The sequence below is a fragment of the Ursus arctos genome, unplaced genomic scaffold (assembly GCF_023065955.2).
Source record: "Ursus arctos isolate Adak ecotype North America unplaced genomic scaffold, UrsArc2.0 scaffold_16, whole genome shotgun sequence".
Classification (NCBI taxonomy): domain Eukaryota; kingdom Metazoa; phylum Chordata; class Mammalia; order Carnivora; family Ursidae; genus Ursus; species Ursus arctos.
In genome coordinates this window covers 1,448,194-2,574,087 of record NW_026622830.1, presented here as the reverse complement: position 1 = coordinate 2,574,087, position 1,125,894 = coordinate 1,448,194, and the positions used below count along the sequence as shown (strand labels likewise).

The following is a 1,125,894-nucleotide window of genomic DNA, read 5'->3' as shown; positions in this document are numbered from 1 at the left end:
CTGATCAGTTAAACCAGTCCTCTTGACAATGATCGGTGTAGGTGTTCCTGAAACAATTGGCATGCGACCCCACCAATCAGGATTGAGGCATGAAGGGCAGTCAGCTGAGTGGCTCCTGGAGAATGTTTCCTTCCTCTTAAAAGGAGGCACAAAACTGTTCTCTCTTTCTGGGGTGATATAGAAGGATGAGATGTTTGGTGCAGTAGCAACCACCTTGTGACCGTGAGGGGCAGATCTGGGAACCAAAGCCAACAGGATGGTCAAACAGAAAGATGCAAGAGAGCCTTGTCCGTAAGCACACCATTGATCCCTACATCAGTCATCCTGAAACCTCTGGAATGTTTCATTTTGTTTCAGGTTACTAAGTCAGTGTTTCTGTGACTTAGGGGTGAAATCTTCACTGATTTGTAAAACTGTTACCATTTTCTAGGCTCCAAAGAAAGGGCAGCAGAAAATAAAGAGAAAAGCACAGTCTGGTTAATTAGATATCCCAAATGGCCTGGTTCTGGTTAATCGTAATTTCATTTTATATTTTTAACTTTTTTTTAAATTTTATAGGGAAATTTTGCAACCCTGGTTTCTAACCTGCAGGAACCCACCCACACTGCCGTGGGCATCTATCTCTCTCAGCCTGTTTTCCTCATCCCAAGAACCTTCATTCTGAAAGGCTCATCGTATTACCTCACGGCTGCACCCTTACCAGCGCATGAGTCCGCCCGGACCTCTGCTTTCATCGCGGATGGTCACTGCTAAGTGTGAACATCTGAACAGCCTCAGGGCTGCTGGACAGCCTAGCGGGATGGTTACGCCCGTGCACAGGGACACTCCTACCCAAGCGTGGACGTCTGTACTGGTCACTCCGCTTAAATGGAAGGGGTTGGAAATCTAACAAACCACAAGAAACAGTTCTTTTCCCATTGTTCTCTAGTTTAACTTTTTAAAATTTGCATACAGCAAAATTCACACTTTTAGGCGTACAATTCGATGGCTTCTCCACATGCGTGGGTTCGGCAGCGGCCCCCACGGTCTGATCAGAGGGCGATCCCAGCCCTCTCCACGCCCGAGTGCGTCCATCAACGGCAATCACAGACCCACATTCTGCCTTAGTAAGAAAGCCGCATACGTGGTATTACACGTATGGAGCCTTTGTGCCTGGCCTCTTTCTCTCACCGTCGCAGCCGAGAGGCACCCGTGCCGTTGCACGTGCATCAGGAGTTCAAGCCTTGCTATTGCTGAGTACCGCTCCCTTGTGTGGACGAACCACCGTGGGTGCTTCCGGCTGGTGCTCGTTGAAGAATCTTTGGGCTGTTTCTAGGTTTCTAGTTTAAGCTGATGGTGAAGAACACTGCCATACACATTCACGGGCAGGCTTTACACCAATGAGAGTTTTTGTTGGTCGAGGGCAATTCCAAGAAGAAGGAGTCCTGGATGATCTGGTCATTGTCTGTGTCACTTTTTTTTGAAACTGCCAGACTGCTTTCCAGAGCAGCTGCAGCATCCTGCGTCCCGCCAGCGACAAATGGGTGTTCCTGGTGCTCCGCACCCTCGTCAGCACTTGGTGTTGTCAGTATTTTTCATTTTGTCCATTCTAACAGCTGTTTGTAATGAGGCCCTGTTACGGCTTTGACTTGCTTTCCCCTCCTGGCTCATAATTCCGAGCGTCTCGTCACAGGCGTTCATCTATGGATCTCTGCCGACGTGTCTGCTCAAACGGCCTGCAGAAATGAGGACCCGCTCGTCATTCTTGCACACCCCTCATGACCTCGCCTGGAACGGAAGCCCCGCCGGTGATCTGAATTCTCCCTGATGCCAGCGTAGAGCCTCGGGTTTTGCCAAACGCTCGCGGAGGACTTCTGTAATTTTCCCATCATCCGCTCGATGGTTGGGTGCCAGAGATGACACGGGTCGATCGGAATGACAAACTCTGGTTCAGTGGGAAAGATCTCTGGACATTTCTACCTGGCCATGTTAGGTGCTGCAAATGGGAAGACGGCAGGAGAACACAGGAGGGGACAAGCTCACGATGACACCAGACACTGTCAAAGGCAGACATACCCAAATTTGGGAGGAAGGTTCTGTGGGCAACCTCGCCCTCCTGACGACGCACCCACCGCTGGTCATGGCCGATGGGATTGAGGTTGTCATAGCAACGGGAAGACCTATCCTGCGGGGCCACTGTGAAAAGGTTGCTGTGGGAGAAGGTTTGTTGTTTTTTTCTTTTTTTTTTTTTTTTCAACCTTCGTAGGCTTTTGCCAAATCGCTTTGGCTTGAGGAAAGCTTATTCCCTACACGATGGGGGAAAATGCAATTTCAAAAAAAAAATAAAAAAACTGATTACATCTGCTTATTCATTTTAGAAAGTGGATGAATTAATCTCCACTGTAGATGTTTTTAATTTAGGAAATGTTGTAAATGGACCTTTTAGTGATGAAAGGAAAAGGCCTAGGACTCTCTCAGTGGAAAGGCTGAGACAAACGGGCGTCCTGCTGTTCCTAAAAGGCTGTCAAGGGTCAGGGCCTCTTTGCTACTGACAAGGAGCATGTGTGTCCTGGAACCCAAGAGAAAGCAAAGGCAGGAGGAAGGTCTTGATGGGCAGAGGCCCAGCAACACGGGCCGGAGGAGGCTGGAGAGAGGCAGGTGGGGGGTGCCCTGGGCCGGAGTCAAGGCCCAGGAAGTGTGGTGGCAGGAATGTGGTGTGCGGAGTCCACGTGCCACGATGAGGGCTGCAGGCTCCCAAGCTCCCAAGCTGACCGCAATGAGCCGGCTCTGCTTATGGGGTTTCAAGAACGATGTGCTTGAGCTTGGGTAGAAGTGTGGTGGTGACAGGGGCTCGGGGCAGGAGTGCAGGTGGGAAAGGGGTCTAGGCATGAGCAGAGGTCAGGGGCATGACAACTAGCCAGCCTTGGGTAGAATTCTCCACCACGCTGCACTGCCTGGCAGGTAGGGGACAGGTGGGGGGCAGGAAGGGGGCATGTAGGGGGACAGGTAGGGGGCAGGTAGGGGGCAGGTAGGGGGCAGGTAGGGGGCAGGAAGGGGGACAGGTGGGGGCAGGAAGGGGGCAGGTAGGGGGACAGGTGGGGGGCAGGAAGGGGGCAGGTAGGAGGCAGGAAGGGGGACAGGTGGGGGGCAGGAAGGGGGCAGGTAGGAGGCAGGAAGGGGGGCAGGAAGGGGAACAGGTGGGGGGCAGGAAGGGGGCTGGAGTGTGTCCCAGGCATTAGAACAGAGGGCAGCTGTAGAGGGCAGGGGCTCAGGCACATCACCACGGCAATGGGCACCGTACCCTGTGGTATCCCCTCCGAGTCTTTGAACCAGTCTTGTCCTCTCCACAGCCCAGGCCCCTCTGCGAGACACTGACTTTTCCCAAACAGGACTCTCATGTGAACGAGAAACGACGCACAACCCAGGCCCACTCCAGAAAGCACCTCCTTCCCAGGCAGCGTGGCACTCATGCCACCACTAAAGACACTTGCCCGTGGGCCCTTTCTGAAGCCGTCACAGGCGCTGGGCAGCCACAGGGCCCTGAGCACCATATCACACGTGACAAGCCAGGGGCAGGGAGATTAGGCCCTTGTCCACCTCACAGACCGAAGAGGCCATGCCAGGATGCCAGGTGAGGTGGCCTGGCTCCATGTTCCTTGTTCTCTTCATGGTGCCAGGAGGACACTGGCTGGGACTGTGGAGGGGGCCCAGGGCTCAGGGGAAGGCACTGGGAGACCAAGAGCTCATGGATCTGTCCTGGAGCCCAAACACATTTTGTATTGTCCTTTACATGCACTGACCACACTGTCACCCCCAACACACACACACACAGCCTCGCACATATGCACACACACGTACACACATGGAGACATGCACACACATCTGCGCACGTGCACTGCCACACACAGGTGCACACCATCTCACGCATGTGAACACACATGCACACACATGAAGACATGCACGTGTCTGTGCACACACGGACACACACAGGTACACACAGTCTCACACATGTGCACACCCATGCACACAGATGAAGGCATGCACACACGTCTGTGCATGTGCACGGCCACACACAGGTGCACATACAGTCTCACACATATGCACACACATGCACACACACGAAGGCATGCACACATGTCCGTGCACACACATGTGTACACTGTCACACATGTGCACACACATGCACACACATGAAGACATGAACACATGTCTGTGCACATGCACGGCCACACCCCGGTGCTATGCTTCCATCTGAACGGGGTGGAGGCCGCGTCTGTCTGCAGCCGTGCACAGCCTTGCAGACCCACATGATTTATGGCGCGTGCCAGCACGACGTCTGCGTGCATCGCTGGAGGGAACTGAGCTGATGAGGGAATTGTCAGAAATCATTCCGGATATGTTGTGGGGTGTGCTTTAGAGGCAGATCAAATGGGAAAGAAGCATTTCTTTGAAATAAAATGCTCTCGCATTGGAATTTGTGCTATTTCCCCCAGAAATAATCTCTCTAATTTTTCCAGCTGAGGTTTTGGAAATCAATCTCAGTTAGGTGACCAGGCAGCTCGCAGCAAGTAAGATATATAAAGGGTACACGTTACTCATATCTGAAGACAAGAATGCAATTTGAAATCTCCCCAGGGGCAGCCCCCCAAGTCCTAGTTTTCGGAGGACATGTTTGTAAGGGACCCCATCATGCACCACGGGGTTGATCTGGTGATCGGGGCTGGGACTGGGGCCCCTGGGGACAGACGGCCTCAGAGCCACCGTCCGACATTCACAAGGACAAGGCAAGGCTGCAAAGACTCTGCCCGAGGCTCCTGGGTGACCCTGAGCAGTCAGTGGCCTTCCTCATGTTCAGATAAGTGGGATTGACGGGAGGCGCCGTCAGTCTGCAGGCGGTGGTGGGGCGGTGGTGGGGCAGGGGGCTCCACAGGAGGAGAGGAGCATCCGGACTAAGGAAGCCCTTTTCCCCCGAAGCAGGACCCCAGGCATAGGCCACTCTGCATAGGAGGGGTTTTGTCGGGCTCCCTGCACCCACACTGTGGCTGTGCAACTGTCCCAGAGATCTGACACAAATCGGACATCGGGCAGCCTTCCTGATAACCCCCAGATCTCCTGTCTCCCAGGCCCATGAAGGGTGGACTTCTCAGAGCCCACCAAGCCTGCTGTTGCTCATACATGTGCAGGGAAGGACAGCCTGTCACCCCAAGTCTGCCGCTGGTCACACCTGCCCCGTTCCTGATGTCTCGCGTCCATGCTCCTGGGGCCCTGGGTACAGCTCCCGTCGTTGTCCGCACACCTTCCCTCCCCTCGCCCCAGCCCCAAGAGGGGGCTTCTGTCGCCATCCTGCAAGGAACTGCAGACCTTACTGAACAGACACTTGGCACCCTGGCCTCAGAATGTGTCCCTGCATCAACCAGCTGCCCCCAAAGAGCGAGGAGCGCCGGTGGCAATGGTGATGCCATCACAGTGACACAGGACATCACGCCTCATGGCACAAATGTCTCAGAAAATGGCAAGAAGCACACAGCAATATTCCTAAGGAATGATGGTACTAGTTTGCCAAAATCTCTACCCCAGACACCAAATCCTGCAGCCCAGAAAGCAGGGACGGAGGTTCATGGAGCCAGTAAGACCCCAAGCTCATGGGTCATAGACACTCCCGGGCTCCCGAGGATCCAGCTCCTCAGGCTGCACAGGCATACACCCTGACACCAGGCTCCACGTGGCTCGAACCCCACGGACCTCGCCTGAAACATTGGGGTCCACTCTCACTCACCACACATGAAAATCCAGACCTCCGGGCCTGGACAGCCTCCAAGCCTCTCCAGCTCAGCTCAGAGCTTGGTAGACTCAGCCGCCTCAGGAACGATCCCACTGCCGGCGACAAGAACACACACCAGCTGGCTTATGTTAAAAACAAGAGGGCAGGTGGGGACTGTTGGCTCCGGTCACAGTGGGGTTCTGAGGGACCGCTTGCCAGCTCAGCTCCAGCAGCCGATCTCGGGCTCAGAGATGCCAACGGGCCTGGGCGTCCCAGCTCCACAAAGGTGGGCTCCCTCCTCGGCACACCTGGCGGCTCACTGGCCCCAGGTAAATCCACCTATGAAAGCAAACCAAACACAAAAGCAGGTGCAACTCGTTCTGGGATCCAAGTAAAACTCAGTGTCTCTGTGCGGCTGGCTGGCTCAGATGAGGTCACATAGTCACCCTGACGGGTCGCAGTGTCCAGGGGCCGTGAGGATCACCTGTGGCCACCATCACGGGAGAGGGTGGGGTCGGGACCGCAACCAGGAGTGGCCGTCCAGCCCCTGGGCATTTACTCCAGGCGGCCCAGCCCCGCTGTCGGTCTCAGGGCTGCGGCTCCAGACGAGCCGGGGACCCCCACGCCCGCAGTCCTGTCTGCACCGAGGCACTCCCTCCTGGGCCAGTGCTGGCTCCGGAGAAGCACGGTCCTTGGATCTCGGTGAAGGGCTCATTCACATGCACATAGTAATGCGGTGTTTTGCGAGTGTGGCTAATCCATGGATATTAAAAATAGAATATGTTTGGTCAATGAGGAATGTGTTTGCAGCAAGAGTGCTGGGTTCAGCCAGACCAGCTCTCACAGCTTAATTACTGTCATCCGAGTGTGGTTTCACGAAGGGTATGGGTATTTGACACCCATCCATCTGCCGTCACGGTCACAGGCATTCAGAGATGGATATCCGCCGTCCCCTTTCCAGGCTGTATCGGGAACACGTCAGCCCATCGACTCGAAACCACCCGGCATTGATAAGCCGGTGAGCTAAAAATGCCGGTGATGGCATGATGGGTCATTGCATACTAACTAAGATTCTTAGAAAAGGGAAATATGAGGCCTCCGTGGGCTCCCGCAGTGCTCGGTTTAAGCATCTATCCTCGTGTCCCTTGTGTTTCTGCTTTCTCGGGGCCCGTTTTTTTGTCCTCAATTAATTACAGTCGATTAAATGATAAACAAAATGACCTTCCCGGTGTGCCTGAGTAGGTCTCCTCTTGGGGGGAGCTATTTCCCTGCAAAATCACAGCAGGTTAGGCTGCAAGCCTTCACTTCTGCTACAGAGACCTCGGGGTACGGTAGAGGAGCCAGGAGACGCGGTGCACCTTTCCCCCGGGAATCCGACTTGCGGAGAGAGAGCTCCCCCATGGAGCCATCGACTCTGGTTTCTGGAGGGGCGACCTGAACACACTTGGCCTTTGCCAAGCAGGAAAGCTCCTGTAGCGGGCTCCCTGCTCGTGGGACAGGGTTTCCCGGGCTCAGGAGGAGGAACCAGAGCCAAACTCTCCATGGCTGGGAAGGCAGAGGGTGAGGGAGGCCTGAGTGTCAAGGCATCAGATCTCCCCACATCAGTTTTGTTCGGTTGTGTAACCTATGTTATGTCTCCACGTAGCTCTGTGGTACGTCCTCTGAATACTCCTTTGAAACGAAACGGGGAAATCCACTGAAACCTCATTAGGATTTATTCTTTCAGGAAGCACTTACTGAGCACCTGCTGTATGCACAGAGCTATGCAGGAGCCACAGGGAATGCGGATGGGGAAGGACCCAGGGGACATGTTCAATTGACCGGGCAGTAGATACAGAGCAGTCTGGAACCAACTCACTGTCCTTGCACATGGGCAGGGCAGCCAAGCCTCAGTTTGTTCATCTGGGAGATGGGGGTAGGGCTGTTTTGTGCCTCTCATGGTTGGGTGGACTCCACAGGGTCATCTCACACATGGAAAGCCCAGAACAGCACCTCGCCCACAGTGGGTGCCCTGTCAGTGCCGGCTGCCGAAGTTAACGGGAGAGCACGGGGCTTACAAGCGACCACAGCACGGAGCAGGAATGCACGCAAGCCGCGAAGAGGGGTTCTGATAACACGGCTCTCAAGGATGACCAGCAGCTAGAAATGCAGATTCCCGGGCCCCAGTCAACAGCGGGTTCAGAAACTCTGCAGCAGGCCCAGATCCTATGTTTTCACAGCCTTGGGGGGCAGGGAGTGGGTCTGACGCACACCCACGCTTGGCCCCTCTGTGATCACGGGCCGCCGGGGTGAAGCAAGGAGCCAGAAGCCGTGGCAGGGAAACCACAGGAAAGGGGGCCTGGAGGTTCAGAGAGAGAATTACACCAGGTTTGCGTCTGAGTTTGTCATGTTTCGGGCAGGAACCCCGAGGGGAAAGTGTGTGTGATCACCACAGCCTTCTGAACTCAGCAGAGCCACACCTGTCTCTCTTGCCTGCGGACCTGGGCCACTGGGGACAGAGTCCCGGACCGTATCTGCTCCCCACAGCTGCTGTAACCAGGACGCTCCAGCTGGAGGCTCTGGGATGGGGCTGGGGGTCCGTTCCCTTTCCAGTTTAGAAGCCGTCTTCCTGTCAGAGCCCCAGCGTTGGTTGGTCTCATGGTGCCTTTCTCCGTGGACACATCTCCCTGACTTCCTCTCAACTGACCTTCCTGTCTCTCTCCTCCCTTCTGGGGGCGCTCAGGATGCCATTGGGTGCACCCTGAAAATCCAGGACCCCCTCTCCATCTCAAGGTCAGCAGATCAGCAGCCTTCCCCTTTGCCATGTAATGGAGCGTGCTCACAGGTTCCGGCACTGGGACGTGGACATCTTTGGGGAGCCGTCATTCTGACCACCACAGGGAGCCACAGGGCAGTCTGTTCCTCTCCGTCTGTCCCCCCGGCACCCCACAGCATAGGATGGTGGTTAAGAGCATCAGAAAGACCCGGGTTCAGTTCCTGGCTCTCCTGCTCTCTTTGCTGTGTGACCCGGGGCAAGTTCCTGAATCTCTCTGGGATTCCACGGGCTCCTCTGGAAACTCACCAGTGGGAACAGCACCTGTAGTACAGAGTGGTTTGTGCCAAAAGCCTTGCACGCCTGTCCCTGTCCCCACACTACAGTCACAGCATCACAAATGTAGCCGCTGAGGTCACTGTAACGTTGGAAGGACCATGAGGGCCCGTCTGCTCTGAGCCTGCTTGCTGTGCCGTCACTCCCTTGTCTCTAGCTGACAGTGACGTGGTGTGGCCCTCCAGCTACGCCACCCACACTTCCCTGGGAAACCAGCCTGTCAGCTGTGGTGCTGTGACGGACCATATGCTGAGCTCCGAGGCAGGCCTTGGCCAAGGAGCACTGATCAGCAGACCCCAGACCGCTGACCGTGTGACCGTCCCAGATGGGATCACGTCCATCCCCGGAGCCCAGGAAGCATAGGAGGTATTCGGGAGCGCTTGCTGGAGATGGACTCTGGTCTTGGACTTCCAGCCTCCAGAATGTGAGAAATAAACGTCTGTTGTTTATAAGACCCCCCGTCTGCGGGACCTTGTTGTAGCAGCCCAGACGGACCGGCCGATCTACTGCTCCAGCATTCCTTTAAAACTGTGAAGTCCTCAACAGCTTGGCTCTGGGGTGTGAGCCTGCCTCCAGGTGGCCTCACGAAGCGAACACAGTGACAGTCTGTGGCTTGGACGGCAAGTCCTGTGGACATCCGGCTATGTCTGGGTGTGAAGCCATGGCTCTGAGGTTAAGGGATGCTGGGCTGGGGGGTTGCACCCTAGTAAAGAGGGCTCTGAACTTGCCACTTTGTATGACGCAATTTCCTACTGAAGACTCTGGGACCACAGGTGAGCCACGGGTGAGCCACTACCAGGGGCAGGCAGGCGCTGTATAATCACATCCTTTCTTATGGGCCACCCGTGGCAGTGACCAGACTGCTGAGTTAACAGAGTGGTTGATCAGCAAGATACCAGCCTGGGTTTCTCAAAGTGAGGCCCCCTCACCACCCTGCCACTGGCCACGCGGGCCCAGTGCCACCAGCTGAGCGTCCCTTGGGCCTACCTCACATTGTGCAGGACAGAGCTCACAACACCTGCCTGGGAAGGCCGGGATTCTCTCCAAGCATACCTTCTTTTTTTTTTTTTTATTTTCAAAATTTTATTTAAATTCTAGTTAGTTAACATATAGTATAATACTGTTTTCAGGAGTAGCATTTAGCGATTCATCACTTACATATAACATCCAGTGCTCAACATGACAAGTGCCCTCCTTTTTTTTTCCGCTTAGAGCCTCCACTCTGGCACCAGTAACGCAGGGTGAACATAGCCGTCTCGCGGCCTGCCGTGGTCAGGACGAAATGGGACTTTACACATATATGCATTGTCCGGCCCAAGGACAAGTAAAGGTTACTTCCAACCCAGCCCCTTCTTTCTTGAAATAGTGAGGGGAAACTGCTGACAAAGTTGGGGACGGGGTTTTTCCAGATTTCTTTTAAAGGGGCTCTTTTTGTCGTTTTTATCTGAATAAGTAATGCCCATGAGCTGAAGGGTGATAATTTCAGACCCAAGTCTGGGTGGCTCCCCAGGCCTGTTCCTGATCACCGCACCACAGCCACTTCTGGAAATAAAGGGACTGAGGCAGGTGGCGGACACAGCTTAAATCCCAGCAGTCCCCAGCCAGGCTCCTTTGCCTGTGAGGGGCTCAGAGCAGCTGGAACAACCGTGGGGTCAGACGGCACTGAATAGTGGGTTGTAGTTCTTCGAACGTTCCCCCCTTTCCCTCGGACCAGCATGGTGCCTGGCCCCGCTGCAGCTGGGCCTGGGCATGCAGCTTGTCTAGGCTGAAGGGACATAAGCAGAGACAATGTGGCATCCCGAGCCAAGCCTTGAGGTATCAGGCACTTCCTCGCGTTCTGGGGCCCCAATGACTGCTAGTTCAAGGACGGCAAGGGGCCAGAAAACAGAACTCAACCGAGCTGCAGCCTGGAACAAGGTGCCAGGGGCTGGCAGATGAGGTCACCTTCACCCCTGCAAGGAGCCATGCTACCCATCTGTTGGCTCAGTGAGAAAGAAACTTCTTGCTCCAGGCCCTGCGTTTGGGGGAGGCTTGTTACTCAGCATCATTACAGAGCTGCTGACTGACACAGGTCTCAACTTGTGTGGTTAACAAGTATGGATATAACTCAAGTATAACGTGAAGGAAACGTTGTCTGATCCGGAAGGAGAGAATAACAGGAAATCCCAAATAGATGGCTCCGTGCCAACTGGACATCAACACTCAAGCCAGCTCTTCACAGTTTACAGAGAAATTGGAATTTGAGATCATTTTGAAGATGAAACAGAGTCTTCCGTGTGGCTCGTGGCACCAGGATGAACACAGACGCCCTTACTTTTGACTTTACGTAACTTGTAAAAGGCTTCATTTATGCCCAATACTTGACTGAGGTTAGATCCTTCATATCACTTAATAATCGGATACGGTCAATGAAGCGTATTCCACTTCCCTGCAAATCGGCTCGCACACACGGCGTTTCTGTCCCAGGCGGTCTCCGCGGAAAACTTTCTTTCCAAATCTAGTTTCATGTGCAGATTGATTTTGTTTGGGGATGACAGCTGATCTGCTTTCTCCTTGTAATACAATCATTAAAATATTCTCTGCTTTTCCAGTAGCATTTTTTCCAGGGTAATCCTTTCATTAAAAGCAATTTAATGTTTTCCTGCTCTGTTATCCTGCTATATTTCAACTTTTGCATTCTCTCTGCTTTTCTGTCATGTTTCTCATTAAATTTCCCCTTTTTGTGCTTTCGTTACAATGGCTGACTTTTTTCCCCCTTAACACAAGCTTTGAACTTAAAAACCTGAAAACTCTGTTATTTGGAACAAAAGCATCTGTAGTGTCGCACATTTGTTGGCTCGTGTCTTACTTCTTATTTGCTTTAATTTTTCAGAACAACTGTTTATGAACGAGCCTTCTGTTCCTTCGAGGATGGGTTGGTCTCTGGGTCCACTCTTCACGGGAAGTGATAATTCTCTGATAACAGTCATCGCACGGCACCCGGAGACAACATCACAAACTAGAGAATGACTTCCAGGACCCGGATTTGCTGCTTCTACCCGATTCTCGAGCCCCGGCACCTCTGTTGGTCCCACCGCGTAGCATCGTCGGAGAGGTGCGGGAGGGCTGCGTGATGCGCTCCTGGGCCGAGAGCAAGGTGTCGGGAAACATCATGGTGAAATCCAAACCTGACATTGCTCCGAGCATCCGGCATGAGCCCGAAGCGAATGGACTGCTTCTTGGTTGTGTTGTGCGGCGTGTTGCTGTGCTGTCCTCCCCACCCTCACCCCACACGAGGAGCGGTGTTTAAAACACAGGTGAGCATTTCTCAGGTGACGGGCAGGCTGGCTTAGTGATCTGCGCAAAGCTGGGAAGAGCTGACGGACCAACCGGGCTGCTCCGGGGGTGAGGGAAACGGCACTGCCCGGCCAGGCTCAGCGGACCGTGGTGTGGGATGAGAGTCTGCTGGAGAGCCCCAGCTCTGGCATTTGACCAGCTGGGTCTCAACCTCTGTGTTGACCTTGGAGAAGTTATTTAACCAGCTAGAGCCGCAACTTTGGCTGGTAAAGGAAAGATTGTACATTATTGCCTTTTTGTTCCAACTGAAACACTCAGCATACTCAGGAGGCCAGCGAAGGGAGCCCCAGGCGGGGAAGTTGGTGTGGGGCAACGTTGATGGACATTTATGCTCATGAAGGCCATAGACACCCTCGTGTTCTCAGGGTCCCTATCTGGGTCTTCCAGGCATGCCCGGCAGGGTAGGAGGGGCAACTGCCCATTTCGCGGATGCCGAAACTGAGGCTTAAGGAGTTTCCACGAAGCTCCAGGTCACTCAGCTAGAAGCAGCAGGGTCAGGGCTCAGACCCAGGCCTCCCGACACAAGCCCTGCGCCCTGCTCTCGGCGCCCTAGCCGGAGCATCCACTGACCTCGACAGACGGTGCAGCTGGGCGGGGGCAGGAAGGGCCGATCCTGGAAGGCTCACTGGCCAAAGAAGGAGGGAACCAGGAGGGCGACCCCTTTCTGCTCACCCCCCCCCCGGTAGCATGGAAGATCCCCTTCCACCCCCAGGGTCCCTCTTTCCTGTTTGCAGGGGTCCCGGCTGTGGAGACTGCGGGCCGTCTACATGGCAGGCTTGCATTACCCCCCGCCCACAGCCACTGCGGGGCACTAACTCTCCCGGCTCTGCGCAGAATTCAAGGACGATCATTGGGTCTGCTTCAAGACAGTAATCCCCACAGCCTCAAAGCATGCAAAATAAAAACAAATTAATCACCCCCATCAGCATTTCACGGTACGTGTATAATTTTTTATTTAAATGCTTAATATCATAAAACAAGCTTGGCAGGCAGAGGAAAGTGTTGATTTCATCAGAAGAAATGTCTCTCTTTTAAGTGAAAGTAAATACTAATTAGGGTATCCCCAGAGAGGAAATTAAGATGAAGGAAGCAGGTCCCAAGTTGGCCAAACCAGGCAATTATTCTCTCAAAGGCGGCAACGCGTCACAGCGAAGCCTAACGATTCCCCAAGTGATCTGTAGGGCTGATTTATGGGCCAAAGCAAACACACTGTGCCCCCCCCCCCAAAATGGCCTGCAGGTTAGAGACGCCCGGGAGTGGGGAGGAGAGAGGACAGATGCGGGGGAGCCCCCTCCTTGGATCGCACTCCTCCTAACTCCCACCTCCAAGCGTCCGTCCCTGAGCCGCGTTCCCTCCTCAGCCACTCGCAGCAAGGGAGGGACGGGCTGCCCGCGAAGACCCATTGTTCAGACTCTGAAATGAGGGAAAGTGAAGTGATTAACACCTTGGCAGTGGGCAGAATCAACCACGCGTGACCATTTTTATTTAACTTCTCCCCCAAATGCAAGACTGAAAGACATTTATGAGTTCACACAAAGGACATCTCTGAACAGCAAACATTCAATTATTTCAATGTTTACTGTTGCGAAAACTGCAAAAGAAAATGTGCATTCAGCAGACACACTCCGAAAGGTCTTATAAAAATGAGGCTTTTCTGCCATTTTGAAGGCATGTCCTATCATTCTGTTTGTTAATCACAGCAATCCGGTAGATGCAATATTAGATTTTTGTTTGTCGCTGCAGACTTTCCCCCGTAGGTCCTGGCCGTCTGGTCTGGGCAATTATCCTCAAGTCAACGTTGCAACATCTCACCACCACTGCCCCCAAATTAGGTCGCAAAACACCTCAGATCAGGATGAGGAGAAACGACAAAGGGAATTTGTAGGATATCTTCCAATTCGGAGTCCTTTTCCCAAGAATACATGGTCACACGGTTGTCTTCACAGCCCATGTGGTGGCCTCCCTGTGCCCCGTCCCATCCTCCACCCCACACATGGTTTCCTACCAACTTACTCGGGGCCTGGTGACTTGCTTTGGCCAGGGAGATGTTAGCAATGTGACTCAAACCAAAACTTGAGAAGTTTCAAGCATTTTCCTTCAATCTTTGACCCTTGTCACCACCTTGAGTAGATAGTCAAGGTCGCCTACCAGGGAAAAAATGTGAGAGACGCTAGGGAGCTTGGAGGCTAGCCAGCAGGCAGGCCCCCCACAGCTGACTGCAGACAGGAGCCCCCCAGCTGAGACATCTGAGTCGGCCTCAATCAGCATCGAAGCCCAACAACTCACACACTCATTATGCACATTAGTTCCCTCCAGCCCTTAGGCATTGGGACAGTTTGTTACATGGTGTCAAGGCTGCAGGTAGCTGATACAAACATGACACATTGACTGGTCACTAGGCACCTGTTGTTTGTTGGCCATGGTGCCTGGGTCTTTACTGGCTCAGCTCTGCTCTGCCCAATGATGCCAAGATGCAGGAGCCCTTACTCCTACTTTCATAGCTAAGGGTGTATGCCTTCCACAGTAGAACTCATGAACAGGAGAAGCGGGGTTGGAACCCAGAGCAGCCTGTCCCCGAAATCTCTCCTGCAAGCCACCAGCCTCCACACAGCCAGGCACTCCCTCTAAGCACAAACGGGTCAGCCGGTGTCCACCCATTCAACTCCACAGGCTCCAAACCATGCCCTGAATCATTGCCATGTCATGCCCTGGACACGTTCCCTGGAAAAGCTCTAGAAACAAAATGCACCTTGAGCGTCTAAAAGCAGACATGTGGGCTAGGCTACTCATAGCTGCCCACCCGTGTTTTATCATCTTGGCTCATCCTCCCATTACACCATGTAATGGGATCTCTCCAAACAACCCCACGCATCAGATACCAAATCCCCCCCACGCCTCTCATCCTTCAGGATTATAGGATCTCTGTCTCTGGGGGAGTGGCTGTCACCCTCCATTGTGAGTCTCCGAGCTGAAATCACTCACCTTGAGGCGTACGCAGAATGTGCTTGTGATGGGTCAGATTCACCCAATTCCTTTTGTTCTAACTAGCTTCCCAGGCAGAAGCTGGCCACGGAGCTGAGCGTGAAGGTGGCTGCTTCTGCCAAGTTGCCCGACGTGAGGATGGCCTGGAAGCCACGCCAGGGCCGGCAGCTGGGCAGTCTCCTCTGGTACCATATCGTGCATGGTAATAAACACAGTAAGTAAATATCTGTTGATGAATGAATAAAAACATGTACATACAGGGAGATTTTCAAGCACACACTGATTTATCAGTGCTTCCCCACTTCGGCCGCATATTAGAACCATCTGGGGTGTTCAGAAACATACAGACGACCAGGCTGAATCCTGGACCAACTAAGCAGAGGGGGGGAAGTCTGGGTGAACTGAACGCGTAGCCAGCCTTGGCACCCTTCCCCCCATGATCTCAGTTTCAACAGGGAGCTTCGGCAAGCTCTTTCCGGACACCCGTAATGGGATGTCATCTCCCCAGGGACGTCTTGTTTCGTGTCTCCACAAGAGAGTCCAGGAAACATCCGGTGAGTGAAAGAAAACCCCTCCACACCTGCCAACCGCCCAGGGAAATCTTGTTTTCCCTGCAGCTGTTCACACAGGTAAGCATGTTCAGGTGACACATGAGCTGGAAACACTTAGACATGGCGTGAGGAAAGGGCTTCCCAGCCCACCTCTCATCTGGAGACTATTCTCCCATGGGTCACACATTAACGTGGCTTCTCGCCAGCCCCAAAGCGCACCTGGAGGTGCTGGCTTGTGGACTCCCCAGCACAAGGGCCGCCAACCATGCCCAGCCGACCTCAGCAAGCTTGCAGGACCGTGAATCTCCCAGCAGAGCTCCAGCCGGCAGGACGCATCCGCCCCTGACAGCACGTAGACTGTGAACGTTGTCCCTTTCAGCCCAGTTAATGAAGCATCCGCATCATGCCAGCTTTCATCTGTTAGATAAACACAGCAAGCGGGGTAGAGAGGCCAAGCCAGACCCTGCTTTGAAGCATGAATGTCATGTAAATCAGGAAACAAGAACTGGGGCTTTCTCTAGCACAGACTCATAATAGGACATCAGTGGACACTTGGCCTGAGCCTTGGGGCCACTCGCATCAAATCAGAGGTAGATATATGGCTGTGTCCCCAACCAAGAGTCCGAGACATCTGCAGACACTGGGTGGCTGACCCCACCTGAGCCCAGGTAATCTGCTGATAGTCTCCCATACCACGTGAACCAGCCAACAAGCAGCCACGTTAAACCACTAAAACAGCAATTTCCTATGTTTTCACCTAAATAGGAGAAAGGATTGTCTGTTTTGCTGGAAATATTTTCCTCTGTTGGGGGCCAAGGGACCCAGCTTCTAGGCCCAACTTTGCCACGAACTTCCTCTGGGACCATTTGGCCACTGAAAATCCATGTCACGTTAGCCATCTGACCCAGTCCCTCATCTGGGAAAAGAGGGCATTGGGCTACGAACAACCCACATCTTTGAGTATTTACCATGTTTGGTACCAAGTGCCAAGTGCTTGGTTGTTTAAAAGACATTTTGTGGGTAGAAACAATTACCAACGCTTCCCAACTCCAGGAGGTGGAGACTACCATTACCCCATTTATCAGATGAGGACACTGAGCTCAGAGGAATGAACTATGTAATGAACAAGTGGATTCCAGGTCCAAAAGGATTGTTCGTGACTCCGTCATTCCGCCTCCTTCCAAAAACAGAAGACTCCTTCCAGCAGCTGACTCTGCTGTGGACAATCTGTCATTTTACAACCTGCTCACTGTAGATGGCTCCTCGTCAGTGGCATTTGTAGAATGCACACAGCCCGCAGAGGGCTGCCTGCCACCAGGCGAGCATGTAGGGACTAGGCTTGCTTCATTATATCCAGGATCCTCCTTGTTTCACTGCGTGTTTTTTTAATTTCCTCTTGCCGGCTGCATATGGTCAATTGGCTCTTAGCATCTATTCGCTCCTCCTTCTTGAGCGCCTCCTGTCCTGCCGAGGTTGACAAGCTGAAAGCTACGTTTCTCAGCACCCGTGGTGCGGGGAGCTGATGCTTAGGTGTCCTCCGAGGATCCCTTGAGGGCGCAACGGCCTAGAGGAATGAATTCCTCCGACAATGAAGGAAGTTGGAAGCAGATCCCTCCCCAGGTAAGCTTGCAGATGAGACCCAGGCCCTGGCCAGGAACCCAGCCAAGCCCACCTGGAGGGACCCCTGCCCCCAGGAGCTGTGTGGTACTTTGTCAAACAACAACAGAGAACGAATTCACCTCGCACCAGAGTTGCAGGTGAGATTCGGTTCTGCTGATGGGACGCGCTCATGGAGGTGTGGAAGACAGAAGGCAGGGCGTCTTCCTCTGGCCGGCTTCAGCCAGTGCCTGTTAGGTCGCTGGCCTGCCATGCAGCAATGCTAGTGTTCAGGACACGGTCCGAGCATCCTCCTAGTTAGGACAGTGTCAGCAGATTCCTGAGCCCCGATACCCAACCAAGAGTTCACAGTCCCCATGTGTTGTTGGGATCGACAGTTCCGTGGTGGTCTCCTGATTTCCCGCCTTCTTGACGGTAGAAGAGGTGGGAGCTGCCTGGCAGCTCATTTCTGCAGAAAATGCTCTGCCGTCTGTGCGCGCTGGCAGCTCTGCGAATCTCTAGCGCCCACCCCCCCACCCACCCAGAGCCTTCACGAGACCCGATTCCCCCTCTCCGGTCACTTTCTGCTTTCACTGCCTGAGGGGTTTCTGTTTCCTGCACTGAGCCCTAACAGATCCACTTGGCATCTGGATGATTTCCTGGAAAGGGAGGGAGCCCTTCAACGTTCTTACCATGTCCCTGGATGCTTTTCCTCCATGTGGATTCAAGATACTTTGAATCTTGGCCAAACACAAATTAGACAACATAATCCTGCCTCAAGTACATACGGAGCCTGGTAGTTTACCGAGCTGTGCGAGAGAAATCACTTCCTTTGCACGTCACAGCAGCTCCCTGAGATGGGTGGAACCCCACCACCACCCCACCGCATGTTGGAGACAAGGAAACCGACAATCGGAGGCAGTGCCCGCACTGGCCAGAGTCAAAAGTAGCGGAGCCAGGGCTCCATCCAGTCTCGGCACCAATGTTAGTCCTTTCTTCCAAATGATGGCATTCCCCATGATTTATCATTCTTGAGACTTGCTGAATTAGGTCACACTTAAAGCCTCCAGTTTCTACAAACACAGACTGCAAGGTGAAAATGTCCATTAGAGGATTCTCTCAAATCCATTCCCACAGTGCTTGCATGGTTGCCCAGTAGGCAAAACCCTGATGTGAGAACTAGCTCATCCATTTGCTAATTTCCAAAACATGAGTGCCTATTATTGGCAAGTTCAGGGACAATCCAAAGGCCCTGACCAGTGGGGAGAATGGGAGTTGAAAGATATCCACACTCTCTTGCTTACCTCCTTTCTTTGCACAAAAATGTCATCCGTTAGCTCAGCCTTGAACTCATGGGTCTGTGCTCACCCAGAAGAAGCACCTGTCTCCATTCATCCAGATGGATGTTTTTCTCTACTTTGTAACCAAGGCTACTGTATCAACCAGTGACAGCCCTGTCCAAGCTGGGGATACAGGTGTGAACAGGATCTTTTGGAGGCCCTAGAGATATGTGACTGGCAACAAGAAGGCTTCCCATGGTCATGGAAGGTCAAGGTCAAATGAAGGTAATAAACCCAAACACACTGGCTCTGGTAGAGAGTTTATTCATAACCCGAGTGTTGCAGAGACCAGAGTTTGGAGCAATGAGTGGAATCGTCTGGCAGTCGGATAATGGGGCATTATTCAAGCCCTCTGCGAAGTCCCTTCTCTAAAATTAATAGGACCCCTGTCTCTGGAGGTGACCAGGTGACCTGGACCACCTGACATTTCCATAGGGAGCAGCTGTGATCTCTGTAGGAAGCAGAATCTTCGCATTGAGGTCATGGGATCCTTCTAAGCTCCTCCTCCTTGACCCCTAGGACCATTTTCAGTGAAGTCCCAGTGACCACTGGTGGAGCAGACTTTCTGGAATAGTCTTCCTCACTTCCTCCCATTCCACTGCGGAAGCATACAGCGTGATGTACTAAAGCTGAGCTCCTAGGCCAACGACGCCACCTTCCAGCTGATCTGTGCTGCGAGACAGGTAGGTCCAGAGACGTCTTTTTTTACAACCAAGCAAATGTGAATAGCGAAGATGGACAGAGATTCATTTTCAAAGTAAATGGCAATAAGCCACATAGGAACATACCATGAACATTTTGGAAGCTGGTAGAAAGAATGTAATTGGGTTTTCTAAACACCTCGGCATCCCATCTGCCTCCGACTTGGAGCGACAATGCGAAGGACTTGAAACTCAACCCAGTTGCACCCCAGAGCCCAAGCCGAGTGCAAGGAACGCGGCTAATTACCTGCCGAAGCTAATTGCTCCCATTCGAGCTGGCTGCCGGAATGCGCCACAAAGGGCTTGGGAAAGAGACGCATCAGAGAGTTACCGGCCAGAGCCCGCGAAGGCAAGATGCTCTCACAGACGCGGTGCGCAGGCAAGAAGCCTTTGTAAGTGACTTCTCTTTGAGCTGCTCCAAACGAGGCAGCCAGAGCGAGAGGGCTGCTTCCTCTGAAGGTGCTCGGAACAGCTCAGAATCTCGCTCAGGGCGGCAGAGGAGAGCAGGCCTGGATAACATGATGAGCGCACAGGCTTTGATCTCAATCAAGGCGCCCGGCAAGGAGCGCCCCGGTGTCAATGCTCCCGAGAAGCTGACGCCAGGAAAGACAACCCCCGCCCTCCTCCTCCCTGCAGACGCTGCCCAGAACTGCTGTCAAAAGGGCCACATCCACACTTCAGCAGCATCCAGGGCTCACGGTCTGTATCCCCAAGGGACACCTTGAATTGTGACAGCTCCTCTTAGAAACGTGAGCCGGCCTCCCTGCCTCTCGGTCTCCTGCCTCTTTGCTTGGTTCCGGTCTCAGGAGATCTCACTCTGCCCAGGGAGAGCTGTGTTCGGCAGGGTTTGGCATGTGAGGCGCTTGATGCTGGATGAAAGGAAATGGGTCCCTGCTGCACAGCAAATCTCCCCAAGTCAGCACTGTCTCAGCACAATTCTCTTTCTCCACGCTCACCTCCAACTTAGCAGCCAATCTGCTCAGCCCTGTCTGTGAAATACATGGAGAATCCGAGCCTTTCTCCCCACTTACACCACCACTTCCCGAGCCCAGGCCCCCATCACCCTTGGCCAGGTCAACTGCAGCCAGGGGTGCAGGAAGTCTTCATGGGCTTTAATCAATCATGCATGCCTTTATGGGCCGTCCTTCCATTCTATCTATCTATCTATCTATCTATCTATCATCTATCCATCCATCAATCCATTCATCCTTGCTTCCATCCATCCATCCTTCCATCCATCTATCCATCCTTCCATCCATCCATCCATCCATCCATCCATCCATTTATCTATCCATCCAACCATCCATCTATCCATCCATCCTTCCTTTCTTCCACGTATCTATAATCTACCTACCTATCTACCAATAAAAATGGTTGTGCGCCTGGGTGGCTCAGTCATTAAGCAGCTGCCTTCAGCTCGGGTCATGATCTCAGGGTCCTGGGATCGAGTCCCACTTCGGGCTCCCTGCTCAGAGGGAAGCCTGCTTCTCCCTCACCCTCTGCCCATCCACCCCACTCATGTTCTCTCTCGCTATCTCTCTCTCTCAGATAAATATATAAAATCTTTTTTAAATAATGGTTGTTAAAATGTTTACATATATAGATACACATCATAATCTATGTTATATTTGTAATAGTCACTAAAATATTTTATATATATGATATATTTTATATATTACATAAAAACTCAGTCATTAAAATTTTAGCATATATAAATATATAAAAATTTACATATATATGTATATATGTGTGTGTGTGTGTGTATTGTGTTGGTACAAAGACAAATAAAACCATGCCGGCATAAAGAAAGAACATTCAGGGCACCTGGGTGGCTCCGTTGGTTAAGTGTCCAACCCTTGATTTCAGCTCAGGTCTTGATCTCAAGGTCATGACATCTAGTCCTGCATCAGGCTCCCTGCTCAGCGGGGAGTCTGCTTCTCCCTCTCTCTCTGCTCCTCCCCCTGCTTACACTCTCTCTCTCTCTCTCTGTTTCCCTCTAAAATAAATAAATAAATAAATAAATATATATATATATATATATATATATATATATATATATAAGCTTTTAAAAAAATAAGAAGGAATAACTACTGAGAAATAAAGGAGAGTTATCCCTAAACTCCCAAAACTGACACCAGTGCTGAGCAGGAAGTAGATCCCATCTCCTAGGACCTTCAGGGTGCAGACGTTCTAGTCAGAGCCACAGCGCTGAGAGGGGACAGCTGGGGTGAGGAAACCCTACTGACTGACTGACTTGGGGGACGGTGAAGGGAGATTCCGCTGGGTCAAGGTCCCCAGTGGTGGATTCTCTGCTGGGCTTGGATCGCAGCTTTAGGTCCGCCATGTGCAGAGGCCTCCAGGGAGTCCCAGGGCAGGACTGCTCCCTGGCTTCTGATGGCAAGGCTGACGCACACAGCTTTCCCAGTGGAGATGCCTGTGCCCCCGCCCCGGCCATCATTCTGCCCGGACACGTCCCACAGTGCTGCCCGGAATCGTCTGTGCGCTCAGGCACGTTTAACCCCATGGCCTCCCTCGCCCTCACATCACACCTGCTCCCAGCCAGCGGGGCAGGTGACATCACGTGGCACTTTCAGGCAGGCAGGGCCGCTCTGGCTGGGGGGTCTCTGCGCCAGCCACTCCTGGATTCTCTGCGCTCTGGACCGCATGGTTGCTTGGTAACAATTTTCACAGTTGCATTAGAAGGAGAGTTCTGAACAGAGGATTGCTTAAAACCTGACGGCAGTCATAGGGAAGCCAGACCATTGCTTTCATTTCGGAAACCAACACTCACTGGCCTCCCATTCAGTTAGGAGTTCTGTTATTACTTAAGTGGCTTCCCACTCCACTCAACGCGGCCGTGCGTCAAAGCTGATTCCACAGCCCGCCCTTCCGAGCATCGTCATAGAAGGAATGGCAGCCACTGGAGAGAGAGGGTCCCGTCCAACTGGGTTTTTTGACTTACTCTTGGCTTCAGAGCTCATGTGAGCAGGAAGCAGCCATCCCGCACACAGATCACAGCTCCGTGCAGGGACCACCGCAGACCCGCCTTCTCCCAAGGCCTCGCCCCAGCCCTTTCCCCTCTGCTCTTAGCTACCGACAGTCACCCACTGACCTGCTGATGGGCTGTGGCCCACATGTGAATGTCCCAGGCTAATCGTGACTCGTTAAAGGCAATAATAGGGGGGTAATTACCTCTCCACGAAGCCCCATGAAGTCCTGGGCCCATAAACTATCCTCAGTAAGAGCTCCCTCTGTTCATGGCAAGCTGGTTTTTACGCATAGAGGTGGGTCATAGCTTTGGTTCATCTCAACCTGTCCAACGGGATGTCCTGATGACAGTCAAGCTCGCAGAAAGATGTGGGCATGCCCGGTTTGATATCAGGAACTCCCCCACCCCATTCCCACACTCATTTGTCTGCTCAGACTGCACACAATAAGGCTAGAGAATGCTGCTGCAGCCCGTGCCTCTAACGGCATGCATGTGTGTGTGTGTGTGTGCACACCTGTGCGTGTGTGCGCGCCTGTGCGTGTGTGCGCGTGCCTGTGCGTGTGTGTGTGCACGCGTGTGTGTGCGCGCCTATGCGTGTGTGTGTGCGCGCCTGTGTGTGTGTGTGCGCGCCTGTGGGTGCACACGTGTGCATGCGTGTTGTGGTCTACACGAAGTGTGTGTCCTGCAGGAATCTGTATCCTGAGTTAGTCAGTAGACTACCTGGAGATCTACCCACACTGCTTTGCCCACGTCAGCTGTGGTCCCTAGTCCAGACTGCGTTCCCTCCCCAGGGACGAATACTTCGTGTTCCCCATGATTTCCCTCCCCACCGACAAAGCCGCTGTGGACAGACAGACAGCCTCAGCCACTCTCCAGGTGGACAGGCACAAGGGCCTCTGTAGGGTGGGAGTCTGGAGTGGAAATGCCAGGTACAGACTCGAGTTTCCGTTCTCCTAGGTGTCCTCGAGCCTCAAATTCTTCCAAGGACTAAGCGCCCCGCCCACTGTGACTTCTGGCCACACCCCTGCCTTCACCCGGACCTCTCAGACTTGCTCTTTTTTTTTTTTTTGCTTTTTTTGCATTTTGCAAGTCTGATTGGTATGAAATGGTGCTCCGTTTCCGCTTATGTGGTCTTTCCCCAGGTTCCTGTGCAACAGGGTGTTCCTTTGTTTGTTTGCTGGCCTCTGAATACTGACGGTGTCCCCCTGGGGAGGGCTGCTGTCCCTCCCCCCTCCCCCAAAGCCTCCAAAACACGCACTTGACAACTGGGGCAAGGGTGCCTGGTGACCGCTTTGGCTTTGTTCCCCCAGCACAATCCTCGAAGAGGATAAAACAATCGTCACCGACCGATACTGTACATGTTAATCTTTGTGTTTGGTGCCAGGTTAATTTACAAAGATACGAGGCTGAAAGTCGAAGAAATCCGTTACTGCCGGGTACTCACTGACAGTTTGGTTTCCTGCTCCTTTATGGAGCAAAGGAAAGTAACAAACCATCAGAGTTGTGTGTGTGTGTGTGTGTTTAAGGAGTAAAGAAAGAAAAAATGAACAAAAGAAAGGAGAAGAAAAGGCAAGAAGTAAGTCACTCTCTCCCACTGGTGCCCGACGCCCGGCTTCCCGCATCACCTCCCAGAACGCCCCTGCGGCCTGCCGGCGAAGCAGCACGGACCCGGCATTGATTGGCGAGTCATCAAACACCAGGCGGGGCCTTTCTTCTTCTGTTTTCATTCCCTCCATCTCCCGCAGGGCCCAACTATTCCTTATGTAACTGAAGGCCGCCTGTCATCCTCTGCTGGTCCTCCCTCCTGGGTCATCACGTGCCCACCGTCCCCCAGGGGACAGTTCATCAGGGCCCCAGGGGAGGGGGACACAGAGCACAGGGTCCCAGCCTCAGCCAGCACCCGAATCGCCAGGAGGGCTTCTAGAAACACAGATGCTAGCGGGCCCGTCCCAGAGTTTCTGATGCAGGAGGTGCAGTGTGGGGTCTGATAATTTGCATTTTCTAAGAAATTCCTTGGCAATGCCAGCCCACACTTGGAGAACCAGGATGAGCATCTTAAAGGTTTCTCTGCCTCTTGGAGACTGAGAGGGGTTTGAATCCAGGTAAGGGCGAGAGCTGTGTCTTCTGTCCCCACGCTCCCCAGGACCAACCTCCATTCCTGCAGCACCGGCTTCACACACCTCCCACAGCTCCTGTGTGTTTGAGACGCAGGGAAACAATAATTCATAAGAACGGTAACACCCAACAGTGACGGAGGGCTCACTACCCGTGAAGAACTGGAATGCACCACTAACAAGCATAGTAATAGTAACATAAATAATAGTAGTGATCCAAACCTTATATCCTGCACCACCTTTGGGCCAACACCGAGCTCAGCAGGATTGGCGTGTCTTCTGATCCATTCTCACAAAGCCCCAGGTGGCTTCCCCTTGTTTATCAGAAGGGAGGAAGGAACCAGCCAAGGGCCACCCTTCAGCTGACACCCAGAGGTGAAATTCTAGTCTGGGGCTCTCTGAAGGCAGAAGCAGAGCACCAAGGGACCACCCTGGCCACTGCAGGGGGCCGGGGCCCTGCTGCAGGCTCCAACCAGCACCAAGGCCATCCTCCTTCCCCTTCGCCCCAGAGACCAGCAGACGCAGGAGATCCCAGGCCGAGACACTCGTGCTGCTTCAGCCTCCCCAAGTCCCACCCCATTTTCCTCTTGTGCCTAATGCCCCACAAAATCTCACTTACCACTGAGCACCCAGGATTTCGAGCCAGCAGAGAAACGGAAGATAAAACACAGTCCGTCCGCCTCATAGCAGTGGGCAGCTGGGGGGTGCGCAACGCACGGAGAGAAGGTACCCAACCAAACGGACTCCTTCTGTCCCTCTCGGCAGAGAGGAGCCCACTTGTGGGGCACTGACGGAGGCCTTCGGCTCCTGCTCCCTTCCATCTCTTGGTGGGGTGAGAGACAAGGAGCCCCCGATCTCAGGCAATACTCCGGCAACAGGATAAATGAACTCCCTCGTGGACTTGTCCAAGCTGTTTACTGTGAGCTACTCAGCCCATCAGAACCCCCCTGGGCCACTCAGCTGGGACTTGCAGCCTTGTGTGTCTGCAGGAAAGTTCCGGAAACTCTCCCATTGGGCTTCTCTCGTCCTCTTTGCTTACCTTGAAAGGAATATGTTTCTCCCCAGAAATTGGCAATACTTGTTAAAATATAATGACTCCTTGATTTGGGGTCCAGTTACGAGCAGTGCATTCTAGAACTTGAGGACCAGGGACAGATGCCTGGAGTGGTCCTAGGTCTGTATCAAGGGAGACCCAGGGCCCAAAGCTTATGGAGGCGCTCACAAAATGGCCCGAGCGCAGGTGGCCCTCAGAAGCACGTCTCCCGACCCGGAGCTGGAGAGGCGGCAGGGTGACAAAGCTGAGACAATGTGGGTGCAGAGCTCAGCACCGGCTGTGAGTCTGCAGGGACCTGGGCTGATCCATGGGGGCAGGGTCAGTTCATCCAACGTGGGTGCAAACCTGCCTGGCCCCGGGCACTGGGGAGCCATGTGGACCCTGGCTCCAAACCTGGGCAGGGCAGGTGCAGGAAACCAAGTCCGAAGAAAACCCTGGTGAGTCCTGCAAACGTGGAGAAATGCTGAGCGGGGCTGAATGCCCAGCATCATTTTCCCTCAAATTATTTTTAACAGCTTCTTTGGGGTATAAGTTACCATGTGATTCACCCATCCTGAGTGTGTGACCCCATGACTTTCGTTAAACACGCAGATCTGCACAGCCATCATCCCAGCCCAACCTGAGAGCATTTCCATCCACCCCGGGAAGAGCCTTTCTCAATGATTCCCCATTCCTGTCCCCAAACCCAAGCATCTCCTCAAATTCTTGAAATGGGGAAATCACAGTTCATATGTGCATACTTGGGGAAGGGCAGATCGCACCTAGTTTTTTATGCCCAACCAGGAATTGCTGCCGTTTCTTAGACAAGGGACAATAACGGTCTGTTTTTCTTCAAATCGACCTACCCGCATTCAAGAAGGGACAATATGCCTGGCCTCCCCTTTTCCTTTCTGGTACCATTACCATCCCTAGAGAAGCGGGGTGCCTATGGACCTGGGAAGGTGAAACTCTGAGGGCGCTCACTTGCACGGGCCACTTCCAGGGCCCCACGAGGAACCTTAGCAACACGTTCGTACACTCAAATTTTTTTGTAGAATTTACAACAATGAGATATTTTGACTGGAGGTGGTAAAGACTTTTCTTTCCCTGTGGTTAAATCACCACCAGCCATTCCAGGTATAGGGTGTCTTTCGGGACTGTTTCTGTCCTTCCCCATTCAACTCATCCAACATTTTGACACAATGTGGCAGATTCAGAAGTGACATTGTGACCTAAACAAGCGCTCTGGCCCTAGACAGCTGAAGCCCGGGGACCGTGGAGGAGGACGTGGAGGAGCCCGACGCTAGGCGGTGGAAAGGTCTTCCAAATCTATGAAATACACTCGACGGAGTACTTCCCCAATCTGGAAACGATCCAAAATTGGTAAATGACATTCATAAGAACATTCTGTGCTGTGAAGAGAGGCTTCCTAGCTATTAATACCAGACTATCGAGTTTTGACTGATGACCACAGATTAAAGGCTGAATTACTTTCAGCCCCTGATCCAATCCTCGCCTCTAGGACGAGCTCCTTCCCTGCCTGCGGGTGCCTCGAAGACTGGATGGCCCCATGTCAATGAAAGTTGTTATCACCCTCATCATCATTATTAACAACCCGAAATAATACTCGTTAACTTCCAGTTTCTGGACCATTATGATCACCCCCCTGACGGTGGAAATTACTTAACTCAGCATGAGTTGCAGATGTAGCTGTGAGTGGGAAGGTTTATCGATTAAGAAAGTGCTGTCTTTTTCTTCCCTTGTCTTTCTTCCGTGTGTACGACTTCCCGTTATGTTCCGCGGACCTCATTCCTCCCCTAGAATCGTGCTGGCACTTCCTGGGTCCCACCCAGTCACACAGGCTTCCAGGCAGAGGTCGCCTCCCAGGACCAGCCCTGGACACCTGTCAGTTGCCCCATCGGCTTCCTTAGGAACAGAAAGTTGGGGAGACACATCTGCATTTGGGGCCCTCCCACCGTCCCAATAAATGCCCTCCCTAAGCTGAACATAGATGGCAAACATTGTCTCTCTGTTGTAGTTTATCTGTCCACCCATCCTTCCCATGGCTCGGCGCTTTTCTGTTGCAGAGAATTAATTATCTGGACTTGCCAGAAATAGCCTTAGACCTCACAGTAGTTACTCCCACCCATTAGTGAGAAAGTGGCTGCAGCCTTCCTCTCTGGAATTATTTGTGCAAAGAGGTCAAGGATGGCAAGAGAAATGAAAAGCCATTTGCTTTAGCACCTTTAGTGTACTTTGTAGGTAATTATACAATGTTTCAAGTATTCCTGGGGATTCACTTCAACTGCCCAATCTTATGAGTGAACTTTGACAACAGAAAATTGTGGGTAATTTCTGTTTGTTTGAGTACCGTTTCTATAGTAATAAAAGTAATTATTAATAAAGGGAGAAAGTTGTGCTATGGATTTCAGTCAATAAATAGCCTTAATTTTTTTTCTTATTTAGAAAGGGTTCACAATAGAGATCTAAAGCAGAAAGAAACAAGTAAAGGGCATCTAATAGTCTGTCTCTCTCTTTGTCTCTCTCTCTCTCTCTCTCTCTCTCTTTTTTCTTTTCTGGCTTATCCTGCAGGTGAGATGTTCTCAATTTAATTAAAGTCACAGGGAATAACTACACGGCTATGTTTCTAACAGCAATCCCAAATGCAAAGGAGCTTGTGAATTTCTCTAGCAAAAGAAGGGGAAAGATCACCCATGCATTTTAAAGACAAGTGTCTACGTTTGCCCCCATCCATTTCTACCAGTTTGTAAGTCCCGTGAAAGGCTCAGCACATCACAGACGGTCGTGAGGGAAGAGACTATCTGCAGTTTCTCCAACAGTCAAACAGGCGCATTTGTGCCCCCAAGCCAGTGGACCCCACAGGACAACCAACATCTTTCCATTCTCTGGTTGGCTGAACAATGATGTGAGTGAGCCTGCCTGCCCTCAGCCACTGTGTATTTTACCGAAGCTTTGCCCTGTGCCAGCTCACACGCGCTAGACAGAGGATGCAATCACTAACGTGGTAGGCGAGACCCTCCGAGGAGCCCTGGCAGAGCCCACCCACCCAGTGAAGATTAGTGCAGGAACTATAACAGCATGATAGGGGACTCTGCTTTCATTTAGGTTCCCTGCAAACAGAGCCTGAAGCAAGGATTCAAGTGTAAGAAGTTTATTTAGGAGGGAAGCCCAAGGAAGCCCAGCAGGGGAGTGGAAAGTGAGACAGGGAAGGGAGGAAGACAATAAAGAAGAGACATAAGCCAGCTGCCACTTGGGACAGTGGAGCTCATCCCACAGGGACACCCCCCCCTCAAAGAGCCATCAGAAAGCATGCACCTCGGAGCCATACCACCCGAGGGAATATTTCTGAATGGTCTCCCAAGACGGATTGACCGTGTTGCTGGGCAGCACTAATTCTCCAGCTGTCTGGGTCTGCCAGGTGCAGAGGCCTGAGGAGTTTCCAGGCACAGAGACGCAGGTCCTCATGCAGGCAGATTGGGCTCCTGGCATGGAGGAGGGGCAGATGCAGTGCCAACAGCGTCCATTCCAGTTTCTAAGCGGGACCGGGAGCTGGGGCGCCATGGGGACAGAGCAGGGAAGGTTTCCCAGAGAAGGGAAGGGACGTCTGAGCTGATCCTGGGAAGGTAGGTGGGCGCTCTCCAGGAGGGAGGGCTGCGTTTGCACGGGCCCACGACAGTGAGGTCAGGAGCTCACAGGGAGTGAAGTCTCACCAGGGCCACGGTTGGAGGGGGGAGGCAGGGAGATGATGCAGAGAGCTGTGCCGAGGTCCCAATACGGGAGGGTCCTGTGACCAACAGGCACTGGGGAGGAATTTTAAGAAAGGGAGTGACGGGGCCCAAATGGATGCTTTGAAGGAACCTCTGACCAACAGACACATGAAAAAGTGCTCCATGTCACTCGGCATAGTGGAAACACGAACCAAAACCACCATGAGATCCCACCCCACACCGGTCAGAACGGATAAAATTAACAAGTCAGGAAATGACAGATGTTGGGAGGATGTGGAGAAAGGGGAGTCCTCTTGCACTGTTGGTGGGAGTGCAAGATGGTGCAGCCACATGGAAAACAGCATGGAGGGTCCTCAGAAAGTTAAAATTAGAGCTACCCTACGACACAGTAATTTCACTACTAGGTATTTATCCCAAAGATACAGGTAATGAACCAAAGGGGCCCCTGCACCCCAATGGTTATAGCAGCAATGTCCACAGTAGCCCAACTGTGGAAGGAGCCCAGATGTCCATCGACAGGTGAACAGATAAAGACGGTGTGGTCTACAGATACGATGGAATATTACGCAGCCATCAGAAAGGATGACATCTTGCCATTTGCAATGACATGGCTGGAACTAGAGGGTATTATGCTAAAATAAGTCAGTCAGAGAAGACAATTATATAATTTCACTCCTATGTGGAATTTAAGAAACAAAACAGATGAACATAGGGGAAGGGAAGGAAAAATAAAATCAGATAAAAACAGAGAAAGAGACAAACCATAAGAGACTCTAAAGTCTAGGGAACAAAGGGAGGGCTGCTGGAGGGGAGATGGGTGGGGGATGGGGCAACTGGGTGACGGACATTAAGGAGGGTGGGTGATGTGATGAGTACTGGGTCTTATCAGCAACTGATGAATTATTGAACTCCACCTCTGAAACTAATAATGCAGTATATGTTAATTAATTGATTTTAAATGTTAAAAAAAAAGGGAAAAGAGAAAGAACCTCTGTATGTCGCGTGAAGGGCAACTTGGAGTCAAGGAGGCCACATGGGAGCTGTGGCAGTGGCTCTGGAGAGAGCGGGGCGGGGGCCGCAGGTGGGCTCGGAGAGAAGAGCCATCACTGTGAGTGCCATTGTCCGTGTCATTAGCTGAGTCTGGAAAGATGACGTCCCAGCACCATTTAGGGAAGATGAGGGACAAGGCCCACCAACCAAGGTGATGGGTTTGGCCGTGGAGTGGGGCACCTGGCTTCCGAGGGCCCAGGCTGCTCTGGAAGAGGGAGCCGAGCTGACACCACAGATAAGACAGAAAAGCTCCACTTTCACACCTTCCTTAAAAAACAGCCATGTGACGCTGAGGCTTAGCTGTTACTCCGTCTTCCCTGCATGTTCTCTGACTCTCGAAGCCAGCTGCCAGCTTGGTCTCAGCCAAACTCACCTCCAGACACCGATTTTATTTTTAAAATGACAGTTGGAGTAGGATCCGGCCTAGCGACTTTGTTCCGAACACCATGTTGCTTCTTTCCCCCTTCTTCTCTGCAGAAGTTCACCCACCAGTGCTTCTGCGAAACAAGTCCAACTAGACATCTTCGTTCCTATCCACGCAACTATCAGAGAAACAGCCCACGCGCTCCCCCAAAGCGCTTGGGCCAGAAACGAGCACGGAGCTTACAAGGTGCACGAACAGAGCCCTGAACTGGCCAGTGGGAAACAGCGGGTGCCCCTCCCCGGTCGGCCCCCCTGGAGACCCCACAGCCTACATAGCACGGAAGTAACACTGCGGGGTTCAGCTTCTGCTGGCAGACACAGCATTCAGGAGGCTATGAGTTCCTTAGTCACTTCTAAGATCTTCTCCTGCTCCTGATAACGCCTATTCCAGGTCCCTCCTGTGGGAGAATCAGGTGAACAAGTCTTATGTGCTTAGTGCAGCTTGAGTGAAGGATCTACGACCTGGTCCCCCATTCTGGGTGGGGCTCTCCCGGCATCACGCAAACCACAGAAGCGAAAGCTACCAGCTGTTGTCCAAACACGCGGGAAGAGGGCTGGGGTGTAGCAAGGGGCTCTGTGCTGACTTGGAAAGTGAGCCGAAGGGAAAAGCCCACAACCAGGTCCCCGCACAGAACCCCGAGCAGAGCTGGGACCTAGAGGCGGAACCAGTGGATGGCCGGGTGTTTCTGCATCCCACCTGCAGGGGAGACGCGGTACGTACACCTGCAGAGAGAATTACCCTACGCGAGCTTCTTCCGGGGTCTCCAGACAGCACCCCACCCCATTCCAGCCTCCCTCGGTGTCCTGCTTGCTTTCTCGTCCTCAGGGCCCAGAATAGAGCCTAGCACAGCACAGGCCCTGAGCCCAGATTTGCTGAATAAATGTTTGAAAAAGTCCCAGTCAACAGGACTTTCAGCATCACTGATTTTGGTGTTTGGTGCAAGGGCAGAAGACGTTTCAAGAAAAAAATGATTTGTAAGTCCTTTGTTTTCATTCACAATGAAAAACAAAATAGAAACTTTATTGAATTCCACAGATGCAACATATACTTTCAAATCCGGGTTACCTACATTTGTGTCTAAAGAAGGTTTGGGTGATTCATGGCCCACTGGCAGAATTTGGCTGCCCTGTGTTTTTGCAAATTATAAGTTTTTGTTGGCACGTGACCACCGTGCTGTTGACAGCTCAGGCTGCTTTCACACCAGGATGGGGTGGAACCGTTGTGACACGGGCCTACGGGCCTCCTAACGGAACAGATTCACCATCTGGCCCTTTACGGGCAAAGTCCGCCAGAGGTGGCCGTCAGGAGGCAATGGACAGTGATAGCGGACGAAGCTACAAATTCTAGCGTCCGAAGGGTGTGAGGTCCATGCACAGGGTGGGGAGGTAGGGCTGGAGATCGCCCTCAGGCTGGAGTGGACAGCCCTCTGCGGGCTCAGTTCCTCCCCAGGCCCGTGAGGGGACACCCAGCTCTACCAGCCAGGCCTTCGTTCTAACCCTGGATCCTCATAGCGGCAACCCAAGCAGATCACCAACTTCGTCGGGGCCTCAGTTTCCCCATCTGAAAAATCAAGACATTCATATCTGCCTCTCGGCCTGCAGCCATTGTGGGGATTAAAGGTAACAATCCGTGAGAAGCAAGCACGGTCCCTGCCTGTAGGAGGAACCCTGAGTATTAGTTTCACGTGTCATTACACCCCTAAAATCCATGGTATGCTGGCAAATGTTCAGTGACGAGTTTTCTGGGGGGCGGGGGGTAAGCTCTGATTTGTAGCTTTTGCCCATTGCCGTGGTGTCGGTGCCCCTGGACGTCACGCCAGGACGTTGCGCAGCCAGAGGAGAAGAGAGGCTGACCATCAGGCTGTGCGAGTGAACTCAGCCAGCCCCCACACGTCCCTGCAGGTCACATCTGGCAGGTTCCTGAGACTTAGGGAATTTTGCTGGTGTCTCAGTGTTTGGAGGCGATGACCCCCACGTTTCCTGGGGTTCCCCCGCTGGCTCCATATGACGCCATCCCTGGAGGGCAGCTTGTGGGTTCTGTGCATCTTTCCCCCAGTTTAACAGACCGGAGTCTGGACATCGCAGCCTGACTCGGGACGCCTGTGCCCTCAGAAGGAAAATGTCCACGTTCTCTGCTCAAGGAGGCCAACACATGGGCTGGCTACAGATCTCCTCGCAAGTTATGCGAAACTTTGGGGTGTCAGAGTACATTCAATATGGGTTCAAGGCACTATGAGCTCAGGGGCTGCTCTTCTGTGCACCCTGTTCAGAGGTCACTCCCAGGGGACTGCCGTCCGGGGAGCAGAGCCGCAGGTGGCTGTCCTGGCTGGCTGGAAGTCAAGCTTCCTTGCCTCCTGTTAGAACCACCTGCTGCCTGGGGGGCCACACTGAGCCAAAGAACTGGCTCCTTTGTGGACATGTGGCCTTGACTTTAAAACCCATAGAAAGAAGGACACCTTTTCCACCTTCTCCCGCCCAGGGTAAGAGAACAGGGGCCCCAGCTCTATACATTCAGTCCAACGTGGGACTCTGGGGACAGGCTCTGCGGATAACTGCCTTTGGGCCCCATCGCAGCCGGGACCTCATCGCCTGCATTTCTGGGCTGGACTTGGCTTCTTTTCTGCAGGCTTGGAAAGAGAGAACATGAAGAAGTAATTTATTCCATAAATATTTCACATAATTCCAGCTCCGTGGCCTCGGCTTCTGGTTTGGGGCATTCTGTCCCCCATCTCGCACTCAGCCTGTTTGGCACCAGCGCCCTCCTTCCTGGTCAGTCCCGGGGCGCCGGGCGCCATCTCAGGCTGCTGTGATCCCCGGTATTTTCCAGGGAAGCCGAGGACGGCATCTCTGTGGAGCTCATTCCAGATGACAATACGCTACCTCTGTGAATCAGGGACGGATAATGTACAGTTGATTTTAATTTTTTTAAGGAATAATAATACCGGTAGGATATAAATTACACTGTTCTTTTCCCCCCTCTACAATCTGCATTTACAGCATTTTTCATCAATTCAAAGAATTCAAATAAAGATCATCCAGCATACCCGGGATAATTATGTCTATCAAAGAACGCTCGCCAGCGTACAGAGCCCGGGGAGCACTACACTGACTCTTTGTCTTGAAGTGCGAGGAAGGGAAGGGCTATGTGCAATACCGGCACGCAGGAGTTCGAACACCGCCGTACTTCCCGATAATGGGCCATTAATGACATAGCAGTTTGATTTTCAATCACGCTTAATGATACCTTTTGTGCAACCAACACCCTCCTCCTCTCTCTCATGCCCACCAGGCCAGCGTGTTCCAATAGGCCATTAGAAGTGGAGGGGCAAAGGCGGGGAGGGCTGACGGGGCTGGGGGGACCCCATCTCTGGGCAGGGTTTGGAGAGAAGCAGCAACATCTCGTGGTGACCGCCGTCACAGGAAGGGCAGGTAGCCTCGCAGCTGGTGTTTCAGGTCTGCTCCACGGGTTTTGAAACCAGGATCATTTATGGACCTCACTTTCCACTCTTTCCGTCGGGCACCAGGGAGGGGAGGCACACCTTGGTAGACCAAGGTCGGCACGCCAGCCTCTCGGTGCCGATGAGACCTGCGGGGTGTACAGGTCTCCAGGGTTGGAGCAGAGCATGCGGGGTCCCGTCTGCGGTCCTGGCTTAGGACGTGGAATCACAGGGTTCCCCCTTCCAAGCTGAGCCCAGTGGCGTGTCCCTCTACAGAACTTGTCCCTGAGACCGAGAAAGGAGCCCAGCCCTGCCAGTGGCTCAATCTGATGGCAGGTAACGAGAAGAGCCCTGAGGAAGTCGTGCTGGCCCCTCAGGAGAAGCACAGCGGCTGAGAGACAGGAGGGGGGGCAGCCTGGGTCCCCGTGAGCCCCCTCCCAGCTGCACCCCATGAGACGTTGCAGTTCCTATGCTTGGGCTCCACACTGTCTTCCGGGGTCTTATCGTGAATCCACCTTCTTCCCTGAGCTGCTGATAACAATGGACCCCGACCTGAGAGACTGTCCTTGTGACGTCAGCCATCCATCCTGGGGAAGCACCTTCAAAATTCAGTCCCAGGAAACACACCTTCTAACCAAGACCCTCTGCCCTGGGCTCTGGGTCGCGTCTGACCGGAGCAGCTGCTGTTCCTCTAGCAGGTCTGGCGGGCCTGGGACCCCGGCGTCCGGCGTGGCTGAGCCTGGTGGCCCCGTGGGGCTTGTGGCTCGGCAGCGCTAAGAGCCTTCCTTTTTGTGCCGGATTTTAAGTGATTTTGCGGAGGCTTTCCTGACACTCTGTCCTGAAATCTCTCAGTCCAATCAGTAGGACACACCATGAAGCTGGAGGAGAAAACTAGCATTTTGAATAGTACAGGTATTATTTTGGGTCATTTTCTTTGCTCTCAATTAGAAATGGATGGTGCCATTCCTAAACTGTCCTGTCCGGTTTTACCTTTCTGAAAACCCCTCCACGGAAGCTAGCACGGCCCACATCTTGCTGAGATCATCTGAAACCAGAGGCAGGCGTGAACCATTCAGAAATCCCTCCTTTCCACCCCACCCCATCTGTGGGCTAAGCCACGGTGCCCCCTGCATCCAGGAGTGAGACCCCACTCAGGAGGGGGGTGGCATCTGCCGAAGCAGGGAGTTCAGGCAGCGTCCCCCAGAGCCCGGTGGCTGAGTCCAGAGGCACGGCCAAAGTCCCTCCATCCAAAAACATCAATAGATTTTCTCAAAGGACTCGGCCAGAGACGTATGTACACGGACATGCATTACAGCAGGGTTAATTACAGCGGAAAATTCCACAGCCACAATGTTCTATAGTAAGAAACCAGTTGTAAAAAAATGTATGCAACAGCCACAGGATGGACTAGGAAACAATTAACAAATTCCTCCTCAACAATTATATTGAGAACATGGGAAATGCTCCTGCTATGTGAATGCAAAGAAAAAAGCCAGACAGAAATTTGTGAATAAAGGATTATCTCTCACACACAGACACACATGAGCGACCCTAACAGTGGGAGCCGTTGAAAGGAGGCATGCAGGAAGGCTGGGATTGCCAGAGACTCTAATTTTCTTCTGAAGAATTCCCTGTATTTTCTAAAACATATAGACAACTGTGTATTTCTTTTGGAATTAGAAAAAAAGTCATATTTTTATAAGTAAATAAAAAATAGGAAACCCAGCATGGAAGGCCACGCTGTCAAGGGACTTGGACATGCTTTGGGGTTACCATGAAGAGCTCAGCGCAGACGCCTGCAAGGTACCAAAATCACGTCTTGGAAATCCAACTGCAGCACTAACAGGTTTCAAACTCAAATGAACCTTCGATCAGTGATCATTCCCCAAACATGCTTCTCTTTCCCGCTGCACATGGCCCCCTGTTCCCCGGGACGGCATTCATCCACCAGGAGGGTGGGCTCCAGGTGTCCCCCCTGCAGGTCTCTGGAGGAGGGGCCCAGGGGCCTCATGCTCCCCACCCCCAGGGGAGGTCAAGGGTAAGAGCACCTCCAGCACAGTGTGGGGGACCGCGCTCCGTGGCCACGACCCATCACATGCATGCCCTCCGCCAGACCAGCCACCCTGGGGACGAGGGCCTCCCCGGTGGACAGAATCGAGCAGAGGGTCACATATTCTAAGCTAATGCTGTTTCTGCCATTTTCCTCCAGCACACAGTGCTTCCTTGTTATGCCAAACTGAGCAATAAATGAAAACCAAGAAGGGGGTGAGTTTGGGGAAAACATTTTTAAAAATGTAATATCGCCACAATTTAAAATGTTTCTCTGACTCCGACTTAAGAGACACATTTATTTCTTTTTTCTTACGAGTTCTGGTACTCCTTAATGGAGAGACCGTCTCACACAAAATTGGGTTCTCCTTGGATTAATATCTTTGAAAATTAAGTTGATTTATAACCAATTTTCTCCTCATTTAAACAGCGACCCCCAAGGGTTCCTCTGGGGAACCCACAGGATCCGAGAAATGATGGGCTGCCAGGAAAGCTCAGCGGAGCAGAATCTTAGCAGACATGTACATATGGCGGTGGGCGCTTAAGGGAGCACAATAATGTATTTCCGTGTTTTACAGTCCTGCCTCAATCTTGGAGTTACACACACGCTTTGCTGGGGATGGGGAAACACTAACTGGATAATTATAAAACAACCCCGTCTGATGCCCCATTTTCAGAAGAAACCGTTTGCGTTTCACCCCATCCTCAGGGCACACGAACCGTGTGGGACGTGGGTCGGCATCTTTGGAACTTTGGGCAGAGACTCTCCGTCCAGATCAGAGGAGCCCGAGACACGTCTCCACCACCCGGAGCTTTGGAAGGACGCGGGGGTCCTTCTCTGTGGTCAAGGTTGACAGGTGGGATATATTTGGGATGGCCGGCCAGATGCTACCCACAGATGCAAGAAACACAAAGATTGGGGGAGTGGTACACCGTCCCTTCTGCTGGGAAAACACCGCTTTATTATTTCACCATCCCTGGGGTGCAGTGCACTGTGTGTGTGCACGCACGCGCGCGCGTGTGTGTGTGTGTGTGTGCCGTAAGGTGCAGGGACGAAACACGGGTGGGTGATAAGCAGGTGGGGCGGAGGATGGGCGTGTGCTGTGCGGCAGGCCCTGGCCAGGTGTGTGCCATCCCGCTGACCCCTACCGCAGTCCCCAATGCTGTTACTGCATCCCCCTCCCCCAGGTCTGTAGATTAGGGAGTGGGGCCTCAGAGGAGGAGCTGCCCAAAGGATCAGCTGAGCGGCTCCCGGGTTGCTTTTCTCTTTCCGCAGGAGCACCGTTGTTAAAGCCCCTGACATAATCTGTATTTTATTATTTGCTCAGTTCATCATCCCCAAGTCCTGTTAAGGGGCGTGCGTTTCTCTGGTTGTGCACGGGGTGTCAGAGTCCCAAGCACAGAGCGGTGCTCCATAAATTCCTGCTGAATGAAAGAAAGCGCGCGCGCTCTCTCGACCATCACATGCCGCCCACAGCACATCATTCCAGCTCTGCGGACTCTCCCCAAACCAAGAAATGACGTTCCAGAAGTATTTTAACCTTGGCTGCCAAGCTTCCGTGGCTCTGTTTCCCGCAGTCAGCCATACTGTGCTCCAATTTCCTGCCTCTCAGAGTCTGCTGGACCGCTCAGGCCCCCCGGGCCACTGTGGGCAGGGCCGCCCTGGGCAGCCACGGAGCGCCACTCTGCAAGCCATCGTGAGGGCTGCTAATTGCCCTGGGGTCTCCAGAGAAGCATCGTTGATGGCCGATGGCCGAGAGCAGCTCTGGCGGGTGTGGCTTGGCCCAAGAGCAGCCTGGAGCCAGACGGCTCGGACCCGAGGCTATTGATGAACATTTTAGAGGGATGAGCTGTCCCCACAAATTCCTCCAGGGTCATCTCCCAGCTCCAGGTTGATAATCAAAAGGAAAGAGCACTTTGAAAATACTTTTGATCCATGGTAATGGCGTTGTTCTGGTGGTGAGATGGGAAGGACTTCTCCACCCAGACGACACAGGTCCGGTGATGGGAGCTAAAGCCTGTATTTTTGGCACAGAGAAGACCAGTGCCTAGTCCTCGGGACTCAGGGGTGAGTGCCGACCCCGACGCCAGGCAGTCCCTGAAGAGCTTTCAGTGGAAAGGGCCAGTCCATTCCTGCCTGGGCAGAGCCGTGCGTCCCCGAGACCATCCCACTGGGCAGAGCTGCCTTGGAGCCAGGCCTGGCCCCTCTGCTTCCCTAGGACTGACCCGCACCCCCAGCTCAGGCCAGGAGGACTCGGGCATAAGGACAGACAGCCGGGCCACCCACGTTTCTTCCACAAAACCCAGCCGCCTCTTCAAATCAAAATGCACCTGTCTACCAAAACCACAGCATCTTCCACATACCCTGGGGCCTCCAGCTTGCACTGATGTAGAGGACCGTTGGCCACTGAGGATGCAGGGTCTGTCCTGCCGGATGACCATCGAGGACCCCGAGCTCAGCAGGGGCATTTCCAGGGACCCACATCTGAGAGCAAAGCCCTCCCCAGCCTCCCCTGCACCCTCTTTCAGGTGCTTCGGGAAGGCCCCACCATACCGTGCCTATTTCTGAATGACAGAGGGGTCAGGGCTGTCCCCGGGCCATAGTGGGCTTGTCCATGACCCTTTTACTGGGTGGTCACAGAACAGCACCTTTCTGACCATGGTGGAGAGAAAGCCTGCTGGGCACAAGGCCCTCGGCACCCAGGGCCTCGTGCTCAGCTAGGCATGAGATCCCAGACCGTGAGCGGGACCACACAGGGAAGCCGTCTTCTCAGGGCTCTGCACCCAGACAGCTCCATTCGGGTCCCCACATCACCACGTACCGTCTGTACAACCCCTGGGCCCTTCTGAGCCGCAGGGTCCTCCCTGAGGGCAGAGAGAAAGGAGTGGCATCCCATCTGCAACCCCACAGAGCTGCCGTGGGAGTCCGGGAGACAGAGAGCGCCGCAGTGTTTAATGAGGTCTGAGGCACCGTCCACAGGTAGGGAGATCGAGAGCCAGAAAAGTAGGTGGAGGACCCCAAAAGTGAGCTCAGTCTACACCAGAGTTTCTTCATCAGACACTCCCCTACTCTTCAAGACCATGTCACTGACTCAGACAGCCCCAAATCAAACCAACTCCAAGATGAAGGGCACCTGCTTCCTGATCAAGACATTTCTTTCACCCCCTACTTGAATGCCTCCACAGACCTGGAACTCACTACCTACCAGAGCATGCAGTCCCATCTGCAGCAAGCTCTTCTTTGTGTCAAGTTGACACCTATGCATTCTGTGGTGACACATAGGAAAAAGAAGCATAGTTGGGGTTGAAGCCTTGAAGCAGTAGCCTGTGAGTTTGAACTTGTGCCAGCTAGCTGGAATTTGGAGAACACATTTGACCTCTCTCAGTTTCCATCTCCTCACTGTAAAGTGGAGAAGTTTTGATGCTGTTAAGTGTCACATGAGTTTAGATACTTTGTATTAAGTGAAACAAAGGCAAGGTCTTGGCTTACAGGGGTGGATCTAATTTCAGGTCTGGTTTCATCCAGGGCACAAACAATGCTCCAGGGCTCTGCCTCTGTTTCCTGCATCCCCCAGCCCCATGTCCACCTGTGCACTGGCCATATCCTCCAGCTGGTGTCCACATCTGGCAGAAAAATGACCACAGCCCACTCACATCTCACATCTATGAACCCCTCCTGTCCCAGCATGCACATTTTCTAACTATTCCTGTGTCCTTGGGGCTGGAGTGCGCTTATCAGGACCTACTCTTGAAACAATTTTAGAGCCAGTTAGACCCACCACTGGCCGAGCATCAAAGAGGGGCATCCCCAGGAAGAATCAGGACCTGAGGAAAGAACAGACAATTCTGCTATGGTTGAGCGCGAGGCACTAAATGGCCCTCGGAAATGAGCATTACCACACCTTCTCACCATTTCCTAATCATTTTACAACTAGATCCAGACTGCTGCCCGTGGGAATTTAGAACAGCCCCCACCACGCTCTACGCTGTCGCTAGGGAGAGTGTAGACACCGCTTCTGTGACGCACCACCACCACGCCCAGGGCAGGCTGCTGTCTCTCGAGTCCCCACCCAGGCCTGCCGTGCATCCTGAGTGACAGCCCTGGGAGACTCCAAAAGGCCCAGTCATCACCAAATGCCTGAAATGATTTAAATTGTGCGAAGGGCCACGGAGATCCTGTGAACTAACCACAGCAATTCACGCCGGGGAAACCTGGCATTGCTACCAGGGGTGATAATGGACAGCTGAGCGAACACCCTTGATGAAAATGTTTAGGTTGTCGGGTTCAGCCTGGGCACCCCTAGGACAACACATCCTGTTGTGCTGAGCTGTGGAAGGAAAACATGGGGAGAAGGGGTGGGCAGGAGCCCGGCTTCCCAGGTGGAGGGGCGGGGGGAGAGGGCACAGGGGACGTTTCACTCGGTTCATTTTATTTCTCTTTGATCTACATGCAAGCAACATTACTGACCCGATATGGCCAAGAGTCTGGCTCTCCTTGGAGACTTACAAGATGCTGTCTCTCCATCGACAAATATTCAGAGAGCGATTGCTATGTGCTCGGCAGATATGCACAGGGCAGAGCTGGGAGGGTCACTCTGCAGCCAACAGACCAAGTCTTTGCTCCTACAGAGTGTCCATGCTTCTGGGAAGCCCAGCACAAAGGCCTAGCCTGTCTCGTGGCCAAATGTCCAGCCAGGAACAGTAAGGCCAGATGGGGACAAAGAAGGATGCTGTCAGACAGGATGGCCACTCGCCACGGCTCTGCTCCCTGCGGTCTGCCTCCTCGCCGGGAGCCCCTCATCATCCCCATGGTGCCGTGGAGGAAGGTGGGAGAGGAGGGCTGGAGAGAATGTATGTTGCACACGCCGTTCTCCCCGCTGACCGCATCCATCTCCCAGGGCTGCTGCTAGCAATGACCACAAACGTAGGGCCTCGGACCACACAAACTTACGCTCTCCCAGCTCTGGGGGCCAGAAGCACAAAGTCGGGGAGTTGGCAAGGCTGTGTGCTGTTGGAGGCTCCAGAGAAGAGTCCAAGCCTCTTCCAGCTTCCAGGGCTGCCACCCGCCTTGGTTCACAAGCACCCCATGTTCAAAGCCGCGCAGAGCGCCTTCCCATGTCCCTGTGACTCCCCCCTCCTGCTGGCCTCTCCTGACGTCCATGATGGTGTCACGTCTGCCAGGGGCCCAGGGACGTCTCCTACTTCAAGGGCCTTCGCTCCATCCCATCTGCAAAATCTCTTTGGGAGGTGACAGAGGCTCAGGTTCCAGGGATTAGGAAGTGGACGCCTTCGGGGGTCGACTCAGCCGACCACACACCGGAGAGAATCCTCTCTCTGGCTAACTGAGATTTCACATCTGGAAATATCATGATGTGTACACATTTCCACTCCCCCTGCGGCAGGAAGAAACATTATTCACTGAGCCTGTTGTTCACCTTGCTAAACAGTTTTTTAAAAAATGCAGCGGCTTAAGATTTGCTTGTTTTCACAACAGGGACAATGGATACCTTAAAGTGGTTGCGCTTAGCTTTTGGGTTTTTCGAAGTTGGTGAATCCTTTTGGGTTTAGAACTTTCTAGAGCCTTCTCTCCAAGAAGGTTTCTGAGACAGATTGCTTAGACAAGGGCCACCTGCACGGGTCGGGGGAGGACGGATGCGCGTTGCTCTGCGTGCGTCATTATTGATCAAGAGAGATCACTAGGAAAGCCTGCCTTGTTTACACTGTCTCCATGGGAACAGCCTGCACAATGGTGGCTTGGACTCTCGGGAATGTGAAACATTTTCACAAAGCATCGTTAACCTGTTCACAATTTGATGTGCTGCTGTGAGCGGAAAAACAGCAGCTGCTGGGTTGCAGGGGTAGGAGAAGGGAGGCAGGGGGGTGGGCAAGGGGGACAACTATCTCTGATGGAAGCGGATTTCGGGAGCTGGCTAAGAAAGGAAAGGAGCACCTTGGACAGGCCCCCAGGGCGCCCATCTGTCCTTCATAGGTCACTCCAGCCCAGGTGCCCCAAGGGACAAGTTTTGGGAGAAAAAAACCCCACAGAGGCCAGATGGGCCACGGTGGCACCGTGTCCAACCAGCACCTTGTCGGAGGGGCCGTCCCTGGCCGTAGCAGGCATTGTGTTCAGTGGATACAGAGCAGAGTCCGTCTGGAACACACCTGATGAGGCAGAGACCTCAGGAGCCCCCAAGCACTGAGCAACAGGTCCAGGCCGGTTTGGAGGACACTAGGCTGAGCCTCCCTAGCCCCGGGGGCTGACACAGGGTGCCGACCGGCAAAGCTGAGCTTCCTGTCTCGTGCTGGTCAGCCGGGATGCTCCAGCCACGATGCATTGGACGCAAGAGGCCACAGGGCTCTGAGTGGAAAGGTGACCTGCGGTGCTACGGGAAACCAGGGAATAACAGCCACGAACCCACAGTGAACTCCGGCTCCATGGCCCCTGCAGCAAGCATCACAGCCGGGGTGGAGACAGCAGCTCAGGCTGCTGTAACAGGACCACAGACCAGACACTGCAATCCCAGCGCGGGTTCTCTCCCAGTCTGGAGGCTGCAAGTCGGAGATCGAGGCCCCACGCACAGCACGTGCCTCCCGAGGACCCAGGCACAGGATCCGTGCCAGCCTCTCCCGCTGGATTCTGGGGGCGTCTTCACTGCGACCCGCACGTGCACAACCTGCTCTCCACTTCCCGGGGCGCTCTCCCTGCGTGCCTGTCTGCGTCCACATCCCCCTTTCCACAAGGACACACTGGGTTAGGACCCACCGTAGTGACCCCAGCTTAAGTGGATCACCTCTGTAAAGCCCCCACCTCCAAATAACATCACATTCTTGGTGCCAGGGGTCAGGGCTCCAACATATGGAATGGGGCGGCGGGGGGGACAAAATTCAACTCATAACGATAACAAACAAAATCGTACTTAATCCTCCAAGCCGGATAGTATCATTTTCTCCAATTTACAAATGTTGAAGTAAGGCTTCAAAAGATGAAATAATTCGCCCAGGGCCACGTGTCTTGCAAACAGTGGAACCAGGCCTCAGCCCCAGCCAGCTCAGAGCCCACATGTTCCCAAACACTCCCTCGGTTCCCCTTCATGAGAACGCAGGGTCAGAGTCAACCTGCATTCCTGAAGAAGAGCCGCGCATCCTTCCTTGGTGAGCAGAGGCTTGTGCGCCCCACCTGGGGGCTGTGCGGGCCAGCCTGAGAGAGGAGGGCCAGGTGACTGGACATGTCAGCGCGTGCCCTGGCTGTCCCGCAGCCCTGAAGCTTAGCACCAGCGCAGCTGCGTGGCCAGGAGTTGAGACTCAGAAAATGGTTGAAAACAGAGACTCCAAATACCGAAGTCTTCGGGGAGCACACAGACGACGTCAGGAATGGAAGGGGTTAATTAAGATGTTTTAGGGGTTGCAAGAAGTGGAGAGGAACCTGATGTAGCGTGAGCCAGAAGAGGGAGGCTCGTCATGAGGGTCCTGGGTCTCCTGGGGCCCAGGTCAGAAGTGCACGCAAACCCAGGGAGGGCTGAGGCTGGACCGCGCCACACCCCGACCGCTCTGGGCTTGGGTGAACCACACTGTGCCCCCTGCATGCTTTCTGCTGCCCACAGCAATGGCAGGGCGTTCAGCTGACATCTTGCTGCATTGGAGAGACACACAAGAATCTCCCAGGTCCAGATTCCCAGGACACGGATTCTGAAGGCCCAACTCGGGACAAGGGTCCATCCACATCACGGCGCATCCAACCACGTCCAGGTGTGAGGTCGTGAGGTGCAGAGTGGGCAGCCAGGTCCAGCCAGAGTGCGAGGGAAGGGTGGCTGGAGAGGGCTGTGTGCAATGAGCACAGCCCCCCGCCCCCTGCACCCAGAAAGCCTTCCTTCCCATGGACCAGCGCAACGAAGTCTGGGCTTGGTTGTCATGTGTTTTCATGGACTGGCTTTAGAAACAAGGGGACCACGATAAGACGTTGTAGACATCTTCTTTGTTTAAACAAAAAGCTGGGTGTGGGGAGAAGGAGCTCTGCTCTCCACGAATCAAGCATTGCAAACCCCACGGAGTGCGGCGTTTCCTTGGTCGGCTCTAAATGGGGGCGCCTGCCTCTGTACCGGTTTCTTAGCAACTAAATACCTGACTAATATTCAATTTTTGCAGGGCTTTAAGAGCTGCAAGATATTAATTCCCAACAAGACATCTAAATTGTTACTCTGGAAACTTGCGTACGCAGCCCTTCATAGATTAGATGATGAAATGCCACATTAGAAATACCCTTGATCATTTCACGAGCTTCCCCCTAAGTGGGGTCGTAAGTCCCTGTCCCAGGTCTGCCTTGCTGGCCACTGGCAGCTGGGCATCCCCCACGCCGCTCCACGTGGCCACTGCAGGGAGGGGGACAGTCAGGGGTCTTCTGCTTAGGCTGTGAATTCGTGGAGAGCCTGGTTGCAGCCCCAGGTGACCTTGAAGAGTCCAGAAGCTTCTCTGAGGCTCAGCGTGCTCCGCTGGAAACTGGGGGGAAGACTGTGGTGCGTTCACATGGAGCAGAGACAGAGCCTCGGGAGGGTCAGAGATTGACGAGGACAGTTACTCGCAACGCACGGTAACTGGCAAAGGGAACACGGCCCCATCAGGACGTGGGATTTGTCCACGTGGGCCCGCAGTCAAGCATGCAGTTTCACGTGCATTTATTGGGGAAAATAATTTAAACCAACGGGCTTGCCGAGTTCTGATTCCACATGTAAGGAGATTGGAAGTTGCCACACCCACCTAACAAGTGAAAAGCTGAACAGACTGAGAAAATCAGCAATTCTTCTTGGCTTCACAAGAGGGGGTGGGGCACCTGGGTGGCTCCGTCAGTGAAGTGTCGGCCTTCGGCTCAGGTCATGATCTCAGGGTCCTGGGATTGAGCCCCATGTCGGGCTCCCTGCTCAGCGGGGAATCTGCTTCTCTCTCTACCCACACCCCTTCCTCCTGCTCGTGCTCTCTCTCTCTCTCATAAATAAATAATATCTTAAAAAACAAAAAACAAAAGAGGGGCACATAGGGCAAGCCACGGCTCCCAAGACTGGAGGCAGACAGGCAGGCAGACAAGGGAGGAGAGGAAAGAATTAGGGTCGTGTTGTTATTAGAAGGTACTCACACTATGCAGTAGGCTAGTATTATTTAAAAGTGGACCTAAATTAGGGACGCTTGGGTGGCTCAGTCGTTAAGCGTCTGCCTTCGGCTCAGGGCGTGATCCCCGCGTTCTGGGATCGAGCCCCACATCAGGCTCCTCCACTGGGAGCCTGCTTCTTCCTCTCCCACTCCCCCACTTGTGTTCCTCTCTCACTGGCTGTCTCTATCTCTGACAAATAAATAAATAAAATCTTTTAAAAAGTAGACCTAAATTAGTCGACTTGATATGGTCAGGATGGAAGTTCCTCCCAACTTGACCTATGGATTCACTGCAGTCCCAGTCAAACTCCCAGAAAGTTATTTTATAAATATTGACAAACCACTCCAAAAGTTCACATGGAGAGGAGGCAAAAGACCCAGGGCAGCCAACGCAGTACAGAAGAACAGAGGTGAAGGGTGCCTACCCGACGTCGAGACTTCCTGCAAAGCCATAGCAATCACGCCAGTGTATCCTGCAGAAGAAGAGACAGACAGACCAGTGGGGTAGAACAGAGCCCCGAAACAGGCCCCATGAATAGTCAACTGATGTTTTGTTTTTAGGTTTTATTTATTTATTTGAGAGAGAGAGCACAAGCAGGGAGAGGGGTAGAGGGAGAGAAGAGAGAGACAGTTGACTCCTGCTGAGCATAGAGCCTGACATGGGGCTCGATCCCAGGACCCTGAGATCGTGACCTGAGCCAAAATCAAGAGTCAGATGCTCAACCGACTGGGCCATCCAGGCGCCCAAAAAACATCTGATAAAGGACTGTCATCCAAAACACAGAAAGAACTCTGAAGACACAGCAACAAAGACACAAACAACCCAGTTAAAAAACGGGCCAAAGACCTGAACGGGCCCCTGAACACACGCTCCTCACGCCGTGTCATCAGGGAAACGACAACGACAGTGAGACACCCTCACACCCCTCAGAAGGGCGCAAACCCACAACGCCGACGACACCAAACGCGGGCCGGGACGTGGGGCAGCAGGCGCTCTCACGCGTGGCTGGCGGGAACGCGACACGGCGCGGCCTCCGCGAAAGGCAGTCTGGAAGGCAACGTGTACAAGGTTCAACATCCTCACACCGTACGATCCGCAACCACGCCCCGTGGTCTTCATCTGAAAGAGCGGAGATCTCACGTCCACGTGGATTTTAAAGCAGCTTTATTCATAACTGATCAAGTCTGGAAGCCGCCCAGGCGTCCTTCAGCAGGCGAGGGATAAGTACACCGTGGTCCGTCCAGACGGTGGGAGAGGATTCAGGGCTGACGAGAAACGCGCTCTCGAGCCACGAGAAGACAGGGAGGAAGCTAGACGCGCACCACTCAGCGAAGGAGACCCATCTGAGAAGGCCTCACGCCGTGGGATTCCAGCTCTGGGGCCTTCCGGAAGAGGCACGAGGACGGAGACGTAAAGAGACCAGTGGTCCTTGGGGCGGCGGGAGGTGGGCTGAGGGCACAGGGATTTTCAGGGCAGGGAGACCACTCTGCGTGACGTACAAAGCTGGATGCAGGTCACGATGCGTCTGTCCACACCCGCAGAGCGCAAGGCGCCCGGAGTGACCCGAGGGGCAACCACGGACTTGGGTGATGACGGCGTGTCCATGTGGGCTCATCCTTGTACCACATACACCATTCCGGCGAGGGATGTGGACGACGGGGAGGCCGTGTGTGCGTGTGTGTGTGCGTGTGTGTGTGTGTGTGTGCTTGGGGGGCTCGGGGGGCATTAGAGAATCTCTGTGCCTCCCTCTTCATTTTGTTGTCAACCTTAAACTGTGCTAAAATATAAAGTATTTTTAAAGCAAAAATTAAGCTTTTAACTCAAAAAATGAGGGAAAACTCAAGCCTTAAATGCTTCCTGTTCTCACTCGCTGCCAGACATGTCAGGTGTGGTTTCTTGCAGTCCTCACGATGACTGTTTGAGCTCGGGGCTCGTCACCCTCATTTCCAGCCACGGGAAGCAGGGCTCAGGGTCACAGGTGACCTGCCCGGGGCCCCTCGGCCTGAGTGAGGGAGCAGGGGGTGCAGCGGGCAGCATGCCCGGGGCCCGTCTCCACAACCTCGCTCAGGATTCCTCGCCGGCAGAGCGCCAGGCAAAACCCAAAGGATGTGGAAGAAGTCACAACTGCAAAAGAACAGAAATAGTGAAACAGAGAAGCAGAAGTCAGAGTTGACCGGTACAATCACAGCTTATGTTGGGAGGGGCGTGTGCGCTCTGAAGGCCCCTTCCCTTCCTTGCGCTAGTCCACACGTGGCCACTCGAACCCGGCCCCTGCCCGGCCCTCACTCCCGCTCCCCTGGCACAGCCCGTCTTCTCGGTCCCAGGTCGCCAGTGATGTCCTTACGGAGAATTTGGGGAGAATGGGCCCCATCCCAGCCTGGGAAGAAATCATGCAAAGAAATAATGAAATAGGATCACAAAAATTAGGCTTGTTCTCTAAAATCACAAAATGTTTGTTTCTTAAAATACAAAATAAAAAAGAGAAATGTGAGGAAAGGAGGACACAGGGAAATGAAGGTTCTCAATTCCCTATTCAGGACCTTAGCTGAGAACACCGCGGGCGGGAGAAACAGCTGGTGGGCTCCCCGTCACCGTGACCAGTGAGGGGCCCCGGCGACCTCACAGGGGGGTTGGGGTTTAGGGGCTGCCCGTGGGGGGCCGGTCCCCGGAGCACGGAGCCAGCAGGTGGAGACGCGGTGTTATACACGTTCACCACACGCCACTCCGCTCACTCTGCCTCGACTTAACGTCAGCACGGACCCTGAAGGTTTATGGTCGGGGCAGGTTGGGAGGTGGGGCGCTGGGGAGCCAGCTTGCCTCCCATTGGAGAAACCGCACAGGGGGCTGGGGACCAGAGCCCCCCACGCCCACCTGGGCTGAGGGTAAGAGCTGGCTTCTCCTCCTGAACTCAGGCAAGCCCCCACCTCCTGCGTCTCTAGAAAATGGGAACAGTGTGAGCGCATCGTCGGCTGGCTCACAGGAAGTGCTAGTGAGTGCTAGCTGACGCTGACACGTGATGTCGTCTTATCATGACCCCTGCCATGTCTGGTGCGAAACTGAGGCCCGGGGAAGGTGGATGTTTGCCCTGAGGCCCCCAAGCAGAGTTTGTGGCCAGCCCGCAGCAGGGAGCCGCTCCTGGATTTTTGTCCAATGATCCTTCTGGTGGAAATCGGGAGTCACGCGCCTTTCAGGGTGGCCCAGCGCTGAGTCCGGTGAAATCTTACTGTGGCGTTTCGTCCCCTGGAAATGCTTATTAACTAGCGATCGTACCATACAGTGATAATTAATATTCACAAGCACTTCACTGAAATTAAGTTTAAAGTAGCGTTCGTGTTAAGTGTTTTTTATTCTAATTCCTTGAAAATTGGCCATTCGCGTGCCGTAGATGGGGTGACAAGAAACTTTGCTTACTAAAACCACTCGGCTCTGACCCTCCCAGATGCATTGCTCCCGGCGGAAGAAGAGGGACTCAGCCTGGCAGGGTCAGTGCCCGCGTATCACCCCACAGCCTGCCCCACGTGCCCACTTCCAGACTCCTCCACGGCAGGACCTGGCACTGCTCCCCTTACACACCACATCACCACAGCCAGCAGCTCCCACCCAGCTTAGGGGCCGAGAGTGGCCGCCCCAAAAATATGTCCAAATCCTAACCCAGAATCTGTGAATGTGACTTTATTTGAAAGTACGGTCTTTGCAGATGTGGTCAAAGCAAGGATGTTAACGTGAGATCGTGCTGGATTAGGGCCACCCTAAATAATGAGTAAGAAGAGGGGTCACAGAGAGACACTCAGGTCAGGAGAGGCCACGTGAAGACAGAGGCAGAGGGTGAGGGATGCGGCCACAAGCCCGCAGGCGCGGGGAACCCCCGGAAGCTGGGAGAGGCAGGGAAGACCCCCCCCCCGCCGGAGCCACTGGAGGGAGGAGAGCGCCGCCCGCCACGGCCACCCCGGGCTTCAGACTTCCATCCGGAACTGAGACAACACGTTGCTGACAAGCCACAGTGTGCAGAGCTGTGCTGTAGCAGGCGGGAGACGGACCCAGGCTCCATGCCCAGCCATCCTGCAGCTTCAGGGTGGACGCCACAGTCGGGTCTGAGTTGGCTGGTGGCCCGCTGCATGGCTCCCTGCACCACCGTTCACTCCTTCGTTCTCGGTCCATTCAATCATTCAGAGCCCTTGGGACCTACGTGCAGGGTCACACGTTGGGCCAGGCTCCGGGTGCGTGTTGTGAACACAGCAGGGTAGACTCAGGCCCCTGAGGACCCTTCTGGATGGAGCTCCTGATGGGGACAGACCACAGCAGCCCCGAGTGTTGGAGGACCGAGGAGGGACATGGGAGAGTCCACTCCACCACACCTGAGCGCCTCATCAGGGGACCTCCCACAGGTGTGTTGGGGGACAGCAGGGGCCGGGGTGCTTGAAGGCTGCCTTGGTGCACGCATGAGCAAAGTCCACAATGCAGGGCAGACCAGCACCCACCATGGTCCCAGGCCACCAGCAGGAATCCACCTCCCCTTTGCCCTTCCTCCAGACCCTGACAACATCGTGGGATCCGAGGAATTCAGACACGGCTGTCAGTGATGAGCCCTACAGTTTTAGAAACGCACATGTGAAAATGAGACCACGTTTCAGCCACCACACAGATCCCAACCAAAACCATAGCCCAGAAGAACAGCCTCTCCATGACCTTCAAAGTTTAGCAGAAGCTAGCAGCAGAGGTCCCAAAATGTGCAAAAGGAAAGCAGCCCCAGGCATCTCTTCCCCACCCCGCTCCTGCCTCCCAGCCCACGGCCCCGTCACCCCAAGGTCCCACCCTGCGGGATCAACGTGGCCTCACTGAGGATGGTGCAAACAGATCCCGAACCAGCCAGTCTAATTATCTTGGAAGCACATGTGGAAACTCAATTTGCATACTGAAAATACGGCAGGGCAGGAAGGGAACGTGTTGGCATTTCTCAACTCTGCCAGCGTCCTCTTCCGACGGCATCATAAGACACTCTCCTAATGAAGTAATAAAAACAGTGTGAAATTTAAAACCACCCAAGGACATCTTTAAATGACACCATCCCCTCTGTCTGCCGTGAAATTACAGAAATGGCTCAGAAAATGCAGACCACAGAGTGTCCCCTGGGGACCCTCCCCCCACAATCCAAATATTCAGTTACCGCCCGACCACCAGCCCAGATGGAACCTGGAACGTTCTCTGTGATGGTAGCTTCCGCATCCTCACCACTTGGTTACCCGGTAAAGTCCTAGAAACTTCTAGCTGCCCAAGTGAATGTGCGGAGGACTGATACAAAATCTGCTGTGTGCTCATTTTATCTTCAAAAAAATGTTTTACTAAAATATACACAACTGTGAAGACAGCCAGGTGCTGGAGGGAGGCTTTCCTCAAGCAAGGATGCATCCTCCAGCTAGCACTCTGTTCACTGCGTCCGTGTGTGTGTGTGTGTGTGTGTGTGCGCGGACGCCACATGGCGCGCTCTGCGGGCAGCAGCACTGAGTCTAAAGAAAGTGCACGGGTGAGGAAACCAGCTCGCAGGACTTAGCAAAGCCAAGGCCACTGCTCACAACTGTCCCTCCGGGAAAGAGGACAGTCCTTGAGGTTGGCCCCGGGGCAGCACTGGCTGTGCCTCCTACCCCGTGGGCAGTGTCCCCGGTCCACCTGGGTGCCGTGGGCTGCCATCCCTCTGTAGTACTCACCTGCTCTTAGTTCCAGTCTCGGGGCACTGCTAGGGGCAGATTGGATGACACGAAGTCACCCCTAAGAAGCAAATGCAACCTGGGAAGGGAGAGGCTTTGCGGTGGTTTCCCGCTGTGTCCACACACAAATCTTGCCTTAAGCCTTAAGTAAATGCTTGGGCCCTGCAGGGTCCGCCTTACCTAGCTTTGGAACCTCCCTGGCTCCTCTTCTTTCCTGTCTCACTGTGGTTTTTCACAGCTAGGCTCCCGTCAGCTGGAGACGCATCCCGTGATCAGTGCCCCCAGAGACGTCTCCCAGAGTCACCTGACTCTCAGAGCCAAGGGCACTGGGGTCGGCTTCATTTTGTTCCTTTGTTTCTGTTTTGTCCGCAGAACTGCTCTGAGTCTCCTTTGTCGGGTGCTGCGTGTATTGTCCGCCTAGACCCCTTGCCAACACCGCCATGTGAGGTCTGCACGGTGAGGACTATGAAGCCCCCTCCGAGCCCCTCCTCCCAGCACAGCGCTCAGCACATGGAGAGCCCCCTGAGTAGGTTCCAAATGAGCCAATGACCATGCCGACATAGTGGGAACCTGAACGGGAAAAAGGGGGCACCCTCGGGAACTGTGCCCTTGCAAGGAGGGCCCTGGTCCCGTCTCCCGTGGCCGGCATCAGCCGTGGTCGATTCATTGCCTTAGAGCAGGCTGCAGGTCCCAGGCCCCCCTAAGGTATGCTGACCCAGAGACCAAGGCTTAGGTGGTCAAAAGCTGCTCTGTTCTCCGGTCTATACGCGTGCCCCACAGGCTTCCTGAGAGCATCATTATTTTAGAGGGTGGCATGATTCCCCCAAGTGATGAACAGCAGGCTGGGAATGCCCCGTGGAGGCCAAATGCGTAGCGTGGAAAATTCGTAACAATCTTGGTGGTGAAGCCAGAAGACCTTGGATGGCGTTGCCAAGCATGCAGCTGACGGCAGGAATGCACAAACATCGACCGAGCTCTCATTGTATGCTGGCCCTTTGGCTCAGGGTCCCCCTTCATTCCTAGGATAATCCGATGAAATATGCACGGGCCTTCCAACTGTGCAGCGTTTTCCCAGGCTCGGTTTCCAGTGCTGCAAGTCAACCCTCTCTCGTCCCTTCTAAGAATCAAATCCATGAATTAAGAGGAGCTGGAAAGTCCAGGGAAGAACGCACTGGGAGGGGGAATGCACACAGCCGTTCACAATGTGTGCATTCATGGTACGCCCCACGCCTAAAACTCAAAATACTCAGGATGTTGTTATTTTCCCCAATCATTTAGAACTATCCTCAAAGGCTGTTGAAACCAGTAGCAACTAGGATTGCTACACATGTTATTAGCACTTAATATAAACACATTTTTAGCACATAGGTAATTCACCCAATTGATACATTTGCAAATTGATTTTAGTGAGTTGAATTATGTTAGATTTCAGGAATTGGATTCTGCAGCAAAGCGTTCCTTCGGTGAATTGACTGACCATGCGTCCGTTCTGCCGACCGACATTTTAGGGCCAAAGCTTATCTTTGGGCTCAGCCGCAGACCCTCTCGGCCATATGGCTCTTCTGCAAGGAGCTTGCTTTCTGCTGTCTGCACACACGTAAAGTTCTCTTCTGAGCCTCATTTCATTGCTTTGACTTTACCAGTCTGTGGGCTGCCCACGTGAATGACTGCTAAGCATTGTTTCCAACACTCCAGGGTTTAGAAAGATGTGGTCAAGGAGTCAGGGCTTCCTTCTTTCCTGATGAGATGTGAAATGCGCTGGTCTGCCCTCCCCCTCTTCACGCCACCGTGAGATTCACCATCAGACGCGGTTTTTCATACCGCGCTGTATAAACTTGGATCCGTGTTTGGCTGCTGACAGCTGTTTTTCCACCAGAGTTCACAGCCCATCCACCCTCTGTGCCCGTGCAGATGTGATTTAGGGCATCGTGAATCAATCACTTTTGGAATTCTAGCTAACAGATGTCCTCTTTAGAGATTCTAATGCAAAATGTTAACCCACAGATTTCTTTGGCTTTTATTTTCTTTTTAAAGACGTGCCAGTTGTCTGTGAAGATGCCAAATGGCATGAACATTATTTGGACATTGGACTCACAGACAGGGCTCCCTTGGATAAAATAAGTGCGTCTTACGGAACAGCGAGGGTGGGGGCGCGGCAGGCCTCGGATTCCAGCTCGAGCCGGGCACATCGGGCGGCCGCAGATGCTCCGCAGAGCATCCGAAATTAATCACTGCTCTTGGCACTTTAATAAACAGCTGCTTTTGAGAATGTTTCCGAATGAGCACCGTCGTGACCACCAGATTTCCCTGAAAGAGGCCGGGGGTTATAAAGCTGCCTGCTGCGTAAGCCAGGAGAGAAGGAGCTTGAAGGTCATTGTCAAGCAGCCTCCTTCGGGCGTGAGCGCCTGGGTCGTGGCAGAGAAGCAGGAAGCGTGTGGGATGGAACCCCATGGCCGCACGGATTGGCACTGTGATCTCGAGGGCGTGCCCTGCCCTGCTGGGGTTGTTTCCTGTTTCCTCTTCCAGGACATGGGGGTGCAGCATGCCCCGCCTTCTGGGCTTCTGCAAAGCGAGGAGTTTGTGGGTGAGGCTGTCCTCTGCGTGGCTAGGGAGGCCCCAGTGTCAGCTAGCACCGTGCCCGCCCATCCACATCCTCCAGAAGGGAGGGAAGCCGCTCCCACGGCGGAGTAAAGGGAAATCTAGCAGAAGTAAACCCGTCTCTGTGCCCGCTTACCTGGGATAAACTCCCAGCGCTCCTTGCCAAATTCCCATGGTGATAAATCGGAGGTTGGAAGTGAGTCAGTGCAGCACAAAGATCTGATAGTCTGCCTTCCGTGTGCTTCCTCTGTGCTGAGAAAGCATCCGAGTGGACGCCCAGGGCAGAGCCGGAGCGCACGCCCACGTTCCTTCTCCGTGGCTCTGCTTCCACCAGACGCATCTCCCCCTTTAAATACCTGTTTCTGCCCCTTGAGGCTGCCGCAGTTCCCCACAGACAGGACTGCAAGGAAAACACTCACCCAGACGGACACACAGTCCCTGCACAACCCCCTCCCGGGTCCAAACAAGAAGACCTGGGCCGGAAAATGGGGCTTCGGGTGTGGGGGAGCCCTGCACGCTCCAAGTGAGGGAGGCCAGCCAGGCTGTCACGCGGGGGCCCAGGCCCACCGTCTCTGCTGGGGCCCAAGTCGGAGGTCACTCCTCCCCTCTGTGCTGCGGAGGGGCTTGGCAGTGGCGGCCTGCGGGTGAGTCCGTGGCAGACGCTCGCATCACTCAGGAACAGTGGAGAGACACTCTGAACGCTCGTGGCCGCCACTGGAAACCTGCATGCCCGGAACTCCCTGTGTGCCGCCCCTCGCTGGGGCTGGACCGAGCCCATGGCAAACTTTCCCTCTGGGTCTGGGGCAGGTCGCGCCTTGGTGGCTTTGGCTCATCACACAGGGACAGAGAGGCCACCATGTCCATCCACGGCACCTGTTACCCCCTCAGAGGCTGAAAGCATTGCAGGCCTTGCTGGAGACACAGTGGACCTCTGCCCGACCTTCACTCGACCTCTATCTTACCTCTGCCTGCTTTCTGCCTGACCTCTGCCCGACTTCTGCCTGACCTCTGCCCGGCCTCTGCCCCAACGTGCCGGTGTCAGAGGATGGCAGACGTGGATGGGACGTACGCACCGCTGGAAGGACAGAGCCCGTTACCAGGAGGGAACAGTCGACTGATTCACGGAGGCTCGGTCTAGACGTGTGAACGTCACGGAATCTGCTTCCCCTCATCAGCCCGCTGTCCCTACAGAGCAACTAAACAGGCTGCCCAGAGGGAAAATAAGCCAGTACGTATCAATTGCCTTAACTCTAAGTTCTAAACTATAATGTGAGCACATTGAATTCAAAAGTTCACAGGCCAGAAAGGAAATAATATCTCAGAGGCTAAAATGTTGATATTTGTAAAAGTCAAGACAAGATCCAGGGTCTGACATTTGCTTTCCAGGATCTAGAGAGGGAGGGCTGGAGGAGGAGGGGAGCGAGGAGACGGCGGGTGTCCGTGATTTCTGAATCTGGGGGACGCGTGTCCCCGTTCTCTCTATTTGTGTGTATGCTAGAAACGTTTGATAATCTAAGGGGTTTTTTTCCTTAATCATGCAGGTACCTCACCCTTAGCTTTTCATGTTAGGTGTTAAAGAACAATTTAAGAACCCGTGCAATGACTAAGAGGACAGTAACAGGGAACCTGGCCACAGCTTCCAGAACCACCCTCCATTATGGCTGAGACAAACTTCCGGCTGACCGAGTTCTCAGAGCAGGGCTCCTGCCTCACCGCCAGGACAGAGGGTGAAGACGGCCTCTCTGTCCCTCCCTTGGGGCTCACGAGGCAGCGACGCCCTCTCTCTCTGTCCCTCTCAGTGCCTTGTGACCTGGGAAGCGTGGGGCCCTCCCTTCCCCAGTTTCAAGTGACCTGAATCCACCTGCCTCAGGCCATGCACCTGCACCATGACTGGTCAGGGTGGGGCTCATGACCTTGAGCCCTTGGGGGGGGGCAGGAGGGACTTGATTACTAATTAACACAGGATGGTCCCATTATTCCAGCTGGAGGGCCCATGAGCCAGAAGGGTGGGAGTGGGGCAGTGGCTGGTGCTGTGGCAGCAATCTTGAGTCCAGGAGGGGAGCTCGTGGAGGAGAGACCAGCCAGCAGCCCAGCCCAGGGGAGCCCACCCAGAGGCCTCCTTCAGTCCCGCCGACTCCTGAGTCCTCCGCTGGCTGCAGCCCGCTCCCCCACCTCTCCAGGCCCCCACCCCTGACTTGGCAGTTTCTCGCTCTCTGTGTGATCTGGAAGTCGCCTTGCACACGTCTCCAGGACGGGGGCGTCACTTCGCCTCTTGTTGCTAATTCTCCTCCTGGAGAGCATTTTCCCCTCAGGGACACAGTTAAGCCCTGTAAGTCCCCCCGCGAGTCCCAGGAATCTGTTCCATGAGTGTCGGCTTTGTCGCTCAAGCACCTGTGGGTGTCCAGGTTGGCCACCACCTCTCACAGTCGTCCTCGTGTCCCCAAGGCACTCCCCATGGATGCCAACGCCAAGCCCCCGCATGGAGCACTCAGGGACCGTGTGACCAGATCAGCGTTTCCACTGTCAGGACTCAGGCGCAGATGCTGTGGCTCTTGTTTACAAAGCACGCTGCTCCAGAACATAAGGAGCCGCGCCGTGAAGGGAGAGGGCTCTCCGCTCCCCCTCATGCTGGACACGGTGCATCCGGCTACGCCCCCGAGCTTGGAGGGGGCGGCGTGGCCTCGGGGTGAGACCACTGCGGGTGTGGACCAAGGGCTCGGTCAACCCACACATCATGACCGGGCGAGCAAGCTGACGGCTCTACACCTGACGCTGCTTGTCCACGAGGGACGCACTCACACCCGACGCGAAGCGTAGCTGTTTGTCCCGGAGCCTGTCCTCACCAAGGAAAGAAAGCTAGACGCGGCTTCCCGCATGGGAAGGGCAGTCCACTGGCTGGGTGCGGCCGCAAAGGTGGCTTCTGACTCCCTACCAGGAGGCTGTGCAAGGTCCCTTTCTCTCCGAGATCTTCGCCTTGCCCAAGAGCCCCGTGCGGCCCCTCGCGGGTTTCATCACCCACCTTAGGAAAGCGCCTGTGGCCGCTTTTGTTAGTGCTCGGACATTCACAGCCCGTAACAGAGCGCTCCACAGAAGGCGGGGTGCGGGCGCTCGCGCCGAGCCCCGTGATTAACACAGCCGTGCCGTGCCATCAAAGGTGTAATTCAGCGCTGCCTTGGATGAAAAGGAATTTCAAAGGCAGCTTTTTCTCGCTGACTTCTTTGAATCCGCTTATAAAAAAAATCAGAACTTGATTCCAAGCTTGTTCTCGGGGACGGTGAATTAATGAACTGTCCTCGTGTCTCTAAAGACTTAGCTCAGAACTCAGGTTACCAGGCGGGCTGGCTTTTATTAGTCACCGTATTCTGGGCTCTTTGCAATTCCTGCCTTTTATTGTTGTGCCGGGGGTGTTGTATGAGGCTGATGAGTGCTTGCTGCGGAAAGCCTAAGTCGAATCAGAGATTCGGTGGCTGGTTCCTCCCCATCCCACTCCCCTTCTTCCACCATCAAAGGAATCCAGGAGGCAGAATTCAAGTGAAAACCAAGTGCTGCATAATTCTTAAATGCGACAGTTAAATGCCCATAATAAGTACGGCAGCGATTAGACCAGTGCTTTTCACAAAAGGATCAGATGCTTGTCTGTCTTTGAAAGGGATCTGCTCCTTGAAACCTGACTTAGGGGATATTCAATCAACATGAATATCTCCCAGTTACGTCCGCCGTAAGATAGCTGTCAACTCTTCGGAACAAAGCACGCCGTTTACAATATATTTACACGGGAGTCCACGTGGAGAGGGCTTGAATATGTTCATTGTGTTCCCTTCAAAGTGGAGTGATGAGGAATCAGAAGACGTTTTATAAAACGGGAAGAAGGCAATCTTGTCTTCATGTGACACCTTTCAGGCTCAAAGAATCCCAACAGAGAGATACTTAGGACGTGTAAGAGCTCCCGGAGGCCGGCGGTGAGCAGGAGTGAGGCTGGGGAGGGAAGAAACCTCACACCCGGCCGAGTGCCAGCCCCCCGACCCTTGGACCCCTCGGCCGGGCCGGGTGGTGGAGAGCCCAGCGAGAGGCGGCCGCTGGGATGAGCGTGAGCTGTTCCAGTAGTCCAGGCGGCCCGGAGCTGCTCTGGTTCACGATCGCCCTGCGGCCGCCGGCTGCCTCGGACGCCCCGTCCGGCTCCTTGTTTTCATGTGCTCGAGTGTCTCTTTTCTTTTCCTCTACTTACGTTTAACACGTATACCTCAAACAAAATTGAGACAATATTAACTTGTTCTGTTCATTTCTGGTGGCTGACAATTTCACTGCTCCTTTCCTCTTGGGGTTCCCTTTCGATCCTAATTTGTAAGGATCCATAATAATTATACTCAGGCACATCGCCGGCCCAGGTAGGATTCCGTGTTCTGCTCCCTCACTTGGCCCCGTTGGGTCAGTTCCCCCTCCTGCCTCCAGCTGGGGAGCGGCAGGGGCTCTGCGGAGGCCGGTGTCATGACCCAGTCTTGTGGCCGCTGTGTGGACTACAGACAATGGGGCATCTCCCCATTTTTGTCAGTCATGCAACTTCTTCTTCCTTGGGGGAGATTCCAGAAAGCTAAATTTATTGTAGCTAAGGTTGTTTGTATTTTTGTGCTTATTTTAATAGAGAGGAAAATTTTCACAAGGAACTACACCTGTTTATACTGCCCTCAGCCACGTGGAGTTACAGCACATGACGGACCCAACAGGGCTAGTGATCATGGATTTCTTACTATGTCAATTTAACAGATTTTTTTAAGATCTATTAATTTATTTCAGAGAGAGAGAGAGAGAGAGAGCACATGAGTGGGGGGAGGGGCAGAGGGAGAGGGAGAATCTCAAGCAGGCTCCCCGCTGAACGCAGAGCCCGACGTGGGGCTCCATCCCAGGACCCATGAGATCACGACCTGAGCCAAACCAAGAGTTGGATGCTTAACTGACCGAGCCACCCAGGCGCCCCTTAATTTAACAGATTGTAACACCACTCCTCATTATTACTTTGCTCAGCCTTAGGGAGGCCGAACACTGTTCTATCCTTACCCACACGATGGAGGTGCGTGACTCAGCCATTCATATTCTTGTCCGTCTCCCTGAACGACCGTCAGCTCATTTCTTTAAGAGAGGGTGGTCCGATGGAGCCTGTGAAAATGTGAAAATACCAGGCACCCAGTTAAATTGGAAACTCATATAAACAGCAAATAAATTTTTAGCTTAGTGTGTCTTGTGCAATATTTGGGACATACTTCTACTAAAAAGTTATTTGTTTTTCAGAAATTCCAATTCACTGGGCTTTCTATATTTTGCTTGGCAACCCCAACTTAAAAGAGTAACTAGGACAGATTTTCCACGTCCCAGACGCTGTCCCAGGTCCCAGGTACACAACAACGTGCCACCCCATTGACGTTCTCAGTCATTTGACAAACGCCATCGGCGCTGTGGTTTTTCACTGACCACCCTTCATGTGTCCTCCGATGCCCTCCAGGATGCTACTTTACCTTCTCTTTGTTATTTCTTATTGTACATGAAGTTTTAACTTGTGATTGATTTTTTTCCACTTAGTTTCTCTTATCTTTTATTTCGAAGTTAGTAAGGCACAGCACCTCACACAAAGGGACTCTCAGAAGTCCTGTCTGTGGGTCTGGTGACACTTGCAAGGGTGTTCACTGGACCGCACACTCAACTCTCCCTACGATTCCCAGTTCTAAGCCGCACAGGCTGTCAGACAGACTGACGTCCTTCAGACTAAGAACGCTTCCTCTGAAAACCCATTCTCATCTCCACACATCATCCAGTTTCCAGTAGAGCAACTGAGACAGGAAAGCTTGAGCCCCTTGGTTGAGCTCACACCGAGGACCAACACTGTGGACAGCACTTCCCGGGAACCGATGGCCATCCCCATCCCACGCCGCTCAGTGGCCCCACAAAGGAGGAGTTACAGATGCGTCACAGGAGGCTCAGACAGGTCACAAAACTGAAAGAAAAGCAAAAGTGAAACTCTGTCCATGGTAGGCCAGGCTCGGTGGGGAGGGCCCTGCGTTTGGAGCTGGACTTCACAGCTGCCGTGAGATGCCCTGGACGTGATCACAGTGAATGAACCCCCCCACACCCACGACCACTGTCCCAACTACAGCACCCAGACTGATGTGAGTTAAGGGAATGAAGATGTACGTGAAACCTAGGAAGCTTTTTCAGCAGCACATGTGGTCACCTTGTGCTTTGTCGGCAGGGACATGTGGTCAGTACTTAGTCAAGAAGCCTGTGTGGATGAACGGAGGTTTGAAACTCCTTTTTGAAAGGCCGGTGGTACAGAACCAGGTGATCTGTAATGTGTGTGCTTACACCACAACCATCTGAAACTATTATTCCAGTTCTCCATCATCCACTGACACTTCCGTAGAAAATCTGACCACAGTAAAACTCTTTCTTTAAATTAAAGGATGTGTGTACAAAGGAGAAAGCTGGGTCTGAGGTTAACTTTCATGACAGTGCAATGCGTACCCAGATTGTGGATCTCAATAAGACATGTGGACAGGAAGAGGGTGACACAAGGGTGTTAGGCCATTGGAAACAGGATCTGGTCATTTCACTTTGTCTGCTACCCATAAAATGGCTGCTTAATTGTAGTGAAAATAAATATTGTTGCGAAAGTACACATTACACCTTCAACAAATGGCTGGATGTCCATGTGCAGGAGAGTGAAGTCAAACCCCTACCACACACCATATACAATAATTCACCCAAAATGGATCAAAGTTCTAAACACAAGAGCTAAAAACCATGAAACTCTTAGATGAATACGTAGAGATAAATCTTGAAATCCTGGGATTTGGCATTGGTATCTTTAATACGACACCAAAAACGAGCCACAAAAGAAAAAATAAATAAATTGGATTTAATCAAAATTAAAAATCTTGTGCATCAAAGGACAGTATCAAGAATGTGAAATGACATCCCACGGAATGGGAGAAAATATTTGCAAGTCATATGTCTGACGTGAGTCCTGTATCCAGAACGGATAAAGAGCTCCCACACTTTAACGGCAACAACAACAGCACCAACAAACCCAAATTACCCCATCGGAGAACGGGCAAAGGACTGGAACAGACACGTATCCGACGTCTAACAAGCACCTGGAAAGGTGCTCGGCACCTTGAGTCTTTCGGCAAATGCGAGTCAGAACACAACACAGTGAGGGGTCGCTGCACACCCACTAGCATGGCTAGAATTTTTAAAAATTGGAAAATAACAAGTGGTGACAGACATGTGGAAAAGCCCGAACCTTTGTGCATTGCTGGTGGGAACGTGACGTGGTACAGCCAAGGGCGGAAAACGATTTGGTGATTCCTCAAAAAAGTTACATGTGCCATTACCATGTGATCCAGAAGTTCTGCTCCAAGATAGATGTCCCCAGGAACGGGAAACAAGGGTTCAAACAAACACATGAACAGGCATCATCAGAGCAGCACTATCCATGGCGGCCAAGAAGTAGAAACAGCCCAAACGTCCCCAGCAGACGATGGAGCATGGCATACGATGGCCTGTTGCCATGATACCCAGCGCGACGCTCATGACACGCAAACACGTCACGGTGGATGAGAGAAGCCAGACACAGAAGATCCTATGTTGCATGATTCCGTTTGTAAGAAATGCCCCAAACCGGTCAAGCCACAGGACAGAAGGCAGATTGGCCATTGGTGGGGCTGAGGGGGACAGAGAGAAGCTCAGGAATGGGTATGAAGACTCCTTTGGGACGATGGAAATGTTTTGGAGCTAGATGGGAGGTGTGGCCACACAGCACTGTGAATATACTGCTGCCCCTGAATTATTCACATAAAAACGGCTAATCCCATGTGAATTTGCCTGAATTTGTAGAAGTACATAGCCCACTCAACAAGTGACAAATTGTTTGAGGAAGAATGATCCCAAAAATCGCATTCAATTTACATCTAACTTTGCATTCTTTGTTCATTTTTTTAAAATGTGTTTAAAATATTCAAGAAAGAGTAATGTTAAAGGAACAGGACAGAATCCCATGGAAATCGGTGAGCACCGAACGAGCACAGATGCCCAGGTAATCCTCCTCAGGCCACCATCTCCTCGCGTGGACCAGATCCACCTCTCTCCCTGAGGCCACAGTTGTTCACCTGGAAAGCGAAGGGGACGACGCAGTGGCCGTGCCTCCGTGAGCGTGGCCACCTCCCCCTGCAGTGTTAGGAGGCAGCCTCCCCACGCTCCCATCACACGCACAGACACCTCCCCATCCACCGCGCCTGGGGAGGTCACTGATGGGGACTTTTCTGAAACGCTGTAGCCTTAACTAGGCCTTACCCTTGCAATCCACGCGCTTCCTAAAACCTTGAACTTCCATCCCGTGGGTCTGTGTCCATTCAACAACTACCTTGTCCACCTCGGTGCGCCAGGAGAGCGGCTGTCCTCTGGGGGTTTCCCCGCGAGCACTGAAATCAGGACGCACCCATTCTGGGAAGAAGAAAATCAGATCAATAAGAGAACTGCTGGCGGTGGTGTGCGTTCTGCAGAGTTTAGCGGGGGGGGGGGGGGGGGGGGAGCTGCCCTGGGTCGCAGGGGCTCTGCTGGGCGGGGCTGGGCGAGAGCCGCTTCTCCGACAGGAGGGACCCGGGTTGGGGAGGGTGGGCGGCAGCCCGTGAGGCTGGTCCCAGAGGCAGGGCGGAGTCCCACAGGGCAGCAGAGATGACGGGGAGTCCCTCAGATTTCAGTTCAAGAGCAATGGGTTTAAATACCTAAAACTGTCTAAACAAAGGAGAGCTAGGATCGGATAGATACTCAAAGTGAAAAGTTGATGGGTGTGTAATGTCACCAGCAGTCGACCAGATTTAAATGAAAAGGAGACCCTTTGTGTTTCCTCACCCTTCACCTTGTCAAATATCCAATAATTGACCGTATCTGTTTAGGAAGAAACAAGAGAAACGGACATTTTCTGGCACTGGTCTCAAGAGGGTAATTCAGTAAAGACTTCTAGAAGGAATTTGTCAGCGTGGATATAAATACTTAAAAATATTTAAAATTTCTGAAGCGCTTCTGGGAATTTATTCACAAGAAACAATCGAGAGAGTCACACAAACACTTGTTTCTGAGGAAATCCATCACAGCATTACCTGTAATTGCAAAATACCTTAAATAATTTAAATATTAAAATTTGGTTACGGGAAGTGTGGTGCATTGATAGGAGAGTATAACATCCAGCCATCTAAAATGCACAGTTTCAGAGAGCATTTCATGATAGGACGAGACTGTGATGAATGACCGGCAGGCTACGATAACACCGTATGTATTATGGATAATACCAATGCTGTAAAAAACGAGGTAAAGACATTACGGCTCGGTAGCAATTCCCAAAAGCACGGTTGTGATCAGTCAGCATAGCCCAGCCTCTGTCTGACGTGCTCGGTTGAACAGTGGGGACCCTTCCCTGGAAAGGAGGCAGAAACCCACATGGAGCTACAGGGCTGGGAAGGAAGAACTCAGGGCATGGAGGGGGGAGGTGGTGTGGACCGTGGGGTGTCCCAGAGCCTGGCTCCCTGCACCCCAGCTCGGTGTGGGGCTGTCTGCCCTTGGAGCCACTCAGCCTGCGTATTCTGTTAGACCAGCCAGAACAAAATGCAGCTTCTCTTTTAAGCAAACTTTTATGTTTTGTTTTGTTCTGTTTTTAACTGAAGCCCATCAGTGGGTGAGTAGATGCTGATGGAGCGCATACACCGGGACCCAGGCTCCTGCCATGGCTGGAACCCATGGCACACCGGGTGGCGGGCACAATGCCCTGCTTGCCGGCCATCTGCTGTCCTCACGAATGGTTGGAGGAAACGTTTAGGTGTTGGCACATAAAGAAAACTTCTCCGATAACGTCACCTCCAAAGCCCGTCCGTGACTAGAAGGTAAGTACATTTCCCGACTCGGCCTGTTTGACGAGGTCAAGCCGATCCCACGGCCCCAGTGCTTTGCTGGGGAAAGCAGCTCTCCCCAGAATGGAGCCCAGCGGTGCCCGTGCTACGCTCACATCGCCCACGTCCCGCGCCTGTCAAGCGCCCCTTGTTCTCAGCAAGTCAAAATGTGTCCTCACCCCATCCGACCCCTGCCTCCAGCCGGTCAGAGCCTGGGGCTCTGCTGCTCCCCTGGGGGTCCACGGGCCCAGCATCCCTGGGGGTCGAGCGGTGGCCCCGTGGAGCCAGGCCAAGAATCCAGGATGTTGGGGCCGGTCTGGTCCTCATCACTCAGACGCACTGGCCTCCCCCGTGGGTGTGCGTCCAGGAAGGGGAGCGTCAGGCGGGTACCTGGGGCTGTGCTCCTTCCAGCTGGCCCTCAGTTCTGCAAAGTGAAAACGTCTTGAGGGGAGGAGCCTAGGGAATCATATAAAAACCAGTTCTAAGATCTGGCTGCTCATCTGGGTTTCCAATCTAAAAGAAAGATTGGATTCTGGTTCTTCCTTATTAAGTGGTTGTGTGTGCGTGCGTGTGTGTGTGCGTGTGCGCGTGTGCGTGTTAATCTACATTTTTAAAGAATCATCTTCCATGGCCAGAATAAAGTGTTATCATGATGCACAAGGCCAGTCTTCCCAAGTGCCTTTTCTGAGAATCTGCGTGAAAATCCTGGGCCTTGGCGTCCTCTCTTGTTGAGGGAAACTGGGGTTACCAGGAGCCCACGGACTCCTCCAGCTGGATCCCAGCCCCCCGCTCCATTGATAGTGCCCTTGGCAATTCTAGACCCCACTGTATTCTTAATTCTCAGTGCCGTTTCAGAGGGGAGCAACTTCCCTCAGACTTCCAGGCTGAAAAAGCTCCCTAGGGCTCGCACCCCTCCCCATCCCACTGGGAGCCTCTCAGAGCACAGTCCCGAGCACGTGCCAGACCTGCCTGGGCTTGGCTGGGCCACGGTGGCAACGGTGAGCACACAGGGGCCAAGCGTCCTGGGCACTCACAGATGCCAGGTGGTCTGGCTGCATCCCGAGAACCTGGAGCAGCAGAGGGTGCTGATGATGGGGTCACCTACGTCTTTGAACAGACGACTGTGTGAGTGGCTGGGGGAGGGGCTGGTGCATGCAGACCCTTAGGAGCTGTTCCAACTGTCCCGCTGAGCAACAGAGGTGAGCACATTACACAAAGAGAAGACATCCGTGCCCATCAGGGCTCAGCGATCGGGGTGCCCGGCACAGCAAGAGAAGAACACCTGGAGATGTCCGTCCACACCTTGCGTGGCTGGAGGAATACAGGGCTCCATCCTGTGTCCACACATCTCCCAGGCTGAAGCGCTTGGACTCTATTCCAAAGGTGGTGGGAATCCATTACCAGATTATAGCAGACAGTTGACATGATCAGATTTAACTCTTGGAGACTTCACCCTCTAGGCTGTGGGGGGTGAGCTGGCAGGTTTCTCCAGGCTTCTATAAAAATGAATGTGTCAAATCAGTTTCTTCATCTTTAAAATGATGTTAAAAATAACTCATTTGGGGCTTGGGGAGCATATAAAATACCTACCGTAATATCTATCATTCACAGCTTGCTTAGGCACCATGCCAAAGGCTTCATCTACAAAATCTCGTTTAATTTAATCTTCAAAACAACCTGCAAGATAGGTGTGATTGCCTGCCTTCCACGGGCGAGAACACTGAGTGTCAGTATTTGAACATTTGCCTAAGACCATCCAGCTGTTAGGGCAGAGCGGGGTTCCGAACCCTCTGCAACCCCTCACATCCCACTACACGTGCAGACAGCAACGTGCGAGAGCAGGCAGGGTCCCTTCACGTTTCACAGATGAGGGGCTGGGACTCAGAAATTCAGCCGTTTTCCCAGCCCCGGAGAGCTGCTCTTAGCTCCAAATGTGTATAAACCCAAAGGTGAGACACAGGCGATTCTTAGGGCATCATCGCCTGCAACATACCAGGTCCCCTGGGTTTCTTCAACCCCCGGTGCTGCTGAAAGGCTTCGGGTCAGCAAGGGTGCTGGAGGCGGCCACACCCTGTGCCTCCACCCATGGCTCTGAGACGTGAGTCTCCCCAGACAGCTGCCCTCCCGCTGGCCTCCTTGTTCTTGCCATTGGGCTGACATCTGCATTTCCAGAAAAGCTAAAGCAATTTATTGGGGAGACGAATCCAAAACTTTGAACGCACCACATGGAGAGCAGAAATGCGATGGCTAAGGGCGTCCCTACGTCTGGGGCTCTGGCAGTTGCCACGGGCCAGGGGATGGAGCCCCAACCTTTGCAACCAGACCCCCTGCGGCCGTTCACCCGCCCCTCTCCTGCAGGGTGGGGCAACAGGAGCTCCTGGTCTCCCTAGAAACAACAGACCCCAGCTGCTTCCTGCCTTCCCCTGCAAGCTCCCACTGGGGGAGCTGCTGGCTGCACCCCCTGTCCCAGCCCCGGGCTGACCCGGTCGCAGTGAGGACGCTTTCCCACTATTGTGCTTAACTACTGGGGTGACAGTAACTGCTCCATTCCTCCTCAGCCATTTGCCACCAAGCACTGCGAACAAGACGTTGTAAATTCAAAACGACCTCCGGGGGAGGGGCGCTGTATTTATTACACATTTTTACTTTTATGACACAGCCCAATTTCAGGAAAACATAAAAAAGAAAAATGTGGATCTTTGAATCAAGCCTAAGGAATTTGCCTGAAAGAGCATTGCTTCAACATTTTTCATTAACGCCTTGGAGAGATCCTTAAATAAAGCCTCTTCTTGAGTTTCACCTTAATTTGGCTGCGGAAAACTTTTCGAGGTGGGAGGAGGCGAGGAGGCGGGTCTCAGGCACTGGGCGCGGGAAGGCGCAGCTCAGCTCAGCTCAGCCAGCGTGTAGCCCCGCCCGACCCCGCAAAGCCGCTCTTCCCTCCGGGGTCTCTCTCCCAGATCATCACACCCAAACCACAAGCAAATCCACGTCGAAGGCAGTGGAGAACATTGTAGCGTCGAGTGTATTCTGTTCCGTGTGTTTTCTATGCCTGGCTGCCTGACTCATTTCAACTTAATGCGTGTCTTAGGATCTCATCCCATGAGCTACAGTTGCTGCCAGTGCTTCAGCGTTGGGTCCTCACAAAGTTGTTCATCCCACAAATGTTAGTCAGTTGCTGTGTTTCAAGGTGCTGGGGTGTGGGGGGCCACAATCACGTAAGCCAGCCTTGGCCCCATGGGAACGTCAGGCCAGTGGGAAGACCAGACATTCAGGGAAACAGGCAGAACTTCACAAGGGTAGATGGCAAACAAGGGAGTGGTTCTGAGAGCTGCCCTGGGCTGGAACTCGGAGGAGGGGCAGCCAGTGTGGACACGAGAGGCCAGTGTGGACACGAGAGGCCAGGGACGGCCGCCATGGAGGGAAACAGTCTGGGCCCCGTCATAAAAGACAGGAGACAGAGGGAAAGCTAAGGCCCTCCAGAAGGAGAACATGACGGGAAAGCCCCAGAGATGAGAATCGGGCTGATCTCTTCCGGGCACAGAGCAGACGCTGCGGGGATGCTCGATGACCACGGAAGATGATTTTGGCTAAACTGGGCAGGGCTGGATTTTGAACATTCTGCACCCAACAGTATGTGTTAGGACTTCGCCCTGTAATGAGCGAAAAACTATGGGAGGATTTGAGAGAGGGAAGTGATATGACGGTGGATAATCCGGCACCCTAAGGCGTGGTTGGAGTGGAACTCCTCAGAGAACAAACGAGAGGCTGGCCGGGGGAGCGGGGGCCCTGGGCGGACAGCAGGTGTGGGGTGAGAGGGCACAGGTGTGCGAGCCACTCCGGGAGGTGTGCAGGCTGGGCTCCCCAACGGAAGTGGGCTGAGGATGCCGCGGGAAGACAGATGGGCTCAAGGACAGACCTGGCCAGAGATGGGTCGAGTCTTGACTTCACTGCTCACTGGCTGAGCGTCCTCAGTTTCCCCACTGATAACAGGAGACACTGGAAGTGGGTGAGAACAGCAGGTGCAGGCGGGAGCTCTGCATGCGAGACGTCAGAGCCTTCTTTGTACAGAGTGTCCGGTAAACGGGCAGCATCACTGAGGGTGCTCACCCCAACACCCCCAGGTGCACATCAAGCAAGGGGACTCACCTTCTAGAACCTGTGTCACCGCTGACAAGCTTAGTGGTTGGTGGAGCTCTAGAAAACAGTGGAGAGATCCCCTAACATCAGATTTAAGAGTGACACCAAAAAGACGAAACTGATGCGTGTAAGGGGTGAAGAGTTATGTGAAGCTACGTAAAGCTTTCAAGACAAAACTGGAAGACGCAGTGATTCTTAGAAGAAAACACAGCCTAGTAAGAAAGGAGACCTTCTAGAATCGACCAGCCCCATGGAGCAGCCGGCCGGAGGAGACACCAGCTGGCACAGCTCAGCCCAGGCTGCGCTCGCCTTGGGAAGGCCAGTGGTCCTTTGCCCAAGGATCCCGTGCTGACAGCCCAGATCCCGGGCCCCCCACAGCCCCTCCACCCCCTCGGCGAGGAGGTGGGGCCACAACCCCAGAGGAAGATGACCCACGTCATGGGGGAGGCACTCTGAGCGAGGGGTAGAGGTTGATGCCCTGATGGGTTTTGGAAAGCGGTGAATTTGCATTTCGTTTCATTTTTAAGTGTTCAAAATGTTTAGGTGAATCTAAATAACTAAGGTAGTAGGAGGATCTGGCTTATAATCTCTCAGTTTAATAAATTAGGCATTAATGGAAGCTCATGTGCCTGCCCTCCCATGCTCTGGGCCCCCCTGAGACATTTAAAATCCTAATAAATGACCATTTCATTTCCGCCGTGGCTCAGCCACCCGTCTTCATCTCCAAGAGTCCAGGCTTCTCCTTCCCTGTTTCTCCCAGAAACTACCTCAAGCTTTTAAGGAACTTGGTGCAGGGGCACGACCTGCAGAAGTCACTGACCCTCTCGCCATGGGCGTACCAGCTGCTGTTCGGTCATTTCTGCCCTGCACACCCGGGGGAGTGTGGCTCTGCCTCTTCCTCTGGCTGGCCACTCTGTGTCCACCTGCTCTCCCCACCAGGTCACTCTGCTCTGCCAGCTGCTCAGCTACTCTGGTGCCCCAGCCGGCTGTGGGGTAGGACCCCCCCCCCAGGCTCCATGCGCCTCCACCCAGCCTAACGCCGATAGGAATTCAGGGGGCTGCCCTCCTCCCGCCTCCCTTAACACACCCTGCTGGCTAACAGCAGCTGGATGGGACCCAAAGCTCTGGGTGGGAAGCAGGACCCCGCCCTTCACTCTCCATCCCCAAACTGCTGGAATATTCCGCCAGGCTCCACACAGGGCAGGGTACAGGACCTCTCTTGGGGGAGCCCTTCCGGCATCGTACCGCTTTCCTCTCAGACACTCTCCACCCCCAAGTGTAGAGAGAGGGTTTGTCTAGTCTGGGCAAATGGGGGAAACTCGTTTTAACCAATCGATCATGCATTTCTCTGTGTCCATTTGTCAACCCAGAACACCTCTTCTTGGATTCAAGACGGCTTTTCTGCCAGCCTCGGAGCTCTGTGGGTTTCCAAGGTCTGCTCTGAAACTCATCTACCCAGTTTTGACCTCTTTCTTGTGGTCTACATGGCTACGGTAAAAGCCTATCCCGGGGCCACTGCTTGGGAGCGGGGCCAGCCAGGAGCAGTGAGCGCTGGGCAGCCCGTCCAGGGAGAAGCGCACTCATTCGCCTTCCCCGCAGCACGGCGTGCACACAGACGCCAATTCCGTGCCCATCTGCAGCCCTGCCCGGGTGTGGTTCCAGCTGGGCAGGTCACAAACGGAAGCATCATCTCCACGGATGAGAGCCGTGGTTTCCAAACCATTGTCCGAAGACAAAAACTGAAGTGTCCGCACTGTAATCACCTTGGGAATGTTTTTAAAACATGATATCCAGGACTCTGTCCCAGAGAGGCTGACGGGGGCCAGGAGGAAAGGGGACTCCCGATGCTCGGACAAGAGATTCTGATGTTCAACAGGGTCGAGAGGCTGTCAGAGAAAGTTTAATTTTCCAAAAAATAACCCTCTTAGCTTTGAGAGAAAATCACAGTTTCCACAGTTTTTGCAAATAACTTACTGACACGGCCAGGGTAGGAAAAAGCGTCTAATGAGATTGTGGGTAGGAAAACATTTCAACTTTCGTTAATTTATTAAGTTGAAAGTTCCAGACTGTTTTGTCAAAGATGAATGTTATGTCCGCTTCCGCACTGGTTGGTTTCCCGTGAAGACGAATAGGCTGGTCCTATTCTTGTACTTGACGTTGTGGTTGATAGGATCTTAAGATCTGCAATAGAAGTAACACAAAATGCAAAAGTAACACAGAGGTAGGAAGTGTGGAAAGTGGAAGAGAACCAACAGAAGAAGACTAAGTCACTGGTACTCTCAGCCAGCATGAGCCCTGTTCACGTCCCGGCATTTACACTTCCAGTGTTTTTCTCTGTTAATACTTACGTGCACACCACCCACCCACACACACACACACACGGAGCATTTGTGTCCCCACGCCCACAAAGGGGACCGTTCCAAGCACCATAACCAGCCAGCTCCTCAAGAAGCTTGGTTACAAAAAGCAAAGAGCAGGGGCGCCGGGACGGCTCAGTTGGTGGGGTGTCTGACTCTTGATTCTGCTCAGGTCATGGTATCAGAGTTGTGGGATCGAGCCCTGCGTCGGGCTCCCTGCCAGGTGTGGAGTCTGCTTAAGGTTCTCCTCTCTCTCTCTCTCTCTCCCCCTGCCTCTTCCCCTGCTCTCGCTCTCTCTCTTAAAAAAGAAAAAGAAAAGAAAAAACAAAGAACTTCCAGTCTTCTAGTTAACTTGGGCAGAAAAGGCATTGGGGTGGACAGAATCCTTGCTCCCTGAAGATGTCCCTGTTCTAATGCCCATAACTTATGAATGTATCATTTTACACCGTGAACAGATGGGATTACATCAGGGATTTTCAGATGGGAGATAATCCTAGATCACAAAGGTCCCCGTAGGAGGGAAGCGGGAGGTCAGAGTCCGAGAAGGTGAGTTGAGGACAGAGGTGGAGGTTGGGGCCAGTGAATGCAGGTGGCCCTAGAAGGAGGAAAGGCCAGGAGGACCTCCAGAAGGAACCAGCCCTGTCCATACCTTGACTTGAGGGCATAAAACCCATTTTGGACTTCTGACCTCCAGAGCCATAAGAGGACACATTTATGTCGCGTTTAGGCCCTGCATTGTGACAATTTCTTAGAGCAGAATAGAAAACTAATGCAGGTGACTTGTGAAGGGGCTCCAAAGTCAGCTGGAGAACCAGGCTTTGCACAAAGAAGGAAAGCAAGATATATCTGGACAAGTGTCCCTGACCTTGTCGCTGGAACTGCCACCCCAGGACCCTCACTCCGGGGGCCTCTGTCCCCCCAACACCTGACTACAGTCCTTTGACTCTGGACTTTCATCCTCCCGGCAGCTGCCCCAGGTAACCTCTGGCTGACCAGTGCCATCGTGGTCCCTGCCAGCAGTCTGCACCCTGTCCAGAAGCATCTCACAGCCTCTTCTCCAGCCCCAGGCTCAGCTCGTTCAGCCAGGCAGGGGTAAAAGTCTGTCTCCTCTCTCCTCTGCAGGGCTGAGGCCCCTGCCATCCACCCGCTCGGGATTCCAAAATTAGGAAGGTCCTCTCCATGCTTACAAGTCAAAATAGCAGTTTCAGGAGCCAGGTTTCACTTCCCAGTCTCCCCACATCATGAAGTATTTTTCTACAATGTAATTTTTCGTAAGTTTCTCGGTGCAGATGAAACATTGACGTTGTTTCTGCTTTCTCTGTTGTTATTTTAGTCAACACTACAATGAACATCTGTCTAGTTAAATCTTTGGGCACATCTGTGATTGTTTCTTTCAGATAAAATTCTCACAATTAAATTTCTGGAGCCATGGCGTTGCAAAAGCTTAAAGGCTTTTTCGTTCTGTGCTGCAGACCCCGCGGGGCGGACCTGCAGACGCCACCCAGGGTTCTTGTAGCCAAGACGCATCCACAGGAAGAGTATACACTTACCATTTCATGTGCGGCAGCAAAAGTTAAAATAAAACCCTGATTTATTCAACATAGTGTTTCCCCTGGCTACACGGTGGCATCCGTGGTTCTGTCTCTGTCTTTATTCCAGAGACACAGAGCACAGGAGGTTGAGATAGCAATTTCCCACTCCAGCGTTGGTATCAAGAAGGGTTATTATTCCCACGATAAATACTAAATGTTCAAGCGTTTCTTACACGTAGCACATGCATCTGCCTGTTCTTGAATGGGTCTTAGAGTCGGTCTTGGAAGCACGTGGTCAAGGCAGAAGGTGTCACATTGTTTGTTCACCTTCCGTGGCGGGACAGTTCAGTCTGAACGTTGTCCTTGACGCACAGACCCATGTATAGGAACAGATTAAAGTTTCAAGTGCACACATTTCCACTTAAAATATTTCACATCAATAACACCACGTGGGACAGAGGGAAGTCCCATGCCCACCTTACAGATGTCGGAAGTGCCAAGTGTTCGTGCAATGTCTTCGTTGAAGACAAATTCTTTTCCTTGGTCCGTGTGTATGGTCTGGTTGCTCATGGATCACATCTCTTTCCTTTCTGCTTGACTTTTCAACTCTTACCCAGGCGAGTTTCCTAGTTAATAAGAGGGCAAGGAGCGATACGGCTAAGACACGGGGACCTCAAAGGCGGAGGTTTTGTAATCGATTAAAAAACTCGACCTGAATTAGTATTAGATTTTTCCTTATGTTTAATTAAGTCTAATTAAACAACGCTGACATCTTCTTGGCACCTGTGGTGCGATTATGTTAAATATTTAATGCTTGTGAAGGATTAGGCTGTTCTTCTAATCTATAGCTAACAATCTGTTCCCTCTCTGGAGTATTTTTTATTTAGTTCTGCTTTTGTATAATGAGTTACATTTCAAAGGAAATTGTGGAACGCTCCGGCACGGCCGAGCCATGGCGGTGCCAGGCCAATGGGAGAGCGAGGCGCCCGTCCCATGACTTCCGTGGCCGCCCCTGGCTTGGCTGGACCACACCAGGACTTCCCAAGAAGACAGGAGAAGGTGAAAGGTGCCAGGAGGCTTCTGGACAGTCTTTCGGCCCCACGCCACCCAGAGTTAAGGACCAGAGGACTCGGAATGTAAGGACGCCAAGTTCACAGAGAAACACCCCAGATGCTCTGCATGGGTCACACCTGCATGCTCCCCTCCCCCACTTCCCACACGGCTGTCAGGTGTGCAGGGAAAAATAGATTTGGATGTTACCCCTTCTTGCCCCACCACCCCCCAGAACACACACCTCCATCATCCTGTGGAAATACAGCCACTCTGCAGAGCTGAGCACTCATTTCAGAGAAAAGGCCATGGTTATTTTTGGAAGCAAAACCGTAAATGCTGAGTAAGGGTGTTTGTGGAATGTCATGCTTCTCCTCCAAAGGGAAACCAGTCCCTCATTATTCATCTTGGCCTGAAACGCTTCTCCTAGAAGAAATCCAGTGCTCTTTGCATGTGTGATAATTGGTACAGACTCTTGGAACTTGAAGCTCCATTTCATTTCCCGAATGATTCCTGATATTTTTAACATATTTAGGAACAAAAGACAGATTTATGTAATTAGTTTTCAACTGGCTGAATCTGTGTCATCAATTTCTCAGGGTTTTTAAGATTCTCCCCCCTCAGCAGAGAATGGCTGCAAATGGGTACTCCTCACTTACACGTGGAAAAGAAGATCCGGGAATGCCATTTGTTAAAGCAAGTGGACTTAAAAAAAAAAATTAAATGAGCACAGATGATCTAAGCTTTGGTTGTGAACAAATTGCATTCCACATTTTGGGGCAGAGATGAAAATCCACTCCACTCCTCACAGCTCAAGGTCCAAGGCTTCTGAAAGAGACCCAGAGCACGACTCACAGAAAGGACAGCTGCCCCTCAAGACCCGCTCCCCGCACCCCAGCATCCCTCCTAAGGCGGGAGGAGAGGGGCGGAGACAGCAGAAAGCCAGACAGGTGCTCGATCAGCAAGCGAGCTTTCTCCAAGGACCAAGAGATGCTGGTTCGGCCACACGTCGTGGTCGAGGTGCGGAAGCTGTTGGGATCTTCAGGTCAGTCCATAGAGACCCGACACACTGAAGTGGACTCTGTTCTGGAGTGGGCAGGCACGCGTGCATTTCACGTGTCCCTGCGTGGAGAACCTCCACTCTTACGAAAACACCCCCCAAATGGAAGCACAGGGCGCCCTGGGCAGCAGTGACAAGGGTTAGGAGACGGCTCCGTGCCACCTGTCGGGGAGGCCAAATCATGTCTACTCAGGAGCGCCACTGGATTTTCAAAAGTAACGTTGCTCTTATGTAAAATTAATAGGCTGTTCATTATAAAATCCACAACACATCTTATTAACACTTCTTGTCACTGGAAGCAGAAGGTGGAGATTCCTTAAGCTGGGGTTCTGTTGCCCTCTAGTGAAAGAGGTCAGCATTATGCATGCAAAATTGTTGTGATCGCTGCATAATTAATGCTTCCTGGAGTAGGAAAAGGACGATCAAGCCCCAGCCGGCCTGGGAGTGCTAAGTGTCTGTGTATATACGCTCGTGCGTGCGTGCGTGCGTGTGTGTGTGAGCGTGTGTGTGTGTGTGTTTCCCCACCCCCCCCAAACAACCCCCCACCCTCAACTCGACTCAGTGAGCATATGGAAGCCATTTCTCCTTTCCTGCCACTTTTATTTTTTGGCATGGAAGTTTAGTTTTATATGGCTATCAACAGGCAAAGATCCAAGCATAAAGAATAAATCAACAGAGCTGATCTGAGACCCAGAGCTTTAATGCATAAGTATATATTTAATGTGTCTGCTGAAAGAATGTCTAATTACCCTGTCATTGAACAAAGCACATGTTCAACTGTGATAAATTATGCCATCCTTCACTTCTGCACAACATATTGAGATGCGGGAAAGCTGCAGCAAAACCACTCAGCCACCTACCCAACGGAACGAGCCAGTGCCCAGACCGCCATGGCCGCGGAGGACGGAGCCGGGAGGGGAGCGGGCGGCGTCCCAAGCCCTGGATCCTAAACCTGGGCTTTGGCGAGAAGCAAGCCCTGTCCAAGTGCTGTCTCCTTGACTGCCTGCTGCTCCTTTGTTGGCCCCCTCCTGTCACCACACCACTGTGTCTATATCCTGCCATTCTGAATTCCATTTTGCCAGAGGCTGGATTCCAACATCCAAAGAGAAATCAAGTGTACAGTTCAGAAAAAGGAAATGGGTAGCTTCACGCCTGGCACCTCAGCCTCTTCCCATGTGTGGCTAGGAGGGTAATCCACATAAGACGGAGACATGCCCCTTTGAACCACACCAGGTAGATTAATTGGGGGAAAGGATAAAGTGGGGAGTAATTGTGGGTTGTAAGACAAGAAGTGAAGAGCCACTCCCTGATGCATCTATCCCATCGTGTGCAGGGATGAGGGCAAGGACGTAACACCTGAGGACTGTGCTAGAAACCCGTGATTCAGCAGCTGTCCTGGGGCGGACGTCGAGCAGGTGCTTACTACTAGTATTCATCCCATATGGGTTCATTTCCCTCAGTAGGTCGCCACCTATGCACGCCTGCCATCGCCCCCCACCTCCCACCGCTCTCCCTCTGCAAGTCTTGGCACTGCCGCCTTCTCCCCTGAGGTGCTGGTCCTCACGGTCCCCGGATGCCCCGAGAGCCCGGGAGGGAGTTCCGGCCGAGAGTCCCAGCAGTCAGCATGTTTACCATGCAGCGGCCGAGCAGAAACCACGCTCTGCTCTGAGATTTGCGCTGCACTCGGTCCCGCGGACACAGAAGCGCTGGGTTTCTATTTATGTCGTCAAGAGACCTAACAAACCAGGGAGAGAAAAATATAATTCATCCTGTGCTGGTACTGTTCTTTCCTAAGAGAGCGCCCAGAGTGGCAGCCTGTTTCCTCAATGGCGATTATATTTATTTCTTTGATTACCTCTTGTAATAGTGTTCTTTTATTTACCAACATACAAGAGAAGGCTTTACCGCGACGTCTTCATCACGGGTAAAATATAGAGCCTGTAACATCGGTCCTTTTATTTGCTTTCCTGAATTGTGATCTGTAGACTGAAGGGCACATGAAAAATAGAGATAAAAAATCTATTTCTGATACATTATTGGCTCTAAAATGTCAAAGTTTTCTTTATTGCTTTAGGAGATTTGTATCCTTATTTATCTCTCTTGGTTTGTTTTCAAAGGCTGCCGTCTCTGCACTGTAGGACTGGATGCTGTTTTCACGTACAATCAGGGCACTCCCTTGCTGCTTCCCCGAGGTTCATTGAGGCTTCCGATGGCAGCCGAGAAATAGGAGCCAGCGGACCCGGCCAGCTGGGGATGGCAGGTGGGAGTCGTGGGCTTGCCGCACAGCCAGGGGCCGCGTGCTCGCCGGGGAAGCTCGCTTTAGGAATTAGTGGGAACCTGACGGGCACCTGGAATCTGAGAACATTGAAAAAGGGGCAGACACGCCAACTACATCCTGGTGAAGGAACCTTTAGAGTCTGGGCTGAGTCGCCGGGCTTGAGTGACCCAAGCCGTGTTCCCCGCCATGACACAGCGGAAGAAGCCAACCCCCAGGCTTGGAGTCAGAGTGGGTGCCCGCCACAGCAGCCGTGTCACCGTGGGTGCGTTGGCCACATCTCGGGTCCTCAGATCCCACGTGAGAAAATGTGGCTGATGGTAACTGTACGTACGTCTCAGAAGTGGGACTTGGGACCCAACGGATCTAACACGTGTTTACACCTGCCCAGGTGTTTCACTCCCGTGGACCTGGTCCTCCTCTCTGCATCTGCTCCAGCCCCCGATGTCCGAGCTGTGACATCAGACCAAGGGTTCCAAGCTTGTAAACCATGTTCCTGGCTCTTGCCGCCAGCCATTTCTGGGAGCACCCAGGAACAGGGCTCGGGTTGCACCCTCCCTTGCAGGGACGCGTCATGAGTCCTAGGCAACCCGCGGACATGAGGACCGTCTGCTGCGCGGCCGGCACGGGACTTCATGACCCACAGCCGAAACAGGGCACTGCAGCCCAGACTTCTTTCTTCTAAAATCTTTATTCTTGTGCAAAATGCACCAGCTCCAGCTGGCTCATCTCGCCAATTTCATGATAATTTGCTGACAGAGTAGCTGCCGCTGCTGCAGAAACGTCCTGGAGCCGTATCCTCGCATCAAAGGGAACAGCAGCCCGGGGTGGGGGACCCACGTGCATTGGCAATGATAGCATAACGCAAGTCACCGCACAGGTGAGCGCCTTGGTGACGACGGAGCTTGGGTGAGGTGCCCAACATCTTATTATAATCTGTGCCACCTTCGCGACCATTTGCCCTGCCAACCCATTCAGCCCAGGAATCTTCACCTTCCGTGGGCAGTCGGGTACACAGGTACAGCCCTTCCCTGACCACTGCCAGAAACAGGGATGTCACACAGATTCAAGTCCCTAGCAACCAGGCTATGGATAGAACAACTGGACGGGATTTCAGCGTCGAATTATCACAATGAACTACCCTTGGCATTTTTCTCTCATTGAGTAATATTCATGGGATCACATTTACATTTTCTGGGTAATAAATCAAAAGCAAGATACCACTGTTTCTAATTTATCTTGTAGACTGCTCTAGTGGTATCTTGCCTCTGAGAATATTGCTAATATTTCTTTAAAAATCATAAGATAAACGGGTTCTGAATGTTGAATGTGGCAGTTACCTTCATGCCCTAAAACTTTATTTCAAGAGGGGTGCGTTCTTTACTTTTCAGTTTCTAAAAAAAGTAATAAACAAATAATGTCAAGCAAGCATTAACTGTCAACATTAAAATATTGACTTTGCTCAAGCCCTGTCTTACGAAGAGAAAACATTAACAATTGAGATCATAGACCTAGCACACCAAGCATATGAATTATGAATCAAAAGATGAAAATGTGGGGTTTTTTTCCTTTCTGCACAGATATAGAACAGGATATTATAAGCCTAAGGGAAAATAAATGTGTGCGCTCTTCGAGCATTTTACCTGTTTATTCAGCAAAATGAATGTCCCCCCACTTGCTCTTCCTCTGAGTAGCACGCGAAACAGAGCCAGCAAACACCGACTGACTGGTTGAGTGATAATGACTCTAATTGGAGGAAATTGTCATTGATTTGGACTCTGCTACCTTAGGACTGTGATGCAGGCAGGCTTTGGCTTAAAAGATACCTTTATAATCTTTATGAAAAAATCCTATTTAGTAGACAAGGCTTCGTACAAATACGGTTACTAGGGACACACATACCCCACTTAAGAGCACATACTATTTCTAGGCCGGTTTGGGACATGTGTTTCCCTGTGAATTCTTATTGTATGCTAATTATAAACCATATTAACCTGGGTTTAATTTCTGTCATGAAATAATATGGCTTCGTAGACTAAGAACCTAGCTCCAAACTACGTAAAATAAAACGTGAAATGTTCTTGCGTTGTGCTTCACGGCTTTACGCTGTGTCCACCTGTTTTTAATAAGTGGATTCCGATGGGCACTTTCCTGCTGTCTGAACTCAAACGGAGGTCAACTAGGAAGTAACGCAGCTGTTTTAAAATAAGTGGCCATTAATTCAGAGCCTCGGATACAATGGGAGGCTGGTGGCCCACCTGGCCGTGCTCTTCCCTGGAGCCCTCCTGCATTTTAGCGACGTCACGGGAATAATGCAGTCTGGAGAAAGGACAGGATTCAGGAGATCGTGCTCTGCCTTCTTCCTGCCTCCCGAGAATGTCTGTATGCCCCTCACCCGAAAGGCAAGGCCAAGTGAAGGAGCAGCCCGGAGAGCGCCTGAAGCCGGGAGTGAGGAGAGCCTGGGTCACTGAGGAACCTCTGAGGGGATGAGAAAGACGGGATGCCTTTGAAGTGGGGAAACTGAGGCAGCCCGAGGGAATGGGGAGACCCACTTTGGGAAGGATGGATACCTGCAGATTCTTGAGTCGTCAGGGGGATCTGGGCCCTGCCCTCACATGAGTCACGGCCACAGTGATGCTCCTGGGAGGTTGGGACCCAGAAAATGGGGACCCAGTGTCAGCAAAGATGCACATATCTGAGCTTGGGGAGGAAGTTCAGAGAGCCTCCCTTCCAAGGCCCATGGTCTCTGGACAAGGGTGCCTCTCCAGTGACTGAGGAAGGCAATGTCGGGAGGCGGCTCCCACGTTGAACCCCACAAACGTCCACACACACCTTATCAGTGACTTGGCACGTAGGTGGAGCCTCTGTAATGACGCCATGGAATTTCCCATCATGGGGGCTTTGTTCTCATGATTCTCTAGAGAAATGGAACCAATGGGATAGAGTAAGAAAGAGAGAGCAATGTATTCCAGGGAACTGGCTCACATGGTAAGGGAGGCTGAGACGTCCCAATATCTACAGTGGGCAAGCTGCAGACGGGTGATGCTTCAGTTCAAGTCCAGAAGCAGGAAAACCAGGGTCGCAGCTCCACAGTCATGGAGCAGGCATGCCTTCAACTCAGCCCTTCTGTTCTTTCAGGCCTTCAACTGCTTGGATGAGGCCCACCCCCACTGGGGAGATAACCGGCTTTCCTCAGTCTGCCAACTTAAATGGTCATCTCACTCAGGAGTCCTCACTGACACAGCAGGAATCATGTTTTTGCAAGTGTCTGGGCGTCCCATGGCCCAGCAAGTGGACGCATAAAATGAACCAGCCCAGAGCTCACTAACAATTTCCTGTGTCTCGGTAAAGGGTAAGCTATATTTCACTTGCCTTTGCTTGTGGAGGAGGGTAAGTCTTTCCCAGCAGTGAGCAGGTGTGCAGGGACGTGCCCAGCTTCCTTGCACGTCACCAAATGTGGCATCTGTGCCATGCCTTCCTCCTGCATGCACCTGTCCCCTCCCGCTCCGGTCTGCCCTTCGCACAGTCCGCTCCCTGGGATCTGCTTTGCTGTAGGAGATGACCACGTAACAAAAACAGCCTGTGCTCTGCGAACCACCAAGCCCGGGATGCTGGGGGAGTTTTTAGCCCACAGCGAGATAAAATTCTGACGATAAATCATTTGCTCTTTGTAAGAGTCATAAGCATAACACAGGGCTGCTTGTGGACTGAGCCGGAGCTGCCTGCCAGAGTTCTAGATCACTGTTCACTGATGACGCTGAGCCAGCCTGACGGATGGCCAGAGGCCTCTCTTTCATTTTCAGACGCTCTCTGCAGGGCTCAAGAGCACATCCAGGAAGGAGGGGACCAAGGAGCCATGTGCCACCTAGCCCACCCACCCGCTAATTAAATCATTTGCTTATTCAGTGATTATTTGCTAATAGACGTGCTCCTAGACATGCCTGGCACCAGGCAAGTTGAACAAAATGTCTTTGTCCCTGAGAGTTAATGGCGGCGGACCCGGCATTCTGTCCCTTTCCCATTGCCCCTCGATCCAGCCCGAGCTCCCCCAAGTCCAGATGTTGGAGTCCAGTCCTGCTTCCCTGCAACACTGGGGTCCCCCCGCCCGGATGCATCTCGAAGCCCCCAGGGCCTGGCATGTGCTCACAGGACTCATGTAAGTAGGAGCAGAGGGCTCTCCACAACGCCCTCTGGACTGAAGCGTCTTCCAAAGCGGGGGCCCTGGTCCGCAGTTGGAATTCTGGACAATCCAGACATAGTGGGGCCAGTGCCTATGGGGACTGTGGGGCCCCCGCCTGCTCCGACCTGGGGCTGAGGGTCCTGTACTAGCATGTGTGACAGATGCTGGACCCCACAGGATCTTCAGGCCTTCTCCCTGTGTGCTGAGCCCAGGAAAGGCAGCCCTGCCCACGACCCAGGCCCCCAAAGCACAGACAGTCTGGGATCCGTACCTGCTGCCAGAAGGGTCTGGTCGTATCTGATCCTGACTGTTGGCCAGCCAGCCCCGCACTGGGCCTGTGCAACGTGTGAGGCAGAGTGACCACTGGCTTTCATCTTTCTGCCTCCTGCTTCTTCTGCCTGGGGGCCTCCCCGTCCTTGCAGGAGACTGGCCTTGGGTCAGTCCACACGACCCCTTTCGGGAACCGGGAGCCCCGAGAAGGACTTGGGGGTGGCCCTTCCCAGCCTGTGCACAGGATCAGTTTTGCAAGATGAAGGCTCCTCCGAAGAGACCACGGGTGTCCTAACAACCGCGTACAGCCGCGGCCTCACCAGGAAGTCCCGAAGCCTGGGGACCACCAGACCCGCTCTGAGCGCTAAGTACCTGTTGTCACACCCTCAGGGCCACGTGCCTGGGGACGCTTCAAACGCATCCATCTGTGCAAGAAAATGCCTACGTTAACGGCCGTTCTCTTCAAAGCCAGCTCAGCTCATGGGCAAAACTGTGCGGGGTGAAGTTTGGGGGCAGAATGGGGTCAAAGGGAATCAGGCCACCCCTCAATACACGCTTCTTTCTGAGCCCCCTTCAGGCAAGCCCGGGGCCAGGCTGCAGGTGGCTGGGGATACGGGTTTTCCCCGTTGGGGGGGAACAGGCCGAAGAGCGGAGTGTGGACAGATCTAGCCTTTCACGGGACCCAGGAAATCCACTGCACTCTCCTTCAGAGAACAGCAGTTCCCGGCTTCCGCGTGGGACGCCCGTGCTCTGAGCACAGAACTCTGCGTCTGCTGGGGGGAGGGAGCGAAGTTGTCTCCTTCATCAACATTGTCTCCTCCGTAATTAAAATGAAGAAGTGGCCCGGCTGCCTGTCAGGCCGGGCTGTCGGCGGAGGGCTAAGCACCACGCTGAGGCAAGGCCGCGGATGGCCAATAAATCACCCCAGGGCCGATGATTACCGTGATTAAAGAAAAGGGACCCTAATTAAAGTGTGCACTTTGGCTGGACCAACGTCCTAAGCGTCCTAAAATACCCTGCATCTCGATGACACAGACGCGCTCGTGCTGCCATTCGGAGGTGGGGAGGGGGCGTGCGACAACGCCCCCTGTGCACGCGGCCGGTGATGCCGCCACCTCCAGGGGGGCGGGGGAGGGGCAGAAGCTGGCTCTCGGGTCTCAAGTTCCTGGATAGCATGTACCTTTGGGAGCCAAGGGTGGGTCCATCCAGGAGGGAAGTTGTTGGACTGAAACACCTCCAGGCCGTGAGGTCCCTCACTCTCCACGGGCGTTCGCGTCCCACGTGGCTCCCTCTTGGGATGGCGGCACCTGGTCCTCCTTCCGAAAACCACGTTCCCCTTTCTCCCTGTCTTTGGCATAAAACAACAGAGAATTCATTCTCTCACAGTCTAGATGCTGGAAATCTGAATCAAGGTGTTGGCAGGCCACACTCCATCCAGAGGCTCTGGAAGAATCCGCTCCTTCCTGGCCTCCCCATGCAGCTCTGGAGGCTGCTGGGGCTTCCATCTCCACCCCTGAGGTCACACGGCCTCCTCCTCGTCCATTGGACCTCCCTGCTTCCCTCCCAGGAGGCACTTGCTGTTGGATTTAGGGTCCCCCTGGGTAATCCAGGATGACCCCTCATCTGCCAAGACCCTTGTCCCAGTAAGGTCACAGCCACGGGTTCCAGGGATGGGGACGTGGGCACGGATATCAGGAGGCACCAATATTTCCACCCGCCAGCATGACTTTGCAGGAAGCCCCTCTTTATCTTTCTTGTTTCCATTTTTTGTTCTGGCTTTGCTTTGGAAGAGCCAAGGACAACGATGGAAGTGGCTTCTCCGCCTCTGGGCTGCAAAGAACTTGCACACATATACACATATGTGTGTAAATTGTGGTATATGTTACATGCGTGTTATACATCCTGTGCGTGTCTGCAAGGACTCCGCACACGTACACACGCACGGATGACATCACGTGTTAGGACATAGATTAAATAGATGCTGTACTGATACGTGTAGTGGTAAAGTACAGGCAACATGAAACTTACCATTTGGGCGATTTCTGAAGTGCCCGATTCAGCGACGTCACATACGCTCGCGACGTGGCGTCACCGCCACCCCTTCCGAGATGTCCCTCGGTCTTCAGCCTTCTACTCCTCCTCGACTTGAGGTCTTGGTGGAAATGACCCTTCCTAAAGCTCCCCCCTCACCCTGGTCCCTCTGTCCGTCTGTCCCATGTCACGGACTGAACACTCAGAGCCACCCAGCATGTCTGCGTACCTGAGCGTTGACGCTGTGTCGGCCGCGGCGGCGCACACTCCCCAGGCCGGGCTCCCCCGTGCCCAGTACAGCGGCTGGCCTCACTCGGAGCCCGAACAGGGGCTCAGGATTGGGTCTGCAGGGAGCTGATTGGCGTCAGGATCTCAGTGCCGCGCTCGGCGCCCCGCAAGGATGCGGTACCATCTCTTCATCACTGCGAGGCTCTTGAACACGTCCTGTTTTGGTTTTGCTTTTTGGTGGAGAGCAACAGAGACCCCACTCACGTCCACTGGGGTGGAGGGTCTCCGTGGGGAAATTGCACAGAAAGCCACACGAGGAATCCCAAGGACACGGAGGTGCCAAGGCCACGGGGCCAGCTCTCTCGGGAGCTCTCAGGTTGTCAGCCTTGAACCTGGATGGCTCGTCCCCACATGCAGCCCCAGAAGCCGCTCAGCTGCAGGCCGGCCCCCGGCTCTTCCCACGGCACCCACACTAGCAGATCTGTTCCGCGCTTCTGGCTCAAATGTGTAAGCAGAAGCCTCTCTGCTCTGTGCGTGTCTAAGCCAGACCACATGGGGCTCGCGTCTGGCTCAACCAAGGATCGGGTGCCCCGGCGTCAGGGGCCCACCCTGGACCAGTCAGCATGGCCGGGAGAGGCAGGGTCAGGGGCATCAATGTCCCTGCTGTCCCCTCGGCTCGGTGTGGGCAGGCCAGCACTGCCAGCTCTCCTTTAAACAGAGAGCCGGGACGACTGCTCACTGGTGTGCCGGCTTCCTCGTAAGCGGCATGCTCGGTGCTGGGCTGGAGCAGAGATACGCTGTGTTTCCAGGACAGGAGAGCCAGGTCCCCCCCTTCCAGGGCCCAAGGTCCCAGGGGGATCCTGTTCTCCCTGAGGCAGGCGAGGCAATCGCGGGGCCCTGGGGGCACTGACGGAGGAGTAGGGCTTGTGCGGGCGGAGCTCAGCCCTCCAGGCCGTCCCGGCGGCCAGCAGAGCCGAGCTTGCCGCTGCAGACCCAGAGGACAACACTACTTGGCTTACAAATGCGTTGACTCTGTGAAACAAAGAGAAGCCGTAGGTGTCAGGGAGCGGCGACATCTGGGCCTGGGTGGTGTGTGCCGGAAACCCAAGCGCTGCCGGCTGCCTCCCCCCTGCTCCCCAGCAGGTGGGTTGGAGCACTGAGGTCGAGCAAGATGACTTCTGTGACCACAGGCACCCCCCCCCTGTTGGCAGGAGCACCTCCAAACTCAGAGGAGGCTGCATAGACAGGCCCAGGTGGCAGGGGGTCACCCCAGAAAGGGGTGCGCTGACATGTCAGTGCTCTCTGGGACCTCCCTGGAGAGGCCTCCAGATTTACGACACCTTTGGAAAGGTCAACAGATTTCCACAGTCCGAACTGTCCACTGATTTCGACCTTCAGTGTCCTCCATCCCCACACTCCGAGAGGATTTGAGACCTGGCCCCGTGAGGTCCAGTTCAAGCTTCTGGGCCACATGGACACGTGCCCATGCTTTGTTAACTGTGCAGGGCGGCCTCACTCACCAGAACCCTGGGGAGAAGTTCCCTGTGGCAGGAGCCGTCACCGGGGAGCACAGGGTCAGGCCCTCGTCGGCCGCACACGGTGCAGGCAAGGTGCGCCAGGCTCGCTGGAGAAACTGAGGTCATGGTGCACACTGGTATTCACTTCATGGACTCTGTCGAGAAAAGTAAATTGAGGCCGTTATCCTGAAGATAAATCAGCGTGGTGCCGAGGGCCGGGGTGTATGTTCTAGAAACACAAGAGGTGGCCGTGGCCGCCAGGAGCTGCAGGGAAGCCAGATGCTCTGTGAACCTTGTTACCCCAGGGGCTCGTCCACATGGAAGGTCCAGCTGCAGTCACCACATTTACAACAACGCTGGTGGCATCACTTCCCCAGGTTCATTGAAGAGAAAGTGACCCCGTTAAGAGCTGAAAGGCGTCTCCCCTTCCATAGAGCGGTTCTGCTCTTCCGTTCCCATTTTTGGGGGTTCAGAGGGCAGGTGCACGAGGCAGCCCTTGGAGGGGTGTGCACAGCAGGGGTCATGGAATTAGCAAAAACGTTCAAAGTGAAGTTAAATTCTACTCCTCCGTCTATACCCAAAGGAATTGCAAACAGGAGCCCAGACACCTGTACACAAACGTTCGTGTAGCACCATTCGCATCAGCCACACCTTGGCAACGACCCAAAGTCCATCAGCCGGTGAGCGGATAAACATGGGGTCTGTCCACACGCTGCGCTGACGCGGCCACAGAAAGCCACGGGTCCTGCCACCCGCCTTCTCATGGCTGAAGGACGTGCCGAGTGACAGGAAGCAGACGGGGACGAACGCCGTGTGACTGCACTCACGGGACTGCCTGCCAGAGGAAATGCAGAGACAAGCGGAGGAGCGGCTGCCGGGACGGGGGCTGGGGTGCGGAGTGGGGCGTTATTGTCTACGGGCAGGCAGCTTACGTCTGTGATGAGCGAGTCCTGGAAATAGTGTGCTGGTCGCCCACGCTGCGAGTGTGCCTCACACACCGGCGGTGCCCTCGCCGTGGGGACAGCGGCAAGTCGCGTGACAGGCTTCACCACAATCAGCAAGAGGAGCTCAGAACAGCCCCGAATGTCCGCCAGGAGGGAATGCGTTGGTAAGTTCTGCAACATCTAGACAGGGAGTCTGCACATGCTTTCTGTAAAGGGCCGAATAATAGACACGTTAGGTGTCGTGGGCCCTTCGGTTTTGGTCTCCTACTCTTCTTGTATTTGTTTTTACAACCATTTAAAATGGAAACACCATTCTCAGCTCCCAGGCTGTGCAGGAACGGGCCATGGGCCAAGTTTGGCCTTTGGGCTGCCGTTTGCCAAACCCCTGGTCTACACTACAGAAAACTACATAGATTACAAAGAATTCAGTACTTTCATTTCAGTGCTTTTATTAATACTGAGAGCCTTCGAAATGTATTACAATGAAAACAATCTGCAAGTGTGATTTGATTCTATTTACAGAAAAACAAAACCACGTGTTTCTGGACGTGCGGCCCTGCTTGTAGGAACACAGAAGTCTGGAGAGATGAAAGCCGTCGACCTGAGTGACCTCTGAAGCGAGTGTGGGGGAAAGTCAAGAAAACTTTGCATGACCTTTTATTTTGAAAATTTTTTAATAAGCCAATATTGTGAAATTCAAATTTCACAAATAATACCAAAGAAGGGATTGAAATATTTCCCACACCCCAAATTCACGTTGTAATCTTCCTTCTCTGCTTGAGAAACTCCATACGTGTCTGAATATGGCCAACACCCTCCCAGGACAAATCTCCCCGCCCCCCAAGGGAAATGGGGTGCCCGGGGAAGTGACACCATCGATGGTTCTAAGACCTTAAGAAATCCCTGCACAGCCCAGCTCCACCTCCTTTTCTCAGAAATAAAATGGAGATGTGTGGAGACAGCATGGGGCATTGTCCCTGTGCCCTGGGACGCCCATGGGGGCTGCCAGGGCTCAGCCCTGCAGGTCCCCAGCACACACCCGTGCCCTGGAAATTCTCCACAGAGAGCTGTCACGCACACAGCACAAGACAGTAAGCCTGGAGAACCAGTGGCTCGAGGGCCCAGACCCCTGTCTGAGCCACGTCCAAGTAGGGGTTCTGTGCCAGTCACCAGGAGACTCAGGGAGTAATCTCCACAAACATGGCCTTCCACAGAGTCCAGCATCTTCATGCTTGATGCTCAACTCCTCGAGACTGACCAGGGGCCCAAGACGAGTATCACTGCCCCACTCAACGGAGCAGGAAATGAAGGCTGGGCATTTATGTGCCTGGCCCGAAGCCACGGAGGGGCAGAGCCTGGCCCCAGGGTCAGGTTTTCCTTTCCTGAGCTCCTTCTTACAGAAGGCAGAGAGAGACCATTGCAGGTGCACCCATCTCCAGAATGATCTACAAATGAGCCACTTTTCATGAACAAGTCTGTGCTGCTGGGCTCTGTGTTTCCACTCATAAATTCCTAATAATAATATCTCCCTCCAACTGTTGTTTTGAAGACTTAGTGAGATAATACTCGGTGAGTACTTCCGAAAGACCCGTGGCCCTTGTTAAGGAGATGATAGTTATTATTACAATTATTATCACAGAGCCTAAATTCCTGTCACCTTTTTGCAAACTAAAGGACATTTAGGAGTCGTGCCCAGCCTGTTTTCTGAATTGGTTTCTATGCCTGCAGATCGTCGCGCATGTAGGAATGTCATTGCCCAAGGGAGCCTGGCAAAACACTGCCACTCCTTCCAGAAAGAGCCCACAGCAGTCCTCCGGGGGAGCGTGGCCAGGCACCTCACCACGGAACCGGATATAATGGTTACTGTCAAGGTCCTTGCTTTCCCTCATAGATTTTGCCTCCATTCCAGGATGACCATGCACTTTCTTTTTCCTGATGTTACAGGATTCCGTTGTTTGCCCTTATTACAAAGTAACCCACGTCAGCTGTGATAAATGCAGACAATATAGAGTATGTAAGGTCAAAACCCCACCTGCCTGGAGTACTAGCTACAGCAATAATAGCAGAAAATTGATGCGCGTGTGGTCTTCTGGGCATAGCAGGCACACACATGCACACAGAATCATACATGCACACACATGTGCAGAGAAACATATACACACATGCACGGAGACATATACACACGCGACACACGAGTGCACACAAAATCATACCTGCACACAGATATGCAGAGAGACATATCTACAGAAATAATAGCAGAAAATTGATGCACGTGTGGTCTTCTGGGCATATTCTGATGCAGGCACCCACATGCACACAGAATCAGACATGCACACACATGTGCAGAGAAACATATACACATGTGCACACATGAGTGCACAGAATCAGACATGCACACACGTGCACAGAGCAACACATACACATGTGTACACACGAGTGCACAGAATCATACATGCACACACGTATGCACAGAGAGACACATACACACGTGCACACATGAGTGCATGGAGTCGTGCACACATATGCACACATGCATGAACGAGTACACAGAGTCATATGTGCACACATATGCATTCTCACATGTGCACAAACATAAGCACAGAGAGGCATAAATACACATGCACATGTATACACACAGAGAAACACACACATACACCAACACACACACACATACTTACATACACATTTCCACACAGAGAGAGGCACACACCCTCACACACACATAGGAAATTAGGTTTTCATATTGTGGGGTTTTTTTTAACAAAATTCGGATTCTACAATCACATCATCCCACAGTTTGCATTCCATACTTAATATACCCGGGCCCTTCCCACGTCAGGACAGAGGAACAGCCACATCCTTCCCAGGGCTGCATTCTACTCCGCTCCCAAATGCACCACCCAGGACCTCCGCTCCGGCACATGGAGATGGTGCCTCTCGGTGATTTCCTAGTGCCGGCGACGCCACAGGGAACCTTCTTTCATACACGGCATTGCACACTCATGCTGCCATTTCTGCAGGATGGAACTGATCTCCGAATGTAAGGAATGGCTCCAACGATAAGAATGAACGTTGGAAACTTCTACCATGGCAGAAACAAAGTGTTCTCGTCACTCTACACTAAATTCTTCCAAAGAAAGGGGCACGGGCTGCCAGGCCCTGCTGCTCCTCCCAGGGCCGCGTGTCCCTGCGATATTCTCACCGGCTGTCGCCAGTCATCATACTCAAAGGATAATTGTTTGACAAGCCACATGTTGCCATCGCCTCCTCCATACTTTGGGAGGAGGAGGTGACATAATACTGTGACAATGCCCTGTAACACTTATGCAACCTTAATAACCTGTGCACGGCGAAGGTCATGAATTCCCTGCCAAGCCGGAGCCCCGCAGCGGCCGCGTCTCTCCCGGAGACAGATCACCCGTCCTCGGGTGCAGCTGCCGTCTGAAGGAAGACACTAAATCACGTTACTTCCCACCTTGTCGCGTTTGTGAACAGGATGACGTGTCTTACCTTTGAAATATCCAATTAGAAAGATAGAGAGAGGGGGATTAGAGCTGGATTTCCCAAAAGCTAGATGATTTCCCCTCCTCTCTTTAAGGAATACAATATTCCAATGAAGACGTGGGAACTAAAGAGCACTGCCTAAGGACCCGTGCACGAGCTCACCCTTTACAGCAACAAAATGTGCCCTGACCCTTAGCGGCGAGCCTTGCTCGAACCCTCAAAGACAGGGGTGCGCTTTTTTCCTTCCAACCCGTGAGACACGGGATCCACGCACTGGAAGCTTGATATATTTTGCAAAGTGTGTGTCATCCACAGCCTGGAGTGTTTAAAAATCACTCATTCCATTTAATTAGATCTTCAGTAGCTCTGAAAATTAATATCACACCAATCGTGACGCTAACGAGCTCTGTGATCTTGGGAGTGATGGAGACAGGGTCTTTGCAGGCACTTTGGGATCTGGACATTCATGTGGTTTCGGAATACAGCTTTGTCTCAGCCTCATTTCTGCGACTTAATTCGGGAACAAGTAGCCCATTTTACCAAGACCACACGGCGTCCACGTGCATGGTTATTCAGCCTGCTCCGTGGGAGAAGAAAAAGGAAAAAATATATAACCAGCCGTGATTTAACAGAACTGACATGCCATTTTTTTCAACTTTTTTCAAAACCCCATTTTTGCGGTATCGACCTCATTAAAAAGCCTCTAAGCAGGATGAGGATCTGGGTCCTGTATATATTAATAAAATCATCGATTTTCCCTGAGCCAACTTTTCACTGACATCGGGATGCCTAACAACACTGCAAAAACGTTGCTCATGTCAATTTCTAGTGTACCACTGTTAATATCCAATTTCAAGAGCACATCTTTTATTTGTAAAAGCAAATTGCCAGAAAAAGCAATTGCCACTGGCATCCCGTGTTTCTAGCTCCAGCACGTACCTTCATGGAAAATTTATAGGAAATAGTTTCTAAATTTCTCCATATCCTATATAGTGCGGGTGTTTATCATACATTTAGATACCTATGTGGCTTGATTATTTTTTTAAATGATAACCCATATGAATTTAAAATGAGGTTACTTTAGGTGCAAAGATTAGGTAACTTGCACTGAAGGATTACAAATAAGAGGCAGAAAGAGGAGAAGCTATGCAATCACTGAAAAGCCCAAGCTTAGATCATCTCCAGCATTTTGAACAGGTCCCAGTCACAACCGACAGAAGCCTTAAGGTTGCAACCTCACTGGATAGGGGAGTTAATACACATGACTCTGGGAATTACAGCAAGGTAATTAAGGGCATTTGTGAGAGAGCTCAGGGAAACCAATTGTTCTCTGGCATTATTGATTGAGTGATAAGTCAAGTAATGTTAGCATCAAGTAGAGACCAGGCCAGACCAGTAAATAAAAGAGTGATACATTTTAAATGCAATTGTTGCAAAGGGCACTAAGCAATCACTCTATTAAATAAATTGCTTGGTGCTGAATGCATTTGAAGTTCCCAATATGTCTCTGTGTATGGGTAGAGTAGAGCAAAACAGAAAAAAAAAAAACTGAGTAGAATAATAACGTGAGCTATAAACTGACATTGCCTGTCTAATCAGGCTGCTGATAGGAACATGTGGCTGACAACAGACCACAAAGCAAAGCCATAAACTGGGTAACTAGACATATTAATAAAAACATGAGGAAAATGTGGGGACATGTAAGCCGTGATGTCCAGCACAGGCACTCAGAGAAATTAGCCCATCAAGGACACAGCTTAAGGCAGGGCATAGACCCAACCTGACCTTAGGATGGAGGGCGCCCTTTGCCAGTGCATGTGGGTTGCCCATTTGTTTCACTTGGCTTTTGCATTGCCTTTTATTTTGCCTTTGGAATGAACTGCCAATACTTAAGACTTGGGAAATTTCACATAAAAAGTCTGATTCCTGGCATTTTGTGAAAGATTAAGACCTGACAGCCCTGTGGCCACCTTTGCACATGATGGGAATTTGCTCTACCTGCAGGGAGGGAGGGAGGGAGTGCCCCTCTCCACTCCGCACGCAGCATGACTTACTGATGCACACGGCCTCCCAGGTCCCGGGCACGTGTGGTCTTGTCACTCACAAATACGAGCTACATCTTCTTCCCTAACAGACCAAGCAGAACGTCCAATACCATTTGGTTCAGGGGTTGGAGAACACAGACTTCCCTGGCCATCGTGAGTTTATATGCAGCTGTAGCCTTCTTCATATATCACTGTAGAGATCATATAAAGATTATAAGAGTCCATGTGTTCCATGCTATACAGGGAGAAAATCAATTTCTCATTCCTCCTAAAAGCTCACAATGCGACTGGAATTTTACCTGAACCAAGTAAACAGAATTGTCATCTAACGTGAATGGGGGGAGAAAGGTGTTAGAAAAAGACTTTATCGTTCTATTTTCAACCCTCCTATTATTATTGAGGTTCGACTGATTTTTTCCAGGGATGGGATTGTTATGGGGCGATGTTACGATGAACTCTGCAGAAACCATGCTTCGGGCTTTATAATAGAAACATTTTAAAATTTAAATCACCAGTGAAAGATTGAAGCCTTACGGCTGGGAAGATGTGATTTTTTTTTTTTTTTTGGCCATTTATTTTCCTGGAGAAGTACAGCCGGACTCAGCGTCTCTGCTCCTTAGTCCAACTGTCTTTATTGCAGGTGGGTGAAGCAATTGAGAAACAAATGAGTGACCTTGGACTTGCCAAGGTCATGGTAACAAGCCTTCTGTCCCCCTGGATATAGACCTAGGGCAGAATACAGAAGATGCTCCCGGGAGGGAGGCACAAACTCCTTCCATCTGAGGCTGAGGACAGCGTTGCAAGGTGGCCTGGAGCCTGTCCCTGCTACAGTGAGAGCCCTCAGCGGGCTCATCTACATCTGAGAGTAAACAGGCTTCAGAAACCACCTGTGCAGCCATGATCACTCTAGGTCATTGATGTGCAATGGATACGACACGCCCAAGTCATCCTGAGCTTTCAGGTGTGGGGGCAACACACACAACGTTCTGAACACAGTGCCTGGCACAGAGCAAATGACGGATGCACGCTGGCTCTTGGTGCTGAGAGGCTGGGGTATCAGCTAACAATTAAGGGGTGAGGAGTCCAAATCCTGGTGTCCCCTTTTGTTGCGGGGAAAGTTATTTGATTGTTAATCCTCATCTATAAAATTAGAATAATAACTCCTACTTCGTAAGAATCCCACAAGGTAACATGAAAACTGTAGCTCAGGGCAAGCAAATACATCACAAATGATACTGTACATGACCTGTGCTTTTCCCAGAACCCATGTTTCAGCAGTAGATTGGACATGGCCAGATGAATTGGACAGCTATTGGAACTTTCACCAATATCTGAGAATGACATTTCTCAGACGATATAGGAAATGAGTGCGTGCAAAGTAGTGTCCATTGCCTATCCGCTGCATCACCCGATCCTAAATTTCCGCTTGAGTGTGCTTGCATAGGAGCACAAAACCCAGTCCTTTTACCAATGTGTACCCACCATGATCTTAGGAGACCAATGGCTCATTACACATGCTTAGTTCATGTGCTCTTTGCACCTGGCGAGTGAAGCGTTTCATGATTCGTGCAGTATCGTAAACTTTCATTTTCTTCACACAGACCTAGCTATTATGATCATTCTTACTCTTGAGGAAGGAAATACGAATTTAACTAAGTTAGTAGAGACAGCAAAGTAATAAGCCTGCTGTGCCCCTGGGTACAGACCTAGGGCAGAATACAGAAGATGTTCCCAGGAGGGAGGCGTGACTCCATCAACGTCACGAGGATGAAGTGAAGGCGTGTGGTTTTTTTGTTTTTGTTTTTGTTTTTTGGTATTTCCCATCAAGACCCACAGTTGTCACAGCTTGGAGTCATTGTGCCTAGTTGACAACATTGTCGTGAACTTGCACACCATTTTGGGCAGGACAACAACCAACTGCAACCACCGCTGCAGCTGTTGGGGTTTCCTTTGCAACGAACTACAGGCCATTAGCAAGAATCTCAGGCACACCAAATAATCTGAATGTCAGGGAGGCTCCAGGGCCGCTGAGCAGTGGAGGGGCATGCATGGGGGCTCAGGGCTCACTCTGGAGACGGGAACAAGCTGTGGCTTTCTGTTTGGGATTCAAGGCATACACCATCCAGAGGGAAGTGGAGATCCGTCTCTTATTAAATGACATCCTTGTCCTCTGAGCACCCCAGTTGTATATTCCAAATACATCAAACATGGTGAGAAGCCAGCCTTCATCTTACAGAGCAACAAGCCTGTGGGACTCACCGCTTGCATATCCAAGCACACAGCCACCCACCCAAGCTTGGCGCGCTCGACAGGGGGCATTTTGCCCTTGAAGCTCTCTGTCTCCTCAACAGGTCTTGAGGACTCCACTGGTCGCCTGCTGCAATGAGGTTTTGATCCGATTTTCCAGCTGATGACTTCATTCTTCCAGAGTGAACACTAACTGCTTTGAGCTTTTCTGGAAGTTGCTTCAAGTGGAAAGTGAGAACGTGTATGTTAGAGCAACAAAAGCTCATGTCATGAGTTATTGCTTCCTCAGTGTATTTGAGAAATAACCTTTCATTCCAAGTCCAGAATTGTTCTCCTCATCAGCAAAGAGTTGGCGTCAGGCCTCTGGGTGAACGGCGCCCTGCTAAGCCAGATGCTCCGAGGCCGCCCCCCCTCCAAGCTCTTCTGTGACTTTTCCTTATTTTTACAAAGACACACCATCTGCTTCCAGACGGTCCAAAGGGATAGTCTTGTGGGGTGTTGATCATATGTTAGCCGCTTCTGTGAGTGCAGAAGTCCTTTGGAAGCTGCCAAGTCTACCTTCCTCATTCTGCATGTATGAAAAATTCATCGAAGCTGCTATTTGTCAAGAGACCGCAAGAGTTTCCTCTGATTCATCTCAATTCATGCTTGAATTCCAACACCCATCTCGGAAAACTATAGTCTCCGTTGCTTTAAGCCCTGTGTCCTTCTTCCCTTTCTTCTCAAAACTACACTGTCTACCATTTATTTTCTAAGAATAGAAAAGATGTCACTGCATTGGCTCTCAGTCCATACAGAGGATCGTGTAACTTATGGGAGGGGCCGTAATCTTGCCAGTGGAACTTTACTGCAGCACTTCTAGCTATGATCGCGGAAGGATAAAAGGCAGTCCGCTACTCGGGATGCTGTCTATGTCTTCGGAAAAAGCATTTGGACGTGCAATCGTGACGGTGGTAGCGCACGGTCTTCCCTGCGCAGTCCACCCGGGGCAGTATCTGAAGACGCACGTCACTCCGCCCGTGTGGCAAAGAGTCACTTCTCATAGCCAAACTTAAAATCCATGTTTTTTTCTGTTTTTTTCCCCTCTCTCTTTAAGAATTTTGGTTTTTTAAAATCATTATTCGTTGTCATTTTGCTTCTCCACTGGCTAGAAAGTTCTGTCTTCAGGTCCATAATAATTGTCTTAAATCCTCCCTCTCTGGGAGGAGAGATGGAGAATCTCGCAGCAAGCAGGCAGGCGTCAGAATAGCTTCTTCCCGGAGAGCTGGAAGTCTCCTTGTCATTGAAATCTCAAACTCTATCACCGTAAAAAAGTAAAATAAAAAGGAACTGGCATATCCATTTCCATCTGTTTTACCCGTTCATTATACCTTGTTATTGAAAGGGAGCATGATCAAGCCGCGTGACTCGTCCCTGACAGTTGAAATGGCGCACGTTAAGCCCCTCGCAGACACCTTGAGGAGCGAAGATCATTCCTGGTAAGGTATCACGTTGTATCCACAGACCCGCATGGTTCTAATGTCACCGACAGAGGTAAGGGAGTGCTTAAGGGGTTAAGCAGGACCCGCCCTGTTAGTGACACAGTCAGCCAGCAGGAAGGAGCCGGGGCCAGGGGAGGGGCCCCTTTCCTCCCAGGTCAGGCCACCCCTGTCTGTCAGACAAATACAATAGGAATTACTTAATTTAACACCGTTTCAGTTCTAATTGAATTCCATTTTCTAAATCCTGAATAAATACATTACAACTGCCGCTTCGGTCAAACGGAGAGAAAGAGCCATCTTTTAATGACTCCCCTGTGGGTTTAATGCCTATTCTATCCTGAGAATAATGACTCCGACAGCCCTGGAATACATTGAAAGGATAATGGTTATTTAAACATGTCAAGTCTTTACAGAGCAGATAAGTATTTTAATTTGCATTTATGAAAATCAAAAAGTAAGCACGGGAAACAGGTGCCGGTTTGTCTACTCCCTAAGCCATGGAAAACACAGAGCTGCAGAATCAGAACGTGAGAGGGGAGGAGAAGCTTCGCACCATCAGCCCCACTTCCGTTCTTTCCTGAGAGGACCGGCCACCAGCCTGTGTCCCCCATACAGCGCTCTGGTGAGGGGTCTTTGAAACAGCACGTCTGGTCACACACCTGCCTGGCTTTCCAGCTTCAGCTCTGCCATCAAGACCAACAGCCATGGCCCTGCTGGGCCTGTGCGGCTCTGCACAGCCACGTCCTTGGCGTTCTTCAATTTCCAGTCCCACCTACTCACTGCTTCCTCACACCTCAGGACCTTTGCACATGCTGTACTCTGTAAACCTCACACTCACACACACCATAATTTGTAATTATCTAATTATTTATGTCATCACTGGATTAATGTGTGTCTCCAGATAGGCAGTAAATTAGCGGTCTTATCGAATTTGTTCAATATCATAACCCAAGCACATTTTGCTGAGCACAATATACGCTCTCCATAAAGTTTCTGATTGAATAAAGGAGTGAATCAATCAATTGATGTTTTACTTTGCAAATTCTGTGGAGCCTAAAAATAAATAAGCAATTTAGTCAAGCTGTCTGTTGATTACTCCCATAATCCGATACTTCCTAGGTTCCGAGTTATTTCATGTTCATTAATTTCCATATTCTTTCCTCTAATCTCCTTTTATTCCATCCCTTAAAATTTTCAAATGGGCTACACCATCACAGTGTACCCAGGAGACATCGGACTCCTCTCCCCAGTACTTGGGCCGACGCCCCGTCATTTTCTGGGTATGTGTTTCCTTCCTGGGGCTGCTTTGAAAGTGGTGCAGCTACATCTCCCTGTCAGGTGCTGCACAGCCCAGGCAGGGCTAGCAGTCCAGATGCACCTCTCTGTACGTGCACCTCATTCGCCCCTGCTTACCCCTGCCCACGCTCTCTGAGAATGTGGCCATGGATGACCCCCACCCACCTGAGCACAAATAGACACATAGAGGGACCACCCACCTGGTCTGAACTGGAAGCCCAGGCTCCTCCTGTGCTTGGTGGAGACTTCAGGGGCAGAGAGAGCCAGCAGCTGTTCAGCAACCAGCCTTCAGGGGGAAGGGTGGGAAGGTCCTGATTTGTAGCACCTGCCCATTTCCCTGGTGTAACTACTCTCCGTGCAGTTGACTGCAAGTCACCAGTGTGACCACAAGAATGAAGCTGGGGGCCCAAGATCTACAAAGAATTTTTCAAGCTCAATACACAAGAAACAAATAAACAAATCATAAAATGGGCAGAAGATATGAACAGACACTTTTCCAATGAAGACATACAAATGGCTAACAGACACATGAAAGAATGCTCAAAATCATTAGCCATCAGGGAAATTCAAATCAAAACCACACTAAGATACCACCAGTTAGAATGCCAAAATTGACAAGGCAAGAAACAACAATTGCTGGAGAGGATGTGGAGAAAGGGGATCCCTCCTACATTGTTGGTGGGAATGCAAGTTGGTAAAGCCACTTTGGAAAACAGTGTGGAGGTCCCTTAAAAAGTTAAAAATTGAGCTACCCTATGATCCAGCAATTGCACTACTGGGTATTTACCCTGAAGATACAGACGTAGTGAAGAGAAGGGCCATATGCGCCCCAATGTTCATAGCAGCATTGTCCACAATAGCTAAATCGTGGAAGGAGCCGAGATGCCCTTCAACAGATGACTGGATTAAGAAGATGTGGTCCATATATACAATGGAATATTACTCAGCTATCAGAAAGAATGATTTCTCAACATTTGCTGCAACATGGAAAGCACTGGAGGAGATAATGCTAAGTGAAATAAGTCAAGCAGAGAAAGACAATTATCATATGGTTTCGCTCATCTATGGAACATAAGAACTAGGAAGATCGGTAGGAAAAGAAAGGGATAGAGAAAGGGGGGTAATCAGAAGGGGGAATGAACCATGAGAGACTGTGGATTCAGAAACAAACTGAGGGCTTCAGAGGGGAGGGGGGTGGGGGAATGGGATAGGCTGGTGATGGGTAGTAAGGAGGGCACGTATTGCATGGTGCACTGGGTGTTATACGCAACTAATGAATCATCAAACTTTACATTAAAAACCAGGGATGTACTGTATGGTGACTAACATAATATAATAAAAAATATTATTATAAAAAATAAATAAATAAATTGTAAATATGTTAAACGGAGAAAAACAAAGAATGAAGCTGGCGGGAGGTGAGCTTAAAGAAGACTGGGCTTGCTACCCAACACCGTGTGCTTGCTTAATAGCTTTGTCCTTACTTCCTCCTTCCGTGGAAGACGGTCTATCTCCACCTGCCAGCACCTGTGAGAGGGACAGGAATGAGCCTCTTTTCCAAGTGCTCATGAGCCTATGTTCTTCCCAGGGATCTTTGTCAGTATTCAGAAATGCCTAACCAACTTCCTACTAAAAAGGATTTTAAAGGCCCGCACACCTACTTCAGATATTTTTTGGAAGACATCCCTGCAGCTTTAAAAACTTCAATTCAAAACATAAGCAAAATTCTAGAATATCTGCTTGAAAATAATTTCCTCAAATAAGAATAATGGTAAAATGAACAAATGTAGAAGAGAGGTATAAACACATGAGAAACCCCGAGTCTCAAGTGTTTGCTGCCGTTTACCTTGGGGCCTTGCAAAGCCTGACTCCTCCCCCTTCAAGCACAGGGAGCCAGCTCGGCCATTTGCCTTGGGTTTTGCCTTGAAGAGCAGAACCAGAGGGCTTGGCTGATGGTGGAAGGGAGAGGATCTTGTGTTTTGTTATGGGGATGTATGCATGTCAGACAGGAGAGGGGAGAGAGAGAACAGAAGGGGGAGAAAGGGAGAGAGAGTCCTGGTTATGGGTGGGGAAGAACACCAGCGTTTGTCTGATGAGTTATAAGCAGGAGCAGAGCTCAGAGCGCCACTGCTTCTACAATCTACATCTCAGAAGTTTGAGTCAGGGGTCAGGTAGAGCCAGCAGAATCACGCACAGCAAGGACACAGCAGCTCCTTACCGAGACCCCTCCCAACCAAGCATCTCCATCCACCATCACCTCTGACACTCGGTTCCCTGGCGCCCACGTGCACGCTGCTGGAGCAGATGTGAGACCCCCGCCCGGCCGTGTGTGCAGTGGTCTGGAAATAGAACTCTCCTTGACAGTGATAATTCCTACCTGTCCCTTTACAAATTGAGCTACTTTTTAAATGCATGATATCGCCACCTTCCCCTTCTCTGCATGGATCCCTTAGGACGTGTCCACACAGCAGCTTGCCCCAAACATTGCTCTTAAGAGGATAGGTCAGAAATAGTGGGGTTGTCAGCCCTGCTATCTAATTGCAGTGTTGCCGAGGGTATGGGGAAAAGAGCCCTCTCGCTGACTGTTGATGAGAGAGTATATCTATGGAACATCTTTATGTTGTTTTTTATTCATTTAGTTTTTTTTTTAATTTTGGAGGGCAGTTGGACAGTATCATTTAGAAATTAAATGTGCATAACCATTGACCCAATTTCATTTCTAAATCTATCTGTAAAAATAATAGCACAAATGAACAAAGATGCACATATATGGATAATCATCACGAATAACAGTGGAAAATTAGGAACAACCTAAACAATTAACTCGAGTGGTCTGTTAATTTGGGGGCATCCATATAATAGCATACACTGTGAGTCTCTCTAGACCCCAATATTCTTATAAGCTTGGCACGTATGAAATTACTCAGTTAGAAACAGTGTTGAGCACATGGCAGTGTTGACTACCATAATTTCTCTCTCAATTCTGATCCCCTTTTCCACAATATAAAACGCCATTCATTCACTTATATGACCAATATCTACTATGTGCCTACTATACACTGATGGCATGACCTCAGCGAGTTGTAATGAACAGAGCAGACTTGAGTCAGGGAGCAGAGAGAGGTGTAATGTGGAGGGGCAGACACCACAGAGCACTCACCAAGGAAACCGCCCAGGAATGGTGAGGGAACCCCAAAGGATGGGAAGCCAGCAACAACTTGGAGCCATGGCGAGCCCCGACTCCATTCCAAAAACAGCATTCAGCAGAAGCATGGAGACCGGCTGGAGGCAGCAGGTCACAGGTGGCCCACAGTTCAAGCAAAAGGATGATGGTAGTTTTGGAAGGAAGGGTAGTCACTCAGGAGACAGCAAGGAAGGTAAGTTTTAGAGATGAACTGAACTTGAGGGTGGAGGAGAAAGCAGCACCGGGAATAGTCCCTATGTTTTGAGCTTCAGTATCTGGGCAGGTGGTGGAGTCACGGTATGTTGTGTGGGACACTGGACAAAGAACAGTTGTGCCTTGTGGGAAGGGGTGATGAAGATGTGGCCATTCTGGGATGAGAGGGGATTTGGTCTTTCATGGATGCCCACCAAAGAATCTTTCCTGAAGAAACAAATGGCTTGAGGCTTTTATTGAGTTATTCAAATACTGATTATTTAATAGAAGTAACTGGACAAGGTAAAGCAAAATGGTGGCTGTGTGGCTCGTCAGGTATCTGAAAGGAGTGACACATAACTGCACATCGTGGTCACCCCTCTTCAAGAAGACCTAGCAAGATTGAGAATATTGACTTTTTTACTTTCGATCCAACCCGAAATGGCGACACATGAATTTGAACCCAGGTCTGCCTGGTTCTGGGAGTTTTTGCCATTCTAAGGGCACGTTGCAAGATTCCTGAGAATTTTTCTGTGGAGATTAAAAAAGAGAAATTTTGAAAGTAATGAAAATGTGAGATAACACCTTGCAGATTTCCAGTGTGAGATACAACTGGCAGGTGTTCACGAGCCTTGGCAGGCACTCAGATGGTGTCTTAGAAGATGTACCAGCCAGATAGCCAGATAAGATCAAGTTTCTATAATGGAATTTTTGTACACTGAGAGAGAATGAAATACAATTTAAGCAAAGTGGAGTCAAAAACTTCAGATTTACTTCAGTGATGGAGAGTCCTGGAGAGATTACTGCTTTCCACCTTTACAACAAGTAAAGAACCAAACTGCAAGCCACTGACTTTTCTTGAACCCACCAAAGAACCAAGGTTGCAGAGCAAACAAAAAGAAAAAAAAAGAAAGAAAGAAAAGAAAAAGAAAAGAAAAAACCCAAAAACCCACACCTGGGGAGAAACAGATGCTTGCAGGGGAAAAGAAGACCCAAGCATTTGCTTACACAGGGCAGATGTAGCCTGATCATGCATGCACTGGTAGGAACTTTCATCTGTAAAGTGTTAACTAGCTGATGAAGGCCACGTGAGGGCAAGCAGGAGGGTCAAGTGCATGGGGACTACCACCCAGGTAGGGGGTGTGCCTCCCCTCCAAACGCACCAGGTGTTGTGTGTGGATAGCAGATGTGCCAGTGGAATATATATCCACCATAGCACCAAGGAGGGGAGGGGAATGAGGAACATATTCGTCAGCCCCTTACACTACATACGAGGTGGTATGATATATTATTGGAAGGTGAACTTAGATTCTTTTTTTAAGTGTAAGTTGTTAATACTAAGGAAACACTTAAAAAATTAAGAGGTATAAATTATTGATAGATGAAATAAAGTAGACTCATAAAATGGTCATTTATACCTAGAGAAAGCAGAATAGAAAAAGGCAGAATTTTTAGAAAAATAAATAGAAAACAACTAACAAAGTGATGACTTTTAACCCAGTTACATCAATAATCATTTTAAACGTGAATGGCCTCAATACAACAGTTAAAAGACAGAGATCGTCAGGTTGGGTTCAGAAAGAGGAAGACTCGGCTATATGTGGTTTAAGGAAATTAATTTTAAATATGAAGACATACATGCATTAAAAGTAAAAGGATGGTGGGGCGCCTGGCGCAGTCGTTAAGCGCCTGCCTTTGGCTCAGGGTGTGATCCCGGCGTTCTAGGATCGAGCCCCACATCAGGCTCCTCCGCTGGAAGCCTGCTTCTTCTTCTCCCACTCCCCCTGCTTGTGTTCCCTCTCTCGCTGGCTGTCTCTATCTCTGTCAAATAAATAAATAAAATCTTTTTTAAAAAAATTAAAAAAAAAAATAAAAGTAAAAGGATGGTGAATGCTATACCATGCAAAGACAGACCGATAGAGAGCTGGAAGAAGTATACCAATTTTATACAAAGCAGAATTTGGAACAAGGAGTATTATCAGAGATAAAGAGGGATATCGCATAATGATAAATCCATCAATTTTCCAAGAAGAGGTAGTGCTCTTAAATATATATGCAACCAACACCACGGCTTCAAAACACTTGAAACAGAAGAACTGATTGATTGGAAGGCAGACAGAAAAATGTACAATTATAGCTAGAAACTTCAATGCTTCTCAGTCAGTCACAAGTAGGTAGAAATCAGGACACAGACAACCTAAACACCATTGTCAACCATTTGACCTGATTGACATTCCTAGAACACCCCACCCAACAACGGCAAGATATCTATTTTCTTCTAAGTTGTGCATGCAATATTCACCAGCAGACACCATGTTCTCTCCCATAAAACAAACCTTCACAAATTTAAAAGAACAGAAATCACATAAAGTATTTTGTTGGACAAAGAATTAAACTAGAAAATCAATAATAAATATATCTGGAAAATCTCTACATATTTAGAAATTAAGTAATATACTTTTCAATAAGACGGGGGCAGGAAGGAATTCTTTGAGGGAATTAAAACAATTCTGAGCTGAATGACAATAAAAATACAACATATCAAAATGTGTGGGACGCAGGTAAAGCAGAGGTTAGAAGACAATTCGTGATATGACATGATGATGATAATAATAATAATCAGCAGAAGAAGAAGATTTAGAATCAATAACCCAAGTTTCCACTTTGAGAAATTAGACCAGGAATACCAGTTAACCCCAAGGCAAGCAGAAGGAAGGAAATAATAAAATTTAGGATGGAAATCAATAAAATTGAAAGCAGAAAAACAATAGACAAAATCAGAAATCGAAACCTGGTTCTTACAGAAGATCAGTAAAATTCATAAACCTATAACCAAGGAAGACCCAGAAAAAAAGAGTGTGTCACAATTTATCAGCATCAATAATGACGGTGTCATCACTCCTGGTCCCCCAGATACTGAGGGCAGTGAGGAAATTATACGCACATCATGATGCTGATAAAATCAACAACTTAAATGAGAAGCACCAAGTCCTTGAAAGACACGAGCTCAGGAAACGTACTCAGGAAGTAGATAGCCCGAGTGGTCTCACGTATATTAAACAGATTAAACTAGTTAAAAACCTTCCAGAAGAGAAACCTCCAGGTCCAGGTAACTTCACTGGCAAATTTTATGAAACATATAAGGAAGAAACAATAGAAAATCTACATGATACCTTCTAGAAAATCTGGACAAGAGAAGACTTCTCAATTTATGTAATGAGGTCAGGTTTAATATCAATACCAAACAAAGACATTAGAAAAGGAAGGAAGGAAGGAAGGAAGGAAGGAAGGAAGGAAGGAAGGAAGGAAGGAAGGAAGGAAGGAAGGAAAGGAGGAAGGAAGGAAGGAAGGAAGGAAGGAAGGAAGGAAGGAAGGAAGGAAGGAAAGGAGGAAGGAAGGAAGGTAGGAAGGAAGGAAGGAAGGAAGGAAGGAAGGAAAGGAGGGAGGAAGGAAGGAAGGAAGGAAGGAAGGAAGGAAAGGAGGGAGGAAGGAAGGAAGGAAGGAAAGGAGGGAGGGAGGAAGGAAAGAAGAAAAGACCAGACCGCTATTTCTTATAAACATAAATGCAAAAATTCTCAACAAAATAAAGCAATCTGAATCCAGCAATGTGTGAGAAAGATAACCCATCATGATTAAATAGGGTTTATCGAAGGAATGCAAGTCTGGTTCAACGAAGTAAAATAATATAATTCACCATATTAATAATATAAATAAAAAACTAAGGACCTTTTAATAGATACAGAACAATTAATCAGACAAAATCTAACAGTGATTCATGATAACAGGTGCTGGCAAACTAGGACGCCGAAGGGAGCATCTTCGAATAAGGAGCAACAAGTAAGAAAGCACGACTCACCGCTAACGGCACACCGAACCACGAGAGGCTTGGTGCTATTCCCCTAAGACTGGGAACAAGGCAAAGCCGCCCCAGCCACCACTCCTGTCCACCCCATGCTGGAAGGCCTGCCGGGGACATCAGGGAGTAAAAAAGTACAAAGTTTAGAGGTGTGCGGTTTAAAAAGGAACAAATGAAACTCTATCTGCAGGTGGCAGGATTTTTACTTGGAAAACCCCAACCATCCACAGGAAAGGTTCCGGAACTGTGGCCCTGTGGCAGGAGCCTCACCCGGACCACGGCCCCCCCGATGCACGTGGTCTCTCACTCTCCCTCACAAAGGCCAAGCACGAACAGCAACGTTCCCCAACACATGCTCACACACGAACTCGCACCTGTTCCGGCACACACACGCACATTCACTCACACATCCGCACTCACATACACACACACTACTCACACACACCTGCTGACACACCCACTCGTGTGCACACACGCTCCCACACTGACACACTTACATCCCGTCCCCGGGGCCCGGCACGGTGCCTAGCACAGGGCAGGGACCTGGCAAACACCTGTGTTGAACAGGGGAGCATCGAGGATGGAGGGAAGAAGAAGAGGGAGGAGGGGCTGGAGGAGGGAACCCGGCCGTCACCCTCTGACTGAGCTCCGCGACTCTCTTGTCCCGGGTGCGGGGCCACGGGCTCCCGGGGCCACCTTGCTGAGACGAAGCTCCACAGCTTTGCGGCGCTAGACAGAACACACACCTGACCTCCCCCAAGTTACTGCCTCGGTAACGAGCCACCATGCCTCCTGCTCATGAGTTCAGAATGTGTTTCCATGGTGACCCTCGGGTAATTAACTCCCTGGAAGGTATCCAAGGTAGGCCAGCATCCTCCAGCATTCGGCACCTCCAGGGGTCCTTCCCGCCCAGAGCCACTCGTTCTGGAAAATTAGCTGCGTGTTCAAGTTGTGGGAAGGGACATTTGTTGCCTTTTAACCTGGAGGAGCTCGCTCGGCCCTCGACAGATGCCATCAACTCTCCTCCATCACGGGGAGGACGCTCTGGTCCAGCGGGTCCCCTGAGAGCTGATCGGTGCCCTCGGATCTACTCTCAGAGCCGGGAAGGACCCAGACAGAAAGATGAGGTGGGACAGTGTCTAAACTTTGGTCAGTGCGGGCCTGGCTTTGGAAACGACAGACAAGTCCCTCCAACACGCGGTGGCAGGGAGCCTGAGGGCCCCGCGAAGCAGGGCAGACAGACAGACTGTTTTCCGTATCGTACGCTCTTGATGGTGTTTCTTGCCAACATTTTGAAGTTCATTGTTTAGACTCTTTATACTCGCCGTAAAACACTTAAGAGGAGACACTGATCACGCGTTGTTGAAACAATGGTGATAAATTCTAAATAGATATAATTACCCCGTGGCCTGAAAGCAAACTGTGCACAATTAATACCGAAATTTGGCAAGTGCACGATCTGAAGAAACATGTAATTTATCAGGTGCGGAAATTTCAGGGACGCCCCCTCCCGTAGCGCTGCACACCACGTCTTCTGGACGGAAACGGAATCCCGCTGCTGGTAAAGCGCCTCATGTGCGGCCCCCACCTCGCCTCCCCGGTTCTGGGAATCCTGCACACCCCACCGGGATCCCGCTGGGAAAGTGTGTGCTCCAGGAGACCGGCCTGGATGCAGCACCCAGAGCTAAGGGAATTGAGCTGTCCGGAGGCTCTGGTACACACGGCTTTTACCTGGAGAGAACCCAGCACGCCGAGCAAGTTAACTGACATACAGGGAGCAGCCGCAAAACTTGGAGACGTTGGCAGTGTGAGCAAACCCCCACCAGCTCTGCACACTTCAGGGGAGGTGATCAGACCGCCAGGGAGCCTAGGGGTTAGGAATATGGCTCCAAATCCGACCCTCCCACTCCACCCCTCCTCTGCTGCTGACTGGCTCTGAATCCTAAGGAGTTTTGTGACCTTCCTGCGCTCTGCTCTCCTCGCCCCTGTAACACGGATCACTCACTTCTGGGCTGAAGGTGAAGTGCCCGGCAGCTACGTGGGTGCCCAGTGAAAATCAGCTCGGACTCTCCGCGGGACATTTGATGCCTAGATGCTCAGATCCCATCAAGCATTCAGGCCCTTCTGGAACAAAGCAAAGTAAAACAAACAGTTCACCTGCGATCACACTCGTGTACACGCAGGGGCGCAGCCTTCCGGGGTCGCGCTAAGAAGTGCCCAGCAGTTCCAGCCCCCGGGATCGTGCTAAGAAATGCCCAGCAGTCCCAGCCCCCGGGGTTGCGCTCCCAGCAGGAGCATCTGAAGGAAACTCAAGGCTTCTTACAGGAAAGCCGTCAGCGCTTACACTTGTACATAAAACCCCCAGGAAAATCAATTCCCCTGAGCCAGTCGTCTCATTGGGGGGTGGGGGGGGGCTCTGCAGCCGGGCAGCTCCGCGTACCCCCCGGAGCGAGGGCAGGGCGTCTGGGTCCCCGGCCTTGCTGAGCACCTGAGCTCACTCCGCTCCTCTCCGGTCTGCTGCCACTACGCCAACTCATTCCAGGAGGCAACTCCGCCCTCCCCCATTAAAAGCAGCTGTTTTATTTCTGATTGACTCTCTTTTGAGCAAATCCTCCAGAATCAAGTTGCTTGAAGGGTAATTGTTCCCGACAAACATCTTGTTCCTTTCTCTCCACAGCTGTGGCTCTTCAATTGCTAGAATACCATCTATTGACTGGCGTATTTATGGCTTGACTTTTTCTCTCCTTCCATTGTGGTCCTGTGTTGTTTGGTTCTCTTAGTTTTTTTTGGGGGGGGGGGGCGTTGTGCTCTTTAGGCTTTGAGGGGAGTTATTTTTTGCTTTATGTATTCCTAACAAATAGTATAAGAAATTTCTGTTTTAAAATTTTTTATTTTTATTTTATTTTTTAAGTAGGCTCCACTCCCGGCATGGGGCTCAAACTCATGACCCTGAGATCATGACCTGAGCTGAAGTCAAGAGTCGGATGTTTAACGGATTGAGCCACCCAGGTGCCCCGTTTTTAAATTATTTTAAAATGAAATGTCTCAGTGAAACATCCTAAAGAGTTGACGTGAGTCCACTCACTGACGAGCATCCATGTTTTGAAGAGCAGTGTCCAATGTTTGAAGATCACCTGTGAAGGCTCTGCAGCCATGTGCCAATCAGTTCCATGGAATCCCAGGGATACGCTGCAAACTCATGCATGTATTTAGTCCATCACCAAAACTGTCTAGGAGACAGCTACTGTCCTCTTGAAGATGTCTAGGGACAGAATTCCTATCATCTGACTCGAGTCACGACGGCTTCCCTCTGGATCCCCTGGCTTCTAAACACCCGTGTGGGGGAACAGCGCCCTCTGAAGGGAAAGGTCCCTGCGTGGAGCCTGACAGAACCAGGAACCTCCACCAGGCTGAGGCATGAATGGGGCGGGAGGCAGAGGGAAAAGCCCCGGCGGTCTTCCCGAACAGCGTGACTGCAGACCTCCACGACTGACAGGGTCATTCTGGAGATGCCAAAATCAGTCCCATCAGACGCTGTTCCTATTCAACCCCGAAGGGCCCCCGCATAACACTGGACCTCACGCCCACCGTAGGTGATGGGACCGGGGCTTCAGAAAGCGGTACCTGTGTGGGTGGGAGTGAGTCTCAGGGGCACTGAGGAATGGCGCGTTCCCTATTTCTGCTCGGAGCCGGGATCCAGCCACACGCCGCTTATGTGCTGCTCACTGTTCACGGTCAGCACTTTTTCTGTGTCCCCCTCTGAATCCCAAACTCTGCAAAGCCGAGTCTGTGTCTGTCTTGTTCCGTGTTTGTTCCCAGGACGCAGCTCCACGCCTGGAGCAAAGGGCTTCCGGAAGAAGCAATGAGTGAGCTTTGGGTTGAGAAGGGAGTAGACCAGGTCAACAAGGTGACCACAGCACAGTGGCCAAAGGCCCATGTAAGAATTGTAATTACAGTTATAGGGAATGTGTAAGCAAACACATTAAAGGCAAAAAAGAAAAAAATCTGTTAACATTAGAATATAACATGTCTAAGAGATGTGATTATTAAAACTAGTGATGTGATTATTGAATTGTGAACTCATGTTTTAAACAATAGGTCCTTTCCCCATGCTGTCACCAAGGAGCCATCGGGATTCACGCGGGGCACCCTGACACATCCAGGTTTTGATCTTGAAAACTAGTCTTCCATAAGAGGAATTGGAGCTCCTCGGAGAGGAGTTGATTTGATGTCCAGGGAAGAACGAAGTGAAGATGATCCTGGAACATCTTATTGCCAGAAAGTGAGAATCCTTTCTAAAAATGTGGGGGAATAGTATCAAAAGGACCAAAAAAAAAAAAAAAAAAGCTAATCAAAGTGGCTCCTGATAGACACTGTGACACTGTCACCATCACCAAGAAAGTGATAATTATAGGTAATAGGAACTAGTCGATTCAATGAAAAACCACTGGCCCATAATGACACTCAAAATGGGGAGAGTTGACATGAAGTCTTCAAAGCCTTCTGTGAAAGACTGATGAGGTTTTGAAGACGTGTTGGCGCCAGACTGCAACCCACAGACTACTTGCTGGTTAACAGGACAAAATGTAATTACACATTGGGAGGATCTAACAGGCCCCACTGTAACCCAATGATAACACCTGTCATCACCGACGTCATGTGAAGTCCATGGCGTCACTACCAGCTCCCAGAACTCAGCCCCTCATTCAGACTTCTCAGTTATGAACCAATGTATTCCCTTTATTGTTTAACCCAACTTGAGTTGATTTTTAGTGCGAATCAGATAAGAAGCAGCAAGTAACTAAAGAGCCAAGAACATAACTGGGACTCCAGAGAAAGCTCATCCTTCCATCTTCCTGGTCAGTGAGGAAACTCTGAGAACCTCCATCTCTTGGGACAGTGGTCAAAATCCACCTGAGGAAGCCAGATTGTCTGTGCCTTTAGCAAACATGGAGTTACTTCTCCAATCGGCTTTACCCACCAAGATAGGAAACTGGTCAGAGTGCCGCCATTTTGGTCCAGGGCAGGATCGCCCAGGAAGGGACACTGTTGGCCATTGGGTCTTCCTTTTGTCTTGGCTGATCTTCCAGGCGGGATTCCCATTCTTTGAAATTCCTCAGGGATGTGTCTAGGATCTGAGCTTCTAAATTCTCAGTGCATCCTTCTCCACCTCCCCTTGACTGCAGGGTGTCACCTCACTTCTCAAACCTTAAAATGGCTGGCACAAAGTCATGCATCATTTGGAATGGAATGATTTGCAGGACCAGTGGCATTTGTCATCATCTTGGGAACATGGGTGATGAATTCTACTGGACTTCCATTGCGACTGTTGGTGGAAATCATGGCATCATGTATCTGAATGATGACAAAGTTTTATCTACTAAGAGGGAGTGAGGAGGTTAGTTCATTACTCTCCAAACCTGCATCTTGGTGTGCGATGCTAGATTGGCCGAGACCGGACAGGCAGGCTGGCACCCCAGTTTTCTGCCCTGGTGACTTGGCACCCCTCTTCCTCTTGTACTGGAGCTCCTTGCTCAGTGTTCCTCAAAAGCCCAGTTTAACAAAGATTTCTTTCCACAACCTCCACAGTATTCAAGGGATGGGGACAGGCATGTCAAGTATTTAAAGCCATTTGCAAAAACGTGGAGATTTCCTAATGTGAAACTAGCAGAGTGAGGCTGTGGATGGCAAAATTACCCGTTGCATACAGCCTTTTGGTGCTTGTCTATCACCCATGTGAGACACAGCGGAGGGGAGGACTGGCTGATTGAGCTGCTCAACGGACGCATCCAAAAATACGGCTTGGAATTAGTATTTATTTTCCATAGCAAAGAACAACGGCACTGTTTCCTGCTGGGAAATTTACTATGCCTTTATTCTGTTTAACCAATAATACCTTATGGGCTCTTGAAAATTATATACACTTAAAGATCAAGCAGCCATTTTCATCTGTCCTGACGGGAAAGTGTAAATTGCAGTCGGGTCCACGAAGCTCAGGTTCAGTCAGCGATTTGCTGAAATAACAATAGTACAACCCCAGCCACTACCGTCACGCTGGCCTTTGTCGGGTCTGGCGCTGCCACTCTGTCCTGGCCACGCCCTCACGCAGGAAGCCATTCCTGCAAACTCTGTTCTTTCCTCAATGACCAGTCTTGCTCGTCTCCATGAATTTCTTTCCAGACGCACGTCTGCACTGATCTCCCTCTCCCTGGAGAACTCCATGCCCGTAGACCAGTTGGCCCTCCCTCCCACCTCTCCCAACTCTCCCAAATCCATGTCCTTGTCGTGTGGCTTTTTGGCTCCTCTCCCAAGCAAAGAGGCTCCTGGCACGCCGCAAGGCTGCATGTGTGGGCAGGTTATTCCAGACACTGGGATGTGAGCAGGGGGACCGTGTGCTAGTGTCCGGCCGCGGACAGTAGTTCAAAGTTGCCAAGCAAAGCCCACGTGTGACCCACAAACCCGCCCAGTCCACACACGCACGTGAGAAATAAATGCTTATTCTATATGCAACGGAGATTTTGTGGTCTAATGTAGCAACACCTGAGGATACAACCTCCTACCGCATTTTTTCATGTAGCAAAATGAGTGTGGCGGGTATGAAACTCAGCCAACTGATACATGGAGTTCACACAAAATTTTCTTCATTTATTTATTTATTTATTTATTTATTTTTAAAGATTTTATTTATTTATTTGAAAGAGAGAGAGAGACAGCCAGTGAGAGAGGGAACACAAGCAGGGGGAGTGGGAGAGGGAGAAACAGGCTCCCAGCGGAGAAGCCTGATGTGGGGCTCGATCCCAGGACTCTGGGATCACGCCCTGAGCCGAAGGCAGACGCTTAATGACTGAGCCATCCAGGCGCCCCTTCTTCATTTATTTAAAACTTAGCCTCATCCCCCAGCTCCACTGAACCAGCGGGGTGGGGGGGGGCGGGATTCAACCTCAGCCTGTTTAACTGTGAACACCTCCTTTCCCCTGTGGATGTAGCCACGTTCTACAAGTTGACACAGTCAGAGGACAGAGAGAAGGCAAAGGTCCACATGCTTCTCAAAGCGAGGCTGACAGCCTGCTACTGAGATGTACCTTGTCACAGCCCCTGAGGCCACCTGCAGACACCCCCCACACATGGCCGTACCTCACATGGGCTGCTCTACAGTTCAGGTCACAGCCAAAGTCCCCTTGGACCTTTTCTCACTCCCGGAGCACCTGCATTCTTCCTAAGCCATCCCCAGAAGAAAGACATTGTTTCTCTTTTCTGAGACCCAACAAGCTTCTCCAGGTTTGGCTTCCTTTCCTGGTGCTAGGTTCTGGAAGCGGAGCCCATGCACAGTGCCAGCTAGTGACTGTCCCCTCAGACTATTCACCTCCCCACCCAAGGATGCCCATCTCGTCTGAGGGCAGCAGAGTCTGTCCTTGGTTTCCCCCCCAAATTTACCAACTATTCACAAATCTTTTGTGTGCCTAGAGACCTACACTTTTGAAATTCGAAAGCTAGGAAGAGATTCTGTGTTTCTGTATGTTCTGATGTCCTTTTTCTCCTTTTGGTCAAAAACCACAGACACCCTTAAAAAGTGCCTGTTGATTTCAAGGCAGTATCACATTTTGGAGAAGGGCGAAAGAATCAGTACGTGTCTGTTTGCTGGTTCACAGAGCTTATGATTCAGTTCAACAACAACAGGAAGACACATAAGCAATTAATTAATTGCACAGAAAGACTTTAATATAGTTATTTAACTATATTTCATGTGTTCGAAACATTATGTAGAGATGTGGAAAATCTAAAAGTGACCTGGAAGCTTTTGAAAATGCCACCCTGAACAACTAAATCAGAATCTCCAGGAACGGACCCACATATAAGCAGAGTTTTGAAAGCTACCCTGGGGCGTCTAGTTGGGAAACACTGTTTCACAAAACCCTAACATGCCCAAAAGACTCTCAGCTTTGCAAAACCTCTCATTTCCCTCCAGGAAGCCCCAGCACACGTCCAGTTACGAATCCATTAGCCAAGATCCCTCTGAAGGAGAAAGGGGGACACGTGGACCATATGAATTGTCCCCACACAGTGCCCTGACACATGATAGGAAGAATAGTTCGCAAAATGACAGCCCGAGCCACCGCAAAATAAAGCAAATAACAAAGCCCAGGTTCTGGATAAATGCGCGTGGTGACTGTGGTCTGTTTCTGTGATGCGTGAACACGGAGTAATTTCCATACAACCCGATAGTGTTCCAGGTTTCCAAACATCCACAAAAGCCATCTCTCTTCATCTCTTGCTGGAGAGTACTCATTCTCTCACCCCGCTGAGCACCTGGTGGGACTCGGAGCTGTTTCCAGCAGACACTTCAGAAACACTTGCTGGATGGATGTAAAATGGGTAATACACGGCAAGCTCTCTTGTAAACAGACCTGGTTTCAATCACGATCACAAACATACACAAATTACAGGCACCGGAGGGAACGTAGAGGGTCTCCCCAGCACGGAGCTCTGCAGACACCCCAGTGCTTGGATGCCACTCACACCAGTGAAACTGGGATGCCTGGGAATGGCCTCAAGGCACAGGTATTTTTTAGAAATACTCCAAGTGGTTTCGGCAGGCAGCTAAAGGTGGCACAAGGGCTAATTCTGGTTCTCCAGGTGTGGGGGTGTTAAATAACAATGGATTTCTTTCTTTTTTTTTTTTAAGATGTATTTATTTGAGGCGGGGGAGGGAGGGGTAGAAGGACAGGGAGAGAGAGACTCTCCAGCAGACGCCCCACTGAGCATGGAGCCCGATGTAGGGCTCGATCTCGTGACCCTGAGATCAAGACCCGAGCCGAAACAAAGAGCTGGATGTTTAACCGACTGAGCCACCCAGGCGCCTCTAACTAACAGGATTTCATTCAGTCCTTTGACTACGCGGGGAGAAAGCCGCCTTCAGTATTGGTAGGTGGTGTTGATCTGAGCCTTCGACATGTGGAGCCCAGCTCGAGCCTGGAAGGACAGTGGTGTCTTCTCCAAATTTAATAATGTTTTCCTGGTTCCCTCAGGCTCCTGGAGGCTCCCTGACCCACAAAGTTGGAAGCGGCAGGACTAAGATTCAAGCCTTGGTCTGTCTGGCTCCAACGACATTATCACACACGTAAAAAATGATCTAATGGTGTCACTCGCAGGGAGTGCGATACACATTGTTGGCCCGGAGACGTAAGGAAGGTTTCACAGAAGAGACATATTGGAGGTGAATCTCGATGATGGAACCTTGGGGACAGGGGACATATCTTTCAAGCAGAAAAATCAGAAAGTAAGATGTCAGTGTTAGGACTTGGCAGGGGTGGAATGCAGAGTAGAGCGTGGGTGCTAGCAAGAGGTGGCATGGATGACTCTACTTACGCACCGTGTGACGTGTCAAGGACTGGTATTTATCCAGAGAGGAAGGGGTGCCAGAGGAAGATTTTATGAGAAGTGATCGTTTTAGGATTTACCAGAGAAACAGAACCAATAGGGTGTATAGACACATAGAAAGAGATTTATTACAAGAGCAGGCAGGCTCAAAACCCAGGAGAGGCAGTGGGGCAGATGGGGACACCTGCTGCAGAATGTTTCTCTTACTTGGGAGAGGGTCAGTCTTTTTGTTCTTCACAGACCGTCAACTGATTGGATGAGGCCCACCCACATCAGGGAGAGCCATCTCCTTTTCTCTACCAATTAAAATGTTAGCCTCTTCCAAAAACAGAAACCCTTAGGGCTCCTGGGTGGCACAGCGGTTAAGCGCCTGCCTTTGGCTCAGGGCGTGATCCTGGCGTTATGGGATCGAGCCCCACATCAGGCTCTTCCGCTATGAGCCTGCTTCTTCCTCTCCCACTCCCCCTGCTTGTGTTCCCTCTCTCGCTGGCTGTCTCTCTCTCTGTCGAATAAATAAATAAAATCTTTTAAAAAAAAAAGAAAAACAGAAACCCTCATAGAAACACCCAGAAAAATGTTTGAGCAAATATCTGGGCACCTGTGGCCCGCCAAGTTGACACGTAAAATTAACCTTCACAGGGGTGTTCTGATCAGATGGTCATCGTGGCAAGAAGTTTCTGGACGCTGTTAGAGAATGGATTTCAAGAGGGTCTACAGGCATCTACAAAATGTTATTTGCAACCTGAGTGTGTTGTGTAAAGAATCACAAAACAGCAAGTGCCCAGGTCCCAGCAGCAGTTTAAGAAAAAAAAATCCTATTAACTTTGAAGACACTGGAGACCCCCCTCCATTCTCCCAGCTCCCCCGCCAGCACCCTCTCCCCCAGCTCTTTCTCCTCAGAAGTAACCACTAATTTGTGCTCTTGTTTTCTTGCATAAATATTTCTATCTCCAAGGAATATTCTCATCTTTCTTGTGTTTTCAGTTTTCCACTTCTTAAACATTAGAGAAACCAAACACACCATGCAGTGTTTTTCGATAGCTCGTTTTCCCACTGAACAATATGTTCCCGGCATTACCTGCTTGGTTGCCTGCAGCTGTGCGTCTTCCTTTTCGATGCTGCGTGATAGTCTGTCTGAGGAACACACCGTCCGTGGTTTCGCCACCCCACTCTCAGTGCATCTGGGTGGTTTTCACCTCCCCCCCCATTACACACGACGCCTCTGTGAACACGCTTGTCTACACCTCCTGCAACTGTGGGTGGAGAGCTTCTCTGGGACAAGCACCTGCGTGGGGTCTTCGGGCCCAGAGGGGACGTGCATCCCCAGCATTGCTGAAGAATAGGCTACTTTCCCAGAGCGCTAGTGCCCGTTTACGCGGCCTCCGCCGGCTGTGTCGTTCCACGCCCTCGTGTCACCGCTCGCCGTCGGGTCCTCGCTGGAGTTTTTGTGCGATGGGTTACAGTTCACAACTCCCAACGTGTTCCTCGTACTTCCTGGCCATTCAGAATGCTTCTCTTGCGATGTCTTTTCAAGTTGCGGTGTCTGCTTTTTATTGCATCACCTTTAGTTTACTGAAAAAGTGCTGTGGGCGTTATTTACATATTTTAAATACCTGAGTTTTCAGTCGGATGTGTTGTGAATACCGTCTCCCACGCTGAGCCTGGTTTAGGGGGTTTCGTTATGATCGGGTTTCCCGACACTTTCCACACCCCCGACCATGGGCGAAACCATTTCACGCAGGTGCCATGTGCCTCCCTGGCGCACCACGTTCAAGAGTCACAGGCACGCGAGAGTCACCGAACATTTGTACAAAGCGATCACGAACTGGGCCAGTTAAAGGTATTTCACGTTGAAATAAGTTGAGGGCACATCCTTAGTGTATTTCAGGATGACTGCTCTACAGATCAAATCATCTGTAATTAAAATGGAAATCGGTTATTTTTAAAAGATAACTAAAAATTTCATATGCTTAGATATTTTTGAAAATATATAATTCACTGATGGGACGAAGAATAAATCATGCTAAAAATTAAAAAGCGTTTCGAACCAAATAGTGGCAAGAATCCTGCGTGTCAAAACCTGTGAGGTGCAGCACGGGAACATTTAGAGGAAAATCTGCAGCCTCGAGTTGTCATGCTAGAAGAGAAGGCAGGTTGAGAATAAATGAACTATCGTGCACATTATCAAGAGATTACAGATTCAAGCAAAATTCAGTAGAGGGAAGGAAGAAGGAACACATAAGAGCAGCAATTGATGAACTAAATAAAATAGGAAACTATCTTATAGCAGAAAGAACATGAAAAGAAATAATATATACGAAAGGTTTGAAAACAAACAAAACTATCAATAATTGTGAATAAAATTTCCAGATAAATTATTTGAAATCATAAGACAGTTTATTAAGAGATCCAGAAAAAAATGTACTTCTACAAAATTAATTTCATATCACTATACCAGCAGCAAACAGAAATGAAAATCAAAAGCACATTAATTACAAAGGCACCCAAAAGCTAAAACCCAGGAATAATCTAACAAGAGCTCTGCAACACCTATGTGAGATAAAATTATTAAATTTTACTGATGCACAAAGAAAACTTAAGTAAATAAGAAGACATGATATTAATGGGTCTGAAGATTCACTATTTTAAAATACATCAATTCTCTCCAGACTGATGGATGGATTCAGTGCAATTGTACTGAATATATTGTACCCCAATATAGCAAAAGTGTGTGTATAACGTGACAAGATCCTTAGCCATTTATTTTTTTTTTAAAGATTTTATTTATTTATTCGACAGAGATAGAGATAGCCAGCGAGAGAGGGAACACAAGCAGGGGGAGTGGGAGAGGAAGAAGCAGGCTCCCAGCAGAGGAGCCTGATGTGGGGCTTGATCCCACAACGCCGGGATCACGCCCTGAGCCGAAGGCAGACGCTTAACCGCTGTGCCACCCAGGCGCCCCGATCCTTAGCCATTTAAATAGTCATACAAAAGGACAAGAACCAAATCATGGGGGAAGAAGTGAGGAGGGAGAGCTTTTCCTACAATCATTAAGAGCACCTAGAATCATCCAGTAAACCTATATGAAACGGGAGAGAACCAGGACCAGAACCAGATGTCCCTGGAAGCGTCATCTGTGACCCAGCTGGCACGGTGGAGCGGAGGAGGGGAGGGTCATGAGGTTCTCAATAAATGGTGATGAACAGCTGGGTTTTCCTGCAGGAAAAAAAATTATACGTTTAACTCACATCCTATGCAACAACCACTGTTTGTGGATTAAAGAAATAGATGTGAGGGGCACCTGGTGGCTCAGTCGGTTGAGCAACCAGCTCTTGGTTTCGACTCAGGTCGTGATCTCAGGGTCGTGAGATCAAGTCCTGTGTCGGGCTCCGTGCTCAGAGGGGAGTCTGCTTGGGATTCTCTCCCTCCCTCTCCCTCCACCCCTCCCCTCTGGGCGCTCTCTCTCTCTCTCTCTAAAATAAATAAATTGTTTAAAAAAAAGAAAGAAAAGAATGTGAGAGGCACTTCCTTTTGTACATTGTAGGAAACTGTGGAAGAGACTGTGTATCGTCACCGTTGACAAGCCAATTAATTGCCTAATTGTCATAAACTGGTGAGCTAACCCTCTTCTTGCAGTTGCTTGAAGACTGTGTCTTAGTTTTTGCTTCCGGCAGTTTCACCAAAATGTGTCTAGATGTGTGAATTTGCTTGGGGCAGGCAGCTTATTTATTTACTTATTTACTTATTTATTTATTTATATTCTGCTTAAGAATCTCACCATCAACTGTCTCTCACTATCTCACTATCAACAAAGATGTAGGGACTTCCCCAATCTGTGAACTGGAGTCTTTCATCAGTTCTGGAAAATTCTGGTCTTAGTACGGATGTGTCCTTGAGAGCTCACCACTTTTGACTGAACTGCTATTTACCTGGAGCTTCATCTACGGGAAGTCCTACGATCTTTGTTGATAGTGAGATCATTTCCTTTTGCTTCCGCAGGTTTCCAAGAACATTACAGACAAGGACTGGTTTAAACTCTGTTTCAGGTTTTGCAGACTAGGTCGTTATGTAAATTCAGGCCACAACTCTGAATTTTCGGGTTATCAATTTCAGGGTAGATCTTCCGTCTCAAATCTGCCTCGAGGTCTGAGAGGACGGCATCCGTGCAGCCCCTGAGGCTGGATTTGCTTCCACTTCTCCTTCTATGGGGGAGCAGCCCTTTGGGGCCCCGCTTTAAGGGGGAGGAACCCTGGCCGACTTGGCACCTTGGACAGGTCATGAACTTTGCTTTGTCTCTCTGCACCTGCAGGCTGTAAGACTGAGCTCAGACACATTTGGCTGTCAGATGCCCTCAAGGGAGAACCAGCTTCCCTGCTCTTATCACCTCTCTGGGTTCCCAGTAATAATCAATTGCTGGCCTCCAAGTATAATGTACTTTCTTGCCAGCACATCATGCATTTTAAAGGTGTTTTTTTTTTTTTTAATCCAGCATTTTTGGTTGGTGTCAGTGGGGGAGTTTGTCGTATCTATCCCACCACTCTGCCAGAAGGCATTCTTTTTAATAGTTGCATAAAATTCCACTTTATAAATGTCCCACTTTTTAATCATTAATGGATGGAGAGTCAGGTTCTGAATTTGTTGTTTATTTCTGATGCAAAGAGTCTTTCAGCGTCCACCTTTATGAGTGTGCTCTCAGCTATGCAGGGCGGGATCAAGGTAGCAGAATGGCCATGTCTGTATGTGTGTGTGTTTCTAGATACATAGATTGATGGATCCACGAACAAACTTGCATAGTCTCATAGTGGTCACATTTGCCTCTTCTTTTTTCCCAACTTTTTATTTTGAAAAATAAATAGCTGCAAGACCAGTGCAGTGAGCAGTGCACGCACACACAGGCGGACGGTGAGCCATACGCTTCGGTAAGCACTGTTTTATTGAAACGTTTGAATCATTCAGCCATCGGGACACTGCATTACTAAATGTATCAACATGTGTTTCCTCAAACAGCAACATTCTGCTACAGAACTACAATATCGTTGTCATACACAGGAAGTGCAACATTGATATAATTTTATTATCTAAAATATTGTTCGCATTCATGTTTCTCCAGTTGTCCCGACAACACCTTCGACAGTTGCTTTATTTTTTAATCCAGAAAAAAAAATCCAGAATCAATTAAGAATCACAAATTGCCTTTAGTTGCAAAATTCCCTTAATCCCTTTTTAATCTGGAACGGTCCCCCTGACTTTATTTTGTTTTTGTCTTCCATGGCTTTGATCTTTCTGATGAGTCCGGGGCAGTCATTTTGCAAAGCATCCCTCAGACGTATGTAACTGAACATCCCGTCGTGGTTTGGTTCCGGATCATCACTTTGGGTCAGAATGTTCCACCGGAAATGGGTCCTTCCTGGCGCATCACGGGGGGGGGGGGGGGGGGCGCATGGGATCACTTCTTCCCGTCATTCACCGTAATAAGTTTGAGCTTTTGGTTAAGACGTGTCAGCGAGCTTCTCTCGTGTGAAGTTGTCATTTGCCCAGAGAGATAAACAAGCACTTTGGGCTCCTAGACTTTGAGACAACGTGGGCACCCTCTTTACTCACAGCCCCTCGTCCCATGCTTTCGGCAGCCGGTGATGATTCTCGCCTGACTCAGTCATTATCACAGTGACTGTAAAGTGATGATTCCCTGTCTCATTCCTCTACATTTAATTACAGACATTTCTCTGTAAAGAAGAGCTTTCTCGTGTCCCCTAACTTCTAAAACATTCATTCATTCCTTCATCTATATGAGTGTGGATTCACGGGTTCTTATTTTTTCTCCTATTTGATGTGCTGAAGCCCGTTCTTGTCATTTCTATTTTGATACTGAGGTTTTCCTGGGCCTGGCCAGTGGGAGCCCCTCAAGCCACAGGGGTTTTTTGTTTGTTTGTTTGTTTTTCTTAAGTTTTTATTTATTTATTTGACAGAGAGAGAGACAGCCAGCAAGAGAGGGAACACAAGCAGGGGGAGTGGGAGAGGAAGAAGCAGGCTCCCAGCGGAGCAGGGACCCCGATGAGGGGCTCAATCCCAGGACTCCGGGATCACGCCCTGAGCCGAAGGCAGACACTTAACGACTGAGCCACCCAGGTGCCCCCACAGGGGCTCTTTTACTCCATCTCCAGCAATGACACTTAGTGTGGGCACAAGAGGACGTTCCCTTCTCCTCCTTCTGGCCCAGCTGTCCGGTCCACGGGGTCCCATGAGGCTGGTTTTATTTAGCGGGATGTGATCTAGAAGCCAATAAATAGCCTGCCCTTACTCTCTGAAACTCTCTATCCCCTTGACTTCCTGCCCCATTTCCCCCTCCCCCGCTCTGCTCCTGCCTCTGAGCTTACCTTGAATTCATCTCCGTGTTGTCGGTCCTTCCCATGACGCCAACACAATTCTCTTCCAGTCTCTCCGTGGATGACTTCACCCGCTCCCCAGGCTCTGGTGATCATTCATCCTCTGTCAATCCCACGCCGCCGCCACCCCATGCTGGCTTGTCTCCCGAGCTCCTGCCCGCCGTTTACAACTGCAGACAGGCCACCACCTCAGTGCCCTGTGGGCATTTCAAACCCACTCACTTCACTTCCACTTAAAGACAGCAGCACCACCCGTCTCCCAGACTCAAACATGCCACCTTCTTTCTCAGTCACCCAGTTTATCCAGCCACCACATTCCACCACATTGACCCCAGAGATGTCTTGCACCCTGCACTCTCCCCTCCGCCCTCACTGCTGTGTAAATATCGACGCTCGCTGAGCTGACTGTCCTGTGCTCTGTAACTCTTCCCACTTGTCTGACTTCCTTCACCAGAATTACTCCCCAAAGCGGACGAGGTGGCCTGTGCGGCACTCATTCTTCAGCAATCCCCCTCTTCCTTCCCAGGGAAAACCCGATGTTTGTGAGCACACGTAGACCCCGGCCACCTGGCTGTGTTCTCTCTAAGGAGACTAGCAATGGTGTGAAGTGGACTTTGATGCAAGCCGGTGCCCGAGTGCTTTCCTTCTCCTCCAGCCTCCAGCTCAGTCTGAGGGCTGCTGCTCCAGCGTCACCCTGGAGCATGAGTGGATCTGGAGGATGAAAACCTCGTGCCGGCTTGATGGGCAGAAAGACGGGAGCCAGAGTCCCAGATGACCCGAAGGAACTGTTTCGACCATATGCTGAATACCTCCCTCCAAGGTTCTACCTGTGAGACATCAACTTGATCTTTTTTGAACCACTGCTTCCGGGTCAGGGGAGGACATTTCTCCAGCAGCCACCTCTAATCCCAGCTGACAACATACAGTAGAGCCGTGAAGCACCTCGCCTTGGGAATTAGCCTCCAGCTGCCCTTAGGATTGGGTGCAAGGCCTCCATCAAGTTACATAACTGCCTTAAGGTTCAGTTTCTCCTCCACCAACCATGCCCCCTTCTAACCTTCTTTGGTGGCCAGTTTCCACCACGCTTCAGTCTGGGTGCTGGTCACGTTCTGCATCTGGACGCAGATAAGGTTGTAAACATACATTCATTGGAAAACATCAGATCTTTAGGGTCTATATGCTTTGATATCTATTTACGTGCATACGGATAATGGAGATAGAAAAGGAGGTGTAGGTACGGGTGTGGGTGTGGATGTAAGGAAAGAAGTAGAAGTAGACGTAGATGTCGATGTGGGATGGGTATATGTGGGTGTGGGTTTCCGTGTAGGTTACGTGCAGGTGCAGCTGTGCGTGTGGGTGCAGGTATGTACATGCAGGTGCCAGTGCAGGTGGAGGGATAAGTGCAGGTGCAGGTCTACGTGCGGGTGTAGGTGCTGGTGTATGTGCAGGTGTCAGTGCAGGTGCAGGTGCAGGTGTCGGTGCAGGGGCAGGTGCAGGTATAAGTGCTGGTGTAGGTGTCGGTGCAGGTGCAGGTGCCGATGCAGGTGTAGATGCAGGTGTAGATGCAGGTGTAGATGCAGGTGCAGGTGCAGGTGTTGTATGGGTGTAGAGGTGTGTGACTGGTATAGAAATAGATGTAGAAGTAATCACAGCCCTCAAGCATCTCAGGCAGAATCCGCACCTTGTTCATATCCCTGGTGTTTTTCACCTTCCTTACTTACCTGGAACTTACCAGCCTCCCCACAGGCCAGTAAGCACCTGCAGCTGCAGGTCCAGCCACACGGGGATACACGTGAAGTACTCAACGAACGTTCATAAACACACTAGTGAATTGGAATTCTTTACGCACACGTGTATTTTGGGCCCTTAAGAAATGACTTCCACATGCCTAATTCCCAATGCATACAATCATACTTCCTTTATTTAGTCTAAGACAATTTTCTGAGATTGCACAAAAATACCTCCTGAATTTGGGGACTGGGATTTTGAAAACAAACTCTTCTTTCTCCTTCCTCTTCATTCCCTTCATGACTGAATACAGTTAATTCACGTCCCCTTGACATTTCCATTTGGAAAATGACTCATCCTTTGGGCCTGTATTCTGTAGCAGTCCCTCTCTCTGCTCCTTTTCAGAGTGAACACTTCATGGATTCCCTGAGCCGTGTGGGCCAGGCCTGCAGACGGCTTCCAGGTGTGGAGACCACTCTCTTCCCGGACACTAGGGAAGGAAAGAAAACAAAGACTCAATGTGTGTAACAGTAAAATGTGTTGGTCTTATGTAGTGATTATAGGAAGTTTGGCAGGTTTAGCAAAAAACAAACAGACAAAAAACACCCAAAACCTAGTTATTTTGAATATAATCAGATAATCAAGTCAGTTAATCAAATGAGTTTTTGGTATATGTATGTCTTATGTAATAAATAATCTCTTAGTATGTTGCACACATTATAGGAAACATACTTGTATTAGAAAATCATTCATTGTTTATCTGAAATTCAAAGTTAATCGAGTGCTTTGTGTTTATGGGGCAACCAGAGAGCATAGTGCATTTTGCCTAAATTGTGTCCTGCAGTGAAAAATGCTGTCCCGGACAACAATATCCTCCTTACTGCTCACAAGAGCCCACTGAGGTAGGCAGAGCAAGTGTCACTAGCTGCATTGAAATGAAGATATTTTTTTAAAAATCACAATATCAGGTGGTGAAACTTTAACGACATTTTGCCTTCTGGCTTCTTTTTACCCGTCAAGGTTTTATCGGGGGTATAGGTGGCCCTTCCCACAGAAGAAGGGGACTCCTGCCTGTTTTCCTTAGCTTATGATCAGGGCACCACTTGTCCTTGGGGGAGGCAGCTTGCGCAATCTGGAGTCTATGTGTTTAGGTGAGACCGATCCCAGACCCAGGCAGGGATAATCTGCAGAGCCCATCCCTTTGGCCATATTAGCTTCTTGCACACACCTAGGACAGACCCATGAGACACAATCACAGGACTTCAGCTGGAAATTAATTACTAGGGAAGAGGACTCTCCTTTGGGTGGGCTGCAACTTGGTAAGCCATCATAAAGGAAAGAAAAAAGAGAGAGAAAGTGAATCCTGAAAAGTAATTCGAGCACCTGGATCGCTGTGCCCAAAGACTAAGGGCCCTAGACTTCGCACCTGCATAGGAGTCAATGCATTTCCTTTTCCGCCCAACCCAGGTTTAGTTGGATCTCTGCCACTTGCCAACAAAGGGGTCCCAAACACCTACTTTCACGTTTAAATTTCAGTCTTTTGAGATCTGTTCCAGACAGAAATCTGGCAGTTGCTTACTGAGCACTTGCTGTATTCCAGCAGTCCGACAAGCGCAGAGACCCATCGCGGACAAAGCAAACATGCCCTCTGCTCTCACAGAGCTGATTTTAATGGTCAAATCCTCAAGCTGCCATGGGCATCCTGTGCTGCTCAGTCCGAGGGAAAGTTCACGAAGCTGCACTCTGGTCCAGGTGTGCTCCTCCCAATGTCTGAATCCCAAAGAGCCAGTCCTTCAGGTGGCCTCAGTGAGTGTCTCTTCGGAGAGCGGGGCTCACAGCCACGTGATCTGTTGGAAAGAATCCTGCCATGTTCCCCTGTGCACCTGTTAGCGCTCACACCACCCTCCAGCATCACGCACGGATCTGCCCATTCTTCAGCTGCCTGCTCAATGAATAAGCCGTCTTGTTCAAAGGCAAGTGCCAGTACTAAGACCCCAGAAGGCAGTGACTCCCACCTATTCCCAAGATTTACATTCTGAGTGCGAAAGTCAATAACAACTAATTAGATGTTTACCTCATTTCCTTGGTAATGACCCTTACATGGCACTGATTCTTGAACTGAATCCAAACGCGGGCTCTACCTCTATTGGGGTCAGAGCTGATTTCTGCATACACCAAGAAACATCACTGCGGTTATTTATACCTGGGGCCGGGATGTTCTGTGCAGATGCTCATCAGCTCATTTCCATAGGAGGAGGAGCTGAAGCCAAGATTTTAGCGCACCGAGCAGGGAATTAGGTATGCAACAACCATTAACAATAATGAGAGTTATGCACCTAATTCCCCAGCATCGTTTTAAAATTTGTTTTATTAAATAATGCTGTAATGTTATGGTAAGTAATGCAATGTTAAGTAACATTGACTTCAGCCTCATTAAATCATCTCCTTAACTATCATACTGGAAAACGAGTATCATTAAACAAATGTGGTTTGTCATCGGCCATGATGTAATTGTTGCAGAAGGTTCTGTGCAAAGGAATTAATTAATAAACAAGGCGCCACATATATAGTGCCATGAAAGGGCGCAAAGTCGAAAGTGAACAGGTCTGGAACATACCTTAGGAGAGAGAATTCGTAACCCAAGTAAAGCAGAAAGAGGAGAAACCCATAACCGCTGTGCTTGGGTCTTTCTCCTTCATGCCTGGAGGAGGGACATGAACTCAGGGAGAGGCATTACCCTGATGTGCTGTTGCGGAAAGAAGATGGAAGAGAAGAAACGAGACTCTAGAGGTTTACCAGTTGACCTTCCACAGAAGAACGCACAAGGGAGCATCTCAACATTTCTGCCTGTCTGTGTCAGGACTCTCCATTTAACAAGGAAAGCCGCAGCCCCGTAAGGGGAAACACTGAGATTTTTGTGTGTGTTTTGCTATGCTAGTCTCAGCGGTGGTCTGCAGAAGGCTGACCCACGTCTGATGCCCAAGCCCGTGAACATGTGAGACTGCACAGCCCTGGGAAACTAAGGTCACAGACGCAATCAAGCTGGTTAATCAGCTGACCCTAAGATAAGGGGCTTGCCCTGGATGTTCCGGGTGGCCCTAGTGTCATCACAGTGATCTTGGTAGAGGAAGGAGGAGGCAGAAGGGGAGGTTGGAGTCAGAGAAAAAGAGTAAGGTGCAGAGTGAGTTCCCAGGTCCTCCCATAGACCAGCTCTCTCTCCTCACCCAGCTTGATGTTGAGGAAGGTTTTGCTGGACTTTAGAGCTGAGGAAATGGGTCCTTAGCTGGTTAGATCCAGGCTCCAAACCCTTCTTAGTGAGAACCCTCAAGAGCAGGATGTGAAGCCAAAGCCACATGCTGCCCACTGTCCCACAGTGCCTAGAGTCCCAGACTGCCAGTAAGCCGGCGTCACTTCGAGGTGACCGGAAGATCAGTCTTCTGTATGGGAAACGCCTCTCCTGACTTGTGGTTTGCTTCTTGCATTATTCCTGTTAATGGGTCTTACCAAAGAGACCTTGAATTTATATAAAAAATCAATTTCTAGGGACAGAAAAATAAACACGAGGTCACTATCACTTTGGCAGGCTCATGGGTGTGAAGGGTTACCAATGATGTAAAGCTGAGAGGCGCTCTCCGTCGTTAAACCAGACATTCCCATGCAAATGATATGCAAGCCACTAATTACCCAGTGACCCACAGCGTTCAGCTCCCCGGGAGTCCTCGGCCACATCCTGAGTATATGCTTGTGTGCATTCTAGAACGAAAGGCAACAGCGGTATTTACATAGGAGAAATTCTCCCCTGTGTCGGCAATTACCCATTTTCTTACACTTGTGGAAGAAGAAAGTGCAAAGATTCAGAGAGAAGATAAAAGGGCATGACTGGGGCGTTAGCTCTCACTGTCCTGCTGGCAATGTACCCGCTCTGTCCCATATGGCAGCCTCTAGCAAGGCCACTGAGCACTGCTAGTGTGGCTGCTGCAGCTGGCCATCTGAATATTTAAGTTTAGTTCATTTAAATAAGTTTAAACGTAGGGGTGCCTGGGTGGCACAGCGGTTAAGCGTCTGCCTTCGGCTCAGGGCGTGATCCCGGCGTTATGGGATCGAGCCCCACATCAGGCTCTTCTGCTGTGAGCCTGCTTCTTCCTCTCCCACTCCCCCTGCTTGTGTTCCCTCTCTCGCTGGCTGTCTCTGTCTCTGTTATTTATTTATTTATATATATTATATATATTTATTTATTATAAATAAATAAAATCTTTAAAAAAAAGATTTAAATAAGTTTAAATGTAAATACCCACATCTGGGTCGTGGCTCTTGTCTTGCGATGGCATAGAATTGAAGGAGCATTTGTGTCTATGACACTCCAGTAGCCATTGGCCTTGGAATGGTCAGCTGTGTGGACAGGTGCAACCCAGCCTCCAGGATCTAGAAATATAATCCTTCCGTGAAAAGCCATGCTCACTCATCCATCATCCTGCCATTTTTTAGAAAGACCTTTAGTCTGCGTGTCTTGTAGCTATTTCTTTGGTTGCTGCACCCGTCACTTTACGTTACACATCACCCCTCAACAGGAATGCATGCGCTGGGGTGGCCCACTCTTGGTGCTTTTTTATTACACATGCAGAATTCATAAAGGACTAATTATAGCCATCAATTAAAGATGGAGCTCGTAATAGAAAATACCCTTGAACTTTTTGGAGTTAACAAAAGTTAACTTAGGCAGATGTCGTGCTGAGGAAGGACCGCCCTGGGCGTGCTGGCCAGACTCTCACAGCTCACTCTCAGGACCCCGTGCAGAAAGGGCCACACAGCCTAGCCACTTGGGCCTGAAGAAGACCATTCGAGACTCACATTTTCCGACCTCCCTTCCGCGCTCACAGACGTCTCCCGATGCCTCAGAACACCCAGACCGTCACCCGGACTGCACGGCACTGTTAAATGAGGAAAACAAGATTTATAGATGTACTTGACAGTTTCGGTGCTTTGATCCTCACACTAAGACCTGTGCATTTGACAAGTGTTATTTAGCCCCGCCTGATGGGGCTTCCAGGGAAAATGACAGCCACGATCCCCCTCCCCAGCTACGGGATCCCCGATGTCCCCAGGCTCACCCGGTCCACCTCACAGGAGAACCCTGCCTTTTCTCCCGAGAGCCCAGATGCTGGTCCACACGTGTGCTATGAAGTTACGCTATTGATCCCCGGGGATTGGAGGTCCTGTGGAAATGTGAGCTCTCAAGGCAAGCCCCTGCACACGCCCCGTAGGCAGCTCTGAAATATTTGCTCGGCTAAGGCCGCCTCTGCTCTTAAAGCCAGAGAAAGGGCACGGGTCACACCGCGGCCTGTCCCACAGGCTCCCAGAGAACGCGCAAGTCAACCAGGGGCTCTGCACAAGGACAGGAGGCCTCTCCCTGAGAATCATGGCCATGAGGAAGTCAACATTTATCACTCCCAAGGGAAAACAGAAACAAAACGAATTCTCGCTTACATTCCCCTCCGACACTGGTTCCCGGTGTGTGTTCCTGGGCACACTGCCCTAGGGTTCTTCGTTCACGAGTCAGCAGATGATGATTCCAACCACATTCAAGAAAAGATGGGGGAGGGGGGATTTCAACCCTGGCTATATATTAGAATCATCTTGGAAATTTTGTTAAAAATTCCAAAGCCCAGATCACATGATTCAGTTAAATAATACTTTCTGGGGGTGGGGTTGTGGGAAAAAGGCTTTTTTTTTTTTTTAATGATTTTTTATTATATTATGTTAGTCACCATACAGTACATCCCCGGTTTCCAATGTAAAGCTCGATGATTCATTAGTTGCGTATAACACCCAGTGAACCATGCAATACGTGCCCTCCTTACTACCCATCACCAGCCTATCCCATTCCCCCACCCCCTCCCCTCTGAAGCCCTCAGTTTGTTTCTCAGAGTCCATAGTCTCTCATGCTTCATTCCCCCTTCTGATTACCCCCCTTTCTTTATCCCTTTCTTCCCCTACCGATCATCCTAGTTCTTATGTTCCATAGATGAGAGAAATCATATGATAATTGTCTTTCTCCGCTTGACTTATTTCACTTAGCATTATCTCCTCCAGTGCCGTCCATGTTGCAGCAAATGTTGAGAATTCGTTCTTTCTGATAGCTGAGTAATATTCCATTGTATTTATGGACCACATCTTCTTAATCCAGTCATCTGTTGAAGGGCATCTCAGCTCCTTCCACGATTTAGCTATTGTGGACAATGCTGCTATGAACATTGGGGTGCGTATGGCCCTCCTCTTCATTACGTCTGTATCTTTGGGGAAAAAGGCTTTTTTAAAAATCTCCCCAGAGGACTTTGACATGCAACAGGGTTGGACACCACTGCCTGGGGGGTCTAGAAAGTTCCCAGCCGGAGGTGGCTGGAGGAGCCACTCAGACAAGGAAGCCCGACAGCCACGGGGATGAAGAGACACCACAGTGTCTGCCACCCGCAGGCCACAGGCTTGAAGGTCAGCGTTCCTAGAGAGCTGGGCTGACTGTGCTGGGGGCGGCCAGGCCCCCCAGCAGCCCTGCTCAGGGTGGAGAACGGAGGCAGCCGCCCTCCTCCGCCCAGGTCCCTGAAGGAGCAGGCACTGGCTCCTCCCCCCCCCCCACTGCTCCTCGGAGGGAAGGCTAGCTCCCCAGAAGGAAGCCCGAGGAAGGACCCAAGATGGCCCCAACCACTGGCTTCTCTGGGTAGCAATAGGTGTGTGCTGTGGGGTGGAAATAATTCGTACTGCTCAAAAGTCTACAGGGAAGAAAAAGATGCAACCTTCTCGAAAGCAGAAGAAGAGATGCTTCATTTTTCCGAAGTATTTTTGGTCACCACAAGGCCATTGTCCCCATCATGTTTTTTTTTTTTTTTTAATTTACCGGTTTAATCATTTCTAAAACCACAACTCGGAAGCATCCAGTACATCAGGCTGTTTTGCGACACCACCTCCATCCAATCCCAGAACACGCCGGTGACCCAGAGGGAAATCCCCGCACTCCGTAAGCAGCTGCTGCCTGTCCCCAGCCCCTGGCCCCCGCCACGACTAGTCTGCCTGTGTCCCTGTGGACTGGCCTGTCCTGCATGCTCCCTATAGCGAGAGAAGCCACAACACCTGGCCTGTGAGTGGCTTTTCTCACTCAGCCTCACGTTTTCGCCATGGGCCACGTAGCCGAGGACTGTGCTCCATCCCCTGTACAGATAAACGAGCCTTCCTTGTCCATACGATGGACTAGAACCTATTTTCTTAAGAGGGGCACCTTGCAGGAGTTACGTCTCCAAAGCTGGGGACAGGAGAACAGACCAAGCCCACCGCAAATGACTATCTGCAGAGGCTGGGGCCGTGCTCCCCTCGTCCCTGCAGCCCCGAGTGTCACTAGCAGTTCCTTGTGGTCAGCCTGCGGGCCTGGCGTCAGGGGATCCTCGGCCCCACACCATCTGGGAATGAGTGAGGGCTAGTTTCCCAAAGGAACCCCTGTGTGGTGCCCGGAGAAAAAGCCGCGGATGTGGGTCCGGCACAGGCAGAGATGGTCTGCCGATAAAACTGCCCCCACTGGGGCTCGGAGACCTCGGGGCTTTTGTCTACGGCTGGTGGCCTGATACTTCGGGAACGGTGACAATAACAAAGCACTTGCTTACTACGTCCCGGGTGCCAGACACTCTTCAGAGCACCTCCTTGGCCTCATTCAAGCCTTATGGGAAAAGAGAGAGACGCATCTCAAGGTGGCCTGCCTCAACGCCAGTGCAGATCAGGAAAGTATCTCTGCCCGTCCTGCACGGAGACTCGGGCCGCACGGAGCAGGTGAGCTGATCTGAACCAAGCTGGGCTGGGAGGGTACGATACACACCAGTTCAAGGCTTTACGTGAGTAAAGGGACAGGAAAAGCCTACTTGATAGGATTTGTATTGATTATGTATTGCAATGACAATAATTTGGATATATATCATTAAGGAATATCAAAAAGAAAATTATAAATCTTACACGCGGCTCTGTGGCTCCGGGCGCCTGGGGGGCTCAGTTGGTTGAACATCTGCCTTCGGCTCAGGTCATGATCCCAGAGCCCTGGGATCGAGTCCCACATCCAGCTCCTTGCTCAGCAGGGAGCCTGCTTCTCCCTCTGCCTGCCGCTCCCCCTGCCTGTGCTCTCTCTGTCTCTCTGGCCAATATATAAATAAAATCTTTTTAAAAATAAATAAAATAAATTAAAAGGGGAGTATGCAGACAAGGTGAGCAGAGCGGCATATAGCTGAGAGGTGGGGTCGGCGCTCAGCCTTGGGTCCTGCCCGCCTTTGCCACTTGCACACTGTGCAACCTGAGACAGATCGTTTAATTCCTCTGGGCTTCATTTTCCTCCCCTTTAAATGGGATGATAATACCTACCAGCACTGTGGTGTGATGGGACAGTCCACGTCTGCAGGGACGGAGCCCAGGGACCCGTACCTGCCCGTTGCTGCTACTTCTGTTACACTACCCTTCCTTCCAGGCACAGAAGAGGCGGGTGTGAAAGGCAGAGAGAAATAAAAGCTGCTTAATGTCCCTTCCCAGAATCCCAATCTCTCCATCACCAGCAAACTACACATCTCAGTCATTCGATCATTATTTACAGAATGTGTGTCGTAGCCCAGCCATGCGCCAGACCCCAGGAGAGCCGACCCCAGGAGGGCGCACATCACAGAGCATCCTCCCATTTTCCCGGGGTTGCTCCCAGGACAGCAGCCTTTCCTACCTGGGCTCCATTGCCTCGAACTTGTTGAGTGACCTTGTTTAACTTTAGAAGTCATGGCTTCATATTTGGGTACGGCCAAGGTCAGGGTAGGATGTGGGGCCGTTCATGTGCCCGGTGATGAGCTTATGGGGGAGACGAGGAATGAGTCTGGCTGACCTGGGTTCTAGTCCTCTTCACACACCTGCTGTCTGGGCACAGACAAATCGCATCCCCCCCTCACAGGCTGGCTGGGGAGGTTAATTAAGTTAATGAACAGACAAGGTGCCAGGAGGTGAACATATGTGTCCGTTCTGATTGCCCACACGTCCCTCAGCCTAACGCGAGGTCTAGCGATCGAACAAGTACTAAGGAGATGTGTGAAAACACTAAGCTGAATTGCTTCCATTGTTGCAAAGAATACCTTTGTCCTTCTTTTTCTGCAAAATGTTACGGCATTAGAGCTAAAACAATTCATGAAGGACAGTGTGTCTGTGTGTCTGCATGTGTCTGTGCATGGGTGCGTGTGTCTGTGCAGGGGAGAGAGGATTCATTACTATGTGTGGTTGTGCAAGCACGAAAGAGAGAGGACCCTCCCCTGTGTCTCCTCTGCCTCTCTCTCTCTGCAGCCCTCCGCCTTCCTGCGCCCAGAGCCCGGGGTGCTGCCGGCATGACCGGGCACAGGGCAGGTGCGTGTGGAATTCAGCATCATTGCCGGCTGGCGGAAGGTGCTGAGCATGGACCTGACCTGGAGGGGAAGGCCATCTGGTCCGTCTCCCTGCGCAGAACCACCTGGGTGCCCTGCCCCAGCCAGAAGCCATGCCCCTGGAGGTGAGGCCCAGGGATCTGCATCCCTAGCAAAGGCTTCCGCTGGGGACGTTCCACGTGGACTGCCTGCCACCTGCACTTCAGTGCCCACCTTCCAAGGGGATTACCGGGTCTCGGCTGAAGTGGGCTCATTTTCACGTCATCGTGGGCCCCTGCCCACCACTCACAGGCCGTGCTGTTTACCCAGAGCACACTCAGGACCCACACACCACTTTCTGATTAAAAATCTATCTCACACACACTCAGAGCAAATTAAATCAGATCAAGCAGAAATTGCCTTAAAGGGCGTTAGTATTGTGCCTAACTTCCTGCTTCAAGTAGCCGCGCGAACCAGTTCCGCCACACGTGACCCGTCATCGAGGTCGGATCGGGGAGCAAGCCGGTGGCCCCATGGGTGTCTTTTGGGAACTGACCCTGGGAAGTCCCGCTCACCTTATAGTTCTGGATTTCAACTCGTGGTAGTGATAAGGTTGTGGGATACAGGTGACATTCAGTGGGGTGGAGTCTGGAGCCTACGACCAAGAAAGAATTCTTGAGATGTCTTTAGTGCAAAATTGGTGGTTTATGAAAGCACGGGGACAGGAGCCGCGGGCAGAATGAGCTGCTGCCCCTGGGTGGTGAGGGGGCTGATTATATACCATGGGGTTGGGGGAGATAAGGAAAAAGGGAGGTTGAGAAAGTACTTTCATATGTTAAAGAGGACACTGGAGGCCTTGCCATTGTCAAGTTAAGGTTGTTGACCCCTCTAGAAGTCATTAACAGTAAGATAGTTGGAAGCTTCCCGGGAGAATGTTACTTTCCTTCTATCATATGTCCTTATCAATGGGCTGCAGGTTTAAAAGAAATTCTATTTTATTTACATTCCCTTCTGCCTCCGCCTCCCTCAATTTTATGGAGGGGATGGTAATGTTAGGGCTTCAGGAAACTGAATTATGGGTCTCTGGAAGTTAGGCTATTGATAAGAAGGCTTCTTCCTTGTACATCACTAGGACACGTGTAAACTGACGGAGACTCAGGTCTTGCAGGATTGTGATCTCTGTTAGTTAACCATTTGTTTTTCTTTTCCTTAGCTTTTGGGCAGCCAGGAGTGCCCGGGGAATGTCACGTACATCCCATGGGGGGGGGGGGGGGGTTGCGCAGTGTCAGTTTCTGCCTTGTCTTCAGCTCGCCTTCTGTTCCCTCATCAGTGGAGGTTAGCGTCTCACCAAAACAAGGCGAGAACAGCAGGAGTCTTTGGACGGGTAGATGGATGGGTTTAGGAGATCGATTGCTCAGAATGGGAAAATGCATACAGTGTTTGGGGAGCGTTTGAAATGGAGGCAACTATTTTTGTAGCTAGAAATTGGAAGATGCTCAGAAGCCCCTGGGAGGGGGTGAGGGGCACGTGGGGCAACGTGGAAACGAAGTGAAGCTGCCCTTGGAAAGGGTGGTGTGGGGCTTGTGCCGACAAGACAGGGCAGCTACGGGCGGGCTCTTGTGGCCAGTAGGATAACGCGCCCAGCGCGCCTACCTCCAATGCCCCAAACCTGGGAACCCGTGACTTCCCACGGCAAAAGGGACTTCGCCGCTATGATTATGGTGATGAACCCCGAGAGCAGAGGTTTTCCCAGGTTCTCTGGGTGAGGCCAATTTAATCACGTGAGTCCTTAAAAGCAGAGAGCCTTTCCCAGCTATGGTCAGAGACAGGCACGCAAAGATGGGGGCTTGTCAGAGAGACAGACCTGAGAAGACAACCGGCTCCCTGGCTTTGAGGACGGAGGGAGGGGCATGGACGGAGCAGCGGGGGCACCTCCAGGGGCTCCAAAATGCACGAAAGGGATTCTCCCCTGGAGTCTCCAAAGGGAATACAGCCCTGTGGAGCCCAGTGAGACCCAGTTCAGACTTCCGACCTCCAGAACTGTGAGGTGATACATTGGTTCCTATTGTTTAAGCCGCTAAGTCTGTGCTGACTTGCTCCAGCAGCCCCAGCCGGCTCACAGGCTGCCTGCCCGCGTTTACTCCCGAGCCCCAGGCTACCTGTGCCAAGCGGGAACGTCAGTGTATTCACTCCACACAATTGTTTGGGGGGCTAAATGAGGTCTTGCATGGAGAAGGGCTTGCCCCTTGCCAGGACTCAAATGTCCTAAGCCATGGTTAGAATAAAAAAAAGGAAGGGGCCCTGAGCCACAAACTGCAAACTGTAGAACTCGTGAGGATGGCAAAGGATGTATCGTGATCATGGAGCTGGTAGGCTTGCTGCAGAATATTTTAACGGTCACGGAGAGCCGTCCTGCCTGTAAGTGGATAGGATGACCTCGGGTGTCTCTCTCACGCACCCGTAGCTCCGTAAGCCTGCGGAGCCCCCGACACTGCCCCGGCTTGAACCCGGGGAGACGCAGCTTGCCCACTTACATGCAGTTCACTGGTGGGGGTTCGGCTGACGGAGGAGACACTAAGTACAGAGGAACCGAATGAGAAAACAGTCTTGGGCCTCTGCCCCCACTTAGCCCGTTGCCGTCTCCTGACGATGCTGGAAATCATGGCATTGTTCTGTAACGCCAACAGGAAAGATGCTCACCCCCTCACGCCTGTGATTTCTGAAAGGTGAACTGTTCTATCTTCTTCTTACTTCCCAGAGAGAAAACCGAAGGCTTTTTACTCATGCCGCACCGTCCCAGTACCGCTTCTGCAAGTAAACTCCTGCCTCCTTCCCGATCCCGGGCAGCCCCCTGCCTTGTGCATCTCACAGCGGCTTCTTTTCCTTCGGGAGTGCATTCCCCGCCCTCCGTGCTGGCCTGGTGTGGCCTGGCAAGGACCAGATCAATTACCACGGGTCCCAAGTAAGTGCCTGAACCTCTCACCCCCCAGGCCAGGCGTGGCTGCCCCTCCAAGCCCCACCAGCAGGAAGCCGGGCTGCACACAGCGCCACTTAGTGGCTGTGAGTCGCAGGTGCGCCCTGCTGGGAGTCTGCTGGAGTTTGGGTGAAAGGAAAAACGGGGTTTTACAAAAGTCATCTTTTCACTCTGTCCCTAGAGCTCTCTGGGGATCTGAGAGCTCTGTTGGAACTTGCAGACAGTAGCGAACTATAAATGAAAGGGAATTAAAGACTGCGTACGTGCGTATCGATGAATTCAGCAGAACCACAGCACATGGCGAAACGGTCTGGTGTTAAACCTAGTATTTGTGCATGGAGACCTGGGGACAAAAGTGAGATCTAATCATCACCTATCTATCTTCTATGCACCTACCTATTGTCTGTCATCTGCCTGTCTGTCTACCTCTATCTGTAGTCACACGGACACACACACCACGGAAATGTGGATTACGTATTCAAGAGCAAGCAATAGAACTGTACTCTCCAGATCTTAGGGAGAAAGCACTGGGCACGGGATCCCAGACCCGCTGTTGTACTGAGAGCCTAGTGACCTGACTTTCTCCATTCAGGATGCTTTTGCAACGTGTGCGCTGAAAGCCTGAATGTGTGAGGACAAGCCAAGGCCTTGGAGGGGATGGGGGCGGGGAGCATCCCTTTGCTGTGGGGACGGGGGCCGGATGGACCTGGAAGGGTCAGTTGTGAGCGTGGGGCACCGTCTAACGAGGCGCTGACCGCTGTCTTTGCTTCAGCACTAGATTTGAGCATCACCCCCGCTCTTCTCGTCTCTCATCAGAGTTGGCCCCTGCCCTCTCTGGTTCCTTCCTGGCCACCCCTGGTCCAGACAGGGCAGACTGACTGCCACATGCCCAGCACGTGTCCTGCTGGTTTCCCAGCCACTGGCCACTGACTCTGGCTCTTCTAGACCCTACAGGAGATGGTGACAGCTGCTTCTGGCCAATGGGAATGTCCCTGCAGGTCACATGGCCAAGGAAGTTGGCCCCCATCGTCTCACCGGGCTGGTGCAGGCCTTGGCCCTGGGCACTCCTTGTGCCCAAATGCTCTGAGCCTCTTTCCCCACCCCTTGGTGAGGACCGCGCCCTAGAGTCCCGTCCTCTCTGCTCTCCCCGTGCAGCTCCACTGCACACTGTCAGGGGTGTGTGTCCAGGATCTGCACATGTGTCCTCCACAGGGATGGGAGCCCCCTGGGAGCCTCCCCCCCCCCGGGTCATCTGCTGTTTCCCTGTGTGCCGGGCGCGTTGTAGGCACGAGTGAGGTCTTCCAAACTGGGGAAGGAGGGCTCTTGGAGAATGTGGTCCTCACTGCCAAATGCCTGGAGGGACAGGTGGGAAGGACCGCTTCCTCTGGGCTGGACATGTCCCATCACCCTGGCTCTTAGCTGGAGGGAGGAAGCTACACCAATTCCAACACTGCTGCCCACCGTGGGTGACGCCCGCATGCGTGCTATTGACTGGCACTTCCCAAGCTCCCTGCTTTGGCAGCCCAGTGAGTCTCCCTAGTGGGGCTGGCCTGGGGACCGGAGGATGTTCAACAGCACCCCTAGCCTCTACCCACAAGCCACCAGTAGCATTGCCAACCATCCCCACTGCCACCCCGGTTCTGACACCAGAAGTACCCCCACACATTGCCAAATGTCCCTGGGGCAAACTCACCACTGCCTTATATATATAAAGTTCTCCATTCCTCACCATCTGCCTGCAAGGGGGCCATCATCCTTTCTTTACAGAACAGGAAGCTGAGCTCAGAGAGGTTAACACACTTGCTCAAGGTCACACAGCCAGTAAGCCAAGGAGCAGAACATTGAACTCATGCTTTAGCCTTTCTGGAAGTCTCCAGACTGGCATCTGCTGTCCTCCACCCCTGTGGAAAACACTGTCACTGAGGCCCTCAGTGTCTCAACCACAGGCACTGAGATGACTCCCACCCAGTCGGGAGGAACCAGATGGAAAGTTACCTTGATGCTCAGAGTAGCTGTGGCATTATGGGCTCAGATCAGCCAGCAAGCGGGTGAGCACATGGGTCTCTGGTAAGTGGGGTTAGAGCCTGGCCCTTGCCCACTAGGAACCTCCTTCTCACCTCATGCGAGGAGGAGGTAGCTGCACAGCCCAACGGGCTCATCATGCCTCACTAGTTTGAGGCAGATGTTAGCTGGTCCAGGACTAGGGTAGGCCAGGCCAGGACCTAAGGATGCTCACCCTCTCAGGGCTGACCCGTACTTGCCCGGTCTTGAGAGCAAAGTTGGGTGCCTCCTGTGCCCTGGGTGCCTCCTGTGTCCCTCCCCACCACACCCCCCCACCACCTCTGCACCCCTTCCACCCCCTGCCAGCACCTCCTGTGTCCCAGCTGGTCCAGTCCTGGCTCTTAGTCTTGCCCTCACGGCCCTTAGATTGATATTTATCCCAGTGGCCATGCTGGACCCCTCCACAAGTCCCATGCCCACCCCAAAGCTCTTCCAGTGTGATCAGAGAAGCGTGTGTAGCCCACGGCAACCCTTCCAACAAGAAAGGCTCATCTTCCAAGACACTTTGTCAAGGGAGGCTGGCCTCGGGTGAGCAGTCAAACTCAGGCCAAAGCAGGCCAAACCCAGGCCAGCCCAGGTCAATAGAGAGCTACTGGGGCAACCCAAGGGCAACCCGGCCCAACCCAGACCACGCCCAGGCCAGGGCTCTCTGCCGTCAGGGAAACAGGTGGCTGAGATCCAAACACAGAGGAAGCTGAAGGTCGGCCCAGTTCTATCCTGTGTCAGGGTCTCTGAATGCTTGCAAAAGGCACATCTCTCCCAACTGGACACTGCCTACTAAAAAGCCTGGCAGACATTGGGGTCCGGGGCTGCCCAGGCCGGCACGAAGCTCAGCTGTCTGATAGCACGCAGTGGCGCCCAGCGTAGCGCTCCCGGCTACTTGGCATCACGTTCAAACCACTGCTTTATTCCAATAATTACAAAGCTTCCTGGCCCCTGACAAATAAACAGCAAGCCTTCCATGTGCCGGCAGAGCCAGGAAAGGAAACGGCATCAGAGCCGGGCCTCGCTCTCCCCTGTGGGTTCCGTTGCTCCTCATTCGTGTTTGCCCAGAGCAATGGGAAACCCAGAGGCTGGCAGGCCTGTTACTCACTTGCCACCCCCGTCAATCTCGGTGAGGTTTACCATTATTGGATATGAGTTTGGGGTGAATTATTCAGGTTTCATATTTTGATGAATGGGGGAAAAATGCCTGTAGAGAACACAGAACTGTGCATGTGTGTGTTTCAAGAAAACAGACATCACCTTTGCCAACCCCCCCACCCCCACCGTGTCCATCCTATAAAGACTTTCTCGCACGTGCTCTGGGCCTGGGGACGCAGCGCCAGAGGTGGGAGCCCTGTCCGCGCCAGCCCCCGGGGGACGCTCGCTCTCTCTCCAAGCGTCATTTCTGTTGTCTGTGTCGGTTATGGTAACAATGACACGCACTGCCCGGAGCGCAGGGCGGGGAGATAGCTGCGTGCAGACCACAGTGCACCATTCAGTCCGTCGGGGGCCTGCACCAACCGCGCACGGCCTGGGGGCACACAGCACCCCGAGAGGCCCCGAGCCACCCCCATGACTCCCTCACCAGCCGCCCCGGGGCCCGCTGTGTGGTGATTTCCATGTGGGAGCCAAGGATCACCAAACCGAGCTGCCCCACGGCCGCCTCTGGTAAACTGGGAGATTTGCCTAATGACCCCGCGTCTCGGCGTCTACCTGTAAATAAGAGGCAGCCTCCTGGTTCCGCGAGAGCCTCCTGGGCAAGAAGGCTGGACGTGGAGAACCTCAAAAGCACTGTCACGGAGGGATGTGATTCTGTGTTAGGACTCCCCGTCCGCCTGGATTTAGCTGCTAGCTAACCACCTGTGCCAGACTGTGCCTTTTCTCCCTGTTTAGATAACCCACGGGGTGTCCGGGTCAATCGGCCGCCGCAGTCGGTCGGAAAGCCTCCCTCGCATGAGCCGGTCTCCGGTCTCCGAGCCTAGCTGGCTTCGGTGAGTGTTATCACTACGCCTCCTCCACCTCATAGTATTAATTTCATTTATAGCAGAACCAATAACTCATACATTCAAGGCAGTTTGTCATGCATACCTGTAAATAGATTGAAAGTTTACTGAAGCATGCTGGGTAAACATGCATCTGGTGTCTGCGCGTCTCCTGGACCCGCGCCAAGTCCTCTAGCTTCGGGCAGTATTTTTTATAATGCATATGAATTTATGCCACAAAGACAGCCTCGCCACCCCCAGCCCCTGCCACCGTCACCCCTGAAATCCCATTTAGTTCCAATTTTACTGCTCCAAGCCGGCTCTGTCGGAGCTAACCCTCTGAAGGTGACCTGTCACTGCGTCATTGTCCCATTGATTTACAGGAGCCGCCCGGGCTCCTGCCGGTCCTGCTCGGCCACAGGAGCAGGACCCCCTCGCCCCGCACAAGGTGAGTGCACAGAGGCAGGGCTCCCCCAGAAGAGGGCTGAATGCCCCCCCACGCTGCCCCCCCGAAGTGGCCTGGAGTCACTGACGGGTCCCCCAGAGTAGGCCGGGTGACTAATTAAAGAGGCAAGCTGCTTGCACAGAGCAAACCTCCTACTTCTCGTTAAGGCCGCATGTAAGGACAGTAAAATGGAATCTAAGAACATTACAGATCTATGGACCTTTTGACAATAGCCCCATTTTCCGAAATTTACCTCTAGGGCTCCGGGCATGCGCACTAACAGACGACATACATCCAAGGGAAGGAGTGCCCTGCGCTCTGAAGGCTGGACCCCAGGTCCGGATGGAGAGCTGGGCTCAGTTTTACTCTTTTCAGGGAGCTCTGTGGTTCTGCCTTCCCAGCATCCACCCCCGCCCCTTCTCCTGCTAACAGACCCTCAACAGCTCCTCAGCAGCAAGAGGCAGGTGGATTGACTCCACCCCCTGCGTGGTCATGTGACCCACACACGGCCAATCAGAGCACTGAAGCATCCCGGCACAGTGACCAGTTCAGAAGGCTCCAAAGACCAGGTTGGTGGAATGAGGCTCCTTCCAGAACCTGTACTCAGATGACTGGTCAGGTCAGGTCTCCTGTCGCTTGTGTTATTGACAAGGGTATAAAAGGGCTGCTAGTGTCCATCTTGCTAGCAGCAGGAGAACGCTAATTCAAACTGAAGCTAGTATGTGCAGTCCAGAAGGGGGAAAAGAAATCTATTTAGCCCCTAGATCCAGCCATGCCTGAAGACAAAGTATGTCTTGGCTTTTGGGTTACCTGAGCCAATGTATATTATTCTATTTTATTTTAACATAAGCCGGTATGAGGCGGAATTTACTCTCTTCTAACTGGAAAACAATATCCTGATAATACGACTGAGACCCCAGATACTGAGAGCCAGAGTCTCCCCATCCCTCCTGCAATTGTTTGACTGTCCTTGCAGCCACAAGAGTCTGGTTCTGAGTTAATGGTAGTCTTTGAATTCCTTCAAGTGCTATCCTTTGTAAAAGCAATCTCTCAGGTTGTCAGAGTGCGAAGTGATCCGATTGTATGGAGGAAATGTATCATTTTAAAATGAAAACGGAAAGGCGGGTTTTCTCTAAGGTCTTTTCTTTGAAATCGAGTGTCACCTCTTCCAGCATTTTCAGTGCCCCCCCCCCATGTGTTATTGCTTTAGAGGCAACCAGATATTCCTCCAGCATCCAGCCAACCTTTCTTCCCAGCTATGTCAACTGCTGCCCTCGGATTCAGACACGGGGCGCATGGCTGAGCCCTTTGCCCAGCTGGCTGCCACCGGCTCCCCTCTCCCAGTGGCCATGAATAATATGTGTGAATACACTTGACTTAGGTTGAACTATTAATTTTACTTTACTTTACATAGCTGGAGTCAATGGCATTTTGCACACAACAGGACAATCTATGTAAATGAACACACACAATTATGTAGATGGCTGTGCAGACATGTGCCCCTGGATGTGGCCGGGCTGCCACTGAATCGTGCAGCATGGGAGGCCTGATTCTGACTTCCTTCTAGACCTCAGGGAAACAGCCAAAGCTCAGACAATACTTGGGTTTCTGATTACAATGGAAAACACTGTCTGGGTTGGAGACCCTGCGTCTCCCTTTGCATGGGAGCTTTCCCTGATTCTGATGACGCTGGAAGGCAAAAAACCCAATGTCAGCTGCAGGGTTTGAAACAAGGGCTTGGTTTCTGACTTTATGTCAATGTGGTTCAAACTCTCTGCCTGCCTTCTGCCCAAATGCCGTGCTTCTGGTGACTTTCAGGGCAGACAGCACACAGAGTTTTCCAGAGTCTATTGGTGTAGTTGTGCCAGACTCGGGGTCAGTCTCTCCTGACGCAGGGGTGCTTCTGGGAGGAGGTCCCGTCTGAAAATCCACTGGGTCCTCTGGCCTCGGGTGGGTTTACTGAAAGGAGAGCCTGTGACAGACCTGGGCTGCACACAGTTTACTTAAGGATAGCTCCACTGATTTCTGCACGTGGATTTGTTATCCTGAGACTTCTGCTTGTGTGTGTGTGGTGGGGGGAGTCCCTAGTTTTCTACATATAAGACCGTGTCATCTGCAAACATAATTTTACTTCTCTTCCAGTTTGGATGATTTTAGCTCCTTGTTTTGCCTCGGTGCGCTGTCTCAGAGCCCTGGTGCCATGCTGAGCAGGAGCGGAGGGGACGGGCATCCTGGCCTTGTTCCCGATCTTAAGGGAAAAGCTCTCAGTCTTCCACCGAGTGTGATGTGAGCAGTGGATTTGGGATGTGTGGCCTTGGTTGTGTCGAGGGACATTTCTTTCTATTTCTAGTCTGTGGAGCGTTTTCTCTGATGAAGGGACTTGAATTTTGTCAAATGCTTTTTCCAAACTTATTGGGATGGCCATGTGATTTTTACCCTCTGTTCTGTTCATGTGGTGACGCAGTGCTTGATGTTTGTGCTAAACCGTCCTTGCATCCCAGCAACAAACCCCACTTGCTCTCGGTGTCCTGTCCCATCTTTTCAATGTGCTGTTGTATTCAGTTTGCTAATCCGTATTTGTCAAGGATGTTGTCTGATGAAAATAACTTTCTTGTGTCTCTTCCTGGGTTTGATGTCAGGGTAACACTGGCCTCAAAAAATGAGTTTAGAAATGTTCCAATCTCTTCAATTTTTTGGACAGATTTGAGAAGGATCGGAGCTGATTTTCCTTTAACTGTTTCCTAGAATTCACCAGTAAACCCATCTCGTCCCAGGTTTTTCTTTGTTGGGAGATTTTATATTGATTAATCTCCTTAGTCATCATGGATCTGCTCAGATTTTCTCTTTCTTCCTGATCGGTCTCAGTGGGTTGTATGTTTCTAGGAATCTATCCATTTCTTCTAGGTTGTCCTATTTGTTGGCATAAAATTGTTCATAGTCTTGGCGCCTGGGTGGGTCAGTGGGTTAAACTTCTGCCTTCAGCTCAGGTCATGATCTCAGAGACCTGGGATTGAGTCCCGTGTCAGGTTCCCTGCTCGGTGGGGAATCTGCTTCTCCCTCTGCCCTTCCCCCATGCTCGTGCTCGCTCTCTCTCTCTCTCTCTCTCTCTCTCCCACATGCACTCATTCTCTCTCTCTCAAATAAATAATAAAATCTTTTAAAAAGTTTGTTCATTATCTCTAATTATCTTTGGTTTCTTGTGGAATCTACTGTCATGTCTCCTCTTTCTAATCTTGAGTCTTTTTTTCTTAGATTGTTCTTAGTCTAGCTAAAGTTTTGTCAATTTTGTTTATATTTGAAAAATGACTCCGTTTTGTTGATTTTTTTCTATTTTTCAAAACTTTTCTTATTTCATTTATTTCTGCTCTCATCTTTACTACGTCCTTCCATCTGCTCACTTGGGGCTTAGTTTGTTCCTCTTTTAGCTCCTGGAGGTGTAGTCAGGTTGTTTGAGATCGTTCTTCCTTTCTCTGGTAGGCATTTATCACCCTGAACTTCTCTCTCGGCACTGCTTTTGCTGCATCCTATACATTTTATGTTGTGTTTTTGCTTTTATTTGTCTCAAGACATTTTCTAAAATCCCTTTTGATTTCTTTCTTGACCTATTGGTTGTCCAAGAGTGTGTATTTGTGAATTTTCTCCTATTTCTTCTGCTATTTTATTTGCAGTTTTCATTCATTCTCATTGTGATGAGAAAAGATTCTTGTTATGATCTCAATCATCTTAAATTTGTTAAGACTAGTTTTGTGACCTAATATGTGATCTATCTTAGGGAATGCTCTACGTGAACTTGAAAAGAATGTACACACACTCCCGTCTTCATTGCAGCGTTATTCACAGAAACCAAGAGGTGGGGAAGAAACCTCAATGTCCATCGATGGGTGGATGGATAAAGAAAATGTGGGGTATGCAAACAACAGAAGTTTATTCAGCTTTAAGAAGAAGGAAAAACTGCCATTTGGAACAACACAGATGAACCCAGAGGACATTATGCTGAGTGAATAAGCCAGACACAGAAGGACAAGAAATGGGTAATTCTAGTAATGCGAAGTAACTAAAATAGTCAGACTCATAGAAACAGAGAGTAGAATGGTGGTTTCCAAGGGCTGGGGAGTGGGGAGCTGTCCTTCAGTGGGTGTGAAGTTTGAGTAAGTTCTAGGGGTAAGCAATACAACTTAGTGCCCACAGGTGACAATATCGTTCTGTGCACCTGCGAGTTTGTAAGAAGGGCGTATCTCCTGTGAACTGTTCTCACCACAGTAAAAGAATAAAGGAACGAATGAATGCTCACTCGAGAAAAAGTAAAGATGCTCTCAGGAGGAGGGAGACAGGGAGGGTGGAGGCTGGCTTATTGGCTGGTCCCTGACCAGACACCTGGAGCTCTGCCCAGAAAGTCACTTCTCAACGATCAATTCCTGCCATACAGTTGGGCCGCTTCGCACTCTGACAGCCTGAGAGATTGATTTTACCAAGGATAGGAGCTGGGGTCCTCATCCACCAACTCCCCCCCACCCTGGGTCACAGGCTGACCCCAGTGAATGATCTGTGCCTCTGACCTCCCTGCGCACACACACACCCCTTGGGTTCAGCCTGTGCAGGGATGAAGGGTGCCTGAGAGGCAGAAGGAGGTACCTCCAGGGCTTGAGGTAGGCAGCCACCTGGGCACTCGGTGCATATTAGAGGTGTGACCTAGCTGGGGCCCCAGCTTCAGTGCAGAGCCTGCCCTGGGGCCACCAGGTCACCCTGGCGTGGACTGTAGAGGTGTCCCAGCTCTTCCAGGGTCCGGGGCTGCATGTAGTGCCCTGCACACCCCGAGTGTCATTTGCGAGGTGAGCTTGTGGAGCTCAGTCTGGGAAGAGCGTCCCGCCTGCTGCTTGTAGGACACGTCAGCTCCTCCAAGTCGATGTGGAAGGTTCGTTCTGTCCTCGGCTGTGCATTACCCCTCACTCTCCCTTGCTCTGCGGGCTCCTCATTGCAGAGGCCACCCCGCCCATACGGCGTCACACAGCAGAGGCCCAGGGCCGGAGTCATCGTGTCTGGCCTCTGATGTCGGTGGGACAGGGAGTCGTGGAATAACAGAAGTACATCCCACATTTACCATCTTAGAGGCCGTTTATATCCATTTCCCCCACCTCTCCCTCCCGGGGAGCTCCGTCCATGCACGGTGCAGTGCAGGCTGCACATGTCCCCGGTGTGCTTTGTGTCATCACCAAGAACCTAACGGACACACAGCTGCCCGCATCTGATAGGAACCCTCCAGCCGCAGCCTGGGCCGCTCAGCCTGAGGAAGGACATGTAACCTGTGTTTAGTCTCTGGAAATGCATTGTTTTGCTCTTTTTGTTTTGTTTTGTCTTTCCCCTTCCCCTGCCTCCTTCTGGTGTCGGAGAAAACATGAGTTGAGATGCACAGTTCCTGTCTTACTTTCCCCCCTGCAAACTGCAGTGTGAGCAGAATAACACATTCCATGTGTGAAGGGAGGGTGTGGAAGGGGCTTGTGTGCTGAGCCGGGGCCTCCTGGGGCTGCTACTTCCTTCCAGCTGCATGAGAGAAGCAAGCCTATTAGGACGGGGTTGGGATTTTCAGCTCCAAGTTCTGTGTTTAAGGCTGGAATCAAGCGGATGTTGGGCCACATCTGCTGGCTCGGATTGGCTGTTCCCCATGGGCACCTAGAGGAACACACGCCTCCCCCAGCCCGACAAGACCGAAGGGCTGCCTGGGACAGCTCACCAGCCTCAAAGGCACCACGGACATGAGAACAGGTTTCCTTCCTGTGTCTGAACCGTGACTGGCCAGGTGAGCAGGTTTTGGGAACAGCTGCGTGGGTCTGAGTCCACACCCCCTCTTGTGCTGGGCAATGTCACAGTCAGTTATCTATTGCTGTGTAACAAAATGTCCCATAACTAAGGTCATAAAACCCTCACTTCCAATTATGTCTCACAGGTTTATGTGTCAGGAATTTGGACAGGGCTTGGCTGGGTGGTTCTTCCACAACGTCAGGGAAGGTGACTCGGTGGTACTCAGTGGTGGGCAGGCTGGTCTGGAGAGTCCTGGAGAGCTTCACTCACAAGGTGGGCACGTGGCGATGACCACGCCAGGCACCGTGCACCTGGCCACCCCAGCATGGTGGCCAGACTGTGCACATGGCAGCTCAGGGACCCAGCGAGGGAGCTGCAAGAGGCCTCCAGGGGGGGCTTCCTGTGACCTCGTCTCAGAGGACCCAAACTCCGTTCTATCACATTTGGCCAACCGAGTCATGAAGGCAAGCGTGCATTCTGGGGAGGGCAGCGAGCCTCACCTTTCAGTGGGAAGAGCAGCAAAGAATCTGCTGCCGTTCTTCTGTGACCCCAGGCCAAGCTGCGGCTTCGTGCACAAGTCTGGATTCTTCCTGAGTGAATGATGACAGTAGCGAGCTCCACTTTGGAAACGGAGCATGGCAAAATAGTGGAATCATGCACAAAACCTCACTGTCTTTGGCCTTGAATAGGGCCCGTGGGGAAGGTGGCTCTTCCTTCCTGGTTTCCACCTGGAGGGAAGCTTCCGACCGCATGCACCAGGGCCACCTGCCGGTGACGCCAGCCCTCGGTCTGCCAGCGGCACTCTCTCCCTGGCACTTCGACTGCATTCCTCCCAACCCTGCTCGCAAGTGCAATAAACAGGCTTCTGCACGGGGAAGGCTGTGGCACTTGCGGAAGATCATTATCTCTTAAGAGCGGTGAGTATTCGTTGAGAATGTGCCTTCCCCAGCAATAATTTATAAATGAAAGAGAGAACAATCATAATAGCCAATGATATCCCAAAAAGAAGGAGACTATTTATAAATGCAGAGTGCTTCATCCTTGCCAATTCCCGAATCTTAAGTACCTAAGTGGGAGAGAGTCAGGGCAACTTTGTTAATTGGCATCTAAAAATCTGTGTTGTGAAAGGTGCTCACTAGGCCTGGGAAGAGATGGGAACGCGGCCAGCAGGCTCCAGGGCAGCGGCGCTCACCCCAGGCCGCGGGGGCTGTGGGCACAGAGGCGGCAATGGTGGGAGGGAAATGCCGGGGAGCAACAGCCCCAGGCCCACTGCCAGCTCATGGCCAGAGGCTGGGGGAGGTCACCCAACCCACCTGATGGGGCCTGGGCTGGAGGCTCCGAGGCTGGGATCCTGGGCACCGAGGACCACAGAAGTCAAGAGAGAAGCCGTGGACTTACCTGAAACTCACTTAAGGGAAGAGCCTGTAGTCATCACTGTTTAAAAACCCAGGGATATTGGGAAGCCAACATGAGGTCCTTAAGTAGGTGATTGGACAAAAAAAATGTGGTACATCTGGACCGTGGAACATTTATTAGGGGTAAACAGACATGAGGAACCATCAGTGCACATTGCTAGGGGAGAGAAGCCCGGCTGAGAAAGCTACACACTGTGTGGTTCCAACCACGTGACGTTCCGGAAAAGGCAGAACTATGGAGACAGTAAAAGACCAGTGGTTGCAGGGCGGGGGGGAGGTTCTGGGGGCAGCAAGGATGGGCAGGCAGAGCACCGGGGAATTTTAGGGCCGTGCAAGCATCCGTATGACAGTGTGACAGTGGACGCACAGTTGGCCTCATCCCGGACCAACAGCCCCTAGGACCCTGACTGCAGGGTCTCTGGGAGGAGAATGGCGCCTGAGCTGAACACGTTTGCTTTTTCTCACCTATAAATTACAGCGGATGCTGCCAGTGCCGCTTCTGGAGCGGGGAGGTGGTAAGGACGGGCTGAAACCCCAGGCGTACAAGTGTGAGATGCGGCTGCTGTGCACGCCTGCTGGACCCTCCCATCCCTGGCCCGGTACTGCTGTTTTAGGTCTAATCTCGGCACCGGCCGCTGAGAACTGTGGGGACAGGGGCGTGGCCCCTGGAACACAGCACAGCCCTTGCTCAGAGCGGGAGCCCCGAATGGATCCATGAATGTGGACACAGGAGCCCAGGCTCGCTAGGCAGAGACGCCGGCTGCTGGATCAAACAGGCCTTCCTCACCTTTGGTTCAGGAGATGGCTAGCTGTGGTCCTGGGGGACCACTCTTACTGTCTCTGGAAAACAGCTGTGATCTGGATCAGACCTCCCGTTTTTTCTTTTCTCCTTCCTCAGTTTGAATGCTCCAGAAGACTGCTTTCTATGGAGCTTCTAACTGGGCACTAAAATGCCCCCCAGGGAGAGCCGGGGCTGCTGACTGACCTGTGCTCATCTCCCTAGTCTGCTTTGAATGAGCTGCACCACTCAGTGAAGCCGTGTGCCTCTCCGAGCCTCGGGGAAATAGGGCTGCAGCAGATGAGGTGGTGCCCGAGACAAGAGTGCTGCCCAAACGTCCCCGCGATTCACCCAGCACGCAGCTCCAAGCTGCTGTACGGCACTCAGCCTTCAGCTGCAGACCTTCCATGGGGACCTGGGGACTGTCTTTTCTGCAGCTTTGGGGGCAGAGCAGGCTCTTGCACACGCTGGGTTATTTTGTGCCCTCTCATGGCCTCCTCGATGCCCCAGCACCTGCCTGCACCCCTCCACCCAGGACTTGCCTCTTTTGCAGCCGGAGACCAGGTCTGGGCCATTCGCTCCTAGGAATCAATGCTACGAGTTTGAGCTTGACAGCCGGATCGCCTGCTGAGTAGACTGGACGGCCATGCACCATCCCCACTTTCTTCCTTCAGGGCTCTCCTGCCCCCACGCAGTGCCCAGCAGCCTTGAGGCCCCTGCCAGCTGTCCCGAGAACCCCACTCTCATACCCCACCCAGACAGGGGAGATCCTTGCCACTCCGACCACCTGCGACACATCCCTCCATCAAACCAGACATTTGTTTGCCCAACTCATGTTAGCCCCCCTCCTGGAGAGATATCAAAACTTAAGTCACAACAGGACGTCCAAGATGGAAGTGTTTGGAAGTGATGTAACGCCTTAACCAGTGGTGTGCATTCGAAGTCACCGGGAACGCTGAGAACACACTTGCTCAGGCCCTGAGATTTGCGGAGCGTGAATCTAAGCAGCTGGGCTGGGTTCCATGCACCCATGTTTTGAAGATGCTTGTCAGGTGGTCCTGTTGCACAACTGAAGTTTGAGAATCCCTGTCCTATCCCGAAGAAGGGAATCTCTAACCGGGGCGGGGGGGCGGGGAGCAGGGGGCGTCATGATTTTAGGCAGGTGGCTTCATCCATCTGCCTCTGAGTCTTCTTTCCCAGTAGAGCTTCAGTCACAGACTCGAAGCAGAAGAAGGCGCACTTGCTCCTTGAAGACAGGCCCGCGTCTCTGGTCCCTGTGACTCCGGCCCCCGGGACTGCGGCCCCCGCTCTCAGCAGAATGCCACGCTTCGGCCTCCACTGCACATTCACCCCTGCACCTGAGCAGCACGCAGGGGGCTGGGAACTCTGGCCACTCCCCGAGGAATCCAGCCACCTCCCAGCGGCCCTGGGACTCGCATCCTGGAGAAGGTGATGGGCACTAATCCCCCAAAGTTCGATAACAACACTAGACAGGACCCAGCCAGCCCCTCAGCAGGTAGAAGCCAACTCCCTGGGGACGTCTGGGGGGCTGAAGTCCAGTGCGGTGTCCCCAGCCGCAGATGGCGGTTTGACACGTAAAGCACACGCTCACCTGCTTCCTGTTCTCCTGGTCTCTGCTGTGTTTCATGGCTGCTCTTGGTCTGCTTAGATTTCCAACGTCCCCCCTCCCCGCTCTCCCTCCCTCAAATCTAATATTCACTATTTTACTATTTAACTGCTCTCCTCTCCGCAGACTTCTGTTCTCATCACCCTCCTTGCAGCCCCCTCCCCGCCTTCCGAAAGTCCTGTCGTCGGCTTGTTCCCCCTACAGCGGCCTCCTCTGGCTTCAGTTCTCCTGCTCCCGCCCTGGAGTTTGCGAGCAAAGAGAAGAAAAGCCGCTGCTTTGCGGGACCCTCCTTACTCCTCCAAGGTTGAGTTTTGGGAGACCGTCCACCCCACTTTCCTGCTCATCTGTTTGGTGCTGGGCCTGGTGCCAGGAGGGAGAGAGCCGTGGGTCAGGCGGAGCTGCTCCTGCCCCCCGCAGACATGAGAGGAGACGAGAAGCAGAGCGACAGGTGAGAAAGGTCCTGGCTGAGTGGGAGGTGCGAGAGCAGCCTTGCAGTGGGTCTGGCTGGGCCTCTCTCCGCAGAAGCCTGCATGCTGAGCCGCAGTCAGCCATGCGAAGACCTGGGGACAGAATGTTCTGACAGCAAGTGCAGAGACCCAGGAGCAAGGCCCATGGGGGTGGGGGTGGAGTCGCGGTGGGGGCCAGATGGCATAGGTCCTTGTGGGCCATGGAGACATCATTGGTGGTGCAGGAGGGTCCAACTGAGGGCTTGAAGCAGGGGCGTGCTGTGACATTCTCTGATTTACGTTTCCAATGGGGCCCTGCAGGGCCTGGTTTGCAGGGAGAGTGGAGGGGAAGAGGTGGCTGTAGGGGTCCTGGTGAGAGATGATGGGCCTTGGGGCCCAGGGGGAGGGAAGCAGATGCTTGTGCAATGTGCTTTGGGAGAAGAAACAACAGAAAAAAGAAAACAGCAAAGTAAATGAATTTTAAAAAGTCACTTCTCTGCTCCCTTCCTGATGCTACGGGGACACAGGGCACCTGAGATATAGATGGACGCAGCGCCATCCCAGATAAGGAGGTCCCAGGGAGCAGGGGTGCGGGGCAGTGCCATGCTCCTGGGGCCCGGTGCCCGTGCCACCCTGGGGACACACTAACAGGGTGCACGGCACTCTCTCGCTGACATGACATTTCCTAGTCCACCCGCATCAGCTGAGGTCAGCCTGACCTCCTTCCTCCTTCTGTCAGCTGCTTCTAAGAACCAGGCAACGATGGGTCGGACACCACGCAAGGTCGTGAGTGAGCACTCTGTTACTGGCGTCAGTGTGACATGGGTCCCTGCTCCCAACGCTGGCGCTCCCCCCTTCTTGTAAAGCAGACAGGAAACAAATGAGCAAAACAGCACTACAGAACGAAAACCCTCTGGGATCCTGAGGCGGCCCTTCTCCTCCTTCTGTTGCCAGGATGGGTCTCCGTTCTCCAGCAGGTCCCAGGCCATGGGTCGTTGCTCCGTGGGACTCTGCTGTCCCGATCCTTCTGAGCTGCATCTCCTGCTTTATAGGAGATTCCAGAGTGTCAAGGGCCCTGCCCCCACCCAGTCCCAGAGGAGCAGCGGCCCCTGAGAAAGGTATCCACCGGAGACGCGGATTCCTCCAAACACAGTGGGCATCACCAGGCTCCTTGGGGCACCGGCTCAGGTGAGGGTGTGGGTCTGGACTCAGGCAGCCCTGGGTTCCGGGTCAAGCTCCTCGGTTTTCTGCCCTGGATCTGGGAGGAGTGTGGGGTGCAGCCCAGAGGGGGGCACGAGAGGTGCCCGAGAGCCATCACCGTGGCCCCCTCTCTGCCCATCCATCCACCAGATGCCGGCTCTGCGGAGAGGGACGAATACACTGTGCCCCCACCCACGAGGCTCTCAGAGTGTCCAGGGGGAGGCGGGCGGTAAACAGCTCCAGCGCGGCGTGCAGGTGTGAAGACAGATGTGCAGGAAGAGTCCTAGGGCCACCAAAGCCAGGCTGCGGCCCCCGAAGAAAGGGAGGTATGAGTGACAGAAGAGCCACGTCCCACGCAAAGGCAGCAGGTGTCCTGGCAGAGGGTGGGCAGGGCAAACACACAGGAGCCGGGAGGGATACCTTACACCTGGTGTATCAGAGGTCGGGCTCCCCCGGGGCTGGGTGTGGGGTGCTGGCCTGACCCCTGGGTCTCTGCGCCAGAGCCTGGCGGTGGTCCCCTAGGTCCTCAGTCACGCCGCCTAGCACTCGGCATCGCCACTCCCGTCTTCTGTCCCCAGGAAGCACTACCTTCTGTGTAGGTGGGCATGACTCGAGATAAGGATTCGAAGACCTTTAAGGCAGGGCCTGGCACACGGTAAATATCAGTAAATGTTAAAAGGGAACGATGATATTGTTGAAAACAAATCCATTGCTCAGTGTCGTGGCTGAGTGTCGTCAGAACTGACGGCAGAGAAGGACTTGTGCTGGCCTCTCTCTCGCTTTTTCCTTTAAGATTGTTCTCTGTTCCACGTGGGGAGGCGTTCTTGAGCTGGGTGTCAGGATGATTTCGTCCACTTCCACTGTGCCTTGAATAGCTTCGACTTGCCACAAAGATTCCGCTATATTCCAGGAACACACCTTTTACTAACATCTCCCTGCTTTCTTTACAAGACAGCTTTTATCTACCATGGAAGTGTCTAAACCATAATGATGAGTGGGGAAAGCAAATTAACATCAGATGAAAAGGCAGGGAAACGGAGCCCCGATACAAGTATTTGATTTGCTTCGAGAGACGAGCCCCTTCCCAGGCTCAGCTCCACAAGTGGGAGAAGGAAAAAGTCTACCGCGCTTAGCGAGCATCTGTGGACCAATTACAGTCAACAGTTTACAGGTGGCGAGAGGGAACCTTCACTCACATGCTACCCTCCCAAAAGAGTTGTCTTAATCTCTCTTAGAAACAAAAGCACACTTTTCTCTAGGGCTCTTTAGCCAGCAGGCGGAGATCACAGCTCCTTCTCCAGGCAGGCTGGAGCCCCCGGAGGCTGGCCAGAGCAGGGCTGGCTGGGGTCCTCCCTCAGGGCCCCTCAGACAAACTGTCGGAGTTTGTCCAGCTTCGTCATGCTGATTCCCAGGCTCTGCCCCCAGAGGTCCAGATTCAGTAGGTCTGAAGCAGGGCCCAGGAAGTAGCATTCTGGGGGGCTCCCAGGAGCTGTTTATGACCTGTGGGATAAGCCAATCGTTCTCCAAGGCTGGCATCTACCCAAGAGGTTGTTAAGGGGCCAGGTCCTGGGGCCCATGCCCCGAGGCCCCACGTCAGCAGGTCTCAGGTGGAGCCCCGGACTCCGAATTTCCTGGGAGCCTCTCTAGGAAGCTGAAGCCGATGATCTGAGGACAGGTAGAGTGCATTCACACGCAGATTCCCGCACTGTACGTCTGGGGTGTGGCCCAAGGTTCTGCATTTTAAACACACTCCCAAGGAGTGTGGATGCTGCTGGTCTGGGGGTCCCACGTCAAGGGGCCTAGCCACAGACCATCTTTTGCACTCCACAGCCATGTCTTCTAGACCATATTTTTGCTTCCTTTCTAACTGCGTCCTCCCTGCTTCGTTCACAGCAAGCGTGATAAACCAATGCTCTCTACTGGACTTGCCTCAGTTACTGCAGTGCTTTGAAACCATATTCCTGAAAATGTGGGTTCCCATAAGACATCAGACACTGTGTAAAGGGCTTCCTCCAGCAAATGAGTTTGGGAAGTGCTACCCGCCGGGGTTGCAGGGCCTGGGTGAGAGGTGGGCTCTGCAGGCCGAGCCCGGGGCTACCGTCTCCATACCTCCCCTCGCCCCGCTGTGCGATGGGGATGCTAACTGAGCCCACTTATGGAGTGAGGACAACTCTGCAAGTTAATTTACCCAAAGCTCCCGCATCTCTGCCTAACTCAAGTCTAGATGTTCTCGGAATGCACATACCCTGCTTGGAAGGCACGGTGCCCTTCCATAGCATCAAGACTCTGAGGCACTCCGCAGACCGAGACAGGGAGATGTGTCATCCAGGGTTTGGGCCCCAGGACCCCCTCCCAACGTCACCATTTCTGCTGCTCAAGTTGCCGTGCCTGTTTGCACTCCAGTGGGTGACAGAGCGCGGTAGAGCACCTGCTAACTTCTGGAGCACATGCCCCAGGAACAGTTTGCATTATGCTCTGGCCTTCTGAAGACAGAGGCGGGTCCCTGCAATGGACATTTCAGGACCGCCTGTGTGAGCTCTGCAGGCAGTGATGAAGTACACTGAGTCGGGGGGAAGCAGCGGGGGTCTTTCAGAGATGTGAGCTCATGGCTGAGGAATGCAATTTCCCCCAGTGTGGATTTCGGGTGGACTTGTCCACGGAACCTCACTGGCAGCGCAGAGCCTCTGCACGTGTGAACATGATGAGGCCGGCGCATTGGGCCATGTAAAGCTGTCACCCTGTTACTCCCCTACCAGGTCAGGAATGTTCTGAGATGCAGGGCAGGGTGTGGCAGGCTGGGACAGATGTGCTGTTCTGTTTATTAGTCCCACACGCTTGCTTAGGGGACCAGATACTGCATGAAAGCTCAGGGGTTTGCACGTAGGTCTTGCCCCACTCCTCCTGGCTTAATCGATAACCTGAAGTCTAAAGCAGCGGGGGAGCTAACCAGCAGCCCACACTGCCCAGGTGGGAGGGTCCTGGGGGAGAGGGAAAGGCCCCTTTGCAGCTCCTCTGCTCTCCTGCCCAAGTTGATTCTGACCTTGGAGCTCAACACTTGCCCTCAATCCTCTCCCCCCTCCTTGGCAGTGCATTTCTTAAACCAGAGCTAACTATTCTGGACGCAGAACTCCTCCAAACCAAGACAAAGACATTTCAAATATCTGAGCACACAGAATCACTTTTCCTAAATCTCCAAGCTGAAAGGAAACGTGCAAAAAACATCTACTCACTTTCCAAGCTGTACATATCTTTCAATTGATGATCCCTTAAAGAAGTGTGCCCCCAGTTCAGAAATCACCCAAGCAGAGCCAATGGAGTCGGCCTGGCCAGCCAGCGCTGACACTCCTGACAGCTCTTCTGTCGGAAAATTTCTTCCTTTTCTTTCCCGGGGCCTCCAATTTCTTTCTTGGCTTCTCAGGCCTAACAGTGCGTTTTGACGCACAAACAGGAATTAGTCCCGTCCCCAGTCCTTAGGGACACACCGCAGCAGGGGCTCCGACTTTGAGCTCTGCACTGCGCTGGAGGGTCTCAGCCTGCAGCCGGTCTACCGCCTATCTCCTTTCTGAGCTTTTCGGATGGGCTGGTCTCTCAGGGCTGACTCCCGACCGCCCAACGTGGGCGCAAGGCCTCTGGCGAGGTGGGCCTGGGCTGGGGAAGTCAGTGTGAAGACCCCCTAAACGTAGAGAACACAAGGGGAGCGCCCTCCCACCGTGGGCCGGGCAGGAAGTTGGCCTAAGCAGCAGGGGCTCCCCATCCAGAGGGGGCGCCCAGGGTATGTGGCGGGGCTCCCGAGAGCCTTCATCAGTCTTCAGGTCCCCGCCCTTTCCCAACAGTACGAAGAGAGGGTCGGGGCCCCTTGGCCCACCCGGCCTCCGGCGCCCGGCCGCGCTGGGCGGGGGCGCAAGGAGGAGGCGCCAGGAGCAGCGCGCGGGGCGCGGGCGCGGGCGCGGCGCGGGGGGCGCGGCGCCTTTAAGGCCCGCGTCAGGCCGAGCGAGCGCAGGGGCCGGGCTCGGGGCGGGGCCTCGGCGGGGCGGCCGCGCGGCTTCACCTGCAGTTCGGAGCGCGCGGAACAGAGGCGCGGGCGGCTGCGAGGCCGGCGGACGCACCGGCCCGAGGGAGCGCGCCGCCGGCCGACTTGGCCTGGCTCCCGGAGCCGGGCAGCTACAGCGGCGGCGCGGCCGGGCTGGAGGCGCGGGGCCGGATCGAGCGGCGGCAGCGGCGGCGGCGGCCATCGGAGCTGCGCGATCCGGGCGGCGGCCGGGAGCGGGCTCCGGGCGCCGGGCTCCGGGCGGGCGCCGGGGCGCGGCGCGGCGGGAAGATGACCGCGGGCTCCGGCGTGCTCCTCGTGCTGCTCTCGCTCTCCGGCGCGCTCCGGGTAAGTTGCCGCCTGGCGTCCCGGCCGTTCGGAAGCCGCGGGCACCGCGGGGCCGCCCCCGTAGCCGCCGGGGCGCGCACTCGCCCGGAGGGGCTCTCCCGGGCGCCTCCGCCGCGAGCACCGCTGCATCCAGAGGCTCCCGCGCTCCGCGAAGCCGCCCGCGGTCGGCAGGAACGGGGAGCCGCCGGGGCAGCGGCGAGCCGTGGTGCGAAGCGGGGTGGGATGTGGGTGGGTGGAGGGCCCAGAGAGCTCTGCCTGAAGCGGGACCCGCCAAGCATCCCTCGGCCGCCCCAGGTCCGCGGCCGCTGCTCGGAGCTCGGCTCTCCCGCGCCTGGGCAGGCTGCCCGCTGGCGGAGCCGGCGCGCCCTCCATCGCCCGGGAGCCGCGAGCCTCCGGAGTTGGCGAGCCCAGCCCGGGCCGGGACTGCGGGCGGGAGAGCTGGCGACAGCAGGCAGGGAACCAGGGGTGCTGGGGACAACCTCTCTGGCCGCCCTGCCCGGGGCCCGGGTCTCGCGGCGCGGCGCCGCCTCCGCGCTCGTCTTCCGGGTGCTGACAGGGACCTTGGCTGAGGGTGGGCAGCGGATGTGGACCGCGGGGCACCCTCGCCGCCGAGCCCCCGAGGCGCGGCTGGAGCCCGTGTCCGGCGGGGCTCTCGCCGCTGGGAGCGAAGCCGGGGAGCCAGGCGCCAGGCGGGCGCAGGGTGAGGGAGCCCGGGAGCGCGGTCCGGGCGCCCGCCTCCTTTCCGCGGAGCCCGGGAGCCCGGCCCCCAGACCGGCTGTGCTCGGCGGGTGCAGGCCCCGGGGGCGGCATGCGGGGCTGCGCGGGTGGCGCCCCTGGGGAGGCGGCGGGGCCGCGGGAGTTGCAGGAACCCCCTCTCGTGGCCGATCGGCCTCGCTGCTCCTCCGGGCAGCGCAGTTGTAACCTCCGAGATAAACAAGTGCGGCGCCCCCAGGCCGCTCCGAGGCTGCGGGGCGCTCCGGCTGCGCTCGCCACTCGCCCGGGCGGGGCGAAACTTTCCTGGGCGAGTTCGCCTCCGGGGCTCCGGTCCTCTGTGGAGCTCCGTTCCCGAGAAGTGGAGTCGCGGTTTGGAGCTTTCCCAAGGAATGAACTCGCGCCCCTCGCCCTCCCCATGGCGCTGTTGCGGGAGGGCGCCCGCGCCCGGGCGGGCGTCAGAGTGTGGGAGCCGAGGCCGGGCGGGCGGCGGCCCCGCGAAGGCACGACCGCGGGCTGCGCCCCTGCTGCTGGTGTGCGCTGCCCGGGGAACCGGCCGCTGAGCTCCGTCGTCTCAGCCCCCGCGTCCCTGCTGCGCGGGCAATCTCTTCGACGGTTCCCCACCCCTCGAGGATGACCTGGAGCTGCCACTCCCCTCAGCCGGGCTGGGGCCCCTTGCCAGCCCCCAGCCCCTTCTGTTGGGCAGGGTCCCGGGCGCTCCCAGCACAGGCGGACACCCACCCTTTCATTCAGTTAGAGGAGCTGTCTCGCCTGGTTGGGCTAGAGATGGGGGCTCCAAGGGCGGACCGGTGTTCAGCCCACTGGAGGTGGAGGGTGGAGCCCGGTCTTTGGGAAGCCTCCTCCCTGCCGGGCGCTGAGCCGCCTCTAGGAGGACCTCCTTTTTTGCTCTGCCCCCTCGTCCCCCCCTGGTGACCCGGGGAGAAGACATAAGCCTGCAGGCCCTCTGCACCCAGAGCTCAGCTCCAGGGCCACGAGGGTGCCCTGGCCATCAGGGCTGCCGTTGGCGGCACCTTCCTCTCTGTGGCTTCCTGGGCTGCCTTCAGATGCCTCTCTGATGTTGCCCTCTGTGGGGCCAGAGAGACTGCAGCCGGCCCACCTCCCCACCCAGCACCCCTGACCCCAGGCCAATCCAGCAGGGCCCCCTCATCGGTGCTGGACTTCCGCCTGCCCCGTGTGGGAAGCAGAGGAGCCTTCCCCTGAGGCCCGGGGTCAGAAGGTCAGGTGCACCCTCCTGCTGCGTCTCCGCCCGCTTCATGGCACTTCATCCCACCATCACAGGAGAGTGAGCACAGGACACAGGAGGAGAAGGTGTTTTCAGAGCCAGAGGCCACATTCACACCACTCTGATCGCCTCACATCGGGACAGCTGTCTCGTGTCATCGGTGGTTACGGACACTCCCTGGCTGTGCCCGGTTCATCACTGACACCTGACCGCGGGTGCGGCGTGTGGAGGGGAGCATGCGGTGCGTGCAGACTGTGGCTCTGCCCCGGCTGCGGGCGGCCACAGGGTCTGGGGGGCTGCTGAACCAGGTGAGTCCCTGAGAAAACAGAAGCAGAAGAGCGTTGGGTCAGGGTGGAGGCTGTGGCTTCTTCGTTTCTGTCATAGCCGGAGGCGAGACCCAGCCAGCAGCAGCCCCTCGTAAACATGGGCTTTGCATTAAATTTCTGTCAACTTCACATTTGTTCCAACCTCTTCTTTTTTCTGTGCTCAGGCCCACAATGGAGATCTTACAGCCAGGGAGACCTGCAAGGCTGGATTCTCTGAAGAAGACTACACGGCATTAATCTCGGAAAATATTCTGGAAGGAGAGAGGCTACTCAAAGGTAGGGGGCATGGGGGTGGGAAGAACTTGCACGTCGTGCTCTGGACGGGGGAGACATTTCCAGGAACAGGCAAGGCCAGGCTGTCTTTGAGGCAGGCTCTTTGCAAAATGTTGTCCGTGAGGTCAGTGAGAGGGGGATTCTGGGGACCTCGAAGGCATTTTGCATCACAGGTGAATGATTCAGAATGCCTGTCATTTTTGAGTGAGGTGAATCATTTCCTGGGCAACAAATTGGAATTCGGATGTAACGTCACCCAAATAATGTGCAGGGAGAGACTTTCTTGCTAAGTATTTTTATGTATGAAATTCTGGATTCTTAAATTATCCCTGCTTTGAAATGCATGATAAAGCAGACGATGTTGTTGGAGATGCGGTAAATAAGCCCACAGACGTTCTGTTCACAAATGTGGCATTCATTTTCATTACTGCCCCACTGACAACACGAAAACACACATGCAGGAGGGAACTACCAATTAGCTTTATCGTAATTGTAGGATTATATCCACACTTGTGATGGGAACGTCAGAGGCAGCTTCAGAAGTCAAGTGACAGTGGATCATTCTGCGTGTTGATCTGTTTCCCTTTCGAGACAAACTAATTAAACTTTCCATTTGCATGGGAGGGGAAATAAATCAGTTCTTCCTTCTGAGGATTCCAAATCCTACCACGAACACCGTGGCTGTGCGCCTTCCCAGAAGTAGCAGCTTTTAGCTGATTTCAGAGGGATGGAGGGAGCAGACTTTGGATAAAGCCTCAGAGCTAAATTTCGGTGCTCATGACCAAAGAATCCTCATACTGCTGACTTTCTCTCCGGTTTTGTGTTTTAGGGAATCTAGGATTTTCCCTTAAGAGCTGACAGCAGCTTCTTTGGGTGGGGAGGGGGTGGGAACACACACATATCGGGAGGTGATATTTCAGATCTTCTTCCTTGGAGACGGAGCTGGTTGACTTTCCTTGTTTGTGCTTGGTTGTATGAATCGGGATTTTTACTTGCTACCAAGTCCAACTTTTCTTATTTGTTGTCAACTGCATTGACTGCTAAGGGTATGATACTATTGAATCTTTCATTGATTACCAAAAAAAAAAAAAAAAAAAAAAGAAAGAAATTGCCAGCAACTGAGCAGAAGCAGAATGGGTGTGTTGCACGAGGAGGCGTGTATTGGGAAGAGTTTTTAGGTGACGCTCTGTGAATTGCACGGTGCATGTCATTTTAGAGTTACAGAGGGTGGGCCATCTTTCAGGATGTATTAGCCTACTGAGCTTCCCTGTGTGCGCTCAGGGAAGGCCCGGAAGATTCTTCCACACTCAGTGTGCTGTACTGTGGCTCAGGCAGGGGACACGCTGCAGTACCCCTGTTTGCTTGTCTGGAAGCTGGCATCCTGGGCCTCTCTGGGTATGAAGCTACACTTGATGAGATCTTAGACTATCACTTTTACTCTGGAATATAAGAAAAAGTGCCTCTCTTTTGGTAAGGCCACGTGCCACCTACTGTGGAAGAGAATGGCAGATTCTCATACCTTTTATGTTGAAATATGGGGTTTCTAACAGATATCTGGTCTCCTTCCTGGCTGCTTTGTGGGTCCAGGCTGAACTGGCCACTCGGCTCAGTGTTGTGGGGAAGTCTTGATTGCTGGCTGAACGTTGGCCTGCCGCCTGAGCCCAGACGGTTTTCACCCAGCGTGGGATGGAGAAGGTGAACTTGGACCAGCCTACAGGCTTTGGGGATGCATGACCTATTTTCGGGGCACTTACGTCTTCCAGAGATGAGGCCCAGCCCCACCCAGGTTGAGGGGAGAATTGCAGGTGTCTCATGGGCGTTGGGACACTTCCCATCCGTGGGGCAGGCTAGAGCCCTATTGCTTCTCCTGCACCTGTGTGCTCCCCCTTCCCCCCGCTGTTCTCAGGGACAAAGATTTTTCATATCTTAGAAGTAATTTTACACATATGGAGGCAAAAGCTGACGCAGACACACACTCAAATCAGGGCAGATAAAAATTTCTCTTTTTGTGTATGCACTCTGCAAACCACAAGACCACAGTGAAGACGTGTGCATCCAAAATAAAACAAAACCACGCTATTTCTGTTATTCTGGTAGGAATCCCGTTAAATAGATAATGACTACTTATAATTGAGTTATTCCAACAGAGAGAGCTTAACCTTAATTTGACAATTGAAGCCTCACAGAGTCACCGTTTTATTGTAAGTACCCCGAAAGCCGTTAACGGCTGCTTGGTGGCCCCTTCCCTTTGCCTGCGTCAGCTTACCAGCAGCCCCAAACACCCAGATTCCAGAAGGAGCGATTTGTTACACAGTAATTAACTTATTTATGATAAATGGATGGAAGAAATGTCGTGGCATTTTGTTTTATGTCTAAATGAAAAGCATTTGCATTCTAAAAATTTCATGCTAATTAGGCTTAAAATAGTTTTCCCCAATAGGGTAGCAAATACTATGGTATTGTGAACCTTGTGAGCGCGGAGCCTCTGTGTACAGCCAGGCAGGGCGTCTGTGGGGCTGATTTGTAGCGTTCCCAGATCCCCTACGAGTTGTGTTTCTGTGCGTGCTTTTTCTGGCCAGCTTGTGAACGTAGCCACACACTGTTAGCTCTAGTGTTGTTGTCAGGCTCATTCACTACGGCCACGATCACTGGTGCGTGGTAATATCTAAAGTAGGGTGGTGAAGCCGTTTTCCTTAGGCCGAAATGGAACGTTCTGTGAGCCATAGTTTCGTGTGGGGCAGTTGCTGAGCTGCTGTCTTTTTCTCGGCTTTGTTAGTAATTAACGGTCAGCCCAGCAGCTGATGCAGTGACCTGCATTGCTCTCTTGTGGTGGGCAGAGTTCTGGAAAACCCAGACCTGCTTCGCGGCAAAACCCCCCAAGGATGAGAGGGTGATAGGCTGTATGGCAGGCACCCTGGACGCATGGGTCCTAGCTCCCCTGGGTCCTGGACAGGAGGCGGCATGTGAGTAGAAATGTCTGCTGGGGGCGGGAGGGAGTGGGGTCTGGACATTAACCTGAGGAGGTGACTCAAATAATACAGAGAAGAGAGGAGCGCTGTTTCTGAGGACTTCCTCAGAAAAGCCTTTGTGGATCACCTTAGGGCCGTTGTTTGCTCCCCCAAACACACTCAGCTTCCTCCTCGGAGAACTTCTGTTCTCTGGGTGGGCATCTCTTTTATTAAAACGATAAGGTTCACGAGGGCAGCAGCTCTGTCACTCTGCTGGACTATTTTAGATCATGGCAGAATGTGTTTCAGCTAACAGGATAAACCCCATTACCAGAATCTTAAATGAAGGGGGGTTCATTTTTCTCACATGACAATGAAGAGAGAGACGGTCGGGGGCTGGGACAGCTTGCGAGCACCATTGTCACTTGCCTGATCTTTATTCTACCATCTTTAGATTGTCAGCTCAGTTTGTTGCCTCATCATTGTAAACTAGCTGCTGTGGCTCCGGCCATTGCATTTGAGTTTGGAGCAGGATAAAGGAGGGAGTAGTGGCACCATTTGCATCCCTTCCCTGTATCAGGAAAGCAAGCACTTTCTCAAGATGCTTACAGTTCTCCTTGGCTAGAACTAGGTCACATGCCGCTCCCAGCAGAAAGGGGCGGGGAGGCTGGGAAGCAGAGAATTGCGTTGTCGTATTTGGGTTAGAGCTATTATGATCCACCACCTGGTAGATCCATCTCCTTGGAGCAAGTAAGATTCTGTTTTAGGAAGGAAGGAGGGAGGAATGGATACCGAGGAGACAAGCATGGGTGTCTGCCCTTTAAGGCTTCCGCTTCCAGCGCCCTCCCTGAATGCATTGTGGAATGAATGACTCATTTGCGTACCGAGGCCCAGAGAGGGAGGGATGGTGGAAGAGAGTCCATGTGCAGGTGTCCAGAGTCCGCGTATGAGAATTGGGCACACGTAATCGGCAGGGCCAGAAGCACTGTTATCTTATCTTGACAGGTATACTGAACATAGCCTCTTTGCCCATGCGGTTTGGCTTGACCCACCCCTGTGCAGACAGGTCACTCTTGCCAGGGCAGAAGGCGTCACCAGATGTGGGGCAAGAGGCTGGGCCAGTCCTGCTGCCGACCCACACCCCACATCGTGCCTAATTCGTGGTGTGGTGGCCGTGCAGCGACAGTCTCAAATAAAGTCATGAACGAGCCCGAGAACGCTGACCCTGGGACGCGCCTGGGCCTCCTCGGTTCCCTCACTGGGGAGTGGGAGCTGCTGGGGATGCTCAGATGGTGGTGCTGGTGAGAAACCAACCTCGTGCTTCGAAGTAGTAGACACTGCAGGCTGCCTGTCCCGTGTCCCTTCTCACCCTCTTCCTCACTGACGCCTCTTCTGTACAGACCCGTTTGGCATACATGGGTGCTGTTGAAGATGCTCACACGTCAGGTAGACTCTTATGCCAAGGTGGCAATATGGCCCCATTCTGGTTAGTAGGACCTAATTAGGTTATTCTGTTAGACGAGGCTTCCAGGAAAGGTGTCTTTTCTTCCTTTCTTTCCTCCTGGTAGAGAGGAACCTCTTCAGCTGGCCATGCCTTCTGCCTTTTGCCCTTACCTCTTCCTGCCTGGAAGACAGACGTGATGTCTGAGGCAGAGCAGCCATCTTGTGACTGTGAGGATGGTGGAGCAGGAACTGGATCCTAGGTGGCATGCTTGAACCACATCCAGATAACCTCTGGGCTCACTGTCCCCCTAAGAGGTGAGAAAAACAAAGCTAAAATACCACAGTTGAGTTTTTTGTCCTTTGTAGCCCAGGCAGTCCCGGATTAGGGAAGCCAGCACTGTGCACAGCAGCAAGTACCTGTCCTTCCCTCTGGACGTTTGGAACACATTTCATCCTCTGACTTGAGCCCAGGTTTGGGGGGTGGGGAGGCCCTTCTACCCATCCTTTGTTCCTTGGGCCTTGGCCTTATTCTTGCTTTATTGGCCTCTGCTCCCCGTGGACTAGAATCCACATCCAGCACCCTGGATCGCAGAGAGCACACAGTGGGCACTCAGTAAGTATTTGCCGAGCAGATGAATTGAACAGTCAACGACATTAGCGTCTGGGCCAGGATGTGGATGAATCATTAAACGTATGAAGCCAGGCTGCCTGTCTGTGCCACCCATCAGGGAATGTGCAGTCTCCGCTGGATCTCGTAGCTGTCGTCCTCCGGGAAGCCAGGAAAACAGGTGTTGGGACTTTGTGCGCAGTGTTGACTAGCTCCGGGGAACCTCAGTCTGCACGAGAGGTGGAGGTGAGGGGCGGCTGCGCAGGACTGCGTCCTGACCTGTGGGCTCCACTAGCCTCACACTAGCACGTTCCTTGCTCTGAAAGCTGGAGGAATGCTCCTCTTGGAGCACCGAGACCTCCACGGCCTCTTTTGGCAGCTGCCTCAGGGGTCCCCGAGAAGGAGCATCCAGAACCCACCACGTAGACCTCGCTGGAGACGGTGATGCCCCACTGGCTGTCTTTGGGGCCAGCCTTGCCTTTTCAGTGTCACTTTGAGTTCTCAGCAGCCTTTCCCCCGCTAACTTTGCCTGGTGGCAGAGGTAGGAGGATGAGAGAGGGGAGTTTACATCCACAGACAGTGGCTTCAGTCAGAGGCAGGGTCAGCCTGGGAAGGCACAGCTGCCAGTGTCGTCCCCGAGCCAGAGCTCAGGCCCGGAGGGTCCCGGCGGCCAGGAGGCAAACCGCCATGGCCTTGCACTCTGCAGCCGCGTGGCCCGTGTGGCCCGAGGGGTGCTGGTGGCAGCTGCACACTAGGTCCCTAAGGCATGCCTCAGGAGCCCCCCAGCCCCGTATCTTCCAGCTTCTGGCCTGTGTGTGCATAATCACTGTCTCCAGCTAAAAACCCTCGCTGGAGAAAGCTCACGCCGCAGTTAGACATGAGGACGACAGACTCCTCCCTGCCCCGGCTGGAAGATGAAGACGTCTGCATTTCAGAACCACACGTTTTCATGGCATCTCAAGATGCGGGAATGCGAGGCCTTGTGATTGTCCTTTAGGAGCCCTGGGTTCTGGCCACACGGCACGCCAGCCCTCCGCAGACACCCCCCGTGGGATCCTCTCGAAAGCTTTGCCAGGGTAAAACTGGTCCTGGTTTAGGGGTCAGAGGCCGATTGATCGGTGAGGGAAGTTGAGAGAGTGGTCAGAGTGCGTGGATTTGCTCTGCTCTCCCTGTGTGTCCAGCCCCGTGCTCGGAGCTCATTTATATCTCCCGCGTACCGTGAGCAGAGATGGTTTCCGAGCGCTGAGATCACATGTACACACTGCCCCAGATGTTCAGGGCACCATCATAAAATTAGCAGTTATCAAGCATTCGGATGTGCTAATTGTTTCTCGTCTTGGACATTTGCAACACACAGAGGCCCAGTGGGTCAAGAGGTGCTCGATGGCCATCAGTGATGCGTGAGGGCTCGTCTGAAGTGGGTCCAAACTCCGTGGACACCTTGGGTTTGCGGAACTGGCCCTGAGATCACAAGAGCCGGGATTCTGTAATGCCAACAGGAGTTTTCAATTCTGGGCATGAAGCACACAGCCCAGAGTGGGTGCTCTCTCGGCTCTCAGGATCTGCCAGTGCTGGGGGAAGCCGAGAGTGTCCCTGGTGAGGACGCCTGTGGTCTGGAAGCTGGGACATGGATGATACGAGCACCGGGGACAGAAAGGAGGCCTCCAGTCATGGACCACAAGAGGAGCCAGCGACTGCCTGGAGGACGCTCCTGGAGCCCTCTCACAGTGGGACATGCGTGAGCCATGTGTGTGCCCTCCATCTGCCCCGGGTCTGGGAGCCTCCTGTGGTAGGTTTCCAGGCCTGCCCCCTCGCTCCCTGCCCCACTCCCTCCCTCTCTGCATCTTTGAAGCATACTGAAGTAGATGCCATAACTAATCGCGAACACGGGAATGAGCAGGCATTCGTCTTTCCAAAGAATGTGCTGATTATTCTGACTTTATGAAGAGCAAGTGTGGCTTTGAGTGAATTTCGCCACGAAAAAATACTGTACTGTGAGTTCCTGTGCATCGAAGGTGGTGAAGCTCCCTGCCCCCCACCCCCCGTGTGTTCTTGCGAACCCCCTCCTGGCACGTGCTCCTTGCTTTCAGTCCTCGGAGGGGGCTGTGGCATGTTGCAGGCTGGTCTGGTAAAATCCTTTGCTTTGGTCAGAAGGCTCAGAATTTGGGTGACTTTTTGCCCTGGCTCTCGGCTGCCCTCTCCTGGTGTTTCAGGCTGGCTCCCTGACTCTCCTGCTTCAACAAAAGAGAACACAACAAAGCAAACCTACTTTATTATCTTTGGCCAGTGTGTTCTTTCTTCCAAAGCCCATTTCCCTCTCGACCTCCATCACAGCAAGCTGGTGTGTGTCAAGGACTCCCAGGCACTAATACACCTGCCCCCTGGACGCCTTCAAGATGCCTGCGGGCTCGGGGCATTTGCAGGTCATACCCCAGCCCCGTGAGTTCTGGGCGGAGCTCTCCGTGACTGCACATCCCCTGCCCGCCTTTCCAGGGAGTTGTTGACTTGGGTCAGGGGTCATGTTAGTTTCCTAGGCTAGTCCAGCGGCCCATGTAGTTAGTGGCTTGAAAGACACAAAAGTATCTTCTTGCTGATCTGGACACCAGAAATCCAGCATGGGCGGGTCCTCCAGGCTGCCGTCAAGCCGTGGGCAGGGCTGATTCCTCCTGGGGGCCCCAGGGCAGAGTCCGTGTCCTTGCCTGCTCTGCTTCACAGGGCACCATGCTTTCCTTGGCTCTCGGCCAGCGCTCCATTCCCACGGCCACACCAGTGCTTCCGCCTGTGCCCCCTACCTCGTGCTCGCATCGCCACCTCTGACCCTGCTGCCTCCCCCTTCCACTTACGAGGACCCTCGTGATGGCACGGGGCTCACTGCGATGACCCGGCCGTCCTTAATCTCCGGGTCCTTGCCTTGGTCACTTGCGCAGAGGCCTGTGTGCATGGTAGGGGCCACTCGCAGGCATCCTGGGACCTCCCTCAAGCCTGTGTTTCCGGCCCCCATGCCCTGAGGCCGTGCTGTGGCTCGTGCACCTTGCTGTGTTCTTCATTCAGTTCCTGGGGGTCCTCAGCAGTTCACATGGACACCCCCCTTCACTGTGGGGGAAACAGGCTCAGAGTGATTGAGGAACCGGGCGCGATTCGGGGTCAGGAAATGCCAGTGCTCAGATGCCCCGTGCCACTCATCCAGTCCCGCCTCATTCCCGGAGCCCCCCCCCCCCCCCCCCCATGTCCTGAGTCTGCAGTGGGGACTCTGGCCGGCAGCTTCTCTGTGACTCCTGAGATGCGATTTGCCCCTTGAGAGCCTGCAGGGTGAACGAAGGCTGTAGAGCCCACAGCAGCTCGCCATCTGGCGGCTTCGAACGCTGCCTTGTTTGGCTTCACTGTTTTCTTGCTGACAGTGTGCGGGGATTTAGGAAGGATTAAGGTAAGCCTTCAGAGGCAGATAAATATCCGTGGGCACAAGAGTGCCTCCCCCTGCCTCGTTTACGGGAGGATGGTCCTCGGGGAGGATGGGAGCATCCCTGCCCAGGGCTGTGGCACCGGGAGAAGCCACAGGTGCGGAGGGAGTCCTTCTTGGCCTGGAACGGGTGCATTTTCCGTTTGGCATCCGGTTTCATTAAGTTCCAGGCCCCCCGGGGGGGGGGGTGCAGACCCATGTCTGTCTGGGAAGGATCCCTTTCGCTGTCTTTGAACAGGAGGGAGGAGGGCGACTCACCTCTGGGTCTTCCCTTTGGAGTGTGTGCCCACGTCTGTCCACCCGACTTGGAAAATGTTGGATTTTTGTCTTGTGTTGGTTTTGCTGCCAAATCTAAGTGTGAGCACTGTTGACATTGATCTGCCTCGAAACCTGAGGGAGAGCCCTCAGGGGACGTGTTTGCTCAGCCCGCGGTCCCAGGCACCTGCTGCCTGCAAGGCTGAGGGAGAAGTGCGGCGTCACCGGCGTTCTTGGGACGAGGTCCCGGCTGGGCGGCCCTCCTTTCTGCGGGCGTCAGTGTCCTTATCGGGAGAGCAGAGGCATAGCACGTCCAAGTGGGGGTGGGGAGCTGCCTGCCTGCGGGACACTTGTGAGACCGGGCAGGCCCCTGGGTCCCTCCCCAGACCTACCGTAGGGGTCGAATGGTGGGCCTCAAAAGATCCACCTACCTGGAGCCTGTGACCGGAGCTTTGTTGGGAGAAGGGGTCTTGCAGGCATAACTAAGTAAGGCTATTGAGATGAGATTATCCTGGATGATCCAGGTGGACCTTAAATCCAAGGACAGGTGTCCTGAGAAGGGACAGAAGAGACACAGACACAGGGGAGAAGCCACGGGAAGGGAGGCAGAGGGAGGGAGGCAGCCACTACCTCAGGGCGGCTGGAGACACCAGAAGCTGGAGGAGGCAGGAAGGACCCTGCCTGGAGCCTCCCGGGGGCAGCACAGCCCTGCCCCCAGCTTGACTTGAGGCTCCGGCTTCTAGAGCATCAAGAGAATAAGTTCTTGTTATTTTCAGCCACCGAGTTTGCAGTCGTTGTGGCAGGTGCCCCGGGACACCCAGACACCCAGTGCATCAGAAATCCTGGGGCTGTGCCCTGGGATGCTGCCTGATTGATCGGCCTCCCCGGGGCTGGTGCTCCTTCAAGCCTGAGGACCTCAGGTCCAGCGGGATTTTAGCCTCAGAATCGCAGGGTCAGCGTCCCTCGTGAGAAACCGCGTTATTCCTGAGGGTGTGTGCCGGGTGGTAGCCGGCATCTGAGCACGCAGCTCGGGCGGGCGGCTGACACGATGCTCTGAGTGTCCACGAGGCCCCTCACGGCAGAAATCCAGTCTTCTATCTTCGAAAGCGTGACACGGAACAGTGCCATCGGCACTAAAGCGTACGTGGAACGTTTGCTCTCCTCCCATTATCTTCCCTTGTCAATGCTTTCTTCACAAGCATTATAGCTCAGCTCATATCGCGTGGCTACACTGTAAATATTTGGTGAATCTAAAGGTCTGCGTTTGGGCTTGGCTCACAGAACCGCTGCCCCTAGAGGAGGACAGGCTCGCTCCCCCTGCTGCCCAGACGTGGAGGCGCGGGAAGGCGCGGGGCGGGAAGGCGCGGGGCGCTCCGGTACGGAAGCATTTATAGAACGTGCCTCTTCTCTCCCCAAAACTGCTTTGCCGTGCAAATGCAAAAAGGCATTATTTCTGGCTCCGCGTGTCAAGTTTCTTGTGTTTTGAGCGGCTGCGTTTTTGCTGCCTGGCTGCTCAGCTCCTCCGAAAGCAGAGGTTAGCAGCTGCTCCACTGTTCCCAGGGCCCATCCCTGTGGCCGTCACTCCTTTACCGCTGTGTTGGGGGCCGCCTCACGTATCCCTGGGGACCGGCGCTACCCTGTGGATGTGCAGTTGCGGGGAGCCCCGGGTACCCCGTGGGGAGTCAGCTGCTGCTGCGTCCCACAGCCCTGCCGTCCTCACTCTTCTGGCGTCTGGATGGGCAACCCCGTCCCTGCCAGAGAAGGACTGTTGCAGTAGGACTCGGGATGTCTCGGGTCCCCAAGCACTGCTCCAGCTGGACCCTCGGGCTGCGTTTTCCGTTCCCCACGAGTGCCTCTGGCAGCAGGGGCCGAGCGGAAAGGGCCGTCGTTGGAACTGCCAGGTAAGCTGTTTCTTTGCTCGGTCCTGAGGCTCAGGCTTGTTTGCACCCCGTGGGGATTTCAAGGAGAAAGACACCTTTTTCCTTTGTTTCTTTTTTTTCTTCAATGTGATACTGACAGAGGGGAGCCTTGGCTGGCTCGTCGGAGGGCACACCTGTGGGCGTTTGGTTAATGAACGCCGGGAATTAGGATGAGCCGCACGTGCAGCCACCTTTGGCGAGCACGGGAAGCCCACGGGGAGCCCACGGGAAGCCCCGTGCTGGTCCCGGCGGCCGGCCCTAATCCAGGAGTCGGTAGGACCCTCGCTGCCGTCTGTTGATTGAGGCTCTTCTGTGCTGGCCACTGCGCTGCGTGCCTCACCGGTGCCGCCCGGACGGACCTGCCCAACCACCCTGTGAGGTAGGCGCGTTGCTCACCCCCTTTACCCGGCAGGGGTGCTGATGCGTGACGCGTTGCGGCCCCTTGTTCACGCTCCTGCATGGTGCTGGAGGAGCCTGGGTTTACACGGCGGCCTGTCGCCTGAGGCCATGCCCCTGCCCTGTGCACCACAGCCTCGGATGTTCCCGGTGGACACGGGGCACCCTGAGGTCCAGGCCCGAGCAGCCTCCAGGGGTCCAGACCCAGGGCACAGTCATAAAGCTGTGCGACAGCTGGTGCATGTCCTGCGTGACCTTCTGTGGCAGCCTGGTAGGAGGAGGTGAGGGCTCTGATTGCAGGGGTGGGTCTGGAGGGCCAGCAGACGATGCACATGAGGTAGTACCCGGCCTGTTGAACGATGAATGCCGGGTCCGTGGCCGCTGCTGCTCAGCTAAGTGGAGCCCGGGGCTGCAGCATCTCTGCTTTCCGGAGGCTTTGGGGAAGGGAGGCCCACATCCAGGCCCCAGCTGGGAGCAGACTCTCAGGGAAAACGCTGCATCCCTGATGTATGACCGGGACACCCGTGGCCGCGGGCACCTCTCTTTTCCACGCGGCCCCAGTTGTTGGTGGCTGAGCTCAGCCGCTCTTGAGAGTCTGTTCCCGAGATGCGGGAGCCGGCCCTGGATGCAGTCACTTTTCTGTTAGATGGCAGTCCATTCGATAGGTTTTATGGTTGTGTTTGGGAACTTTCCCCTTCTTGGCCTTTCCTTTCTTTTGTGTGACCAGAGACATTTTGGCAAAAGGCGTGTTTTTAAAATTGAATAAATAAATTATGGAATGGCTTTAAAGCTCCATAGGCTCGTGGAGGGCACAGATGAACCTAAGTTATTCGCTAGGGGTATTTATTAATAGGGCTCTGGTATGCCTGGATTATGTCGTGGTATATTTAATGCTGGGGCGGGGAAACACCAGGGGGGTCGGAAGCTGGCCAAGCAAGGTGTCCGTGCTGCAGGGCCTCCCCTCTGTAAAGCTGGGCGATTGTTTCTTAAACTACCTCACTCTTCCCCACCTTTCCGCAGTACAAAGAAGGGATCATTCCGCTTGTCTCCTCTAGTCCTTAATATTTTAAAGATAAAAACAGATTACCAGGAAGGGCTGAAGGTGATGAGATTGTGATCAAAAGTCTGTAAAATTATAGAATCTGTGTCTTCTTGAGAACAGGGAGGCTCTGCGTTGCTTTTTTTTTTCCCCCTTAAAGGAGCTGGACAGCTTAAGGATTGATCTGCAGAGAACTGTAAGATATAGTTCCGTGTGGGGAAAAAAATACATGCTTGAAAGGTTAATGGCTGGTAAACGTCAATTTTCTACAATCCTGGCTAATAAAAATACCTTATAAGACATAAAATGTCATGCTGCCAAAATTACAGGGGCCTTTGAAATCCATTTGAAGTCTCGGATTCTTTGAAAATGACGGGGGGTGGGGGGTGCAGTGTGAGCTTCGAGTCTTTTCCTTCGTGGTTGAGTGATGGTGCCTTTGCAGGAAGGCTTGAACATCTCCAAAGAGGCGGAGTCTTCCTCCCGGGGATTTTTGGGTGAAACACTGAAGAAGTGCCCTGATTCCTAGGCCTAGACACTGCAGGTGGCTCTTGGCCTCAGTAGCTCTGTCCACCCCAATACACCTGCCCGGTGCGTGTGGGTCATTGAGGTGGCCCTGCTCCAGGGATTTGCATTCAAAACACTGTAAGCACGGTATTCCCTAAAAACCTCTGTTTTTTTTTAAACATGATGACAGCGACAGCCTTTCGTGGCAGCCCCTAAAATTAGAATGGGCTTGTCTCTGCTCTTTGGGTAGGAATTCCAGGGCACAGAGATTCTGGAACTTTCTAGTCTCCTGGGGATCACCTGGGGGCTGGAAAATAAGGGCCTCCTCGTCTTAGCCTCTCCACCTCCCCCATCTTGCTTGCTTTCCTTGGATGCGAGTTGGGGTGTGCAGACCAGATGCCTGAGCACCTAGAGAAAACCAGCGGTGCAGCCTGGAAAGGAAGTGCTCGTGGTGTGTGACTGTCCCGGGGTCCTTCGGGTCCCGTATCTTCTGCTGGATTAAATCGAGCCCCTCGACAAGGGGGCCCCTTCTTCCTAAGCGAGGAAGGCAGCCCTCATGTCCAGCCTGGCCGAATCAGCATGATGGAGGGGCCTGCAGGCTGCCTTCCTGATTTCTTTGTGAACAGGATTACTTTCCCTTTCGGGCTGGCGCGGGTCCGCGGGCTCGGCTCCAGCATCTCCTGAGGCTGCAGCCAAGAGGCTCCCGTGTCTGCGGTTGGGATTCTGGAAGTCTCCCGTGCTCACTTGATGCTGCACGGGTGCCCCTCACCTGGAGGCCTCTCACGGTGCGTGAGGCCAGAGGAACCTAAAATAGGAATTCGGTTTTCCAGCAGGGTGAGCCCAGAGAGGTCGTACCTACCCCCAGGGACGTTAGAGAAGGTGCCACTCACGGGATGGGTCTGTCCCAACGTAAGAGAATCTTTTGCCTTTTCCTAGTGGAAACATGAAAATAGAGAGTAGCTGGGGTCTCACACCAACACGGACAGGTTGGGACTCTTGGGACCCACCCAGTTGGGTTCACGTGGGCTGACTGGGGGCCGAGGGGCAGCAGCCCAAGAGCACAGGAACTTGGGAGCAGGGCGCCAGCTCATACACGGTTGTCTCCTTTCTCTTGGAATTCGGTCATGAGTGGTGTTTCCTCCCTTTACAAAAGAGGCAGCGAGAAGAGAGTTCTTTCTAAGCCAGGCCTCCGTCCTCGCGGGAGCCCTGGCGCGGTGCTCGGACTGCTGGAGACATGCCCCATTGTTGGGCTCTAAAAGGAGGATTCTGGAAGGATATCATTCTGTGACGTGCCCATCAAAGTCTCCCAGGGGCTTCCCTAGGTTGCCGCTTCAAGGAGGCACTAATTAATCACTTCCTGCAACCGCAGGGGAGGAGGGGCCGCTCCGGAGACCAGGAGGCTGCAGTCCGCCCTCTGTCTGCTCCTCCGAGCGGGCAGAAAATCACCTTGTTTCCTCGCTTTGAAAGGTGGTTATTCCATCAGGAAGCCACCCCTCCCCGCGGTTATCTAGCAATTGCCTTATTGCATTTCTCCGTTACCGGTTTTGAAATAATATTATTTCCTTCTTGCTTAAATGCCATGCGGTTTCAAACTTCTTCTTGTTGGAAATGGGACCACGGAGGATGGCCTTGTTCATTGCCGGAGTTCCCGGTCACTCTCGAAGAGGCCAGATATGACGGGAAGGCCGCGCGCCACTCCGGACGCTTGTCTGTGTCTTGCTGCGAGAGTCCCGAGTTCCGAGTGTCAAGCAGGAGCTGTGCAGGCAAATGCTTATCTCTTTATTTCTGAACATATTGTGCCGTTAATCTGCACTCTCCGTCTCCCAGTGCAACTGCTCTTCCTGAGACTGTAGCCTCTCTCCAGAAAGGTATTTGATTTTTGATGTAGGGAAAGGATTAATGCCTTTGGATTTTGATAAGGCTGGCCGTCTAGTGTGGCACAGACACGCTCATCCTGCCAGTATCGCTGACGGTTGGTTCGTTACGCGGGAGCACTGCAGAGCGGCGATACGGGGCGTGCAGAGATAATTGTAGTTTTGCTATTTAAAAAATAAGTCTAGTGCTTTACCATGTTAAAATGATAACCTGTTTAGGGAAACTCTCGGTGCCTGTCTTTTGGCACAGAAAAACCTCTTCTAGTGGCTTGATTTGGATCCTATTAATCTATTTTTATTTTCCTGAGCATAAATTAAAGCCTCATTTCTACTTGAACTCTTAAGCTAGAACGTGGGGCCAGAAGTACGTGTCTGCAGCGTCGAAATAAACCGATTTCCAGGACTCAACACCAATGATGAGCTTATGTCTTTACCTTTAAATGATCTCCGGTGCTGAGATTAGATGTACTTGGTTAAACTCGGCCTAAGTAGCTTGATCAGTGGGGATGTTCCTGATCCAGGTGCTGATCGGGTGACTTACCTGGGATTGGAGGAGAGAGGATTAGAGGCCGCGTTTGCGCCGTGCGTCAGTGTGGTCCCATATTCCTGCTGCCCCGTCTCCCCGGCAGGACAGTGGCGGGGCTGGCGTTCACAGCCGCTCGCTCACACTACTGTTTCCGTTGTGGCCATGCCTGGTGTTTGGATGGGATGGACGTCCATGGAGGCCCAGGATGGTGGTTAAGGGATGCTGGATAATGGAGACGGGGCCTGTTATTCTCACGGTGGCTCTGAGAAGGCCACAGGTTCAAAGGCTGTTGGACAGAGAAAGGCATGGGGTCCCTAGATGCCGCACTTCATTAATACACCGCGTTGTGTATTTTGCCGCTGGCGGTGAGGCCTTGCTTCAGAAATGCGTGTGGATCTTTGGATCCCCAGATACCAGCGCAGCCGCATCACTCTTTGGCCCATTAGCCACGGTCCCAGAGGGTCTGAGGCCCCCCAGGCCACGGTCCCAAGGCCCTTTTCCCTTCTTCCTCACACCACGCCCACCCCCTCTGGGGGCCAGCATCGAGCCACCTGCTGAAGCAGCTGGAACTTGCCAGCCCTTCCTTCTCTGCTCTGCTTCTTTGTTTTGGCTGCCCCCCCCCCCCAGATGCCCTTTGGTCCGTGGGAACCTTCCAGAGCCTCCTGTCTCTTCCATTTCTCCATGGAGCCCCCTTCTACTGCCTTCTCCCGTCCCTCTGCCTGAGCTAAGTGAGATTAATTACTTCCACTTCCATTGTCTCATAGCTTTATTAAAGTACGTGATGATGTGGTGTTTATTGTGTTCTCCTCCACGTCTGTCCAAACTGTGGTCATGCCGTGAGTGTGTGTGTGTGTGTGCATGTGCGCACGCAAGAGGCGTTAGAGCTAGAGAGGTGCAGGAGGACGTGTGCTGGGGAGCTGGAGAGCAAGGCCAATTCCCCAGGTCACCTACGGAGCCTCCCTCGCAGGGAGGAATCTTTGCAGGAAAAGGAGATGAGCTTTCTCCCACCTCTTGGAGGGGCGGAGGCTGGAACTGATAAGCAAGAAAATGTGAAAGCGTGATAATTAGAGAAGGGTGGGCATAAAGTGGGAAAGCCCAAGCATCTCTCATTCTGCACCTCTGCGTTAGGGCTTGCTCACCGTATTTATTAAGCCATTATCAAAGCAAAGCAAGACAAGTGGGTCTTCGTCTAATGAAATTGCCCCTCTGTGGGCTGTGTTAGCTTCAGGTGTCCAGAGCGTAATTGGATAACAGTGGTGATTATTGCAGGAGTCTTTGGGCTGGACAGCCCCTCCCTTTGTCCGCACAGCACAGCTCAGGGGGCTCCTGGTGGGGGAGGGGCAGGGCTGACTTCCCCAGCTCCGGTTCCGACGGGGAACCGCAGGGTAGGTGCCGGCCAAGCCTGATAGAGTCTTCGCATTTCAGCCCCTGGTGCCTTTCTCCGACTGGGGGCCTGGGTTACAACCCTGCTGAAAAGCACGTGGGCTGCCGTTTGGTAAACTTCACCTGCCGGGTTATTTGGCTGGTTTGGGCATCGGCAAGGCAGGCAGTTCCTCATCCAGGGGTCAGGGTGCCAAGGAGGCCCACCCATTGATCTCTGCTTTATTTTTGTAGTTATCTGACTTTTCGTGCTGCCTGCCACCACCGCGTGCCCTGTCTGCGGGTATCACTTCTCTGCCGAGGATTCGGTAGTTCTGCAGAGTTATGTTGATGTCAGAGAATGGAGCTCTGGAGACGCCTGTGTGTCTGAATGTGCAGGAGTCAAGCCGCTCGGCTGATCATGTTTTATTGATTGATCTCCTCTCCCAGCCTCGCCGAGCCGGAGGCCTCCCCAGATGAGGTGGCGATGTTTTGGTGCTGTGGGTGTTCTCATTCTAGATGTTGACCATGTTCCTCGTGCACCAAGGATGTGTTTGCTGTCACTGTCTGCAGTTACTCCGGGCGGTGGCTGCTGGGCTGGGGCGGCTTCCCGCCCGGTGCTCAGCCCTCAGGGAGACACCCGGAGCTTCCTCATGGCTCCCAGAGGACAAGCTCAGCATGCACGAGAGACAGGCGACGTGGAGGGGAGTGGGAGCGCCACGAAGCATGTTCTGTCTCCTGCAGAAGACGGAGTCCAGGCTTTGCTGGGTCTCTGATGATGGGCCTGTGGGGTCCCAGAGGCCTGCGAGGAGGGACGTTGCCCTGGGCTCTCACAGTCAGTGATCGATGCTGATTTGATGAACTTCACTTCCCAGGTGGGGGTTGGCTTCAGATCCCAGCGGCAGGGACCGTTCCTTACTGGTGGAGGTTCGAGATGGACGGTCACGGCCTCTGCCGCAGCAGAAACGGAGTGACGTACGAGAGCCGAGGGCAGAGGCCAGGGCAGGGATCTCTGTGCTGGCCCCCTGCCTCCCTCCGAGGGCCGCCCCACATTCCTTTACCTCTAGGGTGAGAAGCCACGTGGCCGTGACTGCCCTTCCCAAGAGCTGTCCCTCTAAAGTGGAGACAGCAGCCAGGAACACATCCAGGAACATTCTAGAAGGTGGACCGGGGCTGGCACAGGAGGACACGTCCTCCTGGCTGATGGCGGGCTCCTCACAGCATCTTGCTGCCTGTCGGCTCTTGCTCTCCAATGCAACCTTTGCTGAAATGCCAGAATGAGCTTCGGAGGCAGAGCTGGAGGGGGTCCCAGTGCCTTGCAGCCACCACAGGGCCCCACGCGCTCCTCACCCTGCTCACCAGACCCTCTGCAAACCGAGCACCCAGTGCTCTCCTGTTTCCTGCTTCATCCAGTGCTGTGGCCTCTGCTGGGGCCTCTTCCTCAGCCAGGTACCCTCTGGCTCTGCCCAGAGCTGGGCTGCCCTCCCTCTGCTCCCCCTGCCTCTGCTCAGAGCTGGGCTGCCCTCCCTCTGCTCCCCCTGCCTCTGCTCAGAGCTGGGCTGCCCTCCCTCTGCTCCCCCTGCCTCTGCTCAGAGCTGGGCTGCCGTCTGCCCCTCTGCTCCCCTTGCCTGTGCTGCAGGCCTGCTGTTCAGAGCGGCCGGCCGTGGGCCACTCCCTTCACTGCGACGTGGGCTCCCAGAGCACACACACCTGCTTCTTGCTGCCCCCGGTGTGGAGCAGGCTGGGCCCACAGGGACGCCCCATCAGGGCTGACCGCCGAGCAGGTGATGGGGCGTATGCTCCGCAGCCGGATCTGTGTGACTGTCGCAGGTTCCTGGACGCCCTCACGCCCTCTCGGCTGCTCGGCCCTTCATCCCTTTTCTCTGCTCCTCGCCGGGTAGTTCCCACCTCTCAGCTCGGGTGGCAAGTCTTCTCCAGAGCCCTGGCCCCACCCGCAGCTAGGACCCCTTCCCCACGCCCGGGGAGAGGGCGTCTCTGCTGTGGTGGGGCTGCCATGGGACTCAGCCTGGGCTGGTCAGTGGCCGGCTCCTCCTACTCCCCCCCCACCTGAGCACCTGCAGGGGCCAGTCACCCACAGATGGAGGGAGACAGCGGGAGTGGTCTGAGAACTGAGGGTGCCCTCACCCAAGCCCCCTGGGAACGCAGAGTGGCCTGCATGCCTAGCGCCCAAGAAACATGGACAGTGCGAACCCTGATGTGAAAATCTCTAATCTTATGACGTTCTGTGAGTCGCACACAGCAGGTCGCTGGACCAATTTCCAGGCCTCTGTGCATGATTGTGGGTTCAACTCTGTTTCAAATAACAGGGCGGCTGTGTGGAGGCCAGTGCCCAAGGGAGGCTCTGACACTGGTCTTGAAGACGGGTAATTGGAAAGAAGGGGACATCTTAGGGCCCATGGTTGCAAGGAAGAAACCGTCCTGCAGGGGTAAAGGCCAGGCCTGGGTCATAGAATAGACCTCCATGCTGATCAGTAGCCACCAGCCATGCCCTGGGCCTGTGAGGCCTTCTGGGGCTGTCCCCACCCTCCCACCAGCCGTGAGCCTTGACCGCTGGGGCTGGGTGGGCTGGGTGGCTGTTGCCTGGGGCTGGGCCTGAGAAGGGGGTGAGGGGAGAAGCCTGGTGCAGGAAGAGCAGGGCCAGGGTGCAGGTGAGCAGTGCGAGAAGGAATCTTATTTTGGTGTGGAATTGCTAGGAAGGCGGGAAAGTAGGTTCTAAATGCACTTTGCTCAACCCCAGGCTGTCAGCCCCTAAAGACCCCCAGAGCATCAGGCTGTGCGCTGCTTCCTGACCTGTGGGGCCTGCGGCACATCTGGAGGACTGTCGGGGTGCCCATGGCACACAGAGTGCTGGGGACGGGGGTCCTACAGTGACAGAGACCCCTGTCTTCTCTCCCGGCATCAAGGCCTCAGGACGGCACCAGGATGTCCTGATTCTTGCAAATCTTGATTTTTCACAGAGAAAGCAAGCTCTAGGTGTGAAGCAAAAATATAGTGACATCATTTTTCTTTTGCTGTACTTATTTATAAGCAGAGGGTTAGGCATTGATATGCGTTTCTCTGTTAAATGCATGTACTTCCCTAAGATGGAGTCCGTTAAAACAGAAAGAGGACTGACTTGGGAGGGGGACGTGGGGAGACCACAGGGCGTGGGTCCGTATGTGAAGTGTGTGCTTGCCGCCCTGCCTGGGGTTTGGAGCCCGAATGACCTTCCCAGGGATCTGACCTTGCTTCTCTCCCTCTTCCCCGAAGCGAGGGGTGAGCAGGCTGGGGTCTCCTAGCGCGGTCCTGTCTCCGTGCTCTTGATGGTAAGCACCACTGGCTGATTTTCCGTGGTGATGAAGTGTTTCCCATGCAAGTCACAAGTTTTAAAGAAAACAGGAGGGATAATGGTACCGAGGGTCTGCAGACGGGGCAGAGCCTCGGCTGGGATCCAAGACGCATGCTGTCCTCTCCCCTCAGACACGTGGCTCAGAGCTGTCCATATGCCCTGACCCAGAGTCTGTGGTGGGCAGGCTCCCCTTTGCATCCCAGGTTCCAGGCAGCGGCATGCGGACTTGTGTGCACCTGTCACCCCCTCCAGGACGGCACCATGAATCATGGCAGAGTTTCCATGCAGCCACCACCACAGCCGAAGGGGACACGTGCTTGTAACCCACGTCAGGGGACAGACCCCAAACCTGTGCGTTCATCACGGGGGCCCCAGTTGACTCTGCCAGCCTGACCGCCCACGCGATAAACATGGGAGAACACACGGCATCAGCAGATCGCGCAGGTTCTGTCCGCACTTCCGATCTATTTGAACATCTCTTTGAAAACCCGGCTGCTCTGGAGAGAGGCACTGCAGCAGGAGGGGCACTTGGTGGAGAGGCCAGTCAGGAGCAGGATGAATGAGGGAAGAAAGCGAGAATTAACCTAACACACTTTGGAGAAGATGCTTTCTTCAAAAAGTGTAGCTTTCATCTGTCCCCCTTGTATTAATGGAACAGTTTGTATTTTTAAAATGCCAAAAATACAGAGAAAATTCAGTGTAATTTTATCTCCCTCCCGTGAAGAAACCACCTTTACTCATTTGGTGTGTTGTCTGGGTGCACGTGTGCGTTTGTGCGTGTACACAGGCTTGCAGAGGGGGGATGTGTTATAGCTGCACGTGTGTGCTGTATGCATGTGATGTGTGTGTCCATGTGTCTACATGTGTGAGCACAGACACGCACACAGGTGTTTTGTGCATGGGTGTGCGTGTGTGGTGTGGACGTGGGTTTGGTCGTGTTCGTGTGTGTGTGAGGGTGTGGGCACTGTGTGCACGAGCACGTGGACGTGTGGTGTGGTTGAGTGTGTGCACACATGGATCGCCACACGCACGTGAGGCATGCATGTGGTGGGACAGGGTATTCCCAGGGCTCTGCTGCTGGAAACGATGCCGTGTCGAAAATCTTTGCCAGCCCCTCTTACGGTACCGCTCTCAGTATTTCTTCATGATGGACCATTAGGGGCAGAAGTTAGAATTTCTGGTTCATAGGTTGTGTTTGTTACACAGTCCTGGACCCACTTGTCTAAAGGATGTTTCAGAGACGTGTTGCTGATTTACGTCCTGGGGAGGCCGCTGGGGATGCGCGTGGCCCTCCGTCACGTGGCCCTCCACCTCGTGGCCCGCAGGCCCTGACGTGGCCATTCTTTTAAAACTGTTCTGGTGTGACAGCGGGGAGATGGCGTCATCGGACTGCATTTATTCAATCAGTGGAGAGGCTGGGCATTTAAAAAGGCTGTTTTTCCCTCCTCGTTTTTTCTTTTGCAAAATGGTGTGTCCGAGTTTGTGTTTCTCCTGGGGGTGAAGGGCGTGGCCGACACAAACTTAGAGATTCATTTGGGGAAAGCTGGCGCTTGTGTGTCATTTGGGGAAAGCCGCTTGTGTTTCTGTGAGCCCAGTTGCCACTGAAATCCCTCAGGGAGGTTTCGTGATCTCTTCCTTGGGTAGTTTTGGTGCATTCTTAAGAGTCTGTGCCTAAGCGCTTAGCATGTGCCAATGTGTGCGTAATATGTACCCAGCACGGAGGTGCCGGAGAGGTGATTGATGGAATCTATGTTATCCAGGGACCATTTGTTTATATTAATAAGCAAGCAAAACCATCCAAATTGGCTGAAGCCCTAACAGGGGTTCTGAAAGGCGGTGGAGCTCTCTACGGCCCGGAGCTGAGGGTTTGAACAGCCACGGGACCAGGGTGGCCCGAGTGTTCTGTAGGGGGCCTGACAATCATTATTTCAGGCTCTGTAGTCCAGATGTTGGCGGGACCCACTCGACGGCTCTCGTAGCACGAAGTAAGCCATGGACAGGTGGTAAGGAAGGGGCGGCTCTGCCAGGAAGGCTTCATCCACTGCTCCAGGCGGGGGCCGGGTTGGATGCCACACAGAGTCCCCCCTTCCTACTTCTCTGCCAGGTCCTCCTGTTTTCGCTTTCCCTTTTTTCTGGGTGAGGAGGAGAACGGCCCCTGGTAGGGAACTCATGCCCTGAATGCATCATTCTGTGGTCTTCGTAACAAACATCTGGAGCTTGGTGTTCTTAGTCCCATTTCACAGATGAGGAAGCGGAGACCAAACTGGGAGGACGCAGCCAAGGTCATGAGGAACCCATAGCAGCCCATGGAAAGTGCAGCTCAGAGCGGGGTCTGGCGTTGGGGCCAGAGGACATGGCCTGTGCCCCCGAGGCCCGAGCGGGCTGGAGGGGCAGCCGAGGACACGAGGACACGGAGCCTCCGTGAGCCCAGCCTGGCCCCTCCAGCCCCGCCAGCCCCGCCACGAGCGCTTTGTGCCGGGCAGATGATAATGACACCCATAACGGCGGCCGTAACAGTGAGAGGGAGAGGAAGTGGAACATTATTAACCGCTGATGGACAGTGTATTCAGTTTTCAATTTAATGATCTGCAACTGCAAATCTAGGGTTAAGAATGAACCAATTTCTCACTTCCTTTTTGCTCTGTTCATCCCAGATAAGGAAATGAAAGGATTACTCTACAGATGTGCAATCCAAATGTCAGTGTTCTGCCTCATTAGAGAAACGGGTGTGACTCCCCCTGAAAGCCCGCACCGTGGGGGTGATGTCGCACAGCTCACCTGCTGGCGGGGGGGCGCTCTTGGGGCGCGTGCGTCTTCACGGGGAGGTTGTCCCCCGGCTCTGGAAGCCGTTTCCTCTCCAGTGTCCTCGCCGCTTCTCTCCGCTCCGCCTTCCCAAGGCCGTGCATCATGTCCATCCCGGCCAGCAGGGTCGCGTGGGCCCAGCAGCGGGGTGGGGGCGGCCGTCTAGAGCCCGTGGAGGCCGTTTCTCGCGGCGGGTGTTGGCGCCGCTCATTCCCGCCCTCCTGGCAGGTGCTGAGATGAGGAGACGGGGGTTCAAGTTGACCAAATTGCGTGCGGCTTGGTTGTCTCCTTCATGGAAGGGTTTGCACGGAGAGCGGAGGGGGGGAAGCCGCCTGGGCTCAGTTCCACCAGGCAGCTCAGGGCGGGTGCCCTCCTCCAAAACGAGGCCTCCCTGTGCTGCAGGGGTGGGGGCTGGGGACACTGCACCCACACCCTAGTGCCACATGCTCTGCCCACGGCAGGACTTTATGAAGCCAGCTTTTTCAGCCATTCTGCACAGGACTTGTTAGAACGTTCCAGATCAAGTGGCTGAGGCCGGCGTGTTCTTTTCACATGACTTGAGATGGCGGGCGGGGGGCTGCTGGTTACAGTTCAGAAGCCAAGAGTGTTTGGTAGCTAATGCTTTTACTCAAGGAGAGAAATTATGAGCAAACACTTCTGCTCGGCAACTTTGTGAAAACAAACATATGACAGCATAAACGCTTCTTAACAGCCCTGCATATTGGTCTGGTTCACAAGACACTGAAAACTGAAAATAAAACAATGAGAAAGGATGTGTGTGCCAGCTTGCAGGGAAGGATCCCCGAATAGCTGACGGGTTCGTTTCCGCTGGTTTATGGGCAGATCTCAGAGCTGCATCTGTTACTTCTGCGGGAACTCTCAGACGTCCTCTGGCCTTGCTTCCTGGGACGCTCTGGGACTGACATATGCCCCAGAGTCATGGTCAGGTGGCCAGGTTCGGGGGATGGAAGCGTTAGCGCCTGAATAGCCACCCCGCCTGGTTTTAAACACGTCTGACGTCACACTTCTTCCCAGTGCTGCTTGAAGCATCGGGTTTGTGGTAAAACGGTCATTCCAGATGGGGTGCCGAACCCCCACCTGGGCCGTGGACGTGGGGCCCCGCTCCCCACTCCGTGGCCCTGATGCTGAATTCCCTCCGCAAGTCTGCTTTCTCAGAGTCACAGCGGCCTCAGTGTCCAGAAGTGAGAGGCATGTGTGCTCATGTGCCCATGCCCATGACCTTGCCGTGCACCTGGTGGCAGGTGGTCATCACTCAGCCCACGGGAGCTCTTCTTGAAAATGAAGACAATGACGGGCACTGATGGCACGGTGAGCCCTGAGCCCTGTTCCTTTTCCACCACGGCGTGACGTCACAGGGATGCCCAGGACACTCCTGCCCCCTTTTGGGGCATCCAGCGAGTGTCAGAGCTGGGAGTCTGGTGGACATCGCGGGCTTGATTCCCAGGCTGCTGGAGAAGCTGCCCTGCCTGCACGTCCTCCCCAGCAGCTGCTGGAACCGTGCGTCGGGGACCTGGCCTGCCTCTGCGCCTGCAGGTCCGTGTCCTTGTGGCCCGGGGCTGGATCCCCGGCGGGTGAGGCTTGTTGGGTAAACCCCCGTCGTAGCAGCCCACAAGGGAAGCGTGACCGCCATGCGGGCTCTGGTTTCCGGGGCTGCTCACAAGGATGGTCCAGAAGCAGAGATGCCGAGGCCCAGGTGCCCAGGTAGACAGGTGACCTGGCGCCGAGCCACGTCTGTCGGGAAACGCATACATGTTTGCTCCTCGGCTATGGTGGAACTCTGTTCCGGAGCCACAGGTTTTCAGTGACATTGAGTTTCACGGGATGAGAGAAAATCGCAGCCAATAGGATTTGGGAGGGCAGTGATCAGCCTTTAAAAAAAATCTATTTATCCAAATCCATTTGTTGAAAAAAGCCTCGGGCATATTTTCATTCTCATGATTTTGTTTTTCCCAAATAGAATGCATTCCTCAGTGGAGTTCTGTGTTACACGTTCCCAGAACAATCCCCTCACATGGAATGGCCAGAGTACCTGGCTGATGCATGAAAATGGGATTTTCCGATCTTTGGTTCAAGCCCCCAAAGTTGAACTGTGTAACGTGTTTTAGTGGAAAATAGCGCATTTGTCCGTCTTGACTGACAGCCTCGTTCTCTTGCCCACGAGCGTCTGAGGTTGCGGCCGTGCACTGTGGGGTCACCAGGCTGACCTGCAGGCAGTTAGGCAGGGCTCACGGGGCCAGGGCTGGGGGAGGCGGGCCAGCGGGGGCTGGCTCGCTGATCACATCCTGGGCCCAGCGCGGCAGCAGTGAGCCCCTGCCAAGGGGGCGGACGCTGAGCGGCTGCTAATTAATGATCCGGCTTGTCCAGCAGGCCCCTGCTGCCCGCGGCAGGGCCGGCGGGCGGAGCTATGGTTGCCATGGGCCCGGGCGGCAGGGAGAGGTGACACTGTTGTAGGAAGCACGGCTCGGAGGCGGCGGTGGCCGCGGCAGACCGAGCTGCAGATGAAGGCGCCAGAGCCTGGAGCACGCCCGCCCGGCGCTGACCGTCCGGGGGCCGCCCGGCATGGGAGGCTCGGGGGCCCAGCAACACCAGTATAAGCAGCTTTGGCTGTTATCTGTGTCGGAGGTTCAAGGGTATTCATTGTCTTCAGGCGGTAATAAAATCGCCAGTGTTCTGAGGCGAGGGTCATAGACTCGGGCTTCTTGCAAGTAAACTGGGGCTTAAAAGGAAAATGGCTTATCCAGATCATATTAAGAGAGGACAAAAACATTTAAAAAGCCAGGAACTCATTCTTTCTCTCCAGCGGTTGTAACGGAAAAGTGGTTTATGGAACACGCTCCCTTGGAGAGGGTGGGGGTTGTGTTTGCTCCTGGGCCAAATGGAGAATTCACAGATGCTCTAGCGTGCAGTGTTGGGGTGATTGGGGGGAGGGAGAAGGAGGGGTGGCTCCCTGTGTCCTGCCCTGCTTGGCCACCCAGTCCAGTCCTGGCAGTGGCTGGTCCTAGTGGTGGCCTGAGCGTACTGAGCAGTGAGCATGCCAAGGGCCGCCTTCTCCTTGCCCCTGCACAGCTCAGGGCGCTGCGGCTGGGGACTCCACTCCAGGGGGTGACTCTGGCTGTGCGCTCCATCCCCTGCAGGACAGGCTGGTTCTGAGCCTCTTTGCCTACTTTTCTGCCCATGCACTCCCACAGTACAGGGCACAGGAGTCTCACCAGCTAACAGCGCTTTGGGGTGCTGGGGGGGGGGGCGGGGGGGCCTGGAGAGGAACCAGTGTGTTCCCTGCCTTTGCCTTCAACAGACAGCTGAGGCCTGCTTGGTGATGTCCCATGAAATAGGAAGTGACGCTAGAATGTCCCTGTAGCCAGCAGGGCCCCACATGGCCCTGTTCTTTCCACAGCCTGCTTGGCCCATCTTTCTATGTGCTCCTTGGGGCATCACTGCCCTTATTCCCATTAGCTGTCTGCTGCACCCCTTTTGTGAGTGGGTGAGGTGGTTTGGAGAGGCTGCAGAACTTTCCCAAAGTCCCCCAGCCCAGGGAGGGAAAAACCCTACTTTGGGGGTGGACCACATGTACACACCCTAGATGCTCTCTACTCCCTGGACCACTGCACATGGAAGGACGTTTCAGGTTAAGTCAGGTGGAAGGATGAGTGGATGAAATGAATGGATGGTAGGTGGGTGGGTGGATGGATGGGTATATGAAATGTATGGTAGATAGATAGATTGAGGAGAGAAGGGTGGGGAGGTGGAGGGATGGGGGGATGGATGGATAGATAGGGGTAGGGGGATGGGTGGATGATGCATGGCTAGATGGGTAGATGGATGGGTGGATAGATAGGGACATAGATGGGTAGACAGATGAACGGACGGATAGATGGATGGGTAGATGGGGGATAGATGGATGGATGGAGGTAGGGGGATGGGTGGATGATGGATGGGGAGGTGGGGGGATGGATAGATGGAGAAAGGATGGGTGAGGAGGTGGGGGGATGGTTAGAGGGAAGGAGGGCAGAATGGATGAATTTGAGTTTCTTCATAATGGTTAGTACTCAGCAGATTTTTCTGGAGCTGCTGGGAGTGACAGGCTGGGGCACCGAATTACGTGAGCAGGACTAGAAAGCCCACTGGAGTTTCAGTTGGGGCATCTTTCTGTCTTTTCACACAGCGTATACGATGGGGTTTCTCGTGAGGGTCTTTCTCTTTCAAAACTCATGGAAAAGCACTGGCCTCGTATCGTAAAGAATGTCCTGTGTTGTGTACAGAATAACTCCGTGGATGGAGGTCTTGCTCACCGTGAAGCATCACTCACAGGGTGATTTTCGGTGGTCAGGTCGGGGCATTGAGCAGGTGCACGTCATCCCACCGACAGGCCAGCCCCCTGAGGGCAGGGGTTGGTCTGGCTTGGGTCACTGGCGTTCCCAGTGCCAAGGTCAGTGCCTGGTGCAGGGCAGACACCCGAGCCTCTTCACTCCCCGTGGAGGCCAGATTCCGGAAGCCCTTCGGCACGTTTTCCGTTTATTCTTTCTTGCGAGTGGTAGAGACATGAGTGCGCGACAGACCCTTTACCGGGGCTTCCCCATTGTTTCCGCATGTTCCTTTAATCTAGTAGGTACGCGCCCTGGGCTGAACTTTCCGGAGTCTGTGGGGAGACTGGAGAATGTGTTGCCGTGCTGTGGTTTGAATGACAATCGGGAGGTGCTTCTCGTGGCTGCGCAGGCTCTTGGCCGTGGTAGAGTGCTCCGCATCCTGCTGGGTTTTGGGGTGTCGGGCCAGCTGTAGGGGCACATTATCCCGCCTCAGAGACGCCTGTGCAGGAGTCCCAGCAAGGCTCTGGCTCTCCCAAGGTGGCTCCTGTGCAGAGATTCCGGTCACTCTGGTCCTCCCTGGAGCACCCTCCGCTGGTGCCCGGAGAGGTGGAAGAAGGTGGCGTGGCAGCAGGGTGGTCTGTCTGGGAATCCTGCTCCCGGCCCCTGTTGGGTGCCCGGTGCAGCAGTGTCGCAGCCCTGGACCGGTGCAGGCCTCCCCGCTGCCGGATCGGAATGGGCAGGGAAATCGATGGAGCGGACTGTGTGTGAGTTACAAGGATTAGATTGAAGCCCACGGCGTCATCGATCAGTCGCCCTAGACAGTCAGCACTCCCCCGGGAGAACCACGGAACCACAGTCCAGCCCGAGGCCGGCTCACCTCTCTCCCTCGCCCCTTCCCCGCAGACTTCCCCCTCCCCTCACCCCTGCACTTCTTTCCAGAACATTCTCATCCACCCGGCCCTCTGCAGCCCTCACGAATCTCGCACGATGACGCGCCCCGTCCGCAGTTACCGGAGACCGTCTGAGGATCCCGGTCCTGCTGCTTGCTGCTTCTCTGTGGAAAAATAACTTTTATTTATGGCAGATACCGTGAGCCTCTGGCAACCACATTGCCCTCGAATCCTGCAGTAATCATCACCCCTTTCCCTTGCCAAAAAAAAAAAAAAAAAAAAAAAAAAAAAAATCCCAATTAATTAAAAATACATTTAAAAGTACGTGTACTAAAGGAAATCGTTAACAAGTGAAGCTCGGAGGAGTCAGAAATGCAGAGCTGGTGACTCTCCTGTGTTCATGGTAACGACAGGAAGTGCGGTTGCGTGGCTGTGTGTGCGCTAAACAGAACAGCCTGCCTAAATCCTGGAACTGACAAGTGCTCAGAAAGAGCTGAGTTGGTTCTGACAACGGCGGACTTGCAGCCCTGGCGGCGAAAACTGGAACGAGCACATCACTGCGTGTAATGGGGTGAACAGAGTCTCCCACAAAGATGTGTTACCGTCTTCACCGCCTGCGAGTGTCCCTTTATTTGGGGGGGGGGGGAAGGGCCTTTGCAAAGTTATTTAAGGTAAGATGAGGTCCTGCTGGATTAGGATGGGCCCTGCACCCATGAGTGGCGTTCCCATGAGAGAGGACGGTGACACGTGATCTGGCTGGACGGAGACCCACAGGGGCATGGCGGTCACAGTGGATGCCGAGATCGGAGTGACCGTCTGCAAACCGGGGAGCAGCAGGTGCCCTCGAAGGGGTGGGTGGGACCCCTGCTGCAGGCGTCGGAGGGAACGTGGCCTGGTATGACTTGCGGCCTCCGGAGCTGGGAGAGGACACGTTTCTGCTGCTTTAAGCCGCTGTGTCTGTGGTGGTGCTTCGGTCACGGACACACTGAGGGATGGGGCGGTGCTGGAAAGCTGAGAATGGGAACGAAGGTTGGTCCTAATGTGTGCTTCTGACTTGCCATCTCAGTAAGTGCCGGCAGGGGCTTTTTGAAGCAGACCGTGTGCTCTGGGGCGTGTCCTGTTGCCCGTTGGCTCTGAGATGGAGTGGCTGCCCAGGCCAGGGTGCAGGCTTAGTGTGCACGTCTGCTTGTGGGTTTCCTGGCGGCTCCATGAGAGGCACACGATTCCCGAAAGCCCCCGGCCACTCACAGCACCCCATCCTCATCTCCTTGCTTTTGTTCCTTCTTGCCCTGTCTGGCAGGACATTCATAAAACCGTGTTCTGTGAGCGAGGACTGAAGCCCCAAACAGCACCCTATGAAAAGTGTCAGCGGCCCTTTGAAATCCGCCGTAAAACCAGCCAGCATCGTCCCGTTGGGGCTTGACTTGTAGCAAACATCCGGACCTGGGTGTTTGGCCCATGTGGATATTTGACAGGAAGTTTTAGAAGGAGGACCAGGTTTGGGATTGGTTCTTTGAAAGCGACAGTATTAAGAGTGATTTTGTTTAGGGAAGCACGTGTGTGTTCGTTCGCCGACCCAGCGTGGCCTGTTGTAGGTACTGGCAGCCGGTGCCCAGACAGGGATGCCTGTTCCTGCCTGCCTGGAGCTTATGTCGGGTGGGGAAGGGAGGGCCGACTGTCTCACGAATCAGTGAGATCCACACCATCCTTGCAAGTGAAATGAGTTACAGAACATACACACACTTGCCCTAATAATAATAATATCTCAATGTGGAAAAAAGAAAGAAAACAAACTCCAGGGAGAGGGTCTGGTGCTCCAAAGCCAGACAATGGGTGAAGCTGGAGGTTGGGGGCACCTGTCAGGTAAAGCGACATTAGGGGGACACCTGAGTGATGAGGAGGAGAGGAGCCAACCATGTGAGCATCTAAGTGGAGAGTGTCCTGGGCAGAAAGAATAGCACGTGCAAGGGTCCTGAGGCAGGCCTGAGATGGGCATGTTCCAGGAACAGAAGGAAGCCCTGAGGGGTGGGGACAGGCAGAGCCTCTTACTGCGGAATGGGAATGGCTGAAACCAGGGCTTCCTCTGCCCAGACCCAGCTCTCCTCTAGTCCGTAGTTGGGAGCCCTTAGTGTATTCCTGAGAGTAGGTGGGTCTGGGGGCTGAATGGGTTGCAGCTGGGTTCCGGCCCCCGCTGGTTCTCTTTGCAGCAATGCCTACCTGGGTGGGGAGAATGCCCAGTTCTCAGCCTGGTCTGGGGCTCCTGCCCTCCCCCACAACCACGGATCCCCTGCAGGGGGCGAGGCAGGCTTTCTTCCAGTGCCCAGACACCATTTCCTTTAGGTGGAAAAGCCCTGGTTTCCTGGCAGGACCTCCAGGAGGACAGGTACCCAGGGAAACAAACTTCCCCTTCGCGTCCTTATTCTAGAACGTTTTCTGGCTGACGGATGGCAGGGCCCTCCCACCTGCGCTCATAAACCTCTTAGAAGCCACAGACTTCCTCCAGCTCTTAACCGTTAGCCTTCCTGGAAGGTCTCCACAGTGAGGAGGAAGACCACCACCGTGGCCTTGTCGTGGCCATGGTTTGTGCCAAGGGCTGTGTTTGTAGTGTTTCACTGAAGGGTCCCAAGCCCACCACTGCCAGCCCACCGCACAGACGGGGGAGCCCAGACTAGAATGGGAAGGCACAAGACAGAGCCTGCCTGTCTCTGCTGGTGAGCCCATAGATGCTTTTGGGTCACTGTCTGTCCTACAGGAATTGAAGAGAAAGCGGTGCCTTTGCAGATGTTCAAGGTCACCGGTGTCAACGCACTTGGAACACAATGACCCCCCCACTTGGGAGAACAGTGGCGCAGTCTGGAAACACATGTCGGTTTAATTCAAGTGGGGCTGCTGGGGCTCTCTGCCCGTGTGTGCGCGCACTGCCGATGCCGGGGCAGACCCGGCTGCCGGATCCGTGTGGCTCCGGACGCCCCTCACCTCGGGCAGCCGACCCCCAGAGAGTGCTGCTGCCTCTTTACTTCTCTCCGGGATTATTCTCAGACAATAAAACTCATCTCTAAAAATAGGTCACATAAAAGGCTTGAGTATTTTTCTAATTAGTGTGAGAATTTATTGAATATACATCACACGTATAGCTCACAATATTATTAAAATTACTATTAAGACTTTACACATCAAAATATTTCAGGCGGCGGGGACACTGAAAGCCTGATGCTCCCTGAGAATCATATCTGCATTAGCAAGATAAAGGACAATTTAGGACGATTACAAAAGCAATGATTTAGCGTACAACGTAAAACTCTGCTGAGAACTCGCGCCTAATGCCAGCTGTTGCTAAGCTGCTTAATCTTTATCTGGTTCAATTAAAATCTGAATGTTTGGGATTTCATTAACAACCAGGGGTTTGGAAATTACATGTGCTTTTACGCCGGATTCCGTTGCCGATGCCCAGTGTTGGAAGTCTCCCAAAACGTCTTCAGGTAGATTCAGGTATAATTAAAACTTACCTACTTAAAGGATAATGCGGAGGTGAGAGAAGATTAGTTTAGCTTTTCAGTCAGATCCAGTCGACACAAGCAGAACCCCACCCAAGTCAGCGCAGGGCGGCCGCTGGCGGGGCTGCCCACCCCCGAGAGCCCCGGCCACAGGACGGGCTTGGGTGCGAGGAACAGGGACTCGCCCGGGCGGCTTCTGAGCGCTCACGCGGGTCACGCCGGTCTCGCTGGAGTGCAGATGTTTGCTGTCAGTTCTCGATGCGTCGTCCCGATTCTGCAAGCAGGTCTTTCTAAAATTACCCAGCCGGAGTAATGGACCAGCTTTATGTGTGACTTCAGATTCAAACTACAAGGGAAGGAGGCTTCGTGGGCGTGTCTTCCCCTGACCTGGGCGTCCAGGTCGCTGGCACCCACTGTGTTCTCCCCAGAGTGGGAGGGTCCTCGGGAGCTGTGACTGAGCGTGGGGCGGGCGGGGATCTGCGGTACGTGGGCTCCCACGTCAGGCCTCTTGCACCCTGAGGGGGACACGCCTGCGTCTGCGCTCAACCTGGGTACCTGTGTACGGGAGGCTGAACGATGGGCCCAAGGGCGTGCACGTCCTGATCCCCAGAGCCTGGGATGAGGTCAGCTCACACTGGGCGGACGGGGCTCGGTCATGGACACACAGGTGGGACACTGAGGGAGGAGGGTCCAGCAGCAGCAGAGGCTGGATTATGGAGGCGGGGCCACAGGCCGGGGGGTGCGCACACCTCCGCAAGCTGGAAGGGGCGAGGAGCAGCTTCTCCCCAGGAGCGCCCAGATGGACAGGCCAGTGCGTGAGTGACAGCAGTCACGGGGGCCCGATGAGCTGCGTGGCCTTGAGCAAGCCGCTGTGCCTCTCTGAGACCCTGGTCCTCGCCCATGAGCTGGGTTGGGGAAGCAGGGGCAGACGAGGAGGGAGTGTTTCCCAGGAGCCAGGAGGCGTCTCCCACACAGGCTCACATCAGCATGTCTGGCTGCCCCTTTTCCTCCCTTCTCTGCCTGTCACCTCACCCTGCAGCTTCTCCCTGTGTCCCCGGGAGACGCCTGGAGTCGGGGGCAGGAAAGAACCCCAGCCAGTCGTCCTGTAATTGGGGTCAGTCCTCTCTTTCCTGGCACTCTGGGTAGCTGTGGGGATGGCCGAGCCCACGCAGCAAGGCGGTGGCTACCTGATGTCCTTCACATTTCCTCGTCAGTGTCCCCTCTACCCCCGCTGCCCCTGCCCTCCTCGCTTCGGTGCCGCTCCCTAGGGGGGGCCGAGGTTCTCAGGGGAACAGCACTGTGCTCCCAGGACACGGAGGCCCCAGGAGGGAAGTGACGGGTGTTCGGGGGGCCACCCGGAGGAGGACTTCAGAGGGAGTCCAGATGGACTCTGTTTTGTTAACGTGGGCAGCGGATTACCCTGCCCTTCGGGAACAAAGAGGTCACTGAGGAACTGAGCCGACTCGGTGCGCTTTCCGGATTCTGAGAGAACGCCGGCTCCGCACGGATACGGTGGCAGCACCCTGGAGCGGCCTCGCCCTCTGCTCTGTGTGTTTGAGCCTGGGGGCGGCCCATCATCGTAGGGGCCGCTCGGGGAGCTCCTGTCCTGCAGGAAATAGAAACCAAGGTGCTCGCTTTCTCAGCAGCAGGTGCAGAAACTCTCTGACCAGCCCCCCTCCCCTGCACTTCATTTAAGACTCGTGTTGTGTTTTACTTCGTCCCCCAGTAACCCTCTGGCCCCATCTCTTAGAAGCAGGTATTTTGGATGGAACAGAGGAAACAGCTCCGTCTCTTCAGTGAGGGTGCGCGCGGGCTAACTTCCCTAGGTCCTAATCGAACTGTTCAGTGTTCGTCACTTTAAATCATTCTGAAACTGGTTTTCCGTGACATTTTATTATTTTGGATTTACATCTTGCTGCTTCCCTGTGTTCTCTTGAAACCCGGAGTTCCCGGAGGGCCGGAGACGTGCGTGTGCGTTGCACGTGCAGGGGTGTGCGTGTGATACGGGTGTGTTTGTATGTGCGTGTTTCCCAGCAACCTCTGGTGTGGAGCCTGACAATCTCTGAGTACGTGTTGCATGTTTTACATGTAAACTTGTCTTTTCATTTGTGATGTTTCCCTTCCTCTCAGGGGAGAGAGAAGCTCTGTATCTCTAGCAGGTGTCACAGTGCTGGGTGTAGCTTGGACGTCTGTTGCCACATCTTAATTTCTGTCGTGTCCACAAATCCCCTTAGAATCCAGTTAAAATGCTGACTCTGACTCAGAGGGTCTGGGGTCTGCACCACCCGCTGCTGCTGGACTGGGGACCACACCGTAGGGCCCAGGGGTCTTGAAGGTGCCACCCCCACGTGTGAACCTCCTGGCATCGTTCCAAGCCCCTGCGCCAATTCCTGTGAGACTGCAGATACACCCCTGACTCCTTCTGTTCTCCTGCTTTCTGTTGATAAGCTTTTCTCTTCCCCTCAGTGTGAGGAAATTTACCTGTTCTTCAGATGGCCATCTGCTTGCTCACAACCAACGATGTGGCTGGTGTTACATCGGGATTAGAATGAGGGACGCCTCGGTGGCTCAGTGTCTTCGGCTCAGGTCATGATCCCAGGGTCCCGGGGTCAAGCCCCACATCCAGGTCCCTGCTCAGCGGGGAGCCTGCTTCTCCCTCTCCCTCTGCTCCTCCCCTCACCCCAATCATGCTCTCGCTCTCTCTCTCTCTCTGTGTCAAATAAATAAAATCTTTTTAAAAAAGAATTAGAGCAGGCCACCATGATTTGGTATTGTCATGTCCACTTGTCAAGAAGACTGGTGATGGGTAGTAAGGAGGGCATGTATTGCATGGAGCACTGGGTGTTATACGCAAGTAATGAATCATGGAACTTTACATCAAAAACTAGGGATGTACTGTATGGTGACTAACATAGTATAATAAAAAAATATTATTATAAAAAAAAAAAAAAGAAGACAGGAATCAGTGAAGGATGTGTCCACGTCCCAAGCAGGCTTGGGGCCCATCTCAGTAGGGAGGCCTCTGGGAGCTCAGAGCTGAAGGTGTGTATCTGCATCCGGCTTCAAGTGTGGAAACAGGCCCCAGACTGATCCCACAGGGCGATAAATAGACAGGCCTGCAGTCACTCCTGAGCCCGTCAGGCCTCTAACGGCACCCCTTCTGCTCTTCTCCAGCCAGTGCATGGTGTAAGGGCGCGGCCGGCCACTCTGATAGCACTCCAAGTCCAGGGTGGGGGGAAGCGTGCGTCTGCTTCGTCCCTCGCTGTCACCCTTCAAAGTTTGAGAGCTTCTGGCCTTTGGTTCATTGCGTAGGTTTCATTTCACCCGTTGATCCTACGAGTCTTTCAGTTTGTTGGGAAGGGTGATTGTGACTCTGGCCTCAACAAGTTGCCTTAGAACATCGTCGGAAAAACACCCCAGGTTCTTTTGAAATGTCCATTTACAGGACGTGGGTGATCAGCTCTGTGGCCGTGATTTCATGAAGTTTTGAAAACTTTTGATTGATGTAATCTGCAACAAACGGGGGGGGGGGGGGCATGAGTCTTGAGTGTCCAGGTGACAAGATCTCTCCAGCCGAGCACGCCGGGCAACCAGTACGGACGTATCAAGGAGCAGAGTGGGACCCGCCCTTCTCAGGAGTGTCCCCTCCTAGAGGGTCTGCTCCACCTGCCTGTTGCCCGATTTTGGACTTCAGGTCACTGGAGCCCTGTGGCCTCTACTGTCCTGCATCCGGTCTCGCTCCGGGTCCTTGAGACGGTGGCTTCTGCGTGCTCCGGATTCCCTCCCGTCTTGTGGAGCCTGCCTTCCTGCAGAGACACCACGCTCATCGGTCTGCCCCGTCTACACGGACGGTGCCATGGCAGGTGACAGCACGTGGGGCCCACTGCACAGCCTCGTGCCACGCCTCGGCCATGGCCTTTGGGAACCCATTCCCTGTGTTAATGGAATGGCCAGAGTTTTGGGAGCAGAGCGCAAGTTGAAACCATAACCGTGGGGTGTGTCAGGGCTGAGCCTCGGTGTCCGGGGAAGACACACACACATTCTGCGTCTATTAGTTGGGGCCACGTGAGCCTCTTGGTTTCAAGTGTATGCAGTGTATTTTTCCCCAGGTTTGGACCACGCTGGGGGCGTGTGGTTTCCAAGGGTTCTGCAGGTGCGTTCTTTAATATTAAACACTATACGCATACACACACTTAACCAAACCTGTCACAAAACTGCCCTGAGCCGCAAGATTGGGAGGGTGGGACTGGTTTTGTGGAGACTGAATTAGTGGGATCCAGTGTCCTTTGTGGGGAGGCTGAAGGGGAGTGGTGGCCTCTCTGACACCCTCCTTCCTGCCCCATTATGCCAGAAAGCTGCGCAATTAATCTTTGTCCACCTGCAAATCCTGGCAAAAGTCAGACACGCCAGCAGCGTCTGAGATTTCACTGCTGCTTTTGTTCATTGGAATAATTGCCTGAGCCGGGGGCTGGGCGGCGGTGGGGAGAGCCAGGGCTCACCATTTGGCACAAGCCAGACAAACTGTGCAGCGCGTCCAGTTACCCGGTGCCTGGCTTGCATTGCCTAACGGGAACCCGTTTGGGCAGCTCCCCAAGGTCTTGCCTTAAAAGTGCATTTGATGATTGCCGGTGGAGGAGGGGCTGGCGCTCTGACTTCTGGAGGTTAGACTTTGCTGCCAGAAACCCGTCCCTGTGCCCAAAATAGCCCCTCTGCACATCTGAAGCTTCTCAGAACCTGATCAGAGGCTGGGCCATGGGAGCAGGCCCGTAGCCTGCGGTTGGCAGGAGACTTGATCCCTGCTGGATCTGGATTCCAGCAGCGAGCAGGTGCCCAGATGGCTCCCATCGGACAGCCCGTGGCTGGGGCAGGATCGGTGGCAAACTAGTGGGCCTGGTGATAAATTTGCGGTCCCTAGTTATGGAATGATGGGGAGTTTTAAGATGGCAGAGCCTTGAGCCAAGCACAGTGCAGAGGGCCGCACACCCTGAGCCTGGCCGTGTGCAGGCCGGCAGGGGCCCAGGAGACCCTGTGCTCTCCTTGGATCTTCTGGCTGGGTGCTGGGGTGCAGGGGAGCTCAGGGGCAGGCATCCGCCAGCACTTCACCTGAACCCCGAGAAATGGGTGTGGGGCTCCCAGCACTGGCCACACGGGGCAGGGCCATCCTCTCTCCTCTCCAGCTGCGCTGGGGGTGGGTACCACCTCACTCTCCTCTGGACCTTTGTTTGAGGGGCTTTGGGGAGGGGTGGGAGGGCTGTCATGAACAAGACAGCACTTTGGAGGCCACATAAAGCAAACAGACAAATGTAACAGAGAGGAAAGGAAGGGGAACGGTTCGTAGACACCACAGAACATTCAGAACCATTTCCCCAAAGGGTCACACCTTTCATGCTACTAGTTGGAAGGGAACACGTGACCTTAATGATGCTATTTGGAAGATGCAGATAGTAGAAGGATTATTTGTAGATTGCCTCGTTCATTCATTCCACAGATATTCCCCCAGCACGTGCTGAGAGCCAGGCCTGAGTATGGCGGTGAACAAAGCAAAGCCTGAGAAAGATCTTTAGTCAGGATGCGTGCATTATGGGGGAATCTCAGGGTTGAATGTGGCTCACTGCAGACCGGCTTTTCAGAGTCCCTCAGGAAGAAGAGAGCAGGACTAATTCGTGGAAGGGACATCCCGAGAGCGGCTGGCTCCGTGTGGCTGCAGCCAGCTCCGCCTCTCGGCCTCCCAGCCGCCCTGGCTGCACCGGCCCCTTCCAGGAGACTTTGTCTCCAAGGCCTCTTGGTCACAGAGATGGCCGGCGTCACGGTCCAGGGCCAGCCCTGCAAAGGTCTCGAGGCTCATGCCAGTAGGGTGGCTCAGGTCACAGGCCATCTCCCTGTGTGCGTGGAGTACAGCCTGCAGGACCATTCCGGCCTCGAACCAGCAGGGCCCCGAGCGGGGGGGGGGGGGGGGGGGGGGGCAGTCCCGAGCCTGCAGCCAGTCAGAGCTGGAGCTCTTTGCTAGGGACACAGGTTCACCTCCTACAAGCCAGGTGGGCGTCTGCGCGGGCTGCCGGAACAAGGACCACAGACCAGGGGCTTACACAACACACATTTTTTCTTTCTCAGTCTGGAGGCTAGAAGTCTACAACCAAAGAGAGGGCAGGGCTGGTTTCTCCTGAGGCCTCTCTCCCTGGTGTGTAGACGGCTGTCTTCTCCTTATGTCTTCATGTGGTCGTCCCTCTCTGTGTGTCTATGTCCTGATCTCTTCTTACAAGGACACCTGTCATATTGGATTAAGGCCCATTTCTGTGACCTCATTTGATCTAAATTACTTTTTTAAAGGTCTATTTCTAAATATAGTCACAGGTGCTGAGGGTTAAGACTTCAATGATTTTTTTCGGGGGAGGGACAATTCAGCTCATAATGGCTCTCCTGACACCCACCAGGGGATGAGAAAGAGCCTCCCCACTTCACAGCTGGGGGCTGGGCCGGTGTCCCTCAGACTCCCAGCTAAGCGACCCTGTGGTGGCTCAGGGCTGAATGGTCGGGGTCGGGTGAATATTTAGTTGAATTGTAAATGGGTCATCAGACACTTAGAGGTAGCCCATTAAAAAAACAAACCCCAGAAAATAGGAGGGGTGCGTGTTTGTCTGGATCCTGAATAGGGAGGGGAAGAGCTTGCTGAATAGAAAAGCCTGGGTGAAATCAGAAAGGAAAAGATGGTTGGATCTGAAAGAAAAAAAAAATAAAGATTAAAAAAAACCTTTTGATTAAAGAAATGTTTTCACATTGATAGGGAAACAGATTGGGAAAAGGAATTGTGTAAATATGACAGAGAATTTCTCACCTTTAAGCACAAGGTGATGTCGGTTAGTGAGAAGAGGGTCCAGAACAGGAAAGGAAACTTACAGAACAGCACATATTGACTGAAAGGGGGAATGTGCAGTTTTACCGTGACCAAGGGAATGACCTGAAAATGGTAATTTTCCACTTTTGTCCTGCCAGTGAAACAAACTTCTTCCCCTTGTAAGTGACCTGACCTACCCCTGGCCCAGCACCTGCTGAGTTGGCATTTTTGCTGAGTTGGTCTGGAGACAATGTCAGGTTGACATATGACGGAAACTGACAAAGTACGTCAAGCGCCAGAAAGGGTTCTGCGCTTTCTCTCAGGGATTCCAGATCCAGCCCATCCCAAACAGAGAAATGGGGAGTGTGGGTGGGATTGTGCGGGTTGCACAGAGGGCAGGGCAGTGGCCTCTGCGCCCGCCTGCAACCTCCCCTGCACCCCAGCCGGGCCAGGCCGGTACCTGGTGGTCTCTCCCGCCAGCTTGCTTGCCCCTCTGTGCTCCCATCCCCCCTCCAACCACACTGAGCGCAGGACTGAAGCAGGGCCCGTGCAGGACGGACACGACTCTAACCAAGTGAGGAGGAAAGCCATCTTACAGTGTGGCCCTACTCAGGATGACTTTCGTGTTCTGGCTTATCGAGGCCCAGACGTGTTTAAAGTCTGTTTATTTCATCCTTCTTAATCCCATGTACTGCACGGGGCCTGGCTCAGCCCGAGTGTCAGATAAGGGACCTGCTAAGGCATCATCGTGCCTGGTGCTTAGCGGTGACTCTCCCGCCACCCGGAGCGGCAGGGGCCCAGGGCCGGGAGCCTGGGGCCGGGCTGGGGAGTGGGCGTAAGGGAGAGCCCCAGGTGGCCGGCAGGAGCGCTGCCCAGGCCGCTGCGTGGTCACCTTCATCGAGGGGCATCCTTCCCTCTGATGTGTTAGCTTGCCCCTGGAGTGCCCTCGGTACGGTATTTTCAGTGTAGACAGACCCTGCTGGGAAGCTCCCAGTCACTTCTCACAGTGCATAAACCTCTATGTGATTATGCTTTTAGAACCAGACGGAGGGAGCTGTTAATTTCATGTGCAAATTAAGGGAGTGCTGGTTGCAGCCACGTGAGATGAGCCAGGACTGTCCACCCGCCAGGGCTGCGGGATATCCGGGAGGTGGTTTTGTCTATTTTCTTTTTTAAATAGATGAGTCTTTTTCTTCCTGACATAAGAAGTGATGAGTGGCAGCTGGCCACCTGTGTGTGGGAGGAGGGCCTTTGTGCCAGGAGCCCGAGAAGACTCTCTTGCAAACATAATAGTCTCTGGTTTTCTCTGCCGACTAGAAAGACCACAGAGAGAGGGAACCAAGAGGTATCAATGCCGGGGATATAGTGGCCATGCCCCTGGGAGAGCAATGAATGTACCTCTTGGGCCCCAAGGAATTTGAGCCCCTACTTGGGAACCAGGAGTTCATTCATTCCTCGCCCATTTGCCAATCTTTGGTCCCAGAGCCTCGACTTGTGTCTGAGGAAAGCCCCCACTCACAGCCCGTGTGCTCCGTGGGGGGTCCCCCTAGCTCAGGTGCTCATGGGGCCTATGGGGTGCCGTCTGGTCTAGCAGCGCCTGTCTTTCTGGGGCTACAGGGATTGCATGGGGGCAGGCCTGTGATCAGACAGGGCTGTGAGGAGCTCCAGCTTCCAGATGCCTGGGCAGAAGCTCTTCCTAGGTACCAGCCAGAGTTTGGCCCCAGAAGTGGTGTATTCAGGGAGCACAGAGCTCAGAGCTGAGAGAGAAAGCTGGTCCTGGAGACAGGTGGTCACCGCAGTCAGAAGCCAGCCTGACTTCAGTTCCCAGAAGCACACCATGTTGGCTGAAGCTAGCCAGAGTCTGGTTTTCCATCTTGTGCTGCAGAAACAGATGCAAGGGGGTGAGCAGTTGAGGATACCAACAACATCCAGGGCCAGGCAGTGGGAGACGCCCGAAGGAGCCCTGTCCTGGGCCTGTTATCGAGGATGCCGTGGTCAGTCCTTGGTGAAGGCTGAGAGCTTCTGCAGAAGGGTGCTCTTCCAGCGGCCTCGGACAGCGAGGGGTTCTCGCAGGTGGAGGGGGGCACACTGCTTCTCTCCTTCCCGGGTGCCGGCCGTCTTCTGCAGGTGGGGACGGGCACGTGGCAGGGAAGCCATGAGACAAGAAACGGAAGCCCAGCTTCCAAAAGGAGGGGTGTTTGCAGATAGGCTTTTTGATGCATCTGCATTTTTTCAAAATCCATTCCATCAGGAGAGGTTAAGAAAAGGAAAATCTAATTTTCTGGAACATCGGAGATGGAAAAGACCCTGCTCCTCGCAGATGGAGACCGTGCTTCACTAAGTTTATAATCTGAAGGCTCTACGGAGTTTGAAAAAATCCACTTGTCCCCCTAAATCAGGTTCAGGCAGCAAAACAAATGTGTTGTTCCAGCGGGCATGGAATAAACCTTTGGCTGGAGGGGGGAATAAAGCCATCAGCTCGGCCTTATCAGGTTTCCGCGGCTCACCCGCGCCCATCCACCATATGCCACGTCTTCTGAGCAGGGATCGTGTTGTCTGTTAAAGGAAAAGTGGATGCTTTTCAGCGCAATTAATTTAGTAGGCCACAAATGTTGCTGACTGCTGGGAGTGGGGTTTGATCAAACAGATTGGTTAATTGGTGCCGAGCGCACGTTGACCGCGAGCCACGGGATGAAAGAGAAGCTGTCACCGAGCGCCCTTGCTCGGCTCGGTGTGGGCGGGGCTCTGCAAGCTCTGCTGGACACGGGTTGCCTGGCTCTCTCACAGCCACTGCTCAGGGTGGTGGTCACAGCGGCCGCCCCAGGCCTGGACGTGGGTCCTCGGGGCCCCCTCAGTGGGCACGGCGCCTCACTGGCACGTTCACAGTGCCTTTAAAGAACAGCTGGAGGTCTTTTGTGGACCCCGTTATTTCTAGAACTGGGTGCCCACCCAGCCAAGTCTCCAGGCACCTGTGCTGTGAGTTCTGTCAAATCGTGCTTCAACTGCGTGTTTATTAGCAAGGCCGGACCCCAATGCCTGATGGGAAGGGGGCTGCAGCCACAGTGCCTTCTGCTAGCCCACCCGCCCAGCCAAAGCCCCCTCTGTCTTTGCTACAGACCGGGTTTCTCAACCTGCGGGAACTGGAGGATTCTGGCTTCGGGGTGTGTCCCGATAGGATACCCTGCAGCATCCCTGGCCTCTGCTCCCTCCATGCTGGTGGCAGCCCCTTCCCTAATGGTCACAACCAAACATGACTCCAGACATCGCCCAGGGTCCCCTGGGGGTAGGAATTCCCCTGGCTGAGAACCACGGCTCTACATAGGGCCTTTGTTGGTTCGGAAACCGGCCCCATCCACGGAAAGCAAGGAAAGCATGGGTAGGTGGCAGGGTAAATAAGCAAGGGGACTTCCTTGTGAGGCCCGGCCTGGGCGGCCGGAAGACGAGGAAGTACTGACCCTGCCTGTGGAACCTCGAGTTTACAGAGAGGCCTCAACAGGGCTCGGTCACTACTGGGCCCTCATCGTCTCAAGTCCACACGCCCTGTCAAGGCCGAGTCCTGGGAAAGGCCCCTGGAGGGGAAGGGTGGGCAGAGCCCCTCCCAAGACAGGGGTGGGGTGAGGATTCCCTGGGTGCGGGCGTCAGACGGCGGCAACGCCTCTGTGACCCCCTCGTAGCAGCTGTCCAGGGAGGAGCATGTTCCGTGTCCACTGGTGGGTGTCCTCCAGCCAGGCAAGGGTGAGTTTGCTTGCTTTCTGTGAGGGGATCGGTCTGAAAGTGGCATATAAGTGGAATGCCCCATGGCATTTGGGGGAACAAGATAGAATGTTCCAGCCGTTCTCGCAAGGGGTGGCGTTGTGAGCGCTTTGCTGGTTGGTTGGTTCCCAGCAAGTCTGAAAGGACTGGGGCTGCCCCGAGGGAGTCCCGCCCTCTGAGCGGTAGATGGTTTGTCTAGACTTCGCATGCGAGGTGAGGGCTTCTCCATCCTTCACTCTGTGTCTGCACAATGTCTTCAGAAAACCGGCCTGGCTGCCCTAATGACAGTTAAAATACCAGCTCCTGTCCAGACGGTGGTTCTCCTTCGTTCGATGTCCGCCTTCACGTGCGTCCCTCGCCATCGGGTGAAGCTCCAGGACCAGCTCTGGGATGACCAGCGGTCCCCGCGGCGGAAGCAGCCTTGCCCCGTGCTTGGTTCTGCCCAGATTTACTGCTGTGAACGATAAAAACCTAAGCGTGTGAAAATTACTCGAATTCCCCTTCCCCTTCGCCCACTTGCTTATCTCTTGGGATTGATGTTGACTCTGCCCTGAGGAAGCCTGTACAGCCAGTATTACTGCTGGGCGGCGAATCGGTCGGTGGGTGTGGATGGGCACGATGGGAGGCACTGTGTTCAGGGTCCAATAGGACGGGAGAGGGGCCTCCAGCCCAGGAGGATGGGCATCCGTGATGATGAAGTTAGGGTACCCACTCGGGGCGTAGCAGCTGCCTAGGAAACCGTGAGCTCCGTAAGGTCCAGAAATGGGTCCAACCTGGGTTCCTTTAGAGCATCAATTACTAGTGTGCATTTGGGATAAGGAAGCACTGGATGGTCACTGAATCGAATCGAATTTACCGCATGCAATGTTTCCTGTCATTCATGTATTCACTCAGCAAACGTCTGCTTGTTCTGTGCTCGCTCCTGGAAGTGGGTGGTGGGGGTGAGGGGCTGAGCAAAAGCCCCCTTCTTGGCTGCTGTCATTGGCCTTAGCCTCTGCTGGCCCTGCCTATGGGTGTGGACACATGTTAGGGGCAACAAGACGCATGGACATTTCTCACGCTTCCCAAGTTGGACAGTTCGGCTCTTAGAGGTTTCTTCCCTCTCCCAGCCAGGAGGTAGGGCTAGATCGCATTTTCAATATTGTGTCACTGCGGCTGACTTAAAATCACACTTGCCATTCACCCATCAACAGACACTGGGGTTGTTTTCGGGTCTTGGCTGTTGTGAATAATGCTGCAGTGGGCGTGGGAGTGCAGATGTCTTTTGAGATCCTGATTTCAGTTCTTTTGGATAAATACCCAGAAGTGGGATGGCTGGATCCTATGGTCGGTGGTTGCAGGGGGCTGGGGGCAGGGGGAGTGTGGAGGTGCTGTCCACGGGAGCGGAGGTACTGTTGTGCAGGACGACTGTGTTCCAGCGCTCTGCCACACAGCCTTGTGCCTGTTGTCAGCACTGCTGTGCACTTGGAACTTGGTGGCAGAGTAGATCTCGTGCTAAATATTCTTACTGCAATTAAAAAATGCTATTTTTGCAGTGCCTCGGGGTGGGGCGAGGTGGATGCCTGGATTGATGCGGGACCCCTGGGTAGCTGATGCGGCAGCACCTGAGGTTTGCAGAAGGGCCTTGAGTGAGCTCCTGAGCCTCTCGGGGGCTGGGCGTGTGTGTCCTTCTGATTCCTTGTTTGCTGTTGTTGTTTGGTTTTATGGTCATTCATATATTCATTCAGCCAGAATTTTGAGCTTCTACGAGTCAGGCTGTGCTCGTCACAGGGACTCACGTGGTAGTTCTTGTCCGGGGAGCTCACAGCCCAGGGGCTGGATGAGCACTGATCACCCACCACCAGTGAAGGGAGAGCTTGAGCTTGGCGAGTGGACCACGGAGACCTCAGGGCTGGGACAGACGGGAGAAGGAGTCAACTTGGAGGCTGTAGCCTCTTCCAAGGGCCTGGGGGGACACTTGGCAACACCTGGAGTCAGACTGGGAGAGGGTGCTGTGAGCCTCTTGTGGGTGGAGGCCAGGGATGCTGGGAAACATCTTGCAGCACCAGGATGCCCCTCAACACAGAATTTTACAGCTCAATATGTTCATAGTGCTGAGGTTCAGAAAGCCTGGCTTTCGCTGAGATCCAAAAGACAAATAGGAGACAACCAAGTGAAGAGGCAAGCAAGTATCCTGTGCAAAGGTCCTGTGGTGGGGGGGGGCATAGCAGAACAGGAACTGGAAAAACGGCCAGGTGGCTGGAGGAAGGGGCAGCACTGTGGTTTGAGAAAGGCGCATAGCGGTGGGGGGGACTTGTGTTCCTGCCTGGCTTTGGGGAAGTGGCCTCTGGTCTGGCCAGCGTGCTTGCTTTGTCTGCCCCCTGCTTCTTAGCCACCAATTCCTCCAAGGTCCCTGACACCAGCATCCTCCATGGGGCAGTGTGACCCGACTGGTTACCTCTGGCAAGTGGTCAAAAACTAAAACAGCCCCACTGCATATTTCCAGAGAGAGGGGTGGGGGTGGGGGGCTCCATGGTCTCAGTAGTGGTTGATTGAGGTCAGGGAGCTCGGACATTTATTTAGCTTTGCAAATTAGACCTGTTAGTTTCCTGGGAAATGAATATAGTCTCTCGTTGATCTAGGGAACTGCAGCTTCCCCGAAGAGCACGGAGAGGGAGAAAAGCTGATACTGAGAGTTCTGATGGTGGTCGCCTGTTGGCCAAAACACACGATCATCATTGCCTTTTTGTTTTCTTTTTCCTGTGTCTTCTAAAATGTGGGCTTTGAAATGCTAATGCTGCTGAGATTCTCTTAGCAGATTTAAGACATACATGTGTGTGCAGGCGTGTAGGTACGTGCGTGCGCATATGTGTGAGTGTGTGTGCATGTGTGTTCGCATACGTACCTGTATGTGTGTGCAGGCGTGTAGGTGTGTGCGTGCATGCGTGTGAATGTGTACATGTGCATGTATGTGCATGTGCATGTGTGTGTGTGAATGCGGGGGTTTTTACCCAAAGGCGAGTAGATTTGGGAGACGCTGTGTGACTTCATCTCTCTCCTGGGCACTTACCGTGCTGCGGACCAGCCGCACCCAAGAAGGCTGTGCAGTGAGCAAAGGACCCTTGGCTTTGTTGCATCCGACCATTGCCATTATTGGAGGGCAGAGCCCCCCACTGGTGTCCCTTGGCAGGTGCTGGTCCACGGTAACATCACGTGGTGACTGGGTGTGCCAGTGACGTGATAATGGTGCTAACACGTAACAGCCACGGAGGGCTCGCTCCGTGGCGGCACAGACGCTCCCGTGTGTTACTCGCGCAGTCCTCCTGGTGTCCTGGTGGGGGTGTGTGAGCAGCAGCAGCAGTACGTTCCCCGTTTGACAGATGGGGAAACTGAGGCACGGAGCAGTCACGTCACTGGCTTAAGGTTCCATGGCCGGTCAGAGGTTCTGGGTCCTTGACGCTCCTCCCTCTGTGGGGTGGTTATTTGTTCATCCCAGGCACACGGAGGTAGCACCTTCAGTCCTTCCGCTCCCAGGCCTGGGGCCTTAGCTTTCCCATTGCACTGATAAAGAAAACACACAGGAGAGAGAAGGGCTGGGATGTCTACTACCCGTGGGAGGTCTCCTCCAGCTCCGTGCGTGCGCGGTGTGGCGCTCACCCCGCTTTACAGCAACCCTGGGAGGCTGGGGGCGTCTGCACCCGCAGCCCAGAGCTGAGGCTGAGGGAGCAGACACCTGGCTCCCCACTGTGTTCCCCCTCCTCCTCTTCCCTCTCCCTTCCCCCCTCCTTCTGTCCCCCTCCTGCCCCTCCCCCTTTTCCATCTTCCTTCTCCCACCCTTTCCTACCCCCCTTTTTTCTCCTCCCCTTCTCTTCTCCCCTTCCTCTCTTCTCCTTTCCCTTCCCTTCTCTCCATTCCCCCTCCTTTGCCTGGATGGAAAGAGGGAGGATCCCTCTGCTCCTTCACAGGCTCAGGATGAGTTCTGGGGTGCATGCTGGGCCCCTCCTCCATACTTGGGCCCCCTCCTGTGGATCCCTGCAAGTAGGTAAGATCCTGATGTGTGCTGAGGCAGGACACAGCTGTGCACAGAATAGCTCTGGTCCCCAGAGTCCCACACCCCTTCCAGACAGGACGGTGGGCCAGCCACACAGTGTGCTGCCTTCCCCCTGCAGCTACCCAGGGTAGGGTTCCAGAACAGAGCACTCACCTGCAGAGCAAGACGGGACAGCACAAGGAGGGGTCCCCCCAGGGGTGTTTCCAGTGGGGAGAGGAGGCTGGGGAGGCTGTAGGCAGGCAAGAGGGCGAGGCCCAGCGAGGCTGTCAGGAGGTCTGATCATCGAGCTGTGGCCCTTGGGGAGACTGAGCTCCAGAGCGTTTGGGGCCCTTGTGGCCATCCTGTGAGGGCAGCGTGTGGGTTAGAGCCCGCCTGGGGAGCCCCGCTTATCTGCCACACCCACTGCCCAGCATGCCCATCGCCTCCCCGAATTCGAATGTTAATAATGATTGATAGAGGCAAGTGGGTGCCAGGAGTGGGCAAAGGTTCTCTGCTATGTTGGGCCGTGTGAGAATGGACTGGAATTCCCCAGGTCTCCTGCGGGTCTTCCTTGGGACTGATCCCTGGCATGGGTCTGGGGCCCTGGGTAGATAGTGGGGTCAGTCCCCCTCCTCGGCTTGGCCTCCACTTGAATTCATCAGCATTCTCGTGAGTTAGTCTGACACAGTGGAGGTTTGGAGGCTCCTCGTGGAGTGACAGCCTCGAGTGCCCGTGCCTCGAGTGCTCTTGCGGACTGGGGTGGAAGACCTGTCCAGAGACCTGAGTCCAAGCACCAGGAGCAATGACACATAGAACACAGAATACTGCAACATGCCTGGGTCTGAGCCAGTGATGCTTGGCTCCTGTTGACATCGTCGCGTCTCCCGGGGCCTGACATCCCCTGTGCCCAGTGGTGGTAATTTCCTGAACCAACCAGTGTGCACGTGGGTTGAGCCGCCAACTCCATCAAGCAATCTGAGCTCATTCTGGATTCCTGAGCTGATACCGTGGATCACGTGGACGGTGGCTGCATTGGGTCCTGGTCCCCAAAGGAGGCTCTGGGGGAGAGGAGTGGCCTGTCCATCACATAAGTAGCAGAACATCGTGACTTTGGTACATGCAGACCGAGTTTGTCGTAGATCTTTGGAGCGTTTCAAAGAGGCTTATTGCAATTAATTCCTCCCTGTTGGGGAAATAATGAACTCAAGGTGTTGAGGCAGAGAGAGGAGTTTATAGTGTGACCTGCCCCCAGACGAGGCCTTCGTTCCTGAGATTATGGGACGATATTCGCTCTGCTGTCAGCTCATGGAGGGGAAATCACAGAAGCGTTTCCTGAAGCTGGGGCTTGACCTAGCATCTGTTCACTAACCTTTGCAGGAAAATCCGTCTGTCTGTCCTCACCAGCTGCCAGGTGCCTATGAGAACGTGCAAGGCTCCAGATAGGGTTCAGGATATCCAGATGTTCCCCAGGCCTGCAGGTGCCAGTCCCTGGGGATGGATTTGGAGGGGCCATTGTGCCCTGAGGCTTGTGGGGGATGGGATGGGGGCTCTGTCTGTGCCGTAAGCCCGAGGCCTTCCTGGAGGAGTTGGGATGCTAAGTTGGGACTGACTGCATGAGTATCCTCGGGCTGCCATAACAAATTACCATGAACTGGGGGCTTCGATGACAGACGTGTTCTGTCTCACAGCTCCGCAGGCCAGACGTCAGAAACCCAGGTGTGGGCAGGGCCGTGTGCCTCTGGAACCTGGGGGGAGGATACTTCCTGCCCCTCCCAGCTTCGGGTGCTGCCGGAGGCCCTGGCACTCCTCGGCCCGCTGACTATCACTCCGGTCCCTGCCTCCCTCAGCACATGACTTCTTCCCAGGTCTGAGAGGACGCTGTGTCCAGATTTTCCTCTTCTCACGGGGACAGAGGTCACTGGATTAGGGCCCACCCTAACCTGCTGCGGCCTCGTCTTCATGCAGCTACATCTTCAAGGACTGTATTTGCAGAGGAGGGACGTCCTGAGTTTCCAGGCAGACGTGAATTTGGGGGGACGTTGTTAACCCAGTGCCTGACCCTCCCTCCGTGCGTGTGAACGGGAGAGGGAGAGTGGCTGGCACCCAGAGAGGGTGCACCCGTTCGTTCTCAAGCCCAGCAGCCACAAAGAACCAGGACAACACAGTGGCCTTAACGCCTGCGGGAGGAGCTCTGGGACGTGGAACTCTCTGGAAGGCCATCAAACAGGGAGATGCAGGACCACCACTGAGCTTTTCTCTTCAACTTGGAGGAAGCACTGTGGTGGGGCCGGGTTGGAGCCCGCCAGGGCCTCGGCTCAGCCGCGGGAGCACCGTGTCCCCCCACCCCGGGCTTCTGTGCAAGTTAAAGGAGCCAGGCGTGGCAGGTGCTTCACCCAGTGCCTGGCAGAGAGTCAGCTGTTAGGAAAGAGGACTGTGGGTTTGGGGGGCTTTTTGGCTTCTGTAACATCACCCCTCACTGTCCTGTGTGGGTCATAAATAAGCGGTCGCTGAAAACAGAAGCCTCGGCTTTCATGCTCCTTCACGTAGAAAGTCCCTTGAAGACGATCAGGGGATCCCCACTTTCCCAGATTTTGCCTCCCGTCCTCATGAGGAAAATCCAAACGTACCCTTCCCGTCAAGCGTGACGTTGCTATTTTAAATTCCGTTAACGTTCCCTTACCTGTACATAGCAGGGCCTCGAAATTTCCCTTTTCTGACAAAAGGTGAAAGAGGAGTAAGAGTGGTATCTTTCCCGAGCAGTGTCAGAATGGGGGGCGTGCGTTTCGGGAGGGAGAGGAAGTTCCGGGCAGGGAGCGTCCTGTGGCTTCGGTCGGGTTGGGACAGAAGGAGCAGGTGTGGAGGGGTAGCTCGTGTGCTTGGAGTATCTGCAGAGGCCCGGGAGCGCCGGCTCAGGGTGGGGTGAGGGGCGCGTGCACAGGCAGGCGGGTAACGTGCTCTGTCCGCAGGCGGGCCACAGGTGCATGCAGAAACACAGGTGGTCGTCCCCTCTTCTCCCTGCGTTCTTTCCGTAAAGCGTTCCATGGCCGTGAGCTCTGTAGGGCCGCCTCCAGGAGTGTCCGCCGTCTTGGTCAGGAAATTACCGACAAACCTGGACAAGATCTTTGCTGCTGTCACAGCTGCTTCATCGAACGGGTTCAGCCTTCTCTTCCACCGAGTGTCCTGGTCAACACAGCGCCCCGTCCCCACACGCCCCACTGCCCCTATGCTGGTGGCATGGTTGCCAGCTCGTCGAGAGGTTGCCATTCTGAATATCCAGACAGACCCTGGAGAGACGCCAAGTGCAGGGGGACTTGGTGTAACGACACTATCCCCCAGACACTAACCTGAGGGGACAGATATAGTGAAGGGATGAGGTCACCCCTTTGCGTTCCTCTCTTAGACTCTTTATTTAGGCAGGTAATTAGTAGTCCCTTCCAGACGCCTCACTTAAGTGACTTGTTTTAGGAAGGGCTTCGCCCAAAGTTGAGCGTGTGGAAGGTTTCCATGAATATATATCGAAAGAATAAATGAATGAGTGACATGTTTTGAACTATATTGGCTCACTTGTATAAAATTGCATGCATAACAGGAAGCTAGCTGAAAAAAAAAGATTATTCTTATAAAATACACAATTATCTCTCCAACGTGCTATGTGGTTTCCGAGCCCTGTGGAAATGCAAGCCTATTTGTTGTCTGGGCCGGTTGGAGGGGGTGGGTGGGGGTCGAGCATGTCACAATATATAGAATAAATGACCGTCTTCCTACAATTCCTTAAAAGGCAATATAATTAGTATTAAAACACACTGTATATGAAACATGTCTCCTTGGTCCAGAAGGCTTCTGGGAATTCTAGAAGGTGCTGGGGCCGCCCGGAGGGGTAGGCTGCAGGCTCGGTGTGGCCGCGTATGGGGTGAGCAGATGTGCGTCCCGGAGCGTTTCGGGGTGAGATTCCACAGGACAGAGCCTTTTCTGTATTAAGTCACATGAATCGGTAGCAAAAACGAGTGGCTTTTCATTTCCCTGGGAGAAAAATTTATTTGGTGTTCAGTGGCGAGAAGGCACCGCTACACGCAAGACATGTTGCTTCTTACGACTTTTCGTCTCGGTAATCCGAGAGCATCTGAAGGACCGAGATATGGCTGGTGGTGATGGGCCTCGAGAAACACGACATAACCGTTCCTGCCGTCGCCTTCCTGCTCATTTCCAGACAACCGCTCTGTCGGCTACGGTTTTATCTGCTGGAAGGCTTAGGATTTACCTCCAGCAGGCGACCGTTGGGGTTGGGACGTCCTGCTCCTTCTCTTCCCCGAGAGGTCCCGCGGCAGAGGGGAGGGAAGGGGTGGCCCTGGGGCCCTGTGGGCACCGCCTGGCGTGGTCCACTGGAAGTCTCATATTTCATCTGAAAAATTCATGTGCCCAGAAGCCATGTGAGGAAAGACAGTTATGTTTGTGTAACAGTTGAAGTTTCCGACTGTGGAAAGCATCCCGTTTAAATTTTACAGAAAAAATAGACACCTGGGGAAAACATCTTTACTATATTTGACAGTTCTTTTAATAAGTAAAGAGCTTTTTGAAGTCAATGAGAGGAGACCAGGGGCTCCCATTGGTGCAGATGGAGGGCGGGGGGTTGGAGAAGCCGTGGCTAGGTTATGTGAACCCCAGTTAATGGGAAAGGATTGTAGATGCTTGAGCCACATTTCAAAAGGTGCTCACATTCACCACGACGCAGAAGAACACTGACTCCCCATTTCACTAATTATTAGGTTAGCGGGGACGAAAAGTGGTGCTGGGGTCTGGAGGTGGGGGGGGCAGCCCTCGCGCAGGGGGCTGGTGGGGGATTTATCGTCAATGTTTTGGAGGGTTATTTGACAGCACCCACTACGTGTAGTGGACACACCCCTTGATCCAGCAGTCCCCCCTCCAGATACTTACTCTGCAGCGTGCTCCCAGGCAGGTGTCTTCACCGAAGGGTTGTTGATAACGGGAACTGGAAACAAGACCACTCTTTGTCAGCCGGGAATGGTCTCAGCCAATGCGGAGCAGGAAACCAGGCAGCCTTCGGAAAGGGGTGGGTAGAATTCTATGAGCGGCCATGGAATTTCGACTAATTGTTAATCTTACATGGAAAAGCAAATTCGCAAGATAATGTATTTGTTGGGGACTCTATGGTTGATGATATTTGTGTTTATATATATTTATAGATTGTTTTTAGAAAGGTAGAAAGAGAAGCTGGCACATCCCTGTGGAGTGGGGGTGGGGAGCAGGGTGAGAAGGGGGTTTTTACTTCTTACTGTGGAATAGTTATGGTGGCCCCGAATTGCTTTTTAATAAAATTGCTAATTTAAACAACAGTTAGCTGAAGGAGGGAGTTAGCCTTTTCCATTAGGTGCCAACAATGGTCAGACCCGTTATACTCCGTAGGTAATAGGAATCGCTGCGCGCCTCACGCGTTCTAATTCACACCGTGTCCATGGGGGTCACGACGTGCTTGGTGGCCTCGAGCTTGGGGGGTGAGCGGGCGCCGTGCGTCCTGGCCCCCCGTGCACACGCAGCTGCTGTGGCCCTGGGACTGCGTGGAGGTGGCCGTGAGGGCGTCCTCCCCTTGCTCTTGGGTGCAGTGATGAGACGGGAGGACCCTCTCCTCTCCCACGTCCTCTGTCTCTCTCTCAGTGGGGGCTCCTCCTCCCGGAGACCATCCACTCACATCCACGCACCCTGGACTGTCACTTCTGACTGATTGTCGCCAGAGCAGCCCGAGCTTTGGCTGAACGAGCCCCGTGCTGCAGAGGTAGGACCCTTCAGGAAGAGCATCCCATCACTCAGCCCCACCTCCGTGCCCCTGGGCAGCACCACCTGCCTCCGGGGCTGGGGTCCGTGGCTGTGTGGTGGCCCCACGGTGCTGCTGGACAAACCCGTGTGTATATGGCACAAACTTGCCCCAGAAGGATGCCCCGTCCCCACGATCGGGGTCACACGTGCAACGCCTTGTGAGTTTGCTTTTTTCACTTAAGTTGAGTTATTGATCAAAGTTCACGGCCGTTCGTAGAAGACTGCCTTGTTCTCTCTGGTGGCGTCCGGGAGTCCTGCTCTGTGGGTGCTCTGTACTTGGCCCCAGCAGCTCCCCGTGGACAGGGGCTTGTTAGTCTGAGTTTCCTAGTGGAAACAGTCCTGTGCAGCGAGGAGCATAACCGCAGAATCAGTTCCCAGAATCGGAATGGCTGGGTCCAAGGATGTGTGTGTTTTCCATCTTGGTGGATGTCGTCAGTGGCCATTGAAAGCATTGCATGGTTTCCACTTGCAGCCCTTGCTGCGGGAGAGATCTCTGCCGGGGGGCCATGGGGAGAGCTCCGTGCCCCCATCCCTCCGTGCTCAGTCTGGGCTGCGTCCTGCTTTGGATGCTTGTAACCACCACCAGAGCCATCCTTCTCTTCAGCTTCTGCTCCCCTGGGACCATCACACACCCCTCAGCACATCCCTTCTGCACCCCGCCCCCCAGCCCATTGCCCACAGTGGTCCAAGGGCTCATTGAAAGAGCATGGATCTGTGAGAAACAAACTGAGGGCCTCGGGGGGGGGGGGAATGGGATAGACTGGTGATGGGCAGTAAGGAGGGCACGTATTGCATGGTGCACTGGGTGTTATACGCAACTAATGAATCATCGAGCCTTACATCGGAAACCGGGGATGTACTGTATGGTGACTAACATAATATAATAAAAAATCATTTAAAAAAAAAAAAAAAAAGAGCATGGATCACCTGCTGTTACGGCTCGGCCCAGCCCCACTGCGCTCGGCAAACACAGGTGCACTTTCACCATCTGGCCTGCAGGCTTCCCCACCGTCTCCGTGTGCCAGCCACCTGGTCCCGTCTATTCCTCACACTTGTCCAGCTCGTCCCCCAGAACTGGAACGTTCTCCCTGACTCCGGCAGTAGCTGGCTCTTGTCGTTTATATCTCAGCCCACGCCCCACCCCCAGGTGAGACCAGGTGTTGGCCCTCTTTTCACCTACTTTCATTTTTTTTAGTACTAATCTCTGCCTGAAACTGTCTGGCTTCATTATTTCTCTCTTCCCCCTGGACCGCAAGCCCTGGCTGTCGTCCTTGGCACTGAGCAGTGCCTGGCTCTAGGAGCCCTTGATAAGCGTTTGTTGAGGGCAGGAATGAACTCTTCCAAGACAGCAGAGATTGTAAGCCCCACGTGGGACGGTGATGTTCTCTGTCTGCTTTCCTGCTGTGTATCTGCAGCACCAATACTGGGGCCAGGCACAGGTTGGCCCCGAGAAGCTCTTTACGGATGGGCAGAGACCAGTCCTCGATGGTAACAACAGACACATATAGAAGTTATGCCATCCGCGCTAAACAGGGACAACACCTTTCCACCAGCCCTGTTTCCATAATTGTTCTGATCGCAGCAGAGCCTATTGGAACGTAGGCTTATATTAAGGCTTCCCTGGAGAGAAGCCTGGGGCATGCGATCCAAGGTCAGCGTGGTGGTGGAGGGAGACCCCACATTCCCAGGGCGGCGGTAAGTTTCCATCGTGGTTGTGGGTTCAGAGCTGCTAGGTCCAGCTGTGTGTGTAAAGATCCCAAACGCTCCCATGATGCCGGCCTACCAGGAAGGGTTCCTGATGTAGGGGATGAGTGCAGAGCCCCCAGACCACATGCGTGGGGTCAGACATCCCCATCGCACCCATACCACGGGCCCCCCCTGAGCCACGAGGTGCGTACCACCCCTGGGGTCTCTTTCCTGTCTCTGACTGCCAATGGCAGGGTTCCTGATGTGTCCCTGGGGCCAACAGTCGTCTGTGCGCCTCAGCGTCAGCTGCTGAGGCCGCGTACCCCCAGACTGGCTTCCCTCTGCACTGGGGACGGCCCAGGGCTCTGCTCAGCCCAGGCTCCATGCGTGGCTAACTTAGGCACTCTGACCTGCCGCCCCTCCCCGGGGTGGGAACAGCCTGGTTGATGCTCTTGGCTCTCCACTCGTGCGTCTTGTGGTAAGAGATTTGCTGTCTTGGGGGTGTTGCTCCCCCACCCTGCGGGTGGCCCCAGCCCTCCTGGGCACCACCCTGTGGTCTCAGACACCCGGCTATTTTGGGACAAGCCTGTGATCTCAGTGCTATTCGCCACACAGATCTGAAGCTCCTTCCCCTCCCCGGCCGTGATCCTGCCCAGCGTTATCCTGAAACAAAGCCTCTGCCTCTCCCTCCGCACACCACGGAGTCTTTATTTTTGGACCAGGCCAGACTTGTATTTGGAAAGGGCAGTGCCGTCCTAGGAAGCCTGCCTGGGGGAGACTGCTGGCAGGGATTTCGAGAGCAGGCATCATTTTTCGGGGCATTTCAGCAACTCTGATAAAGAGAAGAAACAAGAGCAGGTGTGACCACACACACAGTCTCTCTCTCTCACACACACACACACACACACACACGCACACACACGTGTTTGCACACGGAACGTTCGGCCAAGTCTAAGCTGTCGTCCCTCTGGGGGGACGTTGCAGGGGTGTGGCTGTACGGAGTGCTCATGGGGCTCGCGTAAGCAGCCCCCGCAGTGGCTTATTTACTACACAAGGGGCAGAAGGCTGGTTAAGGAAGGAGGTAAATGCGGTGCGGCACAGCCTGGGAAGCGGCTCTGTGCAGGGGCCGCCCCCGACCCATGTATGTGGCCCGCGTGTGGGTGGAGGCCTGCGGCCCCGGGGCCATGGTGGGAGAGGAGCGCGGAGCCGCTGCTCGGGGCGCCGTGAGCAGGGCTGCCTTCCGTGATTGCAAACGCCCTGCACGTCTGCCAAAGCCCCAGGCCGACACTTCACGCGAAGTGTGTAATAATGTCGAGTTTATTGCCCCTGTATCAGAGCGGCTCAGAATTAAAGTCTGTGCCTTGTGCACGGCCCGCTGTGAAAACAGACTCCGTGCGGCCCTACCACGAAGCTCCTGCTGCCCCCAAGGCCTGGGGACACTTGGCGACAGGGGCCAGGGGGCAGCGCGAGGTGGCTGGATGGCAGGGGACGTCCAGCTCGGTGAGGACAGCGGGGATGATGTGAGAGCCTGACCTTTTCAGACCAGGAAGGCGGCCCAGTCTGTCCTGACCCAGCCGTCCTTCTGCCCAACAGAATGGGGCTTCGGTTCACTTGGCCCAGCTTGGGGGGTGGAGGGGGGTGCCCTGCTAGGTGCTTGGGTGGCTTGGTCCAGTGTTTGAGTTTTGGGGATTACAAGGGGGCAGGCCTCCCACCTGTCCCTCACAGGTAGAACGTTCTTGCCTTTGCTCTCGTCAAACCTGCACTGTTCCTGTACTTCCTCCTTCTGGAAGGCCACCCACAACCATCTGCCCTCCCGCTGGCCCCTCCTCATCCCTGGACCCTTGCACCTGCAGGCAGGGCACCGGTCCTGGGCCCTAGAGCAGTCGCTATGGTTACCACTTCCTCTCCGGGGCCCTCTTCCCCTAGATGGTCAGTGCCAGGGATAGGCACCTTACCTGCTGTGTTCTGCGGGTGGTCCCAGAGCCTCGAGGCCGTGGGGCTGCTGTTCAGTAGTGAGTGGGTGGATGGCAGTGCTCCTCACTCCCCCAGGCTGAGGATGGGCAGACCTTCCCCCTCTGGAGGACACAGCCTGCCCGGCTTGGCCAAGGGTAGGAGCAGCCCGGCTGGAGGGTGGGCTGTGGCCACAGCTCAGGGCACAGGCGGGCTCCAGAGGGAGGGTAGAGGCAGGGGAAGCAGACGAGTCCCGGGGCCCCCCACCCCCAAGCGGCCCTGACCCTAGGACGTGCTCCAGGCTGAGCGTCCAGGGGCCCGTCTGATCCTTTCTCCAGCCAGCCCAGCCCAGGCTCCCTCCTGCTGCTGCCACTTCCTGAAACCACGTCCTGTTATAAAAGCTCGTCTGACCCGATGAGCCCTATCTGTCACGTGTAATCTTAGGTAAGTCTTGCCAACCTGAGCGATGGGCACAGCTGTCACCCTTACTCCGCAGGAGACGTTCAGGCTCAGGGAGGTCAGATCCCAGCCGGGGTCTCACAGTGGCAGGCGGTGGAGGCGCACGTGGGCCTGAGCCTGTGCTCCTCCCCTTACTTAGGTGAAGCACGGCACAGCCTTAACTGGCATGGACGTTCGCTCCTCGTCACCCCCCTTCCTCCCTCCAGCTCCAGGGAGGCCCCGGGACCAACATGCTTGGATTTGCTGAGAGGCGCCACTCCCCCGCCCTCATTCCCTTTAGGGGTTGAGTTTTCTGCCTAAAAGCAGGGCACCCAGCCTCCAGGGACGCTCCCGGAGTGCCAGCTCAGCACTGTCCAGCACAGGGTGCACTGTGTGGTGGGTGGAGGAGGCACTCTGGCTTTCAGGGCTCAGCATGAGGAGAGAGGGAACAGCATCCGCTAACCGCGTTTGTATAGAGTGCACATGTCAGCAATGCTATGTTGGCTGCATTGGGCTAAACAAAACATACGAGTAAAATACATCCCCCCTCTTTAGTTTTACAGTTTTTTAACTTGGCGCTAAAGCGTTTAAGATTGCACACAAGGCTGGTGCTGTCTTTGCTCTTTGCACCTGATGGGCCAGGTCTGGGGCCCCCGGCGGCTCCGTTCACGGGTAGGACCATGGGTCCCGTGGCTGGAAGGCCTAGCTCAGGTGATTGCAGATGTGATCCTCTCTCCCAGGGCCTCGGGACAGATGAGTCCGGTGGGAGCTCCCTTTTACTTCTGTCTCCCTCAGTTTCCCCCTTCTGTCTTTGGGTGCCCCCCCCCGTGCCTTTACACCTCCCCACCTGACGGTACCCCTGTGCTCCCCGAGCCTGATTCTGCAAGCCGAGGTTCAGCCATCATGTCCTAAATGTCCTGGGCTATTTAGGGAAAGGCTGGGCTGACCAGACAGCTCGTTCACCTGGCCCGTCACAGAGACAGACGGCGGTCTGGGGGCATGCCCTGGTCCCAGACCATCAGTTTCCTCACCTACAAGATGGCTTGTGGCTCCCATGCCGGGCTATGCTTGACCAGCCAACGACACAGACTCCAGGACCCTCGTAGACCTTCTGGGTCAGAACTCATCAGGGAGGGATCTGGGTGCGCACCTGTGTGTACGTGTGTGTGTGTGTGTTGTATGCACCTGTGTGTGTACGTGTGTCTGTGTGTATTATATGCACATGCAGAGGAGTGTGTGTGTGTGTATGTGTGTGCATGCATGAATTGTGTACATATGTACACACACACACACACCCTGAATCTCCCCCTGGAATTGCCGATCTGGGCTAGAGAGCCCGTGGGCAACACAGCCTCCAGGTCCCACCGGCTCACACGTAAGAACGTAGCTGTCGCATTGCCCTCACTTTCCCTCACCTCACGGCAGACTGCATCACTTCCGGAATGTGTTTGAGAGCCACACCCTTGGCCCCTTGTCATTCCAGACTGAGAGGTAGGCCTCTGAGCGGGGGTTTGCCCCCCGTGCATGATGCGGAGCTGGTCTCCACCAGCAGCCAGAGCTCCTAAGGCTCCCTAAGGGTAAATCAGAGGCACCCGAGACCCCGTGTGTACCCAAGAGTAGGAAGCCCGCATCCACACAGACTCGGACGCGGTGCTCCTAACAGCACAAGAGGAGACCACCCAAACGCTGTCAGCGGGTGAATGTGGTAAATCCACACAAGGGAGCGTCACTTGGTCATAAAAAGGAGTGAATCCTGACCCGCACTGCAGCACGGGGGACGCATGGAAACGTTACGCTCAGTGGAGTCAGGCCATCGGAGCAGACCCCGCAGTGTGGGCTCCCACTCCTATCAAAGGTCCGGAGCAGACGAGACAGAAGGAAGATCAGTGCTTGCCAGCACTGGGGTGTGGGGAGATGGGGGAATGTTCTGGAATTAAGTAGTGGTGATGGTGGCACAACTCTTTAAATGAACAAAAAAACCACTGTAGCATGTGCTTTTTTCTTTTTTTAAAGATTTATTTACTTATTTTAGAGAGAGAGAACACGGCCGGGAAGGGCAGAGGGAGAGGGAGAGAGAGTCTTAAGCAGACTCTGCCCTAAGCACAGACCCTGACACAGGGCTTGAACTCATGACCCTGAGAACAGGACCTGGGCTGAAATCAAGGGTCAGACCCTTACCACCTGTAGCACCCAGGCGCCCCTGTCATGTATGCTTTCAGAGGGTGAACTTTATGGTACATAAGTTATATTTCAACTAAGCTGTCGGGAAGAACGCCTGGTGTCCAGGTCCCCAGCTCCCCCTGCGTGGGAATGGGACCTGCATGCCCCTTCAAGTGCACAGCCCTGTCCGTCTCACTTCTGCTCCCCTCCCCTTGCGCCTGCAGTGAGTTGCCATGCCCAGTGACTGTATGGACCCTGCATGCTCTTCCCTGACCTCCCCGAGCTGATGTCCTCTCAGCTCTCAGCTCAGAAGCCACCTCTCCGGGTATCAGTTGTCTGAAGTGGTCACCCTGGGCCTGCCACCTGCTCTGCTCCCTGCACGGATGTTCCTCCTGAGGCTGCAGGGTGCTCACCAGCCTCTGGAACCATGCTCCTGTTGCTAGGTTTGCTTGTCGTCTGTTTGCCTCCCTGAGAGGGACGCTCTGTAGCAGAGAGGCACCTGCCTGCGTGCCGCTCTCTGCTCCGTGCCTGGCACAGAGCAGGCACCGAGGCCTTGCTGGATGCATAGGCCTTGAGTGACAGCATGATTCCCTGGGCTCGCCCCATCTTGTGTTGTCTGGGGACTCTGGAGCTCGAAATGATTGTGAGGGGGGTGCCACCCACAGGACACTTACCTTGGGGTGTGGGAAGGAGACAGGCCTTCCAGGTGCAAGGCAAAAGACTACACCCTGTCCAGGAGACCCTCCCCCGAGGACAACGAGGAGGGACCCCCAGACTGCCCTGCCTGCTTGAAGCAGGTGCACAAGCCGGCTGAGCCTTCCATCACCATTAAGTCTCAAAGACCTCTCAGTAGATGCAAGAGACGTTCCGCGTCTTATTAATAAGCATGGAAGCGGCGATAATGCCGCTACGGGAAGCTAATGAGATAAAGCGTATCCGACAATTCCCTCTCATGTTGGGGGTCTGTGGTTTAGCACAAGCACCTTCTCGAAGACCGAGAGCAGAGGCTGCATGGCTTTGGACAAATGTCAATGTGTTTATATCGATTCTCTCCCTAGCGGCCCAACCAGTTTGGGAAAACGGGCAGAGCGGAGTCAGCAATTTTGTCAGTGGTCCACGTAACTAGATAGAGTTGCTGTTATCTGGTCCAAGGGAGATCGAAGGTAATTATATTCACTTTGTTCAAAAACTTAGGAGTAAGCCGCATACAGAGCTCTTTAAGATTCCAGACAGATCGATTTGATATTTAAGAAATTTTAATTGGCCCTTTTCTGTGCTTCACAAGGTGTGATTTCTGGAGCACACAGGAGGTCTCACCTGAGCCTCGTCCTGGCCCGGGCACCAGAGGTTCACAGTGTATTCCTGGCAGTATTTGGGAGCAAGGTGTAAAGGGGTCTTGCCTCCGGTCTCGGCCGGTGTGGGCACGTACAGGGCCACTTTGATAGGAGCTGGTCGCCCGCTGCTGTCTCTACCTGCTGGGCCCTCCGTCTCTCCTCTAATCCGATTAGAGTCCTTCAGCTACATGCACGAGTTTGTTGACAAATGGCCCTGACTTTGTCTGTCTTCTGACGAAACCAGAAATCCCTCCCCCGCCACGGTTGCCTCTTAGCAACTTCCCTGCCTGGGATGGTCTCAGCCTTTTCCTCCTTATCTGGCCCAGTTCTTATGTCATCCTGGAAGGAACAGCTCTGTTGATGTCCCCTGCTGGGATGTCTCCTTTTTGGGGTGCCTTCCTCATCCATGCTTGTCTAAATCCCATGAGACCCAAACTGACCCCCCCTCCTGGCTGAGGTCCGGAGGACCAGTCAGCTCACTGAGCCTCGTCTTTCTTATCTATCCAGTGGGGGTCACTAGCAGCATCCCCCTCCCTCACGGTTTAGCTCGAGGATACAGTGTGATGATGTGTGTAAAGCATGGCACCGTGCCCAGCACATAGTAGGTGCGCTTCCTCCTCCACCATCAGCGGTGACGCTCTTGAATCCAGGTGTTTCAGTGGTTCTCCTCAGGGGCCTCTTATCCGCTGGCACCTGTTCCCCAGCACAGCACGTGATCTCTCTTTAGTCCCTTTGTCCCCTTCCAGGAAGGCCTTTTCATGGGCCTTTCCCAGTCTCCCGTGGTCAGTGCCAATCCCGTGTGCACAGTAGGTCCTCACTAGTATTGGAGGGGAGGAGGCCAGTGCCTCCAGGGATTCTGAACATGCAGAGACCAGCTTCTTTTTCACCCAAACCAGGGGAGGTTGTTGTTGTAGAACCTCCAGTCCTTCCTGCAGACGGCAGGTGGGCCCAGGGCATCGGCACGCAGCTGACTCTGAGGTCCCGGGACCTGTTTGCCCTGTGTTCGCTGTGGGACCTTATAGGTAAGGGTCTCTCTTGCCTTCCTGTCTCTCTTCCATGGCAGCAAAACCCCTTAGAGGTGAAGCCACTCACATGTGGAGCGGTGAGGACAGTCTGGGCGGTGCTGAGATTTTAGCCTCAGTCAGGCTGATAGGAAATAGCTGTGCTCCTTCTCTCTGTGAGGCTTGAGAAAATGGGTGAGAGGCGGAATCCTGGCTCGGCTCTGCTTGCCCTGGGTGAGCCACTGTTGCTCTCTGAGCGGCTGGGGCTTCACGGTGAATGGGGTAGTCCAGGCAAATACCTTCCAGGAATGCCTGAGAGCCTGATGAGTTGTCTTCTCGAGTATGGCTGGCGGAGGGCTTTGTCAGGTGATGGTGATGATGGCGATGGTATGATGGTGATGGTGATGGTGATGTTGATGATGGCGATGGTGGTGGTGATGATAATGATGATGGGGTGATGATGATAATGATGGTAGTGACGGTGGTGGTGATGATGGTGGTGATGGTGATGAAGATGGTGATGATGGTGATGAAGATGGTGATGATGATGATGGTGATGATGATGATGGTGATGATGACAGTGATGATAGTGATAATGATGGTGATGATGAAGATGGTGATGATGATGATGATGATGATAGTGATGATGGTGGTGATGATGATGATAGTGATGATGGTGATGATGGTGATGATGATGGTAGTGGTGGTGGTGGTGATGAAGATGATGGTGATGATTATGGTGATGATGATGATGATGGTGATGATGATGGTGATGATGAAGATGGTGATGATGATGATGATAGTGATGATGGTGGTGATGATGATGGTGATGACGGTGATGATGGTGATGATGATGACAGTGATGATGGTGGTGATGGTGATGATTATGGTGATGATGATGGTGATATTGATGATGATGGTGATGATGCTGATGGTGATGCTGATGGTGATGATGATGGTGATACCCCCTGGGTCTAGTCCTGAATTTCCTCCCATGTTTCAAGAGTCGAACATCTGTCTGTCCTCTAAGCCCCCCCCCCCCCACTCTTTGACACCATGTTGCCCTGTGCTCTCTGTTTGGGAGGTTTGACATCCCATTCTGCGACCTCTGTCATCTTTGGTATTTTTATTTCTTTAAGCTGTGATTTTTCCCTTACCATGTGTGCTTTTTCCTGCTCTCTAAACCCATGCTGTACCGATGATTTGCACTGCTGTGAAGATAGAAATGGCGCTTCCTTCCTTCCTTCCTCTGGTAATTTTGAAATGTGTGAGTTTCTGCCCCGGAGTTTTTAGTTTTCTCAAGCTGCAGGGGGCTAATTAGTTTGGTTATTTCACAATGGCCTTTACTGTTTTCTTATTAACTGGGCAGATAGCCAAGGACTCCTACTCCTCACTGGGGTCTTTTGCAAGGTTTCAGTCACAGGCTGGGCAGCAGAGTGACGGAGTTTGCAGAGAAGCGAGGGACAAGGAGAGATTTGATCGTTGGAATCACCTCTAGCTGTCCCCAAGAAAGCCACAGGGCTAGGTTTGCCTTTTTGGTTTGACCAAGGAGAGAAACACCAGTCATTTTGTAGAGCAGTTGTTCAACCCTTGCTTTTCTACACACTTTGCTTCAAAACTCTTTAAAAAGATACTTTAAGGAGGGACATTGGGACATGGTTGAGGAGAAGAAAATCAGAGGTTTAGAACCAGAAAAAAAGCCTTTTCCTGCACCTAGGACCTCAAAGGAGAACGTTCTGTCTTGGAAGATTGAGTGGTTGTCAATAAGACTTAGGCAAGAAAGGAAGTGGGAGGATGAGGAAGGTGTGTTTTCACCCTGTGAAGACGTGTTCTCCAGAAGAATGGGAACCAGAGGCTCGGCCAGGCCCCCACAGGCTCCAGGGCTGGGCTCTTGCTGTTTCGTTTGCCCCTTCCCCTTGGACCTGGTTTATCTGCTCTCTTCTCAGGAGTCATCCATGACCCCCGACACTCAGCTGCTCCCTCACTGACTATTGCTGTTAATTTTTAATAATAATTTCAAGACTTGTTCAATGCAGGAATTGAAGGGAGACTTTTTAATTACACTAATGGTTCTCTAAAAAGTGTTTATTTTTTCATTGTTACACCATGCTGAGGGCCAAGATAACATCATCGGGAGACTGAGAATCCTAGAGAAGTCCTTCATTTTATGTGTGTGGAAGTCCTAAAGTGAATTTGCTGTTTCTAGGTGTATCCCCTGGAGACATTCTTGCACATGTCCCTAAGGAGAACATATAGGATATTCACTGCCGTATTGTCCAAAATGGGGGACAAATTAAAAGCAAAAGAAAGAAAACCAAAATGTCCAACGATGGGAGAATAAATATGTAAATTGTGGTATAGTCCAACAGTGTGATTCTGTGATAAACCATATATCCATATCCCCGTGGATAAACGTCTAACGTAATGGTGTACAAAAATTGCAGAGTGATATTTACTAAATGGTACCATTTAGATGATGTTTCAAAATACTCTCAAATACTATATTTTGTTTATGTGTCCATGTGGAATGAAAGCAGGAAAATGGAGAGAGAAGACACATAAACCCATTCCCAAGAAGTGGTTTCTGCTGTGCAGGAGGAGGCCAGGATTGGGGGGGGGAGCAAGGGAGCCTCCACTGTGATGTGTGATGGGTCCTGAAGATCTGAAGCGGATACAGTGTGCGCCCTCTTTTGGGCAATGTTGGTGGCGTGTGTGTGTGTGTGTGTGTGTGTGTGTGTGTGTGTGTGTGTGATTATTCCTTGCACTTTTTTGTAGGCTTTGAAGTATTTCTTAGTTAAATGATGTGGACTTGATGAAAAGATTTTACATAATTATTCTTAAACAAGGGGTCCTCTCATAAGGGGTGGAATTTGGGGGTCTAGATGAAAACCGGGTCATGTTGAACTCTGCAAGAGAGATTGCGGGATTTCGTAAAGGATTCCAGAACAGATCAGAACGTATGTTCTGCCTGCTCCTTGCTCTTCCCCAGACCTATGACATGGGCATCCTGGTGTCTCTTCAAGCCAGACCCCCTCCCTCCGAGGCATAGCCGGGCGTCATACGGCTCAGAGTGATTCATCATCTGATGGAGCATTTGAGAAGGAATCCTCCCCACGCTGGGTCAGAGCGGTGAATTCAGTACCCCATATAGAGCAGCCAATTTAGATGTTTGAAGGGAAAAGCCCTCGGAATTAGTTACAACCTTTAAAGAGTTACTTGCTTGCAGATTTTAAATGCCATCTCGTTGCTACCAAGTTCATTTTATGAATATAAAGAGTATTACTGAGTTTAAGAAGATGAGTTAATTAAGAAATCATAATTCCCAGAAAGCCTATTTGACATAATTTAAAATCCCAGGTAAGTGTAATCCCATCATTAAAACCTGAAATTGAATGGGAGACTGGAAAATACTATGCGACTGCACAGTATAAGTAATCCCAACAAGAGGGTCCAGAGGTGGGGAAGAAGAGTGAGCAAGGGCAGGAGGCCAGCCGTCTGGAGAACAGCAGGTAGTTAAAGGAGGAGACTTGTTCTGGCCCCGAGATCATGGAAACCAGCATCTGACGTCCAGGAGATGGTTTTCTATGAACGTACGGACAAATCACTCACACCAGAGCCTTCCAGTGTGGGCCGGCAGCCAACGCCCGTTCACCACCTAAGGAAGTCGCCATCTTGGGTGAGTAAACCCAGGGGAGGTGCCATCTGTTGGGATATTACCAATGTGGTCTGTCCATGGGATGGCATGTTGGATTTTCCAGATCTGATTCTGTGATGACTTGTATTAAAATTACTCATCATAAAATCATTGCAGGGCCAAGAATTTAGAGTATGCCTTAAAACAAAGCATGGTTTCTTGCCCGTTTTGGTTATGTTTGCTGCCCCTTCCTTATAAAGCCCTGCACACTGAGTACAAATCATCCTGTCTCGTGTTTGGTCCAGTGAGGACTACACTGGCCAAAGCGCCACGATCAAGTGTAGACTGTGAACTCGAAGATGTTTCCTGTGTCTTCCATGGCACGACGGTTTCCCATTGGGCGGCAGCAGCAGGTGAGAGCAGCCCGATGAGGTCCCGTGATGAGGTGTGCCATAAAACCCCAGGTCCGTCCATCCCGTCCTCCCGAAAGGCAGGGTCCCTCGCTGCGCAGTTAGTGCCCTTGCGTGCTTGGGGTGATGAAGGGCAGGCCCCAGGCACGTGCGCTCCATCCAGCGGCTGGTGTCGCAGGCACCTCTCTGAAGCTTCCCACGTTTCCCAGGAGGAGACCTCGCTGGTGGAGCTGTTGCCCTTGGCAGTGATTCACAGAGAGGCGGGGACGGTGTTCAGCACGAAACAGGGCACATCGCTTGGCCCCCGTAAATGTCAGTTGTTGTTGTTATTTTTATTGAACTTTCACTTTGCTGAGGAAACTCAGAGCAGAAGTAAATGACTCCAGTGACAAAGAAAACAATCTTATGGCTTAATATTGACCCACTCGGGGAGCTGGGAAATAGCCAAAAGGTAGTGTTACCATTGTTTGCTGAGCTGCCAGGAGGTTTCATGCGCTTACGTGTGTACATATTTATTTAACATAAACTCAGGTTGAGGAAGGAGCTCGGATCGTGAATCTCAGCAGTCTGGGAAGCTGGCAAATGAGTACATTGGCAAATATATCATCCACAGCCGAAGCTCGTTCTCCGACGATGGTAAACAGCATTGTTGGTTAATTGCTGTGTGCTATTAATAGGAAGCTGAGTATTTGGAAGGGACTTGCAGAGGTCTTGTAAACCCAGCTGTTGGCTCCATTTTCATGACCGTTTTTGGTGCAGAACATCTTGAAGGCGAGAGGTGGAAGCCTGCAGGGTGACGGTCCGGAGACTGAATATGCAGGCCTCGGACAGGCCGACCTCACCCGAGCGGGCTCCAGGGCAAGTGTTTCCTAAGGACCAGTGGTGCCTTCTCTTGCCCAGGGCTCTAGTGGATGGCAGGGTGCATACTGAAGCCTGATTGTTTAATCCAAGGGTCTAGAGCTCATAAAATTTTTTAAAATGCATAGGCTGCAGTCTTGAGGCCTGCTGGCCACGATGACACTGTGGCAGGACTGTGGATTACTGGCAGCTCTGTGACTCGGGTCTGAGGACGGTGAGCTTCAGCTTCCTGAGAGCACAGATTGTAATGATTGGGCGTTAGGATTCAGACCGTTTGCTCTGCCGTGGTGGGAAGATAGATGGGGAAGCTGGACGGCCCCACACGACCACCCCTCTGGTCATCTCTGGACTTGAAAGTGCTTCCCTCAAAACCACCAGGCCTGCGGGCACCCGATTAGGGATGGCAGGTGAATTCATGAATGAAGAGTCCCTGTTTTACAGTTCTGCCTGGCAATCCTGGCCAGACACACAGGAGGCAGCTGAAGTGAAATTTACCCCATCGTACAGTTAGCCTTTTTTTTTTTTTTAAGGAATTGAAGAATCCTAAATATTTGAAATCATGCAGCCATGTCCTGTGCTGTCAAATTTCCGTCTTCTCTGACCCTCTCAAATGACCACATTAATCACTAAGAAAATGAAACGTGAAGAGTCGCCCACCCGCTTGCTGCGGGGGCCCAAATGTACTGGTCTGTGGTATCACCTGAGAGGCGGGGTGCCTTGCATGGGCTGTGGCCGCAGCACGAGCATTTATGTATTCCTCGCTTGGAATGTGCGTGTTCCTGACCGTGTTTTCACTCAGCATGTGTGACGTAGAGAAGTAGATGATATCCGTTCTAGGCCAGAACACGAGACACTAAACGGTTAAGAATTAAGGTAAAAGAAACTTCAGGTTAGTAGTCCCTGCCAAAAATAATTTCCATTCAGATTATATCAAGCGATTGTCTGGGAGCCAAGAACATAAAAAGAGCAATATTTAACTAGAACTCTTAACAGTCATGTGGGAAAACACGTGTGCAGGCCTGTGTGTGTATGTCGTGTATCTGTGTGAGAACCCAGACCAATCTCAATCAGCAGGTGGGATGTGTTCAAGGAACTAGCGTGTGTGTGTGTGTGTGTGTGTGTGTGTGTGTGTGAGATCCTACAGCAAGAACTTCCGTAATTATTCCCCAGTGTCCTTGCCTCCTGCACCCCCATTCCAGCGTAAAGACCTTCCACCGTTCTGATATCAGTCAGCATCAGTAAGTTACGGTTGCAGTAACAAATGACCCCAGACTCTCAGTGCTTATAAAAAGGTGTCTTGCTCACAAACATGTTATGGGCTGGCTTCATGTCATCTTTATTCTGGTGTCTTGGCTGAACATGTTAGTTTTTCTGGTAGCTGTGCCTTTCAAAGGATTGATTTTTTTTAAAGATTTATTTATTTATTTGAGAGAGAGAGAGAGAGAGCGCATGCTAGCACACGTGTGAGAAGGAGAGGAGCAGAGAGAGAGAATCTCTAGCGGACTCCCTGCTCAGCGCAGAGTCTGATGCGGGGCTCGATCTCACGGCCCTGAGATCATGACCTGAGATGAAACCAAGAGTGGGACACTCAGCTGACTGAGCGACAGAGGCGCCCTGTCGAAGGAGTGGTTTTTGATACACGTTCCTAGGCCCTATGCTCCAAGAAAGCACAGGCCATCGTGTGTGCCTTATGTGGCAGAGTGCCCGTCACAGCAAAGACAGTCACATCAGTTGGAAGTATCCTGGAGGCTAGACTCTGGAGGGACGCAGATGAAAACACCCCAACCACGAGAGGCTCCCTGAAACCCGGACCTGACTCTGATATAAAGTATCGTATCTGCGTGAGGGGGAAGAGAGCATAGTCCAGGCAGAGGAAGAAAAACTCTGGATGAAGCCATGGAGCTGTGACAGACCTTAGCGGGTACCAAGGACTTCCCAGAAGTTCTACGAGAGTGGCTAGTGGGAGGCAGAGGGAGGCCCGACGGAGGGAGAGGAGGCCATGCTGGCCTCATAGCACCGCTAGGACAGGTGGTGTGCCTTGCTCTTTGTGCGTATTTTCATGCTCTCTTCGAAGGTCCCGCTCTAAGGCTTCCCTCCCGCTAGGGTCACAGTGAGGGAGAATCCCATTGATTACGCCCTCAGTTTACACATTTGTCCTGGAATTGCTTCAGCTTTGGGAATTGCTTAGCTAGTCTGTTGGGTTTTCCATATTTGTTTGTCACTCTTCTTCTGTCTACATTCCAAAAGGGTGTGAGGTAATTTGCAGTAAAACACAGATGTACGTTAAGGTTGTTAAAATGGGAAGAGAGAGAGCGGCAACTCAGTGAAATTTTATGTCTGTTCTTTTCTTGTGAATGACCTCCAGTATTCTTGGGTTTAGGTTTGCCATTTTTCCACATGACAAGGTAGCCAGGGACCAAACAGCCAATTCATGAAGAAGGAAGTGGTTGCTTTTCCCTGTTGCTTGTTAATCTATAAAGTTCTATGCATTCTGACATTTCTTATAGTAAGTTTTCATTTTTTCATTTTTGGCTGAATCCTTGTTTCCTGGTGTCTTGTATTTGACATTGAAATTTTGATTTCTTGGTGATCTCTGTAATGCTAACACGAATTCATAGACACACTCCAAGGAAGGCTTTCCTACGTTTAGAATTGGTCATCTGAGGTCAAGGACAAAATCAGCAGCACTATGGAACATGTAATCACTGGATTTCGAGATGTAGGGTATGTCACCATTGAAACAAACTAATTTACCAGTAGAACTGGGGCCCAGCCTGAGTCTTGATGCTCCGTTCTGCCGGGTAACAAGAAGACTATCCTAGGAGTCTAGGGTAGAACTCCTTATGTTCAGTGATGTCGGGGCAGAAATCTCTCTGTCATTTTGAGTCCCCGCTATGTCTCGGTGAATGATCAAATTCTCCTAAGATTTAACATTCTCCTAATGAGAAACGTAAATAAATTTGTTTGTGCATTTTGTTCTGGTCCTAATTTGTCTCCCTTATTGTTGACGTATCAGTGGATGCCTTCTTCTGTCCACCTGATGTTTCTACCCCAGTGAAATGGACAACGGATGACATGCCATTCCCTTCTTTCTTACGCAGAGTAGCTTTGAAACCTCCTGATGCCACCTTGCACTTACTCACCTGATGAAACCCAAACTCTCCAGTCCTTAAGTGCAGTGTTAGCTCTGTAATTAACTAGTCGTGTTTCACTGGCAATGTAATTTCCTTGAACCGTCAGTGTTTAACTTTTACCCAGCGTAGCATAGTACGAGCTGAGAGAAGCCTTGTCGACGAGGAAGCCAGGCCTGCGTGGAGGATCTGGGCGTCGGGTCTCTAACCACAGCGTGAGGCGTCCTCATTGGGATGCCACAGGTGATTCTCGCATCTCGTTCAACTGAGAGCCCGCTCTGCCAGATCGACTTCACCTCTAACCACAACTACGAGAAGAGTTTGAGTAGTCGTCCGTACACTTTGTCAGACAGAGAGCAGGAAAGACAGCCATCAGGAGCATCAGGCATTGGTGTCTCATTGAGGTGGGGGTTAGCTCTGTGTGCAGGGATGGGGGGCGCCATGCTGGCGGAAAGGCCTGGGAGCTAAACGGGGTGCTGTCCCAGGTACCTGTTTCTTCAGGGTCACCATTGAGCATGCTTTGCTCTTCTATCTGACACATGTTTACTGAGCTCCTGTTTGGACTCAGTACATCCCTAGGCATTTCTGGTCATATTCTTTTCTCGTGGAGTCACATTCTAGGAGGAGAGGCAAAACCCTCAAGTAAATACATAGGCAAGATGATTTCCTGCAGGGAGCTCCGTGCAGAACTAAAGCAGGATGGCGTGATGGGGACTGCTTGCTGCTTCCACTCTGAGCTCACGACAGGTCTTGGGGGGCCAGGTCAGACTCTGAGGCTGAGCATTTCTGGCAGAGGGAACAGCATAGGCGAAGGGACTGAAATGAGGATGTACCAGAAGTCCTAGAGGGACTAGGCGGTCCCGGTGGCTGGGTGCAGTGAATCAGAGGAAGGAGGCTGTTTGCGGATAGAGAGATCAGCAAGGAATTCGGGTTCCATTCTTAGTGGGAAGGCTTTGGAAGGTCCTAAGCAGGAGCATGCCATTGATTGGGATTCATGATAACCCGTCTGCTGTGTACAGAGAATGGGTTGGAGTAACAGGAGTGAGCAGGGAGCCAGGCTTGCCGGCCATGTCTTGCCCAGTGGGAGACCATGGTGAACTGCGTCAGGATAAGATGTACGTCCTATTCATTCCGTAGCTGGGTGGCTGGCCAGGCTGTCCCCCTCATCTCCATCACATATCCCAGATAGAGTCATTCACCAGCTTTTCTTGTTTCCCCAAAGATGGGCACGTGCATCCAGTAAACCACATATCACATTGTCTCATACTTTTGTTTCAAGGTCAGGAGCCGTGTTTTCCTTATGTTTCATCTCCAGGACTCCGTTTAGGTTCTGACCTCACAGTAGGAACCCACAGCACCCCTGACTCTGGTTATTGGAACCTGACATTTGTGGGGTCAACGCCAAAACTTCATCCCCGGCATGGCCCCGACACCCTCCCCCGACAAACCGCTCTTGACCTGGCAGCGCGCTCGGTGAGCACACCTTCTGGGTGCCGATGGAGTTTGTGGGCGATGGCTTACCTTTTCTAGCAGTATACCCGTGACCAGGTGAGCAGCCTTCTCTTTTAGATTGTTCTCAATATTCTCACTTGGATTTTGCTTCAAGGCAAAAAAAAAAAAGAAAAAAAAAACCACCACCAAACTATCAACACATTTTTCCCTTTTCATACTTTACCAAAGAGGAAAAAAAATGTAACAGGATATCGACTCCCACGATTTTTCCTGTGGTGACTCAGTATAAATATCTATGACAAATCGCAGAAGGGATCCTTGATGGCAGCTGTCAGTGTTATTTAAAATGAGTTAGAGCTTTCCAGTTCCCTGTAATCATGAGCTCTCAGAGAGACACGGAAGGTGCTCCCACCGGTCACATATCTGGAGGTCCACCGCTCAGCTCCGCTGGGGATCACACACAGGTGCTCACGGAGTGCACTGCACCCAGCTCCGGTGTTGGTGACTCCCCTCGCTCCGTCTTAGCACAGTTGTGCATGTTGTGCAAACCCAGGCTGTGTTTCCTCGGTTTGGAGCAGGCCGTTGGTCTGGGCTGCAGCTGATGTGGCCGGTCAGGAGTCTGGACCCAGACATCAGGGGTGGGCAAACACGGGCATCACGTTGTAGGATCGTCGAATTATCCTGTAGCTCTCCCGTAATTTGAGATAACCCTCCACATGATTAAAGAGAAGTCTGGAAATGCAGGTGTGTGCTTATCATGGAAAACTCTCCACTGTGTACCACCGATCCTGTGGTATGATGTATGATGACTTCCCATTGGGCCGTTTTCCCGCCGTCGTGGTAAATATGTCTGCATTCGAAGTGAGTGACTCAGGAGAGAGCAGAAAACACGTTGTTCTCTCCACAAAGGAATTATTGCCAATAATTCTCCTTTGCAAAATGTAGGAAGATTGAATTCTGCCCAGACGGTCTCTAACCTTAAAACTGAATTTCCAGTGAGAACACCATTTTTGTTCACTTTAGCTTCCTTTTACTTCCTGTGTTTAAATCATCCAGAAGCCATTTACACTTAATGGTGTCCTTTGGTTAAATCTCTCCAAATGGCTTGGAGACTGGCCCCGCGAGCGGGGTAGACGAGTGTGGGAAGAGACTTCAGGAAGCACGGAAGTACTTGTCATTTCACAGGTGACTCCTTGGGGTTTGAAATAAGCGATCGGATGGCAGTAAGTGTTCTCATCTCTGGTATGGAAGAGAAAACCAGTTCGACTTTTTAATGTAATTGAAATAGGATCTTAAAAACCTGTTTTTTGCTTTTCCTGTTTGTTTTCAAACCACATTTTTGGGGAAAGGGCACAGGGATGCCCCACCTGCTTTCGCCTTTCTGGGAGAACATGGCCCCGGTCCTTTCCTGGCTGCCCAGGCCTTCTGTGAACGAGGAGGTGGGGAGGAGGGAGGGCCACACCTTACCAGTCTTTCCGTCAGGTGTTTGTTTTATGCTTTGTGGGCCTGGCATCCAGGATTTTGTGCACGGAAAGTCATACTCTGACATGGACAGAGCGCCCCTCCACACTGAACATGGACCAAAACTCCAGAACCGGCCTGGGTCTGGAGGGACAAACTGTTGTCATCATGAATAGGTCTTGGGGAGCCCACTGCTCCCACTGACAGTGCCCCGCCTGCCCCCGGACCAGTGGCTGCTCGGTAAGGGGCAGAGTTGGTGGTTCTAGGGAGAAAGAACGGAGCCCACATCCGTCCCACCTGTCCTTGGAGCAGGGCTGTGGCCAGTTCCCGCCGTGGCTGGGACGTACTGTGTCTACCGTGGTAGTTATCATCTTGAGCGCTGGCTAATGGTTGCTGTGAATTGAATCACAGGGAAGAAACACCCACTTGAGGTGCGAGCCAGTTAATTTACACAGTAGGTGAGGAAGAATCCCTCCAGGCCATGGGGAGGTTGAGCAGAGCAATTTCCTGCGGTGTCCCACCTCTCCATTGGCCGTGCCAGGATCTGCGCCGTTGGCTGGGTGCTGGGCTGGGAGCCGGTGTAGACTCGGGATGCAGACATGTCCACTGGGGGCTCGTGGGGTACAGAACTGTGGCTCTCCAGAGCTCCGTTCCGATTCAGCCTCTTGTCCCACAGTGAACGGGGAGCCCTGTTTTGAAGAATAACACAATTACCTTCATAACAGCTCCGTGGGGAAACTTGCCGGTTGGACCCTCCAGGATGAAGCATGTGCTAAAGGGGGGACTGCTTCATCAGGCCACTTGCGGGGGACGCAGCATGCACAGGGCAGGCAGGGCCCTCACCAGGCCCCAGGGGACAGCCCCAGTGCTGGGAGCTGTCCTGACCACCTCCCTGCCCCGTTTGGGGACCATCACCTAAGAGAGGAAAGGAGCCAGCCCCTCTGGGAGGAGACCTCTAACCCGGGACAGCCACGCCCCATCCTCTCCCCACTCGCGGTCAGCGGAGCCCCACCCCAGGCCACTGCCCTCAGCCTCTGCTGAGCTGCTCCCTTCATGTGGCCTCCAGACAGGCTCTGTCTTGAGCCAAGAAACCCGTGGTCCTCATTAGAGATGTGAAACTGGGGACCCGCCCATTGCCTTTCTTTATTTTCCAGAAATAACTATGGAAGGAAGTACTGTAGAGACTGGGGAGTGAGTCAGGAGGACAGAGAACGTGTTCCAGGCCAAGACGGGCCCAGCACAGGCCGTGTTCCCGTGGAAGACACCATGCTTGGACAGGGCCGGGCCTGCCGTGGTGGCCGCCGTGTCCTCCGTGGTGGCTGCCATGGGAGCCACGGTGGCGGCTCTGCTGGTGGAGGGGCTCCGGGGGCCAATGCAGGTCAGCGTGTCCTCTCCCTCCATCTTCGGGGCAGCCCCGCGGCGGCGGGGGGGGAGGTCAACAATCGCATGTGTTTCAGACAAAGGAGGGGCCAGGCCACATGAGGATGGCGTCTGAGATCAGGCCATTCTGTCTGCCCGCCACCCAGGTCACCGCGCCCTGCCCAGCCACATGGCGCGGCCTCAGCCTCTGGTCACCCTCCGGGGCACCAGGCTGTGTGTCCGCGCTGTAGATCACGCACAATTGCTTCAGACTCAGAAGAAGCAGACAGATGCGGAGCGGGGCCATCAGGAGCTTCTGGACGTTCTTAGAAATGACATCCCCATTTCATCGAACACGTGAATAAAATTTCTTTAAAAAGAAACAACCCACAATTTAGATGAGACCTGAGAAGGGTGTAGATCAGCCATTTGTGGCTTGAGTCTGGTGACACCTCCCTAGCTGGTGTCAGGGCACAGGATGTGTCCTTTCAGGGGTCCCCCGTCCTGGAATGACAACACGGGACCCCCCACGAGAGTATGACATACGGGACATTTCATAATTCCGTTCTCTCTCTCTCTCACCCCGTAAGTCACATGGGAATGCATTGTCACTGTCAGAAATCCAGTCAGGCAAACTCTGAGTGTCCCCATCGACCCCCCCCCCCCCGCTCCCCCTGGCAGAGACGGCCCCTAGTACCTTTTCCATGTGTTTCCATAGATACACGAACTTAGGTAAATATTTTAGCACAGATGAAATTGATTATACATATATTTTTGCAACTTGCTTTTTAAATCTCATATGCCTTGGAGTACATGCATTATTAGAACACACAGGCTTACTCACCGGAGAAAATCGCAGAGGACCCCATAGATGGGGCGTGCCACTAATTATTTAACTCGTTGATGACACGTATGTTGGTGCCTTTATTGTCCCTCATGACAACCGACGTTTCTTTACACCGTGCAGAACTCATCCCCAAATGGGAAAGACATTGTTAAATGGCCTTTGAAAAAGGCCTTCACTCATTTAAATGCCCCCCAGAGTGTGCTTATTCTGGGCAGCCCAGCCAGTACTTGCTGTTTTCAGCCCTTTCAGTTTCTGACCGCCTGGTAATTAGAGCATATTTTTAAAATTTTTATTTCCCTGATACCTACTAGGGTTGAACACGTCATGCTTTATGTGGACCATTTGTATTTCTGCATAGATAAATATATTCTTTGGGGTAGTTTGGCTTTTTCTTATTGATTCGTAGGAGCTCTTTATGTATGCTGGACATTAATTATTTGTTGCACATGCAATGTTCATCTTTCTGGCAGTCTGTTGCCTGAGGCTTTTTTTCTGCCCTTCCGAATTCTTCAGAACAGCTCAGCTAGTAACCTGACACCCTGTGAATGTGTGAAATGCCGAGGGCAAGAAAGGGGACCTGTTTTCCCCTCAGGCACAGAGGTCAGAGGACTCTGGAAACCTCCAAACTTCCAAACACAACATGCGAAGGAGACGAGTTTGTCCTGCTGGGCTGCCGGGGCCTCGGGCTGGAGTCGGGCCCCCGGGGTCCCCGACTGTGTTTTCTTGCTTTCCCACCACTTCAGGGATGGAGCACTGCCTTTCCTCACCCACCCCTGCCTCTCTCGGCTCCTGGCTTCTTAGCCTGCCCGAGTGTCTCTTGCCCCACCGCGCTCCACGTCTGGGCTTTGTTCTGTTCCTTGAGGCGTTTCTGCAGCAGGTCACGACACACTTGCTTCTTCCAGCCCTGGAGGCAAAGCTTGGTCAGCAGGGGGGTCGCACGGTTGTGGCTGTGGCGCCTGGGGTGTGAAGGCACCCAGGCCTGGACCACTCGGCCGCCAGGTCTCTGGGAAGCTACCATTGCTTCCTCCTCCGTTAAAATTAATTCTGGCCACTCTGGCGACGTGCCAAGTCATCACAGATTGCATAATGCCTGCGACTCTGGCCCGTAAATTTGTTTCTCCACCGTGAGTTAACTCCTCGCCTTTAAACAGCCCTCATATACTGAAGGCTCACGGACTGGTCTTCGCAGGAAGCCAGATTTTCTTCCCCAGCGGAGAGCGTGGACGCCATTCCAATCGGCCACTCCTCCTGCGGCCGGCCTGTCATTCAGGTTCATTGCACCTTCTTATCTTTCCTCTTCTTCTTTTCTCACTGTTTTCTTTCTGATTTGCCTCTAAAGGGGGGCGACCTGTCCTGGGTCGCCTTCCTGTGGACAGCAGCATGTGCACCAGACCCTGGGATGGGCCACTTTCAACACCTCTGAGAGATGCGCCTCAGAGGCCAGGAGCAGCGGGGCCTGGTCAAGCTCTGAGGGGTCAGCTGTGGAGGGTGTGGGAGGCTTCACCACCGGGAGCTGGCCCGGCTCCAGCATCCTGACTGCCGGCCTTTGAATGGGGAGTCTTCGCTGGTGACTGTCGCTTCAGCCCCTCTGGTGCGGCCGCGAGTCGGCGTTCTGAAATTGTTCGGTCATTGCAATGATCTCGATGGGGAGATGAGAAAATGCTTGAAGAATGAGGGGCCCTTCATTCACCTTTAAAATATGTCTATCGGGGTGCCTGGGTGGCTCAGTCGTGAAGCGTCTGCCTTCGGCTCAGGGCGTGATCCCGGCGTTCTGGGATCGAGCCCCACATCACGCTCCTCTGCTGGGAGCCTGCTTCTTCCTCTCCCACTCCCCCTGCTTGTGTTCCCTCTCTCACTGGCTGTCTCTCTCTGTCAAATAAATAAATAAAATCTTAAAAAAAAAAAAAAAAACCTCTGAGAGAGAAAAGTGTGTTTTAGCTGGGCTGCTTTAATGAAACTTGTCTTTGCGCACGACAGAGAGGAGTGATCTTTTCACCCCCTCAGCCCCGCCTGGTGTTGAGAGGCTTATTTTCACTTCCGAAGACTTGGTTTTCCTGCTTTCGCGTGTGGGGAGTGGAGCATTGTCAGCGATGGTGGGAACTCGAACAGCGAACAGTGCATGGCGCTGGTTTTCACCTGGGGCGATCGTGCCCTCAAGGGACACTTGGCAACGTCTGGGGATATTCTGGGTTGTCATGACTGGAGAGGGTGTTGCTAGCAGCTCGTGCACAGACCAGGTGCTGCTGACCATCTTCCAGGGCTCGGCACAGCCCCCCAGCCGAGGCCCCCGTCAGCAGGACCTGGGCTGTTCTCCAGGCTGTGGTGGGTGCGGGAGAGCAGAGCTTTGCAGGAGGGCGCTCCCCGGGACTTGGGTCCTTCGAATTCCCAGGCTTCCCTCTTCCTAGCACCTTCCTCTGTCCCAACCCGCTCCCTCGAGTGCTAACGAGGGAAGTACCCACCAACACGCGCCCAGTTCACAGTTGAGTTTAGCAGATACCTGCAGATGGCAGGTGCCCAGGGGGCAGTTTCTGCTGCTGCTGTTGCTCTAAATCCGAGATCAGAACCGGAGAAGAGACGGGGAGGCTTTCTGACCCACCCTGGGCCCCGACCCCAGATGTGACACGTCACCTGCCACATGCTGCTGCTCGTCCCCATCTGCCCCGGCCTAGACCTTCCTTTCTGGCCTGGCTGCAAGTGGGGGCTGCCAGCACAGCTGACCCGGGCCAGCTCACCATCGCGGCCTCGTTCCACGCTAGCGCCGGGGCTTCTTGGCCTCCATCAACCTGTCGTCTCCCGTTTGCCCACCACACTCCTGGTCTCAGTGAAGCCGGCCACGGGTGTGCTGGACGGAGGTGAAGAAGGTGTTTGAGAGGATGACACAGCCCCGGCCCCCCTCGCTGGCCGTCCACTCCTGGCTCCCATACCTAAGAGGTCCCTGTTAATTAGGCGTTGTTGGCCACACTGGGAGTCACGCATTAACATTTTACAGGCCATTTTCTCATAAAGAAAAGCAAAGCCGACGTAATTCTTGCTGGCTCTGGGGTTTTGGCTTCGCACTCAGCACATCTGATGCAACCACTGTGGGAATAAAATTCCTCCAATCATTGGCCGTATCGAGGAGCAAGGAAAATGCTCCATTTTAGTTCTTTGAGCAAAAAACCTGGAATCTTTTAATGTCCAGGCAATAAACGGTGAACGCATCTTCCCCGGAGGCCTGCAGACCCTGAACTGAGCTCTGAGTCGGGAGATCACCAGCAAAGCAGTAGTTTGGAAAGGCCGGAGCAGGACTACACTCGATTCTGCCTTTGCCAACATGAGGAGTGTGTGTTTGGATGGAAACATGCTATGGTCGGCCAACCAGGGGGCTTTCCATATCCTCGGGGCTCAGGAGGGGCCTCAGCAGGACCAAGGTGGGGTGGCGTGCACGTGGGTCTTCCTCTTGTAGGGACTTCCGGATCGAAGACAAACACCAAAAAATGGAGCGGAAGAACACACGCATCCAGAATGGGGACGAGGGAGTCCATCCTGAGCCTTGCATGGGCCTTGCCAACACTGTGCCGTTGCACACACTCTAGCCCCCTGGTCTGGTTGAAGAGAAGAATCGTGGAGACTGATCGAGACATGCCTACAGAGAACACTGAGGAATAGTAGCTAATAGCTAAGGGGAAAAGCATGTAGACATGCACATGTGTGTGTGAGCACATTCATGGTCTGCACATGTGTCTTCTATCTATGCATTATATGTGTATGTATGTATCTGTCTTCTCCTCTATCCATCCAACCATCCACCCATCCATCCGTCTACTTATCTCTCCACCCGTCCATCTATCTATTATCCACTCATTCATGCATCCATCCATCCATCCATCCATCCATGTATGCGTCAGTACATACACATACACACACATACACACAGCATCATAAGAACTGAAAAGCATCAGGAAGTTTGGAAAATCCCCTATGTTCTTCACCGCACATAAGGACATTGGCGTCCATGGAACAAGATGTTGATGGATTGTTCTGGAAATGATTGGGCTGTCGGGAGAGCATCCTGGTGTTTCGGAAGGAGTGAAGCTTATCATGCACTTGCTAAAAGTTTGTTTCCAAATTGAGTATACTCTTTTTTCTCTCCATATTTTGTACTTCAAGAATTTGTCTTTGTTTGCCTAGGCGCACTGCTGAGGGGCATTGATGAAATGCAGCAATGGCATTTATACGGCATCCATTGTGTGCCCAGTGGTGAGCTAAGACTTGCACGCATTCTCACACTGGGGTTCATCACTATTCCCACTGAATTGATGGGGAACCCACCTAGGTAGAGGGTTTAGCACTTTGCCCAGGGTTCTGCAGCTGGGAGGTGACACGTCTTCTGCTTTGTTAGGGCACCTACACTCTCCCACCTACCGGCACAGCGTTCCCTGAGCTGAGAGCCACTGTTGCCCAGGAGACCTGGGGAAATGAGGTCTTTGGCGTTAACCCCACCCCAGCTCAGCCAAGAGCTCTGCTAGTCTTTACGCCCAGTTGTTTATGAGTTCAGCCAAGCAGAGAAACACCATGCCCCCTACTTGCTTTAATCCCCTCGCCATTAATTGTCTGGCTGCATTTTCTTCAAGAGGTAACAAAGAGTAAAATCCATGCAGTTGCTTTTCTGTGTAGCTGGTTGTAAATATTCAGCCAGAATTTGACTGACAGTGCAATCTTATGTTCCCCAAAGCTTGTGCCGTATGTGAATATTTTAATTAGGATTGTAACAAGCTATTGAGAAAGTTTGAGCTAAATTGGTTCAGCTGTTTTTGCATTAGTGAAGCATGAAAAGAAATTTTGTTCATCTATTAGAAAATATCCCTTAAAAAAAAAAAAAACAGGAAAACAAGCCAAACCAACTGAAAATCAACCAGTTCGGGATGCTTCTTTAAAGTCAGCAGATTGGATCCCGGTTGGGATTAACTGTACACATTTGAAAAATGTGAAATTTAGTTCAAAAAGGTTGTTCGTGGTTTTGCCTCTTCCCCTTGGCAGCTGCGTGGAAGGGAGAGATGCTTCTGATGAGGACCACGTGTTTCTAAGGAAGGAAGGAAAGTGCTGGCAGGTCCACATTCCTCAAGCTGTCCCAGCTTAGGCTCTGCTGTGCAGGTGATGTGCGCCCTGCCCAGTGAGATGCTGGGACGCCTCTTCAGCACGTGACCCTTACATCCCCGGAACAGCTAGCTCCGCGGCGTGCACCTCCAGTGGCTGGAGGCATGGCCAAGGCCGCCATCTTGGACCACTCCGTTAGAAAGCCTCCCCGTGTTGAGTGGTGACCTGCCTTCCTGCCTCTTTCTGTCCCTGGAGCATCTCTCGGTTTTGTCTGAGAGCTTGAGGAAGTCAGGAAGACGGGACGTGACTCGCTAAGATCTAAGGCTGTACCCTGCATGTTGCCACCACACGGAACTGTTAGGAAACCCCTGGGCTTCTGTGATCCCCGCGGCCGTCCCTCCCCTCTGCGGGGCCTCACATGTGACGAGTTGTTATCCAGTCTGCTGGTGAGGACTCTTTGTGTCTCTTCTTATCCATTCGTCATGGTCCCATGTTCCCATTCCTGCAGGGACCAGACAGTCCCCCGGGGGGAACTGACAAACGGGCAGCTCCTGACCCAAGGTGGGGGCCAACACATGCTCATGGCGGCTCAGAGGGTAGGCCCAGTGCTGCCAGATCTTCATATTTTCCAGAAGAAACCAGAAATCTGGAATGAAACGTGCACCGTCCCATTTTCAAATATTGGCAGCTAATTCCGGTGTTTTCTTGACACACTACAGGTCACACACAGCAGATCCCTCTCCAACAAGGGACCGTAAACCAGTTAGTCATTTCTGACCTTGATCTTATAATCCCCAAGGGCAGGAACTATGGCTTCTTGTTGTTTCTTCCCCCCCCCCCCCCCCCGGGTCCTCCCTACAATACCTATGTAACTGACCAATTAGAAACCAGTTGTTCTAAATAATTTTTTTGAAAAAAAAGTGTGTTTGTTTTTGTTAGGCTCAAAATCTAGAACAATTTTACCTAGTGCTTGGTTTTTCCTAATGTATGTGCTTCAATTGCTTGTTCCAGTAAGATGCCTTAATGTTGAAAAATGTGACTTGTCCTCATTGTCCTCTGCTTGGATGAGAGAGACCCATGAGCCACGCTGGGAGGAGTGTTTCCCATGTGGAGGCGTCAAAACCGTGGCTGCAGGTCTCTCCTTGGACAATTAGTGGGATGATCCATGGTGTCTGCCTGTGTCTGCACAGCCCACCAAGCTGGGCTCAGCAGGGTCTTGATCCCGCTGCCCCCTTCCCTTCCCGGAGCACCAGGCCTGCGCCCAGCCCCCGGGGCGGGCACCAGTCAGGCTGTCCCCACAGCCCGCGGTTGTTTCCTGTCCACTCTGGGCTCCAGGAGGACAGCCTGAGCCCTGCGATTTCCCTGCCCCAGTGCCTCCCGAAAGGGCCTGGCAGAGCAAACACTGCAAACCCTGAGTGAACAAAGGCGGAATGAACAGTGGCTTTCCCAACAACTCCCTTCCAATTTCTTTGCCGCCTAAGCAAGGGCATTTTTAATGAGCAGCATTACGCTGTTAATTAGTACAACCTGAACCCAGCCCCTTGTGGACAGATGCCCCCGCATTCTCTCGGAGAGGGTCAGACCCACGGCCCTTCGCTGCTTTCTCCTTGCAGTCCTCGCCTGCACAGACTTGGACTTGACAACACATTTCCTGGGGTTTTGGAGGGCTGGGTGCTAGAGGCTTATGGCAACAGTGAGCCTGGCCTGGGGCCAAAGACAGTAATTCTTACCAAAGGGAACAATCCCATTAATGCAGGAGCTGAAGGAAAGGAAGACACATAAAACCATATAAAACCGTTCGCCCGGCAGGGAGTCGTCCTGCCAAATGCTCTCCATAAATCTCAGCTCAGGGTTGGTGGGAGGGAGACGGCTTCCTCCGTGGTGCACCCAGCTCTGGATGGCAGGACACCCCACGTTAGGACATGGGGGAGCATTTCTAATCAGAGTGGTCACCACGTTGACAGCCTTAAACCTGTCAAGGTCAGGAGGGGAAGCCAGGATGTGGAGGCGGTGGGACGGAGGTGCCCCGGAATCAGCAGGCGAGGAAGCATGCCCATATTTTACTCGCTGGCAGCCTGAGTTCATTAATTCCAAGGGAAGTTTCTGGGTCAGTGACTTCTCATCTTGGCTTTCTTTTCGTAAAGAAACAATGAACTCACACATCGCTACCATGGGAAGGGCCCTCTTAAGCCTGGTGAGTTACTCACTGTGTCTTGTGCGCACTTTCCTGTGGGGTAAGGGGACGCTCGTTGGGAGGGTCATTCCGGCACCTGCCCCCAGAACTGAGTGCGCTTGTGCATCCATGCGTCCGTGTGTCTGTCTGAGGGTCCATGTACCCCCCTCCCTTTCCTGGGAAAACCCACATCAAATGCACACAGGCCGAGTGCCAGTTTCATGCTAGAAACGTTGACCTCGAAGACCCCTAGTTCCCAGCGCACGGATGGCCCGTGAGCTGAGGCTGGTTGTTCTCGCCGCCCCAGGCTGGGTGCGAGGGGCTCCGGGGCCTGGCCCGGGTCTTTGTTCTGTCCCACAAAGTGGTAAATGAGGCATGCAGGCTGCGTGTCCGGCAGTGCAGACCCTCGATGCCCTTCTAGGGGGCGGGGGATTTAGAACCACCACGTCCTTTCCCACACACTTCGTCTTTGGGCTTTGGAGAGAAAGGCGAGTGGGAAGGAAGAATCCAAAGGCTTCGTTTTGCACTAACTGCTCCCGTCAGAGTCTGCGGCGCGTCTTGCTGAAAGCTGGGCTCTGATGGAGCCAAATCAAAAGAGGCAGACAGCGACTTCGCCCCCACGAGATGACACTTTAAAGGGAAAGGCCTGGGAAGGAAGTTCTTTATTGAGTAATTAGCCATAATAAGCTCAGATAAGACAACAGATCAAACAAATCCTCGGAAGGAAAGCGAACAGAGGCGACGACTTTCTGGAAGGAATAGCAAATAATATCCAAAAGCCGAAATCTGGGACTCCTGGCAAGATCCCGGTTCTAAATGGGAGTCGTTGCCACCGCTGCTTTCTCTTCTCATTGAACCCACGTTATAAGCAGAGTCGTTAAAGCCCGAGCCAGGCCTCCCGTGAGGCGGGCTCTCTGCGTGGCCGTCGCAGCAAGACGTATGGGCTCTGGTTTGCCAGGAAGAGTGGGGGAGGCTCACGTGCACCCTGAGTATGCAGAGGCCTGTGCTGGCACCCCCAGAGCTGTGCCGTAGGGAGCAGAGGAGTTCCTCACTGTTGAGGGGCTTTCAGAGACAAGGTGCCGGGGGGGGCGGCAGGAGAGACACCAGTGGGGCTGGCGTGGGGCCCCAGGGAGGGGGCTGGAGACAGAGCTGTGGCCAGGGTCTCCGGGCTTTCTCCCTCCTTCCGTCAGCCACTCATTCCCAATGGTTGCCATTTATTCCTATTCTCCACGTGCCAGGCAGAGGGCCCTGCCCAGGAGCTCATGGTCAATGGTGCTATGATTCCAAGCAGGGTGTTGGTGAACATGGCAATGGAGGTCCAGGCGGGATGCACAGGGGAGAAAAGGGGCTGCCTGGGGAAGGTTTTCTTTAGGGCCTGGTTGTGGACCAGATACTGGAGCCTGTGAATCATGAAAGTTTCTGCACTTAACATAAAACAGGAAAAAAAAAAAACTTTATAGACTCTGTTGACAAACAGCCAGAATGATCAAAGGTGTACAAGCCCAACTTTGGGAAGACGGCTCTGATCAGTACAGGTTGTGTGCACGTGAACCCATGTTCCAAGCCTCCTGCCCGGGAAGAATGTAGGCTGGCCGCTCCCATCTCAGCAGAGGTTCCAAGGGAAGGCGTGGCATTAAAACGCAGCAGGAGGAGTTTGGGAAAGACATGGGAGATCTCGGATCCCAGGAACGGGAGCTCTGCTCTAACGTCTCAGGTTGGAGACTCGGAAAACACGGGCTTGAGAAGCAGCTGGTCAGTTTTCAGGAGGCAGCAGTGTTGAGACCGGAGCTTTGCCTGGGAGCCCGGGGGGTGGGGGGGAGCCGTGTCCTGCTGATAAATTAGAGACTGGAGGCCACTGAGCACTTACATCTCCATCTGTGTGGAGTGGGGCTTGCCTGTGCTCTGGAGAACCTTCTAGACCCTTCTAGGCTCTTCCAGACACACATGTGGATGCCTCCCTTTGCCAAGACGTGTGCTCATGTGGTCTTATGAGTGATTGGGGCAGGAGAGGAGAGGAAGAGATCATTCCTTAGCTCTCATGACAATGTGTGTCAGGCAGATGAGAGAAGCAGCTGACTCCTTGGTGACCATGTGTGTACATTGTTGCAAGGGGGTGGTTTTCCGGGGGCAGGTGCATGCTGCTCCAGTGGTCACGGCAGATGAGTCAGACATGCTGCTTGGACCTTGTCCTTCTAATCTGCACAGCGTCTGTCATTCCAAGAAGGAAAATGCTCCCATTTTGATTTGGTTTTTGATGATCGTGTGTGCAGGAGGGGAGCTCTAATTCCTTCCGTGAACGGACATCTGCAAACAGCAGGTGACAGAGCCAGCACAGCATGGGGTGCAAGGAGACGAGCCAACGTCCAAGACAGGAAAGTGGTGCAGGAGCGAGGTCAGGGGACAGGGACGCTCATCCATCCGTTCTTCCACGTGCCGAGGTCCCCGGCACCCAGTGCTCCGGGCCAGTGCACAGGGCATACAGAGGGGCACCATAATGTGTCACTGGTGGTGTCTGCCCTTGGGAGGTCAGCCCGGCTTCTGGCTCCCCCTCCCAGCCCATATGCTGTGCCAGCTTACGGGATTCCAGCATGGCATGGGAGCAGGGCTCCGGCTTTCCCGGAGGTCACAGTCTGCAGGGCGCAGAGAGGTGACCAGCCATCAGTGTGTCACCAGTGGGAGCGGCTCAGAGCCCAGTAGGCAGAGGCTAGGGAAGCAAGTCAGCAAGGCTGCCTTCAGCCGGCAAGGTCGGCGAGGTCCTTCTAAGGAAGAGCCATTTGGGCCGAGCCCTGAGAGGCAAGAAGGAGCCAGGCAGGGAGAAGGGTGGCCTGGTCAAGGGCACAGACCATGGAGGGCCTGATGGGGACACGACTCGTGTGCCGGGCACGTGCGCTGTGAGAAGGTTTGAGGATGGCGCGAGGAAAGCTACCTGCAGGGAAGGGGACCCTGGCTGGGATAGGGCCGCAGAGATGGAGGGAGGGGTTCGGTGTGGGTCTGGACAGTGGAGCACAGGGGCCGAGGTTGGCGGGGTGCCTGGGACAACGCTCGGGGAGGAGGGGAGGGACCAGGAGGTCGTGTTGGCCCAAGGACGTGATGAAGCAGCCGCACCATGAGGGAGCTACAAAGAATGCGCACCGCCAGCCAACGGAGCAGACCCGACGGCCCCGCTCCTCATCTTTCAAAAATGTGGTCAGAAGGGCTTTTACTTACGTCACTCAACACGCGTCCTCCTGGGGGTCACACAGTAGATACGTGTCCTCGGTGAGTGGGGAAGTGGCTGGGGGTGTTGGTGGTCTCCTAGGGGGTGCGGGGCCCCCAATCCCTTCCAGCCCCAATGCTCTGCCCCTCCCTGAGCAGAACGCCTGTGCGTCAGGTCCTTCCTGGGGTCTTGGGCAGCCACTGCTCGAGCGGGTCTGACCTGCGTCTGTGAGCTGGCCATTTCCTCATCCCTGCACCCACTCACCCATTCATTAGCTCACGCATTCATTCATTCACCAGACAGGTCTCGCTGAGCTGAGCGTCTGGTGTTTGCCAAGTGCTGAGCTGGGTGATGGGGATGCAGCGGCCAACACGACAGATGGGCCCCTCCCCCGTGGGGTTTCAGTCTTTGGAGAAGCATCAGAGATCCCCTCTCTCACACACACGCACACACACACACACACACAGAAAATTCTGACAAAAGTTGTGAAGGGGTCCTGGGTCCTGGGCCCGCAGGTGGGTAGGAAGGGGCTTCTGGTCCAGCCTGGGTGGTCACGAGAGAGCTGGGGATGGAGGACAGGCAGAGCCCAAGGGCAGAGGAGCTCGGTGTTGGTGCCCGAGGCAGCTCCAGAGCAGGAGGACGTGGCTGGGGCTCGGAGCACGGCAGGAAGAGCGAGCAGAGGCCACCGTGCGAACATTTCTGTGGGCGAGTTATAGCAGATCTGAGTCACCCGTGGCCGGCATTTCCCCGTGTCTTTCACCATGAACAACCCAGCAGACCAGATCCCATCTGGAGCAGGGCCTTGGAAAGAAGGGGTTCTGCCTGTCCTCCCGCTGCCTGGTTCGCTGGGGTTTTCTGCCCAGGACCCCCTGAAGTGGCGCGGCGCAGGAAGCCACGTGGAAGCTCCCACAGACCCAGCCTGGGGCAGCAGGGCGCGGCGGCGGGGTCCCCGGAGCTGTTCCCGCCAGCTCCGCTGATGCCCCTGAGCGGCCTCCCTGAGGACCCTTCCCCCCCCTTTCCATGAGGCCCGTGACTCTTCGTGGCACCCCTGGAGCTCCAGGCACCTCGTGGCCTGGCGTCTGGGAGGCTGGTGTGGCAGCGTCTGCATTGGGGCGAGGTGGCGACGTACAATTCTGTTCTGTAGTCAGAAGGGCTTCCCCGGGGGCTTGGGGCCCACCTGTCCCCACTGCCCGGCTTGCGTGGTCATCCGAGTGGGATGCTTGCTATCCATGAACATGGCACGGACAGGAGAAGTGTTGCTTGTTTAAAATCCCAGGATGGAGACCCGGCCTGTGAGTGGACTTTGAATGAAGGACGCGTCTCTGGTTCAACCCCAGGCCGCAGGGAGGCTGTTTCCGTAAGAGATAATGAGGAGCAGCGAGGGTTCTATGATCCGCAGTGGTTCTCAAAGTGTGGCCCAAGACCACCGTCGTCGGCACCACCTGTGAGAAACCTGGATTCTTGGGTGGACCTCTGAATCAGGAACTTGTGGGGTGGGGACCGGAAGTGGGGTTTTAACAAGTGGGATTCTGATGCCCACGAAGGGTGAGGAGCCGCTGCCCTTGACTGACCGTGAACTTGTACCAGACCTGGACCTCGTCACCCTCAGCTAGGGTGCTTAGTAATGCACCTTCCGAGGCCGCAGCCCACGCAGATCGGGGACAGGCTGGCAGCCTTTTCTCCTTCGATCTCTTGTGTTCTGTATTTCTACTTTAGTTTTTTTTCCCCTGAGATAGTTTCTAAACAATATATGAAATATTAATAGAAACACATATGTTTTACAAAATAGATAAGCTCCCAACATCAAGACGGAACCTTCCCGGTGCAGTGGGTTCCGCGCCCCATCACAGACCCGCCTGCCACTCAGAGGTCCTGGCTCCGCTGCCCTGGTGTTTGTCATTTCCCATAACACATGGTTTTGTTTTGCTTGTTGATTGAGCTTTAGAGAAATGGAAAATCATACACTGTGCCCTCTGAACTGGCTTTTTTCACTCAGTACCGAGAGCCAGCCTAGATGAAGGGTTAACGAGGTGAACTCTGGAGCGAGCTCATGGGTTCCAGACCCAGCTTGGCCAGCGCGGTGGAGCAAGCCGGTGAAACTCCGTGCCCGAGCTTCCTCGCCTGTAAAACATACTTTCTTGGTATGTTCCCAGCGCGTTGAGCACGGGAACGAGCAGCTAGTTGTGCATGTGGTTTTTTACAGTGTGTGCGTGACGCATTCACGTTGCTGCTTTGAGCTGCGGTGTCTCCCTGGCCCACGTGCAGATGGTTCTGTTGTATGAATGTGGCGTCATCTACGCACCTGCTCTGGACGGACATTGACTTGTTTCCAGTTTTCTCCTTTCAGGAATGGTGCCTCTGTGAACTTGCTTATTCCGTGTTTCTGGGGTCGATGTGTAAGAGCTTCCCGAGTTCCCAGATCCACGTGACGTTGCTGGCGTGTGGAGTAGGACTGCGCTTTTCGCCGTTCATGGAAAACGACGTTGTGCTCCTTTGAAGTGACTGGGGAAATGGACATTCCCACCAGCGAAGTATAAGAATTCCTGCGGCTTCAAATACTTCTCAGGGGTTTGGGGCAGGTTTTTAAAAAGGGTTTTGCCTTGCTGTTGGGATTTTATTTCCAGTTCCAACATTCTTAATGAAGTTGGACATCTTTCATAGGTTTGCTTGCCGTTCTTCTATTTCTGTTGTTCAAGTTTAGTCTGTGTCTTTGACTCCTTTTCCTGCTAAGTTGTCATTTTCTCACTGAGCTATAAAAGTTACTTATATGCACCAGACACTAGTTCCTTCTTAGATTTCAACGTGGCGAAGATTTTCTCCCAACTAGGATCGTGTCCCACTTCCTTCATGCTGCCTTTGGTAAACACAGGTTGCTAACTGAGTGCTGGGAGGTGATCCACTGTTTTCTATGCATGTTGATTTTTACTGCGTCTCACGTAAGAAGTGCTGCCTTAACCAAGGTCACGTAAGTCCTCTGCCACCTGTGATTCTAAAATTCTCCTGGAAGTTCACAGTGAAGCCCTTCAGCCTTTGGGAACTGACTTTGTAAACAATGTGGGATGGAAATAGTTTCACGTCCTTTATCCTACGTGGAAATGAATGCGAGCCTTCAGGTGGTTCATTGGGTAGCTATCCCACTGCCCACCGATTCCCGAAACTAGCTCGTCATACAGAAATTTCTCACTTGTGTGGGTGTGTTTCCGGGTGTTCTGTTTGTCAGAACCTACAGCAGTGCCCTGCATCGATGTGACCTTCTTCTAAGTCTGGGGCGTAGGTCAGGCAGTTTCCCGCCTTGTTCCCACCAGGACTCTCTCACCCATTCTTGATCCCTTGTTCTTCTGTATAAAGTTGGGAACACCTTCCACAAAAACATTGTGAAATTTTGAGGAGAATTCTTTTGAACCTATTGCCCAATTAGGTGAGGACTGACATATTTACCCTAAAGATTTATTTCTTCATTAGGCAAATATTTAATGTTTTTCTGTAATATGTAGCTCTCTCCATAAACTTTTTGCACATTTCTTGTTAGAGTTACTTGTAGGTGCTTCATATTTTCTGTGTGATCAGAAATGTCATCTCCTATTAAATTACAGGTTCAGGACATTCTGGACTATTGAAGTGCAGTGGACATTTGTACATTTATCTTGTATCTAGCAATTTGTTCAGTTTCTCATTTCTAATGAGTTATAGACTCTTTGGGATTCTTCCATGTAGATAACCATGTCATCTATGAATAATGTTATTTTAAATTATTTCTTTGTACCTTGGGTTTCCTCTTTCTTGTTGATCATTGTTAAATAGAGATGTTAATAGCAGATAACTGTCTCGTTCCTGATTTAAAAGGCAGAGGCTCTAATGATTTGTCACTAAGTACAATGTTTGCTGTAGATTTAAAAGATATCCTTTATGAGGTTTAGAAAGTTCTCTTTCGTTCTTAGTTTGCTATGACTTTGTATTGCATTTTTTTTCTTCTGCTGAGACAATCTTATAATGTTTTCTCTTTAATCTGTTCACGTAGGAAATTGCATTAGTAAACAAACTTGCATTGCTGAATAGACTTTGCTGGGTCATGAGAGACAACCTTATTATGCCTTGCTGGATTTATTTGACCAGCTTTTAAAATTAGTAATTTTTATATCTTCAGAAGTAAGAGCACCTGTGATTTTCCTTATACTTGTCTGGCTTGGTTTTGGTATTAAGTTTACACTAGCTTCATAAAACCAAATGGGGGAGTGGTCTTTCTTTTTCTGTTCTCTGGGAGAAATTCACAAAATTAAAATCTCTTGACTTCTTGGTGGAATTTACCTGTACCTGTCTCCCAGGCCGTGTGTGTGTGTGTGTGTGTGTGTGTGTGTGTGTGTGTGTGCACATACATGTGTACATGTATGTATGACCATTATTGATGACCCTGATGTTTTCTTAGGTGATCAGAGAACCAGTACGGTGTCCTACTTATTATCAAGTTGATTTTGATAATTTATGTAGTTTTTTTAAAGAAAAATCTTTACTTTTCATACGCTCATCTGTATCACAGGGTAAGCTTCAATCTCTTTCCCTGGACATCTCCACTTCTTGGGTGATGTGTGTGATTTCAGCACCTCGATGATGCCCTTCTACCCAGTGACGGCAGGCCCCCTGCCCCATGCAGAAACAGTCTGTATGCGTGAGGCATTCACCTTGTCTGGGATGTGAATATGGCAAGGCGAGGGCTTGTGACTCAGGAACAACCTGGAGCTAAATCTTTCAGGATCAGCAGGAGTTCAGCTGTTGGTCCACTAGGACCTGTAACTCACTTATGGTCTGTGAGCAAGTGTAGGTTTCAGGGTGGTTTTTTTTTGGCCATTTTCAAGACCGTTAACCCCTGCAATGATCCGGGAAGATATTCTCACGTACCTTATTCAAGCTAAGGTCTCCTTAATTGTTACTTTTTTCTAGCAACTTAGGTAAACTCTGCTGAGCCACAGATATCAATTAGACTTGGGCAATGGCAGTCACCTTAACTGTCCACAGATTCTCCTTGCTCACTCACCAGCCTGAGGGATGTGAGAAAATGCAAACTAGGTCATGACAGCTCAAAGCCTTTCCTCTGAAGCCCGGGCTGGAGGGGAGCATGGCCTCTGCTGGGCACAGTCCACTAAATCTCAGCTTCACAGTCTTTTTAAACTTTTAAATCCATGGACCACTTTCCTGCCCCAGGACCTTTGCACATACAGTTTTGGCTGCCCAGGACATCGTCCTCTGTTTGCACACTTTCTCATCCCTCAGCTATGGTAAAAACGTCACTTCTTCGGACAGACCTGCACTGATCACCTGCTCGTGGTCGGTCCCCTACCTCGCCCACTAAGGTCTCTACTTCTGTGTTTTGCTTGTTTCCATCTGAGCACTGTCAAAGCCGATAAGTATTTCATTCCTTTGTCATCCCCACTAGAGCGTAGCTGTGCAGTAATGTGACTCACTGGCCTTGCTCACCGTGGCATCCCTCCCCAGTTCCGGCATACAGTAGGTGCTCAGTGAATGCTTTGGAGTGGCCAAGGAATGTCTTGGAGGCACTTATTCTGCTGCGTGTCCTCTTTCAGCTCTGCCAGCAGCCCCAGAAGCACGATGTCACCGGCCCAGCCCAGGTCTGGATGCGGCTTGTGAAGCAATGCCCCCAATGTGTTGCTCTCCTGCTAGACGCCCTTTCCCGCCCCTCCAGCCGGCAAGTCCCTTTCCTTCCCATGAGTGCAGTTGGGTCCCCTGGTGTCCAAAAAGGCAACAGAGTACTGGACTCAAGTCCTGGCATGGCCACATGTGGTCTCCAAGCTTCCTGTCTGCAGAGAGGGCTTAATACCATCCCCCACCTCCGGAGGGGCTGCTGGGGTAAAGTGGTCAGTGAGCACCAGGACATCCTCGGCACAGGGCCATTCGGGGCCCACCAGGGAACGTGGTGACAGCGGTTGTCACGGCTTTTGTTGGGGGCTGTGCCTCTGTCCTCCTCACCCACGCTGACTCCCTCAGCACGGCAGCGTCCTTCAGCCGGGGGGCTGTTTCTTCATCTCTGTGTCCTTTGGGCAGGGTTCACGGTTTTTCTATGGATTATCTCAAGTAATCCTCATCTCGTCTGGGTCCTTCACGGGGCTTGGTGTCTCTCTGTAACTTGCATGCTTCTGTTAGGAAGCCCTCAAGCACAGGGCGGTGGTGGGGCCAGTCAGATAGGGGACAGTCCCTGCCCGCAGGTCACTCCCGTTTGACAAGAGGCAGATGGTGATGAGCCCGACGATACGGAGAAGCAGAAGGGATCACGGGTTGCAGAGGACAGCACCCCCTCAACCCAGATGACCGGAAAGGCTTCCTGGCTGGGGTCGGGATGAGGGCAGGCTGGGACTGGGGGGGCACGAAGGGGCTGCAGCTGGAGACGGAAGCAGCGCCTGGACCCCGTGAGGGCCTGTGTGTCTGTGAAGGTGAGCTCCGCCCGATGCAGTGACACTCTAAGCGTTAGGGACACGGAGGCTCCTCGTCGTCTGTGCTGCATTGAGGGTGAGCCTGCATCCACTCTGGGGAGGACAGTTGCCAGGCTCCTGCGTGGGGCTTCTCAGAGCCATCAGATCAGAACTCAGCCTTCGGGATTTGCAGGCAGCATATCCCTGCTCGTCGGCTGCAAGGGCCCACCTGTCCTTGCATTTGGGGAGACGTGAGCCCCTTCTCTCCCCACTGCAAAGCTTCAGTAAAGCCTTTCTTACCATCTTGGACAAGTGCAGAATATTTTTTTTTTAATGTAATGGATCCAAGACAGGCCCCAAATAAGTAAGCAAGACAGGAGTTTTACTGAGCTGGGAGGGATTAGGATGCTGTGTTCTAATGGCTGTGCTTGCATGAGGGGGCATAAAACTGAAGCCAGCCAGCTGCCCTAATGCAGAACTCGTGTGGGCACGCAGGCACGAGCCCGGGTGTCAGAGATCCTGATGGAGGGTTTCTCACCGTTGCCGGCGCCCCGACACTGCAGCATGGAGGGTACACGTTGACTCCCTGTGGGGCGAGACCGTCTGAATGGAAGCACAGGCTTTGCTGAGAAAATGCTTGTCTCTGCACTTTGCCGTCTTCCAGGTTTGAAAGCTGAACCTCCAAAGAGATGTTTCTGAGCTCCTGCGTTTCGTTCGCTTCTAGCTGGTCTCTGCAGCAGGGGGGAGGGGGGCTCGTCCTAAGATGAGTTCCTGTCTTAGCTTAGAGTACCCTGAAAGTAGATCCTGCCAGGATGGGGTGCAAGCAGCTTATTTAGCAGATGACACTGCGAGATCTGAGGAGAGGCAACAGTGTAAGGAGGAAAACCAAGAAAAGGGCATGTTAGGGGGTCAAGGCCTTGGGCAACTGCCGCTCAGCCCCTTGGGGGACTCCCTGGGGGACCACGTAGAACCCACTGCAAGGAAGGGGGAGGCGGGCACGCTCCCACCAGAGCCCGCCCGTCCCTGGCTGGGGTTGACCGCACTGTGCATGTCGCCAGGGAGAGCCGCATACGCAGGAACTGCCCATCACAGTCGCCAGCCACACCCAGGACCCCAGAGCTGTGGGCAGGGCCGCGAAGGTTCCTTGGAACACCTGCTCCCTCGAGCTCACCGTGTCCTGACACATCTGATATTTGCTCTGGCTAAATGCTTTCTCTGCGCTGGACACTTTCTGGAGCTGAGGACACAGCAGTGATGAAGCTGACAGTGAGACGCGGTTTAGTAAGTAATCAGACGGGCCACGAGTAAGCCTCAGAATTCAAGCAAGTTCTAAGAGAAGCCGATTAGGGAAAGAACGGCGGTGAGGACAACGGGTGCCCAGCCACGATGGGGACGTGGCAGAGAGACACAGGGCCCAGCGTGACGGGCCCTATGGGCTCAGTCGGGAAATCTGAGACTCAGACATAAATACGACAGCGGTGGATCGTAGCCTGTGGGGTGAGGGGGTGCAGCCCACTTACAGCAGAATGGCGGCTGACGCTGGGGCATGAGCGACGAAGCCGGAGATGCGCCGTGTGACAAGCAGCGCTGACGGTGGTCGGTCGCGGCCGGGAGCATCCGCAGGTGCCGAATCCAGTCGGTAAACGTTAAGGAGCAATAGGATAGACAGACGGACAGACAGACTTAAAATACCTTCCTAAAGATTCTTAATAATTACCAAGGGGAAAATAAAGGGGAGTTTACCCATGGGGAGGGTGGCAAAGCCGCGGCACCTCGGGTAATGGGCGCGTGGATGCTGCGGAGGAGGGTGTGCCCGTCTTTAGATAATACCTAGTAGGGTTTTATTAGCAATCAAGCAAGTGGGGTTCAGGGAACCCACATGAAGGGAATGCAGGCATGATTTGTCATGTTCTGGAACTTTCTGTGAGTCTGGGATTATGTTAAATAAGAATAACCAAACAAGCGAGCAGTGCAAGAGCAAGAGAGACGACAGCCTGGGAGCGCTTTACTGAGCTCCGGTGGTCAGGGAAGACACCGAGGTGGGCGGGAGCAGAGGTGCGGGTGACCGCAGCAGCAAGCCTCCAGCATCGCGGGGAACAGTGAGGAAGGGGCAGGACTGAGAGCACATGCCCTGTGTGACGGGGCATCGTCTCTCTGGTGCTGACAGGAGGAGGGCTGCAGGGACAAAGAGCTGGGAGAGCAGTGCAGGGGGGAGCTGCCATCGCTGGGGGGAGCCTGCAGCAGGAGTGCGGGCGTGAAGGGGAGCGGCAGGCAGATATATTGTGGAGGCGGAGCAAGTGGGACCTGGAGGCTCAAAGGGGACCCTGTTCTTGAGCACCTGCGTAGCTGTGGGCGTCCTGACTTCCCGGCGGGTGGAGGGCTGAGCTGGACACCTCTCTGTGCCTTCAGGGAGCTCATGGCTTTGAGGGGGCACACCCGGGGCCTTTGCTGACGCCAGGGCACCCGGGTGGTTTCACACCCTCCATCGCTGTCTCCTCCCTCTGACTACCAGGCCTCTGGCTTCACGGGGGCCACTGTGTCCACCACGGCCAGGGATTTCCCCCTCGAAGGACAGACCATCATTTGGTTCTGAGTCCTGGAAAAGGATTCAGGAGGATGCTGCCAGCCAGGGCTTGGGACTGTCAGTGAGAGACAGATCGTTCCAGTGGGCGTTTAAGTACTGATTACGTCTCTTGCTTTGTAAATAACTCAATGGTAAATTTTTACAATATTGTTTTTACAGAGACTAATGAGAAGGCTGTTTCCTTCCCCCGTCACTTGGACATTAAGCTCTTTAATGGAAGTATACAAAGTGACTCCACAAAACTTGGTACAGAGCGGGCTGCAGGGGGCTCAGTGCTGTATTAAAGTACAGGGCTCCAGCCCCCGAGGGATAACCCTCCTGTCACCGTGGGCAGTCGGTAGTGCCCGAGGGACCGGTCCTTTCTCCCTATCCCGTGTCCAGGCCGTTCCTTGTGGGTGCGGGCGGTGGTCACCCAGAGGGCTTCTTGGGAATGGGCGGGAACGCAAAGCTTGGGGATTTTTTTTATCTGGGAGTCTGCCTACTTTTTAATTGGCCTTGGTATTAATGAATGGCTCGTTCTGTTTGGAGCGAGCAGGGCTGGGTGCTGGAGCGTGTAATCTGATTGCAGCTTGTGCTCTGAGCCCCGCGGAAGCCTCTGGAGCTTCCCTGATTGGTTTGGCCCCGGGCTGCACAGTGCTTGGCAGTGATGGGGCGGGAGAGGGTGGGAAAGTGGGAGAGAAGGCGGGTGCCCTCGGCACTGGAGGGCCTCCGCTCCGGGTTTGCGGTCATGGGAGCCATTTCTTACCCTGCAGCGTCTTCCAGCACACCACCTCGGGGCCCTGTGGTCCTGGGGGCAGATGGAGAGATGGGGACTCTTCCCAGGACAGGCCTGGTACCCAGTAGGCCTTGGGTAAAGCCTCCCTCCCCTCTCCTTAGGAACTGGGAGACACCGTGGAGGTATTTCATCCTGCAGGCCCTGTGCCAGGCGGGATGGGCTGTCAGGCTGGTGGTCACGTGGGCAGCCCACCTGGTTGTTCTCCAAACCACATGGTTCTTTCTGTGGCTCCCACCACTTGTTTCATTCTGCAAACAACAATACCCTCCCCCCCCACCACCGCCAGAGGCTGAGCAGACCTTTGTCATCCTTTACCCCAACTTTGTCACTGGATTCAGCCCTGGAGGGGGACTGCTGAGCTCTCGTCCTGCCCAGAGCAGCCCGGAGCAGGGCTGGGCTGCAGACTTGGAGAACAGGAAGCAGGCCCACCTGTAGCTCTGGGCCCGTCTTGGAGGCGGGTCTTGCTTCTGAAATCGGCTCCGTCAGTGAAGAGAGCACCCTCCCGCTCACACCCGTCCGCCCCTCGCCCTGGCCAAACATGTGTTGTTGTCATCTGGGGAGCTCATACCAAGCGCAGTCTCATGAAGATAACTCAGGAGTGGTGTTCTGCCAAGCGACAGGCAGCTCGAGTTTGCACACACGGGGTCCATTTCAGGTTCGAGAAATACTTTTGAAGTGAATTCACGTTTGGGGGATTGTGCCTTCGTGTTTGATTGCAACCCTTCTGCTCCACGTCTGTGAGCCTGTCTCTCCCTCTGCCCCTTCTTGCCAGGCGGGCATTTTGGCCCCAGAGTAAGCACATGACCATGTGGGATGCCCGACCATCCCCGGAGGGCCAAACGCCACCTCCTTCCCTGGCCTGTTGCTCACGTGTGACTTGGCCACTGGTCCCGAAGTCACACAGTGATGCCGTGGCCTGAGTCCCACGCAGACACAGGGGTGCTGCACAACTGCCGGGGGCCCCAGCCCTTCCTGCCCAGCGTTGTGTCCAGAGAAAAGCACCAACGCACGCATCTCCACACACACGCTTGGCTCGTGGTGCACACTCAGCGTGTCCATGCAGGGCTGCGGGGCGCCGAGCCGAGGCCTGTAGTTCACGATGTCTGTAGACACACCATGATGGCTGCACTAGGACCAGCAGTCCTTGTCCATCCAGGAGCTGCCCCCAAACCTGACCGGCCCTCTGGCACCTTGGGGGTGCCCATGAGTCCCTCCACACGTGAGATGGCAGCGGGGGGCTGCAGAGATGACACCCGGGGAACCCCGTGGGGCCGCCCCACCCCACCCACAAGCCAGCCAGGTGTTGGTTTTGCCTCAGGTGAGGAGGAACAGCTGCGTCTCCCGGGCTTCCGCTCACCTGGGTAGAAGGATGGCCAACTCAGTCGTCAGAGAACACGTTCACCCTCAGAACATTTTATTCCACATCGACGGGGAGGCCAGAGTGTGCGCCGGTGATGCTGGGGAATGAGACAGTTGAACATGCAGCCACGGGGGCGGTCATAAATGAGCCACAGGCCAGATCAGACTTATGTTTTTGCACTGAGATGTCAATGCCTGATCATATTTTTCATAAATATCGTGATTTCTGCCTTGTTTCCTAACCAACCGAAGGCTTCAGCTGCCCAGGGCCCGTTGCTGCCCATGTGTTCTCTGTGTCACGGCCGTTCCCGCCAGGGCCCCTGCACCCGTCTTTCCCGTCTGGCCCTGGAGCCCAAGGTAAAGTCGTGTCTTTCATGCACTTGACCACCAACAAACACCGTGGTGGTCCGTGCAGGGCCCAGGAGAGTTCCCAGCTCCCAGCCCACAGCCTCATGGATCCGCGAGCCGGGAGGCATGCTGGCCATCCCGCACGGGATGAGTGAAATGGGTATGCCTGCCAACTGCCGGCTTAGAGTTGCTGGTGACTCACCCAAGGCTGCTTTTATTGAAACAGCGTGATAGTCTCTGTTCATTGCAGAGAATGTGCTGGAGGTTGTCCTATTGCGTTTCTTGTAATGAATGCCATCCTGGGCCTCTGAGGGCCATTGGGCTTAATGGAGGGAAAGCGGCAGATAAAACCAGGGAAATCTCATGCTGCAACTGACCTCCCCAAAAACCGGGAGCAGGAACTGGGACCATAAGTTCTTACACCAGACTTACACCTGAACGGTCACGTGACCCTGGGCCAGTTGTGTGGGGTCCCTGGGGCTGTTTCGTCCATTGTGAATCACAATAACCGTTCTCCACTTCTGGACGCCGTTGGCTTAGTTGTTGAATATGCTGTAAAGTGACCTGGAAACATCGAGGGTCACAGAAATGCTAAGCGACTTGAAGAAACAGAAAGATGTGCGTAGGGGTGCCTGGGTGGCACAGCGGTTAAGCGTCTGCCTTCGGCTCAGGGCATGATCCCAGCGTTCTGGGTTCGAGCCCCACATCAGGCTCCTCTGCTATGAGCCTGCTTCTTCCTCTCCCACTCCCCTGCTTGTGTTCCCTCTCTCGCTGGCTGTCTCTATCTCTGTCAAATAAATAAATAAAATCTTTAAAAAAAAAAAAAGAAAGAAAGATGTGCGTAACCCTGTGAACTCTGGACTTGCTCACATTCAATGTCTAGGAAAATCTCTTCTCTTTAGAAATGATGGGAGAGCATGGGAGCTGCTATGCATGGAGCAGGAGGGATCCCCAGGCGTGGGGTGCAGGCGTGTGTGGGCTGGGGTACACGTGCGGCTTGGGGAGAGTTGACAGCAACAGAGAGCGCAGAGCTCCTTGACGGTAGTGAGTCAACAAGCTTTGACAGATCAGCCACTCCAAGTTTTTCAATATTTGTCAAACTCCCATCAGGGATCAGGCACGGAGCTTGGTGTGCTGGTGTGACGGCGGTAGAACATGGTCGCTGCTGAGGGGCTCACTGTCTCAGGAGGGGAGGGAGATGTAGGAACGTGAGCACACGCCTGTGACACTGACATGTGCCATCACCCATGCACGGAATCCGGGAAGGCTGCTCTGGGGAGGTGATGGCCAGGGTCGGGAGGGGGTGACCCAGGGGGTTGGCTGGGGCATCTCTTTGTGTATGGCATGTATGCATGGCATGCCTAGGGAGTTCCCAGGGAGTCCTGGGAGGGCTGTGGGGGAAACCTGGGGTGTGGTTAAGAGAGTTGACTCGACTCAGACTGCCTGGGCTTAGGTCCTGGCTCCTTTGTGTACTTTCCCTGTGGCCTCGGGCAAATTACTTAAGTTGTCTGGGCCTTAGCTTTCTTAGCTGTAAAATGGGGTCACAAAAGTACCTACTTCAGGGGGCTTTGTGGGGATAGTGCTTAGAAGAGTGCTAGGTACCCACTAAGTGCTCAGTAAAGTTAGATGGTGGTGGTGATGGCAGTGGTGATGGTGGTAGTATTGGTGGTGACAGTACTGGCTGTGGGATGGTGGTGGTCATAGTGTTGGTAGCCATAGTGATGGAGATGGATATGGTGGTGGTGATGATGGTGATGATGATGATGGTGTTGGTGGTGATGGTGGTGATGATGGTGATGATGGTGGTGACGATGGTAGTTGAGATGCTGGTACTGCTGCTGCTGCTGGTGGTGGTGATGGAGATGGCGATGGTGGTGGTTATGGTGATAAAGATGGTGGAGATGATAGCGGTGATGATGGTAGTTGACATGATCATGGGGGTTAAGGTGATGATGGTGGTGGTGGTGGTGGAAAATGCAGTAGCAATGATAGTAGTGATGGCGGCATCAGCAGTGACATCTACAGCATTGACGGTACAGAGTGTGGTGATGTCTGTCGTCTCTGTCCTTTGGTGTTGGCAAGATAAGCATGGATTATGTGACGTGAGAAAGTAGCCACAGAGTGAATCACCCAGGAATGCTGTGGCGTGGAATGTGATTGCTACAGAAGAGATCCCAGGAGAGGAAACATAGGGGTAGCTGGGATCCTGTTGGAGGAAGCCAGGCTTGGACAGCTTTCCCAGGTTGGAGAAATGGCAGCAGCATAGCAATGGAAGTAGGAGAAGCTGGGGGCGAGCCCAGAGCGTGAGAGCCTGGGGTTGGAGGGGATGCTTGCACATGGAACATTATGGTTCTGGAAGATTCCACCCAGAGCAGAGTTTAGATCAGCCCAGGAGGAAGGCCAGCCTTGGAATCTGCCACTTCCTCCTCGTTTTTCGCCGTGGCTCGTGGTTGGCAGGAGCGCCTCCTCCTGACCCCTTCTAGGGCTGCTGCCATTCTTACCATGCGTCTCAGCACAGACCCTCAGGAAAGCCCTGGAAAGGGCTGTTCATATTTCCATTTCACAGGTGAAGGACATGAGCTTGGGGATGTGGCAGGACCACTCCTAGTCACCCAGGTGAAGGCGCCAAAGCCAGGATCCCATGCAGCATGCGGCCCCACTCACACCGCCTCTCCTCACTGGCTGATCGCTGGGCAGGTATCCTGTCCACAGTCTGCCTAAGGTTCCGACACGTGGGGCATATCTCCCGGGCGAAAGCCCACTTTGTGTGCCTTTAGGGACACCTGCTTCACCCCGAGCAGTGAGCGGTAGCAAGGCAAGCTTGGAGCTGTGGGACAATCAAAATACAAATGTGCTCCCACCGCCGATAACGTGATGGGAGGCTGTGGTTCAGGTTTGCGTTGCCAAGGTAACAGGGGATTTGGAAGGGACAGCCCAGTGACACATTTTGCAAACAGTACTCTGCAGTTTTTGAAGACTGTGGCTCAGTCTAGAACGTGGAGGCTGGGAGCGTGAGGAGGCTCCAGGGAACATGGCCATCTTCATGGCGTAATGGGTGAGGAGCTCTGGCCCCGCGGACAGTGCCGCTCTGGGGACTCCTGGCCTGCGACACATCCAGAGGGTCCTCCGCCACGTCTGAGCATGAGCTGATGGCCAGCTGTTGTGCGGTTGCGTGGCCGAGGGTTTCTCGCCTCCTGGTCTCCACCCCTCCATCCCCTCTCCCACTTCTGTCCCTGGTCCCGGGGCAAAACCCTCCGTCGCCAAGACTGCCCCACATGGCCTGAATGAGAAATGTCGCTGAAACTAGAGTTTTGGGACCCTCTGCTGGCACTCGGCCGGGACCCCTCCCACCTCCACAGCAGCTGCCCGCCCTGCGGGCAAGGCACTCCGTGACCTGCACAGAGACCTCGTGCTTTTGCACTCTGGCACGTGTGGGGACGGACTCCATCCCACCCGAGAGCCCCGAGGCCCCGGGAGAGTTCGAGAAAACCTGGCATCACGTGGAGTCTAAGAGCGGTGGAACGCTTCCGTCTGGGATGAAGAGAAGCTGGTCTTCCTCTCAAGTCACACGTGAAACCGAAGTGCCCACGTGATGGCTCTCTGCTCCCCGCTAATCACGAGAGCTCAGAAGCACCCTCCGTGTCTTTAATGTGGGCCTGGGGGCGTGGACTGGGTGCCCAGGAAGAAATGGGTGTCAGGCTCAGGTCAGGTCCCTTTCGAGGCAAGAGCGTCCCAGGCTGCTACCACGTCAGGACCGCGTTCAAAGCGACCCTTCGGCGCCTCTCTCCAGCTGCCCCGTTTGACTGTGTAGGCTTTCTGGACCTGGCAAGGTCAGCTTCTCCGACTGGCTGAACAGCAGATGAATGTGGCCCTCGAGACGAGCGGACAAGCGGTTCCAGCACCTTTCACGCGTCCCCCACTTAGAAGGAACAACGTGGCCACTCTGTTCTTTTAAATTTCTTAATGTGCTGATTTTGCTTGATCTAAATAAACATACTCAGGAAAAGTGCTTCTAAAGGTGTCATTGGAACGCGGATTTGGTGCCTTTAAAAGTCCGAAAGTACAGCGTACTGGGGTCTTGTAGCTACTCTAACAGACTGGTCTGAAATCAAGGGTGTGTGTGGGGCCGTGCTCCCTCTGGAGGCTCTAAGAGAGGTGCCCTCCTGCCCCCTCCAGCTCCTGGGGCTGGCGGCTGTGTCCCTCCAGTCTCTGCCCACCACACCCCCGGCCTTCACATCACCTTCTCCTCTTCTCCCGGTGCTCTCCCCTTTTCTTCTGAGGACCCTGGTCATTGGATTGAGGGCCCAACCGGGATAATCCAGGATGATCTCTTTATCTCAAGATTCCTAATTACTTCTGCAAATAACTCTTTCTCCGAAGAGGCTGACATACACAGGTTCCAGGGATTTGGCATGGACTTATCTTTTTGGGGGTCACCATTCAACCTTCTTTGTATGGTTCTGTATGGCTTAGCATAATTTATAAACTTTTTGGTTCGAAACCTAGATTTACGGGGAGGTTGCGGAGATAATACAGAAACCCCGTCCCCTCCTGGTGTAACTCCAGTGCATGTCACACCTGCAAACTGACGTTGACGCAGTCCACAGATTTCAGGCATGATTTTCTTTTGAGGGTCTCATTCTAAGTCAGAGAGATGTGTGTGTATACCGCAGGCCCCCTTCATAGCTGTGTGACTTCAGGCAAAGCTTTTCACCATCCCGAGCCCAGGGCTCTGCCTTCCTCCGCGGAAAGGGGCGCTTGAGAGCCGCAGACGTAGCGGTCACGAAAATGGGTTGCTCGCACCCAGCATGTGCTGTGGCGGTTCTGCCCGCGTGGTGAGCTCTGCTCCTTGTAATAGGTTAAGCCGGGGCTTGGACACAGGATACACTTCCGGGTCTGCTCCTCGGAAGGGTCTGGAGATCAGACTCGGAACATGCACAGGCTTTGAAGCGAGCACCTTGGGGGGAGTCTTTGTGGGGTCCGGGCGGAGGTCTGCATGCACGGGCACTGAGGGCAAGCCCGCAGCAGCCTTCACAGGCAGTCAGCCGTGCAAAGTAGCCCTGTACTTCTCGCTGTAAATGCCAAGCGGACAGAATAGTTAGAGTCATGATTTTTGTAGTTATGGAAGTTAATCCAGCGTTTGAATTTGAGTAGGAAAACCTTGCACAAGTCGTTAAGGACATGTGGAGCCCCATCTTCCTGACTGAGGAGGCAGTGCTGGTGGGGCTTTGAGCATTGGTGCTTAAATCTCGAACCCGCTGCTCCCACTTTACAGGATAGCTATCACTTTTCGTAACCTAAAACGGAGGGGAGCGATGTCCCCACTCACGCACACACAGTTGGTGGGGCTTTTAGAATGCGTCCTTTAAACGCATGGAGTTGATTAAGCATTCTTTGAGGAACCACAGAAAAATCACGGTGACATCCCCTCCTGTTCCCAGTGTTTAACCAACTGTACCCACCGCCTCTGTGCTCACCCATCCTTTGTTTAAATTCCCATTGCGAGTTTGAGAAGTGGAATGTCAACTTCAGGAATGTGGAGCAAAAAGAAAAGTGACTTACAGTAAGTGACATCACTGGGACAGGGACAAACCAAAGAACATCAGATGGTAATTGGCCATGCAGGTAGGGATTGCGGAGATAAGTTTGTGGCGGACTTTTTTTTTTTTTTTTTTTATTACACAGACTAATTTGATATTGTCCTTGGGAGCCATCCCTTTGAATATTCAACAAAAGCAACAATGCACCGAGTGGATGATAATTTATGCTCAGTGACGGCTGTCCCCTGCTCCCCTTCATCACACGTTTACGGGGAGATGCTCGATGCTTCCAATCTCGTTAAGCTATTTATTTGTTGTAATGAATGATTTTAGTGTTCTGCGTTAAGGTTATGCCACGCTGAACTGTTTAGAAGATTCATCTTACTGTATACATGTTAATGCTCGCAGCTGAATTAATGCCTTTATTACCGCCTCCACGGTTGAATGGACACCGACTGTGGACTGACCGCACCTGCCTCCCTTTCCTTCCCGTCCCGGTCGCTTCTCGATCGAGTCGCCATCACCGCAGCGACGCAGCGTCCGTGCCCAGATGCACCCCCGTTTCACGTTGACACGTGTGGATCAGGTGCTGCTCTTCCCGGCCCCACCCCCCATTCTCCACCAGCAAGTGTGTGCTGCAGGCACGGCCCCCCGGGGCTGCCTCCCGCCCCTCCGTGTCCCTCCCCGGATCCTTCAAGAGGCTGTTGGCAAGTTGCGACGACAGGAAGATAATATCTTTCCTGAGGATGGAAGGCAGTTCTAATAAAAAGCTGTCATTCACGAATCCAGATACGCTGTCACACGATATGCATTTTAAAGACCATATGAACTGTTAAGTGGCTCAATATGGACGGCCCGCATGGTTATTACAGCTCGGAGATTGTTAGCGGTGAGAAAAGGGGATGTGGGGCCGATTACAGCTTTGGCAGAGGAAAAGTTTGGGGTCCTGCAAAGAAATACAGCACCTGGGCTCCGTTGCCTCCCAGTTGTCTGCCCTGCACCTGCTTGAGAAGCCTTCCCCGAGGAGGGAAGCCTGTAGGCATATGTGCACATGCAGTGACAACAGCGGACGGTCATCCTTAACCATCGAGCAAATACATGAAAACCGCAAGGCTCTCCGGGTGACAGTCACCGTCTGAAGGCAGCAGATGGGAATTCAGAACCGCACTTCGCAAGGGAAGGTTAGGTGGGGCTTGGCGCGCAGCATCTTAAATCTGGAGAGGAGGAGGAGGACGAGAGACCCGTTCACACTGGGGCTGGGATGAGGTCTGCCATGCCGACGCCCTCCCCAATCTGTCCATCCAAGAGGCCGCCAGCCTTCTGCCCCGAAAGATTTGTGATTGACGTTTGATTCTAGTGCCTGCTTATTTTACAGATGAGATCACCAGGGCCCAATCAGGAATGCAGGCTTTGAAATTTAAGGAAGAAAAATACGTTCTTTGGGAGAAAGCAAATGCAGAAAATTGTAGACAATTATTCTGGGCTTCTTTTAGACTGTGCGGAAATAATTAGCCCATCGCACTCAACCCAGCAGTTTACGATAAACGAAAACATCCACTTAGCGAGAATTTTTAGTTTTAGAAGAGAAGAAATAACGTGAGGAGAAAGTGTGCCACCCTTTCCCCCCACCTTTGTTTTGTTTCCCGAGAAACAAAGTGGCCAGAGATCATTCCCTCGGAGGGCACAGGTGGGCATCCCGTGGCCCCGAGCACACGCCGTGGCGCTCGAGGGTGGTGGCATCCTCCAGGAGGGTGGAGGCGGCGAGCCTCTCTGCCCTCTGCCTCGTTCTCAGTGCACAGAGCCTGGCTTCTCCACCTTGGTCGCCGGGGTGGCCTGTCCCAGACCCTCGTTGTCGCGGGGCCCCATCTGTGCCCCCGTGAGCACTTGTAAGCAGCTGTTTGTCCCCTTGAGAAAGCGAGCTTGCCTTTCTTATTCAGCACAGCATCTCTCCTACCTGATTCCAATGCCCAGCACATAGTAAGTGCTTCATAAATGTTCATGGAATGAATATCTGACTTGATTCGAGGAACATGTGGAAAGCACGTTGGCAGAGTGTCTCTGGTTACGTAGGTCAGGACTTCTCACCTGGGCCCAGGGGACCCTGAGCAGTGTCTGGAGACATTCTCGTCCCCACAGATTGGGGAGGGGGTTGCTGTTGGCATCTCCTGGGGGCCGGGGATGCTGCTGAACACAGGCTGGCCCCCATGGCAGACAGTGGTCCAGCCCAAAATGCTGGGCATGCCAACTTTGAGAAACCCCAGTCAAGATCATGAGATCTCAGGCCATTTGTCTTCCTTTTCATTGTATCAGTTTCCCAAATTCTCTGAAATAATTTTGTAATTAAAATTTACCTATTAGGGGCGCCTAGGTAGCGCAGTCGTTAAAGCATCTGCCTTCGGCTCAGGGCGTGATCCTGGCGTGCCGGGATCGAGTCCCACATCGGGCTCCTCCGCTGGGAGCCTGCTTCTTCCTCTCCCACTCCCCCTGCTGTGTTCCCGCTCTCGCTGGCTGTCTCTGTCAAATAAATAAATAAAATCTTAAAAAAAAAATTTACCTATTAAAGAGGGATTTTTAATTAGGACAAGCTGGAAATAAAGAAACAGGGGCTCTCAGGAGTGGCCTGGTCCCATCTCGTTGTTCCCACCTGTCTAGTTTGGGTCCCTGGGGAAATTTCTGATGCCAGTCCGAATATCTGCGCATGCCCTCAGGCCTCAGAATCCTTGGAAGCTCAGAGAATGTTCTAGATAACACCCTTGAGATATGCCCACTCTGTGATCTGCCAGGTAGGTGAGGCCAGGAAAGCAGCAATTTACCCAAACGGACAGATACAGCATCATTCAGGGATGAGGGGCCGAGCTGCTGTATTGCTGCATTGTGGGGCCTGGAAGCCCTTGGCTGGACTGGGCCAGGCCTGGGGTGTGAGCAGAACGCAGTGGACATGACCCTGGTAGCGGACAGAGGCCTGGGATGGCCAGTTCTCACTGGAGCCTTGTGATCCACTCCGATGAATTGGCTAAGTGACATGGTCTGGGCTGCAAGTGCGCCCCTCCCTCTGTAAATGCCATTCCTGCAGCCTTTCAGGGGAATCCCCATTTGGTGTGCAGGGCTCTGGGATTACCTGAGCAGAGGCTCTTTCTTGGACAGCAAAGAGGTGTTTCATACCCATCTGTGTTACTTCCTGGGGTGTTCCTGGTTTTGGACATTTGTGCTTGGGTAATAAGACTTTCTCCCTTAGGTGATATATGCAGAATGATCCTTAGGTAAAATAAAATAAAATAAAATAAAATAAAATAAAATAATAATAATAGTGGGATAATGGGAAACCATATTTCTGCATTGGCACATTGTCCTCTGAGGACACAGTGTGTCCCTAATTACCAGCCCTGCTTCCCATTTGCCCTGGCTGGGCAGCTTTCCTAAGGCATGCCCTTGGGTGCACCGCCCTGGCAGCCGGGGAAGCTGCCGCCTTTGGGGAATTTATTTCTGCCGGGCACCTTTCCCTCTCCCTGAGCCGAGCAGAGAGGAAATGATGAGCAAATGGAGGAAAACGGCTCTCGGTGACTGGTACAGTGGCAGCCTCAGTCAACAGGGAATCGGGAGAGCTGGTGGGGTCACCGTTTCCAGGCCTGGCAGGTGGGGAGTCGTTGTTAGAACTCTTCATGTGCACTAGAGCCCGAATGAGAGGTCAGGGCTGAGCACAGCTCTAAGCTTCATGGTGGGCTTTTGAAAAATGCCCATTTACTCGGGTGGTGAGCGACTCACGCGACAGGAGGTGGACGGGGGGACTGCCGTCTAAAAGCAGCCCTGTGTTCCCAAGGACCCCTCCCTTTGTTTGGTGTGGAGTCTGACGCCCACAGGCCGGGCCCGGCATGCTTCCTGTGGGCTGGTGGCCCACGTGCCCGAGCTGGTCCTCCAGAGTGCGGGCTGTGCCCCTGGGGCCACCCTGCGCGCAGGCAGGTGCTCTCCAACCACGCTGTGGTACGGGCGACGCTGGGACAGAACGTGCCTCTCTGACTGATGTTCCTTTCGAGGAGATGGAGCTCCTTGGATATGAAAATTAACCTTCTTTAATAGCAAAAATGATATAGTCTGTTGAAGTGGAGCTGGATTTATCTTATGACAGCGCTTGTCATGGCCTGGAGTATTTATTGAGCAGTTTTCAAAGTTCATTAACCACCAGAGATTAGAGGCTGCCCCGCGCGGTGCCCCATACAGGGGAAGTACGGCCCTGTTACTTGGTAAAATGTTTGCTCTCTTGTTAATTCAACTCCCCTGACTTCTCATCTTTGGACTCAAAAGACATTTTCCCGTGCTGTTAAATTTGACATTTTCAAAGGACCTGGGACTTGTTCACAGCACTCACCAGAAACCCACTACGGCACATTTATTTCATGGGGGAGGAACACTTGCCCCCCACGGTTCTCTAGAAATGTCAAATGCATTAGCCCTGCTTTCTCCCCACGCTGTTTTCCTGTGTCCCCGGACTCAGTAATAATCAACTGACCAACACAAAGCCCCCCCCCCCCAGTGCAGGAGGAAAGTGCAGGTGGGCCCCATGCTCCCTGGGAGCGGCCAGGGGGCCCCTGGCCCAGCATGTCCTCAGCACCCACCCCACGACCGACAGGGCAGGAGGCACGGGGACGGCGGCACATTCGCCACCTGCCGGGCCCGGTCTGTGATTAGTGCTGTTTATTTCACTTCTGATGTCCTCTGAGTCCGTTCCCATTGAATCTCTGTAGGAATATCCTTTTTATTACCTCATTTGACTGAGGGCCTTTGTTTGCTGAATTCTGCAGTGAAATCTTGGTGACACCGACCATACCGTCTCAGGGGTCCCCCCCTACTGTGGGCTTGGGGGGGACGGAGCCTATCTTCCCTTCCCCGTGAAGAAGTCTGAAGTGGGCCCCATGTTCCCGGAGAGAAAAGCAGGATGAGCCTCTGGTCTCCCATTGGTGCGGGCGGACCCGTGGGCGGCCTTCCTTACCGAGTGTTTGATGCCCAGATAATCAGCCACCAGCCCTCTGATTTGAGGACCCCTGGGCATTGGCACAGCTAAACCTGGAAGTTTTCACTGGCAGCAGGAAGGAACATCCTGAAACAAGGTGTTCTCACGAAAGGAATTCTGAATTCCCGCCCGGCCTGGAAGTCTCTGTGGAGCACGTCCTTCACTTAGAAGACGTTCCGTGAGCAGTTCCTGCAGCCGAGCCCCGTGTCAGTGCCGGCCGCCTCGCCGTGAGCCGCGAAGGCCCCCGGCACAGCCGAGCCAGTGCGGATGGCAGAGGGACTCCCTGGCCGTGTGCTCGGTCACTCCCGGCCTCAAACTCCCTCCGTCGTGCCAGGAGAGTAAGCGTGTGCAGCGTGTCGGGTTCTTCTGGGGATTAAATGAGATAATGCGTGTATTGAGCTGAGCATGATGCCAGGGATAAGTGCTCAATAATTAATAATAATGATCAGCACCACCAACGGCAAATGCCGATATTTATTAAATCCTTGCACGTCCTGGGCACGGATCCAAGCAACACTTCTCTGGTATCAGCACATACAATGTTCGGAGTATGGTAGATACGCCTACCCTATACACAATAGGAGAACGTTGGGCCCAGAGAGGTTAAGTAAGTTACCCAAGGTTACACAGCTAAGAGGCAGCTGGGCTCAGATTCAAAACTAGCCTGTCTAAACCTGGGGAGGGTGTGGCTGACCGTCACACCGCAGTGTCCGTGGCTTCCCGCGCCACCAGGACAGGCTCCACATTCACGGAGCCCAGTGGGCCTGTCATGCACCTGGTAGAGTCAGCCGCCATCATGCCCGTGAGCATCACCACGGTCATGATCATTCCTCCTGTTTCACTGTATTAGTATAATGTGCTGACCGTCCTGAGCGCGTGTCACATCCATAATATAAAATACGTACGTACGTTACCGCACTGTTGTCGTGCTGGATAACCGAGAACAGTGCCGGGTGTTTGACACACGTGAGGAAGGAGAGAGGTCATCTCGCCGGGAGGGACTCAGAGGTCATGTGGCTTTACATGTCTGATGGAGCCAGCCCTTCCTCCTCCTCTGACCCCAGTCCCCCTCCATCTTCAGAGGTGTCCTTCCTCCCTTGACAGCCTCTTTCTCCACATTAAGGCTCAGCTCTGAGCATTGACTCACCCCCGAAGGCTGTCCTGCCCCCGTCTGCTCTCTCGGGAGAGGGAAGGATGCAGCCAAGTTCTGGGAATGGCTTCACTTCCGTAAGGGAAGACTTTGTCCTGAGTCCTGGAGAAACGGGGCTTTCTTGACGTCTTCCGTGCCTGCACCTTGATAGAGACATGGAGATACAGAGGGACATCCTCTCCTCTGCTACCTCTGCTACACTACCTCAGGAAGGAGCCGGGTGCCTGGCAGCACCTGTCCGAGGGGAGTAGCAGGAAGGGGTGAGGAGCGTGGCAAAGTGGCGGGTGTGCCCCCCATCTCAGCGGCCAGGCCCTGCCCCTCCCAGCGGGTTGCTGAGCCAGACCTACCACGCCTGCCGGCTTCTCAAAAGGAGTCACATCCAAATTTTTATGGGAAATCTTCCCATTTTTAAATGTCGGAAGCTTCATATTAAAATACCAGGAAAGTTCCCCGCTGCCATATAGGCCAAATCAGACACTGTGTGGTTTGGATGTCTCTGCGTCTGCGGACATCTCCAGATGCCCTCACCCCCATCTCAGGCCTTCCTGCACACCCACCATGTTCTAGAACCTTTCGGGGCCCCGAGCCACCTGCCTGGCTTCCAGGCCATGGACCCCAAGCCCAGACGACAGACTGTCCAGAGAGTGAGGGACTGTATCCTCTAGATGCTGGCCTCTCCTCTCTGGCAGCTGGGGCTTTGGGGAGCCCCTCAACATCCTCCTTCCACTCTTAGGCCCTCGCCCCTTCTGAGGCCAGAAATCTCTAGGCTTCGTGATAGTTTCTGGGGAACCATCACTGGATCAGTGGTTCCAAACCCCAGAGAGAAAGATTTGACCACTTAATCCCCAAAGATGGACATTTGTTAGCCTATAAATTTTATATGGGAGCTACCATATTACTGTTACTTAGTAAAAACACACAATGGGTATGTGAACGGGTGAGAAAAAATAAACTTTTACTTAATTTATTAGCAGCACAAGAACACTTGTGCCCATATATATGGCAGTATTCATGCATATATGGTGTTATTAATAACGTTACGAATTCTAAACACTGAATTTGTAAAGATCTTGCTAACTCTGATACCATTATATCACGATCTCAAGGCACAGTAATCCCTTAGAATGGGCCGCATCACTAATGAGAGTATGGATAGATGCATATTTCACTTGTTCTTATTAATTTCAGATGTTTTGGATGATTTCATCAGCTACTTAACGTCCTCTGTGGTCTTTCACCTCATAATGTGTCTGAAGGACAGGCTGGGTTAGGACTAGAAGTAGGACTCCCATATCTGGCCCTCTGTTTGTTTTTGTAAATAAAGTTTTATTGGCACACAGCCACACCTGATCGTTAGGTAGCCTTTGTGGCTGCTTTCACATGCACGCAGAGTTGAGGAGTTGAGACAGAAACCATATGGCCCTCAAAGCCTAAGATATTTACTAGCTGGGCTTTCCCAGAAAAAGTAGTGTTTCCCAAACACAGGACGCCCCATCCAGAATGACCAGGGGCCTTTGCTGAAGATACAGATCCAGATCCCAACTCCTCCTTTGGAGATCTGGCAGGCAGCGACCCAGAGTCTGTACTTTAATGAGCTCTTTGGGTCATTGTTGTGGGCAAGAGTGAGCTTAAGAAGAATCTAGAAAATCTCGTCTCTCCATGACATCCTCCCCCCGCCCCCGACAGTAATAATAGCCAGTGAGCTCTCAGAACTGTGAGGCCAGGGCTGAGAGGCCGTTTCTCAAGCCCACCTGGCTAGTGTTCCTCCAGGTACACCTGTTCTTAGACCATCTTTGTAGGAGCAGCCCCCCCAACCTGCTGCAGAATGTGTTCCGTGTCTGAGCCACGGACAGTCTGTGTGGGAGTGTCCACACCACCCACAGACTTGGAACGACCTGCCTTCTTGCTGGTTCCCTCCGCAACCTCATCCCTCCCAAGTTTTCCAGGCTCAGAGCCCTGAGGTCTGCGTAGAGATACCTGTAACTCCGTGTCAGGCCTGGGACGGGTCTGGATGCCCCTGCGGCTCAGGAAGATGTGGCAGATGTCTGGTGGTTTTTGTGATACACTTTTTAACACTACTTAGATCTTTATGGGAAAATTATTTCAATGAAAATATTTCTTTAAATAAGGAATAAGTAGGAAGTCCACAAAAATGAGGCCTCTTCTGGGGTGTTTCCTTTGGGAGGCGGGAGGCAAAGGAGGGTCCTAGGAGGCTGCCGGGACCCTTCTCTCCATCCAGGTGGGGGTTTCAGTGGTGGGTTCTCTATGAAAAGCCATCCAGCTGTACACTTGTGACTTCTGAGCTTTTCTGCATGGATTATATGTTTTCCTAAACACATAGATTTTTAAGGACAGGTTTTCAAGGGCAGGCCCAAGGTGACCTAGAGTCACCCTGGAGGGCTGATGAGATGGAACTTGAAACCCGTGTCCCGTTCCTGGGTGAGGCCCCTGTGCTGTGAACTGGGACTTTTCATAAATCCTGCCACTCTCTTCAGGATGATGTAGTCACACTGGATTGTATTTGGGTTTTTGTTTTTTGTTTTTTGTTTTTTGCTTAAAGTGTTGGCGTAGAAGCATTTAAGTTATGTTAGTGTTTTTGTTAGAAAAATAAACAATTTCCTCCTGGGTGGGGACCCCACGTCTTCCTGGCGTCCGTGTCGTCCACGCCTAGCAAAGCACCTGCACGTGCCCTGGGAAGGGAAGGAGCTGTCGTGTGAACGGGGGGCTCACGTGTGTGCTGAAGAAGCTGGTGCTGAATGGTGAGCGTGGAAACCACATAGCAAGCTGTGCACACCGCGCACGCAAAGCTGAGGTAGGTCGTTGGGGCGCGAGCTTCCGGTGTTTACGCGGGACTCGCCTGATCTCACTCACGGAGACTTACACTCACAGTACCACCGGGTGAGCCCTGGAGAATGTCAGTCTTCGCTATTTCTCTTGAAACTGATGATGTCCCTTGAAAGATGTTGAGCTTTCAGTATTTACGGAGACCTGATTTTGATGAGGGTAGATTTGCATTCTGGATTTTTGCAACTTAGGAAGACAAGTGATGATGTTCTTAAGAGTGATATTTGCACACACAAAAGAAGAAGAACAAGACTAGAATAATGTGATCTGAGACTTACCACCTAGAAGGGTAATGGGAGAGGATGGACCTTGCGTTGGTTGTGGTTCCCCGGAGAAGCAGAAGCAATAGGTTTGTGAGCGATGGAGAGACGTGTTTTAAGGAAACAGCTCACACGCTCGTGGGGCTGGCAAGTCTGAAATCGGCAGAGCAGGAGGCAGACTGGAGACCCAGGGAAGAGTTGGAAGGCAGTCTGCTGGCAGAATTCTCTCTTCCTCGGGGTCCTTCAGTCTTTTTCTGTGAAGACTTCAAGTGATGAGATGTGGCCCACCCACATTATGGAAGGCAATCTCCTTTGCTCAGCGTCTACAAACTTAAATATTAACTTCATCCCCCAAATACCTCCAGCCACCTGTAGATTGGAGTTTAACCAAGTATCTGGGTTCCCCTGGGCTACGTGAGTTGACACGTAACAGTAACCTTCACAGACCCGGTGTCCTTTCGTGGCTTCATGGTCGGGCCCCACTGGGGGAACCACCTGCCTCTCGAGAGAAGCAGGCAGCGATGTTCTCCATTCTGTCTCCTGCAGCTTGACGTAGTAGAATGAATCTCACCCACTGGGTCGGGAGAGAGCTGCACCTACCATCCATTGCTGTTTGCCCTGCAGTTTCTCTGTGGAGAGTAAGTTGTGCGGATGTCCTTCCTCCTTGAGCCCTGCTTCCTCTTGGGACTGATGCACTTTGGGTGGACTGGCACTGAGGAGAGCCACCATGCCCCCAAGCGGTGACCCCGGCGGACTTCTCTGTACTCAGGAGAGACGTGTCCCCGCCGGAGCTGGACACCCATGCCTGGGCCAGCAGGATGCTGCTGAGTGGAGATTTACTTTGACATATTTCTTGGGCATTGTACATTCTGTCCTGATGTACTCAGACACAAGTTCCCGAAAAACAGTGCATTTGGACATGTTCCTGATTACCATTCCTGCCAGCTGACGTCCTGCTCTCGGACAGGTTTGGAAGCTGTCCATTTTCTGGTTTGCCTTTTTTCTCATGAACGTGTTGCACGCACTTTTGTTTGCAAGTGAGCCCTGGAGCTGTGGCCACGGCCTCTGAGCGGGGTGGTTTTGGTGGGTGAAGCCAACTCCTGTGAGTCACGCAGCGAGAACGTTCGAGACACTTTCTCGCTCACTCTGGGTCCTAACCAGTCCGCCTCCGCTCAGCCGTCGCCCCCTGAACCAGGAGGTGCAGGAGATGGGGTCCACCATTGGACTTTGAGCCGTAATCTCTTCCCCTTCCCTCCACCTGCTGGCCTTTTTCCTGAACAGGGGGGAGGGGCCACATTTGTGTGTCAGTGGTGTAGCCCTGTGCAGGCAGGGAAAGACCCTCCCCCCACTCCATGACTTCCTCATTTCTGGGAAAAGTATTTGACTGGCATTAGCCATTGGGTGTCCCTCCAGTCACTCCCACACTTGTGAGCCATGTGCCCGGAATGGAGCACACACCTGCGGACCCCAGCACAGAGCACACTCTCACACCGCGGCCGAGCAGGGCCCAGCCTGGCGTGGCGGCCTCCTGTAGGCCGCCGTGCACGTCCGTTCTGGAATTTCTAGCCTGCGCAGCCTCTTGTCGCGGGGCCATCCATCAGGCTTGACTGCCTTACGTGTGTTGTAAACTGACCCCCAAATCTTTATTCATACTAACTTCTTCAAAGACCAGACTCTTCAAACATGATCTTCAATTATTTAAAAGAAAAGAACGAGTCTTTTTTATTATTATTATTAGTGGAAAATTCCAAACATATTCACAAGCAGAGAGAACAGCATCCCCAACCCCCAGACTCCTCTCCTACCTTCTCTCCACCAACGTGGGTTCTTTCTCATCCATGCCCCAAACAGCCTGTCTTCCTTCCTAGAAGGAAGGGGCATCGCTGTGGGAACCGGTGGGGTGGTGGGGTCCAGCGTGCCCCTCACTCACATCTGACCTCGAGCGCTAAGCATCACCGGCTTGTAAGCAGGATTCTTAGCTGGTCTTTGGTTTAGGACCTGCTTGCATGTGTGATGTTGTGTTGGAGAGACTGCCCCTGCCCTCAGGGTGCATGGACGGGGGTGGCCTTCCAGGCAGGGGCTGAGGGCCAGGTTTGTGGGTGACCTGTCGTGTGGAGGCTCCTCTGGGAACCTCGCTGGACGGCTGCCTTCCGGATGTGAAGGGTGGAGTGGGGGTTTGCTGGGGCCCCTCTCACCTGTGCGGCTGGAAACCTCCCTGGCCACCCTCGTTACTTAGCTCTTTAGTGCAGAACGGATTTTTATCCTAATGAATATTTGCATAGAGCTTCAGTCTGAGAGCACCCGTTCGTCTTACCTGAAGTGTTAGACCCGTTTACAAATGAAAGAACAGGAGGGTTCAGCGATGTTCCCACAGCTCACCACAGTGGAATCTGTTGCAGAAAATCCTCCCCCCCCCTTCTTCCTTATTTACAGATCCACAGATTTACTGAGGACAAGTGATCTACCCAACGAAAGGCGTGTTTCCCAGGCTCCCTTGCAGCTAGCTGTCCCCACACAACTAATTTCTGACCCAGTGCATTTACATGGGATTATTGTGGGGGACTTCTGGAAAACTTTTTTTTGGTGCAAACTCTCCCTTCTGCCTCTCCCTCAACCTTCTTCCCTCCTCTTTTTTTCTGTGTGAACCATAGACGTGATGGCTGGAGGTCCAGCAGCTCCCTTGGACCACAAGGTGACCTTGAAGGTAGAAGCCACAGGTATACAGACCAGAAAAGTAGAAGTGGGCTGGGTCTGCACCATCCTGCTGACCACCATAATCCTTCTGGACTGCCAACCTGGGCTCCATTTATGTGACCAAATATCTTTGTGTGTGTGAGGGAGTGTCTGCATAAACAGTTCATCCTAAGCCTAATGAAGATTTTCACTTTGCATGACTTTTATTCTTTTTGGACATGATGCGTGTTGGCGGGGGGTGTACTGGCTCCCTGTTGCTGTCATCGGGGTGCTGTCATACTGCGAGGAGTGTGGCCACCTCCCCAGAAGTCAGGACACTCTGGAAAGTGACCACCTTGTGCCCCCACCTCCACGTGGGTGCCGTGCCTCCACACACATCCTCTCATGGGAGACAAGTAAGCTGGACTCAGAGAAAGGGAAGGGGTCCCCTTGCACCTCGCTTATTCATGCCCAACCCTCAGGGTGTGTCGTGCTCTGAGTTGTTCTCCCGGTGGCTGTGTGCCCACGTGGGCTGTGTTCACCACACACGTTCCCACGTCTGCCTCTTCCCACCAGCAGCTCATGCTTGTGCCCCTAATGTCTCATGGGACACGCCGTTTCTCTACACATACAGACCCTAAGTTTTCTTTATTCCTAAACCCAAAGGTCAGAACACCATCACTGACTCTGGAAAGCTCCCCCCTTTGTCTAAATACAACAGCAAAAAGTCTGGCAGGACGCAGATAATCAGGAAAACTCTAGAAACTGCCGTGTACGATTTCTAGCTCATGTAAATATCTCCACATGTTATTCTTAATTAATTATATTTTATTGAAGCAATTAGGTGACTGACAACCTCAGTTAAGTGGTAACAAGAAGACCATGTCTTTTCACATGCCACCGATCAGACGGTGCGTCTGTGCGCTCCGGGGGCTGGCGCCGGTCGAGGCGCCGGGGGCAGACAGGTCGGTGGAGCCAGCGGGCAGGGCCCTGGGCCATGCCCCCCGCCGCCCGCCACCTGTTCGCGCTCGGTGCCCCCCCTGCTGAGGAAAAGAGGCTCCTGCACCCACCCACCCCCATCCTCTGCTTCTCTTCTCTTTGTTTTAATTTCCAGAAACAGTGAGGACAGCTGCTCCAGTCCCAAGCATGGTGCTTCTCCGGGAAGTTGGGTTAATTTGTCTAATTTTACACCTTTCACTCTGTTCCATGTGGTCGAGTGCTTTCCGTCCGGGCGTCAGAGAAATTTCATGCTTCTTGCCTTTTCTGAAACAGCCAGTGGCGTTCAAAGCGGCCAGTGCACCTGGATCAGCCCTGGGGCTTCGGGACGTAATTGGGATTGTGACAGCAGGGGGTGGGTGTTCAGACCACACGCGGGCAGGGGGCTCGGGTGGAAATGGCACTGTTTTCCCTCAGTCAGATTTCCCCTTCATCAGAGCCATTTCTTCGGGAAAATGCCGAACGTCCAGGGGCTATTTTGTTCTTTCGAGGAAGAACATTGTTAAGAAAAGCACGCGTTATTGTTACTGATGTTGTTAATACCCCCGTCTCCACCTTTCCAGGCTGGTTTTGTGTGTGCGGCCTCGGGGTCACACTGCAAGCTGTCAGCCCCGCTGGCTTCTCACCCCTGCCCTCCCGCCTCTCAGCAGCCACGGCCAGCCTCCTCCCCCACCCGCCGGACCTCCCCTCGCCCTGTCCCGTGGGCTGCCGTGCCACTCCCACATCGTGCGTGCGCTGGGACACGCTCCAGAAACCACACGTCCCCATGGCACGCATGCTTCACAACACGGTGACGGCTCCTCGTCTATGAGGTGAACCCGATGCCCACTTGGGATCTCGGGGCTGGGGCGTCCCTCGTTGTAAAGAACAGGAGCAAGGGAACCGCTCATGGAGTCGACGTGGTAGAACCACACACGGTCCAGCCACGGCCCTGGTCCCCCGCGTTCACGTCCTTCCACTAGTCGGTGTCCTCACATCTGAAATAGGGGAAAATAAAGCCATGGCTGAAATAGGAATTTAATCCACGGGTCTCTGCCACAGATCTTCTCCATGATAAGTATTGGGACGAGACCCAGCAAAAAAGAAAGTTGCACACTGTTGACCACTTGTCACTTGTCCCTTAAACCCTGCCTTGGGTTTGCAGCAAATCTTCCAGATCTTCATCTGGAGAAAAGACCTTGCACTTTGCCTCTAGGGCTTCAAGTTCTCGGGAAGGATTTTAGGTGTTTCCAGAGCCTGGGATGTGGTTCCCTTGGTGGTGGGGAGTGCACGGGAGGTACATGGGTTCCTGGACTCGTGCAGGGGCTGATCTGGGGACCCTGCAGTGCCTCGGCTGAAGGGGGGCCTGCCCTGGGGGGAGCTGGCATCCTGGGGGGCCCACACCCTTTGTTTGCTGTCAGAAGACAAATGTCATGTATTGGGAGGGGCCCTGAGAACATTGACACAGAGGGGGTGTCATTGTGTGTTGGGGGGCCACAGCCGGCCTCTCTGATCCAGGGAGATCTGAGCTGAGACTGGACGCTGTCCAGGAGCCAGGCTGCAGGATACAGTGAAGGAACCTTCCAGAAAAGGGATGGGAAGGAGTGCTGAAGGCACAGCGTCGGCTCCCGCTGCTGCAAGGTGGGGCAGAGCGTGCAGCTTCAACACAGATGTTAACAGAGGCAGGACGTCCCAGATCAAGGTGTGAGCCAATGCGGTTCCTGGTGAGGACCAGTTCCCGACCTGTAACCAACCACCCTGGCTGTGTCCTCTCATGGAGTGGGTGGTGGTGTCTTCCTCTGTTTTTAGGGGCACTAGTCCCATCATGGGGCACCATATCCATGACCTCATCACACCCGAATTATCTCCCCAAGACCCCACCTCCTTTCCCATCACTGGGGCTTCAGCAGGTGAAGTGTGGGGGACATGAGCGTTCAGTCCTTAGCTGCCAGGCTCAAACACCTGTCTGGATTGCCAATAATGTCCTGTTTCTTCCCGGACCCCGTCCCCTCTGCCTGGATACACATGAGACAGACATGGTCCGCTGTACTCACTCGCAAAGGGGCACCCCAAACAGGCATCTGTGAGATTCTGTGAAGACGCCCGGAGCAAAAGGTAGTTGCCATCACCAACTACTTCTCCTTCTTTCTAGAAGGTTCTTCCCCCAGTTCCTCACATGGCTGGTTCTGGCTCGCTGTGTCAGGATGCCACTGGAAAGCCAGCTTCCTCGAAATGCCATCCCTGTGTGTCCACCTGGTGTGAATGCACCTCACCCCCCGCCACGCGCTCCGCCATGCGCCCACCTCCCTGTGCTCACCACCCCCCGCCTGTGCCCCGGTGTCCTTCACCCGGTTGCTGGCGGCCCCACAAGAGCAGGGGCCCAGCTGCCCTGGCTCAGCACAGGGAAGGTGAGAACGACTGAACTCTTCTTCGTGGCTCATGAATGGCGGTGGGATTGAGCACAACCGCTTTGGACAATAGTTTGCTATTTTTTCCCAAAGCTAAACATAAGCTTCTTTATGAAGTGTGTCCAGAAACTCTACCCCGGATATAGTCCCAAGAGAAACGAGTGCATATGTCACAATAAAAAATAATAAAAAAATGTGCAGAAAAGTTCATAGAAGCTTTATGCTTCCTGGCTCCAAATCAGAAGCCACCCGAGTGCACATACGTAGGAAAACGGGCCAAGAGGCCGCGGCATATTCCCGCAGGTAACACGGCACAGAGGCGGTGGGAAGGAGCCATCGTGATGCAGGTGACGGTCACAGACATTGTGCCGAGCGGAAGAGACCAGACTCGAAGGGTGCACGCCGTGGCAGTGCACTTACGGGAGGCTTGTGACTGGGCCGGGCTAATTGTATTGGTTTCTTACGGCTGCTGCAACGAATGCTCACACACTCAGTGGCTTAAACAACATACATGTGTTCTCTCGTAGTTCTGAAGGTGAGGTGTCTGCATGGGCCAGCAGGGTCCTGTCCCTCTGGGGGCCACGGGAGAGTCCGTTTCCTGGCCCGTCCCAGCTCCTGGGAATGCCCACACTCCTTGCCGTGGCCCCTCGTCACTCTGGCCTCTGCCGCCATCAGCACATGACTTCCTCTGACGCGGGCCCTGCTGCCTCCATCTTACAAGGGCCCTGTGATGACACGGGGCCCACCCAGAACCCCAGATCCCTTACCCCCTCCTCTAGCAGCCTCTGCAAAGCCCCTTTGTCAGGAAGCCACGTCTGTACAGATCGGGGGATCGGGACGTGGACATTGTGGGGGATCTTTATTCCGCCCCCACACTAACTGACGAGAGCAGAATGGTGGGCTTCCCGGGGGTGGCATGGCTTGTGACTGGACGTGGGGATTATTCCGGGGTACCGGCGTCCGTGTCGATCTGAATGTCAATACTGTTCACATGGCCGTGCGCGTACCCTTTGTACGCCGCGAGCCAGTGCCCTTCGCCGTGTATGTCCCACCTCCGTGCCAGTTTCAGTTCCTACCGATACGGCGCCTTCTGTGTGGAGCTCACACCCTGTGCTTGGCAGGGCGAACAAGAAAGTAACCACATTCTGGTGTTCGTTCGCGGCATGGTGATGTCTCGGCACCCTGCGGGAGCTTGAGGTCAGGGCACGGGGCGAGTGGCAAGACGGTGCAGAATGGCCCCTTGGGTTCCATTTCGGTCTGCGTGCAGTGTGCACGGAGGGAGCATGCTCTGGGAGAGAAGCATAACTTGCTGTGTTAATAAGGCCCCTGACAGTCTACAGAGCGGGCCTTCTATGCTGGTCTGGAACCAAAGGTCTTTGCAATCATCAGTACCCCAGGCCCTTGCTGGTCTTCAAGGACCCCAGCCAGTGGCCATCAGGGGGATGGATGGGTCCATGGGACTGGGGTTCCACACACAGGACCACGTTCTTTTGAAGACACTGACTCTTGTAGGCTTCTTCACTTGAAGGCTCTGGAAACTGAGCAGTTCAGAAAACTGCCAGTAATTCTGCCAAAAGGAAAGCACTGGCATTTCCGAGATGCTTTTGCCTTCTGAGGCCCAGCGTGGGCTGGCACAGATGTGGAGGACTGCTCAGCTCCATCCCGTGGCTTGGACCGGCACCATTGCTCCTACGGCAGTGGCAAGGTGGGCAGTGTCCCTGACCTTGAGCTTCTCCCTCATTCGGTACCAGAATCAGAACCACCAAATAAACATCGAAACAGCTGGGCCTCAGAGAGAGACACGCTACACCCCCGTAACACTCTTTAAATAACTACAACGTTAAAAGGGGTTCCCTCCCTCTCCAGAAGGAACTAAAATGTGTTCTTCGCAGATAAATATTTCAGACCAGACCAACTCGTCTGGAGCAAATGTTACCTTTTAAAGATGCAAATTGAAAATTAAACACCAAAACCCAAGGGTTCACTGGGCCCACCAGGAGCAGCTTGGATGCTCTTCAGAGCTGGTTCACATTAGAAATCCAGCCCACACCCCCTCCGGACCTGCAGTGAATCTGACTTTGTATTGTTGTTTCACTTCGTGTGTTTCAGGATTATTTTAAAGAGGAAATAGCATAAGAACTATCAAGCATGTCCTGAGCAGGTGAAAGCTACTGTATATGAGAGAAGTAAGTCCCCAAAATCATTCTAGAAGATTCTGGCACTGTTCTTTAACCCTGCAACTTCACTGTGGCCCTAAGATGTCGTTTAATGTCTAATATTCCCAGTTTGGAAACTTGAAAGGGGACCAGTCACAGCGACTGAAGATGTATCATTCAGTGACTAAGAGTACTCGATGTTTCAGAAAACTGATAATCATCATTAATCACAGGGGCTCACAGCACCAGACACCATCCTTGATCAGACCCTGTGGGGAGTGTAATTTTACCTCTTTTCCCAGATGAGAGCTAGGGAGCTCAGGGAAGGAAAGTGACTTGCTCAAAGGCACACAGCTCAGGGCTCAGTGGGGATCTGAACCAGCCCATCTACGTCCTGAACAGCCAGCTCTATCTCAGGAGTGTTGGCTTTTTATACTGAGACGGACAAGCTGGAGTTGTAGGAAAGCCCAGGGACACTTCAGTGCCTTTCCTGCAGGTTATTAGGAAAAAGAAGAATATCTTGTGACCATACATTCACCCATCCATCCATCCACTCACCATCCACTCATCCATCCATCCATCTGTCGAACCATCCATTTGTCCATCTGTCCATCCATCCATCCACCCATCATGGGTCCGTCTGTTCATTCGCCCACTCATCCATCTGTCCATCTACCTACCCATGCATGCAACCATCCGTCCTGCCTAGATATTGGGGATTCCAGGACCAACGAAGCTGATGAGGTCCCTGCTTTCATGGATCTGACGTTCTTCTTCACCATTCTACACTGTCATCAAAATGGGGGACCATGTCATGTCCTCATGAGGACCCCCGAGCACCCACCTTTGGCTCATGTAGTGAGTCTGATTTCAGAACTGCATTAATCATGCCCTCGTCCAAGGAAAGGCTGCATTTATAGACATGAAGACCTCAGCAGAGACCGTGTCTAGAAAATTGCCTGGCATAACCTCATGTGAGACCCTCTCGTCTTCTTTATTTTAGTTTTCAAATGGGCAGCGTTCCCAAAGGGCCAGATGGCCTGGCTTCAACATGGAGGCTCAGCTGCTGGCCGGGCTGCAGTGTGTCACCCGCTTCAAAGATGCCACCACGGCCGTGTCCTAGACGTGGCCCGCCATATGCTCACAACCACACTGAGCCGCCCATTTCATTGAGCTCTAGCTGGTACGGAGCAAGTCTGGAGCTCAAAAAAATAAAAATAAAAATGAGCAACGAGTGCCAGAAGGAGAGGAGCGTGTGCCTGTTGGGGGACGTGTGGGGATGGAGATGTGTCCGCACTGGGGGCGGAGCGCAGCAGGCAGCCCGCTGGTGTGGACAGGCTGGAGACAAGCCTCGCAGGCAACCCGCTGGTATGGACAGGCTGGAGACAAGCCTCGGTGCCCACAGGGTGTGCGGCTGTCAGCGTGCTCACTCCTCAGCACAGTCCTGCAGGGGGACTGGGAAGGGGGCCCATCTCAGTACGGGACCGTGGGTCCCTCTCTCCGCCTCTCTGAGCTCCCCGCCTCATCTAGAAAGAGGAGAATGCAGTCTCCCTGCCCTCAGAGCCGAGCGCCTGGCTATGGCAAACCCTTGGGGGGTTTCTCCTTTCACTCCACCCAACAGAGCAGATAAAGGATGCCTTGTGGTCACTGATATAATTCCCCCTGTCCCGCGGGCAGCAGCCATGTTCTCTTCCGGGGCTGCCCCACGTCTGGTTCATGGCTAAATCCTCGTGGGTAGATGAATGTCTCTGTCTTCACTGTAGTCTACACTGAAACAAACTGAGGGGAATCTCAGTGAGTGTTGGTAGGAAAATCTGGGCCCCCGGGCCTGACCCAGGATGGCCGGAGCTGGCTCCCTCCTGCTCCCCAGAGCCAACTGGGCAGTCTGTCCCCAGTGGTGTGGTCAGTAATGGGCATGCTGCACGGATGCCCCCAGTGGCATGTGGGGCTTGAGAGTGGCCACAGAAATTGGCAAATGCTGTACATTGGCCTCCTTCCCCAAGAGCCAAGTTTGGACATTTACCAGCACCCCACTGGCTTGCACTCCTAAAGTCTAGATTCCTTAGCTCGGCATTCAAGGCCCCTCCTGTTTTCCTAACTCAGCTCATGGTGACTTAAGAACAAGAAAGAGAAGAGGGCTGGGGGATATTTATTGGCTCACATACCTGGAGTTCCCATGACGTGGATATATCCAGGCACTCCGACTGTGTCCTCGGACTAGGCTGGCTCCGTCTCTCAGCCTTGTCTGCTCCAACATTGTCCGTGGCTTCAGCAAACCCAGGGAGATGGCTTTTCCTAGCCAGGGACTCCAGTAAGAGCTTTGGGCTGCATCTCGTTCGCTCAATCTACCTCTTCTTTTCCCCTTGAACCAGTCGATCTAGATGGAATGTTCTGGTTGGTCAGGCCTGGGCCCTGTAAGTGGCAGAGGCAAGCCCGCCAAATCTCAGGGGCCAGGGCAGAGGGAGGCTGGGGCCTGATTTTCGGGGACAGGGTGTGCGTGTTGGGTGGGCCAGACCGTGGGTCGGCTATGTGTCTCCCCCTGCGTCTTTCTCGTCCCTTCTCATTTCTGTGCTCCTGGCCGTTTGTGTCTACGTGACATCCATGCAGGCTGCCCTTCTGTGTTGGCCGTGGTTTTAAACTGCCATTCTCAAGCGCCTTCCCCACGCTTCCTTTGCCTCTGAGCCTCTGCCCCCTCCCTTCCTGCCTCACACCCCCACTCCCTGCACCCCTCACCCCCGCCTTCCCTGCCGGACTGCAAGCACCCACAGGGTAGTCGGACTTGCCCCGTGCCTCCCCCAGCTGCCCGCACAGGCCGTCATCCTGGGCGAGGGTGGGAGAGGGAGCATGGCACCCCCTCTCCGTGCTCCGAGGTGGAACCTGGGCCGGGAAGGAGATGGGCTCTCCTCACTCTCTGGGCCAGCGAGCTGGGTCTGTGGGGCACCTGTGTCCTCACCTGTAGGCGGGGGCAGATACCAGTGCCATGGTGGGGATCGGATGGAGCCCGACACGCACCTGCACAACAGCAGGGCCCGGGTCATGCCTGTCGCTGCCAAGGTGATGGGACGTGTGTGTGACCACGGCCTGGCACACAGTAGGTGATCAAATCGTCACTGAGGGACCACCTCCCCACCCCCAGGGATTGTCCGCCACGGGTTCTCACCGAGCTCACTCATTTGTGAAACGTGTTTCCTGGTCACACATCTCCACGTGAGCACCCCTGGCAGAGCTCGGCCCCAAAGCAGCTCTCAGTGGCTCTTCCCAGCAGCGCCTATGCTGGTCAGTCTGGCCGGGGTGACACGGAGCACAGATGGGGCAGCATCGACCACACACGTGGATTTCTTGTGGTCTAGAGGCTGGAGGACAGAGGTCAAGGTGTGGGCAGGTTGGTTTCTCCCTGTGTCCTCATGTGGTGGTCCCCCTGTGTGTCTCTGCCCTAATCTCTTCTTATAAAGACACCTGTCAGACTGGATAGAGGCCCACTCTGGGGACCTCATTTTAACTTAATCCCCTCCTTATTTTTTTTTAAGATTTTATTTAGTTATTTGGCAGAGAGACAGCCACTGAGAGAGAGAACACAAGCAGGGGGAGTGGGAGAGGAAGAAGCAGGCTCCCAGCAGAGCAGGGAGCCCAATGCGGGGCTCGATCCCAGGACCCTGGGCTCACGCCCTGAGCCGAAGGCAGACGCTTAATGACTAAGCCACCCAAGCGCCCCATTAATCCCCTTTAAATCCTCTCTCCAAATACAGTCCCATTCTGAATCCTGGGGGTGAGAAGTCCATCATAGGAAATTTGGGGAGACATGGCTCTGCTCATAACACTCCCCATCAGCCTGCCCGACTCAGACGTGTCACCTAGGGGTGAAGGCACCGTGCCACGGGAGTGGGCAGTCCTGGCGCCAGCAGGCAGTGGGCAACCAGAGGCCGGACCCGTGCGTTTCCCCCGCCCTTGGTCAGCTCGTGCTGCTGGCTGCTTCGGCTGGGCCATCTCAGGAGGGGCGGGGGCCCGTGGGTCCCTGGGTAGCCTGCGGCTCTGCGGAGGCCCGTGCTGTGTCTGGTCAGCAAGCTCTCAGGACAGGAGCCTTGCACCATTGTTCAGTTTGCCGGTTCTCCTCGCAGTGAAGTCAGTCACGGTCTCCTGGCCAGCGCGGAGTGAGTGGCAGAAGGGAGTGTCAGTTCTCGGAATTAGAATTCCGATTAGAGCCACAGTGGGGTAGTTTTCCTGGTGGGAGAGGAATTTGAAGCCCTTCAAACGCCCACTGCTGTCCTGCTGACGTCAGCTCGTCTCCTTGTGTAAATCAGATGCGCAGGCAGACTGGACACTCCGTCCCATTGGTGAAGGTCTCCCGGAGAGCGGCAGCGCCCACTGCCCCGTGCTCCCTGGTGCTCAGGTGTCTTTCAGCAGCCGGGCCGGTGGTGACTCATGTCCTGTGTCCCTCACAGCGGCTCCACCGGCTCCACCAGAGAGGCTGGGCACTCTGCCAACTGGAAGTCTCAGAACTTCCATCGGGAGATGGGGTCTACTCCTCACCCCTCCACAGTGGTTCTCAAAGCAGAGCCTCCAGGCCAGTGGCATCAGCATCTTCCCAGGAAATGTTGTCCCATTGTCAGCCCCATCCCAGACCTGTCGAATCAAAGTCTCTGGGGCACAAAGATGTGATACAGACCTACAGAGCTGTCCAGCCAAAAATGATGCCGGCCACAGGGATTTTTAATTTTCTGGTAGCCACATTGAAATGTACATAGAGGGGCACCTGGGTGGCTCAGTCAGTTGAGCGTCCGCCTCTGGGTTTCGGCTGAGGACCTGATCTCATGGGCCATGGGACTGAGCCCCGCATCGGGCTCGACGCTCAGCACGGAGTCTTCTTGGGGATTCTCTCCCTTGGTCCGTGCTCGGGCGCACTTTCACTCTCTCTGAAATAAATAATTTTTTATAAGTACAAAGAAAAAGCTGAAGTGATTTTTTAATGTAGTAAATATACATAAAATTTACATCTTAACCCTTTTCACGTGTACAGTTCTCTGGTGTCGATAACATTCACGATGTTGTGCAACCGTCCCCACCATTCACCTTCAGAACTCCTTCATCTTCCCAAATTGGAGCGATGTCCCCATTAAACACCAGTCCCTCCTTCCCTTCCCCCAGCCCCTGACAGCCACCATTCAACTTTCTGTCCCTGTGAATGTGAAGGCTGTATGTTCCTCATATAACTGGAGTGATGCAGTGTTTGTCCTTCTGTGACTGGCTTATTCCACTGCGTGTAATGTCCTCAAGGTTCATCCGTGTGGTAGCAGATGTCAGAACATCTTCCCCTTTTAAGGCTGAGTCATATTCAATCCTATGGCCGGACCACGTTTCCTTTACCCGTTCATGGGATGATGGACAGCCAGGTTCTTTCCATGTCTTGGCTGCAGTGAACATGGGAGTACAGATGTCTCTTTGAGATCTTGTTTTCATTCTTTTGGTTATATACCAAGAAGTGGGATTGCTGGACCATATGGTGTTTCTATTTTTAATTTTTTGAGGAACCTCCATATGGTTTTCCATAGTGGCTGCACCAATGGACCTCTCCCCACTACAGGGCACAGGATTCCCTTCTCTCCAAATCCTCACCAGCATTGGCTGTGTTGTCTTCGTGGTGATGGTCCTTCTGACGGGTGTGAGGTGACATCTCATTGTGCTTTTGATTTTCATGTCCCTGATGCCGAGCGATGTCGAGCATCTTCTCCCCTACCTGTTGTCCATCTGTGTGTCTTCCTTTGAAAAACGTCTGTTCAGATCCTCTGCCGATTTTTTAATTGGATTGTTTGGGGTTTTTGTTTGGTTGGTTGGTTGTTTGTTTTTTTTACTTTTGAGTTGTATGAGTTCTTTATATATTTTGGGTATCCCCCCTTATCCGGGAGATGGTTTGCAAATATTTTCTCTTATTCTGCAGGTTATCTTTTCATTCTGTGGATGGTTTCCTTTGCTGTGCAGAAACTTCTGGTTTGATGGGGTCCTACCTGTTTATTTTTGGTTTTGTTGACAAATCAAAAAAATCGTTGCCAAGGCTGATGTCAAGAAGCTTACCATCTGTGTTTTCTTCTAGGAATTTTTGTGTTTTCGAGTTTTATGTCCAAATCTTTAATCTCTTTTGAGATGACTTTTGTGGATGGTGTAAGACAGATGACCAGTTTCATTCTTTTGTATCCCGATCTCTCAACACCATCTATTCAAGAGACTCTCCTCTCCTCATTGAATACCCTTGGCTCCTTTGTCATAAAACAATTGGCCGTATGTGTGTGGGTGTATTTCTGGAGTCTCTGTTCTGTTCCCCCGTTCTGTGTGCTGTCTGTATGCCAGGCCCACACTACTTTGATTACTATAGCTTTGCATGTAGTTTGAAATCAGGACATGTGATACTTTCAGCTTGGTTCTTCTTTCTCAAGATTGCTTTGGCTATTTGGGGTCCTTTTTGGTTTCCTACAAATTTTAGGATTGCTTTTTCTGGTTCTGTGAAAAATGTCATTGGGCTCTGACAGGGATTGCCCTAATCCATAGATTGCTTTGTATAGTATGGACGATTTAACCATATTGATTCTTTCAACCCATGAGCTTGGAATGTCCTCCCATTCGTATGTGTCGTCTTCAGTCTCCCTCACCGATGTCTCATGATCCTCGCCTCCTTGGTTAACTGTATTACTGGGCATTTTATTCATTTTGATGCAGTTCGGAATGGGACTGTTGTCTTCATTTGTCTTTCTGATGATTTATCAGTGTAGAGAAACACAACAGATATTCTTGTGTATTGATTTTGCATCCTGCAACTTTACTGCATTTATTCTAAATTTTTCACAAAATCTTTAGGGTTTTTTATGTATAATTTCATGCTGTCTGCTAATAGACACAGCTTTACACCTTCCTTTCCAATTCGGATGGCTTTTGTTTCTTGCCTCCTTGCTCGGCTAGGACGCGGAGCACTGTGTGGAGTGTGAGTGGGGACACTGGACGTCTCGTCTTGTTACTGATCTTAGGAGACGGCCCCCCTCTTCCAGCATGGAGTGTGATGGCGCCGTGGCCTCTGTTACGGTCAGCTGCATCCTCTCTATGCCCAGTTTGTTGAGAGCGTTTATCGTGAATGGCTGTGGACACAGCGTTAACTGAGTGTGATTTAGGGACCGTGGGCATATGCATTTTGATAAAAGGCTGTTTTTCTGAGGTGGTAAAGTCTCTGGACAATTTTTTTCCTAACTCACTGACCTTGGGGAGCATTGGGCGTCTGTACACAGACATGGGGTGCATATTTTGGGGGTTGGCCCTGTTGTGGGGTGGACAGGACTTTAGACCCAAGGAGGGGCTGCACTGGGGAGGTGGTCGGAAACACTCAGAATACAGCAGGACTGGCCTGGCCTTAGTTCTCAGCAGAATAATGTGGCCCGTGGAGCTGACCAGAGTGCTTCAGATGAGACCCCGATTCTGTGGCCTGTTTCCTTCTTCTTAGGAAAAAGCCTCTGTTGGGGGCCACACAGTCCCGGTGTCCAGAGACTTTCTCTCTCTTAGTCTCATGTGTTCTTCTCCCTCTCCCCCTCCCCCATCTCTTCCCCTCCCTACCTCTCCCTCCCTATCTCCTTTGCCTCTCCTCCTCTCCCTCCCCTTCCTCCACCCTCTCCCCTCCTCATCTCCTCCCCTCCCCCTCCTTCCCTTTCCCTTCCTCTCCCCTTCTCCTCTCCCCCTCCCCTGCCCTTTCTCCACCCTTTCCCTTCCCTCCTCCCCTTTTTCCTCCCCTCCCCCACCTCTCCCTCTGCCCTCTCCCATCTCTTCCCCTTTCCGTCTCTTCCTCTCCTTCCCTCTCCCTTCCTCTCCCTCCCTCTACCTCTCTCCTCCCTATCTCTCCTTCTCCCCCTCCCCCCCCACCTGCAAACCTGCTGACATTGCTCTTCCACCCTGAGCCAGCTGTGGGATGTGGGACACACACCGAAGTGCCAGCTGTTACCTCTAAAAATATCACCAGTGTGCGCGAGCACCTTCAGGTGTAAGGAGTCAGGCCATCAGAACATTTCCCCTTCTGAGTTTGTTATTATCAACAACTATCAACACGGCCCCGCCCACTTCCACCGCAGGGCATTTATATATGGACCGCTAAGGCACTATCCGTTAGCACGGAGATTCTATTCCAGAGGCACTCTGGCTGTGTGCGTCTCAGAATGTCAGCTTTGCAGGCTGGAGATGTTGTGCTCCTGCTGGAGCAGCTCTGGGAGGGCGGGAGCCAGGTGCTGGGGGCAGCAGGACCGATCGGTGCACCTGCACACACCTGACCGGGTCCCGGAGGCCAATGCAGGTCAGAGGCAGAAAAGGCCTTTATACTCCAGGGCATGGCTGGGGAAGGAACACCGTTGCTCCGTCAGGTTTCTGTCTGGACACCCTCCCCCAGGGTTGTACGTGGCCCTTGAGAGGCTTGCGGCGGCCCGGGAACCGCGTCCGCTCACAGAGCACACCGAGAGTTGTCTTCCGTGCTGTTCAGCTGGTGACTAGGAAATGCTGATCAGGAAAGTGAGGGTGCCGTTGGCTTCTTACTGGCCCTTTGGTGTCAGGACGCAGAGTTGAGTGAGTGACGTGGTTCCAGATTAAACCCCTGCTATGTTTTTGTTTTGTTTTGTTTGTTTACTAAGTGAGGTTATTAGATAACCCAGTTCAGGTTCCCTGAACCTTTGATTTTCTGTCTGTAAAGTGGTCAAGAATAGCACGTGCGTTCCAGCCAAGTGAGATCACGCGTGGACGGGTTAGTCTCCCCTCTCTGTGTTAGGAAGTGCCACACCCTCGGGGGCCTTCGAACAGGGAACCTGGTTCCTCACAGTCTGGGAGCCTGGAGGGCGGAGCCAGGGTGGTGTCCCTGGGGCTGGGTCCTTCTGCAGGCCTTGAGGGAGATGGGGTAGGAGATGGGGAAGGAGATGGGAGGGAGACGTGGAGGGAGATGCCGACGCCCTGGGTGTCCCTTGCTCGTGGACGCGTGACTCCCATCTCTGCTCAGCCATCACGTGGCCTTCTCTGTGGGTCTTTGGACACCTTCTCCCCTTTTCTCCTGTCATTGCATTTAATCAAGGGCCCACATTCTTAATAACATCTGCAAAGACCATTTTTCCAAATAAGGTAGACCTGTCTTTTGGGGGGAACACCAGTGCTCGACAGTGAATCCACACTCTGTCAGTGGAGAAGGGCCTCACACGCAGCTTGGCGGGGCTGCTGGTCACAGTGAGGGCTCAGTACAGAAGTGCCTCAAGCTTGGACCCCTGTCCCACGTGGCAGGTACGGCTGATGCCACCTTGTGCCCAGGGGGCAGAATCTTTATGGGCAGTTTCTTTCTCTCTTTCTTTCTTTCTTTCTTTCTTTCTTTCTTTCTTTCTTTCTTTCTTTCTTTCTTTTTTAGATTTTTGAATTTATTTTAGAGAGTGAGAGAACGCACAAGTGGGAGGGGCAGAGGGAGAGAGAATCTCGAGCAGACTCAGTGCTGAGCCCAGTCGTACATGGGGCTGATCTCACGACCCTGAGATCATGACCTGATCGGAAACTAAGTCAGATGCTCAGCCAGCTGTGCTACCCAGGCGCCCCTACAGCCTGGCTCTTATCTCCACCTGTTACTGTCTGATTTCTCCTGTGCCCTGTTGATGACACATCCCTGACGGTTGTCACTGGGGCCCTTAGGGTCTCCTGCCTGGTAACCCGTACAGTCTAGGCTGCTCAACGATAGCTTGGAGCCAAACTGCGGGGGAGATGAAGACCCTGGCCCTTGGCAGTTCTAAAAGACACGTTGAGATCAAGGAGAAATCTCAAGGGCGTCTGGGTGGCGCAGTCATTAAGCGTCTGCCTTTGGCTCAGGGCGTGATCCCAGCGTTCTGGGATCGAGACCCACATCAGGCTCCTCCGCTGGGAGCCTGCTTCTTCCTCTCCCACTCCCCCTGCTTGTGTTCCCTCTCTCACTGGCTGTCTCTGTCAAATAAATAAATAAAATCTTAAAAAAAAAAAAAAAAGGAGAAATCTCAAACTTCACATCCTCCGATGTCTGTTTACGGGGCCGAGCACCGCGCTGAGGGAGGGGTGCCCTCAGCCCAGGGATACAGACCCTTTCCAGCCACACACCTGTGTCGACCCCTTGCTCCCCTCTCTGGCTGTCCTTGTTTCCACTTTGCTTGAGCGATCCTGGCGGTCTCTCCACTCCCAAGCCAAGGCCCATCCCCTCCGGGCCACGGCCATGCTATTCCTTCTGCCGTGGGAGCCCGTCCCACGGACCGTGACTGAAGCATCGCCCTGCAGAGGACTGCCCTGTACGCTATGCCTGATAAACGCCCTACCGTGTGTGCTCCGCATACGGTGCGTCATCCGGCTCTGAGTCACACCGTCCCCATGGTGAGGACATCGCTGTCCACAGCTTTGGACAAGCTGCGGACAAGCACCCAGCATGCAAGAGGCGCCTGCTGAAGGCACTGTTTGCAAAGCCTGTGCCGTGTGTTCCCGAATCTAACCATAACCCTCTGAGTAGGTGTCGGCGAGCCCCGTTTTACCAAAGCGCGTGGGCAGGTGAAGAGTTGTCCAGACCGACTACTGGGGAGAAGGTATCGGGCACAAACCCAGGAGTGTCTGATGCCGAATCCTGGAGCACCAGCCGCGGCAGCATGGGTCACAGGAATACAGGCGGCCGCGGGAATCCTTGTCTCTCAGGAGAAGCCTCCCTCTGCACATAGCCCCTCCCACTGCACAGGGACCTTTGGGGACCCAAGGGCCTCGCCGTGGCAGCGCAGGGTCAGGACCAGGCCGGGTGGGGACGAGAGCCAGAGGAGAGACAGTGACTATTTGCAGGTGCCCCTCATGCTGGAGGCATGAGGTCATCACCACACACCATGGAATGAGATGTCTCATCAGGGAGAGATGTCACCTCTGTCCCGACGGCACCAGAGGGTAGGGGAGCCGTCCCCACATGGGATGCGAGAAGGCTAGGAAGACCTCTTGGCTACTTCTATTTACAATAATACCTTTTTTTTTTTTTTTTTTTTTTGCCACCGAAAAGAAAATAAATGTCCCCAGTCATTTTGGAAGACCATGTGGCAGGACTTTTTTTTTTTTTTTTTTAAGATTTTATTTCTTTATTAGAGAGAGAGAGGCAGTGAGAGAGGGAACACAAGCAGAGGGAGTGGGAAAATGAGAAGCCGGCTTCCCACTGAGCAGGAAGCCCGATGCGGGGCTCGATCCCAGGACCTTGAGATCATGACCTGAGCTGAAGGCAGATGCTTAACGACTGAGCCACCCAGGCGCCCCATGGCAGGACTTTTAAAGCTGGACATCATGCATTCCCTGTGGCCCAGCTGCTCCTCTCATAAGATTATGCCCAATGGAAATGCACAATGTGTGTCAAAAGCCACGTTCTAGAAGGTTCGTGGAGGTGTAAAGTTGGGAACAAGCCGGATGTCCATCCATGGCGGGATGGGTAAAAGAGTTGGGGCACGTTCACGCACTGACGTGTACAAACAGCAGTGAAGGCTGTGCTGCCCCAGCCCGGGCCGTGGATGCTGTCAGACACGATGTTCCCGGGAGCTGCCAGCTGCAAGAGTACGTCCTCGTCCTCCTTCACCCCGTCATCGGGAGCTTGGAAAGGGGCAGAACCCAAGTCCACTGTGAGGGGCGTCATTGCACTCGATTTTGGGGAGGGCTGACAGGGGACACGGGGCTCCTGGGGTGCCCAAAACCTTCCCTCCTGGTCTGGCTGGTAGTTATGTGGGTTGTGTTTGAGGAGTGCGTCGTAAAGAGGCTGTTCTTTACTCCGAGTGTGTTCCACGCAGTTTCGGAGAATCACCGAGGAAATCACTTTATTTGATGCAACAACAGGAAAGACTCCACAATCCTAGACAAAATGGGAGCCAAGAGAGACCCAAAAGGGACGTAGATGAAGCGCTTAGATGTTCTTTTGATGCACGCAGCCAGATGCCTGAGGGAACATTCTGGGTGCTTCCACTGATGTGAAATACTGAACAAAGACGGAACTCGTCTACACCGTTAGAAGCCAAGGTAGTGGTTTCTCTGGGGTGGAGGGTGTTTCACGACGAAAGGGAATCAAGCAGAGTCTTTGTGATGCTGGTCACACGAGTCAGTGGTGCAAACCCATGAGGCCGCACACTCGTGACGCACAGACGTCCTCCGGAGAAGGAGCTGGAAAGAAGACAGTGGGCATGGCCGGTGTTTACTGTGGAGACTGAGGAGGCCCGTGTCCCCATACCTGGGTCCTGGGGAAGCGAGAGGCAGGGGCAGGGAGAGACCGGACTCGTTTGGGTGGCACGAGGTTAGGAGGACTTGTGAATTATTAACTGACTTTAACTCCGCCCACCTTCCCAAGACAGACAGATGGCTTTAAATATTCCTGCGGGGAAGCCCCAGTCTGGAGACAGTCCTCACCGCACAAGCATTACGTGAACAAAAATACTGCAGAGCCGACCCCTCCTGTACGTGGGCCAGGCCCTTTGCCAGCCCAAGTCAGAGGTCAGAAAGCCCAGACAAACAACACGAGGATCGAATGACGTCGCCGAGACGTCAAACACACATGCCGAGTGATCAGAGGACGTCTTGAATGTAAATCCATACACATCCTCGTAAGAGAGGACATCGCTCCCAGAGCAGGCTGTGCCCCTGCCTCCCCCGATGGCAGGGGACGCTTGCCAACGTGTGCGTGTCTGTGCAGTAAGGATGCGTGCCACACGGTCCTCCTGCCGAGCGGTGCTCACACCAAGTTCCGAGACCTCTCAGCGGGGAGCGCTTCCCAAGTCTGGCCGCACATCCTGAAAGGACTGCAGCTGCAGCCAGGGTGCCCGTGGGGGCGTCCGCCCACAGCAGACGCAGCAGATGCTATCCCCGGACCCCCCCACATCCCGCATGGGCCCCTGCTGCTGCCGGCCCGGACCCGGACCCAGACACGATGGGATCCATCCATCCTCGCTGAACCCGCCCATCGCGGAGCTCCCAGAGCGCCGAGCAGACACCAGGGTGGCAGAGAGCTGGTCTGTCTTTCTCTGATTTGGGAATGACTCGATGGCCTTAGCCTCTCTCTCTCTATCGTGTGCGCTGCTCTGAGAATTGCATTTGTGCAGCTGGAGATGTTGCCTGCTCACAACACATGTGGCGTCCCTTCTGTTACTCCGTGGGTACATTTGTCATCAGCTTTCTTTTTTTTCCATTTCAAGATAAACACCCTTAAACCCTCTGATTTCTACACCATTAATAGTGCTTTACTTGCTCCTAACGAAGCCTGTCCTACCTCTCTCTGCATCCAGGCAGCCATACGTGGATGGGCCTGTTGTAATTGGGGCCAGGCTTCCTCCGTATCTTCTCATGCCTTCCGCCCCCCAGCCTCTGCCTGCTTCCTCAGCCTTGTCCCTCCCTGCACACACGCACACACATTCGCACACACACGCTTGCACACATGAAAGTATAGGTGCATACACCCCCCACTCATCTCCATATGCACACAGCTGCATGTCTAAATGAACACGTGTGCATTCCTGTGCACATATCGCACGTGTCCACATGCATACATATATGTGCGAGCACATACAAACCACACCACGTGTGAATAGCCACATGCATGCACATGCCAGCCACACACACATACATGCACATGTATACCCAGCTCACCCTAAGACTCTCAGCTGTCGCCCCCTGTCGGTGTTCCCCACATGGGCTCCCCCCCCCCAAACCCCCTACAGCTGTTCCCAGTCCAGGGAGGCCCTCAGTCCACAGCTTTTCCTTCTGCACTTTGTGTCTGGCCAGCTCCACCTCCCCTTATCCTGGGTTTCAAAGGCAGGCCACCTCTCAGACCCTTCCCTGACTCCTGTTCTCCAGGGCGCAGGCCTGGCCACATCCTGATGCAGGCCCCAGGCATCTGTGTGCCACGAGTGCTCGGCTACTGGTGGCCCCCACCCAGGGAAAGCCCCAAGTCTGCCCTCGCTGATCTGGGCACAGGACCCTGCATGGCCTTACAGGTGTGCACGGGCACCTGCAGTCCGGTCCACCTGGGGCCAAGCTGAAACTCGACCCCCCACCTGAAGCCCAGGGAGCCCACTGCGGGAGAGGAGCCTGTGGCCTCAGTCTCACCTCTGCCGGTTCATCCGAGGAAGATCTGCGGCGAGGACACTCTGTGCCAGGCCCCAGGCACCAGAATCAGACGGCCCTGCAAGAGACAGAGACTCAGAGAGAGGCCCAAAGTAGGACAAGGCCATGCAGGGCTGGAGAACCACGCTGGCTCTGCGGGGCCTGGCGCAGAAGCCTGGAGGCCGGGGAGGCTTTGCAGGACGGACCTCCCCACCGCATCCTGAGGTCGGGGTTTGCCGGTGAGAGCTGGGCCACAGGAGACAGCAGCCCAGGTGGGGAGACAAAGGAGGTTGGGGTCAGGAAACTCCAAGGGTGGACCTGGATAGTCCCTCCCTCTTTGGGGGGTTCATGGCTGCCACTGCTCCACCGCCATGCAGGCGGGGCCCTCGCGCACCCAGCACACAGTTCAGCCTGGCACATGCGGCCCTTCCTCCCCCCCCGCCCCCACCCCGTGCTCCAGCAGGCGGCCCTGTTTTACCGTGAAGCCTGTGCCCGGCCAGAGTGCACAGCCTGGATACAGAGCTGAGCTCACACCAGCCTCCCTGGACGTGGGTGGACAGCACACCCTCACCCTTGAACGCAGTGCCCCTGCAGGCGGGTAGACGGGTGGGAGGAAGGCAGCTGGGAAGGCAGCCTCTTGCACTTCGGAGCCCCCCCAACCCTGCCGTGGGGACCGGGGTGGAACACCCAGGACGGGGCAGGGAGCTCAGGGAGCCTCAGGACAGGGGCTGGGGCTGCCTGTGTGAATATGGGGGAGGAAGCCGAGCCCGGGTCTGCAGCGGGCACCTGAGCAGGATGAGGTCGTTGAGGTCAAGCAAGGAGGGAGGGACCAGCTAGCCAGGGATGACACTGCGGTGGTTGCCTGGCAGGTGAGACAGGACTCCAGGCCGGCCGGAGATGCGTCCAGCTGGAGAGCAGAGGGAAGTGGTACAAAGCTGCAGGAAACCTCCCCGTTCAGGGCGCCTAGCACGAGGGGCACCGCCCAGGGCCGGACGTGAGCTGTGGTGGCCTCGGGCCACCCCTAAAACCAAGGCAGTGCACATCCCCTGTCTGCTAATGCAGGAAGATCACACCACAGATAATTAGCAACACGTCAGTCGGGAGAGAGGCCACAGGGGGATTTCACTCCGCACTCTCTGCTGTTCAGAAAGTGATGAGGAGGGTATTCGTTTTACGGGGAAAAAGCAATAAAATAAACAGGGCAGAGGAATGCATAACGTATTTAGTGGAGGTTGCTCATTTTGGTTTTGTTTTTTTTTTAATCTGACATTTGAAGGAATAATCGCATTTTTTGACAGAACGGTATTTTCATGGAGTTGACTGTGATAGCGGTTTTGCTTGGAAAATCCTCCAGCTTAATGGACTAAAGATGAGAAATACACGAAAATTAGAATGAGTGGCATCCCGTAACACGTTATCTGTGACTCGTGTGCACTGTCACGGGCGGAAGTTCCGCGTGTATACGTTCACCTGGCGCCGGCGGGACCGTGGGCGGCGTGGACTCTGCTGTTCTCGGCAGAGGATGGCGGAGTCCGCGCTGGCTCAGTTCCGAGCACCAAGGGCTGCAGGAGCTGTTTGCCTGTTGGCCAGCCCGTCCCGTGTCTCTGGCCTCCGTGTGAGTGATTCGTAGGCCCCCATGGCAGGCGGGGCCTCTGCACCATCCGAGACCGCAGCGGGGCCTCGCTGTCCAGCTGACCTGGGTCGTTGGCACCAGCGCGGGGGCGGAGGGCGGTTCCCGGAGAGGACTGAGGCCGAAGCCTGTTTCCGTCCGTGTGGTCTTTCGAGATTGTCTCAGGGTCACAGTGCGTATGCGGGGCTCTGTTCGCGTGGTCACGATTGCAAAATAAAGATACTCCTCTAATCAAGGACCTTGCTCATGACCTTTTATGTGAAGCCAGTGTGGAGTCTGGGCTAACTGTTGGTAACTTTTCTGGTATCGGTGACAGTGTTCCTGATAGGTGGTGTTTTCTTTCACGATGTTTGTGTCACTTACAAGTAAAGTGAGCAGTGTGTGTACGACAAGAACTCTGGGTCTAATTAAGGAGGAGAAAAGTCAGAAAGTGATTCACGGGCTGGCATCTTTGCAACAAGCAATTAAAAGCAGCCTTGAAGCCGAATGAGTGGCTTCCTGCCGCCTGTTTAAGATTGAGGCTGAAACGTGCGTGTTTGCTGAGCTCTTGTCTGTGGCTCTGTGTCCCCAGCGCTGCAGAGACCTCTGGCACTGAGCGTGTAAGGGGCGGGTTCTGAGTGGTGGCAGCTAACCCCGTTCTGCCGGGCTCCATCTGTTTCGTGCTGACGGGGCTTGGCGGTCTGTTTCTCGGTGGGCCAGGATGGGCGATGTGTTTTTCTTCCAGCACAAACATCCAAAGCCAAAGGCATGGGCAGTTTTCCCCCAGGGGTTTTAAGGTCTGTTGCATGAGCCTGGACCGCTGTCTTCTCCGATTCCCCATTTCCGGGCCACCCCACGTTCATCAGACTGTTCCTCTCCACCACAACACAGCAGCTCCTTCTGCTTTCCTGAGCAGGATCACGTAATTGGGGCCTCTGGGGGGTACAGCCCCTGCACTGTCTTCTGCCTGGAACGCCACCTCCAGACCCCCAATTTTCACGATGGTCATTATTCACATCTCTGCTGGCAGCTCTTCCCCACCCACCCCCCACACCAGGCTGTCAGTCCCCACACACCTACGGGGACCTCTAGTTCGCATATGGCAGAGTGGCTGGTGTCAGACTGACTCCCCAGGAATCAAAGGCTGCCTTAGACAGGAGGGAGGGAGGAGGGACAAGGGGAAACCAGAGGAAGAAGGAAAAGAGGAAGGAAAGAGTTGAAAGCATCTGAAAAGAACTAAGGCAGCTAGGACTTGAGGGGCCAAAATCCCAGAGAAAAGAGACCTATGGAGAACAGAGGCCACTGTCCTGGAGGCTACTGGCGTGGTCGCTGGAGTGGATGCTGACTTCTGGGCTGCACGTTCTTAGGCAAGACCAGACACCAGGCAGAAAGCACCTGCCCAGGAGCTGAGAAGTGGGGCAGAGCGGGAAGGCCTGTGGTCCATTGATTCTCAACATTGGGAAGACCGGCTATTTAAAGTCTGTCTAAAGGGGAAGCTTTGACGCTGCCACATCGGTGGAGATGAGCGGCCCCTGGGACCCTGACACACTGCTGGTGGGGGTGTCAGCTGGCCCGACCGTTAGGAAAACTGTTAGCGGCTATTGCCAAAGCTGAATGTGTGCATGTCCACGTCCCAGGAATTCCACCCTGAGATGGGTCCCTAACAGAGACGCATACCGACGGGCATTAGGAGACACACGCAGGAATATCTTAGCAACATCATCAGTTATGTCCCCCAACTAGAATCCATCCAAACATCCATGGATAATAGGATGGATAAGTAATCATGGGATATCCATACAATGGAATATTACGCAGCCTTCAAAAGAACGCACTATTACCTCCACAACAAGGATGACCGTCAGAGATAGGATGTCAATAGAAGACAGAGTAATGGCACCTTTGGAGGTGGGCACTGCGTTGGGGCATGAGGGAGGCTTCTCTGGTCCTGGTGATGTTCTCATCTCAATCTGGATACTGGTCACATGGGGGGGGTGTTCATTTTGAAAATCCATCAAGCTATACGTTTATGATTTGTACATATAGCCATATGTATACTTTATCTTTTTAAGATGTATTTATTTGTTTGAGAGAGAGTGGGGATACACAGGCGGAAGCAGGGGCAGAGGGAGAGGGAGAAGAGAATCTCAAGCAGACTTCCCACTGAGCTCAGAGCCCAAAGTGGGGCTCAATCTCATGACCCCAAGATCATGACCTGAGCTGAAACCAAGAGTCGGACACTCAGCTGACTGAGCCACCCAGGCACCCATCGCACAAACCGTGAAGTATACTTTAATATAAATCTTAGCTAAGTAGGTGGATGACAGGTGGGTGGGTAAGGTAGGTGGTGAGGGGAGCAGGGGAAGAGAATATGAATGAATGAAAATGATTGCTTACTATGTTCTAGGGACAATCTTAGACAGATCTATTTCTCCCATATTCTCAGCCTGTTTGTATTTTTCTACCCCTTCTAAAGAAATTATCTTATACTGTACTTGTTTGCATTTTCCAGACTGTGGATTTCTTGGTCTCAGGGGTGACAATAAAATTATGATAATAACGGCCGCTTATATTTGACTGCTCACTCTTTCCAGGTACTGGTCTCCATTTATTAACTCATTTAATCTTTACAAACAGCCCTCAAGGTAGAGACCATCACTACCTCTGTCTCACCGATCCAACATAATTGAGCCTTGGAGAGCCTATACAGCTTCCCGAAGTCACACAGCTGGGCTGTGGCGGAAGAGGTGTTCCCAGCCTCTAGCACCCACACATGCTCCAGCCACCAGGCTCTCTTCTTCTCCTGGTGATGCAGGTGTCCATTTGTTTAAGGCCAGCTATGTGCTAGATACATACAGAGCTCAGCAACCAATACAGTTTCTCATCCCTGTTTCCAGTGTGAGGCAGTGCCCAGTATCTGTTTGTTGGTTGGTTGGTTGGTTGGTTGGTTGGATGGATGGATGGATGGATGGATGGATGGATGGATGGATGGATGGGTAGGTGGGTGGGTGGGTGGATGGATGGATGGATGGATGAGTGATGAGTGAACGGATGGATGGATGAATGTGAGGATGGGTGGGTGGGTGGGTGGATGGATGGATGGATGGGTGGATGAATCGTTGAATAGATGGATGGATATGTGAATGGATGTGTGGGCGGATGGATGTGTGGGTGGGAGGGGAGATAAATGGGATTTTCAAAAAATATGCCCTCAGAAGACTCCCTCTGAGTCTGTCTGATGTCTGGTCTACAGGTAAGTGATTCCTGAGAAAAGCACCAAAGGCACAAGCATGCTTGAGTGGCCAGATTATGGCTTGGAGCTGGGCTTCGAACCTGGAGGTGGCCCATTAATACAGGTTCCTGGCCCCACCCGCAGAGATTGGGAGTCGGCAGGTCCCTGATAGCTGTTGGGACCCTGAATGACTAGCAGCCTCCCCGGACGTGCTCCACTGTGGGACAGTGGACCACAGTGGCGAGGCCAGGGCGTCAGGTGCTCTCCAGGGGCGTTTGTGCCATGTCTCCTGCAATGACACTTAATAATGTTTCCCTAAGCCCTGTTAATTGGACTAAGCAGACATAATGAGAGAATGATTTCTAGGGCATGTCTTCAGGGCTCTGCAGAGTGGGTGTGTGCGTGCGGGGAAGGGGGTGATAGGGCTTTCCGCAGCCTCCCCCGAACGTGAGTCTGCCCTCAGCTTTGAAGCCCCCTCATCAGTGTGCCAGGCGGCCTTCTGCCTCGAGGCCGTTCATAGTGCCGACGCTTGTGAAGCTAAAACAGTTTGCTGTGTAATTGCAGGAGGAAATGGGAAACCTGCTGAGCATGGCAGGATAGAGTGCCTTATCACCCTTTATGCACAGCGGCTGCTTGCCGGAATGCCAGCAGATCCGCACCATCGACAGAACCGTCACATTTTTCATGGGCCGCCGTGTTCTGAATCAACACTGCAATGGTGTGATTAGAGAAGGACGGGAAGGGAACAGTCGCCGCGGCCCTGGTGACAGATCAGTCGCGAGCCCTGCCTCCTCCTTATTACCTGCTGTCTGGTGTGATATGCAAAGCAGCTTCTCCAGACGCATTACACCTTCACATTACCTGAAAATTGAATTTTATTTGGTGGCCTGCATATAATTTATAGCACTCCTCCAATACACTTCAGTTCTCATTTAGCTGAAAGTATATTCTTTATTTCCTACTGGCCAAGAGACAGAGAAAGAAGCCTCAGTATTCATTTGTGCTCACGGTCCCCGCGGCCCCGGCTTCCCCGCCGAACGGGGTTTCTAAGCTGCCCTGGCCGCTCACTGGCGAGGGTCGCCCATGCTCCACGGTGCCCAAGATGCCTCCTTCTGAGAGGTGCCGCCCTCAGCATGGATGGAGGGGTGCCCTGGAGCTGTGTTCCCTTGCCCGGCTGGAGTGCGCCACTCCCGTGTCCTGAGGTCATGATGGACATGTGCTGGGGACCCCTGTTCCACGTGGAGCACGGCAGTAAGGGGTGGAGTGGATTTTAGCTTTAAGGTGTCGCCGAAATAGGTCTCTGAAACTCCCCTCGCCCCCTCCCATTTCAAATCATAAAAATTCTGCGGGGGAAGATCTGTTTGACAAATCTTGCCTTCTGAAATTCCCTCGTAGGAGAAAATCTTGCTTGGTCAAAATTGCTATTTTTTTAAGTCAAGTTTATTGGGGTAAAATGTGCATATAATAAACCGTACCCCCTTTAAAGTGTACATTTCCATGAGTTTTGACAGATGAATACACTCATGAAACCACCACCATAACAAGATTCAGAGCGTTCTGTCTCCCAGAGAAAGCTGTCTCTGCCTCTCTGCGGTCGACCCTGCTCCCCGCCGGCCCCTGGCAGCGGTCCCTGGCGATCGGCCTCCCATTCCCGTCACTGTGGATGACTCGGCACTTTCTAAGCTCTACAGAGACGGGATCGTGGGGTGCATGCTCTTTCCTGACTGGCTGCTTTGCCCCGCTGAATGACTCTGAGACCCGGCCACGTGACCGTGTGTATGTGTTGCCACTTTCTGTGGCTGTGTAATAGTCCACTGAACCAGACACACATCTTGTGTATGGCTCACCTGCTGATGGGCATTTCGGATCGTTCCTAGGTTTGCGTTGCTGTGAAAAAGCTGCCATAAACATGTGTGCCCACGTCCTGCGTGTCTCACCTGCCTGGGGTGAGCGGCTGGGAGAGGAATGGCTGTGTGGGAGGCAGGCGTTTAACTTCCTAAGACGTTGCCCGGCGGGTTTCCAGACCAGCTGGGTGAGAATTCCACGTCCTTTCCTGCAGGTGGTATGTCCAGCCCTTGGGATTATGGCCACTGGGGTGAGTGTGTCGTGGGACCTTACTGTGGCTTTTCCCTGCAGACTGACGGCGTTGGGTGGCTTTTCACGTTCTCACTGCTCATTTATGTGTGTTCTGTGAAGCGTCTGTTTAAATATTTTATTTGTTCTTAGATCATCTTGTTTATCTTATTACTGAGCTGTACGTGATCTTTATATGTCCTCCACGTAATTTTTTGCCAGACAGATATACTGAAAATGTTCTCTGCCAGCCAGTGGCTTGCCTGGTTGTCTTGGGACTATTTTTTCAAAGAGCAAATCCTAATTGCGATGGAATCCCGTTTGTCAGTTCTTCCTTCTGTGCGTCATACCTTCTCTTTCTGTCCACGGAGTCTGCTCTTACTCCAGAATCACGCAGTGTTCTCCCCGTGTCTCTGGCACATTGCAGAGTTTTCACTTCTGCGTTCGGATCTGGGATCTGTTCTGAGTCTGCCTCTGTGTATGGAGTGAGGTAAGGGTCAGTGTCTGTTTTCCATGTGAAAGTCCGGTTACTCCAGCACCGTTTGTTGGAAAGACTTTCCTCTCCCTGTTAAATTACCCCGGCAGTTCCATCAGATACCGATGGACCCTCCACGTGTGGCTCTCAGTTTTCCGTTCTGTGTGTCGCTCTAAAGGCAGAAGAGCCCATCCCGTCACAGGAAGTCTCAGACTCTGGTCACGTACATCATCCCACTTACTCCTTTCAGAATGACTTTGCCTCTTCAGAGATGTTGCATTTTCCTATAATTTTTTAAAAATCCTGCTGGAATTTTGATTGGGATTGTCAAAACCTTTCTCGAAAATCACTTAAACGGACTCTCACATGCAGCACACAAGCCCTTGGGTGTGTGGTTCTCGCGCCTACAGAAGCGCTTGGGCCGGGGCGATGGGGAGAGGAAGACTGTGGCGCCCGCGTGCAGACCCCGTCCGCCCCGAGGAGCGAGCAGCGGATGGAGGGGGCGCCGTGGCATTCCTGCAGGATGTGCAGCTCCGCCCGGCTGGTGGCCCTCGTCAACTTTGATAAGTGTAGGAAGAATCGTTTCTGGTTGTGAGGATTGAATGAAATATGGCGGCTCGAGTGTGAGCTACTGTGCTCGTGGATTTCCATCTCCATCTAGCTCTGTCAACACCACCCACCTGTCTGAGTTGCATTTCCGGCAGCGGCTTTCCTGTGTCCTGGCCATCACCGTCATGACCCGCGGGAGGTGTGGTGTCTTCTGGAGAGTGGATAGTACCCTCTGGAACATGCCACTCCGCGACTTCCATGCAGGAGCCCCATGCTACACAACTACTCTTTGGTGACTTCCGCCTGCGGGGTCAGGGGTTAGATCAGCGGGTAGCTCATGGGACCAACACACCAGTGACATTTGATCCCTGGATAACTGCCCAATTAAGAGTTGGCTGGCAGTTCATCGCCGCCCTGGTTCCATCGTTCTTCTGAATGATCCTCGTTAGGTTTTGCATGATCTAATTTAGCCCAGCTCCGTGAAAGCACTGTGCAAAGCCATCCCCTCTCTCTGCTATTTGAGAGAATAATAGATCCATGGGAGAATTCATTTGTAACTCTAAGCCCCGAGTTAAAGACGTCTCAGGGGATAAACGTGGGTGATTTGTGGAACATTGCGATGCATTTATGAGATAGACTGCACGTTCACTGCACACGGCGAGGCCAGATCAGGTTGCATTAGAGGCGTCAGACTCTTTCCTACCTAATCTGGCTCTCCTTTGGGGAGAGAATGCAAGCTTTCCTGAGTGCGAAGTATAAAAACCCGCAGTGGAAATGACTTCCGTGGCAGTGGTCCTGGGAGCAAGTACCTGATCTTTGCTCTTTTAAGCGCATCGGGGAACCTCATGAGGAATGAAGTGCTTCCCGTTGTGCTAAATTTCCAGGCCCCGCCCCGCCTTCTCCGCTGTCACATGGAGGTGCCCCGGGCATGGCGGGCTGGAGGGTGGTACCGGGCCAGTGGCAGCTTGTGGACACCCTGTGCCACGTGTGGTGGTGCCGCCCCCAGCTGCCCATCGCCCGTTTTGCCCTGGGGTCTTGTTTTCCGCTCCCTCCCACCCCTTTCTTCCTAATGCTCAATGGTTAGTGACTCTGGTACTTTATCCCCGCCGTGACTGAAGCAGACGAAACCCCTCGTTCTTTCCCTCTTCTCTGTTCCACGGTGCACGGATCTCGTGCAGCCTTACCCAGCCCTGCCCACATGTACGGAGCCGAATTAACCGGCTCTTCGCTCAAGCCAGGTTGTGTAGGCAACGTGGTTTTTCTTCTGAGGCCGTAAGCCACGGAACTCATGTCGAACGGTTGCATAGTGACTGTGGCTCGCTGCGTCTGCGTTCTGTGAGGCTGCAGAGAGCCTGGGGCTTGGATTCCATTTTGCACCCACTTGCTGGAGGCGGAGGCTATGAGGGGCAGCGTGACCTGCCCCGCACCCTGCCCCACGACAGGCGTCAGAGGCGGCGAAAGGAGGGTGGTCTCCTGCCCCAGCTGTTCCGAGGAAGACATTTGCGAGGGGTCGCTGGCGCCGCTGGCTCTCCGAGGATACTCGTCTGGCAGCCCCGCCTGGGTGCGCTGAGGGGTAAACAGGTGCAAGCCAGAAAGAGAATTTTCAAGACAGAGTGGAGAGGGGAGGTGAGACCCCAGGACCCGGGAGGAGGGAGGGGAAGGGAGAGCAGTTGCCTGCATCTGACACTGCGACAAGCCCTAAGCATGCCTGCCCGCTGAGCCCTCTCCCCTCCAGGAGGCCTGGGCTGCTCTTCTCTCCAGGCATCAGGTGTGAGGCCTGACCCCCACCCCCCCAGGTGACCTCCTGCAGTTCAGCTCACAGGACACAGGGCATCCATTACCCAGAGGCCTCCTCTGGTCTGTCTGTCTTGCTCTGAACCGGCCTGTTCCATTATGCTGGTGACTGATGGCTTTCTTGCCCCGGGCAGGGCCTGGCTGGTGAGCCGTCATTTAAATGGATCTGCCACTTTCCTTCTAGAGGCTTCCACCCAAGGGATGAGTTCACAGCCCTCAACAGCCACGGCGTGGTGCCATGGGAGGGGATGGCAGAACCCGCAGCTTTCTGATGAATCACAAGGACTCTGCAGGTTTTAATAGTGGGGATGAAAGCCCCAGATGTGATCATTTGGGTGTTGGGGGGGGGCCTTCTGGGGTGATGGTGCTGGTAAGGCAGCTCCCAGGGCTTGGGACCACAGCTCTTCCATGACCTCGAGGCCACCATGAGAAGGCCTCTCTGAGCTCTCTGCTCTCTGCCCACACTCAGCCTCACCACAGGGCCTTTGCACCTGCTGTTCCTCAGCCTGCAGTGCCCTTTCTTGGCCTCATAAGCCTTTCGACCTCGAGGAAGCCACCTCTGACCTCCCTGGCCATATCAGGGCCTCCTAGTCTCAACTTTGACTCTGTTCCTCTCTTAACCACGGTCAGAGTCCCTGTGTAATTCACACAGGTCAGTGTGGATTCCACTTCAACTCAACCCCATCCAACACCAGCCAGGGCTTCTGCAGTTCAACACTGGCTACCCAGTGTCAGCTCAGACCCCAGAGGTTAAGGGCAAATTCCTCCAAAATCCTGCCCCCACTTCAGACACCAGCCACAAGTCTCAGGGGTCCCCAGGCCACCATACCTCTGACCAAAGGGTTACAGATTCCAGATTTCCTGGGACCCCCTCAGATTCGGTATTTTGGGAGAAAGACCCACAGCACTCAGAAAGGCCAACGCTTCTGAGTACAGTTTTATTCTAGAGGTCGGGGAGGCAGGGTGGAGCTTCTGTCCCTCAGGGCATCAGGGTGGGACCCTCGGGGCGCATGCATGTGCCGCCAACCAGGAAGCTGCACTGTCCTTCCGCAGGCAGAGTTTTCTTGAGGGTTCGTCACTAGGCACGGTTGGTTACGGCACTGGCTGTGTGACTGCCCCTCCCGTCCCTGGCCCCTGGAGGTCAGGCAGGCCCAGTCCCTGAGTCTCTCGGCAGGCCGGCAGGCCTCCGCCTACATTTGCACCTGCTGTATCTTAGTGCCCAGCACCGGGCCTAGAACACGGGGTGGAGGGTCCCAAAATAGCAGCGTTTGAAGGAGGGAGTCCATCTGAGTGAGGGTGGGCTTGGGAGGAGGCAGCAGGAAAGCCCTGCACCAGCCTGTGCCCGGGGTGGGAGAACAGAGCACAGGCCAGGCCCCTGTGCCTCTCCCAGCCCCGCTCCGCCTCTGGCTCTGCTCACCTGCTTTCGTCAGGAGCAGCGGCTCTCAGGGTGCGTCCGAGGCTCACGGGAGGAATCTGTTTATTTACCTTGATGTGCTTTTCCTTTGCCTTATCGTGTGTGTTATCCTCTCTGGTCACATCCCGTTTTCAGCTGAGCAGTGCGTAAGACAATAGCACTCAGCTGCTGAAACGGCAGCTCGCTTGGGCTGCGGGGCACGGGAGGCACGCTGGCACTCCCTGCTCACTGGGCCGCACGTCGGGGTGCAGGTGCGGCTGGCGAAGTCAGGCCTGGGGTTCCGCTCCCTCCGCCCGCAGAGCGGCTGCTGTCAATCTGCTGCACGGACCACACGGCTGGGCCAGCTGTCGCGAATGGATGGTCTGTGTGTTCGGGGAACAAGGAAGTGAGGGCTTCGGCTCCCAAGTGTCACTGGTGGGGGCTTCCACCTTCAGATGCAGGTCCTCTGTGCTCCGTTTAAGATGAATAAGGTCACCGGGATCCTCCGAGCGCTGCTGTCCTGTCACTGGTCCATGGTGCTGACGCATCCCACGAGACTGCAGGAACGCCCACCAGGCCTGCACCCACCCCCTGAGACGGCGGAAGTTATCAGCAAGCAAGAATTCAGGTGCCTGCAAGGGTCCTTCTGCCTGGACTAAGAATCAGATTGACACGAGGCAGAGTAACAGGAGAAAATCAAAATTTTTTTTTTTGAAGATTTTATTTATTTATTCGACAGAGATAGAGACAGCCAGCGAGAGAGGGAACACAAGCAGGGGGAGTGGGAGAGGAAGAAGCAGGCTCATAGCGGAGGAGCCTGATGTGGGGCTCGATCCCATAACGCCGGGATCACGCCCTGAGCCAAAGGCAAACGCTTAACCGCTGTGCCACCCAGGCGCCCCAAGAAAATCAAATTTAATGGCACATGTGCCAGGAATCCACGCAGACAGAAATTCCGGACAGTCTGGCAAAATGAGGCAAATGGGACATCCAGAACGCAGGGGAAGGGGACGGGGGTCTGGGACTTGAGACGGAAGGATTGCAGTTCACAGGGCACTAAGAAGAGCAGGTGTTTGGTAACTAGATGTCTGCCCTGCTACACGGATGGATCGCTCAGATAAAAATTATCTCTGCTAATAATGCTCATTCTGGGAAAGACTCCCAACTTAGCTTCTTCTGTGGAGTCAGGGGAGGGGCAAGTCTCTCTTGAGCCCGCAGGGTGTCAGTTGGCTTCAGCTCAGAGTCATCTTCATGCCAAAGTGGCCATCTGGGGTGACCTGCCCTTGGCCTTACAAAGCCACACTGACAATCCCAAAGGGACCAGCCATTTTCAGCCAGTCCTGATGTCCCCACGTGCTCTGTTGAGCACCAGACACTGAATGTCCACAGCTCCGTGCTCCGGCCTTCACTGGACCTACCCCGCTCTGCCGTCAGAGCAGGAAGGATGCCATGATGAGCAGGCTGGACCCCAACCACGTGTCCTTCCCCAGACATGGGGCCACCCCTGGCCTGGGGGCAGTAGTGCGCCACCACCCGAGCTCATCCCCGTCCACAGCTCTGACTCAGAGTCCCAAGCCGGGCAGGATGTACCCCACATTTCCCTAATCCATGGATCAAATTTGACCAATTGTGCCTTGAATGAAAGGCCCAGCACTTGAGGAATTTTACTGTTTTTAAAAATTTATACTATCATAAAAATAACATACCCACCGGTAGGAAAATGCAGCCTCCATGAAGAATTCACATTAGGAAATATGAAAATCTGTACCCCATACCATTTGAGTGTGTTTTTTTTTCAAGAGAAGCCAAGAACCCTTTCTGTGAGCTTCAGTTTTATAGTGTGTGTTTTGTTCTCCTTGAGAGGACCTCATAAATCAATTGGACACGTTTTGCTATAAAAGAAATATTTTATGTGTGAAGTGCTTTCTTCAAGATTTTCTCTTTTATCAGGGATTTGTAAGAGTGCAAGATGACACGTGGGTATAATTGCTTGGCCATAGTCCTTAACTGTGGGCGTGATCTGTCTCTGCTTATGCAAAATTTATTTGAGTGTCAGAACTTTATTTAAGTGGATAAGGTGGGGAAAAGCTTCCCTGAAGATGTTGTATATGAAAAAAAGAAGATTCTGTGCTTTAAAAAACTTCTGGCAAAACTTTGCAGCCCTATACTGGTAGGATTCTACCCTCAGCGTCCTGAAGTATGTCCTTGACGGAAACCAAATCTCGCCATTTTATTAAGTCAGTAATATCCCCAGAAATCTCTGAGAAGAAGCCCAATTCATTTTCAGCGTCCCAAATAGTAAAAATTAGTAAAAAAGATTTAACTCACTTAAAAACATCAAAAAACCAAATTGCCATTGTTACGTTCGCCGTGAAAACACTGGGCGCCGTGTGTCAACGCTTCTTTTCTTTTTCCTCTCAGTGACGCATATGTCTGCTGTGTTGACTGTTCTGACTGAATATATTTTTAACTTTTAAAAGACTTGTCTCTTCACTGAAAAATACTTTGACTTTTTGTCAAAATGGTCAAAACAATCTCGGTGTTTAAAGTAGTGTTATTTGAAGATGTGGGCCTGTCTTTTAAAAGCCAGCCCCCAAGGAGAGTGTTGACATACATGTTTCAGTTGTCTGTGACTGCGTCAAACTCGCACGCTCAGAGAGATATGACACCAGCCTTGCCATCTCCTCGGTTCTGTGGACACATGGACAGGCTCAGCTGGACGGTTGGTCTTGGGGTTTCCCAAGCACCCGTGGTCAGGTGGGAGTTGGGGTTGGAGTCATCCCCAGCCATGAGGAGTCTGCATATCCAAGATGGTGCACCCACAAGGCTGACAGTAGATGCTGGCCATCAGCTGGGAGGTTGGCTGGGACTGCAGGTGGGACATGGTTCAGGCCTCTCATTGCTTAGGGACTAGGTTCTGAGGCATATGTCCCAAAAGAGAGCATTCCAAGGACCGAGGTGGAAGCCAGAGGGTTGGTGACCCACCACTGGGAGTCCCACAACATCTGTCCCACTGTGGTTGATTGGTCAGCGTGATCACTAGCCAGTCCACATTCAAGGGGAGGGGATTGGCATCTCCTCCAGTGGGAAGAGGAGCCTATAAGTACAGAGAAGGAAAGAATCCATGAGGCCATCATTGGAGATCACCCACTGCAGCCTGGGGGTGTCTTTTCCTGCTGTGGCTCTCTGTGCCCCCCCCAACTCTGTGGTTGTGCACACACCATATGCATGCAGTGAGTTCCCAGTGAAACCTACCTCTCTGCTCATTGCTTGGCCCATCTCTGCTGAACACCCCACAGCTTTTTAGATCACTCTTCGCTGATTGTCCAGCGTTGCAAATAGCCCATAATAAATCCCAAATGCAATGTAAAATGATGGCAAAGTGGAAGTGCAAATAATGCAGAAATATAGGATTTCATGAAGATGATGAGCGTCTTTCTGGAAAACTGCAGGAATCCCGCTCACGTTTCTTGACCAGCGAGGAGGCAGAGCTCAGACGGATAACCATCGGAGAGGCAAATATCAATGTTTCACCAATGATAATGTATGTTCATCTAAGAGAATTATTAAAACATTAAATAATTAAGAGAACAACTGGTAATTAGTGGAATTCTAGACTATTTTTTATAAAAATCACCATACAAAAGGGCTCTAAAAGTTGTTTGTGAAAGGGACATCCTGTAAGATCCGCCACATATTGTGTTAGCAAACCGTGCTGCGGGAGCACACTGCTCCAATCAGCCTTTCGCTCTGAAACTGGGGGTGCGGTTGCCATTAGAATTGTTATTTTATTAAGTATCAAACACAAGAAATGTATTTTCAATCAATTTTAGTTTTGTTTTTCATTATAAAGTGTTGATCAGATATTCAATTCGCATTATTCACCGTAAAATCTTAACTTCGGTTTTCAGCGGATTTACTTCGTGTGTCTCTGTGAGTTTGGACTGTCTCGTGTGGCAAGGATCTCCTGAGCTTCCAATCCAGGTGTCTGGGGTTGGGATTCCAGCTTTCCATTCGGTGAGGCTCTGGGGTGCACGCACCGTTGTCGGCACCCTCCGGCAGGGGCCCGAGTGTCCCTGCAGCCATGGTGTGCTGCTGACGCGGGGTGCGGAGTGGGAGAGGTCTGGTATCCGTGTCAGCGGGCTCGGCGCCGCTGCCAGCAAGGGTGTAGTTATCGGGAAGGGCGCGGGTGAGCAGGTCTGCAGGCGGGTGCCTGCGTGCTGGTGAGGGAGCAGTCAGCGCGGAGACGCGGCTCTGAGACAGAAGTTTCCGTTGAGTTCCGAGAGAACTTCAAAGACATCTCCTTCCTCTAGCTTCATTCTTAAGGTGACAGAGACGGAGTTCTTCACACGTTTCTGATTCAGAAGGGACTTCTTTGAGTTTGCAAGCCCGTGCTTTGTGCAAGCTCCCGCGGGGTTCTCACACGCTCTCAGACTCTGGTGCCGAGTCATTGTCCTGCCCGCTGCGGGAGCCGAAGGGCCCATTCTCTGGGACTCGTAAAAAGAGATAGGGCTAAGTTTTAGAAGGAAAGGAAGACCAAGGGACCCCCACACCAGCCTTGTGACTCTAGGGTAAGCACAAGGACAGAGGGGGCCAGGCCACGCAGCCAGCTGGGCCGAAGGCAGCGAGGTCCTGGGGCTGTGACTCTAGTCCACGGCACCAGCCATCCCCACTCAAGCTCGGAAGAAGGTCCCCCTCTTACCCCTGCTGCTCACCACCGATGGTCCACGAGAAAGAAGTCAGGTGGAACTGTTTGCTTTGCGGGGTGTGTTCATTCAAGTCCCCCTGGTGTCCTTCTTAACCGACAAAGCCCAAGCCCCGTGAAGTAGAAATTACTTCAAGATCTCAAAACCCGTGTTTGTTCTCTGTGTGTCCTCCCGGATGCTGAGAGCGAGCGTGAGTCTGACCCACAGCAAAGACCACTGAGAAGCAAGGGCAGCCCCAGCTTCCAGAACCCGGGCTGCCCTTGCCTTCACTGCGGACGGTTAGCAGGATGGGTGTCATAGGGCTCTGCTCAGCTGGGCAAGTCCGAGGCCTTGATCCCAGATGTGTTTACAGGGGTGTCAGTGCATCGTGCCCAGGGAAAGGTGGCGTGAACTGGCATCAAAAGCCAGCATGCATGCTGCTGAAAAGCTCCATCCCACCGACCGCGGTGGGGCCAGGCCTCCCCGACGGGACACCGTTGGGCACATCACCTTCGGAACATACTTGTAAACAAACATCGTGGTTTCCAGATCGATGAGACATCTCCATCCTTTATGCTTATCATCCTGCTGTGAAAATGTTGATGGCAAATAATAATAACAACAACAGATTTTGAGAACTCCAATAAAATTACTGCAGAACTACTCACCATTTTAAGTAAAAGCAGCATTTCTAACGGGCCGACTGGGGTGTGTCGGGCCTTCCCGTTGGCATTATACGTGACACTCCGCTGCAGGTGCCTGCGCTTGACAGCAGGTGCTTGCATTCTGGGGAATGAGATACAAAACGTAGACGTTGACCCGCGGTCGCTGGAGCCCCAGCCACGTGGCGACTTCCGGGCACAAGTCCGGGCAAGTCCGGGAAGACTCCAGGAGTCTGCAGGGGGAGCTCCTTAAATCAAATAAGTGACAAAGACGATTTTTAACTCTCTTTTTGCCGATTGAAAAAAAAATGTACATTTGTGAGTATACATTTCTTCAGCTTGAGCCCTGCTCCCCAGAAACAGTGCGGTTTCTAAACTCTGCCCTGTTGACATCGGGGCTGGTGGGTTCTCTGTGGTGGGGGCGCCCTGAACGCCGGGATGTCCAGCAGCAGCCCTGGCCACACCCCTAGATGCACCCTCCTTCCCCCACTGCTCCCCAGTTAGGACAATCAAAAGTGTCTCCAGACATTGCCAAATGTCTCCTGAAGACCCAACGGCCCCTGGTTGGGAACCACTGCCCCAGTAATACACCTTTTAAAAAAATGCGCTTTATGCCGTGAGCCGTGTCTAAAAGCACCTGGGTGCCAGGCACCTCAATTTACCTGGAAGGCTCTGTGCATCTAGATATCGGTGCCCGGGATTCTTCCCTGCCACCGGAGTTGGTAGTGCTGTTTAATTGGTACGGTAAATATTCCAGAGTCTTCCCTGTTCTGCCAGAGTCATTTGGAAACCGGCTTTGGAACGCGGCTGCTATTTTAGGGATCGTCACACATCATCTGCTGTTTGGTGTCAAACCCAGAGTCGCTGTTATTTAACACTGATTAATAAATGGCAGGTTGTCAGTACCGGATGTGAAGAGACTTCAAGGCACCATTGTTCTTTTAAATTAAAACATTTAAACATTTAAATCCAGGGCTGGTTCTGGTAGCTCATTTTAATTACTCCTTTTGTCTTAGCCTACCTTTTTTCTGATCACGCAGCTGTCACGCCAGCAGTACCTGGAGTCGGAGCACATGACAGCCTTTCCCTACTAACTGCCATTATTTTCATAAAGAAAGCTGGGAGCCACTGGAGCAGATATTAATTCTGAGAGAAGACTGCTGGCTAAGTTATTAAAATGAACGTATCTGAAAGCTACAACTCATTTCATTTATGTTATGGGCGAGCGGCAGGACTGGGCCGTGTGTGTGTGTGTGTGTGTGTGGCATTGGCACTGGAAATGCTTCTCCCCGCTCTCGTCCTGCCATCCCTTCTCTGCCCCTGACTGCAACATTCACAGCCCAACTCTGGCCAGCCCTAGCAAGCAAGAAGATATGCAGAGACCATCAGGGAGGCCCCGCTTGGATGGACAGTTGGACAACCGGTTGGGAAGCAAGAGGGCCCGTCCGGACCCTCACGTTGTGCCCCCCACCCTCCCACACAGGGACCAGCATCCATGTGCAAGACTCCGTCTCTGGAAGAAATGTCCAGTTGGCCAAGCCCAAGCTGAGCCCTGCCTGGTTGCCCCTGGGTCGAGCCCTTCAAAGTGGGCCACAAGAATACCCATACCAAGACTGAACATAATGAGGGATCCCTAGAAGGCAGACCAAGTGCTATCCAAAGAAAGGACAGAATTCAGGACACCAGATAACGGCCGCCCTCCTTTCCCTCTTCCTCCTCCTCTTTCGAGTCTGTGGGCTCAGGGACCATGGTAATGTTACTTTCCACGCTAGAGATGCGGTTTTCTCACCAACTTTACATCCACCTGGTTCATGTTATATTTAGCTGTGCTCTCAGTTATAAAGGGGGGGAGACATTGCAGAAATCAAACTCCTGCAAAATGCGGGATGTCTCCTTCCCTTGTAGTATTTATGTTCCCTGGGTCCTGCGTTAAAGCCACACGTTCCCAATTTGGAATGGGGGTGGGGTGACTAGCCCTGCCCCTGGTCCCCCTCGGAGGGCATCCTGGCAAACGCTGGCATCTTTCTCCTCCAGAAGAACCCTGACCCCGTGCATCTGGTCCCCACTGGTTCCCGCTGGCTCCGGTGACTGTTCATGACGCCACAGATGGGCACAAGACAGAAACCAGAGGGAACGTCAGCAGCTAATTTAGACGCGCTGGGTCCCAGGTCCACTCTCAGACCGTTAACTCCTTAAACATATGCAGGTATATTTGTCAGTTATTCCCAGTTGCTTCTCAAATCTTTTTAAATAAAAGGTAACAGAAATAATAAAACCAGTGAAATCCATGCGTCTAAATAAAATATAAACGAGACAATGAAACAGATACAGATAATACTGTTTTGACGTTGTCAAAACGTTGTAGATTCTGGATTCTAAAAAAGAAAGACCAGTCATAAAATGAAGTCTGACAAACTCTCAGACATTCGTAGTGATGCAGTTCATTTTCCCCACATAAAGATGATTACCAAGTGAGGTCTTTCAGATCGGGGAAGTAATTTTCACAGGCAAAGCAATTAATCAGACACTGACTTTCAGAACGCGAAAGTTTGCAATAGTAACCAGGCCCCAAAAGACCAGAAGGATGGGTGATCCTTGGGAAGGGCAAGTTTTACTGAGATTACCTTGAAACCCAGACTCCTGCAACCTGATGGGAAGAAGGAGAGAGATTGCCACACCCCAGGCACCGCCAGCCAAAGACGGTCATTTAAAATCCACTTCTTGGACCAAGCGGCCAACTGCGAGTTTTTTACAAAACTTGTAGAAAATAAATTTACCGAGGAGTCAATTATATATTTAAAAGGAAGTAGGAGCCCAAACTTTAATGTTATGCAAGCGTATGTTTGATTCATTGTTTGGCCTGTGAACGTTACCTTCCAATACAAAAAGACGCCACACTCCAAACGCAGCCGTCTTCCGTGGAAATAGCTTTACACCAAATCGGCGATCACGCTTCTGAACACTTCCCTGCCGCGCATCGCACACACGCTTCCCAGCCCTCAGACATTCGTGGCGACCTCAATATTCCATCATGGGGATGATTAGTTTCATCAGGATGCCTCGTGTTGAAAAGTCAGCTCGTGTCCCCTTCTCATTCCCGAAAATGGCTCTGAAATGGGCGCTCGCGTGCGTGTGTTCGCCTGCACTTCTGATCGTTGCCTTCAAGGCGAGTCAGAATTGAAGATTTAGAACATTTTTAAGGCTTTTTGACGCGCTGCTAAGCTGCCCTCCAGGACCCACCCCCCACTCCGCTGAGTTGTCTCTTCGTTCACGGCAGCAATCCGCACACGAGGCTGCCACCCCGTAACCCGGTGCAGGGCCAGAGGTGGGCTGGGGACGTCTGCGCTCGGGCACTAGTGACTACAGCGTGTTAGGGGGAAATCTGTACTTTGTTGTTTGCACCTGTATGTGTCATTGTCAGCGATGCTCAGCTTTTATTGCCCCTAATTTGTTGACCATTTGCTTTTTCTTTGTAAATGAGTTATCTTTGGGGGTTTACTTACTTGTTCGCATCCTTTTTTCCCGCTGAAATACTTATCTTTTCCGTTTGATTCGTAAGAACGCCTTGTGTGCCATTCATGAAGCTCCGTGGCGGCCACACTCTGCAGACACGCGCCCCCTGCTTTTCCTTGGCCTTCGGGTTACATCCGCGGTGTTTTCCAACTTGAGGAATTTGTGATCTGTTTTGTTACAATGTCTGTCTTTCCCCTGGTGCATTTGGTTATTTTCCCCCTGTGACTCGCTGCCTTTCTCTCTGACCCACTTTCTGCCTACTCTCCTTACTCTCTCTCGCGTGTTTCTCCGATTCGCCTCCCCCTTCCTGCTTCTTCCTCCCCTGTTTTGCGGACACGGGCAGAGGGACCTCACAGGCGACCCCGGGTTCCTGCTCGGGTCTGCTGTGACCCACCCCCTGCACTCCCCTCCCTAAGCAGTTTAGGGACAGACAGGAAGCATCTTTATCTTCTACGTGGGCTGGCCGCCGGTGTGCTGGCTGGGTCGCCAGGAGCTGACGCCCGGGCACGTTTGCACCTGGTCCTTCTGTGTCCCCAGCGTCGTGGGTCCTGAGCGACCGAGCTCACCTTCTGCTGACTGTAAAAAAGATGCTTTTATAGTTTCCATTAGAGACTTTTATTAAGCAAACCGGCATGCTGCCAGACCGGAAAGGTATTATGTGAACGTTTTATGAGCAGAATGTAGAAATTAATGGAGGAAAAAATATTAGAAATTGGGATTGTTCAGCGTTGTTTGCTGCCCGCACCTGCCGGAGTGTGGTTAATCGTACATCACATTGCAGGTTCCTCTAATCTCCTCCATAATGTGTTTTTTATTTCCATTTGTGTTGGGGGTTTTGTAAAATAAACACATATTGTGTTCTCTGGAGAGATAATGGGCCCCTCTAAACGGACAAAGACAGCCCTGATTCCGTGGGCTCCGGGCTGTGGTAGGCGCAGGACGGGCTTCATGTCCTGCGTTATCACGTCCTGCTGTAGGAAATAAATAGACCCAGCCTCAGAAACCACAATTGTGTCGACCCGCGTTGCGGTGAACTTCACCGTGCGTGGACACGGTCCCGTATAATGAATCTACAAATAGGCACCCCGCGCATGCTCACCCCCACATCCTCTCCAACATTTGTTTCTTTTTGATACTCTGAAAAAGCTATTCTGCCTTTTTTTTTTTTAGGCCAATCTTCGCGTTTAGTGATGGAGAAATAGCAGTAATAATAGCACACACAAAAAAACAAGATCAAAAGGCCCTGAAATATGTAAATTTCCATCAGGAGACAGCACGGTGATGTGACGATGTGCAGCGGGTCACGTCGCGGGAAGGGGCCGCTCGGGCTTCAGTGTTCAGTGTTTTTCTCTGCCATCTTTAAAACCTGGGCTCTCGTTAACGTCTGTCACTTCACACACGGTCCCCGGGACATGCTTAGGCCAGGGGTTGGGGTGTGTCTGCCTACCGTGGCATGCGCCATGTTGGCAGGGGGCACATTACTGCTCTGAGGACCCTGGTGCCGGCCAGGCCCTGGCTGTCCCGGGAGGCCCACAGGGGGAGGACCTGGCAGCAAGGGTCAGTGTGGATGGCCGGAAGGGGGGACATTCAAGCCATTCGTCCCATATTCCCCACCCCCCAGTTTTCTGCCATGCTCTGCAGAGCATTGGTCTTCATAAGACATGGGGGACGTGGTGTCTTGACTGTATGGCCCATCTTGCTGAAATGATCATTTTGCACTGTCCCCTAATAGGGGCAGAAGAAAGGACTTCAGCAACTTTTATTGCTTTCTTTTTTTTTTCTTTTTTTTTTATTAAGTTATGTTAGTCACCATACAGTACATCCCTGGTTTCTGATGTAAAGTTCGATGATTCATTAGTTGCGTATAACACCCAGTGCACCATGCAATACGTGCCCTCCTTACTACCCATCACCGGCCTATCCCATGCCCCTCCCCTCTGACGCCCTCACTTTGTTTCCCAGAGTCCATAGTCTCTTGTGGTTCATTTCCCGTTCTGTTTACCCCCCCTTCCTTTTTCCCTTTCTTCTCCTACCGATCTTCCTACTTCTTGTGTTCCATAAATGAGTGAAACCATATGATAATTGTCTTTCTCTGCTTGACTTATTTCGCTTAGCATAATCTCCTCCAGTGCCGTCCATGTTGCTGTGTATGTTGGGTAATCGTTCTTTCTTTCTTTTTTTTTTTTTTTAAAGATTTTATTTATTTATTTGACAGAGATAGAGACAGCCAGCGAGAGAGGGAACACAAGCAGGGGGAGTGGGAGAGGAAGAAGCAGGCTCACAGCGGAAGAGCCTGATGTGGGGCTCGATCCCACAACGCCGGGATCACGCCCTGAGCCGAAGGCAGACGCTTAACCGCTGTGCCACCCAGGCGCCCCAAGGGTAATCATTCTTTCTGATAGCTGAGTAATATTCCATTGTATATATGGACCACATCTTCTTTATCCAGTCATCTGTTGAAGGGCATCTCAGCTCCTTCCACAATTTAGCTATTGTGGACATTGCTGCTATGAACATTGGGGTGCATATGGCCCTTCTCTTCACTACATCTGTATCTTTGGGGTAAATACCCAGTAGTGCAATTGCTGGGTCATAGGGTAGCTCTATTTTTAACTTTTTGAGGCACCTTCACACTGTTTTCCAAAGTGGCTGCACCAGCTTGCATTCCCACCAACAATGTAAGAGGGATCCCCTTTCTCCACATCCTCTCCAACATTTGTTGTTCCCTGCCTTGTTAATTTTTGCCATTCTAACTGGCGTAAGGTGGTATCTCAATGTGGTTTTGATTTGAATTTCCCTGATGGCGAATGATGTTGAACATTCTTTCATGTGTCTGTTGGCCATTTGTATGTCTTCATTGGAAAAGTGTCTGTTCATATCTTCTGCCCATTTTTTGATTTGATTATTTGTTTCTCGTGTATTGAATTTGAGAAGTTCTTTCTAAAAATTATTTTAATGGTGTTTGTTAATGGTGGAAGATTTTCATGGAAATGGATAAAAATTAAGAACATAAAATTACCACTGTTAAGTGTTTTGATCTATAAATATCCCATCTAGCCTTTTTTGTTAAGCCTACAAAAGTGAAATCATGCTGAATAATTTCAGTCTGCCCCCACCGCACCCGCCTGCTGTGGCTCCTTTCAGTGTTGTATGTGGCTTTCTGCCCTGTTTCCAGAGTTCCCGTGATTCCGTAGTGCTCCATAATCATTGATACAGTGATTTTCACAGCAATTCAGAGTGCACTTTGTTTCAGTTTTCCTATCATTAAAGGGAAGACAGCTCCAGCAGGAGGCACGTAAGCTCTGTTTGAAGGGACTGGGGGCAGTTTGCAGCAGGGCTGGTCTCTGCACCTGTGGCTGACCCAGACCCTTACTCGGAGTGGAAAATGAGGGTGTTAATTTCTACAGTGTTGACAGCGACCGAGTGACAATCAAAGCTGTCTTGGGAATTCTTGGAAGTGTTCCTGGACGGTCCTCTGGGGGCCCTGTTTGGGGATGTTAACTCCATCGTGGGTCAGGGCTGTCTCTGGGTGAGCCCCCTTCCTGGGGACATCCCCCGGGACAGGGCCTTGGGGGGACCCAAACTGCAGGCTTCTGGACCAGCTGGGGATGCAGACTGATACCACCCGGGGGGCTAACGACCTGGAGGCAGGAGGCTCGCACGCATGCAGGGGTCCATGGACCCCAGACACCCTGGCAAAGGACCGAGGGCCGGGTCTTCTCCTAAACTGCCTTCAGTGCTCATTTATGTTGGTTTTCCCTAGAGTGGGAGGAGGAACGTGGACTGCATGGGCTCCTAACCTCTGGAATTTGATTCATGTCTACGAGCCTTGGGCTGGTCTTCACTGGACAGAGAATGTGCAGGGAGGGTTTCAGACACAAGGTCTACTTTCTACTGAAATATGGTTTCAAATGTGAAAATGTGTCAGGGAACACGAACAGCTATTACTGTTAATAGCTCTGCGCCTTTATCGTGGTCCCAAACCACGGTGGTGTCTGAGGGCGCTTCGCGGGAGGTCATTGGGCACTGTTGTCCTGAGCAGGGGCCTCTGGCTGCATGGACGCCTCCCTCCCTTCCTCCCTCTGTGAGACTGCAGGCATAAATGACTCCTCCTCTGGCTCAAGGGTGGGGGCCCACAGTGGGGTTCTCCCTGGCATCACCCCAGTGTCCTCACTGACCCCCAGCCACTGGGAAGGAATCCTGGCTCTGTGGGCGCGGCCCCTGAGAAGTGCTGGACAGCCCTGCGTCTATATTAAATCCTGCACAGCCGACTTAGGAGAGATGCCACATATTAGGGTCATAAGTTCCCGCAGAGAGGGGACAGTGACAAGAGACTTGGCGTGTCCTCCCTCCCTCCCTCTCTCCTCCCCCACCCCACCCCACCTGTCTTTCCTGCATCCTCGGCCACTCCATGTGGAGGGACCCTGTGCTCCATGCGGGGCAGGTATCGTGCATGGCCCCTGCCTTTGGAGGCCACAGGTTTGCAGGGCCAGAGCCGTGGAGAGGGCACCTCTGAGCCACATCAGAGCATCTCAACCGCCTGTCCCCCGGGCCATGGCTAAGATCCCAGTGGGACCACATAGTCAAAGCCAAACCACACAGTCCCTACAAAGCCCTGATCTCCTGATCTGCACAAAAGGTAATCACAGTTCCTGGGACGCGGGGATCTAACAGCTTCCATGAGCACACGCACCCGTGGTCGAGCCTGAAGCCACAGTGCTTCTCTCTCCCGCCCTCCCAGGGGGCTTCTGCTTGCTGGGAGGGAGGAGCTGGGGCCCCGGGTCCCCAGCTGGGTGTGGAGTCCAGGAGGGTCACCCTGAGTGCCGAGAGGCTGAGGGGGCTTCCTCGAGGAAGGATCCAGAAGGTGAGAGGGGTAGGATACCACCAAGGGGAGGGGAGGGGAGGGGAGGAGGCCGGGAGGGAGTGTCCAGGCAGAGAGGCCTGCCCGCCCTGCTGCCCCTTGGCAGTGACTGTCATCAGGGCTCCAGGTCCCTGAGCCCGGCACCTGGGAGCTTCATGGGCCGCCCGGCTCCTGGGACACCGTGCTGAGACAGTGTCAGCCGGAGGACAGCAGGGGGGCACAGGGCCCAGGCGGGAGCGTTAGGCAGCTCCTGGCTGCAAGACTGTTGTCATTGCTGCTCTTTGTTGCTGGTTATAAAGCAGCCCAATGTGGCTTCCCCACTTTCAGACGGAGTCAGAGTTCACTGAGGTCCCCGTCCCTGCGAGGCATGAGGCTGGGACCTGCCGCCGCCCCTGTCCCCATGCAAGTGGCTGTGGCAGGAGGCTCTCGAGGTTGGCTCAGGGCCCCGGCGGCTCTGGACGTGGTGGCACCTGGCCTGGACCTGGGGGACAGTTATGCATCATCTACCTGGACCTGTCCACCTAGCCAGGGAGGTGACAGGTGGAGACGAAGTGCGTGAGGCTGGGGAGGTAGGGGAGGAACCAGGAGCTGCCGGCAGGTTGGTTTTGCGCGGCTCCTGCAGCATCTGTAGAGACAAAGTGGGCTGCCCACCCTTAACCATCGTGAGGCTTCACGTTAACATCCGGGTACCCCCCACTCCTCAGAAGTTGGGGGGAGTCTGGGCTCTGGCGTAGCTGAGAAGCGAGTGCCCCTTGGAAGGTTGACAGCGGCACTGTGGCCACTGGGTTCTCACTGCTCCCCGATGCCCCCCGACCTGAGGCCTGCAGCATTGCGATTCCGAGACACCTACCCCCATGGCGCCTCACCCTTCCATCTGTCTCAGCCAGGCTCCCGCTCCAGGTCCAGTATGAGTTTGGCTGGGGGTGGGCAAGGGGTCAGGATGGGAAGACCCAGCGGACATGGCAGGGGGGCGGGCTCTTAGAGGAGCGAGTGCCCCTCGGCCCCTCGGCCCCTCTGCCCCCGGGCCAGACAGGAGGTGAGGCAGCCCTCTACACGAGGTTGCTCTGGTCTGTCAGTAAAACTAGCAAGAGCCCGGAATGAGTGCTTTCCATGGATACCCCAGTCCCTGTGCGGGGCCTAGGAGGCGGTGGTGTTCCCACTTGCAGTTTGCAGGCCGATAATGAGAGGGTCAGAGAGACAGACGGGACCCCTGCCCAAGACCCCGCAGCAAAACAAGGACACTACACAAGCAAGATCGGGCCCAGGGCCGCCCTTCCCCTGGAGAGCATGGTCTTCCCGCCAGCACTCGGCCGTGACAGCGCCCCCCCCAGGCCCGGCTGACCCGAGCCACCAGCGCTGGTCTGACCGAAAAGAAAGACGTTCACCTTTGTGGGTGTGACAGGGTTCTAGTGCACATGTGTCTGCAGACTAGGCTCGCCCATAGTAAATGGGCCCACGCGGCAGCTTGTTTCCCGAGACCAGCTCAGCCCAGACTCCCAGGGAAGTCGGGCTTCTCCCCCAGCTTCACCCTCCTTGTGGGCATTTAGGTGATTTAGGCAGAAACCATTTGAAAATTAATAATCCAGATAATTGCCTACCACTTAGGTTCACTTTAGAAAGAGCCAGCTTGACGGCCAGCCCTGCTTCTCTTGCTCCTCGGGGAAAGGGCTTCGGCCTCCGAACCCGCCGCTCGGGCCTCCCCTTCCCCGTGTTTGCTGGTCGCGGGGTCTGGGGCCGTCATGTGCCATCATGCTCCCGGTGTTGGGCCCGCAAATGGACGTCAGATTTACAGGTGGAGCTCCAGGCGGCCTCGGAGTCACTCTCCTGCGTCAGAAAATGATCCGAGATAAGGCCTGATGGTGGGGCCCTAACGGATCTTAGTCCTTCACGTAGAGATTTCCTCACCCCGCCTGATGGGGAAGCAGAGCCGATGTGAAGTGGCTCTGTACGTGCCATTTGATTTCTGCAAAGATTGCTAATCCCGGTGGGAATTTATGTAAAAGCATTCAGACCCCGCAGAACAGCCAGAGCTTCCATATTTATCAAGTGCCGCTCTTCTCGTGTGCATAATGCGTTCTGGGGCAGGCTCCGTCAAATGCCTTAGTTAATGAATTTCAAAGGTGGAGATGGTTGTTGAAACGTCTTATCTGCTGGGCTTACTGTTGGAGTTTTGTGATTTATTCAGTTTTTAAATTTCCGTGATTGTTGAATAGCTTTCCAACATTTTGTAAGACGTAAGGCAGGGGAAGCAAGAGATATGTTACTTGATTTTTTTCAGTTAATCCTCTGAATGCGTTCTTTGGTACAAGCAAAGGCCCCGTGGTGCACAAGTCCTGGGGGAGGGAACCCCGTGAGCAGGCAGCCCCCAGCAGCCGAGGCAGGTGTGGACTGAGGGGACCAGTGACGGTGATTGTGTCCCTAGCCTTTCTTCTCGCCCACCCGGCCACACCCTGACCGGAGCTCTTCCCAGTACACCTCTCAGTAACACCCGTTGGACAGTGTCGCTGACATTTCATTTAGTCTTGCACTTCCTGAAAGTCAGACTAAGGGCACGTGTCCTCCCCAAGCTTGCTGTGTAGTAAAAGGTTTTAAGAAGAAGCAAATGAAGAAACGAAAACCGAACTTCCGGGAGCTAATTATACCAGTTTAGAATAAGCCATAAGAACTTTGAAAGGAAGGGAAAAGAAAGCCAATGAGAGAATATATTGATGATATTAAATTACATCATTTTAATATCATCATTTGATATCTGGGAGCACGAGTAATTTACAGTTCTCCAGACTGTCACATGGAAGCATTTGTCTTCCTGCGGTGGGACGGACGAGGCTTGGTATCCACGTGCTCTAGGAGGGAGCTTGAATTTCCTTCTGGAAATGCAGGTGTGGGGGGGGACAGCGCCCAGCCGCAGGGTCACCTGTGGTCTCTGGGTCCATGCACGTCCCCTCCTGGCTCACCGCGAGGCCCTGGGCCAGTGGCTGGACCTCTGCTCGCCCGGGTCAGTGTGCTGTCCCTGCTTCGGGGAGGATGCTTGTAGCGCCAACACTCCAGGTCATCGGGAGCGTGTGGAACGTGGGCCAGATTGTGGGAGCTGCTCTGCACCGCAGAGAAAAGGTGGTGCGGGTAGCAGATTTGTTTTTATTTTTTTAAAACCCAAACCTTTTGCATGTCTTCCTTAATGGAATGACAGGGTACAATCTGGAACACCTAGTGTGCAGTCCCAGGACCTTAGCGGAGACCCCTGGAGGCAGAGCAGGGGCTGTGCGGCCTCATGCCTACCACGTGGGGAAGCCAAGGACATGTGTCCCTGCCCCACACAGGCCAGTGAGCTTTGCAGAAGGCGTCTGTCTTTGAGGCCACACACCCCCTCTGCAGGCCTGGCCCGTGGCAAGTGTGAGCTCAGGGCCTCAGCTCCCTGGAGACCCCACCCCCCGGGGGGTCAGACGCCTGTTCAGAATGTCCACCAAATGCGAATCAGCAGCACCCTCCTCCCAGGGACACTAGGATTTAAGCTCCCCCTTTATCCAGACGTGGGACTTCACCAGCGGGTGAGGGGCCCCCGCGTCACCACGGTCACCAGACGGTCCTCGGGCAAGAGGCTGTGTCTCCGCTGTGGGGCCCCCTGGCCCGACACACTGAGGGGGCAGAAGCAGAAGGCGGAGGGCCCCTCCGAGGCAACTGCTCTGTTGAACCTGGTCAGACGTACGGACACGTATCTACATCATCGGAGATGGCGGATCCAAGATGTGCTCAGAATATGCATCGTAGGCTCTCCTGTCACTCCCCCAGGGAGACTCTGCAGACAGCGGGGAGGCCATTTCCGGAGAGCGGCTGGGCCTGCGTGCAGCCCCTGACCTGCCCCGGTGTCCCCACGGCTCACTGCCAGGCCCTTGGCCCGAGCTGGCTGGCCTGCGTAATGGCCCTTCTTGCCCTCTTTGTCGGCAGACGCCCAATTGTCAGGCCCCAGGGTTGCACGGCTTCTCTAATGTTCTGTGACGCGTTGTCCATGGCCGCGGAGAGCACTCATCCCTCGCTCAAACGTGTGTCAAAGAGCATCCACCGAATGAGAACGTAGCGCTGGCCGGGGGCAGAGGAGGCAGGCCGCCCGTTCTCCCCGGAGCTCGCCGTCTTGCTGCGACGTGTTACCTTCTAGCGCGACGAGTGCACGAAGGAACCAGGCGTGGGGGCCGTGGGGCCATGGCGCAGAGCAGGAGGGCCCGCCGATCCCCCTGGGATGGGGTCTCCGTTCAGGATGGCACCCTCACACTCCCATGACACGGTTATCAGAGTATTTATCTCGTGTGATGCTTTCTACGTGTCTGGACGGTGAGCACCACGGGAACAGAGCACGCCCGCGGGACGTCCTCCGAAGGCTTTTGGCCAATACAGGGAGAAGGGCTGACCGAGATCTCACTGCCCCTCCGATGTGGTGTGGAGTGGCGGGGCTCGGGGCCGACGGCCAAGAAGGAACTCTTGAGCTGTTTTTGGTGCAAAAATGTGTTTTTATTAAAGCACGGGGATAGTACTTGTGGACAGAAAGTGCTGCCCTGGGGTTGTGAGGCGTGACTGGTTATATACTTTCAAGTTGGGGGGTGGGTACAGATAAAGGAAGTTTCCAAAGGCACGTTCATATGTTAAAGATTTCTAGGATACTGGTGGTCTGGCTGTTGTCAAGCCAAGGTTGTTTTTCCCTCTCAGAAAGCATTAACACAAAGACAATTGGGAGTTTCTGGAGGAATGTCAGACTCTGCCTGGCTCAAGGATTTGTCCATGGGCTACGGGTCACAAGGAAAATTTATCTTACCTACACTTGCTTCTTGCCTTTGTTCTCCACGTCACCTCCAGCCGATGAGAACACGCCCCTCTTTACAGGACCTGTTTGTAACACCCTCGCTGCCATCCTGCAGTGAAACCCATTGACGGTGTGATTACCTAGACAGACACTTCTTTGACTCCTTATCTTGCAGTGGTCACAGATTCCCAGAAAGTTGCAAAAGGCAATGTACAGAGAAGTTCTGTCCGCCCCCATCCGCTTCCTCCAGCGCTGACATCGTGGGGGAGTATCACAGCCAGCATGGCGTCAGTCAGCGGCGGGCCGCGCACCTGGGTGCACCTGCGTGTGGGTCCATGCGGTTTTTTAAGTGTTTGATCATTTATTTACCACAACTGGTAGCAACCAGTCTTCACTTAATTCCTAACAGCTCCGCGTCAGCCTGCGGGGACGTGCGGCGGCTGATCAGAAATACATTCAGTCAGCCACGCGACGAGTGGGCACCGAGCACTCCCCTTCCTTCCAGCCTCTCTGCTGGCGGCTGGGCACATAGAGATGACCAAGGTGGAGATGGTTCCTGTTCTCCTGGAGTGTGTGGCCTAAAGTGGGAATCAGCAATGGAAACAGGCAGTTACACCCAAAGGGTAGGCGGCGTGACGGGAGCACTGCCTGCGTGCGCACAGGAAGCGTGCAGGCCGGACGTGGTGGGTGTTAGTGGAGACTCCTTGGGCAGAGCAGGGGCTCTCCGGGCACAGGTGGAGGGAGGGGTGTCGAGGCTGCCCAGAGGTCAGAGGTCCATGGCACGGTCAAGAACCTGAACAAGGCTGGTTGGGTGATCCCCAGTGTGAGTGGGGGCAGTGGCTCAAGAGACGTCAGGAAGCCTATGAGCAAGGCAGGAAGTTGGACTTCGCTGGACTTGTAGCTGGGACCCGTTTACATATTCTGAACAGCTTTATCGAGATATAATTCACACACCATACAATTCACTCTTTTATTGAGGTTCATAGCGTTTAGTTTACTCAGACTTACACAGCCGTCACCACCACCCAAAAAAGTTCTTTTATCTCACGTAAATTTGTTTTACCACCACAATCAAAGTGCCAGATTGTTTCATCTTGATAAGCATACACTTAAAAAAAATCACTACACGGTGTCACTGTAACATCAAGGAAGGTGAGAAGGTTAGGATGTTCACACCCAGGCAGGACTGTGCTAGAAGACCTGGCCAGAGGCCCGTGGCTTGTTGGTGGGGCCTCTGGGAGGGTGGGAGCTGCTGCCTTAGACACAGGTTAGATTGTTGACTCGAGTGCCTCGGGCCAGCATTGCAGCTGGGGATGTAATTCTCCAAAATGGTGAAGAGCTCTTGCAGAGCAGTGAGCATTATGAAGGACGCACTTCTCTTTATGTGATCATCTCACTCCTGGAAAAATTCATTGTGGATTAAAACTTGCAGGATGGGCTGGTGGGCCGTATCAGCTGTACACGCATGGAACTTCTAATGCTTTGCACATGACTTGGCATCCTAGCCCTTGCCCACAGGATGCTGATGGCACTCGGATATTGTGATCATAAAAATGTACCCCCCTTATTTTCAAAACTTCTCCTTGGTGTGGTACTAAGCCCATGAGAGCCACTATGCTTGACTATGAGTTCCTCATGGACCCTATAGCTAGTCCTTACATTTCATCTGTAGTATGGGCTCTAGCAGGTATGAAGTAGCCAAATAAACATGGATGGATAGAGACGTGAATGGAAGGGTGGGTGGATGGATGGATGGATGGATGGAGAGAGAGAGAGAGATGGATGGGTGGTTGTATAGAAGGATGGATGGATGGATGGATGGATGGAGAGATGAATGGATGGATGGATGGATGGATGGATGGATGGATGGATGGATGGATGGAAGGATGGATGGATGGATGGAAGGAAGGAAGGAAGGAAGGAAGGAAGGAAGGAAGGAAGGAAGGAAGGAAGGAAGGAGAGAGACACAGATGGGTGGTTGTATAGAAGGATGGATAGAAGGAAGGATGGATGGATAGAGAGAAGGGAGGGAGGGAGGGAGGAGACACGGGTAGGTTGATGGCTCTAAAATATCACTCTGCTTGAAAAACCCTCAGGAGCCTGCTGCCCAGCCCATGTGCTAAGTTTACCATCTCTGTCCTTTGACATGAATGGGCCTCTACTCCTAAGTAGAATACGTTGGTAACTCGGTGAGTGAGAGTCCTATCTGGCTGTTATAAGAACACTAAGTTATGTAATAATCTGAGGTTTTACTCTAGGTCAGTGGTTCTCAACAGCTGATTTTGATTTTCCATTTAGCAATACCTGGAACATTTTTGGTTGTCACAACTTCAGAGAGTATGCTGGCATTTAGTGGTTGAGGCCAGGGATGCTGCTGAACACCCCGCAGGTGCAGGAGACACCCCACATGCTCAGGAGACACCCCACATGCACAGGACAGCCCCCGTAACAAAGAAGCATTTGGCCAGATTGTCAGAAGTGCTGGGGTTGAGAAGCTCTGCCACAGGTGATCAGCTATACTATTTTTAAGCCCCTGTAATGTGAATTAATTAAATTTTGGAATACTAAAGATGGCCTTGAACAAAATGGGTGCACCAAGAGCTCCTGCACCTGTGGAAGACAAGAGACGTGGGGGAGGCAGCTCCAGAGACGAGCTCTGCAAGGGCTTTTCTCCCGGCGTCTTCAGAGCAGAGAGCGTGCCTTGCGTGTTGGATGGATCATTAGCGTGATTATATATACTTATGGGAAGACACAGTTGTTCTATAAATGCAGTGATGCTTCTGAGAGTAAGAGGAAAACTTCTCCCGGGGGTGAGCGAGTTAACAGACGGAGAACGAGAAGCCTGGATTCACAATGGGGTAATAAATGGAAACTTGCTGCACAAAGAAAAATCGGTGTTTTAATTTGTCAGAAAATTACTGACTGGCAAGCGTTGCTTTGTCCCAGAGTTTTCTCTTCAGAGTGTGAATTTTCCTTAAAAGAGAGCAAACCTCTGTTTACTGTCTCTGTTGAACAGAGTCATTTGAAAACAATGAGGACCTACATGGGGTTCATGGACCAGCCGCCATGTTGCAGTAACCACACGGGCCACTCAGGAAACAATTAGTTGTTGCCGACATCTGCCATCGTGGCTGCTGCAGCCGGTTTCTCTATGTACCTTGGAGGTTGGCACGATCTCCAATTAGTTTCCTTGCTCACTGGAGCTTCACATCTCCCTGTGCCATCTCTGGAGTGAAGGAGTGACTTGCTTTATCCTCCTTCAAGTAACTCTGTTAAGGGTAATCCCAGTGTAGAGAGCTAAGGACATTAGGATATAGAGCTATTCTGAGAAAGCTGACCAGCAAAGCAGCCAAAATTTGGTGATGGCATTGATGTAATGATGTTGGTGACTGTTATCTGATGATGAAAGTGGCAGTGATGGTGATGGTAGTAATGGTGGTGATGGTCATGGTGATGGTGAGGATGGTGATGGTGATGATGGTAGTGGTGATGATGGTGATGATGATGATGGTGGTAGTGATACTGGTGGTGATGATGGTGGTGGTGATGATGGTGGTGATGGGAGAGGGGATGGTAATGATGGTGATAGTGATGGTGATGGTAGAGATGATGGAGATGATGGTGGTGGTGATGGTGATGGTAGAGATGATGGTGATGGTGGTGGTGATAGTGATTGTGGTGATGATAATAGTGATGGTGATGGTAGAGATGATGGTGGTGGTGATGATGGTGATGGTGGTAGTGATGGTGGTGATAGTGATGGTGATGATAGAGATGGTGCTGCTGCTGCTGCTGCTGATGATGATGGTGACAATGATAGTGATGGTGATGGTAGAGATGATAGTGATGGTGGTGATGATGATAGTGATGGTGATGGTAGAGATGATGCAGATGGTGGTGATGATGATGATGATAGTGATGATAGTAGAGATGGAGGTGACGATGGTGATGATGGTGGTGATGATGGTGGCAGTGATGATGTGACAATGGTAATAGTGATGGCTGAAGCCCTGACAGGGTTAGCAGAACTGGCCTCAGGCCCTGCTTGTCCCATCAGTGATCTGCACACACCTCTTGGCCTCAGCTCCTGCTGCTCCTCCCTTCACCTCCTGCCTCTGTGTTCTGGCCATTCCCATAGTCCATCCATCCTGGGGTCCAGCAAGCATGGCCCAGCACCTGGGACTTTCTATTTTCTGTTCTCTCTAGAAGTTTTTCACCCAGACCTCCCTCTGGCTGCCTCCTTTTTGTCAATCGGGGTGCAGCTCAAATAGTCCCCTGGAGAGGCCCCTCCGCATGACCCCTCTCCATCTCTGTTTCCTCCTGGGCTGCTGTTGTCTGATGGACAGGCTTAGCTTCTCTCTGGCCTGTTCAACCATCGCCTTCATGGTCAGTTGCATTAGAGCAGGTGATGGCACTGGGCACTGGCATCACTATACCCCAGTTCCCGGCCAATGGGGTCTGTTAGGTCCCCAGCCAGGAGTAGGCAACATGCAGTGATACCCTTCTACCCTGGATTCCTTTTTGGGCGCACACTGGAGCCCTGTGTTTTATACTCCTGGTTATCCTCCTGTTGTTTTGCCAAAGAACCAAGAGTCCACAAAGCTCCCTTCTTGTTTCTGTCTTTAAGGCAGAAATAACATCCCTGACTTTTGCGTGTGTGTGCATTCAGAGACTGTGTTGTGCACTTGTCAGAAATCATCTCTTTGAATTTCACACCACCCACGTAAGGAAAGGGACACAGAGGACCTCAGTGGAGGGCCAAAGATTTCAGCATGGTCCCAGCCTATGCTGACCCCAGGGCCCACAGAGGCCTCTCTCCAGGGGTCTCCAGGCCTGCAACCACCTGCACAGGCTGGAAGCACGGGGCAAGTGGAGGCCAGGAAGTCACCCGTGGATCAAGCAGGCGGCTGGAGCCAGGGTCTGAGACCATGCTTTGCCAATCAGTCAATATTCTCCATTAGTAGGAAGTCAATCAGTGTTTGCTGAATGAACGTGTACAGGTGAAAACGCCAGGAGAAGAGATATCTGTCCATGTCACCCACGCTGGCACTAATCAGCCCCGAGTAACCATGTGCCCCTGCTATGAGTGCTGTCTTTGCTTGTTGGCACCCCAGCTGTTGCCAAGGAAGGGAAGCCTGCGATCCATGTGGCACCTGCCATCATAGTTCTGTAGCAGAGAACAGGTGCTCTTCTCAAGGAGCAAGGTGTGTCCAGGCAATGGGAGGTGAGACCTGCTTCTTTCCCTTGGGTCCAGGGGCCAGCTGTTCCGTTCTTTCAATGCCTGGCCTTGGAAGCGTGGCTGGGAGATTTGGGTCCCAGCTTTGCTCTGAAAGGCTATGTAGGAGGGCCCAGAGCCCGGGAATCACCCGCTGTGGGGGGCACCTGGTTTTACAGGGGTCTGCACATACGGACTGGGACTGCAGCAGTCAGGCCACCTCTGTCCAGGTGTGAAAGGAGGTGTTCCCAGGAACAGATGGTGGAGTGGGTGATATTGAGTGGGTGTCCTTGGGGCCCTTGAGAGGTGCTGAACTTGGCTTCAAGGTGACAGCAGGGCCTGGGGAAAACTGATGAGGTCCTCGGAGGCATATTACCTGGCTCAGTAAATGGCAGTGGTCACTTTTTTGACGGTTACTATGAATAATAGCTTGTTATTCCCTGCTGGCCTGCCTGGGAGCTGGGCCCTCAGCTGCAGCTCTCCCAACCCCCCAGGGGGACCCCTGCACCTGAGTGGCCCTGACAGCAGTGTCCTGCACCAACCTGACTGCACCTTTTTCCAGAGACATTACTAGTGCAGATTTGCAGAGGACCAAGCTCCTAACTCAGGACTAGGCTGTGTTTCTAGACCCTGAACTTTATTTTTTTTTTAAGATTTTATTCATTTATTTGACAGGGCAGAGAGGGAGAGAACAAGCAGGGAAAGCAGCAGGCAGAGAGAAAGGGAGAAGCAGAGTCCCTGCCAACCAAGGAGCCCAATGTGGGGCTTGAACCCAGGAACCTGGGCTCATGACCCACTCCGAAGGCCAACGCCCAACCAACTGAGCCACCCAGGCACCCCGACCCTGAACTTTAAAAAGTGAATGTTGGGGGAGCCCAGGTGGTGCAGTCGATTAAGCATCAACTCTTGGTTTCGGCTCTGGTCATGATCTCAGAGTCCTCAGATCGAGCCCCACGTCAGGCTCCACGCTCAGCAGGGAGCCTGCTTGAGTTTCTCTCTCCCTGTTCCTCTGCCCCTGCCTCCCTCGAGAGCGTGCACTCTCTCTCTAAAATAAATAAATAAATCTTCTTTAAAAAGTGAATTTGTACACCCCTCTTTCCCCCAGTTTTATGCCAGTTTTTGTAAAGGGAATATTGGCAACCTCAGGAGCAAACTGGATTTAAAAATGCAAAATCCCTAAGCTGGCGTGTCGGCAGGGAGGAGGACAGCCTTGCATACAGCCCCTTCCACTTTTCCTGCAATTAAAAATAGCATTAAGGAAAGCAATACTTCTCCAGCACTCTCTCTTCATTGTCAGTTGTGCAGGGTTAATGAACTACATTAATTCACTGAAAGATAACATGCCCGCTGTCAGAACTTGGCACATCAGCAGTGGGAAGGAGCCTTCGTAGAATATCTTTGCAGAAATTGCAAGTGACTTTCCTTGGGAAGGACGAGCAGACTGCAGGCCGGGCGACGAGGCAGCCTTTCAAGCCGCCTTCGTGGAAGCAGCCGACGCCTGGTGGAGGGAAGGCGCGCACTCGTGAGGCCAGGTGCTGCCTCGTGGGAAACGCAGAGGCACCCGGGGGAGGGGAGGCGCCTGCCGTGGGGCGGGGCCTGATTGCTTTTCCCTGAAGTGCTCTCCCTGGAGTCGGTGTCTTGTCCTCCTGTGTCATTTCTGCATTGGTGAGGTTGTTCACTTAACCTGTGCACTGACCTGGAATCGTCCCTGCCGGGGATGCGTGCTGTTTGCAGAAGAATCTTACTGAACAAACACAGACTCTTTACACTTGACTGGCACGTGGTTGGAGAGGTGTTAGGCCTCACTCTGCTGCCCAAACCACTGGAAGGCCGTGTGAGTTCCCAGGGCCAAGGGGTCAGCGTGAAACCCGCTGGCAAATCCATGAAAAATTAAGACGCCCATTAAAAATCGTGTTGACGAAAGGATTGTCGTGTTTGGCACTCCCAGCCCCGGCGTGGCACTGCATGCACGTGAGGTTGTTACGCACCAATAAGGCTCTTTGACCAGGAAATTGTCAGGGATGAGCTGTGAGCTGGATTCATGAACAAATCCCAAAATTAGCTCAGGACTGCGAACTACGGTGGTTCCGCAAGGCCCGCAGATGAAATCGCGACGGGAGGGGTGTTTGAGCCTCTTTGCTGGAGTTCTTCCATTGCTCTGTCGAAGCTGCAGATTATCCTTAGGAAAAGCAGGCCACGGAGGAGGGAAGTAGACCGTGGGCACCACGGTGATGGAGCAAGTGTCTGCAAAAGAGAAGAATCAGAAAAGTGAGAGTGCCCTGTGGGGAAGGGAGGCACCAAATCCCAGCAGGAAGAGGTCTACAAAGAAAGCAGACGTTACACACCCGGAACCGAAGTCCAGCCAAATGAGATGTCAGTGAGAATCCCTGTGCCCTAAGCCACTGGTGCCCCTCAAACAAAGCCGCCCGCAGGACTCTAACCCCGGCCCGAGACTGCTCTCAGAATCCTGAGAACCCCAGTGTGCTGACCAAGCTTAGAGCCGCGGTCCTCCAGAGACCCGGACTGGGGTTGGGCTCACCAGCAGATCCCCAGTGGACCCAACCCGTCAGGCAGGAGCAAAGACAGAGGCTTCCGAGGTGCACACCTGGGCTCCTGGGTGACAAGTCTGAGGGCCCAGCGAGGAGTCCTGTCTGAGTCACGGCACCAGAACCGTAGAAGAAACACCTGGCAAGGAGACCTCATGCATGGCTGTAACGGGGACGAGAGCATGAACCTAACTCTACTGAAACCGAAAGTGGGGGTTCTGGCACGGGGTGCGCACGAGGACAGAGCTGGAGGAAGGGGGCGAGGGGTTCTAGCACGGGGTGCACGGGAGGACAGAGCTGGAGGAAGGGGAGAAGGTGATGTGGGTAGGCCACCTGCGTTTGCTGATTGTCACTCACGGAAGTTCGGCTCCTCCCCACCCACAGAGACTGGGAGGCAGGGACCCCATCTCCTTAGGGATTCATTTCAAAGACATACCTCCCAGAACCTTGATAAAGTTGTTCCTGGCCTGTGGAACATTTACATCTCAGAGGGGTAGAAAAAGGATTTACAATCGCAACTTCCTAAAATAAATGCTCTAAGAAAAGGGAGGTCAGGCCAGCGGTCAGGAAGAGTCCTGCCCAGAATTTATCGAGCTGAGGGCAGCATGACTGCTGTCTTGGTCGACAGGGACACCATGAAGCAGGGCTGGACCTGGGCAGAAGCCAGGGCAGGTGGCCCTGTCCCTAGCAGTTGATTTCCGCTGCTAACGCCACTGCTGTCCCTGAGCTTGTGGTTAACGCAACGTGGAATTCGTGGGATTAGTGCTGTTTCTTCTCATGAAGCTTGATGGTTCAGGATATATCACTTTTTGGGAAACTTGGGGCCTTGGTTGGAAAGAAAGTGCCAGTAGGACAGGCTAAGCCCTTTTGCAGTCAGATAGAGAAGAGCAGTATTAAATTAATATTACTCCAGGATATTATATATTTTTAACAGTCCCAGCGGGTTTGTTACCAAGTGTAATGATTATAGATGGGATCGCACTAACCTCCTTGGAATTCAGAACAAAGGTAAAGAGTAAGTGTTTGGAGTACGTTCTGGGCTGTTTTCAGGCTGTAGGAGAAAAGAAGTTAACGCTGCCCCCATAATCTGTTTGAGAAACGACAGTCCAGTATTGGGCTGTTGGCCAGAATATCCTTGTTTGTTATTACGTCTGAGAGCCTGGCCCCATGACGGGCCGAGACATCATTTTGGTTTTGCACACAGAATTTTGTCCCTGAGTGGTGAATAATACCAGGGAAGGTTAATTGGTTTGGGCAAATTTGGACACAAATGGCTTCCCTGGAGTTGGAGAGGAAGTTGGAGCAGCCAGCTGGACTAAGAGGTCTCTCGGATGGGCTTTATTAACAGTCCAATAACGAACTTGGACGTCTCTGTTGTCCTTGGGGTGAGAAGCAATTCAATCTTCACGCGCACTGAGCCCAGATCCCCTCCCCGCAAGCGGACGGACGCTCATGCCAGGCCCCACCGCTGGTGGAGGGATCCCACCCACCGTTCACTGTGGACTCAGAGCTGTCAGCAAACTAATTTTCACTAGAACAAAGAAGCCGCTTCAAAACCAGGGGCTTGGCGCAAAGGAGGGCTCTTTCATCCAGGTCATGCAGCCTACATCTTCTCTGTTTAATAAGCTAAAAGTCGGAAAATGTCGAATTTGGATCCTTTATTAAGCGGATCCTACGAGTACGCACAGACCTTCAAAAGTGTGTGTGAGTTTTATATGCCTACAAATTTAAGAGATATGTTTGAACATCCCAGGTGACCATCCGCAGGGACTTGGAGCAGGCATGTAGAATGCTAGAAGGGGCAGCATAGTGTATATTTTTCTGTCCCTCTGGGAACAAGGAAGGGGCTCATCACAGAATTTGATGGAGAGTCTGCATTTTGACTATATGAGAATAGCTAACCTGCTGCTTTCCAATTTTTATCAGAGCATCCAAGAAGAATGGGATTTCTGTTGGAATTATGCACTAGAAAAAGACTTTCCAGGGAGACATGATAATGGGGAAGGACAGGTGGGAGTCAAACCGGAGATTATTTTTCTAGACCTCTCCTATTCCCTCTCGATACAAACACAGTAAATATTTCCTAGCAAAATGTATTTACTTTTGCCATCTTAAAAATGACGATTCTTGGGGCGCCTGGGTGGCACAGCGGTTAAGCGTCTGCCTTTGGCTCAGGGTGTGATCCCAGCATTGTGGGATCAAGCCCCACATCAGGCTCCTCCGCTGGGAGCCTGCTTCTTCCTCTCCCACTCCCCCTGCTTGTGTTCCCTCTCTTGCTGGCTGTCTCTATCTCTGTCGAATAAATAAAATCTTTTAAAAAAAATGACGATTCTTGGCGTGGCGAGGCTCTGCCTGGCGGAGGACCGGTAGTGCCTCTTTCTGGAGCCTGCGTACGCGCGGGGATTTTGCATAGACAGCTGGATGCGTCTGGATCGAGTGCATGTTGGTGGAGGATTTTTTGAACCGTTGCCAGTAATGAAGTTAAATGGCTATCCATTCATTTTGAATACTCGTCTCCTGGTTTTTGTTTTCGTCAATCCTTGCAGTTTTTGAACTTCATTTTCATGTGTGTTTGCTAAGATTACTTTCAATCTTGACCCTAGGGAATTATTAAAAACTAGAAACCAGAGAAGCAGATTCTCAAATCCGGTGTATCAGTTTATAGGGGCATAAAATATGGCCTTGTGTTGTTGTTGTTGGACAAATTTTGACTTTCCTCCGTTCCCCAGAGACTACTTTCCAAATTACTTGGCCTGCGTGAGCTCACTGGTGGGGGACAGCCGGGAAAGAAGGTCCAGTCTTCCTTTGGGCCAGGCTTTCATTTTGAGAGGGCATCAACTTTATCTCGGCGTGTGGATCGCAGGCAGTGCGTCCCGTCCACCAAAGAAGACCTGAACTTGCATTTCTTTCTCCCTGCAGCTAGCCTCCTAAAATGGAAAGATTTGGATATTTGCTCAGAAGAGGAAGTCTATATGCATCTAGGCCCCAACATGCGATGGCTTGATTCAAGTGTTTTTTTAAGCTTCTCTCCAGCTGTTTGACAATATGTGAACACAGCTGTATTATCTTTACCAAAATAGTTGATTTTGCTGCAGTCCTATTAGATAACACTTCCTCTCCATCTTTTTGTTTTGTTCTAAAATACGGCTAAGAAGGAGAAGGCTGGATTGTGGGAAGGGAGCAGAGAGCGAGCGTGCCACGGGGCTGGAAGTGGTGGCCGTGCAGGAGAGAGGACTCGGGACAGCCCCGGGATCACAGCGGGGACCGACGTGCTGGCTCCGCAAATAAGATGGTGCAGGGCCCCAGCTATGGGGCGAGGACCTGAGGGTTAATCCCAGCCCGGTGGGCAAGGCCCCGGGTGGCTCACGAGTCATGCTGTCCTTTCTTAGTAGTTGCTGAAATCATGCAAGATTGAAATTCTCATCCGTCCCTCTTTTCTTCTCCTAAGCGGCGATATTCTCGGTGATTTCCATAATATCTGCCATCCCGCGAGTGCTTACAGCGCCGGGCTCGTCAGGAAGTTAGCACAGCTGCTTCCCACACCCAGCATGCAGGGAGGTGGGGCCACCTGTCCGGTTCGGGAAGAAGAACGGCCGCGGGGATGGGAGGAGCCCCGCTGCCCAAGGTCACACTGTCTTCATTAACAGGGTCTCCAAGCCACCCCCTGTTTACCTACATCAGGCCCAACCCCAACCATGAAGACCAATAAAGAACGTCTCATACACTCGAACTCACCAAGCTCACGTGCGTGAAACACTAGGACCGGCTTTGCATTTCAGCAGGTCGAAAGCTTACTTTGATGAGCTCTTGGTCCTCCACCAGCCTTGCCTGCCGCCCATGTGCTGTTCCTGCGCACGTGGTCCGGTCCCAGGGTGGAGGACAGGCCTCCGGACCACCATCCCTCTGACACCAGCTACAGAGTTCGGGGGTCCCGAGGACCCCCTCGGGTTTGATCACTCGCTAGGTCTCACAGAACTCACTAAAACCCAGCAGAGTGATGGTGAAGGCTTCAAACAGCAGAAGGACACAGATGAGAATCTGTCAAGGGAGGGGCCCCCCAGGGTGAGTCCAAGAGAGACCAGGAGGGTGGTGTCCACTGTCCTCTCCTTGTTGGGCAGGACAGTGTTGTCCTCCCAGTGCCAGTGTCTGACCACACTCACGTGATGCTGCCAACCAGGGACCCTCCCTCAAGCATACCGAATCTCGGAGTGGGCTCCATCACCTACCCCGTGGCTGACCTCCTCTCCTGCCCCTCTGGTGGCCGACTGACTGCACGGCTCAACGCCCCCACCCCACGTCACAGAGTTCCTCGCCGGCCCCAGACCCCAGCAGAGAAAGTTGCTCCCATCAGGCAGGACATCCCACGGGCTTCAAGCTCGCCCCACCTGGAGCCGAGGGCCAAGGCTGGACCTCTTTTTGGGCCAGGCCAACCTCCTCACCGCATGGCTCAGCTTCCAGAACTGGCCACTTCCTGGGAAGCCGCTGTTACGAATGTGGTTCGTGGTGGGTCGACCTGTGAGGTCGCAGCATCGACTGGTAAGCGTCTCCGGCACACGCGACCTCTGGCGTATATTCTCCGGGAATATTGAATTGAACACGTGGGTTTGCTTGTGTTCCCTGGGGATCCCCGATTTCCCTTGTGCTGGAAAAGAGTCTTAGCTGGCTGCCCACAGCATTCGGTCACATGGTAAACCTGCATAATGTCCTTCCAGTTGAAAAGTATGACATGATATGAAATTGGCAAGCCGTCCCCAGCGGTGCGTTTGACACCAAGCCTTGATGTCGCGGGAGGGAGGGGAGAGCGCGGAGTCCAGGCCCGGGCGCTTGCCGATGCCTGGGCTGTATCCCGTGGCCTGTTTCAAGCACCAAACGCGGATCTGGAAGAGTCGAACGCTGCATCTCGTCATATGATGTTGTGCCCTTGGATCCAAGAGACCTAAAAAACCCGTGGTGTTCGCATTAGTAGGACATAGCGGAATAATTAGGAAGTGAGGGATTTTGAGTCTTCACAGCCCAGGGTTCTAAACTAATGTATTCATCGTGAGTTTCTACCGTTGAGTTTTTAACAGCGGCTGTGTTTAACAGCAGGCTGACCAGCATTCTGGATATTTAACAGCGGGCTCCGTTGAGTCGATAGGAGTCTGCTGCAGCCACGGGGGCTGTGATCAGGGGGCCCGCCAGCCCCTCCTGTGAGGGGCCACATGTCTCCCTGTCTCGTCTCTGCCAGCAGGCTGTTCTCTCCATTCCAAGGTCTTTATTTCCCAAAGTGACCTATTTTAGGAGCTCGCGTGTTAACCAACAGGCCCTGTAAATTCATAAGCAGAAAGTCGAATTTCTGGTTCACTTAGCAAATTGCTTCTAGTTCTTGGTTCTGTGCACTTGTAACAAAATACATCGTGGGCTTAAAAAAAAAAATACATCGTGGGCTTAAAAGTCCATCGTGTCTGTAGGGTTTTCTTAAAGCGACTTTAATAAGGCGTTGAGTGCAGATGGCCACGCGCGCGCCCATCCATGTCCAGGAGGAGGGACCACGGATTCCGGTGACCAGCTCTGAATGGGTTGCTGCAGCCGGTGTCCTGTTCTCACGCCTGTGTTGCTGTGGGGCAGGTCCTGTGTTCACGGTGCATCTTCTGGATTCTGTTGCAAAAAGCAGCGCTGAATAGGGTACCACTCTGGGTCTGTGTAAAGATCCGGGGTGCTCTGGGGAGGGTCACAGAGGATGGGTTTTTAACTTCCTCCGTCTCCCGGATCTTCAGAAAACATCTCCCCGGCAATGCGTTCCTTTCTAATGGAACAGTACCTTATTATTGGTGTTCCTTCATACCAAAGAAGTACAGTGCCTTAGGGATGGTAAATATCATCGACTCCCACAGGTTAGGAGAGTTGCCGCAATATTTTTTAGATTATTAAGAAGGCTCCTCTTACCTAAGATGGGAAGAGATGAGTTTTATAATCACTGTGCCCTGGGTGACGTGGGTGAAGCAATCAAACCCTCTCTTTAAGACATAATTATGATTGCTTTCAACATTCTTTTTTCTGGAAATCTCTCTGTTTTCTTTTTGCTTTTTTTCTGATACTGCCTGGGGCATTCTTCTATGTTCTGTTAAGCACATCCCTGCTGTGGCAGGTGCTACCAGCACAGACTCCGGAGCCCTCTGTTGTTCCTGCCTTGGATGAAGTTTTACAGCGCCACTGAGCATGTCAGAACATTCCGTCGAGAGTGCAAGCTCAGGGTTCGGTTGTAAACTTAGGGGTTCTCGTTGCCATTTTAGAAACCTGGTTCCCAGTATGATTTGTTGCCAGAATCTCTGAAAATATTAAACACCCGCGGCCCGTGCTGCGTGAGCGGATCTTCCTTCACCTGTCCTGTATGATGCCTTCTGATCAGAGCAAGCCCGTGTCATTAATGAGGGGCTCTGTTTGCGAAGCCTGCGGTGCATGAACCGGCTGGGAGGTTCACGGAACCGGGGGGCCGTGTGTGTGTGTGTGTGTGTGTGTGTGTGTGTGTGTGTGTGAAGTCAAACACCGCACAGCCATGTTCTCCCCCGACTACCGTGAGTGCAGTATGGAAAAGGGCAAGTGAGAATGTGGGGTGTCTGCCAACTTCTTCTCTGCAGAGAAAGTCAGCTGTACCACAGGGCGGAAGTAGACGTGTCCTCAGCCCCCCAGACACCTGGATCGGAAATCTGAAATCCCATTCCACCAAAATGACTTTGCCCAGAAACACGGAGTTCCAGTCAGGGCCTTCAAGACCCTGTCCCCAGCCCATCCTGCCTTCTGCTTCTTTGCTGTACGACTTTGTCTCCCTGCCATCCCTCAACCCTCTCCTTCTTTCTCTCCCCCTCTCTCCTTCCTGTCCCCCTCCCTCCCTATCTCTCTCTTCCCTGTCCATTTCCTTGCATCGCTTTCTCTCCCTTCCCTCTCCCTCCTTCCTCCTCCCCTCGCCCTCTCTCCCTTCCACCCTGTCCCTCTCCCTCCCTGTCCATCTCCTTCCATCCCCCTCCCTCCCCCTCCCTTCCTGGCTCTCCCCTGAAGCTTCATGCCTTACAGTAAACCTCACCCCTGCTTGCGTGGCAGTCAGGAAGTGTTTGCACACTTGCTGTTGTACACTGGACTACAGAGGAGTACCACCATGAGATAAAATTGCAGTGTGTTGGTTTAGTAACTCCACAAGAAATCTTCTTTCCTTCAGCAGTAGGGTCTTGCATTTGCCTGTAAGTGTTGTGGCCAAAGACAGAATTGCAGGCAGTGAGAGAAGCAGCACAGGCACTGAGTGCGGTCCCCGGGGCAGGACGGGTCTTCACGCTGTCACCACTAGAACGATGACACTGACGGTGGTTAGGGACCGTCCGTGCCAGAACTCCTAGTAGTAAATTGAAAAACCGTGAAATGCATGCTTTATTGTGCTTAATGAGGAAACCCGACGGTTCTTTGCTGGACTATTAATCAGAGGTAAAGACCAAACATCATTTTTACATCAGATATAATTTTGACTCAGGTTTTAACATTATGTTGGGCTTCCTTTAAGTTCTTATTCTACAAATGGTTTGCTAATTTCAGTCCTGTGTTGAGTCCTGAAATAGCAAAGTCCCAGGGAAGCGGGCAGGTCTGAGTGCTGGCTCCTGTCCTTGGGAGGATGGAAGTCAAAGTCCAAATGTACAGGTCATCCCTGCCTGCCAGCCTGGGCTGGAGTGTGTGTGCGCTCCGGACGCGTGTCCTAACCACACACTGGACGTGTGTCCTAACACGCAGGTGCGTGTGGATGTTCCGGAACAGAGACACACAGCACGTACGTGCATGTGCACTAATGGATTTCATTCCCGCAGCAAGGCCACGGGCCGGGTTCTGTTACTAGCCCCATCTCACAGGTGAGGGAACTGAGGCCCAGGGCAATGCACTTGGCCAGCAAGACACGGGTGGCGGCGGCCAGCCTCACCCCGCCCACCGGGCACCAGCCTTGCCCACACTCCACCCTTCGGGGTTCCGTGTGGTGAAGGCTCCGCAGGGAGCGACTAGGCTGGGTGAGACCGACCAATGAACTTAAACTATTACATGTATTTGGAAGCTTTTCCAAAATAAAACAATATTTCAGAATGTGGTTGAGGAGATGCAGTTGGGGACAGGATCAGGTCTGTCCATAGGCACAGGCGGGACCGTGCTCAGGGCCACTGGGCCGAGGTCACGGGTCAAGGTCAGAGCATGGGTCAGGGACAGAGGACAGAGCATGGGTCAGGGAAGGAGGACAGAGCGTGGATTAGGGACAGAAGGCAGAGCGTGGGTCTGGGACACAGGACAGAAGGATGAGGAGTGCACTTCAGCAAGTGGGGAAGACCCGCTCGGTCCTGAGGCTGCTGGAGGGGGGAAGAAGGCCCACATGATGGCTGAGGTGCTCAGGAGGTGGGAATCCCCTGGGTGACAAACCCACATCTGATGCTCGGGAGGCCTCGAGCACACCTGAGCTCCCCTCTGTCTCCAGACATAACCACTAGCCACATGTAGACTCTTAACGGTGAGTGAACTAAAATCAAATACAAGGAAACCGTCAGTTCCTTAGTCACGTTTCAAGTGCTTAGTCCCCACGCGTGGCTGGCGCTCATGTTTCTTGGTATTTACCCACAGGAGGTTGAAAATGTAACGTCCACACAAAAACCTGCACAGGGATGTTTTACACCAGCTTTATCCAGAGTTGTCAAAACCTGGAAGCAGCCAAGGTGTCCCTCAGTAGGTGATGGATAAATAAACCGGCCCATCCAGACAGCGGAACATCATTCAGCACGAACAAGAAATGAGCTATCAAGCCATAAAAAGGCATAGGGGAAACTTAAATTCAAATCGCGAAGCAGAGAAGCCAGTCTGGAAAGGCTACACACTGTGTGATTCCAACCATATGACTTTCTGGAAAAGGCAAAACTATGGAGACGGTAAAAGATCGGCGGTTGCTGGAGGGCGGGGAGGGGGCAGGTGAAGCACGGCGGATTTTTAGGGCAAAACTACCCTGTGTGAGGCTATGTTGGTGGATCACGTCATCGTAGGTTTGGCCCGTAGAATGCACAGCACCGAGAGGGAACCTCAGATAAACCATGGATTTGGGCGGTAAGGACGTGTCCGTGTAGGTTCATGGATTGTGGCCAACACTCAGCTCTCGTGGGTCGGTGGTGGTGGGGAGACCGTGCGTGTGTGGGGCAGCGGGCATGCAGGCCGTCTCTGTGCCTTCCCCTCAATTTTGCTGTGAACCTAAAACTACCCTAAAAAATGGCCTCTTAAAAAAAAAAGAAAGATTTCAAGTTTGGCACTTCTCCAAGTTGACCCTGGGCTTGTCTTCTCTAATCGGTTCACCTCTTTCGGGGTGAACTTGGAGGGAGACCTGCAGGCACGGGTGCACTCACGCTGCGCCTCTGCTGTTGAACCACCCCTGGCTTCCCGGCGGGTCCCATGTTACCCTGCATTTAACACACCGCGAACCACGGGCCTGAACTGCCTGGAGGGCAACTCGGTTCTCCAGCAGGACCACCCTGCCAGGAGCAGTGCCCCCTCCTTCCATCCCACTGTTCCCCAAGAAGACTGCATGTACGCTTCCCCACCCCGAGGAAGGGTGACCCCCTCCTGGTGCCGTTTATGGCCCTGATGCTGGGCGAATGCTTTAAAAGTTTGTATTCTCAAGCAGAACCTTTCCACTCTAGGCTGGGGAATAATTCCTTTCTCCCACCTTATACACAGATACAGAGCTTTAGTTGTTTAAAATAAAACACCAACATCGTTTATGGGATGTAAATAGAACTTCTGTAAGATAAGGAGCCGAAGCTGTCTGTAATTGTGCGAGCGGTGACATTTCCTTCCGCCTATTGGCAGGGATCGTGGCTGTTCTGAGTACAAAAATATACCTCTAAATCGGGAACTGTCACTCGCACCCCAGACAACAGGCAGGCTCGCCCAGAGGGCCTGGGTCCCAGAGGCCACGTGCCCTGCTGGACCGTGAGCGCATGTGTGCCCAGAGGCACTCGTGGGAGGGGAAAGGGTGCTAGCAGCTGTCTTCTGTGCCGGGAAGGGAAGACCTGGGCAGCCAGGCTAGGCGTGGGTGTTCAGCCTCAAAACGTGATACCGCGTGGCCCCTCGTTTGGGGACAGCTGTGCACACGCTGGGAAGTGGGGACGCTGCTGTGTTTCGAGTGTGACCTCATTTGCATTCACAACAGCAGATCTTATTCTCTGCGTGTCAGCGAGTGCTCGGGCTAAGACACTGGCTCCTTGTGGGTCTGGAGGCCGGGAAGTCCAACATCAAGGCACTGGCAGATCTCCTTCCTGGCGACGGCTGTCTCCCCGGCTTGCAGGTGGCCACACTCTGGCCACGTCCTCACGTGGCAGACAGAGGAAGCTTGCTGCGTCTTCCCCTTCTTAGGAGGACACTAATCCCATCACGGGACCTCCACTCACCAGACCTCATCTGCCCCGATCACCTCCCAAAGCCTCACCTTTAAATACCATCAGGTTGGGGGTCAGGGCTTCAGTATGTGTGTTTTGGGGACACATTCAGTCCATAGCAATATGACTGACAAGTACCCAGGGCTCCACCTGGTTGCCACCCCGAAGATGACCCAGGTGTGACACAACTTCATGTTGTCCACCAGGATGTCCATGCAGCCTACACGTGCATGTTAATAAGGCAGGTACTTATTAAGTGCCTGCTGTGTGCTAGCCACATGTGTGCTGAGGGTGCCAAATGTATACGCATTACTTCCCTCTGTCAAGGGGTCAAGGACCAGAGCGTAGCAGACGGGGAAGCAAACAGCCATGGTGACATGAGGCACACATCATGGAGATGACCTGTGTTTCCTTCACTGCTTTATGGAGATGACATCAGAAAAGCTCTCTCTTCTCTCGGCCATTTCCGGAGCTTGTAATTCCCTCGTGTAGAACCAGACTTCCACCTGGTGGCACGTTCCTTCTGCCTGGAAGATCCTGATCGCGCCTTATAGGGCAGGTCTGCTGGGGATGAATTCTTTCGGTGTCTGCATTCTGAGAAAGACTTTATTTTGCCATTTTAAGAGATAGTTTTGCTGGGTATAGAATTCTTGGTTTGAGGGCTCGGGGGATTTCGTATGTTCATTTTGTCTTTCAGTTATTTGAAAAACACGATGCAAGTGTTTTCTGCTTGTATCATTTCTCCTGTGCAATCTGCTCTCCCTCTTATCTTTATCTGTACAGAGTGGGAACCGCCCCCCATCGCCAACTCTGGCTGCTTTTAAGATTTTCTTTTTTATCACTGGTTTTAAGCAACTTGATCATAAACCGTTTTGGCCTGGTTTTCTTGATGTTTCTTTTGTTTGGAGTTCTTTGGTCAACCTTCCCGAGTCTTTGAATTTATAGTTTTCATCAAATTTGGAGAATTTCAGTCATTATTTCTTCAAATACTTTTGCTCCCCTGCCCCCGTCTCCTGTGGAAATTCTAATTGCATCTTTAACAAGCTGCTTCAAGGCATCCAGCAACTCGCCGACTCTTTGTTCTCTGATTTTTTCTGTGTCTTTTGTTTGGATGCTTCCTGTTGGCGTGTCTGCGAGTTGGGTGGTGTCCTTTCTCCTGCCATGTCTGGTCTGCTACGGATCCCAGCGCACGTCCCATCTCAGACACTGCGGCTTTCACCTGTGGAAGTTTGATGCGGGACATTCCTGCGTCCCCGCCTGCATGAGCGCGTGGAATAGAGCTGTCAAAACTTCCTAATGTCCTTGCCTGCTAATTCTCTCCCTCTGATCTTTTTTATTGATCGCTTTTCCTCATTATGGGTCATATTTTTCTGCTTCTTTGTGTGCCTGGTGTTTTTATGAGATGCCAGATACTGTGGACCCTGCTGCCGTGTCTGCAGCCGTGTCTGCACTGCCGTTAGTGTTCTCGATCTTGGTTCTGGGACACGGGGAGTCACTTAGAAACAGTTTGATCCGTTTGGATGTTGCTTTTCAGTTCTGTGAAGGAGCACCGGGGCAGTATCCAGCCCAGGGCTACGTGTGTCCCACTACGGAGGCAGTGTTCTTTGTTTGTTTTGAGTTATCTGCTCAGCGTGCTGTGAGTTATGAAGCCTGTCCCTGCTTCTGGGGACACAAACCATTTCCAGCCCCAGGTGAGCTCCTTGACGCTTTCAGGTGGTCTTCTAGATGACGGTGATTTCTCACATGTGTTCTCTGATCATATTCAGCCCAAGACTGAAGGAAGCCCTTCCGCACACCTCTGCAGCTCTCTCTCTTCCTTATCACTTCTAAGCCCCTTCCTCTCCCAGACCCTCCCTCCGTCTCAGCCCAGGGGAGCCCTGGGCTCTGCCTGGTTCCCCCTTCTTGGGTCCCAGCCTGGAAACTTTCTCCAGGCAGTGAACTGGGGCAATGCTGGGCTCGCCCTGTATTTCCCCTCTCCCCTGATCGCTGTTCTGTGCTCCCTGGTGTCCGGTGTCTAGACACCATGGTTCATACGTTTTGTTTAGATATTTTGATCCAAGCTGGGTGGTAGGTCAGTCTGGGCCCTGTGGCCCCATCTCGGTGGGAAGCCCCCTTCCACACTTAGTTCTGGGTCCTGTCACAGTGCCTGGCAAACAACACGCGTGTGTGGAAGCGAGTGTAGAGCTGGTGCCAATCTGCTGGGTCCCTGGGGGCCTCTCCCTACTCTCCCCAAGGGCAGGAATTCAAGTCATGGTCAAAAGCATCAGAATCTGGGAGGTTTTTTTCCCAGGAACCAAACCACATCAGCAAATGGTTTTCATACAGTAAAATTCTTCTAAATGCTGACTTATGAGACGTCCTGTATGATATGGCCACGGACTTTCTGTTTCTCCTCTACGATGGCTTTGTTTCTCTCCGCGGTCCCTCTCAAGGTTCAGCGAAGCCGGTTCTGAGCACAAGGCCTGTGGCTTCATCTTTCAGGAGAACCTGCCCTGTTGCTTCTGAGAGCGACCGCTCAGGAATTCCACTCTCCTTCGGCCCCGGCGCTCCTGCTCTTTCCAGTTGCATAAATTCTCTGCAAAATGCAGATTAACAGAGGAATGGTTCTGCAGGGCCCTGCAAATGCCAGGTGTTACCAGAGATCTGGCAACGGCAAGATGCCAACATGCACTCATGCCAGCCTTTTCCAAAATGTGTGTATATGTCTGTCCCCCGTTTGCATTTCTTTGGTTCATCAGGAGATGCTTATGAAAACACTCGGCCCATTTCAGTGGCACGGATTGCAGTCAGAGATGCTTTAGTGCATTCTAGTGGCAGGATTTCTCCACCAGGCCCAAGCTCTGCTCCCAGTGGGCCTCTCGGGGTCTCCCCGCCCTTCTGCTAGCAGGGCCCAGATGTCACTCACCTGACTCCCCGCGCCATGTGGTTGATGCTGGAGGGGGGAGGATGTCATGTGACTCAGAGACAGCCAATCAGCACGTTCGTTGCCCTGACACCTCTCCACGCAGGGTGGACTGTTGCCCACGTGGTTGATGTGAGAACATCAACAACAGTAGCAGACACCCATGTGGCACTTATCCCATGCCAAATGCTGTCCCTGTGTCCACCCATGAGACAGGCCATGCCATCACCATTCCCATTTTACAGGTGAAGAAACTGAGGCACAGGGTTTTAACGGCTAAGGAACGGTGGAACCGGGATCTGAAACCCATCAGTCAGCCCCAACACTGACCTGGTCCAAAGCACCCCTTCCTGCCACCACAAACTTTTGGAAGAGGGAAGCCTGCTTTCTTCTTTCCTCTGGATCTGCTGAGCCCGCTTCTGGGTGCCAGTCGGTAGCAAGGTCACAGGGAGGGAAGCTCAGGCAGAGGAAAGCAGGGCTGACAGATGAAGAGTGAGAGCTTGGGCTTTGGTCAGTGTCTGGGGCCAGCTGTATCTGAAGGATGCTCCCAGACACTGCGCTGTAGCATTTGTGACTTTTCCACCAAACCGTTCAGATCTAGTCTGACCGCACACGCTCAGGACCATGGGCATTGTCCTTATCTGTCTTTACCTCTGTCCTCGTCTTGCCAGTTGCTTCCAGAGACTGTTGTGACACTTCTCCCGCCCCAGGCACAGCCTTGAGTGTGACCGGGATGCCGCTGCCTCCAGACGGTAGCCTTGGCCAGGTGACCTGCTCTAGCTAATGGGACGTTACGGCACATGCCCCGAGCCGAGCTATGGGCCGCGTCTGGGAGCTGGCCCTCTTTGACTGGGGTTGGGACCTCAGATCAGGATGTGGAGCCCAAGCTGCTCAGAGGCCTCGGGAAGGAGAACCAGGGCAGCCGACCAACAGCACCCTGATGGGTACGTGCTGCCCAGCAGACAGGGGCCTGGCCGCTTCTCGGCTGACCCCAGGCGAGACTTGCCAAAGGCCCGTCTGGATTGCTGGCCCTCAGGGATCCGTGGAGCAAACCAGGCAAATCGAAGCATCCGAATCCTGGTTTTGTCTGTCACCTGTTGTTTTTACCTTCTTGGCCCTCCCTCTTTCTGATGCCCTGGTCCCTCGTGGCAGGCCACACTCTGGCACCTCCCTCCCCTGGCCTCCTCCTTGTTCCAGACCTGCTTCTGAATGCTTCCCCCCTTTTCTGCCACAGACACATTTTCCTAAAACACGACCTTCACTGTGCCCTTCCCTGTAGGTCACCCTGGCCTCTGGGACACAGGGCCAGATGCCTGACCACACACGAGGTCCCAGTGCCTGGGCTGGCCCGGCCTCTCACACTGGCCCTCACCAGGCCTCCATCTGCATCCTCCCCCAGAGTAACAAAGTACCACCATGCCGTGAACATGCCCACATTTTTCTCCTAATACTCCTCAGAATTGTACACTTTTGTCTTTCCTGGGATTCTACCAACTCTTGAAGACATGCTTCCACTCCCAGCTTCTCCACAAGGCCTTTGAAGAGTACGGTACTGGGTGCCGTTGGCTCCCGCAGGGTGCCGCTCACGTCCGGGTTGCGCACTGGCGCGGAGCACGTCCTCACTGCCCATGCTGCTCACCTCTGCAACCGGACCACTGGTCTCCCGCTCATTTGCCACATTAGACACGTAGCAGCCTCTGGCCCGTGTTCCTTTTATCACCATGACCAGGTGACAAGCAGCCTATGAGCCAGAGCAGTTTTGCCCGTCGGTGGCCTGTAATAACCGTAATGACCGTGCTTTGGAAGCCTGCACCTGCAGAGCGTGCTGGCAGTGGTGGGCGTCCCGGGCATGTGTGCGTCCGTTCCCACCCAATTCCAACGGCTCACCGGCGCGGGAGGAGCTATCATGATCCCATTCACCTGAGGCTCAGAGAGGCAAAGGGTCTTGCCGGGGAGCCCGTGCCATATGTGTGTGGATTCAGCTCCGACGCGCTCCCCCACCTGCCTCCTCCGGCGTGTTTTTATCCCCTCTGTTTTTGGAGCAGATGGGGTAAGATGGGAGCATAAAGCTGCCCGTGCCTTCCCCTGGGGCTGCTGGGGTGCACGCAGCATTCAGAACAAGCATGAGAACGTGGGGCAGCAGTTCCCTGCTGAGAAGTGGGGAGACCACCCCCCAGCCCGCAGATACAGTCCTCGAAATGAACTGGCACACGGTGCTTCATTGTGATGATGTTGGCAAAGGAGCTGGGCTCTTCAGAATTGGAGTCAGCACCCTGTTTCGCTGTGGGATGTGGTTGGCAGCCACGGGCTTCTCCAGATCTCCCCAGTAGAGAATTGTATTCAATTGACTTTTTAATAGAATTGGAGGGCGGCAGGGAAACGGGCCCTACTTCTGTTTTGCCCTTGGCTCTCTCACGCTTCCCTCCAGGGCTGGATTTTGGGCGGCTCTTGTGGATCCCAGCACCACCCTCCCTCCCAGAATATTGCAGGTCCTGAAAGGGGGTGCAGGTTATCTCTCCAAGATTCAGGGATCCGATCAGCAAATATGCACCAAGCCCGTGCACCCGGCCAGGGGCGGCGTTAGGTCCGGGGATGTGCAGCAGCAGGAGACAGACCTTGGGCTTCGCAGAGTGGCCGCATTTGCAGATTTCCGTGACAGGCTGCCAGACGCGGTCCAGGTGGGCACCTGGGGACATGCAAGGTGCCAACGGGAGGGCTCGTGGCTTTCTCTGTGGCCTCAGTGAAGCATCCTGTGGCAATGATCAGGGATGCTTCTGCCCCCTGCGAAGGGCAGAGTGACTGGAATGAATAAGCGCCGGCTACAGACCCCTGGCCAGCTGGTGGCCAGACAGCTGTCCATGCCCTGGTGCCCAGAACAGGCTTCAGCCGGCGTCCAGCCTCTGACCAGCCGGGCCCCTGGAAGCAGACGCTGAATTACTTCACTCAGGTCCTGGTCCCCACGCTCCTCCCAGTCCTCCCGTGATCAGAGGGAATCGACACAGGCCGCCAGCACGCATTTCCTCTGCTACACCTTTGAGTCGAGACCAAAGAACCAATGCGTGCATCGCTCACACACTTAACTAATTATTTTCAAGGATTTGGAGTGCCAGAAAGCCAGGATGTGCCATGTGTCAAATAAGGACAGAAGTGGGCAGTGTTTGCCTCCACGGGGGAAGAATGCTTTCCTTTTTCCTTCACGTCTGACATGTTATGAACTGGAAAAATCCATAAACACATTAGAGAAACTCAGCTAAAGGCAGAATATCTAATTCTGCTGCGTTTTGTCCCATCCCGCCCCCCGCATCCTGCTGGGAACCTCACATCCCCCAGAACATGGGCCGTGATCTGAGCAGGTGCACGGGCCCCGCGGTCAGGCCCGTGAGCACCGAGGGGCTGACAGGTCAGTGCCCACAGCCGGGCAGGAGCCCCACGGGATTGGCATTCACGTGGACATCACTGTCCTGTCCCCCGACAAGTCCCGGGGCCACAATCAGGAAAGCACGTGTCGGTGCCTCTGCTTAAAGGGGACCCTGCGGACAAGGGTGTGGCTCTAATGTCACCACTTCAATAAGGACAGCGTGTCATGTGCCATCGTTATGGCTTCAGCTATCGCTGGAAATCGGTCCTCCTGTTTAGCTACCTGGGGTGGGAATCTGCTTTCTACGCTACGCGTTTACTTCCCCGAGTATTGCAGGCGCTTGGAGGGAGGGACCACGTCTGACTCGGGGCCCGGCAGACGGAGGGCGCGTGGAGTGTGTTTGCTCAGGGAGTGTATTTATTTAACATCACTGCAGGCCAGGCCCTGAGAATACACAGCCGAACGAAAGAAATGCTCTGCACCCTCCTGGGGATTACAGGCAAGAGGAGGACAGAGACAGCAAACAGTCCACGAACAAACGTGCAGGGAACCCGTGGAAATGCCCTGCAAGGAAAGAGCAGGTTCTCCGAAAGTGTGCAGTGGGGAAGCTCATTTCAGTGAAGAAGGAGGTCGGAAATCCGTCTAGAAGAAGGGGCGCCCCCAGGAAGGCCTCCTGAGAGGGAGATAGGTGTTTATTCAGAGCACAGGAGATAGACCTCCTTGAGGGGATGGAGCATGTGCAAAGGCCCTGGGGCAAGGGCTTGGCCTGTTTAGGGCCGCGGGAAGGGATGGTGGAGAGGGTGGGCAGGGGCCATGTCCTGTGGGGATTCGAGAGCCTGCTAGGACTGGCTTTTATCTCAGGTAGTGGCCTTTTGGCTCCACGCAGCCATGAAAACCCAACAAGGAGTCCACTTAGGTCGTGGGTACAGACAGGATTGGACTGACAGTGGGAGGGCTTCAGGCGTGTTTGGAGACAGAATCAGCCCATCCTGTCTTGGATCCTGAGGAGAAGTCATGGGCCGGCTGGGGTTTGCTGGGCCAGCAGTGTGTGCAGGGGGCTGGGCAGAGTGCCAGGGCAGGGAATCAGGACAGGATGGATGGAGAGTGCCTCGCCGGGCCCCGGAACCTCGAGGCACCTGCGGGTCCCCGGGAGGCCTGTCAGAGAGAGGCTGGCTGTCATCCTGGAGCTGGGAGAGGGGTCGGACATGGAGGGGCATGGGCTGCACCTGCTGGGCGCCAGGTGTGGTGGCTCCGGGAAGGGCAGGCGTCACTCCTGGTCTGGACGCAGCGGGAAGCACGGGGTGAGGGCAGGACCTCACGCCACCTCCCGTGTGACTGCGAATGAATCTTGCGAGCACAGCGCTCACAAGCACAGCAGGTGAGCGCTGTGCTTGTGTGCTTGGCCTCAGCCCCGGGCCCTCCGCTCCGTCCACACACACGACCCGCTTCAGGTCTCCAAGACGTGGCCGCAGGGTTTTGGGTGATCGGCTCCCACGTGGCATCTCAGCTGGTGCTCAGAACGCAGGCACCGGGCAGTTCTCCAATTCTCTCCTCCTTCCCATGCCTCCCAGAACGAGCTGGAACCAGCACCAGGTTAATCTGTACTAGCCCCTCGGCTTTCCAGCCGGCAGTATCACTGAGAACCAGGCTCCTCACATGGCATCTGTCAGAGCCCAACATCTGGGTGTCCAGCTGCCGCGTGCACCCTTCTGGGACCTGTCAACACGCCAGTCCGCTTTGTTATTGGAGTCGGATTCAAAGCCACAGAGCCCGGTCCGTGGCCGCAGTCCACGCATCGCAGTGGCTCCTGATGAGCTGAGACACGGCGGCCGAGTGTTCCTCCGTGGATCCGTCCGTCCCGCACCGATCTCTGCCGCCCGGTCCGTGGTCCGTGGGGAGGGAAGGGCGTGGTTACTTGGTCTGAGCGCAGGCAGTGGCCGCCGGTCTTAGCAAGAACGATTCGGCCTCCCTGAGATGTGGACAGACGCTCGCTCCTTCCCTCCTCCCCGTAGCTCCCCGCTGTGACCTGCGCAGAGCAGGGCACACGCACCACCAGCGGCTGTCACGGGTCACGGGGACTCACACCTCTGTAATGGGGCAGAGCCATTTTTAATTTCTTAAGAGAACATTCCAGACTAAGGTGTCTGCTGAGAACCTCCATAAACAAACGGCTGGAGTTCACGCAGGGCCCCGCGGAATGATCCTTCTCGTGGCTTCGGCTGAAAGACGTCCCATGGTGGTGATTGCTCTACGATTGTTTCTGTTGGAGTGAATTATACTCGTGGTGGAATTTGTACCAGGCTGATTTATTTTAAATTGTAGGATAAGTTCTAAAACACGAAGAGTACCTACTCTGTAAAAAGTGTCCAGGGGCCTGACGGGCAGTCAGAGAATTGAGGGACAAGAGGCAAAAGCAAGAGTCGGGTTCAGGCGCTCTCGATGTTTGATGACCCTGCCCCTTGCTCTCCCGAGTCTTAAGGTGGACAGTGGTTTCTATAACATCTGTAGAAATTAGAGGCCGTCTCCTGCTGGCTGTCCTCTGTTCCTGGCGCGTTCTCGAAAGGACTGAGCATTCACAAGTACACACAGAACTGTGACCGTGTCCCTCGCCTCCCACGGCATGTCCTTGGGCCAGCATGACCTGGAAGCATCTCTCATGCTTAAAGATGCAAAGACGCGGAATCAGTGTGTCCAGCTGGTTCTATGCCGGCCACGTTTATATTTGTTCATCCACCAGTTTGGAAAAACAGAGCCGTTCCTTGCACCGTGTGCCCTCGTGCGTTGCCTCACAATCATCCCTTGGTGTCTCTACCACGCAGGATCAGGGCTTCCTGGCTCCTTGTCCGCAGACTTCTGGGCATCCATTTCCGGCCCTCCTCATCCAGCCTCACTAACGTGGCTCAGCCCTCGTCGGGAGATTGAGAAAGGTGCCTTGCGTGGTGTCGATCTGCCCTTCTGCACGTCCCCGGTGGCTTGTGAGCCATGCTCCGTGGAGCGCCCGCCGTCACCTGCGTGTCTAGATGGACCCAGGGCGAGACCTGGGCTCCGCAGACTGCCTGCTGGTCTCATAAACAAAGTTGGGACAGAGCGGTGTTGAACTCGAAGCAGCTCCACTTGACCCCCCCACCCCTGCTCCCCCAGGGCTGGGCTCCAGTTGCCAAGAGTCACAGCCAAGGGTGAGCTGAGCTCTCAACCAGGGTCCATGCCATGGGCCCGTTGGTTCTGATCCCAGTCACTAACGTGTGTGCCGTGCTTCGTGGGTCAGACACTAAGTGCCACACGCGTAGGAAGCTATTTTGTCTTCTCAGCGACCCCGGGACACGGTGGCTGCCGTGACTTCCATTTAGAGGTTAACGCACTATGCACGGTGGTGGAGCAACTGGCTTTTGGAACCTGATCCGTCTGTCTCGGAGTCAAAACCCGGTGGTCTCCAAACATAGCCCCTCAGCAGCATTATTTGGGGAAACTCCTGAAAAATGCAACTCCCAAGCCCCCTCAGGGAGATTCCAAGCCAGTTGGTCAAGGGCCCACGAGTGTGCATTTTAAAAGTTCTCTTCAGATTGTAATGATGAACCAGGTTTGGGGACCTGCTGTTTTAGCTTGCAAATTCCTCGTTGGCAACAGTCATATTATTTGTCTTCAAGAAAGAAAATCAAGGGGCGCCTGGGTGGCTCAGTCGGTTAAGCGTCTGCTGTTGGCTCAGGGTATGATCTTGGTGTCCTGGGATCAAGTCCTGCATTGGCCTCCCTGCTCAGCAGGGGGTCTGCTTCCCCCCTCCCTCTTCCACTCCCCCCGCCTGTGCCCTCTCTTGCTCTTTCTCTTTCTCTCTCTCTCTCTCTCAAATAAATAAAATCTTTAGAGACGAAGGAAGGGAGGGAGGGAGGGAGGGAGGGAGGGAGGGAGGGAGGGAGGGAGGGAAGGAAAGGAAGGAAGGAGGGAAGGAAGGAAAGAAAGAAAAGAAAAGAAAAAAGAAATTAAGAAAGATTAAGAAATTAAGAGAGGGGCGCCTGGGTGGCACAGTGGTTAAGCGTCTGCCTTCGGCTCAGGGCATGATCCCGGCATTATGGGATCGAGCCCCACATCAGGCTCCTCTGCTGTGAGCCTGCTTCTTCCTCTCCCACTCCTCCTGCTTGTGTTCCCTCTCTCGCTGGCTGTCTCTATCTCTGTCGAATAAATAAATAAAATCTTAAAAAAAAAAAAGAAATTAAGAGAAAGAAAGAAAGAAAGAAAGAAAGAAAGAAAGAAAGAAAGAAAGAAAGAAAGAAAGGAAGGAAGAAAGAAAGGGAAAGAAAGAAAGGGAAAGAAAGAAAGAAAAAGAAAATCAAACCCATACCCACCTTATGGTATGGCTCAGTTTTTTCCTCTCCCAGATGTTACCTAAGAGAAATGACTTGCAGTGAGTGTTCAAAGCAGCTTTGTTCACAACAGGCTGGAAACCGAGGACAGCCCAGGTGAGCAACACCCGACAGGTGTATCGTGCAGCAGAATTCTGGTCGGCAACGGGAAGGAGCACACTGCTAACACCTCTGGCAACAGGGTGAATGCGGAAAGCATGAGCAGTGAGAAAAGACCCACATGGCGGAATACTTAGTATACGATTCCATTTCCATGACATTCTAAAAGCCGAACTAATCAGTAGTTTGAAAACGTTGTCATAGCATTTGCTTCTGGCAGAGGTGGGAGTCAGGGTCAGAGTGCAGGCGAGGGGGCTTTTGGGGGTCGGGTCCACGATCTTGATGAGTTCGTCTCGTGGGGTATGCCTGTGTCACACCTGAGATCTTCGCATTTCACTCCACGTACATCTTACATCAAAGGGGGAGAACGCATAAGCAAGTACTGAGCTCTTGTTAATGGTGTGCGTGATGACATGTTTGTGGGTGAGTTATTCTCAAGTCCGTAGCTGGCTTTGGTGCATCCCAGAATAACCTGGATGGGGGGGGAATGGAGGGATGGGGTACCACGGACACAGGCTGTGATGCGGGTGCCATCAGACTGTCCTGTGATGCGGGACGAAGGGCCTTCCCTCCTGCGCACCTGCCCCGAGATGCAAGACGGTCACTCTAGTTACCTGCTGCTGAGAGTCTGACGGGTGCTCACGCACCAGGAGTCACCCTCGGGAGCTTCCAGCCACCGCCGAGATACAGGAGCCCAGTGGGGATCACAGTGACCACTTCATCCCCCACAAGGCTGGACTGGAACACGGGGCCACCTGCCTTCCCCTTGCAGTCTAGACTTGGGTGCAGGCAGGAAGCTGCACGATGGCAGGATTGCTCCAGAATCCTCCCAGACCCAAGTGGCAGGTGCCAGAGAAACGGGAGGCCATGGGAGAGTTAGGACCCCATCTAGTTGGCTCAGTGCAGTGGACTGACCCCAGCAACACAGCCCAGTGAACGGTCCACTTTTCCTCCGATGGCCTCCTCCTGTGGGGGGAGAACTTCAGCGCCAATCCTTGCGACAGGAGGACCTCCAAAACGGCTTATTCCCAGGGTGGAGACCGGCTGTAACTTGACTTCACTGACGTGTGCATCTGAGGCTGAGGCGTGAAGACCACTGTTTAGCAACAACTAGAAAAGATGGCGGGAGTGGGGGTGGGCGATCAGCACAGGATTCAAGGTCACTGGCTCCAGATGGCAGCCCTCATGAGTGCGCGTGGGGTCCATCAGGTTCCCACACGCTGCTCTGTGGAGAACGGCTGCCATTTCGCAATCGTAGCAATTTTAACAAATAAGAGGGGTAACTGTGGTTTTATTTTAATGGGTCACTGTGGAGTGGGAATTACCTGGTGGCAGACTCCCCTGTGCTTAGCCTATAAATGTTCCTTGGTGGCACCTTGGTGCCCGCACTCGCACAGCACGCCTGCAGCCAGGTGGGCCGGGCACCCATGCCCAGTGTGACCTGGGCTCAGGTGACTCGCGTGTGCCCATTCTCCTACGGAGCGCCGGACTTGCCACGTCCCCTCCGTGTGTGAGGTGTCTGAGGTAGGTGCACTGACAGATGATGCCTGCGGAGAGCCGCCAGGTGACATCAGGGAGCATTGTGGTCTGGGAGACAGGTCTTTAGGAGAAAGTGCTTTGCTTGTCAGGGTAAGAACACAGGGCTGTCAGTGACTGGAGCCGCCTGGTCTAGAAGGCGACATTTGGCGGGGTTATCCTCATCACCCGGGGATAAGCACAGCGAAAATCCTGGTATACTTACTTCCCACATTCCTGGTATTGTTTCTACACCTGTTACACGAATCTATATTTGTTTACATTTGCAATAGTGAGATCACACTCTCGGGCGTTTCTTTCCTGCCCTTTTCATGCCTACTGCAGGTAATTGTCATGGGATATCCAACGTGAGGATCTTAGAACACCCCCTGAATTGTTTTTTTTTTTTTTTTTTAAAGATTTTATTTATTTATTTGACAGAGATAGAGACAGCCAGCGAGAGAGGGAACACAAGCAGGGGGAGTGGGAGAGGAAGAAGCAGGCTCATAGCGGAGGAGCCTGATGTGGGGCTCGATCCCAGAACGCCGGGATCACGCCCTGAGCCGAAGGCAGACGATTAACCGCTGTGCCACCCAGGCGCCCCAACACCCCCTGAATTGTTAAAGAAATATAAAATGACATTCAGGATAATCGAAGTCCTAACAAGGCTCGCTGACTGTACTTCAATCGTCCACAGCGGGCAATCCGGGTAAGGCTAGTATGACCGCATTCAAGGTACATCCGGCTCAGTCAGGAGTCCTTCCCTGGGCTGCATGACTGTTTACCAAGCTTCTGCTGCCTCAAATCTTGGGAAATGAAGTGCTTGTAGAAGAATAGCCGACTTTTATTGCTGACTCCTTCGCGGTGCAGCACACGGCTCACGGTAGAACCAACGGCCTGTTACTCCGTAGCGCTTTTACACGGGGTTTCCCCGCCACGGTGTGCGCGTCCCGTGAATCAGCCCACGGGTAGCACGTCAGGTTTTAGGCATTTGCCGTGTGACCAGGTGGACCGTGGCGGCTCAGACCCAGCATGCCCCGTCCGGTGTGGGTTACCGTAGCCCCGTAAACTCGGCTCTTGTGTTCATCGCTTGCACACCAAGGTGGACCGTCTGGAGCTCCTGCCCCAAACCTCTTGCAGGACAGGTGCTCTGAGCAGCATGTGTGGGACTCGTGACCCTGGCCAGCTTCACCACCAAACGCTGATAAAACGCAGAAGATACAAAACAGAGGGACAACACAGAGTGACCTATGTGACTGTATGACGTGTGGAGTTTACATAGCAGATGGAATAGTAAAGATCCATAAAACTGGGATTTGGTCTTAAAGAACAGAGAAGGAACTTCCTCTGGGGGCAATTTTAAGACGAGTGCACTATTTCTTCTGTTACTCTGACCCCGTGGGCATGTACACCCTCTGTTCTGTTGGTGGTGTTGCCGTTGACGGCGGTGCCGTGAGTGCTGGTGGTGGTGATGCTGGTGTTGATTCTGGTCGCTGTGGTGTTGCTGGCAGTGGTGTGGTTAATGTTGGTGGTAGTGCTGTAGGGGGTGTGCGGTTGGCAGTGTTGATGTCAGTGATGGCACCGATGCTGGTGGTGGTGGTTAGCGTTGGTATTGGCGGTGGTAGTGTTAATGGTGGTGGTGGTTAGCGTTGGTATTGGCGGTGGTAGTGTTAATGGTGGTGGTTGGCGCTGGTGTCGGCGGGCTGCTTTGTGAGTTCTTATTTCCCCAGTGGAAGGCTCTGTAGAGAGATGGCTGCCTACAGTGTGACAGGCATCACTGAGACTGGATGCCTGTCCCGTGCAGCTCGCTCACGGTCTGAGCAGCACAGGCGCACGATGACCAAGTCAACATACATGACGGTAGCAGAAAGCAAGAAGTGCTGTGAACACCATGAAAATATGAAACCTGATTGATCAACAGAGAGCTGGACTCCCTTAAACCGACTGGCAGGGCAGGTATTCAGAGGCAGAGACGAGTGAAGCGGCTGGAGGCTGCATCGGGACCTCGTGCTCGCCGAGTGCAGGGCCAGGAAAGCACCAGGGGTCTCACGGACGGGCGTGGAGCCTCATTTCTGCTGTTGAGCCCTCGCGGTCATCAGCCAGGAGGTCATCCCACGGCTCGGATTCAGCCCTGTGTGGGGAGCCCCTCAGGACTGAATGAACTATGAAGATGTACCCTGAGACTCAAGCAGATCGTTCAAACCCATTTGCTTTTAGTTAGACTCTTTGCTGGAAATCCAGCAGAGTGGATCTTCCCCTCTCTGGACCTCTTTCTGGAGGAAGCCGAATGTGAGTCCGTTCCAGACCAGCTGCATGCACTCAGTGCAGACCCTTCCAGAGCCCACAGTCTGTAAGACGGGCTGCATGCACGCCGCTCAGGTCACAGATCTGTGTCCCCCGGATGATCTCAGAAGTAACCTTGCAGTTCTCCACATTTTCCGCTTCTCACAGAGCAGTCTTCCCTTCTGTGGGTCGTTGCCTCTGTTGCCCATAAAAATACGTTTTGGAAGAACAAGCTGTATACTGAGTGCTGCTGAGCTGCCGGAGGGAAGGCCTCGGTGGCCTCAGCTCTGTGGGCCGTGTCATCCGTTCTCATGCGCGATGGCCCCGGCAGAGATGAGAGGGCATGGGGCGCCTTCATGCCTCCCCTTGAGCGGTGGTCCCGCAGGCGGTATCACGGTGTAGACAACAGGTCCCCATGCCATCCACGGAGCTGTGTGACAGACTGGTGTTCCAGCGGGTTCCGTCGGTCCTCCCCGCCCCCTGTAAGCCCATCTCCTTGCCCAGTCTTGCTGGGTGCCGACTGGCTCGCCAGAGTCACGGCCCCTCCCACCCCACCCCTACCCAGTGAGGTCGAGCCCCCCTTCGGGGAGATAGCAGACCCGGCGTGTGTTCCTCCATGAGGGAGAGCAGGTGAGCCCGGTCAGGTGGGCTGTGGAGGCAGAGGCGGCCCCTCCAGCCCTGCTCTGTGGTCCTCTGTGGCCCGCGGGGTCTCCCCCTACAGCAAGACCTAAAAACCAGCCAAGTGAGACGCCAGGTTCCTGTCACTGGGATAGCCCCACTAAATCCCCTGGTGGAACAGAGGGTGGGAAGAAAACGGGTGTTTGGCTGAGCTCATTGCCCACAGCGGCACGGGGGAGCCCACTGCACTGGGACAGTCCCTGCGGACGCCGCACAGGAGGCCCCGGGGGCCCCAGAGCTTCAGTCCCAGCTCCCGATTGTCTTAAAAATTATTGCTTCTGTTCATCCTGAAAGTTTAGAGATTTGCATAAAATGCTGCCTTCATCTTCCTTATTTTTTCTGAACTTGATAACGAAGTCTCCGTCTCTGCCCTCACATGCTGTGTGCAAATCACTAAAATCTATAAACCTTGAATAGATTTAGAAAATCATACTCTGCTATGAAAAAAACCCATAAATGAGTCTTTGTATTTGAAGTTTTGTCATTTAACAAATGCAGTTATCCATTATCCCTTCCATACTTAATAAACAGCTCGTAATGAAATACAGAAGGGCACAATGGGAAGGGCTTTTTTCCCTTCCTTTCTTTCAAAAACAGCTATTTCCTTGCAGGTAGTAATTTTGTTTTAAGAAGAGCGATGTTTAGCGCCAGGCCTTTTAATAAAATATGTGTGAGAGAATAATTCTCCTAAAACATTCTGTGTCTACAAAAATCTATATGTGGGAGAACTTGAATTATTCTCTAATAGATTTTATTACATAGCAGTTAAGAATTTTTCTAAGAGACATCTAGTCAAAGACATCAATCTTGGGTAACCAGGCACAGGAGAGAAAGGAACTTATTGAAAACTGGCGTTATTCCCTCTTTGGGAGAATTCTTTACCTGCTCTGGGGCTACCCTTTCCTTCTAGAAGGTGGAGTGTGCCAGCCGTGGATTCTTGGAGCGTGTGGGCTTTTGGGCGCCTCTAACACGATAAGCCACAGGTAAGGGAGTCAGCATGTGCTCACCAAATCCACAGTCTTTGGGTATGTGCTGTCTGCCAGGTGCAGTGTCTGCCCTGGGGAGACTGAGGCACAGAGAGGCCTGTCCTCAGGGAGCCCACCTGAATGGCAGCGGGCAGAGAGTCGAACTCGGTAGCCGAGTGTGGAGGCCCACCATGGGTACACCTGCCCAGTTAATAAACTAACACACCAAGACTCTCAGTCGGGAGGTGAGAGGGAGGTGAGGGAGTCAGCGGCGAGAACAGGAGAGGGAGGGAGAGAACATTCCGGACACCTGCTGCGTGGGGGGCGGGGGGAGCCACTGCAGGACTTTTCCCCAGTCTGTATCATGGCATCTCTCAGACTTACAGAGGAGCTGAGCAAGGACCCCCAGCACACCCCCCCCCACGAAAATTCTGCACATAATGTGCTGCTGTGTGTGCTCTGGCATCGCTGTCCTTGTCCCGATGCCAGAACAGTAGTGCCCATGCCCGCGAGCGGCACCCAGACACCCCAGCGGGCGCCTCGTGGAAGAGAGTTCAGGAGTGGCTGACATTTTTGAGGCAGACGCTTACAGAGAGAAAAATGCACACGTTCTAAGTTTGATGAATGCATACACGTGAGTAACCAAAACTCCTCTTAAAGCATAAAACATTCCAGAAAGTCCTCTTATGCCCAGCCGGCCCCAGAGGCGAGCGCTGTTCTGACGTTTCTCAGCCGCTCGCCCGAGGTGGGTCCGCCATTCATGCACCTGTGTGGGGTCTACCTCAGGTTGGGTTTTGGTTTTGCCTTTTACCAGAAGACGGTTGCTGCCTGTGTGCGGCTGCGACGAGCAAAGCCGCCGGGACCACCAGTCAACGTCCTGCTGGCGGCAGGTGCTCCCTGCTGTTCCTCGGTGAACGCTCTGAGCTGCATCGACTTCATCTGACGTCAGAGCGGCGGCCGCGGCCTCCGTGCTCTTACCGTCCGCGTGGGTGCACGATTCGGCCCCTACCCTCCGCCCGCCTGTGTCGGACGCGTCTCTGTGGACCGCGTGTGCGGGTCCTGATGTTCCCCTGGAATGGAAATGCGTCCCCTTTCCGGTTTATTATTAATGCGGTTGGAGTCGGACCTCTCCTTGATCTTCGTGTTTGGCTCCCTTCGTGACCTCTTTTTCTCTTGTCTTCCTTTTTATGTTCATTGATGCTTCTTGTTTTCTTTCAGAACCTTCTTATTTATTGGATTCTTACTTCTGCCCTTTACGTTCGGTTTGGGGTGGCTCTAGGGATTACGGGGTACACCGCTGTCTCCTTGAGGCCTCATTCAGGGGAAACCGCGGCAGAGCTGTGGAGGACGGGCAACAGACACAAGTGAGGGAGCTGGGTCGGGGGCCAGCCTGTCTGCAGTCCAGCGAAAGAGGACATTGTGAGAGGCTCAGGTGACCACAGATGTACGCTCACGCTCTCCTTACCGTGTAAATAGCGATGTTTTAATAACTGATGGTAAGCAAACTCAGGGGTTAGCATGGCTCCAGTTTTTATTACCTCTTTGAAAATAATTCAATTGAATAACTGCTGAATTTTTAAATCCCCTTAATACAAAAAGCATTGAATGTTCATATAAACTCCCAAGAACAAAACCGCCACACCGAGTCTCATCTCCTGCCCCACTCGGCAGGTGAGTCGCGGACAGTCACGGGAGGACCTCCCCAAAAACTGACGTGGTTTTTACCCAGGATCTGTGGAAACTGTCCCACTGGCTGGATCTCCTCTGTGGAAGGAAGTGGAGCTGAGCGAAGGCCTCAGGGCCTCCACTCCTCTGGAGCAGCCTCCCCGGGGTGCAGACAGAAGCCTTTGGGCCATGAGCCTAAAACAGGAGGGTCGGGCGTATGAGTGGGCGAGCATCCGACTCGGGAGCCGAGTGTCATGCTGTGCAGGGAAGGTTTCTCAGCTGGCTCAGCGTGGCTGGAGGGCGGCTTGCCATCCCTCAGACCTGCGTGTGCAGGGACCCCGTGGGGGCAGTGGTTTTCAATGAGACCCCCAGGGGCAGGGCTGTGTCAGTAATCCAAGTCCTGAGCCAGATGCCCCGATTGATCCTGGCTGCCCCACACCTCTGAGCCTCGTGTACTCACCCTCAGGTTGTGGGGGACAGTTCTGTCTGGGAAGGTCAATGGGGTCATCCAACCACAGCTCTTAGAAGAGCACCAGCCCATCTCAGGTGTCACTACTGAGTTGTCACTGGGCCATTCTAACTATTATTACTGATTTTATGATGGCTTTTGTTGCCGTGACAATGGCCAGCAGTGTGAGGACCCTGACCTTCCTGTCGGGACCCACCGGGGTGTCCTCCTCGGACGTGGGGTCGCCTGGGTGTGCAGGGCCTCCTATGGCTTCGGCATGGGGGAGCGGTCAGCAATGCGTCTGTATTGCTGCTGTGTCTGTCATATAAAAGAAGACAGCACGGGCTGCACTGGGAAATGGAAATGAAATTTTTTTTAAAAAATTTTATTTATTTATTCGACAGAGATAGAGACAGCCAGCGAGAGAGGGAACACAAGCAGGGGGAGTGGGAGAGGAAGAAGCAGGCTCATAGCAGAGGAGCCAGATGTGGGGCTCGATCCCAGAACGCCAGGATCGCACCCTGAGCCGAAGGCAGACGCTTAACCGCGTGCCACCCAGGCGCCCCTGGAAATGAAATTTTTAGTAGTGTCTCCAGTGGTAACAAAGAAAGGAGGGCACAGGAGGGCCGAGCGCGGTGGCCACAAATTACAAAGTCATTACTCACACTTGCCTTTGGAGCCGCGAAGTGGGTTAAAACGCTCGTCCGGGCGCGAGCTCACACGTGGGACTTGCTCACGGAAGCCGCGCGTTGTCCAAGCCGAGGGAAATGCCTGCACAGTGCCTGAGGGGGTTGGCGCCTGCCTCGCCTGGCTGCCGGGTTCCGCCTCAGACCACGACCAAGCTCGTGCGAAGGGACAGAGGGACTGTGTGCGCTTGTGGAGGGAAGGACACAGCACGAGAGACGTGGGTGCGTGTTCTCGCCCCTGGAGGCGTGCGGAGGACAAGACCGGTGCAGAGCTCCTGCACCCATGGACCGTGGGAAGGTGTTACGGTGAGACTCTGACTCTCTGGCAGGGTCTCCTTGGGGTGAGGCGGGAGCACTTCCCATAAATGTCCATAGTTCATCTTTGTAAGTCGCGTTGACTGTTGGCTTATCGAGTGCCTGTCCTACGGCCCCGAGAGAGCCTGGATGCAGGAGGCGCACTGGGAATGCCGGGCCCCACGTGGGCACGGGCAGGGGTCTGTGTGAACCCTCTTTTCTTGGAGACAGGAAGTGCAGAGTCACTGTGTTTGAAGATCTGCGGTCCTGTGGTCCTGGGCATGTCTCTCCAGGAGACTAGTGCGGTCGGGGGAGAACGTACTTTCTTCTCCTGTACGTAACGGATGATCTCTATTTCTTTGGAGAGCCCTAGGCCGGTCTTATCTGCTTATGCTCGGAGCGAGAGCAAAGCCCAAGGCGGGAGGGGGCACCGTAGTCCAGCACTTCCACTCGAACAGCTTCTCTTAGCTCATGTTCAAGCGGCACACTTTCGGTGCCGATGACTCCTTCCAGCACACAGCTGAGGGTAATACAGATAGGTTATTCTGCCCGGCCTCTGTGCAGAAGAGCTCTTAGAGACGGATGGAATAGGAGGACCCAGGGAAACCAAGACAATGGAGTTATAGCCCCCTGGGAAATGCACCTGGTTATTGCTGTTTACCCAGCATTGCAACTCGGAAATAATCTTGTTAGGTGAGTGATGGTGCAACTGGGAAGAATCCTGGCCCAGAGGTCAGGAGCCTCCTTCAGCCCGCTAACCCCACTACCTCTGGGGGCTGCGGTCTCCACGACCTGCAGACGCCAGTCTGGTCACCCGACTCAAGACGGGCTCAACAGCTGGTGGGGGAGCGTGTTCTAGAAAGCATGCCGTGCTGGGCTGATGAAACAGATTCCGGAGGACAGCTGTCAGGGTCACCACCATCGTTAGGAGCCAGGCCCCACTAACGAAGCTTCTCTGTTCTCTTCTTCCTAGGTAAGTGACCCCGCTGCTAAGCCGGACACGTGCCCGTTACACACCCGCCTCTCTTGCGAGAACGTGTCTGTGCTCCCCCGGCTCCCGTGAGGGTGCTGAGCGAAGGTCCCGTGTGAGCTGGGAGGACTGGTGAGCACATCTGCCCCTCCCGCCGTGCGCGAGCGATGCCGGTCACGTCCCCCAGTCTGTGGTGCGTCGCTAACTTGTGCACGTGAGGAAGCTGGTGGAAATGAGGTAGCCAAGCGGTGAACAAAACAAAAGTAATTGGTGTGGCTTCTCTGACTTGGGAAACCAGCGTAGAAAACAGTGAGACTCAGGATGCCTGGGGGGCTCAGTCCGTTGAGTGTCTGACTCGTGGTTTCGGCTCAGGTCATGATATGAGGGTCGTGAGATCGAGCCCCATGTGCGACTCCGCTCTCAGAGGGGAGTCTGCTTGGGATTCCCTCTCCCACTCCCTCCAGCCCTCCTGTTCCTGTTCTCTCTCTCAAAAAATTAATCTTAAAAAGAAGGAAAGTGGGTGGACTGCACTGGGATGCAATCCGCGAGGCCCAGATGACAGAGTGCAGGATTTCTAGGTGAGCTTCAGAGCTGCTCGCACCGCAAGGCGCCCTCCTGCGGAGCCCCCCGGCGGTATGGTCTGTCTGTTCTGTTGCGTGTGACCTGGTAGCTCGGACACTTGCTGGGAGTCTGTTTTCTGCTTCCCCGGGGTGTTCTCGGGCTGGCTCCTTCGAGGCTAAGGTGTTCTTTTGGTTTGTGGCAACCAGTTCAGGGGTGTTTTCGGTTAAAAAAACAAAAACAAAAAAACCACGTTAACAGTAAGTAGCTACAAGTCTGTCCTGCTCCCTGGAAGACAGCGCTGGGAGCAGCGTGAGGTCGGTGTGGTCAGGAGCTGCGTTCATTGCCCTGAGCTGTGCGGTAAAATTTTACGCCGGCCCTTAGTAGGGGATTTATCTGTTTCTCTAAACTTATATGGAAATTTACTCATGCTACCGTTCTAACAAGAGAACAGCAAAGCCCAGCCATTAGCACTCCCACACGGGTGGTGACGCGCGTCCACACGCACCCAACCTCGTGTCTCGTGGAGCCAGTAGCGGGGAAGAGCTCCAGAGATCAAGGGAAGCCAGACAGCCAAGTGCAAAGTAGAAACATGCTAGAGATGACAGTTGTCACTGTCTGAGCTTACCGGGCCCCGCGTGCTGGGGAGGTCTTCCTGAACACGACAGGGAGCCTCACACGTGGCGGTGAGCTTCCCGGTGTCCAGGGAGTGGAGGGAAATGTGACCTCATGAGACAGACGCATTTTTTCTTCTTTGTCCTCCCTGATGGAAAATACTCTGACCAGAAAAGCAAAAATACTCCCATCTATATTCACAATTAGGTCTCCCCCTGGGGCCGGCCGGCCTCCCCAAGCTCCAACATTTCGAGACAAAAACACCCGGAGGGTTCTGTGTGCTTGGTTGGCCGTTTCACTTAATAAGACAGTGGGAATAACATTAAAATGAAACTCACTGACTTTCCGTGGGCCAAAGATGATTTGTCCTTGCGAACTTTCCCTCGGTGGCTTGTTTGGATCCCGGGGAGAACCTGGGAACGCCGTGGGTGGGACTTGCTCTGGGAAGCACGGGAAGGGCGGGACAGTCACACGACCTGAGACTGGGCCACCAGTGTCCTGGGGTGCTGGCCGGGAGTGGAGTAACCGGCTTACGAAACGGGACACACGGTCAGGTTGAGGCCCTTGTGGAGAGGACATGCAGACCAAGGAGAAGGGCATCGCTTTGGCTCTCACAGAGCCTGGGGAGGCCGGCCGGCCCCAGGCTGAGATCTAATTGCAAATGTGAGGAACTTTCTTTTAGAAGAGAACAAAAAAAATTAGAAAAAAAGGTCATAAAATAGAGAATGATTTCACTAAGAACGAATCTAACCTCTCTTTTGAAAACGCATCTGGTTGTTTCTTTGGGTTAGTGGGAGCGTGACGCTGGGATGTGTCCTGCAGTTTCCGTGTCCATGTGCAGCCGGCCCTCGCCCTGCCTCCCTGCCTGTGTGGGAGGACATAGGTCACGGGTCACGTAAGGACACAGGTCACACTTCACCTTGAGTCCAGGTGTAGCATTCGGCCATAGCGGGATTGAATCGAGGGGAACTCATCCCATCCTGAGTGAATTGGGTAATTCCTCCTTGTCATCGGCGTCATGTTCCTCACATCAGGTGAGTCTGTGGTAAAACGGGCACTCTTTTTCCGGTTCCCTTTGAGGACCACCGCTTAGTCTCACAGTGAAACCGTGTGTCTTTGGCTCGCCCGCAGGAGAGATGCTGCCCTTGGTGCTGGTCTGGTTGTCTCTGGAAATCCCCTTCTGTGCTCTCTGCTCAAGCTTTGCATGGGTCCTGCCAGCTCACCGTGTCTCAGCGAGGGGCCCTGCGCGTGCCCTACCTTGGATCAGGGCACTGCTGTCCTTGGAACGGGGACCTTACTAGTTACAGGTGTCTGGAGGGGCACTCAAGTCCCCAGGGCTGGGCGTTCGGTGCCCCCGGCAGCGCCCTGCACATGGCACTGTGGAACGCTGCTGGCCCCGTGAGGTCACGCCGTGGCTGGACACCCCTGGGGCCCGGACATGTGACTCCCCTGGGACACTTATGTCTTCATTTGGCCTGAGACCAGCTTGGTCTGGGATCCAGAAGGCAAAGGCCTCCTATCGGATTCCAGGTGTAGACCTTGTGTTTTCACCTCCATCTGCAGAGACAGGTTTGCCGCCGAAATGCTGAGAATCGGTCCTCACACATTATCTCGGGAGGACTTCCACCCCAGGGCTGTGTGTGGGTGGCCTGGGCCCAGGAGGTGTGCAGCAATGTCTGGAGGCGTTTTGGTTGTCACCGTTCCCCGGGGAGGCATCTGTCTCCTGGCATCCAGAAGGTCCAGTCCAGGATGCTGATGAACATTCTGTGTTGCATGGGACAGCCCGCCAACAGGGACACATCCTGCCCCAGACGCCACCGGGGCCAAGGCTGAGAGACCCTGAGTCACCGATGATGGGAACTTTAAAAGAATTAACATAAACACCATGTGAACATTAGTTTAAGGAATATTAACACTGACAGTTGAAACTGATGGCGCGCAAAGTTCACGAGCTCAGGGAACTCTGAACCCTGCGAGGGATGCGTGGTTCTCACGCTCTCCTTGCAGGTGGGGAAACTGAGGCCCGGATCAGCTGGGCAGCTGCGCAGGACCACACAGTGAGCTGGTGGCCCGCCTGTGCAGCTGCGTGCATCCTCTGCTGTGCTCCCCACCCGAGCAGGGGCAGGGCCGCTGGGCACCCCCACCAAGCACTAGGCGGCCTCTTCTTCCAGCATGAACACCCGTGGGGCTCCGTGTGGTACTGGGCCTCGCCCACGTGCCGACACCATGTACACGCCGCAGCCGGTGTCCTTGCCACGTGCCAACCTGACTAATGACCTAATTGGTACCAGAAACACAATTAAATCCATTCTTTCCTGATGGCAATGTGTGGCGACGTTGCCTTGATCTCGGCCCGGAGTCCGCGGGAAGGGAAGCGCCCGCCCCCCTCGTCCCCACACGGTGCCTGCTCCTTGCTTTCCCGGTCCCACCCTGAGGGCTTGATTTAGAAGAAGTGTCTGATTTCATGGGGGGAAGAAAGAAAAACAACAAAGCAGGCGTTGAGAGCGAGGAGGGTGGGGAAGGTGTTCCTCTCCCCAGACACAGCTCGGCACCCCTGCTTTCACTGTTCAACATTTTGCGGAAGATGTAGGGCTTGAGGCTATTTTTCTTGCAGAAATTATTTTTAAATTCACATCTGCTTTCATTCACGTCTTGGAAGGAAGGTCTGTGATGTGAGGTGTGCGGGGCGTGCCCGTGGCCGCCGCAGGTGGGGCTCGAAGGAGGGGAACGCTGACAGGGACAGGCAGGAGCAGGGCGGCCCCCGTGACTGGTACCAGGCTGTCCGGGCGGGGTGGGGGGAGCTTCAAAGTCAGTCCTAAACACTCAGGAAACGGCCCCACATCCCCTGGCTCGCCAGGAGTGTGCTGTCCCTGCACACAGGGGAGCAGTTCTGGAATCCAGTCCACCGTCCACGGAGCCAGGGACTTGGGCGCGACTTACTTTCTGCCTTGGCTCCCACGACCCTGCCGAGAGGAGGGAACCCCGCAGACAGAGGAGCCTGACACCTGACCTTGGGTCTGGGCAGGTGGACTCGGACACGTCAGTGGGACCCTGGGGGCCATGGAGCGTGTGCCCGCCCTCGCGGGTCCTGCCCAACATGCCAGACGGCACGTTTGTACTGGGCGATGGGCCGGGATGTTACGCGTGTGTTGCGACGCCTGGCATCCAACCCAGCACAGGACAGGCACGAAATCATTGTCGGTGGGAAAAGCATAGACAGAAAGAGCACGTGAGGGTGTCTTCACTCCAGGCAGCTGGGGGTCTGAGGGGCCGCCGGGGAGCCGGGCACCCCGTCTGCCTGCACGCACACGGCCGGTGGGCTTACCGCTCGCTCTGCCCCTGTACGCGGACTTTCCTGTCTGTACTTTCCATTCTGTGTTGAATCTTCCCCGAGCCGAAAGCGGAGCCATCCTATGACGTATGACACGTTGGGGAGGAACCTGACGCGGCAGGCCGCCAGGCTATGGCAGTCCCTGGGGTCCCCTGTCAGGCCCTGAATGCAAGTAAGAGCAAAGATAAAGTGACTTATTGTCAGCGCGAGCTGTTCACGTGGAGGATGGAGGGGAGCGAGCGGTGCATGGCGCACTGTCCTGGGAGTGAGCCTCTCCCAGAATTAGGCGTGAGGAACCTGGCACACTCATGGACGAGCCCCTGCGCCCACTCTCACATGTGGTGCAAGCAAGAGCCAGAGCTCCAGGCCGCGCCCTGACCCTCCGAACATGCGGTCAGACATAGCTTGGCCCTCGACTCGGAGTCTTCTGGATGCAGTGACATGTTCAGTGTGGCTGCAGGGCTGTTCCCATTGCCGATCTGATTCTCGATGGCAGCTGCCTTGTTGGGCTTATTTACCAAAAGGAATGAGGGGGGGAAGCTGCTGAAGCTACATGTGTCCGTGTGACTCCTTCCCTCCCGCCTTAGGGTAAACCCTCCATCTTCCTGCTCCGTGAGTTGGCCCAAGTGTATCGAAGAACTAGTTCAGTGAATGTTTGTGCAGCTCGTGGTGAAAGAAACGTGCGCCAGCCCACAGGGTTTGGGAAAGGAAGGGCCACAGACCCACACGTGGCGATGCTGGCGGTCCACGAATGGCCACCTGGAGGGCTCCCAGGACGAGGAATGTCCACCCATCATCCCATCAGCCCATCAGGGGCTGCTCTTCTCCCCCGGGAGTCTGGGGGGACTGTTGCAGGGCGGCTCTGCGGCTGGGGCTTTCAGGACACACAGGGAGCGCCCAGGCCCCACCACGCAGACACAAGGCCCCTCTTCGACTAAGGGGCCACCACCACCCAATTTCCCTACAATGCTGCTGTAGTGACATGTGCTCCGTTTTGCGAGTGTTGGGTTTTCTTGTTTGCCTGAGTGAGTTTGAACATGTTGTGTGAGTTTTTCGGTAGAATATAGTTTCTTAAGTCAGATGCAACAACTAAAAATAAATATATATACACACACATACACAGACATTTATAAATACAGACATTTTCTCCAAAGGTAATTTTTCTAAAAGCCAGAATAGCTTTTGGTACCACATCTAATTAGGAGATCGCAGAACAACGCAGAGCCCTCTTGATTATAATAACCGTCTTCAGATAATGCGGCGTTAAATTAGCTCCCTCAACGTCTATTTTGTAAGTAGATTTGGTTTATTTTTAGTTCTTATTTGAAGCCAGGAATCCAAATGGAGAGGAAGGGTTTCAACGAGCGTGTGAGACCAAGGGGAAGGCGCCCAGAGGCCCGGGCACGGCAGCTCCTCTGAGAAGTTCCGTGCTTTTGGGGAGGAAGTTTGAAGAAAAGCCATCAGGACCAGCAGGTGCACCGTGCCTCAGAGAGGAGCTTCCACTCGAAGACAAGCACGTGGCGGTACCCCGAAACATAAATGGCACATCTTGCAGACATGTGACCGTGATTCTCAATTGCCAAGGTCACCACCACCAAGGAAAGTCTGAGGCGCTGTCAGCCCAGCGGAGCCTAAGGAGACTCGAGGACAAAGCATCCTGTGGGGTCCTGGGTGGGCTCCCAAGGACGTCTGAGTGAAGAATGGACTCTAGTTTCTAACCATGGGTCAGTGTCCGTGTGCCGAGTGTAACCCCCACATGCACCGAGGCTAGCTGGAGGGGAAAGCAGGTGCAGACTGCATGGGGGGCTCTCTGTACCGTGTTCGCAGCTTTTCTGTAAATTTTAAACTATTCTAAAATGAAAAGACTGTTTTGGGAAGCATAAACAAGGTAAATTAGAGCAGCCGGTACTCTATCACTGGAGAAGAATCGTGGCCGTGCGATATTCTGGTGTATTCTGTTGTCTCTGTGCCCAGTAGTTCGCAGAGTGAAGCCACATGGGGGTGCAAGTTCATATCGTGCCGTTTCCCCTTCCCGTGGGAACACAGCATCATCCCGTGTTACAGATGTCAAAAACGATGTGGGCAATCAGTCCGTCTATAGGGCGATCAGTACGTAAGTAAGGGCACCCTCCGGGAGCATCGCATCCTCCTAGAACTGGGCGTGAACTCAGAGAGGGATTCCGCGTGGCAAACACTTCACACCCCACGCTGCCCGGGTGCCCCTCGGTGTTGGGTCTTCGGGCTCCTAGGTGGAGACCCGGGACCTGCGGAAGTCATCCTCACCTGTTGGAAGCTGGTCCTCCGCGACCTCCGGCCAGCGTCCTACCTGTGTCCCCGGCACTGGCGGACGAGGAGCAGGTGGCCTGCTTGAGGGAGGCTGGAGCACCGTGTGGGGAGCGCCGTGAGTGTCCGGGGTCGCCGTAGGCGAAGCTGACCCGGCTTCCGCTGCAGCGAACGTGAGGGTGGGGGATGGGTGGCCCAGTCGTTGCTGCTGATGAAGGAGTCGCGGTGTCTTGAAAACACAGCTCTAGTGTTTAATCTTCCGAAGCCAATGCTGGAGCGTTCTTAAAGCGATTGCTCATAAAATGCTTTCCCCCCTCACCCTCTTCGTCTCCTTCGGATGACCTACATTCGGCCTCCGTTCCCAGCACTTGCAGAAGTGGGTCACGCTAGGGGGCAGGCGTCGTGATGTATGTTTCCACAGACTCAGCCACCTAACCTGCCGCTCTGCCCGGCCGGAGACGACAGGAAGCTGCTGCTTCACACCACAGACAGGCAGCAGCTCCGAGCGGAGAATGGTCAATTTAAACGATCGGGGCTCATTTCTCCCTGTGTTTGAGAATCTCTGCGGCAGGCCTGACAGTAAAAACCCACACGGTCCTCAGAGCTCAGGCACAGCCCAGCTGCCTTCAAGGGAACGCACAAGACGGGCAATCTGGCCATCATAGGTTCGCGAGAGCGTTCGCCTCTGTTGGCCAGACCGCGGACGCCCAGCCACCACAGATGCCCAGCCACCATGGACGGCCAGACCACAGACGCCCAGCTGCTGTGGATGGCCAGACCACAAACGCCCAGCCACCATGGACGGCCATACCACGGACGCCCAGCCACCATGGACGGCCATACCATGGACGCCCAGCCACCATGGATGGCCAGCCACCACAGATGGCCAGACTACAGACGCCCAGCCGCTGTGGACGGCCAGACCACAGACGCCCAGCCGCTGTGGACGGCCAGACCACAGATGCCCAGCCACCGTGGATGGCCAGCCACCACAGATGGCCAGACCATGGATGCCCAGCCACCGCGGACGGCCAGACCATGGATGGCCAGCAACCACATACGGCCAGACCGTGGACGGCCATACCACGGACGCCCAGCCACCACAGACAGCCAGACCGTGGACAGCCATACCACGGACGCCCAGCTACCCAGCCGCAGGGCAGAGCCTGACTCTGATTTAGAACTCTGCCGTCACTCAGGACCGGGTTGTTAGACACCATGGGGCCTGAAGACACACTCTGGGCACGTGGACACAAGAATATATCTGTGCAGACAAGGGGCGTCTTTGTGAGATTTCAGCTTCCCAGCGGGCCCACATGACAGTTCTCAAGAGCAGATAACAAGAACTCATTCTCTGTAGCCATCTTATCAGGAATGGAGGAGTTTTCTAGATACTTACGGTACAGTATATCCATGAGGAAAAAAAGCCGAGTTTCACAATTCGATGTGTTGGGGAGGAATCATAGTAAAGGCATGTAAGTAGAGGGTAGGAGAGGAACAAAAGAAAATGTAAGATGTCATCTAGGCCAGGGATCCCCAAATGTGGATTTACCTAGAAAACTGCAGCCTGTGGTGTGGACGGGGGCGGGGGCTCTGCGCCCCAAGGCAATCCCAGTGCACACACACGCGCCAGCCGCAGCCCAGCTCAGTGACAGTCCCAGACGCGGAAACTTCCAGCTCAGTTGCGAACACCTGTTAGTGTCTTCCTCCTCCCCCTCCTAGAACCCGCCTCCCCGCGAAGACTCAGGACACACATTGACCACACTGTCATTCGTAATCCCCCAGACTGGCAACGGATGTCCAATCACATGGTGGTCATGGGGAGCAGCACTGGGGGAGCAGCCACCCCCTGGTACCCTGAGGCTGCGCCCCCAAACCAGGCAGCAGTGGAATTATGCGGGACACCTCTCTCTCTCTCCTGGAGGAAATCACCGGCCCACCTGGCAGATCAAGGCATTCAGATAATAAACGTGCATCCCCCCCCACCCCGATGTAAGTGAAACTCAGCTCCCGTGCTAACTCTCTGAACCAGCCCTCCCCCTCCACGCCCCCAGGTCCTCATGCCTTAAATCACAATCCCCCAGGACAGCTCAGAGCCCCGCAGAGCACAGGGCTGGGGCCTGCCCAGAAACACCCCGCAAGCGCCAAGTACACCGCTCCTGGAGTTGTCCTTTTGCTAAACATCCCTCAGAAGGAGCGCCCGAGAGTATAAATGCTAGCATATTTCAAATCACTAAATTTCTGGGTTGAAGATCTTTCTGATCAGATTTTCAAACAACTTTAAATGAATAACACTCCACTGAAAAACACACACAAAGCTATACAGGCTTTCAATAAGGAAATTTCAAATGCTGAATATAGACGCAGCTGATATTTACAATGATTTCCAAATGATGTTAACCCAGCCATTAGCAAAGTTTACAATTGATTTTAATGAGAACCTTCACCATATGGAAAAATCCCCCCTCCCCTTCTCTCTCTCCCTCCTTTCTTACCCCTAAAATATGATGCTTGCTCCATAACATCCTGAGATACCAGCTGTGCGTGAAAAGCTTGCTGTCTATCAGCATCTGGAAATGGTAATATGAGGTCCTTACCTCTGAAGTGCGAGATGTGAGGACACGGGGGGGCCAGGGCTCAGCCCTTCCCCCATCCCACCGCCCCCTCCTCCCTCTCCCCAGTGCCTCCTACACCCTCCTGTCCCACCTCCCGCCCTCCCAACCCCAGCACCTGTCACCCACATCTCCCTTCAAAGCCAACCTCAAATGTCACCTCTTCCAGGAAGCCTTAGTTGATTACAGCTCCCTTCCCCCCTCCTGTGCACATATGGCTGCATCTCAGATCAGCTCTCTGTGCCTCTTTCATGTGTCCTTTGAATGAATCACAGCAGCTGCTGTCCAGGCCTCCTGCATGAACCTTCCCTAGATGTGGGCTTCCTCCAGGCGGGAGGCAGAGCCTGGGAGCCGGTCCACGGGCAGGCTCTGACAGCAGCACTGGCGGACATCTGCACGGCTGGGACGAGGCCCCTGCCACTCAGCAGAGCCGTCCCCTTTATGAAGACGGCTGTCCTCCTCCTGTTCACCCTCTGCCCCCCAGGCTGCACCCACGTCCATCCGAGCAGGGGCAAGGGCATTAATTGAGTGACCAGATTTTTACCGAAGCCACATATTTACGGGGCCTGAAGTTGGCTGGTGATATATTGACTTGATCCTCAGCGGTGGAGCTGATTTAAGAGCCATAGATTTATTTTGCCTCGGAAAAGGCAGATGGAATTTTGGCCCAAATATTCATCATCTCAAGAGCAGCTCTGGAATTGTGGTCCAGAGGATTTAGACGGTCGTAAATATGACGTCTTCCGGACGTGGTGTCAAGAGGGGCGCGGGCGGCCGCTGTGGGCTGGCGGGAAGGGCCAGGTCTCAAGGAGGCCTCAGGACAGTTTGCCTCGGCCGCTGCATAGCCTTGAGCCTTGGGGCAAGGGGCCCACCCTTCACCTGGAAACAAGGCGCCGTAGTCCCCACGCTTCCCTCAAAGTGTCAGGCACAGCACAAGGTTCAGAATCGTGTGTTGAAATGAGAGAAAAATGAGTTTTTGTTCAATGTGGCATGTTCTTACTTTTACATTTGGCGACTAGTGGGAAGGTTTAAAATCTCGGGTGGCCCAGCACCCTGCAAGCCCAGGCCTCCATCCTCCTGTGCCTGCACTCTTGGGTCCGGGGTGGGGGGCATCTCCCCTCCTGGCGTGGCCTGGGACGCCCCTGAGCCTGGAGCCAGCAGCCTGCAGGGCATGGGTCAGCACAGAAGGACCCGGAGGTCCACGAAGGCCCACGGAGCCCTGCTGGCCACACCCGCAAAGCCAACCAGTTAGCTTAGCTCGTGCGCTTGCCACGGATGGAAGAGGGACGGCCTCCTCACGATGGCCACAGAGGGACGCCCCTTCCCTTCGAGCCGCAAACACTAGCAGCCAGGAATTGGGTGTCCCTGCTCCGGCCCTGGTGTACTTCCTGAGGACGTGATCGAGCGGTGGGTGTCGTCCCGTGGAATGTCACTCTGCATGGAAATTCTAGGAGTCCCCGGATTCGGCGTGACCCTGCCGTCCACCCAACGTAGGGCGCTGCCTCTCTCGTAACTGCGACCAGGAGCAGAGAGCGTTTTGTGCAATTAAGATAAAGACAAAATCATCACATCGGACTTTTTTGTCTTCTCAGAAAGCTAATCTGATGCCTCCCTCCCTTCCCTCCCTTCCCTCCCTCTCCCTCGGGCTTGTCCAGTTTCCACACAGGCTGCCACCCCATGCATCTGCCCCCTGCTTCCAGGCGAGACACAGAGCCCATGTTCCTGTCAGCCAGGCTCCTGGCATCACCTCCGTAAGCCCGTCCCTTGCTCACATGCTCCCTCCTCCTCCCCCTCACGGTGCCCTGCTCTTCCAGCCCGCCTGCTGGGCCACAGGCTGGAGGGCGGACACGGGCCTCCCCCTCCCGCAGCTGTACAACAGGGGCAGGTCTGCGGACCCACACGTCCTGCTCTCGGGAGCAGCCCGTTCAGTGCTCTGCCCCCACGTGGGCTCCTTCCCTTGTCTTGTTGCTCCCGGAGACAACAGCTGTCTTTTATGGAGCCCACATCAGACACTACGTGAGCGAGCGTCACACCCCTCATCTCTTGGACTCCTCATACTGTTATCTTGAAGCAGATATGGTAACAGCTTCTGTTTTACAGATAGGGAAACTGAGGCCCCATGCCGTTGGCGGGCAGGATCTGTGTTCTCGACACCCTGGCAATGGCATCTGCCCCTAGTACGTCCCTGGGTCACGACATCGTGGAAAATTAGTTTACAAGGTCATTCAGGGGACAGGTCAGCAGCTGAGCGGTTATAAAGCAAAATATTAGAAGAGTGGAGAGGCTGACTGATCGTAATAACACAGAGCCCAGTGCTGGCTGGGGATGAAATGTCAAACCACGGTCTTGCCAAGAGAGGTCACTAAAAATAACCGGGCACTGTGCCCAGGTCAGTGAGGATGAGTTCAGCGCTTGCACCTGGCTCCTTTTTAGAAACTTGCCTTCGGCACACCCGTCTCCCATCCGGAGCACCTCGTCCCGGCCAGGCCACGAGGCAGGTCTCCTTTCAACACCTACAATGAGTCCTATTTTTATAACTCAGGACATCTTAAATTTATTGGGATCTACCACTCTAAAAAAGGCACAAGTAACAAGCACACAGCCAGGCGACTTTCACCACCAAGACCCCACTGTGGCCAGCACCCCAATCAAATCACAGGTGCTGCCCACACCCCCAAATCCCAGGGCCCGCCATCCCATGCCTGAAGGGTGGCCAGATTCCCCAACTCCACCCTCTAGGCTAGTTTGCCCGACTCTGAACTTGAGGTGCACGCGGTCTTTTGTGTCTCCAGCCTCTGGCTGGACATGAGGCTTTGAGTCCACCCGCGGCACCGTGAGAAGTGTAGCTGGCCCGTTGTGCGTGTGCTTTCCCCCTGCAGACAGAGGGGACGTCCGCCTGCAGACGGAGGGGACGTGTCAGGGCTGCAGTGGTTCTCAGGCTTGCGTTGGTGAGCGATGCGTGCGTTTCCACGGCCACACGCCTGCTGGGGCTGCCGGGGCCGCTGGGGCCGCTGGGGCCTGGCACAGGTGGGTACCTGGCTTCCGGGGAGGCCTGCGAACGCTCTTCTGGAGGTGCGTGATTACAGCCCACAGGCCGCCGAGGAGCCTCCGGTGTGTCTGTTCCTCTGCCACTCCCGACCTCGGGCTGGGCAAGTGGCTAAGCCCCTCGGACCACAAAGTGAGGGTAATGACTGTGCCACCCCCACAGGATTGTGGAGGAATCAGACAGACAGATAATGAAAGCAAGTGCTTAGGACAGGACCAGTGGGATCGTGTGCCCTGCTATTCCCCCTCCCCCTCCTCCATGTTTGGTCCTGAGCAACCCACTTACCGCCAGCCCAGGGTCCAGGAGCCTCGAGTCGCTCCCGTTTCATCTGCTCTCGGTTCAGGTCTGTGCACACTGAGCCCAAAGCCCGAGCGCCTTTCAGGGTCTCTTCCCCCTAAATGCACAGGTGTGGCCGTGGCAGCTTCGGGGGGACTTCCTGGGGTCGGGTCCCTGGTGATGGGGGCCTGAGGTACCTCCCGTCACGAGGAGAGTGTGGCCCGTGTCACCTGCTCACTCTCAGGGACCATGGCATTTTACCCATCAGATGTGGCCTTTGGCTTCCGGAAGAACTTTCAAGAAGTAACAATTGTTCCTGCATGGGTCTAGCACTCCTTCTTCACTCACGTGTCCCAGGCGCTGGGCAGGTGCTCATACCACCACCGTCCCTTTACTGACTATCCCTAGTTCCCAAACCCGGGAAGCCCATGCAACCTCCACAGCCAGCCTGCGGGGCTGGTGTCCTTATTCCCACGTTATAGCACAGCAGCCCGAGGAGCAGGGTGGGTCCCTAACCACGCCCGACGCTAAACCTGCTCCCCTAGGACGAAAAGTTCCCTTGAAGGGCAGCCTGGAATCTGGGCAGAACTAGCTATTCTATTGTGATGGGCCGTCCACCCACCTGTCTACTTACCCATCCATCCATCCATCCTTCATTCACTCATGCACTCATTCATTATAATGGGGCCATCCATCCATCCGCTCATGCGCTCATGGGACACAAGCTCCTGGGACCCCATGGTGTGCCGCCTCCTGCTGACTTCTAGAAGTGGCTGAGTGTGAGCTTCACCCCTCATGTGACCTGATTGGTGAAAGTGTCCTTGTGCACTGGAGGCTTCCCCTGCAGGATTCTGGGCTCTTGGATCCTCTTTCACATTCCTTAGTGGAAAGAGCTCCAAGCTTAGTGACATTTGGCCTATCATAGGTTGGCACGCTCCTCTGTCTTTGAAAGCTGACTTCAGTCACTCTTATTTTTTTGGGAAATGTGATGCCTCCATTCTGGACATGAAGCCGGTGTCTCTCAGCACTCACTACCCGTTTGTAATCCGGGGCTTTGATGCCTTTCCCCGGGATGACGGTCCCGTGGCTGGTGCTGGGAGATGTGCAGACAATAGCAGGGAGGGCTGTTGGTCATTCTTGGCAAGAGCCTTTTTGACCAGGGAGCTGATGCAGTGGGGTCACAGCTGCTCTCACGCTCCCCAAGCAGGTCCTTGCAAGGGTGTCTCCAAAGGGCTTTGCAGCTCCCACTTTAGAGGACACAGACATGTGGCTGCCCACCAGGCTGCTGTGCTGCGCGCCGCCCCTCCCTGCAAGACCCAGATCGATGCATGAGATCCCTCAAAGCCCCGGCCCCACGACGGCCCACGCGGCTCAGTTTCTATACTATTGAATATCGCGGCGAGCACGCACGTCCACAAATCCATGCACTGCTTCTGCCGAGCATCTCCTTCAGCTCTCCTGCCAGGTGCTGGCAAGTGGAAATGGCCACATCACTGGGGACACTGGCGCGACCCCGGCCTCACTCTTCTGGTCTGTAGAAGGGGTTGGTGATGGCGCCTGACTCCCTGGGCAGTTGGGTGGGATCAGCCCAAACGAGGATTAGGAACCTGGCTCCAGAGCCCGCGTCCATCCTGTGATATCTGTGTGGCCTCAGGAAGTTATGCCAGCTCTCCGGGCTCAGTGCCCTCCACTGTGAAGCAGAGGAAACAATGGCTCCTTCCACGTAGACTTGCCAACGCAAAGCACTCGGGACAGCGTGCAGCACGGGATGGGCACTGCGCACGTGCTGCCCGTCCCCGCTCTTCCTCGTGAAGTTGGCCGCTCAGCCGGGCCCTTCCGCGGGGTCAGGCACCAAGATCAGTGTCTGGCCTACGTTTTCTCCTTTCATCCCCCGATCAGCCCTGGGAAGGGGGCGCCCACCTTTGCCTCCTTCTCCGGTTCGGGAGCGGAGCTGTGAAGCAGAGTGCACACCCAGGCCTCCCAGCCCTGGATCCCGAAGGCTGCGTGTTAGAAGTCATTAACTTGAAGGAGTTTTCAGCCTCGTTGGGAAAATAGGATTATAATCACCCAAACCGTGACATGAAAATGAAGAGGATAATTAAGTGTTCAAATGGGCGGTGGACACTCACCTGTGCTCGAGGTCAACAAGGATCCGGGGACAGCTTCCCCGGGCCTCGCGGGAGCGTGGCACAGACACCGCGCTGGGGATGCAGGAGAATCTTTCAGGCCAGAGAAGGGCTGTGCCCTCATCAGGAGTTAAATGTGGCTCTTGACCCTCTTACAGATGTGCCTTCACAGTCGTTGACGTGAGGAAGGACTTCCGGCCCACCAAAGCCAGGCTCGTCCCTCTGCTCTCTGCAGCTCCCACGGTCCTGGAGCCGTGGGCGGCCTGCATGTGTCGAAACATCCCGCTGGACTCTGGGCTCCTGTGGGACGAGGACGGCCTGGCCCCTCAGTGCGTCCTCAGGTACCTCGTGTAGTGGGGACACAAAACGACCTCCAAATTGAGGTCACTTGACGGCAGCATGACCAGATCAGATGAGTCTCTTAGGAAGCACGTTTGGGGAGGAAGAGACAGATGGAGGGACAGTCACAAGGTGGGGGAGGGCATCAGCCCCTCTCTGGTCCCCTTGAGACCCTTTGAGCTGAGTGTCAAGCAGACACACGCGGCATGCACTCGCTCGCTGGTCTCCGGTGGACTTCTGACAACGAGCGCCATCCCCACGTCGCAGGGGGGAAACCGAGGCACAGAAAAGCAAACTCACCAGGTCTTGGAGAACCAAGACTTGAACCAGGAGTACCAAGCTCCTGAGCCCAGCCCCTAACCACATCTTTACCCACCTGACCTGGGTTTGCCGGGTTGACCTCACTCTGTTCCCAGAGAGCGACCCCGAGCAGCAGACCAGTGCACGGCCCAGACCCTTGTCGAGGGGGAGCACAGCAGCACCCTGGCCCCGTAGAGCATCCTGGGAGTTTACCTTCCTGGGAAAGGGGAACAGAGATCTTGGTACAACTGCTTAAAGGCCAGTGGGTTAGGTTTTACCTTTTTCCCGAGAGAGAGCGAAGTCCTGTGTTTCGTGGTGCATGTTGGGCTTCTCAGGCCCATGGGTGAATTTGACCTGAGAGTCAGGAGCTGCGGAAGGGCCTGAGGGGTTCTGGGCCCTTCCTGCCCATGTGGGGTCTCCTTGTGGCAGAGGCCGCCCTGCTTCTAAGTGTGCGTGCTCCATCCCCCGTTCATCTCCATCCCCTGCAGTCCTCGACGAGGGGGGCCGAGCTGGGCCATGCTGCCACCTCCCGCCCCCACCTGAGCCCTCATGCGGGGAGGGGGGTCTTCCTACTCCGGTGACGAGGGAACAGGGGCAGACATGGGGGCGGTGCTCCCAGGCTGGGGGGAAGAGGAGCCAGGCGAGCGGGGCTGCAGGGCCAGACCTCCCCCCACCAGACCCCCTCTGCCTCTGGAAGGTTGTTGCAGGTGGAACCACAGTCCGTGAACTCCGTGAAAATGTGCGAGGCCCTGCCGCGTCTGACACCAAATGTTGCCTGCATTAAAGTTTAATTTGATCTTTTTTAATACCGCGTTAAAACGTTTGCATCCTGAGTGGAACGGTTACAGCCAGTGTAAATCTGCCGTGCACACCGTGTCTCGGTTATATTAGCTTTTATGTAACTTGGTAAAAGGTAATTTGCTTTTATTAATTGATTCATTCTCCCCCTCCGGTCACAGGCCGAGGGGACCCTGGGTGGGGACGCACGCGGAGCTGCTCCCCCCGGACCCCAGGGCTGCCCCTCACCTGGTTGCAGGTGCTTATCTTTCAGGGACGCTCTCACGACCGCCCAGGCCCGTGCTCTCCGCCTCCCCGACCGAGGCCTCATTTCAGGGTGCCCTGGCCGATCCGTTAGTCCGGTACTTACTACTGAGTGGGGCCGGAGCCCTTGTTGGCCTTCTGCTTTAAGCAGAGTGGAAAATGACCCCCACACCTCTGTTGACTCGTGGGCACCTGTGGAGAGCTGTGCTGGCGTCGGAATATGTGGCCTGGGTCAGGCTGGCCAGCGTCGTGAGGTGCTGGTGCCCCAAAGAGACACCGCGTAACAAGCCTCTGTGTGGAGGGTCTCTCCTGAACTCCCTTGGCCCATCAGTGTCCCGACAGTGACCCAGCTTCCCGGCGCTGGCTGGCATGGTGCCTGTACCCACCTTCCTCCACCCGTCTCTCCAACCACAGAAGTGCGAGGCCTGCTCCGGGCTGGGCCCATGCCTCAGTTTCCTTATTTGTGCTGGGACCTCAGAGCGCTGTCGGGTCACAGTCTGGAGCATCTCCAGGTGAATTTCTGGACAGGTTGACCCACGGTGGGGGTCTGGAGCCCATGCCTGCGCCCTGTCCCCTTCCTTACACAGAGCGCCCTGACGTAGAGGACACGCCCTTCCTCCCACAGCCTCTGGGTCGAGAGCTGTCGTCGTCACCAGAATTCGCTCCTGAAACGCCTGCAGGTGTCACGTGCAGGCAGCGGACAGTGGGTGTCAGGCATCTTCAGGCCACTTTCTTTTAGGACAAGTGTCGGGGTGGGATTGGCAAGCAAGTTTCTGCCTCCCGTTTGGGGAGGAGACAGCATCCACGCTGCTCTTGTCGCCGTAAGCATTGGGTTCCTTTCATGACGAGAAAGAGCCTTACCCATTTCCCGCATGGACCTTAGTGCCAAGTGTGCTTTGCTATAGACGTAAAACTGAGAACGGTTAGTGTTGGGGGGACGTACTTATGACAATAGCTGAGAGCAGGGGCTGGATGTACGCGAGGACGACCCCGACCACCTTGCTTGGATTTTTTCATGGAAAGCGGGAAGAGACTAGTTCTACTTGCTGAAGGAAAAAGAAGCCGCTGTTGGCTTGCAGTTCGCGACTCGCTGCGTCCGTAGGACTGGGGGTCTGCGTGTCGCTTGCGGCTCCTCCCCCTGTGCGTGCACATGGTTTGGAAATACTCAGGCATCGTACAGACTATCATTACTTACCCATGCAAATGCCACGTAATTACAGTCGGGACAAATTGTTTCTCATGGCTTTGGTGATGACGCTTTATATGTGTTTGAAACTCCTCTCCAGCCTGTTTCATTCCCATTACGCCATTTCATCCGACTAACTGGACTCGAATTGCAACAAAGAAACACACTGATAAATTAATTAAATCGCGCCCTTTTATGGGGGCAGGAGGGACGAGAAACACAGCTGCATCGCAGTGGGTTTGTGGGTGCCTGTTAAAAACATGGAAAATCATGAGGGGAAAAAAGCCTAATCTACACCTCTCCCTGCTTCAGAAATGGGGGAAAAACAGGAAAGAAATCAGACTCATATTTTAACATGAAATATTTGAGGTGAGAAACTTGTTCACCGTTCTCCTGTTTTCTGACCCTCCCACCACCACCACTCAATAAATACGGATTTCTGGAAGTTTTACAATAGGAAGCTTTGGTAAGAATCTGTGATGGTAAGACGTTGGGCTGGAGAGGCAGAGATGTAAGGGGTAAGTCAGGATGTCCCCCGCGCCGGCCCGGGTACCACCAGCAGGGAACCGGAGCATCTCCGTCCTGACCATCGTGGGACGCAGAGTCCCCGGCCCCGCCCACTCGCTGCCAGGAGCGGCCCCTGCACTTGGGACGCCCAGGATGGTGCCGGACATGGACTGCCCAGTATCCCGGGGTGGGAGTGGGCTGGAGAATGGCTCACAAAGAAGCCGCACTGCTGTGAGCCATCTGACCCGCCTGCAGGAAAGCCTCGCACGCAGGACTCATCTGGGAATTGGGCACAGCGTCTGCAGGACCGGTTCATCCTCGGGCCAGAGCAATGGGCAGTCACCTGCATCTTCACATCAGCTCCTGCCCCCTGCCCCTCATGAGCACGGATGGCCGCCTCTGTTTTTAGCGGGAGAGATGGAGCTGCCATTCCCACGGCCAGGGACGGTGCCTCAGTTCGTGCAGGCTTTCATTTTCCAAAAGCACACAGCATCCGAGGAAGAAAACCAGAATATCAGAGGAGGACAACTGAGAACACGTCTAGAAATTGCCTCCGTTTGCACTGTGAGCTTTGTCTGCCAAACCTCCCCCTGCCTGCCGCTCCTCCCTTACTGAAGATGCTGTGCGGCCCCCAGACAAGGAGCTGTCAGTGCCGGTGAGCCCAGCCGTGCTCAGCCTCCTTCTCTGCTGTGTGTGCCTGGCGGGAGGGGCGTGACTTTTAATCATTTTCAAGAGATGGTTCCTGAGAGGCCAGAGGTCGGCCCCAGGGACACTGAGACCACAGCACTCCCTTCAGGTGGAGGCCTGGGGGCAGAAAGAGCCCTCCCCACCGGCTGTAGCCCAGAGCAGGGCAGTGTTTCCCAGGCACAGTCTCTGGGGAGCCACGGAGATTTTCCAGTGCGGGGACAGGAACACAGTGCTCGGAGCGTAAGTGCAGCTGATGGAGACTCTGCCTTCCGTCCTGCACTTTGAGCAACTGCGGAGACACCGAGAATTCCCACCTTAGGGCCGTAGAGCAGGCGGGGGGGGAACCCTCGGTTCTGCCGGTACCCGAGGAGCCCACATCACAGAGCAGGTGCACTAAGAGATCTCCTCTGGGATGAAAGGGTTATGGATACACAATGCACGAGAACACACACAGTGCACGCACGTGCTGGTATGCATACACATGGATGCACACACGTGCACAGTGCCTGCATGCACGAATGCATACGGTGTGCTCACACAGCTGCACGCTAGTACACATAGATGCACATGCGTGTGCGTGCATGCACACGCATGTGCATACAGTGTGCACACACAGATGCACGCCGTGCACTCAAACATGCACACACGCACACACAGATGCACCATGCACTCCCGTGTGCACACACACACACAAGTTTTCTTTCACACTGACTCTTTGGCAGATCCATACTGGAATCATTTCATTTCAGACAGTGGCAGGTGTTACGAGGCTGAAGGACCAGAGGACCTCAGGGAGGGGCCTTTGCTTTCCTGAGAGCCCAGGAAGACCACGAGAACCCCCACAGCCGGCGGAGCTGCTGAGTCCTGGAGGACAGAGGGGAGCAGGCAGAAACCACTGAGCACGGGGAAAACGCATGCAGAGGGATCCCTGGTTACCATTGTGGATTGCATGGCTCTACTTGTTTTCCAGAACTAGTACCGAAGTTTTTGGAGAGCTTTTCTCCCCACCGAATAGGCAGCATCACCAGAAGGCAGCCCCTTGCCTCAAAAGGGCAAAGCTCTGAGAAGCTGGTGGGGAGGCAGAAAGGGCTGGGGATCCGTGCAGCTCTGAGTGCTGGTGAGAAGGTGCCGTCCGCTTCCTTCCCTGAGGGTCGCCTGGGCCCTGCACGGGGGTCACTGCCTGGGGGGCTGGCGTGGATCCGCCGTGCTAGGGGAGCTCCCCAGGGTAGTTTGTCCCTCCTAGGTGACAGCATGGGGGATTATGTGCTCTCCGGTGATGAACGTGGGACTTCCCCAAAGCCCAGCAACCATGTATCAATCCGTATCTAAACACTCATCTCCGCCGTTCTCAGCGCCATTTATTAAAGCTGTGGAAAACACAAGCCGAAATCCAAAAGTTCGTTTTAGTCGATGTGCTACTTCCTGTTCGTGCTGCTGGGGTTAGCACATCGCTAGGAGAGAGCCGCGTTTCCTCTCGCACGCCTGTCCGTGGAGGAATACGTTCACACTAGAGTCTAAAACGCGGATGTGGGAAACGGTGTTGTTTGAATGAGTTCTGTGCCTGAGTCCCCAGCATCTTGCCGACGTCATGTTCCCGCTCTCGATCGTGGCCTTGGGTTACGTAAGGCACTGTCATCGGGGAGCCTGGGGGAGGGATCCTTGGGAACTCTGCACTAATTCTGCAACTGCTGTGAGTTGTAAACTATTTCAAAATTAAAATTAAAAAAAAAAAAACACATATCCATAGCATTCAGTTCGCATCCATCAGAGGATACCTCCGTTAACAGATTTCTGGGGTTGAACAATAAACAAATTCTCCAGTCCATGCTTTCACAAAAAGAAACCAGAATCTTGCACACAAAGTGACTTCTCTTTGCCTCTCCTCATCCTCTCCACCCCAACATCCTTCATTAAAAAAAAAAATTCTTCTTTCTAATGTGAACACTGAAATGTGCGTTGAAATCACAAGGCTCGGTTCAATGCCAGTGTTTTGTTCCCAGCTCAGAAACTGCTTAGGGCGGTCACTCTCTGAACGATAACTCTGTCATTACAAAGCTTGATGGTACCTCGGACAGACCTCACGGGGGGTGAATCCCTGGTCTCACCTGTGCGCATTTACTCAGCCATCCCCCATGTAATTTAACGTGGTTGGAAGTTCCTGGTGACTGGAGACCAGACTGGAAGAGCATTTGGATGGGGGAGGGGGCAGCCTGAGCTGCATTTGGACTGAGCTTTCCTGGGAGATGGAGTGAGTTTCATGGGAGTGAGAAGGATAGAGGGCTCACTTCCTGCACCCCACTCTGGGGCTTACCTGGTGCATCCCCAGATGGTTCCTGTTGCTCAGGGCCCTCACACCCGCCCCAGATGCAAGGCTCCGGCCAACCCCCCCAGGCTCTTCGAGGAGATACCGAGGATGCATTGTGCGGTGTCTGCAGGCTGCTCAGAGATGGCTGTGACCCCAGGAGGAATGTCCTCTGCATCCAAGATCCGCTTCAGCTAAAGCCCCTCCGTGCAGGCGCCAGTGACTCACTGACAAGGAAGAAGGAGGGAGGGAAACAAATATTTGTGGTGTCTTTGCTCTGTCTGTTCTGGTGCCACATGATGGCCAGACCTGCATCGTGCCTTCTCTGTGCAGTGGCCTCTGTGGTTCCCAGGGTCTCCACACGTCCCTTCCTTGCTCTGGTCACAAACCACTACCCGTGTCCCCCACCCACCCTCGTTCAAAGACGAAGAGCTGTCTGCATTAGGCCTCCAGTTTCTCTGAGTTCTCAGAGCCCTCTCCACCCAGCAGTGAGCTTGTGAGAGACGAGGAAAGACACATCTGTCTGCCTTACACTCGCAGCGGGGAAGTCCCAAGGTGCCGCTTGGGAAAAAGCCGTCCCCCATGCTGGTGACAGCCACCTGTTCCCAGGGACAGGCACATGTGTTTGGTGGTTAGCTTCCTGGCTTGGCCATAAGGTTGGTGCTTTTATTGCTCCCATTTTATAGATGAGGGACCAGAAGTTTCAAGAAATGAGCTAAACTGCTCACAAGCACGTGGCTTATTGATGGGCGGGGGACTGGACTCAGGCCCAGCACTCCCGAGGTCTCCGTGCAGCCCACCACCCACCCCCTCTTTCTGGCAGCGCTTACAAGGTGGTTCTGTTCTGATTTTTCAGGAGTCCCCACTGAACACGACGCAGGCAGGAGGAGGATCTTTTTCTTCTCTAAGCTTCTGTGTCAGCGAGGGCCTAGCTGTGTCATGATGTAGGAAGCAGAGATCTTTCTAGAACCCATGTCCTGTGGTCTGAATTCCCTGACACTCCTCCATGGAGCAGGCTCTCCACTGGCGCCCTAAACGACTCACCAGAGTTCGGAGGGCTCCTCCCACGATGGGCTCGTCTTTGTAAAAGTTTTAAAAAAGGCTGTAGCCCCCAGTGGTGTTCCTTGTTCAGTGTCATGGGGAAAGATGGTTTGTTTTGTGGTTCTCGGATGTGAACGATGGAGAGAGTGCTTTCAAACTCATTGCAGTTGTCATATTTCAGAACTTCCTAAATATAGCTTTATTTAAAAAAAATGCCTACAGCCTTACATCAAGATAAAAAGGTTTCTGTCAAAATCAAATGACATGTCAATTTTAATGAGCAACTGAAAAATTAACAAATGTAACGTTCTAATCTAATTATGTTCTTCCGGAAAGCTCTTTGAAAGTTGACTCCAGTTTGATTGTCAAGTGCTCCACCACCAGGACAGCAGAGACCATGTGTGGGGCCCCCCAGATGCGTGGAGGGGTTTGCCCTTCACGGCATTTCTAAGCCTCGGGGTCACTGGCTCACATCCTCACGTACGTCGTGAACTAAACATACACACACAAAAACAAACAGTGTATGTGTGTCTCTCTGAATTTTCCCAAGAGAGTCACAGCCACGGAGCCAATGCTCCAGATGCCCCCCAGCACCCCTCCCAAGTTACCGTCTCCCCACGATTTTTATAAATCACAGCTGTTTTTAAAAGCATGGGATGTGGGCTCTCCCCTCCCCTAGCCTTACCGTGTCATCAGTGTACAGAATTCTGCGCATAATTAACATGTGCGGTTTGCTCAGATTGGACATACGTGCACTCATGTTACCATCATCATACCTCAGGTAGTAAACGTACCATCACCTCCAAAAGTTCTCCTCCGTCCCTTTGTTGCTGTTGTGTGTGTGTGTGTGGTAAGAACACTAACATTAACTCTACCCTTGCAAGGATTTTTAAAGTCCACGAGACCTTACTGTTAACTCTGGGCACCAGGTTGCAGGCAGACCTCGGGAATACACTGTACCGTGTGCCCAATAACATCCTGTCCCCTCCCCAGCCCCGTATCCTTGACGTCCTTCGGTCCTCCCAGAAGAATCAGAGCTTTTCAAGCAGGGGTCTGTGCTTCCCTTCCCAGAGGACAGGTGGCCACGTGCAGTGAGGAAGTAGAAACAGCGACATCTCCGAATCTCCTCTCCTGTCCCAGCGTCCCTCATGGTCACACAGGCTGCTCTGTGTGTCTCTGGAAGGACAGGGAGAGACTCCTGACCCCATTGTTTCCAGTGCACGCGAGCTTTGGCAAGATGTCGCCGTGGTTTCCAGCTCCTGCCCTCAGGGAAGGCATGTTGTTTCATGTCCCAGACATGAGTGCCTCATCGGTAGGACGGGATGTTTTATCACGGGTGTGGAACTAGGCAGAAGAGCATCATCAGCTAGTAACCAGAACTGACTCAGTTCTTCCCGCGTCTTGCTTTTTGTTTGGTGACACTTTGGTCGTTGGAGGGAGTGATGGCATGTCTTCATGTCATCAGGCATGCTGGACAATCCCCGGGCATTGGAGACAGAGGAGACCGGAGCTGTCCCTTTCTGAAGGATTTATTGATTAGCTAGGGACACACCGAAAAACGAAGACCAGGGAGGGCAGGAGGCGCTAAGTACCAAATGTGGGAGAGAAGAGAAGGCCAGAGCCGGGAGATCAAGCCATGGGAGGCGGGTTACCTCGACAATGTAGCAGTCGCCTGACACAGAGCCAGGACGCAGTCAGGACATGGGATGGGGGCAACGTGGGTCTGGGCTACCCTCGTCTCCTCATTTTTTAGAAAGGGAGCTGAAGTTGGCCTTGGTTTTTTATTTGTCTTGTTTTCTTTTTACAAGTGCATAATCTCAGTCCTTGGTTATTAACTATTATGTATGTCCACATCTTATACTTAGTAAAGCAGAGAATTAGACATTTTAGAAAGATTTCCACCAGAGGCCAAAGCAAAAGGAATTTTCTGGTGATGTTTTCAGCTTTGGTTAGCTAGAGTATTCTACTCCTAATAAAGATTTTAATCCTCCAGACTTTGGATTTCATATCCGTAGGATGGAATGGCCATTTCCATGGTGAGACATTCATATTTGATTCCTGAGACCCAAAGCCACATTTTCAACCTTTTACTGAGATCTTTCCTGATTGTATAATCTTTGGAAATCTGGTGATCTTAGATATCAGGAAGATAAATTTACATAGACATATACCATAATTCTCGTTCCTCATATATTTTATATTGCATCATTTACATATGCTTTAAATATCCAATGAATTGTAATAAATGAGAACTCATAATAAAACTGGTAATAAAATGGATTATTCAGGTAACGCTGTTTTATTACAGTCTCATTATGATTATATAATCCTTATTAAAATCTGGATCAAAGATGAATTTCTCACTGGAGGCATTTCACAAGTACTTTAATAAATTCTATTTATTGCACAATCGCGGGGTGAATATTGGATTTTATAATCTCATACAAATGTGTTGTAACATGACACGGAGTCCATCTACAGGAAATCTGTAGCGTGATTCCTTGATAATTTGTAGCTTACTTTCAGAACTTCTTGTTCTTACTGTAGCTTCTTTCATTAGAAGAAATGTTTGCTGGGTGGAATATATTCATAGCGTTATTTTTCATCTTTAGCTGCTGTGGAAGTTGCCCCCCAGTGGCCCTTTCCTTAGAATCTTATTCTGACAGCATCTGGGGTCCTCTGGTGCTGATTAAAGCTGCACATGACAGGTGGAGTCAAGCTGAGTGAACACTGTCCGCGTGGTGGAGGACGCAGCCATTTACTGACTGGAACCCACACAGCTGGGAACTGGCAAAGCAGTCCCTCGCCCGGGCATCTCCAGAAAGATCTTTGAAGGCTGGACAAGAGCCAACACAAGACAGCAAGAATGTTCAAGGGAAAGGCATGGAGCCTCTCCGAAAACAGACTGACAGCAAGAATGCTTTGGCTGGGACGAGACTACACTGGGAGTGTTTCTCATGTCATGAAATAGTCGGATCTGTTCCACCAGACTCAGAAGGCAGGGCCCAGGAGCATATGTGCCTGGTCTAAGAACCAGTGAAGGGAGTCCTGCTCTCAGCTCGATCTAACAGGTCTCTAGAGACAAATCTTGGAAGCATCTTGCAACTTGTTCATCTTTTGTATGCGTGGGTGCTGACCTGCTGCTGTCCACCTGGGAAGTGCTGAATATGTGTTTCAAAGATTGAGCGGCTCTGACATCCTGCAAACACAGATTCCACACGCCCTTGGTGGACAGCACTGGGCTGTCTCTAAAGGGTTCATTTCTAGAACCCCGCATGTATGGGTCAAGGAAGAAATAGGACTGACCTACCTTAACGTCATTGGAATTCACTACCCATGGCTGCTGCCTAGGGAGACCCGGCCCAGACTGCTGTGTTGGAGTTCCAGCTCCAAAACTGACCAGCTGGGTGGTCTCCTTCCTCTGGTCTCAGCTTCCCCATCTGTACGGTGGGCATAGCAAAGGATCTACCTTGATACTGTTACAAGGATGAAAGAATCCGTATTAAAGTCATAGCAAATCTGGTACACAATGATGTGTATTGTAAAAACGTTTACTAAATTAAATACATAGATATTTTCTGAATGGGATTCATAAGCCATCCTTGAGGGTGGGGTCATGGGGGGGGCAGGGAGTGCATCCCATCCATAAGAAACCAAGGGACCTCCTGATTCTTCCAGGAGTGTGGACAGTGGAGGCAACACTAGCTGAGTCCCAGCTCTTGGGGACCAAGGATCTGTTTGAGAGGAGGCAGAGCAGCGAGACTTCGGGCCTGGGCACACAGCCCACGGGTTAACAGTCTCTGAATGCAGACCGGAAATTGGATGTGGAAACTCGATTTTACCAGCATCAGTTGGAGAAGCACAATTTTAAAAGCAGGATTTAGATAAAACTGCTTATTAGTAAAGTGAGGATTATCCAGGATTTAAAAGTTTGGTCTTATCTTCAGTACTGCTCAAGTGTGGGAACTCAAGAGGATTTCGGCCCCTGGCCGGGGATCTTCAGCTATAAAAGCGTTAGACAGACTCACAGAAGTGACACCTGCTGCTGGTCCTGAGGCTTTCAGCCATCCCTGGGAGGAGATGCTGATAAAAACATGTGCGAGCAAACCCCAAACACACCGCTGACTCTGTTTCCGTGGCGGCAGAACACCCTCCATACCACCACGGATTGTTCAAGAGCACGGACCCCATGGAAGCTTCCACACAAGAGGCAATCCGATTCCACCAGCTTTTCTCTCTGTCCCCCACCTACAGGAAGGACAGTGCCCAGACTAAACCACGTGCAATTTCTCTGTTCCTTCCAGGCCTTAACTCATTACGGACGTTCCGTACGTTGTTCTGATGCACTCTGGCATCGTGACAAACACAGGGGCAAACACCAAAAATGGCGCATGTAGTCTGGGCCAGGAATTATAACGGATCCCCAAACCTCAGATCTCCCCCAACCTCTGTCAAATGCAACTCATCTTTAGAAGGACCTGCTTCATGTACAGACCAGTAAGGAAAAGACCACTTGACAGAAATGAAATGGGAACGTGGGCAAAGACATAAATGGGAAAAGACAAAAGAATGTGGTAAAAACAAACATATAGAAATATTCCACTTGCTAGCAGTTGGTTTAAAGCAAACCAAAGGGCCACACCTGCTCATCTAATTAGCAGAATCTGAAAGTTTGCGGTGGAGGCTCTGGGGAAAGGGGGGCCTGGCAGCGTGGAGCTCGTGGGAATGCCGGCATGGTTGGCTCCCGTGTTAGTTTTCTGTTGGTTTAGCCAGATGTCAGCTGGGGCTGTGCCCTGTCCTCACCTAGGGCCTCTCCCAGGCTCTTCAGGTGCAGCAGCACGAGGTCCTTCTCCTGCTCTCCACGTAGCTTCTTCCACAAGGAAGGCCCCCCAGGAGGGGGTGGTGAGGGAGAGACAGTCCCAGAGTGAAGACCCTGGAGGTTGTGGAGACTGGGCTGTGGAGGGGGTGCAGTCAGAGCAAGGGGATGCACGGGGCAGTCTGTCACTGAGCTCAAGGGAAGCGAGTTTAAGGAGGAGGCCCCGTGGCAGCGAACTCTGCAAAGCAGCTGAAGAACGTGAGGGCCAGGGTGATGTAGGGTATGTCTGGGGCCAGCGGTGCAGGGGGCTGCTGTGGGGGGAGGGAGCACACACTCGGGGCTGCCGGTCCCAGACGCTCCCACTGCTTCCAGCAGTGGTGAGAAACATTGTCACTGAAGTGCCAGGACCCTGCAGCATGGACGACTTAGCAGGCTGTGCCCTAAGTGCCCTGTTGCCCCCCAGGCGTGGGAAGACCCGGTGACCTGAGAGCACCAGCTCCAGGCAGTGGGCGGGCCCTGGCCGCTCCCTCGTTTCTGCCGCCTTTCTCTGCAATTAGAGATGGCTCGTGTGCAGGGACCATTCACGCTGAGCCTCCTGCTGCATTATTGAGCAGGCGTCCCGAGGGGCCGGAGCCGGTTCCCACACTTCAAAGGGAATAAATAGGGCGAGGACGTGACCGTGGGTGTTAACTGTGGGGAGCGTGGGCTCTGCAGACCTCGAATGTGCCAGGCCTAATTACCCTCTGCATTGATGCAGAGGCAAGAGCCTCACGAGGCATTTGGACCTGCAGGGATGGAACCAAGGATGCTTCTGGAAAATTAACCCGAAGTCCAGCCTCCTGACACCCAAATAAGCCTCTGGCTGGGCAATATTTCTTCCAGAATGTACTCTGGGTGGTGTTTCTCACCATCCTTTTGCTTTTCAGACAGGAATCCCCACCTCCTTCTGTTTAGGGAGATAAATTGACTGAATGCTAACAAATTTGTTCTATTAACATATTCAGCGGTAGGCAGGCATGAGATAATATAACTCAATTTCTATCTTAAATCATTGTTTTAATCTTGCACTTGAATATCATCATTTAATTTGTACAGCCAGCTGGAAATATTGATTTTCAGAGGCATTTATTCTGTGCATTATGTAAAATTCTATTTGCACTCTGCTATAGAAATATTACTTTGTGGCTTAAAATATTACTGAGATTGTTCCATTTTTTTCTCATGTCTCACTTGCATCTTATGCAGACAGGGCATTGAGGGACCTCACCGTGGAGCTGGGAGGGGAAAGGAGCCGGATGAACCACGTGGGGCTGGACTGTGGCCTGCAGGAGGGACAGGGAGGAAATCGTGTTAGTTTGCTTGGTTTCCGTGACGACAAGTGTGCCTTGGTGTACACGTTCTGTGTTAGTTCAGTTGTTTAAAAGCTGGTGAATAGCAAGCAGCAGGCTCCCAGACTGAACCCAAGGCCAGGCACCCCACCAAGCTCCAGGCCAGCTGTCTGTGGGCGAGCGAGGGGAGCCCCCGAGGCTGTAGTTCAGTTGGGCTTCAGGGCTGGCAGCAGGAGCAGCCCCTCTGCTCCCATGCTGATCAGGTTCTGCTGAGATCTTTCCCTCGTGTCCCACGGCCTCTCTCACTGAGACACCGTGAGAAAGCACGTGGCAGCCTCCCGCGTGGCTGTGGCAGGAAGGGAGTGTTCATCCCAGATTCGTCCAGAGTTGGCCAATCGAAGACCTGAGTCCCATCCACCCATTTCACACCAACGACCACAGCCTTACGCACACAGAGCCGCTACCCTCGAACCTGAGCCTCTGGGGCTCACATCGCGTAAGCCCAAGCCAGAGTTGACCTCCCAGAAAGCTAATGACCCAGGCTGGGCGGTTTTAATTATCCCCATTTCACAGATGAGGAAGCTAAGGTTCGGAAGCATGATCTAACGCTCTACTGACTTCAGCGGCAAATGAGAGGCAGTTAGATAAGAAATGGGGCCAGTCGGCTCACCCGGACCTCCGGCAGCTCGCAAACGGGTGAGTGGAGTCACACAACGACTCTGGCCGTGGGGACGCCCCTGGAGGGGCCACACGGCTCAACCTGGTGTGTCCAGAGTCCATCCGTGGGCCCATGAAACAGGACCACAGGTACATTTGCTGGTCTCCGCTAACACCGAGAAGACAACTGGATTTAAACTAATAGTCGTAATATCAGGCTTAGAAAAGAAGCAATACAGAGTTGTCCAAAAACACCTTTTAAGGAAAATGTTTTAGAAATAAATTACATGTGGGGGAAGTCTAGAACTGGCGACATAATTTGTAGGGCCCAGTGCAAAATGAAAACAGAGGGCCCGTAGTTCAGAAAGTATGAAGAATTTCAGGACAGGGACAGAGAGCAGTGCATGCATTAGGGGGCCCTTCTGAGCAGGGACCGAGGCTGCGGCTGAGCGGGCCCAGGTGAAGTGTCTGGGCGCTTGAGAAAGAGCTTCTGGAAGTCCAACACTTGGCCATTTGAATTTCCCTCACACCTGCTACTGGTCAGACGACCTGGGGTTTGGTGCTGGGAAGAAGGCTGATCCCTGCCGGGAGTTTGAGCCACATCCTGAAGGATCGGGGTATTTCCACCCCAAAGGAGCCCCCCATGAATGCCTCCATTTTCTCCTTATTTCATCAAGAGCGGGGCAGCAAACCCTCCAGCCCACACGAGCCTAGAAAATCACAGCGGCTTCCCAGTGCATGGCCTGGGCTCCCCGTGGGTGCAGACCACCAGACTGGCCAGGGCTAGAACTGGACCCAGAGGGGAACCCTGCTCAGAGCATCATTCATGCCAGTGTTCATTCATTCATTCATTCAAGAGATGTAGCCTCCCCTCGGGGGCCCCCACAGCCGCAGCACAGCCCCCTTCTGCAGCACGGGGCCTTCCTCCAGTGTGGGAGCGGCTATGCTGATGCGGGCCTGAGGCTGGGACACAGCTTCACCGAGAAGCTTCCTCCATGTATCTGCACGGATGTGTCCACGGGCCCCTCTCCTGTGTGCAGAAACTCAAAAGCCAGAGCCTCCTGGGGAGCGATGAGCCCGGCCTTTCAAAGCACAGAATGAAGAAGAGCCTCACTGAGGGGGAAGCCGGGGCAGCTCTGGGCTTAGATTCAGAAAGAACGTCCCCCGTGAGTGACAGAGACATCCCAGCGCCATGAAAGGGGCAGTGCCTGTCAGGCCCCTGCTGCCTGGTCTCCCCAGTCCTTCCGAGCCAGCCTCTGCACCCCGGTAACCACCCCTGGGTCTTGGGTCACACACCTCACTGCACTGCTCTGAAGACTGAACTCTGCGTCCTGCCGAAGCCACGGTGAGCGCCTCCCCACCCCCCAGGCCATGGTCCCGCACAGAGAGGCGGCCCGGTGCCCAGCTGAGGGCCGAGGGGGCCATCTCAGCGTGCTGTCCTGTGCCAGGAAACCCAGCACATCCATTTATCGGAGGCGTCAGACGGGCACCTCCCTTTTCTGCAAGTTTCCCTTGGAATCTCTTGTAGCTGGAACAGCCTTTTCTCTGGCGGGTGGCTTTAACCTAGTTTCCTTCACCCCTGCCGACCCTCAGCCGTACCTGCTAGTCTGAGAGCAGGACACCCGCCAAGTGAGCCCTGCTGCCCTCAGGGAGGCCAGCAAGTGATGGAGTTAAGAGATTTCTCCACAGACAGATAGAGCTCTGTTCTGCACTGATATAAAAGGATGGAATTAATAGTGTCCGGGCTCCAGCCTGGAGGCCACAGCCAGCCCAGCCCTGTTCTCACCCCGTCCCTTCTTCCTCTCACCCTTTTGGTTCTTAGTTGCCTAGGTCTCCTGGGAGCCGGGGAGACAGCTCACTCCCAAGCACCCCTTGGGCATGACTGCTGAGCCTCGGGCACCCAGACCAGCTGGGACTTCTGGGGCCTCCTTGGGGCACCAGGTCAGCCCCATGCCATCTCTGGGAGAGTGAACGAGACCCCTGCCTATTCTGTGCACGGACACCGAAGACTTTCCGTAACTGTGCCTCAGCCCAGACAGGGATACCCGTGCGCAGTATTTCCAGTGGGAGTGATTCACCAGGCTGGGGTCAAACCGTAATCTGGGGGCAGTCCCTGATCCCCAGGTACCGCTTCTCATTCATCCAATGCATATTCGCAGAGTTGCCGCTCGGGGCGAGGCTAGAACAGAGTCTGGCCCACAAGAGGCCCGAATTTGCCAGTGGGCCTGGGGTTGGGCATTGTGATGCTGTAGCTTCCTGCCAGGGAGGGGGTGCTTGGCCGTCACCCTCATGAAATCTGCTCGTGTCCAAATGCTATTCCTGCTGTGCGCCCTGCCACCTCCATCCCCGTGTCTTTAGTTCACCTTTCTCCCCACATCCAGGCTTCACCCCGCCGCAGTTCATTTCCCACGTGGGCCGCGGTGGCTGCAAGAGCCAGGTGTCCACACTCTGGGCGGCTCAAACAGCAGACTTCATCTCTCACGATCGGGAGGCTGGGAGTCCGAGATCAGGTGTGCTTCCTCCTGAGGACTCCCTCCTGGGCCTGTAGAAACCGTCCTCTCCCCTGGCCCCATGTGGTCATCCCTCTGGGTGTGGCTGTGTCCTCACATCTTCTTGTGAAGCCACCAGTCCTATGGGCTCAGGGCCACCCTACAACCCCATTTAACGTAACCACCCCTTTGAAGAGTCTGTCTCCAAATGCGGTCACGTTCTGAGGGACTGGGGGTCAGGACTTCAACATATGAATAACAGAGGGACAAAGTTTAGCCTATAGCTGTGGGGGACAGTCCCAGACTGCTCTTGGTCTGGGGATGGCTTGTGGTTCTTGGTGGCTTCTATCCCGTGGCCCCCACTCCCCATCTCACATGTCCCTGTGATTGTCCTGCTCTTACCATAGTCACCTCTGCACACGTCTCATTGACCGGAGCCCCTCCCATGTCACACCTCATTCTGGGGGTCAGGGCGGGAGGTTGTCTGTGCTTGGAGACCAAGGGGAATAGCACCCGGAGAGCAGCCATAGAGCCCAGCACAAAGCCTGCCCTTTTGTCTGCTTCCCCCCTCCCCTGCTGCCCCAAAGTCCCCAGCCACCTGAGCGGGGAGACCGACGGGATTGTGGGTAGATGCAGACATGAGGCCAGAGGAAGGGCCGGTGACGGACTGAGCAGGACCTCAGAGGCCCGGCTGACACGCGCTGTGCGGCAGCCTCACGCCGGGCCTCGCAGGGCAGGTGCACAGGAGGTGGCGGGACATGAGTGAACAGCAGCGTACCGCGTATCCAGTTTTAGGAACTGCAGTGAGAGAGCTCTGGCGTGTGGCAGCACACTTAATAAAACTGACTTCACGGAAAGGCAAAGAGGTTTGTGAAAAGATGTATAAAACTCAGCAGACACTGTATCCGTGAATAGGGCGCTTGTGCTCTAGAAATTGGGAAGCATCGAGAAATATTCATGAAGCAACTGAGGGCCATGTTTGAAACAGAATATAGGGGAGCAAATACCCCAGTTTTTTGACATCTGACTCAGGGAAGACTTCCCCCCGTGATTGGTGAGACAAGCGAACGTGCTTCCCGGCGCATAATTCCAGTTTCTGCTCTTGGGGTTTCAGTCCTCATCAACTCCCATCGGGGGGTGTTCAGGACACATGCTAAAATGCTAGGTGCTGTGGGATAATGGGCAGGGTACCCCAGCAGGGAGAATGGGTGGGAAGGTCTTACAAGCCACCAGTAAGGAGAGACGACAATTCAGGAGGCCCCTGGGCCCTGGTAGGTCTTCCCATTCCCAGACTTATCTGATGCTGGGATGAACTTTTCCAGAACTTTGACTCCATCCACATAGTACAGCTGGGTGCCGGCTTGTTTAGGGAACTTCAGGGCCAGAGGCAGTGCGAGGAATCTTCATTCCTTTGGCAGCACCCAACGATTGGGATTTGGTGGCTTCCAATGACGCAGTTGACGCGGACCTGTTCCACTAAGACAATCACCCCGCAAACGGGCACGCAGTGGGAAGCCCCCACCCTGCCCTCCCCAGGCGCTGAAGCTCTCAGCATCTGGAATTTCTCTCTCCACGCATTCATCACAGACTGTCAGAAACGGGAGGACGGGTGGAAGGACCGATTTGACGATGCCTGGTTGCTGCCTAAAATAGCGTCTTCACTGCCATTTTACCCGTGTGCCCGGAAGGTGTCTCAGGGAAACTTAATGTCTTTCCCGCCCTCTCCAGAAAATAATTAAATACTGCAGTCATCATTAATTCTGTATGTATTTGCTCCAGTTATCAGTCAAAATGTAGAATTCTCGATCATCCGCTGTCATCCCCGTGGCATCGATACGTCCCGCGGGGGAGTTAACGTGTCCTGAATGTTTGGGAAGCGGAACACACTGGAGGAGAACTGACCGGGGAGCTCACCCCTCGCATCAGCGACAAAGCTCTCTGGGCTTCGCCGGCATCAGAGGAGCCTGGCCGCTGTCACTCTCCGGGCTGCTTTTGTGTGTCACCATATGGGACGCGTCTCTCTGTTTTCAGGACACAGATTGCTTAGTTTTGTATCTTTAAAAAAAAAACTTATAAAGCACTGAAAGGGGCCGATGACCCAGGAAACACTGGGGTGTCCACCCTGCAGAATTAACGACGTTAGTAGACTTTCACAGAAATAGGATCATTATGTCAAGGCGACACCCACTCCCTTCCCCGGCAGGGACCCTTCGGAGTGTAGCGTCTCTCCATCCGTGTTTCTGCGCCTTTTCTGGACTGTCTGTTGCGGGGTACAGAGACTCTGTGAATTGTGCGCAGACTTACTACAATGTGTGTCTGTGGGACCGAGTGCGACGTGCCGGAACTGGGCTCGCGCTTCTTCATCTCGTTTTGAGATCTCCTGTCGGCACGTAGTCGGCTAGTGCCTCTTAGCGGCTGCCCACCCGCGAACGCCCCACGAGACAGTCCCCGTTCTCTGAGGATGAGGGTGTGGGGCCTTTGCTGCTTCTCCTTAGCGCCCCACCCCTGCTCCCTGCAGGGCACCCGGGACGGTTGCTCCGTAGACGAGGGATGGCCGTGCTGCTTGCTTCGGGCAGTGGAACGTGAGTGGGAACGGCGTGTGCCACCAGTGTCAGGACACGGAGCTGCCCGTGGGAGATGACTCGGGACCCTCCTTCCCATCCGGAAATCCAGCAATGCGAAGCAGCCTGGAGGGCTGGGCCAGCACCACGGGGCAGCTGGTCTGGAGGCTTGCCTGAGCTGGAAATAGGGTCGTACTGGGCCAGGCTGTGAGGTTCGGGGACTGGATGTTTAGGGCAGCAGAACACACCCCATCCTGGCTAACAGAGGCCGGTTCTGGTTTTGTCATTCGAGCGGTGTGGCAATGAAGAGAGCATCAGGCGTGTCCCCTCGAGTACCTGGATCTGCTGGGTCCGAGGGCAGCTGTGTGTTTAACTTCCGTGGTGCCACTTGCCTAGGCTCCAAAAAGGCTCTTCCAGCTCGCAGCCCCCCGCGCCGTGGTGAGAACCCTCTCTCCACCCCCAGCACTTTGGAGACGTTGCACATTTCCCAGACTGAGGGCGTGAAGTTAATTATCTCGCTGCTCTAATGGGGGCAGGTACTCTCTTTACAGATAGAGTGTTCCTTACGAGGCTCTAGGTGTTCCACTCCGTGGTAACGAAAGTAACAACCATTTTAATGAAAAATTCGTATTTTGCGCAATATTGGGGAATTTCCATGTTGGCATAAGAGGGGAAAAAAAGCCGTCACCAGCTGAGTGGAGTTTTGGAAACACATGGGGAGTATGTGATAAGCAGAACATCTTAGAAGAGTTTTCGTGTTCCTGTTAATAAACAGCTCTGGCCTTAGGGAGGGTGTGTGCGGGGGGTGACAATGTGGCCATCGGAATGTGGCCCCGGCCCCTCGGAAGTGTTTGACAGGACTCTAGAAACTGCCTCTCGGGCTCCCGTGATCTGGGAAAGCGACAGTTTCTTTTGTGAGCAGAAGTCTGGAGGGCAGTGTCTGGTTGAGCAATAAAATGTCACTTAGCTGCGCTAATTTCTCAACCGTAATAGATTTCCTTTGTCACCTACGACATTGCCAAACTGAGCAATGTTCTCCTTCTAACTTTGGTTATAAAAACTTGTAAAAAGCAAAAAGTCGATGGCACATCTGGGACGCGCTGGTGCCGAGACGTGAGAAGTGTGGCCAGGTGACCGCACACCGCGGGGCTGCTCTCAGTTCGCAGACGGCAGCTGCGAAGCCCTCCTGAATGTGGCGTGATTACAAGCGATTCTGCAAGTGTAAATGGGCTTTTGTAATGTGTATGTGACAGAGTTGGTGCCCTCCTTGCCCTAAAGCTGCCCAGGGGACGGCAGCCAGAAATCCATTTACCTGGGCTGCAGCTGCTAACAGAACAGCTTTTCAGTAACCTCGCCCCCTCAGGGTTCTAGAAGCTGCTGAGGTCCTGACCTGGGTTCTTTCTGTCATCAGCCAGGAGCCCTTTCAGTTGAGCTAAAAAGAATAGGGCAGGTGCCACGGCCACGGGGTTCCCCAGCCCTGGGAAGGCAGCTTTTTCCTCCACAGCTGACCTGTGTCTGCCCTTTGCCCCCCAGGGGACACACGTAACATCTGGGGACCATTGGGGTTGTTGCAAGGGCTACTGGTGGGTGGGAGCACAGGGCGGGCACCAGCAGAGAATGACCCAGCCCCAAGTGCTACTAGCGCCCAGCAGGAAAAGGCTGCCCTTGTCCAGCTTGCCCAGACGGTGGGTATGTGCCCTCTGATGTCGGCTGTGAACATTCCGTGACGTTCTGGGCAACAGGACATCGGCTCCGTGAAGGAAAGCGTGTAGGATGCACGTGCATCCAAATGGATGCATCACTGTGTCTCTCTGTGTTGACGGTGGTGGGACCCACGTCACTGATGGGACTCAGCGGGGACAGGCCGGCTTCTGACCCCAAACTGCTGAGCTCCACCTGGCCCCCACCACCAGTACCTGGCCGAACTCTGACCTCTCCCCCCTGGGCGGATGCCGGTTTGGGAACGCTTTGGAGCAGGACGCTGGAACACAACCTGCGTGAGTGGGGCGTGCTCCTCAACAGCGTGCTTGTGAAAGTGGGTCAGCCTCTCTGCTCCTGAGGAAGGAGGGTTTTACAAATTACAAAACGTGAATTTACATTTAGGGAAGGGATGTATTGCTGGGGTCTTGGAATTTGGCGAGTACAGTGGTTGGGCCACATCAAGTTTATGTGAAGAAGGAATTAAACATGCAGATGAGTAAGTCGGGCCCATTAGGAAACGATTCGCAGGCTGGCCCTCGGTGGGCTCCGGGGGGCACACCGCCTGCGCCCCTGCCCTCGGGCTGTCTCATACGAGAGGAGCGCGGCTGCGCGGCTGGTCTCGGAGGGTATGCCTGGCACGCAGCACCAGGGCCACCTTCGAAGCCGGCGGGGTGCAGCAGGGTAGAAGACCCCACTCCAGGATCAGCGCGCCTTGCCCAGCGCCCTCAGGACAGCGCGGCACCGACTGCGCCCTCTCCCTTCACGGGAGCAAACGCACCTCTTCTAAACGGCCAGGCTGCTCTCTGCGTTAAAAATCACCCTTAAAAGGCTAAAATTGTGGCCGTGTCCCACAAGTGTCCATTTGGGAAGTGGCGATAAATTCCATGAAAGACCAATTAGCATTTCAAAACGCTGCCGGAAGCACCCAAAAACTGTGACGGCGGGTGTCACGGTTAAGTGTTCTCTTGCTTTGGGGTCACGGGCGTTGGTCTGTCATGGGCACACGCACGTGGACTTTCCACGCGGGGTTCCCAGGCCTGCACCGCCGGCTCCACGCCCCAGTGTCTGGTGTAAGATCATCCGTGTGGGCGCCCCCGACCCCCCACCCCATCCTCCGCTTTCTTGTAAAACCCAATTGGCGACACGGGTCTGCTTTGCACAGTCACGGTACAAATTCCCTTCTCCTCATCCTTCACTGTCCAACTGTTGGCGCCCCCGGCAGAGCCCTCAAGAGGCTTTGGACCTAGAGACAGGTGTGCGCGCGTGTGTGTGTGACATGGTGTGCGTGGCCTGGTGTGCGTGCACGTGTGTGTGGTGTATGTGTACATGTGTGTAGTGTGTGACATGGTGTGCGTGGCCTGGTGTGCGTGCACACGTGTGTGGTGTGTGTGTACATGTGTGTAGTGTGTGTGACATGGTGCGTGTGGCCTGGTGTGCATGCACACGTGTGTGGTGTATGTGTTCATGTGTGTAGTGTGTGTGTGACATGGTGCGCGTGGCCTGGTGTGCGTGCACACGTGTGTGGTGTATGTGTTCATGTGTGTAGTGTGTGTGTGACATGGTGCGTGTGGCCTGGTGTGCGTGCACACGTGTGTGGTGTATGTGTACATGTGTGTAGTGTGTGTGTGACATGTGCGTGGCCTGGTGTGCGTGCACACGTGTATGGTGTGTGTGTACATGTGTGTAGTGTGTGTGACATGGTGCGTGTGGCCTGGTGTGCATGCACACGTGTGTGGTGTATGTGTTCATGTGTGTAGTGTGTGTGTGACACGGTGCGTGTGGCCTGGTGTGCGTGCATGCGTGTGTGTGTGCTGTGTGTCCTGCGTGCATGCGTGTGTGTTGCACGCAGGACATGTGTGTTTGGTATGAGCCTAGGAGGCGTGCCCTCTGGGAGCTTAGTTGCCAGGGGCTCCCAGCACCACCACTGTGTGTGCACTGCCGTGTCTGCCCGTGTTTGATCGTCTCTCCCCCGGTACTCAGTCCGTGGGTCACGAACAGGCTCCAGGCCAAGTTATCTCTCGGGGATTCCTCACCCCGGAGTTAGGTGGCCGGGTGTGTGTGTTTCCCGCCTGTACAACAGCGAGGAAGACACTGACTGTGAAAGCCAAGCTGGCCTGGTTCGCTTGCTGTCTGGAGACCTGTCCCGAACAGGCTAAGTCGGCCTGTCTAGAAGATTGAAAGGCAGAAGGCAAGTTCGCCAGCAGGACCCAGGGCACCTCTCCTTGCTGGAGGATCCACCCCTGCAGGAGGAGGTGCAGCTGGAGCGCGCTGGCCGGGCACCCGTCAGGGAGCACACGGCGGCTGAAGACGCGCTCAGAAGCAGGGAGTCGGCTGTTTCCCAGCCCCAGCTCCCGGCACATGTTCAAAAGCTGAGAGCAGGTGGGGTGGGGCTCGGAAACGGCAGCTGGGTGCCTGCTGGGATGCCGCTGTCCCACAGCTGACGCGAAACCCGCTGTTCTCCCCCCGCCCCCTGCCCCAAATGCACACCCATCCTAGGTTGGCAGAGTCATCATTCCCTCATTCGTGCATTGTTGCCCCAGGTGGGGGTGGCTCCGAGGCTCCTGGCCATGGCCACGGAGGGGCAGACGCGCCGCCCTGGGCAGCCCCTCTGACCCTGCCAGGCTGGGTGAAGGACGTCCCAGCACTCGAACCCCCAGTGCTAATAGCCTTTATTCCGTCAGTTGCTCGCACGTGGGATGTGTCTGGGTGGACGTGGTGTCACTGTGTGTGTCGGCTGTGGGGGACAGCCCCTCTGTGTCTGCGTCTTGGGGCTGCCATCTCAGATGCAAAGGACCGTTGGAGGCAAGAGGCACTCCCCAGCTCATGCGCCTGCAGACGGCAAGGGCAGCCAGCCTCCCACCGAGTCTGTCTGTGGACGGGCCCAGTGGCCTCCGTGTTCACGTGAGCAGCTGTAACGTTTTCACGGGCTGGTGGCAGTGGCCGTGGAGGGAAGCCTTTGGAGGGTGGCCGGTGAGGCTGTGTCAGTGCGCACAGACCGGCGACTCTGGACCGCTCCAGGGAAACTGTGGGACGCGGGACGAAGGCTGTGAGCGCCGCTGCGTGGATGAGGTGCAGACGAGACCAGCGAGAGAGAAGCCAGACCGCGGTGACGGCTGGGCTGCAGGTGGCGAGGGGCAGAGGGAGGGGCTCCGTGCTCCCAGCCTGGCACTGGCGTCCAAAACCCACAGCCCCTCGAAGACCGCACTCTGCTTTCTTGGGGTTAGTGGTTGTTGCAGAGACCAGACGGCTGGATTCCAGACCCAGGGAGCCCAGCACGAGGGGCAGGGGGCACTGCTTCCCACCCTCCCTGACCAGACGGGACGAGCCAAGAGAGGGCTTGGCAGGAACAGAAGAGCATCTAGGTGGCGTCTGTCCCGTCGCAGCCCCTCGCGGGCACTTGCTGGCAGGTCGGCTGCTGTCAGGTCAAGTGGACATTCACTCCGAAACTGGGGTGTGAGCTCGGGGTCCTGCCACGTGAGCGCCCGTCCAGGACGAAGCTGAACTTGCCGCTGCACCCCCTCCCGCAGGCCTGCAGGTCAGGGACATCTGGCCCCACTTCTCACTGGGCTCTTCTCCTTCGCAGGCGAGGAGTCCGCTGGGAGGGAGCCCCCTCCTCCACCCACTGTGGCTCCTGAGCTACTGGGGCGGGGGGGAGTGACGCGGCTGCCGGGGAGGGTTTGGTGAGTCATGTGGACAAGGGTCTGGAGCAGACCGGGCTCCGTGGATCTAGCATTAGCACCAAGGCTGTTCTTCTAGTGAACGAGAGAAAACTACATGTCCACTTTTCCTACGCTGGCCTGCGTGCAGAGCACAAGTGGGCAGAGAACAAAACACCCAAATCCAGCGTCCTGGCTTCAAATCCACCACCAGCCCACTTCACAGATGAGGAGCTCGAGTCCCAGGAACCCCTGAGAGCCAGTGCAGGACCACGGCAAAGAGGCCGGCTACATCTGGGTCCCAGCCCAGCCACTCCCAGCTGGGTGGCTCTGGGTGTCCTCATGGTCCTGTGGCCGAGTCACTTCCCTCCCACGTGGACCCGCACACGGTTGTTCAAGGACTCTGTGTGTGTCTGTATGCGTGTACACATCTAAGCTCCGTAAGTTCACAGGCGTGAATGTGTGCACACGCATGTACATGTGTGTGCACCTGCACGTGAGTGCACGACTGAAAGACTGAGTCGGCGTGTGTACACGTGTGCATGTGTGTGCATGTGTGTCTGCATATGTACCTGTATGCATGGGATGTGTGTGTGCACGCAGACACATGCACTTACGTGTGCACACACTACTCACATGCATGCAGCCGTGTGTGTTAGACACATGCACTCATGTGTACACTAGCGTAGATGTGTGAGTGTGCAAGCGCAGGGATACGTGTGCATGTGTGCATGTGTGTGCACACTTACACAGACGTCCTCATACCCTGTACTTGTTCCGACAGGAGGAACACAGGTGCATGACCGTGAGGGAGGGCTCTGTAGGGTGCCGCCAAGCTGGGAGCCCGTGTAACACAGAGCACCGAGGGTCCAGGGACGCCAATTTAAGCCCCTTAGCCTACTTGACCTACCCAGAGGTGGGGTGTTCTGGGGTAGACCATCTGTCAGGTGCAAGGAGGCAGGCGGTGGAGGAGAGGCCACAGTGATGAAATGTGATGGGCCCCAGGACAGGGATCCCCCAGGACAGGTATCCCCCAGGGCAGGTACCCCCAAGGCAGGGATCCCACAGGGCAGGGGATCCCCCAGGGCAGGAGTCCCAGGGCAGGGGACCCCCCAGGGTAGGGGATCCCCCAGGGCAGGGATCCCGCAGGGCAGGAGTGCAGCAATAGGCTGGCCCTTCCAGGGCAAACAGCGTCAGAGCTGGCGAGAGGCCTCTGCACGGAGTCCACAGAGTAACCCAGGTGCTGGCACACCAATTAAGTGGGTTCCTATTTGAAAAGCTTTTCAAACAGTGTCCTGGCATGCAGTAAGCTTTGTATAAATACAATTTGCAAAGTAAATAAAAAATAAAATACAGTGTACTGTTTGCGTTTGTGGGAGGGAGGCATTGCCGGCTGGGCCATCAGCCCCACAGGGCGGGCTTCCCGGTCTGTCTGGGGCTCTGTGCTCCTGGGCCTGGGGCTCTGTGCTCCTGGGCCTGGGAGCGGGCTGTTCAGGGGTGACTCCCTGAGCCCTGCCAGGCTGTCAGAACCAGGGTGGTCTTTCTACACCTACCAGCTCCATGTCCATCTGCTTCTAGTCATTTCCATGAGTGGATGGAGCTGACCCTCCGGTTAACCTGTGGGCCATAGTCGCAGCAGACCGCCAACGGTCAGCAGGTAGCCAGCCAGCTGCAGGCAGCCTGGGGTCCAGCAGGCCTTGGGGTGGGTAGCCTGGGCTTGTGTGGTGTCCTCTGTTCAGATCCCTGTCCAGCAGCAGCAGGGCCCACGGGACATAGTCTCTTGCTGGAAGCACTGGGTGACACTCCTCCAGGCTCTGGAGGCAGTGACACAGAGCATGAGAGGGTAGAGCTGGGTGGGCCCTCCCGCCCCAAAACGTGCCACCTTCTCCTCTGAATGGGATTACTGGGCACCACCATTTAGGACTGCGGGACCCAGTATTCTTCGGACCGATATGGCAGAGGACCAAGCAGTGGCTAGAAATCACTAATCCAGTTCGTCTTCTGGGAGATAAACCCTGGAGTTCACACAGGCCACAGCATTACCCAACACTTGGTCTTTTCCATATGACCAGCGTCTGGGGCCGTGGCCAGAGACCCTGCAGGTGCCCGTCCCACACTGCTCGCTGCTCACGGAAGGCAGGCGTTGCCAAGATATGTGGGAAATCCGGCTTTTAAAGTAGCAGTGATGTAACGTTAAGTATGCATCGTGGTAAGAGCATGCTACTTGCTGAATCAGAAGCGCGTCCTGCTTTCTGGGTGACTCAGGGTCCGCCAGCAGGTGCTGCAGGCACCAGGAACGGGGCTTGGGTCTGGGAGTTCGGGGTCCCTGCCTGGCTGAGCCTTTGGCATGGGTCGTCTGAAGAGGCCAGGTCCCCTCACTGATCTTTGTTCTGGTCAAGGTCACGGCCAGTTCCGGGACACCGTTGTCACCACGGCCACCCCAAGTGGCCGAGCACAGAGTTGTGGGGAGAACAGACCATGAGTAGCACTTGCTGGGGGTCATGGGCTTCACTTGGGGCAGCTCCTGTGTGGGCTCGGGGCTCTCACTCTGGCTTCCCCTGCCCAGAGGGCCAGCTGGGGGCCAGCCTGACGAGGCGGAGCAGGGCGTGCGGGATGAGGCCGCCGATGGCCTGGTTCAGCCACGTGGAGGCTCCGTGGCACTGGGGGGCCCGTGGCCAGCAGGTAGACCCGCGTAGAGCATCTCCAATGGGGAGGCAGAGAGGGGACTCTGAGAAGGGGTGGCTGGGGGAGAGGAAGGGTCTGGGGAGCAGAGCAGGCTGGCAGAAGCCAGGCAGGTTGTCCTCCTCGGCACAGGTTCCCTCTGTGGCCCCCGTGCCCAGAAGAGACATGCGGCTGCCAGGGTGCCTGGAGGTGGGATGGCACTTGGAGTGACTGCCCCCTCCCAGCAGCCTTCACGCAAAGCCCACAGAGCACCAGGCTCTGAGTGGTGGGAACACCACCCCCCTTCCGGCTGTAGTGCATGTGCTCCTTCTAGCAGGTCTTACTGGTTGAGACACTGCTTGACTTGTCCTCTGAGCACCTGGGAGTCTGGGCCTGCTTCCTCTCCAAAGGGCTGTCCTCCTCTGTGGATGCTTCCGGCAGTCCAGGGAAGGGACCCTGATGGGGGAGAGGTCGGAAGTTGCATGAGGCTGGAGGTGGGAGGGAAGAGCTGGGGAGTCGGGAGTTTGATTCTGTTCAGCTCTCCTGTGACCCAGGTGTGCAGCTGTGCAGGTGTGCAGGTGTGCAACTCTGCAGGTGTGCAGCTGTGTGGGTGTGCAGCTGTGTGGGTATGCAGGTGTGCAACTATGCAGCTGTGCGGGTGTGCAGGTGTTGTGCGGGTGTGCAACTGTGCAGATGTGAGGGTGTGCAACTGTGCAGGTGTGCAGCTGTGCAATTCTGCAGGTGTGCAGCTGTGTGGGTGTGCAACTGTGTAGGTGTGTGGGTGTATAGCTGTGCAGGTGTGCAGCTGTGTGGGTGTGCAGCTGTGTAGGTGTGTGGGTGTGTAGCTGTGCAGGTGTGTTGGTGTGCAGCTGTGCAGGTGTGCAGCTGTGTTGGTGTGCAGCTGTGCAGGTGTGTGGGTGTGTAGCTGTGCAGGTGTGCCGCTGTGCAGGTGTGCAGCTGTGTTGGTGTGCAGCTGTGCAGGTGTGTGGGTGTGTAGCTGTGCAGGTGTGCAGCTGTGCCCTCCGCCCCTCGGAGTTACCATCCCCTTGGCCAGGTGAGGCCGGAGCGCTTGCTCGATTCCTGCTTTCTGCATGCTCATAAGAATTCACCGAGAGTGTAAGTTCCCCTCTGCCTCTCTTTCCGAAGTCAGCGTGACATGGACGCTCCATCACAACACAGCTCAGCCGGAGGGTCTGGCGCTGAGGGTGCATGGCCACCCCTCCCAGTGCGGTCCGGCACCCTCAGTTGAAGGGTCCAGCGAGCAGAGCTTTGTCTGGAGTGTCGTTCTGTCTCTAATCAGAGCAATGGGTGAACATAACTTTAAACATTTGGTGGCACTTTTTAAAGAAATTCATAATGAAAAGCAGCCACTTCTTGTCCTACTCGTCCCAATCATGTGGGTTCAGCCCCCTGAACCCTCAGCAGTTTCCGCTGCTTCCTCAGGATTACCGAGCTCTGGACATTCCTGATTGCCTCTCTCTCCTCTCCGCGTAGGGGGCCCGGCAGCATCAGCTGCTCCCCACGGCGCAGGTGCGCCACGCTCTTCTCCCGGAGACAGCACTTGCTTCCTTTCTGTGCACGCCCGTCTTAAACCTTCCTCGGTGCTCTGCACCACGGGAGTATTCCGCTGTCCCTGCGTCTCTCAGCTTCTGGCCCTGCCTGACCCGGGGTCTGGGCCAGCGGCTCTCTGGGCCCGTCCTCTGTCCAGGTCAGACCCTCTCCCCTGGTGTCCCTCCTGGCTCACTGCGCACTTGCAGGGACACAGCTGAGCCGCCATAGTCTCGCCGACCCGTCTGGCGGCCTGTGCTCCCGGCCGTGGAAGCAAGATCGGTCCCCTCCATGAGCCAGGTGGCCCTCAGCTGGGTGTTGTGGGCGACTTCTCTGCTCCTCCCCACAGTGACCTTCAGGTGACTGCAGGGCAGTGAGTCCAGAGGAGCAGAACTGGGCCACCCCTGCCGGGTACATGGCCTGGCTTCTGCCTGCTTTTTATTGTGGAAAACAGTAACCACGTGCAAGAGGAGAGAGAGGGCCACGAAGGCACGTGCTACCCACCCCACGGGCCAGCCCGGTTCTCCCCGCCCCCTCCGTCTGGGTGACCAACCACACCACCGTCCCACTAAAGGACTCGCTGTTGTTGCCGGATGTCTGCAATGTGCAGGCAGTGTCCAGATGCCCCCGGTGTCTCGGATGTCAGCATCCTTAAAAAGGGGTTGTTTGAGTTCAGATCCAGATGGGGCCACGCTCTGCAACCAGCTGATGTGCTCGGTGTCTTCTGACCTGTGGGTTTGCCTTGTCTTGTCTTTCTGTCTTGCTGGAGAGGAAGCGGTGGTCAGACCAGAAGGGCCCCCACCTGGGTGGGGTTTGATGGGCTGCTTTCCCCGACGTGGCCTGGCCGCGGGGATCGGACCCAGATCAGGTTTGGCCTGGACAGGTTCATGTGCCACTGGTTTTGTGGAAGTCACACTTTCTGAGGCCGGTCTCGTCCCCCATGCACTCTAAAAGTCAGAAAACGGTGTGAGAGCAGGGTGCGGTGGGTGTGAATTGGGTAGACGGCAGGGTTTCACGGCTTCCAGAGTTCAGAACCGGGCGTGGAGGGTCCCGGGAGGCCCAGAGGCCGAGGCTCTGGGGCTGAGGAGAAGAAAGGGTGTAAATCACCGGGAGGCCCACGAGAGGGTCGAATGTCTTTGCCAAGATGTCGACGTTAATTCCGCCCTGTCACCAGCTCTCGAATATTTTAAAGTTTAATTCTTGTCACTGTCGGGCCGAGTTCTTGGGGCGTCATGTTATTCAGATTGGTTGCATTTTAGTAGCTTGAAAAATTAAAATGTTTACAGAAATTTAAATTCTTAGGGTGCAGTGAATAAATTGTCTCTTAAAGCGCCCGTTTTTAAGCAACCCGAAGAGAGAAGTTAGAAATTGGCACCTGCTGGTTGCACAGCCCGGCCCTGCAAGACTTACCCCACGACGCCTGTTGTGCAGAGAAGTACCCGAGATGAGGAAGCAGAGGAAGGAGTGACTGGCTGGGGTTGGAAAATCACCTCGACCTGCTGGGAAGGAAGGGCTCGTTCCGAGGCTGCGCAGCTGCAACCCCGGGGGCACACCGCGGGTCTCGTTGGGCATGTCACAAGTGGCCTCAGCTCCTGGGGGAGGCGGGAGGGAGATTCGGAAGCTGGATGGAGACGCGGGCCGAAGCAGCATCCTTCAGACGCCTCTGCAAAGCCTCCTCGGCTGGGGGATGAACGGCGATCTCCTTCCCCGCGTCCAGACGCCTGATGGGAAGTCCTCTCCTTCTGTCGAGAAACACCACTTCGGACCTCAAGGTTGAGCCAGGAGCAGTCGGTATAAAACACCGGTACAGCCGTGGGTGCGAGCAGCAGGGGTTCCGTGGGCAGGATGGTGGGTGACGCGTGGGGCACTGCGGCCCCTCCTCCCACCGGATCTCAGATGCCCCCCCAAAGGGCAGGGGATTTTAAGCCCTCGGTCGGTCCCTGAACAGGAGCGTCAGGGAAGATCTCAGAAACCACAGGCTTCTTCCTGGCATCTGTCCAAGAACAAGCTCCAAGCTCAAGGAATGTTCTCTGAAAACCTTTGGAAATGCACATGTGGGCAATTCTTGGGGAAAAAAAAAAAAAGCACGACCGTGCCTTGAAGGAAGGGGGGGCAGGCTCTCCGGGGGAGGCCCGACGGCTATTTGCTTTCTTCCTGGACAAACGGATGAACTCAGAACTTTCATCATGTATTTTAAGGACATGCAGACCCTCTGATCCACCCCCCCCCCCCCGGTCCTTTTCACTGCAAGGACATCATCTGCATCCCTAGCACCTGGACGCCGCTAAGAGGATGTGGCAGGCGTGTGGCGGCCCCTCGTGACTCACCCAGGACGTGGACAGCATCTTCCACAAGAGGTGACAGCTCGGACCATAGCCTTTGGCAACAGGCTGACCTGGGTTCAAGTCACAGCTTTGCTGCTCGTGCGCTGTGTGATTCTGGGCTGGGGGCTCTGCCTCTCTGAGCCCCGGCTCCTCAGTGGGTGCGCGGGCTCTCGTCAGCATCTTGCTTGCCCTGTGGCCTCCCTAACACGTGGTGTTTTCTCCCTTTCCATAGTGACCCTTGTGGTGGACACTGGATTTTTCAGGTTCTCTCTCCCCTTCCTCACCATGGCTCCCGATGCTGGGCTACGGTGGCCATACCATGCTCCGTGGAGACAGGCATCCAGCACGGACCCCCGGGACCCCCAGATACTTTTCCTCCGGGGTGAGTCCCAGAGCGGTGGTCTCGGAGCTGACGCTGGGACAGAGCTGATGGTCCGCAGCATTGTAGGGAGACCCCCATCCCTGTGGGAGCCAGGGGGGCTCTGAGAGGGGCTCAGTGGCTTCATATCTTTGAGGGTGCCGCTCTGCACACCCTCAAGCCAGGGTCCCCTCCCCAGAGCAGGGGCAGGTTCTCCCCCATCCATCGGTCTCTGCCGTGTCTGTCCCAGGAACGCCCTGTATGTGACGGCCCTTAGGGGGAGACCAGGGTCTGTTCACAAACCACATGCCTGCTCCTTTCTGGCACCCTCAGAGCCCTGACCCGCATCTCCTCCGGACACATGTCTTTGCTGGACACCTGCCTCTGGTGGGTGATCCGCTCTGTGACCCAGGCTGGCAGGGAGCGCGGAGCCCCGTCACCGCACGTCAGCGCCCACTGCCCCCGCTGACTCGGCTCCCACAGCCCCATCCTTGGTTTCTCTTAAAGTTAGTTTTTCAAACATCAAGTGTATGTGCTTAGAACAGGAGGACCGGAAGGAGCCTGTCTATGTGGACCTCAGCAGTCTGAGGAGGGCCTCGGCCCAGGAAACCAGGGCGTTTTGAGGAAACCCAGCCCCTGGCGGGTCACAGGGGATCCTCCAGGCTCCTGGGGTGGCCGCCTGGAGAGCTGGAGCCTCGGACGCTGCTGCAAGTCCGTGCTGGCACCCAGGAGAGCAGAGGAGCTGCTGCGGACCGGCCGTGTGTGTGCGCGTGTGTGTGTGTGTGTGTGCGTGTGTGTACGTGTGTGTGTGCGTGACAGTGCAGTGGGCTGTTTTTCCTGTAGCCGTTGTGTGTGCAAACGCATGTAGGTGGGGTCACGTGCAGGTGTATGAACATGCACGTGTGTGTGCTGTGTGCATGCATGTTCATGTGTGTGTGCACGTGTGTGTGCGTGAGTGCACCGCTATGTGTGACAGACAGTACGAGCTGTCTGTGTGTGTCCATCAGGTGTGTGCCTGTGGGGGTGCCCTCTCGGGAGGAGCCGTGTCTGTGTGTGTACACGTGCGTGTGCACAGAGCACCTGCATGGGGGGGCGCTCTCACGGGACACGTTCTAAGCGGCTCCTTCGTTTGCTCCCTCCCGAGCCCCAGGCAGTCTCGGGGCGAGCGACCCCCATGAGTGTGTATGAGGTCAGTCCGTGACGCTGTATTTATCTTTCACGGGGTGAAGAGCTCAGGGCCCTGCGTCCCCACCGACTTGTGCGGGAGCCAGAGCCGTGGGGCAGGTGCACGTCGGCCTCGCCCTTCTCCTCGCGGGTCCTGGGGCAGGTAGCTGGGCGCACCGCTGCCCACGGACCTCGGGCCACAGAAGCCGGCTGACCTGCTGCCGCCTGGAGCAGACGCCCTGGCAGCTCGGCTCGTCCTCCTGGGCCCCCTGACCCCCCACCGCCCGGCCCCACACCTGGAGGGGAAGCAGCCCAGTGCTCTCTGTCTTTCTGATTATATTCACCTCCGGAGCCATTTGTGCAGAGACTAAAGCGGGTTTGATGGGATGAATCACAAAATCACACCCTTTATTCAAAAACTCCACATAAATGGCAGTTCCGCTTGGGATGAATTGGGCCGCTGCGGTGACTTATGGGCTCATTAGCGTGGCGGAGCGCATTCCTTTATCATATTAGGTTTATTTAAATCACACAGAACGTTCGTTTTTAGAAACAATTCCCACCCACCTCAAGGAATTATCAGTATTGCTCCAGGAAATCTGATACAATCCCAGTTTTAACGGGCTGCACGTGGTTTACAATTGTGCGGGACTTGATTCCGTTACACCTTCCCTGTGGGGACAGCCCGTAAAGATTGATTATATATACAAATGCTATTAAACAGTGACACGGCCCGGGGCTCCTCAGATGGCCTCCCCATGGCGGGTTCACCCTCACATCCCAGCCCCGAGGGAAACACACGTTCTCCCACCTCTCTTGGGAAGAACGCGTGTGACCACGGCAGTCCACCGGGGATGGCTTGAGCTTTGGTGACAGGAGTGTGTGTTTGGGTATCACAGAGTCTAAAAAGTTTATGTCTCTTCTATAAATACGTCCAGAGTGATGGGGGCTGATGCCAGCCCTGTTCTCTTATAGGATCCCGGAGTGTGCGCCACCAGAATCCAGAAAACGGTAGAGAGTCACTTCAACGTTTTTGTGATGGATGAGAAAGGGCTCTGGGGGGCAGGGTGCCATCCAGTCCTCGGTGCAGAGACTGTCACGATCACCACCAACACCTGGACGCTCCTCCCACGGACTTGTATTAAATACGGGGAGGGCCAGAGTCCAAACATAAACTTGAATGCTTTCTTAACTGAGCCCCAGTGGAGAGCAGACGCACCCCGGGAGCCCCGTTGTCTGGCACACAGCACTGCTGTGACCTGAAATGCCCATTCTGGGTAGCATCCCCTCTTAGCACATGCGTTGGCTGCTTGCCCGTCAGAGCACCACTGTTCCCGGCCACCTGTGCGGAGGCCCCAGCCTTCATGGCCGTGCACCTTGGGTGTCTGCGCTGGGACGGGTGGGGGGCGGCTAGGCTCTGCTCGCCAGGGGTCACAGACACGGAGCAGCGGTGCGCTGGGGAGCCGTGGCCGGCCTGCCTTGGCAGCGACATCCTCCTCATGCTCTCTGCCTCCATTTGGGGCCTGATGAATAGAAATGTCACTGGAAATTGATTTTCCATTTAATCAAAAGCGAAATTTATTTCTGGGTCTTTCCCAATGTAAGGTCATCCTTTGATGAGTTAGTGAGAATTTTATTAAGTTTTCACCTTCCTGTTGCATGTGTCTGGGTGTTGCGTTCACGGGTGAGCGGGCACCCTACGAGCCGTAAGCTAATATCCACAAAGGTCAGAGTCTCCCCGCGAAGGCACGGCTTAGGCGGGCTGGCTGGCAAAGCCGCACTCACGCTTCCTTTCTGGCTCGGCCTTCGCCAGGCGGCTCACTGTGGCTGAGAAGTGTTCTGTGGTCTAAGACAGGGGCAGAGAAATGTTTTCTGTAAAGGGCCAGACGGCCAGCACTCCGGGCTCTGTGGCCGTGGAAGTTCTGCGGTAGTGTCGCCTCCGGCCTCGTGGCACAGAAGCAACGGTGGGCAGTAAGCACACCAACGGGCGCAGCCCCCTTCCCCCAGAGCCCCCGGCGGGACCGGGCGGCAGGTCTGGCACAGCTGGCGGGCCACGGGCCGTAGCTCACCGACTCTGGTCCGAGAGACCCTTAGTCCTGTGTGACTCCACCAAGACAGCCCCGGGTCACGCAAAGCAGGTGCAGTTCCAAGGCCGCCCGCAAGCGGAAGCAACATTCGTGTGCTCGGATGCCACGGTCCGCCTGCGACAGCCTTCCGCCAGATGGTGGAGCTCCTGGACGTCACCGCAGCTGGTCCTCCGGCTCAGAGGAGCGAGAGCAGAGGGAGCTCACGGGAAGCCGTGGACGGGACGGCCGCTCATGTGGCGTCCACGTCGAGTCTCGGCTTCCACGGAATCCCCACGCGTTCGGATGCACGTGGATTTCCAGGTGGTGGGAGCCGCGGGGCGCTGGTGGGGCGCACTTCCTGGATGGGGGGCGCTGCTGGAATCCACCAAGTCTTGTTAACAACATTAATGTGCCGCTACGTGCGTTGTAATCGCACAGAGGCAGACTCGGGCCATTCCGTTCTGGGGGAGCGTCGCTAATTCTGGTTACACGATAACCGTGCAGCGCGGGATTTTAGAAATTAGGCCTCCGAGATCCATTAGCTGTGTGGCTGAATGAACGCTGTATTATTATCAAGGTAATTCAAAACAAATTTCAAGCTGTGACAATAAAATGCTTCTTGTAGTAGGTTGGGGTTTGCACGGAAATTGCCAGTTCGACAAGAACGGTTAAGTTTTCAAGTTGGAATTTGGGGGGATTGATTTTACTTACTCGTTTTCGTCAAATTTTGAACAAAATTTTACCAATGTGGCCTTAGCATCCTAGGGCCAATTGTGATAATTGGTTAATAAGAAAATGGTAGCTCTTTCACGCCATTGAGCTGGTGGTGGGTTTTGGTGTGAGATTGCCCTGTTCTCCTCTGCGTCCAGGATAAACAGGAATGCTCAGTAATTCCCACCGGGAACCCTATCCCTGGGAAGAGTTGTCCCAAATCTAGAACCTTCTTTTGGAGATGGTCACGCTGGCTGTGCCTTGCTCCCAAAGCCCTCTTTCTGTTCCCCGACCCATTTTCAGTGCAAACAGTGCCCTGGAGAAGTTAATTTCGGGACAGACTGTGGGTAGATTCCTCCTAGATGCTCTCTCTTGCTCCAAGGCTAAGGGGGTAGGAGCAGGCACGTTCCGCTCCGTGGCCATATGACTATCCCCTTACGCCTGACTGGCTGCAACCCCAGTATCTGTCACCCATGCCATGCCCAGTGTAGGAGGGGTTCAGTAAATCCATGCCGTGTGGAGGAAGGCCCCGCGGTGCTTGTGTGCTGGGAAGCCCTGAGTGCGCCGTGGTGGCAGGACCGGAGCCACGCTCTCTCTGCCCACCTGCCTCACCAGGTGTCAGCACTCTGTCGAAATGGAAAGTCGTTGCCAGCCTACACTGTCTTCCGTGATTGTACAAATGGCGGGAACTCTACTCCTCACCTGACCCGCTGGGGCAGATGCTCTCACTGCTCCCCTTTCACAAATGACCCAAGGGACACACAAAGAGGACAAACCAACACGAAGAAGCTGGAGTCAGCATTGGTGTAAAGGCGCTCAGAGCGGTCCACACTGACCCGTGGCCCCTGCAGGGTCCCTGTCGCATGCACACCAGCGTCCCGTTCACACCCAGGCTTGCCTGAGGGCTGGGGTCCCCGTGGAGAGAGCGGGGGGGGGGGTCCCCGTGGAGAGAGCGGAGGACCCGTGGAGAGGGCGGGGTCCCCGTGGAGAGGGCGGGGGTCCTGTGGAGAGGGCGGAGGACCCGTGGAGAGGGCGGGGTCCCCGTGGAGAGGGCGGGGTCCCCGTGGAGAGGGCGGAGGACCCATGGAGAGGGTGGCCGCAGCCTGGATGGTTGTGTCAGCTGCCAGCTGGCCCGGCCTCACGGTCCCCTCACTGAAGAGTCACCAGCTGTGTTAAGTGGCTTTAAAGATTAAATCCTCTTCTCCCTGTGGGGCAGACCGGGAGCTCAACAGGGAAACAAAGCACGGTTGCTCACTGGGATGCCGACAGTCTGGTCTGAGAGGAGGGAGGACCCTTGCGTGTCACCAGCAAGAGCCAGCACGCGTGGGGGAAGAGGGGGTGTCATCACGGTCCCACCCAGCAGTTAAAGATGACCCACAGTGCTCTGTGTGTGGGGCCATGTGGATGACTTCCCGGGGTCCTCTCACTCACCAGGGCGGTGCTGGGGGGCAGACGCTGGCCGTCCCTGGGAGAGCTGAGACCCTCAAACACAGCACATCTGAACCACGGCGCCCGTCATCCAGGGGCATCAACTGACTCACTTCCCAGAGAGCGCTCGCTTACCTACACTGCCATCCCTGGTTAGCGGCCCGAGCCCCAGCGGGCCCTCCTGGAAGAGACGCCCTCACCGCACACTGGCTTCGCTCCAATGATCCCGTCAGCCGGACGTGGGGAGACCCCGTGTGTCTGCTCCACAGATGCCGTCCCTTCTTCGGTGGGTGCTGGTTATTTTTACCGAGTCCCGGCTGACAGGTTTAAAGGGCAGGTGCCTGCTTAAAAAATGTAATGTTTTGGGAGCAACTCTTAATTGATGCGGGCATTTTTAAAAGCTTGTAAGTGCCTGTAACAGTTGTGGTAGAAGTTGTTCCATAGATGTTTCTAGATGTTCTGTATCCACGTGGTCAAAGGGGTAACCCCCATGCCTGGGCCCACGCTGCTGCGCACCCCCGACCAGCAGGCACTAACCCTTCTGTGTGTCAGCTTTCGCATTGGGAAGATGAGGCTGGCGAGGCCCCCCACCCTGGGGGACTGTAGGACGCGTGGGCCTTTGTGTATTCCCCCGGATCCCCGTCCAGATGCGTCGCTGCTAGTACGTGAGCATTTCAAGAATGATACTGTCCTTTGCTTCTGGACACAACGGCCCCTCCACCCTGAGACCCTGGGTGCGTACAGACTTACGGACAAGGGAATCTTTCTGGCTTTGCAGTAAATGGGAATCGGTATCAATTCTCTTCCCATCCTGGGGACCTGGCCACCGTACATAAACCACACCCAAACGGTGGGGATCGAGCCAAAGCTATGCCAAGCACTCTGCCGGGCTCAGCCCCCGTGGCCCCCTCTGCAGCCCTACAAGGATCCGCGTGTTACCCCACTTTACAGATGAGAAGCTAAAGCACAGGCAGGTATGCAGTGGCCCCAGGCCCCACAGCGGCAGAATGCAAACCCAGAGCATCCCATCCCCCACGTCAGTGTGTCGGTGTGCGCGATAGAATTTCAGAAGGGAGTCCGTGCCTCGGGAATGTCTCACGAACAGTAGCGGGGGGCTGGCGGTGGGCTCTGACCTTTGGCTGTGGCCCGGGAGCGCAGTCCGGCCTGCTGCCTGATCTCATACACAAAATGGTCTCGGAGCACAGCGCACCAGACGATGACGATGGTCTGCGGCGGCTGCTTTCCTGCGGCTGGAGCAGAGTCGGATCGGGGCCAAGCCCCTCCGGACTCTCTGGCCCTTTACAAAGAACGTCCGCAGACCCTGCTCTGATAGCGTGGGTCGGGAGAGAGAACTAACAAACCCACAAGCACGGGTGCTTTCTCCCCTGTGCTCCAGAATGAGCCCTTCTGCAGGCTCGAGCGGCTGGAGCCCATCTTTCTGGGAAGTGGCTGCACCACGTCCTCAGGTCTCCGCCCGCCGGCTGCCAGGAGGGGAAGACAGTGTGTGTGCCTTGGTGTGGGCAGTGCTCTGTGGCTTCGCTGACTCTCAGGACAGTCACTGTCCAGTGGGAGCCAGCCCCGTGCGCCTGGGCGGCCCGAGCTTCCGACGGGATCGGAGCCCAGAACGGCCCTCGGGGTGCAGCGTGCAGAGCCGGGAGAGTGGCCGCGTCGTGCTGCCGCTCAGACCTTGTGCGGTCCCTGGGGGAACGCAGAATCCACCCCGCTACTCCCACCTTGCCGGGGGAATGGTTCTCTGATTTATTATTTTAATTAAGGGCCTTTAAGCTTTAATTTAACAAGTTAAATAAGCTGTCTTTGTATGTAAATTGTGGCTGAGCAATGATCACACGGGGCCCATACAGGTTCTCGCCTGATAAGATAACACTGTCCTGCAGGATCCCGCTCTGGGATCCCAGGGGCTTCGGCTCCGGGCGGCGATGCCTTCCCCGGGCTGGACGGGCGCAGTCGGCCTCGATGAGCGCCCTGGCTGAGGCACAGTTGTTGATCTCTGACATCTGGGGGTGAACTGGTGGAACCGAACCCTGGCATCGCCCCCGTGCCAGCCCTTCTTACTCCCGACACCCTCTTGCTGCCCCCAGGAACACAATGCCGAGATAACTGTTTTCAAAACGCAGACACTCGTCAAGTTGCGCGTTAGCTTCCCGCCCTGCTCCTTGGCGCCCCAGAAGGGGGTCCCGTGGATGCAGAATGCCACAGTGAGGGCACGTCTGCCCTGTGCAGGCTCCAGCCGCCTCCTCCTGCCTCTCCCGGCTTGTCCCAGACCTTGCTGTCAGCGTTTACCGAACATTGGCTCCCGGTTGTTCTCATCTCTGCCTTTCGGGTGGAGGGGTGCAGGGTGAGGGGTCTGCTCTGGGGCTGTAGGGGTGCCACCACCCATGATCCTCACGGCCATCTCCCCGTGGTTCCCCACCCAGGCAGCCGGCTCCACGGGGCCGCCCTGACCTTGTGCACATCCCGTGCCTCCTGAGCCCCCCGCGTTCGGAAGCAGTGGCTGTGCTTGTCCGCCGACATTTAGCTGAGTGCAAGGCCCCTCACGACCTGCGCCTGAAGCACTTTGCATCCGCGGCATCGGGCAGGTGGGAAACTGAGGCCCGGCAGGTTCAGCAGCTGGTCAAGGCCTATAGCCAGCCCGGCCTGCTGCGGATAGAGCTCCAGCAACTTCCGCAGCCTCCTACCTGCCCAGTGTGTTGTTCCTTCTGCCCTCCCCTTCCACATCCCCTTCCCCCTCCTTTTGTGGCCACCTGTCCCTGCGGCCTTAGAGGAGGGTGCCTGTGTCCATCTCCAGATCTCCCCTTCCCCGACATTGGGTTTAGGGCTTCTCTGATCTGGGCAACCTCATCCTGAGACCCTTGACTCCAGCCCACCCGTGAACACCCTTACCCCAAACAGAAGTGCCCACGGTCTGGGGACACTTTTCACCCCTTACACCCACTTAGTACAATGCATGCACTCTGGTGCACGACTGCCTGCGAGCACACTGACCTTCGAGAGCTCAGAGCTGCTCCAGGAAGGCAGCAAGGGCAGGTCCAGGGCAGACACAGTGTCCCTCTGGGGACTAAACAGCAGACGTCCCCAGATAGTCAAGTTCCTGGGGGTGAAGGGGATGGTGGGAAGTTGGCTGATGGTTGGGGCGCATCTGGGAGCAGGCGCCTGGCTGATGGTTGGGGCACACCTGGGAGCAAGGAGCAAGGACTGGCCCACAGTTGGGGCACCCTTAGAAGCAGGGACCTGGCTCACAGTTGGGGCGCACCTGGGAGTGGACACCTGGCTCACAGTTGGGGCACACCTGGGAGCCTGGCCCCCAGTGGGTCTTGCCACATCTTGGCTGGGCTCACCGCTGCTGCTGTTTTCATTGCCGTCGTTCCTGTGTTGATGCCGCCACGTGCTCTTGCACGAGCAGACCCATGTAACTCGGCCTTGGGGAGGCTGTGAGGCGGTCAGTCACCGGCTCGGTGCTGCTGCGGGCTGGCATTTCCTGAGACTGCTGGGCGCCCCTCCAACCCGCCCGCACTGCCCGCACCACTGGCCGTGGAGCCCCAACTCAGCAGGGCTGTCCTGTGACCCCTGGCCGCGGTGAGGGAAGGGCACACTCACAACAGGCTGCTGTCCTGTCATTCCCACCGTATTTGACCCAGAATCTACGACGGCAAAATTCAGCATTTCACCTTTCAGTTAGTTTTGATTCTTCCAAAGATCTTGAAAGAAGTTGAAAAATAGGCTTATTTTGCAGGGATCATTTAGCTTCTGTATCAATGGTGAAGAATTGGATTAAAAATTGATTATAAACCGGCAGAGTCAATATCCCCGTTTACTGAGAGCGGACAAACGCTGGCCGTTGCCAGCACGTGACGTGGCATTATTTTTAACCACGTCGCCTTCCATGCTGCCCTTCACGGAGATGGATGGGCGCTGTGCGAAAGTGTGGGGGAGGGCAGGCTCCGTCTCTGCAGGACGAGGTCTGCAATGCCCCAGCACGCCGCAGGAGGGGAGCACGTGGCCCCAAGGACCTGCCAGCGTCCAGAGGGTGCCCATAAAAGTGGAGCAGGGGCGCATATCTACCCAGACCTCACTAAATCACTTTCTAATTTACCAGTCATTGCTGGAGAGGCCAAGGGACTGAAAGCCCTCCCAGGGAATGACAGAAAGTCCGGGTCTGCTCGGAGAAGGGGTTGCTGGGACCAAATACAGCTGTCATGCTTGGTGACTCTGTGGACCTGCCCAAATGTGGGGGAGTGTGGGGTTCAGCACACGAGTCTACTAAGAGCACCCAGCCTGCCCGTCGGGTCCGGAAGGAGTGGCACGGATTTTGCATCCTCCTGGCCCAAACCACCCAGCACGTGGTGCAGCCCGGTGTCCTTCCAGGGGCCAGAGTGCTCTGTCACGGGAAGCGGAGTGAATACACGGAGAATCTCTGCTCTGAACCCATGTCCTTCGGGGTCGGGGCCCACCAGTCCCATGAGTCCAACCGGAAGTGGCATATTTCAAACACACAGGAAAGCACGGAAGCCAACAGCACGCAGTGTGTGGGCACGGTCTTCAAGGACCCCCCAGCAGCCCCTGTGAGCTCTTCATAGGGGGGAGGTCACCAGCTGACGTCAGTGAGCCGTGCTGGGTGCTTCCCCAAGGAGGACGGCAGATGAGACTCCATAGAAATCTGTATTTTGCATGTAACTCACAGGAGAAATGAAATAACAGAACTAATGATTACTTGTAAATAAATACTTGTTGATGTAAACTGAGGAATAGAAAAAATCCAGAAGGGACCATCAGAGTCCCCTTTGAAATGGAATGAGCCTTTCCTGCTGGAATATAGTGTTGTGGATATGACTGGACACAAGGGTCATCCTCCTTCTAACGTCTTCTGGGGGGTACCGGGACTGACTTGTGTCCTTGCTGGCTTTCAGACATTCCTGCCAAGCTCCTGCCTCAGGGCCTTTGCACTTGCTGTTCCTGCTGCCAGGACCACTCTTCTCCACACAGTTCACTCCCACACTTCTTTCAGGTCTTGGTCCAGATATTACCTTCCTAATGGGGCCTCCTAGACCCCCTTACTTGACTTGAACCCCACTGCCCCCACAGGACCGAGGTCTCCCTGTCTGCTCTGTTTCTCTCCAGTGCGGATGCAGCCCACCTGCTCTGTATTCCCTGTGTGTTCTGTCCATTGCATGATCCCTGCACTAGAACGGAAGAGGCTGACGGTATCTCGGTTTGGTTCACGGTGCATCTCCAGCACCAGGACAGGGCTGGCACGCAGCAGGTCCTCCTGAAGATACATCCGACACATGTGCGAGCCTGAAAGGACCCAGTTCACGGGCAAGCAGGGCAGTCATGAGCCCTGCAGCCTCGAAGCTGCAGGGCTCAGACGCTGGATCCGCCGCTGGTGCTACGTGGGGGGAGCTGCACTTCCTGCTCCACAGTTTCCTCGTCCGCAGAAGGGGCCCCTTGCCTCCTGGGGCGGCCATGGTGACCAAACACGGCAAGAGATGTGAGTTTTAGAACAACACCCAGCATGGGGTGTGCGTCCAACGAATGATTGTCATTGGGAGCTCTCACGTGGAAGTAATTTCGGACCAGGAGTCACGACAATAGTACAAAACTCTCTTATTTTCCTATTTGCTACACCTGGTTTCATCACCGTGCGTGTGCGCACGTGTGTGTGTGCGTGTGCTCTGCTGTCAATCTACCTGTAGGTCTATTACTTATTACCTGTCACCTACACATTATCTATCGAACACCTGCCCACCTGCCACCTGCCTTCTGTGTATTGATGTATCATCTATATGTTATCAATCATCTGTCATCCATCCACCCGCCGTCCATCATCCACACATTGATCTGTCATCTGTCTGTCCCTCTATCATCTGTACGTAGATCGATCCATCCTCCACTGAGATACACACACCATGTTTCTCCTGAACCAGCCGAGAACCAGTCCTGGACGTCACACCTTCTCCCCCAGGTACTGCAGCGTGGACTTAGCGAGGAGAGTCTCTGCGAAGCACAACAGTTATAAATGCAGAAATGAGCGATCCTGGAGCGCTGTCTACACTGCACGCTCCCATTCAGCCAACCGTCTATGATGCTGTCTGTGGCCCCCGAGCTCGCCACGGCTGGGATGCAGCCCACACGGCTCCTGCGTGTGGTTTTTGTGCCCACTGAGTCTGGGACAGCTCCTGGGCCTGCTTGGCCTCTGCCGACACCCAGGCTGTCAGCCCGGTAGGACGCCTTCGGTTTGGGCTCGTCTGATGTCACTAGCTGAAGCCGGTGCTGTTTGCAGCAGCAGACTCGAGGGTCTCCTTCGAGCAGAAGGGAAGATCAGTTTTTCAGGTAAAATCGGAGTCGTAAACTGGCCTGGGCCCACGTTAGCTCTGTGCGTTTACGAGTCCCGTTGCTCTCTCAAGCGGGGACTGGCTACTATGGTGTTGACATGCCTGGGGAGTTGCTGGAAGAATAAGCCACTAACCTCAGGTAGGTGCCACAAAACATGGAGAAGAGTCTGGGGCCTGGCCCTGGGGGAGCCTCGTGGAAGGTTCCGGAGGAGACAGCATGAGACCACAACTCTACTTCAGTGAGCCGGGCTCCGTACCATCTACGGTGCCGCGAGAGAGGACGTTCATATACTCGTGTGTGTAAGTGTCTTACTTAAAATTCCACAAGAGAGTCTGCAGGTGCCGGGATCGCTCGTGCGGTGCTGGGTGCTGCCCAGTCAGGCCGCCTCCCAGGCCAAACAGCAGAGACCGCTCCCGTCGCGCTCCCACGGGCCCAGCTGCAGGAGTGGGTCTGTGGCGCGAGCAGCCCGCGGCCACTTCAGGCTTGATCCGTGCTGCGATTCTCCGGAAGTCCGAGTCTCCGGGGGTGCGCTCAAGGACGGGAACGAACAAGGAGACGACAAGAGTGTGTGGGTCAGGGCGTCGGGTCCCACGAGCATGGGTGCCTTGCCCCGTAAAGCGGGCATGGGACGGACGAGTCTGCTCTTAATGACGACGGCGGGCAGTTGATCTGGAACCCAAGTTCCAGAGGAGAGCAAGGCCGGGATGGAATGGGAATGCTTCATGGGAGTGGAACACATGCAGGAATAGAGTCTCTTGAACTCTGGTTTGTCAGGATGCTACTGTAATGACACTAATTACCTTCGCCGCCGCCCGTGGGGCTGCTGGGGCTCTTCCTCCTCTGAGTGCGTTGTGTTTGCCTGTGTCGTGGCTGTTAAGCTTGACAAGCTTCTCCGAGGAAAACATCAGCTCTGGGTGCTTAAGTGGGTCTGTGCACTGGCGCGGGTGCAGGGAGACGTGCGTTTTACAGCTGAAGAGTTGCCATGTTTGTGCGCAAGGGTGCAGAGGGAGGGGGCACACACACACCGGGGCAGACAGGGCCATGGGCTCTGCGTTGACCGCTCCCGGGTGTCCCAGTGCGTGGCCGCGGGAACGCCCCGCCTGCACGGTGCCGTCCCACGGCAGCCTCTCACTCCAGGGATGAAAGCTCTAAGGGTGTGTTTGTTGGTAGGTTTCTACCGCGTTAGCTTCGTGTGTGGACCCCAGTCCTTCAGCAGGACCCCCAGGCCACAAGGGCCGTGACATTCGTGGACACACGTGGGTACGCGGCCTCTGTCAGCTCAGGAGTATCTGTCGTGAGCTGAAGGGCGGAGCGTGCTGGCATCCCTTCGCCTTTAGTGTTCGAATGGTCGACGGTCAGGAAAGCTGGCTGGGCTTGTCTGGGGCGGGGCTGGAGGCAGGCAGGGGGCCCTGGGCAGGGGGTTTTCTCAGGTTCTGGCAGGAGCCCGGAGATGCGGGGCAGGCACCCCACCATCCCTCTGCCTGTGGCTCCTAAGGGATTCCACAGAGGTCTTGTGCAGGAACAGGGCTCAGCTGACATGTGGGGTCTTGGCTGGCTCACAGAAGCCTGGAGGGCCCCCAGTGTGGCTGAGGAATATGCTTTAGGAGCTGAAAGCAAGACCCAAGCAGACTGGGGTAAAGGGACAGAAAGTGGTTTCCTGGGCTCCCTCCCCCACCCCTCCCTCTCCAGGGGCCTTTCGGGATCGCACGCATCCCAGAGACGGCACTGAGCCGTGTCGCTTGGTCGCACCCCAGCAACATGATTGGGTGCCATGTGTCACTCTGTTACAGAGGGGGAAACTGAGGCACGGGTTTCTGGCATATCCCCAGGTCCTCACAGCAGAAAGGAGACAGAGCAGAGTTCAGACCAGGCAGACCTGCCCTCAGAGTCCAACTCTTAAAGGTGTGAGTCGGACAGAAGTGCCTGGCTTGGCTGCAGGAGTGTTCACTCTGGGGGCTGTGGCCCCCAGGAGGCAGGCGTGGTGTTGAAGGACGCAGACTTGGAGATGTGAGTGGAGCCTCCCCGGGCCTGGGGTCAGGCCCATCAGCTCTGTGCAAAGGCTGACTTCACCTTGCAAATGGGATTTTCCCGTGTCCTCGATACATGCGTGTCCCTGAGAGTAACCACAGATGCTATGTGTATTAGTAACACACACACGCTTCTTCAGTTTTCCAGAACGAAGGTCAGAGTTCCTGGGTGACCCGGCACTAGGCAAGAAGGGCCAGAGCAGAGGAGGGGAGGGGGCAGCGCTCACAGCAAAGGGCTGGCTGTGCAGCTGACCGTGCACGGGAGTTGAGGGGAGCCTGTCCCCCTCCTCTCCCTGGGCAGGAGGCGCCCCAGGTCCTGCCCGACACCCTCAGGAAGCGTCAGGATCCGCTCATGGGCCGGTTCCTGGCAGGTGCTGCCCTCACCCCTCGCCTGGGAGGCCTCGGTGTGTGCTCCAGGCAGCAGCTCCTGGCTGTAAAGGTTGTGAATGTCCCTCGTCCTGATTCAGTCTGCATGTCACAGCCGAGAAGAGTCATTTCTGGACATACGATGAAAGGTGAGCTCAGGGAAGATAGTGCTTACAATACATGTGAACCAGACGGGTGGATCTGGTGAAAAATCCCGTGTAAAAAATACACCCTGTTGCTCCGTTTGTAGCTGGGTAAACAAAATGCGATGTAATGTGACTCAGCCTTGAGAGGGAAGGACATCCTAACACCCACTGCCACACACATGAACCTCGAGGACGTGACTGATCGGTGAGAAAAGCCAGACGATGACGGACGAATGCTGTGTGGTACCATTCACCCGCGTCCCCGGGGCCGTCGAGACCACGGAGACTGAGAGGAGATGGGGTGGGGGAGCTCAGTGGGGATGGAGTCCCGGCCTTGCAGGACAAGAAGGTTCTAGAAGGGCTCCCCCCCGGCGTGCACTGCTCAGCACAGCTGTCCTGTGCACTTAGACACAGTCAGGACGGCAAACTGTACAGTGTGTGCTCCACGCCAGTTGTAAAAAGCCCTGATGTCGACAGATGGTTGGCAGGCGGGGCGGATGGCGTGGCGGGAATGCCCTTGCAGGTCCTAGCTTTGCACAAAATCAGGGACAGCGAGCTGGTCCAGGGGAGGGTTTCAGCTGAGCGCTAGGCCCAGGAGCAAGAAGCCACCAGCAGAGAGCCCGCAGAACGCACCCCACTAACTGCCAAGGGGAGGTGAAGTCCCCATCACTGCCCAGCCCCTGACCCCGGTTGGTGCTCATGACTCATTTTGGCATTTGCCTTCTGATTTGCTCATTGCAGAAACAAACAAACAAAGGTTGAGCATCTGGAGACTGTTGGGGACAACTCACCTGGTGTGGCACACCTGGGACCCGTCACCACTGACAGGAGCTGGGGCTCAGGTCTGGAGAGCATGTCAGCATGCTCGAGGGGTCCCTGAATGTGACCTCAACCCGGTGGGCTCAGCGGTGCATGGTCCTCTCATATCACAGAGAGGGAGCCAGGTGGGTGGGGCCCTGGGCCCTGGGAGCCGTGTGAGTGCATCCTGGACCAGGCAGGGAGCCGCGAGCATGCGCCACACAGGGGAACCCTCAGGCCACTGGTGTTCCGCCGAGCGGCACGAGCCCGAGTCGGGACTCAGGAGCCAGAAGCCAGCCCACTGCACGCCCACGTCCGTTCGCTGCCGTCAATGCCGTTCTTCCATTAAGAGCGAAGAGGAAGCAGCAGCCTGTGTGTTCTGGGTCCTCCTATGGCAGAAGCCCCCTCACAGCGCAACTGTGGCTGTGTGCGTAAACGGCACACAGACACAATCTTGATGCACTCAGATCCAGCACAGATGGGAGGGAAGGCTGTGTGCACATAACATCCGGCGTGCTGCCAGGAGCCCTACCCCTCCCCGCCGCTGCTCTGCCCGCCTCCCCGCTCGCCCTCGCTCTGGAAAAGCAGCAGGCATGGGTTTAATTGCCACAGCTCCTGATGGGTCAGGACACACGGAGGCCCAGGGAGCCGGTGGGCTGCAGCTGGACATTCCAGCCCATTAGTACCACTGCCCCAGGCCGTGCTCCGGGAGCCATTTCTCACCAGCCGGCCCCGCTGGCCTCCGTGGCCTGGTACCCCTCGCCGGCTGCCCGTGGGCTCCGCACTCTCCTGGCAGCGGCCGCAAAGGTTCTTTCCCCGCTCCTTGTGGTGGGAGCCCAGCCCATGCGTCAGATTCAGAAGAGCATCTCCTCACTTGTACTCGCGCCAAGGTCAATATTTTCATGGGGGATCTTGTACTATCACCATCTGAGCGGGCAGACGCCTGCGTGCTTCTCCATGCAAGGCAGTGCTGGGGAGAAGGCACGTGAGCCCCGAGCAGCAAACGGAAGGCAAATGGATGCGGGCATTTTAATGTAATGGGGGGAACCACGGAGCACAGCAGGAATGGCAGCCACAGCTTATAAATCGCTGCTGGGAGATAAATTCTATACACAGTTCACATCCTAGGGTTCAGCCGGGCCCACCGCCCCCTCCCTTCCCTCCTCCTGCCTTTCTTCTTGTTGTGAATACCACTGAAGTCTGTGCATCTCATTTAATTATAGAGAAAAAGTAATTTTCAGTTTAAATTTTATTTTTTTATTATAATAATATTTTTTATTATGTTAGTCACCATACAGTACATCCCTGGTTTTTGATGTAAAGTTCCATGATGCATTAGTTGCATATAACACCCAGTGCACCATGCAATACGTGCCGTCCTTACTGCCCATCACCAGTCTATCCCATTCCCCCCCCCCCCGAAGCCCTCAGCTTGTTTCTCAGAGTCCATAGTCTCTCATGCTTCATTCCCCCTGATTACCCCCCTTTCTTTATCCCTTTCAGTTTAAATTTTAAAAACTATTTCAGAGCTCCAGCCATTAAGCCAAATAAGAGAGGCAGTAAGTTCTGGCCAGGTGCGAATGTCCCGACAGTCCTGGTCACGGCGTAGATCTGTGAATGAAGCCTCGGCTCTTCGCTGGAGGGGTATAGGCACATCTCTGTTTGAGAATGAGATTGTGTGCTCGTCTCCGTGGGCGCTGGCCTCACCCATAAAGGCTTTGGACCAAACCCAGGAGTCTTACAGATACGCCAACTGCCATATGCTCTGGGCAGTGTTCCAGTGAGGGATACGCAACATGGTGGAGCCTCTGCTGGCGAAAGATCTTCTCGGCATAGAGTAGGGGCAACCTTAGCAGCTCATACACTTAGTAATGAACTCCTGGGGAGTCCTGCATGTTACAAAATGAGGCACTGGGAAAGCACTAAAAAGAGGTCAAAGCTCTGTGTTTCATTAACCAGGTTCTTCATTTAGGACTGTTTCCATTGCAGCTGGCCACACTGACCTCAAATGGCTAACACGAAAACATTGAGTAACAGAGAAATCCAGGGGACAGCTTCAGGTATGGCTTGATCCGGGGGTTGGAGAAGTTATCGTATTATCTCCACCACCACCAGGTTGGCTTCTTTCAGTCAGGCTCTCCCCTCGTGGAAGCAAGCTGCCAAGGGTCAATTCAAGGATACGTGTTCCCAAGTTTAAGTAGAAGGCGAAGGAGAAAGGTTTTTCCTGGCGGTGTTAACCTTCTGGGTGGCCAGGCTCAGTGCCACATGACACAAGCACCTATCTGAGGGGCTGTAACGGTGGTAGAAAGATGCAGATTTGTACCCCTGGAGTTTAAATATGTTAGTGAGAGATGGACATTAATAAAATCTTGGAATGAGGGAAGGGCAGTGAGAAGAGAGGGATGTGATTTTATAGAGCAGAGGTCTGCACACCATGGTCCGCTGCCTGTTTTGTGCAAGTCTCATTGGAACACAGACACGCCCGCCCGTTTGCATGCCGTCTACGCTGCTTTCCCACGACAGCAGCCGAGTGATCACAATATGACTGTACCCCCACGAAGCCTCCAATAGTTACTCTCTGGCCCTGGCAGAAAAAACATTTGCCGATTTCCGCGGAGCATGTGATAAAGGTGCGGCCCGAGACGAAGGGAGGTTGGGGCGTGCTCCCCTGGGGCACCTGTCCTGAGTCCTCAGGAATGAATGGGATTTAACCCAGGAAGAGGTGCGGCAGGGGCTGGCTGGGTGGTGAGGTGGGATGGGGCTGGGAAGGCTGGCGGGGGCCACACCCCTTGGGGGACCCGCCCTCCCGGCGAGGGGTTTGGCTCTCAGACTTGCTGCCCTCTTAGGACGGCGGGCAGGAGTGGAAAGAGGGCAGGAAGGAGAAGATGAAGGACGAACACAGAGGACTGGTGTTTCGGGGTGGGAAGCCGGAGCCGTGGGCTCTGGAGGAGGAAGAGCTGAAACACAGCTCCTGCAAGCAGGGAGCATTTTATTTCATTTGCATTTGTGACCATGAAACAAAGCTTCCTCCCGCAGCAAGGCAACGCCTCAGATTTGTCCTCACTGGGTCCTATGCCAGTGGTGTTAACCCGGTTCAACTCAGTCCTTCTTCCGGCTGATGGTGCTCATAGCTGGCAGGGGAGGGTCAGGAGAGAATGAAGAATCCCTTGGTGCTGAGAGTACTGAGCCCAGAACCGATTAACCGAACCCTAAGCCATGTTCTTGGCCTTGCCAGTTCCTGTTTGACCAGCCAAGCTGTTTCGCTGCCTCGCCAGCGCCCCCGCCACGCTGTGCGTGGAGAAGGGGGCACAGTGAGGCGTCTGCACGGCATCTCCCCTCCAGCACCTGAGGCAGGCATCAGCAGTCTGTCCCCGCGGGCCGGCATGTAGCCGGCTTCAGCACCCGGGGGACCCCGCGGGCCACCCCAGCACCGGGGCGCAGGGAGGCTGGAGGGACGGAAGCAGCAGGAGGGCTGGTACGGAGCACCCTGACTTCTCTGCGGCAGCAAGAGTCCCCCCCAAGCATCGCGTTCGAAAGATTGAAAACACAAATCCACAATTAGCTTCATTAAGCCGGCGAACTCTAGGGTCTTGGGAGATGTATTTATTTTTAATGCCGACAAGGATGTCATTGCAAGAGCCATGAAGTGAGGTGGGAAATTAAAAATCATCATGGAAAGTCCGCGCACACTGCGAGAAGCCGGGGAACGTGATTGCTGGTGCCGTCCATGCCGATGTCTTGCCTGTGGACGCGTCTGTGCGTGAAAATACTCCATCATCGTCTGCAGGAGCTGAACTGAGTCTCTCGCCTCCTGGGATGCGGCCGTGGGTCTGGGGTCTGGCCCCAGGGAGGGTGGGCGGCGTCGGCAGGCTGCCCATTTGAAAAGCGGCCTTTTGTTCTAGCACGTTCCAGAAGCCCACGTAGGTGGGAGGAGGCGCCCGCTGTGGCCGATCACACCTTCCTGGTGCTGGCCCTGGGCAGCCCAGGAGGACGGAAGACGCTCAAGAGGGGGCATGTGTCTTGACATAATTAACATTTCTGATCACCGACTTCCCTCCCTGCCTCATTCGCAGCAAGCTAGCCTGAGGCGAAGCTACAAGAAAGCAAACAGGGCCTCATTCCTCTCCCATCTCATCCCTTGTTATTCCCTCCCCTCCCTCCAGCAACCCTCCCTTCCCACTCCTGTGCTCGAACCGCCTCCCCCTGCGCTGAGGCAGCTGGACTGCGGGGCATCCTGCCCCCTGACTCTGCTCAAACCAAGACCCCGACCCCTCTGCTGCATTGCCCGGGAGGGTCACGCCGCACGACGGACCCCTGCACAGGGCAGGACAGAGGCCCCGTCCCCAGCGGAACAGACGCTGTCCCCGCGGTGTCCTGGGCACCGGGCCAGGAGGGGCGAGTCTGGATGCTGGGAGAGAGCCTGGACTGCTGTGCCCAGATGAGACCCGGGTTTTCTGAAACGATGTGATGTTCGGCTTTGTCAGAAGTTCCCTGCACTACGGCACCGTGGGACTCCCCTGGGTGTAGCCGCGAGCTTTCTCTCCAAATTAACGCAAAATAACTGGGGCTGTTCCCACTCCCCACCGGTTGAACTTTGAGCAGTGAGGGAACGCAACAGAAAGACCATTTATAGCTCATCAAAGAGGAGATTTCTGCGGCTCAGAACCCGCCACCATACCCCAGGACCTTAAGAGGTGGCGCGCTCACAGTCCCAGGGGCCCCACGGGAACGTGGCGCAGGCTGGCCAGCCGGGATCCTCGCTGTGGCAGGCCGCCTCCCCTCACCGCGCACCGGGCTCACCTCGCTGTGCAGCTGGAAGTCTGGGGTGTGAGGGACCAAACCCAAAGTCTGTTCTCAATAGATAATGTCTCCAAAACGCAGTTTCTGTCCTTGTCCACGTGCTAGTGTATTTCCAGTCCTCGGTTTAGGGCTCCGCATACGTGTCCCTGGGCAGGGGTCTGCGGGAAGATGGTGGTCGTCCCGCCCAGCCAGAGGGAGACAGGACAACACCCCCGACAGGCGGTTCTCTTTGCCCGAATCCCTTGACCAGGCTCGAGTCCAGTCCCTGAACCACTCGGTGGCTGCAGGACGGGTAGAGCTGCTCAGCCCTGTGAGGCCCACCAGCAGCACTGGGGGGCTGCCCCGCTCGAACCCCACCCCTGAGAATGGGGGTGCGGGCTTCCCAGAGGGGGCGCAAGGCCACAAACTGACAAACACACACTCCTTCCGGGACTCCTGAGACTCGGGCTTACTGGACTCCTGCCTCGCCCGAGGGCCACTGGGAGGGCCCACAGCCGGCCACCTGCTCCGGGCGGTGCCTCCAGTCTCCCCGTCGCAGGCGGTAACGTCTGTCCGTCTGGAGGTGCGAGGTCTCAGCTAGGTTCCGCCAGAGCCCAGCCTGCGTGCAGCTCACCCCCCACATGCTCCCCACCGGGCCCAGAGCAGCACAGGGAGACTCCTGGTAAGTGTCGCTCGCAGTTGAGCTGAGCCGCAGACCACCTCGCCGAGCTAGGGACGTTTGCCTTCGTGTGGGAACTAAAGTGAGACTGGAGTCCGGGGCGGGCGGCCCGTCACGAAGGCAAGTGGCCCCCGTGTCAGGAGGTATTCAGGAGCTCTTAGAGCCAAAACATACTTTTTTTGGTAAAACAAAATGGCTAATTAAATTGCATACACTTTCTGAATATAAAGAAACCTGTAAAATAAATATCCGTGCACTTGACGTCCATGCAGTGCCTTCCGCGCACGTTGCATCTTTATCAGCTAGAAAACAGCTAATTTGCGAGAGCACACCCTCTCGGGTTGTCATACGACCCAGGGTAAAGGCCTTGATGTACAGACTCTTATGTTGGTAAAAAAAGGAAAACGGAATCAGTGTGAAGTCAAGGCAAACTCTGTTTAAAAAAAAAAAAAAAAGCCAGAAACAAAACTTGCTGCGTTTTCATTAGCGCTTCACGAGTATACACCCCCAGACCTCGCGCACCCAAATGGCACATTCACCCGCCACAGCCGCTTTCCCGGACACGGAAGGGACGCATCAATCGTGAGCTTGGCGCCTGGGAAGGGAGATCAGTCCCCCGTGTCTTCTACCGGCTGAAGCCTCGTGATAGGAGAGTGCGTGTCTTTGTTGGCGGACCCGAGTCTGTGGAAGGTGGCGGGGGTGTGAGGTGAGGTCCCGCACCGCGGTGGACGGCGCTTAGCGGGCATTGATGAGGGAGCGTGGCCGCTGATCCCCACTTTGTTCAGTGGCTCGCTGAGCCCAGAACCACGTAAATGACAGAGGCAGCCCTTTGGGGACCGAGGGCCCAGGGCATGGATCCCACGCGTGGCGGGTGAACACCCACAGACAAACTGGGTCCAGGTTCCTGCTGCTCTGGGCTGGAATGTGGGGGCGGAGGGGCAGGGGGAGCCGTGTGGCCGTCCTTCTGGCCTGGTTCGCAGAAAAGACAGTCGGAGCACCGGGGAGCCCGTGGAGCCTGCTGCAGGGCCCAGCTCCAAACGCTCGCGATTGGATGTGTGCGTCCGTTCCCTGTTGCCGCTGTGACAGTTGAACACGCCTGGGAGGCTAACGTGACAGATGCATGACCTTACAGCCTGGAGGTCAGCGGGGCCAGTTCCTTCCCGGGGCCCCAGGGGAGAACCTCGTCCTTGCTCTCCCAGCTTCTGGAACCCACGCACACTCCTTAGCGTGTGGCCCATACTCCACCTACCAGCCGCTGCATTTTCAGATCTCTTTCTGCTCCCACTGGCCCGTCTCCTCTGAGCCTCCTGCCTCCTACAGGGACCCTGTGATGACGCTGGGCCCACCTGGATGACCCAGGGCACTCGCCCACCTCCGTGTCCCGTCTGCCATAGACGATGACACGTTCACACCTTCAGGATTGGGACATGGACGTCTCTGGGGCCGTTGTCCAGCCTCGAGCATCATGATTTTCCGAAAGGCTGTGGGTATTGCCAGGAACGGTATGTCGGGCGCATCTGGTGGCCCTTCACAGTGGGTTGGTTTGCCTGAGTTCCTACAGTCTCACCAGTGTGGTGAACCCAGGGAAGAGACCCTGGTGGCCCTCCCCGGCCTGGCCGTCATCATAGCCACGTATGTACGTAAGTCAGCACATGCACACACACATGCACACACATGCATAGACACACACACGTGCGCGCACACATGCACACACATGCATAGACACGCACACACGTGTGCACACATGCACACATGCATAGACACGCACACACATGTGCACACACATGCACCCACATGCATAGACACATACACACATGTGCACACACATGCACCCACATGCATAGACATGCACACACGTGTGCGCGCACACATGCACACACATGCATAGACACGCACACACGTGTGCACACATGCATCCACATGCATAGACACGTGCACACACATGCACCCACATGCATAGACACGCACACACATGTGCACACACGCACACACACATTTCTCAGCCCCGTCCCCAGGCAGGCCTTCCCCAGCTGTCCTTTGCAAAGAACCAGTGCCCCCACCTCCTGCCCGCCTGCCCTCCTGACCTTCCAGCCTCACGCTCCTGTCATTTTTCCAATCCCGCACCTGCACCCGGAGCCTCAGCTCAAACAACACAGGCAACCGAGGTTTTGTTTTTCAGTTTTGCCTCCCTTGTGGTCCGACCCCACTGTGAGCGCCCTTGCTTGTCTGCCCCCTCCTCGTTTTCCCAGCCCCACGTGTGGCATGAAATGACCATATGACTGCACAAGCCTTGGAAATAAAGGAGCGACCTTTTAAATATGCATCAGGTCATGATGTGCCTCTGCCTAGGCTTCCAGCAGCTTCCTTGGTGTTCCCAGAATAAAACCTTCACTGTTCTTGAGGCTCTAAACGGCTCTACCTCACCCAGTACTTGAGCTAGGCTTCCTGGGCCTGGGCCATTCTCTCCTGGGCTCCAGCACCCATGGCTGCCCCTGCCCCTGCAGGTCTAGGCTGAGAAGCTCTGTTCAGAGAGGCCTCACTGTCCTCCCCACAAGCTGGACTGCCCACCCCATCCCACCATTTATTCATTTATTTTCTCCTGCGCTCTGCTCTCACTCTGTAATTGTCTGGTCTATTAGCGGATTGATTTAGAGTCAGTTTCTCCTACTCAGATGCCCACTCAGGGGGAGTGACAGGTCCTGTCTCACCCTTGGTCCTGTCTCCAGTGATAGCACGTGGCCAGCCCGCTGCAATGGGAAGGTGGTGGGGCGTTGCATTTGAATATATGCACTAATGAATTCTCACTAAGACAGTAGTAGAATGTGGAATAAGCCCATGGGAATGTGCATGGGGGTGGGGCCCTTGGACTTTGGGGGAACACGACCCCAAGACAATGGAAGCAGGGACCCAGAACCTACACAGGCCACCACCCCCAGACGGCCCCACCCCGTGAGCCCACACCCTGAGGCAAATGGCAAGGGGTGCTCTGCTCCGGGCCCCGGCTCTCGCACTTGCTGCCACGGGGTCACTGTGAGATTTGGTGAGAAGAGCGCAGAGCAAGAACGGAGCTTCCCATAGGAGCAGTGGCGTTTCCCAGGGAGGTCGCCTCTGAGCTCCCTCTGTCCCCTCTATTCACCTGTGGGCAGCCATCCCAGTGCTGAGAACCCGCCGCATGCCGGCACTGGGCCCCCTCTGCTCCTCTGCCTGCACAGCGCAGATAAGGAAAGTGGCCTGGAGCTCAGGAATCTGGGCTCAGGGTGGCCAGCACGGTAAGCGGCAGAGCTGGAACCCAGCCACAGGTCTGCTCTGAAACATTCCAACAAAATGATTCTGCTGGAAAACACCATCTGCCTGAGCCAGGGCTGTGCGGAGCACAAAGGCCCACATCCCGAGGCTCTGAGTCCCTATGGCCAGCTCCCCTTGGACCTTGCAGAACTGCTTCTTGCCCCAGGTCTTCCCTGCCCACCCCTGCCTCCCCTTCTCTCTCTGTCCTGTCAGCGGTAAACCCACCAGCAAAATCACTTCTGCTTTTATGGCTCCTGTTCTGATGCAGCCTTCCTTTTTAATGTAAGGGTGTTTATATTTTACAAAATATGTGTTATTTAGGTTATCATTTTCCCCTTAATTTTCAGTCTGTATATTCAGAGGATCTTTTATCTTTCTGGTTATTTGGTCAAATTCAATTCAGTAGGACTTTATTGAAGATCAACTGTGTGATGCTCCTGGAATTTGTTGGAACATTAGAGATGGTGGTGATGGTGATGTGATGGTGATGAAGATGGTGGTGATGGTGGTGGTGATGTGATGGTGATGAAGATGGTGGTGATGGTGGTGATGGTGATGTGATGGTGATGAAGATGGTGGTGATGGTGGTGACGGTGGTGTTGATGTGATGGTGATGAAGATGGTGGTGATAGTGGTGGTGATGTGATGGTGATGAAGATGGTGGTGACGGTGGTGGTGATGTGATGGTGATGAAGATGGTGGTGACGGTGGTGGTGATGTGATGGTGATGAAGGTGGTGACGGTGATGGTGATGAAGATGGTGGTGACGGTGGTGGTGATGTGATGGTGATGAAGATGGTGGTGACGGTGGTGGTGATGTGATGGTGATGAAGATGGTGGTGACGGTGGTGGTGGTGGTGGTAGTGATGGCAGTGATGGAGACGATGGCAGTGATGATGATGAAGACTGCAGCTAACAGTCTTCAGCAGTGATGGATTCCTTGGCCCAGTCTGAAGACCTTCACACACATTAATTCATTTGACGCTCATGACAGTCTTACAAAGCATCCTCCTTCTAAGACAGGGAACTAGAGGCATGGAAATTGGAGTGACTTCCCGGAGTTGCCCAGCCACTAAGTGGTCACACTGGAATCTGAACCCAGGCTGCCTGGGAGCACAGGTCATGCTCTACACCTCCATCACCCCCAGCGTGGCACAGCTCACCAGGTTATGGGAGCTAAGACACACCGAAGCAGTTAGGTAAGAGTTCTAAAATAATCTGCTATGCTGCATTAATTAGCTTGTCGAGCAAGCCTCAGAGTGCCTACTGTGCGCTAATAGCCCTGAGGATGAGAGTGACAAAGCAAGCATCCTCCGTGGAACTTGAGCGCAGGACGGAGAATCCGTTCTCCCCGTGTCCTGGGCACCCCATGACCGAGGAAGGAGGTGTGGGGAGGGACATCCGCAGGACTGGAGAAGGTAGACATGGCTTCTGGGCATCAAGGGTCTTCACTGGATTGCTGAAGGAAGACTGATCATCAGAGAGAGTGGAGGGGGGACAGCAAGGGGAGGTGCCCCTGGGGAGACCTAGACACAGGGCTCCTGGGAGGGCAGAGTGAGAAATCCCCGAGGAAGGTGAGGGAGGCCAGGCAGCCTGAAGGGGGCACCGAACGACTGGGCCGAACCCAGGCAGGTGGGCCTAACTCTGCCCCTTTTATTTCTGCTCACGTCCTCATCTGCAGAGGCCCGGGGACGCCTGCCCCACTGGACACAGTGCCTCCTCTGCTGGATTTTTCTATTGATTTCCAAATCGGTTTAAGCAAGATAACATTGACTCTGAGGCCTAGAAAGAGCACTCCCGTCATCGGATCAGAAGTGAGCTCTGGCAGAGAGTGAGGGAGGCGAGGCCCAGAGAGCGAGGTGGTTCTGCTTCTGTTCCATCTCCTGTCCCTTCCCCCAGCCGTCCCCCCCCCCCCAGCTGGCAGGGCCTGCCCGGGTGCCTGGTGCGGGAGAGCCGGCCGTGGGGGCCCGAAGGCGGGCGGCCTCACTGCCCCCCAGTACTTAGCACCTTTTCTGAAGGAAGATTAAGCATCAGAAAGCAGCTGCTCTCATTGATATTTATTGTTTTAAATTCATTTTTAATTGCACGAGTAACACATGAGTGATTTCTCATTGTTGAGCACTCGAACGGTGCCATTCAGCCCGCAACCCCCGCCACCCATCCAGCCCGCGTTTGATTCTCCCGCAGAGCCAGCCTGCACTTGCCACTCTGTGTGCTTGCTCTCCTATGCAGTTAAAAATACACGTCAGGGTGTGCAAATCTGTTCTGCAGCTTAGAAACCTGAGTGATGTCACAGCACTGTTAGGCCGTTCTCACTTGGCAGTACGCTGTGGGCAGCCTCCCGGGATGCGGTGCCCGAGAAGCACTGAGCCACGCGCCCGGTGCGGGGTGGCCATTCCACAGGGGCTACACTTTAGTCTGTCAATTGCAGCCAGAATCCAGGGAGATGCCGAACCAGGAAACTGGAAAAGCCAGGTGTTTAGATTGGTTTCCGAGATGGTCTCACCTAGTTCACATCGACTCACTGGGAGAAGGACAGTTCTCCTCGTACGGCCGGCTGCCTTGGCCTCAGGCCCCACGATCCGCAATTCCAGAATCAGGGTCTGGGCAGAGAGCGAGCGTGGAGCAGCGGCAGGGCAGCGGGTGACTGTCCCTGGTCCTTTGCACCCACACAGAGGACCCGCCTGTAGGCAGGGCAGTTCCTGACCCTGTGTAGGGCACACGGACCGCAGAGAGCGAGAATTCAAGGTGGAGCGGCCGGTTCCAGATGCAAGTGGCTGTGTGGCCCACATTCTCTGCAGGGCAAACTGAGTCGTCCGCTTTGACCGGGGTGGGGGGGTGCCCTGCACACAGCTCCAGCCGCTGGCATCTCTCATTCAGCTCCCCCTGCATCGCCCTGGTCCACGGCGGCTTTCAGTCACTTGGCCCCCCTTGCAGTGCTGCCTTTCCCTGGAAAAGCCAACAAAACCTTGCACCTCATAAATTTTAACAGGCTTTTCAGCTGATGTATTTCATGTCTGAATTGTTTTATCTGTCTCACTTTGATTGTGCGCCCCGAGGGCTGAGACCTCATCCTGTTTCATCTTTTGTGCGGCTCCGAGCACACTCTTGGCATTCGGCTCTAAAATCACACGAGAAGATAAATATATGCAAACATCTATAATTGTTTTATTTAGAGCATTCGACAGTAGATCAGAGGTGTGTGTGTGTCCGCACATCTGAGACTTGAACGTAATTTCACTGCTCGTCTTAATCTGTTCCTTGGGTATTAGTCATTTGTTAAACATGATTTATTCGCTTAGAATTTTTCTTCATAACTTTCAATGTGTGCATAATATAAAGGAAAACGTAATCTCCGATTTCTGATTAGCTGTTGCCGAACAGGCTTCCTGAGTTCTCTGTGCTCACGAGGAGACATAAAAAGACTCAAAGCATGTTGTAGAGACTCAAGTCTTTCTTCTGCCCAAGCCGTAAGTAACGTTAAAACAAAAAGGTTCAAGTTGGATTTAAGACAGATTCGAGTCAGTCAGGAGTGATTTCTTCATCTGAGTTTTCAAATGTTTGTGGAAGTGAGGTGCTTTCGGTGGCTTTGTTTTATCCTGTTCATTTAACTGTTTCTAACATGTAAAAGCTCAGAGTCTTTTTCCTGCCGGGAAGGTTCTCTTGGTGAATATAATACATCTGTGGTATAGGTAATTCTGGAAGTAACACACAGAAACAGAGGTGAGCCCACTGGAATGATCCAGAACTCACTTGATTCTTTCAAAGCTGGCCGCGGGATGCCAAGTAAGGTGCTGGATGACACGATTTTGGGGAAGATGGGGTTTCCAGCTGCAGGGACTCCAGGCCTTTGGGGGAGAGAGCTGGAGCGTGGGCTAGCCAACTCCATGAACAGAAGCTGCGGTCCATGGCACCAAGAGCTTTCCGGGAGCGGAGACGGCCGTGGGGGGGAAGGGGCTCCCTGGAGGGGAAGCCAGACATTCCTGCAGGTGGGAGCACTGGCCACGTGAGGTGGGAAAGCAGGGGAGAGGCAGGTGCCGTGGGACAGGCGGGAGCGTGGCGGGCTCCACGGACAGAGGACGCCAGGGTAAGGCACAGGCCCGAGGGGCATTGAGCACTGGAGGCGTCTAGGCCAAGCGCGTACTTAATTTGGTGATTTGATCATTTTGCTGATTGTGGTCGCACTGGCTGCTGCAGGTCAGTGGTGTAGAGAGACTGGAGGGAAGTGGGGAGGCTTCCCCTGTTCAAGGAGATTTGTAGACGTGAGGATGGAGAGGGAGCCAAAAGGGGGTCCTGAGCTGGGTGCCCTGCAGCCTTGTTTAGGTCTGCTTTGCGTGTGGTCACGGCAGCGGTGTCGCCCGCGGGCAGGAGGGTGCAGGGGCATCCACTCACACCCTGGGGAGAGGCCCTCCCACCCCATCACCCATGGTCGCTCAGACCCACGCTGACTCAAGGCAGCCCCTCCACCCTCTACCTGAGGGACTCTGTTCCCATCGTTATTTGGGGGCAGGGGAGTGTGTTCCACGTTCCGCTCAGTGAGCCCGACTCGGGCAGGGTTCTGGTTAACATGCCATCCACCGTCCTGATGGTGTCAGGTCAGAATGTCGGGATACGATGCAAAGGCTTGGTCTTTTCAAATGTGGCATTTTAAATAAATCAGTGTGTTCTGAGCCCTGTCTCAGGCCTGACGGAGGGGGGTGGGGGGTGTCAGGGTCTCCAGTCCCCGTCTGAGGAATAAAGCCGGTCGCAGCTCTATGACATGCCACCATCGCGGTCTGCCTTGCCCGTGCTGAGCACAGAAGTGGTCCAGGACAGTGTCCTCCAGAGTCCGAAGGACGTGGCCCCTTTGTTCTGAGGCGGCCGTGGCACAGAGAAGGCCTGTCCCTCCCTTACCCGTGCATGCCCACACGCTCAGCAAACCCGCCTGCTGCCCCTCCAGGATCCCGCTCCCCTCTCCCTTCGTGCCCCGCGTGTGCGTGCCCCTGCGTGCACCTGCCGTCTGCTCACATCTGTGCGCCTCCCAGCAGCCCACGCAGGGTGGCCACTAGTAAAGCCCAGCTCAGGCCCAGCCCCTGCTCTGATCGGGTTTCCACTGCTCCTCCCTCCACTGACGACAAAGGCTGGAGTCCTCCCGGGGGCCTCAGGCTGTGTCCAGCGGGCACCCCCTCACCTGCCCTCTGGCCGCTCTGCTGCCCCCGGCCTGGTTTCTCTCAAATTCCTCGTCACCATCCGAAGGCCTAAATGTCCCCCATTTGTTCGACGTCCGCCCCTCCTTCTGCAAGAGCCTGTACTCTGCCTGATGTGCTCCCATGCCCGGGGGGTGCCCGGCACACAGGGCTTGCTCACCACAGAACGCGCCAGAACGCGTGGCCACACGGGGTCTTCCTGCACTCTGGGCTGGTGCTGGGTGGGGCGGGGTCACATCAGCGGCCCCTTGCTCCCTGCCTTCTGGGGGCCTGTTGTTTGTGATGGATATTGAGCGAATGGCTCCACTCGGCAGACTGCAGGGAGAATTAGTGCCAGGAGGCCGCTGCAGAGTGCCGGGAGGGCTGACTGTCCTGGGGAGGCGCCATGGGAAGCAGCATTTAATTTGAGATCAGAAGGAGGGGGACATTTTGGCAAAGCAAAGCACTTTCCACATCAAGGACAACAGTCTGTAGGGAGGACTGAGATGGGCAGGGACCATGTTACAGGAGCGGAAAGAACCGGAAAGATTTGGGAGAACCCATGGGTGCCAGCAGGGAGCTGGCTGAAAACCCAAGATGTGAGAGCCCTCTCTAGGGCAGGAGGTGGGAGTCAGAGAGCAGGGCTGCAGGGGCAGGGGGAGAGGGAGGGGAAAGGCGCAGGGAAGTGGGATGGGGCAAGGGAAGAGCGAGGGAGGGGATGGGTGGGGCCGGAGGAGGGGGCAGGAGCAGGGAGCTAGGACTCCCTGGAGCTTAGACTCCCTGGAGCTCCTTGGGGAACTGAGTATGAGCCGCCCTCATAATTCAGGGACCCTGAGTCCCAGCGTCCAGAGCAGGCCAGGAGGGGGCAGTCAGTACCCCGAGCTGACCAGGACTCAGAATCAGGGCAAAGGAGGGAGGGCTACTGTCGGCATCCTTCTCTTGACAGCTGGTAACCCTGGTGGTATCAGAGCAGGAAAGTGACAGGATCAGGGAATGTACTGGAAGGATGGCTCTGGAGCCCAGAGACCACGTCCCAGAGAGGAGCACACTGAACTGGATCCCTCAGCGCTTTGCGCGTGTCCAGACAGCACAGAGCCGCAGGGCAACAGTGGGCTCGTGGAGGAAGCTGGCACCGCAGAACGCCCTCTGACTAAGCCCTTCTCTGGCACGTCTGTCAGTAACGGCTCCCAGAAGGCGCTGGAGTGGGAGCCGCGGGCTGGCGCTGGGGGCCTCCTCGTTCCTGAGCGTCCTTCCCACTACTAGTTATAGGTCCGTTCAGATCCAGCTTCGGGAGGCTGGGTGTTTCTGGGAACACGCCCATTCCCTCCAGGTAATCCACTTTGTCGTTCGTCTGTCCTCCCACTCTCCTTCCCATTCCTGCGACAGCAGTGCTCGCTCCCCTTCCCACTTCTGACTGTAGTTCTGTGCGTCTTTTCTCTTTCCGTCCTTCGCCCTGCTCAGGGTGTGTCACTACAGGAAGTTCAGGAAAACACAAAAGAAAGTAGCAGAGAGGAAAGGAGAGACAAAAAGCTCTAAGACATTCAGAAAACAGTTAACAAAATGGTGCTGGTCAGTCCTTCCCCACGAGGAGTTTCCTCGGGTGTGAGCGGATCAAACTCCCCCGTTAGAAGACAGATCGGCTGAGGGGGTAAAACCGCAGGAAACGCCAGGATCCAGCTACGTGCGGTCTCTAGCACTCCCGTCAGACCAGACGTCCGTAGGCCTGTTTTTTGTAGTGACCTATTTGTATCGCCTTCTCATTTCCCTGTTTATTCTAGAGATATTTTTTTGTGGTTACTATCTCAACTGCATAAAACGTCACAAAGTTATAACAATCTAATTTAAACTGAGAAGAACTGAACTTCAGTCACATTAAAAACTCCTTTACATCTCTGTCCCCCACTTTTTGTCCCTGCGGCACAAATTACTTCTTTTAACATAGATGTGTAGTCACCTTGTATGCTTTGGTTTCTTTTTTTAATAATATACTAGAACTGAAAGTGGTTTGTGCCCCTACATTACGCTATTATGGTTTCTTCATTCGTCTGTATGTGCACCTGTCCCAGGTAGTTCTGTATTTTCATGTGATTTTGTGATTCTGTTGAGTTTCTTTTTGTTTCAACCTGAAGGACTCCCATCAGTATTCCTTGCCAGGCAGGCCAAGTGGGGATGAATTCCCTCAACTTTTGTTTCTCTGATAAATTCTTAGTTTTTCCTTCATTTTTGAAGGCAGTTTCACCAAATAACAGTTTTGGCTAAACAGGCAAGGTTTTCTCCTTTATCATTTTGAATATATATATCCCACCCATCCCTTCCAGTCTGCAAGGTTTCTGCTGAGAAATCACTGGTAGTCTTATGGGAGTTCCCTTGTGGGCAACAAATCCCTTTTCTCTTAGGGCTTTCAAGATTCTTTGTGGCTTTTGAGTTTGATTATGATGTGACTCAGTGTAGGGCTCTTCAGAATTCATACTAGTTGGAGTTCTTTAAGCTTCTTGAATGTGCCTGTCCATTCCCCCACACACACACCCAGATTTGGGAGGTTTTCCGCCATTGTGTCTTTAGATCAGCTCTCTGCCCCTTTTCCTCTCACTTCTCCTTCTGGGGCTCCCAGAACACATCTGTTGTTCCACTTGATGGTGTGCTGTAAGTCCCTTGGGCTCCTTCATGTTTCTGCATTAATTTTATTTCCATTCTCCTGATTGATAATTTTGAATACCCTGTCTTTAAGTTCATAGATCTTTCTTCTGCCCTTCTCAAGTTTGATGGTGAACAGCTCCATTGAATTTTTCAGTTCAGTTATTGTATTCTTCAGCTCCAGAATTTGTATTTGTTTCTTCTTCAGTGTTTCTGTCTCTTTGTTGATATCTCATTTTGCTCATGCGTCATTTTCCGCTTCCGTGTAGTTGTCCTTTCGTGCTCTCTTCTAGTTCACTGGCTACCCTTGATGAAGATGGTTATTTTGCATTCTGTGTCTGGTAATTCATATATTTCCAGTTCTTTAAGGGTAATTTTCAGATTTATTTTGTTTCTTTTATTGAGCCATATTTCTCTCTCTCTCTCTCTCTCTCTCTCTCTCTCTGTTAATTTATTTTGTTATCATTTGTTGGGACTTGAGCATTTGGGGAAAACCACCTTTCCCAGTTTTTACAGTCTGGCTAAGTATATGGAAGACCTTCATCAGTGTAGGTTGGTAGAGAGATTATGGAGGCCTCTCAAACTTATTTTGGAAGGGCATCTTCTCTGGGCATGTACATGTAATTTCCTAGTTGAGGTTTGTCTGTTCCTCTCTCAAGATCTCCCCTGACTTTCTGTCTGTGGCACTTGAACCTTTCCGGTGCTAGACTGCTATGAGATCTCATTTCTTCTCAGTGGCTTCCAGCCTGGCTCCCTTATCTGTCAGCATTTAGATTCAGGTGAGACAGAAACCAGTCTCTCAGTTTCACACACACCCACAAAGTCAAAACATTGGCCTATGTTTCACTTTTCTTTTTCCCTTTCAGGGGGAACCAAGGGTTGGCCGTTTTTTTCCCACTGCATTGCTCTGTGCTGGGGAGGGACTATAGAGAGTAAATGTCATGAAGTTTCCTACCACTTTTAATGTGGTTCTTCTTGGCTCATCTGGGATGAAGGAACCTCTTAACTGGTTTCTGGATTTTTCTCAAAGGCAATTTATCTATGTACTATTGTAAAATCATTGTCACCACAGGGGAAGAAGTATCTAGGACTTCCTAGTCCACCACTTTGCCGAGGTCACTCCCAAAAAGCAGAGTTTTGAACACATTATGCATGAGGGATAAAATCATCTTCGGACAGATCTCCCAGCCCGCACACTCATCCCCATGGTCAATAGCAGGGGTCAGCAGACTCATCTCATCAAAGGCCAGATAATAATTAAAATGTATTAATAAATAAAATATATTCAGCTTTGGTGCCCATACCACTCTGTTGTTGCTACTCGGGTCCACCATCATGTGAAGCACCAGAGACAACATGGAAATGAATGGGTGTGGCTGTGGGCCAATAAAACCTTTTTTACAAAATCAGATGGCAGTGAGCAGGCTGAAGTTTGCCGACCCCATGTGGCAGACCAAGGGATCCTGCCAAAGCTTGAGCCACGTTATGTCCCTGGTCAGCCCCAATACTGCAGAGTGTCCACATTTCACTTGAAGCAGAGTGCGGTCTTTGTAGCACCTCCACTCACCTCATATCCTGCCCCCTGCTCTTGCCATCACTCTGCCCCATCAGCCTCTCTGGAGCTGTGGCTTAGTCACATGGGTTGTTCCCACATTAGGGTCTTTGCCCTCGCTGTTCCCACTGCCTAAAATACCTCTCCTCCTCATATCTACCTGCTTAACTTCTTCTCTCCCTTTGAACACTCTGTGACTCTCCCTGTATTACTCTGCTCAGGGCCCCTTAGCAGACCAGGGGCTTAAATGACAGAGGTGAGTTCTCTTACCAGCAGAAGGCTGGAAGTCCAAGATGAAGGTGTGGGCAGGTTTGTTCTCCTTGGCGTGTAGATGGACAACCTCATGTGGTTGTGCCACTGTGTATACCCGTGTCCTAATCTCCACTTCTTATAAGGACACCAGTCATTTGGATTAGGACTGACCCATACGACTTCATTTCACCTTAATCACCTCTGTAGAGACCCCATTTCCAAATGTAGTCATGTGCTGTGGTGCTGGAGGTCAGGGCTTTGACATATGGACCTGAGGGGACATACTTTAGCTCACAGCACTCCCTCGGAGGCCATAGTGACTGCCCCGTCTAGTAGTAGCCCATCTCCTCACCCCAGTGCTCTGAATGCTCTCATCCTGCTCCTGCCCCACTTAGCACCATCTCTACTGATACCCCACAGGACGTACCGACTTTGTACAACATCACGTTCTCTGGGCTCCTTTATATTCTTAAAAATTATGGAAGACCCGGAGAGCTTTTGTGTATATGGGTGAAATTTTTTATATTTACCATAGTAGACATTAAAACTAAGACATCTGAGAAATAGTTATTGAGTAATCCATTTAAGAGTACGAATAATAAACCATTTACATGCTAACATACATAATGTATTTTGTGAAAACTAACCACATTTTTCGAAAAGCAAAACCGTTTTAGTGAGACGAGTGGCAGTATTTTACATTTTTGCAAATTTCTTTAGTGTCTGGCTTCTGCATCCACTCTGTTGTGATATGTTTTTTGGGTTGAAAAATATGAAAAAAAAATCAGCTTCACTCAGATGTGTAAGTGGAAAAAGAGAGGTATTTTAATGCCCTTTTCAGATGATGATGGATTCTTTTCTTTGATATTACACCAGAAGTTAACAGGTGTTAGTTTCCTAAAGGTCAGTTATAATGTGGAAGCCAGAATGACATCATTGTACTTTTCATACTTGATTAAAATTAAAACCCATTGATTTATCTTGTACTTTGAACGGATCTTTAAGGAATGCATAATTTTGCAACATCATGGATGTCTTCTGAAATTATTGGTTTTACGAGTTATGTATATCTTCTATTTTATAATATTTAAAAAATTCCACTTGTTAAATATCACCACCAGTCTCATGAGAAAAATATTTAATTGTTGGGAAGCTGTCAAGCTCACAATGGCAGCCACGAGTTTCCAAAACTCTAATTTTTGCTTGAAAGCTCTAATTTTATCATTGGCAATAAATATTGTCAGTTGTTTTCCTTGAAGTGACAGACTCACTTTGTTAATTTTCAAGCAAATGTCTGCCAAACATTCAAATGTGACTAACTATGGTTTGTCTGTCAGTTGTTCTTTTAAGTAAAAATAATTTTCCGTGAAAAAAAGTGGCTAGTTCAGCTTGCAACTCACAGGCACAGAAGTGCCTTGTACCAGGACCCACCTTGCTTTTGTACTTGCTTTTTCTCTGCTTCCCCTTTCCTAGTGCCAAATAATGAAAAGGAATGTGTTTGAGTCAAAATTTAATAAAATTAATTTCTGCTGGTTCTGTTTCATCAAGGACATTCTTTAGTGGAATGATTTTCCTCCATAGTAAGGGCTTGGTGATAAAGAAGTACTGAGTGCTAATTACTGTTTGGGGCCCCTGGCTCAGGTTTTGCCGTGGCACCCACCATTCTACAAAGACAGCATGGTGAAAAAGGCAAATAACACCTTTTTTATCAGCTTATTACAACAATATTCACATACCAGAAAATTTACCCTTTCAAAATGTAAAATGCCTAGTTTTTAGTACACTCAGAGTCGTGCAGCCATCATCAATATAACTTCAAAACATTTCATCGCCCCAAATAAACCCCATTCCCATTGGCAGCTGCTCCCCATCCCCCTTCTAGCCACCCCCTCACCACACATGCACACACATGCACGCATATGCACACATGCACCCTACACAACCACCGGTGTATTTTCTGTCTCTGTATATTTGTCTCTTCTGGATGTTTTATATAAATAGAATCATAAACTATGTGGTCTTCTGTGCCTGGCGCCTTCCGGTTAGCATACAGTTTTTAAGGTTCGCGCATGCGGAAGCACGTGTCAGCGCTTCGTTCTTTTTTACTGATGAACAGTATTTCACAATATGGTGTCGCAGCAGAATAATGGCCCCCAGGGAGGTCCACATCCTCATGCCTGGAACCGTGGATGTCACCTCACAGGGTGAAAGGGACTTGGCAGATGTGATTCAGTTGAGAACCTCGAGATGGGGAGATTACCCTGGATTATCCAGGTGGGTCCAGTGTAACCACAAGGGTCCTCATGTAAGAAGGAGGCTGAAGGTCAGAGACAGAGAGACAGGGCAGTGGAAGCAGAGGCCAGAGGGATATGAGCTAATGGACGCAGGTGACCTCTAGGAGCTGGAAAGGCGAGGACAGATTCTCCCCCGGAGTCTCGGGAAGGAACCAGGCTTGCTGACCTGTGTCAGACCTCTGACCTCCAGCCTCGGTTTGGGGTCGCTTGTTACAGCAGCCGTACAAAACTAACGCATGTGCGTGTATCGCAGCCCCCTTATCCACTCATCAGGGGATGGACAGGTTGCTTCCAGTCTTTGGCTATTACGAGTGGTGATGTTAGGAACGTACAAAGTGTCTGTGTGGACACATGTTTTCAGTTCTTTGGGGTAGACACCTGGGAGCGAAATTGCTGGCTCATACGGTAGCTCCATGTTTAACATTTTGAAGAACGGCAGAATTATCTTCCAAGCGGCTGCACCATTTTACAGCCCACTAGAAATGTATTAGGGTTCTAATGCATCTGCATGTTCACCGACACTTGTCATTTTCTGGGTCTTGTATTATTATCCTCATTATTATTATTGCTATATCCTTCCTCGCAGGTATGAGGCAGTATCTCGTGGTTCGATTTGCCTCGGTTTTGATTAGTCTATAACGACGGAGGACAGTGAGCATCTCTCCATGTGCTATCGGCCAGCCACATCTCTTCTTTGCAGAAGTATCTATTCTTGGCCCTTTTCTAATTGGGTCCTTTGTCTTTTATTATTGGACCTTAAGAACTCTATACATTCTAGACCCAAGTCCCTTATCAGGTATGTCATTTGGAAATCTCTTCTGCCCGGGTGTGGCGGGCCTGGCCCTGCCTGGTGGCGAGGAGGGAGCCCAGACCTCCAGCCACACTGGCCTGGAACAGTATGGGGGGCGAGAAATGCTGGAGCCCCAGCCGCCTGCTGCCCTAGACTGGGAGCTGGAGCGAGGGAGCCCCACGTCCTTGGTCACCCCTGGAGCAGACTTTTCCTCACACTGACCAGGGGGTCATGGTGAGTAGAGCAGGTCTCGACTCAAACGCCCAGACTCGCGCCGTTCTTACTGAGATTTAATACGTTTTCCCGAACAAGTGTTTCTCCACTCGTTCTGTGCTCTTGGGACAATTTCCAGAGATGTTAAAGGGTTGTTTGTAAATAATCCTTTGTTTGTCTCACTGGGAGGGGATCCGTGGAGCGTCTCAAGCCTCCACCCAGAACGTCCCTCAGCACAACGTCTTACTATGATTATAAAAATCGTTGGGCAGAGCAGAGCCCTTGAGGGGTCTTGGGGGGCCCCCAGGGTCAGTGGCCCCGCCGAGCACCCGTGCGAAGACATTACAACTGGCATGCAGTGTATCACAGGTCTCAAGTACCTCAAGGGCCTGTGTGTTGTTGTTGCTGATGTCTCCCCACACAATGTCCAGACGGCACTTGGAAATGCAAGGTCAGAAGAGGGGGCTGAGCTGTACGTGCAAAGCGGGGCCTCGCACTAGCTCCGCACAACCTCCCACACCATCCTCTTCACCTTCAGGGACCAAAAGCCATGGTCAGCCTTAATGCATTCCCAGCTTATCTGACCCCTAAGCGTCTGGGTGTCCCCCACCTAGCCATGCCCGTCACATCAGCCCAGACCCCGGTGTGGACTCTCCTGAAAGCGACGGGGTGTTGCCCAAGCAGGTTCACTCACACCGAGCGTGCCCCAGGCTCTGAGCATGCACCAGCACCGAGCGTGCCCCGGGCTCTGAGCGTGCACCAGGCTCTGAGCGTGCAATGGCACCGAGCGTGCCCTGGGCTCTGAGTGTGTACCAGACTCTGAGTGTGCACCGGGCTCTGAGTGTGCCCTGGGCTCTATGCGTGCACCAGGCTCTGAGCATGTACCAGGTTCTGAGCATGCATCGGCACCGAGTGTGCCCCGGGTCTGAGCGTGCACTGGGCTCTGAGTGTGCCCCTGGTCTGAGCGTGCACTGGGCTCTGAGTGTGCCCCGGGTCTGAGCGTGCACTAGGCTCTGAGTGTGCCCCGGGCTCTGAGCGTGCACCAGGCTCTGAGCATGTACCAGGTTCTGAGCATGCATCGGCACCGAGTGTGCCCCGGGTCTGAGCGTGCACTGGGCTCTGAGTGTGCCCCGGGCTCTGAGCATGCACTGGGCTCTGAGTGTGCACCGGGCTCTGAGTGTGCCCTGGGCTCTGAGCGTGCACCAGGCTCTGAGCATGTACCAGGTTCTGAGCATGCATCGGCACCGAGTGTGCCCCGGGTCTGAGCGTGCACTGGGCTCTGAGTGTGCCCCGGGTCTGAGCGTGCACTGGGCTCTGAGTGTGCCCCTGGTCTGAGCGTGCACTGGGCTCTGAGTGTGCCCCTGGTCTGAGCGTGCACTGGGCTCTGAGCGTGCACCGGCTGCCTTTCCCAAGGCTCCTTGAGCTGCCTGCATTCATCCCAGATCCACTTCCCCACAGAGAAGCCTGTAGGAGGGAGGAAGGGGCTCACGATGACCCCGCCCCGAGTGGTGGGAATCCCAATCCTCCTTTGTGTGTCCCATAGAGCAAACAATGAGAACTACACAAGAGTAGCCCTTCGTTCTTCGGAAGATGTTTTTATCGATTCTTCTGTAGTGTTTAAAAAAACATTGGATGAGGTGTGCATCAAAGAAAGAAGCAGGGGCTCATTTAGATTCCAAAGGTATCCCCACCTGTCTGACCTGCACGGTGTATTATACACAGCAGAGCTGTGCCATGTGGATTAATTCTGTGGACTGTGTTTGAGGAGCACGTTGGTGGGAAAGATTGAACCTTCGAGGACCGGGCTCAGCCTCTGACTTGAGAAGTCGACTGTGGGCTTGTTTGTTATGAATGTCCCCATAATGGCTTCCCATAAAACCCTCCCCCATATAACGTCTGCACATAAAAATCCAATCTCCATTGGCCCAGGGCAAGGAGAGGCCACACGTTCCGAACTGAATGTGTGAGCTCGCAGGGGAATGGTCCTTGGGGAACACGCAGCCTCTCCATTACAAAGGACAGCCCCAGAGCAAACGCGTCCTGCAGCGTGCGGGGCAAAGGGTTGGGCTGAGAAATCTCCGGGGAACAGAATGGCTTCAAGCACTGGGACGAAGTAGTTCTGACCTCAGCCCCTGAAATGTTCTTTCTGTTCCCCCGGTCTACTTACTTCCCAGCACCACATGCAAAGGAAGAGAGGGAGTGTGTGTTGACACGTGCGAACATGCTTCCAGGAACGGAGCGCGCCCGGTGCTTGCCCAGGACGCGTGCTGTGCTCATGTGGCCGAGGAGGGGCCTTTGCTAAGACTACCCCAAAGGCTGAGGCCCCCCACTCCTGGCTGGCTGAGGGGGGACAGCTGGGTGTGCGGGATGTTAAAGGCTCATGCAGAGGTGTAAGGGACCAGGCTCTGGAGCTGCACACAGAGTCTCCTTAAGGAAGCCGGTCTGGTCGATCGTGTCCATGCCCGGGTGTCAGCAAGGAGGGCGGTGGGTGGAGGGGGAGAGGACATAATAGTGCTGGCTGTAATAAAACCAGTGGCTTACATTTAATTAAAGTCATTTAACATTTAACTTGAGAACATTAAAGTCATAAACATTTCCTGGGTCTTGAGCACCGGCTCTGGTCTGGGTTTGGGGACACCGTCTTGAGCTCCATGGAAGAGGTGCCGGGAGCCCCCACAGGTAGTAATAATGACGCAGAATCACCCTAGCGACGGGACGGTGACGCCCCGTGGGGCCCCCCAGGCTCCCCACACCCTGCGTCCTCCACGTTCGCCCAGCTCGGCTTCTGTACCTCTGGTCCTGAGGCCGTTTTGTGCCCTTGACCCTGTTGGACGCCAGGTGCAGCCTGTGACCCCCTCAGAGCAGCCTTCAAGTGCGTAAAGTTAGATTCAACAGGTCACCAAGCCCCACAATCACATTGGAATGTAGTTATCAAGACGTTTTTAAAAATCTGTGATGTAGAAGCGTGTTTTTATTGACGTGTTAAGTGACAAGATGCAGGGATGCCCTGAGCAAGGCTGAGTCCCCGGGGACACGGCCTCAGTGGTCTTTCAGACTTGCCCCCACCACAGCGTGGGATGAGGGATCACGGGCCATGCCACGGGGCTCCCCCTGCACCCACCGTGACAGGTGCCCTCCTGTCACCTCGGGAGCCCCTCTGGAGGTCGTGCACCCCCAGAACTCTCCCACCGCAGGACCTCATTTCTCCCATCCTGGGGCTGCCTCCTGTCTGAAGCGTCAGTATCTCCCTCCTGCTGACCCGTACACCCTCAGAAGGGCAGAAGCGGGCCGAGTGGCCACGAGGGGTAAGATGGCCCCTGCAGCCCCTGGGCAGTGAGGCGAGAAGGGGCCTCACACAGACACTCAGGTCGGGAGCCGCGCCTCCCTCCTGTCACCCGCGCTCAGTGTCGTGGAGCGTGGGGCAGGGTCTGCACGTGTGGGACTCAGGCGTGTGTGAGCGGCTCCGAGCGAGGGGCTCGAGAGCTCAGACATCTGCGCGTGTCCCCCGCTTCTCCACTTGCCCCGAGAGCCGGATGTGCTGAGAGGCTGGAGTGGAAAGACTTGGTTTCTGTGTCCTGGGTCGGGCCCTGACCTCTGCTGCCAGACGTCCGAAGCAGGTTATCCTGGCCGGCGTCTTCCCAGACTGGTGGGCGGGTTGCTGGGATCACCGCTGATACCTGCCCTGGCGCTGGGGATCCCGCACCTGTGGCGCCAGGACCTCCCACCAGGCATCTGTTGCCATCAGTAAAGCGAAGAGGCATCTTGGGGCCCGCTGCTGGGGACAGGGAGAAGCTTAGGGATGCATGCGTGTCCCCATGTCCATGCCAGCTGACCTGGCTGTGCTGACGTCTTTAGTGCTGCAGGACCTGGAAGCCCCTTTCCTCCTTTTGTTCTAATCTGCCCCTCCAGGCCAGGGTGAGCCCCCCACCCTCGGTGCCCTCGAGTTGCTGCATGAGATCCAGCTTCCCTCCCACCCCCTGTTGGAAAAGGCTTTTCCAGCGAGGGAGGGGGCCCCTCAGGGACGGTGCCGTATTTACACCAGGTTCACGCCCAGCAGGAGACACACTCTTAGGATTTGGGTGTTTGGGCATCTCCAGGGTCTTGCAAGAGTAAGATAGTGCTGCATCCTGAGCTCAGTGGCAGCGGCTGGGGAAGCTGGGGTACCCGTGTGTGGAGCTGTGGGTTCCCGTTCTCTGGGGGGGTCCACAGGCTGCAGAGGGGGCAGTGGCAGATACATCCGCTGTGCGGGCAGGTGTCTGGGCAGGGACACGGGGCCCTGGGCCCTACGGGTCTTTCCGGTGCTGTGCAAATCGCTGTTTGAGGTAATTCATCAGCACCCTGCCCTGTGCACCCAGCGGGTATATGATTAGTGCTTTTAAAAGGCCTCCCCTCCTGATTCTTCTGTGGAGAGCAGCAATGTGTTAAATGGAAACTCGACCAGAGCCTGCAGCCCCCCTTAACCCCCACTGGGGGAAGGGCAGACACACAACCTGGTGGCGGGAGCTGCTCTCAGGAACCGCAAAGCGCAGCCCCTCACCGGGGCGCCACTGCTGACCCCACGTCCCTCTAAGACAAGAGACTCCTGTGAATACGAGCCCCCTGACAAGTAACGGCAGAAGCATCTAGAATCTTCTCTGTGCCTCCCTTCCCCCGAAAGGCGCTCTATCTCTCCCTCTCGCCCCCACTGTCTCCTCCTTTTCTCTTGATGACATTTCCTCTCCCTGATCCTGGCTGAAGCAGAAAGCCACTTCAGTTCACCATGTGTAACACCGGAGCGGTCTTGCACAGCTGGGCTCATTGCTTAAAAAGTAAAGAAAGCAGTCGTAGCCACAGGATAGAGAGCAGCCTTTCCCGAGAGATGCTCCCGGTTCCTGAGTCGAAGTGACAGGTACACCGTTTTAATGACGGGGAAAGTGTGAAGGGTTTATTATAATTTAAGAACGCGTTCCATGTGAACAGACTGTCTGACTCCGCAGAGACGCTTCTGAGAACGGCTGGCTCCGGAATGCCATGAAGAATACGAGTGGACAAGACGTGGAATTGAGCCTGGGCGCAGGGGACACCAGGCCGACCCGCGCAGCAGAGGGCATGGCAGGAAGCAGCCGTTGCGTGAAACCATGGGGCTTATGTCATTTAATTTTTGGAAGGGATGTTATGGTGAAAGAAGATGATGGGTTTGACCATCGGTTCCTGGATTCCATCTTTCCAGCTGCAAGGGCTCAGCGTGTCTCAGGGCAGGGAGGACCGGGCTTCACTTCTGCACATGCTTCATGCGGCACACGGGCTGGAGGGATGGGGGGCACGGACTTCGGTGCCAGGCAGAGTTCCTCCACTCCGTAGCTGCCAGGCCAGGGGCAGAGCCTCGGTTTCCCCATCGCCAGCATGGGAACCATGCCCTGCCACCGGGCTGCTGGGAGACTCAGGTGCAGAAATGCCCGAAAGCACGGAGCGGGGCGCCTCGCAGGGAGAAAGCGCAGCCAGCACCGGGCTATTAGTCGGTCTAACTTCCAGAACTTTTAGTTTTAACCCTGCTTGCTTCCTAGTGACGTGCTACTCACCACTCCACACCTCGCTGGATTGTCGCTCCTCGCGGCAGTCCCCTACGCCTACTGCCCTCCCGCCCCACATACCTGCACCCCTGACGCAGCCCTGAGGTCTGTCTCCCCCGCTTGAGGCACCTCTGGGGCCTGAGGCCAAGCACACAGCCCGTGCAGATGGTAGGGACGGAAATGACGTGGTCGTGCTGTGACCTGTTGGGAGACACCCCCACTGCTGCCTGCCTCCCTGAACTTCCCCAGGGACCACCTCGCCGCCTGTCCCCACAGCAGACCCAGCCAGGCAGGGGCCGGGTGAAAGCAAGATTGGCCTTCTTTGTGCATCTCCCTGGCAGTTACTTGATTTTCGCCGGTTTGCGGCTCGTGGTCCCCTTGCTGCCGTGGAGTTGGTGCAGGAGAAGGTCAACACCCCACCTTTTGGTGGCTGTCCACGGATTCCGGAGTTCGGCTGCATGGTCCTGGGGCCTGCTAGCCCCACAGCAGCCATGTAACCCTATCTTCAGATCTTCGGGGTTGGGAAGGTGAAGCAGTGCGTGGAGCTGGAAACAGTTTTGTGGAAAGCTCAGTCTTCACTATCAGATACCAGAGCTGACCCAGCACCCGGCCCCACCCCCAGAAGGTCCTGTCCCCCAAGCCCCTCCCCCCAGGAGGTCCCACCCCAGGAGTTTCGGCCCCCCAACCCCCCTGTGTCCCCTGCCCCCAGGGCAGAGCTCTGAGTGTGCAAGGTGCAGAGGGCACTGTGAGACTTCCCAGGAGAGGGGACATTTGCACTGCGCTAGGAAGCTGCCGAAGAGTTCTCTAGAGGGAGAGGCAAGGAATTCAGGTCCCATAACAACCTGGAGGCTTGAATCAGACAACAGACAACAAAAGAAAACTCTGGGTCCGTCATAAGCCCCAGGGCGGGTTCATATATGCGTGTGATTATACAGTGCGTTGCGCACGCGTGCACATGGGCAAGTCCGTCTACACATGGGTATTGTGCACTCACACGTGTGTCAGATACTTCCCTAAATCCAGCCAGACTCAACCCCCGCAGTCCCGTGCTGATGTCATTCCTTTCTTCCCAATGACCTCTGTGTCTGACGCCAAGAACACAGTATGTTTAAGTCCAGGGGAAGCATCCTGAGACGCAGTGGCCCAGGAGAGCGGCCCCTTTGGGGAGAATGAGAGGCCGAGTTAATGGTAGCGTCTGCACAGGCCGGGGCAGCTCCTCTCTAGGTGCCTAATGAGCCTTCCTGGCCACAGACGCTGATCTCCAGGAGTTACGGATACTGTGACGCAGCCTACGTAATTGTGGGGAGAGCACAGGACCCGAGATGGGGAACGCGTGGCAGCTGAGGAGCTTTGCTGGCCTCTCCTGTGGACACGTTCCCGGGCAGAAGGCCAGCGGAGAGCGATGAGGGTTCTCGTGGGGCATTTCCAGCTGTGGGTCCTACATAGAAGCAGTCTCCCCAGCCCAGGGCAGAGGGCAGGTGGCAGGTGGCAGGGGGAGGAGCATAGGCTGGAAGGAGTCTGCTTGGCATCCGTGCTCCCGTTCACACCCCCTCCTGCGCGTTCTTGAGAGCTCAGTGCGCATGTGCCCCCAACACACATGTGTGCATTTTTATTACCATTTTTTGGATGAGGCATTTCACAAATGTGCCGCTTCTCAATCCAGCGGCTTGCAGTAATGGCCTAATTACGAAGCTCCTGGTGAGTGTTGCTACAGGCATCACTTGGGGAGAAATGGAAGTAAACAAGGGGTCCTCGAGTGATTTGGGAGAAATGGGAGGCGGGAGAAAGAGGTCTGGCCCCGGAAGGGCGTCCTGTCACCACCGCCGCACCTCTGCCCGCTGGGGCTGGGTGCAGGCTCGCGGGTTCCCGGTGAAGTCCCAGAGTGCTTTGTGCTGGAAATTCTGGTGTGAACGGTGCAGAAGGCTGCAGCGTGCCCGTTGCCTATTTTCACTTCTCCATGAAATGCAATTCCACACGGTTGGGAAGATGTCAGCCTTCAGGTCAGGTGATGAGCTTGAGTTACTGTTATTGGAAGTAATGAGTCCTGCCCGCCACCAGGCATGGGTAGGCAGTGAGGTGCTTGCCACTGAGAAAGTCGGCTTTTGATGGAGCCCCTGGGGCGCAGGCAACCACGGCCCCTCCACGAAGGAAGACACAACGCTCTGCTGCCACCTGGATGGCATGATGTGTTGTTAAATCTCTGTCCCCGTCCCCTCCATCCTCCTCCCTCCTCTCCTCCCTCTGCCCCCCCCACACGTGTACATGCACACACCCATGCACACACGCACCCATGCACACATGCACACACCCATCCACACACCCATGCACGCACGCACACACAGACACATGCGCACACCCATGCACACATGCACACACCCATGCACACACCCACGCATGCACAAATGCACACGCCCATGCACACACGCACACATGCACACACTCATGCACCCATACACACACACGCACGCACACACAGACACATGTGCACACCCATGCACACATGCACAAATGCACACTCATGCACCTATGCATGCACACACGCACCCATGCACACATGCACACGCCCATGCATGCACAAATGCACATGCCCATGCACACACGCACAAATGCACACACTCATGCACCCATGCACACACGCACCCATGCATACATGCACACACCCATGCATGCACACACACATGCACACACCCATGTGCACATGCACACACGGACACACCCATGCATGCACACACGCACACATGCACACACGGACACACCCATGCACACACACGTGCACACACTCCCTACTAGAATCTATTACCTGGCAGATTCTGCACACAGGATACAGGTTTTGCATGCAAATAAAGCACTGTTGCACCATCTTAATGATCCCTGTACAGAGGGAATCAGCATGTGAGGTGAAAACGAATGCCCCCCGCAGGGTCAGGACTGTGGAGATAAAGCAGCAAGTGAGGTGGAGAGGAGGAAGCTGGTGACGCCCAGGACTTGGGCACGATCTGCTGTCCAGGACGAAAAGGCCCTGGGACCCTGGGCCCTGGGACCAGATCCACCTCTGGTTAAGGGAGGGGAGTCTGGCCATGGCAGCGCCAGTCAGGCGCCAGGACAGGAGGGCCATTTGGAAGCCACTGAGGCCAGTGCTGCCATATGCAAGGTGGGGGGAGTAGCTGCAGGCCCCCAGCCGAAGGTGAGACCCCGGTGGCTTGGGCCAACCTCACATCCAGTGCACTGCCCAAGCTTTGCGTGGCCTTCTGTGGCTCAGAGCCCGGCCACTTGGCGTGTCACCCACCACCCCGTGTCCCAGTGAGCCCGCAGGTGGTCCTGCTCGAACACTTGGCAGATGAAGAAACCAGCCCAGGAGACGCAGTGAAGGAGCAGATGGAGATAAGGGGAGCGGAGAATGGCTCCTGGGCCTGTGTGCTGCCTCGGCGGCCCTGTGAGGGGAGTGTACCAGCACACACCCCCTGACAGATGAGAAGCCTGCAGCACAGAGACATGTGGCAACTCCCCCAGAGTCACACAGCGGCAAAGTCTGCGGCAGGACCCAAGCCTCTCCACGGAGCTCACGTCCTCTGCAAGCCCCACAAGTGGAGCTCACAAGTGTCCGTCCTGGGTGTGCTCTGAGGGGTCTCTGCTCCTTTGAGGCCCCTGTGTGGCTTCACGGTTGTTACTGAGGAAGAGACGTGATGCATCGGGGAGTGGGTGGGACCGCTTCTCGGGGTGACAGCCTGGTCACGCCCCTCCTCTCCCATCACTCGTGTCCCGTGTCACAACTGTGCCCCGCGTGTCGTGAACGGACAGAAATGTATTTCTAACTGAGTGCAGTTGAGTGACCCGCGGTGACCATGTCGGGGAGGGGATGCGCCCGGATACACCATCTCCCAAGGGGCTCGAGGGTCCGAGCTGTGATTGTGTGGGGCCCGCGGCGTCCAGAAATTATTCTCTTAACAGGCCCGTGGGAAACTGGGCCAAAGGTCTCCTGAGCAGCTTGAGGCAGGACCAGGACGGATGGAGCCGCAAGCCTGGCGGCGGCCGGCAGCAGTGATTTGCCCATTTCCTGGTCTGTTAACCTTTACGATCTTGTCTTAACACCGTTGCCGTTTTAATCTGCCTTCACTGCACGGCCTTAAACCCAGGTGCTCGCCTAAATATACAAGCGCGATGGAAAACAAACACACCCCTCCGCCGAGGGCCGAGTGGGTTTTTAATACGTATATCAAGGTGGGGTGTCCTCCTGGGCCCAGGATGCGCTGAGATCGTTCCCTTTTCAGGGTTTGTTTGCCTTTTTTCCTTTCATAAAAGCGCTAAGTAATACCATGACCTTCTGGGATGCAAAAAGATTTTTTAAAAAAATCCAAAAAGCTTTTTGATTCCATTTAAGAAGAAAAAGCACTATTTTGAAAACACGTTTGATGGCCTACACCCATTATTTATGATTTTCTCATAAATTATTTTTCTTACAGACTTTTTTAAATGGACATAAAACCTACAGCAGAGCAGAAAAAGGGAATAACACACAATGTGGTGGCCACCCTGAAGTCAGTGCAGATGTAAGAGGAGGCAGAAATGTATGACTTTTCTAAAGGGGTTTTTCCGGCAGGTGGACAGTGGTCGGCCTCTGTGAGGGCCGAGGTGCAGGGGGATCAGCATCGGACCCTCTCTGGGGCCAGAGTTCCCCTCACCTGGGCAGGTTGCCCATGAGCCCGGGCAGCCCCTGGCTGAGTTTTCATTCTGGCCATGGACAGGTCAGTTTAGGGAGATTTTTGTTAGGAGTAAGAATGTGTTCTTTTTGGCAGGTGGCTGGTGTGATGTGTTTCTCTCACAGCCAGCTTGGGGACCAGGGACTGGCTGTTTCTGTCCCGGCTCTGATGGACTGGGTCTCTCTCCCTCCTCCAACCCCAGCCCCAGATCGACAGCTGCTCCTTCCTCATTCCCTCCTACTACTCCTCATTCAGGGAACACTTCCCTTGCAAGGTTTCGAGCCCCACCTTGAAGCTCAGTTTCCTAAAAACGAGCCTTCCCCTCCTGTGTCTCTCCATCTGCTGCCCCTCACCCCGGCCCCACCCCAGAGTGTGCTGTGTTCCGGGCGGGTCCTGGGCTGCAGGCCGGGGGATCCAGCCCGGACGCGTGCAGCTTGCTAGAACCCTGGATGCTCAGGCCAACCAGCAAGCATAATTTGGGTGAGGACAGGTTTGTTTTTAGGCCACACAGGTTGACAGGGAGTTGTCTTGATCAAGTCTGGAAAGTGCTAACAGCAAATTTACCCAGTGGCTTCGGTCAAACAGGAAGTTGCTGCTGGCTTTTTGAGAACAAGGAGAAGCCTGTCCGTGGACACAACCCACGGAGCACCATCCCTGGCCAACACACGGGCCCTCTGACCATCCAGAGGGGGCTGCTGTGAACCCCAGTGGGTGGCCACGGGCTCCCAATGCTGCAGCCTGGGGCCGGCAGCACCATGGACAGAGCCCCCCCCCCCCCCCCCCCCCCCGAGCTGCCGCCTGACTCCAGAGCTGGTGGTTCTCTGCCCCCTCTTCTCACACTTCTGCTTTGTGGTCTAGGCATGTTGGGCACAGCCACAAACATGGCCCACTGCAGCTTTCCTCACTTCCTCTGATTTTATCCAGAGCGCTGATCTTGCAGACCTGCATGCTAGACGGGCCACTCTCTGGTCACTGGTCCAACACCTACCCTCAGTCATTGTTCTGTGGCTGCCGCTTGTGGTCAGCAGGTGCCAGGATGACTCCTGAGGGCATCTGGCAGTACTAGCCAAAGAAGCCATCACACACCCAGCCAAACTGGGGTACAGGCATGACCCCCTAGTTCAGAGAGCAGATGTCCACGTGCCACAAAGTCTGTGGCTGTGGCATTTGCTCTGCGGCTCCTCCACGGGGGTGCACCCGTGGGGGCTGGGCTGGGCTGTGCAGAGCTGAATAGCGAGAGCCATGTCCAACCGCTCTCATCTCTGTCTGAACCCCAGGCCAGCTCCCCGTCTCAGGCTTCGGGGCATGTGTCCAGGGCACGCAGGTATGGCTTAGCATGACTCCCATCGGGCCTCTACCGGGAGGACATGTCGCTCTGTCTTCCTTAATCATTACTGTTAAAATGGGACATGAAACAAGCAAGCCGGTGGCCGGGCTTGGTCACCTCTTGTGCTCCCGAGTCCTGAGGGCCTACGTTGGTCTCCTGTTGCTTTGCGAGCATTTTCCTGAATTCACTTCTTTTCGCATACCTTAGCTGCCATTCGAGTCACCTCACCTGTGAATTCTGTCCACTCATATCCTTTGCAATCCTTAAAAAGAAAATTATCTTCCTGCCTTTTTCTTGTGGTTTTGCAAAGGATTGTTTGTTTGTCGTGTGTCATCCACGTTGCTGATTTTACAAGGTGGAATGTCTCCACCTGGCACTCGCCGGTTGACTTTACCAATTACGGACTTTACAGAATGGAAGTCCTTCACTCCAGTGTCGTGGTTCAGACTCTTGGGTCTTACTTTAAGAGTCTCCCACTACCCCCGAGTCACCAACAGCCCCCTATGTTTTCCATCAGTGCTGTGGTGTTACAGGTGGTCCTGAGGTCAACCACCTGTGGGGACTCTGCTCTTGCCTGTGGTGTGAGGTAGGGATTGCTCACACATGGGGCTCTTTCTGGAGACTCACTATCCCCCGCCCATGGGTCTCTGGCCCTTGGCCAATCTCTTCTGCCTAATTTCTACTGCAGAGAGCTCTGTTCTCGAGGACTTGTGCAACTACCTCTGTGTTGTGTGCGGACCAGAAAATGATCTGGAAACAGTCCGCACACTTCTGGGAGGCTGAGAAAAGGTGCAGCTCAGAGAGAGGAGGCTCTCGCCACATTCCTTTCATCTTATCTCACCTCCCAGCGCTTCCTTGATAAGAAAATGAGTTTTTCCTTCTCTCTCTCTCTCTCTGTCTCCCCGGTCTTCGCCCTGCTGCTTCAGAAAGCATCCACGCCTGTGGAGGGAGCGGGCTTAGAGAGACAGGGCTGCGCTCCAGGCAGAGTGAGCTGGAGGCTTTATTCCGAGTACCAGAGCAGCTCATCTAGACCGGGGCGGACCTTCTCCCCTCCTGACAGATCCAAGCAGACGGCCGTTTGCGTGTGTCAGTCCGTGGGAGAGCCCTCCGATGCAATGTAGCGGTGTTCTCACCCCTTAATACTTCCCCAGAAACACGCTAGCCTCCGTGTGGAGCACACATTTCTTTTCATCACCTCCACACTGCTGTGAGTAATAGTCATTTATAAACTGTCCTCCTCTGAGCAGAATCCAGGATGTGATGCTAAAAAAAAAAAAAAAATCTGAAAGAAAGGGCTTCAAAAGAAAATAGATCTAGTGAACTGGATACCTAAGCCACCAGGGAAATAATTAATTCCGGGAGATTAAACGGAGGAGAGGAAGGCTTGTACAGGGGCGTCTTTAGCCAGGCCGCCTTCATCCCTGTCTCGCCGCACATCCTGGGCTTCGTGCTCAGGCTGGCGGTCAGCAGGCTCCTGGGGGCAGCGGCCTCATGGCCTTGTGCTCTTTACACAAAGATGTTTGTCTGCAGCATCCTTGAAGCACCAAGGAGGGGCTCCCGGAGCTTGCTTGTTTCCCCCGAGGCAGCTGCCAGTGCTTTTCGAGATGGACTGCAGCTTCAGCGTGTGCCTGTTTTCGGGTCCCCATGATGGCTGAGTGCCCCAGCCTCCCGTGCAGCTCTCATCCTGCAGGGGTGGGGTGTGCCAGGAGGCCGGGGGAGGCAGCCGGAAGGGACGGGTGGTACAATAAGAAACGTGTTTGGTCTTCGTCCCTGGTTCCGGGCACCGGGCTCCTACAGCTCCTGGAATACTCTGCGTGGTAGGAGTGTGTGTGTTACTCATCGTGAGCCTTTTCCAGTGCCCCTGAGCTGGGGAGGTGGCTTACGGGGTCCCTTGACGGCCTCAGGGTGGGGCTGGTGGCCGGAAAGATGCAGTGACCGGACGGTGGGATCTTGCAACCCCACTGCCCACCTTCAGGGGGCTAGAGATCAAACTCTGTGAAGACTCTTGGACAGTGAGCTCCGGAAGCTTCCGGGCTGTGAGCAGAGGAGGTGCTGGGAGAACGGCGTGCCCAGGGAGGGCGAGGAGGCTCTGCCCCGCCCGCCTCACCCTGCGCCTGGCGCCTGTCTGGCTGCTCCGAGTTGTATCTGTTATAATAAACCATAAGCCTAAGTGAACTGTTCTCCTGGGAAGGGGGCCGTGGGAACCCCTGATCTGTAGCCAAGTGGTGAGAAGTATGGGGGACACCCTGGGACCAGTGACTGGTGTCCAAAGTGGGCACAGTCCCGTGGGACTGAGCCCTTCACCTGTGTTGCCTGTGCAATCTCCGGGTGGTCAGCGTCCCTCGAACTTGCTGGACACCCGGTTCCAGGGTCCGAGATTTGGAGAACTGGTCAGTACTAGAGAACCCCCCCCCCCCAGAGGATGAGAGCAAAAAGCAACGGAAGAATTAAGACCTCTTGTGTTTGTGGGTGACCAGAACTAAACGCATTCCCACCCCCAACCCCTCCTTACCGCGGGAGCTGCTTCTCCCGCTGCCTGTGCAGGGACAGGGCTGGGGGATGGGGGGTTGGCGAATCTGCCCGCCCGGAGGGTGCCGGAAGTTGGACACACCTGCCCGCAAGACTGCGTTTCTAGCTGTGTTGGGATTTCTACCCTTGAAATGTAGACACACGGCGCGCGTGGGGTTTTCTGAGCAAGCAACTTCAACTTCCTGTGAAGAAAACCATTTGTATTCAGTTAAACCTCAAAGTGATTGCGTGTAGGTTATTTATGAACTTTTAAGTCCAGCATTAATGACACGTAGAGAAAAATAAATTAACAGCGGGTGGTTGGAAACTTTGTGTTAAATACGCTGCCTATTGACTCTCTGATGATTCACGATTTGGCGTCTTCTCTTGTCTCTCTGTAGTGTCTTAAGGAAAACGTATGTATCTGGGCCCAGCTAGTTCTGCGTTTCCCCACGGACCTCGTAATTATTAATGTAGGGATTTGAGAGCGGGCAGGATTAAGGATTTCTGTAAAAACCAGCATTTACGAAGTGAGGGCAACTGAATTTTGTGTTTCTAGGCTGATGGGAAGGGCAAACACAGGCTGGGACAGTTCGTCACGTTGTGGAAGTGCTGCCATCATCACGGTTTCCACGGCACCACCCTCTTGTCCTGCTGAGCTCTGCGCCTGTATCTGCGAGGACCAGACCTGCAGCGCTGGTCTCTGGTGCACCTCCCCCACCGGGAGGAGGGAGCATGTCTTGCGTTGCCCCCATGGCTACGGGCCCGCCTGCGTTGCCTTGCCAGTCCTTAGGGGTGGGGACTCATAGCAACCCCGCTCTACAAAGAATCTAAGGCATCAAGCCCGTAAGGCCGTACCTAAAACTAGGAGAAGCTGCAGCAAGAGAGACCATGGAGCCCAAGAGCTTCCTCCCTGGTCCCTAAAGTTCAGCGCCGTCACCTCTGATGGGAAATTTATGGGTTGGGAAGAGAGGGGAGCCCCTCTGGGTTCAACACCCCCTGAAATGATAGCTGATCACCAGCAGCCTACCTTTGTGCCGGCCGGAGGGATGGGGGGGCATTTCATCTCTGAGCCCCCATCTGCCGTCCCTCAGTGTCACAGGGTTGGGGACGTCTGTCCAGTATGAACCAGGGTAAAGGAAAGATGAGGTAACAGGAGAGCGGTTTCTATTCTCGGATCTCCCCAGAAGAAGAAACCCACGTTGCGGGGGGTTTGGGGGGGGACTCCCAGGCCCATTGACCGACGACCAGATAGTCATCTGGTAAATTTAACTCTTTTTTCTCCAGCGTTAGAGAAAACACCCAGCATGTTGGCGGGTTACATGACAGAAGTATCCCTGTTACAGTCAGAGCAGACATGGTGTCTGAGCAGAGTGGGGGAGCACACAGCTGGGTGTACATAGGACCAAACTCTCAAAAGCGGTTTCTATCAGACGGCTCGAAACCAGCAAGGCTCCCACGGAAAGCTCCTTGTGCTCTGCTCGTCTCCCACGGGGAGTTTGCACCCCAAAGAGGCACTAATCCTGCCGTCCTTACCTGGATCCCAGAGTGCACTCAATTTAGGGCCTGACCTTTCAGTGGCCTCTGCACAAAGACCCTTAGCCAGGCCTACAGGGTGGGGCCCCTGCCGTGTACCCTCGGCACGTCGCCTGGTCTTCCTGGAGCAGCCGGGCTCAGGCAGCTGCTGGAGGACGGGGAAGAGGCCAGGTCAAGTGGCTGAGTGGGGAGAGGACACGAGGTGAAGGCATTTTGGTGGGAGGTGTGTGTCTGAGCCCACCCGGCGTCCGTGGGCTGGATCACCGCCCACCTGGGACTCAGAAAAACTGGCACATTGATACGTCTCTCAAGAGCAGAAAAGGTGAACTTCAGGACTTAACACCTGTCTGTTTCTTCATTTTCTTCAAACCAAGCCCCCCAGCCATCCTGAAATGAGGTTTCAGGACTTGGATGATGTCGTCCTGCCCTGTCACCTCCCCGACAGAGACCAGGGTGTCCCAGTTCTGTGACCAGGGGTGGACATCTCTGTCCCCATGCAGTGTCCACCTTGGTCCTCAGGGAAGGGGCACTGTCTGCACATGTCGGGCAAGCCCACTGTGGCCTTGGACACACGCACCACTGGTCGTGCAACAGAGTGTCCCCCTGGCAGGGCTCCGGGGTGGGTGGTGGAGAAAAGGAATGTCTGGGGGCCTTGGCTGGAGTGGACATCCCCAGCAGGACAGCTGGGGACATCATGGGTGTGCAGGGGGGGGAGGGTGCTTCTTTCTCAGTTGACTAGACCAGCGATGCCGGGCGTCTAGGGCACGTCGTCCTTTCTCTCCTGAGGACAGAGACGTCCACACATATGGTGAGCTACAGGGAGGGGACAGACATCAGGGGACCAGGTGAGCTCCCCAGCCTCCCGTCATCCCTGAGATCTGGGCCAGGAGCGTGCGCACAGGCTCTGGACACGCACTCATCGCTGAGGCGGGGGGCAGGGAACAGGAGAGCGTAGGTTGGGGTGGGGGCCTCGGGTCACACGCCTTCTTCTTTCTGAGCAATACACGCACACAGTGGCCCCTCGTCAGGCTATGAGGGGCTTAAGCCAGCAGGCCTGGCCCAGGGCGTGTGAGAGCCCGCCACCGTCACCTTCTCCTGCAGACGGACGTCTGCGCCCTGGGATGTAGCAGAGCAGGAAGGGAGACGCGTGCTGGTTTACCGGCCTCATCAGACACTCACAGGACAAGAACTGACCCCCCATTGTTCCCATTCCCTCCCCCTCCACGTCCCCCCCAGCACCTCCCTGGCCGCCTTGTTTCCTGCTTATCCTTTGGTCTCTGCAGAAGTAGAATAGTATCTGTCAAGTAAATGCTTCCTGAAGCTGCGTCCAGCTCACACAATCCACCTTTGTAAAAACCCAAAGTTCCTTGTCTTTACCAAAACTGTCTCTAAAAACAAAATGATGATTATAACTCCCTGGGTTCACCCCAGAGTGAATGTTTTACTACATGCTGACGACTCACTGTGGGTCCCAGACCATGCTTCCCACCTACTCTGCACTCTGCCTTGGTTTCCAGAACGTAGCAGTATCCACGTGAACCCAGGTCAGCCCGCGGGGGCTCTTTGCATCTCAGGCGGCCCAGAGTGCCAAGTCAGGTTCTAGTGCTTTATGTGAACATGTCCCTATTTGCGATCTGTGCCAACTCTGGCATTGCTGCACAAGACAGCATCTTGCAGACGAGGTCGCAGGTGTGCACTGGACAGGAAGGGCTCAGGGACATCGAGAGAACATTCTTCCCACACAGCCAAGAGAGGAGGGGTGGCACTCGCAGATTGTGTTCAGGGAGGAGGACACTGCCATAGGTGCTGGGTGACGGCAGGTAGTGAAGTGCTGGGTGTGGCTGCAGGGGAACCTGCCGGCAACAGCCAAGTAGGGCACATTGACCCCTGGGCTTCCGGGAGATGCCTGGTAGAAGGTAGATGGCAGCTGGTGGCATCTCTAGCTCAGAATTCAGGAGGACCCAGGCAGGGAATCACAGCTGCACTCAGTGTGTGTTCTCAGGCTTCCTCGTGGCTGAGTCAGCTCAGAGAGGCCAGGGTCAAAAGGGCATCCTCATGGGCATGGGTATAGTGCTTTGTGCCATGTTCACATTAGAACAGATGGAGGGTAGGTGGATGGATGGATGGACGGGTGGATGGATGGATGGTGGATGGATGGATGGATGGATGGATGGATGGTGGATGGATGGATGGATGGATGGATGGTCGGATGGATGGATGGATGGATGGTGGATGGATGGATGGATTGTCGGATGGATGGATGGATGGATGGATGGATAGGTGGATGGATGGATGGATAGGTGGATGGATGGATGGATGGTAGATGGACAGATGGATGGATTGATGAATGGATGGATGGACGGTGGATGGATAGGTGAATGGATGGATGGATGCTGGATGGATGGATGGACGGGTGGATGGATGGATAGGTGGATGGATGGATGGATGGATGGATGGATGGATGGATGGATGGATAGGTGGATGGATGGATAGGTGGATGGATGGATGGTGGATGGACGGATAGATGGTCAGATGGGTGGATTGATGAATGGATGAACAGATGTACAAATCTTCAACACATAGTGTATCTATCTGTTGAAGATTTGTACACATACAAAGCACAGCTAGGAGACTACAGAACACATTGCTGTTTTACCAATTTGTTCTATAATTCATTAACAAAAATGTTTAAGTTATTTTAATTTTAGTTCATTTAATTGATACTTCTTTCCTTTCCTGTTGGCCCCCTGGAGAGAGGTGTTTGTTTATCTGTTTGCAGAGAGTGGCCTTAAGTGTTGTAATAAGGATCAGGTGCTAAATTAGAGCATCTTCCTGGGCATGCCATCCTGCTTTATCAAACAGGAATTTCAAGCCTGTTTCCCTGATTCTGTCCTGGTGGGAGGCCCTTCTCCCACAGAGGAGGGGTCAGCTTCCCTGTGTCTCTGGGTTCATCCCAGCTCGGTGTGGTCACTCCATCACATGTGTGTGTTTGTGGAGATTGTGCTGTAAACGTAATTGTTGGCGAGAGTTCCAGGAATCCTTAGCATCTGTTTCTGTCTTCCAACCACACTGTTAATATTTGCTCTTGTGAGTTTCTTAAAATGCCACCATCAACATTCTGTAGTCAAAGGTCAGTACTCTGTACTGGAGTTTCTGTAGAAAGCCCACCATCAGGTGGAGTTTGAGCGTAAGACGGGAGCTCTCGGAAGGACCACATCCCAGGCTGGGCTGCTCGGTTCCCAGGCTACCTGGGAAACTCCTACGTCTCAGGTCCTCCGGCCCTGCCCTGCCTGCCCCACTGCGCGGAACATGGTTGCTGGGCTCTGCTTGACATTCTGTAGCTCTTCCTCAGACAACAGCCTGTCTCCTCTGCTGACAGGGAACATGCCTCACATGAAAGTTCCTTAGTCTATTGAAACGTTTCCGTTAATTGCAAAGCTGGTACCCAGAATCGGCAAGTTCATATTTCCGCCTGTGCATGAGCACGGCAATAAAGAATTTTTTGGACAGGTTAATTTGCCTAAAATACCATGCAGTCAATCAGAGTAACAAAGTTGTTGATGCCTACATCTGTCAAACGAGGCTCCATCACGGCCGTCCTCCGGCTCGCACGAGCCAGCGGAAATACGGGGAGCCGGCGTGGCAGCTGTGCGCGGGGAAACGTTCCAGCGTGGAACACCAGCAGCTGGGCGCTGCACTGGGAAGGGTGGTGATGGTTCAGGGTCTTTTTTGGAAGTAATACGTAGTCATCAGGATATAAAATGGCTCTGATATTTAATTCGGATCATTGGTACTATTTACATTTGTTAATTTTATATTTTACTTAATCGTCCGCAGATGAAAACCCACTTGGGAAGGAAAGTGTGTGCTTTTGTCTAAGGGTCCGTAACACACATAGGTGTTTAATTTAAAAATAAAAATGGGTTAAGTGTTTAAACGGTAATTCTTGAAATAGGCTTCCCGTCAAAGCTCCACCTTGCCAACCGCGAAGGGAAGCGTGCCGTGCCGGTTGTCGGCCACCCGTTCATTTGCGCGCATTGGTGTCACACGTGGCTCTGGCTCCCGTGTCTGAGTCGGTCCTCACGCACTCGCCGCGCGGGGAAAGCCAGGATTATACCAAGTATCGGGAGGAAGAGGAAACCCCGATGGTGCTGCTCCACGTCAGAGGGCTGGGAGAAGCTCCCGACGGCGCTCATCTCGGTCCGCTCGGCCACTCCCACGGAGGCCACAGCTCCAGGGGCCAGAAGTCCGAGAAGTGGGCCACAGAAGCGAGCACCCGACAGCCGGGGCGGGGTTCCTGGGCGCCAGTGCTTCTCAGCCAGGCAGCCTGGCACCATCACCAAGAAGCCACTCGGTACACGGCGAGGACCCTGCATGATGAATGTGGACCGCGGCACATTACCTCATAAATCAGTTCAACAGACTGGGGCCGTGTGCCTTTGACCAGATCGTCACCCAGGGGGACGATGATGCAGAAGTGGAGTGCTGAGGTCAGAGCTTGGACTTGGGAGCAGGAGGCCTGGGTTCCAGTGTTCACCCTACTGCACACTTGCTGCGTGGCCATGGGGAGGTTATCCAATGGCTGTCTGAGACTCGGTTTCTCCATCTGCAAAATGGAGCTGTGAGTGGCTCCTCACAGAGTTGAGGTGGGGTTCAGTGGGGTCGTGTCTCTTGGGAGCTCACCCAGTCCCACAAACGGCCGAGTGTTCGAGACATCCTGTCATCACAGGCAGCAGCTGTGTTCCGTGGCCACCTCCGGGGAGAAGCCTGGCGATTTCCTGCTCCTGTCACCTCTCCCTGTCCCCCATGGAGCCCCTCCTCCTCCCCTCGCAGGGCAGGTAGCGAACGTGCCTGTTTCACTTGCGTCTTCTTTGTGCCGACTATAACTTCGTGAAAGCTCTTAGAAATACCATCACACTGGAAACTCCTTCTAGAGCAAATGGAATACCTCAAACAACATACCTGCATGGCTAATTAAACCCCACGAGGGAGCACACCCAATGGCCAGGCTGTCTTTTCCGTACGTCAGGGTCATTTGCTGAAAGTGCGTTGTCACCGATCTTTAGGAAGATTCTGATATGTCCCCGTGCATCCCTGGGGACCAGCCATCAACAGCAAACACTGTTTTATTAAGTCACTGAGCACAGAGTATTTTTTCGATATACACACATAGCAGTTTTATTCACTGGAGCCAATCAGCAGATGAGCAGAGAAACAAAACGCGATGGATACATACACAGAGTATTAGTCGGCCTTAAAAAGACATGAAATTCCGGCACATGCGACAACGTCCTCAGGCTTCTCGGTGTTAGAGCTTAGAGTGCTTTTGCAAACAGAAAACAAGGCTCACTCGCAATCTAAGCAGAGAGAGACCTGAAGCCCACCCTCTTGGGAGAACCTTGAGCCTGGCAGGACCCCCACTGAGGGGCCATCCCCACCCCAGCACAGAGGGCCAGAGTTCAAACGTGGACTCCACACACCCCCACTCTGCGCCTGGGGACGAGTGGCTTATTCTTCCTGGGGCTGCGTTTCCCCATCTATGAAATGAGGGTGAACCATTCCTCCCTCGGAGGGTTCTCAGAAGGATGAAACCGGATGCCCCGAGTATCCAGCAAATGTTCTGCAAAGCCAGCCTATGAGGCAGGTGGACCGCTAGCCACATTCACGGGGGTGACATCACCCCAGGAGAAGCCCCATCAGTGTGCAGCGTCCACACAAAGCGTGATGCGTATTTAACAGAGAGCGTGAGAGAGGCTGCACGCTCACCTGCCAGCACCGGCTCTGGCCGTGTGTCTGCAGAGCCTGCCGCGGCTGAGGCCGGGACGGTCCACCAGGTGGCCGGGACCACGCGGCTGACAGGTAGATGCATCGAGTCTAACTACCTGTCCTTGCAGATTAACTGTGAGGCTCGGCGTCCAAGTCGAGGGAGCTTTTGTTTCTGAGTCATGGAGACCCTCCTGGGAGCCTCACCTTGCCTTGTGAGGTAACACATCGTCGTGGGAGGTATGTGACTGCCCCTAATGAGACCCACGAGAGCAGGGCTGGGGAAGTGTCTCCAGAGCAGCGCCCGGAGCCTCCATCGGGATTCTCCCGATGGTGCCGGGGGCCCAGGGGCATCTAAACCGGGTGTGGTAGCATTCTGTTCACTCCGTAGTGGGGCAGCAAGAGCCACTTTGACCTAGTTTGTGTCTCTCTGAGTATTTAATTAATATATTCATTCCACATTCAAATATTTAATGAGAACTTTTTCCTCCCTGGTGACATCAGGAATCTCTGACATTTGCTGAACCAACTTGGCATCTTTATTAAGGATTTGTGTGTGAGGCAGCCACAGTCTTGAGCAGTCTGTGTGATAGTTTGTTCCAAAAAGACAGCGTGGGAGGAGGAAGCATGAGAAACACAGGGCTACATTGGGGTCAGAAATAATGATCACCTACTCATTGTGAGAACCAAGGATCAGCAGATCAAGGAAAACAAATCCGAAAGCAGTGAAAACAACATCACTTTAAAGAGGAAAAAAACAAGGATTTTGTTTGTTTTTTCAGGGGCTCTCTTTTTAGACTTGGCTGGGTAGGCAGACACCGTTGAGATGCTCAGGGCCTTGTACCCCAGGTGATGTAACCAACTGCAGCGTGCATGGCCAGCTGTTCCCTTCTTCGCCCCGTGCTCACCCCGTGGCAAGAAGCTTTGGCAACATCACCCCCACCTTTCAGATAAGGAAATCAAGGCTCGAGGAGATCGGTGACCTGTGTGGTCCTGGGGCTGAGCTGTGGCTTGGCCCCGAGTCTTCGGATCACAAGGCACACGGTCCTGACATCTGTTCCCACCTTGTAGGGAGAATCCAACAGGGTTGTGTGTGTGGAAAGCGCTTGGTTGGTCAGAAAGCATCGTACAAACGTTTGTGCACCTGCTACGCGTGGGTCAGCCATTCAGTGCACAGCGGCATGCTCTCGGAGCGCTCTGGGCTGGAAAACCCGACTGCGTTCCCGGCCCGCCGCTCCATCATGACAGCCCCTGTACCCATCTCATCTTGCCAGCACCCTTGTTAAAAACTATGTCACTTGCTGGAGGGAATTTTAAAAAGAGATACAAGTTTCTCTATAAGGTAATGAGATTCAGTGCACAATTGACCACTGGTATCCAACGGTATCCCACGTGCCCGGTCCCCAGCCCCTGCTGGTGTCACCTTCTGCTCCTGCAGGAGCTGACCTCAGATCCAGTCCCAGGACAGGGGTAACAGTCTTTCTACTTGGACCTCTTGTTTTAACTCTGTTTCAAGGTATGCCCGGGCCCTGGGTCCCTGCTTGGGATCCCAGAGTTTGCTTGTTAGTTATCAGAACTTTCCTCCCCCCTCCCTCCCCACTTCCTTCCTCTTTGCCTCACACACAGTTTGTGAGCGTGTCTGGGCCCTGCAAGCTCAGCCTCTGGCAGGTGACATGGGCGCTGTCCCGTCCCGGCGGCGTTCCCTGCCCCGTCCCGGCAGCGTTCCCTGCTCTGCTCCCCTTGTTTCTTTAGTGTCTGGGGATCCTGGGACGTCAGCTCTCCGACAACCCCGGACAGATGCTGAGAGAGCCGCCCTCCTGGGTGTCAAGGGTCAGCCCAGGTGCGTGCGGGCGATGCTGTTCGTCAGGTCTAAAGCCGCCCTCCCTCCTCCCCCCCGGCCCTTCCCCCAGACCCGGTTCCTGAGGGGGGATGATGGAGTGTTCCTGAACCAGGGGCTTGTCAGGGATTCGAGTGGGTCCTTGGGGAGCCAGGAACACCCTTAGAGAGTCCTTCAGATGAGCTTGGATTGACTGGGCCCTGCTCCCCTCTCATAGTCCTGTAGGGTGGGGTGGCATCAGGAATTCTCCCATCTCTCCAGCATCATCTCAGGAGGTGCGCTGCATACAGTGGAGCTTGATAAATGCTTAATGAGTATGCACTGCATGTGCTTCGCAGCTGCGGCATCCCACAGGCAAGTCCAGGCTGTGCCTGGGGCGCCTCTGCTCCTGACCCAGCGGGCAGAGTCCCTCGGGGGGCCCGCGGGCTTGTCCGCAGACACTGGGGCACAGGGCTCCTTCGCAGCTACGCGGTACCAGGAGCGTGGGGCGGGAGGGAGGCTCGCTTAGTGTGGGAAGCGGGAGGTGAGGTGCTCCCTGGCCGCTGGCCACCCAGCCTGACCGAGGCTCTGACCTCTGGCCGGAGTCCCTGCGAGCAGCTGCCGGGGGTGTAGGAAACAGGAGGCGCTGGGCATTCACCGATGCCAGAAATGAAATTAAAACAAATAATTCAGAGCCTGGACTCCAGGGTCTGGGGAGGAAATCCCCCGAGGCAGAATGAGCCGTAATCAAAGGCCTGGCGGGCCCTTATCTGTCCCTTGCATGCGCTGCCACGGCACGTGGCTGGCTTTAATTACTGGTGTTTCTTTTTAAGTTAAAGACGAATTTGAGACAGCTGCGAACTTGGAAGATTTATCTTCCAATTACAGGAGCCCTGTTAACAATGATCACTGGAGGTGGCCGCAGACGCCGTGGGGGGGAAGCAGGGGTGCGGCAGTCTTGCCCAGATCCGCCATGCTGTTCACCCCGTGTCCTGCCCAGTGAAGGTGTTGTGTCCCCAAGTCCCCTTCCTCGTCACAGCCGAGTGGGCCCTCCGAGCATCTCCGTTAAAGGTCTCAGGTCTTTGGACAGGACGCCGCTCCTCTTGTGGGGCAGACGGAGACAAGGGGTGAGGGTCACGGGCACCTGCGGTTGCCCCAGCACAGAATCGGGGATACACAGACCTGTGGGGCAGAGGCTCTGAGGCGGGTGAGAGGCTCCTGGCTCCCACAGAGGCCTAGGAGGAGGCAGCCCCAGCCCCGGGACGTCCCGCAGAGCTGAGCTCTGAAGGCGATTTCACCCCAGACCCCAGGGAACCCCGGCCACCATCCCCAGCCTAGAACTTTCTCCAGCCCGCCAGGCATCCGCAGGCTGCAGCCATACCTCAGTGCTTGTGCTGTGTGCCCTGGGCTCTCCCAGCGTGTTGGACATCACGGCTGTGCCCGGTGCACCGAGCAGGTGGAAACTTGGAGAGTGTGCTCAGGGGCACACCCGCCCCAGCTGCTTTCCGGTGTAAGGAGCCAGCTGCCCCTCGCAGATCTTGCGCTGATGGCTATTACGGAATTTCGTCGGCATCTGCGCTCTGCCTGCACACTTCTCTTTAAACCTCAGGTCGTGCGTCACCTAAGAAAGGGCCCCCCAAAGCCCCAAAATGAAACATGCAGAAATCAAAACCTTAGTGAAAAGGCAAGAAGCAGATTTCTGTTTAATCTGGGAGAATGTGACTCAAACCATTAAAAATAACAGAGGAAGTTTCTTTTTAAGAGAGAGACTTGCTAGGACTGTTATCACATTAATAAGCCTAGCGCGGTTTTTAAACGAGGATCTTTGCTTGAATAATTAATTTTCTCATCACTCCCAATGCCCTCAATCGTGCAGACTCACATGCCCAGTAGGTTTTGCCAAAAGCAGGAATGCTTGACTTTACCAAAAAATCTCAGGCTTGGGCTCCCACAGGGGGACATTAGCCCCAGGGGGGCAGGGGCAGGGTCCCGCTGGCCTTCCCTCAGTGACCCCTGCACCACCACAGAGGCCTCTTCCCGTGACCCTCTGGCTCTGACCTGCCCCGGTCCTGGCCCGACAGCCTCAGGCTGTGGGGACCCACCTGGCCTGACCGAGGACCCGTGGTCCCCCTGCAGCTATGGGGTCTCGTGTTTGTTTTGACTTGTCTTGCTTGTGTTTGTTTTTCTTCTTTTTCTAACTTTGTATTTCAAAATAGTTATAAATTCGTGGGAAGTCGCAAGGATAGTGGGGAGGGGTCCTGTGTGCCCCCAGGCTCCCCCAGTGGTTATGTCCACCAGGACCGTGTGCGGAATCACAGCCAGGAAGCTGGCCCAGTTCCCTGCTGCGTGGGGATTCCGGCAGCTGCGGCCACAGCCAAGTCACAGAGCCATGGCAAGGCCACCACAACTCAGCCCTCGCTGCCCCCGAGAGCCACCCGCCCTCTGTCCCAAGGTTGACGTGGGCCATGCAGGCGAGCACAGCGGCCACTGGGTCCTGCCTGGATCCCCTGGGGCAGCCCCCGCCGAGCACTGTCCCCGCGTCCTGTGGTCTCCCGGGAACTCTGGTCCCTCTGCCCTGACCGTGAGTGGCTTGCGGTAACTCAGAAACGCCCCGTCGCAGCTCCGTGCTGACTTGTCTAGTCTTCCTCTCCCCTCTTTCTGTTCCCTCCACTTACTTTCCTTGTATCTGAGCTCCCGTCTAAGCCTTGTAAAATACTAGCTCCGTCCTCCTTCAGTGGAACGCTTTGCGGCACTGTAAGAAAGTGACATAAAGGGAGCGAGTGCCGTGGCTGGGTTAGCGCCATGGCAGCGCCGGGCGGACCCTGCAGGGGCAGCCCCTCCACACTACAGACCGTGAGTCCCAGCAGTGCGCGGTCCCCTGGGCTGCTTCCTGGCCCCCCAAGGCCCCTGGAGCGTGTGCACGGCCAGATACAGAAGGACGCCGTCAGGCTGAGCTGCGGCCAACGCTCACATCAGTTAGGTGGGATTCTTCCCTGTCGGAATTGGGGGGAGTTTTGTTTGCTTGTGTGTTTGTTTTTCCACTTAGAGCTGGTGTCTGGGAGTCTGGATGGCACGCCCCTGCCATCCCCACGCTCAGAGCCCCCCTGAGAATCGGGACTCTGCCAGAGCCCTTCCCTTGTTCTCCGCCACCCGTTTAGAGTTCCAGGCTCGCTCCGTCCGCGTCCATAGCATGTTCTGGACCACGCTGCTTTACACAGTTAGGGAAAGTCTCCAGTGGATCCTCTGCTAAATCCTCGGTGCCCCGGGGCGTGTGTGTACTCGGGGGGCCCATACAGCGGATCCCCGGCTCCTGCAGCTCAGGGTCCTCCTCTGCTCTCTGTGGAGCTGCCCCGCGCTCCCAGCCTGGTGCCCGAGCCCACAGACCAGCTCAGCGACGAGGAGCACACTGCTGCCCCAGCCCTGGCCGGCTGCGTAAACAGGCAGCTCTGGTCGCCCAAGTGACCGTGCTGTCTGACCGCTCAGCTTGCCCCCGATGGTGCTTATGGAGACAGAGTCCTGGAACGTGTCCACCAGCAGCCCCCGTGCTCCATCCCTTGGCAGCCAGTCTCCCCCTTCCTCCCCCTGCCAACACCGGTAGTGCTTGGTTTTCCCCTGACCTCCTCATCTCCCTATGTGGCTGTCTGGGTAGGATCTTCCAGACGCGTGGGCATACGGCCCCAAAGAGGCTTCACTCAGGAGGTTGGCTCATGGAAGCCTGATCTCAGACTGGCATACAGCACCAAGTTTCCAGAAGCTTCCAGAAGAGGGCTTGCTGCGTCCCGGCTGGGGGTGGGGTGTGTGTGGCTTCTTAGAAAGTGGACTGGAAGTCCAATGACAGGGCAGAGGACAGAGGTGCCTGGGAGGCTGTGCCTGGTAGACCTAGAACTTTCTGGAAGGCACAGTTACAGAGAGGAACCCACGGAGGTGGCGTGAGGCCTAATCACTGATGGCCTCAAAGACCCTTCATGGAGCGCAGAGAAGGACAGTGAACGTAGGGATGGATGGATGGCTGGGTGGGTGGGAAAAGGTGAGGAGGTCCTGCCAGAGGCTGGAGGCTGGTTGCAGGACAGCCAGAGAGGAGGAGAGAACAACGTCCCCCAGGGATGAATGGAAGGGGCAGGCACCCTGTCTAAGGTTTGGTCCACAGACCTCCTGACCCCCTCCCCAGACCCTGCTCCTGGCCTCCTGCTGCCCAGTCCTCTGCCGAGGATTTACTCCCCACCACTCTCTGGAAGAGACGTTGAGTGAAGGAGTCACACGGGGGCAAGGAGGGCTGTGAGACGGCTTTCTAAGGAGACTCTGTCCACGTACGCAGAAGCCTCGTGCTCTGTGGGGTACCCGGGGCGTCTGCACCAGGCAAGCAGGCCTGGGGTCAGAAGCAAAGGAGAACCACTGGGGCCGGCAAGAGTAGGGAGCGTTCTGAACTCTGAGGGGCATTTGGAAGGGAGGCAGTGATGGGGAGACAGGATCTAGGAGAGCCGGAGGGGGCGTCAGGGGTGATGCAAGCTGTCCAGAGACCCACACGGGGAGGGCAGCTCTGGGGAGCCCCGGCGGTGTCAACAGACAGACCCGGGGCAGCACAGAGAGACCGCACGTTCGTAACACAAGAAGGGTCCCTGGCATGGCGGTGGGGGTGGAAGGAACCCCTCACGTAGTGCGCAGCTCATGACACGGGACCGCGTGCTCCGGGGACCAGCCCCGTTGTTGCTCCCGGTGGAGTGAATGCGGGCGTGCGCGGCTGACGGTGAGCAGCCACGTCCACCTGGAACACGACTCCATCCAGGGAGGGGGAGGTGCTGCGGTGTTTGGCAGCCATTCTGGAGCTCATACCAGGCGATGAACGGAACATGCGAGAGGGACGTGAATTTATGATAATGCAGGTACCTGACCTGCTTCAGTCGTGCTCCTCAGTGCCGTTACCGTCCGTGTGGCTAAGTGCCTGCGGTTCAGAGCGGCCTTCCAGAGCGGTCCCCTCTGCCGTCCTCCTCTGGGGGGGGGCGAGCGTCAGCTCCCTCCGCTGGCAGGGCAATTCAGCATGGCCAGGATTTCTTTCCCCCATGGTATCACGCTGGCGCTCTGTCAGTCCCGCTGTATTTCGCTCACCATTCGATGCTCGCGGTTCCCAACGTGACACAAAAGCGCTCACGGTACTGATTCAAACACATGACCTCAAAGACGTGATAAAGGTGTTGGGCGACAGGTCATCTTGGTTAACACCGGACTCCCCATGTGGTGGAGAGCCAAGGGTCAGTCAAGGTCGTGCTTGTCCACGAATGGGCCACGACCCTGCAAAGTTCTAAAGGGAAGGGTTGTTTCCAGAAAGATCCATCTCTGTCTCCTCTGGCGATTTATATTCCGAATGCAGAGCCGAAGGCAGGAGCTTCGCAGGTGCTCTCAGAGCTGTGAGCCGCATCTTTATTTCTTGGTGGACTTCGGGTCAGCTGGGCCATTATTTCATATCCTTTTTCGTATTAAGAACACCGTCGTGGAGAGAGAACGGTCTGGTTATCTGGCAATGAAAATGCCCATCTTTGTCATCTCAGCGCGGCTCTGTCAGATGCTGAACCCGAACGCAGTCCTGTTTTTGTCATAAATTGTCTTCTGTTGGGTTTTGAAGTAATTACTTTCTTCCAGGAGCTTTTGTTGTGTTATCTTCGTGGATAATCCACTCGGGAGCGTGGATGGGAGAGAGAAGGCCATAGATCGCGCTTCCCCGTGAAACGTGCTGCTTTGATGTTTGTGGTGGTTTGGATAGAAAATCCCAGAGGATCTCCCTTTAGCTGAAGGAAGGCACGTGCTCAAAATCGTTTACTTTTCTGGGCTCCTATGACATCGCAACAGAGCAGACGGGTCAGCGTCACGGCACGGAGAAGCGTGCGCCAGCTAGTGAGTTCACGTGTGTCTCTGTGGCCGAGCTCACCACGACCCAGATGGCCCCGCTCCCGTCCAGGGTGCGTGGGGTCCTGCCTCCGGGTGCGTGGGAGCGTGTCCCGTGCAGGGGCAGTTACAGCTCAGAAGACACGCGTGCGGTGAGCCAGGTGCTTACTGAGGGCGCACGAGCGCGCAGCCCCACGCCACCACCACCCGCGGGACCGTAGGTGAGTGTAGGCAAGTGTACCAGCCAGCATAACAGAGGGGCGGCTGCCACCACCACACGATGAAAATAAGTCTCTAGATGTGAGTCCTGGTCGCGCCCCATGGGGAGGAAGGCGAGAGAGGCATCAGGAGTTGGGGGTTTGCAGAGGGATCTGTTTGGGCTGGCAGGAATTCCTGGCTGAGAATGGTGGAAGAGCCCTGAATACATACGTGTTTTTCCTACTGATAGGAAATTCTGCTTTCATCACTCAGCAAGCTCAGCAAAGATTAATTAAACATGAGGCGTTGATTAATGTTTGAAGAGAAGTGGGAGTGTAGGCTACGCTGTAGGTCTGTCTCTGGGCGACTCTTGGTCCCTTTCGACCAACAGCTCCTTAATACTGCAAGTTTCAGCTCTGACTCCGGGGAAGCAGGTGGCTGTCCAGGTTGGGGGCTGGGTTGGGGGCTGGGCAGTTTTCACCCCTGGGAGAGGCATCACCCCCGGGAGAGCCGTACCCCCTCGGGCACAACGGCTCTGTGTCTGCGTCCACAGGAAGCTTGCTGGGTGACCCTGTGTTTGCTACACTACCCGTGGCTCGCGGGTTGTACCCTCAGGCCCGGATCAGAGCTGTGGGATGTCCAGGCTGTGCTGTCCCTGCTCTGTGCCCATGTCCTGCTCTTCGTGCCCCGTGCGTGCTGTCTGGACCAGAGACATGCCCTAAGCAATGGCTGTAGCAGGAGGCATGGCCCTTCTCCGTGGGGTCCGGGGGGTTCTGCAGGATCAAAGGGGTGCCTGAGAAGGAGGGGCAACTCACAAGGGGGCGGGTCGGCCACCCATGGTTTGGGGGGAAATTTCTGGCTTTTCCCTATTTCGTGATTGGTGTTTTCTGGTTATTATTGATGGCAACAGTGGTTCTTTCTCTCTTTCAAGCAATGCTGCCACGTCCGGTTAGCTGTCCAGGCAGAGCTGGGGAAGCCCTAAGCAGAGGTAGGAAGAAACTCTGTTCAACCACAGGCCTTCCACATACTGTGGGCCTCTTCCCATAGCCGTGCTATCACCACGGGTGGGCCGACACCCCCAGGAGAAGCCTCATCCCCTGGGAGAGCTGTCACCCCCGGAGGGTCATCACCCCCGGGAAAGTCATTACCCAGAGTAGGGTCAGATTATACCTTCTTCCTTTTCGGGACCCAGCATGCCGAGCACACTTGCGGTGTTTGTACGGAGACGTCGGCTCGTTAGGAAGCTCTCACCTAAAGCAGGGCCGTCCTCACCCTGCTGCGCGCCACCTGTCCCCAGATGGGATTTCAGTCCCCAGTTACTTGGGTCTCCTGGCCGCTTACACGCAGAGGCCCATGTGTTCATTCAACCTGCGGGGCCTCCGCGTCACGTTTGCAGCCCCAGTCGGGCATCGTCATGCCATTAGAGCCGCCGCGTGCGGCCACCGCAGGAGGACCAGGGTGTGGCGACAGTGGTGTGGGCGCTGGCATCAGACCAGCTGGGCTCACCTGGCTCTGCCGGCGGGGAGAGTTGCCCGCCCCATCCGAGTTTCAGAGACATGGCACGCCCTGAGCCCGAGGAGGATGTGGTGACACGGGCATCTGAGCCTGGCCGCTCACTACCTGCAGACAGGCAAGGGCTGCGGACGTGGCCCAGGCCTCGGGTCCCTGCTCTGCTGGCCCTTCTCTGTGCCACCCCCAAGGTCGGGGAAGCAGCCGCTGCCTGTCCCTGGGCAGGTCACCATCCATTCATTAAGGCCAACAGCACTATAAAAATCTGCGAAAGCATTTCAGCCAAGGGCCGTGAATTAAATTAGGGGAGAAAAGCATTTCTACAGATTTAGAGGCATCTCCAGCCTTAAACATTTGCTGGAACATTCTCCAATTCTGAATTGCAGAAGACTTATTAACTCACATTGGCTCAAAACTGCGGGTTGTGGTTACAGAGGTGTCTCTTCCTGGGAAAATGAAGGCTCCCATGTGGCGTGATCTCCTCAGTGAGCCCCAGCAGCGTCCTATTGTTCGTGGCAATGATGCAAAACTGAGCACAGAGGGGCTTGGGAGAGTGGGTGGCATGGCCTTCAGCTGCCACCCAGCCTGTCCTTGCTGCCCAGTGGGATGTGAAGGGAGGAAGGGTCCTCAGCCAGTGCCAGCATTGCCCTGGGACATGTCCCAGAACAGGGGTGTCTCCCTTGGAAGCAGGGACCCCCGATAAACTTCCTGCTGGCCCAGCTCAGCCTTGGGGTGCAGGGCCAGGGTCTGATTCCACGTGTGATTAAATCCTGAGCCACCAGAATGCCCTTGGTGATGCCCTTGGCTTCAAGTGGCACCTTGGTCACCTGCCCAGACACACGTCCTTATGCGGAGCCCTAATACAGCCTCCCTTCTCTAGCAGAAAATATTTATTCCAGATCCGCTCGTCAGCAAAGAAGGGTTCTGAAAACATGACCCAAACAAGACTGTAAAAGTCAAGTCAAAGGCTGACTGTCAAATGCGGGGAATGCACCCTCTGTGTTTTTACCTCAAAGTGACAGAGTAAAGGCATGTAACAGGAAAAGGGCATGCACACCCACGCACGCACACCTGTGCACACCCATACACACACGCACACACATCTGTGCACACACATCTCTGCACGCCCATGCACGCACACATCTGTGCACACCCATGCACACCTGTGCACACACACGCACACACATCTCTGCACACCCATGCACACACACGCACATCTGTGCACACACATGCACGCACATCTCTGCACACCCATGCACACACACGCACATCTGTGCACACGCACGCGCACACACACATCTCTGCACACCCGTGCACACGCGCTCACATCTCTGCACACACATGCACGCACACACATCTCTGCACACCCATGCACACACGTGCACATCTCTGCACACACATCTCTGCACACCCATGCACACACACGCACATCTCTGCACACCCATGCACACACGCGCACATCTGTGCACACACATGCACGCACACATCTGTGGACACACATGCACGCACACATCTGTGCACACACATGCACGCACGCGCACATCTGTAGACATGAGCACATGTACACGCACCTGCATGCAGGTACACACATACACAGCGCTGTGTGTTGCTTGGGGCATCACAGGGAATCAGCCACCAATTCCTACCCCACCTGTCATCCCTGGGAAGGGATTTTCTCAGGACACCTCGCCACCTGGCCAGAACTGTGGACGGAGGCTGGTGCACAGTTAAACGGGAGACCAGGGATGTCCCCACCACGACCTTGGCCACACCACTCCGCCGCAAAGGGTGCTGGCCCCTGCCACCTGCTGAGAGAGTGTGGGTGAGGCACAGGTGGGCTGGCAGCAAGCCTGATGGTGGCCACCAGGACACAGAAGACGAGCACCCCAGTTAGCCTGCGTTCACAGCGGCCGGGGCTCTGCAGGCTGCAGCCGCGCCGTAGTCCCTTCCGAGCATGCGAGGGTGGGATACACGGGCCACCCATTAACCAATTAACCGAGCAGCTCACGGAACACAGAAGGGAGATGACCTGTTCCACATGCTTGTTCACTGTCTGGGTCTTTCTGACCATGTGGGAGCAGGTGTAGGCTTTCAGAAAGGAGGCGATGTTCCCCCCCATAGGTGCCGGGGGAAGGAGCAGGGTCAGCGGGCTGCGCTCTGCTCTGTGCTGTCACAGCCGACTCTGGTGGCACGGTGACATAGGACCCTCCTCCTCGCAGACACGGTTCGGCGCTAACCTAAAGTCCTGGGCCTGGGGACGGGCCGAGCTGCATTCAAATCCCAGCACTGCTGCTCTGCTCCCTGGTCCGTAAAGTAGGGGAGGGGGTGACCCCCACCAGGCGGGTTGCTTGAGGGAGGGAATGCTAGAAACTCATGTTTCCCGTTCTTCTTAGTCTCCATTTTGGCGAGTATCCTGTTTTCCCCTTTACAGCTAGGGAGTGAGGGGCAGGGACGAGGGGCAGGGGGTGTCACACCACGCTCCCTGGGTTCACGGTCAAACCACTGCCTGTGTGTTAGCTCCTCCCTGTGTCAGAGAGGGATCGTACGAGTGACCTGTCCCGGAGTTGTCCTGCAGAGCAGGGGAGATAATCCGTGAAGCGCCTGGGATCGATGTTTGCCATTCACTGTGTTACCATGAGAGGCCTTTCAGGAAGGAGCTCACCCTGGAGCGTGGAGCGTCTCTCCCCTCTAGGATGACCCCATCATAACCAGAGTCGTAGTCTTGGCTGACGCCCCCCCTCCCCCCCCGGCTCACACGCATCTGTCTGCCATTGGCACCTGCAGCCCTCCTGCCCCTGCGACCAGATCTTGGCCACGGAACACGTGCGCTCACCTTTTGCATTCCACCTCCAACCTGCCAGCTGGAGCCCAAGGTCCCGGGGAGGGGAGGGCGGGGAGGCTGAGACCCGCGGCCCAGCAGGCGAGGTGTGCCGCCCAGAGGGCCTTCCACGTCCTTTAGCTTCCTAACTTCTCGTTTAAAACTCTTCCTCGTGGGCTACTCCATTGAGCTCATTTTTGAGACTCTGGGAGTTATGCACCCAGGTCCCAGTGTATAAGCTGTCCTAATCTCGCTTCAGAAGTGAGAGGCTGACACCTTTGCCTGCAGTGGAACGAGGAACCACGGCGCTCTGCATTAACGACCATGCATTGCTTCCTGCCAGGGAGACGTGCAGGCTTGGCACCTGCCAGGAGGGGCTCAGGCTCCAGCTCCCGCCAGTGCAGCTCAACAGGGGCTCGCTGTCGACTCGGGGAGACGGGGTATTTGGAAACCGCAGGGTCGCTTTTTAAGGAGGCATCCAGTTTTGTGATTAGTCTACAAGGAAAGCGTGGGTGCCTACGCAGCTACTGTGGTCCAGCGCTCCCAGGACGTGCCCTTGGCCCCGGACCTGCCGGTCAGTTATCAGCGGCCTCGACACCCCGGAGAAGGATGGCTGAAGACCTGGGCTCAGCAGCCTCGTGCCCAGCATGCCAAGCGACGGCCGCGCGGAGGGAAGGCACACGGCATCTGGGGGAAGCTCCCGGCCTGGCATCCGGGATACGACATGAACCTCGCCGGGGAGGACAGTTTCCTCCTGCCCGTGCGGCCGCAGCAGACTATCTTAAGTGTGTCTCCATACTCGACGGTAGTAACGATCCCAGGTCTTCAGAGCCGTTAACTCAGAAGTAAAGGTTTCCCAGCACCATCCTGGGTTGCTGGCCCCTTCCTGCCACTCCAGCCTCCCACCCACCCCTTCTCCCTCCTTCTGGGGGTTTTGCTCCTGCAGCTGTCCAACCTGGCGGTAGCGTTACATCATGACACCGCTTGGCTTTGCCACGTGTAGGCTCCCTTGTGGCCCCCAGGCCCTCCGTCGGCCCTGACCTCTGTGCCTGGGGCTGCTTCCCCACTCCTCCTCTGCATTTCCTGCCCTTCACCTGGCTGGTTGCTCCCCCACCTTCGGGAAGGTCATGCCCTCTGAGAGCCCTGCCCTGACCACCTCCACGTCGGTGAGATCCCCCACCATCCAGTCCTCTCTCTCAACCTGGTCCTTTGCCCTCTGTGCCTTTCCCATCCTGTCATTATACGTGAATCGTTCAAGGTGAATTTCCCAGGAGATGGTGGCCGCATGAGAACAGGGACTGTGTTTTGTTTACAGCTGAACTCCTAATGCTCGCCGGGATACCGTCCGCATGGTCGGCGACCAATATATGCAGTGTCTACTTGCCGAATGAACGCTGTGCTTCTGTGATTAAATGCCAACCTTTTTTCCCCCAAAAAAGACTGACTGAGCGTCTACTGTACGTCAGGCACTGTACTAACCCACAGGATGCTGTCTTGACTAAGACGAGTTCTGATCCTTAGAAAAACTCTTTTAGCATCAACACACGAGCGCCTATACACTGTACTTACACTGTGTTCTAAATGATTTATTTCCATCCTCGAAGGTCATAATAATTACAGGTCTCTGGTGCTGCTAATTCAGAAATAAGTAGCACTTTGTTAGTTTTTCCACGAACTGACAATTAGCCTCTCTCACTGGTGTGAAATGTGTTTCCTCTAGCCCGTAGCAAGGGTTTTAATCAACACATCCACACACAGGTTGTCCACGTAATTACGTTCTTAAACGGTCCTCACAGTTTTTTCTACCCACGGCCACCATGATACCTTTACTGGGGGAGGTTTTAAAACCAGTAACATCAGCACAGAGGACGTGTTGGTTCTCCCCTGTGAGTGACGCAGAGTTATGGTTTGCTGAGGCAGTCACTTCTGACTGTAGGGCGTTGGCCTCTGGGGACAGTCAGCGGGCATTTCCCAAACGTACAGGTTTGTGTCTTGTGGGGGTCCCCCAAGGGCGGGTGTCCCAGACTGCGTGGAGAACAGATGGGTGGGTCCAGTCCCCATTCACTCCCTTCATGCCACTTGCCCACCACATCCCTAATGACCAGCAGCTTCTTTATCAGGACCCCTGCATACAGTCAGCCCCTCAGGGCTGTGGCACCCGGATCGCTGTGTGGGTTTGGGTCCACCTCTGCGCCAGATCTCTGCCCTCGCTGCTTAAGAGCCCTGTGACCTTGGCCAGGCCACCCCACCTCTCAGCTGAGCCAAGGCCATCTTATCAACCCTGCTGTTGGGGAAAACCACCAACCTTCTCTTCTCCAAATTAAAGCTTCTCCGTTTTATTTTTAATCTGTGCTCATTTATTTTCTAATGATTCAGTGATCTGAGTACCTTTTTCAGGGTTTTCTCTATGTCCTTAGGCTTAAACAGGATTGTAGAAAATGGTGTGTTTTTCTTTTGATTCACTCGGCTTTGAGGTTGCCGGTGGTAGATGTCTGGAGTGTTGTGTGCCCAGGGCAGAGACCTCAGCTCCGGGCTGAGAGATAGGCCCCTGTTACCGTCCTGCTGCCAGGATGACGCTCTGCGCGGAGAGGAGCCCCCGTAACAAGGAGCAGCGGGGGGTGGGGGGCAAACACAACAACTGGTCTTCCGGTACGTTCTTTGAGGGTGTCGCTGGTTAGGAAGGGCCGTGGCCGTAGTCACAGGAAGGAGGGAGAGCGGGCTGGATAGTACAGGGTTCGAATCAGTGTCGACATCCCTCCAGTCTTTTCAAAGGAGCTAATATACATTGATGGCAGAAAAAAGTAGAAAATGCAGAAAAGAAGAAAAGCCACCCATAACTCCAGTATCCGTGCAGAATTACTACTATGTCACAGAGCTCCCTGCACACGTGCTCCTGGTCATATATGTGCACACAGCGGAGTGGGCTCGTTCACTGCGGTGGGAGCACGCTACCCACAGTCGAAGGCAAGGTGCTTGGTTACTTACAAAACCATGCGTCTGTGTCCGTGTTATGAATTACACCGTGTGCAGTGACTAAATTCACAATTATGGGGAAACCTTAATCTAAACACTGTCTTATGACTGATGTTTGGGTCACTTCTGATTCTCAGTATTATAAATCACGTGCTGATGAACACTCCTAATTCTTTTTGCATTTGCCTATTACTTCCCTAGGATAAATTCTTAAAAAAATAGAATCACCAGGTCATGGTGGGTGCTCACCTATGTTGCCTTTATTAAATACTGCCGTGTTGTTCTTCAGGAAAAAAATTGATTATACACATCCCCACCCATAGTGTTGGAGAAAAATCCATTCAAATCCATGGAATCTTGAAATTTAATTTTACCTGATTATTGTCCCCAGGGTAATGATTGGGACATTAACTCATGGGGTGATTTTTCATTTGGGGGAAAAAAAAAACATTTCCATTTACTTATAATTATGCCAAAGAAAGTTCAAGAATTTTAAAGAAAGTTTGCTAATTCGTTGTATATTTACATTGTCTGGGAAGCCATGTAAATTTTTTTTAAAAACAGTCATATGCAAAATTATTTGATCCATTCACTTTTGTTTTTATAATTTATTTAGTTTTATTCATTGGATGTGTCTTACTCCATTTCTGAGATTCTTTTGGCATTGACAACCCTGCAAATGTCTACAAAAGACAGTTCAGTGACGTAAAGCAATATAAATTCAGTTAAACAATAATAGCAGTAATGAAATTTGGGGAGAGGGAGTATGACGTCAGCATGTGGGGACCCTTGAGGAGAGCAGGCAGCGAGCAGGAGGCCAGAACTCTAGATGTTCCCACAGAGAGGTCGTGTGCACGGCGCTCACCCAGGCGGGGCCGACCCAGCGTGGTCCGCGGGGAGACATGCCCCCGCCACCCTTGGGAAAGGTGACTGGTGCTGGGGGGTGGGCAGGCGGGGAACCGGGACACCAGGAGGGACTGTCGTTCTGATTCCTGCATTTCAGTTTTGCTTGTTTCCTTAGCAAGAATATTGCATCTGTGGTTGGGTTGAAAGCGTGTGCGTACGTGCGTGGAAGTACGTTCCTGTTAGTGCAGAGAAAGGGCTGGAGCACATGTGGAAACGCCGAGGCTCCTTCTTGGGATCGGTCTGCTTTGCAGCTGGATGTGCCCTTTGTTTCTTAGTGGACACATTACTTCTTTGACAGAAGAGATGTATGCGCGTGACCAGTTCTCAACGTACGCGCACACGCTGCTCTTTCGTTTGGGCCTTTTGGAGAGCGACTGGCAGCTGGCATCCAGTTCAGAGACATGGCTGCCGTTCCTTGACCAGGGGCGCGTCCCCCTGACTCGGGAGGACAGGCCACATCCCGCTGGCCCAGCTTCAGCAGAAGGGAATGCCCCTGGCCAAGCAGATGGCAGCCCTTTGTCTTCAGGTACCTTGTCCGTTCACACCACACGTGCGCCGTGAAGGCAGGTCGCATCTGTGCACTCACTCACTGACTCCCTCCTTCCGGTGCCAGGCTCTGTCCTGGACACTGGAGCGCCTCGGCGAACACTGAGCACAGGTCCCTGGGGCCTGGGCACCCAGCTCCGTCCCCGGCACACGCTGCGTGCACGGCACAACCCAGGTGAATGCCGTCGGCCAATGAAGAGCCACCATGTGCTGAAGACGGCAAGACAGCTTTGAAATGACCCTGCCGTGGGCGTGTGGGGAGACGAGGACGAAGCTGCAGCCTCGTGGACAGCCACAGAAGACGGGACAGCTGCCACGAAGGCTGGTTGCCCACAGGAGTGTGGCCTTGAGCTCGGCCCTGCCGCGGTGGGGAACACGCATTCGCGAGGCTGGGAGGGGGCACATGGACGAAGGAGGGACTTGCTGGAGTCGGCCCCCACGTGCCTTCTGACCTGTTCCCAGGACCACGCTCCCACAGCGGGTTTGGTGATGGGGCAGGTGTGGCTTTAGGAATGGTGCCAGACCAGGCAGAGGGTGACGGGCGGGCGTGGGGAGCAGGTTCCTCTGACCGTGCCCGGGTCTGTGTGCCGCTACATTTCTCCAGCCTCGACCTCTGAGGGCTCCGGGGACCCCACAGCCCCACTCCTGAGCACAGAGCTGAGGCCGCGTGGAGACGTCCTCAGCACCTAGAACATTCTCAGGCCAGAGCAAGGCCCGACAAATGTGTGCCTGGATCTGACACGGCGTTCAAGGGTCCTGCGGGGACCCTCCATGTGCAGGCTGAGAAGGCAGAGCGTCTGTGCCTCCGACTCGAGGGCTTCAGGGTTCTCTGTATCAGACCCCGTGAAGGTGTTTTGGCGCAAGACGTAAATCCTCATTGCCAACGACACAGGGTCGGCACGCACCTGGCTCTGGGTTATGAAGAAGGAGGCTCTGCTCCCTACACAGGCTGGTTCAACAGTCTCAACTGGTCGGCTTTCTGGGGGTATTTCTGAGTGATTTCTAGGGCTTAGGGTCGTAAGATAAATCCACAAGACGGTTTTCAGAGCAGCTCCTGAACGCCCGTCTTCCGCGATCGGTTTTTATGACCTTGTTTCCTGCTTATCAAAAAGCCCTTCTCCAGCAGCTCTGATGAGCAGATAAGATGATCTCCAGTTTCCCAGATTTTAGGAAACGTAGGGCAGACATTTCCATCACTTGTGCAAGGTCACAGAAAACGAAAACAGAGGCTGCGCTCGAGCCGGAGCCACAGGAAGATGTTGTTGTCTTGCCTCTGGGTTGGTCACTTGGCGTTCTGTGTTTTGCTGAAGAAACATTGATTAGAGGCTCTCAAAATGAAGAGATGGCAGAACACTTACTAGTATAAACAGCGCTCACTGTGTAGGGCATCAGGGCACCGCGTGGGATTCGAGCGAGACCAAGAATCAATAGTGCTAAATCCCTGCCAGTGCAAGCATCTAATGCTCTCAAAACCTCACGGACGTGCCCATGTGCGGCTGTCCCGGCACGGCCATGGGGCGGCCTGCAGGCGGGTCGAGGGGAGAGACGCCCACCCGCCGGCCCACGAGCCTCTGTGTCTGCAGGAACCAGAATGGCACACGTGACAAGCTCCCAGGGGCCGCTGCTGGTCTTGACGTGGCTTTGAGAACCACCCTCTTGAGAAGCAGTGACCGTTGGCCACCATGGAGAGTAAGTGACATGAGCCATGTGGAAGCCCCCAGCAGGGAGGTCGGCAGGCCACCGGGAGGAAGCAGTCTCACCCGGCATCGGGGGAGATGCTGCGACACCAGTCTGTAAAAACAGGGGGTGCTCTCACTCTGGGTGCCGGTTCTGCGTGCAAGGACCTCCCAGTGCAGATGGCGGTGGAGGCGACGGGGGGCCTGGGAGAGGAACCAGGGGCTGTGAAGACAAAGTCAGCACCTTCGGGACAGAGGCCAAGGGATGAGAGTGACGATGGCCAGGCCAGCAGCCAAGGGTCGGGAGAAAAAACCCACCCACCAGAATTCTGTATCCAGCAAAAGTATCCTTCAAAGGTGAAGGAAAATAAAGACTTTCTCTGACACACAAAACCGGGAGGACCCGTCTCGAAGAGAACCTTGCAGGTTCTGCGCGGCGAAGGAAAACGGCATGTAGGGCAGACTCAGATCAGAGAAGGAACCAGTGAAGGGAAATGATCTTTTATTTCTCAGTCTTGATTGAGAAAGTTTGCATAGAAAACTTTGTTCAAAATATTAAGAGCAACCACTCGCCCTTGCTCTCCTGGCAGGGTCGTTTTTTAATTAGTTACCAACATTTAAGAATCAGGGTTTACATCTAAACCCCTGGATTTCCACCGGCAGCAACCACAGGGTGCCCCTCTGCAGGGCCCACTGGGTCTCGTGGCCCCTGTCATCTGTGACCCTGCTCCAGACCAGTCCCCTGACGAGCTCTCCAGCCTGTTCTGCTCCATTGCCTGACAGCAGAGTCCTGAAATCTGAAGGTAAATTCTAAAAGCTCACAGTGTTTTTCACAAGACGGTTGCCAAAGAGAAGACAAGGATGGGGCGGAGCCGAAGAGAGGGGGCGGACGGGATGGGGTGGCCAGGTCCACACGGACACAGCCTGGGGGCAGCGAGGATGGGCGGGCCCAGCGTCTCATGGGGCCGCCTCCACAGGGCCCAGGCACCCGGACGGGAAAGCCCGCTCTCGTGAGCCTCGTGTTTTCCATTTGGTGTGTGGATGTAAGGACACCACCATGCCTCACACACCAGAGGGAGAAAAGAATTCACTGCGCAATCTAAGTTCTGTATCAGGACAAACGGTGCCCTTTCGTGAAGCCTTCAAGCAACTTGGCTTCTGATGGGTCTTCTGATTCCTTTATAAATATCGGAGTTGGGTCAAGGAGGAAATTCTCTGTCATAGCTGGAGAGAGGACAGGGGTGGCACCATATACGTCATGGGCTGTGACCCCACTTGTGCCCCCATTTGTTAAGGAGCCTTATGAGCCTTTTGTGTTTGTCGGTCTCGTAGCAAGTTATGTCGGAGATGTTCCAGCCACGAAACGCGTCTCTGCCTTGGGTCTGTACTGACCATATTTGAATGTCAGCCAGCTGTTCACAGAACATTGATTGAGCTCTGATGAGAGGCCAGGTTTTGGCAAGGCACCAAGGAGTGGATACACCTTATATTCATTCCCATTTCAAGCATTTGATTTTTTGCTACTGACCTGCCGTTACCTAAGGTCAGCTATTGTAGGGAATTGGGCGGATGGTACACGGGACCTGTCTTTTACTATCTTCACAGCTTCTCTTGAATTTATAATTATTTCTAAGTTAAAACTTCTTAACAATAAGATTGAACCTGTTCAACCCCAGGTGTGTTGGAATATCACGAACTATCTGCCTTACCAAGCTGGGTACCCCCGGGACGTACCCCCAAGAAATGCTCTTCCTTGAATGGCCCCCCAACACACACGCATGGGCATATACACAACTACTTCTTGTCTCCCCCGTCCCCAGAGCTCCGTCTTCCTCTGTGCAGAGCTGTGTCCGTCTGTCCTGTCCCCGTGTCTCTTCTTCCAGGGGCTCCTGGGAGGACCCCAGCCACTTTCCACCCTTATCCTGGAGTCCACGGTGGGCCTTGGTGGTCATGCTGGAGGTGGCAGTTGACTGGATCTGCAAACATGTCGGACTGGGGACAGATGCCCGGAGGGAAGGAAGGTCATCCCGTGGAGCCATGTGGAGTGAGAAGGGAAGCCAGGAGTTGGGAGCGTGGCTCTCCAGACTGTGAGCCACACCCAGGGGTGAACTGGGCTCCTACCGGGAGGCCGACCACGTGCGTGCTTCACGAGGCACTCAGGGCAGATCGTCCTTGACTTACAGTGGGGCTAGGTCCTGAGAAAGTTGAAAACACCCTAAGTTGAAAATGCATGACTACGACTGGCCTACCACATGTCAGAGCTCAGCCCGGCCTGCCCTGAACATGTAAGGACACATGTCCGCCTACAGCTGGGCAAAGTCATTGCCCGTGCAGCCTGTGTGCTAATACAGTGCTGACTGTGTCAGGCTGAGTACTGAGTGCTGGACGCCAAGAGCGAGAGTCAGAAGGGATGTCTGGGGCCAGGTGACTGGAGCTACCCTCGTGGCCGTCCACTGTCCTGGCCTCATGCTGACTGGGAGTGCTGCTGCCCAGCATTGTGAGAACGGGTCGGACTGAACATCACTAACCCAGGAAAAGGTCCAAACTCAAACTTCAAAGTAGTTCCTGCTGAATATGGTGGGTTTTGCACCATTAGAAAGCCAAAAAAATGGTTAAGTTGAACCATTGTCGGTCAGGGGCCGTCTGTACTTAGCACTTTGGGGTGCCTGAATACTTAGCAGAGGGGCCTGGTTCTTAGTACTTAAGGTGCCTGAGTACTCAGTACTTAGTACTTAGGGTGCCTGTGTGCTTAGCTAGGGTACTCAGTGCTTAGTACCTGTGCTGTCCAAGTACTACAAGGTGCTGAGTACTTGGTGCCTCAGGTACCTGTGTACTTAGCAGAGATGCCCAGCACTTCATACTTCGGTGCCCGAGTACTTAGCAGGGGTGCTCAGCATTCCCATCACACCCCCCCACCCCAGGCCACCACTCCTGTCACTGCCCGTCCACGGGGGGCCTGAGCAGGTCCCGGGAGGGGGCCTGCACCATCATCTCCGCCAGTGCGGGGACAGAGAGGGCTCCATACAGGGCACAGCAGCTGGCCGGGGGGGGACGCCCACAGCCTGCAGAAGTTCTCATAGCCTGTAAGTGGGGCCTCCCCATAAATAAAACAGCAGCCGCCGCCCACCCAGGGCTACTTTGATGTTTCATTCAGGAGATGCCTGCTCAGTTCGGGGCCTTTTAATTTGCTTCATTCCGCTTGATCTGCCACGGGTTCCCCGAAACGGAACGCCATTATAGAGCTCAAAAAAAAAAAAAAAAAAAAAAACAACCTGAAGTCTTGAGCCGTCTTTGTTTCCCGGCCAGGCAGCCTTTGTCCCAAGTCTCCGGCGAGCTGAGCTGCGTCCTCTGGGTCGGGGGTGTGGAGCTGCCCCCGGGCGCCCAGGCTCCCTGGGAGCGGGACCGGATGGCAGCACAGTGTGGCGTCTCCCACGTGCCATGGCTGCCCTGTTAGGCATTTAATTGCGTGTCGTGCCGGGGCTCCTGAATCTGGGGCCTCCAGCCACCCCGAGAATGATCATCTGGAGGCGAACCCCATTCGCCAGCTCCCAGATCTGCCCTAGGGCTTAGAAATCGAGCTCCACGCAGCAAAGAGAGATTGGGGGCTGCAGGCACCGCGCAGGAAGGGGGGAGGGGAGGTCCCAGGCTTTCCCCTCCCCCGCACAGGTGTTTGCCGAGTGTCCTAGGAGGGTCCACTGCGAGGAGCTCAAGGATCCAGAAGTTCCGGAACCACCACCCTGCCAGGGCGCACACGGCCCCCCGGCTCCAGGCAGATGGCCCTTGCTCTCTCAGCGGGGACGAGGACCCTTGGGGGACCAGGGGAGCGCAGCGGCACAGGGACACTGCATTAAAAAGCCAGATCACTCTGGGAAGAAACTGCTTTCTGTTTAAGGCTCTTCCATCTGCTCTGACAACCTCAAGGAGAAAATGCCAGTTCCCAATAAATGTGTCCATGGAACCTCTCATCACTCTTGTGTAGCAAGACCAGACCTCACACACAGAACTCCAGCCAGGGGATGGCGATGGCAGCGGGACAGGTAATCTCGGCACTTCCACGTCCTTCCTCACTGCCACACACCGTTCTGAGCCCTCTGGGGACAAACCCATGCGTTCCCGTGACTCAGTGACCCAGGGTTTTTTATTACCTCCACTTCGCAGACAATGACACTGAGGCACAGACAGGTTAAGTAACTTGCCCAAGGTCACACGACGGAAAATCTCCAGAGTGGAATTCCGGCCAAGCAGTGTGTCCCCGGAACTCCGACGTGAGGCCATCCTGCCTCGGAGCACTCTCTGACCAGCACGGTAGAACATGCCTTTACTTCTAAGATGGCTGTATGTGCACACATGCCTGCAAACATGCATGCACATATAGACGTGTGTGCGCACACATGTGTGTGCGTGTAGCTTGCGTGTGTATGTATGCATAGACAGTAATGAAGTGAGTTTAAAGAAAAATAACATGCAGGTGGTGTTGGGGTTTTAACACGGTGAAGGGCTGAGAGCAGTAAAAAAAAATGCTGAGCCATCAGAGGGGTCAGGAAATCTTTCCAGAAATTTCCACGGCCACCTCTGTTCCCATGAGCCCTCGGAAGTGTAGAGACGGGGCTTCTGCTGGGTCAGGTGCACCGTATCTGAGTGAGTCTCTCGGCCCCGGAGCGGCTGGAGAATGCAGTGTGGGCCTGGCTACTGAGTGAGCCCTGAGGGAAGCTCCCGCCCAGCCACCCGCAGGAGGCTGACCCCAGTCCCGGCCACCGCGCCGTGTGCCGCCCGTCAGAGGAGGTCCCACAGGCAGGCTTCAAGCTGCCCATTACCCAAGCTGACCGGGTGTCTTCTACGCTAGAATTTCTCATTACTCGTCTTTAGGGAAGTTGTGAAAACAGGAGTTCTTCCAAATCAGACCTGATTCAAATTGCATGTTTCGATGGTGTGGAAATGACTGGTGGTTAAGGCGTGCACTGGGAACTTTCCAGAGCTCGCTGCTGGCGTCCCGGAGCTGCAGAGTAGCTCCTGTCAGCAGGTGATTGAAAATGTCCAGGCTGTGCTATTCAATTAATTATGAAACAGTCTGTTGTCAGCATTCCCAGCCTCGCGGGCTGCCCCACCGCTCGGCGTAGAGGCGGCCGTGCGGCAGCTCCGAGGCGCTGGGAGAGACGCCAGCGCGGCACAGTGCACGCAAGGGGCCGGGAGGAGGGTCCGGAGGGAAGGGCTGGCCTAGCGGGGCACGAGGAGGGGACAGGTGACCTCTCCCGTGCAGAATGTCCACTCAGCCACTAGATTAACTCTGCAGAGGGAGGGGACAGTGTTGTGATTAAGGCGTGCCCGCGTCCTCCAGGGACATCCCAGAGTGCGTCTGGACCCCGAGGAGCCGGCTTGGGGTCACGCACTCCGGCAGCCCCTCAGGCCTCCTCTCCGCGGTCCACGTGCAGGCAGGAACGCCTACTTGTCTAGGGATTCTGCCCGTCCTTCAGGGCCCTACCATCCTCCTCCTCCTCCAGGAAGCCTGCCGCCATCCAGCCTGCAGCGGACCCTGTCCCCGACTCATCCCCATGTGACACTGACTGCCACGTGCCCACACAGGCAGCATAGAGGTACAGCGGCTTCTCCGCTGAGATGTGTACTCGAGAGAGAGGGACATGGAATGCCACCCTCCACCCCCGACATGCGGGCTGAATGTTGAGTGGCGGGCTCTGTCTCCAGGGAGCAAACCTCTGCATGATGGCGCACACAGCGAGCCCACGCGGGGAAGAAATGAAGTTCCCCACACAGGCCGCATCGTGTGTACGGGCGGGGTCAGAGGCGGCCTCTCCAAGGAGGTGACAGTGCACGGAAAGCTAACAAAGGAGCCGCGTGGAAATGGACACTCTGAGAGGTGGGGTGCCAGGCTGGCGGGAGGAGCGGCTCCTGCGAGCAGGGAGCGCGGCTGGAAGAGGCCGATGGGGCTGTGACGTCAGGTCACTGTGGCGGCAGACTGAGTGTTCTGGAAGCTCGTGGGGAAGCTGCTGGCGCCACCTGACGGGTCTGTCTGCAGCGAGCTGTCCTGGCGACTGGCAGACTAGCGAGGAGACTGGCCATCCTCCAGGTGGGAGCCGACGGGGGCCTGGACGAGGCTGCTGTCTGTGGAGACAGTGAGGCTGGAAGGACGTGTGAGAGCCGGCCAGCCACTCAGAGGTGGGGGTGGGGACAGGCAGGGACTCCTCCCTCCGTTCCTGGCGTGTGGGCTGAGCCTCGGGTGCTGTGTGTGCCACTGAATCCGGGAGCAAACAAATCACTCCCACCCTGGGTCCTCGGGCCACGCTGCTGACCACGTGCGGTCCCTGTCCTGTGCCCACCAGCCTGTGTCCAGGGATGTCCATGCCGCCTTCTCCCAGGCTCCCCTGCAGGGCACGCCAGATCAGGGGGACGCCGTCTCAGGGCAGTGGGGACACTGATGCCAGGGAGGTCCCACCCTCCTGAAGGGGGCCTGAGAGGCCAGCCCCCACTCACCCAGAGCCTCCATTTAGCAATGTAGTGTCTACGACACCTCTCCCTGGTTTCATGGGGCTCCCCCCAACTTAACAGCCAGGGCAAGGCTCTCCAGGGTGACTGCTGACCCAGGAAGCCCTAGGCGTCCCCAATTCCCAGCTGTGAACCGGGCCTGTGAGAGCACAGACGGCAGGGGTGCACCATGCATGAGACAAGGCAGGATGGCAACATGGAGTGCTCGTGTGGGGGGCACCCCATGAACTGGCATGGGCAGGAGGGGTGCTGTCCAGGGGCCAGCAGGGGCCCATCTGGAGCCAGAGCACCTGTCCTAAACATGTGGCTTCTCCCAGCCCAGCACCACAAGGCCTTTGCCTAGTGGACATGCCTTCCCAATCCATTACTGCCCCCAGAACTGCCCGCCATGGGAAAGCAGGGCCCAGGAAGGACCCTCATCTGTCCGCCCTCCTCCCTGAGCTGTGCTCCCCCTGCCTCTCGACGTGCAGCAGGAACTTCGGCCCTAACCTGATGCCAGGTGCATATTCCCGTTTGCAGTGAGTCTGACGCAGGATGAGAGTGGCCAGGGGACCACCAGGCCTGGGCACAGTGGGGACGTGGGGAAGGCAGAAACCATCGCTCAGCCCACAAGGTGAGCTGACCCGCCACCCTGTGCTGGCTGAATGTCACGCGCCTGTGCATCCCCCTTCCCCCAACAAGCTCGTGAAACACGCAGCCACCTGCGTGAGCACAGAGCCAGGCCCAGACGTCCCGATAAAGCCGCATGTGAAGGTGGAGAGGGGCTGAACCCCAAGCCATGTCGGGCAGGAAACCAGAGCACAAGCTTTCCACTCGATTCCTATACCCCCTCCCCGAAATGCCCCGGCCGGGCTCAACCGTGGTGCGCAGACAGGAAGGGCCTCTCCCGTGAGGTCCACAGAGGCGGGTGTCTCCGTCACATCCCCGCTCCTGATCCTTTATCCCGGAGGGCACGGGCTGCTGGGAAATCGGCAGACACCCGTACGCTCAGACTATTGTGTCACAACGCCGAGTGCTGCGTTCCACAGTGAAGACTCATCTTTTCCGTGCTTGGTCTGAAGACAAAAGCAGCATGAACCAAACGAAGTTTCTTGAAATTAACAGTCGTCATCACGTCTGAGCAGAGATCCTACCCAGAAAATAAGCTCAATAATTGAAATTATTTCTGCCAGCCCGTCAGTCTGGGGTTGAGTAAATAAAAGTCTCTGGTTGCTAAGAGATGGAGGCCGCCAGGCAGAGACACCGCGGCGTGGGTGGGCGGCTGCTCGCCAGAGTGTCGGGGGCCGGGGTGTCCGGGACAGTCCTGGCCGGCCGAGCCCTGGGGTGAGCGCGTGGGAGGGCCTGAAGGCACACGCTCTCTCGGGCTGATAGCGACGTCTTGGTCGCACCTCGTGAAGCAGCAGGCAAGAGCCGTGCCGCTGGGTCTGTGGGGGCCTTGGCTTGTCCACGCGGCAGCACTCCGTGGACAGCTGTCCCTGCCCCTCGCTGGCCTGGCCGGAGCGCTCACGCTCACTCCTGAAACTGCACACACAGCTATGTGATCTGTGACCAGTGAGATGATACTAAAGAAAAAAACAAAGTCGAAAACCAGCCTGGCTTTTCCGCCGTAGGTTTGCGGGTGGACCAGGGTGACTTCCCCGTGGGCGCATACAGTGAGTCCCTCCCCGGGTTCTGCCTCCATCTGCTCTGAGATGCAGGACTCCTGTTGGACCCGCGTGCTGAGTGGTAAATGCCGCCTAAAGTGTGCACGACAAGGGCTCAGCGGGTCTGGGAAGATCCGCAAGCGATACTTCGGATTACAGGGGAGTGAGCGGGCACGCCCAGGCGGGTCCATGTGTATTCACTGGATGAGATGCGTGCGGAGCCAGGGTGGCCGAGCTGTCTGATGGTACACCCAGGTCACATAACGTCACCCTTATCTCTGACCTTTGAGTTTCTGATGTGCAGGCTGGTGACTGCCGTGTGCAAAGTGTACCCAGTCCTCTGACGCGGACCACAGCCCGGCTTCCCTGGACAGGCTGAATGTTTGCTCGGTCTCGGCTGACGGTGGGGAGCACAGACCATGTCAGTGGTGGGAGTGAGGGGGCCCCAGCGGCCGCATCTCGAGGTCCATGCTAGAAGGCTGTCTGCTAGAGCCCGTGTACCATGTGCCTTTTCCCAAACCAGGCAAACAGGAGCCAAAAACCCTACCCTAACCTTGGCTGGCTGCCCAGCTTCCAGCGGGATGACCTTGCGTCCTACGCAAGCTATTCTTGGTCCCCTCTGCCAAAAAGTGGGTAGTCTCCGTGGCACATTGTCCCCGGAAGTTGGTGCCCCAGCGAAGACCACGGGCTAGGAGCTGGGGGGCTGCTTCATGGACTGACATGAAATCCAACCTAAGGAGGCCAGCTCCCTGAGCAGCAGTGGCCGCCATCAGCACACCCCGGGGCCCTCACCCCACCAGCCCCGAGAAACTCAATTCTGTCCTCAGAGGTCGGATCGATCATGTTTGTCCTGCGACTTCCCCCCCAGAACGTCCGTCGGCTCCAATGAGCACTCCAAAGGGGATGGTACATGGGTTGGCCGCCACCGCACTTGGGTGACAGGGTCGGGAGTACATGAGACTCAGGCCTGGCCTTACATCCCTGCAGCCCGGCTGTCAGCCCACTGGCCTCGCGCCCCAGGTCGTGAGCACGTTTGCTGGCCGAGCAGGCACTCCAAAGAGCACGTGGCCGAGCAGGATCGCGTGAAGGGGCTGGGAGGAGGGTGCACATCTCAGACCCCGGGCGGGGGAGGCAGGGAGCAGGCTGGGAGGGACACCCAGCTGGGGCTGCTGCACGCGCAGTGTGCTGTCAGGAGCCGGCTCGGGGAGCCCCTCTCCATCGCCTGCCAGCCCCCTCATCAGCGTGATGCTGAGCCCAGCCGCATTCCCCGGTCGTTCGCTCTTTGCTGTTGTCTGTGTTCTCCAGGCCTGTGAGAAGAACAGTCCCGTCTTCCTCGAGGTGTCAGGCGGATGTCATCCCGGGAAGCTAAGCGTCTGTGCTGTGGGGGTGTGCGCGTGTAGAAAGAGCCGCGGTCAGCGTGAGTGTGCAAATGGCTGCACACAGATCGATGTGTATGTGTCCCAGTGTCAACAGCCGCCACACACGTGTGTGCAGGTCTGGGGAATTCGGCCCAGGGGCTGCAGACGATGCACAAGCCTGGAAAGAAAAGTACATGATCCTCTGAAAGTGGCCATGAGAAGTAGGGCGAGTCTTCGGATTCTGGAAGCAGAAGCACCGTGTGAAGCGTGCCCCCCTGCTCAGGTTATCACAGGCCCAGCCTCGCAGCTGGGCACACGCGTGCGCGAGCCCAGAGGAATTGAAGAGCAGCGAGAAAGCCCAGAGCAGATGCCCCAAGGCCCCCCAGAAAGTTACCCCATGCATCGTGTTCCCGCAATTCGAGTCTACTGCTAGCCAAAGCGATCATTTTCCCATTAAATGCCCTTCCTTTCGCCTGGCAAAGAGTATCCTCCCTCTCTCGCCTTCCCCCCTCACCCACAAAAGGCTTTAATGAAAATAACTTCTGGCAGCTGTGTTTATAAGAGCCTGCCATAGGATGGATGTGACATTTCAGTATAAATAAAATGTACAAATCCATGCAGGACATGGCCCTAGCTACAGAATAGGGGCGCCCAGTCCCCACTGCGGCAAGGCCACCAGTGCATCTTAGCAGCGGGAGCAGAGTGGCCCAAGCCAGTCGCCTGGAGAGGCCAGCATCGCTCAGCTCAGGGGGCTCAGGGAGACCCTGCCCACCCCACTGCAGCATCAGAGACCTTTCTAGGAGGACCTGACCTAATGATCGTGAGCAATGCGTGGCTGCAGAACGTGGTGCTGGCAGGAGGCAGGGCTTCTCTACCGCAGACAGGAAGGCAGCTCATGGCAGCTTAACAAGCGGCGTGGCCCCCCAGCAGCATAGGAGGGTCCGGCTGCAAGAACGGCTAGCCCGGGTCCAGACAGTGCTTCCAGAAGCTCGCTGCCTCCCTCCCTGTAACCTCTGACCCCACACAGCTTCCCACCCAGGCTGCTTCCCACCCTCCTGGCTTCCATCCTTATAGTTTGGGATGGACGCTTTCAGCATAAAGAGAAGGACTTTTTCCTTTCCTCTATAATCCAGGAAAACCACGGGAATGCCTGTCCCTGACTCAGCCTCAGTGCTGTGTCCGTCCCTGAGCTGGGTCAGGACCATCTGGGCAACGGGGTTGGACCAGGATCATGTGCCCCCTTGGAGCTGTGGGTGAGGGAGGTCTGCCCACTGAGGAAGTGGACCAGGAGAGGAAAGGGGTGGTTCCCTGCATAACAAGGTACTATTAGCGGAAAATGCGGGAACTGTCAAGAACGTTTATCCAAGAAAACCTATGAAACACTTGCTTTGGTACTTAGAGGCCGATGAATCCATTCCGAAGAGCAAAGCTAGTGGCTTGTCAGGAATCCTAGACTTCCCAGCCACTCCCAATGGGTGGGCCCAGGGTGTCAGTGAGGACAAAGAAAGTGGGTGAAAAACCCATGGGAACATCTGGGGACATTGTTATCAAGCTGATGTAAATAGAAAGTGAACAAGGGATGAGGGTCAGCAGAATAAGGGACCTATAAGCAGATTTTACTGCAACTCAGCTCTGGGATCTTCTCCACCAAATAAGGGACCTCTAGAGGGTAAGACTGAAGAAAATGGACTCAGACTTAAAAATCCTGTGATTGTCGAGATCTAAGCTGTGCTACTTGCCCTTAGAGAATTACAGATTCCTATCAAATCCTGACACGCAGTCATACTCAATTACATTCAGTGTAGGAAGGAATAGGTACATGGAAGGGTGGGTGGGTGGATGATGGATACAGTGATGGATAGGTATATAGTTGGATGGATGGATGGATGGATGGATGGATGGATGGATGGATGGTTGGATGGATATGTAGGTGGATGGTTGGGTGGGTGGGTCAATGTATGAATGGATAATGAATGGATGGGTGGGTAGATAAGTAGGTAGGTGGATGGATCATGGATGGATACAATGATGGATAGGTATATCGCTGAGTGGATGGATGGTGGATGGACAGAGGGATGGAAGGAATATCCATCCTAGAGCCTCCCGAGTGCTCTGTATGTGGCTGTGTGCCCTGCTCTGTGTCTGAACTGGGATTCCAAGATGAATTAACCAAGGCCTGTTCCATATGTCACCCTTCTCAAAGTCAGACACACAGACCCCAGTCAGGAGTCTACACTTTGCACGAGGGTGAAGACCACATCTGTCTAGGTAGTGTCTTCACGGGTGTCACTTAAGCATCCAGCACTGTACCCACCACAGTAGGGACTCTGTAAAAAAATGAGTCATGGCTCAGTGAATAAATGGGAAAGTAGCCACAGGCAAGGCAATGCATGAGACCATGGGAGGGGTGAAAGCTCAGAGCTGATGGTCTCTGGAGGTGGACAGCAAGGCCACCTGCTGAGGATGAGGGTGGCTCTGAGCAGGTCGTTGGGGTCAGTGGCGAAGACTGGAATAGTTGTTGCGAGAAACAGGAGGGGATCCCGTGGAGAACAAACGCGAATGGTAGAGCAACCTGGGAACCCAGCAGGCTCGAGACCGCGGCCCCGGCACCCCGCTGAGCCGGCTGTCTTCTCCGGGCTGTGCACAGCAGCCCATGTGGGCAAGCCGAGGAAGGAAGTGAGGAAGCTCAGGTGTGGGAGGGGAGGGGGGCCAAGGAAGTGAGCGTGCAGCCAGCCGCTGGTCCCGGCAGAGGAGGAAGGAGCTTGGGAAACACAGGGGGCTCTGAGTGAACAGGGAGTTACGGTCACCCACGTTGCAGAGGGAACGGGCATCTGCTTGAAATTAGACGTGACCCACATGCTGCCTCAGAGTAGCATCCAGACGCTCCATGTCTGAGAAGGCACATGTGGTAGACAGAACAGTGGCCCTCGGCAATGTCCACATCCCACTCCTCCGTACTTGTGAAGATGTCACCTTCCGTGGTCAAAGGGTCTTTGCAGATGTGAGCAAATTAAGGACCTGGAGAGGGGGGATGACGGTGATGACCTGGGCAGGCCCTAAACGCAACCACAGGTGTCCTGGTACGGAAAGAGGGAGGCAGGAGGGTCTGGGTGGGAGAATGAGGCGGCAGAGGCCAGAGAGGGAGGGGCTGTGCTGCCCGCCTTGAAAATGGAGGGAGGGGCTGCGAGCCGAGGAAGGCGGGAGGCCTCCAGTGGGGACACAGCCCTGCCCACACCTTGATTGGAGCCCAGTGAGGCCGGCCAGGCCTCCACCCTGGAGAACTGTGAGGGGATGTGCCCACCTCGCTGTGGGCCCCTAGCGTGTGGTCATGTGTCACAGCAGCCCTGGGGCCCTCCATGCCTGCTAGCCATGGGCCCACAGCTTCAGATGGGGTCTCTAACCTTGAAGAGGTGGGTGAGGACAAACAGCTCAAAACCGGCCTCCCTTCCTCCAGCCACTGTATCCTTTTCAACCTTCTGAGTGAAGGGTGGGTGGGGAGACCCTGATCACCGCTGTGCAAATGTGAGCTTTAGCGTTTGGGTCTCTTAACCCCGTGCACCTGCAGGGAGGCGGCTGTCTGCTCCCCTATTCCACGGGGACATCGACGTCTTCGTTAGGGTCTCATTATCTCAAGCACACGTGGCCGAGGCCCAGAAGAACCCCACTTTTCGTATTTCTCTGTCTTTTCCGGGCGTCTCGCAGGAGGGGGCGTCTGTCGGTCAGCGCAGATTTCATTAGTTGGATCGGCATGTCTTGGGTCCACGGCGCTTTCAAGAAACATCATGAAATAAATTCAGAACGGGTCATGGAGGTGCCCACAGATCAAATCACCACGCAGATGACCCCACTGCTAAGGGAGAAAGAAAAGTCACATGTCTTCCCGATGATGTGACAGAACGGGACAGGAGTCGGGGCCAGTGTTCTTGCAGAAGTTGAGGCGCTCGCATTCTGCTTTTCGCGAAGATCCCCTTCCAACTGGCACTGGTTCGGAGCACATTTTCCGAACTTCATGAAAGGAAGATCTCAGAGGGGCTTGACAAAGGGACAGACCTGCTTCTCACGCCCCTTGAAAGGACTGTCGCGTGGGTGGGTGTGTGAGCATTGCCTGATTTTATCGCTTATGTCTGCAGCCGACGAGTCTGTTCCGCAAACATTCCCCAGGCTTTCCAGGCGCAGTGCAGGGAATGAAGGGAAGACAGGTGTGAGCTCAGGGACCCCGCAGAAGCAGAAAGGGTGCAGAAGGGAGGGGTGCGGTATAAGGGGCAGGAGTGGCGGGCATCTGTGCTGGCCGGTGGGCAGCAGAAGTGGGAGCTGTGCTAAGGCGAGTGGTGTCCAGTAGGAGGCTTGGGGCTCAGGGCAGAAGTGCGTTCAGCCCGGGGGAGCACGCGACAATCACAGGGAGCGGGAGAAGCAGGCCGCCCAGCCGCGGTCTACACGGGAGCCGTCCTTGGGCGGAGCCGACCCCTCAAGGCCTCCTAGCCAGTGCCCTCCCATGGAAACAGAATTGGAGCCCACAGGCAAGTCGCCTCTGTAGTTTTTAACTTTTGAGTGGCTACATTTAAAAAATTTAAAAAAGCAAATGAAATTAATTGTAATCTATATTTTATTTAACCCAGTATACCCAAAATAGCATTTCAAAGTGTGGGCAATATGAAAGTTTATCAATGAGAAACTTTTCATTCTTTTTTCTCATGCTAATTTGTGAGGTCTACACTGATTGCTCAGCTTAGTTCAGATTGGCCGTGTTTCAAGTGCTCCATGGCCACATGTGGCCAGCGGCTGTCGCACTGGACAGCACAGCCCTAGGCCCTAGGCCCTAGGCCCGGGTCAGCACGCTGTGGTCCTTGAGCCAAACCTGGCCCCCCTGCCTGTTTTTATAAATAAAGTTTTATTGGCACACATGCCCATCACAGACCGCTGCTGGGCCCCTGAAGCGGGGAGGCCCCAGGTGTTTGAACTTCAATCAAGTTTCCAGGGGAGCGCAAGAGGGGGAGGCCCCGGGTGCCCAATGTGGTGTGCAGCTCCAGGGCCCCTAAAACAGCAGGAAGGAAAGATGCTGACGGTGGCTTCGGCGTCAGACATTGGGCAGTGGCCATCTGAGGGACAGACGGAGGAAGGAGACAGAAGGCAGGACCCCTGCCCTCGAGGGCTGCCCCTGAGAGTGAGCAGGTGCCCAGCTGTGAGCACCACACTGAGCTGCTCCCCAGAGAGCCCAGTGCTGCCTCTCTGGAGTTCCCCACCGCCCCCACCCTGCCTGAGGCTGGAGGAGGGGCCTCCCCATCCCAGCCCAGTCATGACCCCTCCTGGGCACGTCAGATGTCAGGTGGCATAGCCAGAGCCAGACCTCAACCCGGACTTTGAGGGAGGGCAGTGGGCCTGGCCAGGCTAAGGGATGTTGGCACCAAACTGGGTCTGGAGGCCTCCTTCTGCAGGTGACGGGGGCCTGGTGCAGTCAAAGGTGGTGCCCGGTCCTGCATGGAGCTAATTCAGGGCCTCCTCCAACACAGATGAGGGGTGAGAGGAAAACGCCACTGGGAGACACCTCCCAGGTGTGGGGAGAAACGGGCCCGTCACTCCAGGCTGTATTAACGGACCAGACAGGGGGAAGGCCTCCCTGAAGACAGAGGCCATAAAACCGGGAGGGAGGAGGCTGGGAGGGAGGACGGGCGGGCGGCCAAGGAGAAGCACGGACAGGCAGCCGTCCACACGTGTCTGCTCCTGTCGGTAACGGTCAGCACGTCAGAATCGGTGTCAGGGTCTCGTTTCTGATGCGCTGGTCGGACACAGGCTCTGAAAGCCCCTGTGACCTCAGTCTGCATGCATGCCTGCTGGTGACAGCAGAATGTGGACACTCAGCTGATGCTATCCTCCCGTGGGGCACAGCGTGGGGCACAGGGCCAGCAAGGGCCTTCATGCCCTTGCCCTGCATCTGAGTCTCATCCCAGGTCCTCCAAGGGCCAGCTGGGGGGGGGGGGGGTCGCCTCTCTCCCGGGGGGACACTGCCTGCAAGGGGGACTCAGCACACATTTCTGAAGCCGTGTCCCCTGCAAAGTGGGGAGTGGGGACAGCATTCTCTCTCCTGCCCTCTGTGTCTGACCCCACCCCTTTGGGAAGATGCGTGGGTCACTTTCCAGAAAGAACAATGTGTTCAGAGTGAAGTGGTTTCTCTGACACCCACCCAGTCTGTGCCTCTATGAGCAAACGGTTTGACGGCGTGGCCGAAGGGAGGGAATGCGGGTCCTCTAATATCACCCAGGACCTGGCAGCAAGGGGGAGACACCCACCCACACACCCGCACTCCTTCCTTCCCTCTTCCCACCACACACAGGCAAATTTGAGACATAATTTGATGTGAATTATCTACAAATTGTATACAGTACTTCACGACTAAGTAGCTTTCTGCAGGGCTCAGTATGAATTTTCTCTTTTGTCCAAATCAGACAAAATACCCTTTGTGAATTGTTAAGATTCTCTGCTATGCATAAAAATAAGGCTTAAGTCACCCAAAAGGTGACAAAAATGCATTAGACAATTCTTGGGACTTTCTAGCTGCGTGTGCACTTGAAGGAATCTGTTATTCTCCTGGGGCCTTGTTCCCAGAGAGCGGTGAGAAAATGGGGCAGTCGCCCGCAGCCCTCCCAGGGGTCCGGAGGAAAATGCAAGTACTCCCAGAGAGAGCCCAGGACACGGTCGGACCAGGCGCTGGGCTGAGGTTTTGCAGACCCCAAAAAGAGCTTCCGGGGCATTGGGAAGGTCAGGGTGCCGTCTGCAGCTGGGGATGGGGTGCATTTGGAGCTCCTGCTGCAGGAAGCTCTGTGTCTGCATTTGCAAATGATTTCTTAGTTGACATACCTCTGGTTTCCCAGTTAGCGAGCCGGCGGAGGGCTTCGCCGCGTGTCTTTGGAGGGTGTATGTGGGGTGCATCAGGGTGGGTGGACTGAGTAGAAAATGTGATGCTTAAGCCTAGAGACGCTGTGTGCTCCACCAGTGACCCCAGGGTGGCAGGGGCCCATTTGTGTCCCTGCTGAAGAGGCTGCCTGTCCCAGGATCTGCTGGGCCTGGGATGGGCCTGGGCTGGGCCTGGGCTGTTTGCAGGGGCCTGCACAGAGGGGCTGAGGACCAGGCCTGCAAATCCCCACCGGCACCCACCCCCAGGGGCCCAAAACATAGGTAAGCAAGAGAGCGGGCAGAGCTCCTGTCTAAAGCCATCCGTCCAGCCACGCCTCAATAGGGTTGTGGGACAGAGAAAGGGCATGAAGGTCGCCTTGTCTTGAAGGAATTAGGACCGTGGGCCCCACACTGGGCATCAGGTTCTCCTGGGGCTTGTTAGAATACAGCTTTGGGGGTGCTGTCCCTAGTTTCTGATTTAGCTAGCACCTGGGAGTTTTCCCCATAAACAGTCCCGAGTGTGTCAGCCCTCTGTGGCTGCTGTAAGAGCTTAGGGACTGAAGACACTATCCTGTCACAGTGCTGAAGGTCAGGAGGCCACAGCGGGTCCCCAGGGCTGAGATCATTGTGTTCCCTCTGGAAGCTCCAGGGGAGAACTGTTCTCAGGCTCTTCCAGCTCCTAGAGGCGCCCATGTTCCTTGGCTCCTGGCCCTTCCTCCCTCCAAAGCCAGCAGCGCAGCATCTGCCCATCTCTCTGACTCTCACATCCTCCTTCCACTTGGAAGAACCCTGTGATGACATTGGGCCATCCCGATAATCCAGGACCATCCTGCCATCTCAAGACCCTTAGCCTGTCACCTCCCCAAAGTCCCTGTGGCCGTGGGCAGTGGTCTATTTATAGGTTCAGGGGATCAGAACACTGACGTTCTTTAGGGCCTTTGGATTCTGCCTCTCGCACCCATCAGTGCTGCTGCTGGTGGTCTGGGAGCACACTGAGTCCCTGAATCAGGAGGACCCATGTGATGTGATACTGGTCCCATCCCGGCTTTGTTTCTGGCCAATTGACCAGTTCACTGGTCAGGTCACCATGCAAATGGAGCATCCAGACCAGCCCCTGCCCCCTCTCCACGGCCAGTGTGATTCCCCACGCCCCCCCAAGAGGAAGTTCAGACCCCTGTCTGAAGTAGGGACTCCACGTTGCCTCTCTCTACACGCACGTCCTCTCCAGGGGCTACTGTCATTCACTTGAGACCCAGAATATGTGGCCTTGAGGTGCAAGGTGGTGGTTCTGGTCTGGCACGCGAGGCTGTCTCCGGGTAAGGCTCTATGCTGTGGTGCGTTTATCTAACAGCAACAGCATGGGGACCACCCAGATGACAAGGACAGTCACAAGCAAGTCCTCTCCCAACGCTGGTTGAGCCACAAGCCCCCACATGGTGGGAAAGCCGGGGTGCCCGAGCCCCCAGCAAGACAAAGGTGGGTGTGGAATGAAAAAGTGTCAGTCATGCCCCCAAGCCCATGCTTCAATGGCACCACTCACTGCCCTTCCCAGTCTGAGCAAGTCCCTGAGCCAACCTGACCCTCCTGGGTTTTTGTCACTTCAGGGGCCCAGTGCCAGTTCAAGCCCCAAGGCATCTCCTCCGCAAATCCCATGTCTGTCCAGCTTAACTGCTGACTCCTGGGGGAACGAGGAAATGAGGAATCAGAGCAGTTTCAAAGCAGAGCACGAAAGGCACGTAGGCATAAGGAGGCAGAAAATGGTCCAGGGGGTTTCAGCTGCTGGTGGAGTGTTGGTGGTTTTAATATTGCCAGTCAGCAGTCAACCGCTGAGAATCTGCCTCCATGCTGACATCAGGGCAAGTCCCTCCCTTACAGCACTTACCTTCAGTGGGTAAAGAAGGTGGGTGGGTGGGTGGGTGGGTGGATGGATGGACAGACAGACGGATGATGGATGGATGGATGGATGGATGGATGGATGGATGGATGGATGGATGGGCAGATGGATGGATGGATAAACGGATGGGCGGATGGATGGACAAACAGATGGATGATGGATGGATGGATGGATGGATGGATGGACGGATGGGTGGATGGATGGATGGACAGATGGAAGGAAAAGCAAAGAATCAGGCATTAAAATTTCATTAAGAATAAAACAATGGCTGGATGAAGGGTGGATTTTAGCCCCAGAAGGAATACCTAATATTTCTGGTGTCGTGAAGAGGAATCTTGCAAAATTTCCATGTTTCTAATCCGTGTAACACTGTATTCCTCTCAAGCTTGTAGGTTCATGGCATTTATTGTGAGAACTGTTTTAGTTGTGGGCCATGTGCCCGTAAGCCAGTTTACTGAGAGCAGGTATAGCTGCTCACTTGTCTAGCGCTACTCTTTCTTTAGGAAAATGCAGCAAGTGAAAAGATGCATAAGGACAAATTGTGAATGGTTCTCTCTTGGCTGGTTTTCTAAAAATTCAGCATCTTTTTATAAAGATGGAAATGACAGACCAGAGTCTATTAAAATAAATGTAAAGTCACCATGCCATTTAGGGCTGGCAACTGGACTTACCTGATTTTGAGACACTGTTTTCTCCCCGGAGAGCATCGGTGTGCATTTGTATGCTGCGTCTGAACGCGCAGAGTATGAGTGCCCACAGCTGTGTTTCCCACGTCGGTGTGGTAGGAGGCATATGATAAATCTCGAGATCCATATGTTTGTCTTATAAAATCCTCATCTTTGAAAGTAGTGAGCGCGAGGCATCAGGACAGCAGCGGGGAACCGCACTGACAGTGGGAAACTCTCCACGCCGGAGACTGTTTCTGCTACGCAGGAGAGAGACCTGGCAAAGTCTCTCCTGCCTCGCCCCGAGCAGCCCGTGCTGGCTCTCTTGGGGCTGTCCCCATGCATCCTGGTGCCCCACGCTGGGGACCCTGGAAGCCGGTGGGCGGGTGCCCTGCGGCGTGTGGGCCAGCTGGAGGGACGGACACCTGCCCGCCGCAGGCAGGAGGAACGGCCACACCGAGAGATTTGTCAGCCTTCTCTGCACATGGGCCAGCACTTCTGAACCTGGCTTGTAGCTTTTCGGTGGCCAGTGTAGCGAAACACATGCTTTCTGTAATAAAAATTAATCTTCAGATCAAATATTTAAACGCGTCTCCTCGTGCACAGCACATCTGTCTCTGGAACACCGATCCCGTGGGACAGCTCCCAGCCGCGGGCCTCTTGCTCTGTGCTAATAGACAATCCTGATTTAAAGCCCTGTTGTCAGGAGGAGGTTTTCTTGATTCAGCAGCGTCTCCTGCCCACAGACACCTGCCCGGGTCCATCGGCGGTGGAGAGAGACAGACAGGAGGTGGGTTCTTCCTGGCGGTGTGCGTCTGGGGAGGCCAGGGCGTCTGGGGACATTGGCCAGAATGGGATATGTTTACAGTTCATGCCCTGTCTGTGGGTTTGTTTAACAAGCGTGATTGACACCGACCGCGGGGCAGAGATGTAGAGTCCATCCAGAGGCGGCCCTGCCCTGATGGCTCAGAACATTCCAGAAACCACCAAATCAATGAATGAATGTATGACTTTGGAAAAAGGGATGCCATCAGGCAGGCTGCCAGTGGGGGTGGGGACGGCTGAGAGGGGGCTGGGGCAGGAGCACCCAGGGAGGGACACCCCTGGAGATGGCCATGGGGCTCTGCCTGATGGAACTTTCTAGTTAGGGGAAGAGCAAGCCTGCAGCTTGCGGGGCTGAGCCTCCCCGTCTTACTCATATGGCTCAAGTAGGTCCAATAGGGTGTGTGGGGGTCCGGGCTGTAGCTGGATAGGGAGGGGGCGTCTCAGACCCTCTCATACAACACATTTTTTACGAGACATTTCATCACCCCAAAAGGGGATCTGACCAGCACTAATACGCCGCCCGTCCTTCTGTCCCTGTGGGTTCGCCTGCTCCAGGCAGGTTGTAGGAATGGAACCCATACTATGCAGCTGTGTTATCGCTGGCTCCTTTCACTCAGCAGGGTGGGTTTTCACATATTTTTTTGCTTGTATCGTTTCTTGAGAGCCGTTCGTACAGGGTCCTGGCATCCTGCTTCCACTCACTCATCTGTCCGAGCTTCCGCCGTCCATCCTGCGTATGAACGGGCACAGTACGGGGATTGAACGAGAAATCTCTAGACCGCCCTTCTCACTTGACTGCCTCATGACAACATGCAAGACAGGGGAGCTCTCCTGGCAAAGCGGGCCTCTTTCTGTCGGGCCAGAGATCTCCTCCGGGTCACAGAGGACCCTCCTTAGCCCTGCCCCTGTGCTGATGGTGGCCCTTCCCATCATCTGCTTCCGTTTCCAGCTCAGGCTCTCCACCCTTGGACAGTGTGAGGCCAGCCGTCGTCTGGGCCCCCTTCCACTGTCCTGACGTGGGGCACGTCTCAGATTGCCAGGATCCCAGCCCTCAAAGGGGTCCCATACCCTTGTCCCGTACCCACCCCCACCCACCTTCAGAAGCCTGGAGAGGGCCCGGTGCACATGACCACGGGCGGTCCAGAGCAGCCCACGGACCCCTACCAGATGGCGCCACATGCCTTTGACATTCCGGGTGGAAAAGCTTTCCTGCCTGACCCCTCCCTCCTTTATCAGAGCACATTCTGCAATTCTTGAAGATTCCAGTAAATACAGAAGAGGCAGAACTAAGACCCATTCTCGCACTAGCCAAGGTGGTGGGATTTTTTCCCAGTGAAAATAGACCAGTGGCATCTGTACCGATCATTTTACATATTTTTCTGCCAAGAGAATGGGGTCTTGCCAGCTTTTCCTAAAAGAATCCTAATTTCCGTGAAAGTCCTGGAGCTACACAGACCATTCACGAAGCTGATGGCAGTGGGTTGGCCCCAGAGCCGCGTCCCCAGCCCAGTGCTCGCCTGTCCCACAGCTGCTTGGCTGTGTCGGGAAATGCAACGCTGCGTCCTAACCCCCAGGGCGATGGTGTGAGGAGGGGGACCCCTGGGAAGTGAGGGGGTCCTGAGAACGGGACCCCCGTGGAAGGAGACCCCAGAGAGCTCCCTCAACCCCTCCACCGTCTGAGGGCTCAGTGGGAAGACCAGTCTCACCAGACCCCCAATCCTTGATGTTGGACTTCAGGCTCCCGAGTTGTGAGAAACAACCCACCAGCCTGAGATACTAGTGACAGCAGCGGTAACAGACCAAGACAGAGGGCAAGTTCCAGCGGTCCAGGGAGACGCAGAAGCCGCGAGACCGTGTGCATGCGTCTGCGTGTGCGTGCGTGCACCATGGGGGTGACTAACTTCTTACCTCCCCCCCGCCGGCCTGTCAGCCTGAAGCTTCCCTTGAAGCCCACCAGACGCCCACCTTGTCCCTCCCGGACAAGGGGTCCCTTGGTCCTACCATCCTATCACCCCAAGCGTACACAGGGCAGCGCCCTACCTGGGAGCCCCTGTTCAGGGGTCCACCATGGATGAACGGGGTCCCCCCACCTGCCCCAGCCAGCCCTGTCTCATGCACTGGGCAAAACTGAAGGGAGGCAGCCGCTTTCCCGAGAGCTGCAGAGGGGGCCGCTCTCTCCTCCAGGCTCCTTTCCCCGGGACACCAGGCAGGACCCGCTGGCCAGGACCAGTCAGGGTCTTTTCCCCTGTGGATGCGATTCGCTATAAATAGGGCCCCCTCTCGGGAACCGTCTGCAGGTGGAGGCGGCCGGTGCCTCGAGAAACGTGGGCGTGGCCTCCCGGCTCACAGGTGCAGGGAGAATCCCAGAGGCACCTGCGTCCTCCCCGGGGAGCACAGGGGACGCACCGACTCGGGCGGCCCTGCGGTCAGTGAGTTTGTTCTGATTCTACAGAACGAGCCAGGAGCCATTTCTAGTAGTTTTAAGCACAAAGAAGAGCTCTACTTAAAAGTAGATTTGACAGTGGAGCAGGCGGGGACTTCCTTTGGGGCAAACTCACTGAAGGTTTCTTAAGTTCCCAAGTCAGTGACTTGGAAATGTTCTCTCCCTCAAAGCCTGATCAGAGGGAAGTCTTGGCAGGTGGCATTTATCTCGGGGAGCACCTGCTAGTCAGTAAGGCCCTGATGAGGCATGCATTTATTAAAAAGTGGAAATGTGGCCTATGGTTACCGTGTGTCCAGAGTGTTAAAGTTTCTTCCAGCGAGAGAACGTGGCACCCCGTGACCTCAGGGGGTGGGGGGCTTGGGTTGGGGGGGTTGTTTTCAGTGTCCAAGTCTCTTCTTACGAGGAAGCTGAATCCCATTAGTTAAGCTGCTAGTGTAGGTACTGCTTCGTTCTGATATTGTTAATAATTCACTTACATAATATTTAAGTTCAACAGACCAGTTCCCAGGGGCCACCCTCCACCCCCCCCCCGCACCCTCCCTGCACCCACCCTGCACCTGCCCTGCACCCTCCCTGCGCCCGCCCTCCACCTGCCCTCCACTGCCCTCCACCAGCCCTGCAGCCCCCTGGGAGCTGCGTCACCGTCTCCTAACCTGACCTATTGCTTTACCTTGGGGGCATGACCTGGTGTAGCCTTATTCCATGAATTTTCTCTCCGCCAGCACCAAGATGAAGCATCGTTGTGCAAATAGTCGCCAAAGCAAGTTAAACTGACTTCAGATCCTTCTCTTCCTCTTTCACTCTCTCCAGTCCTCCCTCCCCCTTCCATCCAGCCTCCTTGCCTCCCTCTGCCCCTCCTCTCCCCCTCATTTTCTCCCCCCAAACTGCGTGGCTTCACACCCACGGCCTAATCACTGCACGGCTCTGCCTCATCCCAGAATGCCTTCCGGGGGCCCCACGGTGAGGTTGCTGGGTGAGCCTAGAACTAGCGGCGTGCAGAGAACCAGGGGCCCCCAAGGACTCAGTTACTGTGTGTGCTCGTGTCTCCCTGTACGTGCATTTTCTGATGCACAGGACTTCAGACCTGGGCTTGGGGGCGTCAGGGGAAGGGGCCCTGTGAGCTTAGCCGCTGAGGAGGGCCACCGTGAGTCGGGAGGAGCTCCTCCTTCGCATGGAGTAAAAACATACGTAAATACAATGCGTTCATTCTTTCAAAGTTAAAGTCCTGGACGTGCTCTGCCACACGCTGCTCCCCTCCCAGGGTGTGTGGGGCAGACGCCGCGCTCATGTTTGCCGAGTCTCACCCATGTGTGGGGGCCCACGTGGGGGCGGCCGTGACTGACGCGCACAGCCTGGCCCGGGCACTGGGGTGTCGCACTGACCCCGCTGGATGAGGATGGTGGCTGGTGCTGGTGAGCAGCGTGAGCGCGGATGGGTCTGTGCCGGCGCCCGGCGTCAGCAGTGGCTGATTCCTGGGAGGCTTCCCGGAGGTGGTGCCGCTGTGTGTGATCAGCCTGGCCAGGGGGTGGCGCCCTCGAGACGGTTCCTGGCATGTGGATGGAGGGGGGCACCGCTGAGGGTGGAGGAGGGACCGTTTCCTCCGCTCACGTCCGTGTGCCCCAGCCATTGTTCTGAGTGGCTCGCTGTATTTCATTGTCAAGTAGGTCTGTGGCAGCCCCCTGTACTTGTTCCAAGCCGCAGGACCTGCGCCGGGCTGGGGGTCCCTGGTGCACAGAGAGAAGAGCCACGACCCCGCCACCGACAGCCCATCCCCAGGGCCCCGCTCCGTGATGGACGGTGACGGCTCGAGCCCTGGGGTTTGGTATCAGCAGGTCTGGCCTGGCAGAAGACACAAGAGGGTCTGTGAGGTTTTAGGGAAGAGCCAGGGCCCAGGGTCAGTGTTTGCCCAGATTCAGGGAGTGGACACTGTCCTGGGGCCTTACGCACAGGCTCTGCAGAGCGCGATGGGCCCGGCCCTTCCCCCCAGAGATGGACGTCCTGAGTGACGTTTAGCGTTGGTGACCCTTCTCCTCCCGAGAACGACTCCACCCGTAACAGCCGCGGGGAGTGGAAGGACTAGGTCCCCACTGACCCGCAGGCTTCCTCTCCCTCCTCACCTCTGCCCTCTGCCCTACGACCTCATGAGTGTGTGCTCTACCACCAGCCCAGGTCAGAGAAGGCAAAGAAAATGCGTGTGTGTGTGTGTGTGTGTGGATATAAATATATAAATTCTTGAACCATTACAGCCTTCCTAGCATTTCTATCTAAGTAGTATGAGAATCTGCAAAGAAATAAACCCCTTTGTTCCTGCCAAGGAAAATTCTTCTCCTTGTCTTGGTGCAAAGAAATTTCTGGGCTTGAGGGAAAGTGAGGTGCACGGGGGGCTGAAGATAGAAGTGTGCACGTGTGTGTGTGACTTCCCAGGTTCTCACCACCTGTGGCCTCAAGTTTAATCATGGAATTCATTAGAGGAATATTTATTTATTTCCAGAAGCATCAAAGGCATTTTATTTTCCTTCTGGTCAACAAATTCCTAAAAGGAGCTGTTTTAAGTAGATAGACTGACCTCATGCTAATCTCCCCTTAGGCTTAAAAGAGAAAAATAAGAAAAGACTCAGCATCTGGGTAACATCACACGCGTTGCTTGGCGTGGGTATGTTTTATGCCACGTTTCCTAATAAACATGTATTGATTGAACCAGGAAATGTTCTCAGATGTGCACCCGCCCCAGCAAATCCCTGCACGCTGGAGTGTGATGGGGCAGGGGGCAAATTTATAACAACTTTACACCATCGCAAAAGCCCACCTGTGCTCCACACGACTCAATTTGCTGCCACTTACACACATTTCTGGAGCAATTGATCAGAAAAATTGATTTAGATTCTATTTTAATGCTCTGTTTTCTACCAGCAAGGTAGTGGTTTGGTTTTTTTATTTTTTTATTTTATTTTTTTTTTTTTACAAATGCTAGCTAGGGCCTCAGAAATGCCTATGTGGATATTGGTCAAAAGTTAGCACATTTTCCTGAAAGCCTTTACGCTAATAGTGTTGGGAGGATATGAAAGATTTCTTTTTTCAGTTATCCAATTAAAATGATCCATGAGGACAGGCAGCCCCAGGATGGAGAGTAGGAGAAATGCCATTTGGGGTTTTGAACGGCTAGTTTGGGATCCAGAAAAACTCTATTAATCCTTCGCCAGATCGACCGGCCACAACTTAACCTGATAACTGGCCAATGGACGGGTCACGTGCTGGCATAGCCGAGGGTCGTGGGATCTTTCCCTGCAGGGAAGGCGGCTCAGCCGGGCCCAGCAGGGCCTGTCACCCGGTCATTCTTTTGTTCCCACATTTCGTGGCTTGCCCGCCACGTGCCGTGTGCCAGACACCGTGTTGGAAACGCGCCTGGAGGCCCAGAGAGTGGGCAGGGGGCTGGCGAAGAGGTGGGCTCGTACTCGCCTAGGAAGAGCGTTCCGGGTGTCCTGAGGAAACTGCTTAGCCCTCGGAGCAGGGGCAACCGCACTGGGGTGGCGGGCAGCCTCACGCAGACTCGCCAGGTCCCCTGTGCGTGAAGGCGTCTGGCACTTTCCTGCTCTGCCGCTCGGAGCACCTGCCCCGTGGCAGCCCCAGCCCAGCCACCTGCCACGTCTGTCCACTCACCTGCATCCTTTCCCTGTACGTCGCTCTCGAGCCACGTGCGTTCATTTACTTGCTTGGGATTTTTGGCCTCTCCAACTAGAATGTTCGAGTGTGTCGGTACCTCCACACCTAGAACCGAACCGGCATGCAGAAGGTGCCCCCTGGTCAGGTGTGGAGTCAGTGACAAGTTCCCTAACTGCACACGGACGGCAGGGCTCCATGCCATTTGTGAGAAGCTAATATTGTCACTAGTAGGTCCTCGAAGCCGCACTCCAGCTGAAAACACGGCTCGAATGCTCACCAGGGCATTCTTTTGTACCCTCGGAAAGACACGCAGAAGCTGATGGGAGGGAGGGAGGGGCCGCCTCATCCATCGTGCATTTTTCAGGGACCCTCATGCTGTGTTGTGCTCTCTCCTTTCTCAAGGAGCTAGACGTGTTCGTTCTGTCGGTCCTGGTGGCCTGTTCGCCTCCCAGCCCCGAAGAGGGAGGTTTACTTCTCATTCAGGGCAGGGTAAAAATGTAACGATGAGCCTTTGAGGGAAATGAGGAGGTGCTTGCATTTAAACAGTCCTTCCAGGATGAAATGTGAATTGGGGTTTCAAAGCGGAGAATGAGAATGTTCTCTGCAGGGTGTGCTCCTGGGGTGTGCCAAGGGCCGCCCTGAGATAATGCGCTCACGTGGAGGGGGGCTCAGCCGGGACCCTGGCATGCAGGTGAGAGCTCTTGGAGGGGGCGTCCACGGGAACCTCACAGATATGCACCTGGAAGGGCTCCACGGCCTCCAACATCGCGGTCATCCACGGCCTTCGCAGACCACGAACCACCCCTTCCGCGGACACTGAAGAGATTAGCCCACAGTCTTCTCCTTTGCGTGGGAGCCCCCGTCAGAAGTCCCCGCCACACACGGCAACAGGCGTGGAGAGTGCTGACAGAAGCTAAAGTGAAATGTCATACTTTCAGATCCGCCGCAGGGTGGAGGACCGGGAACGCGGCCTGTTGTGCCTTCAGAGACTGACAGCTAAATCTTTCATTCTTTCAGCCCCCAACATATGGCATGAAGTAGGGTGTGAAAGATAGATTTCACTGGATAGGTGCAGAAAATGTGTGCGGCGTTTTTCCTGCTTGGCTGCATAGAAAGATCAAAACAGCCGTGTTTTCGGAGAGCGGATTTTAATGCTCTGAAGCCATGCCTCCCGATTGGTAATGTTGATACAGAACTAATACCTACTTGGAGTAATTAGCACTGACGCGGCAGGCGCGGGTAGCGGGGGGGAGGGTGAGCTCTAGACACACACCCCGTCTCTGCGCGGGCTTAGCGCGGCCCGGCCCGGACGGCCGCCGTCCTGCGACGCACGCTCACCCTGCTTTTAGTCTGCGGCTTGTCCTCAGGGCGGTCCTGCCAGCGCGCTCGAGCCTGGGCTGCTGGAATCGCCCTGGGCTTCCGTGGTTTGGGAGACATGGATCGCGGGTGGCTGCCTGGCCCTCTTGCCTGACGCGTCTGGTCCCTGGGGTGACAAGGTGGGGTCAGGCGTTCCAGCTCTGGTCACAGAGAAGCTACGGGGGAGGCAGGTGCAGCTGCGGAGACCCCAGAGAGCAGAGCTTGGAAAACAACTAACCCCACCCCTGTTCAGGCCTCGGGAAACTCACTTCCCTCCCACTTTGCACTGACCTCGGCGGCGGTTCCACAGAGGGAGGGAGGATTCAGTCCCCGACCCACCCGTCCACGCGGGCTTCTCCTCCTTGCTCCGACCCCGCCAGCTCTCCCTGCACCCCAGCCTCAGGCTGGCCTGCTCAGCTCTTGTTTCTGGGCCCGTCCGCAAGCCCAGCCCTGGGCTCAGTGCAAGGACAGCTTTCAGGAGGAAGGCGGCTCTGCCTGAGACACGGCTTCCTCACGGCTCTTCAGCTGCCGGGCGTGCTTGGCAGAGACAGAAGAAAAGCATGCACCCCACCCCCTGGAAAAAGACAGGTGCAGACACAGAAGGACTGCTCAAGTGGCCTGCACGAGGTGAGGCAAGTGGCCAGAACTGGTCGACTCACCTTCCTACGTGCCCCCCAGGAGCCGTGGGACTGGTAGGGGCAGGGCAGGGCGGGCTGGCCCTGGTTAGGTGCTCTCAGTGTGCAGGGTGGACACCAGCCCTTCCCGTGGCCAAGCCTCCTACCCACTGCCCTGGAGGAAGGGATTGTCACCAGCTCCCTTCCAGGTGCGAACACAGCTGAGAGTCAGGGACATCAGGAACCCCGTTACTGAGAGGCTCCTCAGCCCCAGTGCACTCCCTGACCCGCCGCCCTCCACCGGCCCCATGGACCCGCCCAGCCCAGGACCTCCTATCAGGCGCCGCCTCAGGGATAGGGGTGTGGGGGTGGGTGCAGTGGCTGACTGGAGGCCCCAAGAGGTATGTCCAAGGCCCTGCCCTCCACACCTGTGCCTCTGCCCTTCCTTAGTAAAAAGGTCTTTACAGATGTGCTTGAGTCAAGCATCTCTAGATGAGGCCATCCTGGATTATCTGTGTGGGCCTCAAATGCAGCGACAAGTGTCCCTGTACAGACACGCAGGGAAGAAGGTAGTGTCACCTTGGAGGCAGGGAGACGGGGACGCAGCCGCAAGCCTGGGAGCACAGGGAGCCGCCAGAGGCCGGCAGCGCCAGGGCCTCCTCCCTGGAGCCTCTGCTGGGCACGCAGCCCTGCCCTACCTGGTTCCAGATCCCAGTCTCCAGAACTGCGGGAGAATGAGTTTCTGTTGTTGGAAACCACAGGCGTGGGGTCATTAATTATGGGAATGGAACTGATTTCAGATACTCTGGCATGTGGTCGAAGGTTTCCAGGTGGTGAGAGCAGAGCGTGGTTCACGGGGTCACAACCCAGACAGGGTCGGGACCCTCCCACCAGGAGCGCCCCGTGGCACTGACATCCAGAGACGGTGTGAGTTTCCCGTCGCAGGTCCCTGTGCTCCAGAGCCCACACAGCACCCGCTGCCAGCCTCTGACACCTAACCCCGGGGCCCTCCCCGCAAGGACATCCGCCCAATGCCACGACCCTGCTCTGCCGCAGGCTGGGGTGTCCTCCCTGCTCACCCGCCTGCGGCATGCCCCCCCAAGACCCCAGGTGTGTCCTTGGTCTTTTGCTGAGTGAGTGCCTTCCCTGGGGAGCCGGGCCTGGGCAGGGAGCTGCTAGACCACCCCAGGAGACCGGGTTGTGCCCGGCCCGCCGAGGACCGGCTGTGTTGCCTTGCACGTGTCAGCCGGCCTCCCAGCCTTGATTTCCCTCCTATGAGATGACCAGGGTTGTCTGGAGCCACGCTGCCCCAGATGTGGCCTCAGCCACACGTGGTAACTCCGGTATACGCTCCACACCCCCAGTGCCCACGGCTGCCCTGCTGGATGGTTGCGGGTGTGTGTGTCCCCACCCTCGCACACAGTTCCCGGGCAAGTTCCTCGGGGCCCTCGCTCCTGCCCTACAAGCCACGCACCAGGCTGAGCGAGCCCCCACGGATGCCCGGCCAGGCCGGCTTCTGCTCCCGGGCCTGGCGGGTACAACTGAGGACACGGAGTCGAGACTTCAACTATTTATTCTAACATGGTTCGGTTTATTCAGAAATGTTTTTCTTTGGTCTTTCTGGTGTTTGGGAGAACTGCCCACAGAATCGCAGCCCACGAGGAAGTGTTGTGTTGCGTCCTTCACAGCACCTCCCGGTAGCGGGAGCGGACTGAGTCCGCGAGCCCGCCAGCACGGAGAGGAGGGCGGCCCTCAGACCTGAAGCTAGTCCCTCGACCGCAGGGACGTCGGCGTGAGACTGAACCGTGGGGTTTTTACCGTCGTGTTGTCAGAACGCACAGAGCACGTTTCTCAGCCCTGGCGTCACCAACTTGTGGGCAGAATGACTCTTGGTTGTGGGGGCTTCGTGGGGGTCTCGGCAGGCCCCGCACCACCTCTGCCGTGCACCCATCAGATGCCACCAGATCTACCCCCGACTGTGACCGAAATGCGTCCAGACGCCGAGCCGGGGACTGACCCCTGGAGGAAAGGGGGCCAAGCCCCACGCGCGTGGAGCCTTCTGTGTCTGTGACGTCGGTCAGCGGTGGTGCTGAGCCTTCAGTGAACAGTTGTTCAGCCAACGACTGCAGACTCCACCAGAACATGGCTTGGCGGTTTAGAGCCCACTTCGCTTTACACAGGAACGGCCACCGTGTCCCACTGTGGACGTGTTCGCGTGGTCCTGACCTGGAGAGAGAGCACTTCCCATCCTCATTACAGGCTGGTCCACGGGCGTGATATGTGAGAGCGCAGTGCGAGCTCTGCGGTGGCCTGTAGGTGCTCTGACCTTCTCCACTTTTCCTGTTTAATTGGCTGGTCGTCCTTGCACAAAGGTCATCATGGCTGTAAATGCCTGCAGGGAACGACGATGTTTGGGGCAGAGGCCCACCACGGTGGCCAACACCAGCGTCCCCGGGGCACAGCAAGCCCCAGTGCAGGGCAGCGCGGGCAGCCCCAGGGGGCTGTGGAGGCCGATGGCCCACGTGGTCACGCACAGCTGGGAGGCCGGGGCTGACGCTCACCCCTGCTCAAGAGCCCCACACTGCGATTTAGGGCCACATGACGCCTTGCATGGCGCTACAAGCTTTTATCAACTCACGAAAGTATTATTTTCAGCAGATCAGATGTCACCGACACCCTTGCCAGGTTATTTCCCCAGGCCTGTGAAGCATAACCCAACTCGACCTCGGGGGCACCTGTACAATTGCTTCGTGGAGGTCACCGCACCGTTGGGCGTAAAAATGAGCAGAGCTGAAGATAAACTGGAATGGAGGAGAAGCCTCTGGAAGGCAGGCCCAGTGGGAGCAGGCAGGAAGTCTGGAGACTCCTGCCATGACAGGCTGCACCAAGGCATGAACTGGGCAGGAGTGACCGAGGGCGGACATGGGTGGGAGGCTCACACGGAAGGAGGACACGCTTGGCCACTGAGTGCTGCCTCGAGGAGGAGCCCCTCTGCCGGATGGAACAAGGATGCTCGGCCCGTCTTGTTCCCGGTGACAGGGCCCAGGAGGTCCGTCCCGGTCCCAAGCAGGTCCTGGCCCCGTGGGTGGGCCTAGGCACCAAGAAGCCCAGGGGTGGGGGGTGAGGCTGCCAGCTCGGCCTCGGTCATTTAGGCCGACGTCCTCTCGCTGCCAGCCCACTGCCTGGACTCCTCTCTGCAGCCACTGTTTGCTGAGCGTAGAGCCGTGTGGACGCGGGGGTGCCGAGGATCCACGCCAGACATGTGGCCACAGCTCTTCATGCCACAAGACCACGCAGGAAGCTGGGGGCCCTGTGCGCCTGCCTGGCAGCTCTCACTGCCTGCAGTGTTGAGGGAGACAGAGACACGTCTGTCCTCGCACCATCCAACAGCTCACGCCTGCAGCAGCCAGACCATGAAGGGGGCGGTCAGCGTGGTCCGTGGCCCTGGAGATGCTCCTGCAGCCGGCCCACGGGAGGCCAGTGCCCATACCTGTGTTCCTGCCGAGCTCTGCCGTGAGAATTATCTTCTGGGCTTCCATTCTCTTCGACTTGCAGATAGGCTCCCAGGGGGTCTCTTATGAGGTCCCAAAATCCGTGTATCCAGAGGACGGGCATCGCTGCTGAACACGTCCCAGAAGGGCAGGCTCCCCTCATCCCCCTGCAGAAGGAGCCAGCACACGCTGGCCGCAGCAGGGGCGAGGCACCTGCTGGGGGACTGCTGTTCGGAGCCCAGCAGATAATCCCCCTCCTTCCTGGGGGGAAGGACAGGTCCTTTTGGTCAAAGGATATGGAAGCTATGCTTCCTCAGGCCCCACCAAGGGCCGTGTTAAATCTGAGCCCCCCCGGACTTGAGCCCCGGGCTCTGCCTGCCCCGTGTCTGCCCACGAACGGCTGTGGCCCAGCTCTGTACCTCAGCAGACCATCCAGCATCCTCGAAAAAGTAGTTTTCACCGCCAGGAATTCTAACTCCCTGCGTAGGAAATGGGTCTCTGAGCGCGCGTCCCTGGCCGGCCAGCTCTTCCTGCGGCTGGAATAGACTCTCGGTCTGTCCTCAGGGCTCCCGGAGCAGGTCTGCCTTGAAAGCATGACGGTCGGCGTCAGGGACTTAGATCTTTATTCCCATCTGTTGGCCGAGATCCTTGCTGGAACGCAAGCTCCCGAGGGCTCAGGGTCGTCAGCCAGCACAGGACCCCCACGCGGGCGGTCCCGCTGCTCACGTGTTGAATGAAAGAATGTCACAGCCCTGGCCGGCTCCCCTTGGCTGGGGTCAGCTCTGTCGCCGTCACGGCCGTGTGGCCCGGACCTAGCACAGTATCTGCACGCACGGCGGGGGGCCCGGCATGTGCGCTACTCAGACCCCATCTTCAAAGCTGCGTCGGGCTGGAGAACCAGCGCCTTCCGGAGAGGATCTGCTCCCGCTTTTGTAAAACACTTTCAAAGGGCGCATTCCTTTCCCAGTGCCACGGCCTCAGAGAACCACAGAGGGGGTGGTTTAAACAACAGAAATGTGCGGCCTGGGACCCCGAGGCTGAAGTCCCAAGTCCAGGTGTGGCCAGGGCTGGTTCCTCCCAGGGCGTGAGGAGCCTGCATTCTGGCCTCTCTCCTCAGCCCGCAGACACCGTCTTCTCCCCAAGGCTCCCTCTGCGCACCTCTGTCTCTGTACCCACACCTGCCCTCTTCACAGGGACACCAGTGGTGTTGGATTTGGGACCCGCCCCACTTCAGTACGACCTCTTCTTAACCAATGACATCTGTAGGGACCCAATTTCCAAATAAGGTCACCTTCCGAGGTGCTGGGGGCCGTCCTCCCGCACATGAATCTGGGGGCACAGGACTCAGCCCACGACAAAGGGGTGAGTGGAGCTTATGTGGGGCCTCACTCTGGGTACCCCAGAGGGCGTGTTTGGGCCTCGAGTGCCAAGAAGCGAGGAAGCACTAGTCCACCCACAGGTCGGTCTGGACACTGACACGGGGCTCGCTCCGGGCGTCACGTGCGTGGCAAGCTGCCCGCAAGCCCTGCACGGCTGGGCAACAACAGAACAGAAGCAGGGTGGGCGAACACACAGGCCAGGCCTCCCGCACACGGGCCCCGGGTCCCCCCGGCCCAAGGATCGCCCTTCTCGGAGTTGGCCTTTTTCTGTCCGGCCGCTGCCGACGAGCCAGCCACTGCCGACGAGCCAGCCACTGCCGAGGCTTTTCCAGGTGTGGAATATCCCGGTGAACCTGGCACAGGGTTGTCCCCAGTCTGAAGGAACCTGCCTTCCCCAGCGGCAAGCTTGATTTTATCACAAGGGAGCGGGTGTTGCTCGTCCAACCCAGGACCCCTTGTCCTCCTCGGTCGGGTCAGCTGGCCAGCGGGCAGCCGGCAGGTGGGGCTGGGCCATGGCGAGGCCTGAGAAATCCTGAGGCGAATTCTGCCAGACTGAAGTCAGACCGTGGTACGACTTCTGTCACTGTCCTCTCCACTGTCCCTTCAGCTCTGTCCAGCTGCTGCTGATCTGAGAGTTTGCTGAAGGGCACGGAGGGATGTTCTGCTACCTCCCATAAAACCCCAGGGCCCTGTTGTGGGGCCTTTTCTGGAAGCCTCAGTGGTACTGAGAACGCGAAGATGGCTTGTACTGGCCATGCTCCCGTCCTTCGGGAATCGCAGCCCAGGGTGGGAGCTGTTCGAAGGCGGGTGCGGAGTTCAGCGGGGCAGGAACGAAGCACGTGGATTGCTCTGCCGTCCCGGAGCGCTCCAGGCAAAACCCCCCAGGAGCGACCCCCCTCCCCCGTGCGGCCCAGGTGGCTAATTCTGGTGAGAGTGTTTTTGTATTTTGTGTGCTGTTGTAAATCCTTGCGGGCATTTCGGTGATGCCGCTAATTGTTCCATGTCCAGAGAATTGATCATGACCTTGATTCGGGGCCGTAGGCGTTAAAGCGAGGCAGAAGAGCCACTATGAATATACACCTTTTATTTCTCTGAATATGCGTCTTAAAATCACAGCCACCTTATGCTGGGGCTGCGGGTTCGAGTGTGCCGGAAACCCGGGGCTCGGCGGTGCCGCCCGCCGCAGAAAACACACAGGTGTGTAGGACTAGTTCAGCAGGTTGTGTTTTGCAAAGTGATTTGAAGGACTTGCAGCTCACCTGCTGTTCCGTTTGACAGAAATGTAGATTTCTTAATCGACACCTGTCACGTTCCTACCAAGCAAACAGGGCCCGGGGTGCCTGACAACCTGCTTGCTGTGTGAGGAGGGTCCCGCAGGCACGTGCCGGCGGGAAAGCGTGTGCGTGTGCTCCCTGCAGACCTGTGTTTGTCTCCTTCCTCGTCCCGCAGACGGTGCCGTGTTTGGGGTAGAGCACGAACACGGTGGATGTCATCCCCTCCTCTGAATTTCCAGTCCGGTGGCGTGGAGGGCTCCCCGAACGCCCAGGACCCTTGGGTGCCGTAAACGCCACAGAGGCCGTGCTGATAATGGTGAGAGCTTAGCCATTGTCCTTGCCTTCCCTGCGTGGAGGTGAGCCCTCCTGCATGCAGGCGCTGCTGTCCGCCCGGGGACCCCGACATCAGAGCTTCCTTCCTGGTTGCAGGACTCCGTCAACACAAGTGCGTAGGCCAAATGGGAGGTGGCCACGGTGTTAGCGAGAGTGAGTGCAACGTGTGCGGGTGTGGTTGCGGTCCGAGCATGAATGGAGGCGTCCATGGGGGGGCGGGCTGTGACACTGCCTTGCAGAGCACCAGCCTCGTCCTGAAAAGGTGTCATCTGGGGGCGCCTGGGTGGCTCAGTTGTTAAGCGTCTGCCTTCGGCTCAGGACGTGATCCCGGCAATCTGGGATCGAGCCCCACATCAGGCTCCTCCACTATGAGCCTGCTTCTTCCTCTCCCACTCCCCCTGCTTGTGTTCCCTCTCTCGCTGGCTGTCTCTCTCTGTCAAATAAATAAAATCTTAAAAAAAAAAAAAAAGAAAAGAAAAGAAAAGAAAAGATGTCATCTGTCCACACACACAGATTGGTGGGGAAGGAGTGAGGTTTCGGTGCAGGAGTCAAAGCCTCTATGTCCTCTCTGTGGGTCCCCTCCCCACGCCACCTCTTCCCGGTGTCTCCGTGAACCCACCAAGAGCCCAGCGGGCTTGAGAGGGCTCACATGCCCCCTCTGGAGCCTACATAGCGCTCCTCTAGGCCCCGGTGGGGACTTTCTTCGCTTGTGCCAGGCTGGGTCCTGGTTGGCCACCCTCCCCCCATCTTGTCCTTTTTGTTTTAATTTTAAGCACACTTGATCGGCTCTGGGTTTAAACAGTATTTACTCAGCGCTCTTTATCTTGTATTTTTCATTTGGAAATATTAATTGTGACCTTTCAGAGCTCCCAATTAAACTTTTCCAATAAAAGGAAAAGGTTGAACGGCAGGAGCAGGGTGGGGCGGATTTGTGCAGTAGGGACGGAAGGACGGTCCCTGCCTCTGCAACTGTCCAGGCAGGCCGCCACGCCTGTGAGCTCTGGGAAGCCTGGTCTCCGGCACAAGTGGGGAGAAAAAATGCCCCTTGGACGGCAAGGCTGGAGTCCAGGGCCCGTCCTCCAGGCCTCTTGCAAAACCGAGCTGTGAGCCCTCTTAGCTCAGCCCATCGGAGGCAAGAGAACTAACCCGCTGGGGTCCAGAGTCAGTGGCTGAAATTAGTTTCAGAGGTCAGAGGCATTTTAAGTGTGTCCTGGGGCCTCTGGTTCTCCCTGTGTGGCCACTTTGCTGTCCGCTCTCAACAGGAGCCAGGAGGGATATTAACTCTATAGGGTTCCCGTCTTCTGTCCAACAGGAATCTCCGTGGGGGCGTGGTCCCTCACTCCGGGTGGGGTTTGGGATGACGGGACCCCGTGTCTGCCAGCAGTATGGGATGCCTGTCTGCTTTGCTTCCAGTGCAGGGCCACCTTCCCTGGATGCTTGGCTCGTGCGTCCTCACAAGAGGACAGCAGCTTGCTTTCAGGCTCAGCCACTCAGCTGGGGGCATGTGGCATCCAGCAGCCTCGGGTTCAGGGCACGTGAGGTCAAGCCAGGAGGCAGGCAGTAGGGAGTGGCGGGCATGGCCATGAATGGAGGGGTGATCATGTCTCGTGGCCAGCTGACGGCTGCTGTAAAGAGCTCATGTCACCAGCTCTTTCAAATTTTCCTGACAAGCTGAAAATCTGGATTTTTGTAAATGTGGAATTTGCAATATCTAATATCTGCAGCCTAGACTGGGGCTTCTGAGTCTCAGCAAATTGCCACTGTGGGCCAGTTGGTTGAGGATTTAAAGGACAGTTAGCAGCGTCCCTGGCCTCTGCCCCCCAAATGCCAGTAAGTAGCTCTTCTCCCACCTTGTGACACCTGAGACCGCTCCAGACCCTGCCAAATGTCCCCAGGGGGCCAAAATCATCCCCGGGTGGGAACTCGGATCTGGACTGGGAGCCTTCATGGGTGAACTCTGCGACAGACGGACCCGGAAGACCCATAGATGAGTGAATAGCTAAGCCCAGACGTGCATGGGGGGCTCAACTTACGCACCTGGGGCTCCTGCGCTCAGCCCCGTTGCCTTGGCTACACCTCGGCCACCTGGAGGTCCCTCCCCTCCTCAGAGCCACGTGGGCCCCGTGCCTAGAGCTAGCCAGCTCCCCGCAACCACACGTGCCGGCCAGCTCTGAGAAGTGGCTTCACGGGGACATGTTCGCTCCCATCTTTGTGAAGACACCCCTGCCTGAGCTCACTGCACATCCTCTGGTGGGGCTGCTGTTACCAATTATCTGAAAGGGCAGAATGTTATTCAGCCCCAGCCCTGGGGAGGCCCGCGGGGGACCTGGTGGGTAACAACCAGTCTGTGGGACCAGGCTCACCCCCCACCCCATGGTGTGAACATTCAGCCCTTAAGCTCTGGCTTTCGCATTTTGGTTTACGTGCACCCCTGGGGCTGCCCCTGCCATGTGGCAGGGACTGTGGCGCTCCGAGGACATCCCCCGACATCTCTACCAGGCTTGGTGCCCATGGCCCATGGCCATTCATAGAAGCAACAGCCGAGTCCTTTCCCTGCCGCTTCAGAGGGACCCTCCTTCAGGAGATGCCCAGTGGGGCTTTCTCCGAGCCCCACAGGGCTGGACGGGGCCGCGAATAGCAGGAGGACTCATAGTGTTGCCTGGCCATCCACCCCGACCGGGCTTCTACGCCAGCATCAGCTCTTCTCTGATGGCAGACGCTTCAGTGAAGTTCTAAATTAGGCAGAAGCCTGCAGAATGGCCCAAAGACTCCATTTGCAAAGGGTTTGCTGGGCTCTTCTGCACACATATGTGTCAACAATGAAAAATCGCATCACTTACGGCCAAATCAAATACCCTCATTGTGTCAAGTTTCCCCAGATGTGATGTGCAGAGCTCAGAGCTCCTTGTAAACCCATGTCGCTTCCTCCCCTTAAAGGCGCCAGGCATCCGCCCCCCCAACACTGGCTTGGCCACTGAGCTTTGAGACGCCCTCTCCCCCTCGGGCAGAGAGCGCGTGCCCCACACCGGCTCACACCTGGGAGTGATGGGGAGGGAGGGAAGCCCGCCTCCACTGGCCCTCAGCTCCTTATGGGGGCCCAGGCCCCTTTCTCCGGGAGCTGGGCAGACTTCTCTAGAAGGAGGCAGGCGAGCAGGCCGGCTGCCATGGGACTCCCAGCGGCCCGCGGGGGCTCCACACGGCCCAGAGGCACCATGAAGGGCCCAAAGACCCTGCCCAGCCGCCCAGGCACCGCGCCGGAAACCCCGACAGTTGGCAAAAAGTGGGGAGATCCACTTCTCTCAACAGTAACACACGTGGACACCATTTTTACAGCTACGATGAAGGAGCAAAGTGCAGCCACAGGCCGACTCCAAGGGAGAAAGGACAGACAGAAAGACAGGCCCTGCCTGAAGGGGTTTCTGAAGACGAAGATGTGGTCGTTGAATCTGCCGGGCAGATCATCCCACCCAAACCGCCCTGCTCCCTGACATTCAGAAAACGCGTGGCCAGTTCTCCACGTGCCGTGCTTGCGGCTCAGCGTGAGCGGTGAACTTCAGCAAACAGGCTTCCGGCAGGATATTAGCGGTGAGGCTTAGCCCCGGAGAGAAATCTCGGCCCTCGGCTTCGGACTTTCCGAGCCGCACAACCTGGTCAAGGGAACCTGGGCCTTCGACAAAGAGAAAGCACATCTTAACCCAGACAGCGGCCACACACCGCTCTCGCAGCCCTGTGCCCGGGCACGCCCCTGCTGGTGCTGGCTGGGTGTGCAATGCTGGACCGCTCCGGGCACCACACACAGTGATATTAAAACAAATCAGAAAAGGACAGACGGGTGTCCTCAGCCGCTGTCACTTACAGCATCCGGTGCTGCTGGGTAGTGAGAAGGTAGCCCCGTAAAAGGGGGAACACAAGGCAAGGGTCAGTGACATCCTCTGGGGTTCTCGAAGCTCGGCCCTGGGAGGGTCAGGACCCGCAAAGCAGACAGAGAGGGATGGAGGTGCAGCGGCAGGGCGTGCAGGGCTGGGGGCTTTGCGGAAGGCAGCCCCCCTTCCCTAAGCCTCCGCCTGGAAGGGCGGTTGAGAGCCCCCATGGTGCACATCCACACCACGGCTCGGAGAACCCAGCAGCCCCCAGGTCCAGGCGAAGCCCCTGGATCCAGGCAGAGAGTCAGCACTCCCTGGGACGCACCTGCCTGTGGAGAGGAAGCCAGGCTGTGTGTGCTTCCTCCCAAGGGGGCAGCGACAGAGTCCAGAAATAATGGCCCCGTTCCTCGGCAGCGTCTGCTGAGCCTTCTTCCCACCCACACCCGCCGCAGCCTCGCCTTGCTCCAACAGCAACATCAGCTCAGGCAGCTCACACCGGGCGCCAGGGTGGCCCCAGAAGGGTGGCAGAGCCCGGGCTGAGCCTGTGCCCTGGGTGCCCAGCTCTGTGGCCACAGACAGGGGATGTGTTCCGTGCTAGTGTGTTTTTCCTGCCCCTCGGGCGCTCAGCCAGGCCCTGGAAAGAGCCGCCGGACATCACCTGCCTCTGCTTCGAAGCCCGTGAGCTTGGATCACAGATGAGGCTGGGGAGAAGGCAGCCCCAGCTGGTCAGAGCCCCTGACTCACCGAGACTTCCAGGCTGGCCGTAAGGGTCCTGGCCCCCCGTGGCCCCCCGTGGCCCCAGCCAGCCCTCCTCCCCCTTCCACCTCCCTGACTCCTGCCAAGAGTGGAAAGACCTTCTCCCTCTCTGGCGGCTCCCTTGGAAGAGCTGAGCCCTTCCCGGATGGCACCTGCTCCTGCCCCTTGTCTGCGGGCACACCGGAGGGCCTGGGGGGATCGGCAGTCACTGCCCGGACCCCCTGGGTTCCTGTGAGCTGGAGGAATCGCAGGGCCTGGGGTGGGGCAGGGGCTGGATCCCTCTTTAGTGACAGGGGTGTGGCAGCCCCTGCACCTCTTGTGTGTCAGGACCGCCGGGCTCCTGGGACACGGGTCCGGGCTGTCTGCAGCGGCACCCGCCTCCAGACCCGAGCCCCAATGGCCCCCAGCCTCCGTCCCATGCGCACAGCTTCCCTCCACTGCTCTGCGCCCCTGCACGCTATTCTCCTCCCCTAACTTCTCTTCTCTTTTCCAAAACTTCCTCTTTGTCTTCGGTTCAGCCAGCCGCCCCCAGGAAATCACAGCGATAAATCAGCAGCACCCAGCACCCTCCTCCGTTGCTCACTGATGGCCCCCGCATCTGCAGGGGCACACCTGATGGCTGGGCACTCCTCAGGAGCAGGCGTGCAGGGGTGGTCCCTGCCCTAGTCCTTTTCTGTAGGAGAGTCAGAAGTTAAACCTAGAATTCTGAATCCGCAGAAAGCTGGAAAGAAGGCAAAGCAGTGAAAATAAGATGTGTATAGAAGAAGGTCCTAACCTTGTCTGGAACGCAGCATTTCTGCACCTTAGGGATGCATCACAGTGATGATTCCATCCATCGGTACAACTAATTATAACGAAGATGTTAGTGGTTGATAGAGGGGATGTATTATTCCCCCAGGAGAAGTTGTTTTCAGTGAATTACACCTGAAATGGTATCACCTAAGTCAAAGGGTCTTCCCACCACCGTAAGCTTCCAGTTAATTCAGTTTGGCAGTGGCTCTGCTTGTGTCCAAATGCTGGGAACATGGGGACATGGGTGAGTGCCCAGTGGCCTGCCTGCAGGAGGTGGTCTGTGAAGGAGGGCAGTGGGAGTCCAGAGTGGGGCCAGGCTCCAGAAGACCCTAACGTTGGGCCAGGGGTTGGCCTTGATGGTGGGGGTCCTGGGAGGTGGGGAGGCCAGGGGAAAGGATGAGCTTGCCTGGCGAGGGTGGATGGACTTCTCTGCCTGGCGTGTCCTTGGGGACACTCCCCTTCTTCCTCTGAGGGTCGTAGTGGCTAGATTTGTCCCCAGGGCCCCTGACAGATCTCACGGTGGTGCCCACAGCACCCCACAGCCAGCTCTGGCAACTTTCCCCTAAACACGGTTGGAAAGCTATTTAAACAGAGGTGCTTCCAGGGGGCCGTGGCTCTGGGACTGCTGGGGATGATGTCAGGGCTGGTTGCTCAACCAGACTCTACCGGCAGGTGCTGTCTTTCTTGGACTAGACCCCTGACCTCGTCAAACCACCTTCATCACGCTGTTCTGAGGTGGCCTCCCACCTGCTGCATGCCAGCCCCACAGCACAGCCTGTAGGGATGGTGGGACCAGGGGCAGGAGATGTGCAGTCAGTGTGGAGGAGGGGGGGTCCTGGAGGGGAGTGTTTCCACCATCCCAGAGGAGAACAGAAGCTTCGTTCCTGGGTAGGCGGAGAGGCGGGCTCTTACCCTCTCTCACTCAGCACCCGAGACCCCTTTGCAGCCAGCGGTTTCTCCTTCTCAAGGCACACGTCCCTGTGGTAGTGCTGTGCCGCCATGATAGCACGTCACCCCCAAATTTGGTGGCTCCAACAGTGATCGCTGATCCCCACACAGTTCCACGGTGGTTCCACGGCTCATGAGAGCAGCTTAGTTGGGTGGTTCTGGCTCAAGGCCCCTCATGTGCTTGCAACCAACCTGGTCCCCAAGAGCTTGGTGGAGCTCAGAGATCCATTTCCAACATGGCTGGCTGTTGGCACGAGGCCTTGGTATCCTGCCAGGTGGACTCTCCACAGGGCTGCTGGAGTGTCCCCACAGCAGGGCAACCATACCCCAGACCGAGCCCAAGAGAAAGAGCAAGGTGGAAACCACAGCGCGCCCATGGCCCAGCCCTGCAAATCACGTGTGTTCACTCCTGCCACATCTCTAGTGGATACACAGGGCAGCCCTATTCAGTGTGGGAGGAGTGTCCACAAGGACTGGCCACCATCCTGGGCTTGGCTTCCACGGCGGGTCAGTGGAATCAGGAGAGGGCAACCAAGGAGGTGTCTGCCAGCGTGACCCTGGGGACCACTTAGGGAGGAGATTCTCTTCTGCTCTCATGCCTCCTCTGGGGGTTCCATCCATGCCCCTCAGTGCCCCCACCCCAACACCTCGGCCCCTGTGTCAGAAGGCCCTGTGCACACCCTGAGCTCAGCTCAGGGACATGTTTTCTGTGTTTACTCCCACTGTGGTGGCCCCGGAGGTTATGCAAGAGGATGCCTGGCAGGGTTCCACCCCAGGAGCTGGCTTTGTGAAAGACCCAGGCTCCAGGTGAGGGGCCTGGCCCTGGGGGGTGGACAGTGGAGTTTGCACTGGATGCTGCCCAGGGGAGCCAGTCCACTCCGTCTGGATCACTGTAGCATTCTAGCAAGTCTGAAGTCAGGTAGTGTCAGTCCTCCGACTTGTTCTTCTGCATTACTGTGGTGGCTATAGTGGCTCTTTTGACTCCTCTCCACGTAAACTTTAGAATCAGGCTGTGCGTGTCCACAGAATAGCTTCCTGGGGTTTTTACTGGGACTGTGGTGAATCTATAGATCAAGTTGGGAAGAGCTGACATCTTGATGATATCGAGTCCTCCTATCCATGAACATGGACTACCCCTCCACTTACTCCCCTCTTCTGTGATTTAATTCCTCAGAGTTTTGGAGTTTTCCTCATACAGATTTTATAGACATTTTGTTAGATTTATACTTAAGGGTTTCATCTTGGGAGGTGCTAAAGTGAATGGTATTGTTCTTAATTTCAAATTCCACTTGTCCCTCACTGGTGTATAGGAAAGCAATAAGCTCTTGTGTGTTAAGCTTATATCCTGTAACTTTGCTCTAATCACTTGTCCCAGTTTTGCAGAAACGGTCTTATTTCTTCCTTCCCAGACAGCATATCTTTTGTTTCATCCTCTTGCTTTATTACATTAGCGAGGATGTGACGTGTGTCATTGAAAAACAGTGGTGCAAGGGGACATCCCCGCCTTGGTCCTGATCTTAGTTAGAAAGTTTTGAGTTTCTCACCATAAGTGTGATGTTACCTGTAGGGTTTCTGTGGATAGTCTTGATCGGGTTGAGAATATAACCCCTATTCCCAGTTTACTGAGAGTTTTTATCATGAATGGGCGTCGGATTTTGTCACATGCTCTTTCTGCATCTGTTGATGTGACCCTGTGATTTTCCTTTTTCAGTCTGTCGATGTGATGGGTTATGGTAATTGATTTTCAGATATTGAATCAGCCATGCATACCTAGGATAAACCCACTTAGTAATCATGGCATACATTTTTTTTTATACATTGTTGGATTTTATTTGCTAACATTTTGTTGAAGATTTTTGCATCATTGTTCAGGAGTGCTGATTTTTTACCCCAAACTAGACATGCCAAACACTCAGCTGACCCAGATGTCCCTTCCCCACTCCCAGTCCTCTGGAAGCTCAGTCCTCTTGGCCTCCTCAGCAGGTTGCAATGCCACTGCCCTGTTTTCTGTGCTTCCACCCAGGCCAAAGCCACCATCATCCCCAGCCAGGGTGACAGCAGCACCCAGAGCCCTGCCACAGTCAGGGAACCCGTCTCTCCCTACCTGACACCCTAGGCACTCACAGCCTCCCAACTCCTCACGTGGGTACCCTTGTCCCTGCTCCCACTCCAGCCTTGCACAGCCTTTGCAGACCCTCCTTTGCCTGGAGCTACTGCCCTGGGTGTTTGCAGCCCTCCCCTTCCCATCCTTTGGGTGTCCTTGAAATGCTGCCTCCTTCAGGAAGCCCCCCAGGATCCCCTGGCCAAGAGCCCCTTGTTCTTGCCTCCAGCTTCATGGCTCTGTTCTCCTGGCCCTCACGTGGGGCATGCCACCTTTGCTGCGGGCACTTCTCAGAGTGGGATCACAGCTGGACCCCAGACCAGGCTGCCTGTTACAAGTCAGGGCCAGATATGCACTGAAATCAAGCGTGAGCATTTGGAAACTTGCGGCAATGTCTCACCCGCGGTCTTTTCCTGGTGACTCACTTTACTGCATTTTACAAAAGCATCAGTGCGTGATGGAGATTTGACAAAAAAGCTAAATGCTGGTCTTTCAGCAGATGGACTGGACAGCTCGGGTGGGTGCCTGGCTCAGGGCCTGCCCGCTCCCTGAACGCAGGCTCCACGGGACAGGCAGGCCTGGGCCGGTACAGCTCCCAGGACTGCACCTGCCTGATGGTCGGTGCACGGAGAGCGTGTGGAGCTAGCAGAGAACCCAAGGCCCCAGTCCCTGCCTCCCACCACCGCTGTACCAGACCTCAGGGCCGGCTGCCCAAGGGTGTGAGCACCTGTGTGACACCAGCCAGCCCAGCAGAGCGTCTTCCAGAAGGTGGTGGGGCTGCTGTGTCTTTCTTGGGTAACTGAGAGCACAGGAGCGCCACCGATGGAGACGTCGTTGGCGGTACTCCTCCCCGGACATGCGAGGTGGCTCTCCATCTCCCTGGAGCCCAAATCGTGGCTGCAGCAGGCTGGGATGGCGCGTTTTCTTTCCCCTCCCTCCACAGATGGCGCGAGCTAATCATTCTCGTTTGTGTAGCACCTTCCACCTCTAGGTTTTTTTCAAAATGTTGGAAAACAGATGATCACTTCTGTTTTTGTAGCCGTGTGAGAGATTTTCATTAACAGGATCGGGCAGGACCATCTGTGTATTTAGTGGCAAGTTTGCCACCGGCAGCAAGCGAGCGAGTTTACAACTTGGAGACAATAGCTGAGGGGGGCAGGGTTTCACCTGTCTGCAGGCTGCCTGGGAGGGCGAGGGGTACAGAGTCCGGAAGGCAGGGCTGGCTGGGCCTCCGGCAGCCCTCAGAGCTGCTCGGCCGGCTCCCCTCCCCTCTGTGGTTTCCCCCAGCCCAGACTAATGATAACCAAGCCAGGGAACTTTCCAGAAAAATTGGTAGTGAGAAATCTCTCCTGCCAGCTGGCAGTGCATCCTCAGACAAGTCAGTGCACCTCTCTGAGCCCCAGCATTCTGGAGAAGTAGCGGCTGGTGGGCTCGCAGGGCACCCGGGCCTAGGAGGGCATTTAGCCACAATGGAGGGTTCCAGAGGATGAGGCGCTCCGTCTTCACGCTGCTTCTGAGTCATCTCCCCGGTGGCAGAACACCCCTGCCGGCAAACTTCAAGTGTAGACTTATGCAATTTGTAATTAAAGCAACGCAAGTCGATGGGCAGGGACGTTGCCAAGTGAGCCGCAAAGCCACTGGGGCTCTCCGGCTGCTAAGGTGGCAGCCCGAGGAGGGGCTGGCAGGCCCTGGTGAGGCGGGGCAGGGGCCCGTGGGAAGCCAGTGGAGGCAGAGAACCTCGTGCATCCGGCAGACGTGTTCGCCGTGCTGCCAAGGAGGTGAGCTACTGTGGGTCACGCTCATTCACTCACTCAGCAGACGCTCGCCACGTGCCACCTGCATGCTCAGCTCTGTTCTAGGGTCTGGGACACGGGACAGGATGGCAGGCCCACCCTCTGGGAGCACACCTGCCAGGGAGGGCGCGTCCTGGGACTGCTGTAACAGAGAACCACACACTCAGTGGCTTAAAGAACGGAAATATATTACCTTACAGTGCTGAGGTCGGAGGTCCAAAAGGAGGCGAAAGCCAAGGTATGGGCAGGCTGGCTCGTTCTGGAGGCTCTGGGGGAGAATCCCTGCCTGGCCTCCTCCTGCTCCCGGAGGCCCCGCATCACTTGGCTCCTGGCGCCTCCGTCCGTCTTTGAAGCCCGCGGCGCCCATGCACGTCCGTCTGACCTGCTCCAACTCTGACCTCTCGTAGGACCCTTACGGCCTGGGCCACCGGGTAATCCAGAATCCCATCGCAAGACCCTTAAGTGAATCACGTCGGCCAAGCCCCTTCTGCCAGGGACGGGGACGGAGTCACAGGTCCCGGGAGCAGGCCGTGGACCTCTGTGAGGGGCCGTCACTCTGCCGCAGAGGGAGACAAGCAGTCCTTCCACAGAGTTGCGTAACACCAGCGTGTGCTGAGCCAAAAACTACAGCGAGATGTGGCTGGGAGGGTGAGGATAGGGCGGTCAGGAGAGGGGTCTCTGCAGGAGTGATGCCCCAGGGAAAGAGGCAGCCAGCCATGGCGCGTGGGGACCGGTCAGCACCAATGTCCCGATGCAGGATGGATAGTTACACACCAGGATGAGTCACTGGGAGCCTGTGACCGAGACACTTGCTCCACAGTGAGGGGGTGCACAGGAGGAGGGGCTGACGCCGCAGCTGAAAAGAGGTGCTGGAAGGGACGCGGAGGGGCAGGGACAAGGTGGGGGAGGGGGCTTCCAGGTGGGCAGGGAGGCTGGCAGAGGCCAGTGATGAGACCCGGCAGTCTGCAAGGCCTTAGTCCCAGGGGGAGGGAGCCCTCCGTGGCAACGGGCAGGGGAGGGAGCCTTGGGGTTTGAGAAGGACGGACCCGGAGCGTGGGGAGTGAGGGTCAGTCTGGAGCCCAGGAGGTGTAGGGTATCCGCCTGGCCACGGTGGGAGGGCAGCGCGTGGGTCAGAGGTGCAGTGGGTGCTGGGAGAGGGTGCTGGGGGGCACGCGGAGGCCGGGAGGGAGCCCAGGTAGTGTGTGGGACGTCTGGCCTCTTCCGGCATTAGGAAGCAACCCCACCCCGACTCCTCATTCCCTTCTCCCCATGCCCCCCCTCACCCAAAGCCCGTGTCAGAACCCACTTGTGCAGAAAACAATCCTGTTGGCATATCGCTGGCCCTGCTGGAGCGACCACTCCCAGGGACGGCCCGTAAGCACATGCAGGGTCTGAGCGGGGGCGGGGCAGCAAACGCGGGGGAGGGTGCAGCTGAAGTTCTCCTCAGGTCCGGCTGTGCTGGGCGCCAGGGCCCAGGGCACCTGTCCCCAGGCCGCCGACAGAGTGAGCCTCTCCATAGTGGCCAGAGTTCCTTCTTGAATGGGTAGGAAGTCATATTTTTTTAATGTTAATGAACTAATGGAAACAAGTAGCTGAACCGTCCCTGACTTACCAGGGACGCCCTGGGACTTGAGACTGGGCAATTAAGGCCAAGAGAGGCTCCAGAAGCTTCTGTGCAGCCAGGGTCAGGTGAACAGAGTTGTTTTCCTCCAAGCCAGCCCTGGACCCCTTTTCTCACCCTGACGTTTCAGAAGAGCCCCGTCTTTACGCTCTCTGGGCAAATGCACAGAATTCGCACGCGTGCGTGCACACACACACACACACGACGTTTCTGAATGTGCTCAGCACAGACCTGCCTCTCCTGCCAGGTTTGCGGGGTTTGCTGAACTGGGACCACTGACGTGCCGCAGAGAAGGAAAGTGTGTCCTGCCCTGAGCAGAGGGTGGTGAAGACTCATGAGGTCCTGCTGCCCTCTCTGGGGACACAAGGGGGAGGAGCTGATGCTGCCAGGCTCCTGGGGAGACACCAACCTGCACCTTCCCCCGTCCCTGAGACCAAGCCACATTCTTGTCCTTGTTCTTTCCTACAAGGCAGGGTCACAGAAACAGGGCCCCTCTGGGTGCCGGAGGACACAACTTGGGTCACACCAGGTGTAGCAAGACGAGCATCTCCATTCCCCCCAGACCCCGTGTTGAGAGTGGCGCCCAGGCTGCCTCGCCCCAGATCCTGGCCTGTGCTATGCTATGCCCCATCCCAGCCAGTCACAGCAGAAGCACCACCACACTGCCCGCCCTGGCACGGCCAGATACCCGAGGACCCTAGCGGAACATCTGCATTCGTGCAAAGAGCGGCGGTGCCAAGCACTGTGCCCTCAGCTGCCGTGAAGCCCCTCCACCTGCGTGCGGCCTCCTGCTGCCCCTGCACGCTGACATGCGCTCTGGCCTTGGAGGACGTTGCCCCGTGAATGCTGGGGCTTCTAGCAGCAACTCAGTCTCAGACTTTGTGACTCACCGTGTTAGGTCGAAGACGGACTCTTTGTCCTCGCTTTGACACCGCCTTTGCCAGGGCAGTGGTTAGCAGGTGAAGCGACAGCCGCCCCGGGGACTCGCGGGGCCCCTGGCCGCCCTGAACCACACAAACACGGCACTCAGCAGCCAGGAGTGGCTTTAAGTTGGTGGGACCTGGTGTGAAGAGGGCCATCCCTGCCATGGTGGGACTGATGGGGAGTGCTGGCAGAAGCGGGTGACTGAAACTGCGTCCAACTTCTTAACATTACCTGCAGCCAAATGGCTTTGCATTTGAAAGCAATATATTATTATGAGTGTCAATGGGTTCTAATCAGAGGGGTTTTTTTTGTTTTTTTTTTTTAAGTCTTGGCAGTTTTTGTTCATTACAAACACAGCCCGCCCTGTCGTGCCTGGATGTATGAGAACGCTCCAAGCCGGGTAGCCCGGCCGCAGGGCCCTCCAAGGTACACGGCAGTCGCGGAGCCCTCTTAGGTTTTTATTCCCTGCTCTCAGAAACACAAGCTGTTTTTCCCCTGGAAGAGCATGTAATGTGCAAAAGCATTAGGGATATTGCGAAATGGCTACGTGACAAAACTGTGGAAATATTTCACCAAAGCATTAACCTTCCGTCGCTTCCTTCCCTCCTGACCCAGAGAGATAATCTCTCCGAGTCTTTATCTTGTTCCTCGGTGTAACTGCTGCTTTACATCACAAACCCTTGGGAGCTGTGAATGCGGAATGCGCACAGAGCTGTGTGGAGAGCCGCCCTCTGCTATCCCCCAGAAGAGAGACACTGGGCAGGTGCGAGGGAGTGGGCATTCTCGTCCCCGAAGTGCGTGAACACGGTGTTAATGCCGCCAGACAAGAGGGGCCTGTAGCTTTCCGTGGCCGCCTTTGTTCTTTCCCTCTGAAGAATGGATAATTCCTGGGAGCTGGTGTTTCACTCACAATTGTTTTGTAAATTAAGTTACAGTTTGCAGCCCTGACTGTTGGCTGGTGGGGAAGCACCTTGCTTTGGTTAAGAGGAAGGAAGGTGATAAGACACGGCACTGTGCTCTCTTGCAGAGTTTAATCGTCCCCGTGGCCACTTTGCATCTTGTTATTGTGAACGTGGGTGTGTTCTTTCCACTCCAGCCAGGGCGGTCCCTGGAGGCAGGAGGATGCTGCAGACCTCTGCTTCCCACTGCCTCCGGGCTCCGCGGTGCGCCCATCCCACACGCCCCCGAATGCCAGGCTTTGGGCTGGGCTGCTTCTCCCCTGGTATCTCCTTGAATTCCCTCAAACACCCTTGGAGACAGAGCCTGATCTGAGAGAGCAACCGCTAGCTTGGCAACTCCCTGCTGGCAGTGGGTCCGGAAATCTGACCGTGGTCCACGGGCTCAGTCCGCGTGGTTTTGGGGTGCTTGTGCTGGGTCGGATAAGATGCTCAGAGACGTTTGCAGGCTCTCCAAGGCCACACAGCTCACCCTGCTGGCTCCTAGGCCTTAGCTCTTGGCAAGGTGGCAGCCCGCGTGCTTTTGCACCTTGGTACACATAGTAGGTGCTGATCACGTAGTAGGGGCTCTGTGAGACAGCCTGGGGCCTCCTGCACAAATCTCTCTTCTCTCAGCAGCTAGTCTGGGCCCAAGCTGCCTTCTCGAACAGATGTCTTTTCTTTCCAGGGAAGGTCCTGGAACATTTCAGCATCTTGGAATGTGTAGCCAGCGGGGGCAAGGCCCCTGGGGCACAGACTGAGTGTGGGCCAGGTGGGGTGGGCCAGGTGGGCAGGCAGCCCTCTCCAGGGCTAACGCTCGAGCGGGCGTGGGTGATGCTGGCTTCTCCCCCTACCCCCAGCCTCCTCAGTTCTCATGTCTAAATCATCTGAAAAAAATCACTCCTGCTTCATTGACCTTTCTGCAAATTTTAATTTACACTCAGGAGTAAAATGTCATATAATTTTTATGCATCTGGCTAAGCTTCCTCACCGCTATATTAAAAAAACAATTCTTTATCAAGATTTCATGTGGAACTGGTACAAGGGATAATTACCTTGGGATAAACATTTCATTTGCATGATGCTCCCCATGGGGCTCCCTGGGGCAGGGTCTTCAACTGCTGTGTTTCTCTGTAAGGGGACCTCGGGAGGTCTGGGGATCGGGTCAAGGGCCGTGTGAGGCCAGGATCCATTGCCTCCAAAATGGCTTGGTTAACTGGCTCTTGTTCCTGCCAAAGCAGAATCAGCGAGTGTAGCTGAGATGAGCGGGAACCCGCGGAGACAACTCTGCGGGACCCGGCCCGGCATCAGACTCTGTCCCCCGGGGGTGAGGGGGGAATTCACGGCCGAGCAGTGGGGCGTGGGGCAGTGTGGGTCACTCTTCTGCTCAAGGATAGAAAGCAGAGGCACCACGGCCCACGCCTTCGGGAATCCTACAGTTAATGTGGGGGAAAGAACAACCCGGAGCAAACTCGGAGAGCCTTTGCAGGGCCACACACAGGCAGGGGTGCCCCACTCGGATGAAATGGCAGGCGATTTTGGAGGCAGCCGCTAAAATTGTTTCTTTAGCTGCAGGACTTGCTTTGGGCATGAATCTTCCTAAGCTCCACTGTATTTGTTGTAAAGACATCATACTTGGGAAGAGTAATCATGTCTCTACACGTTGTGGCGGGAACGCCAAGCAGCACTGATGGTCACGGGAGCAGCCGTTGTGAACCTCGCTGCATCCACGGTAAATATCAGAGACACGGAGTCACTCTTCTATCCTCGGGACACGTGGCAGGGCCTCACTTCCTCACAACTTTGCCGTGAGGCCTGGCCGCGGGATTTGCTTTGGCGTGTACGACGGGAGCAGAGGAAGGTTTGTCCATCCCAGGAGGGGCCGAATGGCCAGTGAGGGTTCCCTTGTGCGGAGCCTTCCAGCTGGCCCACGGCCACACGTCACGAGGTTTGGAAGCTGGTTGTTACTTCAGCTGAACCGGGCCTCATGCTGACTATACACCCTGAATTACCAACACTCCGTGTAAGTGATACAGGTCTCCTGGGCCTCGCAGGACTTCCCAGACCCTCCACTGCTCTCACCTGCACTGGAAATGTCCCAAAGGGGCACAGAGCGACCACTGTCACGGACGTGAAACCATGTCCTTGCCCCGCCCCCACTAGCTTGGACCTGCATTCAACAAGGATGTGACGCGTAAAGAATGTGTGGCCAGGCACCTGGCTGGCTCCATCGGTGCAACATGTGACTCTTGATCTCAGGGTCGTGAGTCCCAGCCCCATATCGAGGGTAGACATCACATTAAAGAAAAATTTTTTAAAAATGGGGGCGGGGGGGACGTGTGACCACTTCCTTCAGGCTCTCTAGAAACAGGGTTTGGACCAGGACCCGCCCGACAGATGTCCGAGGCCTTTGCTTCCCGGCGGTGGCCTTTGACTGAGGAAGAGGGGACGAGGATGCTGCCCAAAGACCATTAAAAAGAGGAATCGTGGGGTTTTTTTTCTGTGTTGGGGGAGAATTCACCCCTCAGCCCTGAGCGTTGCTAGTCATGAGTCCAGTAAATGTGTCCCCAAGTCCCAGTCACTCACAGAGCCCACCATGTGGTCAGAGGCCCGTCCTGGAAGGAGCTCAGAGGACACCATCTGTGGCCCCATTGTTTCTGAAGAACTGTTCATGACACCCCCACAGCCTGTGCAGCCCCAGGTGGGCCCAGGGCAAGGTGGGCCCTTGGCCTCTAGGGGACTGTCCTCCTCGTCCAAGGGTATCCTAGTGAGCTCGGACTGGCTCCTGCTCTCCTGTCCAGGCTCCTCCTCCGTGGAGACCCCTCCTTGGGCCCCTCCTGTGGCTCTCCTAGCACCTTGCACCACGAAGCCCCCAACAGACTACCATTTTACATGTGTCTGTGTGCCCGTTGAACGGCATCGGCTCCCTCCCCTGCCCCGTGAGTCTCCTGAGCGCTTTGCCGAAGGCCGGCCCAGCCCCCTTGGAAAGCAGGGGCCTGAGGGCAGACACCAGATGCTTCCACCCTTGGTTCACGCGCCGCCCCCCCCCCCCCGAGGGTCTGCTCATCTCAAGGGGGGTCCCTGGATATCTCAAAGCCAGTATGACCCAAAGGTGTGATGATGTGAGACCCAGAGACAGAGGTCCGGGCATCGGAGTGATTGAGAGAAGGAAGACAAGTGTTTGCATTTCAGAGTTCCTTTTTATTTACTTTAGAAAAATGGCTGGCAGGCGGCCCGGGCGTATTTACAAAGGGAGGAGGCTGGTCGAGTTCGGGGTCATGTTTACGTTCAGCCTCAGCAAACCGAAGCTGAGGTTGTACCTGGCGAGTGGGGCTGCCGGCGCCAGGAGGACGGGCACGGAGCTCTGACCATCCTGACGCTGCACCATGTCCAGCTGTCCCCTGCGCCCGCAGAGTGAGTCCCCCTCCCAGCGTGACAAGTGTGCGCACCCTTGCTCATGGGCACTGGCGGCTGGCCTGTGGCTGGGAGGTCACTACTGTTGAAGCAGCTGAGCTCAGACCCTCACGTCCTGCCCAGACTCCACTCAAGGCTCCCACTCAGAGCCCCGAAGACTTCAGAATTTGTGAGCTCAGAGCCATGGGGAGAAGTCCCCAGGCTTCCAGCTCCCGGGGTGCCACGCCCTCCTGCGAAATCCGGAGGTACTTGCCCACCTGCACCCCACCGTCAGCCCCGACACCAACATCCGGTGTCCCTCCCGTCTGAGCAGCAAGTGGGCTCATCCCACGCCATGAGGACTATGTGTGGTCAGACGTCGTCCACTTTGGTGGCCTGAATCTGGAGGGTTCCATTTTGAACCCTGCACTTCTAGATGTCCCTCCTCCAATGGCCATCTGCAGTCCAGGGCAAAGGGCAAAGCATATTTTGTTTATTTGCGTGTTTTTAGCGTACATGGTTGCTGGTTCGGTGTTGTGGAGCCCAGAAGATGTTCTCTAGCACCTCTGGGGTGTAGACGTGTTAGTGAGGGGAGCCGTGTTCCCGTCTGTACCATCTGCCCCTGCAGCCACCCAGCTCAGGAGGGGCCCAGTCTGCACAGGCCACCCGGGGCTGCCAGAGAGCACACGCACACACGTGTGAACACACCGCTCCCAGGTGCACATGCATGCACATGTGTCCACGTGTGTGTCCCCTGCCCTGTCCCCTTTGCTCACAGCCAGGAGTCTGCCTTCCTGACCTCCTGGCCCCGCCGCGCCCTGTCTGCCTTGTTCCTCTCTGGAGCTCCTATGCCCCAAAGCCATCCCGCAACATCCCCGTTTTCTGTGCCCCACACTAGAAGGGCAGCACCGTGACAACGGGGCACTGGCTTTGCCACTCTGTCTCCCCACTTTGGAGAACAGAGGCTCCCCAAGGAGGCAGCATGAGAGGGCGAGCCAGGCCAGTCAGTACGTGGAAGGACATGTCAGACAGACGGACATAGCCCGTGGCTCTGCTCATTCATCTGCCAGATGCTGAGTCCACATGAGGCTGCGGTGGCCACAGGCCTTCCCAGGGTCCAGGGCGGGGAGGAGCGCGGCAGGACGTCGATCCCACACTCAGAGCCGGGGCTCCCTCTGGATTCCAGCCCTTCTGGAATCAGTGGGGACACCGTCCCAAACCTTCCCAGGGCCTCGAATACCACGTCCTGCCCCGGCATCTGGAACAGCTCGGTGGGAGCTGTGAGAAGAAACTGAGAATAGTTGGGTCAGCCAGAGCAGGGACACTTCTAAAAACAGCCCCAAGCTGTCCTTTTGGTGAAACGGAGTAAACCCATAAGCAGGTCTGGAGGCCCGCGGGAATTGCTCCTCCCGCCCCTGCACAGAGGACATGGCGGGGAGGCGAGGAGCGGGGAGGTGGCCTCTGGGGACAGGAAAGAGAGCCATCGCTCCACCTGGGCCTTAATTACGAACGATTTCATTAGCTCGGTCCTGACGTGAAGACGCTGATGGGAGGGAGGCTGGTGGTTCTAAAAATAGCCGGTCCTATTTCCTGGGCTGTGAAGGGCACCCCAGGCCTGGCTCCCCTGAGCCCTGGCTGTCAGCTCCAGCACCGTCCTTCAGCTCCCCTCCCGTGTGCGGCACTCGCCGTGTGGGTCGAGCCCGGACACAGGGCCCTGTTCAAGGCGTGCTAGTGAAACAAGAGACCCTCCTCATTCCCGCAGCCACCTTATGGGTGGGGCCCACTGCCCGTTCCCAGCGTCGGGGCGAGCCGTCCATCGTGGGGTGGGGGGATGAGCCGTCTGTCGTCAGGAGGGGAGAGCCATCCACCGTCAGGGGCGAGCCATCCGTCGTCGGGGGGGGTGGGCGGCGGTGGCGGTCTGTCCATCATCAGGAGCAAGCTATCCACCATGGAGGGTGAGCCGTCCAGCATCAGGAGGAGAGCCGTCCATCGTTGGGGGCAGGACATCCATCATCAGTGGTGAGCCATCCATTATCGGGGCAAGGCATCCAGCATCAGGGGGAGAGCCATCCATCATCAGGGTAGGGAGAGCCGTCATGATTGGGGGCGAGCCGTCCATTGCAGGGAGGGGCGAGCCATCCATCGTGGGGCAGGGGGACTGGGCTGTCCATTGTGGGGCGCGCGGTCCATCATTTGTTTGTGAATAAACACCTGTGTGTGGTTTTCACACATGAAGCCTGCCATAGCAAGATAGTGGAAGAGGAATAGAATAGAATATTTTATAGCCTGGGAAACCAGGTAGCCCTTCCTCTGCCTGGTTCTGTCACTCAGGGACAACCACAGTCAGCTCCAGAACAGAGGGAAGGGGGCTCTCCTGGTTGCACAGGCCTGGGGGTCAGGAAGCAACAAAGTCAGGAGCCCCCGTCCACACCAACTCTTCCACTCGCTGCCCGGGGACCTTGGTGGGGAGCAGTCAGTGAACCTCTCTGTTTCTTCAGCTTGCTCTTCTGGAAAATGGAAATCACAGGGTTTGTGAGGGTTCAGCAAGGGAATGTGCTCCTGGTGCCTGGCGACACCTGAGTGGACAAGCGAGTCAAGAATGAATGAATGAAAGAAAGAAAATTCACAAAATGTTCATTCATGATAGTTCATGAAATGTTAGTTTCAGATATTCAATAAAAACATACCTTTCTTTTCTTTATAGTCCAAAAAATCACCTCTATTTCTCCAAAGAATCAGATGGACTCTCAGAACCTTGGATGAGAAGGCAGGGGTCCAGACAGGGACGTCTGTCCCTCCAGGATCCTCAGGGAACCCCATTTCCTGGAGCGCACCCCCAACATCTGTGGCCATTAGGACGACCCCCACATGCCCGCATGTGGAGATTTGGACCAAATGGCCCTCACTTCCTCCAGAGACCCTGGGAGGAGCCGGTGCCCTGGTCTCCACGTCCCTCCCCAGCCCTCCTTTCTAGCGTGGGAACAACCAGCAGTCAAGGCCATGAGGGACGGCGTCCTCCAGGGGCGGCTTGTGGTGTGTTTTAACGGGGTCCTGCTCGCGCCCCTGTGAGTGTGGGAGGGCGGGTTTCATTGGAGATGTCACCCAGTTAAGAGTCTCCACATTCCGTTCTGATGGGGCATCTCTGGGGTTCACTGATGAAGAGCTCAGACGGTGGTTTTAACGGCCGCCCCGGGAAAGAACCGTGCCGTAAACAGCCCTCCTTGGATCCTGAATCTTTTCCCCCACACCCACTTCTGCGTCTCCAATGCGCCTGCGCCTTGTTTTCTCCAACAAAGGACTGTTAATTCGTACCAGAACCTAGAGAACTCACACTCCGTGCGGGAGCCCGGAACCATCCCCAGACCTGCCTCGCGCCCCCGGTCCCCCTGCGGGGGCCGCACACACACGCGGCTGGAGTCACGGAGACGCCGCTCCTCCCGGCAGTGCCTCTAGTTTCCACGCAGCGCTGTAAATACTAAGTAAGGTCGCCAAGAGTCTTATGGGGCAATAGTGGGGCGTGGGGGCACGCTGGAACATACGGGTCAGTCAGACGAGGGCACACGTTTGTTGCCACCTCGGCTGATTTTTCTTGGACAGGAAGAGCGTCCTTAGAGAGATGAAGACCGCGATGGTTCGAGCATGGCGTTCGATTCGTTAGGTAGAAGCCCAGAGGGAGAACGGGTTTTATGCTTCCTGCCGTAAATGAAACGACATGAGAGAGGTTTCAATGTTTTGCTTTCAGATGGGATTTTTAACATTTCTGAGACTGCGTGTTTTCTCTGGAGAAGGAATGTCGAACGGATAGTGAATATCCATTTAATAGGCTTTTTTTAAGGCAATTTTAGGTTTATGGGAAAATAGAGCAGAAAGTGCAGGACGTGCAGTGAGCTCCGTGCACGCCCCGCCCCCGCACGGTTTGCGCTCCCGTCCGCACCTTGCGCTGCTGTGAGATGCTTTTACGGCCGATGAGGCCATGTGGATAGAAGATCATTAACTGAAGCCCGTGGTTGGTATTAGAGTCACTCCTGATGGTGCATTTTCCATGGGTTTGGACAAATGCATAATGACCTGAACCCCCCGTTACAGCATCACACAGAGCAGTCTCGCTGCCCTGTGAGTCCTCCACGCCCCACCCGTGACTCCCTGGCCCCTGGCAAGCACTGGTCTTCTGTCTCCTTAGCTGTGCCTTTTCCAGAATGTCATAGTGTTGGGGTCCCCCAGCGTACGGCCTGTTCAGTGGGCTTTGTCCACTTAGCGGTCGGCGTCTGAGTTTCCCCCGTGCCTTCTCCTGGCTCCTCAGTTCACCGAATACTCACCTTTGAAGCTAAGGGAAACGGAACACGTGCATTTCTCCCGCCCACATCTCCCCAGCACCTACCGGCTGGGGTGTAGGAGCTGGAGGTCGCAGGGAGGCCTGAGCTTGCAGGCAGGCGGCAGTGGCTGGAGCCACGATGAAACAAGCAGGGTAGCAGCCTTGGGGACATAAAGGACAGCATCCAACAAGCTGCAGGGACGGGCGCTGGAAGGGTGGCCAGTGCTGGGCAGGAGAGACATCCCCTGCACAGTGTGGAGGCAAAGCCAGTGCTATACGTCGTGGGGAGAAGCAGGCCTGGGTGGCTGAGCCGTGGGCCGCAAGGAGCAGGGACAAGCCGGGCGGCCTGCGTGGCCGATGGCGGAGATCCTTGCACCACGCAGGACCCCCTCTCCTAGGGAGCTGGAGACAGTGGGGCGCCGCGGGCAGGCAGATGCGCGTGCACGCCGTGTGCACGGGGCAAACTTGGTGCTATTATTCATGCTCAGACACGAAGAGCGCACCGACCCAATTTAGAATGAGTTAGCGAGCTGTGTGTCGCCGCCACGACTGGTGTGGAGACGAGGGACTGGGCAGGGGGGGTCTGTGGTCTGAGGTTTGCAGAGGAGGCTACAGTTCCTGTCAGAACCTTACAAACAGAGCCAGGCGTGGGGCGGTTCCGACAGGGACAACAGGCAGAGGGGCCGCGTGTGACCTAAGTGGGGGCTGGGAACTCTGGCGGCCAAGGGCCAGGGCATCCTCAGGCTGGGGAGGAAGGGTCACCTTTGGTTTGAACACACATGAGTTTAAAGTTTAAAAGGCCCCAACAGCGTTCGTCTTGTGGACATTCGGTCAGCGGGGCAGGCTGCCGTGGTGCTCATGGCGGGCAGCCGCGGACCCCGGCACTGGGGCGTCTGCAGCACGAGTGAGGAGCACGGTCTGGGGCGTGAACACCTAGCTCCTGCGTCCCCGTCCGGGGCGCATGCTCCTGGGTGATGTGCGCCAGCCGTCCGCACGGCGGGCCTGTCTACCCCTTTCCTCACTTGCACAGTGTGCGGCTTGGCACGAGGCGGCCTGCTCTGGGGAGGGCCAGCGGGTTCACCGCACGCTCCTGGAAAGGACACTTTCCCAAGGTTTGTAAACATATGGCTGCTTCGGGAATGTGCGCCGAGCAGAATGATGCGACCAGCCACGCGTCCCAGGGCCTCGTCCTGGCCCCAGAGGCACCTTCGCAAGGTCCCGGCACGTCTGCAGGTGGTCACGCACAGGCCGACTGCTCCGGGGACACCAGCCTGGGGGGGCAGAACCTTCCCGAGTCGTCAGTGCTGGGTGCTCAGTTCCCACGGCCCGGCCTTCTCTGAACCCCACAAACAGGAATGCTGGTTCTGCTGTGCACTGTGCCCGTGGGCAGAGGTCCCCACGGGAGACCACGTGGAAAAAGAGGCGGGTGTAACAGCATGTCTGTGTTTAAACAGACAGGCCAGAGAACAGCCTGGAAGGACACGCAGAGGCCCCGATCGCCTGAGGTTCCCGGGAGGCCCCTGTACATTTGGAGCAGCAGACGGGAGGCCTGCGAACAAGCCCCTCCTGAGGGGGCCCCACTCGAGCACCACCTACATGCCTGGCCCACGTTAATAAAACCCACCAAACATCGGTCTGCTTTCTATTATCACCGTGCCCCAGCAACTCTAAAGATGTCCGAGGTGAAGGGGGCAGACTGCCGCCCAGCGCTCTGCCCCCGCCCCCGGGAAGCCACTGGAGTGAATAAGCTCTGCGAGAGAGGGTCAGCAGCTGAGATGAATCCTGGAAGGCTCCTCGGAGGAAGTGCACGTGGTGGTGAAGGGTGCTCCAGGCAAAGCCTGGTGCTTGGAGCATTCGGCCACAGGGAGGAGATAGGCTGTTAGGAGTGAGGCAGAGACATGAGAGCAGCCCTGGACATCCAGCCGCTGTCCTCTCCACTGCACCTGGGGGGCAGAGCTTTAAATTGGAAGAAGAGCTGAAAGCTGTCCAAGTGGAGCCCATGGGGGCCACTTGGTCGTCCTCGATGAGACTTCAGCTACAGCCTCGGGCTCATGTCCCTGAGGCACAGGTCCCTGCAGAGAGGGCCTTACTGTGGAGAATCAGTGGGAGAAGAGTCGTCCCTGGGGGCACTCGGCACAGAGTGGCCCCCTCCACGCCCCTGCTCATGCCCTCCTTTCCAAGTTCCTGCTGCCCAGGGCTGCCCCGACCCCCACGGGCTCCCCAGCACCTGAATGGTGCCTGGACCATGGAGGTGCAGTGAGTGTAGGATGGATAGAGGAGTATGGAGGGAGGGAAGGATGGGCGGGTGGATGGATGGGTGGACGGAGGGAAGAACGGAAAGAAGGAAGGGTAGAGGAAGGAAGGAAGGAAGGGAGGAAGGGAGGAAGGAAGGGAGGAGGCACACTCTGTTGGGTGAATTATCCTCAGCACAGTCCCACTACAAGCTCACCTCTGGCTCATTTACTCTTTCTCAGTTCACCTAACAAGAAAAATAATAAAAAGGCAGGTTTCATAACCACCATGCAATTTCTAGTGGGAGACACAGCCTCCTGCCCCTGTAAATGTCAGGCAGGCTCCCGCCGGTGAGAAAGCACGTCCGCGAGCCCCTCGCTTACCGTTCCCGGCACGCCAGCACCCACCTCCCCCTTCTCGCCCAGCGAGCAATTAAAAGTGATGAGGGTAAAGGGTTAAACATCGAGCGTCTCCATGAGGGGCCACAGAGCTTCCTCTCGTGGGCGAGCGTCTCCAGCATACGCTGAGGTTGAGCATGGCTGCACACGCCCGCCGTGAGCCCGCGATGAGCCTGCGATGAGCCAGCGAGGCCAGGGCGGAGGAGGGGATGAGTTTTATGCAAGATCTCGCTCCGTCCTGGCAAAAACGAAAGAAACGATATGCAGTGAGCATCAAATCATCACAGTCTTCAGACTTCAGAACTGGCCGGAGCCCAGAGCCTGGAGCCCGAGCCACAGATCCCAGCACTTGGGAAGGACAGTTTCACACGTGACATTTGCACCAGCTACAAATTCTATGAGTGCACGAAATTCTAAGAGAAACGTAATAGCGCCATGGCTTGCATTTGGGGCATCAATTCACAAAATATTAAAAGTGCTCGGGGCCCATAGGGAGAAGGCTGGCGTGTTGCGGGGGGTCAGCAAGGGCTTGTGGAATGACTCAAATCAATGAATGCATTCCAGAACTTAATTAATGGTCTTCCAGCGAGTTTGGGTCACTTCTCAACAGCCGGCGGCTGGGGCAGTTCATTTTTGTAGTGCCTTCTAGTCCTGGCATTCTGTGAGTTCGGGACACTCCTGGGAAATTCTGGAAACTCCTGAAGCCATGTCGCTCCCTGGGCGCCGTGCAGGTGTCCCGCACACGGACATACCTGGCTCACTCAGATCTTTGGCAACCATGCATGTAACTTCTGGAATTCGAACTCAGACATAGCCTCCTTCGCGAAGCGTCCCTGAACACCCGTGTGCCCTCCCTGCCCCTCACTTAGGACCCCGGGTTTCTGCACTTTGTATGCAGCTGTGACATCAGGCATCTTTCTCCGCAATGTCAGTGCATCTGTCCCCATGCCCCCCGCCCCCTGTGAGCTCTCTGGTCTGTGCGTGGGACAGGAAAGGTGAGAGACAGAGCCAGGGAGGGAGAGGACCGGGGGCGAGGGCTGGTCCTGAGGCCTCCAGGGGGGAAGAATAGGCCCTTCCAGGGAGGTCCTTCCCCTCAGCCAGGAACTGGGGACTCAGGGAGCCCCAGAAACTGGTTTTTAGGGACATAGAATTCACATGCCGTAATTTCCCCATTTCAAAGTGAACAGTTCGGGGGCGGTCAGTATGTTCATGATCTTGAGTGGTCATCGCTCCCATGTAGTCCACCCCGCAGGAGACCCCGTTCCCGTCAGCGGCCGCTCCCCTCCTCCTCCCCCAGGCACCACCAGTCTGCCTCCGGCTCTGCTGGCAGCAGCCCCCCATGGGCTCGGGCAGCGGGGACGGTCACCAGGTGGCCTCATAGGCAGCAGGGCAGTTAGGGAGATGCCATCAGGGGCTGCAGCCAAGCTGGACGGATGACCCATGAGAGGCCCCCTCGGGGACACCAGGACCAGGGTGGGTGGGTGCTAAGGTTCCTGGAGACGACCTCATTTCCCATTTCCCTGGATGCCGCCCTGCCCAGGCCCCGGTGCGTGCATCCCTGCTGGAGGGACGCTTGCCCACATCCCTTGCCCCATTCCTCTTCCTTCACTCCTTCTGCTCCTGGCTCTTCAAGTTCTGCATCCCCCGCAGACGGGTCTGCAGCAGGTGCCGGAGCTCAGGGTCCTGTGATCCACTCTGTAGCTCGATTTTGAGGGCGTGCTTCTGAAGTCACAACGGTGGGCTATTCCTATGGCCAGGAAAGGTTATGACCTTCTCTTAACATTGGCCCCAAAAAGGGGTGTCACATCCATTCAAGACCCTCCCACAGTTCCAGAGGCCGCTGAGTGCCAGGTGGCCCTTCCCCCTGGAGGAGAGCTCCCTGCAGGTGTGGATTACTGAGGGTGGGTGTCCAGGTCAGCGGACTCGGAGACGCCCCTCCCTCAGCCTGTCCTTCGGAGCGTGTGGCGGGTCTCTGCCTCCTTGTTTACCTTCTGGTCACCCTGCAGTCCCTGCTGCAGTCACACTTGTTCTCGGTCCTCCAGACCCTGAAATGCCTCTGCCACAGGACCTTTGCACATGCTGTTCCTGTGGCCTGCCCAAGCCTCACAGGAGCACCCTCATCCCTCGGGTCTTAGGGGAAGCACTCTCTGCCCCGCCAACTCGGGGTTGGGCTCTCACAGAACCTGGCTCCTTCTCCACCGGCGTGCCTCCCTTGGGAGCGTTACCTTTCTGATGTAACGACTTGGTTAATTTCTGACCCACCCCATACTCTAACCTGTCTCTGGCAGTGACTGTGTTTGGCTTTTGTTGACTGTTGTATCCATAAGCGAATCCATCTGTAGATGGGAGTGAGTGAGGCCACTCACCTGGGCTCTGCACGTGCAGTCACCTTTATCACAGGGCAGGGCCCCCTCATGGGGGAGCAGAATCCCCGTGGGTGCTGGGAGGTGGAGCAGACGGGGTCACTCTGGGGCAGGGGAGGCCATGGAAATTCCAAACACTCAATAGGTCCCCTGAGTGGGTGTCAGCCAGGATGCCCGGATGGCAGAGGCTCACACGTATACCGCTCAGAGGAGACCTGCGTCCGTGAGCATCCTTGCCCCTTATCTGCACCAGCAGCATCCCTGCCGGAGGGCGACAAGCCCAGAATGCCAACCGGACTCCGCTTGGCTTTACGGACCTCATGGTGAGGGGCGGGGGGAGTCGGGAGTCGGCCGCAGAAGTGAAATCCTGAAATCCTTGCATGTTCTGGTGCTCAGCCTTCCCCGGTGTCCAGCCAGGGCGCTCCCGGGCACTCGTGTTTCACGGTGCGTCCTGAGTAGCCTTCAGAGCTGGCGCAGACACGGTGTTTGCACACATTTCAGGAGCAGGGTGGACACTGGCGGGCAGTGAACCGAGTAGCTTACCTTCTTCTCTGGGCGTCTTCCTGGAACAGAACATGGGCTGGAAAATCAAATTCGTGCTGTCCAGGGCCTGCCCAGGGTCCACAGCCAGACTCCAAGAGCTGCTGCTCCCACACCCCGGGGCTGGGGAGGGGGAGCAAGATCACCAGGGTGCAGAGGCAGGATCCTACAGGGTCAGAATCCCGAGTGCTGACTGACCCCACTGCAGAGCTCCCAACCCGCCCCCCCGGGGACCTCCAGCCTGGTCCGGGCTCCCCCTTGGTGACCCCACAGAAGCCTGTATGGCTCAACCAGCCAAATTGTTGCTTTCCATTCACCTCCCAGACAAGCCGCAGTTCTGTTATTCACAGGTAGACCCCAGTGACAGGCAGCAGGAGGACCCCAGATGTTTGTGGAGTGAATGACCCTGCATGACCTTGGCCAAGAGTCTTTGCTCCCCTGGGCCTATCTCCTCCTCAGTCAAAAAGGTAACATGCATCCTGTCCACAGTGTAAGACAAGCAGTCTTTTACCCATCTATCCCGTGCCGGGCAAGGGTCGTCCTGGCCGCAGCAGGGACAGACACAGACGCTCAGAGAGGCCTCTGCTTGTCAAACACAGACCTGGGTTCAAGCTGTACCCCAAAGGGGCTGGGCCAGTGTGAGCGTGCCTGCAGCGCACCCTGCCCCACGGCACACGCGGGCCAGGATGCCGTGGTGGCGTCGGCGATCGCCGGTGTTGGCAGCACCCGGGTGCAGCCAGATGCTCACCTCCCCACCCTCCCAGGGCCGATCCTCAGCGGGCAGATGGCACGAGTCCTGCCGACAGGGGCCGCTCCCCGGCCGCCACCGAGGGAACGGAGGCAGCGGGCTGTGCCGGTGTGTACTTAAGTGATTGGATTTCATGTCTCTCAGGACTCCTGTCTCTTGTCAAGTTTGTTTAAAACTAATGGAAGTAATTAGCAGCCGCCAAGAGCCGCGTGCAGCAGGAGCACTGCGATCCCGCGTCGGGGCCCAGGACAGGGAGGCAGCTCCCGGGCAGGCCTCCTTCAGGGGGGCCTGGGGGGGGGGCTTTTCCCAAGGGAGCCCTCCCCCACAGAGTGACGTTCCCCTCGCGGTGGGGCTGGGGCTGCTGACGGCCTGCCGGGGTCCTGGGGCGTTGCGGCCTCGGTGTCCAGGCGCGGGTACCGCCCAGGGCCAGTGTCTCCAAACAGCGGCACAGAGTTCCCTCTCGAGGACCCAGATGCGCACAGAGCTGGGCGTGGGAGAGTCTCCCTGGGGGCGTCTGGGTGGCTCAGTGGGTTGAGCATCCGACTCACGGTTTCAGCTCAGGTCGTGATCTCAGGGTCCTGCGATTGAGCCCCGCGTCGGGCCCCACCCCCAGCGTGGAGTCTGCTAGGGGTTCTTCTCCTCTCCCTGTGCCCCTCCCACTCGTGCTCTCTCTCTTTCTCTTTCTAAAGTAAATCAATAAAATCTTTTAAAAATAGAGAGGAGAGTCCCCCTGCCAGCTCGGCGTGGTGTCGAGGAACCTGCAGCACCCGCCCCGGGCTCTTGCCAGCCTCCAGAAAGTGCAGAGTGTCCCCGGGACTCAGTTTCCTCATCCGCAGACCGGGGACGCCGCGGGCCAGCTGTGCCTAGTGAAGCCCCGGTGCCTGGGAGGCGACCACCGCCCGGAGAGCCCTGGGTCCAGGCAAGATAGATGCACAGCCCGGACTTGACCGGGGCAGGAGACTTTCTGCGTTTGCTGGTCTCATCCGAAACATTGAGGGAAACGTTCCTTCTAGAATCTTGTGGACTTTAATTTTTTTTCTGAAAACTAAAGGAGAAATGAGATCAAAAACAAATGCATCAAGGAAAGTGTTGATTGAACACGTTAATATTGGGTTGCTCACCCTCGCGGCCTGGGATGCTGGCGGCAGCGGCCTTGGGGGCTCTTTCCCGCCGGGATCGCCTGCATTCAGCTGGACCAGATGTGTCTTCCAGCCTCGCGCTGGTTCCTGCAGACTCCGCCGTTCTCCCCAGAGCTGAGGGAGAGGGTGCACTCGGGGTGGCATGGGGCATTTCTGGGCTGACCCCAGCCATCCCCTCATGGCCGAGCGCCGGGGGGCTGGGGCAGGGGTGCGTTGTGGGGAGGCCTCACCTCCTTTCATAGCAACTATGTGCCAGCACTGCCTTCGGCCCCAGGGACACGGCTGGAAGCCAGGACAGCAGTCCTGCCCTCACACGCTTGGCAGTCCAGACGGACACAGGCAAGAAGCAGAAAGAGAGAACTCCAGACAGAGTGGGGTAGCGCTCTGTGAGGGCCAGTGAGAGGGGCTGGTGCAGCCCTGGGGTCCAGCTGCTTCCCCGTGAGCAGGGGCCGACCCTGCCAGAAACCCACAGGGTCCTGACCACACCCACCATCACACGGACCTTAGTCCTGAAGCTTGGGTGCCCCGAGTCCTGTCCCGAGCCAGGCTAGAGACCCACGGAGGATGGAGGCCCTGCTCAGACCCCTGTGCTGGCCGGGCCCGCACGGGAGCTTGAGGGCACACGGTGCCCCACAGTGGCACCCTGGCCCTAAAGTGGGCAGGAGAAGTAGATTCTCTGGGCCACATGGAGCTGGCTTTAGAACTCTAAGACGTGCAGGCAGCAGCTCCATGTGCTGCCCGGGCCTGCATGGCGGGGTGGCCGGGGTCCAGGCTGCAGGGCCCAGCGCCCAGTGCTCCTTCCCATCGTGTTAGTCGGGGTGACCCCTTCCAGAGAGCAAGCCCGCTGACCAACGGCTATGGCCAGGCTCCTCCATGTACCCATAAGGGTCCGGGGACGAGGTGGCCTCCCCAAGACCCGCAGCTCTGTGCTGGTGAGACTGGCGGTCCCCGTTAGACAGGCTGGAAAGACATCAACTTTTAAAGCCCCTGAAGATCTTGTAAACACCCTGGGAAGCGCTGGTTTTATCCCACGGGCTTGACGGGTGCAGGTTGCAGTCACAGGGCTTTTGATGGTGCCATCTTTGGTGTCCTTGAGGGTCTCCCCGCCCCCGGGGACATGCATCATTGGAAGGGTCCCTGTGGACAGGGTTCCACATTTCCCGCTGGGGCCACACCTACGCTTCCTCGGACGTCACCCAAACTCTGTGACTTTGTTTTAAAAACAACGGTGTCGACATTTAATCTTGATGAAATGCAAGCCCTGCCGCCGTTGTCCAAGGCCATCAGCGTCACTAGAAATTCGCACATAGACAACGAAGGGCTTATGTATTTGGGGCTCATCTCCCAACATTCGTCGAGCCGTCGTGTTTATCTTTGTCCGTGAGGATTGGGTGTCGGGAATGACTGATCCGCTCAGTCTGTTGCTGGTTTTAATTTGCTTGCCGTCGGGGCGAGCGCCACTGTGGGATTCCCTTGTCACTTGAAAGGAAATGCAATTATTCCCTGGTCGCGGGGCGGATTTCCATGGAGCCACGACCCGCCGAGCCCCGCGTGCCCTCAGCGTCCAAGGACCGGGTCTGTGCGCCTGGGGGGCCGACTCCCGCCCTCTCGGGCCGGACGGGGCAGAAACGCCTGTCACTGTCATGCTTGAACACATTTGTACACGGAACCCACGAGAGGGAGGCGCTGGTAGTGGGGAGCCGTCTGCGGTGAAGTACGGGAGATGCGGGGACTTACACATTTATTATTTCAAGGCAAGCAACAATAAAAGGTGAACACGGGAAAAACACTTTATCAAATGTAACAGCTAAGCGCTTTTTTTAGTTTCTGGAATAAATAGTAATTAAATCATGTAAGCTATGACAGTGAAATTGCTTAAAAAAGCCATCCTCCCACCGTAACCGCTGAGATACCCACACTTTCGTAAATACTAGGTAACTTTATCCATCATTCCTATCAGCGGAATGTGACGCCGGCTGCCGGCGCCTCCTCGTTTAGGGTGGCCTTGGTGACAGCTGCAAACGCACTTGTGTAGAAAGCGCACTGACGTGGTCCCAGTGAACACGCATCTCCTGAGGTGTTGTTCCCGGCCAAGCAGTTACAAGTGGCGGGATGATGGAGCCCTTAGGAGGGGCTGGCGATGCGGTGCCTAATTCCTGCGTGTGGAGCAGAGCGGTGTGCCGCAGCCTCAGAAACCCGCTGCCTCCCCCACCCCGTGTCCCGGTCCCTGAAGCCCCTCGCCGCCCCCAGGTCCCGCCCAGCCCGCCCTGACCTAGTCTGCGGGTGTCAGGTTGGGCCCCTGAGTAATAAAGTGCCCCAGAGAACACAGCAGATTTGAGTCCCACTCAGAACACCGCCTTCCCGGCTCCTTCCCCGCCGTTGGCCTTCTCGGGGTGGAAACAGATCCTGGGGGATTCAAGCATGCTGGCGGCACGAAGTTTGCAGGGGCTCCACGGGGGACGGCCGAGTGCCTCGTTCTCAGGCAGGACGCACCCGCCATGCCACTCGCACACTCAGGGATACAGACGGGGAGGTGGGTGTGGGGAGACAGAGCAGCTCACCCTTTGCTGTTTTATGTCCTTCTGTGAAGGCCGATAGCTAATTCCCGGAGCAGCAGAGATAAAACACAATATCTGAAGGTCGAAAACTCAGTTAATCATCATTTTCCCCATGTTGCTCCTTTGGAGACCGAGAACCCGCGGCTGAAAAGCAACTGCATGAATGCCTGTGCCTCCCTCCCGCCCCCCTGGCTGGTGCTGACCTGTCTCCCTTTCCACTTGCAGTCACCTTCAGCAGCTGTTTGGGGACCAAGGGGATGCGGTATGAGACCAACAGCGTGGACTTCAAAGTAGAGGCAGATGGGACGGTCTTCGCCACGCGGGAGTTGCAGATCCCCTCCGAGCAGGTGGCGTTCACCGTGACCGCATGGGACCGCCAGACCGCCGAGCGATGGGACGCCGTGGTACGCCTGCTGGTGGCCCAGCCTTCGTCCACGCACCCGGCACGCAAGGTAAGATGTGACCACACACGGAGCTTGGGGAATGGCCTTCCTCCCTCTGCAGAGTCTTCCCCAGGGGTGGGACACCTCAGCGGGCTGTGCCGGCCCCAGAGGACCCTCTGACCTGCCACCTTGCTTGAGAGACGTCAGCCTCGTGGACGGGCACGCGGGCCCTACGACCACTTTAACACACGGTTCTCGCCCTCTTGACGGTCTTAACTGTTCTTTCCTGTTTCTCGCTGGGCACCCAAAATTCTGTAGCCTCCCCTGCCTGCAGGGTTGGCGTCAGGCATGGGGCTGCTGGGTTAGCAGGGTAGTTTCAGCCGGGTCGGCCGCATGACAGGTCCCAGGGGCCCACGGCAACCTGCCCCGGGGTCAGCCCATGGGGAGGCAGGAAGTGTGCTGAGACCCTCACGGCTGACGGGGTCGGGGACCATCAGAATTACGGTGATGCGGGGTGCGGCATGTCAGCAACGAGCACACCACTTGAAGCCGTGTCTTCAACAGCGTTCCTGGGGCAACCCCTCAGAAAAGAGCTCTGGGAAGCAAAGGGTTAAAGCAAGTTGATCAGATTCCTTTCCGTAGCTTTAATCACAGCCTCACACAGTTAATGTGCTTCATGAACCGCGGGGGCACGCAGACTGCAAGTTTCCCAAGCCTGCTGATCAGGGAACCCTCTTCATGGAACATCTTGTAAGACAGGTGTTCCAAGGAACCCACTTTGGGAAAACAGAGACCTGTGTTTTGTTTCATCTTGTTTGTAAACATAGTAGAGGTGGTTTAGGTTAGATAAGAGAAGGCGGTGACTCTGGTGGGTAGCTTTCCCATCTGGTGATGAGCTGATTTGCCCGGGAAGGATGTCAGGTGTGTGTTGAACCAGGCCTCGCCTCAACACCCGCGTCTAACAGCAGAGCCCCAGGAAGTTGCGAGCCTCCCCCTGTGGATGCTGGAGACCCTAAGACAGACAGATGTGGTTTCCATTCTTTCCTGAGTGATGATGACGGGCCCCAGGCTGGTGAGAAGGCAGCGAGCAAGGTGGGCCCTGGGGGGGCCCGGGACGCGGCCCATGTGGGAGCCCTTCCCTCCAGGCACGGGGCCGGGGGCCGACGGCCGGTGCCGGCGTGTGAAGATGTATATCCCTGATTGCGACGCAGAAACTATGTGCCCATGAGCAGAGGGTAGAGGTCCTGAAAGCTGGTGGAAAGCCTCAGATAAAAGGCACTAATTGAAAACATAATGACCCCTTTCGTTCGGCGCGTTAATGAAGCCGTTTCTGATGCGGTTAATCCCCTGACCCTCCTCGAAGGTGATTGCGATTAGACAGCCCTCGGTACAAATGCCCCTCCAACCCCACGTCAGGGTGGCCCAACCAGCACCCAAGGGGCAGAAGGGGAGAATCCGTGTCCCAGGCCCAGGCCATCCTGGTGAGTCCAGCTGCGGAGTGCTGTGGGCCACACCCTGCGTGTCTGAAAGGTGGTGGGTGGAGTCTCCACAGCCCACCCAGTCCAGCCCTTCTCTAGTTACTTCAGGTCACCTGATGGCTCCCTGTTTCTTCTTACTTTCAAACCCAAAGTTCCCTGTCCTGACTTTTTAGGACCATACCTAGCCCCTGTCCTAAGAGGTATCCACTCCTCTGACCCTCGAAACATCTGGAAGTGGCTCCTGTCATTGTCCCCACTTGACAGATAGGGATGCTGAGCCGTATGACCACAGCCCCTTTGCTGCATGGAGAGTCAGTGTTCTAGAAAGGAGTAAAAACTGGCTTTCTAGGTATGGCTGAGCCCAGCATCAGAAAGGAGGAGCCTGACTGCCCTGAGTTATGGTTTAAATCACGTCTTCTCCAATTTACCGGCTGATGCTTTGGGACAAGTCACATGACCTCGCTAAGATTTACTGATCTGGAAAATGGGATAACAATAGGGTTGTCACAGGTATTATATGAGATTATGTGTCATACAGATTGTAGACTCACAAGAGCCCGGCCACAGGGACACGGCTCTTACCGCTGTCATCAGCATGGTCCCAACCCTCAAAGTCCTGTGCCCATCGCAGTCACTGGACCCTCCCCAGGGTAGTTCCTGGGGGTAGGAAGGAGGGTCTGTGTGAAACACCAAGTCCCTTAGTTGGTATGTCGTTACAGAGACCGATGCCAAGCTTTGAATAATGTCACTCTCTATAAATGGATTAAGGTGATGCCATATTGCCGATGTCCATAACCACCTGTCAGAATCAAATATAAATCTTCTCTGGTGGAAGGTAGCTCCCTGGGCCGCAAATTATACCCGTCTTCTCTTATGTACAATGTCTAGCACTCGGCTGAAAATGACTGGGCCCCCAGTGGGGACGGGACAAGACCCACAGTGGCTCCAGGTAACAGAGCTATCAGACAGAGATATTACAGTACCTGTGCTTACTGTGTTTCAGCACACTGAAGTCAAGATTTTGACAGAGAATTAGAAAAATAAAAAAGAATTGGGCAATTTAGGGCGGAAAAATATAACAAACAAAAAAAAGCTCAATGGGGAGATATATCTGCAGATTAGATGCAGTTGAAGAGAGATTTAGTGAAGCAGAAAATGTCAGAAGAAATATTCAGGCTAAATCACAAGGAGATAAACAGAAGGAAAACACGGAAGGAAGAGTGAGAGGTACTGGAGAAGTAGCGAGAAGTCCCAGCAGGTGTGTGTTTGGAATATGAGGGGGGATAAAGTGGAGCAGAAGTAATATTTGAAAAGAGAATGGCAGCCGACATCCAGGCTTCGCTTCAACATGCTCTGCGAACTCTACACGGGATAATAGGAAGAAAATTACACTCAGGCACGGTCTTTGTCCTTTTGGGCTGCTGGAAGGACACAGCGTAGGCTGGGCAGCTTGTGAACCACAGACACGTACTCCTCGCGGCTCTGGAGGCTGGAGCTCTGCGATCAGAGATGGCGTGGTCAGGTCCCCAGGAGGGCTTCCCGCTGACTGCTGTCTTCGGACGTCTTGTATCCTCACCTGGCAGCGAGCCGACAGAAGAGAGTAACTAATGGGCACCAGTCCCACCTCGAGAGCTCCACCCGCATGACCCCCTCTGATCCTAATCACCCCTCACCGAGGCCGCACCTCCTGACACCGTCACCCTGAGGGTCAGGTTCCAGCATAGGGATTTGGGGACACACACGTTCAGTCCACAACAGGCATTTTATGACAAAAGCTCTGAAAACCTAAGCCACACAGAAGGTCTGAAAGCAAACAGACGCCAGCTCCGGGGAAGGCACAGCGGTGACACGGGAGCTGACCCCCCGTGGGGACAATGGGAGCCAGAAGGCGGTGGGTGGTGACAGACACAGGATTCTGTTACCCAGTAAAAGTCCCCTTCAGGAAGCGCCCCGAGAGACTCTGCCACAGGTTGTGGTCTTCAGGCAGAAATAGGACACTCAGAGACGAAAGCCTGGCATGAAAAGCCGGGAAAGATGAAGTAGATGCCGTGAGCAAGGCGGGCAAGGCGCTGCGTGGGGTGGAAGCTACATGACAGGCGGGAAGGCGTGCGCGGAGTCGGAGTGTCCAGGCTGCTCGCATCGTCCTGCAAGATGATGGAAATCAAATTAATGTGTTACTCGGATAAGACAAAGAGCCCTGTTCCAAGGGGGAACAAATCCCCACGAGGTCACAGCGGTGGACCTGAAGAAGCACATGGAGCCCTGGCCAAGGGAGGTGGCATTTCAGGTCAGAAGTAAATCTGAACTTGCAGAGTGACCTGAAGTCTCCGTAGTGTCTGACCTTGTACTCAGGGATAAGCACACATGTGTCGTAATCCCCGTGGGATTCTCACAGGACTCTGACAGGATTGCAGAGGGGACATGATGCTCTTGCCGGTAACTTAACGATGACCAGCACCGTGCAAAGGAGAGCTGAGCCCTCCCACCTCCTGGGTGCATTTCCCGCTCCAATGTTTTCACCTCTTTGAGTCTGCAAATTTAGGCAAAATTTTTTAAATAATAAAATTTGTCCTTTTCCTCTGTTATCAATGTGAATTGTCAACCAAGTAGCCTTTTTTTAAAGATTTTATTTATTTATCTGAGATAGAGTAAGCGAGAGAGAGAGCATGAATGGGGAGGGTAAAGGGAAGGGGAGAAGAAGGCTCCCCACTGAGCAGGAAATCCAAAAAAGTAGACTTTCTTAAACAAACAAACAAAAAAGAGTCATTAGATTGTTAAATTCGAACATAATAGATGGAGGAAAATAGAAAACTAAAACTTACCAATCCAAAAAATGGAAGGAAAAAATAGAGGAGCTCTGTGTTTCTCTTTGAGAAAGACGGTGGATTTCCAAGTATATATTAGTTATAATACATGAAAATAGATGAGCTCTTGTGATTAAAAGAAAACAAATTGACAGATCAGAGAAAAACCCTAACTTCGTATCCGCAGGTCACAGAAGACAGATCTAAAATGTGTAAGGATGGAGAAAAGTTGAAAGTAAAATGACGCAGGGGAAATACCATGCCATTCTCATCAGAAGGGAGCTGGGCGCTCGGTTAACACACGAGTCCTAAATTTGTGTGCACTTAATATCCAGCTTCAGAATATTTAGGCAAAATTCAGTGGAACTAAAAGGAGACATAAACAAATATTCGATTATTGGTAAAATTTAACACACACCTCTGAGTACCCGAGAGAGGAAGCAGACAGAATATCAGCAAGGGAACAGAAGAATAGACCCACAGATTTAATAAGTCTGGCCTCCCATCTGAAACAAAGACCCAACCAAGGCTGCGTACATGTGATTTTCAAGTACACTTAGCACCTGCGCGAAACGTGAGCGACCGGAGGCTGAACTTCCAACCACAGGTTTAGAATCAGAGCGATGAAGCCGGGAATCAGTCACGAGGAAGGTAACCAAACAGTCCCCGTAGATTTAGAAGTTGAGTAAAGAGCCTTCCGACTGGCCCTTGGGTAGGAAGGAAATCACGTGCAGGTTACAGAGAGATTTGAACTGCGTGCTGAAACCGGCAGGAGGAGCCAAGGTCTCGCCCCGCTGGAGCGCGCAGCCTTACCTGCGTAAGCCCGGAAGGAAGGGGCAAACCGGCAGTCTACACAGTCACCTCAAGAAATCAGGGAAAGAAATGAAGTGGAACAAAGTAGAAAGAAGGAAATAGTAAAACCGAGAGAAGAAGGTAATGGAATCAAAATAATAGAATTCACAAAGACAAGAGCGGACCCTAAAACTCCCGAGCTGATCAGACTAAGACGGGAAACTGCCAGTGATCCTTATCAGGAACGAAAATACGGTGTCATGACCTATCTCACGGATGGTTTCAGTGTGTTACGTACCGTTTATGCCAACATACTTGGAAACATACTTGAAATGATAAAACATTCTGGGAATATAATCAACTTACCAACACTAACGCGAGACGAAAACCTGAACTGTTTTGTTATTACAAACAGATTTAAATTCAAACCGGTGTCCCAAGGCCATGCCCACACGTGGTGGCGGGGCTGAAGAACTCCTCTGTAGGGAGGAGTTAGAGCTCATCCCTAGAAACGTGTCCAGGGAGCCCTGAACAGGTGCCTTGTCCAAACCAGCAAGAACCCTGAAGGGGCAGGTAGGCAGCGGGTTGCTGTCCGCCAGGCTGCTCGTAAGTAGATGAAAACAACACCTGAGCAAAATATTAACAAGCTCAAGGGCACCCATGTTTGCAAAGGACAAACTATGGCTGCCCTGGTCTGTTCCAAGAGCCCAAGGTTGTTTCTACACTGGAAAATGAATACACGTAATTCAACACAGAATTAAGGATGGATATCGCATGACCATCTGAATTTTCATTGTTAAATGTAACTCCCATTCAGGATGAAATATCCAGCAGATTAGGAGGAGAAGGGGCCGTCCCTAACCTCGTCCAGAGCACACAGCACATTAGTCGAAGCCTTCCCTGACGTCCGAAATAGCACCTGGCCAACCTTAGGTCACATGCCAGAGCTTCAAGCTCACAAGGTCGAGCAAAAAAAGGAGATCCCAATAAACAGAACTGGCGGTGCGTGTAGCTTACAGGATTATAAATGCAGGGCATCTGAGATAATCTGCACAGAATCCGTTGGGCTGGGTGAGTGATTCTCGTTAGCAAGAGAGCTGGGTGTGGCACCAATCGCACCTCCACGCACCAGGAATAAATAGAGAACGACACGTGAGCCAGATGCCAATTCCAGTAGCATTTAAGATGATCATATAACCAGGAATAAACCTAACGAAACCTTCACAAGACCCTTACGTGCTTTTGAGAACAATTAAAGACCTGGAAAACCACAGGAGTGTGCCTGCACGGAACTCAGAAAGCTTGGTGCCACGGTGACGCCAGCGCCACCCAGAGGCTGTAGACGGAACAACACGATACCAACAAAAACCACAGCGTGTTTGCTTGCTTGTTTGTAGAAGGGCAGAGAGATGACTTTAAATTTTTTTTTAAGATTTATTTATTTGAGAGAGAGCGCGCAGGGGGAGGGGCAGAGGGAGAGGAAGAGAGAATCTCATGCAGACTCCGCACTGAGCAAGGAGCCCGACGTGGGGCTTGATCCCAGGACCCTAGATCATGACCTGAGCCTGAAGCAGCTGAGCCACCCAGGCACCCCTAGATGACTTTACATTTTTAAATGAAAATGCGCAGGACCAAGAATAGCCCAGAACAGCACGAAGATGGGGGCAGTTGGTACTGGGGACGTGGAGAGGTGTATGTGCAAACCAGAGCAGTCTCTTGACCTCAGCGCTGCTGGCCTTTGGGCTGGATCACTCGCCACGGTGGGGTGGGGTGGGTTGTCCTGCACGCGGTAGGATGTCCAACAGCATCCCCGGCCCCCGGCCCTAGACGTCAGCTCCCCACCACCCCCATTGCAACCAAAGCTCTCTCTAGTCTTTGCAAAATGTTCCCGGGGACAAAATCACCCCGGCTGGAGAGCCGCTGAACTGCAGTAATTAAATGGGGTGGTTTAGGGGCAAAGGCAATCAAACAGACAAATGGAGCAGAATAGCAAACACAGAAAAAATAGTTAATGTGTTTTTTAAAAATCATTTTCACGGAGGTCTAACTTTTATACAGTCAAATTCACCCACTTTCACATATACAGTCTGATAAACCTTGTCAAAGGCACACGGTGCAGACACTTGATTTTTATAAGGCTAGCCCTCTGGGGCCATGGTCAGCACACTAGAGCCCGTGGCCTGATCTACCTGCCACCTGCCTTTTGATAGCCTGCAAGCTAAGAATGGTTTCCGTATTTGTAAATGGTTGTATAAGTATCTATATTAATATCCTCACTTTCACTTCTTGGCCTCAATGCCTAAACTACTTAACTACCTGACCCCTTAACAAAAAGTTTGCCAAGCCCTACCTAGGATCATGGAGGAGGGACTGTCTTTTTGGTAAATGATGCTGGACCGATGGGGTATCCTTTAGGAGAAAAGGTGAAATGACCCCAGCCCACCCCACCCCCCCAAAATCAATTCTAGGTGGAATTTTTTTTAATGCATGCTGAGGGCTTCCTGGCTAAGTTTGGGGAGGGAGGGGGGTTCAGATGAGGACACAGTGAGCAGGGGTGCAGCTAGCAAAAGATTCTAGACGCACAAAGCACCCTTTCCGAGGCAGCAGTGTGCAGAATGGAAAGTCCCGGAAGCTCTCGCCAAAAGGAGCTTTGAAACAAATTCCCCAAGGACCAGCGCACGGGAACCCCCTAATTTCCCGGTTCCATGAATCCCGTTTCTCTTGCGCCTGGGTTTCTCCAAGTGCAACCTCCCTGCCCGGTGTTTCGGCGACTCGGTGGAGCTGGACAAAACTGACAGCTCCCCAGTGAGATGAACCATAAAAATCTGGCAAGTTTTCCCCTTTCCGTTTCCTCTCTTAGCAACGATTCAAAGGCGGCCTTTCTGTGGGTAATACCAGCCGTGCTGGAATCTGGAATAACTTTTTTTGTGCAGTCTTGCAGGAAAGCTGATAGCAATTCAATTAGAAAATGCAAATGAGGTCACATATTTCCCACAGGAGTGCTGAATCGCCCCTGAGGAATCAGAGCAATATTCTGGCCGAACAGTAAATACTGAAGATAAAGTTTCGTGCACGGCTGTCAGCTGACTGGCTGCGCTCACACTGGAAAGTGGCAATGGGACCTGTGGGTATAGTTTGCAAAAAGAAACTGTTGTTTATGAAACGAATCCTGGCTTTTAGCACACGCGTCAGCGTTTATGAAAGCCACACTCTGCCGAGCGGCACCCACGCCCAGCCGGGCCCAGGGGATGACACCAAGCTCCCCGCATGGTTCGGGCTTCCATACTCGGACGGGCAGAGAGCGTCCCGCCGAGAAGCATGTGTTGGGGTCCTAACCTGCGGTCACTCAGAATGGGACTGTATTTGTAAGTAGGCTCGGCAGACGTATTCCTTAAGGTGGTCCTTCCAGCGGGCGTGCGTCTGAAAGGGGGGACGTCTGGGCACAGACGCGCATATAGACGGAACTAGGTGAAGGGGAAGGCAGAGAGCAGGGGGAGGCTTCTACAAGCCAAGGAGCGCCAGAGATCGCGGCAAGCCACCAGAGTCCAGGAGAGAGGACTGGAGTGGACTCTCCCCCAAGGCCAGCCCTCTGGAGGAACTGACCGTGAGAGCATCTTGACCTTGGACTTCTGGCCTCCAGGACTGGGACAGTGTCTGCTGTCTCCCCCCCAGGCTGTGGTACTTCGGTTCAGTGGCCCCAGGACACTCTCATCAGGGGTGTGGCCTCACCCGCCAGCTGAGTGGAGAGTAGATAGACCCCATATACCCCCCCTGCCCCCCAAAATGCAGGATGGGAGTCCCGAGCCAGGGTCCTGCCCAGGGCTCCAGACACCCTCAAGTCCCCTTCATACAGCTGCTCGGGTCCCCAGCACAATGAGGACAGTTTGGACAAGACCCTTATACTTTAGGGCTGCGGTCCATCCACCTCCCTCCCCGTGCACCGTCCCCCCTCCATCTCACGGTCTGCCCCCCGAGCCCACAGCCCGTCACCCCTCCATCCTGAGAGTGGGCAGGAGCCCGTCACTGCTCTCACCAAGGACTCCCAGGTTGGTCACCCGACAGTGGACTGGAGAGGGCCTGGTGAGGACCAGTTGCTGCCGTCCACCTGTCCATCTGAGAGGTGAGCCCTGCGTGAGCCCTGACGCCACGGACGTTTTCACTGAAGGCAGCCACCCGGGGCTTTCCACGCTAGGTGTCACCCTGGGAAAGCACCCAGAAGGTCATTAGGTGCTGCCCGAGGGATAGACGGTGCGACTTCAGAAAGTAGCAAGACGGTTCTTTTATCCTTTTCCAGAAGATGGATGACCTCAGTGCCACTGAGAAGCAGCTGCCCCAAACAAACAGTTGTTGGTGAGGTGTAGATGGCGTCGGCACTCCCGTTCCCCGCCGGGCAGGCCAGCCGCCGCTTTGACGAGCGTTCACACCCTCGGCACTCACGCAGGCGCAGACAGCGCCACCACACGCGGGGCCTGCCCCAGGCACACACCGGACTGCCGGGACCAGGGGCAGGAGGCGTATATCCCTCCACGTCAGAGACCCCCACAGCTGCTGGGCAGGAGGCTGTTCCCTTTCCAGAGGCCGAAGTCATGGCCACCCCCCCCCAGGCAGCGCCCCCGCTCCGCGGCTTCTAACTCTTTGTTGGCATGAAGGGCACAGTGACTGTTTTGTTTGGTCGAAGGTGCATCTCGGCATCTTTGTTGTCTGTGTTTTGGAGAACAGCCTCGGGGCGAGGGCTGCCGTGTCCTCCTGACTCTGTCTCTGCCGGCCTGGGCTGAGCAGGCAGCTCCCAGTGCAAAGCTCAAACGTAGACGCTCTCTCCGGCTGCAAACAGCCTGGAACACCGGGGGCCTGGGTCAACCCTTCCTTTTGCAGAGCGGAGGTGAAGAGTCATCTGCAAGTCCCAAGGAGAAGCCTCATGACCCTGCCCGGCCTGTCCCGGGGGGATGCTGCCCCCGCCTCTTGATGGGGCAGGAGCCAAAGGAGAACCCTCAGGTGGCTTGCTGGGGATTGGCGCGGCCGTGCAGACACCAACGTGGTGAGCGAGAGCGTCCCCGCCTGGCAAGGAAGCCTCTGAGGACGTTGCCGTGGGAGACAGGCTGCACGGGTTCTGCTTTGTCTCTGGGACCGTGATCTCCAGTGTGGACATGACAGGCGGGGCACCCTCTGAGGATCCTGGGGTCCTGTGACTCAGAAGGGTCCCAGGTCGCTCCCTTGGTTCCCTGGGGGAACGACGACTGAGCATTGCTGTGTCCCCACCAGACACCTGGCTCTGTGTTACGATGCAGGGGCACCACTGGGAAATAGGGAGCAGGCCCTGAGCAGAGGGCAGAGGCTGCTGCTGTGTCCAGAGCTCAGGAAGGTAACCTCTAAGCCAAGGCCTAAAATCGGAGAAGGAGCCAGTGTTCCAGACAGAGGCCTCTCCAGCCCTGGCTTCTCCTGTCCGCAGGCGGAATGCCATCTCAGCCCATCCGAATCTGGGCCTGGGGTGCAGGGCAGCCAGCCCTGGGGGACACTTCTCTGCACGCAGCCTCCTGGGGGTCCAGTGAGCTGAGACGGCACAAGCGTGCATGCGCGTGAGCCGTGAACACCGCAGATGTGCGTGTGCTGGTGGGTGCGTTGCTCACCCGCCCCCGGAGCCTGTAGCTCGTGATGGGGGCTGGAGCGTGTGTGCGTGCGCGTCAGCACGTGGGGGCCTTGTGGAGACCCCGTTCGGGAAGTGGGAGGTACTGGGCGTCCAGGCTGCCCTCCTGTAGGTGTTTCTAGTGAAAATCAAGCCAGGTTTCCTTCCAGACCGACACAGGTTTGTGGTTCTGTCCAAGGCCCTGGCTCCCACTGGATATTTGGTTAAATATAAAATCCTTCTTATTCCTGAAGATGTTTGTGAAAACAATAGTGAGGTGGTCACGGGCATGTTCTGCCGTGAGAAGAACCCCAGCAAGGTCAGGGACGCCTGTGAGCCTACACCCTGCCGGCCGGGCACTGGCGTGGCCTGGAGCCCGTCCCGTGGACCCCACGTCCTCGGTGGACAACAGGAGTGGACCGTGGGGCCGGACGTCCCCGGGCACCTTCCAGAAGGAAATGTGACTGAAGTCTGGTTGAGTTAAGGCTCTCAGGCAGACCCTGATCACGTCCTCTTCGAAGCCTCCAGAGCCATCAGCACTGATGAACTGACCATTTTTCTCACAAACTGACACCAGTGTGAAAGATTCATTCAGTTCCACCGCTAACAACTCCAGGAAAAAGTAACACAGTTTGGCTTAACTTGCTAATTTAATTTTTTTTTTTTTACTGCGATTGTATCTTTTTTTCTGTAAAATGAAGAGTAATTTCATTTAAAATGTTTCCAACCAAACATAATTTTCTTGATTCTCTCAAGCAAGTTCTCCACCAGGGTGTTCAGAGAAGCCTAGAGACACTGGGTTGTCACAACCGGGGGGAGGTAGGGGGGTTTCTAGCATCAAGTGGGTGGGGGCCAGGGATGCCCTGCAAATGCACGGAGGCCACAGCCCGGAGAATGATCTCGTTCCAAATGTCGGCAGGTGCAGAGGCTGTGGTCTGGAGACAGGTGTTGAACTGCTGGGGCCCTGGGGGAGCTCGGCGAGCTGGGGAGGCCAGGACGGCTGAGCAGCCTGGCTGGGCACGTGCGCGCACGCACACGCCACACGCCACACGCAGGGGTTTGTCTGGACGTTGTGAGGTCTCCCATCCTGCCCTTCTCATCAGGGCCCGGGAGCATGCTGTCTGCATGCACAGCTGCTCTGCGGGGTCCACCCCGTCCTGCCTGCACCTGGGGTGCTGTGCTGTCCTTCATCTTCATTTTGGAGGGGAGACAAGGCTCAAGAGGACGAGGGGGGAGCTCTGAGGTATTCATCAGGAGAAATGTGGTTTTGACGCCAGTAGGAACAGCATGACGCCTTCCCAACCAGATGACCCCGACTGCTAAGAGTGCCCGAGCAGCCACAACTGAACTCTTTCCCCCAGAGCTGCTCACAGCTTCCGGAACTCAGTCTGCTTGCTTGGCCCCGGGTGGGAGGGGGTGTCGGGACCACCCTCTGTGTCACCCTGACCAGCTGAGGGCAGAGAGGGGCAAGTGCCAGCTCGGGGGACATGGGCTGCATTGAGGCCCCCGCCCCCCAGCTGCAGCTGCAGGACCTGGGCTGGTCACTGCACCAAGCCTCCACCTGCAGAGAGGTGAGCGAGGATGGCACCAGACCCTCTCTCCCTAAGTGCCCTGGTGGGCAGAGTGAGCCACTAAGACTTTCCTTCCGAATACATGCACGAGGGAGTAACCATGCCATTCCATTCTGGAAACCTTCCTTTGTACGATTTCCATGGGAACTTGCAAAACGACCTCCCCTTCCTACAAGAGATCAGAAGTCAGGAATACCGTAGTTGGGGAGGGGGGGGATGGCACCTGCAGGTGCTCAGTGGTGTTGTGGACGCAGGAAAATTCACTCAGCGCCTCTCAGATCCAAACTCATGCAAATGTTTATTTAGAATGGCTCCCATGTTCTATTTGCTAGAGAACAGAGATGTTTCTCCGTTGTTTTATTTTGTGTTTGTTAAATACCATTTTACTTTGTCCGTCCTTAGCTACCATGGAAACCAGCCAGAAGGCTGCAGAGACCAGCCTAGTTAAATATTTTAAATATACATGCTTGCAGGCAAACAAAATGTACTATTTTTCAAATGCATATTGAAAGGGAAGTAGGAGGTCGAGGAATGAACTATCAGGACAGACTTCAGTGCCTCTTTTGTTTTTTAAGAATCTGATTATTCTCCGTGAAAATCAGTGGCAGGTTTGACGTGGAGGGAGGGGCGCATTATTTCCTTTCTGGAAGCACCTGTAACCCAAAGGCGTAAGGACGCAGGGAGAACGGGAGGAGACGGGAAGCCGCATAAATGACACTCGTGTTCAGGGAATAAACCCTCACCACCCCGTCCCGTCACGGGCAGCGCCAGTTTGCGGTGCGGGATGGCGCGTCACCTCCCGCACGTCCTCTGACCAGAGACCCCTGCGCAATCCGTGCTCTTGGAACACGGGGCCCTACGTCTGTTTTTACGTCTGAGATTGGCCACTTATTTACCCAAACATCAGGGTCCTGCAAGAATGGGTAGATGAGATGATGTCAACGGGTCTGCAGGCACACTGTGCGTGAGAAGTCACAGGCGCCTCCAGGGCCCATCGTGGACCCCGGCGGAGGCAGGCTGGCTACAGGGAGAGAGGCGCCGGCTGCCTTCCCTGAGGCCTGCTCAGTGTCGAGAGAGGCAAGGGCTGCTTTCTTGGTGGGAGTAGGAAAAAAAGAAGCTTGTGGCCTCACCAGGGCCCCCAGAACCTTCCATGCTGCCAGTGCAGGTCTCCCTATGGCCGGAGACTGGTGTGCCCGGCCCTCAGCCGCGTGCGCGCAGTGACCACACAGACAAGGGCGTGTGCACGGCCCAGCCTGGAAGGTGGGAGAGCAGGCACAATCGGGGATGTTAGACCCACTCCTTCCTGTTATCTGCCGGAGCAGATCGCAACCACAGACTCCCGCCCCTCCTGAAGCCGTGTCTGGGCATTGGGGGTCCGCAGGGCTGCACTGTCAATCAGAGAAATTAGGTGGCGCCAGGTCCTTCCCGAGGCGGTGCCAGCTCAGGGGACAGACACAAGCGGGAGGGGCCGGGCGCACGTCGTGAGACCCACCCCGAGCCCCGTGGTTGAGAAGAAGCCTCAGACACCAGCAGACCCAGCGCCCGCGTGGCATGTTCCACAGGGAGCTAACTTGAAAATGTTTCCATAAATTCTTTTATCAAATCAGATGGATTTGTTCCCATGCCGGTTCCTCAAAAATGGAGGGAATTTGAGGTGCTGAGGAAGCGTCCAGCAGGTCAGCCCCAGACCTGAGGACAGCGTGGGATGGCCTGTCGGGGCAGCAGGGCGTCTGTCATCTGTGACCCCATCTTCGGGGTCTTAGAAATGCGCTCCTCGGGATCTGGCATGGGGGGATTTTGAAGCCGTTTCCATATTTGTTCTGCCTCCTGAGGGGAGTGACTTCTGAGCTTCCTCTCGGGAGAATAGCCGAGGCTCCCTTGACCGCCGCACTTTGCAGAAGCAGCAAGTGCCCCCTGTCTAGTGACCTGCACCTGGGAACCAGTCCCGGCTCCCAACCTCCTGCTCTCGCCTTGGCCTGTCTGTTCACGACGCTCTTCACTTGGCCTTGCCTACACGCTGCCCTTTGTCAAGTGTCCCTGTGTCTCTGCGAGGCCTTGCTATCCACCGTGGAGCTGGTGCTTGACCCCCAGCGCCCCCAGGACCACGTCCACCATGCAGACCACTGGGCCCCACCCTGCAGAGCCTGATAGGTCGGGTCAGGAGGGGGTGCAGCGGGACCTGCCATCTGATGCCCACCTCAAACCCAAAAAGTCTGGGAGGGCACCCCAGGGAAGACACCCCGAGCTTCTGTAATGAAGACAGACTCCTCATTATTCATGTTCCCTTGTTTACCTTCACCTCTGATGTTTTACGAGTCAGCCCATTTACTTAACAGCCAGTGCTCACACTTGGCTCCTAATAATTCTGTGTCCCTAACAGGTGAATGGTTAGATAATAGAAAATATGATGAATTACCACTTTTTGCATGTAGATTGGACGAGGTGCGTATGATTATAGCCTTCCCCCGACACTATTTTTCTTTTTTTTTTCTTTAAAAAAAAAAGCGATAATTTAAATCCTGCCTCGGGTCAGTGTTGCATTATTCACCTTTCACTGGTGAATCGATGATGGAGGGAAATGACCCAGCTTCCTCCTCATCTTGCGGCGTCCCTGAGGACCTCACCTGGAAGTCACACTCAATTACACTCATCATCAGACACAGAGAGAACAATCCTCGGGTACACGGAGAGCAAGACCGGGCGGCACAGAGCTACTGGGAGCGTAGGAAGATAACGTGCCAAGCGAGGCGCCAGCGGGGGGAAGCCAGGCTGGGGGCAGAGCCAGCAGGGGCTGTTGGGGTGCAGGCTTGGACGGGTGGGGAGTCGGGGTGGACATGATGGCTTTTCCAACACGCAGCTTGCCTGTGGCTCAGGGGCCTCAGTCTTGGTGAGACAGAAGCATGTCGTTGTCAGTGTTTTGTCCTTCTGTTCTCGGGTCCCTTACCTCCCACCTCTTTCCCTAAAAGAGCAGTGAGTGTGCTGAGTGCGAGGGCTTCCTGACGTGATCCCAGAGAGCCTGCCAGGAGACACCTGCCAGGGCCAGATGGGAAGGAAGGACCTTAAGGCCACCCGTCCTGAGTCCCCCAGGACCCCATGTGCCGTAGACGGCCAGCAAAGGGACCAGCCCGACAGCCTGCGCAAGCATGGGATGCCACCCTGTCCTGGTGAAGTTGGCGCCCTTCGATGCAGGGACTGCAGACCCCCACCCAGCAGCAAGGTTACCCTTCCCCAAGTGGAACGAAGCAGCCGCTCGGGGTCGGTGCCTCAGCCCCACTGCCCGCGCCCCAGCTGTCCAGGTGGCCCCAAAGCACAGAGCTCGAACCAGGCCCAAGAGTGAGGAGATGGAGGCCCAGAGGCAGTAAGAGACGCACCCGAGGCCCCGCCCCAGGCACGGGACCCAGCCTGAGAAAGTCCCCTTGGCTGTCAGCTGTCCTAGGGCGCGTCGGCAGAACGTCTCCAAGGCGAGCACGACGGAGACTCGGTGGAGAGAGGTGGTCGGAAGGGAGACACCCTCTGTAAATAAAAGCTGACGAAGAAGCAGATCCGGGGCTTCAGCGGTGAGAGCCTGGGCTCTGTACGGTCTGCGCGTCAGGGAGGCGCGCTCCCCACCCTTCATCTGCCCCTTTCGGGAAATGCCCCCGTCAGTGCGCTGAGCAGGGTGGGCTGTGTCTGGGGCACCCGGGCACCTAGAGTGTGTCCAGGGAGGGACCAGGCATAAGCCAGGGCATGGCTGGGATGTGTGTGGGGTGGGAGAGAGGCAGGCAGGAAAGGCAGGTGGGGCTGCACCCACGTGGCCAGGGAGACCAGAAGCCCGAGGTGGTGAGGGGACTGGGGGCCCCCTCCCACCCCACTGTACCCTAATCTGGGGGCAGAGAGCCCATCCGTCCTGCAGCCAGAGATTGTGCCCTGCCCTTCTTGGGGAGACCACCATGGCCAGTTTCGACTGCTGGGGCGGACTCTCACGCCTGCCCATCTGGGGACACCAAACTCAGCCTGGAGCATCCAGAAAGGAGCCCATGTCTCCTCCCTGGGCTGCATCAGGACAGCCACCTGTGCTCGCTCCTGCCTTCACCTGGGCTGTCCTACACCTCCCCACCCATCACCCCTGGCTCGGTCCCTCCCCCACTAGCCAGGCAATTTGGACAAATTCCTTCTCCTTGTGCCTCAGTTTCCTTACCTGGACTATAAGGTTATAGCACATCCCTAAGCCCACCTGCCCTCAAGCCTGTCCCTCTGAACACTTGGGGCTCATTCCAGGCTAAGCCACCACCCCCAGGTGTCCTGGCTAAAGCCTTCACTACGCTCTCCTGTCTGAGCCCCTGGGAATCCAGTCCAGCATGACTCTTCTCGGGCTTCTTCTCTCCACCATGAACCTGACAATGGGGCTGAAACCCCCACCCATCTGCCCAGTGCCCTGGACATCACCTTATTCCCCACACTACCCCCCGGTAAGGGCCTCCTCGGTTCACAGAAGAGGAACCAAGGCTTGGGGTGCAGGGGGCAAACAAATACTGAGGGGCCAGTAAAGAGCAGTCCGGAAAGAGCAGCTCTGCCGACCCTGGGATGCTGCCCTCCTTCCCACTCTTCTTCTGGGCCCCAAACAGCCTTTTAACTCTGCCTGGTGTTTGAGGCCCCATGCTGTCCTGCTTCTCCGTCCGCCCCTTGACCATTCCTTCCCAGCCTCATTCCCCCCAATGACAAACTCCTATTCACTCCTCAATACCCTACCCAGGTATAATATCCCCCATGAAGCATTTCTGCCCTCCCCAGTGGATTGAATTGCATATAACTGGATGCCAGTTTGAACCCTGCCTGGTCCTGGCTCTGTGCTGATCACTGCCCCGTGGAGAGAGTGGCCAGCCTGAGGACTAAATCAGAGAGAATCTGGGCCCGTGGCTCCCCCATGACCCGCGGCAGCCATCACTGCCGTCAGGGCTCCGGGCCTGCCACTCCATACGAGCACTTGAGGCTAGAGGCTGAGGGTCAGTTGTGTTTTGGTGCTCGGGAAGTGTGTGGAACCCCACATTTAAGTCCGTCCGCTTCGTTTGCTCCATGCCGGGTGGGTGGCCGTGACGCCCTACAACCTCCCAGGCAGGGCAGTGCCCATGGTGTGGGGCCAAAAGAATCCCCCAGGGCAGGGCGGGAGGTGTCCTGCCCAGGCAGGGACAGGGAGCCATTGAGGTCCTGGGCCTCTGGGGCCCGAGCTGAGCCGTCACAGGACTTGAGGGAGTGGGCAGCACTCTGGGAAGCTTGCTCCAGCTGCCGTGTGCACAGGGGTTCCCGGGGGCGTCCAGTGGGGAGGCTGCTGGAAGACGGGACACGGAATCTGAGCCCACGCAGGCAGGAAGGGCACCAGGAAGAGGAGCGGATCCAGGGGCAAACTTCAGGTGGGAGTTAGGAGCAGGGGCACAGCCCGGGGTGCAGCCCAGCCTCTGTATGGACAGCATGGCCAGGCCTTTGGCCCCAAAACACAAGATGAGCAGAGCCTAGACCTGGCCGTGCTGAGGCTGAGAGCTCTGTGGAGGGTTCTTGTGAAGGGATCTGCAAGCTGCCTGCAGGTCCAGGAAATCAACCTCGTAACTACGTCTTCTGGGATACCCAGTAAGAGGACATTGAGACCAGGTGATTTCCTCGGGGGTCTCTGTCCTGTCTATGGGCCCCTGTGAGCTTGGTCGGATCCAGAGGCCAGTTCAGCAGCCAGGATCCTCCCTGACCGCCCCCCCCCCACGCCAGTAATGGGACCTCTGACTTGGCTGAGCTGTCTGTCTGTAATGACCCAGTGATGGGGCTTGGCTAGGCTGTCATGATGCCAGGCTTTTGGTTTTGAGAACATTGTGACATGTTATAAACATGCACGCAGAGGTGCAGACACATGCATGTGTGTATTTACACACGTGTGCATATATACACATGCACCACATACACGTATGCACATGCACGCGTGTATACATGTATGTCTATACACACGTGCCTGTGTGTTCACATAGACGCTCGCGCACACGTGTGCGTGTACACGTACGCCTGTACGGGCACATACATGTGTGCACGTGCCTGTTTGTACGTGCGTGCGCACACAGGTGCATACGTAATCGTCAGCGACAGGAGCACGGAGGTCACGTTCACACCGTTCTCCAACACTTCGCCAGCGTTTACTCAGCAGTACAGCGTTCAGGAGCGCGCCGGGAGCATCGGCAGGTGTCATCCGTTGGGAAATCCGGAATACTGAGAAACAATGGAAACGCTGTTTAGAATCGGTGTGATTGTGCATCAGCGTCAGGTGTCACGTGCTGCGTGGGCCGGGACCGCGGCACGTCCGGAACGACGTGCCGGCTGCGCTGAGGTCGCTGATGACCCGCACAGACGTCTCTCCCCAGGGAAGCAGGTGCGTCTTCCAGGCCGAGGCTGCACAGGTCTGGCAGTGATTTTCACCAGATTTTGTTACTACATGTGTCTCACAGCTTTAAAATAGTGGCAAATACGGGCAATCTATTTAAACAACACTAGGGAAGTTAACGCCATGCAAGCTCGTCCCAAGCAAACGAAGATAAAGCACTTCAAGAAAACAAAACTGGCTTTATGCTCACTGAGCCTGACACGCGGGGAGCTCAGCGAGCGTGTGCTGGTGCCTGAGCATTACCGGCGGGGGCCGGGGGGGCACCCGTGCTGTCTGCACCGTCACTGGGGGAGGCATCGGGGGAAGCCACAGTTGACCAGCACCCCGTCCTGAGGCTGTGCTTGTGGCTGGGGCTCCCTGCCCTCTCAGGCAAGGCTCCCCAGTCCGGCTGGCTGCCCTCAGGCAGACACTAACCAGCCTCTTCTCCTGGGGCCGGTGCCTGAGGACCGGTGAGCTAGTTACCCGGGGCGGGGGAGCCCCAGACAGGATAGGGGAAAGCCTGCGTGCCCTGGAGGCTCCGTAGCACGGACAGCAGGCAGTTCTCCCATCTCCAATGGGGACAATGATTTGTGCCCAGCGCTCCACACACGTGATTTGAGGAGGGGTAAAGGGGCTGTGACCTCACAGCACAGAGACCCAGCCACGAGGGGTGGCCCTCTGCCAGGTGCTCTGGCCTCCGGGTCTGACTCCCGGCGTTCAGTTCCTGCCTCTGCCTACCGAGCTACGTGAACTTCGGACGTCACTTAGCCTCTCTGAGCTCCCCCCACCTCCCTAATAAAGTGGGGTTGAGGACACTTCCTACTGAACCAGGGAGAGAGGGTCTCGGTGGAGACCCCGTGGAATGCTCAGTGCCCCGAGGCATCAGCTACTCACAGAGGCGGGTGAGGAAGGCGGTTGTCTGGGCCCTGGCTGTGAGGGGACAGTGTGAGGCCAGGACTGTCCTAAATGCTGTTCTGTGAAGCTCGTCGAGGAAACTAGAGACGTGACCCCATCACTGTGCCATCGTTAGAGCCTGAAGATGAGTCACGGCACCTGTAGCTTGACTTGAACGGAAGTTGGTATCATGTCACATTGCATAGACATCAAGGCCACGGGGATGTGCACACCTTTCATGGCTCGTTCTGACGCAGGAGGGGGTGGCCTAAGGCTTTTGGTTTTCAAACGCTTGACTGCGGGAGCTCGAGACCCTGAGGCAGCTGGGACCCTGCTGGGGAAAGTCCCAGCGGGGCTGTCACCTTCCAGTGTGGCTTGTCCAGATGGGTTTTCCCATTGATTCTGGCATTGGGGGCGGATATGAGATTTTATTTTTTCATCAGTTAGGCAGTTTTGTCTGTGTGTATCTAACTTATTCCCATGCAGCTCTTTTGCCAAAAAGAGTGGGCCAGGTTCTCGATCCACAGAGGGCAATGGTAAGACTACGCAGGGCCATCTTGCTGGATGGACCTGGAGCTCAGGCGGAGAGCGGGACCCGCCGTGGTTGGAGTGAGGTAGCCAGATAGCCAGATGCCGTGGGCTGTCCCTGTCCAGGTGTCTCTTTGCCGTGTGAGCTCCGACGGGCAGCGTGTCCCTGGGGGCCTGCGTGGGGGTCTGCGCCAGTGCCGTGCGTGTCCGTGGGGGTCTGCTGGCTTCTTTAATCATAGAAAGTCATATATGTTGTAATACTCAGACATACAGAATGGTAAAAGGAATAAGTAAAACAAAATAGCATAAACCTCACTGGTGATCAGAGAAAACCACAGTTGACATTTTAATGTATTTCCTTCCAATGTTTTCAGTGTCCTTAAAAAAAAAAATGGGGATTTGGTTACGTGTACACTCCGGTGCCATCCTCCACTTACCATTATTTTATGGGCGTTTCTCCATGTCCTAGTCTTCGAAGAGTAGCTGTCCGTGACTGTAATACCCCAAGATGTGAACGCAGCATAGTGCATTTAACTAGTATCTCCTGCTATCAGATCTCCAGAGGTTGTTTCCCGAGATTTTCATTACTTTATGTATACATAATATATTATCAAACATCTGCAATGCACATGTTCACAGGGAGATCCTCACTTACATGTAGTTTTTTGGGACAGCTGTGCAGCTATTGGGTCAAAAAGCAAGACCTTTTTTTTCATTGATGTACAGTTGACATGGAGGACGATTTTGGAGGCTCTGGATGGTCGCTGGCCCACAGCTGGCCGTCGTGGTCAGCACCCAGCAGCCGTGAGCCCCATCAGCATCCAGTCCCAGCGGCTGCCCGACAGGCAGGGGCTCTCGCGTAATTGCCGAAGCAGCCCTGTGAGTTTAGTGCTGTTACTACCAGCTCCGTCTTATAAAAGAAGCAGCTGGAGTTCAGAGAGACCAAGCGACTTGCCTGGAGCCCGTGAACCTTGGGATGCGCGTAAACACCTGCTGAGCGCCGGGTCCAGCACCCTCCACCATCACGTCTCCTGACCACACGACACGCTCCACAGGCCTGAGGATCCACTTTGTTTAGTCTTGTCAGTTTGATAGGTGAACAGGAGTTATTACTTCAATTGGCATATTTGATTACAGGAAGATGTGTACATTTTTAATAAGTCTACTGATTTTTATGTTGGTGTTAATTTCTATTCAGGTCCTTTCCCTGTTATCAAAAAGATTTAATTTTTTATTGATTTGCAAGAACTCTTTATATAGTGAGACTGTTAACCCTAACAGATTTGTTGCAAACCACGTTTGCCAAATTCATCAACTGCTTTTAGGGTATGTTTTCATAAACAAGCATTTTAAACTAAAATGCATTTTCCTTTGTGAGTCCCCCCACCACCACATTCTTCAGGGATTTAAAAGCTCTTGTTCACCCTATGACTATTCTTCTGTTTTTACAGTTTCTTTCCCCCACCATGTAATTCTGCAATTCATTGTGTGACACGGGTGTCTTTCTAGATTTTTTTCCCTAACACTCAGCCACTTCCCCGAGCGTCATCCAGCCTTCCTCTGTTGATGGAGCACAGAACAGATTCTCTGAACAGATGCCTTTTCCTCTGCGCGAAACTTAACCAGACTTCTTTGGTTCTTCTCTCCCCCCTTCGGGCTAACGCCGCAGAAAGGAAAGCAGAGTGCCGCTCTGGACGCCTCTCAGCCTCCGAACGACATGCTGTTGCCGTGGCCCCAGCACCAGAGCGCCAACGGGCTGAGGAGGCAGAAACGCGACTGGGTCATCCCACCCATCAACGTGCCGGAAAATTCCCGAGGGCCCTTCCCACAGCAGCTCGTGCGGGTAAGTGGAGACCCCTCCCTGCTGGCTGGGGAGGGTCTCGGCTCAGCGCGCCCTCTCCTCCGGGATCTGGCAAGTCAGTCGGTGGGGCTTGTGGGGGGTGGGGGGCACGGGCGTGTCCGGGAGCAGGAGCGAGGGACGGTCTGCACTTGGCGTCTAAACCTTTTCAATAACGAGATGACACAAGACAGAGAAAGATCAGAAGGGCAGTCGTGTCCTCCAGGAAAGCCGGTCCCGCTGGACGTGGGTCATCTCACCCGTGCTGATGGAAGGGGGCAGGGTGGCAACTTGGGGCCTGGCCTTTGACCTCTGACACCGTTCTTTGCTCACAACCGTTTCCAACTCTGACTAAGAGTCTGGAGGGTGGAAAGACAGTGTGTCTGTGATGGTGATGAGGATATTGGCGAGAAGCTGGAAGTCTTGGGACTGAGGCTGTGACCCCAAATCCCGCATTTTGGCTGCCCTCCGGTGGGCTCCTCCGGTGAGCTCCTTCGGTGCACCTGCTCCCAGCCCCCACCACAAGGTGCTTTCCCAGGGAGAAGGGAACGATTCGTTTTGCAAATTTGTATTTCAAAAATCCAGGCCATCAACGCATTTCCTTCTTTCTTTGAAGAAAATTGCAACCCAGTCTGGGGACTGATTTGATAAAGTGATGGTGAGAATCCCATTACGTAGTGCCCCATGCATCGTGGACGGCTCACCCCACTCGGCGGAAATGAGGGTCGGCGGGGCATCCTTAAGGGGTTGCTTTCCTTCCTTGGGCGGACTAGCCTGTTTTATTTCCCACTCTGCTCCACGCCGGAAGCTGGGGTGTGTTCAAAATGCAAAGACCAGAGGCCTCTGGGTGGCTCAGTCACTAAGCGTCTGCCTTCGGCTCAGGTCATGATCCCAGGGTCCTGGGTTAGAGCCCCGTCGGGCTCCCTGCTCAGCAGGGAGTCTGCTTCTCTCTCTCCCTCTGCCTTCTGCTCCCCTCGCTCGTTCTCTCTCTCTCTCTCTCTCTCTCATTCTCTCTCAAATAAATGAACTGAATCTTTAAAAATAATAATAAAATAAAATGCAGAGACAGAGCCGAACAAAGCAGGGGAGCCCACGTCAGACGCCCCACCACACACACCACACCCACGGTGAACGGCCGCAAACCCGGCCGAGGGCAGTGTCTGGGATGTGGTGATTGGCAGCAGGAAGCCAGCCTTGGTTTTCCTCCCCAAGCCCAAGCCCCTAAAACCTTCGGCATTTCCTGAGAGTTCAGAGCACTGGAGCGGTCTTTTGTTATGTTAATGACGTGAGACTTTTGGACAGTCCCCTGAGGAAGGGAGGTGGTGGCCCTTTGCCCGGGAACCAACCCTGGGATTAGAGGCGCCCACGTTCAGCACACCCCCCCCCAAACGCTGGGTCTATGGAGGGGCTGGAGGTTGAGTCAGTCGCCAGTGGCCAGTGACCAATGATTTAATCAATCGTGTCTCAGTAATGAAGCTCCCATAAAAACAAACTGGTAATCTATGGAGTAAGCGTTTTCTGAGTTCCGTGGGCTGCCCTAGGGGATGACTGAGTTCTACAAGAGGGTGGAGGGAACCTCGGATTTACAGCCCATCGGTCGGGAGCACGGGTGACAACCTGGACTCTCAATGGGCGTCTGAGTGGGAGCTGCCTTGTGGGACCGAGTCCTTCCCTGTGGATGGACACGCTCTCCAGGAGCTGGTGTCAGAATCCAGTTCAAGTGTAGGCACCCAGCAGGTGTCACAGAATTGCTTACTGGGGAAAACCCCACCTCAGCGGGCAGAAGCGTTCCACGTGTGGTCGTGTGTGGTCGTAGCAGGAGAGCACAAGAGAGTCTCAGACTCACCGCATGAGGCCGACCCTCTGACCTCGGTCCCCCCTCCCCCTGATGGGGAGCTTCCCAGAGCACCCCCTGCCCTTGCTCGGCCTGACTGGTTCGAGGTTCCCTGTGATGCGGCACAGGCTTGAGCAAAGCACTCAAGGCGTGAACCCCAACCTAGGAGTAGATTCCCAGGAATCCCGTGTTCGGGGGTCTGTCCGCCAACCCCAAGCCGCCGACAGGATGGGGTTCTGTGCCCCCACACACACACTCACCACCCTCGGGGCCCTAGTCACATCCAACCAGCACTTGTCATTTACCTAACGCTTCCCATTAGTGATTCATTCTTAATATAAATAAATTTATTTTAAGAGGCGACATTATATTAGCTCACAGTTGGAAAGCTGGCATTGTTGGCGATGGGAGAAGCCAACTGTAAGACAAGCATAAGGTGAAGAAAACAGAGTTGATGTCTGGCTGTATATTGTCCACAGTCGGAGCCTCAGGGCTGCCCGGGACTTGTTTACGAGGGAAGCAATGAGCGAGTATCAGAGTGTTCTCGAGATGCGCTGGGACCAGAGGCTTCCTCTTGAATGTCATCAGGATCAAAAGCAAATTGGAAAGGGAGCAAGTTTTTCCTTGTGTGCGTCAGTCTTATATAAAGGCCTGTGCTTGCACAAGTCAGAAATCAGCTTAGAGAACATTGCTGTTCTAGCTCGGAGGTCGGCAGACTTTTTCTGCAAAGGGCCAGATAGTCAATATTTTAGCTTCTGCAGCCAAGCAGACTCAGTTGCAAATACTCAACTCTTTGTAGTGTGAAAGCTGCCGTAGGCAATACGTAAACTACTGCTGTGTCTGTGTTCCAGTAAAACTTTATTTACAAGAGCAAGCTGTGGGCCAGATGTGCAGATCCAGCTCATCTCCCCACCTCTGGGAAGGGGGGCCCCGGTCCACGGCCCCGCTACGTGGCAGGAACATTACAGTGAGCGCGTGAGCTTGTAACGAACGCCGAGGGTTCTCGTCTGCTCACACCCCGCAGGGTATGCACATGAGCTTGGGCCGGCATCCTAGCACTTCTGGACTATTCTGCTGCCTGGCTTTCAGAGTTTCTGAGGTTAGTGACGCCAGTACGGACGCCCGACACACCCCTCCTCTGTGCCTATCCGCACACACGCCTGTAAAGGTATCAGGAGAGAAAGGCGTTGTAGGCAGAGCCCCTGGCCCGCGAGGACTCCCAGAGTCTGTCTCCTGCTGGAAGGTGGAGAAAAAGACATTTCGGTACTTTCTGCCCCAGGGAGCTGCAGTGGTCTCAGGGCCTGACTGGTCAGAGCTGGAGGCAAGGCCAGCACGAGAGCGAAGTCTCCCCCACCAGCCGGGGGCTCGGCTCCCACACGGCCCCGTGCACATGTTGATGGGGGTGTCACAGGGGCATCTGTGTGCTCTGATGGGGGCCGTACTGCATTTCCAACTGAGCAGCTCTAAAGCAGGGGAACTTGCCCCCCTCCCCAATCACGCAAACCTTGCCGAACCTGGCTTGGGAGAGCAGTGGCCGGCGGGAGCTCCGGACCCCTGCAGGGTCCTGAAGATCCCCTTGCCACTGACACGTCTAACTGGGCACTCAGGGACGGGCACGCGGCCTCAGGTGTCAGGTGAGAAAAGCGGGGGAGGAGCAGCAGCGGAGCCTCGCTGAGGGGCGGCCTCTCCTGTTCCCTGGTCTGTCCCATGGCTGCGTTGGAGCACGTTTGTCCTCTGCTCCCAAGACGCCCTGCCGTGTCCAGCAGCCCCCGTAGGGAGGGCCACCTCCATGCCGGGCACAGCCACTCCAAAATAGGCTGTGAGCAGAGGGACGGGGTGTGGGTGAGTGTCGGCAGACTGCCGGAAAGGGCATTCCCGAAGTTTCAGAACTGAACACACTAGAGGTTATTTCTTGCTCCGGTGAAGGTCGTTTGTGGGAGGGCTGGATCTCTACGACGGTCACTCGGGGCCCCGGAATGAGGACTGCAGGACGGGCTGGGCATGGACACGACCACACCGGATGGCCAGGGACACCGAGACATGCCGTGCAGCTCTGTCCAGAGGGAAGGGGATATGTGTGAAGCGGGGCTGGTCTCGCCCCAACAGGCTTGAGAACAGGTGTCCTGTCCTCCCTGATGCTCAGCTGTGCCCGGGAGCCTGGGGAGGGGTGCCCGCGGCCGGCGAGCAGGCAGATCTGATCTCTAGCGCTCCGCCAAGCCTGCTCTTGCTTCACGCGGCTGCCCGGCTTCGTTTCCCGCACAGCACTTAGTACCCCTGACTCCGTGCTCATTGCTCGCGCATGTGAGAACAGGCCTCCCGCGTCCCTAGTGCTGCCCACGGTAGGCGTGGCATTTGCGGAATGAGAGACTGCAGCAAGCCCCGTGCTGGGTGCTGTCTGGGCGCCCGTCGGCTCGCGCCCATGGTGGCGGGGGGCCCTGAGCCCTGCTTGCTCTGCTCTCAAGAGTTTCTGGGACGGGCGGGAGATGGAGCGCTTCCCGTGGAGCCGGCCCCTCTGCTTCCACTCGCACACAGGCTTCCAAGCCGAGCTGGATTCTTAGAGGGAGATAGATCTTCAGATTCGTCTTTTCCAAATGGCCTCCAAGTGAAGAATTCAGCACAGAAATACAGACACACACACGTGTGCACACACATGCACACCCCATCCCACTTCATATGCACACACGTGTACCCACCTTCTCCTGTGCTCACTTCCCGCCCCCTCCCCCCATTAAATTCTTCCCTAGCACAGACAAGGGTTTGGGGGTGCGTTTCTGCCCCGTCTCTGTCTGCAGGAAGTTGATGAGTTTCCTGCCAGCGTTTTGGGGGAGGCCGCTCCTGAAAGAAGCCCGAATCACGGCGCGTGTGAATACAACTTGATGGGGATGGGAAGCTGAGCGCAGAGCACCGTGAGGTGCAGCTGGGATCAGCTGCAATTCTGTGCTCATTAAAGCATTTCATTCTGATAAAATATGTTAAATGAAAAAATGGGCGGGAGAGAAGCAGGCAGAACGTTCTTCCCAAAAAACCTCCGTTAATTACAGGCTTTCTCCGTGGAAGGAATATCACGTCCCTCCATAAGCACTAGATGGTTCTGCGATGAGGGGAGAGCGGGGCTCCTGTTTGGGGTGGAGGAGAATCCAGAACGGGGAAGGCGGGCCGCGCTGGCTGGGCCGCGGAGCCGCGAGTGTCCTGCGGGTAAGCCCACCGGAATCAGACCAGGGTCTAAATTAAGTGGGGAGCCAGGAGATGCAGCCACTCACGGAGGCTGTCCCTTCTTCAGAACAGAGGGGGACGCGTTCACAGGCGGCTGATCCCCCGGGAACCTGGACGGAGGCCCTTCCCGCTCTGGAATTGCAGCCCTGGGCTCTGGACGGGGAACCCCATGGGGCCATGCAACGGTGCCAAGCACCGTGCAGGCCCCCAAGATTCAGAGGGGAGAGGACTGGCGTCCTTTCACAGTTCAGGGGCTTCTAGGCTGGCGCCTTGCTGCTTGTCATTCAGAATTTGGTTCCCGCACCACCAAGGTCCGGATCCCTTCACGCGTACATTAGCGGAGCGTTTTGAAAAGCCACTTGCTTTTCTAGCATGTGTGTTAGGTTTGACTTGTGGCAAGATTCAGAGTGAGGATAAAATCAAACTTTTAAAAAGTCTAATAAAAATTCAGAATTTGTTAACTTGAGGGGTTGTCCAGGGCAACTGCGGGAGCTGGCTCAAGATAATGAGGAGGGACGGCGTGCTACTTGGGAGACAAGCCCTTTAATTTTGGAAGTTGGTATTTTAACAGACAGGGACTCATGCAAACCTGTCCTCGGAGCGAGGCCTGGAAAAGGAGCTCTGAATGTCAGATTCTGGAAGGAGATGGTTACATAATCGCTTAGCATCAAGGGTGGCCACGTGGCCAAGATGAGCCGGAGGCCGTTTCTAGAGCAGGGAGCTCACCAGAGCACGGCTGCAGGAGGCTGGGAAGGATTGCAAAAATCAGCCTCCCACCTAACGACCCAAGTGAGCTCAAAATGACCAAAGTCCGCGGCTGGTTTCACATTTCCTTGGTGAGTTTGGCCGCCATTTTGTGCACATACGTTGTGTTCCTTTATATCCAACCACAAATATCTGCTGACCTTCTGTGTGGACATGGATGGGCGGGGCCTTTGGGGCACAGGCCCTGGAGCTCAGTGAGCAGTGAGAAGTGCCCCGGGTCAGGGTCTGCTCTGTGACATATGTGACAGGGACCTGGTGAGTCACCCCGTAGCTGGCCCGGGGTAAGCTCTCCATAGATGTTCATTGGATGTATGAATACATTTGGTGGCGCCAGCTGAGTTCTAACTCACTGTTATCCTACAAAATGTTTGCGGGTGACCTCGTGGTACGAGCATCATAGCGTCCACCTAGGAGCTTAGTCTCTGGCTCTCTGAAGGCATCCATTCATGTGGGAATGACCAAGCAGTCATTATTCACCATCTCATGGAAGTCAGGTGACCTTTTGAAATGTGTTATGTGTGAGTTCTTCCCTTTCCTTTGCTTCCTCACTGTCTCCAGGACAGGCTCAAGCTCCTTAGCGAGTCACACAGGCCCTATGACATGACGCTGCCCCTCGGCACCCCAGACTCCAGCCACGCTGGGCTGCTTGCAGCTTGCCCATTGATCACACCCTGGGTTGCCTGGAGTCCTGCGTACGAACTCCTCCCTCAGCCTGGACTGCTTTATCACTGCCCTTGACAACGCCCAGGCTGGCCAATCCCCATCTCCTCTGAGAAGGGACCAGCAGAGGCCCTCGCGGGGGGAGCATGGCACTTCCATGGCCTGCCACTGAGCCAGAGTTTTTGATAGTGTTTTATCAGTGATTATTGATCTGTCTTCCCCACTAAACATAAAGGTCCTTGAGAGATAGTCCACCTGCCAAACCCAACACAGGGGACAAAGTAGGCGTCATTAAGTGTTTATCACATGAATGAGTGATACAGCGCTTGTGCTCCTCTCTACTGCTTAGCCTTTCGCGGTCATGTTGAAGACCGTTAGGTTAATTATACAATACTTGAAAGTAATTACATTGGAAGTTCTGCTCCTGGTAGCGGTGGAATAGTTTATATCAGACTAACGCTTCTGAAATAACAATTATAAACCTTGCAAGAAAATTTCTATAACTATTTGAAGTTGCTGGAGAGTGGCCGGTAGTAGACAGGAACTGCTGTGGACTCTACCCTTGAAAGAAGGAAACCGCACTGGCTGAGATCTTGTTTCTGTGCTTTCCGTCTGAGAGCACTCATCCTGCCATCAACAGGTGGCCTGATCTCATGCAGAAAACCAGTCTCTCTGGTCAGAGGAGTTGGAAGATGGAGTTTGGAACTGACAAAGCAGCAGAATGTGAGGGGATAAATTCTATAAAATATGAAGCCCCAGATGGAGACTCCCACATCTGGTTACAAGCTTTGCCCAGTCAGGGAGCTGTGAATATATGAGGGAGACACCAGAGAACCCGGTGAAAAAGCAGCAGCAAGAAGATTGAAAGAACTGAGCAGAGGTGTTGCCTACTGTCTACTGCAAGGGGAACGGATTTAGCTTTGGGTCCAGCCAGTTAACTCCCTGCCGTCACAAAAATCCATGCCGTTCAGAGAAAGATAACAGAACCTGTCTCTACAACGTATCATCCACAATGATCAATACACAAACAAAAATTCCTAGACATGCCCCCAGAAAATAGAAAGAAAACAAAATGTGACCCACAATGAAGAGGGAAAAATTGCCCAGAGAATCTAACTCTGAGATCACTTAGATATTAAAATGACCAACAAGTGGGGCGCCTGGGTGGTGCAGTCGTTAAGTGTCTGCCTTCGGCTCAGGGTGTGATCCCGGCGTTCTGGGATCGAGCCCCACATCAGGCTCCTCCACTATGAGCCTGCTTCTTCCTCTCCCACTCCCCCTGCTTGTGTTCCCTCTCTCGCTGGCTGTCTCTCTCTGTCAAATAAATAAATAAAATCTTTTAAAAATAAAATAAGATGACCAACAAGACCTTTGAAATATCCCTTATAAATATGTTCAAGGACTCAAAGGAAAACATGGTCAGAATGAATGAATATGTGTGGAATCACAGCAGACAAGGGAAACTAATAATATAGCCAATTGGAAGTATTGAAACTGAAACGTCCCACATCTCTAATAAAGAACTCACTAGACTGGCTTCTAAGTAGATGATAGAAGGCAGGAGAGTCCCTGCATTTCAAGATAGACCAGTACCAAGCATCTAATCTGAAGAATGGTGGAGGAGAACTGAAACACAAAATTTCAGCTGGGCAAGAGACACAAGCTTACAGATCCAAGAAATTTATTGAACCACAAGTAGGATAAATACAAGAAAAGCCAAACCTTAATTATTGTCAAACTGATGAAATTTTTTAAAACAGAAATAGAAATCTTGAAAGCAGAGGAAAAGATGCCATACATCACACGACAGTGACGACAAGGGCAGGTTTCTCTTCGGGAGGCCGCTGGCGACGAATGCCATTTTCAAATTGCTAAATGAAAGAAAAAAAGAAACCTATCAATCAGAATTCTATATCCAGAAAAAAATGTCCTTCAAAATTGAAGGTGAATTAAGACACTTCTCATAAGCAAACTGAGGGAATTCGTTGCCAACAGACACACAGGAAGTGGTAAAGGGCGTTCTTTAGGCTGAAAAAAAAAAGGATTCAGGCTGGAAATTTAGATCTACAGGAAGGGACGAAGAGCACAGGAAAAGAGAAATTTGTGGATTAAGGTAAAACATTGCATTTTCTCTTAACTTACTGGAAAGACAGCTGACTGTTTAAAGCCAAGGTATGATGTTATATTGCAGAGTTTATAATTCATAAGATCTAAAGAGATTGTGGAGATGTCACCTCTGCCTTCACAGTCTGCTGCTCTGATGGTCTCCGGAATGGAAGGAGCCACTCCAGGGTGACTGAAGAAGACATTCTGAGTGTCGCCAGCTCATCCTCAATGGAAACATGCCTCCTTAGGGAGGTTCTTAATTATCTAGTAACGTTTTTGTTGAAACTTCCGGACTCCCGCAGTGAGTCAGGGTGGTACTCCCACTTGCCCTCTACCTGCAGGGTGGGGTCTGCCTCTTCCCCAGCCCCCTATGGGGGTGGGGTCAGGCACCGCCCACCCCAGCTGGGTCCCACTAGTGCAGCCCCCACGGAAGCACATCCTTCAAGATCTTCCACAGCATCTGTCAAGCCTGCCTGTAATTAGACATCGTGTTGAGACCTGGGGGGAATTTATACCGTCCTTGCTAAAGCCAGAGGGACATGAAGAAAGCAGTCATTCGCGGATTCAGCTGCCTTGGGTTCTGCGATTTCATCAGTCATGTGAAAGAAATGTGCAGATCCTTTGTGTTTACCGTTCCCTCATCGGAGCAGAAAATGTTCCCTTTCTTGAATTGCTTTAATGGCTATATTTATGCAGCTGAATGTTCCTTAAGAAATGAAAGTTGAATCGAATTGCTGCAAATGCTCAGATAATTTATCGGAGAATATTCAATTAGAATATATTAATATTTTAGATTTCCATCATTAATTTAATATTCAGAGATTTAATGTAGTCATTGAGTCGCTGTAGCACCCTGTGTGGGTGGGTGGTTAGGACGGGGGCTCCGAGCACCTGCCACGAATGGCCAGCTCGCAGTGGAGCTCCCACCCACAGCTTCCCTGCTGCGCGATTTCTGCTGTGGACACCAGGCCTCAGGTCTGCAGACCAGCATCGTCTGCAAGTGTGAGCACAGGCTGGGGGTTCTGCCGGGCCTCCCTATGGAGGCAAGGGAGGAGGTCAGGCTAAGGGCTCGGAATATTCTGGAGCTGGAGGAGCGCTGCACCCCAGTCGTGGGAGGTGGTGGCTGTGAGGGTGAGGGCGGCCTCCGCCTGGCTGGCAGGTCTAGTTCATTGTTCTTCTAGTCCTAACTCACCCCTGGGATAATTGGGTGTTACCAGGGAAACCGACTTCCTGTCCCCTCTGGTTCCCCTGGAGCTACTGCAGGGTGGGGCTGACCTTTGGACAAGTTCCAAGAGGATGTAGAGTCCTCAGGGTATGTTGGGGTAAGGTTGCCAGTGGCCCCTTCCTGGAAAGGGGTGTCCTTTCTGCGATGTGGCCGCCTTTCTTGTACAAAGTGATGGTAACAGGAGGTCGTGGTGAAGGTTATCTGTTCATTCATCACACATTCCTTAGGCCTTTCCGTAGAATCTGAATGCTGGCTCTGTGCTGTCCCAGGTGCGGAAGATACACAGAGAACAGATGAGACAGGGTCCAAGCAGCCTGGAGTTAGGGTTAGGCTCAGGGGAGAGGATTAAGTCAACCCAGAAGTACCTGTCAGGGGCCAAAGGCTCTGGGGTACAGTGAGGTTCCCTGTCCCATGAGGGGGCTCAGAAAGTCACCTCTGGGGCCAGAGCTCATGCCGTAGCAGAGGAACCATGGTATGTAGAAGGGAAGAGCATTCGGGCAGGGGAGAACAGCACAGTCTTAGAAGAAGAGCCGGGAGGTCACAGTGGCTGAACGGAGACAGCCAGAGAGAGGCGCGGGTGGTAAGCCAGGGTGGAGGGCGGCAGGGCCAGGTCATGAGGGCGGCGTGTGGCCATGGGGGGGACTTGTTTGACTCTGAGATCCAAGGGGTGATGTGAAGAGGCTTAGATTCACCAAGACCCCTCTGGCTGCCACTCAAGGACCAGACCGAGCATGAGCAGTGGCCGCGGGAGGAGACGGCCTAGTGAGGCCGCTCTGGCTGTGACGAGCGTGAAGGGGCGTCGTTTTAACGCCCATGCTCAGCACAGACACAACGCTGAAAACCTCAACAAACCTCTTCTCTTTGTTAAGTTTCCTTCTCAGTGAAATTCAGGATTTGGGATCGCTGCTTCTCTGCGACTAGCAAGACGTTTGGGTCCTTCCCCTCTCGGAGCCTGGGGAGGGTCTCTGGGCTCTGAAGGAAAAGAGGTCATCCCTGTGTGACCCTCCACCCAGTGCCCATCCCTCCCTGAGCGCCAAGAGCAGCGAGGGTGCCCAGGCCGGGGGGGGGGTCGCCAAAACCCGGTCAGCATGCAGATGTGTTTGGTGTGGCCTCTGCAGAGTTCCGCAGAAACGTGGGTTCATTCCCAACATCGAAACTATGAAATGTCCGTCTTCCTTTCCCTAGAAGAAACCACATGCACAAGTATTTCCTAGAGCAGTCGGGGCAGCTGGCGTGGAGGGGCCTATCCTGGGTGCGAGCCTAGCAGGCCCAAGCATCCCCCACCATGAGCCGTGGTGGGCCACGACTGCCACCAACCACGGAGTATCCCTGTCACTTGCATGGCTCACTGACAGCCCAGCTGGGCCCTGTGAGCATTTGGGTTGTGTCCCAAAGCCCTGGGTCCTTCGTGTCTGTTAAAAGCAAAATTCAGCAGACAGCTAAGCATCATCTCTGAAGAGGCCGGAGCCCTGTGGGGAGATGGAAGGTGAAGGACTAGAGCTCCATCACAGCCCCAGGCGGAGGGAGCCAGCCCAGGGGAGCAGTGGCATGGGCTGGGCAGGACAGGAGAGGGGCCCGGTGAGGAGTGGAGCGTCGGGGAGCCCAGATACGCTGGTGTTAGCTGCAGATTCCCGGGCCCTGCTGTCCTAACTGTGCTGAGACGAGCGGGAGTCACCGAGGCCTGTGCGTTCCCAGCCATGCTAGGCTGACTACTGTGCCTCCAGCCCCACCTGTACACAGAGGACCAGCTCTGAGTCTGAGTGGGCAGCCGTGGCCTCCAGGATGCCCACATGGGTGATGGATTCTCTTGTCACATCATACCTCGGTCCACACTGGGGCCCTGGAGCACGGAGCTGCTGGCGGCTGCCTGGTTTTATTGTTTTCTCCGGCTCCTAAGGAGTGACAAAGTGGTGCCCTGGTCATGTCCTGGTGCCCCAGTGGCCACCGGCCTCATGGGACTTGACATCTGGGCCTCCTCCCATCTGCCCCATCCCTAGGTGGACCTGGCCAGCTGGTGTGAATGGTGACTGCCCCCAAGATGGGACACCAGCAGCTCTCCTGAGCCGGGCTCCCACCTGCTCTCCCTGACCCCAAGCACAGGCCTCCCCAAGTCCAGCAAAGCCCTGCTGCACACACGCACGCACACATACACACACACGCACATACACATACGCGCACTCACACGCATGCACACACACGCACGCGCACACACACGCATGCACACACACGCACGCACGCACACACACGCATGCACGTGCACACACGCATGCACACACACACCCCTGGATTTCCAGTTTGCCCCCAGGACGCGGTTTATGACAGCCCGTGAGTAAGGATCACACCCTTTTGCCACCACGGGTGGGGACTGAGGCTCAGAGAAGTTGAGTGACTCACCAAGGCCACACAGCCAGGAAACAACAGAGCAGGAGAGCCGCCCACACCACCCCCTGTGCGAGTGACTTCACAGCTTAAAACCACTCCCTCCTGGCCAGTGGACAAGGCCCTGTTGATGGCCCAGCCTACTGTCACCTGATGCTTTGCTTGCAGCTTGGGGCTGCCCAGGAGGACTGCCAGTGTGGGTTCTCTGCTCGGCTCCCCGTGCTGCAGCCCCTTAGCCCTTACCAGACTCTTGCCTCCTGGTCCTGGAAGGGAAATCTTACAGGAACAGACGAGGTCCCGCCACCATCTTCCAAGGCTCTGCAGAACCCCTGCTTTGTAGAGGGAGGGCCACGGGAGGAGATTCCTCGGGATTCCTCAGGTGGCCGAACCGGGCTGGGGGCAGCCAGAGAGCACCACTGTAGTTAGGGGCTGGGATTGGGGGCTGCATGGGGCCTCCAGCAGCCTGTCCACTGCTGAACACGGAGAGGAGAGCTTGAGACCCAGAGGAGGACGGGAAAAAATAGCACCGCCAAGAAGAAGCCGTTTGCAGGGGCTTGTGCTAAAGTGGAAAATGTTCCTCTTCACTGAGAAATTGAGTTTCACACCGCTTTCCCAACGGTGACAAGCCGCACGCCTGTTCCGGCTTGCCGCGAGAGCGCCATATGGTACCAACTTTAGCAAGTCGACACGATGTCCCCAACAGGAGGGCCACCCTCCCTCCTGGCTGCAGGGAGAATGGGGCCCCAGCCCAGGGCCCAGACGGGCCGCCGGTGTGTCTTCTGCGGGGCTGACCCGAGGGTCCCGCCACACTAGCAGACCGTTGGCCAGAAGGCCAGTGAGTGGAGAGCCACGCGAGTCCCTCCTCTGTGCGCTGGAAGGACGCCGATGTCAGCACGATTAGAAGAGCTCCTGTCATCCCGGGTTCTTCCTGTGGGAGGGGGCAGCGCCCAGGGCAGGGAGGGACCAGGAAAGAGGCCTGACCTTCGAAGCAGACAGGGGCGTGTCCGTGGTGCTTCTCCATAGCCCCGGTTCTCAAATCAAGCAAGCTCCGGCTTATGTGGGGCTGTGACCACATTTAAAACAAAACGCCTCAGGGCTGGACAGAGGAGATGTGGCCTCGCAGAGCCCTGGGTTCTGATCAGGAGGGTCGGGCGGGACCCCCCAAGCCTCCAGTGGGTGTGCACGCAGGGTGCAGGCCGATCACGCTTGGACAAGGTGCTTGCCTTGGCTTCGACGAAGAACTGTGGGGACCCCAGGCTCACTTTGCCTGCATCTGCTGGTGGTGGCCGTCCAGCTGGGAGGCTGCAGGGGACGAAGCCCTTGGGACGTCCACAGTGTCTCTGCCCGTTCTCCCCAGCAGCTGGTCCCCAGCCAGCCCCGGGACAGAGTGCTCGGGGCAGCCGGCAACATGCCCCTTTATCACTCTGCACACCCCAGGCGCACGGTTCATGAGTGTCCCCTGCGGGATTTCAGCTCAAACAACGCTGCTTCCAAGCCAGCTGCTGGGACCAGCTGAGCCATGGGTACCTGGCTGCCGAGAATCTGGGCCCTGCACTGGCGCCTCTGCAGCGGCCTCCCGCACCCCTCCCGACCCGGACCTCCACCTGGGGAAAAGCAAGGAGCGGGTGAGGGCGGGAGGCCATGGTCCTGCCTCACACTCACCTTCGGCTGCCGGCTGTGGAGTGAGTCTCCCCTGGACACATGGGTCCCAGCACCTCTCACGACAGACAACAGGGACCAGGGATGGACCATGGTCATCCTGTCCAGACCGACCACACCTTCTCCGGCACCTCCGTGCCTTTCCACAGCCACAGGTCACAGAGCCCCAGGCTCCCCGTGTCCACTGCACTGAATCCCTCTGGAGGCTGTGGGATCCCTAGGAAGAAAATGATTCCTTAGAAGATGCTGCTGCCGGAGGTGCTGACGGGAACCTTCTGGAAATCAGACTGGATGGCACCACACACACCAAAGCACTTCATTCAGGCTCCTTACTCCAGGGGGTGGGTGTTCGTGGACACGGCAAGCTGGGCAGCAGGCCAGGAGGCTGGCAGGGAGACCAGGGGCCCTGGACCACCAGCTGCCTCCCTCGTGCAGAGGAGAGGCACAGGCCCCTGCAGCCTGGGGTGCTGGCAGCGGTTCCCCAGGGCCATGGCCACGTTCCCGAGTCTGACCACTGCACAGCCCCGGGACCCGCCGCGTCTGCCCAGCTCTGCTGGTCATTGACTCTGTAGTCAACACTGCCTTGCAAAGCCTGCAGCCAGTGACAGTTAGCCCTGCGGACCCTGTCTCATTTGGAATCCGGGGCCAAGGGCTGATAACCACTCCATCCCAGCCAAGGGTCCCCTGAGACTGCTCTAGGCTCCAGCCCTCCCCTGAGACTGCTCCAGGCTCTAGAACCCTCCCCCCAAGACTGCTCCAGGCTCTAGAACCCCCCCCCGAGACTGCTCCAGGCTCTAGAACCTCTGAATGCAAATTTTTAAAGCTTTGCATGTATGTTCAGTGTATACCAGCTTCTTGCAGAGCTGTGGTATTGAGGATTAATTTTATAGTTGCTACATTTCTGATCAACTGTTACTTATAATTAGCCCCTATAAGTGTTTCTAAATAATCAGGTAATATTTGAGTAGCTTAAGTAAACTACATAACTGCCTTACTGCTTTTATCCGGAAATTGCATTTAAACGGCTGCGAACCGGGAACTTTGTAGCGGCAGGTCTGTGTGTCTGGCTGGTTTAAGTGTGGATTTGGTTGATACCCAGCTGTTACACTCGGAGGTGGGGGAGGAGGGGTTAAGTCTGTCTCGGAATGTAAAGGGATTATTTTAAATATTCCCACGAATATCAGGAGAATCTGAGCTAGCTACGGTGTGCCTGAGTCAGAATTCTCTGGAGGCGTGGAGGGATGTCCCGTCCTGTGCCCGGCAGCCTCCCCCGCATCTCCAGTTGGTGTGGGCGGTGCTTCGTGGTTTCCGGAGGGCGGGCTGCCAGCACACCCCCCCCCCAAACATCTGGGGCTGTGGGGTAAGTGGAGCCTGGGGGCAGGGGTCTTGGAAGGTTCTGGCAGAGCCTTGGGCTTAAAGGGCCAGCTGAGGGTACCGAGGGTTTCATGGTGCACCCACAGGGCCTCGGCAGAGAGACAGGTCTGCTGGAATTTCCTGCCTCAGGTTGCCTGATCAGTGAGCCTGTTAAGGACCCTAGGCCTCAGAACCGTCTGGTCTATGGGGGCCTCACTGCTCACTGGTGAGAATGACCAGCATCCCCTCTTGGCGTTTTCAGGGCCCATGTGTGCCTCTGGCCCGCGTGTATCTGGGTGTGGCCACAGGCCCTGCTCCTGCCCCCACGGATCCTTCCTGGAGCAGCTGAGGGCTGGGAGGGGAGGACGGAGGGGAGGTACTGACCGCCTCTTCTCACTCGGGCGCTTTGGTCATTGTGGTGCTGGGCTTCGTCATCGGGGGGGCTGGGAAACTCCAAATTGTGATGTGAGGTCAGGCCTCCAGGGCCCTGCCCCGGAGAAGGTGGCTGCTGAGGTCCTGGCTCACTGCACCAGACGCTGCAACCTGGGAGCTCAGCGGAGAGTAGAGAGGAGCCCCGATACCTGGAGCCGGGGGGGGGGGGGGGGGGGGGGGGGCGGGAGGCGGGGCAGCCCCTGGGCCAGGCAGAACACGCCCCTGCTCGAGGGTTGGGGCCGTCTGCTGCAAACCGTGGCAGGTGTGGTCAGAACCACAGCCCTCGGAGGCCGTCCGCACCTGGACGACGGACCCCGCCCCGCTGTGTCTCTGAAACACGGACCCCCCCCCCCCCCGCAACTGCTCTAGTTTCCTGGGGCTGATGTAACAAACCACCACAAAACCAGTGGCTTAAAACAGCCCCGGTCAGCGTAGGGACGTGCACCCGACTTCCATCCTGCTGCTCGGCTGAGTTCCCGTTGAGTGCTCGCGCTTCCTGGTGGGGACGTGCGGGTTTTCTACATAGAGAATCATGTCGTCTGCAGAGAGTGAGAGTTGGACTCCTTTGCCGATTCGGATGCCTTTTATTTCTGTTTGTTGTCTGATTGCTGAGGCCAGGGCTTCTAGTCCTGTGTTGAACAGCAGTGGTGAGAGTGGGCATCCCTGTCCTGTTCCTGACCTAGGGGAAGAGCTCTCAGTTTCCCCCGTTGCAGACGATATTCGGTGTGGGTATTTTGTAGGTGGCTTTTATGATACTGAGATACGTTCCCTCTAGTCCAATGATCTCACTCATGTGGAATTTAAGAAACAAAACAGATGAACACAGGGAAGGGAAGGAAAAAGAAGATAAAAACAGAGAGGGAGACAAACCAAAAGAGACTCTTAACTCTAGGAAACAAACTGAGGATTGCTGGAGGGGAGGGCGGAGGGGTTGGTGGGGAGGGGCATGAAGGAGGGCGCTGATGGGATGAGTACCGGGTGCTCCATGCAGCTGCTGACTCTAAATTCTACCTCCGAAGCTAATAAAACAATAAAAACTGAATTTAAAAAGACAGCCCGCATTTGCTCTCCGCCAGCTCTGGAGGCCAAACGTCTGAACTCTCTTTCTGCGCGTCAAAATCAGGGTGTGGGCAGGGCGGCGGTGTCCCTGCGGGCTCTGCGGGTCAAAATCGGGGTGTGGGCAGGGCGGCGGTGTCCCTGCGGGCTCTTGGAGGACCGTTGGCCCCTCTTCTCCAGCTTCTAGAGGTGCCTGCGAGCCCGACACGTAGCCCCTCCAGCACGGTCAAGGCTCTATCTTCCCGTCACCGCGCCAGCTCCCCACGTCTCCCCACCACTAGAGCCAGACCTCCCGTTTCACAGGACTGTGATTGCATCCACGGCCACCGGGGAACCCAGCATGATCTCCGGTCTCAAGCCCTAACCTGAATCTTGCTAAGCCTGAACTGGCCTCTGCCTTGTGAGGGTCAGAGTGAGATGGAGGTTCTGGTCTGTGCCCCGTGAGAATGACCAGGCTCAGAGAGGCCAAGGTTCTCACTCAAGATCACACAGCTCGAAGCATAGAGCTGAGCTCTGAACCCTGAAGGTCGTTTAAAGAGCCCACCCTACAACCACCCCGCTGTGTGTGACTGGGAACCTCATAGAGGTCGGTCAAGCCTGACACACGATGCGGGGGAACCAGTCCCCCAAATTCATGGGTGCGGCCCCCTCATCCCTGTGTGCACCCTCTCTGTGTTAGTTTTAAAGAAAGGAATTTCTTGTGCTGAAGACTGCTTCGAAGAACTTACGGGGGAAGAAGACCAACCTCTCTGCTGGAGGGGAATAGAAACAGAGAACCCCCTTGTGTTTGCCACTTGCTGCTGACGCCTGTCGGCTGCGCCTGACGCTGCACACGGACAGTGACTGAGAAAACGCAAAGGGAGTCACGGAGGCACCTCACGGCTGCGGGGCGGGCAGCTCACCAGCTCCGCGTGGAGGGCACGAGGGACCAGAGGCAGCACAGAGGGCCCAGCCCACCCATCACCATGTAGGCCTGCTCTCCTCCAGCCCTCGGAGCCCTGGCTGGGGGGGCGGGGGGGGGGACCACTGAGCTCCCTCCTCCCTCCAGGAGCTTTGGGCATCGCGGTGCGGGACTCCGGTGCACGGAGCAAATCCAGCACAGAGGGCTTTCTTCACCACCCTGTCTGTCTGGGTCTGGCGTCCCCGCGTGTGGCAGCTGGGGGGGAAGAGGTGGTGGCTGCCAGGATCCAGCTCTCTGGGCGGCTAGGACCCTCCTCCCATCTGCCCCGCACACGCCCTCCGCCTGCGCCCCTCCACTGAGTAGCCATGGACGAGCCGTCCCGTCGCTCCGGGGAGGCCTCACCCAGTGCCCACGGAGGGCTTCGGGGTCCCTGCTGGGTCGCCACGCACAGGCTCCAGCCTCCGTCCTGATGCTTTTGGACCAGTGAGGGAGGAGCTGGCCCAGTGCTTGGCGTGCTCACCCCGATCCATCCAAGCCAGCAGTTAGCGGGGCCACAGGGACACATGCAGCCAAAGAGTGTGTCCAAACCAATTTCCCCGGGCTGCTTATTTCAAAGTCTAAAATTCCCTAATTCCTGGAGGCAGGCGGTATTTAAATTTAAGTTTGGTTCCCAAATCAGATCCTTCCATCCGACTGTTCAACTGTACTTGGAAATATGAAACGGTACCTTGATTACATGTTCAGGTGGCATTGGCTGGGGTGACAGCTGCCGGCTCTGGCTCTGAGCTTGTCCCCCGCGGATGGACTCCACCCAGATCGGGAATCCGGCTCTGCTGCCGCCTGGCCCGGGGCGTCCTCCATGCTGGCTCCGTGGAGTCCCGGTGGGGCGATGCCCTCAGGCCACAACTTGGCTTCGGTCCGATGGAGGGACCAACCAGCTCCTTGCTCTGCCCCCAAGGAAGCTCCATCTGGAATTAAACAGCCTCTGTCCAATCCCTCGATGGTTAAACTGTCAGAATGAAAACCCATTCTAAGAAAAGCTTCCGTTTCCGGTGGTCTGCAGCTTAGAGAGCGCTGGAAGCTAAAAACCCCGAGGACGGGCTGCGTGCGGAAAGAACAGCATCCACAAGGAAGCGGTCCACAGGGCCCGCGCTGCCCCGCATCTCCTGGAGGCGTCCTGACGGCAGACAAGTTCAAGTGCCTAAAAACCTTTTATTTTTAACACAAGTCCCTTATCGGGGAAATTGCCAAACTTGTGAATTATCTTGCTGAAATAGAAGGACATGCTCTCCAAAGAGGTTTGTTTTTCGGGGGGGGGGGCATGATAGAAAAACAGATTTGGGGTGGACTTGTTCAGGCGGTGAAAGCCGCAGCTCCCACACTGTCCAGCCTGCCCTGAGGTGTCCTGAAAGCCGCCCCAGGGGCGATGCTAAGGACCGGATGGGACCCTTCATCCGTGGGTCTGTGCAGACTCTGGGAAGTCGGTGTCAGCATTGAACCGACCGCAGCGCGCACACTTAGTGTCCAGAGAGCTGGACAATGGCTTGATGTGGAAAACTTCACACAGCTGGTGTCGGCTGTGGTGTGGACACAGATCAGATACTCTCCCCGACGGAAGGAAACAGGCAGTGGACAAGCAAAACAGACGGACGTCCGTTCAGAGTGACCAGAATGAACAGTCTGTGGATGGGGTGGCTGGAGATGGGCCATGCCCTCTGGGCAAAGCAAGCTTGGGGAGGGTCAGCAAGGACCAGGGCCACACGTGGAGCCATGCTCCGGCATCCCCGAAGACACAGGCATTGCAGGGTCCAGACCGGGTCCAGACCGGCACAGCTGCCCAGCCCTCAGAGCCCAGCCCTGTGGGCACGGACCCAGCTCTGCCCCAGAACCACTAGGATGCGGCAGTGCCCGGTGCCACTCAACTACTGGGTTGTAGCATGTTTAAACTCCGCCAGGCAGGGCCGGGCCTAGGAACAGATGTATGGAGAGGGGTGCAAGTTCAGTGGTCTTCTGGGAAAGCGCACAGGGAGCCATCGTCCCACATGGCCATCGGCCCGTGCTGGCCAGGGCCAGGAGGGAGACCGTCTAGGCCTCCAGCGAGAATATTCATTGGCGCGGCATCCGGAAAGCACGTTGGTGACGTCAGGAAAAGTGAGAGTGTGATCTTGGTTATGCAGGGGTCTGCCCGAGAGAGCCACTCATGCACACCCGGGGTCTGCTACACGTCTCGGTGCTCTGGAAGGCTTCCGGCGGGGGCCGGGAGAGGGACGGCCGTTACCCCGGAAGGGCAGGAAGGAAGCCTGTGTCGGGGCTCGCCTGGGCTGCACCGTGCGGGTTGCTGGAGCACATGTGAAATGGCTGGGATGCTGTCACTTTGGGGAAGACGTCCGCGTGCGGCTCTGCGTTCTGTGCAACCAACTGGTGTGTGGGACAGAGGACTCTGACCTCCAGAGCGAGAAGGGCCCTCGAAACTTCCCGGACCTCAGAGCCTTGACTTTCCTCCCGGCTGCATTACAAGGGTCTGGCCGGGCCTGCGGTTCCAGCCACACCGCGTGCACACGAGGGCAGAAGGAAACGGGGCAGCCGGGGACCCTGTCTGCACAGCTGTCTTGTGGTGCTTCGTGTCTGAAGACAAGGTACCGCAGGACACGGCCAGGCTACAAGATGATCCTGCTGGGAGACGGGAATGTGGGGGATTGTTACTCGAGCCTTGGACTTGTTTGTGTCTTTAAATCTTTCCCCAAAAGAACTGTGAAGGAAAACAGGCAGCCAGGCGGGGGCGGGAGGAACCTGGTGGGGATGCGACACTCACGACACTCACATGGGACTCGAAGGAGGAGGAGCACCTGCCAGGTGAGGAGGCGGGAGGACACGAGGAAGCCCTCCAGGCAGAGGGACCGGCTGCTGTGGGGGAGGGGCGCTGTCCGGTGGGTAGAGGGGGCTGGGCCCACATGGCGGGGACCCCGCAGGTCAGGCCACTTGGAGCTGCAGGTTGATCCTGGAAGCATCAGGAAGGATGAAGGCTTGAGGACTCTAACCTCTTTGGGGGGCTTGGGGCCGCACCCATACGTTCTGTTCTCACGGGTCTCGGGGTGGCCTGAGCACTGGTGGTTTCTAGAAGCAGCCCAGGCGATGCTAGCGTGCAGCCAAGGTGAGAACCGCTGGCCTGGAGCTCTGGGCCCCCGATGCCTGCTGATCCCACGTCGTCCCTGCTGTAAGGCATAGGAGCCAGGGCAAGCTCCCCACCAGCCCTGACCAGCTGTGGTCATGACGTCATCAGGGTTCACACCCTGCTGTCCAGAGGGCTGAGTTTTGATGAGTGGTTGTGGCAAAAGCCTGCGGCTAGGCCGTCCAAGATGTGCCGGGACCCACCCTATTGGGATGAGAAGATGTTCCTGCAGGAAACCGGCAGAGGCACCCACATGGGACCAGAGCCCTGTTTTGTTTTGTTATTTGTATTGGAAAAGAAGGCCTGGATATCTCTGATGGTATTTTTCTAGAAAGCAGCCAGATGGGCTGCAGCTCACTCCGTTCAATAAATAAAGGGGAGCCTCTGCCTGGCCGCTGCTCCGGGCACCTGCCTCGGCCGTTCTCAGCCTGTGGTTCCACTGAAGGGACAGGAGGGCTCGGCGTCCTGAGCACCACCCGGGACTAGCGTGCATGGGCCCCTCTGCAGGATGGCCCCCTTTGTTCTTTCAAAGACCCCAGGAGGGGTGCATCCCTGTTCCCTTTCCAGAGATGAGGACAGCAGCTTCTGCCGCTAAGGAAACGTGCCCCAGATCTCGCGCCCCGGACTGACAGCCAGGCACCGCCTCCTCCCACAGATTTAGGAAAGCAGGAGGAGGATATCGCCCTGAAGGAGGGCAGCCCAGGGTTAGGAGGTGCCCTGCTGTGGTAAGGGGGTGCAGCGGGAGGAGAGAGTCGGAAGAAAGTTCTGGACCGCCTCCCCAGAAAATCTCCCGCACACGCCCAGCACCGTCAGAGCCACGGGGCGCTCCTGTGGCAGAATGTTTCAGTGCAGATCAGACTTGGGGGGTTGCTGATGAAACAGTCCTTCACTTTTCACTCGGGAGGCCATTTAATTTCTGGGCGAGAGGTGTGGAAATGTGGGTGGAAACCTTTAGTCCAGCGGAGGTGGTTGGGAGGGGTGCCATCAGCAGCCACAAGCGTGTGCCGTCCCACACGTGTGTGCAGCGCCTCTCTCAGACCGTGCCCCCCCCAGGCCAGGCTGGGTGGGCAGAACAGACCCATCTGACACCTGCTCTGTCCCTGGGAGGCATGACAGCCGCGCTGGCCCCAAGGACACGGTTAAGTGCCGTCTTTGCCCAGGCGACACCCGACGGCAGCACAAGATGATTTGGGCTTCTCTAAACCACAACCCCACTCTAAGAGAGGGAGATCTTTTTTTAACTACCAAAAGCCCTCTAATAACGGGTTGCTAAGAAACCGCCGCAGTGAAAACGTCTCGCTCATCCCTGGTATAAGAGTTCCCAGGGCTGTGGAAACTCTGGGAGCGCCACTCGCTCCCAGCCAGAGCGCCACTGGGGAGGGCCCCAGGAGGGGCTCAGGGAGGGTCTGGTGGGATGGCCGGCCAGGCCAAGGGGTAGCTTGTAGAGAGAACCGCCCTGGGGATGTGGACGAGAGAGTGGCTGTGGCCAAAGCCACGGTTGCTGTGGTGGGGGAGGGGTGGGGGGGGAATGGAGTTGGTGTCTTCATGCGAACTTAGAACTGTCTGGGCCATGGGGCGCACTCTAGCACCTGCTGACAGGGTGTCTGGATACCTACAGTGTCTGCGTTCCAGGCTCTTGGAGCCAAGTCTGGTCCCTGTTCTCCCTTTGGGGAGTCGGCGGTCCCCGTCCCTGTCCTGACCTCGGGGAGTCAGCAGTCCCTCCTGTTCTCAGGGAGTCGGCGGTCCCTGTCCCTGTCCTGTCCTCGGGGAGTCGGCGGTCCCCGTCCCTGTCCTCGGGGAGTCAGCAGTCCTTGTCCTGACCTCGGGGAGTCAGCAGTCCCTGTCCTGTCCTCGGGGAGTCGGCAGTCCCCGTCCCTGTCCTCAGGGAGTCAGCAGTCCCTGTCCTGCCCTCGGGGAGTCGGCGGGCCCCGTCGCTGTGCCCCGTCAGGTTCAGCTGTGCTGCCGTATGGGAGGGAAGGCAGCCACAGAAAGTCTCGCCGGCTGTGATCATTTGTGTGAAACAGCCACATAGTAATGACCACATAGCATTTGGGAAAATAAACAGACTCAAGAGGACAAGCGGAGAAGCTACCAATGGTCCTTCAGGCCCCGACGACACGATGGAGCAAACCACCTGGGGAGGCGCCTTGCATCAAGAGGATGGCCAGGTCTCTCTGGGAGCCGTGAGATGCGGGGAGGGAGGTGAAGGGAGTTTGGTCTGCATGTAATAATTTATCGGCCCTCGGGCTGTCTCGAGCTGCGCAGCAAAGCCGGAAAGCTCACGGCCAGTAAGGTCATCTGTCATGACATTAAATAACATCCACCCAGCGGTGGGCGTGCAGGCATGGCCAGGGCGCAGGCTCCGTAGCTCCGGAACCTCGACGGGCAGGCTGAGCTGGCCACCCCTTGGGGCGAGCCTCCCACCAAAGCAGCGTCTCTGGCGTGGAAACGGCCAGAGCGCCAGCACACCGCAACCCCAAAGTGAAGCGAGCTCGAGCCTGGGAGGTGCCACGGGATGTGCTCCTGTCGTGTTTGAGATGCGCAGACTTCATCTAGCTGCACGTCGGGCCTGCACGTCGGTTGTGAGCTGCAGTGGCTGGAAACCGTGCCCGAGCTAAGAGACAGGTGCTGATGCCAGGGGAGACTCGGTTGCACGGGGCCTCACCCCCATGAAGCTCTGGGTTTGAGACCACCGACGCCGCCAGTCACCCAGGAATGTGCACTTCTGGAATCGGGACTTCGATTTGGAACCTAATGGACACGTCATCTGTTTGTTTGGACTTGTTTCAAATGCAGCAATACCAGCTGCAAAAAGAAATATAGCTAGGGCTCCGTGCGAAGACACATTTATAACCACTCTACCCCATAGCCAGAAAAAAAAGCCTCCATTTAGACCTCATTTTGAAGCTGTGGACACATTAAGGACCAGCTCTAGATCTTAATGATGTGTAGGGTTTTTCTCCAGTCCCGGCGCGGCCCCTCCTAGATCTCCCTGCGTCTCAGAACATTAAGGGGAATATATGCAAAATTCGTTCCTACTGTGATTTGAAACAGAAGAGCAAGCCAGCACTGCGTCCCGCCTTACCACGTCTCTCTCCTGGTGCTTCAGCCTCCCGCTCGCCTCCCAAGTGTGCGAGCCGGGCTGACACCCTTCCCGGTCTGCGGTCAGCACGCTGATGGGGTCAAGCCGGCCGGGGCGAGTCCTTGGTGGTGACCCCTTCGTACTCCCAGCCTTTGCTTGGATGCCACATATGCTGTTGTTTCCCGGATGGTGTTATTTAAATCAACCCACGTTTTAAACTAAATAAGTTTACGCTAAAGAACATCTCACGTAACAGTTGTTTGATGAAAAGCCCCCCATCACGAGGCCTGAAGAGAATGGCACCCCCCAAAATGGCAGCAAGATGACGTTATTGTGTGAAGTGAATCTGCATCCGTCCACCGCCGAAAACCACCTGGGGTCCCAGCAAGGAGGCACCTGTCACAGACTGGAAAACGCCAGCGTCCGTAGCGGCAGCCATGTGAGGAGAGGCCCTGTGGGCTTGAGACCTTAGCTTGGAACTGGGGTGCACCTGACCCCATTCCACCAACGGAGAAGGCTCAGAAGCGTTTCTGGGAGCGACGCGCCATGAGAAGCAGCCCCGGCGTTTCTGGGGAGGCCGGCCGGCTGGCTGGCTCTGACACCTCAGTGCAGCTCTGAGATCAAACTGACCCATGGTCTTAACCGCTGCAGCAAATGGTAGGTGACGCCCAGGAAGACTGACTCACCTGCCATCGTTCCAGTTCCCATAACGAAAACCAGTCCCCCACCCAGTGACACCTCGTCAAGACCTGAAGCCCCAGTGTGCCGATGATTAAGCGTGATTATATCCACGCAGACGTGACACCGGGACTAATTAGCGTTTGCACTTGGAGGAGGGCGTGTGCGGAGGAGTCACCGGATCCCGCTGGATATGATGGATGAGGAAACCAAAGCTGGGGCTCGTGTTCGCTAACCCAAGGGTGCTGCACGTCTCTGGCTAGCTGGCTGACAGGGGCAGAACCTGGAACGCACGCCAGCGTTACAGGCAACATACGCCTAAGACCAGGTGTGCGGGGGGGCGGGGGCAGCAAGGTAGCGGTGGGGAGCTCCCGGCAGGGCTGGAGCGCTGCAGGACCTGGAGGCCACCGTGAGGAGTGGGGATGTGTTCTGAGTCTTGGGGCTGCTGGGGGTTCCATCAAGGGTGGGACATGACCCGGGTCTCCTTTGGAAAGGTCACTGTATCCATTGCTACAACAGTCCCGGGGCCAGGCACCTGCATAATGCCAGGCTTTCTTGCTTGTGCACGGGGTCTAGGTGGGGGAGCAGACCGGGACTGGCGGGGGGCAGGGGTTGGCCTCAGGGAAGGGCCTCATGTTCTCCAGCAGGAGCCAGACTTGTTCTCCAGACAGAAGCAGAGACGTCCAAGGACAGGCAAGGCCTGTCACACAGGTGCCCCCTGGGCCAAGCAAAGCAGTGGCCGGTCCCGAGGAAGGGGGGAGAGCAGTGGACTCGGGGATACGGGGACAGGGCTCAGGTGTCCTTGGGATCTAACTGTTGTCGTCTCAGAAGGGAGGGGAGTGGGCTGTGTTGTAGCTAGCATCGTGGCTGGCCGGCTACGCGTGTCGTGGGGGTTTCCACAGGTCACCGCAACCGCTCTTTCCAGCAAAGGCAGACCCTGGCCAGGGGTGGAGGACAGAGGGGGTCGTGCGTGCTCAGGAGGTGCAGCATTTCAGTTTTGCAAGATGGAAAAGTTCGAGAGCTCTGTTGCCCAAAATGGAAATGTGCTCTCCGCTGAACTGTACTCATAAAAATGGTTAAGATGGTAAATTTAACACTGTGTGTTTTTTAGCACAATAAAAAAGAATTGCTATGCAAAGCTAGCTAGGCTCAAAATAAAATCTAAAACCCTTTATTTAAAAAAAAAAAAAAGAACTTGTCTTTTAAATAGGAAATACTGAGCCAGACATGAAGCTTATAACTTGCAAGATTATCTAGAACATAATTTACTGTAACTCTGAATTACAGTGACTTAGACTTTAGACCTAAACCTATTTCTTACATGAAAGCAATGAAGCGACATGCTACAATCCTACTAATTGAGGTTGCAATCAAATAGAAATGTAATAATTTTTATCATGTTCCCAAAAAAATCTGACCTGGGGCATGGTCCTGGCTGCATTTCTCAGACCCAAGTTTTGAGCCCTGTGTTCACTCCGTGCCGGGTTGATCAGGGATCATGAAAAGTGGGCCACACCCACTTGAGGTCAGAGTCTGGGTGCCCCCATCCCGGTTCCCTTCCCTGTTCACCTTCCTCTCCACCAAGCCCCCCACCAGCCCCCTGTCAAGCCAAGAACAACACCAAAAATTATAAGCATATCCGAAATAACGGGTCTCTGCAGCCCGGGCAGAACCAAGTGGGGGCCACTGTCCTCGAGAATGTCCCGACCCCCCCGGGGTGTCAGAGCTTCTCAGCAGAGCTGCCGCCCTTCCCCTGGCTTCTCTGGGCTGGAGCCCGGGCCCGTGTGTGTGACCCTTGCAGTTTCTGGGCTGGGTGGGCCTGCCGGGCCGGAGATGCTGGCATGAATCTGCTCTGCTGTCCGGCTGCACTGGCAGGGGGAGCTAGAAGGGAGTCAGTCACATGAGCTCAGCGCCTCACCCCTGCAGAAGCAGCGGGATGTGCTGACAGCTGCTTAATCAGCAGCCTGTCAGACGTGCTGTTCTGGAAGAACACAACAGAAATCACATTTTTAAAAAACACAAACATGCCCAAACTCTTGGAAGGAAAAATAATAAGACCACAGCCTCTGCTGCGGATGGGATCCTGGTGGAGGCGGCCAATCCAGCAGACTCGGGCTTGGGAAGCGAGTTCGTCCTGAGACCGGGATCCCGTCGCCCGCATCTCAGGACAGCCGGGAACGAGGCTGTGGACTCGGTGCACGGCTCACTCAGTGCACCCGGAAGGGAGAGCGCGGATGGTTATTCACCTGTAATAAAGACCAAACTTCTGACGATCTGAAGCGAGGGAAAATCAATCAGTAGCCTTTGTGCCTTTGCCATGAGAAGGAAGCTCGCTGCACAGCCATGAGCAAAGCAAATGGAAGCAGCTCGTCGAAGTGGAAAAACACGACGAGGAATGGACGCTGCCCAGTCCAAGCAGTCCTGGGGTTTCGGGTGCCCAGGCTCCCCCACGTTGCTGGTGCCCATGCCCCGTCAGCTGCCTGCAGCCCGGCCATCCGGCCTGAGGACTGTCCACCTGGGGCTTGCCGTTCACCCCACCCTCGCATTTTCGGGGAACCCCCGACTGGGGGCCACGCGGTTCATTTGCTCTCAAGGGTGACTGTCTCTGCTTCCTGCTGGTTTCCTGAAAGCAGCACTGAGCCTGGGATTTCGGTGCCTGTGACTGGGGGCAGGCGTGTGTGGGGTGTTCAGGAGAAGAGGAGGGAGGGGCAGGGCAGGAAAGAGAAGAAGCAAGGACATGCTCTCAGCTCATCCCTGGAGCAGGGGCTGAGTTGCGGGCACCTCGGCCATGGCCTGGCACTCAGGCCCCAGACGGTCGCTGGCTGTGGGGAGCACCTAACTTCCCGTGCGGCTGGGCTCCTGGGGGCCAAGGGCAGCTCTCCAAAGCAGGGGGCAGCTCTGAGCAGCTGGAGGAGGCTGCCCTGCCCAGTGAAGTGAGTCTGGGCGGAAGCTGGCTGCATGGACACTGCCTCTCCTTTGTTCCCAGCCCTGGGACGGAATTTGCTCTGCCCCACATGGCCTAGGTTTCAAGTCAAACCATCCCAAACATAGCCTTGAAATTGGGTGCCAACGTTGCTCACTCTTGGTGCACAATTCGGTCCCCAACCAGCAGATACTGTGTTTATGTAGAAAAGAGCTCATTCCTGACCCAGGCCCTTTGAGGGAGGCGAGGCACTTAGGACTGGGATGTGTGCACCATGCATGCGGCCCCCTCTACCTGCCCCATCCACTGACCCCCACGTGTCTGGGCTTCATCTCCAAGCAGCGACTTTGCTCCCCAGCCTGTGACAACAGAGAGGATTCTCTTGGAGCAGGTCATCTGCACTCATAGAAGTAGGTCAGGAAAAATCATACAAACAGAACCAAGTGTCTGACCTGCAGGACAGCTCCGAGGACCCAGAGCCACCGGGAGTGCCGGGTCCCGGAGCCGGAAGTCGCCGCGCAGTCGGAGACCCGCTAGGACCCACTGGCTGCTGCCTTCCTTCTCAACCAGAGAGAGGTCATGAATTATTGCTGCCGCAGATTTCAAACAGAATTTCTAACGTCCTTGCAAACCCCCTTGGTTTTGAGCATTCATAGTGTAAACAGCATTGCAAGGGGGTTGTTTAAACCTTGTTTCGAGCTCCCTCCAGCCCTTGAGAGGCCCCCAGCCTCGTTCCCCTCGATCTACTAATGAGCCAGGATTCCTACCTGTCCTCCCGACCCTGGCGCCCTCGGGAATCCACATCTCAGTCAGGGAGTTTTGCTGGGGATGACAGCGCCCTTGTCGGGCATCGGGTGGCAAGAGCTGCGTCTCGCCTGACCTCTGACCTTGTCCCCATCTCCCCCAGGTTAGGGGGAGTCAGCCTCTCTACACAGCCTCTGGGATCCTTCTCTTTCACAGATCAGGAAACCGAAGCTCAGAGAGGCTAAGTCACTTGCCCAAGGTCAAACAGCTGGAAGCCAGCAGACTCAAACCCAGGCCTGTCTGCTTCCAAAGCCCTAGAGTGAACCCTATGTTGGGAGCCCCCAGTGCCCTCTCCCCAGCAGTGCAGAACAGGGCCAGACTCTGGTGGGCTATCTGGAATGGCACAGTCGGAGGGTCTGTCACCTACCACTGGCCTGTGCATGCTTGGTTCCCTTCCCCTGACAATGGTGTGACTCCCTCTTCCCCAGGGAGCTCCTGGGCACAGCCCCCCACAGACTCGCTGAATGTCCTCTCCAGTACTGTGACACCCGTGTCACAGCCCCCACCGCACCCCGCATAGGGGCTTGGCCTGTGGTCGTCTCTGTAGCCCCAGGACCCAAGCCAGCGTGTAGCAGGGTCTCAGGGTGTGTCCACACTCCCAGGGACGCAAACCACAGCTCCAGGCTCAAACAGGAGCCAGCATGGGAACTGGGCTCAGGAGGCAGTGCCTGGGGTCTGCACAGACCCAACCCGATGGAGTTAGGAGGCAGCTGTGCCTCGCAGGGCAGCAGACCCCACACCCCAGCACCTGGGCCAAGGCCACACGGCCAAGAAGAACCCCCACTTGGGGTCGCAGTGTGGGGAAGGCTCAGCATCTTGCAGCTGTGTGACTGTGGCCGCCCGCCGGCCCCTCCTGGGTCCACGTGCTCATCTATCCCCGGAGCATGATAAAGCCCACTTCACGGACAGTGTGAGGACTGACACCCCAAGAACGCCCCAGGAGTGACCTCACCTCGTCTTCACACTGCTACCCTCATTTTGTAGCCAAGCACAGTGAAGCACAGAGACTGTGAGTAACCTGCCTGAGGTCACACAGCCAGGATGTAGGGGCAGGACTGGATCCCAGGCCATCTGAACGGCCCTTGGAACCCACCCCAGGGGGACCGATGCTGGCTGGTCTGCCCTGGAAGCCACATCCACGTGTGCCTGACCTCTCCCACTGGAGGATCCCAAAATAACATGCAGAAAACTCACTTGTGCAAGAGAGGAAAGGTGGGGCTCCTGTTTGGAGAGAACATTTGTCACGTACAATTAAGCCCTGCTTTGCGGCGATAGGAAAATGAGCCCTCGCTAGAAGACTGTATCCACCTACAACACGTTGAAGACGCTGGCGCGCCTGTCATCGGCACCTTCCTCAATTCCTGCCCCTGCCCGTCGGTGACCGTTTAGGAAGGTAGCTTCTGTGCGCCCTCAATGCCAGGCACCTGTTGGAGAGCGAGCATTTAGAAGGTAGCTCTTCCCAGCCCTGGAGCCGCAGGGTGAGTGAGTGGGATGGATTAACAATGTTGCATTAAGCCCACACCCCACCGGGGGAAGGTCAGTGCAGGCAGGAACCCCATGTGCCCCGGCCCTCCCCCACGCCCGCCGTCCAGGGACTCTGCTCTTAAGTGCTCAAGGCTTTGGATCCCCAGTGTGGACCCTGGGAGGCAGCTTCTGCGATCGAGTTTCTTCCGGTCCGTGAACTGGGGATTCCCTGCCTGGTTTTGCAGCAGCCCAGGACCTCCAAGAAAGTACTGATGAGGATGCCAAAGATTCTGCACCCCGAGTGCACTTGAGTTCCCTCTGATTGTTAAGGCACATGGCGTGTGCCTGGGGGCACCCGTGCACGGGGGCGGGTGTGCACGGCGCCCTTCGATCCTCGAAGTCCTAACCCAAATGCCACAATCCCAGGTCTGCCGTGTTTCTACCCCAGAGAGTCCAGCCACAGCGCCATGGCACTCGGGGTCAGGGCCCCTGAGGTAGTGGGGCCATGGTCATGCACACCATGCTTTGTGACTGTGAAGTGTTTGTCCGGGCCCGGTGATTCCAGCAACTTCTGTACTCGTGAGCTGGGAGAGTGGCCCTTTGCTGTTTTCCAAACAATAGGAGCTCCCGGCCCAGCCTCAACCCTTGGCCACCCTTGGCCACCCTTGGCCAGAAGTCTCAGAGATAGAACAGGAATTACAGCCTCGCCCTCGGACCTCAGGAGGGTTAAACTGTCTGAAATTAAATTCTTGGCCCTCAGCAGCCCAGGAGACCCCCCAGTGGACCCCTCCAAAGGGGAAGCTTACTTCACTGCAATCCGTCTTTCCAGCGGGGGGGGGGGGGCAGGGGGACCTCATAAATGCTTAGGGAGTATGTCCTCAGGGCCCTGGAGGCCACAGCCAGGGGAATTCCGAGCTAGATTAGAAATAAACCCAAGGAACACTGCTTTTCTGATTTTAAATCTTTGCAACTGTTAATCCTAGATTATCGAATGCAAAACACACCCGAGCCAGAAATAAAAACTCAGGACAGCTGAGGTTTGGGGCTGGGAACTGGGTAATCTGTCCTTGGCTGTCCCGGCTGCTTCTGATGCCCGTACACTTTTATTAACCCCTCCACTTCTCTCCACTCACAAAAGGCGGCTTCAGGAGGAAGCAAGTTCCCTCGGCCTTGGCATGGAGGAGCTTAAAGCCCCCTAGACCTGGGGGGGCTCAGGCACTTGTTTCCCAGGAGCAAACCGGTGGCTTTGCCAGGCGGCTCCCTACTGCACATCTCCCCAGGTGCTCACGGGGCTGGATGCGCTTAGAAGCAAACGTCCCAGGAAAGGGCCGTCAGGGTCCCTGAGCTGTGAGCTGGAAGCTCGTCCCTATAGCAGCCTTGGGAGGAAGGGAAAAGGGGGAGAGGGGAGGTCATGCGGGGAGGGGAGCCATCTCTCCCAGCCTAAAACCCCACTTAACACTGCTGTTTGCTTTTACCATTATCTGCCAAATAACATATTTTCCTAATGTTCACGGGGATAAAATGCACGCAACATTGAACAGCTTTCTCAATTGCTCCCTGATTTTCTAAATACAAAAGTAACAATTCTGATGGCAGAGTTCAGCCGAGATTCTTATGGAAAATTCTATTTTCCACTTCTTTAAACACCAAATTTATTTTCTCTTATCTTATGAGATGTTAATTTTTGTAATAACAGAGGCCACGGTTTTGCCAACCAGAGACATACACTGGCTGGAGAAGCAGCTGATCTAGACTAAGGGCCGCCTGAGCCCAAATAGGCCGTCTCGGCTTCCGCAGCGGGTGGGCCGCCCGTGAGGCCTGAGATCTATCCCTAGGCGGGTGGGAATCAGGAAGGAGTCTGGAAGAACCACAGGCATGATCGTGGTCGTCTCTGTCTGCCAACAGGACAGAAGTTGCCCAACAGACCGCACGTGGTCACCTGGCAGGCCGACAGGTGCGCTGTGGCCCCCGGGACGCTCCGGTGCCCCGCCCCCTCTGTTCCCAGCGGGGTCTGGGCTCTCAGGGGTCACGTGCTCATTCCTGGCCCCGTTTCTGCCGCCCACACTTGTTTCCGTACTGACTTGGGCGTGATAGCAGCTGCTTGTCCCAGAAAGGGGCCGGAGAGGGCCATAGGGCAGGCTGGGCTTACGGGAAAGGCAGGCCTGCATCCCAAGAGCATCTGGTCAGGTTCAGACGTGAGTGAGTCACACTGATGCTTCTGCCCTTCGTCCGACCTTTGTCTCACCAGCTGCCCTCCGGGCTCCTGTGGAATTTCTGGATGCTCGATCCCCACATGGCCTCCTGCCCTGCCAGGCCCTGGGAGACTCTCAAAACGGAGAGGCTTCTCTGTGACCCTGGGAGCTGGCGGTCAGTGGGAGCGAGGAGGAGAGGACTGTGCAGAAACCTGCGTTGTTTGGAAGGGGAGAGCTTCATTAAGCAGGGTGGGCTTCTTGGAGGAGGAGGGCTTCAGAGGCAGTACGGTAACAAAAACCCAAGGGGTGAACGGTCCTTGCTCTTGTCCTGCCCTGTGTTTCCTCGTCATGCCCTCTGCAGCTAGTTCTCCCAGTCTTCCAGGAGAGAGAGGCAGTTGGCCCAGAGAGGTCATAAAGCAGGTGTCGGGGGACCAGGCAGCCTGATTCTTGAGTCTGAGTCCCGAATTTCTCACTCATGTGAGTTCTTGGGGGAGCAAGATTGGGACCCCAGAACAGGTGAGTGTCCCCCACATCAGCAGGAAAGTCTCCGTGCTAGGATTTTAGGAAAATGTGGGCGAAGCAGATACCAGGGCTTTAATGAGCCCCCTCGAGGCCGGTCCTCCGCAGAAGCTGCTGTATGGGGCAGGGCTGTGTCAGCGCACCTCGCCCAGAATCAGGCCTAACTCCTTGGCAGACATGACCAGCTGTCCTGCACCCAGCCCCACAGGCCCGCCTCCCCGCAGCCAGGCCCCCAACAGCACCCCCCGGCATGCCCGAGGGCTTTTCCCTCAGCCTGTGATGCCCTCTCCACTCTGCCCACCAGACCACCCCGCTCGTGCATGCCCTGTGCCTCCCCAGTCCCCGCCTGCATGAGCAGACTCCTCGGGGCACGTCGCCCATCCCTGGCCTGCCTGTAGCCAGCACTGAGTGCCCAGCTGGTAACTCCCTCTTTCACTGTTTCCCGCGCTGGGCGGTAAGCTCAGAGGTCCCAGATGAACCCACAGCATTCATCAGGCCCCAGCCCACGGCCACGGGCAGACGCAGCCTGGCTGGGCAGTCCATTCTCAATCACAGAGAACAGGCCAAGCCACCTAGAGCAAGGGCTTGAACTGCAAGTTGGGTTGGAAAGTGGATGAGAGACAGCCGTGGATGCCTGGACGTTCTCTCAGTGGCCATAGGGAGACAGCGAGAGCTCTTGAGCTGCAGAAGAGCTCTTGTGAGCTCCCGGTCAGGCCTCGTGACCTTCAGTAACCCACAGATTTTAGCCCACAGCCTTAAACCGTCAGAGGCCGCCACACACACACATACTTTCTTATTTTTATGTATTTCACAATCCGTTCCAACTTTACACGGATGGTAAGAAGGGCCTGCCTGGCTCCAGGCTGGGGCCAGAGCCCTCAAGTTTCCCGCCCCTCCCCGAGGGCCAGGGTCCCTGTCTTCCTCAGCCCTCCCCATCTCCAGGCTTTAGTCTGTGAGGACCGCCCTCCAGGGCCCCAGGTCTGAATTACCAGCTCTGGGAAGTTGCTTCGGGTCCTGTGTGGGCCTGGGGGCCTCTCCTGGGGACCGAGGACCTGCAGGCGCCCAGCCCCACTCCAGGCTCTCTGGGCAGCTTCTCTGCACGTCCGCATCCCCCATAATCAGAAGCCTTGCGTGTCTTCCTAATCAGCGACACAAATTAGCAGTGGGTTCTCGTGGACTTCTACCGGTCACTGTTGTGGCCTGGCCTGCGGGGCTGCTTACAAGCAGCACAGAGCCATCGGGGGCCCGCTGGAACTTTCCGAGATTGGTGTCGCTGCAGGAACCCCGGGCTGTGCCTAACGCTCCCTTATCAGAAAGGGGGTCCTGCCCAGGTGGTGGCTGGGTCCTCCCGTCTGTCTCAGCCCCACCCCCATGGCCAGGGACCTTGGCCCAGCAGGCCTTGCTCTCCCTCCCCAGGGAGGCCTGTCCTGGGAGAGCGTCTTGCCCGGGCCGGGAAGGGACCAGCATAAGCAACGTGCGGAAGCCTCAGAGGCATCCGCGGGGCAGCACAGACCGTGTTTCCCAAAGGGGGACCCAGAGACAGAATAGGAGCCTATGTGCACCCGCGAATCGTTTCCGGATTCATCTGCAGCGCATCATTCATTTCTCCCGAGGAAAATTCCAAATGCATCTGTATCCCGCAGACCCCTTAACTCTGCGATTTATCGCGTCTCCTTCAGATACACCATCGAGATGATTACACGCGTTTAGGAAGGCGGCTGCGCTGGAGCCCCACCCCCACTTTACGGGGACACCCCCGCACACTGGCTGTGATCTGGTACTTGTGCACATCAGTCAGGAGAAAGCATCACTTCTGATACCCTTGTGGGTTTTTTTCCCCTCGGCTGCTGATTGGGATAATTTATAGGAAGGCTCCAAGCCCCCCGCCGGGCTGGGACCACTCGTGGTACACATATAATTACCGAGCCTTCTCTCCAGCTCTGCGCGCTGTGAGGGGGAAAGACGCTTCTGAAGGAGCTATTCTAGTTGTGCGGATGAAATGCATATTCATTGGGGGGGGCTCATTTGTTTAGCTGTTAGTGCGCGGCAGGCCGGATTCCGGGGGACTGGACTAGCGGGGGCAGACAGCAGGGGGCCGGGCGGACGGTCCACGTGACTGACTTGTCCCTGTGACCTTGACCTAGGTTGCTTTCAAAGGCCTTGCACCACACCCCTCATGCACAGACTGCTGGGATCTGGGGTGGCCTCACCTTTCTCGCTCGGGACCCGCTGTTTTTCGCGGGGGGCCATCTCTGGCCTCCCTCATCCTGCCGCCAGCCCCTCGTTGCCCCCTGGAATGGTAACACTGAGCACCGTTGGGCATTCGCCATCCCAGCCACGGTGCCTCAGTCCGCAGTCCAGCGTCCTCGGGCCAGGCTGACGGCAGAAGGAAGGCACACTAGCCGCGGGGCTGCCTGGGCAGGTCTGGGCCTCCCGGCCCGCCGCAAAGTCTTCACGCTCAGAATCCGGCCAGACGGACGTGGCCCTGGGTTCCTCGGCAGCCGGGCACCCACAGCCCCCTATGTGCGGCTGCAGGGAGCGTGTGCCGTCCTGTGCACCCGGCAGCATGGAGGACAGGTGACCCAGGGGCCGGGCAGGGACAGCTGAGATCGAGGTGTAAAGGGGGCCGGACTCTGGCTGCTGATCCAGGGTAAGCGGTCGGCGTAGGGTGAGCTGAGCTCAGGGATCCCAGCTGCAGCTCCGGGGACAGATGGAGCCCCCGGATCTGGACCGACCCTGCGCCTCGCTGAGTAACGTGCCTGGAGGCAGAGCCCACACATCCTGACTTCCGCGCCTGTCAGATTGGCCTGAACCCGACTCGAAGGGTCTGAGTGGGCAACTGCACTTGAACCTCTGAGCGTGGGTCCGAAGGCACGGGCTCCTGAGCTGCTAGCGGACGAGGGAGAAGCGTCCCGCGGCCCTGACGTCCCTCCGCGAGGGAGGGCGGCCTGCTGGCAAGGTGACCGGCACAGGGGTTGTTCGTCTACGAATAGATAGCATTTCGTGGAGTTTTTTTAAATACAGAAAAATGAAGTAAAAAAAGTAAAAGGGTTTCTATGCTCACTCGCATCACCATCATGGACCTTTTAGGTCGAACACATGGACACGTTCAGAGTATCTTTTGCTTTTCTGTAAAGTAGTACGAACAGCAAGTAGAGGCCCCCTCCCTCCATCCACTTGCTCGTAACCATTTCTGATTTCTTTCACAGAAGAATTAGCTGCCGGGGCTGCGCACAGCGGTGTGTCGCGAGGTGGAGATGGGAAGTGGGGTCTGTGAGCACCGCCCTCCTCAGCCCCTTGCCTCTGCCACAAGCCCCCTTCGGGGGGTCCGGGGAGAAGGCCCAGCAGAAGTCCCCGTGGGGTGGCCAGACGCTGCAGGTGTAACACAGCTGAGTCACCAGCCCCTGTAGGGATTAGAGGGCTCCCTGCAGTGCCTCCAGGTCCCAGCGCCCGGGACCTACAGCACCAAGGCCTCTGCCTCCAGTCCTGCACCCAAGAGAGATGCATGCAGACGTTTCCCTCCTCCTCTCCTGTTCAGTCACTCCTCTTCTTCCATTCTGAGGGGACCCGTGGGGGACTCCACCCCAGGGACCCTCATCCACCTGGGAAGCAGGCCCTGGGACTGGCCAGCCAGCCCATGCTTTCCCTTGGGGACCCCCTGCTTTGGAGCAAGAACGCCCCGCTCCTCTACATCCCTGAGACCACTTTCCTTGCAAGGAACAAGCTCCCAGCCTATAGCAGTCTGACTACTGGGGTCTTCATGTCATATTCTGAGAAGTAAAGAGAAAGTGGGTGATAGGTCACGGGCTCGGCAATGCTCAAGGACTCAAATCCTTTACTTCCTGATTCTACCACCCTTAGCTATTGGCTTTATGTCCTCATGGTAGCAAGAAGGCTGCCAATGCTCCTGCCATCTTGTCCACCTCAAGTAGTGACAGTAATAACTCTCTTTTCATGCTTTTCGTCAAGAAAGCAAAAATATGCCAGGATCCCTCCCCTGCTGCAGACTTTCCCTTATGCCTCGTTCTTCAGAGATTGTTCACAGACCACTCTGAGCTGTAAGGGAGGTGTAATTCTAGCCTCCTTGGTGGGAGACAGGGAGGAGAAGGGAGCTCAGCCGACCATGGCATCCATCATGCCACGCAGGGAAGCTCCTCGGTGGGTCCCTCCCTAGCTCCTTGGGCTCCAATAGTTACTAGATGTCTTTCTTCTTTAGGGAGAAAGGTGGGGCCTTGTGATTATATTTTTAGATATCATCTCATTAATAATTTACTTATTTGCAGTGACTGTGTCTTTAGATTCTAAGGTCGGTGCTCTAATGCGTTGGTGAATTATGTGTTCGTTACTCGAGTACAGCATAAAAAGCATCTGGATGCCTAGAAAAATCACTCATGTAATAAAAACCTTTGTCATTTATTCATTTTAATACACTAACCATCTTGTCTAGTGTTGCGAGTGTTATGGAGCCTCTGATGACAGCAATAACGTGAGGAGACAGTCGCTTTTATAGAGCAGAGTTATTGCCATGTTTAGATTATCAGCATTTTTATTAGGGTGCTAAAATGAAAACTGATAAAGGGGGTGTCGGCTGACACACCTGTGGTTCGCGGGGTCCATGAGACAGAGCCATCCCTCGCCACGGTATTCAGTGTCGCCTCCTCTGTGCGCAGTCCAAGGAAGGATCTGGTCAGTGGAAACATCTCTGAGGAAGCCCTAGAGGGTGTGTCCCCCCGAAATCCCCGTGTCCCCCACAGAGAATGTCACCAGGAAGTAGTCCAGGCACTGGGCTTGTCGAGACGGCCCGCTGCCCCACCTCGTCCTTATCCTTCTGTGGTCTTCCGAGCGGCAGGTGGACAGCACGCGTAACCCACCACTGTGCCGTCTACCTGTCCGCCGTGGGCGGGGAGAGAACATGGTGCGTTCTGCAGGCTTCTCCGGAGAAACAGAGCCAGTAGGGTTATAAGGGACTCGGGGAGGCTGGTGGGGCAGACAGTCTGAAGGCCATCTGCTGGAGAATCCCCCCTTGCTTGGGGAGGGCCTGTCTTTTCGTTCTCGTTAGAACTCAGCTGGTTTGAGGCGGCTCTCCACTGTAGGGAGGACCATCTGCTTTGCCCAGGGTCCAGGGATTTAAATGGCAATCTCACCCAAAAACCGCCTCCCAGAAACACCCACCGTTGGACCGAATGTCTGGACACCCCATGGCCCAGACAAGTTGATACATAAAACTAACCATCACAGGTGGGGATCATAGTCCCAGGTTCCTGGAAGCCGGCTCCAGCGGCCTGCCCTGGGGCCACTCATCCGTGCCCCGTTCCAGAGGCGGCATCACGCCGACTGTGACCAGTTTGGCAGGACCCAGGTAAAACATACACGAGGTTTGGATTGACACTAAGCCTTGCAGCATTCTGGGGAAATTGAACATCAACAGAGACTGCCTTAATAAAGGTATGAGGTCCAGAATGAAGAAGGTGAGAGTCCCTCCCATTCTGGCCCGACAGACCATGACTGGCACATTCTGCTCGGTTCCGCACAAGTGTGGCATAAGTCAAAGAATTCTGGTAAGCTGAGGGTGTTTGGAAGGGCTTGGACAGGATGGACTGGGGACATGAAAACAAAGCCATAAAAGAGGTCATTGGAAGACGTGGAATGGAGACGGGGTCACCAGACACCGTCTAAACCATCTGATGGGCTGTCAGCAGGAAGGGAGTAGAGACCAAGGCTCTGACAGCCGGGCTGTCTGCAGAAGCAAAGGGCTGTCTCTAGGGACTGAGTGGGGCACACAGGCCACCCTTGGCAGGGACACTGTCCAGGAGCGTGCAGGGCACGTGGTCAGGTGCACCTGCCAAGGCCCCCAGAGCCCAGCTGTCCCCGATGCTCCACACAGATACTTTCTGCCTCCCTCTCTGAGGCTCAGACCCATCACAGCTGCGAGCACTGGAGGGGGAAAATGCCCCATGGTTTCTCCAGACTTGAGAGAGTGGAGCTGGAGCAGTGGTGGTTTTGTGTTTGCACGTGACCTGTGATGGTTCTAAGCTGTCCCATCCAGTGCCGGCCCCATCTGACGAGCTCCTACGAGGCCAGCTTCCCTCACACAAACAGCTGTAAGAACCAAGACGCTGAGTGGGTGCCCTGGGGGAGTCAGGGCGGCTTCGGGCTTCCTGTTGCGAGGTCAAGTGCCTAGAGCCAGTGTGGGTGTGAGATAGCAGGGCGTAGTGGGGACCACGGTGGACGAGACAGCAGGTGCCCCCATTAAAGAGGGAACAGTCTCAGGCCCCCCGAATGCTGCCACGTGCCCAGTGTGACCGGATGTCCCAGTTTGTGCAAGAGCAGCTGAAAATCCGACAGCGGGGCAGACGAAGGCTGTCGGAAGGGCCCGAGTCCCCGGGGCTGCCGGGCTTCTGCCTCTCCAGTAGGAAACAGGAGCGTCCCCATCAGGCTTCGTTGGGACCAAGTGCCGCGCATCACCATCCTCTTGCTCAGCTCTGCTATTCCCAGCCCCACGGCTGTGTCTCCCCCGTGGCCCCTTCTCACGCTCCTGCCACGGTACCCGCCACGGTGGCCACGGCTGGGCTACGGAGGCCACACAGAGTGCTGGTGCCCACGCTGGCTCCTGGCACAGAGTCGGGCACAAATGCAGCTGCAGCCTGAGGCCTCCAAGCACTGGGTCTGTTCGGACCTTCGCTCTGCCGTCCTGGAGGCGGGAGACAGGGCACCCACTCGGGACAGACGCGACACTGCCATCCCCCTCGCACACGCCCTGACTCAGAAGCCAGTGTCTGCGCAACTTGCTGTCAGAGGTGTCCGGAGTCCAGCATGGTCACACGGCCGTTCTGGGCAGAATTGCGGCCCCTCGGCCTCCCCTGAGAAGGCCTGTTGTCTCACTGCCCCCTGGAGGGGGAGTGGAGCCTTTCTCCACGACACAGATGGGAGTCACAGCCACGCCGTCTGAGTTAAAGCCAGTGAAGGTCACTCCCGATTACACTGTCACTCGGATACCGGGAGAAATAAAGCAGGTCTTAAAACTTTCTGCTTCACAAACACGCACTTGCCGCTGAGACGCATCAATTTCTTTCTTTCCCCAAATTTTCATTTTGTGTCATCATAAAAGCAGACTTTAGAGACAGGAGAGGCGTTTTAGAGATGGTTTGGTCCAAACCCTCACTTTCCAGGCAAGGAAATGAAGGGCCAGCTAGGTGAGCAGACTTGCTGCCCGAGTCACCGGGCAGGTCATAGTGGGTGAGCATCCTGGCCTTGGACCCCAGCCTACAGGGCCTCCTACTGGAGCCAAGGACACATTCTGGGGCTGCTGCCACTTGTAGGAGGCCCTGCTGAAGGGAGCAAGAGCCGCCGGGCATCCAGTCCTGTTGGCTGAACTCGCCACCCGAGCACCTGGGGAGTTCCTCCTCTGGACCTCCTGGCACTCTCCTAGTTGCAAACATGCTGGCCTCCAGGTATGAAATAAAGAAAATTCTAGGTCATCACAGGAGGGCTACGCATCCACCACTTGTGATAGCGGACACGATGTCTAGAGTCCTCGAGAAGTATAAAGTCTGAAGCTCTGAGAATGTTCAGATGCTCTGAGTTGCCCCACAAGTCCCCTTGGGTACATCTCTTTCTGGGTTTCATTAGTTTTTTCAGTGTGGTTAGGTGACATTTGTTGTGTCTCTTGCTGTCCCTCCTTTTAAACAAGTGAGCCCCTCGTACTATGATACTGGTGGTGGTGCTGGTGATGGTGGTGATGATGGTGGTGGTGGTGATGGTGGTGGTGATGGCTGCGATGATGGTGACAGTGATGGAGTGATGGTAGCAACAGTGGTGGTGAACTTGATGGTGATGATGGTGGTGAACTTGATGGTGATGATGGTAACAATGATGAAGGTCACAGAGGAGGAGGAAATTGCAGCCACCATATCTTGAGCACTTTCTATGAGTCTTAAAGTTATAATCATCTTTGCTTTGGTCCTCTTGACAATTTTATGCAGTAGGCGTCACTATCCCTTTATAGAGGAGGAGACTAAGTTAGGAAGGTCAGACTTATCCAAAGGCGCACTAGCAAGTGGCAGGCTGAGGGTTCAGACCCAGAACTATTTGCTTCCCAAACCCATGCGTATCATTGTTGATACGATGTCTTCACCATGCATTTGTGTGTTCTGTACTCAGCTGAATTGCTAAATCCCTTGATGTCCACTGAAATATTTGGCAGCAAAGAATAAATGCATGTAACGTATTTATGTTACCAGTTTATGTAAAGTCTTTAAAAAATAAGGCATGCTTTTCTCCACTAAGTAAATTTTATACCAATGCATGGCTCAGTCAATAAATACCCTGCAGTAAACCCATGTTGTGAGCCAGCTTTCTTTGGTGTAAAAAGTGTGTTTTACTGAGAAGATTGCAAGAGATGATGTCTGTAGGGTGGGGAAGAAATCCCTGGAGGAAGGCAAGTCTCTAAGGACGATTATTCTGTTTGCCATAATTAAACACATCAGCTTCTTTTCTTTTTTCGTTATAATTTTCCACCAAATATCTGGAGCAATAGCTCCCCCAGGGAGAGAATCCCATTGTCCTCCATAGCTCTAAGATTTTGGCTCTATTCCATGCCAGCTTTCCTCTGCACCTCAGGGTGGTCCCATCGAGCATGGCTCTGCGAAGGCATCTCACTGCTGCCTTGCTAAATGCTGGGTGCTGGCGGGTAGCTGGATTCATGGGTAACTGTTATGGCTTGAAATGAGTAGCGGCCATTGAATCTTACATGATGGATAAGAATACAGAAAAGATCGTCTCCCTTCCCCCCGCCCCCATAGCATGCATTAAGTGAATTGATGTGGTAGAGAGGCAGGACAGAATTAAAACAGAGAGACTCCTGGGGAATATCATTCTAGAGCCACAGGTCTTAACTAAGGAGGCAAAAGTCCCATCATTTTCTTCCCTATACTGAGCTATCTGCCTCTGTTATGAGAGACTGTGTGCGCACGTGTTCATATTTCTAATATTGACCTCATTATTTTATTTGAAATTAACCAGCATGAAAACTTGAGAGAAAAAGGGTCTTGATAAGAAATAGTAAGCCAGTGCCAGACAAGAGATCAGGTCAGATTTAATCCAATTGTAGGGATATTTAAAAAGGGAAAAGAGTCCTTTCATTTGAAGGCTCTTTGATCTATAGTCTTCTTCCCACTTACCCTTGTAAAGGAACCATTACGTTGTGTAAGGACACTGGGGCCGCATACATTATAAGAAAAGGGCTAATCCTCATAAAATCACAAGATGGAGTTAAATCTTCTGAGTGTAGGAAGCTTAACCACAAGGCTTCTTCAAGCAGGATGTTTAAATGCTGGGTCTCCCCAAGCCCTACCCTCTCCTGGAACACTGTGGCCACTTTCATATCCAACAGCCACAGTTACAATGTTTGAGTTAATGTCATAACAGCTGATTTTTCTCACTTGACTTGCAGATCCTGGAGGTTGGTGAATCCTTTTCCTTTCCTCCCGCATTCATTCCTTTACCCCATGACCTACCCCAAAACTCACTATATGAGCACACTAACATTCAAAGTTATAGGTCCAGCCTCTGACTCTCACCTCAACACCAGGTTCACTCAAAAGACTTTCACTGAGCACTTACTGTGGACAAGACACTATCTATATGCTTCACGTACAAGACCTCTTTAAAACTCACCCAAACTTTGGAGGTAGGTACTATATGTATCTATTTTACCAGTGGGGAAACTGAGACTGAGAAGTAACTCACCCAGTATCAGAAGGTAGAAAATAACGTTTAAACCCAAGTGGTCTGAGCCCAGGGTTGACTCTTACCCAGCTACCTCTGTGGCATCTCCATTACATTGTCAGCTGCCCACTTGGTTCTCAAACATACCTTTACTGTCATCAAGATCATCAGTATCACCACCATCACCACCACCAACATCACCACCATCACCACCACCATCATCACCACCAACATCACCATCATCATCACCACTATCACCACCAACATCACCACCATCACCATCAACACCATCATCATCATCACCACCATCACCACCATCATCACCACCAACATCACCACCATCATCACCACCACCATCACCACCATCACCACCACCATCACCACCATCATCACCACCAACATCACCATCACCACCAAAATCACCACCACCATCACCACCATCACCATCAACACCATCATCATCATCACCACCATCACCACCATCATCACCACCACCATCACCACCATCACCACCACCATCACCACCATCACCACCACCATCACCACCATCACCACCACCATCACCACCATCACCACCATCATCACCACCAACATCACCACCATCACCACCAACATCACCACCAACATCACCACCATCATCACCACCATCACCACCAACATCACCACCATCACCACCAACATCACCACCAACATCACCACCATCACCACCACCATCACCACCAACATCACCATCATCACCACCAACATCACCACCAACATCACCACCATCATCACCAACATCACCACCAACATCACCAACATCACCACCAACATCACCACCATCACCACCAACATCACCACCATCACCACCATCACCACCAACATCACCACCATCACCACCATCACCACCATCATCACCACCATCACCACCACCATCACCACCATCACCACCACCATCACCATCAACATCACCACCATCACCACCAACATCACCACCATCACCACCATCACCACCATCATCACCACCATCACCACCAACATCACCACCATCATCACCACCATCACCACCAACATCACCACCATCACCACCAACATCACCACCATCATCACCACCATCACCACCAACATCACCACCATCATCACCACCATCATCATCACCATCACCACCACCATCACCACCATCACCATCAACACTATCATCATCATCACCATCATCACCATAAGTAATAAACAGGATAAACAAGGCACCATCTGCAGCTCTTCTTATTACTGTCTGGAGGAAAAGGAATTGGTCTACCTTCCCGTTCTATGCACAACTGCCAGCACAAAAATTTGATTTTTTTAAATAGCTTATGAAAAGCAGCAGTACAAGCAATTCTCAGCTGTTTGAGAGAATCAGATAACTTGGAAACGTGAACGAGGAACACGCGTACAATTGTTCAGGACTGCATTGTGCTGATCTTTAATAGACCATTTTTTAATGGAAGTTTATTTCGCAAGGGCTTTTCCCAAAGTAGGTCGTCCAGAGCAACCACAGTATGATACGGGCTCTTTTGGGGGGGTCAGCAGGATGCTGACTGGTCAGACTGATTTGGCAGGTGCTGGGTTGACCAGAGCAAAGCAGATATCCTTCCTGTGGGACTTCTCCGGGCCTGTAGCGCACTCCCACCTGGTGTGCATCTCAGAGGTGTGTGTCTAGGAGGAGTGAAGGAGGGGATGGGTGGTCAAAGCTGAGGGGAGAAGGCCTCGTGGGGCATCTGCAGAGGCTGGAGAACAGAGTTACTTGGTGTAGGGGGGGCAGCAAGTTCAGGAAGTGGACCTGGGTTGGTGTCAGGTTCAGGGCAAGAAGACCTTTGTTGATCCTCTCTGCCCACCTCCTCCCAGCCAGCACTAGAGTCTCACAGCCCGAGAGCCCTGGAGCAGGGAGCGAGCTCACACAGCCTGGGGCCAAGGGCCAGCCGGACCGCTGGAGGCAGCCAGTGGAGGCCCGTGCTCTCTACCTGACTGCAGAGGCTGGGCCGCACGGTGACCCGCCGGAATCACAGCACCGGCTGATTCCTGGCAGAGGGTCGGTGACCTCCTGTCTCATGTCCGTGTCCTGGCAAACCATGTGAAACCACCCAGAAATAGGATGGTTATCTTCTAGAACTTGGTTTCTTTCTCCCAATTCAGGTCAAGGCCATTATTGTTCCTAATGCTCTGTTGATCACCCATGGTATGTTGTTTCTGAGCTTAAATAAACTCAGACTAAGGGGGGAGACACCCGAGAGGATGCCACAGTGAAATCCTGCGTGCCAGTCCTTGCGGGCGCTTCTGGGGTCACTCCTCTGACCCCGACTCTGAGCCGCAGCACCCCCTTCCCCACCAGGACCTCTCCTTGAAGGAAACCACCTGCTACACCCTCTCCGAATCCTTCCTTCTCATCTGGTAAATCTTTTTTTAAAAAGCCATGAAAGAAGAGAACGTATTTTAAAGTTCTCTCTGCCTGGTTACAGAAATTATAGTGTAATCATGCGATGAAATGCCGTGTGCTTCCTGAAAGAATAAGGCCCACACCTAAGAATTGATACAGAAGGAGCCTCAGTAAGTGAAAAAGAAGACTGCAGAATAACACAAGTAGTGTGACCTCATCGGTGTACAATCACGACAAAGGCTCTGACCGAGACTCGTACTGGTACCTGTGCCCCTTACCTGCACCTGCACCTGGACCTGGACCTGACTCTACATCTACACCTGGACCTATAACCACCTGGACCTACCCTGCACCTGGACCTGCACCTGTCCCTATACCTATACTTACCCTATAGCTGTACTTACACCTGTGCCTATACCTGTCTAGGCTTGGCCTGGGCTGAGGTCAGCCGTGGAGACATCACTGGCCAGAGCCCCCAGCCGCCCCCGGGGCAGGAGCCCACAGAACGTTCTGCACAGAGGGGTCCTCGGGGCGGGGCTCTGAGCCGCAGGTCCTTCCAGCCCCGCCCAGAACAAATCTCTAAGTGCCAGGGCCGGCCCCCACCTCCCCAGGGAGGCTTGGAGCCTGGCATCAGCCAGACGTTTGTGTTTACTTGATCTGAGCGAATTAAATCCTCCCTGAACTGCAAAATTGCCTCCCCCAAAATAAAGAGCGTGGGGAGTAAGTAGGAAGCATAAGAGGCTACATTTCGCTCTGAATGAGGTGTCTGCAGGATGGTGGGCTGCAGGCACACAGAGCTGGTGAGCTGGGGCAGAAAGGGACGGGAAACTGTTGGGGGGGGCTCCCTTTAATTGGCCGGATTCAGGGTGCAGAACCTGCTCAGTCGTGGTTTTCTGAGGAGCAGGAGCCGGTCCGCCTGTGTGGCCCCTGCTTGTTCCACTTGTCTTTGGAGGAACCAAGAAAGACAATTCAGCAGCTCCTGGCCACCAAGACCACCAGCTTCTAGAGATGGCTGTGGGATAGCTCCTGTCCTCACCTCCAGCTCATCAGGGTCCCCAAGTAAGATGAGAGAGGGGGTGCTTCTGGGCCCTTCCTTCTTCACCTCCAGGCAGAGCCAGGTGAGCTCAGGGTTGGGACGGTCAACCAGTGTCCCCCGGGACACTGGGCTGTGTCTGGAGACACGCTTAGCTGTCACGCCATGGGGTGGGGGTTCCGCCGGCATCTGGTGGGCAGAAGCCAGGAACGCTGCTCAGCACCCTGAATGCCCAGGACGGCCCCCCACAATAGCGAAAGATCCAGTGCCGAGGTTGCTAAGTTCTGGTCTAACAGGGGGGTCTGGCAGGCTCCCCAGGCCTGCCTGTGGGTTCACCACCCAGCCGCTGGAGGGGTAGGGCTCAGCTACCCCTTTTCACCCTCCATCAAGAGATGCCGAGCCAGCTTCTGGGTCCTCATCACCACCCCATCCGGTCCCCACAGCCATCGGCATGGCCGGTGACACAGGCCATGCTGCCTCCCTGGTCCTTAGTAAGCAAACAGGTTTCCACAGTGAGGAAAGGGGACACCCAGGTTCCCAGCAGGCCGGTCTGTGTGAGGACCTCAGGCTGCCTCCCCCACCCTGCTCACAGGCCAGCTGCATCCAGAGGTTTGGGGACTTGTACATAGACCAGGAAGCTGTGCTGGAAGCTTCTGAATAATGGCTACTGCGGCCTACCGCCCCCCCCCTTCTTTTATGGTGTAAAATACACACAACGTAAAATTTACCCTTGATGGCATTTAGTACATTCACAGTGTCGTGCAACCATCAATTCCACGTAGTTCCAGAACGTTCCATCATCCTAAAAGCACTCAGCCCCCACTGCCCTTCCCCAGCCCCTGGCAACCACGAATCCACTTTCCGTCTCTAGGGATTGGCCTATTGGGGACATTTCGTGTAAGTGGAATGACACGATAGGTGGGCTCCCGTGTCTGGCTTCTCTCACCGAATACCGCCTTTGTGAGGTTCAGGCCACATTACAGCAGGAATCGGTGCCTCGTTCCTTCTTAGAACAAAACAATATCCCGTCGTGTGGATGGTCACATTCATCCATGTACGGACAGCGGGGCCGTGGCTGCCTCTTGGCACCGCGAACAGTGCTGCTGTGGCCGCTGGTGTCCAAGCATTCTCTGACCGCCTGTCTTCGGGTCTCGGGGGGGTTGTGCGGTGGAATTGCTGGGTCCCGTGGTGACTCTTTCCCTTTTGAGGAAACGCCAGCCTGGCTTCCAGGTAGTCCGTGGGCCTCCCGTTGAGATGGCTGGCCAGGGAGTGCTTCCCCACCAAGCATGTTCTGTGGACAAGCCACTGGGGCGGCCTTGGGCTCCAGGAGCCCTGAGGAAGCACCCCCAGTGCCGACAGCCATCAGCAGGACACACTGCTGGACGAGAGGGGCGCCTTGCTCCTGCCATGAGAGTGGCCACGCTCACAGGTTTGGGGGTTGATGGCTCTGCCTTTCAGGGGCCCAGCATGACCCTCTCCCCACACCCAGTCCTGTCAGACCAGGGGCAGAGCCCACTTTCTCTGGAGGCCCTAGACGCGGGGGAAGGACAGGGCTCCCTGGGCTGCATGGCAGGGATGCAGTGAGCACTCAGGTCAGCGTGTCCGACAAACAGACCCAAAGTCCCCTTAGATGCTCATGGGAACCCTGAGTCCTTGAGCTCTACAGCTTTCCCCTGCCCGCGAAGAGCAGGAGCAAGGCCCCTCGGCACCCTGGCAGGAGTCGCCGGAGTTAGGGTGCACGGTGCGGGGAATGCAGTACAGAGATGACTCAGGCATGGACCCTGGCTCGGAATATGAATGAGGGACTCAGGCAGCGGTGGCAAATGTCCTCCAGGGGCTGGGGGACCCCACTCCGAAGTAACCAGCATGTTGACCACCTGCTCCCTGAGAATGTGTATGGACATGGGGCACCTTTGCTCTTGGATGGAGACTTCAGTGCTCCTGGGGCCCTTTCAAGAAGGAAGGGCGTTGCCACGGGGAAGTCTTGGCCCCATGTTCCTCCGGGCACAGGACGCACTCTGGTCATCCCGCCTGGGGGGCTCTCAGGCTCCTCGCTGTTGCTCCTGCCGAGCACAGGTCCAGAAGCCCATGTCTGCTACCCGGGTGCGGCACCAAGGACACGGCCCTGGAAGCTCTGTCTCTTGCACAAAACTTCCTGGGGTTCCTGAGACCCGGCGTGGGTTCCCGAGACCCGGCGTGGGTTCCCATTCCTCCCCGTGCCCCAGACAGCCCAGGCGCTGTTGAGTGGAGACCAAGCGGAGAGGGGTTAGAGCTGGCAGCCCCAGATTCACAGCCTGGCCCCCCCTCCCTGACCTCAGTGTCTCCATCTATGGTGGGCTTGGCCCTGACTCTCCTGGGGCTGTTGCAGGGATCAGTGAGGGGAGGCACGCTCCAGTGCTCAGGGTAGGCCCGGCGCCGAGCAGTCACCCCAAGTGCACCAGGGAGAAAAGAGAAACACCAGCAGATGTGGACGGAGGAGTCACCTCGGGGAAGGGCCCTGCTTCTCTGTGTCACGGAGTGGGTCTCTGGGGACGAGTGCGGGGAGGCAGGGGTCTCCGCAGCCCTCTTCACCCACCCGCTCGCCGGGCTTTCTGGGGCATCTAGTGCCTCGGGAGCTCTCCCAGCTGCTGGCACGCACGAGGCGTTAGGCCTCGGCAGAAGGGAAGCGGGAGGTAAGTAGGCAGCATGCACTCCAGGTGGTAATGAGTGTTTCGAGATGATTCTGCAAGAGGCAATTGAATAGAGTGACTCTGGGCAGGGCAGTCATGGAGGGCTCCTTGGGGAGGTGGTGTTGGTCGGAGATCCGAAGGCTTCAAAGGGCAGGGAGGGGAGGAGCCATTGGGAAGAAGGTCAAGTCTCGAGCTTTCTAGAGACGCTGCTGTGAGCTCCTACGGGGACCTCTCTGTGGATGGGGTTTGCTTCAAATCCTTCCTCCCCAGTCCCTGCCACGGCCTCACGTGTGCAGTCCCCTCGAGTCAGCAGACAAACCTGTCTGCCGGATGCTTCTTCCCCATGGCCCGATCACACTGGCCCAGCGCCCCCAGGAATGCACAGCCCTCCTGCAACTGAGGATAAAGAGAGAGTGGGATTTCAGTTAGAAGGGTGAGTCACAGTGATGGTGGAGACCCGTGACGGTGGAGACCCGGCCTCCATTTCAGGCTGACTTCCCAGTCACAGCCATGTCTTTTCAAGGCAGGCAGTTCTCGGGGGCCGTAAAAACTTGGGGGGAGAGTCCCAGGGCACCTGTTTCCAGCACCGTGGCTCAAATCCCTGGATCTGAGGAGAATGTCCCCCCAGTCACGCGTGCCCCCCGTCCAGGGCAGAGTAAGTCCATCCGCCAGCAGCCAGGCCTGACGCTCGCGAGTGGGCTGTGCTGGCCGGGCATCGCGAGGCTGCCAGCGTGGCAGCAAGAGCTCCGCACCCACATCTTTTATTAATACCAGCTTCTCACTCGCTTCCCCGTTCTGCCATCTTTGCCTGCCTTACGCAACGAGTCACTGTGCTCATTAGACTGGGGGCACCCACACAGCAGTGCACTCTCCTCCTCGGGACCCCAGCCCACCCTGCACCTCTACCCTCCCCTCCTCAGTACCCCGGCTCAGCTGGCATACCGTCCCTGCTCCCCAGCATGGCCCCTCTCCAGGTCCCTGGAGCAAAGCAAGAACTATGGAGAATCATCCCTTCTCTGCACCGTAGTGGCACTTGGAACTCCACCAGTAATGGGAGCAAGGTGTCGCTACCACGCGGTGCCACCCATTCTGAATCCTCCGGCCCCTCAGGCATTTGCCATCACCCCCACAAAGGCTGGGGGACTGGTGGCTTCCAGATGGTCATTGAGATCCAGCACCAGACATGCAGGGCCAGCCTGGGAGACACCAGCCTGGGAGGAAGTTTCTGAACACACCTGGCATCTTGCTCCTCCTCCCACCTCGACGTCACTGGGGGGATCTCCTCGCCCACACTCAGTCATACAGATGGAGTGGCTGGTTTCTGCTGCTATCCCCAAGCCTGGCAAGGCCGCCTGTTCAATCCCCAGCCGTGGCTGCTGGATGCAGGATTGGAGGGAGCCATTGGGGAAGAGGCTTCTCCCCTGTTGAGACAGACCGCACAGAGCACCACACCCAGGTCTGGGGAGGACACCTGGTTTTGGACCCAGTTCAGGTGCTTACGAACCAGGTGGTCTTGGGCAAGTGACTTCACTTCCTCGTCTGTAACGGGCAAGGCTCTTGGCACTGCTTGTAGAGTTTTAGCGGTGAGTAAATGAGTCTCTGCGGGTAAAGTGTCTTGCCTGGCACCAGTGTCCTCGTTACAGAAGAGCATCAGCTGTTGTTACTATGATTACGTTTCCACGCCCTGCATGCGCGGCACTGATACTGGGGCGGATGCTGTCACTATGCTAGTGTTACTGTTAGTCTCCCCCCGACTGCTGGATGGCTCGGCTGATAGGCTGTGACCATGGAAGGCGGAGGGACCACAAATGGAGAGAACCCGTGAGTCCAAGTACACGCTGGGAGCATCACTTGAGCCATGATCTAGCTGTGCCTGAAACCCACACCACTCCCAGGTAAGAGTCAGTACATTGCCTCTCTGCTTGAGCCAGTTAGAGTGGGATTTCGGAGACTTGGCAATGGACCAGGTTCTAATACACTGTGGTATCGAGTGAGCAGAATGAACCCCCTTCATTGTGGCCCAGAGCCTCAGCCTCGCCTGATAGTTCAGCCTCCTGTCCTTTGGTTTGTTCAGTCATCCACCTCTGGTTTGCAGAGCACTGTCTGTGTGTGTCTACTAAACACCTGGGCATCATTATCGGTAAAGTCTAATACTCAGCCCGGATTTATGACAAAGCAAAGTGTTCAGTCCCCATGATTTGCAATGCAGAAACTCAGCAAGGCTCAGTAGTCGGCCCTCACTAAGTCAGTATTCAGCCCTCAATTCACAGAACACAGTACTCAGCTGCCATTTATTGGAAAAGCCCGGGACTCATCCCTCAGCACTGGCCAAACAGTACTCATTACTGACTAAACACAGTACTCTATACTAACAAAGCAGAGTACTCAGTACTGAGAAAGCACAGTACTTAGCCCTCATTACTAAGCACAGTACTCATTACTAAGCATAGTACTCCCTCAGTACTGACCAAACATGGTACTTAGTACTGGATAAGCACAGTACTCCACCCTCAGTATGACAAAGCACATTACTCTCCCCAGGGTACTGACTAAGCACCATATAAGATCCTGAAAAATCATAGCACTCAGCCCTCAGTACTGAGGAAGCACAGTACTTAATCCTCATCACTGAATAAACATAGTACTTGGTACTGACTAAGCACAGTGCTCAGGCCTTGGAACTGACTACACAGAGTACTCAGCCCTCAGTACTGCATACCAGACACAATATGGATCATCACTGGCCATCTCTCATATGCTCTTGACCACCACTCTGCAAGACTGGCATCAGGATCCCATCTCCAGACAAGGACCAGACAACAAGAGGGCAAATGACTTGACCAAGGTGGAGAGCTGGAGAGGAGGCGAGGGCCCCTGTCCTGTGTCCCTGTGGAGCCCTTGCCAGAGGAACAGGATAAGCAGAATAAGGAGGAGACTCTCATGCCAGCAGGAGTCACTCCCACTGGCCCAGCTTGGGCGACGGGCCCTCCCTGCAGAAGTCACTGTGCTGGGGGGGGGGCCCTCCCCATTGGCCCACAGGAAGCAAGGCAGGCAGGGGTGGTCCTCACAGACACCCCAGGGCTGGTGGCTGCCTTGTTGCCCCATCCCACCTGCAGCCAGCCTCATCCCCCCTCGCGGTCCCGAACGCCAGCTCACAGCACACCCCACCGTTCCTCTCCTTCGGGGGCTGGGGGCTGGCCTCCATCCCACTGCTGGGACCTGCCCCTCGGGGCTCGTGCCGAGGGCCTGGGTGCCTCCACCTCCATCTCCCCTCCCTGCCCCAGGTTCCCCAGGACTTGATCCTGTCTGGCCTCATCCGTTATCCCCTGCCCGGGGCCAGCACGCCACAGCAGACACGTCTTGTTGTACTGAAACAGAGACTGTGTGGGCAGGGCCTCCCAGAGACACGCAGGGAACACACATTAAGTATTCACAAAGCAGAGTTCCGCCAGAGCCTCGGCTCTTCGTCTGGAAGACCAGAATGACAAGGAGCACGGTGCGGACGACAAATCCGAGGACACGCCGAGCCCGCCTGTCACGGAATCAGTTCCGTTGATCCCTGACTTGATCCGACTGAGGCAGAAAGCCCCGAGCAGAGCCTGTGTCTTCCGTGGACTCGGCTTTCTGTCTTGGGCTCCCTGACAGACGAGCTCTTCCTGGCTCGAGTCACTGGAAGGAGACTCTCTCGGCTCTGCTTCTGTGCAGGCGACAGCCCTTGTTAGCAATCGGGGTCGGGCAGCATCCTGGGAGCCACAGACCTGCCCCAGACTGTTCTGCTCGGAGCTGCCGCGTCTTCCAAGAGGCTGTCCGGGCACCTGCCGCTGACTGAACACCACCCAGGCCGAGGGCTGTGCGGGTCACTCGATGACCCTCTCTCCTGAGCGTACAGCCTAGTGGGGGACAGAAAAAAGGCAGTCAGCAACAACAAAAATACACAGGAAAAAGCTGGTAATGACAGGGCGGTGAAGACAGTTAAGCAGGGTGTAGCCCGCACCACTGGTGTGGCTCAGATCCCTACAGGCCGGTGCACCACGCCCTCCCGCGCTGGGTCCTGCTAACAGTTCACAGCTGGACACCTCCATGGAGGGCTGACCACGCCACACTGGGAGACGCCTGGGAGGGGCCCCCTCACCCTGGGCCGGCCCACAGAAGCCGGCTTCCTTGCCCCAAGGCTGGACTGTCTCTGCTGCAGGACCACACCCCAGGACAGCAACAACTTCCCCTTTGGGGTGAGGCTGAAACCAGCCCCCAGCTGACCCCACGTCTCTCTTTTCCCCCATGCCCCTTCTCCTCTTCCCAGTCAATCACTCACAGAAGCATCCTTGTCTAGGTCTCTGCCGCAGGGAACACCACTCCGACCCCATCTGACCTAGTGCAACGGGGAACCGCCCAGCTTCTGAAAGCAGAAAGAACATGCTAGGAGGATCCTGGGCTGCTAAGGACAGGAAAGGAAGGCGGACCCACCAGGTGGTCCCAAGGCTCTGGGTCTTGACACCAAGATGGCACTGTGGTGGTGGAGGGGCCCCAGCCAGATTTTCCACCTTGACTCCTTCTTGTTTCAAGATCCACATTTGGGGAACACCTGGGTCTCTCAGTTGGTTAGGCATTCAACTCTTGCTTTGGGCTCAGGCCACGATCTCAGGGTCGTGGGATCAAGCCCTTCTTTAGGCTTCATGCTCAGCATGGAGCCTGCTTAAGATTCTCTCTCTCCCTCTGCCCCTCCCCCGGCTCACGCTCACGCTCATTCGCTCTCTCTCGAATAAATATATTTTTTAAAATTCTTTTAAAAAAAGATCCACGTTTGGGAAAGAGAAGCTGATTGGCCCTCTTGGCCCGTGGGCCTGTCTGTTGGCTGGGGGCGGGGAGAGCATGTTGGCCGTCTCCCCAAGACCACTCACAATGGGGAACAGTGATCCCCCAAGGGAACCAGGCCTCTGTTCCCAGAAGCAGGAGTGGACACTGAGCCATCCCCGCGGCCAGCAGCAGCGTCTTGTGTAATCGCACACCACAAATTACGTAGCTCCCTGTCTTTGTTAATTTGGTGCGACCTGAAGGGCATTTCTGAGAAGCATCTAATTCACTCTTCCCCACCAGGCAAATTTTGTAAGAAATATTCATGGCTTTCATTAGTATTCATATGACTTTGAGGATTTCTCATGATTTGTCAAACTCAAAGCAGTTGTGAATGGTACTGGGTCATAGTGTCAGTGTTACACAACAAATGCATTTTCCTATCACATTCTGGGTGTTTCTGTTCATTACAAGAACCTAATTGAAAATAATTGAAGTCTGGATTTTATCACACACGGAAAATACTTGATAAAATGCAAGAAATGCAAACATCTTCACGGCCTCGTATGGTGATGTTCTGAAGTCAAGGGAGAGTCGGGGGAAAGTAAGAATCCTCCCTCGCCCGTGGCCCAAGTTTGTCCCGTTAATTTGATGAGAACTGTTTGATCATCGCCAGACCGCGCTCCCTCCCCAGCGTCGTGGCAAAGGGCTCTCATTAAACTTTGCAGCGAGCTGGAAGGGACTCGCGCAGACGTTGCTTACAATTGCATAATCGCTTTCAAGAGCAGCTGAAGTGAAGCTCTCGGCCCAGACCTCAGAGTCATGGTGACTTTTTCAACATGCGCTTCCACTGTCCCTACACCCTGAGGGAGAGTGGCAGCCGGGAGCGTCACTCTGGGGGTCACGGAGACCTCCTAGGCTGTCCCCGTCTGGCACTGCCGTGGGCCCCGCATCCTCGGCCTCCCTGGCTGTGTTCAGAGGCTCCTTAGGAAGGCAGGTGACTCCACTCTTGGTCCCCAGTTTCTTGTGGAACCTTGTCTCACCCTGTGCCTCTCTGGTCCTCTGTGCCCCCTTATGCAGAATGGACTGGATAAGGTGGTCGGGTCGGGCTGGACGTTCTGGGATCCTTAAGGAGCTCCGGGATGGGGTGGAGATTCCTGCACGGCTAACAGTGGAGACTTCTGTGGAATAAGGACCTGGAGGAGGAAGCCCTGATTTGGGCAAAGACGAACTCAGTCAAGGGTGGGTCGAAGACGGGCCAGCCCGTTGCCAGCCTCACCCTGCCGTGCTGGTGGGCAAGGAGGGAGCGCGCCCCGCTGTGTGCCAGCCCCTCCCCCAGCCTCCACGGGTCCTTCCGGAGGCCTATGGAAGGCAGAGGTGGCCACACTCCTACTCTGACTCCTCCCCTGCCCCCCAGGCTCCCAGAGGTTTCCACAAGGGCAGGTGAGGGAGCAGCAGAGCTTCCCAGGACCCCCCCCTCTTCTGCTCCGGGCTCCACTCTGGGTGAGGTGAGTGATGACCAAACCTCGCTCCTCTCTCTGACTTGCCTCCCCCGTCTCATTTCTCTGTTCATTTCCTTCCTCCCTCGTCCAGCAGCCAGTGAGGCCCCCAGGTGGACCTTCTCTCTCCCACCTCAGGATCCCTGTGCTGCCGCCTGCCCCTGCCTGACACCCCCTTGGGCCTCACTCCCCACATCTGTGCATGCTTGCTCCCTCATCCTATGGGGCTCAGAGAAGCCCTGTTTCCTCTAGAAAGCCCTTCTTGCCACCCACCCACCATGGCCTTAGTCTTCCCTTGGGCACCTGGCAGTGACCTGGCCATCTGCTTCCTCGTCTGCCCGCCCCCTGCCCCCAGGCCATGTGTCCTGGTTTCATTCGTCCATCCAGTGTTTACTGAGCACCCCCTGCGTGCACAGTGCCAGGCCTGCACACGCCGTCCTGGCAGACCGAGCCTGCCCCGTGCGTGTTCCTCGGGCCCAGAGAAGAGCGCCGGCCATCCTTAGTACTCACACGGGAAGGGAGGAAGGACAGGCGAACGTTCACGCAAAGCAGACAGCACAGCAGACACATAAAGCCTGAGGTGACCCTGATTCTCTGTCGACGTGAAAACCAAGAAGCCCCAGCAGTCAGAGCTGGGGCCCCGCTGCGGCCGCACGGGAGCTACAAACGCATCTAGTGAAATCGTTCTCTTACCTCTGGGTTCTGGTGGGAGTCGAGTTTTAAAAGAAAATTGCCTCTCTTGGCTAGCCGCAGCCACGGCTGAGCGTCAGTCTGCCTACCTGCGTCCTGCACGGTCTGGGGCCGACGGGGTGGGCACAGCTGCCATCATGATTCAGTGCTTCTGAGGGGTTGGAGAAGTGGGGACCACGGCAACTCACAAGTCCCAACAGGTAACGAAAATGAGGGTGTGCAGTCTGTTTCCCTGGGAAAGGCTCCAGGTTTAATCCCAAACAAGGAGAAAGAGCTGGAACACTTCACTGAAGACTTACATCGTCACGAAGGGCTTGAGCCCAAGGACTTGGAAGCAGCTTTGAAATGTTAGGACAGGAGTCCCGGGGAGGCCACATAGCGGCCAGGCAAGGCCCTGAGGACACAGAGCCGGCACCTTCCAGGACGCCGGGTGCAAAAGGGGAGGGAGGATCCAGCCGCATGTGCGTGTGTGTGTGTGTGTGTGTGTGTGCACGCACGAGCGTGTCCAGTAACTGTACAAGGCAGCGGACAAGACCGAACATTCAATGGGAACCTTGCCTCTGAGTTCTTCCCCGGGAGCCTCTCAGACCCTATTCCTTCTCCAACAATCTTTATCACATTTTTATTTGTGGGTCAAGAGGGCTTACATTTTTAGTGTCTCTGATTCCACTGGCCCACGAGCCGTGTGAGGGCCTGGCCCACAGCGCGTGAAGGTGTTCTTGAAGTGCCTCGGGGCCGCCAGGTGAAGGGGGCGGGGGCCAGGCCGGGGGCACAGCCTGAAGCCGAGGGTCCTCTCTGGTTGGCGGGGTGTCTTCGTCTCCTGGCACGGGGCTTTCTCTGCCGGAATCGGGACGTGATTCTCTCCCCTTCGATGCTTCGGGAATAAACCTCCAAGGTGTTTGTGATTCAAAACCACACATGGTGACTTTTCTCCAGTTTCAAGTTCATTTGAGATTAGGCAAATATCTCTTCCTTGGGGAAGATTCTGCCAGAATCCTTCATTTCATCCGGCCTTTCCTAAGGACGAGAGCCGGCCTTCCAAGCAGAAGTCCCCGGGTGAACACAATCGCCCGGCACCGTAAGTTACTTTAATGTAGACGTCACTTTAAACTAACCTCTTACCATCTGTTCTGTCCTTTAATAACAAATGCAAAAGAGCATAATTCTCCGTGGCATCGTAAAAGTGAGGTGGGTGATGGAAATGCCTGTCTGTGTTCTTTATTCATGGCCCTATCGTATGCTGCTGTGATGTTTTTCTCATTTTCCAGACACAAATCAAGGGGAAACTGCTCTCCCCTGATCTGGTGAATTCATTTGTACAGTATTTCTTCTTAATGTGGTAAACTGTGGGGGAGCTCAGAGCATCCCGAGCCGGTGCAGAGCCCCGGACACGCACATAGAGCGGCACCCGGGGAATTACGCAAAGGCACCCGGTGGTCAAAATGTAATCAGATTCCTTTGCAAAAAATAAAACCTCTTTAAATATGTGGTGGGTTCTTCTCAGTGGTTTCATAATTAAATTTCCCCATGAAGGATGGGCAGTCTGGCGCCCTGCACCAGAACGCGGCAAGAGTGTGCTGGGCGGGTGGGCTGTGTCACAGCCCCGCCTCTGGAGGACCACCTGGCTCCAACCCAGGGACCTCCTCTATCCAGCACGGCTCAGCTGCGAGTTTGGGACCTACCATGTGCGCCAGTGCAGAACTCACTGACCCTTCTAGAACTTTCCTTGCTCCCAGAAGGCAGACTGGTGCTTCGCAGACAGCTAGCCTTGAGTGTTTTCCATTAATTACGCAGGTCCCTGTCTCCAAAACGGGGTCTGATCTGCTGTGACCGGTCCCCCACACACCGAGCAAGAGCTCAGGGGCAGGTAGCAGGAGGGCCTTCCTCTCTGGGACCCAGACTGTTGCCACCACCCCGTTTCCCCGGCGACCACAGCTTGGCACCAACTCCCTCCAGTGAGGGAGAAGAGGTGGCTGTCGGCCTCGAAGGGCTGCCTTCCTGTGAACCGACCCCTGGGGCCAGAGCCTGGTGGCCAGAAGAGCACCTGTCCTCCCGCAGGGCACGTCTCCCTGGACACGGCTGCTGCGCTGGGCTGCTCAGACACGGCTCTTCTGTCTGACGGCTGATGGGTGGTGGGCGATGAAGACAGGGTGCACACCTGTCCTGGGGCGCCCAGCGCTGGTAGCGAGCAAGCAGGCAGGGGGCAGCAGGCACGGGACCCAGTGTGTCATCGCTTGCGGGGGGGCAGGGGCGGCTCCAGCACTACTTCCACGGCCCGAGGGGACAGCATGGAACGACGTGTGTCCCCAGCCCCAGCCCTGGCCGTTCGTTCAGTGGCCTTGCCTGAAACCCTGTTGGGCGTGTGCTGCTCAGGGCAGAGCCAGGGAAGCCAGGACGTGGGAGACGGGAACAGAGATGGTCCTCACAGACTGGGGGAGGTGTGGGGGTGGGGAGGGGGGGGAGGGGGAGGGGGATGAGGTAGGGGAGGGGTATGTGGAGGGGGAGGGGTATGAGGTAGGGGAGGGTATGTGGAGGGGGAGGGGTTAGGGTGGGGAATGATTTGCAGAGGGAGTGATGGAGGGGTATGGGAATGAGGGAGGGGTATTGGAGGGGAGGCACTAAGGGTGGGGGAGGGGTGTGGGGAGGGGAAGAGTATGTGGAGGGGGGAGGGGGGTACATTTCCAAACCATCACCCAAGATGTCTACTCAACTTGTGTCATCTTGCGTGGGTACAAACAGACTTCCTTGTGATGAGAACTTCAGGGACAGCAAAGATGCGTAGAGTCCCATGGGCTGTGGCCACCTTGGTGTCTCGTTTCATGACTCACTTACTCCAGACCAGGAAGTGTGCCCCAGTGTCACCTTCACTCACCTTGCCCGCCCCGCACCCCCAGGTCTGGCGAGCACCCGTCTGTCCTCTGTGTCCATGACCTCGGGGGGCGGGGTCTTCATTCAATTTTAACTGCAATCTTGTAATAAAGCGTCCGGGCCAACTCTGCTGTGTAGAGCCGAGCTTCCGTTGTGGTCCAGTTTGTTATGAAACGTTGTTATGGCCCCACCGCTTGATTTCCAAAAAAAAAAGCAGCTGTATTTTGTAAAGGTGTGCGGTTGACCCCTGAATGATGCAGGGTTGTTAGGGTGCTGGCCCTGGCACAGCCAGAAATCCACATGTTAACTTCTGACTCCCCAAAAACCTAACTGCTACCAGCCCACTGTGGACCAGAACTTTACCAACAAGATCAAGAGTCGATGAACACATATATTGTATGTTACGTGTGTTAACTGTATGCTTACAACAAAGTCCGCTAGAGGAAAGACAGTGTCGTTAAGGAAATCATAAGGAAGGGCAAATACTATACCGGATTTATCAAAAAACATCCGTGTGCAAATGGACCGGCACGGTCTAAACCCGTGTCCAAGAGTCAACTGTATTCAAAGTTGAATTCCAATCTGTTAGTTTGACCTTATCCATCAGACCTTGTCAATCTCTGTGGTTTATTTTCCCACGGCTCCGAGAAGCCAGTGACCTTGCAGTTGGCGACCCCGTTCCCATCGGGTGCCCCTTATCATTGCAAGAGATTTGCTTCCTCTAAATGGAAGATGTACATCCTGTTTTTTTAATTCTTTATTGGAGTATAATTCACATGCGGTATTACATCGATCTCAGGTGTACAACGCACACCTGTCAGGTGACTGGACAATTATTTACGTTATGAAACGCACGTCACCGTCTGTCACCATACTGTACATCTTATTTTTAATTCTACTGTTGTCCTTTTTGTGTCCCAAAGACTAACGTTCTTACCCCGTCCCCTGGTCCCCCACCCCCTGGAGAACACAGAACTGTGAGCTTGTCTCGCTCTTCCTCGGTCAGACCTCGATAACTTCCTCGGGAGTTGGGAGCCAGAGAAACGTTATTAAATTGTTTTTTCAACAACATCCCGCTTCTCTGTGAAAATACTGCTGTGTGTACGTAGCGCTGTAGCCATCTTGACAACTGGCTTCAGTGTGAAATTCAATGTGAGATCTGTGTCTCCGGGCTGGTCAGGTTCCTTCCTGCCCCTCAGAGACCGGGTCCTGTCCCCTGGTGCCTCCGTCAAAGGAGCGAGAAGATGGGACACGGGTGAAAACTTAGGGTGTAAACATGCCGGGTCCCAGCCTCTCTTCCCGCTGGACTCTGTGACGTCTGCTCCCTTGTCCCTCCTGCATCTTTCCCCAGTCTGATGGCGGACACTAGCAGCGTTGGCATCAGGTCCGCGGCCATGTCCCACCATCGTTTCCAGTCTTCCTCAGCGGTGTTGGCGGTCTCTACCGTGTGTCCCACACTCCCTGCAGAGACTTCAACTTGCACCATTGTGTCTTCTCTGTCCCCGTTCCCGGTGGGCCACTAGACGGGTAGTTGGTGGCACGCCCTAACTCCCTGACTGCTGACTACCCTTCCGGTTCCCACAGTGGATAAAGCATTAGCTGTGGTCCCGACTCGAGAGACGGCCAAGTGCACAGAAATCCAGGGTGGGGTGAGCGTCAGTTGAGGGAGCGTGGCCCCTGCTCCCTGTGGCAGGCTGACAGGTCTCTTCTCTTGCTCCTCCTTCCAGATCCGGTCTGACAAAGACAACGACATCCCCATCCGGTACAGTATCACAGGCGTGGGCGCCGACCAGCCCCCCATGGAGGTCTTCAGCATCGACTCCATGTCTGGCCGGATGTACGTCACCCGGCCCATGGACCGGGAGGAGCGGGCCTCCTACCACGTGAGTACCTCCTTCCTTTGGAGGGAGAACGTGGGCGTGAGCTGCCCTGGACTTGGCCGCAGGGCTGGGCACCACCCTGGTTGGCTCATTTTGTGCACTCGGGTGGGCCCAAGACATTGCACCTCTAACACGTCCCCGGGCAAAGCCAGCAAGGTCTGGACCACACCGGAAGGACACTTGGTCTAGAAGCTCTGGATCCACATGTGCTCCCAGGATCTGGTTACTCCTGATGGGGGAGGGGTCGCATGGCCGCCGGGCACACTCGGGCCCTTTTCCTAAAGCCAGCTCTGTCAGCAGCCCCATCCTCCGCTGCTCTGGGATAACGCTCCTGCAGCAGCTCCATCTCGGAGAAACAGACCTGAAAATCTAAGTTGCAGGCCTTGGCGTCCAGGGCCTCCTGGCTCCTCCCCTGCTGGGGCTCACTGGCGCGGTGGCTCGGGAGAGGGGTCTCGGAGCTCAGGTGGAAACAGCGGGGTCTCGTGTCCTCCAGCCCAATGGCCAGTCCCCTGTCCCGGCCCTGCCTCCTCGCCCGCACCAGCTGGGGGTGGTACGAACTGGAGGCAGCGGTGAGGACCATGGCCCCCTCACCGGGTGGGAGGACTCGGGGCTTAGCGTGCACGAAGCATGGAGGGCAGAACCCAGCGCTCGGTAAGGCCCGTGTGCATGTTTGTAGTTGTCATCGTGAGAGCTGAACGCCCAGGGCCTCGGCTGTAATTTGGAAATGAAGACCATCATTTGAGAAGATGGAATTCTCAGCTTCTTGCCCTGATGTGGATGTAATCAGCCCAAATTTCACTTGACTTCAGCCCACGGTGCCGACTATGGCCCAACATGCTACTGCTCTCTGGTCATCTGCTCGGGGCCATCGGGCACCTGCTGGTACTAGTGGGGAGGCTCCATGTGGCACGGAGCCATCAGTCTGTCCATACCACATCCCCAGGCCCAAGAACAGAGCCGGGGCCTCAGGGGATGCACACTAGCCATTTACAGAGGGAGGGAGTTGGTGGAAGAGGTTGACCCCGTTGTTGACAATGGTGGCCTCCCCAAGGGACACCTGACACCCCATCAGAAGTAGGGTGCTAGGCTGATCGGACCTGGGAAAGCCCCAGTGGGGAGGCTGGTCCACCCTCTCTTAGTCACAGGGTTTCCTGTCTCAGACTGGTTGCCCAAGTCCCAGTGGGTTCAACTGCACAGAGGCTAGTGACATGGATGAGAAGGTTCTGCCCACCCTATGGTTTTCTCCAATAGTAGAGACACAGGTATGGAATCAAAGCTCTAGAAATTCCCAGTTCACTAGACCCAAACATCCCTCTACAGAGCAGCTTCCAAGAGATACCTTGCTCATACTTCCAGACTCTTACCTCTTGTGTTTCCCACTTCATCTCACATCCATCCACCCATCCATTCCTCCATCCATTCCTTCCTTCATCCGTCCATTCTTTAATCCATCTACACATCCATCCATCCATTTGTCCATTCTTTCCTTCCTTCACCCATCCATCTGCTCATCCATCCATCCACCCATCCACTGATCCATCCATCCGTCCATCCATCCATTTGTCCATCCATTCCTTCCTTCATCCACCCATCCACTGATCCATCCATCCATCCCTCCATTCATCCATTCTGTCCATGCATCTACCCATCCATCCATCCATCCATCCATCCAGGGAACATTTCTCAAGCATCTAGTATGTGTCAGGTCCTATGGTTGGCAGTAGGTCTCCAGTGATAACATGATTAAACATGGCCCCACTCTAGGGGAGCTGACCCTGTCCTGGGATTAAGAGGCATCAAAGCCCGTTGGCCTGAAGCCCTTAAGAAAGGCTGTGTCCCCAGATTCTTCAGCTGCCGGACCACAGGCCTTGGAGGAGTGGGTGTAGATCCCGCCGCCCCTGTGCGTCCTGCGCTAGAGACGCCATTGGAAATGGGCATGTGGCTGCCGTCCGGACCGCCTCTCAGACCGTGCGAGCCGGGGTCGGGGAGAAGGAGGTACAAGGGAAATAGATTGTGTTGTTAGCTGGTTGGAAAAACCAGCGTCCCTTGGATGCATGAGTATCTAAAGGAAAATCATCACATCTTTTCTGAGCCAGGCTGATGATTTTGTTCATGGGGCTAGGGAATGTGGAGGAAACACGCGACATAGGGACCCGGGGAGCAGGTGGCCGCTGACACTCGGGCGCACTTGGCCGCTGGCTTCCAGGCAGGCAGTTCCAGGGGTGCCTTCCCCCCAAGGGGCTCCCGGGAGCCTCCTCCCAGGCACTGGTGAAATAAGGCGTGGTCCTTCCCACACCAAACACTTACCAGGGGCCAGACGGTGGGGACGGACCACCCCTCCTCCCTGCCCTTCTCTCTCCCTCCCTCCCTGTGGCCTGTCTACCCTCCCAGAGGCACCTGCCCCTTCTAGAATGCCTTGTTCCAGGCACTTGTGCCCCGGAGTCTAAGGGGATGCTCAGCCGGTGCTGGGGGACGAGCGAATGTTTCCAGCAAGTGAGAAGAAAAGGAAGGCGGGCTGCTGGCTTGCCACCTCGCCCCCTGGTCAGGGCTCCCTCTGCCCTGCAGTCTTCGTCCCTGATGACCCGATGACCTCAAGAGCCCCCTCTGGCATGGAAGGCTTTGTCTCCGAACGGCCCCACGGGGAGGCCACTTGCTGATGCCCATGTTCACCTCGTTCAGGATTAGACAGATCCGTCTTTAGTTATCGCGGTGGCTTAGATAGAGCCCCTCCTCCTGGGCCTGAGGAGCCCCACGCCTCTCCAGAGGCCTGCCGGTGGGGCTGGCCCCAGGCGGCTCTGGTGTCTGCTGGAATGTCACACGGTTGCTTCAGCGGTTTGGGGACGGGGAGCTCTCGGAGGGGCACCTCTCCTGCCTTCCTTGGGCTCCAGCGACCTCTGCTGTCCCCAGTACGGGTGCCTTCTCTGGCTGTTTCTTTTAATTTTTTATTATGTTACGTTAGTCACCATACATCTGGCTGTTTCTTATGGACCTTCCAGACTGAACAAAAGCCTTTGTCATAAACCCTGGGCCAGGCTGCCCTGCGGTGCCCGCCGCTCTGCGTGCCATGGCCCTGGTGAGCCGGGCAGGAAGGGGTGCCCCAGACTAGGTCCGGCTCAGCTCTTGAGGTCAGGACGGCTAGAGTCCAGGTCCCGGTGCAGAATGAAGTGGGGGGCCCTCATCTGGACTAAGGATTTCAAGACAGTGACAGCAGAGCATTTAACCACACACGGTCCCTCCCGAGCGTGGGGCCCGCGGGCTGCGCGGTCTCAGGCTGTGAGACCGGCCCTCTCTGGGGACGGGCAGCGCTGGCATGGTGTCAGCCAAGCCTGATTCGGAGGGCGCGGCCCCAGCGCCTGCTGACGGCAGATCCACCCGAGAGAACCCACACCGAGTGGGAAGGCTCTCCCTCTCACTTTATTTTAATTACTTTTGAAACCTTGAGCTCAAAAGGAGACCTGCTTTTGGTGTTTCTGGTGAACTGCTTCTCCTCGGCATTTCACACCAAAGTGAGCCCTGGAAGTCCCAGCTCCCTGGCAAGGGTCCGGCTCAGCCCTCCTGCCGCCCACCGGAGCAACCGGGGCCGCCGCCGGCGGACACGGCTCAGCCCAAGGCGCAAGGCCACTCCAGGGAGTGAGTGTCGCCTACCTGCCCCCTGCTCACGGGCAGGATTGTCGACCCACCAAGTGCCGAGGCAGCGGCCGGCGTCCTGCACAGCGGCCTAGCCCTCGTGCGCCTCTCACGCTCACCTCCATTTCTGTTTGTTCCTTTTGCCCGATGTGACTCCAACGCCTCGCTCGGCACCCGTTCTGCCCAGGAGACGCGGGGCGTCCACAGCTCCCTCAGAAAACTGGGGGCCACGGGCTGGCAGTCCCCAGGGATCTGGAGTGGCCTGCTGGGCCTGGAGGGGAGGCCGCTGGCCCTCTCCAAGGGTGCCTGCAGGCCACAGCCCCTCCTCACCCAGGCCGGCCGGAGAGGAAGCAGGGAACTTTGTTGTGGGGGACCGTCCACCTGTCTCTGCACACTCGGCTCCGTGTCTGGGCCTCCGGGCGACCTGCTCACCTCCAGACACTCAGCACACGTTCTTTCTGTCCCCCGCCACGCGCTGAGCTTCCATCTCGGGAGATGAGAAATCCAGCCAGGCCGAGGTGTATTGAGTGTTTCCTGCTCGCCCGTCGTGAACCGGGAAACGTTCTCCATGGGGCTGCCCCCCTCAACCTCCTCAGACCCCATCACAGAAGCGAGGACGGTCTCCCAGGGCCACCCCTGGCTGCCACCTCCAGCGGTGTGACCCCTAGCCCCCGTGAGGTGACAAGTCGGCGGGACCCAGATCGGAGGAACGGCCAGATCCATTTGCCGAATTCTGGATTGAAAGCTCATGTTCCGTCTTTCAGCTCTCTGTCCCACCGTGGCAAAGCCCTCGAGAACTCCCGTCCTCCCCAGGGACGGGAAGCCGCTCTAGGCCATCCTACCCCTCTCCGAAGACTCAGGCGTGAGCCCCTCTCAGGGCTGCCACCTCGTAGGACGCCCACCAGAGCCTTCGGGGCAGCTGAGCCAGCCTTCAGTGTTAGCTCCCTCTGCTGAGTAACAAGCCAGCACAAGCTTAGCACTTAAAATCACGCCCATTTCCGGGCTCGTAGGTCAGGAAGGCCAGTGGGCTCTGCCTTGGGATCTCAGAAGGTGGAAATCAAGGTGAGGCCTACTGGAGGCGTCTGCTTCCTGCTCATCCAGGTTCTGGCGGATCCAGATCCCCCCTTTCCTCACTGGCTGTCAGCTGGGGCCCCTCTCCCCCCTCAAGACACCCGCATTCCTTGACCCGCGGTCCCCTCCACTCTCAGGCCAGCAGCTGTGCCCTGAATCTGCCCTCACCTCCCGCTTCCGACTCCCGTGCACCTGCCCGCCAGGGCAGCACCGTGAGTTCAGAGCCACGAGGCCACCCCGTCCCACCCAGACATTCCCCCCCGTCTAAATGTAGCCCGCTCATGGGGTGCCCCCCCCTTGCGTCCACCTCTGGGGCTCCACACCCCACACCCTCAGGCAGTTCGACCACGTCCCCTACCTGAGCGCAAGCTGATGGACTGTGACACGGGTCACTCTGAGACCAACAGCACATCGGCGATCAAATGCACGAAACAAAGAGTAGTCACGTTTGCTTTTGCCGGATGATTCTCTAGAAGGTTCTTTTGAGGGTTCCATAAACAGACCTGCTACTGAGTGTTGCCACTGCTCTCGTCTTGGGCAAATTCCCTAATCTTCCTGCGCCTCACTCGCACCATCTCTGAAATAGAGATCGGGACGACACTGGTCGCAGGCGCTCGTGAACGCTGAGGCGGGTGCCCCACGCGGGCTCCAGGGGCCTTGCCCAGCCCTGAGCAGGCACACGCCTGGCAGGATGTCTCCAGGGCCCGCGTGGAGTGCTCTGCCGTCTGAACCTCAGGAGGAGAATGGTGGCCCACAGTTCAGACACGAAGCGGAGGGAGCCCCTGAGAGGTGGCAGGTGCGCACTGGTTCCTCCCTGCTCCTGTCCCCACGGAGACGCACCACCAAGCCGCTGAGCTGGTGTTTGCCCGTCTCCCTCCCGTGGTGAGAAGGGACAGACCTCCTGCTCACGGCGTCGCAGAGGCAGGAACTCCCTTTTGCATGAGATGCACAGGTTTGCAGGTCACAGAAGGCACCCACAGACGGCTTCCCTGGTGCATCTCGTCTCTCCACCAAGACGGGACCCCCCCCCCCCAAAGCCCACAGCGCATGCCCAGCCTGAGAGGTGAATGGCGGTGGGGAGCCTTGGAGACTGCCCACAGAAGCCCAAACGTCATGGAAAGTGTGGGGATGGGGTAGGGGTGAGACAGGAGGAGCCCCGCCCTCCCCGCCGGGCCGCCGCCCCTGCTGCTGACAGCACTGAAGCCAGCAGTGTCGCTCCAGTGAGAAGACGCTACCGTTAATTGTAGCTCACGAGTACCTTTTCTCGGCGGCTTCTTGACCTCAGACTCTGCGCGCGGCTGCGTTTGACAAGATGAAGGATCGCCCGGCCGCCACTGGAAGAGCTTCCACAGCAGGATGGGGGGCGGGGGCCGAAACAGCGAGGGGGGCTGCACGACCGTTCAACATGGTGCTTGGAGCCGAAGTGCCAAGTGTGCAGTCATTTCTGGCACCAGGGGCCGAGGACCCCCAGGAATCAGCCTACTCTGTGTCCTTGCGACAACGCGGGTCACCTCCTAGGGGAAGCCAGCCTGGAGCTTCTCAAACAGCCCACTTCAGGGGTAAAATTCCACTCTGGGCTGTCGGGACTGAACCAAAGCGCCGGGGCTGCTGTAGACACTGTCGGCCCGAGCCTCCCTGGGGCAGGCAGAGCGGCCATGACACGGGGCACGAAGGAGGACAGGATTGTGTGCCCCCCCCCCCAGCCCGTAGACATGTCCCACCCACAGGCCTCAAGCACGCGCTCCTCTCGCACCCTCGGTGTGGCTCTGTCTTGTGGCATAGACCTCGAGGTCCGATGTGAACAGCTTGCAAGGTGATGAGATGTCAGTAGAGGGACATGTGACAGTCACAGCTCTGATGTGGACAGACCTTGGGCACACCCTGCCCCTTTCCACCCCTTGGTTCTCCCCTAAATCCCAGGTCCCACATGACCCCTCCCCAGCCCCCGCTGCTGCCCCCAGGCCTCCGCCACTCCGTGTCCCCCATGGGGACCTCAGGCCGGTTCTTCTCCCTGTCCCCTTCATCAGGCCTCAGCTCAAACATCACCTCCTCTGAGAGGCCTGCCTGGCCTCCTCCCAACCCCAGCCAGTCACTACCAGTTCCCCCAAGTTCCATGTGCCTTCTCTTCCTTCTTGGTGTCCATCTGCCTTCTCGATGAGAAGCCCCAGGGCTGGGCCGTGTCTGTGCCCCTGAGCGATAATCCAGTGTCCAGCCGGTGCCTGGTACGTGGACGCCCTTGACAGATCCTGGTGGACTGGATGAATTAATGAAATGAATGAATGAGTAAAAAATCCAAACATTGGGGCACCTGGGTGGTTCAGTCAGTGAAGCGTCGGACTCTTGGGTTCAGCTCAGGTCATGACCTCAGGGTCCTGGGATCAAACCCCACGTCAGGCTCTGTCCTCAGTGGGGAGTCTGCTTGTCCCTCTCCCTCCCCTCTGCTCCTCCCCTGCTCACTTTCTCTCTCTCTCTCTCTCTCTCACACACACACAAATGGATAAATATAAAATCTTTACAAAAAAAAAATCCAAAAATTAAGGGTCCTCTCCTAGCCCCTTCCCCGTTTCCCCAGAGGAGAACACCAAGGCTCAGAGAAGTTTTGTGGCATGTCCTGGGCTCACCCCCTGCCAAGACTGTCCCTGGAGGGGCCCAGGCCCTTACGTCAGTGCCAGCCCCGAGCTGTGGGCCAGCAGGAACCTGCCCTGGGCTACCGCCAAGGCTGACGGTGTCTGTGCTGCTTTCCAGCTCAGAGCACATGCAGTGGACATGAACGGCAATAAGGTGGAGAACCCCATCGACCTGTATATTTACGTCATCGACATGAACGACAACCGCCCAGAGTTCATCAACCAGGTCTACAATGGCTCCGTGGACGAGGGCTCCAAGCCAGGTGAGGCCCCGGGCCCGCGGAGCGGGAGGCGGCGGGAGAGGGGGCCCCATGCCTGGGGAGCCCTGACGGCCCCACGGGCCTCCCCCGCAGAGCTGCTCATGTGGCAGGTGCATGCCACGTGCCCGCTGCAGGCCGCACGCGACCCCCAGAGCAGGGCCCCTGCTTCATGGACTCCACGGTGCGGAGGGGGGTGCAGACAAAAGCCAAGCTAAAGCAAGTACAGACGCCACAGCACAGGTAGTAAGGTTCGGAAGGAGCCCAGGGGCGCGGAGGGTCGTGGAGGCACCTGTAAATCAGGGAGGGCCCCTCTGTGGAGGTGACCTGTCGGCCGAGAGCTGAGGCGTGACAAGGAGCCATTTCGAGAGAAGGTCTGGGCTGGGGGGGGGGGTGTTGGAAGGGAGCCTGGGGAAGGAAAAGGCATGGGCAGAGGTCCTGAGACAAGAGACAAGGTCAGAGAGAAGACCCGCCATCTGAGGTCTCCCGGGCCACACTTTCCATTTTATCCCAAGCCCTGTAGGAAGCCCACGAGGAGGCCAGACTCCCACGGCCTCAAGCGGTGAGCCCATGTGCCCGCAGGCCTCAGTTCCCCTCAGAGCTGACCCAAGCGCCAGTGTTCCCCCAGACTTCAGTTTGGCATAAATGATGTTGACCACATGACCGTGCGCCACAGCCCTTGCTAAGCACGTCTCTGCAGGGCACCTTCCCTCTCCCCTTTACCCAGGACGAGCCTCAAGGTCCCAGGAGGTGTGGGGGGGCCAGAACCTCCAGCCGATGCTAGACCTGGCCTGGGGACCAGCAGCAGCACCTGGGAATGCAGTAGAAATCTAGAGCCTCTCAGCGCCCCCCCCCACCCCCGTGATCCAGTCTCTGTAGGTGGGGCCTGGGGTGTGGGCGGGTTTCCGTGCATACCCCAGTTTGAGCAGTGCAGCCCTGCGCTCCTGTCTCCTGCGGGCATAGGGCAGCGTCCCTGGGCCAGCTGCCCTGGCCGGGGTTGGGCAGGTGGAGCTGAGCCGAGCACCCCCGGGGCTGCCAGGAGTAGCCACGGAAGTGCAGGACGCCCAGTGACACGGGAGGGTCAGAGGAACAACATTTTCACGCATCCCTGTGCGCCATGCAGCACCTGGGAGCCGCCTACAGTGGCAAAGTACTCCTGTCGTCCTGAACCTCAGGTGTCCCTGGGCGTCTGTAGTTGAGCGGGTGACCCCACCCCGGTGGCCTGGCAACTACCCCGTCCCGGGAGGGCGTCCAGGCTCCTGGGAAGGCTTGTGGCTCTGGGCACACTGTCGCTCGAGCTCCGGGAGCCTGGAGCCCAGCCGGCTTCCCGCTTGCCGGGAGGGAGCGCCGTGCTCGGAGGGGTCAGCCGCATCCCACACGGCCCGCAGCCCACGGCGGGGCGGCCAGGGCAAGCATTTATCATCGCTTCCCCGCTGGGAGCAGGTTGTCGTAGCTCCGTCTCCAGGGGCTGCTTTCCCAACAAGGTGAATTGTGTTTGCGATTGATTGTCGCGGAATCACGAGATGCAGGCCAGCCTGGTGTCAGTGAAGGGAACGGGATGTGCCATTATTGCTGCCCGCTCCTTGGGCAGCTCCTCCCCACAGTCCCTTGAGCAGGGGCAGGCGGCCGGCAGACAAATTAGCTGCAAGCAGCCAGCTCCTTAGGCAGCCAGGGGTGGGGGCGCGGGTATTGGGCTGGGGTGGGGGGCTTGCTTGTTAACACGGATGTGGTGGGCCTCTCTCCCCACGACCCAGCACACTCTGTAAATGCGCCTGGATATCACAAATCAAACCTCCCACGGTCTTATTTTAAAACGAATCGATGGAGAAAGTATTCCCAGATGTGTAACTGGCTTTACTCGTTAGGATAACAAAAGCAGCAAATTGCTGTGTCTCCTCCTCAAAATCCTGATAAACCTTTAAGCCTGGAGATTGGAGCAGCCCCCCCCCCCCCCGCCACCCCATCGCCCCAGCTCCACCCGGCCGCTTGGAATGCCGAGCATGGCCTGGAAGCCCGGAAGGCTGGTGTGGATCCCAAGACGGGTCCTCTATTCCCGTTCACTCCTGTGCCTTTCACGGACCATTTGCACTAGGTGTGGACTGACTTTCAGGGTCCCTGGGGGACCCCGCATCTGTCTCTGATCCCGGTACAGCCCTCAGAGGGGAACGGGGACGCCGCGGCTTCGTGCAAGGCCTGGGGCGGAGCGGTGCCATGCTGCTCACTCACGTGCCTGGTCAAGGGCGAGTTGACCCCAAACAAACCGTGCCACGGCATCCTTGAGCAGAAGCGCCAGAAACAGTCTCCGTGATGTCCTGCCTTGCGTCAGTTAGTCACCGTAATAGAAGGTTTCACGTGGCGTCTTTGCGGGGTAAGGAAAACCTATCACCAGAAATTAGTCACTATTCTCTGGCATGATGGGCTAAGGGAAGCTTTCAGATGCCCATTCTAAGAGAAAACAAATGGAAAGATGTATTAAACATTGACTCATCAGATAAAAATCTTCTAAGGTTTGGGTGGTTCATTTGGGGACATGAGCGAAGTGACTCAGGGCTGGGTCCCAGGGGGACCCCACGCTCACTCCACATTCTTCCCCAGCCCCGGCGCCCCACCACGGTATGAAGTCCTCTTTGGTGCTGCTGGTGCTGCTGGATGGGACAGGCTCGGAGGGTGTGGAAATACCAGGGTGGCCCGTCCTGTTTGGTGCAGCCATGATCATTGTGGTTTGGGGTCAAGAGTGTCTTCTACTCCGATCTCAGCTGTTAAATCTCCAGGTTTCCAAAACCCACCTCGAAAGCCCCCTGGAAAAGGGAATGCATTGGCTCACATAACTGCCGAGTCCAGAGACGGGCGGCAGCCTCAGTGCCGTGGCCAGAGTGGGACCCGCTGGGGCCTTGCTTGCCACGGTCCGACTCCCCTCTCCTTGGTGCTGGCTCGTTCTCTGGGAAGCTCTCTCTTCCTGTGGACAAGACGCCTCAGTAGCCGCAGACGTGACCGTGAGCTGCGGACAGCCCCGGGAGAGGGACCTCTTCTTGCTGGAGTCCAGCAGGAGCCCCAGCAGATCCCCAGGATCTGGCTGGGGTGGCGTGCCCATCCTGAGGCAGTCCCCACAGCCAGGGCATGGACTGTGAGCCTCTTTCAAGCACGAACAGAGTCCGGTTCTAGACCCCTCCAAGTCATAGGGTCTGAGCCTGTGGTGGGTGTGGATCCCCCAAGGAAAACCAGATCATTGCTCCAGAAAAGGGGGCTGGGTACCAGGGAGGTGCAAACAGCAGACGTCCACCATACGCAGTGTAAGAAATAATAGAGACACCCCACGAACCTTCACCCATTTCCACCAGTGGGAACAGCTCACAGAACCATCATGCATGATCACGCCAGGACGCGGACACTGGTGCAATCCGCAGACCTCACTCAGAGGCCAGCAAGTTTACCTGCGTGCGCCCACGCAGGCATGTGTATACGTGCTTCCATGCAGTGTCACCGTGCGTGTGGATTCCTGTGACCATGGTCAAGCAGCTGGACGCCTCCATCAGGAGGGCCCCTGTGCTGCCTTTTAGACAGGAGCTCTTCCCTCCTCCACCACCCACCCACCTACCATCCCCTACCCCTGCCAGGCACTGCTCTAAGACCTCCCTACAGATTCAGTTCCTTAATCCTACGACAACCCTATGGGATAAGCACTTTTCTTTTCCCCACTTTGGAGATAAGGGAATGAAGGCGTAGAAAGGAGGCAGTCTGACTCGTGAGCCACAGTGCTAACGATTGTAGACTGCTTCCCCTCCCCAGTCTGTGTCAGGAATGCATTTGGCCGCAAGTCGCAGAAAACCCAACTTGTACCAGTAGGAGTTTGGGGGACAACTTGAAGCTGTCCGTGCCTCCCCCTCTTGTTTCTCAACACATGGTCACAAAATGGCTGTTGGACCTCCAAGCATCCCATCCACTATCAGGCGGAAGGAAGGAGAAGGAAAGAGAAAGACAGAATGTAGCATGGGCAGTGTCCCCCTAGAAAGGTACATGTTGTATGTGAGAATGCCTTTCTCCAGGATAGGAAAATATGAACCCCACCCTCAAGGAGTCCATTGTCCAGTTGAGGAACCCAGAAATCCGTATGCCACGTACGTGCCAATGGGTGGTACAGATGCACAGCCCGGCAAAGGCAGAGAAGCAAACATCCCAGGCCCTCAGGAAAAAAAGCATTTTCCTACCCCAGGGCCTTTGCACATGCTGTGCCCTCAGCCTGGACGTCCTCCCCCAGTCGCTGTGACGCTGGCCCCTTTTCCTCCCTCAGCTCACATATCACTTCTTCGGAGGTGTCTGTCCTGCCTGCTTTCCGTTAATACTCCTTAACTCATGGAGTTAGTTACTCGGTGTGTGGCCAGCTTGCTGTCTGTTCTCTGGGGACGAAGGCAGTTCTCGGTGAGCCCCAGCCTTCGCCTGGCCCTATAGAGCCCACCCGGTGCTCAGGACAGGCCCGGGTCCCGCGTCCTGGAGCTCGGAGCCACTCGACCATCAACTCTACGAGGCAGGCTTCTCGAACCTTGCACGGAAAGAGTAATAATCCACAGTGATGATCTTTTAACTAAAAAAGGCTTTAATTGGAATTCTTGATTTCCCTAACCCCTTGTAATTGTGCAAGGGCCTATATTATAAATTTTGAAATTAATGTCACCTTAAAATATTAAATAGCAGAGAAATCTATAGGCTGAAAATGAAGTCAAAGAAACCTTCATCTAGATAATGCAGAGTTTTTGCTTAAATAGATTATTCTATTAGTGGCCCGTTTATTTATTTATTTATTTCTGTGCCGGCGGCGGTCTCCCTGAGACGAGTGCCACGGGCTAGTGCACAGAGGGCGCCAGATACTTGAAAGTCATCTGAATATTAAGAATTTAAATCTTTAGCCTCAGTGATTTGAGCAGAAAGCCAATTATGGGGCTGAATTAGTTTTCAAATTAAACTGCAGTTTAAGGCTTGTGAAATTAATCCTTTAAGGCGGACGGCAGCGCTCGAACATGAATTCCGCTGGAGAGCCGACGCTCCGCGTTCTCCCCTTTTCCTGTTGGTGCAGCCGGTAGAGACGGCCCGCACCTCGGGCGGCAGCAGCATCCCCACGTAGATGAAAACACAATCCTGAGGTTCTGTTCCGTTTCCCAAGAAAAATGGAAACCTCGCTGCTGGCAAGAGAGCCGGAGGAGGCGCCCAGAGAAAGCCCTGGAAGGATGCTTCGCTCCAGACCCGGGGAACGGGACGCAGCTTCACTCACACGTGGCTGCAGATGTGAGCTGCTGGTGTGAGCGCTTCCTCTGTGCAGCCCCTCCCCCGCCCCGTCCTGGACCGCGGCCAAATGGCTTCCACGGATGCACCGTGGGATGCACCGTGTGCACTCCGTGTGATTGGGGTCACTGGGGCTCAAGGTGGTGTGTGGACTCAGGCTGGAGGAGGCAGGAAGGCCAGGAGCACACCCTGCAGGCCAGGGCCCGGCCGTCCAGACACTCGGGGACAGGCCCTGCTCACGCCCCAGGCAGCAGCTCACAGGCAGCTCTTCTGCCCCCCGGGACTCCACAGGGGACGCCTAGCTTCCAGAAGAGGACCCCCAGCCTCCAGAAAGCTCAGTGATGGTGCGGAACCAGGCCCCGGGAGCGGCAACTGGGGTCTGATCCGGATTGAGCCCTGCCAGTCCCACCTTGAGCCCAGCTTGGCCTCAGAAGTCACCCAAGGCCACAGAAAGGCATCTGGTGGGAAGGTCTGTCTTCTCGTGTCTTGTCAGCCAGGGGGTCAGCCGTGCCCACCTCAGCCCCAGCTTAATCCGTGTACTGGGTGGAATGGTGCCCCCCAGATTTGGGTCCACTCAGAACCTCGGAATGCGGCCATACTGGGAAACGGGATCTTTGCAGACATAATTAGTTAAGACAAGCTCTGATCCACTAGGACTGGTGTCCCTTTTAAGAAGGAGAGATTAGGACCAAGGCAGACACCTTAATTTTGGACTTCAAGCCTCCAGAACTGGGAGATAATAAAGTTCTCTTGCTTCGAGCCATGCCCTTGGCCTGGCACGCCTCCCCACCCCTCCTGCACCTTCTCCGTGCCCAATGAAAGGCCGCAAGCTGACTAGTGGATGTTCCAGAGACCACCCACCCTGCCCGAGCCTTGCAGGAGGGTGCAAGGTCACGGCCATCAGCCACTGCCTGTCGGGGCCCAGCTCTAGAGCCGGGTGTGGGGTCCATCCACCCAACCCCAGCACAGAAGGGCACGGAGGAGGCCACAGCGTCTACTGCAGGCTGAGGACCACCAGGACTCAGGGGAAAGAACCCGGTGACCAAGGCTGGAGCGGGGGTCAGGAGGGGAAGCCATCGTGTGTCAGGAGCAGACGGCAGCACAGGGACCCACAGCTCCGGGCCCAGGCGGGGTGCAGCCCAGGTTAGAGCCCGGCCCCAGGTCAGTACACGTCCTGTGCCCGCTGGGTGGACACACACACACGGGGTCTAGACCATGCACAGACAGGGAGGCAGGCCACCTCCCCCAGGAGGCCCGCCAGGCTCTCAGAAAGGAATTCCGCCAGCATCTTCCCATCTCCTCTGGCCCTGGTTCTGCTCCAGGGCCCGGAACACTCCTATTTTGTCTCTGCTGTTCCATAGACCTGGTCCCTTTCCCACTCACGGCAGGGCGCTCCCATGACACCCGTCGGCCGCCTGACCATGGAATGGCATCCCAGCCGGGCTTTCAGAATCTCTTCTTCTTGAGAGAAACCAAGTCATGATTTAGGCTCTAAGCACAAAGTCACACCTTCTGTTTTTCGGCTGCCTTTTTTCTTTTTCTATCGTCCCTTTTTTTTTTTAAGTAATATTTTACTTTCTGAGAAACAAGTGATAGCCTTGAAGGAGCCATGGAGGATACAGAGAAAATCACAGAGGAAAACTCAAACTCCCACCTACAGTGCCGCTCTCAGGGACTGCGCATCCGTCACACGCCCTCTGGCCTTCTCGCCTTTGCATAAACATGTTGTTACTTTAGAGATCGGGGTCACCGAACAGTCTAGAGACCTCGTTTTTTTCTGGTGAGCCGCACATAGGTCATGAAAATTTCAAATATCGTGAAGTACCCGTCTAGAACATTTTAATGGCTTCACACTACTCCATGATAGCAAAGTTATAACAACATCATGACTTATTTAACCAACACCCTGCTGGCCTACTGTTACTATCGTTCACTGATTATGCTCATGGCTTGTCTTTACCACCAGATGTGAGCCTCATGGGTCAGGGGTTTTTCCACTTGAACTTTTTGTTTGCGATCACTGCGGATGCGCACCCAGCGTGCAACCTGAGACAGAGCCCCGCACCCTTCGGCTCCCCTGACGGTGACGTGAAAATGAGCAAAGCCCACCCCGGTGAGAGCCACAAAGGCTGTTTACCCAGAGCCGGCCGGAGCCGGGGGGTCAGCCCCCGCCACCTGCATTGAGCAAAGACTCCAAGATGGGCAGCGGAGCAGAGAGCTTCACGGTGGGACAGGGGCTGCTCAGCTGTGCCCTGATGGGGCTGTGGGCCTGGGAAAGCGGGAGGTGGGCATCCGTGTCATTGGTTGGGGGCCCGCTTCTCTGGCCGGCCCCGACTCAGAAGCCTGGACAAAAACTGGGGAAGCAGTTAGTGATGGACTCCCAGCTGTTCTCGGCCAACAGTTGCAGGATGACCGCTTGGCTTCCTGGATTGTTATAGAGATGGAGGGTCTGACTTCCTCCAAATCTGACCCACAGGGCGCTGCGACCTCCTGGGCTGGTTCCCGCGGGCGCTGGGCGGCCCTCCACGCTGTTCCCGCGGGTGGTGTGTTACGGTCCCGTGTTCCTGTCGGGGTGGCTGTCGTTGGCGTGTGTGTTCAGTGTCTCAGTCGTGTCTTGGCAGAAGCGCAGCACAACATCCCCGCCAGGATACGGGGGCTGACACAGCCAAGATACGGAACATTCCATCCCTAGGCAGGTCCTCATGTTGAGGGTTTAATCGTCACACCCACCCCTGCGTGTCAGGGACCTTGTCTCTGTGCTGCTCACGGACACGCACGGTGCTTGGCACATACTGCATATTTACTGTTTGTGGAGGATTTCTTGCTTTGCTATCAGGAACGGGTCAGCACGGACAGCTGGGGACACGAATCAATCATCTATTGCACATCTGTGACTTTTTTCCTTAGGATAAATTCCTAGAAGTAGATTTGTCAACTGGAGACATTTTAGAGAGACTTGGGTAGAGGCAGCCAGACTACGTCCAGAAGCTGAGGCCATGTGCCCCCTGGACGCTGCGGGAGCCGGGCGGCCCGTTTCCTGTATATCCCCGCTATTCTCTACCATTGTTATTTTTAAAGAGTGTTTGCCTTTTTGGCATGTGAAAAATGCCTTTCATTTCTTTGATCAGTAATTAAGTGTTTTTGTTTTTTCTAAAAAAGGAGGAGCAAAGAGCGTCTCCGTGATAAACATTTGGGTGCGTCAGGCGGCAGGGCCACTGGCCGCTTTTCCTACATTGTACCTTCTGATATTTTCCTGTGAAAACGCACTGGTTTCCGTGGGTGTGTTTCATGTGTGCAGTCAGAAAAGAATTCTTAGAAGTCTATCATTTGGTCTAAAAGAGCAGACTCCCGAACGTAGCAAATGAGGTGGTTGCCTAGATGAAACTGTAACGAGCCCAAAACAGAAGGACCGGTCTTGTTGCCAACAATTCAGACCTGAGCCCTCCACGCCCAGGGGCCCCACTGGGTGGGTTCTGGAGAGAAAAAGTCTCAGCCGCATCCAGCCTGCACACACTCTGCCTCCAGAACATTCTCTCAGAAGGCATCAAATTTGACTCTGAGCCTGGGACTTGAAAGCTTTGGGGATGCTTCCTCCCCGAAGCTCTGATTCCCTGGCGCACCTGTCAGGGGCCGCGCTGGGAGTGGGGACTTCGTCAAGGAGCTCATGATGAAGTTGAGGCCCAGCTGAAATGGGGTTTCTGGGGCTTAGAGCCCTTCCCCCTCCCCATCTTGTCCCCCACCCCCTTCTCGGGCCTGACGGCTAAGCTGCACAGCTTGAAACCCCAAGCCCAGTTCAGCCCCTGCCTCAGACAACAACTCCCAAGAAAGGATGGCATCGAGGTAGGTGCACACACTCCCTGCACCCCTGCAGGGCCCCAGGGAGCACATTGTTCTGGAACAAGGAAGCGAACTAAAAACGTGCGGCTCCGGACAAGGGCCTCCAGGCCCAAGACTCCAGAGGCCCAGGGCTGGGAGTTTGTGCCAGTCAGAACTCTGGGTTGCAAGGGACGAAAACTAAAATGGCAAGAAGGGAAGTGCTTGGGCTCAATTATACAAAAAGTCTATAGGGTACCTTCCCCTTAATTTTGCTGTTATCCTAAAACTGTTCTTTAAAAAAAGGCTGCATGTTTAAAAAGCCTTTAGGGAATAGCTTCAGGTGCAGCTCGATGCAGGGGCTTCCCAGTGAGAAGTTGTCACCTGAGCCCCTCTTGAGGATCCAAGACGGCCCTGTCCTTCAGCCCCTTTAGTTGTGGCCAGAAAGTGACCATCGTCCCCAGCGTCACTCACTGACCCAGGCAGACCCAGCATGTTGGTTTCCCAGAAACCCCAGCAAATGCAGTTATTGCCGACTCTGATGGGTAAGGTGCCCGCAGCTGATCTGATCCCTGTGGCCAGGGGGAGGGATGTGCTGACCCAACCAGGGCCTCCCAAGGCAGGGAAGGGTGGACACTAACAGGACGGGGGGCTGTGCTACCATCCACCACGGAGCTCAGCCCTGTGCATGGTCAGGACACAGACACCGAGCGGCGGGGCATCTCTGAAACACAGACGGCCGCATGTCCCGCTGGCCCCCCTACATGCACGCTCTCCCGTGTGCACAGCCTCCCCTGCCGGGGCCCCTGTCAGCTCCTTTTCTGTGTGTCCTTCAAGCACGGGCTCTGTACCTTCCGCAGAGCCGTGCCGTGCCAGGCTCTGCTCCTTCTCCGGGCGCCTCCAACGTCCCCGCCGCGCCACACCCCACGAGCGCTCGGCTGAGCCCCAGCAAACACTGTGAGGCGCAGGGGAGAGGGCGCTGGTTTTGGGGTTGGAAAAGCCGGCTCCAGGCCTGGTTCCGCAGCCCGTGCCGCTCTTCCCTCCTCTCTGGGCCCCGGTTTCCCCGCCGCTGAGAGAGAAGGAAGTCAGAGCCAATGCCTCGCAGGAGCCTTGAGCTCTGGAAGAAATCCTTCGACGGTTCTCCATGGGGAAGTGGGGGCCACAGCCTTGCTTTCTAGCCCCACCTCCGACGATGTGGGGTGCGGGAAGGATGTGCGGTTCCCTCCGTCTCCAGAGAGATCGGATTGGCTGGCGATGTCTGCCCTGGGGGTGTGCGTGGAGGCTGCAGCCGACACACCAGCTCGCTCCCATCTGAGATGCTTTCTCTGTCCCAGGCACCTATGTGATGACTGTCACGGCCAATGATGCGGACGACAGCACCACGGCCAATGGGATGGTGCGGTACCGGATCGTGACCCAGACCCCGCAGAGCCCATCCCAGAGCATGTTCACCATCAACAGCGAGACAGGGGACGTTGTGACCGTGGCAGCCGGCCTGGACCGAGAGGTGAGGCGGGGGGCGTCACAGGGGCCGGGGGAGCATGGCCTCGCCCCTGCAGCCGTGTGGGAGATGCTGACCCCAGCCCAGGTCGGGTCCCCAGGAGGCCCTTCTCCTGTGGAGCCTGGCTGGGAGAAGAGGTGTCCGCAAAGCCGTTCCTAAGTGTTCGCCGCCAGCCCTTTGAGCGAATCCGGGAGCCAGTCCCGCACGAGGTTTCCAAACAGGCCCGGCTGGTGAGTGCGGTGCCAAGGGGCAGACCTCTGTGCTGCTCAGGGTGTGGCCTCAGCAGGGCCCCGCGTCTGGGGGCTGTTAGCGACTGTCTGGGAGCGTGAGCGCCAACCCCTGCCCAGGACACCGGTCCTGCATCTGACCCTGGTAGTCCCGCCATGATGACGTGGGGCGCACGGACGGGGCGGCACTTCCACTCAGGCCAAAGCGACTTATTTGGGGCTGGGTACGAGGACTTCCCAGCTTCTCGGCCCCTCCTGTGACCCCAGGAGGCTGGGACCTCTATTGTACCCACCTTCCCTCACCCCCTCAGTGTGGACCCCAGTGTCCACCCCACCCAGAGCCAGACCCCAGAGCCAGCCTTTGCTGCTGCTGCCACTGGAGAATGAGCGTCTCCAGGCATGGGGCCACGGGCTCCCATCTGGGTAGATGACGCTGTCCCAGTCACCGGCCTCCGGGGCCGCTGGGAGGGTCATCAGGAGCTCCCAGCTGAAAGCCCCCAGCCGGCGGCCCTGAGTACTCCCAGCTTCCCAGACGAGCATCATCTCCTTCTGCCTCTGGGCCTCCACGATGGCCTCCTGTTTGCTGGTGACCAGAGGCTGGCGTCTCCTCTAAAGGATACGTGAGTCAGTTTACCCTTGAAAGCACGCGGCTCCCAGGACTAGGAGGAGACCCCGCTGAGCTCAGAGCAACAGGGTGTGCCGCTCACTCGCTGCTGGGGGCTCGTTTGCAGAGCCTGTAGCCACACTTGTCTTGATGGCCTCCGGCTCCTCTTCCCGGAAAGCGCTGCAGGCCTCATGGCCTGGGTTCCGGGGGGCCTCACCTTGGTCTGGGGGCACTGAGCCGGGACCTTGCTAAGTGTGGCTTTTCAGAGCCAAGCTGTGGCAGCTTCTCGCTCCCCAGACTGGTTCCCCACACCTGGTGATCCCGGCAAGTTTGGAGATGGGGGCGCCAAACACCTCGAGTCTAGACCTCACCCCTGGCAAAGCTGCCGGAAGCGGTCCAGCCACGCTGCCCCACCTGTGCCTTCCAAATCAATAGACGCTAGGCGGCGGCATGGAAAGTGCCACCCCCTCCATCACTCCCCCCACCCCAGGAAGGGCACGAGGTGCTTTTCTCGGCATTCCTAAATTGTACGGGGCGGTGAACCAGGGCACTGGGCTGGGGCAGAGGTCACGTGAGAAGTAATTTATGCAGCCTCGTGGCTCAGCAGCTTGCAGGGTGGTCCTCTCCAGCGGCCTTGCCATGAGGAAGTCAGGGGACACCTCTGAGCCCCGGCCTCAGTGCCCTCTCTCTGAGAAATGGGCACAGCGATGCCAGTTTGGTGGGCTCAGCAGGGAGGGAAGGGGCGGTGCCCTGCCAAGCAGGCTGAGTGTCCAGCCGACGCAGCTGTCGTCTGCTCCATCTGACGTAATACGGAGCTCCGGGGACAACGCCAGGCCTTCGCGAAGGAAAGAGGCGTTTTCAGAGCCTCTGTCCGGAGGACCCATCCGGCTGCAGAAGAAGGCAAGGCCTCCCAACCATCGGAAAGCTCGGAGGCGCTGCCGGTTCTTAGGAACAGGGCCCGGCACTGGAGAGCAGGCTTCCATTCGGTCCCCCTCCGGCCAGCTCTGCCATGCTGGGGGCGGGGGGGCCTGTCCTGGTTCTCATCTGTTTATGAAGGGGCAGGCTCAGGCCACGAAGGACTGGGACAGACTGGCCTGGCCACTCACAGCAACAGTGGCTACATCCCGTGGGCGTCTCCAGACCTTTCCAACCTTCCGGCAGACAGGTACCGAACACCCGCTGTGGGCAGGGTCTGTGCCAGGCACTGGGGCCCCTCGGGCGCCCCACGGAAGCCCCACGGAAACTCCACAGGAGCTCCACGCGGCCAGGCGCTGTGCGCTGCGGATGACCACGTTTTAATCCTCAAAACGGCCCGGGGGAGGGGGGGCCGAAGGAGGGATGCTGGCAAGTCTGTCTTTCCAAGTGAGGAAGGCAGTCTGCAGTGGCTCACAAGTGCCCAGTGTCACAGGTCGCAGGTCAAAGAGCAAGAGCAAGGCTCTGCCCCAGGGTACTGGGAGGTCACGTGGGGGTACAGGGAAGCTACCGAGGCCTGGACGATGTGCGGCACCCCGGGCCTTACCGGAACCCAGAGCAGGCAGGGCGCGGAGGCCTCTCTGGGCCATGTCCAGGCTTGGGCAGCTCCGGGCACCCCTGGCTCCTTCCATGGTGGCCAGCACTGTCCTCCTCTCAGAAATGGGAACACGAGGGCTCCCGGGGGGGGGGGGGCATGCACTGCCCCGACACTGGAGGGAAATCTCTCTTAACCTGGCGCCTGCCCACCCGAGCCTGGCTTCCCAGGCCCTTCGCAGGGGGTCCTCCCGGAGACACTCCTGAGCCAAGCAGAGGGGCTGTGCTCCACCCTGCCAGACGAAGCCCGGGACACCCCGTGAGAGCTGAGCTCCACACAAGTCGTTTTAGTGTAAGCGAACCCCCAATCTTGCATGGGACACACTTACACTAACACTCATTTGTTGTTTGTCTGAAGTTCACATGTAAATGGCTGGCACGTTTAGTTGCTCCATCTGGCAGCCCTGCCCTGAGGTAACCAGCCATCCGCCCAGACCCCCAAGGTCACGGGCCCTGAGAAGCCCACTCCCACACCCCCTTCCCCGATGGGCACCTCGGTGACACCTGAGGGAGGAGGAGCTGGAGGGGCCATGACAGGCCATACGGTCCTTGAGGGTCTGGTTTTGCAGATCAGGAGAGGCGGGACAGGTAGGGGACGTGACATCCGAGGGCACGACCCCAGCCCACGAGCCATCGGGTCAGAGCAGCGTGACGGGCAGCCGGCCAGACGGGCCGTCCCGCAACCTGTCGCGCACCCTCGAGGGGGCTGTGCACACGCGCTGCAGCCGTCGGGGGCCTTCCCTGGAAAGGAGCCCAAGCACCAGCCCCACCGGGCCCCAGGGCGGAGCCAGCACCCACCTGAGGACCCCCGCCCCCCAACCCCGCTGCCGGCCGATGGCGGTCTGTGCACGGTACTTAAGGGAACAGCAACCGAACCCACCAGCCTCCAGTGCTGACGAGTCTGGCCTCGGAGACGCCTCTGCCAGGCCACCGCGACCACTGCACGCACCCCCTGCCAGCCCCCACCCGGCCCCCCACCCGTCGCCCCGCTGCGCACTCTCTCTGCCCCGGGAGCTTGCTGTCCTGTTACAGGACTCGGTGGCCACCTGAGGAATAGTTTGGGGAGGATTTGGGCTCACCATGGGGAGCTCAGTTCTCTAGCTCCCATAAACCATCTGACCAAGACCCACCAGGGTGACCCCTTGTCGCCAGGGACCCAGAGGCCAAGGCAGCCTTGGTGGGGGAGGGCATCCTTCCACAGACACAGTGAGGGGCCGCTGTGCCAGGGGCTGGCAAGAGAGTGGTGCCCTCTGCCGGAAGCACAATGACTTCTTGATGCCCCGTGGCTCTGGCCCCTCCTCGCCCAGAATAAGGCCTTCCGTGGTCTCCTTGCTCCCTGGGAACAAAATCCAGCGTCTTCCCCTTGGCCCCAGAGCCCCGCTCCGTCTCACCGTTTGCTCAGCCGAGTTCTGTCCACATGGGTCCCGTGCGGCCACGCACAGCCTGCTCTCTGCACCGCAGGCAGCCTCGTCTGGGCCCACGCCAGCCTTTGCCCTTTGGCATGAAGCCAAGTCCTCACTCTTACCTTGAGCTCACCCTGCAGCCCTGAGAGTGGACTTTGGAGACCTGAAGCCTGCCCTTTCTCAGGGGATTGATGGCTGCAAACCCACCCACCCCCACCCTGCTGAAAAGCTGCCTTGATCTGCCTCTCACCTCAGCGGGGAAAGCCCACGCACCTGCGTAGAGACAGCCCCTGCCCCAGGCCCCTCCTGTCCTGTCTGAGCCCCCGTGCTGCCACGTGCCCTGTACGCCAAGCCCTTGCTCTCTGCGCCTGGCCACTGGCACTGCGCCCCTGGTGTAGGATGGGCCGGCAAGCGCTCCGCGGTCCAGCCTCTGCCCTGTGTTCTCAGAAACACCCGGAACGCACCAGCCTGCACGTCGCTCAGGCCTGGTTAGCGTGCGGGCCCCAGTGCGTGTCCACCGGCCTCCTCTGCCTCTCAGCTCTGTCACGCCTGGGGGGCCTGGGCCTCTCCTTCGGGGCAGCTGCCTCGGGGTCTGCTCAGCGGCCAAGGGCCCCTCGCCAGCTGCCCCTCCTCTCCTCCCACCCAGAGCAGATGGTCTCTGAATCTTAAGCGAGTCAAGTGAAATAATTAGACACAAGCTGTCTGCACTAATTAGCACGTCCGCAGACCACAGGTTGCGATTGTCCCGAGACAGCTGCTGGACACTCCCTGCCACCGTCGGTGTCTCGTGGCAAGGCCTGTGTGCACGCCAGGCCTGCAGGGAGCCCAGTCAGGGAAGGGAGGGTCCCTGGACAGAAGGAGTGGCAGGGAGTCTGCAGGAGGGAGCCAGTGTCTGAGACACACTAGGTGCCCCAGCACCCCGGTGCCCATGATGCCCTCAGCCCCTGCTAGCTTCCCGCTCCTCCACTGCTGAGGGCTGGCCCACCACTCCACCGCCTCCTTGTGCCTCACCTCCCAGCATGCCCTCTCCTGTCCCCAGGTGCTTGAGGCCCCGGTTCTTCCTGTCATACCAGACATCACCCCCAGGGAGGCCTCCCTGACCACTCTGCTCAGGGCCTGTGCCCCTCCTCCTCCTCCTCTCCCTGAACCCAGCCCCCGCTCAGGGGAGACTGCGTGTGAGCTTGTTGGCTCCTTTACTGCGAGTTCCCCTCCTGACACAAGCTCTGTAGGGCAGGCCCAGTCTGTTCAGGTACCACTGACTGCCCGGCACTTAGCTGCATGCCTGGGGCCCTGGAGCTACTCAAAGAAATGTGGGGAAAGGTCAGACGGGTGGGCGTGGCAAGGGCAAGACTAGCAGAGGCACAGACGCAGGGGCAGGGCAGCAGAGCTGTGACCCCTGCCACCTTGAGCTCAAAGAGATGAGTATTTGCTTTGATGTTTTTGTTTCCCAGCTACCAAGCACTCCACCCTAGGGGTCCTCGTTCTTTGGGGCCTTTTATACTAGATTACCACAGTCCATGAAAGATCATACCCCAAATTTTATACCAAAGTGTGAATGGCTGATAGAGACAGGACAAGGTGGCATTTGCACTTTATCAGAGTAGAGCCTGAAGCTAAGTGAGGGACACTCCAAGGATGATTATGAGACACCCGCTCTCAGGATTTGGGGTGCAGTGTCTCTTCCCCCGGGGAACTTAGCACAGACAGCGAGCGCTCACCCCAGACACAAGGCTCACAAGGGCCTTGGATGGAGCGTGGCAGCTGCCTCTGAATTTGTGACCCTGTGCCCTGACAGGTGGCCGGGGAGACACGGGCTCACGTCAGCTGCTTGGGAAGGGGTGGCAGGTGGCCGGCTGTGGATCCTGCACCAGACCCCCTTTCCTGCTTGGCTCACTCCCCACGGTGTCTGCCCTTTGCCTTCGGGGAGAAGAGATGAAGTGGCTGAAAGCGCGGTGGGTTTTCTGCGGGTGAGGGAGCTGAGTGCATCTCCAGCTTGTGTCCCGAGCAGCCCTTCTTCCCCCGCTCCGAGGAGAGCCTGAATCATGACCCAGAGTCAACCGGACAGCCCTGGGCAGGGTCACTCAGCGGCAAACAATCACACAAAGGGCGCCCTCGCCTGTTTCCAGGCTTTTGTGAAACCCGCGGGCGGCTGCTGGCAGGGGCGGAGACCCCAGGCAACGGGCGATCCTGCCCATCCAGGTGCCCACTCGCTGCCCCCGGGGCCCAGGGGCCAGAGCTCCGGCCCCGCAGGAGGGTCACAGGAGGCGGCTTCTCCATGGGACACCTGCGCAAATCTGCACCTTTCCCCTTCCTGGGAGAATACCGGTCCTCCCGCCCCTGGCAGCAGCAGCATCTTTGGGGGACAAACACTGCAGACTCTTCTCAGAGCCAGCTTCCCATTTGCCAGAGCGAGCCATCTGACGAAGGGGAAAATCCGCAAACCTCATTGCCACCGTGTCTAATTAGGCAGCGCTATGTAAATGGAGCATTTTTACATGATTGAAATGTTAGGAGAGGCCCCAGGAACTCCTGTGTGCCTGGCCGGGGACGCCCCTGCCGCAGACGCTGCTCGCCGGCACGCCCCCTGCGCGCTCCCCCGGTTAGAGCGTCTGCAGCCCGCGGCCCGCTCTGAAGGCGAGGGCGGCTTTCCACTCCCGTGGCTGCACCACACGCTTAGCGCAGAGCCACGGACACCCTCCGACCCGCTGCCGCTTACCCCTGGGTGAGGTCACGGGTTCACTGGGGACCCCACCCCAGCTCCCCGTCCCCACGCACGCTGACCCTCGCCGGTCACCTTCATCAGCGTGAAATGTCACCCCACACGAGGGTGGGACACGAGTGTCTCGTGGTCTTACAGGATTTTTAGGAAAGCAAAAGCAGGAGCTTCCTACAGGTCTCAAGATTCTCAGCAGAGGAAGGGGTTTCGTGGAGGGCGATCCACAGAGCTTTGCTCCAACGCAATGAATCTTGCAGTCGCCATTATCCACCGTAGTTAATGCCACCATGTCACTCAGATTCCGGGTGGGCGAGGCGGGGGTCATCGTCCTGTAGCAACAGGACCAGCATCTCCCCTTTGCTTCCTGAGAAGCCGGGCAGAGGGCCACATGGGAAATTCTAAAAATGTGTTTTCCTAGAAACATTTTCCTGCAAATGAGCTCCTTGTAAGTCCTCGGAAGAGGCCCGCTGCGGGGAGGCAGTGGCGGCCGGGTGCGGTGGCGGTCGCCGTTTCTCCCGGCTGGTTTTCAGGCATATTCACGGAACCCTGTGTTGAGTTCACCAAATGCGGCCTGGAGGTCTCGGCGGGGACAGTGGCGGCTGAGGCGAATCTGCCAGTGCCTGGATTGTCGCCCTGAAGTCTTCCTGCTCCCCCCGCCCCCAGAAAGGGGAGCAGAGGAGAAACAAAGGCACTCTTGTCTTGGGGCGTGGGCTCTGCCCCAGACACGGTGGCACGGCCCCTGCCGTCCGCGCTCCTGGGTCACACGCAGGAGCCGCCAGCTGGGGGGCACGGTCTGCGGGGCCCCAACACACGCGCTGGGCCAGGGCCCCACTGAATCCCCAGACGCCAGGCTGGACCTCAGAGCCACTCCGCGCGCCCAAGCCCACGCTGGAGCCTTTTCCACAAGAACACCTCGAAACTCCTCTTCTCACAAGACCGGCCCGTCTGCGGAAGAAAACAGATCCGCACAGAGAAGAAAACAGCAGTCCACCGTCGGAGCTCCGGAAGACACACGAGGGTCACACGGGACCGACCCCCACGTGTCCTCTCTGCGCTCGACGCGGGGGGTGCGTTCCCCGTGTTACAGACGAGCTGCAGCCTGTGTTGGCGCTTGGCGGTGTTCCTCAACGTGGGGTACCCCCGTCTCCCACAGCGCGGTCCGGCCTCCCGGCTGTCCGCCGTTGGCATCGGCCGGCGCTCCTTTCACCAACCCCGCCATGCGTCTTTTGTTGTTTTCCATCCTCTCCTTGCGCGGAGATGTGAGTCCAAGGAACGGGCCTGGGGAAAAGGGAGGGAGGAGGCGGGTCAAAGACCGGGGCCTCCCGTGGGAGTAGCTGGGGCCCTGGGGTCCAGCCCACCTCCTCCAGGAAGCCCTCACTGCTTTCTCGTCCCCTTGCAGGCATCTCCTTCCTCTGCCTCTTCCTCAGAGGCCTGGCTGGAGGGCAGGGCCCGGGGAGGCCACCCTCTTCCTGTAGGTTTGTGGTCTGACAGGACAGAGGTGGCCATCCTGTGGCGACAGGGCGATCTCATCTCCCAAAAATGACTGTCCCGCCTGGCAGCCACTTCCACCCCCAGCCCCCGGTCCCCGGAGTGCTAATGCCAGCCCAGCAGGGCTCAGGTAAACGTACAGGAGGAAAGAGAGAGTGTGACATGCAGGCCGTGCAGGCAAAGGTGACAGGGGAGGTTGCCGTGGCCTCTGACCCCTCCAGGGGATGTGAGGGGCTCTGGAGGGGTGGGTCCCAGCTCAGGGGTCTGCCCTCTCCTGGGCTCCCAAGGAGGGCGAGGACTTGGGGCAATGCTGGCTGGGGGTCCACCAGGTCCAACCTGTAAATAAATCCAACTTTGTAAATAAAGTTTTATTGGCACGCAGCCCTGCTCACGGGTTTACGTACATGGCTGCCTTCCTGACACAAGGGCAGACGCCAGGCGGCCGCACAGCTGCTCCCACCCCAGGCATCTCCGAGGTGGAACGTTTCTTCCGATGGAGCAGAGATCGCACCCGTGTCCTCGGCTGCAAGGCTGCTTGTCCGCCAGATTCAGGGTTGCAAATAGGCAGCCTGGAGACAGGGTTGGCTCCGGGGGGGCGGGGGGAGTTGTTGTTTTTAAAACTTAGCATTTAAGCAGGAAATTTTTGTATACAAGTCCCAATTTCTGGATTCTCTTAAAATTGGGAGGCTGTGGATCCTGGGGCCTGCTCTCCCCAAGGCACCCAGAGCCTGGCCTGTGCCCAGTCGGGCCCGCAGCCCCATCCTCCGGTGGCTCAGGACCGCAGGCCCCGGGCCGGCACCTGTGTCCTCTCGTGAAGCCGCCAGCAAGACTTGGGGGTAGAAGGGAGAAGGAGAGAGAGTGAGCATCTCCAGACAGAGGGAGGGAAGTCTCCGTGTTCACTGTGCAGACCACAAGTGTCTGCCCCTGCCCTGCCTCCACACCCCCTCAGCAGCCAGGACCCCTGCCCCATGGCCCCTCCAGTCTGCACGCTCGGCTGGTTGCCTTTGGGGCCTACTCTGTGTTTCTCTTTTTTGACCTCTCACCCACCCCCACCTGCTCCGCCTGCTGAGACCATGGTGGCACCTGCCCAGCTGGTCTCCTGGCCTCTGCTCCTGCCCCTGCATCTGTCCTCATTCAACAGCCAGCAATCCTGTCCACACACAGATCTGACCATCGCTGTCTTCTCAAACCCTCCTGTGGCTTCCTGTCTCCCCCAGAGTAAAGTCCAAACGTAGCTTCTGCTCCTTCTGCACCCTCTGGCTCACCCTGCCCCTGCTCACTGGCCTACCTTCCCGGACTCACCAGAGTGCCTGCCCCAGGGCCTTTGCACTGGCTGTTCCCTCTGCTTGAGACCTCCCTCCTCTGGATACCCACCCCTGGCTAATCGACCATCTCCTTAACGAAGAGGCCTTGTCTGGCCAGCCTGTGTAAACCAACCTCTGCCCCCTCTCCCACCTCACTTTCCTATAAGTCCTTGTCACTAGCTGATGGGACACGTTTTGTTATTTATTGGCTCTCTCCTGCCCTAGAGCCATGGTCCTCAACCCGGGTGATTCTCTCCCCCACCACGGGGACACTGGGGACCTCTAGGGACAGTTTTGGTTGTAACGACTTGGGGGAGAGGCCACAGAACGACCCCACGCAGAGAACGATCCAGTTCCATGGAATCCTTGGCTTCCAGAGCTAGGGTACGTGGCTGGCTGCTCAGTGGTCAGGTGTGAGGTGTGCGTGCGTGGCCACCACTGTCCCAGCCCTGGGCAGTGCAGATGCCTTGTCTATGAGCCAGGGTGGGTGGCCGGGAGGGGCCCCGAGGAGGAGACCCACCAGGACTCAGGGACCAAGGCAGTCCCATCGCCCTGGACAGGACACCCACTCTCGTTCGTCCCAGAGTCTCTGACCCCCAAAATCCTGGGTGGTCCTTCCTGAGAGCTCGTCTCCCGCTGTGCCCAGCAGAGGGAGGGGGAGAGAGGGCGGGAGGGTGGACGCCAAGCACGGCGCTCACCCAGAGCTGTAGTTGAAGAGCCAGGGGCCTTCGCGACTCCGCTCCCCACGCCCCAGCCGAGGGGGGAGCCGTCCCTGCAGGGCTGGCATTTTCTCTCTTTTCACCCGGCTTGGCTGGTTTGTGCAGCAGAAAGCAAACCCTGTGGGGGGGGCGAGGAGATGGGGGTGCAGGGAGGCTTGTCGGGGGGTGCCGCCACGTCATGCAGCCCTGGGCGGGAGCAGACATCCCCACGCACCCCGACTGTGCAGAGAGCAGTAGGGTCACCTCTCCACCCGGTCCCAGGGCGATTTCATCCCCCAAAATGACTGACCCCACTGGCAGCCACTCCCGCCCCCCAGCCCCTGGCCCCCGGCGCCACTGTTCCACTGTCTCGATGGATGGGCCAGTGATGGATGTTTCACGTCAGGGGGCCTGGGAGCCTGTGGCTTCGTGTCTGCTCCCTTCGCACAGCACTGTGCCGTCGACGTACGCCCGTAGCGCGTGTCCGGGCTTCGTTCCTTCTCGTAGCAGCGTCCTGCCCCAGTGTGTCGTGGAGCAGTTTCTATTCACCCGTGGGCGGATGGACGTGTGGGTTGTCTCCGCCAGCGGCCGCGGAGGCGGTACAGCTGTGAGCCTTGGAACAAGCATTTGTCTGGACCCTTTCCAGCTCCCGTGGGCACAGGCCCAGGCGTGGGATTGCTGGTCATAGCGCTCGAGGGCCTGCAGCCTGTTTCCTTCGGCGGCCGCCCTCCCCATGCCCCGGGGACGAGTCCCGACGCACTTGATGAACAAGGACAGTGGCCCGCGACCCATCACCCCGCAGTGGCCATCCCAGGCGCCCTCCTGCTTGTTCCCAGGCGCGGATCGGACACCCGCTGCTGAGCAACATGAGCTCCAGGGGCAGGAGGGAGGCCCTCAGTTTACTAATTTCTCAGTTCCCACAGTGACAGCAGTGACAGGCGGGAAAGCACGAGGGGGCACGTGGCCCAGGGCGGGAGCCTTGGGACGCCGGCACTGACCCAGCGAGCAGGAGAACCCCAGCCTTATTCAGGGAAAAGGGATGCTGGGAGGGTCTGTGGGTTGTGGTGTGGACACCAGGCTCTCATCCTTAATCTACACCCGTATCCCAGCTGCCAGCCCGCTGCAGATGCCCAGTGTGGGCAGGGAGATGTGCTCGCAGCATGGTGGATGACACGAGCCCGGGAGCTGGGACACCATTCTCAGGCTCGGTGGCAGCCTGGGCTCCACCAGCACGTGGGGGTCCAAGCCACGAGGCTGGTGTGGGCCAGGATACAGTCCTGGCGGCCGGTGTGGGGATGGGGGGGCACGCAGGGGCATGCGGGAGGCTTTGATGCTTTTCTAGGGCAGGTCAGAGGCTGCATTATTGATGGATGTTCTGCAAAATTTAAATACTGAGCTATGGGGAAGGCAGCAAAAGCCCAGGGACCACCCATGTGCAGTTCTCTTCTCTTCTCTTGAACTTGAAAATAGCCAGATCGCATTTTAATGCATTCGTTGTGGCCCCACTGCTGACCAGGCAGAGCAGGAGGACCACTGGGCAGCAGGCGGGGCAGGCGGGGGGCACCTGCATACAGGTGGGAGCAGCTGTCATCAGCTGGCCTCCGGGGGGGAGACTCCAGAGGCACAGGCTCGCCCACTCCCCACCCAGCCGCCTCCTTCCAGCTCCACTGGGGGCTGATTCGGAGAGCAGAGGCCCGCTGCATAATTCAGCCCGTGGAGAAGACCACTATGGGTCCAGAGCTGGGTCCGGGGTTGTCTCTTTGTCCCAGGAGAGCCAGCCAACGGGTTTCGGGGACTCCCGATGGCCAGGCCCCAAGTACACTGTCCACCAGCCATGTGCCCCCCCAAGACTCAGTTCGATCCACTGTAAAATAAGGAGGTTTGCACCCCTGCACCCTAGGGCAGCTGAAAGGTAGATGTGGTCTGTGGGGCCACCAGTGGGAGGCGCTGGAACTGAAACTGTCCCGTGCTCGTCGGGGCCCCAGGCCGGGCCTCAGGTAAATGAAATGCACCTTAGGCCGGGAAACAAGGCCCCGCTTAATAAATACATGAAACCGCTAAGCACGCCAGAGCCCTCCCACTAGGTCACGACGGGACAGTCCCATAAAGGTATCTGTGTCCAGGGACGCCAGGCGACCAGCCGTCTCCCTCGGCCTCTGCATGCCATTCCACAGGGATTTGGCAAAAGAGAAAAAGGGGACCATTCCTGGGTCTGAAAAGTGTACTTCCTAAAGCAAAAGCAGCAGCTCAGGAGTCGAGCCAGCCCCCCAACCCCGAGAGCTTCCCGAAGATGGAGATCCCCCGTCAGGCCTGCGCTGGCCCGGATCCCAGAGGCCCCGCCCACGGGAGGCTCGGGCTCTGCTGGGGGCCCTGCGGGGACTTCCTCCTTGTGGCTGGGTGATCGTCCCCCCCCCACGCTCAGAAAGCCCCCACCCGGCCTCCAAAAGCAAGATCGGCACGCCTTCCGGTGGTGGCGGGCTGCACACACAAGCGTGTACACACAGGCACACGTGAGACTCACACAGACGCACACGTGGATCTATACACAGGCACGCGTGCACACACACGTACACACTCACATACCTATTTACGTGCATGCACTTGCACACGTGTGCACACGTGTAGGTCCCGGGCAGAGCTTGTGAGTCCGTGATATGGGAGTAAGGAAGGTTCGGAAAGGTGACCCCACATTCCAATCACACTTTTCTTCCTTTCTTCTGTGGCCGAATCCCTCCCTCCGCGGTCAGCCTGTACTCTCTCCTGGCCTCTGCTCTGGCCCCTTGTCCCGGTGGCTGGTCCTGGGAGGTGAGGTGGGGCGTGAGGCTTGGTGGCTCCCGTCCGTGTCTGCTCCAAAGTGTCCCTCCTGCCCAGGTCCCCGTCCTTCCCACCCAGTGATCAGACAGGCCGAGCCCCGACAGCAGGGTCCACAGGGTCCCAGGTGAAGCCTCATCGAGTGGGACCCCGCTGTGTGGCTGAAGCAAGGCCAGCACAGGGCCAGGACGTCACGGACGCCTGGGTTCCCTCCAGCAGCTCCAGGAAGGGGCCCAGCCCAAGGCCATTGTAGGCTCCTGGGGCAGCCCTCATGCAGTACCACGAACTGGGCGTCATTCTCTCACAGCTCTGGGGGCCAGACGCCCAAAATCAAGGTGTTGGCAGGGTCCGTGCCGTCTGCAGGGTCATCAGACCCACACTGGGCTCCCTCCGGCCTCTGGTGTGGCCGGCGCTCCTGGGCACTGGGGCTTGTGGCTACGTCACTGCCTTTTCTGCGTTCGTCTCACCTGGACTTCTCCTGCAAGGACATTTGTCGCGGACTTGGGGGCTGCCATCACCCGGAACGGCCTCATTTTGAGCCTTCCCTTCACGTCATCTGCAGAGGCCCTCCTTCCATGCCCTAGGGTTCCTGAGGACTTGGATTTGGGAGACACTACCTGAGCCCGCACTCGGAGTGACTCCCCTCGCCCAGGCACTCACTGTCCCCAGAGAACAGCCCCTGTGAGCCTCGCTGCCCCCTGGCTCAGACGTGCCCCTGTTGGCGCCCAAGCACGACCCAGGCACGACCCAGACGGTGGGCTCATGAACTACAGATCTCTGTGCTCTCTCCCCCACAATGCCCAGCAGAGCCCCTGGCACAAAGCAGGGCTCGGACAGTGACCATGACCAGTGAGTTCATGTGCAGATGGGAGGCCAGAGCCTTCCACATTGGGGCTGGCAGCCATGGGGGCTGAGCCCTGGGTGCCCAGCGGTGGAACTCTGGGCCTCAGCCCTACAGACACTGCCAACACTGATCCTGTCCTGGGCACCCCCTCCATCCTGCCTGCTGAGCTTTGTCCTCTAGCAGCTCTGGAGACGCTTCTGCAGCTAGACCTCAGGGTGCGTCAGCCTGAGGGGTGTCCCTAGTGTCCACCCCCCTCCGGTGCCCAATCCCTCCAGTCCTCCAGGATGGAACTGTCCACGCCATACGTCCGGCCTCACCACTGTCCTCAACCCAGGCCAGCGCTCGACACAGCTGGAAAGAAGCTACAGGTGCCTGTGGCCCAGAGCTGTGCCCGTGGACAGTCACCACCCGTGCGCAGAGAGGGTGGCCTTGTCCTCAAGTCACGTTCTAGGTGGCAGAGAGAGTGATGAACATGACATCCTGGGCTCTGGAGGCCCTGCCTGTGGGGCATCAGCAGGCAGAGGACTGGCCATGCTGATGAGGAGAAGAAAAGCACAGTCTCAGGGCATAGCAGGTGTGGGGCGGGAGAGCAGGTGCTGGAGGGGAACTGGTGTAGGAGGAGGGCAGGGGTGGGGGCATACCGGGGGTGGGGGGAGAGCAGGTGCGGGGTAGGGAAGGGGCGTCTTCTTTCTTCCCCGGGCGGTGCCACGAGCTCAGGCCTGCTGGGTTTCTGAGCGGCGTTGCGCACACAGGTGAAGGGCATCCTGACCGAGCTGCTGTCGGGGGCAGCCTGTCAGGGATGGCGTGGCCACGCTCTCTGCGTGCCGTCCATCCCACATCCAGAAAGAGCCTCCCCAGTGTCTCTACCGACGAGGCTGTGTGGGCGCCATTGGCTCCATCTGCATCGCGTGCACGACAAAAACCCGAGAGCGATGACTCCCCTCGGGCATCCCTGCCGGCACCTCCCCCGCCCCCGGTGCTGTGCGGCCCTGGGCTGAGCTGTCACTCGTGGTCCAGCTGTGAGATGAGGCAGGGCCGTGTGCTGGGCTGACTTCTCTCGGCCACGTGCTCCTGCTGCTCTCACTGCCTGTCCCGGCTTCTCTCGCGGGTGAGCCCCACGCTCCTCGTTCAAGAACCAGCTCTGAGCACCTCCAAGGGGAAGCCTCTACCCCTTCCTGAGCTCCCCCGTGTCCACAACGGATGAGACGATGCCGGCCACCTCATGGGGTGGCGATTCACCTGACAGAAGTGATAGGTGGTTGGAAGGAGGGAGGGAAGGAGGCAGGATGGATGGGGGATGGGTGGTAGATGATGGAGGGTGGATGGAGGGATGACAGAGAAAGAAGGGAGGTGGTAAAGGTTAATCTTTAAAGAGAAAACTTTTGAAACGTGGTGCCGCACCCAAGCAGATATAAGCTATTTCTATTATTTTTTTCATGTCTCCTTGGTTGTAAATTCTACCCCTTTTCCCAAATGTCAGCTGTTTTAGACATTTACTCAATTCCCTTAACAAACAGTGCTGGAGTGCCTACCACGGAGCGGGCACTGGGCGGGAGACCAGGCACACAGCCGCTCACGGGGGGGACGGCCCCGCTGCCCCTCCCCTCACGTCCAGCCCCCGGGCGGCCTGCTGAGGAGCCCCAGCCCTGATTGCACTTCCCCACGACCACCCCCCAGCTAACTAGTCCCCTCAAAGGAGAGACCCAGGGGTCACGGAGGAGCTGAAATGTCAGCCAGGGGGAGGCAGTGGGGGGAGGGGGAGGGCAGGAGCAAGAGCCCCCCGCCCAGACCCCTGCACACCCAAGCCTACAGTGGGCTGGGCTGGGTCCCCGGCCCCGGTCACGCGGGACTGTGGGCTTGACCAGAGGGAGGACAGAGGGAGTCTAGGTGGGAAACAGTGTGTGGATTCTCCTGAGCCCCTATGGCCCCCACCCCAGCCAGTGGCCCAGCCAGACTGACTGCATGGCTTGGTCCCCAATCTACCCTGTCACCCCGGGCAGCACATCCCACCTCCTCCGGGAGCCGCCCCTGGTCTCCCCAGCCCTGGCTCCCCGAGAAGTCTGTGGCGTCCCCGCCAAGCCTGCCCTGGAGGTACCCGGCTGATGCCGCCTGGTGTGGGGGCTCAGGGCCGGCACGCGTCTTCTGTAAAGGGCCCCACGGTCAATGTCTTGGGCTCCGCAGGCCACGTGATCTCAGCCACAGCCACTCAGCTATTGGGCAAAACAGCCACAGTGTGTAAATGAGAGACGTGGCCCTGCACCCATACAACTCTGTCTGCCACCCAAGCAGTGGCAGGTCGATGCGGCTGTGGGCCACAGTGTGCTGACCAGACCCACCTACGCATGCGTCGGATCGGGTGATTTCCCTCAAAGCCCCTCTGTGACTCCCAGTGTCCACAAATGTCCAGACGTCGTATCGGGCACCAGGGACCTCGCTGGCCAGGCTCGCCATTCCTCAGCCTCTGTCGTCACCGACGGTCACTTAGGAACATTCAGTGCACATTCTCTGAGCACTTGCTATGTGCTGGGTGCGGTGTTGGCCCTGGGGACACGGGGCTGAATGGGACAGCTGTGTTCTCCCCAAGCTCAGTTTGGCAAGGGACAGAGAGGACGAAGTAACAGCACAGAAACTAGACGATCAGAACTGGGGTGGGAGCCGCGGGTGCAGAGACCAGCCCAAGGGCAGGTAACGGGGGCCTGGCCCGTCTGTGGAAGCATCCCTCTCTCTGCAAAGCGTCCATCCCTGGTTTTCCAAGCCCCGCACAGCACGGTGCTCTCCGGGGCCCCCCGTTCCCCTTTTCTATCAAGGCACCAAACACAATCTGTGCCCCCCGAAGCCAGGGCCCCTGAGGTGAAGCCTTGTTGCCCACGGCGAGTGAAGAAGAACGTCCTTCCAGCAGGGCAGGGGCCAAGAGCTCCCAGGGGCGCTGCAGGCCTGTCCCACCCGCAGGGACCGAGCCTCGGGGAGCGTGTGTGGATGAGAATGACGAGCAGCCTGTAAGCTGAGGCCCAGACTGATGCACTGTGCCCTCCCGCCCCGTTTCTTCCAGAAAGTTCAGCAGTACACCGTCATCATCCAGGCCACAGACATGGAGGGGAACCTCAACTACGGCCTCTCAAACACAGCCACGGCCATCATCACCGTGACGGACGTGAATGACAACCCGCCAGAGTTCACCGCGAGCACGGTGAGTAGTCGCACCCTGGTAGCGGACTGGCGTTGGTGCCGCTGCTCTCCTCGCTGCGCCTGACTGAAGGAGCTTGACGGACAGCGACGCCCCCGCGGCCCTGGGCAGCAGGAGGCTGACGCGGAGTGGTGCCACCCCAGGTGTCGCCAGCAGGAGAGAGGCCCGAGGCGCTGCCAAGGAGCTGGCCTCGGGGGGGGGGGGGGGGGAGGCGGGGGGGGGGGGGCCTGTGCTCTGATCCGCCACCGGGAGGCCCGACACGGAGCGACCGTTGGCGCCCTGAGAAGTGCCCAGGACCAGGTAGGCTGGACACACTTTCTGAATCCAGAGTTGACTGGTGGTATTGGGCTCAGCGACTTTTGGAGGCATGCGTGTGGCTGTGTGTGCAGTGGGACCTGCTGGGGGATGCCCGGGTGGGGCCTGGGCTGGGGACAGGCCAGTCCCTGCGGGAGGAGCTGAGCTACCCTCCACAGCCTGCTGTGAGCAGAGAGACGTCCAAGGAGGGCAACCGCGAGCTCTTCCCCTTCAGGCATGGCGGCCGGGCTGCCCCTGAGCCCCACACCAGGCTGCTCTGCACCTGAGTGACCCAGTGCCCTTGGTGGCCATTCATGCATGTGAATTCATAGCCCCTGAGTCCCAGGGATGCCGGCAGGTTGCACTGCCCCGCGGATCTCCGGATTGCCTCTCGGAGCAGCCCCTCTCCTGGGGTCCAGGCCACTGGAGGGCCAAGGGGACGAGGCTGTGATAGCAGTAACAGTAATAGGCACAGCACAAGCCATGCTGGGGAGCCCTCCCCTGCCAGGCTCTAGTCCCCCAGCCTGCTGAGGGTCAGGATCCTGTGATGCGGGGGGATGCCAGTGATCAGAGAGGCCAAGTCACTTGCCCAAACCCACACTGCTAGCCCCTAAATGGGAGCAGCTGGGATTGGACCCCAGAAGCCACGCTGATTCTGCAGCAAGGAGTGGAGATGGGAAGGGAAGGAGGTGGGGAGACAGAGAGGAGACCCCTCCCTCTCCCCAGAGCTGGTCATCGCCAGGAAGGCATCTCACAGGCCAGAGTCCTGGGGACGAGCCCCACCCCGATGTCCAAGCATCCCCTCATCCTGCGTCCCCATGCCCCCACGCCCTGAGTGCTCCTGCCCCCGGATCACAGAGTCCCCAGATCCCATGCCCCTACACCTCTGCTCCCCCATTTCCATGCATCCTTGGCCCTGGCGCCACGACCTCGCCTGTGAGGGCATAGCGCCATCTAGTGGACAGATAGCAGATCGCATGCCGGGGGGGGGGGGCAGCACAGCCCCAGCCTTCCTGGTTAGGGGTGGTGTGGCTTGTTTCCATTTCATCCCTGGGCTGGTGGGCAATGGCAGGAAGGGCTCAGGGCCAGTGTCCTGGGCAGTTTGGACATGGGCAGAGCAGCTCCCTAGGGATCTGGAAGAATAATGACCCTGAGCCTCCAAGCCCCCAGCAGGGCCTCGCCTACACTTGGCCAGACAGACCCAGCTGTCCTTCCTCCTTCCATCCTGCACCTCTTTCTGTGATGACGAGAACCCACGGTCGTCTTTAGACACACCCCGGCCGTGCTGGTGCATGGGGGCAGCCCCCCCAGGTGAACACCAGTGCAGGAAACCTCCCCCAGGGGACCTTAGTGAGGACTGGAGCCAGTCCCAAGCCAGGCACCTGGCATCGTCCCTGGCGACGGTCGGGCAGCGTGGGCCCCTCGGGATACTCCGAACCCACCTGCTGAGTCAGGGGTCTCAGATGACGCGCAGGTGCCCAGGCTCTGCCCAGGGACACGTTCTTGTCCTGGTACCAGCCTGCAAATTCTAGATGTCCGGTGGGGCAGTGGCATCAGCCCTCCTGACCACCGGGACCCCCAGGCCCCTGGGAAACAGCCTCGGGACCTCCACTGGCACCATGGAAACCAGGGCAGAAGGAAACCAAGCCAGTTGTACCCGGTGGGAGTAAAGGATGTGCCTCCAGGCACGAGGCACCATGGTGACCCGGGGCGGTGAAGGACTCCATCCAGCCCTGCCGGTCACCTCCAGCCACCATCGGGTTTGGTGAAAAGCACACCAGTGGAGCGCTGAAGGTGGCATTGCTGGGACTGGAACAGGATGCTCGGAGCCCCCACCTGCCTCCCAACCCTGGTCCAAGCTTGCACCAAGGCGCTCCAGAGAAGGTGTGACGGAGCAGGGAGGGCAGGCGATCGCATAGAGGCCAGTAGCTACAGTGACGGGCAAAACACCAGTGGGCTCTGGCGGCAGGCAGACCGGAGCTCTCGCCCACCCTCCTGCCCCCGCACAGGCTGGCTCTGTCTTCGACGCCCAAGATGGTTGGCCGGTGTCTAATTTACCAGGAGCCGAAGCAGGCACATCCGATCCACTCCAAGGCACGAGCTCCCGGAGACCTGTGGGTCTCCTGCTTCGAGCCCCATAGAGGTGTGACGGGAACACGGTACGATGCACATATCTCCCCGGAGCAGCCCCCCCCAGCCAGCGGCAGCCTCATGTCCGTCCCCGGAGCAGCCCCCCCCAGCCAGCGGCAGCCTCATGTCCGTCCCCGGAGCAGCCCCCCCCAGCCAGCGGCAGCCTCATGTCCGTCCCCGGAGCAGCCCCCCCCAGCCAGCGGCAGCCTCATGTCCGTCCCCGGAGCAGCCCCCCACCACGTCCGTCGCCAAGGTGACCTTCACCTGTGCTACAGCCTCACGCCGTCGCATGGATGGAGTCACGCAGAGCACATGATCTGTGGAGTCCGGCTTCTCTCATCCAGCAGAGCGCCTTTGGAGCGGATCTGTGCACAGTCGGACACACTCCCGCCTTCCAGGGGTTTCTCCACGCTCAGCGCGGATCTCCGGACTGTCCGTGAGCAAACCCACCGCACCGCCTCCTTCACTTACCCGTTTTATCCTTTTTAAAGATCGATGTGAGTTTTCGGTTAGGTGATTCGCACACGCGGTACAGAGTTTAAAAGGTATGACGTGACCGAGCATGAAGAAGGCGTCCCCTCCCGACCCCTCCACATCCACCCGGCACTCCCACGCTACCCCTGCTGTTGTCTGGCTGCTGTTTTGTCCCTCAAGGTGTATCTGGGAGACTTCCCACGTCCACAGATCCTGAGCGGCCCTGGGATTTTTTTCACTGCGTGTTGGGGAATAATGTCAGGCTCACGGGAAAGTTGCCAGAGCAGGAATGAGAAGAACAGCCCCGCACTGGCCCACGCACTCCGCCGCTGTGCCCGCGGAATGCCACACAACCGGGATCCCTGACACGGCCACGGGAGCCGTCAGATAAACGGCCCCCAGAGACAACTGAGGCCCAGAGGCTAGTTCCAGGCTGCTGGAGGCCACACAGAGAGACAGTCAAACCCAGGGCGCCTGCTTCCTCGGGCCCCTCTTTATGCCACACGGCTGTCCTTCCGGAACCCAAGTGTGTCTTCTGTCCCCTTCCGGGGTGGGGCATCTCTGCAGCTCCAGCAAGGGCCCCGGGCTGCCCCACACCTGCTCCTGGAGGGCAGACCTGCAGGGGTGGACCACCTCTGCCCCCTGTCCCAGCCCCGGTCCAGCTGTGCCAGCTGGTCCTCCGAGTCTGAATGCTGTCTTCCCTTCCACACGGCAGCCACAGTGAAAACACCTGCGGGTCCCCCAGAAACGCCCGTCCTGGGGGGGCCCGAGACGGAGGCAGGACAGGGAGGGTTGTGCAAAGCGTGCACTTCTGCCTCCCAGGGCTGGGCATCCCCAGGAGGGCAGGGCTGGAGGACATCCCTTGATCCACACATACCTCTGAGACGCGGGCACCGCGGGAGCCACACTGAGACCCTGGACAGAAGGCGCCTCTGACCCGGGAAGGTGACTTGGAGGGTGTTCTGGGGAGGACGCTGCCCCCAGGGCCAGACGAAGGGAAGGTGGGCACAGCCTGGCTCCCGGGGACGTGGCGCCTGCCCCTCCTCTGCCCTGGGTGGCCTCGGGGAAGGCTCCGGGCTTGGGGCGGGCGCAGGGTCCGAAGAGTCCGAGGGTGAAGCCTGGGGCTTCAGCGGCACCTCGGATCCTGCTGTCGGCCCCGAGAGCGCACAGCAGCTTGGCCTCGCTCGTTAGACCTGCAGCCGCTGGAGTGGGACCGGGTTCCCGGCAGGGGACGTGCCGCACCCCCCACACCGGAGGGCTACCGGCCCAGTGACTGTGGGCTCAGTACGGGGTCAGGGTGGCCGTGGCCTGTTCCTCGAGACAGGTGCCGGGTGGGGCCCCGGGACACTGTCTGCCTGGGGGGGGGGGGGGTGGGCGCGGGCTGGCCACATCCCTGCCCGCAGCCCGGCTATTTATATCAAGCTTAATCAAGAACAATCAGCAGAAGCTGCGGAGATGAGGGGAATTTGCATGATCTGGTTCCTATTCTTAAATGTTAATTAAAAGTGATTTTCCCTTAGCCTGCGCTGCACGCGGGGTACAGGGCAGCCTGCTGCGGGGCCATAGGGCCGTTCAGCAGGCCCACTCCACACTCCCTCGGGGATGAGCGCGGGGCTCTACTGGGCTAGGGGCTGAGGCCCCCAGGACACAACCTGCATTCTGCCCCAGGGGGCTCCTGTTGGCCTTGTCCTGGGGTCCTGGGGGGAGGCCCTGGACACCCAGTGTCCTGGCCCCTTCCACCAGCCCAGCCCCCTCACATGCCCTCAGGAGGGTCTCCTGGAGTCAGGAAGCCCCTTGTTAGCTTTACCTCGGTCCCCTCCCGCTGTGTGACCACGGGCTGATAGCTTGACCTCTCTGAATGTTTGTCCCCACTTCATCGTGAAGTGACGTACGGTCCCAGGGTGACGTCAGGAGCATCCGCTGACCTCCATGAGAGTTTTGCCTTGAACAACGCTGTCCTCTGCTCCGTAAATGCCATGGGCGGCAGCCGGCCCTCCACCACGGGGCCTGAGCAGAACCGGTTTAGGCCTCGACACACGTGAGTCCTGCCCCAGCTCCGACGTCCAACGAGGGGCCCACAGTGAAGTTGCCCGATGGCTCAATCGCAGCCCAGTTTCCTCATCTGTTGGGCCGGGGGCGGGGCGGGGGGGCAGGTACAGCGTTTTTGCTGTTTAGGACTTGTGGCTGACAGGACACATTTCCCGTCTACCGCACGTTTTGACGGCATGGCGCACTCCCCATCCCAAGGCAGGCATGAATAAAATCATATGTTAAAAAAATGAATTTAGCTAAATTAACATTCACGTAAGTATTACAAACAAAAGGGAGGATGATCGTGGCACCGCCCCCCCAGCCCCCGCCAGGGCTCTCCGGAGATGGGGCAGGAGGACCTCACTGTGGAGGCCGGCGTCGGCCCAGGGCAAGCCCAGCCCCTGTTGCGTACAGGTCACCTTCAGGGGAGTTAGAAATGGTTTGCCAGAGGCGGGGGCAATAAACTGGGGAGCCCTGGGTCCTGTGAAGCTGGGGCCCCCACATTCTTAAGGTTTTTCTTGGGATAAAACCTGCAGTTCCATCCTCGACATGGCCCACCTGGCTGGGTGGAGAGGCAGCCTTGGCTTTGGGGGTAGACTGTGGGCTAGCCTCGGAACCTACCCGGGGTCCGGCCGGGCTGGCCCCGGGCAGCTCCTACCCTGGCTGCCTGGGCCCCTGCTGCCTGAAAGTGGGCCCACTCTGGCCCAAGCCCTGGGAATTCCCAATACCTTCAGCTTTCTGACTTCCGTCCACAAACCCAGGAGAAGGGAGAAATTTCAGCTCAGCCTGCATTCCTGAGAATGAGAATCGGGCATCTCGAAACTGGAATGGACTCATCGCCCTTAATTGTGCTCAGGCACTCGGTGCGAGCCTCTGCCATAGATAATTAATTAGAGACAGCATCTCTGAGCACCGAGGAGACAGGAGGCCAGAGCGCCTGCCCCACCTGACATCACATCCCACCTCGAGCCCTTCCTGCCAGGCCGGTGTCCACTTCCCAAAGATGGCACTTCTCTCGACTCCCTGGATCCCCAGCCCCCCATGCAGAGGTGGGGGCCAGAGGCTGGGGTCAGGCTCCCGGCAGCTAACGTGGCTCCGACACCAGCCAGTGGCTGACCTCAGGCAGGTCCTGGAGCCTCTGAGCCTCTGGGTCGTCACCTGCGAGACGGCGGAGCAGCAGTTCCTGCCTGGCGGGGTGCGCACCTGCACGTGGGTCCCAGAGCAGGGGGACACGAGGAGACATGGTCAAGACAACGACAGTGGTTGTTGCCTGGCTGTTAGTGATGGTTATTGTCAGCAACGTGGTTTGTCCCAGGGCAGAAGCAAGGGGCTTGAACCTGTGGCCCCACCTGTTGTCAGCAAACCCCGTTTATAAACCAAAGCACTGGGGAGGGGAGAGTCCGAGATACGTTGTTAGCTAATTCCTGGGTCCTTTCCTGTGAGCTGTCCTCGGAAGGAGAGCTTTCCCGTGTGTCAGCTACCCTCTCGTGTGACAGCTCCGCGGGGAGAGGACAGAGGCTCAGAGGGGCTGGCCAGGGAATGGCCTCCTGGCCCGCAGACCTCAGTCCCTCCCCTGTCACGTGCAGGGTCAAGGAAGACTGCCTGTGGTTGCTTCGCCCAATCTGATTCTGATCCTGAACTCAGAACCCAAAAGACATCGTCACTGGTTCCTGGAGAGAAAAGTAAATTTCAAAAAAAAATGAAACCATCAGGATGTCCAGAGGCTCATCCATACATTTTCCAACAGAAGCCACGGATGATTGAGGACACAGTGCTGGCGTGTCCCCAGGTGGGGTTCCGTGGGGACCCAGCCCCGGGCACCCAACCAGCCCCACAGCCCCTCCTGCTCCGAGGCCCATGGAGGCACAGACACGTGCCGGCCAGACAGGGGCTCCCAGGCCAGCTCTCAAGACTGCTAATGACAGTGATGGGTCCCTGAGTTCCAGGTCAGGGAGGGCACCCCCCTTCCAGTTACATGTCCCCACCAACACAGGGGCCACGGGCCGGAGGGGAGAGGGTGTCCTGCACCCCAAGGGGCAGCTAGAGGAGGGTCAAGTCCTCCAGCCCAAGTGAGTTTAGGCTCTTGGAACAGAAACAGAAGCACAACTTCAGGAGTCATCGTGTGTCCCGCGTGGCATGGGTGCCTGGAGGACTCGTGTGTCCTGCGTGTGGACAGGCTGTCACTCTTGGTCCTCTCTGGATCCTGGCTGGGCTTCAGTGTCCTCACCCTAATCCTCCTCTATGCTAATGTGACTTTCCCCTGGGAGCCCTGCGGGTTTCGGCCTCGGAGCCAGATTTGTGCTAGACGGAATCCTTCCTGTCCCTTGGGACGGGGCTACGTTTGAGTTCTGGACTAACATCTAGGCGAGACACTCTGTTCCAGTGATCTTAAAATTCCTTCTTTCCCAAATATCGGCCTTTGCCTCCCGTGAGGCATGGGAGAGGCTTTCCCTGTGCCTGAAAACCTGAAAAAATTAAATTAAAAACTCATTATGGCCAGGGGAAAGTTAATAAGAAAATCCTAAGCCGGCTTTACCAGCCTAAGGCCTTTCTTTGGGGACCTTTATTAAACTCGCATGAATTAAACCAGACTCTTGGAATAAACTTCACCAGAGTCTGCAAGGAGTCAGACTCCAGGACACATAGGTCTCCCCTGTGCTGTGAAGTCCGAGGAAAGGACCCCAGCTCCGGAGTGGGCCAGAGCAGGGCAGCTGGAGGCGCCCACCAGGCCAGGCGTGGTGCCCCTTGGAGGCGCACCGGAGACTTGGCTCTCAGGCGGCAACACCAGGACCCACCCTGGTCATCTGACCCGAAAGGGAAGCTGCCTAGGTCACCTGAGCAGCTCATGGCTACAGAGGAGGCTGAGAAAGCAAGTTCCGGGAAATAGAGAAGGTGCTGGACAGCCAGGCAGCCTAACAGATGTCCGCTGCACTGAGCCTGGCAACTTAAACAGAAAACTTGTCATGTCTCACAAGCCAGAAACTTCTTCAGCTGCCCCAGATCCCACTTGGGATAAACTCACAATTCCTCCTGCTAGCAAGGTGATGTCATTGGGGTTGGAAGGTCTGCGAGTGCGAGTGCCGGGTGACAGACGGGCTGTTCGTGTGCGCCTGAGCGGTGGGCTGTGGGGTGTCCGGCAGAGCGTGGAGGCCGGGCGTCCAGGAGTCTGGTGCGGGAGCCTCTGAAGTGCAGGTGAAGGCCTAGGCTCTGGCCTGAGGTTGAAGGGAGCCCTTCCCTATCTGGAGGCAGCCGGCCTTGTGGGGGGCTCAGGATTCCTCCATTGCTCTGGCCATCACTGGTCTGTGCGTCGGCTCACGCATCTGTTCGCCCCGTCTGCACACGTTTGCCCCACGTCCCCCGGGTCTCACTCACAGTGGGTGCACCAAGCACACACCGGTCATTTGGGTGAGTCTGCACCCCACCTCCCCTCTTTCTCACCAGCAAAGTGACTCTGGGGACAGAAGTTGCTGGGTCTCGGTGTCCCCATCCGTCTGCGGACGGTCAGCCCGGCAGACCTCATCAACTGGACACACGTGCAGGAATGGCCGTCCTTCATCACCACCCAGCACAGACAGGACAGGCTGAGCTGCCATGCTCCGACCTCAAGGAAGCCGGAGAAGGACAGAGCCACCAGCCCCGATGTCGCTGACACGCAGCCACTGATGGCCACCCTCAGCCTTCCAGCTACCGGTCCCGGGTAGTCAAGCCCCTGTGTTCAGGTCACTGCGGCCCAGTGCATTGCGCCCCAGAACCCCCTCCCCAGTCACCAGCTCGAATCTCTAAGTGCTCAGGGCAAAAAACCATCGCAACCATCGAGGCCCAGACCTGGGCTCGAAGCGCCCAGTCTCTCTGGGAATGTACCAGCCTCCGATGGAGAGAGCCGGAAGCCGGGACGCTGCACCCACCAGCTGATATCCAGAGCAGGTCCCGCTACCCACCCCCATCTCACCCAGGAGGAGGGGGTCCCCTGAGAGCCAGCCCAGCCAGCCAGGGCTGTCCGGGGGGCCCATAGGGCACATGCAAGGGCTCTGGGCAGACGCGTGTGGGGGCCCGGCCCCTGGGCTGCAGTCAGCCCTGGATGTGCATGAGAGACCCCAGATGGTGGCTGCGGACCCAGAGCCCTAGGAGCCCCTAGGCGGTGGAGGGCACAGGGCTAGCCGCCCCACGCGAAACTCACTCGGGGTGGAGAGCTCGCTCTGGAGCAGGCAAGGCCCAGGCCTGGTGCCCTGAGTGCACCGGAGGCCTGTCATCCGGCATAAAGCGGCCCCGCACCTGTCCAGGGCGTGCATGGGCATATTTGGGCTGCAGCCCCTGGGCAGACACGAGGCAGGGTGGCTGTCTCGGCTGTGGCCAGCAGCATCGTGCCACAGCCGGTGGTGGAAACAGGTAGACTATGAGGCTTGGGCCCCGCTCCCCGCTGATATCAGGCAGGTGCGGTGGTTGGGGGGCCCAGGAGGATGAGGGCTCAGAGCCAAGCTGCCTGGGACGACAGCCAAGCCCGGGTCTGGACTCCTTCCTCCCCAGCTTGTGACCACACCGTCGCGACTAGGGGCAGGAAGCTTAGAGCTGACACTCTGGGCACCCCTGTGGACCCCAAGGTCTCTTAACCTCTCTTACTTCATCTGTAAAATGGGGATGAGGGCAGGGCTATCCTGAGGAACCGGAGAAGTCCTGCCCGGGCAGCGCCTGGCATGGCGCCCACACGTGCTGGCCACTGTGGGGCTGCACCATCGTGACTACAGACACCCTAGATCTCTGTCCAAACCTGGTCTCCATGTTTTGTAGCTCGAAATCACTCTGCACGGTGACAGGGCTGGCTGCACAACCTACAGGACCCGGTGCAAAATAAGAAAACGGGCCCCTAGTTCACAAAGTAATAATAGTGGGGCGCCTGGGTGGCACGGCGGTTAAGCGTCTGCCTTCGGCTCAGGGCGTGATCCCGGCGTTATGGGATCGAGCCCCACATCAGGCTCCTCTGCTATGAGCCTGCTTCTTCCTCTCCCACTCCCCCTGCTTGTGTTCCCTCTCTCGCTGGCTGTCTCTATCTCTGTCAAATAAATAAATAAAATCTTTAAAAAAAAAAAAAAAGAGTTTCAAGACAGTGACAGCAGAGCATTCAACCAAACTCAGGGCCCCTCCACGCGGGGCCACAGCTGCACAGGCCACACGCCGGTGGGGCCAGCCCTGAGCAGTGATTCTCCTTCGGTAGGGGGTGCTCAGATTTCTACCTGCACACCAACACACACACACACACACACACACACACTCCCACACACGACACCTTTCCCTGCACACAACCGTCTCGCCCACGTGAACCACTCACTGATGGGAGGGGCTTGCAGCCCCCATGGTGTGTGGCAGGAGAAAAGGCTCCGTGTTCGGTTATCACACATCTGCACCGCGGAGCCCAAGCCCCGAGCCAATGGTGGGACCGCCGGGATGGCAAGACCCCAGCCAGGACTGTCCCGGGGAAGCCCTCCACTGCTGTCCAGCTCCTGTCCTGCAAACACACCTTAGAGTCTCTTGTGCGTCCCCGCTGTTGCAGGGGCCTCCAGGGCACGAGGGAAAGGCCTGAGGGGGTTTGGGAGGGAGGCCGGTGGGCGTGTGTGTGTGTGTGTGTGTGTGTGTGTGTGTGTGCAGGTGAGGCTCGGTCTAGAGGTGAGTGGTGGGGACAGCTGGAGGAACCAGAGCTCTCTCGAGATGCCACGTGCCCACATGTGGGAGCCCCGTGTGCAGGAGCAACTGGAGGCCGAGGGCACCCCCCAGGGGTTGGTAGAGAGTCTCTCCCGACCTCTCCAGGCTGTCACACGGGTTCAGAACACTGTCTTTCCTATGCTCCGCAGTACGCAGGGGAGGTCCCCGAAAACCAGGTGGAGGTGGTGGTTGCAAACCTCACCGTGATGGACCGAGACCAGCCCCACTCGCCCAACTGGAATGCTTTCTACCGCATCATCAGTGGGGACCCCTCAGGACACTTCAGCATCCGCACAGACCCCGTCACCAACGAGGGCATGGTCACCGTGGTGAAGGTGGGTACTCTCCTGGCTTCCTGCTGGCCGTCGCGGGTTCTGTCCCCCGCCGCCGCCCTGGGACAGACAGAACAGAAGGGATACGGGGTTAAGTGTGAGCCACCCCTGATCTCCGGGGGCAAAGGACTGCACCCACCTGCTCGTGCTGGAGGCAGGCTTCGCGAGGACCTGGTCATGTGACCCCCAGGGCCTCGGCGGCCTGACCTGCCGTCCTCCCTCGAAAGAGGACTCTCCTGTCCCCTCCCGGAAGGTCATATTTCCGCCTCAGTCCACGCACGGGGGAGTCCCATCGGGAGACTGTGTGATGTCGGACCACCCTTGTGTTCCCCCGGTAACTCCTACTCAGCCAGGACGGAGTACGTCTTTGTAATGCGTTGCAGGATTGTTTCTCTAATATCGGAAGATCCTTCCTGTGTTTTCTAACCAGCTGAGGCCCGTACCTTCCCTTCCCCGCGCTGTCTTTACTCAGGACTCGGTGCGATTATAGATGAATCTCAGGGAACGTGCTGGGAAGACGGGTGTGATGACGAGGGGGGCGGGGCGAGGGGCTGCGGGACTCCCACCTCTCCGCGTGGCGGTGGAGACAGGACACCATGCTTGTCACCAGTCACAGGTGAATCCCTCTCTGGGAGCGTTACAACCCTAACGCTGAGAGCACAGGCGGGCGCGCCGTCCCCATGGAGCCCGGACCGTGGGTCCTGGCCACAGTCGTCAGCAGGCACACACGTCTCCGGTTTTCCTGTTTTTTCTTGTTATCCCACATGGTGCTTTCTCTAACCCTCCACTTACAGTCTGTTTGAGGCAAGATGCTTCATCTTAGCGTTTTCAGGTTACTTTTGCATCCTTTGGTAGAGACACGGTGCTTTCAGGTGTTCTCGTGCAGGGGGTGGCCAGGAGGGGGCATGAGAGGTGCAAGGCAGTGGGGGTTCTGCTGCCTGGGGTGGGGGCGGGGGCTTATGTTCTCGGATTCCCGTGCCGTGTTCATGCCTGCCTCCGGGCCCGTCACTGCCCCGGCCTGCAGGAGTTCATAGTCTGCAAGGGGATGTGGAGAAGGAGCTTCTAGGATGTTCCCGGGCAGGTCCGCGCCAGAGGCCGCCCACCCAGCAACGCAATGCTTCCCATCTGTCAGCCCTCTGCTCTTTCCAGCCGCGTGCCCCCGGGTGGTGGGAACTCCCGGACAGGGACCTCCGCTGCTTTGGGGGTGGACGAGGCGCCGTGTGGAGATGCGTGTGGTCAGCCCGGCCCCCAGCCATCTCGCACGGATCCTGGCTGCTCGTCCATCAAAGGAAGTGCCCAGTCGCCTCGGGCGGGTCTTCCTGACCCCTGCCCTGCCCCCCGCGCCCCCCAGCTCCACCCTGCCCCACCGTGCCAGACCTCTCACTCTAGCCGAGCTGGGGCATGGCATCTCTGCTCTCAGACTGCCAGCCCCAGCGAGCGTCCGTCACCGTGCCCGGACTCCTCGGGAGCCCCTCTGCCTCTTCCACCGCCTCCCCCTCCTCTTCCGCCTCCAGCCACGAAACCACCATCTCTTCCGGGCTCAGACCAACCCCAGGCCCTTTCTCCTGCCTCACACCTGGACCTCAGCTTCTGAAGCAGAAAAGCCAAGAAAGGGCCTCTTCTGCTCCCCCTTGGGCAGCAATAAGGCTTGGGGGAGGCAGTGAGCGAGTTTGGCTGGGTGCTGAGGCCGGGGCAGGGCTGGCAGGAGTCCCAGGGGAGCAGGTGGGCCAGGCGCATGGCCCCCACGACCCCTCCCTCCCCCAGCCCCCCCAGTCCTGCAGGTAACAGCCCCCAGGGCAGCAGCGCACGGAAGCGAAGCCCCCCAAACTTCCCACTGGCCCTGGAGTGGGGTCCCCCAGGCCTGCCCCACACCACCTGCACCAGCACCGGGCAGCTTCTTCTGAGGCCACAGACCCAGTCCCTTGCCTTTTAGCAGAGGGTCCTCGCCACGTCTGGGGGGGCAGCCTGGCCGAGACCGGGCAGCATATCCAGCCACTCTAATTGGAACTGGTGGGCCAAATTACCTATTGATTTCTCCATTACAAATATGTTTTATTTCACCCTCCTATGGACATTTATTGGCCATAATAGTCTTTCTGGAAGGCATTCTCACTCAGACTGGTGACACAATCTTAATGCAGGACATGCAGCGTTATTCCGTGTCCCCCAGGGACATGAACCAATAAACAGGGAGAAAGATTACTTCCTTTTGGTGGTTTGTTCGGAGACAAAACCACCACAATCTTAGGAAACTGTACATTTAAATGGAGGAGCCCCGTCCCCGACGACTCTCGGAAGGTCCTGGGGGAGGGGCTGAAGGCATTGGCAGCTGGGTGGTTTCGAGGGGACCTGGACACAGCGTGGGAGCAGGGGGCTGCTGTGGGGGCATCCAGAGTCCAGGATGGAGGCACCAAGCCCACGCTGGCGGGAGGGCTCACCCGTCTCTGGCCTCAAGTCCCGGCAGTATCTCTCAGGCAAGGGTGGCCAAGCGATTCTGCACTGGGAGCATCAGACTGGCCACCAGTTCGGTCCTGCCTGGGCGGTGTCTGTGGGCGTGAGGCTCTCCCCCACACACGCACCCAAGCAGCACCCAGCATCATGCCAGGAGATGGGCAATGGGGGTGGACAAGGGAGGCATCACACCTTCCCCGTCCTCCCCCAGGCTGACCCCCACCGGCACCACGCTCAGATACAAGGGGCAGCCCCCTCCTCGAGGGGCCGTCAGGGCCGGGGGAAGACATCAGCCATGACAGGCGTGTGCCACGGAAGGACGTGGCATCTCACAGCCGGGCTCCAGGGGCCCTGCGGGACCCACTCCTTCCTTGGGCGGACAAGATCATGCCTGGAGAAGACGATGGGGGTCAGCCCAGAACCCCGATCTCTGGACGGCATCGGCCTCCAGACCCTCCAGTCTGGCCGGCATCGGGTTTCCGTGAACCCCAGGCCCATCCCCTGCCATTATTCGTTTTTAAAGTCCTTCTTTTCATACTTAACGCCTCACCTGTAGCCTTGGCTGAGAAGGCCAGGGTTCGAGGCACTGGCTGAGAGATGTTTAACGCTCCCCCAAGTCAAACGCTGAGCTGAGGGGGGACCCAAAGGGGGCTGGGGTTTGGGGCAGTCAGCAGAGGCGCCACCGGCCGCAAGCACAGCTTCCTGGCCCAGCAGGTCAGCTCCGCTCGGAGCAGAAACGCGCTGTTCTGTTCCTCGTGAGCGTTTCGGGGCACCCGGAGGACAGAGGCACCGTAGTCTGCGGTATTAGCGTGTACGGACCGCCTCATCTCCGTTTCTTGGTGAAAGAGGCTTTTAACTGCCAGACCTCATGACCTCCATCTCTGTGTAAGTTGGGATACGTCACCCTCACAGATACACCTGCCGCAGTCACACCATCACACCCCTGACGAAAGCAGCCGTCCTCCCTTCATACCCTCCGATGCAAGTCTGTGTTCGGTGTCCCTTAATTTTCCTCAGAGTGTCTCTCTGCCATGGTTTTTCAGATCTGGATCCGAACAGGGTCCCTACATGCATTTGGTTGCAACATCTCTTGACTCTTTTAATCTAGAACATTCCACCCACCGTTGACCTGTCACAGACACGGGGTCAGTTGGCCTATGGGAGGCCCCGTGTGCCAGACTGTCCAATCACTTCCTCACGGCGAATCTTGCTCCTCGCTCTCCCACATTTCCTTCACCTGGGATTTAGACCTGCAGGGGCCGTCCCTGGGGAGGGGCCTTGTGGCTGGGGCTGAGTCACATCAGGAAGCCCGTGGTGCCCGGTTGTCCCACTCTGGTCATCTAAGCCTGACCAGGGGCTCACGAGGTGACAGCCCGTTCCCGTCATCGCAGAGTTGACTTTTGCCCCTTATGACCTGCCAGCGGTTGGAACGTGATGCTTCGTGCCTGCAAATACGCCCTCCTCCGTCAGTCTCCGCCGGCTGGCTTGTCCACGTAAACGTCTTCATTAGGGCGTGCAGAATGGTGCTTTTAAAACTCTGTCATTCCCTGGCTAGAATTCCTCCGTACGAAAGAGCTTCCTCTCACCAAGAAGATCTCTGCAGGACACAGAGATGCGGGTCTGCAGTGGTCAGTGCCCAGCCCCCCAGACGTGCCCAGGCCCCAGGCCGGGAACCCATGAGTGTGCGGCACACGCAGGGCCAGTGTGAGTCAGTTAAGCGTTCTAAGATAGGAGGTTACCCCAGGGAATCCAGGAGCCCTGGGCTCACGGCGTGTTTGGGAGAGGGAAGCAGGAGGTCAGAGTCCCCGGCGCCGTGGGGAAAGCAGGTCGCAGACAGACTGCAAGGGGCCACATTGCTGTTTTGCAGGTGGGGGAGGGGCCGAGAGCACAGGTGGCCTCTAGGAGCTGGAAGAGGCAAGCCTCCGGGAAAACCAAGCCCCACATACCCTGACCGCAGCCCAAGGACACTGATTTTTGACCTCTGACCTCCAGAAGTGTAAGATGACAAATTTGTGTTGCTCTAAGCCACTAAATCGGAACGGGGAACTAATAGAGAGCCCACAGAAAAAGCAGACAAAAGCTTCGTTCGCTGCATTTAATTGTCCGTTCGCAGACCAGCAGCTGTCCGCGTCACTGACTTTACGGCAGCTGCTGTGACAATTCGCATCGAGCTGGGTGTCCACACAACACACCAGCCTCTCACACTTCTGGAAGTCAGAAGTCCAAAATCTGCTTCAACGGGGCAAAGCCAAAGAGCCAGCAAGGCTGTGCTCCCCCGGGGGCTCTGGTGCTCCATCTGTTGGCTTTTCCCAGGTTGGAGAGCCACGTCCCAACTCCGTGGCCCTTCCTCCGTCCTCAGAGCCAGATTCTTTGCCTCCATCCCCACGCTGCTTGCTGCCAGGCCAAAGGTCCCTCTGTCTCCACTTATAAACACCCTCAGATGCTATTCTGGGCCACCTGGGACATCCCGGCCCACCTCCCATTGCAAGACCCGTAACTACATCAGTCCACAAAGTCCTGGTGCCGTGGAGGGCGACACATCACAGATTCCAGACCTTGGGACCTGGATGTCTTTGGAGGCCGTGAATCCTCCCAGCACAGCCATAAGCAAAACTGCAGGTGCGTGTGCGTGTGTGTGTGTGTGCGTGCGTGCGGGTGTGTTTGCGTGTGCGTGTGTGTTTTCATGTGCATGCATGTGTGTTTGCGTGTGCGTGTGTGTTTGCATGTTTGCGTGTGTGTGTTTGCGTGTGCATGTGTGTGCATGCATGTGTGTTTTCATGTGCATGCATGTGTTTGCGTGTGTGTTTGCGTGTGCGTGTGTGTGTTTGCGTGTGCGTGTGTGTTTGCGTGTTTGCGTGTGTGTTTGCGTGCGGGTGTGTGTGCGTATGCGTGCGTGTCCCCGTGGCTGGTAAGGCGGCGTGCATCTGCATATACTCAATGTGTTTGCTCAGCTGCAGTCATTCCTGGTTTGGCCTCCGGTGGGCGCGTCCTCTGGCTGGTTCCTGGGTCCTTCCGCCACGAGCCGTTTCCGGGCATCGTGGCCCAAGCAGTTCATGTCGCGGGCTGCCTGCCCCCTCGGGCTCGGCCGACCCTCCGGTGAGGACCGGTGCTTAGAAACCAGCATCCAGGCCCCAGAGGAGCTGGCTGCCTCTGGCTGCCCTTGCTCCTGGGCGTCTGGGGGGCAGGGCAAGGAGGCCACGGCACACGCCCATCCTGACTGTCCCCGTTTCTTACACTGATTCAAATGGTTGTTTTATTCAGATTTGACACCGGAGGACTTTTACGTCACTTTGATGACTTCACGCTTGTATCTCGTTTCTCTTACACTGAAAATCTTATTTCCTAACCCCATTATTACAAGTGTTTGTTTACTTTATCCTGCGATAGACATAACAAGCTTTACATATAACAAACCCCAAATCACGACCAACAGTGAGGAGACCAAGTGAGCTCAAGATTTCTTTGCAATGATTATTGCCCTTATCTAAAAACTGCCCTAGTCACCTGAACTCATTCTTTTCTTATGTTACCAGTTGTTACACAGTCTCCCTTTACTTCAGTGTGCTTACAATTTTCAGAGATCGCTTTACGTGTATAATTTTATATGTAACGCCTAAAGCGTGGTGGTAGAAGACGTCACAGCGCCGTGACCGTATGCTCGTAGCAACCTCGACCCCCAGCCCTTCCCTCGGCCCCGGGCCGCCCCTCTGCTTACAGGCCGCCATCTTTATGCATTTTCCAGGTCACTCTTGCGGTCCTCCTTTCTGCAAATACGAACAAATGCAAATTCAGATCCCTCTCCCTCCTTTACACGAAAGGCAGCCCCCTGTGTATCTACTCCTTCTGCTCTCCATCGGATCCTGGGGGTCTGTCCACTTCAGGACGCGGTCCTCATTCATTCTCACAGCTGCAGACCTCCCCAGCCCGCCACTAGCCCCGTGCGGCCTCTGTGAGGACCTCCTGCCGGGAGACACCCTGTGTGTCACCACGCACCTATCCGAGCGGAAGGGTGTAAACACTGCCGTAGTGTCGCACCCCGAGACTGTCCAGCTGGTCTTTTGAGTCACTACCTGTGGTTACACGTCTCAGGGCCCCAAGTGCCTCCTCGAAACTTCCCTCCCTCCCCAAAATGTGAGGAGCACCCCAGACCATAGACCCGTTCTGAAAGCATTTGTCAGTCGGGGTCCTGGCGCCCCAAAAGGGTGTAACCGGGAATCATGTTCATGCAGGAGCCACGTGCAGAGGGAAGAGAACCCACGGAGCTGGTGTGTGAGTGTCCTGGGGCTGCTGTTACAAATTACCAAAAACTGGGGGGTGGGGTAGAACAACAGAAAGACCGCCCGCTGCACCCAGCAAGGGGCCCCTAGACAAACAGCAGTGGGGGCCTTGGCTCACCAGCCTGGAGGGACCAGCACCTGCTGAGAGCTGGCGCCGGGGAGGGGTGCTGCCCCCGGGGGAGCTGGAGCCCCAGGAGTCCTCCCAGGGCATGATGGGAAGGCACGGTGGGGGTCCTTTACCCCCAAACTCTTTCTCCTCCCATTGGCAGACCTCAGGGGAAGCCAGAGACCAGGGAGTCCAGAGACAGCTTCCCTCGGGACGAGCATCCTGGGCTCAAAGCAGGGCTGGAGGGGCGGGAGCAGACTGGGGTGGCAGGTGCAGACCCACCAGCCCTCGGCCACCGCCCTCCGAGCCGGCCCCGCAGGCACCGGCACCAGCCCACCGCCTCGGGCTTCTCTCGTTCCAGGCAGTCGACTATGAGCTGAACAGAGCATTCATGCTGACTGTGATGGTGTCCAACCAGGCGCCCCTGGCCAGTGGGATCCAGATGTCCTTCCAGTCCACGGCAGGGGTGACCATCTCCGTCATGGACATCAACGAGGCGCCCTACTTCCCCTCCAACCACAAGCTGATCCGCCTGGAGGAGGGCGTGCCCACTGGCACCGTGCTGACCACGTTTTCCGCGGTGGACCCTGACCGTTTCATGCAGCAGGCCGTGAGGTGGGTCCGCCCTCGGGCTGCAGGAAGGGGCGCCCCCCTCGGGCTCCCTTGTTGTCCATACAGAGGAGTCCAGCATGCCAGTGAAACCTGCACCCTGGGAAGTCCCCAGCCTGTGTCGTCTCTCCGGGCAGGGAGCCACGGGGGCCCCCGTCCTGGGGACAGCCGGGCCACCCCCCCCCCCGGCCCGCACGATCCAGGCGGTCAGTGCGATGCCCCAGGCGCTCAGCAAAGCATGAGCTCGCGTGCTCTCCACCCAGCACGGCGGAAGACCGTCCGAGCCCTGCAGCCCTCTCTCGAGTGGGGCTGGTTCCCCCCTGGCTTGTCACCCGCTGTGACGCTGCAGGTCACTTACCCTCTCTGTTCCTCAGTGTCCCTGTCAGATGACAGCATCTGCCTCCTGGATCAAGAGCCCGTCTGCCGTGGCAACTAGGGGGCACCGTTGAGGGAGGAGCCGTCCTGGGCTGGAGGGAAAGCTCCCCAGTGTTTAGGCGGGCGCCCGCCGAGGGGGGGTACTGGGCGCTCAGGGCCACTGTCGCCTTCATGCCTCACCTCCTGCCTCCTCAGATACTCCAAGCTGTCGGACCCCGCGAACTGGCTGCACATTAACGCCACCAACGGTCAGATCACCACGGCGGCCGTGCTCGACCGCGAGTCCCTCTACATCAAAAACAACGTCTATGAGGCCACCTTCCTGGCGGCCGACAACGGTGCGCCCCGCTCCGGGGGTGACTGCCGGCGCCCACCCGCACCGGGGGCTCTGCGGCAGGGAGACGGAGGGAGGCCTGCCCCCAGCGGAGAAGCTGGAGGAGGGAAGCGGGGAGGCAGGCGTGGTGTCGGGTGCCCTGTGCAGAGCCTTGAGGGGGCCCCGTCGTCCCTCGGCGCCCCGGGCAGCCCCCTCTCCATGCGTTCAGAGCACGGGTCGCAGCCTGACCACCAGCTTACGTGTCTGGACAAACACTCCTTCACTCATTCACGGCACTCGGGGCACTGGGAAGGCCGGGATGGCAGAAGCGGGCTGAGGGTTGTCCAGCCGCGTCTCGGCTGAACGTGACCCGAGCGGCCTCGCAGCTCCCTACCTGGTAAACTGAGGGCAGGTGAACTTCATCCATGTTTTAGCCAAGCAGTCCCATCGTGCTGATCCCACACCAGAGTTGGGGGGCCCCCTAAGCAGCCCCTGGGATGCCGCCCCCACGATCCAGACCCCTGCAGCCCTCCAACAGAGTGGGGGCGGGGGGCCGTGAGGAGCCCCAGAGACAGGGCAGGCACCATGAGAAGCCACACCCCAGCAGCACGAGCCCTGGGAGCTCGGAGGGGGTGTGGAGGCCCCTGAGCCAGAATGAGGAGCCCCGAGGAGCCTGGGGTAGCAGGGGTGAAGTGAACCAGGCAGGGGTGAGGGGAGCTGGGCAGAGACGGCAGCAGTGGGGCCCACATGCGGCAGGAAGAAGGTTCATGAGCACTGGGTCCTCCAAGGGCTGTGGAGAGCAGCTCCATAGTTGGGGTGCTGGGACTCCAGGCCCCGAGGACACCCCTGCCTGGACCCAGGAGCCGGCAAGGCCCACAGCCCCGGGTATCCAGCCAACTCTGCACAGGAGGGGAGAGGGAGTGTGGGAGAACAGGATTCTAGAACCAGGGATCAGTCCCAACACCACTTAGTGGTAGGAAGAGACCTGATTGCTCTGTGCCTCAGTTTCCTCCTCTGTGGAGTGGGGATAACCGAACCCTCCTCCCCTGGAGCTGTAAGAATTAAGTGAGCCAGTGTCCTCGAAAGCACTGGGAGTGGGGCCTGGCCCAAGTCAGCACATTGCCACTGCTGCCGTTACCCCTGAGCTCCTGCCCTGTGCCGGCAGTACCCAGCAGCAGACAGAACAGACAAAAGTCCCTCCCTTGCAAGGCTGACGCTCCCGAGGCCTGTGTGTCCACTAAAACCAGGTTCAGCCGTGTAACAGTGATAAAAATTTCAGTACAATTGAGGTTTCTTTTCTCCCACATAGAAGACTGGAGACAGGCAGCCCTGGGAGTCTAGGGTCAGGTTTGAGACACCAGGCTCACTCCGGCCATGAGTTGTGGCATGGTCCAAAATGGCTGCTGGGGCTCCAGCCATCACGACCACGTTCTGGCTAACAGGCGGAAAAGCAAGGAAGGCGGGGACACATTCCTGCCCCACCCCTAGCTCATAAAGGCCAGAACTTAGCCATGAAGCTGCATTTCACTGCAAAGGATGTTGAGAAATGTAGTCGAACAGCTGGGCAGTGATGACTGCAGATAAAATCTGGGGCTCCGGTTCTTCTATTAAGGACAAAAGGGGAAATGGTTATGGAGGGACAACTCAGCAGTCTCTTGCCCCAGTGAGATGAATGAGAAGTCAAGCAGGTAATTTCAGGGAGTACATTCTGGAAGAAAACAAACAGGGCATGGAAGGGAGGGGCCAGGGCTTGTAGCTGTGCTCTTGGCTGTGAGGCGCTGACTGTGGGATGAGAAGGAACAAGCCAGGGGAAGAAGGAGCATCAGAGGAGTCCCAGAGTTAGGAAGCAGTGTGTGCAAAGGCCCTGAGGTAGACCTCTGGTGGTCTGCTATGGCAGGTTCTAAGACAGCAGGGCAGCTCGGGCTTCAGGAGCAAGACTAGCCCCTGCACAAGGGCTCATTCCATAGCAAGTGAAAGCTGGGGGCTCGTAACCACCCGCCAGCCTCCTTCCTGCCTTGCCTGACCTCTAGGGTCTTCAAAGGCTCAGTCCTGGAAGCAGGTCACAAGGATGTGGGGAGGGGAGCTGCTGACTTAGAAAGTGATTTTACATGAACCCATGGCCAAAGCAGAGGAAAGCACAGAAGACAGCGGGAATGGGGTGCAGGCTGCACCCCGGCTACGAGGGTCCCGCACTCCTCCTGACAGTGAGGGGCCAGCCTCCGCGTGTCAGAGCAGCCTCCCCAGGCAGGCCCGAGCTGCGTCGCTGTGAGTGTGCTTTGAGGCGTTTTCTGAGAGATTAAAGAGACATGCTGCAGGATTCACCTTTTATGTGCTCCCCCTGCCTCAGCCAAAAAGTGCCACTGTTCATGTCAGGGTCCAGGCTCCCCATCAGAAGACAGACAGGGCCTCTCTGGCCACCTGGCACGTGTCATCCTGCACCATCGCCCTGGGCCGAGGCAGGGGCTGGGACTAGAGGGGCTTAGGGAACAGTTGTGGCCCCTGAGACACTTTGGGGCACAACCCAGTGTCTGTCTCTGCTTTGAGACCAGCTTGCTGAGCTGGGGAGGCCCCCGGATGGAGGGCTTCTGGCCACGGGGTGCCCTGCTGGGTGGAGCCAGGGAAACAGGGAGGGCACTGAAAGGAGCCCAGGCTGGGGAGAGATGGGGGAAGCAGGTGCCAGCCGCTCAGGGCCAGCATCCTCAGAGACCCTCTGCGGGGCCCAGGGGGCTGTGGGGTCCCCGGTGGTGGGCACCGTCCTCTGCACCTGGGGACCAGCGTGCGGGGCTGTTCTCATCGGGTGCCTGAGGTCCCGGAGGAGCGGCCCTGGAGTGTCATCCTGTGTCTGTCCCGCAGGGATCCCCCCCGCCAGCGGCACCGGGACCCTCCAGATCTATCTGATTGACATCAACGACAACGCCCCTGAGCTCCTGCCCAAGGAGGCGCAGATCTGCGAGAAGCCCGGCCTGAACGCCATCAACATCACAGCGGCCGACGCCGACGTCGACCCCAACATCGGCCCCTATGTCTTCGAGCTGCCCTTCGTCCCGGCCGCCGTGCGGAAGAACTGGACCATCTCCCGCCTAAACGGTGAGCCCGCCTGAGGCTCCGGGAGAATTGGACACGGCTGGGGTGGCGCACCTGGAGGGGGCCCACGGAAGAGTGAGCAGGGAAGATGGGGCCCCTTTCCTCCCACCGGGACCCTTAACTACCATGTACTTTTTTTCATTTATTTAACGGCCATTTGCTATTTCTTCCACGAATTGTCTATTCAGTGTCTTTGCCTATTTTTCTTTGAGGTTTTTTCCTAATTGATTTGGTAGAACTCTTTATATATTAAGGAAATGACTTCTTCATCCAACAAGTTGCAGTTGCTCTTTTCTTGAATCGCCAGTGTCTTCTCACTTTGCGGAGTGATCTAGTGTGAGTTGCATGTGTGCGTGCGTGTGTGCGTGAACCAAACAGGCACTTTAGGCTGTCTCTCCCTCCGGAAGTCTCGCTGGAACGGAGCGCCGGCCGTAGACTGAGCCGAGCCCGCCCCGTCGCTCTGCCAGGTGACTACGCCCAGCTGAGCCTGCGCACCCTGTACCTTGAGGCTGGCGTGTACGACGTCCCCATCGTCGTCACCGACTCCGGGAACCCCCCGCTGTCCAACACGTCCGTCATCAAGGTCAAGGTGTGCCCGTGCGACGAGAACGGGGACTGCACCACCGTTGGTGCGGTGGCCGCGGCCGGTCTGGGCACCAGCGCCATCGTGGCCATCCTGGTCTGCATCGTCATCCTGCTCAGTGAGTATGGCCGAGCCCGCGCGCACGCCCGTGCCCCCCGCGCGCGCTCCCTACTCACGGTGCGGCCCCGCCCCCACAGCCATGGTCCTGCTGTTTGTCGTGTGGATGAAGCGCCGGGAGAAGGAGCGCCACACCAAGCAGCTGCTCATCGACCCCGAGGACGACGTTCGCGACAACATCCTCAAGTACGACGAGGAAGGGGGCGGTGAGGAGGACCAGGTGAGGCTCTCTGCCCCGGCTCCCGCCACGCCGGCCCCGCACGGCCCGGGCCCCCAGCCCAGGGCCTGTGCCCACACGGGGGCTATTAGGTGACCAGGAGGCCATGCGCGGGGCACCAGGGAGCTGCCCGGCTGGATGCTGGGTCTGCGCTGGCCGTCAGGGGACTCGGGGCAGCTCCTTACCCCACTAAGGCTTAGTGACCCCTTGAAACACGGTAACAGGAGCCCCAGCTGTCCCCCCGGGCTGTTCCAGGAATACAGGAGGCATGTGAGCCGCAGGGGGCCCACCCCGGGGAGCATGAGATTGGCAGGGGCAGCCGCAGGGACACAGACCCCACACGTGCCTTGAGGATGGGTAGGAGCGGGACGAGTTAGGGGAGCAGGCACTATGGGGAGGGCGGACCAAGTGATGGGCTAGGACAGCAGGCACGCGTGGTGCCCGGCTACAACAGGACGCCCCTGCCTGACCCTCCTCCCCCCGCCCCGGCCGCTCCCCAGGACTATGACCTCAGCCAACTCCAACAGCCAGAGGCCATGGAGCACGTGCTGAGCAAGGCCCCCGGTGTGCGGCGGGTGGACGAGCGGCCCGTGGGCGCCGAGCCCCAGTACCCTGTCAGGCCTGTGGTGCCCCACCCAGGAGACATCGGGGACTTCATCAGCGAGGTGGGTGCTGGGGCGCGGGCGAGGCCCCTGAGCAGGGCCCCCCGCGGAGAACAACGTCCCGAGACCACGCTGTGCTGGGGTGGCCGGGCTGCGGCGACGAGGCCCATCCAGACCGGGGCTGGGGGGCCAATGCGGGGCGGCCACGCTCCCCAGACGCCGTCGGCCGTGGCCCCGTACCCGCCTGCTCTCTAACGCCGACTGCGCGTTTAAGAGGGGTCGGTGACATGTCCCCACTATGTGAGAATCTAACTTTACTTAAGCAGAATAGAGCCCAGGGAGTGGTTCAGCAGACACAGAGACCCCTCGGAACATTCCCTGAAACACATCCTGTCCAGGGCCGCAGATCAAATTTCTACATCTGCCCAAAAGCTGAACTGGCTTAGGCCTCACTCCCCAGGATGTAATAAAATTTTAAAACCCCAAGAAGTATGTCTTCCCCAACCTAGAATTTAAAGCCCATTTTAAATAATTCTTAGAGCAAAGCAAGCATGGAAACTACAAACCATTCCTACCGAGGGGCGGTAAGGGCATCCCTTCCCAGTGAGGTGCGTCCTGCAGCCAGCGACCGCCATAGGCGCCCAGGCCACCCCACGGGGACCGCCCAGAGCCAGGTGTGCGGGAGGCCGCGGGACCCTTCCTTGGGCAGAGCGGGCAGGTGTGGGCAGCAGGAGAGAGGGCCAGGGCGCACGGGGAGGCCTCCAGCAACCCGCTGTGTCACCCAGTTTTGTTCATCGGGATAGCGACCGTAACAACGTGAGATTTCTGACTTCTGGCCACCACAGCTTCATATTCTGTGTCACAGTGACGGGGCTCGAGGCCCGTCTGCCCCTTGAGAGGGGCTGCACCTCGCCACAGGCCCCCACCCAGCCCTCTTGCCTCATGTTACTGGCAGGGCCGTGCCGGCATCTGAGTTTGCTACCTCCAACGCGCGCCCTTTTCATAAACCCCGCCCCCTCTCAGTTCTGAGAGGCCCCTCAGTAAAACTCAGGGAGCACTTACTGACCACCTACTGTATGCAAGGCCCAATAACTTCACCTTCGTGGCCTGATCGTCAACTCCTCTCCTGGGACCCCTCCCCCACAAGCCCCATTCCATCAGGCTCCGGGGCCAGACAGCACGTCCTCCACCCTAACCCCGTGTCTCTGTGACCCCAGGGACTCCGAGCCGCTGACAATGACCCCACGGCACCCCCCTACGACTCCCTGCTGGTCTTCGACTACGAAGGGAGCGGCTCTACCGCAGGCTCCGTCAGCTCGCTGAACTCATCCAGCTCCGGGGACCAAGACTACGATTACCTGAATGACTGGGGGCCCAGATTCAAGAAGCTGGCGGACATGTACGGAGGGGGCGAGGAGGACTGAGCAGCCGCGCCACCCCAGACGCCGGCGGAGCGGGACCGGGGGGAGGCGCCGGGCTTCCCGACTCCCTGCGGACGTGTCATTTAGTGGTGTGTTAGGGGGTCCCTCCCCGCCCCAGCCCCCCCAACAGTGAGCTGTCTGGCATGAACACTTCTCGCCCCGCGGCACGTGGCACCCACCACAGCTGACTAGCTCTGAAGGACAGCGAGAGGCACTCGGTCTTAACTTGAATTTCTTAGAACAGAAGCACTGTTTTTAAAAAAAAAAAAAAAAAAAATGAAAGTGCCTTTTGGTACATGTATCAGATTCCCTCAAACTCAGGAGTGACGAAAAGCAAGCAGAGAGACCACGTACGTCCCCCCAACCCCAGTCCTGAGCGCCCCCAGCCCCAGCTAGTCCCAGCTCTGGAGACACCAATTAAGGAATCGGGGAGAATGGGTCTTTCTTTCTTTCTTTTTTTTTTTTTTTTTTGTCTTTTATTAAGAAAAGAAGTGGGTGATTCTCTTAACAAAATTTACAAAGAAAACGTTGGGGTCTAAATCCCAACAGCCCTTCTGAGTCTTCGAGCTTTGCTGTACGCAGTCAGGGTCTCCTGGCCCTCGAGCGGCCCCGAGGCTGGAGGGAGGCGGCGGTCCAGCCGCAGAAGGCTCCTGGGGGGCGGCCGAGCCGATCTACCAAAGGCCCCACAGTGTGCACTTGGCTTTCCCACCGAGTTTTCGGCTGCCCCCTGACTCCTGACGCTGCGCATAGCTGGGGCCGGCCGGGTGCCAAGGGGCTTTCCTGATGCTTACCATCTCTGCCCTTGGCTGTCCCCCGGGTCCCCCGCGTCAACCATTAGGCCTCTCCCAGAGACAGTTGTCACCCCAGATGCCATGCAGGTCCCGCTGCCTTTGGTCCAGAAGAGTACGGCGTCCCAAGAAGCCACAGCCCAAACCAGCCAGCATCCCCAAACACCCTGACATGAGCCCCCAACTCCTCGCGATCGGATTCCTAGAGGACCCCGTCAAAGGTCCAGCCCCTGACAACTGGATGCCTCCAGCCACCCCGAGGGCTGTGCGGACGGCAGAGAGAGCCAGGAACGTGCGCCACCAGCACCGGCAGCTGGCAGCCCCTCTCCCCGGCCCCGCCCCCTGGACCGGAGTCTCTGATGCTCACCAACTGACGTGGACAGCAATGTTCTGCTCCAGGTGGCCGGGCAGTCTGTCATTGCCGTGCCATCTGTCCCTCGGATGCGTCTGGACTGCACGCACCTGACAACAGCCCGTGTCCTCTCCTCGGGACCCAGGTCCGCACCGAGCTGCTGCTCAGACTCTCAGAAAGGAGCTGCCCTTTGCACGGGTGGTCTGACGCCCAAGCCAGACTCCAGTCTGTTCCCGGGACAGCGGACAGCACTCACTGTGTCCCAAGGACCCTGCTGCGTGGGAGCACCCTGGTCTGTTCACGGGCTCCCCAAGAAAGGGGGCGAGGAGTGCTCTGGCCCTGGGGGGGCTTGGCAGTGGAGTACCCTTGGGGAAGCAGCTTGGAGCCCCGTCCCGGAATCCTGGGTAAGGAAAAGCCTTGAGAGCCTGGGGAGGTGGGGAGAGCAGGGCTCAGCTTGTGCTTCATGCTTTCAGCCTAGGGGGTCTTTGATGCAGTCCTCAGCCTAGGGCCTGTCCCCATGGCTAGGGTCACCCTGTTTTCCAAACAGCTTTGGCCCAAGAAGCGTATGTGAGGGTACGTGTGCAGTGGGCGTGGCTGAGTCCCCACTGGGTGTCAGGGCTCCTCCCCAGACCACGCTCCTCACCCATCCACCATGCTCCCAGAGCTGAGCCAGGCCTGTAGCGGGCTCTGTCCCTGACCCCATCCCGACTGCCAGGGGAGGATGGGAGGAACAAAGGGCTGGATGCCCTCTAGCAGACAGCCATCTCCCAAGTCGGGTTGGGTGGCCCAGCAAGGGGAAGGGGCCGGGACCCCTGTCCAAAGCCATGCTGTGCAGAGGGCTCAGGGCCAGGCAAGGAGCGCTGCCCCAGCGTCTGGGGGCCTGGCCATTCCAGGGACTGCTGGGAGGGTCAGGGCTGGTGGGATGAGAGCTGGAATCTTCTGTGTTTTGTTTGTGTTTGGAAAGTTCATCCTCCTGTTGAACTTCTAAGTGTGACTATGGTCTGGGAGCTGAGGCAGCTGTGGACTCTTCTCTGAAATCTCGGGGCCCCCCTGGGTCCCCAGGGCACTGGGCCCCCCTCAGAGACAGAGGTGCCAGGCCCGGCCAAGGACCCAGCCTGCTGCACTCGGATCCCGCGGACGCCGGAGCAAGTGCCCGTTTCCCCTGCCTCCCTCTCCTCCTCACCCCGCACCCCTGCCCCGCTCCACCGCTGGGACTTGATGCATTTTGTTTAAATCGTGCAGGCTGAGGCTGGGGGGACTGTGATGGGGGACTTCTCGTGCCCGTCCCTGCTTCCGAACGGCTAGCCAGCTGCCCCTCTCATTAGCCCCAGCAGTCCCTGGGGGCCAGAGAAAGATGGGGTTCCCACGCCCTCCCACACCCACCTCGGAACTCCATTCTGAAGTCAAGTTAGCGTTAGCTAAGTGCACAGGCAGTGTCAGACACCTCTCTCACATAGCTTGTAGCCACGATGTGCCCATGATCGGGGACCGGCCGTGGAGGCCCAGCCTCCTCTCTGGCAAAGTGGTAGGACACAGCTTAGTTTCTGTAGGGAGTTTTGTTCTGTGAACAGGAGAAACCCCCCGCGCTGTGGGGTGAAGTGGCATGGACGCGGCCGTGGTCGGGAGCACCCTAGCCGAGGACCCCTGTGTCTGTCTGGGCCTCACACCCCACTCCTTCTCTTTCCCGCGTCTGTCAGCACATCCGAGTGCTGGGCCCCCCGCCACCAAAGTGTCGGGGTAACGGCCACATGTCAGGCCCTCGACATGCCTCAGTTTCCCTAGGGTGAGCACCGGCCGACACAGCTGGTCCTTTGAGAGGACAGCTCTGTTCTCTCCAAGGGAGAAGGTTAGGGGAGGGGGGGTCTCAATTTTTGTCAATGCTACAAACAGCACCAAAAAAACCCAAACAAGGTCTCCCATGCACAAAGCCTCCTGTGAAATTGCTCCCGCAGCGTGGTGCACAGAAGACAGGTCCTGCTCGGCGAGACACGTCCGGCGGGGGGGCCGCTCTGTGTATCATTGGAACGCATTTCTTTTCCTTTCCTCTCCTTTTTCCATTCTGATTTTTTTTTGCATGTTTCTTTTTGAAAATGGACAAAATGTGTAACAGCCCCGCATGACTGTGGTTGTTTTGGGGAAAGATACTGGAGTATGATGTATTCACACTGCAACTCTGAGCATTGTGCAGTTAGGCAAACGTCCCGACTTTTTTTGTAATCGTCAACAGCACAACTATTTTGTATTGTTGTTTGTATCATTTTGTACCAAAAAAAAAAAAAAAGGAAAAAAAAAGGGAAGCGCGTCGACGTTTTCTCAGTGTTTCTAGTGCCAGGCGGTCTTGGTCCCAAACTGAGTAGCGGCTTTGCCGAGTTGTCGTGTGCTGGAGCGGAGTCGGGCATTGGCGCACTGCTCCAGAGGAGTCAATAAAGTCCCCCTTTTAAATAGTCGGCCTTGACCTGGCTTGTGTCTCTCCACGCGTTCACGAAGCCCCTGGGGCTCACGGCGGCAGACGGGCACACAAGGGGCGCGGTGTGGAGAGTGGGGCCTGTTTGTCCAGCCGGCGCCTCTGCGGCCCCTGCTTTGTCCCAGACACCGGCTGGGCTCCGGGAGCACGGGCGCGAGCAAAAGCAGGCCGGCCCCTGATGTGCGGGAGGCCCGGGGGACCGACCAGCGAAGGCCTGCGGGCCGCGGGTATACACGTTTCCAAGTTCCTAGACGTGATAACTCCAGCTCGCAGGCCCTCGTCCTCCCTTCATGATCCGTGGAAGTCCTGCGTCCACTTGCAAATCCTCATGCCTCCCCCTGTTGTCTCAGGGACCCGGCCCCTGCCCGCTGCAGTGGCTCTTCCGTCTGGTGGGAAGGCAGCACCAGAGTTGCGCCCCCCCCCACTCCTCCCCCATCCCTCCCCACTGCCCCACCCCAGGCCAGCCGGACACAAGACGGCCACCCAGCCAGGCTTGGCGGGCCTCGGAAGCGCTCTGATTGGCCAGCCTGGTCACATGACCCAGCACCCCTGGACCGCGGGCCTGACTGGGAGCTGGAGGAGCCCCGGGGGCCGCTCCCACCTTCCTGGTCGTTAGACCACGCAGCGGAGCCTGTGTGAGGTGCTGGCCGGCAGAGGCCACACAGCCACATGCGGTCAGGCTGGACCCGCAGAGGCCCTGCCCTCCTCCAGTCGGTGCAGTTCAGGAAGGCTGCGTGGCTGCCGTCTGGCCCTGAGCCCCAGGCCAGGCGTTCCCCGCACCCTGGCCCCTCGCAGAGCTGGGTCTTCCAACTTCCTCTCCCTGCCAAGGACCCCAGCCTCTACTTAGGTGCAAATTTGCATCCACAACAGCATGCGTAACCAGAAGTCACTCCCACGGTTCATTACGGCTGCCGCTGATAATTACAGGCACAATTAACCACTTGCTAATTTTGAGGGTGCCAAGCAGCTAATTACATGCATAATTAGGCAACTGCTTCGGGCCTGAGACAGGCGGTGGGGGTGGGAGGGCACAAACTCCTATAATCAGACTCCCGGGGGGAGGCTCTGCTTAAGGACACCCTCCCACGCCCAGATCCACACCGAGGACTGGTCGTCCCACAGGCAGAATGTAACCACTAAGTCCTGCTCGGGGCCTCGGAGAAGCCAGGAGTCCCCTTCCCTGGAGACCCAGTGGCCTTCTAATGGGTCATTTCACTGGAGGCTGCTGTCCTTGCCTTCCATGTGGGACCGCAGGCCCAGGAGGGGCCTTCAGACCCGTCAGTTCACGGGGGTGCACTGGCACCGTCCCCAGGGGCCTTGGCTCCTCCCCTAGGTGACAGCCCACCCTCAGGGCCCAGGAGGCTGGGTCCTGCAGGCCAGGGCACCCTGGGACGGGCACAGGGGACACAGCTGCCCAGACGCACGTGAGACCCCAGGACGCCTCACGGTGCCACGGCCACACAGCTCAGCCACCAATCCAGAGCCCACCCTCCTGGCAAGAGGTCAAGGCCAGCCTTGCTGAGTCCTGGGGAGGGACAGCAACCCTGAGAAGGACCCCATGATCAGATTAGAAAGAGCCGGGGTTGAGGACGGACAGAGATCAGATGAAGCAGTTGTGTAGGGGAGGACGGGGGCGGTGGTGCAGACTGAAGAGGCCCCTGTCCCAGCTCCACCCCACGCACGGGGAGGACTTCAGCTTGGCTCTGGCTGTGTTGCTGGCCGTGCCTGTGGACACCCCCACGTAGACGTCCACGGGACCACAGCCAGATGGTCTGGAGCTCAGGACGAGGCCAGTAGGGCAGATTCGGGTGTAATCAGGGCGCAGCTGGAGTGGACACTACGGGAAGGTGGTCTAAGGGAGAAGGGTGAGCACATGAGACCAGGACCCAGTGAGAAACCCCCACGTTTCGGGTTGAGGTGCCACGAGCCATCGACTCCCGTGACGGGCAGAGGCCCCATTACCTCAGTCCCAAATGTCCACATGGACAGAAGCAGACTTCTACTCTGAACGTAATTTTAACAGAGGGACACAGACTGCACACGGCCTCGTGGGAGCCCGGAGCGCGTGTCTCCCAGCCTCTCCCGGACCCTGAGTGCCCTGAGAAAAGGCCCCCTCTCTCGCCCCACCCGACGCTGCTCAGCCTACGTGTCCCCCACGTGTGCCCCACCAGCACAAGGCCAGGCAGGGGGCAGGGGCGGGGGTGGGAGAGGCAGGTCTCTGGAAATGGGCCCTGAGCAGCGATACTGTCAGGGGCAGGGGTGGGAGGAAGGCGCTGGGTGATCGCAGACCCGCCACGCGCGGGATACCTTGATGCAGCGTCTCACGGTGAGACGTGCCAGACACGCTCCGACTCCCAACTGCATGGAGGACGACAACAGCTGATTCCTGAGACCACCTTGGTCTCATTGCCGTTCAGAACACACAGCGCACTGCACCCTCACAACAGCCCTGAGGGCACGAAGGGGAGCCTGCTGTCACACGTGCCCCAGTCTCGGTCAACTGCCTTCTCGGGCCCCTCCTCATGAGCAGGAGTGTTGGCCAGCTGACCCGGCCCCGGCCCCCCAGCATTCAGGGCCCCTCTCTGCCCACAGCCCGTGGCACTCCAGGGCCAGGCCCGGTGCTCGGGCACACGCTGTGGTCACTCAAGACCCTCCAGTCTGTGGCTCCCAGGAGCCTCACAGGAGCGGGAAGGGGCCTCAGTCACTGGGTCCACAGGCAGGGGGCAGGGGAAGCCAGCCCCCTCCACAGTGGGACCCGGGCCAGAGGCTCCCACGGAGGGCCCATCCCACAGTGTCCACGCCCCACACCTGCTGCCCTGGACAGCGGACTCCCAGGGAATGGGTGGAAGTAACCGTGTCCTGACTCAGGCCCTCAGGGGTCTTATAAGAATGGGGCAGCACTCTGGGGACGCATGACCGCATAAGCATTAAGTCATCAGGACAGCATTAGACCCCACCAAAGTGGGTCCTCAGGATGGACGGGGAGCCCGGGCCCCAGACACCCACCGAAGGGCAAAGGGAGTGGTCTGTGGCCAGGTGGCAGGGGTCGTTCAAATAGACTGGAGTCGCTGGCTTCTCCCTCTACCCCACCAACACACATGCTCCGTCACACAACCCCAAATGCCCACCCAACTCATCCCGCACGCCCACAGGCACTCACCCTCCCCTGTGGGCACGCTGTCCCCACGCCCACCAAGGCCCTGTGGGGCGCTGTCCACGGTGCTGACCCTCCAGCTGCCCAGCCCGGCTCCTTGTGGCTTCAGGAAATGCCCACAGGATGAACGGTCTCCTTGGAAATTGACCTCCGAAACCACAGTGGGGAGAAGGAGGGGGGAGGTCTGGCCCTGCCGAACTCCAGCCACAGGGCCCCTGTTGAGCCGGGCCATGGACTCCAGGTGGCTCCATCCGCACAGCCTCCTGGAAGGCCCGTGTAGTCCTGAATCTTCATTCTTCTCTGTGGCAAAAGCTTTCTCATGCAGGACCTCCTGAGCCCTCCCAGTCCCTCCTCATGGTCTGTGCTGGATTCTTTAAAACAACTTGGTGATTTATTGTCCACATGCTATAACTCCAGCCTTCCCGTGTTCTGTCTCCCCATCTCGGCAGGGCAGCAACCTCCCTGGCTGTCCCTGCGGCACTCTGAGCACCTGTCAGGGTGTGGCTGGGAGGAGCCCCCGTGTCAGCCGAGAAGCCCCACTAGCCAGGCCCCTAGCCTCCCCGGGGGCAGCAGCAGCCTGGCTGGTTAAGACCTGGGGTTTAGTCCAGCTCTGCCCCACTTGAAGCTCGTGACCTTGGGCAGGTCCCTTAAAGGTCTCCAGGCCAAAACCAGCGGCGCTGTGAGCAGGTGGGAAGAAGTGAGATGACACAGAGGCCAAGTGCCCCAGAGCACTTGGTCCAGGGAGTAGGTGGGAGCTGGGGGAACTAGCTGGCTGGCCAGTCCTCCAAGCCATGAGCTGCTGTTCCCAAATGAGCAGTGCATGCATGCAGTGTCAAGTGTGTGTGCACAGAGCACACACCGTCCCCCTCCACCCTCCACCCACGCAGCCAGCGGGCACATCGCTCCTGGGGCCGTGGGAGGCAGCTGTAAAGGGGCTCGTCTCCTTTGCTGAGACCTCCACCCACCACCAGGAAGGAGGCATCATCCCTGCTCTCCAGATGCAGAAACCATGGTTCACGGGGGCACCCATCCCAGCGTTTTCAGGAAAGCCACATCAATGGGCTGGGATAGTAACGGCACTTGTTAACTCAGTGGAGTGAAGGCTGGTGTTGACTTCTGACCACAGTGTCAAGCCCAGCAGGCTCCACACCCACCCAAACTGTCCCTCCCTCTTCATATGGCCACCAAGGCACCCACAGCAACCCCTAGACCTGCATTCCACAGAGAGTGACCTTGTCTCCCCAACCTGCCTTACGAGACTGATGGGCCCTTCGGCATCACAGGCCAACTCCCGCACCAGCCACAGAGACCCTCATGTGGCTGCTAGGGTCCCAGGTCCACCTGGAGGGGCAGGACTGACCCCCGAGGAAGGGCTCTGGCAGGGAGTGACCCAGGCAGGGAGGGGTGAGCTCGCTGCACCTGGAGCCAGGAGTGTGCCTGTGCCTGTGCCTGCCACCACCTTGCTTTTTCCTCCCTTTTAAATTTCTGGGATGGTTGTCATGGAAACTAAGAGGCTGGTCAGGAGCAGCCCTGGAGGCGGGGGCCAGGGGCACAGGTCAGCAGGGCCTGCTGGGAGGGCCCAGGGGGACAGTCACAGACCAGTGGAGATCCTTCTTGGCACCCTCCCCTCTACCATCCCTGGCAGCCTGTGCCGTGACCAGCCACACAAAGCCCTGTCCCTTGGTGGCCTAAGAAGTCCGTGTGGCCGAGGTCACCGCAAGGGAGGGGCTTTGTCAGAGATGGACGGGCCAGCTGGGGCAGAGGGGCTCTGGGCAGGGCTGAGGACCCCCAAGCTACCCTTCGGAGGGTCAGCACCTGACAGCCGGGTTGGCCCAGCCGCACCACACAGCTTGCCATAAAACGCTGAGCTGTTGCCCTAGGGTCCCGTGGCTGCTGTAACAAAGCCACGAACTGGGTCGCTTACAACATCAGATTTATTTTCTCACAGATCTGGAGGCCAGAAGTCTGAGGCGGGTGTCACCGGGCTGAAATCCAGCTGTGGGCAGCGCCGGGCTCCCTCCGGCGGCTCCGGGGAATCCTTCTTGCCCCTTGCTCCTGCTGGCCCAGGCGTCCTGGGCTCGTGATCACGTCACTCCACCCCCACCTCCGTCTTCACGTGGCTTCTCTGCCTAACCCCCTCTAACAAGGACCCCCTCTCATAAGGACACGTCACTAGATTGAGGGCCCGCCCAGGTAATCCAGAATGGTCTCATCTCAAGATCCTTGATGACCTCTACAAAGACCCTTTTTCCAAATAAGGTCACATTGGCAGGCTCCATGGATTGGGACCTGTTACCTTTTGGGGGCCATTTTCAGCCAACCACACGGGTCAACATTGAAAAACCAAGAAATTAAAATCCCTCCCCACCTCTCCGGCACCATCAAAAAGAAGTCTGAGTTTAGGGCTCCCTTGGGAAACTGCAGGTCCTGCCTGGCCTCTGGGCCAGAGATCAGGGCTATGATGTGCCTGGAGCTGCAGAGAGGGACCCATGAGGGGAGGGGCAGTGACCACTCCTGCGGGAAGCTGATGGTTCTCTGTGCCCCGGCAGGCATGTGTCCTCGCAGACACAGCAGGCCCAAGCTTGTATGCAGGCGAGCAGGATGCCAACGCTTAGCCCATGTGATCCCCTGGTAGCAGGAAGGGGTCCCTGGCAACCGCGGACAGCTGCTGGGCTCCAAGGGATGGACACATCCCTGGGGCCTGAGGACTGGCCCAACACCCTCCCCTCAGCCAAGGCCAGCTGAGGTCTTTCCACACAGGAGGTCCGTTGCTCTTGCTTCCCTGCCCCGGGGGGAGAACCTTTGCAGGATTCTGGGGTCCTTCCTTCACACCTTCTGCCTGGCGGTTGGCTGTTGTCAGAAAAGCTGTCGACACCGCTGCACACTCACGTGCCCTAACAGTGCTTCAGTTGCTGTCCGTAGGTGCTCCTGGTGCACGGACACATCCCCCACTCCCACCGGCGCCTGCCCAGGCCAGGCCCACAGGCGGCCCCGCCGCACATCAGCTCAGGTGACTGGACAGCTCTGGGCTCCAAACCCAAGGCACCCGCCCGGTTCCCACACTCGCGACAGGGGGACTGGATCAGGGTCGGCAAGGATGAGATGCGGTGGGGGAGCGTGAGGTGCACCCAAACACTGCCGTCACCCCTAGTGCCCCCACTGGGCGCACCCCCTGCCCCTATGCACCCCTGACCCCCGAGCACTGAAGACCCGGTGCCAGCCCACCAGACGCACCAGACCGGGGACCCGTGCCTGGGCCCCTGGGCTGTGCACCCCCCAACAGTGAATCAGCCTCTCTGATGGCTGCAGTTAGGGCTCTGCAGTTAACCTGTAAGCCACCGCAGGGCTTGGGGGGAGGGGGCGGGGGCATGCCGCTATTGTCCCCGTGTCAGACCTAACAGGCTCAGAGGGTGAGGAGGTCATCTGCATCCAGAGGACAGGTGCTTTACTTTTTATTCCTAGTCACTCATTTTTGCATCTTGGAGATATTTCTGATGTTTGGTAACAGCACGTGATTACCGCATCCCACGTGCTGAGTCCTGACGTACGTGTGCACCCCATGAAACTGTCACCATGATCAGGGAAACCCTGAGTCTCCTCACCCTCTCTGCAGGCCCCCCAGGCCCCTGGCGACCCCCGCAGGGCGCTGTTCACGGGCTTCTCTCGTTCACGCTGAGACTCGGCAGGTGCCCCTTGCTGCGTGTGCGGCACCACGAGTGCGGACCAGTTGAGCCGTTCGCCTGTACTCGGACAGCTGGGGCTTCTCCAGATCTTCGCTACTTCAAATAAAGCTGCTACAAACATGCGTGTACACATCTTTGTGGGGACGAATCTTCCACTTCTTGGGGAAAAGTGTCCAGGAGCGTGTGGTTGGGCAAGGCAGCGGACAGGCGGACACACGCCACACTTCTCGCACAACTGGCCTGGGCTGCAGTCACCAGCCCCATAGGGCTCCAGGTGCCCCCGAGTTAGTGGTGCATGCTGGCATCGTACTGTGCTCCTGATTTCCAAAAAGCACACGAAAACTGCTCCCACCTTCCTCTCCCGATGCACTTGGCAGGAGACAGCTCCATCCTTCCACGTGCACTCCGCCACAGGCTTGCCCACCACCTCTGCCCAGGCCACTTCTCCCAGCCCGAGCCCTGTCTGGCAGGTCCCCCCTCCTCTGGGGACCGTGCCTTGACCACACCTGCCAGCCCCTGGAAAGGCACCCTGCGTGTAAGAGGTGCTTGTTGACACTTGCTGAATACATACATTTTAGGAAAAAATGTCCATTCTCCTCAAAAATATAGGAATTCTGGCACTTAGGACAAAGCCTGAGGAAGTAGCCTGAACGAGCAATTAGATTCTTGGGAAACAGGTGTGATTTGTCTCTTAAGGAGAAGGGGTAAGTTCCCTGGGCACGCGTGGCCCCAGTGTGGCCCAGAACAGCCTAGAGGAGGGGAGGGGCTGGCAGCCCATCGCTGGAAAGGCTACCTGCGGACTATGGGCTAACTGCATGGCCTTCTGCATGAGAGCACGCACGGCACGAAGGATCCGGAGACTCCAGATGGGTCCCTAAAGCTGCTCAGACAGAGCAGGAGACCAAACAGCCGCCTTGCAGCCTCGGCCGTCCGCGCTGGGCAGGGTCGGGCTCGGGGGAAGCCGGGCCCCGATGTAGGGATAGAGAAAGGCTAGGCAGACCTTTTTTTTTTTTTTTTTTAAAGACAAAACTTAGATTTGGAGACCACAGTCTGATAGAAGGAAAAACTAGTTAACACTCAACTAGTTAAGCAGTGACCATGGATAATCACAAGAAGATCACGAGTTGCCACCTATCCCGAGACACCCACACACCTCCTCTCATTTGGCACCAGATCACGTGGGGCCGGGTTACCTGCCCAGGTGGAGCTGAGTCCCGCCCAGGGGTCCGAAGCCAGGCCTTTTCCCCAGGTTTTACTGCGGTACGTTTTATATATGCTAAAATGAGCACAACTTCCCTGCCGGCCGGGTTACACTCGCGCACACCCGTGACCACCCCGACGGAGAGAGAACATTCCCATCAGCCCAAGGGTCCTGGTGCTCCTCCCGCCGGCCACAGGGGGGAGCCACACGGACTCCCATCACCTAGGAATTCTCCTGTGCTTGAGCTTCCTACAAATGGAGCTGGGGGTGTGGGGGCCTCTGTGTCTGGCTTCTTTCTTAGAGATTCATCGACGTTGCTGAGTGAATCAGCAGCTGACTCCTTTTTCTTCTCGGGTCGTATTCCATCGACAGATACACGGCGGTGCTGTGGATCTGCCCGCCATTGGTCGGACAGGTGGGTCGTTCCCACTTCGGTGCATCCGCGACGAGCGTCACGGCGAACACCCCCATACAGTCTCTGGTGGACAAAGGCCATCGTTTCTCTCGAGGAGACACCCAGGCGGGAAATGCAAGGTCACAGGGTAGGTAAGCGCTTTGCTTTCTTCAAAGTGCAGCGGTTTCCTGAAGTGGCCGAGTGCCCCCAACGGCCAGCAGCGTGCGAGCGCCCTCTGATCGCGCTGCGTCTGGGTCCCCACGGCGGGCGTGTGGCGGGCTCTCACCATTGCTTTAATTTCCATTTCTCTAATGACCAGTCATGATAGGCAAACTTTTCATTTGCTTACAGGCCACCTGTGGGTCATTCACACATTTTTACCGATCCGTGGCATTCTTGCTACGCTCCGCACGCGAGTTCTGTCAGGTTTATATACCGCACGCGCCCCTCCCGGTCCGCGGCTGCCCTTCCACCCTCCCCGGGCATCCACGGTTGGGCACAGATTTCAAGTGCACTTTGCCACTTTTTTCTTTCCCGCTTGCGCGGCCCAGGACAAGGTTGGGAACATCTCCGACATTTTCTTCGACAAGCTTTGGGCTCTTTGAGTCCACTTTTAGGGCTATGATCCATCTCCAACTGATCTGTGTGTGAACACGGGGGCAAGACTTGCTCTCCACCCACAGGCCACCCAGCTGCACCAGCGGCTGTCCTGCCTTCGCTGCTTTGGTGTCTTTGTCCAAAGCCTAGTGGCCGTCCCATCTGGATCCACTTCTGGACTCCGTGGCGCTCACCAGTCACATCTGCCCCCATGCCAATGCCACGCCGACTCGATGACCGCAGCTTTACAGGAAGTCTTGAAATCTGGGAGTGTGAATGCTCCACGTCTGCTCTGGACCGTCGGGGCTGTCCCAAGTCTCTGGACGCAGACCGTCAACATCAGCGGAAGCCCCGCTGGGATGTGAGTGGAGCAGCGCGGGATCAGTGTGGACAGCAATCCGGGTCCACGCTACACAGCGCAGGCTCCTCGCAGACCTCTTGTTTCTCTGATTCAGAAGGAGGGTCTTCTATTCGCTCCTCGGATGTGTTCCTAGGTATCCCTGCATTCTTGGTCCTATCGTTTGTGACCCGTTTTCACTTTCTGGCTGCCGGTTGCCGAAATTCAGAACCACATCTCATTTCGGCTACCAACCCTGTTCCCTGCAATTTCATGAACCTCAGCCCTCTGCTTCAGTAATGTGCGTGTGAGTTCTTCCGGACTTTCCGGGCACAACAGCATCATCTGTGATTTCTTTCCTCACCCTCTTCCTCTCCAAACTTCGTGAAACTTCATGGCTTTTTCTTGTTCTTGCCTTCTTGCTCAGCTGGGAGCAGTGCTCTGGGGAACGGAGCGGAGAAAGCAGACGTCCCGTCCTGGACAACACCATGCTGCCCTCTACCTCCAAGCCCACCCAAGTTCCCAAAGCCGACATTGGACAACTAAAAACGTGTTGTGGGGTGACACCGAGCACCAGTTAACAGTCCCACGAGGGGAAAACAATGGACAAACCTGTGTCTCGGGTCTGCTGGCAAAGCTTCTGCTGCACATGGTCTCCTGCTGGCGTCAGGGGCTGTGCCTTGGCTGCGACTGTCCTCGGTGGATTTTTGGGACCCAGGAGGAGACGCAGAGAAACTGACATGAAATCAGTCACACCTGCAGAAATCCAAGTACGACTGTCCTCTACCGCCTGACCTGATTTATTTCAGGCCGAGAACTTTGTGAAAACAAAGTAGTCGTGGCGAGAAAGTACAAGTGTGACCTAATCACTAAAATACCCTGGGCCTTCCACGGGCACGGGAACCTCGAACGGTGAGTCAAGCGTCTCCTGCAGAGGCTCCGTCCTCCACCACCACAGGTGCTACAGGGGAGTGAGATCCCCCCAAGAAGATCTGCAGTGCTAGCCCCCAGCACCTCAGAAGGTGACCTTACTTGGAGACAGGGTCTTTACGGACGTCAGGTTAAAATGAGGTCATTGCGGGCACCCTACTCCAGTGTGACCAGTGTCCTGGAGCTCGCAAGGGGACATTCAGACAACAGTGCGCAGAGAGAGAACACCACGAAAATGTGGAAGGAACGTCCAAGATGCCAGTCACCACCAGCAGTGGGGGGAGAGGCCCGAAACAGACCCCCTCGTGGTCTCAGAGGGCACTACCCCTGCCAAGCCCCGACCTCAGACTCCTGGCCTCCAGAGCGAGGACACAGGCCTCTAGTGCTGAAACCCCCCCGTCTGGGGTGTGTCCAGCAGCCCCGGAGACGCTTGGACAGCTCCCTCATGAGAGCGGTGTTCTCCAGTGTAACTTGTAAGGAAGCCCACATACTGCTGGGCACCGTCCAGCTGGCGAAAATCAGCGTGAAAACTGGACACCAGGAACCCCAAGCACGCCGACCACTGGCCACCTGCAGTGCGTGAGAGACAGGGTGCTGGCCGGCCTGCAACAAGAGGTGGCAGAGAGGAGGCGGGGGCTCCTGGAGACCCCATCTGTCTCTGTCCCTGTGGGTCCACCCTGGGGCCAGGGCCATCGCATCGCCCCGCCGGCTCACCAGGGCACGTGCGTGGACCCCCCGGGGCCTTACCCTGCCTCTCCCCACGGCGCCCCAGCTGCATGGGCAGGTGCCCCGGCGTACCTGTGTCCAAGGCGGGGTGGCCCCAGCAACGGAACGCAGCGGGGGTGCCCCAGATGGCCCACGCTTGCAGGGTGTGAGGTGAGCTTCAGGCCCTCAGATGCCACTCACACCAGGCCTTACCCCGCAGCACGGAGCTCCTGTCCTTGGAGGCGAGGTTATTTCTACCAGAGTCACTGGGGTTTAGACACTGATTCTAGCAAGCAGCTCATAAACGAACGGCTCAGGGGAACCAGAGCTGAGCCTCTGGCAGCAGAATCTAAACCTGAAAAACTGGGAAAAATAGGCAAAACAGATACAGATAAATTTGTTTTTAATAAAGGAGTTAATTTTCTTTCAATCCTATATAAAACAATAGCAATTAAAAACTTCATTTTTGAAAGTAAAATATTTACATATGAACAAGTAACTGTGCAAAATTTACATGAAAAAATGGAAAGACAGGGATTTCCTAAAAGACAAAATAAAAGGTGTAACAGTTTTCAGGTGTTGATAAAAATACTGATCAGCACTCGGTTCACACTCGCGCGAAGTCGAGTCCGACGTGAGGGTTCACACGGAGAAAGCCAAGGTATTTACAGTCATAAAAGTACTATCAATAGACAATTTAATACAATAACCTCTGAAAATATAAAGAACCAATTAGTATATTTGTAATAAAAAAATAGGTACAAAGAAGGGGCTTTGCTCTGGACATCTGTAAAGTTGGCCCACAGCTTGCTTACAGTCTCTTAGCAAAATAATTATAGTTTACATAGCCATCTTCATGTTATGTGCCAAAAATTATGTACAATTACTGACAAAATACACCAACCATTTTTCAACACTTGATTCACACTGAGAAACAGTCTTTTGATGATTCTTCTCAACTTTGATTTTATTTCATCTAGGTTTCCACTTTTAGCTAAAAAACACAGTGCAAGTAAAATATATTTATGCTGAAAAGGTTTTCATTTCTTTTAACTTTACAGCTTTACAAACTATAGCAAATAAAACGCGTCTGTACAGATGCCGACCACACATTCGGAAGGAGCCGCCGCGCGGCCTCTCCTGAGCAGAAAGGAGACCGCGCTCCGGGCGAGCGCGCGATGGGCTCCGTGCTCCTCGGGGACTCTGGCGAGGGAGGGGACGGGGACATAAATAGTCTAAAAAATCAGTTTGCTTTGCCAACTGACTAATACAAAAATAAAATAAATGAAATGAGGTCATTGCTGTAGACACACACCTACGCAAGAAGTCGGGCTGAATAAATCAAAACGCACAAATAATGTAGAAACCGCTACGAGGTGACAGAGGGCATCTAATTATTTGCTAAACGATTCCATCAGTTTTTATATATGGCTTGTTTGGCAAGAAGGCCACTCAATCAAAGATGAGTTAAGAGTTAACTGTCCGTTCAGAGAGCCCACGGGCCTCCGTGTTCTCTGTTACAGAAACGTGTGTTCTTCCGTACTGAAGAGCTGACTTAGAAACAGGAATATAAAACTGTTCCATTGTAAAGAGGGGGCTGTTTTAAACAATATCCCGTTTGCTTGTTACAAAAGGCGTAATCTGCAAATATATAAAAACGTCCCAGGCGCCCCGCCCGCGGCGCCGCGCCCGCCCTGCGCTACTTCAGGAATGCTTTGTACAGCAGCAGCGAATGGCTTGTCTCACGCTCATTCTCTAAGCAAAATATGAGGTCCCTGAGGTTGACCCGCGTGATCCTTTGTCGCGTGAACTGTCTGGGGGTTCCAACGCCGGAGCTGCCCGGGATCGCCGAGCCTGGGCCCGACCCCTGGTGATGAGAAAGGAGAAGACAGCCGAGTCAGCGGTGCCCACAGGTGGGCGGGACCCACGCGCTGGAAGGAAGGGGCAGAGCCCGGTGCTGGCCCCAGAGCCCAGTGCTGGTCCCCACTCACATTTTCCTACAGGTGTCCCAAGGAACCCTGCTGCTAGGAAGCCAGGCTGGGGACGGGCTCCTTCCTACAGGCCTACTCCCGAGCTAAAGTGCTTTACGAGTCCCTAACAGGGACGGGGTGTGAGCAGAGAGGCACATGTCCAGGAGGTCAGGCGGGACCAATACCACACCTGGCCCCAACTGGGTTGTTTCCACTTTGCTGACAAAGGCATATTCCCAATGCCACAAAGTCTAAACTCCTGGACTGGGCGGGCTCGTGGTCAGCCGGTTAGCTCCCTGGGGCACAGTACTCTGTGGCTACCACGGTCATCCACAGCCAAGAGGGGGCCACCCCGTTCCCCAGGCTGGTCCAAGTGAGACACTGCCGTCTCCGGGCAGACAGCAGCACTTTGGCTCAGGGCCGGCAGCGCCGGGAAAAGGCCGAGTTTCTGTGAGTCTCTGGCGCCTGCTCATGGACACGGAGTCTCCAGGGCCATTTTCTTGGGAGCACCGTGGCCACCCAGCCGCAGCGTCCTGTGGTTCCAGCACCGCGCCTCCATCCGACGCTCCAGGGGCTCAAACCACACAACTCCCAATTGGACAGCGCTCGTTTTTCCATTCAGAATGAAAACTTAAGTGTCTGTATTCTGATGGTTAAAGTAGGGTCATGCATGTTTCACGTGCAAACATGACAACAGTATTTTTATAGCCTGTTCTAAAGTTGAAGGAGGTGGGAGGAAAGAATTCTCTGACAGCCAAGAACCCTACCCAGACCAGGCCGCAGTTCCAGGAGGCGGCCAGCAGGTGGCAGGCGAAGACCACAGCACTCACCACACCGTGCTCTGGGCACCTGGCCTGTGGCCACCGGAACCCCCTTCCGCCAGGCTGGGGCATGGCCGCTCATGTCCTTGCGCACACGCACACACACCTTCAACCTCAACTACACTCCTTTACACCCCCTTCAGACGCCCTTACCCGCCAAGATCCCTCTTCCAGACTTGTCCCTGTGGTGGCTACTTTTCCTTGTTTGAAAGAATGATTCAGGTTTTCTCTGCGTTTCCCTGAGTCCACGTAACAGCCCTAAAGCATTTCGTGCAACAGACAAACAGCGCCCCCGCAAAGGCGTGTGATAGAAACAGTCTGCGGGAACAGGAGGCACAACGGGGCACGGGGGCCGTCCGAGGCCCGCTATTCTGGACCCAGACACCACAGGCAGAACGCAGCAGGCCCAAGCAGCTGCCCGCCGACACTGGCCTTCCCTCACCACCTCCCCTGCAGACGCCACACCTGACCTCAAGGTTCAGGGACAGGTGAGGCCACAAAGAGACCAAAGGCACTCCTTACACAACGGACTGAAATACCCCTGTGACAATCGTGACCAATTCTCGACCGCATTTGGTGTTTCTACTTCCCAAATAGCTCAACAGCCAAAACGGGTGGGACAAGGATGAGGTACCCACTTCGGATGCAAATTAACAGGTGCTAAAAGTCTGAAATCAAGAGAAGTAATGCTTTATTGCAATATATTTTAGAAATCAAAACTGGTGTCAAAGCATTCTGGTGGGCACGTTGTCAGCACGGCCCAGGACGGCTGGCCGAGCGCCTCCCACAGGCCCAGGCGGCACGTTCTACAGGCCAGAGAGAAACTGCCATTTCTCATGGGTCTACAGACTTTTACAAAAAGCCTATGTTCAAAGATATCCTACTTGATAGTCAAAGTAGTTCTAATTACACAGGATGAGCCCTGTTTCTTCCATTTCACACCAAAATGGAAGGACACCCGTTCACCATCTTCCCTCCAGGGTCATGGTCACACTGTTCTGCAGGTATCCTGGCCACGGAAGTGGGTCACAGGAGCCTGGAGCCCAGCTGGTGGGGCAGGCGGAGCCTGAGGAAGGGGCCCTGAGCCGCGGAGGCAGGAACGCTCTGCCCACCGCAGCCTGCCGACACGGCGCCCCAACCTAGAGGAACAGAAAACTGTTCCAGGAAAGGGCCAATGTTGGGCTTGGGAAGGGGTGGTGGACAGGCCTGACTTCACCAACATCCACACGCCATCAAAAGGCTGTTTAGTTTGTTTTGTTTTTGCAGGCACTGGGGCTAGAAACAAAATGACCTTGGACACAGCACTTATGATCTCCCGCAACGTTTCCTCATCGGGAAATGGAGCCTCCCTGTCACAGGACCACTGGAAAGTCTGACAAAAGGAAGCTATTGCTTTTGAAGGCAACCTTTCCATGGTCAAAATGCCACAATCAATCTGACAGCCAATAAACACCTGATGTAGAACCAAATGGAAAGAAAAAACACCTTCTGTCCAAATCCCACCTGGCCTGTGGGGTCAACCTCACTTGGGGGCCCACGGCTGTGCGGAGGCGACACCACATCACTGGCTGGGGAGAAGCTCCTGGCTCGGCTCTGACCTTCCCACGAGTGCCGAGAACATGAGCCCCCAGGCCCTGGGCCCCTCGGGACCTGCCTCAGGGAAATTTCCACCTTGGGGGACGAGGAGCCCGATTCCACAGCGGCCAAGAGCCCCACGCCCACGGCGGCCGGAAGCACAGCAAGGCGGCTCTCAGGCCAGGTGGCTCTCCAGGCTGCTCCCACGCCCCAGGGTTCAGCTGCGACCAGCAGTGTGGGTGGAACTGACAGCGGTTCCAACAGAACCAAACGGCACAGGCTCCAATGACACTCTGCTGGCCCTCGCGGTGGCGTGGTTCCCAAACTCGTTTACACCCATCTCTACGCCCTTACTGTCCAAAACAGCACACGTGTGCAGACAGGTGACCGGGAAGACACGCAGCTGTGGCAGAGACACTCAGGTACTCACCCTAGGAGGATGCACGCCACTCATAGGAGGGTGAAGACATCTAGTCACCCCAGCAGCTGCCTCTCTCCCCAAAAAGCAACTCAGAACAAGAAGGGAAACACCAGTCTCTACAGATATCATTCCATCAGCATGATATGAAGCTGGGGAGCACCTTGCTCCAAAAGGACCCCAAATGGCAGATCTGGCCCGTCCTCAGCAGGGCCCCACTGCACCCACAGAGCTGCATGGCAAAGACAGATGAGAGAGACCGCAAGGGGCCACGGTCCAGCAAAAGCCAGCCCAGATTGGCTGCTGTTCCCTCCAGCGCAAGCGCCCAGAGCACAGAAACGGGCACGGGCGTGGGCGGAGTCCTCAGAACACACAGCCTCTGACAAGGGCCATCTGAAAACCAGGTGGTGAAAGGGAAAGAAGTAAAAGGGCATTTAGGGTCCCACAAGACAGGAACTTCCCATCAAAGGATACACCACCCTCCTACAACCAGCACAAACAAGTGCAGCTACGCCGCCCGACTTTCCAGCGCTGGCAGAAGAGGGCGCCATCAGACCACGAGTCTTGCGAGACACCCAACTACCACAGAAATGAACAAAAGGAAGATTAGCAAATCCCACACACATCACAGACAAATTCTGTCTGGAAAAGCAAGAACACTAACACAGCACTTTCAACAACAAAAAAAGTACTTGACCATTTGAGGACATGAAAATTACTCTGAATCAAAACCTGAAACGAAGTAGATTTAAAAACAGAGGAGCCCCTGTGTAGCACAGTCAGTCGAGTGTCCAGCTCCTGCTTCCGGCTCAGGTTGTGATCTCAGGGCCGTGAGAGAGAGCCCCGCACTGAGTCCACGCTTAGTGTGGAGTCTGCTTCTCCCTCTGCCCCTCTGCCCCTCCTCCCCCGCTCACGCACACTCTCTTTCTCTAAAATAAATAAATAAAAATGGAAAGGAAACAAAATCATGTCAGAAATGAGTAAAGTTAACTGCAGGGCGCCAAGGAGGGAAATAGAGAAGAACAGTGGGCCAGCGATGGGCACAATGACAGGCCCAGGGAAGGCGGGGGCGGCAGGCCAGAAAAGGCCAATACCGTGTTATCAGAACCTCTGAAGAAGGGAAACAGACAACAGAGCACAAGAGACACTGAAACCAGAATCTGAGAGAACGTTCTGGGAAACAGAGACTAAAACCCGCACTCAGGGGCGCCTGGGTGGCACAGTCGTTAAGCGTCTGCCTTCGGCTCAGGGCGTGATCCCAGCGATCTGGGATCGAGCCCCACATCAGGCTTCTCCGCTAGGAGCCTGCTTCTTCCTCTCCCACTCCCCCTGCTTGTGTTCCCTCTCTCGCTGGCTGCCTCTCTCTCTCAAATAAATAAATAAAATCTTAAAAATAAAAAAAAAACCCGCACTCTATCAATTCTGACATATCCTCACAAAACTACTACTTTTCAAAAAGACAGATGAGACCTCCAGGTAAAAAGAGAAAATAAATTACAAAGGTTAAGAGAATCGGCCTGGCATCAGGCTTTTCAAAACCAACCTACAAAGTGGAAGACCACGGAGGAGCACTCACGAAAGTACCGAAGACTGAGCCAGGGATTTTATACCCAGCCAAACCGTCCTCCCTACCAAAGCCACGGAAGAACCGTTTTCCACATACACACGTCAGGGGACCCTGCACCAAGGCCTTCGCAGGGGCTCTGCCCCAGGGCAGGCACCATCCCAGCAAGAGGTGGGTGGGGGAACCACGGCAAGGAGATGGGGGTTAGCACGTACACAGAAGTGTGTACCTTACACGAACGTGGAGGCGGCGGGGGAGGTGGAAGGTCATGTGTTGTAACAAGGAGGCGGAGAGCCGGGGAACAGACGACATGGGACAGGCTCACTGGCGGCCGAGAGGCAGCAGCTGGAGCTCAGGACCAGTGGGACCCAAGAAGCTGAACAGTTAAGTAAAAACCAAGGGACAGAAGACATTTAATAAGGTTTACATGCAAAAATAACCAACCGAAAAGAATTATAAACCTTCCTAAACACAAACAAAAAATTTTAATTAAAGAGCAAAGAATATACACTTTAGAGGAGGATAATCACAGCAAACATAAAAAATACATATAATTACAAAAATAATCATGAAAGAGAAAAGACCAAGCATGTTGGTCATTATCAATAAAGGTGAATGGGCTTATTAATTCATTCTCTATTAAAAGAAAAGCTTTTCAATTCGGCTCGGAAAACAAGACCGAACCATGTGCTACAGATAAGAGACATGCTTACCATTGGGAAAGGGGGGGGACAAAGGTTTTCTACAGGAAGGGAAGCAGAGAGAGCAGGGTGATGGTCCCAACTCAGGACACAGAACTCAAGCCCCTGGACAAATGGATATTTTTTAATGCTAAAAATGACAATTCACGGAAGATGTAACACTTATCAATATTTAGGTACCAAATAACATGGAGCACACAGAGCCCCTCACTACAAAGCAAAAACTGCAGGAGACACAGGAGATAAAAACAGAAACGCGCTAATAACAGAGAACTGAGATCACCACACTCAGGACAAAACACAACAAAAATAAGCAAGGATTCCGAACATCGGTCAGCACAATCAGCAGGCACACGTTATGGAGTCTTACAAAGCTCTCCGCACCATCACGAGAATACGCCTGTTCTCGAGCACCCACGGCACATCCATGGAAACGGATTACCTGTATCACCCATCAGACTGGCAAAACCTCAAACCAGGACAACACACTGTGCAGGTGAGACTAGGGGAGGCGCTCTGCTACACGGCAGGGGGAGCACAGCGGCAAGACCTTCTGGAGGGGAGCCCGGCGACTCCGAGCAAGACTGCCGTGCGCTTCACTTCGCCCGCAAACGGTTCACCCCCAGGCGCAGAGATGCTCGCGCGCGGTTACCGGATGCGGCACGCACGGCTCGCGCACGAGCAAGAGGAGGCCGGTCGAGCCGCAGCGCGCAGGTTCCGCGAAGCACCTCACCGCTACAGAACACAATGAGCAGGGTCTTTCTGCGATGAAATCAAGTTCCGGAATACACGAGTGAGAACAGCACATGCAAAAGGGTGCCTGCACACTGCCCTTCAAGGAAGGTAAGAGGGGGATAAAAGAAAACACACGTGGGTGCGCTGAGTGCACACGACCGCACAGAAGGGGTGGCGGGTGAGGGCGGCACTCCATGTCTGCAGCGCTTTCCACAGCTCTGACCCCAGAACCTCGGCAGTGCTCCACGTCCTAAATCAAACAACTAAAATCACCCGAGATGCGGGGGGTCCGACACCAACACACACAGCAAGAGAGCACCTGAAACTACTAAGCTCTACTACAAATTAACAATCAGAACCACACTGAAGGGGTGGCAAGGAAAAAATCCCATCTAAGGAACTTTGAAATGCAGAATTTGACTGGATGTTGTAATGCTCAGTATAAAAAGAACGGCACAGAAATATTCTAGATGGTATGGCTCTTTCTCGCAGGGCTTAGCAACTTGGAAACTTCTTTATCTGTAAATGATGATTGAACGAGTAAGTACATGAGGACCACGAAAACCAGGTTTCTCACATAAGAAACGAGGCACGGCCCGGAGGAGCCCTGTGGCGGCGGAAGAGAACCTGGGGTCCACGTACAAGCCGCTGTTTTCAGTGCAGAGACAGAGGGACAGAAACAAAGCAAGCGCGGGCGAGCGTGTGTGAGTGTGGCCAGTGAGGGGGCCTGGGGACAGGACACCCAGGAGCACAGCCAACAGAAAGAACCGGTGCTGATTCCACAATTACAGCAGGAAAGCCATAAGGTAAGTCCAGAACATTCTGTAATGTGAGAAAGAAAGAGGTCTTTAAAAAATGAGGGGTCATGAGAGGACACAGGAGCTCGCTGGGCCAAAGCTGGGGCCATGTGAGCGACCAAAGGCGGACAGCGGTGACAGAGGATCCCCCACAGAATAAGCAAGCGTGCAGGCGACCACAGGTAAGTCACCGAGCGAGCAGGGCAGAGGGGACAGCTCCCTCTACAGCAGAACCGCAGTTCACATGCGTGGGGCCGGAGAGAGAAAACCAGCGCTGGGCAGACGGCACAGCCGCCGCTGCGCGGAGACAACTGCCCGGGGACTGCAGGAGCCCCGCGGCGCAGTCACCTGGCAGACACCACTTGAACCAAGTGGTCAAAATTATCGCCACAACGTGACACAAGGGCACCAGATCAGTTTTGTGACATTCTAGCCAAAATCATGGAGGCTGGATTTAATCATGAAGAAACACAGGACGAACCCGAATTAAGGGACTTTGCACCACAGAAGTGACCTGCACACTTCACAAGTGTCGGGATCAAAAAGACAAGGAACGACTGAGGAAGACACTAAGCAAGGAACCACAAGCTTCCTGGGTGAGATCCCGCAACAGAAAAAGGTCACCCGTGGGAAAATGGTGACAATCAAACAAGGAGAAAATATTTGCAAAAGAAATATCTGGTCAAGGACCGTCACCCAAACTATGCAAAGAACTCAAAAACCTCAGCAAGACTGAACCACCTGAATAAGAATGGGCCAAAGACTGAACGGGCCCCTCGCCGCAGAGGACACGCGGACGTGCCCCCGAACGCACGCTCCTCACGCCGTGTCATCAGGGAAACGACAACGACAGTGAGACGCCCGCACACCCCTCAGAAGGGCGCAAACCCACAACGCCGACGACACCAAACGCGGGCCGGGACGTGGGGCAGCAGGCGCTCTCACGCGTGGCTGGCGGGAACGCGACACGGCGCGGCCTCCGCGAAAGGCAGTCTGGAAGGCAACGTGTACAAGGTTCAACATCCTCACACCGTACGATCCGCAACCACGCCCCGTGGTCTTCATCTGAAAGAGTGGAGATCTCACGTCCACGTGGATTTTAAAGCAGCTTTATTCATAACTGATCAAGTCTGGAAGCCGCCCAGGCGTCCTTCAGCAGGCGAGGGATAAGTACACCGTGGTCCGTCCAGACGGTGGGAGAGGATTCAGGGCTGACGAGAAACGCGCTCTCGAGCCACGAGAAGACAGGGAGGAAGCTAGACGCGCACCACTCAGCGAAGGAGACCCATCTGAGAAGGCCTCACGCCGTGGGATTCCAGCTCTGGGACCTTCCGGAAGAGGCACGAGGACGGAGACGTAAAGAGACCAGTGGTCCTTGGGGTGGCGGGAGGTGGGCTGAGGGCACAGGGATTTTCAGGGCAGGGAGACCACTCTGCGTGACGTACAAAGCTGGATGCAGGTCACGATGCGTCTGTCCACACCCGCAGAGCGCACGGCACCCGGAGTGACCCGAGGGGCAACCACGGACTTGGGTGATGACGGCGTGTCCATGTGGGCTCATCCTTGTACCACATACACCATTCCGGCGAGGGATGTGGACGACGGGGAGGCCGTGTGTGTGTGTGAGGGGGCAGCGGGCATGCGGAAATCTCTGTACTTTCACTCAGTTTTGCTGTGAACCTAAAACTGCTCTGAAACATAAAGTTTATTATAATTTTAAAAAACTAAATTCTGAAAAACAGAATCAGATAAGGTCTTGTTAACAGTCTATCACACCAATGACTCCTACTGGGAGAAGCTGAGTGAGGGGTACACAGAAACGCTCTACTATCTCCCTAACTTTACCATGGGTCTAAAATTAGTTCAAAATGAACAGTTTTTTTAAAAAAAGACATATCCCAAGGAAATATTCCTAAACTAAAAAAAAGAAAAGGAACTGAGCACTACCTCTGGTGAAGAAAGGCACGAGCATCCCCCTAAAGTCCAAAAACAGGCAAAAGCAACAACGTACGAAAGAACTCCCCAGAACAGTCTCTGGCGACCTGCTTCTTCCCACTGTGTCGCTCAGGGTCCCCGTGCTCTCACTGCCAGCTGCTGCCTCGTGCCCGGCTCTCCCTGAAGGTTTGGGAGCATATGCTTTTCCTACTCCTTAGCATGTACTCTGGACATACCTTAACACCCGAGTCAAAGTTCATCAATACACTTTTCCCATCTGCCTCCCATCCCACCCAGCACTGGGACCCCAGCAGCCAAAGCGGCTGAGAAGCTGGTCGTGTTGAGCAGAAGACCAGACACGCAGGGGATAATGGGAACTCGAGTTCTCACGGAGAAGGACTCATAAGCAAGGAGAGGGGGGAGGCTGGGAAGCAGCCCTGCGTGCAGACTACAATCGGAGTATTGGCAGGAGCGCAGAGGGCTGCTGCAGACACGGGAAGGGTGACGCACGCATGCACACCGGTACTTGCACGAACGCCCCTGGGTCTGGAAACAGGGAGCCCCACAGCATCCAGCACACGCGGAGCTCAGACCCCGGCCTCCACACGCCACCACCCCCTCCCTGAAGGGAACGAGGGCTCCTGGCAAAATGCTGGGGGGGGGGGCGAGGGGGGGGAAGCACCAGAGGCTCTGGGACGCCTCTCCTGCCAGTAAAACCAAGATGCTTCAAGAACGAGGGAGACATTTCAAAAGGATATCGAAACCAGCTTGAAGGGGCTTCCACTGCCCACATCTAGAAATAATGAGAGTATTGATTACAACCCACTGAATACAACAGGTGTCCACGGTCCCTGCCACCGTGGTGAGCAAACAAACAAACGGATGGGTGGACGGAGGAGGGAGAGCTCTTCTTACGCAGAAGACAACTAGCGAATGTAGAAGGCGCGACGGATACAGACGCGCAGGACGGGCACCCGAGCCGGCGGCCACGGAGGCAGTGGGCTGTCGGCAATGGATGCTGATGGCTGGATGAGGTCTGAGCAGGCGCAGTGGCTGCACAGTCCTGGAACATCTCCTTACTCAATGCCAACAAACATGGGCGGAACCACGGGGACGACACGGGAAACGTGGCAGAGCCGACCGAACCCGTGAGCAAAGGGCAGGTCGGCAGGAGGGTCCCCACACGCGGGCCTCCTGATGTGACGGGCTCAGCAACAGAGCGCCCATCGAGACGGAGGCGTCTCTGCCAGTCACCGGACCCAAACCGAGGGTTCACCCTACACACGCAAGTCCGGTCCTCTTCAACACTGTCCAGAACGGGGAGATTCAGAACAGAATCGTGGGCAAGCCAACTGGACGCCCCACGTGTCCCTGCACAGAGAGCCGGAGACGCCGCCGGGCCGCCGGTGAGCTGGGAGCAGGTAGACCAGGTGGCCTTCTGCTGGGAGGCTGTGCGGCATCGTGCCAGACAGGCCTTACGGCGCCGGCCTTCGGGGGTGCAGGACCTCCATTACAGGAAGACCACACATGTACATGCGTGTAGTGCGCACACACACGTGAGACGCCGTGATGAGGTGCATGTGATACAAGGTCCAGAACCAAGAACCCAAGCTAACGGAGTTCCGTGTGCAACTCCCACAACTCTTCTGTGGGTTGAAACTATTTTCAATTTAAAGAAAGCTGTATTTTTAAAAGTAAATCACTATATTCCGGGAAGACGGCAATAGGGGCAAGTTTCTTGATCTTCCCAAAGGCCTATGTAAGACAGCAAAACCCAAAACCAGCAGACAGTACTTAGAGCACAGTCCACGGAGAGGAGCCGCAGGCAGCCACACGCCTGAGGGCACCACAGAACCGTGCAGGACAAATCAGAGAGACATCCGCGAGCACCAGCAGGCCTGGAAACCCCAGGAGAGAGCAGGTCTTCAGAAAGAGGAGAAAGCCGCTGAGCCTAGGGCTGGGCCTACCCCGTCGAGCAACCGCGGCCGCACGCCTGCCCAGGGCCCCCATTGGCACGGGACCTCGCAGACGAGACCGTGAGGCGGGAAATCGAAGCCGAGCGGGACAGGGGCAGTGCAGACCAAGGGCAGTCCAGGAGCACGTAGGGGAGGGGAGCGGCGCCGTGCGGCCTGGGAGACTAGCAGCTGCTCTTCCGTCACCACACGAAGACGACGTCAGAGGGGCTCCAAGAGGTTCGCAGACTACCTCAGACCCCACCTCCTATTAAAAGTTCAAGAAAACTAAATTCACATGAAAGAACGGGAAAGCACTAAGGCCAAATCCCACACGAGTCAGTACGAGGAAAAAGAAGATAAGGAGGATGAATGACGTCGCTACAGACAATGGAAAACGCCATGAATGCAAAATAAAAAAACAGACCAAAACTGTAATGTTTTACCTTAAAACAACTTAAAAGACATTAAGAAAACGGTAGCAGTCATGAGAGAACAACATTAGCTGGAATCCGCAGAAGTCAGCCACGAGATGCCAGAGTCAGGAAAAATTAGAAAGGAAACCCGAGGAACGAAGGCCAAACCACAAGAGCAGAGCCGCGAGCCCGACAGAGGCCACCTGAGGAAGGAGCGGGCAGACAAGGGGCTGCAAGAGAAACACGAGTGCTGATGGCAAAGTCGACACAACGTTCCACAACTGGGACGCCCAAAGAGGAAGCCAGGTAAACCCTTCAGGAGAGAAGGTGTTCCCGAATAAAAGCACATCTGAAACTGCTGTTGGAAGGACTCAACCCACGAATGCCAACCCAGGGTAACCAATTCCAAGTAAAATTAAAGGCTCTTAAAAAAAAAAAAAAAAAAGAGGGGCGCCTGAGTGGCACGGCGGTTAAGCGTCTGCCTTCGGCTCAGGGCGTGATCCCGGCGTTTCGGGATCGAGCCCCACATCGGGCTCCTCCGCTGGGAGCCTGCTTCTTCCTCTACCACTCCCCCTGCTTGTGTTCCCTCTCTCGCTGGCTGTCTCTCTGTCACGTAAATAAATAAAATCTTAAAAAAAAAAAAAAAAAGAATCCTTCAGGCAAAAAGAACGCACAATATACAAGAGAAATAAAATTAGACCATCGTTGTGCTTGAACGGCAACACTTCATGCCGGAATAAATAATCCCAAGTAACATGGTTAAGGTTCTCAAGGAAAGAAATTGGGAGCCAAGGATTTCAAGGCTATCAAAATGGACCTTTAGGTGCTCAGGACACAAACTGTCATCTGCGTGTAAGAACTTGGGGATGTTGGGGACGACTGGGTGGCTCAGTCGTTAAGCGTCTGCCTTTGGCTCAGGGCGTGATCCCAGGGTCCTGGGATCGAGTCCCGCATTGGGCTCCCTGCTCTGCTGGGAGCCTGCTTCTTCCTCTCCCACTCCCCCTGCTTGTGCTCCCTCTCTCCCTGGCTGTCTCTCTCTCTGTCAAATAAATAAAAATCTTCAAAAAATTAAAAAAAAAAAAAGAACTTAGGGATGTCATCCCCACGAACCATCCCAAAGACCGTGGCAGAGAATGAGACTCAGAAAACCAAAGGACTGCACAGACACCACCAGTACTAAATACACAGTCACTCAAGGACCGAACACCGAGGGAGGGCGAAAGGCACAGAGGCACAGCCATGACAGCTAGCACACGCACGACTTCAGCGGTGAGTAAAGAACGCGTGCAGGCCACGACGGGCCTCATCACAGCCCAGCCCGCCCAAGCGGGACGACCTTGCTCCCACCCTGGCACCCAGCCCACCCAGTCCACCCAGCCGAGACGTCAAAGGGCCTTTCCCTGGGAGGAAAGCTTACTCCCAAGAGTAAGAGCCTAAGACCAAACCTGGACAGGGAAGGCAGAGCGTGCAGGGGAGTCCCGCTAGGTCCCGGGGCACTGACACCAGAGTGAAGCACTAAGCACATGAGTCCGGAGGACCCGCCTGCTGGAACAAGAACCAGCACTCTCCAGCAGAGGACAGCACCAGCCTCCCAGCCTGTCATCCACAGTGTCCAGCATCGAGCAATAACCACTAAACATGCAAAGAAACAGGAACGCAAGACCCATGCTGGGGAGAAAAGCAGGGACCAGACACTGACACTGAGGCGGCCCAGACGCCGGCCTCGCAAACACATGAAATCAGCTTTTATACACAGGCCAAAGGCACGATGCCCCGGGAGATGCGCTCTCTCTCAATATATGAGCAGACAGGGAATCTTGGCAGAGTCAGAAACCCTAAGAAAGACGGACTGGAAACCCCAGAGGCACAAACACACCAGCGAGTGAGAGCTTCACTGCGTGGCTTCACAGCTGCCTCTGCCGATGACACAGCATCGTGTTCTCAAGGAACCTGAAGACTTAAACCAGGAGCAACCGTCCTGTGTGAGGACAGAGAGAAGAACAATGAAAGAAAACTAAACAGTGTCAGAGACCCAAGGGCAACATCATCAGCTCTAACATATGTGTAATTGGAAACCCCACCAGAAAAAAACAGACAGGAGCAGAAAAAAATTTGAAGAAATAAAGGCCACGATGTCCCAAATTTGAGGAAAAGCACTGACCTACAGACCAAGCAGGCTAAATGTCAAGAGAACTCAGTGTAAAGACAACCCAGAGAAACTTCTAGAAATTAAGATGATAGTCTCAAAACAGGTAGAGAAGGGAGAAACAGCAGGGGCAGGGCACAAGCGTAAACCTTGGTGGGGCCGGGAAGACAACAGAGCCACCCCTTTCGCAGGAGAATGGTGGTCACACGGATATTACAGCTGTCACTCAGGTTTAAGAATAAGAGTTCTGCAATTCTGGGAAACATGCTAGGAAACCTCCCACCTTTTTTGTGATCTGGAACATGACAGCACAGCATTTGAGGAGCAGTGTCCTTGGAGGCGTGAAAGATGTCAGCAGTAAGACAGAGGGGACCAGGGAACAAGGAGAAAGCGCAGACCATGAAGGGTGCCTAGTCCTTGGGCACACGTATCCTTGGCGTGTCCTTCCCAAAAATTAAATGACATCTATCTAGACATGCTCCACTTATTCAACAATGTAGAAGAAAATAAATCTTAAATGAGAAAAACACTGTCAACGCAGAGTTTTATATTCAGGAAAAATATTCAAAAGTGAGGGAGAAACATTGGCCCTTTCGAGTAAACAGAAGCTGAGAGAACCCATCATCCGCGTACCGCACCACAGGAAACGCTGGGTGCTGCCCTTCAGGCCAAGGGAAATGCTGCTGTCGCAAGCCCAGGCCGCCGCCGCCAGAAGCGGAGAGCTTGTGTCAGTGGGAAAGGCCACACGTGCTTTCTTCCAAAAATTTACTTAAAAAACTAGTGACGATCTAAGCAAAAGTAGCAATACCCTGAGGTTGGGTTTCTAACTCCATAAAGAAATCACAACAAACAAAACAAGAAACTAACAAAATTGGACAAACAAATGGGCAAGGGCCCCCTTTCTTCCTGCGGGCCTGCGTCCCGCGAGTGGCTCCAGAGGCGCGGGCAACCCCGGAGGCCGCTCTGCCCGCTCCCGCACCCCCTCCACAGGCGGTCCCACCCCGGCCAGCAAACCTCCTCGCGGACAGAACGTCCAGCTCCCGGCATGTCCTCCACAAGCCAACGCGGATTTACAGTACCAAACGTAACACAAATACCCCAAGGGAGAGCCACACGGAGATGCACCAAGGCCAGTCGGGTGTGTCTGCCCCCCGTCCCCCGGGAGCTGAGCCGAGAGGGGCTCCCAAGGCCCCTGCCCGCCCTCGAGCGCCGCTGCGCTACGTACCTCCGTCCCCGACCCCGGTCCCGGAGAGTCCACTTTCCGCTTCTTCCGGGGCCCAATGGCGGCGAGCGCTGTGAGGTTGGCGTCGCGCTGCCTCATCTGCGCCAGCTCCTGTTGCTGCATCTTTGTTTTGGAAAAGAAACGAGGACCGTCATCGCATGCACGTGATTTCTGCTTACTACGAAATAACAGAGACATCAAACGATCTTTGGAAATGGTCTAAATTAAAATTTCTTTACTGTCTTGACTGTATGGTAAGCTTATCTTACAGTCAGAAAAATCATAAAGCACAATCAGGGCTCATCTTCAGAAGCTCAGAACATACGAGATCCTGTGCACGTGTGAAGACTGAAAGCAGCCAACAGGAATTTACTGTTACATCTAAAAGCAGGACACGGCGTCTGCCCCTGCAAACACCTTATGCAGCTTCGCCACAGAAATGCCACCGCTGTCTTCCCTTTTCTTTGGTTGGACGATGAGGTTATGTAAGAATCTATTTTCAAGTGTATAGTAAAGATTTTGACTAAAAGAGCTTACCTCTTTTGCCTTCTGTTTCAACCTTAATTGTTCTGGATCTTCTTGTCTGGATCGAGACTATTTTTTAAAGGGAAAGAAAAATAAGTTATGACCTAAATGTCTAGCTAACGAAAGTGCTATCTTATTCACGATATAATGTCCAGATCACATGACAGAATGTATACTACATTTTTAAATGCTAACAGCCAGAAGATGAAAATTTAGCCTGCACATCATGGGGAAAATAACAACCATGATTCTTAAGAAAATCACTGCCGCTGGAGAAGAGCTCAGAGGCAGTCATCACCATGCCCGCTGGGCACAGGAACATGACAGATGGTGTGCCGGGACGGCCCGCGGGGTTCTGGACTCAGGTCCACATCCCACCCGCAGCCCCCCCTAAATCACACCCGTCACGTCCCCTGCAGAGCCGGCCCCGCAACACCGCGCCGGTCTCCCGGGGCCCCGAGTGCGCGTGCGTCCAGGACCCAGGGCAGGGAGCGGCCCTGCTCAGCGAGGTGCGGGTACTTGCCTTGGCCGCTCGCATAAGGATTTCTCTCTCCTGCTCATCTTTCCTCTGCTTTTCAATTTGGTCGAGCTGCTCAAAAAATTTGAGCTGAGCCCGGACGTCACTTGCCTGCTCGTATCTGTCGTCATCCTACAAAACGTTAAAAATGCTATCATAAATTTGAGGACTGGGCTGGACAGGCTGCACACACCCCGCCTCCCAAAGGAAGTCCCACGGAACCTCCGCGCGCCCAGCTCCCCGTCCCCAGACGGCCTGCGTGTTAACACAGAAAAGCGGGTCTCGGGAGAGCTGGTTGGGGCTCGGGGGGTTTCCACCTTACACACTTTGGTATCATTTGATTCTTTATTTGAACTGCCGCCCCGACGGCACCGGCCTTACTCAGTGGGGCCCCTCCGAGTGGTGCTCGTGTGAGGGAGGGAAGAGGAAGGCAGATCCTGCCCTGCAGGCTGCCCCTCGGAGGCAGGGTTTCAGCCCAGGTGACCCTCCACAAACAGGGCAGTGGTCCGAGTCCCGGGAGCAGGTGTGAGCCAGAGCTCCCGGGTCTGCAGGGTTAGCACGCGGCTGCAGGAGCGCAGGGCGGCAACGGCAGAGGCCCCACAACCTCCAAAGCCGGGCAAGCCGCCTCCGCCCCACACCCAGCCCGGGCTGAACCCGTGTGCACCCTCACGCGGGCCGGGCTTCCCTCCCCGTGTGGGGCACACAGCACCTGAGACCACCCTGGGCTAAGAGAGGTGGCATCGCCCCCAAAACGTAGCCCCGTGAAACATTCCTGAGCCGCCCCCGACGCCTGGTGCGGGAAGAGGCTGCCCGGCAGCGCTGACCGCGAGTCCACAGCAAGCACGGCCGCTTCGGGAGAACAGCGTGTTACCTTGTAGGAGAAGTTCTTCTGCTGAGCCGTTTCTGATATTTTTTCTACAAGGTTCTGTAGCCTCTGCTGCGTGGCGTGGGATACATAACTCACTACGTCTGGATGCAGCTCCGTGATGCCGTGTTTTTTACCTGGGGGTAGGCAACACGTTACAAACATCGCTGTTCCCTCATCCACGACTCACCGCTCAGAGCAACGTGAGGGCAGCCCAGGCAGGACCCCGGTGTGGGAGGGGTGGTCTACACCGCCACAGCTGCCTGACATCAACCATGTAGGACACGGGCAAAACGCAGGACAAGGCACCAGGCGTGATTGCTGGGGCCCACGCGCCCCGCCAGGGAGCCGCTGGCAGAGGGCAGCTGCACACGGGAGGACTAGGGCCGCGCGGGCACGCCAGGGTCCTGGGGACGGCTGCAGCACGCCCACATACCTATTTCTAAGATTCTTCTTTGTAAAGGCGCTGGTAAGAGGAAGGTTTCATCCTTACAGGACCGTGTCAGGGTGCCCACTAATTCAGAGTTCGTGGCTAATATTCGTGCACTTTCTTCCGACAGGTTTACTCCCGCCATCGAGGCCACGTCATTGATGTCATCGTCATCCCTTCAGAAAAGACAACGCTGCCTAAGTGAGGGGTGTGTCAGGAGGTGCACTCGGGGGGCCTGACCCAGTGGGACCCCGTGGAGAGAGCATGCTGACACCCCTCCAGGCGTGCGTCCTGCCAGCTCCTGCCTGCACTGTGCTGTCCCCTGAACGAGGAAGCCTAGCGGTTCTCTTTGAAAGTGAAGCTGTTCTTTTAAAGGAAGACCTGCTGGGGGTTAAAGCCCCACAGGAGTTCTGGCGTGAGGATGTGTGCAGAGAGCTCACCCAGTCAGGGCTAAGTTAAGGGAGCAAAGCCCAGCAACACTGTCCTCACAGCTTCAAGAAGTTTGTCCAAGTGAAATCTTCCTTATAAAATCAAAGAGCATTAATTTATTCTTAAAACAGTCGCAGTTATGGAAAAGCCAAAATACACGGTGAAGGACTCTCTTCTTCCCAAATCACCTGCAGGGAAGCTGCCAACCTGACTCCCCATGCCCCACCCCGGAACAGCCCACATGTGCTCCCTGCGCCCAAGAGTGTCCCCTACGGAGCCAGGTGACTTCTGCAAGCAGGCCACCAGCCACGCTCACAGCCCCTCCGCATGGCCCTTCAGCCTCCTTAGCCTGGAACGTTCTTCAGCCTTTCCTTGGCTCTCGTGCCCGTGACACCTACAAGGCCACAGGCCAGGCGTCTTGCAGCACGTCTGTGTCCCCATTTGACTGACGGCCGCTCCCCTTGAGACAAGAGTGTCCCACAAGCCCTGCAGAGGGCTGGGTTACCATGGTCCCTTCTTGCCGCGCTCCGAGCTGCAGCCCTCGGCGCATCCCTGACGGCTTCCCCCTTCCCCGTAAGCTTCCCATTTATTCATTCTCATGGGCTCGTGCTTTCCCGTCTCAGCCAGTGACAGAGTCTGTCACTACAGACACAGGCAGTGGGAAGGAAGCCCTTCCAGGCAACTTCTGTCAACTCTGCCGCGTGCCAGTCCACCGCAGCACCGCTTTCTGACCTAACGAGATGCACCAGCTCGCTTTGCAGAGACCCCAGAACCAGCCTTTCTAAGGTGTCTGGGTCACAGCAGAATGGCTTTCAGAAGACACGGTCTTAGCGCTGGGCGTGCTCGCCACCACTCCCAGGCGCCTCTAGTGCACAGGGCGAGGAGCTTCGTCTCGTTCCCCCGATGTGCATCCAGACACTGAACCCTGAGCTAACCCAGCACCACGGGGGCCATCCTAACTCCCTTCCCGTGCAGGAAGATACCCAGGTTCCCAGTGGCTTTTGCTCTCTCACTTCTCTGACCTGCAGGTGGGCCCTCTCCCTCATGGACATCCTCCCCACCCCATCTGGCACTGGCCCCCCGTGCTGGGCCGCCCAGGCACAACGCCCTCCTCACCCTGCTGACGTCAACCCTGCTCCACCGGCCAACAGCTTCAGGGATGCTGCCTGGGAGGGGGCAGCCCCGTGAAAACCCCCGAGACATGAGCCCTTTCCTGCTGCTTCTCCGTCATCTACGTCAGCACTGCAGCCTTTGTACTGTGCATCCCTGACACGTAGCCCCTTGCCCGCTCTCATCAAGGCCCACAGTACAGCATTTCCAGAAGTTTTGCAGTTAGAAGACAGGCAAGGGAAGCGCTCTGCACTATAGCCATGACACACTCAGAATACTGAGACATGACCATCAGAGCGAAAGATTTTCTATTAGTTCGTTTACACCAAAGAATGCTGGTTTACTTCCTGCTACACGTCCACAGACAACCCCCCTGGGCTAACTTCTTGGGAAAACGTGCACGAAGGTCAAAATGAAGCGTGGAATGAACACAGTATCGAAATTAGGCGGCCAGTGCCACGTGGGCAAGGCCGGCCCCGGCACAGCCGGCCCCCCACGCCCCAGGGTCGCTTTGTTCAATGTGGTTAGGCCCACTCCTTACCGAAACGAGCCTCCCCCAGGCTCCTTGAGTTTGTTTTTCTGCGCAGCAGCTGCTTGAGCCGAGACGGCAGAGAGAGCTTTGGTTCCAGGTAGCACGGCGGGCTTCACCACAGGGACTGCAACATAAGACGCCAACGGTATACCCACCGACATGCAGTGAGCGCACTCTGCAGAAGCCACCGCGGGCTCCGCTGCAGGCGCCGCTGCTGCTCCGGAGCCTGGCGGCCCAAGAGGAGGGCACCGCTGCTAACCCGCCGCAACGAAGCTGGTAAAAATGCCGGACTCCCGACCCGAAATTACAGACAACAGCATAGCCTCTCAAGCTCTTACTCTCCTGAAACTCGCTGTGCTTCTTCACGCACAGGGGAAGCTTGGGACACAAACCAGCAGTGCTGTGTCTGACCCTGGAGCCCCTCCTGCGGCCGAGGCCAGGAGGCGATGGCCGCCCGGCAAGCATGTGCAGTTAGCGGCACTGAGTGGGGGGCCCTCACCTGGCTGCAGCTGGTTTAGCTGGATCTGCTGCGGTGCGGTGAGCACAATGCGGCTGTGAGGCTGCCGGAGCGCAACCATGGGCGTCTGCGTCAGCGTCACCTGCGGCGGGCGGATCAGCGCTCCGGGCTTGGGCGGCTGCTGGATCACCTGAGGCAGAGCCCAGGGCCCATCAGCACGCCCCGCCCCCACCCGTCCCCCGGCCAGGACCCCACCAGGACCCGGACACCCTCATCAGGCGCTACAACAGAGGCAAGCTCTTGGGGCAGATCTGCACGTGGGGCCTGAGGTCCTGAGGTCAGTGCAGGGAGGCTGACTCAGCCGAGGGGAACACAGGCCTTCCCCCCAAATCTCAGTTGCTGGGGGCTGCTTCCCTCCTCCACATCGTCTCTAAAGGTCACTGGGAAAGGTCAGATTTCCCAAGTCCTTCCCTGAATTCCGCACTCAAAGAAGAGCTTCTCCAACTGCCTCCCCATGGGGGCCTGCCCAAACTCACCACCCGAGGCTGAGCTCGGGGAGACACCCACAGAGCGGAGTCCAGCCCCGGACATGTCCCTGCTGCCCCTTATCACAGACCCGCTCGGCGCGGCGCTGCCCTGCCTGGAGCTCTGCCAGCTGGAGCGCGCTCCCTCCTCTGCCTCTGCTCAACGTGCCACCCATCTAAGGCCCTGTGCCCAGCCTAGTGCCCCGCCCTGCACACAGCAGTGCTCCCAAGCTGGCAGGGCCGGTGCTCCCGTGCTGGGGAGATACTGCCTTGCCCAAAACCTCTGGGGCCAGATGCTTCACAACTGTTTTAAAGGTGACCTACTGCCTATGCCCTGGACTACGGGACATTTGCTGGGGCGGGGGGGGGGGGCAGTGCCTTGCAACCAAACTATCTCTGCAGCGAACCGGTGAAAACTCACGCCACCCAGGACAGTCCGGACAGCCACCACCTCAAGGCGGTGCACGTGGGGTTCTGCCATAAACTCACGGAAAAGCCTCAGGTTTGTGTCTCTACAGGCTTCAAGGCAGGGAACGAGCCAGGTTCGGGCCTGACCACACTGCTGTCCCCCTAAACAGGCACACCACATCCGGCAGGACCAAGGACGTGGAAGGCAGAAGGGGTTCTGCTGGTCAAGACAGCCTCTGACCGTAAACCGCAAACACCAGGCAGGTGACTCACAACTATGCACCAAAGCTCCAACCTTTCCAGGAAAGACGACTACCCAACCCAGTTCTCTTCGAGAGACGGCACCTTTTGCGTACATTAGCCCCAGTGCTTAGGGCAGTCCTGTACTTACAGATCTCTTCCCCTTGGGGTGAAAAGGACGTAAGGGAGCCCTGACTTCTCATGCACACCTTCGGCCCCCCGCACGGAAGTTCCCAGCCCCGCAGGCGGGATGCTCTCGTCCGCCAGGTAGCGTGTCACCCTCACCAGCAGTCAGCGCGAAGACAGAGCTTTCACCCGAGCAGGTGGGCAAGCAGCCTAGTGGACTCGGGCCCCTCGCTCGGTTGTGAAGTGGCCGCTACGATAAAACGCATTCTACAACCCACCATCAGGGGCACGGGAGCCTGCGCTGTGGAGGGCTTTTAACTGTAGGGGAACAAAATCCCCTTGAAAGTTTAAAAAAACAACAACAGCAGTCAACTGCCTCTCTACATAAGGGGAGCCAGCTGCCCAGCACTTTTAAAATGCAACTCTCCCCAGCAAAGACCTCCCTTCTCCAGCCGCAGAACGCAGAAAACTGGACCCACCCCGTACACGAGCAAGCGGTAACCTGCGGCTTTTCCTCACTGAGGCCCAAACTGTGGCTGCAGAGCTGGGTTCGAAGCCCTGAGACAGAAGGCCCGCCACGCTTTGCCTGACGCAATGTCACCAGGCACACACACTGTTTCCTGCCTTGGGGCCGCTGCTCCGAATCCAAGGTAATAACCGCTAAAGATTCACTACAAACACGCCGTGTTCATTTAAACCGTGAACATGCCCAGACAATAGGGGTAACAAGCCAGGGGGCTAAGAGCCAACACGCTATTCCACCTTCCTGGGAACGGAATCCCAGCCTTGAGGCGCCTCAGCCTCCAGTTCGTGCTTGAACTACTCAGGCAGCACCCAGCCCCCGGCGGGAGCTCTCCTGCCTACTGCGGGGACGCTTCCCTGAGCCGTGGCCAGTGTGTGCAAGAGGTGGGCAGCGGGGGGACGGGCAAGGCTCTCGCCTTCATACCAGCGGCGTGGGCTGCCCCTGCTTGCCAACGCCAACCTGTGTGGGCTGCGTGAGGCTGATGACAGGGGGCTGGAGAGCGCTGGTCACGGTGGCCGCCGTCTTCCCGGCCGTGCGCTGGACCGAGCTGCTCAGCACCACGGCCGTGAGCGCAGTGGTAGCCTGTGAGGCGGGTGGCGGCTGCTGCTGGCTCTGCTGGATGAAGGCTGCGGAGTCGGGGGTCAGCTGTCTCAAGGCGGGCAAGCTCCTCTGGGCGGAAAGACAGACACGGGGTCGGCGGCGGCATGGGCACTGGGTTCCTCCCTCACAAACCCAGAGGCTTGCAACTCTGAGAAACAAGCCTTGAGTTCTACCATGCCCTTAACGCCTCTGCCTCATGCACTCACAAACCCCCAAACCCCTACCATCACCAAGCAGCATTCTTCTCCGTAAGAACCAAATAACATTTGTTTAGAAAAGAGAAAAGAGCGGTAGGTTTGAAATGCTCTTAAGAATGTCATGACAGCAAAGGTTACTCAAGACGACCAACCTGATGCCCCTCAGCCCCGGGTCCTCACTGGTGAGCCCCACCCGCCAGCCCTCCCGCTGGTGTTCGCCTCCCCGGCCAATGTGCTCCAGCTCCGCGAAGGTCAGGGGCCTTGCAGGGCACAGAAAAGCCTCCTGACGAGAACCTTATGGAGTGTCACAGGGCACTTTTAGCCCTCAAGCCCAGCGGGGACACCAGCGTGCCCCTCCTCCCCTCCAACAGGCCTACTGCAACCTGCCAGTACGTGAGGCCACATGGCGGGGGGGGGGGGGGGCGGGGGACGACTTCACAATTACCTTCAGGAAAGGCACAAGGTAAGGTTGAGGTGAAGAATTAAGTTCTCGGTATAATCTACTAGTGAAATCTTCTGCTTCGATTTTTCCATCCTTAAAAACAAAAATCACAACAAAGTTCTCCCGTGAACAGAAGTTAATACACACCTCTCTTTATTCAGCATGTGCTGATGTCCTGTGTGGCAATCAGTGTTCTTTCTGCCAGGTCTTGGGCGGAACCGGGGGTGGGGGTGGGGGGGACAGCACAGGAGAAGTCAGGGATGCCGTCACAAGAAGAGACAATGACCTACCCCAAAGACCCACAGCAAGCCTCCAGGAGGAAGCCCAGGGCACAGAGGTAAGTGAGTGCCCAGATGAGAGGGGACATGACTGTTCTGGAAACCAAAGCAAACGCGGTCTGAGGGTAGGGAGGCAAAGAAAGGTGGGCAGGGATGGGACATCACAGGCCATCCTCGAGATGAGGCCGACACCTGGCGTCCTCACAGGAGAACACGAGCTTTGCCTGACTTCTGTCCTCTTGCTTGGGGTCACACCCAGAGTCAAACCTGGAGCTAACTAATGCTAAATTCAAAGAGGGAGGAGCCAGCAGTGTCCAGAGTGACAAGAGGTCCCGTGAGAAGGGTGAAATGGGGGTCCTCGTGCCCTGATGCGAGCGGGGGGGAGGGGTGCAGTACTGGATCATCTGGGGAGTGCAGGATGGCACGAGCCGGCCAGCTCCTTGGGCAAGGGGGGGCGGTGCGGACCACAGACAAGAGACCACGGGGTGAAAGAGAAAGACATTCATTTCATTAGAAATTTTCATTAGAAGGTGGAATTGTTACAATTAAAACAAAAAGCCAGGAGTTCTTGCTTCTCATGGGAAAGAGGATCATTTTTCAATCTCTAAGTTTCCTGAAAATACTAAAGTACATGGTCTGAAACAATCACCTGCTTGAGGGAGCACGACTTCTCTCCACTGGGACCAAAACCAGCGTGGGCTGTGAGCAAGGCACAGAGCCAGCCCCTCAGAGGAGCTGTGGCGTCTCTGAGAACGGCTGTCCCTCAGCCCGTCACCCCGGGGCGAGGGTCTCCCCCCCTGCCACCCACCCTCAGCTGGTTGCACCAGGAAGGCAGGTCCAGGGAGCCGAGAACCTGAGCCGAAAAACCCCAGCAGCAGAAAGACAGAAAGCATCCAAAAGCCCAGACGTCAACCACCAGGTTTCCTCAACACAGAAATCAAAAGGAAAGAGAAGAGCAAGGAGGGAGCGTCAGGCCAGAGGAGACAGAGCGTCAACTGCAGTGCCCGCAGCGGACTGAGCCCTGGTCGGAACAAGCTGTAAGCCGCAGGGGAGGCACCAGGACCGTGCTTGGTGGCCAGGCTCTCCAGGGCCCCTGGGGTCCCTACGTTGGCGGGCTGGTCACGTGTGTTGGGCTGGTCACGTGTGGCAGTTGTCTTTAACAAGTGCCTTCTGTGCCGCAAACATTCGGGACTGGGGAGGAGGGGTGGGTGGCCGGAGGGGGGGGGGTGCAGCAGCCACAAGATCAGGTGTGACTCGGTCACTGGGGAAGCCTGGAGATGGCTGCTGGGCTTCACCAGACTCTGTTTTCCACTTCTGACAGGTTTGAAATTCTCCATTACAGAAGGTAAAGCAGAGATGTGAGAGAAAGCCTGTCAAACACCCTTCAGCAGGTATGTTTAAAAATGCTCCTGAGGCCAGCAGGACACTTTCAAGTGGCATCAACAGGACCCGCTCTCTTCACGTGGATGCCCTGGGAAGCAGGCCAGGCTGGAAAATGGCGAGGCCACAAAGGGTCGGGGCGCTGGCCCCCACAGCGGCCTCTCTGTGAAGCCCCCAGGAGGCCAGCCCGGGCTGCGCACACCTGTGACGGGACTAGCCCTGCTCACCCTCCCGCCGTGTGTCCCACAGACGCTATCGGGCTGAGCGGCCGGGCCGCGCTCTCACCAGCAGGCTCTGCACTAGCTCCTTCACGTTAGCCGCCGTCTCTGTGGACTGTTTACCGGATGAAGCCAGCTTTATTAACGTAGACAGAAAATTTTTACATTTCTTCACGTTTTCCATGGTTTCCTGGATTCAAGTTAAAAAGATACAAAAGAAAAAGCGTTAAGGCAGATGTCCACACAGCGCCTGGGTTAACTGAAATGTGTGTGTGTACATAAGAAGTCTGTATTTCTCCTCTAATGTTCTTTCTGGAAAACGCAGTAACTCTCACGGGGCAGCGAAGTCTGCCCCCCACTCGGCCAGCAGCTCGACCCTCTCGGGAACGTAACTGGGTGAACAACCGTGAGTGGAACCGAGAGGAGTCCCTAACATGTTCAGCATAACGTTGCTTTATCACAGAGGAAAGCCCGTGTCCATCTAAGTGCACAATAAAAAGAATTACATTATGACATTGCTCTGACGATGAGGGAAAGCCTGTGCAACCAAACGAGAGGGGAGTCCCAACAAAGTACGATCCAGAGACTGAGACGTGCACGTGCGCGGGAAGCTGCCACGGGGATACAGCGCTGCTCCAGACAGCAGCCTCTGCACAGTCCACGGGCCCGTCCTCAAAGGCCCCTGTTTGGGCTCTTGTCACGGTGGACCTCTGTGCAGCCTGAAAGCCTAGCAGGGGGACAGGGCCTTCCTGCTGCCCCTCAGAGGCCACTGCCCTCATGACCCACCTCGCAGAGGCCCAGGTCCCCAGGCCCTGGAGAAGGGAGGCTACGGGCGGGCGGAAGGCAGCAGGGCACCTCGGGGCACCTCTCTCCCAGTCCCGGGGTGGGGCACTCACCGTGGCAGCTGTGGAGGTGGTAGTGGCCCCTGGGACCGTTCGCTGAGGTGTCCCCGTCTGAACAGCCGTCGCCGTCCCGAGGGAAGTTGTCTGGGCAGCGCCACCCAGGACCAGCTGAGGCTATGAGAGTCCAAAATGCAAGGTGACCACAGGCTCCGCAGAGCCAGCCCTCACGTGCCCCAGAAGGAAACAAGACCCCACAGCCGGTGGAGCCCCAGACAGAACTGGGGCCGCAGACCTGGGCGCCGAGGGAAGTAAGATGGCGCACCTGGCCAAAGACTGTGAGCCAGGAAGCCCAGCACAGGGCCCAGCCTCGTGTCAGAGGCCAGTCTTGGGAGTCCCACAGGGACCAGGGTAAATTATCTTTTCTCCCAGAAATTAAAAGCAAAACAGAAAAACTACAACTGAAAATGCGTCACCTGGCTTGTGCAGGGACTAGAGACAGGGAAGGCTGGGGACGTGAGGATGTCACCAGTGTCACCTCAGGGCAGGGGGCGGGGGTTAGGCTGTGCCTCTGCCACCAGACCGGCCACTCTGTTCTCCACAGGCAGGTCTCATCAAGAAACATCATGGAAAGGGGCTTTCAGAGCAGATTTGTACCCCGAGGGGAAGTGTGTGTGAGGAGGGAGGGGCTGCTTTACTGAAGACACTCATGGAGGCCGATGGCGGCTAGACACCAACACCATCTCTGGCGACCCGAGGTTTCATTCCACGTGAACCATCACGACAATATTTACTGGTCTGTCTCCCTAGACACTTCCAATTTATAAATATAGCCTTCAACGTCTCTCCCAACCTTCCAAACATTACTTTTTTGCGGCTTCTGCACGCGGAGACCACGTCCCCGAGCACACCCGCGTGCCGTGTGTCTGCTCTGCCAGCGGGCAGCAGCTGCAACCCACGCCAGCACCGGCCAAAGTCCGCTCTGGCCCCCAGGGACCCCGGCTGCGGGCACTGGTCTCCTGCGACGAGTGTGAGCGGGAGGAGATGGCGAGTGAGCTCCTCACAGCCCGCGCGTCCTCTCTCACCCGTAACGTTCCCACGCACCACTGTTGCAACCAGAACTGCCGAACACACGCTTCAAAGGAAAGCAGGCGTGGGAGGACGCACCGAGCAGCTGTCTCCGGGTGGCCGGGGGGACAGCGGGGGTGCTTCTGGATGCCCAGAAAGAGCTAGGGTACTTCTCATCCTGTCGGGGTTTCCCTCTACCTCAAGATACACCCCTTGCACTCCCTTCCGACAGTCTGACAAACACGTGTTTCCCTACAGGATACCAAGACGGTGTCTGCCTATTTTGATAAATTCACTTTCCACTAAATTTGATGCAAAAATGGACTGTGAGGTTCGGGACCTTGCCAGAAAAGGGGCCTTTCACTGTAACTGAAACTCAATGCCCACCAAATGGAGCCCGGGACGTCCCTGTGCCCCGTGCCGGCCGCCGCTTAGCTCCCGTGTGCTCCTCCAGAGGCTTCGGAGAGCGACGTCACCCATGTAGACACTGAACAGCACCTGAAGACAAGGTGCCACCAGAGCAAGGGGAGCCCTGGGGCGGGGCCGGCTCCCGCCCACCCCTACCCCCAGCCATCCCACGCCACTCTCGGCCTCCGTGCGCTCCTTCTGGCAACGGGAACAGACCCTACCCCCAGCCCCGCGGTGGGAATGGCACAAGGGTTAGCAACGACGGCAGCGCAGTCCTGGCACGCACCCAGCAGATGCCCAGCACAAAGTGGCTAACGCCGCGCACTCCTGACAGAGACACACAAACACCTGAAGAACAGAACAGACCTGAACCACGTGGCTTCCAGCTGCTCCGACCTCGCTGCCCAGACCCAGCTGCTGCCCTGACCAGGGGGTCTCCTCCCCTCTAAGAGAAGTAGCCAGCCTCGCCTGTGCACGGCTCCTCTCCTCAGCTTTCCAGATCAGAGGCTGAGCCAAACGACCCCCCAAGAGGGCCCAGCACCTGCTCCAGGGCACTCTCCTTCCCACACTGAAGGCACCATTTTAAGAACAAAGACGCACACCAACCCTAGCAGGCTGACAGGGAACGTCTCTGGAACTAGGCGTCGTTCCTGGCAAAGGGCACAGGCTGCGGGGCAGGCGGGACATCCGGGTGGCCAGCACGCGGGCCCTGAGAGGCCCGTTCCGGAAGCCCCTGACCCCTCACTTGTCTGTGCCTCACCAGGAAGAGGGTGTGGGAATTACACCCACTGGCGCACACGAGCCACAGGAGCCGGGTTCTCAGACGGGACCTCCACCCTCGCCCCAGCACTGACAGGGCCATGGGCGCCACACCCGCACCATCCCAACCACGGATTCCTCTGCTTCACAGATGCCTTTAAGTATCAACAAGGTGACATTTCTAATTACACTTCCAGCAGAGCGGGAAGCTTTTAAACATGTTGCTGGTATAAAAACCCACGTGGCTTTAAAGAAAGGGAAGCCTAAGCTGTCCTGTGTCAGCAGTCAGAGAAAAAACACTCGCCCTCCTGCTAAGCTTGGCTTAGCACCCAGCACCCCACCCCGCGAGGCCCCGCTGCACGCGGAGGGTGCCGCACCCACGGCCACCTCACCTGCACTCCGGGCGAGCGCTGCAGCGCCGTGTTGGGCTGTACCGTCGTCTGGGCCTGAGACACTTGCTTGATTATGGTCGTTGGGGTCACCTGCCGTGCAATAATCGGGGTCCCAGGTGCCTGAAAAATAAGCAAGCATCATCTAAAAGGAGCAACAGGTGACAGTAATTCCCCGCCACCCGGCACAGCAGAATCGACCCTCCAGTACAGAACCGGACACTCTGTCCGGCGCATCAGGCCTCAAGCTACAGTTGTCAACAGAGCCATCCCGATTCTAAGCTTTTCTTACCAGAGGAAAAGTGTACGACCAAAATACGTAGGTACTGTAATAAAGCTATCGCGAGACTTCTTCACCCAAGTCTACCAAACACGGTCTTTAAAGAGCGCGCGTCCCTGGGAAACAGTCCTCATGCAAGCTTCTTGCGCTCTTACTCACAGCACTGAAACAATCAAGCCGCATGCGCCCTGGGTGTAAAGATGGGTCACACTGCTGCAGAACTGACCAGGTGGCCCAATGACACCTCCAGCCGATGGAAAGACGGCGCGAGTCCCGAGCAAGGTGGCGCTGGCAGTCAGACGGTAACACGCACAAGTGACAGTGACACCTTACTTCACACGGCCCCACGGGCCTTGCGCACACTGTTCCGAGCTGTGCCGGATAGTAAGGGGGCGCCATGTGGGTCTCCTAGCCCAACCGCAGCCTCTGTCTACAGTGCAGGGCTTCACCTCCACAGGGGACATGGCTGACATCACAGGAATGTCAAGCCCCCACCAGTCTCCACCTCAGTTACTAACTGGCTAACCAGTCAGGACTACAGAGTTAAGGCACCGGGAGACAGAGGAGACACGGGTAGTGTGCTGGCACACGTACGAACGGAAGCTGGGATGTGGACGAAGCACGCCTGCACTGGGGGACCGTTCCCCACCCTGATCTCCAGGGAGAGATCCCTGAGCTAACCCCCAAAGGCCTAGCCGCATGTGTGGAGGGGAGGGGTGCCGTTTCACACAATCTCCTGACGAGAGGAGCCTCCCCAACAGTAACAGCCAAGGCACGCAGGGCTCACTTTGCAGAAGGGGAGACTGAGGCACAGGAGGCGAGTCGGGGAGAGGAGGGAAGAGACAGGACAGAGTCCAGGCAACCAGGCCAGAGTTTCACTGAGTGCGGACGCAGAGCCAGCTCCACAGAGCCTCCCGACGGTGGGTGGCGCGTGGCCGCCCCTCTCTGCCCTCGCAGAACACCTGCCAGACACCCCACGGGCTGCCACCGCCCAGCACGCGTGCACTCACCTGTACGGTGGAGATCTGGACGGGAGGGGCACTTGTGGGGGTTGCAGGGCGGGGCGCCATGGTGGTCTGAGGCTGGGTCTGCACGTGGGCCTGGGCCTGCATCTGGGCCAGGGCCTGCTGAGGAATCATTAGCAACTGCCCGTTCTCGCTCCGCACGAGGACCATACCTGGGGATAAAGGAGACCTGGCGTCAGGAGACGTGCCCCCCCCCCAAGGCTGGTGACGGCGCTGACCCTATCACAGGGGAGGCTGGCGGCTCTGAGAAGAAAGGAGAAGCTGTAAGACATGCAGTCTCCAAACACGAAACACACTTCCCAGTAGAAACGGCATCCAAGACGGGAAAGCACACAAGGTTTTCTCCCCGGGATTCAAGCAGCAGGTAAGTCTTCTTTCAGAAGTCGGCCAGGCAGCAAACCTTCCACAGGCCACACCACCTGCCCCACAGCTACCTGCACTGGCCTGCAGAGAGGGCCACGCACCCCTCTGGGGAGGAAGCCAGTCACAGGGCCCCACGGCCAGGCACTGTCCCCACCAGGCTGCCAAGCACTCACCCCACTGCTCCCAGCCATGGCCAGGTTCCTAGGGTGGCAGCTGTCGTGACAGCACCCCTAGCCCCGTTCCTCGTCTCTTGAGGTGGGCAGCCTGGCCTCTCCACCCTGCCTCTTCTCCTGCCCAGCGGGCCAGGCTGGGACGTGGAAGACACAGTCTGCCCAAAGCCTGGGGTCCTGTGAAGCCCGGGACACCCACCACACAGACAGACAGGGACAACCACTCACACTTCACGGAGCTGGAGCTAAATCACTGGAAAACAAGTCCAATCAGTCAGATTTGGCATTAATTTTAGCTTCAAGAACCAGCTACCAATTATGTTGTAGATTCCACTAGAAATAATCTATTTTAGTGTCTAACTCACACTTCCCAGGACAAAGTGAGTAACAAACAGCACACTCCTGCTCACGCAAGGCCCCAACAGAAGCCCAGGGCCGCAATGCTCCAGCAGGAAAGGAGGCACCTCCACCGCGTGCAGACCGGCCTCCCGCAGACTGGACTGAAGGGGGTCCTCTCTGAGAAGGAGGGGCTGGCCGAGCACCTTCTGTGAGCCTCACACCAAGCAGCATGCACCAGGGCTTTCCCTCCTGAACCGAACAGGAGCCCCTGAACCTCTGGGTCCTGGCTCCTTCGACAGCCAGCATGACATGGAAACATAACAGCCTCTCCCTGGGCTCACATCGACAACCGCTGATTCAAAGGAACCACATTGATGCCCCATAAGTAAGCTTCCCTCCAAAACGTCCCTTTTACAATAAACCACACTGAAGTTTAAATAAACAAAACAAAAACCAGCTGCTGCAAATAACTCACTCTGCTAAAATCTGCCAGACCTGGGAACCTGTGAGCACACTGGGGACCCCAAAAGAGCAAACCGGGCCAACTCCTCCTGATGCCAATCTCTCAAGCCCAGCACTCCTTCGTCACCAGTCACCCTTCCATCCGGAGACCCCACTCCTTCCTCGTAAGGACTCCGGGAAGCCAGTCGCTGGTGCCACGGAAGAGTGATGGGGGACAGCAAGGCACCTGTGACTTAGCACCCCAGCCTCAAGCTCGTTAAAGGGCAGTGGATGAACGTGCTTTAACGGTCAGGTGCTTTTCTGCTTAAAGCATCCCCTCCACAGAAACTTAATGGAATATTTAAATAAGAAACACTCATGAAATAGCAACGTGGCTAACGGCGAATGAAGCAGAGGCAGCGCGCTGGGCACCACAGCAGCGTGAGAAAGCTGCCACCCACCGTGCTGCATGCCTGCGGTGACAACCGAAGTGGGTGCCAGGAAGCAACCCTGGGACCCTGAGCAGGTAACTTCACCTCACGTCGGCACTCAAAGTATGTCCGCGTGGGGCAGAAGTGGACACGTGAGAACGACAGACGCAGCTGCTCTGAAAGGACCAGCTGCCAAGGCCCCAAGTGCCTCTGAGCCCAAGAACAGCCACGCAGCTCCGGAGGCCGAGGGAAGGCCATGTGCACACGGGGGCGGGCACCGTTCTGGAGACACACTTCCCCCCAGTGTCCCCGACTACACTGCACTACAGTCACTGATCAGGCGGAAAGCACGACGGCCCGGCGATAATCACAACGCCAACAGCTGCATCAAACGGCACATTTTAATGACACTATCACAGTCCTGGATCTTGTAAACTCTCATTGTAACCACTCATTTCAAACAGATAAGCTGCTGTGGACTGTCTATTCTTACAAAGGCCAAGAAACAGAACTCTGCCTCCAAGTCAGCACCGGGAGGCCACCCCCTCACCACCCCTCTGCAGGCGCAAGATTGGGCTCAAGGAAGGGCTCCCGCAGGTGTGGCCCAGGCCCCCTTATAGATGGGGCCACCGCGGCCTGCGAGGGATCCAAGAGGGCCTGGAGGGGGCCACCTGACACACCACAGCGTCCTCTTCACAAACGCACCCACAGCGCACTCCGCACACACGCATCCAGGCAGCCGAAAGCGGAACTGCACACGGCAGGCTTCGTCGTCTGACCCGACACAGAATACACACCTTCCATTTCCAAAGACCCTTCAGAGCCTGTCCAGCCGAGATGGCCAATCCCCGAAGGCAGTTCACAGGCAAGGTCAGGAGCCATGCACAGGCCTCCCCCTGGAGCTGCCACCTCACATGTGCTCAGGACACGGAGAAGCCAAAACCAGCCCGTCTGCAGGAGCCGCCACCCCGAGTAAACAGACAAGAACTCAGGTGTTCTTTTCTAATAATTGTAACACCTCACTGAGAACAGGGAGTCTGTGCAGCAAACCTGAGAAATTCGGGGACGCACAAGGACAAGAGAAATCTGAAATCCCGCGCCCTCCACTCACCGTGCGCGTGGAGGACATGCGTTTGGATGGAGGTGATGAGAACGCGGGCCATGGCATTTCCTTCCCTCACCACCTATATCTCGAGCCATTTCCATGTCATTGAACATTCTTCAAAAACACAGTTTCCAGTAGCTACACGATACTTGAAGACAAATGTATAATTTGTTCATTGCTTGGGCTATTGGGCTATTTTCTGGGTTTCGTTGCTGTGAAAGCTCAGATTTTAATTACAACGTGCAGCATGAACGCCCTGCCGGCAGTTCCAAAGGCCGCTGTCTGGCAGAGCCCGGGCCTCCCGCGCTCACCCGCACAAGACCCTGGCGCCGCCCGTGTGGGAGGCCGGGGCACCCCACGCGGGCTGTCCCCGCCACTCAGCATCGAGGGGACCGCCAGCTCTTCAAAAGGAATCCTAGCCTTCCTCAAGCACCAGAGTTTAAGATAAACTCAAGGTTTTTACCCAATGTTACAGTTCCCATGATCCCTTTCATACCAACATTTTTTACTGTATTTTTAACCAAAATGTAGGTCAGCCAAAGCTACGCTACAAATTAAACAGGCATTTTTGGACTCGCCTGGGAACCTCCACCTGGAAGGCATCACTTCTGGGGAACGCTCCTCCACACAAGCTTCGGGAGTCAGGGAGTGGGAGCTGTGGGCTCCACACCGTCCCCCTGCCTGGCCGGCCACAGCCCTTCACACACGGGCCTGCGAGGGCACCTCCCTCGGGGGAACGGCTGGGCTGTGATGACAGGAGAAGGGAACGGTCGCCCGGGTCAGGGACCAGACCTCTGCCCTTGCCCTCACCACCACAAGGCTCTCCAGTGCTGTCACCTGTCAGACGGCGACGGGAGTCCACAAAGACTCCAAAGGCAAAGCCCTCCACAGTGAACCACGTGCACAATGAAACTGTCCCCCAAAGCCAGAACCAGGACAGGACAGGAGCCGAGAAAAGGGGCAAAGCTCAGTCTGAAACACAGCTGCAGACTTCATTCCTGAGTGCTGCGCACCACAGCGCAGTCTGGACCGTGAGGAAGAGCCTCGGAGGGTGAGGAGGGCCAGGGACCTGACGGCCCTGGGCCGTGGCCGCAGAAGGAGGAGGTACGTCCCTGAGGCCCAGGAGCCCAAGGCAACGGCCCCAGGCCCCCGCGCCACACCGCAGCTAGTGTGGACACTGCTAAAGCTGACGTAAATCACGGCCCACGGGTCCCTTTTATTCTTGTGGCTCTCTGCCTTTTAAAGCCCCGGGGGAACTGTGACTCCAGAAAGTGGGGGAGCAGGGGTCAGGCACGCCTGTGGGCAGGGCTCCTGTGTCTTCCAGGTCTGCACCGCTGCCGGGGTGCTGGCTCCAAAGGGTCCACACGTGGGGCTGACCCGGACCTTGGTCCCAGGGTTTCAGTCCTTCAAGAGCAGCTGCTCAGCATCACAGCCTCACCGCTCCGGCAGCTCTGCTCCCCACACTTGTCCACAAACTGCACAAAGTTGACCATCATTTCCGGAAAACTGCCCCTGGGCTCCTGGAGTGCCACCAGACAATGCTGCAGGACCCACCAGCGTGCTGGGGCACGACCTCGGGCATGAAGTACCCCCCCCCCAGAATCTGGGGCTCTGTTCTCCCCGAAGCTCATCCTGCTTCCTTAAGGCGGCATCTGTGCTGTTACAGTACACACACAGGGCATCGCTCTCTCAAAGCCTGTTCACTCCTACACGTTTTCATTTTCATGCGTACAGGGGGCAATTCAAGGCTCAAAGCAAGAATCACACAGGAGGAAATGCTGTTGCTCAAGGGTGAGGAGCAGTGACATTACTGCATTTCTGAATAGTTAGCTAAAGATGAAGTTTCTGACCCAATTCATGTTCCAGCACGTGCAGCTGCCCGCACAACACAAATCATGAACTTTAAATCATCCTAGCATGTACTGAAAACTACAAACACGGCTGAGAAATGCAAAGGCAGACGCAAAGCAAAGAGCTTTACCAGGCCTTGTTCACGGGTTGGGGAAGCCAGTGGTTAAGATGCCAACTCTCCCCAAATGCACCTGAAAATTAATGCAATCCACCAAAATCCCAGCAGCCCTTCGTGTGAGAAGAGACAAGCTGATTCTAAAATTCGTATACAAACACAAGGTCCTAGAGTAACCAAACAACCATGAGAAAGAATGAAGTTGAGGCTAACACTGCCCATTTCCAAGATGCGCTAGAAAGCTGCAGAGATCAAGGCAGGACAGCACTGGTGTAAAGTTGGAACAGATCGATGGAGCAGAACGGAGTCCAGAAACAGGCCTGTACAAGCACGGACAACTGATGATTTTTGGCAAAGGTACAAAAGCAATTCAATGGGAAAAGGACAGTCTTTTGACAAATGGGGAACAAGTGAACAACCAGATGCAAAAAGCATGGACATGGATCCCTGCCTCACACCATCTATCGAGAGCAACTCAAAATGGATCCCAGATCTAAATGTAATAAGCCCTAGAACTCTAAATTTCTAGAAGAAAACATGGGGGAAAAAACTTTGTGACCTTGGATTAGGCAAAGATATTCTAGATACAACACCAGAAACACAACCCATAAAAAGAACAAATTGGTAAAGTGGACTTTATCAAAATTAAACACTTCTGCCCTTGAGAAAACACTAAGAGAATGAAAGACCACAGGATGAAAGGAAGTCCTTGTGAGGCACAGTCCAAGAAAAGGCTTGTGTCTACAACATGGAATTCTCCCAAAAATGTCCGGCAGACTCAGAGACATTTCACCAAAGGCACACAGCAAATCAGCACATATGAAGATGCTCCACACTAATGGATCCCCCGTGCGACACCCCGACAACACCCGCCACACGACCACAAGCAGAACTCCAACCATCCCACGCGCCCACGCAGGTGTGCAGCAACCAGAGTTACCAGACGCCGCTGCTGTGAACGCGTCCTGCAGCAACCCACGAAGTCCCACACACCCTGCCGTGGGACCCATCCCTTCCACCTTGAGGTGTTCACCCGAGAAAAGGAAGAGCCACCCTTACAAAGACTTACACTTACACACAAGTTATTCATAGCAGCTTTATGTGTAAGAGCCAAACACTGGAAACAACCAAAAAGTGTACCGGCAGATAAAAGGACAAGCAATTCTGGCATATCCGTAAAATGGAAAAGTACAGACTACACGTGATGAGTTACTGACACAGCAGCACACCCAACTCCCTTCACAGCTGACTGGTGGTTCAGAACCCTCCTGCCAAACAGCTTTCGGTGGCTTCCCGCCGTTCTTGGGATAAGGTGGCCCTTCCGTGGCGTGCTCCCTCTGCAGCCTTACCTCGAAGACACCAGCCTGCAGAGCCCTTGCCTACCACAGGGCCTCATTCTAGAACATTCCTTCTTCCCCACTCCCTCTGGAGCCAGCTCAAGGCCCACATCCTCAGAACCCATGCACACCTCCTCAGGTGAGCCAGCGTCTCCCAGGCTCCACCCCAGTGTCTGTAGCTCCCAGAGGCTGTGTCCCCTCAGTGTAAGCTCCCTGGGGGCAGGACCGACCCACACAGGCCGCCTTCCAATGTCCGCACGAGGAGGCAGGGAGGAGAAGATGGCTTCCAGCCACAGTCCGCAGGCCAGCTGCAAACAAGCCCCGCCAGCGGAGGGGCCATCGGCCAAGGAAAACAGAATCAGCGGCTAGTGTTCTCTCTGGCTGAGGCACACAGAAAGAACTGGTGTTATGCGCTGTCAATGCTTTCAAATGCTAAAGGTTAGAGAAAGTACCTGAAATGTTTGATTAAGACAAAAAAACCAAACCCGGGGTGAGTACAGCGTGATAGAGCTGCCGATCACGACGCCGTGCACCTGAGACGAACAGAGCGCTGTGCGCCAACTCCACATCGTGAAAGAGAAACACGACAGCCCAGGGCAGGCGGGTCACTGGCACCTGGAAACACCACCTCGGGGGTCCACGCAGACCACGGCCTGGCTCAGTCAGGACTCCACAACCTATCACGTTTACCTCTCCCCCGTCATCCTGATGACGCTCAGGACAGGAACGCTGTAAAGCAGTTGGTCCCCTAGAACTCTCCAGACGCGGTGTTTGCGAACCTCACCCAGATGTGCACACATGCTCACACAGCCCAGCAGAACCATCTGCCACGGGACGGGCTGGGGGAGGAGACCGTGGATGGGGGATGGGTTCTCTCTTGCAGCAAACGTGTCCAGACAGGCAGAACTTTGGTAATCAACAGAATTTTGTCCAAGAAGTTGACTAAGTTACCTAGAACCACAAATGTCTTAACTACTTTACAAAAAGTGGCCAAGGGGCACCTGCCTGGCTCAGTCAGTGGAACACACATCTCTTGATTTAGGGTCATGGGTTCAAGCCTACCTTGGGTGTGGAGATTACTTGAAGATAAAATCTCCAAAAAAATTTCTTTTAGTAAATAAAAAGTGGCCAAAGAACATATCAAGTGATTCCCAAAAGCAACACAAAGGACCAAACAGCAAAGATGCTCAGCCTCACTACTAAGCAGAGACAGGCCAATTACAAGATAGCTCTCTTCACCTGCATCCACTATGGCACCGGGTGGGGGCAGGGCGTACCGTCCTGGGCGAGGGGCTCTTCTGAGCCCCAATTCTGTAACGCACGTCCCCTGACCCAGAGACCGCAGTCGTGGGTCTCTGCACAGTGAGACACTTGCCCAGCAGGGGACAGGTGCAGCCGACAGGCCGTGTCCACACCGAGACACCACGCACCGTCTAGAGGAATGCGTTCCAACTGTGCACTGGCGGGGATGTGTGTCCTTGCTGCACGACATGAAAAGACAACTGCAGAGCAACACATGGGACCGACCTCTGTGACAGTCCCGTGGGCGTGTTTAGTTATGTATGTAAGCGAAAAAAACTATGGTCAATATGCACCCAGGGTGTTTCTGTCTCAGGAGACACGCAGCGCTCCACTGTCCACAGTTCTCCACGTCAGCATTAGAATCACTGTCACTTAAAACCATAAAACAAGTGCTGGGTGACCGGCTGCCAGGAGGGTTGGGGTCCCCTCAGCCCTCTGGGGCCACTCTACCTCCCTCCTCCCCAAGGTCCACCACTCAAGGTTTCCAGTGCCGCCCTGCAGCCCGTGCACTGTCCGCATCCCTCTGGCCCCATCACAGACCCTCGGAGCCAAGGCAGAGCTCTCTTCTGCAGAACCTGCCCACGCCGAGTCCTGGACACTCCATTCTGCCTCACGTGTGCAGGGATGGCCAGGGCCTTGCACCTCACGGACACTTACTAAACACCAAGGAGTCAAGAGGGTCTACGTGGCCCCGCCCTGTGGCTCCAGCAGCACTGCAGATGTCACTGCTCTTCTGGAAGGTGTAGGGAAAACCCTGACCCCAGAAAGGACACGGCCGACTCCCCTGACAACAGGGCAGGAAGGCAACGCAGCCTCCCCAACCGATGCCAGGCTCTCCTCCAGCATCACAGCCTTGGAACCCTCCCCCCACGTGGAGCCGGCGGCCCCATCCTTTCTGGTACGCTCGCATCTGCCCAGCACGCTTCGCCTAACACCCTCGTCCCTGCTAGCACGTGTGCAGCGTGTGGGCAAGGAGCCGTGAGCTCCAGCAGGCCTTCCTTGCGGCACCCCTCCGCCCCCGCTAGTCCGCCAGCACCACTTTCCCATCTTCCCACTTCTTCAAAACCCCTGAAATCCGGGGGCCTCGGGGGCTTCCCTGCATTCCTGCTCCGGGAGCCCCAGGAAAACCTCCCCCAACCTTCCCAAACTCTTAGATCAAGACGGAACGCATTTAACACCTCTTCTTCAGTCTAAAATCCTAAAGGCCCTTTCTCCGCACGCACATCACTGCACTCTCCTTCACCCACAGACGCAGGCACTACGGTGGTGTCCCCTCAGCCTGGACCCAAGGAGGCTCCGCTCCCAGTCTGTGTCCCTCCCATCCCACCCACAGCAGCAGAACAGCCGTGGGTCACTCCTGCCCTCATCCCCAGTCCACCGTGCCTTTCCTTCATTTCCCTGTCCCTGACTTTCTCTTGACTTTCTCTTCTCCTAGTAGGGGTACTTTTGTTATTCACCCTAAGTTCTTTCCAGTGTGAAACATATGTAAATAAACAAAGACTAAACAAGTAACTGCTCCCAGCAAAACCTCAGGAATGCAGTCACAAAGCGCGACAGCAGAGCCACCAGGAGGCAGGTGCTTGAAGAACCCGCCTCTCTCCAGGGAGCCGTGCTTACGTCCAGGATCCCACGAGCAGCTCTGCAAATAGGACAGGCGACTCTGCACGAACACCAAGGCAGAGAACGCACAGGATGCTTTGGAAGAACATTCTGGATCCTTGTCTGGATCAGTAAGCAAATAGGAACGAACCCTTCCTTTCAGGGTTATCCACAATGGCATTCTACTCAGCAACATCTGCTTCCTCGGACGGCCAGTATCATCTTCTGGAATCTCAAACCCACAGGCCCGTCTGCACCAAGACAAGCATCTGTGCTCTCTCACGCGTTCAGCTAGCTAGTGTGCAGGAGCCAGAGAGGCTGGAGAAGAGAGGCTAATCTGGAATTGTCCGCACCACAGAACGAGGCTCAGGGGGCCAGGCTGGAGGCCCACCCAGGGCCTGGGTCTGCAGCAGCTAAGCTACTCGGAGCGCCCTGCTTGTTGTGAAAAAGTTGTAGACGGTGCTAACGCTGCACGATTTCAAGGACACTGAGGTCAGGAGGCAGATGCTGTGCACTTTACGTGATATACAGCAAAACTTCAGCTCTCCAGAGTTCAAGCCCCCTTGCGACCTCACTTAGACCACTGAAGAGGAAGGAGCCAAACAAGGGGCTCTGAGCAGCCTAACTACACCCGTTCACTCCATCAGCCAGCAAATACCCACTGAGGACCTACTACGTGCCAGGATGCACCAGGCACCAATAAAAACCAGAAACACAGCTGTGGGACCCACTCCTGGAGCTTCCTTCTTGGTGGGGAAGGTGGGCACTAGCCAAGAACCCCACCGTATCTGACCAATGCTATGGTCAATCGATGCTATGGAGGAGAACTGTTCAGCAGTGTAAGAGCACACAACCTGGGGAAACTTCTGGACCTAAAATGAGGGAACTAACAGGTTTCACGGACAAAGCAGCACCATAGCGACATGGGAAGGAGTGGGGCCTAACCGCCAGGAGGGGGAGGCAGAACGCACCTCGTCCCAGCAACATGGACAAGGATACAGTGAGGGTCAGTGGGGAAGAGCACAGAAAGGGGACCCAGAGGGCTGAGATCCACGCGCAGGAGAGCGAGGCCCCAAGGCCCCAGGCAGAAGGGGCGAGGGGCCAGGAGGCCAGCGGTCGGAGCAGTTGGGAAGGAGAAGCTGAGGGCTCCTAGCTGATGGCTTCAGTACTCTCCAGGAAGTATGGGGGTACGGCTGGAAAAGCCAGAGGACAAGGAAGGAGAGAGCAGGTGGGAGGAAGAAGGTGCTGACAAGCAACACTGTTCAGTTTTAAGTAACATGAAGGCAAATCTCACAGTTGGCAGAAAAAGCCTCTGATAAACTCGACATCCATTCCTGACTACAGAATAAATATCCCCTCCAAAAAAAGCAAACAACCTCAGAAAATTAGCAATGGGAAGGAGCTTCCTTAACTTGATGAAGGGAATCTACGAACTATCATCTGCAAGGCAAATCTTAGGAAGCATTCCCTTTGAAATCAGGAATAATTTGCAGATGCCAGTCATCACCCCTTCTACCCAAGACCCCAGCAAACCCATAGCCCAGAGGACAGGCCAGGGAGTTGGAAGCATAAGAGTCTGAATGAAAGAAAATTGTCATTAATTATACAGGACTCTCCATGCAGAACACCTAAAAATATTACACACACATTTTTTATTTAAAGCGTTTAATAACATTGCTAGACATGGAGCAACATCCAAAATGCAGCCACGGTTCAATGTACCATCAACAAAAGTTAGAAAACGTAACTCTTGTTTTGTCTTTTTAAGCAGGCTCCGAGCCCAGTGCGCCAGCATGGAGCCCAACGTGGGGCCTGAACTCACGACCCTGAGATCAAGGCCTGAGCTGAGATCAAAAGTCAGACGCTCAACCGACTGAGCTCCCCAGGCACCCTGAAAATGCAATTCTTAAAAACTACTATTTACAGCAACCGGAATAAATCTGACAAAACATGTGCAGGACCCAAACGGAAAAAAATTCATACACTTGATTAAAGATGCTATAAAAGACCTAAACGAAGTGACAAACCCTACTCATGACTACACAGACACCACACCGTAGACGTCAGTCCATCCAAACCAACCCGGGTGGTGACAAACCCTACTCATGACTACACAGACACCACACCGTAGACATCAATCCATCCCAAACCAACCCGGGTGGTGACAAACCCTACTCATGACTACACAGACACCACACCGTAGACGTCAATCCACCCCAAACCAACCCGGGTGGTGACAAACCCTACTCATGACTACACAGACACCACACCGTAGACGTCAATCCACCCAAACCAACCCGGGTGGTGACAAACCCTACTCATGACTACACAGACACCACACCGTAGACGTCAATCCACCCCAAACCAACCCGGGTGGTGACAAACCCTACTCATGACTACACAGACACCACACCGTAGACGTCAGTCCACCCCAAACCAACCCGGGTGGTGACAAACCCTACTCATGACTACACAGACACCACACCGTAGACGTCAGTCCACCCCAAACCAACCCGGGTGGTGACAAACCCTACTCATGACTACACAGACACCACACCGTAGACGTCAATCCACCCCAAACCAACCCGGGTGGTGACAAACCCTACTCATGACTACACAGACACCACACCGTAGACGTCAATCCACCCCAAACCAACCCGGGTGGTGACAAACCCTACTCATGACTACACAGACACCACACCGTAGACGTCAATCCACCCCAAACCAACCCGGGTGGTGACAAACCCTACTCATGACTACACAGACACCACACCGTAGACGTCAATCCACCCCAAAGCAACCCGGGTGGTGACAAACCCTACTCATGACTACACAGACACCACACCGTAGACGTCAATCCACCCCAAACCAACCCGGGTGGTGACAAACCCTACTCATGACTACACAGACACCACACCGTAGACGTCAATCCACCCCCAACCAACCCGGGTGGTGAAAAACCCTACTCATGACTACACAGACACCACACCGCAGACGTCAATCCACCCCAAAGCAACCCGGGTGGTGACAAACCCTACTCATGACTACACAGACACCACACCGTAAACGTCAATCCACCCCAAACCAACCCGGGTGGTGACAAACGCTACTCATGACTACACAGACACCACACCGTAAACGTCAATCCACCCCAAACCAACCCGGGTCCGCAGGATCCCAATCAAAGCAACTACAGGCTTTCATGGGCCTCCACCAACTGACGGACAAATGCGGAAGCAAGACAAAATGCCAAGATGAGCAGACGCGGATAAGCAAGCGGGGTCCTGCCCCAGAGCGAACACACAGCCACACTACAGACACGGCAGCACCGAGGGAAAAACACGCAGACAAACCAAGAGAGCGCCACTGAGAGCCCAGAAGCAGACACGCACGTATAAACCTTGCAATGCTGCAGAGGGGACACACAGGTCAGCGAGGTGAGGAAGGTCCATTCAAAGAAAAGAGCGCTGGGCGGCGGTCTGCTGAAGGACGAGTGAGCGGCGCGAGCTCTGCCACACCACGCACAGCCCGATTCCCAGTTCCCGGGGACGGAAGACGTAGCAGCAGAAACACACGCTAAGATGTCGGAAGAAAACGGGTATATCCCTATGACCTCGGAGTTAGAAAAAGCATACTAAGGGTGTCTGGGTGGCTCAGTCAGTTCAGTGTCTGCCTTCAGCTCAGGTCAGGATCTCAGGGTCCCGGGATCGAGCCCCCCATCGGACTCCCTGCTCGGCAAGGAGTCTGCTTCTCTCTCTGCCTCTGCCCCTTCCCCAGCTCATGCTCTCGCGTGTGCGCATGCTCGCTCTCTAATAAATAAATCAAGAGAATCTTTAAAAAAAAAAAAAAAAGCTGACCTAGCTGGTGATGAAAGAAAGAAAGAAAGAAAGAAAGAAAGAAAGAAAGAAAGAAAGAAAGAAAGAAGCATATTAAACATGACCCAAAAAGCCGCGTACCATAAAGAGAAGACAGGTCAATGCAGCTATATGAGAACCAAGAACCCCACTCCCCACACAGCGAAGAAAGAGAAAAGGTCGGCCGTCGGTGAGGAGCACCCTGGCCACACACATGGCCTCTCAGGAATGGTAACCGGGATACAGATGAACTCTCACAGACTGGTAAGAGACCATTCAAAGCATGGCCAGAATGCAGCCAACCCGCAGCACGAACCATACGCCACAGTTAGGGGGCACGCGCAACGCCCTGCAACGTCTCAGCAGCTTCCCGCCAATGAAGGAGGCCGGACACACAAGAGCACTGCCACTACACGACTCTAGAGGCAAGATTCTCAGGGACAGGGTGACAGGGCAGATGAGTGGCTGCCAGGGGTAACTACAAAGGGGCTTGGGGACGGGTCTACACCTTGAGGGCAGTGACAATCACACAACGTATGTGTTTGTTAAAACTCACAAAACCATACACTCGACAGGGTCAACGTTGCGGCACACAGACTACACCCCAAGAAAGGGGACCGCGAAGGTAAAGCCGTGGGGCGCCATTGCACACCCACTAGCAGTCAGACTGCAAGAGGCGGACCCGTGCCCACAGATGAAGAGTACATTCCCACAGCCACTCAGGAAGAGCATGGCGGTTTCTGAGAAGCTGAACACAGGCTTGCCCCGTGACTCAGCAACTCCACTCCTAATATTTCCCCAGGAGAAAAGAACGTGCACACATCTGTCCACACGCAGCCTTGCCCACTAATGCTAAGGACGCTTCGCTCATTACCACCAAAACCAGGAAACCCAGCTGTCGGAGCCCTGTGAGCGGACTGGCACGTGTGCACAGCCACGGGGGAGAGCTGGGCATACCGTGCGGAGAAGCCAGACATGATCGCGAGGTGCGATGCCGCTTCTGTGAGAGCTCAGAAAGGCAGCCACAACCACAGAGACACAAAGCAGAAGTTGGCCTGGCCCAGGTGTTCTGTCAACGAGGGGGCATGAGAGGCTCCTGGGGGTGAATGGAACGTCTGCATCTGGGGTGTGATGTTGGACAGACGGGTGTACACACTTCTCCAATCTGCACACTCACAACAGGTGCATTTTGTGGTCTGCGTTTCATACACCCACCCCCGCCCCCAAGAAAAGTTTTACGTGTGCTGAGCTATATTTAAAGGCGAGCCTCCTCAACCCTCAGATCCATGGACTTGGCTGGCACATCGCCAGGAGGCTGAGTCATCCCGTTCCGACAGCAGAGCAGACGGGGGCGGCGGGGGCGCGGGGATCCCTCTCACCTCCGCAGGGACGACGGCCCAGCTGGCCCCCACCTGCAGCCCAGAGCTCCCTGGCACGGCTGGCTCCGGCTGAGGATGTGCTTCTCGCTGCGGCCCAGGGAAATTCAAGGTTTTTTCGGACCATTCCCTTCCAAAAGTATTCTGAAGGGTTTAGTGTTTGCACCGTGCAGGAAGGTGTCACTCGTACAAGTGATTTCTTCTGAGAGAACTAGATATAAAATTTAGTTTTTCAATTAAAACAAGATGTCGCCAGAAGATGATCTCCAGGTCACATCATCAAGGAACAAAGTCAAAGTACACATCAGTGTACACACATCTCTGGTGTGAGGAAAGGGGAAGAATAGCATGTGTGCAGGTGTGAATAGGCTTATTTCTACAAGAAGAAATACTGAACAAATGGCCCAGAAACCAATGAAAATAAAAATTTTGAACTGTCTCAAGGGACAGGCAGGAGAGAGGGGATAGATGAAAGGTGAAGAGCCGGTTCTCGTGCCGTGGGCTGTCTTCCCGTGCAGAACACAAGCGCCACACTGAACCAAACTGTGTATCAAACTGGGAACAAAACACCACAGAAAAGAGAACGATTTCAATGCAGTTTGAACACACAACCGCAAAAAACCTTTAACTTGAGTTTTACCGTTTAATTTTGAAACTCTAAGTATATGGTAGGACAGGCCAAGCGAATAAACAGGATTAGGTTATCAGACCCAAGATTTTCTGTGCAAGGGAAGAGATACAAACACAATTTCAAAGAGCTTAGGGGAACCTGCTGTGTTAGAGACCTGAATCGGAAACACCACAGCGTTCTCTCTTGAGACCCCAGAAGCAATGCCCTGCCCAAACGGTGCGCCGAGACCGCCCGGCTGAAGGAAGGGCGCGCTCACTGCCAACGGGGACAGGGCGGAGCCGTCCGCCAACGTCTGCCCCTACAGTTGACGAGGAAAGGGGCCACCTCCATACACCTGACACAGCTGACCCACCTGCCGATACACCGACATTAATCGCAGGTGCCAAGCCCAGCCACACAGGCAGAAGGATGGCAGAGTGGCCCAGCCAACATGTAAGTCCACCGTGAAAGCCACCCACACACTCCCACCCGCCAATGGGCCCTGCTGCCTCTTCCACCCGTGACCACTTCCCCCACTGGCTGCTCCCCGAATGCAGGCTCCGTGCACTGCCTGGAAAGTTCTGCCGGCACTCTAGAGGCTCGCTGTCCTGTCCCTCCTTGGAGTGGCCTCCCTGACCACCCATCTAAACGGCACCCTTCTGGTTCCACACCCGAGCCTCCTCACGTGGGGAGCAGAGCACGGTGTGTGTGGGCACGTTGCCGGCCCCTGCTGGCAGCACCCCTGTCATGTGTCACGTGCCCGGCACATAGCTGGCACTCGGTAAGTATACATCCATTAAAACCAGGTAGTTTCTAACTAACCACAATGGTTGAGGACCCGGGAAATTTTAGATAGGAAGTACCATGTCAGAGACAGCTACAATGATCGTCTGGTGACAAAATATGGATTACTCTTCATGTCTTTCCTGGACTTTCCTGTCCTTGTCAAATCTCCTATAATGAGTGTGTATCACAGCCGTGCCCCCTCACCTGCGGTCTCCGTGACGGGGTCCTGATGACGCATGGCCAGAAGGTCAGGTGCACCCTCCTGCTGCATCTCCACCCATGTCGCTCACGTCACTCTATCCCACCATCACAGGAGAGTGAGCACAGGACAAGAAGGTGTTTTCAGAGCCAGAGGCCACATTCACACCACTCTGATCGCCTCACATCGGGACAGCTGTCTCGTGTCATCGGTGGTTACGGACACTCCCTCGCTGTGCCCGGTTCATCACTGACACCTGACCGCGGGTGCGGCGTGTGGAGGGGAGCACGCGGTGCATGCAGACTGTGGCTCTGCCCCGGCTGCGGGTGTCCACGAGGTCTGCGATGGATCCCCCACGGGTAAGGGGGGACTGGTGTATTTACCTGGAGAGAAAGCAGCTATCTAAAAACCAGATGTTGTCTGCTTGCAACTACAGATTAGGGAAGCTGTGCTTTCTAACGGCCACTACGGAAGCAGGGAGGCGTACAGGAAAACCTCGGACACATCTGTGGGGTTAAGTGCACACCCCACTTTCTCCACCGCAGATTAGACAGATGCCTCCATCTGAACAGAACCAGGATGGACTGGACTCAGGTGGTCCCTGGGGGGCAATGGCCCTTCTCCACGCACAGCCAACAACCTCTCCCTAATGGACACTTTCAAGTGCTCTATTTTCGTCATAAGAAACGTGAGGACCCAGTTATCAGACCTAACCAGCCATCACTGAAGCCATTTCCAACACGCTCCCAAACGCCAGTCCCAGCATCTCGCTCCACCGTACTACGCTCTCAGCAGACACTTTACATAAACAGACAAGGGCTCCCACCGCAGCTCACGACCCCTCCTTCTCCTGAAACAGTGTGTAGCACCAAGGCAGACAGAGAAAGACGCACCGTGACCTTTTTTCTGAAATCCGGTTTACGAGGAATGTAGTCTGCTCATTTTAAGTACACAGTCTGAGAGTTTGAGCAAATAGGCATAGTTGTGTAGTCACTACTGCAACTAAGACTTGAAACTTTTCCATCAGTTTACGAAGACCCCGGCACCCCGCGGCAACACCCAGGGCAGGCAACTGCCGTGGTTACCCTCAGCTTCTCCCGGAGTCTCACAGGAATGGAGTTGTGCACCGGTGGTCCCCCAAGCCTGGCTGCCTGCACTCGGCAAAGGGCTTTTAGCTCCTCCCCGTGGCTGCAGATGTCAGTATCGCTGAGTACTGAGTACCAAGTACTGAGTACGGATGGGCCACATGCTGTGCACCTGACAGACATGTAGGGCTCTTTGTAAATAAGCTGCTGCAAATGCCCCCAACGAGTCTCGTGTGGACGGACTTGTCGCTTCTCTTGGAGCAGGCTTTTCCGGCCACAGCAAGTACACAGCCATGCTCTTTCCTCCTTCCAGGCACTCACCCCCGTGGCCAGTGGGCTCCATGACCCCCACACCTACCGGCAGGAGGTGCAGCCAGTCCTCCTGGTCCTGGCCACATTAGTGGGCGGGAAAGCGATGGGGTGTCCCACTGGGGCTGCAGTTTGCACTTCTCAGATAACCAATGATGTCAGCATCTCTTCATATGCTCGAGGGCCATTTTTATCTCTACTTTTTTGTCTGTCCCAACCCTCTGCCCATTCTTAACATACAGAGCTGCCTGTCTTCTGACCACTGAGTAGGAAGAGTTCTCCCTGTGCTCCAGACACAGTCCTCGGTCAGATACATCGCCCCACTCCACAGCCTACCTTCTAGTTTCTTAACAACGTCCGCCAACAGCCAAAGTTATCTTTTAATTCTGAAGTCCAGTGTACTGATCTTTTCCACTGGGGCCCAGGCTGTTTGTGTCCTAGGAAATCTTGTACCAACCCATGGTCATGACTTCAGTGCACGTGAGACGCACTGCCACTCCTGGGAGTCTGCAGCCAGCGTCTGCAGTCCCACAGTGGACGATCCCAGAGCCCACACTCTGCTTCCGCTGACATCCTTCTTCTCTGGAGCGGCACGCCACGCCTGAGCCAGCAGGCACTGAGAGCCGGGGACGACTCACTCTCACCTGGGAGTCTATGAGACTACACGGCAAAGACCCAACACCGTGCTTGCCTTATTTTCCTCCCCAAAACAGGAACCCTACACAGAAGAGGGAAACTCTAAGTGTGCATGCAAGAAAAGTGAAGACTAACCAAAGCAAAGCAGGACAACGTCTTTGTTGGACGCAGTCTGAAAACTATATGCAGAGAGAGCGTGAGGGGCAAAGTCTCATTCTAACAAAACTGACTTAAAAGCATGGGTGGTAAAATCTTACGAAAGGGACACCTGCCCAGGGCACTTCAACACTTAGCCCTTCTCCTGTGCCATAAAGGGAGCACTTGTGCCGCCCAACCCCAAAGTGCTTCACTCTGCTTTAGAACAAGTCGAGCTTCGCCATAAGGAAAGTGAACCCTGGTTCCCATGCTAAGAGTATGGCAGACTACGGACAGATGCTAGTTTCAATCATATGGAAGGTGACACGGTCAAGGGAACCAGAGGCCTTCTATATCAATACCAGCACCTAGAACCCCTCACCAGGACCTCACACATAGGGGCTGCCAGATTAACAAGCATCACCCATGATCCTGTTCCCTTGGGATCCCCCACATCTAGGGCTGCTCCCAGACCTTTTCTCTTCCTACCTCTACCCTTCTGCCAATACTCGTCCCCCACCCCACCCCGGCCACCCCACCCGTGTATGGCCACCATGCCCACTCTGTCCCACACGGAGATGCCCCCTCGTTGGGGAGGGTCACTTTCCAACACAAGTACCAAATATCACCCCCTGGAAATCCCCTAAAGCCCTTGGAGGTCTTGGGCTGAGCCAGTCCCCCTGCAGGGATGTGGCCAACTCCTCCGGGAACTGGAGCACACCGGCGCCTGTTCGTCTGAACCCCACACCAAAGAGGGGGCTTGGCTTTGGGAAGTCTGGTGTACCAAAAATGCTTTTCCAAAAACACTGAACTCATGCTCAGGCGTGAAGAAGAGTGGCCGTCTATGGCTGCACTAAGCCCTCCTGCCCAGGTTATGGCTCCGACAGCTGACTCTCAAGGGTTGAGGGGACCTGCATCACTAGCCGGCATGAACCTGGCTCTCACGGAGTCCCACTGGTGGCTGTCACCACCTGAGCCCCTGACTGACCTTGGCTCAGGAGGACAGCAACATTCAGAACCACCTGTAGAGTCAAAGTGGACTTCCTCTCCCTCCGAGGGCTCGTCCCCCTCCAGCCCTCCTCTTCCCCAGCAGCCAGCTCTCCGGATCTGGCAGAAGCACCCCTCCACACAGGCTCATCCTGCTGGCGCCACCTCAGCAATTCTGACCCCCACCTACCTCACCTGTGCCATCCAACAGACCGTCTCCAGACACAGCAGTGTTGACACATGCCCCCACTGCCACCATCATGACTGGCTTCCAGGCCAGGGAGGGGCAAGCAGGCCCAGGATCCCCTGTGAGCAGGGAGGCCCTAGGCAAAGCACCTCCCCAAACTGAGCCTCAGCTACCTGTCTGCAAGAGGACACTGGGGCGTGCAGGAGACGTGCACAGTGCCTGGCTTTGCTGTCCCACCCCCAGTAGGCAGAGAACTCACGGGCACTTTTCTGGGTCGGTCCTATCCTCCACCTCTTCCTGTGACTTGTCCCCTGGTCCGTCACCTGCTCTCACACAGCTAATGTCTCTTACTGTCCCCATTCCCACCTGACTAGACCAAGGCACATTTCCTGAGACCTGGATATGGTAGGAGTTTCCTAAGGCTTTCCCTGCCTGACTCCCTCCATTGACCTCCCAGGGAGGCTGCTCACTGACTGCTCTTCCCAAAATACCCCCGTTCGTGATTAAAAGCTCTCAGTAAACCAGGAAAAAAAGAGGAACTCCCTCAACCTGATAAAGATGATCCACAGAAAACCTACAGCTAACATCCTACTTACTGGTGAGAAACTCAGAGCTTTCCTACTAAGATGAGAAACACGGCAAAGAGGTCTCTTCTCGCTGCCACTCCTCCACACAGCACTGGGAGTCCTCGCCGGTGCAACACAGAAGAGGAAATAAAAGGTGTACAGATCGGAAAGGAAAAATCAAAACACTGTCTTTGTTCACAGATCGCAGGATCATCTAGGTAGAAAACCCCAAAAAATGACAAAAGAAATTAACTCCTGCAACTAAACAATGGTTATAATGAAGTTGCAGGATACAAAATTAGTTGACAAAAGCCAACACGTTCTCATACTAACAACGAACAGATAATTTGAAAGTAAAACACACTGTCCCTTACCCTAGCACCCAAAACACATGAAATACTTAGGTATACGCCTAACAAAATACATACAAGAGCTACGTAAAGCCAGCTAAAAACTCTGATGAACTAAATAAATGGAGAGACATCCCATGTTCGTGGATAGGAGAACTCAATATTGTCAGGATGGCACTCCTTCCCAACTTGATCTATGGATTCACTGCAGTCCCAGTTAAACTCCCAGAAAGTTATTTTATGGATATTGACAAAGAGATTCTAAAGTTCGCATGGAGGGACGCCTGGGTGGCTCAGTCGGTTAAGCATCTGCCTTCCGCTCAAGTCATGATCCTGGGGTCCTGAGATCAAACCCCTGCATCGACTTCCCTCCTCAGGGGGTGTCTGCTTCTCCCGCTCTCTCTGCCCCTCCCCCTGCTTGTGCTCATTATTTCTCTCTCTCTCAAATAAATAAATAAAATCTTTTTTAAAATAAATAATAAAGTTCACATGGAGAGGAGGCAAAAGACCCAGGGCAGTCAACGCAGTACAGAAGAAGAACAGAGCTGGAGGGTAACTACCCGACGTCAAGACTTCCTGCAAAGCCACAGCAATCACGCCAGTGTGTCCCGCAGAAGAAGAGACAGACAGACCAGTGGGGCAGAACAGAGCCCCGAAACAGGCCCCATGAATACAGTCAACTGACGCTTGACAAAGGGGAGAGGACAACACAACAGAGCAGAGACCAGCTCTTCCATCATCGGTGCCAAGCCCACCAGACGTCCACCTGCAATAAAAACGAATCTAGAGGCAGACTCACACCCTTCACGGAAATTCCCTCAAAGTGGGTCACAGACTTAAACGTAAAGTGCAAACTATCAACTCCTAGGTGATAACCCAGGAGGAAATCCAAGTGACCTTGGGGATGGCAATGACCTTTTAGACACAACACCAGGTCAGGATCCGTGAGAGAGAAAGCTGACAAGCTGGAATGCGTGAGAATTAAAAACGTCTGCTCTCCAAAAGACAACCGGAGAGTGAGAAGACAAGCCACAGACTGGGAGAAAACATTTGCCAAAGAAACATCTGATAAAGGACTGTCATCCAAAACACAGAAAGAACTCTTAAGACACAGCAACAAAAACACAAACAACCTAGTTTAAAAACGGGCCAAAGACCCGAACGGGCCCCTCGCCACAGAGGACACACGGACGCGCCCCCGAACGCATGCTCCTCACGCCGTGTCATCAGGGAAACGACGACGACAGTGAGACGCCCGCACACCCCTCAGAAGGGCCCAAACCCACAACGCCGACGACACCAAACGCGGGCCGGGACGTGGGGCAGCAGGCGCTCTCACGCGTGGCTGGCGGGAACGCGACACAGCGTGGCCCCTTCGGAAGGCACTTCAGTGTTCTGCTGCAAAACTGAACACACTCTCAACCATAAGATCCAGCAATCGTGTTTCTGGGTATTTACCCAAAGGAGCTGAAAACTTACATCCACACAAAAAGCTGCACACGGATGTTGATAGCAGCTTTATTCGTAACTGCCAAAACTTGGAACAACCAAGATGCCCTCCAGTAAACGATGGATATACACACTATGGTAGATCCAGGACATGTAATATTAATCAGTGATAAAAAGAAATGAGCTCTCAAACAATGAAAAGACACAGCAGAACCATAGAAGTACCTCACTAGGTGAAAGAAGCCAATATGAAAGGCCACACACTGTGTGATGCCAACTGCATGACATTCTGGAAAAGGCACAATTATGGACAATAAAAAGATCAGTAGTTGCCAGGGGCTGGGAGGTGGGAAGGGGTGAACGGGTAGAGCACAGAAGATTTTAAAGGCAGTGAAAACACTGTCTGATACTTACAATGCTGCATACATGTCTTTATGCGTTTGCCCAAACCCACAGAACGTACACACAGAGATGAACCTAATGTTAAGGACCCTGCATGAGGATGAGATGGCAAGTGCTGGTTCAGGAATCGTAGCAAATGTACCCTCTGTCGAGAGACGTCGACAGTGGGGAGGCTGCACGTGTGAGGAGCAGCGCGTGTATGGGGAAAGCTCTGTCCTTTCCTCTTAATTTTGCTGTGAACTTCAGACTGCTCTAAAAAAAATAATAAGTTCTTTACAAAACGAAAACAAAAACATGATATCTGCCTTTGTGGGTACCTGGAGACTCCAGGGCGGTACCCCAAACCGCCTTAAGAAGTAGCCTGTGGGTAGCTGGCTGACCAGGAGAATTATCTCCTGTCTCCCACTCCTCTTCCCCCGCCAAGAGCCCATGGAGCCAAGAGTAAAGGAAGGGACGTGGCACCACACCCCCAACAGAAGGAGCAGACAGAAGGACAAGATTCCAGCAAAGGCAGAAAGAGAAAAGCAGACTCCAGAAAGAAGAGCAGAAAAGGTCTTTCTGGCACCCCCCGTGGCTCAGGGCAGGATATCCAAGGTCTAGGCACAGAACTAATAGCCACAAGATCACTTCCTAAAAAACAGGCCATTCGGGTGTCAAGAAGACCCCCATCTAGTCCCACCTGACCACCACGAGACAAGGGGTGCCAGGGTGCCACGATGGCTCTCCATCCTTCCTGTTTCATGCTCACACCAGCCAGGACCAGCACACACTCTATAAAAGGCTTCAACAAGATAGAGACCTGCACACCTGCTACGTGACCAGCCTGTCCTGGGTGCTCGGCATCAGTGGGGCTCCCCCCTCAAGAAGCAACTCAGGAACAACAGGAAAGGGGGGGCACCCAACACAGGGGAGGACACATGCAAACAAGCCGTCCAGACACAAGAAAATGCTCTTGACAAACTAAAAGGAAATTCAGAAAGAAAGAACAGGCAGGAAATTATTCAGAAGGGAGGAAATTCCCACCAGAGTCACAGCACACGCCGCCCTCCACCTGGAGGCCTGGAACATCAGTGCAGACAGGACCTCCCACATGGACCCAAGCCGGCAACACCGAGCTCAAGAGGCCAGGCTCCACGGTGCCTCCTTTCTGGCCAGACCAGGCTGGGCAACAGGTGTCTCAGGCTCCAGGGCAGGGAGACAGGAGCTCACCACACACAGCCCTCCAGGAGTGACCGGAGACTGCTCAGGCAGACATCAGCACCAAGGACGCAAGCTGGGGCAGGCCCCTCGGGCTCTGGGAGCTGCTCCCCAGGCCCCCCAGGCCATGTTGCCAAACAAGCCGCTTACGGCGCTGCGTGGGCTCCACTATCCCAGTGTCCGCCCCTGCTGAGCCGCCAGTCAGTGACCTTCATCCCAGACAACAATCTGCACCTGCCCCTCCTCCAGCCCCGCAGGCCAACTGCACTCTGCAAACCCCCTCTGCACGGCAACCTGCTCTCCTGTCAGGGTGTGCCTCTTCCAAGACAACTCTGCTTCTGGTTTGATCCTGGGACAAGGATTTCTCGTGATGACAGAGTGCTTTGTGGCACTCAGGCCACAGTGCACACCGCCCCGCACAAAGCCCAGGACAGCCGCCGGCCTCCCTGCCCTTCCCAAGAAAGGAGGCAGGAGTGCCACCGCCTCTCATGCCCCCTCTCAGCCAGCCAGCAGCCCCCACCTGCACCTGCTGCCCCCACCAGGGCAGGCTCTTTCTCTCACTCCCCAAGGGAGGCAGGGCTCAGCCACTTCAGCCCCTTACCCTCCCTCACCCGAGAGGCTGGCTGCCGGAATTGGTGACACAGCCCTCCCGGACTCAGGGTCCCTCCACCCCAGCTCCTGCCCTGTCGGCCACCTTCTCTGAGGCCTGACCAGACACCCTGCATCCCACAGCGGCTGGGACCAGCCTCCTTCTCTGCAGCCAACTGGCTGCCCTGTCCTGTGGCCCTGGGGGCCCCTTGGCCCTGGCCCCCACGTTCTCCCTCTCTCAGCCTCTGTGGCAATTGCTGGCTCGTCTGTAAGTACACATGGAAGAGCCATGACCACGGGCAGCCGCCAAGCGCCTGAGTGAGCTGTCTGCAGGTGCAGCCATAGGGAACAGGATGCCAGTGGCTCCGGACGACATGCATAGGGACAGCACGTCAACCTGGAGACACCTAGACGCACGGGATTAAATAAGCTATGTTAACGCTGTTCATCTTGTCGTACTTTCACACTTCCTGTCCTTTTGAACAGGCTACTAGAAACTTCAAGATCTGTGTGTGGCCCACACCACATTCTTCCTGGACAGCGCTAGTCCAAAATCTCTACTCTTCAGGAAACAAGTCCAGAAACAACAAAAGAAACCATCCTTACGCTCCATTCACAGGGCTCTATATCCCCTCCCCGAAACGAGCGTCCCCAAACGCTGTCTGAACACCCCAAGGTCACTTCCCCACCTTCCACGGAGGGCTGGCCTGTTCCACCCTCCCGCCTCTGGGGGTCACATCCAAAAGCGGCTCCGTCCTCACCTCCCTAACTGGCCACCAACGCAGAACAGGTGAAGACACCTCCTGGACACACTCCTGAGCCCATGACCTTAATGACAACACCATGGGCCCCCCACGGGCTTCCCTCTGGGGTCTCACCTGCAGGTCCCCCTTGCGTCACCTGCTCTCCTCCTCAGCATCTTTTGCTAGCTCCTCCTCTGTTCCACCTCGAGGGGTCAGAATGTCCCAGAACAGGTCTCTGGCCTGTCTTTTCTCCCTGGCTGTACTGCGCCTCCTCCAAGCCTGGTGAGCGTGCTACCCGCACAGTTCAAAATAACATCAGTCTTTTTGCTTTTCTTCTCTTTTTTTCTTAAAGACATTTATTTTATAAAGTGAGAGAGAGAGAGTGCAAGAGAGTGCGGTGCGCGTGCATGCAGATAAGGGGAGGGTAGACGGAGACAGAGAATGCTGAGCAGACTCTGCAGAGAGCGCGGAGCCAGACGCAGGGCTCGATTCACAACCTTGAGATCATGACCCGAGCTGAAACCAAGAGTCAGTCAGACGCTTAATGGGCGTCAGCCCCCGTACTTCTTTAAAGTAAGCTCTACACCCAGTGTGGAGCTTGAACTCACCGCCCGGAGATCAAGAGTCCCGTGCCCTTACGACAGAGCCAGCCGGGCGCTCCTAAAATATCATCAGTCTTTTAGGGACCACCACCCCATATCCCCAGCCCTGACCCCACTTGTGAATTTCAGACTCACATCTCAATTCTCCCAAGCCCCACTTGGCTATTTGGTGGACAACCTACGCTTCACATCTAAACCAAGAACTTGAGTCTTCATAGACAGACACAGCCCGTTCTCAGCATCTCTCCTGCATGTGCCCCGTCGACAACACGCTGCCAGTACCTCCTGAGCTGACCACCCTCCCACAGCAGGAGCCCCGGGCACAGCGTGAGGGCCCAGCTCACAAACAACACAAGAGGGGATGAAGAAGCTGTGGTCTCTCCGTGCAACAAAATACCACATGGCACAGGATGGAAGAATCACTTAAAGCAAAGGTCCCAAAAGATGACCGACAGCACGGCACCCTTTCTACAAACTTAAAGCTCAGATAAAACGCACATTTAGTGATGCTTAGGAAGAGGCCATGAGCAGATAGGAAAAGAGAAGTGAAGGCATGGTGACCGTGGGGTCAGGACAACGGCAGCCACAGGCTGGGGGAGGTGGGGGTTGGACGCTCACATGAGATGCTGACAGGGTCCCAGCTCTTCTGTGGGTGGTGTCTGCAGGTGCCTATTAAACTACTTCAATGACCACATAAAACAGCCCATGCAGGGAGCAAAGGCTGTGACTAACTCAGTTCTATGCATCTAAAATCCAAAAACGTGTCCTGTTCCCCACTAGTCTTCCACCTGAATTAATGGCCTTTCAAAGTCATGGCCTGCCTACCAGGTGGACAGACCACACACGCCTCCAGAAGACTCCCTGACTCACGCCACAGGCATCCCCGCCACGCGAACGCCACGCTGACGCTGAGGTTCACGAATGAACGCGGCAAAGCCGTGCTCTCTGCCCTCAGGTGCTCCTGCTCCACCGGCAAGACCGTGGTGGAGACTGACAGGTAAACCCGCAGGAAGCCCCACCTGGATGGCCTCAGAACCACCTGCCCCACTACCAGGACCTAAGGAGACAGGCCTCAGCGGGACCCACACCAGTCCTGAGGAAGCACCTTGCTCTGCTGTGGGGGCCATAATGCTGGAGCTTGGGCCCAAATGATGAGCAGAAGTACCCAGAAACTAATGTCCTAGCAACGGGAAGAGCAGCTGTGAAGTGCGGCCCACCGAGGAAGCAAGCGGGTGTGTGCGGAGGCAGGTGGTGAGGCTGGAAGCGCCCCGCGGTCAGGCCACCGTCAGTCCTGTGGACAGCCTTATGCGGAGCAGCCCAAGCCGCGGGGACTCAGCTAACACGCAGTGCGACACTGTGGGGACAGGGGCACCCAAGGTACCGAGACCACACCCTCCCACGCCTGTAGCCCCACTTGGCACCTGCTCATGACATTGCTCTGGGCTTCTACGGAGGACATCCTGGAGCTGCTTGAAAAGTTCTAAATAAAATACACACAATTTCAAGAGGAAACACTCTAGGAGTCTACCCCCCAGAACAAACGATTGTTAAAAATTATAATAGCTTCAGGACTCTTTAAGAAAAATAAAATATTACAGAGAAAAGTAAAGGTCCCATTCCCCAGGCCGATCCCACCACCCCAGAAGCAGCTACCTCCAGGGAGTCGGACTGCACCCTCTGGTGACCTCCCACACTTGGGACACACGTGTGCCCACGACACACAGACTTGAACAGTGTGCACCCTTTCAGAGCCATAGACACGGACTCGCAGCACGCACCATCCCCAACCCACTTTCTGTGCACGGCACACCTCTGCCATCTGGCATGCGAACGCCAAGCACAGAGTGCGCTTCTGCACGCCATGGCACGCTGTCACATGCAGCACAGCCACTCATGACCGTGTCTCCGAGAGACTGGGACCGGCAGCCTCATGAAGGCCAGGCCAGTGGCCGTCCCACTTGGGGGCACAACAATCTTCTTGAGGTCAGCAGCCCCACCTGCTCCAGGGCACTGCCAGCAGCCCCCACGGTCACCAAGCCAACCGTGTCCCTGAGCACGGTCAGAGACCCACACGGAGGTGTGTCTGGACTATGAAGCCCCCAACGCTGGAGGGGGACAGCCTCTACCATTAGTTCCAGGATCAAGACCCCAGAGAGTGCCCAGTGAGTGGTGTTCAAACCTCCCAGCATGAAATGAAAGCCAGGGTTGGCCCCTGAGCACCAGGCCCAGAGCAGTCGGGACCCTTGCCTGGACCCGCAAGGCTCCCCGTGAGCTCCAGTTCTGGGCTCCTGCGGCCCAACTACAGGCTGTCTTTATTCTGTCACTCTATAGAGCTTTGGGAGACACTCTGAACAAAGTTTCTCAACTGTTAAATACATAACGAAGTGGCACCAACCCTGACTGGCTATCTAATCAGTCCAAAGCAGCAGAGAAAACTCTGGAGTGTCCAAAACAGACTAGAACAGACAAAAGGCCTATTTTGAGTAATTACAGCAGGAAAGGGGGGGGCTAATGATATTCCATTTCAGAAATGATGCTACATTTATCCCATCTCCTCCCCTTGCAAACTGATCTGTGGCTCACCCCCTCAGAAAGCAATTCCTGAGGACGGGGACTGCCCTACTCCAGCACAAGTCTGATTCGAACTTGGTGCTCAATTAATGTCTGCTCGCTGACTAAGTGAACTCACAAAGCATCACCCTGGCCTTCGAGGCCATGAGCAGGACTAACCAGACAGCCTCCCAGGTACAGACTGAAGGACCCAGCAGCTCTGCAGTCGGGAGAAAGGGACTCACCCCTCAAGACCAGGGGACAATCCTCATCACTTACCCCTGCCAGCCATCAGGACCGCCCCAACCCCAGTGCCTGCAGCCTGTGGAAAGGAGAGCCCATGAGAGCCACTCGGTAGCACAAGTCCCTGCTGGTCCAAGGAGCCCAGCACCCGCTGCACACCTCCCCATGCTCCTACCCCCCGGGGGTCTCCATAACAGACGGCATACAGGCGGCAGCTCCAGGGTCTCGCCATGTGCTCGGAACACCCCCCCTCTGTGGACCTTCTCACGACACAGCCCCGTCCCTGCGTGTGCGAGGCCTCGACGAGGCACAAGGGCAGGAAATGCAGCGGGAAGGAGCACAGGCGCCCCAGGGCTCCCGCCCCTCTCAGTGAAAGGGCTGAGGGATCTTGGAAAAGCTGCTCACCTCCACGGGTCTCGGTGTCTCCATCGGGACCACCTGGCTCTAGGAGCCTCAGACATACGAGTCTGTCCATCAGCACACGGTAAGGAGCCCAGTGCACAGCACGCAGCGGCGAAACCACCGTGCTGTCAACTCAAACACCACGTCAGACGGACGGCAGGATGCCCAACCCAAGCCATCTCCACACATAAAAAAGCCGAGAAGCCAGGAGATACTTGCTGCCTAATGACACACGCTCCTCCCTTAGAAAAAGCTCTTGAAACCACAACTGCCCGTGTCCGCTTCCCGGGGGGCTGGCAGCGCTCAGGGTCGCCCCTTCTTTCTGAGCCTCTGCCCCACGTCCACCTCAGGCAGTGGGAGGCCTGCTCTCTGCCACCGCCCCTCCTCCCTTCTCCCCTCCTCTGAAGAGAGTCGCCCTGGGCAGCAGCCTTACTGCTCTGCTAGGCAGAGTGGGAACCTCGCTCTCATGGCCAAAACGTCCATCATATGCCATGTGACTCCCAAATTCGGACCCCTTGCGGCCTCCCGCCCCCCCCCCCGCCCCGCCCCACCCATACTCCACTACCTTGGACACTTGCTCAGAGATGGCATCAAAGACTTCACGTTCCAGACAGGCACGTGGTCCCCCACCCAGCTCTTTCCTCACTGCAATACCCGTTCTCGGTCACCCCGGGATGCCCTGTCCTCCCCCTGCCTCGGATATCTCCGTTCCCCACCTCCACACCCTGTTGCCCACCCTGCTCCTGACCATCAGCCCCTGCATTCCATGGGCCACAAATACAAACTGATCTCAAAACACAATTCAGATCTACTGGTGCCCTGCCTAAACCCCCAGCGGCTTCCCACCACACCTGAAAGTCAACCGTCACACCAGGGTACAAGGGCTCTGAGACCGGGCTCCGCCCATGTCCCAGGGCCCCTCCAGCTCAGGCCTGCGCACCTGCTGTCTCCTCTGCCTGGAACCTGGGTCCCAGCTGTGCACACAAGCCCCCTTCTCATCGTCCAGGTGTCCGGGTCTCGGCTCCAGTGCCAACTGCTCAGCAAGGCATCCGGCCCAGCCAGCAGTATCCTCGCTCGCTCAGCCTCTGTGCGCTGTTCACTCCTTCATGACACTCACCATGATGACAAAACGTGCTCACACTTTGCTTGCTGACTGCCTTCTCCCACCCCAACTCAAGTACCCCAAGAGCAGGGGCTCTGTCGGCCTTGGGACCCCCGGGGCTGGAGCCCAGCATCCACATCCACCTTGCTCACTGGCTCAGTGCACGTCCTAGAACAAACGGGCCACAGTCTCGATCAACATCCGTGGAGAAAGGTTTAACCTCACTTAGTCGAAGAAATACACCTTAAAACCAGATACAGCCTTCCGAGGAAACCTTTAGAATGGTATCGGTTTCTAAAAAGTCCTATTTTGGCCATGGTTCTAAAAACCATGATTTTAAAAGCATAAATGGTTGAGGCCTCAAGAAGGCAATTTGTATCAAAGACTTGAAATGCTCAACCCACCAGACGCACGCAGAGCTGTGCACAAAGACACTCACCTGAGGGTCATTTACAACAGACAAGGGGGACACAAGTCCCAGCAGCCCAGCACAGGGGCCTGCGGGGAAGCCTCGGCCTGAGATGGTGGGGAGCAGGACGAAGAGGGGCGCTTCAAAGACCACCAGGGGCAGGGCACTCGCAACACAGGCAGGACCACGATGATCCGAGTTCGTACAAGTCGGAAGTCCCTCTGCACCAAACACAAGCTGAAAGGACGTGCGCTCGACTGCGCCCAGCTGCGCAATGAGAGCTTATGTGTGACTTTATTTCCTTCTTCACGGTTTTCTTTTCTTCCCAAACTTCCCATAATGAATACAACTAATTTTAAATCAAAAGGAAAAAGGTGGGAAAAGTCACTTTCAAGTGACTAATAATTTCATAACACTCTGCAGTTCCACTAAAACATCGATCAAGAGCGCTTTCCTCTTCTCTCCCCGATGCGGGGGTGCGGGCGACGCTGCCACTGCTCGGCGCTCCTGCAAGATCAAACTCGACGCCACACAGGCCCGGCCCGTGACCTGCTGTGTTCACTAACCCACGGTGTCTGTCTACGTAAATCCGGATATGGATTATATTAAAAACAACCCAGACAAAGCTCCGGTGTGAAAGGAATGACAATCCCTGGAAAGCTCTCCTTGCGCACTGGCCCCACGCACTTCAGCACAAAGGTTAAGAGTGGAAAAGCTGCCTTCCTTCCCCTTTCAGCCCTGATGGTAACACAAGACCGTCCACACAGTATGGCCACCCCACGCCCCAGCACCTCCCTCCTTCCCCAAACGAAGCTCTGGGTCCCATCGGCTGACCCCACAAGGCCTTTCTGTGCCCTGTGTGAGTGTCCAGGCCAACACCTGCCACTCTGACCACCTGCCACTCTGGCAGGCCGAGCACAGCACTGAGGAGGAGGGCTTAGCTGTCCTGGCTCCTAGTGTCCCGCTCTGTCCACTCCATCCACTCAGACCACTAACTGCCCTCAACAAGTCACTGCAGACCTACAGAACCTTCTTACTGCTTGCTCCTCAGTTCTAAAACCTGACATCCAATTCACTACGGTCATAAAGAACTGTTTTAGGATTTCCCCAACCTCTGGAGCTGGAAAACATTTTGAAATATGCCCTCTGGGATGTGAGTTCCCCAACGTCAGGGGGGAGGTCCCACGTTACCTGGTCACACCCTCCTCAGGAGGTTAGTAGCCAAAGAAGCACAAGCATCCTCCCCCCACCCACCCCGCCCACGGCTACGTGGAAAAGGCAGAAAGGTCCCATTAGACTCCAACTTCACGGAAAAAGGAAGAAAGCCCGACTCCTCTTCGAAGGCCAGCAGAAGGGCCCTCTGAGCCTCCAGCCCCCATCTACACCTGGCTCGGACACCCACACTGGGAGGGCCTCCATCCACTCAACACACAGGGGGTGCCAGCAAGCACGTGGCCACAGAAGAAAGCCAGACAAGGAGGGAGTGTCCAAGCACTTTTCAAATTGGAGGGGGGCACAAATTGTGGACAATGTTTATATCTCTGTGTTCTGAAGGTTTTAATCCCTTAGCATAGATATTAAGGATATGAAAGAACCACAAATTGTCATTGAAAGTGTCCATGGCCCTACCGCAGAAATACAAAGTTCCCAGTCCTCAAACACAACTCCACAGACCTGGATCCATTACACAGCGGTTAAGCAGCGTGGACTGTAGACGTACAGCCCCGAAGTCCACGTGCTGACAGTCCACCATGCCCCCACGCCACAGCAACCTCAGGCCCAGCTGGAAACGAGGGTCCCTCACCCGCGGTGTGCAGCACCCAGGACAGAGGCTCCTTCACGTGGCTTACTTTCACAGGCCTGATTAAATAAAAGGCTGCCGACCTCCAGCCTAAGAAGTCTCCCAAGATGAGAGCCCTAAACAGTAACTGTTTCCCAGGACAATCAAGAAAACCTGAGACTCCTGCTTATTGTCAACATGAGGAAAAGGAAAAGTGCTTTCGAGAACTTTGCAAATTCCCCAAACCTAAGGCAAGTTTCTCCAGAGTCCTTTTAAATCACTGCTTCAAGATTTTCAAAAACACTTGTTAATTATGTCTCGATCAACTCACACATGACTAGCTATTTATAAAGAAGCTTTCTTCCAATGTATCATTAAAGATGAGGAAAGCTCACATTTATATGCTGACACGGACTTTAGAAGCATACCAGGAACTACCTTTATTTTCATTTCAAGGAAACAGACACATGTGCGCCCCTGCTCTGTCCCACCCAGCTGCTTCATTTCTAGGGCAGGGTCTGAACTCGGTCAGTCCCGTGCTGCACAAACACAGAGGGGACCCGGTGCCCACCTGTCAGCAACTCGGAACAGGGGCTTAAGGGCAACCTCCGCAGCACAACTGAGAGCCCGGGCACTCAACCACCAAGGCCCAAGGCAACAGAACAATCCCGGAGGCCAGGCTCTTTGGCCCCTCGGGCTCATGCTCATCAACCGCCCAGGTAGAAAGAGACCACTTTCCTACACACTTCCCTATGGGGCCCTAACAAGTACAGATCTACCACTCACGTGGCAAACACAAACGACCTGGAAAGTCCTCAACTTCTCCAACTGCAGAAATTCTGCCACAGGCGCACAGCACGCACCGCCCTCAAGTACGGAAGGCAGCAAGAGAGAGCAGAAACCCCAGGAGGGTCTAAGGGACTGAGGACCCCTTTCCTGGTTACTGCCGAAAGAATGTCCAGCTCCAAGAGACACCCACATATGCCTGAAACGCCATCCCACCCCCAGTCACCAAGCTGGTTTTGTCCACCCTCAAAACAAGGGGCGGTCACAGACAAAGCCCAGACAGAGGGGAAGGGAGAATGGTCTCCTGCTCCCCCCCCCCCCACCAAGGGCCTCCCCTCCAAGCCAGCAGTGCAAAATAAACGCTCAGGGAAGCTACCCCTGTCCTACGCTAAGCACAGTTGTCCAGTGCCAGCTGTGTATGGACGCCAAACAGTCATTTTTCTTTTTTCTTCACAAATGTCACTGTTAGCCAAGTATATCATAAGGAAAACTCGAAGGCCTTTGGGCTAAAGCGAGCCCCGTGCGCAGGCCCACTCCCACTGCAGGCAGCTGCCCCTGCTGCCCCCACGGCTGCGGGACATGACCCACTGTCTACGACCCACCTGTGACAACCTCGGCAACTTTCTCACACAACCAGAGTCAGCCACCGCACCAGACTCCCCGGTGACCGAGAACATGTCCAAGGTTGGTACAGTTCTGATGAGAAGAAAGCGGTCTTTAGACTTCACTGCATCTATAGCAACATGATGCTCGAAAACCAGAGAAAAACGTAAGGTAACTGGGACAGTGTATGAGTACTAACAACGAGACAGCGGTGTGTCCTGTTCATCCCCGTCAGTCCCACAGTACTTCACCGAATGGTCAACCCTGCTTTCTAGCTGGGCAACCGAGGCTCCGAGAGAAGAAGGCCAGAGTGCCGTCAAGTAACAAAATCTAAACTTCCAAACACATCCCTCATACCACAGCACGGGCTGGCAAAGCCGGCCCGTAACTTCAGTGCTGGGCTCTCCACCTTCTACCATCCGGCTCGAGGTCAGCCCTCCTGGAACCTAACCCAGCCCACACAGCAGAGCCAGCCACCACTGGGCTCTTCCTTTCCCCACCAACAAATACCTGCACTCATCATGGGTGGGAACCAATGCCCTAGCCCCCCGTCCTTACAAGCAGGAATATTAACATCGAGAGTATTCATCTTAAGTAAGGAGCAAGCCCGTGTTCCCAGGCCAAGGCATCGACGGTGACGGCACGGTGCTCCATCCTAGAATGAGAACCTACACTCTGGCCAAATCTCAGAGCAACAGGAGAGCATTCTCTGCAAAAGCAGGACAAACTGATGTATGCTGCAGAAGATGCTAACCTGGCAGGCCCAAGGATCACCTTCAGAAATGAGCATCTGTAACGTAGCATCTGTCTGAAAAGAGCTTTTAAAACCATTTACGCACACGTTAATTTTGGTGTCATATCACTTTTTTCTTCGTTCTACTATAATCATAATATTACTTCGATGTTATGACTTCTAAGCTGTACGAAGCTAGTGCTTTCCAGAGTTCTTGGGACAATGCCTTTGCAGCAAAAATCTCTTCTCCGTTCTTGCCATTACCACAGTGGATAAAATTTAAACTCTGGTACTTTCAAACAAGCAAATTAATTACAGTAACATAAACGCTTCTTTACAAAACTGTCCTGACAACGAATACCAAGATGGAATTTGTTAAAACCAAAGTCCACATAGGCTCGCAGTGTGCAGTGAGAATGGAGCGTCAGGCCCTGGTGAGACCTCCATCCGTCCTCTCCCCACCTGGAGCTGCTACTTGCGGGAAGGGGTAGTATCAAGGGGCCAGCCTCCTTCACACCCACTCAAACTGCCAGCGGTCCGGGAGCTCAGCTTGAACCCCCTGCCTGCCCCTAACCCCTTCCCAAGTGTGTGCATCTCTGAGTTGTAATGAGAATGAGCTATCAGCCAAGCACAGTTTTTTTATAAGTCACTTCCACCTCCTCTTTATATGTTTTTATGATGAGAGATTTCAACGAAGAGGAAACATCAAGTAGGAGAATTTAATATTTCCTGATCAATTTTAGAACTAGAATTCTCAAGGGCGCCTGGGTGGCACAGCAGTTAAGCGTCTGCCTTCGGCTCAGGGCGTGATCCCGGCGTTGTGGGATCGAGCCCCATATCAAGCTTCTCCGCTATGAGCCTGCTTCTTCCTCTCCCACTCCCCCTGCTTGTGTTCCCTCTCTCGCTGGCTGTCTCTGTCAAATAAATAAATAAAATCTTTAAAAAAAAAAAAAAAAGAACTAGAATACTCATAATCTGTCTTTTTGGTTTACAGAATTATACTATCTAAAAGAGAAAACTTTGTCTCGGGGTAGTACTTTTTACTTTTTTTTGCTTCTGCTGTTATAAAAATGAGGTGATGTAACTAATTAGAGTTCCCAATCAGTGGAGGTTGGGGGGTGGGGAACAATGAAGAGATGGATATAAATCTTTTCTGATCTAGAGGACATCTGTCACCCAAATGTCAACATGGGCTGCTCTCTGCTCTTAAATACAGGGGACTTAACACAAACACTCGTGACAACTCTTGCAAAGGGTCAGCAAGGTTACAGCTTTTTTTCAAGGAGTCGTCTACTTGCCACACAAAGACATCTCTAATGATGCCATCAGAACAGAAGACAAAAGTGAGTCCAGGGTCACCCATGACAAAGACGGCAGAGATGTCCCTTTCCAACCACGGCTTCCTCCCCCCAGCAGAAATAAGGAGGGGGCTTCACCTGCACAAAGGTCAGACCCAGGGGATCCAACCAACCCCAAACCGCCCCCCCTACAGGCACCACACTGGCCCTGCAAGCCAGGCCCAGCCAGGCCAAGCCCCTGTCTCACCAACTACTGAGGAGCTCACACCAATTTTAAATAACAAAAGTACATCACGGTGGGGGGGGGGGTGTCTCCGCTCTGAGTGAGGCAAGCGCTGAACTGCGCGGGACCGCTGGAAAGACCATTCTGCAGACAGGTAAAGACTACTCTGACGTTTTGCATAACATACTACAACCACGGGTTCTCTTTTTCAAAGGTTACTACAGATCAGCCATATTCTCCACTGAACGAGCAAAATACACACAAGGAACAAAACAGAACCTTCAATAAAACACCACTACAACCTCAAAAAGAACCAAATGTGTGGTAAGGGGGCATCTCAGCACCTCTCCAGCAACTTGTCTGACGTCACCTTTTTCCCTCAGAGCGCGGCAACCCCCACTAGCACCCCCAGAATGCCGGCTGGGGCTGTCAGCTTTCCCCACCCCTGCCCGGATCAAAACACCCCTGGCAAGCCTTGCCACCAGTCCGGGCCCTCGAAACCTCTCCTTAAGATGCTGAAATTCTGTCAAGGTGACCAACGGCTCTTTTCGGAACGCACGCGGGGCCACGGGAGGTGCTGTTTCTACTACTCCTGCCACCGCGGCGGCCGCTTCACCAGCGCATGCTACTCTACAGCAAGGGAGGAGCTCTCCAGAAGCCCAGCACCGGCGGTCCAAGCAGGCGACGTGGAGAGGATGCAGGAGAACACAGGGCACCTCGACTGCTCAAGTTTCTCTCTGCTTGGGAATCCCAAAACAAAGCAGCGTGACCCGGGATGCTGTGGGGGGCCTTCTGCCGTCAGACCTGAAGAACCCTGACCAACTGCCCAGGTGACACAGGAGACCGAGAACATGAGCAGGCTGTGGACCCCACAGCTCCTTGTCACCTGGCGTCGTCTCTAGCTCCGAGAGACCCACTGATTTCACTGGACGGTGTACTACGCAAAGCCACTGAGCACCCTTTATCCAGAACGCTGTGCTGCACACCACAGGGGCCGCAGGAAGTGCACAGCACAGTGCGGACGCAAGGACGTGGACCAGGAAGGGTGTGTGCCCAAGGATCCCTCCAGGGCTCACCTGGGATCTCTGCCATCCTGGTGTTAGCAGGGAAGCGGAAGCTTTCCATGCCGACTTGCCCAGCCACAAGGAAGGAGTGTCACTACTCTGCCTGACCTCACCAGTGGGGGGGGGGGGGGTGCCTAGCCCTCCATCACAGCCCAGGATAACAGAAGAGCAGCAGAGTTCAGTGAGGACACAGGCCATAACACAACTGGTCCCAAAAACCAGAAGGCGGAGCACCAAATGCAGGAAAGCATGGACCCAGGCTATATAACCTAGCAAGCAGTTCCCTTGGAGGCCTGCTGCCAGGGCTCTCCACCGCAGGGGGAGGGGAAGGGGGCGGGGGAGGGGAGGAGCGGGCAGGGGCACACATAGCCAGGAAAGGAGCTGCTCCACTGTGGGAGCCCAGAAACTTTGCAATGCAAAGAACGAGTTGAAGCCAAGTGCTGCCCAAGGAAACGGACCCCTGCTGCCACAGCACCCCCGGGCGTGCGCACACGCACACACACTCACACACACACACTCTCCCACACGGAGGGGAGCTCTCCCGCACCGGCAGGGGAGCGCCCTGGCTCCTTTGCTGCAGGCCCGCGCAAGACCCGTGACCTCAGCGCCCTGCCAGCCCCACAACTTCCTGGACTCTCGGCGGGGGCGGCCAGGCCCGCCCGACGCGGCCACTCACCTGGGGGCAGCTGGAAGTTCTGGATGTTGGTCGGGTTCTGAGGCGGCTGCGGCAGGCGAGGGGCGAGGACCGTGGGCGTCAGCGTGGCCCGGATCCCGCCGGTGGTGGCCGAGGGCGTCCTGGGCAGGCTCTGGGGCCCTGCACTGGCCGAGCCCTTGGGCAGACCGGTGGGGGTGCCGGGGGCCGGCGGCGGCGGCAGTCCAGTGGCGGCGGCGGCGGGCAGCGCCCCTTGCATAGTTGGCCCGAGGATCATGCCGGCCCCCGCGCCGGCCGGGCAACTGGCCGCCAGGGCCTGCGGCGGCGCGGGCGCCGGCTGCACCGCCGTCTTGGGCGAATCGGCCTTGGCCACCTGCGCGGGCGCGGCGGCGGCGGCGGGCCCGGGCTGACTGTTGGCGGCGGGCGGCGGGGCGGGCGCGGGTGCGGGGGCTGGGGCGGGCGCGGGGGCCGGGGCCGGGGCGGGCGCGGGGGCCGGGGCGGGCGCGAGGGCCGGGGCGGGCGCGAGAGCGGGCGCGGGCGCGGCGCTGCCCCCGTTCTGCGCGGCCGCCGGGGCTCCGGCCGGGGGGCCGGGCGGCCGGGCCAGGCTGGCGGCGGCGGGCGGCGGCGGTGGCGGCGGGGCGGCGGCAGCGGCTGGGGGCGCGGGGGGCGCGGCGGGCGCGGGGGGCGCGGGCGGCGAGGGGGCGCGGGGCGCGGGCGCGGCGGGGGCGCCGAGGAAGGGCGGCGTCTGGATGACAGTGGCGGCGGCGGCGGCAGGCTTGGGCGGCGGCGCGGGCGCGGGCCCGTTGTGGAGCAGGCTGACAGCAGGTGCGGCGGCGGCGCGGAGCGAGGTCCCCAGCGCGGCGCTCCCATTCAAAGTTTGCGCGGCGCCGGGGCCGCCGGGCGGGCCGTTGCGGGCGGCGGGCTGGGCGGCGGGCGCGGCCGCGGCCCCCGGCGCGCAGGCCCCGGTCCCTGGCCCGGCCCCCGCGCCCGCGCCGGCCTCGAGTGCGCTCAGCTTCGCGGCGGGCCCTGCGGGGACAAACGGGGCGGCGCGGTGAGGACGCGGGCCCGGCCGGCGCCCGCCCGCGCTCAGGCCGCGCCGCGCTCTACCTGCGGGGGGCGGCTCCGGCGCCGCTGCGGGCGCGCCCTCGGCCGGCACGGCCGCTCCGGCTCCGACATGGTTCCCGAGCGCGCCGGCGGCCGCGGCCCGCGCCTCGGGCGCGCGGGGCGCGAGGTGGTGGTGGTGGGCCGCGCTGGCCGCCAGCTGCGACTCGAGCGAGCCCACCAGGTCGCTCACCACTTTCTCGTCCACCTCGCTGTTGAAGAAGACCTCGTCCAGCAGATCCGAGCCCGCCGCCATCTTTCCTCCTCGGCCCGCCGCCGCCGCCGCTCGCCGGCGCTGGGCGGGGAGGAGGCTCCGCGCGGGCGGGCGGGCGGGCGAGCGGGCGGGCGGGCGCGGGCGGGGGGCGGCGCGCGCCTGCGGGGCGGGGGCGGCGGCCGGGCGGGCGGGGGGCGGCCGGCGTGGGGGGGGGGAGGGCGGCGGCGGTGTGGTGCGCAGGCGCGGCGGCGCGCCCGCCCCCGCCCGCCGCCCGGCGCGCCACCATTGGCCGCGGCGCCCCCCGCCCGGCGGCCCGGCGCCTCGCCATTGGCCGCGGCGCGCGCTTAAAAGGTGCGGCCAATGGCTACGAGCGGCAGAGGCCGGGGCGCGGGCGGGTGGATTGGGTGCGGTGGGCGAGCAGGCAGCCCCGGGCCGGCAGGCTGAGGGTGTGCGGGCGGCCGGGCAGGCCTGGGCTCCTGGCGGAAGACCGGCAGGGCGCGGCGGGCGGAGCCCGTGGCCTGTGCCTGCTGGGGGCAACGGCGGTGACTCTCTCTTTGTCTGCACTCGCTCCAAAATGGCTGCGGCCAGAGCTGACGGGGGCGCCGGGCGGGCGAGGGAGGGAGGCCGTGCTCCCGAGGCCCCTCCGCGCCGCCGCCGCCGCCTTCGCCGGGCCGAGGCCGGGGGAGGGCGAAGTAGGGCTGGCGGCCTGGCGTCGGCGGCAGGGTTGCGGGCGGGCCGGGCCTAGCTGAGGACGGGCCTCGCGGCGTCGGTGCGCGGCTGCCGAGCGAGGCGGTGCGCCCCGTGCCCCGCGCATCCCGGTCCCGCGCCCGTGCCGCGGCTCGAGCTTCCCCGGAGCCGCGCCTGGCCTCGGGCGGCACTGTCCCCGCACACGAGTGTCCATAAATCAGCGCCTGTGGCGCGGGTAGTTCCGAGTCGGGATCGGTCCAATGTGGACGGCCTCTTCCTGTTTCCTCTCCTCCCTTTGACAAAGTGCGTGACCTAAAAACCCTGTGCGCCAGCACCTCCGCCGTAGAACTGGCTCAGGTACAGTCCTCTGCGTGCGGGTGTTCGTTTGTTTGCTTTTACCCAGAGACTGTGTTCCGGGACGTTTGGAGGAGGCTTCCTGGTCCCGTTCTTCGGGGACAGCCGCGGCCTCCGGGCAGCGGGAGCCGGCCCGCGCCGCCCGGGGACGGGGTCTCACACACCGGGCCGGGACTCTGGACCTGAGCTCCGCGCGGCGGAGGAGCCGCACGCGCACGGTGTGTGGGGGCGGGGGGCTGGCTTTCAAACAATAGCAGAAACGTGGAATTATGTGTCAAATCGTAATCTTTAAACGTTGACAGCTAATTAGAAAATTTTAAAGGAAACCACGTAAAAGCATTGGCAGGCTGACTCCAGTACCCCCCGGCCCGCCCACTGTGTGACGACATCTGTAGTGGTATACCCGTAGTCTACACCCTCAGAGCACTCAGATTGGAGTGGGGGTAGAAAAGCAAGCAGTGGTGCGAGTAGGAAGTGGAACGCAGATTCTGTTCCCGTGCACCCTCAAGAGCCGGTGTGACTGCGGGGCGGGGGGATCCCCACCGTCAGGTCGCCCCTGCCACATTACCGACAGCTTCCCTAAAGGAAGGTTGGCAGTGCTATCTGAGGGCATTCCGACTTGTCCACACAGTGATGGCTTCCTGAGTTCCCTGAGGGCCTGCCAGGACCCCTCCAACCCAGTTTGTCCCCCCCCCCCATTCAGCCTGCACCCTTGGGTGCATGCCACCACCATTCATTCCTCTCTGCACCAGGCCTGCTTCCCACATTGGCGCTGACATCACTCCCAGCGTGCTGCAGGGCACTGTCCTCAACAAGAAGTGTGGGAAGTTAGGTCTGCACCCCCATCCCCACCCCCCAGGAAAGAAGGGAGCGGCAGAAGAGGATGAGACCACTCTGCTGCTTCTGGTGCTCCCCAGAGCCCTGCCCACCTTGAGAGTGAACAGGGGCAAGGAAGTCATGGGGCTCCTCCCCTCTTCCTAAAGGAGGGAGGGACAGGCTCCTAACCTGTGCCCCTTGCTCACCTTGAGGACCTGGGGCATTTTCTTGGAATATTTGTATGGTTTTACTTGTTGCCACAAGAAGTTACGACTTCTGCAGCTTGAAAGAGATCTCCCACCCCGCATAAAGAAAAAGGGACGATGAAAATGAGTGTAAGTATAAAGACCATGTTTCAACATGGGAAGACATTTGCTGTGAGAATGGCAGAACCCAAAACTGTAGCCTTGCCACCTGCCATGCCACAAACGTGCAAGACCATGGGTGGAAGGAAAGGCAGCTCCCCAGGCCGGCAGCCACGGGGGCCTTTTCAGTGTATTAAACAGTATATTGTCTTTTCACTAAAACAGGGAAAGCATCAGACACACTTTTTTTTTTTTTAAGATTTTATTTATTCACTTGACAGACAGCCAGGGAGAGAGGGAACACAAGGAGGGGGAGTGGGAGAGGAAGAAGCAGGCTCCTAGCAGAGGAGCCTGATATGGGGCTCGATCCCAGAACGCCGGAACCACGCCCTGAGCTGAAGGCAGACACTTAACGACTGAGCCACCCAGGCGCCCCCAGACACACTCTTAAATATGAAAATAAACGTAACCAAGACCACAATTTCAGTGTTGCTCGGGCTGTGTGAAAGACACACAGTGTGCGTTGTATTACCTATGCTTTTGTTGTCCACCTGGAGCACTACGTGATAAAACATTTTTAAAAAAGACCTTCAGTGAGCGGGCAGTTGGTGGCCCGGGTCTGGTGCCAGAGTCCTGTCTGACAGGTGACTTCCCCACCTGAGCCGACAGTGCTCCGCAGCATCATCAAGAATGGACCCACATCCCCAGGGTCAAACTCAGGAACAAGGAGCTGATCTGTAGGTGCATGCGCATTCATTTCTTCAGGCCGTCAACATTATCATGAGGAGCACCTTAGAAGCAACAGAAATGTATTCTCTCAGCTGGAGAAGCCACGAGTCCAAAATCAAGATATGAACAGGGTCCTTCCTGCCCCTTCCCATTCTGGTGGCCCCAGGCATCCTGCTTGCACCACATCCCTCCGATTTGTGCCTCCGTGGTCACATGGCTTCTCTGTGTCTCTGCACCATTCATCTTTTGAGGACGCTAGTCATTGGATTTAGGGCCCACCCTAAATTCAAAATGGTTTCATCTTTAAAAAGGGGGGGAGGGGGTGCCTGGGTGGCTCAGTTAAGCATCTACCTTCAGCTCAGGTCATGATCTTGGCGTCCTGGAATTGAGCCCCACGTCAGGCTCCCTGCTCAGCGGGGAATCTGCTTCTCCCTCCCCCTGCTCTTGTGCTCACTCGCTCTCCCCCAACCTCTCAAATAAATAAATTCTTTTTTTTTAAGATTTTATTTATTTGATAGAGACAGAAAGAGAGAGAGTGCACTAGCACACAAGCAGGGGGAACAGCCGAGGGAAAGAGAGAAGCAGGCTCTCTGCTGAGCAGGGAGCCCAATGTGGGGCTTGATCCCAGGATCATGACCTGAGCCGAAGGCAGACACTTAACTGACTCAGGCGTCCCTAATAAAATCTTTTTTAAAAAAGTTTCATCTCAACACACTTAACTACACGTGCAAAGACCCCATTTCTGAATAATGTCACATGCTGAGGTTCTGGGTGGATGTGAATTTTAGGGGGAGAGTTTGACCCAATACAACATATGACCAGTTTGTCCACTTATGGAGAGAGGACCTTCCAGATAAATCAGAAGGCAGTCATCAGCTTGATCTGCCCCTTTGCCCCGGAACAGTAGCCTGAGACTTCATGAGCCTAGGGTAGAATCCACCAGCCAAGGCTGCCCCTCCCTGTTCTGCCTGGAAAAGAAAGTGCTGCGGTGAAATCTGCTCAGCAGCCACCAGTGATAAGCAAACTGACCCACTGAGCTCCACGCAGGGCCAAGCCCCTGTGGCAGTTGAGGGGACTGAAGTTCAGGAAGGATGTCAGTAGCCCAAGGTCTCTCCTGGTGAGGACAGAAACCTGGGACCTGGACCCTAATGCTGACGGACAGTGGCGCTGCTCTTTCCAGGCTGCCAAGGCTGACCAAGCCCTTGGTACACCAATTAGATGTCCCCTCCTAAGTTAGAGTCAGAGTCAGGCCTCCCTCCTCTGAGACTGACCCAGATCTGGATGCGGGCTATCTGCAAACTCTCGAATGACTGCTTTACAACAGTTTTTGGCTGACTCCTGCAAACAGCTCAGTACAGCTATCATGGATGACTTTTACTAGTTTAGCTCAGAGAGGAGCTTGTTTCAAAGTTCAGGCGGGAACTCTGAGAGGTCAGCCTTCCTCCCTTGACACCCGAAAGTGCAAGCAAGAAACAGCCTTACTATCAGAGGAGCCTGGTGGCATCTTGAGTGCCCCGTACCCGGAGAAGTGTGACGCTGCCAAGCTCGATTTTCCAAGCATCGTGCCCATCAGATGGTTTTTTTGGGTACAACTGCTTATTGCTTTAGTTAATTCCTAACATAATCTCCCCCTCACTTCGAGCTTAAATGCTCAATTTATAAAGCCCAAACCTCAATCTCTGAAAACCTACCTTCTTGAAAACCTTAGCTTCATTGCAGGTGCTCTGGGAGAGGCACCAACCATAGGGTTTGTTGTTGGAAACAATTCTTTCGTCAGTATTAATTATTTGGACAAGATGCATAAAGCTAAGATTTTAGGCACTGATCATTAACTGTCAGGATGTTAAAAAAAATAAGTTTTAAAAATGCTACCATTTACAAAAGCATCAAACAACCAAATACCTCAGTGTAAAGCTAGCAGAGCATAAGACCGACAGACAGGAAATTGTAACATGTGATGGAGAGAAATTTCGGGATAAATAAGTACACGGAGGGATGCACAAAGTTCAAAAATCGGAAACTTGCTCTTGTGAAACTGTCATTTCTTCCCAACATGATCTACAGATTTGATACAAAACAGGTTTTAAGATGCCAGCAGGGTTTTTTTCATGGAAATCGAAAGCTGGGCTTCCATTTCCAGTGTGATAGAGTAACCTATTGAACTAACCTTCCCACAGCACTATGAACTCTGGACAAAATACAGAACACCACTTTCTGGTGTCGCCAGACTGAGCGTGGGCAAGCAGATGCTGGAGAAGTGAGCTGCCCAGTTCCGCGGCTTCGAGCCTAAGGGCAGGTCGCCATCCATACCACACTGGGCAAATAAAACACCTGCATCCTTCTGGCCCGAGGAGCTGGGAGAGAGATTAGGCAAGATAGCCTGGGAAGTACAGGGGCATCCTAGGAGGAGAGCAGTGATAGAAGGGGAGGCCCAAATTCTGTTTATAACCTGGGCCTAAATCTCCAGGTGACACTGGAGCACATGCATGGGGGAGAATCCAAGCAGCTGGGCTAAGAATAAAAGAACCATGAGGTCTAGCATGAGATCAAAGCTGCCGTCCATGGGACAGTGTTCATAGCCTGAGCCTAGCCAAGTCTTAGCCTGACACCAACACAAGCACAAAATAACAAAACTGACTCTGAAGATATGTATGTATGCGTCCAAAGTCCACAGAAAATAACACTCGACCCATCCAGGAGACAATCCCAATGGCTCGATAGACTAAGAAAATGCAAATACGAAGAATGCTAGCCATTCTCAAACAAAAAAGGGTAATAGAGATTGATCCCTGACGTGACCCAGGTGATGGAATTAGCAAACAAGGATTTTTTTTTTTTTTTAAGATTTTGTTTTTTTTATTTGTGTGTGAGAGAGGGAGAGCACGGGTGAGAGGGCGGAGGGCCAGAGGGAGAAGCAGACTCCCCGCTGAGCGGGGAGCCCGACTCAGGACCTGATCCCAGGACTCCAGGATTGTGATCTGAGTAAAAAGCAGATGCCCAACAAACTGAGCCACCCAGGTGCCCCAGCAAACAAAGATTTTAAAGTAACTATTATAACTATAGTCACTGACATAGAGGAAAGTATGCTTTTAATGAATGACAAGATTTTTTTTAAACCGCAGCAGAGAACTAGAAACTATATTTTAAAAAATGGAAATTCTAGAACTGAAAATTAAAATATCATCAATATAAAGTTAACTGAATGGTCCTAACAGAAGGGTTAATGACAGAGGAGTAACTAGTGAACTTGAAAATATAGCGATAGAATTTATTCAATTTAAAAAAGAAAGAGTGGGAATAAATAAAACAGTTCAAAGATCCGTGGAACAATTTCAAAAAGGTCTACATATATGTAATTGAAATCACAAAATGAGAGATGAAAGAATGGGGCAGGAAGAAGTATTTGAAAAAAATAATTACTAGAATTTCTATATTTGGTGAAAGACATGAATCTACATACTTGAAGAAGTTCCACAATCCCCACCTATGATAAACTCAAAGAAACTATGCATGGGCACATCGTAGTCAAACTGCTAGAAGCCAAATGTGAAGATAAAAATCTTACAAGTAGCGTAGAAAGGTGACACTTGTCATCCAGGAAACAATACGTTGATTTTAATGACTTCTCATCAGAAACTATGGAGGCCAGAAGAGAGTGGGAACAACATCTTTAAAGAATTGAAGGGAAGTCCGTCAATACATCCATAGAATGTCAAACCAGCTTTCAAAAATGAGAGTAGATAAATATATTTTACTATAAAAGAAAATTAAAAGAATTCATACCAGCAGACCTGTATTACAGAAAATCCAAAATAGGAAATTCTTCAGGCTGAAGGAAAATGATACCAGGTAGAAACCCAAACATCAGCAAAGAATGAAGAATATCAGAAATGAATTCATACCTGAATAAATATAAAAGAGTACTTTCCTCTGAATTCCTCTCAAATCTATATGTGTATAAAGCAATAATTCTAACATTGAATTGTGGGGTTCTTACCGTATGTAGATATAATACACACAACTATAGCAGAAAATGGGCCTATGACATTGAGAGGCTCTACATTTGGTGTGCGTCCAGGGCCATGTTAACTCACAGAAGACTATGCACTGTAATCCCTAAAGCAATCACTAAAAACAAACAAAAACACACAAAGGAGTATACCTAGGAATCCAATAAATAACTAAAACAGAATGGTAAAAAAAACATTCAAATAATCCAAAAGAAAGCAAAAGAGGACATTCTAAAAGGAGCAAACATTAAACAAATAGATTATGGACCTAAATCCCACTAGATCAATCATCGTATTAAGTGTTAAGCATTAATCACCTCAATTAAAAGCATATAAAAGCAAGACTCAGCCATATGCTATTTTTAAGGGAGGCACTTTTAAAAATATATCATGCCAACAGTCAGCCTACCCGGACTGGAGGAACTGTGTTAACACCAGATGAGACAGACTTCCACAGAGTGCTGTCAGGGAGAAAGAGGGGGGCTGCCCTGTGAAAAATGGGTAATTCATCAAAAAGACAAAAATCGTAAATCGGTATGTACCTCATAACAGCTTCAGAGTACGTAAGCAAAAATTGACAGAATTAAACAGAGAAATAGATAATTCAACAATCATTGTTGGAGTAACGTTGATGTCTCAGCATTGCATAGAACATAGATGAACAAAAAAACTCAGGAAGGACATAAATGACCTGGACACCATGAACTGTCTTTACCAAACACACTCAACACATTCTTTTCTATTGTACACAGTATGTTCAGCAAGATAAACCAAATGCTGGGCTATCAAACAAGGCTCAATAAATTTAAAAGGACTGAAATCATACAGAATATGTCCTTTGATTACACTGGAATTAAATTAAAACCGATAACAACAAGACAGCTAAGAAAACCCCAAATACTTGGAAATGTCTCACTAACCCCTGGGTCGAAAAAAATCACAAGGGAAATTTGAAAATATTTTGGACTGAATGTTACTGAAAATACAACATAACAAAATGTGTGGGCTGCAAACCAAAGCAAGGCATAGAGGGAGTTTTCGTTTATAACGCTCATATTAGAAATTGATGCATTAATCCTGAAATTCATACAGAAATGCCAAAGGTCAAACAGAGCCAAGGTAATCTTGAAGTAGAGCCAACCTGGAGGATTTACTCTAGCGCCTATCCAGCCACTGGAGTAATGAAGACACGATGGATAAATAGACGGACTGAATAGAGCAGACAGTCCAGGCGAAAAACTCACACATACAGTCAGCCTACTTACGACAAAGTAGGCAATGACATGGAGAGGAAAAGATGGGTTTGGTTGGTTTTTTTTTCCCGATAACTGGCGCTTAGTCAATTGGCTGTCTAGAAGGATGAAAAATGAATTTTGACCCAAATCTCACACCATACGGAAAAATCAATTCCGGCTGAACTGAAGATCTAAATGTAAAAGGTAAATTAATAAACATTTGGAAGGAAACATGTTTATCATCATGGAATAAGTTGGTTCTTTTTTAAATAAGCACAAAAAGCCCTAAATCCAATAAAGTGAAAAACTGATAAATTGGACCGTATTAAGAACTTCTCATCAAAAGACACCGTTAGGAGAATGGAAGGTAGCCCGCTGAATGGGAGAGGATATGAACAATTTGGGAAAATGGACTGAAGACTGGAGAGGCATGTCACCCCTGACAGATACAGAGGACGACTGGGTGGGGAGAGGTGCTCAGCCTCCTCCGTCACCAGGGAAATGAAAATTAAGCCCACTACAGACCCCCTCTTCCCCAGAAAGGGCTGACACTACCTAGTTGGTGAGAAGAAGGGGCATCTGCTGGGCAACTTCTACAGAGCCGTGTGCCGGCCCAGCCCGGCCGGGCCCAGTAGGTCTCCCCGACATGTGCCCCACAGGGGCACCAGGGGACAGCAGGGCTCCTAGTCCCCCCAGGCTGGAAACAACCCAAACGTCCAGTGGCAACGGTAAAATGGATAAAGAAATGACAGTCTATTCACACAACAGCATTAAATGGGTGTGTTTGGTTTGAGAGAATGTGTTGATGTGTGTGGTTTTTTTGTAAATGTCACACTTGAGTGAAAGTCAATGAGGGGACCCGTCAGTCGTCTGTGCATACCAGCTTTCTGAGCTGGGAAGCCTAAAACTAACCCCTCATCCCATAAGAGAAGGACATCTGAGCTCTGAGACGGCAAGTGACTTGGCTAGGGCCACCAGGAAATGGGAGAGCCTGGACCCAAATCCAGGTTTCCTGAGTTCCCAGGCAGGGCTCCCCACAGTACGACAAGCTGCTCTCATCAACGTCTTCTTTTTTTTCCTTCCTCTGGTTTTGGTTAAAAAAAAAAACAAAAACAAAAACACTAAAAAAAAACGTAAAAGTACAAGTAAACGTAAAATTTACCATCTTACCCATATTTAAGTGTACGGTTCAGAAATGTTAAGGATTACTTGTGTTGTCGTGCAACAGATCTCCAGAACTTTTCCACCTTGTCAAACTGAAACTCTGCACCTATTAAACAGCTCCCCATGTCCCTCCCCCCAGTCCCTGGTAACCACCACTCTGCTTTCTGTCTTCCTGACTCGGACTCCTCTAAGGTCTCTCATAGAAGTGGAATCATGCAGTGTTTGTCCTTTTTGTGACTGGTTTATCTCACCGCGTATCATGTCCTCACGGTTCGTCCGTTTCATAGCAGGGGTCAGAACATCCTTCTTTTTTAAGACTGAGTATACTCCGGTGCACGGAGAGACCACATTCTGTTTATCCACTCACCCATCAGCGGATGCCTGGGGTACCTGCACCTCTTGGCTGTTGTGAATAATGCTGCTGTGAACATGGGCAAATGTCTTTGAGACCCCATCTCTTTCGGAAATCAACCCAGAAGTGGTCTCATCAACATTCTTAGTTATTTCCTACTTGTGGGTTTTACCACTTCAGCTCAACTGAGGGCCTAGAAGTCAGGGATCAATTATCCAGTTAGGTGTTGGTGAACGTTTCATCACTGTCTTCCTAAGGGGGCGGGGGAGCCTTGATCTGTAACATTCGCCAAGGTCCTTGCTGTACGGACCAAGAAGACACCTGGGGCTGGAAATTGGGCCCTGCTTGAAAGTGTCCGGTGCAGGTGGACCCTGGGTTGAAACCCGTGTCCCACGCAGCCAGGCAACACTACCCCCCCACCCCGGGAAACTAAAGCCAAAGACACCAGACTCAGGGGCAGGCGCCAAGCGAGGTGGGGGTGGAAGGGGACGGCGTGAGCATCTCCCCTGGTAAGGACACTATTAAAGAAGGCTTCTGGGGCTCGGAGGTGCTGGTTCGACTCTACTTCTTAGGTTGGATGGTGGGCACATGGGCCCTTATTCTTAGTTAAAAGACGCGCTGTGATACACACAGTCTTGTATAAGCATGAGACATCTGGCATTTAAAAAGTAAAACAAAAACACACGCGGACTCACACGGTGTGTGCGCCCCGCCTCTCTGGGAGTTCTGTCCACGGGATTTGGATGGATCCAGTCGCCTGTATCCTAAACAGCTCACTGCGATGAATGCCCTGTCCACTGCGGTTGAGACTCGCCACTCTAACACAAAAGATGCCCACACTCGCAACCTTCTCCCTCGGAATTCCTAAAATTGGGGAGCGAGTGAGACGAGCCGTTGGTCTTCTCTTGGGAAACCAAAGTGAGTAGCTGTGTCCGAAGCATGACGTTGGAATCATGGGCAAGCCGGTAACACCCTCCCTTAGAGGAGAAAGGCATGCCTTCTCACACATTAAACGCTTTCCCAAAATTCACACCAAGATGCATTTTGACATTCCCGTTCTATACGACTCAGAAACTGCAAAATTAACATCCTGCCCTGGGAACCCCACATGTTGTTTTTAGAGCTCATAGAGCAGACGGACAGCCCAGCCCTGCAGTGGATGGAGGTTAAGTGTTCTCATTAGGAAGCCAATGCCCCACTGACCCTCTGGAGTCAGTGCCTGGTTTGTGGGAGAAAGACCCAAAGCATATACTTGAGACATAAAACAGAGGACCTGGAGGCCATGAGGGAATGCCCGCCTCAAGCTCCGAACCCAGGGGTCGCCAGGACCAAGGCAACTTTATCTTTCCCCGGCTTCAGGCCTCGGTGTTGGCCACTGACCGGGGCCCAGGCTCTCCAGGAGAAGACTGGAGATGAAGAGGCCAAGAAAGGCGACGGGAGGCCCTCAGGCTCAGCACTGGTGGGGGTTTCCTTTTTCTTAATGCTTTTTCTGCAATTTCCAATTTTTCTTCAACAAACGTGTTATTCTTTTATAATTAAAAAAAAGAAGCATTGCATGATTTTTCATCTTTTAACTTCCTCTGGAAGGAAAACACACACACTGAAGAGTGCACAACTCAGTGAATTGTCTCAAACCGAACACACCCATGTCACCAACATCAGATGGAGGAGCAGAACATGCCCTGTGTCCCCGGGACCCCTGAGCCCCTCCGGGTCACTCGCCCGAGGGTGACCACGCCTGACTTCCAATACCGCGGATTCCTGTCGCTGAGCTTGGGCCTTCATGTCAGTGGAACTACACAGAATTCTCCTCTCCCGTTTTCCCCAATGTTTTATTTTTGTGGGGGGTTAGTTTTTGTATTGTGATAAAACACAAATAACATAAAATTTACCATCGCCGCCACGTTCAAGTGTGCGCCTCAGGGGCATTGAGTATATCCGCACCATTGTGCAGGCATCCCCTCTGTCTAGTTCCAGAATGTTCCATCACCCCAAAAGGAGACTTTGGAGCAGTCAGTCCTTACCCCTCTGTCTCTCCAGTCTCTGGCAACCGTGAGGCCACTTTCTGTCTCTGTGGATTTTCCCATAATGGGCTCATACGATACGTGTCCTCTTGGGTCCGGCGACTCTCACTCCGTGTCATGTTTTCAAGGCTCATCCACGCGGTCGTGAGTGGCCGTGCTTCACCCCTTGCTGAGACCGACCGGTATTGCGCCGGGTGGACAGACCGCAGTCGGGGTGTCCATTCACCCTCGGACGGACTTTGGGGTGTCTCCTGTCGGGAGCGGTGCAGCCGGGCACATTTATGCACCAGGTCTGGTGTGGACACAGGGCGTCCTCTCTCTTGGGCACACCCCTTGGAGAGGAACTTGAGGGTCGGGTGGCAACGCTGGGTCTAGCTCACAGAGGCCCAGACTTGTCTTTGTGTCGGCACCCCTTCCCTGGGAAGTGGGTGAGGCCGGGGTGCCCCGGCCAGCCTGCACGTGCTTCTGGCCCGCTGCCACGGGTTCCGAGGGCCAAATGTGCGCCAGCCGCATATCCACTCTTCAGGTGCTGGGGCCGCTGTGAAGGAAGCCGCTCAGAACATTCCACGCCGGACTGCGGCGGCAGAAACACGTTTCTCTTGGGAATACCGCCAACTGTGCACACTCACACACAGGCACGCACACCCCTCCCTGGCTCTCTCTCTCAGGTGCTGTGGCCTCCTCCGCTCACCCTCTCTCCCCCCAAGCTGGCCAGCCTACCCCGGACAGCCTGGGGCAGGGACCACCAGGGGCTTCCCTGGCAGATGTGCAGGAAGAGCGACATGGGTGCGGGGACAGACTTCCTGGCAAGGGTTCCACACACGGGCATCTCCTTCCCCAACGTGGGGAGGGGATTGTGGTCCTTGATTCCTTGGCAGATGCCTCGTGGACGCCACTGTGGGCCAGGCCCTTACTAAGCTCTGGGGACACGTGCCGGCAGAGGAGGGTGATGGGAAATAAGGAAGGCCATGAGTCAGGGAGCCAGTGCCAGAGTGGCACAGGGACAGTCAGCAGAGTGATACAGATGTGCTGCTTAGGAAAGGTAGCCAGGAGGGCTTCCTGGAGGCAGTGTCAGGGGAACAGGCTTAGGTAGGCAAGGCGAGTTGAGTTACCAGCAGGGGGCTCTGCTCCTGCCAAGGCAGGCAGCTGGGCACTGGGTGTCACCTGTGCTGGGCCAGTTTCATTGTCCCCCTGGCTAGTGGTGCAGACACAGGACCAGGCAGATAATGGTCACCCAGAATGGCTTTGGTCCTTCCTCTGTCCCCTCCGCCCCTACTGCCTCAGGCCAGCCCTGCGGTTCGGGTTTCTCAGCTCTGTGTCCTTCACAGGACGTGCAAGGACCAGGGCCTGGGGAAGGAGGGCCGGCCCGACCTGATCCATAAAGCAGGAGGGACACTCGAAAAGAGAAGAGGAGCCTACGTGGGATGGCTGTGCAAATGTCATCAGCGGCACAGCCAAGGACAAGGTGCCTCAGGGCACACAGCCCCTGGGTGTGCGGAGCTGGGGTACCCCGGGCCAACTGGGAGACCAGCAGGGCCCTCAATCCTCTGTCCTCCTGTCAGGAGTGTGAGAACGTCCCATCAGCAAGGACACTGCTAGACGTGTGCCTGACCGCGGCCAGTGACGTGGTCTGGGTTCTTGCCCATCCCACCCCGGTGTTTAGTCCACGAGTCCCACCCTGTCACCCCTGGAAGTGAAGCCCAAGCAAGACACCCGCCAGCCTGCGGGTGTACAGTTTCCATCCTGGCTCTGCCCCCAGCCCCCAGCAAGGGTCTCCCTTGTGGAAGGCGCTCCGTGGATGTCTGTGGCATAAGTGCCTGAGCGACTGGGGGATTACTGGATCAAGCACAGTCAGTGAACGACTTGATGACTTGGTGACCTGAGGGTCCAGTGCCGTTGGCTGAGACAGCCTCGTGTGGGCCGTCCTCGCCACCCGTCCTGCCTGTCCAGCACAGCCTGTATCCCTCCCTGGGTCCCCTGCCCACTCTTCACACACCCTCTGGCAGCTTCCTGAGAAAGGTGCTCAGGACCTTCATCACCTGCAGAGGGTTTTTGCTCCCCTCTTGCGAGATTTGCCGCATGGAGCTTCTGGGACAAAAGGCAGCTTCCCCAGGCCATGGAAGGCCGTGCTGCTATCACCTGAGTCCTCGCGTGGCGGCTGCCACATCCAGCGCCAGTCAGATCCCTGGCTCTTCACATGGAACCCGGCTGCTCTCGGGAAGCTTTAAGAGTCCGCTTTCTATCCCCTGATTCTGGAAATTTCACGACACCGTGCCTGGGGTGGGTTCGCTCTCTCAGCATGGAGCCTCACGTCCTCCTGTTTTAGGACATTTTCTGGCAGATGGTTTCCTTGACAGCGCTCTCCCTTCCGTGTTTTCCTAACTCACTAACCACAAGCTGGACTGTGTCTAAACCGGTAGTCTAATTTTATGTTTTGTCTTCTGTTTTTCATTTCATTTCTTTCTAATTTATGGGACATTTATCTTTTTTTTTTTAAGATTTATTTATTCATTTGAGAGAGAAAGAGAGAGCAGAGCACGAGCAGGAGAGGCAGAGGAGAGGAAGAGAGAATCTCAGGCAGACTCCCCGCCGAGCATGGAGCCCAATGTGGGGCTCCTCCCGTGACCCCGAGATCACAACCTGAGCCAAAACCAAGAGTCAGACACTTACCCAACCGTGCCACCCCGGCGCCCCGCGGCACATTTATCTTTGACTGCTTTTTCAATCTTGCTACTTTTTTAATTAAAAAAAAAAAGTGCTCTTTCTTACTCTCTGCCTGTTCCTTTTTAATATCTTCTTGTTCTTAGGTCGTGGGTGTGATATTTTCACTTACTATCTCTCTGAGTGTTTTTTTTCTCTTTTGTGTTATCTTTTGCTCTTCCTGCTTGTTTTCTTCGGGACCCTTCATCTCGGTAGGTACGGAGTCTGTCTTCCGTGCTGGTGACTCTCACCCCGAGGGGCTGGTGATCCTGGAGGTGGTGTTCGTGAGAGGCAAACAGTGCTGATACGAGCAGCGTGCCTGGATGGGGTGAGGGCGGACCACTAAGGGGAAGCAGCAGGGTCCAGGCACTTGGCCAGAGGTTTTCGGAGGCTGGGCCAATCCTGCAGAATCCTCGGGTCTCCCGTGCGGCAGACAAGCCTGGCTGTCAGCATTCTGGGAAATAGCAGAGTCAGAGCCAAGGTCGCCTCTCAAGGAGTGCCCGCGCGTCCATCTCCCTGTTCCTCCCTGGCTGGTGCGCGTGGCTGTGCCTGGGCCCCTGAGCCCAGAGTCTCCCGGCCCTGACGCCCAAGAGCAACCTGGGACCTCCAGTCTTCTTTCAGCCAGTGCAGCAGGGGTCTGGGGTCTACCTGCTCCTTTAAAAGTCTTGTAACTGCTTTTCCGGTCCTCGGCCCCACTCCATGCCCCATCCTCAGAGCCGCCTGGCCTCCTGGATTCAAAGCCTCTCTGGCTTTCCCTGGTCCGACCGTCAGGGCCACCCCACCACCTGTCTTCCAGCTGAGGGAGAGTAGATGGCAGAGTGTCCCACTCCAGTCCTTCCCTGGGCCCTGGGAGGGGTAGGGACACATGTGCTCGCTAAGCTGGGTTGAATTGGAAGTTACCCTCTCATGTTTGGGTTTCTCCGAAAGGCAGTTTTGGAAGGAGATCTTATTTTTTTAAGATTTTATTTATTTATTTGAAAGAGAGAGAGCGCAAGCATGAGCAAGCTGAGGGGCAGAGGCAGAGGGAGAGGCAGACTCCCTGCTGAGCAGGGAGCCCGATGCAAGACTCGATCCCAGGACCCATGAGCTCACGATCTGAGCCGAAGGCGGACGCTTAACCAACTGAGCCACCCAGGCGCCCCTGGAAGGAGATCTAACAATTGCATGAGTTGCTGACAAATAAAATCAGATTTCTCATAAAAGCCAGATTTCTAGCTCCCCTTAAAAACGGCAGGTCTAACAGCTCTGGACCCAGCATTGCCCAGCGCATTTAAAGCCATGTGTTCTTGAGAAGCCACTTAATTTTCCTGAGTTTCTATATATTTATCTGTAAAATAAAAATTTACTTTTAATTATTGAAAAAGAGCCTGGTGCAACAGCTGTCCCTCCCACCCGGGAAACAGGCTGTCCACACCCTGCCCTCCCCACCAGTGAGTTTGCAAGCCCTGGACCTGGAGAGTTAGGAAAGCTGTGGGCAGGACCAGGGCCCTCGCCTGTCCTCTCCACCCACCCAGGAGGGGTGGCTGTAGTTTGCCCAGCACACCTGGATAAGGTGTTTGCACCTGCTGTAGATGCTGGGGACCCAGGCTGCCCTCACGGAGCTGGCATCCTCGGGGAACGAGCAAGGGCACACAGGTTAGAGACGGGGTGTGTGGGGGGCTAAAGTAGGGAGGGGTGCAGGGGGCGGCTCTGCCATTTTCGGGGTGGCTGGTGGTTGCTGATGGCCCATCTGATTGGAGGGCTGGGCGGCAAGGGGCCCAGAGGAAAAGCATCCAGGCAGTGGGAAAAGCAAGTCAAAGTCCTCCCTGGCGTTTTGAGCCCCCGGAGCCCAGAGAGGAGCAGACAACAGGAGGAGTCACGGCTAAGTCAGCAGGACGAGGTGGGGCTGCTGGTACCTCAAGTGGCCCGGGGTCGGGGGTGGGGGGGACACGTGTGGAATGCAGGGCCCTCCTGGCGCCATGGTGCCCCCTGCATGACTATTATGTGCGACGACAGCGCAGCTAGCCCAGCCCGAGGAGGCTCGGTAACCAGGGGCTCAGCCCCTCAGGAATGAGGATGTGGGTCCCACCCCCAGGTAGGCCCCCAAGGCCTGCAGAGGTGACAGTGGAGGTGGGGTGTGGCTGGACAGGTAGTCTGCACAGCGGAGGAAGGAAGGGATGAGCCCCAGCTGAGCCCCGAGAGCAGCTGTAATGACGGGGCTGGTGTGCCTCCCCCCCGTTGGAGATCTCCCCCCAGGAAGAGCGGATGGGGCACCCCTGGAGGAGACCCCACGTGCAGGGGAGACGACCTGTGGGCACAAGGAGAGGATCGTGGCCACAGAGCCCAACTGTGAGAGAGGGAGGCTGAGCTGACCACCTGTGGCCTGAGGCTCTGACTCAGACTTTGCTGAGAGCAGCTGAGGTGGTGGGAGGCAGGGGCACCAGGGCCTGGCCATTTCTGCCCCACGTGGGGCTCCCACACTGGACACTTTCCTCAGCAGCTCCCCTGGGTGGACAGAGACTTGGCCAGGTTTGCATAGTGGCTGACAGCTCCCGGCCCAGCCTGACTCTCCCCCTCCCCCCACAGGAGTTACCCCCAAGAATCCCCACCATCCCTTGTCTCGGCACCCGCTTCCTGGAGAAGCCAGCCCAGGACCCGTTCGGCTTGGACTTTGTGTGACGATAGACAGGGCCGCCGGGAGGGCTCATTTATTCACTCAGCAAATATTTAGGGTGTGGGTGTAACAGCACAGCGGGGACTGTGGCTTCCCCAGCCCAGGTCTGCACTCTGGCTTTGCTGGGATAGTGGGCAAGCTCCTGCCCTTGTCCTCATCTTCCATCTGTAAAACCCGCCTCGAGTGTCACTGCGAACGTCCGACTGCCCAGCGCCCCAGGGCCAGCGCCACTCGGCAATGATGACTCTCCACTCCCGCGGTCTTCCCTTCGCGCCCATTTCAAGGCGTTTGCCGTATGGACCTTATTTTTCTACTCACACACTAGAATGTGTGGTCTGCAAGTATCTGGGCAGGGGTGGTAACAACGGGCTTGAAGACTCGGAGCAGAAGATCGGGGTTTCTGGGCTGCACGCCTGCGTCCCTATACGGTATGACTGGCTGGGATAAGAGGCTTCTCCCAGGAGGGGTCGCCGGTCCTCTCCCAACGCCCACCCTCTCGGAGAAACCTCTATCTGCTCTGCCCATCTGAACACACAAGTCCGCCCCCGGGGGCAACTGCTGGCGGAGACTGGATGCTCGGGGCCGAGGAACTCACCCAAGCCGGGAAATGACGCTCTTCCCCGGATGGAGCCCCAGCACCGCGGAGACACGAACACCCTGTCCCCAGATAACATCAAGCTGGGGCCGGTTCACCTCACACATTGCTGTGGGGAGACGAAGTGCTGCAGCCACTCTGGAAAACAGTCTGGCAGTTTCTCACAGTGTTAAATATAGAATTACCATATGACCAAGCAATGCTACTCCTAGGTATTTACCCAGGAGAAAGAAAAACATATGTCCCCGCAAGAACGTGTACACGAATGTCCACAGCAGCGTTAGTCATAGTAACTGAGCAGCAGAAACCACCCAAATGTCCGTCAGCTGGTGAAGACGTACGCGGCGACGTGCGGTGCAATGTTATTCAGGCACGAGAAGGAAGTCGTGACAAACGCCACAACGTGGTTAAGCCTTGAGAGCATGTCTGAAGCAAGCCGAGTAAAAGAAGCCAGTCACGTGAGACCATGTAGCGTAGGAGTTCATTGAAGTGAAATTTCTAGGACAGGCAAACCCGAAGTAGTTGCCTGGGTCTCGGGGAGGGGGAGGGGGATGTGGAGTGACAAGTAGTGGGTAGAGGTTTTGGGGTGGGGATGAAATAGTCCCGAATTATATGGGGATGGCTGAGCAGCTCCGGTACTATTGCTAAACGCCACTGGACTGGACATTTTAAATGGGCGAATATCACCATACATTGTATCTCAGTGACATTTTTAAACAAATAAATAAGGCATGAATTCCAGGCCAGCCTGTGGTGGAGAGATCAGATTCCAGAGTGCTTGCCCGGAGCTTCGGCTGTGGGTGCTGAATGCCATTTGTGAAAACACTCTGCCCCCAAACCCAGCAAGAGTCCCAAGGCAAATGTGGTTTTCATGTCCCAGTGCTTGAGAAAGACAAATACGCATTCACGTAAGTCTGCGATTGGTGGGAGAAACAAGATGAGCCATGGGAGATGTGTTTCAGGCATCGACCTCCATGTCCAGCTGCTGGTACCTGCTGGAAAAGCTGGAAGCAGCTCTGACCGGAGAAGCTGACTTCTTGGAGTACGGCCCTCTCCCCAGCCTGGCCCCCGTGCTGCCCTGTGTCTGCCTGGGTACCTACAAGCTCCTCATGCACGTTATTGCTTGCCACCCACTGCATTACCCCAACCTCTGCATTCAGGGTGGCTAAGGCCACAACAGAAGGGAAGGTTTACGGTGTTACCACCTCAGACCTTATCACGTAAAAATGCCCATATGCCTGGCAGAATTCTTTTCACCCACACACTCCAGCCTTCTCCTGGGCTGTAAGAATGTCCTAGGAAGCATATAAGGGACCCTCAGGTTGGCTCATGGAGCACCGTTAGGGGAGTTCAGGCTGCGGGAGCCTCTGCCACCACTTGTTTACATGACTTCATTCTTGGGGCTGCAGATCTCCCCTGTTGGCACAAAGACAAGTGCCCAGCACTGGAGTGGACTTGGAGCTGACATCCTAGGACACTTCTGGGTAAGCCTGTGCGTTACCATGGCAACTTTCTTGGATGTGTCCTGCATCCTTTGCATGAGGTCAAGAGAGGATAGAGCCCTGAAGAAGTAACTGCTTTCCCAAATGCCCAGCCCCAGCCTCCAGGGTTGTCTGTATCCGCGGTACCTTTGAAGGGTGAGCTCCTTGAGCACATAGGTCACATCGGGTCCCTGTGCTGAGTGCTACAGGGCAGGGTGTCCAGGTCAGCAGCCCGAGACACCTGAGTCCCAGCCCTGCTCCCTGCTGGCTGTGTGACCCTGCTGAGCACCTCCCCCAGCCTGGTTGCCTCAGCTCTCCAGGTGGAGTATCACACCTCCCAGGACTGGGGCCGGAGTTAGGGGAGGAGAATGCACGGCTGGGCGGGCACTGGTGCTGGCACAGGGCAGCTCAGTAAACACTGGCTATTGCGGGCACTTAGAAAAAGTGTGATGGATTGCCCTGGAACAAGGCTCTCAGTATTTTCTTTCCAAGTATAACGGACATGTGCACAAAAGCAAGCGGGTCATGAGCGTTCGGCTCTGTGGATGTCCACAAAGGTAATGCACCTGTGTAACCAGCACCAGTGGCCAGCTCCCAAAAGCCACCCAGGCTCCTTACAGCCATGAGGCCTGAGGGATGGCCACCCTAACAGCCACCTGTGACTGTACGTGTGGGGGATCAGGCCATTTGTTCTCTGTGTCTCTCTCTCTTGCCGCCCTGCCTGTGCAGCCTAGGTCAGCTCACACTGGGTGCCCCAGAATCTTCCAGGAGGGAACACGCTGCCATCAAAGATGCCATCTCCTGCCAGCAGGCCTGGTGGTTTCCAGTTTCACTGTGAAAACGTTCCGGCTCAGATCTACCGTTAAGCAGACACATGCACCACCACTGGGTCCTTAGAACTATCTTTTACTGGCAAATAAGCAGAACTGCCAAGTGCACGGGCCCTTACATTTCCCCTTCCCCATTTCCATATCCCATTTCCTCACCCCCAGCTGTGGCCTCAGTGACTTGGTCATGCTTTCCCTTCTCCCCTTGGGAACCGCCCAGAGGCAAGGTCCAGGGGGCCGGCAGGCAGCCTGGGCAGACTCCCTGCCCTGGGCTCTCTCGCAGCCCCTGTAAGCTGAGCTGGACAAACAACAACAGCGTGCTCCCCTCCAGCCAGGCACTGCGCTGGAGCCCGAGCGAGGCGAGCTGGAGAAGAGTTCTTCGGGTGGTGGCTGCACTGTCAGCACCCCCATCATCTGGCAGGGGGAAGGAGGCGTCCGTGGGCCCGAGCAGCTCCCTGCGTGTTCAGTGCTCAGCCTCTCAGGTAGGTTCTGGACCCATGCTCATGCTGGGAAGATGAGGTCGCAGACGTTGGGAGAGACCACAGCTGGGAGGCGCCGGCCGGGCTCCCATCAGGTGTGCTGACCGGCCCTTGGCGGTGGAGACCCAGGAACGTGCCCCCCCACCCCCACACTGCCCCAGACTCTTCAAGCCCTTGGTAGCGGTAGCTGGGCTGACCGCCACCTGGAGACAAACACCTGTGGCCTCCTCTGGTACTCTTTCCCCTTTCCAGAACCTCGAAGGGGTTCTCCCTGCATTTCTGAGGGGCAGCTCCACTCGGGGATTCCCATCAGCTCTGCTCAGGCCTCTGTCTAGGGGGATGGGAAAGGTGGCTGCAGCTGCTCACTGGGGTCTGGATCCTAATGTCTTTCTTCCATTTCTCTTCTCAAGCCCTGGCTCCCTCACACCAGAACGCTCAGCTGGGGGGGAGGGGGGTATACAAGCAGAAAAGGGTGAAAGGGAGGGGGAGCAAGATGCTTCACCTGTTGGTGGTCATGGAGCCTCTAGGAAAAACAGCCATGTAGAGCCCTGGGCAGAGGAAATGGATTCCAACAGGATTCAGAGATTGGGTTAGACCACAGGGTGTATTCTGGCTATGCAAGAGCAACAAGGGCCCCCGCTTCCTGTCTTTACTCCCCAGCGACATGGGTGAGCCCTGAGAACACCCTCCTTGTGCCCCTTTCCCCACCTGAAAGACCTCCTAGTAAGCGACACCTTCAAAGTCAGCCCTGACTTCCCCACCCAGCCCACCTGTAATCCCTTGGCTCCCTCCCGATCCGCTATCTGCAGATGGGCAAGGGCTCTCCCAAAGAGGTGAGCGCCTGCCCTCCCTTGTGCCAGGACAGGAAGGGATGGGTGAGGTCCTGCTTTGCTGGCATGCTCCCGCACTTCAGGCCGCTGACCCGACTTGTGCTCTGAGGACCAGCTATTACTGACATTTCTTTGAATCAACTCACCTGTTGTGTTCTGCTCCTGGTAAGCAATAAAACCTACAATTCCAATGGTCATGGGGCTCATTCTTGCTCAGGTGGACATTAGAGGCACGATGATATTCTGTGGTGAAGTGCCTCTCCTGCTGCAGGAACTGCCAGACTGTGATGGAACCCAGGGCAGCGTCCCGTGTCCGCATAGTCACACCTGTCCTTATTAGGCACCAGGTCACTCTCCTCCACACACACTGTAGGTGCTTAGTAAGTGACTCACGTTTGCAGTGGAAACCTTGCTAGCTGCCTCTGCGGTCCTTGGCATACCCAGTCTCCCACGGGGTGCGCCCAGGGTGTGGGCTCCCAGCCCCCACCAGGGTCCTCGCAAGCACCAATGAGATGGGCATTTGGCAAGTGGAGAAACTGCGGGAGTGAGTCTGAACTGCTCACAATTTCCCAGCTTCTCAGCTGTCTCTCTGTCCCTTGGCTCACAAATGTTAAGTCTTGGTGATTACCAAGTGGGTAAACGCTGTGAAAAACTGTTTAGGGTGGAAGCGCTGAATGGGTGGCCCCAGCCTGGGGTACAAACCTTGCCAATGGCCTCCTGAGTCAAGTTTAGGTCCCACCACAACTGCGCCCCTTCTCAAACCTTTTGCAAGTGCTCTCGACTTTGGGCAAGACGCCAAGGCATGAGCGGTAGGGCCAGCATTCCTGGACCTGTGCACCCCATGTATTTTTAGCCTCTCTCTCCCTGGGCATTTGCCCCGTGGCTAATGTCCTCAGGGAACCACCTAGCTGCACACCAAAGGGTCTGGCAGGCTCTCAGAGGTCTCTGGAACTGCACCCCACTCTGATCCTGAGGCTTCAGCTCTCTTTTCCAAGACAGAATCAACTCCTGTTAGTGAAGAGGGCATCCCCACCTCCAACACAAAGAGGCCTGTGGCTCCGAAAACCAGGATCTGGGAGGCAGAGAATCTGTGATGTTGGGCAAGTCATATTCTAGACCCAGAAAGTGGGGGGGGAAGGATGGCGTCAGCTGCACAGGGGGGACAATCAGGAGACCTGGGGCAGCAGCTACTCGGGATAGGTTCACCCCTAGGAAAGGCTGTGCTAAGGGAGAGTCCCATCTCGCTTCTGGGAGCAGGATACCCCCTTCCCCAGAGATCTCTCCTAGCGGGGCTAGACTCCATGGCTGTGCTGTCCCCATTCTCCTCACCAGCGCAGTTTTTCCATGTGCCAAGAATCAATTCTAGAACGTACAGGTAACTCTTGGTAAAGGCACTTTGAAGACTTTTCCGCGTCTTCTGCTTCCTTACTGCTCCCTTTTCTCAAAGCCATTACTATCTGGTCCTGGATGTCTCTGGGTGCTGGCGGAAGCCTGTCCTGCCTGCGGCTCCTCTGTGCTGTGGGGGTCTCAGTCCTCATCTGTAAGACGATGGGAGTCAGACGCCTAATCTGCGCAGTGGATTAAGTTCTCTGCAGTGGCTTTCAGTCTTTTGTTTGGCACTCACCGTAAGAAACACATTTTACATCTTGACCAAGTACCCACGCAAATATTCACACACGAAGTGGCCTAAACACAAAGCAATACTCTCACTATGTGGGATGCCTATTTTATCCTGGTTCACTTCTACAAAATGCTGGTCACCACCCACCAAGATTCTTCCGGAACCCCACATTCGTCCCGGATCTGATGGGCCGGGTGAAGAGGGAGAGACAGACAAAAAGGGAGCGCACACGTGCGCGCTCGCAGTCACTGACGGAGCCAAGCGCCCTGCAGGGACAGTCCGAGGCCCCTCTCCGCCTCACCCCGAGGACGCCCAGGACGCCTCCCGGCTGGAGCCGACCAGGCCAGGCCAGGCGGGGCTTTGAGGCGCTGGTGGCGGGCTGGGATTTATTTTAAGGGACTTGAAGCTACCGCAGGTTTGGGGGAGGGGAGGGATTAAAGGAGAAGATGCGCTCAGCACTTTATATTTAGCGGCTGACGCGCCGGAAGCGCTCGTTACCCGCAGCTGCCACTGCGCCCCGCGCCCAGGGGGCAGTCCCCACCTCCACGCCGCGGTTAGGGACCCCGGCGCCCGCCTTCGCCTTCGGGGGCAGGGATTCCCGGTCACCCGCCTCCACATCGTGGGCAGAGACCCCGAACCCCGCCTCCACTCCGCGGTTAGGGACCCCGGCCCCAGCCCCAGCACCTCGTCTTCACTCAGCGGGATAGGGACTCCCGGCCCCACGCGTGCACCTCGCGGGACAGGGACCCCGAACCCCGCAATCGCCTCCCGGGACATGGACCCCGAACACTGCCTCCACGTCGCCGACAGAGACCCCGAACCCCGTCTTCGCTCAGCGGAACAGAGACTCCGGGCCCCCGGCCTCCACGCCGCGGTTAGGGACCCCGGCCCTCGCCTTCGCTCCCCGGGGCAGGGACTCTGGCCCGCGGAAGCTGGAGAAGGGGCGGGGAGCACGCCAGCCGGGCGGCCTTCCAGCCCAGAGCAGGAGAAGCTGTCCTGGCCTGTTCCGCAGAGGCGATGCCTAGCTGGGGGGACCCCGCTCGTAAGCTCGAGGCACAGCGACCAGGGCAAGGCCAACGCGCTCCGCCCCCAGCCCCGCCCCTCCGCTGACCGGCCCCGCCCGCCCGGCACGCGCACGCGCGCTTCGCCCCTCCCAATTCCCACCCCTTTTCCACCTCCCCCCACGACCCCCGCCCCCCCCCCCCCCCCCGGCCCCTGAGCCTGCCGGCGGGGTCTCGTGCTCCCACCCCGCGCGGAGCCCGCCGGGAGTTGGCTGAGGAGGGGGCGGAGAGCCGGGGAAAGCCCGCCCGGGCCCGCGGCGGGGGCTGCGCAGGCGTGGAGCGCGGGCCCGCCCCTAGGCCCGCGGCGCGGCCATATTTAAAGGGAGGCCGGCGCGGAGAGCCAATGGGTGCCGAGCGTGCGGGGGCGGGGCGTGGCGGCGCGAGGCCCCGGATGTGGCTGCTGCGGCCCCTCCTCCCCCACGCTCTCCTCAGAGCCCCCGGCCGCGCGCCGCCGCTCGCTCGCTGGTCCCAGCGCAGGCCTGTCGGGCGGCGGTAAGGAGGCGCAGAGGCGGAGGAGCGGGCGGCGGCGGCGGCGAGGCAACCGCGCGGAGGCGAGCGGGCCAGGCCCAGCCGGGCGGCCGCCGCCATGAGCGGCTCCTCGGGCACCCCGTACCTGGGCAGCAAGATCAGCCTCATCTCCAAGGCGCAGATCCGCTACGAGGGCATCCTCTACACCATCGACACGGACAACTCCACCGTGGCGCTCGCCAAAGGTAGCGGCCCCGCGGCCGCCCCAACCGCCCCGGCCCCCGCCCGCCAACAGCCCGCGGCCGCTCCCCGCCCCCCGCGGCGCCCCCCGCCCGCCTCCCCACCCCCGCGGGGCCCGGCCGGCACAATGGTCTTCCCCAGCACGGCAGCGGCTTATTGTGCGCGGCCGGCCCGCCCAGCCCGATGGAGGGGAGGGGAGGTGGGGGCGGGTCCGGCTCCCGCCGCGCCGCCCCCTCCCCCGCGCAGCCCACCTCTGCAGGTGGGGGGCCGGTGTAGCCAGGCGGGCGCGGAGAGCCGGGTCCCTGCGGAGGAGGGGCGGGGCGAGGGGCCTGAGGCTCCCCGGGGCCTCCCCAGAACACGACTCCTGCAAGCCCTTCTGGAACCTATTAAGCAGCTGGGGCCTTGAGCCTGAACAAATACCACGTCTTAATGGAACCTCCTGCCAGGATGGGAGCTTCGGTCGGCCCCTAGGTGCCCCTGCTTAAAGCGCTCTCCTGCCCTGATGCAGACGTTGTGGCCACACCGACGCCCCCCGGAGACTTAGGGGAAGAAGGCTGTATTGTGGCTCTAGAGGAGTCCAGAATCTTTCCCCAGCTTGTTGAGGCAGGAGGTGGCTCCAAAGTTTCTTTGTCTTCATCCTCCAGGGAAGATGGCGAGTGTCCTTCCCTTGCCTCTTAGAAGTGCTGAGTGCAGCCAGGTCTGCAGAAACCCTGTTTGTGTGATGGGTCTTGTTAGGCCTTTAAGGGTTAGGACTCGGCTTGCATGATTCTTCTTTCAGAGAGAGCTGCAGGCCTTCAGGACGCTGTCATTCCACACTCTGGGCATATGTCCTAAAGGTAGCGCTCCAAGTTCTAGGGTAGACAGATTGCACTGCTCCAGGGGAGAATTCAGGATTCCAGATAAGGGCATGTGCTGACGTGTACTCTTGGCACCTGAGTATGTTTGGCATGAGATCCCCATCAGAGAAACTGAGGCCCAGAGTCTCTGGTCCCTAGTAGGAGTTGTGCTCAGATGAGATAGAGGTTGCTTCAAGCCCAGCTCTGCCCCAGAGACTGAAGGACAGACTTGGAGAGACCTTAATCCCTGCTGCTAAGGGTCCACACCCCCAAGAAGGCCTTCGGGCACACACAAGCTGGTGCTGTGGGTCCAGGTCCTGGGCCCACTTCTCCCGATGTTTTGTGATAGATAGCTCCTCCCCAGGCAGGTTGTGGGAGGGTGAGGGTAACAACCTCCAGGCTTCTCTCCTAGCAAAACAGACTCCCAGGGGTGACGATGTGGGGTGAGGTTTCAGGCAAAAAACAGCTGTCGGGCTCCGATGTCGCTAACTTGTCTTTGTGACCTAGAACCTTTTGGAGCATTGCCAGCTGGGGTCTTGTAGGTATTGTCCACTGGAAATTGGGGGGTGGGGTAGTTGTTGGAAGGTGGAACGTGGGTGCTGTGCTGTGGATGGTGTGCGGGGCAGGGCCAGTCATGGAATGCTTCAGAACTGCCACGGAGAGGATGGATGGAACGCCCTTGGCAGAGGACGATAACCTAACACTTCTTTTTCTCAACTCCGAAGTGAGGTCTTTTGGTACTGAAGACCGTCCCACAGATAGGCCGGCCCCCCCCAGAGAGGAAATCTATGAATACATCATTTTCCGGGGAAGTGATATCAAAGATATTACCGTGTGTGAACCTCCGAAAGCTCAGCACACACTCCCTCAGGATCCTGCTATTGTTCAGGTAACTGTGTCACTCTGCTTTGTGGGGGGCATGGTTTCTGAGAGGTGCTGGTGTCCAAGTGGAACTTGGTGTCATCTGTTTGGCGGGAGTGCTCAACTCGAGGAATAGCCTTTTAGTGAAAAGTGGTTTAATTTCTGTCTAGGCTGTTGGTGTTCCTCCGAAAGGTCTTAACCTCAGCCTGCGGTAGCGTGTGCTGTGGAGTGAGACTCTCCGTTTGTGTTAGGAGAGGGTGGTGTTCTAGTCTTGCCTGGGGTGTTTGGGGAATTGGGTATGTCTGAAGATTTGGGTTGGGACAGCAAGACTTGCTCTCTTGACACTGTCCAGATTTTAAATTCCAGTGTTGTGGGACACTGAATTTGCAATTCCCACACCATACACCTGTCTGCTGCATTAAGGCATGACTCTTTAAGCATTTTTATGTAATTTTTAAAGATTTTATTTATTTGGGAGAGAGCACGGAGGTGGGGTGGGTGGTGGGGAGAGGGAGAAACAGACTCTTTGCTGAGCAGGGAGCCAGATCAGGGGCAGATCCCGGGACCCAGATGATGACCTGAGCAGAAGGCAGTTGCTTAACAGAGTGAGCCACCCAGGCGCTCCTAATAAGGTATAATTTGCCTAGGATTACCAGGGAGCCTAGGTTGATATTCTCTTGACTTAAAATTTAACTATTCCCTGGCTCCTCTGAGGTTCATACTATGGGAGGCGCTCCCTAGAAGATAGGAGCATGCGTGGGGGTTCTGGGAATATGTGGAGGAACCCCGGGGCCAGATTCATGAAAGGTTTGCAGGAATAGTTCTCAGGGACTTCAGAAGAGGCAAGTACCTAAGCCAGGCCTCTAGGGACAAAGAGGCCTTTTGGGAGCAACAGGCAGCAGTGTCCCCAAAGGTAGGGGGACCAGAGGAAGGATGCTCGTCTGGGAACCTCGTGGCTTTGCTCCCATATGTTGGGGCACGGCCAGATCGAGGATGGTGTACCCATACAGAGGCTAAACTGCTTGACAGTGGGGCGTCATCGGAGGGCTTGAGTTAGGGGAAATTGAGGTTTGAGTTACCTGGACAGGCAGTGCTGGGTATGGAATGTGGGAAAGGCAGCTTTGAGCTCCCTTAGATCATCCTGGAAGTGTCCCCTCTGTCCCCCAGTCGTGGGGCTGCCTTTCCTTGTCTGAGCAGTGCTTTCCAGGCGGGTAATGGGAGGGCCTTGCGCTGCTCTCATCTGTGTGTCTCATTGCTCAGTCTTCCCTGGGCTCGGGCTCGGCCTCCTCCTTCCAGCCACACGTGCCTTACAGCCCCTTCAGAGGGATGCCACCCTACAGCCAGCTGGCTGCCAGCTCTCTGCTTAGCCAGCAGTACGCCGCTTCCTTGGGTCTAGGTGAGTAACCTGTTTCTATCTGGTAAACTGCTCGTGCTGTGACCTGCAGGAGGCGGGGCCGCAGACCCTGACAGCGGGGATGCTCTGTTCTTGTGACATTCAGCTTGTATCGCACGCTTCGTACGTTACTCAGTGCCACTTCAACTAGTTAGAATGCTTAGTAACTACTTAATTGAGAGTAAAAGAGTTAGCGTTCTGAATTTTGGAACAGATGAATCAAATCAAAATTCATTTGAAATGTTGGTGCGGGTGGAAGTCATGATACATTTGCTTCAATAAGAAACAAGTGTTATGTATGATTACAGATGAGTTCTACGAGCATGTTTGTAAACCTGTAAATGATGGAAGTTAAATCAACACTTATCTATTATAATCATTGTACTGTCAGTGCTTTGCACAAAAGTTATTTCCCCGAAGGTGAACTAACTCTGGAATGAGGTTCTGTTCCGCACGTGTAGAGAGTCTACCTGGCCCTGGACGCAGCTTTGCCATGCGTTCAGACCCTGGAGCTGGCAGGCTCCTCCTCAGGCGTAGGGATGTGAGCAGGCCCTGTAGACCGGTTCTTGGGTCACCTTTTAATCCAGTTGTCTTGATTGCTGCTCCTAGTGTGGGTGCCCTTCTCAGCCTGGCTCACCGTGTTTCTAGAGTAAGTTTGTGTGAGCCACATGTCCTACGAGAGACTGCCTGGCTCTTTCCAAGCTTGCTGGACGCAGGACGAGTGTCTCGTTACTTATTTGTGTACTTTCTCTTTTGCTCTTCTCTCCTCTGTCTTCTTTTAGAGAAGCTGGTGAGCCCTCCAGCCTCGGCCGCAGCTTCCAGCCCTAGTTCTTCTCCATCTCCACAGCCCGCTTCAGAGCTTGACATGTCCTCAGAGCCACATCAGCTCACTTCCAAGGGTAACCGCAGTTTGGGAGAGCTGCATGCTGTCTTGCCATCCTGAGAGCAAGGGGGTAAACCAGTAGCCCAGAGTGACAGTAGCTGTAGCCAAGCCCGCGGGTCAAAGTTGCTTCCATTTGATTCCTTACATAGTCATGATTTATTAATGAACTCGCAGAGTTTGAGAGAAGGGGCGGAAAGAGCTGACCAATCACTTGTTCACTCTCCCGGGGCCCAGGGTCTGCTTTGACCTGTACTGAGACTACCAAACATGGGAACTTCTCCTCTGCACAGAAAGCCTTTCCCTGCGGTTTCTGCTGGTCCCGAAGGTGTTCTAGATTACTGGGTGAGACTACAGGAGAGTGTCCCTAAGAAACTCACGTGTTGTTCTGGGATGTGTGTGCCACATTGGTCAGCCATCCAGGGGGCCTCAAGTGAAGCCCCTTTAAAATTGGGAGACTTGCTCGAGCTGTTGACCAGGTGAATAGTGCGGACCTAATGACCAGCTTGTTAATGCTGGTGTGCACCACCTGTCTCAGTTGGGCTGTGGCACCTCTTGGGGCTTCTTGACCTTTCTTGATGTTCTTCTCATTTCATCGGAGAGCTGAGATTCACGTGCCCAGCTGTTGGAGGCAGAGCATGGGAGCTCTGCCCTCGCCACTGCAGAGGCTGGGTCCAAGATCGCACCTGCAGCTTCCTCTGTGGCACGCGACTCCTGTCAGTTCGTTATTTTGCACGTGTTGCTTTCTGTTCCTGCATGTATGCCAGTGCGTCCGAGTTGTAGAAGCAGTAATGGTTTTTTTTTTTCCCGGGTAAAATTTACATTAGTTCATCGTTCTTTGGATTGTTTGTGAGAAATTGCTCTTAAGGCAAGATGGTTTAACTGCTTTGGTTTTCTCAAAAGCAAGGGAGCCTGAGAGTCTTGCCCCCTCGAGTTAGAGTGAGTTAGAGTGCGGCAGGAGCCATCCCACTGTCTCTGGGAAGGCCCTGCTGGGCAAGGTGGCGGGCCAGGGAGGGCGCTCTAGCGTGGCGCCTGTAGTAGAGCGCGTCTGCAGGTGCTGGGATGTGAGACCGCGAGCGGCGTCTGTGCTGGTCATAAGGGGTATTTTACAGTCACTGCCTTAGTGTCTGTGCCACATGGGAAATAAGAAAGATGAAAGAGCCAGTCTTCACGTGGGACGGGCTGCCCCTCATCAGAGTTACCTCTGTGGTTAGGGCTCAGTTTTTCTGTGTCAAAGCTCTGGACCTCCACCCAGCACCCACCCTTCCCCCACCTTGAGATGTATGGGGAGGAGGGAGGAGATGGGCCAGCGTGGGTGGCATGCCCTCTCCCTTTCCCTGCCTCAGGAGACACCGCGGTTGCTGAGACCTCCGCCGAGACTCGGCTTCTGAGCTTGCAGCTGCGGTGCCCGGGGCTGGGGCTGCAGTGTTGTAGGACAGACTTCACGAGGCCCGCCTCCAGGGCCAGCCTGGCAGCTTTCGTTTCTTCCGGATGTGTTTGTGTTACTTTTCTGTAGTTGGCTCTTATTACAGCATCCTTTTTGGTGGTGGTGTTCCTCAAGCGGAAACAACAGTGTTCTAGAATTTAAAGAGTGATCACTGTATTTACGACAAATTCCCGGACAGGGATTGTTCTTGTCCAGTGTGGACTGGAATGAAATAAATTCTAAGACCGTGAATTGGGCAGCATCTTGGAACCCAAGGAGCCCCCTCGGGGTTAGAGCTTACGTGATTTTTGGAAAGCTTTGTTTGTTTACTTTTTGCATCGCCCTCCCCGTCCTGGAAGCTGTTTCTAAACCACCTGGGAGGTGTTCATTTTTGGCAGGATGTTTTTCTCTCCTCGGCATTCCCTAGCTTGGGGATCCTGGGGCTCAGGGCTCCCAGATGAACTGGCCTTGTTGCTGCCTGGCTGGGCACAGAGGGGTGGTCCAGGAGGCTTGGCCGGGATTGGGAGAGTCTCGAGGTGGTTACCTTCAACTGCCTGGCGTGCCACCCAAAAGGAGTGGCTGGAGGGGTGCGAGGTCTTCTCCTCTCTGGTTTTAAGCCCTCATTCCCTTCCCATCTCAGGAGCTGGTTTTCCATCCGTCCCAGTCGGCAAGAGCCCCATGGTGGAGCAGGCTGTCCAGACTGGTTCTGTTGATAACCTGAACGCCAAAAAGCTGTTACCTGGCAAGGGCCCCGTGGGGATGCAGCTCAACGGGCGGCCCGCCCAGCCAAGCAGCAAGACCAGCAGCGGTACTTGAACACTTCGTTCCTCCGGAGTTTGCTTCGTGTTCTCAGAGCGGCACTCTGCTTCCTGGGGTTTTTTTTCTTTCTCTCTTCTCTGTCTTTTCTTTTTTAATTAACACCAATCCCTGCCCCCACCCTAAACACCATGTGCTTTTGCAGGGCCTCCCCTTGCCGCATGTCCCCCGTGGTGGTGCCACCCTGCTTCCATCGCTGGGCTCTGCTTTTGTAGGCGCTTGCCTTACTCTTACCTTTTGCGCCTTAGATGTAGTTCAGCCGGCAGCTGTGCAAAGTCAAGGGCAGGTGAATGACGAGAACAGAAGACCTCAGAGGAGGAGATCAGGTAACAGCTGTTGCCACTTGAGTTCTGGGGAGCCTCCAACTGTCCAGGTGTGCTCTGCTTGCCCACCCCCCTTGTCTCTGTGGGTGACAGTTTTAGGGGGTGCTGGGGCTCAGTGTCTGCTTCTGGCTCTGTTCCCTCCTTGTCATCCATCTTACTGCAAGTAATGTCAGGTTGGTGGCTTACCAGCGGGGCTTTCCTTTCTTCTCCCAGGGAACAGACGAACAAGGAACCGCTCCAGAGGTCAAAACCGCCCAACGAATGTCAAAGAAAACACAATCAAGTTTGAAGGCGACTTTGATTTTGAGAGTGCCAATGCCCAGTTCAACAGAGAGGAGCTGGACAAAGAGTTTAAGAAGAAGCTGAATTTTAAAGGTGTTTGTCGTTATTCGGAAATTGCCCTCTCTACCAAGAAGTATGTGTAGAAGCAGGTCAAGGAGAGGCTGGGGCGGGGGGGCGGTGGAGGGCAGCTAGGCCAGTGGCCAGTGTGGAAGCGGCGCCCCTAAGGGGTTCCTGAGTGAGGAGGAGCCTTGGGGCCCCAGGCAAACCTTGCTCAGGGGAGGACGAGCAGACCGCGTGGCCCCAGAGTGGACGGGACTGGTTAGGATATCGAGGGGATTCTGCTAACACTGAAAACCCCCCTGCAGCACTTCCGAGGCCTGAGGACAGCTGCCCGGGGGTCCCTCTGGTAGGAGGGGTGCTTGTTTGCTTCCCGGCATCCCAGTGTGTTCTTCTCCGTGCAGATGACAAAGCTGAGAAGGGGGACGAGAAGGACTCGGCAGTGGTGACCCAGAGTGATGAGGCTCCTGCTGAGGAAGACCACCTGGGGCCCAACTGCTACTATGACAAGTCCAAGTCCTTCTTCGACAACATCTCCTCTGAGCTCAAGACCAGGTTAGGGGGCCGGGTGAGGGCGCTGGGCCCGGGGCTTGTGAGGCCTGGATGAGCTGCCCGGAAGACCCTCGTTCTGCCTCATAACTCCTGAGGCTAGGGCATGCTGTCTTGAAGACCAGCCTCAGATCTAAGTTAAGGGCCAATCTAGGATCCTACTCACATTTTTGCCATGTGGGTACATCAGTCCTGCTGATACCAGCAGGTGCCAATGTGGGAACCCTGGCAGTCACAGGCACCTGAGGGGTCTGACCAAGGTCCAGCCCCCACTTCCGTCTTGGCTTTGCGGCCCCTTTGTCCGTGAAGGCTGTGCTCGGCACTGCCCTCCCCAGCTGAGTGGCTGCATCGTTCAGCTCTGCAGCACCTCGTCCTGGCCCACTCCTGGTTCCCAGTTGACCTCAGGGGCCTGAGGCCCTTGCTGCTTGTAGCAGCTGGCCAGTGTTTTGTTCGGGGTGTTCTTTCATCTGCTTGCTGGAGCCTCGGGACCCTGTCGTGCATTTTTAGTGCCTTGCAGCTGGTGCTCGGATGCTGCCGTGTGAACAAGCTGGACGGTAAACGGAGTATGTAGAGTGGGCACAGTGTGGAAATGCAGACCCATTTGCTCTGCGCGCAGAGTGCCAGACACGCTGCTGGGCAGCGAGGGCACAGCTCAGAGCAAGCTGGGAGTCCCTACTTGCCCCGTCTCTATCCTGGCAGGGGAAAAACTGATAAAAACACATGCATGTCTAGGATAGAAATGCCTCTGGGAACGGAGTGGGGTGGCTGGGCCAGGGGGAGGGTAATGGTAAATTGAGTGTGGAGGTCTCCTACCACGTGGTTTTTGGGAGCCAGCGTGGGGGGGGGGACGAAGGAAGTTTCTGCAGACAGGCTGCCGGGGCGAGGCAGGCAGGGTGCATCTGCCGCGTGCCCAAGCACAGTCCAAGAGAGTCGGTCCAGGATGAAGGGAACGTGTGCGTGTGGGGCTTAGTAGGTCATGGTGATGACCAGCTCGTGTGCTGAGAGCTGTGGGCAGCTGTCAAGGTCGGAGCCAGGGAGCTATGCCATCTGACGCCTCTGCTCTTTCTGCCGAGCACGCTGAAGGTGGGCAAGTGTGAGGCTGGGTGGCCCATCCAGAGGCTTTTGCAGTAGTCTGGGTGTTTGGAAATTGGGTGGTAGTGGTGGTAGAGGAGAGAGCTTGGCTTCTCAATGCACTTTGAAGGGGGAGCAGATAGGGTTTGCTGACAGGATGTGGGGAGAACCAGAATGATTCTCTGGGTGGTTGGCCTGGGCAGCTGAAGGGTGCAGCTGCTGGTTCTTTTAAGTGAGGCCTACAGGAGCTCAGTGCTGGGTATGTGGTCCGTGAGCTGCCTATAAACAGACAAGGGTCCTCTCCTGAGCTACAAAGGTAGGTGTTGGCCGCATCCTCAGTACAAAGGATGCTGGGGCAGTGTGGAGTGTTGGTGCCATGTCCCCACTACCCCTGAGCATTAGCGACACATTCTTGGAGACCCTGTCCATCCAGCCCAACCCCCTCCTCATGTACTAAACACTTGTCTGAAGGTCTGTGGTTTACTGTCTAGTGTCACGTGCTCGTCTTCGTTGATAAAGGCATGAGAGTTGATGCCCAGCAGCCCAGTCCAGTGAGAAACAGACCTGGTTGGAAATGTGGCTGGGAGCACCTGCAGTGTTGGCTGTCTGGCTGCTGGTTCCAGCAACACAGCACCGCCTGCCCGTCTTTCCTTCCTCCCCGGCCGTGTGAGGCTGGGGCCTGGCTCAGAAAGCGGTGAGCAGGTGCGGCTGCCGTTGGTCTCACGCACCTGCCTGTGCTTCAGTTCCAGGCGGACTACGTGGGCTGAGGAGCGGAAGCTCAACACAGAGACCTTTGGGGTGTCAGGAAGGTTTCTTCGTGGCCGTAGCTTCAGGGGTGGATTTCGAGGGGGCAGGGGCAACGGTACAACCCGTCGCAACCCAACTTCCCACAGAGCTGGGACTGGCAGGGTGTAAGGATGCAGCCCAAGGTGAGTGAGGGAAAGCAGCTTCTGGGTCCTTTGGTGGGAGGGTGTTAGGGTGGGAGAGGCTGATAGCCAGCCTCTGCAGGAAGAGCTTAGGAGCCGGGAGTGACTGGCTCTGGTTTCCAGTAAGAGGGGGAGCCTCCAGGAATCCAGGCCAAAATGAGGGCCTGGACCCTCCCAGTCACCCAGGGGGCTCCTAGGGAGGGCAGGCCCCAGTGTTGTCAGAGTGTGGTCAGCAATGACAGATTGTCCCAAGCCAGCCTCCCCACCGCGGCCTGCAGGAACTCCGAGACTGCATTAACAAGGTCCCGGTGACTTGGGTGCCCCGTGGGTCTGGGTGGTGAGTGGGCTACAGGTGTGCCTGGTGCTGACCTGCCCCAGCCAGGTGGGACCTAGAGCTTCCTCCCTGTCCCCCATGTGTACAAAGATGATTTCCATCGTTGGTTGTGATTGCAAAGTCTGGGGAGCCTGGGCCTGATTGGAGTGGGAGAGGGGCTGAGCATCCCTGTCCTCCCTGGGAGTCTGTGTGCCTGGCTCATGCTGGGTGGCTGTCTAGTGGAATGTGAGCATACTCACTTGGTGTCCTGTCCCCTTCCTGCAGGCGCCTGCAGTAGTAGCACAGAGACGGAAGCTGTGTCTGAGGATATTGGAAAACGCTGCACTTAGCGGGGAGACGTGGGTCACTTTGTTTACTGAGTTTGGAAAATTCCCGTACTACTACTTATGCTTTGGACTTAATTGAACTTGGACATGGTCTGAGTTAGAACCACTTGTTTGGGGGGGAAGTATTCGTGGGTAACCTCTTTGAGGTATCTTGGCCTGTCTTTCCTCTTTAGTTGTGCACAGCCTAATTCTAAGGTTTTGGTATTTTGGAAAAAGGTTTCTAGAGCAAAAGCTTGATCCTCACTTTGTGACCTTTTTTTGTGACAGCTTTGACTTTTTTAAAGTGGAACCAAATCTCATTTGGCAAATGTGGCAGCCAAGCGTGTCTCTGTAACCCAGCTGGCCTCTGGTGCTGCTGGCCTGGCACCCCCATGGCCTCAGGTGGGGTCTCAGGAGCCAGGCAGGGCCAGCATGGGAGCGTGGGGGGGGGGGAACCTTAGAGCAGGGAAAGTGGGGTGTCCCACAGATCATGTTGTATAAGCAAACCAGACAACCCTTACATCCAAAGTGGCGATGTCAAGGTTGAGGGCTGGTGGGTTGGGGGGGTGGGGGGAAGAAGGGGAATCCTGGAGGCTTAGGAAGGGGTCCTGAACATGAGCTAGGAACTGTCGCTCGGAGCCTGGCTTCCATAGGAATCGGGGTTGGGGGCCAAAGCCCAGGGCAAGCCCCACTGTGGGGTCCCTATCCTTCCTGCCCTGCCCCTGCTATCGCCAGACCCAGGCCAGTCAGTGTTGGATTCTGGCCAATGTTCAGTGTCTCATCCACTTGGAAATGAGCCAGTCTTTTTTGCAAGGTCGGTTGACCGAGAACATACTTCTTCTCAATTGTAAATAGTTGTGTTTTTGTTTTACAGTGGGTGGAGGGTGGGTGGGGAATATAAATTTGTTGCATGAGTAAATGGGTCAGACCTTTAGTGTAAGCATGCGCCCTTCTGCTGGAGAGGGCATTGTGTTGAACATAAGCACCTTGGTAACTAAACCCCTTTAAATAGCTATAAAGGTTTTAGTTCTGTATTGATTCAGTTACTGTAAAAGCTTGGGTTTATTTTTGTAGGATTTAATGGCTAAGAATTAGAACATAGCAATGGGCTGCTCTGTTGGAGTAATGTAAATTGTAATTATAAATAAACATGCAAACCTTTAAAACTTTTTTCTTCTCTACTCTGAAAGTAAATAGTTCTGTTGATTCTGCTGCCTGAGTCACATCGTGTCTGACGTGCCTGTCCTGAGGCAGGAGTTGTTCAAGCCTCAAGCTAGTAGGCTCTTGGGGGACATCTGCTTTTGAGTGAGACTGACCTGGCTGGTCTGGAGAAAGGGCGTGAGTCAGCCCAACTTTACAGTGGGCCACCTTCCTGGAATGAGTGGCTCTGCTTTCCAAACACTTGGGACACAAATTTAGTTTTAAAAATTCAGTTCACAGATAAACCTGCTTCAGAAGCGGTCCTTCTGTTGCTTTACCACAGCCTCCAAGCTCCCCAGGGCGGGCGTGTCTTTGGTGCCTTAGGGCCCGTTACAGGGCTGGACCCCAGCACTGTGCATAAAAGCAGCCCATTTCACTGTCATGGGTTTCTGGCTAACCCTGAAAGCAGTTGTCAGAGGACCAAGGCCCATCCCGCCCACCGTGTCGCATCTCCCTCCGTGCCTGCCCAGGGTTCCGTCGGGCCCAGGGAGTCATCCTGCAATGTCAGGGCCCCATTGTCACTTTCAAAATTTCAACAAATTCTTGGCAACCTTCCCTTGCAGGGGTGGACACAGATAAGGAACACCCTCGGCCAAGAAGAAGTTAAAATCCTCCGTAGCGTACATGCTAGATGCAGGTAGCCAGGGCGCTAATTCTAAACCAAGTAGGTGACTCAGCACTTGCACCAGACAGGTGTTTCTGTTCATGAACCTAAATAGAGTCAAGTCAGTTTACCACTATGACTAATTTTACTATTAAAATCTTAAACTGATATTTTGACAATTATATATTTTATGCTGAGTTTAAAACCTACCTGGGCCTTTTTATTCCTTTTTAGAAGATAGAATGTGTATGTGCCATTCAGTGAGAACTCAGCAAGAGAAGCTGTAGACTGTGGAAAGCGGAGCCTTGGAGTCCTAACACCATGGCTGGAAGGGGCAACCAGCCCAAGGACACGAAAGACTCCTGTGTGCCATGTCCTCGGGGCGCAGGGAGACAGAAGGGGATTCTGTCAGCAGGCCCGGTAGCAGAGCCTCCTACAAAGCAGCAGAGCTGCAGATGAAGGGGGGTTAGGGTCTCCTGTGGAGACCCCGCTGAGGACCAGGACTGAGGCTGAAAGCAGGGCGGTCACTGGCTAGAGGGAGAGAGAGCAGGGGACTGTCAGCACTAGGAATCTTGGGGGAGAAGACAGCAATGTTAAGGCTTGATCTACTTCAAACCAGAAATACAGGACTTGTTCTGAACACAGCTGCTGCTCTGGAAAATTCTGAATTCAGACACTTAAACTGAGTACTATTTGTGCTTGTGTCCTTGATGTTCTGTGTGAATTAGGAACTTGAGTGAAGGTAAGAAGCAACAAGGACAGTCTGGTTAGAACCTCTGAAGGAGGGAAACTTGGGAGTTTTCTGTGTCCGTGTGGAGTGCCACACACCTCTGTCTACAGCAGCCATCACACTCTGCATGCCCTTCTAGAGCTGCTCGGACTCACAAACCAAAAAGGCGGACACTCCCTGCCCACCACCAGTGGCCTGTCGTCTTAGAGCCTGCTGACAAGGAACATGAAGGAGAGCTCCCACTGAGGACAGCACTCGGAGACCCAAAACGAGGGGAAGACTGCACTCTCTAGCGAGCTGTCGTAATTGCACTGAGACACAGACGCTCTTAAGAAAAGGTTAACAAACAAATTTATTGCGGGACAAGTGGACAGTAGATGAATGGAATGGAAGTGCCTATACGTCATTTTGAGAAATACCCATGATTTGAATTTAAAAATCACTACAAGATTTCATCATCATGATGCTTTCTTTTGTTTCTTCTTTTCATTTTCTTCTTTTTCTTTTTCAATCTCAGCAACATATTTTTCAATTTCTTCAGGATTTAAAATCTACCGAAGAAAGCTTATGGTTAGCCCTCAAGCCACACAAGGTGCCCTGGCACGCCAGTGCCGCCTTTGGGGAGGGAACTCTTGGGCTCCGGCCAAACTGCACTGTACGGCTGCTTCTACAGGAAAACAGGCTGTGTGCGCCTGATGCAGGAACTGTCGGCGCCTGCCTGTAGGCAGCTGAAAAGCAGAAGCAAATCTGCCCGGCTGCTGACAGCTTGTCAGTGTGCCAAGAGAACATCATTTGTGGGGGGCCCTGGGAGAACCTCTCTCCTAGCACTCAAGCAGCAGGACAAGAATCCCTCCCCCACTGGGAATGTTCCAGAGTGAAAGACAGCAAATAAACTTCGTGAATACCTTGAGGGGTTGATCTCGCCTCATGACCGCCAGTTCAATGTTTTTGCCACCAGACTGAACCACCTTGGAAAGAAGAGAATAACGTCAGGCACCTCTCCCTCCAGGCCACACAGCTCTAGCAAATGCCTCAAATACTGCCCCTTAAGGGGAGAGAGGGCGGGACACCCTGCAGCCCCAGCTCCCAAAGCTTTTGTCCTAACCGCAGGGCAATCCCCTTCCTGCCTCCCACAGCCCCCTCTATAGAGCAGCTATGCTCACGGCCCTCCCCACCACTAAGCCCCAACAGCTGGACCCCAGCCTGGCCTTCCCACTCCCCCTCTGCCTCTTTGGCTTTACCTGCCAGCAGAGAGTGCTGACGCAGCCCAAGGTCTCATGACTCCCAGCCACTATCCCCAGTTCTAATTCCCCAACCTTAGCAGCAGCAGGAGCCTTGTCAAGGCTGAGGGAGGGCTCTGAGTGGCAGAGGCCACACCTGGTGGTTCCTGTACTGCCTCTGCTTATCCTTATCTGTGTGCGCTCAGGCGAGTTCTCAGACTTGGTCCTTGATTGCTCTGGCTGGGCAGAGCTGCTGCCGGAGCACCGGGGCTGTGCCGGGCCCGCGCAAGCCCTCAAGGGCCCAGCGTTACCACCAAAGCTTTCGATGCCTCCCTTCCTGCTGCCTGTACACCAGCGGCCCACTCCCGTGCTGTGCTGTCCGTTTTGCCCAGCCCAAACACCAGGTTTAAATGCAAACGCACTTCCAGGAGGGCCTTGATAACCAGCTTAATGGTCAGGTCGTCCGTCTCAATGGCTTCATCGGTGTAATTCTTCTCTAGAAATTCACGCACTGACTTGGCGCCCCGGCCTATTGCATTGGCCTGAAACAGAAATGTGTTTTATATGGTACAAGGCAAGACAATCCAGAGCCAGCCCAAGAACATGGCCACAGCTGCCGAGGCCAGCCATGTGTCACAGTGAGAGAGCGCCTTGGAGCAGGGGGGCCTGGACCCCAGGCCCTGCCCTCATGACCTCCTTTCCCGAAGGGCTTTTTGGAATTGGTGCTGATCCTTACCAAGAGTGGAATTCTTTTTCATCACTGGAAACACCTGGGAAATTTTACTTTATGCCATGTATCCCCACCCCTCGCTATCCTTGGACTTCGTCTCAAACAACAAATTTCATGACTTCTTTACTCCCATATCAGCAGAAATATCGTGGAACAGATAGGTAGCGTGTTCGTGTGCACAGGCACTGGGAGGACAAGGCCACCTGGAACCACCAGGAAGCCCAGTACCTTCCAGTGTCCTCTGCCACCTCCTTTACTGGCAAAACCACCCGAAGACCCTCTGTCTGGTCAGGGACTCACCTTCCAGGCGTGGTAGGTCCCCGAGGGATCAGTCTGATAGAGTCTGGGGGTGCCATCAAAGTCGAAACCCACAATGAGGGCGGAGATGCCAAACGGCCTGCGCCCGTTGCTTTGCGTATAGCGCTGGGGGGATAAGGCACACGTTAATGCCGTCTTAGCATGAAAGGCCCGGAACCCACCCGAGGAACACACACAGTGTTCGGAGTGGCTGTGCTTTCGCTGAGGGGATGGAGACACTCTCTGGTTATCTACAGTGCAGGAGACGAGTGAGCTGAGGCCAGAGCACTCCACAGTCTTCCTTCCCCCTGTGCGTTCTTACTCAGAAAGACGTGAAAGCTAGACTTATCACCAGAACCACGTCACAGAGCACAACCGAGGCCACTGGAACTACTCCTGACAACACACTTCTGGCTACACAATTGGTTTTAAAATGACTAGCGTTTCACCGTAGGGTGGGGGTGGCTTTCAGCACCATCCAAGCGCTGGGTAACCCAGTCACTCAGGACGTCAAGACACAAACTACCATTTCCCTCCAGAAACATGAATTTGGACTGTCCCACGACAGTACATGACAACAATGCCACCAAAGTGGATAAGCTGTAGGAAGTTACACTGTACGAACCAAGAGCAGGCCTCTGCATGAAGTCAGTGCAGTGTTCCAATTTCCCCTCAAGTGACACGTACAAACATCTACACGCAGTAACACAAACTACTGTGGCAGGACGCTGTGTGTGACACAGCAGTGACTGCTCTGTGATCGGAGCCGAGCCACAGGCAGGGGGCCCCCACCTGCTTCAGACTGGCGATGTAGCGGGTGATGTACTCCACGGTGACTGGGTCCTCCACGGTCAGCCGGTGGCTCTGGCACTCCACCCGGGCCCTGTTGATGACTATCCTCGCATCAGCGGTGAGCCCTGCAAAAGCAGAGAGGACACCGCCTGAGCCATGCCTCATCTGCTCCAACTGGGGGTGGCCCGGGTCACGTGACCAGATAGAAGCTGTATTCAAACCATTCCTCTGACGCCCAGCTCTGAGGTCGTCTGGGTGATTGACAGTGGAATGACCAGCCTCTGTGAGCGGCTCAAAGCAAGTCAATCCTAGTTTAGCTCAGGTGAACTGGGATCTTCCCACAGTGGACCTGCAGGGAGGAGTACGGGAAGATACGTGAACAGCGAGGGCGCCCTGCACACCCCCGCAGCAGGGTGCCGTAGCCGTGGAAAGCCGGACCTATCTTGAGACTGTAACTACGATCCCATCACGCACTGGCAACAGCACAGGTCTTGTTCCAGAAAGCCCCCAAGAGAGAAAGTAAAGCCTCCCTGCCCAAATCCAAATCTACTGTTTTTAAACGATTTTTAGTTTACCAACTTACATATCTTTCAAGAGCAAACCCGCCAAGATAGCCTCCAACGGGCTGATCTTTACTGACCGCTGAGAAACGGGGCACTGGCCCGAGACTCACCTGCGAACGCCATGCAGACGTTGTCATCCAGTGCACAGATCTTGCGTACAGTCCTCTCATCCTGAAGTTTGGCTACTGACTTCTTCTCCACGCCCAGAACGACAATGTCCTTTCCCCGCACGCCAACCTTCAATTAAAATCAACACAGTACTTAAGTGACAAGAGGTTCTCCCAGCAGGCACAGAGCACTAAGCAGATGGTACTGTGGTCTTGCAAACCACCTGGGGCTGGTCATTACACCTGCAGATCACTAGATGCTGATCTGTTTCTGGCAGAGCTAGCCCAGGTGTCATGCCTGGGGTGCCCAGTCCTGTGCCTTGAACATACTGATACATGGTTTCCATTACAATACGGTAAGTAACTATCCTATCAAAGAGTCAGATACGAGGCTTTTAAGCCTGAAACCCTGACATTCAAGTCAGCTGCTCTGAAAGCAGTGTGTTTGTAGTTGTGAAATTAAATGAAAACGCACCCCACTCCCTCCTACACTATGACATGCTGATGTGCACGACTGTGGGGAAGGCCTGATTTGCTGTAGGGTGGAAAGACAACTGTAATAACTCTTCTGGGAAGTCAACTGCTCTCTGTGTGTAGCAGATACTATACAGGAGAGAGGAATGTATTAAAAACATAGAAAAATCCCCAGTGGCCAGCTAACTGGCCCCTGTCAGGGCAGAAGCAGATACGAATGGGACAACACTTGGATAAAAGCAACAAGACTTAGCTTAGAGCAGATTTCTCAGCCAGGGTAGTATAGGCTTTGGGGCTCGCAGATTCTTTTGAGGTGGGGCTGCCCCGCCCACCTCTACCCCTAGAGGTCAGCCACTAGCACTTCACAATCCTGGGCAAAGAAAAATGTCACCACCCATTGCCAAATGCCCCCTGGTGTGCAAAATGCAACCCCCCCCCCCCCCGCCCCGCAGTTGAGAAGTACTGGTCTGCAGTGTTTCTGACTCTGAGGTCCGTTCTCCTATCTTAAATGATCTTCCAAGTTCCCTGGGGGTTGTGGTGGGGGGAGACCAGGCCCAGAGTTGCTGGGAGGATTAAGCAAAGCCAGCCACCCTGGCTGGCCTGAGGGAGTACTAGGAGATGGGGGAGTGTCCCAAGCAGCTCCCTTCCAGTACTCTTTAACTTAAGATAGGTCACAAGATGGATTTTGAACCTTAATTTCAGAAGAGATTCAGAAAATGAAAACACTACAATTCAGAGTTGTGTATACTTTCAATCTGTTCTGGCTCAAGTCTCTGAGACAGCAGGTGGTAAATCAACCAACCAACAAAAACCATCACACAGTTTGACCAATAAGCAAACCAACAGGTGTCTCAAAGACATCCCAAATTTAAATTTCAAATAGTGGTCAAGATGGCAAGTTTGTGCTCAGATGCCAACAGGAAAATGCATCAACACATGCCCAACACGGGGGAGGGCTCCCTGTGGCACAGCAGCCAGACCCAGGAGGGAGCGGCACCGTCGACACAGAACCTGCTTCCCTCTGTTCGAGAAGCCCACCCGGACCTTGAGGGCAGTCCTTTCCCTAGTGGGGAAGTCCCTAAGAGGGAACCTCCGGGATGCGGTTCCCCTAAGTTGCTCACATACTTAAAAGACTCACTGAGCCCTCCACGAGCCCGCCCTGCTGCTCGGTGCCCAACACCCGAGCCTCTCTGCCGCCCAAGGTGTATGGGCAGGGCCCAGAGCCGTGCAGGGGTGACCCGCCAAAATGGCCGTCCCCTAGGCCGCTCACACACTCTTAACTACCGAGGGAAAAAACCACCGTACTCCGCAGCTCAGCACGCACCCTGAAGCCGCTGGGCAGCACACGTCCACCGCAACCGCCCCGGCGGGCAGCGCCAGCCTCCCGCCGCCCCAGCACCCGCGGCTCACAAACGCTCCCCCTCCCGTTTCCTGCAGCAACACCACCGGCTCCCGGGTCCTACGAACGCCGCCGTGCCCACCCCACAAGGCCCCCCGAGCCGAACGCACCGCTGCGACAAAGGGGGCCGTCGGCACGGCCGTCCCCGGGCTCTCCCCCGCCCCGCGTCCGCCACCCCCACGCCTGGCCCGGGCGCCAGGCCCCGCCGGCCGCCGCTCACCGCGGTCGAGCCCTTCTTCACGGCCTCCTGCGCGTACTCCACTTGGAAGAGGTGGCCGTCGGGCGAGAAGACGGTGATGGCGCGGTCGTAGCTCATGCCGGCGGCGCGGAGGGGCGGCGGGGCCGGAGAAAAGCGCACACTCACGACCGCTCAGCCCGCGACTCACGACGTCTTTGCGCCCGCGCGCGCGCGCCCCCGCCCGGCCCCGCCCCCGCGCACTGCGCGGCCGGCGCACGGCGGCGTCGGCGGCGTCGGTGGTCGCGCGCGCGCCGGGGCGGGGCCGGGCCGAACCACCGGCGGCCGGGCGCGGGGGGGTGCGGCGCGGCGGCGGGGGCCCGAACGCGGGGTGCGCAGAGGCCGCCCGGGGGGTGCCGCCTGGGACTCGGCGGCGGGGGCGGGCGGCGTGGGAGGCGGTGGCGCGGCGGGCCCGGGGGCGGCGCAGGGGGGCGGCGGGGCGGGCGGGCGAGCCCACGGCGCGGCTCTCCCCGCGCCCGCCGCCCCGCCCCCCAGCCCCCCCTCCCCCCCGCCGGCGACTGCGGAGAATGAGCGCCCGGGGCCGCCGAGCGCCGCCGGAGCACAAGCCCCGAGGATTCCGGGCTGATCCCGCGCGCGACCATGTCGGTGGCCTTCGCGTCCACCCGGCCGCGAGGCAAAGGGGAGGTCACGCAGCAAACCATCCAGAAGGTGGGCCGGGGCGGGCGCGCGGGGCCGGGGCGCGCGGGGCGGGCGCGGGGCGCGAACAAAGCCGGGGCGCAGCCGACGGCCGCGACCCCGCCGGGCCCCCCGCCGCCCGCGCCCGCTCTGCGGAGGGGGGCACCGGGCCGGGGGCCCGCCTGGCCGGCGGCGCGGGGCCCGACGGTGAAGGGCCCGGGCGCTCGCGGCGGCGGGGGGAGGACCCCGGCCCGCCCGCCGCCCGGCCGAGGAGCCCGGGCCCGCGAGTCCCCCGCGGGGGCGTGGGGGGGTGACGCCGAGTCGGCCGCCCCGGAGCCCTTCCGGAGCGCGCGGCGCCCCGGGGTCGACCTGCGGGCCGCGCTTCGCGGCCCTCGCGCGCGTGTCAAATTGTTTTTCAGCGTGACACCCCGGCCAGCCTCCTCACCTAACAGAAACTTTACCGATTCGCTTTACAGCCTTTCCGCGCGTCCTGTAAGTTTGGCCTTGTGGCCCTGCCGAGATAACGCTCACAGGGGTGCGGGGGCATCTTTCACTGAGTCTGACGCTTTCAAGTCGAGATGTTACGTTTTCTTCTGTTTCTCCTTAGAAGGCAAGTTCAGAAGGAAATCGGTATTAGCCATTCCCGTTTGAATTTTCACAACGTCTTTGGTAGCTGCCCTGATTTCTTCTTCACCCTCGGGATTCTTGGGTCGGCGATTCGCCCTGGTTCACACTAGCTTCCCCCCCAGGGGGGTCACCTTGATGACCTAGGGTCTCCCTTCCTTAATGGCCCACCAGGACCTTGTGGACCTTGTCCTCAGTCTCTTCTGTGCCTGGAGACTACGTTGGTATCTGACAACGAATCTCACTAAGATGGAACCCGAAAAGAGAGGACCTAGAGGAGGGCAGAAATACAGAGAAGTACAACGTGTTTTCAGCGAACACTTAAGTGGTGCGCTGTGCACGCTGGGCACTGCTCAAGGGCTTTGCAGATCCTAACTCATTTAATTCTTTGTGGCAGTTACCATCATCTCTGTTTTACAGACAAGGAAGCTGAGAGGTAGCAAAGCCAGGTGCTTTGCCAGGAGACAAGTCCAGACAGTGGTCTTCTGGAGCCAGGACTGTTAATCCGGCAACGCTTGGCTAGGCAGAGGGTCAGGCGATCGGCTCAAAGGCACACTTTGGCAATCCAAGGGGGTCCCCTGGCACCCTGGCTTTTTGGAGCTCAAATGTGATGAGCACAGTGACTGTTCCTGAAGCTGCCTTTGGCCTAACAGTCACTTAGTTGTAAGTGTACTTTGCACTTCCCCCCCATGAACGCTCCCCAAAGTCTCCAAACAGAAGTGTGTGTGTCAGAGCGCTGCTCCCAGACAGCAGATCAGAAAGAGGGAAACCTGCCGACCATTGGAAATGGGTCTTCGGTTTAGGCGTTCATCCGACCTGACCTGATGGGGTTAGCGTCCCTGTACTTGCCTCGGTGTGTTGGCAGCGCACAGATGTAGCCAGGGCTCTTGTTGGCTGTCTGTGAGGGCTCGGAGGTGCGTGTCTTCCACTCACACTTACAGGGTGGAGAGAAGCCAGGGGTTCCTCGGGAGCTAGCTTGGTAGTGACAGAGAGCAGGAAGTGTACCACTTGTCCTTAGGGTATATTTGAGCAGGAGTTTGTCTGGCAAACTTCTGCTCAGCCTTCACGGTCCACTCAGGCGTCCTCTCCCTCATCCTCTCTTGGCCTAGTGTGGTGAGTGTGGCACGTGGACACCGCCTGGGCTCCTGAACTTGCGAGTCACTGACTTATCCCTTGTTGTGTGCCTCGCCTGGCACACTGCCTGGCACGGTGAGTGCTCAGTACATACTAGAGCGTCGGTGACGGTGGTTCTGTCAGAGAAGCGTCTGGGAAAGGCAGATGTGTGCATTTTCTGTGGCTGCCCTAACATCATCAGAAACTTGGTGGTTTAAAACAGCAGAAATTTTATTTTCTAACATTCCGGAAGCCAGATGTCCAAAGCTTAGGTGTTGGCGGGGTTGGTGACTTTCTGGGGCTCTCAGGGAGGATCTGCTGTATATTTTTCTCTGAGCTCCTGGTGCTGCCGGCTGTAGATGCATCACCCCCATCTCCGCCTTGGTGTTCGCGTGGTGTTCCCCTCTGTGTCCGTTTCCCTCTTCTGTCAAGGATGCCAGTCATAGGGTTTAGGGCCCACTCTTCTTCCGTCTGATCTCGCCTTAACTTGACCATATCTGCAAAAATCATTATCTCCAGATACGGCAACATTCGCAGGTACTGGGGATTAAGACTGGAACGAAACGTCTTGAGGAGTGCAGTGTAACCCATAACAGAGGGAATGTGGGGCAGGGGTATTCCGGACAAGGAAAACCAAGATGCAAGGGTAAGAAGGGTCTAGAAGATCGAGGGAGTTGCGGGTGGTCCCACTCGTGGCCTGAGTAGAAGGGTATGGAAGATTGAAGGAGTCGAGGGTGGTCCCACCGGTGGTCTGCATGGAGCAGGTCACGGGACCAAACCTGGAAGGGCGGGGACAGCCAACCTGATCTGGAGAACCTGGGCTGTGTGCTGCTGTGGTTTCCCTTGTAGTGACCAAACACCGGCTCGGTGCAGTGGGAGATGTAGGCAGAACTGCACTTCTGTGAGAACCACAGGGAATGTGACTTTGCCGCGGCCCCTGAGGCGGAGATGGGCAGTGTGTCCCAGCAAGCTCCAGGGGTGCCCGTACCTGGCTAGGTGGCCTGCAGGCTGGGACCCACCCTGGCTGCTCTCCTGGTTGGAATCCTCGCTGGGTGCGGGAGGGTGGGGTTGCGGTCATCTCCATGGACTGTGTGGCTGGGCTTGGGCACATCGGAGGGGGCCCTGCACACCGGGACTTGGCTGGCATGCAGACCCCTCCTTGTTGCTTGGCACACGGTGGTTGCTTAATAAATGTAAGTTTTATTGTTTCTGCTTGTGTTGGTTTTCTTAATCGTTTTCTTGGCTAGGGGGTGGGCACAGTGTCTCGTCTCCCCGTACCTCCAGCTCGCTGTGCAGGGGGGAGACAGGCTCTCTGGGAGCTGGATGGAGCTGGTAGACATTTGGGCACCTGGACTGTTTGCCAGTGCGGTCTAGGAAGGTGAGGCCCACGGAGGGCAGGTGCTATGCCCGGGGTCTGAGTCCTGGGGTGGTCAGGACCAAACCCACCCTGCCCCACTGTCCTCCAGGGGCAGGGGGATCGGGGGCACAGAGGTGAGGGATGGCCATCTAGGTTGGGGGTGGTTGCCATTTGCTCTCTGTCTTAAAGAATGGGTGCTACTTTGGTAAGGAAAGTAAACTGGCCATTTTTAAAATGACCTGTCCCCCAGCTGCAAATGGCTTGTGGATGCCAAGCCCCACGTTGGCTAATCCACTGTCTTAGGCAGCTGTTACTGGCAGCCTTCTCCCCACTGAGCAGAGCCGTGGTCAAGGGAAGCACCGAACCTGTCTTTCCATCCGCAGGGACGGGAGGGGGTGGTGTGGGTGGGAGCACAGCCCTGTGGAGTGGCCGGGAGCCGGGGCCTGGGGTGCTGTTGGTCAGCTTGTGTGAGGGGGCTGCCCCGTGAGGCCCTGAGGCAGCCCCTGTGGGGGAGGCGTGAGGAAGCACGTTCTCAAGAAGGGAACAGGCCTATGCTCCATGCCTGTAAAGCATGGCAACGCGCCCTCCTGCCGTGCACGCCTCCAGAGAAAGCGTTGCCCCTGCCTGCTCCCCGGGCCCCGCGGAGCCCCTCGGGCCTGGATGATGAGGAAGCATTGGAGTGAAGTGTAGCGGTCACCTCCGCCAGCATGCACTGGTTTCCCTCACAGTAGCTGTGGTTGCAGCTTTGAGACGGAGGGAGCGATAGCCGGGCTTTGCCACGTGACACTAATGGGTGGTCCACACCGGCATTCTCGTGGCTCTGGCCCTCTGCCCCTAACCTCTTCCCCGGCCAGTGGGTCAGGGCCTGAGCACCTGCCCTGCGTGCTCGGGAGTGGAGGGCAGTGGCCCTGGGATCCCCAGGCTGTGAGCAAGGAACTGGCATGCCCAGCCCCACAGATGCAGGAGTTGGGGGGGCCTGGCACTGATGTCCCCAAGTCCTGCAGGACCTGTGAAGAGGTCGGACCAGTCTTTCCCGCCTGATCTGCAGTGAGCACCCTGACTGCTCACCCTGCCACGTGAACAAGACAAGTCAAAAGGCTCCAGGGAGAGGTGCTAGAAGTTGGTGCAGAGGGGGCTCCTGTAACTCGGTCCCATTCCACTTGGCCAGCATGGTTCCTGTGCAGCACGCACAGCTTGGATGGGCGTTTCTGTTCCTTTTCAGCTAGAGGTTGCTGGGAGGCGGGGGAACAGTAGGGCCTTGGGTTGAGGGGGAGCACGGGACCCCATGGAGCTGCAGGGGGCAGGGGAGCTTCCTGGAATAAAATTCTTCAACTGATAGGTACCCAGGCTTAGCCTTTCTGTGCCTCGGTTTCTTTCGTCGGTTTAAATGTGGATGTTGTGAGCTCCTCACAGGCTGTGCTCTTGGCTAAGCGAGGTGGCCTGGCACAGGAAGGCGCTTGGCATCCTAACGGAGGGTCTTCAGCCTTTTGGGCAGACACTTGACCAGAATTGATCAGTGGCATTCTGAAAAGGATGTGAGGGGTCCGTCCCAAATGGCAAGTAACCGTGTCAAGTCCGGGGTCGTACAGAGAAGAACAGGTGGCTGCTGCTGCCTGGGCAAGACGCGTGCGAACGTCGTGCATTTGCAAGAACACACACCTCTTCCTTCCTCCTGGAGGCCAAGTGGTCTTGCTGCCTATGACTGGCACTTGGAAGTGCTTCCAGCCCTGAAGGCCGGAAGTGACTCCGGCGTGCTCTAGGGAAGACAAAAGTGTGTTTGCTGTTGCATTAATGTTAAGCATGTTTTACTGTGCCCTTAGAGGTTTTAGAAACTGGACACATGTGTCAAACAGAGCTAGGAGCACAAGGCAGGGGCCAGCTCCTCCTAAGGACACTTTGCATGTGGGGTTTGGGTTTTTTTGAAACCCACACACCTAATTCACGTATCCTGCAGTTGGGTCCTGTTGGCTTTCCTCAGTAGAGTCTGACACCACTTGCTGACCTCTTATGCATTCCCTGGTGGCTGCCCGTGTGCTAGGAGGGTAGAGGGGGAGCCCTGATCCATGAGCAATGTGGCTGCCCTGAGAACGGAGTGGGAAGAGGCGGCAGAAGTGCCACATGCTGGTTCAGCCACCTGGCGATGCTTAACCAGCTATCTGGTTGGCCAGGGTCCTTCCCTCTGACACTTCAGGCTGCTCCTAGGAACTTCCCTCGTGCGTTCATCCACCGCATGTTGTGGGAGGCAAGCATTGTGGCCCTGTTTGTAGCAGCAGAAGGTCTGAGGCCAAGTGAATCCCGCTTGGGATTCTTAGAAAACTTAGGAGCTTCGGGAACAATGAGGTAGGATCTTATATGCAATATAGAAGAATCTCCAGGATGTCAGAGCAGAAAGGGACCAACAGAGACCAGAGGGAAGAAACTGCTCCACCTGTATACACGGTGAAGGAGGCATATATCCAAAAAGGAGCAGAGGCTGGCTCACCCTGGTGGCTTTGGGTGGGAAGACCAGAGGCTCAGAGACGGGAAAAGACACTAAGACGAGGATCTCACCGCCACTCACCAGCCACAACTCGATGTTGACCTCTGGCCCCTCCAGATAGTATTGCCAACCTCTTGGGTCATCCCTCCTCAGAAAGTCTTGATCGGAATTGGTCCTGTCTCCTCAGGAAGTCCCCCCATGGGATCGGTCATCTCTCCTCAGGAAGCCTCCCCTCAGGATCAGTTATTTCTCCTCAGGAAGTCTCACTCAGGATTGGCTATCTCCTGAGGAAGCCTTCCCTTGAGATTGGGTCATCCCTCCTCAGAAAGTCTCTCTCAGGATTGGTCATCTCTCTTCGGGAAGACCCCCCCCCCACACACACACACATACCTCAGGATAGATAATTTCTCTTCAGGAAGTATTGCTCAGGATTGGTCATGTCTCCTCAGGAAGTCTCCCCTAAGGACTTGTCATCTATCGTCAGGAAGCCTCCCCTCAGGATTGGTCATGGCTCCTCAGGAAGCCTACCTCAGGATCGGTCATTTGTCCTCAGGAAGCCTCCCCTCTGGATTGGTTCATCTCTCCTCAGAAAATCTTGTTCGGAATTGGTCCTGTCTCCTCAGGAAGTCTCCCCTCGGGATCGGTCCTCTCTCCTCAGAAAGTCTTGCTCAGGATCAGTCATGTCTCCACAGGAATCCTCCCCTCAGGATCAGTCATTTCTCCTCAGGAAGGCTTCCCCCCTAGGGATCAGTCATCTCTCCTCAGGAGGCTTCCCCTTGGGATCTGGTCATCCCTCCTCAGAAAGTCTTGCTTGGGATTGGTCATGTCTCCTCAGGAAGCCTCCCCTCAGGATCAGGCTATTGCTCCTCCACCATTTGTCAACTTCTGGCATATGTGGAGAAGCTCAATGCCATGGTTTCTCAGTCCATTCTTTGTTAGGATCTCTCTTTGTCCTCGATGTTTTTGGCAAGCTGGAGAATGTTCTAATCTGGAAATTCACATCCTTCAGTTCCGAGAAAGCACACTGAACAATTTTTGGATGATTTTTCTTCTTATGTTTTCTTTCTGGAAGTCCAGGAAGAATTGTTTTTTGTCACTTGGATTGTTTTTTTAATTTTATCATCTTTTCTGTTTTCTATTTTACTCTTTTTACTCTGCTTTCTAGGAGTTTTCCCCAATTTTACACTCCAACCCTCCTGTTGATTGTTTTTTGTTCTGGTCAGTATAGAAATACCCCAGAGCTCTGTTTTGTTCTATTTCTGTTGTGTTTAATGGTGTCTTTTATTAATTGACACAATCTTTTTTGCTCTTTGGGGTTATTAATAATACTTGCGCGTTTCTTTCTTCTTGTTTTTGTAAGTTTGTTTCTGTCATGGCCTTCATCTCCCCCAGGTGAACCCTCTGTGGCCTCGGCTTGTCTAGATGGCAGACTTCCCAGGAGCACTCTTCTTGAGGGCCTGGCCCGGGGTGGGGACCACATGCTTGCGGTTGGTCTGTGGCGTTACTGGGGGTGCTCTCTGGCCGTCAGTACCCTGGCCCTTCCTCACACCTTCTTATCTGCCTCCTGCCAGCCTCTGGGTTCCCAGTGTGGCTGTCTCACAACTGGCGCCCTGGGGTCTGGTCTGCTTATTCACTTCTCACTTGTTTGCTGCCCTCCAGTTCTAGAACCCTGCTGCTGGCACTGCAGTCTCAGCCTGCTCTTCTGTTCGCAGCCCTGTTTTGTCCCTTACTCACCGGGGTCGCCAGGGTTTAGAGGTCAGGGCATCCGGTCCACCATCTTTCACCCACCTTGGCCTGGCCTTTTTTCCTGAGTGTTTTTAACTTGATGGAGATAGTGCTCTGTCCCTTGCTTTTTCATCTTCTCATCCTTAAAGCAGAACATTATAGAACCTCGCGCTTATAAAAACCATAAGAATGTTTACGCTGGCTGGTTCTGCCGCAGTTTGTGTGACACTGTTGTTGACCATTTAACTCCCCCCGGTGTTCGAGTGTTAAGACTGATGCTGAAATGAGCATCCCGAGCATAAAACATTTCAGGTTTGTGGCGTGTGTCCTTGGGAGAGAATTCCTGCCCGGGAATTACTGTCAGGGGAGCCGAAGCCACGGGTGCTTTCAGAGGGAAAGGAAGGTCTTTCGTGAGTCTTAACGTGCAAATGGTCAGAGTGCCGTTTCCTGGTGTGTTCAGTCAGCCCTGAACCTGCCCACAGGTGGCCGCTGGGCCCACAGTGCCACCCTCCGGTTCTCCCAAATGGGCAGGCCCCTCAGTCACTGAACTGTGGGTACGCTCTCCACAGTGGGGGAGAGGACCGAGCTCTAACTTAGAGCAAGAGAGACCGACCTCTGGGTTGTAGAGGCCGGGGCGGGGGAGGGGGGGTCGTCGCTCGCAGGGCCTCAGGCTGCGCTAGGCCTCACAGCACGGTGGGGCCAGGCCCTCTGCGCCGTGGTCTCCCCTCTTGCGGACGGGTTTGGGCCGCAAGCTCTGTAGGAGCAGGGCTCTGAGGCCGGGGTGTAGTGAGGGGCTCACGGCGCCCAGGGAGGAAGGGTAGGCACCCCTCCGGCTGGCGGCCAGCAGCTCTCGCTCAGGGCCTGCAGCGCTGAGCCTGCCCGGAAGAACCTGCACCTCGGTGACCAGGCACAATTCGTTGAGGGCAAAGGCATAGATTTTTCCATTGGCACAAGTTTCCAAATGAAGACATCTTTGTGGAAAGCAGCGTTTGCCTTGGGCCCAGTGCCCCTCCTTACCGAGGGCAGAAGCTGGTACCTGCGCAGGTGGTGAAAGAGCCGAGTCTTTCGTCACAGCTGGGTGGACGATGGTTTACACTGCACCCACCTCGCCGTCCTGAATGCCCACCAGGCCCCGGGCCGGCAGGGTGGGCTGGCTGTGGCTGCCCGGTCTTACCCCCTCCCCTGCTCCCATAAGGCCTTCCTCCCTCTCGTGCTTCTTCCCGCACCTCCTCCTGGTTCTCCCCAGGCCATCCCAGGTGCTGCCCCCCAAGTGGCCGCCCTGAAGAGCTGCTCTTACAGGTCTTTGTGATGTTCTGTGGGGCTGTGAGCGGCCTCTCTCAGGAGGGACTGCTTGTGTGGCCATGACGTGGGGATCTCCAGACGGGAACTCCGTTCCAGCATGCCTCATGTTGACTCTGGGCCTGCCCTCGCTGGGCAGGTGCACTGTGGTCAAGGGCCCTAGACAATGGGGAGTCCTGTGGCCTGTGGGTTTTCCTCTGCCGCGTGAGAGAACCTGGAACGTGCCCCCGGGTTTGTGGGGGGACGGACCCTGGCACGTGGAAGGCCATGCTTAGCACAAGGATGTGGGACGTGTTTGGTCCTGCTGGCCACGGTGATGTGGAAGAGTTTCGGTTCTCTGTATGGAACACCACTCTGGGGATGGTTCCCATCGCGCACCTAATGGAGCGACTCCAGCGGGCGCCCCGTTGTAACCCTCCAGCCCGGCGCCGCAGCCACATCTGTGTCCCGTGTTCACGTCTGCTTCCCCTTCAGATGCTGGATGAGAACCACCACCTGATACAGTGTATCCTGGACTACCAGAGCAAGGGCAAGACGGCTGAGTGCACCCAGTAAGTGGCTGTCGCGCTGTGGAGGTCACCCTCAGGCATGGCTCCCCAAAGAGGGGGAGGAAGTTTGGAGGAGCTGGAAGTGTGGGAGGAGAGGGGGCTGCCTGTGGACACACCTGGACGGTGAGCCCTTCCGGGTAGGACCTCACGTGACACCCGGGGCTGGACACAGAGTGGGTGCACGAGCCAGTGTCCAAGCCCCCCAGAGGTGTGACACGTGTCAGCAGCTGCCACGTGCCTGGGGACTTTCCTGTGTTCAATTGAGCTTCCCCATGTCCCCCCGGCTTGTTTGGGGAGCCTCTTCACGGGTGCAGCGTTATCGAGTCCGCCTGGTCTGGTCAGGGTCAGATGGAGGAGGCCTTGTTCTCTGGCATCTGTTCTGTGTCTCCCTCAGTCTGTCTTGTGCCTCCTCGTGACTCCTGCCCCCCTCCCCCCCACTCGCATTCTCGGAACAGACCTGCTGACACCTCCCCCTTGGCCAGCGCCTTGGGGTCTTTCGGCATCTTATCATCAGACAGGATCCCATTCAGGACCCAGGCTGGACCCCGTGCCCTGCCCTGCCCTGGACCACAGAGCACTCTTGCCTGCCCCGTCCCTGGGCGTTGTCGGGGGTCCGCTTCCCCCGGGGCTTGGCTGCAAGGCAAGGCTGCGCTGCGGACGCTGCGTCGGATTGGCCCGCCGGGCCCTCTGCCTCACCGCGTGCCCCTGACCTGCAGGTACCAGCAGATCCTGCACCGGAACCTGGTCTACCTGGCCACGATCGCGGACTCCAACCAGAACATGCAGTCCCTGCTCCCCGCCGTGAGTGCCCACAGATGGGGGGCGGCGGGCCCCACCCTTGCCCAGCGCAGTCCGGCACGGCCTCACGCTGCCGGCGCCGGGAGCGGACGGCTGAGTGCGTCACCTGGAATAACCAAGTGACAGACGGCAGTGTGGAAAGGGGGCGGGAGGCCGGTCAGACAGAGTTGTGACATGGGTGTCTTTAGCAAAGGGAGCTGACACCGAGGAGCCAGACAAGAAATGGTGGGAGGCGGGTCTCGGGAGAACAGGAAGTGGCACGGGGCTTCTCGCTCTTTGTCGTGAGCCCTCTGGAGCAGTCTGAGCGGTGGTGACCCAGGAACGTACGCTGCTCCGACTTAGCAGCAAAGCTATAAAAGCCCCCGTGCAGGGAACACTTTAAGCGTCAGGATAAATGTTTTATTTTCGAACTTTTTAAAACCTATTTCCCCAAATCAAGTTGTTGCTTGAAGGCAAGGTCCAGCGGCGGCTGCCTCCTGCGTGGTGAACAGGGGCGCAGCCTCAAGAGGGCCTGGCCCCTGTTGACCGTGATGGGCTGGGAGGTTCCAGGACAAACCTGTCACCGGGAATGGCTTATCTCTCGATGCCCCGTAGTCCCCTGGAAGGTGACATCATAAGTGCCAGGAAGCGTTCTGCTGATAAAAACTTTAAACCAACTTGATTGGCCTGTGAAATTGCGATTCCTCACGCTGGAGATACCAGTGGGTCCTGCTGGGAACTTTATTTCCTTGGCCGGGTCTAGGCACCATGTGTGACCGAAGCTTCGGAGCTGCTGTTTGGTCTGGATCTGGGAGGTGAGGGTGCACAGGTCACTCAGTCCCGTCACCCTCTACATCCTGATCAGATTTGGGCTTGTAGCAGGCAGGGCACACACAGAGGAGGAGCAATGGGAGTGCCAATGTTAAGGCACAGGGCAGTCTGTGCAAAGGCCCTAGGGCGTGGGGTGGTATGGATGAGGGACACACAGAATCTTGGCCAGCTGAGGCCAAGGGGGAGGGGCAGGGGTGTGGAGTAAGATGAGGTAGATGGGGTCTGGTGGGCGGGCGAGGTGGTTCCCTGTACGCCCGGTAAGAAGGCCCATCTTTGAATCTCCAGGTGTCGATAAGCTTATTATTCATGTGAGTTTTCAGTGTTCACACAAGAACGCTTGGTGTTTCCTCTCCGTGGCCTGAGATGTTTGGACCTAGTCCCTCACAGTCGTCTGATCAAGTGTGAGAACAACAGGAGGTTATAGGCATTTGCCAGGTGGCCATGAAACACAAAGGTAGATCTCAGGAGCCGCCAAATCCCTGGGGGGCTTCAGGTGGTTAACCCTCCTCCCTGTTACCTCCCTGTTGCCTGCAGCCGCCAACCCAGAACATGAGCCTGGGACCCGGAGCACTGTCCCAGAGTGGCTCCAGCCAGGGCCTGCATGCCCAGGGCAGTCTCAGCGATGCCATGGGCACGGGCCTGCCCCCGTCCTCCCTCATGCAGGGCCAGATCGGCAACGGTGAGTAGCCCTGAGCACTTCGGGGTTGGGGCTGGTTCCTGGCAGCAGCGTCACGCACTCAGGCTTCCAGGTGACTGGCTGTCTCAGCAGGGTACCCCATGCCCTGCAGAGCTAAGTGTGGGACCTCTCTCCTCCCTGAGGTCCTGGCTGCTGGGCGGCTGCTGTGCCTGGACGCCTGAGCGCGGGGGGTCATGTGCAAAGGGAAAAGCACTTTACACCCTCTACTCTGCTTTGACGCTGTCGAATTATGGCCACCTCAAATGGATGTGTGGGGTTCCACTGGATTTTTTAAACAAGAACAGAAAGGTTATCTGTGGAGCGAGAACTATCTATCGGTAGTCTCTGGGAGCCATCGTGGTGATAACGAACGGCCGCGTCCTCTCCTTGGTCGGCGTGCACGCTGGTTTCTTTATTCATCACTTAATCATTTACTTCATTGTGGCGCTGTTGACATGCGTTAGCCTCCCCCCGCATGATCACGTGAAGGGACGCGGGGTGTCTAGCAGCAAGGCCAGGCCTGCCATCAGAGGCCGTCTTCCGTGGGTTTCAGGCCCTCCCTGTGCTCCTGGCAGGTCCGAACCATGTGTCCATGCAGCAGACCGCACAGAGCACGCTGCCCACCACCTCCATGAGTATGTCAGGCAGCGGCCACGGCTCGGGGCCGGGCTACAGCCACTCGGGACCCGCCTCGCAGAGCGTGCCCCTGCAGGGCCAGGGCGCCATCGGCAACTACGTGTCCCGGGCCAACATCAACATGCAGTCCAACCCAGGTACCTCCCTGCTCGGCCCTGGGGCACCCCCCCCTCCCGCCCTCGGGACTCCTGCCCAAGCCCAGCACGGGCCCTGGGGCCCTGCAGAAGGTGTGCAGGCTGTGCACAGGGTCCTGGGGCTTCCCAAGTGGCGGGGGACCCTGGGGTCTGGCTTTGTGGTGGGGCTTTCCGCTGTTCCCCGTGGCAGCTTCAGGCGACATCCCTGCCAGGGGGTAGAGTCCAGGCTCACAGGGGATGGGGGCAGTGTAGGCAGGGTGCAGGGCTGCGGAAGCTGGGCCACGGGTCCTCGCAGGCTGGGCATGGGGCACTGAGCACTGAGCAGCAGCAGGCCCAGCTCAAGACGTCCCAGAGTGTCAGGCGCTGGAGTTCAAAGGCTTAATACGAAAAGGGAAAACAGGCAGTATCTGCTTCGTTTATTTTTACTATCAACTATATACTGAAAATGAGGATATTTTTGATATATTGAGTCAAATAAAACATTACTAAAATAGATTTCACCTGTTTGGTTCTATTTTTTGACATGGTTCTCATCCCATCCCATTGGATAGTCCTGCTGTAGCGGGTTCTGAGCAGGGGCGGCACGACTGGACTGGCCAGGGGCAGAGGCCTCCAGCCAGGAGCCTTAGAGGCCCAAGTCTCAGGGGCGGGCACAGGCCTGGGTCCTCTGGGACCAGCCTTGGGGATTCAGGAGGACACGACTCGTGTTTTCCTGTGCTTGGAGGGGGCCCAGAGCCGAAGTCTCGGTCAGGGAGAAGGGTGGTTGGGGTCTGGGGTGAAGGGTGAGGGTGCCCGCCTTGGGAGCTTCTCGGGGTTATTCGGGTCTGTCGTGTCGCCCAGTGTCCATGATGCACCAGCAGGCAGCCTCGTCCCACTACAGCTCGGCACAGGGCGGGAGCCAGCACTACCAGGGCCAGCCGTCCATTGCCATGATGGGCCAGAGCGGCCAGGGCAGCAGCATGATGGGGCAGCGGCCCATGGCGCCCTACCGGCCCTCCCAACAAGGTAATGCTCGCGCCACATCTTTCTCCCCGCGAAGCTGGAGGGTGCAAGGCTTTGCACGTTCCTTAGTATGGAGCGAGGAGGTTGGGGGTCTGGAGCCGTGTGGGGCTTGCAGAACATAGAAGGTTGAAAGCCAGTGCTGCTCCTGGAGGCAGACCAGGCTTGAGCCGCTGCTGGGGGTCGGAGTCGGGCGCAGCATCCGAAGCAGCGGCTGGGGCAGTCGTGTTCGTAAGTACCAGGTCCGGGGTACCTGGGGTGGACGTGGGGGAGAATTCCCAGGTGGCCGGGGGGGCCCATCGAGGGGGTTCTCCTGAGCAGAAGAATGTCCTGAGTTAACGTCGCACGTGCACTGTCCGCCCCCAGGGTCGTCCCAGCAGTACCTGGGCCAGGAGGAGTACTACGGCGGCGAGCAGTATGGCCACAGCCAGGCTGCCTCGGAGCCCATGAGCCAGCAGTACTACCCTGACGGTGAGGCCCACGCCCACGCTGTTGGGCAGCACGGGGGCTCACGGAGGCTCCTGACCGCTGCTCTCTGCACATTCCCATTCAGACCCAGAGCCCCCTCGTCTGAGTGTGTTTGGGGAGGACGGTGAGGGCTGGTCTGGCAGTGCGCCCAGAATGGTCTCTGCCGAGAGAAGCTTCCGGCTCAGGCCACAGCTACTCACATACTTGAGGCTCCTCGTCCCCCTTCCCAAAAGGCAGTAGGGGTTACGTCTGGATGAGTAGCTGCATTAAAGAGTTTGAGAAGAGGGACCCAAGTGTCACGGTGAGATGCCTTCAGGAAGGTGGCATCTGAGCCGGCTTTAGTTTCTGCTGCCCAGGTAGTCTCTGCAGGTGATTTCCATTCCGTGCTCACCTTTCAGTCATTTTCAAATAGTCTCGGGATTTGTGGACATGGCGTTTAAAGTGGTCCTAGAGGGGTGCCTGGGTAGCGCAGTCGTTAAGCGTCTGCCTTCGGCTCAGGGCGTGATCCCGGCGTTTCGGGATCGAGTCCCACATCGGGCTCCTCCGCTGGGAGCCTGCTTCTTCCTCTCCCACTCCCCCTGCTTGTGTTCCCTCTCTCGCTGGCTGTCTCTCTGTCACATAAATAAATAAAATCTTTAAAAAAATAAAATAAAGTGGTCCTAGAGGGTGGGTGGGATTTGGGGAGGAGGACGACACCGGACAGGGAGCACCTGTGTGGTGGGGCGGGTGGCTGAGGCCAGCACAGGGCACCCCACGGAACAGTGACAAAGGCCTCCTGAGGGTGCACGACACCCCCCAAGGGAGCCCCCCAGGAGCCGGCAGTGGGACAGCAGTGCCCCCGGAGCTTGTCACGTGTCGGGCACTGAATATACCCTCTCCTCTTCATAAACCGTGCCAGATGGACTCCTCACGCTCACCCCACAAGTAGGGTGGCGGTTTGCGTCTTGAAGACTCGGAGGCCGGGAAGCCGTAGGAAGCCCCTTCGTGGGCTCAGTTGGGGGAAAACAGATCCAGGTCCCGCTCTGGACGCTCCTGAGCTGATAGCGTTGCCCGTTCAGTTCACGGCTGTGTGGGCGTCTGCTGACTGCCTGTGGTCTCTGTTTGCCCGCAGGACACGGTGACTACGCCTACCAGCAGTCGTCCTACACGGAGCAGAGCTACGACCGGTCCTTTGAGGAGTCTACACAGCACTACTACGAGGGCGGTAAGGAGCTCCGGGGCTCGCTGCGCCCACGGCTCGGCGTCACACACACCCACAGTGGGGGTGCAGGGCTCTGGGAGGCCCGGCGTACAGAGAGGCTGCTAATGCAGGCCACGCACGGCGTCCCCGTCCACGACGCGGGTGGCTGCAAGGGGCTGGACTGGCCGTGTTGGGGTCACAGGGGCCCAGACTCCACCATCTGGCTCGGCTGACTAGCTTGGGGCCTGTGAGCTGTGTTGAACGCCGTCCGGAGTTACAGACTCGGTCGGGGAGTTTCAGGCACCCCACGCCCCTCCTGAGCCGGCCGGGCAGTGCCTGTGCAGGGAGTGCCCCTTGGGTTCGGCTGGGCATTTCTTCAGACACGTGCTGGCCAGGTAAAGCCTGCAGCAGCCCCCACCTCCACTCTGGCGCTCCGCAGTGGTGCTGCCCTAGGGGCTGTCCGGCAGAGGTGGGGTGAGGCGGTGATGAAAGAAGCCGGCTTTATCAACAAAAACCCAGTGACTAGCACGCGCCCATTTCCCTGCTGCAAATGCTCCCGCCCGTGCCGACGTCCAGCCTCCAACGTGAGGTCGGCACACACACAACTGGGAAGAAATCCGCACATTCGCTTCTCAGGCGGGGCCCCCAGAGAGTGAAGGTACTTCCCCCTGCCCTTGGGAGACCCCAAGAGAAGAGAAAACCATGAAGTCCCAGGACAGCGGGACACAGTGGGCTTAGCCCAGGCTTCCTGGTCCAGGCGTCCGAAGCGGGGACAGTGTCAGGGTTGGTAGCAGGGCCCCTGGGGAAGGAAACACAATAAACACGAAATGGGCAGCTTGTGAACCCCGGCGTTTTTGGTGGCTTTTTAAAATATAACAAAATTTACCACCTGAACCATTTCCGAGTGTGCAGTCTGGTGGCACGAAGCACATTCGCCTCGGTCTGCAGCCGTCCCCACCGTCCGTCTCCAGAACCTCCTCTTCCCAGGCTGATTTTCTGCCCCCGTCAGACACGGGCTCCCCGTTTCCTGCCCCTGGCGCCCAGCTCGCCACTCTCTGTCTCTGCACATGATGACCCTAGCTCCTTTCCGTATCTGTCACCCGACTGGCCTGTCTCGCGGAGCGTGACGTCCTCAGGTTCATGTGTGTGGTGGCAGGTGTCAGACGCCCTTTCCCAGCCGGAATCTGTTGTGTGGATGAGTTTGCTCGTCCGTTCGAGTGTTGACGGACACTGTCGGGTGGCTTCTCTCTCTCGGCTGCTGTGAATACTGCTTCTGTGAACGTGGGTGTGCAAACCTCTCTTCACGTCCCTGCTTTTCCCTTTGCCTTTATACCCAGAAGTGGAATCATGGCTCTTACAGTGTTCTGTGTTTAATTATTTGAAGAACTGCCATATGGTTTTCTACGCAGTTTTGTGTTTTAGTTACAATGTTAGGGGATCACAGGACATGTGGAGACTACAGGATAATCGCCAAGAAGGCTGTGCAGGGGTCAGTTACCAGTGTTTCCCCGCAGTGGGTGCCATCGCTGACATGGCTCAGACCCAGCGTTCTTGTCCCGCGCAGTCTGGCTCCGAGACCCCGAGATGGCCTGTGCCTGGTGCAGTCACCCAGCCAGGCAGGTCTTCACCCCAACCTCCACGGCTGCCCGCGTTGGCCCCTCCTATTCCCAAAGCCGGTGCAGTGACCTGGCTATCACCCCTGGCTGGATTTGAAACCTGATGATGGATGTAGAACGAGAGAACCAAAACATCCCATCTCAAAATAAAATTATTTAAGAGTAACTCGATGTTCCTTATTTTTAGGAACTGGTTAAGTGTTGGCCATTCGTGGCGAACAGGTAGCGCTTTCCGGAACCCTTCTCTGTCACCACAACTGCCCCTGGTCTTGCGTTCTGTTAACAACCACAGTGAACTCATCAGCGATCCCACCTGTGACCACCTTGGCCCTTCCCTCATCCACACAGTTGCCCCACATACTGTTTTTTTCCAGTCAGACCCAGGCTGCTTGTCATCTCCGCTCCCGCTGGGGGAGCGCGCTCGGCAGCCCAGCTCCGGCCCGGCGGCCCACGGCTGCAGGCACTGACCGCCACCTCGAGCTAGTAGCTGCTGGTGACGTGTAGCCGGGTTCACCAAGCAGGGGGCCCTACTTGGCTGAAAACCTGTGTGTTTAGGCCATTTTAAAACAATTCGATGTGTAAACGTAGTCTTTGGCGTGCTCGGGTGTCAGCCTGCCCGAGGAGGTGCCCTGCCCTGGGGCCTGTGGAGCTTCTCCCTGCAAGCACTCCTCTGTCAGCCCTGCCCTCCCTCTGCCTCCGGGGATGCCAGTGCTCGGGGCCGGGGAGGCTCTGCTTACCGCCAGTCAGCACTGCTTCCACCAAGGGAGGGTCCGAGGCAGAAACGATTCCCCCAGACAAGGTCGGGGTGTGCCGCTCAGCCTCTTAACTTCGATGTGCACATTTTTATACCTTCATTTTTGGGTTACGTGTTCTTACCTTCCGTAATTGATGGAAAGTTTGCTAAAAAGCTTAGTAACCTTTTCTAAGGCAAGGGTGGCAGATGGCATGGTTTCCTCCTGAATCTGGAAGCATTTTGTTCCGTCTTGTTAATTGGACCCCTACCTGGGACTCCGCGTACTTGTGCTACAAGGACAGCTCACCCCACAGTGGGCGGCCTTGCCCGCTCTTGTGTGAGAGGCGGATGGTGTGCTTTGAGAAGACGGATGTGCGTAGTGGCCTGTGGCCCCACGGAGATGGAGGGCGTCAAGTGGAAACAACGAGAAGGTGGATCGAAGCCGAAATAAAGATCTTTCCGGTAATTACATTGATCCCACAGCTGGATGTGGAGCCTTGTGGAGCATAGGTGTCTGGTGCTGGGGTTCTCACGGGAGGTGGCATCTCACAGGAGCCCTGTGTGGTCCCCCAGAACGAGAGGGCGCTGGCGCACAGAGGGCCGCTGCTGAGAAGGGGCCAGGGCGCGTGGTAGGCCAAGCTGGGCAGGATAAGGGGATGAGGGGCCAGCTGAATCAGGCAGACACAGGTGCCATCAGGGGCCCTGCCGAGCACTCCATGGAAGCTTGGGCGTCCTGTTGCACTTGGTCGCTGTGAGGTTTGCGGCAGCAAAGACCAGACAGAGCCTGTGTCCACCATGACACGCCCACCGGGCACCATGTCTGTGAAAAGAAGCAGAGCTCCGGTGGGCTGCTGTGGCAGATTCTCCTGGCTTGTGCCGTGTGCTCAGGCCAGGTGCCGAGGACCAGGGTGTCAGGGATTCCACCTTCTGTGTAAGACCATACCTGTTTGCACGTGCACCCCCTAACAGACTCTGGAAAGATACCCAGGACACCAATAGGAGTGGCTGTGGTGGGGGGAAGGACGGGGCTGGGGACCTGGCAGGGCTGGAGACGGCCTTCTTCCCTGAACCCCTTGAAGGGGGGCTGCATTCACTTTGACATTTCTCAGTCACACGAACGCATCTGCCTGTGCAGAAGTTAAATTTAAAAATACTAAACTTACCGGCCGTTACTGAAAGTCAAAGTAGCCTGACCTTGCTGCCGTCCAGACCCGTCCACGCCACCGAGCCCCGTGGTCACAGCGCTGTCGTCTCAGGTGTCCCCTGGGCCTTGCCCCATGGAGACCGGTGCGCCACCTGTGGGTGGACATTCAGAACAGCAGGGACAGTGGCTCTTCCGGGATCGGCCAGCGGGTGTCCCTGGGGCACAGCTTATTTTGAGAAGTAGTTTCTATCGAGTGCGTCAGTGAGCTGATGGGTCGCTGGTTCCCGGTGGCTGTTTTGTGTCCACGTTCCTCAAGCGGCCCCCTTTCTACTGGGTTTGACTCCAGCGAAGGGAAGGTTTTCTGTGGTGCGTGGGAGCAGAGCTATGGTTCTCAGAGGCATCCCCACTAACATTTGTTGCACACCTACTGTGTGCCAGGCCGCAGCCGGCCAGGTGCATGTGAGTGAACTCCTTTATCGATTTCCACATAAAGAGTGAAAGGGGCTGTAAAGCTGAGAATACTCAGACTGACCGAACCCTGAAGCCTGGAGAACCCCGCCACGTCTCCGCCACACTTGTCGACTGAGATACGTGCCATGCACCAGGGTCCGCGCTGCCTGGAAGGAAGGGCTGGGAGGAAGGAGCCCTCAGAGCTCAGGGCCTCTCAGGGCGGGGAGCAACTGCGGAGATGCGGTGGGCCTGCAGGGTCAGCGCTAGAGTCCGAGCGCTCGCGCACTTGCGCTCCTTGTGGCTGCAGTTCAAGTCCCCGTGGAGGGCGCAAGCCTTCACAGCTCACAGCAAGGCTGCTACTTAGAAACTATGTCTCCAGGATCTGGTTGGGGTTTTTTTTGTTTTGTTTTCTTTTTTGTTATTGTCGTTTTATTTTATTTATTTGATAGAGAAAGAGAAAGCATGAGCAGGGAGAGCAGCAGGCAGAGGCAGAGGGAGAAGCAGACTCCCCGCTGAACAGGGAGCCCAACACGGGACTCGATCCCAGGACCCTGGGATCATGACCTCAGCGGAAGGCAGACGCTTAACCAACTGAGCCACCCAGGCACCCCTGGGACATGTTTTGATTTAAAAGAAAAAAATAGCCGACTATAATAGTCCCCTCCTGCATCCACAGTCTCACTTCCTGCGGTCTCCGTGACGGGGTCCCCCTGACGCACGGCCAGAAGGTCAGGTGCACCCTCCTGCTGCGTCTCCGCCCGCGTCGCTCACATCACTCCATCCCATCGTCACAGGAGAGTGAGCACAGGACAAGAAAGTGTTTTCAGAGCCAGAGGCCACATTCACACCACTCTGATCGCCTCACATCGGGACAGCTGTCTCGTGTCATCGGTTACGGACACGCCCTCGCTGTGCCCGGTGCATCACTGACACCTGACCGCGGGTGTGGCGTGTGGAGGGGAGCACGCGGTGTGTGCAGACTGTGGCTCTGCCCCGGCTGCAGGCAGCCACGGGGTCTGCGATGGATCCGCACAGATAAGGGGGCTGCTGTGTCGTTTCTGGGTTGGCTGTTAGTCCGCTGTGAGGTGTTGCAGGCGAGTGAAGGCCCCTGGTCCCCTCCACGCCCCTCCTGCGGGAGAACTGGGTCTTTCACAGATTTGGGACCGAACTTCCTACAAATTAAAGGCAGTGTACTTGGCACGGTTGAAGAACCAAGCCCTATTCAAAAGAAAATGAAACTAGACTTAAATTGGTCTTTTCGTAAAGGTGTTTTGAAAACCGTGAGTGGAAGTTAATACCCACACTGCATCTAAAAGGACAGCTCTTGAGACCTGCGTCAGGAAGACTTTGTAGGAAGACTTGAGAATGGTCGTTAGTACTGCCCTAACTCTCAGTAATTACGTGGCGATGCCCTCACTGCTCTCCTCAACCATGTTTCTTACTGTAAGCTTTCTTCCAAAATGAGCCTTTGGGCATGGATGCTGGCTGGCTCGATTTTTGAAAATAAGAATTGAAGCATTTTGGGGGCACCTGACCAGCTCAGTCAGTGGAACGTGTGGCTCTTGATCTCGGAGCCACAACTTCAAGCCCCATGTTGGGTGTAGAAATTACTTAAACTTTTAAAATATATAGGGGTGGATACCTGCCTTTAAAAAAAAAATCCTTTGTGGCACTGGTTTCCTAATGTCGAAGGAAAAACCCGGGACAGGCCTGAGCTGGAACCGCGTACCCTGGCTTACATGTTTGCCACCAGAATGAGGGTGTCCTGAAACTTCGGAGTCTGAGCTGTGTGAACACATGAACTTAGAGTAAGTGGTCTCCAAGGAGCGTCCTGGTAGCTACTGCTTACCTCAGCGTGTCCGTCAGCCACGGAACTGGCCCCTTCTGGACGTGCTGGGACCATCCCGGGCTGCTGGATCGTGGGTTTGAGTGCTGGCTCCTGCGCGGACGGGCGGTGCGCCTCAGTCCCCCATCTGGACAATGGGCGCGCAGTAGTGCTCATCTCGTGGTGGTAAGGGAGGTACACAGGGTACTTGTCACCTGCTTGGGCCGCACGGTAGCCTGCTGTCATGTTCCAGACACTGCAGCTAACGTTTTCCTTACTCATGAGATGGTATTTCTTACCACTTGACCTACTGGCCTGTGGATGGAATAAATCCATAGGAGTAAACACCAAGAGGGGTGCGCGTATAGAACACACGGGGGGTCACTGGTCTGTCCTGTTTCCCAGTCCAGGACTCTGAGGGTGTCTCCGTTCCCTCTACCACACTGCACTCTGCCTGTTAGCTCCGTTTTCAGTGATGTGTTGTTAGCTGTCTACTGTGTTCTTTTCACAAGCAAAACCATAGTTGATCAGAGGCTGAAACGTGCTTCCTTCGAAGTCGCTGCTTCGGGCCTGCTTCACGCTGAACTGGTGTGTAGGACTGTGGGGCGAGGTGAGGCAGACGGGTGCTGAGCGCAGCAAAAATCACTCTGGAGACCAGAGGTCCGAGATCCAGGAGTCAGCAGGGTTGGTCCTTCCAGGGGCTCAGACGGACAGTCTGCCCCAGAGCCCCCTCCCAGCTTCCGGCAGCTCCAGCGGTCCTGGTGTCCTTGGCTCGTAGGCACGTGACTTCATTCTCGGCGTCAGTTGTCATGTGGCCTTCTCCCCGTGTCTGTGTCCAAATGTCCCTCTTCTTATCAGGACACCAGTCATTGGATTAGGGCTCATTCTAGTCCAGTACAATGTGCTCTTAACTATTTGCATCTGCAAAGACCCTGTTCCAGATGAGACCACGTGCACAGGGTACGTGGGGTGTGGACTTCAACATACCTTTTTGGGGGACACAGTTCTACCCAAAACACTTGTATTAGCCTTAAATTGTATTAACTTTCATTTTGACTATATATTCATATTCGAAGTGTTGCAGAAAAGAGAAGATACTGAGCAACTGAGTTGGTCCCGGGGTTTCCCAAGGGGTCCACGTCGTGAGTGGTGGGAGGAGCCGCCTCCGTCTCCAGAAACACACCGTGTGTCTCCTTCCCTCCACAGGAAACTCTCAGTACAGCCAGCAGCAGACGGGGTACCAGCAGGGTGCAGCCCAGCAGCAGGCGGGGTACCAGCAGCAGTACCCCAACCAGCAGAGCTACCCCGGGCAGCAGCAAGGCTACGGTAAGGGGGAGGCGCCTTCCCGCACAGGCCCCACACATGGCCACGCCGCCGTTCACTCAGTGGACGCTTAGTACACTTACTTTGGAAGAGTTTTAGATTGCCAGCCAAGCTGTGTGGATGGCACAGAGCTCCCCTGCTGTTCGCCTCGTCCAACCACAGTGCGATCGTCACGACTCAGAAACTAACACCGGTACAGTGCTGTGGACTGAACTCACAGTTTATTCAGATCTCACTCGTGTTCCCTGAGAGTCCTTTTCAGTCCCAGGCCCCACCTGGGATTCCCGCATGACATTTAGTGTCATGTCTCCTTAGGCTCCTCTGGGCTGGGACCGCACCTGGGAAATCCGTGTCCTCTGGACCTTGGCGGTCGTGAGCAAGACTGGGCAGGTGCTTTGTAGGACATCCTTAGGTCGGGCTTGTCAGAGGTTTTTCTCAGGATGAGACTGGGCTGTAGGCTTTGGAAAGACCACATGAGGGGCATGTTCTCATCCCACATCAACATCCCGACTTGCCCCTGATGTTGACCCTGGTCACTGGTCCCCCCACCATCAAGTTGTCCCTTCTTTCTCTCCCTTTCCTAATCTTTGGAAGCAAGCCACTGAGTCCAGCCCACACTCAAGTGGAAATTGTCTACATAGACAATTTGGAATTTTTCTCTAAGGCAGAGTAATTAATTAATGATTAGTTATTAATCATTTATTAATATATACTTATGGATATTAATTTTACACATTGGGTTCTATTCCAGATTTCTCTGTTTGGTTCAGCTTGTCCAGCTTTGCCTCCTGGGAGCTGGAGCTCTTCCAGTCCCTTTGCCATGCTCCAATCCTTTCATTTTTGAGCATCTTCTTATTCTCTGGGACCACGATACTCTCTGTGCTCTATAGCCCTAGAAGCAGCATGTCTCGCAGGAGCTCTGGGTCCTCTGACGGGAGAACAGCGTTAGGGACCAAGAGCCGGGTGCAGGTGGGCGTTTTCTGAGCCACTCCCACACGGTCACCTGAGATGGTCCACATATGCGTTAGTCCGGCAGCAGCTTCCAGAAGCGCTCTCCGGCTTTTGTTCACCCCATGAGGATTCCCTACAGTGCCAAGGGGCCAACAGGCCTTCACAGACGGCCATGGAGCCCACCAACAAGCATTGTTCTCCAGGCCCGTTGGACAGAGAAGTGGACAGAGGGGGCTTTTCGAGATACAGCAGCAACAAGGGGAGAGCCCCGTCCACTGCAGATGAGCGGAGTGCGGGCTCAGTCTCCCTGAGGGCCGTCCTGCCAGGATAGCAGCCGCACACCTGCCCGGTCCTCTGTGGGCCTCGTCCCCCCGGGCAGGTCCACCCAAAACAGTGCAGCCCCTGCCTCTGGCCTGCAGGTAGTGTCTGCCAAGAGCCCCGACCACACGAGGTTCTTCCCGAGTCCTAACCCGCTCCCAAAATGCATGTGGGCTGTGCTCTCCAGAACCCAAGGTGCCGGGTTTGCGCTTCCAGATGCTGCCTAGTGTTGCCACCACGCGATGGCCTGGCAAACGGTTAGCATTCAGAGTACACGGTAGAAGCCGTCCTTGAGACTTGAATGAGTGATTAGTCTGTCAAAAGAGTTCCGGGAGTGTTCGTACAATAGCTATGTGTCTATACCCGAAACATCTTAGTTTAATGTAAACATAAGCCTCCATTTGCTCGCCCAGGCAGAGCTGGCCCCGTTCCTTCCATCAGCCGTGCGGCCCTCTGCGGGAGCTCGTCCAAGGTGGCGGCTCCACCTTCGCACCTCGGGACCACCGGGGGGGCGGGGGCTTTTGAAAAGTAAAAGGGGCAGGCTGGGCCCCCACATGAGGTGTCTTACTGCACTCATGGGGGATGGTGGTACATGGGAGGAAGGAGAGCCATAGTTTAAGATTCTTATTCGACCCGTTGCAACCACGACTCATTAAATAGCATTTTTTGAAAATTATTTGGCCTTTATCAGTTCTTTCTAAAGGCTTCACTTTAGTTTCCACGGGAGCACCCACCGCCTCCCTCTAGCATGCGAGCCGCAGCTGCTGTGACACTTGACCTGCGGGTTTACAGCAACCCCGTGGCGGACACGGAAGCCGGCGCAGGTCGCTGGACAGCAGCCCGCAAGCCTGGGCTGCACAGGACCCGCAGGCAGCCTTGCTCACGCGCTCGCTGCTCTCGTGCTGCGGCTTGCAGACTGAGGAGGAACGGGGTGGTGCTTCAGACACTCGCGGTGGGCTGGGGAGCGCGGCGGGTTGTGCTCACGGTGCCCGCGTGTGTCCCTAGGGCCTGCCCAGGGAGCCGCCTCGCAGTACTCCGGCTACCAGCAAGGACAAGGGCAGCAGTATGGAAGCTACAGAGCGTCCCAGACGGGCCCGTCCGCCCAGCAGCAGCGGCCGTACGGCTATGAGCAGGCAAGACCCATCGTGTCTGTGGAGACACGACGAGGCTTTCTCTCGTGGTCACTCGGAATGATGTGTGAACGAATTGGCTGCCAGCCTCCCTTCCAGAATGTTAATTCTCTGAGCCTGTGAGGCTTTTAGAAATTAGCTCTGCACATACTCTCACCTGGGTCAGACCTGGCTGGCCAAGTGGCTCTGACCTCAGGGTCCCAGCCCAAGTTTGCGTCCAGCCCTGCTGCCGACCCCTTGGAGGACCTTACTGGGGGAGCTGGGAAGGGGCCTCCCTGACCTTCTGATCTCAGTCATTAGCCACAGGCGTGGACGGATGGCCTTCAGAATGCCAGGGACCGCCTGCATCATAGTTCCAGGCAGAGGGCTATTTGCTTGCTTGCTCCTCATACTCCTGGGTTTGGGGGCAGGGTCTGTCTGATACTTTTACTCGTGACTGGGGAAGTATAACCTGTGTTTGGTCTCTTGCAGGGCCAGTATGGGAATTACCAGCAGTAAGGGACAAGCGCTCTTCTTAGAGCCTCGCAGTGGCATATCCCTCCAGGGATGGTCGGGCTGATGGCAGTTCTGATGAACCGTGACCTCTTGGTTGCCCTTCCACCCCACACAGCGTCTGCATGTGAAGCGTGCACATTTCATGCTGGGTACGGTGCCAAGCACGCACCGCTGGCGAGAGACGGCGCTTCGATGGTGTGACATGTTTGGTGCTGTGCATAGTATTGTGTGTCCATACGGTGGGAGCTTGTCTCTTTTTTGTCCCCCTCCTCGATGTTTCTAGCTAGCTTTAGGGGTCCTCTTGTCATCAGAGTACTCTGTGCCCAGGAATGGGACACAGCCACAAGATGCCATAGTCCATGTGTTCACAGAAATGGGCCTCAGGTCTGACTCTTCTCACGCACTTGTCACAATGTGGGTTGTAAACTTGTCTTTCACTGGCTACACCACAGCTGGACATATGCCACAGCCCCTGGATGGCAGCCTCTTCCTGTGCCTCGATGGGAGGGAGGGCATCTTCTATGTTGTGGGTCGGTTTCTGTTACACAGTGCTTCATTCGGAGAGGCTGTCTTTCCCAGAGCTCACACATCGCCTGTGTCTCTCGCCAGTTGTGTTTATCCACAATGTCCTCTGTCTTTGTACTAAAAAGTAAAGAGGGATCAACGAGTATATTCTAAATAAACGTACAATTAGCCTAACCCAGGGAAGGAAAGAGGGGGCAGTTCTCTGAAGTGAGTGGTGTTGGCCCTTGTTTATCTGACGGCCATTTCTGGGATTTGGATGTTTGATATGCCCAGTTCTACATTGGTAACTTAAAATATTTATACCAGAGTTTCCAAACAGTTGGCAAGTTGTTTGTTTTATATTATTTCTTCCAGGACCTACTTGTTCAGATCTCCAAGCAAGCGTTCCTTTTCTTTTAGAGATATCTGAAATTCAGATCTTATTTTTAAAAAGAACCCCACAAATTTTACTGTGTTCTTCCTAACAAAAAGGAAAGGTTTTATATGGGGAAATTTGAGTAAATTTTACATTCCTAGGACATTAAATCCCATTTAAATTCTACACAAACATTAAAGATAGCTCACTTGGGAAAGTGTAGTCAAAGGAAAAACCGTGTATTTCACAAATTAGAAAATACAGACATTCTGTCAACTTTTACCTGAACAGTAATACCCACATGAATACTTTTAAAACATCCTTGGATAAATGCTGACGTACTTCTAACAACTAAGAAAATTTTTTAAATATCCAATTCTTGATATATCAGGTCTACTGAAGATGATTTTTTAAATTGTTAAGTTTCAGAAATGGTTTAAAAGTCTAAGTAGTTCTTTATCCAGAGTTGTTGAATGGTTTACAGTTTACGAGGTGTTTTATGTTGTTTTTGTTTTGTTTTGTTTTGTTTTGTTGCTTGAATGAATCCTGACAGTCCACACTGGGAAATATGGGGGCAATTATTGTTCCCATTTTACAGATGAAGAACCGAGCTGCAGATTAAAGATTGCCCCAGACAAGTACCAGTCCTATTCTAGGATATTTTCCCCTCTTCTGTGGGGACAGAATCACACATACGCTGGGATGGGAGTGTTTATCTTAGAGGCATATGGGTTTTAAAAACTCTTGACACTGGTAAGGGCTTAAAAATACATATCTATATTAAATTAATGAAATGAGAGTTCTTAATTGCTATATGACACAGACATTAGCAATTTCATTTAGGGAGGTGTCTCCCTTGCTTTTGTTCTGTTCTTTCTTGGTAGTTTTCATAGAACTAATTTGCAAATCTCAATCGGGGACTAAAATTCCCCATTGAAAATGTTAAACATTTTAAATAACTGTGAAAGTAGTTTTATTTTTATTCCTTGCCAATCTGCGAATATGCCTTTTATGTGTGTGTGTGGTTTTTTTAAGTGCTGTATTAATACTTTTTGAAAGAAAAGGACACTTGAACTTATCCCAAAACTTCAATCTGAAATGTCTTACATTAAGAATTTCTTGAATGTTGTGTATATATTTTAAAAAGCACTTTGTGAAATAGTTTGTACATTTATTTCCTAATTTATACATGATTTTTGGTATTAATATATTTAATGATTAATAACAGAATGTTTATTTAATGTGTTGTCCATTTTTATGTAATATTGTGGGGGGAAAGTGATGCCAGCAATTCTTTTTCATTAAATGTATTATATCTTCTCTTCTGTAATATGTTTGCAAAAGCTTAGGCTAAAGTGAGTTGTTCGTGAAGTGTGGTCGATGGTGCTTTGTTTTTTATGACTGCTTCCACAGAAGGTCAGCGGACATGCAAAGAAGACCTGGACGTTGGCGCTCGTTCTTCCTGCAGTGTCCCTGACCCCCAGCAGGTCGTGGATTTGAGACATGCCCACGGTGTCCAGAAGTGCTGATAAACTCACAGCGGCTGCAAAGCCTTGCCCCGGTGCATGGCGGACTGGGACTCGGGCTGCTGGAAGGCCCCCAGCGCTCGTGGCCCCTGGTTCTGCCTGTGTTTGTGCGAGCAGGTGCTCCGAGGGTGGCACTGTTGCTGCCGTTCCCCTTTAGATTTGTGGAGCTCTTCCTTCATTTCTATTAATTGAACAGGTCAGATTCGTCTTATTTGTGAGCACAGTACATTTTCTGGAAAACATCCTATCAGTTCATTTTTTCCAGTCAGAGTTTGACGCCCATAAATTGCTTATGATTTGGTGTAATGTATGAATAAACCGGTTCTTCAAAACCACCCTAACCAGGGAGTTTCTGTGCTTTGTGTTCGGACCAGCGGACGGGCGCCTGATCATGGATGGGGCAGTGGGCGTCCGTCTGATGAGGGAGGCGGGTGTCTGACGGGGGCAGCCCGTGCCTGAAGGGGGATGTCTGGGTCTGTCTGACAGGGAAGGCGAGTGTCTATCTGACCAGGATGGCCAATGTCTGTCTGATGGGGGCGGTGGGTGTCTGTCTGACAGGGGTGGCCAGTGTCTGAAGGCGGATGTCCACGTCTGTCTGACTGGGACGGCAGGTGCCTGACAGGGACAGCAAGTGTCTGAGGGGGGAGGTGGGTGTCTGTCTGAGGGGGGAAGCAGGTGTCTGATAGCAGAGGTGGGTGTGTGTCTGACAATGGTGGCGACTATCTGTCTGACAGGGACAGCCGGTGTCTGATGGGGGAGGCGGCTGTTCTGTCTGACGGGCCTGCGGGTTTCTGATGGTGGCAGCAGGTGTCTGACGGGGGCTGCAGCTGTCTGAGGGGACAGCCTGAGTCTGACAGGGGAGGTGGGTGTGTGTCAGTGGCAACCGTCTCACGGGGACAGCAGGTGTTGTCTGACAGGGACAGCTGGTGTCTGATGGCGGCAGCAGGTGTCTGTCTGACCAGGTTGGCCAGTGTCTGTCTGATGGGGGAGGTGGGTGTCTGTCTGAGGGGGGAGGAGGGTGTCTAATGCGGGAAGTGGGTGTCTGACAGGGGAGGTGGGTGTCTAATGGAGAAGGTGGGTGTCTGAGGAGGGAGGTGTCTGTCTGAGGAGGGAGGTGGGTGTCTGACAGGGGAGGTGGCTATCTGTCTGAAAGGGACACTGGCGTCCGACGGGGGCTGCGGGTGTCTGACAGGGGCGGCAACTGTCTGTCTGACGGGAGCCTGCGGATGCCTGTCTGAGGGGGCCAGTGTCTGACGGGGAAGGCGGTTGCCCGACCCGAGCGGCGAGCGTCTGTCTGACCCGGTCGACCAGTGCCTCCAAGGCAGTGCCTCCTCACAGGGGAAGCGAAAGTTACCCAGACGGGACCCAAAGGTGTGGGCGGGGCTTAGCCCCGTCTTCCGCTCACGCCCCCGGGCAGGCACTGCGCAGGCGCGGCCGTGCCGGGGACGGGTCCGGTCCCGGAAGTGATCTCACCGCTCTAGTCCAGACCCCGGAAGTGACGTATCCTTCCGAAGCGGTGAGTGCGGGCGTGGGCGCCGCGGCTTGGGGGTGCGGGAGGGCTTCGCGGCCGGGCGTGCAGGAGGCCGGGGCGCGGCCCTGTGAACGCAGCCGGTGCGCTCGGCGCCGGCGAGCCGGGTCCCCGCGCCGCCGCGCAGGTGCGCTGGGACTCCGGCGCAGGTGGCGGGGCAGCCGCATGGAGGCCCGCGCGCGGGTGTGTAAGCGCTGGCGGCGCCCGTTCTGAGGGGCCTTTCGGTGCGCGGAAATAAAGTCTTGTTGCCACGGCAGCCCCGCGGGCCGGCTTGTTTTCGGCGGCGTCGTGCGGGCGAGGCGGGCTTGCTCCCGGCCGGCTCCTTTCGCGCGCGCGGCGGCGGACGCGGAGGGACGCGGCCCGGGGCTGTCACGGTCACTGCGGCCTGTCCTGTGGCCGCGTCTCGGGGGGCAGTTCTGCTGCGCGGGAGTCCAGTTCCGCAGGTGCAGGCGTCCGCGGGCAGGTGTGTTGGAGCGAAGCGGAGCGCGGCTTCCCTCCCCACCCTCCTCGCCTGCACTTCTGCTTCTGGCCCCGGGTGCGGCCCCTCCGGACAGGCCCGCGGGCCTTGCGATCTGACCCGAGTCGTCGCCCGCGCCGCTCTAAAGTGGGCGTGCAGAAAAAAGGGAAGGGTCAGGAGTGAGACGGCACCGTCCCACGACGAAGGCCTGCCTAAAAGGGAACGTGCAGTCCAACAACAGATCGGTGCTTCCACTTGGGGCTGGTGATGGTGGAGTCGTTTGCACCCCTGCGTGGCGGCGGATGCGGAGCGAAGGTTGCGGCTCCTCCCGTGCAGGGACCTCGTAGGGACCTCGGCAGCCCTCCGGCTCCTCCCTCCAGGGCCGGCTCCTGCACCCGAGCAGGGTGGAAGGCGGTCTGCAAAAGCAAACACACTTATCCTCTCCTAGGTTGTTGTAAGGAGTAAATTTTACGATTTCTGTAGAAGGTGTAGGAGAGGTTACTGGCAAATAATAACTTCTGTGGACCAGTAGGACGGAGCTTAACACTTTATAGAACAAAGAAATATTGTCTACAGTGGAGCCCTTGTCGTGTGCTTTCCAGCATTTTTATTTTTTATTATTTATTTACTTTTAAGTAGGTTTACACACCCCACGTGGAGCCCGTTGCAGGGCTTGAACTCACAACCCTCAGATCAAGACTTGAGCTGAGATCAAGAATCAGATGCTTAACCAACTGAGCCACCCAGGAACCCCCTTTCCAGCATTTTTAAAAGCCCCATCCTGTAGTCATGAAGTCCGCTTGACCCTGGACCCTGGGCTTTCGCCACTCTCTGGCCTTCGTATCTGCTGAATGGGCCCAGTAGACGGGCGCTCCCAGGAGGAATTTGAGCTCACTTTTCTGAGTTCCCACCGTATAGACCAGCGCTGTCCAATAGGACTTCTGCAGTAGTGGAAATGTGATACCCAGTATGGGACCCGCTGGCCACAAACCGGGCTTGTGTAACTGAGGGACAGGATTTTTACACTTTCAAATTTTTAGTGAGTTTAAATTTAGTAGCATGTGGCTAGGGGCTGCCTCGCTGGCAGTGCAGCTATGGCATTTGAAGGAAAACAGACCAAACAGCAATGTGAATCCAGGTCAAGCTTGTTTGCTTGGCAGGGGGAGAGTCCTGTCACTCCACCCTGTGTTCGGCCGGCTTTTCCATATACACAGAAGGGCAGGAAGGAGGAAGTACTCCCAGTTGGGTAGGATTCAGAGCTCAGGTCTCTGGCTGGCTCCTTCTGTGCGATAGGTCTCCTCTGGTTTCGTGTCACTGGTGCCCTGTGCCTGGTGTCCATCGCAGCTGGGTGGGCAGCGCGGCTCTGCAGCGGGCTGAGCTGTGGGTGTGCTGATAGCAATGATGGCTGAGTTGTCCTTTCCCTTTACTTGTTTCACACTCCCCTCCTGCCACCTCCTGTCTGATAGCTCAGGCCTCGGGTGAGTCACTTCACCTCATTTGCAGAGTGGGGGAAATAAAAGTACTTCTTTACAGTTACAAGGACCAAATGAGGTAGTCCCTGAAAATACTCAGATCAGCATTTTGCAGGTAATAAGGTAGAGGTCTTGAATGTTTATTGTTAAACTTATTTCTAGATAGCTTCTGTATGCGATGCTCCTTACTGTAAATGAGACTTTTTTTTTTTAAAGATTTTATTTATTTGACAGAGCGTGAGAGAGGGAACACAAGCAGGGGAAGTGGGAGAGGGAGAAGCAGGCCTCCCGCTGAGCAGGAAGCCCGATTCAGGGCTTGATCCCAGGACCCTGAGATCATGACCTGAGCCAAAGGCAGACGCTCAATGACTGAGCCACCCAGCCCCCTCCCCGAGATTGTTTTCTTAATTTCATTTTGTGGTGGTTTGCTGGGAGTGTACAAGAATGTAAATGACTTCTGTGTATTAACTTGTAACCTGCAACCTTGGTTCATCCATTTATTCATTTTAATCATTGTTTTATAGATTTTCCTGGGATTTTCTGTGGAAATAATCATATCTTCTGCCTACTTCCCCCTTTTTTTTTCAATTCTTACTGCAGTGTTTACAAGACCGGATTGCATGAAAGTGGGGAGCATTGCGGTCCTTTCTCCATCTTGGGGTAACAGGTCAGTCTCCAGGTAGTGTGACGGTGTCGGCCTTCTGTGGGTGCCCTGTGTCAGTTTGAAGATGTGCCCGCCTGTTTCTCATCTGCCGCAGCATTTCGTTTTTCTGATCGTGAATGGCTCTTGACTCTTGCCAGGCGTGCGTGATTGCCAGTGGGAGGTGGGGTTGGACCTGCTGAGAAAGCCTGTGTTCCAGGAGTCTTCCTACTAGGCCCTGGCATGGCATGGGCTCAACCAGGGTTGTTGGACTGTGATTTTCTTTGTCAGCAATAACAGGTTTTGGTTTGGGGTCTCACGGGCCTTATACAATGAGTTGGGTAGTGACCTCACTTCCGTTTTCTGAAGAAGTTTCTGTAAGATTGCTGCTATTTTTTTCCTTGAATGCTCTTTAGAATCTACGGGGGAAATAGTGTGAGTCCAGAGTCTTCTTTTGGGGAGTGTTCTCTCATAAGAAGTTTCACTTTTTTAGTAGATACAGGGCTGTTTAGATTTTCTATTTCTTTTTTTTTTTTTTTTTTTTTTAAGATTTTATTTATTTATTCGACAGAGATAGAGACAGCCAGCGAGAGAGGGAAAACACAAGCAGGGGGAGTGGGAGAGGAAGAAGCAGGCTCATAGCGGAAGAGCCTGATGTGGGGCTCGATCCTATAACGCCGGGATCACTCCCTGAGCCGAAGGCAGGTGCTTAACCGCTGTGCCACCCAGGCGCCCCTAGATTTTCTATTTCTTGTGTTTATTTGGTAAGTTGTGTTTTCAAGAAATTTGTCCATTTCACGTAAGTTGTTGAATTTGTTGGCAAAAAGTTGTTCATCGTGTTCTCTTACCCTTTTCACATCTAGAAGGTTTGTTCTGAAAGCCCATTTTAAATTCCTGACATTGGGAATTTGTGTTCACTTTTTCTTCATCAGTCTGACTCGAGGTTTGTCGGCTCTGTGTATCTTTCCAGTGAGTCTTCCGTCTCTGGTTGGTCCTGTTTATTTCTCCTCTTTATTATTTCCTTTCTTCCGCTTTGCTCTTCGCTTTCTGGTCTCCTGATCTCAGCTCCCTGAGTTTAGGTCTTCCTTCCTTCCCAGTGTGAGCACTCAGAGCCCGAGGGTCCCGGGAGCTGTGGCACGTTGTGCTCCCCTCACCGTGCTGTTGAGGGTATTCTCTAGTTTCTTGTTTGAGGTCGTCGTCTACCTACTGGCTTGCTTAGAACAGAGTTGCTTCATTTCCGTGTGGTTGGGGTTTTCTTAGGATCTTGATCCTTACCTCCTGCAGTCCTGTCGTAGTTAGAGGACACTCTCTGGGATGCCCGTCCTCGCACCCGGCAGCGACACGAGCTCCGCACGAATGGGCATAATGTTCTGTCTGTGTCAGCTCCGTACTGTGGGTAAGATTGTTCAGACTTTCTGCATCTTCAGTGCTTTTGGTTGTTTGCTTGTTTGGCTTTCAGCTACTTTCTCATCACTTCCTGAGAGAGCGGCACTGAAATCCCCTCCTGTCCTTGTGGAGTGGTCTGTTTCTCCCTTTAATTCTGTCGGATTTTGCTTGATGTACTTGAAGTGCCCATCGTGCGCATGTGTGGCTGCCGGTCTTCCTGATGCGCTGCCGTCGTGTCGCTCTCAGATGTCTTCCCTGCCTGGTTGGGTTAGACTGCGCTATTGGACTGTTCGTTTTCTGTTTGTCCCGTCTTCAGTGTTCTCTTAACCCGTCCTTCTGAATTGCTGGAGTGGTTTCCAAGCGTCCCCTGGCACCTGTTCCTTGGCTCTCTGGCTGTCTCTGTGTTGCGTGGCGGTGGCTGCTCTAGGGCTTACGGTGCACCCACCCCCCGGGCCTGTCCTCGCCTGCTTAGCGCTGAGACCTCGCCACTTCACGGAAATGGAGGCCGCTCGCACTCACGCAGTCCCTTCAATCCCTCCTGATCTTACATTTTCACGTGTAGGATCTGTGCCTGATTGAAGACCCATTGGGCAGTATTATAAATCATTCTTTCTTGCTATAATCTTACATATTTAAAAACTCTTGGGCCGCCTGGGTGGCTCAGTTGGTTAAGCATCCGACTCTTGATTTTGGCTCAGGTCGTGATCTCAGGGTCATAGGATTGGGCCCCATATCAGGCTCTGCACTCAACGGGGAGTCTGCTTGAGATTCTCTCTCTCCTTCTGCCCCCGTGCATGCTCTCTCTGTCGTAAATAAGTCTTTAGAAAAGTAAACTCTTATGGGGCGCCTGGGTGGCTCAGTCGTTAGGCGTCTTCCTTCGGCTCACATCATGATCTCAGGGTCCTGGGATCAAGTTCCATGTCGGGCTCCCTGCTCAGCAGAGTCTGCTTCTCCCTCTCTCTCTGACCCTCCTCCCTGCTTGTCCCCCAACCCACCCCCTCTCGAAAAAACACTAAAAAATAAAAATAAAAAAATAAACTCTTACAAGGAAAACAGGTAGTCTTGTCATTTACCATTTCCGTTGCTGCCCTCATTTCTCAAGATCTGGGTTTCCCTCTGGTGCCATTTTTCTTCACCTGAAGAACTTTCTTGAGCATTTCTTATAGAGCAGGTAGACTGGTGGTGACGTCTGCTTTTCTACCATCTGAGCTTGTGTTATTTCACCTCCCCTCCTGAAGGGTATTCTCACCAGGTGTGTGATGCTGGGCACAGGGCTCTTTTAGGACTTTAAAGACAGCATTCCGGGATGGCTTAATGCAATGTGGAATCCTGGATCTGGCTCTGGAAAAAAGAAGGAGATGTGAGTGGGAAAACTGGTGAAATTCAAATGCCATCTAGAGTTTAGTGAAGGTATCAAAGCTGATTTTTTAATTTTGACAAACGTACGCAGGTCATGTAAGATGCTGGTATTAGGGGAAACTGGCTAAGAGGTATATGGGAATATCTTTCACCTTTTTTGTAAATCTAAAATCATTCCCGAATAGGGGCTCCTGAGTGGCTCAGTCGGGTAAGCATCTGGCTCTTGGTTTTGGCTCAGGTCATGATCTCGGGGTCTTGAGATCAAGTCCAGCATCGCACTCCACACGCACACATGTGCACCCTCTCTCTCTCTCCCAAAATAAATAAAATCATTCCCAGACAAAAGTGTACTTTAAAAACAGTGCATTTGCAGAAAGATTAACAGGAGGGTATCCCCACAGAGGGGCAACCTGGCATGGCGGTGGGGAGAGAGCACCTGTGTGGAGGAGGGTTTGGCTACTGTGGGGGCTGAGCCAGTAGACAAACACGTCAAAGATGGTGGAAGCCAGGGCTCTGGCAGTCAGAATGGGGTTGTCACGACAGAAAGAGAAAATTAGCATGAATCCTGTGGTGTGGAATTGGGCACATAGGTGTGAACTCATGGTTTTCCAAAGATGCTGCTCTCTAGCTGTGGGTGGACAGGCGTAGCAGTGACTGCGGGGGTGAACGTTGTGTGTGGGTGTGGGTACCTTTGTCTGCTCTCTGGGTCCCCACTGAGCCTGCAAGCGGCGACAGCCCCGGAGGCCAGAGCGTGCCCAGCGTGCAGAGGGGCTTCTGAATCCCATTCTCCACCCAGAGCAGCTAGGGCTTTTTGAGTAAAGGCTGATCTCAGGGTCGCCTGGGGAGAGTACAAAGTGAGCCTGGAACATTTTGCCACAAAGCAGGGAAGTGCTCTGAGATTGATGGGCTGCCTCTGGCCAAACTGGAGACCATTTGAACATCAAAAATAGATAACAGAGTGGGGCTCGTTGAATAAAATAAGCACGAGCCCATGAGAATGAATAAATGGGAAGCTCATGGGGAAGGGGGAAGCCGCAGGGACGCGCCGAGGGCTGCAGCTCGGAGCGCGGCAAGAAGGGACCAAAGGAACCCAGCCCTCTGCAGGGCTTGTGGGACACTCTTGTCTTGAGGGGAGCGGCCGTCAGTCAAATGGGGACACAGACGTGCTGCAAGACGCCTGGCCTGTGGCCTTGTAGGTGTCACGGGCACGAGAGCCAAGGAAAGGCTGAAGAACGTTCCAGGCTAAGGAGGCTGAAGGGCCACGTGGAGGGGCTGTGAGCGTGGTTGGTGGCCTGCTTGCAGAAGTCACCTGGCTCCGTAGGCGACACTCTTGGGCGCAGGGAGCACATGTGGGCTGTTCCGGGGTGGGGCATGGGGAGTCAGGTTGGCAGCTTCCCTGCAGGTGATTTGGGAAGAAGAGAGTCCTTCACTGCATACTCTGGCTTTTCTGTAACTGCGACGGTTTCCAAATGAGAAGCAAGACTTTTTAGTGCCTTGCTAAGAGAAAAATTCCCACAAAGGATGTTTCCCGTCCAGGCAGAGCACAGGATGTGGGATGGGAGGCACACATGAGGGACTTCTAAGGAAAAAGCGAATTCTGTTTTTTCTCCTGTGTTACACACGTGGTGGCTTTATTATGATTTTTTAAAACGTGTACATTTATATTCCTACCTGCAAATACATTTCACATCTAGAAATGGGAGGAAAGCCTACCTAGTTTCCTTTTTTGGGGCACATGTGTGCCCACACAGTGGGGACATCTGAGAGTGGGTGGGTATCAGGCGCTCACAGCAAAGGGAGAAGGGGTGTCACCCCCCGGAGGGCCAGGTCCCAGACCGCCTCCCGTCTGCCCTTGGCGCCTACAGGAAGCGTAGCCGTTACGGGCTGTTGAATGAACAGGTAACGGTATGACAGCTCCTAGTTAAGGAGAAGTGGCTCATGTTGACTCAGCGTGCATGTGGGCGACCTGTTCATGGGGATGAGCTGGCCCTGTCCTCCCAGCCCTGTCCCTTTGATGGACGTGCAGAGGGGGGCCGCACACGGAAGGGTGCCCCCGGCTCACACTGGGGACGAGAGGCAAAGGGGACACCACCACCACACTCCATACGCAGTATTCTCACCGCCTTCCATTTGGACTAGTTTTAAATGGCACAAACTAACCCACCAACACTTGAGTAATTGGGTGTTTTATTTTTAAGAACTTTTTATTTGAGGCTCAGATTTTCTTGTTAATGTTTTTGTTGATCAGATATTTGAAAACCCACAGAAGAGCATACATCCAGCGTTAGAGGAATTTTAGCGGTTTAGATTTTCTGTTCGCACATCTTGCTCCCAGGTGACACGGAGGCTGATGAGGGCGGGTGAGCCTTGCTGGCTCGGAGCTGGAAGTGGTGAGCAACGGAGTTCCTCGTCCGCAGTCTGTCTGTCTTTCAGCGTCACAGCTGGGGACGGTGCTGTGCACAGGCCCTGTCCTGCAGTTTCTGTTTGGCTGCAGGTTTAAACCAAGTGTCTGATTTTGCCTATTTGGTTTTTGTTAGGGAGCCATGGTGCCTTCGAGGCTTCTCTCCGTAGGACCTCGGACTGTGCTTGGGATCGTGGGGCGCTGGACTCGGGTCTGGCTGTGGCCTGCTTCTCCCAGGCTGTGCTCAGCCAGCTGTGCGGACCGCGCCAAGTACCAGGAACCCCCCAGGAAAAAACTGCTCTCCGAGAAAAAACTGGTGAGGTTTCTGACCTTGAAGGACACCTGTCCACATTTCCGCCTCAGAAGGCACAGGGTGTTGTTTTGAACAGTACTCTGTTCATTCATTCTGAGTGTGTGATGGAAGGGACATGTGTAGCTTCCTCAAAGCAATGGAATGGGACGAGGGCCCGTGTGCACTGAGCCCCCAGAGCTTGTGACCCCTGCAAAGACCAGGGAGGGCACCGTGGGTGCACCAGAAGCACCAACCTCGTTCCTTCCCTTCAGCTGGAACAGTGCGTGGGCTGGGTACATTCTTAAGTATTTATGAATATTTGTTAATTTAAACATCCAGGGAGGGGAGGGGCTAGGCCTTTAATTTCATAGTTCTTTTAGCCTTACTTGGTTTTTGTTCTGTTTATCAAAACCTTGTATTGAAAACATGAATGATCTTTGATTAAATTCAAGAAAATAAGTGTTTATGACCCACTTCACTTTCTCCTAAATGGGAAAGGGGGGTATCCAGATAAACATTATCAGGGCAAACAGTGTCTCCCTGTGGACACATCACTGCTCATTGCAACGGTGTTTGCCAGCCACACAGCTTAGTGTTCCATGGGGGTCTTGTCTCCCCCAAAGGGTAAAAATTTAATCCAAGTTTTTCCTTCCCTAGGATGCTCAGCAGTTGTGCTTTTTTCCCATCAGGCTAATGTCTATGGTGTTGGCATATAGCAAAATTAGACATTGAGTTTTTGAAATAGTAATTCATGGTTTTTCCATGTGGTGGTGCCAGAGAATCTTGAAATACTTATGTATTTAAAAAGAAAAAAAGATCTGCTCATGGAGTAGTGGATAGAAATGCAGCCGCACTGGGTCCTGCCAGAGGAGCTGCCCATGCCCACACGTGCGGCAGGTGGGCGGGCTCCTTGGTAGCGGTCGCACCCCGGCCCCTGGAACCCTGGCGCCTCGGAGAGCTGACTTCTTGGACAATGAGCTCATGTTTATTAAATGTGAACCTAGTTAGTCAGTCCTTATTCTATAGCTAGAAGTGTGCCTCCCTGAGGGGCCCCGAGAGCAACTTCCTCCGAGACCAGGAGCTCTGTCTGCACTGCTGTTGTGAACACAGCCCTCTTCAGTCGGTTCCCGAGTCGGGAGCTGAGAGCCCACCAAGGACTCCCGTTCATTATTGCATCTTCCCAGGAGCGAAGACCGGGTATTTCAGTAACGTGTTTCTATTTGAGAAAAGATGGAAAGATGCTTTATTTAAGGAGCGTTTCCTAAACAGCTCCTGTTTTCTTTAGGTTGCCTTTCTTATCCAAGCATGTGTTCCACACTGACCACTTTTCACGTCCAGCTTGTTGACTGATGTTTGCCTACAAATAGTAGTGACTTGTGGGAACTCTTTCTTACACTTGCATCGTAGGCGAGATTAGCAATTTCATATCATTAACTTCTCGTTTTAAAACCTGTCCTAGATACAGAGGTACGTTTCAGAGGGCTGCTTGGTCCCTGAACGGACTGCAGCGCGGGTAACGACCAGGCTTGCTGTGCTCTCTGCAGAAGAGGCATTTTGTGGACCATCGCCGAGTACTTGTCTGCGGGGGCCGTGGAGGCGACGGGGTGAGCTGCTTCCACAGTGAGCCCCGGAAGGAGTTCGGAGGCCCCGACGGTGGTGACGGAGGCAGCGGTGGCCACGTCATCCTCAGAGGCATGTGCTGTGAGGGGCCACAGGGGGAGGAGTGCTGTGTCTGCTTGCCTTTGGGGCAGGGGCTTTCCCTCTTCTCATCCTCATGGGAATTTGAATTCAAAAATCAATGGATGGACATCATTTTTATTAAATTGTGTGGATGTTCACATTTAAATAACGCCCCTAAACCAACTTCAGTGGTGGGTTTTGTTCAATTTCGGAACACAAGCTCGTTTACGCTCAGAGACTCTAGCGTTCTCGGCTGGGGTGCAAAGGGCGGGTCTGTGTCACTCTCCCTGCGCGCTGGGGCACGAGTGCTGGGTAAACGCACAAACGTAGTCAGCAGTCACGACACGAGAAAGTAGAACTACTGTTACACTGATGATGACATTGTGGGTAAGTTTGACTTTTTCAGAAATTGTATTTTCTTAAAATGAGAATTTTGCTTTCTAAAAAATCACATTGCCAGTTGAGTCACTTGTGCTGTGACTTAACGCCGTGTTTCCCTGTGTGCTCCCCATGTCCTTAAATGGACAGAGCACAGACGGTTCTGCTTTTAACCCAAAGAAGGTGAAGGTCCTTGCTCTAACTCGTAGCTGACCAGCAAGTCAAGTCGCTGTCCTCAGTGCTGTCGCGGTACCAGGGTGCCCACGGAGAGGCCGGCGGCAGGAAGAACTGCTCTGGGCGCAGCGGCACCCTCCTCTACGTCCGGGTGAGCCGAAGGCTGCAGAGCCCACCCATGCCTGTTTCCCAGGGCCCCCCTGGCTTGGCCATGCAGCCGCCCTCCGTGAAGCAAAGCCCCGGGGGGACACTTGGGCCTCCTTTTATCCTGTGTGCATGTATGACCTGTTCAAAAATCATGAAATAATTGTATTTAAAAAGTGGGACCCCAGGGGCCCACTGTTCCTGAGTCCTAACCCTCCCAGGGCATCTCTGGAAGTGGAGACTACTCCTCTCAGATTATCCAAGTATTTTCCAAATGCTTCCATCCACCCTCATGTTTGAAAAACACTATTTGAAAAAGCCATTGATGCAGTTTGCAGGGGGTGTCAGAGCCCCATAAAGTCCCTTTGAAGGCTGGGACCTTTTTCCTGGTGCTTCGTGGGTCTGTGAAGGGGGAGCCTAGTGGTGCCCCCTCCCCTCTGCTACGTGCCCTTCTTCCAGACATGGATACAAGCAAGAACTGGGTCCACTCCGCTCCACATGTCTACTCTCCTATAAGCACTTTATTATTTTCAGGTCCCTGTGGGCACATTAGTGAAGGAGGGAAAGGAAGTCGTGGCTGACCTGTCGTGCCCAGGCGATGAGTACATCGCTGCTCTGGGCGGGGCAGGAGGAAAAGGTAACCGCTTTTTCCTGGCCAATGATAACCGCGCACCTGTGACTTGCACCCCCGGAGAGCCCGGTCAGCAGCGTGTCCTCTTCCTGGAGCTCAAGACAGTGGCCCACGCTGGGATGGTGGGTATCATTGGAGGGGGAGGAAGTGGCATTTTTACAGCAGAGCTAAAGGAAATACAGCCCTGGTGCTGGAGCGTGCCCGGACATGAGCAATAGCTTGGCGGCACCGCTCCTCCCAGGGAGGCCCCTGCGTGCGCACTCGGGAGCCCATGCTCTCACGTGTCGCTGCTCCCCGACCTCAGCCAGACACAGGCGCCCTGAGGTGACAAGGCGTGTTCAACTTTCCTCCAGGTTGGGTTCCCCAATGCAGGGAAGTCCTCGCTTCTCCGGGCCATTTCGAACGCAAGACCTGCTGTGGCTTCCTACCCGTTCACCACCTTAAAGCCCCACGTTGGGATTGTTCACTGTGAGGACCACCAGCAGATAGCAGGTAGAACTTCCAAGGCCGGCCTGAGACGGCGTCAGAACAGGAATTACATGACTGTCGCAGAGCTTCCTGAACCCAAAAGGGAGCATTATCTTTCCTCATTTAAACAGTTGTAGTTTTCTATCAAAATTAGGTTCTAGACGCGCTCCCCGCCCCAGGCCTCTTGTTGGCTGGGTTCAGGAACCGATGATTCAAACCTGAGAAGTCCTGCCTCCTCTGGTCTTCTCCCTCTCCCAGCCTCCGTCGTGGGGACGACATGTGACTTGAAAAGCTTCCCTGTACCATTTTGAGAGAAGAAAACTTTTTCCAGAAGATAATGTACCCATTAAAAATAGTAAGCCTGCTGCTGATGCAACTCGTATAGCGCTTTATATTTGCAGAGTATTCTGTAATAATTTCCATCAGTAATCCAATCCTTAAGTTTACAGGAAGTCATTTTCCCCTTTTGTGAATCATTTTTAAAGCCAGAGGCCGGCCTGTGTTAAATACTCCTCATTAGGCCGGCCGGCCAGCAAGCCCGTCACCCACACCCTTCAGAACCTCTGCAGAGCCGAGAGCAGAAGTGCCTGGGGTGGCGGGTGGCCTGACGGCATGCCTTCCAAGGCGCTCCTTGCAAGTCTCGGGGCTCGGCACACGTGGCCCACAGGGAGCCAGGCCTGCCCTCCCAGCCCCTCTGCTCTGTCTCCCCTGCAGTGGCTGACATCCCAGGCATCGTCCGGGGCGCACACCAGAACCGGGGCCTGGGGAGCACCTTCCTCAGGCACATCGAGCGCTGCCGCTTCCTCTTGTTCATCGTGGATCTTTCAGAGCCAGAGCCGTGGACTCAGGTGGAGGACCTGAAGTCCGAGCTGGAGAAGTACGAAGCCGGCCTGTCCGAACGACCCCACGTGATCGTAGCGAATAAGATCGACCTCCCTCAGGCCAGAGCCGCTCTGCCCCCGCTGCGGGCCCGCCTGGGCCGGAGCGTCATCGCGCTGTCGGCGGCAACCGGGGAGAACTTGGAGGAGCTGCTGCTGCACCTGCAGGAGCTCCACGGCCAGCACGTGGCGGCCGAGCTCAGGTGGTAGCAGCGGGCCGCCCCCCAAGGATGACGACCCGAACGTCCCCGGCTCTGGGCAGAGACGAGAAAGCAGCCTTGAAGAATCGGCAGCGTGGCCACTCTGCCTCCTGCCGTCTGGCGCTCGCCCTCCAGCCGCCGAGCCGGGACCTTGGACGTGCGTGCCTCCTGACCAGCTGCTCCCCGGTAGCTCCGCATCCGCCAGCATGCTAATGGGCTGAGGTGGGCTCCCCACCCTTCACGAGCACCCCTGATGGGCCAGGACCCCGCGGCCATCAGATGTGCTGAGCCGCCCGACTTGGGTGAGCCACGTCGGAATCTGCGCTTGGGACCCCGAGCGGGAGGCACAGACTCCGGAGCGCTGACATTGTCACCTTCAGCAGCAGCCACGGTCCCAGAGGCTGGCCCACCCTACGGAGGGGACATGAGGGCGTGGGGACAGGGAGCGTTCACAGCTGCAAGGCTCTTCTCAGATGTCCCCGTCTGAGAAACGCAGTAGGGGCGATGCCTCCCCTATTGTTCCCAGACTGTGCTGCGCCCCGCGGGAGCCGTTTGCTTCACGACTGAATGCACCCAATATCCGACCCGGGCCTCGCTGTTTCTGACTCCGGCAGCATGCGGGTTATTAACTGAGGGTGCAGACTTGTGCCCCCACGTAAAGTCTGAGGCTTCGGGCATGTCCCTGGGGGCCCTTAAGGGATGAAGCGGTTGGGGACCAGGAGTCATCAGGGGAAGGGTCCCTGGGGCCTTTGGGGATTCGCCCCGGGGTCCTGGCCGCGGGCGCCGGGGCGCTGGGGGCCAGGCCTGCCTCAGACGGAAGCCTCGCGCCTGAGCTTTCAGGAGCAATTCTGTTTTGATCTGCCATCAAGTCTGCAGCTGGAACAAGAGTCCTTTGCCTGAAGCTTTATTTTAATGTCTTATAATTTCCGAGGTCCTTGTGTTCTGGAAACCAGAGATGGGTTTTGCAATCTCTTTGCTCTCTCTGGGGCCACCACAAAGGGTTTTGTGCAGCTGCGTTAATGATCGTGGCCTTTCATCTCTGGCTGGGCCCCCGCATGGGTGCTGTGTGCAGGGGCGACACCGGGGGCCTCCCTGCGTCTGTCTTGCGCTCGCCTGTGCAGCCTCAGGACCTGACCCAGCAGAGACGCTGGTAAATATTTATGGAGTGAAGAAAGGTGTGTACACGTTGTTTCTTTTAGTAAAAGGCACGTGGCTGGCGGGAAGACTCGCTCAGCGGCAGAGGCCCCCGTGCCGCCTCCCCTCCCCTCCAGCCCCACCGCGGCTGCTGCTCCAGCCCTGTCCCCAGGCACCACCTGGGCCTCCACGCTGTTCAGCCTTTGCTTCGTGTATCGATTTGGGGCACCCCCTGCTGACACCGCTCCGTGGGTCAGGGACTCCGCGCGCTCGCCACCACGCTGACTGTGGGGACCCGCACGTCAGGCAGTAGGGCAGGTGCTGTGGCGTGTGGTGCACTTTCTCTTGTCCAGCCCCTCACTTTTCTTGGAGCCGACTTCTTCCCTGGGTCTACTTGCCTCGGCTTCTCTCCACTCCTGGATATTTGTTTCTGTCCCGACGTCTGTCCCTCCCTGTTGGTTCCATCTCGCAGACGCTTCAGCTCCAGTGGGCGTTTCCTCCCCTGTGCCCTCCAGTCTCCCGTGCCCATGTGGCCCATGCAGCCTGCTCCCCGGTGTCTCCCCCTTGCTTTACTCCCTGCTGTTGAGGTGGCTGTCACCTGGTTCCTCATGGCCTTTCTGGAAGCGGGTCTGAAGATGGGGGCCTGAGCTGCACGATGCATTTCCCTAAGGCCTGGCACCCCCATCTCCAGAGCTCCTGCACCCACTTGCTCCAGGAACAAACCTCCAGGCTCCTGCACGGCTCCTGAGGGTGCACGGGGTGCCTGGGGTGCATTCAGCCCCGCCCTTGGCCCTGTCCCCACCCCACCCGAGAGGTTCGCCCTGCCCTGGTGGCCTCCCTTTGTCTTTGTAGAGGCTCAGCCCCTCCTTGTGCCTTTCCTAGCGTGCTGGTAGGGCTCCCAGTAGGAGTGGCTGCACCCCCGTTTCCAGGTGCAGTCAAGCCCTGGCAAAATGGGCGTGCCGCCCACCCTGAGCTGGAAAGAGAACGTGAAAGCACGTGTGAATATGGCAGCAAGCAGAAGGCCGGACAACACGGTTGTGTGACCGCAGATGACCCCAGCTCTGCTGCCTGGCCTGCCCTGTCCTGTGAAAGGTGGGGTCCGTCCCTGCCATCAGCTTGGGCTGACCCGCAGAATGTGGGAACTGGGCCCTCTCAACCCTGCCAGCGCCCTGCATGTGACCAAGCCCGTGCTGGCGGGCAACAGGCACCACTGAGGCAAAAAACAAGCCACCCACGGCCCGCATTCATGGGCCTGAGCCACACACTGGTTGCTTCACGCCGGGAACGTGGAGTGGCTTGTGGGACTGGAGTGCACACTGGTGTGTTGCTTGGGTGCAGAACAAGCCATCCGTGGGGCTTCTCCGTCCAGGTGCCTCGAGATGCTGATCTCGGGGGCGGGGGGGCTTCTGCTCAGGTCTGGAGCCCCCGGCGCACCTGGCTCGGCCATAGTGGGATAACGGCCCGTGGGCTCCGTGGCAGGCAGCCCAGATGCGGTGGGGCCTGGAGCAGAGCTGCTGCTCCACCCAGACACGAGCACCCTCCTCAGAGGCCCCGGCGCCATCCCGGGAACGGGCTGGGGGCACTGTGTCTGCTTGAAACTGTTCGTCCGCTCAGGTTGCCATGATGAAGGCCACACACTGGGGGGCTCGAAACAACAGGACCTCATGGTGTCTCAGCTCTGGAAGCCGGAAGCCCCACATCGAGGTGTGGGCAGGGCTGTGCCGCCTCTGGAGGCTTAGGGTCGAAACCTCTGGCTGCCCAGCTCCCAGGGGTCCCAGGCCAGGATCCCTCCAGTCTGCCTCCGTGGTCCCGTGGCTCCTCCTCTGTGTGTTTGTGTCCACTCATCTTACAAGGACACCAGTCATTGGACTTAAGGCCCATGCTAAGCCAGGATGACCTCATTTTGAGATCTTTAATTCCATCTGCAAAGACCCTATTTCCAAATATGGTCCTATCCTGAGGTTCCTGTGTATGGGAGTTGGGGAGGGGGTGGTGCCAGTTACACCAGTAGAGCACCCTTTTTTTTTTTTTTTTTTAAGGTTTTATTTATTGATTTGACAGAGAGAGACAGCCAGACAGAGAGGGAACACAAGCAGGGGGAGTGGGAGAGGAAGAAGCAGGCTTCCAGCGAAGGAGCCTGATGTGGGGGCTCGATCCCATAATGCCGGGATCACACCCTGAGCCGAAGGCAGACGCTTAACGACTGCGCCACCCAGGAGCCCCCATTCTGAGGTTTTGTACGTTTCATGTGCCCAGGTCCCTTCCTCTTCCCCGCACATCAAGGATCCTCCCTCCAGCCCCGCTCGGCCCCCCTCCGCCTCAGAGCAAAGCCACCACCCTCCCCTGGCCCGGCCACACTAAGAACAGCCCTGATGCTGGCTGTCGTGGTGCTGCGCCCTGCGATCCCAACGCCCTTCCCCAGATAAACATCCTTCACGAAACCGGGGAGGCCTTCCATCCACCTGACCAAAGCCAGCCCTCCCACATGGGGCCCACCATGGGCCTTGCCAGTGTGTCTCCGCTTGTGTGGCCGCCTGGCGTTGTGCAGCCACTCCTGCCCCCACGTAGCTTGCTTGACAACAGATACATCTTTGGTCTGGGCTGCGTCTCACGGCTGGGCCGGCGCCAGCGCCCAGGGGCACGAGGGCACAGATGCTGGGCGGACGTTAGTTCAGGTAGACACACGTGCACGTGTCGGGGCCTGCGACTGAAGACGACCGAGTGGAAAGCCCTGCCCAGGGACATGTGGCACCCTGCACCCAAGGCCCCTTGCAGGGTTGCACTTCGATGGCGCTCCTGAAGCCCCGTGGAGGTGGGGCCTGGCCGCTGGTGCTCAGGGCTCTAAGGCTGGCACTGGGCCCTGGTGACAGCTGTCCTGCCTCGACTGTGGCCTCACAAATCTACACAGGTGGTAAGATCCCCAAGAACTGAATGTTTAACGGGTGACAGACTTCAGTTTGGGAAAATGAAGAAGCTGTGGGGGCGCCTGGGTGGCTCAGTCGTTAAGTGTCTGCCTTCAGCTCAGGGCGTGATCCCAAAGTCCTGGGATCGAGCCCCACATCGGGCTCCCTGCTGGGAGCCTGCTTCTTCCTCTCCCACTCCCCCTGCTGTGTTCCCTCTCTCGCTGGCTGTGTTTCTCTCTCTGTCAAATAAATAAATAAAAATCTTTAAAAAAAAAAAGTTGTGGAGCTGGTTGGCAGTGACGGGTGCACGACGTGAGTGTGCTTGGTGTCACCGAACCGCACGCCTAGAAATTGGTAAAAGGGTCCGTTTGATGCGTATTTGACCACAGTAACAGAATTAACTCAGCCCCACCCCCCCACAGGCGTCACTGCACACTCACACGCACGTGAGTGCAGGTGACGGGAGTCTGAGCATGGATCGCAGCGTGCCCACGTCCTGGTGTGGTCCCACCCGGCCGCTCTGCACAGCGCTCGCGGGGAGACCGGTTGAAGGGCATGTGTGATCTCTGCGTTGGTTCTGCAGTTGCATATGAATCCGCAGCAACCTCAAAAGGGAAAGAAAAACAGAAAGGACTGGAAAAGCCACTGCTCTCAGCCCAACTCTGTGGAGACCACAGGATCAGACCTGCGTTGTCCCCTCTGTGTATCTGGGAATCTGGGACTGTCACCATGCCTGGCACGCCTGATAAATGCTTGTTAAAAGCAGACGCACGTAAGGTTAAAAGAAGACATAACGAATCAGTTCGCAGCCCGCACACCCCTTGGCGCCAGGCTTCTGCAGGGAATGTCCTTCCCGAATCCAGGACGCCTGCACGCACACCGTGAGGGTAAATGGGTCCATGCAGGGGGTCCTCTGGGCACGCCCCCGTCCGCTGCCGACGGCGTTCATATTCTCATTACTGCCACGTGGGCTCAGATGGTCAGTGCCACCCAAGGCTGCTTCTGGAAGAGCTGTATCGAGAAAGCTGGATGGGACAGGGCCCCCTGGCCACCTGGCCCGGTGTTCGCAGTGCCACACAGGCTTAGGGGAGTCACAGTGACCTTGCCCACACGGTACCTTGTGATCCCACAATCCACAGGCCCCCAAACTCACAGGGCACAGCCAGGGCTGCCTGGGGGCCACGGGGGCCACAGATGGGGTGCTTGGGTAGTCTCCGGCTTGTGATCACTTGGTTCCTTAGAGAGAAAGTCTTTGCAAAAAATCGATGGGTACCAATATTTCCCCCAGGGCCAGGAAATCACTGATTTCTACCTTGGCCATGGTCTGTTACTGTACCCATGGCTCTCGGCCCTGGGGGTGCAGTAACGCCCCTGCTGGAGGCGGAGGGGAGGGGGTTGTGTTATCCCCACTGCCAACCCGGGTTCCCTCATCTGTGCAGTGGGGACAGTAAGGCCCAGGACAGCAGGGTCACCACTGGCCTGGCCTGGGGGTGTTAAGCTTGTTCATTTCAGGCCCACCCAGGGTAATCCAGGGAGCACATCCAGGGGTCCAGCCCCCCCAACCCAACCACCCAGTCCTTTCCATAGAGCTGCGTGGCTCCCTAGAGCCGAACTCTCCCCTACATCCCCTCCCCCACTGTGTCCGTGAGAAGGACAGGCAGGGCTGCCAGATGTGATTTGAATTTCAGATCTGCAACAAAGAACTCCGTACACTACCATGAAAGCGTTGTTTGTTGCGAATCTGAAATCCAGATAACAGGACTCCTGCCTTTTATCTGTCTGCCCCAAGTGAAGGGGTGTGGCAAGGGGGGGAGGCCTGGAGGGAGGGCTGAAGGGCTGAAGGGCTGGGCCAGGCCAGGCCAGGGAGAGGATGGCCCAGGGCTGCAGGGGAGCAGGGGCACCCTGCAGTCTCCCCCACCCCCCGACCAAGGGCACTGCCTTCTTCCAACCCCTAGAGGGAAGCCCCTTGCAGGCGGGAGGTTGGCTGCAGGCCCGTCGCCAGGGCCAGAGGCAGGTGCAGACCCCCACCTCGTGCTCCTCCCCCCCACTCCTGGCCTCCACACTGCCCACGCTGGCCGAGACCTGCCAAGCTCGCACTCTGCTGTCCCACCGTGGGGTCAGGAGGGCTCCCTCTACCTGGCACATCCTTCAGGGAGCCCCTCGCAGCCCCAGGGACAGGCCCTCAGCTGACAGAGGCCAGGGGAGGCCCCGGTAGGGAGGGTGGCCAGATCCCCCCAGTGGGCCATGCCTCACCCCAGAAGGGCATGTTCTAGGTTACCCCCACCCCTCCTGTGTCAGGACAGCCCCGGCTGCCCACTCCCAACCAGCTGCCCCTGTGTACTTGAGGTGGCCTCGGCCGCAGCTAACCCCTCCCAGAGATAGTGGGTACCTTCCCAAGCGACTCTGAGGGGCCACCCTGGGCCTGCCCCAGTACCAGCTGACCCACAGGGACCACCGCAGAATGTCTGGGGTCCACAGCTGACCAAAGGGGGCATCTTGAAGGGCCCAATTCTGACCCCAGGCAACATCCATGTGACCCCAATAGGTCCCCGTACCCTGGTGGCTCCCACAGAACCACTGTGCCGCTTTGGGCGGGGGGGGGGACCTCGTCCAAGGGTTCTGACCTCCTAGCTGGATAGACCTGGAACGCTTGGTGAAGTCAGTGTGTAGTTCAAGGCTCAGCAGGTAGCAGGAGCTCAGAAAAGTTCACTTGGGCCAGTCACTACATGCTCCTCTCTGAAATACCTGCATTAGGATATGACTCACCTGGACTTAAAGATTGCTTTCTGTTAAAATGTAAATCTCCATTTTCCCTGGAAGAGTTAGTCCATCACACTTTAGTATGAATTAACGGATTGGTGGGACTGGGACAAAGCCGAGCCTCAGCTGACAAAGAAAGCTGATGGGCCCTGGGAGCCCCGGGGAGGGGCCAGTGAGGAAACAGCGGGCCCACCTGCCCCCGTCCTGGCCTCCCAGAAGTATGTGGTTCTGCCAAGCTGGGGAACCAGCCCAGGCTGCGGCCTAGGACGGAGGGCAGAAGGCAGGCGCCTCCCCACCCACTGAGCGGGCCCAGCCCCCACACCTTAGCCAGGAGCCAGCGTTTGCTGGACTCTCCGAAGATCATCATCATCTGAAGGGGAAGCATTTAAAGATCACGAAATGTGTCATGTTTGAATTTGGAGACGGGTGTGAGTTTGCAGTGTCATAGATGCGTTTTCAGCCCAGTGCCGTTCACCACCTCCTCTCCTTACACCCAAAAGTGTCTTCTCCTTTCTCCCTTCTCCTTTTCTTTTGAAGGAGACAGCCGTGCCCCGTCACCCGTGGACTCCGTGACGGGGTCCCGTTGACGCACGGCCAGAAGGTCAGGTGCACCCTCCTGCTGCGTCTCCGCCCACGTCGCTCACGTCACTCCATCCCACCGTCACAGGAGGGTGAGCACAGGACACAGGACAAGAAGGTGTTTTCAGAGCCAGAGGCCACATTCACACCACTCTGATCGCCTCACATCGGGACAGCTGTCTCGTGTCATCGGTGGTTACGGACACGCCCTCGCTGTGCCCGGTTCATCACTGACACCTGACCGCGGGTGTGGCGTGTGGAGGGGAGCACGCGGTGCGTGCAGACTGTGGCTCTGCCCCGGCTGCGGGCGGCCACGGGGTCTGCAAGGGGTGCTCCTGCATGTTTGTGCCCGTCTGAGAAAGTCCTATCAGACAGATTTCACAGCGAGCTGCCTGCTTCCCTGGGGGCAGGATGCTGAGTGCCGTCCGGGGTGCCCTGGTGAATAGATGTAAGGCAAGCAGAGGGCCGGGTCAGGTCCCTGCATGGCACCCCGTGGACGAGAAGGACGTCACAGGCAGGTGGCCTCAGCCCCCTACTTTTCTACCCTCAGAGTCTGATCACTGTGTTGAAAGGTTGCTTTCCTACCCATAACATTACAAACAACTAATTATCATGTTACTAAGTAATTAACTCACTTCCCTATTTTTTATTAATCAGAGACACAGGCCTCCCATGGGCAGGAATGACCCGTTGCCCCCAAGACAGAGGGATGCCGGCCTGGGCCAAATACGGCCGGACAGGACACTTTCCGTCACGTTGCAAAGTCCCGCCTTGTGTCAGCTGTAGAAGAAAAGGGTGTCTGGTGGTCATGAACCCGAGAGTCCGGGCGCTAGCTTTAGGCAAGGCTGGATCCAGGCGCTCAGACAACAGCACCAGGAAGCAACGTCTTCCCAGCTTTTGAAGAGTCTTCCCTCTGCCTTGGCCGCACCAGCTGTGCTCCCTCCAGGGAGGGGCAGCCTCGGAGGGGACAGCCCGGGAGGCCACCGTGCCAGCCATCCCTGGGACAGGCAGGAGAGAGGGCTAGGTGTTCCCGTAGGACTCCTGGCTTCAGTCCCAGCCTCCGCACAGATCCGCCGGGCAGGCTGGGTCAGTCCCCTTGCCCCGACCTCCTACCTGACCTGGGCAGTTGGGCATTGGGACTTCCAACTCGACAGCCCACCTTGCCCCTTCTCCCTTCTCTGCCCTACTCGCTGGCTCAGCGGGGGTGACTTGCTCAGCTCCTCGTGTACAGCAGAGCAGAGAGCAGACAGCCGATGCTCAGCCCGTGCTTTGTGCTGAGATCAACAGAGTTGAGGTCGGTCCCAAGGCTCCCAGGACCCCTTCCAGACAGCACTGTCCCCGAGGTGCCTGGGGGAGAACCCAGTGGAATGGGGGGATGGAGTCTTAGCCCCTACTGCCTGCTGGGTTTAGGGTGAGTCTCCCAGCCTCTGGAGCCCTGATTCCCGCATCTGCCGAGTGGAGAGTGTGAGCACCCCTCGTGGGCTGGCTGTGAGGACAGAAGGTGCTCCGGCAAATGTTGGTGGAAAGGTTCTTCGCACCCACGAGCCCAGCCACAAGCGTAAGCATGGGATGGGGGCGGAGGAGGACAGAGAGCCACGTGGCTACCCCACATGGCAGGGCTCCAGAGCCCTGCCTGAGAGGCCCCAGCCATCCCTTGTCATGGCCCTGGCTCCTCAAAGGAAACATTGGGTAACCTGGCCTTTTGCCGGAAAATGGGGGGTGCCCGCATGGTGCCCTGAAAACGTGGGGTCTTCATCCCAGCCTGGGAGGGACCCTCACCCGGCACATGCCCAGAACCTGATCCCGGGGGCACCGCATCTCCTTCGGTCTCCGGCTTGGCCCCCGCTGCCTCGAGGAGCGCCCCACCGCTGGGGTCAATGAATGTTTGCGAGATGAACGAGCGAAACGCCGCCTCCTCACACAGGCTCCCCATCCACCCGCCTAATGAGCCAGGCCAGCCCTCCTCTCCACCCCTGCACCACTGATGTCCCCGTGGGAACGGCCCTGCTTATCAGCTGCTCGTTGATCTGCCTCGCAGCAGCCTGGCACCCCTCACAGTGCCTAGCACACAGTAGGTGCTCAATAAACAACAGCCGCTGGCGTGGGCGGACCCCGCCGAGGCTGGACCCGCCGGCTTTGCCTCTCCCCCAGGCGTCCAGTCCAAGGAGAAAGGCCCCCTCGGCATGTTTGTTTGCTGCAGGACTCAGGCCCAATAGACTCAGTGTCTTTCTTCTCTCCTCCTCCATCCTCGCGCAGGAGCTCGGGGAGCAGCAGTTTCCAGAGATTGAAGACAAAATTGCTTGAAAGCCTGCGCTTTTATCCTCCAATTTGTAGCCATTTAGCAGGGCTGGGCGGAGGGGCAGCCAGGGCTCTGGCTGTGCGGTTGGCACGGAGGCGCCCACCGCTGCAGAGAACAGCTTCTTTGTCCTTCCCCAGACAGCTCTGGGCTGCAGGGACGGACGCCTGCTGGGGGGCCGGGCCGGGTCCTGCGGGGCCAGCAGGGAGGCCAGTGGCTAGCCTGCTGGCTGTGCCACAGGGCGTGCCTGAGCTCTGGGCCCCGCAGATGACACCGCCGTGTCTGCCACCACTTCTCCTGCTGCCCCCGCTCCGACCTCTGCTCGTGACGGCGCCCAGCGCCCAGAGGGGAGCCCCAGGCTCACGCTTCCCTCTGGCCACTAAGGAGGGGGACAAGAAGAGCATCCAGCCCTGCCCAGCGGGGTCTCTGGGGGTGGAAGGAGAGAAGGTGCAGGGAAAGGGGTGCCGGCTGAGGGTTCTGGAGGAAGTTTTCTGGGGCGTTTGGGAAATGAAGGTGCAGATACAGCTGTGGGGTGAGAGGTGTCTGGAGGAGGAAGGCTTTTAAATGTTGCTGTGAACAGCTTCGCTCTGCAGTGGTGAGAAGCAGTTTGCTGACCTGTGTCTGGAGGGTGGAGAGGGTGGCATCTGGCTGTCAGAGCGCGTCACGAGACAGGCTCTGCCTGAAGTCCTGCAGAAGCAGGACCAACGTGGTCGGGAGAGAACGCAAAGTCAGGGAGGGAGGGCTTTAGTGGCTGGAAAAGAAGGAAGGCTTCCTGGAGGAGGTGGCTTCTGACCCACCCAAGTTTGTATCTCCCCGAAGTTGTGCTGGTCTTGTCCCCTCTCTGGGTGGACTGACCACCTGGGCTGGGAGCAGTGTCTGTCCCCTCCGTGGAGACTGCAAGGATAGATTGTTCACTGGACCCATGCTCACCCGGCACCATCCTCTCCTTCTCCCTGTCCCCATCTGTTGCCCTCAGGCCTGACTCCAGACCTTTGCCCAGGATGGCTCTTCTACCCAAGGTGCCTCCCCTCCTTGGGCCCATCCCTTCCCCTCCACCCCCGGGGCTCAGCTCCAGTCCCCATGCCTCGGGAAGCTCTGCAGGGGAAAGGTCGTGGCCGAGAAGGATGAGAACCCGAGTCCTGGGGAGCAGGCAGGCTGCACCGGGCCGGGGTGCAGGGCTACAGATCGTATTCTCAAGGCTGGACAGAGCCCCTCCTAGCACCATGCCACCCTCCTAAACAGGTGTGCGTGGATGGGGACACCGCTGGGGCACGTGTCCCTGATCTGGATCAAACCTAGTGTGACAGGCCAGGCCAGCCTTTGCTCCTCACCTGCTCCTCATGCCTTGCTGGGTGGTCTCATATCTCCCCGGGGTCCCCACTGAAGTACAGGAGCTCAGTCCACACACCCCCCAAGAAGTCCTCAGGAATCAGCACCGATAAAAAAATACACTTTACTGTGGACCTCAAAGTCTGCAGGGTAGTGCAGCGGGCACGCGGGGAGCGAGGCATGCAGAGCGCCGACAGGGTGCACAGGACATGGCGAATGGCCCCTCCCCTGGGCGTCCCCGGGGCCCTGTCTCCTCGGGCTGCGCCTGCAAGCCTCAGGACCCTCGGGGCATGGCCAGTTCCCCTCCCACCGTCAGCCCTAGGAAGCTGGTTGAGCAGAGAGCAGAAGGGGCAGCCTTCTGGACAAGCAGGCGTCCGGCCCTCGGGCCCCTCTCAGAGCTGCCAGTCAGGGCCCAGCACCCCAAGCCCGGGGGCGGGGTGGGCAGAAGCAGCTGGCGCAGCTCAGCCGGAAGCAGCAGCGCGAGGAAGGAGGGCGTGGGAGCCCACACCTGCCAATCCAGCCCTGAGCTCCTCAGCAATTTTGTCTCTCTTGATTAAACAGCCAAGGAACATGGAGTTCACGGACGTGTTTTCTTCTTCGTCTTCCTGAAACACCCAGAATGGAAGAGCGGAGAACGGCCGCGAGGTTCTGGAGGGCACTTGATGCGTTGGGGGCAGAGGGAGTTGGAGGGAAGAGGGGTGAGGGAGCGGGCGCCTGGGCTTAAGCAGGGGACAGATAGCAGCAGAGCCAATGGCCCAGGCTTGTTTGGGCGGGGGCGGGGGGGTGCAGGTGTGTGCACGTGTGTGCAGGTGTGTGCACGTGCGGGGCGAACTGCTGCGTCACGGGGCGCAGAGCACACACCCATCACTCGCTTTGGGAAGGACACCAAGCAGTAATTGTGCAAAGGGCGGACACCACTGGCCATCAGACCGTCTGTGGAGGGAGGGTGGGCAACAGGGCTGGGATGGCCCCGCCCGGTGTAGAGCTAGGGTTTGGGTGGCGGGGCGGACGTCCACATTCCGGGTCAGGCAGCGAGGGCCTCTCTGGCCAGCCCACTGAGCTGCCTCCACTGCAGGCAGGTGGTCTAAGAGATACTGGCATGGCATCTAGGGTGGGCCGAAGACAAGGCGCGGCTCCCACCAGGGAGAGGAGGCAGCTGGGAGGGAGATGGCAGCGCCGGCTGCCCAGGAAACCAGAGCCTCGAGGGGTCGTGGCAGTGGGGGGGCCCTGCCCCAGCACCCCAGGTGCCCGTGAAGGGCCATCTCACTTCCAGCAGCGCTCCAGGGAGCTGTGGGGCTGGATCTTGAGCTTCTGGGGGCAGAGCAGCTTGGTGAAGGCTCGTCGGAAACTGTAGTGGCACAGCGGGTAGAGGACGGGGTTGACGGCCGAGTTGGCCCACAGCAGCCAGAAGGATGTCTCGTACCAGTAGTCAGGGACGCAGTGGCCGTGGCAGGCGGCCCGGATGATCATCAGGAGTGTGTACGGGGCCCAGCAGAGCCCGAAGATGCTCACGATGACGGCCAGCGACTTGGCCACCTTCTTGTCCCGCGACAGCCGGAAGCGCTGGGTGATGCTCTGGGACACCATCTTCATGCGCTTCTCCAGCGAGGCGGACGACGCCGAGGGCTTGGAGCCCCGCTTGAGCGAGCGCGGCCGCTCTGTGCCCCGCGAGGAGCTGCCGGAGCTGGAGGTGGGCGAGGCCGCGGCGCCCCCGCCGCTGCCGCCCCCGAGGGCCGCCTCCCCGGCCTCGGCGCCAGGGGCCGCGTCGCCGACCCCGACCCCGTACCTGTGCAGCGGCAGGGCCTCCCCTCGCGCCCTGTGCCAGCAGCCCCAGCAGCCAGGCGCGGCGGGCGGCGGGGAGGGCTGAGCCTCGGGCGCGGGCTCGGGGTCGCGCGCCCCGTCCAGCCGGCCCCGGGTGCGCCTCTGGATGTTCAGGTAGATGCTCAGGTTGAAGAAGGTGACGCTGAGGAAGGGTGTGAAGAACTCGAGCGTGGAGGCCGTGATGAGGAAGTACCAGTTGTAGAAGAACTCGGCGTAGCAGTGGCCCTCCGGGATGGAGCTGCCGCCGGACAGGTACTCCCAGCTCAGGATGGCCGGCCCGTACAGCAGGAAGGCCAGCACCCACACCAGCACCATCTTCTGCACCGCCCGCCGCGTGTCGCCCTGCTGGGCCCGGTAGGACACCTGCCGTGGGAGATGCCAGCTCAGGAGGGAAGGGCCTCGGGCCCGGGCGGCAGCCACAGTGCCGCTGGGAGCGGTCCCCCGCCGCCCGCCGGCAGCCTCTGGGCCTCGGTGCCTCTGTGCGTTGCCTCCCTGCCCTTGCCGCATGGATCCTACAGTCGGAGAGCCTCCCTCAGATCAGCCCTGAGTGCCACCTCTGCAGACCGCCTGCGCGCTACCCCCGCCAGCGGTGAGCGTCCCCTGTCCACTGATCGCCCACCAAACGCCAGGCTCTGTGCGTGCTTGGCACCTTTTGGATGTCTCAGCAGCTCCACTACCGTCCTCGCTTTCCTGGAGGCTCGGGGCGGGAGGCGGAGAACGCAGGTGGAGTGGCTCAAGGAGACAGAGCTGGGGCTTGACCTCGAACCCATGCTCTGCCCTCTGTCCCATGGCCTCTCTAGACTAGCACACGTGAGGTCCCAGCAGAGGGCGCTCAGAGTGACTGGTAGAGCCACCAAGAAGGGATGAGAAGGCAAAGGAGAGACCAGTGCTCCAGCTGCTGCCCCTGCCCGCAGGGCAGTGACATGGGAAGGCCAGGCCGTCCAGCGTCCCTAACTCAGGGTAACCACTCACACCAAGGGAAGCCTGTGGAGCCAGAAGCTGATGCCTGACTTCCTGGGGTACGCTTGTGCATACGTGCACGCGTGCGCGTGGGGAGTTGCCACGAGGGGCCTCTAGCCCAGATCCTCCCTCAGCTCTTAGAACTTTGGACCTGCTGAACTGTGCAGGCTGAACTGTCCCTCTTCCTTCAGGAACACCTGAGGCCAGGTCCAGATAGCGCCTCCTGCCTGTCCCAGGACCCGTCCTACTGACAGCAACTGGCTCCTGAGTGGGCAGCTGACCACAGAATACCTGGATGTTGGGTGTGAGGCCAGCAGGGGCCAGGCTCACCTGGTACCGCCCACAGTGTGGAATGGCCATCCTCTGCTGTGGCCGCTTCTTGACCACCCCCCACCCAGGACTGGACACGGGCAGCGGCATCCCAGACTCACCGCACGGGTGACTGACAGGAAGCGGTCGTAGCTGATGAGAACGATGTTGAAGACAGACGAGGTGCAGAGCAGGTAGTCCACCACCAGCCACAGCTTACAGAGACCCCGGCTAAAGGGCCAGCGGCCGGTCAGCACATAGGGCACATAGAGTGGGATGCAGAAGGCCCCTGTGGGAGAGTAGGGCCAGGGTGGGCCATGGCTGGACAGGTGCCCGGGGTGAGCCCCACCACAGTGGAGAGAAAGGCAGGACTGGAGGGTTGCACAGCGGGCACTTTCCTGGGACCGGCAAGCCTTACCTTGCCCTCCCTTCCACCCTGTCTCTCAGGCACAACCTCTACCCTGCCCCTGGTCTTCAACCCCTGCCGAGCCTCCAGTCCCACTGGCCACTGGCGTCCCTTGGACTTGGGGGCAGGAGGGAAGACCCAGGGGTGGGGATCTCTGGGCACCGTGAGACCCTGAGCCTTGATTTAGTACTTCCAGACTTCCCACCGGTCCTCCCAAGCCCCAAAGGGAGGAAGGAGAATTTCTTCCCTCTCCTTCCGCCTGCTCCCTAATCCGGCCTTTGGGCAGCCCTTCTTCATCAGTTCAGAACACGAGAAAGCCTTTCTCCTGGCTCAAAGGGCCTTTGGATGCCGCCACGCCAGCCGCTCCCACCGCCGCCAGTGTCTGGCAGACGCACCTAGCAGCCCCAACAGGTGTCTGGCGCGCCCCGCCCCCAAGCCGGCAGCAGCGCACGGACACGTGAGAGCGCGCTCCTCCGAGCATCTCCCCCACCCCCACCCCGCTTCCCCCCCCACCCCCTCCCCCAACACGGCTCTAAAAACTCCCTTCTCTGTCCCCTCCCCCAAACCTCTCCCAGCGCCCTCCGCACGTCCTGAGTCCGCCAGCAGCCTTTGTTTGGCTACGGCGCAGGAGCCAGCGCTGCACCCGGGGCTGCTGCGCCTTGCGCCTTGCCAAGCCCGGCGCGCCGGGGCCCCTTCCCGAGGAATATCCCTCCCGGGCCCCCGTCCTGTGGCGGGGGAGGCAAGGAACTTCGCCCGCGCCCACCGCCCCACGGTTCCCGGACGCCCCCTCCCCAAACAGGGCTCCCCGGCAGGCCGTGTGCCCGAGCAAAAAAGGCACCCTAGTCCATGCTCCAATCCCTGCTGGCCGGGCCGGGCTGGGCACTCCTGGAGTCGGGCGGGGGCTGGGGGCTTTACCCACGAGGAAGTCGGAGATGGCGAGGTTGAGCAGAAAGAAGTTGTTCTGGGTGCGGAGGCTCGAGTCGGCCACGAAGGCGAGCATGACCAGCGCGTTGCCGAGCACCGTGGCCACGATAAGCAGCGCCATGAGCGCGGCCAGCACCGCGGTCCAGGCGGCGGAGAAGCCGCGCGCCCCGCCCGCAGCCGCCGCCTCGCCCGCCAGCGCCCCCGACGCGTTCAGCGGCCCGTCGGGCGGCGTGCGCTCCATGGCCCCGCCGGCTCAGGCGGCGCCGGGGCGCGGGGCAGGGCGCGGATCGCCGGCCGGGCGGCCGGGAGGGGCCCCGGCCCGGGAGCCTGGTGTTTGCGGGCTCTCGGCCCCGCCGGCTTCCCCGGGGGGTGCCCGGCGCATGGTCCGCGGGCGCTGAGGCCCGGGACGGGGCCGGAGCGGGCGGCGCCGAGGGGGCCCGGGCCGGAATCCGGGCCGAATGGGGCCAGCGGAACCACCGCTACAGCCCGAGCGGACCTGGAGCGGAGCGGGAGCCCGAGCCGCCGCCAGAGCGCCGGTGCGCCCGGAGTGCAGCGCGCAGCCGAGTGCGCCCCGCGCCCAGCCCGCCGCCCCCCGCGCCCCGCGCAGCGCCCCCGCCATTGGCTGCCGCCCGCGCCCCGCCCCCGCCCCGCCCCCGCCCCGCCCCGCCCGGCGCCGGCAGCACCACGGACAGCGCCGCGTGCCCGCCGGGCCGCTGGAGCCCCAGCCAGGAGGAGCGCACGGCGGCTGGCGGAGAGCCCGGCCCGAGCGGGCGGGCGCCGGGGCGGGGGGCGCCCCTGCTGCCAGGCGGCCCGCTCACACAGGAGCCGGTACCTGCACCGCTAGGCCTGCCCCGTGCCCTCTGCCCCGGTGCCCCTGGCCGACCGTCGTCGGGAGCCGGGGAGACTGTGGGGACCTGGAATGAGGGGGGTATGCCTGCATCTGCGCTCGGGGGAACTTGCCCCGCGAGACCCCTCCTCCTGTCATGCTTCAGGCAAGCGGGTTTCAGGGGAAGGAACGTCCCAAAGAGAAAGGATGGGAAGGGTCTCTGAGAGCAGGAGCCCTGGCCAGGGGTCCGCTCCAGCCCCCATATGCGTGGGACTGGGGTCTCGGTCTCCCCGTGGGCAGGGCCCCGCGCAGGGTCTAGGGTGACCTGCAAGGCGCAGACTGTAGTGGAGTTACATAAGGGAAGATGGGGAGCCAGCGGACCCAGCCGGGAAGGGAGCACACCCACCTGGGGCGCCCGCGGCCCCAGGTTGAGGGGGGAGAGGCCAGAGGTTCAGAGCTCCGCCATAGGTCCCCTCCCCCGGCTGACAGCGCAGTGGGCGGTCACTGCTGCAGGGACAGACGAGGTCACTGCGCTTAGGGCGCAGCCAAGGCAGCAGCTGCGGCGGCTGCGTTAGCGCCTGCAGGAGGGGATGGGGGAGGAGAGGCGGCGGGAGGGAGCACCCCCTCCCCCCCAGACACACACGCTCAGATAGACAGGGTCAAGGACAGATTCAGCAGGAGATACTCACAGCGAGACAGACAGATGCGCCCACACTCAGACACACAGACACCCACAAACCAGGGAAACAGCCACCCAGCGTCAGGCTGGGGACCCACCAACGGCACTTAGACACACACACATCAGACAGCAGACAGCCAGGGAACAGTGCCCGAGGGAGAGAAAAGCAGCGACTCTGCTCTGTCCCCAGCGGCGCACATCTGCTGAAGCCTCGACGAGGACACAAATGGGCGAGTCTGCATGGGGCGGTGGGGGCAGTGAGGCTGGGGGAAGGGGCTGCTGTCCCGACCCCAGGCACTGGCACACACAGGCACCCCCATACTTACGGTAGCTTCCTGATTGTGCAAGGACCCACCCCCTTTCCTAGCCTCAAGAGGTACTTCAGAAACTTTGGGAAGTGGGGGAGGCTCTCTCTAACCCTTCCTCAGAGCTGGTTGCAGCAGGAGACCCCAGACCTTCGCCCCAGCAGACCTACTCCTCCATGGCTTATGGCAGCCTTTGCTGGAGGAGTGTGGGGCTCCAGATCATCCCCCCAGAAGCCTTCTGGGAGTATCTGGCTATACTCCTCCCCTCCAGAAGCGAGCCCTGTTCCCCTCCAGGCTCCCCAGCTTCCCCTTACCGCACCCCAGTGTGCCTGGTGGACAGGGCAGTGCCAGGACCGGGCAGCTAGTTGGTGGTGAGACAAGCCTTGCGGAGAGTCTCTGGAGCGGCCAGGTGCTGCTAGACCCCATTGCTCCCATCACTCAAATTCTCCTACGCCTTCAGTCCTGGGTCAGGACTATCTGCCATACTCAGCCAGCAGCTCCCTGGTGAGCGGACAACCTCCCCCCCCCCCCCAGACTCTGTTCTTCCCCAACTACTCAAGGCTGGCTTTGGCCAGATAGTCCAGTGTGGATTGGATGCCTTCACCCATGGCCTTGGGAGATGGAGTTTGGTGGGGACTGAAGGGGGGCTCTGGCTCTCTCTCACTAGCTGGGAGCCTCCTTTCCAGCCTGGGTATCTCCATCTTGGAACAGGGACTATGTGTTGCTCACCATACAGGATGGTGGGCCAAGTCAAGGGAAAGTCTGTGTAGAGGGCAGCCCCTCTGTAGTCTCAGTGAAGCTGGGCATGGTTGTCCTTGTGGCCATCAAGATTCTGGAGTCTTCCCTGGCAGTCTTTGGCCCCACAGCAGCTAGAGAGGCATGGACTCAGTTCGGACACTGGCACCAGGGGACCAGCTGTGTGACACAGATGAGTTATGTGTTTCTCTGAGTGTGGGGATCTTCCTTTGTAAGCTGAGGCCATCAGGAGAGGGAGGGCCAAGGTTGACCCACAAGTTTGAGGGTGACCATGGCCAAGGCTGATGAGCGCATTTACAAGCATGACCTCATGAACTCCCATTTGCCCTCAAAGGTAGGTAGGATTGGAGGTCCCTTTGTAGAGTGAGGAAGCCACCTACCCAAAGTCACATGAGACCAGAAGCCCCTCACTTAATGGCCACATTCTTGGCCCAGCTCTAAGATCAAGGTCTCTGAAGCCAGCCTTGACCTTGGCTGGACAGAAGCCTGATGTCCTCTGGGCTGGGCCCAACCTGGCCAAGGCAATTTGGGTTGAACGAGGCAGGTCCTCATATGGCTATCCACAGGATATCATACCACGGGGGCTCTGTCCCAAGTAGTGAGTTTCCAGGTCCCTGGATGGCAGAGAACCCTCTAAGACCCTGGGAAAGCCTGGTGAGGGTTGGGGGACAAGGACAGGCCCCTACTCTGGGCTCACCAAGACCCTCACAGAGAGAGTGGCCTGGGGCTCCAGTTTCTCCATTTGTTGAAACAGCGGGCATTCGGTGCGCCAAATGTCTAGTCCAACAAAGAGACCATTGAGCAAATGCCCCACTCACACAAACTCTAGCCAGATTAGCAAAACCAGATCCCCCACAAACCCCTCACAGAAGAGGTAGTTCACCCGCTGATTGATTTGTTCATTCATCCATTCGACGAGGTTTTATTGAGCACCTACTGTGTACCAGGCACTATACTAAGTTGTCCTAATGGAGGAAGGCAAACACTACGCAGTAAAGAAGCCACCCATGTCCTCTGGTTTTAAGAAATGAAGCAAGGCGGGGGACGGAGAATGCCAGGGCACGGGGCTGGGTCAGCCGCGGGGCATGCCACTCAGCTCTCCTTTCAAAAAAGTGGGGTGCAGGGGCAGGAGTGTTTGGACTTGCTGCTGAGTTGGGGCCGAGGTGAGGCACATGCCCTCCCAGTGGCGGGGGTGGGGGGCTTTCAGCGCCTGGTGGGACGTGTTGCATGAGCTGGAACATGGCTCAGATGAGAACATCTGCAGCTTCCGTGGCACTGCCCAAAGTCTGGGGGGGGCCGGGTCCTGACCCATCAGGGTCAGAGGTGGAGACCAGGGCTCTGGGCTGGACCCATGTGGATGGACAAGTGACTCTAGGCACTGGTGTGAAGGGTTTTGTATCCCCAGAAATGGCATGATAGCACAGAGTGGTCACATCAGAGGCCACGTGTGGGCCAGGAGTATGGACTCCCACCTGCCCAGGATGACCTGGCGACTCCCACCTCTGAATGTCTGACCTGCCAGCCACAGACACCAATGCTGAGCCCCCAAAACGGCCCATTCTTTGTGGGGAACCTGGTGGCAAGTGGGCTACATTGCACCCCTTCTGCCCCGGGGGTCTTCACAAAACTGCTCAGGTGTGGGCTTGTCACCATGACCCAGGGCCTCATGGAAGCCTGATCCAGGGACAGGGAGGCCCACACAGCATGGCACCCAGCCCACGGCCCACCTCCCAGTGAAAAACCCATAGGTTGCCTTGCATGCTGCCCCATCCCGATTCACTGGAGTGGACAGCCTTCCCGTGAGGATGGGCGCTGTCCCTCAGGACGCAGTATAGTGAATCGGAGAGTTTTATATGACACCACATTTCCAATGGGAAGAGAACGAGTGTCCTAGACCCAGTGGCCCACTGAGGAATGAGTGCCCTGCCCACCCAGGGCTCTGCAGGGTTACAGGTCCCTCCCCCGGAGGGCACACTCTCACCGGGAGGCATGGCAAAGAGCCCGTTGAACAAGCTTCCACTGCCTCCCTGGCGTTTTGAGCCCCCGGAGCCCAGAGAGGAGCAGACAACAGGAGGAGTCACGGCTAAGTCAGCAGGAGGAGGTGGGGCTGCTGGTACCTCAAGTGGCCCGGGGTCGGGGGTGGGGGGGGACACGTGTGGAATGCAGGGCCCTCCTGGCGCCATGGTGCCCCCTGCATGACTATTATGTGCGATGACAGCGCAGCTAGCCCAGCCCGAGGAGGCTCGGTAACCAGGGGCTCAGCCCCTCAGGAATGAGGATGTGGGTCCCACCCCCAGGTAGGCCCCCAAGGCCTGCAGAGGTGACAGTGGAGGTGGGGTGTGGCTGGACAGGTAGTCTGCACAGCGGAGGAAGGAAGGGATGAGCCCCAGCTGAGCCCCGAGAGCAGCTGTAATGACGGGGCTGGTGTGCCTCCCCCCCGTTGGAGATCTCCCCCCAGGAAGAGCGGATGGGGCACCCCTGGAGGAGACCCCACGTGCAGGGGAGACGACCTGTGGGCACAAGGAGGGGTGCTACTCAGCTGTCTCTTTCAGAGAGAACAGAGGACGGTGGTGGGGACTCTATGGGCGGTCTGCACTCTGGGCTCCCGACGGGCTGAGACTGTCAGGGGTGCACCGTGTCTGCACCCTTTCCTACCCACTCTCCTTCCTGCCCCTCTCCCTGCGTGGGCGTCAGACCTGCACCGCCGTGTGGGAGCGCCCCACCTGCTCTCTTTCCCTTTATCTTTCACAGGTGTCCTCAATCATCTCACGACCCTGAACCCCATCTCGGCGTCTGCTTCCTGGAGGACACAAGTCGACACAGGCCAGGTTCCAATGTTGAAAGGGCGGTCAGTGAGTCTCCACTGAGAAGGGGACTCTTGAGTGAAGACCTACGGGAGGGAGGGTGCAGAGGGCAGCCAGGTGGGTCACTGAACAGAGCAGCGTTCTGGGCAGAGGGGAGCTCGGGAGCAAAGGGCAAGGAGTGGGAGCACGTGTCTGTGGCTGGAGCACAGAGAAGGGGGAGGGTGTGGGGAGAGAGTTCACGTGCTGCCCCCAGTCACGGTAAGGATGCTGGGGGGGGAACCCAGGAAGGCTCTGGAAGACTGTGACAGCCCCCCTGCTTCAGGCAGAGCGTGCCTCACAGGGCTGAGGGCAGAGGCCACGGGGCCGGGTCCTCTGGGTGAGGGCAATGGTGGCCAGGCAGGGGCGTGGCTGTGGAGGTGGAAGACCTGGCCAGATTCCGGGCATCTTTTGAAGCTGACCCATGTGGTGTGTGACAGAAGGGCGGAGGTCAAGGCTGGCTTCGGGGTTTGGGCTCCGACGGCTCAGAGGAGGGCGTAGCACCCGTGAGCCGGGAGTGCGCAGGAAGAGCAGGTTGGGGGACAATGGGGTGCTCTGAGATCCAGTTGCCCACCGGACATTCCGAGGCAGAGGTTGCCAGGGCCCCCGAGGCCCAGCCCCAGCCCCGGAATCTGCAGCCTGGCCCCGCGTCAGCCGGCCACCTCCTTCTGAGTCTTGGGTCAGAGCTCTGTGCTAGAGGAACAAAGTTGGGTGTTGCCCACGTCAGACCAGCAGGACGCTGTCCCTTGTGTCCTGTGCTGTCACGGGGCAGCGGGCTCTGCCATTAGCCACACTCACTGTGCTGGAAAAACATTTCTCCTTCAACCAACTGCATGCCCGGTGCTGTTCCTGCAGAGTGGGGCCCCTGCCGCGCGGGACGTGGCCCGCTAATGAGGAATAATGAGGGAGCACAGCCACCGAGGGCCAGCTGCAGGGCGGCCGTCCTGCTAGTTCCGGCCAGGCCCATTTGCTAGAGCGCTTCTCAGGGCGCTGGGTCTTCAGAGGAGCCGCTGCTGTTTGCTTTCTCTTTCTGCAGGAGCTCATTTGAATATGGGAATGCAGATTTTTCTTTTTTTGTTCCTTGTCTTTTTTTTTTCCCTGGTGACATTGTGAGCCAGCTCCCAGTGTGTCCTGATGAGTTCAGGGCCCGGGTGTGATCAGAATGGCTCTGGAGGCCACCAATTTGGAATAAACGCTGAGTCTGATTCCCCTGTCTTTAGGGACAGAGCGGCATTGCGTCCAGGACCCAGGTGGCAGGAAGGAGAGAGCAGACAGGAGAACCGGGGATGTAGTTGCTACAGTTTGGCTGCAAGTGACAAAACCAACTCAGAAAGGACAAAGGGAAAGGGGTGTTTATTGTTGCCTGTGACTGAGAAGTCCAGGGGTGGGTTTCAGACACAGCTGTATCCAGGAGCTCAAAGAACATCTGCTTCTTTCCATCTGCTCTTTCCCTGTAGTCATTATCCCCAGCAGGCAATGTCTCACTAAGATCTCTCCCTACAGCTTCAGGCTGCCCTCCTGTGCTCTCATCTGCTCTGTAGGACGAAGGCGGGGCTGCCAACAGAAACACAGAATGAGCCGCACTGGCCTGGCTCCGACAGTCAGGCACTACTGCCCCAGCTTGCGGTAGCTTTGGCTGGCACCATTAGAACCCCATCCCTGGGGAGGGTAGAGAAAGAATGGCGGGGGGGGGGGGGGAAGGGTGGTGGTCGGGGAAGCAAAGTCGCCCCCTGCAGCTACCCCAGGGGTCCTGCAGGGGTGCCTCCGGCCCCTCCCCCAATGGGGTCTTTGTTGGCAGTGCCCACGGAGCCCCAGGCTCAGTCCTGGGGGCAAGTAGTCCTGGGCGCTGAGACCTCAATTGGAGGCCCCCCTGAGACAAAGCCCCTGTGGAGGGGTCCTTGGGGCAGGCTGGGAATGCAGAGGGCGCCTTCTCCCCGGGCGTCCATCGCTGTGAGCACAGGGCACAGAGTGAGAGGAGTGAGCAGCGGCATGAGCAGTGAGGGTGGCTCTGTTCCACATCAGACCCAGCAGACCTCGAAGAGCCTGGGCAAGGCTGCTCGGGAGGCCGCCTCCGGCTGGGCCCGCGGGAAGGAAGCCTGCAGCCCTGCCTGGCCTACTTCCTGCTCGCCTGGAGCCTGTGCTGCCAGCTTTGAGGCTGAGCTGCCCCAGCCCCCAGCCTGGTCAGCAGCCCCCAGACGAGCTCAAAGCCCACTGCAGCCTCTCCTGCTCATCCTTCCTGGGAGGACCCCCTCCAGGACCTTTGTCTCCACTGGGGGAGCAGAGAGGCTGAGGGCAGGGAGACGAGCACTTGCAGAGGCTCTGAGGCTGCAGAAAGCACCGTGAATGTGGAGGGCTGAAGGGAGCGGGGACTTGACCCTGGGTCTGAAATGTCCTCACCTTGTGCTCTTTTCTCCCAAGGATGGTGCCTGGGTGGAGATATCAAACACGAAACAAGGGTAATGTCAGGAGGGCTCCCTGGAGGAGGCGCAGCCTGGAAGAGGTCTGGTCCAAGGGGCATGTGGATAGCTGCCTGGGGAGGGGCAGGGACGGCTGAGGGGCCAGAAGGATAACCAGCACCCTTCTCTGAGCAAAGCGGTGCCTGCACCTTCCAGAAAGCCCCTCCTGCGAGATCCGGGCTATCTCTCTGGATGCGCCCCGCTCCTGGGGCTGGCTGGTTAGTATTTGCCGAATGAATGAAACACGTTTCATCTGTGCAAGTTCCCTCCACAGGCAAAACATGACTCCATGATGGAGAAAACAGAAAAGAGAGCTCCTCCAGAGCCCTGGGTCAGTCTGTGTGTGGCTGGTGCAGGGCCTAGGGAGAGTCTGGGGGCCTTGGGACCTGGGAGCCTCCGCCACATCCCTGACAGTATTAGGTGGGGCCTCTGTGGCTGTGACCCAGCCCCGCTGCAGGTCGCTGGGCCTGGGGATCTGGACCCAGCACGCGCCATGGCTCCCCAGCCAGGGCTGCTCCAGAGGGCCTTTGGACCAGAGCTCACTAGATCAGGTCCCGGATGGTAAATCTCAAACTTCCAGGGGTCTTTGGCCTGGACAGAGGTGGGGATGGGCCGCGCCGACCCAGGGCCCAGCTCCGGGGCTTGTGGCAGTGGGCCAGTGGGGAGGGGTGGGGATGGTGCCCAGGGTCCTCTCCCATGACGACAGCGGTACCCCAATCCCAGAGCTCCCTGCCCAGGACTTGGCCCCTCCCTGCCCTGAGCCAGGCCTTTGTCTGGACTCCTGGCCGGCAGCTGGTCAGTTGCTGGCTGCCATCTGCCTGTCCTTGGAGGTCCTGCCCTGACCGGAGCGTGTTTCTGCTGCTTTCCGCCCTCTGCCCAGCAGCGCCACCATCTCAGAGCATTAGATCCCCGTGCGTCACCCAGGGCTGACCTTCCCTCTCCCTTCGCCGTTCCTGTCCTGCGCTGGCCCTCTCCTCTGATGACCAGGTGGGATGGGCCCAGTGACCGCAGTCCATCTGCAGAGCCCAGGCCTGGAGGTCAAGGCCGGGCAGGCTGGGGCTGCACACAGGGGCTAGCAATGCCTTTTTCCCGACGGCACAGCTGAGCTCAGCGCGGTACTGGTCGGGGAGTCTGTCTGGGGCCGGGGATAGGGTGACCTCTGGGTTGGGCTCACTGAGAGCCGCCCTGGGACTCTGGCTGCTGCAGGCCTTTCCCCCCGACTGGCTGCTGCCCGGCTCCTCTAGTGGGGAGGCTGAGAGGTGGACAGTCCCCATCTTGGACCTCGTCAGGGTCCCCCAAAGCCCAGGTCTGGCCCTGGAACCTGAAGCCCGGCCAAACTTCTGTTCCCACTCCATGGGTCCCCATGCTGCCCTCCCCACCCCGGAGCCCTCATGGTCAGTCCGGCTCTTCCTCGTCTTGTCCGTGCTGCTCTTGGGAAGCAGTAATGCTGGGCCCCAAGGGGGTGTGTGCACAGTGCTAGCCCCCAGCAGATGAGCATCCCCCTGACCCTGTGTGGAGCCCTGCGCCCCGCTTCCTTCCTGACACAGCATTCAGGGGAGCCCCACGGGGCCTGAATGAGGGGCCCACGTGCCTGCTGCCTGGCCCTGGCAAGGAGCCTCTGTGGCCCCGAGGGCATGGGGTGGCTCGGGGGGGGGGGGGCTATGTCTGTCAGGAAAACGCCGAATGATCCAAGTGTCTCAGTGCTGGGGGTGCAGGGTCCAGATAAGGAAGATGTCCTCCGGTCCCTGCGGGAGCCTGGTTCCTCCACCAAGGCGACCAGCAGAAAGTGGACAGCGGAGTGTCAGCCCCCAGACCCAGACCAGAGACTTGTCTCCCGCAGGTGTGCAGCGGGGCCACCAGGGTTCTCCCCAGGGCTTGTTACCCCAGTGAGACCCCTGCCCATTCCCTCCCCTCCCCCCGCCCCTGCCCTCTCCACCACCTCCCTGCCCTCTCACCACACTCCCTCACCCCTGCCCTCTACCCCCATCTTTCCCTCCACCCCATCTTCTCCACCCTCCCTGCCCTCTCCCCGCCCCCTGCCCTCTCCCCCAGTCTCTGCCATCTTCCTCCCCCTACCCCCTCCCCCGCCCCTCCCCGCCCCTGCCAGACTCAGCCTGGGTGTACCTTTTCCCTGCACTGCATAATCCTCTCACATTTTCTAAACTTGCTCTGCTGATTTATGCAGAGCTGGAAACACCCATAGGAGGAGCAATGAGCCCTTCCCTGGGCTCTATTTTCCCATCTGTACAGTGGTAACAATACTGGATAAACCACTGGCTAAAAGCCTCCTGAAAACCTCTGGGGCTCCCTGGAGCCCGTCCCCGAGTGACTCACCTGTGCACCATCCAGAAGGGTGGCCCCAGCCCGGGATGCCCCGATGGGGAGTAGAGGGCTCCAGAGGCCTCTCCCCATGTGCGGAGAAAGGTGCTTGGGGACTTCTCCCCGAGCCTGCGTTCCCAGCCCTCGGTTCAGCCGCGCTCCCCTCCACGTGGCCTCAGCGTATGGCCTCGTGACCGAGCCCCTGGTCTGCCTGATGATGCCTAAGTGCCGCGGTGATGTCCCCGGTCCCGGTCATGTGCCCTGCCTGAGACAAGGGATGGGGTCAGCCTGTGGGCAGAGGCCCCGCAAGAGAATCCGGCTGTTCCTGGAGACGGGGGTGGGGGGAGAGCGCCTGCTGCCCAGCTCAGGGGACACGCCTGTGCCTGCCCGCCTCCGCAGGCGCTTCTACACACCTGGGGCTCCTCTGGGTGCCGCCAAGCCCTGGAGAAACAGGCTTGGAGAGACCCCCTGTTCACAAGCAGCAGGGCCCGGACCCGCACGGGCCCCATCGGAACCCCAGCTATCTGCCCAGACCACCTGCACTCCCTCCTGCCAGCAGCCAGGGCGTTTATAAGCACCTACCATGGTCGCGGCTAGGAGCCTGGGAAGCAATGTCACTTCCAAGGCCAGGGGAGTGGGGGGAGGTGCCCGGCTGGCTTTGGCTCTGGTGGTGCCCTGGGCTGTGTGAGTCCTGGGCAGGCCACCTTCCCTGAGCTGGGGCAGCCCTGGCAAAGTTTCCAGCATGAGGCCTCTTCCCCAGAACAAACCTGCCCAGCTCACCCAGCCTTCCACCCTGCCTGGAGGGGACAGAGCTCCCCAGCTGGCTGCGTGCAACTCCCGAAGACCGGAACTGGAGGGGCAGCACCCCTGTACCCTGATTCCTGTACTGAGCCACCTGCAGAATTTGTGGGGCCTAGTGCCGGATAAAAATGTGGGCCCCCGCCCCAGAAATTGACAATGTCAAGCGGCAACAGCAGAGCAGTGAATCGGGCACGCAGCCTCACGTGACTACACGGGTTGCACACCCCTGAGCCATGACACCCCCCACCAGGGGCACAGTCCAGCCTGCCCCTCCACTGCGAGCCAAAAGGCAGGCCTGGGGCGTGCCTGGCACATGGTTGCGAGCTGTCCCCTCCTCTCCCCTGCCCTGCCTTCACCTCCTAGGGATGGCATGGAGGGAGCACACTGACCCCCAGAAGAACCCCAAATGCCCTAGCGTTTCCTATCCAACACCCCCAACCCCACCTGCTGGAGTTAGAGTGCAGCTGCTGGGGGGGGGGTGCCCCTGTGACCAGCTCCTCCCTGGACCCCAGGCTGGTTAAATTGTGCCCCCCTCTGACCCCCGAACCTGGCAGCTCCCCTGGCAAGTTAAATTGAACCAGCCCAAGCTGTCCTTCCTCCTGCTTTGGCCCACCCTACCGGTTCCCCCGCACACAGATGTGCCCACACCCCTTCCGTCCCATGCAGACCCCTAGAAAGAGTGGAGAGAGAAGGAGCAGAGTCCACCCTCCCCTTCTCCTTGTCTGGGGTCCCCTGTGGCCTCCTGGGCCCATGCCTGCCCATGCGGGCACCCCCGCGCCGGCTCAGCGGGTGCTCCACCGGTCCTGCAAGAAGGAGCCACCTGCCTGAAGTCAGGGCATAGCCAGGAAGGGAACCTACAGGCCCCCGCTGAGTACTTCAGCGCTCAGGGACAATGCTAAGCATCTGCCAGGCACGCGGCACAAGCCGTGTGCAGCAAGGGAGTCGGGGACTGGAGCCGAGAGCTCTCCCTTGGGTCCGGCGCTGCCTTGTCTTCCCAGAGCCCACCTTATGAGGTGTTCACGTCTCTGCCCGTACCCTGGCTGGAGCTGGAGCAGACTGGGAGCCACAGGACTCTGGGTGGTCTCAAGGGTCTCTGTTCAGAGAGGCCAGCAGGCAGGTCCTCTGACCAGCTCCCACCCATAACCTTCTCCCCTGAGTCCTCTGTTTTGTTTAGGCTGGTAATGCACTCAGCTTAAAATGCTGCTCTCCCACCAAGAATGGCATGGGATGCAGTTCTGGCTAGTGAGATGTGAGCAGAAGTGCCTGGTGCTGTCAGGGACAGACCCTCAAAGGGAGCTGACTCCCCTGGTGGGGCAGCACTTCTGTGCTTCTTCTGTCTTTGCCTCCTTCTTCCTGGTCGAATATGCATGAGATGGCTGGACTGCCAGCAGCCATCTTGGGCCATGAGGTGAATGTGAGGATGGAAGCTAGCTCTAGAAAAGTTGCACAACAGGTAGGAAGTGGGTCCTTGATGATGCACGGCCCCTGCCAGCCCTGGACAGCCTGGGCTGTGTCATGTGCAACAGAAGTACATCTCTATCTTGTGGAAGGCTGTGTTACTCTGAGTTTCTGTATATGTACCTCCAGCTAGTCCTAAAGGCAGGCAGCCCAGTTGGTCTGAATGTCCCCCAGCAAGGTGGGAGGCCACTCCGGGATCGTGCAAAACACTCCACGGAAAAAAGGTGCCTAGTTCCAATAAATCCTGGCTCTGCAGCTGGGCCTTCTGTCTCTGGGAGTCTCCCCCTACACCAGAATGATAAGGGCCCTGGGACACCCTGCATTGGAGGGAGACATTTGTTGGCTTTATTTTAATAGCTTTCCCCAAACCTGCTTGACCACGGAGACGTTTCCTCCAGAAACACCTGATAACAGCCAGAAAGGCCTTGGGATTCCATGGCATCTGGTTTGGGAAGGTGCACTCACAGGTGCTAGGCTGCCACTGGGTACATAGTAAGTGCTCAATAAATGCTAGGGCTGCTACTGAAGCTAGAAATGGGGCCTATGTCAACTCTATGAGCATGGAAGTCAGGGCCCCACCAGCCCCCTCATGCCTGCCTGCTCTGGGGCTCTGGCCTCTGCCTTGCCCTTTGTCTTGGCCCCTGGGGGTCAGCTCACTCCTGCCCATTCCTTCCTGGGGCAGACTGACCTCAGGGCCGCCTTCCTCCCCCAGAGTCGGGGGCGCTGCTGAGTCAGGTGGGGTTGAGCCGGGAAGAGCTGGCTGGCAGAGCCACAGCGGTGAGGAAGCCGCGGGGTAAAAAGTTGGTAAGAGGAATGCATTTCTTCTTCTTTTGGCAGAATTCAATGGGTGCAGATTGCTCAGGTCCCAAAGCCATGGGGAAAAAAAAGAAAAAGCCCTTTGCCGCTGCTATTGATAACTTGTCTCTCTTCACGTGGTGGGTTCAAAACTAAAAATACTCTCCTCCGACGACGGGGAAGCCGAGTGCTGTCACGTTGCAGAGGAGATGAGAAAGTTGCATGGGGAAGGATCTGCTTGGGCCACGTGAGGGCCGGGGCCAGGCCTCGGTGGCCAGTGTTCTCTGGCCGCCCAGGCTGCATCCAGAGGAAAGATTCCCCAGCATTCCACAGGAGGGAGTGGAAAATGTCCTCTCCAAAGGCCTGGGGGTGGCAGGGAAAGGAGTGAATTCGGGCCGCGCCCCCCACAGGGCTAAGGCCAGGCCAGCGGTGCTGGGCGCCCAGCACCCTTGAACACCTAGCCCTGTTGGGCTAATGGGGTAGCTCTGGCTGCAGACCTGCTCTGCAATGGGCAAACTGCTCTGCTCCCTGAGCCTCAGTTTCCCCGTCTGAAGGGGGGCGATCATCTCTGTTCTGCCTCCTCGTGGTGAGGCAGACAGAAGGAGGACAATGCAGGTGAACGTGCTTCCTGAGGGCAGAGTCGGGGCACCTGTGCCCACAGCTGGGACCTCTGGAGCCCAGCACACCAAGCTCCGGGCCCACACATCAGCCGCCCACAGAACTCATGGGTCACGGTACCGACTGATGCTCCTGCAGGAGCTGGGAGAGGGAGGATCCGATTCTGGGGTGGTAAGTGATAGGCAGACATGACTGTAGGGTTCGTTCTTGGGCTTGGCCTGGTCTGAGAGCAGTTCCAGTGGGAGCAGATACCCCAAAAGTTATCTACTAGCCCAGCGCTTCTCCAAGCTCTGAGAGCACACACATGGTTGAACCCCCACCAGAGAGGACTCTGGGAGCCCAGCCAGGCCTGAGTGCTCAGGGTGGAGGAGACTCTGTGACAAGCCCCCCCCACCCCTGCCGCCACCGGGCAGGTAATCGGTCAGTTACTATTATGACCCATGAGGCCCCCAGAGGTCCCAGCCACCCAGGAACACCTGGGCATCTTATTCAGGTGCAGACCCCAGCAGAGAGGTCTGGGCAAATCCCTGCCTTTCCAACAAGCTCCTGGGCCGTGCTGGGCCATGGGTCCACAGAGCCACGCGGTGCCTGGACCACTTCCTCCCTGCAGGCCTGAGGTGAGTCATTTTCCGTGCCTGAGGCTCGGTCTGCTCATCTGCACAGTGGAGCTGACACACGGCCTCTACTCGATTGGCTGTTGCACACGTGTGAGCTGCTGGACCCTGGAGAACACCAACTGTCATCACCACCATCATCACTGCATGGTCCCAAACCCTCTGTCTCCTCTTCTGCTCCTGTCTTCCATCCCATTCTTAGAAAATTTTGTCTTTGGAATCAGCCTCTTGACCTAGTGAAGATCATGAAAACTGCTCCTGATTTGGTCCCATGCACCATCCTTCCAGGCATCAACCAAGAGGGGACCCCCGCTCAATCCTGGCCATGAGGAGCACGGAGGACCAGCAGCCAACCCTTGGAGTTCGGGTTATTGCATCTGTTTAAAGGCGGTAAACTGATATCCCAGCTGCAGGGCCCAGTTGGGGTCAGACCTTACCCCACCCCAAGGCCAAGGCAGAGGTGGTCAAGCTCAGCCCTGGGTGGTCCGTGGGCAGACAGACTGTCCACTCCAGTCTCTCCTCTGGCCATAGCTCTCTGATGTTACACTCACCCCAGAGGTCATGGCTGAGGGGCGAGCCAGTAGTTTGAGCCAGTAGTTTGAACCCCTCGGAGCATGTCCTTTGCATTAGGTCAGAGTCTTAGAGACTGATCAGGATGGCGGATGGTGGTTTCGGGACCCTGCACTGGACTTGGGCCAGGCCCAGGAGGAAAGCTTCGGAGCATCTCCATGGCAACAGGCCTTGTCCTTGTCCTGGCTTGGGGGCCTGCATGCACCTCCCGCGCCTGCTGGGGTCGGTTTCTTCAGGGGTAACCATGGCAACGCCTTTGTTTCTGAGGCCTGGCCCCGCCCCCTCCTGGTTTCTCTCTACAGCAGAGATTGGGAGAGCTCCTTTTCAGTCCCAGCACGCCAGCGGCCCCGCCGACAGGGCCCAACCGTGAGCGGGGCCAGCACCTAGGATGGGGGATGACAGGCTTTCTGGGCCCAGAAATGCAGCCTGGGCCCCATCCTGCCAGAGACCCCACCCACTCTCTTGGGCCCTCATCTTTATGGGGCAGCCAAGACCTGCCCCTGCCCTCAAGGCACCCCTAGTCCTACTGGGGGGACCTGTCAGTCCCTCCTCCTTGCTAGAAATGAGGAATCACGTTCTGAGGAGGGAGTGAAGAAGCTCCCGTGGGTCTGGCTTTGTGGAAGAGGCAGCAATGAGCGGGGCCATTTCATTGTGCCACGTGGTCACGGGTAATCTATCGGTACTCTCGGGGTTGCAGGGACCCCCTACTCCTTTGTACTCAAACAGGCTTAAGCAGCAAAGGAAATAGAGTAGCTCATATAACTGAAAAGTCTGGGACAGAGCTTACTTATGGTGTAGCTGTTCCGGGTGATCCAGGAGATCTGTTTTTGCTTTCCTCTGGGCTGGCTTCATTCCCTGGCGGCTCCTCCCCTCATGGTGGCAAGATGCCCACTAGTAGCTCCAGACGTGCATCCTTTTCTCCCCCAGCCCAGTTCTGGAGAGGTCTGTGGGCAGATGGGAGAGTTATCTGGCCTTAGCCCTCCTTCTGGCCCCCAGCATGTCTCAGGGCTGACCCTCATTGGCCAGGACAGCGTCTCTTGCTCACCCCTGAACCAGCTGCTGTGACTCTGAGCAGCTAGGCTGGCTCCTGTCACTCCAAACCAGACCCATGATTTGAATGGGATGAGTGTGGGAGAAGTCTGGTTTGTGAAGGAAAATCTGGGTGCTCATAGGCTCAGAGAGGTTATGCAACTTGCCCAAGGCCACACAGCTGATAAGGATGCAAGCTCGGGGTCTGAGTCCAGAGCTTCTGGGCTCAATCACGGAGCCACTACAGATCAGTGGGTTTTAAACAGAGGACTGAACTGCCAAGGATGCAGAGGATAAATTGGTGCCGGGTTTTGATGAGACATGAATGGTATGCCAAGGATGGTGGACGATGGGGAGCCCTGCAAGACGCTTGAGCTGAGGGAGACAGCTTTGAGAGGATGACTCCCGTCTCCGCCCGTCCCTAGCGGTTGGGAGCTGCGGGCGCAGAGTTACCTGCCCGCGGAGCGCCCCCGCCACCTGACCCGCGGTTTGTAAACTCAACTCGTCCAGCCACGCCCCTTCCTCCCTCTCTCCCGCCCCTTTAGGGTCAATATCTGCATAACCCCGCCTCCCCCTGCTGTGACTGGCTGTCCGTGGCGTCATTCCTGCGCGTGGGCGGGACTCCCGAGGGGTGGTGGGGGGGGTGCCTTCCCGGCGAGATGATTAGCATAGGCCCGCCTCCCGGCGCGGCCCTCGGGCCGGGCGCTGATTGGGCGGGCGGCGACCGTCGCTCTGGCGCCGGGCGCTGCGAGTGGCGAGCGCGGGCTGTCAGTCTGCCCGGCGGCCGGCCGCACTTCCGCCTCGGTGTCAGCGGGTCGCGGGCCTGCGGGGCGGGGGCGGGGTGGGCGGCGAGGCTCGGCCGGCGCCAGAGAGACTGCGGTCCAGGTGAGCGGCCCGGGACCCCAGCCCCGCGTTGGCGGGGTTCGGGCGGGCGTCGGGCGGGCGGGAGGCCGGGCGGGGCCGGGGGTAGGGGGGAGGGGAGCCGGAGCCCCGCGTCCACCTCCTGCCGGCCAGGCCCGGCCCGGGCCCCCGCCCCCGCCCGCCCAACCCCGGCCAGACCCCGCCGCCTGCCCCGCCGGCCCGCCAGTCCGCGGCCCCGGGAAAACTTGGGAGGAAAGTTGGCGGTGGGCGGGGGGCGGCGGGGGCCCCGCGTCGCCGGGCAACTGCGGCGCCGGAAGCCGGGTGGGCTGGGAGGCTGGGGCGCGCCGGCCGGCCCCGCTGGGGGGCTGGCGAGCGGGCGGGGGCGCGTTCGGGGGTCGTACGCGCGCCGCCCAAGGGCAGCGTCTGGCGGGGACCCGGCCGCCCCGGCGACCACCTGTGGGAGGAGGGCTGCGGCGCCCCGCGCTTGGCCGGCCGCCGTCGTGCTGCGGGCGCTCCTGGCCCGGCTCCGGTGTCACCCAAGTTAGACGTGAGCTCTGGTGGCACAGCGAGCCTCCGGACTTGTTGAGTGCACGCGCAGGTCAGGGCCCTGGGCAGGCGCGGCTCGGGCTTCCCGCCTGTGCTGGAGGAGAAGCCGGGGCGGGACGGTGCTCCCGGGGAGCCGTGCTCACATCCCCGGGTCTTTATTCTGAATGTTAGTCCAGGACCAGCTGCCGGCCGGAGCCAGCAGCTGCAGCGTTAGCCCCTTTTCAGGACCTCCTGGGGGCACCTGGAGACTTGGCCTCCTTCAGTTCGGTTCAGCGGGCATTTCTGCCAAGCCGGCCGCCTCCCCTGCGGACTGACCCTTCCAACCTAATGGGGATGTTGGGAGGACACAGCCCTGGGGCTGCAGGGGGACCCAGGTCCTCTTGGCTCGTTATTGGGCAGCAAGGTGGAAGGCCCTTCCTGATGTTGTCTGCTGGGCGGTGCTTTCCCCTCTCCCCTAGCTGCAGTTCTTTTGGGACATGTGTCATTTACCTGCAGGGCTGATGAGCACATGACAGAGCGCCCCCCCGCCCAAGTCCCTAGCACATAGTAGGTGCTCCAGATGGTTAGTTCCCTTTCCTCTTGTTTCGGACAGGAACCTTACGGGCTGTACTTCCTCCTTGTCCAGCATGGTGCCTGGCATGGTGCTGTCATTGAGAACAGGACAGTGTACGGATGACCGAATCTCCTCTGTAGAATTTGCTTTTCCTGTTTGCATCATATGTCCTTGCATTAATAACAGCTCCCAACTCAGGTGCTGTTAATTTGTAACAGTTGTTTTCCCAGGACGGCTGTGAGCACATGAGATTCACTTCCTTCGTGTGGTGCTGACATCCTTAGTGTATTCATGAGGAAGCCAAGGAACAGAGAGGTTAGGTGACTTACTCTGAGTCACACAGTAGTAGGTGAGGGAGCAGGGATTTGAACCCAAGTAGGCTGGCTTCAGAGTTTATACTCTTAAATACCTCTCCATATTGCCTTTTTTTTTTTTTAAGATTTTATTTATTTTTTTGACAGAGAGAGAGAGACAGCCAGCGAGAGAGGGAACACAGGCAAAGGGAGTGGGAGAGGAAGAAGCAGGCTCCCAGCGGAGGAGCCTGATGTGGGGCTCGATCCCAGGACTCTGGGATCACGCCCTGAGCTGAAGGCAGACACTTAACCGACTGAGCCACCCAGGCGCCCCCATATTGCCTTTTTAAACCAAAATTATTTATGATCTCCTCTTCACATTTTCTTTTGAAATATTCTAATTGCGCTGCGTTACTCTGTGTCCGAATTGTTATTTCTTACAGCATATATATCTGATAGATTTTCATTTTTTGTGAGCACAGGTGTTTATAAAACCATTTTACTTCTCTAAAATAAAGTAATTCTCCATCTGGCTATCCCAGATTTTGCTGAAATAGTCCCTGTGCCGCCCAGCTCCTTGGTTGGCAGCAAGGTGGTCGAGATGCACTGCGTGGCAGGGCGAGTCGGTGGAGCAGGGTGAGGACGGACACACAGCCGGGACTATGAGGTTGTGGCCCACACTCAGCTCTGAGCACACCTGCTGCGGTGGCCGTGAAGCATGCGCTTCCGGCATTGCTTGTGTCATGTGTGTGTAGAGGGGTCAGACTGGTGCTCGGTGTGACACTTTGACGAGCGGTATTACTGTCCTGTGTAACACGTACCCTTGACTTTCACCCTCATGTCCCTTTGCTGTGCCCTCTGCCCTCCAGGAAATGCTGGCAAACGAATCTTTTAAGATTTTATTACTTTCAGCTGATTATAAAAGTGACATTTGTTTTTTTGGTGGGGAAGTTTTTGAAACTTGTTATGTACTCCTGTGCTGTCTCCAAACGGGGTTAGCTGTCTCTTGCAAATGATTTAAGTATTTCTGTGAAAAGCCAAGGCCTGGTCTTTTCCTGGGAATTTGGCTGTGGCGGATATGAGGCAGGTGGGGCTTTCATCTTTGAGTGAGAGCTGTGATGTCGGTCCTTGAGGTGGCTGACATGTTGCATTCAAGAGTTGGGTCGTTCTGAAGGTGGTGGGGGCAGTGGGGAGCGCCCAGGCCAGGGGCACGCAGGCTCTGGCTGTGGCACTCTGACTTGGGTGGGGGCAGGGCGACTTCTCTTTTCGTGCTTCCAGCGTCTGTGGCTGTAAAGCGGGATGCCTGTGACAGTGTAATGGTGAGTGCGCAGGATTGTCACAGGTGCGCCGCACACCTTCGTGTTGACATTGACCATGACGCACAGACACACAGGGACGTGGTTTAGAACTGAAGCCAAGGCCGCCTTTGGTAGGCAGGGCTACGTTCTGTCGAAATGAGTTCCAGTAAACTTTTCAGTTCCGACTATTGAGATGAGGTTGTACAGGACTTAGGAGAACACCCCCGGCCCCATGCGAATCCCTGTAACCCAGCGGAGGGCCCCCCCACGCGGACATCACTGCAGGGCTCCGTTGCGGGCGGACACCGGGCTTAGTTCTGAGCACACATTGTCCCGTGTGCGGCTTGATCTGAGCGTGGAGCACTGGCTCGTAGCTTGTTGAGACTGAGCTCGTATTTGAACGTGACTGATTAATAAAAAGTGCTTCCGTCCTCAGAGTTAACATCTTAGGTTCTAGTCTAACACTTTAAACGCAGAGTCCACGTACACTGGTTGGTCTGTGTCTCTGCTGTCAGTTTGGTGTTGGAGCGCGTGGCATACGGGTTGGGGTCAAGTCCTGACTCAGAAGCGTGGTGTGGGGTACGGCGCGTCCCGGCAGCTCTCCTTCAGAAATGTGTGACCGAGAGCCACATAGACGTATTTGTGAACTTGATGGCGTTTCTTCCTGTTCTTTCCAAACTCAGAAAACAATTTTGGGTTATCTGGCAAAATTTCAAATCACCGTTCTTTCAACTGGATCTTCAGGTCACACAAATACTATAATCTTTGTGGTGAGCTAAACAGTGGAAGTAAGCCCTTACACAGGACTGTCTTGGGGTGCCTGACCGGCTCAGTCGCTAGAGCATGTGACTCCTGATGTTGGGGCGGTGAGTTCCGAGCCTCACGTAGTGTGTAGAGATAACTTAAAAATATATATATATTTTTTTAAGATTTTATTTGAGAGAGAGCATGAGAGAGAGCGTGAGATCATGTTCAGGGGGGAGGGGTAGAGGGAGAAGCAGTCACCCTGATGAGCAGGGAGCTAGATGCGGGGCTCCATCCCAAGACCCTGGGATCATGACCTGAGCGCAAGGCAGACACCTAACTGAGTGAGCCATCCAGGTGACCCCCTCCCCCAGAAAGAAAATCTTAAAAAAATCTGAAAGGACTGTTTTGAAGAAGCATGATGTTGGAAGACCCTGGCCTGCTGTGTGTCTCTGCTCTCTTCGTCTTTCTGTCAAGGTCGTGCCTGCAGAGTGGTTTTGAGACACAAACTCTGGGATCAGTCCTGGCCGAACTGGCCCCTGGCTCCACAGCCTTGGGGCCTGAGCAGGGTGGGGTGGAGGGGGTGCTCTTCTGGGCATCATCCCACCAAGCCTGATGGTCTGTTCCAGAAGCCCTGGGTCCCTGGATGCTCAGGATCTGGGGCTGTCCCCAGGGTTGTGGCCTGTCAGCAGTGGGAACCATCTGGGTGGACAGGCCTGTCTGACTGCTGAGTTCATACATGTACGAAGGGTTAGAAAGTTCCCAGAGGAAGGCTTGTTTCAGGCTGGTGCGGGGGTTCTCGGGACAGAGCATAATACACATGAGGATGGTCTGTAGGGAAGCTGTACTGAATCCAGATTCTAGAAAAACCTATGGCAGTCATGGGGGCGGGAAGGCTGTGTTTTACTGAACAAACGAAGGCTGATCAAAGGCTGGTCGTGAGAAAAGATGAGCTGCAGCCTGACACCTTGGGCCACCCGCTTGCCTGGAAGGTGACTTCTGCTGCCTTAAAACCAGCATGACTGTGTGATTTGACGTCCAAACTGGAAACCTATAGAGTGAAAAGAAGCATCATGAAGAGTGACTGTGGGGACAGATGCAGTAAGGGGGGGGTGTGTGTGGTCACACCGTCAGGCACCGGAGAGGGAGAAGGATCCTGTTGAGTTAGATACTGAGCACCTGTGTTCCAGAGACTCCGTTCCCAGAGGGAGAACAGGGCAGGTCACAGGGAGGGAGGGAGGACGGCAGGAGGGGTCCCCTGTGCTGGGGGCCAGCTCCCTGAGAGGGCCTGTGGCTTCTGTCTCTACGGTAGCTGGGCTTTGGGTTGAATGCTGATGCCTGTTAGGGTAGAAGGCTCCTGGGTTAGCATCATGGGGCTTCTTAAACCTGGCTTCTCATCAGAAAAACCTGGGGAAATTTGTAAGAAGTGTAGGTTCAAGGTCCAGCCTCGGATCTCTTGGATCTGGGCTTCCAGGGACGTGTGTGGCCTCCTCCCATTATTCTGATGGGCCTGGTGTGGGGCGTCGGGGAGGACTCTCCCTACGGATTCTCGGATTCTCAGCGCCCTGCACGGTGTCCACTGGCGTGGTGGCTGCTCGGTGGTTTTCTGAGAGCACAGCCCGTAGGCCGTGGTCAGAGCTCCCTGTCCAGAGTGTGTTCACATATTCTCTCCGGCTGCACGTTGGAACCCCTTGCTTCTGTGTCACAGAATGACGGGGTGGATTAAAGCAAACGTGTGTGTACGACAGAGCTGGCGTTCATCCTTGGTGCTGGATCCTAAGCTCCTGTTCCTCGAAGTGCGTGCTGTGTTTCTGGCGTTCGCTATTGAACGATAAGCAGGTTGGTCGAGTGGAGGCCAGGAACTAGAGGGAATCTGTCGTGGGTGGTGGGGCCCTCGGCTCCCACCTCCTGAGCCGGGTGGCCCGCCCAAGTCCCAGCAGCAAGTGCGGCTCCCATGCTGCTGGCTGCCGCTGCTCCCGGGCCAGGCCGGCCTACCCTCCACCTGCCTGTCAAGGCCACCCTGTTGGCATGGAAAAGGGTAAATAATCAGCGATTAACACCAACGTTTGTTTACATAGCACGATGGGTTCGTTTACCTTCCCCAGGCCTAGAAGCGCTCTGTTTCTCGCATGGACTCCTAACAAAACCCAGCAGTCCTTGTGCGATGGCTGCTCCGCCGGCCCGGCGGGTCTGGATGGGCGGCAGCGCCTTCCTGAGGTAGGGCTGTGCTTGCCCGTCTGCGCAAAGCAGAGCCGAGTTTGCCCCGCGGTGCCGAAGCTGTAAATCCCATGCAGCGTCAGGCAGCTGATTTCCGGGATGAAGACACCGACCTGGGGAAAGCAGAGACTGAGGCCACACACATAGGGGCACACCGCTCCCTCACTGTGCTCTGAGAACGGCACTCTCATGGAGCTTTGCGTGCCCCTGGGTGGAACCACGTTCCACACAGGTCTCAGGAAGCGGTGTCCAGGAGGTCCGTCTCCGCTCCTGCCCATGGTCCCTGAGGCCCGGGTGTGTGAGAGGTGCCCAGGGAGTGTGTGCGGGGAGCCAGACAGCCGCATGCGCTCCTCGGGGAGGAGGCCGTGCGAGTAGAGCAGGTCGTCCACCCGCTGCGGGAGTAGGAGGGCCCGACCTTTCCTTAGCAGGTGGCAGTAGGCACGTTTCAAGGAGTGCAAATTGAGCAGTCCAGTGTGGGCTTGGAAATTAGAATAAACAGCAGGCTGGCCCAATGTCCTTACTGTGCCGCATCTAACAGGTGGGTTTTGGGAAGGTTGCTGCCCGCGGGACCGGCCCATTGCTTCCACCCCTCCCTGCTCTGCCGGGCACCTCCTTTCCACCTGCCTCCTTCCGTGTGGCGGGACCACGAGAGCTTTCCAGGGGTGCCGGGTGGTCAGCGTGGAAGTCACGCATGCTCTCAGCCCGGTGAGGCCCTGGAGCGCTGTGTCCCGGATGGATGCTGGAGCGGAGAGCATTCGTTCATTAGCATTGCACAAAAGGGAGCGTTCCCTCTGTCGGACACATCAGCCGCGTCTCAGGCGCCACGTCTTGGGTGCTCAGAGTCGCCCGCAGCCAGTGGCTCCCGCACCAGACCAAGCAGATGAGAGCGTCCCCAGTGGGGCTGGGCGTTCTGCAGCATGGCTGTGGGGCCGGGGCTGTTGAGTCTTCCTTTCCATTCACGTTTGGTGTTTTACAGAAGAAGGAGACTGGGAACTGTGGCATAGTGGGCATCAGTAGGGTGACGGTCTTTAGGTGACAGGTGGGTTTCATTGCAAAGCAGACATTTAAAGACTAAAACGCTAAAACATGAGTGACCACAAGGACCCTGTGGCCAAGAAGCACTGTCTGCCCACGGTGGCGTTGCTGTGGGAGGGGTGAGGTCTCTGGAGGCACGGGGATGGGTGGCTTGGGGCCCCTTGCTCTTGCCTCAGGGGCTGCCTGGTGGAGAGAGCCGGCGGGCTGTGGGCCACCCCAGGGGCGGCCTTCTCCTCCGGGTGTGTCAGCATCACCATTCAGCCTGGGTTTCACTCTTCCTGAGTTCCGTCTCCCAGCTCTGTTTGACTGTGTTTCCTGCTCTTGGTGGGCCACTCTGCTAACCTTTCAGTGTCTCGGGAGCACCTTTCCCGGGGTCCGCCGGCCAGGCGGCTCCTGGAGAAGGAGAGACCCTGCGGGGAGGCAGCGGAGACTTTGGGTCGCTCCGCCGCTCATCTGCGGCTCCCCATGTCCTCCGCACTGTGGACGCGCACCGGTTTCCAGAAGCATTTGGCCTTGACTAAGAGCCACAGGGCGCTGAGAGCCTTGTAGATGCTGGTGGAGGCGGCCGCTGCCTGCTCGCCTCCGTTCGGACGGGCATGATGGCAGCTCGGGTTTAGGTGGTCGGTGGCTTGAGCAAATGTCCAGTTCCTGAGGCTGCTCTCCTCGCGGGCCCTCCCGTGTCTCCCCGGCGATCCGTTTGGGAAGGCCTCTGCTGTGACCGCCCCGTGCAGGTGACCTCTGGGGGCGGGACCAGCCTGGGGTCCCCTCTCCCCCACCTCAGTGTCCATGTCTGCCTCCCTCCCTGCGCCTGTCCTGGCTCCGCAGTTGCCTGATGTGGCGTGGCCGCACTGTTTCCTGGTGGGAGGGAGCCAGAGGGGTTCTGCTCTGACTCTGACCGTCAAAAGGAAAAACAGTCTCTGGAGCTGGAATGTGAGATGAGGATGCGGGTCCCTTCTTAGAATCCCGCTGTTGGTAACAATGGAGACTTTTTCCCTTTCAGTGTAATGCTGTGTGAGCTTAGCGCCCGGTGCCTTTGAGCTCTGTGCGTTATCACGAATTTATTGTCTGTACTGCTTGCTTATGTATTTTTTCCAATTTTTAAAGTTGTGGTAAAATATACATAACATAAAATTTACCATCTTAACCATTTTTTTTAAAGATTTTATTTATTTACTTGACAGAGAGAGCGAGCACAAGCAGGGGGAGTGGGAAAGCTAGAAGCAGCCTCCCTGCTGAGCAGGGAGCCCAATGCGGGACTCGAACCCAGGACCCCAGGACCATGACCCGAGCTGAAGGCAGATGCTTCACCGACTGAGCCACCTTAACCATTTTTTAAAAACTAGTTTGAGTAATCTCTACCCCCATCGTGGGGCTTGAACTTAGAACCCTGAGATCAAGAGTCACACGCTCCACTGACTGAGGCAGCCGGGTGCCCCCGTCTTAACCACTTTAAAGTGTGCGTTTCAGTGGTATTAAATAATTGATAGCATTGCGCGACTGTCATCGCCACCTGTCTCTGGCACTGTTTTCATCCGGTAAAAGTGAAGCTCTCTTCCCATTAAACGCTAACCCCCTCCCCCAACCCCTGGCAGCCACTGTCCTGCTTTCTGTCTGAATTTGACTCCTCCCTAAGTACCTCATGCACGTAGCCTCAGATGGGATTTGTCCTCTGCTGACTGGCCCATCTCACTGTGCACGGTGCCCTCAGGGTTCATTCTTGTGGCGGCAGGTGGCGGGTTTTCCCTCCTTTCCAAGGCTGAATAATAGTCCGTTGTTCGTACAGATCCCATTTTGCTTGTCCATTCATCCCGCAGTGGACACTGGGGTGCTTCCGTGTTTTAGCTATTGTGACTAATTCTGTTATGAGCACGGGTGTGCAAGTAGGACCTTCAGGATCTTGATTTCCATTCTTTTGGGCATATACCCATAGGTGGAATTGCTGGGTCATATGGTAATTCTGTTTTTAATTTTTTGAGGAACTGCCATCCTTGTCTCGCTCCTGATCTTAGAGGAAAAGCTTTCAGTCTTTGACCGTTGACTGTTGGATTGCTGCTGGGTTTCATATACAGCTCTTACTATGTTGTGGTAAAGTCCTGCTGCTGCTAGTTTGTTAGTGTTTTTATCATGAAAAGGTTTGAATTTTGTCAAATGATTTTTATGTATCAGTTGAGATGACCATGTGTTTCCTCCCTGTCATTCTGTTGAGGTGACGCATTAAATCCGTTTTCATATGTTGAACCAGCCTGCCTCCCAGGAAGAGGTCCCAGTTGGTCATTGTGCTTAGTCCTTTCAGTGTGCTGCTGACTGTGTCTCAGTGTATTCCTTTCGCTAGGGTTTTGTTGAGGACTCTTGCCTCTGCGTCCATTGGGGATATTGGTGTGTGGCTTTCTCTTCCTGTGGTGTCTCTGTTTGGCTTTGGTTCAGGACCCGCTGACCGCATAGAATGAGTTAGGAAGTGTTCCCTCTTCATCGGTTTTTTGGAAAAGTTTGAGAAGAATTGGTGTTAGTTCTTCCTCAGATGTTTGGTAGAATTTACCAGTGAAGCCCTCAGGCCCACGGCTTTTCTTCCCTGTAAGATATTTGATTACTGGTGCAGTCTCCTTACTAGTCAGAGATTTTCTGTTTTTTTTTGTGAGGTGCTCTTGGTAGGTCTTGTGTTCCTGGGGATCTGTCCGTTTCAGTGAGGGTATCGGTTGGTTGGCACGCCGCTGCTCACGGCGCTCTCATGCAGTCCTGTCTGTTTACGTAGACTCGGTAGTAATGTCCGGTTGTAGTTGAGTATTCTCTGTTTTTCTCTTAGTCTACCTAGCTGCAGGTGATCAATTTTGTTGGTCTTATTAGAGAACCAAGTTTTGGTTTCATTGATTTTCTCTGTTTTTCTATTCTTCTTATTCCCTTCTTTCTGCTAACCTTGGTATTTGTTCTTTTTTCTTAGATCGTAATGTTGATTTGAGATTTTTTTCTTATTTTTGATGTTGCTTTTGGTTCATCGAGTCCTCTCAGCACTCCCTTCGCTGCATCTCCTAAGTTTGCATATGTTATATTTTCATTTTCATTTGTTTCTAAGTATTTTCTGATTTCCCTTGTGATTTCTTCTTTGGTCCCTTGCTTAAGAGCCTGCCATTTAATTTCCACAGTTCTGTGAATATTCCAGTTTTCCCTCTGTTACTGATTTCTAACTCATTGCCTTACGGGCAGGGGAGATGCTTTGCATGAGATCTATTGTGTAAAATCTATGGAGATGTAATTTGTGGCCTGACATCCGCTCTCTGCTGGACACCGACCCATATGTGCTTGAGAAGAACGTGGGTCTGCGGCTGCTGTTGGGTGACGCTCTGTGCTTCTTCAGCCTGCTTGGTTTGTGGTGTGAAGTCCTCTGTTTCCTTACATACCTTCCGTCTGGTTGATGCTTGCCAATGCATTTTTAAATTATTAGATAGAATTTATATTATTTTGGACAATTTAAATTCACAATTGATATTTAACTTTCAGAGTTTTCATATTGCTAGAGCCCTTTTCTTTCTTCGTGAAGATCATACCCAGGTTGCCTTGCCTGTTTTGTAGAGAGAAGTTCATCTCTTTAGTGACTTGACCATGAAGATTAACCTCTGGGCCCCTTAGCTAGTCACTTATTCCTACGTGAGTAGGTCTGTTTTTCTAAGAGAATCGTACAGGGGGTCTGCGAGGCTGGAGTGCTATTTGGACAAGTGGTAGTGGGGCACCTTGCATTTGGAGCCAGGCTCCTGGACGTACGGAGGACAGCCCGTGCACACGGTAAAGAGCTGGGTAGGGCTGTTCTCAAGGGAGCGGCATTTTGCGGGAAACTGGGAGGAGTGGCGGGGTGTCCTGGGCTGGTGTCCCCCTGAAGAGGCTAGGAGTGAGGGTCCACTGCAGCCCGTGGCAGGAGGTCCCCACATGGAGGGATCAAGACCTCTGCCTCCTTCGTCTGTGTCCTCCATGAGGCCAGGTCAGCCCCGTGGCATCGCCGTCGGGCCTGAGGCGGTGCAGAAGATGACAGGAGGCCAGTGAAGATGTGCAGTGCAGGCTGAGTGTCCTGGGTTTTCTCTGTAGTTAGAAGAGGGGCAGTTGAACAGAAAGAGCTAATTAAAAAAAAAGAAAGTCCTTTCATGAAATACTGTCTTCACAGATGTCTTCTGAATGCACAGTAAAACCTGCCTGAAGAAGAACATATGTAGGAAATACTGAATTCTGCCTTCTTGTTCATGCTGTTTCTTGAAGAGTTGACTTTCCGTCCGTCCGTCCGTCTATTGTGGTACAGGACTGAGTTATAAAGCCTGAGTGTCCCTCAGTTCCATGGCCTTCTTGCTTGGGGCACTTTATGCACACGGCCCTGCACTCCCCTCCGCAGTGTGGGCCGGATTTGGGGGTGCGAAACCCATGTCCAGTGCCCCAGGCGGCTCAGCCCGTGGGCGGGCGACCAATGCTGCAGGGCCCGGGGCAGCAGGGGCCCCTCTCCTGCGGCGAGGTCAGGTGGGCAGACACGCGTGTGCAGGACCCAGGGCTGGAACGTCACGGGAAGCCTGCCCCGCAGAGGCCTCCCGGGGCCCCCCAGGCCTGGCGCCAAGCGGCAGTCAGCAGATGTTGGTGGAAGGTGCAAGGGGACTCGCAGTTTCGTGTCGATGGGCTGTGGCCGTGGGGGGTTCGATTGCCCAGCTCTTTCAGGAATGACCTCGAGACTGTTGGAATTAATTACTGAACTTGTAAAATGTGAGCCAGCCTGAGGGGTGCTGTGAAAACTCCGTCATTGACCTTGTGGAGTGCCCGTGTGGGGTTTATGGGAGAGGCCTTCCAGGCAGGGCCCGGTGCTCAGCGGTGGCCTGGCTGACAGCCAGCGTTTCTCCAGCCTGACATTTTATACCCTCAGTTTAAAGATTTCCATACATTTTGATTGATTTACTTTTAACATTAGAACTTTTGTTCTGGGTGAGAAAGCATATAAAAAAGGAAAATGTCATGACTTTTAATGTACCTTTTATCACGGGAGATTTTTAGGGTACAGGAAGGCAGGCGGCAGAGCACGAGGGCCCCTGTGCGCCCATCCCGGCTTCCGCAGTGACCGGCTGGGGCCACGGATTGGCCCGCCCACTGCTTCCACATTACTTCCATCCACATGGACTTCAGTGTGTAGCTCTGAAGAGAAGGCCTCTGGTAACGAATGCCATTAGGACACCTGTGCCTTTTTTAAAAAATACCTTATTTGCGGTTTAATGACGTACAACAAAGTCCCCATATTTATTTATTTATTTATTTATTTTTATCTCTAAAGATTTTATTTATTTATTTGACAGAGAGGCATCGAGAGAGGGAACACAAGCAGGGGGAGTGGGAGAGGGAGAAGCAGGCTTCCCGCTGAGCAGGGAGCTGGCTGCGGGGCCCGATCCCAGGACCCTGAGATCATGACCTGAGCCGAAGGCAGATGCTTAATGACTGAGCACCCCGGCGCCCCCAAAGTACCCATATTTAAACCATATGGTAAATTTTGACCTACGTATATGCCCTGAAACTCTCCTCTCAGTCAGGATCACGGCCGCCCTCCACTCTCTCCCGCGCTTTCATCCTGGGTAGGTTTTGCTGACCGTTTCCGGGTGTAGTTGAATGCGTAGCCAACGGGCCGTGCACACCTGGGAGACCACCGTCCCGCTCCCTCTCCATCCGCTGTGATTTGTTGCTCCAAGAAGCTGGGTCTGTCCTGCAGACTTGCCGAGAGTCTGGATTTTGCCAACTCTGTCGTCAGGCTGGAGCTCAGCCTGTTTCTCTGTGCTCTGTGTTCCTTAAGTTGGTGGTTAGAGCTGGAGGCCAGGCCACATCTGGGCTGGAGTTTCTGTGCACCATGGCGGAGAGGGGGCGGCGTGCTCCTGTGCTGGGGGGCACGTGGCGCACCCGGTTCAGGTCCTGCAGTGCTGCTGGTGGTTGGCACTGGCACCGGATGCAGTCACTTGTGTATGTCACCCAGCAGCGCCGTGCACACAGCTTCACTGCCTCCGCACGGGTTCGCTGGAGCACGGCTGTCTGGCAGCACCCCTCTGTCATTTGGCCAGATGGTGGCCCAGAGCCCGTGCAAGAAAGAAAGCTGGATGGAGGCTTGGTGCTCCCCTGTTGTTGACTGGTTTCAGAAGTGTGTGTGGGCATCACCCAGGGTGACCACCTCGTCTCCTTCCCAGCATCTGTAGGAGCTCAAGGGCTTAGCTGTATCTGGCCCGTCTCAAGTCTCTTGCTGTGTGCTGGCGCTCCGACGGTTCCCTTGTTGCAGCGGGAGCCTCTGTGGGCTCATCCTCGGCCTTGGGATGAAGCCCCCGGCTTCTTGCTGCCCGAGAGGGATCCCAGTCCTGGATTCAGCCATTTTTCCTCCAGGGACCCTGGTTCCTTTGAGTGGCTTCCAGAGGGGCCAAGCAAGTTGCTGTGCGTTGTAGATGAGACAGGTCACGTCGGAGAGGAATTAGAGGAAGTGGTAACTTCTCTAACGTGCGCCGGCAACAAATCCTGGACTGCTGAGCGGGGCTTTGTATGGGTGTTTCCAGAAGCTGCCTGGTGCCTGGCTCCGCATGGTGGGAAAGAGAAAGGGATCTCTGAGAGAGCCTTTCAGGGTAGGAAGAATGGAGTGACTTCGTGCTGGTTTGTTGCGTAGCGGGAAAGCTCCTGTATGCTCAGGACAGGGCCGGAGAGGGTCCAGCGCTGTGTCGCCACTCTAAGAACGGAGGGCACCTCCCTCCCTGGGGACGGTCTGTGTCTTTGCTTCCCTTAGAACCGGGGGGAGGGCTCTGGGCCCCACCTCTGTGCTACTAACACAGTTAGACGTAGACTCAGCTTGTTTTAATAAAAAGTGAAACCTTTTGGGATAAGGCTGACCTGCTTCAGTCTCTTACTGTTTATAAAATACTGCTTTTCATAAAGGGGTGCGTGAGTTCTGCTAAAATAATTTTGAGAAAATATAAGTGGATTTCAGTTTGTGTCAATAGCAGCTCCCTTATCCAGCTGCCTTAATTCTCTGGGATGGAAACTTGGCTTAAAGTCGGTGTGACACACGTACTCGAACATAGTTGTGACTTTCGTGTTTGTAGCGACCTTCATCGGGAGGTTCTGGGCTATGTTTGAACCCTAGACGTGTGAGAACTTCACCGCAACTGGCCTGCCCTTCCGCCTGTCCAGCAACTTCCCCCACATCAATCATTCCGTGGTTGTCTTTTTTAGAGAGAAAGGGAGGGGGGAGAGAGCTAGTGCACGGGGTGGGAGGGGCGGAGGGAGAGAGACTCTCAAGCAGACTCCACACCCAGCACGGAGCCCAACGCGGGCTTGATCTCACCACCCTGAGATCATGACCTGAGTCAAAATCAAGAGTCAGATGCTTAACTGCGCCCCATTGTTTTCTTTTTAAAAACTTGTTATTTTTAAAAATGGAAGTATAATTGACACAACATCACGTGAGTCTCAGGTGTACAACCCAATGATGCTGAACTCACCGTGAGTGTAGCTGCCCCCCGTCACCACCCCGCTATCACAGCACCATTGAAGACATCCCCAAGCCACGCCTGCACCGCTGTGAAGCCTGGACCTCCCCTCCCCTGTTCCCCCACCCCCGGCAACTGGCAGTTTCTTTTCTGTATTTACAGGTCTGTTTCTGCTTTTTGTTTGTTTCTTTGTTTATTCATTTGTTTTTCGGTTCCATATGTGAGTGAAATTGTGTGGTATTAGTCTTTTTCTGACTTACTTCACATAATAATACTCTCTAGGTTTATTCATGTTGTTGCAAATGGCAAGATTTCATCCTTTTTTATGGCTGAGTAATATTCCATCACACACACACACACACACACACACACACACACACACACACCATCATCATCATCTCTGTCCATTCCTCTATATGTGGACACTTTGTTGCTTCTACGTGTTGGCTCCTGTAAATATTGCTGCAGTAAACAGGGGCGCACTTGTCTTTGAGAATTAGTGGTTTCGTTTTCTTTGGGTAAATTCCCAGCAGTGGAATTACTAGATCACGTAGTAATTCTATTTTTAGTGTGTGAGGACCCCCCGTGCTGTTTTCCACAGTGGCTGCACCGGCCTGCGTTCCCGCCAACAGCACCCGAACGTTCCTTTTTCTCCACGTCCTCGCCAACTCTTGTTGGTTCTTGTGGTGTTGAGTCTAGTGTTTATCATTTTCTTATACAACTGTAGGTAAGGGTTTTTAAAAATATCTTCAGATAATGAGTGCTTATTAATCTGTTATTCATTGACGGATATTTATATTATGAATGTTTCATATTTTTTGAAATCATGCATTTGTTAGAGCATTCATTTAATTTCTTTGCTTAAATTGTAAATTGAGATTGATTTCAAGAATGGTGATTGGGTATTTTAAAAATATTTTTAAACCATAAAACTTTTGAAAGCTAAGTATATGGCAGTGTGTTTCCCCTTAGATCTCCAGTGCTTGTTGGGTTTTTACCAGAAGGAAAGTTGACCGCGTACAATTCCTTACATGTCGATGTAGGTCCAGTACGATGACTCCGTAGAAAGGCCGAGACCGGGTGGCAAGGGAGCCCGGCTACCGAAGGATGAACGGCGAGGAGGAATTCTTCGATGCCGTCACAGGTGAGTGGGGTAGGAAGTGACTCCGAGGCCACAGAGTCCCGGTCCCAGACTTGGCCTTGGGGGTGTGAGAAGTGTTGGTAAAGCCGTGCAGGCGAGAGACGGGGCACGGTCCCTGGGACTGACACTCAGCAGAAGTGTGTTGGGGGAGGCTCTGGGCTACAGGCAATAACCAGAAAGGGCAGCTGTGTTCCATCTGTAAAAGACTTGCCTTGGGGTGTGAATGCTTTTATTAGCAACCCTAAGAGAGATGGCCAGTTTCTTGTGTCATTGGTACTCACTGATCAGGCCTTGCTGTCTTCATGTTAGAGCTACCATTGCTGGGGCTGGGACACAGCCTGTCATCTGTTGTCCCATAGACGACAGTGCGAGCCTGCCGGGAGCTAGTGTGTGGTGGGGCCTGTGTGTGCACGTGTGGGGGTGGGTGCGGCGAAGGGGAGGGCAGGCCAGGCTGGCCCAGCTCACACTGGTTTTGAACAGCCTCTTCTCCCCATCGCTGGGAAGAAGCCCCGCGCGCCTGTGGGGGCAAGTGTACAGCGACCGTATGGTTCTCATGACCCTTCACGTTCAAGCCAGCCGTTCCTTCTCTGCCCACCACCCCTCATGGTCAACATTTGGAACGTCGTGTGTCGTCTGCTGAGGACCTCTGTTGGTGGAAAGGAGCTTCAAGAGACTCTTGTAACCCAGCTCCCTCCTCGCTAGGTAGAGGGCTAGAACAGCAGCTTTGAGCTGTTTCTCTGGGCCAGGTTTTTAGTGACAGACTCTCAGGTCAGAGGGGCTCCTTCTGCCAACGGTTGCTGTAACTGTGCCCTCTGGGCCTGCTTGGCTGCGCGTGCCGGCACGTCTGTCTCCTGGAGGCCCGGCTGTTAGGGCATCCGTCACTCACCAGCCGCGCTCCTCCCTCCAGACCCAGGGTTGCAGTGGGTTGGTGGACTGGCTGCCCCGGACTGACTTCTTCTTTGAAAGCCAAGAAGCAGGAGGCGCTGAGCTGCCTCCGGTTTTCAGAGGCCAAATTATCGAGTCCTCTCTCGTGATGTCGTAGCTGCAGTGCTCCTCGTAGACGTGCTCCTAAGAAGCATGTTGGTCTGCCTGACTGCTCACTCTGCAGTCACCTGGCTCGCCGCTGATTCCTGCCGAGCCCGGTGGTGGTCAGGCACTCACGCCCTTGGGCCACTGGGCCCTTGTCGGGGCGGCTGCGTCTGTAAGTGAGAGAGCCAGCCTTGGCGCGCCCCTCTCTTCGGGGTCTCGTAGGAAGTTTCCTTTCGCTTGGGACTGGCGTAGCCAGATTCCTGAACATCTCTGAACTTGGCCTGAAGAGTTTTCTCCAGAGAGGACTCGAGCTTCGTGCAGCACGCCGTTTGGAGAGATGCCTCTGCGCGTCCCTGAGACAGAGGTGGCGGGGGCAGCTGTCCGGGGGACAGTGCTTTCTCCCCTCAGTCCTTCGGTTCCAAACCAGATAATAGAAGAAAAGCACCGAGTCTCCCAGTGCAGTGACGCAGCCAGGAGAGCCGCAGAGTGCTGACTGCATCACTGCGGAGAGCCGGTCTGACTCTGGCTCTGTGGGAAAAGTAGGACAAAGTGTCCAAGCCCAGCACGGACCAGATGAACGGCTCGCTAGGCAGTTACTTTGGCCAAAGGATCAGCACCGTTAAAGGGGAAGGTCTTATTTTTTTATTTTATTTTTTAAAAGATTTATTTGAGAGAGAGAGGATGAGGAGGGGGAGGGGCAGAGGGCGAAGCAGGCTCCCTGCTGAACAGGGAGCCCGATGTGGGACTCGATCCCAGCACCCTGGGATCATGACCTGAGCCAAAGGCAGATTCTTAACCAGTGAGCCACCCAGGCGCCCCAAGAGGAAAGTTTTAAGGTTCAGGGAAATCATGTTCAGAAACAGACGGACCTATTAGAAGTGTGTGCCTTTGAGCGATCAGATCACAGGTGATTTCAGGTTTCTCTCTGCTTATCTGTCTTTTCTGTTTTCTACAATAAATACGTGTCGTGTATGAAAATGCTCAACCTGTTTACATAGTGTCGGCTTAATCTGAGAAAAGACTTCAGCGTGACTGTCAGTGATGAGTTGCCTTGTTTTCCGGGGTGTACATTCAGGCGGGACCTCCTAGCGTTGAGGAACCTGTGGGGACCAGGGACACTGGGGGGGGGCGGTTGGGCAGGTCCTGCAGGGCAGGGTGGGGTCTCTTTAGGAAAGGAGCGAGGGGCACCTGTGTGGCTCAGCCCCTTAAGCATCCGCCCAACTCTTGATTTCGGCTCAGGTCATGACCTCAGTCAGGGTCCTGGGATCGAGTCCTCAAGTGGGCTCCATGCTCAGCAGGGAGTCTGCTTCTCCCTCTGCCCCTCCCTTTGCCCCTCCCCCTGCTTATGCTCTGTCTCTCTCAAATCGATAAACAAATCTTAAAAAAAAAAAGTTTAGACTTGGGATTAAGTAGATGTTGCTCTTGGGTGGATAGGAAGACCAGAGGTGACAGGCTGGTTCAGGAAATACCGATCGTTTAAGAGGCTCATTGACAAACCTTTCAGAGCCATTGTGTGGTGAGTGTCAGTGCTGTCTTGGGACCCTGTCAACGGGGAGGAGCAGAAGAGAGGATTTTGTATGTATTCTCAGGAAAGTATAGCAGCAGATTTGTGTGTGTTTCGGGTCTGGCAGCGCTCCCCCGCCTGGCCTCATGCCCCGGGCCTCGCCTTCGTCTGCCAAGTGAGAGGCTGGCGGGAACTCAGTTCCCGCTCTGTCTCGTGTCATCGCTACAGTGGTCACGGTCACGGCTGAGCGCCGCGGTCCTTGAGCCCCTTCCCTGGCTGGGCGGGCGTTGTCCTGGCAGCCGCGGCTCAGCGCTGGCGAGCCCCGGAGCAGAAAGCATGTGCCTCAGTGGACTGTACCGGCTGATGTGAGAGGAAGCGGGCCACCTTTTCCCTGTAGCAGCCTGTTCCTTTGGGAGAAGGCCCTCCTGGTGGGGAAGTCCTTAGGAAGCCGCTGCCTGAGCTTCTGTTGATGTGGGTTGCTCGCAGAGCTCCAGCCGCGCATTCCGCACTCGGGTTCTTGCCCATGGGTGTGAGTCTGGCAGCGCGCTTGTGTGGCACACGGTTCCTGTTCCATAGAAGCTACTGCCATGGCTTGTATTCTAGAACAAGACCTTGTGCAGTGACAACACGCTGCAGCCTCGAGGCGGGGCTGATGGCTGTCGGGCGGCCTGCCGCTGAAGCAAGGACAGACTACTCCCTGCCCGACAGCTGAACCTCGGCGGCCACGTCTGAGCTGCTCCTGGGAAAGCAGGCATGCCTGCATTCCCCGCCTCGGCCTGGGGCTCGTGGGGAGCAGAGCTGACCGTTGCAGCGTGTGTCAGTCAGAAACGATGTGGCGCTTCAGATAGTCTGCCGCGTGGTCAGGACTCTTGGGGGTGGGCTTTTACGTCTTCCCAGTCCTGTGAGAATGACCATTCTGCTTGTCGTGTGCAGGCTTTGATTCTGAGAACTCCTCCGGGGAATTTTCAGAGGCAGATCAGAGAGTCGCTGGAGTGACGCATGTGGACACCGGCAGAAGTAACGGGCTTGGAAAGGTCGGGGAGCGGCCACCTCGAGAGAATGGAATTCAGAAGCACAGGTATGTCGTGGTGCAGGTGTGATTTAGAATCTTCCAGCATATCTGTGACCGCCCCCGCTGTGCTGCAGAGCGCCCCTTCGGCTCTCCTGAGCGACCCAGCCTGTGTCACCTGGGCTGGCGCCCCAGACGGCATCTGGCATCCTGAGGCGGTGAGAAGGCAGCCTCCGTCCACCCCACGATGACTTGCTTTGTGGCTTGAGGGAGCCCTCCAGCCTCACCCCAGACCCCGCTCTGAGCCTTAGACCCCCGTGCCTGGTAGATGCATGCACCGGGCCGCTCAGGTGCCCTGTTCCTGCCTCTGTTCGTCCATTCATTCACTGGGCAGATGTCGGAGCACGTCCTGTGTGCTCAGATGGCCTGTCCGAGAGAGGGCCGGGCTCTGCTGACCGGACCTTTGCCATCATCCCCTCAGCGCCCCAGGAATCTGGTTCACACGTTGGCCCGATGCCACCCTCTTTTCCCCATGCCCTGTTGCCCAGCTCTGACATGCTGGCCTCGTTCCACGGGTCTGGACCCCTCAGCCCTCGTCGCTCCTCTGTCGTACCCCGGTCCAGCTGGCACTGCTTCTCCTGTGCCTTGTGGCTCCCGTAACTGCTTCCACACCCTCTCGTCTCATCTCTGCTGTGGGCAGAGTCATCTTTCCACAAGACAGGTCTGACTGGGTCTCCTCCACCCCGTAGTTGGAATTCTTGGCCAATGTCCACGTGGTCCCCAGTGATGGCTGATAGAAGTCTCCCAGCTGGGATAGGGGACTGTAAGTTCACCCTCCTCTTGGGACGAGGACTGGGCCTACTCCTTTGGCTCCAGCCAGTCCTGTTGTCTCCGGTCCCAGCCGACAGGGGCTGCTTTCAAGTCCTCAGGGGTGCCCAGGCCGTTCCCACGGCGGAGCTCTCTGTGCTCGGCTCCCTCGGCCATGGCGCTCTTCTCTGTGTCTCTTTAGTTCTGGCTTTTCCCTCTTAACTCACAGAAGGCTTACCTCGGGGGGCCCCTTCCTGGCCCTGGCCAGAGCCACACCCCTCCGTGTGGCACCCCTTGCAGTTTGTGCCTGCCCCGCCGTGGCTGCCAGTGTTCAGGGCACCCAGAGGAGAGCTGAGGCTGGAGCCGAGCATTGGGTGCCTGCAGCCTGGCCCATGGTGCTCGCAAATGTTGCTTTTTCTTTCCCATTTCATCTCCAGCATTTCTGTTCTCCTCTCCCTATTACCCTTAAATAGACAGTGTGCCCTGAGCCGGCTGCCCCTAACGTGATCTTCCCTGGGAGTGCGCGCCTCCCGCCCGGGCCAGCGCAGGCACTGTCACTGCTCTGAAGCCCAGAGCCGCCAAGCGGAGGTGTCCCCACCGGGGTGCCTGCTGCAGGTGCATCGGTGCTTACACAGACCCAGAAGTCAGTAGGGAGTGCAGGGTGGCTACGGGGGCCCCAGGAGCCGGGCGGCACCTTCTAGGGGCCCTCCACGCTATGGTTGCCTGCCAATGGCTGTCTTCAGTGTGTGGGTCCAGCGGCCTCCCCCCAAATCTGGATTCACAGCCCACTCAGGACCCCCTTTCCAGGAGGAGAGAGCATCTTATCCCAGCCCCAGATTCCCAGGAGGGAGACTGTCGTGCTTGCCCTGGAAGCCGGTGGGAAGGGAGCCTGACAAGGAATGTACCTCAGGAGAACAAACTCACGTTTAAAAGGGGCTTACGGCAGGCTTCTGGAAAGGTTTTGTTAATTCAGTTCCCTCTTGTGTCCTTGTGGCCCGGCCTCTGCCCATGGGCCCGCAACCGCTCCGGGGGAGGGGCGCCCTGTCCCCCGCTCTGTGGAGGGAAAGGAAAGTTGTGTGGTCACGGCCGTTTCCCAGGAGACCCTCCAGAGCACCTGTGCAGAAGCCTTTCTTTGGGACTTCACAGCACTGTAGCCGCCACGGCAGACAAATGCGTGTATGCGTCTAAAAACCGAGAATCTCATCCCTGAGCAAGGTCACGGGCGGAAAGTGAATCTCACGCTGGAGGAATAAACACCTGTTTCTTGGGGGCTTCTTTACAGGACGTCGTTGCCCGCCCCAATGTTCACCAGAAGTGATTTCAGTGTGTGGAGTATATTAAAGAAATGTATCGGCTTGGTAAGTTCAGATGGACTCATCTTGGGGCTTTAAGCCGAAACGTTTTTAATTCCTGTGAATTTGTTGCACCGCCGGTAGCTTAAGATGCGCTCTGCGTATTTGTAACAGGGTGAAGTGAAGGTGATAAAATAGGAAAGGGACAGAGAAGTAAGGGGAAGAGGAGAGAAAAGGCCGGGATGTTTACAGGCAGAGGGAAAACAGTCCTGCAGGTCGCGCTCCTGACTAGACAGCGCCACGAGTGTCTGTGTCCAGCCCTGTGACGGGCTTGGAGGCGGCCGGCTTCGGACGGTCTGCACGAGTGAGGAGCGTCGGTGGGCTCCCTGACACATGCCGAGGGCAGGCCATGGCAGCCGTGCAGGACTTGGGGCTCTGCCCGCCCCCCTCCCCGTGCTGGGCTGCACACGGAGCTCAGGTGCTCAGGTTTGCAGCAGCAGAGTTGGCTGACCGCTGTCTGGAGCCGCAGGCCTTTCTTCTCATGGGCTCCGCGATGGTGTCGACCGTCCGTGGAAAGGGGGGCTGTGCGCCTTGGGAGGGAAGGGTGCCCCCATGGGCCATGAGGTGACGCGGACTCCAGTGAGTGTTGTCCAACAGGCACGTGGCCCTGTCCCTGGCACGCCTCACAGGCATGCTGCTGCGTTTGCTTCTGCCTCAGCTGGCGGCTTTTTTCCCGGAGGAAACTGCATCTCTTCTCCCACTCTGTATTTTGAAATAATTTTGGACTTCTAGAAGATTGCAGAGGCACACTGAGCCCTGTTTACCCTTCACCCAACTACCCGTCATGGTGACCTCTCACGTAGTAGCCAGAGCTGTGAGCGAGACGAGGGGACTCCTGTCAGAGCATCACTGCTCACCGCGCACGGGGCTTGGGTTTCCCAGTTTCTCCCCTGCTGTCCTTCTGCTGGACGGTCATGGTTATTTATTTATTTATTCATTCATTCATTGATTTTTTCAAGGATTTCATTTACTCTTTTGACAGAGCATACAAGCAAGGGGAGCATCAGGCAGAGGCAGAGGGAAAAGCAGACTCTCTGCTGAGCAGGGAGCCCGATGTAGGACTCGATCCCAGGACCCCGGGATCGTGACCCGAGCTGAAGACAGGCGCTTAACCAACTGAGCCCCCCAGGCACCCCTATGTTTCATTTTATTAAAGATTTTTATTTTTTTGTTTTTTTAGATTTTACTTATTTATTTGAGAGAGACAGAGATAGTAAGAGAGAGTACAAGCAGGGAGGAGAGGGAGAAGCAGGCTCCCCACTGAGCAGGGAGCCCAATGTGGGGCTGCATCCCAGGACCCTGGGATCATGACCTGAGCTGAAGGCAGATGCTTCACTGACTGAGCAACCCAGGTGTCCCTAAAGATTTTTATTTTATTTTATTTTTTAAAAGATTTTATTTATTCATTTGACAGAGAGACAGCCAGCCAGCGAGAGAGGGAACACAAGCAGGGGGCGTGGGAGAGGAAGAAGTAGGCTCCCAACGGAGGAGCCTGATGTGGGGCTCGATCCCAGAACACCAGGATCACTCCCTGAGCCGAAGGCAGACGCTTAATGACTGAGCCACCCAGGCGCCCCAAGATTTTTATTTTTAAGTAATCTCTACAGCCAACATGGGGCTCAAACTCACAACCCTAAGATCAGAAGTTGCATGCTTGTCTGACTAAGCGAGCCAGGCACCACACATGTCTCTTCTGTTTTAAAGTGGCACATTTGGGATTATTTTCTCTTAGCAGTCTTATCTCCCATGTTTTTCATGGTGTGAGCAAGTCAGGTCCAGGCAGGTGTGTCTGTCTGAAGATAGGTGATGCACTCGGCTAGCTCCTGGATCTTGAGGCTTGTTTTCATAAAGTGACAACATTACATTGCATTCCCCAAGGAATCCACCTTGGGGATAGGATGGATTCAGATTAAAGCTGAACAAAACATGTGCGTCTACACGTTCCCAGAGCTGCACCAGCTCGGCAAGCATGGGCTTTGCCTCTGAAGTGGAGACACCGCTCTCTTTCCTGCTCAGCCTGCTGAGCCGGCTGCCACGCGCTGGCCCACGCGGGCTGTTCCAGGCACGTGCGGCAGCAGGTAGGGCCGAGTTCGGTCCTGGCTCACCGCGGCACCCGTGGCGTCAGCCGGCGCTCATCACCCCCCGCCACACTTCATCACTTCTTGCCTCCCCTCGTATTTTGAAGCAAATTCCACTTGTGAATATGTCTCGTGTCGCTAAAGGATACAGATTCTGGGGTTTTTTTCTTTTTAATATTTTTATTTATTTGAGAGAGAGAGTGGGAGGGAAGGGGAGAGAGAATCCAAAGCAGAAGCCGCGTGGACCACAGAGCCCGACATAGGGCTCCATCCCAGGACCCTGAGATCCTGACCTGAGCCATAACCAAGAGTGGGACGCTTAACTGACTGAGCCACCCAGGCGCCCCCAGATTCTGTCTTAACACGACCACAGTCTGGTATCCTAGTGCAGGAAAGGACATAGTCTGTTAATGTCATCAAATTCCCGGTTGTCTCAAGCGCCATTCCCGTGTCTGCGCTTCTCAGTCCGTGTGTGGACGCATCTTTGTTACTGCTCTCCTGACCTGGAGCGCCCGATGCTCAGTGCCCGAGTTGGCGAGTTGTCGCGGAGCTCCGGCAGCACGGTCACTCTTCCTTTATTTCCTGCTGTGAATGTGGTTGGCGTAAGAAAGTCATGTATTTGGTTCGCTAGCATTACCCAGCATGACCAGTATAACCAACTAGCGTGTCTTCTGTTGTTTTTTAAATTCATGGAGTTACAGCTCCTCGATGTGTTCTGGTCCCCGAGCTGCTCCTTGGCTGGCAGTAGTGCCCTCAGGTTGGCTGTAATCCTTTACAGAAGATGTTCTGGTGCGTTCTGTACCTTTCTTGTCCAGGATCTGGAATCAGCCCCTTGTCCAGGAAGAGAGAGGACTCAAGACCACAGCTGGGCCCCAGGGAGGCTATCGGGTTGCTTTTTCTAGGTTTTTCCCCAGGGGAGAGAGCTAGGAGCTGTTTTGGTTTGTTTCAGCGATGCTTTAAATTTGGGATGACAGGATTGATCTAACGTCCTCTGTCTTATGTCTGTGCCTCTTTTCTCCCACACCGATAATCCCGTTTTTTAAAAAAGATTTTTATTAATTTATTTAAGAGAGAGAGCGAGAGAGAGAGAGAGAAAGAGAAAGAGAGCATGAGCAGTGTGAGGTGCAGAGGGAGCACTGAGCAGGGAGCCCAATGCGGGAGTCATCCTGAGATCATGACCTGATCTGAGGGCAGACGCTTCACCGACCGAGCCCCCCAGGCGCCCCCAGTAATCCCAGTTCCACAGCGGTGGAGACGGCTGGTTTAGGTGCGCATGCTTACCTGCTCTAGCCCACGTGCGGCACAGCTCTGGAGAGTAGGGCCGCTCTGCTGCCAGCAGCGTGTTTACCGAAACGGGCAAGTTTGTTGGCTTTTGTGGTTCGTTTTGTCCTCAGGGTGCTCCTCAAGTCACTGTGCTTAAGTCGTCTGCAGTGACGTTCTCTGGGTGGCTGTGCCCGAGGGGCTTGTGTGCGCTTGTTTGTTTCATTTTATTCTTGATGTTTGGAGATTGCCTTTCTAAATTAATTTTGTTTCAAAATTATAAATCCAAAGTCAAATCTTTTGGATGAGATTCCAGTATATTCCAAGCATTTAGCTTCCTGTCCCTGACCTCTCTGTGCGTGTCCCCTTCCCCGAGAGGGGACCTCTTGAGAACTTTCTGGTCTGTCTTCCCGCACATCAGAAAGTGGATTGTATGTTATTTTTCCCTCTTTCTTCAGACAAACTAGAGGATGTCCCACCGTTTCCCTGCACGGTACAGCCACAGCCATGTAGAGCCCCTGCTTACTCTTGCAGTCACTGTGTCGGGCGTCCTCCTGGGTCCCTGTTGGATGTTTGAGTGATGTCTGGTCTTTGGCTGTATGTTTGCCAGACGATCTGTGGGATGGGCTCCTGGAAATGGGACGGACACTAGACCCAAGAGTAGATGCATGTGCAGTTGTGCTCTGCGGCTGGGTCCCCAGGGGGCCTCTTTCCCCCCAGCCTCGCCCCTAGGCGGGTTTGGGTGTGGCCTCTTGAGCCAGTGAGCAGTGGGGTCTGCCCATAGTTGACTTCCTTTCCCCTGAAGAGTAAGGCGAGCATCTTCCCTGTGCTCCGAGCAGGGTGGGCGTGAGCCCACTGGTGATGGGTCTTCCCTGCTCCTTCTAGGAGCTGTCCAAGATCACCATGCCCATCGCCTTCAATGAGCCTCTGAGTTTCCTCCAGCGGATCACAGAGTACATGGAGCACGTGTACCTCATTCACAGAGCCTCCTGCCAGCCCCAGGCCCTGGAAAGGATGCAGGTGGGTGATGGGCTCCTTTCAGGGTCACCGGACATTGAGCTTGGGTGGGCGCCAGACTCTAGTTTTTAATGAACTCAACACCATTTGACCAGCCACGTCATGGTAGGGGCCAGGCACCTCACCAGGGGGACGTCGGGGGGAAGGGCCCATGTGGCTCACACTGACTTTTGGGTGCCGTTTTGCTCGATGGCTCTGGCGTTTGTCCCGGAGCCTGATCTACGGGTGGCGGTGGGCCCTGTGCCTCGGCTCCTCCTGGGTCTTCCTGGAACTGGCATCCCGTGTGCCTGCGGGTGCACCGGCCAGACTGACCGGCTGTGCCGCAGGGCTTCTAGGCCTGGGCAGGCTGGGGCGGGGGCGGGCAGAGCCACACAGAGTTCCTGCTTGCGTGGCTTTGAGGAAGTGCCTGTGATAAATGGCATTGCTCCGGAAGTTCTGTAATCTCAAAACATGTGACAAGCGGGAGACTGAGGTCGCCAGGAGCGCAGGCTGGCCCCAAGAAGCTGTATGCCTGCAGCATCCCGGTGACGCCTCACCCACCGCCATGTGCATTGCTCCCAGTGCGTGGCAGCCTTCGCGGTGTCTGCAGTGGCTTCCCAGTGGGAGAGGACCGGCAAGCCCTTCAACCCCCTCCTGGGAGAGACTTACGAGCTGATCAGGTAAGGGCTCAGGCCATTGGGGTCTTGAGGGCTGGGGACGCAGAGGGAGAAGGCGCCTCGTGGCTGGGGGCGCAGTGCGCATCACAGCGCCCCAGATAAAGCGGAGTGGAGATGGGAGAGCGCGCAGGGCGTCAGAGTGCGCTGCGCAGGAGGGCGGGCGGGCTCATGTCACATGAAGAGGGAAACAGGCCCTAGTGAGTAAAGCCAGCCCACGTCACCAGGGTGTCTTAGTAAATGTCACGGAGGGGCAGCTGGAGCTGGCGAGTGCAGCAGCCGCAGAGGGCGTAATCGCAGCCTCCTGAGGCCGGCGAGGAGCTGCGGCGACTGGGATCCCTCTGGGTGGAGTTTCTTTCAGGCAGCTCCCCAGCTGCCCCCGAGCTTCTGACCCAGTCTTCGAGGCCCACCCCCCCCCCAGGACAAGCCCTGCCTGTGGCGGTCTGGCCAGGGGCCCTGGGAGGGTGGGCTGGGCCTGTTTGGGGTGCTCTTCCGACCCCGCTGCCCATGCGAAGTGCCCACCCAGACCATAGGAGCTAAAGCTGACGGCAGTGTAGTCTTTGTCCATCACGGGATCAGCGGGGTGAAGGGCAAGCTGCCCAGCCCGGTGCGTGGTCCTCTGTGGGGCCGTTCGGGGACGGCGAGAATAGTTTTTACTCCACCTCTCCCTGGGTTCTGCGGGAGTTTATTGCAATGTTTTATTAAATACAAGTTTGTTTTTAATTATAAGAGCATGTTCCTTATAGAAAATGTGTAACTTGAGCAAAGTGAGACAAGTCAGACGTGCTCCTTTGGAGTTAACGTGCTGGTGGATTTCCTTGTGTGTCGTGTGTGTTCACACCATGTGACTGTGGGAGTTTGTATCGCTTGCCACTTGGCGTTGTGCCGTCCTCGTGTCCCCACAATGCGGTGGGCTTGTGCGGAGTCACGCTGCTGTGTGTCGCGTCTGACGTGTGTGGGCAGCGCTGCTGCGTTCTGTCGTGATGCAGGTCGCGGCGTGTTGTGTGGCCCCTAGCAACGTGTGTTATCAGTGATTACGAGTTCTTCAAAGGCGAGTGAATGGTTGTGGGGGTGTTGGTCTGCTTGAGTCAGCGCTCTGGGGGTGTGCGGCGCTGACATGCTTGTGCAGGGGCCAGGTGTCAGCGCTGGGTTCAGACCTCGCCGGCCGAGCCGTCACCTGGAGCGATGCCTGCAGGCCTGCACCTCTTCACGGAAATCACTGAGCTGGGGAAGCGACACGTCTGTCTAGCTAAGGCGCTCGCCGTCTCCGGCTGCCCCGGGCGGGCCTGCTGTTGGCCCTGTGGCGTGGCCCCCCACCGCGTGCTGCTGGCGTTGGGGGCAGCGGCCCGCTTCTCTGAGGCACTGACAGGCTGGCTGGCCCCGAGCACTCAGGCACCTGCTTTTGAAATCCTGTTCCCCTGAGGAGGATGGCAGTGAGCAGTCAGGAGGGGACCCTGGGTGAAGATGGCAAGTCCTTGCTCCTTCAGTTCAGAAACGGGAAACTGAGGCCCACAGGAGGGAAAAACCTGCCCTGAGAGTCACTCTTCAGGGAAACTTGTTCTGAATTCGTGTGGAGAGTTCTTTTTTTCTAGAATTAGTCCTCTTGAGCGACAGTTATCTCTCTGCAGTCAGAGGGCCGTGGTGCCGGAGTTCGAGACTCTGACCTTGTCTAGCTCTGTGGAAATTGTTAGCATTTTTGTTTATTCAGAAGCTCCGTTAACACATCTTGAAAAGAGAAATTAAAACATAATATAAAAGAAGTTCTAGACAGCAGGGATAAGCAATACGGATTAAAAGACTGGAATGACCCCGAGGTGCTAGACAGTGTGACACACCTGCGTATCGTCTTTTCCAGGAACTTCATTCAGGGGCTGAGCCGGTTTCCACTGACAGAGAACCGAGCCTTCCTTCTAATCTTGCAGGTGCCACGCGTGTCACATCCTGGCATCCGGGTCGCACGTGTGGCCTGCTTGCTGTGGGCAGGGCCCCGAGGGGTCTTCCTGTTTGACGAGCTACGTAACTGAACCAAGTCATGCTCCATGTCTTTCTCCCTACAGATTTCTATTGTAGACCAAAAATAGCACTTTCTTTTCTTAGACAAGTGTTCATTTTGTAAATTACATACCTTGGTAGGCAACCTTTTAAAACCTAGTTTTTCAACTTTCCTTCCTCTGTGATGATTGGAAATTCTGATTCCAGTTAAGTTAGTAATTATGTGGTTTAGCTTTTATAATTTTTAATGACTACAGCTGTAGGTGTATTCACAGTTCCGGAACAATTAAAAACTGACATTTTTATTGAAAAAGAACATGTACTAAAAATCCTATTTCCTGGCCAGGAGTGTCTTGGGACATCAGACGTTCCATCACAAAACTTCCAGGAGCCTTAGAAGAAGGCTAGAGAAGAACCCCCTTAGGCACTGGGCGTCCCTCGAGGACCAAGATGGCAGTTTGGTATCAGGGCCTCTGCGTCCCTAGTTCTGGGACACCACCTAGACCTGCGTGTGCTGGGGGGTGGGGGCGGGGGGCGTGTGAGCAGAGGGTCAGGGTGGAGGCGGCCCCTCCACGCTATTCCTCGTTCTGTGTAGTGTTCAGAGGTGTCCCAGAGGCACAGTGGACGCGTGTGCGAGTGTGTGTGTGTGTTGGGGGAGGTCCGCGTTAGGCCACATGTGCTATCAGAGAGCAGGTGTTGGATATTTCTGCCACTTGGGGGGCATGGAGTGTGTGTGTTCGCCTTTCCTGGTACCCCTCCCAGATGCGAGGGCTGGGGTGGGCCCGCTGTGCCAGAGCCTGCAGGGCTCCCCCAAGAGGGGTGCTGAGCTGGCCTTTGTCGGATTTTGCAGTCTCTAATGTGGCTCTCTTCCCTCTTGTTTTTGTGCCTAGGGAAGATTTGGGATTCAGATTCATATCTGAACAGGTCAGCCACCACCCCCCCATCAGTGCATTTTATTCAGAAGGCCTCAATCAGGACTTCCTGTTTCACGGCTCCATCTACCCGAAGCTGAAATTCTGGGGCAAGAGCGTGGAGGCCGAGCCCCGGGGCACCATCACACTGGAGCTGCTCAAGTGAGTGCGGCGGCCGGGATCTCAAATGGCACGCGGACTCTTCCTCCCAGTGGAAGGGTCACAGCCTTGCTCCGTTGAGGCCTTTGCAGCTGCGGACGCTCCTTCAGATGGGAGGTCCCCCTCAGACCCCTCCCCGGGACGGGTGCGATTCGCACGCCTGGTTGCTGTGCGCTCGGCACGATCCGGATAGCTGCAGTCCCTGCTGCTGCTAGCTCTTCTGCTTGCTGACCACCCCAAACGTAGCAGCTTCCAGCAACCACCGTTGGCTCTCCCACGTGGTTTCTGATGGCTGGGACCGGGGAGCCGTGTAGTAGGCCGCCCTGGCTCTGGGCCCTGTGAGGGGGCAGAAGCCACGGTGTCTTATGACCTCATCTCAGAAGTGACCCTAACCTTAAACCTTGAACCCCCGTTGGTCACACAGACCTACCCTGCTTGAGGGCGGGAGAGAGACGCAGGATGAATCCCAGGCGGAAGGGAACACTGAGGGGCGTCCTGGAGGCTGCCCACGTGCCCGTTAAATCTCCGTCCCAATGCTCCCCAGTGCAGTGTTGATCAGACACCTTGCAGAGCAAAACCTGAATCTCTAGTGGTCGCCTGGATGTTGCAAAGCCATCGTAGACGTCCAGGCCGCGGCATGCCACGCGTTCTCGCAGGCGCTAGTCCTGCTCCCTGTAGCCTGCTGTAATGAAGCATTTGGTATCGTTTTTGCTTTGTGCTGGCCCAGCCTGGCTGGTGGCCAGAGAATACCAGTACCTGAGCTCCATACATCTCCGGGCCCAGGGAGGTCACCCCCTTTTCTGGGAAGCGTGCCTGTCTTGCATCGTCTTTGCTTTCTTGGGGTGAGGCATGCAGAATTGAAACATGGCAAACCTTACTGATGAGTGTGTTTGGGTTCCCTTGGAAATTTGGGGGGTTCCAAATATTTGTCCTGAATACTTCTGCCCTGAGCCGGTCTCTGCCCTTCAGTATGGCTCTTTGACACAGCTGCCCTCGAGACCAGGTCTGGTGCTCTCGCTCCACCTCCGTGGGGCTTTCTCCTTGGGTCAGGCCATCTGGGGAGGAGGAGGACTACATGCAAGGGTGTTTGGGAAGTGGTTCCCAGCGGTCGCGTGCGCCCCAGCCTTTGTGCCATGGAACGGCTGCCTGGACGCCTGGGCCGGCGCGGGATGTGCAGCTCTTGCTGGCGGAGGGGCTGTTGTGCTGACAGCCACCCAGGACAGCTGAATCTCTTTGTCTCGGTGGTCTCCTGTTGCTTATTAACTTGTCCTGACATTTCAGTAGAAAGCTTTGTTGATGCTACAAAGGAAAGCAGAAATAAATTTCAAACAAATGCTAAATAAATCGCCACCGTTGGAGGGAGTTCAAAGCAATATTCTGCTCTTGTACAGGTTTTAAGGCAATTATGGTTTAATTCTGTCTGGTATTTCGCTTTTTAGGTCACGCAGCGTCTTCCTCTTTGCTGGCCTCTGACTTGCTTGTTTTCTGGCATGTTTCACAGACACAATGAAGCCTATACCTGGACCAACCCCACCTGCTGTGTACATAACGTGATCATCGGGAAGCTCTGGATAGAGCAGTATGGGACGGTGGAAATTGTGAACCACAGGTAACAGAGTCCACGGCGCGTGATGGCCAGAGACCGCGAGCAGTGTGCAGCCGTGCCGTGTGCTGTGCTCCACGCGGCGGGGTCCGTTCTCAGGGCGTGCCTTGCCCGCACGGAGGGCCAGGCCCAGCGCTGGCGGCATCTCTCGTGCCCCTTGTTGCTTCTTGTTTCGGTAGTAGTCATGACAGTGAATTTATTTTGAAATTTTAAAGTACACTAAAGAATGGTGTGCTTCTCAGATGAGAAGGTCACGGCCATCCCCAAACGCTACCCACTGTCCACACCTTCTTCCTGGGAGTTCATGACCTATCGGCTTTGTTTTCCACCAGCTTTATTGAGATATACTTTGCATATCATAGAATTCACCCATTTAAAGTGGAAACTAAAGTGATTTTTAGTGTATTTACTGAAGCGTGCGGCTGTCACCACAGCGAGCTCCCCCCCACCCGTGTGCAGTCCTTGCCTGCCGCCGCCCCCGCCCCAGCCACCTCCCTGTCCACATTCACCTCTTCCAGACATTTCTCACCACACAATGGAAAACCTGTGTTTGTTTTCGCTGCAGAACTGGAGACAAGTGTGTGCTTCATTTTAAACCCTGTGGATTGTTTGGAAAAGAACTTCACAAAGTCGAGGGGCACATTCAAGACAAAAAGTAGGTTTGCGCCTGGACGGTTCAGCGCGGGCCCGCACGGGTGCGCGTACCTTGTTCACGATGCGGTGATGCCGGTGACATCTATTCGCGGTGGAAAAAACGATCCTTATTGTTTAGAGTCTGCACGGAGACGCCGGCTTAGTTTTTAGTGTCGTCTCTGGGTGGCGAGTGAGTGGGGTCTGTCTGTCCCTCTGTTGAGGATGAAAGATCTGCTGTGTTTTCTTTTGATGAAATGGACGTGAGGAAATGAGGTGTCCTCACAGAGAGCTAATGCTGCGGTTTTGCAGCCAGAACTGAGGCGGGAAACGTGAGCGCGTCTCCTCCTCTCTGGCAGTGCCTGCTGTGGGTTGTCAGGCACAGCTCACATCCTAGCTTGTGTGAGCCTCCCTTTCTCAGACTGGTTCATTCCAGTCAGTAAGTGAGGGACTTTTGAAATGTTTGTGAGCAGAGAAACGGTCAGGAGTTCACAATAGATTTTTCTGGGGTTTTTCTCTCCTTTGGGTTAGTTACCTTATGTTTTTGGTCTCAGATTTCCCATTTTTTTTCCCCAGTAAGGAATTTGGGGTTTATATAATGTCATGAAACTGCTTTCAGCTCCAAAAGCTATACATTTTTTTGTTGTTAATTAGGTTCTGTGCCCAATGTGGGGCTTGAACTCACCACATGCTCTACCCACTGAACCAGGCAGGAGCCCCCTACACATTTTTAATTAGAAACAAGTTTCCAGTGTAAAGCAGTGTGTACTTTTGCTCTTTTCTACTCTTTGAGTACAAGAAAGTCACCTGTTCAGACAGCCTGTGAGATGCTTATAGGCTTTAGACTCTGAGCACCTTGCCCATTGAAGCAAGTCGGGACTCAGCCCGCACACCTTGGAGGACAGCAGTCCTCGTCATGACAGGGGCACTGGCCGGCACCCAAGCAGCCTCTTCCTGGTGGTGGGAACAACCCAGGAGGAGACCGTGGTTGGCTTGCGTCCAGATGTGGGCCATAGGAGCGGAGTCCATGCCACACCTCAGGGCTACGCGCACCAGTCCTCAGGGGCTGCAAACCCTGTTCTGATTTTCTGGTTTTCTAGTCTAAATTGGCGTGTGCTCTTCGGGACAGACCATGTCGGCCAAGGTGTCTGCTGAGTGAGGACTGGCTGGGTCCCCCACCGCCCCCGTGTGCCAGCTTCCCAGGCTGAGCCTCTGAGACAGGGCTGCCCTCCCAGGATGTCACACGCCTGGCAGAGTAGCATTTCCAGGGAGCCCATGGCCACTGTGCTTTCCCCGCAAGGGATGCAAGAAAAAAAAAACAAAAGGAAACGAAAGAGTGGCCCAGCACGTTGGCACTCCTTTGGAATCAGGCAGCGTGCTCGGTGGTTGACCTGGAAAGTCTCCAGAGACTGTTAGGAAATGAAAGAAGCAGGCGAGTGGTGATGCGCGCGTCCGATTCACGGTTATGAAGATAAAGTAAACAACGTCCGCCACAGTTGCCGGGCTGTTGACGTGATTTATAGGGAAGGCAGGAGGACACAGGGCGTGGCAGTTCGTGCGTTTCAGGGACAGTGACCAGACAGGCACGCAGGCCTACATGACACCAGACGCCCCCCGTTTCTCACCTTCTTGGTGGCAGGGCCCTGCCAGCCGCCTTTCGGGCGATGTGTCCTCATTGTCTTTGCTGCGTTGGCAAATCAGGCCTGAGTAGGGACCCTAAAGGCAGATTTTTCCTCTGCTCTTATGTCCAGAGAAGTCCTAAGATTTATAAGGAGACAAGGCAGCACGGGCATTTATTCCCTGGTCAGAATTAAGGTGCTGCGTGTTTAGATGAATGCTTTATGATTAAAACCCCCTCTGGCGCGGCGCCCGCTGGCTCGGTTGGAAGAGCACGTGATTCCTGATCGCGGGCTTGTGAGTTGGATGTAGAGATTACTCAAAAAAATAAACTTTAAAAAAATAAAATAAAAATTTCCTTTGCAGCAAAAAGAAGCTCTTTATGATCTATGGAAAATGGACAGAGTGTTTGTGGGGCATAGACCCTGCTGCGTATGAGTCCTTCAAGAAACGGGAGAGGAGAGGTGACCAGCTGAGCAAGTCCCAGCCGGTAAGGCACTGTTCCCCCCGCGACGATGGCCCTGGGGTGGGGGCGGGGGGGGCGCGGGGCAGGGCTTCCAGTTGCGGGAGCGAGTGCTGGGAATCAGCCTTCCCCTGCTGGCTGCGTGAACGCGAGACTGCTTGTCTAGATGCTGCATGGGGCTCGGGTTTATCTGCATGTCGGGTGTGTATAACTGCTGAGGCCGCTGTCGTCAGCCGGGGGGGGGGGTTCCTTGGTGCTGCCATGTCCCCCCAAGCCCGTCAGAACCCACGTGCACCTGCGTCTCTCTGGGCACCCTGTGCTCTGGGTGCTTCCTCACACACCTCCGGTCTTCCTGCCTTGTTTGCTTAGACCCTGCTCAAAAATCAAGAGAATGTCATGTCGAGTGCCAGGTGACAGATTCCACAGTTGAAAACTTTTGGCAAGCTCCCCTGGAGGTTTGGAATTCTGATTATCCTAGGGCTAGCTTTCTCGAGCTTCAAACTAGAAGTGGTCGTTCAAAAGAGGTGTCCGATTTTTCGAGATAAGAAGTCATGGGCCAAACCCAGAGTGTTCAGTATTTCTCTCGCAAAGGTGTTGGGCCTCCCCCAGGTTTCAGCATCTAGCCATGTGGCATTCTTCTAACGGTGCTCTTTGACTTAAAAAAAAGGAAAGTTCCATTTAAAGGCCACACAGACTTAGAGTGGGGAATCCCTTGAGGATTGGCTTTGAATGCCTTAGCGTTCGTTGTCCTTGGGGTACCCTAGATGGGAGACAGAGTTTTATGTGAACACTCACCCCTGAGCGGCCTTTATTCAGCTCCTGGCAGCAAACCCCATGGCCTGTGGCCCAACAGCACCAAAGCCTGTCGGTGTCGGCTGGGGGTCCCGAGGCCACCTCGTCATACTCCAGCATTCTCCTGGAACAGCTGTGCGGGGGCCCGCTTCTTTCTCCAGGACCCACTGAGTGTGAAAAGGAAGATAGTGGTTGTATCTTCTTCTTCAGAGGTGGTCTGCAGTTGGGGTTCAGTCTGGAAGTGCTGAGATACCATGAAATCAGCAGACGTGAGCCAGTTCTTGACTGCAGGCAGAGCTGCGGCACGTGGGGACGGTCTCCGGCTCAGAAGAGCCACCCTTAGCTTGAGCCAGACCGGCTGTCTGGGAAGGTGTGGGCCCTCGAATGGCGAGCAGACTCGCTGGCGTCACTTCGTGCTGCGTGCGCTTCTCCCCCCGGGAAAGCACTGTCTTGCTGCTGACTTCCTGCCCTCTCTCTGGGGAGCACCAGCAAAGGGAACACGACCGTATCTTCTCACCAGCAAACCCCTCTTGCTCTGCCCAGGGTGGCCGCTGGCCGGACAGTTGCTCAACAGTAGCTGTCCTTCCAGGCCAGCTGTCCCAAGGTGTTCTGTGTTTCAGGACGATGGCTCCCAGAAAGCTGATGGCGACGTGGCGGACGCCGTGCCCGAGGCTCAGGAGACGGTGCAGGTCATTCCCGGCAGCAAGCTGCTTTGGAGGGTCAACACTCGGCCCCCCAACTCTGCCCAGGTTCGTATGCTGCACACCCACCCCCCTGCAAGTCTGGGCCTCTCTGTGCCCCCTGTGTCCCCGACCCCTGGCCAGGCCCTTCAGCCGTTCCTCTGTCCTGTGCGCACGCCACCTCAGGCTGCTGTCCCGGAGCAGGGGGCCCTCTGTCACTGGGTCGGACCGTGCTGCAGAGTGAGCCTGCGAGGGCTCCCGGCCCTCCCAGAGCCCAGCTGAGGCCCGGCCATGGCCTGGCCTCCCCGCAGCGAAGGCAGTGCTCTGCCAACATGTCGTGTGGGCGTGACGTGCCCCGGCATGCGCATAGTGCGACCACTGCCTGCCTGCTCTAGACGACCTGCCCTGGCCCGGGGCTTCCCGAAGGGGCTTCCAGTCGGTCTGAGACACTGTTGTTCTGACTTACCAATTCAGAGGTTTAAATGCATTTTGATGTGTATTTTTGGAAATTATACTTACAATTTGTATTATATATAGTAAGTTTATTATATTATGTACAATAACATACAATGTATAAAGTAATATATGTAATAACATTGTGTAATTTAATATTTTTGTTAATTATCTTGTTCATACGTAAACTACATATACAATATAGTATACAGTTTCTTATTGTGTTTCTTGCTCTATTAACGTAGCGGGACACGTGTAAAATAAGTAAAAGGAAACACCTGTCCCTGTGCGCATGTTACCTGGCGGGAAACAACACCTGTCCCTGTGCGCATGTTACCTGGCGGGAAACAACACCTGTCCCTGTGCGCATGTTACCTGGCGGGAAACAACACCTGTCCCTGTGCGCATGTTACCTGGCGGGAAACAACACCTGTCCCTGTGCGCATGTTACCTGGCGGGAAACACCTGTCCCTGTGCGCATGTTACCTGGCGCAGCCACGGTTCGCTCTCAACAGGATGTAAAGCAGTATGACAGACCAGAAAACAGGCCGATTTCTTTTCCAGGAATTCCTTTTACAAATAGCTCTTGTCCCTCCGTCCCTTGGTTCAGTCTGTGTGGAGCTGCCTGCCAGACACTGGCTGTGCCCGGGCCCCAGGAGTGGAGCTGGGGCATGGGGTGTCTGAGGCAGCACCGGGGTCTTTCTCTGCACCTGACAGGGGCAGGGGCATGCTGTGCGGCTCGTAGGCCGCATCTGGGCAGGGGGATGCAGGGAGCAGGCCCCCGGGAATGGGTGACACTCAGCTGCTCCAGCAGCCTCGAGCTGTGAACGTGTGCAGAAGCCCGTGCCGTCCGTAGTAATGGTGTCTGTGCCTCTTTCTCCAGATGTACAATTTCACCAGTTTCACCGTCAGCCTCAACGAGCTGCAGAGCGGCATGGAGAAGACCCTGGCCCCCACGGACTGCCGCCTGCGCCCTGACATCCGAGGCATGGAGAACGGCGACATGGGTGCGCATGGGGGCTGGCGGGGGACACGCAGGACAGTGTTTCTCATGCTGTCCATGCTAGAAGAGTTTTAAGACTTCTAGCCTGTTGCAGATGGATCCTTTTGCAAATACGATGCAATTAAATTACAGGGAAAATAAAACGAAACACAGCACATGTGAAATGCAAGTCCCCAGGTTTTATTATTAGCATCAGCAGACGTTAGGGTAACGTTCCAAAGATTGCACGTCTTGTTCATTAAAAGTCAGCGTAGGCCCCACGTCCCGGGCTCAGCCTCTCACGTACCGTGGTCGTGTCCATGTGATGAAGGGCCTGGCTGCGTGCTTGCTCCCTCGCTGCCTCGGTCAAGTCGGCAGCGGGGACTCCCTGGAGGGCTGTCCGAAGTGGCCCTGGGATTCGTTTACACAGTTGGTGTTCAGTGGAGAGACTGCAGGGCGGGCGGGTGGGCAGCGCCCCCCCCCCCCCCCCCGAGAACCAACCTCTGAGCTCGCACTCTCGATCAGGCAGCAGCCCTCGGGCCCCCGCATGGCAGCTGAGCCTGCGGGTCAGGTCCATGAGAAGCGGCTCCTGCTGCCCCTGCCTCATGGGTTGAGTTGCCCATGAGCCTCACCGTGCCCCTGTGTGGTGCCATTTCACAGGTGCTGCTGCGCTCCTGGGAGCTGCGTGGTGTGGGCGCATGGCCTGCCTCACCCCGCAGCCCCGCTGGCACCCGGGCGTCGCCAGACACTCGTGACAGAAGTTTGGTTTGCAGTTGATGACATTTCTAGTCAGTGTGACTGTTCGTCTCGGGTCTGGGGGTGGGGCCGTTCCAGCATCTGCCTCCTTTAGCGCTCACCTCTGCTTGAGGTCAACTGGGAGCTTCACTGTCAACCCTGACTCCTGACCCAGACCGTGTGCTTGGCCCCCAGATCTGGCGAGCCAGGAGAAGGAGCGGCTGGAGGAGAAGCAGAGGGAGGCCCGGAGGGAGCGAGCCAAACAGGAGGCCGAGTGGCAGACGAGGTGAGGCCTTGCTGGCAGGGAGGGGGCAGTGGCGAGGGACCCATGTACACCTGTGGCTGAGCTTCTGGGGTCCCATGAACGCGGGGCCCCTGGCACAGATGGGCCGAGCATGCACCCTGCAGTGCAGGGACAGGTCACCTCAGACCCAGGCCTCGCGGTCCTGCCCACGGCGTGTCTGACCCTGAGGGCTCTGCTCAGATAGGGCACATATTAAAAGGAGATGTAGTCTGAACCAGACCATTAAGGGAAAGCAAACACAGCTTCCAGAAGGGCAGTGTTGTGGAAGACATCGTGTGTTTAGCCATCACCCCTGGCCCTGCCCTTTCCGTGGCTGCTCTCCTCCACGTCACCCGCCACGTAGCACAGGTGACCTGAGGGGCCACGGCCCGTGACGCAGTAGCGTGGAGAGGGAGGGCCTGGAGCCCCGTGTGCCCGCAGTTCAGGACACACCTGTGCTCAGACGAGGTGAGAGAGACAGACACAGAGACACAGAGCCAGGGAGCAGACGCTGCCGGCCCTGGGCCGCCTCCTGCTGTCTCACTGCAGAATTGTGGGGAGTTCTAGTTTGTTAGTAGTCGCGATGGGAAAACAACCCATTCGATGAGGATTCAGCCAGGTAAGTGGTGTAACGCTTAAGCATAATTAAAAATATCTGTTAAAATGTTAGTGCTACAGAAATTTTCAGGTGGTTCTGAGCTGTTTACTCACTCAGTATTCTTTCCAGTCACGCTTCAGACTTTGTCGTAATTGTTCTGAAGGCCCAGGACCATTGCCTCCATTGACAGTTCTGTGACCAACATTTTTAAAACCAATTCTTCGTGCTTGGGCTCCCAATTTGATTTAATATCATATTTTTAGTAGTTTGATATTTGGAATTGGCTTCGTTCCAGAAAAACCTTGAAAAGAGTTAAACTTCTTTCATTGTTTTTCTTTAAGTAGTTGATTTAAAAACTCTATTGTGGCGATAATGATGTTTTGTGCTAAGATGGTTACTGCTGCTTTATGAGCCCCCGCGTCCACTCCACGGTAACCTGCAGGCGTCCTCTGTTGTCTTCACGTTGTGCAACAGAAGTAGAAGTGGTGCAGGGGCAGGAGGGGGCTGCAGGGGGGAAGGGGGAGGGGTGCAGGAGTGGGGCACAGGGGGGGTGTGGGGCCGCGGGGTTGTGGGGGGGCGTGGGGGGGTGGGGGCTCAGGGGGAGCCAGCGGGGGCTTCCTAGGGCGTACGGCCAGAAACGCAGCCCGCTGGCGGCCATCACTGTCCCTCTGCCCGCAGGCTCTCCCCTGTCCCCCGTTGGGCACAGGCTCTGGGGGACGGCACGGCACCGTGCACGTGCTCACCTTGAACGGTGAGGCGTGCTGCACAGACGTTCAGCCTTCTCTGCTGATGGCCCAGCATGTTTTCTGTTAAATCCTTGAGGTGTCGCTGGTGGAGCAGACACCGGGCTTGTAGGGGAGAGTGCTGAGTGAAAGTGTGATGAAGCGTTCTCCCCTGAAGGTGCTGCCCGGGCCACGCGGTGGGATGCGTGTGGCCATGGGGATGCCCCTTGGAGGGAGCCACTTGGAGGGAGCGCGGCCCTGACCGCGCCCTCGCCTCCTGAGCGCCTCGTCTGTGTTGCAGGTGGTTCCAGCAGGGCAGCAACCCCCATACGGGGACTCCCGACTGGTTGTACACAGGGGGTTACTTTGAGCGGAATTTCTCACGCTGCCCGGATATCTACTGAGGGGCTGGAGTGGCCCCGGGACCCGGGACTGGAGGCTGGACTCCGTCAAGCGGCTGCTCGGAACTCCGGTCGCAGCAGAAACCGGCTTTTCCAACGACCGTGTTCGTGCGACAGCACCGTCCCCGGTCGAGGATTTTATTCTAATTAACGTTTGATTGCCAAACATTTTACTACTGTTGCAGCCTCTTCATAAAGCTTCACTTGGGATCATCATGTTCTCGTTAAGGGTGGAAAAGGAAAATCCTTTGCAGTCCCTTCATATGACGGGGCTTGGCTGGGCTGGTGTCACTGACAGTGCCCTCTTCTTGTAAAGTTTATAACTAACGTCCATGGCCCGGAGGGGCTCCTTAGTCATAGATCCCTCCGTCGTCCTCCTTGTAACGCGGGGGCGAAGGGTTTCCTAGACTGTTTTGAATGTGAACCAGTAACAGGGGAAGATGGATCTTGAAAAAAATCCTTCGAAGAGCTTTCTACGGGCCAGGAATTATGGTAAAGAAGAGTGAAGATTTTCAAAGCATCAGATTGAATGAAATGAAAAGTTGTCAGATTCTGTATTTTTTACCAATCTTCAATAATGTAAAGATTACTTTTAAAATATTTAAGTTAAAACTACTTGAATAGTATTTTGCTGAAGAGCAAGATATACATTAATCACCAATTGTATACTGTCCAAGATGAAGCATTACCGTGACACCCTGGGATGGCCGGGAACCTTGAGGGTATCTGACCCAACGCCCCGGGCTGCTCCCACCTTGAAGGGAGCCCCCCGCCTCTGGCCTTGCCTGCCCCTCTTGTCACCGGGGCTTCCAAGTCAGCGCGGGCCACGCCGTGTCAGAGAGAGAGTCACTGCTTGCCGTGTTCCCGTCTTCCCCAGCATGCACGTTCACACGCGGGCGAATCACAGCGGGTGTGCGCTGCAGGAGGGTCTGAAGCAGCCTCTCCCCACAGCCTGTAATTAAAGTTATTTAACAAAAAATAGGTGTATGTCCATTTTAGCAAACATCTTTTCAAATAACTGTGGTCTTTCTGTAGAAATGTCAGCACCACAGGGCGCGGCAGAGCTCCGAGCGGAAGGCCGCCCGCTGATCGCACGTGCACTTGCACACTCAGGCACACGTGCGGTCGTACGCAGGGAGTGGCGGGTTCTCCGTGAGAGGACGTCGTCATTGTGTGTCCAGGCTTCAGCGTCACATCTGTTATTAAAACACTTTTTAAAGCGAATACTTGTGCTGAAGGCTTGATTTTGTAGCTTTGGACACCGGAAGCCACGGTGTTGGGAGAAACCGAGACTGTCTGCCCGATGGGGACGTGAGTGGAGCCAGCGGCAGGGTTTATGGGGGGATGCTATTCCGAGAGGAGACTTTGGTGTGTCTGGTTGTCTGGGGAACCCTGTGTGCCTGTGGCCAGGGCCAGGCTTGTTCTCCACGGGCGAGCGCAAGCTGAAAATGTCGAAGGGCATCACCCTAGGACACATTTAAAATGGCAGGATTTAGGGCATTTTAATGACTTCTTCTCAATGAATCCATTTCTCACGGCCACCAGTTATTGGCCAACAAGGTTTGTGCATTTAAGTCTGCTGGCGAGGCCAGGTTTCAGGGGCACATCGGCACAGGCCTGGCCCAGGCTCCAGAGGAGAGGGCAGGAGGGCTGGCGCCAGGGCCCAGTGCACCTGCAGGCCCTTGTCGCTTGGCTTACTGATTTTAACCTGCTGTTTCTGCAAATACTGACAAGTCAGGTTACTGCCTCTTCTTTGTCTCCCTGGATAATCTCGGATGTCAGGTGTGGGTCTGTAATAAAGAATTTTTCGGTAGAAAATGCATTTTAAAAAACAAGCACCTGCTACGGATTCATTTGGCCTGTGTGGAATGTGATGGCCTTCTTGGCCACGTGATGTCCTTGTGGCTTTGCCATAAGGGGCCCAGGAGCCTTTTAGAGTCGTTTTGTAGCTTAGAGCGTCTGTGGAGAATGAAAAGTAGAGCATGCTTTCCCCAAAGACCTTGATATTTTGCTTTTGTCTCCCTTTGAAGTTAGGGTTCAGTTGTATGTCCCTTGACTCTGCACATTTATCAAGAGCCACTGGAGATTGAGCTGTGGACAGACAGATGCCGTCTGGGAGTCTGTCTTGTGTACGGTATAAACTAATGTCATGGGGCCCCGTGGTGCTGACCAGATTTCACAGGCTGCCTTGTGTCGGGGACAGGCAGTCCTGTCAGGGTCGCGGGGCTGTCATGGTCTGTCCTGGGGTGGCCAGACCCGAGACATCACCGGCACTGGCTTGGGTGTGGCTGGTGCTCAGGAGGAGGCAGTGGAGAAGCAGGCCCTGGCCCTTCAGGACGTCACCGCGTTTGCCATGACACGCTGCCATAGAAGCCAGAGCCCAACAAAGCACTCTCGTTTCTGCGCGGGCGCACGTGAAACGCGAATGTCCAAAGGGCTCTTCTTCACAGACGGGGTGCTCTGGGAGTGTTGGCGAAGTCCTCCACAACGAGGTTGGAAGCTGGAGTGGCCACAGGCAGGGTACCTCTGAGGAGCAGCTCTGAGGGCTTTCTTGCCCACCGTGTCCCCTTACGACCCCACCCTTAAAGCTCATGATGCCCGTGCGTGTGGAAGGGTCAGCCCACAGACCTGCCAGACACGATCTGGTGAAGGGGGCCCATGTCAGACCCAGGGCACTTGGAGAGGTATCAGGTGCAGCCCTGGTAGCCTCTGGGAGCCCCAGGCAGGCCCAGGGCCCATGCCGCTGGCCTCGTGTCTGACTAAGCAGGGAGCCGAGCCACTGGGGAGGCGTTTACGGTGAATGCGGAGGACCCGCCACCTGCTTGCTGGGTCCTTGTCGGAACCCAGGGTCAGGAGATCAGAGCACGGCAAGAGAAACGCCGGGAGGCTCCCTGAGCTCCAGCCAGCTCTCTGGCAGCCCCGCCATAAGATGCTTCTCAGGACACTGGCTTTTAGAGAAAAAGTGCTCCCCAAGAGAGATGGGGATGGACTGGCTTTACCAGTCTCCGGTATCCAAGAGGAGCGTGGAGCATGGTGGCGATGGTAAACTTCCCCAGCTCAGAAGCACCAGTAACCCTTCCCCTTGCGTTCCAACGGGGAGGGCAGGGGCCGTGAAGAGCTGCGTCCCCCAGGGGACAGGAGGGCCTGGGGCAAAGTTCAGACAGTACAGAGCTCCCCCCCACCACATCCAGTTTCTCTCATCTCAACGTCCAGACGTTCACACATCTTCCAGAGGACTTTCTTGTGTCCGCGGTGGGTGTGAAGATTGGGGTCCCTGATCAGGGCGAGTTACTTTGGGCCCCGCTGGCTTCCGCATTCTCCGCGTGCGGGTTTTGCAAAGTGAAAAGTGTGTTTGGTGGCTCTTGCTGGGAGTGTGCTGGACAGTCAATGCTTCGTGGTTGTACAGCTCCTTTGCCTCTTTGAGAACCAAACTGCCCTGAGTCACACGGTTTGTAATGGGCTGCGTGATCTCTGCGGCAGCCAGCAGCACGGACACCGGTCCCCCCTTCCTGCTGAGCGTGCGCGTGGCCGGCGTTCAACACTGTTTATCCTATCAGTGTAGCATGAAAATGTCAGGCACGAATACACGCTAGTGAGATGCATTTATTTTTATGATATGTAATAACTGGCAGCACCCATCTGTATGAACAGAATCAGGCACTCGCAGATTGTCGGGGGGGGGGGCTGGTACAGATCTGTGGAGGTAAATGTTAAACCCCAGCTCCAAATACAGATTTCTTTGATGTTTGTTTTGCACTGAACAGTCTTTCACTGTCTCAGCTGGCCTCTCTGGAAAGGGCTGCAGACAGGCTACAGACGAGTCCCCACACACCGATGTCAGACGTTTGGACTGTGTTCTGTAGGACTGGCCCAGCAAATGGATTGTTCCAGAAAACTGCTTGTCATGGTGGAAAGGGGGGTTCAGGGACACTTATGACACCACTGGGCGGGCCACTGGATGGGTGAAGGGGTCTGTGTTCTCTGAGCAGTGGGGAGCTCTGAGTGACCACCTCTCTTCTCTCCTGGGGATCAGAGCCCATTGCTGAGAGCCATGAAATGCCCAGAACACAGTGTCAGTCTGACTTGAGGGTCCTTGCTACCTGGCCGCTGTCCTAGGCTCCCAGCAGCCACATACTTCCCGGGACAATGAGCCGAGTGGAGACAGTCCTCTGAATAGCCACGGTGGCTCTGGTCCGAGGGACAGATGGTCCACAAGATGGTAATGCCCTTGGGATGCCCAGGTGCATAGATGAGGGGCTCCGCCCCGGGCTGTCATGTCTGATGACGTGGGATCACAGAGCACTCAGCGCTGCCAGAGCCAGGACCTACTGTCTTAGGTGCTTAATCCCCACAATTACCACCCAGTCCCATGAGTGGAGGAGGAAAAGGGGGTGCAGGAAGGTGGGCGTGCCCTCAGTTTCACAGCTGGTAAATGGAGAAAGTAGTATTTAACCCTTACTTATAGTGAAGCTCACCCCGTGTGTGCTTGACAAAACTCATACCATCTCATGGCCACCATCAACACATACAATCAGATGGCAAGGGTGTCAAGACCATTCAAGGGGGAAAGGACAGTCTTTTCAACAAACAGTGCTGGGAAAACCAGACCCCTATCTCACACTTTCTACAAAATTAACATGGATCAAAGACTTAAATGTCACACTTAAAACCATAAAATTTTTAATTTTTTACAAGATTTTAGTTAATTACTTGACTGAGAGTGAGCACAAGCAGGGGAAGAGGGAGAAGCAGGCTCCCCGCTGAGCAGGGAGCCTGACTCGGGGCTTGATCCCAGGACCCTGAGATCATGACCTGAACCACCCAGGTGCCCCAACCATAAAACTTTTAGAAGAAAGCATAGGGCACAAGCTTAGTGACGTCGGACTTGGCAGTGATTTCTTGGGTAGGACATCGAAGGCACAGACAGCAACAGAAAACAGACAAATTGGAGCAGATGAAAACTTAAAATAATGTTTGTGCATCAGACAGCATCAGGTAAAAATGCAGTCCACAAAATGGGAGAAAATATAGACAAATTCAACATCTGATAGGGGATCGACATCCAGAATATGCAAAGAACTTCTAAAACTAAACAAAAAACAACCTGATGAAAAATAGGCAAAGGACCCCAGTAGACATTTCTGCATAGAAGATGCACAAATGGCCAATAAGTCCATGAAAAGACGCTCGGCACCACTAGTCACGTGGGAAACGCAAACAAAAGCCACAGTGAGACCTCACCTCACCCCCGGGAGGATGGCGACTGTCGAAACCGAGCACACACCATGTGTGGCAAGAATATGGGTGGATTGGAACCCGCGAGCACCGTTGCTAGAAATCTAAAATGGGACCGCTGCCGCAGGAAACAGGATGACAGTGCCACAGAAGGTTACCAATACAATTACCAGACGAGCCGGTAATTTCGCTGTGATTCTGTGCCCAGAAGGATGGAAAGCAAGGTCCAGAAGAGAGATTTGCACGTTCCCGTCGACAGCAGTGTTGTTCACCATTGCTGAATCACAGGAGCAACCCAAGTGTCTGCCCGGGGATGAACGGATGAGCAAATGGTGACCTACGTGTGCAAGGGACCTTAAAAAGCAGGGGAATCCAGGCACCTGCTGCCACGTGGACAAACCTTGAGGATGTCATGCTCAGGGAGATAAGCCTGTCACAGAAGACAAATACTGCAGGATTCCGCTGACCTCACATACTCAGAGTCGTCAAAAGCTAGAGGCAGTAGGACGGTGGGGACGGCGGGGACGGGGAGTTTGTGGGACTCTGGAGGTGGGCGGTGGTGACGCTGCACATCATGGATGTGTTTACTGCCACCGAACGGCTCACATAAAAATGGTTAAGGTGGTAAATTTTATGTCGTGTGTATTTTACCACAATATAAAAAATTGGAAAGCAGTGATCAGTGGTTGCCAGGGGTGAGGGAAGAGGGGGGGCTGGACAGGAGGAGGGCAGAGGACGTCAGGGCAGTGAGACCACTCAGTGCGACACTATAATGGTGGGTACGCGTCACGCATTCGTCCAAACGCACAGCTGGCCCGCAGGGAGATGGGCTGTTGGCGACACCACGGTCCGTGCGGGTCTGTGGGCAGTCACACACGCGCCCGCCGGCGGGGGTGCTGCCGGCGGGAGGAGGTGCGTGCGGAGGGTGATGTGGAACTCTCGGTACTTCCTGCTCAGCTTTGGAGTGAACCTACAGCCCCCCCCCCCCCAAAGAAAGGATCATTGAAAGGAAAGAAAGACGATCACAGAAACCCATCTGCCAAACGGTGTTGTCAGGCGGGTGCACGGCTGTGTCCTCAGCGCTTGGTTCTGTCACGTTCTCTTCTTGGTGTTCCTACCCTTGTCATCCGTGTGTTTTAACTTGCATTTCTCTTATGAATAATGGCGCGGGCTCTCTTCTCCTGTGCCACTTGGTGGCTGTACCTCTCTTTGGTGACGTGTCTGGGCACGTCTTCTGCCCTCTTTCGAGTTGCGCCCATGCTCCCCGTGCCCTGCCCACCAACAGCGCAGGAGCCGTTGTGCTGCTCGCCCCACTGCCCTGTCCCCCGCTGCACCTGCAGCCGGGGGTGGGCGCACCCAGGGGCCTCGGCTGTACCAGTCCACCTGTGGCCACAGCCCTTTCTGGGCATTTGTTATGGAGTCAGCCTCAGACGCCCCCCCCCCCCCCCGGGCTCAAGGGGAAGTGATTGGGTGAGGGTCCTGTGAGGCCGCGGGCTAGGAGGGAAGCATACTCTTCGGCATGCAAAGTTGATTTCCCTGCAGCCTTCTCTGGCTCCTTTTTAACTTTTCCTGACTTTTCCTTCCTGCTGGCCCATGTTCGGGCAGCCAGATTGGACTTTCCCACTGTTGTCTTTGGTTTCCCCGAGTGCCGCGTGTGGGGGCCTCACTGTCATGTGCTCAAGGCCGTGCCCCTCTCCCCTGTGGTCTCTGGGACCCTAGGGTCTCAAGAATGATCCAGGCCCCCATGGAGCTTGTGTGTCTGGGTTTGATCTGTTGGTATTTACCATACTAGGAAATGAAAAAAAGTAAAAGTATTTAGCTAATTAAAAAGTAACAAGCTCATTATTAACATAAACAACATTTTTAATGAAAAACAGCTGTATTTTCCAAAACAAAGCAAAATTGGTGAGTCTTTAGATCATAAGACAACGGATACAGAAGTAGTTGTCCTTCGGGGCACCTGGGCGGCTGGCTCTTGACTTTGACTCAGGTCATGATCTCAGGGTCCTGGGATCGAGCCCCACATCGGGCTCCCTGCTCAGTGGGGAATCTGCTAGAGGTTCTCTCCCTGTCTCCCTCTGCCCCTCCCCCCTGCTCGCATGCTCGCTCTCTTTCTCTCTCTCAAATAAAAAATCTTAAAAAAAAAGTGGTTATACTTCAGACCATTATATAGAACGTTATGTAGGAGTTAAAATTACCAGAGTCACATGTACCAACGGGAATAAATCTTCAAAACAAAAACTACCTTCCACTTTGATACTTTATAAAAAGCTTAACGGAGTTTACTCTACACGTATAAATGACCAAATGTCAGGTAGCACGGTGGGTGGTGGCCTTGTGCTTGGAGGGGGTCTCTAGTGCGGGCTTGGAGGGCACAGGGCTCTGAGTGGGTGTGCCCCAGTTGCTTGCTGCCGAGAAGGTCGCAGCAGGTACAGGACGGAAATGGAGGGCATCCAGTCCTTCTTGTGAATTTCCAGTCTGACTCCATGGACAGTGGCCTCTTCCACTCCGTTCTGAGCACACACATCACCCTCTGGGAATTACACACACAGAGGGAATGTGGGGGGCAGCCATACTAGCGCTGTCATCACAGGGGAATGGGGGACCCCCCAGAGAATGGGGGAATCGGGGACTCCCAGGGGAAGAATGGGGGAACCCAGGGGAGAATGGAGGGAATACAGGGACCCCAAGGGGAGAATGGGAGAAGTAGGGAACCCCCCTGGGCAGCATGGGGGGCAGCCATGCTAGCACTGTCATGGGAACAGGGGGACCCCCAGAGTAGAATGGAGGGAGTAGGGAGACAACCCCCCCCCCCAGGGGGATCATGGAGGGCAGCCATGCCAGCATTGTCATGGGGGGGAACAGGGAGGCAGCGCGGCACTTCTGTCGCCCCCCAGACGACCACCGCCCGTGTTGCGGGCGCTGCTCCCACGCGCGGAAGTCCAGGGCTGTGGTTCGGTGACATACTCCTGGGGTCGCGAAATCGGCCCTCTCCAGCCCCAGCGTCCTAAGATCCCTTGACCCGGGGACTGTTTCCCGCACGTCTTGGATCTGACGTGTCGCACTGTCTGTGAACCTGAGACGCCCCCTCCCGCCCCGCAGGTGCCCCCGCTCTCCAGCGACGGTGGGGGTGCGGGCTCCAACGCCCACCGCTCGGTCGGCACCCGCCGCGCTGTTCCGGCGCCGCCGCCAGGGGCCGCCGCCGCGCCCCTATGACACAGCAACAATAGGAGCCGCTCTGGCCCGCGCGCCGCCCGCCCGCGCTTCCGCCGGAAGGGAGCGCGGGCGCGGGGCGGGCCGGGGCGGGCAGATGGACGGCTGTCCTTTCCAATCGCTGATGTCTCAGCGTCGGCCCCGCCCCTGATACGGCCCAATCGGCGGCAAGAGCTGCGGGAGGGGCGGAGCGAGAAGGGACTTCCGGCGGGGCCCGGCAGGCGCTGAGGAGGAAGAGCGAGCCCGGACGGCGCCTCTCGGCCGAGTCGCGGCGCGGGCCAGGTGCGGGGGTCGCCGGGGGCGGGGACGGCTGCGGGGGCGGGGCCTGCGCCGTCGGGGTGCCTGACCCGGGGTCGGGTCCGCGGAGGCCCGGCTGTGGGGGTGGGGGGCGGCCGGCGAGCCCGGGTGGGGGGGCCCGTGCGCGGGGCGGCGGCTCCGGGGGGCCTCGGGCTCTCGGGCTCGCCGCGGCCGTGTCGGCCCGTCCGCCCAGCGCGACGCCCGGGGGCCGCGAGGGGCCAAGAGCGGGGGGTGCGGCCCCGCGCGGGGGAGCGTCAGCGGGGGCGGCGCGCCCCCCGGCCGCGGAGCCGGCCTCGCTGCCCCGCAGCGCTCTTCTGCGCGGGCGCAAGCCGCCGCGCTGCGGTCTAGCGGGCGGGCCCCGCCGAAGCCGGCTGAGGACTCCACTCCCGCCCAGCCCAAGTTTGTCAACTTGTTGGGGGGCCCGGGCCGCAGAAAGCCCGAGTGCCGCGGGAGCGGGGGGGCGACCCGCAGCGGCGCGGTGAGTGTCGTGCTCGGGGGAAACCCGAGAAGCGGCGACGGCGTCTCCCCGGCACCTGGCCCCGCGGGCTCAGGTGTGGCCGGGCTCCGGGAGGACAGCTTCGCGGGTTCCCTTCTTCCCCGCCCGGGGTTGGCCGGGGGGGCCCCCTCTTCTTAAACCGGGTTTGCATGCTGGTCCCTCTTCCAGGATGACGACTTCAGGCGCTCTCTTTCCAAGCCTCGTGCCAGGCTCCCGTGGGTCCTCCAACAAGTATTTGGTGGAGTTTCGTGCAGGAAAAATGTCATTGAAAGGAACTACCGTCACCCCAGATAAACGGAAAGGGCTCGTGTATATTCAGCAGACGGATGACTCCCTCATTCACTTTTGCTGGAAAGACAGGACGTCTGGGAATGTGGAAGATGTAAGTGTCTATTAGCCTGAACCTGGTCTTAGGGAGTGCGGGTAGCTGCCGTGGCTGCATTCGGGACATCCAGCAGCTGTTTTACACTCAGAGTGCGTTGCTGGGATTCGCGGGCACCGCTGTTTTGGTGCCGACGTCAGTTGTTTTGCTTTGCTCATGCGTGTTCCAAGTCTCAGGGATGCCATAGAGTCCTTCCATCATGGTCTGTGCGTTCATCTGTGAAGATTAGATGCCTAGGGGCGCCTGGGTGGCTCAGTTGTTAAGCGTCTGCCTTCGGCTCGGGTCATGGTCCCAGGGTGCTGGGGTCGAGCCCCGCATTGGGCTCCCTGCTCAGGGAGAGTCAGCTTCTTCCTCTCCCCCTCTCCCTGCTTGTGTTCCCTCTCTCACTGGCTGTCTTTCTGTCAAATAAATAAAAAGTCTTAAAAAAAAAAAAAAAGATTAGATGCGTAGAACTGCAGGAGCCACGTGAGCTGGCCTGTGTCAGCTCTCTCTGAGGAGCTGTTTTATTTAGTGTTCTCTGTTCTTCAGACTAACTTGGTACTTGTTGAGAGCAGTGCAGAGTCAACTTTTAACTCATTTGAAGCATCATTCCCAAGAATGTCTGTTAGAAGTTGCACCTTCTGGGTTAAGCACTAGCCCCTCTGCTGGCCCTCATACCCTTGGTGGGGTGCCTCTGACCCTGGCTTCTCCATCTGATAGAGACCCTGCTGGTGAGGGGCCTGGTGACTTGTCTCTGCATCCTGCACCGCCTCCTCCTGTCCCCACGCAGACGTCTGTAGGAGCCGGCGTGTTTCCCTGGGAGGCGGTGGGGTCAGCAGCGTGTGTTTCTGTGAATCTGACTCTCTCCTCTTCTGTGGCTCTCGGGAGGACTTGATCATCTTCCCTGACGACTGTGAGTTCAAGCGTGTGCCTCAGTGCCCCAGCGGGAGGGTCTACGTGCTCAAGTTCAAGGCGGGCTCCAAACGGCTCTTCTTTTGGATGCAGGTACGTGGAAGGTTTTGTTTGCATTTTATGTTTTTCTGCCATAGAATCGGGTTGGTTGGTAGAATCCACTTTCATGAAACGGCTGATGGTGACTGACCGTGATTGTCATGGACCCTAAGAATTCTGGCGTGTCTCCTTGTGAGGGTGGTGGGTGGGGGGCAGTGGAGCAAGGATCCTCTTCCATAGTCCAGACAGTTGTGGCTGGGCTCCTGGTGCCCTTGCAATATCCGGAATTCCTGGCAGACCAACAAGAGTGGTTTCTGGACTGGAACCCAGTTTTGCTGCATTGACAGGCGCATAGCCTCTGGTTTGCTTGTCTTACAGCGTGTGCCCCACCCCCCACCCCCCAGCCATGAGCACCCCGTTGCAGAAGCACGGGTGACTATGTGTGTTCTCTTTGCTGTTTTTTACAAAAATGGAGTGTTCTCTCCCAAGCTTTTCTGAGCCCTGTCTCCCCTCCCCCCCCGCCCACCTTCCCCAGTTGCATGCTTTGGGGGATCCATGCACCAGGCTCCCTGGTGCCCCCAGCTGCCGTCGCTATTCCATTGAGCTTAGCATCCGCTGCTCCTTCTCCCACCTGTTGGCTGTGGAGTTTGTTTCCATCCCTGTTTTGTCGTTTTGTCTCTGGCATGTGTTAAAGAGTGACTCTACACTGAGGCTATTTCCTGTCCCGGAGGGAGGGGAGTCTCTGTGTTAAAACCTAGAAGTGGGCTTGTTAGGAGTGTGTATATGGGGGCATTTGCAGTTCTGACAGATGTTGCCACTTTCCTTCTTCAGAGGTTGACCCCGCTGCCCTCCCCCTAGCACGTTCTAGAGCAGGGCAGAAAAGGTGTCTGGGGGCCAAACAGGCTGTGCTGCAGACGCTTGCCCCGCCCGCGTGTAGAGGAGAGGCGCATGGACAAGGAGTAAATGGACGGGTGCAGCTCGTTCCAGTGAAACTTGATTTGCAAACACAGACGGGGGCCTGAGCTTGTTTCTCCACGTTTTTGCCAGATGTCCCACCAGCTCTGCCTTCCCTGATTCTGTGTCTGCCCTGGGGGTGGGGGACTCCTGGCCCCCAGCAGACCCAGTGCATGCTCAGTCATGGGTGCTTCGTCTCGTAGTTCTGGGGGCACTTACAGGATGGTGCTGATGACACCCTACACCCCGAGGTGCTAGTGTCCCGTGCCTGCCAGATGCTTCCTTGAGTTTCGACCAACCCTGAAGGGCCACAGGCTGGGGCTGTTCCGTGGGCAGTGGTGTGATAAAAAGGTTATTTTATTGTGTTACACGAGTTAAAGGAAGGCTTTGTGGCTTTTAGACTGTTGTGTAAAGCACCAGATTCTGGAGGGTCGGAAAGCATGGCCGTGTGCGGACTGGGTGCTCTTAGTGCTTTAGTCTCTCCACCCTCAAAATGACCGTTGCCGCAGCACCCACGACCCTGTCGGGCTGCTGTTCCTGTCAGTCCTGCTGGGTCCTCTCCTCAGTGCTGTGTGGCTGTGGATGGTACCTGACCTGTCGAGCCTTCCTCGTCTGTAAGCTACATGACTGGCGGTGGGTTGCTGCGTTGCTGCAGCTGCAGTCCTGTCCTCTCTCACAGGAGCCCAAGACGGACCAGGATGAGGAGCACTGCCGGAAGGTCAACGAGTATCTGAACAATCCTCCGATGCCTGGAGCGCTGGGGGCCAGTGGGAGTGGAGGCCATGAGCTCTCTGCACTGGGCGGTAATGGTCACCTTCCAGAATGTGCTGGCATGTCAGTAGATATCAATGACCTGTACTCCTGATGATGATGGCTGGTTGGGGTTGTTTGTTGTTTGTTTTTTGGGGGGCTTGATTTTCATTTTTTCATTAGAATTTTATTTTTTATTTATTTTTAAAGATTTTATTTATTTGACAGAGATAGCGAGAGAGGGAACACAAACGGGGAGTGGGAGAGGGAGAAGCAGGCCTCCCACCGGGCAGGGAGCCCAATGCAGGGCTCGATCCCAGGACCCTGGGATCATGATCTGAGCCGAAGGCAGACGGAGCCACCCAGGCGCCCCTAAAATTTTATTTATGAGATAGCGTGTGCAGGGGGGAGGGGCAGAGGTAGAAGCAGACTCCCTGCTGAGTAGGGAGCCTGGTGTGGAGCTCGATCCCAGTTCCTTGAGAGGACCTGAGCCACCCAGGCACCCCCAGGCTGGTTGTTTTTTAGGTGGAAATGGAGGCTTCCAAATTAGAAGCCTCTTAGCAGATCCAAGTCCAAGGTTCCGCCCAGCTTCTGGTGATGTGTCTGAGCTCCGCCCTGTTGGCTTATCGGAGGCACTACCGTACAGTGCCAGGAAAGCCAAAGGGAGGGGTCACGGGGCGCGCCGTGCCAGCCAGAGGCCCCCAGCCTCCCCGTGGCCCTGTGGGTGTCCCCCCGGGCACCAGACAGGCCCCAAGGCTGAGTGGCTTCTGTCTTCCAGGCGAGGGCGGCTTGCAGAGCCTGCTGGGGAACATGAGCCACAGCCAGCTCATGCAGCTCATTGGACCCGCCGGCCTCGGAGGACTGGGTAAGCCTGTGTTAGGAGTGCACGGCCTTCAGTTGTGGTCGCTTTGGGATTTGAAGTTTTCCTTCTGTTGGCTCTCAGTGACATCTGTGAATATGTGTTCCCGGTGCCGGCTTCCCTGGGAAGGGCCCACGTGCCCCATGGTTTGAGCTGGGAGTTGGTCCGTGGTGAGGACGCAGCTCTGTACTCAAGGGGAGCACAGCTGGCCTGGGAGCGGGGCTCCTGCCTGCGGCCCCCTCTGCTCTGGTTCCCCGAGGGTGGGCCTGTCCGCTTCCACCTCTTGGGCTGGGCTGGGCTGGGCGTGTTTCTTGGGTGGCGGGGAAATGCTACTCTGCCAGGTTTGGACTGTGTGTTACGTTGGATCTCAGTGCGTTGTTAGTGGAACAGAAGACAGAAATGATCTTACAGAATAAGCTTCTGGAATGCTACGTCTGAGCAGTCACTGCTCCGGCACCCCAGCCCGCTGTGATCCCCACTTCCCCGTTTGTCCCTTGGTTTTAGTGTGGGATGTTTGTCAGGGAGAGGTGGGCTCTTCAGGAGGGTGTGGCATCTGAGCTCATGTCTCCTTGCAGGTGGGTTGGGGGCCCTGACCGGGCCAGGCCTGGCCAGCTTACTGGGGAGTGGAGGGCCTCCAGCAAGCAGCTCTTCATCCAGGTGAGCCTCGTCGTCTGCCCCACCGTGCCTGGGTGCCACAGGGGTCCCCTCCTTCAAGGAGACTGGACATAGGAGATGCGGAAGGACAGAAAAAGACACCTGGGGAGGGTCCTTTTTGGGGTCTCGACCATTCCTGGATTCCTGGCAGTTCAAGGACCTGTGCTGCAAGACTGACACACTGTGGGCGCCTTTAGGGTGCATGGCCGCTCCATTGCTGCCCTCGCTCTTCCCAGCTCCCGGAGCCAGTCGGCAGCCGTCACCCCGTCCTCCACCACCTCTTCTACCCGAGCCACCCCAGCCCCCTCTGCTCCAGCAGCTGCCTCGGTGACCAGCCCGAGCCCCGCACCCAGTTCAGGTAATGGAACCAGCACGGCAGCCAGCCCAACCCAGCCCATCCAGCTGAGCGACCTTCAGAGCATTCTTGCTACTATGAACGTGCCGGCCGGGCCAGGAGGCGGCCAGCAAGGTAACACATGCTGCTTGGCTCCAGGCGGGGGTGAAGGCGCCAGCCGCCCTCTTCCTGCTCGCTCACTGGCTTTCCAGGGCATGGGGCCAAGCATGTCCGTGGCTGAGCCACTGCCCCTCACCTCGCCACACCCAACGACGTCATGGCTTGGGCCTCTGTGGCTGGCCTCGAGCCGCTGATGGCCGTGTACTTATGCCTTAGTTGACCTGGCCAGTGTTCTGACGCCCGAGATCATGGCACCTATCCTTGCCAACGCGGACGTCCAGGAGCGCCTGCTGCCCTACCTGCCCTCTGGGGAGTCACTGCCGCAGACAGCAGAGGAGATCCAGAACACGCTGACCTCGCCCCAGTTCCAGCAGGTAGATGCTGTGGCCTGGGTGCCCCCTGCTGTGTGCTCAGTGGTAGGAAACGGCTCACCTTTCACGTGGCTCCCTGTCACCAAGCATCCTTGCGCCTGCCACTGGCCCAGGCATCCCACTCCCCGGGGGGGGGCCTTTGCCAAGTGCGTGCTCAATGGTGTCTGGCTTTCCTTTGCAGGCCCTGGGCATGTTTAGCGCGGCCTTGGCCTCTGGGCAGCTGGGTCCCCTCATGTGCCAGTTTGGCCTGCCTGCAGAGGCCGTGGAGGCCGCCAACAAGGGCGGTAAGTGCCTGCCCCCCCTCCCCCCCCACGTGGCCAAGGCAGACTTTTATCTTTCTCTTGTGGTTAAGAGGCCTCCCCATTTGTACAGCATAGGGCTGGCTGGCCTGGCTGTGATGCCTCGGTGGTTCTGGGCCTCGGTCTTGAAATTTTGATCTGTCCCCTTCAGTCAGCAGTTCCAGGCCAGCATCTAGAAAGGTTGCCTCGTGTTTTTAAATGCATTTTAGATGTGGAAGCATTTGCCAAAGCTATGCAGAACAGTGCCAGACCTGAGCAGGAGGGTGACGGAAAGGACAAGAAGGACGAAGAGGAAGACATGAGCTTAGATTAATTAACTGCTGTCCCCAAGGGGTCAGGATTCGCGGTTGGCGACCTCAGTGATGGGGCTTGTGGCACGGCACACGTCCTCACCTCCGCTCCAGCTTGCTGAGAAATAAAGGTCTTGTCTTTTACCTGCCACCTCTGGTTTTCCTGTGTGCCCAGAAGGGGAGCCCCCTGGCAGGTGGTTCCCCCGCGAGCGCGTCCAGGGTCTAGATCCGCCTCTGACTGCTCTACTCCTTTCACATTTAAAGTCAACACTCAGTTAAACAGAAGTTATTTTTTAATTTTTAAGAAGCAGGGCAGATTTCTCATGTTATGAAATCGCTGGAGGGAAAATCTCATGAAGCTGAAAAATAAAAAGTATTAAAAACCCCAGTCCAAAACATTAGGTATAACTTAAAACTGTTTCCAGAAAGAAGATGCATTACCCCTAGAATCTAGAGTCCAGATAGACTTGATGTGAGTGGGCTGAGTGCAGGGGCTGGAAGTTCTGAGAGGTGGGAGCCTGCCTGCCTGGGATGGACCTCCTGTGGACGCCAGGCCGGCGCCCCTGAAGGCTCTCCTGCGTGTCTGCTGGAGGGGCAGCTCACTAGGGTGCTGGGCAGCCGCTGGCCCCCACTGCCCCCTGGATGCCCACAGAGCGAGGCCAGGTGACGGGGGACCGGTTCAGCGCCAGGTTCCTCATGCAGCCACGGTAGGCTAGAGGCCCAGCCCGTGTGTTCGTGGGCTCTGGGGGAGCAGGGGAAGATGGGGAGACAGGTCAGAGCAAAGGCCACCGTCCCACTCTCCCCCTCCCCCACGCCTCCATCTCCCTGACTGCCCCATCACAGGAGAGTGGATGAAAGTGGGGTGACCCCCACCCCCAGGCTGAGGCCGTGCTCACCAGGCAGGCCCCCGAGGTGCAGAGGCAGGTGGCCGTCCTCCATGAAGGCCACCAGCGTGGGGCCCAAGGTCCGGTTGCTGCGTGTGTCCACCTCTAACTGGAGCGTGTTCCCGCTTCTGGTCACTGTGGGTGCGGGGTCCTTGTAACTGGGGGGGTGGGGGCCCACCACTGTCCCTCCTGGGTGCTCTACTCAGAAAAGCAGGGGTGGGGGGGGCTGGCTCACCTGCCAGTCGGTGCCACTGCCCGTCACACAAGGCTGCAGGGCATGTCACCCACGTGGAGAACTCCCCTGCACCATCGTCTGCGCGCAGCAGAACCTGGAGCGGGGGGCAGAGGTCAGGAGGGCCTTGTGAACCCCAATCCCACCTGTGGCCACAGCCCCCTTGCCCACAGCTCACCTGCTTGGCCAGCACCTGCAGCTGCAGGTAGGGTGGCTTCTGGACCCGGCCCAGGTGGAAGATGAGGCTGGTGGCCGTCTGAGGCCGCACCTCCAGCTCTAGGGCCACGTGAGGCAGCGTGGCCCCCACAGTATCTGTGAGGAGGGGGCTGTGAGGAGGGGCAGGGCTGCCGAGACCCCCCCCCTTAGAGCCCCACTCCCGCCCCACTGGGCCAGGGGCTCACCCACACCCTACAGACCTAGGGTGACAACACCCCCGCTGTCTGCAAAGAACAGGCCCTTCTCCAGGGCGCCTGAGAAGCATGGCGTGACCCCCATCACCCGTGTGGGGGCCCCTAGGTGCCGCCCGTCCAGCCTCAGTCTCCTCACACAGCCACTGAAGCGGGAACTGCCAGTGGCCACCTGTGGGACACAGATAGGCTGGTGTGGGAGCAGGTCCCAGAGGCCGTGGAGGGCCATTCGGCTGGGTAGGGAGGTGGAAGCAAGAGCAGAGGGCAGGGTGCAGAGTGAGGTGGTTCGGGGTGAGGGGGTAGATGGAGGGGGTTCTCACTGGGAGCCTTGGGCTGAAGCCACTGGCCGGGAAGCCCCCCACAAAGAGAGAGTGGGGCCGGGGGCTCCCTGCCCTCTGGTGTTGCTGGCTGGGCCCCTCCCGGTCCTGTGCCCAGACCCCATCTATCACCAGCTGGATCCGAGTCTTTTCCCATCGCACAGATACCTGGGGGCAGGAGGGGGCACGTCAGAATGGGAGTTCCCAGGACCCAGCCCGTGTCCCCTCCTCAGCTCCTCACCGTGTGCCACCGGCCTGCCCGTGCACGCTGGCGGCTCTGGACACGGAGCTGGGGCCCTGGGCCCTCTGTCTGAGCGACAAAGTGTCCGTGCCTCAGGAGGAGAACCAGGGAAGGGCTGCTGGCCCGGAGGGGGGCAGCAAGCAGCAGGAGTCCTCGCCGGGTGCGAGGGCGGACCAGCATCGAGAGGTGGGACCTGAAAGTCAAGCAAGGTCGTCAGCCTGGGTGGCCCCTCTGCACCCTCCCCACCTGGCCCAGCCTTACCAGTTCCCAGGGGGTGCCGGGACGTGGGCAAACTCCAGGTAACTGGACAGGGGGCCCCCAAACTGGTAGGCGTCTCGGATGGTCCTGAGAGGCCAGGGTGGTGTGCAGGCAGGGTCCGGGGGGGGCTGGCGGCTGCGTCGGCCAGCCTGGGGGGATCAGATGGGAAGCAGGACTGTGTGGGGACCGCCTTCTGACCAACCTCCCCGCCCCCCACCCCTGCCAGCGCACCAGCCTCCGGGTGCCCCACCTTCTGTGCTGCGGGGGCCCCAAGTCCTCGAGGAGCCTGTGCCGGGGTCTGGGGGGGTGGGGTGGGGGCACAGCCTGAGCTCACGTTGACTTTCTCCCAGTCTTGCAGCAGGTTGAACACGCGCTGCGGCCCCACAGGTCTGAGGAGGGTGACACGGTCAGCACTGGTGGGGTGGGGAGTGGGCACCGCCACCCCCGCTGCCCGCAGCTCACCGCAGCACGAAGACGTTGCTGATGCAGCCACGGAAGTTGGAGTCGCTGGTGTTGGACAAGCCTCCCAAGTAGAGCTGCTGGGGCTCCTGAGTGCTGGGCTGGGGCCTGGGGAGTGTCCCCTGGTGGGGCTTCATCTGCTGAAGCTGATCGTCCACATAGAGCCAGACCCTGCAGGGGAGAGCAGCGTGTCCCCCGCCCTGCCCCATCCGTCCGCAGCACTGCCGCCTCCCTGTCCCTGGACAGCGCCGCCAGAGGCCCGGTGGGCCAGGCTCACCCCGTGTCGTTACTGTAGAAAGCCACGTAATGGGGGGCACCATCGGCAAAGCTCCCTCGAGTCTTCACCTCTGTCCTCAGCAGCCGGAGTGCCACACGGCCCTGTTCCAGGGACACCTGGTACGGCCCGCTCTGGGGACAGTGGCCAAGTCAGTGGACCAGGCTGGGACGCGTACTCCCACCCTCCAGCCCCCGGGGCCCCCCCCCACTGCTGCTGCTGGGAGCGGGGGCGCACGCACCAGGAATGCTTTGTGGTAGAGCAGACCGACGTCCCGGGTGCTGCGGAAGCCGAAGCCGGAGTAGATGTGGCCCGTGGCGGGAGGGACATCAGGGAGCTTCAGGGTCAGGTAGCCATCGCCGTGGAAAGTCATGGCCCGTCCCACCTACAGGAGGGGGACCATGAGGGCCCATGGCCCAGGCCTGGCGGGGGTGCTGCCAGCCAGGGCGGGGGTGGGCTCACCAGCAGGTCGGCAGTGCAGCCCGAGCTGATGCCCGTCGTGTTCAGCCTCTTGAGGTCCACGTACTTGCCCTGAGCCTTGATGCCCTTGATGCAGCCGCGGACTGAGCCTCCGGAGGGGAAGAGCTGCCGCAGGCTGCAGGGGACAAGCATGAGGACGGCCACCGCCTTCAAGCCCTGGGCCTGCCCCCTGCACGCCCCCCGGCTTACCTTGGGGGTAGCTGGTCGGGGGGCACCCCCCCCAGGTAGTAGGCGTCGGCCAGCTCCAGCGTGCTGCTGTGGTCCACACTGAACACGTTGTTCCTGTCCAAGCGCACCAGCACGCGGCTGACACGGCCACGACTTCCCCCCAGCAGAAACACCTGGATCTGCAAGGTTCCCGCGGGCCAGGGCTTTAGGGTAAGCCGTGTGTCCTGCGGGTCCTCCCTTTGCCCGCCCCTGAGCCCAGCCTTACTGCCTTGCTGGCCGTGGTCATGGCTAGCAGTTTCTCCATCTCTTTGTGTGGGGGCTCAGCCTTCATCAGGCCTGCGCCAAAGTCATAGAACAGGAGAAGGCTGCCTTTCTGTACAGCCAGGCACAGGAACTGGTCCTGGGGGGAGGCGGGCAGGGTCAGCATGGGGTGGGGAGGGGAGGCGGCGGGGCTGTGTGCTGGGGCCGGGCAGCCTGCGTGCCTGGTACTGCATGAAGAAGATGATCCCGTCGGAAGACACGAGCCGCAGCTCCTGCTCGAAGCGTTTGGTCGTGCCCATCTGACTCTCCACGCTGATGCGTGCGAAGCCGGAGCCGTCCAAGTGGGAGCCGTCTGTGAGCCATGGGTCCCCAGTTGACTTGGAGCTACAGGTCAGAGGTCATGGGTCAGCCAAGAGCCAGCCGAGGCAGGATGAGGGCAGGCCCCGGCTGCACGTACCGAGCACAAGGCCTGTCCACGGCCGTGTCCAGCTGGAAGGTCTCCTCGAAGTTGTAGAGACTGAGCACCTCCTCGTTGAGCGTATCCATCTCAATGCAGCCCAGGTAGCCGGGGAAGCGGAGGGGCTCGGGGGGCTGTGGGCACAGGGCGCAGTCAGGGCTCCTCGCCCCCCAGGACAGACCCGAGTGAAGGCCTCAGCGTGCAGCCGGACAGGGAGCAGGACTTGCTGAGACGGGAGTGCAGGGCTGCCCGCCCGGCCAGGCTCACCGTGAAGCTGCTGGGATAGCCTCCCACGTAGAAGACGAAGTCGTCAGGCCGCAAGTTGAGCAGCCCCTCGGCCCCAGGGGCCACCGTGTCACCCTTGGTCTCATGGAGCATCTGCTTCTCCACCGTGATGGACATATGGCCAAACTGGAGGGTCCTGAGGGCAGAGGGGGTGTGAGGAGTGGACCCCGCCAGGCAGTGGGGGGGAGCACAGGGGGCCGGGCCACCCACCTGTCAATGCTGACTGCTGCAAACTGCTCCCCGATGTCTTCGTCGACGCTGAGGGCCGCGGGGCCCGCCTCCCCCAGGCGGTACACCCAGTGTACCTTCTGGTTCCGCAGAGCCACGCCCATGTAGTCCCCGACAGCCTGCGGCAACAGGAGACTCAGCCGGACAGGGACCCAGCCAGCCCGCCCACTCCCGGCGGGGGCCCGCCGCGCCGGCCTGCTACCTGACGGCTGCCCATGTACAGCACGAAGCGGTCCTCGGGGACCCGGCCGGGCTCCGGCTGTGGGCTCTGGAGGTAGAACTTGAGAGCGGTGTAGGCGGCGAGGTCGGAGAGGTCCCGGGGGGCACGCAGCTGCACCCCTGAGCGCCCGTTGAACTTCATGGACACCTTGACCTGTGTGGGGGACACGTGGCTCCTCAGGGTCCCCGGCCTGGTCTCCAGACGGCTCGTCCCCAGCGCTTGCACTCACCTTGCTGGCCGCTCCACGGGCCTGGGCGATGAGCTCCCGCACACGGCTGATGCTGGCGGACAAGGCCAGGCTGGCGTTGTGCGAGCTGCGGTTCTCCAGGAGGCTCAGCTTGGCTAGCAGCTGCGGCAGCGTCTTCTCCAGGGTGGACACTGCAGGGAGCAGAGAGCGTGACGCTGGCAGCCTGGCCTCACCCAGGCCCCGGCCATCGCCCCTCCAGCCAGGGGCCCAGTGCCCCGGGGCCCACCTGACCGGCCCGCGTCGAGTATGGCATGGCCCAGGTCCTGGCTCCGCAGGCCTCCGTACTGGCCCTGCCACCGCTCCAGGTGTTTCTGCATGTCCTGAATCCGCGACTGCACGCGGGCGGCCGTGTCCTGGGCCTCAGCAGCCACGGCTTTGGCACGAGCAATCTTCTTGCTTGTCTCATCTGTGGCAGGCAGCGTACAGAAAAGTTCAGAGGGGCACAGTCAAGGAGCACCCCGGATCTGCCCTGACAGGGGCTGGCAATCGGGGCGCCCACCCCCCACGCATCTCCAGAGAACCACAGGCAGGCCAAACAGCATGTGCGTGTCCCGTCCTCCACTGGACAGCTTCTCCCGCACCAGCCTCTTAGACCACAGCCTGGTCACCCTGACACCCGTGTCAGCTCAGCCCTGTCTCCCCATGGCCACAGTCATCTGTCCCAGCGCCCTCTCCGAGGCCCCCACGTCCGAGCACACGGGGACGTTCTACTCTCAAGTCGGCGGCTGTGCAGATCACCCTGGGTCGGCCGCATCACCCCTCGCCCAGAGGCCTTCTCTGGGTCCTCGGCTCCAGCCACCCTGGCCTCCGTGCCCCCACCTCCACGCCATGCAGTCCAACCACTATACCCTCCCTCAGATGTCCTTCCTGGGAGCCCTATAAGGCCCAATGCCCCCAACCTGTGGGGATGAAATGTCCCTGCTGCACACTCCCTGTGCCCCCCCCACCCCAAACCTACTTTTATTTCTCTCCAAAACACTTCCTGTTCCCTTCCCACTTTCACTTGCTCCTTGGAGCTATTTCGTGTGGTTTCCTGACTGGCGACAGGTTCCCGGGGCTGGGGCTGTCCACCGCTCTGGACTGTACAGGTATTAGAGCCCACTGGAGAACCCTGGCTGGCACCATGCCATGCCTGGCACCATGCCTGTGGGGGGAGCGTCCACTTGGGACAAGCAGAGGCCAAGGGCAAGGACGAGAGCCGACCTACCAGTGTCCATAGCCAGCATGGCCTGTACCTCCCGGATTCGGGCCGCCTGCTGCTCCTTCCTGGCCTGGGCATCTCGGAGCTGGGTCCCGGTGCCCTGAAGGGTAACCCGCACTGCGGGGGAAGGCAGCCTCAGCCCCAAGAGCCCCCACTCCCAGCATACGTACAGCCCACCTCGGCCCGCCTCACCAGGAGGGGCCAAGGCCAACACACACACACACAGACATCCAGACATGAGGGCCCTCGGCTTGGGGAAGTACCGCAGCCCCACACACATGTGATTATACCCGTCCCACAGATCACACGAGGGAAGCTCGGGAGGGCCAGGCCACCGCCCGGGGGCCGCCAGCACCCCAAGGGTCTAGCAGCGGAGCGGGTGCCCTTGGCAGCCAGCACGCGCTTCTCATCCACCAGGCTCCCCGTCAGGACAGCAGGAGAAACCCCTTCCTGGCCCCCCCACAGCCCCAGGGCCCGGCCACAAGGCCAGGGTGGGTGGTGGGGCTCCGCAGCGTTCCCTGGGCAACACGCCGAGCCGGGGGTAAGCAGGACTCCCGCACGGGGCAGCCATCGCCCTCCCTCCCACCGTCACTACGACCGCCCCCCTTCCAGTGTGACCGGAGACAGGGCTGCCCAGCACTGACCGTGGCCCAGCCTCTGCTGCTCCCTGAGGACGACCTCCAGCAGGGCACTGGTGTTGGTCACCAGCTCCCAGGCCCGGGGCGCCAGGCCCCGCCGCACCACCATCTACAAACATGGGGGGAGGCGGTTCATACCTGCCTGCTGGAAACCAAGGTCGGGTCATGGGGGACGGGGGGGGGGCGCGGGGGGGGCAGGGGCTCACCGCCCACGTGTCATGTGCCTGCTGTCGCGCCTGGCCAGCAGCCCCCTCGGCGGCCTGCACGGCTTGGAGGATGCTGCTGTAGGCGTTAGCGGCCTCGATGGCCCGCTGGATGAAGTGGTCCTGGTTGACTCCACGGATGATGCTGTGTGCGGACAGGAGAGGAACATGGGGTGTGGAGGTCAGGGGCCCGGGGCCCAGGCATCCTCCGGCTCTCCTGCCATCACAGCTGCCGGGCCAACCGGCCTGCCTACTCCAGCCCCCAGTCCTCTGCCCCTGCCCTGCTGCCCGCCAGGCATGCCTTTTTTTTTTTTTTTTTTTTAATTTTATTTATTTATGTGACACAGAGACAGCCAGCGAGAGAGGGAACATAAGCAGGGGAGTGGGAGAGGAAGAAGCAGGCTCCCAGCGGAGGAGCCCGATGTGGGACTCGATCCCGGAACGCCGGGATCACGCCCCGAGCCGAAGGCAGACGCTTAACGACTACGCCACCCAGGCGTGCCTTTCTTATGCCTCGCAGCCAACATGGGCCAGGACTTTGGCCGGGACCTTGTGGGGACAATGGGCTCTTCCTCCAGGAGCCCTCCCAGACTGGCTGTGCCCCAGGAAGGACCTGGCTGTGTCCTCGGGACGCTCTGCGGGCCTCGCACCTGGACAGGTTGACGGCCAGCTGCTCCAGCTGCCACGCGTGGGCCTCAGCGGCCTCCACCAGCTCCACCTTGCTGCTTGCCGGCGAGAAGGCCTGCATCTTCTCCAGCAGGGGCGTCCGGGCCCCATCCAGGTTGGCAGCAAGGCGCTCATACTCCTGGGAGGGGGTGGGTGCGGGGGCTTAAGTGGGACCCCCGACCCCATCCCTTACTCACCCTCCCCTGCTGCGCGCAGACCCCCATCGGAACCTGCCTCGGTGCCCCTGGGAGGGGCGGCACTCACCTCCCTGGCCTGGTCCATACCAGACAAGAGCCCAGAGAGCTGGGCCAGGGTGTCACTGGCGGCCTGCAGAGTGGCCCTCAGAGTGGCATTGTCCCTGGACAGCTCCTGCTTCCGGTGCTGGAGGCCACGGGGAAGAAAGGGGGGTAACAAGAACAGAGGTGTGACAGGGTGGGAACAAGGGGCCACAGGGCAGGAGGGTGAGCGGGAGAAGGGAGCAGGAGAGGAGGGTCCCTTACCAGGGCGTCCTCCAGGCGCTCCTGGTTTCGGCTGTTGAGTTCCTCAGCCTCCCGAGTCGTGCCCACTGCCCGGTTCAGGGCCCCCCGAAGGTCCATGAGGCCAGCCTCGTGCTGGGCCAGCCGATCCCGGGCGCGTGTGGCCAGTCCCTGGTTCCCCTCCCAGCGGCTGGTCAGCTGCTCCTGCACACGGGCCAGCACTGGCCCAGACCCCAAGGGGGGCTGTTGTCTGGGCAGTAACCGGCTCCCTGCCCAGTGCCCGCCCAGCCCCCATCTGCCCCATCTCAACCTGATCTCAGCCACTCACATCTCCGGGCCACACCCAGCTCGGCCTCAGCCGCTGCTCTCGGGGCACCCAGGTCCCGGGCCCGCATCTCCCCCAGCAGCCGCTCCACCTCGGCCAGCGTCCGGCGCACGTGCTCGCCCGACGGGGCGGAAGCGTTGGCCGGGAACAGGTGGTCCGTCTGGGACTCGAGCTCTATCGCGGGGAGGGTGGGGGCTGTTGGGGCTGGCCTGCTGCCCAAGCAGACCTCGGCCCGCTGGCTCCCACGCCCCAGACCCCACCCGAGCATGTCAGAGCCCAGACTACCCCCCGGGAATCCCCCGGATGACCCGTAAAACCCAGCTCCAGGCCATAGTTCTGCTCGGCTGCCTCACCTCCTCGCCCCCCCCCCACCTTCCTCAGCCCCCACCCCAACGCCCCGCTGCCCATCTGCTCCGCCTGTCCCCTTTGGCCTCCTGGCGTCGCCAGCCCCGGCTCTGGGTCTGCACTCAGCTGCAATTTCATTCCTCCCTGACCCCTGGGCTGGGCCAGGTCCCCCCAGTCTCTCCTTTTGCCAACTGCTCTGTTTGTAATTAAGGCATCCACCACCAGTTTTCCTGTGGAGCAGGGCACCCCCAAGGGGGAGCACGGTATCCCCAAAAAGGGCCCCAGCATGCCGCACGGTGCCCACCTGCCCCCTCTGTCTGGCCACACCGCATCCTCTCCTGCCTCCCACACTGCCCCGCCGTTGACTCAACCACGTCTAAACAGCCAAACCCGGCCGGTTCTTCACACCCCGCTCTGACCCCGAGCGCCATTCTGCTTGCCCAGCACCCCCTGCCCGGCTGGGTTAGCCCCTACCACTCAGGATGCGGTCCACAGCCCTGATGGCCACCAGCAGCCTCTGTGCCCGGCCCAGTGAGGCCTCAGTGCTGGCCAGCAGCCGGCGGGCCTCGGAGAGGGATCTTGTGGCCTGTGGACGTGGCATCCTGTCAGGACACAGCCTGAACCAAGGATCGGGGTGACACTAGACAGTCTGGGGCCCTGGGAGAGGGGTCTCTGGGGGGCGCAGTCTACTGAAGGGGAAGGGTCCCGGGGGAAGAGGCTTCCTAGGGGAGGGTCATCCCAGGGAGCCTTGGGGGAGGGGCCTCTCAGGCAGGGGTCCCCAGGGTCCTGCCTGGCCGTCCAGCCTCTGTGTGTCCTGTCCGAGGCTTGAGCTCTGCTCTTCCAAGGTCTCCAGCTGCTGCGTGGTCTCGTGGCGGAGGCCCAGGGGGCTCCGGAGCTGCCTCTGGGGAGGAGAGAAGATGAGAGCCCACACCTGAGGGGACAGTCTTGAGGGGGCCAGGCTGAGAGGTACCTGCAGGTCAGCGATGGCGGCGTCCAGCCTGTGCAGCCGGGCCCAGGCTGCAGAGCTGGCGTTGATGCTGTGCAGCTGCTCCCGGATGGCGGGCAGGAGGGCGCCGGCTCGTTCCAGGTCGTCCAGGAGCAGGACCACACAGTGGTCACACACTGTGGGCGGCACACGTGGGTCAGTGTGGGGCAGGGGGCTGACTGACGGGGTCAGTGTGGTGGGGACGGGTCAGCCAAGGGTCATGGAGTTGGCACAGGAACACTAAGCTAAGTTGAAGGTGACGAGGTTATGAGGGTCAGACGTAAGCATGGGGGTTGCAGATCAACCGAAAGGTCAGCACGGGGACCAAGAAGTCAGGAGGGAAGGGGGCAGGTGCCAGGAAGTCAGTACGAGGTCAGGGTGGGTCCAGGGGCGACAGGGATCAGTTGGCGAGTTCTGGACTTGGGGATCAGAAGGCGGAAGTGAGGTCAGCACAGAGCCCAGGGGTCCCGTGGAAAAATGAGAAGGAGTTGGGGGTCACAGGATGTCTCTGGAAGTGGAGATTAACAGAGAGGTCACGTGCCCCCAGAGGAGCAGAGAGGAGCGGGGCTAGAGCACAGGGACGCACCTTCGCAGCGGGCGCCCCAGCCCCCGGGCCCGCCTGGCACCGGCACCTGGTGCTGCTGACTGCAGGTGTCACAGCGCTCCCCGCTGAGCCCAGGAGGGCAGGTGCAGCGGCCCGTGTGCACATCACAGTGGCCCCCCTGGCACTGGCAGCCTAGGTGGGGAAGAGTGTGGTGAGTGGCTGGCAGAGGGTCCTGGGGCACCGGCCACCCCACACCACCCCACCTGTCCATACTCACGCCTGCAGCCCTGCTCAGGCAGCCCCCAGTGGCCGGGGGCGCACTCACGGCACTGGGCTCCTCCAGCCCCTGGCCTGCAGTGGCACTGCCCACTCTGGGGGTGGCACTCGGAGCCCTCCGCAGCCGGTCCACAGGCGCACGGGCGGCAGCCCCCGCAGTCCTGGAAGCCGAAGTATCCTTCCTGCGGTACGGAGTGCTGTCAGGCTCTGCCCTGGCCGGCCCGCAGGCCCCGCCCCGGCCCGCAGGCCCCACCCTACCCGGAAGCCCTACCCGACAGCGGTCACAGCGTGGCCCCGTCACTCCCGCCTTGCACACGCAGTGCCCACTGTGGGGGTCGCAGGTCTCTGTCCCGCACGTGGAGCAGTCACACCCTGCACAAGGGGTTCTGTGGAAGTGGCCCTGACCGCCCCCTTCCTGAGCTGCAGCCCAACACGGCCCTCCTCCAGCCTCAGTCCCTCCGTCTCGCGGCTGGACTGCCCCCGCCCGCCTCCCCACGCCCGCCCGCCTCCCCACGCCCGCCCGCCTCCCCACGCCCGCCCCTCCGCACGAGCTCCCGCCCACCGGGCCCGCCTACGGGTGCAGTTGCCGGGCACCAGTGCGTTGCCGTAGAAGCCCGGGGCGCAGCTCTCGCAGCGGGGCCCGGCGGTGTGACGCAGGCAGCCGCGGCACGTGCCGGTCAGGGGGTCGCAATCGCTGAAGAGCAGGTTGGGGTCACCATTGCCGCTGCAGTCGCACGGCTGGCAGGAGCTGCCCAGCACCAGCGGGTTCCCAAAGAAGCCGGGCGCGCACCTGGGGCGGGGCGTGCACGACGGCGGGGTCAGTGGCCTGGGTCCCTCCGCCCGGAGGCCCACCTTCCCGCACGTCCCCCTGCAAGCTCGCCCACCCCCCACCTACCAGTCCGCCCGCCCCCCCTCCGGCCCATTCGCCTGCCTGCTCACCGCTCGCAGGAGGCGCCCGCGTAGCCGGGTTTGCAGAGACACTGCGTGTGCCCTCCTCGAAGGACACAGCCCACGGCAAAGCTGCGAACACGAGGGGATTCTCTCACAGCTGCAGGCCAGCCCACCCCAGCTGCTCTGGCCTCCAGAGGGCAGTGCTGGCCCAACTAGGTAGGGGACGGTGACCTTCCCTACCGGGGCTGTAAGGGCATCCGACCCTGGGAGGGCTGGCCCAGCTTACTTGTTGGAAGGCACTGCGAGGGGGCACGGGCAGCTGACACAGGGGGCCATGGGGTCCTCGGACCCACTGCGCACGAAGCCCGCCCGGCAGTGCTCACAGTGGTCACCTTCCGTGTTGTGCTGGCAGCCCTGGGGCAGAAGGGACGGGTCAGCACTGACAGTGGAGGCTCTGCTTCCCACCAGCTCTCACCGTAACCGTGCCAGGGACCTGATGCCCAAGGCCAGCCAGTGCCCCACCCAGGACACCTCCCTTCCCCCGGACCCCAGTGTATCTGTACTACTGACCCAAAGGCCCCTGGTCTTCCCTATCTTCCCTAGTCTGCGTCTGGGGTATCTGCCCTGCCTTTGCCGGACTCCACTCACCACGCAGACGCCCGAGCCAGGGAGGCAGCGGTCTGAGTGGCCATGGCACTGACAGGGGACACAGCGACCCAAGAAGAGACCTTTGATGTCCCGGTAGTAGCCAGAGGCACATTCCTGGGGCAGAGGCATCCGTGGTCAGGAAAGGAAGCAGGGCCAGCCCGAGGGGCAGGTGAAGGACCATGCTCTCAGACCCTCAGGGGTCCTGGCCCTGACAGGCTAGAGACACGAAGTCAGAGCCCCCAGAGCCATATGGATGCCCTGGCTCAGGTGAGCAGCGCCCCCTTTGTGGACTGGGGTCGCCTCTCTGTGCCCCAGACACCTCTTCTGAGCAGGTGGGCGTTCAGTCACAAAACCCCCCAGATGAACAAGCGATTGCACGAATGCGAGACACGGAGGGAAGGCAGGGAGTGGGGAGGCGACCGATGCCTGGGTAGACCGGGCAGTGAAGGGACACAGAGCCCCTGTGTGCACGGACGGCCAGGCAGGGACACAGGTGACAGTGGAGTGGCAGACAGATAAGCCACCGGGTGGCCTGGCCCGTGGCGGGAAGGCAGGGCTGCTGGGAGGATGGCGCCCAGGGGGTGGGGAATGAACCGGGGAGACGGAGCAGGGGGTGCCCGCCCCCACGACCTCACCTGGCACGAATCTCCACGGTAGTTGGCCGGGCACATACACAGCTCCACGTTGCTGGCCGGAGGCCCCCCGCCCACCTCGCTGGCCACCTCCAGCGCCACGCCGCGCAGGGAGACAGCCGAGGAGGTCTGGGAGAAGAGGGCACGGATGTGCAGCTGCTCCAGGCCCGCCAGCACCATCATGAGCTCCTCGCGGGACACGGCGTTGTGCGTCTCCGTGTGCCGGAAGTTCCCCTGCGGGCCGCAACGGTGCTCAGGGGGACAAGGGGAGTGACACGGGGGCTAGAACGGCCCACCACCCGTGGGGAAACCAGCACCTGGGCCCCTCCCGCACACCGGCACAAAAACCAACTCCAGACGCGTTAAGAATTCAAACACACGAAGAAGATACTTTAAGCTCATAGGCCAGTACGTTCTAATCTCAAAGAGAAAAATACTTCCTCAAATGAGACAAAAGCACTAACTGCACGTGAAAAATTGATAAATTTCAGTACACTAAATATCTGAATTTCTATTCACCAAAAGACACCTCAGAGAAAGTCCGAGACTTCGAGCTGGAAGAGCCGCGGCTCCCGAGGCGGACATGGGGACGCGGCAGAAACTACAGGCAGCTTCTTTAGAAAGGCAAGGAAAGACCACGAGCGGAAAGAACAGTGGGAGACGACGGACGGCCCACGGAGGGGACTGCAGGGCTGAGAGCACCCGAGCACGTGTCGGGGGTCAGGGCTCCGCGGGCAGCCAGGGAAGCAGCGTGTGGGAGAGGACGAGCGCCCGCCCGCTCCTGCTCCTAGGCCCCGTTCTCCGTCCTAGAGGGCAGGCACGGCCGCCTGAGGCCCCTCTGGCCTCCCCGGGCTGTGGCGGGGTCCAGGAGGGACCCGAGTGCCCAGGCCGGCATCACTCACCTCCACCAGCCGCAGCCGTCCGCGGTGAACGTGGCCGGGCGCCGGGTACACGGGCTCCAGGAACGTGATGCTCATCTGATTGCCCTGGGGAGGTGCACGGGCGGGTGAGGGCCGCCCGCCTGGCTGCCTGCCGCCCTGCCTGGCTGTGCCCACCTTCCCGCCCCGCCCCGTGCACGCCATCGGCCACCTGTAGCACCACGTCCGGCCTGCTTTCCGTGGGGATGAACACGTCTCCGCGCTGGGTCTCCGAGTGAAGTTCATAGCGGAGGGTCCCACCATAGGACGACACCTAGAGGCGGGGCAGAGGGTCGTGACCTGGCCAGACCCTGACCATGGGCCCAGAGTCGACAGCAGTGGCCTTGGGCATCCTGGGGCCGGGGGCCGGGCTAGGCCTGGGCACCCTCACAGCGTCCCCATCCCTCCCTGGACATGGGCAGCCTCGCTGCTGTCTCACCCCCACCTTCACAGTGCCTTCCCCAGGGCCCGGCTCGCCCGCTCACCCTGTCCCCCAGGTAGGAGGGTGGGGCCTGCCAGTACAGCTCAGGGAAGGCCTCGAACCCACGCCGCAGGTCAGCGTAGAGCAGCTCTGCCTCTGCTCGCAGCTCGTGAGGAACCACCTGCCGGTCACCGCTCAGCAGCGTCCAGCCCTCCATGTCCACGTGCTGTGGGCACACGGGAGGGGCATCGAGCTGAACACCCAGGGGGCGCCTGCTGGGGGAACGGGTCCCCTCCCTGACGTGAAGCCACGCCCGGTCTGGGTCCCTCTGCCTGCACACCTCACGGCGGGCGTGGGCCGAGCCCCTGCAGCGCTCAGTGGCCCCGAAGCAGAAGCAGCGGGTGCAGCCTTTGGGGTTGGCGGCATCGAGGGAGAAGGTCCCGAGGCGGCACTGGTCACACCGTGGGCCCTGCACGTTCTCCTGGGGGCGGGAGGGCAGGACGGGTCGGTCGGCCGTGCGCTGCACAGCCCGACCCGCTCTGCCTCGTCACCCCTCACCCACGGGCCGCCTCTCCCGACATTGTCAGGGAAGCCCCAGGGCCCCGCTGGCCCCTCACCTTGCAGTGGCACTGGCCTGTGAGGGGGTCACACAGGCTGGGCACGGAGCCCGCTTCATGGCAGTCGCAGGGACGGCAGCTGGGGAAGCCGTGGAAGCCAGGGGCACAGGCGTCACAGCGGCGCCCGGTCACATTGGGTCTGCACCTGACAGAGGGAGTTCAGCGGCTGGCAGCCTCCCCTCCACCCGACCTCTCATGTTGCACGGAGACCGCAGGTGGCCCACGAGGTGGCGGACCCCAAGGCGTGCCCCTCCCCCACCCCCTACTGGAGAGTGCCCTCAGCGGCAATGCCGCCCGACCCAGGACCACCCCAGGGCCACGGGGACAGCCCCGCTGCCCAGCTCACTTGCACTGGCCACTGTCCACATCACAGGTGGGGTCGGCGAGCTCCTGGACCCCGGGCCCTGAGCAGTCACACTCCTCACAGCCCACCAGGGGGTGGCAGCCGAAGGTCTGCGGCTGGCAGACGACGCAGTCAGGCGGGACGGTGCGTGGCGGGCAGACACATCGGCCTGTGAGCTCGTCACACAGACGGCCTCGGCACTCGCAGGCTGCGGGGAGCGTGCATGAGGGCGACGAACGGCTCTGCCCCATCAGAGGCCCTGGCTGCAGCCGGGGGACACCCCCACCCCCACCCTGGCACGGTGTCACCCAGCTCCAGGCCCCAAGCCTCAGGCAGCTCCTTTGTGGGGCGTCAGTCGCCCAGAATTGCCGTCTGGTCCCTGGAACCTGTGTGACGCCCTGCATGGCCCAGGCCCCCCGCTGCCCGAGGTCCTGGACACAGGGGCCAGCAGGGTGGGTCTGCCAAGCGCTGGAACTTCCTCCTGGCCATGGCAGCCACGCTTGCTTCTATTAGGAAGCCCCCTGGGGAGCAGGCACCACCCCCAGCTGGCGGTCCCGTGGGCTCAGGTACTCACGCCTGCAGCTGGGGAAGCCCCAGTAGCCAGTGGCACAGCGGGAGCAGTCACGGCCAATGACGTGGGCCCGGCAGAGACACTGGCCCCCAAAGGGCTCACACGTAGGGCCCGTGGCACCCATTTCGTGGCAGCCGCAAGGCCGAGCCCCGTTGTTATAGAAGAGAGAGAGAGAAGAGGCAGCATCACGACAGAACGGGGACGAGCTGGTGGGGCTGTGGTGAGAAGCAGGTGGTGAGGTCAGCTCCTGGCCCTGAGCCCCCCCACCCTTGCTCCGGGGACCCCGCCCTGGCCCGGAGCCCCGCCCGCCCTGCTCCAAACCCCCACCCTTGCCCTGAGCCCCCTGCCCTGTCCCAGCCCAGCCCCGGCCCCTCGCCCTGCCCCCAGCCCACCTGACGTGGTAGCCCTGGCTGGCACACTGGCTGATGAAGTCATAAGATTTGTCCAGAGGCTCCTCTCGGAGGTAGCTGGAGCTGTAGGCCTCCTCGGGGACCACCAGCACATACTCCTAGGGGATCAGGGCCTGGTCAACTTCCCGGGGTCAGGGAGTGTACCAGAGCCTGCCAGCAGGAGCACATGGCCAGGGGGTCTCTGTGACTGGCCAGGGTCCAGCCAGACAGCCAAGACCATAGTGGCAGCAACACACCCCGGGCCTGGGCCCCAGCAAGGCTGACAGGTGCTGGGGCCCCACTGGGCTGTTCAGAGGGAGGTCAGCTTCTGTGGCCTAATGGAAGCTTGGGGGCTATGAGGAGTGCCCAGCCTCCTGGTGCCCCCTCCCATCTTTGCCTGCCAGACATGCCTTTGCCCTCCCTCTGTCCAGGCCTCCTCCTCCTCCAGGAAGGCCACCCTGACCAACAGGGCCCTAGGGGAACTGGTGGACCACATCTTAGCTCTTAGATACTCGCCCTGCACCACAGCCTCACAGGTTGGCCTGAAGGCCCCCCAAAGCTGCTGCTCCCTGGCACCTGGCACGGGGCTGCCCCAAGGCAAATGGGGGACGCACCCGGGCCGAGTGGCCGATGGCGTGACAGGTAGGAGGATGGCTGGTCCCTTAACAGGTTCAGGACGTCCACACCCAGAGAGGCTAGCCCCACATCAGGCCCCTAGAGTTCTGCACACAGACAAGACAGCCTTGGACTCACCAACCAGAGCCACCGGCCCTCAGGCACGCGCATGGTCACGGTGAGCTCACTGTCGGTCACATCCAGGACGGCCTGCCCCTCACACACAACCAGGGTGCGGCAGCCATAGGCGTGTGGGCAGAAGCTGGCGTTGGCATGGCCTGGAGGGGGAAGGAAAGGCAGGTCAGTGTGTCCCCCCCACACCCCACCGACCAGCCCTGGCCCCATGGCCTCATCCTGGGACCCTCCTGGAGTCACCAGGGAGGAAGAGACACCACGAGACAATGCCCTGCCTGCCAAGGAGCGTGCGTCTGTGACACACAACGTGGACCCGTGACCCGCCTGAGGACGCCCGCGGGTCCCACTCACATGACACGGGTCAGGTGCAGATTCCTGAGCTTGGCCAGCGGAAACAAAACACACACTAAGTAGAAACACAAGGACCGTTCCCGTGTGTCCCACGGCGAACCCTTGGGTACCCGTGTATGTGACAGGGTGAACCTTGACTCATAAAACGGAGTCAGAGCGGAATCTGGGAAGGGGGCCGGGAGGCTGGGGCTGCTGTCTGCGCAGGGCCCTGGGCACCCCGTCTGAGAACTGACAGCAGGACGGATCTGTCCGCGTCCTGTGACGACCGCCACACAGTGCAGCTGTGTGAGGAGACCCCTGACAGACTGCTCATCCGGGGTCTGGCCCCACTGCCCACCACGGCCACTCACCCTGCCAGACGCGGCCCCCGCTGATGAGGACCTCCACAGCGAAGGTGGGGTGCTCTGGCTGGTAGCCGTGCAGCAGGAAGGCATAGCGGCCCAGGGCGGGCACGTGGGTGGTGAAGACCACAGTGCCCTATGGGGAGGGAGGGGCTCCGGTGAGCAGGTGCAGGGGTGGGGACCTGGGCAAGGGTGGAGGGCCTGGAGTCCCGTCCCTGCCCACGCCTGGCCCTCCTGGCCCGGGCCCTCACCTGGGGGTGGCGCAGCAGCGTGGGCTCCGCGTCGGGGTCCATGGCAGTGGGGGGCCGAGGCTGGGGCCCCGACGGGGGTGCGCCGGGCGTGAGATCCTGTGAGTGGGCCAGTGGGAGGCTAGGGGGCAGTGGCAGCACCTGGCAGTCCCTGAGGATGATGGGCTGGGGCGGCTTCGGGAAGCGAGAGAGCAGGCAGGTGGCACTGGGGACGAGCGTGGAGGTGAATCCCTGTCACCTGGCCAGCGTGCCCCTCTGGCTGCCCCAGCCCCTCCTGCCCCCGCCACCCCACCCCACACCTGCTGGGGCTGAAGGCACCGTGACTGCTGACACAGTGGACCCGGGGCTCCACGAACTCCAAGCTGAATGTCTCCACGGGCACCAGTGTGACACTGTGCTGCAGAGAGAGGACCAGGCGTGGACGGGGAAACGCAGGCGGGGGGCCCCTCCCACACCCCACATCCAACCTGCGTCCCCCTCTTTGCACCGAGTCCCTGCCTCCTCTGGCTGCCCGTCGCAGCTCTCCTCGCCGCCACCCACCCTGTCGCTCCCTGCAGGGACTCGACGGCACGCTGGCCCCCAGCCTCCCCCTCAGCTACAGGGAGCTGGCACGGACGGGCCCTGAGCGGCGTGGGCTCCCGAGCGGGCTCCTCTGCCCTGTGTCATCCGGCACGAGGTAGGTGCGCGTGTGGCCGGGACAGAACACAAGGCATCAAAGCCGTCTGGAAACGCCCCTCGGGAAGACCCAGAAGGCCGCGTGGCCACAGCGACAGCAAAAACCCGTCTCGACCTGGCATCAGCACCCACTGGCCTGTGCGTTCCAGTGACGAGCTCCGGGACAGGCTGACGTAGCGGCTGTTAGAGCCGGGGGGAGTCTGGGGACGGGGCGTGTGGCTTCCTGTGCTGGGTGCCGGGGGTGGGGGGCACACCAGGCATGCCTGTGACGTGGTTCTGTGGACACTTTACAACACCCCAGTTCCCCGCCACAGGGCTGGGGGGGACACACCGCACGCGCCCTGACATCAGTAAGTCGGGTGGAAGCCATGGGGTCCGTGCTCTAGCACCGCGAGTAACGCGCCAACTGCCGCGAGCCTGTGCGGCGGGCGGCGGGCGGCCGCGGCGCTCTCCTTCCGTTTGCAAATCTCTCGTCAACACTGATGCGTTTGTTAAAGGCCCGAGGGAGGGAACATAACGCGGTGAGTGTGATGCTCTGACGAGACAGACGTCACCTGCTCGGTCCCGTAGTGAGGGGACACCTCCTGTGGGTTCTGGGCGTCGCAGACAGGTCTGCAGAGGCCCGTCGCACCATGACTCAGTCCTCAGAGCGAAGAGGGTCTAGCAGCAACCTAACCATGACGCCAACGACCCCGCCGAACAACCCCTTCCTCACACCGGGGTGTTCTCGTAAATTACATCAGAAAGTGGCCTCTTGTTAACATGGTTTCCTTCTCCTCCAACTCCAATCCATCACACACACCCCGCCCCGCATGGAGAGGGGAATGCTTTCTAAATAAGTCTATATTTTGTACCCATGGGAAATAATACCCAAACCCTGCAGGTGAGGAAGATTCCAGAAGAAACGTGAGCGGGTGCACACTAATGGTGCTACTGCTGACGGCCACCCGGGCTCACCACGCTTCAACTGATGCCACTTAAAATCTGAAGGGCCTGACAGCACGGGAGTGCCGGGGGCCTGCGCCGTGGAGGGGTCAGGGCCTTACCAGGAAGAAGCGTGCCTGCTCGGCCGTGAGCCGGACGCTGGCCTCCGTGTCCAGGTGGAAGGTGGCCAGGTGGTGCTGGGCGTCCAGGGCAGTGCCCCGGCATAGGGTGCTGCGGGATGGGGCAGGGGCGGTCAGCAGGCGGGGCAGCCCTGGGGCCCAAGCCCTCCCACACAGCTCCCCGGGACTTGAGTCCTCTCCCCTCCCTGCGCACCTATAAGGGCAGGGGTGAAGCATGACAGCCCCCTGCTGGGGGGCCTGCTGGGGGGTGTGCACGGCCACGCCCACCTCCTGGCGGGCGTCCTCATTGGCGTACTCCACCACCAGGGCGTAGCGGCCTGGCTGCGGCACTGTGACCTGAAGCTGAACGTCCACCTGGGGGGGGGGGCACGTGATCAGAGTCCCCACCCCAGGCCCCCATGTCCTCCCCGGACACTGCTGGACACTGCCCATACCACCCTCTGCTTCCACAGCCTCCCCCCAGTCCCAGAGTCTGCGCCCCTGTGGTCCTTGCTGCCTGGGGCACCCCTCCAGGGCACCCCCATGGCCACCTGGCCTTCCACCCTCTCCTCATTCCGAGCCTCCCCTGCCTCCCCAAGGCCTGCTGGCCTCAGCACTGCTGAGGGCCTGCTGCCCAGAGGCCTAGCCTGGGTCTTCGGAGTAACGAAGGCCCTGCAGCCTTCTCACGATACACAGAGGGCAGGGGCCACCGACACCCCATCTACAAGTGAGGTCCCAAATTCAAACCTGTGGCCTGTCCCGGCAGCATGGGCCCCAGCCCCTCCCCATCCTCCAGGCCAAGGGCACACCTTCCCCAGTCCTGGTCCTCCCTGCCCCTCCACGAGGTCCCAGGGACACGCACATCACTGCCCAGGCAGGCGGCCAGGGGCGGGTGTGAGGGGCTGAGCTGCTCCATGGGGCAAGGCCGGGGCAGGCTGTTGTCATGGCGACATAGGGCCTCGGGTCCAGCCGCTGAGGGGAAGCCATCCAGGGGCAGGTGGGTGTAGAGCAGGCAGCTGGGGTGGGGGCGGAGGACACGGCTGCGGTCAGCAGAGGCGAGCAGCCGGGCACCGGGAGGCTCGGGCCCCCCACCCCCGCCAGGCCGGCTCTCACGTCTGCCCGGAGCGCTGGCCGGTGGGCCGGAACGTGCAGGCCTCGGTCACCCGCAGCTGCAGGAGCGCTGCCTCGTAGTAGACCCCGGGCAGCAGGGCCGCGTAGTCCTGGCGGGCGGGGCACAGGTCGGTACGCCGGCCCTCTCCCGGGGCCCAGTTCCAGCCCGCTCAGCCCCCGGCTCACCAGGAGCACCCCTTCGGCCTCCACGAGCAGGGCCCAGGTGCCAGGGTTCAGCACAAAGGGCTCCCCGAAGCCCCTCTGGGGCACGGTGACAAAGGCAGGCTCTATGCTGGGCGGGAAGGTGACGAGCTGGCTCTGCTCTGTGCCTGGGGACATGGACCATGAGACTCCTAGACTCCGCCCACGGGCCACCCCGGGCGGCAGCTCCCCCAGGGCCAGGGCGCGGGTGCAGGCCCCAGGTGGGGCTGGGGCGAGGGGAGGGGGCGGGGGGGCTGGGTCAGGACGGGCAGTGGGGGAGCGGGGCGGCCCCCGGGCACTCACAGTTGGTGCAAGTGGCAAACCTGCCCTCCTCTTCCACAGAGACCCGCCCGCTCACACTGGTGGGCCCACGGTTGACGTAGCGGAAGACGAGCCGGAAGAGGTCGGGGGAGGTCACGTTCAGCTTTGCCACGATCCTGGGCTGGGGGGGCAGGGGCACGGAGAATCGGCGTGGCCCCTTCCCGCCACGGGGAGACCTCGAGGCGGACATGGGGGAGGGCAGCCCCTCACCCACCTGGATGGGCGTCATCTGCGCGTAGCCCCTCCAGCTAAAGCTCTCGAACTCGAGGGGGTTGAAGCCAAAGCGCACCGTGTGGCCGTCTGGCGTGGCTGCCTCCTCCAGCTCCAGGCGCAGGCCGTGCAGGTCGGGGACGTAGTGGTCTCGCGCTGGCCTGGCCACGGCAGGGGTGGTCAGAGGCAGCCCGCAGGGTCTCTAGCAGGTCAGCTGCCTTGCCAGCCCCCTGCCCCCAGCCCCGCGGGTGGGGGCACCCACTCGCTGCAGGTGAGGCCCTGGGTGTTGGGGCGGCACCGGCAGGCGCCCGTCCTCGGGTCACAGCCCTGTCCCAGCGCACCGCCGACGTCACACCGGCAGCCTGCAGGGGGAGGGAGCAAGGTCAATGCTGCTGGCCCCCACCGGGCTCCGGACCCTGCTCCGGCCACCCAGGCCCCTGGGGCTCTGTCCACTGTCTGTGGAGAGCAACAGGGGCTAAAAAGCCAACTCCTACTGACCACTAGGGGCTGCCCAGGGGTTTGGACAATAACAAGACACTGAGATTGATCAGAGATGTCAGCCAGGGGCGCAGGAAGGAGGGGAGGAAGACCGGAGCAGCCCTGCAGCCCCTCCCTCCTGTGTGTAGCACAGGCCTTCCCAGACCCAGGCGCCTACCTCCCTCGTCCCTCCCCTGCTTTGGCCTCCCCCAGGATGCCGGGACATGGGCTGAGGGCTGCAGGGGCACTTACTGCGGCAGCCAAAGTAGTCGGCCCGGTCCAGCCCAAAGAAGCCGTCCCGGCATGCCGCGCAGGTCTGGCCACACACGTGAGGCTTGCAAGAGCACTGGCCGTCGCCCTGAGGCCGAGAGGAAAGGTGAGACCAGGCCGGGGGAGGTAGAGTCTGGATGTGCTGCCCCACAGCCCCTAGGCAGCTCGGCCCTCAGACTCACCGGCTGGCACTCGGTAAGTCCGCCCAGCGTGCCCCGGGGATCGCAGCTGCAGCCTGGCGGAAAGTAGAGCGGGCCTGGATGCTGTGGGGCCGGCCCTCACCTCCCTGCACCGTTCCCCTCCACCAGAGTCTCCCCAGCACTCCCACACACACCCCCAGACTCACGGATGCAGCCCTCAGGGTTGCTGGGACTCAGCCCCCAGAACCCAGGTTTACAGCGATCACAGCTGGGCCCCTCCACGTGGGCTCGGCACGTACAGGGGGCCTGTGCCTGGGAGAAGGTGAGACTGAGGGTCAGGATGGGTCCTTGCCCTTCTACCCAAAACCCTCAGCCCTGGAGCCCCGACCCAGCCCCATCTCTGGCATGTCCCTGGAATGGGGACAGGACCAACCAGGGGGACAAATGGGCCCTGCGGCTGCCAGGGAGTGATGGACTCCTGGAAGTGATGGCATGACCTCCGAGGAGGGCGACCGGGGCTTACCTCAGGAAGGCTGTGATCGGCCGGGGCCAGGCCGGCAGGGTGGCAGGAGCCAGCTGTGGAGAGACCCGGCCTGTGGTCACTGACTCTGAGGGCCAAGGGCCTCCCCAGGCCCAGCCCGGACCCAAGGCTGCATGGGAGCCGGCCCGTATACCTCCCACACACGTGGGTGGGCGTGAAACCGTGGGCTGTGCCTGTGCACTCTGGTCCCCACGCGCCCTCCCCCACCACAGAGAACAGTTGTGAACACGCGACAAGCACACGTGGCCCGCAGACGTGTGTGTGTGTGAACACAGGCTGTGCACAAAGCACGTGAACAAGGCTGATGAACTCGCACGTTGAGGACGATTGCACAAAAACATGCACGCGCGCTCACAGAGCACACGGATGAGCACACGCGGCACACGGACGCTCACGGACGCAGGGCACAGATGAGCACACGCGGTACGTGCAGTCGTGGCGATAGCCCGTGGACAACACACGCGGCACGTGACGTGAACACCGCACGAGGCTCACCTTCACAGGAGGGGAAGTTGTAGGCGCCAGGCACACACATGTCACACCGCGGCCCTGTCACACGGGGCCGGCAGCTGCACTGTCCGCTGCGGGGGTCGCAGGACGCATGCAGGGAGCCCTCGGTGGAGCAGTGGCAGGCTAGGCGAGGAAGGCAGGGTGTGGGCACGCGGTGGGGACACGCCTGCCCTCCCCGCCCCCTGCACGGGCACTCACGGGCACAGTCTGGGAAGCCGTGGAAGCCGGAGCTGCACTCCTGGCAGGCAGCGCCCGCATAGCCAGGACGGCAGTGGCACGTTCCGCCCACCCCGCAGAGCTGGTCCAGGGTACCCCGGGGGTCACAGGTGCAGGCTGCAGGTGACACGGGGTCAGGCCCTACCTAGGCACCCGTGGCTGGCCCTCCTGCTCCACCCAGGCCCCACCCTGGACCTCCACTCACTGCGGCAGTTGGGGTAGCCGTGGTGGCCCGGGCGGCAGCGGTCACAGTGAGGGCCGTCAAACTCCGGCCGGCAGGGGCAGCGGCCAGCCTCGTCGCAGCCCTCAGGCAGGGTCCCCGCAGGGCTGCAGCCACACACTAGAGGCATACAGGGCCACCCTGAGCCAGGCAGGCTGTGCCCCAGCCCCCGCCCCCGTGCCCACTGGGGAGGCCTCGCTCACGCTGGCAAAGAGGGAAGTGGAAGTAGCCCGGGGCGCAGCGGTCGCACGTGGCCCCCTCGAAGCCCTCCCGGCAGGTGCACTGACCCGAGTCTCGGTCACAGTCCCCATCCGCCACTCCAGGGCTGGAGCACTGGCACGCTGCAGGAGGGGATGCCGTGCTCAGTGGGAGAGGGGATGGGCTCCCAGGATCTGCACGAGGACAGGGTCGGGGCTGCACTCACGCTGGCAGCCAGGGCCATAGAAGCCTGGGGCGCAGAGCTCGCAGTGGGTGCCCTGGAAGCCGGGTTTGCACACGCAGCGTCCCAGCCGCGGGTCTTTGCGGCAGGCATTGCCCTGGGTCCCGGCGGCGCTGCAGTCACAGTCTGGGGGAGAGGGAGGAGGGTCTCAGATGCCTGCAGACCCCAGCCCTCCCCGCTGGAAAGTCTGCCCGCCACACGCTTGCTTCCTTCACCTCTACGCTGAGCTCATACAGAACCAGAAGACAAAAATGGCCAAAACGCAGAGCCGATGTCTCCGGAAAAGTGCCTGCACTGAAATCAGGGTGCTAGAAGTCTGTGTAACTAGTTGTCTACCCTGTGGCTACTAAGTCAACTGCAGGCATCGATACAACCAGAGAAAACAAAATCCTAACAGGCAAAAAAAACCCTGTAACCTTTATAAATAATTCCGCAGCTTGGAAAAGAGGAGGGAAAGCTGCTAAACGTCTTACGCACGAAAAAAAGCTCACGACTACTGTTTGTTACTTGTAGAAAATGATGGTTTGCTATTTGTCAAAGACGTAGGGTGACCCCCCGCTGAACCAAAAGAAACAGAGCCTGCAAACTGTCCAAGAAGGAAACACAAATCATCCCAAACCAAAACACGGTCTGTTGCCCAACCCAGCAAGACGCAGGCGGAAAACACCTCAGGAGAAGGAGAAATGAGACAGAAAGAGCAGGAGTGAGCCCCGCCTGACGGCCACGGCCCTGCCCAGGCCACGGCTCTCTCACGACAGACGCCTCAGTTTCCTTTTTTGAAGGAAAATCAAGTCATGTTCTCTTGAAAAGATGCACCTTGAACCAAGGACCCAGACAGGCCCTGGAGAGCTTCGTGGACAGCAAGGTGCAGAGGTGAGCACAGAGACCCCAGAATATTCCGGAGAACCCAAGTCCACAAGCATCAGCGGGATGATGGGGAGCTGCTGCGTGGAAGGGGGCTCGCCCCCCCGGTCTGCAGGAAGCCCCGTGCTCTAAGAGCAGGACCACAGGGTTGCGAGGTGCTGAAGGCCGAAACGCTGGAGCTGGAAGGTTCTGGCAAAACCACCATCCTGGACAGAAAGACTGAGGACACTGTCCTCAGAACCTGACAAGGACGGAGCAGGGACGGCAAGGATTTGAACAGCATAATGAACACGCGTGCTTTGTGGGTGCACACGTGGCGATCTGTACCCCGCACAGCACATGTGGGCCCGTCACACATTCACGGAACGTTCTAAAAGGCATTACGTTCTAGGTGAGAAGCAAAGGAATTGACCCAATCTGACCACAATGCAATAAAACCAGGACTGAGCCATCAAACAAGGACAAAAAGGCCATCTAACCACCCGTGGGAGGCGCCGGCCGCGGCTGCCCTGGGGGAGGCACAGCCGAGCCACAGCCGGGGGTCCCCCAGCCTGGGCACCGCGGCTGCCCTTCTGGGCTGGGTCGCTCCCGGCCCCCCCGGGACGTGTCAGTAGCACCCCTCTGTCATCACAGCCCCAGCTGTCTCCAGACACCCTCCTGTGGGTCAGGACCAGCCCTGGTGGAGAACCAGAGCTCTACCCCTGCTTGTCGATAATTAAGACACAGTGAGACGAACAAATCCAAGAAGCCAGGAGAGCAGTAACAAAAGAAAGTAGAAAAGAGACAAACGCCAAGCGATCTCACTTCGTGGGGAATCTAGCACAAACACGGAACACGGAGCTCAGGGAACCAGACAACACGTCGGTGGCCACCGGGCTGGCGGTGGGAGACACGGGGAAGGCACAGACTTCCAGGCGTAAAACGAGTAAGGTGTGGGGCGCTGAGGGCCAGCGTGGTGGCCGTACGTCATCACAGCGGGCTGCAGGGGCTTCTGGGTGGCTCCGCTGGACGCCAGCATTCAACTCAGGTCATGGTCCCGGGGTCGTGGGATTGAGTCCCGTGTCGGGCTCCCTGCTCAAAGGAGAGCCTACTTCTCCCTCTCCCTCTGCCCCTCTCCCCACTCACCGCACGTGCTCTCTCTCTCAGATAAATAAATAAAATCTTAAAAAAAAGGAAGTTAAACCTCTCCCCCAAACTGAAAAGAGAAAAACCCCAGCAGATATTATAGATAGAATCTTAAGCTGTATTTTTTTTTTTAAGATTTGATTTATTTATTTGACAGAGAGAGAGACAGGCAGCGAGAGAGGGAACACAAGCAGGGGGAGTGGGAGAGGAAGAAGCAGGCTCCCAGCAGAGGAGCCCGATGTGGGGCTCGATCCCAGAACACCGGGATCACACCCCGAGCCGAAGGCAGACGCTTAACGACTGAGCCACCCAGACACCCCAAGCTGTATTTTGAAAACACCAATAAATTCCACAAACTCCTGATAGGTCTAATAAAAGAAGGAGATAAAAGAAATTAAAATGGACAATAAGAGAAATGAATTGTACACATCACAAGGGAATGCTGCGTGTCATCTTTATACCAATATATTTTAAAATCCAAAGGACACAACTTGCTAAGAAATAAAAATGACTAAAACGGACTTGCACTGAGGTGGGAAACGGAGAGATACAAGACCCATGGAAGAAATGAGAACCATCACCCAAGATCGCCCCTGAACAGGTGTCAGGACCAGGCAGCCTTCTCCCTTCTATCACACTTTAAAGAAATCGGTGATTCCTGTGATTTTTAGACCGCTGGGGAGCATGACCAAGTGTGGGTCCTTTTCCAAGTCTTTTCAAGGCGAATTACAAAACCAAAGCAAGATGGCACACACCAGAACAAATACAACTGAGAAAGCTTTCCACCAGTCTCCCCTATGAATACAGACACACAGGTGTACGTCCGGAGAGACACAGATAGAATTCCTCATACGATTAGGGCCTTGCACTGAAACCCCACTGGCACCGGCTGTTCTGGAGCGTCGACCCTTCTGTCGGGCATCAGAAACCACAGTCCCGGGGCTCCGCTGGCTGCCTTGCAAATAAAGTTTTATTGGAACTCGGCCAGGCCCATTCCCACGCACATAGTCGATGCCACGCTCCAGCCACAGTGCGTGATGGGGGAGCTCAGGAGCCGAGACAGGACAGCCCGCCCTCACAGTCGAAAGCAAGCAAGCACCGTCTAGCCTTTTCTGGAAGAAGTCTGCCGAGCCCTGTTTACAGCACCGATGAAAACCTGACATCGACACGTAAAGAAAAAACCGTCCAAGGCCAACAGGCATGAGGGTAAGTGAGCTTAGGGCACGCCGCCTCCGTACAACTGAGTCAGAGGTGAGTCAGAGGCAAGAACCACGTCAACAGAACCACCTAAGGGTTAACATGCCAGCTCAGGAGAGAAGAGCCCCGAAGACACAGGGCAGATGGCCCCGCCGGGAGAGGTGAGTGTGTGGAGAGCTTGGCCGCCGGCACGCGGACAGAAACGTGAGCAAAGACTCCAGATGACACGCTCCCCAGGAAAGCAAGCGCAAAGTCAAGAAACACTTGAAAGAAGATCCCACCTCTCAGACGCGTCAAAGACACGAAGATGACAAATGTCACATGTGATCGGAGACACGGCCAGTGGCCGAGCACACCACATTATGCCGTTAGGAAGGAAAACCGCCGGCTGGCCAGACTGACATGCCGTCCCCAGAGACAGGCGCCTGATTCCAGAAACACAGGGGAGGCAGCCTCCGCTGGGCGAGCGACCCGCCAGCTGAGGTGACTGTTGCAAGCAGTGCCCGTCACCCGGCAAGGACCGTTCACACCTGCGGATGCTAACGTCACGACGCTGGACACTGGTTCTTTCAAGAGAGCCATTTGGCAACCTGCAGCCAAAGATGTCCCAGCACAGGCATGTCTCGTGACTCAGAACCTTCTAGGAAATCGTTCTACAGAAATTATTGAGAATTTATGGAAAGTTTTAGCTGCAAGGATGTTTACTGTAGTTTTTTTTTTAATTGGAAAGAACTGAAATTTCCAACAATTTGGGGGCTGACTGAAGAAATACTGCATCTGTCCGATGACACAGAATGAGGTGACATGTTTACAGGGCCGCGGCGGGAGGAAACCCAGAGCAGCGCCCACAGCACATGTCTGTGTTCACAGCAGCACTGTGTGCGGCACACGGGAGGGTCCCCGCTGCAGGGAGAGGGTCCCTGCTACGGGGAGAAGGGTTGCTTGAAAGCGATGCAATTCTGGGTACCTTTGTTCTTCTCTTTGTGCCGACCTACACTTTCGAAGCTTTCCTAGCACGAAAACGCATTATTTGCATAAAAACACAAGAGCTGAACGTGAGGTGACCACAACGACAATCCCCCTTTCTGGGGGCCTTGGAGGACACTTACTCACAATCTGTCCGGCCGGCAGCACCTGCTCCCCGGTGCCGTTGGGGGAGAAGGAGGGCACCGCTGAGGGAGGAGACAGCGTGGGTCAGCTGGGTCGGCTTGGCGCCACTGGAGAGGCGGGCAAGACCGCCGGAGGCAGGCAGGCTCCACGCCGGGCCCCCAGCCGGTGTCCCCCGCAGGGCTCCGGGGACCTGCGCCCCCACTCCCCCGCCCGTCCCCCCACCCCAGGCCAACGCCCTCACGGTAGCAGCGCGGGAAGCCAGAGAAGCCCTCGGCGCACGCGTCGCAGTGCTCCCCCGTGAAGTTGGGGCGGCAGAAGCAGCGGCCCGTCAGGTCCGCACATGTCCCGTCTGTGAAGTCCGACTCGCAGTTGCAGCCTGGGCGGGGGCCGGGGAGTCAGGAGACCCCAAGCCCGGGGCCGGCCCCAGGCCAGGCCAGGCTCTGCCTCCCCGGTGTGGGCAGGGAGGTGAGAGCCAGGCCGGGCCTCCCAGAGCAGTGCAAGGGCCCCCCGCCCGGGCCGACCCCACTCACGGCGGCAAGCGTGGGGAGAGTCGAGAGGGTGGTCCGGGGCCCGGTAGAAGCCAGGCAGGCAGCGCTCACAGTTGATGCCGGTGGTGTGATGCTGGGGTGGGACGGGGTCACTGAGTGCAGGGACACTCCCCCCCTGACGGCCACCCACCCCAGTGCCCCAGACCCGTCCTCGCTGCCGCCACAGGCCGGCCGGCCCCCTCCCACCTGGCAGTCGATGCAGACGCCACCGCCCTGGTAGACGTTGTCCTGGTTCCGGCTGGCGTTGCGCCGGTCCACCTCGGGGTCGTAGAAGCAGTCGTGGGCGTGGCCGTGGCAGTTGCAGGCTGGAGAGAAGGGGACGCAGCTGTTCACAGGCCCCCCAGGACCCCGCCTTGCGGGGAACCCCAGAGCACATCTCACAAACTACGGGTGACCCCAGATGTGGCCTGGTCTGGGTGACAGCACACACCACGTGGCCAGAGCATACCTCAAGTCCTGGCAAAGCTTGGTGAGCGTGTGTGCCGGTGAGACGTGTGAGCATGTGTGAGCAAGTGAGCGTGTGAGCAGGTGAGCGTGTGAGCGGGAGATCATGTGTGCAAGTGAGCGTGTGAGCAGGTGAGCGTGTGTGCAGGTAAGCGTGTGAGCGGGAGATCATGTGTGCAGATGAGCGTGTGTGCAGGTGAGCGTGTGAGCGGGAGATCATGTGTGCAGGTGAGCGTGTGTGCAGGTGAGCGTGTGAGCGGGAGATCATGTGTGCAAGTGAGCGTGTGTGCAGGTGAGCGTGTGAGCGGGAGATCATGTGTGCAGGTGAGCGTGTGTGCAGGTGAGCGTGTGAGCGGGAGATCATGTGTGCAGGTGAGCGTGTGTGCAGGTAAGTGTGTGAACGGGAGATCATGTGTGCAAGTGAGCATGTGTGCAGGTGAGCGTGTGAGCGGGAGATCATGTGTGCAGGTGAGCGTGTGTGCAGGTGAGCGTGTGAGCGTGTGAGCAGGTGAGCTTGTGAGCTTGTGTGCAGGTGAGCGTGTGAGCGGGAGATCATGTGTGCAAGTGAGCGTGTGTGCAGGTGAGCGTGTGAGCGGGAGATCATGTGTGCAAGTGAGCGTGTGTGCAGGTAAGCGTGTGAGCGTGTGAGCAGGTGAGCGTGTGTGCAGGTAAGCGTGTGAGCGGGAGATCATGTGTGCAAGTGAGCGTGTGTGCAGGTGAGCGTGTGAGCGTGTGAGCAGGTGAGCATGTGAGCGGGAGATCATGTGTGCAAGTGAGCGTGTGAGCGGGAGATCATGTGTGCAAGTGAGCGTGTGTGCAGGTAAGCGTGTGAGCGGGAGATCATGTGTGCAGGTGAGCGTGTGAGCGGGAGATCATGTGTGCAAGTGAGCGTGTGAGCGTGTGTGCAGGTGAGCGTGTGAGCGTTGTGTGCAGGTGAGCGCGTGCTGGGCACTCACACTGGCACTCGTTGGCACTGTCGGTGGTGGCTGGCTTCCACGGCCGCTGGTTGAAGCCGGGGCAGCAGCGGTCACAGGAGCCCCCACACGTGTTGTGCTGACAGGCGCACTGAAGCCTGTGGGGACACAGGGGACAGGAGGGGCCACACTGTGGACCTGGGGGACACGAGGGGCTGCGCCCAGCCTTCATGGAGTGGGGGAGGAGGGGATGGGATGGGTTGGTGGGTGGGGCCCGGGACGGGGCACTGAGTGATCACTGTAGGCGACCCCTGCCTGCAGGGCAGCCTGGAGCTCTGGGTCTTTCACGATCGAGCTAATCCCTCCTCACCACGGCTGAGCCCACAGCCTCCCTGGGCCAGCTCCAAGGCCTGGGTCTCACTCAGCAGCATGAGCTCGGCCAGACGCCCCCACGCATCCAGGGAGCCTCCCCAGGGGCGAGGGGCCAGGAGCCACTTCCTCTTCCACTGGGGGGGGGGGGGAACACCAGCCGGAGGGCTGGACTCCTGCCTGCTGTCCTGGAGAGCAGCTCCCGTTGGCTCGGTGGTCAGGGGGACAGCTGGCCGCAGCTGAGGACTGAGTCGCAGCCACCTACTGCCCAGACACCCCTGCCAGAGCCCCACCCGACACACACGTCCACCACTCGGCCCAGGCGGGGGCCGCCTGCTCTGCGGGCCCCGGCCGGCGCCACGGCTCCAACACTGTGCGTGCCCCGAGCCGGACCGCGAAAGCCCGTCCACGGAGCCCCGCACTCCCCCCCTCCCCCCCGGCCTCCAGGTGTCTGCGGGGGCCCTGGGAGTCGACACCGCTGCCCTCAGGGTCTGGGCTATCAGAAAGGCCTCCGGGGAAGAGGAGCGGGAGCGGCCTGCCCCACAGCAGCAGCCCGGGAAGCCGGCCTGTCTTCGCTGTGGCTCTGACGGTCTGTGAGGTCAGGCCTGCTTTGGGCGTCTGCCCCCTCTGCGCGGTCAGGGCACCAAGAATGACACAGGAAGTGGAGCCGGGCGGTGGTACCCCGGGGCGTTTGGTAAAGGCCCTCACAAAACCACTCGGGAGGGACAGTCCCCAACCAGGGCACAGACGAGGCGCTGAGGAGCCAGCAGGGACACAGCACGGCCAGGCCAGTCAACACAACAGTCAGTAGGATCCAACCCCAAGAACTCGGGAGCAAGTAGGCAGAAACCATAAAGTAAGAATGTCTAGGGGCGCCTGGGTGGCACAGCGGTTGAGCGTCTGCCTTCGGCTCAGGGCGTGATCCCGGCGTTCTGGGATCGAGCCCCACATTGGGCTCCTCCGCTGGGAGCCTGCTTCTTCCTCTCCCACTCCCCCTGCTTATGCTCCCTCTCTCGCTGGCTGTCTCTATCTCTGTCAAATAAATAAATAAAATCTTAAAAAAAAAAAAAAAAGTAAGAATGTCTAAAGTTATAACCCCAGGAACCTAAAACATAAAAAACGCAATGCTCTGAAAAATAGGGAGATGTGGCCAAAGAACCAGTTGGAACTTCTATAAACGGAAAATACAATCGCTGGACTCGAAGACAGCGGATGGGTCAGCTGGAGACCTAGTGAACCAAAGTACCGATCCAGAGCTGTCCAGAAGACAGCGCGGGGACAGAAAGAAACCACAGAAGATCCCATCTACGGAATGGGATTCCGGGAAGGGAAAAGAGGTAGAAGGGGAGAGCTGACAGGCAGAGCTAATGGCCAGGAATGGTCTTGAATAACAACACGTGCACTCAGATTCAAAAGGCAGGAGTCCCGGGGCGCCTGGGTGGCACAGTCGTTAAGCGTCTGCCTTCGGCTCAGGGCATGATCCCGGCGTTCTGGGATCGAGCCCCACATTAGGCTTCTCTGCTAGGAGCCTGCTTCTTCCTCTCCCACTCCCCCTGCTTGTGTTCCCTCTCTCGCTGGCTGTCTCTCTCTGTGTCAAATAAATAAATAAAATCTTAAAAAAAAAAAAAAAGGGCAGGAGTCCCAAGCCACCGAAGACATGTCCACTCCTTGACGCCACAGAGGAAACCTGCAGATCACCAGGGGCAGGTCACGGAACCCTCCAGAAGGGGCAGGCAAGCCAGAGGGGCAACGATGCAGGTGACTGCGGACTCTCCCAACCATCCAGGACACCAAGCAACAGTGAAGTGGCTTCTCTGAAGTGCTGACACGGCCACCAACCAGAGGTCTGCAGCCAGCTACACTACCCCCAAGAGTGAGGCCAAGACAGCTACCGCAGTGACAGTCGTAGGACAAGGACAAAGACTCACGGGCAGAACAACTAAAGGACGTGTTTCAGGAAAAGGAAACTGAGTCCCCCGGGGCACAAGGTGAGTCAAGGAAGGACGCGGAGCGAGGGCTTGGGCAGTCACGGAGGTGGCTCCAGGGCAGTGGGGACGGAGCCCCTGCAGGCCAGAAGCGCCACGCACGCATGGGGTTAGTGCTCTCGGGTGCCGTGGGAGCGGGGCCACGCGGCAGCTGGTCAAGTATGCCCATCACTACAATAAACAGCACTACCACCGGCTGAACGCGTGTGTCCCCCGAGGATGGGAACCTAGTCCCCGAGGTGACAGTACTTGGAGGTCAGGCCTTTGAGGGGTGATAAGGTCTTTGGGGTGGAGCCCCCGCTAGTGGGATCAGTTTCCTTGTAAAAGGACCCCAGAGAGCTCCCTCACCCCGTGCCATGTGAGGACACGCCAAGATGCGGACCCTCGCCAGCCTCCAGAACAGTGAGAAGTAAATTTCTGTGGAGACGAGCCACTCGTCTGTGGCATTTTGTGACGGCAGCCCAGCTGCACTAAGACAGTGACAGAAACAAAACACGGAACTTCTAAACCAAAGGAAAGGGGGGAGTGGGTGAGGGGTCCAGCACAAGGTGAGTGATGGTGGTGATGGGGGGGGGGGAGAGAGTGCAGGTGGGCTTGGAGGGGATGGCAGGGGTGCTGGTCGTGCAGGCAGAAGTGCGGGTGGTACAGGGGGAGGTGGGGACGGGGGTGCGGTGGTACAGGGGGAGGTGGGGACGGGGGTGCGGGTGGTACAGGCGGAGGTGGGGACGGGGGTGCGGGTGGTACAGGCGGAGGTGGGGACGGGGGTGCGGGTGGTACAGGCGGAGGTGGGGACGGGGTGCGGGTGGTACAGGCGGAGGTGGGGACGGGGTGCGGGTGGTACAGGCAGAGGAAGGGGTGGTGGCTGGAGATGACAGGGTCGGGGGGGGGGGGGCGCGAAGGGGCAGAGCTCTCCCTGGGAGGAGAGGCCAAGGTGGCAGGAGACAGGAGCAGGGAGAGCTGGGCAGGCCGGTGCTTTGGGACACTAGTGTGTGTGGGGCGGGGGAAGGTGCTGGTGTTTGTGGTTCTGGGGAAGCTGTCCAGCCCACCACACCCCTCGTGCCCCACGGGCTGAGCCGGGCTCAGTGCACACCATGGACAGGTGAGTCAGAGTGTAGACCAGCGCCTTCCCAGCAGGTAAGGGCAGGCCCGCCTCTCCTCTGAGGCCGATCTGGCGCCCAGCGGGCTCCCCTCCCAGCCGGCGCAAGCTCCCGGAGCATGGGCAGTGCCTGAGCTCAGCACCTGAACCGCGTGCAAGGACCGCCTGGGGGAGAAGGTGGGGGCAGCAGGGAGTGTGTTATCCACGTCCTGAGGGAAGGGAGGTGGCTGGAGAACAGGGGTGTGCCGCCTCAGGCCGATGACGTCTCGACTCCCCCTGCGCAGGGCCCTGGCTTCTGCTGGAGCGGGAGAGGCCGCTGGCCGCAGGACCGATAGGTCCCAGCCGGGCACAGGACAACTGTCACTTCACTGGGCACATAAGGGAGCGGAGGCCAGGGGAGGTCACGCAGGACCGGGGACACAGCAGGCAACGGACCCACGTCTCCTCCCTGGGCTGGGGGGGAAGAGGACAGGCAGGGGGCAGCGGGCCTCACCTGAAGGGGTCTGTGGGGTCTGGGGCGTCACAGACGTCCGCGTGGCCATGGCAGACACAGCGGCCGCCGATGCTGATGTCCTTGATGCTGTAAAAGTACTGAGCCCGCACGTGCACGGTGAGCGCCATGGCCCCCTGCCCCCCCCCCCCCGCCAGCCCCGCGGCCACCGTGGCTCGGCTCTCACCCGGCGGGTGACGGTGGGGTCCCGCAGCGCCTTGCCCATGAGGTGGCCGAGCAGCGTGTTGGTACGAAGGAAGCGCAGGCGGATGTTGGTGGCTCTGGTGAAGTCCCGCAGCAGGGGCGAGTAGGAGAAGTTCATGGCCCCGGGGCGCCCGTTCACCAGGGATACCACGATCTGCACACAGGGCCGCGGGTCAGGCCGGGGGCGGGGGGGCGCCCCATCACCCTAGTGGGGACCCGCCCCTGTGCCACCCCGGGGCCCACCTCGCCGTTCTCCAGGGGCACGATCCGAGAGTACTCCGTGGAGCACACGACCTGGTCGTCCCGTGTGATGCGCTCCAGCGTCTGCGGCCCAAACCGCTCCAAGCAGTCCCTCTTGGAGGCTGTGGGCACCGGGCAAGAAGGTGAGGCGCGGGGCCCCAGGAACGCTCTCGAGCACTGCCACGCCACGACGGGCCACCCCGCCGACCCCACGGGGTTTTGTTGAAGAAGGAGTGAGCCGCGTGGATGAGAGAGGAGCCTCCCCAGGCGGGCATGGCCGGGATGCAGGCTGGCCCCTGCCCGAGCCGAGAAATAATGAACTTGCCCACGCCTCATAGACTGACCCCTCCGGGCCTTCGCCACCCCTGCCTCTCTCTCTGTGCAGACAAGAGATCCTCCCATCCCCGGATGGCCCTCCTCATCTCTGTCCTCGGGGGACCATTTCTATCTGCCCCCTAGAGGACTGCCCTACCCCACTCTCGCCCATGGAGTTCTGGAGGACCCGTCACCGAGGCCCACCCAATTGCAGGCTCCCCGTCAACGCGATCGGCCACGGAGGCACTGGACGTGGTAGGCTAGGGAGCCACCGTGCCTCCTGACCAGCTCTCCTTGTCATGTCAGGAGCTGCCGGACCACGAAGCCGGTCGACAGGGAGCTGAGGGCGGCACCAGGCCCTCCCGGCACCACCAGCCCCCGGGCCCAGCCGTGCCCCGAATCAGGGACAGGAGCTGTTTAACACGCACCTGCCTTTGGGAGCTCAAGCCCCACACCCGGACACATGCGGGAGGTGAGCGTGGGGGCCGGCCTGGCCCGCGGGGACCCTGAGAGAGCCTGGTGATGGCAGCCCACCCCGGGGGACGCCCCCCGCCAGCCCCTGCCGGGAGACTCACAGGCAAAGAAGTGCCATGGCTGGTAGGTCTGGCCGAAGTCCGTGGACCGCTCCAGCACCCAGAGGTCCGGCCGCGGCGAGTTGGCGAACTTGACAAGCACGTAGGCCACGTGGAAGACCTGTGCGGGGCGGCGAGGTGTTGACACTCCCGGGCCCCCCACTCAGCTCTGGGCCCTGAGCTCCTCCCTCCATCCCTGCCCCAGAGGCTCAAGGGTCCTTCAGACTCTGAGGCTGTAGGCAGGCCTGTGGGGGGCTGGGATGGAAGGGGCACGTGGGGGCAGCCTGTCCACAGTGTCCAGGGAGAGAGGCTGGCCGGCCAAGACGGGAGTTCATTCCATGGTCCCTGAAGCTCTGGTGAGCGGCCTGGGTGGGTGGCCAGACAGCAGCCCCCACTCCCACATGAGCCTGGCCTCTTCAAACAGCTGGCAACGACCAGGATGGGGCCCCTGTCCCAGTCCCACCCCGGTCACCCCCTCATCATTCTCAGGGCTGACTCAGGACCTGCCCCCTCTCCCACTGACTGGCCCATGGCCACTGAGGCCCCGGGGACAGGCCCCTGCCCTCATCAGGAGGCCCCAGTGGGGTAGGCAGACTGGGGAATGAGCACTCTGAGGGCTGGGCCAGGGAGAACCCGGCAGCCCAGGAGCTGGGGGCTGGAGTGTCATGGAGCCCTGGGCAGGTCAGGGTGGCACCGGGATGGGGGGAAGGGAGAAGCTGCTCCCCCAGAGGCCCCAAGAACCCCTCAAACCCCAGCCCAGACCCACCTGTCCTGCTCTGTCCCTGGTCCCAGCACAACCTCACTCCCAGGGAGTGTTCATGCCTGTCTCTCACCTCTTCCTGACCACAGGTCAGCATCCCTGGATGCCCCTATGTCTTGTGCTCCTGGGGGCTTGCTGGGGTTCCCCCCCCCTCCGTTGACTGCCCTCGGCCCTGCAACCTAGCAGGTCTGAGCCCTGGCCCCCCCAGCCCCATCTGCCACAACCTCCACACAGCACTTTGGACACCTCCTCAGGAAAGCCCTCCTGACTGGTCCATCCACGCTGGCTCAGAGGCGCTGGTGGTACAGACACGTGGGGAGGGGTAAATAAGGGCCCCTTCCAAGAAGCAGCTGCCCCCCTAGAGGCCAGAGGACCCTTCCAGGTTGTAGAGCTGGGCTCTCGCTGCCAAAGGTACCCCTCATCCAGCTCCCCGGGGACATAGCACGTGGCAAGGGGTCCCCACACCAGCACCCAGAGCCCCCAGCCCTGGGCCACAGTTCCCAGGAAAGGGCTCCAGGGCACTGAGAACAGCCCGTGAGCTCAGGCAGAAGCACCTGCCCAGCCCAGGGCCTCGAGGATGAGGCTGGGCCACCAGGACCCCTCAGAGGGCGGCCGGTGGAGAGACCCACCCTCACATGGCCAGCCGTGCATGTCTGCTGCACCCCTGCACACACACTTCTGGGGGCATCATACGAGCACCACCCCCGCCTCAGCCTCCTTAGTGATGGGCACGGCGGGGGGGGGGGGGGGGGACACAGAGGCTTCCGGGCCCTGCGGCGCTCCCCCAGCCCTCTGCCCCGAAGCCAGAGGGACAACTAAGCAGGCGGGGCCGTTATCCAGGGTAAGTCTGGGCTCCAAGGAGACCCGGGCAGGGAAGGCAGTGGGACCCGGCACACCCCCAGTCTGCACTGGGAGGGCCAGGCGCTCAAGAAGAGTGGGAGGTCCCAGACAAGGGCAGACACAGCTGGCAGACATCCCCTTGGGGGCCTGGGATAGGAGTCCACACCCCAGCCCAGGCCCCCTCCCAAGGGCACCCCAGGTAGGCACAGAACTGTGCACCAGTTTATGGGTGACGTCACACTCCAGGCCACCCCCCGCACCCTCACCTGGGCCCCCCAGCCCCAGGAGCCGGTCCTCTCCAGCACCTGCTGCCACAGACCCGCTGGGCTGGGCCCAGAGCACAGGGGCCGCACAGGACGGGGAAGGGGCCCCTCCAGGGCTGCCTGAGGCCCCCAGTCAACCCCCCACCCCATCAACCTGAGCCAACTGTGCTGACCCCATGAGGGAAGGTGGGCGCAGGCTGCTTAGAATGGGGGGGGGGGGGTCCCGGCCCCTGAGACACGCCCGTTCTCAGTCCTGCCCTTCCCAGAAGGCCTGGAGTTTGCAGAGACAGGCTCAATGCAAGCCAAGAGCCGCCTTTCCCTGGGGTGGTGGGGGGGGGGCACGGGCTTATTGACCCACAGCCAGGCTCTGACGTCATCATCCACTCAGCCCTGCCCATCGGGGGGAGGGGCTTCAGGCTCTGGGGATACAGACCCTACACCCAACCTGACACCTTGGCTGACCCTCAGGCGCTCCGGGGAGCCCTGGAGGGGGCCTCAAATGGTCCCTAGGCCAGGTCCCTGTGAGGAAGGGGGGCATGGCAAAAAGGGTGGGGGGGCTGGGTGTGTGTAAGATGGCCACAGGCTGCTCTTGGGGGGTGGCCAGCAGCTTGGCCCCCACCAAAGGCCCGAGGAAATGGAAGGTTCCCGCCAAGCCCCCCTGGGACCCACCCCCGCCTTTCCCTGAGCGAGGCCACCAGGCTGCACCCTCCGCTGGCCAGCTCTGTCCCTCCCCCAGGTCAGCGGCTGGTCGCATTTTTCCCAGCTGAGAGCACTTGCACAAATACTGATTCGAACGCACTGATCAGGCAGGACCAGGGCAGCGTGCAAGCGTCCGCCCCCATGCACGGCACCCTCGGACACGCTTAAAGACCCCTCCCTCCGTCCGTCTGCCACCTCGTCTGTCACACAGGAGCCCCTGACAGCTGTCCCCAAGGCCCTGGGCTGGAGGGGAGGCAGCCATGCACCCAGCGTTCCCCATCTGTCCCCGACTGGCTCTGGCTGCCAGGACCCCAGAGCTGCCCTAGACAGGACCTAGGAGCACGAGCAGACCCCTGGCCTCCCCGGACTCAGCCCTCCCCCACTGGCCTGCCTGCCCAGCTCCGCTGCCAACTGGGGCTGACCTTTCCTGCTGCTACAAAGTTCTATGCAGAAGGAAAAAAATGTCTTTTAAAGCAAAAGCCAAACAAAAGCCTCCCGAGTTATTTTTAAAAATCTGGCTATTTTGGGGGCAGGCACGTCTCCAGCACAGCAGCCGGACCTGCCTCTCGGCCACCGCACCCCCGGCCCCCACGCCCAGCCTGAGCACGAAGGGTCAGGGCTCCCCAGGAGGCTGTGTGCCCCGGTGACCACCGCCTGAGGGGGGCTGGGGCTGGGGCCAGGGCAGGAGGCCCGGGCTGGGTTCCGGGCTTCCATGGCTGTGTGGCCCTGGCCGTCACTTCCCCTCCTGGGACACAGGGCAGTAGGAAGACAATCACAGCAGAGGTGTGGGTCAGGACACCGCGCCTCTCAAGAGCCTGGAGCAGACACCACCTGTCCCTGGAAGTGGGCAAGCAGGAGTGAGCAGCCCCCCAGCGGGGATGTTGCAGGGGTGGGCGGGGGGGGGGGGGGGCTGGTGTGCAGGGCCAGGGTCTGGACAACACAGGGACAGGGAGAGCTAAAGAACACAGCTGCCACAGACCCCATGTGGGGATCTCTGGCACCCCCAGGGATGGGAAGGGGGACAGAGGGGGACAGCTGGTCAGCGACCTCTCAGGCTGAGGCACCCTCATCACCAAGGGCAGGGACGGGCTGGCACACCCACCCCTGCCCTGGCCGATCTTGGGGCCAGGAAGACCCAGGCCGGCCCTTGTGTTCCCCGCCGCACGGTCTGCTGGGTTGGGTGGCGTGAATCACCGGGCAGTCTGTGACTCAGCCCTGGCCCCACAGGAAGCGGGGCCCCAGGCCGATTCCCGGGACGGGCCAGGGACCCAGGCTGTGGCCGGGCGGAGGCAGGAAGCCCCTCCTAGACCAGGCGTCCGGGCTTCCCCTTGGAGTGAGCATTGGGGCACCCAGACCTCCTGGATCCCCCCCATCCCAGACTGCGGGGCCCACCTTCAGGGCACCGCACCCCCAGGTCTGCCCGCGGTCCCAGCAGAGAGCCCATGTGGAAACAGAACAGTGAAGATAAATGGCAGAGTGGGGCCAGCCGGGCCAGGGCCGGCGTGTCTCCTGGAGCCCCCAGCTGGGTAAATGAGCATGGCCGTGCACACAGCAGGACCGGGGGCCTGAAAACAGTTCCAGGAGGGGCAGGGGGTAGAAAGCTAGCGCCTGCAGGGGAACGGAACACGGAAAAGCAGAGGCTGCACGGCGGCTGCAGGGCCTCGCCCTGCCGATCGGGCCCCCGTGCGCGGGCGTGTGGAACAGCAGGGGAGACCTTCGGGGACTGCGGGGCGGGAGGGCCTCGGACAGGTGAGAAGGAGCCCGCCAAGGCGAATGTCTCGCATGTCTGGCACTTCCCAGAGCTGGGCCTGGGGCTATTCCAAGACCCCCACCACCACGGGCTGTCTCAGGTCCCTGGCCCAGAGCTCCTTGCCGCGTCCCCTCCTCCCTGTAGCCTGGCCCTGGTCAGGCCAGATGGTCAGTCGTGGGCCACAGGAAGTAGAGTTTATCCCAGGGAGCCCCCAAACCTAAACAGTTTAGTCTCAGTGAGTGGTACGGCTGGAGACCAACGCGAGGGGTTTGTTTAAACACAGAGAACAGGAGGCTTTGGGGGCTGCCAGGGTCTGAGGGGGGCACAGGAGGTGGCGGGGAGGTGCGTATGTGCCGCGTGCACAGAGATGAGTGTGCCGGGACGGCCGCGGGCAAGTGTGTTAGCGATGAGATAGATGCGCAGGGCTGGCGACAAAGGGCCCCCAGGTCTGGGTGTGGACGGCCTCTCCGGCCCCACGTCCTCTGAGCAAAGGGTCCCGCTCATCGTCATGAGGAGATGTGGGGCCTGTACTGGAGAAGGGGGTGTCTACCCCAGGGACGCCACCAGGACCCCCCAGTGTCCTCCCCCAGGGAGCCCGGCTCAAGGGCCCACGTCCGGTCCAGCCCCGCACCTGTCCCGGCTGCAGGGCTCCGTAACCAGAGCCTGGCCAGCCTCGGCCATACTTCCTGCCACTTCCCTTGAACAACCCCGCTGACAGTCCCACGTGGCTGAGTGCCCAGCCGGGCCAGAGAGCCGGGCCAGAGGCCGCAGCCTCACGAGCTGGCAGCCCAGCGGGCACACTGGGACCAGGGAGCCCCGATCCGGCCGGCCTCGGAGGGCATGCTGCCCAGACCTGGGGCAGGCAGGGCAGAGCTGCCCGGGATTCTAACAGCCGGAGCAGCCAGTGTGTTCTGGGGTCCTAACGCAGATGTTGTCATCCCCACCTTCACAGAGGAAACAGCCCACGAGGCGCAGCCCACATGGCCGGGCTCTGACCAAGCCCAATGTCTCCTCCGGAGACCAGCACCAGGGTTCGGTCACTCCACACTGGCTCAGTTTCCCCAAGTTCCCAGGGAGGGCTCACCTGCCAATGGTCAGCAGCTGCAGTAAAGCTTTGCTCCTCAGTACCCCCATCTGGTGGGTGGTGGCAGCAGGTGTCCTCCCTGTCTCCCCACTGTCTCCCAGGGAGGGCACAGACTCCCGACCCTGGCATTTCTAGCCCTCACCACTTTTGGCCCCACACCTAACGACCCCAGCCTACACCCTGACGCGGGACCCGGGTCCCCCTCTGCACCGTTACCCCACCACACCCTTCCTCCTGGCCTCTTGGGGCTGAGACACAGGGCTGACCTGCCCCATCACAGGTAAGAACACGGCTGGGAGGGACCTGCATTCCCCACCTGAAGCCGGATCCGGGCAGTGTGGCTACAGCCCACAGGGAAGGGAGGGGATTGCTGGGGAGAGTTGGCAGTGACGGCTCTGGAGGGTAGAGGCTGCAGGGGCTGGAGCACCAGGGGACAAGGGGGAGCACCAGGCCCCAGAGGGATGTCTGGAAATGGAGGGGGTCTCCCCCCACAGCAAGACCCAGCTATCTCTGCCCAGCTCCTTGGCAGGACCCCCAGTGAGGGCAAGGCACCTGAGCCAAGACCTACCCTGTGGTGTGGCCTGGGCCCGGCTGTCAGAAACAACTCCCACCGTGCCCTGGGTACAGGGAAGGGGTAGCCTCGGGCTGGAAGAAGGCTGGGAGGACCCCCAGGCAGGTCTCCAGCGGTGGAGGCCTCCTGCACCCCTCCGGAGGAGGCCCACTTCTGAGCCCGGCGCCCAGCCACATCAGACCAACAGCTTGGTCCTCTCAAGTCTGAGGGTTCCCAGCCAAGGTCCACAAGGCAAGCAGGGCAGGGAGCCAAGGCCTGGGCCTCCCCATGCCCTTCCCAGCCAGGACTTTACTCATGGAGCCTCAGTTTCTCCATCCACCAAATGGGAAGGAAGAAGGTCCCACTGTCCCCCGCCTGCTGTAAGATGGGAACGACCACAAGGGGATGAGAGGTGACAGGGCAACAGGGGGCAGGCTCACGGAGGCCCCATGGGGCTCCCATGCCCCCAGACAGACGGACACTGCAGGACCACGCCCCACCAACTCCATGCCCGCCCTGCAGGCATGAGCCGGGAGCTGTCATGCAGCCCGCCTGCCCCCTTTCTCAGCTCTCCTGGGGGCAGGAAGGCCTCCTGATGCCCAGTGCCAGCTGCCTCCTCCCCCTTCCCAGGGTATCCGCTCCAGATCCCAGAACAAAGGCTGCTGGCAGCCCGCCACAGGGGGTGTGCCCAGACCCACTGCCTGCTCGGCCTGGCTTCCTCATGGAAGCCCAGCCCCACCCCAGGACCCATGCCTCCAAGGACTGCCTAGTCCCAAAGTGGGAAAACCCGGTACACAGCCCTTGGTCTGTGAGAGCTTGGCCAGGACGCTCTGGCTCAGCCTGACATGCCACCTGTGCCAGGGAGTGGGCTCCGAGGGTCTTGCCCTGGGGACATCCTCAGGACCTCACCAGACAAGGGAGCCTTGAGAGCTCAGACCCCAGGTCACTGCGAGGACCACATTCTAGGCTCCCAAACTTGTCCCCTGGTGCTCCAGCCCCTGCAGCCTCTACCCTCCAGAGCCGTCACTGGTACTCCTTCTACCCTATGTGGGGCTCCCCTGCCGCCTGAGGGGGCACCGGTGCCAGGGCCCCAGCCAGCAGCGGCACCCAAAGGGACTCAGTCACCACTCGGTGGCTTAGGGAGAAAGAGACAACGAGCTTCCGTTCCAAGAGTGGTGGTGAGCGCGGGAATCTCTTCTGGGATCCCATCTCGGAGGGGAAACATGCCCAGGAAAGAGATTTCTCTCACCCATAAAGCTAGAAACCGGGTCCAGCGGTTTCGGGTCCATTGGTGCTGCCCAACTCCAAAGCACACTAGCGGGCAGTACATGTCCTCCCCCCACCCCGATCCAAGCTGGCGGCCCCTCAGCCAAACCAAGACTGGGGCTCAGGGGGATCCGTCTGCAGGCGGTAACGGGGAAAGGAGGGAGGGTGGAAAGAGACATCGGGGGTCAGTGGGTGGGTGGAAAAAAGGAAGGAAGGGTGGGGGAGAGAGAGAGAGGAGTGGAGCTCTATGGATGGGTAAGTCACTCTCCCTCCAAACACAGCTGGAAAGGACTCGTTCCCCACAGTCGGGCAAACCGAGGTCTGGAGAGTCGGGACACAAGGTGACACCCTCTCGCTGGCCTAGAACCAGTGCACAAAGCCAGTGCACCACCAGCCTCGTCAGCTCTGGCCCATTTCACAGATGCGGAGGCCCAGGGGCCACAGAGCCCAAAGGGGGCAGAGCCGCGGGGTGTGGGGCAGAGCACCGTCTGAGCCCGTCCTCCGCCCCACTCAGGTGGGCCTCGGGCCCCTGCTCTGCGGCCACCCTGGCGTTGCCATGGAGACTGTGCCGCCGTTCACCCAGCTAAGGGGCCTGCTCTCCCCCCACCAGGTCTGCCCCACAGAGGAGGAGGGGAGGCAGGAAGAACCCACCAGCTCAGCACAAGTTCCCTCCCACGGGCCCCCCACAGCAGTGCCAGAGAGAGGAGGACCCCAGGGCCCTACAGGGCTCCTGACGCCCCTCCCAGACTCCCTCCAGGGCACAGGAGAGCACAGATGTGACCAGAACCCAGTGAGCTGAAGGGAAGTGGACCGGCTAACACCACCACAGGCAGTGAGCCCATTCAGGGGAGCCCCCTCCCCAGTCCACCCCACCCCAGCACCGCTCCTTCTCCCTGCACGTTGGCTGCTTCTCCCTGGGGCATAACAGCTAATCCTCAGCTACTGGGAATTCTAGGCTGCTTGTTGGGACCTGAACCCGCTCCCCTCACTGCCCACCTTCCCCTCGGCCAGGCCTGCAGGCCTCCAGGCTGGAGGCAGGAGGAACCCCAACAGAGTACCCCAACTCTGCCCCCGGGGCCTGCCCTTCGACCACTTCCCCACCTTTCCTAACACCATCAGGAAGACAGCAGGACCGGGGTTCAGCAAGGAGCAGACACCCACCAGGTCACAGCCCAGGATGGTGGCAAAGCCAACCGCTGTGAACAGGTAGGGTTCTGGCAGGACCGACCTTGTAGCCAGGACCCCAGGCAGGCCCAGTGTTGGTTCTGGCAGGACCGACCTTGTAGCCAGGACCCCAGGCAGGCCCAGTGTTGGTTCTGGCAGGACCAACATTGTAGCCAGGACCCCAGGCAGGCCCAGTGTTGGTTCCGGCAGGACCGACCTTGTAGCTAGGACCCCAGGCAGGCCCAGTGTTGGTTCCGGCAGGACCGACCTTGTAGCTAGGACCCCAGGCAGGCCCAGTGTTGTTCGCTTCCAGGCTCGGGCTCGTCTACCCGCCCCCACCACAGCTCCAGTGGCCCATCTCACAGGCAGGTCACCGAGGCCAGTCACTGGCAAAGTCCCCCACGGAGCAGGACAGAGCCTGTGGGAGCCCGACCCCACCCAGACCCCACAGTCGGGGCTCCTGGGTCACTGAGAAATGACTTCCCCCTGCGCCAGGGCTCCAAAGGCCAAAGAGAGCACAGAGCTGTGACCCGAGCAGGAGCATCTGACCCCAAGGTGGCTGCCAAGGCGCAGGTATGCCAGGAATGTCCACTTCCAGCACCGCCTCCGCGCTCCTGGGGCCCCTCCCACAGCCGCCAGGCAGCGCCAGGCTCCAGGCAAAGGAATTCCTCCAAGTAAACACCAGGGCCTCCCAGCATCTGGGCCAGCCTCCAAGCTGTCCCCTGACCCTAACTGTGACCTCTGGGAAGCCCCCTCCCGCCCTCCTCTCCTGCTGGGTGCAGCAGGGGTGCTGACGGCCACACATCTGTCCACGCTGGGCCTGCCACACGGGCCCATGGCCACCGCTGCAGAGGCGGGGGACCCTACCTGGCCCAGGTCCAGGGTGACGTTGACCTCGTTGTACTCTAGTCCCCGGGACAGCGGTGGGCTCTGCCACCAGCGCTCTGTGCCGTCGATGGCGTTGCTCACGGGGTGCGCCCTGTTGCTGTTGGCGGCCGTGCAGATGTCACAGTACTGGCCCTGTGGGGGAGGGCGCGGTCAGATGGCCGAGAGGGGCTGGCACCCCGCCCTTCCGGTCACCCTCCCACCCAGCACATCCCGGACTTGCCGACCCCCGCCCTCCGTTGACCCCCGCCCTCCGTTCCCGTTTGCTCAGCAAGCACATATTCATGCCTACTGTGTTCTGGATTTGGGGGTACAGCTCCTGGGAGAGATAGTCACACCCTCACGGAAGAAACAGAAGATTGGGGAAAGAGAAGAGTATGCTCCTTCAGGGTGGAAGAATCCCTGTGGGCCTCTCTGAGGAAGTGGCGTCTGAGGCCTACACTGCAAGCGCAGGGTGTGCTCCAGATGGAGGGGTTACCCATGCGGGGCCTGGGGCCGGGAGGAAGCAGGGAGCAGGGGCCACAAAGGCCAATGGAACTGGAGCCGACGGGGGAAAGAGAGCTGGTCTAGGGGAAGTCACAGACCCCAGACTGAAGGCCCAGGAGCATCAGGGCAGGGAGGGGTCCAGGTGGCTAGGACACCGGGGAGCTGAACCGCCTCCCTAGCTCCTTGGGCCCCTCCCCCAACCCTCCCATCAGGCTCTCACCCAGAGCCTGGATTAGGGTCTCCAGAGAGACGGAATTAAGTCATTCCGGCAGCATGCAGGGAGAGGCCCCAGAGTGGAGGCATGTGGGCACCGCCAGGCGAGGCCTGGACCTCCTAGCTCTGCCACTTCCGAGCCCTGGGACCAGGCCAAGTCACGGCACCATGAGCCTCAGTGTCCCCATCCGAAGAGTGGGGTAACGCTGGCACCTGCCTTGGCCACGGCAAGATGGACAGATCCCACATGGGGCCTGGCGGCTGCTTCTGTCACAGCCCAGCCACCTGCTGGGGGCCCGTCCTCGGTGGGGACAGAGGCGTCCCTGTCAGGGAGCAGCAGGTGCTGGGAGCCTGGGGCGTGGAGGGCGGGGGGCAGAGCTGGGCCCTGGCCGCCGGCCGAGGAGAGGCCCAACCCCCACCCCGGAGGAAAGCAGACCTGCCATCCCTCGGCACACAAAGGCAGCCCTCTGGGACTTGGCATTGACTGAGGCCCCAGAGGCTGCGTCTGGGAAATGTGGCTGCCCTACCCCTCCCAACCTCCCAGGGGGCCAGACCTTGTCCTAGGAGCTGGAGGTGGGAGCGTGGGAGATCCCTTGCTCCCCCACTCCCAGGCCTGGCAGCCTCGGAGAGCCCCCAAGCCTCACAAACGCGGGTCTGCCCCCACGCTTCCGCTGTGGGCTTGGGCCGGTGAGACCAAATGCACCGGACCTGGGCACCCTACCTCCCACCCAGCAGGCTCCCCGCACCCCTTGTGCTAGGTGCTCCGGGCCGCCCTGTCTCAGCCCTTGCTCCAGCCAGCGGGCCCTGGGCTCTGATCTCTTGTCCCCTCTCAGCTCTCATGTCCCCTCCTCCACAGGGGCCCAGAGCTCCAGACCCCCCAAGCAGCTAACCTGCTGACCCCCATGCATTGCCCTGCTTTCTTTACCCTATCACAGATACCTGAAATTCTCTGGCTACTAGTGATTCTCTGTTTACTGCCCCCCCAGGGGTCCCAGAGCTCAGTGGGTGGGGGGACCACTGCTTCATTCTTTACTGTGCCTCGGAGCCCACCCCCAGGGCTGCCATACCTAGGGACCAGAGCAATAGGGGACACTCAGAAAAGTTCTACTGCCCAGCCCAAATGGGGACCCCCCCAAACTAGAAGCCAGGGCTCTGGCTCCCAGGGCCGGTGGGAGCTCCCAGTGGGTAAACAGAGGAGGGGACCCAAGGGATCACTGAAAGCACCACAAACATAGGCGTAAGGCATCAGGGGCCTGGTGGGGCTGAGGGTGGTAGGGGCCTTCTTAGAGGAGGTGGGCAGGGCCACCTGGCTGGGTTGGTGAGCCTTCCAGAAAAGGCTGCCTGTGGTCAGACCCCCCCCCCCCAACCAAGCCCAGGAGGAAGCTGGGTCAAGGGCGCCCAGGAAAGTTTCTGTTCAGGCCCACCTAGAAAGTCAAACAGAAGTGACTCTAGTCCCCGAAGGCTATAGTGGGAGCCTCTCAGTGACACGGGCCTCCCGGCCGGCCTGTCTGCCTAACATTGGCTCACAGTGGACAGTGCTGGGGAAACCAGGCTCCCTCCACCCTTTGCTGCAGAGGGTCCTGCCAGGAACAGAGTGAGGAAACAGCGAGCCACGATAAGGACGTCCCCTCCCCGTGAGTCACCATGCCGGCAGCTGAGCCCCCGACTTCCCCTGTGGGGCCCAGGGCCAACCCGGAATTCCTGCAATGCCCACCTGAGGCCACAGGGCTGGAGTGTCCCAGTCACTCTCTGCCTGCTCCAGCTGCCCACAGGGCCACCTTGCCCAAACGCCAGCGGGCCTCACCCCAGGCCCACTAGCTTCTGTCCCATCTCCTCCAGGGGCCCTGGGAGCTGCCAGCCCCCATGCTCGGGCCCCACATCCTGTGGCCCAATGCCCATGTGAGCACAAGACTCACATGGGATCGAGAGAAGATGGGTGTCACCTCCCCGGCACCTCCGGCCCCCAGCCGCTGGGCTCCAGACCGGGCCTGTAGGCAAGGCCCTCCCACCAGCCCATTCGAACGCCGGGGCAGCGAGCAGGCCCATGCAGCTAGAAGAGAGGGCAGAGGCACCGGCCGGGCCAGGGATTCTGCCAAGGCCATACGGCTGTGCAGCTTGTATCCCTCGGGCCAACAGATCTTCCTAGCACACCTGGCAGCCTCAGACCAGAGGTGCTAACCTGTGCTCCGGACGCTCAAAGGGAAGCTTCCACCAATCTCTTTCCAGACCACGAGCTGTGGGGACAGGGCTGCCAGGGCTCATTCGGGGTCTGCTCCCTCGCACGTGACACCATGTGTGTCCGTGGTCGCTAAGGTCCCTCTGTAACCCATGGCTTCCCAGGCTCCTCAGCCCAAGCTCACGACCTCGGGCGAGGCAGGCTCTCATACCCATTTTACAGATGAGGAGCCTGAGGCCCAGGGACAGAAAGCGCACAGCTAAGAAGAAGCAGAGGAAGGGGGCTTTGACCGGGGCCCCTGGGCTGCTCCTTTAAGCACAGCAAGGGAGCAAGAAAGGCCAGGGATCCATGCAGCTTCGGCTCTGTGGGGGTGAGGATCTCTGAGGGGGCCCGGATGAGCCAGAAACAGGGTCATCGAGGGCTCAGCCGGTCCCCTTGGGGCAGCTCTGGAGACCCCCACACAAGCTCCTTCCTGCCACCCAGCCCCTCAGATAGCAACCAGATGTGCCAAGGGCCTGCGGCAAGGACATGTTCTCACCACTCACCCGCACCAGGTGCTGGCCTGGCTGCGGGGCTTTCAGCAGGTGTCCACAGTACTGCTCTCTGGGCCTCAGTTTACCAATCTTAAACTGGGGTGGACTTGACACCCCTTATGTCAGCTCTGCTGGGCACAGGTGAGAGCACACAGGTGAGCCCAGGAGCCCTAGGGAGGCGCGCTTCTGTGGCGGGGTGGTTCCGCGCGCCTGCGCCCCCTCTCAGCTCCTCCCTCCAGGGGAGGGCCTAGGGCAGTGAGCAGGCAGGCAGGGGCCCAGCTGAGGCTCCTCCATTCATCACCCACCCTAGCTAATCCACCCCTAACTGCCCTCCTCCCCTCCCCCTGCCTCTTCTACCAGGACTGTGGTGACTCAGGTTACAGCCGCCTTGGGGCCCCCACTCTCCCTCAGGTTCAGCAGGGGTGGGAAGCCAGGCCTAGTATGGGGTGTAAGGAGTCCCTGCAGCAGACCCTACCCCCTCCAAGGGTGGCCAAGGGGCCTCACAGGATCCCACCCTCAACCTAAGTCCGGAGAATCTTCACAGCCCTGACTTCTTGGTCAGGGTCCGTGCCAGCTGGTGCCACCTACCCCGGTCCCCGCCTAGACTCATGGCTTGGGTGGGCATGCCTCCCGGAGGGCTTCCGGGGGTTGAAACCCCATCTCCTCAAGGAGACTGAAGCCGACATACCCACCACCTGTGAGGCAGAGATTCCGCCTGGGGTTTGCACCTGTGTTCCCAACCCCAGTTAAAAATACCATTGTTTGCCCCCCCCCACACACACACCTTGAGGGTCTCACCATGTCCCTAGATCCCCAGAGGGAAAGACTTCAACCCCCTACTGTGGGCAGTGAGAGCCTCCAGTGTCTGGCCCCAAACTCTAGGAACCCCGACCCTCCCACGGGCATCCCAGTCCCATCCGCACTGGCAGGTTCCAGCCTGTCCCAGGGGAAGGTAGAGCGGGTCTGCCCCCTCTCCACGGGCAGTCGCGGTGGAGGCCAAGTCCCGCCCTCGCCGGGATCCCAAGACTCGGGGCCGCCAGGGACTGGGCACCAGCCCCCTTCCCGCCCTGCCACCGCCGCCCGGGGACGCGCACTTCTCTGGCCGAGCCTGAAAGGCCGAGCTGGGGTCCCTTCCGTTTCCCGAAATGCGGAACCTGGGCGTCGGGACGGCACGCGCGGGCTTCGGTCCGTACCTTAGCGCTCCTCGCCAAGTCCGTTCCGGCGCCCGCGTCCCCCGACGGCGTCCTCGCCACCCCGCCCGCCCGGCGGCGACCCAGCCCCGGCCCGCGCTCACCTGGATGGTCTGGTTGGGGTCCCCGCCCGCCACGGGGCCGCCCACCAGCTTGCAGTAGAGGTCCTCGGTGGGGCGCGGGGCGCCGCGCGCCGGGGCCTCCTCGCCGCAGGTGGCCGAGGCGGCGATGCGGGCGCCCTCGGCCAGGTTAAAGTAGGGCGGGTGCAGGCTGAAGCCGCCGTCCGCCGACTCCAGCGCCCGCGCTGCGCCCAGCAGCGCCAGGCCGACCAGGAGCAGCGGCCCGGGGCCCCGGAGCCCCGCCGCGCGCCGTGCGCTCCCCGCGCGGAGCCGCACGCCCAGCTTCGCCATCTTCCAGCTCCGGGGACCACGGCGCCGCGGGAGCCCGGCGGGAGTGCGACCGCGGCCGGCCGGCTCGCCCCGCCTGCGGACGTCAGGCCCCGCCCCGGCCCGCCCGGGCGCCCGAGCCCCGCGCCCCGGGGAGGGGGCGGGGGCGGGGGCGGGGGAGGGGCGGCCGGTGGCCTTAACCCTTCGGACCCCGGCCGGGCCGGTCTCCCGGAAGGGGCACCTGCTGGCCCCGGGCCAGGCCGTGGGAACGCGGCCGGACCGCTACCCCCAGGGCGTGGCTCCCGGTCCCCAGCGGCGCCACCGGTTCGGTGCGCCGGGGCCGCTCTTCCCAGCCTGGAGGCTCCGCTCTTTGTTTCCCTAACTTTGGGCACCTCTTGGCGGCCGAGCGCCCCCGGCGGCCCGGGGACAGGCGCTGCGGCGAAAAGTCAGGCATGCTTGCCCAGCGCGGCCAGGCTGACCGGCTGCCTCACCAACGGCCCAGCCGGTTCCCACCCACCACCCCAGAAGGGGCCGTGTCCAGAACGGCTGCCCCAATGGAGCCTGGACACTTGGTTCCCCGGGACTCGAAGGGGTGGCCTCCGCAGACCCCGTGCAGCTTCACTCCTCTCTTTGGGTGTTTGGGTTTTCTCCCCTTATGCTGCCCCCTCATATCTGCCTCTTTCCGCAGGTGGAGAAGGAGCGTCCTTGCCAGCCATGAGTGGCCATAGGTGGGGGCCCTAGAGGGAGTCCAAACTACAGAGGGATAGAAAGACCCCGACTGGGGACCCCATGCATCCCTGGGGCAGCCAGGTCAAATTCAACCCTGCTAGCTCCCACCTGTACCAGATTTGGCCTTTAAATATTCTAAAATAGGGACATGGATCAAGAGGCAAGGGACACAGGTGCCCACTGCGGGGCCCCTATGGCAAAAGGAGGATGCTCAGAACCCTGAGGATGCCGGGAAGATGGGCTGCAAAAGACTCGTACTGAGTGCCTGCGGTGTAGCGGGCCAGCTGGGAGCTCGCCCTTGTGCCTCCCAGGTGCCTGTGCCTCCCAGGTGCCTGTGCTCCGCAGCGCCTGCGCTCCACCATCTTCTGCCCGCCCAGCCCTCCCAGCTCAGGGCCACTCCCCCTGCTGGGCAGGCCCCCGCCCGCTCGCTGGAGGATGCTTGGGAAATGACACAGGACCTAGACGCCAGAGCTCAGCGTTGTGTCCCAGCTGTTTCTGCGCTGGGGTGCCTGCGGCCACTGGGTCTCCTTCTCCCCTCCGGCTCCTGGCCCAAATCGGCCTCACGGGGAGCCTGGGAGATGGGGGGGGGCTGGTGTGCAGCTGCCGAACTGGCAGCTCCCCCCCATTCTCTGAGCCAGGCCAGCTGGGTCTATGTCCCATGTGGGGCCCCCTGGACGGTCCTGGGTGGTGGGTAGAATGAGTGCACGGGGTGGTGGCCAGCTGGTCCTGGTAGGGGTCCTGCGGCAGCAGCTGTTCCCGGAAGGGTGAGCTACCATTCACGTCCTTCTGGCTGTCCCTGGCTGCCGGCAAATCCTGCATCTCAAGAGAGCTGGGTGGCCCTTTCTCCTCCGAGCTGGGACACAGGCAGTGAGGATGACCCTCCCTCCACTGCTCCAGTCCCCCACGAGTTTGTAACTTTTCTTTTAGTTCTTCCAGCTGGGGGAGGGCAAAAAGAAGCAGAGGGTGGGTGGGAGACAAGGAGTAATCTGGAATCCCCAAGCAGACAGGCCAGCTCAAGAGCTAATTATGATCCCTCGTGAGAGACAGACGGAGAGCCACCTCTGGGCAGTAGCAGAGTTCCCAGATGGGAATTTGACCTGTCCCCACCCTGTCCTCCCTACTGCCCAGGGGTCACCCTATTGCGCATGTCACTGCACCATGCTCTGGACTCTGGTGCCCCTTTGATTGCTGGGGGTCCTGGTAGTCTGGGGACTGGAGGCTGGAGACCCTCCCACCCCCCACCCTCACCCCAGGTCAGTTTCTCAACTTCCCCGGGGCGGGGGGCAGTGGGCAGGGGAGGCCGGTGGGAGCCCTTTGAGCCCCCTAGCGGCCAGGCCTCCGCCATCCGAGGGCACAGTGCAGGCAGGAGGGAGGAGTAGCTGCCCGAGAATGTGCCGAGTCAGCCAGGGCACCCGGTGCGGGGAGGGTTAATCCGGGGCTAGCTGCTTCCCGGCAGACAGCTGCCCTGGGACCAACTGGTGGCCGGGAGGGTGGGGGGTGAAGTGGGCAGAGGAGAATGTGCCCACCCTGTGCCCACGCCAGCTGGTGTGCCCAGGGAGGGGGCAGCATGGAGGATGGAGATGCTCTCCCAATCTGGCTGCACACTGGCCTCTCAGAGGGGCCCCCTGCGGGCGGGTGGGCAGGGCAGGGGAGGTCCATCTCTGCCCACCTCTACCTGGCCACCTATGTCCCATTTCCAGCAAGTCATCCCCAAATGGCCCAGCGATGTCTCCCATCTTTCTCTGAATCCCAGGCCAGCCAACCACTTTTCCTTCCCACAAGTGGGGAAACTGAGGTCAAAAGGTCCAGGAGTCAGTCAGGAGGGCAAGTAAGCAAGCAGAAGGGACTTGGTCAGTCATGCATTTTCTCCCACCGACATTTATTGGGCGCCTTTTGGGCACTAGTCCCTGATGAAGGGTCCTCCTGCCCAGCCCCCGCATTCTGTCCTTCAGTCCCAGGTGGGGGTTGGGCGGAGGTGGGGGATGGGGTAGATTATCAAAGGAGTGGGCTCCAGGGGGGAGGGGCTCTGAAGCAGCCTGTCTTCCTCCTCCTACCAGACTCTGGCCACCACCAGATGGGAGGCCCCAAACCAGAGCCCCTCCCCACCGGGCAAGGGGTAACTGGGACCTGTGGGAGGTTGGAGACAGGTGGGGGAAGGGAGAAGAGGTGCTCCTGGGCCTGGCAGACTCGCCCTCACCCCTGGGCCGGACAAGCCCAAGCCCTCGCCTGAGCCCCTACCCCACTCGGAGGAGGCATCCCCGGGAGTCCCCTGCTCAGCCCCATCCCAGGGCAGATGTGGGGGGTGGGGCAGGTCACAGCACGCCTGACTCAGCCTGAGCCGTAAACTCGGGAAGCCAGCCTGGCTGGGAAGCGGGGGCATGGGGTGTCCCCTCGCTCCACACACATGATGCATCATTGTGGTCACGGTCGGTACCAGACGACTGTGCCGGACCTCCTGTCCCCAGAGCCCTGCTCTCCCCGGGCCCTGCACTCATGGGGGTTGTCCTTGCTGAGCCCCGCAGTTCAGTTCGGGTGGCCCCCGGGTGAGGCCAGGAGGCTCTGCTCCATCACTGGGAAGTTTGTCCCTGCAGGAAGAGGGCTTGCCGAGTAACTCACGCTGTGGTTTGGAATATCGGAGGGGTGCTCCGTTTCTGGGGGCTGCTCTGATGCCCTTCCAGGGAACCCAGCTGGTGAGAACATGGACCCCGGCCACAGGCAGAGAGGCTGGAAGCAGGCCCCACGCTGAGTCTGGTGGCCACTGTCAGCCATGGTGGAACAGCTCGGTAGGAGTCGTGTGGGAGGGGACGCAGAGCAGCTGGGCACCCTGAAGACTCACAGCTGGGAGAAGGCCTCATCGGGAGGTCATCATCCCAGCAGGACTGACGGGGTTTCTGGTCTGCTTTTGGCCATCACTTAGCCCACAGCCTTTCTGTGGCCTTTCGTGGGTACAGCCCACCGTGGGAGCCAGCCCAGAGCTTAGGAGCTGGTGGGGGGGATGCTGAAGGCCCTTGGGCAGATGACAGGCCTCGAGGAATGGCGGCCAGGGCCCGAGGGCTGGAACGAGACCCAGAGCTTAGCAGCTGGGCCGCTCTCCCAGGCGAGGAGCACCCCTTACTTCCTGGGCTGCCCCCTGTGTCCCACCTCCCAAGGGCTGCTGTCCTCAGGAGGATGGGGCCAGGTGAGAGCCCCAGCATTCCTGCATGGGGAGGGGGCCCAGGGACAGGCCCCCTGTGGCTCTGGAAGGAGTGGAAATTTTTCCTCCTTGCCTACAGCCCCAGCTGGCCGTTGTGGGGCTCTCCCTGGCTTCGAAAGCATGTGGTTCTGGGAAAGCTCAGTCGGCCGGGCTCTGAGTTGACTCCAGTCTGGAACAGATGGTTTTGACCCATAAGCTGCCCAGCCAAGGGCTCTCCTCTGGGAGCCTTCTGACCCCAGAACTCCGGGAGGGTTCCTGTCTACCTGCTCTGTGCCCGGCTTCCAGGCCATGCTCCCCAGGGTGCATACTGTAGGCCTGACCTGTGGGCACCCTGATGGTGGGAGGTGGACTTGCACACCCGAGGGGACACAGGCAGGCTTAGGCGTGTCCAGGGGCCAGGAGATCGGGGCTGGCCAGTTCCCCCCAATGCTGGGCTGTCCCAGGAGGGTTCCCAAAGCTCCTTTCCCCAGTTGGGCTTGCCTTCTTCCCAACAGGTGTCCTGGACAGGCAGGCTGCCTATAAAAGCACACGAACCCAGCATGCTCCGAAAGAGGGGGTTTCGTGATTCTCTGCAGAGTGACGAGAGTGACACGAATGTGCAGAAGGACCTGGACCAGGGGTTCGTGGTCTGGGGTCCAGCCTGGATGACCCCTCCTCCAGCCTTGGTGACTCTCGAGGAGCGTAGGAGAGCCCTTCCCCGAATGACATTGAGCTGCCTGGTTTTGTGAAATGCACCATGAGCTGGAAGGAACGAGAAAGGTCAGCATGGTCAGAGGCTGCTTCTCGTGGGTTGGAGCTCTTACGGTAACAGCTATAGGTTGCACCACGCTGCACCCCGTCTGCACGCAGGCCAAGCGGGGCTTCCACGTGGCTCAGGCGAAGAGCCAGACCCCTCATTGCAGCCCGCCGGGCCCTGTGGAGCAGGTGCGCCTCCGTAGGTCCCATGTCCTTGCGGAAGGGCGTCCTGCTCCCCTCCCCCTCTCAGGGGACTTTGGCCTTGTCACTTCTACCTGGAACACAATAGAGCCCCTACCCCTTTGTTGGGCTGCCTCCCCCCCTCCTGCCTCAGGTCGGGACCCTCCAGGAACCAGCCCACAGAGTGAGTGGGCATTGATTTCTGGTCTGATTTCTTGGACTTATTCGTTTTATTAAATTAAATCTCAGCTGTGCCCTGCCTTGTTGGCCTAAACGTATCTCCAGGCCTGGCAAAGAGCTGGGGCCAGAGAGTGGCCACTGTGTGGAGGACGGGCCTCTCGGATTTGCCTCCCCCAGGCCAGCCAGTCTGCCGAGGGCCCTGCAACTTGGGGAGCGATTCAGGCTCCCAGGAAGAGCCCCTCACTGCTCTGCCCCAATGACCCCATTCCTGTCCCCATCCTGCACCCCAGGGGTCACTTGCTGGAAGCAAGCCCCTGCTGGGGGCTTGTCAGGGAGGGTGGCATCCTTGCAAGACAGCACCCCCTCCCACTAGAGGCCCCTCCCTTGGCCTCAGGATAAGCTTCAGCCTCAAACCTCAGGCCCCAGCCTGGAGGGAGGGGGGAGGGGGAGGAAAGGACTGGGTGGAGACCCCGCTGCCTCCAGCACTGTTGTGTCTGGAGAGCAAAGGAAGGGCCTGGTCCAGTGATGAGGTTGCTCTTAGGAGCCCAGCCCCACGCACCTGTCTTGAGGGGCCCCCCTCAGGGCACTTCCTAGCGCTTGCCGGTATAGGCTGTGGGAAGCAGACATTGCCACTGTCTGCAGTGGGCCCCCAGGGCGCTAACACTTCTGTGGGGCCATTTTTATCCTGTTTGCCCTTTGGCCCCGGGTGGGGACTCGGGACTAGCCACCTCCTTTCTTCACACCCCGACTGGACAGCCCTGGGGAAAACAGGTGAGGGCTGGGGCTCCACACAGAGGGGAGCCCCAGATGGGGGCCGGGCACAGGATCAGACTCCAGCAGGCGCCTTCCCCGCCTCCATCCTTGGGGGCCTGGCCAAGCTTGGGCTCCCATGGGGGGCGGGTGGGGGTGAGGGCTCTGCAGCTTCTCCAGGAGGTGCCCGCAGACGGCCTTATATGGCCAGGAGTCCTCAGCTCAGGAGAAATCTGATCCCGGGAAGGGCAGGGCCAGGGCTGCCAGGGCCAGCCCCTGGGAGGGCCTCCAACAGCCCCCAGACCCCAGCCTCAGGGGCCCACGATCCTTTGATGGGGCCTCTGGTTGGGGGTCCTGTGATGAAGGGGTCCACCTGCAGCTCCCCACCACCTCCCGTCAGGGCAGCATGAGTAGACTCCCCTGAATCCTGCTGGGTCTGCTGCCCTGGGGGGAAGGCAGATCTGCCCGCCCCTCCTGGCATCGCACAAGCCGCCCCTGGTGCCCAGCAGGTGCTGCCCTCTCCCTTCCCTGCAGCCCTGCTCTGGGCCCCGACCAGCCAGGCGGACAGCCCCCACCAAGTGCCCTCCTCTGCATCGGCTGGCCGGGCCTGGCCCCAGTGCCTCCCTCAGAGCAGCGGCGGGGTCCCCGGCTGCGCCTCACCTTCCTAGGCCCTCGCCTTCCCCTTCGTCCTCTGCCCGCTCCTCTGTCTTTTCTGACTCTTGCTCTCTGGATGTCTCATTCTCAGGCTGCTCTCTCTCTGTCTCTCTCCTCCCTGCCTGTGCCCTGGATCTGCCAGTCAGCCCCTCGGGCAGCCCTGGGGCACCCCCACCCCCGTGTCTGCCTCAGAGAGCTGGTGTCTTCTGAAGCCTTGGGAGAATAGATTCATTTCCCGGGAGGGACAGCAGCAGCAGGGACGGGGCCATTCGCGAAGCTGTAGTCATAGGGTCCCAGCAGCGCTTGCAGGCTGGGCCGGGGAGTGGGCTGGCAATGACATGGCTCCCCTAGACCCCCGAGCTGACACTCCCTCGTCCCCGAGCTCTGAGCCCCAGGACACGGCAGGTGGAGGCGGTGTCCACCTTGTCCAGGGGGCCAGGAGGTGCCGTCTCCTCCCCCCCGCCCCGTGTGCTTGCCCTCCCCCCATAGTCCACCCACCAGCACAGCTGCCACCCAGGGAGGCCCTGGGCCAAGGGCAGAGGGAGACAAGTGCTAATGGTCCCTACGTGTTTGGGTACGGCCTTTCGCTGGGCCAGCTGTGCAGGGCAGGGACTCTTGCCTCCCTCGCTGTCCAGGGGAGCAGACCGAGGGGGGGACCCACAGCGACTGCACCTCAGGGCCAGGCCGGATCACCCTCTGTGCCTCCCCCAAGCCACTTACTCGGCCAGATTTCCTGAGAGCAATGTGGGGGCCCCCGGGCCCCCCGCATGCCTGCACCTTGCAGGCACACTCTCAGGTGGCCGCTGGGAATCACTGTTCCATTTCTGAGGCCTGGGGACGAAGCAAGCCAGGAAAGGGCCAGGGAGGCCCACACTTGCGGTGTCGACAGCCGTCCGCCTGGGATGTGCTCCGAAGGGGAGGCAGCGGAAGGCTGGCAGGGGCCCGGTGCGGGGGTGGGAGGCCCCGGGCAGCACCTGCGCCACCTCTCCTTCTGCAGCCAGACTGCGCTGGCTGGAGGCCGAGACATCTCCCCGGGCAGGCCTGGCCTGGACGCCGTCCAGGGCCTGAGACCCTGCCCCGCCACGCCCTCTGAGAAATGGGACCCCCTCTGCCCGCCTCGGCTGAGCGGTCACTCCATGTGGCCCCTGGCACTCCAGCCTCACAAACGCTGTGGCCCTCAGCTTTACCGCCATGATGAAGGGGTCCTGCCACCAGGAACGCCGCCCCCTGCCGCTCTCGGCCCACCCTGCAGACCACGGCCGGACCCCCAGACGCCTGTCTGTGGCACATTCTTCCTTCGTTCACTCAACTACTTAAAATGTCATTGATTTCATTTCGTTTTATGATTTTGTGATGTATCTTACGTCTGGAGCGCCGTGCGGGGCTGGAGCTGCGCTCTGTGCCCACTGCCTTCCCACTGGCCTGAGGCCCCGTGGCAGGCGGGCCGATGGGGTCCCGGCTCAGCACCTGACCTGGCGCGCTTCTCGAGCAGCCTGGGGTCCACGGTGCAGTCCTTGCTCTGCGGCCACGGCCCCTCATAGCAGCCAGAGTGGCCTCCTCGCAGACGAAGTCCCGCATCACCGTGGGACCCAGCCCTTCCGCTGTGGGGACGTGCGCAGGAGAGACAGAGGAACGGGTCCGCAAGCATTGCGAGTGGCGTCGTGCAGGCCAGCCCAGATATCGGTGCACGGGGGACGCCGTGTGGCCAGTGCCCCGGGTCATGCCGGTCAGCCTGAAAAGCACCGAGTCCCAATGCCCGCCGCCACACGGGTGCGTCCTGGGATGCAGGCTCTTTGAGGAGGCCGCCCAGGGACCAGGAGAGGGCTTGGGGCACGGCGCGGCCACTGGCCTTTCCCAGGCGTCCAGAGGGTCGTGGAGGCTGAGTGGGGGCCCCGGAGGCACAGCGTAGGCAGGAATGGGTGCCTGTCAGGCCTCAGGTAGTGATGGTGGTGGCAGAGACATGTCAGGGCGCCCGTGGACCGACCCCCCACATGGCCCGCCCACGCACACCAGCTGGTCCCATGCTTCTGGTCAGACGTGGGCCTGTGTTTAGGGCTGCGGTGAACCCCCCACCCTCAACAGCGGGTTGACTCACTCTGAGCACGAGATGCCACTGGGTCCTGTCTGCAGAGACGCTGAGTCACGTGCCCCCCCCCCACCCTGTCTCCTGTGAGTGCCCCGCGGGCCCCACTGTGCAGGCCCCAGTTGCTGTGCAGGGGGCCTGCCGCTGGCGCCCCAGAGGCTGGACTGTGAAATGAGCCCCGGGCTCCAGGCCTCACCCCTACACATCCCCCAGGGGACCTGAGCAGATCTCTCCTAGGGTCACCAGTGCTCCAGATGCAGTGACCCGTGCCCCTGTCCCTCTAGTGTCACCCTGATTCATACAAGGAAGGCTCGTGGACACCAGATAGGTGGGGGAGGCATGGAGGTGCCCACGTGGTCAGCACCTGCAGCCTCCAGCTCTGGTCCAGCTGGCTGGCAGAGAGGGGTGGGCTGCAGAGAGCCCCTCCGGGTCCCCTGGGGCTGTCCCCTGCTGAGGGGGAGGGGGAGGTGGCTGGGCTCCGCTCCAGGCCTCTGTCTGCCTAGGTCCTGACATTTACAAACATGTGTCCTGGGGCTCCTCTGAGGGAGTGTAAACACAGGGAGACGCCAGGGCCGCTGGGAGTCAGTCTCCTTCTGGAAAGCAGTCTGGGCCCCATGCCTGGTCTCACCTGGGCCTCGTCTCAGAACCTGCCAGGAGCGGTGGGGGAGGCTCCGGCTGGGAGCCCCGGTCAGACCTGCTGCCTCCGCGCTCCATCCTGGGCTGGCTGTGCGCCCCGAGGTCAGGGGCATGGCCTCCCCGGACCCCTGTGTAAATGGGGTTGTGTCTTCCTGCCTCGTTGCTGTCACTAAAACCATCTTGCAGAGGGGGGCACTGGCCGTCGGAGAGGCTGCGTGACCCTGCCCATCGCCACTCTGCTAAGTCTTGACTTCACCTGCAACGTGCTCCTTCCCCACCCGGATGGTTTGCTGCTCGTCAGGCCGTGTGCCCACCGGCTCACCAGCAAAGGCCCACCTGAGTCCTGGCAACAAGGCCGCGTGGCCCCAGCGCCAGGGAACCGAGCAGGGCAGGGCCTGCGCAGCTCTCTGGCTGGCTCGTGGTCCTGCCGTATTTCTGCCAGGAATGCACTGAGCCACACCGAGCCTCCTGCCCACCCCGGGGAGGAATGTGGCCCAGGCTGCAGGGAGCTGAGAAGTCTTCTGGAATTCCCCAGGCCTGCACCTCTCCCTGCCCCCAGCCCAGTGCGCCTATGGCTCAGTCCTCCCCCTCCTGCCTGCTGGGGCGTGGGGACAACTCTCAGGGCCTGTCGCTGCATGGCCATGTCCCCTCCTCGGACAGGCCTTCCCTGTCCTCCCTTCAAAACCCTAGACCAGGCATTCTGGGCTCTATGCCTCTCTGAGGGGTCATCCTGGGCACCGGGCTGTGGAGCTGTGCCCCTGGCCTCCACCTGCTAGTGGCCAATAGCACCTCTCTTGCCCCAGCCGTGACAACCTTGGCACGGGTGAGAGCCTTCCTGGGTGAGAGCCGCTGTCCTGGGCTCTTCCCCGGGGCCGTGGGCTTCCCGGGGTGGGGATCACGTGTCTTGCACGCTGCAGGGCCCAGTGGCCACCCTGCGCCCGGGGGCACCACACAGCCACCCTCCCATAGCTACTTGCAAATGGTCACAGCCAGCGGAGCTGCCCTGTCGGACCCCCCGGAACCCGGGAGCCTAGAGCGCCTGCGGAGCTGGGCTGGGGGAGGGGGGCGAAGCTGCCCACAGCCAGGAGGAGCTGGAAGCCCTGCAGAGTGAGACAAGCCTGGGCCAGCCCACTACCTGGGACAGGAATCTGGATCCCGTCACATTCCACTTTGGCTTTTGAGGCCAAACACACCTTTGCCTCTGGGCACGTTTCGGCAGCTCCTGACGTGCCCAGCCGGTGGTGAGGCTGCGCCCTGAGAACAGGCCCTGTCAGCGCCCAGTGCTGGGGACTTGGGCCACCTACCCGTCCAGTTCATCTCGGGCCCAAAGGGGGCATCACTGGGGTGCAAACCTGCAGGTGCCCTGCCTAAGACCCCAGCATTCACCCCCCTCTCTAGCACAGAGGCCGTCCTGGCTGCGTTCACCTCACCCCTCCGCCCCGCCGCGCCCCAACTATGTGACTCTTGGCGGGGGGAAACGTCTTCTCCCTTGGCCTCTGTTTCCCGCTCTGTAAAATGGGCACATAACTGTACCTCCTCTCAAGGTTGCCCTAGGGCCTCGGTGGGGCCTTGACCGGGAGCTAGGCGGGTAGTCAGGACCCTCCCCAGGAGGCAGTGACTCTCAGGCAGGAGTGAGCCTGCGATGGAAATGCTAGGCGGTGAGCTCCCTGCACACGGCTGTCTGGCCGGGCACTGGGGATGCCATTGCTGCAGAGCCCAGCGCTGGGCTGCTTGCCAACGTGCACACGCTGCCCGTTCCTCCAAGGGCGGGAAGAGCTGGGGCCCAAGAGCGGCTGCAGGGTCACCTCCCGAACAGACAGGCACGTGAGCAGGCAGGGAGCCCCCGACCTGTTTCCAATGGGGGGGGGGGCATCAGCAAAAGGGTGGGTGCGAAGGTGCCCCACGTCTCCTCGAGTTTAAGCCCATCCCGGGTGTGACACGGTGCCGGCTTTGCTCCCCTCACCCCTCCTTACCAGGTTCCTAAACCCCCTTCCTGTGGAACCCCGGCCTCTACCCATGGAATTGGGGGAATGGCTTCAACCTCCCGATGGGGAAACAGAGGCTCAGGAGGGAGAAGGGCCAGGAGTACGGGGATGGCGCTGGAACATGGGCCATTCCCAGGTCCCCCGGGTCCTCGCCTTAATTACCGTGCTGTCCTCCCTCGAGATGGGGGCGCCTGCATCAGGGCTCGGTCTGTGCCTGGGGTCAGAGGTCAGCTTGGGCTCAGACCTGGCCTCCGCCCCAGTGGGCTTTGCTGCCTGAGCTCTGCAGCGTTCTCCCACGGAATCTGAAACCCTACCCGGTCCGGCTGGAACACCTTGGCCTCCGGCCAGCCTGGCAAACCCTCAGCATGAGCTCTGTGACGAGCCAACTGGACGCTCTGTGTGCGCCTGTGACGGAAGTGCCTCCTTTCCTGTCACCTGGCTCTGGCCTCTGTAGCTAGCCCACAGGAGGGTGGGGCCAGAGGATGGGACAGTCTTGGGTATCTCCGAGCTCAGTGCACCCCCCCCCCCCGCGGCTGCCCCACAGAGGAGTGCCTCCGGCTACCTCCTGGGAAGGGGCCTGCTGGAACCTGCAGGGTGTCAGGTGGGGAAGGGCGCTGGCCGGTCCTTAAGAACGTCTGCCTGCCGAGGTGACCACGCGGCAAACATGCACGGGGCGGAGCACTCAGGACTGCGCTGGCGCTTTATCACATGGGGGTTACATCTCAATGAAAAAATCCAAAACCAAAATAAATAGTAACATGACAAAATAAAGTAAAATATTTGAAATAAAGTGAAATAAACTGACATGTAAGTAGAAGAGAGTGAAATAGTAAAATAAAATGACAGAATGAGATCATAAAATAAGGTAAAATCGAGGCTCCCTGGGGCACTGATTGTCTGAGTCATGATGCCAGAGGCCCTGAGCCCTGGGGCACTGATGTTGACCCATATGGTGGGGCTGCATGCCCACCATGGCCTCCTTTGACCCTCATTGAGGTTGGTGAGGGCCACTGAGGGCCTGTGTCTGAGATCAGAGGGTGGTCCCCAAGTCAGGCCGGAGGCTCTGGTGACAGGACCCGGTTGGTGGCTCACTAGCTTGGGTACGCCTCGCCACTACGGCCCCGGGGAAGGGAGCCAGGCCTTCTCTCGGGAGAACGGAGGGCAGGCTGGAGGGGCCGGTGGCTGCGACTCCTGGCCAGGTCTGGTTGGCCCTGAACTGCCGCTCACCCTGGCCCCCGCCCCAGGCCCGGAAGGAGGGTTTCCTGGTTTGGGGCTGGTTCCCTTCCACACACAATGCATTTCAGCCTGGCCTGGCCCCGCCTGGCCCAGAAACAACTACTGTGGGAGGAGGGGGGGGGAGGGTCCCCTGGAAGGCGACACTGCCCCCCACCTCAGGGCCTCATTTATCTGCATCTGAGGTGGGCCTGCAGGGTGTGCTGGGGCCTGGGCAGGGACTGCTGCACACAGACACCAACCAAACACTGCTGGCCACCATCACCTGCCCAGGCAGCCTGAACGCGGAGACTGGGGTGGTTTCCATGCAGCTTCCTGTCGCCAGCTCAGGATTCAAATCCAGCCGAATGACCTGGAGCCACAATATAACAACGATAATATTGGTGATGGTGATGACGACGACAGTGGTGATGGTGATGGTGGTGATGATGATGGTGGTGATGGTGATGGTGGTGATGGTGATGGTGGTGATGATGATGGTGATGACGACGACAGTGGTGATGGTGATGGTGGTGATGGTGATGGTGGTGATGGTAGTGATGATGATGGAGATGGTGATGGTGATGGTGGTGATGATGATGGTGGTGGTGGTGATGGTGATGGTGAAAGTGGTGATGGTGATGGAGATGGTGATGATGGTGATGATGGTGATGGTGGTGATGATGGTGAAGGTGGTGATGATGGTGAAGGTGGTGATGGTGATGGTGGTGATGGTGATGGTGGTGATGGTGATGATGGTGATGGTGGTGATGATGGTGAAGGTGGTGATGGTGATGGTGGTGATGGTGATGGTGGTGATGATGATGGAGATGGTGATGATGATGGTGGTGATGATGATGGTGGTGGTGGTGATGGTGAAGGTGGTGATGATGATGGTGATGGTGATGATGGTGAAGGTGGTGATGATGATGGTGGTCATGGTGATGGTGATGATGGTGAAGGTGGTGATGGTGATGAATGCTGGCATGCTGAGGCCTTCCTGAGTACCACACTCATTCTGAGCACTGCATGTGTTAGTCAGTTGAATGCAGACAACCCCAGCCCTGTGGGGTGGCTCTACTACCACTGTCCCCACTTTACAACCAGGAAAAGGCAGCTAAGTAATTTATCCAAGGTCACACAGTTAAGAGGCAGAGGAAGAGAGCAAGCTCAGCTTGTGACCCTGATGTGGTATGGACGGTCAAGGTTATTTAGAGCACTTCGGAGGACAGAGTGGGGGCAGGAATGGGCATATAGTCTTGAATAGACACAGGTGCACTCAGGAACCCTGACTGGCACCACCCTGCAGAACAGCTGCTGCTGAGCTCCTGGGGGCTGCCCTGGGATCTACAAAGAGGGCTCAGCCTGACAGTGTCTGCAGGTGCCATGTCCTCCTGCCCCCAACTCCCTTTGTCCCTCCTGGCCTCTGGCCCTTCCCCAACCTGGAGACCCCACAGGAAGCTCAGTAAACAATTTACCCCTTGGGCAAGGGGCCAGGGGTCTGAGGGAGGTGGCTCAGACCCCTTCAGCCGGCAGAGAAGTGGGCTGGGGACAGGTGAACCTCTGTTCTAGGGACTCTCCCACAGCAGCAGGTAGTGCCGGGCACAGCTCTTGGACACCCCATAGTGGCTGTTGGGGGCAGCGCAGGTGCCATGAGGCCATTCCTAACCCAGGCTCTTGATGTCTGCAGCGGCCCGTCCCCTACAGGTGGCAGGGCCCCTACTGATGAGAGGCCTACCTGGCTCCCTTCAGGGACCACTTGCTCCATGGGGGGACCTGGGACTTCAGACAGCAGGGTTTCTTATGAGAGGGGCTCATCCAAATGTCATGGCCATAGGGTGGGGAGGCACGGAATTTCCCCTGGAAGAACTTGGCCTTGGGACTGCCCTAGAGGAAAGGAGTGTGTACACCCGTTTGTGTCTTATAGTCTTACATTTTTTTTTATTGTGTTAAAATGCACATAACACGGGGCACCTGGCTGGCTCAGTTGGTGGAGTGTGTGACTCCTCACCATGGGGTTGTGGGTTTGAGTCCCACGTTGGGTGCAGAGATTACTTAAAATCTTTAAACAAACACACATCACGAAAGATCTCCTATGCTAATCATTTAAGCATATAGCTCAGCGGTATTAAATACATTGATAACACACTACCATCACCACCGTCCCTCTCCACTACGCGAAATTCTGTCCCCATTAAACACTAACTCCCTGTTCCCCTTCCCCAAGCACTGGCACCCACCATCCTACTCTCTGATTTTGGTGACTCTAAGTACCTCATAAAAGTGTAATTGAGCAGTATTTGTCTTTTTGATTGGCGTATTTCACTCAGCATAATGTCAAGGTTCAACTGTACAAGTCAGAATTTTCTTCCTTTTTAAGGCTGAATAATACTCCCTTGTACATGCAGACCACGTTTTGTTCGTCAGTTCGTCCACCAGCGGGCGGACGGGCTGCTTCTGCCTTTTGGCTGTTGTGAATAACGCTGCTATAAACGGGTGTGCAAATACCCCTTTCTCGCTTTCAGTTCTGTGTAGACACTCACAAGTAGACTTGCTGATCATTTGGTAATTCTCTTTGAGGAACCCCTCTACTACCCCTCACAGTGGCTGCACATGTTATATTTCTACCAACAATGTGCAAGGGTTCCCATTTCTCCACATCCACGCCAACATTGGTTTTGTTTTTATAGTTGCCCTCCTAATGGGTGTGAAGTGGTATCTCCTTGTAGTTTCGATGTGCATTTCCCTAATTAGTGATGTTAAGCAACTTTGAATGTGCTTACTGGCCATTTGTGCGTCTTCTTTGGAGAAATGTCTACTGGAGTCCCTTGCCTACTTTGAGCTGGGTTGTTTGCTTTTCTGTTCAGTTTTTGTTCTCTATTCTGGATGTTGATCCCTTATCAGATGTATAATTGGCAATATTTCCTCCCATTCTGTGGGTTGCCTTTTTACTGTTGATCGTGTTTTTGATGCACGAATGTTAAAAATTTTCACAAGCAGTAATCTGTCTTGTTCTTGTCCATGCCTTTGGTCTCGTATCAAAATCATCAAGTCCAATATCATGAACCTTGTGCCCTACGTTTTCTTCTAAGAGTTTTAGTTTTAGGTCCTTGATCCACTTTAATTTTATATAAGGTGCGAGGTAAGGGCCCAGCTTCATTCTTTTGCACGTGTATGTCCTGTTTTCCCGTTTCACAGTTTGTTGAAGACAGTTCTTTGCCCCAGCGTGGGCTTGGCAGCCTTGTAGATAATCATTTGACCGTATGTGGTTTATTTCTGGGCTATTCTGCGGAATGCTCAAGGAAGACCCTCTGCAGACCTCTCCATCTCTTTTCTGGCACTCTGGCCCTCTATCTGCTTCGGTCTCCCATCTTACAGCCACAGAATCTTTTGATGACCAGGCCTACCTGTGTTGACCCACATGCAGACAGACAGAAGGCCGGCTACTCGAATCCCCAACCATAAACAGGTCGTGTCTGTGCATGTATGTGCGTGTGTGGGGGACCTAGAAAGAGCACATACCTCTCAGGGCCTGCAGGCACACTGAGTGACCTTCCAGGAGAGACTGGCCTCAGTGGCCACACTCCCGACGCCCAACCTGCTGGAGCTCAGTGGAAGCAACAGCAGACACCCTGCTTCTAGGAACGCTGGTTTCCAGGCACGAGTGGACTTGCAGCCTCAGCTCCGGCCCCGCCCAGAGTTAAATTCTCCCATAGCCGGAATGAAGCTCGCAAACATGGTCCGTGCGGCCAGGCGGACTTGACTTTGTGTTTTGTGTGCCCACTATGTGCAGTTCCAGGGTGCACCCGGACATAGACTTGGGTCAGGTGGGTGGGGTGAGAGCCAAGATGGATGGAGGGCATGCGGGGCAAAAGGACGACCCGCCCCCCGAGGCTCAGGCTCAGGCAGCCCCCTGCGGGGAAGCAGGACTGAGTGTCTGAGAGATGAAATTGGAAGCGGAGGTGGGAGCTGAGGGGCTGCCAAGCTCACCCCCAGGGCTGTGGGGCACGGGCCCGTCCGGCTCAGCGCTGCCCGGGACCGGGTCCCGCCCCAGCCTTGGCAGCATCCCCTCCTTGCTCGGACGTCGGTTTCCGGAGGAGTGGCGCCTACACGCGAAGGCGGCGTCCCCCGCCGCAGAGGGGACCCCAGGCCAAGCCCGGCTGCTCCCTCCGCCGCCTGCCCGCGGCTTCCTCGGGCTCGGATCAACGACACGCCCTGAGAGTCCATCTGCGCGTGGTCCTCCGCCGCCTCCGCGGGCCAAGTCCCAGGAGGGCTTTGCGCAGCCCGCGTCGCCGCCCTTCCGAAGCCGAGGGCCCGGCCCTGCCACCAGCCCGGCCCGTCCGCCCTCGCGACTCCGCGGGCGGCTGCACCCCGCCGCCAGACACGCGAAGGTCCCGCCCCCGTCCGCCGGAAGCGGAAGTGCGTCCGAACGGCCGGGTGCGCGCGGCGCGTCGGGACCCGGAAGGACTCCCCGAGGCCCCGCCCCGCCCGCCAATACTGCTGCCGGGGAACGCGGCTCTTCCTTTCTGCGCTCGTGCTCGTGGTGGTGGCAGCAGGTGGGCCGCGCGGCTGGGCGGGGGCGCTCGGCGGGGGCTCCGGGGCGGTGGGTCGGAGACCGGGGTCGGGGCGGTGGTCGGAGACTGGGTTTGGGGCGGGCGGGGGCTCCGGGGAGGGGATCGGAGACCGGGGCCGCGGCGGGCCGGGGAGGGGACACGGTCCGGCCTCACGGCGCCGCGGCGGGGTTTCGCAGGCGCGCCGTCGACATGCAGAACGACGCCGGCGAGTTCGTGGACCTGTACGTGCCGCGGAAATGGTGAGCGACCCCCGCCCCCCCCACTCCCGCCCCCTCTACACTCTCCCGCCCCCCCCCACTCCTGCCCGCTCACTGCGCTCCCCCTGCAGCTCCGCCAGCAACCGCATCATCGGCGCCAAGGACCACGCGTCCATCCAGATGAACGTGGCCGAGGTGAGCCGGATGGCGGAGGGCCAGTCCCGCCGGGGAGGAAGCCCCCAGGGCGGTCTGCGGGGTTGGTCATCCCCGAGCCCCAGAGGTAGAGCTAAAGGTGCCTGGCGGTCTCAGTGACCCTTGTTGACGTGTTGCAGGTTGACAAGGTGACGGGCAGGTTCAACGGCCAGTTCAAAACCTACGCTATCTGTGGGGCCATTCGCAGGATGGTGAGTGCCCTCACTTGGCTTCCCGCATCGGCTGTGGACCTGGGAAGGGAGATGAGCTGGCAGAACCAATGTGCCGGCTGCCCGCCCTTTGCTGGGGCTGCAGTCGGGGGTCTAGGGGCTGGGAAAGGACCACCCTGACAGAGCACTCAGGTGGGCCTTTATCTTTGCACTTGGCAGTCAGCAGAGGCAGCCTGGTCCCCAGATCCTCTCCCGGCAGTCAGGTGTGAGGCCAGTAGACTGGGCTGGTCTGCACTCTGCCAGCTTGGGGGAGCAGGGGAGATAGCCTACTGTGCTTTTTCCAGGGGGAGTCTGATGATTCCATTCTCCGACTGGCGAAGGCTGATGGCATCGTTTCAAAGTAAGTAAGAGGGCTTGCGTTTGGGCACAGAGGCCCTGGACCTTTCCAGAAACAAGGTTTTCACGTTGTTCTTACTTTTGTCCTAGGAACTTCTGACTGGAGGAGATCACGGATGTGGGATATTTGTCATAAATAAATAAAAAAACCCATTTGTGTCTGTTTGTTCTGTGACTGGGCCCCAGGGGGTCAGGGCTGTGCTTGTTTGACAAGGAAGGGCCGGCGCTCAGCTGAGAAGAGGCAACCAACCTTTGGAGGACATTGCAAAACCACGTTTTACTTCAAACCACAAATACATTACCATTTGCAAACAAATCATGACATATGACTGGACAATGAGGTCAGATAGTCGCGTAGCACACTTCTCAGTCCACAAGGGCTACCAGGTGCCGAGAGCCGGGTCAGGCCCTCAGACATCTCTCACATCTGGGCTTGTTCCAGAGAATGAGGGGTTCTGGCTAAAGTTTGGCTTCAATACTGGCTTTGTTGCAATGATTGCTGAATGCCACATGACAGCAGCTTTCTGCACTGATGACACAAGGACACGCCAAGGGACAAGCCTCGGGTGTGCGTGAGTGTATACACTCGGCTCGTGTCTCAGCTGTTCCCAAGGACACATGCTCTGAAGTCAAGCTGTGAACCAGGATATACACTTGGGGTTAGTTCCTTGCAGTACTTATAACCTGAAAACATCCAGACACAGGTGGCAGGACAGGTTGCTATCCAGAAGGAAACTTCCATCTTCACCTTGGGTACACATGGGTTAAGTGGCCACGTTGAAGAGGACAGGGAGGTTCTCCACAATAAATAAGGTCAGAATACAGACTTGGGCTTTGGCCTCCATGCTGCAGTCTCCCCTTGTGCCAGTGAGGAGGACGGGCTGGCTTGCGGGCAGACACAGGTGCTGGGGTCTGGGCGGAGGTGCTGGTGCCTGAGTGCTGTGATGAGAACTGGGGTCGCCTTTTTGCAGAAGCACCGGTCCACACGCGAGTACAGGGTAGGGCTGTAGCCTAGGCCCTGTGACAGGTTCATAGGATAGCAGTGGGGAAGCAGCTAAGTGGCCCAGCCAACGTGGTCATTTTTGACAGCAGCTGACCCAAGGGGAGAAGCTCCTTGGTTCTTCAGTGTTTGGTGGGGCAGCACACTGGAGAACCAGGTCAGAGTGCAGAAAGGACACGCAGACCTGGGAAAGCAGAACACGGGCCCTGCTGGCATGTGGAGCACAGGCCTGCGCATAGGTGACGGCCACTACCTTTGGGCCCCTTTTGTGTGGCAGCCGGGACTGCTGTTCCCTCCTGCCTGGGAAGAAACCCTGTGAGCACTGACCCCCTTGGGGAGATGGTGCCATGGGGTGCAGGGCCGTGGAGGAGCATATCTCCCGCCTGCTTGAGAATCAAATGTGGTTTCAACAGCTCTGTGTAACCAGTTTTTGTTCCCTTAAAAAGACCCATAGAACTGAATTCCAAGTAACAATAAATACACCTTTTCTCCATCACAATATTGCTTAGGAAGATCAAGAGCCAAGAGCAAGCAATCCAGTCATCCTGAAGGTCCAGAGTGTCGCAGGCGCAGCAGGGTTTCCTGGTGAGAGGTGAGGGGCGGGTCCCCCAGGGGCGGGCCAGGGTCTGCGCCGAGGCCTGCGGGGCTGTGCGACACCCGGCACCGGAATTTCACAGTGACACGATGCTCGGAAGAGTAAAGAATGAGATAAACCGGAGTCTGCTCTGCTTGGCTTAACCTAATGCCAGAGCTCCACCTGTGGACACCGGGGAGGCGGTGGGCATCCCGGGGGCGCTGCTGGGCTGGGAGGGAGCCAGGCCATGGGGGTGCAGTGCTGCGTCTCCACATCTGAAACCTGAAACAGCCAAGACTCATGCTTTCTCAGGTAGGGTCTGGAAACGCAGCTCTCCACTGCGATGCTTGCGCAGCTCCTCCCGTCGTTTGCGGGAGACCCAAAGGAGAAGGACGCCGCAGAGCTGGGATGACCGCACAAGGTAAGCCAGGGTCCCCGTGCAGCCCACTCTCAGGCACGTGGAAAAGAACACAAAACCGTCTATCTCGTTCCTGTGAAAATGCAAGCAGGCTCTCAGGAATACCATGGTGGCACGCTGTGCTTTGGGACGAAATCCGCGTCCCTCCAAGGATGCAAGGGTGTGAAGACCGCGGTGTCAGTCACAGAGGGCAGGCGAGTCCCGCCAGGTGGGTGCCCAGGGGCGCCCGGGTGGGTGTGTAGCGCAGCGCCTGGGAACACCCCCTGGGCCCGAGCGTGCGCGCCTGCAGGGGGGCCGTCCCGCATGCGGAGGCAGCCTGGACTAGAACTGCTGCGTGAGGCGTCTGTAGTGAGGTAACACCTGGCTCTCCGGAAGGTAGAGCGCGAGTTCCAAGGCCACCAGCACCGTGAACTCGAACCCAATTAGATCCCGTCTGTTGAAGCGAAACCTTTCTTCTAGCTTCTGCGTTGAGAAAGCGCGGAGGTTACCCGGGCCAGCCGGGGGCGGGGGCCGCGTGGGTGGGGGCGGGGCCGCAGGCATACTCACGTCGATGAGCTGCTTGACTTCGCTTCTGCGGAGGTCGCTGCTGATCTTGGCAGCGAGCAGCACGCACGCACCGGCGCACAGCTTGCGGTTGTGCTTGTTGAGTTTGCCCTGCAGCACGAGCTTCTCGAAGTACACGTAGGCCATGGACACCGTCACGGGCTCCAGGCTGCACTCCTCAGAGAGGTTCCGCATCTCCCGTTTTAAACTGCAGGTTTACACGGAGGTCCGGTGTTCACAGGCCGAGGAAGTGGCCACCCTGTCTCTGCCCCAGGAGGGCTCGCTGGGCTGCTGAAAAAGCCCCATTCCGTGCGGGCAGGGGTAGGCCCGGCCCAGCACTCCGCCCGCAGCCTGGTGGGCAAGCCGGCTGATGTTGGTTGGCTGTGCCCCCCCCCCCCCAGCTGTACCGGCTGGCCCATGCTGTCCTCCAGGGGATACCACAGAGGACACGGTCCCTGCTGTCCTGTGGCGGCAAGGACAATGCGGAGAAAACCACCAGTGGAAAGGCCCCGTGGTACAGACACGCTGAAGCAGTGTCCAGACCTTCAATTAAGTCCCTGTGGGTGCTGCTGAGGCAGGGACGGTGGGACTCAGTGGGGCCAGATGCACCCAGGGCAGGGCAGTCCGCCACTTACTCGCCGTGAGGTCTTGGGCAAGCCTCCTCGGCCTGCGAGCCCATGGATCACGGGGGGTCAGTGCCAGTCTCCGGTGCTATCCCGGGCATCAGGGAGGAGGGCCAGTAGGTGTGGGTACCAGAGGCAGCAAGGCGGCCTGGCCCCCGGAGGTGGTAGGCGGGGGGGCTGGGGAGCTGCTGCTATTGGCCTGGGCAGATGGTGGGGGGGGCCTGGGGGGGCCCACCTGGATTGGTCAAGCTCAGGGCCTGCCAGACGTGGGGGAGAAGAGGAACGGCCCCATCGTGGCAAAGCCCCCTTTACCTCCGGATCTTGCTCAGGGTCAGTTTGACGTGTGGGAACTTCTCCCGGAAGGTCTCGTTCATGTCCTTCTTGAGGTCAGAGGGCTTCACGTACTCTATCACCGTGGTCTGCAGGGGAGAAGGCAGCAGGTTGGGGAGCTGGCCCTGCACAGCCCTGGGGGCCCACCCGCCTGAGCCCCCGTGGGTGATCTCATGCTGGCCTGGGTCTGCAATGTGAAAGTGCGGCGGCTTCAGGCACCAGCTCTGCCGAGGACAAGTCTCAGGACAGAGGGTGCAGAGTGGGCAGACCCGGGCCGCCAGGGTGTGGGCTGAGGGCAACGGTGACCCCAGGGCGGTGTGGTCAGTGCAGGCCCTCCTGTCCCGAGGTGCTGCTGGCGTCCTGGGGGTGGGGGGCATGTCAGCCCTGCCCTGGCGGCTTGCCCTCAGCCTGCCCCCAGACACCCGGAGGCGTGCAGAGTGGGTGTGTGGTGGCGCTCACCGTACCATGTAAGAGGCGAAGATGAGGACCCGCTTGTGCTTGCCGCAGGGCCACTGTGGGTCGTCCAGGAGGTTGGGGTTATACTCCAGCGCATCCCCTGCGTCACTCCCTGCATGCAGAGGGCAGCCCTGACCCACCACGAGCCCCCAGCTCTGACCAACCAGCTTCTGCCAACCCAAGCCTCAGCTGGAACCCTGGTCTAGCGCAGGGGGGGCCAGCTGCTGGAGTCTGGGGTCTGGGAGGGGCAGCTGGCTGCGGTTCCCTGTCCCTGAGGGCTGGGTAAAAGGACGGATGTCCTGACAAGGAGGGGCCCCCCTGCTCCCCTGCCCCCACACCATCTGTGGACACGGGATCTCTTCATTGCCTGCTCGGATGAAGCCTAGGCCATCTGCTCTAGTGGGAGTTCCTTCTCCTGACCCTGCTCCTGAGCCTGGAGCCCTGCCTGGACTGGGGACTGTGGGCTGGAATGGGACTCTGGTCTGCCATTTGCAGTCTCTTGCCCAGCTGGTGTGGCTGCCTGCCCTGCGGCCAGTTAGAGCACGTGAGGCTACCTAGTTCCGTGCCGGCTGGCGCCGACTTGGCCGGGGCCGGTTTGTATCTTGAACCTGGCAGAGTGCGGGGGACGCTGGGCCGGGGTTGGGGCAGCAGGCCGTGGCTGTCTGTCTTGTGTGTGACCAGGGCATTCGTAGGATACAAGAACTTGGCATAAGACACCACCTGGAAAGGCAAGGATGTCAGGGCTCAGTCCCTATCGCCCCCGGGCCCACATCCCTGTCCTGAAATCAGAGGTCCAGCAAGCTGTGCCTTATGCCTTCCTGCTGCACGAGGGCCCTGCACAAATGCCACCCGTGTGGACAAGGAAGGACCTACCGAGAGCTAATACTCCCAGGCAGCCCAGAGCTGGATGCTGGGGCTAGCGTGCTCAGTAACAAGAACTTTCCAGAATGCCACCCCGGCCATCCCATGTGGGATCTGCAGCACAGGAACCTTTTCCCTGCCTCTGAGCACCAGTGCAGAGGCGGCACGGGGACACCCTCCTGACTAAGGTCGTTTTTCATCACCTGCCTGCTGAGCGAGGCGACAGGACCCGTTTTTACAGGGCTTCCTCCCACCAACACCATGTGTTTTAGAAGATTCAGGGGAAATGCAGCTCCGTGTGTTTATTGCCCTGGTGAGTGCAAGCTCCGTGCCCGTCCGCCCGCCCGTGGACCGCACCCATGCTTGCCTTCCCATCTGCTCCCAGCTCGACGCCTTCCAACTCAAAGACCATCTCAGAAGACACGGAGACGCCGCTGGATGGGTGCCTCTGCTTCTGGCTGTCCACCCTCAGGTCACTGCAGTGCACAGGACGGGAGATAGCTGCTGCCTTCCTCTGCCCCTGGAGGTGGCCCGGTCCTACCCCTTCCCAGGCCCACACAGTTCCTGTTGGAACACGGAGCAGCACCGACCTCTACCTGAGGCCACGCCCTTGGCCAGCTTGGCCTAGGCACGTCCCGGGCGAAGGGTACCCTACTGCCAGGCCCCCTGGTGCCGTCCCCATACTGACGGCCGTTGCCTTCTTCCCAGAGTTAAGCACGGGATGCAGTTGCCCGGACTGCTCACGAGGACGCGGGGCAGCAACCCCACGAGGGGTGTCCCAGGCTTCTGCACGTAAGCCGCTCAAACACAGTAACAGTGCGGACACACCCCTACTAGACACCCAGGACCCGAAAGGCCTTCAGAGCTCCTGAGGAGCTTTGGCAGAGCCGAAGCCCTGAGCTCGGTGCCTCCCTGGGCCACTCACCTGACCCGCAGTCCTTCTCCGTAGGGCAGGACCGAGAAGGCCGCACACAGGGACCGCTTGGCACAGATGAGCACGATCCTGGGGGGAGGTGTTGGTCAGAGCAGGTGGTGGGCGTTTCTGGGAGAAAATTCCTTCCTGTCTAGTCTTGGTTGACACAAGCTGCTGGCTGGGACTACTGGGCACCTGGGCTCACTGACGCCAGCCCAGCGCTCTGGTCTGCCTCGGGCCCACTCCTCAGCACCAGCATGAGCCCGTCATGCTGGGGGTCATGCTTTAGGAGAACACAGAGCTTCCCGACCAGAGCCGCTGGGTGGGTGCTTGGCAGCGGGGCCTTCAGCAGGAAGGGTAACGGCTCAGACGCCTCAGGGCTGGCAGGGCGGGCCCTGAGATTGGGCCACGGGAACCCCTAGAGGCCCCATGCAGCGCCTACAGACACAGAAGCTCCGAGGGCTGCCGCACCAGGCCTGTGCTCCAGTTTGGGGCAGCTGCATCCCAGCTTGTAGGTCAACCACCCCCTATGCTTCCCAGATAAAACCCAGCCCTTCTCTCTTGGCCACCTTCCACTGCCATGCCTGCTCTGTGTCCCTTTACCCAGGATACCAGAGAGGGGGATGGGCAGGACCCAAGACTTATGCACAGAGAGAAGGGCAGGTCCCTGGACCCCACTAGGTGCGAGGGGGACATGGTGGGCAGCTCCAGGCCTGCAGCTGGGGGCCCAGGATCAGATGGCAGGCCTGCCTCTGGGCGGCCACGTGCTTGCTGTGGCACGTGGTACCTGCTGTTCCTTGTGTCATACTGCCTCATGTTCTTGATGAAGTGAGTCTTCTTCAGGCCTTTGTGTCTTGGGGATCCGGATATGTGTTTGGTTCTGCAAGGTAAAAACCAGGTCATTCTTCCCTCCCTCAAGACCCCCTCTGGTCCCAGGTCTCAGAGACCCTTACCTTTGAACGGAGGCACATCCCACAGCGTCTTCCAGGAACTCGAGAGAGCAGCGCTGGGAGGCGACTCGCCTTCTGTAAGACAGTGCAGGGCCTCAGCTAACAGACCTGGGAGGAGGCTGCTCTCGGACCCAGAGACATGCCCTCGGGCTTCTCCCCATGGAAAGGCAGCTCACCCGACTGGGTCAGGAGCCTGTCTGGAGTGAGGTCTGAGCCTCAGGCAGGGCCACCCAAGGACCAGAGTTTGCCAGAAGCATCTAAGAGGGACCAGCACCCTGGTCCACTGCCTGTTGCCCCCCAGAGCTCAGCCCAGATACCAAGCGTCCTCTCTGGCCCAGGATTGGCAGGGCAGGTCATGCTCAGCCACAGCAGGCACAAGGAGGGGCTGCAGGAAGGTCTTCCAAGGTAGGAGCTCCTAGCCTCCCACCCTGTGTCAGGGGAGCTTCTCAAGCCCAAAGGCTCAAAAATCCTGCGTGGCCGCACCCTCAGGTCAAGATCACAAACCCTGGTGACTGGAATCAAGGCCACCACTGTGGTCACCTGTTGACCTCCTAGCCCTTGTGGGGCAGACACATACATCTCCCCAGTAAGGGCTGCTTATGACAAAGCTACGCAGATGGGTCCCAAATCCCCACACCTTCCCAGCGAGAGGGAGGCTCCTAGAGGCCATGGCTGTGTGGTCTATGAAACAAAGCAACACAGGCGCTGAGCTCAGCCTGGGCCGGCACGTGCCAGGAGCCCTGCACGTCTAGAGTGTGAACTGAGTCTGGGCTCCTGGGGAGGGGATGGGGGGGGACACATGGCCGAGGAAGCCACTTCTGGGAGCTGCAGCCTGCCCAGACGCAACACTGTCCTCCCACAGGACCCCTGGCTGACAGATGAAGCCCAGTGTGGTCAGGCCACCTTGCCGGGTGGAGCAAGCCTGGAATCCAGGCAGGAAGGAGCCAAGGTGACAAGCGGTCACTGTCATGTGCTAGGGGCCCAGCCACCACCTCTTGCATGGAGCCACTGCCTATGGCGGCACAGAGCAGCTGGGCACCTGCCCCAGGTCACACAACCAGGGCAGTCCTGGGGGACTCCAAGGCTGTCACCTTGAAGCCACGGCCCAGGCTCAACTTAAGTCTTTAAAATGACAGAAGCAGCAGGAACTCATTGAAAAGGAACTAGAATCGGATACAACGCAACCTCTAGTGAAATGCTGGGTGTCCCACTGCAGCCCCATCTTCAGAGAGGGGCAGTGACCCCCCCTCCCCAGATGGTGGGGGGGGCACCCACCTGTCAGACGAGAGTGCTTGGGGGTGATGTGATTGCGAGGGTAGCGGAGCAGGGCTGCAGCCGTGGCCTAAGGACCGGACAGGGGGGCGGGGGAATGGGCACCAGGGGCCTCTGCAGGCGGCTGTGCGGCTGCTCAAGGGGCAGCGGGAGGGGCGTGTCAGGCAGACACCCAGGTCCTAAGAAGCCTGGGGGGTGGGAGTGAGTAGGTGGATGGGCAGGACCCGTGCCCAGAAAAGCTGCCGGCTTAGGTAGAGCCCGAGCGTCCCCGGAGGTGTCTGCACGTGGCCCTGCAGGCCCGGGCTCAGAGGCGCTGCGGAGCAGCCCCGTGTGGCTTTCTCAGTCCATTTCCCAGGTGGTGCCCCAACGGCTTCCGCACACCCGGGGCCTCATCTGCAGGGCCCAGGCCGGCTGCGATCTCCACAGAGGCCTGGCCCCGCACACAGCCTCTGGCCCACTGCCCGGTGGAGTGGCAGGTGAGACGTGGGCCTCTGCCGCCTCGCTCACGCCTTCCGTTGGTTCTGGGATGATGCCACTCAGCTCGCCAGGCTCTGAAACCTGACCCCAGTGCTCTTGCAGGGAGCTGTGCTTTTCTCTCACCTCTCTCTCCTCCTAAAAATTTTACACACTCAGCCCTAACTGCACATGAGGGGCAATGTTATTACGCTCAGTTCACACGTGGGGAAACTGAGGTACAGAGCGGGCAAGCAAGCTGGTCAGGTGGTACTGCAACCTGCGTGCCAGCAGTTGGCCCGTGCATTTGCCAACGGCAGCAGGACTGCCTCTCCGCCCCCCCTGCGGACCCCGCCAGGCTGGTTGGAATCGAGGCCACCCCTCAACCATGTCCCCGGGCGCTCCTCTGCTGAACTTGGCCTGCGTTCCAGGTGTGCTCTTTGGGCTGGGATGAAAAGCCTGTGACAACGCGGATCACGGTGCCCCGAGCTCTGAGGCGCAGGTCTGTGGGGACACGCGGGACATGGGCAGCCCAGGCATGCAGGCCTACTGTGTTCTCAGGATCAGGCTGACGTGCAGATACTGAGGGGGTGGGAGCGGCCCTGGGGCGGGGGTGCGTCCCCGTCTGCAGAGGGCGGAGCGAGGGCACCGCGATGAGCCGGTGGCTGCGGGACATTCTGGAAGTGGAGTGTCTGTGGGCAGGAGAGAAGCAGCCTGCACGCTCCCAGGGATCCCAACATCTTTGGTGTGGAGGTGACCGCGTCGGGCAGCACCGGGTCTGCAGGCTTCCGAGAGTGAAGGCAGTAGGGAGGCTAGCAGTCAGAGCCCCGGTTGTGGATGCGCACGACCGGCTAGGGGCCGCCCCAGGTGGTCAGGCAGGGCCTACCCTTCCCGGAACATGGAGCAGTCCAGCTGCTCCGGAGATAGTGTCCCCTTCAGAAGAAACTGCCGGCTAGTCAACCTCTGGCACTGGCTCCTCTGGAGGAATGTCCAGCCCCTCGGTGGGTCCTGAAGTGAGACCACCACAGCCTTGTATGTGGCCCCAGCAGGATGGGCACCCCAGCACGGACGGGCTCCGGCCAAGGGTGCCCTGCTCAGCCTCTCTGGGAACTACCCCCAGGAAGGTGTCTGTGCGGCCAGCAGGCATGACAGAACATTCCAGCAGCTCCACCCAAAACATTCCCGGCTGGAGGCAAGCCAGCGCGGACAGCAGGAGGCTGGGCACACTGCGCTCACAGCGTGCCTGGACGCACAGCACTCACGGCGGGGACGGAAGCTGGCTGCAGAGAGCTGCTGGGGAGCGCGCTGCCCCAGAGCGCGACATGCATTTTACGCCCCCACTTAAAACCACCACTAACAAACACGCTACAGAGAACAAAACTTGGGCTCTCTGCTCCCTGCGGCGCCCCCTCCCCTGCCCCCGGATGTCTGGGCAACGCAAGTCTCCGGGCCCAGGAAGCCTCTCTGCTGAGCCACGGTCAGGCCAGGGTCCACGGGATGGGGTCTACTCGCCGGCGACTGGCCTGAGGGTGCCTGCCTCAGACTCTCTGGGGAAGAAGGAGCCAAGGGTCAGGGGTGTGGGAGAGGCTCTCAAGAGGGCACAGGCGGCCACTGCATGGACCACGGGTCTGCTCACCCTCTGGCTCACTCTCAGAATTGCCACCCCCCCAATCCCAGATGTGAAATGTGCTTGCAAACAGGAAGAGAAATCACTACTAGACAGTTTTTATCGTCTGATGAATGCCCTTTACTTTGTCACTGCAGAAATGCCCAGCCAAGGAAGGGCTCCCACCTGAGGTCTGTTTGAGGGCCGAGGACCACCCAAACAGAGTGAGGGGCCAAGTGAAGGGGTCAGACCAGCTGGCGTGGGCTGCTGACAGGTACCTGTGCCCACGACTTGGGGCCCTCTCCTGCTCCATGCCCATCTGAGCATGCCACCTGACCTCGCAGACCCTTGTGCATACTTGTCCAAGGAGTGGTGGTCCTGGGTACCCCATCTCACCAAGTCCCTGCCAGGAAAAGCACAAACCCCACGTTCCAGCCAACCGCTCAGAGAGGCCTGAAGTTCCCCTGGTGATGGGACCCCAGGTATGGTCTCTGGGGGCCAAGTCTCAGCAAGGCCTCCGAGCCGCCATGGGAAGACGCGCCTCTAGGCTCTACCCTCGGCAACCGTTTCCAGTTGTCCTCCAGCAAGAACCCGCCAGATCAGAGTTGTAAGCAATTGCCAGACACTACACTGAAATTGGTTTAATTTGGACAGGAGCTTGGCAGCTTCGGGAACACGGAGTGGCTCCTGGCCAGCGTGGCAGCTAAAACCCCAGGCCCTTTCTCAGAATCAGCGTGAACCCTCCAGAACCGCGAGGCTTTCTGTTCCCAGCTAACGCAGCAATGTCCCCGGCCTCATGGCAGTGCCCCTGGCTCCCCTGCCCTGTCCTTAGTGCCTTGGACACTAATGAGGGCTGTAGTGGGCTGAGCTGTGCCCCCAGAAAGTTATGCTGAAGTCCTGACCCCTGATATCTGTGACTATGACTCTGTTTAGAGACAGGGTCTTTGCAGATGAGACCAAGTGAAGACAGGGCCCATAGGATGGACCCTGATCCAATGACTGGTGTCCTCACAAGGAGAGGAAAAGGCCAGGTTCAGACACAGGAGAACTACGTGAAGACGGAGCAGAGACTGGAGGGACGGCTGGGGCCACCCGGAGCTGGGGGAGGCAGGAAGGTCCTTCCCTCGAGCTTCCAGAGGGAGCGCAGCCCTGCCCTGCCCTGATCTCAGATCTGCATCCCCTAAGACAGTGAGAGGAAGTACGGCTCCAGGCTCTCGGTGCTCTGTTGCACAGCCCGGGCCTCCCTCAGGCTTTCTAGGAGAGAGGAGGGTACGGGGCCTGGTGAGGGCCAGCAGGGGCCTGAAAACCTGTTTCTGCCAGCTGGAGGAGTCCAGAAGCCTGCCTGCTCACCTTAAGTGACCGCAGTGTTGAAATGAAAGTAAACACCGCGTTAGAGGTTCTAGGAGGGAAGTATGGACTCCAGTGACTTGCTCACTGGCTTAGCAGGAAAAGCCACACGGGGCTGAACCCTGAGGGCGAAACACAACTTCCCTGCTGTGGACGGAGTGTGAGCGCTCACTGGGTAATGTGCTTGTGACAAGTGTCTGCTCACCTGGCCCTGGCCACAGCCACCCCTTGCTGAGCCCTTGACCTCACCTGACCTCACGCAGCCCCTCAGGTAGGTAGTACAGAAGGCAAAAGCACTTCACAGAGGAGTAAACTGAGGCTCAGTGAGGCTCCTGCCCAAGGTCACAACAGAGCCCCTGATGGGTGGACCTAGGATGACAGCGGGTCTGTGCCCAGAGCCTGGCTAGACTTCAGGAGGAGGCCCTCACTATACCCCACCCCGGAAATACAACTGATCCTCAGACTGGGCCTGCAGCTAGGAGCCCCCCGGCTTGGCTGGACAGCTCTCATGCACTCTGCTGCAGAGCTCGAGGAGGGATAGTCCTGCACAGGTGTGGCCCCAGGGGGCAGGAAGAAGGGAGTGGTAGGAGAGCGTTCACGGCCTGGGCTCAGGCCATGGGTGGATGGACACAGGGACGGGGGTGGGTGCAGCAGGAAAACCAAAGGGCACCCCGACCCACATCATTTCCCATCCTGCGCCAGCGTCCTCCCAAGCTCCTAGGAATGGGCCCTGCAGGGTCCTGCTTGCGGGTGCTGCATCCAGCATCTACACCCCCCAAGCCCTTCCCTTGAGCGAGGCTTCAAGGGGCAAGCTGCTGGCTAGCCTGGTTTGCAGGGTCTGGCCCACAGCAAGGTCACCTCTTCGCTGAACAGAGAGCCTAAAATGACATGCGGTCTGCCCAGAACGCACACGCACCCCAAAAGGGGAAGGGGGCGGCCTAGCGCCAGAGAGCGGATGGGAAGAGCAGATGCAAACTGCTCTCAGGAAGCTCGGGCCTGGCGGCAGGTGAGCCCCCTTCCCTCTGAAGCCCCATGACGCGTCACAGCACCGAGGGACTCCAGAGACCCGGCGTCATCTGGGGACCATCCTCTGGGCTGACTCTACACCTTCAAGGAAGAGGACAAGTAGGCTCTCTGTTCAGCAAAGGACAGAGGACAAGTAGGCTCTCTGTTTTTTAAAATGGACTGATTTCCACCAGTAAAATCGTTTTCTCTTAATATTAGCTTCCTCTAGGATAAGCAGTCCTACCTCCCCAGGGATGGCAGGAGAGAGCTGCCTCGCTGCCATGTTCGGGGCTGAAAGATCCCTTGGCTCCACCCAGTCCCCTAACCCTCTCTGCGGCCTTGGCCAGGCCTGTTTGTGGCAAGGGTCAGGTCCACGGACATCCTCCTGGCCGGCCCGGGAGGCAGCAGCTTCTCCGCGGAGTTGGAAATATTTCCGTCTATGATGTGAAGGCGACCTCAGTAAGCACTTACCCGTGGGCCACACACGAGAAATCAGAATGTAACGTCAAGAACTCTTGACAACCAAGCCTGCATTCTGGACTCAACCCCATCATCTTCAGCGCTGTCTGAGGACCAGGGGGTGAGGGAGCCATTGTGACCACCAGGTGAGAAGAGCCGCCTCTGAACTCCAGGGATGCAAGGCCTCAGCCCACCCATGCAGGGCACTGAGCTGTAGGGCTCTGCTCTGGGCCCCTCCCTGCACACCTGTGGGGCCTGCCTCAGAAGGGCCTCCCTGCAGCTCTGTCCTGCACACAAAGGCTAAGCAGTGCCCTTCCAGAAGGATGGTGACAGCAGCCAGTCCTGAGTCCTAGGCCCAGCAACCAAATCACCCCACAGGGTGAAGGTGGGCAGTGGGAGGGTACGGGAGAGCCCCAGCATCTGGAGGAAGGGGCCACAAAACTGCAGCTCAGTGGGAGGCTGTAGAAGGGTCTCTGGGAGAAGAAAGCAGGGTGTCTGGGAGCCAGGGGCTATCTGGGCACAGGCAGACTGCAGGGCCAGGGCTCAGGGGTGGTGGCTGCTCTGGGACAGGCTGAGGGCTTCCTAGAAGTGGAATCAGAGCAGGGAGAGTAAGTGCAAGCTGGGAATGCACAGGGCCAGGGACACTGAGCTCAGAGGGGACGGGGTGGGGGGACAGCAGTCAGCATGGAGGTAATGGTGTGGATCAGGGGCCAGTAGGTTGGGAGGCTGGGAGGTTCGGCCTGGCGCAGAAGGCTCTGAAACACACGTCACAGTGAAGACTGGAGGGATCACCCAGCTCAGAGAACGCAAGGAGCCCTGCAAAAGGTGCTTTAGAGTCCCTGAGTCCCGGGATGGATAAAAGCAGGTTGGGGAGGGGCGTGACTGAGCTGCCAGGGCTGTGTGTCTGGGGGTTGATAAGGGCTGAGGGAACCCTAAAACTGAGGTTCAGCTCACTGCCAAGGTTGAAAGGGGCTGACAGAATTAAGGGGACCGTGACCCCTGTGCCTGGGGACTGGGCCTGAGGACCGCTGACCTCCACATCTTAGACTCATGGGGCCCAGGCGAGACTCTCTTTCTAGTGCTGGCAAGGCTCAGGACACCCCAACCCTGTGTCTGGGGTCCCAGGGGAGCAGGGTCCCCTTCTGATCCCCAAGTCCTGTGCAACCCTCCGTCATGGGCTCACAGGGCCCCAAGTGACCCTGATCCCCAAGTCCTGTGCAGATGGGGCCCTGGACCACTCCACCCCATCCCCTGGACCCGTGACCCCCAGGTCGCCCCAACGCTGTGTCCTGGGCTGTCAGGTCACCCCAGCCCTGCGCGGATCTGGCCCGGGGTCCCCACTCACCTCTGGCGCTGCCCCTCCAGCCCATGTCCCAGGCCGAGGCCGAGGCTGGCGGGCGCGGGGCCAGACGCCGGGCTGAGCAGGCCCTGGGGCGCCGACGCCCTGCCCGCGGGCCCGGGCAGCCCGGGCAGGCCGGCGGGGGGAGCGGGCGGCGGTGGCGGCGGCGGCGGCGCCCCGCGGGCGGGAGGCTCGGGCCCCGGGGGTCCCGGCGGCGGCGGCGGCGGCGCGGGCGGCTCGCGGGCCTCGGCGGGCGGCGGCGGCGGCGGCGGGGGCTTCTCTCCGCCCGGGCCCAGGCTCGGGGGCCGGCCGTCCAGGGAGATGTTGTTGAGGAAGAAGAGCGCGGCCTGGCGGCGCCGCGAGTCCCCGCGCCTCCGGAGCACCTGCGGCGGGGCCCTGGCGGCGGGGCCGGAGCCGGCAGGCGGCGGGGCCCTGGTGGGGCCGGGACCGGAGCCGGGGGCCGGGCCCGGGGCTCCACCCGCCGCGGCCGCGGCCATCCTCCGACTGAGCCCGCCGGCCGCCCGCCGCCACCGCCCCGCCTGCGCGCACGCGCCCGCGCACGCCGCCCATTGGCCAAGGCGCGCCCACATGCAAATATGTTGCCGTCGCGCCTACTCATTGGCCCGCGCGGCGCCATGGGCGGGCCAGGGCCGCTCCCCTGGGTCCTAGAGGCGGTTCTGCTGCACCCCGAGGGAGCGGGAGCCCGGCGCCCGCGGGCCAATCGGCCCCGCGGGGCCTGGCCTGGGGCCCGGCGCTGGCGCTGGCCCAGGTTCGAATCCCCGCCTCTGAAGCAGCGGCTACGGGGAGCCGCCGCCCCGTTCTCCTTGCGAGGCTGCGGCGTTCATGGTCAGCCTCCGTCGAGCCTGAGTCTTTAGCTCCAGCGCTCGTCTCCTGTGGGGTGTGGGTCCGTGCTAGCGGCTGGGGTGCGGGGTGCGGGGGGCTGAAGCTGTGCCGCCTGCCCTGGGACGGGGGCGTTCAGGGTGTAAAGGACCATCCCCTTGAGGAGCCCCTGAGGCTCCCTGGAATGGCGGGCTGTGCCACCTGGCTTCTCTCCCGACTGAAAAAGACAGGACCCGAGGGTCTGGAGGGAGAGGGACCTGCCTGGAATGGCAGGCGGGTGGGGGCAGTGCTGGGCCTTCTCTCAGCGCAGTGACTTTGAGCCTTGGTGGCGCCTAGGCCTTGTTTCCTCTTCTGGACCCAGGTGCCCCTTCACAGCAGGAGGCTCTGTGCTCAGGTGCTGCCTCTGGAGCCCCCAGGAGCCCGCCTGTGTCTTTGCGGGGACAGGGTCCTGCCGCCCCTCCAGCTGTCTGCCTGGGACCGTGACTTCAGGGTATTGTCGGAATAAAGCTGGCTCGGTGAGGGGGCGTCCCCAGGCTGCAGATCTGGGCACGTGCTGGTGGGTTCGCTTCTGTGTGTAGACGCTCGGCACCCCGCCTTGCCCAACATGCCCAGCATATATTCTTCCCGCGCTGGAGAGGGCGTGGGGCGGGGCAGGGCTGACACCACGAGAGACCTTCCTGTCCCAAGTGAGGCTTACTGTATGGCCCGCTCCCCCTTCGGACCCCATACCCCTTCTCACAGTGGCCGTGTCCCCTCTTACTAATCTTCATTTGCCACCACCGGTAGGCTCCCCCAGTGTCCAGCCTGACCTCTTTCCTCTTCCCTCTGCCCTTCCAAAGTGGTCTTCAAAGCCTCTCCCATGCCTGGGAGGGAGTGGACCGTTTCCCATCAGGTAGAAAGTGGGGCTGAACGTGTGCCTGCAGGCGCTCCTGGGGAGGAGAACTGCACTCTGAAGGCCCCTCTTGGGGAGTCCCTGTGCCCACTGTCAGTGCCCTCTGTCGCTGCTGCTTGCTGATGCACGGGGAACGGGGAGCCAAGAGCCTGAGCTCCAGGTTCGGCCTCCTCGGCCACCTGCCAGCTGGGCGACCTTGGGTGAGTTCCTTACCCTTCCTGAGCTTCACCTTCTCTGTCTGTGAAGTGGGGGTGCTAGCGGTGTGTGCCTCGTGGGGCTCTGGTAAGGGAGCAGTGAGAGCAGCGCTGTGAAGTGCTGTGCCCAGGGGCTCATGGAGGGACAGAGTGACGGAGGAGTGCTCCACACCCATGCCTGTCTGCAGCGTGGTGACAGAGCTGGGCCCTGCGGTGTTTCTCCTTGGCCAGCTGCCAGTGAGTGACATTTTGAGGGTGTTGGGGGGACACAGGGAGGAACGTGGTCTTTTTGCAGGCTCTGTTGTACAGTCTCCCTGGGCTCCCATGTGGCTTCTCCACCACCCAGGGTACCCCTGAGCCAGCTCTGGCCTACAAGTCAGATGTGAATGGAGCACCCAGCTTTTATTTGATTTCAGAAAAATCGAAGTAACTTTTAATAACAGGACGTTTCACACACACTCACACACAAATATGCACATACACACCCCTACACCTCCCTCTTGGGAACTTAGTTCCTTTGGTTTTTGGGCCGGCCGGCAGGCAGGCCACAGTGAGCAAGGCGGAGTGGTGCTCCCATGGTCTGGCTTGTGCTCCCAGTTTGCCGCAGGCCTCACCCAGCCCAGTCATCGCCCGGTCTCTTGCCTTTGCCTTGCAATGGGCAGTTCTCAGATTTCTCAAACTCCATGTGCAGGGCTGCCCCCAAGACCGGATTCAGTGGGTCTGGGATGGGGCCTGGGGACCTGCTTAGGCTCCTTGCACAGACGGTGCTCTGAGACACACCCTCTGGAAGTGAGAACGGTTGAGGGAGCAGGCTATCCCTGAGCACTAAGGGTGCAATCCTGGCAGAGCCACCCTGGGGCCCTGTGGGTGGCTCAGCGTCAGTGGCAGATGTGGGGCCAGGGCCTCAAGAATGGTCAGGGAGGAGGGGACCCTGTGGGGGCTGATGTGCATTTCCTGTTCTGTCCCTGCCGCCCTCCCCAGAGGTACTCTCTGCAAATGGGGCTGGTTTTGTTCCCTGGGCCGGGATGCATTCCAGAGCCTCTCGAATCCCCTGCGGAGGCAGGTGGAGACCCAGCTGACCCCTGAGTCTGCCAGCCGAACATGCCGAACATGCCGCCTTTGACAACTTTGATCCTGGGTGTCCCACCTCTGCTGGTGTGCCCCACACCCTCACCACCCAGCGTGTTCGCGGGACTCCACAAGGGGGCGCCTGAGACCACCGCTCGTGCTTCGCGCCCCGTCGGGGAAGGAGTGGCCAGGCAGCAGGGCCCTGGGAGTCAGGGATGCCAGCGGAGTCTACGATGGTGAGAGGTGGGGGCACTGCCCAGGAAGGGTTGCCTATGAGCAGCCGGGGTGGGGCCTGGGCTGGAGCCTGAGTGACCCCCGCCTCCCCTGCCTCCCAGAACCCTACTTCCCCCACGAAAGCGAATGCTGGGGTTCAAACGACCAGCCAAAGACCCCCTCTCGGCCTTCCTAGCCCCTGTGGCCACGGGCCAAGACCCAGTCCCCTCCTGCCCTGGGCTGGGCCGTCTGCTGGGCTGGTGGTCGGGTGGGGAGCCGTGTCTGGGCAGGCTGTGGTTCCCCAGGGAGCAACCTGCTAAGTCTCCTCCCAGCTGCTGTTGCTGGGTGAAGGGCTGCTGTCCTCAGGGTGCCTTGGGCTCCCGGGCCCCTCGTGCACTGTCAGGGGCTCCCCTGGATTCCTTCTCCCCGGCGGAAGCTTCTTGGAGGCTGTGGAGAGTGGACCGAGGTTAGGTGGGAGGCCAGCCATGGGCTGGCAGTAGTCTGTTCTAGCTCACTGCGATGCTGTGTTCTTGCCCAGGGCCCCGTGGACAGGATTTGGGCGAGGGGAGCTGAGCCCTTGCAAGATGGCACTGGCAGAGTTGACTCGTCTCTGGACGCAGCAGACACTGGGGCAGGGCTGGTCTGATTGGAGGGTGAGTGTGGGCACCTGGTGGGAGGGTGGGCTCTCTGCAGGTGTGTGACCCTGAAGACCATCTGGCCCCAGTGCCTGGATGCCTTGCTGAAGGTCTGGGACCTTCTGGATAAATCAAGCTTCTGGGTGAATGCTCTTAGGATGCCCAAGGCACTGGGGGGTGCCTCCATGGGCCTGGGGTATAGGGGAGGGCCGTCTGTCCTTGGGACCCTTGCAGGCAGGTCCCGCCGAGATGCTGGGCCCTGGGCCCATCTCTGATGCAGAATGAGCTCAAGTTCTGGGTCAGAAGAGTCAAGTTGGAATCCTGACCCCACGTGCCAGCTCTGTGACTTTGGGCAGGTCATCTCACTTCTCTGAGGGCTAGTTTTCCCATCTATGAAACAGCGATGGCCATCCCAGGGCAGGGTGCTGAGCCCCCAGGCAGTGGTTACTGTTTGGCACCTTGAACCTCTGCAGGGCGCTGCCCTCGGCGCTGGTGGTGCCGGCCACAGGCCGGGTCAGGGCCCCGTTCTCACTGAGCAGCGGTGTGTGTGTTGCAGGGTTCGGGTACCTGCTTGGGAGCCCCAGCAGGGAGGACCGGGGACGGGGAAGGCTTGGCTCCGGGCGGGGGTGCCCGAGCACCCCTATGCACTGTGGCCACCAGGAGAGTTTCCCGACACGCCCAGCAGGAAGCGGCTTGAATAAGACAGGCGTGCTGGCCTCCTCCGCCGGGTGCTCCATCACGCACCGGCCGCCGTCACTTTCCCGGCAACAGTGGCATATGGTGGTGGCCGCAGCCCAGCCTGCCTGTCGTGGGCCCGCCTGCACAAACACTGGGGCGGCATCCATTCGGAGCTCAGGTGTTCACAGGCGCCTGGCGCCCATGGAGCTGCATCTGCGCCCGAGCAGATGCCAAGGTCGTGCTGCTCCCCTCAGGCCAGGGCCCGCTGCTCCCACTGCCCTACAGGCACGAGCCCGCAGGCACCACCCTTGGCCAACAACCGAGCAGCCCCGATGCCTCCTTAGCGGGAGTGGACACCTCCACACCCAGAGGGCTGCACCCTCCGAGCCGCTTCTCTTCGAAGGTGGACAGGAGGGGCCGGGAGTCCCCCCACCACGAGGGATGGGGAGAGCGGCAGGGCTTCAGGGCTCCCAGGCCTGGGGGCTGCTTGTGGCCCAGGAGGCCCCTCTGCCCTGATGACAAAGATGGTGAGAACCAATGTCCTCAGCCTTATCCTGCTGAAATCTCATGCTAGCTCTGGCATTGCCCCCTTTCTGGGGGGAAACTGAGACTCAGGTTGGCCGGACCGGCTCAGGCTGCACACTGAGGCTGAGAAGAGCCAGGATTCATGCTGTCCTGACCTGGGTCCCTCCTCTTAAGGGGCCTGCACCAGGAGAGTTTCAAGGGCTGGTTTCTGGTTCTAAGCAGATAGAAAGGTGGGGTGGGGGCATGGTTCTTTGGCTGCTCCCCTGCCCCCAAAGGCCCCAGCCGCCGTACCTTTGCACCATGGGCCCGAGGCCCGCTTCCTCTTCTGCGGCAGGCCTTGCCCACGCTCCTTGGTGCAGAAGCACCTGGGCCCCTCTCCTGGCGTGCTCAGCTTGGCCCCCACCTCGGAGCTCAGGCCCACCTGAGGGGCGTGGGGGTGTGGTCAGGAGAGGACCTTCCCCCAAGCCTGGGGCAGTCCTGGCTCAGCGGCCCCACCAGAGTGTGCGGCTGGGGACCCACCTCATTGTCCGAGGGGTCCGACTCGTCCAGCTCGTCTGACTCCAGCCCCTGCACTTGGGCCTTGCTGAGCTCTGCAGGACGCAGGGTGTGGGTCAGGCCAGGCTGGGGGCCCTGGAGCCTAGCAGAAGCATAGACCTTTCTAGCAGACCAGACTGGGAGTGACAACTGAAGGAAACTGAGGCACAGAGGGACTGGGTGACCCTCCAGCATCTCCCATCCCCTCTGCAGCGACCCCGCCAGCCGGGCTGTCCCCAGGCTTGGTTGCTCTGTGACAGGGAGTTCACTACCTGGCCTGAAGTCCTAAAGACTAGGACGCTCTTCCCTTCACTACCTACGATCGGAGACGTGCCTGTCCTGGGCTGTTACCTCTTCTCCGGGTCTGCAGCTGGGTGCCAAGCCCTAGACCCAGGGTTTGGCTGGGCAGCCCAGGGGACTGAGCTGGGCCCTAAGACAGACACCCCCCCCCCAGCTGATGCTGACCACTGCCCCTCCCTTCCCACTATGACACCACTTCCTGGGTTCTCAGGACCCCAGTTTCTCACCCTTACCTGGGGGGCCATCAGCATCCTGCCCGTGTGGGTCAGCGGGAGGTTTTGGCCTCCCTCTCACCTCAGCTCCCGTCCCGCCTGGAGAGGGCATGTTTCGGTGGGGCCCTGTTAGAGGTTGGGAGGGATCCTGGGGGGAAGCAAGTAAGTGGCTTAAATTCATTTGGGGCAACTGCCCTGCCCCCAGCCCAGTGTTGGGAACGGCCTGTGAGACTCTGGCTGTGCCCGGGGCTGCCACTGGAGGGTTAGCCATCTCCCCTCTAGTGCATGTCAGGCGCCAGGCTTTCTCACGGGTGACCGGCCTGATGGCGCAGACGGAGGAGCACAGCCTGGGCCCCGGCGGGATGCTGACCTGGGCTGGGGGCATGTGGAGGCCAAGAGCAGGGGTGGGCCCCTTACCGCAGGAGTGGTGGGCTCCTCTGGCTCTGGAGCCCTGGCTCCTGTGGTGCCATTACTGAGTCCCCAGGGTCCAGACTGGGCAGGTGGCTCCACTCCCTGGGGTGGCTCCAGGCTGGGAGTGTGGGCACTTGGGGGGCTGAGGGACCTCGACCGGTCAGGAGGCTTGGGGGCATCCCGGCCCCGGCCCCGCTCAGAGAGGTCCAGGGGCTTGTCTGGGACATAGTCCTGTGTGGCCGTGGCTTCTTTTCCCCTGGGGCTGCCCGCGCCTGTGGGCCGTGTGTGCCCTCCTCCAGAGAGGGCTGCCCCAGCTGCCTCGCCCTGGGGGCCTTCCGAGTCAGAGCTGACTGGTGGGGAGGGTGGGGTCCCCCCCAGTGTGGGCGGGCCCCTCAGCCTGGCACTGCCCGGCCGCCCCTGTGTCCGCAGCTGCTGGGCCAGGAGCAGGTGCAGCGCCCCTTCCAGCCGAGGGTCTCGTACGTCCACCAGGGCCCCCGGCAGCCCCAGCAGGCCCACCGGCTCCTCCCAGGCCTCTGCCTCCCCAGCCTTCAGGCTTTGGGGCCGGGGGCCACTGGGGGCTGCGGCGGGGACTTGGGGGCTGCAGTGCGGGCTCTGAAGGTGCAGAGACAGGTGATGGTTCAGGAGGCAGAGGCGGTCAGCCTGGAGGGAGCGCTTCAGGGACTCATAGGCTGTGACAGGGGCCCGGGAGGCCCGCACGAAGCTGCAGGATGAGGAGAAGCCCAATTCCTGTGGCCCTGGGTTAGCCCCTGTTTCACAGGTGAGGGCCTGGGGCCCAGAGGCGAGCTGCCCCTGGTCACAAGGCAGGTCGCAGAGAGGGGTAGGCCCATGTGGACGGTTGTGGAGGGGCCAGAGGTGACCCGGGGACTGGGGCTCTGAGGGGGTACTGTGCACGGAGATCTTTCCTCGGGGCCTGGGCTACCTGCGTGTCCGTGACCTACCTGTGTATGCTGCTCTCAGACTCGGAGGATGGTCTTAGACTCCTTCTGACACGGGTTCCTGGGCCTCAGTCCCCATCTGCTGCTCCCACACCGCCCGACCCTGGCCCCTCGGGAAAGGTGGGACTGGACTCGGAGACCGGGTGCTAGGCTGGTGCTGCTCCTGGTGGCAGCAGTGGGTGGGGCCTCACCTGTCCAGGGGGAGGCTGTGCTCATAGGGTGGGCTGGGCGGGCTGCTCCTGGTCAGTGGCAGTGGGGGTGTCCCGTTGGTAGAGCCCCGGTCAGCAGAGCAGGCCTGGGAGCCCGGCCGCACCACGGCGATGGTCCCGTGCAGCTGGTTGGAGATTCGCTGGGGGCTCTGCACGGGGCAGACGGGTCAGCTGCTGCCCTCTCCCCCGTTCTCTCTGCGACTTTGGGCAGGCCACCCCCCCTCCCCCCACCCCGAGCCTCGCCTCCACCCGGTGATCCCTGCGAGGCACAGATCAGGGCCGCCAGCTGCCAGCCTCCCACCCGGTGCTGCTCGGCAGAAAGGAGTCCTCACCATGTCCGGAGCCCGTGTCTCAGGCAGGTTGGCACTCGGGGAGATTTTGGCTACTGGAGATGTCCTGTACCCCGTAGACTTTTCTGTGGGAGGAGGAGCGGTGGGCAGGGCAGATCGGAAGGCCCTTAGAGGGTGGACGGCTCAGCCCAAACCCCCCCCTCCCCGAGGGCTCCAGGCTCCTCTGCGCCCAGCTTTCTGGTCTCTTGTCCCTCAAAGCAGCTTCTCTCTGGGGACTCGCACCTGGATGGTCGTCCTCGGCCTCCTCGTGGCCTCCCAGGGTCTTCTCCGTGATGGCCTTCCGAGCGCCCGGGGAGGGGAGTAGTAGGGGTGAGGGGGGGTCCGAGGCACCCTCCCTGTATTGGGGCTTGAGCCTGACTCCAGAGGGGAGGCAAAGACAGGGAGGGTGAACGAGGGCCGCGCCCCCAGAGACAATCAGAAAGGCCAGGGCTCCCTCCTGGGGGCCAGGCCAGCCCTGTGGGGACACTCAGGTGACCAGGAAGGAGCCCTCACTGGACGTTGCCTGGGGCTCCACCATCAGTGGCTCATGCCGCAGGGCCGGCTTCTCTCAGATACCAGTGTCCCCGGGGAGTCTCTGGAGTCAGCTGCTGTGGAGCCAGGGGACCCCCCCGCCATGGTTCTGCAGCCTGCTCTCAGCGCCATGTGCTGGGGGCCTGCCGTGGGGAGGGCCCTGGGGACTGAGGCTGTTGGCCCTCCCCACTCACCGCGGGCCCCGAAGCCGCTTCACCTCCTCCTTCAACGTCTCGTTCTCCCCCTGCAGCCGGTGTAACTCGTTGGCTGCAAAAGGCACTGATTAGTGAAGGATGGGGGAGGGGAGGCTGGGCAGGGGCAGGGAAGTCCCCCTCCGTGACCTGTCCCCAGCTGGGCCACCAGCACTTGGCCTGGGGCTTGCTGGCGGTGGCGGCATGAGTGGATGGGTGAGGCTACTGAGCGAACGGCACCAGGCTGGAGGCCATAAAAGGTGGTGGGAGCCCACCCCTGCCCCCGGCACCCAGCTTGTCTGGGGCGTCCCCCAAGGGAAAGGGGGCTTGTGCTTGTGCTCCTCATCGGCAGGTGGGACCTCTGGGCTCTGTGGGACCATCTCGTTACAGGGAGGAGGGGTTGGGGGTCCTGAGGGCAGGGGCACCCCCAGCCCAGGTGGCTGACCGCAGAGGGACATGCTGGGGCTGGCTGGGGCTTTGTACCATTGTCTGTTTCCCCGAGACCCCATGTCAGGCTGAGCAGGTCCTGGGGGTCACTGGACCCCCACAGGAGGGGACACCGAGGTGCAGGGCGACAGGGGGCGGGGCTCACTGAGGATGAAGACGTGCTGCAGGCTCTGGAGGAGGGAGTTCTCGAACTCCTGCTGCTTCTTCCTGGCCAGCTCCTGGGTGACCATGCAGCGGTCACACAGGCCAGCCCGCAGCCTGTGGGGGCGGGGGTGAGAGGCCGCTCTGAGGAGGGAGACTGAGGCCCCCAGAGGGGCTGGGACCCTCACCGCCCTGCTCCCAAGATGAGCCCCTGCCATTCCCAAACTGTGGAAGCCCCACCCCACCCCTACCCTGTGGGCTAAGTGCTCCATGTTCTGCTGAGTTTGGGAAGGAGCCTTGCAAATGCACTTGACGCAAGGCTCTGGGAGTCCTGCCGTGGAGACCCCTGCCCGGTTTAGTTCGCCCCAGACCTTCCCGAATGCCCCCTTCCCCAGCCCGCCCCACCCCGTCCACAGCGCACCTGTTCTCCAGCATGCGCACGTTCTCCTTCAGCGCCTTGTGCTGCTCCCTGAGGTGATGGTTCTTGGCGCAGAGCTCCTCGACCCTCTGGGCGTCCCTGTGGGGATGAGCCGAGGTGGGGGTTCTGCTCTGCCCGGGAGCCCCACGCGGTGTCCAGGCTGGCCCCGCCCCCGGGGTAGGTCCCGGCCAGGTCCTGTTGGGTGCACCCGCTGCGGGGACTTCCTTGCAAGGGCCGTGCTGAGCCCATCAGCCCAGACGGGAGTGTGGCCGGCCGAGTGCACGCGCCCCTCGCCGCATTACAGAACTGCAGCCCCGTAGTGAAACGGGGATGTGAGGAGCCGCCCCACGGGCCTTGGGGTCTCCCAAGCAGCATTCCTACGGATCACTGCTGGCAGCCCGGGTGCCCGGAGCGGGTGCGGCTTGCCCACCGACTGGAGAGTCCCCGTTCGCTCGGGTGGGCTTGGAGGGTGCAGTCCTGGCTGCACCTGCTCCCGGAGGCATGGCCTTGCACGGTGACTCCGCCCAACCCCCCACGCTGAGCCTGAGACTCCCCCCTGCATCACTGGATGATGGCAGGGTTAGTGCCCTGGGCTATGGCCACTGTCTTTCTCATCGGTTTCCCGCTGGGCCGGGTCTGTCCTGACTCACCGGCACCTCTCTGAGTTCAGCTCCAGAAGCTTATTCTGCAGACCTGGAGGAGTAAGGAAAGGGGTGGGGGTCAGGCAAGGTCACACAGCAGAACCCAGGGGTCCTCCTGTCTCTGGCTGTCAGGCAGGGCTCTCCGTAGACCCCCGCTGCCTGCCTGGACCCCCTCACTGCTCCCTAAGGCCGCCCCGCCTGTTGGGCTCCCACTCTGCACCTGCTGGCAGCTTCCATCCAGTCTCATGGCTGCCTGGGACCCCTTGGGGTCTCTGGCTCTGGGGACTGCCTGGAGGTTGGGAGGGACCCTGACGCTGGGAGTGACCAACCACTTGGCCAAGTCCCGGAGGTGTGTTTTTGGGGGGGCACAGCCAGTGTTGAAATAAAGCAGGATCTTTGGGAAAACCCCAGTAAGAGGTTGCCCTCTGGTTGCAGTCTGACTTGGGCCTGCTGGCCCACAGAGCCCCCCGCATCGCCAGGTCGCTGGGGAGGGGATCCAGGCCCTTGGGCCCTCAGGGTGGTGTGTCAGTGCTGGGGAAAGGTCTTGGGAGGGTCTGGCTGGCGCTGGAGTGAGGGCAGCGGGGTGGCTCCAGCCCTGCGGTTAGGGGGTGGAAAGGGCAGGTGTATGGGCCGCAGCAGAGCTTGGCCTGGGGGTCCTGCAGGTAAGCAAAGGGATTTCAGCTCAAAACCCTGGAATGCTCTGGACAGGCATCCAGAGCCATGAGCTCCCTTTCCTGGAGGTGGGCGATGACACTTCTGTGGGACGCTGAGCACCCCCTGCCCCGCCCTGGGCGAGGGGCCCTTCTCTGCCCAAGCTTTTGGCTCTCCACTGGGGGCATGGTATTATTTCTGCTCCCTGTCAGCTGACCCTTCAGGAGAAGACCCCCCAGGGCCCCACTCAGGGATGCCGATACGTGGAAGCTTTGGACTCTGGGTTGGGACTCCCTGTCCGGGCCTGGAAGGCAGGATCCCCAGGTCTGGCAAGAGTTGGAGGTGACCTGTAGGAGCACGCTGACCTGGCCCACCCATCCCCATGACACTCACCTCGGACCTCATTCTCGTGGACCTCCTTCAGCCTGTTGAGTGACTCCGTGAAGCTCTCCATGGCTCCCAACGGCTCTGGCCCAGACCCCTCCTTGCTCAGGGTACAGCGACAGCCTCTCGGCCTCTACGGCCCCTCTGTTCCCAGCCTGGAGAGGAGGAAGAGGGGAGAGGTCATGTTGGCTTGGGAAGGGTCTGGGGCCCCATGTGGATACACGTGCAGATACCGTTCTACAGAAACACACACACCAGCCTCATCTGCTCAAGGAGGCGGGCCCCGTAGTGAGAGGCCCAAGGAGGGGGCAGGAACCCCTCTGCAGAGGGGCACTGATTGCTGACCCCATCCCCCTCCTCCCCACAGGTCCTCAGAGGCACCTAGTTGGGTCCTACACACCCTGAGGTCCACTGCCTGAGACTGGGATTAAGGGACCCGGAGGCCCGAGCCCTGGGCACCCTGGCCCTCACTTCCTTCCAGGCCTTTCTGAGACTCTGCCAGCCTGGAGAGGTCTCAGGCAGGCAGCCAGTTGGGAGGAGTGAGCTCACAGGGCTGTGGGTCCCCACTCCCTCCCCTCCCCTGCCACTGTCCCTGTGGCCACAGACTGGCCCCAGGCCTGGGAGGCTGGGCCATGGGGCAGGAGGCCAGGCCAGGCCTGGCCTGCATTGGCTCCAGCACCCATGACGTGCTCTGTGAACCTGAGCTGCTTGCAAGACGCAGAGCCCTTCTGGGAAAGTCTCCGTTCCAGCTCCTTCTGGGAGAGGAGGGATGCTGCCCTCACTGGGGTGGGTGCTGGCCACCACGCCCAGACCTCTGCAGCGGGCTGCCATTTGCTCGGGCCGCGTGCTGTCCTGGGCCGGGTGGCGTGCCGGGGGCGAGCGTGCATGCGCTATGTGTGTGCTGCAGGGGTGGCGTGAGCGTGCGCACGCGTGTGTACGTGTGTGCTCTGTGGGTGGTGCGTGGCGCCGAGGCCCCAGCATTCCTTTGCCGTGTTCGCCTTGGGTCTGAGTAATCGTGGTGCTCATGCTGACGCTGGCCTGCGTTTAGCGAGGCTGAGCCGAAGCCCTCGGGCCCCACAGCGGGGCTGGCGCTGTGCGGAGCAGGGCCCCATGCTCTGAGTCTCTCAAAGAACAGAGTGGGTCTTGTCCTGGCCCACCTGGGGCCAGAGCCTGCCTCTTCCTCTCTGGATCTCACCACCAGGCCAGGGGAGGCAGCCCCTCCTGGTCCTCAGCCCGAGGAGCCCAGGGGTCGGCTGGGCCCTGCCAATAGGCGGCTGAGCTCCTGACCTCCTACCCCTCGCCTGCTGGCGTCCCACACCCGCCGGTCAGCAGTGACTGTTGGCTTGCCTCCTACGTCCACCCAGACCTCACCCTTCCCTCCTCGCCACACCCGCCGGGGCCCACGCCACCCCGTTCCTTGAGGACACAGTCTCAGCCCAGCCGTGATGCAGGCCCCCGAAGACCTCTGCTCACACCTGCCCGTGGCCCCATCAGTCCCGCCTGGGCCCAAGTTCTTGCCGTGGCTGCCCAAGGTAACAGTGTCTCATCTGAATTTCAGTGTACACGGAAGACACACAGCACACGAGTTTGTAGCAGCACCGAGGAACAGCCCCGAACTGGGAACCCCCACACACCACGGCCAGTGGCCTCTGCTGGGAGGAATGGCCACTCCCCGCCCTCAGGGGCCAGACGCCGTGGCACCCCGCGGTGGGAGCCGGCCTGATGTGGGGTTCATGCACATGGAGCGTGGCAGAGGCATGACGCTCTGGGCTCTTGGGAGCTGGGGTGGTGGTCACTCTGGGCGCGGGACTGGGGGGCGTCCCTGACTGAGGGGAGCAGACCCCGTGGCTCCAGGAGAAGCCACAGGTCGGGGCTGGTCGGGGCCAGCCGGGGCTTCCGGAGCCGCCCGAGGGAGACTGGACGGCGGAGTCTGGCTCTCAGCAGGCTCTGTGCGCCTGGGGTCGAGCTCAGAGCACCGGGAAGCGTTGGCCGGAGGACAGAATGAGGTCCTGCAGTGGCTGTGGGAGCCAGCTGGGCAGGGCTGGCTGGGGTGTGGTGGGAAGGTGGGGCTCCCTAACGTGTTCTGAGGACCCGCCCCGGCTCTGGGCCACTCCCAAGTGATGACCGGGGGCCTGGGGCTGGCTGCTGGGAGGCTGTGCGCTGAGCGGCGAGGGGTCAGGAGCGTCCCACACCCCGAGGTCAGGAGCTGACGCTCACCCAATGAGGGACATCCTTGCAGGTTAGGGGGCCAGACCCTAAATTCTAGGGGTTGGGAGAGACCAGAGCTCGAGTGGGTATAAGTCATAGGCCCGGCCCCATTGCCAAGCGCGATGCCTGCCGTCCCTTCCTTTATAGCCTGTCTAACCCCGGCCACGCTGGGAGGAGCCTGCTCTCCAAATGGGGAAACCGAGGCCCAAAGAGGTAGTGTCGTATTCCCCAGCCACCCCGTGGGAAGTGGGACCCGGGGTTTGAACTCGCGCTGGGGTCTGCAGACTCTGTGCCCCTGCCCTGCACGGACCAGAGACGAGTTCCCCGCGGCCCTGACACGCTGCCTGCGGTGTTGTTCATCTCGTGGCAGGACCCTGGGAGCTAAGGCAGTGAGCAGAGGCCCCTGGAGGCTCTGGCTGGGGCAGGCAGGGCGAGGAGGGCCGGGCAGCGGCTGGGCTGCAGGACTGGGAATCCCACCCCGACCCGCCAGGCAAGCAGCTCTCCCCCCGGCCCGTAAATGAGCCGCCCAAGAAGCCGACGGAGCCGTAGGTCTGGGAGAGGCCAGTGCGGGCTCTGAGTCTGAGCGGGAGGTGGGCACTGTTCCCGATGACAGTGCTAGGGTGTGCAGGCTGGGCTGCTGGGCTCTTCCCCCTACCCTCGGGCCCCTTCTGCACCCCAAGCCCCCTCGGGCCCCACCTGGCTGCTCCTCTTGGGGTGTCTGAGGACAGGAGGAGACACTCTCCTGCATGCTGGGCAGGGGAACAGCAGGGACACAGGAGCAGCAGGGGACAGCAAGGACACTGGGCAGGAACGCCTGGTGGCTGGAAGCAGAGCCAGAAGGGGTGCATCATGGGGGCAGCCTCTCCTCTCACCTCCTGCGGAGGCCCAGAGCCGTCCAGTCCATGGGAGACGGTGCCATGGGGATGGTGAGACTTCCCCGGGTGCTCAGGTGACAGAAATGCATTGGCCAAGGCAAAGGAGACAGAGTGTCTTCTGGGGCAGAACCCTGTCCCAGCCTCCAGTCTCCTGGAGTGTGAGGGGAGTCCCAGCAAGGGGTGGAGGTGAAGGGAGGCGGGGGGGTGAAGTCCGCAACCTCTGGTACTTTGGGGAAGAGGAGCCGAGGCTGTGGTAGCGTGTATGGCCTCCCATAGAGGCTCCGCGGGCCAGGTCTCCCCGGTAGGCTGCTCTGTGTTTGCTGGGAGTGCTGAGAGCAGCTGTGGGGCCTTAGGGGTTCTGGGAAGCCAAGGTCCAGGGGGCTTACGGGGGCGGCAGTGGGGCTAGCATGGGGAGCCGCTGCAGGGCTCCGGAGCTAGGAGGCTACCTCTGGGCCTGGGTGGCTGGGGTGCAGCTGGGGAGAGAGGCCTGAGCTCTGCTCCTTAGGACCCCCAGACAGGCCCAGAGGTAGCCCAGCCCTCCCACCCTGGACGCCCAGCCTGGAAGGTCTCTGCTGGGGCTGAGTCCCCGGAGGGAGCAGATGGGAGGAAGGGCAGACGGGTCAGCCACGGCCATGGCCCTGTGCATCCCCACCTACCCTGGGCAGAGGCGTCCTGGGTCACAGCCCTGGCTTCGGTCCCCATCCTGCCTCTATCCTCTGTGTGACCTGGGCAAGGGCTTCACCTCCCTGGGTCTCAGTTTCCTCACTGGGGGGTAATACCACCCGCCCCACAGCTGGCTGTTACATGGCTGCTTTCTATCAAGTGATGCGGGTCCAGATGATGCCTTTCCAGGTGACGCTTGCCTAGGTGATGCGTGCTCAGCCAGGAGCCTGGCAGGCCGAGTGCTCGGCTAAGTGCAGACGGAGACCCCCGTGTCCCCTGCCTGCGGTCCCTCCTCAAGCACCGCCCTCTCACGCGGCCCCAGGTTCCTCATAGTGCAGCTCACAGGCTGAGCGGCAAAGCCCACAGCGATGCATGCGGGTTCTTGCCCTGCTCCCGGGCCAGCCCGGCCCCTGGGCTCCTCTGCTGTCGGAGCGTGTGAGAGCGGGGCTCCTCAGCCCCTGGCCTGCTCCCCTTGTTGGGGCCGCCCCTGCTCCACCAGGCCCCTCGGGTGCAGGACAGCTAGGTCCCCTGCCCCCGACGCTGCTCCTTCTCTGAGGTCGCTCTTGTCTGTCTCTCCACCCACCCGTAAAACAACGACGACACAGCCGTCAAAGTAGCGATGACCGCTGCTCCTGAGCGTCCAGTCCGCGCTGGGCACGGCGTGCTCTGTGCGAGCTAGCCTCAAGGCAGCTGAGACGCTCCAGGGTCTCCCTCTACCCTCCTGCGGGGGGCTCTGGCGATGGGCAACCCTTCCACCGCAACTCTGGCCAAGTCATGTGCCTGGTTGTGCCTCCATGTCCCCGTCCCTAAAACAGACAGTGGAGGTCCGCAGCACCTGGGCCGTCAGGACTCCTTGCACGTGGACAGGCCGCTGGGGGTCAGGGGCCAGCTTGGGAGCCCTGGGTGCCAGCCACCTGACGGGAGCGTCATGTGCACCTGCTCCCCAGATCTCACGCTCACCACGAAGTTACTATGACAACCCCATTTCCCAGATGGGGAAACTGAGGCTCAGAGCAACATCACCTCTTCATGGTCGCCAGCTTGCCATGGGCACAGCCAGGGCCTCCTAGCAACTCCGGGGCTAGTTCACGTGCAGACGGGTGTCACTGATGGGGTGGGTTCTAACGCTGCCGGACACGCGGACCCATGACACACCCAGGGAGGCAGCAGCGTCCTAAGAGAGTCCTCACACACGTCGGTGTGCACCCCAACCAAGAGACGCCACACACACGTGTGGCATCCTCCGTCACCTCCTCGGCCGCGCACTCAGCCCCGCACAGGCCCAGGGACGGCGGCACACGCGCGTGCACGCATGCGCAAACGCACATGTCGTTGTGTATCCACGTACACGTGCGCACACGCACAGAGGAGCAAAGCAGGTGTGCGCTTGCTTGGCGGCTCAGGTAGCTGCAACCTGACTCCTTGAGGATGGGCTGGCCCTCCGTGGCTGCGCCCTCGCTGCTTCCACCCTGAGGCTTGGCCGGGGGGGCTGAGCAGGACCCGCGTCCCTGTTTGTCTTTCTGGGGACACCGAGCGGGGGGAGCCGAGGGTCCCACGGTGCCCAGCACTGAGCTGGGGGCGGCTGCACCGTGCACTCCCCTCACTCCCGTGGCCTCACCCCTTTGCCCTGCGAGGGTCTAGGCAGTGGGGCAGGTCCGGGATGGAGTGCCTGGCCACCGGCCCATTCCCGGTGCCCCTGGAGCTTCCCCGGATGACAACTTCCTGGTGCGGTGCTGTCAGGCCCGGCACGGCCTTTCTGCACCCCGACCCTCTGCCCAGGAAACCCATTGAGGCTGAGACCCTGGACCGGGGTGCCCTGGGGCAGGTGGCTGTGCCTCTTAGCCAGTCTGCTGACCCCCGCCTCCTGCTCAGCGAGCAGGGGCTGGGGCTCCTGCCTTCCTGGCAAGCACCCCCCAGGGACCCCTGTCCCCCTCCTCTCTCCCCTCCTGGTGGTTGGAGCTGCCAGCCCCGGGGTCCCCGGGTACTCACATGGACCCTCACGGCAGCGACCTCCGCGACCTCGTGAGCCGAGTGCTCCCCACCTGAGGGAGACAGAAGTGAGCAGTGCGTGAACTTGCACGGGCAACAAGACACAATTTTGGCCAAACCCGCTTGACAGGTTTTTAGTTCTCTCAGCCAGGAGCAGAAAGGAGGCAGAGCCGGCCCAAAGCTGCCCAACGGGTTCTGCCTTCACACAGAAAGTGGCCAAACGGGTCGGGGCTGAACCCACACAGACCGGGGATTGTTTCCCCATAATCACCAAGTGGCCTGTGCCTCTGGTCCGAGCCTGGCCAGTTAACTAGTCCAGGGGCCGGGGACTTGAGGGCCCCATGGGGAGGGTGGCAGGGGTGAGGGGGCACAGGGCAGGCCAGGGCAGCAGACCCGCTAGTCTTGTCTCCTCAGGGCAGAGGCCTGCAGTGGCCCTCTTGCCTCACATCCTGGCTCAGCATGGGCTGACCTTTCTGGCCTCAGTTTCCCTGTCCGTGCGGCGGGGCCGATGAGAGCAGATGTGTTCCCATGAGAGCTCAGGAGATGGAAATCCAGAGCTGTGGTTGGAAGCGTCCCTACTGGGTCTGGAAAACCTCTCCCAGAGGGCGGGAGGGCCCAGATCGGGAGCATCTCTGGGTCTCAGGGCAGGCTGGGGGCGCCCAGTGGGGCTGGGTCCGGGGAGGGCTGCCGAGCTGTGGGAGGAGCCAGGCGCTGTTGCTTCTCTTCGCTGGGATGTTGCGGTCTGCACTCCTGCAGAAACCATCTAGCCTCTGAGGGCTGCAGCTGCCCCATGATGCTGCCCCCTACACCCCTTGTTCTGCGCCCCCCTCGCTCTCCCTCCACGTGTGCCCCACTCTCATGCTCCCTTGCCCCCAACCCACCACAGCCCTCTTGCCATGAACCCTCAAGCTCTCCTCCCCATACCTCCTTCCCACATCCTCAGAGCCACACAGGAGCACTGAGCCTCCCCCAAGGGCACCCTAGTGACTCCAGGGAGAGCTCAGGGCTCCGAGGAGGAGGCCCCGGGCTCCAGGCCAGTAGAGCTGGTGAGGTCCTTCCTGGGAGGCACTTCCTGCTCCCTGTTGAGGCCCCTGTTGGCCGCCGTGGCCAGGCCCTGGGATCACGGAAAGGGGTGGCGGTCAGCCAGGGCCATCCCTGATTCTGGCCAGGCCCTGGGGCTTCGAGAAGGCCTCTTGCATGAGGCCTGCCCCCTGCCCCCTCCCGTCTGTGCCCCTTGTGGTGTGTGCGTGCCAGGTGGGTCTGCGCACGAGGGAGTGGACGTGGGAGTGGGGGTGCGGTCTGATGTGTGGGGACTATTGGGATGCCCGTGTCTGAGTCTTCCTGCCTTTGGTGCCTGAGGGTGTGCGTTTGCTCACGGCTCAGAGAGTTGTGTGCGTTCACCTGCACGAGTGTACGTATCTGGGTGCATTCTCATCGTGTGCGGCTGGGGGCACCGCGTGTGCAGTGGGAGGTGTAGTCATGTGGACGCGTGTCGTGACTTTGCATGCGTGTGCTGGGGTGGGGGGGCCCCATGGGGAGGGCAGAGACGGGGGCAGATCAAACCCTCTCCCCCAGCACCGCTGACCCTCAAACTGGTCAGGGTCAGCCCGTGTCCTGTTCCCCGTCCTCCTGCCTCAGCCGGGTTTGAATCCCGACTCTGCCCCTGAAGGTGCTGAGCCACCTGGGGCCAGCTACCCAACCTCTCTGAGCCAGGGTCTCTTCTGCAAAGTGAAATTCGTGCTGACGGCTGGGCCAGGGTCCACCCCAGGAGGTGCTCACAGTGCCGGTCAGCCGACGGGCAGGGGCTCTGGCTGGACCATGTGAATAATCAAACAATAGCTGGAAGTTTCTGGAAGCTAAACACATCTGCCCTGCAACCTAGTGGCCCCATGATGCTCGTGGCTGCTGTATTCACAATCGTCCCAACCGTGTATCAAGGGGCAGGTGGATAAACAGTCTGCGGGCTGTGCTCCCCGGCACTCAGGAGGAGCGGACCTCCAGCTCGCCCAGTGCTTTGGGTGAGTTTCAAAGCATCTCGTGGGGGACAGCTGCCTCCCCACAGACGGACAGCGCCTGGCCCCGCTGACGAGAGCCCCGTAACAGCCAGAGTCAGGTCAGAGGCTGTCCGGGTCTGGGGTGGGGGCAGGCCAGCGGGCAGAAGGAACGTTCTGGGGGACAGGAAGTCCTCTGTCTTGCTTGTGGTGGCTGTTGGAGGGCACGGTTCGTTTGCTGAAACGCAGCCCCCAGACACGTGACAAACATGAACTTGTTGTATGCAAATTAGACCTCAATAAAGTTGTTGCTTTTAAACCAATAAACTTCGTTAGAGTCGTTTTAGGTTCTCAGCAAAATAGAGGGGGAGGCGCAGAGACTGCCCATAGGCCCCCTCCCCTGCCCCCCTCCCTGTTATCCCCGCCACTGTGGACAATTCTACAGTGGACGAATCCGCCTGGGGGCATCCCTGTCCCTCGGAGCCCACGGTTTATGTTGGGTCAGACTCAGTGTCGCACGTTCTGTGGTCACCCCGCTAAAATCCTCCGCGCCCATCTGTCCGTCGCTCCCCACCTCCGGACGCCCGGAGCGGCGGCTCTCCTGACCGAGTCCGTCAGCACGTCAGAGCTGGGGACGCGGCGTGTGGGGCTCAGCTGCGGTGATACGCACGTATGGCTCTGCCCAGTCTTTGCAGGCTTCGTCCCCGCGCCGTCAGCACCGATCGACGCTCCGCGGTGGGGATGGGTATTTACCCATCATCTACTGAAGGGCATCTGGCTGGCTGCTGAGGTTCCGCGATGCGAACACAGCTGCTGCAAACATCCGCGTGCACAGAAGTCGTCTACGCCTTTGGGTAAACGCCAGGGAACTCGCCTGCTGGGCTGAATGGCAAGAGGACGTTTAGTTTTGTAAGAATGAGGTTGATATTTTAAAAAGCTAGACTGCTCTTTAGGACCAGGACATGTGACAGTCTGTCGCCCATAGGACCGGCCAGCAGTGTCAGCCCCTGTCCCCTCCTCCTGCTGCTGGGTGGACGCAGCCCCGGGCTGGCCTTGGGGCAGGACTCCATGCTGGGCTCCCGCCTCGTTTTCCCTGCTTGCCCTGCCTGCCTCCTTCAGGGTCGTCTGGGCTCTGGTGTGGCCCCGGGGCTGTGGAGGGGCCACGGCTCCCCATCTGGCTCCGGGAGGTAAGTAGCTGGACCTGACATCACCAAGGGGACCATGTCACCCCCCCCCCCGGACCATGTGTGCGTGGCAGGTGGGTCCTAGAGGACGAATACATTCTCCCGTTTTGTGCTCATCGCGTTGCTGCCGTCATGCGGGGATGATGACGACGCTGTCCCTGAATGCTGACCGGAGCCCCTTTGCACCCCCTCCCCATCTGACAGGTAGGGAAACCAAGGCCAGGGAGTGGGGCGTATCACCTTGTGAGGGACTTGAGCCTGGCCTCTCTGAGAGCAGCACCTATGCTCCCCAACACGATGTGGCCCCTCCACACAGGTGGGGAGTCAAGTCCAGGGTCCTCCCCTGGGGGGGGGCGTGGAGGGGAGGCCCCAGGCCCCACCCAGCCTGCTCCGCCATCTTTCACAAGCTCTCCCTCCCCACGCTGTGTGTCCAAGTGTGGCCCTGGGGGTTCCCAACCTGGGATCTGATGGGCCGTGGAAACCTGAGAATGGAGACTGTGGGTGCACAAAGTGGGGGGATGGGTGGGTGACCCAGGGCTGGGACAGATGGGTGAAGGCACAGGCTGGAGGGGGATGTGCGTGGGGAGCTGGAGACCCATGGGGTCAAAACAGACTGGGAGGTCGGGGGGAGAGGGTGATGTGGCCCTTTGCCAAGCCCCGGCAGGCTGGGGAAGCCGTGTCTCCCCACTCTGTTGGGCAGGGTGTTGGGAGCCCTGGATCCTGAGCTGCCTCTGATCCACTGGGAGAGTCTGGTTCAGGCCTCAGTTTCCCCAGCCATCTGCCCGGGGAAGGCTGGTTCCGCCTGGCGGACAGGAAAGTCCCAGTGGCCTGCAGACACAGAAAGCAGCCCCCGGAATGGCACAGCTGGGCCAAGCAGCCCCCGGGGACATCTGGGGAACACCTCTCATGGTGTGCGGAGCTGGAGGCCCCAGGCGGAGGCCACCTTCCTGCCCCAGGGTGGCCGGCCCTCCTGCTGGGGAGGTTCGGCTATCAGAACAGGGCACACAGAGAGCTTCCTCCGAGGCTCAGTTTACCTATCTGCAACCTGAAGACACAGGTGTGAGGATTGAATGTGAATCTTGGCATTCACTCCTTCAGGGTTTCCCGAAGCCGTAGGATGGGAGGTGCTGGGGAATGTGACGAGCGAGCCCGGCAGCAGGAACCCCCTCTGACAGCCCGATGCCCAGGCTCACTGCAAACTCCATGTCACAGACCCTACTTCACCCCCCAGCAAACAGGCCAGGAGACGGTGCTTGGAGGCTGCCCCCCCCATTCTTCAGCTGTGAACTGAGGCCTGGCGGCCCATGCCAGGGCTCCGGGAATCCAGCCTGGGACTCCTCTGGGCCAGGCAGCCCTACCCCCACACCAGGACCCCCTGGGGCCCCCCAGCCCTGCTTCCTGGGCCAGCTGGAGGCAAAACGCCTGCCCAGGGGTGAGGTGCGGCTTGCAGGCTTTTATCCCTGGGGCGGGAGGGGTGGGAGATAAGGCTTCAAAGCCATCTGCAAATGCACCTTGCAAAGCCCGGCCTGTCCTGCCTGCTGTCTGTGTTAGTGGATTGATAGATGGGGGTGTGGGCAGCGGCCAGGCCAGCCCTGCCGCATTGGCCCCCAGATAAATGGGTCACCTATTAATGTGGCCCCATAGAGGGAGGTCCTAAAGGGGCCAGGCTGCTTTAGTGGTGTCTGGGGCCTCTGTCCCCACCCTCACTGCAGACAGGCTGCTGATGACCTGGCTGGACCCTGATGGCAGCAGGCCGGGGTGGGGGGGACATGTGGACCTGGTATGGGCAGCTGGGAGGGGGAGGCACCCCTCCACCCTCCCTTCACGCGGCCTCTGCACCAGGCACCCAATCTTCCAGTTATTTCCGAGAGCGCAGGAGCTATAAGATGGCCACTTGCAAATAAGGCCAAAGTCCTCTCCGTCGTCCCTCTCCGCTCCCAGGGCGGCCTCTGCTCCGGCAGACTGCCTCCCGCCACGTCCGTCTCTGTGTAACCATCTCTGTAGGCACGCGAACATCTTACAGGGTACAACTCATTGGCGTTCGGGACAGTCACAAGTGCATGCACCCACACCAGTAGATTCCAGAACGTTCTTGTCACCCCAAACCAAGCCCTGTACTTACTAGGTGTGGCTCCCCGTGCTCCCCGGCCATGGCTAAGCTGCTCTCAGGCTCTGTGGACCTGCCTGTTCTGGACGTTTCCTATTACCGTGGGGGATCCTGTGCGTCGGGCTTTGTGCGCCCAGCACGCTGCTTTTGAGGCTCATCCGTATTGTGGCGAGTGACGGCACGTCACGGCTTTTAAGGCTGAAGTTTCCCACCATAGGGCGGGACCCCGTGCTTGCCCGTGTGCACGTGCGTGCGCGTGGGTGAACTCCTCGCTCTCCCCCCACTCGTCTGTTCACGGACACGTGGGTGCTTCCACCGTGGGGCGACTGTGAGCACTGCTGCTGCGAGCATTTATGTACAAGGTCTTGGTGGGAGGCCTGTTCCCAGTTCTCCCGGATGTAGACCCAGCCGTGGAAGCGCTGGGGCCCGCGGTAGCTTCCGCTGAGCTCTCTGAGGAGCCGCCGTAGCCGCGGGACTTTAAAACCTTCTCGGGTATTTAATGGTACAGGTACTGAGAGTCGCCGACCATCTTCAGCATGACACGTCCTGCACGCTCCAGTGGAGTCACCTGGGTCCTCGCTGCGAACGGTCGTCCGTGCAAGTGCAAGAGTGCTGGGAAGGCAGGTCAAGGCATGACGGAGGGTAGACAGCTGGCTAGACAGGTGGGTAGATGGACGGATGGATGGATGGACAGACACATAGACGCTAGGTGTCCAGAGCCTGCCCTGGAGACCGGGGGGTCAGCAGGTCAGAGGCGAAGCTCTCCGGCAGTCTATAGAATCAGGTTAGTCCTGGAAGGACGATGTTGCCCTCGAGTGGATGGAGAAGAGGTGTAGACAATTATAGGCAGGTTCGGGCGGTATTTGCTGACAGGAAGACAGAATGAAGACAAAAGACAATCATTTGTTTCTAGGTGTTCAAAAGTTGTGCAAAAAGGGGGAAAAGATCTTAACACATTCCAAAGCTAACTCTGAATGGTGTTGTTGGTTTTCTTGTTTTATAGACTATGTTTTAGGTTCACAGCAAAACTGAGTGAAAGTACAGAGATTTCCACGTGCCCACTGCCCCCTCACACACACACGGCCTCCCCGTCGTCCACATCCCTCGCCGGAATGGTGTATGTGGTACAAGGATGAGCCCACATGGACACGCCATCATCACCCAAGTCCGTGGTTGCCCCTCGGGTCACTCCGGGCGCCGTGCGCTCTGCGGGTGTGGACAGACGCATCGTGACCTGCATCCAGCTTTGTACGTCACGCAGAGTGGTCTCCCTGCCCTGAAAATCCCTGTGCCCTCAGCCCACCTCCCGCCGCCCCAAGAACCACTGGTCTCTTTACGTCTCCGTCCTCGTGCCTCTTCCGGAAGGTCCCAGAGCTGGAATCCCACGGCGTGAGGCCTTCTCAGATGGGTCTCCTTCGCTGAGTGGTGCGCGTCTAGCTTCCTCCCTGTCTTCTCGTGGCTCGAGAGCGCGTTTCTCGTCAGCCCTGAATCCTCTCCCACCATCTGGACGGACCACGGTGTACTTATCCCTCGCCTGCTGAAGGATGCCTGGGCGGCTTCAAGACTTGATCAGTTATGAATAAAGCTGCTTTAAAATCCATGTGGACGTGAGATCTCCGCTCTTTCAGATGAAGACCACGGGGCGTGGTTGCGGATCGTACGGTGTGAGGATGTTGAACCTTGTACACGTTGCCTTCCAGACTGCCTTTCACGGAGGCCGCGCCGTGTCGTGTTCCCGCCAGTCACGCGTGAGAGCGCCTGCTGCCCCACGTCCCGGCCCGCGTTTGGTGTCGTCGGCGTTGTGGGTTTGGGCCCTTCTGAGGGGTGTGCGGGCGTCTCACTGTCGTTGTTGTTTCCCTGATGACACGGCGTGAGGAGCATGCGTTCGGGGGCGCGTCCGTGTGTCCTCTGTGGCGAGGGGCCCGTTCGGGTCTTTGGCCCGTTTTTAAACTAGGTTGTTTGTGTTTTTGTTGCTGTGTCTTAAGAGTTCTTTCTGTGTTTTGGATGACAGTCCTTTATCAGATGTTTCTTTGGCAAATGTTTTCTCCCAGTCTGTGGCTTGTCTTCTCACTCTCCGGTTGTCTTTTGGAGAGCAGACGTTTTTAATTCTCACGCATTCCAGCTTGTCAGCTTTCTCTCTCACGGATCCTGACCTGGTGTTGTGTCTAAAAGGTCATTGCCATCCCCAAGGTCACTTGGATTTCCTCCTGGGTTATCACCTAGGAGTTGATAGTTTGCACTTTACGTTTAAGTCTGTGACCCACTTTGAGGGAATTTCCGTGAAGGGTGTGAGTCTGCCTCTAGATTCGTTTTTATTGCAGGTGGACGTCTGGTGGGCTTGGCACCGATGATGGAAGAGCTGGTCTCTGCTCTGTTGTGTTGTCCTTTCCCCTTTGTCAAGCGTCAGTTGACTGTATTCATGGGGCCTGTTTCGGGGCTCTGTTCTGCCCCACTGGTCTGTCTGTCTCTTCTTCTGCGGGACACACTGGCGCGATTGCTGTGGCTTTGCAGGAAGTCTTGACGTCGGGTAGTCACCCTCCAGCTCCGTTCTTCTTCTGTACTGCGTTGGCTGCCCTGGGTCTTTTGCCTCCTCTCCATGTGAACTTTAGAAGCTGTATCAACAAATAACTTACTGAGATTTTGAGCAGGACTACATGGACTCTCCCACCAGCCCGGAAGAGACTTCACTGGCGGCAGAGCAATGGCCCGGGGGAGGGGGCAGGGGGCCCGGGGGCCGTCTCCCACCTCTGCGGCCCCAGCTTCCTTTTTGGGACAATGCGGGCTCCCAGCCCACCACGTGCACCCTGAGACTCTTTCATTTGCTGCCATTTTGTAGCTGAAAAGGGCCCAGACCCCTCAGCCCGTCAGCCAGGTGGGACGTGGGCTTAGGGAGGGGGTCTGTCAGCAAAGGCTGTCCTGCCCCCGAGCACAGTGTCCTGGTCACTTGGGCTGTGACGCTCACCCAAGACCCCGCCCAGAGCAGGGCCAGCAGTTCTGGGCTTCATCGCTGGACTCCAGGAAGCTGAAAACTTGTTTTTCTGCTTGCTCGTCCCGGATATAAACAGCCCCGACGGCCAATGGCAGCACTCCCGGGCCCTGCGTGTCTGCACAGCGCGGCCTCTGGCTTCCCGAGCTGTGGGCATTTATGCAAGCGTGCAACGGGGATTGTAAATCACCGCAGGTCTGGAGAACTCGATCCATGATTCTAGGAAAGGGGGAGGGCATGAGGAGGCGTCCGTGACAGGAGTGATCCCAGCCTTGAGCTGGGCTGTCTGTCGGCACATCACAGATAATAAAACTGCATCTTCCTGCGGCGCACGGGCTGGAGTGTGTCACACTGAGATGCTGTAGCTGATGCCTCGTGGCCAGGGGCGTCCTGTCAGAGAGCCACGGTCCATGCACCAAGCATCCCGCACACATCATAAAGATATGGTAATGGTACGTGCGTCTTTAGAGAAATACTAATATTGCTGTTTAATGGGAAACAAGAGTTGAAAATATTACAAGTCAGAATTTTATGGCCAAAAAGGAAGTTAAATGATGAGGATGTGGGGAGGGAGATCCAAATATCTCTCGCCGCAGGTCCCAGCATCCTGGAGGCGGAGGGTGGGAGGCCACCTGGGTGGACTTGCGGGCCGGCGAGGAGCCTCCGTCTCCTCCATGAGAAGGGCCCGAAGACACCCAGGGAGCCCGGAGAGCCTCAGGTCCGGGAGAGGGGCTGAACGCGCCCGGGGCCAAGGGCACGGTGCTGACCTCCAGCGAGCACATGGTCCTCCTGGCTCTGGGTGAGGGCGGGATGTCCTGATGGCTTGCTTTCACCCCAGATCTTTCCAGAAGGAAATGCTTCTGGCCACCACAGCTGCTTGTCAGGTGGTAACACACCATGCGGCAGCATTTAAGTCTTTATTTTATGGATCAGCTTGAACAATGCGCTGAAAGGAGCAAACCGAGGGGCCAGGGAAGGTACTGAGGTGGGCGGGCGGCCAGGGGGGTTCCTGGCAGCCCCCCAACCCCCCAGACCCAGGAGCCGTCCCCGTGGGCGACGATGATCACCGAGGACCAGTGATGGGTGTGTCTGGCTGTGGCTGACACCCCACCCCTGCCAGGGACAGAGTCCTGAGCTCGGTGCTCGGCTCTCCGGGCCCTGGTGGGAAGGCCGCCTGCATGTGTGCCCGGGGGCCCAGCACACCAAAGGTTGGATCTTCCAAAATTTTGCTCAGGTTTCTTTTTTTTTAAAGGCGAAGTTCCCACGATTTAAAAACAAACCACTGTGCAGTGAACAACTCAGTGGCATTTAGCGTCTTCGCGGTGGTGTCACCCGCTGCCACGTGTCACGCCTACACACCTTCATCACCCCGGAGGAGGCCTGAGCCCCCGGAGCAGCCGAGACCTGTCCTCCACCCCCGCCCCCCGGCGGCCCGCCGCCGCATCTCTGGACCGGCCGTTCTGGACAACTCGTGTAGACCGAGTCCCAGGTGCCGCCTTGGGTCTGGCGTCTGGCGCTCGGCAGCGGCATCAGCGGCATCTGAGGCTGGTCCGCGGGCAGCGTGCGGCCGTGCTGCGGCCCTTCTCCGGCTGAGCCGCGCTCCAGCGTGTGCGTGGACCACAGCGCGTCCCGCTGCGGCTGCCGTGGGCTGGGGTTCGCGGAACCCAGATCCTGCTCTCCACTGTCTGGCCGTTTTGCTCCGGAGGGAGACACGTTGTCTTCGCCGCCGTCGGAGCTCCTGACTGACAGTGGCCGCGGAGGAGGGTTGGCCTGCAGCCGGCAGTTCCTGCAGCAGCACACTTGATCTGAAGCATTTGGTTTGAAGCTTTGACAAACTCGTGCAGCCGCGTGAACGCCTCCCTCTCCTCGCGGGCCCCCTCTGGCCTCTCCCTGGGGACTTTCCCCGCCTCCCCCTCCCGCCACACAGCCCTTGCTCTGCGTTCGTCAGCAGAGGTGACCGTGGTCTCCCGCAGCATCCTTGACACCCGAGCCTACTGTGTGCATCTCCCTGGCCGGAGGGACGTGCTCAGAGCCGTCCACACTGTGCGCTCCTAGCGGTCATGCCTCCTTCTGGCTGAGCAGCACCCCCTTGCGTGACCACTCACCCCGCCGTGCCCTCCACGTCCTTCGGGAGCAGCGTGTCTTGGTCTCTGTGCCCCACATGACATGCAATGAAGAACACGTTTGAAATGACAGCAAGTAGCCGTTCACACCTTTCTGTCCCGCCGAAAAGGATGACCCGGGAGGGCAGAAACCGTGGCTGTCTTGCTGCCCTGGCGGCTGGGGGCAGGCTGGGGAGCCTTGGACTCTCTGTACCCGGATCGGAGCCCCCCCGCCCTGAGGGACACCCTCAGCACCCAGGGAGACAGCCAGGTGTCCACCTCCAATGAAAGCCCCACCCAGTGGGGTTATAAGTGCACACTTCAGACTCCGAGGGGACAAGCAGGACGGCCTCTCCCACAGGGAGAAAGGGCTCCCTCTTGGTCTTTCGCTCTATGGTGGCAGTGGGCGGATGCCTTCCTCCCCACCTGACACTGGTGGGTTGCTAGGTAGCCTGGGGGACACTCCCTGACCATGAGCCGTGGTGAGAGCCCCGGAGCGGAGGCTGGGGCCAGGTCCTGGGACCCTCCCTTGCCCAGGGAGGTGTGGCCCCGGGGCTGAGGCCTGTGTGGTCCATTACGTCCCATGTTGCTTTCCCAAACACGCAAAGTTACATAAACGATGATAACACTTCATAAACATTTTTCTAACATGCGGAATGTTTGACATGAATTTCAGCTATTTTAGAACGAATAAACAGTTGTCAGTGTCGTGGCCGACGGAGCAGAAGCCACAGCGCTTTATGGAAGATCAAAGGCGCGAGCAAAGATCTCGTCTTTAAAGAAAAAGAGAGGACGGGAGGGAAGCCCACCCTGGTCCAGAAGGCAGGGGCTCTGCGGCTCTGGGCAGCTGGCGGGAGTGCTTGGGCTGGGGCCGGGCGGGCAGGGGCTCTTGGAGTCCAGAGGTGCTGGGCCCCTCCCTGAGACGTCGGCTCGCTTGGGCTCAGCGGACCGGGTTCTCGGCTTGGAGGGGCCTCTTACCACTCACCGCGCTGACGTCCGTGCCTGTCCCAGGAGGGCTTTCTGGGGCGGGCTCTGCTTTGCTTGGTGTGTGCCAGCAAGCTGCCAGGCAGCTCGCCAGCTGCCCGGCCTCGGAGCCCAGGGCTGGCGCCAGAGCGCCGGCCTGCGGAGGCCAAGCCATGGCCCCAGCGGGCCGTGCCACGTGCCTCAAAGATGCGCTCCATCTGTGTGCGGCCCAGCACAGCCCCGGGAGTCAGGACACCTGGGTGCATGTTCCAGTCGGCCTCCGGCCCAGTGGGCCTGAAGGCTGCCTGCTCCGGCCTTCCCGTGTGTCATGTGGTGTCATTCGTTGCTGTGCTGGGGCTGGGCGCTGCTCAGGACGTGTCAGTGACGCCCAGAGGACCCTGGGCCAGAGCGAGGCCCCTGCAAGGGCAGGTGAATCCCTGGAGCTCGGAGCCCAGGGAGCGGAGGGGACCCTGGGTGACCGTGCAGGAACAGGTGCGTGCAGGTTGCCCAGAAACACTGAGACCCCACACTTAAGGAAGCAACACAACAGGGACAGATGTGTTACCTGTTTTCACGTGAGCCTCGGGGAGATGTGGACAGTCCCCTCTCCCCCTCTATGCCCACGCAGCCGGGGCTGGGCTGAATCCATGCTTGAAGGAGGGCAGGAGGCTCTGCCTGCCTGGCTGCTGGCTCTCAGCTGCTTCCCTGAGCACACCTGGCTCCGGGGACCCTGCCCCAGCTGCAGTGACTTGTGGGGGCGGGGTCCCATTTGCACCTGCCATGGTCCCCAAGGCTGCGTCCTCCCAGCATGCATGCTTTCTGTCCTACTTTCCAGGGGCCAATGAAGGGATTAACGGGCAGTCCCTGGCCACTATCCATAGGCACAGTGTGTCTCCTTGAAGTCTGTCCTGACACCAAAGATTGTGTCCTTCTCTCCCCTGAATTCTGCTTAGCCCCCCTTTTACTCGGAGCAGCAGAGTCTTCCCAGAGGCTGGTGAGGCTTTGTGACCTGGGCCATGCCCTCTGTGCTCTCCTCTAGCCTCCTTGCTCCCCCTTCCCTGCTTCTGCCCCAGGGCCTTTGCACTGGCTGTCTGCTTTTCTCATTTCCTTCTTCACACATTTTCTGTCCTCAACTGTCTGCTCCAGGTGGGGAGGAGCTGGACGCCTTCGCAGCTGTCTCTGAAGAACCTCAATGGGACTGGGTCTGTTGTGGGGTGAACTGTGTCCCCCAAAGGATATGTTGCAGTCTTAACCCCAAGAACATGTGAGTGTGGCCTCCTTTGGGAATAGAGTCTTTGCAGATGTGGTCATGTTAAGATGAGGTCTCTAGGGTGGGCCCTGATCCGACGGCCAGTGCCCTCCTAAGGTCACATCCTGGGGCCACGGGAGGACGGAGGCAGGGATGGGAGGGCTGTGGCCACAAGCCCAGGGATGCCTGGGGGCTCCAGGAGCTGGGGGGGAGACAGGAAGAACCCTCTCCCTGGAGGCTTCCTCTGGAGAGACCCCAATTTCAGACTTCTGCCCCCAGAACTGGAGGGACATAGATTACTGTTGATGCCACCCCAGGAGACTAACAGCACATCCCAGACAATTAGTAAATATTTCAGCGTGAACTAATAGTTGAGGAAATGCAGAATTCCTTACCGTGCCGTCCACTTCTGCCTCTGACGGTCCCAGTCAACCTCAAGGCCGGGGGCTCCCCAGGTTGTTCTCCCTCAGGCACAGGCCATGTGCCCCCATGGCCTGGTGGGTCTCGCCACCCCTGCTTCCCACCCAGCCTAGCACCCTTGACCCTCCCTCTCTCTGACTCCCCCCTTGAACCTGGGGCAGGTGGGGCGAAGGTGGAGAGGAGCCAGCCCAGCCCATCTCCAGGGTCCCGGGGCTGGGACGAGTTGAGCTCACACCAGGTGCTCACGATTACCCAGGAGACTGACAAACTGTAACCTGGCTGGGGAATTCAGAGAATGTTCCAATAAGTGCAGGCCCTGCTTCGGCCTTCTGTCCCTGTAGGGAGGAGCCCTGCTGGTCACCGCTGGCCTCACCGGCCAGTCCTGCCGGCTGTCAGGTGGCCCCACAAACCTGAGGGCCTGGCTGGGGGGCCTAGGAGGGAGGTGAGGGAGGCGTGGGGCTGCCGGTGGGAGAGGGCCCCCCAGGGAATCACGTTTCTCTCTGTGGCGCCGTGGATTCTGCCATCCCCCCCCCCGGACAGTAGCACAGGAGATCCCGCTCACGTGCCTTGCACATACACTGGTGGAGCTGAGCAGAGAGGGCCTCAGTTGGCAGCTTGGTTTTTTTGCATGAAGTGGTCTGTCCCGAGGACTTCCTCATGCGGGGAGCCCACGGCCCTGCTCGCTGTCCAGCCCTTCTGCCCATAGCCTTCAGGGGGCTGCTGGTCTCTGCAGTAGTAGGTAGGGCTGTGATAATCGGAGACACAGAGAAGTTAAGTGACTTGCCCAAGGCCACACAGCTAGGATGTGCAGAGCTGGGGTGTGGCCCGGGTCCTGGTTCCTACCCGGCCTGTACCTGCCCCTCCCTGATGGCACGTGAGGTCCATCGAGGCTCATCTGCTTGTGCGGAGGACCCTCGGGGCGAGGGCCGGCCGTCTGTGCTCACCACCGTCCAGTTGCTGCCGTGTTGCTAAGGTGTGAGCTGGGCCCTGGCGGCACTAATTACAGGGATGGGACAGGTGCGTTCCAGAGGACACCGTGTGACTACCCTTGTCCACCCTCCATGTGGCCCTTCCTGTGCTGCCCAGTGTGGGTGGCGGGGGCAGGGCAAGGAGCGCACGGACTACCTCCTGGTACCTGGAGCTGGCGGTGGCCCTGGGGGGAGTTGGCCGTGGCCCCGGGGAGGCCATCACCCTCTCAGAGGGACTGGAAGACCCGGCAGATGGCCCGGGCACGTCCTCCTCACCCCCAGGCCCACCTGGGCCCAGCTGACCTGCGGCTGCTGCCCCGGGGCGATCGGGCCCTGCCCTTACAGCCAGGCACCCAGCAGCCTGTCACGGTGTTCTCACTGGAGAACACAGTCTCCTCTCTTCCTGGCTGTCTCCCCACCGGGCCCCTTCCTTCCCCAGGGCATCAGCAGACACCTGTGCCTGGCAGCAGAGCCTGGCATGACCCCCACCCTGCCTGGGTGGCCTGACTGCTCTGAGGTGTCGGCCAGGAGGCTGCGTGGAGAAGCCACCCCATCTGTCACTGACAGAGGCTGCGTCTATGGACCTGGGGTTCCGTCTGCAGAGGCCTCGTCTCCAAGTGCTGGCTTGAAACTAACCACAGGAGTCCAGCTGGCCCGGTGTCATGGAGGAGGTGGGGGGGGGGGCGCCTAGGCTCTGCCCTCCTTTCCCATACCTTGGGGAAGGGGGCAGGAGGGGGAGCAGACTGGCCCCTGCCCACAGAGCTTGTGCCACGTGTTCCTCGGAGCCAGGTGCACCCACACGCCCCAACCCTGCCCTGCCTCCTGCCTGCCCTGCCCTCCTGCACAGGTGCAGACCGTGGCCTCGAGGCCAGTGTGGGTCCCTGCACGTTCATCCACACGGTCACTGTTCCATTAGTAGCGAATGCATGCAGGCGTCTACAGCGCCTCACCCTTGCCTCGGTTTGGGGATAAAGCCCCATTGAGCTGTCTCTACCTGCGCCGTCGGGCACGGGGGCCCTGCCTCACACGTGGCTGCTGAGGACAGGCCGGTGCCAGCGGAGCTGCCGGGTCATTGCAAAGACCCAGCTGAGACACGATGACCCGCGGGGTCATCTCAGCGCTTTCTGTGGCGATAACGTGCGGGAAGGGTAACAGTTTGGATACATGGGGTTAAAATAAGTTACTAAAAACATCCTGCCTGTTTCTTTTCCCTTTCTTCCTGCGGCCGCTGGCACTTGGAAGTCACACGTGTAGCTTGAAGCACGGCTGTACCGGACCGCGCCCAGCTGGATGGCACGTTTGTGATGAGGACTTTCCAGACCGTGCTGATGGCCCAGACGCAAGAACACGGGGAGGCTTGCTGAGAGCGGGGTCAGGGTCGGCTCCTTCTCTCAGACCCCGTGCGCCCTGTTCTGTCTCCACGGGCCCCCGTGCCTGGCGTGAGCCGAGTCCTGGGGCCGTTGCTGACCCACCGTGGCCCAGATGTGGGGCCCTGCCTTCCCGTCTCTGGGCCTGGGGCTGGTTCCTTCTGGGGGAGAATGTCCTGGGCTTCTCTCCAGCTTCTGGTGGTCATCACCGCCAGCCACCCCCGAGTTCCTGGTCTTGTGGACGTGTCACGGGTCTCTGCATTCACTGTCACACGGGCTTCTCTCTGTGCGCGTGTCTGTGTCCTGATGTCCCCTTCCTATAAGTACCCCATCACCTTAGATGAAGGCTCATCCTAATGACCTTACCTGACTGAGTGCCTCTGCGTCAACCCTATTTCCAAATCAGATCATGTGCGGAGATGCGGGGGTTCGGCTCTCAGCGTGGGTCGGGGGGGGCACGATGCCCGCCATATTCTTGCTGTGGGGGGAGGAATTAGCAGCCCCCAGCTCTGGACCTGACTCGTGCCTGACACTGGTGAAGAGTGGGGCCAGCAGCCCCAGGGTCGGGAGGGGTCTGTGCTGGGACACCGAGTGCTGAACAGTCTCTGTGCCCCTGCGTCCCTGGGGACCCACTGGGGCACCTTCCCTGGGAGCGGAACCTGTTCAAGCGATGCCCTGGGAGGGGTTTTGGGGAGCAGGGTGGGGCGGGAGAAGCTAAGCAAGTGGGATCCCCAGGACAGGGATGGCCCAGGCCTGCCCAGCCCTGCTCCTGACCTTCCCCGAGGCCCCGGTTCTCAGTGACTCTAGGGAAGACCCTGCTTTTTTCATTTTTCCTTTTTTTTTTTTTTTTTTTTTGGTCTATAGCTAGATTTAACTGTAAAAGAGCAATAAATTACAAATCAGGAAAAACACCCCTTGTCCCCACAAAGGACGTGGCTGTCCCCAGATGAGTAATGACTCCGAATTAACATTACTTAGTATTTATAACTTCCGCCGGACAAGACTTACAGATGTTCCTGGGAAATCCTGCCTGCCCCTGGTGTATTTTTAGAGCCCATTGTCTGTCCTGACCAGGTTGTCCTGGAGCTGTCTCGGCTGAGGAGGGAGCGTGAGAGTCCCCTGGGTCTCAGGGAGGCCCGGCACCGCTGCCCTCTGCCTGCAGGATGGGACTGGGCCCTGGGCCCTGGGCCCCCGGGCAGGGGCGCCTCCACCCACCTGAAGTCCGTCAACAATTCCATCCAGGACTGGTCTCTGCGGGGCACCTGCTGCGTGCCCGGCCCTGAGCTGGGGGCTGGGGGAGACGGCAGGGGGGAGGAGTCCCGCTGGGGTAGCAGGCGCGTGTGCGAGAAGACTGGGGGAGCAGCTGAGTCTCAGGAGGGTCGGAGCAGGGCTGAGGCAGAGAGCTGGGGTGGGGGAGACCCCCGCAGTCGGGGTGGGGTGGGAGTGGTGGAGAGCGGCATCGAGGGGGCCGTGGAGAGGGCTGGGGTGTCCCAAGGATCTGTAAGCACCTCCTCTTCTCCTGGGTCCCCGGGGGCCGCACCTCCTTCTGGGGGTCACAGGGAGGACCCGGAAAGGGGCTCTTCTCTGCTGCAGAGACGGCCTAGGACGGAGGGGTGCTAACCCAGTGACTGTGACAGGCCCCTCCGCGCAGGGCTCCGTGCTCCCAGCACAGAGCTGAGCACTGACCTCCACCCCCCGGGGGCCACCCCTCCGGCCTGGCTGTGCGTTCTCTGAGCCGCCCCCACAAAGGGCTGGCGCGGTAAGTGTCTCTTGGCCTCGGGTGCGTCCATGTACTTTATTTGAGTATTTAATGTCCTCTCTCATTCATAAAATAAACAAGGGAGGTTTATCTACGAGTGGCTGTGAACTCCGGCGGACGCCCCGCAGAGCCAGGGCCCGGAAACCTTCAGAACTTGACCGAGGGAGGCGCAGGCCGGAAGCGGACAGACCTAATATTTTACCGAGGAAGGTTAATGGGGCTGGGCTGCATGGTCTTAAATCCTTCACCAGAAGACCCTGGAGGAGCTCCGGAGGGGCAGCCATCCGTCAGCTCCGCGGCCGGCACACGCCTGCTCACAGAGCCCTCGACTGCAGGAGGCAGTGGTGGTAGGGTTTTCTGTGTTTAGGGTGCGAGCGTCGGAAAAACTCCGTACGCTTTCCCTAAACCAGGCTCCAGGCTCTGCCCTAGGTACTCAGAGGGGCTGACAGTGGGGGTGACTGATCTTTACCCCCATCCTTCTGGAAGCCACTGGAGCGTCATGGAGGGAAGGGGGCCCAAAGACCTCCCTCTTGGTTCGTCCTATTCTGTGTGTCCGGGATGGACTTCCCAGCCCCACTGAAGAAATGACCACAGTCCAGGGTCAGGCTGCCGCCCCGTACCCAGAACCCCTTCTCCCCCTCCCCCGGGTCCTCACCCCCGAGGGTGGGAGATGGGCCAGTGGCTGTCATGTTCCAGCGGACGGCCACTGTCCATTCTCCGTGTCCAAACCCAGGCCCCCGTTTTCTTAGGTGGCTCGAGTCCCCAGGACAGGTTCTGTCAGCCTCAAGCTGGCCAGTGCCCTGGGATGACCGGAGAGCTCTCTCTGGCGGGCCCCAGTGGTGTGGGCCCCCTCCTGACTCTCTGTGCGTCCCCCCACCCCTATTTCGGAATTGCTGGAAAGAGATTCCCGTAGGAGGGATGTGGCTGGGTCCTGGCCCGGGATCAGCCGTCCTGACCGACGGGGCAGGAAGGGCTTTTGGTATTTCTGTCAAAATCTTCAGAAAAGCTCCTCACCGTCTGTCTCTACAGTCTGGCAGGCTCTGCCTCTGGAAGCTGCCGTCCACTGTCCTCTCTAGCCACCTGCCTAGCTCGTCCTCCACGGGGAGGCGCTAACCAAGCCGCTTCCGTGCGTCCTGCTGAGTGCGGGCTGGGGGGGCTGTGCACTCCTGAGTCCTCCCTGCCCCCCGTGTCCCCCCAGGGCCTGCCTGGGGCCTCGTCCAGCAGGCTTCGCACAGCAGGAAGGGACACAAGCTCTAGGACAGGCCCTGGAAAGGGGGGAATAGGATCAGGGGGTCAGAGTTGTGTTTTTTTTTTTTTTTTTTTTTTTAAGATTTTATTTATTTATTTGACAGAGATAGAGACAGCCAGCGAGAGAGAGAACACAAGCAGGGGCAGTGGGAGAGGAAGAAGCAGGCTCATAGCGGAGGAGCCTGATGTGGGGCTCGATCCCATAACGCCGGGATCACGCCCTGAGCCGAAGGCAGACTCTTAACCGCTGTGCCACCCAGGCGCCCCCAGAGTTGTGTTTTGTCCGTCTCTCTGTCTCTGTGTGTCTGTCTCTCCAACCCCGGCCTCCCCCTCCCGGCCTCAGCCCTCCTCGTCTACACAGTGGCTTCATCGTCCCCATGCAAGCACGTGCCTGCTCTGGGCCCCACTTGACTTGCCCCATTCCTGACCACTAGAACCTCTCAGAGGTCAAGGTCAAGGTCAAGGGCACTGTCAGCCTTGTTCTGAGGTCTTCTGCATATTATTAAAAAACGGAGAAATGCCAGAACAGGGTTTGAAAGTTGCACAATCTCTAAATGTTTACGTTGCACGGCTTGGCACATCTTAGACTCGGGAGACGTGATTTAGAAAAGATGAATTCGAAGGTCAGCCATGAAGCCCTCCTGCCCCCCCACCCGCACAGTCATTTCCAAATCTCTGGGAATCGGATCCCTGGGGCTCAGCCTTCTGGAGGGAGGCCCGCCCCACCCGTAGCCAGCCTGAGCGTTCCTGGCTCTGAAGGCCCCCGACGTGGGCCTTCTTTCCCACCCCTGGTGATCTGGGCATGGGAACCAGCCCCACCAAGCCCCCGACCCAGGCCAGACGCGTGGGCCCAGCTGTTGGAACTGGCCCTGGCCCTGTGTGCTTTCCCGCCCCGAGCCCCAGCACCCACCCAAGCGCCCACGGACCCGACCGGGGTTCTTGGAGCCCCTTCCCCACGTGCAGAGGACCGTCCTGGTGGAGAGTGAACGCTGATGTCCACACCCAGGGCTGCGCCCTTGCTCACGTGCCTGCAGGATCGGGCCGGGGCTGCGAGGCCTGGAGCGGCACGAGTGGGCACGCCTCTCCCCACACCACGGTGGGTGGTGCCAGGAGGGGCTGAGCAGCCTGTCCCCCACGAGCCAGCAGGGGCACCGGTCCATTCACTCACTGATTCCACCAGCACCAAGTGCTGGGCAGGCACTGGGCCCATCACTGTGCTACCATCTCCCTGGTCACAAAAGCCTTGGACGAGACTTGGGGAGACAAGTTCTAGAATAAGCCGTGACCGGGCAATACTCTCAGGAGCTCTGATCTTGAAGGCTCAGTCTACACAATCTCTCAGCTGCATTGCCCACCCCGCTTCTTGGGCACTGGGGTGTCTTCCTCGTGCCAGGGCAGCCCCAGCAGTGGGGACAGCTCTGCTTGGAGAGACCTCCTGGCACGGTCTGAGGAGGTCTTCCGGGAGGAGGTAGCATCAGAAGATCTAGACCCCTGAGTGCGTGTCACCAGTGAGGCACACGGGAGGAAGAGTGTTACGGTCCCAGAGAAGCACGTGCAAAGGCCCAGAGGCATGGCGAGTTTGGATGCTGGCAGGTGTCCCCTGTCCCTAAGAGTGGACATAGGTGTGGGGAAGGGGAGCCCTGAGGTCATGGGGCGGTCAGGGTTTTGGCCAGTTGTGCAGTTGCTGGGCTGGTACCTGGGCCGAGTGTTTGGAAACAAGGAAGAAATAGGCCCAGATTTGCATCATGGAAAATCTGAGCTTTGGGCCAAGTGGAGGGGTGGAGGATGGGCAGCTGGATGGGAGGGGTTGATGGTGAAGAGGACCCTGGCTGCGGTTTCTCCAGAGACCATGGGGGTTCGGGTCTTGTGGGGTGTGACTCCCAGATGGGGGGCCTGGGGTCCCTCTGTGCAGGCGCCGAGCCCCTCCTTGGCCCGCTGGCTCAGGGGCAGGGGAGAAGGAAAGCCGCTCGCCAGGAAGGGAGAAGTCCAGACTCCTCAATGCGTCCTGCCCCAGAGTCCAGTGTGGAGGCCTGCTCTGGCCTCCTGTCCTCCCACCCGCCCGCCTCCCTCCCCCAGGCCCCAGCACGGCCAGACGCTGTCCACCAGCGGTGCCGAGAGCCCTTTATCAGATAATAAATAAGGCGGCTGGAGCCGTCCATGTCAACATCTTGGCGGGCGTCGCAGGGCATTGTGGGGGGGGCTGCCTGCCATGGCCTCCGAGTGGTCGTCGAGGGCCGGCCACCCCCACCCCGGCTCCAGCAGGACTGTGGGGCTCGCCAGCCCCCTCCCCTTTGGGGCCTGTTCGGCCTCAGCCAAAGTGATGCAGGAGGAAGGATGGGGACCCCTGGAGCCACAGCCGCGCAGCCTCAGGGGCCCCTGGTCTCTCAGCCTCCATCAGCTGCATGGGGGTCCACTTGGGGGCTGGGACCCCGAGGCCAGGCCATCCTCTGTCTGAGTGTCTGTCCGCACGCCACAAGCTGTCCGCGGTTTGCAGCAGAGGAAAGCAGCAAGAAGCTATAAAGGCATCGTTCCGTCCCCGGAGACGGCGGCCGGCTGTGTCTGGTGGCAGAATGGCCTGTGTTTGATGATGGTGACAGCAGCAACTATTCTCTTCTAAGAAATGTCCTTATTTGGTCAAATAAAAAGTTGGTACCCCGCATTGCTTACCCCAAGGAACCATTCTCCCTTCTTAAGAAGCACGTTCCATTTTTCAGACGAGCGCCCTAGATGATTTGCACCCATTTTTCAACGAGCTGTCTCTGGCGGGAGCCCTGGCCCCCCCGGAAGCCCTCAGGTCCCTCTCAGCAGCACGTGGCGCCCCGGGCTGTGCGGCTGGGGTGACAGAGGCTCAGGGCGGCACCAGGGCCCCAGGGCACAAACGTGCACCCCAGCGTGGGCACGGAATACACTCTTGGCTAAATGCAGCGAGACTCGTGACGGGGTCGGAGGAGCCCTGCCAGGTGTCGCTGGGTGCTTTGGACCAGGGGCTCTGCGCCCGCCGTGAAGCATTAGGGCTCTCATGGGGGGAGGGAAACTGACTGAAGGGACCTGGGGTGTCTCCCCTTCTTCTACACCCTGGATGCTCAGTTTCTTGGCCTCCACGGCAGGGTCCTGTCCCTGCCTCAAGGCACCTAGGACCGACCCTGCGGGGGCTCAGGGAACACTGTCTGTGGCCGGGACAGTGGCAGGCTTGAGGGTCCCTCCTGTAGGCTCCTGCATGTCTGCCTTAGCTGGGAAGCCAAGGGGAATGGAACTTGTGGTCGGGCAGTGCACACGGAGCGGCCCTTCTTTGCATCCTGTCCTTGCGATAGCAGACGGGCTGCCCACGCCACCAGTCTCCCCGGCTTATCCGGCTGTTTATGAGCAGCCGGGTGGAGCCGAGGGGTGGGCTCACGGGAGGAAGAGCTGCAGGAAGGGGGGTGCCGGTGGCTATATTAAGGCTCTGGGTCCTGACAGCTTCCGGCCCTGAAGGGGCACTGGGGAAAAGGCTTAAATTAGCAGCAACACCCATGCCCAGCGGTAGGGCGCCCGGCCTCCCTCATCCTGGGCACGACACATTTAAAAATGACAAATGCAGGGAGGAGGTCACTTCTTCCTTCCCTGTTTGTCAACCCTCCCCCCCTCCTGTCAAGGACCCTCTTCACGGGCAGGGCGCCTGGGGGCCGGGACATCCAGCCCCTCCCCCATCTATGGGGACCCTACTTGTCCTACAGTGGACACCTCCAGGAAGCCTCCTTGGGTTGGGTAGTGCAGAACGCTGCTTCCATACCCCAGGGACCTCCAGGGCCGGACAAGCTGCACACGCGTGTGGATCACAGACCTGGCCGTAGGCACGTGGCACCCTCCTCGACCTGCGGATGAGGAAACCGAGGCTCCAACAGAGGCACTGGGCTCCCAAGTGGTGCCTCTGCTGTGTGAGGATCCCGTGCTGTCCCCTCAGGCCCCCGCGTGGACCCTGTGGCGGCCGGGCGCCTTGTGCCACCTCTCTGGGCCCTGGTCTGCCTCACCAGAGAGGAGGGAGAGTCGCACCAGCCTCCTCAGCGGGAGAAGGCCCCGTGATGGGACTGGACAGGGCAGAACACAGTGCAGGCCCGGAGGAGGGGTGTGGGCCTCGAGGGCGCTCTGTGGCCTCCCACTGTCTCCTGCCTCTCGTCTCCTTCTCTCTGGGGCCCATTATCCTCTCCTGGAGCCTGGGGTGCCCAAGGAAGGGCTGGGCTGGCCTTGCCTTGGAGGTGGGCCTGGCGGGGCAGGAGGACAGCTCCATCCCTCCCCACAGCTGCTCGGGGCCCCCTGGTTCTTTCCAAGTAACGATCTGGGTCTCCCACTCGGGGACCCAGTGCCCTGGTGGGGTGGAGGAGGCTCTGTGAGCAGGTGGGAAGGGGGCATTGCCCTGCCCCGCTGGGCGGCTGCTCACCTCTCTGCCTCACCTGACCCCTGCGAGTGGTCTCCTGGGAACGGCAGCCTGGCGCCTGCGGGCACGGAGACGAGACGGCAGCAAGCTCCCCGCAGCCCGTGACAGGGGTGTGATGTCCGGGCTGAGCCTGTCCCACCAGGCACGTCCACCCACGGGCACGACCCTGCAGGTGCGACTCCGTTCCCAGCTCTCCTGCCCAGCCTGCTTTCTGAAAGTGCTGGCTGTGACTCGTTAGACAGACAGTGCCCCGAGGGTCCTCCTCCACAGCCCGGCCTGGCCACAGGGCTCCCAATGTGGCTCCGCAGGGACCCTGGGCACTGGCCACCATGCAGGCTCCCAGACCCTGAGATTCTGTATTTAACCAGCCCGTCGGGTCGCCCAGATTTGGGCGGCCCCTGCTAAAGCCCTCTGTGTAGCCGGGTGGGGGTCCTGACTCACAGATAGGGGCCAAGGCACTGAGGCTAGTGACCTCCCTCCCGTGCATATCTGCAAAGTGAGAGGTGCCAGCACCTGGCCTGACTGGGGGCCCGCCTCACGTCTTGTGTCCCTGTGTCCCCCGGACTCACCCCAACATTGCCAGGCTGCCCGCTAACCCGCGGGCAGGAGCACGAGTCCCACAGGGGTACGTGGGCTCCCAGTGCCCCAAACCTCGGCTTGGTCCCTGTCCCCTCCTTGGGGGCCAGCGTGGCAGTAAGAGTCAGGGCAGACCCTCAAACCGCAGTCCACCTGACCTGGGAGCGAGGACTTCCCCAAGTGTGGGCGCCCAGGCCGACCCCATGTCCCTCCCCTGTGCAGGCAGGCGACCTCAAAGGCACTGTCCTTAAGGGTCTCCCGGCTGCCTCGGAGTGGCCAGCCAGGTCCAGCAGACCAACGCGTGGAGACAAGTTTCTGAACGGAGAGACGGCCTGCGTGAGCCCCAGGCTGGGAGCCGACCTGGCCGGCAGGGACTGGGCTGGAAAATTCCACACGCGTTTGGGAAAAGGAAATGCAAAATCAACATCTTTATTTTACATTTTTTCTCATGGCATCACTTGTCTTTGATTAAAAAAAAAAACAAAAAACAAGATCACGTGTAAATTGCGCAGCTTGAACTCGAGGTGCCAGCTCAGGACAGACGGGCGCGTCCCGGAAGCTGGTGTCGGGACCACCGTTCTTCAACAGGAAGGACGAGCTTTACCAGGACGGCACCACGCGGGCTCCCAGCTGCCCCAGCGGCTCACGGTACTGACTGGCGAAAGGCAGCCACTGAACAGAAGGGAGGATGTGGTCCTTTGGCATAGCGAGCCCCACTCCCTCCCTTCCCTATCGCCTCCCCGCCACGAGGCTCATGGCAGTCATCCAGCTCCCTTGGGCAGAGCTGTCTCCAGCCAGCACAACCCGCTAACTTATCACCCCACTCCGTGAGTGGAGGGCTTCTGTAAGTCAAGCGGTGTTAATAACAATTCCACTGGGACAACAAACTAAACTGGGATGACCCCAGGTGAGCCAGGACGTGTGGTCACCCCGCCACTGGCCCGGACAGGGCCTGTGGGGTCAGCATGGGGCCCCAGGTCCTTTACTCTGCCTGTCAGAAATGGTCGCAATACATAGATTCAGTCAGAATGAGGACCCTTACTGTCCCCTCTGGGAAAACCACCCAAATAAATATCCAAGTAGGTGATTACGGTGTGAGCGGCTTGCCCTTGGGGTAGCATCCTGGTACAGTGCACAACCTGCACATCTGTCCCTGGCAGTCCTTCGCTCATAGGAGGGAAGGTTCTCCATGCCGTGGTTCTATCCAGCAGATGTGAGAAAGGGACAGATCCTGAGGCTCGAGGAGGCCCTATGTCCAGCTGTCCCCCTCATTCACGATGCTGGCCTGACCTCAGCCATTTTGTTTGTGATCCCGGGTTTATGACAGGAAGTTGGGTTTTTTTCCCAACTTCTGCAATGTGTAAACATGGTGATGGCAAATGTTGACAAGAGAACTCAAGTTGGCAGTGGGCGCCCCAGGTCACCTTTGGCTGGAGTGGCCCGGTCAGAGCCTGGCACAGCATTTGGGGGAGTCCCCTGCTGTCTGCGGTGGGGGCTCAGGCCCTTCTCATTTGCCTTCCTCCTGCTCTGGGGTCGGACTGCTGTCTGTACAGAGGCCTCCTCAGCACCATGGCAAGGGATGCTCAGAGCCTTGAGGTCCCGCTGGCTCGTCTCTTCTGGTGGGTGGGCCTGGTGGTCTCTCTCTGCTGTGCTGGAGCCCAACAGGCAGCGAGGTGGGTCCGCTGGGAGCCCGAGGACCTAGGCCAAGGCCAGCGCACACCAGGCCTCCTGGCGCAGGGCCCCGCCGAGGCCAGCCTGGGGGCCCAGGGCTGCGGAGGGGAAGGCAAAGTCCTCAGGCTCGAATTTGAACTCCAAGTGGCTGGGGGCCAGGGGGTCGTCCGCCTGGCCAGAGGCCTGCAGGGAGAACAGGATGCATAGGAATGCAGGAATGGCCAGTTGGCCTCGCTTGGGGTAAGGAGCCCTCACGACTGGGCCATTTGCCTTAAGGGACGTCCTCAGGCCCTGGGATGGGTGGGGGACTTCTTGAGATCGGCAGGATGACAGACTCGGGGCTCCAAGCCTGACGTCTGCCGCAGGTCAGCTGCTGGTACCAATGGCCAACTGTGTGGCCAGCCCTGATCCTGGGAGAGGCCCTTGGGGGCCGTGATGGGGGTCTGACCTGGTCAGGGAGTCGGGGTTCCCTGAGGAAGTACCGGGAGCCAGCTCTGGGCACTCCACCCACCCCACCTGTCTTACCTGGGAGGTGACGCTGGACCCAGGGCATGAAGGGGATGCCAGACCGGGTTTGGGTTTCAAAGCAGCCGCTGGGCTCTCAGGGTCCGGGACAGAGGGCAGCGAGGCTGTGCTGTTCCCTGGGCATCCTGGAAGGCGGGGCATTTACAGAAGTGTCCAGATGGAGCTGCACGGGTCACTTAATGAGAGGGCCTGGGTGTGGCATCCTCACTCTACCCTCCTGCCCCACAGCTGGGTGGGCCCACACCCCCAGCCCCCACCAGACCAGACGCAACCAGGGCAGAACCAGGGGTATTTGCTCTTCAGGAGGACAATGCTTGAGCCAAACATGTAACTGTCTAATGGTGGAATTTGAGACACTTGATGTGACTCCATGTGGTGAGGGCTGGGCACTGGGCTCCCTCCTGGCATCCTGATGGGCCCTGGCCCCGTGCACCTGAGGAGCTCTTGGTCTTCACAATGTTCTTGGGTTTCCGCTTCCGCGTCTGGATACTTTCCTTCTTCATCGCCAGGGGCCGCGGTACCTGGCAGGGGCAGGCACGGGTGGGCAGGGGCGGGTGGCTGGTCCCGTCCCTGCTCACCCCTGGGCCCCTTGCATGGCCACGTGCCCTAATGTCAGCCCTGCGGAGCTAGCCTACTCCGGGAGCTGAGCCCCGTCTGGGGAGCTGCAGCTGGCCCTGGCGTGGCCCCTTCCTCCAGGCAGGGCAGGCAGGAGCCGGTCCAGGCCCAGCCCCCACAGAGCTGTAGGGGCGAGCAGGGCTCTGGGGGTGGCAGCCACCACACCAGAGGGCCAGCCCCTGTCCCAGGCTGAGCCTCAGTGGGCCCGACTGGAACAGCGCAGGCGCGGCGCCAGCAGTCCGCGGGGGCCACGTGGGAAACACGCTCTGCCCCTCTCTGCCCCCCACCCCGCGCCGCCCCCCGCCCCGCTCACCCCGTGCAGCTTTGTGTAGAGGCCGCAGGCGTTGCACACCGGATCCCCGTCCGCGTTGCGCCGCCACAGCGTGGTGGTGGTCGTGCGGCAGTTGGAGCAGCAGAGGCCGGCTCGGCGGGACGAGGACTGTGGGGGGGAGGCCGGGTGAGCGGGAGGCGGGACTGACCTGCGGCCGGGCTGGGGCCACGTGCGGCGGACCAGAAGGTGCTCGGGCACGGAGGTTGAGAGGTCTGCGCCCCACAGGGACTGCCCGCCTCCCGAGCCCTGGGGCGGGTCACTTCACCTCCCTGGGCCTCAGTTTCCCCCCCAGTAAAGAGCGGGTGAGAACAGACCCACCCGTTGTGGGGTCAGGACCCCATGAAGAACCCAACACCGAAAGGCAACTGCTTTTCTGGTGCTCTCTCTCTCTTTCACGGCCAGCGCCGGCTGTCGCCCCCGGGCCGCAGCGTCTCCCTCTGGCACTTAGGCCTCAGGCTAAGCATGCAGGGCACCCGCCTTCCAAGACAGGGTCTAGAGCGCGTGCTCAGCTCAACCTCTCCGATGGGCGGTGGCCTGAGGGCACGAGGCTCGCCTGCCCGCACCTCCCTCGCGCTGCTTGCTGTGTCGCACGTCAGAGCAAGACTGGAAACATCCGGAACCTTCCTGAGGCCCTGACGTTCCAGAGGCCTACCTCCTTCCCATGTGTCCCTGCAGGACTGACCCCCAGTTCTGCAGGTCTCATCTGACCAGGGACCCCTAACCTCTCTGCACTTGGAGGCCTGGCAAGGCCCAGACAGGACCAACTCCAGGGATCCTGAGAGGGTGGGTCATTTGGGGCTCAGGAATCTGGCCCTAACAAGGCCTAGGAAGTGGGCCTGCCTGACACAGGGGCTCTCCCACCCACTCAGGATTCGTGAGCGGCCAAAGCCCAGCCCGCCTGTGTTACATGGGGTTGGGTCACCTGCACTCTGGGAGTCCCAGGCGCGTGTGCCAGCCCCCCACCCCCACCCCAGAGGCACCTCGGACCTGGGACCCAAAGCCCTTCCCCATACCGCTCAGCACAGCCTGCTGGCCGCTCCGCCCTCCCCTGCCGCCCAGGCTTCATCTTCGGGGAGCACTACTGTCTTGCTCTCATCCCCCCCTCCTGGCCCTCAGGTGCCCGTGAACCTGCCCGACCCTTTCCTCCACTTGCACTGACCCCGGTCCAGGTCCCTGACTGCTCACCCGGACCACAGTGATGTGACACAGGGTCTCTGACCTGTCCTTCCCCGGCACCGGGGTCAGACTGGGCCACATCCAATCTAGCGTTTCAGTGGCACCCTGGGGCACCAGGACAGGAGCCCGTGAGGACCCCATATCAAGATCGTCCCAAAGACATGTGTCCTCTTCTTGGTGGTCTCCAGTCCAGGACGGAGTCGGGGGGCAACTGAAAGTGAGGGGGCCAAACACAACCACAAAAGGAATGTGTCCTGGGTCAGGAGTGACAGACAGGGGACCAGGCTCAGCTCCCATCTTTCAACAGTCTCTAGGATCTTTCCTTCTGCCATGGCTGAGCGCGGCCAGCCTTGCCAACTGACTCCTGCCCACTCCTTACCCCCAGGCTGCGGTCAGCTGGTTGAGGGCACAGGTCAGCCCCTGGAAATGGCCCGAGAGGGAGAGTGGGACCCAGTCTCAAGCCCTCTGCCCATTCCCAAGAAGACTCAAGACAGGAAAGACATGCCCCCTGGCTCTCCCCTCCCCCCCCCTCCCAGCTGCAGGCAACTGCCACAGACTCCAGAGAATTCTGCACTATTTAATGGAAGGCTTGGCCTCCAGTCTCCAGCCAGGACTCTGCCCCAGGCTCTGGGACAAAAGGCCCAAAAGGCAAGGATGGGACGAGGCCTTGGAGACTCCAGAGGAACGCTGGGCCAAGTCTCTGGCCCTGCTGGGGAACCTCATCCTGATGTCCAGCTTCCCAGGGATCTCCCTTGGTCCCCCTGAGAGCACCCGGGGCTGGGATTCATGCACGAGCTGGAGTGGACAAAGCTGGCACCCAGCTGAGGCCCCAGCAGAACAGGAAGGAAGTGGTGGCTGCAGCCCCCGCTGGACGGTGGAGCATGGGCAGAGGCAGGAGCACTGGACCCGGAGTCAACCAGGGTCCCCAGCCTGACCGTGCCTAGAAAGCAGGTGCTTTTACTGGACGTGATTTGAGTGTCCTGTCCCTGTCCTGTCCCCCTCCTTGCCCTGTCCCTCTCTCCCGTCTGTCTCTGGGATGCCAGGAGTTATGCACATGGGGGGTGTCCCCTGCCCTCCTGGAGCTCACTGTCCAGCATGAGGCGGGGTCCCTGATGCCCACAGTCCATCCTCCTTCCCAAAGTGGGAGGAGGCGGGGCACCCGGGGGGCTCTGTCAGCTGGGCGTCAGCCTTCGGCTTGGGTCGTGGTCCCAGGGTCCTGGGTTTGAGCCCCACGTTGTGTTCCCTGCTCCGCAGGGAGACTGCTTCTCCCTCTGCCTCTCTCTCTCTCTTTCATGAATAAATGAATAAAATCTTTTTAAAAAATTAAAAAATGAAGTGGGAGGAGGCCCTGGGACCTGCCCCAGGCCTCAGGCTGCCCAGAGCTAGACGGGAACTTTGGACAAGCAGCAAGTACTCTGTACAAGTACGTCTCCGTGCAATATTTGGGACATACACCAAAATGCTAGTTGCTATTTATCTGAAATTCCCATTTAACTGAGTGTCTGATATTTTATCTTGTGATGTCCCCACGTCCTGCTGTGCCTTCGCTCTCCCCATCCGGCTGGGACCCTCGGGCACTTCTACCCATCTTTCTCCCTTAGAGCTCATACGGCCATCCCACCTTCCGGAAAAAAGGCACCGTTGTTGAAAGATCCGAGTGCCACGCCTGTCATCTCCTTGGGCCATCAGCCCCTTCACACTAAGTCCTTCTTATAGAAACTCCTGGCCAGGGTGCAAACGTGCCCGCGCCGAGCCTCGAACCCAGTGCTATTTTTCAGGAGCACTCGCGAGCACACACACGCGGGCTCGCCTGCACCCTCCCACAAACGCCCCCCGCAGTTCCTGTGCGGCTTGGAGAAGGAGAGCCACGGGCACCCAGCCGCCCTGAGCACAGGCGTGGAGGCAACAGGTGGGAGTCCATGCCATGTGTGCCTGTAGAAAGCAGAGGCAGGAGCTCACGTCACTCTGTACCCTGGGAGCACGAGGGAAAAATCGGGCGCCTGGATTAGGAGTGAATTATTTTTTAGTGAACATAAATTAAAATGAAGAAAGTGGAAGAATATTTCAAAGTGTTGGCTCATTTATATTTTCCTCTCCTCTCATCGGGCTGCACGGTATATGGGACACGGAGGCCGGAGGCGTTGGAACCGCCTCCCTCCGCCGAGCACACGTCAGGGACACACCCCGTGCCGTCCCTCCCAGCCTCCGCCTGTCCTTCCTCACCCCCTGGACAAGCAGCCGGGCCTGCCGCTCTCAGGGCCCCTCACGGCCAGGCGTCCTTGGGCTGAATTTTGTTTTTCTTTTTTGGTCTGTTCTTTTCAAAAGAACTTAAACTTCAGAGCCTGCTCGAGGCAGCAGAGCAGCCCTGAGCTTCAGGCCCCGCATGCGCCTCCCATCGGATTCAAGTGACGAATTCAGGGCGGTGGGCAGTGCGGAGCCAGGGGCGGGGCTGGCGGAGAGTGAGGAGGGGAGTCTGCGGTGGCGGCAGCCCGGCAGCACCGCTTGCAGGGGTGAGGTGAGCGCGCACAGGGAAAAACACTTTGGAAAGTGAGCCCCTTGGCTCCCAAAAAGTGGTAGCAGAAAATGGCCCGATTTTGAGCGGGTCCTCCCACTCACTTGGAAAAGGACACGTGGTGGACACTTAAGGTGATAACGCGCGTGTCCCCTGCTGTTCAAGGGCGAACCGTGCCAGGGACGAGTGTGCGAGGCGGGCGTGCAGGAAGGAAAGCCCAGGGTCCTCGTCAAGGTCCAGATTCGCTTGCGAAGGATGCCGGGCCCCACGTGGCACCGGCCACTTCCCGGAGCTGGCGCCAGTGGTCCCCTGGCCTTGGGTGCCGGGCTCTGACGTGCGGGGGCGGGGGCTCGAGGGGCTCTAGAGCAGCTGGCCACGCAAGCAGGCACACAGGCGGCCACAGAACCACCGCAACTACGCCACTCGTCCACACTGACAGGAGTGTCAGGTCAACGGTTCCAGCCTGGGACTAAGGATGCACGCGGGACGCAAAGGACGGAAGGGATACCGCTTCTGTTGGGAGGGGGATGCGTGCTCGTTGCTTTCGAGCTTCTAGAACTTATTTAGTCATTTAATAAGAGGTTAGGACAGTTTCTCCCGGGGCATCAGTTCTGGCTACAGGTGAGGGAGAGCGAGGTGCTGGTGGGGTCACATCAGGGGCCACTGGCCAGTCCCCCATGGCTGGGAGCCTTGTGGGCCGGGCTCTGGTCCCAGCATACTCCAAGAACCTCTACGTTTCCGCATGAGCCTGGCCCTGCCGGGACCAGCCACAGGGAAGCAGGGGGGGCACCCTCCCTGAGTGCCAGGCCGGAACTCAGCAACAAATCAGGGGAAACCCTTACGGGCCAGCTCGAGGACAGACGGGAGCAGGACGGCTATGTGAACACCCCCTGGCCTCCAGCCCCGCTTGGCATGTTCCACACTGAGACCTGCCTGGGCCTGGACACAGCGGTGACCGGCTCTCCACCCTCTGAGGCCTGCCGCCTTGGGGAGATAGGCAGGCATGAAGGGGTTCTTTACCCTAGAAAGCATCCTTAAGGCTAATTATTCCTTATCCCCCAGACCAGGAAGCAGAGACCTCACCAGGCCAGATGCCTTGTCGTCAGCCAGTCCACAGAGCTGGCCAAGGCCTGTGTGAGTGCCCTGCCTCATTTCATCTTGACAACACAGCGTGGGGACAGTGTGTGCAGGGGCCTAGGCCAGGACACCCAGGACAGGGCCAGCAGAATCCTGGTGAGCGGGGAGCGTACAGGAGCCCGAGGCAGACAGTCCTGCTCGCAACCCAGGCCCTGCAGCTTATAGGCTATGTGCCTCTGAGCGGCTCTGAGCCCCGGGAGGGCATCGTCCGGCTGTTGTGAAGGTAGATGCCTGGATGCCTCGATGGCAGCCTCTGTCTGCTCACCTCCCAGGTCAGGAATTCCTGTGGGGAGGTGGGCCCTGTGAGGGGTGGGGGGCAAAGGCAGGGAGGCCCCACACCTTCTCCTGGTTACCAGTGTGTCCCCATGGGGGAGAATGAATGGAGCAGGGAGGGGCCGGGCTTTGGCTGGGGCTGCAGTCCCCTAGGACACTCTGCTCTTAGCCTCAGTTTCCCTCTCCTCGAGGGCTACGTCAGACGCCAAGCCGCTGCAGCACGTGTCAGGGTCGGGGCATGATCACACGGCCAGAGAGGAAAGTGAGGAGGTGATATGGACTCCCAGGGGTCCCCTCCTTCCAGGAGGCACAGTGTGGGTGGAGGGAGGTTGGGGGGCCTGCAGAGCCCCCAACGCCAGGCCAGATCAGGGGAGAAAAACGGTGGTTTCCCCCAAACTGCCCGAGTCAGTCCTGCTTCCTGCCTGCCTGGTCTGGGGCCTCGAAGGGTCGGGGGCTCCCATAGCCCAGGTGTTGGGTTTCTAGTAAAGGCAAAGGGCCATGGAGCCCAGGGGGGTGGGGGTGGGGGACCAGCCCCCTGCCCCACCCCCACTGGTCCCAGGCACCAGAACCGGCCGGCACCAGCTGCCTGGCCCCGACAGGGCTCACACCAGCCTTAGACCAGACGGCTGGGCACCCCCAGAAACGGCCATGCCCAGACCTCGGGCCCCAGAGCCACGACAGGTAGACAGCTTGCGAACAAAGGCAGGCCCTCCCGCTTAACAAACTCCTTGAACGTCCACGTTCGCCTGTGGGACTGGATAGGATCAAGCAACTTGAAGCCTTCACAGTTTCTGGGGACTCTGCCCTGCTTGGGGCAAAGTCGAGCTCCCAGTCCCCCACTCTACCAGCCACACACCAGAAAAAACCGGAAGAGAAAATGCGTTTTGTGCCTGAACAACCACAGTCCCAGCCGCAGCCCCAACCGCCTGGTATCGGGTAGAAAGTGCTCCCCAAGGGGCAGGGCCCCAAAGGCTCCTTCTGCCTAGGATTTCAACGTCCTCCAGCAAAGCAGCCCCCTCGGTCACCAGCCCGGTGCCTGGGCCAAGTCACCTGTGCCCCTGCCACCCTCGGAGCCCCACGGCTGAGCCCCAGCAGGCCGGCTGGGACGGGGTCGCACAGCGTTAAGCTCAGCGGCCACTCTGTCCCTTTCTGTGGCGCAGCGGGGCAGGTCCTGTCGTGGCGCCTGGGCCTCCCAGCTCCCCCCACGCGTGCGGAGCCAGGCTGTCCCTGTGCCAGCAGCTCCCTGCCCCACCGCCTTGCTCAAGGGGGGGACAGGCGGCACACTCACCAGGCGCTTCTGCGGGCGCACGAGCGGCCGGTTGACGCCGTTCATCTTGTGGTAGAGGCCACAGGCATTGCACAGGTAGTGACCGGTGCCATCGCGACGCCACAGCGGCGTGGACAGGGCCCCGCAGTTGACGCACTCGCGACCCTCGCCGGGGAGCTCTTCCAAGAAGTCCGACACTGCGGGGACGGGCAGCTCGTGGGCCGAGGCTCTGGCTCCCCCCAGCCCACAGCCACCGCCGCGTCTGCCTTGTTTTCTGTGCACCTTGAATTTGTTTTATTTTAAAGCTTATTGTATCTAATTTTATTTTAAATCTTAACTTTACATACAATAAAGTCTGTGCCGGATTTAAAAAGAATGGTTAGGGCTGCCTTTGTAGGGTGGGGGGAAGTCATAAATCAAGCGTCAGGGCACCCAGCAGGGAATCGGCCCCACTGAACAGGGGTGTAATTTGGATCCCCGGGGAGGCAGGGTCGTCAGCACTGGCAGAGGGAGGCGGCCGAAGGGCCTTGTTCTCTGCAAAACGGGACATTCACGAGGGGCAGTGGTGGTGAGGCTGAGTGGATGGGGACACCCCACAGGGGCTACGGCGCCTTTACTGTCAGCTTCGCTGTGGTGGCGACCCAGGTCCTCCCTGGAACAACAGCGCAGCGTGGCCTCGCCACCAGGGGCCCACGCAGGGGGGAGGCAGCAGCCCTGGGCCAGGCACCCTATGGGGGCAGGGCGGGGATCAATCATCGTGGGGCTGCCCTGGACTCTGGGACAGGGGACCCCGCTTCCTGCGCAGGGCAGGCACAGGAGGCCAAAGGCCGCTGGAGAGCGCCCCGCGAGGCCTCCTCCAGCGGCAGGGTGGGACCAGGTCCCTTCAGGCAGCAAACGCAGTTGCGGCCCTTGGTGTTTGGCCGCAGGGGTGAGAAGGTGTCCGGGTGCCAACTACTCAAGAACCCTGAGGAGCGAATCCCCGCCTTCCAGGCCTGGAATCCGATGATCCAAATGTGTACCCCACGGGAGCAATTGAAACCAGGTCTCAAATTAGAATTGGTAAACATTCTAGAACAGAGATGAATGTGGTGGCTTACTTAAATAAGCCAGGATTTTGAATTTTATAAAAACCACTTCGAAAGCTTTTCATAAGAGCGTTTAGGAGGTAGGCTCTAAATTGGCAGCATCCAGAATGCTCGGCTCAGACGAATGAAAGGTAGAAACACTTTCTCAGGAAGCTGTAAAAGTTCAGGACCTGCGCCTTACATCTCAGGGAGTGTGAGAGTGTGGCAGAAGTCGTATTCTGCCTGGGTTTACTTGTCCCCAGAGTTCTGGGCCTGGCCGGGAAGCATTCGTAGGGTGCGGGTTTGCACCCCGGGTAGGGCCAGCCCCCCAGTCTCGCACTCACCGAAGGTCGCTCTGCGGCCGGGGAGGCCAGCCTGGCGGCTCTGTAGGCCATGCAGGACGCTGCCCTCGAAGGGTCCGGAGGTCCAGGACGGGGCCACCTCGGTGCTCACGTAGGCCGGGTACGTGCTGGGGTACGGCGCGCTCACTGGCCGACCGAGCGGGGCCGGGTACTGCTCCCGCGCCAGCAGCGCGCCCTGGTAGGCGCCACCGTCCCGGGTCCCTGCGCCGCCACCGCCTCCGGGCCCCGGGGGGCTGTGCGGGAAGGGGAAGGCGGTGGCTCCGGGCGGCTGAGCCGCGGGTGGGTGCGGGCTGCCGGAGCCGAAGGCTGACGAGTCTGCCGCCGCCGCCTGCGCCCAGCCGGGGTGCGCGGCCAGCCCCGGGGCCTGCGGGCCCGGCTCGCACGCAGGCAGGTAGGGCAGCATGGAGGGGACGCGCGCGGGCGGCACGAACACTGGGGAGCCGGCGCCTGGCGCATGCAGAAAGGCGCCCGAGTCGGCATAGGCGGCCTGGCCGGGGCTCGGGGCCAGCGCCAGGCTCTGGTACATCTTCCCCGACGCGGCCTTGACCTGCGGGGAAGAAGGACGGGCGTCGAGTTCGCAGCTGCTGTACACCCGGGCGGCGCCGAGCTCATGCCGCACTCCCCGCTCCCCAGCCGGCCGCCGGTCAGAACCGCGGGGCTGTGGGACAGCCCCGGGACAGCCCTGGCGCAGCCGCAGCGCAGCCCTAGCTCACCTCCTCCACTGCCGGGCCTCGGAGCTTCCCGGGGTGGGCTAGGCAGGGGCCGAGAGGGAGCGGCCGCCCGTCCACGGGGCCTGGGCGCAAGGGCCCCTCCGCGCTGGGAGCGGGCGCCAGGCCGGGCCGGGGCTCTCCCGCGGAGGGCGTGGAGGGCACGGAGGGCGCGGCGGGCCAGCGACAAGCGGGCTGGAGACTGGGAGCCCGGGCCGCGCGGCTCCTCAGGGAATCCCGGGTGCCCCGCCGCCCCTCCGCGCCGCGCCGCGCCGGCCCGCCCCGCCGCCCCTCCCTCTCCTCCCCTCCCGCAGGGTCAGCGCTGGGGCTGTGGCCGCGGCGCCACGTGACCCGAGCAGGCCCGGCTCGCGGGGCTCGGCGGGAAAAGTCTCGGGTCGCGGGGCGCAGGGCACCGGGCACCCAGCGCCCCGTCCCGGCTGAGCCGCTTCGGTGCTTGGTGGGGCCCCGGGCTAGCTGGGACGCGAAGACGTCCCTAAATTTGCTCGGGGATTTGTGGATCCACACCCCTCCCTCCTCGCCAGCCCGGCTCCTACTGAGGCTGGCCCGTGTCCGCCGGGTTTCTGCGGCCGAGCCCAAGAGCCCTTCCGCCGCGCTCCCGCACACGCGGCGGTGGGGCCCGTCGTTCTGCAGCTGGACCCGGGGCCCAGCGCCAAGATCTGGCTTCCACGGGGACACCCAGCTCGGTGTCCCTGGGTTCCAACTGGGTGGAAGAGGGCCACCCCATGCGCGAAGTGCATTGGGAATCCCACAGTTTCCTCAGTTTCTGACCAAGCATGGCAACTTGGGGCGCAATCCCAGCGTGGGGGTGGGGGCTTGGGCTGCGTTGGCAGGTGTCACCTGGATACCTGGATGCACTCCCTTTGCGCCAGACCCCAGCGCGGCTCCTCCCCTCCGCCCCATAGATGGGACCTTTCGCCTGGCCCTGGCGGTGGGGTGCGTCGTGGGGTCAAGATGTCTTCCAGGAACCAGAAATGTGGAATCGGTGGGAGGCCACCAAGGTCACGGAGGTGCCCCCCGGCGCTCCCTGGGTGGATCCCGTGGTGGTATCGCTGTGGCAGATGGGGACTCTCTGGGGCCTCAACAGGCCCCAAGTCCTCTGAGGGGACAGCTCCAGTGGACTCGGGGTGACGCTGGCTGGACAGGAGCTGGGCTTGCCAGGCAGCCTTGGCTGCAGTGCTGGGGGCAGCGGATGTTCCTGTTTATAGCAACGGGCCCTCAGTCCCTCCATGGGGGCTAGACCCCAGGGACTATCTGCCTGTGGAGAGAGCAGCGGCCCCTGTACGCCCCTCTCCTGCACTCTCCAGGGATTTGGGGTGCATGTTGAGGCATCTGGGGTGAACCTGGCTGGGCTGCCCAGGAAGGACCATTTTGGAAGGGTGGCAGGAAAGGCTCCCACTCACACCCTGGTTGGAGACCCCATGAAGTTTCCAGGGCAGGCCCCAGACTCTCCACAAGCCTTGTCGGGGTGCCACTGGGAAGGGGAGCAGGTGGCCTTCGATACTGCTTCCCCCACCTCCGTTCCCAGCCCCTCCCCCACACTCCCCCACTGCTCTAAGCCTCAGGGCCCGCATCCACCTGCCAGGAAGGACTCCTGTGGCTCCTGCTCTCCCCACACTACCTTCTGGGGTCTGAGCCGAGGGCCCCTCCTTGCCCCCCCCAGACTTCGCCAATGGATCTTTCTTTCAAAGTGGGCCCCCAAGGGGTGTCCCTGTACTACTCAGGGTCCTGGAGACTCTGTGCCAGGGGACCTTTCCAGCGATAGTGGACCGGGAAGCGGGTTGAACCCCACTCCTCCTTCCGCACACAGAGCCCTGTTTACTGAGACACTGGGGGTGAGGAGAGGGGAGATGAGGGAGACCTCATTCCCCCCATCCCCTAAAACAGCAAGCCTGGGATCCTGCTGGGGCTGTGGGGGCGGGGCTTGCATTTTGTACCAGGAATAAACTCCAGTTGGGTCCTTGAACAGCGAATCCCAGCATCAGTGGGTGATCCGCTTTGTTCTCTGATGTTTCCTCTTAATCCTCTGTCAATCTTGGGAAGTTGATGATGTTATCATCATTCCCAAGTCCCAGAGAGGTTAGCTCACGTGCCCAAGGTCACACAGCTAATAATTAAACCAGGTAATTAAAATAAACGAAGGATGCAAACTTCTCACAAGGAAGGCGATCTCCGGTTGCTTTTTCTGTATTCACGAATCTCTAAAACGGATGTGCATTTGTTTTACAATTAGAAGGCTGAGACTCTTCTCCCAGGAGAGTATGTCTGGAGGGGGGCTGAGGGTGGCAGGAGCTGCCCTTATTCCCTGGTCTCCAAGGGGGAAGTTTGCTGCTGGAAGCCTCCACGCTGGCTGGACACCGCACAGGACAGTCTGCGGGCATCCGGGGCTGAGCTGTGATGCCTGCGACCACGGTCTCCGCCCCCCCCACCCCCCCCCCCCGCCCCTTGGGTGTGCGCTCACCGCCCTGAGCCATGGAAGCAGAGACTGCGGTGGTATCCCCCACCCCGCCAGGATGCACACCCCGCCAACACTCATTGGCCTGGGGGGGCGGCGCCACAGGGTGGGAGGGGGCGCTGGCTGTCTGTGACAGCGTCTGGACATCTTCACAGATCTCTTCTACTCAAACCAAAAAGAAAGGCGTCTCAGCCTGAACTGCAAAGCCCAGGTCCTTCCCCACCCTACCCTTGCCTTGCCCAGCCTCCCCCGACTACCACAAATGACTTTCTCATAGTACAGGACCCTTTCGCCTTTCTGTGTAGCTGCCCCCCTCCTCAGGGAGCCAGGTGTCCTAGTCTGCCAAGACCTCAGTCCCCCCGCTAGTCTGTCCAGCTACAAGCCTGCCTCTCCCCTAAGTCTTTGCCCACACTGCTCCCCAACTTGGAAGGTCCTTTCTTTGCCTACTACTTTATTTGCTGAACTCCTATACATCCCTCAAGACCCAGCTTTCAAATCCCTTTCTGTCCGTGGTTTTCCCTCTCCCCTCCTTTGGGCCTCATCGTGTTCTGTGGTCCGTTGGCCGTGTTCCTGCTTTGTCTCCTCAGCAGACACTGAGCCTCGAGGAAAGCTTCGGGACCAGCAGGTTGGAGCGTGAATGAGAAACAGTCAGGTTTTCGGGGCTCTGCTTTGCCATCTCAAGGCTGTGTGACCTTGGGTGAATTACTTTTCTTTCTGCACCCCTGATCCCCTGTAATGTGGGGGTGACAGTACTGGCTTGGGGAGGAATTAGAGGGGCCAGCTACCGCAGGATCCGCCCCAGGAGGGCACTCTGTGGGCACTGGGCAAATGCTGAGGGAAACCAGGTGAGAGGAGCAGAGCATCCGGACCCAGGATCTCAGTGGTAACCAGCTTGTGCTCGGGGCGTGGGGTGGGGGGTGGGGGCGGAAAGCAGGGCCGGGGAGGCACAGGAAGGAATTTCAGCCTCAGAGGTCAGCTGTGACTGCCCCTGCCCAGCTGCCAGGCTTCCCTCTCTGGGGACCCTGGGGTGGGGCGGGCGGGGGGGGGGGACCCATCTCTGATCGCCAGAGCTGGAATGGCGGTGGGGGGTGGGGACCAGGGCAGGGGTGGTCTCCCTGGCCTCCTAGGCTCTGGGTTTCACTGGCCCAGCAGCTGCTCCCTCCCACCCTGGAGCTCAGGAATTACTAACTCAAACACATCTATGGACAGAAAAGAAAATAGTCCCCATTTTTTGGGGGGGAGAAGGGAGGGTTAGGGCCTCTGAACCTGCTCCCAAGAGGGACCCAGGCCTTGCCTCACCCAAAGACAAGGGGGGTCGGCCCCCTTCCAGGGATGGCCCCAGGCGGGGTTCCTGCCATGCACACCCTGCCTTATGGCCCAGGCGGCTGTCTGTCCAGTGCAGGGGAGGGGTGCAGTGCCCAGGAAGTAGGCCCTTGGGGGGGGCTGTGTGTGTCACCCACAGGAGTGGGGCAGAGCCTGGCCTTGCCTGAGCCCCAATCCCCAGGGGCTTACCCCTCCTGTAAGTGTTGTGGGGGGCGGTTACGGAAAGGAGGCCTGGGGGGACATGGGGGGGCTCGGGGTCAAGAGCAGCCGGGAGCTCAGAGGTCCTCCCCAGTTATTCAGGGAAGCCCCATGCCCCCTTCTCCCCAGGGTGGTGAACAGCCAGTTCAAAGCCCTTTCCCGGAACGCTACCTCTGAAGCTAATAATACACTATATGTTAATTAATTGAATTTAAGTTAAAAAAATAAAATAATGCACATGTTGGCCAGGAAACAACAACAACAACAAAAAACCCCAAAGCCCTTTCCCTCCGCCCAGTCTCCACCTTTGCGAGGCTGTGACCTGGCTGTCCCGGAGCCCCAGAGCTGCCACTTGGGGGAATGGGGTGGGATCCACATGGATGATTCCAGGGTTTCCCCAACACGGGCATCTCTGAACCACACACCTCACCCCTGGGGTGGGGGGTCAGGGAGGATGGGGACCTCTGGGGGCAGGGCTGGGAGGGGTGGGCAGCCCGGGGCGGATTCAGCAAGGACAGGAAAGGGGCGGCGTGTTCTCTCCTGCGCGTGCTGGCGCTCTAGAGCCCAAGGCGGCCCCAGGCTTGCCTGCCCCCCTGGCCTGTGCCCTCTGCGCCCTGAGCTGGGGCTAGTCTTGCCACTGTGGTCATCAGCACTCTAGTGCAGCCTGGGCCTGGAACATCCTGTGTGTCAACTCCTCTGAAGCTCACGGCCATCTGGTGGGTGGGGGGTTTCACTCCCATTTCATAGATGGGAGAACTGAGTCCTCCACGGAAGGACTGGTCCAAGGCCAGGGCTGAGCAGAGGTGGAGACGGGATCGGAACCTGACTCCTGGAGACTGGGCTCCATGGGCCGCGGCCCCACCCGGCCCGGTTCAGGGGTCCTCCAGTTCCAGGACCCGTGCGCCCTTGCAGGGGCGTCATTGTCCGCCCCGCCCACCAGGCCTTGGCCACCGGGAGGCTCGGGGCCTTATAAACAGCTTGCACTGCGGATGACCCAGAGGGGCCTCGAGCCGGCTGCTGGGAAAAGGGGAGCGGGAGGGGAAAACAGTTCTCTGGCCGCCGTATCATTTATGTAACCTAATCTAGTTTCAAAGCCCCTTCCTGACGTCCCTCAGCATTAAACCCGGCAGGCCAGGTCACCAGACAACCCACTTAGAGGTGGGTCCTCTGGGGAGGGACTTGAGGCAAGTTTGTTTTCGGGGAGATGTAATCGCCCTCTGAGGGGCTTATCTCCCCGTTTGGTGGGAGCAGGCAGTGTGACTGCAGCTTGGCAAATGTCCTGTCACATGATGAGATATTTACGACCGGCTTCCAGGCCAAGGAGCTCCCCCGATAGGCATGCCCACGAGGGAGGGCGTTCTGGGGCCAGGAGCAGGGACAGGGGCACGGGCAGGGCCCCAGGGTACACAGGAGCTGGCCATCGGTCTGGGGTGTCCACTACCTCTGGGCCCGAGCCAGAGGAGGATGGGCAGGGGGACAGCCGGTGGCTCGGCAGCCCCTCACGTCTCTTAGGTGTAAATTACTTCAGCGTGACTGACGTCACACACAGTGCCTGGAAACCAGGCTGGGCCGGGGGCAATAAAACAGCCCGACTCCCAGGCCGGCCTCAGGGATGGACGGCTGCCCCGTCAGATCCGCCGCCCACCTGACCTTGCACAAAATCGTGCGGTTCCTGGGACCTCCGAGGCTCTGTGTCCCTGACTTTGCCAGAGCAGATGGAAACGAAACCATATGTTACCCCTGGAATGAGAGCTCCTGACTTGAAAGTGACACTCCGTGGCTCCCGGCCAGAGGGGCTTCCCCGCAAGAGGAAAGGCGGCATTCCTCACCAGTCCTTCCCTGGACCATGGTTTTCCCCCAAGCAGGTCAGGATGTAGGCTCCTTGTTTATCACCCCCACCCCCACTTTTGTGCATGAAGTCTTGCCCCACCCCCCAGGGCTTTTCCCCTCTGCAAATACTCCCCTCCAGGTCGCGGCTTTATCTGGAGTTGGAAACTCATGCATAGCCACGCACACACTTAGATGTAAAAAGTAGCCCATGTGGTTGGGGTCTCGGAAATTCTGTTTGCAGAAACTAACCACAGAGCCATCTGGTGGTCCGTGCCATGCTCCATCAGCTGGCTCCAGCGCTGGTGTGGACCTACTGCCGCCCAGCCACGCCTCCGGGGCAGGCACATCCCTGCCCCAGCCTCTGCCCCTGTCCCTGCCGGGCTTCACGACACCCTGCCCTTCCGGCTCCTGCGACAGGCCCCCGTCCTGTGTACAGAGCATCACTGAGGCCCAATGGGGAGGGTGGGGTCCTTGTGGCCACTGTAAGAGTCTGTGCATGATCTGTGTTCCCCGGGGGGGACGGCTGCTGCTTAAGGCCTGCGGGGGGGGCCTGGGGTGCAGAACTCCTGCCCTGGGCGCTGGGTGGTGACACCCGCAATGAACCCCCAAGCGTAATCATGCTTGCACACACACGCACAAATCTGCCTGCATGTGTCCATCTTGATGGGGGGAGATCCCAGGAGAGAAACCAGCTCGAAGAAGCAGCACGGCTCAGAAACCACCCCATCTTCCTGTTTTCCTCTCCCATGTCAGCTGGGGGTCCTGGAAAAATCCAGATGTGCTCCTTTATCTCCCACCTGGCGGGCCAGTGGGACTTTCTTGCTGCTATTTGGCCCAAAAGCTTGTGAATGAGAGTGATGGGTCCGGGCCCCTCCCTGCCTGCTGCCAGCTTCACGGGTGGAAGGACCCTCTGGGAGGGGCCGGGATGGCTCCCAGGGAGAAGGGGAGGGCAGCACCCTTTCTCAGAAGTGGGATAGGGCATTCCTGGGTGTCACACTGGGGGCTGAGCTCTCCCCGTATCATCCTGTTCCACTCTCACCTTGACCCTGCGAGAGGGTGATGTGTGTCCGATGCTGGAACTTTCCTCCAGGGAAAAGACTGTGCGTGTGCATGTCACAGCAGCACAGGGCCGTTGAGGGGAGGCCTCGATGGCCAAGAAGTGGGCACAACCCTAGGGCCCTCCCAAGGGGACACCCAGCTCTTCCTGTCCCTTCCCTGGGAAGTGACCCACTTGGGGGCTGGGAGGGGCTGCCTCCAGGCCTTGGCCCCTGTCCCCTCCTGGTCCCCGTGGGGTAAGGCATCTGGCCCATGCCTGGGTAGACAGGAAGCAACAGGCCAGCCTGGTCCAGCCCCTCTTCTCCCCCCCCACCCCCAGCCGCTGGATCCAGGAAGGAGGCCTTGTGGGGGTCGGTGGAGAGGCCGCAAATGGGAAACAGAGTGGAGGTGGTGAGAGTCAGCAGACAGAAATACAGGCCCCCAGCTAAACCTGAGCTTGGAAGGAGCAGGAGAGACAGCGCTTCAGATTAGGACGCGCCCCGCAGCACCCGGGACACCCTTACTCCGAGAGCATACCGGCGGCTTAGCTGAAGCTCGTATTTGGCGAGACGGTTTGTGTTTTATCCGGCAACCCAGAGAAAACCGTGGCCCCAGCACAGCTGGCTGTAGGAGTTCAGGCAGCGGCCCCTCCAAGAACCCACCTGCCCCTCGGCCGCAGGGTGGAAATGCAGGGCTCCCTGCCCCCGGTCAGGCCTTGAGAGGTGGGGGTGGGTGGTTTGGGGGGGGTCTGGCCATCCAAGGGCTGGGAGATGGATGGGTGGGGGTGGGGGTGCCATGCCAGGGTCAGGCCCGCGCCCGATGAAGTGACCCCTCCTGAGGCTCATAGCAGCTCGGACTCCGAGGGTGGGGCCAGCTGGGTCTATGTCCCATAAGGGGACTTCCCAGGACTTCCCAGATGGCCCGCAGAGGCCAAATGGCTGACTCCGGATGATGCCTGGGTGGGCAGGTGAGAGATCACTCACCTGGTCTGTCTGGCTCGTTGTAACTGTCCATTTGAGTGAAGCTTTCAGAGTATTCCCTTTTAAACAGATAGGAGCGGATTTGGGGCTGCTGGGCCTCGAACCAAAGGGTCTGCAGGTTCTCTTGGCGAGCTGCCTCGGCCTCCCCACCCCCCTGACCCCAAAGTCAGCAATGGGCACATGACATCCCCTTGGCACTCACTGGGGTTTCCCAGATGGCAGACTCAGGGGGGATGCGACAGGGCTGAGCCGGGTGACGCCCCCTGGCCCTGTAACCAGCTGCTGCTTCATGAGGGGCCAGGACTTACTTCTCACTGTCACCTGCCCGTGCTGGGGGCTGGGGGGTCGCCCGGCCTGGCCTGGCGTGGTCCGGCCCGCTCTCTGGAGGGAGGCACCCAGGCCGCGTCCTCAGGATCCGGGGCTGGCTCCGCCTGGAGGCGGCTGAGCAGTGGGGGGGGGGGGGCACGCGTCCTGCTGGTGTAACCCGCCCCCCCCAGCCTCAGGCAGAGCCGGGTGCTTTCTCTTGGTCTTTCTTTAACGCTCTCTGGGTTTCATCTTCAAAAGAATTTCCTTCCTTTTCTTCCCTTCTTCCCTGTCCGCCCTCCCCTCCCTCTTCCCCCTTCATTTCTGCAGCTGAGCCTCACGCAGTGCCCCCCACTCTCCTTTCTGCCCCGTCTTCCTGAGGTGTTCCCAGTGAGGGGCTCCCCAGCCCCATCACCTGTCAACCTGGGCTGGGGGTCTCCTAGGAGCTTCTAGACTCTCCTGCCAAGGTCTGTGGCAGGGGGCGGGGGGGCACAGCCCAGAAGCCCCCCCCCCCCACCTCTGTCGGCAGGACGCTGGGTTTCCCGCCAAGAGCAGAAGTTTATCTCGTTCCAACTGTGTCTGCTCAATGTACAGACGTGAGGGGATGTCGAACGCCGTCATCCACACTGCGGCCGGCGGCAGGGGACCGGTGAGGGTCCAGGGGTGGTGAAAGGGTTTGGAAGCAAGAGAGTGGTTGGAGAGCTGGGACCGCGCATGCCTTTTATTTCTATCTTTTGCGTTTTGGTGCACTTTCCATATTTTCCACAATGAATAAATAGTATGGAGATAAATACACTTAAATGCAGTGGGAAATAGGTAACATTTGTGTAGTTCGGCCGAAGAGGCTCCAGGGGTCACAGGAACCCTGTTCAGGGCGGTGAGGGCAGGGCCCTGACCCGGGCGTGGCTCCAGCCTCGCAGTTCACAGGGAGAGGGCATATTTGCTCCACCTGAGCCCAGAGGGAACCCCCTCTGGGAGGAGGGGCGCAAGGTGTCCCGGGGTCTCTTTGTCTGAGCACCCAGGCGTGGGGTGCACTTCTGAGCACCTAGCCCGTTCTTTCCACAGTCCGCAGGCTCCGGAGCGAGGGCACACAGGGCCCAGCTCACGCACGCCTCGGGCACACGTGCTCACATGCGCACACACGCACACACACTCGCCCGTACACGCACACACCCTGTGTGTACCCCGTGTGTGTGCGTGCACACAGAAGCCTTGAAGGTGAGGGGATTTCTTCCCTTCTGGCTGGCCACCCACCCTGAGTTGGTCCTGAGTCCTCTTCTCCCTTCTGGCTGGGCATTCCTCAGGCAGCCATGGTCACTCCTAGGCAGGCAGCTGGCTGGGACACTGACCTCCAGATGGGCCACCTGGGCCCTTGAGCTCCCTGACTCGGTGCCTGGCCACCGGGGCCACCTGGGCCCACGAAAGGACTTATTGCTGTAGGCAGGTCTGGCTTTAGCGGGAGCCTCCTTCCTGGGACGCTAGTGACCGGGAGCCGGGCCAGCCCTACTGACCCCTCAATGTTGAGGGGTCTCATGCGGCCCCTCAGCCTTGTCCCCTGGTCTAGGGGCTTCAGGCAGGCTCCCGGTGCTCCAGAGACTGTGTGGGCAGCAGGGAGCTGAGTTTTCCCTGCTGGGGCCCCCCCGGGGGTCCAGATTCTCCGGGGAGGGCAGCTGGGGCCTGCGGGGCCCGCCCCCCAGGAGCCTCGTCTGTGTGTGGCTATGTTTGGGGGCTGCCGCAGGCCACAGTTCTGAGCTAGGGGTTAGGTGTCACCCGGAGGGGTGCGCAGGTCCAGCCCCACCCCGCGGACTCTGTGCCTTGGGTCTTATTCCTGGGAAGAGGGGAATTGCAATTCAGCATAAGGGTCCCGGGCTTGCCCGTCCTCAAGCCTGGGTCAGTGGATGATCTACTGGGGCAGCTCTGCACCCTGGGGGCTGGTCTGTCCCTCACAAGCTGCCTCCCCTTTGTCAGGTTGTATGGTTTCTGAGCCTTGAGTCCCTGATCTGCAGAGGGGGTGTGGTCAGGAAAGGAGCAGATGCCCACGGGGGCCCTGGCACAACCGGCTCTGGATGGCGGGATGGAAGGACTTCTCTCTGTTACCGCTGTCCTGGCCACCAAAGCTGTGATGCCTCATGGGTCAGCGGTGCCCCATCAGCCCCAGTTAACGGGTCCGACGCAGCCCAGAGCTCACCAGGGAGGCGCCCAGTTGTGCTGGGCTGTCCAGCCTCAGCCAAGGACCCCTCTGTTGGGAGAGCAGGTGGGTGGGTTGGTGGACGCCCCTCCAGGCTGACCCCAGCGTGGCCGCCTTGCTCCAGTCCTGAGTCGAACCCGTCCCAGGCTGCGCCTGCCTCCGAGGCACCGCCCAGGCCTCGCCAGCCCCATTCCTCATGCGCAAAGAATTTCCCGTGTAGCCGCCACTGGCGCAGCTGGAACGTTTCTGCGGATGGCTCATTCCGAAGAACACCAGCGTCTCCCGTCTCCTGATGATGCAGATGTGGGCTGGCGTCCTGGGCCCCAGAATCCCCCTGCCCTGGCTGGACTTCCTCTGGAGAGCAGATAAGGGGCTGCTGGCAACTCGTGGGGTGGAGAACCCGCCCCTCAGGCTGACAAGGAGGCGCCAGAGGCGGCTGCAGACCCCGCGGGCAGCTCCCACCCCTCCCTTCCATCCAGGGCTACAGAAAGAAGACCTCCTGCCCTCCCAGCCCAAAGACCACATCTCTACCGGGAGACCCACTTCAGTCAGCCCGGGACGAAGTGCTCTGAGGGGTGCCTGGAACATAGTCGCACCCATTCCCGGGGGGCCGCCGTCTCCTGGTCAGTCTGCGGGAGCTGGGCCTGGCCGAGAGGAGCCGATGCGTTCTTGCCTGCCTCCTCCAGCAAGTGTGTGCCGGGCCAGGCCTGGGGACACGCAGTGAGCAAGCAGGCATGGCCATCCCCCTGCCCCTGAGCGTGGGGCAGAGGTGCAGAGACACGGAGGACACGCAGGCGCGCTCACGCCAGGATAAGCCACGCGGAGAGGCCTGGGGAGTCCTGGCGGAGGCCGGAGCTCCAGGCACAGCTGTGCGCCCCGCACCCGATTCCTGCCTGTCTGAGCATTGAGGTTGGGGGCTGCAAACAGGGAGCTGCGTGGGCTTGCCCCACTATGTTTTAAAAATGGGAAAAACCTATGTAAAAATCCAGATTTATTTTGTCGGGAAAAAACAACAAAACACAGGGCACATTTTCCCCAGGTGAAGGTCTTCCCTTAGAACAGGCAGGGGCACTCCCTGTTGCTGCAGACCCCACCTCTCTCTACTGTCTCGTCAGTTGCCTGCACAGTCCCTTTCTGGCTGAATCCTGGTTCAGATATTATTTCACTGACAGACCAGACGTCCCACAGGGAGGTCACTGTTTGCGGGAAGGTCACTCTGCCTGGGCCTAGACGACTGGGCACCCATTGCTGACGGCCTGACCCATCTGAGCAGGGCCGTGTGCCTCCAGAGCTGCTTTCATCCGTGAGAGGGGTAAGCCTGCTTCAAGGGGACGGCTCACAGTGGGGGTGGGCCCAGAGCCAGCACCTGCGGCCTTCCACAAGCACCGGCCTAAAGCCTAGCCCCTCTCTTGGTTGTGGGGGGGTGGGCTGCTCGATAGCTTTGACATCGAGGCAGTCCTGAAGTTGGCAGTTTCTGGATGACCTGGAGAGCCCCTGATGAGAGTGCTGTCTCTCGCTCCTTTGTGGGGACAGAGCTGAGTCCCTTCTCTGAGCTGTACGAGGTTTGGGGGAGCGGAAGGGGTCGAGCAGGTTTCTAGAAGCAAGATCGTGGGCTTCATAGGCGTTCCTTGGGAAGGGCTCTGGGGTGGAAGGAGCAAGGGTGAAACAAGGGAAATAGGCTTGAAAAGATGATGTTGGGGAGAACTTTCCACCTTACCTTTCACGTGCTGATGAGCGCTGTGGCGGGAGAAGCACACGCTTTCCCGAGGCTGACCCAGGACTCCTCTTCGGAGGAACGTTCCACGGGACTGCCGTTCCCCGAACACCGTGAGCCCTGCTGGGCTAAGCACTGTGACACGCAAGACACTCCGGTTACACACGGATCACGTGTGTGTCTGTTACACTCTGCGCCCCACTCCCTGCTGTGAGGGGGGCCTGGCAGGTAAGGGGTACGCGCTTACAGCTTACGGAGTAAGGAGAGCCCCGCAGAGCTGCCCTGGCCAAGGAGATCGTGTCTCAGAGCAGGAGGGAAGAAGGAGGGGGTGCCCGCCCCGGTGCCCTTTCTGGGCAGGGCAGGTCCTATCCACGGCTGCAGGTAGAAGGATGTGCTGGGCCTCTCGCGTCTGTCCACGGAGCAGCCTCCTTGGAGCTCCGTCTGCTTTCTCCACTAAGGCTGTTCCCGTGCCCGCACTTGTGGGGCTGGTGGGTCACGCAGCCACTGATGCCGACGGCTGGCAGGATTCGCTCCATTGACTCAGGAGGTGAGTGTTTCTCACGGAGATGAGCCAGGCGGGTTCTCTGCTGGGACAAGGAGCGGGGTGGGGGGGGGGGTGATGGGGAGGATGGCACAGAGCGGAGGGCACCGAGGGCTGTTTGCCCAGCCCTGCTGTGGCATTTTCCTCGGTTGGTTTTCCTGCCGCCTGATAAACATGGCTGCTCTGGCTGGAGCCTTCTTGGGGGCTTGTCTGGAGAACACCTGTACCGCCTTCCCGCCCGCATCCCGGCCCCTGTGGGCACTTGGGGGTGGAGATGGAAGGGGCTGGGGTAAATTCCCCTTGTCCTTCCGTCACTTTCGTCCCCTGGACTCGGGGCCCTGGGGGGAGGGGGCAGTGAGGAGACCCCTCCGGACAGGGACATCTCGCCCGGGGTCCTGTGTGCAGTGGGGACCGAGACCCCCACACTACCTCCTCACTGCTGGGGGCACCCCTCTGGTTGGGCAGCCTCATTTCCAGGGTCCTCAGGCTCCAGCCTTGTACCTGGGACTGCTGTGACTCTGCGAGGAGGTCAGTCGGCCTGGATCCGTGACACAGACGCTTGTGCTACGGAGAGCGAACTGAGCCCAGAGAGGAAAGCTAGCCCGTTTGCACATGGAGGGATAGCTGTCTCCAGCCTCTTGACCCCCAGCTCCACACTGTCCTCCACACGCCTGAGGCCTTGCCGGGGGGCATCCCAGGGTCAGCGCCAGCCTGGCCCTCCCTTCTGAGAACTGAACGTTTTAGGTCAAATTTGCAGACCTGGAAGAAGCAAAACGCAACCTTTGGCCACGTGGCAAAACTCCGCCACACCTGCCTCCTGCCCCAGGTGGCCGGGGGCGTCCTTTCACGGCCCACTCCCCAGCTGTGGCCAGAGCTGCACTGCCCCTGTGGCCACTGACTGGTGACCAGGAGACTTGGGACCTCGGCCCACTGGTTTTGAGCATATGTGTGTAGTTTCCACCTGGAGCACAGTCCAGCACGCCCTTCATTCTGTTTGTCTAGGGCAAGTCCGGGCACCCTGCGAGCCTTGGCTTCCTCATCTAAGAAGTGGGGGTGATGAGCCCAAGCTCCCAGGGAGGCTGGGATTCGAATGAGCTCAACCTGGCCCGGCTCCTGCTTCTGAACACTCATCATCGCCATCATCAAATGCTGAGAGCCCCGTGGGGATAGCTCCCTCCATCAGTCCTGGAACAGCCCCGCCGGGAGGCCCTACTGCCCCTTTTTACAGCTGGAGGCCTGCACAGGGCTCAGCAAGGAAGAGCCCGCCGGGCGGTCAGACCCTTGGGGAAGAGCTTATCCACCACAGAATCGTATCTGTTGGCCTCACAGAGGAAAGGGCATTTGGGCAGGGCTTTGAGAGCTCGTTCGGAGGGTCTAGCACGGCAGTGCAGCTACTCGTAAACCCTTGACCGAAGAACGGCTCTCCTCTGCGGGGAAGGTCGTCCTCCTCTGCCGAGCTCGCAGCTTCAGGAGGGACGCATGTGCAGCGGCGAGGGAGGACGGCGACGCCCGCCCAGCCAGCCACATCAGTCCTATCCACCCTGGTGGGGTCGCCGATAGAGCGCCCTCCTATCCCGGGCAGGGCTTTGAGATATGAGTAGGAGTTTTCTGAAAGAGGTGAGCGGAAAGGGCTTTCAGGGCAAAGGAAACAGATGGGTGGTCTGCAGGGGCCTGCTCCGTGTGTGCGGTTGGGGAGAAACCGGGCAGAGGAGTTGGAATTCCGTCTGAAAGACGGAGGGACCCGAGCTGGGAAAAATCAGGCGTTATTGACCTATTTTTTTCTGGTCACAGCGCAGCTGTCCCTAGGGTCTCCTTGTGGCCTTTGTTAGAATTACAAGAGAAGCCCGTGTTCACATTAACAGTTGAGACAACACTGTGTTTCTGAAAGAGAACCGACGGCCTTGTACCTTCCTCCTCCCCACAGGCTCCCAGAAACCGCAGGGATCTCTCATTCCCGACGCTCCTGCCGCTTTGTACGAATACGCACGTCCTCCCCGGAAAGGGCGCACGGTTGTTTTTGGGAGCAAATCTGACCCCACACCGTTAGTGTTACTTCTCTCCCTGACCAGTACACGTGCTGTCCTTCCACACGAGCACAGATACTCTTTTAAAGCTTTATTTATTGATTTTCGAGAGCGAGAGTGAGAGAGTGCGCATGCCCGCGGGGAGGGGGAGGAGCAGAGGGAGAGAGGGAGAAGGTCAAGCAGACGCCCGCTGCGGCCCCTGTGCGCAGAGCCTGAGGCAGGGTTCCGTCTCAGCACCCTGAGATCACCCCCGAGCCGAAACCAAGAGGCAGAGGCTCCACCAGCCGAGCCACCCAGGCGCCCCCAGCACTGATTTTTAACAGCTGCACAGTATTTTTTGGTGGGACGTGCGATGCTGGGTTCGACGGGTCACCGAAGGCAGATGCTCAGGTCCAGGTTTCCCTCTCGGCCCATGTCGACCGGGCTGTGAGAACCGGAATGTGGATCACTCCCCGCCCCCGCACCGGCTTGCTGGGGGCAGCTCTGAGCAGGTGTTATCACGTGGGTGCCTCCGGCCCCCCCCCCCCCAAAGTGCTGGAGGACACTGTGGCCCTGCTCCAGAAGGCCTGCTTCCTCCCCCTCCTCCGAGTTTTCACTGTGACCTCTGGGCCATTGGACGGGTTAGGATGAGCACTGGGACCTGCTCCACCTTAACCTCCCGGGCTGCGAGTGAGGGGGCTCCACACCCCTCACTGTCCTGAAGCGGCCTGAACGGTTAGGGCCGAGTCCTGGGCGCCGCCCCCACCGGGCCTTCAGGGCAGGTGCTGTGGCCCCACTGAGAAGGCAGCTCTGACCTTTGAGCCCGCGGCGCCCGGGAGAGGGTGTTCCCCAGCAGAGCCCGCCCTGACCCTTGGCAGCACCCTAACTGCGATGGCGGTGGGTGGGTGGAGGGCTCGCCTTAGCAGGTGGGGTGCCCAGGAGGCGTGCATGGCATGACCCGTGACCACAGTGACTTTTGGCTCGCCCAGCCATAAAGTTGGGGCGACAGCCTTAGCGGCCCAGGTGTGCTCCCCGGAGTCCTTGCCCCAGCCGCACCCCACTTCTCCCTGCAGCCCCAGCTGAGCAGAACTGTCTCCCCACAGGGCGGCCTGGGCCCTCTGCGACCATCACACAGACCCACCCATTCCTGTTTGTCACCACAGGGGAAACTGAGTCCCAGGGTGGGGAGCACCGTAGCATGGGGACTGAAAAGGTTGCAGGGTCCCTTGGGTCTTTGGTCATCTGCCCCCCATTTTATAGGTTGGGGAGGAAGGAAGGGAGCCCAGCGTGGGGTGCCAAACTCAGGGCCACAGACATCCAGCCTGTCAGGGGATTCTGGATGACTCAGCCTCTCTCAGCTCCTGCCAGGGCCCTGGGTCCCTCTCCAGGGCCCCTGTGCTCCTGAGGGGCTCAAGGGACAGATCTGGGAACATGGACTTGGGCACAAGAGACTGCTCAAACTATCCGTCTTTCCTGCTGAACTCGGGCCATGCACTGAGCCCCCCCCATGCCTCGGTTTCCCCGTCTGCAGAGAGGTTAGTAGTAACGCCCCCCTCCCTGGGCTGTTAGGGGAATGGGTGGGCGAGGCAGTGTGATTGGATCATTAGTTATCCGGTGCCTGCACGTCTCCCCAAAGATGGGAATGCCCTTTGCGACCCAGTCCCGGGCTGGGCCAGGAGGGGCTGTGTGAGCTGCCTGCCCCGCAGAGCCCTCCCCAGGTCTGGCCACCAAGCACTGGGCTGAGGGCTGGATGCCCCCAGGTTCACAGGTTGGCCTGGCCTCTCAGGAGCCCTGGATGCACCCACAGCCTGCTCACCTGCCGGGCCCACTGCCGCCGCGGCAGCAGCGCCCCCTGCCGGCCACTCCCGACTCTGGCACCACCTCCCACTCTGCTCTGCCTTCCCCGAGGGGCGATTTGGGGTGAGGCCACTCTGCTCTCTCTCCCTCTTACCCCCCTCCTAGTCTTTGCTAGGTGTCCTCCAGGCTTGTCTCCTCCTTTTCTCTTCTCAGTCCCTTCCAGCCACCTCCTCCTCCAGGAAGCTCTCCTGGGCTGCCCTCTCTCCCTCAGAGCTCCATCGCTGGGCGCCTCTGCTCTGGCCCTGCCCAGGCACCTGAAGAGGGTCTCGCTGAGGTTTGGGTGGGAGTTCTCCCCCAGAGTGACCTTGGCCTCAGGGCTGGAGTTCTGAGCTAGATCCTTACTCGGCCTTCCAAACTAGAGGGCCTTCCCAGGGCAGTGGGCTGCTGGGCTGGGCTTCGGAGGAAGCACAGCGGCAGCAGGAGCCTGGAGGCCTGGAAAGGGACAGGCCCCCGGCTGAGGGGGGCGCAGCGCTCACTCTAGATACCCAGCACTTGACTCTCTGTCATCCTTCCTCAAAGGGCTGTTTCTTTCCCTAAGGGTGGAGTATTTCTATTTATTCTTTCTAAATATGGACAGGACCCCCCCCCCCGCCTCTTCTGCTGGGGGCGGGGTGTACTGGGCGCCATCCCTGTTCCTGGGATGGGCATTCCTGGGGCTCCCTGGGACTTGGGGGTTGATGTGGACTTGCAGGGGATGGAGTGGGGAGGATGGCGACAAGCCCCTGCCCCCACGGGCTCACAGGAGGGGCAGAGAATAAACAAAGCGACAGGGACAGAACCTGATCATGGCAGCTGGTGGGGACCGCCTGGAATCAAGTGGAACAGAGGGCAGGGGTTACATGAGGTGAGCCTTCAGGGAAGCTTCTCCGAGGAGGGGACCTTGGTACTGAGAACCAGGACAAGAAGGGCTGGCAATGGGGAGGCCTGGGGCATCTTTAAGGATGTGCAAAGGCCCTGGGGTGGGAAATGGCTAAAGAGGAGGAAGAGACCGATGAGGCAAAGGGCCATGTGTGGAGAAGAGACTGGGGGAGGGGTGCAGGAGAGCAGGGGAGGACTCCACATGGCTTTACAGACCCCAGGAAGAAGTTAGGAGCTCCTGGCCGACCTCATCTGAGTTGCCCACTCACCCTAGGAGCTCCTCCCTGGCACCTTCGAAGGCTCAGCTTAGTCCTGGAGCTGCAGAGGGTGGACAGAGCTGAGTCCCACCTGCCACCCCGCAGCGCCCACCCAGCTCCATCTGCCGGAGGAGCCCAGGCCTAGCTGATTTATAGCGGGTGCTGGAGGCCGGGGCTCCTCCAGGAGCCGCTGATTACAGGGGTGAGTGGGCCCATCAGGCCCACAGCACAGCGTCCTGGGGGAACTGATGAGACCTCGAGGCTATAGTGCAGGGAGAGAGCCTGAGGGGCAGGGGGGCCCAAGCAATGCTGGGGTGCTCTGGCTTGGGGTCGGGGGCCCACTGGAGAGTCTGAGACACCAGCCTGACGTGACTCCCAAGGCCACCGCCCCTGGGGCCTGGAGGGGGGACTAGAGGGCCGGCCCCTCGCCAGGCTCTGCAGACTCAGAGGGCCCGGCACCACACCAGCTCGCTTCCTGCAGCCACCTGCTCACAGGCCCGCCTTGGTTCTGGGTTCCCTGTGCCTTTGCCGGCAGGGTCTGTGGGTGGGCATCAGTATGGGCGGGAGTCTAGGCCCACGCCCCCAGTGACCCCTGCGTGAGATGGGTCACCCCAGCCTGTGCTACCCCCACTGCCTCCCGAGACTTCGGTGTTAGGACCAGGCTGCAGAGACAGGAAGGCCGCAGGAGCTTCCTGAGGGCCCCTGGGGCACCGTTCGGATGGCAGAATGCCACGGAAGATGCCACCGGGGTTACCCCAGACACAGAGTGCCCTTGACCTGGGACTGTGGAGGCAGCAGAGACCCCGGCAGCAGCCGCCTGGTGCAAATAAGTGGGGGGCCGGCGGGCTGCAGTTGGGGTGGGTGTGCCTGTGCCCCCTTCACAGACTGGAAGGCCGAGGACATGCCAGGTCTCCCGCGGGAGGGCCCTGCCCTGGGGCCCTGGCTCCGGCCTACAAGTGTGGATAAGGAGTCAGGGTGGGGCCGGTTCTCCTTCTGAGCAGGTTCAGGGAGATGAGGCCGGCAAGAAAACCGCCAGGCTAAATATAGCTGCGGAACTTCCCGGAACACGTTATTCCAAGTGTCCGATAATGCACGCAGCACATGGTGTCTGCTGAGAAAGCTGAGCCCACCCTGCACGGCCCACGGCGGGGAGGGGGGCGCGGGTCACTTCCCGGCCGCTGACGGCTCAGAGACAAGCCCGGCCAGGGTGGACTGGGGGCTTGTGGGGCGCGGACAGACGCCGGCGAGCATGTCTCCAGCCCCTGGGGTGGCCGGGCCGTGGCTGGCCGAGGTCGGGGTGGCTGAGGGTCTTCCACGGACCCAGCCACGGGTGCAGGGAGGCACGCCGGGGCCCTTTGTGCCGGTGGGGCCGTCCGCAGGTGTCGCGTCCTCCACGGAGTCCTCCTTGCGTGCACCGGCCCCCCAACAGCCCCCTCGCCGGCCCTGACCACTCTGCCTGGTGAAGGGTCGTTCCCATTCTGGAGCCGACCATGAACCGCCCTTCTGTCTCCCTTGCTCCCGCCCTGGAGAAGCACGGGGACCGTGCCAACCACCTGACAGAGGACACACAAACAGGCGCCTTCCGGAGAAGGGGTGCCCGTGCGGGGACCCCCTGACAACCCACCCACAAGGCCCCTTGGGGAAACGCTTATCACCGGGCCCAGGAAGGTCATTTATCATACCCAGTCTTCTCTCCCAGGTGGGCGAGGCTGCTCCCACCTCTCCTGGTCCAGGGTGTGGGGAGGGTGGGCTGCCTGGGTCCTGGTGCTGCCCGTCCTCTCCTCACCCCTGCCTCCTACCCCCTGTGGGAAGGCTTGGTGACAGATGCCTCCATGGCCTGGCCCTTGCACTGTGAGCCTGACTTGAGTCAGCCTGATGGTTTCCATGCAGAAGCTGAGTGCACCCGGCCTGGGGCCCCCGGAGGCACCCAGCACAGGTGGGGGGCTGTCCTCTGTGGAGCTGGCCTTCCTCTGGAGCTGCGGGCGAGGCCCTTGCCACACCAGGGCTCTGTGTGCTCACCATGACCAGGGCATCGCCAGGCTGGAGGGAGGCAGAGGTATGGCCTGGGGAGGCCTGGGCTGTGTGGGCTCCTTCCGTCCCCCTCAGGCTCAAAGCCAAGGAGACTCCACCCCTGATCCCATAGACCCTTCCAGTGTCCCCATTCCTGTGGTGGCCCCAGGTCTGTTGGGGCTGAGGGGTTGCCCACCTGGAGGGTTCGGTGGGCGGGCGGCCGGGCGGCGGGCACCCCCTGGTGGCCACACAGGGCAGGGAGTCTCTGGGAGTCGCGGGGAGGCCAGAGCGCAGGCCAGCCCGAGGCTCCGGGTCCCAGGGCGCATATCTGTGGGCAGATATGAGGCAGAACTTCCTCACCCGGCTGGGCACGGGGACCAGAGCCTGCAAAGAGGCCGTTTCTTTAACAAGCGTGCTCAGAAAACGGATGGGCCCCAGGATTCTCATTTCTGGTTGCCAAATTAAATCCAGGCAAAACCACAGCGTGCCCCGAAAACGTGCACTTATGCGAAGGAGGGGACAGGATGCGGCCACGGCAGGGGTGGCAGGGGTGGGAGTGGGCTGTCCCCCACCTGCCTTGCCCACCTGGAGGCTCTCCCCTCCTGCCATCTTCTGCCACCTTGGGGGTACAGGTGGGGGCTCGGGCCCTGGGTCTCACCCCAGTGCAGGAGCCCTCGGGGTTCACCGTGGGGCCCACCAGCTCAGCACCTGGTTCCCCAAGGCCGCCTCGGACTCCACGCCACCCCCGAGGTGGCCACCACGTCAGACGCCTGGAAACGAGCCAGTGCCCTGAGTGGCCTGCTGCCCCTTGTGTGTGTGAGGGGCGAGAGGGAAGATCTCGTAGGAGTCAATACTGGGGGCTGGGCCTGCCGGAGACCGCAAGCTAGTATCGTGGTCATTGAAGCAGTTTTGTGTAAAATTAGGGGGCTCAACAGAGCAGAGGAGAAGCCTCCAGTCTCCCACCTGCCCCAGCAGGGGCCTGAGTGTGTGAGGACAGCAGGCTGCCAGGCCCTGCTGAGCGCAGACAAGGTGACCAGCCTCCTCCTGGGCTCATCGGCTAGGAACCTTGTCAGTGTCGCCGCCTGAGCCTGGGGTCGGGCTGGCTTCCCTGAGGTGGGGCCTGCCGCGTTCCCCTGCCCCGCACCTGCTGACCCCCCCTCCCTGGAGGCCGCGGAGGCTGAGATGGCCAGCCCCCCAGTGATTATCACACTTACACAGAATCACGTACATAGAGATGTGACGCACAGTTCAGTTTCCCAGCTTGGAGTGATGGCGGACCGTCCCTCTCTCCCGGTCCCTCGCCCAGCCTCCCTCTGGGGTCAGAGCCTCCGTAGCTGAGGAGCAGAATTGCCACCAGGGACTGCACGGACGCGCCGTTGTCACACGTGCGGCTTCGCGGAGCCCCCCCCGTGTGTCCCCGCGCAGGCCCCCTCCCACGGTCCCTCTGGGCCACCCTGAGCGGCTCTCCTCCTCCACTCCGCAGCCCCTCCAGGACTGTGGGGGCATCACACCTCTGCAGTGTCTGTGCCCATGGTGGGAGGCAGACCCCGAGCAGACCCCGAGACGAGCTCAGACCCAGAGCGAAGGGAAAACACGGTCAGAAACTGTGGGGTGGTGGCCACAGCCCGGCCTGAGGGTGAATGAAACCAGGATGTGGGGGAAGAGATGGGACGTTTTTCAGGGAGCGGCTCCCCTCTCGGCCGTTGTCTGGAAGCCCAAATTAGCTCTGGGCACGTTATCTTCGTTATCTTCGTTTAAGGCAATTACGGGTTATCAACACTGTGGGCTCGGGCTGGCCCTGGGGTCACGGCAGGGCGGGGACGAGGGAGAGGAACCAGGCCCCCTGAAGGGAGAGGACGTGGAGAGCCTCAGGGCCCCCACCCCAGGAAGAGACCTCTGGACTGCCCCGGGGAGTTTTCTGGGAGCCAGGGAGCAAGTCTGCAGTGTCTGTGCCCATGGTGGGAGGCAGGGCCTGGGCCTGGGTACCCCAGAGCTGCCCGTGCACATGTGGCCCAGAGCACAGCCCCCCACAGAGACCCAGACGGGTGGGCCTGGCAGGCGGGGACCCCCGATGTTGTCTGCAGGTGGGGCAGCAGAGCAGGGTGGCTGCCTCTGGACCTTCAGGGGGTGGCTTTTAAATGTCTAGTTACTGAGACAACCCAGCGAGGCAGAGACACTGCTGGCAAAGGTAGGCTGGGGTCTCTCAGCTTTGAGCTCTGCCCTGGGGGAGGGCGGCAGGAGCGGGGCAGGGGGCTTAGGGTCCTTCGCTGGTGCTGGGCCCCATGCCACCCTATAGCTCCTCCCTGGGGTCACGGGCCAGGCGGCCAGCTTCAGGGAGGGGTCCTGGATTTAGTGTTTGGTCGCCCATATTGGTGGCAGGTGACGCTGGTCTGGCTCTTGCAGCCATGATATTAAGTTTCCTTTAAAAATAGATTTATTTAAGGGTGTTGAAGAGGTAGGTTGGGGGCTGCGTCCGGGGGGGGGTGATGCCTCTGTGGGGGTCCCGGGTTTGTACGGTGTGTGAGCGGCGTGGCCAAAGGCAGAGAGATGAAAACGAAACCCACATCGGGAGTGAGAAATACACTCGTGAGAGCGAAAATGTGCGTCGGTTTAGAGAAAAGTGTTCGGCAAGCCAGCGGTGCAGGCGTGCTCAGCCTGTCTGGGCCTCGGAGGTGGAGGCAGGACATGGTGACAGCCAGTCAGGACGGTCCTGCCCTGGCGTGGACGCCAGCCCCCTCGTGCATCGAGGCCCAGACCCCGAGGTTTGTAAAGCGGCCCCACTCTGCACAAACATTCTTGGGAAAACGAAGTAATTCCACAATCACATATTAACATGGTTTCAGAGTGTTTTAGGGGGAAATACTGTTTTATTCATGTAAATGATGTCTGGGGGTGCAGGAGCTCTGGAAGCAGGCCAAGTTCAGAGTCCAGTCACCGCGCCCCCCCCCCCCCCCCCAGTAGGTCATCCCAATCTGTTGGCGCACAGGCGTCCCTGCGCCGGTGGAACTTCCTCTGAGGGACTGCAGTGTGTTGTGGGGCTTTGCCACCAGGGGGCGCCCCGAGGCCTCGTCTCGTGCGGGCATGAGCCTGAGCGCATCCGCGTGCGGTCCGTGGGTGCGTGTTTGCAGGAGTGTCTGTATGAGTGAGCGCACGCGTGAGCGTCTGTGCAGGAATGTGTGTGTGTGTGTGTGTGTGCATGGCCGTGGGTGGGGAGCTCACCCAGCCCCTGGTGTGTTAGGTGGTGTCTGGATGTCGCCCGCTGTGCAGCAGGAATTCCCTCACCCCCAGTCCGGGTGGGAATGGCCTGGAGCGGCGGGGGAGCCGCCCACCTGTGGGCTGCCAGCCCCAGGAACGGAATCTCCTCTTTGACCCCGTGTGACCTCAGCACCATTCGGATACTCCACAGGGATCTGTGAGCTGCCAGTACGTGGGCTGTGTGGCAGGGGGCTGGGACTGAGGCAGCATATGTGGGCTCTCAGGACAGCTGTGTCCACACTGAGAGGCTCAGAGAGGCCGGGCAGCGCAGAGCTCCAGATCCCAACTCTGGCTAAGCCCCAAGTCAGCGCAGCAAGGGTGGGGCTGGGTGGCCATGGGGGGACTGGGGTGAGCGTGGTGGATCGGGCCACCCGCTGCTCTGCCTGACCATCCCCTGGCCTGGAGGTTGTCTTGGGTGCAAAGGGTGGGTTGGGGGCAGCATTGCACTGGACTGGGCATGGGAGGGGCGGCCTGGCTGGCACCCAGTGGGCTCTGCCCTCCTGGGCTGGGGGCTCTAGTAGCCCTGGCTGGCTGCCAGCCTGTGGGGCTCTGTGGGTAGACAGTGCAGGGTCTGCTGTGGTGGAAACCCCCACACTCCTGAGGGCAGGCTGGCCCTGGCCAGTGGGGCTCCACTGTGGGTGGCCCCAGGCTGTGGCAGGAGCCCCCCGTCCCTCCCAGGCCACAAAGTGCTTTGTTGGTGCACGCTACCAGCTCCCGCACCATGCCGTGGGTGCTGGACTCTAGCCGCGCTGCCCTTCCGCCCCTTCTGCTTGGAAGACGCTCGCAGATGGGAAGGGTCTGCAGTGTCGCCGTGTGGGGCTGTGCGTGGGTGGCCGGCCCACATGGGTTTGGGGAGGGAAAGTGCCCCAATGTGCACAGTAGGCAGAGAAGGGTCACGTTGAGAGAACCTGTCCCTCGGTGGGTACTCACCCCTGCTTCTCTGGACATGGCACACATAGGGAGACCGGCCTGGCCCCTGCATAAGCCTCAGGAGGAGAGTGAGACTCGCCTCCCATTGGTGGCCATGCGCTCAGAGCCTGGCTCAGTAAATGTCTCTTGCGTGGCTGCGCAACGGGGGCAAGCCCCTCTGGCTCACGCGGTCGGCCCCCTCCAGGCCTTGTGGCCTTGTGGCCTGATGATTAGGGGTCAGGGCCCAGGGCCAGGCTGCTGCTGTACATCACCTGGGCATCCCTGGACCTGGCGTCACCTGCATGTCACTGGCCATCGCCTCCAGACCCTGGTGTGCGAAGTGGGGGTGACAATAGCTTGAGGAGGAACTTCTGAGGTCCCTACCTCTGACTGCAGCAGAGGTCTGCCCTCCCTCTCCAGCCTCAGGGGCTGCCCATCCCCCTGCACGCCCCCTGGGTGTCCCTGGAGCCATCGGCAGATCCCAGGACAGTCCCTGGGTGGGTGAGATGCACAAGGCTATCTGTCACTGGTGTGTGTCCCTTAGAGGGCCTTCTGATGGGAATATTTCCAGGCTAGAAGTATTCAAACCAATGAGGCTCTCCGGGCTGTGGACAGCGAGCCGTATAGTCACCTCCTGGTGAAGCTGAATTTTGTAGGCTGCCCGGCTGGGGTGCATGGGGTGCCCCGGCTGCCTGCCCCAGCTTCTGACAGCCTGAAGGGTCCCCTAGCCTTGCTCAGTGACCCCTCCTCGCCAGACGTGGGAGGACCGCATCCTCGGCACCACCCTTGGGAAAGCCCCGCAAGACTGGTAGGAAGCATGTTCCCGCTTTAAGGACTTTGCACCTGCTCTCCCTCTGTCTGGAATGCTCGACCCCCCCCCCCCGCCACGGCCTGGTTCTCCCCCTCCATGTCAGCTCATCAGAGACCTCCCAAGGTCTGCATGGGGCTGTGACCTCAGAGCTCGGTGGGGGCAGCATGGCCTCATCAGCAGGCCCCTTGGGGCCCTAGGCCTCTGACCCCCTGATAACAAAGGTGTCGGGAAGGAGACACAGATGAGGAGTCACCAGGCAGCCTGACGGGCCGAGTGTCCTCTCAGGGGGAGTGGGCAACCCTCTAAGAAAGGGGCTGTGGTCGCCTCCCTCCCTCCTACATGAGTTGAGCATGTGTCCGTCTATGCAGGCTCACAGCACGCTCCTCGATGCCAGGTGGGGACTGTCAGCGCCAACATGGGCACGGCTGCAAGGACTGAGTGTCTGGGAAAGAGGGTCCTTGTTCCATGTCAGATTTGTGTCACAGGGGTGGACGGATGCTTCCCTGCTCCCCCTGCCCCCCACCCCCACCCCCGAGACTCACTGCTGGCCTTGTGCGAAGGGCAGAAGAACCTCCTGCTCCCCTCACTCCTGTCCTTCAGGAGGACTGGTCTCCTGCCCACCCATGGCCCGAAAATGTTCTCTGTCCTAGGGGTGAAGACAGGCTCTTCTTCCAGGTTGGTCTCAAGGCCCTGCGCTGGGAGGACCCCAAAGTGGTCCAGTCCAGGTCCCTATGTATGAAACACAATACAAGCTGGAGAGAAGGGGTCTGCCTGTCCCCTCAAAGCCCCTTTCTTTTTCTTTTCTTTTTTTTTAAGATTTTATTTATTTATTTGACAGAGAGAGACAGCCAGCGAGAGAGGGAACACAGGCAGGGGGAGTGGGAGAGGAAGAAGCAGGCTCCCAGTGGAGGAGCCTGATGTGGGGCTCAATCCCACAACGCCGGGATCACGCCCTGAGCCTAAGGCAGACGCTTAATGACTGCGCCACCCAGGAACCCCTCAAAGCCCCTTTGCAATGTGGCCGGACATACCCCGAATACCACCCTGCCCGCTCCATCCACCCGACGTAGTGATCAGCTCTAAGAATGGTGTTACGGGCAATATCAGGGGGCCCATTAGGCTAGCCTTCCAGGAACCTCCTCTGGAACTGAGAGAGGGGGCTGTGCCTCCCTGGTACATTTCAGGCAGAGAGGTGGGGGTCATGGCTCCCTCATCAGATGCACATCATTCCCAACTGAGTGGCAGTGTGATGATGACACACTCTGTCTTCAGGCCCTGATTTCAAATCCTGCTTCCTGACTGTGAGGCCTGAGACTGTTGCTTCATTTGTCTTCTGTAAAATAGAGGCACAATTGTGCCCCCTGAAAAGTGTGGTTGTGAAACCTTAGTACATGACTGAGTAAAACTCAGAATCCACCAGAGATAGAAGCCATGAGACAGTGTTGCTGTGTCACGCCATGTCCACCACCATCACCATCGCCACTGTCACCACCATCACCACCATCACCACCATTGCCATCATCATCACCAACATCACTGCCATCACCATCATCATCATCACCATCATCACCATCATCATCACCACCATCATCATCATCATCATCACCATCATCATCACCACCATCATCACCACCATCATCATCATCATCATCACCATCATCATCATCACCAGCATCACCACCATCATCACCATCATCATCACCACCATCATCATCACCACCATCATCATCACCAACATCACCGCCATCACCATCATCATCATCACCATCATCACCATCATCATCATCATCATCACCACCATCATCATCATCAACATCACCGCCATCACCATCATCATCATCACCATCATCATCACCACCATCATCATCATCACCACCAACATCATCATCATCATCATCACCATCATCATCATCACCACCATCTTCATCATCATCATCACCATCATCATCACCACCATCACCACCATCATCATCACCATCATCATCACCACCATCATCATCATCATCACCATCATCATCATCATCATCATCACTACCATCATCATCATCATCACCATCATCACCATCATCACTGTCATCATCGTCATCACCATCATCATCATCACCACCATCACCACCATCATCATCACCATCACCATCACCACCATCATCACCACCATCATCATCACCATCACCATCATCATCATCACCATCACCATCATCATCATCACCATCACCACCATCATCATCACCATCATCACCATCATCATCACCACCATCATCATCATCATCATCACCACCACCATCATCGTCATCACCATCATCATCACCATCATCACCATCATCATCATCATCACCATCATCATCACCATCATCATCATCATCACCATCATCACCACCATCATCATCATCATCACCATCTTCATCATCACCACCACCACCACCATCACCATCACCACCATCATCGTCACCATCTTCATCTCGGTACCCTTCATGGGGAACATGCCTTGACCTCCTTTCTGTCCTGCACTGGCTCTGGCCCTTGGTCTTCTCAATGGTAACAGGTCAGAAATGAGAGCCTGAGTGTTAACTCCATGAAGAATGGAATCCTGTCCTTTACCCTTTGATTTCTGTTTCTGTCTGAAGCCTCCCTACCTGCCCCATCGGAACAAATCTCCCATTCTCTACCGCCTCTGAAGTGCTATTTGGATCCCCTGAGGCACCCTCATATAATTCCTTCCTGCGGGCTGGACAGCAGCTGTGCGGGCTGGGGCCCCTGTCTTTCCTGCCAGGTGGTGGCTGCCACGCTCCTCGGTGCCTGCTGGGGCTTGGTCCCCTCCTCTGCATCGTGCACCCTCACCCTCCCAGGGCATGTCGGTGCTTGGCGTGGGCCTGCTCCATCTTAGCGGGCGTGGGGCAGGCCCTCTGCTCTAAGCCAGCAGGTGCTGCAGGTGGCGGTAACCAAGCCTCTGCTAGGTGTGTGCGGGCACCCACGAAGGCTCATGGTCCTGGGCACACGGGCCTGAAGTATGTTGGCAGAGGCAGTGCCTGGGGGCTTGGGCAGGAACTCACACTCTCCAACCTCTGGAGCATGCTTGTGGGGTGGGTGTTGCCGTCCTATTCGGAATGACCAGAGGGCAGCGCTGGGCAGTGGGGGACAGTGAAGCCTGCACTGCCGCAGTCTAGTAGGGGCTGAGCGGCTGGTCCTGGCAGGTGGTTCCCGGGGCCCTCTGATGATGGGGGCTTGGCCCGAGCACCTCATGCCTCCCTAGGGAGCGTGTGACACCCTCCGAGTGCTGGGCCAGCATGCGTCCCCCATGACAGCTTGAGGGGACGCTCGGCTGCAGAGCACATTGGCAGCAGCTTGGACGCGGCCCCGCCAAGCTGCACAAGAACTTCTTGACACAGCAATTCCCAGGCCAAGCCTGCATCCGTGTCCGTGGCTCCACGCGGATGGGGCACAACTCCTGTCCTCAGCAAACTCCTTGAGTGTGCAGGAGCTGCCAGCCACGGGTCACCTCTGCAGGGTGCGCCTCCTTCCACGGCTCTTCCGCCGGCCTCCGGGATATTAGACTTGCCTGCAAGCAGGGGCTGGACTGCCCGTGCTCTGCAGGAAATGGGTGTTAAGGGGACGGTCTGTGCAGTGGTCACTGTGTCCCTGCCACGTGCCCCAGACAGGCATGGAGATGAGACTGGAAGCATCCCAGGGGCAGACGTAGGGCAAGAGGACCAGCTGGCTAATGTGAGGCTGGGGGGGGGCAGTGCCGCCTCCTGCCTCTCCCTCTACCTGACCCGGTCTCGGGGGTCAGGACCCCTGGTGGTTCCTCTAATTTGCCCAGTTTCGTGTGGATTTGGCCTCAGGTGAGACTCACTGAGGACACTATCTCAGAGGCTCCCTAAATGGCACTCATGGGGGTCCAGGGCCCGGGTGGACCAGAGTGGCCCAAGCACGGGGACTCCCAGGTGCCAAGAGCTGCGTGGTCTCCGTGTGGGGTCTGCCGGCCAGCACCCTCCTCTGCCCACCGGAGGACGGGTCTGCTTCTGCCTCTGGGCCCAGAGTGATGGTGGCCGAGCCGAGCCTGGGTTCAAGTCCTGTCTCTATGGCCTCAGTGGCCTGCTGGCCCTTGCTCTCTGCCCCCGAGGAGACCTGTGGGTAGAGGGCCAGGGGAGCAATGGCCTGGGAGCCTGTCAGGCTGAGGAGCGCCCGGGAGAGGCCGAGGCTGGATTTCGACTGGGAGACAGAATCCCACTGCTCACAGGACAGGAGGAATAAATCAGGAGAAATTACACGGTACATCTTTTCTTTTCTTTTCTTCCCCCTACGTTATGTTTTTTGTTAAAGAAATGTAGTCTACCTGAAAATTTATGAGTGGTGATTTTTAAAAGTGGGCAGATGAGGGCGCATCCTTGCTGCTAAGTCGGGGGAGGGGAGGGCTTCTAGAATGATCGGGTCTTGTGTTCCTTGGGAGGTGAGCTGGTTCTGAGCACGATGTGGAGGGAGTCTGGGGTATGCCCTGGCCCCTCCGCTCCTACCCTGGCTCTGTCACCAGCCTGCCTGCTCTCAGGCAAACCGCAGCCGGGTGACTGACCAGGAGCATAACCGCGGGGCAGCGGCCATGTGGCCTGGGAAGGACACCCTGGGAACGCAGCCGCTGAGAGGTGGCTGGCCCTCATCTGGGCCCCGCTTGGCCCGTCTCCCAGGGTTTCAGGAAAGGCTGGAAATCCAGGTCTTCATGCTCAACCTCCTAATTTTTTAAATTGGCAACTAATTAAAATAATTTTAGAACACCGTGCCCATTAACCAGAGTGTGTAAAGAGGGATTCAGCAGGGGGGTCTAAATTAACATCTTACCTTAATGCTTCGTGTGAACGTTTGTTGCAATAACTGGACCACGTGGATACATTATTCAAGAAAAAGCCCAGAGTTGATTTGGGTTCCTCAGTCTTTCTCGTGACCTGTTTCTGTCCCAGGACCCCATCCGGGACCCCACCCGGGATCCCACCCGGGACCCCATCTGGTACCCCACCTGGGATACCACCCGGGACCCCACCCAAGACCCCATTCAGGACCCCACCCAGGACCCCATCCAGGACCCCACCCAGGACCTCACCCAGGACCTCATTCAGGACTCCATCCAGGACCCCATCCAGGACCCCACCCAGGACCCCATTCAGGACCCCATCCAGGACCCCATCCAGGACCCCACCCAGGACTCCATCCAGGACCCCATCCAGGACCCCATCCAGGACCCCACCCAGGACCCCATTCAGGACCCCATCCAGGACCCCACCCAGGACCCCATCCAGGACCCCATCCAGGACCCCACCCAGGACCTCATTCAGGACTCCATCCAGGACCCCATCCAGGACCCCACCCAGGACTCCATCCAGGACCCCATCCAGGACCCCACCCAGGACTCCATCCAGGACCCCATCCAGGACCCCACATGACATCTAGCATCACGTTCTCCTTAGGATTCTGTGACTGGGACAGTCCTTGTCTGTCCTTGTCTCTGGTTGTGAGGACCGGCCAGGCGTTTGGGAGACGGTCCCTCCCCTCGTGGTCAGACTGGGTCGTGGGTCTTCGGGGAGGCCCCAGAGGAGAGCTTCCCTTCTCAGCCCACCCTGCTGGGTCCCTGCTCTCGCCACAGCATATCGCTGTGGATGTTGACCGTGAGCCCCTGGCTGGGGTGGCCGCGGTCAGGCTTCCACGTCGCAGCCGTGCTATACTTCAGGGAGGAGACGGCTTCCCCGCGGGTGCAGGTGGTAGGTCGCCTACAGCCTCAGGAGGGGTTTCCAGCAGTGTCTCTGGGGTCATCTCTGAGCCCTGGGGAAGACAAGGGCACTAGGACCGTGGGTGGGGTCCCAGTCATCCCCTCCTTCACTGCTCATGGTCCACTGTATGTTTTTGTTTGTGTGCTTGTTTCTGTAAATGTGCCCAAAGGGATCTCCGGGGCCATAGAAGAAATGTCCAGCACGATGGCTCTCACTGCCCAGTCCTGGGGGTGGGGGGTCGGGGGTGAGCTGGTCACTGTCTTGGCTCCGGCCAGGACGGCGTGCCCTTCAGGTCCGTCTGGTCTCTTGGGAAAAGCAGAGCCCTGGCAGTCGAAGGAAAGGGACAGCGTGGGGAGCGCTGAGTTGGGTGAACGGTTCTCCATGGAGAAGCCAGGAGACGAGTCCAGTGGGAACGTGCGTCCCCATGTGGAACGAAGGCCAAGGGTGCTGTCTGTCTGGGGAGCGGCTTCTCTGTCCTCTGTGCTCAGACACCCACTTGGCTGTGAGTTGGACAGCGGTCCGGGGACGAAGTGCCTGCCAGGGCAGAGGTGATGAACACCGTGGTCTCCCATGGTCTCCCGTGGCCCCCGCTGGACATCACCCATCCATCCCTGCTCTCTGGCACTGACCTCAGAGGCGGCCTGAGTCCTGCTCACAGCCGGCCAGCAAGCCGCAGGGGAGGGCACCACACGTGCGTCCCCAAGCGATGTCTGGGGACAGCGAGGTGTGTCCTGGGCTGGGGGGCCTCTCACCCTGAGCACGTCCCTATTGCTGGCTTGGCAGGGATGGGGCCTGGAAAGAGGGGGGAGGCGGGGCTGAGAGCAGAGCTGGCTCCAGGGTGGGTCAGGCTGCGGGCTCAGCTGGCTCCACAGAGCTTGGACCTACGAGTCCAGGGACCCCGTGCCCAGAGAGCAGGCCCTCCCGTGGGCCTCAGGCCCCAGCTGGTGCCTTGGAAGGCTCTGACTTCTCCTCCTTCCTAATTTCCAGCCTCGACTGGTCCTGCCTTTTGGGAGATTCCTCACTATCTCCTTCCAAGGAGTCCAGCGGGATTTCGGTCCCTGCTGGTGTTTCCCTTTTCTCTTTCTGGAAGGGCACCCGGACTCATCTCTGACTCACTGGACTGTGTGCTAATCTGAGGGCTTCAGGCAGGTCGTGGGGGCTGGGGTGCAGGGGTCGGGGGGTTCCCCACCAGCTAGCTGCACGTTACTCTTCAAACCTCTGACTAGATTTCCTGCCTTAGCGGGGTCCCCCCCCCCCATGGCCTGATCCCTGCCCTCTCCTCTTCCCCTGTGGAGCCCCCACCCAGAGGCAAACATGGACTACTTCCTCAGTTTCCCCAAAGCACCCATGGGGTGTAGTCTGTTTCTCCCAAGGTTCGGGACTATGAGCGCAGGATGACCTCTTAGGATGGCCAGGTGGTCGGTGGCAAGGACACTGGACATGTGACTTGTCTCCAGCTCCACCCCAGCCTGGATCCTGGCCCCTCCTCTCTGAGCACCTTGGCGCTCAGCCCCTGCTGCTGCCCACTCCCAGTCCCGGCTCAGCCCAGCATAGCCCCACACCAGAAGGTTCCATCTCCCCTAGAAAGTGGTGCTCCTGGGGGTGCCTGGGTGGCTCAGTCGGTTGGGGGTCAGCCTTCGGCTCATGTCATGATCTCAGGGTCCTGGGATAGAGTCCCGCGTTGGGCTCCCAGCTCAGCAGGGAGTCTGCCCCTCCCTCTGCTCACGCTCTCTCTCTCTTTCTGTCTCAAATAGATAAATAAAAGCTTAAAAAAAGAAAGGAAAGAAAGAAAAAGAAAGTGGTTCTCCTGTGGGCACTCCTGGTGGCCTGTCCCTTAGCTAAGATCACACAGGAGGGGTGGGGGACGTGCCGAGAGTGTCCTGTGTGTGCACGTGGCCCAGGACTGCTGTCTGAGATGCTGGGGGCAGGCGTGCGCAGGTGTGGACTTGCCTGCGCTCCTGGAGGACGGGGACTGCGGGCTCTACACTCAGCAGGTGAGGGGTGTGCTGGGTCCTGGGCCCTCTCTGGGGCTGTGGCCGCCAGCTGAGGGGCTCGGCAAGACGGGGCAAAGGGCTGGCCTGTGCCGGCCCCCCACCCCATGCTCCTTCCCCAGCTGTGGGGCGAGTCGGGGCAACGGGCCTGGGGTGAGGTGTCCCAGGACCTTCCCCACCTATCCATCTACCTGTCCACCTTGGGCACATCTTCCCCTTCCCTGGCTGGGCTGTGCCCCCTGTGAAATGTGGAGGCTCCCCTGCCTACCCCAGCTGCCCCTAGACTCTGCTGGGGCCCGGCCTGTGGTCACCCCGGGCTCCATTCTTGGGGGTCACATGTGGGTGCACGGCTGTGTGCCCTGGTGACGCTGGGGGGGGGCAGGGCCGAGCCGTGTGCCATCACCTGAGTCCAGCCTGCAGCGCCTGTCACGGGGGTCCTGGGGCCTTCATTACCCTGCGGTGCTCAGGCTGGCGCTTCCACCCCCGCGGCTGGGGATGCTCCCGTCTTCCGGCAGCTCCACACGTGCCCCCAGCCTCCTTGGGCCTGTGTCTCCTCCCTCCCTCCCTTCCTTCCTTCTTTCTTTCCTTCCTTCCCCTCCGTGCTTGCTTTCTCTTTCTCTATCTTCTCTGCACCCCCACCGCCCACAGCCCCCACTCTGTGCCCTCCTTTCTCCCCTTTTAACCTCCCTCCTTGCTCCTTCTTCTAGACAGCCCCCCCCCCCAAGTGCCCTTCATGGAAACAGCTGACCCCTCGCCTCCCTCAGGGGTCCTTCCTCCTGAGCAAATGAGCCCCCTTCTTAGGGGGGCCGGCTGGCTGCAGAGCTCAGAGGTGACAGGGCCAGGTGGCTTCCCAGTGCTCACAGGGGTCTGGGGGACCCCAGAGTCACCCAGCCTCCCCTCCCGTCCTCCTTCAGCCAGCTGGCCAGAGGGTCCAGCTCCAGCCTACCCCTTCCCAGGCACCGTGATGACGGCGGGATGGGAGGTGCAGGTGTGGCGGGAGCTGAGATGCTCTCAGGGCTCCTGACGGGCGCACGGAGGTGACAGTGTCTGCCCCTTGGCACGAGCAGGCCAGCTGGCCTCAGGTCCTCGGCTGTCTGGGCCCCTCCACAAGCAGCGGGGACATGGTGTGGAGGAGGGGGTGGGGGGCTGCCAGGACCCCTGCCCTGCCCGCCTGACCTGAGTGAGGAGCCTGGAAGTGACTCCGTAGCTGGTAGTTTCTGTAGAGAGATGGGGGAGGCGGGGCCAGCCTTCAGGAGATTGAACCACAGGGACGCCAAGTCCCGCCTGTGGGAGCCGGGTGGGCTCTGTGGGCCTGTGTTGCCTGCATCCAGCCAGCTCAGAAGTGCGGCCTGGGGCGCAGACGTCGTCGTCCTGCGGGAGTGGCCAGCCATAAACAAGCCTGTGGCAGCTGCAGGACGTGGCCAGCGAGCGCGCCCTCACTGGTCGGGCGCAGACCCGAGCCACCTCCCCTGCACCAGGACAAGAGCCTTGTTAGCAAACGCTGGCGGAGCCCTGCTGTGGACTCTGTCAGCACCAGACGCGGAGCCCTGGCACCGAGCACCCCGGGGAGGGGGTTTCTGGGGGGAGGCTCTCAGCTTTTTGTCTACGCAGTCTGACAAGGCCAGTGTTGGGGGCTGGAGTGTGTCTGGGGAGCCCGATGGAGTCAGGGCTGGGGGCTGGGGTGAGGCCCACTGTGTCTGGGGAAAGTTGTCTCCTCTAGCCTCCCTGTCCCCCTCCCAGTCTTTTACTCCCTCCCAAGCAGCTTGTTCTGGAGACTGGGGGACGCTAGCAGTCATTTACACATTAGTGAAACTTTTCCAGCCTGCTCTGTCTTTCCAGGGGCCCTGCAGTGGCCACTGTTTGCCACATGCCTGTGGGGTACCGGCCCTAGGCTGCGTGCAGGATACTGCCTGACTCCCTGGGGCAGGCAGGGTGCCAGCTGACCTTCATCTTAAAGATGAGAAGACTGAGGCTCAGATAAGTGAACTTGCCTGCAGTCTTCTCCCAAGTGTGCTGGGGGTGACCTGACACCGGAGGGTCTGATCGACCTCTGAGCACCACCACGATGATGACGGACCTTGAGTGGAAAAGCTGGAGTCCACCTGGGAATAATACGACAGGCTTGGGTCCTATATTTTCCAGCCTTGTCGGGGGCCCTGTTCATGGCCTCTGGGCCTCTAGGCTGGCCTGGGCCCGCTCAGGCTGCAGGCCTGACTCAGCTTGCTGTGTGGGCACTGGCTGGGGAGGGGACGGGCTGTCCTGGCTGCCACGCCCCAGCCCGTCCCTGACCCAACCCAGGGCCTTCTCATAGGGAGGCCCTAAGTCCTGCCTTCCCTCCCACTGGGCTCAGACCCCGCTGTGGGGCGTGCAGGGGGGCCCAGGAATCTCAGGCTGCCTTCTGCCCCAGGCCAGGGAGCCTCGAACGCCAATCCATTCCCTGCGTCCAGGTCAGATCCCCCCTCTTGTCCCTGCATCTGTCCATTCCTGGACTTTAAATAGCCATGGCCAGGGCAAGCGCACTGCTCCTTCCTCCTCTGCCAGAGCCGGCACGCACGGCACACACGTCCCCCCTGAGCCAGCCTTTCCCACTGCCCGTGGGCAGGCTAACCAGCCCCACGGCACAGCAAGAAAACTGCCAAAGGACACTCTGGTGGCTGGATGGCCAGGGTGCCTGGGTTGCAGGCCATACTGGCCCTGAACTCGTTGTGACCTTGAGGAAGACGGAAGGGCAGGGCGCAAGTGGCAACTCCCCCGCCCCTCCCAAGCTAGTGTCATCCTTTCCTTGAAGACGTTGCCGTTCACGTCCCTTCCGTGCAGGGGCCAGTGGCGGTGTGGCCGCAGAGCCCTGGACGGGATATGGCCTGGAGTTGCTCTGGGCTCAGGTCTGATCCGGGTGCGAGTGGAGGTGTGCGGGCCGGGCCGCGGCTGGCGGGCAGGGACATTCTCCCTGGTTCTCCCTGAGCAGGAACAGAGCTGCTGAAAGAGGCTCTCTGGCCCGGCGTCTTGGTGCTCTGGCTCGGGGCTATTTTTAACCTGAGTGTGGTAAGTGCATTTGTACCGGAAACCACTCTCCTGATCAATCCCCACAGCTGCCCGGTGTGGACAGCGAGCTGCCTGGTGCGGACAGTGAGCTCACGCGCCGGCCGGGCCGCTGAGGGCTGTAATGGAACCCATCAGCTGACCAGGGCGGGATAAATCCGGCTCCCCCAACAACTGCGTCCCGCTGGTCCTATCTGGTTACCGATGCCCATCCCCACCTTAATATAACTCCGAAACCGCGCCTGGCAGCCGGGGGCCGGAGCGGGGCGAGCCTGTGACCTGGTCACCTGCCCCATGGGGCTGTGAGAGGGGGTGTCGGGCCGGAGCTGGGCTCGTTGTGGGGCCCGCGTCCCCTCAGGCCGTCTGAGCACCTGGGTGATGGGGGGGAGATAGCGTGAGCTCCCAGCAGGCCCTCCCCGGGGACTCTTGAGGTTAAGAGGCCCCTGTCAGAGGGCCAGCCCCACGGAGCGTGGCCACCGGGCTCCCCCGAGGTCCTCCCAGAACACCTCGTTTAGAATAACGAGACCCTGGGTGGGGGGACTGGGGACCCGGGGTGGGGGCTCCCTGGAGGAGGCCGGCCTTGCACCCCCACCTCCCTAGGGAGCAAGCTCGGGCCCTTGTCCCTCCCAGCCGTGTCCCCGGGCGGTCCTCCCTGAGCCTCCCGGAGAGGCTGGGTCCTGCGGGCGAACTGCTTCTGCCTCTGGCCGTGACGCTGGCCGACATGGTGTGACAGCTTCCTCGGTGTCGTCACTGTCCCGCCAGGAGGGACTTGGAGCTCGACTCCCTTTGCGGGGAGGGCAGACGCCCTCTGGTCTGCAGGAGAGACTCCGTTCACTTGTCTAACAGACCTCGAAGTACCCTGGGCCGGGGCTGGCGGCGGGTGCAGACGGGAGCTGTCAGTGTGGTGCTGGGCTCCGGGAGGGGCTGGGAACCGCGGGGCCACTGGGGGGCAGGGCGGGTGAGCGGGAGGCTCACTGCTGGCGGTATAGCCTCTGGCACCGCCGGATTGAAGAAACACGTGTACATACTGTCTTTGAAGAACGAACAGCTAACGAGAACAAGGATGGCGTTAGTAACACAGCTCCGCCAGAGCCCGCCCCTCCCGGCCTCTGGCGGCCCTGTTGTTCCCAGGCTCCTCCCACTTGGACAGCACGGCTCTCCCTCGCCCCGGGGGGCTGTGGGCGGCCTGGCATGGTGCCTCTCCCCGGGAGCAGGGTGGGCAGGGCAGGGCAGGGCAGGCCTGGGGTCCTGCCTGCCTGGGCCGGGGGGACGCAGACACGCACCCCGACCTGGGGAGGTCAGCTGGCAAGCCTCAGAGGCGGGGGCGAGGCTGGCGGAGCGTGGGCTGGGGTCACCTCGCGTCGCGTGCCCCCTCCTCCGAGAGGGTCAGCCGCGTGCCCATAGTCACCCCCACAGAAATGGCAAGGCTGACTCTCACCCTGGTTACTCCGCTGTCCGGGGACTGTGTCCCCAGGGGAGGCGTTTGTTCAGAAGGGATCCCCTCCTCGCCCCAGGTCACAGCCCCTACGTGGGGTTCCTGGAGATCGTGTCACTTGGGGGTAGGGGGAGATCACTCTGAGCTGGACGGAAACAGGCAAAACCCACTGGGCCACCAGCAGCACGCACGTTCCATGAGCCCGAGAGGCAGCCCCGCGTGGGCAGGTGGCGCTGAACCGCTCAGAACCGTCGCCGGTGAGGAAACAAGTGGGTGCAGCCCAGCGGCCTGACGCGCCCACGCCGGGGGGGGGGGCCCCTCGCGCTCCCGGGGCCGGGGGGGGGGGTGTTGGAGCCTGCGGTGCTGTCCCCACAAGAGCAGGGGCATGGTTTGGGGCGACAGGATTTCCTACGCCGTGGGCACCACCATTTACTCCAAAGGTGCTTTGCCCATGTCGCACGTGGCGTGGAGCCCTGGTGGGTGTTCACTGAGTCGGTGACAGACTCATGCCAGCAGCCGACAAGTCCCTCAGCCCTCCGCGTGAAGAGCAAATCGGTCCCTATGGATCTCACTGCTGCGAAAGGAAACCCAGCCCAGAGTCGGGCCCCTCTGCAGACCCTGAGCCCGGGATGCCGGCACCCTCCCCACGCGGGCTCATGAACACCTGGAAACGACCCGGCACAGGCAGAGGTCAGGTGCGGACGCTGCAGCCCAGAATGGCTGTGTCCCCAGCACAGGTGTCCAGGCCGGCCGTGCATGGATGATGCAAGTGAGCGGGCAGCGTGAGGCAGCAGGGGGTGGACGGGCCTGTGAACTGGGAGCATCCGCCCACCGGGACCTCGGCCTCTGGATTCCTGGGCAGCCGTGCCTGTCGGGGGGAGGGCCTGGGAGCTCCGGGACGCTGACCCTCTCACGTCTATGACTAGCTTCGGCCACAGGCTTCTAGTCTGGGAGCCTGTCGGACTGGAAGCTGCCTGCTGACAGGAGCAGGCCGCCCTGCAAGGCCTAGCAGGAGGCAGGCACGTAACCACGTTTGTTGAGTGACTGAGCCACAGATGAAGTGGGAGGCTGGGCGGGGTGGATGGATGGACGAGGGGATGGGTGATGGGGGCGGCCACAGCAGGGCTCATGCCGAGGGCTCTGCCTGCACCCCACCATTAGCTCTGAGAGCCCCAGCTGGGGCCTGGCAGCTTCTGGGGTTACTGGGTGGTGGGAGGGTGCCACTGTGTATGCAGGGGCTGTGGGGTGGGGTCCCAGGAGAAGGAGAAAGAGCACAACAGGGTTCCTCTCTCCCACCTTCCTGGGTGGTCTGCATTGGCCAGGGCCCTTGGAGCAGACCGTCTGAGCCTGGGAGCCACAGGAACCCCTGGGGTGCTCCCCTCACCCTCACGAGCCATCCCCCCCACCTGTCCCCACTATGGGCTCCCTGCCTCCCCCTAACTGCTCCCCTCCTGCCCATCCCCTCCCCGAGAGCCAAGGGGCTCCTTCTCCTCACCAGCCCTTAGGATAACACCCAAGCCTGGACACCTTCCTATGCGCCCCGGCCACCTCCGCGGAGGATCCAGCCTGTCGTATGCCCCCCTGCTGTGGGGTGCAGGCCCCCTCAGGCTCCCATGGCCGGGCCCGTCTGCCCCAACTTCCCAAAGGCAGTCCCCCATGGCTGGGCAGAGCCGGTGCAGAGACGTTTGCTGAATGAAAGGGGCCCTGCGGGTTCCCCATGCAGCCCTCCCCGCTGCTGCCCTGGGGCGAGAAGTGGTTTCCACGGAGGCTCAGCTCTGAGCCCCCGAGGGAGGTCTTCTCAGAGCCATGGGACGTGAGAGTCCCGTGGGGCTTCCCCCAGCACATGGCACATGAAAGCCCTGGGGCAGATGCTGGCCCAGCTGTTGGGGCAACAGGACAGGCTGGGAGGAGGACACGGTGATCCCAGACCCGCAGGCCCAAGGAGCTGACGTCCGTCCCTGCCCAGGAAGGCAACCCACCCCTCCCAGCCGGGACCCCAGCAGCTGTGCTCAGTGCTCAGGCCTCCACGGACGCCAGGCCATCCCGCTGCACCCCTCACCCCACCCTGTCCTCCGCCCCACACACCCACTCACCCCACTGTTCACATCGTGCAGACATTCCCAGGGCCCTGGGAGTGTGGGTGTTGCTGGTTCTGACTCCGGACCAGGAGGTGGTCTAGGGCCTGAAGTGGGGCCACTTGGGGCTGGGCGGGGGCAGTGCCCTGCTCCCACCCTGCCCAGCATGAGGGCATTGATGGTGCTCCTGCCTGGCCTCCGGTCAGTGCCAGCTGCTCAGCCATGCTTTAGGTCCCGCCCGATAGTGACCCGCGGGGACCAGAGCCCGGTGCCCGGCTGCAGCTGCCCCCAAAATGCGGAATCCTGTTCCATCCTCACAAGACCCCACGAGGTGGGGACCCGACTCGACGTGAGCACCCAGACTCATCCAATATGCTCTCCCTCTTCAAAACTAAAACCAGCATCTAAGGGGGAGACGGTGCATGTGGCAGACTCGTGGGGACTGTCACAGTTGGTTCCCTCCCGAATGGACACACCCTCGTGGACCCCAACCCCTCAGCCCCGACTGGCCCTCCCAGCCCCAGGCCCCCTTTGTTTGTTTTTTTTAATTAAATATTTTATTTATTTATTTGACAGAGAGAGAGAGAGAACGAGAGAGGGAACACAAGCAAGGGGAGAGGGAGAGGGAGAGGGAGAAGCAGGCTCCCCCCCGAGCAGGGAGCCTGATGCAGGGCTCGATCCCAGGACACCAGGATGATGACCTGAGCTGAAGGCAGACGCTTAATGGCTGAGCCACCCAGCCCCCCCCTCCCCAGGCCCCTTTTGTGACTGCACACCCAGGAAGGCCTTGGACGCTCGGCCTGTGTTTTAGTCTTAGGGTTTTGCTGCCCTGGGGTGTAATGGTGTGTCCCCCCAGACCGTGGGTCTCCAGGGGTAGGGATGGGACGCCCACCCCCTGTGTGTGCAAGGTGGGGCCCAGAGTGCTGCTCCGGGGTTTTCATCAAATGCAGCAGCCACCAGGAGCGCGTGTCCCCTGCATGTATGTGGGGGCTGGGGGTCCCTTTGTTCCTGGCCGTCCTGGCAAAGATCAAGCATTCCAAAAGATTGTAGAGCCATGAATGCATGGACGCATTGCCAGTAGGGCCCTCGGGGTGCAGTCGGAGGACCTGGGGAGACAGGGTCTGAGCCACAGGGTCTCTGGGGCCTTCCCTGGACGGTGCTTCTGTCTGATGACTGTGACACCCTCTGAGAATCCCAGGATTCTAGCTGGGGCTGGAATTGAGCCCGGGGACTCACCAACTGCACCCCAGCGGGAAACAGGGAAACGGGAGGAGGGGCGGGAGTGCGCTATGCTGCCAGGCGGACCCCCTGGTGGAACGTGCACCCCTCATCTGGAACAAGATGCTGGGGCACTCAAGGCTGGCAGTCTGTCTCCCAGAGCCTCTTGGGCGAGTCAGGTGCCTGGTCCAGGACAGGCCACCCTTCGGGACAGACGTGCACCCCTCTGGCCCTGTCCCAAGGCTGCTGCCTGTGGGCCCACCCGCCGTGGCAGCTAGAACCCATGGCTATGCAGCTGGGGCCAAGCTGCTTCTCAAATTTACCTGAGTGCAGGAAGGCGCCAGGAGCCAGCGGGGTCTCACCATCAGCATCTTGCAGAGGAGGAAAAGGCCTTCTGCGTGGAATAGGGCAAGACTTCGTGCAAGCACCTCACAGTTGAGAGGGGTCGGTGGAGCGGCACCCCCACCTGTGACGCTCTGCGGACGTGAGTACGAGACAGTCCGAGTTCTCTTCAGATCCCTGGATTCGAGAGAGCCCACGCTGAGCCGGCGGTGGAGATCGCTCCAAAGATGGCAACGTGCAGAGTCTGGGGTCCCTCATAACCCTGGGAAGAGCACCCACCGACCTGAGACTGCGGTGGAGATTCTCCCCGACGGGCGGTGACAAGCAGCAACCCTGACGGGATGCTCCTTTCCTTTAGGACGTAGGGACGGTGGCTCGGGCACTTGTTTTAAGACTGGAGCTTCCAAGGAGTGGGATTTTCAACCACGCGCCCCTTGTGGGTCCCGGGGATGCGGGGGTGGCAGGGGCTGCTGGAGAGCCCGTGGTGGCTGGAGTGGGCATTATAAGCCCCGCGGAGAGCTATCCCCACAAGGTTCTTATTAACGCGGCTCTCAGGGGTTCAAGGGTAAACATGCCTTTGCAAGGTCTGTACCCGCCGTGTACTTGGTCTAGTAATGAAAATGGTAGGTTGTGTCCCGCCCTCAACTGCGGCATCAGTGAATATCTGCATACGTGAGAATATTGACGACATCCCCACAGCTCGGGTGCCCGCAGATCCAATTCCATTTTAATCAAGTTTTATGTTTGACCCCGCTGCTGGGATCAGACTCCCGTCCTGGCCCGAGCCCTGGCGCGAGCGCCCTGACAGCAGTAGCAGTGCTGGGGGGCTCCTGTCCTCCTCGCGGGCGCGGCAGCCCCAGAGCCCGCACACGTGCCCCCGTGAACCAGCCAGCGGGGGCGCGGGGGCCTGCCCTCGGCATCGGGCGGCTGGCTCTGCCTTGGAGGGACCAGGGCATCTGGACGTCTGGCCTAGAATGGCTCCTGACCCCAGGTCCCTCTGGATGGCTGGCCTTGGTTTCATTTATCTGTGTGTTCACTTGGCAAGTACGTAGTGACCACCTACTGCACGCTGGTCCTCCTCGGTGCTGGGCAGACAGCGGTGGGAAAGGCCTGACTGTGTCCCTTCTGGGGCAGGGCCCAGGGAAGGAGGCTGGCGTAGGACACATGACCACACAGATCCGTGTAGCAGGGGGAGACCGCAAAAACGCTCAAAAGAAGGATGGGGTGCTGCTCGTGGACCCACAGGTGGGGAGACAGCTGAGTTTGGGGTGATGGAGGCTTCCTGGGGAGGAGTCATTTACCTGGGGCTCGAAGGGGCTTTATCAAGAGTGGGGAAGGGCATGCAGCGCCTCGGCCTGGCCTCTCTGGAGACGCCGCCCCCACCCTGGGTGGGGTCCTTCCCATTCCTGCTCCCTGGACCCCAGGCTCCCCTCATGCACGCCCCTCGCAGAGGCTGGCTCTGGATTCACGGACCGGAGGGCAGGCTCAGCGGAGCCACAGCCCAGTTCAGGGAGGTTGGGGCCGGCGGGGGGCGGGAAGGGGTGCGGGCACACAGACCCCCACCCGCCCCGTGGGCTGTCTGTACCACTCTCTCCAGGACACCCCGCCCACGCAGGAACCAGAGCCGCCAGCCAAGCCCAAGGCCGGTGGAGCCAGCCCTGGGCCTCAGACTGCTGTGAAGACTTTTCTCTATCATATTTAAGTTCCTTTATTAAAAATGTGGCTTATGAATTCCAGGGTATGTGCCCACGCTGGTATCGAGTGTAGGACTGTTTCCCATACGCAAGATGACATGAACACTATCAAAACACTAGGCGGATTTTTTTTTTTACTTTCAAATGAAATTAATTGATTTCTTTTTTCTTTTAAATTATTGAGAGAGAGCGAGCATGGGGGGAGGGGCAGAGGAGAGACAATCTCGAGCAGACTCTGCGTTGAGCGTGGAGCCCCATGTGGGGCTGATCTCGCGATCCTGAGATCACGACCTGAGCCGAAGCCGAGAGTCAGACTCTTAACCGAATGCACCACCCAGGTGCCCCTAAACTTAATTTTTAAAGTAGTTTTAGGTTAACAGAAAAATTGAGTACAGAAAGTTCCCATATATCCCTCTCCTCTTATTAGTATCTTGCTTTGGTGTGGTGTTTGTCACAACCGATGAGCCCATATTGACAGATTATTAACTAAAGTCCGTGGTTGCCCCTCGGGTCACTCCGGGCGCCGTGCGCTCTGCGGGTGTGGACAGACGCATCGTGACGTGCATCCAGCTTTGTACGTCACGCGGAGTGGTCTCCCTGCCCTGAAAATCCCTGTGCCCTCAGCCCACCTCCCGCCGCCCCAAGGACCACTGGTCTCTTTACGTCTCCGTCCTCGTACCTCTTCCGGAAGGCCCCAGAGCTGGAATCCCACGGCGTGAGGCCTTCTCAGATGGGTCTCCTTCGCTGAGTGGTGCGCGTCTAGCTTCCTCCCTGTCTTCTCGTGGCTCGAGAGCGCGTTTCTCGTCAGCCCTGAATCCTCTCCCACCGTCTGGACGGACCACGGTGTACCTATCCCTCGCCTGCTGAAGGACGCCTGGGCGGCTTCCAGACTTGATCAGTTATGAATAAAGCTGCTTTAAAATCCACGTGGACGTGAGATCTCCACTCTTTCAGATGAAGACCACGGGGCGTGGTTGCGGATCGTACGGTGTGAGGATGTTGAACCTTGTACACGTTGCCTTCCAGACTGCCTTTCGCGGAGGCCGCGCCGTGTCGCGTTCCCGCCAGCCACGCGTGAGAGCGCCTGCTGCCCCACGTCCCGGCCCGCGTTTGGTGTCGTCGGCGTTGTGGGTTTGCGCCCTTCTGAGGGGTGTGCGGGCGTCTCACTGTCGTTGTCGTTTCCCTGATGACACGGCGTGAGGAGCGTGCGTTCGGGGGCGCGTCCGTGTGTCCTCTGTGGCGAGGGGCCCGTTCCGGTCTTTGGCCCGTTTTTTGACTGGGTTGTTCTCCTACCATCGAGTTCTGTCTCGGGTGACAGTCCCTGAGCAGGCACGGATCTTCTCCCACCTGAGACTGTCTCCTCGCTCTCGTAGAAGCGTCTTCGGCAGAGCAGAAACTTTAAATTTCAGTGCAGTCCGGTTCTTCGGTTTTGTCTCTCACGGACCTGTGTTTGGTGCCGCGTGTAACAAGTCACAGCTGAAACCAGTCCCTTCCTGGGGAGACGGTTTTTGGCTCCTGTGTTTATTTAGATGGACTTTCTGTATAAGCCGCGGTTCTCCTGCTTAGTCGCCAAGGGGAAGCGTGGACTGATGAAGCGCTGAACCGGGCAGCAAACGTTGAGTAAAAAGGAAGGTTCCGTGTGGCAACTTCCAACCAGAACTGTACTGGGCCACGAGAGGGAAAGCTCCTTCAGGTCAGAGGTCAGAAGTCCAACACGGGTGTCCCTGGGCTGAAACCAAGGTGTGGGCAAGGCGGCTCCTTCTGGGGGCTGCGGGGGCAGACGTGTTTCCTCGTCTCTTCCAGCTTCCGGAGGCGCCCGAGCTCCTGGCCTCCCTGCTAGTCAGAGCCCCAGCTCCGGCCGGCATCTGTGCTCCTTGTCACCTCTCCTCTGACCGGTTTGAGGACCTTCGTGGTCCTGTATTGGGATCACCCAGATAATCCAGGATAACGTCCCCACGTCAGGGCCCGTCACTGAACCACGTCTTCAGAGACCCTTCGGCCATGTGAGGTGCCATACTCACAGGTTCTGAGGATGAGGACGCGGGCGTCTTTGGGGCAGTGGTCCTGCCTCCCACGTGTGGACACAGTGGCCTGTGATGCCCAGGGGTTCCGCCAGGAGGTGGGCATCTCCCTCTGGAGCCCTAACCACACCTCGCTGGGACTCCAGACCCTCACGCTGGTTTCACAATCTCGGCGAGTCTTTGTGGCCACTCCCAGGAAGACCCTGGCAGCTACGTGTGGCAGCTACGTCCCATCAGAAGGTCTTCTAATCATATCCCCCTGCTTGGGCCAAAGGTGATCGCGGTGCTGATCGGGGACCAGAAGGAAGTTCGGAGGCATGAGCCAGACTGGGAGGGGCCGGTGGGAGGCGGGTGAGGGGGCTGCCAGGGAGCCTGGGCCGTGTCTGTGCACTCGCCTCCCTCCCCAGCACGGCGCCGCGGGGGAGAAGGTGCTGGTGAGGAGGGCCGCGGGGCAGTTGCCCAAGGCCTGGTTCCCACTCCTGTCCACTCCGGGGAAGGCCCTCAGGCCTAGACCTCCTGCCTGCTCCCCTCCCGGAGCTTCTGGCGCCTGGCCTGGAGCTACCTTCATCTTCTCCGGCCAAGTGCTGAGCAAGCCCCCGTCCAGTGCCGTGCTCGCCCTCGGGTGGGCCTGAGCGCCAAGCACAGCCCGGCTGGCAGACCCCCCAGGCCTGCGGAGCTCACCCGGGGGCATGGGGAGGGGCACGGTCATCCTGACTGCACATCACTGGTTGGGGGGCACAGTGATGAGCAAACGTGGTCCTGTTCCCAGCCTCCCTCCCGTGAACTTAAAGAAAAACGAATAGATTGCAGTTTTACTTGCACAGTGGAAAGTGCGGTGAGCCCCGGGATTTCCCGCGAGCCCCGCCCCACGCCCGGCATCACCACCCGCAGCACCCCCCCCAGGGTGCTTTTGCGACCACCCGTAAACCTCCACGGACACGCCATCGTCGCCCAAGTCGCGGTTTGCCTCAGGTCGGCTTGGCGTGCTGCGTTCCTTGGTCCTGGACAAATGAAGAGTGACGCGCTTCCCCCGCCACGGTGTCACACGGCATTGTCACCCCCCTAAAGCCTCTGTGCTCTGCTCGCCTGTCCCTCCCCCACCCCTGGCAAACTCTGGTCTCTGTACTGTCTCTACAGTCGTGCCGTTCCCGGAACATTGTACGGTCGGAACTGCGTGGCGTGTGGCCTTACACCGGCCTCGTCCACTAGTTACGCACTGAAGGTCCTTCCCTGTCTTCGTGGCATGAGTGTGCGTATCTTTCGGCCTAGAGAGCGTTCCGTTGTCTGCGTGGACCACAGTGCGTTTATCCGTCACCTGTGAAGGATACGTTCCGTCAGTTACGGACGAGGCTGCCGTGCAGACTGCGTGCGGGTCTTCGTGGGGCCGGGGCTTTTCCTTCCCTGCGGGGCGCTGTCGGTCCCGGGGCGCTGGGGTGACTTGCGTCCCCGAAACATCCTATGTTGAACACCTAACCCCCAGGACCTCAGAAGGACCTTATGTGGAAATAGGGTTGCTGCGGATAGGATTTCAGGAGGGTGAGGTCATTAGGGTGTCCCCTAACCAAACATGGCCGTTGTCCCTATAAGAAGAGGACGTTGGGATGCAGACGTGCACACAGAGAGGAGGGGGGGACGATGGAGACCGAGAGCATGGGGTGCTTCTGTCGGCCAGAGAGGCCGGCGACCAGCAGAAGCTGGAAAGGCCTGGGACCGACCCGTCCAGAAGGAGCCAGCCAGCAACTTCACTTTGGGCTTCCGGCCTCTGGGACCTAGAGATGCCCCACCCGTGCGGGTGAAGCCCCGTGTCTGTGGCAGTCGTGGGGCACACACACCTGCGGAGCACACTCCGGCTCCTCCAGCCCGCCAGGTCGCCACACTGTCGTCCCATGGGCAGCGGAGGGCTCGAGTGCAGGCAGCGCCCCGGGGCAGGCAGCCCCAGCCCACGGCTTCTCTGCCCACCCCACTCACCGCTGGTTCCCGGCACCCACACTTCAGCCCCTGGGACCCGGAGAAGTTTGTGCTCAAAGAGCAGGAGGCTGACATTAGCCCTTGACAGTCACCCACCAGTGAGTGAGGAGCCCCCTGAGCTGACCCCGTGTCCCCTGGGGGTTGGAGTTGAGGCAGTTGGGCACACTTGCCCCACAGCCCCACAGCCCCCCAGCCCAGCAGCCCCCCCGCCCTTCATCTCTGCAGCCCTACAGCCGCCCAGCACAGTCTGCAGCTGACCAGACACAAGCAGTTATTTCTGCAAGAAAAGCAGCTTCACTCTCTCTTTCTTCCTGCAGTTGTGCAACCAGGTCTCTGAAACTCCATTCGTCAAAGCTGCAGGCTGAGGAGGGACCATGGCGGACAGAGGCCACGGCCAGCCCTGAAATGACCTTGGCCTCGGGAAATGCCCTTTGTGATGTCACAGTTAATTACTGCTGGGAGAAAGGCCAGCGGCCCAGTGCGTGAGCCATGCAGGCAGACCTGCTCCCTGGCGTTGGGCACACGGGGGGTGGGGTGGGGCTGGGGGCTGGGGGCACAGTGCTGCGTGGGGGTGGCGTGCTTCAGTCCTGGTGCCTCTGTGGGGCTGCCTGAGGGTTTGAAATTCCTGCCCCAGGCCTTGGTGGCCCTGTTGAGGAGGGGAAGATGGGGGCACGGGAGGTCACCACTCCAGTAGCCCAGCCGCCCCCCAGTGCCCACCCCCACCTTCCCAGTGCAGTGAAGGCCCTGCTGCCCGTTCTATTTGGTTCTGCTCCCAGACACCCACTGTCTCCTCCTGAAACCCCTGGGGTGGGGGGTCCCATAGTCTAAGAACCAAGTCAGACTTCTTCACCTGGCCCGGACCCCACATGTCCCCCTCCCCTGGCCTCCCCCACCCTGCCTTGGCTCTTTCAGTGCTTTCTGCCTGGCGTGCTGTCTGCGAAGGTCTCCGCAGCCCTGGGCTGTGCCCGAGCTGGGCCCCTCCCCCGCCAGGCACTCAGGGCACTTGGATGCTTTCAGCTGTGACACAGATGCAAACTCCAGTCCACTAGGAGCCCGGACTTTGAAGGGCTCTCATGCCGTGACCCCGTATACCAGGGGCGCACATCGCAGCTCCGTGACCCTGCGACGGAGCCCGCCCAGGGAGGCTGGTGTGGTTAGGAACACGGAGTTCTGTCAGACAGGCATTCAAAGCACTGGTCGCCCTTCACCGAACAAACCTGCTTTGGCGCCTGCTTTGGCCCCGCCAGGCCGCGTGTCATTGACCGTCAGTGTTTTATTTGACGGAGGAGGAAACTGAGGCACAGAGGGAGGGCCTAAGTGGCCTGCACAGGGACCCTCAGCGAGGAAAGGGCAGAGCCTGGGGCAAACACTGGGATTCCCAGCTGGCGACACGTCCTGTAGCTGCCGCCCTGCCTGGGGGCCAGGTCCCGGGCTTCTGGGAGGAAAGACCCTGGCCTCCTGATTCGGGGCACCCACCCGGCCGGGCCTGGGGTTGAGGATGGATGGAAGTCCCTTGCACCACCCCCCACCCCACGGCCTGGGAGGTGACCAGAGATTCGATGCTGAACAAGTAAAACCCTGTTTACCGGCAGCAGCAACTGCTTTCGCTTTCGCCTTTCACCCAATCGATGCCGGGTCTGCAGGCAGTCGATCCCAGGCTCTGTGGTGCTCCGGAACCCGCTGGAGGGCCTGCTTGTGGTCTCCGAGGGGGAGGGCAAGGGCGTGTCCGGGGGATGTTGGCGAGGGGCTGCAAGGAGCCCAGGGAGCCCTGGTGGGGAGCTCCCGGTCCCCACAAAAGTCAGTGGGCGGCCCCCGGTCCACGCCCCTCCCTGTGCCACGTTCCTGGGCCTAAAACCAGAACCAGGCCACGGGCTTGCGAGATGCTGCGCACTGCTGAGTGCAAAGTGCCAGTATACAGCAGGTGCCCAATGGATGTTGGCTGTGCCCATGGTGAGAGCCTTCCTCCCCCCTGCCTGCGTTCTGCTGCCCACTGCCCCAGAGTCCAGGCGCCTCGGTGGCTGTGCGGCCCACCTTCCCCAGGGCTGGGGAGGGGCTCTCCGGGCGCCTGACTCTGTCCCTTTGGCTCTGGTCAGTGGATTTGGCCTCTACCTTTTTCTCCTCCTGGTTCAGGAGACACTCACAAAGAGCTGAGGGGAGTTGAGGGTCCCCAGGGCGGCCCTTGTGGCCGGGCCTGCAGGTGGCGCCTGGGCTTCCAGGGGCCGCCTCTGGGACGGGGCCACGTGGACAGAAGGTGGGGGGACCGTCCGTGAGACATGGGCTTGGCACCAGGTGAGGCTTGGGGAGAAGAGCTAGGGGGTTCTGGACCCTCCTAGGAGGTGAAGAGGGTTCTTGAAATTACCCCACGGGGACCCTGTTGACCCCCACCCACTTCTGCCCAGACAGCGGGGCTGGAACTTTCTCATTCGCAACGTGAGATTCCACCCCTTTCTTCTCTCCTGCGTGTGGGAGTGGGGACAGCGGGGGGCAGACATGGTGAGCGCTGGAGGGCGGGGCCCCCACGGTAGGAGAAAGGACCCCCAGGACACCAGGATGCCCCCCTAACACATGGGACAGCGGCTGCAGAGACAAAATGCAGCAAGCACTCCTGCCTGGCCAGAGGGGGGCTTACGACCCCGGCCCACCTCCATCTTCTGGGTCCCCCCCAACCTCGGGGCCAGGAACTCAAGGGGCTAGTCCCCAGTGGCTGGGGGACAGACACTTCCCACCGCCAACCTCAGCTCCCCGTTTCCTCACTTCCCCCGGGGGGCAGCAGGGGCCGGCAGCTGTCATGGTCACGGGCCTCATGGCAAGCACTGAGACCGGGGCCAGGCAGTGGGCCTCTCTGTTATTAGCTAATGTCATTTGGCGTTGAAGTTTGAGGCAAGGATGGTTTTTAAGCCCCTGTTTATTTTGTGACTGAGCTTGGTCTTGGGAGACAGATACATTTCCAAGGGCCACTTCTGACACATTTACTGGTGGAGCTAATTAAAAAGCCCGACCTGGTCTTGGCGGGGGCGTTGTCGCCATGTTTAATTACACCTCCAGAAATCACAGCCTCTGATGGGAAATTGCTGGAGAAGTGGCAGCTTCTGGTGGGGTGGGGGTGGGGTGGATCCCAGACCCCCCAGGGGGAGCGGCCCTTCCCCATGCAGCAGCGAGGTCCCCACGCCCGGCCAGGCTGTTGCTCTGAGTGAGGACCCAGTGGGCCTCCAGGCCTGGCCCTGAGGGGCTTGTGGGGTCAGGCCCCAGGGTGGGGGTCTGGGGGAGAAGGTGGGTGGAGGAGGGAAAAGCCGCTGGTCCCGGGGAGCTGGAGTCTGAGGCACCCCCACCCCTCATGGGGCCTGTGAAGGTGTATCGCTGGGGGGGGGTGTCCTGGGTGCCTCAGTGCTCATCCCTGGGTGGTCAGGTGCGCACCCACAGTGACCGGGTGCTGAGG

General features: G+C 56.7%; 13 protein-coding genes and 2 long non-coding RNA genes across 33 annotated transcripts; 6 read left to right on the top strand and 9 right to left on the bottom strand.

The window, feature by feature from the left end:
* The first annotated feature begins 152,810 nt into the window (after window positions 1-152,810).
* CDH4 (cadherin 4) lies at window positions 152,811-687,136 on the top strand. The gene is made up of 16 exons (XM_057312450.1): window positions 152,811-152,900; window positions 155,345-155,456; window positions 544,571-544,797; window positions 566,458-566,631; window positions 626,435-626,590; window positions 634,031-634,175; window positions 644,591-644,763; window positions 661,468-661,605; window positions 672,375-672,560; window positions 679,753-680,006; window positions 680,571-680,713; window positions 683,542-683,775; window positions 684,240-684,473; window positions 684,553-684,692; window positions 685,190-685,354; window positions 686,509-687,136. The coding sequence occupies exons 1-16, from the start codon at window positions 152,844-152,846 to the stop codon at window positions 686,713-686,715; spliced, it is 2,745 nt and encodes a 914-aa protein (XP_057168433.1). The 5' UTR covers window positions 152,811-152,843; the 3' UTR covers window positions 686,716-687,136.
* LOC130543756 (uncharacterized) lies at window positions 482,729-498,377 on the bottom strand. The gene is made up of 2 exons (XR_008959327.1): window positions 497,561-498,377; window positions 482,729-488,285 (listed from the first exon to the last, which is right to left on the bottom strand). It is a non-coding gene; the product is annotated as an uncharacterized LOC130543756 (long non-coding RNA).
* Window positions 687,137-701,705: 14,569 nt separating the features above from the next.
* TAF4 (TATA-box binding protein associated factor 4) lies at window positions 701,706-770,501 on the bottom strand. Its single transcript, XM_048222327.2, has 15 exons — window positions 769,122-770,501; window positions 732,124-732,290; window positions 730,837-730,956; window positions 728,267-728,386; window positions 727,438-727,560; window positions 725,498-725,587; window positions 724,679-724,924; window positions 722,477-722,624; window positions 721,987-722,101; window positions 719,913-720,082; window positions 719,483-719,613; window positions 718,618-718,743; window positions 718,107-718,163; window positions 717,573-717,692; window positions 701,706-703,184 (listed from the first exon to the last, which is right to left on the bottom strand). Exons 1-15 carry the CDS (start codon window positions 770,452-770,454, stop codon window positions 703,017-703,019), a joined length of 3,234 nt encoding a protein of 1,077 aa, XP_048078284.1. The 5' UTR covers window positions 770,455-770,501; the 3' UTR covers window positions 701,706-703,016.
* A 24,243-nt stretch (window positions 770,502-794,744) lies between these two features.
* Window positions 794,745-805,616, top strand: LSM14B (LSM family member 14B). 3 transcript variants are annotated; one of them, XM_026503839.4, is made up of 10 exons: window positions 794,747-795,048; window positions 796,605-796,768; window positions 798,001-798,136; window positions 798,916-799,032; window positions 801,080-801,247; window positions 801,504-801,581; window positions 801,792-801,953; window positions 802,322-802,472; window positions 804,281-804,466; window positions 805,062-805,613. In XM_026503839.4, the coding sequence occupies exons 1-9, from the start codon at window positions 794,922-794,924 to the stop codon at window positions 804,450-804,452; spliced, it is 1,275 nt and encodes a 424-aa protein (XP_026359624.1). In that variant the 5' UTR covers window positions 794,747-794,921; the 3' UTR covers window positions 804,453-804,466; window positions 805,062-805,613. The 3 variants fall into 3 exon arrangements, with proteins under 3 accessions (XP_026359625.1, XP_026359626.1, XP_026359624.1); XM_026503840.4 differs by lacking the exon at window positions 801,504-801,581 and having other exon boundaries at window positions 794,745-795,048; window positions 805,062-805,616; XM_026503841.4 differs by lacking the exon at window positions 798,916-799,032 and having other exon boundaries at window positions 794,745-795,048; window positions 805,062-805,615.
* A 2,354-nt stretch (window positions 805,617-807,970) lies between these two features.
* PSMA7 (proteasome 20S subunit alpha 7) lies at window positions 807,971-813,634 on the bottom strand. The gene is made up of 7 exons (XM_026503843.3): window positions 813,439-813,634; window positions 811,349-811,475; window positions 810,676-810,800; window positions 809,887-810,009; window positions 809,279-809,398; window positions 808,542-808,604; window positions 807,971-808,187 (listed from the first exon to the last, which is right to left on the bottom strand). The coding sequence occupies exons 1-7, from the start codon at window positions 813,532-813,534 to the stop codon at window positions 808,095-808,097; spliced, it is 747 nt and encodes a 248-aa protein (XP_026359628.1). The 5' UTR covers window positions 813,535-813,634; the 3' UTR covers window positions 807,971-808,094.
* Window positions 813,635-813,963: 329 nt separating this feature from the next.
* On the top strand, window positions 813,964-841,667 carry SS18L1 (SS18L1 subunit of BAF chromatin remodeling complex). 4 transcript variants are annotated; one of them, XM_048222301.2, is made up of 12 exons: window positions 814,040-814,122; window positions 814,566-814,581; window positions 823,161-823,237; window positions 823,951-824,035; window positions 825,377-825,521; window positions 826,094-826,291; window positions 827,129-827,293; window positions 827,654-827,758; window positions 828,867-828,959; window positions 835,910-836,029; window positions 838,301-838,428; window positions 838,897-841,667. In XM_048222301.2, exons 3-12 carry the CDS (start codon window positions 823,161-823,163, stop codon window positions 838,921-838,923), a joined length of 1,143 nt encoding a protein of 380 aa, XP_048078258.1. In that variant the 5' UTR covers window positions 814,040-814,122; window positions 814,566-814,581; the 3' UTR covers window positions 838,924-841,667. The 4 variants fall into 4 exon arrangements, with proteins under 4 accessions (XP_048078257.1, XP_048078259.1, XP_048078258.1 ...); XM_048222300.2 differs by lacking the exon at window positions 814,566-814,581 and having other exon boundaries at window positions 813,964-814,122; XM_048222302.2 differs by lacking the exons at window positions 814,566-814,581; window positions 835,910-836,029; window positions 838,301-838,428; window positions 838,897-841,667 and adding an exon at window positions 830,450-830,717 and having other exon boundaries at window positions 813,971-814,122.
* Window positions 841,668-842,794: 1,127 nt separating this feature from the next.
* MTG2 (mitochondrial ribosome associated GTPase 2) lies at window positions 842,795-856,588 on the top strand. 5 transcript variants are annotated; one of them, XM_044385914.3, is made up of 8 exons: window positions 842,806-842,842; window positions 845,384-845,450; window positions 850,706-850,885; window positions 852,406-852,553; window positions 853,129-853,244; window positions 853,772-853,990; window positions 854,222-854,360; window positions 855,051-856,588. In XM_044385914.3, the coding sequence occupies exons 3-8, from the start codon at window positions 850,712-850,714 to the stop codon at window positions 855,422-855,424; spliced, it is 1,170 nt and encodes a 389-aa protein (XP_044241849.2). In that variant the 5' UTR covers window positions 842,806-842,842; window positions 845,384-845,450; window positions 850,706-850,711; the 3' UTR covers window positions 855,425-856,588. The 5 variants fall into 5 exon arrangements, with proteins under 5 accessions (XP_026359640.2, XP_044241849.2, XP_044241850.2 ...); XM_044385915.3 differs by lacking the exon at window positions 842,806-842,842 and adding an exon at window positions 842,915-843,037; XM_026503855.4 differs by lacking the exon at window positions 845,384-845,450 and having other exon boundaries at window positions 842,795-842,842.
* A 9,964-nt stretch (window positions 856,589-866,552) lies between these two features.
* Window positions 866,553-871,076, bottom strand: HRH3 (histamine receptor H3). The gene is made up of 3 exons (XM_026503858.4): window positions 870,827-871,076; window positions 869,628-869,794; window positions 866,553-868,599 (listed from the first exon to the last, which is right to left on the bottom strand). The coding sequence occupies exons 1-3, from the start codon at window positions 871,074-871,076 to the stop codon at window positions 867,679-867,681; spliced, it is 1,338 nt and encodes a 445-aa protein (XP_026359643.2). The 3' UTR covers window positions 866,553-867,678.
* A 16,603-nt stretch (window positions 871,077-887,679) lies between these two features.
* On the top strand, window positions 887,680-942,118 carry LOC113258791 (ADRM1 26S proteasome ubiquitin receptor). 9 transcript variants are annotated; one of them, XM_057312429.1, is made up of 21 exons: window positions 887,680-887,786; window positions 902,958-903,058; window positions 906,522-906,666; window positions 908,687-908,762; window positions 912,980-913,114; window positions 913,673-913,770; window positions 916,647-916,829; window positions 918,328-918,435; window positions 918,995-919,084; window positions 921,043-921,166; window positions 922,552-922,680; window positions 923,948-924,071; window positions 924,977-925,067; window positions 936,195-936,408; window positions 937,276-937,392; window positions 938,972-939,095; window positions 939,821-939,907; window positions 940,477-940,558; window positions 940,792-941,024; window positions 941,226-941,383; window positions 941,562-942,118. In XM_057312429.1, the coding sequence occupies exons 2-21, from the start codon at window positions 903,022-903,024 to the stop codon at window positions 941,814-941,816; spliced, it is 2,610 nt and encodes an 869-aa protein (XP_057168412.1). In that variant the 5' UTR covers window positions 887,680-887,786; window positions 902,958-903,021; the 3' UTR covers window positions 941,817-942,118. The 9 variants fall into 9 exon arrangements, with proteins under 9 accessions (XP_057168412.1, XP_026359649.1, XP_048078249.1 ...); XM_026503862.4 differs by lacking the exons at window positions 887,680-887,786; window positions 902,958-903,058 and adding an exon at window positions 904,070-904,256 and having other exon boundaries at window positions 940,792-940,913; window positions 941,562-941,664; window positions 941,889-942,118; XM_026503860.4 differs by lacking the exons at window positions 887,680-887,786; window positions 902,958-903,058 and adding an exon at window positions 904,072-904,256 and having other exon boundaries at window positions 941,562-941,664; window positions 941,889-942,118.
* A 126-nt stretch (window positions 942,119-942,244) lies between these two features.
* LAMA5 (laminin subunit alpha 5) lies at window positions 942,245-992,334 on the bottom strand. The gene is made up of 80 exons (XM_026503859.4): window positions 991,975-992,334; window positions 987,255-987,407; window positions 978,015-978,132; window positions 977,128-977,246; window positions 976,868-977,038; window positions 976,684-976,781; window positions 972,783-972,898; window positions 971,569-971,687; window positions 971,365-971,455; window positions 971,076-971,210; window positions 970,834-970,896; window positions 966,524-966,664; window positions 966,303-966,440; window positions 966,085-966,219; window positions 965,862-965,996; window positions 965,649-965,786; window positions 965,136-965,188; window positions 964,819-964,924; window positions 964,655-964,707; window positions 964,455-964,560; window positions 963,988-964,087; window positions 963,730-963,886; window positions 963,498-963,636; window positions 963,180-963,322; window positions 962,997-963,103; window positions 962,746-962,899; window positions 962,098-962,258; window positions 961,887-961,995; window positions 960,465-960,562; window positions 960,169-960,370; window positions 959,927-960,053; window positions 959,229-959,368; window positions 958,479-958,594; window positions 958,090-958,301; window positions 957,519-957,723; window positions 957,173-957,317; window positions 956,896-957,036; window positions 956,620-956,781; window positions 956,307-956,408; window positions 956,120-956,203; window positions 955,221-955,451; window positions 954,586-954,699; window positions 954,224-954,351; window positions 953,986-954,066; window positions 953,622-953,836; window positions 953,318-953,418; window positions 953,048-953,228; window positions 952,813-952,962; window positions 952,212-952,363; window positions 952,032-952,142; window positions 951,716-951,827; window positions 950,900-951,070; window positions 950,596-950,792; window positions 950,360-950,476; window positions 950,080-950,234; window positions 949,433-949,574; window positions 949,233-949,335; window positions 948,595-948,705; window positions 947,614-947,793; window positions 947,370-947,518; window positions 947,123-947,293; window positions 946,903-947,039; window positions 946,675-946,828; window positions 946,408-946,541; window positions 946,172-946,334; window positions 945,955-946,089; window positions 945,711-945,868; window positions 945,504-945,636; window positions 945,283-945,426; window positions 945,045-945,175; window positions 944,771-944,938; window positions 944,559-944,697; window positions 944,312-944,457; window positions 944,051-944,243; window positions 943,813-943,977; window positions 943,502-943,664; window positions 943,264-943,397; window positions 943,089-943,182; window positions 942,866-942,988; window positions 942,245-942,711 (listed from the first exon to the last, which is right to left on the bottom strand). The coding sequence occupies exons 1-80, from the start codon at window positions 992,278-992,280 to the stop codon at window positions 942,572-942,574; spliced, it is 11,124 nt and encodes a 3,707-aa protein (XP_026359644.3). The 5' UTR covers window positions 992,281-992,334; the 3' UTR covers window positions 942,245-942,571.
* Window positions 992,335-1,004,251: 11,917 nt separating this feature from the next.
* Window positions 1,004,252-1,008,983, bottom strand: LOC130543755 (uncharacterized). The gene is made up of 2 exons (XR_008959326.1): window positions 1,006,868-1,008,983; window positions 1,004,252-1,004,966 (listed from the first exon to the last, which is right to left on the bottom strand). It is a non-coding gene; the product is annotated as an uncharacterized LOC130543755 (long non-coding RNA).
* Window positions 1,008,984-1,009,078: 95 nt separating this feature from the next.
* Window positions 1,009,079-1,010,275, top strand: RPS21 (ribosomal protein S21). Its single transcript, XM_026503868.4, has 6 exons — window positions 1,009,079-1,009,149; window positions 1,009,344-1,009,406; window positions 1,009,496-1,009,559; window positions 1,009,697-1,009,768; window positions 1,010,071-1,010,126; window positions 1,010,213-1,010,275. Exons 2-6 carry the CDS (start codon window positions 1,009,357-1,009,359, stop codon window positions 1,010,220-1,010,222), a joined length of 252 nt encoding a protein of 83 aa, XP_026359653.1. The 5' UTR covers window positions 1,009,079-1,009,149; window positions 1,009,344-1,009,356; the 3' UTR covers window positions 1,010,223-1,010,275.
* A 98-nt stretch (window positions 1,010,276-1,010,373) lies between these two features.
* On the bottom strand, window positions 1,010,374-1,024,768 carry CABLES2 (Cdk5 and Abl enzyme substrate 2). Its single transcript, XM_048222293.2, has 10 exons — window positions 1,024,278-1,024,768; window positions 1,016,794-1,016,865; window positions 1,016,628-1,016,720; window positions 1,015,853-1,015,930; window positions 1,015,295-1,015,403; window positions 1,014,621-1,014,786; window positions 1,014,075-1,014,178; window positions 1,013,593-1,013,699; window positions 1,012,661-1,012,865; window positions 1,010,374-1,012,576 (listed from the first exon to the last, which is right to left on the bottom strand). Exons 1-10 carry the CDS (start codon window positions 1,024,766-1,024,768, stop codon window positions 1,012,436-1,012,438), a joined length of 1,566 nt encoding a protein of 521 aa, XP_048078250.2. The 3' UTR covers window positions 1,010,374-1,012,435.
* Window positions 1,024,769-1,026,629: 1,861 nt separating this feature from the next.
* On the bottom strand, window positions 1,026,630-1,041,492 carry RBBP8NL (RBBP8 N-terminal like). Its single transcript, XM_057312717.1, has 15 exons — window positions 1,041,407-1,041,492; window positions 1,035,681-1,035,826; window positions 1,034,646-1,034,688; window positions 1,033,999-1,034,094; window positions 1,033,582-1,033,694; window positions 1,032,993-1,033,065; window positions 1,032,511-1,032,641; window positions 1,032,271-1,032,353; window positions 1,031,921-1,032,087; window positions 1,030,780-1,031,494; window positions 1,030,384-1,030,510; window positions 1,030,185-1,030,234; window positions 1,029,836-1,030,135; window positions 1,029,608-1,029,737; window positions 1,026,630-1,027,925 (listed from the first exon to the last, which is right to left on the bottom strand). The coding sequence occupies exons 2-15, from the start codon at window positions 1,035,739-1,035,741 to the stop codon at window positions 1,027,795-1,027,797; spliced, it is 2,220 nt and encodes a 739-aa protein (XP_057168700.1). The 5' UTR covers window positions 1,035,742-1,035,826; window positions 1,041,407-1,041,492; the 3' UTR covers window positions 1,026,630-1,027,794.
* A 23,688-nt stretch (window positions 1,041,493-1,065,180) lies between these two features.
* Window positions 1,065,181-1,076,629, bottom strand: GATA5 (GATA binding protein 5). 2 transcript variants are annotated; one of them, XR_008959313.1, is made up of 8 exons: window positions 1,076,384-1,076,629; window positions 1,075,653-1,076,217; window positions 1,074,266-1,074,441; window positions 1,067,862-1,067,987; window positions 1,067,367-1,067,454; window positions 1,066,934-1,067,058; window positions 1,066,162-1,066,591; window positions 1,065,181-1,065,409 (listed from the first exon to the last, which is right to left on the bottom strand). XR_008959313.1 is itself a non-coding variant. In XM_026503870.4 (7 exons), exons 2-7 carry the CDS (start codon window positions 1,076,194-1,076,196, stop codon window positions 1,066,436-1,066,438), a joined length of 1,215 nt encoding a protein of 404 aa, XP_026359655.1. In that variant the 5' UTR covers window positions 1,076,197-1,076,217; window positions 1,076,384-1,076,629; the 3' UTR covers window positions 1,065,181-1,066,435. The 2 variants fall into 2 exon arrangements, 1 of the variants encoding a protein (XP_026359655.1); XM_026503870.4 differs by having other exon boundaries at window positions 1,065,181-1,066,591.
* Between the last annotated feature and the right edge of the window lie 49,265 nt (window positions 1,076,630-1,125,894).

What these genes read in the sequence shown, in the direction of transcription:
- CDH4 (XM_057312450.1), top strand. Translation starts at nt 152,844, where the DNA reads ATGACCGCGGGCTCCGGCGTGCTCCTCGTGCTGCTCTCGCTCTCCGGC. An exon ending in AGGAGAGAGGCTACTCAAAG is followed by an intron (nt 155,457 to 544,570) that starts GTAGGGGGCATG and finishes TTCCACTTGCAG; the next exon opens with TCACCTTCAGCAGCTGTTTG. An exon ending in GCATGGTCACCGTGGTGAAG is followed by an intron (nt 672,561 to 679,752) that starts GTGGGTACTCTC and finishes CTCTCGTTCCAG; the next exon opens with GCAGTCGACTATGAGCTGAA.
- TAF4 (XM_048222327.2), bottom strand. Translation starts at nt 770,454, where the DNA reads ATGGCGGCGGGCTCGGATCTGCTGGACGAGGTCTTCTTCAACAGCGAG. An exon ending in AGCTAGTGCAGAGCCTGCTG is followed by an intron (nt 725,588 to 727,437) that starts GTGAGAGCGCGG and finishes TTTGTTTTTAAG; the next exon opens with GATGGAAAAATCGAAGCAGA. An exon ending in GCTAAACCAGCTGCAGCCAG is followed by an intron (nt 722,102 to 722,476) that starts GTGAGGGCCCCC and finishes CTTATGTTGCAG; the next exon opens with TCCCTGTGGTGAAGCCCGCC.
- LSM14B (XM_026503839.4), top strand. Translation starts at nt 794,922, where the DNA reads ATGAGCGGCTCCTCGGGCACCCCGTACCTGGGCAGCAAGATCAGCCTC. An exon ending in AGGATCCTGCTATTGTTCAG is followed by an intron (nt 796,769 to 798,000) that starts GTAACTGTGTCA and finishes CTCATTGCTCAG; the next exon opens with TCTTCCCTGGGCTCGGGCTC. An exon ending in TCCTCTGAGCTCAAGACCAG is followed by an intron (nt 802,473 to 804,280) that starts GTTAGGGGGCCG and finishes CCTGTGCTTCAG; the next exon opens with TTCCAGGCGGACTACGTGGG.
- PSMA7 (XM_026503843.3), bottom strand. Translation starts at nt 813,534, where the DNA reads ATGAGCTACGACCGCGCCATCACCGTCTTCTCGCCCGACGGCCACCTC. An exon ending in ACATCGCCAGTCTGAAGCAG is followed by an intron (nt 810,010 to 810,675) that starts GTGGGGGCCCCC and finishes TTATCCCCCCAG; the next exon opens with CGCTATACGCAAAGCAACGG. An exon ending in GGACCTACCACGCCTGGAAG is followed by an intron (nt 809,399 to 809,886) that starts GTGAGTCCCTGA and finishes TTTCTGTTTCAG; the next exon opens with GCCAATGCAATAGGCCGGGG.
- SS18L1 (XM_048222300.2), top strand. Translation starts at nt 814,054, where the DNA reads ATGTCGGTGGCCTTCGCGTCCACCCGGCCGCGAGGCAAAGGGGAGGTC. An exon ending in CCAGCAGTACTACCCTGACG is followed by an intron (nt 827,759 to 828,866) that starts GTGAGGCCCACG and finishes GTTTGCCCGCAG; the next exon opens with GACACGGTGACTACGCCTAC. An exon ending in ACAGCACTACTACGAGGGCG is followed by an intron (nt 828,960 to 835,909) that starts GTAAGGAGCTCC and finishes TTCCCTCCACAG; the next exon opens with GAAACTCTCAGTACAGCCAG.
- MTG2 (XM_026503855.4), top strand. Translation starts at nt 850,712, where the DNA reads ATGGTGCCTTCGAGGCTTCTCTCCGTAGGACCTCGGACTGTGCTTGGG. An exon ending in TGGCCACGTCATCCTCAGAG is followed by an intron (nt 852,554 to 853,128) that starts GCATGTGCTGTG and finishes TCTAACTCGTAG; the next exon opens with CTGACCAGCAAGTCAAGTCG. An exon ending in CAGTGGCCCACGCTGGGATG is followed by an intron (nt 853,991 to 854,221) that starts GTGGGTATCATT and finishes ACTTTCCTCCAG; the next exon opens with GTTGGGTTCCCCAATGCAGG.
- HRH3 (XM_026503858.4), bottom strand. Translation starts at nt 871,076, where the DNA reads ATGGAGCGCACGCCGCCCGACGGGCCGCTGAACGCGTCGGGGGCGCTG. An exon ending in CATCTCCGACTTCCTCGTGG is followed by an intron (nt 869,795 to 870,826) that starts GTAAAGCCCCCA and finishes ACTCTCCCACAG; the next exon opens with GGGCCTTCTGCATCCCACTC. An exon ending in TCCTGTCAGTCACCCGTGCG is followed by an intron (nt 868,600 to 869,627) that starts GTGAGTCTGGGA and finishes CTCCCACGGCAG; the next exon opens with GTGTCCTACCGGGCCCAGCA.
- LOC113258791 (XM_057312427.1), top strand. Translation starts at nt 904,133, where the DNA reads ATGTTGGTCTGCCTGACTGCTCACTCTGCAGTCACCTGGCTCGCCGCT. An exon ending in AATGGAATTCAGAAGCACAG is followed by an intron (nt 906,667 to 908,686) that starts GTATGTCGTGGT and finishes GCTTCTTTACAG; the next exon opens with GACGTCGTTGCCCGCCCCAA. An exon ending in CGTCTGGGAATGTGGAAGAT is followed by an intron (nt 936,409 to 937,275) that starts GTAAGTGTCTAT and finishes GGCTCTCGGGAG; the next exon opens with GACTTGATCATCTTCCCTGA.
- LAMA5 (XM_026503859.4), bottom strand. Translation starts at nt 992,280, where the DNA reads ATGGCGAAGCTGGGCGTGCGGCTCCGCGCGGGGAGCGCACGGCGCGCG. An exon ending in ACTCGACGCGGGCCGGTCAG is followed by an intron (nt 947,519 to 947,613) that starts GTGGGCCCCGGG and finishes TGCTCCCTGCAG; the next exon opens with TGTCCACCCTGGAGAAGACG. An exon ending in GGGCAGGCCGGTGGCACACG is followed by an intron (nt 943,978 to 944,050) that starts GTGAGGAGCTGA and finishes TCCTGCCCCCAG; the next exon opens with GTATCTGTGCGATGGGAAAA.
- RPS21 (XM_026503868.4), top strand. Translation starts at nt 1,009,357, where the DNA reads ATGCAGAACGACGCCGGCGAGTTCGTGGACCTGTACGTGCCGCGGAAA. An exon ending in CTGTACGTGCCGCGGAAATG is followed by an intron (nt 1,009,407 to 1,009,495) that starts GTGAGCGACCCC and finishes CTCCCCCTGCAG; the next exon opens with CTCCGCCAGCAACCGCATCA. An exon ending in GTGGGGCCATTCGCAGGATG is followed by an intron (nt 1,009,769 to 1,010,070) that starts GTGAGTGCCCTC and finishes TGCTTTTTCCAG; the next exon opens with GGGGAGTCTGATGATTCCAT.
- CABLES2 (XM_048222293.2), bottom strand. Translation starts at nt 1,024,768, where the DNA reads ATGGCCGCGGCCGCGGCGGGTGGAGCCCCGGGCCCGGCCCCCGGCTCC. An exon ending in ACCCTGAGCAAGATCCGGAG is followed by an intron (nt 1,012,866 to 1,013,592) that starts GTAAAGGGGGCT and finishes GTAAACCTGCAG; the next exon opens with TTTAAAACGGGAGATGCGGA. An exon ending in AAGTCAAGCAGCTCATCGAC is followed by an intron (nt 1,012,577 to 1,012,660) that starts GTGAGTATGCCT and finishes TTCTCAACGCAG; the next exon opens with AAGCTAGAAGAAAGGTTTCG.
- RBBP8NL (XM_057312717.1), bottom strand. Translation starts at nt 1,035,741, where the DNA reads ATGGAGAGCTTCACGGAGTCACTCAACAGGCTGAAGGAGGTCCACGAG. An exon ending in CCACGAGAATGAGGTCCGAG is followed by an intron (nt 1,034,689 to 1,035,680) that starts GTGAGTGTCATG and finishes TTACTCCTCCAG; the next exon opens with GTCTGCAGAATAAGCTTCTG. An exon ending in GCAGCACGTCTTCATCCTCA is followed by an intron (nt 1,033,066 to 1,033,581) that starts GTGAGCCCCGCC and finishes TGCCTTTTGCAG; the next exon opens with CCAACGAGTTACACCGGCTG.
- GATA5 (XM_026503870.4), bottom strand. Translation starts at nt 1,076,196, where the DNA reads ATGTACCAGAGCCTGGCGCTGGCCCCGAGCCCCGGCCAGGCCGCCTAT. An exon ending in TGCGCCCGCAGAAGCGCCTG is followed by an intron (nt 1,067,988 to 1,074,265) that starts GTGAGTGTGCCG and finishes TCCCCCCCACAG; the next exon opens with TCCTCGTCCCGCCGAGCCGG. An exon ending in GAAGACCAAGAGCTCCTCAG is followed by an intron (nt 1,067,059 to 1,067,366) that starts GTGCACGGGGCC and finishes CCCGCCTTCCAG; the next exon opens with GATGCCCAGGGAACAGCACA.